The 1,153,433-nt window shown below is 39.2% G+C and overlaps 5 protein-coding genes, 1 long non-coding RNA gene and 1 pseudogene across 26 annotated transcripts; 5 read left to right on the top strand and 2 right to left on the bottom strand.

The window, feature by feature from the left end:
- Nucleotides 1-47,252: 47,252 nt before the first annotated feature.
- MBOAT1 (membrane bound O-acyltransferase domain containing 1) lies at nt 47,253-102,956 on the bottom strand. Of its 5 annotated transcripts, XM_054058881.1 has the most exons (13): nt 102,770-102,928; nt 81,386-81,531; nt 80,772-80,849; nt 76,963-77,058; nt 67,858-67,913; nt 65,622-65,676; nt 62,691-62,874; nt 60,875-61,067; nt 57,933-58,036; nt 53,923-53,987; nt 52,413-52,545; nt 51,085-51,236; nt 47,253-49,029 (listed from the first exon to the last, which is right to left on the bottom strand). In XM_054058881.1, exons 1-13 carry the CDS (start codon nt 102,857-102,859, stop codon nt 48,897-48,899), a joined length of 1,485 nt encoding a protein of 494 aa, XP_053914856.1. In that variant the 5' UTR covers nt 102,860-102,928; the 3' UTR covers nt 47,253-48,896. The 5 variants fall into 5 exon arrangements, with proteins under 5 accessions (XP_053914856.1, XP_053914858.1, XP_053914859.1 ...); XM_054058883.1 differs by lacking the exon at nt 80,772-80,849; XM_054058884.1 differs by lacking the exons at nt 65,622-65,676; nt 67,858-67,913.
- A 29,170-nt stretch (nt 102,957-132,126) lies between these two features.
- Nucleotides 132,127-175,834, top strand: E2F3 (E2F transcription factor 3). Of its 4 annotated transcripts, none has more exons than XM_054060381.1 (9): nt 132,127-132,455; nt 133,891-133,983; nt 155,978-156,064; nt 163,733-163,844; nt 166,047-166,266; nt 166,807-166,965; nt 169,518-169,632; nt 172,309-172,444; nt 173,145-175,834. In XM_054060381.1, exons 1-9 carry the CDS (start codon nt 132,156-132,158, stop codon nt 173,408-173,410), a joined length of 1,488 nt encoding a protein of 495 aa, XP_053916356.1. In that variant the 5' UTR covers nt 132,127-132,155; the 3' UTR covers nt 173,411-175,834. The 4 variants fall into 4 exon arrangements, with proteins under 4 accessions (XP_053916356.1, XP_053916355.1, XP_053916357.1 ...); XM_054060380.1 differs by having other exon boundaries at nt 172,306-172,444; nt 173,145-175,831; XM_054060382.1 differs by lacking the exon at nt 133,891-133,983 and having other exon boundaries at nt 172,306-172,444; nt 173,145-175,829.
- A 5,479-nt stretch (nt 175,835-181,313) lies between these two features.
- CDKAL1 (CDK5 regulatory subunit associated protein 1 like 1) lies at nt 181,314-595,217 on the top strand. Of its 9 annotated transcripts, none has more exons than XM_054060495.1 (17): nt 181,314-181,447; nt 182,580-182,777; nt 183,625-183,669; nt 184,975-185,152; nt 187,134-187,246; nt 252,345-252,429; nt 305,538-305,634; nt 316,271-316,319; nt 330,219-330,339; nt 359,289-359,392; nt 434,016-434,182; nt 451,051-451,196; nt 483,234-483,414; nt 495,441-495,503; nt 561,158-561,241; nt 564,511-564,675; nt 591,080-595,217. In XM_054060495.1, exons 4-17 carry the CDS (start codon nt 184,986-184,988, stop codon nt 591,281-591,283), a joined length of 1,746 nt encoding a protein of 581 aa, XP_053916470.1. In that variant the 5' UTR covers nt 181,314-181,447; nt 182,580-182,777; nt 183,625-183,669; nt 184,975-184,985; the 3' UTR covers nt 591,284-595,217. The 9 variants fall into 9 exon arrangements, with proteins under 9 accessions (XP_053916470.1, XP_053916475.1, XP_053916469.1 ...); XM_054060500.1 differs by having other exon boundaries at nt 183,625-183,662; XM_054060496.1 differs by having other exon boundaries at nt 181,434-181,563.
- A 24,977-nt stretch (nt 595,218-620,194) lies between these two features.
- LOC128851548 (U2 spliceosomal RNA) lies at nt 620,195-620,368 on the top strand (annotated as a pseudogene).
- A 71,027-nt stretch (nt 620,369-691,395) lies between these two features.
- Nucleotides 691,396-717,143, top strand: LOC128851331 (uncharacterized). 6 transcript variants are annotated; one of them, XR_008448677.1, is made up of 5 exons: nt 691,396-699,246; nt 699,902-699,987; nt 700,177-700,226; nt 711,855-711,938; nt 716,477-717,143. It is a non-coding gene; the product is annotated as an uncharacterized LOC128851331 (long non-coding RNA). The 6 variants fall into 6 exon arrangements; XR_008448676.1 differs by having other exon boundaries at nt 691,396-699,987; XR_008448681.1 differs by lacking the exon at nt 700,177-700,226.
- A 15,287-nt stretch (nt 717,144-732,430) lies between these two features.
- Nucleotides 732,431-734,156, top strand: SOX4 (SRY-box transcription factor 4). Its single transcript, XM_054058985.1, has one exon. The coding sequence runs from the start codon at nt 732,566-732,568 to the stop codon at nt 733,835-733,837; it is 1,272 nt and encodes a 423-aa protein (XP_053914960.1). The 5' UTR covers nt 732,431-732,565; the 3' UTR covers nt 733,838-734,156.
- A 326,385-nt stretch (nt 734,157-1,060,541) lies between these two features.
- Nucleotides 1,060,542-1,066,864, bottom strand: PRL (prolactin). Its single transcript, XM_009564167.2, has 4 exons — nt 1,066,694-1,066,864; nt 1,066,180-1,066,287; nt 1,063,650-1,063,829; nt 1,060,542-1,061,493 (listed from the first exon to the last, which is right to left on the bottom strand). Exons 1-4 carry the CDS (start codon nt 1,066,841-1,066,843, stop codon nt 1,061,302-1,061,304), a joined length of 630 nt encoding a protein of 209 aa, XP_009562462.2. The 5' UTR covers nt 1,066,844-1,066,864; the 3' UTR covers nt 1,060,542-1,061,301.
- Nucleotides 1,066,865-1,153,433: the final 86,569 nt, after the last annotated feature.

Raw genomic sequence — 1,153,433 nt, forward strand, 5'->3', positions numbered from 1 at the left:
CCTGACAACTACGATTTCCTGATAAAGTAATTTTGGTCAGGGGGATAACAAGGGAAAGTGAAGTGAACATCAGAACCAATTATTAAAAAAAACTCTTCACAGCTGTAAATTGGGTTTCCATAACAGTGAAGATACCAGCCATGCAGACCTGAAGCAAAGCAATATTCAGTGGGGCTTAGATGATGGGACAGATATATCTTTATTGAGAAACATTATGGCCAACAATTCTGAGAGAAAACATCACAGAAGTTACACCCAGAATCTGTCGGAGGAAACTGAGCATTATTTACATAGACAACAAGAAAGATTTTAAGGAAGCATCATACAAAAAGCTGATTGATATGAGAGGATCACTACAATTTATTCAAAAGCATAATGTTTATAATGGAAATAATTTATTTGATTACTAAAAAAAATCAATAAATCAAGGTCCTCTCCTTCAAAATTTTCACAGTAGAATCATAGAATCATAGAATCATAGAATCGCTTGGGTTGGAAGGGACCTTAAAGATCATCCAGTTCCACTCCCCTGCCATGGGCAGGGACACCTCCCACTAGATCAGGCTGCCCAAGGCCCCATCCAACCTGGCCTTGAGCACCTCCAGGGATGAGGCAGCCACAACTTCGCTGGGCAATCTGTGCCAGTGCCTCACCTTGAAGAATTTCTTCCTTAAGTCTAATCTAAACCTTCCCCCTTCAAATTTAAAGCCATTACCCCTTGTCCTATCACTACAAGCCTTTGTAAAAAGTCCCTCCCCAGCTTTCTTGCAGGCTCCCTTCAGGTACTGGAAGGGCACTATAAGGGCTTCCCAGAGCTTTCTCTTCTCCAGGCTGAACAACCCCAAGTCTCTCAGCCTGTCCTCATATCAGATGTGCTCCGGGCCTCCAATCATCTTTGTAGCCTGTTCCAACAGTTCCATATCCTTCTTATGGTGGATTTCCAGGACTGGACACAGTACTCCAGGTGGGGTCTTGCAAGAGCAGAGTAAAGGAGGAGAATCAACTCCTTCAACCTGCTGACCACGCTTCTTTTGATGCAGCACAGGATACAGTTGGCCTTCTGGGCTGCAAATGCACATTGCCAGCTCATGTTGAGCTTCTCATCAACCAGCAACCCCAAGACCTTCTCTTCAGGGCAGCTCTCAATCACATCATCCTCCATCCTGTATGGATTTCCCCGACCCAGGTGTAGGACTTTGCACTTGGCCTCGTTGAACCTCATGATGTTCGCCAATGTGCACTCCTCCAGCTTGTCCAAGTCCTTCTGGATGACTTCTCATCCTCCTGGTGTGACAACTGCACCACTCAGCTTGGTGTCATCTGCAGACTTGCTGAGGGTGCACTCAATCTTGCTGTCTATATCATTAACGAAAATATTAAGCAGCACTGGTCCCAGTGCAGACCCCTGAGGGACACCACTTGTCACAGATCTCCATTTGGACGTTAAGCCATTGAATGTGAGCATCCAACCAATTCCTTATCCACCAAACAGTCCACTCAACAAATCCACATCTCTCCAATTTAGAGAGAAGTATGTTGTGGGGGAACATGTCAAAGGCTTTACAGAAGTCCATATAGGTCACATCCATTTTTTTTCCTGTGTCTACTGATGTGGTCACCCCATCATAGAAAGCCACTAGGTTGGTCAGGCAGGACCTGCCCTTGGTGAAACCATGCTGGCTGTCTCAAACCACCTCCCCATCCTCCATGTGCTTTGGCATAGCTTCTAGGACGATCTCCCCAGGCACAGAGGTGATGCTGACAGGTTGATAGTTCCCAGGGTCATCCTTTATACGCTTTTTAAAAATGCTCACAATGTTGCCCTTCCTCCAGTCACCAGGGAATTCTCCTGACTGCCATGACTTTTCAAACATCATAGAGAGTGGCTTGGCAACCACATCAGCCAATTCTCTTGGGATTCTAGGATGCATCTCATCAGGTCCCATAGACTTATATATGTTTGGGATCCTCAGGTGGTCACATAACTAATCTTCCTCTACAGTGGGTGAGGCTTTAGCACCGTGGTCCCCATCTTGTTGTCCATTGATTCGGAAGGGAGAAGGAGAGCGGTTGCCAGTGAAGACTGGGGCAAAAAAGTTGTCAAGCAACTCAGCCTTCTCATCTGTTGATACAAGGTCACCATTTTCATCCATCAGAGGGGGTACGTTCTCTTTAACCTTCCTTTTCTAGCTGACTACCTGCAGAAGCCCTTCTTGTCAGTCTTCACTTCTGTTGCCAAGTTCAGCTCCAGCTGCGCCTGGGCCTTCCTGACCCCATCCCTACACAACCGTGCTGTGTCCCCATATTCTTCCCAGGGTCCCTGTCCCTGCTTGCACTGCCTGTGCATTTCCCCCTTGCTCTTCAGTTTGAGCAGCAGGTCTCGACTCAGACACACTGGTCTCCTCCCTTCCCTGCCCAGTTTCCTACATCTGAGGACTGAGCACTCTTGCACTTTATGGAAAGTATCCTTAAATATTGGCGAGCTCTGTTCTGATCCCTCACCCCTAGTGGGAGGTGTCTCTGCCCACGGCAGGGGAGTGGAACTGGATGATCTTTCCTAGGGGGTCCTACTGATTAACTCCTTGAAGAGATGGAATTTTGCTTTGCTAAATTTCAGGGTCCTGACTATACTCCTCACCTGTCCCATATCCCTCAGGACCCTGAACTCCACTAGTGTGTGATCACTGCAGCCCAGGCTGCCTCCAATCTTGATGTCACTGGTCAGCCTCACTTGTGTAAGTGACTATCAGGTCCAGTATTGCATCCTCTCGGGTGAGGGTGTCTATTAGCTGAGTTATCTTTATGCACTCTAGGCAGTCTCCTGGACCACCTGCAGCTTGCTGTTCTACTTTTCCAGTAGATGTCAGGGTGGTTGAAGTCTCCCAGTAGGATGAGAGCTTGCAAGCATGAAGCCTCCTGTAGCTGGAGGAAGAAGGCCTTATCAGTAGGCTCCCCTTGTAGCAGACATCAGTGACAAGATTCCCTTTGTTGCCTTGATCTCTTATTTTCACCCATAAGCTTTCGACCTGTTCATGGTTATTCTTCAGGGACAGCTCTCCACATTCTACCCATTTCCTGACATAGACAGCAATGCTTCCACCCCTCCTTCCTGGCCTGTCCCTCCTAAACAGCCTGTAGCCACTAGTAGTCACACTCCAGCCATGGGATTTCAAGGGGCTGCCCTGAGGACCAGCTTATTGTAGCTCAGGTGAAGACATCTGTGACAACAGAAATAGGAAGGCAGGCAATTGGATCTGCCGTGCATGCAAGGGGTATTAAGAATCAAAATTTTAAAAACAGTTCATTTATGAAACCGGGTCAAATGAGGAATATATAGGCAGTAATAGAGAGGAGTAATGGATGATTCTGATACTGAGGACAAAAACTGAAAGTCCAGAAGAGATCAGTAAAAACATCATGCTGGTGAAACACAGGCGTGGCAGGTAGGACACTAACATCCTGTCAGGGCACCTAAAAATGATGAAAAACTGCGTATTGTGCTAGACACAGGATCTGAGTCAGCAGTTCTGCTCAGCAAAGGACCACAGACCCAAAGCCTTCTGTTTGTGGGCACTGAGTAACTACGCGCCTGTTCTCAGTGGAGTAAAGACGTGGAAGAACAGATAGTGCCCAAAGTTGAAATCAGTGCAACTACAGTGGGGACTTGGTCACTGTGTTCTGACCCACTGGCTTGGCTACAGCTGGAGACAGTGTCCTACTCAACCACCCTGGCACGAGCCAGCAGTGGGTCAGAGCTGTCACCTCTTCACTTTATTGTCTCTTCAAGGGGGGCTACACTTCCAGTTTTGCTTGCTTTCACTTTGTTTCCTATGTTTTATATTCACAAGCATGTACAGGTTCTGTAATGAAGAATATAAATAAGTATATATACACATACACGTAGACATACACATAGTTTGGTTTCTATTAGAAATCAAGGATTTTCTTTCACCAGTAAGAAATTTGTCCCAGTGCCATGCAGGTGAACAATACCAAGGAATCCATCCTGTATTACCTGTTCCCTTTAATCTGGAGGCTATTACAGAGCTGAAGAAGGTGAATTACCAGCATTTACCAGGGTGAGCCTGTGTTCCTAGGTACTCAGCAGCTATTAAAACTTTCATTTTTAGCAGAAAAAGGTTAAGGTTATTAATACCCCAGAGCTTCTGTTAAATCAGATGCAGTCATGGTTTCCCTCTAGTTTTAAGGTTCCTCTTCATGTGCAGGGAGCATTTATTAGCAGCAGCATCTTCATAATCTTGGGATGGAGGCTCATCTGGGCCTAGTGTCTTCCTAATCTTCATTAACTTTAATTTCATTATCACCTGTCCTGGAATGACCCTGAGATCACTCACTACTTCTTTCTTCCTCCTCTGGGAAATGAATTGCGGTTCTGTCCTCAGCTACTGAACTGCTTTTGTGAGCCCTGCGGCAAATAATTAATATCAGCAATATCCACTTCATCTCTCACCAGTCTGGGTGCCTCACTCCATCTTAAAAGCTCTTCTGGTTCCCTGACTCATCTCACTGTTTCTCGTATATGTTTTTGAAAGCCTCTAGAATCTTTGGCTTGGCTCAGTAGTCTAATTTCATCCCTTGTGTGAGCTTTTCGCACCTTTTTTTTAAAAAAAAAAAAAAATCCATCTATTAACCTTTCTATTCTTCTCCTTCCCTTCTTGCATTTGATGTTCAGCAGCTCTCAGATGTCTTTTGCATGACATAAGAACCAATTTTTCCTGTTAATTATTTAACCTCTTCTTCTGCCTCTTCCCTCCCCCCTGAGGCAAGAGTGGGGAAGGTGGGTTCAGGGTTGCAGAGCATCGCCAGATTAAAGAGACAGACTGAATTAAAGGTCTTCTCACAAAAGAGAGGGTCTCAGCCAAAAATGCTCAGGGGCCACCTCAACTACAGGGAAAAGTTTTGTAAAAAGCGGATGCCCCAGCTCCCTCCCCTGGCAGCAGCAGAGGATGTTGTCATTTGACAATGTGGCAGAGCAATAACATTTTATTTCTGTCTTGCACCTAACTAATGGGGCTATTTGGCAGTGAACAGAAACAAATAGGGAGGAAGAATGATGGTGACTGAGAGAGAAGAGAAACAGAAAGAAATCTTTTCTTCAGCTCTGCCTTTGACAAACATCTGAGGTAATAAACAGGGAGTTTTATGAGCTAATTGCATTTTAATCAATTTGAGCTCTTAACTGCATTGGAGAGGCTGCTAACTTATATTAGATTCATGTATGCTTTACACTGCGTCCCTACTGCTAGCAGCTTTATGATAACAAAGCCCCCGCCACCACCATCACCATGGACTATTGCTCCTGAGGAGCACGTAGGCGAGAAAAACTCTCCTGAACAAAAACAAAGAGGAAGAGCAGGATTCTTTGCATAAACAAGGGAAAAATGGAGCGATTGTGCTGCACGACGTGAGGTGAGAGTGGAAGTTCAGCAGCTGGCAGCAACCCGTGGCCACCAATCTTTGAAGAAAGAAGTCCTGGCACAAGGAATTTGGGAGAGTCCAATAAAAATGTAGAAGTGAAGGCAGAAAACTCTCTCTTCCCGGTTGTGTACATGTGTCCACACAAGCAGCATATGTTAAGTCTTTAAACAAACATTTGGCTGTGAAACAGTAGCTATGGCAATACGCAGGCACAATTTATGTACTGTACATACATACTGCATAGAGAAGTGCTCTGTTTCTGAACTGGACTGGCAGCTGCTTGAAATTTTCCCCTTTGCTTTCCCTAACGTCTCAGGTGTGGGATTCATGAGCCAGTGTCTCAGCTAGAACAGGTGTCTATCGCTGTGTAAATAGCAATTAGGCCCAAATTTCAGACTTTTTTCAAATCCCTATCTGAGGAAAAGCCCAGGAATAAATAGTTGCTGTAACGGCCAGGGGTATTGTGTAGCATTATAGCCTCCAGCTGGGCTATTACATACTATAGACGGGTGAAGAATACAAGCACCTGACAGATGTGTTCTGTTAGCTTCATTAGAAAAGAAACAAAGAAACTCCTCAATTAATAGCAGTGGAGCCAAAGGGAAGGGGGGTGTGGGAGGGAGGAATCATAGCCTGTTATTTAAACAGAGTCAGGGAGCCTTTCACTGATGGCTTAATATGATTCATTAATAAAAACAGCTTTTTGAATGCCCAGTTTAAGTCAAAAGAAATCACTAGTGTGGGGGTTTTTGTTGGTGGTGGGTATTTTTTTCCCTGCAAAAGAAGGGCAAAGTGACAAACTGGAGTTGCCGAATTCATTTTGCATGAGGCTGGTCCATCTCAAAGTCCCATTTCTGTGGGGTGTTTGTCCATTGGGGTAGTGGTGCAGTCCTCGGGAATAAATGGCCTCACATCAAGACTTCGATGAGAGAGATTTGTGAGGGTAATACAGAAAATTACAGGAAGCCTTAATGATTTTAAAGTGTTGAAATGGAGCTCTTCAATATAACGGTAATCGGATGCATCTAGAAAGTCACACCTTTCCATCACAACGTACTGTTCCCATTTTGATGGTTTGGATGACTGGTATAGCCATGTTGAGAGTAGTTCTGTGTGCCACTTCCTTAAAAGCAATAGACTTCATATCTCTTTCTTCAATGCAGTTTAAATCATAATAAAGTACAAACTATATTGTACTGCAGCTCCATCTTTTGCACAGACATATGACAGGGTTGAGTATCCTGCAGCTAGCTGCAGAGCACATCTCTTCTGCTCCTAAAAATACGAAGAAGCAATCACCACCTTTCTATAACAAACAGCAAAACTCAAATACAAGCTGCAGTGCTTACTGGTTGTGGCAGTAGCAATAAGAACTACCTTCCCAACACACATTTGAAAGAGAAGGAGGCTTGTCAAACATTTGTGGGTTCAGGGAGCTCACAGCATGAAGCTGTGCTGGAGGATTTCAAAGATGAAGAGGTTGCTGCAGCGCCTCCACGGGTTGGTGTAAGACAAGTGGGAGGGAAAGTGTGATTCAGCAGCTGAGAGTACAAAAGGAGCCCTACAATGGAGGTAGTCATCATTTGTACCTCAACCTGTCAACCAAACACATGGTTAGAGAATATTCTGGCCAATTTGCCAGCCTCCACCTGGGCAAGGGGACGATGATGGTATGGCTTTCACATAGCCATCTCTGGATTCATGTAGCCCAAGTGTGATAGTGGCAAAGTCACTGCACTGAGCTGGGGGTTGCTCTGATGAGATGTATCACAGAAAGACTGAGGAGACCAACAAAACCTATTAACTACTTTCATGTATTTCCCTACAAGTGTTTCCCACAGTGTGTTAACTGATGTTTTGTCAAAGCTCGCCTCTAAATGTACTAAATGATGGGTCTCCCATCACTTGTCAAGGGACAGTTGTCCGTGACCAAACAGATCTCACTGTCAAGAAGAAGGTTTCTTTTATATATTCAGCCTAATTTTTCCTATTTTTAATTTCATCCCATTACTCTTAAACACACTCCTATTGTCCTAAATAATTCACCTCCCTCAGGAATTTGCTTCCTCCATGTATTTGTTGGCTATTCTTTTGTCCCACTGTAGTCTTCACTTAGCAAAGCTATCTATATTTAATTCTTTTAATCTCTCTTCATAAATTAGTCCCTCCAGCCAGCGAGGGGATGGGCATGTTTGAGTCTTTATTCAGTGGTGAGCTAAGATGCTCTGTTGCATTCTGGGGATATCTAGAGCATAGAAAATGCCTAGGGGAAGCCTAAACATTCATGTTATTACTTTTTTTTTTTCTTCCAAGTGTTTGAACTGCTATAGTCAAAGTGATATTTCTGAAGCAGAAAACTACAACTAAAAATATCTGTTTCGTTCTCTTTTCATTCTGGCCTACTGTAGTAAATGTCTGCTTTGTACTCGGTTAATAACCTCTCCTACCAGCTGTCCAGCCCTTGCTTACAAGCTTCGCCTTCCTTTACACCCTAACCTAGGACTTTGTGTCTGGGTGAAAAGCAGAGAAACAGACAGTCAACATGCAAATAGGCTAAACTATATACAATAATAAACAAATGCACTGCTGCTGCAGCACACTGATGTTTTTTCCATTTGACATGAAGAAGCTGTTTACCTGTGACAGTTTGTGTACTTGCGACAAAGTTATGGCTTTTCTAATGTACATAAAATCTCAATGAATTAGATAGCACCACTGTCTTCTTTTTCTTACTCTTCTGACAGATTCAGACAATAGCTATACTTTGCTTTTCCCACCCCAAATTAATGACTTGGAGGATTCAGAATTATGTGTTAGATGCAAGCCAGTGACTGGTTTATTTGAATAGCTGGTTTCTTTCCTAAGGACAGTTTGTATGACAAAGCTAATGGCAAAGTCTTCCCTTTAGGAAAATGCTATATAATTCCTTATGTCTTATATCTATTTACTGCAAATCGGTCTCTGTCCAGTCAAGCTCTACATATGAAGAAACTGAATTGACATATGCCAGGGGGGAGAGGATGCTGTGGTCTTTGAACCCAACTTTTTAAAATAAAAATAGTTGCTAATAATGATGATGATGATCAGAAGAATAATAAGAATATTAAATATAATTCACAGCACTTCTGCTGTGTAGCTTAAATACTTCTTTACCAGCAAGTGGAATTTTATATTAAAACTCACATCCTAACACAATCTTAAGGTAACTATTAGTATTTGTTGTACACTCTGCAATAGTATTTGATTTTCATATTGAAAAGGGATTTTCAATTGCTTTAAATATATCCAAATACTTGGAATGACTGGGTCTGTGAACTGGAATCATTTAAATATCTAAAGGAGAAATGCAGAATCCAACACATGAACCAGTGCCCATAACTGGCTCTGATACTTAAATAATTTATTTTTCTCTACAGCTGACTTAATACCATAAAATGAATTCAGTACTTGCCAAAATGCCTGTTGCAAAAAAAAAAAGTCAAACAATTCATATTTGGGCCATACAAACGTGAAAAACATTGGAGACGAAACCAATAAATGATGTCTTCTGGCAAATATGCAAATAAACTGACCCACATGTTAATGCAAACCAATGTAGTCTCAAAGTCATTGGCTTTTATATTTCTCTCATTTTTTTCATTGTGGTAACACATAGGATCTCCCTTTATGGACTTGGACACTTCTGGCTATAAATCCTGTACAAGCATGAAACCCCAGAAAATCCTTACATCAAGTTTTACGCTGCAGAAAGTAATTGGATTGGGAGGAAGCAAAGGATGTGTGTGCACATGCACAGGAAAAAGACATCAGTGGCATGCACAAGGTGACCTGTGAGTGGCTTCTTTCTCTCAAGTGTTCCTTCTTTTCCACAACAAACCTTGTTTCTCTCTTTCCCAACCAGAGCGATGGCTTAATGTGGCCAGTGGGGGGTATTTCCAGAGTCAGGAGACACCCATGAAGAAGACTTCATCCAGAGACTGCAAGAGACACAGTGGCTTCCCTCTGGAGTCTTAGGTCCAAGATCCTGACATGGTATTGCCCCACATCTGACAGCTTTGTTCCAAGCAAAGGGAAAAGCACAAGTTTACTTCTCTCACTATGTTTATGGGTCAACTTGACTACAAAATGAGAATATACACAGGCTGGAAAGGCTGTTTTAATCTCTGGGTTTGTTGTATTTTCTTCTTTCATCATACTGCATTGCAAATTATTCTAGTTCTATTTCTCTGGTGTATTAAACTAGTGCATTGCCAAGTCTCAGCTCTCCATTCAGGTTCTGGCATCAAAGCCTTAGGCCAATTTTATTTCATTTGTATTTGCTGCCAGAGCAATGTCTTTATTCTAAAATGCCCTTCTCGTATCAACTTCTCAGGTGGCATGACAGAAGTAGAAAGTGTGAGGAAGAAAAACCTCCCCCACACTGCAGTCTGCAATACTGCTTTTATGTTTTCACTCTCTCTGAGGGGAGATATCTACAACACAGTTCAAGAAAATGGAGTTCAGGATGCCATTTGGCAATGAAAGGGATTTTTTTCTAATCTTAGCTAGGCACTTGACGTGTTCATACACCCTTTCAATTTTATTTATATGTATCTGCATATACACGTGTGTGTGTATATATGTGTGTGTGTACCTATGTGTGTATAAAGCACACACACTCATGCTGTTGTTGCTCTGGGCTATTATTTTAACAGCATTTATTTTCAACTGCTAGTGGCACACTGACTCAATCACAGACAACATTTTAGTAAAACAGAGTGAAAATCTATCACATCCAATTATGACAATGCAGTGCTGTGCAGCTGAAGGTAAGGTTGGGACCAGCCGTGTTTTGCTTGTGGCCATCAAGGGCTGTGACAGAGCTTTCATTATGCAAGGGTAGAAAAGTGGTTTAAACCCAATGACAGGAAACCCAAATCATTTTGTCATATTAAAGACTGTCAAGGACCCACCTCAGGATTGAGGTGCTTGATATCAAATACAATGCCTGAACTAAGCAAGGCAAGGATGCTGTAAACAGGACTTCTTAAAAATGACAGGACAAGGGGAAACATAAGAAAAGTTTATCTTCTGGCATTGCACATTAAGTAATTGATAACTGTAGTTTTTAGCCTTCTTTTTGATATTACCCATTGTGTCTGGCAAAGGACACTTTGCATTCTAACAATTTTTATTTGCCAAGTACAAATATATCCTCTCTATAAAATCATGTGCACCTAAACATATCTAATCAAACACTTAAAATCCACATTCATGTCTACATACCTGTTTGCAGCCTCTGTGCATTGGCGACACTAAGGACACCGAAATCCCTGGGTCATGTAATTTTACAAAGATCTTAGTAAGGAGCAATGCAGGCTGTGGTGCAACAGGAACAGCACAATGTCATCGCCTCCCTCACACTGTTTTCAAAAATAATGATTCTCACCCCTGTAAAAATAACAATGACTTGGGTTGCACAAAATGGAGACACCTTCCTCTGCACAAACAGATGTATATGTGTTTTGAAGGCTACTCCCCTTTGGTGTTGAACAGTTCGAGCTGTATCCTCACTGTTTTAAAGCAGAACAGTGGGTTTCTCAAATGAAGAATATGCATGCTAAAAGCACAGATCAGATGAGACCTCCTCAACAAAGCAATGAGTTTCACCAGGGCATTTGAAATAAACCTGATCTATAGAATACATCACTACATTTAGGATCCCACAAAATGTTGCGCATTAGGAATGGAGTATTTCAGAATGTAGTTGAACAATGCCAGTAATTAAACATCAATAGGCAGAAGAAAGAAAACTCATTTCATTGTATCACTAAGCAAACACAGCTGATTGGTCTCTTGCAAGTAGTGACAATTCAAATTCCTCAGAAATTGTAACAACTTACAGTAATATTTTCCTTTGACAGCTCTGGGACAGCTCTCTTTTTCTTTCATTCGCTGTTTTCACTGAAGATTTACGTCAAAATTAGGGATGAGTAATGCCTGCTTCTTTCCATACTTTCTTCTACTTTCTCCCACAGTTTTATTTTATTTTTTTCTGCAAAAACAAGTTAAGGTGAAAGAAAAAGCAACAACAACAGAAAACAAAAGCATCAAAGCAGGTCTGAGTAAATTAAAAATGGAAAAAAAATGAAAACAAAAGGTGATTTTTTTCCCCCCATTTTGTCAGACTTCTTTTTGCCACAGGTCAGGGAAGAGCAGGAACCTCTCTGCAATCTACCTAGGTATTACTGTTTGGATGCATATTTATATCAGATACTGTAATGACAGATGTGAGAAGACAGATTTTTTTTGCATCAATTGTATGAGAAAAACCATGGGAGTGAATAAAATTTTCTTTCTTTTGGTGTGCAGAAATGGAAATGTAGCATGTACTTACGTTATTATCTCTTTATATATTATTCATATAACAATTTATTTAGATTTGCTGTAAATTGCAGAATACTTACAATACTAATTTAAAAAATCTTGCTGTGCCTACCTCTCTCTCCCTCACTCACATACATTTATTTTCTATACGATAAGTCCAGTGATCATTAGAGGAATATACTCCCTGAGCTAGGAAGCTTGAGATGATGCACTTGAAGGGCCACTCCTGCAGCTACTTCTTCCAGGGTCATACAGAGGTTGATAGAAACATTTTTGTGTTTCTTTTCTGGCCTTTATGCTTTTCTGTGTGCTGTATTTAAGGCAATATACTTAGGGTGAAATCTAGAAACCACAGATTTGTCTGTGCCCAGAGGAAAAAGAGTACCCGTTGGTATTTCTTCACACATACAATATAGGACCCAAAAGCGATGACTTTAAATGAGCTCAACATCATTATTATACTCAGTCAGATCAAAAGTTTGAGAAGCAGTATCTGGATAATGGAAGTTTGTTGTTGTTACGATACAAATCAGCAGATATATTAAACCTAAAATCAGTTTACCACAAAGCCAACTTCCTATCTTCCGAGCATCCTGATACATACAAATTAAACTTACCCAGATCTGAGGTTCTTCACGGAAATTGAGTTTTTTGGAAGTTAAACCAAGTGGAATTTTGCTTCATTAACTCAAGCCCACCGTAGAATTGTCTCTGCTAATAACTACATTTCAGTCAAGACTGCTTTTGACATGTTTATAAGTAGCAAACAGGGAACAGGAGCAGTCTCCTCACCTACTTTATGAGAAGAAAGAGTTTTGGGGAAAGTGGGTATTTATAATATGGACACAGGATTGTACAAAGGTAGATTTTTTTGGCAGGCAGAGCAACAATCAGGGCAAGTGGTCTTATAACATGTCCAGAGAACATCTAAGCAGTCTCGAAAAGCACCTCCCAATACATTTGTTCTACATATCTGCACACTCCTGTTACAAGGCAAATAAAGAGTTGTTGTGGAACTCAGTGGAGAAGCAAGATACCGTAGGGAATCATGAGTGACGGGGAAAGGAAAATGCTGTGAATGTAGCCCCTGAACAAGGGATGAGGGGAAGAGTGGCGCTGGGCCACTGATGGGGAAAGGCAGAGGCAGATGCAGAAGGAAACACTTGGGAGTTCCTCAACTAGGAGCTGGAAACCAGGGGTGGTCCAGAAAATTTGTTTCTGAATAAGAGAGGAGAAAGAATGGAAGAAATGCCCACCAGAGGTGTAGGTGATCCTGGGAAAAGTCTTGGGCCAACTGTAGCTGAACATGAAGCCCATACTAATGCCACAGTCACCAGGTTTGTGTTCTCTCCTGAAGCGTGTGAACTTCCACACTGGGCAAGCCTGGCTGCTCCAGATGCCGAGGCATCTGCATGACCAGAGTGGCTCTCTGCAATGTTATCAAACAGCCTGGCCAGCACTGCTGCCATGAGGTTCCCAAAGCATGCACTGACCTCACTGGGTTAAGAAAGGCAAAAAGCTCAGATAATGCTGGTGCTGCTTAGCCTAATCCTCCTACCAGGAAAAGAAGAGGCAAAACAAACACTGGTGAGCCTATGAGAAACAAGAGATGATTTATTGAGAAAGTGTTCAACAATTACTTCTTTGAGGGAAGTTGCACCTCACCCCTGCAACTGTGCCATTTACCATCCGCTCCAAAATTAGATAAGCAAATCCCTTCTGGCCTTTTCCCACCAGGAAGAGAGTTGGTCTAGTTCATCCACGAACCATGCACCCTGAGTACTTCATATAAAGTGACAATTGATTCTCTATAGTATTGGCAGGCCCACTCATTGAAGCTAATTGCACAACAGGAAACATCCTGGTTTAGTTCATTATTGTGTAATTCAATATTGTATTATTGGACATAGGAGGAAAGTTTACATAGGAAGAGACATTGAAAAGAACAGGTTTCTAGTTTACAGAAGTGACAAAAACAGGCCATCACTAGCCTGTACAACAAAAAACAATCTACTTTTGCACTATCTACTGTTTTTAATAACGAAAGAATAAGAGATAGCAAAAAAAAATTGAAAAGCATTCAACTGAAAACTGATAAATGGATTTATTTCTTTGTACACAACATGCAAGTAACTTCAGGAGCTAACTGTCAACAGATATAGCTGAAGTGAAAAAAAAATCAGTAGGATTAGTAGTTTATCTGGATATTAAGAACATATATCATTACAAAACTAGCTTGCCAAGCTGTATTTTTATTTCTTCTCAGGCAGTTAGTAAACATAACCAACCATTTTATTCAAAATTCTGAGGTAGTTGACCCACAGATTTAAAGAGACTCATTGAAAATCAATGAAAAATCACAACTGTACCCCATTTGCTGTTTCATAATTCCATCTTACTGACCATCTGAATCAAATAAGTAGCCGATAAACAAAACAGACTGGGAGAACAGTTTGGTGACAAATACTTAAATGTTCAAACTTTGCTCTCACATTTCGTTAGTACAACAAACCCCTGGGGCAATTAAAAATTCAAATCTGTGCCTTCTCAACTTTTTCCATCATGAAATGGTACTTTTTTTTTTTATGTGTACTTACTTAATGAGCATGTAACTCCCTAGATATCTCAAGTCACATCTTACCATAGATTTTATCAGTTTATTACAAAGTATTATTGGTATCCTCTGAAAGCTGGGCCATGCAGAAATTATCCTGATGTCCTCTTTCATCTGGGTAACCTAAAAGTGCAGCCAGGCAGTCTACTATCTATCAGCAAAGATTTTAAACTGAGTTTTTTGATATTTAGTTCATACTAGTGAATAAACACCAGATATTTCCTGCACATAGGAAAAGAGATTGGAATAACACTCAGAGGAGAAGTGCGAAGGTCCTGGTCTGCCTGCTGGCACCAGAAAGTAGAAGAGAACCCCAATACATTCACTATTAGGATTATACAGGCTTCTGTCTCTGGTGTCACCTTAGTTTAGGATGTACCAGCAGAGTTTAACCTGTTTTTCTAATGAGATGCTTGGCTGATGAGTCCTACAGTTTCACCTTTGCAAATGTGTGCCAAATTTATCTTTCAACCTTGAACTGACCTCTCCCTAAAGTCATTGGGTGAGCTACTGCATGTCTAACTGATTTAAATTCAAAGTCAACAGGATGTATCTTCTGCAGTTTGCATCTCACACTTCCAAAACATGACACAGGTTAAAAATGGAGAAAGCTATTACAAAATAAGCACGACAGCTCATTTTACATGCCTAAGCCAGTGAAATACCTTTGCTAATCCACCTCATACTTTCCATCAAATAGTTATACCAGATTTGTTAAAAACCTGATATGCAAATTTTTGGTAGAAAGGAGATTTTTTCAGGAAATTGAACATGAGTAGTATCAAAATAAGACTTGATTATAAAAAGACATTAATTCAACTGCAACTGCTTCATAATTCAGAGTATTAGATTAATGCTTTATGAGCACATTATCTACAAGTTAATGTAAATGCTGTAACAAACTGAAATTTAGAGATAGAGACTTTTCACAGGTTTGGCTCGGACCCCATCCACACAGGCTTTATTAATTAGCACAAGAAGTTTAGTCTAATCTTTGCCAGTCAGTTCAAGGTAGAGAAGCTTTCAGAAAAACAACAGAAATGTCTTTCATGCTTGCAGACATCTAGCAGCTCCCTCTGCTCTAGGCAAAGGGCTAGATCAGACCTCCCCACATCACCTCATCATTGCTGATGTTCTAGACCACCCAAGCCATGACAGAGGCATCGCTGCTGTGGGTGCAAGGGCAAGGCCAGCTGAAAAGCAGTCTGTACCTATCACATGGAAAGAGTGGAAAGCCAAAGCTCTGTATCACTTGTAATGCCCCCAAAGCACTACAATACCTGTACACACTTCACAATGCAACAGTGGAAATGTTTCAGTCCCATGCTTCGCCCTCCACCTCAGCCACACTCGTCCGAGCTCACCATATTCCTGCTCTGCATCCTTTTACTTCTGCATAGTCCAGCACACGCAAGAAGAACAGCTGAATCAGGTTCAAGAAGAAAATTGCTTTTTAGCAACATTACAAATGTTAACCTAAACAACCCAATGAACAAAACCCCGGTGCAGCAGTAATAGTGATGAAGCCATGGCACTTTATCATAATCCCATCTAGTGAGACAGGGAATTTTTGTCAGGCTGTTTCATGCTCAGAAAATGTACTGCTCAGCGCTTTGACACTGTGCTAGCCACATGCATTTTATTTTACAGGGGAGAGGTTCTTTTATTTAAAAGCACATGTTAGCTCTAGATGCATGTCCTCCCATACAGAATCCGTGGTTCATTCAAATGGGGACACGTGACTGTGCCCACATGAATACAGTACACTGGGACAAAGTGCCAAGTATATGGGCAGAAGTCTTTGAGACAATTTTCGGGGACATTTACATGACAGGATAATAGGAATCTTTTTTAAGAATTTTTTTCACTAAGAACCCTTAGAGGCCTGGCACAGAGACAGGTAATTATATCCCATAACAGGTCAGCAGAGGAGGCAAGTATCAGGTGTCCACAAGTGACCAGTATGAGCAGCTCCAATGACAAGGCAAAGCAATTTATAGCAGGTGGTTATGTAATAACTTACCCACTTGAAAAATACCTTCTGAAGCTAGACAATGGGTCTCTGAGTTATGTCATATGACATTACAGTTTACATCACTAATTGATTAAATAATCTCTAATACAGTGCAGAGAATGGCTCTCCTTGCCCTTCAGGCATCCTCTGGGTCACGCACCACTGTGAGCACCTTACAAGTCTTTGGTCTGCTCTGGATTTCATGCAAAGTTTTGCAAGGTATACTAACTTTCCTAATCTGGCAGAGGGCACTATAAATGTACAATGAAAACCCCAATAACACCTGTGACTATTCAATGGATGTCCTTCACCATTTATTTTCACTATTTGTATTTGGGTTTGAGCAATCTACTCACCTGAATTTATCAGGATGCTTTGAAGTTCCTCAGTCTTCCAGAGCTCTGAATGACCAAAAAATTGTTGCATCAGCTGAAATAGTGTTAAATGGTTAATGAAAACATTAAGTGTCATCTCTCAAGAAAAGAGCATTAACCAACACATTCCCATGTGCACCTATGAGACTGAAAGGGCAACAAAATCTGTAGTCAGTCTCAAGCCAAGTTTAGCAGTGGCAAAGGCAGGTTTTACCATCCACTTTCAGTTTTCTTCCAGTATCAACAGATCCTGTAAACCAGTCTAGTGACATTGTTCTATCAGCTACCTATAACTGACAATTTTAATTAGAGTTATTTGCTGTCTACATTTGCTGAACTTGCAAAGTTCTTTCAGCCTCCGATGGTTCAAAATGAACAGAAAGGCCCTACTGTGCTGCTGTGGAAGGAGACATTGGGGCGGTGGGATTTGGGTTGAAGAATCATAGAATCACTAGGTTGGAAAAGACCTCTTAGATCATCAAGTCCAACCATTTCTATCTGCCACCAAACCATGTTCCTGAGCACCTTATCTACCCATCTTTTAAATACCTCCAAGGATGCTGCGAAACCGTGGGAGTGAAGAATTAACTCTGCAAGAAAGCAGCATTACTTCTCGAGCAATCAGCATTAACTCTCAAGAAATCACTCCGTAACATCCTGAGAGCTCTGTGGGACCACAAGGGTGAAGCCCTGAGGACAGAGCTGCTGCTGCCTGCCATGCCGACAGCCTTCTGCGTGGCTAACATCCTGCCACGGAAATGCTTACATGAGATAGCCATAGCCTTTAAAATTAGATAAGAAGGAATAGAACAGAAACGGTGTAAAACATCACATCCAGACAAGACAACAAAACAAAGGTTTTTATTTCCCTCACAGCAGGAAAAAAAAAGTACTCATGGAGCTTCTTATCCCTTCCTCAGTCATTTTTTTCCCTCAGGTCTCTTCCATACAGGGAAGTAATTCTCTCTTTGTTGACACCTAAGCAACCACAGGCACGTCAGCAGGAACTGACTGGGTAGAAAGGAAAAAAATATTTACCCCATGCATTTCTGCAATCTTCCACATTCCCATTACTGCCCTGATTTATCAGGGCCTGTTACATATTTTAGCTTAAGCTTCTCAGTCATCCGAATGATTTCCTTTCAACAAACAAGAAATACCAGTGAGCTGCACAAGTTTATAGGAAAAAGGGGAACGGGGGAAATGAGCATCTGCTTCATAAATGGGAGCAATAGAGAGCGGGGAAAGCACCCGGGGATGGATGCTGAGAGGTGCTGGGGAGCGGTGGGGTATGAACCATCTCCACCTTCCCTTCTAGCCCCACACACTAGCATTCCCCGGCTCCCACCGAGGACCTCGGGGTGACCCCTTCTCCTCACCACTAGCGAAGGCGGGTTCAGTGGCTGCAGAAATGCAGCATCAGCAGGGAGATGAGGCTGTCAGCCTCCAGAGCACTTCCCTGCGAGGGAGCAGATAAGAGGGAAAAGGTGAATGGGAACACTTGTCACAGCAGATGGCGGCTTTGATTTGCAGAAGAAAGCGAGGGGGTGGAGGGGAGGAAAATAGGGAAGGGGAGGATGTCCCTGCCCGTCCCATCCCAGCAGCTTCCCCGAGCCCCCCGGGATGCTGCAGCCCCTGCGCCCAAAGGACTTGTTGACCTTCCCCGTGGACTTCGTAAGGCAATGTGTGGGATTTCGGCAATCCTGGAAGCCTTATACAATTTATTAACGCCATGCTAATTAGCTGGAAAGCCGTGCATTGATTTTGTCAAAAGGATTCAAGGATCAAATACCCACGAATAGAGCTGGCAAAACCTAATCTACTAATGGATTTAACTTATGAGAAATATAAAGCTCAAAGAAAAATATGATTATTTGGGGGCTACTTAACTAGCACTTATCTTTAAAATACTTTTACAGAATTCCCATATTCCATTGAGGTGGAAAAAAAATGCAGTTATATTTTTAAAACGTATTTGGCCAATAGCTCAAAACAATGCCTCCTCTCCTCTCCTCTCCTCTCCTCTCCTCTCCTCTCCTCTCCTCTCCTCTCCTCTCCTCTCCTCTCCTCTCCTCTCCTCTCCTCTCCTCTCCTCTCCTCTCCTCTCCTCTCCTCTCCTCTCCTCTCCTCTCCTCTCCTCTCCTCTCCTCTCCTCTCCTCTCCTCTCCTCTCCTCTCCTCTCCTCTCCTCTCCTCTCCTCTCCTCTCCTCTCCTCTCCGCCGTTTCCCACCTGGTATGAGCTGCTCATGACAAACATAAGCCCGTGGCAGCTGGTTCAAAACAGAGGCAGAGACACCCCACATCACTTACACACCTCCAAGAGGGGCTCATTTTCAGCTGATGTACCGTGGTTATGCTTTCATTAGCTGAAATGGCATTTTGTCCTTTTGCATCAGGGAAGGACTTGACCCTGCACCTTTTTGTGCTGCAGCATGGTGTCTCCTCACCATAAATCCCCTCAAAATTATATTTCAAATCTGCAGGGCTGGACTCTGGAAAAAGTTCCTTGAGAATGCACAGCCATACCAGGGGATTGAGGAATGTGTGTCCCACATTAACCAGGGACAGCAACAAGCAACACAGGGATACTCCTCTTTCTCAGCAGTACATCTCCACTTGATATAAACCACCATTGTGTCCAAGAGACAGGCAAGGCTCACATTGTGGCACATGCTGTTTAAGCACAGCATTGAAAAATAGCCTAAACTACAGAGAGATGAGGCTTAGTGGGAGAAAAAGACCCCAGGCAAATGCAGACGGGAAGGACATACAAGGAAATAACAGGAAAAGAGTAGTCAGCTGGACAGGCAGTCACTCTACCACACCCACAAGCAGTTGTCCTGCCTTTTATAGATACCATTATAAAGGATATTTTCAAGGCAAATTGGACAGCAATAATAGGGCAAGTTTGGATTTGGCTGCAGGGGATGCATCTTGAGCACAAAAGGCAGCAGGAAAGAAAACAGAGATGCATTTGTCTGAAATTTTAAGAAGGCAGCAGGGAAGAAAATAGAGGCCCTTGTTTGAAAATTTAACAAACGAGCAATAGAGACCATGAAATTGTCTGACTGGAGGTGGAAGTAGACATTTCATGAGTATACAAGAGATCATGGTGACCCAGTGATGTGCTAGCTGGGGAATCAGGCCTTGAAAATGAAGATACATAACCGATGTTCAATGTAGCATGGGAAGACAAGCAAGTGGAGGGAATCCCTCAACACAGACCAGCATGGTCAATGTAACAAGCCATGGAAAGCTTGGATCATGATGGTTGAGAGATTTGATGTGTTGAGACTTCTGAGTAGGTAGGTGACCTTGTAGACAGCATGCCCCTGCAGTTTCAGAAAGTGACACAGCTTCAAAACCAAATTTTTAAATCAAGACTACCACATTTGTTATGCAAGTACATTGACACTATTGCATTGGTCTCCTCCTAGGCATAAATATGAACTAGCAGACCTGAACGAAGGTGCGCTCTGTGCTAGGAAGAAAATCAAAGCTGGGACAAATTGGAAGCTGGTATCAAGTGAGTAGAAGACTGAAGTTTGAGTCTCTCCTGCCATTGCACTAGAGAGAGCACTGTGCAAGCTGCCTCCTGGAGTGATCTCCATGCAGTTTTGTCTCTGTGACTCAAGCAAATGTGCACAGTTCACTAGTGAAAAAAACATTATTCTAACTGCCTGTGCTGCCTTTCTGTCTTATACACCACTAACAACCAAAGCCATCCAATTTGAAATTAGCTCCCAGCCCTCAGAGTGTTGTGTGTGTTGGAACAAAAGCAAGCAGGGCATTCCGTGCTGAGCTGGGTATTCAGTGCCTTGATGGACAAGAAGAAGTACACCCTCCATTTCAGTTAGCACAGTGAGCAAATATATCTTTAAACCAAACCTTTCACATCTGGGTGCTATAATAAGGTGGATTTCTGTGTTACCACTCTTGACAATCATTCTTGAAAAACTGTAATCTGCTTCTCATGGATTTGTCAGTTTTCACGTTTGGTTTTTTATTGATGAGATTCCTTTTAATTAATGAAAGGCTTCCATTAGATTACATTGTTGTCTGAACTCTCAGATGTAGTGATTGTATTTATTTACCCAGAGAATCATGATTGCTCTCTGTCCCTCAACAAATGACAGGAGCTGCACCATCACAGAGATCCAAGGCAAAGTGTTGCTTCAGGATGAATCAATGGAGAGATGTCACTTCAGAAGACCTACACCAGCCTGCCTAAAACCTGAGCAACGCAGGGGTAGGTCAGACCCATCAGGTTCATGGTGATGCAATCATCATCCTGCAATTTAATCAGTCTCTTTGTCATCCCTTCCATACATCAGGCACTCACAGTACAGTATATTTGGGCTCTCAGACCAATGCGACTCAACCAACGTTAAAGCTTCAACTTCAGCTTCCCACTTTGAGCCACCATTTTCCTCTTAAAAAATCCCTCAGAAAAGTCTCTGCAGTCTTCCTTACTTCTGTAACTAGGGCTAAAATTCGCCAAAATTCTGAATCCTGGTTGTAAACCTAGCAAGCCTCAAATGGCTTTTGTTCACAGCAGCAAGGAGACCACCACCTTTAAAGCAAACTTTAGAAAGAATCTTCCATTACAAGGCTTCTGCCTCAGAGTACTTATATGATGGACCCATCTAGTTTATGGTAAAATGGTTCGGACATGTGAATAAAAAATTGCATGTATTTTGAGTTATTAGAGGATTATTTCATTGCTTTTTCCACAGATGGCTTTTGATACTCACAAAGGATCACCACAGTGCTGGAAAACAATGCCATCAAAATGCTCATGATGTTCAGCTCTGTGACACCTGTTTCATGGGACTTCAGGTTTTGCAGACATTTGGCTTTCTCAGGCTCAAACCAAATCCAGGTTTTGGAAGATAAGAGCTGACTGCATATGAAATCAAAACGATAATGGTGGTAGGAAATAATTGGGGGAGATGGCAAAAGCGATGCTTGTTGTCTGGATGGAGGGAAGCCTTGCCCTTTGTTGCTCGGCTGGAGAAGGCCTCCTGGATTTCCAGATGCTTTTGAACGTTCCAGCGGCAGCAGGAGCTGTGAGTGTTTATTTCCCCTTCTCCTAGCTGCTTGGTGAAGAGATTTCAACCTCTTGTCCTGTTGGACTGTGTCGCCATTGTCTGTGCTTTTCTCATCTCCAGACTGGATCACTGCCATGTGGTCTGCTCAGCACTACGTCTGAGGACCACTCAGAAACTTCAGCTAATTGCAGTATGCAGCTGCCTGCTTACATATCCACATTTCAGACACAAACCATAGAGTGCAGATGGTACACAGGCTGCGCCAATTTTCAGTTCATTTCCAGGTGCAATTCAGGCCTTAGTTTCTAAATCTCCTTGTGATTTGAACCTGCCCGTCTACCTCTGCCTACAAATTCTAAGTCCACTGTTGAGATGAGCCGAGGCATTTGAACTGACAGTCCCTGGAGCAGCACATTTGGAAATGGCTTTTTGTCTCAGTGGAAACCGGACAACAGCTCTTGAATTTTCTTCCTTGTGTGGTGAACCTTCAGGGCACATTGCAAAACTTGTCTCTTTTGTTAAGCTTTAGTTTAATATATTGGGGTGGTTTAAGAAGGGAGCTTCTGGTGAGGACACTTTTACTTTCATTGTTGTCATGGCAGTATAATTCAGTAGGGGATATGAGTTTTTATTTGTTTTTATTTTAACTGTAGCTAATGCAATCTAAGATTGTGCGCTGCAAAAATGAAATCAAATAAATAATTACAATTGCTTCAGGCCAGTGATGTTTACTGGAGAGCCAGGGAAAGAAAGACAAGAGTAGGGTATTGCTAACTTGGAAAGAATTAAGTAGGCATGGCCAAACAAAAGGGAGTAAGCCAGGTTACCTCCTAAAGCTCATGCTATGGGATGCCACAATTAGTTTCCTTGTGAGGGGGTTCTCCGGGCCTGATGTGTCCTTCAAGGTCATATTGAGAGTTCACTGCAATATGTGACTGCCATTGGTCTAGAAAGGAAAGGGGACAGATACTGACCAATACACACTGTCAAAAAAAAAAGAAAAGAAAGAAAGGACAAACAACAACAACAAAGCACGGAGTACAATAACAAATCACAACAGCACTAGATTCCAAAGACCATTTTGTCAAAGAATTATCCCGTCTTTCTTTTTATTTTTATTTTAGTCCCCGCACGCTCCCTTTTGTATAGCTGTCTCTGCTCATTTTCTCAGGTTCTTTTCAGCTGTGTTCGTACATCGCAGACTTGAACTGAGCCATCAAATTGAATAAGGCTTCTGCAGAAGAAATGAAAACACCTAGGAAGAAGAGAGGCAGACTGCTGAAAATAACCAAAAGTCTCAGATGATAAAGCTGATTCTGTCTAAAGGCGCATGTATGTGCATGTATGCACACACAGGTAACTAGATGATGACTGCAAAAAGCATTTGTCTTTAAGTATCCATAGTCTGGAAACACATCTACTCCTTTTATCTGCAATTATATCCCTCCTAGCTAGAGACCAGTGTATATTTCTATTTAATAAACTTTTGGGTTGCTTCAGTTGTAGACCTTCAGTTTCTACAGCCGTGTGTGGCAGAGAAGACCTTGCCTAGAGCTCACAGGGCAAAACTACAGACAAAACACACTGCAGAAAACACACTGCAGAACTCACCACAAGACCCAGACAAGAAGAGAAACTCAGATCCCCAAAGCATCTAACCAGGAAAGGGCAGATGTCAACCCTTTGGAACTGTTCTTTCTTCAGCTGTGGAAAAGTTTTGTTAAAAGAGTTTTGATCTCCAGTGGGGTAAAGAGGACTGAAATCTGTCTGAAATAGACAGCAGAGGGTTTGGGTTTTTTTGTAGGATGGGGATTGGCATAGTGCTGGAAGAAACAGTTTTATACCATCTGCTTCCCCCTCTGGTTCAGAGGAGAGGCAAAGGACAAGAATGCCATGCAACACTCTTGGCAGCATGATTTACAACAGTCCAATTTAAACTCCTGCCAGTAAAACATTTATACTGCTAGATCATCATGTCTTCTATCATCACGTACATGGCTATGTCTGCAAGCACACAGATGCAGTAAGGTAAGGTGTGTATCCATAGGTTCACACAATTTGTGTTCCAGGCCCTTTTTATTTTTGTGGGGGTTGAGTAACAACATTCTACTATGATTATTTATGGCTTGGTTGGAGTTTTTTCCTTGATTCTCTTGATAGCTCTTTGCAAGTACTGAAAAATTCCAGAGTGCCATTAACTCCGCAGCTCTTGCAACATGCACATTGTCTTTGGCAAGCTTTCAACTGTACAGAAATGGCTTTAAAGGATTTTAAAAATCACCTGTCTGGCTCTCAGTCTTGTTTAAAACTGTATCTCATGACACATTTGTAATAGAATACCCACCTCAGACTAGATCTCCTCCTTCCTTCATGAGAGACTTTCCCCTCCTAAACCATAAGCCTATGGGAAATGTATACATTGCAAGTACCCCTTGGTTCACCTACACCATATAAAAGGGACTGACATATGTGTGTAATGCACACATCAAGCTGAGCTATGAGTACAATGAACTTGCTGAGCACATAATCCGCTGCCATAAAGTAGTCACCAATAATCTCAATGTCTTCCACTAGTTCTGCCTTAAAGATAGCTTCAAGGTCAGTTTTGCTCTTCATACTCTGGAAAGAGAAATCTGGTTTTATTACTCTGGTTTTATAGGTGTAGCTCACAGCCATTTGGGACCAATACGATGCAACTAGCTTGAATCCACCCATTCGTGATCTAACATCCAGAACTTAGTGGAGGAAAGGAAGCAAAAAACCCACTATAAGATGGACTTGTTACATCAAGAGCAGGAAATCATATCTACATTTTGCAGTCAGAAGCGATCTCGTCCCTACAAGCTTCTCTGAAGACTTCCACAGCAAAACCCATGAGCAGGACAAAGGCAGGAGGCATTTCTTGCACCGAGGAGATCAGCATCTGTGTGACACTGAGGACTACAGTCTAGAAATGACATGTTCCTACCTGACAAAGTCTTGCTACCTAAGACAACCTTATTAACAAAGCTTAATTGGAGCGGCACATGACCAACAGCAGCAGAAAAGAAAGGCTATTGTTTGAGAAGGAATCTCAAAGTGACATTGCATCTCACTAGCTGCCAGGTAGGTTAGGGTAGGACGCTTTCCTGGTAGGCAGTGGATGTTGCTTGTGGTGCAAGTAGCCTTGTGCAGCTAGACTTGTGAAATCTGTATTCCTGTACCACAGATCCTGGCAGCCACACCTGAGCTAAAACAAAAATGGACTTCCCCTGGGAAAAATATTATAGCCTTGGCAGCAGAGGACCTTGTCTGGAGGTGGTATAAGTCAATCGTAAGGGGCTTTTGTGTGCATGCACGTACGTACGTGTGTGTGTACAAGGGTGCACATTAACAGAGTATGCTGTCAGGGACTGATTTTCAATGATGCAAGTCTCCTCTAACTGATAACACTCTAAATAACAGGTGAGTGACTCCTGGCAAGAAGGAGATTGTCTGACCTCATTGTTTGCCTTTTTTCCCCTCTCTTTGTTCTTCACAAATAAAGGTTTTTTAATAAACTGAAAGGTCCTCCGCTCCTGCCTGATGATAAAATGAAAGGAACCAGTGAGGTATGGTACAACGTGGCAGCAAAAAAAGAGAAGCTCATCAGAAAATAACAAAGGTGCAAGTTAAAGATAAGGCAGCTGTCAGAGATTAATCCTGCTGGCCTGATTGTTTTCTTTAATACCAAGGCCTGCAATAGCAAGCGATAAGTTTGCTGAGTAATTTGGTTTTTGGTGAGGAAATAAAATTCAGGTAGGCCTCATAATTGATTTCCTTTTCTTTAGTTTTCTAAACATTAAACAAAACAAAACAGAAAAAACCCACCTCTGCTTTGACTACACTTTCCTTTTTTCAATTTCGCTCTGAGGCTGTGAGCTTCCCCCCAAGCAGAGTCTGTGGCAAGATAACTCAGAAGGCAAAAGCACCCTCTTCTTCTCAAGCGTCTTCCTGAGAATTCTTTTGTTTCATCCTAAACATTAACTGTGACTCTTGAACATGATTAATTCTGCCTAATGTTGACTTCATTTCAATGTCCAGAAGTGGGCAGAATATGAGGTGGTGGAAAAGGCAAATTTCAAAAGAAAGTCAATCTGCCTGTCACCCATGAGTTATGGCAGTACCCAGCCATGGTGTCGGTCACTGCTCGTGGAGGGAGCAGTGCAGAAGGATGGTGTGGTCCCCATCAAGCTGGAGAAAAATCATTGTTGTCAAGCCATGGAGGCCATTTGAAGGGTGGCCAGCTGGAGCACACCCTCTGCACAGTGCAGTGGCACACCAGGACTCTCATCTGGTCCCTGCTCCTGGGTGTAGTAGGAGGAAGAGTAGCAGGTAGGAGGCATTATTTACCATGTCATGCTGGTGAAAACTCACTCCCCACCCAAACCTTTCCCATTTGAAGTTGCACACAGTCAGTCATGGAGAGCCTGGGCACTCCGCAGGCAGCAGTTGTGGGAGGAAGCAAGAGTGAAAAGAAGTTGAGGGAGGAAAACCTTCCCAAACCAGAGAGTCTGTAGCAATGAGGTAGAACTGGTCTCAAGAGAAGATGATCCTGAGAGAGAGACAGTGTGAGTGTGAACGTGCACGTGTGTGTGTGGTGCGTTAGCACAAGAGGCAGCAGTAGCAGAGCCCTATTTATTGTGACAAAATGAACAGCCCCCAGGATGCTCATCCAGCAGCTAATTTCTCATCTTATCTATTATGTGAATGAGATGGGAAAACAGTTTCCTGTTTTTCACAGATATCACTAACATGAAAGATACAGAATGAATTCCCTTGAAAGCCATGCAGTCAGATCCAGCCACAGACTCATTTGTTTCAATGGGAGGAATTAATGCAGTCAGGGTTGCCCATTGATGGGAAACAAGTCTATAAAGCTCTCTATAGAAGTAAATATGCTGCCAACACCTCCATCACAGATGAAGAGCTTGGTGGATGCTTTCTCCCCACCATTGATAGCAGACATGCAGACACAGGCTTGTGCACCACACAAGAACACACACTATTGAACCTTGACATTTCCCTTATTCAAAACAGGTATTTCTAGTGTTATAACACATCATCAGTACTATATGAAAAGGGCAATCTGTACCACACATTGCTCCCAGTGAAGGAATCCTCTTCCTCTAGGGAGCTTCTAAGGGTCTTATACCAGGTGTGAGAGCAAGAAGTGATGGGTATGCTGAGACACCAGTACCCAGCAGCCTGAGTTTAGGGTCAGGCTTTGGAAAAAGTCCTGCCTTAGGGGCAAACAGAGGGGCTGGACAAGCTATATTACAGTCAGGCTGCCATGAAAGAAAGCCCTACATCTCTTTTAAAGCATAGACTCTCAGGAAAGCCTGTTTAAAAAAATGTCTGTCTGAGTATGTTCACAAGCAGTCAATGGCTCCATGGCCATGAGCTTGCTGCAGCTATAGCTATGTAGGTGTGTCACGGAGCAGAAAGTGCAATATCATGTTAACACTTTTCAGGCCGTTTCTGCTTATTTTATATTTATTTTCACCTCTTTACTTTCCCCAGCAGGGGGAGCATAGGGGCTTGGATGAAAATGAAAGGGAAGAGATACCAGTCTCATGGCAGAAATCAGGCTAAACCTGGTAATACTGGCCATAGCCTCATCACAGTGTCCCCTTCACTGAAAACAGGTCCCACAGCTGCGATACCCACACTGGTGCTGTCAGCAACATGGGGAGACTGCAGGAGAACCAGTGAGACACCAAGCTGCCCCACAGCCTCCCAGGTGGAGGAAGAGGAGAAGGGAGATGACAGATGCTGCAGCCATCAGTATAGTGGCCATGGCAAGCATGTGGCTGGGGACAGGCTGCCTGCATGGGGTGGGGCTCCTCTGCTCCTGATGCAGCTCTTGCTCACATCACAGAGCCTTACTGCCACAAAAGCCACATCCCCACAACCTCTGTGCCTGTTGCTTGGACAGGCCAAAGCTCTGAGAAGCAGCAAACCTTAAAAGGCCTCTTTGAAAGTTTCCTTTTGCCTCCTTTTCCTCCTTTAAAGGCACAAATAGGACTAAGGGAGAAGGGTAGGACTCAACCTCCTTGCAGATAGGACACTTTCTCAAAGGGGCAGTCTTCTCCCAGCCACTGGTTGGAGAAGGAATGAGGCTGGATATGAAGTATTTATTTTGGCTGCTTCAGGGTAGGATATGCACAGCTGCATTACAGAATGATTCACTCACCCAAAGGCAATGGACCATGACATATGCTCCCAGTGGCCCCACCTGCTTCTCCCCTTTTTCAATTTGGGCTCTTGCCCCTCCTGCTTTTTTATTCCTGGCTCTAAAGGCAGTGGGAGCTTTCTGACCTCCCTTGGCCTAAAGCCACATTTCTTACCCCATGCAAGCGTAAGTGCATCTTCTCACTTGCTGGGGGAGGAGGGGGAGGTGCCTGTCCTCTGCAGTGAGAGTAGGGGTTGACCTGCAGACCAAGTGATGCACCAAGTGCAGCAGGCATCCCTGCCTGATGACTTTTCGTTGCCAGCAGCTTATAAATCCAGGTGATGCTTAGCGTCAGAGGCTGGGTGATAGACGTTAAACAACCTACAAAAGGGAGAGCGAGAAGGAGAAGTGGGAAGAAAAAGCTGAAGAAGGTTAAAAGAAATGAGAAGAGACAACTCAGGTACTTGAGTACACTGAAAGGAGATGCTTTGGTTACACTGCAGCAAGACTAGTGCAGGAGAAATGAAAATAAATTCAGCCTACAGTACTAATGAAGTAAATTCCAGAGTGGGCTGAGACCTTAACTGATATAAATGAGGATCATTATCTTCACTCTGCTATTCTGCTCAGTACAGGGCAAGGAGCGTGGAGATGGGAGGGGAAGACCAGGGTTGTGATGGTGTGAAGTGCGGCCTGCTACCTACTACTGTCCTGTGAAAATAAGACTCATATGAGGGGCCAACGACACCCTGAAAGCCATGCAGGCCATTTGCAAGCCTCAGACATCCCGTGGTTTGCCTCAGCTCTCACTTGGGTCAGGAGAAGTGTTTCTGGATGCCAGGCTGGCAGGAGGAGTGGTGGCTCTCCAAACGGATAAGATACAAGCAGCTTTAAAGTTGCTCCCATGTGCATCCTGCCAGGACACCAGCAGCATTAGCCACCCACCAAGGAGGCTTGTTCAGCCTCAGACATCTTTCTGTCCCAGGCAGTGCCCACTCAGGCTGTTGAGCTCAGCCCGTGCCAGTCTGCAGACTGCCTTGGGTACCAAGAGGTAGGAAATAGCAGATAACAAACAAAGCACTTCTCCCCTGCCCAGGACAGCTTATTGCTTACCCCCAGAGTGAGTAAGGTGGGCACGCTTTTGATGCTTCCTGCTGTAATACAAAAATAATGAAGCTATGCATCGCATGAAGCAGAGCAAGGCACAGCAGGTCTCTGGGAACAAACATCGCCCCTCATCCTGCTTGTGCAGCCCAAAAGCGGTTTAAGCTGCCCACTGCTCCTGCGCATGGCCCAGCTGGACTCACCTGGGGGGCCACCTTTACCCACCAGCCATCCATCTCCTCCTGACAGCAGCGCCCAGCCACTCTCCCACAGACCTGTGATTTATGGGACGTGGAACTTGCCACCACCAGAAATTAAAAGGTCCTCAAGATTTGCCGTATCCAACATTAAACCTAGATGTTTGATGCCCTAGCTCCTAACCCTGCCTTCTTCTGATCCCTCCTTCAGCTCTTTCCATGCTCTGGAGGAGTAATGAAAGGGACATGGTAATATGGCAGGAGCCCTCTCTTAATCTTCTCCATCGCCATAGCTACATGGTAATATCCCATATCATATTTATAGTATTATCAACATCATGGTTTGGCTCGGGTACGTATGACATGTAAGCAGGCAACAGCTTACACAGTTTCTGAGCATTTACTCCTAACAAAAAGGGCTGGAGCCCAGATACATCCAAGAGAATAAAACCACAATAACTTAAAGTCACTGTGATATTAAATCAAACTCTTTAGAAAGCATCTTTAACGTTTCACTAAGATGCAGGTAAAAGCCTCTCATCCAGACTCGGTGGAAACAACACACCTCACTATAGTGGCTCTGCTGCAGGTGCAGTGTAGTGGTGACAGAATTTTAGAGTGAGTTTCTAGTGAAAATTTTCTAGTGAAAATTCTGCAGGTTTAATTCAATTTAATCTTTTTAGTAACAATCTTAAAAAGGAGTTCCATTAAAAAGGTACTGAATGAAATAGGCATTTTCATCCTGGTACATGTTGGCATTTTGAAGTCAGATTTTAGAGTTCTGAAATGAAATTTGAGACTCTAATGTCAAAATGTTTGTAGGTGGCTCATTTTGGGTTTTGTACTATTTATATTACTTACCAATTATATCAGTGTATTTCTGATAACTGACATCAAGGAATACCATAAAATTATAATAATTAGCTCCCAAATTAAGCAAATCACCAAGTGAACTAGTTCTGAAATGCTACAAGGCAAATTTCCAAAAGTGAAATTTCAGAGAAAATATTTAAACAAACATATTTCTGGTTCAAACAGGGTAGAAATAACACACCCAGTGAACTGGAAATTCCATTTCAGCCATCTGTGGTGAAGGCTGGCATCTGAGCACTACTACCAAGCAGGCAGGCAGCATGCTCACCTCTCTCTGAGGATGTGGGACAAAAGTACATTGACATAGGAGGTCCTTGCTTGACCTCTCCCATTTTGGTCTGTGTGTCTGTAGGAAAGGGGTGAAGAAAGACGGGTAAAAGTTCTAGCAATCCACTTGTTAAAAAGTCAGCGTTTCATTCTACTTCAGTGTGCAGGACCATAGTGTGCACAGTATGGTTTTTTGCATACTACAAATCCAATTCAGATACTTATTTTCACCATCATGGATAGGAAATTACTCATCTTCAATCTCAGCAAGACCTGGGGATAAGGGTTAGGCCAGAGTTCACAAGGCTTGTTTTTCTTCATTTTTCTCAGTAGGAATGGACTAGAGAGAGTTGGATTTGGGTGGTGTTTTGTTTGTTTTGTTTTGTTTTTCTAATTGAAAGCATTTGTGTAGCTGTGACGTGGTTTCCTCGATTGCTTCACAGCTAGGTTAGCAACATTTAAGCACAGTAAAATTTAACTCAAGCTACCATGTCAAATAAACTAATCTTGCCCTGAAAAAAACTTTTTCTTTGTCCTGCTCTGAGAAAAAGCCATCCGCAATATTGTAGTGGAGGTGTATGATCCAAAGGGGTTATAATAAAAGTGCTAAACCCTTCTTGACATTAAGTACACCTTGCATTAGGACCACAAATCTCACAGGTGCAGTGGTACATCCTCATTTTCAAAACCAGTGGCAGCTGTTTTGCTCTCAGCACACACAGGGCCTTAGTGCCCTATGGAGCAAGATTTGTAGGAAATTTGCTGCGAGAACGTGCACAGATCAGGTTTACCAGCACTTCCTGGAGCAGTTAGGAGGCTTCAGGGAAAAGCCCTGCAAGCTTCAGAATAAGTGGTATCAAAGTAATCCAAAACACCAGCTTGGGAAAGACCCTGTATGTGACCCCTCTCCTTCACCCAGTCTAGGGAGGAGCTGAATTTTCCACCTTTTCCATCACAAACTAGTTTCAGTCTAGCTGACCTCCATGCCAGGAATGGGCAGGAGGATGGCCAAGGCCTCCCTCGAGCTCTGCTCTGAGGGGCTCATGCCACTTCATAAGCCACCTTCAAAATTAGTCTTGCCTGTCAGGTGCCCCTGGAGCAGCCCTCAAGATACCATGTCCTGAAGTCCCCCTCGGTGTCAGGGAAGCAGCCTGACTTGCACCAGGTGAAGGTCTGACTCCTGAATGCTGAATTTCACTGCCAAGAAATTTTGATGTCTCAGGTGCCCAAACCAAAAATGCCCCAGAACAGGACGTCTCAAATATATCCTCATGTCTTTGAATACAATTGTGTTCTCTTTAAATACAGCTTTTGTTTGATTTAAAATCTGGGCAAAGATGGTTTCAATCCAACTAGTGTGCCTAGCCAGCACCAAAAAGAGAACGAATGATTGGGAAAGGCTGGTTAAAACCAGAAGGACCCAGCACTGCTATTTTATTTATTATATTCTGCATGATTTTTGGGGGGGGACATGGTAATTTACAAATGTAAGAAGACCAGAACTCTGCCCTGAGGAGCTGTTTTAGCTTAAATTAGGCAGACCAAGCATAAACAAGTCTGGGTAACAAGAACATCTAGAATTTAAATAGCAAATATTAAAAAAAAATAAATAAATAAATAAAAATGTAGTGCTCAAGGCCACAAGTCATCCTTTAATTGACAGCAGTTCAAAGGAAACTTTCCCAGGGGTGAGCCATTTCATAACTGCCTGCTGTGGGTTTCTACCCCCCCTCCAAGCATCTGGCGCCAGCAAATACTGTCAATAGGGCTCGGAGCTCGGTGACCCCATTGCTGAGCCACCTCCTTTGACGTCTGACCTCTCCTCTCAGCCATCTTCTCTCAGCTCTGAACGTGAAGGAGGTGGGTCCCTAAAAGCTGATGGAAAATTGGAGGGAAAGCCAGAGGAAAAGTGCAGCTAACTGTGAAATGCTGAGGAAAGGGTCAAAGTGGGAAAGCCTGAGCCCATCATGATTCAGGGCCTGGACAAGGACACTGGAAACCTGGATTCCATTTCAGCTTTGACCGCTTGGACAAGTTAGTCCGTCTCCATTAGTATGCTTCCACTCCCAGATGTCATCTGCCTTCATTATTTTGATTATAAAACTCTTTGGGGCAGCAACTGGCTCTTGCTCTATACTTGTGCAACACTGATCGCAACAGGATCCTAATCCTCACTCAAGTCTGCTGGCATAGCCATAATGAAAAAGAAAAAAGAAGAAAAAAAAAGTGTAAGCAATTCAAAATCTGGAAAAATATTCAAAGACAGGCAACTACCAGGAGTTCAAATGAATGTAAGCTAAAGATCTGATTTCCAGTGTCACTACTAATTATTACATGCAAACTCCCCACCCCCCACCCCTTAGAAAACCTGCATCTGTGTTTGAATGATCATTCAGAATGGCTGGGATACATTTTTTCACATGCAAACAGTAGAGAATTTTTGCATTAAATACATTTTAGTTGGAAATAATGATACTTTTCAGAATTTTCCTTACTTTTTGCAAAAAAAAATTGTCATAATTTTTTAAAAAATTAACACTGAATTCCTCTATATTCCTCTTTTGTGAGGAATATATAATTCTCATCTGGAGTGTTGTGTCCAGTTCTGGAATCCTCAACATAAGAAGGATATGGAGCTGTTGGAATGAGTCCAGAGGAAGGCTACAAGGCTAATCAGATGGCTGGACCACCTCCCATACAAGGACAGGCTGAGAGAGTTGGGGTTGTTCAGCCTGTAGAAGAGAAGACTCCAAGAAGCCCTTATAGCGACCTTCCAGTACCTAAAGGGGCTACAAGAAAGCTGGGGAGAGACTGTTCACAAATGCTTGTAGTGATAGGACAAGGGGGAATGGCTATAAACTGGAGAGGGACAGATTTAGACTTGACATAAGGAAGAATTTCTTCACCATGAGTGTGGTGAGGCACTGGCACAGGTTGCCCAGGGAAGTTGTGGATGCCCCATCCCTGGAGGTGTTCAAGGCCAGGTTAGATGGGACCTTGGGCAGCCTGAGCTAGTGGGAGGTGTCCCTGCCCATAGCAGGGGGGTTGGAACTGGATGATCTTTAAGGTCCCTTCCAACCCAAACTATTCTATGACTCTATGATTCTATGATTCTGAAGTTACTACTGAGTGGTTTTGCTCTCTGAACAGAATTGCTTTTAGTAAATGAAATATTTGAAGGATTATTCTGCTAAAAAAATTCATTAAAGAATGATGCGACATACTTCACAATAAAAAAATAAATAAAAGTCCGTTCTGGTCCCTGCACAATGAAAATAACTTTGAAAGTTCAAAATTTGATGAAGCTGTTTTCCTGAATTGAGGCCTGCTCTGTTTTTCACGCAGTGTTGACAAGAGCTAGATGAGAAAGAAATTCAGTTTCCATCCTCTATTCAATCTCTGGTCTCTCTAAAGATTAGCAAGAGCGCCTGTTTCACTGGTGTTTTCTTGTTAAATAGAAACTCGTTCCAGAGAAACATAACTCGAAACTATCAAATCATTTCACAACCGACAGATGGTAACAGCTATGCATGCAGCCCTCAGCTGGTTTTAACCAGCAACGTGGAGGTAAGAACTGTTCTATCATGATCAAACTCCATACGCCTCATCCATCCTTTAAGATTTCCTCTCTGAAATATAGGTTCAAAAAGCTGCAGTCACACAAACCCACTGGTAAAGCCAGCTTACACTTCCTGCTTTACTCTGTCTTGCAATTAACTTCTTAATTAGGAAATATATTTAAAAAAAAAAAAACAAAACATTTTCAAGGCGAAGTGAATTTTCTGTTTATGTCTCCTCCTCAATGAATTATCCAGAACACAGGAAAAGGTAAGCAGCAATAGAAAGACTCAATACAGTTTCTGCAATCCAGTTGAAGCTGTTCCCCACCACAAAGAATGTCCCCAAGCATTGTGCTGACAGTTTATAAAATTATTTATTTCAAAGCAAACAAAAAAAAAGTGAGACTGAGGAGCATTGTGAAGAGCAACACCAAGTGGGGCACCCATCACCTCTGGGTACCATATCACAGTTTCAGCCTGGCAAGCTACTGACCAAAGATCGCTGCTCTGTAATGGCTCCTCAATAGCCTCTTTGAAGCAATTCATGGCCTTAGTCATTTTTCCGAGACAGGTAATTTTAACTAGCACCCACGATGCTAGGCTCAAAATGGGTGTCCAAACATCCCAAGGCACAGAGTGAGTCAATATCTTACACGCAGGTCTGGGGTGCCTCTGGAGGCAAGTGGTGCGAGGGAAGACCCCCTTGCTGCTGTGCTGGCTTTGTGCACAGAGGACTTTCCTCTCTGGGACTCACTGTCATGCCTCTGCCATATGCTCTGAATTTACAGGGGAGAAAAAGAGTGATGTGCTAAATCGAGGTTAGCTGGCCATGAACTCAGCCTTGTCCTTGTGAGGGACAAGGCCTGTTCAGACTCTTCAGGAAAATTTCTAGCATGGACTTTGGGTGCCACTTTCAAAGGACCTGAGAGAAAAGGTAATGTTTGCAAAAGCTCCTCACTGCTGCTTTCTGTTCAGGAATAGAGGCAGCCACAAAACACACATAGCTTTACAAAACAGCCTTTGCACGATGCCACCATGCAGCCCCTTCAGTAGTCTGCTTGCACATGCAACCTTCATATATGTTTGCAGCCCTAAATAGTTTGAATTCAGGAACTTTCCATGTAAACTACCCTAAACCCAAACTCTTAAGATACGCTAACATTTTCCAGCTCTTGGTAGAGCACCTCTCATGAAGCTGAGGTATTCAAAAAGGGCTTGTATGCAGAGCTCAGATATATCATTATCTGGGCAATTTTTCTCATGTGGCTTTTTTTTTTGCCTGCCTCATTGAATCATTTCCACTGTATTCCTGCCTTTGCCTTAACCTTTGAGGCACTAACAAAGAGCAAACAACGAAGAGCACATAGTGTTATGGCAGTAAAATACAAAAAAAAAAGCACTTACACAAAGAGTGGGGGGAAAAAAATAACAAAACATAACCTGAGGTTTTAGGAAAAGCTGCATAACCTGTCTTTAGGGCTGGAGGAGAAGCAAATGCATTTGCCGCAGATTGAGTAGAACTATATTAGTGTATTTGCAAGCTGCAATAAATTAGCCCTCTGCAAAATGTAGTATAAAATACATATTGTTAGTGGTCGGCAAACCTGAGAACATACACGCGCCTTCTCACATCCAACCTGCTAGTGAGCTGCAGGTCTTTTCATTTTTACTTTTAGGCAGAAAAAGGAAATTTTCAGGGTTTATTTTAAACACACGGGAAAAAAAAAAAAAAAGTCAAGGTGAATACTTCTGCGTTGACCTGTGAAAAAGCAGGAAAGAAAGGAAAAAGAGTCCCAGTTCTTTGCCCTCGTTTTTCGCTTGCTTTTTATGCCACATCTGCAAAGAAATCCCTGGTTTCTAGGGTTGAACATCAGCTCCCAAATTCTTGAGGGAGCACTGCCATCTCGCGGGCACGGCTGGCAGCGCCACCGCGGGTACCGGGGGGTACTGGGGGATACTGGGAGGTACTGGGAGGTACCAAGGGGAACAGTGTGCTCCGCGGGGCTGCCCGGAGGCAGCCGCTCACCCTCTTCGTGCCCAAATCCCCTCTGCCCCGCGCCTCTCGCACTCCCAGGGCATCAAAATGGTATTTGTCACCTCCTGGGTGCAGGGGGCTATTCCAGCTCTGACTGCGGGCTCACTCTTCACCTAAGGGTGGAAGAGTAGGATTTCGCCGAGAGGTTGCAATTCTGGAGAAAAAAGCAAGAGAGGGGTGCAGGAGGGGCGTGGATCACTCAACTTTTCAGTACATATCAGTCCTGTTTGATTCCTTTCACCACAATCACATTTTGTGCTCGACCACTTAGTGGGATTTGGGTTGATTTATTTCATGTAATTACAGCAACCTTCCTCAGCATGACTGGTGGATGCCCGGTTATTGCCCACATAGCCTGCTGCCCAAGCCCCGCTGGATACCCAGCTCTCATGCTTCTGCCTTAGGACACAGGGCTGTGAGGCTGTGGTACCCCCAGCTACACACTGGGATGCTTGGGGAGGAGGATGGGTGATGTCCTGCAGCCGCTGCTGGAGAAGGTGAAATCCTACCACCAGCTGCAAAGGAGTTGTCAGGTGCTGAAGGTCTGGACTGGGAGTGGTAAAATAATAGCTCTGAAAAACTCCTGTTTTCCTCTGAGTGTTTGTGTGTGTGTGTGTAATTTCCATAATAATTGTGTCTGTTGTCTGCAGACATGAATTCATTACAGCGGGAGGTATGAGAACAGCCAGTGTCAATATACATTTCAAATTCCTTGCTACAGCCTTGATGTATAAGACAACCTGAAACACTGACTAGCTGGTTGCCTTTCAATGAACTGAATTTAGCATGATAGCTGAGAGGATTGAAAACAGATGAATTATTATTTTATTTTTTAAAGCATCCTGTCTCAGTATTTTTCATTTTTAAGACTTGTTAGCTGCGTTCTGGATATTCCCCTGCTCCCCCTACTCCATCCCCCTCCTTCCTCCTGTGCATGCTCCATCGGCACTTGCATTAATCCAGGCCTGAAAGTACTAAATTGATTCACAGTAATGCGGGCACCCAGGGGCAGAATGTTCGAGGAACAAATGAATTAATCATCTCAGAGCCGCCATGCCAACACACATAAAAGACCACTGCCCAGAGCGGCAGTGATGACAAGCACAGCCTGACCCCTTGGCTGACCATGCAACACAGGGTCCCATGTCAAGTGCCCCATTCTCCCCAGGCACCGTCAGACACATGCACAGAGGCTGCTGGGCACACTCCCATGAGACTGCATGTGCGCTCATACGGGTGCTCTTTGAAGAAATCCAGCGTGTAGAAATAAATGTAATGGGAAGAAGGAGCCCTGCAGAAAGAAAGAGGTCTGCAGTCATCACAAACGGACCTTTACCGCAGCAAGAAAAGAAAAGAAAAAAAAAAAAAACTTTCAGGGAGAAACAGAAAATAATGTTTTGCAATTACAGTCCACAGCTGCTGCAATTCCAGCACGCATGCTATACACAGGTGCAGCTATTATAGCAATGAATAGCATGCACTAAAGGTGCCATCCATATGGGTAATAATACAAGGGCTGAAAAGCTATATTAATTTGCAGCCTGATGCTGGGAAGGAAAAATAAATAAGTAGGCTATCTATCAGCCACCCAGCTCTCAGCCTTATCTGAGGCTGTGGAATATGAGGTGGGAAGGTGAGCACTGACAGAGGACCTCTTTCACCATCTGACTGGGGAAATCTTCCTGATGTACCAGGTAGTGTCTGAGTCAAGACTAAAAGGTTTTAGATGGTAGGAAAACTGGCAGGTTTTTCCTCTTTCTTTGTTGTGAATAGAAAGGTTTTAGAAGTTTCTTCTTCTTCTGGTATTTAAAACACCTGAACTGTGAAAAGTACTTGGGAGTAGGGGAAAGGCATAAAGTCACTTAGCAGAGAGCTAAGTGAAAAGCAGAGAAAGGTTTACTTACTGCAATCTGGTATCTTGCTCCATGGTGAGCTTTATTTTCTCTGATCTGAGGGCTACTAAACATTTTGCTGCTGGTCCTGAAGGTGCCCAAATCACCAATGTAAGACTAACAGCAGGTTTGCCTTTTCCTTGCAGAGCTCTTGTGGATGTTTGTGGGTCTGTGGACAACTGCCAAGTCATAGCCCCCAGACTTGGCATGCAACAGAGACAACTTTCATGGGTACAAGGTTGTCCTCATCCCCCCTCACCTGTGCCAGTTCTGACACCACAATTAGGTCCATGTTGGTGCAGAGCTGGCTAGTTTAAAGTTACTGTATGTAAGTCCACACAAGCTGCACCCTTCTGACTTGCAATCCAGACACAGACTAAATTATTCTTTTTCTTTTTTTGAACTTGTGCAGGAAAACCATGTCACTTGTCACTAAAGCCTCAGTGCTCCCCCTGTCTTCTGCGGAACAACCCTTGCTCCAACAAGCCAGCCAAGCACAGGGACAAGGATGTGCAGCTCAGGACTGCCCGACTGGGATTGCTTGACCCAGCACAGTGTGGGGCAGCGGTGTGACATCTGAAGCCTACCCTCAACATCCAACACATGGGGCTGCTGGGGAAGGGTCCGGATGTTTTCACACTGACAGTGCCAGGAACTCACTGAATGCTGACAGAGGAAATTGTTACCCCTGGCACCAAGGCGAAAGCATCCTCCGGATTCCTGAACAGGTCCCAGTTCACCAAGGTAGGCAGAATCAAGGTCTTTTTATAGGCCTTAAAATTGAGGGAGGCATTAAAATTAATTTGAAAACTTCACAGGAAGCTGGCATAATGAAAACAAAAGTGAATTGATGCACTGGCTGGCATACCCTCGCCCTGGGAAAGAGCTCAGGCAGCCGCTTCCAGAAAAGCTGGAGCCTGCTGGAAGAGAGCACAAACCAGAAAATACTGCTCAAAGGAAGCTCACAGACAAAGTGGCAATGTGGAAGAAATTATAATGATTAATACAGCGCCTGAAGTGTGCAGGGACTACAGAAGATTGAAAAAAAGACCCAGAGATTTGATTTTCCACTGCCCTTCAGCAGCAGCAGTCATTTTATACCAGCACAAAGTGGGAGTGCAATCTTCACGGCACAGAACAAGTGCACTTTATGTTGCCTTTCTCTCTATTTTCCTGCCGTAAAAAACCCAGGGAAGGGAGCAATCAAGACTATTTGTCCCTGACCACTGAGGCTTGGAGCCTAAGCTAGGACATAGGCCATAAAACAACAGGCAAAAGCACCAGGCGAGAGGGAAGCCACTGAGAAGAGCTCCCACATTTATCACCAGCTAGGATGGAAAAGGGAGTAAGAATAAACTGAGGGCAATGTCCAGTTACCAGCTGCAGAAGAATCACAGAGTTACAGAAAAGAAAAACTCATTTCTTCTCTTAATTTGATTGGACTCAATAATTTTGCCACAATCAATCTCTTCTAATATCAAAAGCAAACCAGATTAGAGCCTTAGATAATAAAATTTAAGGCCTGTAGTTCAGATGCAACCACCTCCCTATATCCTTCATAGCAGGTCACCAGCAATACACAAATAAATATAGATTGATAGACAGACAGACAAAGCATACATGAAGTGCTACCGAGCCCAAACAGCAGCTTTTTGGAGTGGCACCATCATTCAGCAGACCAATGGTGCACCCTCAGGGCATTCTGGAATTGTTCTGTGAGGTGCCACCACATTTCAGGTACCATGGTTTCTCCAGAGTGAAGTGGATTAAGATTCCGATTCTTGATTTCCGCTCCCTGAAAAGCTGTCATTTGAATTAAGAATCTCACTCAGATTTACTATGAATGGGAATACATTTCTGCTGGCTCTGACTTCATATTCTTGCTGCAGATGAGCACCAAAATGCTGATGAGATTTTCATTACTGGTAAATTAAGCAACTTCAGAAAGGTCTAGATGACTTTTTGGGGTTACAATAATGGGAAAGGGGGCGTTTTAGGCATAGGTTTCCCCCAGTAAATTAAAAATACATGTGCTCACCTGTGATTCAGTTGCTGCATCAAGTCCAGAGCAGCTGAGGTTTGCATGTTGTACTTCACTGTACCACAGAGTTATAGCCTGCATTTTTAGTAGATACAATAATTAAAGCAGAACTGCTTGATACGGGTGTGACAAAAACTCCAGATGTGCTGAAGAAAAGGAGTGATTGAGCCTGACATCTGCCCGATACACACAAGTATTCCTTGCCTCTGGTTTGCAGTCCATACAACAGCATTACTTTGCAGCTAAGCATCTCTCCTGGGTTGTACCTCTGTGACAGGGAAAGTAGGTCCAGTGTCTCTGATTTTTGGCTTTATAAGGCTTCATAAAGACATTGTGATGCACAGTAGTTTTATTTTAATGTGCATTTATGTTCTGTGATAATGTTTGGACTAAGCTTCTACCAGGGAGAAAAAGGGGGGGCATATTCAAAGGAATAGGCTACTTCTAACTTAAACAAAAAGCAAACAAACCAAACCAGAATAAACTTTATGGACGGATGTTTTAATTTATTGCTTTTAAAATAGAGGAGTATCCAGAATATTCTTTTAGCTCAGAAATATTTATCTCCTGACTTATACACTCTTGCAGAAGTCTGAATTCCTTTGAGTTATTAAAGGATTTTGTCCTCAAGTCATTCCCATTAGGGGAATATTCAATTTAGAATCTTACCTCCTGCTCAAAGTTCGCATGTGAAATTTATGGTTAAGATCCCTCCTTGCTGAGTTTCAGGTCAGTGCCCTACCCACTGAAAAGACAGAGATATTTAACAATTAAACACTCCTCTAGGCTACATCTGTACAAGGCAGTCCAAGAATGCTCCCCAGCCCAGGGATATACGTGCCCTGTTTTCACTCGAGGAAGGCATGGTCTCACCCCCATCTCTCCTCATGCTCCCCTTCCCACAGGAAGGGAAATTTTCTGCAAGGGTCAGGAAGGACACACAGTGGTCTCCCAGTCTTCTGGATGGGCAACTGGGGTCTCTGGCCACAGAGCCAGTCCTTCAGGCTACGGCAGCTGAATTCTGCTGAAGACCTAGGAATGAGCCCCAAAATTATCTTATGGTGCCTAAATAACTTGCTTAAATTTGTCCTCCACTTCAGATGCTAACATTAGCACCAAAGCAGGAACAAGCAGAAAGGTGGAAGAGGGTAAGGGCATTGCTTTGCCTGTTCAAAGATAACACAGTTCTGCTTGTAGGAAGCAAGTTATTTTTCCATTCTCAAGCTTTTGATATTAAGAATTATCTATCCACTTTCCAGAAAACAGGGAATTAGTCTTTCCACATTACGTGTTTAACAGAGAAGAAATGAATCTTCATGAGCTTAAGACATATTCCCTCTTCTTCTCTTAGCCCCTCACCCCCTGCCTCATATCTCTTCTATGCAGTTTTTCAAATAGTTTAATAATATTCACAGGGACATTAGATTAATTGGATTTTAATTCCAAATGACTGTGAAAGCAGAGAAGTGAGTCACCAGTCCATGCTAATGAGAAGATCTATTAAGGACCCTTCTCTGATAGACACATAGAGTAGGGTTATAAATATTTCATATTCAATTAATTGAATTTTGCCCCCTGTTATATGATGCTGCCCTGGAATGTTAATCAACTGGGACCAGACTGAGAGAGAGAGAGAGAGAGAGAGAAAGAGAGAGAGGAAGAAAGAGGGGGGAAAAAAAACTAAAAGAGAGGCTTTAAACAACATCAGAGCCGTTCCCATCCCCAAATCCTCCCAGTTCACACAGTGCCTGCACATCAGAGTGGAGGCTTTCATACAGACAGCATCTGGTTCCATACAGTGGATAAATTAATGTTAATTAATCAGACAGTCATTTTATGAAGAACTGTGCACAAAAGGTTATTCGAGCCCTGCTGCAGATAGATTTATAGGTATAATTGCCATGTTGAATGACCCTCTGTACATAGGCTCATTAAACTGGCCATCAGTCAAGAAGTGTAATTGAGGCAGTCCAATAGCACACCACTGGGACCACGCGGCTGGCTGCAAACAAAACCGCTCTGCAGAAGCCAGCTCTCTGAAAGCCAACGATAATGCCATTTCCCATCCTCCAGGCAGTTTCTGCCACTATCCACCCTGGCAGCTGAAGCTCTGGGCAGAAAGGAGCAAGGAGAGCTCCCGTGCCCATTGAGGTATTACATCATTCACAAAACACGTTGAGGGACTGGGTGCAGTACAGAAAATGATCTTGCCGACAGCCACAGTTTCCAAAAGCCTTTCTGGCCTTCACAGCTGGGAGCAGCTTGAATGCGCGGGCTTCAAAGGCGCTGAGATCAGAAGGTGAATATAAAGACACTAAAGATTCTTGACAACATTTTGTTGCTTGAAGAGCATCTCTTGATTTCATTGGAGTGGGGAGAAACATGTAGGCTCCAGCCCGGGATTAGAAGCAGCAGGGACTGGCATTGAGCACATGCACAAACCCGGAGAGCACAGCAGCTAACGAGGCTGCAGTCCCTTCTGTCAGTGACACACAGGTCCTGTGGTTATGCCATGGCAGCCAGTTGTTCCCAGTGTGGCTGCGCCCAGCCCTATAGGTTCTGAGTCCAGCCCTGACTCCTCCAGTAAGGGTAGGCAAACCTTGCCACCATCTCTGGTGGCGGACACATGGAACAGTAAGCTGGCAGTTCAGAAACCCGCTTTTTGCACACAAGATGCCTGTTCATAGTCCCTTGTCACAATCTCTCTGTACCTCTGGTCTTCACCTACGCAATAATCTCTGCTGCCCCAAGCAACCTGTCTTCCCAGTCATGATTTGTGTGAGGATCGTCTCTTATTTCATGTACCAGAGGGGCCCTGTACCAGGCTTTGCACATAGAAGGCTGAAGTTGCAAGCAGTCTCTAGTTTTGCACATGCACACCATGGATTCCTCTTGTGTCCATGGGATGGGAGGAGGAAGTGCAGAGCACCTCAAGCTACTCCAAAGTGTGCTGGGTAGCCCATCACTCATCTTCCCTGGGGGAGACATGGACCGGGACACCCAGGGGGAGAGTAGATGTCAGAAATCGGCTTTTTTTTGTCCAAGACACATCCAGGGAAAATCTGCATCATTTTTGGAAGACATCAATTAAGAGAGCTGGATCATAAAACCCACATCAGTGTCACAGAGAGGTAAACAAATTGATGGAATTAGAATGTGTTCATATTATCTGTTCTTATACTCTCATTATTCGTCACATCTTTGGCAGCTGCCTTTAGTAGTGTATCTCCCTCATCAGATATTAAATAGCCACATCCCACCATCTTTCTCAGACACAAATAAAACAACTAAAGCAGTAGAACTGATGTGCCCTAATACAGAAGCCACGAATGCAAGAATAAACAGAGAAATCCATGTGTCTCAGAGTGGTGACAATGTCACCATCTGAAAATGTTTCTGATGAAAGGGATATTAGTTCCCATCATTGGACAAGGCAAGAGTGGCTTAGCAAGTTGGGGCCCTGGTAGTGTTTTCCTCCACCCTGTCCCACAGCAACTGGTTCAGTCTGGGTATGCTCCAAAGTCTTTTCTCAGTGTAGCTGGGTATAATATTTACCTGTACTGCACCTGACAGAGAGATCTGGAAAACCGATTGCGAGCACAGCACGCCTCTGGCTCTGCTGCATGCCGTTCATATCAGGAACTCACAGTTAAGGCTCCTCATCCAGGTGTGCAGGGAATGACCCTGCAGTAGGGAAGTCTCCAGGCAAGTCTTGGATCTCGCTTTCAGAGCTGCTCTGTGGACAGGCAGTAAATCAGGTCCTGAGGGCAGTCTCAGGCACTCCTCAGAACTTATTTCCCCCATCCCGCGGTTCTCTTCCTCAGACCATATCTGAGTCAGATGAACAAGAGTGTACCCCAAGTTCTTAACGTCTTTGCTCTCACCAAGGCAGCACTTCCTCCTACCATAATATTTTTTTCCTGCCTACTTAAGTCTTCAGTTTATCTTGCTCTCCCGCCCCAAAGCAAAACCCATTTGTTACCGCACATGCGAAAACCAGCAGCTGCCCTACAGTCAGTGCAGTTGCACCGCTGCAAAACCCCTCTCTTTCGCTGTAGTCCCCTGCTCAGCACACTGGCATCTCCACTCGAGTGTTCAAGGAGGTCCAGCCGCCCACAGAGGGCACTGCTAGTAAACATAACCAAGTGCACTGCCACTTCATGTCACCACAGCACTCAGAAGGCTGTGCTTTCCATCCAGAGCAAATCCAAATGCTTCGCGCATATTGATACTGTCACCTCTAAGAAGAAAGGAAGCTGCAGGCTGATGCCTCACAAAAGGATATGTTTTTAAAGCACGTACTACTCCTTTGTACTCATGCTGAGATGTCAGACAAGTCTTTCCACTTTGTATCACAGTGGAAGGCCTCCAGTGCCCAGGAGCTGAAGTGTATCAATTCAGCAACAAAAGGAAAGAGAGTGGTACCTCAAAAGATATTTTGATATTTCAATATGCAACCATGCATGCCATTTTGTCTTGGACAAGAATGAGATGTGCTCTTCCTCTGTCCACAACATACAGACCATAAGTGATCCTTGTAACACACGCTCAAATGTTAAAGCCAAGTTTCCTGTTAGTTCCTTTACTACTCCAGCCAGTGGAACGTTTTTCTGAAGCTCTCAGTTCAGGGAGAGGGAAATACAGGCTTTAAATATTAGAGACACTGACCTCACTGGTAGCAATTTTACCACTAGACTGCCTCGGGTGTTGGGATTTCAACCTGTAATTTCTAAGAAAGGATCTAGATCTATTCTGCTGAGCCTGCTTTTATATATACAGATTTAAGTGCAGGTTTATGCAAACACCTACCGACAGGGTAAAGATCTACAGGTGCCTTACTTGCCTACCTCATTTTCAGTGATGCAAAAAATCTCAGCTATGTGCAACGTATGCATGCAGAACAGAGTAGCCAAAATGGGAGGAAAAATATCTGCCTACCTTGTATCCCACTTCTGTGCTGCCTCCATTGCCTGGCATGCTCCAAGGGGACATGCAAGAATGTATTCAAGGAGGAGGACAGCTTACAGAACTATAAAAGAAAGTACTTTGTGCTTCCAGTCTAATGAGGAAATTGCTGAGCTGTTTCTTCTTTAAATACCAGACCCATAGTTAAGCAGAAAAGAAGTTTTATTCATTATTTAGTCTTTTCTCCTAAATGCACTTCGAACTCCAGTTTAGCTAAAATGCAGCTGAAGGTGCTGAAAAATAGCACATAGAATTTGCCTTCAATTCAAGAGGGCGATGGTGGTGGTATCTTTTTGGTATTCCTATATTTAAAATACAAACTTTGTCAATCCAATACAATCTACCTTTTTCATTTCTCTCTGATAGTCCCATATTTCTCTCTGACCATCAAGATTAGTTTTGTCTTCAAATCTCTCTAGGAGTTCCAACTCCTCAGCTTTTTGCAGCACAAGGAACCCAGAGAGGGATTAGAAACTAATAACATATTGGTAATTACAATCATGCATTTTAATCACTGAAGCACAGCCTTAAATCACAGTATTCCAAGTAAAGACCAAGTAATGCAAGGCCAGTACTCAAGGTCCCAACATCACACTCTCTTAACTTGAGGGCAAGGAGTTCCTGTGCAAAGTGGACAAGCACAAATCTCCTCTAAATAGTAATGGCTGTTTGCAGTCTTTCTATAAATCCAAATTTTCTCCATCTAAGAAGAAAAGAAGAGGAAGGCTCAGCACAATGGACTGAAAAAAAGTCATAACAAATCCAACAGGCTTTTTTGAAAGGACTATTTTACCGCAATTTAAATCCATACTATGTTAGCTTTGCAGGACTGCTACATTTCTCTAGGTAAGCTGCCTAGGCCACAGTAACTCAGTACAAACAAGATTTCCCCCCCACCTCGAGATTTAAGATAATTCAACTAGCAAGTTTCCCTGCAAATGCAATGTTTCAAAAAGACTATTTCAATTTTAATTCAAGTAACACATCATATTAAAACCACATTACCAGTTCTCATTGAAGCCCAGAGTTCCTGTTATCAGGGAAATGTGAAGCTGAGAAGACAATGTGACAGGACAGCAAGAGTTTTCTCATTAGACCTGACTAATTCATCGCTTTGTAGAAGCTGAAACTACAACAGAAGTTGACTACATTAGAGTTAAGCAACTTCCACTTACCTGAAACACTAGAAAAGAAATCCCACTAATATCTGTTCTAAGTTCAGGAAGGGCTGCCTCGGGTGCCTGGGCTGCGCCAGCAGATCTTGGGGCACAGAGCAGCAGATACAAACACGCAACCTTAGAATCATAGGGTCATAGAATAGTTCGGGTTGGAAGGGACCTTAAAGACCATCTAGTTCCAAGCCCCCTGCCATGGGCAGGGACATCCCACTAGCTCAGGCTGCCCAAGGCCCCATCCAGCCTGGCCTTGAACACCTCCAGGGATGGGGTATCCACAGCTTCCCTGGGCAACCTGTGCCAGTGTCTCACCACTCTCGTCATGAAGAAATTCTTCCTTAGTCTAAATCTGCCCCTCTCCAGTTCATACCCATTGCCCCTAGTCCTATCACTACAAGCCTTTGTGAACAGTCCCTCCCCAGCCTTCTTGGACGCACCTTTCATGTACTGGAAGGTCGCTATAAGATCTCCTAGGAGCCTCTTCTTTTCCAGGCTGAACAAGCCCAACTCTCTTAGCCGTCCTCAACCTTCATTGACAGCATTTATTTTCTAAGAGGAGGTGCTAAAGCCAGCCACCTGCTGGAAACATTTGCCTTCTGCAGACTTGCTGGAGCCCAGAGTTGATGCATATTAAAGTGGCTCTGCCAGTATTTGTAGTGATTCATTCTAGTTTCTGGAAGTAAAATGCAGGCTGGCTTCAGCCTACAAGATCCCATGGTCAGCAGCACCCAAAACCCTGTCCTTGAAAAGAACGCATCCTGGTTCCTACCCATGAGCGACAGTGCTGGTACAGCCAGACCTCAAGAGAAACATTAGATGCCCAAGATGCAACTGAAGCTGGTGCCAACAAGGAGGAAACATGCATGAGGACAAATAAGGATGGGCCAAGTTAAGGACCAAGCTGCCACAACAGCGGGGGTGATTTTGTCTCTGGTTCAGCAGAAGTAAGCTGTAAAGTGCAGATAGTCCATAAAATCCAGCAGACATGAACACGTCCCCTCACTAGTATGAAGGTTCTCACACCTATTCACCCATTTTCACATTAGACATTTGTGATTAATAATGCCAGGCAGAGACACAAAGCAGTTTGTTTATTCAGGTCAACCTTTTAATCCCATCTCACCTTCAAAATAAATTACCAAATAAACACTTCCATGAACTATGCTCTAAATCACGAGGTGGTCACAGGACAAAAACTTCCCAGAAGGGAAAAGAAAAAAAAAAAAACACCAAATTTTTTTTGGAACTTGTTTTGGTTTCATTTCACAAAATGTTAGGATGATGCAAAACTTTAATCTGATACAAAATTCAGAATGCAGCAAACAGCAGATTCTTTCCTCAATCACACACCCGTTAAATGACCATAAAGCAATAACAATACTTTAACAAGGAAATTTCTCCTATAAAATCCTGATAAAAACATTCATGGAAAAGAATAATTTTATAAAAATATTTCAGTTGGTTTTGATGTGTCATACCACCTTGTTTTATTAGGGAAAGTGAATTTAAGAAAAATTAAATAAAGAAACCACACACAGCATTTTGCAGCCAGTTATCTCAATGCACAAGGCTCTTAGAAATTAAACCTCAAAACATCCCTGTAAGCCAAGGACTTTACAAGCAGGAAAACTTGCATCAAGAGGCTAAGTCACACGTCAAGATCATACAAGGACTTGGCCTTGACCCTTGTGATGATCATATCACACCACGACATTCTGTAGAGAATGATTTATTATGACTATGACTGCTCAGGTTACATATTAGTGTTGTCCTGCTGAAAAGCAATCCCTCCACAAGATAGGATGTTTCGGACTAGAACAGTCTGATCCATTGCAAATCTTTTTCAGATTTAACCTGTAACTGTGAGTTTTAAAACACTAAACCTGCATGCCCCCTCAATTACTGATTCTGAAATGGGAGTGCCGCATCACTCTAAAACTGCAAAGTAAGGCTGATGTAGCAATGAGCACTAGCTGTATCTTTAGAGAAGCACAATTCTACACATCTCCTTTTACTCTAAAGGGAGTTTTTTTGTTTTTTTTCTTTTACCTGGCTTCAGATTTTGGCCTAGCCAGTTGCCAGTGCTCCCAGACACTTATTTCCAAGGAACTTGTCTTGCCCTCATTACCAGCAGGTGTCACATTGAAGGATGTGTAACGCCAAGCTCAGGCTGCAGTCCCTGCTCTGGGGACTGCCAGAGAAAGCCCCACTCCCTCTTCTCCCTGCTGGGGCAGAAGTCAGCGCCAGCAACTTGAGCATCCCCATGTCTGTAGTTTTCTACTTGCATCATCTCTCTCCGTAGCCAAGAGATTAAAAGCTTACTCTGCCAGCTGTCCACAGCACCAGGCTATCAGGCAGTTGGTCTAATTCTTTACTAGCTGCTTCCTGATCCTCTAATCACAAGATTATTAATTGTATATTTCTGTAAAAGAGCAAAAAATGTCTCTCAGTGTGAAAAAGTTTAAATATATAAAAACATTTCATAAAAATATTTATTAAAAAAAATCAAAATGCCCCTTGAGCCTGTAAACGTTGCCTGTAAAATCTCCCTTAACTGGAACAATTTGAAATAGTCATTCAGGCTCTTTTTTTGCACAGTCCAGTAAGATTAAGACAACCAATAGAACTGCCACCCGTCTTCTACTTTGACTCTCACCCCACTCGTTTTTCTTCTTTTTTCTTTGCTTCCAATATGACGGTTTGATTTCCCAATGTCAACAATTTTCTTTGGAGGCATCATTTGTCTTTCCTTTTAACAGAGTTCTGCACGTCCTGATTCTGAGGCTCTCTTGTGGAATGGGCTTGAGGTCTGATCGGCAACACAAGCAACACCACGATGCTTAGAATGTGCATGTGAAAATACATAGACCTGGGAACAAAATAAGAAATAGAATATTATATTGTTGTTGGCAATAACACGAATCGGGCAACATCAGTAAGCCCATGCAGAATTCAGTGTTAAGGCATGAATGCAAAAAATATGAACCTGACTTAGAAAGCACAAAAAAATACCTTTGGATTTCACACAGCCTATGAATGTGGTATCTGGTGGCATTGATGAAAATCTTGCCATGGATATTAATGAGGCAAGGAATCAATCAGAAAGCTCCAGAATCCGAAGTCTGACAGCTCATATAAGCCTATGTAATTCAACCATAGACTTATTCAGACCATCTCTTCTAATAATACAGTATACAAGGGTATAATTTGAAGAAACAGCCTTTATGCTTAGGACATAAAACTTGGTGCAAATTTTTTTTAAAAAAAAAAAAAACAGTGACAGAAAGATAAAAATTCATTCCAAGTGCTGAGATCTGAAATAAAACATTCAACTTCTAACTGGGAATGTCGGGTAATGATGTTTATAGAAGTGCTGTGGTTTTGAAGACAATACTCAGAAATATGACTTACTAAGTATGAAATAGTTTTATTTCAAATAATATTTTACACAAGATTGAACAGAAACAAAAAGTACTTAAACCAAGCACACAAGGCTCTGGCAGCTTGGGGAGGACTACATCTGGGAGCAGTATGGTTCAGGTTTTAACCACAAAGATGCATCTTCCTGTGGTCTTATTTATGATTCTTGCCATAACTCTAACATCTTCATAAGGTCCTTAGCTTAAGATCACTGCTAGGTGTGCAATCCTCCAAATTTCCTGCCTAACAGTCTCTAAATTTAAGGGTTATCTATGCTGAAGGTCACTAGGGTAAACAATATTAAGGCGATGACTTGGGGCAAGGGTGGAAAACCATTGTCTTTGTTCAGAACTCCAGTAAAAGTAACATTTCTGTCTTCGTGGATGCTGGCACAGTAATAGCAAGTCCTTTATATATTTTTATTTCTGTAATTTTATTGTTAGCAATGTAATGTCACCGAATTACATCAATTTTTACTATATGGAATGGCCTTTTGTAGCACAAAGGAAACCAACTTCACTTACAGGGCAAATTTATAAATCAGTTGACTATTTTAGTCTTTTCTCCCCTTTTTGGTTCTGGTTGCTGTTTGCTTGTTTTGTCTTGAAAGATAGAAAAATTAGATATTAACAAGGTACTTGGGAAAGCATGGCACTGAACCCAGGAAAGGTTTGGAGTCATTTTTATATGGTAAGTTTTCTGTGTTGAAATCAAATGTGTTAAGAAACAGGCCTAGAAAATGTAAAAATTTAACCCTCTTCAAAAAGATTTACTGACAGCAGCTATCTTGACTACCAGTTTTATGTCTCTTACGTTAGAGGAGGGAACTGTCTGTCTTCTTAACCAAAATCTGTTACTCTATGTTGACAGTTCACTGTAGAATGAAAGAAAAGTAAATCAATGTAGTTCAGTCTCCCTTTTCAAATTGTTTTCTCAATTTCGCTATTTCAAATTATTTTTATTAGTGTATATCCAGTATACTCTGCAACATCAGTGTTTTCTCATTTTTAATGAACCTAGGGAAGTATTTGCTTCCTATGGAAGTATTCAAATAGAAAAGCATACTCATTTCAAGACATAATACTCTGCCAGGCACTCTTCTTATCATCTGCTGACCGATCACACCTTCTGTTCTATACATTTGGCAGCTGGAAAGCTGATCTTTTCTCATCAACTCCCTCCTACTGCGAACTCACATTATTCTTAACCTCTCCAGCCTCAGCTACTGTTAATGGCTGAGACTTAACCGTTCAGAAAAAGGAAACTGAATATGTAAAAAGTCACAAGAGGACAAAGACTGAGAAGTAGAGGTGGAATGTTCTGCCTTATTACTATCATCTCATTATTTACAGGAGTGCAAAAATCACCCCTTATAGATTATTAGACATGCTGTTTGAACTCCTTTCAAATCTGATCAAATGCCAACTGCTTTTCAGTGCTGCTGGGGTTATTCAACTAAAGTTTGGGCTGATCGGAGAATAACAGTCAAGAGGAGAGAACTTACTTGTAAAACTTAACCGTGGGCTCAACAGCCAGCATAACGAATGGTGCAACAGTATAGCACACGGCCAGTTGAGTGACAACCCAGGTGATGACATCGTAGGCTACCTTGAGAGGCACTGACGAGAGGAAGTAATGTCTGCAATTCTTTCTTATCTGCAGGTCAGGGAAAAGTAAACAGAAAATTAAATAAAAGTATTTCTTAGGCAACGTGACATGGACACGTTGCAAGTGTATGATGCTCCACCTATCACCAGCATTAGCATTACAGTAAAGGTTATACATCAGTTAGAAAGCACTGAGACTAGGAAGACAGAAGTATACGGACTGGCATATCCAAGTCCCACAGTCAACCAGCAGCAAACAGAAAAGTGTCCCCTAACTTCCTGTCATAATCACAGGAGAAGACTCTCATGCTGGGTATCTGGGGGGGAGGGGGAGTTGCTACGATTTGATTTATTACTGTTTATCAACAGTGAAAGAAAGTTACTTTAAATGAACAAATACATGTCTACACCTGCAAGCATAAGCTGTTCCTTAGAGATTTTGGTTTAGCTTCACATCTGCGAAATCCTCATAAATTAGAGGCAAAGGACATGTTAAGACCACATGTTCAGCAACCTGCTGTAGCCACAGTGTCTAGCACTAGTCTCTAGCTCACTAGTTTAATTCACCTTTCAAATTGTCCTTCTGGTTTATCCATAGACAAACTCTGAAATGTAATGGTAGTGTTTCCCAGCCCCGCACAACTGGCTGGTTCAGTCTGAAAAACTGAAGTGATAAATTTAACAACAGTGGGACATGAAACCTATGATCTCTTTGGTGGCTCTGCTCAAGATGAGGCCCATAAGCACAGGGACCAGTTTACTGTTTCAATTGCATCCTCATGAAAGAGTTCAAATTTGGGCTAAAATTCAACCCATAACAGCTTCTTGTGAAAGATTGTGCCCAGAGCAGATTATACATATGGGCAACATGATCACGAAGTTGCCTAGACTCAAGTTAACCTTGAATCTGAAGGTAATCTGACTGCATGGATGTAGTCGCTGGCTGGATGTAGTCGCTGGCACTATCAACTGTATACTCACAAGCAAGGTTTCCTCTGACAGCACTGCAGCATGTGCAGAATTGGTGCTGGTTATAACTGCTGGGAATACTTTGTAATTAGCATCAACACAGAACAAAGTTTCAGGGAACACCAAGCTCACAAAGGTATCAAAGAGGGCTCAACGGCAGGAACAAGGCCCTTGACTGTGTCAGGGTGGTCCCTGCAGTTGACAGCTGGATAGCAGCTAGCATGGGCCTTAGAAGAGAACAATGAAAGGTACATACTGCTCTGGATGCGAGTGTGATAAGGATTCCAGTGAGAAATGTAAAATAATATCCGGGATAGATACCATGCCACAGGGCCGACAGGATAAATGTTAAAGCCGTAGGGTACCTGGGAGCTCTGTCATAGCAAACACTGCAAAGATGAAAACAAAACAAGAAGCTGAATACAACTGAACAATGGACACTGCACTTGAAATTTTTCTCTGTTTTAAGACCTTACTCTGTTTTCTTAATGGTCTTATCTTTCCTCAGTTACAGATGAGGGCATGTGGTACTCTCCCTTCATTTACATGGACCATTAGATGGAAAGAGGAAGGCCGCTTTATGCACAGAGTATCCAAAGAGCATCTGTACAAATATTCCTGGTGCTCATAGCATTTAAATAAGCAACAGGGCAAAGGGCAGGCAAGACTTCTCTTTCACCTTCATACCTCTATCTGCAACCGCACACTTCTGTTCAAAACTCTGATGGTAGATCAAGAGCAAGTCTAAAGACAAGAGACGTGACTTCACCCTCCCTTGTTGAACAGAGGTATTTTCAGGCAGTTACCTGGCAGATGCTGGGAACAACAGGGAGTGTCATAAGCTGTTGCAAAGCAGGGGATTCCTGCTAAGTTTAGCAGCCCAAAATCTTACTCCAAAGACGCAAGTGAATGATACCAGTTCAAGAACACATCAACTGGTCTACTTGGCTATCTGAGGTTTAACTGAAATGCTGTGTTACAAAGAAACGAGTCAAGATAATGCAGTTCTCATCAGGAACAAGATTTGAATTATGAAAAAGTAGACATTGACTTTTAAGATGTATATATGTAACAACAAAAGTAGCTATGATACCCACAATAAATTCGTGCTTGCATTTCAGATCTCACATTAACTGTAAGATGAGCTTTAATCATGCCAAAACTTGTAGCAAGTAACAGAAGACTGCTCAATCTACAAAACTAGATTAATGCTAGTATTTATAAGTGCCTTAATAGTCACAGGTTAAAATCTGATCATCTCAGTGCTAGAAGAAGTCCCTTCTCCATATCCTAAACAGGGACTTCCTAGCAAGCACCTTCTAGTAACTCCAAATGAGACTACACTGGGGCTCTGAAGTTTTGACTTCTCTCCAGTTCTAGCTGAACTGGATTCCAGTGACACAAGGCTCCCTTCCAGTAGTAGCCTGCATGGCAAGCATAACATAGCAAAGTGAAACAGTACAGCAAGAATAAAGAAGGCAAACAGCAGCCTAAAAGATGCCATCAAAATGCTATTACTTTTTATTATGGAAGATCTGAACAGTTTGTTTGTGGCTGGCTTCTCATATATAAAATGTGAGCATTTAACATTTGCAGCAATAAAACTTCACAGCGCCAAATACCCTTGTATTCTACCAACCGTTACAGACACGGGAAACAAAAAGACAGACAAGAGGCTACACATTCATGAGATTTAACAGTCTATTTTTCCAGATCATCTAGAGGTTCTGGGTCTCTCAAGCATGTTACTGTTTCAGTGTTCTTACCGTTTTAGCCAGGCAGCTGTCTGAATGTTCCAGTTTTCAATGTACATTTTAAAACTTGTTGCAGTCTAAGAAAGAAATTCATATGAAATGTTAGCACTCAAACCTGTAAAATAATGCTTGCATTTTAAATTACAGAGAAGATACATGGAAAACATTAATTCTAGTAGCTAATTGTTGTGAAGACTGTGCCACAGTCCATCGTTACACTAACACATTTTGGAAGAGTTATTAAGTAGGCTGATTGCTCACTGCTAACACTTGGCACTTACTGTAAATTCTCACTTTGTTTTGTAAAATTAAATACAATGTTTGGTTATTTTTCAAATTGTGGGAAATCTGAAAAGCTTTCTTGTTTTAAATGCTTGGCCTCCCCTTCAGCTCATTAACAGCTAGATTTTTGGAAGGGATGTCTTGCCACCCTTTATATGCAGTCTGGTCTTCCCTAGAATGCTATTAAAATGAAGTATTATAAAAACTAAAAGAAATGCATTATTATTTGGAGAAGGAAGAGGGAAGACTGAAAAACATTGACAAAAAAAATTAGGACTGAATTTAGAAGCCAATTCTCAGCCTACTGCCCAGCTAGAAAAAACAGAGTAGACTCCAGGGTTCTGGGAGAGCCACCTACACCTCCTCACAGCCCCAGTTCTCCCAGCTTTAGGGGACTGCTGGACTCCATCCAGCATCAGTTCCCCTAATCCTGGTCAACTTCACCTCTGGTAGTTCCTCGTCCCTGGTGCCCCTTGTTCCTCGCCTGCTGGCAGAAACCTTTGAGGATCTCCTCACCAAGCAGGGACATGACTCAGTGACACCACATTATCATCCCACATCAGCTGAAGGGAAGGGCACAATGAAAATACATATTTAAAAGAAAGGCTAACACTTCATCATCTGTATTTAAAGAGTTAAAATGATTAATGATTTCTAATGCAGTACTGCCACATTTTAATTGCATTACTGCACCAAGAGAAGCCAAGAAAAATATAATTGCTCTTCCAACTAATATTGTCACTCTTTTTTTGGCATCCTTAAGTTCCCTTGTTACATTACCCAGACAGAAAGTAGTCATTGGTTGTCAAAATATGCACACTGCCAAAGCTTTCTTGAAGTACCTCACACGCAATTAGCCCCCATCACATTTTAATGCCCTCACAATTCCTGACATGGGCTTATCTTTACTACAGATCAGGTCAATTCCTAGTCACATTTACCGCTCAGGTTCCCAACTCTTAAGTGGTTTCACATATGCAGGCGGCTATGCCTCCTGAAAATGCGCTGTATTTTCACACTTAAAGTAATAGTCTTGGTAGCCTCTTGCATCACATGATAAAATCAATGGGAGGTACCCCATTTTATGCTCCTGGTAATAATTTCTCTACCCTGATCTCTATTGTCTATGTGACCAGTAAAAGGAAAAATTTTGAGGGGTCTATTGTACAGTGGGTGGAGAGGAGCAAAGGCTCCCGTTTCCTTATTTGGGCTTGACTTCACTTTCCTACTTCAAGCAGAAACTGCCTCAGCCCATCAAGATAGGAATCATCTCCTGCCCTAAAGCTGAATCAGATATTGATCCACAATCCCAGAGTGGTATCTGCTGTCACTGAGGAATATAAAGCACTTCTGGGCTGTATATTCTGTACCACTCAGATGATGCTTCCAGTTTTAGCACCTTGCAATGAAGAATTACAGGGACTCTTTCATTTTTGGTAAGAGCTACTAAAGCACATTTGCTTAGTCACAGTTCATTCAATAAAGCAATAAAGCAGTCAACTTATTTTCATCTGCTTTTCCTTTTAAAACCATAACTACAGGATTATAGAGGGAAGATCCTCCTATTTCTAAAGAAAAGAAGACTTTAGAAAGCAGACTCAAACACAAACATTTCCATATTCCACTGGCATTCACAAAATATTCTTCAGGGCAAACAAATTAGATCGGCCATCTTTTTCACTAGATAAATGAACAAATAGCTTAAAGGCTGATAGATGTTAAAAGTATAGTGCAGTCACAACGAACCTGTGTGACAGATATGTTGAGAAACAGTGTGGTTTGCTGGATGGAGCTCTAGATCAGCAGCCATCTAAGCTCTATGTGGCCCTGCCAGGTCCCATTCAGGTTGCTTAGTTTGTACCTGTTATCTCTCCCACCCTTGCTTTTCTCCATTTACAACAGGCACTCCAGGGACACAGCCCTTGCAAGAGAGTACATTGCCTACTCGTGGCAGCCTCTTTCACTAAAACCACCCATCTCAACTGGGTTACAAAAGTGGAAAACCGTTATAAGTAAATAAACAGAATACACCACAGATGGTGAAGAATCATAGCTGCGAGCAATTTATTGACCTACTGAACTCAGCCACAATCTACAGTAATTGACTGCTCATTTATTAAACATCTGATTAATCATTTATTAGCCCGCTATAAACTATTTAGAAATGCAACCAGAATATGGAGTGTGATGAAGGGTGTGTGACAGATGCTTTTACCTGCCCAACAGATAAAATATAAAACCTCTCCAGGTTATTTTCCTTCTAGCAAAGCTTCTCCTCATTACCATGCCCATTTATAGAATTACAGAATTTATAGAAGGAAGGTGTCCCTTCAGGTTGCTCAAAGCCTCATCCAAGCTGGCTTTGAACATCTCCAGGGATTGGGGCATCCATGACTTCTCTGGGCAACCTGTGCCAGTGCCTAACCACTCTCACAGTAAAAAATTTCTTCCTATTAGAACCTGCTACCCATTGTACTATCACTACATGCCCTGATAAATCATAAAAACATAGAATCATAGAATAGTTAGGGTTGGAAGGGACCTTAAAGATCATCTAGTTCCAACCCCCCTGCCATGGGAAGGGACATCCCACTAGATCAGGCTGCCCAAGGCCCCATCCAACCTGGCCTTGAACACCTCCAGGGATGGAGCAGCCACAACTTCCCTGGGCAACCTGTGCCAGTGTCTCACCACTCTCATGGTGAAGAAATTCTTTCTAATGTCTAGACTAAATCTGCCCCTCTCCAGTTTGTACCCATTCCCTCTCATCCTGTCACTACAAGCTTTTGTGAATAGCCCCTCTCCAGCTTTCCTGTAGGCTCCCTTCAGGTACTGGAAGGTCGCTATAAGATCTCCTCAAAGCCTTCTCTTCTGCAGGCCGAAAAGGACCATCTCTCTTAGCCTGTCCTCATAGGGAAGGTGCTTCAGCCCTCCAATCATCTTTGTAGCCCTCCTCTGGACCCATTCCAACAGCTCCATGTCCTTCTTATGTTGAGGACTGCAGAATTGAACACAGTATTTCAGATGAGGTCTCACAAGAGAGGAATAGAGGGGCAGAATTACTTCCCTCGACCTGCTGGCCACGCTTCTTTTGATGCAGCCCAGAATAAGGTTGGCCTTCTGGGCTGCAAGCGCACATTGCCGGCTCACGTCGAGCTTCTCATCAACCAGCACCCCCAAGTCCTTCTCTGCAGGGCTGCTCTCAATCACATCATCCCCCATCGTGTACTGAAAATGGGGATTGCCCCGACGCAGGTGCAGGACCTTACGCTTGGCCCTGTTGAACCTCATGCAGTTCTCAGAGGCTCACTTCTCCAGTCAGTCCAGGTCCCTCTGGATGGCATCCCGTCCTTCTGGTGGGCAACTACACCACTCAGCTTGGTGTCATCTGCAAACTTGCTGAGGGTGCACTCAATCTCGCTGTCAGTATCATTGATAAAGATATTGAACAGTACCGGCCCCAGTACAGACCCCTGAGGGACACCACTCGTCACAGATCTCCATCTGGACTTTGAGCCACTGACCACTAAAGAGCCCCTCCCCAGCTCTCCTGTAGCCCCCTTTAAGTACTGCACGACTGCAATAAGGTCTCCCCTGAGACTTCTCTAGGCTGAACAACTCCAAATCCCTCAGCCTGTCCTAATAGCAGAAGTGCTCCAGCCCTCTGATCATCTTCAAGACCCTCCTCTGGACTGGACAATTCTCTCAATTATGTCAACACAGCCACTCCTTTAACTCACCTCAATGTTCCAGATATTTAAATTGGATAACAGGTCCCAGCGGAAACTGCCCCTCTCATCAACTCCACTGAATCCATAACCGGCTGCATTGTTGACTGCATCTGCTGCAATATCAAAGCAAAATGGGTCACATCAGACTGCTGGAGGAGCCACATTTTCTTACAAATCACTATGACACTAAACATACATTCAAATCAGCTTTATAGAAATTGGCATTCTCTCTTTCAAAAAGAAGCTTCCTCTTGGCAAACGGGCATTGCTATAAGGTAACACAACAGTCATTTCCTCCAGAGGAAAGACTAGCTACTCCTTAGGCAGAAGGAGTAATAAAATAAACAAAGAGCAATGGATAGAAATAACTTTTCCTATCCTTTTGCCTTTATTATCAATCTGGGATAGATATAAAGAGTTGCAATAAATGAGTTAGCATTTTCCTCAAAAGGGTACCTGGATGTCACAGCATTTTCCAGAATTCAGAAAAACAGTAGTGTCTCATGTTTCCCATTTGCATTGAGTTCCAACATGGTTATTTTGGTTAAGACTTGCATTCAAGCTTCCACAGACAAAGGCTCTTGCTAATCCTGTTGCTCAGTGCCCCCCTAAGTACCTCACCAACTCTACAAATCAAACATTGTGTCACTTCAATTAAAGACAGCTACTTTAGGTGCAAATAAAAGCTTGGGTAATGGTAGGCATTTCATGTGCTGCACTCTTGCTCTTTTCCACAGTGCTGGTCAGCTATCTTCCCTCTCAGCCTTGCCTGGGTACCACCTCATCACTGCGTCTCAAGATTCTGCATTTAATGTGCCCTTGACTAAGTGTAGGCAATACTGAGGATTATTAGAAGAAAAAGGAAAGTAAAAATACAGGTAGTGCTTTGCCTTCCTGATTATTTACAAAACACAAGCCTTGTTGGGCTATGCTTTAAAATGGTCAGCATTCCTTTCCCATGAAAGAAAATTGATATTGCTTTGCAAATGCTATGAGTACAAGCACAAACTCATGGAGAAGCCCTAAAGCACAAAACCACGAAGAGAACCTGATTAAAAGCAACAAGACTAACAATAAACAAATAAATGAGCAACCTTCTCTAACCTCAAATTTTCCATTTTATTTTCCACTTTATTAAATGAGATAGATTTTACTGATGGAAAGGTCTCATCTTTTTAATTCTCTCCCAGTTTGAAATGAATCACAGAATCATAGAATCCCTAGGCTGGAAAAGACCTTAGAGATCATCAGCTCCAACCGTACTTGTCTACTACTAAATCCTGTCCCCAAGCACCTCATCCATCCGCCTTTTAAACACCTCCAGGGATGGTGATTCAACCACCTCCCTGGGCAGCCTCTGCCAGTGCTTGATAACCCTTTCCATGAAGAAATTTTTCCTAATGTCCAATCTAAACTTCCCCTAATGCAGCTTGATGCCATTCCCTCTTGTCCTATCACCTATCGTTTGGAAGAAGTGAATCAAACAGCAACCTTGCCTGAAACTGGCCCACATGACCTTGCCCAGTCTCAAAAGACTGGAGCTGCACCTGTCTTCCCAGACCAGGGGTGCTCCTGGAATTGCTCCCCCTTGCTCTAAGGGTGCCAGGGACTGCTTAGTGTTTCTGCCAAAAGCAAAAAAAAACCCCAGAAATCCAAGGACATAATAATACAGCAGGCTTGTCAGCTTCTTGCTTCCTGACCTGCAGAACAAAGTGTGAAGTGCAAAAGAACCTGAATTGCCCACCCTCAAATCGCTCACAAAACCCCAATCTCCGCAGAAGCCAGCAGAGGTTTCCCTGCTGACTTGCACAGCTCCGGCATATTGCTTTCACAGCTCCCTGGACGCAGGTGCTCAGTCCCAAACCAGTTTCATAGACAGCTCTGAGGTAGGCTTGCAGCCACGTTCCCATGACTATTGCTAACGTAGCAAGAAGCTGAATTTTCCGTCTTTCATGGAACTGGAGGAATTCAGCAGCGTAGCTCTCGCACAATAGCGTGACTGTCCTTTTCTGAGGACAGGAAGTGCTTATCAGCTGTTTCAGCAAGCATTTTTATCAGGCCCTGTGCTGTGCCACCACGAGCTAAACTGCAGAAGGATAAAGTGTCTGCTGTTCTGCTGGCTGTGAATGCGGATAACAGAGGCCTCACTCTCCAGTATGAAGTGTGTGCCTTTCCCCAAATCCTCCTAATTTGTAAGGTATTTATACAGTTTCTACTGCTTAATCACATCACAAATCCAAGTTCAGTTTATCTGACTTTTAGTTAACTATAATGCTGGAAAAAACAGAAGGAACAATTTAACACTGGATCCCACAAAAATAAGTTTCCGAGCAAGCAATTCTTTATCCCAAAGCCCTTCTCATCCCCAAATGTAACAATTCTGGCTGTCTTCCCTTGATCTGTCAGTTTTATTCCCAGCCGTCTAATCACAGCCTTGCAATGAGCTTCCCTGGCTCATTCCATCCAATCTCAATGACACTTCTCAGTTTCAGGTCTATTGCCGACTGGGTTTCCCCTACACACAAAGTTTGTAATACCAGCAAAAAGTAAAAAAAAAAAAATCAGTCTCTCAGTTTTCAGTCTGGCCTAGAAGGACTTGACTTCTCACACATAGATGGGAAAGGTGACTTCTAAAATGAAGAAGGTAAAATACAAAAAGTTTATTTTGAGCACCAGTCTAAATGGCTCCCAAGAAAAGGAGTTTATATTTACTGACAAGAAACTGAAAAGCAGATTCGGTTCCAGAGGCAGGAGACGTCGGAGAAGCTAGAGAAGATTTTATGCATGTTTTTCAAAACTTTTGGCATCTCCCCTGCCTGTAGGAACATCTCCCACTGGAACTACAGTTCTAGGTACTAATTTATTTTTGTTTCCCCACAATGCTTCAGACCCTCTCCCTCATTTATAAACCTATTTGTTACCTAACAAAATAAGTGAGTAGCCAGACTTACCTAATGTCCATGCAAAGTAATACTTTGGTTTTGCTGCCTGTGTTACAACATACAGGTAACCAAGTCTTGACAAGAAGGGTGTTTTATCAAGAAATTCATTATCAATAATATATGCCATGGGAAAGTTCTTGGTAAGTGTCAAGAATAAAATGAGAGATACTAGTGTGATACACAGCTTGTACATCACTGCTCCCTAAAAAGCACAAACAATGAAATATTTGTTAGAAACATTTGCTTAAGGGAAAAAAAACAAAAGGCAGTACTCATGACATAAAACAATGCACTTCAAGAACCAATAAGGTTAGCAGTGACAAAGTTGATAGTAATTAATTTAGAAGAGGTGAAAAAGAATAGCCACGGTCAAAGCTTTGGTTTAATTTCATAGAATCATAGAATGGTTTGGGTTGAAAGGGACCTTAAAATCATCCAGTTCCAACCCCACTGCCACAGGCAGGGACACCTCCCACCAGATCAGGCTGCTCAAAGTCCCTAATTTGTTTTACTGAACTACCTACAGATAGGTACAAAGGATGACTAGAAGTCAAAATTGGTGATGAATTTCACAAAAGACTCCTATACCAGTTCGAGATGGTCCTATAATAAGAAAAGAAGCAAACACAGAACCACACCCTACAATGTAAAGGAGGAATATTCCCTGGAACTAAATTCTGGATTCCTCCAGGAGGCCAAAAGCATCAGTATTCAGTACAACAGTAGGTATCATTGCCCAGATAGCATCCAGAGGACTTGCTACAAATTACTTGTTTTAAAAGTGTTCATCTTGTACACCATGCATAACTTGCCATACATAGTGTGTCTGCTATCCCATACTGTTTTCTATCACCACTCCCTATCTTTCTATAAACTAATGTTATCAACAATCATGTCAGTAGCTAGAAGCTTGATTTCAAACACACATCAGGAGTAAACTCTCCTTGATAAAGTTATAATTAAAAAGGTAAATCTGGCAATGGGTACCATGTAAAAATTGACTTATGTTCCCAAAGACTAATAAAAGTACAACATATTACTGAAACAAAATGCACTTTTTGATCCCAAGTATTCTTTTTATATTTTTATCTTTTTATTCTTTTTATTTCACACAATACGGCCCTTATTCTGACCTTGATCAGACTACTGTAAGTCAGAAGCAACACTACTGAAGTCAGTAGAAATACAACCATGTGCAACAGCAATCAGGTATGTATAGGCCCATACTCAATTCCAGAGGAGACCATCCAGTGTCACCTTAGAGAGAGGACTCTGGTTCTCACACTATGCTATCCTGCTTTACAAGAAGGAAATTTTATAAGAAGGTGTTAAGTAATATTTTAAAATAAATAAAACTAGCGTAAATTGTACACGAAAAATGACCTCTAAGTAATCTTAAAGTGTGAGATTCCCTTGCAAAGCACATGGACAAGCTACAGTTTCTGATTAGCCATGACTCACGTACTCTAAAATCTCCTGCACTATGGGTGAGATTTGACTTTCTTTTTTCCTGACATTTCCTCTTCTGTTTGGAGATGAACTGCAACTCATCATTGCCCCAACCTGCAGACTGCTCCCATCTCTTCACAAAGGACACTCATTAATGAATGATTTGTTTTGCAAGCCAAATGCATTTGGGAATTCAAGAGGAAGACACCCTGTGATAAAAACAGCAGCCACTTCACAGAAGAAAAACCCCTCTGTAATGCTTACTGGAAAGACAGTCCAAAAATGGGTTTTCTTCTTCATTTTTAATTATAAGAATCATGCACAAAGCTGTACTGTCCTGCCCTTTGCAATAAGTCTTTGTCATTTTGAAACTTACAGTTGGAGAAGGATCAGGAAGTCTGTCATAACCCTTCTGCTTCCAGTTCACTTCTAACAGTTTCATGTGCACATGCCTCCCTTCAATGAAGGCTATATAATCTTTGTAATTGCTGCAAGGCCCAGCTATGATGCTCATAAAATTGAGGAGATAGCTTAAATACTCCAGTAAAGAAGGTCTTGTCCTGTGAAAATCATACACACACACACACAAATTAAAAAAAACCAAACCAACAAACAGAAAAAAAAAACCAAGGTAAAATACAGCAAAGGCTTTCACAAATGCTTTTTGTTGTATTGCCTGCCTCAGCCCGCAACTTTCTGCTACCACCCTCCTCCCAGGTGAAACATCACTAGGTCTGTTTTGGAATGAAGCACAGCCTCTATTATTTCCCAGTGATTTCTGGCAGATGGCAGTCACAACAAGGGTAACGTGGAAGTGCTTCAGCTACAGGTTAATGAGTGCTACTGATCTGAAAAGCCATCATCTTATTATTAGAAACATTTTAGTTAAAAACAGTCATAAATTTAAATACCTACTCTCAAAAAAATTGACTTGTGCATTTTGAACATGCTAACAGTATCAGGAGTGAGAAGTTTCTAACTGTTTTTGGACATCTCTCAGGTATGTCAGGGACCAGTTAAGGGCTGGCAGATGACAGGTTGAGTAACACTGTTCCCACCAAACTGTGCAATGCAATACCTTGCCTTGTTATGTAAGCCACCAGGCAGGAGGCATTTAAGACTAGGACTCTCAGGCCTGAGAGGAGCTCTCACCCACCCTTCAGTCCAGCCTTTTGAAAAACGCTAAGTGTGATGTGAGACGGGAAGAGAATGAAGAGGCACTCTGTTCTGCTGTGCAAATAAAGGAAGTAGTTGCCTGTATTGCATCATTAACAGGAAAAGGAACTACAGGGAAAAGACACATGAATCAAAAGACAGCTGAAGATGAAAGGCAAAGAAAGTCCATCATGTTAATTATTTCCATTCTGCAAATGTATCTCAGAAGTTCCTTCAGAGGTTTTACATTAGGTATAAAACAAAGAAGATCCACTCTCCTTGCTACAGATTAGTAGGATGGAAAAAAGATGAACAGGCCTCTCACTGCTAGTGTAATCTGTAAATTGTTGGACTTGCTTTATTTATGTGGCAAAATATACCACCAACAATATTCTGCACGGAGATACACAGTGCTGTCCATGAATGTACAATCCAAGTAAACGAGGAGTCCCCAGATGAGAACAGAAACTAGGGCATAGTACTACAGGGCTCTTCTGTCCAAGACACAGATCGACACGCATAAACCAAAACCCACTTAAAATTCCTTCAGACCAATACATGATTTTCTAGCAGGAAAACTAAGCAACAGTTAAACATTTGTTGTTGCCTACTGCTATTCTGAAGTGGAATTAGTTCTAATAAACAGTTAGCTTAGCCAGGATTTTCTGTATCCACCCTGCTGGTTATTGTAGACATTAGTGCCCGAATGCTATGTTTTCTGGTGAAAGCATTTCACAGAAAGATGCAGCAAACAATTTGGGGTAAGGTTCATCTTTCTGTTCTGCAAAATCAGGTCCATGATTAGGGCTTCTGAGCTCTACAGTAAGATTAAAAATAAAGACATTAGTTTCAATTTAGATTCTGCACATGGGTGGGTGGGGAGACATGAGCAATGCACAAAGGAATTTAGAGAGGATGAGTGAGAAACAAAACCAGACCAAGAACAGGAGGGAAGACAAAAGGCTCTATTAACAAGGGGGATTTAAACTCTTCAGTTATGACTTTTTTGCCACCAACACTTGAGCTATTGGCACGTACTTTTCTATTATGAGCTCATCTACAGTACAAGGGGGAAAAAAAGCCTGTTTGGTGGGAATTTGACTAGAGTTAATCATATGGTCACAAGGGCCCAGTACAGTTAAACATTATGCTGTGCGCTTTAAAAATAGACACAAAGCTCTAGGTCACAGCAAAAGTTATATGACTGTTCATACAGGATTTCTGCTTTTCAAGAAATTACTCCCTTCTTACTTTTAGAAACTTACAGACTTTCTGATGGCTGAATTTTTTTCCTTGAAAATGAAGGAAATAATCTCCTTGGCCTTCAACAAACACTTTATGGTGAAAAGTAATTATGGTTCCAAGACTAACTCTGTAACACTAATTCTTCAAAGGAAAAAAAAATCCACCTGCATTCTGCATTTATGTTGGGAGACAAAATAGAAAAAAAACCCAAAGGTGCTTACATGATTAACATACTGTCTCCCTCTGAAAAATGAGACTAGTTACATAACATGAAGGAGTAGGAGTATTAACATCATGGAGTGAGATAGGAAAAACACAATTTCAGCGCCCAAAAATTATGGCAAAAAAAAAAGTAGTACTTGAAACATCAGAATCAAACAAAAAATAGATTTTTACCATGCAGTGGTTTGCTGAGAGAGGAGTAGTTGTCTACTTGGAGAAATAACATATCACAGATAGGATGAAGACAACAACCATAAAGTCCATATAGTACAGTCTTAGCCTGAATATAAAAGAGTCGATTCAGCAAAGACTAGTTTTGTTGCATGTGGAGTATATATTTAAGACAATGAAGTGTTGCCAAGTACTTCAATGCTTTCCAGACCAGCACAGGGTGATAAGGCCAGATTCCTGGATTGAAGAAATAAGGAATATAGCAGAAAAGCTATTTTTGTGTAAGGAGGGCATTGACAGCAGCATTACAAAACAAAACTGCTCAAGCAAATAAAAACAGCAGGTAGGACTTTTGGCTTATCACAGACTGGGAAGAAGGAGGGAACATTTTCATAGCTGGTCCAATAAATTGGTGCTGACCTTGCAAAGGAACAAGAAATAAACAAACAAACTCAATCTCTAAACTTCTTTGGATGAAATTGAAGACAAATCACCAGGAGAATTAAATTCTTACTTTACAGCAAGCCGATTTTGCTCAGCAGTGAGTTCCTCAGCTTGTCGCCCTATTCCTAGTGAGAAAGAAAATTCACATTAAATCTTTCTGAAAGCCAAACAATAAAAGGCATCCCCAAAGCCTTATGTTTGCATCCATAGATAACTTTCTAAAGCCGTAAGCTCTAAGTTCTCTTTGTCAGAGGGAGTTGTAATATGGCTCAATTTCTAACTTTTAGGTTGAGTACAGTCATCTTCTATGCTACCTCTTTATCCAGTCCCTTATCTCATTCCCCCATGCTCACCCTTGCTACACTATAAGGAAGAGCAGTCAAAGTATTCCCACACACACAACGCAACTCGCAATGGCACTAACTGGCAGCGACCCCCAGCAGGCTCTGCTAACAGTCCTGGGCTGGAGAAACCTCTGTTCCCAGAAGCCGCTGTCTCATTTAAGCACAAGCCTCCTGCTGTCTTCTTGGTGAGAAATGGAGCATTTCACAGCAGGAGGAGCGGGCAATGGAAGAGAAATGGGCTCTCAGGAAACAGAAGCTCCACTGGTGTGAACAAACAGCCTGGCTGCCTGCTGCTGGAGCAAGCCTAAACACACACATCAGCAATAACCTGGAATTGTACATTGTCCAGACTGGAAGGGCAACCTCCTGTTGTGTGTACAAGACCTTTGGGGCCAGAAGTAGTGTACAGAGTTGCTCTCCAAGGAAAACAATGGAGAAATCTTGTACGATGGCCAGTGCATAAACAGATGTTGTTCATAGCAATACCTCAAAAACTTCACCCTGAAGCTTTAGCTTCACATACTGTGAGGATTCCCACTGTCTTCAGCAGAACAGCCCACTATGGGATAAGTCACAGGACTTGATGCTAAGTATGCATATATACATCTTCACAAGACCAGGGGCTTGGCATAATTAACACTACTGTTCTAAACCTACTAGCCATAATTACCGATACACACATGCAAGACCCATTACTGCTGGTAAGCCACTCATTTCCATTCTCTCTCTGCTATTTCATATAGCACATATAAATACTGAGAAGGCATGAGTTCCAGGGAAACAATTAAGCACTTAATTACTTAAGGGGCTGGGTATTTTGTTTGTCCATTTCCATTTACGGGCAGCTGCATTAAATTTTTACAGACAGAGATTTGTCACTAATGCTTGAACTACAAGCTGCCTCTATTTGATCAACTGCTCCATACATGGATGTTCACAATACGTATGAGTCTTTTCCACCATCACTAACCTGCTGGACTTCTGGTTTGCTTAAAACGTCTCTGTGGTTATCTTTTCCTTTCTGTTGGTTCATTTACCTTCAATATCCTAGGTGTGCATCACCATCATTGTGGCTTGCAGCAATACCTGAGCCAGCTAACTTCAATAACAGAAGCAGAGGAGGACCAGCAACATGAATGTCAATAACAGAGTCAATTAGCCGCACCCATTACAACCTGCTAAAAGCAGCAGACTCACTTGTGTAAACCTGGCTTGCAAACAATGCCAAGACCCTGCAGTCTGTGGTGTGGCCATCACCTAAATCCTAGATCATAACAACTCTATAGCAGGCCACTTAGTCACCCAGAGCTTATAGGTGCAGAGCAATGGGCTTCAGATCAACAGAAATTCAGGCTGCAAATTCAGTAGACATGAGCGATAACCGCACTGATGACAAATGACATTCCTAACCTTTGCACTGTATAAGACACAGGCATTTTACTGGGAAATAATAGTGCTCTTTGTCACAGCACAGCACAAGACTGAAGATAATGTTATTTTGCTTGCCACCATGCTTTTCCCTGCACTGGAAAAAGACTATCGAAACCAATTCCCTCACAACTCATGGAGTACATTATCACTGAGTATTAACTCATTAATGACTGAACCTATGTTTTAAACACAAGTTTTGATTTTTGAGAATCAAGAACAGCTTCAGAGAGCTTAATGGAGATGCACTGTAGCATCTAAACAGCAGACAGTGGTACTGGCTAAAATCTAAGTTCGGCCCCAAGGAAGTAGAGCACCCAAAGGGAAAAACAGTTGTCTTCATTACTACAAAGACAGTTTGATTCTGGAGAACTGACCAAAACTTAAAGTTTCTCATTTTCCTCCACAAAGCATTATTCTTCTCCATTTGGAACTAATTGCTGAACTACATTCATCCACTCTGTAACTCAACCACAGAATGTGCTGGAATAAAAAGCCTCCCTTCAGGACATGGGAAGAGATTCCTTTTCTTACCATCATGTAACTGGCATGCAAGCGTTGTGATCTTCTGTGTAATTATCATCAGCGGACTATAACAAAGACAGAAACAACAGTTATGTGTCTTGTAAGACAAACTATTCCCAGCATTTTCACTGAATGTCTCTATTCCTTTAAAAGGCATAACTGCATTAGCAACAAGTGGAAAACATCCAATTAAAACTGAAGGGGGAACTCGGGCATAGACAATTGCCTGGGTTCAAAACAACGCCACAGTAACTTGCACTGGAATTTTTAATTGCTAAGTGCACACAAAGCCTTATTTTATGTCTCCCCATCCTGCAGCACTGCAAATTGTAATTCAGAAGAAAACACACTAGTAGGAAATACCAGCTTCTGCAGTCCACTGGGCTTCCTTTCATTCAAAGGCCAAACACAAACTCCATATGATGGAACACTAGAATACGGCAATGCTGCTGGAACACAACTCCGGCTCTTCCTACTGTCACTCTCCTATTGTCTGACTTCTCAATGCCCTAAAAAATGTCAGTTCTGCAGATACACATGGTTATTTCCCAACATGAATAGCCCTATCAATTAGGACTGCACGCAAATACAAGAATAGCTGTTAGCACAACAGTTTCCCATTTGCTTCTTGGCCATGCAACTGCCTTGTGGACAGCTTTTCCAAGATGCACTATCCAACTGGGAGTGGCTGAGCATGTGGGATCTGGAGCCTCCCCAAAATACGAGCTAGCTGTACCTGAGCCACACTTAACAGTCTACAACCACCCAGCAGCTTTGGGGCCAACCAAATAAGCAGTTTAGGAATAACCACTACATTCAATAGGGCTGCTTACACTTCCCACCATCAGCTTTACAGACTTTTTAGCACTGTAGGCAAATCTGAGCTGCTACAGCTAAAGAATAGAAAAAAAATTGGCAAAACTCAGGTAGGTGGTGTCAGGAGCTGGTCCCCATGAGGGTAAAAGAATCGGCCAGGAGCATTCAGAGGAACATAAGATGGGGGGGGGGAAACATGGGTACGACTAGTCTGTCGAGGCAGAGGCTCCAGTGATAATTGTGGTCCAAATACAGCTTCTAAGGACTGGTGCTGAACATCTGTAATCAGGAAGCATCCATGGCAGGCAAAGTGAGGGGTAAGCATCTGTCTACACTGCCTCTCCCCATCCCTCTGCCACTGGCAACACCAGCACAGGGTGCCCCGATCTCACACTGCCCATGAGACCTACATAGACACAACAGCCAGAAGGTTGTAATGGGTGATGAAGATACATCATTGTTTTCAAAGCAATTGTGATAATTGTATGTAAAACACAGATGAGATTTGTCTTTGCCGAGAATTAATATAATAGATTGTTTATTTGGTGATAAATCATCAACATAAACTGTACAGAGGTTTCTGCTTGAATGAAAATGATGTCTTCAACATGGAGTTTATATACATGCTATTTACAGAGTTTGACCAGTATATGGAACTTTTAACAGAGATTTAGATGATTACTCCAAATTTTAAACATTTTAATATTTTTTTCTGGAATCCAATGAAAGAAAAAAAGCCGAACGCCTTTTTTAATTCAAGCCCTGCCTTTGCCTCACCAATTTCTTAAGGTAAGAAAAAAAGCAAAAGCTACATTCAATTACATCTGTCTAAAATAACAGTCAAATATTCATGTTTTGCAGAGATTTTCAAGAGATTCTGAATCATCTTCGATTACATTTGACCTGGTTACAATCAAATGTAAATCCAATAACTACGATAAACTGCAATCTGATGATAAATCAAACAGATTTTCAACATAAATAACATGCTGAGCATGGTAAACAGAATAATACTGGCAAAAGATATTCTTTCATCATAAGTTGTTTTGTTGGGGTTTTTTTAATTACTAAATATGTTTGTCTTCTTCAAGAATCGACATGCAATTCTGTGTGAGTAGAAAAATTTACATTTTTTACCCAAAATCAGAGAGCATGTAATATCAAGCCAATTCTTAATCAGAAGCTATTTTTATGGTTTCAGAAGTCTCTATTCGAAATGTCAGTAAAATAAATCCAGAACAAGCTCAAAAATACACAGATCTGGAAAACAACCGTAACAAAGAGTTTGTACAGCAGCTCTCCTTGTGTCACTTAGACCTAAGAAATGGATGAATTAATCAACTCTTCACGTTCCAGGCAACTCCAATATTGTGAAATAGTCATCCTAATTGGTATACCATCTTGCAAGAAAATTTATTTATAAGCTTGTTTTCACCATTATCTTCGACATCCTATTTCTCAAAGTAGATTTTCCCATTCAGACAAAACTTAGCTTTGCTTTCAAGGATACATAAATCCCAATCCTTTAAGCATATAAAAAAGCAGATTTTTTTAATCTTTAGAAGAGACAGAGGCTGCCAGTGAACCACCAGTTCTACTGCAATAAACACAGATCTTTACTTTGTCAGTGACCTTTTAGCTTTATGAGTGAACAGTAACATTTGTTTCAAATTAGTTCAATTTATTGCATATGTTTCTTACAGCAAGCACTTTATGTCAGTATTGGAGTAGGTAACTTTAAAACACAGGCTTTGAGCCAAAACTCAAACTCTGAGCCTTTAAGTGCCTAAATTTAGACACTTGTCTTAGAAAATCGGACCTCCCCCACTGTAAGATAGGGAGAGCCAAAATGCAAACAACCCTGATGTGTTGATTAACTAAGGGAAACAGAAATGCAGCCTGTAGTAAAGTCATGCAAAGTATAAACACAGAGAAGAGAGATGTTCTCTTCATACGTATTAGGAATTCATCACCTTATTGACGGAACACTGTAACCTGACAGAACACCGTAACCTGGCAGAACAAGTCAATCTCTTCTGCATTTTAATCAGAAAAGATGGACAGTCTGCCTCCCTCAAATTCCAACTGCAGAGAAGACAAGAGAGCACAAAAGTAATGCTGTTGACACCATGGGTGGGAGGGAGACCCATAAAGTGTATCTGACACATCTTCAGTTCTCTATCCTGCTATCGTTTTGTTACATATCTACATAGTCCTTGCATACCCTGCTCGGGAAGGTGGAAACTTGCTGTACAGTGGCAATGGGATGGCACCCTCTAAATCTTTCACAAGATCAGTATTACACGTCATTCATTTGACACAAAGCATAAGCAAGGTTTTGGATGAACAGGGAGCATCTTCCTCCTCTCTCATCCACCTGCCATTCCCCCACCGACTTGATCTCACTGGGAGATCAAACCTTTGCTGCAACACAGGGCAGAGCACAACAAAGCAATAGCAGTGCCGGAGCTCTCTTGTCTTCTGGCACCCCTTTGAGGTGGTGGGGTCTCACCTTCTTCACACCCACACCTGTCCCACTCCTCCCTGGGGGCTCAATTTCTCCTCATCATGCACACACACATAGAGCAACGGTAAGGCTGGTTTTGTTTCTCCTGAATGAAAAGTAGTCCTTTCCCTCATGTCTGCAAAGCAATGCATGAGGATGACTCAATATTAAAAATTAGATAAGAAAAAATACAATTAATTTAGGAGTAAAAATAAGTATCATTATTTCCTAAATACACACGTGAGTTTTATCATTAAAACTTAGCAATACCAGAGTATTGAACTGTCATTTCTGTTCAGCCTTTCAGGTAACCTCTAATTTTAAACAGCAATAAAACATTGAGCAAGTTAATATGTAAAATACAGCATTATATCACATATAATCAACTGTTTCCGTCACGCTAATATTTTAATCGTAAGACTCTAGTGGAAAAAGCCAGAAGTGCTACAAACAAGAAAAGCAGTTAACAAAGCTATAAAGCTTGCAATAATCTTTCTTTTTCCCAAATTTTCAGAGATGCACAGCTTATTTTGAGTGGGGAAAATTATTAGGCTGTATTAAAAATCTACCCACTATACTTGGACTTACAGACAAAGCATGAAGAAATGTCCTGACACACAGGACATTTAAAATAAAACACATACTTAAGAAGCCTAAATGATGTGAACTCTATCATATTTGAACACCTTCCAACTGCTTCGCAGCTATGTGCTAAGTGCTATGATTCTACATCCACCGCAGTCACAAACTATAACAGAAACACAGAATTAGATTTACCTGTGGTGTGATTTTTTTCCCCTTCTCCTATGTTTTATCTGTTGGTTAAAGAGTTTAATCTCAGGTTGTAGCTGCACTGTACCTCCTATACAAAATACGGTGGCCAACTTTTAATTAAAGCAAAGAAAAAAAAAAATCAAGAAATTTTCACTGAAGAGTTACTATGAAATATTAAATTTCAACAAATAAAAAATTCCCCAAACTGTCTTTATCTTACATTAGATGCCTTGAAAAATAACACAAGACAAAGATGCAATAGTTTAAAAGAATGCTCAACAGAGGGTTTTACCGCCCTAATTAAACCTTCAAAATGAAAAACACACCAGTTAACGTCATTTTTAAACATAGCTCGCCCCAATGTAATAAATTTGCCCAGAGGCACAGAGAAGTAGAAATAAAGATGTCAGCATCTGCTGTAGCCTGCCCTGGGGATCCTCCCCATATCACAGGCTCACTTCTGCACCGAGCAAGCTTCAATGCTTACGAGAGGAGAGTCTGCTTGACCTTAGGTAATCCCATGGAGGAGTCTGGCAAATGCTTGCTAGAAATAGTTTCCACTGACCTGATTTCACTAAGAGAGGAGGTGGAGTCAAAAGCCTCATTGCAGACAAGACTCCAAAACACCAAACATTTATTTCAGGTTTATCTCTTTAGCTCTGAAGCCATGATGAGAAGTTCACATTGTCATACTCTGCTACGACATTAAACATGCTGCTGAGGGGATCACCACGTCAGTGACACCACAAGAGCTTCATTGGCAGGGAACTCTTACTTCAGCTTTTGAAAGCAAAATGAAGAAGTCCTGAAGCACACAGAGGAAAAACTCCACTAAATACCCTCATGTCTTCAAAGTAACTTCTAAATTGCTTTGTGTGTTTTTCTTGGTGAAAGCTCCCAAAGATCATTTCTTATTCCTTCATGACAGAACCATTGCACTTAAAAGAATATTTACTTCTGGAGAAGCATGCTGGGATGCACTAGATGTGTGGAGGTTTCTAGTAGCGACTGCTTGAATTTTGGCTTATTCCCACATTGTGGCGCTTGTAACCAATGGTAAGTGATCTCAGTCCAGTTTCAAGTGGACAAACACTCAGCAGAGCAGCCAAGCAGCAAGCGGGCACAGAGAACAGACTGACCTCCCCTTCCTCGTCTTGCACATGCGCTGCCGCATTGACTCTGGGGACTTGCTGCACAACAGCTACCCAGAGCTGCTGGAACATACGCTACAGATAACATATTCCACTTCAGACATTTAAAAGACAAGAAAATAAAAATAGCCAACAAAACTCACAGGACCAGTTAATATTTCTGCACTGTGTTTTAACATGGTAACAGAGTAACATCTAAGTTCCTTTCCATCCCTTTGTGAAAAAGACATTTGTTCCTTTCTTTGGTGTTTGATACTAAAAGACATTGAGATGGGAAAAAATAGAAAGAAAGCACTAACCGCCTGACAAAAAAATCAGTGTCAGAAGCAATACTTTTTACTGAAGTATCTACTTTTATGGTTTTTGAGGGGCTCTTTCAATGACCACCCCCTTCTAAGCAGTTTGCTGAGAACGCTGCTGCTTTTCTGCATTTGTGATAGAGTGAATACGCAAAGATGTCCATTCTTTCTGGAGACTGACGTCCACCAAAATACGTAAAAGGTACAGGTTTGAGATCTGTAGGGAGGAATAATGCCCAAATCTCCCTCATAGTTCTGCTCTGGTCTCTCCAACAGACAATGGAAAGCAATTCCTCTGTGTGTGGTGATTTTCACAAACTGATTTTCTTTTCTGTAAGGAACAGCATCAAGGAAATTCATGTAATGCACAATCATTCCCTGACATTCACTTAGAAAATCAGTATTGTGAAATCTTGCTTAGACACTGCAAGAATTCGAAAAGAAAACAAAAAAGCTCTATGGTCTTACTCAAGCAAAGGGTTAAAGCAGAAACAACTTCATATGGATGAGGAGATCCTCTAAATTCCATCCAGATGATGATACGCATATAGCATTTGTTCATGTAGCTTGCTAGATTGAAGCTGTATCTATTACTAGTTTCCAAAAATCCCAATCAAGATCCCTGGACTTACTTTAAACTAAAGCCATAATATTACTATATTAGGTCTGAGCCTGTGATACAAAGAAAAAAAACCCCAACTGTATGTTAGTATTACCATTTTCATGAAGTTGTATAGAAACCAGGCAACTTACCAGCATAATCCTCTTAGCATAAAGAAGAAATAATAAGAGAGAAAAGGAGAAAGAGTTAGGATTTAGTTTTCCTAGGTAAAATATATATATGCCACAGCAAACCAAGTAAAATAAAATATGCATGTTTCTCTCAAAACCAGATTTGAATAAAGGGGGAAACATAGCATTCAGTTATCTTAAAATTAGTGTTCAAAAAAGAATAGTTTTCTTTGAGAAATCAGGCAAAAGGAAATTCCTAAACTATGTCAGCACATTTTTCTGAAAAAATATCAATGAAAGAACTTTGATAAAATACATATAAATTTGTTAAAAAGTACTTAAAGTGTAGCAAACTGGAACTGGTTTTCATTAAAACCTGACACATAGTTTAAAAAAAATGGCATTTTCACCAAAGTACTAAGCAATACACAGAAAAATAAATTGCTTCAAGCAGCTTGAGTACAGTTTGATTGTGAGAGTCAGTGACCAAACCCACCCTTGCATGAGTCAGAGGAATTAACTAGCCACCAATGAGGAACAAGTTTCCTTATTTCTTAACCTCAAAGTGATGAGTCAGTTTGATCTTCCATTTTCCGGTTTACTTTAGACATGACTCAAAAAATACTCAAAAGAAATATATTTAAAAGCACATATCAAAAGGGTTATGCATGCAAGCTGTTAAGTACACAAAGGTCAAAAGAGCCAATGAGGTATGCCAGCTTTCAGCACCGACACTGGGAAACACCCATTTAACATCTGGCTCACCACTTTAGGGAACCAACATTGTAAACCTGATGGCACTAGAACTGGCTATATGCCTATCTGAAGTAGCCAGTTCTGATGTAGAACTTCCTCCTTCCAATCAGATATCACCAGAAACTTACTTACAGGATAATGATACAGATTCCCCTAAATCCAGCATTTTGCCTTTTCAGTGTGTACTCCCAGCCACATTTAGCCAAAAAGGTGGGAGGGTGAAGGAAAAGAGGCATCACTCCACAGATTCTGTCTCTGTTGTTTGTGAACTCCTAAGGGAGAACTTTAGGACATCTTTCCAGCCAGAAGACTGTCTTAACGCTTCCCAATTACCACATGCAATAGATGTAGAACCATCAGACTTGGGAGAACAAGTAAGAGGAGTTCCAGTTGCTGGTCATACATGGTAAAACTGTGGTCAGGAAGTATATTTTCTCCCTCTGGGTCATCGCATCTGTTTACATATATGCATAAAGCCTCGGTGGGCACATATTATTTACAGCTGAGTAAAACACACTTTAAGACAGATTTATGAAGCTGACTTGGGTTTCAGCACTTTGAGTTGCAAGTTTTTATTAATATCACTATAATATTTTTATTTATTCTTAGCTTTTAAAATATACCATGAAGATAAAGTTCATAACTATATTACATTTTCCAGTCGTTTACAACTTGACAGTTTTATGTTTGACTGAAGTCTAGGAATTGATTTGTATCTTGAAGCATCAGGACAAAAAAATCAAACAACAGAGTGAGTTCATTTATTATTCTGTCAGTACCATTATTATCCTCAAGCTCATCATTAGACAAGAGTATCTCCTTTTTCCTCAAGAGAGCAAAAAATAGTACCTAGCCTATAATATCAACAGCCACCATTCCTCTTTTTTCTCCCCCGGTTTCATCTGTATCTTTATTAAATGTCTTCAGCGAGACAGCTAATACACTTTATGGAGCATTTCTGAACACTCTACTCAGAAAAGCATACTCTCTTTCCTTTCTTTCTCTCTCTGTATCGTACACAGAGAGCTATAGCATTCCAATTCCATTTATGGGCTTCTTGGTATGTCATGCTTTTTCAGAACATGCTTTTGTGTATTAAAAGAACCACAGAAAAAATTATAGAACTAAAATTTCTCTAAATGTATGGGTTCCTCTCCTCTAATTAAAAAAAAAACAAAACACAAAAGCCTCAGAGGAACTTCCCCCCATCATTTGAAGTTTAATTAAATGCTTAAACCCACCACCTCACACAGAGATGCATGCACACCTATGCAATAATCTTCAGTTGCCCATTCTATGCCTATAAGAAGACAGAGGCTTTGAAGCGGCATCTACAGCTTACTGTGCTACTTTATAGAATTTTTTTCTTAGTATGCCACTAATTATTCTGTATTTAGGCATTCAATTAAACAAGTGGAATACAGATCAGCACATTGTTTTTAAATCATGTAAAAGTATACCTTTCAAACAAAATACACAGGGGTAACTGTCTCATGTCTCTCTGCCCAGGTTACTCACTTACCTCCCAGTTCCCCAGTCACTCACCGCCCCCCCATCCCGCTCAAGTCCTCCCCTCCCACCCGCTGGAGTGCCTGGCGTGCAAAGCAACTTCTTAGTTGCAGCATCAAGATAAATTAGAATGGGAGAGAGGATGACCTGGAGCCAATGACTGTCCCTCCCAAAGGTGGGAGGAGAGAAACCCAGCCCAGCTCTACAAGCCGGCAATCGGGGACCACAGTATTAGCCATGCTGCCCACTAGGGCTATAAGTGCTCCTCCAGCACCCACGAGTGACAGTGAAGATTTAACCTCCCAAACTGCTCTAGGTGGAAGTGTAGCTAACCAAGCTCTACCTTCCTAACTAGATAGAGCCTAGCAAGAAAACAACAGAAACAATGAGTCAATGCAAAAAGAAGTACACAGCGTTTATTCCTTCTTAGAAAAAAAAGCAGAGCAGTCTTAGAAAAAGCTTTAGGGAAAGAAAATTGCAGGTAGTCTTGAGATAACAAAAATTATTCCTAAAATGTACTAAATTTAACTAGTACTGATTGACACAGGACACAGCCTGCAGACTCACTCACCCGGAAAAATCTGTAGTGAGAATACCATAATGAAATATGTATATTCGGCTTATGTGGCACAACGTGAGGTATCCCATAGCCACGACAAAGGAGTACCTAAAAACATAACGTACAGAACACATAGTTAGCAACACAAGAGCCAACAAGAACTAGAATCACTCAAATTCATTTTGATCTTGTTTAGAAGTGGAGTTTGACTTTTGCATATTAGGTTGCTAGGAAGTCTGAAGCTATGTTACAAGATGTAGCAGAAATTTTTGAAAAGGACTGATGGCTTTGTGTACCAAGCTGAACCATTACAGAGGTGTCTCCTCACACTAGGAGTGGGAAAAAAGAAAAGAAGAAATAGGATCACTTTAAGTTGGGCATTTTAACTTAAAAGTTCCCATTCTCATATATTATTTTGAAATTTCTGATTCGAGTATTTGAAACCAGATAATACTGTATAAGTGTTGCTCAAATTATCCATTGCCTTTTTTATCTGTAAGCGTTCTTTATTTATGTGTATAACTCTTTCTAAGATCAAATTTGAAACATTTTAGTTTCTGTTAAAGATATTTTCTCTCTTCTGACTTTGTACAAAGGCAAACAATGACAAGCAGCCTAATCTTTTCAGGTCTACATGCTGAAATACACCATATTCCAGAAAAATCAGAAAATCATAGAATTGGTTAGGTTGGAAAGGGTCTTTAAGATTATAGAGTCCAAGCAAAGAAATATTCCTTAAGTGGAGTGTGACAAATACACTCTCTGGTTTTCAAGATGATCACAAAATTATGTTAGGCAGGACAGTAGCATGGCTTTTTCTATTTTCAGAGCTGAAGAGTCTGAAGACTGGAAGGACTGCAATCCAGGGCAAGTGAAACCTTTCATACAACTAATTTCTTCCTGTATTTACCTGAGCAAGAAAGAGGATAGCAGTGAGGTAAGATGGATATTTGGAAACAGACTGACACATGAAGCAAGTTAGACAGTGCAGTGGAGAGCTGAGACACCAGAATGAGAGGCTTACAACACATGGACTGGCCAAGACCAGGTCTGCTGGTGTCCCCTGCATCAGGAGAAGTTAGCCACATTGGGGAGAAGAGGCAAATACCTACAGACTATGGAATGAGACTCCACATCCTAGACACTCAGCAGAGCTCAGCCACAGGAGGCCAGGAAGGTTGATATGCACACATTTCCAAGCAAAGTCCCCCCATATCCATGGGAGGATTGATCATAGTGGGGAACTAAAGATGAAATCAGACGAAGAACAGTCAGCAGACAATTGAAAATGAGCAAGGCCTTTGTCCAATCATGGCTGGCTTTAAAAGAAATGAGGTTTTCTTCCTTGGGGACTAATAAACTGCAGTGCAAGTGACAGTGACAGATTGCAAGACAACCTGCACGTCACATAGCCGACAGCAAACAGCTGGATGACAGGCAGACAGAGCAGACATGACAGCTTCTTCAGGAGATTCAGAGCAGAATTTATCTTATTTCATCTGGGTCAGGCATCCAGTCCAGCCTCAGCGAGGTCCTTGGGCTCCCTCTCATCAACGGGAACAGCAAGCATCCCTCCAAAGGCAAGACACCCAGCTCAGACGTGTAACAGTGATAGATGGGATGAAGCATCTAAAGTAAGCCTCAATGCTTAAGCGTAAAGTACCTAGATTGAAAGGAGGGTAAACGGGGAGAGATACACTGAATTGCTGCTGTAGCTTGGAGCTTTTCTGATTCTGAATTAGTCTGCACATTTAGAGGCCTTGACGGCTGGCACCCCAACCAGAGAAAACTAGCAGAAAACACCATGGAAAGGAGCATGCAGGTTAAACTACATAGCTTCTTTACTTCATTTGTTCACTTCTACTTGCATTTTGGAAGGAAAAAAGTCAATTCTTGGAACCCCACTACGGAGGATCCAGTGACCTTTATGAATAGGTCCAGCCCTTAAACTGGCATTTTTCAAGCTTACTCTCAAGCAGCTTGAATACACTGCTGTTTTGCCAAAATTAGTGACATGGATGTAATTTGAGTCACACTGCTATGGCTATTGGAATACAGTTGAAAAGTCTTAACCCAACCCTCCCATACCTCCGAAGGTTTTTCTGCATGTTGGATTACTATTTCACATTGACCCAAATCAACACCTGACTATCTTGCAGCGGTGGGGGACATTATATGAACCTGCTTAATTTGTGTTGCAGTATACAGCTACTTCTCCTATTGTGACTAATTGGTTAACAGTAAGAGTAAAGGGGTTTCCCCATTGCAAGTGTGCCCTTTTCCCTACTACCACTTCAGCTTGCCTAGGAAGATATACCCACTGTAGACTTGGTTCCTCCAACCTATAATCAGTAACTCCTGCCTTTCCCCCAAGTGGTGGGCAAGGACAATGACCAGGACATGGGTAAGATGCATTTTTAGTGCCTTTTACTTCTGGATGGCACTTCTTTCATAGACATTGTCCAATTACTTTTTAAAAAATTATCAGTTACCTCTGGACTTTGGACTTTGCCCTCCATAAGTAGGTGGAAAAAATCTTGACCAATACTTATCTTGCTGCTATAGTGACTGCTATAGACTGGTCTGTTGTTGACAGTTCATGTTTCTAAGCAATCGTAGAGAAATCATAAAGTGATGGTTCCTACTTGGGTATTTGAGAGGGGTCACCTCAGGAAATGATAAAGAAGAAGAGGAGATAACTATCTGAGCATCAGATTTTCAGACAGTCCTGGCCCTATAGACAAGCAAAGAAAGGGTTTCCATTCCCCAGCCCTGACTGATGTGGGTGTGAGCATTCAGCAGCAGCTACAACAACAGACACAGAGCACAGAGTCAAAAGTCACCTGTAACACACCCACGCCAAAGCGCAGTACTAAGCACATTTGGGGAGACCAAAACAAAAGTAAAGAAGAGGGAACAACTGCCAGCTCCTCCTTCTAGCCTGCTACAAAGTATTTTTATTTAGAAATAAAAACTCCTATTTGTGCAGACTGATGGGAAGCAAATTAATCCACCTATAGAATTTTAAGAACTCTCACATGTTGAACTCTAACAAAGAGTGTGGTACCCACAAGAGAAGGCTCAGTAACTGAGCAGAGTTCTTCCACTTTAATTTCCTCTTAGTCAGTGAAAGAAGCAGATATAACTACTACATAGTTTTCATTTTCATATGAAAGTGCTTTTTGTCCTTTGGCCAGGAAGGTACTTGTTTGATAAAGCACTGTAGGAGTCCTGGGTGTCTCCCTTCCTCTGAGATACCTGTGTAGTGAAAAGAAAAATCCCATGGTCGAGAACTTCTCCTGATGATGCTGTAAGCTTCTATGTCAAAGCAATGACATTTCTGGTATTTTCTACTTTTTCAAGCTCAAAGCCCAGTACCAAATGCAAGACTTAATTTTGTAGATCATTAAGCTAAGCTAATACAGTGAACTTATTTGAACTACATAACTTAAGAATAAGTGGAAAATATCTAAAGGCCAAACAGCCACAGGGAAAACACATTAAAAAGGACTATCAAAAGTCACCGTCAAGGACACAAGGCCAAGGAGAATATGACTTCACTACATCTAAGAAACCAGGGGTTTGGGCATGAACTACTAAGCCAGCAAAAGCCAACTTTTGAGGCCAGCAATTTTGTAAGGAAATACAGTATATTAATGCAAAAACCACAAATTGAGATTACAGCTGTAACTGAATGAACAAAGTTCCTGCAAGTAACTGGGAAAGAAACAGAAGCTGGCCCTAAAAAGCCCTCATGCTTCTCCATGAAAGGAGAGAAGTTGTTAGAGGGGCAGCTCTAGACTTGCAGGACTTCAGCTCACCTGTGGATGTTGGGAATACTTGCCATATTCATAATGCCATAGTTCATCATCACCAGGACAAAAAGATGAATGGAATACCTTGAAGACAACAAAGTGAGTATTTAGATAAGTTCTCCATGATCTGGAAGGGCTGGCAGTTCAGACAAGAGGGAATATTTTTCCATACAAATGACATAAATGCGATGTCAGAACAGGGTATCAGTAAACATGGATTATAACAATGACAACTTTCATAGCTTGGATATCCAGTACAGATTAATACTTATTGACAAGATACTGTCCATGTGTTTCATTGAGAGAAAGCAGTCTGGCTCAAAGTGCACATTCAAATTGGGCACAGCTTTTCCAAAAGAGGTATCTTCACCAAATACTAGCGTGTCTTTCACTTCCACAAACACCACAGATTAAATACTTTACTTATAAATACCTCCATAGCTCATTTGAGGTTTGGGACGGTTATGCAGGTTAGGAATGTTTTTGGTTTTGGTTTTTGTTTTTTTTTTAGGATAACATAGGAAGTGGCTTAAGACTAAAAAAATGTAATCCAGAAAAGCTGATACAAAGTTAAAAGTGTTTTTACCCAAGTTTTATCTATATGGTGACTAAATACTCACCACCCAAAGCAGAAGACAGCAAAGTATATTCCAAAGAGAGTGGCAAATGCATGGCGAACGGCAGAGCTGGCATGACTGGGACCCAAGTAAATCCGAAACCAAAACGCAGCCAAAAGTGCAAACAGTTGACAGGCTACAAAATTGATCTGTAAAAAACAAACAAAACAAAAATATGGTTGTGATTGTTGGAGGAGGGGGGTAAGAGTCCCTCCATTCTCAAAACAATAAAGGGTGGAGCTGGGAAAAGTGGGGACAGAGGGGAGGAGGTGTTTGGGAGCAACGAATGTTTTGTTTCTAAGCATTCTCACTAGTAAATCCAAGCAGTAACTTGCGTTGGTAAACAACAGAAGGGATTAAATAAGCATGCAGCCACCCAAAGACCCAGACACGAAGAGCAGGCTCCAGCTTCCTGAGGTGTGTGCAGGTTCTGAGAGGTTTTTACTCTCCCCAGTGCAGTGTTGACACACCAGCCCAAATGAAGCATAGGGGACCTCACCCCATTCCCTGTCCTCTTGGTGGGAGACAGGCTAGGAAGAAGACTGGGACACTGAAGCACTGCTCCAGTGCCTGACTTTCTCCATGTACTCCGAAACAAAGGCAAAATCAATAATCCTTATGCAAAACTGTTTCCACAAGCAATAACTGGACAGCCTTCTCAGCTGAGCACTCCCGCAGTATGTCATCCTAGACCAAGCACAACTAAAGAGGATGCAACATTCAAGCAATCACTTGGATTAGAGGATTATCCACAGCTATCAGTCCAGGACAGAATGACATATTTCACTCGGAAATTGTCTGACACGTGGCTATGCAGAGGTGGTTGGATTCAATCAGGCTTCTTTGTCAAAAACATTTACAATATGCTTAACAACACACTATAGCCCCAAACTGCTTTTATTCTAGTGGACTATATCCAACACAGCGCTGTTAAAGCAAATGCTTTTATTAAAGGTTTATTGGATACATTGCCGCAGTTCCTTTATTTCAGTGATGCAGGCAGCCATACAATAGAATAATGCAATAATTTAAACACTTTGACATGCTGAATTTTAGTTCTTTGGAGTAGAGACAATATTGGTTTATTTCTTGTTCATGTAAGCAACTAGCATTTATAACAGACGGTATCATAAAGTGAGACCCAAAACCAAGTCATTAGCAATGCCTTATTAATACAGTACCTTGCACTTTATTCAAGTAAGATAATCCTTATATTCCATGCAAGATTTAAAAAGTAAGAAAATAAAATTGCACTGGTCTCACAAAACCCATATGGTGTAGTACAAATCCCCAAACTCTCATCCAGTCTATTACCATGCAGTTACACTAAAAATGCTAACTCCTTTCTCCCCTCCTTCAACAGCCAGAGGTACCACAGAAATAGCTGAAGAGAAGACATCCCCTACAGGGCTGCTCTGATTGCATACTTTCTAACCAAGTTTCCAAGAGCAATGGATACCAATTTATAAATGACAACCCAGTGAACCTTAATCCCACCCCGGTCTGTCCCCACTTCTGATCATACTAGTACATCCAGCGGAGCTCAACTCTGTGGCATGCAGAGCCCCTCTGACTCAGTATAATAAAGGAAAGTCCAGAGACTCCAAGAAAACCTGATGTGTCAGATTGTTTAAAAGACAATAGCCCCTTCTGTGCAGCGTTACTCATGGAAGCTTTACACCAGTAAAAAGCATCAAGATAAGCAAGCATTTGCTTTTGACTTTCATCCAGTTCTTTTATGTTAAGTTCAAGATGTTAAAGCTGTTAAACAACATGACTGGTTTTAAAGGATTCATCAGCAGAGGGATTGGGAGAGCGATACCAATGACCGAGAAAGCCAGGTAAATATAACAATTACTTATAAAACCTTTCCAACATCCATCAGGAATTTGGTATCTATTGAACAAAAACGTTGATAAGTAATATTGGAGAATACTCCTATGTCCATCTATAAAACTGCATTCAGAATCTGAATGCACCAAGATGACCTCTAATTTCTGATGATCAAACATAGCTACACAGAACCCACTGCAAGTCTAGCACACAGTTTACTACAAGATTGACTTTTAGAGGTGCTGAATAATTTGCAGAATACTTCTCCAGATTAATCCCTTCTGGTTTATCCAAGCTGAAAGCATGGATAAAACAGGCCAAAAGTTTAACTGTAACTAGTCACAGAGGGAAGTTACTTGAAACAGATGCAGCATTTACACCTGCACATACAAAAATTGCCAGTTAATCTGACAGTGGCTTTACTGCACTCCATTTAACATGAATTTTATTCTTCATGCTACATATTTAAGGTGCCCAAGTAAACAGTTCCTTAAGATTTTAAGAAACATTGCATTGCATCACAAATGACATAAAGTGACACCTTCCTTCTTCTCCCTTCCCAAGGAGGAAAGGGTTCACATTATTCCCACTGTTGCTAAAAACACTTTGTAAACACTAAATTGAGGGCTTCTGAGCACAGACCAATGGTGTCCACACAGAAATAACATAGAGGTAGAAAAGAAATTATGGAAGAATTAACTAGTCTTGTTCCATCCCACCATGACAAGTCATTTTACCCATGCTTTAGGCTAATCACATCTCAGTGTTCCCATCAAATTTTTTTAACTTCTAGTTTCAACTTTGCTAGCAGAAAAGAAACACCTTTGCTTTTTACAGTAATTTTCTTCCACAGTTTAGCCAGTAAGATGTAATAAAATTAGGAATCAGTGCACATGATATGTTGCCAGAACAAGATACAATCTTTCTTTCATTTCCATGATTAACCATTAGAAAAGGGAAAGGCAGTCTCACCACCCTATCCTGCACTGGCATATAGAATACATGTATCTGAGCCACAGCCAGCTGAAGACAGCCTTGCAATGCTGAAACAAGACATCTGCACTTTCTGAGAGAGAGAGAATCTGGAACAGCTCCAGCCCAGCAGGGCTGATTGTTATTGTTGTCTGATTAAGGAATTCTTTAATATCTAATAGTTTCAACTTTAAAAGGCCGGAGGGATCCAAAACACGTAAACACCAGGTACGAAGAATGAGAAAAAAAATAAACCATGGTTCCTTCCTTTATCCATTCAAACTCTGTAGTAGAAATAACTAAAAGTGATGTTTAGACTGCAAATCTGAGCTTTATACAAAGACAGCAATCAGGTCAAACCAACCAACCTATGATGTTGACAGAAGAAAAAGCATACATAATAGTTTCAAGATCCCCCTGTGCTATTATGCTAAAATCAAAGTACATGAAAGGTTAGTTCCATCTGCCAAAACTCTTTGCACCTTCTCCCAATTTTAATAGGGTGAAAGTAACTTGGCAAGTGCTGGACTGGTACTGCAGGAAGGGAAAGCAGTATTATCTAGGGATCTGAAGTCACCTTTTCAGTCATCTCTATCAACAGGCAGTGCAATTCTACATGGGAAAGTCATCACTTCAACTTGCTAACCATTCTCAGAGGAAAACCATAGTGTTTTGCTCTATTTTTTATTTTGTCCTACTAATCATCTGGGGGTGAGCACTTTTAAGGGCAATAGTCAGTTGGCAAGTCACAAAATAAAAGTTCCAAATACCTGGCATTAAATACGTGGGTCTCAAAGTCTCAGCATTTGGAAGACATTGTCAATAACAGTGAGTGATAACAATTATCACCTTTAGTTTTGCAGTTAAACTGTAAAAAGAAAAAAGTAACAAAGGGTAGCAATTTGTCAAATTCCTCTCACAGGAAAGTCATGGAGCCATAGCGCACTTCCAAAATAATAAAAAAAAAAATCTTACACAGAGAAAATGGAAAGTGCTTTTCCTAGCTAAAAGTTCTTGAGGTGGTAAATGGAAAAACAAGAGGAGACAAAACCTGGCTTTACACCCTTCCACCAAATTATCACAAATAGTCTTGGCCACTGCTCACCATGGTTCAGGGTAGAGTACTAAGAACCCACTTCAGGAAGTTTCAATTCCCCTCATCCCACAAGCCCTGCATCAGCAAATCTCCCTATTTAAAGATAGTAGTAATAGCCGCTTGAGGGTTACTAGATCACACTCTAGGAAAAGAAAATAAGATTAATCACCTAGTCTGCTATTTCAGTGCTTTTAACATTTTCCTTGTAGTTAAGTATCGGGAAGAAAAATCCCGCATTCTGTTTTGACCAGAAAAATACCTTGCTTTTCCTTTACTACTTTTTTTCCCCCTCCCTTATGCTAGCAGAAAAACTGATCTCACTTTCCAGAAATCTAGGAGGGTATAATAAATTGACCACGCAGTTTCCTCCAAAGTCCAAATGGCAATTAAAGTCATTACTTAAACTGGACAGTCCTTTGTAAGCAAAATTCCTATCAATGCTGTAACTCATTCACTGTGAAAAATCACTGAGAAATTACACTGCTAATTTGCCACTTTTTTGATGACAAGGTGCTGGTGTATCTCCCGCAGCACCCAGTCTCTGGACAAAAAGCAGGCATGTTGCACATTCATAGAGTTTCACAGACAGAAGTACAAGTGTGCAACAGCACAGCCAGACTCCTGCAGTATTCCCAGCTGACATTCAGATCCATGCCCACTTCAACATGCAGCAGATGATGCAGACTGACCTCAGATTATAGATATTGCAGAAGACACCTCTATTTTTACTCCAGGCTTTGCACTGACCAGCCAAATGAGAGAATAAGGCTTTACACTTGCATTTCGTCTGAAAAAAAAGGAAGTGAACTAATAGAGTTGCTCGGTATAAAAACAAAGTCACAGACCATTGAGATATTCTGTATTTGCTGCTATCTACTAATGAGCTACTGAGCATTAGTTTAGGAGGCCGCTATGAGGTTTTTATCTGGTAAACTAGAGTTTCTCCTCTATTCACTAACTTACCACAGATCACCGAACAGCTGTTTTCTGCATTTGGAAAAGCACATGGAACCATGTTAACAGAAACTACTGACAGCAACAGCAACCCCTGCTCAAGTCAAACCACTGTCTCTGGAGTCCAACAGTGCCTGGGTAGTATTTTGGAAAGGTGATGCTATAATAAAGCATTCTGTTTTGGCAGAGACCAGCCCCATCTTCCAGGATGGTGTCATTGTTGCAAAGAACAGAGCAAGAACTACAGAACTGCAGTAACTTGTTTTCTCTGTTTAAAAGGTTATTTTGCACATATAACCAAAGACACCTGGCAAACAACATATTTAAGTTCACTTTGCTGGAGCCATTTCTACCCTGATGTTGAAAAACAGACCTGCTGTTATGATAGCATTTCACAATTCAAATTGTGATATTTAAAATGGGTGTGTTAAGAATGAGAGATGGAATATCCTTTAATCAGATCATCTCAAACATATCTGATGCTTACTGACATTTTTCAAAATATTTTTATCTTCCAGGCTATTTTTATGAACCATAGAGACAAATATTCTCTGCAGAGGTCACTTAACTCTACACAGGCAGGGCAGAAGCACCCCCAAAAAGGAGGGCAGCATCAAAGAAACCACACTGAGTTTCCTGCTGCTAGAATTTTGGCTTAGGCTTCCACAAAAGAAAAGGATTTGTGTAACATCATCTGTGCAGCTCCCCTTATTGCCCATAGCGGTATCTCTTTACACAGAACTCAGTGCACTGAGAGCCATTACAAGCAGGCATTTGTGCAGAAATCTGAACTGACTGTCACTTGCAAGATGCTGTATTTTACGCCTACAGCCAGGCACTGTGCATTGCAAACATCATGGATCAGAGAGGTGACAAGCTCAGTTACACTGGGGAAATACCAATATGACTACTGAAAAGTCACATCTCCAGTATTATACTGAAACAATTAATTTCTCTGGCTTTGGATTGTACGAGTCCTGTGGAATATTTTGAGGGGGAAGAAGCAAAGGTCTGAAAATAGAATTTCTCTCATGGGAAAGAGAAAGGGAAGAGTATATGCATGACTAATTAAAGATTATTGCCCTCTTCAGAAGCAGCACTAGGGTCTCATAGCACTGGCTATTTTGTTGCTGTTGCATGCAGAATCTGGAGTTGCTAAAGTAGAAAATGCCAAATTGACAGTACTTTGGCTTGTTGTTGCTGTTTTCCTGGGTAAATTCTGCTGTTTCCCTGCTTACAGGGTCAAATATCCTTCCATGATTTAGACTATAAACTTGAAACAGATGTTCTTTCTGGATTACTTCTATGAAGCCACTAGCAGAATAATCACTAGCAGGACACGCAAATATAGCTACAGAACATATTAAATGCTGAGTCATCAGAAATTTCAAAAGAATAACATTTAAGTCAAAAGGAAGCTTGAGAAGTCAAATCCACATCATAATGCTGTCACACACCCATATATTTACCTGTGATGGGTGAATTTGTGTGGACCTGATGCAAATACAGCTTTAGTTTGCTATCAACAGCCCTTACATGGAACTGTAATGACTCTGAACAGATGCTTAAGTAGTGATCATTTATGTGCAGCAATGTTCTGCCACAACCTGTAACTCAGTAATTACTGTTCTCTCAGTAATGCCAAAACAAGCCATGATGACCTTGTACCTGAGATAGACAGCATTCATTCCTACCTGTAATAGAAGCAGCAGTAAAATCAAACAACCTGGAGCCTTTAGTCATTCAGGTGCTTTTTTTAAACCAAAATGCCTTCAGGTTGTTAGGAGAGCTGCCTCATTTCCTTCAGACTACTCAGCAGTGAAGTAGCACACTAATACAGTCCCTTTAACCCTTTGCACTTTTCACAGAAAAGATGGCATCTTGTACCACCCACCCTTTTTGCTTATGCATAGATTCATACTGATGAACAGTCAGACTGACTTTATCACATTACTCTCTCACTTTGGCTTTTCTCATGGAGTTCACTCAGAAGACATGATTTAAGCCTATGTGAAGTTAGGAGACAGATTCTGAAGTGCAAATGAACAGAAACATGGAAAACAACAACTCCACAAGACTATAATACAACAAAGGAGAGACTTGAGTGCCTGCAAAGCCTCCTCTGGAGGTCCCTGGAGCTCTAGGAACCTCCTGTGGCCTGGACACCACAGCACTGTTGCCCCTCCTTGTCACCTGTAGGGCTCAGGCAACTAACTGCAGCCTAGATCCTTTGTTTTCATAATCATTAATTAAATACACCAGTTACCCACCTTTTTTTCAGAAATTAATTCTTGGATAATAGCTATCTTTTCCAGCTGGTCTTTCAGACCTCCAAATCCCAAACACATTTTCACACAACCTCTCAAGAACATTGTCTAGATCCTGCTCTCCAACACTACCACCTCATCCATCACAGGCAGTGGGTCAGCAGCAAAGGAGAAACAGGACCGAGACAGGCTTTGTCAGGCACCAGCCTCAATCACTAACTGCCCTGGAGAATTCACTTGGGTTTCTACTTCTGTATTCTTCAGTAAATAACTTCAAAGTAGCCGTACTAAGAGCAGCATCAACACACACCTGCATTTTTCCCCCAGACATAAAGGTTTAGTTTTAAAACTTAGAACACAGCACAGCAAGTCAAGCACCTTTTTGACTCGCAGAAGGCAGTCATTACAGACATATGTGTACATGCACAGCCACCCTGCTGGCATATTTTCCTATGGATTCAATATAAATTATATTCCTCAAATACCAACAGGAGTTGCATGAATGTAGGAATGGCAGGATCCTTACAGCAATGTTTCTAAAGTCCCAATTCAGAAACATGCTTAACTTTCAGGCCAGATGAAAACCTTGCGCCTGCATATATTCACGAATTTAAAAATAAAACAGTAGGCTAAAGTGCAATCCTTCACTAGAATGGGAACTGGCACATCTAAAATAACTTGCCCCGTTATTGCTGTTGCAATGTCTGTGCAATTCTATTTTCAGTTCCTTTTCTATAGAAGAAAAATGTGTCAGTGGTCTTGAAAAACACACATCAATACAAACGGAGCAGCTTTGTGCACATTCTCCCAGTGATATCCTAGTAAGTGCACAAAACAGAAAGGAAAAAACAACAGCAAGAGGAAAAAAGTGCCAACTTCATATTTCATTCTAAATCAAAAGCAAGTTTTGCTTTCCCCCCCCCAATGAAACTGTCAGCACTGTGTTAAATTTAGGCACATTATCCTTGGAATTACGTGGCTTGATCAAAGACCAAACCTTCCAGACATCACAATGTTATTACACAAGAATTTATTGGGCCCTTACACATTGAAAATCCGGAACACACTGTCTTTAAGTGCTCAGTCATACTCACAGTAACTTAAAACAAGGGCACTGTAAAAATTCAAGAGTACTAGGACATGCTTTAAAAATTTATGCAAGAACTTTGCTAGAGGTAGGGGTAGAATTTATCTGTTCTAACACTGATAATACCTGAGCTAGTCCATCTAAATTTCTTTTATTGTCAATGGGGGAAAAAAGGTTATTATTGTTTTTAATTCATCTAATCCTAACACACAAGCCTAAAACATGCACTTCTATAAAAGTAATCCAGATGAGTAAATTTAGATGTAGTAATGTACACTGCTGACTTACAAAGATGAAAAGTAGCCATACCACATGCATTAACGTTAACAAAGTAAAAAGAAATATCTGGACTGTGAAACTGGACTTCCCTTTGGTTGTAAGGGATTAAAGTTTCATAAATGACCCACAGTTCCTGGTGCTCCACTTTTTGGTTTGCAACTTAAAGACATCATAAAATGGTATCCTATTCCAAAAGCTGGTGTTCTGTAACAAACTAAGCCCACTTCAAGTGCCTGAAACAGAGGTGACGGAGAAAAAAAAAAGCGTCAATCAGGAGGCACTTATTAAAAAAAAAATACTAGTATATCTACTGCTCGATAAATGTGGAAGAGTTTTAGGGTAATGATGCTTCTATGTGATGGGTGTAGTCAACCCAGTCAGGCCTGGGTGTAGCACCCAGTTTCCTGCTTATACAAGCAGGTGCTGTGCACCTCAGTTCTTCCTGCCCTCTTCCTTGTCTAAGTAGTTTTGCAACTCCGAAACACCCAGTAACACTTAAAGAAGGGAAGGAAAACCCCTGTGAATGGCAAAGAAAATGCTTTCCGTTGAGCTTAAAAAGATCACTTCAAGGTACATATACACAAAGAGGTGGCGATCTGTGTTCTTCCCATGCTCCAACCTAGCAAAATGTGTGGCATAGATCTCAGGACGCCACCATGCCCTTTGCAACACTGTAGTGCCACACAATTTGCAAGAAGTGGTACAGAAAATATTTCCAGCTACCCCTCAACGTGGAACTCCCTTGCAGGCCAAAGAGGACACACAAAGATTTTGGGAAGACATCATCTAAGGGCCAGGGGAAATCTGCAGTAAATTTGCCTAACTCTGGATCCCCAAGAATGAATGAGTTTTCCACCTACCACCAGTGCCACTGCCTAGGGGTTCTTCTCTCCCCCATCTTCACCCTACGCCAGGCTGTACAGAGCTAAACCAAATGCAAAACAATCTTTTATTGTAGAGATAATTCTCAGTTCAACCTGTACAGATGTACAATTGAGAGTTTTTTCATAAGAGAAGAAAGAGACTGTGGCACAAGGGGAGGGAGTATACAAACCACCATTTTTATTAGTAAACTCTAGTCAGAGACTGGGATTTGGCTGGGAAATCACATTTTCAGTTTATATTTTCACAAGTTTCCTTGCAAATATAACAGTTAGCAAATCACTCCCTTTGTTTCTATAAACAATGAAAACTTTTGACTCTTCAATTGCTTGCGGAATCCCCCATTTGCTGGCAAGCAAATTTTCTAGGTAGATTTTTTTCTTCATTTTTTAGCCAATTTCCAAGGAGATGTGCATAGTTGAGTTGTTTGGTTTTTTTCAAATCAAGCACAATTATCTTTCTTTCATTCCTTTGCTATAACAGTGACTGTGTAGAATTAGCAAGCCTCTGTAACTGCCAACTCCAGATACTCGTTTTCACAATCATGAGATTTCACAGTCATAACATACTGCTCTTCCCTATTGTTCTATAGATTAAAAGAAAAAAAGTTATTGCTTTATGCTGTTAAATATAAAATATGTTTTTCTAACTTTCATTCATGTGGGCTGCAGATTTATTTTTAGTCCCTTCAGAACTGTGGCAGGAAGAGACACCACCAATAAAACATGCACAGTGACAACATCCTGTTGTGGCTGATTTTTCCTTCCTTATTATGCTCAGAATTTGCAGCATGCTCACTTCATGCTCATTTATTTTGGATTTTGAACGATGCAAGAAGACAAGGACACAGCCCCAGCTGTTTAGTTATGCCTGTGTTACAAGTACTTTACATCTACAGCAAATATCTCTGGAAGCTGAACTTCAGACCATGTCTAATTTTAGGCACTTAACTTCAGACACTTGAAAACAAATAACTTGGAGATGGCAAGCACTCAGGACACAGTGCAAGTCAAATTTCTCAACTGTCACGAAACTAAAATATCTGGAAATTATTAACACCTTTCCAAAAAGTCATGCCCTGAATGAATCCCATGGGTTACCCTCTCAAAAAAAACCTCCAAGCTTCTTAGTTTTCAAACTTAGCAACCAAATCAAAACAAAAAATAACAGGAAGACACAGCAAGAAAAAGTGAATAAGCATAAAGCATTAGTGAATAAGCATAAAGATTTATAAAGTAAACAATAAGAAAAATTAGAAATAGTTAGATTTCACCATAAATTAATTTAATTTGCACTATACTACATTTGAGGAAAAAAGATTTCATTTCCTTGCCTGCTTTCTTTATATATCCCCCACTGGAGTTCCATATTTCTATTTGCATACAGTACAGCAGGACTTTGGGTCATAACACTGATATTTTCCAAAGCGAACCGCCATATCACAAGGAAAAAAAAATTACCTACATTTGTATTACTTAGCCATAGCATTATATTTTTTCCCCAGACATATTCTTGCCATGTTTATGAGTCAACAATAGCAGAAACTTAACTTGCTTTCCTTTACAAAGGACAGCAATCATCAAGCAATAGGAATAAGTCTCTTTCTTCCCCCTTTAACAGTTTGGAAAAAAAGAAAAGAATGCCCTTATACTTTAGAATTACTAAAGTGATGCTCATACTATGCAGTGACAGACAACTTACTATCCGAGAAACAAAGCAACAAAATTCCAGAAACTCCAAGCGAGCCCTTCTTGAAATACTCTATGAACTTGAACATAGCCAGGGAACAGAAATTCAACAATCATTTACGTTGCATAAATAATTATAACCTCCCTTTCAAACAAGCCCTTTACACATAAAGCCTAAAAAAAACCATGCTCTAAAAGAACTAGGACATTGTATGATCTGCACAGCTGGCTTGCAAAATTTATTTCCACTTCTCTTTCTATCGCAAGTTCTTATACCATCAACATTTGGCTATCTCGGAAGCACACTGAGAAAGCATTTCAGGTTTGATTTTTAGCAAAGCTAAGATATCTCAAATGCAGATGGAGTTGTTCTCACTGTTCTTTGGTAGCATATCAGCTTTCCTGATGCTAGAAGGCACCTGAGCAACAAGCAGCACATACTTCATACAGGATGAGGGAGAGGGTTTTCTAAACTTGTCTGGTATGTTCCCCTTATTAGTGACTATGCTCAAAATCTGAAGTGTCAGAGGAAAAGGAAAAAGAGGAGGCAGATATGGAATTAATTTTCTCCTAATAATCATTTAAACCCTGGCTCAACTCTATCCAGGCCAAAAAAACAGGAAGCCTGACCAAGATAGTTAGGCAACTGAGGTAGTGGCGCACATAAAAATCTATGATTGATAAACAGTTAGGTAACAGACGACTGATCAGGATGCCAGAATCCAATCACAGGATAAAGGCAGACTACGCCAGTCACCTGCTCGTGTAGTCTCTTGAAAGAGAACACGAAGATCATGAACCCCTGCAAATAAAGCATTAAAGATATGCAGCATAAACTGAACAGAGAGGAAGTGCTCAGCATGTAGACAAAAATCCCCCAACAGTTGAAAATCAGAACAGACAAGTAAGATAACCAAGAGAGGAAATACACCACAAAACATATAAGGTGCCAGTTAATTTCTCTATAAACTAAGAGAACAATTGTAGCTTGGGCTTCTTGGAATTGGGATGCTGGAGAAGTAACCTCTTCTGGGCATCTGCTGCTCTTCCCTACAGAGCTCTGCTGCTTCCAGCCATATCACCATGTGAAGAAACGCAAGTGATAAATGCAGTGTCAAGTCAAGCCCTCTGGCAGACCCAATCACTCATAACGGGAGCAGCTATGCTTGGGACTGCCAGCAGTGGTTTGGGATCCCAAAACCACCGGCAACACAAGAGGCAGAGCTGCCAGAGACCAGTGCCTGTAGAGGAGATGAGTATTGAAAGGAGCAGGCAAACGAATATCTATTTCCGAAAGCTTTCCCTTGTAAGGTATTCAGTATCTTACTCTGGATACTCATGTTTTTCATTTAAACATCCAAGTCCACACTGGCTCTGGTGAAGTTCTTGGCCTTAGCAGCCTCCTGTTGAAATAGGTTTCGCAGTCCAGTTCTGGTCTGCATGAAAAAGGCCTGCTTTTAACCACTGTTGAATCTGCAGCCTTCCAATGTTATCCTATTTTTCTCTTCACATGGAAAAATACTGTGAGACAGAAGGGAAGAAGTCCTAGACCTCTCTCATTTATGCTGGCTCCTATGTATTTTCACCACAATCCCTCTTAACAGTCACATTTCTAAAGCAAGCAACTCAATTCTTTCACTCTGCTTTTGCATGTTTAAGAAGCCCACCCTGTATTTTTTTTTCTCTTTATCTTGTTCATATCTTCATTCTGCTTTCCTGGCAAAGAACAGTTACAGTCACCTTTCATTGACAAGAGTAACTACAATGGGACAGAAACATCATTACATCACCCTTGTCCCTCTGCCCTGGACTCATTGTTCTAATCCTCATTTTATTTGCTGGTTAACATCGACAGAACACCTGTAAAACTTTATTTTTGGAAACTGCTGAGCCCATTTTCCTATCTGCAACATCACACTTGCAATTGTGAAGTATCACCTTAGCAAAGAAGTAGCAATTGAATTAACATAAAATTACATTTTCTGAATAAAAAACAAACGTTTCCTCTCTCAAGGGTCTATCATATTGCACAATGCACTACAGTAATAAGTCTACATTTTCAACATACTTGTACAAAATAGGCAAAAAATATCCATACACTGAATGCAGTGTTATTGTTACTGTGGCAACTACAGACCACAATTTTTTACCTCAAGAGAATTAGTATGAACACAAATTTACACACTAAGCTGTGGGTGCTAACAGTGCCTACACCTCACTGCAGATGCACAATGCTGCCATCAAAAACTGAATCAAATTCAAAGATTAAGTCCTTTAACTTCCCAGTCACTGTCTCCAAAACATTTGTCTACACTTCTTTTTCCTCACCTTCAATGGGGTATATCTGACAAAGCATCCTGAGAAACCCCGCATCATAAGAAGTACAAATATAAGGCAACTTAAACTCTGCTTGTGAGTGAACAAAGTAATTCTAAAAATCTCTCCTATGCATAGATAAATCATTGATCTATCAGCTGGAATTTGCTGGTATACTTACTGCAGAACTTAGGAGTCAGTGATTTGAACCTGCCCTCTGCGTGCACACACATGAGATAAACAAAGTCAATACAGCACTACTCTTTAACACTTCCTTGCACTGATAACAGGAAAAAAAACCTACTTTCACCAGTTTATAATGTTATTTAACTTGTGTGATAGTTAATAATTAACTCTTTTCTAGTCAGTAGCCCTGAAAAAAAAAGTTTAAAATAAGACTAACACACATAAGCATGAAAACAAGCATGGAAGTTATTTGAGAAACCTTGAGAGCTGGTGGGGGTGTCCTCAAATGTCTTGGGTTTTTGCTTTGTCATTTTGCCTTCCCCATTCCTGTCCTATCTGCATACCAGTGCCGAACTGCACTTGAACAAGAAACCACAAACGAAAAATTGCTCAAGTCCAATTTGAGTTGTTGTCACAAGACCAGGACCGGTAGAAGAAGCAAATGTACACCCTGTGCATGACAGCCAGCAGCTGAAATTTCTTTCTTGGCCTGAAATTTTTATTTAGCTTTTCTAGGATTCTACATGCAATCCAAAAGACTGATCTAAGGAATATTTTGCCTCCCTAACATTCCCAGCCTGACTCACTGGCTGAACTGGAAGACTGCAGAATATAATCTGATACTGATCAATATGTTTTAATGGTGCCATTCTGCAGGACTGCCAGACTTTTGATTGGGACTTACCAGGTAGAAACACACACTCAGGTGCATCTGCCTTTTGCATAAGTCATCTAGGTAGGCAGCTCACTTGCTTTCAGAGAGCATCCCACCCACTATGCTGCTGAGTTTATTACACAGGCAAAATACCCATTATCCAGCCACCTATGAACGCCAGGTAAATGTTTAGAATCCTTAAATCCCACCTGGACAAAGCATCCAGAAAGAGGGGAACCAAGAGTGAGGAACTGTTCTACTATGTTGTATTTGTTTTGTCTAAGGCCCGTTAGCATGGCAACAGTCATGCTATAGACTGACTTCTTTACTAGTTTTCAGAGTAAGGACTACCATTTCCTGTTCAAGGCTGGCAAAGTTGTCAAGTTCATATTTTGAATTTTGGTTTAAAAACTAGGTTTCATTTGGGTATCTTACTAAAACTTAGAGGAATAACTGAGAAACTCTTTCAGAATCTGTAAATGTATCAATTTATATGAGTCAAGAACACATTTAGAAGGGTTTTTTTCACATTATTGAGATTTCTTTTTTTTAAGCTTGAAATTTTCTTATCATAAGGGAAGCCCAAAACACAGTAAAAAGATTATTTCCAACCCAATTCCATTAAGGATGCAAAATACTATAAGTAGACCCCCTGAAACTAAAGTTCTAAAAAATCATTTATGTCCGAAATTATTGCTTGTGGTTTTGTTCTTGCTTTGGCGCTCATCTACAATTCTACAAAAGCTGTTTAAAATGCCTTAAGCCAGAGAAAAAAAAGGACTAGTGAAAACGAACATTTCTAATCAAGATCATAAGAAGGGAAAAGGATCAAATCCCACACTTCGTTCTGGAAAGGGACCACCCAAAGGGTTTCCACTTGATTGTTTTTCTCCACATGTTGTTTTCCTCACTGGCAGAGGCAAGACAGGCTGACCCAGCTGTGCCTCGTGCAGAACAGACTGGATTCCATGTTATGAGAAGTGATCAAACAAGCCTGACCAGTGCTATGCTCTGAAGAAACCATCAAATGAAGGTCAGAGATCTCCACTATGCCTACCTGACCAAGTAGTAGGGCGCAGAAGAAGTGGGTCCAAAGAGCAAAACAGCTGAGGATGAGGATTGGAGGATCTTACGTCAGAGGAGTTGAACTCTGACACCGTGACCTGCATACTTTCTAACAAGTGAAGCACTGAAAGTTCCTAGGGTGCATCCTTCAGCTCCGTATTTGCAGAAAGCAACCCTGTGCAGATGCTCTGGGGCCAATTCATGCACACAGTATGTTAAGTGGGAAGAGATTAATTTCCAAAGCGCACTTCTGATCCAAACTGCATGTTAATATAAATACCCCCACTATTAGTAAAGGACAGTAGAACTATACGCATCAGGCTGTTATTTTAAGAGCACGCCTGAATTTCTGGAAACCCTCCCTAAATACCCTCCCTAGACCACCCAAGCATTCAGGCGATGAGGTCCTCAAGGTTACCTGTGCCTGCTAGGTCACATATAGAGGAATGTTTTCACTCTAAATAGCAACATGGCCCATTAACACCAGCCTTTTTACTTGGTTTTGGACAAGTTCAGAAGGCCGGATTCACCTCTGCACTGATGCTAAGCTGAGCACTGCAGCCTCCCCTGCCCAGGGGTTACCAGCACTGCTCACAGTTTGGCAAGTCTACCTCAAGCAGTGCTGTAACATGAGCCAAGGAGCAGCCAGGGTGCTGAATGCCGTGCCAGGCTGGCCAACGCACAGCAAATCCCAAGCATCAGGGGCTCCCCTGAAAGCACAGAGCCAGCTCTGTGCTTGGTGCTTAGCCCCCTAGCCTGGAACCCAAAAGTCTTCGTCAGTACTTTATATTGTCTCAAAATAGCTGCAGAGCACCACTAAATCAATGCTGGTGTGATTAATGTGCGGAGAACGTTTCAGGAAACTTTAAGCAGCACTTCAATGTTTATTTTGCCAGATCTCATTTAACACAAACGAGAAGGAAGGTGCCTAAAAGGAGGAAAATAGTAAGCAGCTGATTCCAGTCGCCCTTTTGTCCCTTGCCAAATGAAAAACTTAATAGGACAGACTGTTTTCAAGGCATGAAGGGATGTGGAAATATTTACACTCGTAGTATCAAGACATCAGCCATGAGGTTCATGACTGCAGTGCCAAATGGAGTGAGAACATGCTGAAAAAGGCAGCATGTGTTTCCAAAGCAGAAGAAAATGTGTATTATTGCAATTGTTAGCAATAGCTGGGCTGAACAGAAAGGAATGCTTAGGAGATGACCTTTGTCTCTGGAAAGTACTACACCACATCCGAGGAACACAGAGAATCTTGGGCCCTGCATCAGCAGAAGCAACAAGTCAGAGAGTAGGCTTGCTCTAAACACAGTGAAGCCGTGCAGCCCATGAGCACTATGAACTACCCTGCTTGCAGACACCCATTTAACTGGGGACCACTGTTCAAGCAAGTACTATGTCCTTCATGGCATTATAGTAACAGCTAAAGATTACCTTTAACGACCAGTAGTTTTACAAAATCCAGGTACTTGAAAGCCAGAAAATATAAAAATTAAAGTTGGTTTTGGCAACCTAAATAGTATGTCTCTGTAAACATGTTTTAAGATGTTGATTTCAAATTCCATTTTTGCTTACTGTTTCTCAAGTAACTAAGAGATACACAGCTTTATTTTTTGCAGCTGAGAGAGTGTCAGGCAGACAGATGTTAAATCTGACAAATACCACTGCAATTCAAATGGAAAACACTGAATTTTCAATTGCAGAATGACTGGCATTAGGGAATTAAACTGCAGCCTTGTTCATACCAAAAATGGTCAGCTATTTCTGTTGCCTTATAGTTGCTTTTTTCAGGTAAAAATAAGATATTAATGCCTTCACTGAACTTCCATCTTCTCTCTAACAATTCTTTTCTTCAGCATTGCAGCTTCTAATGCCCCTACTGGCAATCATCGAAGGAACCCAAAGTTACCGAGTCTGTTGAGTTCCTAGAAAGCTAATTTTTTCTTTGGCTTTTCTAATCTACTTTTCAAGCAGTGAAAAGTCTAACAAATCTGCTTGACTAGCTAAACCAGAAAGCGTAGAAGCAAAACTGAAGTCAATCAGCAAAAGAGTTGAAAAATGTGAAATTTAACAAAATAACCCCTGACTAGGGGAATTAATGTTGACTTTTGTAAAAGAAAAAAATATATATTCATATACTTTTCTCCTCTTTCTCCTTCATCTGCATGCTCTGGGAGAAGAGCTATTCAAGCTCAAGAAATGGTGAGAATCTTGAGGTATCTCTACCTTGAGTGAGGTATCTCTAATACCTCAACTATCCCAAGAGTCAGATACACGTGCCACAGTCCTCTCCTTCTCCCTCCCAAGTTAGTGTTTGTTTTAAACTGCTGCGAAAACATAAAAATGCAGAACAGCTCCAATGAAAGGGTTAAAATTAAAAAGAAGGTGTACAACCAGCAGCCAAAGCATCCAAAATTAAGTCTGAATGCACATTTTCCCCTTTGGGGAAACGCGGTTGGCCTCATCAATGAAAACACCAAACTTATAAGCTCTCCAATGTAAACATGAAAAGATGCTCATACACCTTTCGAGAGTCTCCTCGAACAGAGAACTTTCCATGAAAGTCAAACTCGGTACTGTCTGACACAGGTCAAGGTAGGGCCTGTTAAAACGTAAGGTTTACTGTAAGGCAGTTGATTATTTGCATTTGGACTGCTACTTCCAAGGCAATGGGTAACTTGGAGTATCAAGGATACTGCAAAATATAAACTTGAGAAGTGAAACTCTCTTTAATCAAATGTCTTGACTCTCTGAATCTGAATTACTTCTAGAGATGCCTAGAGCTTAGGAAGCTCTAAAACTCAAAAAAAATATAAATAAAAAGTTTTGGTAAAAACTCCAAAAGTATAAATAATACCATTAAACTTACTTTTAATACACATCTAAATGGCATATTTATTTCTTCACTGTATTTATACACACGCGTACTTTGTTTACAGAAAGAAAATATTAGAAACTTGATCTTTAATTTCCCATATCTCACTGATCTACGCTGGAGGAGAATGCCCCCAAACTGGTAATTTAGGGCATATACGACAAGGGTCATATGTGACAAGGAAAAAGAAGAATCCCAAAACTCTTTTCCTAAGGCTGCTGGAGGTGTGTCATTGACCTAGCCAGATATTTTTAGAACACAAGTCAGCTAAATTTCAAAGTCTGCTTTCCTGGTATAGGAGGATGCATTGAACACAGAGTCTTTTCATCGTGCTTCAAGCTCATTAATGTTGTTACTGAACATAGCACTTCTTAAAAAAATAATATTTCAATGCTCAATTCAAAGATCAATCATCCATTAAAGAGAAATGCAAATACACACAGACATCCAAGATTATTTTAGCATCTAAAGCAGAAAACGTTGCTATGCCCTCATGCAGCACACTGTCTACTAAATAAAATCTGAACAGCATGCCAGGTCCACAGCGCAGCAAGGAATCGCACACCGTAATTCTGTGCTGGTTTGTAAACCTATGTTGTAATTTTTCACAATGAAGAAAACAACCAATGTGAAAAATGACAGTCTTTCATACTTATCTGTGCTTTTCATAGTGAGTGAAACAATAGCTACTTATTAGCTAAGAAAACACTTTCCACCTACCATTGCTACAGCTTTTCTATCCCTGCTATGAAAGGGTAATGATTACAACTCGCTTTTTCAGACCTTCAGTTCAACTTTTTTTCTGGTGTCTCATTGACTGAACTCAATGGAAAACCACCTATTTAATGGAGAGACAAGTCCTCTGTGCACTCAACATAGAGGTAGGCACACACAGCTATCACACACCACAGTGATTACAAGGGTCTGAACTCCACCTTCACGCCATTGTCTCTCACTCTCTGGGCACTTCTTGGCATTTTTGAAGGCTCATGGCCAGGCATGGGGAACCGCCAGCCACACAGATCAAAGGGAGATCCAGGCTGTCACCATCCAACAGGCTGAGCATGATGACGCTAATACACAGTGACAAACCAAAGATTGTCACTGTTGCAGCCTAGTCACCAAGTGGAAAGCACAAAGAGCCTGTTGGCATTGCAATAAGGGACTCCTATAATACCCATCTCTGCTACACATGGGATTCATCTCTAGCAAAACAGTCTTTCATATGCAGAGCTTCGTTCTCCACAGAAGAGCAAGTGAACTATTTTTATCCCTCTTGGCAAAAGCCTGCTCTCATTCCAGTGAGACATCTAACCAACTCAGCTGGCAGAAGAGTTCTGTGAAAGTACTACAAGTGTTTTTATTTTGTTTCTGAGGGTATTAGTACCGTACCTTGGAGTTGAAACTCACATAATTTGAGGGGACAGTGGTGACACAATGCTTGCACACAGCGAGCGATCTGGCTATTTTCTGCTTTAGGGCAGCAGAAATTTGTGATGCCTGGTAGACTCAAACACACTGCAGTGGGGCAACAGGGATGGGGGAAATGTTTTAAACTTAATGATAGCATAATCTCACAAGGACAATTAGTGATGACCCTAGGGTGGGCAGTGATTTTCAGGTGAGGTAGAGCTGTTCTGCACTTGTGTGAGGAACCCCAACAAGGCGGGTTCCTCCTGGCCCATCACTGCTCCATGCTGCTAGAACCAGCAGGACAATTTGCAGGGATGAAACCCATACCTATATGCCCACTCACACAGCCCTGCCACGCCATCAGCCCTGGAGCATTCTTTTCCCCCCTGCTGTGAGCTCAAGATGCAAACCACCAAGCACACAGGTGCCCACTATCACCACCCCATGGGGCCAGAGCCCTGGGACAAACACAGCACATAACCAGATGCAGCAAAGCATCCTCAGGACTGGAAGAGCACTGGGAGAGTTTTATCCACAGACAACATGGTCCTTGTATCACCTTGGCTGATTGGAAGGACAAGTTTTGGAAAGCTTAGAAAGAAAAACTGCAATCTGACAAGTCTCTGTTGTTCAGTGACCCAGTCAGCTCAACACTGTTCACATGCCACACTGTCCCAAACAAGCTGAAACAGTAAATGTTTGCTATTCCTACTTCTTTCGGTGTTCCCACATTCATAAATTCTGGCATGGAATACCTAAAAGAGAAGCTATTACTATTCATCCACCTTCTTCTAAACTAATAGTTTATAATTATACGCCTTTATTGTCTGACTGTTCTAATGTTGAGCAACAGTTCCTTTTTTTGCATCAAAACCTGTTTTCTGTTAAAAAAAAAGGAAAACTGGCATAGCTGGATATGGAAGTTTACTGTATAAAATGATATATTTCTGCTCAATTTTAAAAACAAACAGTAGTAAAAAAACTGACACACAGCACCAGCCACTCTGCAAACAGAAGAAAGCAAATAAATCTCACCCTTCTGTTAGTTTTCACCAGAGTGTCTCTGCCACCCTGGTTTCTTAGGGCATAGCTCAATCCCTTAGAGAGTTTGGTGGAGACTTTTTCTGGTCAGCGCAAACTTCCAGCTCCGACTTCCTCGTTGCTGAAAGAATGCAGGGAGGCAGCAGGTGCGCACAAAGCTTGAGACAATAAAAGGTGGGACACACACAATGTTTTTCTGACGTTTTGGGGTCAGTTTAGCCAGGTGACTACAACCAGCCAGGCTCCTATAACCAACCAGGCAACACCACAGCCAAAGAAAACATTACGCCGCCGAGCGTTTCACCCAAACTCGTTTGCCCATAAAGCCTCTTTCTGCCAGGTGTGCCTGGGCGTCCCACGTTATCTCCATGCATGCGCCCTGCGATGCCGCGCTAGGCTGCGAGAGGCTTCTGCGCCTTCCTTCTTGCATCTCCGCGGCCACAAAAGCGGTGCCTCCGTGCAAGGATTCCTCGCGAAAGGCACCGCATCCGCCCCTCCCTCCCGAGCAGCTAAACCCCAGCTATGCCGCATTTCAAACTTTGCCGCAGTTAGCTCAGAGCCGTCCCTTACAGCAGCGGCGGCTTCTTGCCAGAGCACAAAAAGCAGGGAGCCTTCCCGTGGGCTTCGGCTGTCAAAGGGCAAAGCCCCGCGGCTTAAGCTCCCCGCTTCCCCTCGCCCAAAACCCCCTTCCACCCCGAGATTTCCCGCGGGGAACGAGCCCCCTGGAGAGATGAGAGGGATGCTGGCGAGCACGGCTGCCGCCCGGGCGCCTCACCTGGTCCAGCGGGATGCCCAGCAGGGCGCTCAGCGGGTGCAGCAGGGTGGAGCCGGTGGTGCGGTGCGGGGAGCCGGGCGGCGGGGCCATGCTGCATCGCCCCCGCGCTCCCACCCTGCCCGCCCGCACCTGTGCCCGCGCCGCCCGCTCCGCTCCGCCCGCCGGACTGCAGGGGGCGCGCTGGGGCGGGCGGCAGCAGCGGGGCGGGGCGGAGGGACCGGAGCCCTCCCTAACCCTAGCCACTTCCCCGTTCTCATCCTCTGCCCCTTTTCCTTACCCATCCCTATCCCCTTCCCCGTTCCCATCCTCTTCCTCTTTTCCTTCCCCATCTCCATCCCGTTTCTCATCCCCATCCCCATGCCCCTCCCCATCCTATTCCCCATTCCCTCCCGGACCCCATTCCTCACTCCATTGCCCATCCCCATTCCCTTGCCCATCCCATTCCCCATCTTCATCGGCTTTCCCTTCTCCTTGCTCTTCCCCATCTCCCTTCCTTTTTCCCTTTCCCATCGCCATCTCCATGCCCGACCCCAGCCCCGTTCCCCTTTTCCCTTCCCCTTCTTCTTCCTCTTCCCATTTCCCCTCCCCATCCCCTTGCCTTTTCCCGTGCCCCTCCTCTTCCCCTTCCCCATCCCCCTTCCCCTTCCCCCTTTTCCTCCCCCTTCCCATCCCCATCTCCATCCCTCTTCCCATTCTCATCTCCACCCCATCTCCCTGCCCTTCTCCTTCCCTATCCCCTTTACCCTCCCCCTTCCCAGTCCTCTTCTCCCTTCCCATCCCCATCCTCATCTTCATCTCTCTCCCCCATCCTTTCTCCCGTCCCCGAGGTCTCACCTGCCGCCTCCCGAGCCCCCCGTGGGAGAAGCGAGGGGGACAGGCAGCCGATCCCCCGTGGGGACAGTCCCTTCTAACAGCCGGCTGCCCCGGCTGGATTCGAATTGGGAAGGCGATTTGAAATGCCTCCCCGCCGCTGCGACGCGTTTGCTACGGGAAGTGACCGACATCCTGCGCGTCCCTTCCCGGGGCTCCCCGGGCAGGGAGAGGGGCGCAGCGGTCCAAGCGATGGCGGCGGGTGTGGATGGAGGGAGGACGGGGCCCAGGTTGGGACGTGCAGTACCCGCTCGCCGGGTGCCAGGGGAGCTCGGTGCAGCCGGGTACGTGCCAGCGGTCACAAGCTGAGCGATGGCAGTGTCCCTAACACAGCTTCTTTCCCCAGTCCCACCCTCTCTTACCCTCAGTAAGTTCGCAGGGGACACTGAGCCGGGAGGTGGGGAGGCTGGGCTCTGCTGGAGGGTAGGGAGGCTCTACAGAGGGACCTGGACATGCCTGGTCAATGGGCTGAGGCTAACACGGTGAGGTTCAACAAGGCCAAGTGCTGCGATCTGCCCTTGGGACACAACAACCCCATGCAGGGCTACAAGCATGGGGAAGAGTGGCTGGAAAGCTGCCTGGAGGAGAAGGACCTAGAGGTGTTGGTCAACAGCAGCTGAAAATGAGCCAGCAGTGTGCCCAGGTGGCCAACAAGGCCAGTGGTATCCTGGCTTGTGTCAGAAACAGTGTGGCCCGCAGGACCAGGGCAGTCATCCTTCCTCTGCACTCAGCACTGGTGAGGCCATACCTCAAATCTTGTGTTCAGTTTTGGGCCCCTCAGTACAAGAAAGACATTGCTGTCCTGGAGCGTGTCCAGAGAAGAGCAACAAAGCTGGTGAAGGGGCTGGAGAACAAGTCTTATGAGGAGCAGCTGAGAGAACTGAGGGGCTGTTCAGGCTGGAGAAAAGGAGGCTGAGGGGAGACTTTATCACTGCCTACAACTACCTGAAAGGAGGTTGTGGCAAGGTGGGTGTCAGTCTCTTCTCCCAAGTAACAAGTGATAGGACAAGAGGGAATGGCCTCAAGTTGCACCAGAGGAGGTTCAGATTAGATATCATGAAAATTTTCTTCAGTGAGGGGGTTATCGGGCACTGGCTGCCCAAGGAGGTGGTTAAGTCACCATCCCTGGAGGTGTTTAAAATATGAGTAGATGAGGTGATATGGTTTAGTAGTGGACATGTACAGTTGGACTTGATAATTTCAGAGGTGTTTTCCAAGACCTCTTTTCCAATTTATCTTTAATAAAGATTCCCTTTTTTAAAATGGAATTTTATCTTCTTTTCTTGTCTTTCTTTTTTTTTTTTTTTCCCAACACAGATACTTTGTTTTCAGTTGTTGCTCTTAGAATTACCAAGCATTTAGCCTGCAGTTCACATTGCTGGAAACTTAGGATGCATGTGATGCAAATAAAGAAATAGTGACTTTTTCTTGATAGGGGAAAAAATGAAAAAGGAGTAGGAGTTTTAAGTGATATGTTTATCTCGTAAATGAAACATGGCCATTAAAAAGGTACTTCTGCCAAGATCATCTATCTCAGAAGGAGTGTTCTTACACTTGCCCCAGACAATGTGGTATTGTGTTGCAAGGGGAGCTTGGGCAACACTGCAAAGCTTTCTGTTCAGCTCTGCTGCTGACGTGCTTAGAACCTGAAATACCCCAAAGGTTCTTTGTGGGCTCAGTTTCAGGCTCTTTAACAGGCCCATCATTTTCTCTTTTTCAAATAATTGCCAACTATGATAGCTGAAACCGTAGCAGTGGCTTAAAACAGTAGCATGACGTGTTTGAGGTATCCTGCAAGTGAACACTGTGCTGAAAAACTCAGGCAAAAATTGTTCAGTAGGGAAGGATTTTTAGAGCAACAACGTTCTCTTAGTAGTATTGTTTTACTGGTGCTAGTTTTAATATATATGTAAAAGTATGTACATACATATATGCATATTCATACTTTAAGTAGGGGCAGCAAGCAGTTTGGAAGGACTGAGTAGCCATTCATAAGTGTTCCTAACATTTTCCATTAGATGTCCTTCTTTCCAGTTATTTAAAATTTGCCAGGTATCTGGATGGAACTTTCCATGGGCTGTGCCTGCCGCAAGCAGGCTGTTTGTTCTACTTCAGCTAAAACCATTTATCTCTTTTAGGAATAGAATAAAAGTGATTCCTTACAGGCACGCTACAGCTATTCTGAAAGATTTTTCACTGTGAAAATCTTGTACTGCTGCGATGGTGACTTCAAATTCAGACATGGTAGTTTTCCTGGAATCAAGAAAATGCCTTTCACTGTATTTGTGAGACTACTCATGAGTGACCAACTGCCAGAGTCCTGGGGAAAAAAGTCTCCATGTGGAGACTCGGGAGGTCAATATATAACATTCTGAGGGCCATAAGCATTATTCATCCCTTCACATTTCCTTCATGTGACTACAATCCCAGAAGTGTACAAGTGTACTACAAGAAGCCTGGTAAAAGGAACTAGAGTGAAGCTGGTTGCAGAAACAAAGGCAAATAAGCAGAGGGAGCTATGGTTAGGCAAACAGAATTGGTGAGGGAAGATTGTCATCCAGAAGGGAGTGGGACAGAATTTTGAGAAGAAAAGCAGGATAGTATTAGGTTAAAAGCACTGTGGAGAGAGTCAAGAGAAGCTGAGAGTGGCAACAGGGGATGAAAGAAAATTGGTAGTGTTATTGGAAGTATTATTACTCTTGGAAACAACTATTCCTGAATTGCAGCGCTCCTTTTCTTGTTCAGCTTGTAGCTGAACAAACACTTAAGGAAAATACTGTCAGGTCTACAGCTCACAGTCACGGAAGGCTGGTACAATCCCTAAAGAAGGAGAAGGTAGAATCTACCTCCAAACCTGACCTGCCAGCAGGAGAGCTTGGTTTGATATTTCCCTGACACAGTCTTTGTTGTACCTCCTTCTAGGGGAGCTTTACTATCTTGGTTACAGGGTAGTACAAATGTATGGAGCCAGTGGTACAATGTGTTATGCAGAGCCTGTGCTTTTGGAAAGGGAAGACCTGCTATAGGAGACACGTGAACTGACACTGCATGGAACGAAGGAATGTTTGGTAGAGCTAAATCCAACTGAGAGAACACTACCGGACCCAGACTGGCTCAGCAAAGATACATTTGTGATACACTGCACTTAGGTTTAAAAGCCTACTATGCCTGAATGGACCCATCTTGACTATCTTTGTGTCACTGCTGTATCTGATTTATAAGCTCAAAAATATGGAAACTGTACATACGTGGAAATTGTACATCACCATCTATTGCCTCCTTCTTCAAAAGCAGGACCACATGCAAAGTGTAAAAGTAGTCAGTATGTCAGACCAAAATGTTATTTAGGTCTCTTGTCTCTGACAGTGATAATTGTGGATACTTAGACAAGGTATACAAGAAACATGGCAAATACAGATTTGTAATCTCCCAGCTTCTAGCCATCAGGAATTCCCAAGACGAAAATTTCATCTAGAATATCATGTTTAATAGCCAGTGATGGGCCTATGTTGCGTGTTTAATATTTTTTGAATTCACTTATATTTTTGACTTCCACAATGTCCTGTGGGTTCTGCTATTTAATTATGTGCCATATGAAAAAGTACTTCCTTTGGTTTGTTTTAAAGCAGCTGTCTTGTAATTTAATTGGGTGCCGTCTTGTTCTTGTGCTGAGAAATAAGTGAGTAATCATCACTTGATCACCTCCCCCATGCTATTCGTAACGTATATACCCTGAGTTGCCCAGTTATATGGAAGTCATTGGCATATTTGCTCTTTGTTTTCACCCCTTTCTGTGTCTATTTTTGAAAGGGAGAGATTATGCATTTATGTGGTAACGTAATGTTTTGTTCTATATTCTTCTATCAGGTGTTCCTAACATCATCCCCAGTGATTTCAAAGTCTGTTTTCTCAAAGGTAATAGGTAATTTACAGCATAATATGTATGTATAATCAAAAGTTGCTTTTTCCTGCTTATATTTATCAATATTAATTTTTCACAGTCTTTAAATTGCCAAAAAATTACAGTATTATGAAATCTGTTGCATGTCTTTAATGAAGCTTTGATTATCCCAGATTATTTCATATCCTTGCTAACTTTGTCTTCTCATCTCCTTTTCCAAAAACTTAATGCATTCAACAGGACAGATTCCTTTGTACTAATTTCCAACTCTACATTCATTCTCATCCTCTATTTATTTCCTTTTAAAGAGCTATCACTCCAGGAGGGAGTAGTCCTTACTATTCTGTGATTATTTTATTTCTGTGGGTGAGAAGCCTTGCCCCCAACAGTCTGGAAATACAAATATACTTTCTTGACAGGGTCACCCTTAGTGTTCAGAGAACACTAATGGATTTGTGTGCGACTTCTGTACAATGGCTATAGTTTCCCCATTATATATCATAATGGCCTGGTGTCAATTTATTTCATTGTTTGCTGTAGAGCTTCTACCAGTTTGTATATGGAAGTGAGTGCTGCTCTGTGATTCTCTGACCCTGCTTGACTGATACGGTTCCATACAGTAAGTGTGACTCTTCAGTGGAAATTTTTTGTTTTATGATTTAAGCAGAAGACAATTCACTGCAAAATGCAGAAAAGTTGCAAAGACAGTCGTTTAATAGTTAGAAAATGCAGGAATTAAGGTTGCTGGTGCAGCACGCAAGCCCAGTATAGCATCACTGTAAAACACTTAGGATGATCTCATGAATAGAAATGTTGGTCTGCCCCTAAACAAATCCCTTTTGTCTTTGCACAGGTGTTTTAAACTCTGGCCTTGCAAACACTAATTTTAGAAGAATCCAGAAAAGGTTGGAAAAAGTGATGATGGGGGAAAACCCAAGAATTTGATTCCACGGTTAAGGAAATAATGATGTGAAAGTGCCCATAAGGTATCTTATGTGCGTAAATGAAACTCACTAGAGATGAGCTAGAAATTACTCCTGGGCTCCTTTTGCTCCTGAATGAAGGGGAATGGGTTTATTTTCAAATCCTAACTCTCCTTGACATCGGAAATTCAGGCATGGGGACCATAGTGGCCTGTGAATGAACTGCAGGTCTAGAAGATACACGATATCACAAGAAAGAAAGTTGAGCAACAGAGAAGGTGGTTAGGTATTCTTTTTCTAAGTAACATCTGTACATCCACATGGCTGTAAAGTTGTAGCACTGATGACCTTCACCATCATCAAAAGAAAAGGGGAAGGGCATTTTTGTACTTTACAAAATGAGAAATTGTAAAGTTGAAGTTTAATGAGAATTACTCATAACTAATATAGAAAAAGTAAGGGTTCATTGAAATAGTTCAGGATCCTGGTAATAACTATTAGACATGTGGATGTTTCAGTTCAACTACATGTAAGGAAATAAAGAGAAGGACTTTGTAAAGAAAACAGAAGATGTCCAAAAGTATTGAAATAATGTTTTATATTAGAAATATATATTTTTATACATATATTAGTGATTACTGTATTCTTAAGAAAGGATTTTCAGTCACATGAAGGGAAATCGTAGTGCATGGAAGTTTTCGATTGTAACACTCATTCAAAATTGCAGGTTTAAGTTTACTAGGAACTATCAGTGTAACCAGTGTAACTCTTCTTAACTATGTCAAATGAAAACATGACACAAAGATAATGTAATTTAGCATGACTTTTCAGCTTCGTTGCATTGTACTTCACTGGTAATATTGTTTTGCATTAGTATCATCTCAGTCTGCATAGTGCAAGTACCTTAGAGTTTGTTCTCTTCTACCATCTAGAGGGAAAACTGCAAAACGCAGAGAAAAGTAATTTTAACTTTGCCAGAAAGTTAGAGAAATAATTCAATTCTTTATATCATAATTGTTTCCCAGAAATCCTTTTTACAGTAAATATAATAGGTGGGAAAAAATGAGGTTGAAATCAGGTAAAGCTTACAGTTAGCAGAAAGCTATTCTAGTGTTTTTAAAGCTGTAGGTGTAATACTATGATTTTATATAAAGAAAAATTAAACTTGCATAGGCAAAGGAGCCCTTTCACTTGTATTTAGAAGTCTCATTGAAAAGATAAAATAATGTTGCAGGAATCATTCAGTACTGGTGCATGGATTTGGAGGGCCAACATCTATGAAGTTTTTTTCTAATGCTATCAAATAACACTGTTAGAAATAGCCACTGCTTTGCAACATGGTTAGCCTAAATAACATATCTAGTAACCATCTAATGTTAACTGAACAGTTTGTCCTACAGTACACTGTTCAAGATGTTTGTGTGTAGTACTGCCCTAGTTGTTGATGGTCATGATTTTTCAAATAATGTCCAAAGGACAAAAATAAATTAGAAGTAAATATGATCTGAAGCTGATGAGTGTTATTCAAGATGATCAAGATATTAATTATATAACTAGAAGAAATTCTGCATTGTAAAGATTTTCTAATCTATTTTTTTCTAATCTATTTTTTCATAGAAATTGCCTTTTTCTATTTTAAACTGGTACTTCCTCACTCTGTTTGAGTGAATACCTGTAGAAATCTAAGTCAATGCATGCTCAGCTAAAATCTCATCTGGGCTCTCAATTGTCTCTTGTTTTGATTACAGAAACATTTGTTTCTACAGCATTAGTAAATTTACCCTTGTCTGATCAGAATGCTACTGCAAAGTGTATTTCCTGAACTGTTTGAGCATGTCACTCCGATTTTTGCATATTCTTTTTTACTCTGCCTTGTGTCATTCTTCCTTTTCTAGGTTCCCCATTGTCTATCTGTCCACTCTAAGACAAGCATTAGTTTGTATGCTAGATTTTCAAGCAAGAACTCCTGGGCTTTCTTCTGAGCTTACTGGTTTTGCAGTTAGGAATTGACCCCAATAAGCATGCAAGATTGATATACCATCCTCTTTTTAGTTACTTCTTAAAACTTTTCTTTTCTTATTGTTTCAAGGGGTACAAAACACTTTTTCTACTGAAAGCTTGTCAACAGAGAGTTGTTATGCTGAGATTACAGCGTATTCCCTGATTAGTGCTGTCTTATTGTTTTCTCGGTCTCCTACACCAGCTGGTCTATATCCAGCTTTGAATCCTGCCTCCTACTTAGATCATTACCCCGTTCAGCTGGGGCCGCCTGCTTTATTCTGTGCTTGTGTAACATCCAGCAAAATAGGGTGTTCGCCCATGAATACAGCTGCTTGGTGCAGTGACAATAAACATAGTAAATGTATTACTGCTGTGATTATTATTATGATTATAATATTTATATGCATGGTGGAATGTACTGAATTCAACACCCAGTAAGCTCCACCAGAAAGAACATGACCCAATTAACAATGAGACCTTTAAATGTATTTTCATCACTGGCAAAGGCAGGACCCCTGCTGGCTGATCTGTAAAACATTGATGGTGTTTGTTTTAAAGGCAGACACTGAACAGACCCTCTTGGGTGGATCAGTTCACGTCACTGACTCAAGCCACGATCATCAAAGAAAGATTGTGGAGAGTACAAGGAAAAGAAACTGAGACTTTCACCTTCAAAATCTCCTGTTGATCACATCTGTCAACACATATTTTATAAACATACTGTGGATGTTGGAACTCTTTCTGCTTGTCCCATAAATGTGAGGCTACTTCTGTAGGAAAAAGGAGATCTGGTTATGGAAAATAATCTACAAGAAGTTAAGCATTGTCTGCTTTAGCAGCTGCTCAGAGAGACTATCATGCCTACAGTATTAAGAGACTACATGTGAACAAATTCCACATTTCTCAGCAGCACAGGAAAGTAAAAAAAAAACACAAAAAACCCAAAACCCCATTCATCTGCCCTACTATAAAGCTGGGCATCCAATAAGTGTTTAGTTTTATTAGTGGTCCAACTAGCCTAACCTCATAATACCACATAATACCAGTATGTGTTTCCCACAAGGCTAAGATGGTGCGGATGCCTAGAAAATTGGGCCCCCCAAGTGCCATTGGAACTGTGCCACAGAAGACTACACAAATATTATTTGCACTCAGGAGCTTGATGTTACATGGATAATATGATCCCATGTATTGAAAAGATGTCTGCCTCAGCCCTACCATTCAGCGCCTCTTTCAGAAGTCAGCTCACTCATCGCTAGCAACAAAGGACCCCTCTTTTCCCCAGGCTAGCAGAAATGTGCTGGACATTGTTCATAGCATGTTTTATGGGCTCATATAAGAAATGGATTGATCAGCAGTGATGTACTCCGCTAGATTAAGTCAAACTAATGATTTTCAGCAACTGTTGTCTTGTTCAAATGAGAAGTCTGTTAATTACTTAAGGGAATTTTGAAGTCCAGTGTGAAAGAAATGATGGAAATGGCTGATGTAGAAGAAAATTCCACTCATACATCTCTGGCAGTGGAGATCCACTGGCTATAAGGCCAGAAGTGACCCTGGTGGTCACAAACTCTGAACTAGTGGGAGAGTTTGGGGAAGTTTAATTTTAGAAGTATTCAACTTTCCTACTTTGGCTTTCTTTCCATTAAATCAGTTTTGGACTTCATTCAGAGAATAAGCATATATTTTTGTTGCTTAATCTCAAACTAAGATATAAGGTGCTTTCCTTAAATCTGAGGGGAAGTTTGTCAGTTTGTTTTACATATTTTCTGTATATCTGTCAATGATAAACTGTTGAGTTTCACTACAAAAAGCTCTTACCTGACTTTGTATTGCAGAGGCATCTGAACTCTCAGAAACTGATTCTGTACACCTAGTAAAGGTTTGTCTTAGAAGAGAAAATCAAAAGGTTCAAGGGTTGAAGAGTGGAAAAAGCATCTACTCTGATTATGTAACATAAGCTTTTTGTTACAATTACTTCTCACTCAAACTAGAGCCTTAACTCTAAGAAAGGCAGTACACTAGCTCTTAAAATTCTTAGGGACAGAGAAGAGTTATAATCCTAGCAAAGTTATTCTAGTGATAGTTGCTCTGAGAGATGGAGAAAGAAGAGAAGATGAATAGTTAATGTACAAGAAGTCCTGATTCTCCCATAAACAGGTAAAATGGGCGTTATAACTTTGTAATTTTTGTAACTAAACTCCTGATGATCTTGAAATCAGAAATCACCTCTGTTATTGCCTCACCTTAGAAAGGAAAATCCAAATAAAAACTGCCACTCTAAAAATTTGAAATACACCAATACCTTCATTGTATCTTTTTTTCACCTGGGCAGTACCTGGTGTTAACTGAAGTGTGCTGAAGCTCGTGAGCTGTAGCACTGGACAAGAAGATAGCTAGTCCTGGCAACCTTCTGTTTAGGTAGGCCAAAGTCCCCTCCGTAATGATAACTTCCAGAACCTTTTTGACTGTTTTTCTTCACCATCATTTTGGAGGTGCAATTGGACCTGCTCTAGAGCCTCAGGTGAACACATGCCTGCCTCATGGAGGACTGCTGTTTCCAGGTGATTCCATAGGAATATTTTCTTTCCTCTACCCTGCTGTTAGAAGCCCTGGTTCTAAATACAGGCTTTCTTCACATGAGGTCATTGTTTCTGTCATTACATGGGCAAACCAACTTCTTCTGAATTGGATGACCCACTTTCTGTGGTAACAGATGGGCCAGTGTACAATGTGCTTGCAAGCTGACTGCTTGCAAACATGCTTTTAAATGGATATCATAATTTGCTACACAGGAACTGACAAATTGCATTCTACTTGACAGAGTATGATATGGACCTGCTGTAGTAACAGCTTCCTTTGCAGGTAATGAAAGATCTCCTTCTCCACCCCATGCGTAGCCAAGGTTGACAATAATGGTGATTGCCATTATGTAGTTATTGAACTCCTATAGTTTCCATTGAAGTCTGCTGCTTGCCTGAGTTATCCCTATAAGAAAGCATTTAGGCTTCTGATCTAACCTGAATGTATTTTTTCTAGCTAGGCTGCAGATATGCCTTGAACATTTCTACGCCAACTCACCGCAAAGCATCACTACGGGCAACATGGATTTAAGCTATGTGGGTTTTTTCAAACATGGCTAGTAATTTTAGGGGCCTAGCCTGAGATTTTTAGGGAAAGCTCCCTGATGTTTTAAAACCAAGCAGTGTTGTGATTTTGGTTTAAAATCAAACTGTAGAGGACTGCAGTTTATGTCTACCATGTAAACAGAGGGATGTAGCCTAGTGTGGTTTGTCTTGAAAAAGACGAGCGTGGTTTCAGCTCTGCTGCTCCACTGTGTCTACCAATGGGAAGCATCATCTCCACACCCAGTCTGTGGCACCAGTGAAACGAAGAGGTAGCAGGACAGTATCTGAAAAAGAGCAATACTCAGGACTCCAGTCTCAAACTGCCCTCTAGGGAGGCAATGCTCCCTCCTCAGCCACTGCAGAGGTGCTTATTCAGTGACTGTGCTGTTGTGGTCTGACTCTCCCTATAAAGCACGTGAGCTCCTGCGATATGCAGAAGAAAACAATAGGATGCAATGGAGAATGAATAGTACTGAAAGTATACTAACTCTGAGTGTCCCTGCTTAGCAGTTCCTGCTTCCCCTTGTCTTTGGATTTGCCAGCTTTTCCACGTGGCCCTACACTGTAAATTTGACACTGAGGGAGGGAAGGAAAGCAAGGCTATTTGTCCTGTCTGCATTGGCAAACCATGGCTTTGCACAGCAATTTTTCCTCCTGCAAGGCTTTTCTGGGCATGGAAGTGGAAGGGCAAGTTGGTAACAGCACCACAGAGCTTTACATAGGACTTTTGGAAAGGTAAAACTAGCCTGTGCTGTACAGGATGGTAAAACATAACCTGATATTGCAACTCCCATTTTAACTTGCCCCTGCTTAATTCAATTCAAGTTGGGTGTGCAGATTATTAAGACCTGACAGCTTACTTAGATTGTTCCTATGGTTTCTCATGCACAGTGGAATCGTGAAATAAAAAAATTCTATCACAAAGTCCAGATTTATTGTTTTAAGACCCTTTCAGATATAGCACTTATGTTGATTTTTTCATATGGCAAAGAGTATAAAACACAGATAATCCTATTACTCCCAAGGGATGCAATGGAAAGAAAACAAGAAAATGGAAATCACTAAATGATTCAAAGATTCATTGTGATGTACAGTCATTCCATCTCACTAAGGATTCTGAACAAGTTATGGATCTAAAAATCAGTGTTCCTAAAAGCAGGGTCAGTTCACTGGGTACTAACTCTCTATTGCATAACATACTCATTGCCATCTGCAAATTGCAATAGTTTTTTACTGTCAGGAATATCCCTTGTAGAGAAACAGGCCACCCTTTACCTCTGCAGGAGATGCCTGAGGCTGTCCTGTGCATCAATGAATAGTTTTCCAAGGTTTTGACACCATCTTTGGGGTTCCTCAGCCTGAGACAGCTGAGCACAAGAGAAAAACAGCTACTGTTTCATAGATACATGGAAATGTCAGGAATTATTTCTTAAGTATGTGACTATACTTGAAGATTGTGTTTGGCTTACATTTTATACAGCGCAAAGTTCTGAAACTTATGAGGTAGCCTATGTTATTTATTGCTGAAAAGTAAAACTGAATGGCTTTTAGCAATTGATGTTCATTTCTGAATTCAAGGCTGAACAGGAAAAGCAAGAAACTCCATACTTGAGTACTTATTACAAATATTTCAAGAGCCTATTTAACAGCTAAAGTGTAAAGAGGAAAGTCTGTTGTAAGTAGAATTCTATGTTATACATGGTCAGGGGTATAACAGTATAAACTTCTAGACAGTTAGCAGGTATGCTGAGAAGCAAATAATTGACTAGCTAGGCTAATAACAAATAGAAATAGATTACTGATTTTTTAAGAAGCTGTGCTAAGTGCTTATTATAAAGTGCTCTATATAAAGTATGCGTATGCTTTTGGCCTAAGGCAACTTGAGAACCTTGAACTTCATGGAGGACTCTACTCTGTGTTTGATATATTAGAACAGAAGAGGATAAAAGTCTCAACTTCTGCTTTACTCCAGACTTACAATCAGATTTTACTCTAGACTTACAATCAGACTTTACTCCAGATCTACAACCAGTCACACTCATCAACTGCTACTTAAGTTAAATTATTTAGGGTTTTTTTTTCCTCTCTAATGCATTGCTTTTTAAAATTAGATGCATACTTTATATGACTTTGATGAGAATACAGAATTGGCCAGGCAAAAGCTTCTCCACGATACACTCTGCATTTTCAAATACTTTTTTCAGTACCAGATAGCTCCTTTTTGACATTATCCCCTTGTACTTTACAGTGAAACTGGCTCCGGGCATTCTGTTATAAAGGCTTTTCTAGTCTTGAGAAACCACTCTATACTCACAGAAATCTGTCCGAAAGAATATGATGCTGAAGCCTGAATGTTATTACTGAAGATCTGATTTTAGCAGCTCCTTAAGTACATGCTGAATCCTTTTTTTAAAGAAAAATTCCCACATTAGCAACAAAATGGATGGTATTCAAAGAAATGTTTAATAAATGGAAAACGCATGACAAGATAGTGACCTGATGCAGAATAATAAATAAAAAAACAAATAAACAAGCAAACAGATAAATAAGAATTAGGAAATAAAGGTCAATGAATTGCTGTTGACAAAAAGATAGGCCTTGTTAGTTTGACATCTTTATTATATTTGTGGTTATTATTAAATGAAGATAGTAAAATAATTTCAAGGCTGCAAGTATCACTTCCCATAACATTCGTGGACAACACAGATTTGCCTGATTAGAGTTACCTGAGCAGACAGGGCATTTGTACAGAGTGATCTGAATCATCCTGGGATGACCTGGACCTTTTCAAACAAATTGTAGCCAAGCATAAAATTGCAGAAGAAACAGAGGCTCTGCCTGCGGCATAGGAGGCAGTGGGCTGGACAGCAATGACTCTGGGAAGAATTGCATGAGACAAAGGCTGAACAAAGTCTCCAAGTGCAATGCTTAGAACTGGCAAAGCTTGAAAAACAATGAAGAGAGAAATGGTAGGAAGGAGGGAGTTGAGAACTAAGACTGGACTAGAAGTCTGCGTAAGTCTTGTTTCAAAGGATGTTGATTGATGTTGATACAGAAGAGAGCAGCAGTATTTATTAAAGAGCTGTAGAAAATTCCTTATGAACAGAGACATGAAAAACACAATCTGTTATAAAAATCAGGTCTGATTACAATGTATAAATATCTTCTGAAGATAGAAGTACTGGATGACCATAGGTTAAGAGAAAAATAAAATAATGAAGTAACAATCAGGGACTGGAAATCAGTCGTGTACTTTGAAACAGACAGTAAGCTCAAATGATTAAGAGGAATAAATTCTCGAAAAAAAAAAAGTGGAGAATTTTCCATCTCTTTTGATATTAAAATCAAGTTTTAACTTCTTTCATGGAACTGCAGTTTAGTATTCTAATAAAACACAAGTCATTGGGACTACTAGTAGAATGAAATGTAGGAGTCTATAATATCTTTCAAAACAGGGTGGCCATATTCAAGTGGTTTACAAGGAAGGGTCCTGGGCCCGCATGACTCCTCAACCATGCCCAGAACTGTTTCAAGAGAATGGTAGATAGTCTGACTAAAATAATAATTTAAGTTTTTTTAAAAATGAAAGAGAACCCATGAGCAGAAGTGTTCCCTGATGCTCTTTAATTTCTCCATAACACACAATTCTCTGGAAAGATAACCCCACTTGAGATTTCTGCTTCTAGGTTTCTTTGTTCATTTCTCTCTTTCTTACAGGAAAAGGCACAAATTAGACCATTTTTTAAATTCAGACCTAGAGGAATTAACATGCAACTCCACATAATTCATAGGGAAGGGAAGGGAAGGGAAGGGAAGGGAAGGGAAGGGAAGGGAAGGGAAGGGAAGGGAAGGGAAGGGAAGGGAAGGGAAGGGAAGGGAAGGGAAGGGAAGGGAAGGGAAGGGAAGGGAAGGGAAGGGAAGGGAAGGGAAGGGAAGGGAAGGGAAGGGAAGGGAAGGGAAGGGAAGGGAAGGGAAGGGAAGGGAAGGGAAGGGAAGGGAAGGGAAGGGAAGGGAAGGGAAGGGAAGGGAAGGGAAGGGAAGGGAAGGGAAGGGAAGGGAAGGGAAGGGAAGGGAAGGGAAGGGAAGGGAAGGGAAGGGAAGGGGAAACACCTCCCTTCCAACACCTTCCAACCCTCACCTTCCAAATGCACCCTGTACAGATGGCGAATGTTGCAAAAAGATGTCCAGATACACATCAGCTGAACCTGAATGATTCTTCTTGAAATAAAAGATGAAGAAATACTGAAACTCAGAAATGGAGAACAATTTTTGTTCCTTACCCTGCACCCCATTATACACCTTATAACAGCAGGTTTACTTCTGCTATTTGTTTCATTTACATCCCTATTTAAACTGTTAGTGCTTGTACCTCAGTTTGATGTAACCAGTTAACTGTAGGAAGTGTAACTTTATTTTAACACTATTGGAGACTATCTTCAGATGCCTGGGAGTGAGCAGGTGCAATAACAGCTTTAAGTCCTTGTTATAATTTCAATGAGCATGAGAAGATGCTCTTTAAACAGACAGGCCTGCTTTAGGTGGAGAGCCTCAATGGCAGGCAGAAGCAAGCAATATTGCTCAGCACTGACTTCAGTAACATACTCTGCTAGTGTTCCTGTTAAATCAGTGTTCACCAGACTACTCACTGACCTCACACTTATGCTAGTACAGCGATTTTTTTAAACCTTAAATCATAATCAGCCTAAATAGGCACCACCAAGGAAACATAGCTATTTAAAAAAGCTTCATTGCACTTCCTGAATAGGTTTTTAAGTATTTTCTCAGTAGCAATCCTTGTTTTCCTAAGTACACAATAATTTAGAAGGATTGTAAAGTCATGGTGGGTGGAAAGGAATTCTGAGCAACAGCTGATAAGACTTGGATATGTATCTTTTTGTTTGTTTGTTATTATTTTGCATGTAGGTTTTTTGGGAGGTGAACAGGGCTTTATTACTTGGGAGAGAACAGAGAACTTTCTCGTCAGTGAACTGAGAAAGTGTGTGTGGGTAAGGTTATGACCAGTGCATCTGGAAGAAAAATAAAATCTACAATTTGTTATTTGGGAACTGATAATCAGGGACTTGTTCTTGCTGTCTGTCTTGACACTTCCATTTCAAGATCACATCTGACTTGATTTAATTAGGCAACAGTTCAGCTTCAAGCAGGAGACTGACCTGCATAACCACCACATGTCCTGGCAGCCTTCTCTACTTTTACAACTCTGCTATGTTAAAGCCAGTATCCTCCATCAGCAGTATGTGAACCTGTCAAGTACATGCACATGACGTTCGGCTCTTTGTTCTGCAGCATGGCACCCTTACAGAGGCTCCAGGCAGCCCTTAGATCAAGAAAGCAATCTTAGGCAGCCCATTTTATAATGCTTCTGAGGCTTTTTGTGTATTTCAGTAGTGCTGCTCCACTGGGTAAATCAGGAGTATGCAATTATCCTCTTGTCTTTGCTGCCTTTTACCTCAAAAATGAGATTCCTTGTATCACTGAAAGATTGCGTATTTACCCATGTTGTTTCCTGGAACACAGAGAGACTTAAAATTTGATACAACATTGATGAAGTTGTTGACTAGTTCATGAAGATTTCACTAATCTCAGTACAACAGCTTCCAAAGTTTCCAAGCTCCTAAGGTTTCCCATCTGTCTCACAAGCTTAGAAATGGCATACTGCAAAATCAAATGAATGTGAGATCTGAAGAGTTCTGCTGTTTCCCAACTGATTTGCTGCCATCTCTTTCCCAGAAAGACAAGATCTTCCCAGATGAGTCAGACATAAAAGTGAATTAAGGACCAAAACAAGAATGCTTTTATACCCCAGCACAGCTAACTCAGCTTGAATCATACATTTTCTGAAATTTAAATGCTAAATTGTTTCTGAAAAGAGAGCACAAGCCTCTATTTTATATTCTGCTAGTTTTATAATTTAAATCTGAGACATGAATTATCTTTGTTCTGATTATAGTAAGAAAAATATTTCCCACATTTTTTAAGAGCTAGAATCAGAGAGGCATTTCCCTTCTGCACACTTTGATAAATAATAACATACTTCGCAAGTTCGGGCTTCTTTCAACAGCTATTCAGTTTAGTCTCAGAATATTGATGTCTGGCTAATGAAGATTTTCATGGACTTGAAAACTTTTTGATTTTGTTAAAGATGCATAGCAGGACTGATAATTTTGAGAACTGAATTCTAAAATCTCTATTCATGACCAGGTTGTGCTCAAACCTGGGTATACATAGGGACCATAAAACGTGACAAGAGTTTTTCCCTGTGGGCAAGACTGAACCACGACAAATACTATTCCCTACTACAAGTACAGAGTAATTTACATTAGTGTCTTCTCTCACAACTGTCCATTCCACAATCTTCATAATTTTCTAAGACTTTAACAGCATCATCATAGCACCCCAAATTTTGCAGATGGAAGTCCTCTGGAGGAAGGGAGAAAGATTTGCTCATCTTTTTGACATTACTCAGAGTTCCTCCCATCTCATCACTATCACTCACAACCTCAACAGCCAACTATTCTAATATTTATAAGACTTGTTTTCGCAATGATACTCACGGAGTGCAATGACAATTATGAAGAGATTATTTCTGTTTTAAAGAGACAAAGACTAATGATATCAAAGCAAAGACAGCTGTAATGAAGCAGTGGCAGGCAATAGCACGGTTTGATGGGAGGAAGTTCTGAGAAAGGCCAGCCTAGGTAAATAACTAGAAAAGTAGGCGAGTGGGACCTTGCCAAGGATAAGTGTCTTCCCTCGAGTTTGGGGGTAGACAGTATCATCCTTACACTCATTTTACACAGAGGAGTCCTGAACAGTGGGATTATGCCAGCTGGTCTCTACTATATCAGCTTTTGCTGCCAGGTTTGAGGAAACTTGGATCTGCAGCTGCACTCCAACAAACCAAACACAGTCTAGATCAACAGAAAGAACCACCCCTGTTAAGGTCCCTTCTACAATCAACACAGTACAGAGAGTGCTGTTAGGAACACGCAGTTGTTAAGCAGTTTGTCCAGCCATGGTTCAGCCAAGAGGAAGCCCATGTAGGGCTGGCGTGCAGATGGAGCAGAAGCTGAGAGACCAAAACTGCTTGCTGAAGATCTCAATGGTGGAAGGTGATCCCGTTGGCTGCAATTTTCTCTTTGACCAGCAGACTCCACTGTCTTGCCTGGGATGTAGGCAGCTATGAGAGCCATATCTTAACTGAACTCAGTGCTCCCAGCGTCCTACCTTGGAAAGCAGGAGTAAGGAGAAAAACCTAGAGGAATGGGAAGCAGTGTAGATCACCTATTATGCAGAGCTGGATGAGGAATAATTGAAACATGGCAAAACAGCAAAAATTCAACTGACCACATTAATTGAACTGCAAAGAACAGTCAAGAAAAAGGCTGGAGTTTCATGAATTGTTTGAGCTGATGACATCTCACTCCCCTTTATTCCAGGGACCTGGATCATCCCTGCCTCCATGTTGTCCTCTTTCTTGGCTTGGCACAAAAAAAAACCTCCTTGCAGCCCTGTAGTGAAAGAGATCAGGAACCAAGAGAAGCTAGGACTAACCCAGACCAAATAATAGTTGGCTCTAACTCAGCTCAGTTCTCTAGCCACTAGCAAAGGGAGGAGTAGCACAGGGACAGGAATAAATGATAAGTAAAAGGACTGCTTCTTCTGGTGTCAGTGACAGCTTCTGCCTGCTCAAGTTGAGCATGGAACTACAGCCTAAGAGCAGAGACTGTTGGGGTCAATGCTCAAGCCTGAATCAGCTAGTTATGATGTTGGAGCAATGTTGGGTTACTCTTCCTGCGCCCCATGTTCATATGTCTCCAATGGGTACCTAATTTAAACAGCTCTGACAAAACAGAAGGCCAGAAGTCATAGAACAGGAATTCTCCAAATGTCTTCCTTAACATCATGCTCTGTTTTCAGCTAGCTTTTGACAGGGAAGGAAGAAGATAGTCCTACATGGATGGTGCTGACTATGTGTGGAAAACCTGGGCTCTTTCTAACTTGTTTTCCATAGTGGTCTAGATAGAATGGGTTTCTGAAGCCTTTGTATACTGAAATAATACTCAAGGATTATTTCACAGCTTTATTATTTGTTGTAAACATTTCTGATGCCTCTGAAAGGCATGTCTTGCAGTTACCCTCCTGTAATGATGAAATACAAGCTCTTGGACAAGCTGCCAGGTATTGGAGAAGTAAGGCCATATCCCTGAAAAGCTGTGTGGACAACACAATGAAACCAAGCAAAAATTCTAATTGACGTTATATCCAGGCATATTAAAGAGGAAGATAAGAATGAATCAAACTCTGCTTACAGAAATGCACTGTGGAGCAGAAGGTGGATTTATTTAAGACAAATTTTAAAATCATGGTAAAGAAATGCCTCTTCCCAAGGCATAGAAAAATCTAAATAAGATCTCAAAGCAAACTGTACAAAAATTCTTGATGCAACAAGAATTTATGAAATGTTAGGGAAGTTTGAAAGTGAAAGAGAAGGAAGAAAAGGATTTTCATCTCCAAAAATCGTAATGGCTATACCTGTCAAACCATAGATAATAGAAATAATGAAAAAATCCAGAACAAAACTTGTAAATTTGGTAGCACAGCATAATTTGTGCAACTCTGCACCTTTCTAAAAGAAAGAGCTGTTGGTTTTCTGGTTAATAAATAATAAATCTAACCATTTTGCCAAAGCCTGTAAATAAAGAGCTGGTTCCAAAAGTCAGCAGATTATGAGAAACAGCCTCAGTGCATAGACTCTTTAGGCAAGCATTCAAAGAAGTAAATACAGCATGCAATTTATCTGATCTGGATGAATATGAAAAGGAATCCTAACAAACCTGGATTGAATTAAGACATTCCATTAGTGTAACTTTCCTACAACAAGCCCACTATAGTAAAAGAAGGATAAAGGAGATCTTGTGTACATAGAGATTGAAAATCTTTTAGTTACAGAAGAGACAGTGCCCTAATGAAGTAGTCCTGCTCCTCTCTCCTCTAATAGGACATAATTTGGAGCTGGATTGATGGAGGGGATATAAGTTGAGTATTGTGGTGCCTATCTTGTAGGTCTTGACCCAGGGAAGGAAACAGTCCCCCAGCCACTCAGGCATCGATGCTCTTCCTTGCTCTCTGCCACTCCCCTAACCTCATCCCCAGCTCAGGCTCCTGCAATGGAGCTTTGTGCTCAGCAGCTCTTAATGTGCCGCCTAGGGAAACCTATGGGTCTGAACCAAACACCACAGCTCTTCCTATCCAGTGCATGGAGAGAAACAGACACCCGTGATTAAGAGCTCACCTTCCACCCTCAGAAAACCACAAACGAACCTCAAAATGAGCAAGAAGATTCAGAGGGGTCCTTTATCCAGCTCTTCACAGCAAGTTTCTGACTGAGCAGAAGTTGAAATTTTCTCTCCTTGTTTGGATCTTAGAGGCCTGGGCTCAAATTTGTCCCTGGAAAATGGGTTTGAACATATGATATACCTCTGCCCTAGGAGAGTGTGCAGGCTGTGGGCACCCTCCAAGAGAGCTGTTCCACTGCCTGCCAGACCACTGTCAGAGCAGCTCTTCGGTGAGTAGTGCCAGGTGATCATTTGAGAGACCTGGACTGCCATCCTTGCTCTGGTGAAGAAAACTGGAGAGAATATCAGGGGATAAAACTGGAACAGATTCCTATCAGAATGTCCTGGGACTGTCTCTCATCCAAAAAGTCCCCGAATAACTTGTTCTTTAAAAAAGAAAGCCTTGAAGATAAAAATACACAAAAATAAACAAAATATATATTATCAATATTATATACCTGATCTTAAGAACCATCTGAAGCCAACTCTTCTGGAGTTAATAGCATGAGAGATTCAGGCTCTGTATGGGTGACCATCCCACGGACTTTTGCAAGCTTCACAGTCCAGGAACCGCGGTGAAACAACCCTCTCTGGATGCAGAGTCTCTTCACAAACAGTTGTTCGGGCTTGATTATTGGAAGGGGATTGTTTGGTCTTTTGGAAGGCAACAGGTTCAGTTATGAAAAGGCTGAAAGAACTTAAAGATTGAAAGTCTGAGTAGTAGACTTAAGAGGGTAAAATGGCTTGTGAGTAGCTTTATTTTAGCTTGACTATTTTTAGATAGTGCTTGATCAAGATGAACAAGGTTTCAATTGACTGCTGTGTGAGGACATGGTGCAGGAAGCTACTATGGACATTGACTCTGCATGTAAAGTTGGACTGAGCCAACTTCTCGCTTCTGGTGAAACCCCTTGCACTGGGTCTTGTGCTCAGTGAGTGAGAACTGCAAGGCATGCCGTCATCTCACAAAAGTAAAGGCAGAAATTTGCAACAAAAGGGCCAACAGTCCAGCAAGCAGCTGATCCCCTAATCCTGCAAAACACAGGCGCTTTAAGTCAGCCTGTGATAACTAGCCAGCGAAAGGTCAAGTATATGTTTCTGTCTTTCCATGATAGGGGCGTAGCACCCTTCCATCTCCTCAAGCAGACAGTCAGACTTGACCTTCCTCACTGAAATCATCCTTACAGCAGAACTGTGCTGACATAGAGAATTTATAATGCATGCATGACTTTTGTTGTATTTTCAAAAGTATCATTGCCTGCAAATTAAAATGTTTACCACTGTAGTGGTAAGTAGTGTGGAAATGGAAGACATTAACTAGTTTATAGATATTTGCACAAGTTTTTCTAGCATATTTTTTTTGGCAGGCTGAGATACTTGGGCTTGTTTAGCTTAGAGATGAGAAGGCTTCAGGAAGACATCCTTCCAGTGCTCAAAGGGGGCTACAGGAAAGCTGGGGAGTGGCTCTTTATCAGGGAGTGCAGGGACAGAGTGAGGGGTAATGGTTTTAAGCTGAAAGAGGGGAGATTTAGATTCAATATTAGGAAGAATTATTTTTTTTACTGTGAGGGTGGTGAGGCTCTGGAACACACTGCCCAGAGAAGTAGTGGATGCCCCATCCCTGGAGATGTTCAAGACAGGTTGGATGGGCCTTTGAGCAACCTGATCTAGTGGGAGGTGTCCCTGCCCATAGCAAGGGGGTTGGAACTAGATGATCTTTAAGGTTCCTTCCAACCTGCCATGGTTTAGACCGGCCCAGACAATTCCGGCAGCTAAAACTGAGCAGTCGCTCTCCCAATTCCCTCACCCCCCCAACCCCAGGAAAAGGGAAGAGGGAAATGAGAGGAAAAGGACTTGCAGGTTGGAAACTAAAACTACAGCTTTAATGAAATAACAATAACAACAACAACAACAACAACAATAATAATAATAATAATAACAATAATAAATATACAGCTATATTAAATCATGCTCACCCCCACCTCGACATCTCCACAGGGGCAAATAAACAGACAAGGTCCTCACTCAACGTCAGCCATCAAAGAAAAGAGAGCAAGAACCTTGAGATCTCTCAGTTTTATACCGAGTATGACGTATATGGGACGGAATACTCTGTTGGTCAGTTAGGGGTCACCTCTCCTGTCTGCCCCTCCCTGCAGGTGCAACCTCTTTCGCCTCCTTGACTTATGGCACTTGACCAGCTCGAGGATGGCCTTGGTTACTACAGGAATAAGTATAAGCATTGGCCTTTATGCATACCAATACCCAGGTTATCACTTCTAACGTGAAACACTGTTTAAAAAACATGCAGTTAACTTTGAGAAAATGAAGTCACTTAGATGAGGTTTAGCTAAAATCAGAAAACTGATTCTAATTTAGTTCAAACCAGAACTCAACCTAAACCATTCTATGATTCTATGACAAATACATGACTACATGCAAAAAGTTGAGATCCTTATGGACCATCAATAGTCTGATGGACTTGCTAACCGTTTTTTCAAAAAAAAAAATTAACTCTGAAAAATTAATTTATATGAACCAAGCATTTTTTCACCACAAAGTTCTTTTGATGACTGAGATTAATGGGTGTTACACAGGTATAATGGTGACATGTAACCAAATGATGCTGTGTTACTTTATACCCTTGCTCTAGTTAGGTAGCCTGCTGCTTTCCATGAAACAGGTGAAATAGGAGGGATGGCTTACTGGCAAAAAAGATTGTGCCCACATCTAATTCATTTTTTATGACAAAGTGACATTTCAAGATTGATGCTTTGAGATGATAGCCCTGTAAATGTTTCCGGAAACTGTTAAGTAAATATACCTAGTAACTAGATCACATACTGCTTATAGGAGTAATTTCACTCCTAAATTCTCAGATCACCTTATTAGTGGAAATTACAGAATATGGAAGTCAGTTTAGTTTATTTGGTATAATTTATCTGTTTCTTTTAAATTTGGTCTCTATCTTTGAAAATATCATTAGAATCCCTGTACATTTTACGCATGTAAGTGAATGGATTCACTCAGGTTTTAGGCATTTACTTCACAAGGGTTCATATTTTTCAGTTGGTTAGTTGGATGTTTGTTTTTAATTCTGAGTTTCAGCTAAGAGGAAAAAGGGTCTAATGAAATAAACTGCGCTCAAAGGTTGTGGAATCATATTCGATGACTTCCAGTAATGTCCCAAATATCTATCTGCACAAAAGCAGAATCTGTGAGTACTTTACTGCAGCTCAAACATGTTTATTCTTACATTGCTCTCCAGAAGGGGTGCCTGCATATTATTCTCAGAGAGGGTGGGCATGTGCATCCTTGAGGTTATCCAGTATTTCGATTATCTGTTCCCTTATAAAAGCTAAACGATTTGGTCTGAAATTTCATAAACATGGTGGTCTCAGCCTGATATTTTTTGGCCAGAACTATTAAGCCACTTGAGAAAGGCAAAGGAACACAAGCTGTCTTTAAAATTTGGGGCAGAGTTTTCTTTGAAGCAAAGCCTTGAAATCTGGTCAAGGATAGCTCTAATACATTTTTTCTGAAAATTGTTTTCTTCTGAAAAGTGAAACATACTAAACATCAGAGCTTGCAGTTGTTTAGCAGAGATTCACTAATGCTTAGTAGCTGCTTCAGAAGATGTCATCCCAAGATGGCAATCATGAGTGAAGGGAGAAAAGCAACAAGTAGGATCACAACTGAAATGTAGTACCACAACCCATGCTGGAAAAGAGCAGACTTTTCCAGGCAATCACCCTGGAAGAATCCCGTGGGAGATTGTTCCGGAGAGAAGACCAGAAGATCAGTTGTTTTTCAAGGATGACCTCCTCTATGCTAAGGACTGGTCTATCCCAATGAGCTAGAAATCATGCAAATGTAGCAAAAGACTTGCATAGCTAAACAAAGACCTCCTGACAAAGCTCAAACAGAAGGAAGCATGTAAGAGGTAGAAGCAGGGACAAGTAACTCAGCAATAATATGGAGATGCTGTTCAAGCATGCATGGATGGGGTTAGGAAAGCCAAAGTCCACCTGAAGTTGAATCTGGAGAGGAATGTGAAAGGCAAGAAGAAAAGCTTCTGTAGGTACATCAACAGCAGATGGGAGATGAGTGAAAATATGGGCCTGCTGCTGAATGGGGAAAGGGACTTGGTGACAAAGGACATGGAAGAGGCTGAGGTACTGCCCTCCCTGCCTCAGTCTTCACTGGTAAGATTTGCCTTCAGGAATCTCATGTTCCTAAGAAACTGGTGGGAAGGTCTAAAGAAGAGGCGGGAAGGTCTAAGAGAAAGGGTTTACCCTAGGTAGGGAAAGATCGAGTTGGAGAACATTTAAACAAACTAGATGTACACAAGTTCTTGGGACCCAACAGGATGTAGCCATGAGTACTGAGGGAGGTGGTCAGTGTCACTGTGAGGCCACGCTTGTAAATCTGTGAAAGGTCATGGTAACTGGGAGAGGTTCCTGACAACTAGAAGAAAGCAAATGTCAGCTGTCTTCAGGATGGGCAAGAAGGATGATTGGGGAACTACAGATCTGTTAGCCTCATATCAGTTCCTAAGAAGGTTATGGAACAAATCATCCTGGAAACCTTTCCAAGCACATGAAGGCCAGGAAGGTAATCGGGAGTAGTCAGCTTGAATTTATGACAACAAAGATATGCTTGACCAACCTAACAGCCATCTACAGTGAGATTGACCTGTTCAGTGGGTGAAGGGAGAGCAATGGATGACATTTATCTTGATTTCAGTAAAGCTTTTGACAGTTTCCTGTAGCATCCTCATACACAAATGGATGAAATGTGGACTATGGTATGTGGACAGCAAAGTGGATTGAAAACTGCCTGAACTGTGAGGCCCAGAGGGTTCTCATTGACAGTACAAAGTCCAGCTGCAGGCTAGTCATTAGGGGTGTCTGGTAGGGGTCAATACCAGTGCCCACAGTGTTTGACATCTATAATGACCTGGATGATGAGATGTTACACTATCAGTGACAGCAGGAAGCATGTATACCATCCCTTTCAGTGTTCCCTCCAGGTGTCCATTTGCTCTCATGCAAGTTCTGTTCCACATGTGAAATCTTGAGAACATGATTGCATCCCTCCCTTCTCAATTGTTCCTTAGATACTTGTGAAGTCAAGCTCCAAAGTTTAAGAAATTGAGTTTTTAAAGGCTAATAATTAGGAAAGTGGGTTTAGGTACAATCTCACTTCTGCCCCTTGCATGTATACATAATGATGCAGTATTTTGTTACGTCAACATTATTCCTGCACAATTCTTCATTCAGTATTAAGGATGGGTAGGTCTCATGTAGTAAGCAGCTGTCCAGTATTTGCTGTCCTCATAATTATTTCATATGCAGAGCTATACATTTATGCACTGTCTATTAGTATTCAAACCTCTTAGAGGCATTCTTTTTACCTTAGGAACATTTTTGTAGTCATCTTTTTCACATTTCCCAAAAATCTTCTTCATGAGAGCAGTCACATTGTTTCATAAATGCCTTTTTAGCTCTTCTCTCTTTCCTGAAGTCTACATTACTCCTTTGACAGGTGCCCATGGCTACCATTTTTCCCTGTTATTTCCATTCCCTTCCCTCTGGGATAAGCAAAAGCAATGTAGTGTGTACTGTTTCCATACACGGGAAAGGAATCTTTATTGTGAACTGTAAGCAAGCTTACTGCCCGCCTGCCCACACATTTCTCTATATCCAGACTTCCCCCCCACCTTACCTGCTGTACTCACTCCTTAGCTTCTGCCCAACTTTTGTCCCTGGATGTGACCCAGCAACCTTCTCCTGCTAAGAGGTGGCAAGTCTTGGCATAGGACACCCTCGCATGGCGGGTGGTTAGCTGAAGATGGCAGAGACCATGAAGGAGGATATCATAAAAGACACTCTAGAAGACTGAAGGTAAACTCTGCAGTGGGGAGAGATTTGTGTTTCTCCCCACTTCCTCACCTGGCCAGCAAGGTGCTACTCTATCTGCCTTGGCCAAGACATGCTGAGCACAGCTCTCAGCTGTTTCACACTGTGCACAGGCACAAAGCTGGACATTACTGGCTGATTTCTTCAAGAGTCATCCACAGTAGCAGAATGGCAAATATAGATAAAGTTTTAAACAATGCTAAGGTTCTGCTGAAGAACATGACATTTCTTAGCCAAGCTCTTCTCTGCCTGGTCTGGAAGTACCATAATGAAGACTTAGAAAGCTCCTGGATGCCCAGGCCAAACTCGCATCACCCCTAAAAGAAGGCTTCCTCATCTATTATACTCAGCCTGGAGAAGTGAAGGCTTTGTGGAGACCTTATAGTGGCCTTCCAGTATCTGAAGTGGGCTACATGAAAACCGGGGAGGAAATTTTTACAAGGGCACTTAGTGACAGGGTGAGGGGGAATGGCTTCAAATTGGAAGGGGGAAGATTTAGATTAGATATTAGGGAGAATTTCTTCACGATGAGGGTGGTGAGGCACGGGGAAATGTTGCCCAGGGAAGTTGTGGATGCCTCCTCCCCGGAAGTGTTTCAAGCCAGGTTGGATGGGGCCTCGAGCAGCCTGATCTGGTGGGAGGTGTCCCTGCCCATGGCAGGGGGGTGGAAATGGATGATCTTTAAGGTCCCTTCCAACCTCAACCATTCTACAATTCTATGAAAAAAACCTCCAGTGTCTCTAGGTAGGCTGCAGTAGGGTTTCCTCATTTCAACATATACTGAACCCCAATGATCTAGATTAAAGCTAATATTGCTTTAAAAGTCCATTACCATCCCTACAAAGGAAGAGCAATCTCTTTGTGACCTTTTGCATATCAGATTACCACTGCCATGTCCTCTTTCCCTACTTCTCACACCGAGAAAACAAAAGCCAGCCTTCATAGTAGGACACATTTTCTGACCACGTTTTATTGTTCTTCCTTTTCCCTCTGGATTGTCTCTAGGTTGTATCTTCCTTAATGTGCCGTGCCCAAAATCATATACAGTAGCTTAACCAAGGCCTCTCCAGTACCAAATGGAACAGAATTTACTCCTTTGATGTAAAATATGCCCAGGATGGAAGACGCCCTCATTTTGTGTGCAATAGCATCACATCGTGGGCATCCATCTGCTCACATCAGGGGAAACTATAGGCAGGGTTGTAGACTTGATGAAGTAACTTGTTCATACACCTATCAGTGATGAAAATCGGGAATGTTACCAAGGGAAAGGGTCTTTGCCTGATTCAACAGGCAGGCTGCAGGCTAGTGGCAGGGTGTGACGAGAGGAAGCAAAGCATAGGAAAACTGGACATGGCTAGCGGGCCCTAGGGGGGATTTAAGTTAAGGGAGCATATAAGTTCAAGGAGTAATTAAAAAGTGAAGACACTACCAGGAAGTGGAAACAGCTGTTGGACATACTTCCACTGTTTTACTTCTTGGAGGTAACATAGACCATCAAGGAATATTTTGATGGGCATGTAGAATCATAGAATAGTTTGGGTTGAAAGGGACCTTAAAGACCATCTAGTTCTAAACCCCCTGCCATGGTCAGGGACACGTCTACTAGATCAGGCTGCCCAAGGCCCCATCCATCCTGGCCTTGAACACCTCCAGGGATGGGGCACCCACAACTTCCCTGGGCAACCTATTCCAGTGCCTCACCACCCTCATCATGAAAAAATTCCTCCTTATGTGTAGCCTAAATCTGCCCCTCTCCAGTTTATACCCATTGTCCCTAGTCCTATCACTAGAAGCCTTTGTGAACAGTTCCCCCCCAGTTTTCTTGTAGCTTCTTCAGGTTCTGGAAGGTCACTTTAAGGTCTCTTCAGAGACTTCTTTTCTCCAGGTTGAACAACCCCAACTCTCTCAGCCTGTCCTCGTACGGTAAGTGCTCCAGCCCTGTGATCGTCTTTGTAGCCCTCTTCTAGACTCATTCCAACAGTTCCATATCCTTCCTGAGGATTCCAGAACTGGACACAACACTCCAGATGAGGACTCGGTACTACAGATGAGGTTTCATGTAGTGATAGGATGAGGGGGAATGGCTATAAATTGGAGAGGGGCAGATTTAGACTAGACATTAGGAAGAAATTCTTCATGCTGAGGGTGGTGAGGCAGTGGCACAGGTTGCTCAGGGAAGCTGTGGATGCCCCATCCCTGGAGGTGTTCAAGGCCACGTTGGATGGGGCCTTGGGCAGCCTGATCCAGTGGGAGGTGTTCCTGCCCATCGCAGGGGGGTTGGAGCTGGATGGTCTTTAAGGTCTATCATTCTACAATGAGTGCTTTCTTTTCGTGGAAGAAAAACCAAAGTAAATGTCTCACACAGGCTGGTTGGAAGATCTATAGGTGCAGAAGGGCGAAGACGAGGGAAAGTGCTTCTTCAACCACTGGAGCGTGGAATTCCGCGCAGGGACGCCCTTAAGCGCCCCCCTAGGTGCTCCACCGGTGCCCTTCGGAGCGAGCCAGGGCGAGAACTCAGGTGACCCCTTCCCAGCAGCCGAGGCACTTGGCGGGAACGCGGCTCGGCGGAGCGGGGGGCGCCAGCCCCTCCCAGGCTCCCCAGAGCGCGTCGGGGCGGGGCGGTGCCGGGGTGGCCCCTGCGGCAGGTCGCGCCGGCGCCACCGCAGCTGTCACTGTCACGGAGCCGGCGAACCGGGATCCCGGCTCCGCGGAGGGGGGAATCCCCCCGCCTCCCCCGCCTCGCTCCCCCGCAGCCAGTCCGCGGGCCGTATGCAAATCGAGGCCGGGGCGGACCAATGGGAAAGGAGAGCGGCGCTGGGGCCGTCCCTCATTGGACGGCGGGGAGGGCGGTGGAGGCCAATGGGAGGGCAAGGCAGGCGGGGCGCGGGGCGGGGGTGGGGCCATGCAAATTTGGTTTGAAAAGAGGGCGGGAAATCCGAGTTTCGCGGGAGGCCCTTGGCGCGTAACCCGTCTCCTTTCCCTTCATTCATTGTCAGCAGCCGCCGCTTCCTGGAGCCATTTTCCAGCCGGCCCCACACAGCGGGAGCGGCCCCGCTCCATCCGCCGCATCTGCCCGCCCCGCCGCCTCCATCCCCCCCCGGCGCCCCGCATCCTGCAGTCGGGGCTCCCCCGGCACCCGCATCCCCCAGTATTTTGCGCGGGGCCTCGGCATCGAGGCGGAAAGGAGCTGGGAAGGCCGGGGGGGGGGAGGGAGGGAGGGAGGGAGGAGGGACGGGGGGGAGGAGGAGACGCGGCTGCGGGGACAGACCCGGAGGGAAGGATGAGAAGGGGACTCCAGCCGCCGGCAGCTCCGCCGCCCGCTCCGTCCACGGACACCACCTCAGCCCCCGCCGCCTTCCCGGCCCGCTTTGCCGCCGGCACCTTCATCCAGATCCGCAGCGGCGGCGCGGCGGCGGGGGCGCCTTGCGTTGTCTCCTCCTCCGTTTCCCAGGCTGCCGGTGCCTTTGCCCCGGCGGCGGAGGGCGGCCAGCCCGGCGGCGGCTCGCTGTGCTGCACCCCGCACGGACCCGCCGGCAGGACGGCGCTGCTGCAGCCCGCTTTCGGCGGAGGCCGCCCTCCGGTAATGCTGCTTCTTCCCCGTCCCCGCGGGAGGGTGAAGGGGACGGTGTCGGGGCGGGGTGTGGGAGTGTGGGGGGGTCAGCGCCTCTCGCAGCCCCGGGGAGGGATGGGGGGCAGGAAAGGCAGCGCTTTGTTGCAATAAAACTTTCCTGCCTCCTCCAGCTGCCGGGTCTGATTTAAAAGGAGAGAGAGAAAAAGGGGGAGGGGGAGTCCCCTGCAGCGAGAAGAACGAGGAGCCGTCGATGGGGAAGGGGGGGGATGGGGGGGGCAGGCCGTGCCGTGCCCCGCCGGTGTCTCCGCTTCACCCCCGGAGCCGCCGGTGACGTCTGGCACACGTGCGCCGAGGCCGCGGCTGTGACTGGGAGCCGGGGCGGGCGGGGAGGGGGACGCCGCTTCCTCCTCCTCCTCCTCCTCCCTCCCTCCCTCCCTCCCTCTGGCCTGGGACAGCCCGGCCGCCCCCGGCCCCCGCCGCTCTCGGAGATGCCCCTGCAGCAGGTCAGTGCCTCGTGGGACGCTGGCGCGCACCCGCACCCCCTCCCGACAAACCGGACCCCCCCACCCCCCCTATAATTTCCATCACCCCCCAAAAAAATTAATTATATCTTCCCCCCCCACTCGTGGGATTTTCTTTGTCCTCGTGTTCGGGTGCGCGCTTGGCTCGCTGAGTTGGGGAGCGGGGGAGGGCGGGGGGTCGTGGGCGCTGTGTGTATGTCACCTGCCTCCAGGTGACACCCCCGGCCTCCAGGTGACACCCCCGACGTCCACGACCCCCAGCCCGGCAGCGTGGAATCGCTCAACTCCTTCCCTCCTCTTGCTCGCCCCGGTGCGCCCCTGCCTGGGCAAGAGGGGTTCCAACACCTCCTCCCCCCACCTCTCTCCCCGCATCCACTCGTGGATGGTCCAGGTATTGGATACTGACAATTCCCAAGTATTCCCAAGTATTCCCAAATACTTTTGCAAGAGCATTTGCGTCTTCATGTGGCTGGGAGACCGCGAGGATGGCAGTTCACGTGGGTTTTTGCAGGTGGTGGTTGCTGAGGTAGTGATGGAATTTTCAAGGTTTGACAAATCCCATCCAAAGCTTTTTTTTTTTTTTTTAAAAAAGTGAGAATTTTGCTATAAAGTATAAGTTATTTTTCAGTGCCCCTGGTCTTCAGCATCTCCGAATGGTGATGAGTGTCAAGCAAGCTGGTCCAAGCCACTTTGTAAATATTTTGCTGTCCTATGCAAAGGTTTGATTCCTAGAAGATGGTGCTGAGCAAATACAAAGAGGAGTATGTGTTATGGGATGATTTTGGGAAGAATAATTCTACAACTTTTATCAGCTTTGTGGGAGGGATGTTGGTGACATAGGGGACTCCTAAAATTTCTCCTTGCTAGAAGACCTTTAAATGTGAATTTAGTTCTTTATGTTGGTATAGCATTCACCTTTCTAGGTGGAGCCTAGGAAGACTTCTTTCCTTCTTAAAGCTTTGGAAGCAGGGAAGCAGTTTTTGGACTCCACCTGCAAAAAAGTCCTCGTGCCAGTTGTAAGTGAGTTTGTATACCCTCAGCCCCCATGTATACTTTGAGGAGAGATGTGGGATTGGGGAGGAAGAGAGAGGTCAGGCCAGCTGTATCTATAGGCTGGGCTGGCACCCTCCCAGGGCGATAAGCCATCCATGGCACATACCAGGAAAGGCGCTGCACATCCTGCTTTGCCCTGACAGCCATGCTCACAGAGTACCCATGGAGTGGTGCTGGTTTGCTGCTTACTTTTGGGAAGCAAGGCTGAAGCACCCTATTGTTCTGCTTTGTCTTCCTGCTCTGCAAACACTTCGGCAGGGAGATGACCCAGCCCTTTACAGTTCTTTAAAACCCACCTGTTTTTCCCCAAAATTTGCAGAGGATTTTCTGGAACTGCAAGGTGAGGGTATTTGCCGCTCCTTGGCTCCTACTTTTTGATATCAAAGCTTGGTAAGAAAAAGGAGAAAATGCTGGGCAGTTAAGGCAGTGAGTACAGATGAGCGGCACCAATATTAATATAATGCTTGATTAGTTGAGTTGCAAGTAGTTTGTGGAGACTGAGACCCTCAGCTGAAAACAAGGCCCTTCTATGCAAAAGACTGTAGGAACAAGCCTGAAATTTGGCCGGCGCCCTTGCACCGGTTAGGGTTATGGAAATACTCTATATTTGCAGATGTAACTGCATTAGCAACCCACCCATTACTTCCAGATATAAACTATGGTATAAGTGGAAAAGAGTCAGTATGGGAGTACAGTTTAGGCTGTTCAGGGAGGTGCCATACTGTACCAGCAAAACAAAAAGGTTTTTTTTTCCCCAAGTAAGCTGCTTCCCCCCTGAGAATTAGTTACTTTATCTGTGATTGTGTAAGTGTAATGGTGGTGGGAAAGGCTTGAAAGGTGGCCTAGTCCATAACAACAGGTAGCTCCAGCCCCAGAAAGATGAGAGTTTGCGCACTTCTGTCTCCGGGCAAGTGTCTCGATAGTGTCCAAAACCTTTCTTTCCCTTGCTCTGTCACCGCTTGTCACAGTGGTTCCTGTGGCTGAGGGTTGCTAACCTGGCTTTTGTAGCCTGGTCAGCCCAGGCTCTGGGAGGCTGTCACACAGGCTGCCCACCCTTTCAACCTGAGGAACTTTTTCAGGATTCCTGTGGAGTTAATAGAAAGTGTTACCAGGCAGATCTGAACCCCTGCCATGCTTAAACATGAGCAGTAATGAAGAATTAACCCTTGCAAAGCAACCATCAACTCGTGCTGCTGCAGAAAGCCTGAGTGTCTGGAGACAAGGTCAGTGGTGCTGCAAGGGGTAGGTGGTCCTGTGTCCTCTGCCCTCCTGTACCCAGCTGGGACCTGGTGCCATTTTTTATCTTCTGCTTTGGAACCTCAGGCTTCCCAGTATGGAAAACTAACCCTGACCAAAATAAATAAATAGAGATTTTCTGCTGAGCAGCAAGCAGGGTGAACTAACTAATGGAAGGCTTGGTAAGTGCCAGGCAACATCAGAAGCAGGCTGTGGTCCTGGAGAGGGCACGGGGTGGTGACACTGTGCCATTTTGGTGGCAGTGAGGTTGTGAATCCACTCAGCTTCTCGTGAAAATGTGTGAGAAATTAATGTCTGGTGAGGTACCTCAAAAGCGTTCTTGCTGCTGTTAGCTTCTTGCTTGGTGTGAGAAAGTCACTACCATTTGCAAATCCTAGTGCTTAAAAATGGGGCTGCTATGAAAGCAAGCTGCTCAAAATGTTTCTAATTCAAATAGTGGAGAATTTCTTACTGTCTTTGGGTTATAAAGATAAGCCTTTAAGAAGAGGGCCATTTTCTTAGCCATGAGAAAATGCTTAAATGGAGACACCACCCACATGTTAAGTCCTTTTTAAAAGGGGCTAAATCCTCTTAACAAGAATATCTTTAGAGAACTCCTGTGGCCTTTAGATGACATGAGCAGTGGAGAGGCTGGTTCGGCATACTTCAGAAAGGGGCAGGAGGATTTACAATTCCAAACTGAATACTTACCACCTCTCTAATTTTTCTGGTGGTTTAGAAAGCACCTCTTCCTCCCTCCCCTTCTCAGCAAGTCACAGCTGGAAGGGGAGAAGAATGGGTAACTTGCTGTCTTTCTCCTAGATCTTAGGTAATGGAGCAGGCCGAATAGGGTATAAATACTGAGGAAGGATTTAAGGTACAGGAGAAAAACTTGAAAGTTTCATAAAGGAAGTGAGTAGCTAACTAGGAGCTCTTCTTATTTTGCAGGAATAAAAAGTTTTTTTTCCTGTGGAGACAGGTGTTCTCATATTCAGACTCATTTTTCTATTTATTTGCACGATAGTTTGTACTACTAGGAATGATTGCTAGCATAAGTCTGGGGCCTTTGCTTTTTTGAATAGCTTTTAAGGGAGTTTCTTTAGTTTAAATCCATCTCCTTGAGCAACAGATGGGTTCTGAGCCCAAGGAGGTACTGCATGGTCTTTTGGCACAGCTGTCTGAGGAGAGTTCAAAGACGTATAAATCCTAACTGCCCTAACCATGCCAACAAGCATCTAGTGGGAAGCTGGCATCCTAATAAAACCGTACAAGAATAGCCTGTAGCTTGTTGTGAGTGCTGATGGTGGCTTTGCTATCCTCACGCAGAGTCCAGCTGTGCTGGTGTGGCTCCCTTTGCACCAGAACCACTGAAGTAGGGTAGATTTCTTTCCCTGTGATAAGGGTTTCTGGCAAGTTTCCATGAGCAGCTGAGCAACTCAAAGACTTTACTGTTGCTACAAGGGGTAGGCTTGCTTATGTCTTACCATCTACTCTGTAGCACCCTACTCCTGTCCTGGCTATGCTCCTCCCTCCCCTTTGGAGCATCCAGCTCCGTTGGTGGGTTGATTTTTTTCCGCTGCTTTAACAAGGTAAAATAGCTGTGTATGAGCATTGGGTCTGGCACATGGGTAAGTATTGAACGTATGTGGCCCAAGACGGAGGGAGACAGTTCTCCCATATGTTGAGGTCTTCGATTGGCTTACAGAGCCTCAGTTTGCAGGAGTTGGTCTTGCCTGTTTTTACTATGAAGGTATCTTCCTTATGCCATCGGCCTGCTTGCCAAAGGCTGGATATGGGTCACTTTAGGGCCAGTTTACTCTTCTGTATGGGCTGCTTCAACTGATTGAGCAATTAAAAGCATTTTTCCTTCATCTCATTTTATCCCAGGTATGTTGCTGCTGCTCTGTTAATTTTCACAGCGAGCTCGTTTGTGAGTATGTGCGAGCATTTAAAAAAAAAAAATCTTTAAAATTAGAAATAGTTTTATTTTGCAAGATGAAAGTTTCTCTTGCTACTTCTTTGACTATGGCTGTGGCACGCCTTTGAGGAAGAAACACAAGAAGAGGGCTTGCATGAGAGAGCTCTTCTCCTGGCTTTGAGAGAGCACTTCCTTGGTCAGGGGTTACAATGAGTTTTATAGCTACCAGTGGCCAGTAATTTTTGTCTAATCCCTGTTTAAATCTAGCTGTAGTAGCAACAAGTTCTAGCTGAGATTTAGTTGTTGTGTATGGAAGAAAAAAATTTGTTTCTGCTCTTTTTTTTTTCTTTTTGAATTTGCTGTCTGTACTGTCATTGGGTGATCCTGTTGTGGTAGGGGAAAATTATTTCCTCATGTGTATTTCTCAACACGGTTCATGATATATTATGTCCTCAGTTGCCTTCTCCAAGCTGAAGAATGATAGAGCATTCAATGTCTCCTGAAATGAAAGCAGTTAATGTTAAAATAGAAGTGTCATTTTACAAGAGAATCACATGTTTCTTGAAAACAAACAAGTCTATTAGTTGTGATTATTTTTTTTTTTTTTTACTTGGCATGCTTTTGGGAACTGGTGGCTTCAGAAGACATTTGAAGACATGGTGGACCCACTTTGTAGGCCTGGCAGGAGCAAGAGACCTTTTCATAGCCACCTTGTCTCACAAGGTCTTAACCTAGCCTTGGGTGGCAGATGGAAGGTGTGGAGTAGAAGGGCCGAATGTGTCTGACTACTGTGGAAACAGCTCATTATGAAATGTAGGTTGCAAAATGGAACATGAAGTATCACCATTGATACTATGTCCTATGCAAGGCTGTAGGAGGGAAATCCAGCTCGCCCTGTCCAGAGCACCAAGAATGGAACTGGGTAAGAAATGAAGATGTGAACTTTTCTTAGTAGCTTCAAGTATGACACCTTTCAAACCTTCAGGCTTCACTGCTGAATGTGTGTGCTAGGCTGATGGCTGTGGTGGTGGCGGCAAGATTGGTCCTGGTGCTACTGTGGAGGGGTGGGAGTGTTGCTTGGGCTTTAATCCTGGCTTGTGGAGTAGCTGCCCATCAAGTACGGTTTGGAGACCATTGACTTCAGTTCAGGCAGTCTTCTTACACGTAGATCCAGCTGTGCCCAGAGCAAGGCTTCAGCAGATAGAAAGCTCTTCTTAGTGTAACTGAGTCTCTGGGTTTTACAATCTCTGCAAATAATCTCATCTACAGCTGGCAGCACCGAGTTTGTGTATATGGTGGCAACTCTCCTCCATACAAGTGACTAAGTTGGATGTCAGGCTCTTGTTTTGGCTGGCAGAATTAATTGCTTCCTGCATTACTTTTTGAGAGCAGAGTTGTTTGCTGCTGTGGGGAGGAGAAACCCCATCGCATGCCCTGGACCAGGGGTGTGTGGTGGGAAGGAGGCTGCCATGCCTCCAAGATGTGGATCTTGCAGTGCTTGGGGTGGGGCTGCTGCTGAAATATTTGGACTCAGTTTCAATTTCATTTCCGTCTTCTGTTTTAAGATGGACTTGGCAAAATTGCCCAATTTATCACATCTTTAAAAGGGAGCTGTTTCACTTGTGTTTTCCTCAAGTAAGTTGGTCCAAAACCACACTTGGAAGTGCTATGCCTGGCATGGGTGTCTCCTGAAGTACTATACTGTCTGCTTGGATGGCACTGCTGTTTACTGGATCTTGTGGTATTCATGGCGCTCTTAAAGCCTTGTGGGCTCAAGGTGAGCTGCAGTAAATATTCCTGTCTGTGAGCCCTGTAAAGAGAGAGGAAAAGAATTTGACTAGCTGTTGGTGAAGCTGGGACATACTGAAAATGGCGTCTGCTACATGGTAGGAACTTACTACTTTGTTTTAGCTTTTGTTTTGTACATATATAAATACAGATGTAGTGTATTTGTAGTAGTTTGCAAACCGAGCTTGCCTAAGTTTAATGGCACGTGTTGTCTATCCTGCCCTGCTTATGAATGTGAACAGTTGTCATGTGTTATAGCGTGAAAACTAACACATCAGCTCTGTCACCACTGCATCTGTGTGCCCTGCAGCTTCCAGATGTTTGTGCCAACGTTTTTTTTTGTCTAGGACTAAGCTAGGAAGAAAAGGTGGACCAAGGATCACCTTTTCAGAATCAGCTGTCATCTTTTCTGTGACTGTACTGAGGTATGTGGGCAAATATGGCTTTTGTTTATTCCATCTCTACAGTAAAAACAGTACCCAGTTTTGTCACTCTGTTTAAATAAGAGACTTAATCTGGTCACCTTCATCTACTTTCAAGATTTCATCTGAGTTGCATTTGGCTGCATCTATGCCCAAAAGTGACCACTGTCTAATGATAGTGGTGTTTAGAGGTGCCCTACTTCAAGGGTCTAGAACCTGCTTTTCAGGAAGATATTGGGTGCTTCTTGTGATATTTGTGTGCAGTATTTCAGATGCTGGCTCCTTGGTATCTTGAGGTTTATATGAACAAGCCACTATTAAAAGCAGAGGCTGCCTTTATTTTGTCTTTCATTTTTATATCTCTGCAATGGGGTTTTAGATCCTCATCATGCAGGCATTGCAAACCACTAGTTGTTTTGTAAAGATCTGTGAAAACACACAGAAAATAGGTAAAGAAGTATTTTTGGTAAAAAGAAATTGTATTGAGAAACTGAGTAACAAGAGGTGTCTACTTAGCCTTGGCTGCTTCAGCTCCAGCATTTCCACTCTCAGTTCCAGCATGTGTGCATTAGTTAATGTATGCATAGATTCTAGAAGTAATTTTCATTAATAAACTTGAAAGACTTTTTTCCTCTTTACAATGTTATTTTGGTGTTGGGTGGGGGTTTTTTTGGTTGTTGTACAGCTGTGGTTCAAAGGTTGTTGCACGTTGCATAACTTCATGCTAGAAAGCAAAGTCAGAGAAGAAACTCATTGGCAGACTTCCTTCCTTGTTAATTAGGGTGACATTAAAAGTCTCTGGTTTTAGGACTCAGTGGTGCATGTCACCGTGCCAGCACAGGGTAGAGTTCTTATAAGCTGTGTCAGGCTTATTGATCCACTGTACTAGTTCTCTTAGTATGACCTAACTAATGGGTAGAAACAAAATTAAAATCTTACTAAAATTGGATTGCGTTAACAGATATAACTTCTTTTTTCTTTGAGCCTGTACAGATTTTAAAGTACAGATGTAATTTTAGAGTGAGTCAGCTCTCTGTAGAGCAAGTGTACTATGCTCTCTAAGACATAGCTTTCAAATTTGCCTTGCATGTTGTTGAGAATCAAACTGTCATGTAGACTGGATTGCATCCCTCCTACCTAGACTCCCATTTAAGAGGTGTCTGCTCGCAAATTTCAGGTCTGGAAGTAGAAAAGTAACCTCTTGGCTGAGCATTTATGTTGGTACAGTCCATTTATATTGGCAGTAGGCTTCTGGCTTCTTGGGTGCTACCACAGTGTAAGTAGGTAAGTATAAAATGATCTGTACAAAGGATCTCATCTTGTATCAAATGTGGAATGACGGTTCCTGTGTATCAGGTTATCTATGGTGTACTGGAAAATAGATGCTTTAAGGAGCAGGTCTGAAGGGTTTGCTGCACTCTTGCTGCTTCTGTAATGGAAACTGGGCTTTCCTTCACCTTCTGCTTGGGCTCTTTTAACATCTGCATCTTTTAAGATTGTTTTTCCAACTAGAGATGCTAGAAATGGGATTATATGGAATTAAAATGTCTTGAGTGATGCTAGTAACCCAATAGTGGCTTTAGTACTTGGGGTTGTTTTTGGGTTTTTTGTTCTCTTAACTCTGGAACTGCAATTACCGTGTATACATGCTGGTGTTATTTTGCCTTGCCAGTGTCGTGTTCTTAAGCAGCGTTGGTCTCGCACATTGACAGTCATTTTTTTGTCCCTGCACAGTAAGCTAGTTCACACTTTGTCTCATGTCTTTGCATAGCGGGAATTGATGTTGGTTACAGCTCGCACAGAAGGCTTTTGTGTGGCGATATCTGAAAGCTGTCTTGTTGGAGCTTTTATCAAGGCTATTGCAATGAGGCCATTATCCCCACTCATGGCAAACATAGATATTCACAGAAAATTTTATAATAATGCTTAGTAAGTGGCATGCTGGTAAAGAGCGACAATGCTGGAGTGGCACAGAAATAATACAAGAGGTGGCAGCCGTGCAGTGGCGGGGCGTTATCTGTCCTTGCAGACCCAGGATAGGGCGGGAAGGGAACCCCACGTAGGGCAGACGGAGGGTGGTGATCAGGGCTATCGCAAGCGCGAATAATCCTGGCTGTCGGCTCAGCAGAATAAAGTTTTACTTTTCATGGTAAGACTTTTATCGAGTGGCTCCAAGTAACCTAGATCCAAATTGCTGTATAATAGCTCTGCGCCATGTTCTTATTTTTCAGCTGCATGGTATCTGTAGCCTGAAACCATCTCTTGGGAGTTATGTAAAACTGCGAGTCGTGTGAGAGGAAGCTGAAACTTCACAACTCTGCTGTAGTATTCTTTTCAAGCACAAAGCTCTTTAGCCAGTAGAAAAGACAACTTACTACTTGAGGTGGGGGCAGGGAGGGCTTTAAAAATAATAATAGCATTTTCACCGGCTGCTTTGTCTTGACAGTGGGTATTTCATTGGATTTATTCTCTTTTTCCTCTTCGGAACTGGGGGTTAGGAAAAGCTCTTTCTGTAGAAGACAATGTCCTGAAAGCATAAGCAAGTTGCTCATATTTGTTCTCTGGCTCTTAATTATAAGAGCTGCCTTGATGATTTTTCCCACCTCAAACTAGCAGTTTATTTATAACATGCTAATGTTCTGCATGCCTGTTGGTAATACTGTTCCATCGTGCTGAGCTGAGAATTGTTCTCCTGAAAACTGACACTGCGAAGATGACATAAATGAACTTGGGAAATTGTATATGATAGTCAGAAAAAATTCAGGTGGCTTTTGGTATGACTTTGGTTCACACTTCTTTCCCTAAAATTACTTCAATTTCCTTTCTGGTTTCCATTGCTAGTCACACTTGTTGTTTGTTTTTATTTGTTACTTAAAAAATGCAGACCTTTTGGTATCCTTGCTACCCTTTCATTCCTGTTGGCAAACTTCTCTGTGGTAGTCTTCTGTGCGTTGCCACCAGCTGCTTTCTTGGATTGCAGGCAGGGCAGTGAGGAACTTAAGGGGGTATTTCGTCCTTCTCAGGGCGCTCGCAACATTCACTTTGCAACCGAAGCCTGCAAGGCCCCTGCAGGAAGGCATTTTTAGGTCTGTGGGTTAGCAGCATCCCTCCCAGTGATCCTCTACATCAGCTGCTCTACAGAAAGACCAGGGAGCATTTGAAGTCCATACCATGCAACACAGGGATTCTTGTGCACAGAGAAGGAAATGGCAAAATAAAACCACATCCCATGAGTTGCTGTACTTGGAGCTGTGTGCTTTGTGGGTGTTTATGAGAAGGGGGGGTCAAGAAAGGTGCAAGATCATTTGGAGGCCTCCAGCATTGTTTGACCCATTCTCTAAAAATCTCTTCATGTTGTTGCTAGGTTTGGGGTACAGGTTGCATGCTAATTGGCTATATATTAAGCTTAGGCACAGCCTTCTGTGGACAGTAATATGTTAATACTTATAAAGCACTTTTTTTGTTGGTTTCGGGGGGGCAGAAACCCAATTTGCCATGAAGGGGAATGTGTAGGGAATTCCAGAGACTGACATGTTTAATAAGAAAAAAAAAAAAAAAAAAAGGAAAGAAAAGCAAGCTTCTAGGCAAGCAAATTCCCCTTATTCAGAGAGAGCCATATGTTCAGGGTACTATCCTTAGTGTGATTTACTTCCTTCAGAATTAGGAAAGAGGGTTGCTAGGAAAAGTAAGGTGCATCCAATTCTTTCACCTTAAAGAATTTTAAAAGGTGATTATGATCTCCCTCTTTTTTCCCTCCTTCCCAGTCCTGGAGAATAATCAATTTAGCAATAAGTCAGAGCAAGCAAAAATGTGATTGTTCTCTGCAGTGCAGAGATTAAGATGGACTCTCTCTTTGAGGCTGAAATTGGGTATTTCTGCCTCAAAGAGTCAGGAGTTATCAAATCTTTCAGTGTTCAGTAAGAAAGGATCAGAATTTCAGCTGTTATATTTTGCCCTTGGAGTCTGTGTAGTTCTTGTTTCCTTGACTGTGCTTTAGCTCTTTTGATAGACTCAGTGCCATTTTGAATGCATTTCCTGACTTCCTCCCAGGAAGGGAAGCAGGGCCAGTTGTACCAGACAGGCTTTTTCTGTGGCTAGTGATGCAAGAAGTAGATTTTCGGTATCACCAAGTACTTCATTTGAAGTGGAGAAATGTGAGTTTCCCAGCTGTTTGAAGAGCTTGGTTGCCTCGGTGTATGAAGAGCAGCCTCTAAATTTTGCTCAGCTGGCAGCTGAGAAGGGAGGAATATCCTTGAGACCTTGCAGGGAGAAAACTCTAGGCATCTGTGAGATGCTATAGTACATCTAGCTAAAAGTATCAGATACTTGGGCTTGCATGTTGACTCGTTCAATGATGATACCTTGTTGAAATGGAAAAAGCCAACATATCTGGCAAAATTCAAGAAGTTTAAAACTGTTCATAGTAGTGCATTAAAAGATCCCAGCAAATGTACTTGCCCAGCAGGGCAGCCTCGGCTTTTTCACTGGTCCTGCAAGCGTGGTATGCCTAGAAGATTAGGGACAGCCTGCCTGACAGTGGCTGTAATGGTCCTGGAAGATTTGCTTTCCTCCTGGAAAGCCGGTGTCGGATACTTTGCCTGGATTCAGATCAAGACCCAGACCTTGTGATTGATGTTGTGGAAACTGCATGAAAATGTATCATTCCTTCTGCTGCAAAGCAATGCTGAACTCCTTCTGCAAGTATTTCTTCACCTCTTCCTGAGTGCCAGAGATGATGCTTTTTGTCTCCTCTTTATTGCTCTACCTTGTGTTTGAGTTGTCCCTCCATGACTGCATGGGCATGAGCCCCAGCATGGAGCAGATGCAGTGATCTTTCTAGCTAGAACCTTGAATTAAGTGTGTGTGAAAGTACATGGTCCACCCTGCTGAGTTAAAATATGGAGTACAATTTACTTAATTTGTGTATTGTACTTGTATGAGTCTGAAATGAGATAGGTGTGAAGGTCAGGACTGATGCAGCAGCACACTTAGACAAGAGAGATCTTCATACACCTGTGCCTGTACATCCACCTGCTTGTGCATGTGCACCCCATGCATGTAAGACTGGAATTTTTTTGACAGTAATATTGATCAAGGCCATGACTGGTTGCTTTCTTGTTCTTGAGTGTAACTGTGTGGAGTAAAGACACATCAGCTTTCACTTAGCTTCCTACTGCTTTCAGAGTTGGAGTTGAAACTCAGTATTAGGTCTGCTTTGACCAGCATTGCATGTCTGTGGTGTGCTGATCAGATTTTTTTTCCTTCAGAAAAAGGGTCCAAAACCAATCATGCTTCAATCTGTCCTTTTTGCAAGGAGGTGATCCTTTGAAAAAAAGAGAAACTTAGAAGCTTCTCTTGTGAGGAACTGCAGTTACCAGCAGATGCTTGGAGTACCTGTGAATTTGTGGGGATTGAGTCATCTTCAGACTTGCTGTCTGAGGTGACAAGTCCTGCCACTGGATCAGCCACCTGCATCTAGCATCTTGGCTACGGCTCAGACTTGACCATTGATCTCAGTGATGTGAACTTCAAATTGCAAAAGAACTGATGAAGGCTTTGTATTGCTTGGACAAAAAGACAGGACAGATACATATACAGCAGTGGGGCTTGTGTGGGCTGAGCAGGAGTCCTTCCTGGGAGCAATGGAAGGAGGTGTGTGCAGGGAATCCTGAGGACCTGAGCTTCTGCTTCTCTGGTTTAACTACCTGCTGGCGTCTCCCTTGGCATGGTGAAATTACATCAGTCCTTTCACTAACCATATTTATCCAGGCTACTAGTTTCAGCAAAGTGATATTTTTAATTTCTTAATTTTGGTATAAGGATTTTTAAGCAGGCAAGCCAGTGAGGTGATTTGGATAAAGAACCTTTTACAGTCACAATATGGAATTTTTTTCCACCTGAACGAGCAGAGGCAGTGGTTTTAGTGTATACTAGTATGCCTTTCCAGAGCTGTGATATGGCTGAACCACAGTGGAAATCCGGAACCATACCGACACAGCTTATAGGAAGTTTGACTCCCTGCATTTAACCACAAATGTGGTCAATCTTAGGAGAAGCAATAACGGAGAGGAAGAAAGGTGGTAGTATTTGATTAGCTTTGTTCTCTTTATTTTCTGCAGTGCATCTGATGGATGCAGCTCTGGCTGTGAGAAAAGAGTGATATTACTGACTGATGGTTTTAGTTTCTTCCTTGTTGTGGTTTATAGCTACCCTAAAAGAGTATCTTCAACAAGCCTTGCTTTCAGCATACTAAATTCAATAGTCACATGCTATTATTAAATGATTCTGCTACTTGGTATACTCTTCAGAATTTCTGTAGACAGCAACATGCAGACGAAGATTGAATACCATGTCAAGATTCTTCAAGTGATCCCTAACTTCTTGTGGGGACTGAAACAAGAAGCCATCCAGTTGTGACAGGTATCTCTGGTGGGTGAGTCAGGGACTTAGGTCTTCTGTTGCTCCTTACCATCATGCCCCAGGCCAACATGTTCAATCCATTTGCTTCAGCAGCATGGGAATGGCTGTCTTGGAAACTAAAGTATCCTCCTGCTCCCTATCTGCATGTTCTCAGAAATGAAATCCTTTCATAGTCAGGGAATTACCTGCTGGGATAGGAAGGAAAAAGTGAATTGGGGATCGAGTCTGTGCTACTAGGAACTCCTTCTGTGATGGAGGAGATTGCCTGGAACCATCCTGGGTGACACTTCAGAGATGTGGTTTCACAGTCAGCTTATGGTGATCCAAGTCACCAGGAGCAGGGTCATGCTGCCCTCCCTCCCTGCTCACACAATCCCCCTGCCCCCTTGTGTTGGCCCCTGCCCTCGTACCACCCTGTGCTCAGCCAGATCTGGGAACCCACTCCAGACTGGGCACTGGGCAAGCAATTAGTTTTCGTCCCAGTAAGCTCCCCAGCCTGGCTGGCAGTGTGGCTGGAGTGGAGGTGGCTGGCAGGAGTTGCCCCCCTTGGCAGCAGAGGGCTGAGGAGCATCCTCCATCCGTGTGCTCTCCCCACGCGTGGGATGCCTCATTCCATGAAGCAGCAGACCGAGAGCCTTGCTGCATGTGTGACCTTAGCATCTCCTCGAAGCTGGTGGAGTTACATGTAAGGAGAACCTAACAGATGGCTCTGTAAAAAAGAAAAATAGGCAGCTTTTTTGCCATTACTTACTGCTTAGGTTACTGAGCACGTGCAGCTGCCAGTGCCTTGCTGGCAGTGCCCAAGGGCTGACGGGATCTTGCATGTTCTCCCCATCTTTAGTTTTCAGCTTTGTAAAGGCTTGGGGGCATTTGATAGGCTTTGTGAGCATGGGAAGGAGAAATCATGGCTGAAAATGTTCTCAATTCACAGAGGAAATACACAGAGAACTGAGAATCTGTGTTTTCTCAGTGCTGTTTGCACCATGTCTCATAAGCTTGGCTTCCAGTCCCTGTCCGAGGCTCTCAGGCTACACTGAATGTAATTACAGTCTGACAGCTGGCACTGGAGTAGGTGAAGATAAAAATGTAATTTGTGCCTAGAAGTTATGTATGTGGAGTGAACTGGTACTGCTGGAGGCCGCCTCCAAAATCATCGCTATCAGGAAATATCTCCTGAGGAAAGACTGGCTGTGGTGCTTTGACAGGTACAACTGCTCTGAGCAGGGCTTTAACAGGACTGATTTTTAAGAGATGAAGGTAAAGATGTTGTGGTCTTGCATGAGAAGTCACAGAATCCTTGGAGGTAGCAACTGGGATGGTTTTTACTGCCAATGGCTGCAGCCACAACTGAAGGGCTTGTCTTGCATGGATTATGGATGTGGGAAGGCTCCTAGAGCTTCTAGTCACATAAGCGGTAGTGAACGCTAGTTGTATGGAAAGTTCATCTAGGAAGGTTCAGTTCCATGACTACACTCATAGCAAAGTCTGTTTTCTGCCCTTTAAGTGGAGAGCTGAAGCCAGCCTGCGTGGCAGGAAGAGCACCCAGGGCTCTGCTTAATCCATGCTGCTACAGAATTCAGCTCTTGTGACCAAAATATACCATTGAATTTTGTCTTTGGCTTAAAAGGAGATACATCATTGTGGTTGTAAGGAAACCTCCACATACAAGCTCAAGTAGTGTAGTACTAACTCTGGAGACAGTCTGAAACTAATAGGGTTGCAAAATAAGAGTTATCACTTTAATCTGTTGCCTAATTTTTAACATAACTTTTTCATTATTGATTACTTCAGCAAAAAAATTCAGATGTGTTTATCTCTGAATCCTTCCATGCATTACCCGCTGCCAGAAGCCTCAAATCTCCCCACAGCAGCTGCCACAATTTCCATCTTTCTCCTGATACTTTCTTTAGCACCATTGTGCACTGAAACATTTGCAGGATAGTCAAATGTGAAAGCTGTGTAGCATTCCTATTTATTTTGGAATTAATTTTTTTACACAAGGAATGCTGTAACTTTGCCATATTTACTTTCTTGTATTTAATTCAATAAAAAGTATTTACCTGAAGCGGACGCAAAATTTCCAGTTTGCTGTGGAAAGCATAGGGCTACACTGTAGAACTTGTTCCAAGTTAGCGTAGAGTGTGTGAGGGCTTCTTGCCAGTGCAGAGCGTGGGAGCGAAGTTGGGAGTAAGAAGAGTCTTGCTGCTATCATCAACAGGCGCCTGTTGAAAAGGGTATAAGTTATGGATGTCAAGGCAAGATGACAGGTTTTTAGGCTTGGGGCTTTTTGAGTTTTATACTTCCAAGACAAACCAATGACTAGCAAAACAGCTTTCTTCCAAGTTTGTCCTTAAAATGCTTTTGCTTCACTCCGGGTAAGAGCTTGCAACCTCAGAAAGTGAAAAGTAGTCAAGATTTTTTGGGTAATCTTGGCTTTACAGCTTGGTATATTTTGGAATTAGGGTTGGGAAACAGTGTAGAAAATGAGGAGTTGTTTGGAGGTTTTTTTGAGAATCTGCCACACTCCAGGCTACCATTTAGTGGTGGCTTCCCATGGTTGCCATGAATTGCCTTACGCTTCCTCCTGCTGCTAAGACAATGAGGCTGTCTTTCCTATCCACATACTGTTGAGAAAGGCCATCGTACATGGGCTATTTTTGATCTTATTTCTTTCCCTAATTATATGTAGCTTTTATAAATCTGTCTGGATGGAAAGATGCTATATACTTTGAAAGGGCTCGTTTGATCTAAATTTAAGGATGTCTCATGTCCAGTTGTGAAACTTGCTATTTTAGTTTGCCCTACCTACAGCTTTTACTAAAACAAGAGGAAAAGGATGAAAAAGAGAGACTGAATAGGATGTGTGTGAGAGGAGTGAATGATGAGTCATAAGTGGGATTGCGTTTGAAAATGAAAAGGATCAAGGTGTACTGATCATAGAGAAAGTTATGGTTTTTGTGAAGAAGGCACGATTAAATCATGGTCATTTATCTTCTGAACAGCTTAAGGTACGTTTGTCGAAGAACCCAAGAGCCTGAATTGAGCAGATAATTTTGAAGAGAAGAAATCTATTTAAAGAAAGGAATTTTTAGTGCAGCCTCTAATAGGTGATATTTTAGTGCTAGATTCCACTGGAAGAGTTCTCCAGGCTTCTGGAAAATCCCATTTAGCTGTCCCTTGCCTATTGAGATAGTTATAATAACTGCATAGTTATACAGCAAGGCAGGTAGCAGAATGAGAAAGAGGGGTAAAGCACATATACAAGAAGGCAAAGAGGCTTTCTCTGAACTTTAGGCTGTTGATAACAGAAATAGCCTCTTGAGTTTCTGCTTTCATCCTAGATGTTGCCCCTTTTACCTCTCTACTTCTATCTTCTCTTCTATCTTCTGCTCTTCCAGCTCTGGCATCCATAAAACTTACCTAAAACTTGGAATGTCCGGCAGTCTTGAAATAAGCCTTTCTGTAGAGTTTTAGTGTGCGATTACAAGGATGGAGTTTCTCTGTATACGGCATTGCAAAAACTGCTTATGGTGTTGATAAACATGTCAGCAAACAGTGTCCAAGAGCCAGCTCAGTGCATCTTCATCCTTCTTTTCCTGCCTTTCCTCACCACCAACCAAAGGCTAAAAGATAACCACAATGTATGTATCCAACATTTGAATGAGGCAGATGTTTAATTTTGTAAAGCTTTTTGCTTTTTTGAAGAAAAGTAACTCTCAGTATGACATTGGATTAAAAATTTGCTAAGTGACAGGAAAAAGGGTCCTTTCGGTTGATTCCAGTGAATATTTGCACTAATCTTAATACTATGGAGTGCTTTCATTATTAAGCCAGAAGTAAACAAAAAAACTGTTACTGATAGTAATTGCTAGCAGAATGGTAAATGATAATGGAGCTCTCACAACTTGCTCTGTAGTCACATTCAAACACACTGTGTCTTTAATGCAGCCAAAGGCAAAGTTGTATGCCAGAGAACAGGGAATGCAAGCTATGCCTTATGAAAGAGAGCCTGTATCCTGGAAAGCAGCACTTCTGAGAAAACTGTAGTGGACAAGCAGCTGCACACCAGCTTCCAGAGCAATGCCAGGGAGCAGCGACACTGAAGCTTGAATCCTGGCATGTATCAAAAAAGGAACTGGAGAGGGGATAGATATTTTGGCCTCAGTGAGTTTGGTGCAGCTGATACTTAAAATAATATACAGAGTTCAGTGCTAGTGCTTGCAAAGGGAAAATGTTGAAAATGGAAGATGCTGTTAAATAGGGCAGCAAAAATTATTTGGAGTCTGAAGGAAATGCCCTACAGTGCAACTTAAGCAATATTTTGCTTATGAAATTAGTATTAAAGGATGGCTTGACTGATATACACAATACAGAATTGGCAGATATAGCTGGTGGTTGTGCTGTCATCCAGAGGGATCTTGATTGGCTGGAGAAATGGGCTGACAGGAACCTCATGAAGTTTGGTGAAGGGAAGTGCCAAGTCCAGTCCCTGGGGAGGAACAACACCAGGCACCAGGACAGGCTGAGACCCATCTGCTGGGAAGTAGCCAGAAAAAGCCTTGGGAGTCCTGGTGGCCATCAAGCTGACCATCAGCCAATGGCACACACTTAAGGCAGAGACCTTCTGGTCTGCATTAGGCATGGCATTACCAGCAGGTTTAAGATGATCCTTCCCCTCTGCTCCTCCCCAGTGAGACGCATCTGATGTGTTGCATCCAGTTTTGGGCTCTCCAGTACGTGAGAGACATAGATATACTGGAGCAGGTCCAGTGAAGGGCCACCAAAGTGATTAAGGCTTTGGAGCGCCTGATAAACAAGGAGAGGCTGAGAGATCCTGGAGGAGAGAAGGTATATAAACAGCTAATGGGAGGTAGTGAAGAACATGGAGCCAGACTCTTCTCAGTGGTATCTGGTGAGAGGGCAAAAATGGCACAAATTGAGATTGAGGAAATCCCATTTAAACATAAGATTTTACAGCAAGGATGATCAAATGCTGGAATAGGTCTCTTCAGTGATGGGGAGTCCACAACCTCAGATATTAAAAACGCAACTGGTCACAGGCTTGAGCATCCTGCTCTGACTGCCCCTGCTTTGAGCAGTGGAGGGTGGACTAGATGATCTCCAGAGGTCCTTTGTCACCTCAACCACTGAGATGATTCTGGTGTTAAAGGACTTGATAAATTGCTGAACTTGAGCATATCAAGAACTTACTACTGAAAACTAAAACAATGCAAACTCAAAATGGAAATTACTTTTTTTTTTTCCCTCTTAAGTAAGGGGAAAATAATCGTGAGCTTCCAGTTTTGACAGAATGAGTGTTTTGCTCTCTAATTTCTCTGCAGAGTTAGGCTTTGTAATTTTGGCTCTGAACATCCTTGAGGTCAGCAGGTCCATCTGGTTGCTTTTTGGTGGGTGGGAGCAACCGTGTTCACAGTCCTTCTTGACAAGTGTTTGCTCATTTAACTTTCTCATAAGAGATTCTAAAAATGCATGGCAATATCTTCCAATCCTTGGCTACAAAAATAATTTTATGTTACTAATTGCATAACTACTAGGTAGGGGATTTGTAGTGGTCTGTGATGTGTAGGAAGTCATGTTAGGAAAACTGATTATTTTCCTTAATCAAAGGGCAGTTTAGAGAGAGTATGAATTTATTTAATTTTAAAATTTGACACTTAAAGGTAGTATTCATTTTTTTTCTGGAGAAACCATCTCCAGGTATTTAGGTTAGGGAATACCCAGTAAAGAAGATGAAGTGGAATTATGGCTTTTCAGTACTTAAAGGGGGCTTATGAGAAAGATGGGGGAAAAACTTTTTAGGCAGGCCTGCAGCAACAGGACAAGGGGTAATGGCTGCAAACTAAAAGAGAAATTTAGACTTGATATTAGGAAGAAATTTTTCATGCCGAGAGTGGTGATCACTGCAACAGATTGCGTAGAGAGGTGATAGACATCCAAACCCTGGAAACATTTATGGTCAAGTTGGATGGGGCTCTGAGAAACCTAGTCTAGTTGAAGATGTCCCTGCTCACTGCAGGGGAGTTGGACTAGCTGATCTTCATGATCCCTTCCAACCCAAGTCATTCTGTGATTCTACATTGTGTGGTGTGGGTCAGTTTTGACAGAGTCAGGTCCTTGCTTGACTATAACCTGAAGTGTTTTGCTTTACTGCAGCCAAAAGGGGATACTTTTTCAAAGTACCCTTCATAATAAGAACAGTAATTTTCTCTTTTCCCCTATAAATTTATTCTCTGTGATGACATATCTGTTTAGGATGTTGTCTTGTAAATTAGTTGATCACATCGGCTTTTTAGAGTACCCCAGGTGTAGCATGACAGAATCTACCTAGATGTGAAAATGAAACTTATTTTGTCTACCAAGGCTCGTTCACTTTTTTTTAATTTAATGTCTTATTTTAATTCCCTCTCTGTCACTAGGAATAAGTAAATCTTGCCATTTGAACTAAATAATTTATCCTCCTTTTGCCCACACTCCCAGGCTGTTCTGCTCCTTGGTGTGGCTGATGGAGTGATAAAATACTGCCAAGGTAGGGTGTGCATCATAGCAAAAGCTCAGTGGATTAGTTGTTCTTTGTGACATTACACAGAATTTAAAACATTAAGAACTTTGCTATCTTTGTGCCGTTTCAGCCATGTAATCTGTCTGCTGCTGAACTGACCAATGAAATATAAGAGTATACACAACAGCTGCCTACCTTGACATGGAGAGGGAGGAAAGCATTGGTCATTAGAGATTAGCAACCCTGGTTAGGTGAAAATCAAGTTCAGTTTGTAGTCAAATAAATGTGCTGTGAAGAAACTTCTGATGGCAGGACTGTCTCCTGACCAAAGGTGAAAGGGCCTGTCAGCCACATGTGGTGTCTTTAGGTCCCTGGTATATGTGATTCTTTACTTCCTTCTCTTATGTGCTTTTCTCTTTTTCTGTGAATTCTGCTGATTTGGAGCCTCGTTTCTGACTGCTTCTAGGAATAGTAGCCGTTGCATATGTAAGCTGGTTTTTGAGGTTTTGTCGTTTATTGTTGTTAGTCTGAGGCCTGGTACGTGGAAGAGGTTATTATGTTAACTTCAAGGTTACTTAAGGATTTTTTTTTTCCTTAATGTGATACTAGTAATTTTATTTTCAAAACTGTACCTAATTAACTTGTGAATGTTAAATTGATCTTGCCATGCAAAGTCAGCATTATAGTTACTTGTAGGTGCAAATATAACTTCTCAGAGATAATCTCTAGGGAATTCCTTAAAGTAAACAACCCCCTCACCTCCATTTTAAAAACCTTACAGAACTGTCCTGTATTACAGTAAATGTTTAGGACACTACGTTATTTTTCATCATCTGCCTCTATAAATTCAAATCATTGTATCTCATCTGGGTCTAGTTCCTCAAAGTTTTTTGTCAACTTTCACAATGTCCTTTGGAATCCATATAACATTTTTATCATCCTAAATGGATTCAAAGTACTTTGGGGGAATCCAACTGTATGTTTTTATACTTGAATGGAATTAAGTTAAGGAAGTACTTCAAAACAAAAGACTTTACTACTTTAGATCTGACTTCTCGTAACTAATTAATATTAACTTAACAAGTAGTTAGGTGTAAGAACTATCATGCTTCAGCCAGGAAGTTAAAATTACAGAGTCAAAATTGGTGTTAGACTTTTTTTAAGAAAGGATTCTCCTCCTTTGCTAGCATGAATACTTTACACTAACATGCATGTGCTACTGCCTTATAGTTTGTAGCCCTGTGCTATAGTTTCTGAAGTGTTTGTATATGGATCCTCCTTGCCATTAGTTTTTGAAAGAATGTACAAGTTAGTTGGTTCCCCGTGAATCATTTGTCAATAAGCAAAGCGATGCAGTCCCTTGGCACTGCACTAGTGTAACTCGGTATGGGTATTTTGCATGGAATGTGGTGCTAAGGAAGGAAATCGCAAACTGTAGACCTGTGCAGACAAGAAAACTTACACTCCAGAAACTTCACTGATGTATTTCCACATATGCCATCCTTTCTTGCAGGTGTCCTGTATCCAAGAAAAACAAAGCTTGAGATGCTGTAGCTTAGGCTGGCAGTTCAGTGAGCAAACTTTGTGGTGCAAGCCCGATCTTGCACCATTACAGTGCTTTTACGCTGAGATAACACTGATGTGACTTTGCAAGTGCTTCCTCTTCTCCTTCCTTTTGACTTAGCATGTAACAAACGTAAAGTCTATTTTCCTAGAGAGTTTGACTATATTTTACGTGTTCTGTATGTAAGGAATAAAGAATTCCTCCAAATTCCTATGTCAATATATATGCCCAGTATGCTACTACTTTAGTTTTTAACTCGTGTGTCTGATACTTTATGGCATTTACTGGAATTTCCTCCCAAAGAACATCCTATCCTGTCATTTCTTAATGTCCTTCCTCCTAGGTCTCGTTTGTTTAGTAGACAATTTGGCAGACAACTGGCAGTATTCAAATTTTTTTTTTTTAAGTAGCTGTGCTAATTTCTACACACAGTGGAAGCCACTCAGTGGAACTAATACAATCACCATCTTATTTTGAAGTTAATGACTTTTAAAAGAGTACTTTTTAAAATAGTCCTTAAGTACAAAAGGCAAAATTATCTCTAGGGTATATTTTGAGACTGACTGCTTTGCTGTGGTGGGGACCAACCTTAATATGATACGGAAGATTTATTTCCCTTGGTCCAGTTCAGTTTTAGCCTCACCAGTCAGGAGGCTGGAAGTCTCCTGAAGGGCTGAAACATTGCGAATGGCTCTGCCATCACATGCAGAGGTGGTACGATATCACATGTTCTGTCAACTTAAACTATCACTTTGTGATTTGTCTTACTTTGATCTTGGTGGGTAATGTTACAAATGGGCCTGTGTCAGTGTATTTATTACTATATATGCAATACAAAGAAATTACATTAAGAAGCCTCTTGGGCAGTTGGTCTGTCATCGTGGCCTGTCTCCTCTTCCCCTGCTTGCTTGTCATCAGTTTGAAAGCTCAGTGTCAGGCCTGTTTTATGACAGCCTTGTTTTCTTCAAAGGATGTCTGTGGTCAGATCTTACTGACGTGAACTGCAACTGAAAAAAACCCTGAGCTTTGTTCTGGGGGCAGCGGCCTTGCTGAAGGGGGTATCTTTGGGAGCAGGGGCAGGTGAATGGCCAGTAGCTTCAACATCAGTTTGCAGGACCAGGATGATGTTAGCCTTGCTACCATGTCCCTGGCTGTGCTCACTACGGGGCTGTCCTGCTGCACCTAGCTGCACCAAAAAACTACAGTCGGGATTCCCCCCAGATGCTGTTGGGTCTGTTTGTCTCTGTGCCTGAGTCTTGGCTGTTTATCGCTATGTTGTCTGTAATTTTTGTCTCCAGAGCTCCCACCTTTACCAGACAGGTATAGCTCAGCCTCCAGCAGCCACTGGGATGAGGGAGTAGCTGTTGCATGGAGCCATTTTCAGGACTGCTCAGACAGATGTGTGCCCCTCACTTTGGGCAGTTTAGCAGTTGAGGTGAAAACTGGGTGCAGTTTCCTGAAAACAGCTTATTATATTTCAACATGAAGTGGTAACTGGAGCCTTCAGGCTCAGTACAGTGCAAAGCTATTGCTTCCAGTAAGAAATAATTGTTTCGTATTTGGTGGGAAAAGAATTGCAATAGAAAGATCTCAGATGATTCATTTCCTATGCAGCATAGGTGTAATTCTGTTGGTTTGAGGCCTGAAATGTGGCTTATGCTTTGGTTTATTTCTTGCACAACCGTTGTCATGTCCTTCCCCTTCTAGTGCAAAGAAAATACAAAGTACAAATGCACCAGTACAGAAGAACAAGATAAGCTGCACCTTTTTTTTTTTTTTTAGCAGTGAGCTGCTGTACTGAGCGCGAACCTGACGGGGTGTAGGCTGATCCTATGGCATCCGAGTAGACCAATGAGCCAAAAATGGGTTGTCGTTTTACCTCACTGCCTGAGTTACATTGGCAGTGGTGACTCCAAGATACTCTGACCTTCTAGCAGGTCAGCTCTCCACAGATACAACGATGAAAATTAAAGGGAATTAGCACCCTGAGATTATGATCCTCCTTCAGAAAAAATTACCCGCTGTAGGTTTAGGAAGAAAACCACCATCTTTCATTGCTACTTTTCACTATTTTCTTGGTTTGTTTCAGGTCATCATGTTTCATGGAGGAGCGGTTGAAAATGTTGTTCTGTTTAGACAGGACCAAGATGAGAGAACTGTGAGCTGCCACATGGGGGTGAGGTGCAGGGCATGGATTCACAGTGCTGCTAATGCGGGAATGATGGATCTGTGCTCTTAACTGTTGGGCATATCTGAAAGCTAATGTATTCCTTTCAGTGGGTGTTAAAAATGGCATTGTGTGATGCTCTGCAGTAATGACTGGGAGGCACTCATGACAGTTGCATTACCTCTTTCTGCATATTCAGCGTGAGAATGGAAAGCCATCACTGGGTTCCTCTGTCATGGGTCCTACTGTCAAACAAAATTCTGCCACTGAAACTCAGCCACCCACACTTTAACTTTTTTTGAGCTAAATATGTCTTACAGTTTGATATTTTAGCATGTGCAGTTCATGGCTTCCTTGACACTCCAAATACTTCTGAGGGAATTGTGAGAATGGAACACTGATGAAAATGGAATGGTTTAATTAGGCCTTGAAAGAAACTTCATCAGTGTAACACTGTCAGCCTTCAGCTCTTGGGGTCAAATAGCTAATGAGGAGGGGCTGTGGATGATCAGAATGTAGTTTAATGTGGTAATTGTGAGGTGCTTCTTATCGAATGATAAGTTCGACTATGACATACAAAGAAGATTTTCTTTTAATATTCATATGTATTACAAACAAGCAATCTGATTGTAGCTGAATGAATAATTTCAGTATAGGAGCTACAGAAGAATTTCCCTCAGTCAGAACTATAATCTGATACCTGATAAGCTGAAAAATAAGCTGATAGTTTAGGAAATGCAACTTGGTATAGTGGGAAGGATTTTTTTTTTTTGTCCCTTTTTACTACAGTTGGCATTTTCTGAGAAGAAAATTTGGGGCTTTTATGCTAGAATAGGTTGATCAGGATGATTTCTCTTTTCATTTGCTTGAAAATGCTTCTTTAAATGTTACTTTAAATACCAGCTGCTTGTCACTCAACTAATAATGCTGACTATTAAGTAACAAGATTTCAGACTCCTTTTTGTTGGTTTTACAGTTTATTCAATTTTCAAGGCACTATTTTTTGTGTATCTTTTTATATGTTCTTACCTCCGTCTAATGAATGAGCTATGTGTAGAACTTAATCTTGAGGTCATGTTTTCATTAACGTGCCATTCCTGCACTTGTTGCTCTTTGTAGGGTAGCAAGGGAATGCATCCTCTTGACAGAGAAGTAGTATTTTTGGGAAGAGCTGAGAGGACATGAATGGTTGGACTCGATGATCCAGGAGGTCTTTTCCAACCTAGTGCTTCTGTGTGTGTGATTCTGTGTGACATTTAGAGCCCCTCCTTTAAAGTACATGCTTTTTGTCTTTTACGTGTAAGTAGTTTTATTCCCAGCTATTTATCTTACTGTTCTTTTCTTAAACCCCTTTTTCATGGTTTTTATACTGTCAGAACTAACTATTTATAAACAAGGGCAGTGTGGTACCTGTAGTATATTGGTATCTGTGTAGAACACTGGGGTAAATATTTCTTCATGGAAAACTGAAATCTCTCTCCCTTCCAGGAGTTTGGTCTGCCAGTTTATCTCCTTATTGCTTAACAGAAATAAATATGAAATGAGGACTTGTCCTTAGGAGCCTGAAGGCAGGCCACTCTGATCGTCCTCTTGCATCTTTTTGCTGATCTCAAGCAAAAAAATTTCTTCACTTGTGCCCTCACCTGCAGATCTCAGTTCCTTCCCTGCTGAAAGCTCCTCTGCTTTCCTCTCTGCACCTCTCCCCATTTTTCCATTTCTCATAGTGTTTGCTGTGCCCTTAACTGGGTACAGCCCTCTAGCAGGCACTCGGGGCTCTCCACATACCAAAGTTTGTTCATTTGAGCACATTCAAAAGGAACAGTCTGTATCACCTTGCTCAGTGGAGAGGTTTCCCTAGCATAAGAATATTTTTGTGCATTCATCCTAAGGTGTCATTTTCTTTGTTTCTTCTCTTATATTCCTCATCAAGCTCTAGATTAATTTACCCTTTCATGTAAAGTGTTTGCTTTCTTCTCTGCAGCTCCTGATCTCTAGAACAGCTTTCTAGAGTTCATGCCTCAGAACTTTGACTTTTAAATTCTATTTTTAAATTACTGCTTAATTTTGAAAAGATGAAGGAAAGCCTGTGGAAAGTGCGTAGGAATTGCTAAAGCATCTGAGCTACAGTTTCCTTGCTGCGGTCAAAACTTATCTGTGCTCTCTGGATAGGCTTGCATCCCCTCCCTAGTAATATCAGCATTGTGGTCACATACAGAAAAGCTGCCATTTTATCTGCCCCTAGCAATTGTAATATCTTCTAGAGACTTCACCAGACTTAGTCATCTGCCTTTGCTTAACTTGCCCAACTTCGTCCTTGCTTTTGGGCACTGACGGAGCGCTAAGACACATTTCTGTGGCTTGCTGTTTCGTTCACTGTCAGCTATCACTTAATACATGCAAGCTATTCCTTGCTATGCTTGGTCATTTTCAGTCTTCTATTTTCCCTGCTCAGTCAACCCTAAACAGGAATTGCTTTCCAAGCCTTCATCCCATTTTTTTGGAATAAGTTATTTTATCTTCTGTCTCCATCTCAGCAGATTTTGTTCCAGTTTCCCTTTGCTCTCATTCAGAGTTCAACTTTTGTCCCTTTGTATTTAAATCAGACTGCTGCTGCTTTAATATATCCTGAATGCCTGCTGGGGACCAAGGGACTTGTATATGTCTCATCCTGAACAGGACCTCCCAGGAGATGGCATGTGCATAGCGTGGGCAGGCCCAAGAGCTATTGCACTTGCAGCCTGAAATGGAATTTGCCTGTTAATGTTTATATTGAAAATGTACCAGCTATGCTTTTCCAAGTGTTTTTAAATTTGGGATTTTGAGGGAATAGAAAGGCACATGCCTTGCTCAGTTCATCCTGTCAAATTTTATGTGCCTGCTAAAGCATAATGGGTGCAGCAGTACTTCAGACAAGGAGTTTTCAGAAAGTAGCACAGTAATGCAGTTTTTTTCTTAGATCTGTATCTTGCAAACAGTGCAACCGTCTTGCGTCCAGTAATAAAGTTCAGGGAGACATCTAGCAGGAAAAATTTCAAATGCACGTAGTTTGGCAATGTTATGCTCCATGCTTTTATCGTTGGAAAGAATTAGAGGACATTTTACTGCTTCTTCCATCAACCTTAGAAATATATGCCTCATAGAAAATGAGGCTTTGGTTTGACACAGTGCAGTCTTCAAAAACTCATGCTTCCCTCTGCTTTCTTGACAAAGCCCTGTGCTGGCTGTTACCTAACGCTTGGTGCTTTTTTATCTGTTGTGCTTTTATAAGGTGACACTTATTTTCTTCTTTTTAACTGGTGCTAGTTTATTTCCCCAAGAACTGAAGTTACTTGCTGTGTGTCGTGAAAGCAAAGCTGCTCAAATGCCAAGCTGATTGCCCTAACGGGGATGAAGCGTGTCCCACTGCTTCTGCTCAGCAGCCCTCAGTCACCTGGACAAGGGCTAACCTAGAATCATAGAATAGAATGGTTTGAGTTGGAAGGGACCTGAAAGATCATCTAATTCCAACCTCCCCTCCACAACTTCCTCGGGCAACCTGTGGCAATGCCTCACCACCCTCATCGTGAAGAATTTCCTCCTAATGTCTAATCTAAATCGTCCCTCTCCAATTTACAACCATTCCCCTAGTCCTATCACTCACTACAAGTCTTTTTTACTAAGTCCCTCCCCAGCTTTACTGTATCCCCTTCAGGTACTGGAAGGTCCCTATAAGGTCTCCTCAGAGCTTTCTCTGCTCCAGGCTGAAAAACTGCTACTCTCTCAGACTCATATGGGAGGTGCTCCAGCCTTCTGATCATCTTTGTAGCCCTCCTCTGGACCTGTTCCAACAGCTCCATAGCTTTCTTATATTGAGGATTCCAGAACTGGACACAATACTTCAGGTGGGGGTCTCACAGGAGAAGAATAGAGGGGCAGAATTGCCTCCCTCGACCTGCTTGCCACAAACCTGGCAGAAAAACTCCTTATTTCTGTTTTGGAGGAGGGTTAGGTTTCCCCTTGTTTTTGACCTCTTGAGCCAGCTCCTTGCAGCATCTGAGAAAGACGTACCAGTCAGGTGCTGCCTGCACCAGGGGAGCAGGGGTAGCTCAGGGATGGGAGGAGGACGCATAAGAAGAGATGGTGGCTGCAATCTGTTAGATAGAGGTAATCTCTTAGGTAGCTGTGAGGTCAGAACAGCATGTTAAGAGACATGGGCTATAATGTTCTGATTGCACCTTTTCCATGCATGGTTTCAGTTCATGATAAAATACATTTGCTTTTTTCCTAGTCTTTTGCAAGCATACCTGCCTCCAATCTTTTCTTAAAAGTTTATCTCCGAGACTGAGTATTTTAAAGTGAATTTCATCAAGTCCTGCCTACTGGAAAATACTTAGTTTATCCTAGTAGATTTTAAAATGTTTTCATACAGACACAAGTGTTCTTGTGAATACCTTCTTGTGGGTTTGATCCTGACGTTAATTGTGGTAGCTATCTGGTTTGTTTCTCTCTTTTTTTTTTTTTTTTTCATTACCTCTCTTAGTGGTCCGCACTGAACAGTCGATCCATAGTTTTATCTACATCAGCAAGCACTTGTAGTATTGGAAGGGAAAATGGAGTCAAAAAAGTTGATGCCAAACATTTTGGGTCTCCATCAAAGGGTTGGGTAGGCATCTGGTTCAGATCAATAGGATGCTTTGCTGCTGCTTTTATGTCTTTTGCTGGATGTATCAGTTTCTGGCTTTACCTGTTTCATTGCCCCATGTGCTTTATGATCCTTTCCTGATCCCCCTTAGGAATCTGACTTCCCTTTATTGTCTCACGTTGCTAACAAGTTCTTAGTCCCTACGCTTCCTATATTTCCCTATCATTGAGATGCTTTATGCTGGTGTCCTTTGGCTTGCTACTTCTTAGTAGGTCCCATGTACTCTGCCAGAAGACTGCATGCTATGATGGATCAAACAATGCAAATAAAGATAATACAAACATTGTACAAAACCTTGTACAAATAATGAATGTAGTCCTGTAGTGGAAATAAATTATGCAAATCAAGATTCTTTTTTTTTAAAGGGTTGCTCTTTCTGTTGATTGCTGAACACAAATCTTGAGATTTCTCAAAGGAAGTCTGGTATCAAAGCATTGTGAATAACTTTGAAGATGGGAGCAAGAAACTGAGTCACACAGGATCTCTAGTGCAAAGAAAAAGCGCTAGAAAATCTTTGGTCTGTAAGTCAGGGAAGAAGAAATTGAGAGAATATGCCCCTTCAGACCTGTATCTTATTATGATGTTTGTAAAAACAGGAAGGGGAAGAAAGCGCTTGCTGAGTGACGTGTAACATCTGGCCAGAAATTAAGCATTCCCTAGGGTTTTCTGTAGTTGTCTCTTGGTAACTTCTTCAACCTCTTTTAAACTTTTCTTAAGTATTTTGCTCTGTGTCTTTCTGTCTGGTTTTCTGTATGTTTCATGTCCTACAAAATCAGTCTTTCATAGTGCTGTCTGCCATTTGGTATTTCTTCAGAAGCCGGTCAGTAGTCCTGTGCTGCCATAGGTACAGTATGCTGGTGAAAGCAACAAGCGTGTGGTGTTTGTAACACTCCCTGACACACATGGATGGGCTTGTGCTGCTGCGCACAGCCAAAGGATGCTGGTTTTGTTCTCTCACTACCAAACCTGATTATTTGAACTTCACACAAAAATTTTTAAGTGTTTAACCACAAAAGCAGGCACAAAACACTATTGTTTGTCTTGCAAACAAGTTGAGGCAAAAAGTTTTGATGTGTAGTCCAAACCAGAGTTTCTCTTCTGATGGAGAGAGCCGCTGTAAGTCTCCGAATTTTAAGTCTTTACATTTCCCTTCATTCTTACACCTGGTTTTGAGATTCTCTTTTATCTTTAATTGTATCCCTTTGGCCTAGTCTTCCCACGCCCTGAATTGTTCCATTTTCGCTCCTCCTTCCTTTACTCTTACAGTTCTCAGGGTGGAAAAACTTGAAAAAAGTGTGAAATGTATTGCTCCTTCTGGAATAACTGCAATCTTAATTTAATCCAATTACGGTGGCTAAACATATTAGCTGGATACTTTTGCTAACAGTTGACCTTTTTGAAATCTCTGTCCTTGGATTACAGAGCTGATGTCTCGGGGAGAGCAGCAGAGGTCTTCCACACCATTAGGAGCTGCCACTGATGAGCTGCTGGTAGCGTGGTACCTGCGTTGTTAGGAGGATGCAGTTAGTTCAGTTTTGCTCTGTTACCAGTGAATTAGTGCCTCTCCCCCCGTGCAAAATAGAGAGAAGAGTGGCTTGAGCACTGTGCCCAAGCTGTTATATCATGGGCTTATTCGAGTTTCACGTGCTTTAACTCGCCTTTTAATAAGTTTGAGGTTTGCAAATGGAGTCCAGTACAAAAAATGTTAGCTATCCAGAAATAAATGTATATAAATTAATTTCTTACAGAGTCTTCTGTTGATCACAGACCCAAAGGGAAATGCATAAGCTAAATCCACAATACAGCAATATCTATCTGCACCTCCATAGCAGAATGTATTACTTCATCTTGTTTCACTGAGGAGCAGAATATGATCCCACCCTTTGGGGCAAGTCTAATGTGCAAGCAAATAAAACTGAATTGTTCTACCTAATTGAATAAATAACAGCCTTTGGAAACAGTTATTCGACCAAACTTTTATTAGACATAAAATTTACTTTTCTTCCTCTTCCTGTGTCTTCCCAGGTAATGTTCTTTCTATTGTTAGGATAACAAGTATCCCCAGATTTAATTTCAGTAACCTTAGTAGTGTGCCACAGTATAGAATTGTTTCAAAAGACAGTAGATTGTGTTTCTGTCTAGGAACAGAATTCATATTGGTTGTTTTCATTGCAGTTTTTCTGTGTTGCATAGTTTAATGGTTTCATTCATTGTTGTTATAGAAGATGTACATAGCATTCTTTTGAGCTGAATGCAACGTTTAGCTACTTTTCAGGCATCATCTTTCTGATACTGCTTTTGCTCCATCTTGCTTTTATGTATGCAGCTTTAATGTAAACTAGGTATTTGATGTGAAATAAGTGTAGTGGTTGTGCTTTCAATGAGGACAAACTGTTGGCAAGCAGAGAACAGTTGTCTAATGCTGCTCTTGATGTCATGTCTTGTATTTCATTGATGGAAAGCTCATAGTAGTGGTCATTACTGGTCCCTCTCAAAGCTATCGTTTCAAATGGGGAAGGAACTTACACTAATGCTAGCTGTGCGTAAATTTATATGGATATGAGGAGTTTTTCAAAAGAACCAGAGCTTTGTGGGCGCATACCTTTCTGCATGAGCATTTGTCATTGGTTTTCTTAACTGAAACATTCTCAACTCAGGTGGAGATAGAAGTCTTTCATATGTATTTAAAAAGGTCCAGACTAGACAGAAGTAGATCATACAACTGTCACTCAGCTTTTTAAATTAAAAAAAAAAATTGCTGCATCTTCCAAATAAAACCTCCAATCTAGCCTTTGAGAGTGAAAAGTTGAAGTCGACCTTTGGATTCCCATAAATATTGAGATTCCCTTGTGATGAATATGGGGTGTGAACCTTTACTGATACAGAACCTTGCTGTGAAAAGTTCACTGCTGTCTGCCTTTCCTATATTTGATAAATTGAAATATGCTTCCTAACAATACATCAATTAAAAGAAAAATTACTGTTTTCTGTAACAGGCAAAACGAAGGCTGGAGCTAGGAGAAAGTGGCCACCAGTATCTTGCTGAAGGACTAAAGACTCCAAAGGGGAAAGGAAGAGCTGCAACAAGAAGTCCAGATAGTCCAAAAAGTAAGGGAACTTGTAACATGGTATATTGCAGAGGGTTTTTGATTTTTAGTAGCTTGAGATTGGAGTGAACCAGTGCAACAGGCTGTGTTATCTAGCTAAAACTGTTTGTTTATTACTGTCCTCACTTGGATGTGTGTGCAACATACTCAACCCCACAGTCAGGTTGCGCACAGTGTGTTTGTAGCATGCATCCTGCTGAGAGGCTGCAGAGGCTCCTGCCCAGGACCTCCTCTTCAGCCAAGGACATGAAGCTGGGGATGCCTAGGAGAGGTAGGTGTTGGGGAATCAAGATATTGTGACAGGATCAAACATACAGTTATCATGCAAGGATAATCAAGCCAGCCTCTTCCTGCCTTACTAAAGCTCCAGCAGCTGATTGGCGAGGCTTCTTCCTCCAGGCAGGGATTTGCAAAGAGCTGTAGCTGCACCCTAGCAGCACTGCATGCTAAACGCTTCCTGTGGGCTCCGAGCTGCCTTCTCTCCCTGCAGTAGGAATAGATTATTACTGCCACTGCCTAGTTGCTGCAAGTATTAATCTCTGCACATCTGTATAGCCTCAAGCAGTAGGTTTCTTGCAACAAGAGCTGGGGATGTAGCCTTGCCGACTAGTTTGGAGGATTTCAGGAGAACTGGTCTTGCAGAGAGAGGGGAATGAGGAAAGCGGAGGACTGGGACAGCAGTGCTAGTGGTGGAAGGACAAGAGATATTAAGGGGTACTCACTTGCCCCTCCTCATCAGTCGAAGAGTTTGGTGTTTTTGAGAAAGGTAGGAAAAGTGAAATTAGCTGAAGATATGAGCTTGAAGTATTTTAATTAAACTTAAAAAAATGTTTTAATTAAACTAAACGTCATTAAGCTAAATAAAGCCCATTTTAAATTGGAGTGTGTTCACAGAAGTTCAGTACCATTCAGAGTATAGCATGCTGCTGCAATGTTAAGGCAGTTCAGAAAATTTCTTGCTGTATGACCAGGCACTCTGATCTTCTTATCCTTTTCTAAATCCCAAAGGAAAAACAAACAGGACAGAAACCACCTTGCTCTAAATTCACAAGGTCACCTAACTGATGTGGAAGTTCCTCCATTTCCCAGTGCAGATGAGCCCTGAATCTACCTTTAAAAAAAAAAAAAAAAAAAAAAAAAAAAAAAGCAGGAGGTTTTTTTTCTTTGCAAACAAACAATGACTTGGTTTTCATTGAAAAGCTATTGTATTTTTCAGAATGTTTAAGGGTAATCTAAAGTTTTGCTTTCAGGTAGGATTTTGGTTTTGACTGACTGCAATTTAGTGAAAATGACTGTGAAAATGATGTTTGGATCAGTCTAAGATCCATCCTGAATAATGTTTGACCTTACCTGAATCAAATGAAGGATTTTAAATGTACTGTAAAGGTTTTGCTAACAGGGGAACTTCCAGCAGACTTCTAACAACGCCTGGCTCTTTTCCCTTGACACAAAGGCTTTGAACAGTTAAAATTTATTCTCGTCTATGTATTTTAAACTCTTAAGAGTTCATTTATTAAGTACATAGCCACTGTATTGGTGCGTGAAAACAGCAAGGTGTCTAGCAAGATCCCAGGCATTTGCTGACTTCTGAATTTAAAAGAAGTGGATACTGTTGCCCAGTCTGAGCATTGTTTTGTTATGGAGAAATGATGATTCTAAATTGTATCTTAACGTCAGTCTTCTCTAGTTCAGTTGAGTTTTCTGTCAGCTTTGGAGTCTAGTGCTGATGGAATCTGTTGTTGCCTTCATGCACTGAAGTCCTGCTTAATTGCACGTGAAACACTTAGTTTACAAGAGGGGAAAATCAAACTCTGATGAAAGCTGGCTATCAGTCTGATGAAGGAGTGCCATAGGGGAATTTTTGGTGTTGCTGCCAGGATAAATAGATACTAAAAATACTATTAAGAATTCACACAGTGAAAGCCTACATAGAATACTGCTATATGTATCCTTTAGACTAATGGAAATATTTGTACTTAAAAAAAGTATATATTTGCTCATGTACCTGTGACTTTTGGAAAAGTACATCTTGAAATACAAAGAAATACCCAGTGGTAAGTTGTACCTTAATGCAGAGGTTTGAGACGCTTCTTTAGTAAAAATTAAAGAAATATCTGGAATGTGTATACTTTGATTTCTGGATGCTGCTTTCAGAATAAAAATGAGAAAAGGATTTATCTGGGTGGGTTTTTTTCTTTCCAAGCTCCAAAATCTCCTTCAGAAAAGACTCGGTATGATACATCACTTGGCCTTCTCACAAAGAAGTTCATTCAGTTGCTGAGCCAATCTCCTGATGGGGTCTTAGATTTGAACAGAGCAGCAGAGGTCCTCAAGGTGCAAAAAAGGAGGATTTACGATATCACCAATGTACTGGAAGGCATCCATCTCATTAAGAAAAAGTCCAAAAACAACATTCAGTGGATGTGAGTATTCATTATCCTTTTCCATTCCTGCTGTCTGGTTTCACTGTCACTGAGCAGTAGTGTTTTTCTTCTCCTACCTTCTATTCTAACACTTTGTTCCAAGCAATCATCCAAAATGCCTTCCATCAGGATAAAGTTTTCTTTTTCTGTTAAGACAGGTTTTCAGTGTATAAATAGTGTTTTTCAGGGAAGTTAAAAAACAGTGTTTTGTCTGTTTTAAGGTTTTAGGTACACATCTGTACCTTCTGCCTCCCTCATTCTTTTTCCCGGTGTGGTTAGAAGAGAGAGGAGCTAGAAGCAAGATTTTGGAAATGCTTAGAAATACTTGACTTGCTGTATCGGTGGTAGTTTCAAAATATGGTCATGATAAAAAGATGCTTTTTGTGGAAAGCGTAGTTTGTTGATTCACTATGAGCAGGTTTGGGGAGAATGGCTGAAGAATTTAGTTTGCAGTGTAAACCCCTGCCTTTTCCCTTTCCCATAGCATAGGATCAAGTTTTACAAATGCTGAAAGGTTGCATTCCTTCTTTGTATCCTTAGGGGCTGCAGTCTGTCAGAGGATGGTGGCATGCTGGCACAGCGTCAAGGCCTCACAAAGGAGGTGACCGAACTGACTCAGGAAGAGAAGAAACTGGATGAGCTAATCCAAAGCTGCACCTTGGATCTCAAGCTGCTAACAGAGGACTCGGAGAATCAGAGATATCCTTTTCCTCAAAACCTCAGAGATGGTTAGTCTCCTTGCTGTGCTCCAGTGGGGGAATTCCTCTAAGTAATGTGATACAAAGCATCACATCAGAGATTTCAAGTAGCTGGTTAACAGGGATTATAATGTAGTTCTATATAGAAGTTACTTAAGCCATTTACATCTGGAATGTCAAAGAAAAGTCAGTGTATGAAGGAGCCTATTAACACCTGTGTTCATGTAGAGTAGAACCGAGAATTTAGCTGATGAATGACTGACAACATCCAACAACCCTGTACTTTTTTGACTAATTTAAGCCTGGAACAAACTCTACTTTTGTGTGCAGAAATTGCAAAGGCATGCAGACAGTCTTTTCTAAGGTAAGAGTTATGTGTATGTACTCACTACTTGTTTTTCTTTTCACTTTAAATTGATGTGTCTACATATTACAGGTGCAGGGAGGAAAATAAAGTTGGGAGTTAGTTTAGTCTGACAAATGAATTTTCAGATTCCTCTGGTTAGATAATGTATAACAGAATATCATAGATATTTTGAGAGCTCATTAAATATCTAATAAATATTTTGAATAATTTAATGTAATAGCAATGCTCAATTGCATAAAGTTCATGTGACTTTTGGTATTTTGGCTGCTAATATGCCCTGTAATTAATCAGTTCTCATTTTCCCTAGATTTCCCACCTATGAGCAACAGAAGAAGGCATTTTATTAAATGCTGATGTGAAAACTTTTATTACTTCATATAATGAGTAATCTAATCTTAGAGCATCTAAAAATGTGGACTTACTATCTGTTCTGAAGAATGGGAAATAACTGCAGAAGTGTCAGTGAAAAGTATGTGAGCTATGTAAATACACTCATTTGACTAGCTTTCATACATTTTTTGAGATGTAAGCAAAGATCGTCAAGTGGATAGGGAGCAGAGTCAGCACTGCCTTCAGCTAAGAGCTTGATCCATGAAGAGATTTAAGCAACACAGAACTGAGCATTACAATTCTTTTTCCAGTTCCGATTCCTGTGGTAGAGATCCCTGCCTTGCTGTTGCTGGCACCCGGGTGATGGGTGAGGAAGGATCAGCTTTAGCAGCATGTGGTCTTCGTGGTTTTGGATTTAGGAGAGCATATTCCCCAAATCCTTCCGTGACTCTGAAGTTTACTGATAATACTAGTCATTATTGAGGAAGAAATGCTGAGGTGTGAAACTTGGGGATGAATCTGATTGTGTCCCAGTACAGTCTTGGACTCACCTCACTGGAGTTTGACACAAGATGACCTGCTGAATACTAGAGAGCTGAGAAGCCTTTTCCTTTGCTTGATCTCTGATAGCAAAGTTTCAGCTTTTGAATATCTTTTCTTTTCCCATGCAACTGGATAGTGCTAAAGCATTGCTTGTGCCCTGGCTGTGTGCTTCCTTGTCTCCATTACAAATACAGTCAGAAAGTAACTAATCCCTGCCTTGAATGTGTTAGGATATGCCCAGTGTGAGTGTGGGGAGCTTTTAGCTACAGCAATGAAGATTGCTGTTGTTTTATTTGAAAAACATGCAATCCTTGCCTTTGTTTGTACAGCGACAGCCACTGTTGCTGTAACATGTACTCTGCCTTTGCAAACCTTACCAAACCAGTGGTAGGAGCCTTGATAAAAGCCATTTGGGTGAAAGCTGACCTACCTGTCATTTTGGTCGAAATTAGATGTGAGATGCATTGGTGTTTTGAGCTTGGGCAGTCTGCGTTGCTGTTTTGCGTGGTAACAGTACACATTTACCAAAATTGTTCCCATTTACATCCCAAAAAAGTATAAGGATAAATTAGGCTCTTGGTGTCAACATTATGCTAGATACTTAACAGATGACAGAAATGAAGAGCTGGTAGTGCTTGCATATGTTCAAGGCTGTTTCACAGGTTTTTTGCAACTGAAAGCACTGTTAACACCTCAGTTACATGGGTCAGTATGTGGGACACAACTGTGCCGTAACCACCAAAACACTCACTTTGATTTGGACATATTCATGTTGAACAGCAAAATATTCATACTCATTCTGTGCTTATGCAGAAATCTTTCCACACTGTCAGATTGTTTAAAGTAGTTGTTTAAGCTGTTTTTAAAAATAATTTTATATATAAATATATTGATTCTTAAAAACTCGGATGAAAATTGTAATTATTATTTTATTGATAACCTCAAAAATGTATTGTGTATGTGCATCTGTAACATGCATCTGTAAACTGTTACATTTTTTCCTGTGATTTCTAGCCCCTCTGCATTTTGATAGCAAGTATATAAAAAAATAAATATAATATTGTCTGTTAGTAGTAGGGAGGTTGTTGAGCTTAAAGTCAACAGAGAATCACTTTTGCTACGCGGTAATGACCCTGCCTCTTAGAGCAAAGGGGAGTTCTCACACACCGGTTACAGTTGAAACCAGTGGAGAGAATGGAAAACTTTGGTCTAAGAACAATGTATATGGAAAAAATGGAAAAATAATTGAAAAACTTCTGCTTCTAATAGTTTGAATATATTATCTGGTTGGAAAATTCCTTAACAGTGATTACATTAGCTTATGTGACGTATCAAGATATACGAAAAATTAGTGGCCTTAAAGACCAAACTGTTATAGTTGTAAAAGCTCCTCCAGAAACAAGACTTGAAGTGCCTGACCCAGTGGAGGTAAGTAGAACCTGGCTTTTCCTGCCAGTTTAGGTATCGTTTTACTATAGATGGAGCATGTGTTATGAGTCCTTACTGTGTGGTAACTGATGTCCACGTTGGATTATAGTGGCATACACTCCTATATTAATCTGTCTGTCTTACTTTGGAGGTGTTTTTTTTTTAAAAAAAAAGGAAGGAGAATCTTTCAAAATTATTTTACACAAAGCAATCATTATTTGTTCTTTATCTTTCACTTCCAGCTTTCCTTCAGAGTAATCCATGCTATTTAAAGATTATTCTCTTTACCATACTTTACGTAAAGAACTTTTTCTTGACAGTTGAAATTTCCTGTTTGTAACCATGTAAAATCTTTCTCTTAAGATATTCAGCTTATTTTTTTTTAAGTTTGTGTAGTTTTACTTCATAAACTTCACAGATAACTCAATGCCTTAAGCATCTTGATGACTCTTATTACTGATACCCTGATTTATTTAGACATAGATTTTCACATAGGATTTTTTTTCTTAAGTGTTAAGTCATTGTAGAAACTTCTGGTTTACTCCTAGAATTCCATTCTTGCCCTTCCTTCTTCCATTGTCTTTGCTTCATTGACAATGATTTTACACATCTTTGTATGTTCTGCTAGAGGACTTTCTATTTGCTATTGTGAAGTCTTTAGGTGATGGGGATTTCCCTTCCGATTTTATAAATAGTTCTGTTTCTGAAGCTGTCTCTGTTCACCTGTGTCCCTCTTCTGTTGCCCCTTCCTACTCAAGCCCGAGTCTATCTCTGTGCCAGTTTTTGTGTATGAGATGTCTGGCACTTTTGTCTTTGTCTGTCCTTTTGTCTTTGTTTTGTTTCTTTTTCCTTTCTCAGGTAGATGTCTACTGTAACTTAGCTTCTTCCTTTACCTATGTCACAACTGCAGAATAAAATGCTTCAGGTGGCTTTTCTTTGATGATATCATCAGGGAGTAGCTTTGCTTTTCTTCATTCCTCTCATGGTTTATGAACCACATGGTTTGGCTTTTCCTGGTGTTTTATCTCTTGGTGGCAAAAGTGAGCTGCTTTACAATTCTCAGTTACAATTGCAGATGCAAGTATGTTGGGCAAGCATAAATAACTTGTATGAGCCATTGCTTTAGAGCATCGAAAATGTATGTAATTTCTTCTCTTAAGGAGCAATTAGACATAGGGCTAAACTCCAGAATCCTCCATGCTCTGTTATTCTTTCATCCCTAGAGTTGGGCTGGTTCCACTGAACCTAGGGTTGCCTGCTGCCAGGCGGGCAGGAGTAGACTCCAGATTCATAGAATCATAGAGTAGTTTGGGTTGGAAAGGACCTTAAAGATCATTCAGCTCCAAATCCCCTGCCATAGGCAGGGACACTTCCCACTTGATCAGGCTGCAGAAGGGTGTATTCCCTGTCACTTCTTTTCTGAAGATTATTCTTTATTTGCTTAGACCCCTTAAAATTTCCATCTTTTTTTTTTTCTTTCCTGTCTTTGTCCTTAATTTGCCCTTTGAACCTTGGTGCAGGTTTTTGAAGAATAAATCATTTTGCTGCAGTGAGGAAGGAATATCTTTTATCAGTCCCCATAAATATATACTGTTATCATTGCTTGCTTTCCTGTTTCTTTCCCTAAGGGAATATGCTTTGATTTTTAATTCAGTGAAGTCAGGCAGGTAGAGAGAGATGCACACAATCATTAGAATGAGTGCTGAAACCTCCCTTATCCTCTATACAAAACTTATTCATTTAATGTTCAGCTTCGGGCAGTGAAGTCCTATTTCTTTCACTTATTTGCACTTACATTTCAGTGTCTTTTTTCACATATCTCAGTCACTCAACAGTACTCTCCCCAACTCCTGTTCTTCCCATCTCCTTTTCCTAATTATCTACAGCATTGCCCTAAGTACTTTTTAACTGTTTCCTGTGCCCTGGGGCATTCCTGTTCAGTTGTTGTTCTCTGTTTGTAAACGCTGTCTATTATGCTACATGACTGTCAGAATGCAAGTGGTAGGATGAACTTTTCCTTAAAAAGCCCAATAAGACTTACTTGAAAGAAGACTGCAAAGAGGTATATAATACTTGTATTCATGCCTTTTAAAACTATTCATGCAGCACACCTGGAACAGGTTTATTTTTAACTGGAGTAATTTAGGATTTTTTACAGTAACACTAAAAGCAACATTGCACATTTTCTATCTGCCTGTATAGGTCATCTTGTATTGCATCAGTATCTTGAGATGAGTTAAGAGTTCCTGTTATTCAGCAACACTATGAAAATTAAAGTTGCTGCCTTGAGGGGGCAGATGGACTTATATAAACCAATTTGGGTGAAGAAAATTGAGTCTTTTTTCTGGTTTTTGTTATTTGGAAAGACTTTTGTGACAAACAGGAACTTGCATACAACTCTTTCAGTTCTGGTTATGATACAACACAAAGCGGTGAGCTGCTGAGATTTGTGCACCACAGACAGTGACAAAGGCTTTTATACTGTCTTCTAGTCTACAAGATATGTCAGCTGAGCCTTTCACATCTTCAAAAAAAAATGCATGGGGGATTTTGGGTTCTCTTGATTATTAATAAATTTATTCACGCACTTGCACACCAATAAGAACTTGCTCCATATCATCAGTATTCTATTGTGTTCATCGTTATAATGCCTTACGATGTTTGATTTGTTAGCAGAGTGCATTGATACATTTATCTAGTACTCAAGGACCTATTGAAGTTTATCTGTGCCCAGAGGAAAATGATGCCCTCAGTCCAATGAAAACCTATAGTCAGGACCACAATGGAAATATTTCCAAAACCATTTCCAAAGGTAAAATTATTTCTTCGTAATACTAATGGCCTTCCTTCATACTCTTATTCAAGGTTTCATTTTGAACTTCTGATATCCAAGTTTTGGGGTTTTTTTCTTTATTTTTCTAATGAGTCTATAGCTGAAGTATCCATTTTCCACTGTGGTTTTCTAGTGGAGATAGAGGCAAATGTTTTCCTATGCACCAATCGTTTAAAATATGCTTTCTATTTGCATAAGAAAGGTTACCAAAGTGTATGCAATATTAAAGGAAGAAACAGGTTTGTTTCCTTTTGTATTTTCAAATAGGACAGTAACAGTGAAGATTTGCCTCAGTACAAGAGGCAGAAGTCTCTCTGTATGGGTATACGCAGCTATGCAGTGTCATGGATGATGTCTGTTCCCTGTAAAGTTTTCGCTTTGACTATGAACTCCACCAAAAAAATGGGAATGTCACTACACTTGATTTTATATTCTTTCCTCCATTAGTTGTTTGAACCTTGTAAAATAGTTTTTTAGTAGAAAAGTCAGTGGTGATAGTGATATGAGTATTTTTTAGAAGCCTTTTAACATACCTAAAACAATTATCTGGAGGCCTTATTGTTGAAATGATGCTTTATGAAAGGCCCTTTATGTGGTGACTACTTTATTTCATCTGTGTCTAATATTTGTAATGAGATTAAATATGTCATCTTTATTCCTCTTCCCCACCCCATTACAGAAGTGGCTTCTGCTAACTCAGGACAAGGTGACTGCTCTGTAAATATGGCAACTATCTCTCCACTGGCTTCTCCAGCCAACCTTCTCCAGCAGACAGAGGACCAAATTCCCTCAAACTTTGAAGGACCATTTGTGAATTTGCTGCCACCTCTGCTTCAGGAAGATTATTTGCTGAGCCTCGGGGATGAAGAAGGCATCAGTGACCTCTTTGATGCTTATGATTTAGAGAAGCTTCCTTCATTGGTGGATGAATTTATATACAGCTGATTCTTAAATGCTGTCCGTATCTATATGGTGTTTTTAATGGAATCAAAAAACTGCCATCATTCGGAGTTGTCCACTCCATACTATGAAATAGCATTTTTAAATAAACTAGGCCCTTGAACACTGCTGATATTTTAATTGAATACTCCCTAAAATACTACAAACAACAAGTGAAGGCTTTTACAGCAAGGCCTTCTCCTTGACCCTGAGCTCCAGCACTTTGTGCATCACCAAGTGCAAGCAGGTGACCATAAACATTTTATCTTCACACTCCCTGAGTCTCTGCTTACTGTGACTAGTGGGCTTACGGAGAAGGGCTCAATGAACTGGTTTAGTCCTCAGTAACAATTTTCTAATAGTATTTCAGGTCGTGCCTTCTGCAGAGAATGCATGTCTTTTGAGTAACATGGATTGTACCTGCAGTGAACGTAAATATGAAGTAATGCAAAAGTATGAAATGGGAATTCTTCAGCTACTTGTGGGAATGTTTAAATTGCTGTCATAATGCTCATTTTGAGCTGTGTATATGTCTCATTATGAGGTCAAATACTTATGTCCTTAAAAGCTTTTAATAAAAAAAAAATACACTGTAAATGTAGTGTATATTGCAAATATTGAAAAGTATAAAGTTCTGCCACTTCTCGTAGTGATTACAGATTTTTAAAAATGTTTGTGTGCGTGTGTGAAAGTAGGTTTTGTTGGTTGTTTTTTTAAACTAGAACGAAGATGCACAGTTCAATTTTACTGCCCCCAGTGTGCATTAGAACTGGTACATGAATTTTTGTGGTACTAAGTGGGGCTTTGTGTTAAGTGCCTACTAGAGATGCACTGTGGGTTTTTTCCCTCTATGGAAAACACTTATGCCAAGCTTTGTTCAATATATCATATTTATCTCAGTGGGTTAGCTTCCTCTGCTTACAGCTTTTTATAATTCTCTTCGCCAGCAAAATGGAACTAATTTTTTTCCAAAGTACAGAATTAAGTACCACATCAACTGAATTGCATTTATTTTTTGAAGATCTTTGTTAGTATAGTATAGTACCAATATTTATTTTTTGAATGTGAAAGGAATTCTAAGAAGTCTTAAATAACTTTTTTTTTTTTTTGAGTGTAAAATATGTTGCCATGTTCTGGGCTAAATTAATGTAATGTTGATTAGATGATGCCCGTATAATCCTTTTGTTTATCATTACTGTTGTGCTTATCTGACATACTCAGAAAATTAGTACTATTTGTACTGTAGTAGAATATTATATATACAGGTTTTCTGGTACCATTGAGTTGCTGCTATGAAAGCTCACACATGAAAAGGCAAGAAGTCCAATAAGAAAACTGTATGACTGTGTGAGTTTTGGGATATAACAAATGTATAAAGAGCAACACCTAAAGAACTGTTAAACAGTGTTAAGTGTGTGTTTATATGTACAAATGTGTGCATAGATCATTCAGCAGTTGTATTTAAGTTGATGTATGTTCTCAACTCACACTTTAGTTATCTAGCAGTTTTGTACAATAGAATTAATTTGTAAACACTGCCAGAATATTTTCTAGCTGGTTTGTAATTTTTTAAGAGTTTTTTTAGATGTGGATCTGTAAATAAAATTGTAGTATTTAAAGTTTTCGTCTTGTGGAAGAGGAAAGTAAAAGTTGTGTAAGCAGGAAGAGTAGCAAGACAAAGGGGCACTTTTGCGGGGGAAGAGAAAATGAAGACTAACACAGACCATCTTTTTTTGTACAAATTAAACACTTGTCCCAATGTGCGTGGGCAAAATACTAATCTAATTTAGCTTTGCATTGTATGCTAGTTTAAAAAAACTCTGTAAAATAATGTAAAAAAAAAAAAAAGCAACAAAAATAGCTTTTATGGTGAGTTTTGTAAATAGGTTTATTAAAGGATGACCTGTTCTCTAGCTGTGATCTTACCACTTCAGATGGATGTAATTTGAAGAAATTTTGTATGGTAATGAATCAATAAAAAGGATTTTTTAAAGAGTTTAGATTTGTATATGGCGATTTAAGTTCTTCTAATTCATGGTCCCTATCATGTTGCTTCTTGCAACCAAACTGTTATTATTTTCATTATTAGTGCTCACGCTCATTTGATACCAGATGTTTCAATCCCATTTTTTAGATTATGCTAACAATAAGTTCAGGGTTTGGTGCTTTTTTTTTTTAAGCCAGAGTGAAACAAGAAGACAAAACATGTAAAGAGACATAGTAGGAGAGCCAGAAGCTGGTGTAATAGAGGTTTATTTTTATTTATCCCCTCCCATATGAATTATGAACATAATCCTTGCAAACTTCAGAGAAACTGCGTTATTCTAGGATTAAATGACATGAACGTAGTAGTTGAGGATCTGTTTAACCTTCCTGCTGATAAGTCTCCAGAAGTCTCCTAATAGTAGCTTTGCAAAGGAGTTCTGTTTACTTGTGTAATCTGCAACAGTCTCTTGCACCAGATGTGCATTTACAAACTTGTACTCCCTTTCTGGTCATGGTGCTGCACTTTTCCAGAAGCATGCTCTTCTGTTACTAAAAGAAAATAAACTATCTGGTTAATAAAATCATAGTAATATGGCTGTTTGCTTAAATGTTGCACTTCTAAGCAAGTCTTGTCTCCTGTCATATTCCCTGCACACAAGGAGAAGGCTACTATTTTCTCTCTTTAAGCACCTGTCCAGACTTCTGCACGCGGTAGTACGGAAAGGAAGATTATGATGAAGATCCTTTGTTCTATATTCTCAATAAATAATAAAGGAAGGCTAGAGGACTGTGTTCTCTGATCTCCTTTTGAAGCAGAGATGACAGTAGATGTCCTATTTCTCTCCTAACTGTCAAAGCTCCCCGGCCTGTTCTCAGTTTCTTCTATGGCTGCCATAAGCACTTTCTTATTTGCCCCTAGAATCTGTTACCAATCGCCAGTTTTCATATCATTTTTCTTCCCTCTCTCTTCTGCTCTCTGTATCTCCTTTACAAACTCTGGATTTACTGAGTTGCAGGAGAAAAAAACTCAGTCAGTCAAAATACTTAATTTTGCTGCCCTGAGCTAGCATAGTGTACCTCAACATTATTCAGCATAAAAGCATTAGCTTCGAGGAGGTTTTATTGGGACCTGTATGTGCTGAATTCCTTGGCTCCCAGCAGATGGAAAAGGATTCTCAGAAATCTGTCAAAACCGGCCTGAATTATAGGCTGCTATGCACTCCTTTACACTCGGGAGTTTTTTAAATAAAAGGGAGTTCCTGCCCTTGAGAACCTACTGTTCTCCTACAGTGAGATCTTGTTCACCTACAAATGACAGACACCATCACTTTCTATTCTTTTTTGAGTTATACCTGATGGAATCTTCATACAGACATGGATATCGCTGTTGTGGAAAGGAAGTACACAAGCTACCTTTTGTAGCATTAGACATTTCTACGTGTGTAGAAGCACCAAATTTAGCAGTTTATGCCATTGTTTTCTGTATATGACACAGTTAACTCACAATGTCTGGGTGCTCCTGAGCCAATAATTCTGAAGATCAGGTGAACCAGGAGCTTCTATAGCAAAGTGAATGGAGTGATTAACAAAAGCATAATCAAGTAGAACTCATCTCCCCATTCTGCTTTTCTTGCTGAAGTGAGATCTGCCTGGACATTACAGCTAAGCACAGATCAGGAAAATGCTTTGCTTTTATTAAGTCTGGGAGTTTCATTAACCACTTTTTACTTTCTAAAACTTGACACAGAGGAAGGGTCATATCTAACAGAAAAAAAAAACAGGTTGCTATCAGTTCCATGTACAGGTGAATGTTGCTGACAAATGAACAGCCAGATTCTCCTAAATTGGAGGAAGAGAGGAAGAAATCTAATTTCTTGTATCTAACTTTAGGACTCACCATTTTTTTCCTGCATGCCTTTCCACTTACTTTTCCACCCACAACTGACTGTTAGTTATCAGAGAATAAGGTCATATAAAAACTGGGCCCTTCCTTCCCTGACTGTTTCCCTTCCCTAAGGATGTTAGCTGAGATGCTCTGAAACAACTAACCACGAGCTAAAACTGAGGTTTGTATTTTATTCTCCTAGTAGGTTTTGCATTTTCCAGCAACCTACTCCTGCAAAACCTGTAATGACTTAGGATTATAACCTAGCCTGAGGCTGCCGTCTTGAAGTATGCCACCCTTGAAGAGCAAGAAGTATGGTATGCAAGTGGCTTGGAAAGGATGGATTCTAAAGCTGTCCTTTGGACATTCAGGGAACTGGAGCATGTTTATTGCCATGTTTATTGTAAAAGTCAAGTACTGGGACGTGTACTGCCAGTCACTGTCTCTTAAACGTGTTTTTTCTAGGGAGCTATAGATAAGCTTTCTTCCTGCAGTTGGGAGGTGGTAGGGAATCACCTTCTTCCTTTGCTACCTGCTGCACTGCCAGCAGGCTGCACGCAGCTTGATTTGTTATTATAAATATGCTACAAAGCAATTTAGATTTGTGCCTTCTATGTTGTGGCTACATCCTAGGACTGAATAGGATTGTGCTGGCATAAGGGCTCCTTGATATTATGAATTCTTGGCAGCGGGACAAAGTAAGGACTGACGGATCATGATGATCAGCATGGCCTATTTATGTCACTAGGTATGGACTCATGGGTTATTCCTGCCTAGAAGCTGCTCTTGGTGCTCACTGCCTCCCCCTAACATGCAGCATTTTGTCAGTCTTGGCCATCTGGAGATTTTTGGCTATGTCTAGCAAGCTATCTGTGCTTTGCTTTTTCAGTCAACCATAAAACAGCACTGATGGCTGCCCAGTTTTGTTTAACCAGAGAGGTAACACTTGGCTAGTCAAGATAATTGTGGGGTACCGCAATGCTCTCAGAACAGAGATGCTGAATTAAAGGACTGCACTTGAAATATCTGGCAAACTGAAAAGGAAGACAATCGTTAACCTTATCAGGAAGCAGTTAAAATACTGATTGATAATATATAAAAATATCTTTACTTACTGACGCATTAAGGATGACTTATACCATACTATGAAGGAATATGTCCAAAACATATTAATGCAATTACTGATTTTGAGATATTTTCCTGCATTTTTTTTCTCAGCTAAAAATGCTGCAAAAATAATGAATTACACATCACTCACTGTCTAACTGAGAGTATCTCTGAAAAGTACTTGTGTGCTTAAACAAAGGCCAATCACAAAGGCAAATGTATCTTTAGCTCTAATAATGACACGGTCATGAGGCCAGGGTGATATTATTAGTGATCAGTTCTAGCTAGAACGATTTGTTCTCAAAGACTGATTTAAATGAAGCACTTGTTTCTTTCTGTCCCAATTTTCCTCTTCAAATCTCTGCTGTTACTTTGTTCTTACTGTTATCCTTTTTTGGCCTATGAACATTGTCAGATGAGTGTCAGATATAATACAAGCACCAGTTTTTAAGAAAAAAGAGAGGGGGGAACTGATATTCATAGGTAGAAGCTGCCAAGTTTTATCTGCTAGCAGACCAGTAGGCCTACTATGGAATAAACTCAGGGCTTTCATTCACTTTCCTTCCAATTCAAGGGAGACTATGATCTGAGATCTGGAGAACAAACTAATGATTCCAAAGGCTTCTTCTAAAGAGAGTAACTTAATGTTCAAAATGCAATTACAAGACATGATGATTTTTATATTCCAAAGCAGGCTACCCAAAAATAAAATAAAGATGTGCAATATAAAAAACTTTTAAGGTAAACTGTGAATATTAAAACCAAAGCAATAATATTATGCTCATCCTCTGTAATGCTTTTTTTTTTACAAGAAAACTATACAGTTAACAATTGGTCTGCTTAGAGCCCCTGCATTAGGCAGCCTAGTTTAAAAACACAGACTACTGTCTTCGAAAATATTGATCAGAAAAAGTGCTCCTAGCCCTAAACTGGAAGAAAACAATGTCAGAAACTTTAGCCATCTAATTTTAAATATTTTGACCAATGTCTTCCAGACTAAACAACAAAGTCACTGCTAGCATTGTATTTTGAAGAAAATAATGATTAAAAATAAAGAACTGTTGTAATCATGACAGGAATAAATAACTCATAATTATTTGGATCAGATACATCAGAATCAAACTGTTTTAACTGGCTACGTACTAGTGTGCCTAGTTTTCAATTAAAATAGAAGTTAGACTTCAAGGATTTGGAGAAATGAAACTCAAGCAAAGGACATACAGCCTTGGTGCTCAGCAGATGCCCTGGTGCCAGTTAATCTGTGCTTCAAACACAGCCACTGTGCACTGCTGAACAGAACACCACTTCCAGCTCCATGCCTTCACCTCCAGTCTCACCACAGCCATGTCTCCTGTACGGCAGCAGCAACAGCAGCCTGGCAACCTGAGCTGTGTGGATCTTAACTCCTGTGTCCTAATCTGCCACGCTGCTGGAGCACAGCCCCAGACAGCGACCTGAGCACTTGGCTCAAGCAAGCAGCATTCTGCTGGCCGACTGACAGGCACCCTCTTATTTGGGGGGGCGGCAAGCCTGCTGCTGCTTTCACAGAATCATTAAGTCTGGAAAAGACCTCTTCTGATCATCAGGTCCAACCATCAGCCCAACACCACTATGCCTACTAAATCATGCCACAGGGTGCCACGTCAACATGTGTTTGAACACCTCCATGGATGTTTTTTTTTCCCCAAATCCAATCTAAATTCTCACATTTAAATTTTTCCCAGTCTCATTAAGTCCAAGACAAGTCTCTAGTAATCTTTTTTCTACCTGTTAAACTTTCTCTCTTCTGTTTTTCTTTTCTAAGGAGAAACAGTTCCACTCACCAGTTCTGTAAAAAATCATTCAAAACTATTTTCATTTAAATTTTTTTTTCTAATTTCCTGAAAGCTTTGTTCCCATGAAACCATAGAATCATAGAGTAGTTTAGGTTAAAAGTGACCTTAAAGATCATCCAGTTCCAACCCCCCTGCCATGGGAAGGGCCATCCCACTAGATCAGGCTGCCTAAGGCCTCATCCAACCTGGCCTTGAACACCTCCAGGGATGGGGCAGCCACAACTTCCCTGGGAAATCTCTGCCAGTGCCTCAACACACTCATTGTGAAGAATTTCTTCCTCATGCCTAGTCTAAATCTGTGCCTCTCCAGTTTATAGCCATTGCCCCTAGTCCTATCACTACAAACCTTTGTAAACAGTCCCTCCACAGCTTTCTTGTAGCCCCTTCAGGTTCTGGAAGGTCGCTCTATGGTCTCCTCAGAGCCTTCTCTTCTCCAGGATGAACAACCAACTCTGTCAGCCTTTCCTTGTAGGGAAGGTGCTCCAGCCCTCTGATCATCTTTGTAGCCCTCATCTGTACCAGTTCCAACAGCTCCATCTCCTTCTTACGTTGAGGATTCCAGAACAGGACACAATACTCCAGAGGAGGTCTCACAAGAGAGGAATAGAGGGGCAGAATCCCCTCCCTCACCCTGCTGGCCACGCTTCTTTTGATGCTGCCCCAGACACGATTAGTTTCTGGGCTGCGAGCGCACATTGCTGGCTCATGTCTAGCTTCTCATCGCCCAGCACCTCCAAGTCCTCTGCAGGGCAATCACTCTGCTTTTGTGGATTCATCATATTCATGAATGAGTGGCAATAAACAACAAATGAGATGTTATGTGCATAATACTAAGATTAAGGCTTTGTTTTTGTTTTTTTTTTTTTTTACATCTTTAATTGGTGCTCACTGAATGACATGTGAGTAAATTTGGAAATCTTCCTTTGCTTCCGGTGGAACAACTGGGATCTCCCTGAAAACCAAAGCGAAGACACGTATAAACCAAGCGTTTTATCTTTTTTTCGACTACAGTTCATAGCTTTCTTTATGTTTTGGTGCCTCTGGGCGCGCGCCGCGGGGCCTTCACGTGGCACCGCCGCGCTATCCGCGGGTAGACTCTTTTGGCTTCTACCGGCTGCCGTCGCTCCGCGCTGTCGGCGGGCGGACTTTTTGGCTGCTATCGGTCCCCGTCGCTGCTGCGCGTGCGGTCGGGCGCGCGCGATGGCGGAGCCCAGCTGAGCGGCGGAGCGGGTGAGAGTGGGGTGCGCCGCCAGCCCTCCCGGGCCCCTTCCCTCGCTCGGTTGCGTTGCCTCCTCCCGCGCTGCCGCTGTCCCCCGCGCTGCCGCTGTCCCCCGCGCGGCCTCCCGGTAAAGCCGTGAGAGGGCCCCGGGCGGGAATCCCCGGGGATGGCGGAGGCCGCGTCGCTGCTCGGGGGCCCGCGGGGTTGGGAGGGGCGCTGCGGGGCTGGGGGGAACCGAGCCGGGCGGGAGGGATCGGGGTGCATGTGTTTCTGTGCGTGCGGGTCTCTGTGCGCGTGGGTGTCTGCGGGAGTGTGTCTGTGCCTGCGCATGGGTGTCCGTACGTGTGTGTCTGTGAATGTATGTATGTCTGTGCGTGGGGGCATCTGTGAGTGCGTATATATCTGTGTGTGTGCACGTTCGTGTCCGCGAACGTATCTAAGTCTGTGCGTGTGTGGGTGTCTGCACGTATGCCCACACGTGTGTCGGTGTGTACGTCTGTGTGTGTGTCTTTGTGTGTGTCTGTGCATTCATCTGTGCGTTTGTGTGTCTGCTTGTGTGCGTGCTTGTGTCTGTGTGCGTGTGTCTCTGTTGCTGCATGTGTGTGTATGTGTGTGCCTGTGTCTCTGCGTGTCTGTGTGTGGTGGTGTCTGTCTCTGCGTGTGTGTTGGTTTCTCTGGGTGAGTGTCTGGGTGGGTGATTCGGTGTCACTGGGTGGATGTGGGTGTGTGGGCAGGGGTGTGAGTGTGTCTGGGTGTATCTGTGTGTGTATGCCTCTGCACATTTGTCTGTGTCTTACATTGGCGATCTAGTTTTGTTCCGCTGTATGCGAGCCTGTGGATAAAAGGCCTGGGCTTTACTGGAGATGCCTGTTGGTAAATAGCCTGGTAAATAAAGAACGGCCCTCTTCCACATGGGTGAGAGTTTTCTCAGTGGAAAGAAGCACACTGTTGGTATCTTTAAGAAGGTTGAGGAGGGCTGTTGAAATAGACTGGGGCAAGAGAAATTTTGTTTGTGTCAAGACGTTAAAGATACTTCAGTGGTTTTTGGTTACTAACATGAATTTTTAAAGAGTAGCGTTCTGTAAGTACAACTTGACAGTATAATACCAATACGTTAACTTGCACCTTAAATACTGAATTCAGTTTTGGGCCCCTCGGTACAAGAAGGATGTTGAGATGCTGGAGCAGCTCCGTGGAAGGGCAATGAAGCTGGTGAAGGGGCTGAAGCACAAGTTTTATGAGAGGTGGCCGAGGGAACTGGGGTTGTTCAGCCTGGAGAATAGGAGGCTGCAGGGAGACCTTATCGCTGTCTACAACTGCCTGAAAGGAGGTTATAGCAAGGTGGGTGTTGGTCTCTTCTCCCAAGTGACAGGTGATAGGACAAGGGGGAATGGCCTCAAGCTGGGCTAGGGGAGGTTCTGGTTTGATATTGGAAAAAATCTCTTGACTGAAAGGGTTATCAGGCATTGGAACAGGCTACCCAGGAAAGTGGTTGGGTCAGCATCACTGGAGGTATTTAAAAGATGGGTAGATGAAGTGCTTAGGGATATGGTTTAGTAGTGGACAGGTACGGTTGGACTTGATGATCTCTAAGGTCTTCTCCAACAGAACGATTCCATGGTTCTATAATTTTATTGCCTCTTATTTCAGTCAATCTGTCAGAGTCCGTATGTATTTGTGAAGAAGAGATCTCATGCACGCGTCAGGTACTACTGCAGATATTGAGTAATCTGCTGTCTTTGTAATTAAAAATAAAAAGAATGTATTTAGCTAAAAGTTACTGTTAATCTCTTGAAGGAAATGAAACTTACAAATCTGCATTTTCTGTGTCAGTCTTTTCCTTTCATTCATTCAAAAATTTAAACTCCTGATTGAAGACAAAATCTGGAGGAGGAAGAGTCTGAGAGAACTTAAATACGTTAGACTATGACAAAAAAAGACTGTCAAAGAAGGATAAAAAGATGAGTGCCTCTGCTCAGAGAAAGACAGAAAAAAATGTGGCCACCATTGCACCTTGTCAGTCAGTCAGCAGTGTACCCAGTCTTAGTGAGGTCAAACTGAGCAAGAAACAAATTTCTGTAGAGGGGGGAAGGATACTTGTTGGACAATAACACAGACTTATGTTTTTTTGTCTGCGAGTTTTGTATGTTCATGCCATATTTTTTTTTTTTTCTTCTTCACCTCCCAGGATTTTTATCCAACAGGAGTTAGACCACGCTTAAAAAGGTAAAAGGTATGAATTTTATTTTGGCTATATTCTTTCTTTTGTAGGCCAATGAAATAAACTAAGCTTATTTGTTTTGCTAGCTGCTCCATTATATCAGTTATTTTTCTGAGAGAAAAAGCAACAAATCAAACCCTTTTGTTTCTTTCCTGTATTGAGTTGATAACTTTGTCTATTTGTACATACCACAAGTGGTATAAAGTAGCATAAGGGATGTCACTTCCCCTCCAATATTCTTTATTGCTTGACTTTTCATAGGCTTTTGTTTCTGTTCATTCCTTTGCTGTGTTTTTTATAGATCCCGGGATTTTTGATCAGGAAGAATGCTAAATGATTAAATATCTGTCATGTACAATATCTGTCTCTTTATTATTCCTTATATTCCTTATATGGACATTATATTCCTTATAAGGACATTATACTCCTTTTTAAGTTAAATGCAGATGTGAAATGGTTCAGGTTATATGAAGTTTTATTTTGAAGTCTATTTTGCAAGATTGACTGAAGCACTCCTACTAGGAAAATGCACAGGTGTTTAACTTCTTAAGCTCTTGAATAATTCATTTGCAACATCTGAAGATATTTTGTATGCCAGTAGCCTGAATTTTATGTTCCTGTAATCTGGTTTTAAAGAAATTAAAGCCTTGTTTGTTTTGTTCTCCACTGTTAGTTAGACAAATGTTTATCTGTGGCTGTAAAACCTGAGAAATGTCCTTATGTGATTTTCTTAGTAAGCTTTTGAGACATATACATACCCAAGTTTCTGATGGAAACCAGTCTTTGTTCTTGTCTAAAATTGCATGCAAGTGTGTGAAGTGTGTAATTAGTGCAGTGGCTTTTTTTTAATAGGCTCCTTTAGCATATCCTGGGAGATATATTTACACACACACACACACACACACACACACACGTGTGCACACACTTTCTTGTGGAAAGCATGTCTATTATATAACATGAATTCATTATTTCACTATGATGCCTGACAGGACTAAGAATACTTATTTCTTGGATATGTCATGTCAGAGGAGCTGCAGGGTTTTTGAGGTAAAAGATGACAAGTTACTGATTATTAAAAATAAATAAATCTGTTTTGTGGCTTTCTCCCTGCCGTTGTTTGAGGGATTGCAGGGGTAGAGGGCATCAGGAAATATCCCTGACTTGTTGATTGTTTTTATGAGCTTAGTATCAGTTATATGTATGATGTGTTGGAGGAATATGTAGAAGTATATCTGGCGTTTTTTTGTGAGAGCATACATAGGAGAGAGTAGGTCTAGGTTTTGTATTCAAATGTTGCTAATACCAGTCTTCTCTAAGGCCTTGTGAAGATGCCTGCTGCCTGTGATTCAGTGCTTGAAGATATTGAAGATATTGTGTCAGCAGAAGATTTGAAGCCACATGATCGGGAGTTTGTAAGAAAGAATGTTTTTCCAAAAGTGCGAAAACGCAATTCACAAAAAAACATTCAGACAGATGATGATCCCCCAAGTGACAGGTAAATTATTCCATTGACCCTATCTTGTTGCTTTTATAACATCTTGGGTATGCTGTTAGCTTCTTAAAATAAGGTGCAAGTTGCCATTATGTCATAATGTAAAAGACAAAAATGAGTAAAATAGCGTTTATAGAACATGGTGATAACGAATAATAAATCCTAAGCAAATTTCTGTCCTAAACGAAATTTCTGTAGACATCAGTTATGACTGAGATATTGATCAATGAAATAACCAGACTGGAAAAATGTTTCCTCTTACTTAAGCTTTTATGTGTAAAACACTTCTGAGTAATTGTCTGCTTCACTTTAATTATGTAAATATAAGCAGAGTTCTTCAAAATGCAGTCGTGGAGTAGCCTTTTGACATCTGGAATGAAAAATACAAACAAAATTCTGAGAATCACAAAAGGGCTGAGGTTGGCAGGGACCTCTGGAAAGTTATCTTATCCAAACCCCTGCTCAAGCAAGATTACCTAGGGTCCTGGCCAACGATTGAACAGGCACCCAGTCACTTGCTTACCTCTCCTCCCAGAAGGCTGGCAGAGAGATTAGGAAGAGCAGAGGCGAGATAGATGGTTTAAGTGAAGGAAAGAGTAGGGAAAAACTCCAGGTGATGCAAAAGCAATCACCATCACAAGCAGACTGATGCTCAGCCAGTATCAGAACAATGGCTACTTTGGAAAGACCAAACCCCCAGTTTTTACTGCTGAGCGTTATGTCACCTGATATGGATTATCCTTTTGGTCAATTTCGGTCAGCTATTCTGTCCATGTTCCCTCCCAACCTGTTGCCCATTTCTAGCCTACTTGTGGTAGGGTGGAGCACAGTGGGAAACAAAGTTTTGATGCTGTGTGTCATGCCCTGGATCCCGGAGCTGCACATTAGTGGTGACTCTCAGGGCGAAAATCAAAAGCAAACTTTATTTTGGCTATGACCAAAATACTCAGGTGCACAGCCGAGATATGGGAGTGCAACTTCTCAAAGTTGCAGGAAAACAGATTTCAGTCTGTTCAGATAATAGTCTGATCCTTGAACACAGCCAACTTCGCTCGGATTCAAGCTGACACACACAGATGCTGGTCAAGAAAACAGTAAGGTAAATGAGAGAAAGAGAGAGAGAAAGAAAGAGAGAGAGAGGAAAAAAGGAAAGTGTCACCACATGATGGGCAACAGCAGTTCCTCAGGAACACATGGTCACTGCAGCAGCAGCTTCTTCCAGGCTGCGTGGTCCAGGCTGATCCCACTGAAGTGATGAGTGAGTGCCCCCTGTGTGGCTCCTTGCGAGCTCTTTTATAAGGGCAGTCTGTGCCCCATCAGCACATGGAACTGGTCTTGCAATGTGTGTGCAGAAGCTCCTTTGGGAGAGTCTGGCCAGGGCAGTCAGACGGGTGTTGGGAGGTGGAGATAGCGCCCACTGCTGCGTCTCCTTCCCCCCAGAAGCCGGATCAGGACTGTGAGCTTGGCCAGGAGAGTGGTGCTTCTCCTGCACCTCCCCTCCCTTAAAACCTGGTGCCACAGACGAGGCCCTCAAGCAATATCCTAAGATCAGCCTTTAGGGAACACCTGCTGCTCTACTTCTTCTGCCATTCATTGGAGGGCTGCGAGACAAGGGCACAAATGCCCAGCCTTCAGATGAAATGTCTAAGGCAAAGAAAGAAGCAAAGTTGGACTTTACACTGTGCACCACTGTTCAACAATAGCTTAAGCACAGGTGTGTTGCCAACACTGTTTTAGTCACAAATACAAAACACAGCACCGTAGGGGTTGCTTTTGAGAAAATTAAATCTATCCCAGCCAGACCTAATGCCCACTCCCCTAAAGTCACATAATTATGATATTTTTCTCCAGCTCTTTTGTGAGTTGTTAATGTTTATTTTGCTTATTTTATATTTGGAGAATTAGAATTAATTTGGTCTGTTCAGTGGGTTTAAAGGAGACACTTGTTCGTCTTTTAACTTTTTCATTCGTTTTCACTTGACAGCATTATTCCCGGTGCTCAGAAAATCTGGATTCGTACATGGGGGTGTTCTCACAATAATTCAGATGGTGAATATATGGCTGGACAGCTGGCTGCATATGGATACAAAATTACAGGTAGCAATATTGGACAAGTTGGATAATCCAGTTTTTTTGAGTGCATGTTCAGAGCTGTCAAGCTGCCTTTAAGTGTTTTTGGTCTTAATTACACTTTTAACAATTCCGCTTTGATTCCTTTATGATTTGAAGGTGAAGAGGTAAGGTGTTTTGGCATTAAGCAGAGTGATTACAAGGTGAGTGCTTTCAGAATGGTTAGGTTTTCCTGACAAGAGCAGCCAGATGTCATGCAGTGCTTTTTGTGGGTATTTTGCTTACTCAGTTTAATTGAAAAGCCTTCATAAGAGTGGAAGTGAAAGATTAATTCTTAGGCAGAATCTAGCTGTCTGTCTGATTGTAATTGGTGCAACCCAAGTGAGATAGAGAGAGGAAGAGGTGTGTTGTCACTCAGTGACTTGTGTGTTTGCTGCTGGAACAGAGGTGAACTACTCCATGTGAATGATCCTTTGTTTCAGGAGGGGTGATCAGTGTGATGGAGGTGGGTTCATACAGGATTATATCTTGTACATCTGAAAGAGCTGAAAATTTTATTCTCCTTTCCTTCCAAGAATTTTAAAACACTTGTCATCTTGGTCTGTCTCCCCAACCCTAACAAAACCCACAAACTTGTGGTTGTCCTCGTCACTTTTCATCTCCCTAATGCAAAGAAAACTGTAGAAAGCTGAAAATGTAGACTGATGTAATGTTTCAATGGAGAATTATTATCTGGATACTTTTGTGTAGCTTATGACTAGTCAAAATCAAAATTTAAACTTTATTCATTAATAGAGGTTTTGGTCTGCCTTGCATTTAAACTTGCATTCTGCTTGCACTGAAACACTGCAAAGTTGTCTTTCCTGATGTTTTGCTTGAAGTATTTTATTTCTGATTTCACAAAATGCTTGTTTCTCTTCTTGAACATCTCATGACACTTTTAAATAGTTACACCTAATTTTTTATTTCTGTAGTTGATCTTTCTGTATTTACCTAAGTAGAAACTAGGTACTGAATTATTCGAGTGCTGAACTGTTTTAGGGAATGCAGGTGATTCTTTCATTAGTGGTGCAACTCTGGAGTAGGTATGCTCTTTTCACAGACAAGTGGAGTGCTGCTACAGAAAGCCTGATGCGTGACAGCTGTTTGTGTAAGACTACAAATGACTTCTCAGTTCTGTTACGGCTTTTTTTAAGTTTACCTTCTCTTTGCCTTAATTTCTCTAATGCACTGTATCCTAGAAGCTACTTCTGGCTTAGCAAGATTTGGATGCTGTCCTGTGCATTTGGAATTTTATTGGGAGAAGTGTAGAAATGGTGGAGTGCAGTGAAGGAAGGAGCTGCTTAAAATTTTTGATACCTTCTCTTTTTAGAAAATCAAGTTTTTATAAGTTTAGAAATAGGTCTACATCTAGAATCTAAATCTGAGAACTAAAAACTGAATAAAAGTTGCAGTAGCTGGGACAGGAATACCTACAGAGTAATTCTGGTAACTGTAGATTAAATTGACTGCTAGTTTCTGGTCATTATATGGATGCCTTGTTTTATTTTATTTGTGTGTAGATATATAGGTATATTAAGTGAAACAAAAAAATCCCGAAACCCCAATGCTGTGATGATAGGTAGAAATTACCCAGTGTGGTTTCTTCTTTGTGAAATTAAGTAAGTTTCAAGCTGTTACACTTAAGGACCTCTGGAAATTTCATTTTTGTTCAACAGGACAAAAATATTTGCTACAAATTCTGGCTAAAGTAAAGTTTTACAAACCCATTTATTGAATGTTCTCCTTTATAGGTTATTAATGAAGCTGGAACTGAGCGTTCATATTGCAAGTATGGTAATTGTATGTGAGAATATGAATGAAGAGGGCATCTGCTCTGCTCAATGTAGCAATGCTTCTGGCCATAAGTGCATATGACAATGCTCTGTTACTGCTTGGATTGCTGATAATGTCTCTCAGGCACTGATGTATTTAATGTCTTTAATAGGCTTGGAAGGCAGGATGAAGTACCTTCATCAAGTTTATAGACTATGCTGAAATGAGGGAAGTGGTTGTTAGGCTGGAAACCTGTTAAGAGGGACCTTCACAGGCTAGAAAAAGGGCTAAAGGAAACCATGTGATGTTTAGGAAAAGCAAATGCAAAATCCTAGGATTGGCATAACCCCAGCCAGTGGTACAGGTGAGGGTGGGCAGAATGAGCAGAAAGCAGCTTTTCTGAAAAAAGATTTTGGGATTGGGGTAGACAAGAATTGAGCATGAGTCAGCAATGTGCTCTTGTAGCAAAGACAAACTCCATCCTGTGTTAGCAAGAGTGTAGCCAGCGTGTATGGAATGTGGTCCTTCAGCTCCCTATGATACTTATGAGGCAGTGTTTGGATTGCTGTGTCCAGTGATCCAGCCTGGGCCCAGTTGTGGGCTCCCCAGGAAAAGAGAGAGCTTAATATAGCGGAGTGAGTCCAATGGAAGTCCACCAAGATGGTTTAGGAGCACACGATGTATGAGGAGAGACTGGGAAGACTGGATTTCTTTAGCCTTAAGAAGAGAAGGTTCCTGGAAGTTCGTAGTCACAGGCAGCCGTACCCAGTAGGAGGGTACGGAGAAAATGGAGGCAATCACTTGTCCAAAGGTGTGCAATGAGACAAAAGACAACTGAGTCTTGCTCTTGACAAAGTGGCAGTTATGTTGTACACCAGATGCTAAATATTTTATTTCTCCTGCGGTCTGTCTCTGTAGAGAGAAAGTTTCCCAGCATTTCTTGAGTATCTCTTGTCAAGCCCTTTTTAAGAAAGCGTGCTGTTTGGTTTTTTTTTTATAGTAAGTCTTCTGGGAAGTTCAGGTAGAATGCCAATAAGGGATTTAATCTTTTTTTTGTTACACAGTAACTTAGTGAAGTAGTTACACAGTAGAAGTGAGTATTGCTTAACATAATCAAAATTTCAAATGTTTCTTGTTTCAATAATAAATTAATATTTTTATTATTCAATATGAAGTTTATTTGTAACACTATTTTTACACTATGCACAAAATCGAAGTTGTTTTGCAAGAACTATTTTCTATGTCATCACCTCTAGCTAGAATAAATTAGTTTAATATAAAACTGTTATAAACTTCAGGAAAAGGCAGAAATATTCACTAAGGTGAAAGATTATTTGTTGTCGCAGCATCTTGGATAACTATTACTTAAACAAAACTGTTTGCACTAGCCTCTTTCCTACATTTTCCTAAGCTTTTAAGTCAACACCTCTTATTAAAGAGTTGCTGGAATAAAATTCTGGTTCTAGGAAATAAAATATGACCTTTGCTTACAGTTAGTGCCCCATTATAAAGGAAATGGTCAAGCACTGTTTCTAGTGTCTTCTATCTAATTGCAAGATTTAAAAAAAATAGAAGGAAGAATAGCAGCATCAGGCAGGTTTTTATTGTTAACTAGAAGCTGTTATAATGCAGCTTGCCTTATAAGTTCACTTAGCTGAAGCTGAACTTTGATATAATGATGTCTTCTAATTATAGAAATAAAATTTTATGACTGATTAGAATAAGATACTGTAATACTACACCTTAGCCCTGTTCATTGCATGGATTCTACCCTGTTCTTGATTTAAACTCTGTTCAGGAAATGCAGAAGTTTGTTTTTTTGTTTCTTTTCTTGTCTTTCATCTGTTTGAAGAAATGTTCTTTCTGTACAAGCAGCCTTTGTTGCTTTCAGGAGTGGCTGTTTCTGAAGGTAAAACGTGAAGGCTGTGCTACAGTTTTTCACAGCAAAGACTACCTGTCTCTGGGGAGGGAGCACAGTGTGAATTGCCAATATACAGATATTGCAATAACAGCAATGCTGATTAAAAATAGGGAACTGCAGCAGATTAAAAAAAGGTAAAGGGAAACCAGCAGAAGAGCTGAACCTATTTTTGTATCTGCTTTTACAGCATGAAGGTAGGCGGTATTCTGAACAAATCTTGCATCCCATCCTGTGGGAATACAAAGCTCCTTTGTTAGTCTGAGCCACACAGAAATGTGTGGACCAGCTGCTATCAGTGTAGGGCTGTGCCATGTTACTTGTTCTGAAAATGATATAAGCTAGCTGATGGTGGCTTTCCTGGTTCTAAAACTAGTTTTGGTTTCTTGGCAGCATGACTGGCTGTATAATTTAGGTATGCCTGCTGACCTACTAGAGTCTTCCCTTTGAGACAGGAAGGAACTCATGGAACAGACAAGTAATGCCTCCTATGAAAAGAGGAAGTGAGCGAGCTGGGAGCTCAATTACTGTGAGCCAGATGTTTGTATGGGAAGGGAATTCTGCATGTGAGCTACTTAACAGTGCTTTCTCTCTGAAAAATGGAACCAAACACGTATAGACATAGGAGGAATCAACTTCTGAAGCGGATTGTCATATTAGCATTTGTTGGCATCTCTAGATTTCTGACTCTGTGGAATAAATGTTTTTTGGACCACTCTTCTTGAATCATTTTGATGGATCAAGCATTTAGGTATGCTTGTTATTTTGTGATAATTAATTTTGGCTTGAGACGGTTCAAGTCCAAAACATTCCCTCAGTCATTGTAAAGCATGCTAGGGGAGAAAACATTTAGTAATTACAAATACCAGAAAAATGAGCAGTAACTTTTTCTTTGATGAATAGGAAGCAAATGCTGTTATGAAATATTCAGCAAAGCTAAACCAGCAGGAGCTTATCTGCACTACAGTTGTTTTTTTTTTTCTCTTTAGATGCATATGCTAGCATGGAACCTTTCCCTCCTGTAGTATGAGATTCCTGAAACAAAAATGGCTGTGGTGATTTTTTAGCTAATTTGATGGGCTTGGCTTTGATTTAGCACATAGAAATTAGGTTGTGTTGCAGACACCCATTACCTGTGCAATTTTAGGCTACTCTTTGTTCAGGTATCCTTTTCACTGCCTCATGCAATTTGCTGTAAGCTTTTCGGAAAGAAAGATGCCATGTTTTTCATGGGTTCCTTTCTGTGCCTCTCTCTCTTACTGTGATTATAGTATCTGTTGGCAGGACTTAGATCACTGAGATTTGCCAGTTGCTATTGAAGTTTAATGTTTATAGTCCACTTTATGCCTTACAACTCTGAAATTCTCTTTGTAGAGAATTTATGAGTTTCTCTAAATAATATTTTGAAATACTGTTAAAGAAATTCTCTGATTTTTATTGCTTCTTCTATTTGTTACTTTTCTAAACACTTGTCAGTTTTGTTTACCAGTGTAGATAGCTGAGAGATCCATAAGACTGTACATCTACTCAAACAGCAAATTTGAGTACAACAAAGAAGGAAAAAGACAAAGAAGAACAAATGCTGTGATCTGCTTAAGAATCTACTTAATGTGATCTACTCATGTTGAAAATAAGACATGAAAGGAAACTTACTTAATCTGCTGTTGAAAAGGCCGATGAGGTGGTACAAACTATTGTAGACTTCAGTGTTCAAAGGCATTGCCTAGTGTTCAATGTGTTGCATAAACTGTGATTTCTTAGACTTTAGTCATCTTCATATAGCAAAAAATGCATCCCTTTTATTCGTCCAAATGGAAAATAAAGAAAATGACAATGACTGTACTGACTCATGTTTGTGAATCACAATTCAGAATCTGCTGCTTTAGGTGTTTTTTTAAAAGTACTTTTCTATGGCACAATAATATTGTAATAATTTTACGTTTTGATTAATTTTGTTGTCCTAAAGTAGAGATCTCTCAACAGGTTATTGTATTCCGTACATTTGTTAATTTAAAGTAAGCTTTTTGCAGCCTGTGTGGTGGTCGCTGAAGTATTTGGACGAAGGTTTCTGTTCATTTCCTGTGTATGCTTTTAGTTGCTCAGGATGAGCAGTTCGTCTTTCCATTTTTCTCTCTCTACCCTGCTGGTAATTCTTGTCTGTTGTTTCGTAAGTTTCATGTAAAAAAAACCATAGTGATTACTGTGTAATTTTGGGGTACTGTGAGCCACCATCACTGTGAGGTATTTTTAGTCTTCTTTTTTAAGCTGAAAGACAAATCTTTATTAGCTGCTCATTAAGTGCTTGATGTTTAGCCTTATCAATCAGAACTCAAATTGAGTCTGCTTTCAAATTGTACTTCTCAAATGGTTGTGATTGCAGTGCCAGTTTAGAAAAGAAGGTACTGTACAATGTTTTTTTAATTGAAGAGAAGAGTTAAAATACACAAAATAACCCAAACTACTTTTCTGTTGATGAGAAGGTCTTTCTGTTTTCTCCGAGAACACTGCAGTCATGAAACATTCTCTGAGGAAACAGCGGAGCAGTGGAGAAAAGGGAACCAAGGTGTAAATCTTGTGATGTTTTGCACCCTTGCTGAAGAATTCCCGTCATCTGTAATTTGTAGAACTACAGTCCTCTATGGTATTTGCATTCCTTTATGACCTTACTCCTGCAACAGATTTCATCTTCAGATTCAAACTGATTTGATAGTTTAGGTGTCAAAGCTTTTGGTTGTTGATACCAAGTAACTTATTTGTGTACCTGTTATTAAAGCAAGCTAGTTGTCTTAGTTCCAGCAATATGGTTCTCCTGCTTTCAGAAGGTCTAGGTTGATGCTTGTCACAAAATTGCTTTTTGTTTATGTTCTTGGTGCCCTAGCCTGAAAAGCCTGTTCTGTCATGCACGGTTAGTATGTGAATGCTTGGGATGTGGCTATGGTGGGTTTTGTTATGTTTATTCTCCTCCTTTCAGTGCAACTGAAATAATTGTTACAGTTGGACATACGAAGAACCATCTTCAAAGGAGATATAAGAGCTCTTGTCATCTCTTTAGAATCTGAAACTTTTGTGGTGAGGTGGTAAAGAGGATAAGGTGAAATGGGAAACAGAGGAAAAAGGAAAGGTGACATTAATGGAATGGAACAGAGGGGATAGCACAAATGTAGATGGTCAAGATTTTACAGTTATTTGGAGAACTAGAGACATTCCCAGTATAGCCTGAAGTGTCCTAATAAGGCAGTGAGTGGGATGATGGGTCTGGATATTGTTGGGGTCCTTTTTTGCCATGTGGAGTTAATACAACACCATGCTCTGAACCCTCTGCAGCAGTGCACGTTCCCCAGGTCTCTGTAAATTGTTGTATAATCGTGGTTTTGGCAGCTGTGTATTAACTGTATTACTGCTCCTTTGTTCCCTGTAAAACTTCCTAGTGTGTGTGTGGCTAGAGTTCTGTTACTTTATCACCTCTGACTTCTAGCACAGTGCAAGATATATGACCTCTTTGCGGTGAGTTTCTTCTACCTCAACTTCCCTCAGCACCAACTTCTTATTCCCATTAGGCAACTTTATTTAAGTGTAGCATCTAGCTTTGAGGATATTGTCTCTGTTACAGGATAGAACTCCTCTAATTCTCAAACTAGGAAATATTTCCCCTTCTTATGGATGAACTATGTGATAATTCCCCTTCTTATGGATGAACTATGTGATATTTCCCCTTCTTACGGATAACTAGTGTCTGTTTTCCCCTCATAGTGCTTCCTGTACCACTGTCATTAGAGCTTGATCTGACACATGTGCACTGTTTTCTTTATCCCACTTAAAATCTTTTATTTTACAGTCCACCTAAATGGAATTAATTTTTTTTGTTTGTTATCTTCTATTATTGTTTTTTTTCACAATCGCAGAGCCAGCGACTGAAAGTTGAAAGCAGGCCTGAAAGCCTAAATAAACCCTACATACACAGCATCTTCAGAGACACTTGTAGAAAGATTACATAAGTAAATTCAAGCATGCATGCATGTTCAGGGTTAAATCTAGTGGCAAAGCAATTGGCTGTGTGCTCTAGTGGTTGTGCAGTAGAGTTTAGTTCTGGCACAGCTGAACTTCATGTAATCCTGGAGAGTGAGTTTGAAAAGGATTGAACCATGAAATTTAAATTTCAACTTCTGGTAATGTTACATCCTCCTATCTGTGAATGTATCCCTGTAGTAGACGGTTAAGCAATCAGTAAATGAAGCAGAAATAGCGATGATGAAGGGAGTTCAACATAGACGTAGAGGTGATGTGGAGCTTTGCACAGTGCTCTACTGAGATACGAGTTTTGAGTATCTCATGGTTCTTTGTGCTACAAGTAATAATTTGTAGAAGCTTTATAAAAGCTAGTGGGAGAACAGACCAAATTTTTATAATCTGCAGAGATTTTTTGACCATATACTCTCAGAGGTAGGAGCAAGATCATGTTTTCATCAGAGTAGTTATAGGAGCACCTGAAAAAGCCTTGCTTGTCATGCTAGGTGACTAGGAGTAGCAGAGGAGGGTTGATGTTTACTGCAGGCTCTTACTGTAACTGAGTTTTCATTTGCTAGGAAAGATGCAGCTTGGCTGCAATTTCCTTGGTTTTGAGAAATTGCCGATCTAGAGGAAGTTCTCTAAACTTGCCATGGGCAGCCTTTGCTGTGCAGCTTTGCTTTAAGCAGCTTTAATACACGTTGGGAATGCTTTTCTTGACGATTGCAGTGTGGGTGCCTCTGCAGATAAGAGTTGTTACTGCTTTATGTTACTGTGGGGAGACAAGGCAAGCCTCAGTGAGTTAGCTTCTGCTTTGTTCCTGATGAGAATTTCAAATGTAGCACAAGATCTCAAACTGTGCAGCATCTCCAAATTCAGAGCATTAACCTATGTCATTCTCTTTCTGCCAGGTGGGAGGGTATGTTAAGAGACCAGACTGCTGTGGGATTATGGAGGCTGGCTGGAGACAGTAGAAATTCACTCAACAGATAAGAGACAAATTGGTTTTGGTTTTTTTTCCTCATCAATTAGAGCAAATAAAATACTGTTTCCTCTTTTTTTTTCATGCCTAATAAAGCTGAGTGTAATTTCTGTCTCCTCCTTGGTGGCCTACTTGGGTCATATTCATGCAAGCCTGATAAGTCTTCCCATGGGTCACAGGTGTAAAAACAGGTCCTGTCACTGAGCGAAGATGCATGTAGATATTTTAATCTCTCTCAGAATGTATCTGTTGCTGCCTTAGACTGTGCTTTTCTTTTATGCCTTTTTACTTTATTTTTTTTTTCTTTCTGGTACACATTTTGCCTTACCAGGCCTGTTTGGCATGTCCATATGTACCCTTCTAATTTCTTTCTGTCAAAATATTTTACAGTTGCACAGCAGTCACAAACACACACAGAGCATGTGGTAATTTATGCAGCAGTTCAGATTTGTAACTATCAGCTGAGGGTGGTTTAAAATCCACCTACATTCAAGGCCATGCACTTCTCTGGTGAAAGCTGGGTGCTGTATGGGTGGTGGCTGACAGGGGGCAGTGTAGAATCACTAGCTTGGAAAAGACTGAGATCATCAAGCCCAACCATACCTGTCCACTACTAAACCCTATCTGTAAGCACTTCATCTACCTATCTTTTAAATACCTCCACGGATGGTGACTCAACCACTTCCCTGGGTAGCCTCTGCCAGTGCCTGATAACCCTGTTGGTGAAGAAATTTTTCCTAACTTCCAATCTGAACCTCCCAGGGCGCAGCTTGAGGCTATTCTGTCTTGTCCTATCCCTTGTGAAAAAAGTCCAACACCCACCTCTCTACAATCTCCTTTCAGGTAGTTGTAGAGAGCAATAAGGTCTCCCCTCAGCCTCCTCGAGGCTAAACAACTCCAGGTCCCTCAGCTGTTCCTCATAAGACTTGCTCTCAAGCCCCTTCACCAGCTTTGTTGCCGTCCTCTGAACACAGTCCAGCATCTCAATATCTTTCTTGTAGTGAGGGGGCCCAAAATCAAGCGCATTGTGCGAGGAGTGGCCTCACCAGTGCCGTGTACAGGGGCAGATTCACTTCCCTGGTGCTGCTGGCCATGCTGTTTGTGATACAAGCCAGGATGCCTTTGGCCTTCTTTGCCACCAGGGCACACTGCTGGCTCATGTTCAGTTGATTGTCAACCAACACCATCAGGTCCTTCACCAAGTAGCCTTCTGGCCACTCTTCCCCAAGTCTGTAGCGCTGCATGGGGTTGTTGGGGCCCAAGTGCAGGTCCTGGCACTTGACCTTGTTGAACCTCATCCCATTGGCCTCACCCATCGATCCAGCCTGTCCAGATCCCTCTGCAGAGCCTCCCTACCCTCCAACAGATTGACATTTCCTCCCAGCTTAGTGTCATCCATAAGCTAAGGGCACACTCAGTCCCTTCATCCAGATCATTGATGAAGGTATTGAACAGAACTGGACCCAGCACCGTGCCCTGGGGACACCACTTGTGGACAAGGCTTGGGACACTGGGATGTTGGTGTCTCACTCTGCCTCCCTAATCAAGGGTTGCTTAACCCTCTCAGTGCTGCTGAGTTGTTACTGGTTTGATTTTGGGATACTGTGATGTTATTCAAATTGAAGTGCAGTCAGATGCATTGAATTAAAGTGGCTTTAATTTAAATTACTTGCTATTATTCTATTCTTGCTTCCATTTAGTTGGCAACTTTGCTATTGAATATTAGGCAAGTCTGTGTTTTGTACTTTTATTTTGTGTCAGTTACCACTTTTTAGCATAAATTAGGTTTTGTTTTGGACTCATTGGTTCCCAAAGCCAAAGAGGCTGTGTTAGGGCTTCGAGATTCATAAAGTGTAATTGCTAAATTCACCTTTTTGAGGAACTGTTCTGCTTGGAATCCCCGTTCTGCTTTGTGTTTTTTGGTCTGGGGAGATTGATTTACTTTATGTAACAACTGTTTGAAACATTAATTGAGGATTTTGTTTATAATGATCAACATGATCCCCTGCTTCTTTTCATTGAAGAATGGTTTAAAAATTCTGTTTTCTCTTATGTAGGCTGATCTACAGTGTGTGTTGCATCAAGACACTGAAAATTGTGAGGTCTGTGGAACAAATGTTACCTGTAGAAGTGCAGGGTTACAGCATAAGTAAAAGTGAGTTTAGCTGATACAGTAAAAGCAGATGGTGTTCAGGTTGGATGTCAGTAATTGTTACAGCTTATTAAGGCTTGCATTTCAGGTAGATGGCAACTATTGCCATTAGTGCAGTGCTATCCTAAGCTTCCAAAACTAGGTTTTTCATTTGTTCAAGCAAATTCTAAACAATGTACAGGATCTGATTTAATGTGTGTTTTGAAGGAAAGTCCCACTTGCTGTGAATTGACATTCTAAGTTGAATGTGGGTGAGGCCTAGCTACATACTTAGCTTGTGAATTTCTTGTGGTTACCTTAGGATTTGTGCAAATATTTTTTTTTTTTAAATTTCCCCTTGGTGAGCATATATAATGTTCTTGGGCTTCAGGAACTTCTGGGTGGCATTTTGAATTGTTTTTCAGCTAATTATTTTTTAGATTGAGTTCTGTAAAATATTTTATTGTGAGTGATGTTTAAAATAGTGGAGAGAAACAAGTTGTCAAAGGGCAATCTGTCTCGTGTTGGGAGCGGTAGAGCTGTGCCCTGGGAACCATCTGAGTTTGCAGGCAAGGAGTGCCTGCCTTCCTGTTAGTGGAATGGCATTCTGCCAAAGTCTGAAGCAAAACTGGTATAGACTCCCATGCTATTTGTAGCCTCCTGGTGGTGAATATGGAATAACCACTGGATCCTCAATCCTTCTGCTCTTCTCTGTCACTCTGCTACACTCAAAAGCCTATTTTGAAATTAAGCAAGTTATGCGCAGGCGCTTAATGTTTCACAGAAACTGAATAATTATTTGATCTCAGCAACACTATAGACTGCGATACCTTTCACTCTTAAGAGAAGTGGTAGCAGCTCTGCATCTCAGAGATGCAGAGAAACGGTTTTATTGCATCATAAAACTGTTTTAGAATGTTGCATATTGTTATAACTGATTTCTGTAGTTCGTAGGAAGTTTCCATCTCATCCTAGCCAATTTCTGTGATTTTTGTGCTCACTACAAACACTTGAGGAAAGTGGGATAGATCTGTGACCAAACAGCTTGGCCCCCGTGGGGACCTTATGCTGACTTAGCTAGTGCAGCCTTTATAGCAGTCATGCTTAGCCCAGGGGATGTTGTGTCTGCAGAAATGCACATCCGTGAAGCCTGTATGCACTTCATGAATCTTGTAGTATTTGTGTGCTACCATTTGGAGTTAACACGTTAAGTGTCAGGGCTCAGAAACATGCTTTTGGAATTTGCTTACAGAAGGAAACTGAGCAGAAGAGCAGAAACTTTGTCTTGGATAACTATAAATAGGCTTTGAGTTAATTGTGCCAAAATTGAATTGCTGTTGATTGGTACAAGACGTTGGTGTATAGAGAAGTGAATTTTTTGGCTTGCAATTTGATAGAAGACAGATCACTTGGCTGCTGATTTTAGTAGCATTTCGGACCCTCAGCTTTTGTTGGCCAGGCTTTAAGGGTAAAAGTGTGCTTCTAATTGATTACCTAACTGATAGTCAACTTCTGAAATTCTGTTCTTTGTTTATAGGTTAGCATTTTTCTGTTTGTCTTTATCATACTTTGAAAAATTCACTCACCGCTGGTAAATGTTAATCTTCCTTCGTGCATGTAAAGATGTAGACCATTGGATGATGGTAGATTTGAACACCCAATATTTGTTTAACTAGAAGTTTGAGTCTTTGAGTCCTTATGATTGGTAGTGATGAGAGGAGAATATAAACTGAATATACTTCAGAAATGTACTAACAAGAAAATAAAAAAGCAAATATTGCTTGTAACATTACAATAGAACAGGAAAAACCCTAAAATATTGTCAAAGCATTTTTTTTAAATCAAAAAACCCTAAACTAAAACAAAAAAACCCAAACCCAGTAAACTTATGGGAGGAAGGAGGAATTTCTGCACAAACTGTTTTGCTGTGACACTTGTGTCTTTTTGTTAAAAAAAACCCCAAAATCTCCCAAACCCAAAACTATTGTATTTTCTGAATTGTCCTTGTGTCTGTCCACAATTTTCCAAATACAAACACAACAGAGCAAGAAAATGAGCATTTCATTCTGCACGTGGCTTGACAGTTCATTTACAGCTATGGCTTTTCAGTGCTCTCAGTGGTTCCTCACCTTACTGAGGCAGAAGTACCTTTGAGTGGAGGGGGCTGTGAGCTCACAGCTCTGCTGTTCAGTGACCTGAGGAGAAGTTCTCATAGTCTAACAGCATCTCAGAGTGGTACTGCTTACCTGCTGGCAGGCAGTCAGACACCTGGTACATGAAGAGGATTTTATTTCTAGAGTTTAAACTGATGCAGGGAAGGACCAGAGAGAGGAATTTTAAGTAAGATTGTCTTCCCTGACCACCTGTAGGGAGTAGGTTGTAAGTTTGTGTTAAAAACTGGAAGAGCCTCCTCTTAGGCTGCTACAGTCTCATAGATCATAGGCCAAAACGCACCTGCCTGGCTGAGCTTTTCTTCCCAAAGCTCGACAGTTCACTGGTATTTGTTTTAACTGGCTGTCAAAAGTCTCCAATGATGGAGAATTTGTAACTCCTTTTGGGTGATTAATGACCTTTCTGGTTGCAAAGTATTTCCGAATGTATAACCTGAATCTTTTAGCACAGTTCAAGTCTATAGCTGCTTGTTTTTTCTTTAGTGGGTATGGAGAACACCTGCTTCTTCTCTTCGTAGCAACCTTTCACATACTTGAATGCTGTTATCACTTCTACCCATGGGCGTCTTGTGTCTAGGCTAAGTAAACCTAATTCGTAAAAGCTTTTCACATAGGTCATGTTCTCTAGATCTCTGACCTTTCTTGTTCATCTCCTCTGGACATTATCCAGTTTATTTGCATCCATCTTCAAGTGCTTTAGTCTGTTTATCTAGTGTGTACAATTCTGATAAATGGGTAGTAAGTGGATTTTTGATTCCTTATTTAGAATACAGTTTATGAAACCTTCAACTTTAGGTTCCAGGACAGCTGAAATATGGATCAAAGTCTATGAGAGAATAGCCGTGGTAATGTACATATTTTTTTTTGAAAGTAATATCGAAAATACTGAAATACACTTCTGTAGGAAAATATTTGTGGGAGATGATTTTAGAATAAAACTGTTCAGCATGGGGAAGTTGAAGTCTTGGTGCTAGCTTGTATACTATTCTGAACAGAATACCTCATTTCTCTGCATTCATAATCAATGGAGCTTATCTGAATGCTACTAATTGGTAGAGCTTCGTATTTTCTAAGGATTTGCTTTTGTGGCTTTTTTAGGGACGCTGCTGTTGTTCATAATGGCAGCATTCTAGCTTTGTTAATGTTATAAACTCTGTATTGCTAGGCCAAAGATAAACATCACACTTGTGCTTGCCTTTATTTTTTTTCTGCCATAATTTCAATAATACTCTGTCACCAATTGTTATTTTTTGGCCATTTTAGTCTAAAACCAGATTAGTTCCTTGGTTTGGCTTACTGCAAAGTTGGGCAAATCTTTGGAAGTATCTGTGTATGTATATTAAGACATTGCAAAAGGGAGAGAACAGAGCTTTAATAAGACGGAATCCTTGAGAGGTGGCTCTCCTTTTGTTTAGCACTGGGACTTGCTTAGCCTGAGTTAAAGTATGTGGTTGCGAAACTAGAGCTTTAGACTTGAAACACTTCAGTGTTTTGTGCAGTGATCGATTTCTGCAGGTATTTTGTGCAACATGATCTGGTAAAGAATCCATCTTAAAGCCGATCTTTTGAGCCTCAGAGTATCCTTCACCCACCCCCCAGTGTGGTAGAAAGCTTGAATTTATTAGTGTATGTAAGTTCAGATGTTTCAACAGTTTGAGTCATGACAAGCAGAGAAATCTTGGCCGTTGGAGTTCAGTGAAGAAAAAGCTTTAGATAAAAATGTGATTTTGGTATCAGACTTGAGATAAGAGCTAGACAGGGCTGCATTATAAGAATAGTTCTGCTAATACTCCCTTACCTTCTCCAGAACATTTTTTGAAAGCTTTCTTTTGCAGAAGTAACAGGCTATCAAAAATGGTTTTTTAAACACCACCTTCCCCCTCTTTATGAGGCCAGAATTTATGTCAGTGGGAAGAGAATTGTAGCAGTTGGTATAGATTTGATCTGTTAAGTTTCAACTTTAGTTTTGCTTATAACAATGGGATGGATCACTTCACTGCTTTCTCTGAATTTGGCTCAATGAGTAAGGACTTCACGAACTATTCAGTGTCTCAAACTTAGTATCGTTGTAACTGCTGTACTGTAAGTCATTGCTAGATGGCACTGTGTAACCGTGCTGTCACCAAAATTATTACTGAAACTTACTTTTGAGAGCCGTTTAAATTAACAGTTAGGTTAAAAATGGCATTTTATTAAATTTTATTTTCAATTAATCACTTAACTGGTCATCCTGCAGGGACTTATTTTATGTTGTTTGAAAGTACTCAAAAGTTCAGAGGCAGCCCTAGCAAGTGAGGTAAAATTTTCCCATGTTTTCCACACAAATATTAATAATGCAGAAGCATTGCATACATTAGGCTTGTGTAAATAGCCTTTAAGGTTCTTCAGAAAAAAATGAGATCCATTGTCAGGTCGAATATGGTCATAAAGGAAATGAAGCAGTGATTAGTATAGAAGTCTTTTGAGATTAGAGGGATTTGTACAATTTTTCTTAATTGATCATCATCCATGTATGTTCATGCTAGTTACATGAATCTTTATTTTCATTATCTTAGCTAGGAAAGCTTAAAATTGTAACTTTTTCTTCTTTCTGTAAAATTGGATTTTTGGCTTCAGGGTGACTGTACCATATTATTGCAAGTACAGTAGTTGTTCATTCATGGAAAAGACCATATCCAAATAAAACTTATGGGTGTGGTATTAAGACGCTTGCTATGTGATGTAGCCAGGGTTTTCTGTGTCCAATCAGGATGGCGTAAGGTTTTTTCATAAAGATCAGCGTTAGCAAGTGATTTTCACTGTGTGGGAAGTACAATATCCTAAGCTGTCCGTGTCCTTTACTTTAATGGTTAAAAACATTTTAGAAATTTTGGCAAGGCAGATTTTCATGGTTCTCAGGTACGTACATGAGGAAAGTTTGCATCTCTTAAAGATGTGAATTCTTCCAACAAAAGAAGAAAATTTGCTTCAGCTGCAGTTTGTGCTATGTATCATTAAAAAAACAAACAAACTCCAAAGAGTCTGTGAAGTGCAAAAATGGCATTTATGTTACAAGACTGTATGTTTTCTGTGTGCGTGTATGAATTTTTTTTGCATTGTTAAGTGTTACTTACTGTTTTTGAGGAAGGAGGGAACATATGTAGTTGCTGAATGCTGTAGTTGTGTCTTACTGTAATGATTACGTGGTTTTATTTAATTATTAGGGTATGCTCCTCATGCGCTTCCTGATGTCTTTCTGGTTACTGCCTTTATTCACACCCGTACTGGCGTATCAGTGATGATTTGCATTGTATGTATACAGCCTTTCTAGTTTGACTCAGCTTCCTGGCACTAATTGAAATAATTCGATAAGTTTGTGCTTGGAGTTGCAAGTGTGCTACCTAGTATACACTAAAGAGAAAATGGAACATTTGGCATAACACTTGATTCTTTTCAAAAACAAAAAAAATGAAAAATATTAGCAGGTATTAGCACATGTACTTTCCTTATAGAAAGATTCTGAGGAAATACTGAGCGGCTACTTTTGCATTCTTTAACTGCAAAACTTTATTAAAACCAATTTTATTTTTTTTTTGTTGAGTTGTTAGGGAAACCTCATTTGTATTGAAGCAATGTTCTTACAAAGATTGTATATGAGAATAAAACCTAACATGGTTTCTAGCTGTATGTAATTTTCAGGACATTGAAATCATGGTGATCCCAGTTAGTTACATGAGACTGGATGGCAAAAGTAAGATGTTTGTGTCTGTGAACAATGGAAAAGCTAAGAAGATCTGTTGTCTTAGGTAAAAGTTTCCTCAGCTTAGATAAGTACGTTACTGTTTACTCATAGCTGCTGATCCCTGATCGTGAAGTAGTGATTCTGAAGTAGTTTGTTTAAAATATGAAAGAAATAGTTTAATGTAACTCTTTTTCTTATTTTGCAGGTTTTCACAGCCTTTGATGTGAAAGTGAGGCAGCTTCTAGGATGAATTAGTAACATGTAGTTGGTTCAAGCTGAGATCTTTCCTCCTGTATCTCGATTAATTTGATTCTGCAAGAAAATGATTTAATAATGGAAATAATATTTTTGTGTGAAGTGATTTATAGGTTCTTATTCCTTTGGGAGAAGAACCCGTTGAAGGACCATTTTTTTTTTTCTTCTAGAGACCTGTGCCCATACTGTGATTCAAGAAGGTATTTGGGATTTAAAGGGTCTGCCTTTCTCATACTTAGTGTTAACAGACATCCAAAGAAGGCAAATTAATACAACCAGGAAACAGTTTTCTAGGCTTAGTTACAAAAAAAAAGAAAAAAGTTGAAAACTCATGTGGACTAGGGTTGGGTTTGTTTTTGTAAGATACAAGATACTAAGAAATGCCTGCTAATCGCACCTCACCCCTGCAGAACTTTGTTTTAAGTTTTCATATATGTATTTTTTCCTTTTCATTATTACAATCAAGCTTCTTGTAAAAGCAATTCCATTCCCGTTAACATCTACTTCAGGTACCAGGAACTAAATCAAGAATACACTTTGATGTATAGAAAGTGTGGAATTAGTTAAAGTCATGCTAACATCAAGGAGTGTGTGGCTTAAGAAACAAACTGTATAGTATTTGATACCAAGTTGTACCCAATTAATTTGGACACATTTCAGTATTGAAAACACATGTGCCATCTAGGTTGTAATCCATATTCTCAATAAACTGATTCCTGAAACGAAAGATTTAAAGTCTGATGAATGAGATGAATTTAAGATATGTTTTAAATGGAAGTATTCATATATCTTCTTATATGCTAAAACATCTTTTTTTTAGCCACTACACGTAGCGATTTTCGGCATTGCTTTCTCTAGCATTGTTTCAAAAGTGTTTTCAAAGTTATCCCTTGAAAATAGAATAGTGTGTTTTAAAGAGTCATTCTGGAATAAACAGTAAAGAGACTTGATTGGCAAAAAGCGCAAGCAAACAACTGTTTAAATGTGTCTTTCTGTCCTTGCTGAAAGATATGTTTTAGCTGCTACATCAAAGTGATGATAAGCAAAGGACTACCTAGGAAATGCTTAAATATCTGACAAAACAAGTGTTCAAGACCTGTTTTTACCATACATCTTTAGATACGTAGTTCAAGTTCCTAAGTTAAGTCTAATTAGCTAAGTGAAAAGATATTTGCTTCCCTGAAGCACCCCTGGAGGTAAGGAGTTCAATAGGGTTGGATTTTTTCCCTTTGATTATATAGGGAGCTCTGCTCCTTACTTGGCCACCTAAGAGAGGTGCAGAGTCATTGGTATGAATACCTTTATTCTTTCCACCCTAGTTATTAATGCAGTAAGACCAAGTCTTTTTTTTTTTTTTTAGTTTTTTTAAACTTTATCTTCCCTCAAATTGCATAAATCCCTTCAACGTTTAGTCAACCGTGCAGTTCTTCAGGGTTTTTGTGTGTATAGGTAAGCATGTGAAGTGCGTTAATAAGTTACAATGGAAAGTCACATGCTCAGGCTAACAATATAATTTCAAGTTCAGTTGAGCTTTCAAGTTTTGTATTTCTTGTCAGTTGAGATTGTATTTGTTGGGAGGGCTCCGGAGTTTGTTTCAAGTTCAATGCTTCTACAATGTACTTACCTAACCGTGAATTACTTGATAAAAATTGTACTTGTTCCAGTTCTGTTTTAGCAAGTGTAATTGCTATGCCTTTCTAACGTGCCTTGTGTGATAACTTTGTCTTTGGATCCGCGGATCACCATTAAAGCAGAGAAGCATGTATATAGTTCTTTCACACATCCTATATACTTTGCTGCAGAGCTGTCCATGCATCTGACAGTAGATATTAACTACTTATTGGACTGTCTGGAAAGACACAGATTTAGTCCAGTACTGTAATAATGTTTATCTTACTGAGTAGTATCCTATACGCTAAGAGAAACAAATCAAAAGTTGCAAGAACCACTTGATGGAATGACACTAATCTTGTATTTTGTGCTGCTATGTGATGGAGTTGTGAACGTGGCTGTCTGGTAAACTAGTGCTCCGTTTCACTGAATTCAGTCCAGGATGTCAAAATTCACAGATGCTTTCTTTGTGTCTTGTGAAAGGAATACATCTATTAACATTTTTCCCCTATTATCATTAATTTTAAATATATATTGATAGGATGTTTTAGTACTGTAAATGAATACACAAAAATAGATGTGGTGGTTTGTAACAAAAGTTCAATGCAACATGAGTCAATAACCATTATATGCAGATTTTCGTACTGCTTTGCAGTGGATCTTTCTCAATAGGAACCAAAATGGTTTAGAAAAAAGTGCATGATAAGTTTATGTGTTACTAGGAGGAACATGCAGGTCAAATATACTTGGATACGTTTTTAGTTTTGCAACAGACAAACTAACATTGTAAGTATCTGGGTGGGTTTGATTAAGATGAAGTATTGCGATATAGTGCCACACATTTGAAAACCAAAATATTGCACCCAAGGCAACAAAATGCTCCTTTACTTCTGTTTGCACTTGAGAAGATTCATTTCTGTGTGTTGAAAAACTTCACAGGCATCTAAAACTTCTTCTAAAAGAGCTGTTCATTTTAAACTCATGTGTCATTTATTGTTATTGTTTATAATATTTGAATTTATAATTCTAAAGCAGCACTTGTTATCAGCGTCACTCAGTATTGTTTGGCTAACATGTACAATTCAAACTTGTACCATGTATACACAGGAAGCTTGTTAAATCTAATAAATTTTAAGTGGGATGTAACATTCTTTATGTTTATCCTTGGCTAGAGTGTGCATCAGTTTCATCTGATCTTATTGCCCAGTAAAAAGCAGGTGAGAGAGGTCTAAGGGTGTCTGCTATGGGTGTTTTCAAGAGAGAAGCGGTTAGGCCACACTTCACATCTCTCTTCGTGAGGCAGCAGCAAGAGTGCAGAGAAACAGGTGGTTTCTGAAACATGGAGTGAGAATATTTTTGGAGGTGTCATCATCTTGATGCTCCCTGGGAGAGATTTTAGTGCCTTTTAAAAAAAGAAGATCCTGTTCTTGCTCTCAGTAATAGAGTAGTTCTTCACTTTACTCTTGGTCTCTTTCAAATCTGAGGAAGAAAAACCATTTTTGTCTTCTGAGTTAAGACAGATATTGTTGTTTCCTTGCAATTTATTTAATGCCGTTATCAGTTGCCCTTGAGGAACAAAATGCAGTCATTGTTGAAAAGTTTGCTTTAAATGTTTCATAGTGGGATTTTTTTAGTATTTCCCTATCCAAATAATTTGCTGTGTGATTGCCATAAAATTCAAGCTTTTGCTTGCAGTCAGCCTGCTGGTCACATCATTATCTTGCGCAGCAGTGGGATTGAGGTACTCTGAGTGAGGCTAATAGATTGACTGTTTGTGGTGTGGGGCATTAGAGACAGCTACTGCTGGCAGTTGCTTTGTAGGAAACACTGAACTTTTTGCATTGTAAAATGTCAGGTTATTTCTGGACTTCAGTCTAGTACAAAGTGACTGTAAATGAATAAAAATGCTCCAAAGAATAAATACTGAAATGTTGAGTTAAAAAAACCCAAACTGCACACAAGTTCACATTTACCCTAAACCTGTGACTAAATCAGTATCTTATCAGGTAATCTGGGCTGAGGCTGCCTTGATTTTGCTTGTGCTGTTCTCGAATGTATCACTTAGAAAAGGCACTCAGTTTCTGAAGTGATCAGAGACAAATATGTAATAGAGAATGAGCTTAGCTTAACTCTTTTCATTACTTTAATATCTAAATGTGAGATTATTTTGAAGTATTTTGCTGCTTTCCTTAGTAATTAAACCTAGGTTGTGAAATCTTTGGTGAGCTGCCTTGAAAATATCTGTTGGTAGGATGAAAAAGTAGTTCAGAAAGGGACATAATTGGTGTTTTATGTGAGAGGCAGTTCGGTTTTCTTCAGACTCAAATAAAGGTGGTCTAAGTACTTAGGTTGCAGTGATGTTTCTCTTTGGGAGCTGTTCAGAATAGATTGCCCATTGTGAACTTTTAAATATAGATTTTAATTAGTGTGCTACTCCTACCACCTGCTGAAGTAGATTTGGAACGTCTGTTGACCAGAAATGAATGCACGTGTTCAGTATTAATACTGCATGTCTGGATCCAGACAGCAATCTTTCATTTTGACATGCACGTAGTCAAAGTAAATTAATGTTTAAAATCTGAATGCCTGAAGTTCAGCCAGAGTGTGTATTCGTAATGGTCTTCAGACTGGTTTAAATAGAAGTGCACAGTGCTTTTCTTATTCTTTATTTACAGCACATACAGATAAAATTTCCAATAAGTTGATAGTAGGTAAGTTGATTATGTTGACTTGTTTTCCTCCTACTCATGAACAGTATTTATTAAAAACTTTTAAAACAGTTCAGTTATAGGATTCATATTCTGCATTGTTGAGTGTACACTTTTTCAGGTATCTTGAACAATTGGTTTCAACTTTGTATTTTCTAGTTGTCTATATACATGCAATTAGTCTTAGAAATTATTGTTTTGTTACATGAAGGTCTAAGTCACTGTTGATTTTCTGGTCAGCCTAAAACCTGCTCTTCTGTCTTAGAAGAAATGTTTTCTGATGAACAGTATCATGAACTTCCAGAGATTTGATTCTGACCACAATAGCTTCCACCTTAATTTAAGCTGTAGCTCTTAAAATTCCCCAAAGATAATTAGTCTAAACCCTGTTCACACTGCAGCAAAATTAGTTTAAATTTCATATCGAAAACAGAGCATAGTCCTGCAGGCAGCTGCAGCTCTAACAGCACAAATAATTTTATGCTAATTTTTGTTTGATTGTAAGGCAAGTGAAGTTCAAGCAGACTCAGTCAGGACAAAAAACTTAAAAATGCTGTATACTAAGGTTCCTACTTGTATCTGCAGAAATGACAATTATTATGAAGAAACCTAAGTGAGAAATACTTCTGATATACTGCTGTATTGATTACTTTTTGCAGCAACATGATAACACAAAATCTTCCCAGTGATTCTTTTCTTTTTGCTTGTTAAATAAATAATAAATAACCCTGGTGCTTAATGGAGTCATGTTCACTGATTATAAGACTGAAAAGGCTATTGGTACATCATCTCTCTTATTTCTCATGTTAAGACTGTAATGAACTGAGGCCCAAAGCTATTACCTGTAGAGCTGTTTTCAGCTGTAAGTAGTTCAGATAAGCTGACAGTGTTTTTAAATCTCAAACTTATCAAGGACATAAATGTGTAAATATCAAACAGAAAAAAAAGACAAATGCATCCCTTCAAAACCACCCCAATCTATATATAATTGTAAATGAGCGTAAAAATGTTTTGTGTTGGTCCACATCTGCATGTGGATTGTGTTCGGATCTGAAAGAAATGTCATCCCGATACTGGTTTTTATAGTTAAGTGTCTTACTAGTAGATTCACAGAAAAGAAATGTAAACACTGATAACCTGTCTTAGCTTAGCTCTGAATGGGGAATTTTGCTGCTGACCAGTGAAGAATCTTTTTTCCTTCTTTTGAACTCGTGATTGATAACTGCTGGCTAAATAAAGAATGATCACATGGATTTCTCATACTTAATCTTTCCTTCATGAGATAACTACCTAGCTTGAATTCAGTTTTGCTGACTAATTGTAGAATGTCTTGAGTATGCAGATTTCTTATTAAATTATCTGCTCCAGTCTTTTACTGTGTCCTATTTATAGTGTTTGTGGGTTCATCTGATACCTTCCTTCCAGAAAGATTTGGCTGTGGGGAATCTTAACAGCATTTTTTCTTGTTTCATGATTGACTGTGAATCAGGGCAAAAAGATGTTTCTCTCTTTTATTCTTGTCTTACCTGCCTCTAGAACGAAAGAAATATTGCTCTGTCTCTAATTTTTACGGCAGGAGATTTATACGTGTGATTGCAGAGCCAAGTATTTTTTAGTAATGTCCTTTTCATTGTATTATGCTTTGAAATGCTTATTTTTTTTAACTGTAATTTTTAGATCTTCAGGTGAGAAGCTAGCTGTGTTTCTAATCTCTTGATTGTCAGAAGTTATTCTTTTTTGTTACGTTACTTGTGCGAGTAATATAAAAGTCAGCCAGGGATTAGGCTGTTGGTATGAGTATTTCCACTATGCTGTCTTGTGTTCTTCTGTCTGTATCGACATCTGAAGTTGGTAGCCAGTCCTTTTCTATGGGATTTTTGTTCTGAGAAAAAAATTCCAGGATCACAGACTGAAAATGTAAATCAAGGAAAGAGAACACTGCAGATATCTGGAGTAATAATACTCAAGGTTAACACTGTTTCTCATCTCAGTAATCAGCTTAGTGTGGCATAAATCAGCAGAAATTAGTGTTTCTAAGCCACTTTTTGTTCTTGCTTCTCCCTTGGTCCCCAAGCCCCCAGTATAAAACAAACATCACTTTTAAACAGAAATTTTTCTTCTGTGTGACAACTTTATGAACAGAAAAGCATGTAAGGTGTGATGTGTCATAAAGACTGTTTTATGACTCTTATTTTTAAATTCAATACAGCTATCTTCGGTGCAGCTTTTCTTCTTCTTAAGCATCAGATAGTGATCGCAAATGTGTAACTATTAGTGTCTGCCTACGGAGTAAATTTTCGTGTACAATAATAACTCTGGGTTCTGTTCAGCAAATGTTACTGTGCCTTTTGCTATGGTCTGACAGGCATGACCTACATTTAAGAAAGCCCTCTGGGTCTGTCTGGTTCATTACTGTCTACTTGCAGATGCTTCTTCATAGATGGTTAGTTGAGATGCTTTTGCCAGCCTCTAGGTTTTTTTTGCAACATTTGGTTGTAGTAGTTTTGCAAATTCATGCTCTCCAGTAGTAAGAAGACTTACTTAAATAGAATTTGTGGAGCTTAGTTTTAAGCATCTTTCTGTGTTAAGCAATATTGAGAGTGTTTTGATTTTTACGTTAGTGAGCCTCAGGTTGTGCTGGGGTATTGGGTGGAAGTAAATGTATTTACATCTGAAATGTCTAGTCTTTATTCTGAATTCTGCTGAATTCTGTTTTCAGTAAACTGTCGGAAATAATTTTGAATATAATTTAAAGGTATTTCCCAAACCAATGAGGGTGTATGTTTGATAGTAAAGGAGACCACCTCATATTTTCTCCTTTAGTGGGCAGGAGGCTGGTTGCTCTAACTTTTAAAGGTAGTAATGATCTTTAAATTAACCAATACTACTCGTATTTGAAATGCTAATTGAACAGACTGTATACTTTGTACAATTAGTACTCCTTTTCTATGTTGCTTAGTAGTTAAGAGGTTAAGCGGTTCATGGGGAGAACAAAAGCAGTTTGTGTTTTGTCAATTTTCAGCTTCAGATATCAGTAAATCATTGCAGCAGCTTTTCTTATCAGTTGTTTGCACAAAAAAAAATGTGGAATGGGGGAGTGGAGAAAACCTGTTAGAGTTGTGTCTGAGGGGACCATCTGCTGTGGTTCTCAGTGTTGTCAGTGTGATAAGGTATAAGCTGTGTAAACAGAGGTGCCACAAAAAAAGGCAGGCCCCCTTTTAGGGAGGCATATGTGCGATTTGGATTTGGGTTGATAACGGCCTTAGAAAGTCAGGGGACTTAGAGTAAAAGTCTGTTCAGCAGAGGAGTGATGTATTTAATCTGAAACTCCAGATGTAGTTTATTAGCATGAGTTTGCCTTTGGATGAACTTCTGTAGCTTTGTTATGATTTATTGGAACTCCTACAAACAGAAAATATGCATGAGTTGCAATTATATAATACTGACACATTTTTTTTGCATTTTAGAAACCTTCATTAGCTGTTTGAATTAGTGCTTAATCAGTGAAAATAGACAAAGATTTGAAGAGTGACTGGCATTGATATTAAATGGCTGATTTTTGTGGAAAAAGTAGCCAGGTGGTCACTTGGCAGAATAAGTGAGGCCATATGAACAGAAATGGTTAGAGAAAATTGGTGAGTACTCACCTAGCCATGAGTATCCTTAGTGGATCTTGATTTGATGTGTCCATCTCGTCCCTTTGGAAAACTGAAATAGAAACACACTACCTCTTGAAGTAGGGAGGGGGTTTCCTGAGCCTCTTGTTGGTCACATGTTGGATGCTCATTACAGCAAGGTGGGGTAGAGATGTATTTCACTGTCTGCCTTTTCCTCCTGCAGTGTAGAGTACGCTGCACAGAATCATAGAATCGTTTGGTTGGAAAAAGACCTTTGACATCATCCAGTCCAACCATCCGTGTTTCAAAGAACCTTAGATCTGTTTGGACTAAGACAGACATTTGTTGCTAAAGCCCCTGTAATTTAAATTTCTGTATTAGGGTCACTAATGTGTCTGGTTTTATGGTGAATGAGGTACTGGAAAATGCGGAGGAGGTTTTCATTAAAAATGAAATTAAACTTTTCACCAGTCAGTTTCTGGCTACTTATGATAGTGGTAAGGGGAAATATATGCATAACTTGGAAATTTTAGTTAAGGTTATGAGGCTTTTGCTACTAAGATTCCTGCAGCCATCTGTAACAGCTACTAGGGACTAACTCTTTGGGAAGAGAGTGTGTAGAATAATGTTCTGAGGGAAGAAGAGTATGACAAGCTGCCTGCTGCTCATCCAGGACTGTCTCCCTTTTCATCACACAAACTTTTCTCTCTAGTAGCTATATCAAGAAGGTAATGACTTTTTTCAGTCAGTGATGATGTGTGGAAACTGAAGAGGTGCCAATACCTTTGCCTTGCTAACTGCTGGAATGTGATATGCCACATTTGAGGAGAGTTAGTGTGGGTGGATGCTAGCCAGCAGATACATGGTATTACTCCTTTGGGGAAGGAATCATTGCTGTGAACTGTTACCCTCCATGAGGGGGTTGGTGCCTGGAGTTTGAGGTGCAGAGGTTTGGAACAGGCTGGAAGCTGGGGTCTTTATGTGGGAAGAGAAAGTAGAGGTAGGGGCTCTCAAACCTTTATGGAAAATAAAAGAATTGTCAAATAAATAAAGCATGTCTGACCTATAGTTCAGTTTACTTTCTAGTGGCTATTTAAGATCTGAATCTTTATGTTGCATATTAGTGAGCCAGTAACAGTATAAATGTAGTATTTTCCTAACTTTGGTGTCTGGCAGCAGTTTTATAATAGTGCTGTTTAAAATATATATGATGCTTTCTCTGATGAATGCTTAGATATTTCTGTTCTGGGCTTTATTGGTGTCCCTGCTGCACATGCAAGTAAACGTTGCCAGTATATGATGAGATGTATGCGTGACAGTGACAGGACAAGAAGTAATCGGGGTAAATTTGGGTATAAGAAGTTCTGTTTAAACGTAAGGAAAGACTTTTTTATTTAAATTTTTTTTTTACAGTGAGGTTGATCAAATGCTGTAACATGCCTGTTGATGTATGGAGTCTCCATCCTTGAAGATATTCAAAACCCAATTGGCCTTAGCCCTGAGCAACCTACTCTACTTGCCCTTGCTTTGAGGATGGGGGTTGAACTAGATAATCTCCAGAGGTGCCTTCCTACCTCATTTTCTAGGTAGTTCTTACTAAGGTGAATTCTGTTCTAACCTAGCATTACTGTCTTTATCACTTTTTTTTTTTTTTAAATGAAATTGCGCAAGTCCCAAGTAATGGTAAAGGGAAATGTAATTCTGTTACCATTTCCTATAACGGAAATTATGATCAGAACTTGAGAAATGACATACCTGTTTGAAGAATTGTTTCAATTTTTTCACTCAGAGTTCCGGCTCAGATATTGATTATGTGTGAAATACTGTCAAGGGATAGAAAAGAACTGAAAGTGAGCGTAAAGTGCTTCTTAAAAATAAACTTTCAAGACTCTGAATGCAGCATTTCTTCTTTATTAAACCAACTAATGTTTCTTTTATACTGTTTTCAGTTTTGTGAAGATTTTCTTATTTTCCTGATGGCCTCTTTTCTTCTTGATTTAGTGACCATCACTTTTTATTGTCAGGGATTAGTTATACTTCTATTGATTTTCATCTTGGTGGAATATTATACTTTGCAGAAGGAGTTTCATGTGTAGGTTTTCCACACAGGACTTTCACTGAAATTAGTGGGACACTTGCTAGGTGGCAGAAGTTGCTGGCTTTTCTTGACTTTGTATGGAGATGGTTTAAAAAGCTTGTCTTTGCTGTAGAAGATATGTAGGAAATAGCTCACTGCTGGTCTTATCCCTTTAAAAAGAGTAAGAGTAAAGTTAGATCAGGTGCATAAAATGAAAGCCAGAGAATTTAAGGTACTTTGTCATCTGAACAAAATGAATTATGTGGATGTATTTCTATATTTTGCTTAAAATACTAATCTAGTGTATTTTCTTCCTCATCAGCAAACATCTGTTATGCTGCAAATAACCCACTCTCCTTCGGATATAAAAAAAAATAAGTGCCTTAAATTATTGAGAATCTGCTTAACTACATGTAAATACTTACAAATAAATTGGTGATTTAATTAATGATGTTTTTAATAATTCCCAAACAATTAGATTGAGTGGTAGAAAGCATTTGCAAGCTGAATTAACTGTGGAGTTATTTTACAGGCTATGCCTGTCATCTACTGCATGTGTTTCTTAATGTTATATATAACTTTATCTTCACTTAGCATTTCCTTATTATTTACTTGAAATTACATGCATTACAAAATGATTGATTCTATTTCATATAGATAGGAGAACAATATTTCGAATCTGTCCTCCTCTCTGGTCTGCTGCATTAAAACATTAAGTGCCAGAGGAAAATGTTGTGGGTCAGATGCAATTTTTTTAAAATTTGATCTGCCATTGACTCTTTAGCTTTTGTTGTGGGTTTGAAAGTCTGCTTACCTGCAATAGCGTATGTTAGATGCTTGTTTCTTCTGAAACACATTTGTCCTAATTATGTTTTATTCTTTTTGTGTTTTGAAACAAAATATTGGAAGCCAATGTATTAGCCAAAAACTGTATGCAAGCTTCTGTCTGCTCTTTCTCACTCAGAGTAATGAAGTTAACCTCTCTGGGCATTATTTAATGAGTTGGAGACCTTTAAATAGTTTCAATGTTGAGTTCTGCTTTCTGTTTACCTTTTTACACAGTTTCTGCAATTGTTCTGAGATTTGCTGCTTAATATAATAAAACTAATCAAAATTTGAAGAGTGTGGGTTTTGCTTTTACAACTGATTAATTTATTTTCTCCTGAAAATATTTTCCAAGTGAATAGTATCTGTCAGCCTGCTAGGTACATGGAATACCCTGACAATATAAGTTGTCTTAAAGCTGAATCGTGTGTGGAGAAAGACCACATGTCTTTGCCTGACTCAGCTGGTGGAGAGATGTAGAAATAGAGGGGAATGCAGACTGATAAATGAATAATCTTTGGGATGGCTCCTTTTTTAATATTTTTTCCCCTTTTAAGGCATCTTTTCTTTGTGCTGACTTTAAAAATTGGTGTTCGAAAGATATCACGAAATGTTACTCATTGGTTTCTTCAGTAAGGCAGGCTAAAAAAGCTTTTATTGATAGAACAATTTTAAAGGAGTAATGATTATCAAATTGAAAAGTTTTCTTATCTTAAATTTTGATCCATTTCAAAATTAGTTTAAGTTACTCTGGTCTAGGACAACTCTGTGCAGGACAATCCTAAGCCTGATCCTAAAACTCTGATGTCTCCCCATGGGCAGTTGTCCGTTTCTGAGGTTACTCAGTTACTGTGCGCTGACATAAGCAGCATAGTGAGACCTTTGGCAGCAGAGGAACAAAAATGATCAGTAGTGAAAATGTGCGGACATAGGCTTTCCTTTAGAGCTGTTCCAAATCATGGCCCAATGGACTGAAAGGAGGAGGTGATTGGCACGCAGATACTTTCTTGTGTGGTATCACAGCTCCAGTTTTCAGTACAAATGTAAAGAGCGGTGTGGTGTGGCCTGCTGAAGAGAGTGTTGAGGCTTGAAGCAGACAGAGTCTGTGTTGCTGGGGTGCAGCAGCAGTGCAGGGGGACAGGCAGCTCCCTGCCACTGTGCGGTGCTGGGCATCGGCTAGTGGAGGAGTTGCTTGAGTGTTAGTGCAGTGCTTCATAGCAACACATTTGTTTATCAGCCCTTGAAAAACTAGGCAGAAGGGCCTATTTTTATACTTTGGTCCTGGATCTTCAACCTTCTGGGAAAATAAAATATTTTGGAATCATATTTTTGCTCTAGAATATGAGTCTCTGCTTCTGTGCTTTCTAAGGCTGATGGATCAACAGGGCATGTGAGTTTCTATTACCTTGATTAAAACACGTGGAAGCAGTTTTGCTCTTCCATTTAAGGCTCAAGGCAGCTTTTCGCTTTTGATTGTCTTTAACCTACCAGTTATAGAAGAGCTCCAGAACAAGTTTCTGGGCAACCTGGAAAACCATTTATCCTTTTTTTTTTTTTTAATGTATCTTAATTAAACAGCAGCATAAAGAACGTGATTAATCCTTTATTCACAGTTTACCACAGTGGGCAGTTTCCTAAACCAAAATCTAGCAATGTTTGACTAGAAATTTTATTTTATTTAAAAAAAAATGTCAAAGAGGAATTCTCTTGAAATATTTCTTGCTCCTGCAAGAACAGGAGGGCGAGTTTGGTAGATGCTATTCACAGTTGATAATAGAGGGCAGCTCTGTACTGGTGGCCGATTGGTGGGTGAACTATTTGTGGGGTGTATCTCAGGGGAGACAGCTACCTCCATGTGGCCCTGTACATGGGCAGTGACTTGCATCTGATTTGGGGAGTAGGAGGAAGAAAGGGGCGTGAAAGTGGCTGAGACTAGGAAACGGAAGAGCAGGATCTGGTGACTTGTTTCTGTAACTTGGAGTGACTCAGTGCAGTCAGTTTCACCAGCTCTTGTATCAGTGCAGTTCTGCCACTGCACAAAAACTTCACTTTAACTGTGAACTGTGTGATGCCAAAAGCCAGAGCTTTAGATACTACTGTTTCAGAATATACCAGTTCTTAAAAAGTGTGGCATAACTAAATTGTTCATGTTTTGACTGATACAGGATTTTAACAGTAATGACAGCATTGTGGTCTGGTTCCTTCATTTCATGCCATATGTCACACTTGCAATTTAATTCTGAAAAGTGCTTGCATAATGATTTAGAAGTGCTTTAAGTACATGACAGCACATCATCAGTGGGGAAGAAGTCAGTTACTGTCTGTGTGAATTCCCTTCTAGCCCTTTTGACGAGATTATTCAGCACCTTGTTTTCAAGACAGATGACATACAAGTGCCTTCTGAAAGTCAATTGTATAACTTGAAATTAAAAACTAGTATATGAGTATTAACGATAGTACCAGACAGAACGTTGTGTTGCATGACACAGCGTGAAAGAGTTGTACCCTCTGCCTGCTCGCATTGCCGCAGGCCCATTGCAGTGTCACAGCTCCATGGTTAATATCCAGCAGACACATCCAGTCTCAAAATTTCCAACCCCGATGGCCTCAGCTGAGTTCCTAAAGCCAACACACAAAAACCTCAGTGAGTTTTTGGACATTGACTTGGACTCTCCCAAGCTTATCAGCAATGCTAGGGGAGTAGAGGTGATGACAGCTGTAATTAAACATAGTCTTCCTTTCTTAAAAAACACTTGACCAAAAGGTTTGTCAAGCACTGGCAGAGGCTGCCCAGGGGTGTGGTTGAGTCACCATTCCTGGAGGTGTTTAAAAGATGGGTAGATAAGGTGCTCAGGGATGTGATTTAGTAGTGAAGAGGTATGGTTGGACTCGATGATCTCAAAGGTCTTTTCCAACCAAAGGATTCTATGATTCTTTGTCCCCTCAGTGTTAAATACAGGGCAGGAAAAAGGATTAATTTTGGTGATCTAATAGGGGATTTGTTTTGATCATAAAACTGTAGATTACATGGAGCTAAGCTTTCAGGGACCTATTTAAGCATGATTTTTGAAAGGTGAGGTATACACATATCTTGCACACTTTTATTTTTAACTCTTTAAGAAATAAATCTGCCTTGGGTTTTTCTTTAGTATAGTATGAGCTCAGATTTAAAAAAAATGAACAAAACTCAAACAGAAAAGCCACTCAAACCCACTGTTACTGAGATCTGCACTGGTAGATTGGGATTTGAGATCTTCCTGGCACTGGCAGTTTTTGTGGGAGCTGAGCACTGTTTGAGAGGAGGTATTTCAGTTTTAGAGCTCTTACTTGTGTATTCATATGTAATATATGACAAGTGTCTTCTGAAATTGCACAATTTTTATCAATTATGCACCAAACCTTAGATTATGCCACAGGATTTGCTTCTTTCTGGTTAATGCCTTAGACAGCTTAGTGGGGAGTCTGTCCTTAGCAATACCATGTGAAGCATTAGATGCATTTTTTATAATTCTATAATAAATTAACTTCTTTATTTGTAAAATACCATTACTTAAATAAAAAAGCAGCATGAGGGGAACTTGCTATTTTGGAGAGTTCATTTTTAGTGTGTGTTGTCTGAACTTTGATTTTTGAATAGCTAAGTAATGAATGGCTCTAAAATCAGATGATGATTGTTGTTATGAAAATTTCAGTCTTGTAGTTTCTGGTTCAGAAAACATTTGCTGTTTCAGTTGCGTGAGGTTTGAACACATTTTTTAATCAAATCTTAAAAGACTACTGAAAATCTGATTTGCTAATGCACTAACAATTAAGGCAAACCCCCATATTTCTTGTTTTTCCATTGTGCCAAACTACTAATGTTATTTGTTACTGAAGAAATTCTGCCTGTTCTCTGTACTTTGAAGCAAGCATTTATTGGGTTTTTTTGGAAATGTGCACATCTTTGGGTTTTTTCCACGGCTAGATGGGCTTTCTTTATGTCAAGTGGAAGGACAGAGGCTTTAATTGCTAATTAGCTAATATTCTCAGAAATTTTGAGTGTTAACTGTTTACTTTACAGATTTTACTGTGAGGTGCTGTCTATCCAGAGACTAGAACAATAGACTTTTATATTGCTGTATTAAATAATTTGAAGTCTAAATTAATTCATTTTTAGTACCTGTAAAAAAAAAAATCCTCCATTTATTCTGTTGTAAGTAGATGTTCTTTGTTTGCTACTGTTCATCAGGTTTTTTTTAATTGAACATAACTGGTTTATCTGCAGGATTTCTCCTGCAAGGTATCATAAGCATGTGAGAGTTTTACTCGGTTTGTTTTCTTCTGGATAAATAAACCCTGAGATAACAGGGTAAAAGACTTCTTCTCTTCACAGTTAAGGCATCCAAACACAAAGTAGTAATAACAGGGAATAGTTGGCCCCCCTGCCTGCCATCTGTGATAGCCAGCTGCTGGGTTGCAGTGCTTTGTATTGGAGGAAAGGCAGGCGTCTGACTTATTTTGAGTTAAAAAGCTGGTGATGGGAGCACTGCTCTCCAGGAACATGCGGCCTGCCCTGTTGTACTTCTGTGGTGCAGGTGTCTTCTAGTTTAATGTACAGAATGTGAGGAGTTAAATAAGTGGTGTTTGCATTGATCTGCAGAGAGGGGATAGACTGCCCAAGGGGGAGATGCTGTAAGGAAATACCCCTTTCCATCTCTGTGCCCTTGGTTCTAGTGTTCAGAAGCAGGTAAGTGCCTGTCACTTGTGCACACATAAAGGCTTTTCCGTGTGTGTTCGTAGAGCTCATGAGTGGTCTTCAGGAGCATCCGCCTGACCTGCCGCCTTGCCTGAGCAGAGCTTTTGGTTTTCTGCTAGAGCTCTCTGCTGTGTCAGTGTGGGACCAGCAAGTTAGAGCACTGGAATAGTCATCCACCAAATATGTCATCATATTATGCCTTCCTACAGACTGGAGTATCAGGAAAAGGGGGGAGGGGGGAGCAAAACCCGAGGACAATCCGTTTGCTTTTTTTTTCTGACTGTCGGCTCCTGCTGAGGTACAGTAATGAACAGTTGGAGGCAGTAATTTTTTAATTTATCTTAGATAACTTCGCAGAAGAATGAAGTTCTAGGTTTTGGTTGGTGGGGTTTTTTTGCAACAAATGTATTGTTGATGGATGATCGTAGTACATTCAGATAGAAGCTGCACAAGCAACATCAGGGCTTGCTTTGAAGGAAGTTGTGGGATTTCTGAGGAGACGCAGAGGGAGGAGATGCAGAAGGAGCATGCTGAAAGAGGAGTGTTCACTTCGCACTGATCAAGAGCCTGAGACTGCTTGGTTTTGTGTGGAATCTGTCTGTTTTGAAAGATGGTGAAAGGAAAAGAGCAAAGCCTTCTTGAAAGTTGTGCTTTTTTTTTGCCTGCCAAATATAATATCCCAATGATTGGGATTATCAAGCGAAAAAGCTAAATTTTCCTTTTCTATAAAGAATAACAGCAATAATAATAATTAAAAATCAGGTTTATCAGCATGGTGATTTGTGTGTAGTCATTTGTATTTATAGTTTGATTGTATATTGTTATTTTCTGTTAGCGCATGTGGCTCACTTGTGCTGTGAAAAGACTTAAGTCTTTTTGTGGTGCTTTTGTGGCCCTATGAATGCTCTCTTTTTTAATTTAAAGTGGATGCTATTATTAAAGTGGTGGTATGAGCAGTGTTTTCTGAGTCACTGGGCAGACACAGCTAATTAAGAGAGCTGTGCAAATGAAGTGGTTAGGTGTAGAGAATGATCAGCGAGACAACGCTCAGTGCGGGTTTCACCTCATACTACGGTAGAAACATTGGAAGGAAAATGACTTGTTATACAGTTGCGCGGCTACTGTCGTGGCAGACAACTAAGATAAAACCACAAAAAGCTAGTGTGTGAAATACAATGCTCTGTATGTGCTGTGAACTTTATTGTATCTTATAGGCCAGAGATTCAGAAATGAATTCTGTGTTCATAAATAACGAAGTATTTTCCCACCTCATAAATTAGTTGAGGCATCATTACCTAAGGCACTGGAAGCAGCTCCTTTTGTAACTGGCTTGCTCTTATGATTCTGTCACCTTCCTCTGCAAAAGCCCATGTGCTTCTCTGCAAAACTGCTAGACAGGAGAGACTGGCCGTGACCAGCATGTCAGAGAAAAGATCTTTCTACTTAGCAAGTTCTATCCTACTACCATTTCTTTTGCATCAGCTAACTGTCCGAAGAGCCTGTGGAAGGAGTTCTAAGGACTATGTTATTCAGATAATATTCTTGTAATTTTTGCAGATCTCATCATTGGAGAACATGCCTGTTTTATGAAATCATTGTGTTTTAACCAACAGAAAACATATTAAGTAACAAAATACCATGTTTTCTTATGTGAAAATTCACTAGAAAATATATTTTCTTTAAGTACTTGTTGGACAGTTTCAAAATGATTTCTGTAGCTTCCATAAATGTAATGCCTGGCTCTTCATAATGTTTAATATTTGTGAGGTATGCACAACCTCTGTTTTATACTACAGTGCCTTTTCTTCTTCATTCAACAATTAGGCCTTGGACTACAATTTTTGGCTTTTGTACTCCTAAACCATATGACTGTGTGTGAAATAAAGTAGACTTGTTTCTGCCTGATCCCAAAGCCCGCTAGAGAGATTTGCAGATCTCTTTCCTCATGTTCTATGTACCTGTACCTCTCTGTATGAAAATATTACTAAGTAAAATTTAAGGCAGTGAATCTGCTAAGTGCATTCTATGTTTGATATAGAAGTAATTTCAAACTGACACATCTAATGTAAAAAAAGGGACACTGCATGAAAACCCTAATGTCATGTATAGCTTATAGACTTTTAAAACATAAGTTGTTAATACCAAATAAGGCTGTTGATTCTTTTTGGTGGGCCAAAAGCTTAAGGAATGAAAGATGGTCACAACACCTGGGTAGGTCATCTTTACTAGCACTGCTTTAGTCAAGGGAAGAGGAAGCGGAGGCTTTCACATGCATCCTTCTGAAGTAGGTTCCTTTTGTTTCCATCTGAAAGACCTATTTTCATAAATGACAAATGAAAAGCTAACCATTAATTATTCGGTAAACAGAAATTGTTAGCAATGATTCTTAATGCACGAAAATGTGAGAATTTAAGAATCTGCAAATATCTGTGTTAAAGTTGCACAACTAATTAAGTATACAAAGTATATTTTATTGTTAGCAAAGAAGGATTTTGATGTAGAGGTTATAACTTCTTTTGAGACTGAAGTTTAAGGCAAACTAATTTCATTACATGAGATAGAAGTTGATATTAAGTTGTGCTTCTCCACTACAGTAAAATAGAAAGCAAGTAGCTTTATTCAACTTGTTCTTAGCCTTGAATCCTACTTGAATCTTACTTTTCAAACCAAGCTGATGTTCAAAGCTGCTTCAAAGCAGCAGAGTTATCCTAAACATAACATTAAATGTTTACAAGTGTTGAGAGGTAACATGTTTTGTGGCTAGTGTTGTTGAAAGACTTCAATGGTTCAGAATTTGCTGTTATTTCTGTGGTGGCATAAACATCAGTGTGTTACTTTATCTGTTTTGTCAGAAGCTACTGCTCACAATCAAAATTGTTTAAAGAAAAACTGATGTAATTCTTAGCATTTTTTTGTTCTAACTCAAATGTTCCGTTACGTCAACTGTTACAACTTGATTTGAAGAGAAATGCAGACTTTGATCAGAGGAGAAAAATATCTGTTCTTCATCAATTAAGTGTTAATTTAGGGGTTTTATGTTTTTGGGTCCATTTTTCAGCTTCATCAAGCTGTTAGTCCCAAATTAATAGAACATTAAGACTGGAGTAGGAGATAGTGAGGTTCATAGTTCCAGTTAAGAATGATGTAGGAAAATTGTTTTTTTCTTCAGAATAGAACAGTAGCTTAAAATGTTTCCACTGATGTTTAGTTAGAATTTTTTGATTATAACATAAAAGAGGGAAAAATTCTATTTAGAAACCACTGAAAGCATAGTTCCTAACTATGTAAGGATCATTTTCACTTTTTTTGTGATGTGATATTTAATGAAATTAAGTATTTCAGTTGCTCTATTTTCTTCAAACAGAAGATAGATTTTCTGTTGAACTTTGGTATCGATGTGTTTGAACTATGTTAGTACTGAATTTTAAAATAGAACAATTTGAAACAAGTAGATTTTTTTTTTAAGTCAACGGAAATTAAGCTTATAGCACCATGAGGTAAACAATTTGCTAGTGCAGACTTGATAGAAATTAATTTGAATGGTTTATGCTGCTAGCTGATGGATGACATGGTTCCTGTACTCAGAGTTCTGCTAGAGTTACTGTGCTTCAATGACCTACTGTTCGGGGCTGAGCTATAGTAATGTACCTGCACATTTGCCGGCAGCAAACATATATAAAACACTACCTTGAACTGTAATGGCACACTAGCGAGGGGATGCATCCATCCTGCCTGCTGACGTACAGCTTTATTGCCAATAATCTACTTTTGTGGAGCCTGTTGTTCTCCGTAAACAGCATTGAAGGTGAGATGGGACCTTCAGTAAATCAGTTATCATGGGAGAGAGTTTATATTAAGTTTGAAAAGTTTCAAGTGCAGGTTTGAGATTGCCATTTGACATTAAGTTACAACAGATGTTGGATTTATTCCAAATCCCTAATAAGAGATGGGGGTTATAGTTTCCACTTGGCAAGTTACCAGTCTAAAGAAAAAGGCTTCTATTCACGCTGTTATAATGGAAACTATTCTCTTCACCTTAGTCTTCCACCAGTGCAGCTCGTTTAGTGGATAAAAATATCTCCTCATATTCATGGATTTCAGTCTCCTGGTTGCTCATAGCTAGACTCGCTTGTTGCAGTTTCAGAGTTCTTGGGCAGATTTATACAATAGTGAGAAAGCCTCCTTTGAGGCTTGACTAATACCTTCTTGTGAAGTAAAAGGAGCTGAAGTGAAGAGAAATCTGGTAATGGATTTAGCAAGTCATTTGTCCTTTAAGCAGGAGTATAAACTTAATCTTGCCACATCACTCACTGTTCTTGGTTAACGGGGACAGCTACAGGATGACAGCCCTCGTGCCTATGTTATGACTCCTGGGCTGCTTGGTTTGTGCCGTAGGGCCAAGTTACTGGAATGTTAAGAAGAGCAAGATAGACTGTACTTTTTGGCAACTTCATTGAGAGCAGTTGTTTTTAATTCCATACATCTATTTTTATTTTTCAGAGCAAACCTCCGCCAAAGGCTAGACTAGTCTTGCTTGCTGCACCAGGACTTTTGTGAGAATATTCATGCCTCCTCAATAATTGATGTAGCAGTGGCTGATTGAGACATATCTCTTTTACTATGACCTGAATAGTAGGCAAAGATGTAGATGTTCTTCAAGCATGTTTTTCCTTTATACATCTCGTAACTTTTCTCGAGTCAGAATAGTGCTTAGATACAGGTGAGGTGTGGGTGACTGTAAGGGTATGTTGAAAATTCCGTTTGTTTTCGGTGGCACTATTTAGGCTTTGTTATTGAGACATGACCAAATTTTATCTGACTGCTGTGAAGGTCAGTAGGGTATTGATCACTGGCTCTACTGGGTATCAAAAATGAAGAATGACAGAAGATCAAAACTTTGCTAGTAAATGACTTAAATTTATCTCGAGTGGAGATTGGGACTCAAAGCTGTCTAAACTTTCTACTCCTCAGTAGCAGAAATTAAAAAAGAAACAAAAGCAAAAACCCCTACCAAAAAAACCCCAAACCAAAACAAAAAAACCCTCAATGAACAAAATAAAAGAATATTTAAGCACGCATCAAGTGTGTTCAATAAAGACAGAAAAAAATGTTGCTGGTATTCCTAATTAGTTGATACTAAACAGTAGGTATGCAGGCAAACAAAATAATATACCATCCTGAAAACAAATTAAATTTGCTCATTTCTATTTTGGAACAGCATGCATTAGCAGGAAGGAGATCATTAACAGTGAGATACAATTCTGAATTACAACCTGCTAACAACAGCTGTTAAGCAAATTTCAGTGCAAAATGACACAGAAAGCAGAAGAGCCATTGAACCACTTGTTACAGGACACTTAAATATCAGATTTTATTTCATACTTTCCAGTCCACTGCACTTCCGCAGAGGCCAATGCTTGCTTCACCACTGGAACTTCACAGTACTACAGTTAATAATAGCTTTCATGATCTTTACACCAGTGTCTAAAAGTAGGTCATTGTTTTAAAAACAACACTACACTTGCAGCCTACATTATTTATAACTGCATCACATTGTCTGCATAGCACATCTTGGCAAAACACAAGTCAGTAATGACAGATATCTCATATTATGGATGAAGACAAACGTGAAGTGTATGTGTAATGTTTAAGAAACCCTTAATAGCAAAATGCATGACTTCAGTATTAATCTGTAAAAACTGATCTGAATGATTCATATACAAATCTTCATTTTTATGTTTTCATCACTTCAAACATCTTCTTAATTTTCAAGGTTTCATCACTTCCCAAATTTTAAGCTATATTGAGTCTGTTTGCTTTGTTCTAGATGATGTTAAACATACATGCTCTCACTTTCTGACTTTTTAATAATGCTGGAAGGCAGTTCCTTTATTCCTCTGAAGGAGGCACAGTAAATGTAAGGAAAAACCTATAAAATCAAAGTCTGTAATTCTAATCCTGCCACCCTAGCATTCCCCTGCTGAGAAATGGTTAAAAGGAGCCTACCATTTCCAAAGTCTACCGTGTTCTTAGTTATAGGGTGATTATTCCTCTTTGGTGAGAATATGTTATTTTAGGTTGAGTGCTGTCCTTTTCTGATATTTACTGAAGAAGTCTCAGTTACAAATTTGTAATTGGTTAAAATAGAAACAGGTTTTTTTTCATGCTTGTTAATGTATGGAGACTGATACTAAATGCCTAATAAAAATTATAAATGGATTTAATTAGTCTGAAAAGTCATGACATTTGAGAAAATTATTCATTCTCTGATATTTCAGTAACTCTGCAATGCTGCTTGGTGCTACAGTAAGCCTACTAATTTGAGGCTCGCGTGGAATTTTAGGAATATATTTTGTTCTTGTGCTGTTTTGTACTGATGTCATGTCATTATTGCACTGTGTACTCGGGTTGCATTGTTTACAGGGGCTTCAGGAGGTAATGTTACATGTGCTTAATTTTGAAAAAAAGTTATGTGTGCAGTGAGAACAGTCTTACAAACCTCTAATTCCAGCATTAGTACATTCTCATGGAGGAAGCATCCTTTGAGTGTTTCAGTTTGACCTAGCCCATGCAAACTTAGGTTCATATGCAAACAGTCTTCGTGTTATATAAATATGACTTCCTTTATTGTTGTTTGATGTTTCTCAAAGCATTTTTGTAGAATTTGACTAATTGCTTGACTCACTTAGTATTTTGTATTGTCAGAGATCCAGATGTTATGGATATGGGAAGTATTACAGTGTGCACAAAACACAGCAAGGCAGTGTGACAGACAGTGCTGCCAGGTTAACATCTTTCATGGGTATTTGCATGCGTTTTGAATAGTGAATGATCCCAGGTTAATATCTTGCCACAGGTATTTGCATGGATTTTGCATAGTGAAGCATTCATGTGCTTATTAGCCCCACGCTGTACTTGCAGTTAAGATATTTGCATATGATTTGCTTTCTGTTCAGTGAAATATGCTTTACACAGAATTCAGTGTATTAACTCTTTTTATGCATGACCTGTTACCGGGTGGAAGGCACTTAAAAAAAGAATCTGGTACTACTTAGCATTTTGTAACAAATGCAAGATTTAAAAGGGGAACGTGAGCATGAAGTGTTTTTGTCAATAGGACCTTTCAGTAACTCATGCATATGCTGGGTGGTGTGCTTCCAGATTTCATGTCATTTGTACCTTACAAAGGACTTAAATTTGAAGCTTATTCTTCATAGCAGATGCGGAAAAAAGGTATAGGGGGTAGATTATTTTGTTGTATGTCCCCCTCACCCTCTGTTCATTTGTTGCAGAAGCACTGATTTGTTGCCAGTTTCATGATTGATAATGTGAGCTGTCGATTTTTTGTTCCTGACAATAAATTGCCTTTTGTGTTGAGACTATTTCCTAGTATATTAATTTTGGCTTCCTTCTGAAGCATAATCAATATTCATTGTTCTTTCAGATCTACAGGCTTGAATTGAGATTACTCAAATCCTTGAAAAGTTAATAAAATCCTACACTTTGACAAAGGCTAGAGGAAAATAATAGTTTTCAAAGCCTAACTGTCAGTAGCCTCTAAAACATTTTCCTGTGAGGTGCTCCCTAGTTCAAGAGCATGTGTGTAAAAATCCCGTTCCCATGTGTCAAAGTAAACCAACCATGTGTGTATGACTGTTTATATTTCTTGAACTGGAATTGCTTTCACTAAATTTTAATATGTGGTAACTTTATTACTTGGGTAATTACAAGTGTGCTTTCTAAACAGTAACTAATTTACCTATTAGCATATTCATGTAGTACAGTCAACTTTTTAAACATTTATAGGTCCTAATTCCCTCACCTGCATCCTCACAGCACTGGTGAGTGATTTCTGCTGCTTGTCATCTCCCATGATCAGAGCAGGTCAGTGCAAAGGTGTTGTGCTAAGATAAAATCAGTTGTACTTTCTGAGAGCAGAAATGACAATCTGCCCCCTTTGATTATTTATGAAATAAAATTGGCACCTTGTTAGTTTTATGCTGTTGTTTAGCATCAAATGTCTCTTCAACACTGCCTGATAGTTTTCTTCATTTGTAAAATGGAAGAATTAAAAAAGTGATGTAAAGTAGAAGTGTTTAGTGGTTTGAGAAATCCAGAACATCTGATTTGCACTGCAAGGCGTGTTTGAATATGAAAAACAGCAGACCAGTGCTTAGGGAGAAGAACCTGCAGATCTTCCTTCTTCATCCTTGAAACTTGGAGATGGTCCCGGTTATGTCACTTGTTGGTGTTACGTTTTGGTCACTAAATACTGCATAGTGTGAGGTGCATCACCAGCGTGAGCAGCTGCGGCTGTGTTAGCTTTGTGTGCTTCAGCTGGGCCAGTGCAGATGTGATGCGTGGAGCAGTTCAGTACCAAAACAGGTTATCTTTTTGCCTGGTACATTTTTTTTCTACCGTCCAAGGTCAGTTATCTCACTATTTTTGTAGCCACAAACGCTTGTATCATTACGGTGAGAAGATTGTATGAGAAAGAGAGGGGAACTGCTGAAGCTTGGACGGCTGCTAAAGGGAAACTTTGTGAAGCTGTGCCATAAGTCTGTTCCCTGTGCTCATTAGCTATAACTTGCATCTATATGTGAGAACTGGCCTGTCACTGTGTTACTAGGACTGGACTGAAGAACTTCTGTAATGAATGAAATCACTGCTTTTTCACAATTATTTACTGCTGTTGGTGATGGCTTCAGATTTCCTTAGCTTAACACACCACACTAGGTAGGTAGAAGTGTATGCTTATAAACCTGATATTTGCCTGTGGTTTGTATACTTGGTCTTTGAAGGCATGTTTGGAGTTCATAAGACTGAGTTCAAAGAAAGTAATTTCTATTTTTTTCTCGTAGGCTGATCTTAAAATATTATGAATTTATTTTCCTTATTTAGGTGAACAGGCAAAAATTGTAACTTTTTCATTACATTGTTTGGTGTCAACACTGTCTGAACATCAGAAATTTAAAGTAGACCTGATTATTCAAGAAAACAATATTATGTAGTCTGTTGGTGTACCTTGAAGGGAAAATGTGTTTTGAAAATGTTACCAACCAGATAAATATGCATTTTCTCTTAGAAATAGTCTTTAGCTTTGGTATCTAACAGTCATTGTTAATGATTTCAAAATTAGTTATCATACCTGTAATAAAAATGCTTTGGTAGTAAGCCTGAAATATAGCTACTGAGATTTAAGAATTACTTTTGTTGAGACTAATAGCCATTTTTAGTGATTGGGTAGCAGTGTTTCTGGTCCCATTAAAACAGTATATACAAAAGATGTTAATTGAAAGGGGTATTTAAAAATGTTTCATTGTCTTGATTGTACTAAAAATAATAGCAACAGTGAATGAGAGAGCTGACCAAAAATCAGCAAAGCCTTTTGTTGTTCCATTTCTACTGATTCCCTCAACTGACTTCTGTTAGTAACTGAGGCCAGGCTGCTTCGCTTTCTGTTCTGTGAGCATGAGAGAAGTACCATACTAAAAAGAGCATTTGTTGGAATTAGTTTAGTTTGGGACAGTTACATTTACACATTATATTTAAATAGAGGGAGATTGAATGGTATAGAAGGCAAAAATTTACAACAATAGGATGAGCATGAACATGAAACTCTGTTTTATAGTGAGAATGTTCTTTGGGCTAGACCTTGGTTTAAATTTCTTCTTCTCAGATGCGTGTACACTTTATGTTTAAAGCCTCTGAACATCACACCTCTATTCAGGTAGTGTTTTGGGAGCTGGTTCATGCTTCCTCACATATACTGTTGTCTTGGCTTTCTTGAACTTGTTCTAAAGTGTCAACAGAAGACAATGGATGAGGAAACTGTTTCAGACTTTCCCCTATACTTTCTTGACTGACTACTGTTCTAGGAATTACAAATTGTTGTCTCACCTTTTAGAAAATGTGGAAGGCTCTATTTCATCCTCTTGCACTGCGTAAAATTTTATATCTGCTAGAAGAGAAACTGAGCAGGTTTTTAAGGTAATCACGTAGATTACCTTCATCTTCACTGCATAGACAAAATGTGTATTGTGTATTTTAGTATTACAGCTCATCTCATGTAGAGTGAAAAAAGATAGAAATTATCATCTGCCATTTCCTGCTGTGGCTGAACATGATTTGGTGAGCATTGCAAATGCCTCAGTCTACTTCAAAGTATCTGGTTATTGGCTGACGGCGGTGGTGTAAGAGCAGGGACCACTTAAATTGTGTTTGTAGCTAGTTTTGCTTTGAGATACTGGGCTGTCCGGGATCTGTTTTACAAACAACTTTTATATCCAGACTATGAGAAAAGGGTAACTACCCAGAAAGGGTGTCTCGGTATAAGTTATCTGTACAAGTCAGAGCCCTATGACTGAGATTACTTTTTTCTGTGGTGTTTCACATCTATTCCATGAGACTAAGTAACCATTCATTTTTCATTAAGATAGCTTCTTAAGTGAATTTTAAGGTATGGCTTAAGTTAGCATTTTACCTATGGCCGAATGAGTTTCTGCAACTTATGTGCTTTACTAATACTGTAGTTGCACATTGATGTTCTGATGGTGGCAGCCTATGTACTTCTGTCTCTCCATCCTTTTGTGCCCGGGTTTATCTTTTCATTGGTTGAGCCACCTCATCTCTTTCTACATCTGCTTTCTGATTTGTATCTGTGCCAAGATGTTTGTGGAAAATTGAATGTCTATAACAACCTAAGTCAATCTCAGTTTGGCAAACAGTTGTCCCACATTCCCCCAGCTGCAAGCTATCTGCCTGCACTACTGCACTGATCCCTGAGCCTGCTCATGTGGGATTATGATCACTTGGGGCAGAAATGATTGTTGTTGCCAAGAAGGAGGATGTGCCTCTGGTGGAAAAGGATAGGGTTAGGTAATAACTGAGACAAACTGGAAATACATAATTCCATGAGTCCTGATGGGGTACACCCACAAGTGCTGAGGGAGTTAGCAGATGTCATTGTGAGGGTGTTCTCAATCATCTTTGAAAGACTGTGGTGATGGGGAGACGTGCTTGATGACTGGAGGTAAGCAAATGTCACTCCAACCTTAAAGATGTGGCAGGGAGGAGGACCTGGGGAACTATAGGACAGTCAGCCTCACCTCAGTCTGTGGGAAGGTGATAGAGCAGCTAATCTTGTAAAACATTTTCAGGCACACAAAGGATAAAAAGTTGACTAGGAGTAGCCAACGTGGCTTCAGCAGGGCAAAAGTCATGCTTGAGCAACCTGGTGACTAGCTTGGTAGATGAGAGGGTGAACAGTTGATGCTGTCTACCTGGACTTCAGTAAGGCTTTCAACACACCTCATAGAGAAGCTGATGATGTCCAGGCTAAATATGCAGATGGTGACATGGATTTAAAACTGGCAGAATGGCTGTGGTGTCCTTGGCTGCAATGCACCCTTGCACCAAAGAAGGCTAATGGTATCTTGGGCAGCATTAGACAAAGTGTTGTCAGCAGGTCGAGGAAGTGATCCTTCCCCTCTTATCAGCACTGCTGAGGCTACATCTGGAGTCCTGTGTCCAGTTCTGGGCTTCCCAGTAAGGAGAGACATGGACATACTGGAGACAGTCCAGCGAAGGACCACAAAGACAGTTAAGGGACTGGAACATCTTTCCTGTGAGAAGAGGCTGAGAGACCTGGCAGTTCTCAGCATGGAGAAGAGAAGGCTCGGGGGAATCATATCAATGTGTGTAAACACCAGCCGGGAGGGTGCACAGACCCAGGCTCTTTTGAGTGGTGCCAGGGACAGGCAATGGGCATAGACTGACACACAGAAGGTTCCCTCTGAACATCAGGAGACAGATTTTTACTGTGAGGGTGACTGAGCACTGGCACAGATTGCCCAGGGAGGTGGTAAAGTCACCATCCCTGGAGATATTCAAAAGCCATCTGCACATGATCCCCCAGAGTTTGCTCTGAGTGGCCCTGCTTGATCAAGGGACCAGATGACTTCTCGAGGTCCCTTCCAAATTCACTTCTGTTGATTTTTAGCCATGGGGGAAGCTCTTGTGCTGCTGTTTCATTGCATTGCTTTGTAATGTGGAATTTGGATCAGAGGATCTGTTTATGCTATATCAAAGTAACCACCGTAAACAGGCATTGTGTGGTAAGTGAGCTTCCAGTGAGTTCTGTGATGGTGTGGCTAGCTTTTTCAAGCATCTGAAGTAGTTGGTTTAATGACAGTTCAGAGGTCTGTACAAGCCTGTATTTATAGTCTTACCTAGAGAAATACATGATCTGGTCAGGTTCATTGTGAGCTCTGGTCATGCTTATTGTGGAAGTGATTTTCTCTGAATCTTTTAGCACTATATTATAATAAAGTGAAAATAGTTCCTTGCAACTATTAGCACTGATCTGTACTTTTTACTAGGTTCCCCCGTTACTGCAAACTTAGGTTTTGATTCTCTTCTGTAGTGGTGTTTTAAGTATGCTTTTAAAACCTAAATGTTTTCATCAACTCATTTGAAGTGTGCATTGCAGTCCCTGTGCTATTTTGGAGCAGTTTGTGCTACAGCAGCACTTACCAGCCAGTGACAGTCTTTTGGTTTCCTATACTGATCAGTTTTCCCCTGACTTACAGTTGTTGGTTCCTTAACCCCTTAGATGTTCTTTTCACTGTAGTGAAATGCTGTCACGCCTGAATAAAATGGTGATGTTTCTAATGGGGTGTATGTGGAAGCATTTGTGTAGATTTCCCACAGAAATCTTAGTGAGTAGAGAGACTCTTAACTAACGAGCAAGCGTTTTGATGAATTGTTAGTGTCCTAAGCCTGTTGTGGGACCTTTGGTAAGTGTCTAAAGCAGGAATGCACTGTCGGTGTATGATTGTTACGGGAAGGAAAGAAAGAAAGAAGATTGAAGAATATTTATGTAGCAAAAGGCAAGTAGAATTTTAGTATTCAACGTGGCTTTGGTGTGAATCTAAGAGTTTGCTTTTTTGCTGTTTGCTGTGGAGTTGGTGTGCACTTAGGTGACACAAGCTCAGTATACATGAATTAGAAATATTTTAAACGGAAGGATATGTTTCTTCTTGTCTTGCATCCATCAGCTCTCTTATGTTTGGGGGACAGAAAAGCAAATATTTGTTTTAGGATTCAAGAACTTAAATACATGGTCAGAAACAATATCCAGTTGAATTATAATGTGTTCCATTGCACGTTCTTGACTTCCATGACATAATATTCTGTGATGTATTATACCCTGATGTAATGTCAGATATCTGGGGGCAGGGGACTGATTATCTGGAGCAGATAGCAACCTATTCTTGACATTTGTGAGCTGTTTCATTAATCAACCAAATGGCATACTCATAGCTCAGCAACTCTCTAGCATCTTAAATATTAATTTCAAATGACAGAAAAGAAATGAGAACAGGAGTAAGGTTTTAACAATATATCTGAAACAATGACTTGTTTTCAGGTAATGGTAGCTAAACACTGGTTTTAATCTAACCATATTTTGTACGTTTTAAAGGCTGCTGTATCTTTTTAGGATGCTTTCTGACTTGGTGAATGTAAATTTGTGTTCACCACACCAGATTGAACTACTGCTAGTATGAAGAGTCTTGGTGGCTGTTCCTGTTTTTATTTTGGTTCTAAGGTGGTTAATCACCTTTGAAGTGCTAACAATAGATTTGGAAAATACACCCCATGGAAGTATTTTTTAATCTGTACAGTGTTTATAAGAAAGGCTGATATTGTTTTATTAGATATTCAACTGTAGCTGAAGAAGATGTGCTTTTGGATACACAGACATAAGCTGGCTGTAGAAATAGAAATGGCTCTCTTCATAGAAATAGAAATGGCTCTCTTCAAAGGTAAATTTCAAAGGTCTAGTGGGATGTGTCCCTGCCCATAGCAGGGGGTTTGGAACTAGATGATCTTTAAGGTCCCTTCCAAGCCAAACTATTCTATGAATCTATGATTCTAAATACAGGTTGAGAACTGCTGCTCAGTCACTTATCCCTGAAGATAAAGGATAGCTGTATGGACAGGTGATAAGGTTGGTAAAATAGCTATCTTTGGGGAAAGGAGAGAAACTAGCTTGTTTCTCACAGATGAAGAAGTTGTCACATGGAGTGAAATGTGTGGGAGCATGGGGCTTGCTTTTCTGTGAGGTGGGTAGTAGCTGATCTGGCTTCCAAAGCTGATGGGCTGCCTCACCTGAGTGTGAGGCAACAAGGTGTTGTGAGATGGCTTCTCTGGTGCGTGCAAGGTTACTCTGTTAGGTAGGCGTGGCTGGCCAATAGCTCTGGAAATATCCGGAAATACTGCTGGACGATACGCAGCTTAGGGGGCTGATGAAATAGAGCTTTTTGGAAGAGTCTGCTAGTTTTTAGGGTTGCTAAGTGTCCTTAGCATTTAAAGGTTTGTCAGAAACTTTTTTCCTCAGGGAATTCTGCAAATTCTCTACTACTTTGAGTATGTTTTCAGTAATCTGTATTTTGCAATTGCTCCATTGTAATAATTCCCCTAATAAGCTTCATATATTTGTGAAACCTGTATGCTTTATATTACAGTTTGTGTTTATTCGTATTATCTGTTGAAAGTTATTATTGGTTTCCCCTTTGCTTGCAGATCTTTCTGTACCTCTTACTGTACCCTCAACAGCAGGATTATTTTTCCAAATATATATGTGTTTATTCCTTAGGTCAATCGCATTGCTAGTCTTGTGTAATTTAAACACTACCACTTTAAATTTTTCATTTCTTGACCACAGAGAGAGAATGCATTTCTTGCAAGATTCCTCTAGTTGCTCACACACTTCTAGAGTAGCTCTGCAAAGTATTTATGGTAGTGCTTTGTATTATGAGGATGGGAACACTAAACTTGACACTTTGAGGGAAACCGGTGTACGGTAAAATGTTTGGGGCACGTATTTTCAATCTTTTTATGGGATTATTTAGTGTATAAGAAAGTAAAACAAACTGAAGATGATACTTTGGCTATTGACTGTCTCTGTGGCAATACATGCATAAAAAATAAGGAAGGGTTTAAGGTTTTCCTTTAGAATTTTTCTTTTAAATGCAGTGGCAGTTTGTTTGAGGGGATTTAAAAAAAAAACAAAAACAACAACCCACACACAACAAACCCAAACCAAAACAATCTTATGGCTTATATTTGAATTTAGCTCTAGACTGACATGTGTCGATTATTTGTACTTAATTTTTTTTCCCCCATATATTGGCAACAGATATCAGTAATTGCTGGTTAGGATTACTTGGGCTAGTAAAATTCCTTTAAATTTTCATGCATGGTAAACAGATATTGAATGAGCATTTACCAAGTAAACAGGGAAACAAGCATCTGGAAGATTTTCTTAAAATATTATTTGCAGTATATTATTAAAATGAAGTAGTAAACATTCATGAATAGTGACTTCTTAAAGGAATAATACATACTTTTTTCCGAAGTCATTGGTATTAAATGCACGCCTGCTTGGATGAGGTGTAATATTTTTTCTAATTGAGGTAGTCATTCTAATACTGTAAATAAAATTTACTTCTGTATTACAATAGAGACCACTTCAATGCATACATTGGAATGGAATTCTTCCTATGAAATGTACAGATTATCTGCATTTGACAGAGATCTATGAGTTTTGGTTTCCTAGGCAATACTCAACTCTTCGTACTTTGCAGAAGATTCCTGTGTATGTCAGTGGAGGGGCAATGTTATGCTTGGCTTTTACTTGCTTTAATAAATGGATTTAAGCGATTAAATTCTACCACTTAACTGTCTATTTCACTAATAGTCTGTTTCAAATGAATTGGACAGTAGGCATGCCTCTTTATACATTCTAGCGGCATTCTTTCTAGTCAGTAATTTTGTACAGCTCTTACTTTGGGTATGAATGCGCTGAAAGAAGTGTACCCTTCTGTGGTTTTACTGTGTGCTTCCTAAACATGGTCTTAAGCTGATGATTCTTTCATCCTAATCTTGGAGGTCCTGTGAAAATACAGAAGCTGTTGGTGGTGCATCTTTGATGTATTTTTGATACACAGTTACTGCCCATACTTAATTTAAATCTTTAACCTGAGTGTAATGATGAAAGATCTGTACTTTTTTGGTGCATGCCTTAACTTTTTGAGTATTATAAACCTTGCAGATTTTCCTGAAGTCATGACCTGCCTGAAAGAACAGAGGCCTTCAATAAATGTCCTCAAACAGCTAAATCTTTTGATTAGCCAGTGTCTAGAAATAATGTTTAAAAATGCAGAAGCAGCACATCTGTAGCAATTACTGATAGGACTTAAAAAAATGCTGTGTGTTGCAAAGTGAAAGAAAAGCGAGTCAGCTGCTTGTTTTATGACACTTAATAAGGTTCTAGTTCTAATATTAATTTTTATTTGTAGGGACAAAATAATTCTATGTTATTCTGTATAAAGAGTGGAACAGAGAGGAAGTCACTAAAGGTTTTGAACAGGGTCTAATAATTTATTTGTCAGAAGTGCCCAATACAGCTTTTAAAAGTAAGTGTAATGCTGGATCTCAAGTTCCTCAGCAAAGATTGTTATAAGAATGTTGACTCTGTTAGGAGTTGCAAACATTTATTTTTAAGATTTTTTTACAGTATTCAAAAATATGTTTTCTTCAGTCTGTCTGTTGTAGAATGATCTTTTTTCTCTTCATCACATGGGCTAACTTGCAAATAATTAATGTGCTTTCAGGCAGGACTTTTTTCGGGAAATTATGCATGGTATCTTGAGGGTTTGCTTTGGTCTGAAGATTTAATTGTGCTTGATCTGTGCAAGTAGTCACATTTCGGGAGTTTGGACTGTGTGTGCAGTTGAAAATCAAGTACAGGAACTGTACTAATTATTTTGATTTTCCTGTGCTGATTGAGAATTTAAGGATGATGCAGAATGTGACAAAGATATATGGCTCAGTGTGAGGAATATAGATAAAACTCATTTCATTTTGAAACAAGACACAGCAATTTACTAAAATGAGCATTTGTATTGCTGTTAAAATGGACCTGTTGTTGATCACTCTCTATTTGCAAGAAAGGTAAAAGAAAAAATCCTACTTGGTTTGGACCCAACTAAGGCAAAAGCTATAATTTCAGGGTTTTTTTCCCTACAAGTAAAACAGAAACTAAGGCAATGTTGTTGTTCAGAAAACAGCACTATAGGGTGATTCTGAAATAAGAGGTTATGCGGGACTGGCAGCTTTGGTGTGAAATCGGGAATTGTGCTCATTGTTCTAGTAGGGTTCTCCAGTGTCTCGTCCAGGCTGCTTGGATGGTCCCAGGCTGTTCAGGGCTTTTGAATTCAAGAGCAGCTGGTGGCTTTACCTGTTGGCTGGGGATACAGGCTGGGCAGAGTGCCAGTGATCTGGAGAGTCGAGAAGAACTGAAGTCATCCCTTCTGGGGCCATCTTGGAGCTGCAGACATTTGGGGCTTATCTTAGGGCTTCTGAGATCCGAGTCTTGGACATAGAGCTTTGGAATAGAAGTTCTCAAAGTCTGCTGACTATCTAATAGCTGAAAGTGGCTTTTCTTACCGAGAGATGCCAGCAGCCTGGCACAGTTGGGTGGTTGTGGAGTGGGATCCTCAAAGCACCTGTGTTGCAGGTGGGATACCTGATAAAAGAGCTTTGGAGTGGCAAGTACAAGAACTTCTGCCATTAAGTGAATGTTTTCTTAGTTTTGGTGAAATATATCTGTTCAAAGCCACTTCCAACGTTGTGATTTAAGTGCCAGATGATTAATGGAAAAAATATTGCATCTGTTTGCAAGGCCCAGTGATGATTAATAGCTACTAAAATCCTGTTACGAATAAAGGGCTGTGGTGTCTATTTTGTGAATGTACTTTTAATGTAAGTTTGAATAGAATTTTTTTTTCCCTTTTCCACACTTGTTTTAAAATTCTCTAGTTATCACCAGACTACTTTTGTGGGTTTTTGTGTCGTTTGTTGGTTTTTTTTTTTTTTTTTGGCATAAAAGGTCTGTTATCTTTAACAAGACGTCTTGACAGATTATATCCCGAATGTAACAAATACTGTGCTTTTCAAACAGGAAGAAATACACTTGTCTTGAGGTGGTAATGCTTTTAGTGATTTTATATCCTGAGTTTTCTTTGTCAGTCTGTATACTGTTACCCCTCCATTACAGTTGCCTCTTCCCCATACTGTAACGTGTATAGACCCTCTCTCCTTCATGGCATCAGTTTTAAATGTGGAGGTCAGTGCTTATACTGTTTGATAGGCTTGTGAAATAAAATATCAAAAGTGACTCTACCTATTGATGGTAGATCTCAGTCAGTGTTTCGAAGTACAACAACATTGCCTTAACTTCTGCTTTACTTGTTGGGAAAAAGCCTTGAAAATATAGCTTTTTGCCCCAGTTATGTCTAAACGAAGTAGGATTTTTCTTTTACCTTTCTTACAAATAGAGAGTGATCAACAACAGGTCCTTTTTCACCAAGTACTGTCAGACTCTTCTTTCTCTGTGGGCATTTGTCAATTGTCCATACGCTGCATGTAGCTCACTCTGACTTCTGTGATTCCTCAGCCGGGGAGGAGTGCTCTCCCGACTCTGTGGAACTGAAAGCACCGCAGTGTTTCCCAGAGCACTTGCTGCCAGATGAAACGCTATGGCAATTGTTAAGGTTTTTCACATGACAGTATTCTTATGAATCTGAGTTAAATCAAAATAAAGGATGATATGAGGTTTCTCATCTCCGGCATTTGGAAGACATTTAATTTTAAATTTTGTTTTACATCAAGCATGTACTTTTTTTCCCCCTGCAATTACATTTAACAGAAAGTAATTGCGCAGCCATTTTTTCCCATAGTTAGAAGAAGAGTAGCTGCTGGATATTTAGAGTACTTGTAACTTCACAGTCATTTATTTTCAATAAGAGAAGGGCCCTTGGAGTAGTAGGCAAGGTGCCATATACATTGCCATACATCCTCAAGATTAAAAAAGAGCTTATGTATATAGAGCTTAACTTCAATTGAAATTGCAGCCTTGGTGGCTAAATACCTCTGTTGACGGAGCTGTAAAGAAGGAAGCTGGTGTGACTGAGGAAAAGGACAAAGTAAAAGTGTGAACTTAACACACTTTGTTTGTGGTGACTTTGTTTTCCTGGTTTTATAAGTAGAACAGTAGTGAGCAATTTCATCTGAGTTTAATTTTAGTTGGAGGAGCTTATAGCAGGACGTTTAGTCAAATGCAAGGGCTTAAGCACTTTGTGGCGGTTAACTTTTGGGCATTCTGCAGGTTAAATGTGTCAATGAGCCCAAAATTGTAGATGAGGCACTTCCAAACACAGAACGTCTGCTTTGCCTGTGCTTGCAGGAGAACTTGATGGTTCCACATGGTTTGGCTGGGGCTCGCTGATACATGATCTATGTGTGTTCATAGACTGAATTACCAAGCTGTATTTCAATTTAGAAAAATCTTCATTGCTAAACTGTGCTGATGACCCTAAAGCTGAGCTAATACCTCTGTTTCTCTATGTTGCTGGACACATTCTGGTAAGGTGTCACTCACAGCTTATTTTTTTTCTCCTTGCCTGGGGAGGTCTCTTAATGAACTGGTAGGTTGTGCTGTTTGCTTTGAGTTACTGCTTCAGGGCTGACTGAAATAAATACAGCTATGTACAAACCAATACCCTGTAACTTTATGAACTTAAGGTAAGTAGTCTAGGCTTTCCATGTAGTCATGGATCTGCTAGTGTCCTCTGATGCCACTGTACCATTTCTCTTGATATCTAGCAATGTTTTATTAATTTGTAGTAAGTGTTACTCTTCTGAAATTTGAAAACTTCTAAGGTGTGGTAACAGAAACAGCTTATGTCTTCTCCCACTGAGGTAATCATTACCCTTTAGCAAAGAGTGTTTATGACCATAAGCTTTTTTACCTATGTATATTAAAAGTAAAAAAAAAATGTTGTTTGCTTTTGATTTTTGCCCTTTTTAAAAAAAATGTTATATTGGTTTAAGGTTTACCACTAGAGTTCACCAAAAGATTTCTAAAAGAATAATGTCAGTTTCAAGCAGTTGAGTGGATAATGTTCCAGACCAGGGTAGGTTGTGACACTTATTTGTGAACTTGGTATGCTATTTTTAAAATTCATCTTTCAAAGCAAAGGAAAGGTAAATTAGAGAACGTGTGCTAAATGAAAACAGCTGTAAAGACAGTGAAGTCATAAGCTATAAATATACAAAGGAAGATAGTGATCATTGGAGATACTGGATTAAACATTAGCATCAACTTGGAGAAAGAGGACTTTGCATAAAGATCTAGCTCACAGTAGAAAGTTGTGGGTAACTACAGGCCTTGAAGTCTTAAAAGTAAGAAAGTGAAGCTCTTCAATCAGAATGAAAACGGTTTCTGAATATCTTTGCTGTTTTGAGCTGTGTAGTGAGATGGAGATTTTCTGTTGTTATTGCTTACCTTGTCTTCAAAGTAGGAAAGGCAAGGTGACTCAGCCAAAAGGAGGACAACTCGCAGTATGGAGCCTTGAGTGAGGGAGGAGAAGACAACCCGAAAAACTTTGACTCCTTACGTCATTGGCTTATGGGGCTCTTCCAGCACGTCTCCTGCCTTTTGCTTGAAGGAAATAGAGATCCACTAGACAGCACCGTGTGCTCAGAAAATTCAGCTCACTCTGTCCTAATACATCAACATCACTTCTTCTGACCTTGCTTCAAATCTGGAGTTTGGAGTTGCTTCCAAATAAGAGGAGAAAATGAATCCTCAAACACACCTATGTTCGTTTGTCTAAATTATCTCCTTTTTATTTTTGGAGCTGATGGTCCATCAAATAATACATGCCAAGTGCCTCAAACTCTAGTGTTTGAATGGTTTGTGCTTGATGAAATCGGACCACTCTGGGGCCATAAAGCCACAATTCTGTGTGCAAAACTGGCGCACTTGAACTTTTGTCATTAAATTCTGTTGAAAGCTTCCAAATAGGCTTTTCTTTGGGTATACAGACTTATTAGCACTGGAAAAATATCTTGTGTTTGGGGTTTTTTTTGTGCAAATGGTAGGAACCTAGCAAATACAGCTCTCTCCCAAGAATATTAGCTAAACCTTGGAGTCAAAATTGGGAACAGATCATGTGTGAGGCTGTAATGGATAGCTTTGTTGGTACAGAGATATTCAACCTCTTTAAGGGACTGCTTTTAATGGTTGGTATCTGTTTTCTCACCTGTCCTCACCCATTTGCGTGGTTAGATGCTGTTAGATACTTCAGTTGCATAGGCAAGTAAAATGCTGGAGAAATGGAGTGAAAGGGCAATGAGACTGCAGAGGTACTTGTAACTTCCAAATTATCTGCATGGGCTGGTGTGTCTGTTCAGTGTGATTTAGGGCCTGGAGAAAGGGCAGGAGGGGCAGGGATGCATGTTCTCACATCTGCCAGTGCTTGGTCTTTGTTTTGCTTTCCTAGCGCATCTTTGCTCTCTTCTTCTCCTATGAATAGGCTTCCTTCCTATTCTGGACAAACAGGCAGAGGAGTAAAACTGTTTTGTCCTACAGGTTTATAGGCAAAACGTAATTAAAACCTGTTGGTGGGATTTTGTGAAGAAGCTTGCACTGCTTACTGCTGTGCTGCATCTATCTGTGCTGTGTGTAAACAGTGAACTTCAATTTCCGCTGCACTCAGTCTGGAGCTTTCACAAGCACTAAATCCCGTTGATAATTTGAACTGGGGATGATGGCTGGGAATTAACCACAGCAAAGGCTTATCTGGCTGCTGGGTATGGTACCTTAAACCCATATCTCCTGCTTTTCTGAAAACTGATAAAGTAGCAAACAGACGAAGTGTGAAAGTAGTTCTGAGTAAATCAATAAATAGCCAGAAGTTACAATTTAATAACTGTTTGGAAACATCTGACTCAAATAGCTTATATATTTTAACTCTCTTAAAAGGGATAAATGGAACCTAAATCCATATTCCCTGTGGCATTAGGTATCAGGAGAAATAAGTGGAAGCAAGGCATTTTGCAATCAATAAATTGCTTCTAGATACAACTTTATGCGGACAGAATTTAGAGAAAAAAGATTGTGAAACAGATACAGGAGTAAAATTCAGCTTTAATTTGCAGACTAAGCAAAACCTTAATCCTAGTTGTTGTGGAAATGAATAGAGATTAGGAAGTTATGGGAGTGAGGAAGTTCAGTACTGTGGGCCAGCTTGAGCAGAAATATACTGAAGAAATAAGGAAATCTGAGGAGTAAAGCTGCTGCCTAAATTAACATGATGCATGTATGGTCTCATTTAAGGCATGTAATTACCTAAGGTTTATTATATATTATACTTGAAGCAACGATTATTTTGTATTTCATTGGATTTTTACTCTACTTGAGAATCTTCTACTTCACTGCATCCGTCTTCCTTTTGTTGGACGTACTTGCAGCTAGCAGGGGCTAGAAGTGCAAAAGGCTTCACTGCTTAGGTAATTGAAGTGGTGCCATTCCACTTTAATCAAGGCCTTTGATTTCTGTCTGCTGTGCCTAGGCCAGCAGGTTCATACCTGAGTGTATGATAGGACTAAAGCAACCTTCAATTTATGTTTTTTTCTTTCTTCTCCAGGGACGTAGTGAGGGAAGACCGTTAACATTTCATTAGCTCTGCAGAGGAAGCATTTGTTTAAGCTTGTCAGAGCGTTACACCTAAGAGAGATTAAAATGATCTTCCTGGGGCAGATTCCAGTCAATCTTTCTTGATTCTGAAATATTTATTACTGTTTACAGGAAATTCATATGGAATCATATGATGTGAATAGAAAACCATAAAATTTTCATTTTTCTTTCACCTGTGGCTTTGCTGTCAGCATATGAAATTAGCTGCTTATGCTTGACTACTGTGTCTTTTAGTACCTTAATATGCATTACAGTATGTGATTTTTTCAGATAAATAGTTTAGAAAACACTCCTGACTTACATTTTCTTCTGAATCTCAACATCATCAGTTTCACTTAAACTTTAGGAGTTCTTCAGAAACTCTGATCAATAAAACATAATAAAATACTTCTAATCACTTTTACTAAGTAAGGTTCCTGCTGAGACTATAGATAAAGCAAATGGGGATTTCTGAAGTGTTGTATGAAAAATGAGAATGCAGTTGTTTTTCAGTGTTTTTCCCATGAAAGCTAGAGATTATTCTGTGCCTTGCCCATCAGCTGTCATGCTTCTTCAGCAGTAGTTAGACTTCAAGAGATACTCTAAGACAGTCAATAGTGTATCTGTAAGAGCTGTGTTTAAGCACTCATGGTGAGTTAGTACAATTATTGTAATCTGATTTTGTTTGAGTTTTTGTTTGTTTGTTTTTTATCTTGTGCCACAGAAAATACTCAACTTAATCTGCTGTTCAGTGTTTTCTGTCATTTTGTTATGCTACTCAATTTACTGAAGGGACTTTTTTTGGGACACCTTAAAACTTGTTGACAAAAAAATTATTGGATATCCGTTATCTGGCCTATTAATGATATAGACTAAAATAATTTGTGTTGAATCTAAGCAGTGGATCTTGTGTTCAGGAGCAGGCCTGAAGTCATGGACAACTTGGCTAAGATCTTGGCTAATTTGCATAGACATCCTATGTGGCTTGGTCAAATTATAGAAACTCTGAAACTGTCTACACTTATAAGATGAAAAGAAATTGGTATAGGGCTTGGTGCGTATTTAATATGTGGGTATTGAGGATAAATCACTTAATGTTTGCAATATGTTTTGAAGCTTTAGTGGAATGGTATTGTGTAAGACTTTTTTGTCTATGGTTGACTTTGGACTGTTAGTGACTAAGACAAGCCATCAGTCTGTATTTGCTCATTTGAATAACTTGTGTTTTGCGTATGAAGCTGCAAGTGGGGAGTAGAGAGAGACAAAAAAAACACTGAATCATACTGTGTGTGCTATTTCTAGAAGATCAAGAAGGCTTAAGACTTAAAGGAGGAGGAGTTGCTGGGATGTTTCCAAATTCTGTCAACAAAACAAATTCTACCCATGTTAATCATCAGAATGAACTCTTGGAATTATTTATATGTCAGTGTAGTGTAGCCTGGCTAAATCGGGATACTTGACCTTGTTTCTAATATAGTGGGAGTTTTCCTGCAAGTTTGGCAAAGCGTTCATTAGTACTCTTCGTATTGAAATCATTAACACTGATCGTAAGTCTTCAGTGAAGCAAAGGGAGCTGTTGACTGTTGGAATGAGTGGAGACTGTGCTTGTGCTCAAGAGCAAGATGAAATGTCCACCTTAGGGCACCATGCTATGGCATCTGCTGCTGCTGCCCAGGATAATAAGGGTGCCTTAACATTAGGTGGTGCTGTGCTGACCAGACCCTGACTGTGCTTAGGCTTTCTGCCTACTCACCTCTTAGCTAGCAATACTTTTTCTCCTCTCTTGTTTTAATGTCTTGTTTTGCTCAAGGAATAGTTGTGTGATTCGCTTTTCTCAAAGTAGTGAAGGCTTTATTTTGGAAGAACAAGCTAAAATTCAGACTATCCTTTCCACCTTTGGCATGTAACACCATGTGCAGAGAGACCTCTGACTTTTGATATCAGCAAAGAGCCATAAGAAAAGTGTAGCCCATTAGCTCAGGTCCTGTGGGAAGAAGCTTTGTTTAGAACATGATCGTGGATCTATACTCATAAATGGGGTATGTTTCCATTAGGGTGTGTATCTGGAGGTTGTTTGACAAAACAAGTGATCTGTAGAGTGTAGAATAAAATCCAGCACAAGTTCAAATGTTTATGGCACTGTACCCAGGATGTAATTGAACTATGTATTTTGTTCTGATCAACAAAGACAGCAAGCAGATAAAATGTTGGAATGGTCAGTCTCTTTCTTGGATGGAAGAAGTATGAGATGTTGATTTGCTGCAGGTGTGGTGGTAGCTGTGGGCTTAGGAAAGTTAACATTCAAATGGGGAAAAAGTTGAAAGGAAATTATTAAAATGCCCTGTGGGTACTGCAATTTTAGAATGTAAAATTCTAAAATTTTAAAAAGGAGTATTTCTTAACTTCAGCCTTTTTAAATGTAAATCTTTACACAAATGATCCTTAGGTGTCTTAATGCATGGAAAATTTAGCAAGTTAGAGGAGGTGAACAAAATGGCAAAGTAACTGACAATTCCCATTGTCCATGCCGGGTAATGAAAATGAAAAATCAGCTGGACATTGCCAGAGTAGTTGAAATGGAAGTTACAATCTGATTGGGCTCTTGACATTGTTACAAAATAAAACTTTTAAGTATATTAATTCTCCTGTTCATTAATGTCTGCATCTCAGGTGTTGCCAAGGGTGGATGGGCTGAAGCCTTTTTACCCAACTTTGTGTGTCTGGGTGCTGCAGAAAGACCTCGGGCTGCTCCAAGGAGGAGTACAACTGCAGTAGCCTGTTAAGTCTGATATAAGTGTGTGGAAAGTGGGAGAAAACAGGTAGTAATGCAAGGATTATCTATAACCCAGACTGCAGCCTCTGCTGTATCTGGAGGAAGAGATGGAAGATGTTCAGAGAATAAACTAATCACCTCCAAATCCCTGTGTAAATAAGACTCTGTGCTACTGATGGTCACTCAGCAGAAGGGGAATGTCAAGTTTTTTCATAGTTGGTGTTTTGAAGCAAAATTTCTTCTTTCATTGTCTTTTCTTCTGTGCTGTGTCCTTTGTTCAGTACACTTGTGCCAGGCCTGACACATTCTGTTAATGTGCATTCTCTGAAATACAGATTATTTTGTCTAATAGTTATAAACATAGTAATCTTGTTTCAAGTGTTCAGTTGTATTTTTTTTAAGTTTTAGTTAAAAGATTCCTTCTGAGTCACCTCAAAGTTGGCCTTTAATTTTGGTGATAGGAGCAAATGCCATTAACTGTTCTGCTGACCTTGGCTAACTGCAGCCACAAACTTACTATATTGTGAAGGAGTTTGTTTGGAGGAAGCGATAAGGCATGGTTCTGAATCAGTAATAGATCGGATGGGTCACCAAATGGTAATTCAGCAGTTTGTCCCAGCAGCTGCATGCTATGACCTAAACAGCTGAAGAAAGGGAGGTATATTACAGTCTGCTGCTTATTTCAGAACAGGCTTTCAGAAGTGACTGGAAATGTAACATTTCTATTTAAAAAATGTCCCAGACAGACCTGAAGGAGTAGGTAAAATTCAGTTATTTGTTTATCATACTGAAATAAAGAGAGGTAAGGATTTAACATGTAGTATTTCAAGTCTAGTCAATAGTGTATTATTGGGTTTTATTTTTTTCTCTCCATTTAGTTGAACTAGCTAGATTTTATGTGGCCAAACATGCTCAATTCCTACTAATTTGATGTCTTCAGTGGACAGTCCCTGTGCACCTCTGTTTTAGTGCTGAATAGAGAGAAATGTCCGTTGGTAGTAGACATAGCATCCTGTTCCGGAAGGCTTTATAAAACCTGTCTGTACTCCAGCAGTAGCTGCTTTTGAGATATCTATGTACTCAATAATGAATTTACTGAAAATACTCAATTTCTTAAAAACAAGAGGAAACAGAAAAGCTTACTTGCACAATTAGCTCAGTAATGGAAAACTTAGTGGAGAATAAAAATAGCAGTGTTGTATATTTGCAGTTTAAATTAGGGCAAGCAGCATTAATGAAGCCCTGTACATACTACCTGATTTGATAAGCAGCTTATCTTCCTTCATGGAGCTTTTAACAACATACTTCAAACTGGTTCACTGTGCGAATATTTTCATCAGTTGTAGATGAAGTAATTTGTTTTGAATAGAGTATCTCAGAATTTCGATGGGAAAACAGAAGCCATGTTGAAGTTGAGTTGACCCTTTTATCAGCAGTATTAGGATGTAAAATGTAAGAGACGAATGGCGCTATTTTGAAAGACAAAATTAGTACTTCCAGCATTCTTTTTTTATCGTTGGTGAGTGCATGATATGTCTTTGGAGGTGGGAACTGATAATGTGGCTTTGAGATTTCAAACAAATGCTACATGGAAGTTCATGGTAACTTGTGAGTTTGATTTATAGTTGCTGTTGATGGAGCCAGCAAAGGAAAAGTGCTTGTTTGGAATCTTTTCTGTAAGACGTGTTATATGGAAGTTGGTAGCTAACCATGTATGATATGAAATATTGAGAACTAGCAAATGGTAACTAAGTATTTTGTGTGCCAAGGTAAGGTCTAGAATGAAAAAGCAAAAAGAAAAATTTGCTTTCTCCTGTGTTTCTCAACCTCGTTGTGTGTTTTTCCTCTGCCAAGCAAAGACTATTGTCTAGAAGCAAATAACTGAACTTAAGGTCCCCCGAGGAAGATGTACCTTCCTTCTGCACTGATGACTCATGGCATTTCTGAGCTGGTATTTCTGAAAGAGATTCTTTCCCAATACTTGCTGAGGTCCCTTGATGCCCAGTGACCCAAGAGATCATTAAATTAACCAGCACCTAATTTCAGTAATACAGGGCATAAGAAAGGATTTCTGTGACACAGGAATGTTGAAAGAAAATGAGAAGTTTGGTAACTTTGTTCCAGTCAAGATGCTGGGTGACCTTTATAATTGGCTGTGAGATGTCCTCATGCTTAGATTCATGTGTCTTGTGGGTTTTTTGAGATGATTTACATGGAGTCTATTTGTGAGCACACACTCGATGTATATAACTTAGGTGTTAAGTGGATCTGGCTCTGGAACATAAAATGCCAAGCAGGGGATCAAGGGAAGCGGGCAGAGCTGTTTTAGAAGTGTGAATACAGAGGATGAAGTGTTAGTGGAGAGATGCCTAACAGGGAACAAAAGCTAGAATACAACACATGAAAAACAAGCAATTCGACGTATCTCTTCTGCTAGGGCTTAGGAACAAGGTAGGGAAAGCTGGAAGAAGAGGCCATGAGAGAGCCTTCTGTGTTTATTGAGGAAGATCATTTTTCAGGTTGAAGTTACACTGATTGATGTACAGGATTTAAAAGGATGTCATAGAAATTATGAGTTGCATTTTTTGAGCAAGCAGTGCTGAGCAAATGGGGTAGCAGTTTTGGTGCAGAGAGGAGCGATGTGCTGAAGAAAGTAAAGAAGGGCTTTTCTTTTAGGGCTTCACTATCTATATCTTCTGCTTCAATGCTCTGTGTGTGTTTTGATTTTTCAAGGAGATGTGGTTTGGCGGAGGCTGGAAGAAAACACAGTTTTGACAACAAAAGAAGAAAAGGAAGAAAATAAACTTGGCTTAAACCACCAAGGCAATATCAAGTCAATTGTTTAATTTTCAACTGATAGTATTACTCCAGCCTTTGTAAGAAGTTATGCTGATTTATGATTTCTAAGATAACAACCCCCAAAGTGCTAGTTAGAAAAGAACTGTAAATGTTGTTTTCCTCTGTAGGTAAACTGATGCTTCTGACTCTTGCCATTTTATCCTCTTAGTATTGCATAATGCAGCCAATTTGTGTTTTCCAGAGCTTCCCAATTAAGTCAACTGTTCAGAATTTTCCATGACCTTTAGGTTTTTTTGTATTCTATGTTGTTTTCAAGAGAGCATGATAGGCTTTGTGGTTTATTTTCAGTGTAGCCTTTCTTTTACGGAAAAGATGTCACAATGCAAGAAGGCCATGGTTTTGAGTTTTGTATTTGAACATTTAATACAATGTTGATTTGACATAACTTTTTTCCTAAAAATGTTTTAATATATAGGAAACTCTTTAAGCAGCTCATCACAAAATCAGCAGCAAAATAACATAATTTTAAAAGTAATCATTAAGCTGAATATATGGAAAAAAAATCCCCTTAGAGAATTTTTTTGCAGGATATGGAAAAGGAAAACTGTATTTCATAAACTGTAATTGTTGTTCATTGTGCATGTGGTTCTTGCTTCAGTTTTGTCTGTCACAGTATGTATGACTTGCTAGAAAACCTTCTGTAAAGGTTAGATTGTCTTCTTCAGTTGGATCTGTGAGATTTCCCAAACACAAGCTTCTGTTCTTTACTGAAATTTTGCAGGTTTCTCCAAAACATTATGGTCTAATGGAGGCTTCTGTAGACAGTGGGCATCAAGTTGCTGAATGAGTGAATCCCAGCTTCACTGTGGCCTTACAAGGTGGAAGCTGGAAAAGGTGGCGTGTGGAGATCTTCCAAGAAGGGTGCATGGACTGCCTTAGTAAGCACAGCGCTGCATTTATATGGTGTTTACCCTCCAGATCTAAACACTTCTGTCTCCCTGGAGCATAAACAGAGAAACCCTAGGTCTGTCTTCCTCTGCCTGTGTAGGTATATATTTAGAGGCCTGAGCTTATTTGTCAGAGCTTCTTTGAGCACACACTGTGGACATGAGTGACTACTCATATCAGAACATTGATTAATATACATATATATACACGCATACACATATATATGTGTATATACATTTTTATATATTTGTGTGTATATATATACACATGTACACATATTTTTATGTGTGTACATATTTATATATAAAGCAAATCCCTCCATCTCCCCAGCCCTGAATAAAGACCCCTTACCCTTGGTGTTGCTTGATATTTAGCAATTTCGAAGCCTCAAGATGTTATTTATTCATGCCAACTTGGATCTGGATGTTTTGGTCCGTGTTTGTTTCAGCATATCCATCAAGCCCTTGCATTTAGTGTAAGTGCATCAAATGTTCTGTGAGCAAGGTGTGACCAATGACAAGTTGGCCCCTCAATGTTGTGAACTCATATGTTGTCCTGCAGCCTGATTAAAAAAATGCCCTGTATGTAAATAGTTTTTTTTTAAACTGAAATTTGCTTGAGAAAATACAGTGGATCATAGTGAATCTGCACCAATGCATCTAACTCTTTTACGTATGAACAGTGTAATAGAGGACTAGGAATATTCGGCTATAATTTTGAGAAGTTGTGGTATGGACTCTCCATTAGTAAATACATAGAACACAGATGTAAATTTTTTTTTTATATCAGTGTGTATATATATATATAATCAAAACTAGTACAGAAATATATCCAAATAAGAGAGAATGAGAGTTAATAAGAAAAAAATAGTAAAAAAAATTACAGGAATAGAACAGCTAAATATAGTGATACTACTGCTGTAAGGAGAGGATGAGCATCTGCTACACTACCATCTTTCTTGAGCAATTTTTTGTACATAGATTAATGAAACTTGTTTTCCTGAAGCTACTCAGAAGATTCAGTTCTGCAGAAGGCTGTTTTACTCCCTCTGTTCTGCAGAGGGTGCAACCTCTGGAGGAATGGATTTGAACATATTTGGGAGATTTTTCTCTGTATAAAGTATGTGCAAATGTTGTTGTCCCTTAGACACTCAAGCAGAGAGTTAATATATTAATTGCCTGGAATCTAGATTGCTGTATGAAATGGTTCTTGTAGGGTTAGTGTCTAAGGTCTTTCTAAACTTAAATGTATTAGTTTTTCCAGTGCTGTTTTGAAGGGAGGGAGTTTTGTTCTATAATAGCTTTAGGGACAAGTATTGTCACAGTGAGGCTGTTTTTCCCTTCATACTTGAAGACCTTGGTACAGGAAGGAACTGAAACCAAGCCTGGAACTGGTGTTCTGTGCATTAAGGTATCTCTCCTCTGAACAGAGACATCTGTAGCTTGAAATTTGTTGTGCTTTACAATGATGTATGACTGCTACTGGAACTCTTCTCTCGTCTATTAAATGTATTCAGAGCCTCCTGGTAGCACACTTACAATGTCAGACTCTCGTTATCTATTGCTCCGTGATTCTTGACTGGGTGTATTATGGGTGCAGAGCTGAATTTATAAGCATTTTATGTTGCTGAAAAGAATAAGAAATGCTGAGTTTTAGCAGTGTTATTGGAAAACCGTTTCAAACGTGTTGTTTCTCATATTCGGTGTATCTGCTTAGGCCAAGAGCTACCCTTGTACCGTTTTTGTAACTGTACTTTTCCTTGCCTTTCTGTACGTCATTTCTATACAGTGATACTATGTCCATTAGTCTGCAAACATTGTTTTCATACAGCCTTGGTTGGAGGAGAGAGTTTTTGGCTCATTCTATTTTTGTTTTGACTTCTCTATAGGCTAATATTGAACTTGATCCTCTCTCCCAACCTGATCTTGGTACATTCACCTTGTTTAAAGTAGCTAATGGTCTGAATGTTATTTTTGATGACTGCTTGGTAGCCTTTCCTTTTCTTTGAAGAGGCTGGTGTTTGACCCAAGTTAGTGTTGTAACCTCTATCAACAAAGACAAGAAACCTTCTGAATGTGCTCTCTTACTTAATGTAAGGATGTCCTTTAGTTGCTAGCTTATGTGTTACTTTCATTTTACCTACTTTGTAGGTTAACTGACTGATAGTTAATTGTAAAGCAGAGTTTCTTTGGAGAAAATGGAGATGGAGACAGGAAGGATTTTTCACTTTTAGTGTTTAAAGTCATAACTATGTTTATAGTGGAAAAGAATATTCAAGCATATGTGGATACATTCATGGTGAGTGCATATATAAACATGCTTAAGTCTTTGCAAGCATTCTTCTGCTTTAGCAGGATGTTAATACAGATAAAGCATACTAAAACCAGTGTTTTAACTCTTAATTTTTTCATTGGTTTATGTTTTTGAAAGATACTTCAGTCAATACTTTAATAATCAGGATGTACTGAATAGTAGCAAGAGTGGCACAGATTTTATTTTTATTTTCATGTAAGCTATTCTGATGAATGCTAGAGCAGTGGAATATTTGAGATGGATTATCTTCACTCCTTTATTTGAATAAAGAAACTGTAACTTGACAAGTAATATAACTACACTACTGATTCCGTACTATGGGTCATGTTGCACAGAACTGGAGTTTATGTATGTACTTCTGCAAATAATTCTGGGGTTCGGTTCTGTTAATGCATTTACCTATCAATATGTTATGAACACACAGAAAGGTTTGGTTTCTGAAGAAAACTATGTGCTTATCTGAATGGAGGCAGATACTTGTTGCATGAATACCTTTTGTCTGAAAATTTCTGAACTATAATTATACTGTAATTAAGATACAATCTAGAAATATGCATGTTTCTTTCCAAATTAGCTACGTTGACTTTTCAGTAGAGATTTATGTTTTATAAAATCTAATTTGTCTCTTTCATAGTACAGTTTCACAATAGAGCTGGAGCAGGGGTTTGGTTTTGTTAGTGAAACCTGCTTATGTTGACAACCTGATCTGAAAAAAATCACCTTGTTCGTTTTGGTGGTCTTTCTGCTTTTTTTGTAGCTCTCTGTGTGACAAAAGCATTTTTGGGAGCAGCAACCACTTTTCTTAACTTTGTTTTCTATGATATGCAGCCTAGTGGCATCTCAACTGATAAGTGATAATTGTTCATTCATCTTCTGCAAAAAGAAAAAAGTTCAATGCCAGTGCTCATGTATGGGGTTTTGGGTTGGTTTTTTTTTTTTTTTTCACAAGCAATGAACAAATAAAAAGACCCTTCCAAGAATTTAATTGTTTTAAATGTTGACTATAAAGTCATTTTGTAAGCAGTCAACTTAATGGCTAAGTTTGTTCTTTTTATATGTGAGGTAAAGTGGGAGTTGATAAGTTGAATAATTTTTAATGTAGATTTGTATATTTGTATCTTTCTGTCTTCTAGACAACTCTGATGAAGCAGATCTATGGTTGCTGAATAGTTGTACAGTAAAAAATCCTGCTGAGGACCACTTCAGAAACTCAATCAAGTAAGTCGTTTCCCTAAAAATATACTTAATTATCAACAAATATTGCTGGTTTTAAATTTAAAAGCTTCATATTTTCACTTTAGGAGTAATTTTTGTGTGTTACAGCAAAAAAAGTGTGCTGAGTTTGAATGTTATAATGATGAATTCTCTAGAATGGATTTGTAAGATACAGTGTTTTTTTTTTTTTTAAAATTAGCTTTGACTTGCAAATAATTATTAGAACACTTATTTATTAACTGCTGACCTATTTAGATAGGGGCTTCTATATCACTTTTCAAGACAATATTCTAGTATTCTTCTGAAGAGTTTCAAAAGTGTGAGATGTTAGGCTGTTCCTTTTTTCCTCAACCATATTTTACATAAATAAGCCCTTCTAATTAAAAGGTATCAGCAACATACTTAAAACTATTTCACTATACACTTTCTTAAAAGGTGAACTGACTAACCTATAGTAGAAGTCTTGTGAAGAAGTCTTGTTTGATTTCTCTGTGACATTCCATGATGTTGAAAAATACAACATGGTAGCAACTTTGGCCCTTGACTTCTGCAAAAGTATAGTTGTGATGAGAATAATTGGAAAACTTGTACACTTACAGCTGTCATTCCCCAGTATAGCTAATTATTGGGGTATGTTTCTTGTAGATTTTACCTTTATTAAATAAGTGTGGCTATTTAAGCAGTCACTTCTATAGTGTATTGCACTGGGATGGACTGTTTTTTGGTTAGAAAAACGTAGTTTGTCGTAAGCAGTTCGCATGTTCAGGGAGGCAGAGAGGAGATGGGAGCTGAATATAAACTGCTTGCAGTGCTGGAGTTACTAACAGTGTCCTGGAGCTGTAACCTGGAGTAAAATCTGTTTGCCTGCAGTAGGTGGCACAGCAGAAGCTTCCTCTGCCTCTCACAGGGCTTCGTTTCCTGACTGCTGGTGTTGCACTTGGTGAAGAGACTGACTCCGGCTTTTTTTATTGTTGCCAAAAGAACCCAACCTATTCCCAGAATACTTCCAATTAATGTGTGTTGGCCAACAGAACAGATGACAAGATCTTTTCCAGTTCAGTTGTGGCCATCTTTCTATTTTACTAATCCTGTTCCAGAATTGATGTGGTATGGTGTGTGTGTCCTTTGACCAGTAGAATAGAGTTGGTTAAGAAAGAGAGTCTAACTAAAAGCAAATGACCAAAAATATTTCTTTGAACTTCATGTTTCTGTTACCACTGCATTAATGAGTCTGATGTTATTTGTATCCTGGATTTCTTATTTTTCCTTGCTTCTCCCTATATTCTTTCTGTTCTGACACACAGATACTCTGTTCTTCATGTCTTCTCTTTGAGAGTTGCTCCTTTCTTGTAGCATGCATTGTTTGTTTTCTGCTTTCAGATCCTAGCATTTCCTAATCATAGAAAGGGACAACTTTTGTGTTGTTTCTGACCATTTCTTATGACTTTCATGAAATATAAGGGAGAGAACGCTATGTGGGTGCCCTTTCCTGGGAGTTGGAGGATCTTTAATCTTTTAGTTTGTGCTGGTTTTGGCTTGGAAAGAGTTAGTTTTCCCCATAGCAGCTAGTATGGGGCTGTGTTGCACAACATCAAGGCCTTTTCTGCCTCTCACAGTGCCCCACCAACAAGCAGGCTGGGTGTGCACAAGAAGCTTGGAGGGGACACAGCCAGAATAGCTGATCCCACTGACCAACGGGGTATTGCATAGCTTGTAAGGTGTGGGATATTTGAAGGGATGATATTTGTCTTCCCAAGTAACTGTTGCATGTATTGGAGCCCTGCTGTCCTGGAGATGGCTCAACACCTGCCTTCAGATGGGAAGTAGCAAATGAATCCCTTGTTTTGCTTTGCTTGCACGTGCAACTTTTTTGCTTTACCTGTTATATTGTCTTTATGTCAACCCATCAGTTTTCTCATTCATACTCTTCTGATTGTCTCCCCTATCCCAATCAGGGAGAGTGAGCAAGCATCTATGTGGTTAGGTGCCGACTGGGGTTAAACCATGACACGGTTCCATCTCAGTAACTGTATTTGGGTTTTTTGATAGTGAGAAAAGCTTTTATTCCTACGGAACACAACATCTCCCAAATACACCTTAATTTGTTACAGCAACAAATGCAATGGATGAAGTTTAAGTGATAGAAAAGTAGCTGCCATTTTATCTTATCGTAACAATTTGTTGGTTGCTATGGAGATCTTTGTTTTCTTGTTTGATTAACAAACATTTTGTGTGTGAATGGTAAAAGCAAACGTGCTTTGGGTGGAAAAATTAATAGCACAGTTAAATTCTTTTAATTAAAAAAAATTCAAGCTGAAAGTGTTACATAGCATTATGAATGTCACATGGGAGAAGTATTTCAGTTTTGTTTATTCTCTGCCCTCTGTAACAGTTTCTGCTACATAACTTTCCTTGTGTATATGACTTCAAAATGCACTGGTTCAAATAAGCAGTGTTGTGTTCATTCTAGTGGTTGAAAAATGACTGACAGGCTGATCCCTCGATAACACTGTGTGCCAAAGGAATCCTGGAGGTTCAACATTTTTTGATCTGATGTTCTTTTGAAAACAAAACCAAACCACTCCAAACCTTTGCATTGGGTTTGCAGATATATACATAGCTGATACAAGCCAAATGACAATAAAATCTTTGTGCCTTTTTGTATAGCTCTTGGAAGTAGTCTGCTGCTCTTCAGTGTCGGTAAAGTTGGAGCTGCTATGCTGGCATGATGATACAGAGAAAAGTGTTGCTAAAAACCCATAAGTATATGGATGGGAATAGAGAGCTTTTCCTGTGCAGATTTTATTTTCAGTTGTTTAATCCTAAAATAAGATTAAAGGCAGAGATAGGCAATAGTAATGAAGAATTCCCAGGTTAATGAAGTAGGTGGAGTTTAAAAAATAATAATTATTATCCTTCAAAAAAAGGAGATTAATTCAAGGAAAAGTAGGAAATAAAGAGGATAAACTAAAGCAGATAACTTCCATCAAGCAATTTATGTTTATGAAGACTAAGAGGACTGTGTAAAGCAAATAGCTAGGCAGGCATAAAGAATCCCTTGAACAAGTAGAAAGATGCAAAAGAAGGAAGAGACTAATATTAAAAAGTGAGATGAAGAACGCCATGGATATACAGACCCCATTGGGTACAGGGGGGCTCAGTTATATGGCAGCAATTCTGTTCTCCTGTTTTAATATTTTGCTAAATATCTCAGAATACACATTATGCCCAGCCCTAGCTTCCCAGAATTCACAAGTACGTGTAACCCCATGGCTGAAAATGCTTGGGCTGAAAGATGTGCTAGTAGCTGGTGTTGGCAGGATCCTGCCATAGGGTAGGAGGAACAGGAGATAGTCTGTTGTTCAAATGGCTCCAGTTTGCAGCTGTCATGAAATGAGAACATGCACTTCTTGGAAGAGGGAAGCAAGAGCATAGGGTACGGGGGGAGAGGAGGACGAGGGCACCTGTGCTAGTGTGGTTGTGTAGTTTTGCTTGTGCACTTGATAAACAATCATTCATTCCATATTATAAGCTGAGATGAATGAATTATGTCCCTTTCTATATCCCTGCCATGTAACAGTGCAGTACAGATAGAGCTACATACACAGAGCCACAGAATGGCTGAGATTGTAAGGGTCCTCCAGAGATTGTCTTGTTCAACCCTGCTCAAAGCACAACTAGAGCAGGTGGCTGAGGGCTGTGTGCAGGCAGGGTCCAAGTATCTTGAAGAGATACCACAAATGCTCTGGGCAACCTGTTGTAGTGTTAGTCCACCCTTATAGTCAAAAGGGGTTCTCTTAGATTTAAACTTCATTTCTTGTATTTCAATTTGTTTGTTGCCTTTTGTTCTGTCACTGGGCACCGCTGACAGACTCTATGCTTTCTTTCTTCCATCTGCTTCCCCATCAGGTGTTTATTCACATTGTTGGATTCCCCAGACCTTTCTCTTCTTCAGGCTGAACAGTCCCAGCTCTCTTGGTCTCTGCTTCTATGTTGGATGATCCAAAACTTTGATCGCCTTTGAGGCCCTTCCCTAAACCCCTTCCAGTTTGTTCCTGTCTCAGCTGTATTGGGGAGCCCAGAACTGGGCTCAGAGCTCCAGATGTGACTCTCACCAGGGCTGAGCAGAGGGGAAGGATTGCCTCCCTCCATTTGCCAATGATGCAATGCCTAATCCAGTCCAGGAGGTTGCTGCAAGAGCACATTGCTGGCTTGTGGTCAGCATGATGAACACCAGGACCTCCAGGGCCTCTTCTGCCAAGCCGCTTTCCAGCAGGTCAGCCTCAGCCCATTCCTGGTGCCTGAGATTATTCCTCCCCAGGGGCTGGACTTCACGCTATCTGTTTGTTAAACTTAATGGGACATACACATTAAATCTTGTTTTCATTAAAATTGATATTAAAATAAACCTTATAAAGTAAGTAATTCATTTGGGTTAATTCAGTGTTTATTGTGAGTGACCTATTTGTCCTCCTAAAGATGTAACTACTCTTGAGTATGTTGTATAAGCATTTAGAAATACATTTTTGCAATGAATTTCTCTCCTGAAACAACAAGGAGTGTTTTTGTTCTGTCGAGAGCCTCTGTTTTTGTTGGTGATGGATACATGTATTGTGCTTTAGTGAAGTAGTTGCTGGACACTAGCAGGTTTTGGAGTCCAGGAGTATTGAATCCCTCTATTTTTTATTTTTTTTGCCTAGTGGTATCAAACTCTTGCTAAAGTGATGGGTTTCCATGGCAAGGAAAGCATGCTGTGGAAGATACCTCTTTACTCTGGCCTGTTCTTACAGTCTTAAATATCTGTTGAATGGCTGCAACCCCAAATAGAAGGTTAGTTTACTGGTCCTTGATTTAGTGCTTTTTAATTGACCTGTGTACACTGATTTAAGCAGAAGGATTTCTGACTTTAACTTACAGTTCAGAAACCCCTGACAAACCTAAAATACAACCGTTACTGTATTTGCTGTAGTCTTTATACAGAAAACAGATAGTTCAAGTTGTTGTGTTGAACAGAATGACAGAGATGTTTTTAAAGCTTGTAATGACACAGTACCTCAAATACAGTTTTATGAATAAAGTGCATTCAGGTCAGTTGAATTCAAGGACCTTTGCCTTACCTGGAGATACTTTTTGACTGCTACCACAACTGGTTCTGTCAGTGCTGGTTTTTTTTTCAGTCCTATAGCTCAGTTAGTCAGAAGTTAAAGGTATTTTTTGAAACAGGGTATGTTTTCACCTTCATGTTACTTCTTCTAATAGTGGCAGATACTATCTTTCTCCACTTACTACTCAGATACAGTCTAGCAAGATTCCTTTGGGGAGTGCATTCCTTCACTAAAGACAGCAAAGTGCTTGGGATACTTCACTGAGGGAGTTTGTCCTTGTGGGACAGCGGCGCCTTGAAAACAACTCACCATGTCCCATGATCTCAGCTGGCTTTACCCTTGCAATGAACAGAGCTAGGATATTATTCTGTCTTGTAGTCCTGTAGGATAGTATGTAATAACATTAAATTGACTTAAATAAACTTCTGAATAGTTGCTTATAGCATTTTGCAAAGTTGTCTTTATTTTGCCTTAGAATTTAGAATGAAAGAATACTTTAAGGGTAGCCTGCAGTCTGTATTTAAAAGTCAATCACATCCTTTCTGTTGATAATGTTTTGGAATGATATCTTTGCTCTGGATCTGATCATCTGTCGGTGTGACCAACTGATATGAGTTGTGTATATATACAGTTTTTTAGTAATAGTATAAATAATAAAGAATAAGAAAAAAAATCGTTAATATCCTTCCAGAGATATATCGGTGTATTTATTTTTGGGGATGTAGAGTGATTCTGTGGTGGTTGGTTTCAATATGTCTCCTTAGTCTGTTTATTTTTCCGGTGGCAGAAGGTTTTCGGCTAACATTTTCTATTATCACTTGTTTTATTCAAGAGTAGCTTTCTTAAACCTTAGCTGTTAGCAGCGGCAAGAATAAGCATTCAGTAAGTAGGTTGCTATCTTTAAATTCTATAAACCACAATAAACCTCTTAAAGCCTTTTGAAGAGAATTAAGTGCAAGAACATGTTCTAGAGGAGCTTGCTTCCTTTAAAATAAAGTTACTTTGCTCTTTGGTCTCATGCTTCATTGATCTTTATGTGCTCTGATACTCTTTTTGACTGTTACATCTCAGATAGGTAACCCACTTTTCCTAATAGGCCTGAAAAGTCAGACACTGTTGTGTGTTTCTAGCTAGCCTTTTTCTCCCTTGCTTGATCCTTTCCTGAATGCTGTTGCAAGTTACTTGTGTGTGTGGCTTTTCCTAAGGAATTCTGCTGCTGGTTCAAGTATTATGGATAGGATTCTGGGGCCTGTATTATCTAAATAGCCGGAAAGATGCCAGTTGGGAAGCACGGTGTGGTTATGAGGTGTTCATGGTTTATCTCATGGTATGAATGAATTTGACCGCTGTAATAATCTTTGTTACTATATACAATTTATATGTAACATTAACATATATTCTGTTATGCTGCTACATTGATTTTAAAGCACCCAGTGTGTATTCAACCCTTTTCTTTCTGATAACTATGAGTTGTGACAGAAATGTGAGGGCTTTTAGCACTGAAGTAGCACTGTGGGGCTCCCAGTTTCCTTAGTTCTATTTTCACCAATTTACAAAGAAACACTGTGTGTGGGATCTCACTTTTATACTAGAAGGAACACTGAAACCTGCAGAATTTGTGCAAATGGTACTTTAAAAGGCCTTTGATCTTACATCATGCAAATTGTTTAAGTCTCTCAGGACCAAGTGGACTAAGTTAAAGAGTAAAAGGCATGAATACCTCCTATATACTACAGAATTTCTATTCACCAAACGCAATTGTGTTGATGTTAAGTACAGGAGGTAGTTAATCCCTAAGAAATACACAAGCTTGTTCAAAGGTAAGAATAATTTTCTGCTGCTTGTCATCTGACAGAAGGTGTTGGGTTTTTTTTTTTGGTTAACTTTTGCAAATGTAGTTTATATGATGCATATTGCAAACTGAGCAAATACAAAAACTGCACACTGAATTAGAACAGTTACCGCTTTCGCTAAAACAGCTTTAAGCCTTTTGCTTTTACTAATGCATTTCCAGTGTACAAGTAGACTGTGATTTACACTTGCTTATGCTGTTGATACAGAAAAGTTTAAGCTGTGAAGTACCCCTGGAAGAGGAAACATAGCTATTTTAAAGCTATTTATTTTATAGGTCCTGTTAGCATCACTTCCACTGCATTTGAGATGAATGTCATAGCCTTGCTATTTATTGAATTTTATAGAGATCATATGTTGCTATGATTTTCAGTGTTTATGTCAGAGTAGTTAAGATGGCAGGACAGCCCTAAGAACTGTAGCTAGGAGTATTGCTATTTTTGGCTCTTCTTGTATTGAAGAAATCTGGAGAAGAGTGGGATTCCCTAAAGTAAAAATACCCGTGAACAAGCTTCATTGGTTGGGAGGACACTTGCTACTTGAGTGTTTTAAAAGAAGTTGCTGATAATATTCTTTTTTTTGGTTAGACCCTCTAAACTGGTCCTGATAACATTGATAAAAATCTGTTGTTTAGCCATGATGAATGGCTCACAGATTGAGAAAATGCTTGTATTCAAGATATGCACCATATTCGCTGTGCAAGAGAAACATATCCCCCAGATACAAGAGTTACTTATGCTTGAGTAGAGGCTACAAATCTATTAACTAGAAATTTAAACCACGGTTCTTTTCTAAGAAGAATTAGAGAAGCCTGTGTGACTACTGTACTCTGCACTCTGGCTTCATCTGAGCCTCAGCAGGGATAGATTTATGCACAATATTTACAGTTTTATAGTCATGGGAGATCTGTAAAGATCTCTGCAATCACACATCATTAATAAAATTAGTTTTGTTGTTTAACATAGCTCATTGTTTAATAAAGAATTTTAATTTTTTTTTTTAGAAAGCACTCATCTTTGATATGAAGTGTACAAATTAGTTGAAAACACTGAATATCTCTTGTGTTTAGATCTCTTTTTTTTGAGGTTCAGCATTTTTCTGGCAAAAATTTCTAGAAAAGGGAGAGTTCTTAAGCGTTTGAGATTTCTTTTTTTGTATAGCTATGCTCCTCCATATTATGAAACACTTCAATGAATTTTATTTTCATGTTCATTTTACTAGGTAATGTTTCTCAGCTAATGCAATGCCAGTTTATATAGTTGACTGAGCTTTACTGTGCAGGGTAGTGTTGTGCTCTCTGTCTTACAAATATTGTGCAAGAATTTTGTGTCCTAGAACAAAAATTTTATTGAACTAGAAGTCTTAATTTAAAGACTTAGAATCTGGTAAATTTTCTTTCTTTTTTTAAAACTTACTGAATGTTTTCACCCATGCTTTTAATGTCTCAAGTTCATGGAAGGCACAGCTGTTGGCAAAGGATTCTGTGACTTAAATGGTTTTTGTTAGTGGAAGTTTTTTTGCTGCATTTGAGTGCATTCCTTTTCTTGTACCCATCTCTGCTGTAAAAGAGTGTTAAAAGCAGACCCTATAGAACAGAGTGTTTTCCATTGTATAGTGCTTAGAAGATGAAAGGATTACAGACTGCTTGTGATTAACTTGTTACATGATTGCAGAAGAGATTTGCAAAAGCCTGGCTTATAAATTTGTCCGCAGTTTACTTTAGTATTTAATAAGGTAAGAAAAGTAGTATAAGATCAGGGCCTGTTAAAATCAACTTTTAAACACTGCTCTGGAAGTCTTTGAGTTCAACATGATCACATTTGAGACTGTTTTAAGAACTCCATTATGCTGATACGTTGAGAGGTTAGATAGTGGCCTTAGTTCCACGCTGCCTGATAAGCCTTGGATGCTTTAGGAGGCTAATCACTTTTAGTGATACTTTAAACCTTGAGCCAGATCATTAGGGTCTAATGTATATTTGATTGCTGTTTGAAAGAAGAAAATATCAGCAGGACATGAGAGACCAACTCTTAATTAAATGATTTCACATACATATATATATATATTTGAACTTTTTGATAGGGCTGTAGTTCCAGATCCTCAGCTATTTAGGCTCCTGGAGCTCTGGTGCATAACAAGTAGTATTTACAACATTGAAAATCAGTGAAGTTTATCGCTAAACATACAAGATACACTTTTCTTTGCAAACAGATGCAAATCTATTACGTTTCAGTGGTACGGATAAACAGGGCAGGCTTCTCACTTATAAAGTGCAGCTCCTGGTATTTTATGGAATAACACTTTCTCCCTCATCAACCGAAACAGGGACACAGCTATACTCAGCCTTTTTTCAGCATTTTAGTACAATAACTTGCATGTGTGTGTAACCGTCTGAAAGCTGTTTTAAGAAAATGAGCAACACTGAAAAGGAGATCTGATTCTCTTTAGACTGCATTGCTTATGTTATCTTCAGTTGAGAGACAAAGCAGTTCTTCTTCCCCCTCTTAGGCTTGGTTGAACTGCATAATTTTAGGAAAGCACTCCAACCAAACAGATTTAGTAAAATTAGCAAAGTTATTAGGCTTTCTCAGTCTTTCTCATGCTGTTCTGCCATATGTTTGCTTTGGGAATGTGAGGCTGCTGTTGGGCTCTTAGTGCTGGCTTAGACCCTCTTTGCCCAGACCAGGCTCAGATACAACAGGAAAGATCAGGAAGATGGAGGCATTGTTTTGGGTTAGAAGTTTCAGGTTTGTTTTGTTACTTAATGTGAGGCTTTTAAGAACATGCTTTTTGAGAGATGGGTGAAATTTGGACAAAGTTATGTTTTGTTTTGCATTATGGGCATTTATATGAAAAGCATATTAAAATCTAATGGAAAATGTCTCTCCTATTTTAGCAGGATAATGACGATGATTTTTCTTCACCAAAGGAGGCCTTATTCTGAGTACAATAGTGGTAAATTTCTAACACATTGGTTAAAATCTCTCCCTTGTTTAAACTCACACTTCAGGTTAGCATGTTAATCTCTAGTTTGCATTTACTAGTCAGAGTGTTTTCTGTTTGTCGTTCAAAAAATAGGCTACTAACTAAAGATTTTAAAAATCTAGTTTGGGTTATGGTATGGAAAAGAATAAAATCCACCTCTGCTTATATGAATTTAAGGAATGTTAGTGGTGGAATGAGATTAAAATATTAACTGTTTGAATTTCATCATGACCGAAGGTGGGAAATGCTCCTGCTGAATTTGCTGCAGCAAAGAGCTGGCAATGATTCATTAAGAGATTGTGGTTCACATGGTGATGAGATAGTGGAGAACTCCTGTGAAGGGAAGCTGTTTGAGACATTGTAGTGTGGGATTATTTTATGACTTCACACAGTAGGCTAGGTGCAGTTTCTTTTCCTCAGAAAAATATTTGTGACTAATCCAAGTAGAACATGACCTGTAGTGACTACTTCTGGGCTGCAGTTTATTCTGGGTATGTGTGGTCAGGGTCCTTGCTGCCTCTGCCACCTGACATTCATCTCCCTTATGTTAGGGGAATCTCTTTTTTCTTTCTTATGAGAGGTAACCAAATTAATTATTCCAGCAGTAGTGCACCAACAGTCTAAGACATTTTAGATTTGCCTCAAATATGTAATAGCATTGCTGAGAGAGGATGTAATATTAACAGAGGGGCATGGAAACTGTGTGGGACTGCATCAGGGCAGGGCTCCGACTGGTTTTCTTTGCTTGCATACAGAGAGTACAATCATAAGAGTTGGAAAAGGCTTTGGCATGGTTTTCTGTTTTTTTTTTTTTCTTCCAACTTGCTTTTCTGAGAGTGTATAAAAAAAGATTTTTGGTTCCAGCAAGGCTAGTGCTTTACTTTTCAACAGAACAGGTGTTGGGCTAAGTTGAAAATCAGACTTTCCACACTAAGTGATCACTACTGTTTTAAAGTTTCATTATGAAAGTCATAGAAAGTAGTGGAGATTGGGAGTTCTCTTTAAGATGGGTAAAAACAGAGATCTGTTGCCTGCATGTATATTAAAAAAAATGTATATAATGAATATTAGAGCAATAAAAAGTTATGGTTCGGTAATATGAAGAGAAGCTTTCATTAGCTGGCATTAAGGTGGGTTATATGAGCTTTAGCGAGTCAATGCTTTGCATATTATATGACATCCTCTATTAACAGGTGTTTTGTTTTACTGTCTCAGGGCAGATGAATTAAGCAGAAAAGGTTAATGCCTTGAATGCTGGAAGCAGGTGGTTGATAGCTTTGAATATTTGTCTAACAGCATGTTGGCTGTTGTCCTAGCAGGCATGACTTTTCCTGGGGAGGGAGCACGGGAAAGCATGCAGAAACTTGCTGTAGCAGGATGAATGCAGAAGTCAATACGGTCTAAACTTGTTCTTACTGACAATGTGGGTTTTATTTGTTTCTTATTCAAAAGACCAGCTACTAATATTTAACGTTTGTCTGTACTAAACCAGAGAATGCTTTCTTGTCTGGGTGAGCTTGAGTGGAAAAAGCATCCTCTCTCATACTTCTTCAAGGGTGTCATCACATGGTTATGTTAGATGCTAACACAGGAAGAGCAAAAATGATGTTGAGTATTTTTCTGTTTTGTCTGTATTCAACAAAACTCTTCCTTTTTATGCTTCTGTTTTGTTGTAATTTGTCTGTCTAATGCATATCTGTAAAGACTGTGATATACTGAGATTTATTTTGGCATATTTAGTCAAGGCAAGTTGGGATATTGCCAATGCAATACAGCGGTTTGCATTTGGTGTTGAATACGTCAGCTTCTGTCTTGACCCTCAGTGCACTGCTTTTCTGAGGGACAAGAACATGGACAGTTATTTCTTGTTAGCCAACACTTCCTCTTATTTGTAAACTTTTTTTAACTTTTGTGAAGAAACAGCACAAGAACAGGCCAACAGCAAGAAACAGTTGACCACAGAATTGTTTAACTCCAAGTATGTGTTTGAATTTGAAACTTTCCTAAGAGGTAATGTCTGATAACTGCTTCTAACTGGATGAGTAATCAACTTTTTTCATTTATTGGTTTTACAGCCCAGAGCATAATGGAAAATGACCCTTGTTAGTGCCTCCAGCTACAAGTATAACACAACAGACTGTATACACATTTTCTCCCAATAGGAAAAAAGCCTATTGTTTTTCTTGGGTGTATTGCAGTTTATTAGCATGACCTCAAGGGAAATTAATAGTGAAGATGCAGAGGCTCATTTTTTACAAAAGAACAATGTTAAATAAAATCATCTAAAATACAGCAAAAGTCATTGCAGAAGCAATTTATGAATACCTTTTATCATAGTGAGCAGCATGGATTTTTCTCATGAAAATTAAATATGCCTCTAGTTTTTATTTTGTCTTTGCCTGAAGGTGTTTTTTTTTCCCATTAAAATAATATCCTTAAAGTAATCTGTTTCTGTGATAGACTAATAGCTTGTATGCAGTTACGTTACACCTGGCATCAAGTGAGATATTCTTGCCTGTGGAGCTGTTGGTTATAATACCCATAACTTAAAAAGGACAGGGGATTACAAATAGAATCAGGAAAGATGCAACCACAGATGTATCTTAACTAGAATGAAGACTACTCATTCACACCATTCTAGAAAATAAATACTATGTTTAACTTGAAACCTGAATCCAGGTCCTGTAACTTCTTATACAAGACAAGCAACAGGAAATGGAATCTTTACTTCAAGTTATACTTGTGTACAAGTTTCAGATTCTGACACTTTGAGCTTCTATATCTGAACTCAAAATTGTTGTTTCAGAGATTTCCTCTTTATGTATTTTATTTCTTGCTATCAGGAGGTCTCTTGTTTAGCTGTTATTGGATGCATGCATTAGCTTTGTTACGTGAACTATGTTGGGCTTAACCATCAAAGACATTTGATACAGAAAGCGCTTTCAAGATAGAGACCATAAAACTTAAGGATTTGTGAACTGTGAATTATAATTGCTGAACTTCTTACATTGGAAATGGAAGCTGTAGTTATTTTGTTTCTGTACATATGAAAGTTCTATGGCCTTTTTTGGTCCTGTTGCGTGTAATTACATTAGTAGCCTGTGAATTTGACTGCATCAGTATGTATGCTTGTAACATACTCAAGCATACTAGACAATAGTTTAAATATGTGCTTTTTCACGGGCTTTGTTTTGACCTTCCCCTATGGTTCAGCAGAGTTGCTTCTGATTTAGTCCTCAACTGATAGAAATCATAGAATCTTGGAATCATAGAATAGTTTGAGTTGGAAGGGACCTTAAAGATCATCCAGTTCCAACCCCCTGTGATGGGCAGGGATCCCTCCCACTAGATCAGGCTGCCCAAGGCCCCATACAACCTGGCCTTGAACACCTCCAAGGATGTGGCAGCCACAGCTTCCATGGGCAACCTGTGCCAGTGCCTCACCACTCTCATAGTGAAGAAATTCCTCCTTATGTCTAGTCTAAATCTGCCCTTCCCCAGTTTACAGCCATTATCCCTAGTCCTACCACTACAAGCCTTTGTAAAAAGTCCCTCTCCAGTATTCTTGTAGCCCCCTTCAGGTACTGGAAGGTTACTATAAGGTCTTCTTGAAGCCTTCTCCAAAAAATCCAACACATGGTAAATTTGACGCTTCAAAATGTAATAACTTTGTAGGATTCACGATTTACTGATGGGATGAAATTTTGAAACATGGATAAATGTAGTGTCAGTTTGGATGGCATATAATGGTGTGGGCTGAGGTGCTTATTGCTAATGCATGAATGTAGGCAGCTGTTTCAGACAAGCGTGATTCAACCTTGCAGGTGGTGGGGTGCAATGCCTGGTTTTGTTATGGTGTTTGGTAATTCAGGAATATCCATTGAAATGGAGCTTGGAGGAGGGGGTGAGGGGAAAAATCAATGTTGTTTCTAAATGTTGCAATGGTAAAAGAATTTATAGTAATTACTGTGAAAATACTGTGCAGTCATTGAAGGTGGCAGCTCCGCAATGCAATTTAGATACTGATCTCTAAGGATCCAGGGGACTAGATGGTGACACTGCTAGTGGTCCTAGCCTACTGTAGACATTAAGAAACCAACCCCCAAATTTTTCAGTCTCTTGTCTAATTATGTTAACGTTTCTCATTTTATTTTTTTCTGTAATGTAGACATTAAAATGGGCAGCTCAGTTCTCTGGCTTCATTCCTTTGTTCCACTAACAAATGTGCTCATAAGGAAGGAGATTATTTGCTTCATATTTGAAATAGATTGGTTTTCAGTGTTAATGGCATAATATGATTTAAATAGAGTGTTAAAATATCTCTTGAGCAACATGTTTTTTAAGTCCACAGTTCATAGTTTTTACAGCAAGCAGTGCATGCTCTTCAGTTTGTGGTTTCTCTTTCACAAAAGATACCAGTTAAGCATGTTTTTTTGCAAAATTTTTAAGTTGTGAAATGGTACTCAACATTTAATGATTTTTGGAAGAAGGACATTTAATTAGAATAAGCCAGGTATTGTGCACTGTCATTCTTTACTGATGCTGTGGTTGAGATGCAGTGTGCCTTGCTTGAATTTCTTGTGACTTTTGCTCAGAAACCACGTGTTAGGATGACATTGCCATATTGTAAGGAAATTGTCAGGGAATATGTTTTTATTGAGGAGATAGGGTGTAACTGAAGTCCTCTAACATACTAAATTATATTCCTTACATAATGAGGTTTCCAGCTGGAGCCTATTGCTTGGTGCAATATTTCAAGAGAAGAAAACAGATCGAGTTGCCCCATTTCTCTTCTCTTTTCTCTGCTTGCTCCCTGCTGGAAATGTTCTAGTGGCGCAGCTGCTACTGGCTTCAAACCCTGCCAGAGATGCAATGTTGCTTTGTGGCTTCAGGAGCAAATGGCAGGTGGCAGGAGAGAGGGTGCAGCTTTATTTGTCTTCTCAAAATATGCTCCAAGTAGCTTTCGTTGTTGCTGATGCTATGTGTTCCTTTCTTGCCTTTACCTTCCCCGACAGGGACAAGCGGTTGGAGGAACACAGCTTTGGTGCTCTTTTGTTAACCTTTGCTGACTGTCCTGAGGATTTGAGGTATCCAGATGTTTGAAATAGAGTTAGGAAATCATTACAGCGGTGTATGAGGTTTCTTTTTACTTCTCAAGCGCTGATTTGTAATGCTGTGCTCTTCTCTGTATTCTTCCTTGATTTCTAATATGTTTACAATAGGGAGGGACAAACTTTCTCGATGTGACAATTTTTTTCTGCTCTTCCTGACTTGAATGATAATGCGAAGCTTCTAGGAGGTGTTAATGAGGTTAGCTTTTTTTTTCAATGTTAAGAGCTGACGTTGCACAATAAGGTGTTTTGTTATTGACTCATAGTAAATTTGGAAGGTTTATTGCTTTTTCTTTCTTCTGTTAGTATAGTTTCTTCCTTCAGGAAGCTTATCCATTGCAATCTACAGAGGGTCCAGTATATAATGGTACAGTATTGTAGCAATACTGCAGCAGAACTAATGATAGAACTTATAGGGAAGGAGACTGTATTTTGAAAAAGCTCTTACAATTTCATAGCTGCATAATCATGAGCAGTAAGACATGTCCATGTCTCGTATCCAGCGTTCAGGTGCCACGGTATATGTACTGCAGTGGTAGTAATCCTGAGATGACACAAGGAAAATATTTATTCTTAGGTTGGCTTTTGATGTGCCTTTTGTATTCTGTAGAGTACCTAACAGCTTAGGACCTTTTGTTTTTCCGTTCCTGTGCTACGCCTACAAACGTTAGGACTTGCTCAGTGTACTTATCTGAGGTATCTTGAAGCATCAGTCATTCTTTCTGCCATCATCTGTCAGTGGCTTGAATTTTTGTTTCTCCATGGGTGTAGACTATACTTGATTCTAGGCTGCTACTTGTTTTTCTACGACGATGTCCTGAGAATCTGCATGCAGAGGTGCTGTGATCTGAATCCCCTGTGATTTCATGTACTGTCAGCATATGCCTTTTGATGTCCCTCCTTCTGCTGTCCCTTCTGAAATGTCCACACCAATGCAGCCCAATTCATTCACTAATCATATCAGTTGTAACATTTTTATCACAAATCTCAACAACAGATTGAAGTAAAAAGATACTTGGGTAAGAATGGGTGTGTTTTAACATTATTTTAATTGTTGTCCATTATCACGTTTGAAACTTGCATGTTTAACTATGTGTTTTGTGAATTAAAAGGACATTTTTCTGAGGCAGAAAAATATCAATCAAATAAAAATCAATTAATTCAATGTGGTTACCTACTTAGGACCCTTTTTTTATTGTGCAAAATCGCCCTTTTTGAAACTTACTGTGACTGATGCACCAGGTTCCTAGAATTCAGGTGAGATACAGAGCTTTCTTTCAGTTTTGTTGATACTAACTGAAGAAGTCTCTTGCAAATCACACTGCTCAGATCAGAGCTCTGTACATATCTTGTAACTTCTTGAAGAGTCAGTGGAAGGTTACATTCTGTCTTCACTGTCACCCTGCTTACCTTTAATGACAGGCTACAGCTACTGCCATGAGATGAATTTTGGAATAACAATCTGGTATTTTTTCATTCTTTTCAAAAATGTCAAGAAGCAAAACTGGTTATTTTTGTTTGCGAGTAACATGTAATGCCTTCAATCAAATCCTGTTAGTTTGCCTCTGAGGCATGTGGTGTTAAACTTGATTTTTCATCTTCTCTGTGTAACACTTAGAAACTCAGGGAAAATAATTAAATTTTAGCTTTATTTTTAATGGAATTTTGAAGTTTAGTTGCCTAGTTTTATTTGAAATATTGTGTCTGCTGAAAACTATCATAGCCTCAACATTAATGGCACCTCTGGGACTTCTGTGAAGTCCAATGCTGAACTGAAGGCACTTGGTGGTATCTACTCTCCTACCTAGGCATGGTTTTAAGCATCTATTCTGATTTTCTAAGCTCTGGTTTGAATCAACATCAGCAGGGTTATTTTCCAGGATGTCCCTGCAGGTGGAAAAAAAGTATTATTAATTTGGATTGGTGAACTTCAGTTGAAGCAGTGTTGAAGATTAATGTGGTTGTGTTTATACATCATGGTGATTGTTCAAGAACTCAGACAGCTAATGAAATAAAGCAGCTATCTTCAGTTAAAACAGCTCACCATGCCCATTGATGAGCAGCTCCACTGTGGCTTCTGGACCTCTTATTGAGCTGTTTTACAAGGTCATGTTCATGCTCATCCAGTATAACATGTCCTTATGATTGAAAGGAGAGCTGAGAACATATAGAGTTAAGACAGCCATACTTAGGTGATATGCATTATTAAATACCATAACATAATTTTGAATACTTGTTTCCTAGGATTCCCAGAGCTTTACAAGATGAATACCTGGGTGTTAGGAAGGCTTAGATTGAATCTGGATTGCATGGAATTTATATCATAGGAAACAAGAGAATAGAATCATAGAATCATAGAATAGTTTGATTTGGAAGGGACCTTAAAGATCATCCAGCTTCAGCCCCCTGTGATGGGCAGGGACATCCCACTAGATCAGGCTGAGCAAGGCCCCATCCAGCCTGGCCTTGGACACCTCCAGGGATGGGGCAGCCCCAACCTGCCTGGGAAACCTGTGCCAGTGCCTCACTACTCTCATAGTGAAGAAATTCTTCCTTATGTCTGGTCTAAATCTGCCCCTCTCCAGTTTACACCCATTCCCCCTGGTCCTGTCTCCACAAGCCTTTATGAATAGCCCCTCTGCAGCTTTCTTGTAGCCTCCTTCAGATACTGGAAGGTTGCTATAAGATGTCCTCTGAACCTTCTCTTCTCCCGGCTGAACACACCCAACTCTCTCAGCCTGTCCTTGTATGGGAGGTGCTCCAGCCCTCTGATGATCTTTGTAGCCCTCCTCTGGACCGGTTCCAATAGCTTCATATCCTTCTTACGCTGAGGATTGCAGAACTGGACACAGTATTCCAGATGTGAGGTCTCACAAGAGAGGAACAGAGAGGCAGAATCACTTCCCTCACCCTGCTAAGGTTTAGCTTGACTGTAAGAGAATACTTAAAAATAGCATAGGAGCATTGTTTTCTCCACTGTGTTTAAAGAAAGTGCTTTAATTAAATTACTGGAACAATTTAAAGTTTCTCTAAAATTAACTTAAAATACATGTACATTTGTAGTTTTTGATAATTGCTATAATTATGTTAGATTATTGTGTTTATAGATACTAGCATCCATCCAGATTGGTAAATTAACAGGTGCAACAGGAACATATAAATGAGGATCTTTATCAGTCATTCCTAAGATGTCTTCTCTGTTTTCTTTAATTTAGTGAGACATGTTCCGAGCAGTCCTCCATAGCCATACATTGGCTGACAGAAATAGTCCTCCTTCATCATGATCTACATCAGCCACCTCTAGCACAATTCTAGTTATTACTGGATTTTGTGTATTATCCAAATTCCATGTTGCTATTTTATGTGCAGAGAATGTTACTTCTTCATGTATTTATTAAGTAGCCTAATTTCATTCCTTTGCTTTACCCTGCACATAAGCATAGGCTGGTTGTGATGATCTGTGCATTTGTGATGTCCATAGCTGTCTGTGGAGATGAATGGCATTTATCAGTTAGGAAAAGAAAAACCAACCCAAAATGAAACACAGACATCCACTGCCCTTTCTTCTGGATCTGTACTATGGCAATCAAAGTAACTACTCCTACATCACGTGCTGGAGCTTTGTGTATTAATTGAAAAAATATTACATGTATTTGATTCCTTTAGTATATATACACATACAACTATACCTATATATGTGCCTGTCAAGGTTTTTGATTATGTGCTAGCTTTATGCCACTTGAGGATGTTGTTAGGCTCCTCAATACAAGAAGGACAGTGAGGTGCTGGAGTGTGTCCAGAGAAGGGTAACAAAGCTGATGAAGGGTCTAGAGAACAAGTCTTATGGAGAGCAGCTGAGGGAACTGGGGTTGTTAAGCCCAGAGAAGAGAAGGCTGATGGGAGACTTTATCACTGTCTACAACTGCCTGAAAAGAGGCTGTAGTGAGGTGGGTGTCAGTCTCTTCTCCCAAGTAACAAGTGATAGGACAAGAGGAAATGGCCTCAAGTTGTGTCAGGGAAGGTTTAGATTAGATATTAGGAAAGAGTGAACATTGGAGTAAGCTGCCTACATAGGTGGTGGAATCTCCATCTCGGGAAGTGTTCAAAAAACATGTAGATGTGGCACTTCAGGACGCAGTTTAATAGTGTTGAACTGATTGTTGTACTTGAAGATCTTAGATGTCATTAAGGTCTTTTCAAAACTTAATGATTCCATGATTCGAAATGTCTCTTTGAGAGCTAAATTTTACTTTGTTTATAAAAAATGGTATCATTGGGAAGCATTGAGGAATCAAATTCTTAAGGAAACTGTATCTGTGTCCCACCTGCTTCCTCCTGGCTTTTTTATAGATCTGGAAAAAGCTTTATTCTGGGGGAGTTACACAATTGTAACTCTGACTGTAGACAGCGTGGAACAGTATGTGTCTTCTTAATGTGGTCTTCCCCTTCTGTAATGAGCCATTAGTGAGACAGTTAAAGCATAATGCCTTCCCATTGTGCCTTCCAGACCTACCTGGTGGCCTTACAACCTGAGACATTGAGGTGGTAAGAGCCACAGCAGTGAGAAGCATAGCCTTGTCAGTGGTTATGATTATCACTTTGTTATGGCAATTTCCAGAGGAAGTCATGCATGAGTCCTAAACTACCGTTTAATACTCAAAATATTTTACCATAAACATATGCATGATTTCTGCTGTTAGAGATTATCGTGTTGGGAGACACTATAAAATTTGCATCCTTGCTTAACTCTCAACTGATAATAGATTCAAAATATGGAAGGGTTGAAATACTGATAAGATGTATACAAAGTTCACTGGAAGGTGCCACAACCATGGCCTGATGCTGAATTGAGGCTACCGCTCTGTGTTGATTTAATCTTTGATATTATTACTCTTTGAAAACCACAAATGAAGCTTCTTGTCATTGAACTGCCTCCGTCCTGTTCCTGTTTGCTCACTTAGGAAAGGGAATCTCAAATAGCTTACAGATGTTTCTCAGTAAAGACTGGAAGAATCATAGAATCATAAAATAGTTTGGATTGGAAGGGACCTTAAAGATCATCTAGTTCCAATGCCCCTGCCATGGGCAGAGATGCCTCCCACCAGATCAGGCTGCCCAAGGCCCCATCCAACCTGGCCTTGAACACCTCCAGAGATGGAGCATCCACAGCTCCCCTGGGCAACCTGTGCCAGTGCCTCACCACTCTTATAGTGAAGAAATTCCTCCTTATGTCTAGTCTAAATCTGCCCCTCTCCAGTTTCTACCTATTACTCCTAGTCCTATCACTACAAACCTTTGTAAACAGTCCCTCCCCAGCTTTCCTGTAGCCCTTTCAGGTACTGGAAGGTCGCTATAAGATCTCCTCTGAACCTTCTCTTCTCCAGGCTGAACACACCCAACTCTCTCAGCCTGTCCTCATATGGGAGGTGCTCCAGTCCTCTGATCATCTCTGTAGCCGTCCTCTGGACCTGTTCCAACAGCTCCGTACCCTTCTTATGTTGAGGATTCCAGAACTGGACACAATACTCCAGATGAGGTCTGACAAGAGAGGAATAGAGGAATAGAGGGGTAGAATCACTTCTCTTGACCTGCTGGCCACACTTCTTTTGATGCAGCCCAGGATACTTTTGGCCTTCTGGGCTGCGAGCTCACATTGCTGGCTCATATCAGGCTTCTCATCAACCAGGACCCCCATGTCCTCTGCAGGGCTGCTCTCAATCACATCACTCTGTATCATGTACTGAAATTGGGGATTGCCCTGACCCAGGTGTAGGACTTTGCACTTGGCCTCATGAGGTTTGCACAGGTCCACTTCTCCAGCCTGTCCAGGTCCCTCTGGATGACATCCTGTCCTTCCGGTGTGGCATAGTTGGTGCTTTCTGCCAAGCTAATGCACCTGCAGTTTTTCAGAAACATGCAACCTTTTTTCATTATCTGAACCTTTTTTCATTGTGTTGGCAGAAAGCACGTCTGTCGTTAAAACCTGTTATATTTGCCTGTCTTGAAATCTGACTATTAAAAGAAGTTATACTAACTGTTTAAAATCTTTGGCAAAACGCTGTATATCATTGTACTGGGTCTTTGGTCTTATTCTTGGAAGAGAGCTGTGGTTTCTGGAGAGTTATGTTTTCTTGCTGGAGTTTTCAGAGCTAATTAAATACTTTGGGAGTTTCAGCCTTCTGGAGAGGAGGGGTTTTGAGCTGAAAAATAAATTATTGGCCAGCTGTCAGAATAGACTCTTTGCAAGCAATCTAAGAAATGCGGCAGCTGAGTAGTACCTGATTTTAGTTTCGCAACCCTAAAGTTCTTTTAAAATGACAACTAATAAAACAATTATATGTCTACAGGAAAAAATGTTGAAATACGTAACATTGTGTGTTTGGTGGTTTTGATGAAGTAAAGCGAAACAAAGCTAGTCTTACATGATTCAGGCTCAAAAGGGTAAATTACAGAAACTAGTAAATCTTCTGCACCTTGTTTGCTAACAGTTGGGGTAGGCTTATCTAAGATGATGAGCTCTGAGCTTGTTTAGGCAGATTGCAGGAGGTGTGCCTGGGAGTGAGAAGTGGTTAGGTATGAAGCTTGTGGCACTCTGCACAGTGCTGTCTTTCAGCAGAGGTAAGGCCAAGAGGTGGGGAGATGTCAGAATCCCCTCCGGTTATCTCTCCTGCCCCCTGCCTCTGCCCCAGCAAGATGTGAACCCAGCTGCTTGACAGGTGGTGGAGGGAGGTAACCAGGGTTGTATGTTTCCCTGCAGATGGAGTGCAGTTACCAGATACTCTTTGTTTACCAAATGTTAATGGTTTCTTAAGGAAATAACTTTGTGCCTTCTGGAGCAGAGTTTTATAACTAAGTGGAATAGTTAAAGCTCAACAGATTGCACTTTTAAATGCTGTCTTAGTTATGACTGATTAATAGGCTGGCTAACTCACTTTGCCAGGAACAACTGTAGCCACAATGGTTTCAAGTGTACCTGCAGAGCTAGTTTTTGTGGTCTGCATACATCATAAAATGGTTGAAGAAAGTGCGATGGGTTCTAGTTTTACCCTGACCATTTTAAACTGTCATGTTATTTTAAGGTTGAAATTAAGAAATGCTCCCAATGTCATTGCTGACACTTTGCAAATGGAACTGACAGGTACAGCTCAAGTTTTAATCATAAAAATTAACTGCTATTTGATACACTTATCGCAGTGATGGTAAGGACAACATTTAATATGTTTTGGGTTTTTTCTGCCTTAGTTGCACATCTGTGTGGAAGGCTCACTGAGCTTAAACAATGAAAGAAAATCTGTCTCACCTTTCACAAGTTAAACTTTAAACAGCTAGGGTTAACTATCTACAGACTGGGAGGGGGGAAAAAAAGAGGGTTTTTTAGCTTTGCACCTGTCAATTCTGCAAATAATTGCTGTTCTAAAGCAAAAAAACCCAAACACAAGCTGTACAGCAGCTGTGAAGCCTAGTGTGTCAGGTGTATGCAGGTACCTGGGCTGAGGAAGTTGAGGAAGACTGAGATTTTGGTGTGTTGAGGGGTGTTTTGTCGTGTGGAAACAGGTGTGGTGATACAGGTGTGGTGTTTGCACTGGAGGCAATAGCTGAAGCAGTCACAAGGGGAGTTTTCAATCAGGTAGGGAATGCTTTGCTGCAACTTGAGTTAAAAATGGATCTAAGTGTTTCTCCAATCATCTCCACTGTTCTCATAACAGGCACTCTCTCCCTTTGGTTTTGACTTCAGGTCGGAGGTGTAGCCTCCTTCCACTGTAATGAGCCACTTTAGGAAAATTATTTATTTTCTCCACTCTCATGTAAAAGGAATGAGGGAACAACACACCCTTGTTTTTTTGTAGTCATGAATTTGCCCCCTTGTTTTGCTGAAATTAATTAGCCATATGGTACGTTGTATTACTAGAAATTAATTATTGAGCACTTCAGAACTAAATAAAATAAATGCAGGCACTGGAATTTGAATGCTGCTCATGGTATAGTTCAGCCCTAATTGATAAGGTTTTTAAAGATAGAAAGTATTTTGTGACTTCCAGAAGTTTCTGTGTCAGTTGGAGAACCAAAAATTGCAGCAACCCATTAGTACTGAAAGAAAACCTAAACTTAAAATGTTAGGGTTGATAGTAATTTACATGTGGTGGGATTGAAGACTAAATTGCCCACAGCAGTCCTTGGTTAAGGCATGTGCTTGCAGCAGCTTAGACTTCATCCTGAGAATTTATGTTGATATTAAGCTTCTTCTGTAACTCATTTTATATTTCCTTTGCCAATACGGGTAATTTTAGGAAGCTTGTACTTTTCATGATTTAAAGAAACCTCAAAATTGTCTGATAAATCTGTGGTATTTGCCCGTACTCAAGAAGGCAGTAGCAAACTACATCAAATTTAGGAATAAGTTGTTAGTCCCCTACCTCCACTAGGCCTTGCGTTTTTTACTATGGAAAATCTTAATAAGTAACAAAACCTGGTATCTGTAGGTGGCCTGAGAACACCTGGGCCTCTAAAATGAGGTGGCCAAAAAAATATTGGTTCTCCACGTGAATTTTCTTACTGTATCTTGGGAAGCCTCGTTTCTAGGATTGACAAAAACATTAGACTCTGGGTTTCTGGTGTTGTGAGTGGATGTGAGGAAAAGCTGTGCCCTCTGAAGGATTTTTAGCTGGGAATAACCCAACTATAGGTGGTTTGGGAACAAGGCAAACATCCAACACTGTGCAGTCACCAGTATTTTATTGAAGTGCCAGGCTGTGATTTTGTCTGTTAGGCTTCTTGGGGCATCTTCTCTAAGTTCATCTTTGAAGCTAGCAGAAGTTTGAAAAATAAAGATACTGATAGAATTACATGAGAACTTCAGAAGAAAGCTGTACTCATGTACTTTAATTGTATTTTGTAGAATCAGTGTCTTAACAGATATTAATGAAATTAATCTGCTCTGTGAGAAACGAATTTATCATTAGTTTTATTTTAAGAGGATCAAGGAGTTAGGAGACCCGACAGAGGTCCCATAGGAAGTTCGTGACAGAGGTGGGAACTGAGCCTGGCTTAGTAGAGTCCTACTGCAATGCTTGATCCAGCAGCATTAAGGTTTGGGTGTTTTTTTTACTCTTCTGTGTGCCAGAGCTTGCAGCTGAATCCAGTCATGTTTTTAAGACTCTGAATTGTATTGTTTATTTTGATTTTTGAAAGAAAAACAGAAACATGGGAGAAATGTCTTTGTTTTTGCTAATGTGTATTGAAGGATCTTGTTTTCCTAGCTTCATGCTAAGAAAAAGCTACTGTCTTTTTACTGCAAGTTGCTTGGCTAGTATTCATTATCATATTAATATTGTGCATCTTGTTAAATTGGGAGTAGTTAAACTAATACAGTAGCTGTATGTAGACATATCTAGAAGAGCAAAGCAGCATGCTGCTATTGGTCAGTGCAATTATATGTCTCTGTGTCTGCTGGCTTTTACATCCTGTTTCTCCTTGCTGTTTTAAGTCAGTTTGCTGTCTCTTCTTCACATGGTAATGCCTATAAGAGAGCATGCTGTGTTTCAATACGTACATGCAGTTCAAGGACAGTGGAGTCCTGCTCTGCGTTGCTGCTGTTGTTCAGTGTTTCCATGCAGTAAAGGGAGGTGTGAAGCTGCATCGCTCTTAATCTCCTCTTCATCCTCGGTTGAATTCTGTTATTGTTATATTAGAGAACTCAAATGTGTGTCAGAATTGTACCTCTTCTCTGTAGAGTTTGTATTTCAGTGTTAAGCAGTCTATCTAGGTCTGTGACCATAGTCTCAGTTAGATATGGGTGAAGGTTTTTGCTCCTCAGTCTTTGTTTTAGGACCAGATGGCCTCTTAGCACCATTCCTATGTCGTAATAATAACAACAGGGCAGCCTTGCCTGCATACTGACACTCTCACTGCACCAACCCACAATTTTTGGTTATGCAGATAACGAATATCAGTTGAAGATTATTAATTTTTAATTGATGGTATTGAGCACTTCATGTCTGGCTGTTTGCTATCTGTTTTTTTACACAGAGAATTTGATGTAATAGTCAGCTAGTCTAAATCTTTCATGCTTGCAACAGTGTAGGACCTTCTAACTCTGTGCACTTCAGCAAAGATATACTGCCTACTGTAAATCTTATTGAGCTTTCTAGTTTTGTAATTTATGGTGACAGCCTGGTCACTCTAAATGGTTCTTTGAAGGTGACTCATAATTCATGTATCGCTGGGGCTTCTTAGGTGTTGAAATTACTTATAATTTTTTTTCATTGATGTTAGTGATGGGATGAAGACCATCCTTACCAGGTTTGTAGATCACACCAAAGTGAGGATAGCATTTGATGACACAGCAGCCTGTTCTTAGGTGAGACCTTTGCAAGCTGGAGGAATGGGCCAACAGAAGATTGGATGAAGATGTGTGTACCTTGGATAGAACAGCTCCGAGTAACGGTGTGGGCTGGGGACTTACAGTCTAGGAACCAGCTTTTTGTGGAGAGGTTTTGTTTGGTTTTTTTGAAAGAAAACAAACCTGGTGGACACCAGGTTGAGTCAGCAACAATAAAGGCCAGTGGCTCAGCTGCATTAGCAAGAGTGTAGCCAGGGAACTGATGGAACTGGTTATTCTTGCTTACTATTTGGGATAATAGAGCTGGAAAACAGTGCCTGGTTTGGAACTCCTGAAGACAAAAAGGCTATCAACAAGCTGCAGGGAATCTGTCAAATGGCTGCTGAGACCACTGAAAGGCTGAAGATAAGATCTCATTGCTGTCTTCAACTGCCTAATTTGTAGCTACAGAGAAAAGTGGAAACCAAATTTTGTCAGAAGAGCCCAGTGATAAGACAGGAGGCTGTGGTCTCACAGGAAGGTCTTGGTTTATTAATGGGAACAATGGGAGTAATGATTTTATTGTGATTCTGACTAGTTATAAAGAAAAATGTTCATGGTCGGAGGGATAAGTAGCAAGACCAGTTTGCCTGGAGAGGCTGGTATCCATCTTTGAGGAGTCTCCATCCTTGGATATGCTCAAAACTCATGGGGTAACTGTATGTTTCATTATTGAACTTTGGGTTTAGCCCACCTTTAAGCAGGTGTTGGAACTAAATGAGAAGTTAAGGAGGGAGGCTCTGGAGATCCTGTCTGGGCAGAGTTCTTCTATGGTTCTAAACAGCTATCTTGTGGATATGAAGGGTTTTTGAAGACATCATTTTATACGACTATAGGAACCTGTTTTATACAAAGGCAGATGTAACAAAAACTTACTTTTTGAGGCCAGGAGACTGCCAATCCAACTCTGGAGTATGTGTGTATATGTGATTTCAAGCAGTTTTTTGGGGAAAAGCTTAGTTAACTGGACACAAGGGTTTTTTGTTTTCTTTTGGCTTCTCTAGTGTCAAGAGCAAAGCCAACGAGCTGGTTTGGAAAACGATGCTCTTACAAATAAATGCTCTCAGTGACAAACTACTCGTTTGCTCACACAGCTAGTCTGGAGCACTGCTCTTCCTGTGTTTGTTTTTGTACAAAAGTCCAGAAGTTTGTAAATATTGTCTTTTTTCTTTTTCTTAAGAAAAGAGGGTAGCAGGATAGAAGCATATACGCTTTTGAATGCTTTCATTATCAAGTAAGGCCGGAGTGCCATGTTTATGTTGGCTAAGAGGCATGATGGTGAAATTGAAAAAAAATTAAAAACAAAGCAAAACAAACTAGAAGAAGAAAAAAAAGAAAGAAACCGAGAGGGATCAGTAAACAAAGTAATTGTTAACTGCTTACAGACATTTTCTTGATAAAAGTATGTCTAAAATGGAATTTTTTAATCATTTAAGCAAGAATTTCAGATAATATTTTGAGAATTTATTAATTTGAGAATTATTTTTTTTGAGATTTTTGCATCTTGAATATTTGAGTGTTTTCCATCCTAATTTTGAGAAGAGGCATTAATAGCTCCAAAGGAGGCAGTTGGACCAGATGATCATTGTAGGTCCCTTCCAACTGAGCTACTCTAAAATTTTCAATACATCCTTAACCCTTTATAAACTTTTTTCTGCATTGGTGGTTACAGGATTTGTTTCCTTAAATGTTAACAGATTCTTACCCCGTGTTTTTTTACTTAAAAGTAAGGCTTAAAAGGGAAAAAGTGGTGCGTATCCAGCCCTTAAGGACAGGTGGCTGATCTGATCTGACATGTATTTAATGATTTAAATGCAGTGAGTGACTGATAAGCTTGACCTGAGGCTGAAAACTCCAGGCTGGCCTCCCACCTCCATTTCCTTGTAGGCACGGTCCGACTGCAGCTGTGCCCCAGACTGCACTTTGGAGTCTGCACCTATGTAATTAGCTACACATACGCCCCTCCGAGAGGTGCAGGGATACAAGTCACTTGACAAGAGTAGAGAATATGTCCTTTGCATTTTTCCTTGTCTGGACTAAATGTTGTTAAAGGTACTACCGTATTTCTCACTGTTTTCCTTATGTCTTTGTGCATGAAAATGCTTTGCTGTAGCTTCTGGGCATTTGTACAACCCTCTAAAGCTTATCTACAGAATACAGTTAAAAAATGACTCTTCAGAATCAAATAAAGATATTTTTGTGCACCTCAAGCTACAATCTAGGCAAGCAGCTTTAAGCCCTGTGTCTTCTAAGCAAATGTCCTTCTGGTTTTGTCCAGCTAGTACATGTCTAGCCTTCCAGCTGCAGGTGATAAAAAGCAATGTTGGGCTGAATTTGCACAGGTGTGCAAACACAATATTTGCTTAGTAGTCAGAATCCTTCACTACACAAAGTATTTGTTTTCCCTGGAAAACTACATTGTAGTGTAACGTGTATAACACCACATTAAATGTCACGTAATAGGTAGGCTGGCTGATCCCTGTGAGAAAAAGAAGTGATTTTTCTTGGCCAGGAAGACCAACTAGCTAACAGACTGCAAGACCACCCCGCCTTGAAATAGAACTGACAAAATCTACACTGAATAAATGCTAATGTGTATGTTGTATTCACTGAATTTTTTTTTTCTTGCTATCATTACCTTGACTAGTGGCTTGGGGGAAAAATGACCCTTGCTATGGCTCAAGAAATGCAAGAATTGCATTGATCCTGGCAGCTAAGGTTTGGTAACCGCTACAGGCAGGCTCTGACCAGTGTATAAATACATTGGGGTCAGTTGTTACTATTAGCTTTAAAGAGGTTGTACTGCACAGTTTTTCATCAAGTATGTGAAACCAGTGAAATTAGGATGAGCTACTATACAATCTACTGGTAGGCATGAGCATCTGTCTCCTCCCTCGTACTACGTCAGTGCTACAGTGCTGGGCCCTGAAAGTTCACGAAGGCGATGGTGTGTCCTCAAAGCACATTCTTTCATCAGTCTTAGGTCCTTGCTTGCCTGACTCCCAGACTGGCGGTTGTGGAGGAAAGACCAGGTCTTCTGCGGGGTTCGTAGTTAGGGCTGCAGAAATACAGCCTTCTTGTTTTCACATTCCTCTTGCAACCCTTGTTTTATAGAATCTTGTACAATTTCTCCCAGTTGTCAGGAAGTTACTTGTGTAAGTAGCAATCCTAGATGTACCCATGCAACATGGAGGTATTAATATCTTGATGAGACAAAACAGATGGATGTTAACTGTGGTGTTTTTTCTTTTTAACTTGAATTAAGATAAGTGCTATTTGCGTTGAAATAAGTACAGTCTTTTTTGTGCTTGACATTTGTATGAGATCAGAGGAGTCTGGTAGTGCCTTAATGTAATAAACATTCTATAATGTTCAATTTTATTATACTGCACTGTTAAAAATGCTGTAGCACACATCTGGGTACCAAAATTACATACAAATTTCTTATTAAAATAACAGTTGAAATGTATATAAATATTTTATCTGGAGCAGGTGAGGAATTGAAGAATATAATCTGGTTTAGTACAGTGATTCATTATTTCAACAATACCTATGTATTATACATTTCTCTTTATCAAAGATTATCAAGGAGATTAAGCAACTGTTTTTAATTATCCTTCTGGGCTGATGCCTCTTCTACCGAGATAGGTAGCTACTACAGTAAGAGGAATAGAAATTAATAGTACTGCAAGAGGAAGACCACAGATGAGAGACATCTAAACCTATACAAAATACTGGTAACAGTGTTCTTTTTCTGATGCCATGTAATTGTACATATTCTTAGTGCCTCTGCGTGTGAAACAAGTTTTGTGTGGTCTCAGATGACTAACTTTATTTTTGGAAAAAAAAATCAACAAACCCTTAATGTATATTTAGGGGTGTAAAAAAAAATCAATAAACCCTTAATGTATATTTAGGAGTGTAAAAAAACCTTTAAGCTTCTGCTGCTGGCTTTCCATCTTTTAGCCCTTTTTCCTAGGTAGTTAAGCTTTTTAGTTCATGGCCTTTTCACTTCTGCAAGTGATGTCCTTTATTTAAAAATAAACAAAGAAAACAAAAATATCAAGAGAACAAAACCCCAGACCAGACAGTACCTTATAACTGAGGATTGAGGTTATTTTTAGGCATATCTGATTTCTGTCACATTAGTTCAGCAATGTCTCATCACTAAAAATATTACAAGAATACTATTATTTGCAACGTAGATCCAAAATGCTATTTCAGATTTTAGAAAAATAATGCTGGCATGAGACTGGAAGATGCTTTTCCCGAGTCCCTGTTTGAGAAAACCTAGGAGTAGAGAGGGGGAATGTGGAAGTGTGGCTGCAGCTGGGGTGGCCTCTGTGCTGTCCCTGTCCCCCTTGAATCGCCTGGGAGGGAGTATTGCAGTATGCATTTCAGGTGTAAGTCTATTGGAATTAAATTACCAGTGAGAAGTGCATTGAAGTAACAGAGTATCTAATGCTGCTTTTTTTTCTGGTTAGTTCTCTCTTTCTGTTTATTAAGACTAGCATAATTGTAACGACTGCGTGTTTCTCTTCACTTCAGATGAATCGAGTGATCTTCCTTTATGGTACACTGCAAAGCATGTAAGCCAAAAAATTCTTTTTGTAGTTAAAAGTAGCGGATTGCAGTTGCTTTGAATATGGACAGGTAAGACAATAACCAAGTAAAAGTAATTAAAACATATCTGTGTTTTAATATATGAGGCATAGGTTGCACATTGTAGCTTTTCTCTAGAACCAGCGTTTCCCAGGTTTCTTGTCTGAAATGGCAAGTGTTGGATTTTCTCCCAGGGCTCCACTGTTAGGATGGGTGAGAAGTGGAGAAGGAGCAGGCAGGGAGGCTCCACTGTTGCTTTGTTCAGGAGCTGGGGCCCTGGCTCAGGTGAGTGGCTGTCAGAGCTCCACAGGTTAGTTGCTGTTGTTACATAAAGAAGTAACTGAAAGATGGCCTGACTAGCAATAGTCCCGTGTCTGTTTGTTATAAAATGTTTGAGCCATCTGTTGCTAGAAAAACTACTCCAGTCTACCACCTGGTGTTTCACTGAGCCTAGGGATTTATTCCAGATAAGCACTGGTTTACTTTATAAATATTAAAAGAGAAAAAAGTGGAGAAAAGGAGGAAAAAGATGCGATAGTTTTTCTCTGTTTTATTGAATGCTGAATAATGCCATTTGGATCATTGTCTCCTTCCATCGTTTGTGTGTCACTAAAACCCATTTTCTTTTCATTTTGAAAATTGAGACTGAAGTGTAACATTGAACAAATACAACGCTACTCAGGGATTGGTATAAAGTTCTGAGCAGTGTATGATTTAATTTGGAGTTGGGGATGGCCACCTGCTGTACTTTTGTTCTTGTGGCAATCTGGCAAGTGGCTGTGCTGTTCTGATGCTTTTATTTGTTTGGTAAGTTAGGAACTGTCCAGAAGAGCTGCAGACCTCCTGGGCTGGCACAGGCTGGTGGAGTGCTTGGCTGCTAGCACCTTGAAAGCAAGCAGAAAACTCCCAAACTCCTAAGACTTTTTTACAGTAATCACAAAATAATCACAAAATTAATCACTGTGCTACCACCACATGCCGGTGATTAATAACTTCATTATAGGTTCACTTATTTCCCTTTGCTAATCTTTGTAATAAAAGGGACTGTTCTTCTCTGGGGTAATGCAGTTTCCATTGCTGTGCCAGCACCTGCTGCCTATGCTCCCCAGATCACTATTGCCAGGGTCATGGGAAGGTGCAGGAGTAGTCGACTTTTGTGTTGAGGTGCTGGGAGTGGGCTCAGCTCAGAGCAAGACGTGTCTCTTGACATGCAGTTTGTTTTGTTTTTTCTTTCTTTTTTTTTTTTTTTTTAAAATCCAGACTAGTTATGATACGTCCTGCAGAGAAATCAAGTAGAACCGTTCTCCAAGGAATTTGGATTAAAAAACCCAGCCTAGATCTGGCAGCTGCAGTCTCCTGGTGTAGCCTTCTGGTTCTTCCCACTTTATTCTTTCACAGGCAAGTTTGAGGTTGAGTTCTGGTTAGAAAGCTGAAGGATAGGTGGGAAGAAGCACCCGATGGTGGATTTTGCTGAAAACTTTATCATGAAGCACTAGATATAGAATAGTTTTGGGTTTTTTTTGTAGTGTCTTATGTTTAAGTTTGTATTAGAATAGGGAAAGCATTTACTGCAAAACGAACACTGAAGGAAAAGTATACACTCCTTGCAATAAATAACACAATTAGTTTCAACCTAATATTTTGTTTTTTAAATACATGGGCAGTATTTTGTAGCCTGTATTCCAATCCTGATAATTTGAAATGAGTCTTCTTCATTTAGTTGTCTTTTAGGCTACAGAAACAATGTAAATTTTGACTATAAAGGCTAATACTGTTTTCCAAACAAGTACAGTCAGAAACAATGAGGAAGGCAGTACTATATGTATTCCTATTGCCATTGGAAAACTTACTCTCACTTGCCTGTTGTGAATTTTAAAAGTGCATTATTGATAGATTTCTGTAATTTTAAAAGCAGTAGCAAACTACTTTTGTGTGATTGTTTCTGTGTTTGTTTTTGGTTGTTTTTTTTTGTTTTTTTTTTTTTTTTTCTATGAGTTCTTGCTTACAGGGACCAAAATTAGATACTTAAAAAAATATTATTTAAAAAAATCATGTGTTGAGCAACTATCAAAAATGCGTTCTTGTGTCAGCTTGTTAACTGACAAGTGCTGGCCATTTGTATTCTTGTTTCCAACAGTATTTGACACATCCTGGAATCTGCTTAACTTGAGTCAGTTCTGTCTGCAACAAACTAGTAGGCATTTAAGTAGCTTTCAGTTCTTGTAGGGATATTGATTGTATAAACAAATGATGTTTTAGGCTTGCATAGGATGTCAAAGCATTTCACAAATTGCCCATTAGAAGTTTGCAAGTATCACATTTGTAGATTAGATCAAGATCTTGCCCCTTACATGTGTTCTTGCTCTGCATCCTGTTTCCTAGCTTTGGGATGCAGTGAATGGGGTAAGTGGCTATTAGAATGGACTTCCAACACTCAATGCTGGTGGCCTTACAACTATTTCTGTGCTACAAATGCTGCACCTTGAATTATAACAGCTCCTCAGCTACTAGCTAAATCACTCTGTAGGGCTGTTTTTTTGTAACAGAAGATAGCAACCAGTGGTAGGTACTTCAGCTTGTATCAAAAGGAGTTGACCTATGAACTGGGGGCAGTCAGCTGCAGCAAAATCCTGCCCTGCTTCTCAAGATAATTTAGCCTACATGGAGCATATTGATGGTAAGGGTGGGCTGCTTCCAGTATCTGTGTCATGGTTTAGCCTCACCAAGGCAAATTTTGGCAGCTAAAAACCATGCAGTTGAGCTTCTAAAATCCTTGCTCCCCCCTGCCTCGATGAAAAAAGAGTGGGAAATGAGAGGAAAAAAACTTCCTGGTTGGAAACTAAAATACAGATTTAATGAAATGATAATAAGGAAAGTAATTAGAAAGTAATAAAATATTTACAAATATGTTAGATTACACCCCCTGCCCCACCCTTTGATGTCACCACAAATGCTGCAGAGCAGACACAAAGGAATGGATCCACAGCTAGGAGGGAGCTGGGCTCAAAAGCTTGATTCAGGAAGGTACGGATCAAGGGTAAGGAACAACCAGACAGACAAGGTCCTCACTGGACATCGGCCATCACAGAAGAGAGCGAGACCCTCGTGATCTCTTAAGTTTACACTGAGTATGATGTATATGGAATAGAATACACTGTTGATCAGTTTAGGGTCACCTGCCCTATCCACCCCTCCGCACAGGTGCGGCTCCATTTCTTCCAGCTTGAGGATGGCCTTGGTTAAGTATAAGCACTGGCGTTTCTGCGTGCCAATGCCCTGTGTTACCACTTTAGAGAAGAACACTGTCTCAAAAACAGGCAGTTAGCTTTCAAAAAATGAAGTTACTTACAGCAACTGAGTTAGTCATAAAATTGACTCTAATTTATCTCAAACTACAACAACCTGCTGTAGCCCCATCAAACCTAGATCTCCTTGCTTTTTTTATCTGGCCTGATAACATGACCTCTGTGGCCCCCGATGTGTTTCATGCTAGGAACTGGAGTGCACGAAAACCAGCACAATATTTTTGTGGAAATAAATCCTAACTGAACTCTTGTTTCTCACAGCTTGAACTCATTAGTTTTCCTTAAAATGAAAACTGAAAATGTGTTCAAACAAGATTTTATTTTTTTTTTGTGGTAGTAGTTTTGTTTTGTAAATGATGAGTATGGTTAGGTACAGTACAAGTATTGTATGGGTAGTAGACTTAAGATTTTAAGATGTAGATAGCTAACATTTCTGTTGGCAGAAAAATTGATAATTTTCTTAAATTACATGTTGAACAAAACCCCTGTGTTCTGAGGATTATTTAAGTTGGAGAAATCTGTTAAATGCACTTGAAGTGCACTGGGATGGATATAGAAAAATGTGCTTTACTTTGACTACAAGTTACTTCAAAACACAAAAATTATTAACAATTCGATAAAGAAGATCCATGCCCTGTTCTCCAGTGCTGAACAGAAACTCTCTTTTAAAATGTTTATCTCATTATTTTGAGGAAAAAGAACTAACTGAAAACTCTTCCTTTTGATTGATACTGATATCGTGGAAATGCCTGAGTGAAGTTAAATCCATACTGCAGTTAAATCTATAGTCTTAATTGGAGCAGTACACGTGTGAAGAGTGTATGTTTGATACATGCTTAACATCTTTCAGGACAATTTACCATTGAGAGTCCATGGTCAGTTGTCTAAAAAAATATAGGGAAGAGTGCAAGCAGCATGGCTGGGCTCCGCTGAAGTGTAAACATTATTGCTAAGCTCCATGGAGTTGTTGACTTGTGTGGAGTCTGTGAGGAGAGCATGCCTGTCTATTTTCCGTGTGCTTCTCTGAGTTTTCCCTCAGGTAGTTGCAAGTTTTCTATCTTGGACCTGTTGAGCTCAAGGTCTGGCCTGGGGAATTTAGATTTCCCAGCTGGCTGGAGCCAGACAATACACAACTCCTCCTTTGCTCTCTTATGCATTATTGGTATTTTCTCTGGGAAAGAGAATGTCTCTGATCCTGTGTTATTTCCTAAAAGGTTGCTTTGATTTAACCTTGCAAGGTTCAATCAGTCATGTGAGGCAGGTAAAATGAAGTTCCAAGTTATTTAAAGCCAAACTCACTCCTTCTTAAATGCAAGGAGTTTCGTTTGCCCCTCATGCAGTATCAGAGATGGCATTTTGAGGGAGATTGGTTTGCTCATCAGTTTAAACTTTTGCCAGTTGTCTTTCTGAGACTGAGGGTTTGTGCAACACTTGGGCAGTGAAAGTCTGAATGTGGTTCATTTTGTGTTAGGCATTTTTTTGGCTCTAGTGGCTCCAATGTTGTAACACATTTAAAAGGAAAGCTTTGTCCACTGAACTGGAAAGTATTGTAGCCAGTCTGTCTCTTGCTTCCCACCATGCCAGGCTGGCTAAATTTTGACAACAGGATGATGGTTGGGATTTTGGAACATGGTTTTGGTTTTACTGCTTGAGTGACTTCGAACAAGTCACTCTCTACTTTTTGAGGTTGTAAAATTGCGGTAAAGAAGGATATCCATCTTGTGAATATGAGGATAGGAAAATGGTTCTTGGAGAAAAGAAAGGATTTATGATCCTTGGATGAAAGCTGATATGTAAAATTCAAAGAAGCATTATTATGAGCCTTTTTTAAAAAATAAAAAGGTTATTCTAGCATGAAGTGGAGTAGTCAGCTGTAGCATATCATGACATGCTTAAACATCTGTCTGCTATGTATGCTTACCAAGCTACCTTCCCTGTATGCATAGTGATATTGAAGTAGAGCATTCTGGTAGGGATCTTTGTGAGCTAGAAGAGTATCAGGTTATTCACAGATATCGTGACTTGTCAAGGGATTTTTCAAGAGATTGTTAGAAATTTTATTGTTTTTAACAAGGTATGTATTATGTGCAGCAGTTAACTCTTCTACAAAGAGTGAAATTCATTAAACTTAACAGCAAACTGTAGATAGCTGAGAAGATAATTATAGTCTTCTTGGGAACAGAGCAAATAGCCTTCAGAAGATGGGCTTTTCAGGCGCTGACTTGATTATATTTCCACTTGCCTCTGGCATGGTTTCTAGCAGATTTAGGTTTTTTTATTATCATGCCAGAAAACAGTCTTTGAAATATGCAATTTTATGTTAGCTTAGCAGTTTTCCCATCTGTCCTACTGTTCAAATTTGAATTCGTTAACTCTTCCAAAATAAAAGTTCATAGCTTGCATTAGTACGCCTGTATTCTCCAAAGCTAAACTATCAAACCGGGCAGATAAAGTCAAGATTGGTCATTTTATATCAAGATTATCTACGTATATTCCCTGTTTGTGTAAATAAGTGTAGTGAAAATTGCAGCTACAATGATGGCTCTGCATCAACACTTTCACTGTGAACAATTATACAAACCTTAAATTATATTTGTTGTGCTTTCCTCACTAATACTAATAACGCTTACAAGACTGTGAAGCTCTAGCTAAAGCTTCTGGCAAACTTTTGGATAAGAAGGCCAAATCATTTTTGAATTGATATTAAGATTGACTGTTACTGCAGTGCATAAATACAAACACATCCAGAAGACGACGTGTGCATAAATAGCCGGAGAAGAGAGATGGCCATTGACCTGTTGTTCCCCCTTCTATTATGCAAGCCAGAAGTGCTTATGGTCAAGAAATGCATTCTTTCCTATGTACTCCCTCCATCTCGTGTATGATGCTTTGTGGCTCTTCTATTTACTCGCTCAGCTGATTTGCAGTAAACAAAAACAGAAGACCTTGCTCTATGGAAGCAATCTAAAAGACCTCTTCTTCTGCCATCTGCTTTCTCCTTACTGATAATCCAGACTCTAGAAATGCAGATCTCTAGAGGCCAGCTTTTCGAATCTACAAGACAGACTTTTAAGCACTTACAAATTCCTGACGGCCCATGTTTTCAACTGTGTTCTTCACCTGATTTTTTTTTCTTATGGATTTGTTTTCAAGCCACACAAATAACAAACATGATCCATTTGAAACTGGTCACTCTTGGGTATGACTCTCAGCAGCTGTTCCCATTAGCAGTTTCAGTTTTGCATGTGTACCACTGGTGTGTTGACTTAATACATGGTCTTCATAGTGTCTTTCTTTTTTAAGTGCTTACTTAAAACAAATTAGAATTATTGATTTTGGCCACTGTGGAGTGGGTGCGAAGAGAATATTGGAGGCAAATGTATGACAGAGAGGTTAGCAACTGGATAAAAATTGTGGATTTCTTTAAGTTTAAAAGCAAACAAAAACTTGTCTGCCAAGGGGTCAAAAGGAAATATCCGGCCACCGTCTTTCAATTTTAAGAAGTTACTGTCCCCCCTTTATTAGAATTCCTCATTTAGGCATCTGTTCTACTTTAGTTCTTAGTTCCTACTCAGTTCTTTGCTCTGAGCATCATTGTTTTCTTGAAGTGGTGTGCTGACAGCTGCAGCTCAGGGGCTGGGCAGGGCGAGCCTTGGTGCAGAAAGACAATCTCCAGCACAAAAGGTGCCCAGAGAGTTTGTTGGCTTGTCATCAGACATGGGAGTAAATATATTTCTCTTTTCAACAGCAGAAAGCACTTCATTGTTGTACCCAGAACAAGATGATATGTATTTTTTAACTGACTGTGTTGGTTAAAGATGAAATCGTAAATGGATTTCAACCTTTTAGTTTTGTAAGAATTAGTGACTGCGTGAAGCTGATTCTCTTCACTGAATAATGTGTTTAACATTCAGAAAGAACTAAAACAGGTAAAATTATCTGAGAAGAAAAATTTGTGTGGGAACGGTCCACAATTCTGTAATCAAGAAGAGTGTTGAGAACATGGAATAAATGTCTAATCAAGTAATGCTAAGGCAGCTTATTTTAGATATATGAAGGAAATGGGAAGTGGAAGGGTGAGTGAGAATTATACAAAATGAGGATTATATAATTTAGATATTTGGCAAAGAGAAGCTAATGTTATTAAGAGAATATCTATAGTGGGAGCCCGAAGAATAAGAGGAGCCTGTATACATTGGAAGTAAAAAGAGAGGTTCTACCAATTTTGAAGTGGCATTAAGGATGTATAAAAATATACATCATTCATATGTCCTATACATATTTATAGGAAGTGTATAAATCTGCTAACTTTTTTAAGCACCATAGGGAATGGGAATAGTCTGTAACATACTAGTTAAACTGTGTAATGAGTTGAAAATGTGAAGAGTATTATTGCCTATTTTGGTGTCAAGGTAAAATGCACACACTTTAGAATACAGAACATGGAATGAAGAAGTTGGTTTCTTAACATTTAACTTTTGAGAATTGTGTGCAAACTCGCAAATTATTCATATACTTTTAAGAGCTTGAGCCATCCTTTTGAGCGTTATAACTCATTGTGAACACAAGTGCTCTGGTTTTGTGCTGTAAGATTGACAAATCTAATGTATGAATAGTAAAATATTTATCCGCTTACTTTTTCTCTAGGTTACTTTTTAAAGCAAAAGTTGCTAGACGCACAGTTTGATATAAGTTTCCTGCAGCAAATAATTATTTCCTATTTTTGTGTTTTCTGATTGGGTTATCTGTGTTATTGACATTGTGATTTTCTGATGCTGACGATGTTTCAGAATGAGTGGAAACACAACTTATCCATCTCAGTGTTACTTTAGATGCATCTATTTCTATAGAAAGGGAAATAATTTAGAAAATAAGTATAATAGCACCATATCTCTTTAAGCAAACATTGCTTTACATGTAGGGTCATGCTTTACATGTCTGAGCCTGCCTAATTCCTGTCAGAGGGAAGATGCTGTTGCATATATCATCTGGTAGCTTTTTCAGAAAGTGGCAAATACTGGAAGAAATCATAGAGTAAGTGGTTATTCCTTAATTAGATATATGTAGTGAACAGAGGTGGAAAATAAGAGTCATTCTTGATATGCTCATGGGAGTAGGGATGGAGAACGTAGCTATAACAGCATTTTAGGGAGAGTGCATCAGGAATTAAGACTTTCAGTTGACATGTGATCAGGGCACAGAACAAGGTAAGAGCTTTAATTTTAAAAAAGAAGAAAAAAAAAAGGAAAAAAAGAATAAATGAGCAGTGCCACACTGTCTAGCTCCATGGAAAGGGATTAGTAAAACTAGGTAAGCGACCTAAGATGTTTACTCCTTAGTGTTTTATACTGCAAAATCTAAGACACCTTAAAAAATAAAATCCATGTAGTTGAGCTGCTAGTGGCACGATGAAGAACTTGCCTTTTTACACCTGTACCGTCCCTTGCTGAAGAATTTAACCTGTCTTCTGCTAATGTAGATGGGCCTGTGCCCTACAGATAGAGTTTTGTATCATCTTGAGTAAGGGTAACCAGACTTTGCTCCCCCGAGTTCTAGAGAAACCTGGAGCATGTTGTCCAACAGCAAGAGATGCAAAAGTTGATGAATGGGACTCAGATTTTAAAAGGAGCTTCAGAGAGAGAGCATGGTGCTCAACCTCCCAATTTGAGCTTTATTTAAAAGGAAAGTTCCAATTTCCTCTGGCACCTGTTTAAAAACAAAATTCTGCTTCATGACAGCAAAGATGTTGCTGTGTGTAGACTGTTCAGAATAAAGGTTCAATCACTGTAAGAATTATCCATTTAACACTTTGCATCCTTGTATATATACTATGGTAGGAAAAAAAGTGATGTTTATTAATGAAGTAGTATTTCAAAGAACACTTACTATATGCTTCATGCAAGCAGTGTCTGAAAAATGTACTTGAGTCAATATGGAAATTCGGAAGAAAAATGAGGAGTCTTTTAGAGCAAATTGCAGAGGTGTAAGTTGTGCAGTTAGCAGTTTTCCCACCCTCTCAAATTGTGCAGTGTTTGAGAAAGGAGAAACAGAGTTTTCTTGAAACTTATGGTCGGAATGGATGGATTCCTTTTTTCATTCCATGATGGGATGATAATTTCCAGTTAGATTCAATACAATTCTGAGCTGCGTTAAGTGGATTTAATGTAAAGCATTGCGTTATTTAATATCATTTCCTGGTGTGAGGTATATTGAAGTCTGCAGACATGTATGTTGTATTAAAAATAGAAACTAATTAAAAATATGAAGTGGTTGCATACAGAATGTTGTTTGAGCAATTAATATTGCTTAGAGGTACTTAAAGGTTATTATTTTTATTAATATTGGAGATCATTACAGAAACTTTATCTGTAAAGTACTTGCCTTGTTTTGCATAGGACTTGCAGAATAACCTTTAATTATTCACAGAATCACAGAATCACACAAGGTTGGAAAGGACCCATTGGATCATCGAGTCCAACCATTCCTAACACTCCCTAAACCATGTCCCTAAGCACTTCATCCACCCGTTCCTTAAACACCTCCAGGGAAGGCGACTCGACCACCTCCCTGGGCAGCCTGTTCCAGTGCCCAATGACTCTTACTGTGAAGAATTTTTTTCTGATATCCAACCTGAACCTCCCCTGACGGAGCTTCAGGCCATTCCCTCTTGTCCTGTCCCCTGTCACTTGGGAGAAGAGGCCAGCTCCCTCCTCTCCACAACCTCCTTTCAGGTAGTTGTAGAGAGCAATAAGGTCTCCCCTCAGCCTCCTCTTCTCCAGGCTAAACAACCCCAGCTCTCTCAGCCGCTCCTCATAAGACTTGTTCTCCAGCCCCCTCACCAGCTTTGTTGCTCTTCTCTGGACACGCTCCAGAGCCTCAACATCCTTCTTGTGGTGAGGGGTCCAGAACTGAACACAGTACTCAAGGTGCGGTCTCACCAGTGCCGAGTACAGAGGGAGAATCACCTCCCTGGACCTGCTGGTGACCCCATTTCTGATACAAGCCAAGATGCCGCCGGCCTTCTTGGCCACCTGGGCACACTGCTGGCTCATGTTCAGTCGGCTATCAACCAGCACCCCCAGGTCCTTCTCTTCCGTGCAGCTCTCCAGCCATTCCTCCCCCAGTCTGTAGCTCTGCATAGGGTTGTTGTGCCCCAAGTGCAGGACCCGGCATTTGGCCTTGTTAAACCTCATCCCATTGGTCTCGGCCCAGCAGTCCAGCCTGTTCAGATCCCTTTGCAGAGCCTCCCTGCATTACTCTTAGATTATTTTCTTTCTTTACAGAGCCATTGATCAGTGGCATTACACAATGAGGCCTTTCTCCTGACATTTCTGATGATGAGATGGAGGATAGAACTGTGAAATCTTGCTGGGGTGGTATATACAGTTTACTGGGCTGAGGTAGTTACTGCTGCTAATGTTATACTTCAAACTTTCTATTATACGTAGTACTATATAGTATTAGAGTTTGCTTATTCTTCGAAAGTATATACTCCTTATCTGTGGGTATGTATAGGTAAAAAGGTTCTATAAAGATGATGGTATTAATCTGTGAGAATTAAAGTTCATGGGAAGCTTGAGGGAAGTGGGGAATAGAAGTTTTCATGTGCATATATTTTTATTGAAACCACATTGGATTGGTAGAAATATTTTAGTGTTAACACATAGGAGCTCGTGTGCATTGCATGAACCCTTTAAGTTCTTCTGACCTTTGAGATGTGCATGTGACCTGAAACTTTCATGACTCTATGCATTTATTGTTATCCCTATGAAATGCCTGGCAGTGCATTAAACTTGTAGAATATTAGCTACTGTGAAAACTATTAGAATGATATCTTGGTTATTTTAGGAGACATTTTTATGCAAGCTAATATGCTTAGGGAAATTACTCCTTCAGCTTTGATAAAGTTACGATTTTTAGCCCTTTAAATAATACATTTTGAACTAGATTTAGGTGACTGGTATTAATTTATTTGAACTACTTCTAGGGCTTCTCTCTCTCCCCTCCCTTCTCCCAGCCACTCTCTCCCACGTAATAATGTTTTCCCAACCATGCACATCAAAAAGCCTAATCCAGAATGCAAGCAAGCGTTCTGCATAAATTGTTAGGGAATTGAGCAGATGTAGTTACTCTGATCCATCCCATTTCACAGTGGGAGTGCACTAAAGTCACCTTGCACTGCTTCATGCACTTTTGAGCTTCCTGCTTTCTGATAGCTTCTTCTTCCTTCCCATGCCTAAGCATCAGTGATGACAACCAAGTGGGGAATTTTTCCAGCAGTGTACAGGCAAAAGCAAAGTGCAGTTGTCATGCAAGTCACATGGGAATTTCATTTTTGTAAGACCTTTACTTCAGCTTGCCATGTATAGTAGCATTTTGAGGGCTGGTACTTGATGTGGCTTGAAGTAATTTCTGGCTCTTTCGTATTGTCTCAGGAGATCTTGACATCTTTTCAGAATCTCTCTTCTGAGGAATCAAATCCCTTTGAGAAAACTGATATTAACAGAGCCTCTTAAAGGCAGTAAAGTGACTTCTTATTTGCTCGAGAAGTATTTATTCATTTCTAGGTAGGAACAACAGGTTGCACACCTTTTTTTCACCTTGTCAGCATCATTCAACCATGAGCATCACAAACTCAGAAGAGCCAGAGCAGCCTCTTCTACCATTGTCTGCGAGAGTAGCTACTTGGTAGTGATTTGTATGGTCTATTTGAAGAGTTGGTAACTGTCCTTTCTTCTGCTTGGAGCTGTACTTCTCCACCTGCCATATAACAACCAACCGTTGTTATTTTTTTTTGATAATGTGCTTAAAAACGCCTGAGTAGAAAAAGACTTCTCTTTTAGAAGCAGGATTAGCTTCTTAGGTAATTTTCATACACTTCTGATTCTGTGCAGGTGACTACAGTCTCAAAGCTTCAGGCTCTTAAGAAAATGAAATAGTGGTGCAAGGCCCTTTTAAAGCATTAAGTTACAGCTTTCAGGACCTGATGAATTTGTGAGTGTAAAAGCAGTAAGATGTTCTACCAAGTACAGAAACTACATTTTTCTGTCTGACAAATGTGTGTGTCAAAATGCAGTCCATGGAGAATTGTTTGGATCTTTATCGTTCTTCCAGGTGTTGTATAAAACGATGAGAAAGTAAAGATATTAATGAAGTGTTACTTAACATGGCTTCATAATCTATTGAAATAAGGCTGTTGGCCAAGTAGCCTGTTTCAAAGAATGTGAGAGGTGTGGTGAGGACTAAGAAACATAAGCCAACTTGCATATGTCTCACCGAGTTGTAAATAAGACAAAAGTGACTAGAAGATTGAGGGAAGCCATTTATTCCTACTTACTTGGTGGGGTTTCACCTGGATTAGTGTGTTTTGGGTGTAGTGAAGGCAGTTGAGAGATACAAGGAGACTGAAGCAGGTCCAGTCTCTTTAGAAGACTACTAAACCAGTTAGGCTGTCACGAGTCTGGCACATAGGAGCTAGTGGATAATTTAATAGTGGCCTGTAACTACTTGAAAGCAACTGCAAAGATTATAGAACCAAGTTCTCCTTGATCAGACCAGAAAACATAACAAGTGACAGCTAGTTTTCCGCCCTTGGCTGGGTAGCGACGTTGTCAGGTTACTGCTTGTTAGTGGGGGGTTAGGCTAGGTGACCTCTAGAAGACCTTTCCAACCTATATTTCACTGATTCTATAAAAACAAGGTTAAACAAGGGTAAGACACAGCATACTGTATAGTATGTTGCTTCTATTGCTATTCAGATACTGTGATCGTGAGTAGAAATTAAATAAAAAGGTCCTCATCTCTTTAGATTAGGAAGAGCTTACTGAATTTTACCAAAACCATTTAATGATTTGAAAACAAACGAAAAAAAAGAGTAAAAGGTTAATAAAAATGTGATACAGTGCCATTTGAGCAGAGTAAAGGTTCCAGGGTTTAGGAGCTAAGCCTTCTTTTTTGTTTCTATTGTGTTCTTCGTTGCTTGCTTGTTGCATCATATCATGCTATAGTCCTTAGCTTTGCAGAATTCCTGACAAAAGCTAGGCATAGTGTGGCTGCTCGTACAGTGTCTTCATGCATCTTACTGTTTGGAAAAATTGCTGCCTTTAATTTTGTTCCCTTTTCTTTGTTTGATAGCTTCTGACAGTCTGTGCACATATGTTAAAAACTGTATTTGTGGCTCTTTAAGATTTTTGTGGGGTTTTTTTTGTCAATAGTAGTCAGACCTACCTGGTTTTGAGTAACGAAAAGCCTTGATGATCAGAATTTTGACTTCCTTTCAGGCCTGTGGCTTTTCTTCCTCAGCGGCCCTAATGGTAGTCGAAGAGAATAGGAATTTGCTCTCGGCTCCTTTGTAACCCTCAATTTGTTTTATTTTATTTTATTTTATTTTATTTTATTTTATTTTATTTTATTTTATTTTTTTTTTTTTTCCCAGTGAGAATGTCCCATGTCAGACACAGCACAGAACACTTCAGGGGGATTGTTGTGATGACTCAGTAGAACAATATTGTTCGTACCATGTACTGCTTTGTGTTTAGTCTATGTAAATTCTGTATCCTTTTTTAATCTTCACCTTCCTTGCCTGATATGAAAAATTTCCTGATATGTTATACTTACCAAAAGAAAAAGTACTCATAACAGCCTCTAGAACAGCAACCTCTCTTGAGGATCTTTGTCTAATTTTGTACATACTATGTTACTGAGAAGCACGCTACACCTCTGGGGAATAAAATCGGATTATTTAATTTTCATTCAACGCTTATTTCATTTTTTAGCCATTATATCAACAAGGTTTTATATTACAGCTATTGGCCATGTATGCATGTAACCTGAAGCCCGCCTGGACTTTGAACCTGAGAGGCAGCGTAGTATTTCACAAATTAATTAGAATAATAGTATGCCCTAAACTGTATTTCTTTTATGTTTAAAGAAATGAATAGAACTGTGAGTGGAAAGATAAAGTAGAATAACAGTTAACAAAACATAAAGGAGAGATATACCACAAATACTACAACAGAATATTATGGTTCCTACAGGAAATCGTGTAGAAAGACCAGAGAAAGGGAGTAAGAGTCAAGTGGGTTATATAAAAGTTCACTATAATGATACTGATTTCCATTTCTTTAATCTGTCAGAAGTTTAATGTTCCTTCCCAAGTGAATTTACAGGAGATTTTCTTTCACTGGTTTTTAGACAAGTATGTCCGATTAAACAGTACATCTATAATATATGTAAAAATATATTCATAATAGGATTAAATTGTGAAGATCAAAGAAGAAGAATGAAGTTGTGCTTTTTCAAAGTAGTAGAAAGAATGCTAAAAATGCTTGCACTGGAATGGTTTTAAACTAAAAGAAGGTAGATTTGGACTAGATATAAGGAAGAAATTTCTTATGATGAGAGTGAGGAAGCACTGGAACAGGTAAACCAGAGAGGTGGTACTTGCCCCATCCCTGGAAACACTCAAGGTCAGGTTGGACAGGGCTCTGAGCAACGTTATCTAGTTGAAGATGTCCTTACTCATTGCAGGGGGGTTGGACTAGGTGAGCCTTAAAAGGTCCCTTCCAACCCAAACTGATCTGTTATTCTATGATAGTAAGAAATCAGTGAAGGAGCCCAGGAAGCAGAGCAATTAATCCTGCCAATAATGTGCTAAAAAAAAAAAAAAAAGTCACAAAACCAAAAGGTTGTAGAGCAACAGAGGTGAGTACTTTACCATTTAATCTGATGAAGAATGACAGGAGCCTGAACAGTTGTGAAATATTGCAGAAAGAAGGTATGTCTCAATGTTTTAGCAAATGTCTTCCACAAACCACAAATATCACCTGTGTTAGCTAGTGAAGGTTTGGTGAGATCTAACAAACCCTGGCAGACTGTCCTGTTCACTCCACTAGGGGTGGAGGGAGGTTTGAACCAGTCAGTGGGTGTGTTGGCACCTGGTTTGATATCCTCTTTGCAGCTTGCCAGGTCCAAGGCTGTTCAGCAGTCTAAGAGGACAAACACTGTTGCTAACAGGTAGGGATGTAGCAAAATCTGTATGCCTTATGATGTGTTTATATCACTGATACAACCCATGGGGGATTATCACCAACTTGTAATTTGATGCATGGGAAACTCTCTTGCAGGGCTCTTTCATAGTAGTTGGAGAGAAACTCTTGCAGAGTGTTCTGAAGCACCTTAGTTTTCCTTCCATTCAGAAATACTTTTTGGAAGAATGTTTCTCTTAACTAGAGAGGTAATTTTTTCTTCTCTCCTGGCCTATCTTTAACTTACCTACCATTCCTAGAAATAATTTCCCATGTAGTTAGTGTACATTTTCCACTGAAAAGACCACTGTTCAGGAAGAATTTCTTATGAGGTTGGGTTTTTTTTTTGTACATTCTAGAGGAAAAAAAAAGTGATAGAAATAGGAACAAATGTTCAAGGTAGCACCTAAATCACTGAGTGTTCTAGATGAAATTTCTTAAAATTGGTGTCTTCTTAGGGCACTAGGCTGTGCACTTGGAATAAAGTAAAAAAATATGATTTAAGTGAGATTAGGGCCCAAGCCATGATCTGCAAATTCAACTCATTCTTCCACAGATCTGCAAGCAGGTCTAGATATGAGTTGTGGGAAAAGCTTGCCCAAGAGTACTTATCATTTGGATGTAAAGGCTTTAATTTGAGTAGCAGTAGCTCCAAAAGGTATGGCATCTGCTCAGGAGTTTGTCTCCTGGTTAATAATATAATATCAGAAGCAGGGCAAATGCCTCCTGATTTGATTTTTTTAACTGAATTTCTAGTTTTCTCTATTGTATGGGAAGGTCCCTCAACCGTTTAAATAAGCAGGAAAAAACAAAACTTGACCTCTTAGCAAAAATACAAAAATATAATATATATATATATATTCTTTTTAGCAAACAATTAAAAATATGTTCACTACCAGCCAAAATGAAATTTTTTGAGGAGCAGTTTGCTATTAATTACACTTTGAATTTTTAAACAACTTTATTGTTGTAAGGCTGAAAAGTTTCAGTTACTGGTTTTGCAGATTCATTTTCAAGTTATGGTATATTGATTTTCTTAATCATCTGAAGAGACAACAACTGGCCTGTAACCATGCTAGTCTCACCTGCCCGAAGGCCATCCTGGCGTGTCTCTGTTCTTGGGGAAGGAATTTCCCCTCTGATATTGGTCAGTTCAAACGTGTTTGGGGCTGCAAAACCTACTAGCCAGAGTTGAGAGGAGATTTAGGATTTATTCCTTCACCATATCCTCTTTCTGAATTCATCTTGATATGATTTTTCAACTTGGCGAATTCTTACCAATTTGTACTATTACTTTGAAAGTCTTTACAGGAAGAGAAATTTGTATTATATCTGCTAAAATACTGTATCGGTTTCAGTAATTACTGCTCAAGAATAACTGTTGCATCTTTAATTGCTGCCTGTGAAGTTACGTTTACAGCAATCTGAAGGGGTCTAGAGTTTCAAATGGGATTGCCTTTTCCTCACAAACCTGCAGTCCCTTCACTTGCATGCTGGTCAGCTGGATGAAAACAAGTTTCCATTCAAACCAAGGTATTCAAGCCAAGGCATTAAGCTGTGTTGGGAAGATTCCCTGTTGTTTGTAGGCAGCTTCTAACCTATGGTTTTGGAGTGTGATGGGCACAAGTATCTGCCAGAAAAGCCTGTATGGATCTGTTGAAGTTGTGAAAAGCAGGATTTTGAGTAGTCTATTCAAATGCATTTTTTCTGAGAGAGCAGGAAAGATGCAAGAAGTATACACCTGTTCGTGCAGGTACTGTGAGTATCCCAATGTCAATAAAATACACTTTCTTCTTCCTCAGGTATGTCCTCTCAGAAACTTAGTGAATTATTTGATATGTAGCATACGAGCTTTGGGGTTATTCTCAGTGCTGACATTTCACCTCCTCTAAAAAGCACTGTTGGAGGAGGATATTTTTGTGGTTTTATTTATTTATTTTTGCTTGGAGCACATCTCTACAACCTCAGTTTGGAGTCTGATGGAGCAAACACTTATGTCTCTTCATAGCATGTTCAGAAAAGACACGCTTGCCTTTGTCAGGAGGAGAACATGCAACTTACAAATACTCCAGGGAGAAAAAAATGTCACCTGATGTTTTTTACGAATAGAGATAAGTTCAGAGGATGCATCATGGTAACTAGGGGGCTGCTTTGCTAGCGATTGGCCCTCAAAGAGCAATTGAGTGAACTCCAATAATCAGCATAAGCATCTGCAAATGAACCTCACATCTTCAGATGCCTCACAAGGAAAATACAATAGTTCTTTGGGGGCTGTGGAAGTGCACAAGGAAGCTGACAGGCCTAAGTAGACTTGAGTGGTTCTGCTCTAATTAATAACGTTGACAAGCTTCCCTCAGTTTTTCCATAGCCTTTGACTATGAGGTTGTCCCTTACCTTGAAAGCACAACATGTATGAGTTGCTTATATCCTTTTTGCTTCTTATTCACTTGTGCTGCTCATCATATTGCGACCTCAAAGGTTTCATGAAGCTTGTCAACCTCACCATAGATGAAACAGAGTTCCCATATCCTTCTCTTGTTCTGTTTCCTTCCCAACATCTTTCCCTTGACCTCTTTTTTTTTTTTCTTTGACTCTGCTGCAGCTATTTTCCCATGAGCTAATTTCATGGAATAAAACGTTAAAAAAACCCCAGACTCTGCTCAGTAGGTGTCTTCTATATCAGTGCTTTAAATAGGGCCGTGGAAGGATCCAGTGAGCTGCAGATCTTAGAGCAGAGGAGGAGTCATACCAGGATGGTCAGAAATGAGAAGGAGGAGGCATTGGAGTTGGATAAAGGTAGGAGCAGCAATAGCAGACAAAGAGAGTGGGAAGCAAGCCTTGGGGAAGTAATGAGACTTTAGATTGGCTCCAGGCCTGTAAAGCCACAGTTTAGGTTACCGTTTGCAAGTTTTCAAACAGAAAATAGCTACATGATTTTATGGATTTTCAGGAATGTATTCCAGATGCTACAGGCACCGTCTTTTCATTCCAGAGATGTTGTGCTCTCTTTAAAACTTGCTGCTTCCTACTGATTAATTCAGCAGATGAGACAGTTGGAAGATCCTTCACACATTTGAATATTTAGCCAAATAGCATTTCTTTTTCCCCAGAGACATCATGACATAATTTCTACAGCCTGCGAAGTAGTATCCTATCAATTTTACTTTTTATAACCTTTGACACTCTGATCTCATATATACCCAGTTCATACTGTATTCAACTAGTGCTGCCTTAGCAGATTTTTTTTTTTTGTCTACTAACATTTATTTGGGCATTTATAGAGACAAACTTCCCATTGACTTATGGTTTCACACCTTTCTAAAATACCTGATAAAGGGTGTTGTGGCTTTTGTGTAATAGAAGGCTGTGAGAATGGCATGAATAGACTACACTGGTGCATTGCACCGTTTGATTTAACTACACACATTTTAATGTTGCCAGGTTTGTGCTGGTACAACAATGGGGAGTAGTGTATTTGGTAAAAATGGCTCATTGATATCAAAACTTGATAGTATGGTCAGTTGTCATCTACCTAGTAAGGTTCAGGTTGAAATACTCAATTTAAGCTAAGAAGGACACTTCTTATTGTACTTTAGCATTCCAGATAGTTTCTCTTATCATCTTATGAACATTTCCCAATTGCTTTCAATGAGAAACTTGACAAGCTGACTGTAAAGACTTGTTTCTGCTCTTGCATGTATTTGACTGTTATTTCATCCTTCTGCTCCAGGTAGCCTTCTGCTCATTGTTTAAACACTACTTCATTATTTAATTCTGCCAACAATGGGTTTTGGAGGAAAAAATTGGGCTTTGTTGATAGAGTACTTGGTTTCACAGATCTGGTACTAGAGCCACAGTTTACAAATTGCATGTTTCATGCTGACTGGGCTGTAGTTTGCCAGCTTTGCTTGCTGCAGAACAGACAGCTTTTGATTTCAGGTGCTTGTCATGCGTCTCTGTGTGGCTGGGATACCTTGGTGAGTACTAATAGTGTCTCTCTGGAAGCTAAGAGTCATTCACTTAAGAGTTTACCACATAAAAGTCCAGTAGGCAGCTCTGCTTATGGAAGGGAAAGTGAGCAGTGATAATCTGACTTCTCTTGTCTATCATGTCTAGCAAAAAGCAAGGTAGCCCTTACTTTTGATATCACAGATGGCCTTCCATTGAATTTAGCCTGTCTTCTATGCTTTCACTTTTTTTTTTAGATTTGAACCTAAGAGGTCCTTAAGTTCTTTTTCCTGTGGTGATTCCACCTGAGTAGCTGTGTGAGTCATGAAAACGTGGGGCAGCTTCCTGCACTCACTGTGATGGTATCCAACAGTGTTGCTGTAGTCACAGTGCTGATGTAGTAAACGCTATGGGAGGCTTTTCTGAAGGCTGGGTGCTATTTATCTTTCTTGTGTTACTGATCATAGTTTCTTGAAACTTAAAAAGTAAGAAGTAGAGGAACCATGTAAAAACATATTATATAAATTTGCGAGCAGAATATGCTTGTTAGCACAGGTTCCTAACAACATAAATAGAAGTACACATAAGCAAGGCAGAAGTTTCTCCCCATCCTAGTTACATTCTCAAATTTGCTTTGTAAAAAGCAGAATACATTGAACATAGTTTTCCTTAAGTCTGATGGTACAATTATAGTTGCAGTGGCTATATCTGTGCAATGGAGTATGATCTATGATCTCCCTACAGATCTTGAGTCCTCTACTGTATCCAGTACTTTTTTCATGCCCTTGTTATTTCTCACTTGTTTTTTGTTCCCCACCCATTACTTAGGAAGTAGCTTGAATAATTCCTTTCTTTAAAAAGGAATTGCTCTAATTAAATTTCTATTCAGATGCATATCTTGCAAGTAGTTTTTAGAAAAGAGTGTATTTCTAGAAAATGTTTCCTGAGTCAATTAAATTGCAAGTTCAAGATAAGGTTCATGTAATTGAAAAATATAAACGTTGTGTGAAAGGGAAGATGCGTTAATTCATGCCACCGACTAGATTCCATGAGGTATTATTCTCATTACTATTCATGTTTTTGAAGGATAAAGGCTTTTCTAATACAGTTGCTGGGCTAACTAGGCTTCTGAAGAATAATTTTTGTAGGCTTTTGTTAATATGAGGAGGGCTCATTAAGCAATATTAAAAGGAGGTGACAATATAGTACTGGAATGTGTGTTTTGACAAGTAGTTTCTTGAAAATGCAGCAAAAATTTTCATAATTTCCTTGCAATGGCTTTTCTTTTATGGCAGGTTTCTGAACTGTACTGTGTATTATGGATGTAATGAAAATTGGCTACGATTTAAAATTTAGTTCTGACATTTCCACTTAATTGCATTTTAAAGCAAAAAAATCTCAGTGTACAAAATTTGTTATTCTTTAGAGACTTGTACAACTTTAAAAAAGTTAAGCGAGGGCACTGCTTATTATGAAGAATATTCAGTTTAACTTTTTCCCCCCTAGCTCCAGTTATAGTCCCAGAAGATATGGCAAAATGGTAAAGCTGTGAAATAACATTAAAATGCCATTTAATGTGTCAAGGGAAACTTTGTTTATTTTTTTTCCCTTAGATAAAAAGACTTGAATAAAAGCTTTTTCTTCTCGAGTGCTCACAGGTTTTCAAGTAGATGGAGATGGCTGTTGCTAGCAGCAGATTATACCAGATGCAGAATTGCCTAGGGAATGTGTGCTTTGTTTGCTGGAGACAGGTCTTATTGTCTTGCCTCGAGGCATTAGGTTGAGTCTGTTAGAGTATATAAGTAGTAGTTTTTATCCTTTGAGTTAGTGGAGTGTCACGTGGCACTGTGTGACATTTTTAGGTAATGCATGAAGTAGGAATTTTTTTTTTTTTTTTTAAACTTAACTGTGAACAAGTAGATGACCTCTATTGAAGTTTTGCAAAACCTTTAAATATTTACCACTGAAATAAAAGAAGGATTGCAAGTTTCAGAGACAGGTTGCTAGGTTCTCTGCCCAAGAAACAGACTAAATTAGCATTTCATCATAGTTCTCTATCCACAGAAATATTATCAAGGAAGAGGTAAAAGGATTTTCATTTATGTTGTACATCTTAGCATACAAGTAGAGGACCAGTGAGGCTCTGAATGATGAATGTCTGAAGGTTTTCTGAAAGTCTCACTAAGCCTAACTTGGACATTTTAGAGATTTGCTGTACTTATGTTGGAAATGAGGTAATGGGCATAATAAGTTTTCGAGTTATTTCATACTTGTCTGTGTATCGGGTATTAAATTTTTTCTTCTGAGATACTTCATTTTAGTGCAGCAGCCAACAAAAGCTATTTGGCAAGATGGCCTGTGATCTCCTTTAATACTGCAATTTGTGTGTTCTTGTGAGATTTCATTTGAGGTATAATTTGTAAATAAATTTGTCCATATTGTGAATATGAACTGAAAATTGTGGAACTGTGTGTGGCACCAGACTGGTTTTCTTTCTTCGTTAAATTTTTATTTGCTGGAGATCTCCAAATACTCAATGTAGCATCCTTGTGCTTGTTGAACATCACTTTCTCTAGCATGTTCAGGTTGGAGACAGCTCGAGCAAGCTGAAGAGTATAATATTGTCTAAGCAATTGTGTATTTTGGATAAGATAATTTTTCTGAAAAATGCTATGACACGTTTTAGTCTGTTCCAACATCACAGTAAACATTTCATGAATCCATATATTGCTGGAGAAAATATGGATTTACAAGGTTACAGTTTGACAGAAGTTTGCCAGAAGGTTGTGATACAGTGCGCAACTGTGAAAGATAGTTCTGTTCTCAGAGCAACCCATAATATGTCAGACCTAGCAAATCTGCTAAAACTCTTCAGTGCTTCTCTTCTTTACTGTTTTGCACATTATAATTCAGTAGTTGTGTAGGGTTAATGTGTTAATGGATGATCTTCAAACTTTAACGAATATAAGCAGGTTTTGCATCTCACTGTTTTGAATGCAGATAGTTTTTTTCAGGGCTTCATGCAGTTTCAAAAATCTGTAATGGCTTGATATTCAGTGTTGAAATCAAAGTGAGTCAATATATTACCAACAAAATGAACAGCGGTAACCATTTAATCGTAGCGTTTTGGTTTCCTGGTTGGTGCTAAGGTAGCATCAAAGCTAAGCAGTTACATAAATTAATATTCAGACAAATGTTTCTCTGCTCAAGGCAAGCAATTAAAGCTTGAAAATCCTCAGTATGATTTTAAGTAAACATTTAAACATTTTTAAGTAAATGCGCATTTAAAATTAAATAAACATTTTAAAGTAAACAATGGAAGACTGATGTAACTGGTCATTTCTGACTGGTACTACATAAATGATTATGTTCTGAGCTAGCAGTTCCTATCTGCATAGGCTGTCCCTTGTATTTTGTGTAACTTTTCTTGAATTGTGCTTAGTAACTCAGTCCCATCTTTCTTGACCAGATTGTCTGCTATTGTTGTGGCAAATAAAGCTTAACTGACTTTGATTAGGGCTTTCAAGGTCATATTTTTGTCCAAGATACACAGTGGACATAGTCTCTGTAGATACTCCCCAATCTAACCCATGTGTGCTGTAGCCTGATAGCTTCCTATGGGGTTCTTTTGGTGTGTCAGTTTGTTTTGTTTCTGAGGTTTAAATGTGCAAGTTGCTTCTGATTTGGGAATGTTTTTATTGTGGCTGCTTTCCAGTGTCACATGCGCCATGTAGCTACTTAGAAGCTGAAAATGATCGATTTTGATAATATTAACACATGATCTGTCTGTCCATCTTTAGGAAAGCCCAAGAAGGGAAGAAGAAAGTGGTTCTAGCAGGCTGTGTGCCACAAGCGCAACCTCGTCAGGACTACTTGAAAGGCTTGAGTGTTATAGGGGTATGTATCTTTATCAACTAGAAAGCAAAATTTTTCATTAATGTTTTCAACAGGTCAATGTCAGTATCAATATATAGACTTTGTTTCCTTTCTCTTGGAAAAAGCAGCAGCAAAGCTTGGTGTCACTCCTACCACTGTAGTATTCTTGCGTTATACAGCACTTAACCTTTCTTTCATCCAGGGTGATTTGGTTTGGTTGTGGCATGAGGAGAGAAAGAAAGTGTTACAGTCGGTGGAATTGAGTTCCAGTGCCCTATGTAGCCTTAAAATATCCAGGCTTCATCCAGGATGATAAAGATACCCACTATCACGTTCTTTAAAATATCTCAAGTTATTTGCTTTAAGACAAATCCACACACCCTTTGTTAACATCAGTGGAAGAACTGTAAAAGAATAGAGCATATGAATTGTGTGGATACTGATGAGGATTTGGTGGTTTATTGTTTCACTTCACTCTATTAAGCAGAATGGCAAATGATAGTGATTATTTTGTTTAAATTTGAGGCAGTCTGAAGAGTTAAACCCACCAGTGACTGAGTTGTTAAACAGTTAACAACCTTTACCTCGAAAAGGTAACCAAAGTGCTTTTGACTTCATTCAGTTAGTAAAGTGCCTTCAGTATCCTTTGGGATAAAATACTACTGTATAGTTGTATATTTTTGAGGTGAAGCTGTCATTGAATTCAGTATGTGGGAATTACAGTGAAACTGTCCTGTATTATGTTAAGTCATAGCAGATGACTGTGCAGTATTGTTTCTGCGTTAAAAACATAGAGGTCATTGTATTTCTGCTTCAGTGTCATGAACACAGGTTAAAACTATGATTTTATAGGAACGGCAACAACAACAATGTCCTAAGCCCTCACTTTCATTAGAAGATCTTACGAGGTGCAGTTCTGCAAAGTAATTTAGGAGTAAAATAATAGGAATTATTTTACTTGGATATCTTGGAATTTGGAAGAAGATGGCTTCATTAACTGATTTATTGGAATTCTTTATGAAGTTGGGCTTTGTTAATTGAATTTTTAATTAGTTACTGCTGTCACTCAAAATGTTTTATTTCCCCATTTTTTTCCAGCTGACATTCTCAGATACGTTAATGCTTATAAATTAACTCGATGCCTAAAAATTACATTCGGGGTCTCTAAAATGTGACACTATTCTGTAAAGATGACACAGCAGTGATAGTTACAGTTTAAATGAAGTAAAAAACTTTCCATTCCACTCTGTATTCTTATGTTACACAAATAAAAAGAAGAGAATCCTTGTGTTCTGTCATCTCTAAGATCCTGACTAATGAAGTGCAACTTAGTCTGTCCAGCAGGGCAGGAAAAAAAAAAAACCAAAAATGAAATGGTAACTCAATTCCTGTTGGCTCAGGGGCAACATCGTTATGTGATCTGTAGGTGGTCATTATAGGGAATATAACAATATCTACACATATGAAGATGGAGGTGAAAAACTAAGTGACTCGCTGTCCTTTGACCCAGACTGTAATTCAATGTTTGTTTTGGTGAATTTAATTTAGGAAAATTTTGGGACCTGAAGTTTGAATAGTTTTTTAAAAATAATTTTTTCTTTCCCCTTTTTTAAAAAAAAGCAAAAATCCCCCCAAAGAACACCCAAATCTGCAACTTTTTTTTTAGATAACGTGTGATTTCTGAAATTTAGCCTTTTATAGTCATCTTCATCTTGGTACCTAGAACCAGCGTTTAGTGACAAATATTTGCATTTATTGCAGAAGGATTTCTGTTTGATGTTGTATTGGCTATTAATGCAGTGTTCCCAAGTACTTTTGCATTGGAGCTGAAAATACTGATTTGTTCTTCACAATAAAGACAGTGTCTTCTAACTGTCATTGCTATGGTAAAATTTTCTGTGCTTTAAATTATAGATACCTCATCTCAGAAAGGCCTTAAACTTTAGGCCTAACTTTTAACAGAAGCAAAGTTAAGAGCAGATACTGTCCATGTTTTCAGTTTGTATGTTTAAGATGATTTTCTCTTTTTACAATGAGTGTGAGGGTGTGACTGTATTAAAGGATAACAGTTACCTTACTATTGCAAAATATTTTTGAAAGGCAGTTTTGACAGAACTGAGAAATAGAAAATGTTCTGTTGGCAGTAGGATATTGATTCTGCTTTAAGATTTTAGGCATTAAGAGTACATTTTTTTGAAAACTTGCTTTACCACCAGGTCAGTCTCATCTTCAACTTGGCTGAGAAATAAAGTTGATTTATTGATGCTTATGTAAGTTCTGCTATTTTCTTCCTTTTTTTTTTTTTTTTTTTTCTTTTAAAGAACAGTGTTGTCTGAGACTGTGGTTATTTACCAGCAATTATAACTCCCCTGGGGCAGCTTTCTGAAGGCAGAGTGTGCTCTTCTGCTTGTCTTGTTATAGTGGTGGAGGAAGTTGCAATGTAACTACCAGAAAATTTCCAGTAACTTGGGGCTTGTTTTGATTTGCTCTTGAGAAATACAGGATTGAACTTCCACTGTTCTTTATTATGTGATTTGGGCAGAATGGGAGGGAGGGCAACTTCGTATCCCTGTTATCGTTTGCGATGTTACCATGCTTTTGTGTTTCTTTAATGTCATTGCCATTTTTTGATAATAATGTGGGTTGGGGCATTGCCACAGGCTGCGTATAAGCAACCCATAATACAGCATGGCAAGGTAGAGGAGCTGTTTTCTGGAAGGAGGAAGTTCTAGGTAGCAGTAAACCTGCCAAGTGTGAAAAGTAAGTGAAACGCATAGTGATGCCTTACATGGGTTCACAGCCATTTACACCCAGGTGCGTGTAACCTCCCTCCTTTATGTCTGGAGTAACATACCCACTTCAAACTCATGTGCACATATGGTTGCAAAGAGAAATATCAGCTATCCTAGTTAGAGTTGTCCCTCCCTTTTCATTTTCAGTTGTTAAAAAGGAGGATGTGTGGCTTTGTCTATGCTGATTATTTTGAGGGGATTACAGGAGAAGGGAAAGGAGGGACAAGGAGTAATGGCAGATTTAGGAGACTGGGGTTATGGTTAGCCCAATTGTGGTCTGGGGCTTGTGAATAGCTGTCGGTAGCTGTAGTGCTTCCTTGCTTCCTGAGCTGCATGCAAGGGCGCACAAAACCGTTGTTCCCAGTGGTAGATTGAACTGTTGTAATGACACGAGATGATATGTTTCTTTTAAATATGTCTGGAGTTTTAAGTTATTTGGTGTCCAAGTGCTGCTATGTATTGGAACCTCTCATGAATTTGCTAAGGGTTTGTGGTCCTTAAGATGCTTCAGAAGCGCCGTGTATCTGTACTTTGAAATCATCAGACATCCTGGACATATTGAAAGCATGGGGCCTAATGCACATATGTATCCCATTAAAGGCATACTGTAGCTCTGCCGATGAGTGAATCTTTTCACTTCCTGAATGAGAATGTCAACCCCAGTTCTCCTTCCTTCTCCACCTTTCCCAATGTAAAATCTAGCATCACAGACCAGCTGTCTGCCAACTTCTGCCATACATCCATTTCCCAAGGGAAGAATTTCAGCCCACTCTTTCATCTGCACGAAATATATCCAGTGTCACCAAGGCTGTAACCTTCTCTGCTGCTGCATTCTGAGGCAGAAGATGCAGGTCCTGTGTGTGGTAGTTACTGCAGGCTCTCTGACCAGAGTTGAGCCTAAAGCCCCCGCTTTAAGGAGAAACATATAGTCATGCAAACCCTCCTGCAGGGGCTCCCTGCAGTCCCCTGACCTCTGAATAATCCTTTTCTGTGGCTGTTCTACTCTATAAGACAAGCTTTAGGTAATTTATTTTAACATCCAGTTTGACACTGTGTAGTGTGATTAGTTAAAGTGCTGAACACTGTTGGTGGCAGCGTACTAGAAGCACTGCTATAAAATACATGGTCTGGTATAAGAAATGCTAAAAACATTGAAAAAACCAGACACTTTATTTCTCAAGCTGTACATCTATAATTGGCATACTGTTATCAATTTAGTGCCTCTGTTCTCCATTTATAACAGCCTTGTGAGCAGAGCTTTCACAGTGGCATTGTGAAAGAAAATCAGTGTAACCTTATGAAGACACCAGATGCCTGTACATTCCTGCCGCTGTGGTGTTCTAAATGAGAATGATATTTCTGATGTTCAGTTCATACACGTTTCAATGATGTTTGCAAAACAGAGATGATACGTCCATACCTTGCAGTATTTGTAAGGTCAGACTGCATTAAATATTGCAAGCCTCTCTGTTTGCTGCCTTTGAACTGTAGCTTTACATAAATGCAAATATCCAATGTGTACTTCTGGAAAGACAAATTTGATGGATTTTGAATTATTTGAATTAACAGAACTTCTTGGAAAGCGTGCCAAAAGCCTGGGAACAGGTGGGTGTGATTCTTCTGTAGCTTACAGCCAAGAATGGTTTCATGCAACATTCAAGCTCAGTCAGTACCACTCAGCTGGTCAACTCTCACTTTTGAATTGCTCTGCTGATATTCAGATATGATGCTTGAACCTGAAAAGTCAGGAAAGAATTGCAGTTAAGCGCCTGCTTTTAAACTGAAAATTGGATGTGCAAATAGAAACCATTAATTTCTACAGCAGCTACCTACTGTCCTGTGAATCAAAAGGCGTAGGAATTAATTTAGATAAGAATTATACTTAAGCTGTCTGTGTTTAGCAATGAAAATCAGTTGTTTACATGCTTTTCTGGGGTATTCTCCTTCCCTTTAAAGTTTATGTAGAGCCTGCTCTCAAAATACATTCTTAAACCAGAATATTGTCCATTACTATGGCCAAGGTTGTCAGCAAAGGCTTTAAACACAGATGTTATCCCGCTGAAGCTGAAGTGTATAGTCAGATGCCTTTTGAAGTTATGTATTAAGGCCTGGATTTACACAGCCTAAGTACCGTAATTTGAGAGTGTTTTGCTCAGCTCCTTTTATGGTCCATGAAGATAATTATCTCTAAGATAATTTAGATTTTTAGAAGATCTGAACTGACTTTTGAAGCTGTGTATTTCCCTTTTACTGGCTTTAGAGAAGGGATAGGATGAAGCCTTTTAGCATGCAACATCTGACACAGCTTCTCAAACAAGGTGAGATAAAACTGAGAGTTGGTGAACCAGAGTTAAAATCATTAGGGTTATGAATAGTGGGTTGTAATTATCTAAGATTATTTTATCTATGTAGTAACTGATATATTTTTATGTATATGAATGAAAATCAAAGATAGGTAGGGTTTTCCATAGACGAGAAAAAAACATTGTTTTGCTTTAAATAGTAATGTATACGTATGTATTCTCACTCCCAGGGTCTTCGTAAGCAACAGAGTGCTGACAATTTTTGCTTCAGCAGTAGCCTCATGCAGTACGAGCAAGCCGCTACCTTGTCCTATACTAGGGGTACCCTGGCCTTAGTTTCTCCCAACCATTGGCTATGTTTTTGTTTTGCAGGGTTTTTTCAGTAAACGTTTCTAGTCTTTGGTATGTCTGGTCTTTTTTCCTACTTCTCTGACTTCAAGATCCTTTTCTGGTAGTCACTTTCTGACACTTGATGCCCTTACACATTGCTTATGTTACTTCTGAGAAATTTCTCTTGGAAGGGCAGTTGGGAAAGGCTCAGGAAGTAATTTCTTCAGAAGAGTTGTCAGTGTTCTGTCAACATTAAAGAAGCTTTAAGCTTCAGACCTTCCATGGTGGAAATACATTTCCTTCTATGCTGAAAGGAAGTAGGTTGGGGGGGAGCAACTGTATTTGCTTTGGGGGAAGATTGCTGAGAAGGCTGGTTATGATGAGGACCTAACTGCCATTTTTAACTAGCAGTGGAAAGTGTGTCAGCAGCGGTGAGAGGTGAGACAACTCGGAGGGTGAAACCACAAACTTCTTGACCAAAAGATGCTGACTGGTGTCAGGTGTCAGAGATGGCATGTTTTGTCTCTAGTTTGTTTTTCATTTGCTGCTCATTCTACCAGGTTAACTGCAGTCCCTCAGCAGAAACAACAGTGGTCAGCCAGGTGATGTGGATCCCTTGCAACCACTTTGAAGAAATGGTGTGTCAGGTGCAGGAATTATTTTGCAATCTCACGTTTTGGAGACAGCAAAGACTGTGATGTATTCCACTACTGAGAATCAAAAGCTAATTTGAGGGGAACTGCTGATTTGAATGTCAAGATGCTTCCTAACTTATACAGTGTTTTTTTAACTTCTTTTTTTTTTTATTACTCACCTGGTAGGCACTCTCTTCTGAGACAGAGACAGTTCAAGTCTCAATATGAGGTGATATTTTCTGAAGGAATTGAAATGCTTGCTTTGTAGGATTTAATCTTCTTTAATGGGACAAAATAGCCATTATCTAACAGACAGTGGCATAACTCCAGAAAGCACAAGCACTGTGGCAGTTTGCAAAGGACAGTGTGCCTCTGGTGTAATTATGCTCCCTGCAGCTGACTCCATCTGAAATGATCTCTGGGCTGTATTAAGAGGAGAGAAAATGAATACCTTTTCTTTTACCACATAGACTGCCAGGAAGCACTATGCATTCACACCTTTCTTGCAATACATAGTGGGACCAGATTGTTCCTCAGCTTCTTCAGTGGTGCAGCTTGAATCAGCTTGTGGTGGCCCAGAAGCCTGTGTAGCAGACTTTGTTAAAAGGCTGTCTGTGTCTTCCAGAAAATATTGGACATTCGTGAATTGCTTGTTTTCCTCTATTTTCTTATCATGGCTGCAGCCACAGAAAGAAGCACCCAGAGGCTTCTTTCTCAGAAAAGACCATTAAGATACTGGATATCTTCACTAAAAAGAGCTGTTTGCTTTTTTGAACCTTAGCACTTTTTACCCAGCTTTGGTTGTAAGGGACATCTGAAGACCATCCGCCCTGTTTTGTGTTGGTCCTGTCTCCTCACAAAAGAGATTGGTCCAAAGACCTTTACCCACAAAATGCTTTTGTCCGTATTTCAGTGGATACATTAAACTGAAAGTATATTTATTTCACTGTAAATTTTGTATAACCTTTTGTCTTCCAAGATGGCAATGCAGGGTCTTTACAAAGGTCTTCGTGCTTCCCTGAAGAGATTGTCAGAAAGTTCCTTGGTAGGTTCATGGATGCACTTTTCTAGATAGCTTTCTCAGGTCTGAGGCTCAGTGACTTCTACAGAATACTAAATCTCAGGGTAAATATGCAATTTCTCACTTATCTGACTGTTAAGGGTATTCAGAATTATAAGGGCTGTCTTAGCTGTTACATTTTTTCCAGAGTTCATTTCTTGCAGAGTAGTTTCAGGATGTTAATACTGATTCCGAGACAACTCTAGTCATTTGTGTGGTGGTCCTCACCGTGCGTGTCTGTCTGCACTCATAGATCACTCAGTGTGAGACTGCAGACGTAGCGCATTACAAGCGTGTCTTTAAGCTGTTTACACCTAGCTGTCATCTGTTGAATGTGATGATGACACTACAAAGGGAACTAGGGGACCTTCTCTGATGACAAATGGACCATGTGTGTGTTTCTCTACTCCTCTTCTTAATTACTGGTGCTTAGTTGCAGAGCTCAGGGTTTCTGTCTCCCATTGAAGTGCTGGAGTGCCCTGGGAGGCACATGGTTTGAAATGTGACTGGTTCATATTTGCGTGTTGAGGAGTGACCTGCAGCTTCAGCCCCAGCATGGGTTGCCTCATGTCTGCTTTATGTGTGTAATGATTGGATATGTATGATTGCTAAGCTGTAATTATGCCTAGCTCTGACCTCACCAGGAAGGCTAAAAGATTTTTCCTGGTCTTTGTTTCAACTCAAGATTCATGCTTTGAAACAACTCTTTTTCCTTGCTTGTTGATCAGCCAGCTTCCAGCTTTGGCTACTCCTTCATCCCATGGGTCCTGCTTGTGCTCCTGTCCTATATTCATCTCAGCTCAGACTTCTGCATCAGCCTTGATTTGTGGGTTTGAGGGGGGGTGGGCAGTTGGTTGGTCCTGTTTAGCTGCCTTTAGATTTTGTTCTACCCAAGCTCTAATGGAAAACTGTTTGCAGTGGACGATGCGCATGCTTCTATTAGAAACAAGATCTCACAAGACCTGTGGAGGCAAGTAGCGTGCAAAAGCTATGTCCAGCAGTAATGTACCCACTGTTGGTCCTGAAGGTTTGGTTTATTGAGACTCATTTCAAAGAAAAGTTGAGGAATGGTGTCTTTTCCCTTCGTACACCACTAAGAACTTATAAGTCTCTGTGTTAATGGGCTTCCTGGTGCTTGATGTTGACACTGTTGAATCTTTGCTCAAGAAGATTTATGGATACCTTTGACACCACTCCGAAACAGAATTATCCATAAAATTAGTGAGATGTGGGGAAAAGGAATCCTCTAGGCCTCTGTATACCGAAGAAAATGTCATTACCATGACCTTGTGATTTTTTCTTTTTCTTCTTTTCCCTTTTTTTCAGACAAGAATCTATTAAACCCTTCCCTCTCCTCACTCTAGATTCACCTTAGTTTTATTAAAATACTTCAGTCTTCATAAATTAAAATTGGAAGCATTCCATATTTTCTTCTTGAACACTTATGGCTTTAGCCAAACAATTCCCAATAATTTCAGATGAAAAATAATTAATGTGGGAAATAACACGTAAGGCAGAATAAACATCCATATCTAGTCACAGATCATTATCTCTTAGACCTTTAATTTAAGTTATTACATGAACTGTCTTCTTGATAGAGAAATTCAGAATAACTTAGTTTATCCAATAAAATGAAAATACAATATACTGATTTTTTTTTTATTTAGCAGGGGGTTTGGAGCTATGGTAAAATTCCCCAGATGTGCAACAAAAAGTTATCAGAGGTGGTTCAGGTTATGAAACAACTAGATTTCTTTTCTTTTAAAATGATTATGAACTTACAGTTTGGTGTTGAGATATGTAGCAATAATATTTAAGACAATGTATTTGGCATAGACTCTGTTCTCTGTCTGTATTTATAGTCATAAATGTGTACACGTCTGTTTTCAAGTTGCATTTTTTTTTATTTAAAAAATATTAAGTCTAGATGTCATTATCTTAGGTCAAAATTTTTAAATTTCTATCTAGAAAGGATATGTATGCAAGTATGTAAATATAGATGTGTTCCACACAACTGCTTCTGTGTGCTTTATTTGCAAGTAGATCACAAAATATTGACATATATATATAATATGAATGCTTCTGATCCAGCGAAGGATTTAAATGTATGTCTTTTTGTAAGGTTATTAAAATGTCAGCATTAGTGATTCTTTAAATAACTGAATTTCCAGAATTCTTAACTAATATGCTGTGTTCGGAAATCTGAAGTGGTAAAGATTTCTGTTTTGAAAAGTCTGTATTTCAAAAGTAGGATTTTTTTTTTTTAAAAAGTAGAATTTATTATGGATTTGATCCAACTCCCAGCAAGAAAAGGAACAGACTCCCGCTGGCTTTAGTTGGGAACTCGAGGTCAGACACCAGTTACAGATGAGCTTTTTCTTTTTTAGCTGTTATTAGACTGACTGGAAAATGGATGTGAAATAGAGATGATTGTGCAGACATTTCTTTACAGGATATGACAAATCTGGTGGTTTAAGGCATGGGGGCTTAATGACTTTGGTGCAAGGGAAAGTCTTGGAAATGAAACTTTTCTATTATAAACTGGTATAAAAGGGCAAGGCAAGGCTTTCTGTATTTGGCTTTCCTGCAATATGTGTAAGTATATATAGAAGACACTACATAGAATATGCAGTTTAGGTGAACTTCGAAGGAAGAATCTTGAATTTAAGGATTTCTGCGTGTTTAGTTTCTCAGTACTAATGCTGATTCCTTCACCTTAGTGCACAAAATGATCTCTATTATATTGGCCATTAACTTTAAATAAAGAATAATGTATCCACTTTATCACATGACTCTTTATCCCATTATGGGTGAGTTGTGGCAAGTGTAACACTAAAACAGAAATATGTTGCCTCTGTTAGAGATGCTATGTCATGGTCGTTAAATACTACTCTGTCTGGAGTAAAGTATTTCCTTCCTCCTCTCTTCCCCCCACACCCCCGTTCCAAATACTGCTTGCAATAATTCCAGAACTGTAAGTCTTATTCTATTAAACTTGAGCACAGTAGTTTTGACTTCTTCCCATGCTCCTGTGTCTTTCCCCTGCAATGCTTCCTTAATTTTCTCCCCTATAGTCTGCACTCATGATATGCTCAGTTTCTTGTTGTGTTCTCTACCATCTGCTATTTCGGTATTGAGACTGGGGAAAGGGAGCACTCGGGGAATGTTTGAGCTGCCCAGGTGCTGAGTGCCTGGGTGACCACTGCCTTTCACAGACCAATAACAGGAGTTAAGGCATGAAATCTTTTCTGGGATCACTCTTTTCTAGCCATTTGGTGATTTTTGCCAAACTTACAGGAACTTGTTGGTTTTCAGGACAAAATTTGGTTTATGTTTTCAAGTTTTCACCAAAACATGGTGAGTTTTCAAGTTACTTTTAGCAGATGAACCAAGATACACAGAAAAAAATGGCTAAGAACATAGTCCTGGACTCTTTACTCTCCCTTAATATAGAAGAACACACTTTTGAAAGAAGAGATAATATATAGTATGTCCAGTTGTTCACTACTTAGACATTGACCTTCTGACTTTTTTTAGGTTCAGCAGATAGATCGTGTAGTAGAAGTTGTGGAGGAAACTATTAAAGGTAAGCGTCACACTTGAAATAATTGCAGCTAGTCTGAAAGCTGTAAGCGTTAGCTAGCAGAAGTGCTGCTGTTATGTTCTTTATCAACCTAATGCTTGCTTTCTCCTCTAGCTAAATGTTTGGGCAGTGCAGTACTTTGTAATGTATGCTTTATGTAGCTTTGTGTAGGTGGTAATTCTGGAGATCTTTTCTCGCAGGAGCTCTGTGATTTTTTTGATTTGTAGCTAAATGATCCAGAGGATACTTCAAGAAATCATTTATGATGCATCAATATAGGTGGATGTAGAGTATTTTTTAAAGTTTCTGCGCTATCTTATTTCAGTGCTATATCTCTACTTTCTTACATTTAGTCCTCTCGTGTTTTCTTCTTTTGACATGTTTTGGCTTACTTCCCTGAGTTCTCCTCAGCAGGACAGATAAATTATCTACTGGTTTAATGTTCTTTCTTAGCACTGTTTCTTGTTCTCTCTGGCTGCATTCATGTGTGTGTACACACAGTACTTTGCAGGGGAGGGGGGAAAAGATAGTATTGTTTCTGCAGCCCAACTAGTAAACATTTGCTATTAAATAAATATATTTGTCTGGGTTTTTCTGGGTTACCTAAGTTTGTCTCCATTACTTATCAGGCCATAAAAATTACTGCCCCATGAAGCTTTAAATTACAAGGTTTAGTTTGATTGTCTGTACTTTCAATGTAAACAAGTCTAGTCCACAAGACATTGCCTGTAACTTCAATGCTGGTGCATGGCATTTTTGAACTACAGCATGACAATGTAGAAGCAGAGCAAAATTTTAAAAGAAAGAAAAGCTTCTATCAAAAAATTGTATAGTGTGGTATAAAGCTTCTAGAGTTTGTGCTTTGAAGGCCTTAAGATTTCATATGGCTTTGAATGGTTTCAAAAATCGAACCTGTACTCCTACGTATTCCCATGCAAAACTTGTCCCAGTTTCTGACATCTATTTTTAGGGGATGCAACCTACTATTCTATACAAACAAGGAAGAAATGTATTCTGCATATTTTTATTTCTTATTAAACAAGCCAAAATGTTTTCCTAGAAGCATCGTGGTGCTTATGGCGATGTGTTGGAAATGTGGATGCTTCCTGATTTTTACAACAGAACAGTATTTCAGATCACTATCTGATTTTCTTCAGTTTTATTTAAGTGAATAAGATGATAACCTGGGTCAGCGTGCCCTCCTCTTATGAAAATGGGCTTTGCAATATTTATACAGACTCCAGACATTACTGCTTTTTTGATAATAGAGTTACTCAGGTTATTGTGACTGAATATTACATGACCAAACAATCTAGTACAGTTGTTAGAATTATGCTTTTCTTTGAATTAACTGTAAGATTGTATTTTGCATATGGATATAATTCTGGAAAATAGTTTTCGTAGACATGTTAAAGAACTTTAAAAAGTATGAGTTTGGGGAAAGATTTTTCCTTTCTAGCTTACTGTTAAGTGATTTGAATAAAAAGGAGTAAGCAGGCTGCTGAATTACATACATGGTACCAGTTCCTTCAGGGGTTTCTCAAAAGGTGTTGGAACACAGGATTTCTCAAGTTTCATGGGGAAAAAATAAACAAATATGGCTTGCCAGTGCAAGAGAGAGATGAACGTACAAAAGAGAGGCCAACAAAGGGCCACGAAGATGGTTAAGAGACCGAGACTGAAGCATCTCTCCTCACAGAACAGCCTGAGAGACCTTGTGCTGTTCAGCCAGGAGAAGGCTAAGGGGAGTCTTATATATACTGTATATAAACACCTGAAGGGAGGAGGCAAAGGGGTGCCCGGTGACAGGACCAGAGGCAGTGGCCACAATCAAACACTGGAGGTTCCCTCTGAACATCAATAAACGCTTATTTGACTGTAAGAGTGATTGAGCACTGCACAGTCCAGGGAGTCTCCAAACCTGACTGCCTTAAAAAGCTGTCTGGATACGGTCCTAGACAACTGGTTGTAGGTGGCCTTGCTTGTTGCACAAGATAACCTCCAGAAGTCCCTCCCAACTGTAACCCTTTGTGAAAACAGAACTTCAGTTGGGAAGGGAATCAACAAATTGACAGAGGTCGTAGCATATGATAATGGCATACTTTTGAAAAAGCCAACCATAAAAATAAGATGTTTTACTTATATTTTTTTAATTTTATATTTGTTTAAAGAGAATGCATTAATTTATGCATTTAGGAATCACATCCCACTAATAGTGAAGAATGTGAAACTCTCTTCATTGTGTTTTATGAAAGAATTTGACCAGGAACTTTCATTATCCAAGTGAATTAAAATACTGTAGATAAACAAGCTTGTCGGTTAAGAATATTTTATACTGTAGGATAGATAAATGGTAGAATATTAAATTAATGTTCTTGAGAATTCTTAAGAACTCTCTGTACAAAGTATAAGAGAATTTCTTCTCATTGTATTTGTCAGTTTTAAGGACATTATCAGGAAGAACCTTCTTCAGATCAAGGTCATTCTACTGGTTCAAGAGATGGTTTCAAGAGGTAGATCTTTATGGTGATCTTTACCTCATCTGTCTGAAGGCAGTTTTGCCAGTTCCCAACTCTCCATTGAGATAATTCTCAAAACACTTTTTATGTGACTTTACCTTTCTATCCTTCTTAATCAGAAAATGGAAAAGAAGGATGCTGTGTTGCAGTAACAGCGAAAGAAGAGAGAGAATTCTTAAGAGACCCTGTGCTGTTTCATTTTTATTATATATCACCCTGACTTTTGTCATGAGTCTTATGGAGCTTTGAAACTGTCATTTCCTAAAATGATCTTTAATAACTGTGCAGTATCTGTACACAGGCCATATAAGAGTCATATTCATACTCTGTCCCAACATTTATTTTAACTAGAGACATCTTCAGGTGCTTTTACTATGCTATTGTAACATAATCTAAAACCTCTATGGTGCCTACTAGAAGCTAGATAAATGAATTTGATCTCAGCCTCAGAATTAGGTTTCTCAAAGTGACAGCCACAGTCGTGTAGCCAGAGTGTGTCAGTCTTGCTGATATATAGAACAGTTTAATCATGCAAGGCTCAGATTTAACAGTTTAGTAAACCTTGCTTCATCTGCACATTACTCAAATTGTAAGACTGGATTACAGCAATTTTTACATCAGTGGGGCATCCATGTCCACTTACATGCTTCGTTTCCTGGTAATGTGTTATGATGGCATAGTATGTTCAGAAATTATTGCTTGAGGAGTTGCAGTGTCTGTGACCTAGGAGAAACACAGGGCTATAAATGATGTAAGTTCCATCATTAAGTAAAATTTCTGTACAGAATTTAAAAGCTGCTTGGGCTGATCGGTACCTATAGCATGTCCCAATAAGATGAAGATTTGTCTTTCGTGGAAACCACAGAATGTCTTTATGGTGATTGCTTAAATCAGCATTTTTGTACCACTTTAAAAGCTGCCTCTTAAAAAAAACCCACATACAGTGCTTGTGTGTGTGTGTACAAGCCTGGATAGAAACAGTTTACAGTAGGCAAGATAATACATTTATTCTGTAATTTAAAAGAGAAATTTTGTTTATTGTAGAAATTCTTCTTTTCTTGGCTTTCAATTTAGGCCTTTAGAGATTTGAGGCTCTTCTACCCTTTCTAGACATGCTAGCTCTCAAATATCATGTTATTAACGTTTTCTTAGGGTGGGAGGCGTGGAACCAGGGTATTTGTGTACACTCAGCTTTTAGCTAAGGCCTTAGGGAGATGAGGAACACAGGTTGAATTGAGTTTAGTCCATATTGTGTCTGTCTAATGCTTTCACAAAACATAGTTTTACAATGGGTCATTAGACTTGATTGTAAAAAACAACTAAAGGAAATTACTTCAAGGTTGAGCCTTTTATACTTTGCATAACCTCTCTTGACTTCAGTCACGTTGGCCTGTCTGGTGAAGTTGCCCATCCATTCCCAGTTTAAACATTAACCAATGTTTACTAAATGTTAAATTGTCCTAGTGTTTAGTAATTATGGATTGTTTATAGTTTCACTGTCAGTCTATGAAAATGACCTGATGAGTGGTACCTATATTATACATAGGCCAAAGTGTAGAATTTAGACTGGATTGCCTTCCTTTGAGTGTGTGTGTGTGTGTACGTATGTGTATGAATGCCAGCATATTAAATAGTATTTGTATGTGCTGTTTGATTTTTTGTAATCTGTTGATAAAAGTAGATTAAATACTGTCTTTCCAATTTCTGTGATTGTGGGAAGAGTAGCCTTGACTTAAGAAGCTGATGACAAGCCAGATGAAGAATAAAAATTGGAGTTGGGAGTTCTTTTTAGAGTAGAAGTATCATTTGGCTTCCAGTCAGGAAGCTTGACTGTGCCGAAGTGTAGATTGAAAAGGGTCAGAGGGAGGGTAGTGGCCTCACTGAATCCCTATTTCGGTTTTTACATCCTTTGAAAGGACATTGGCAGGGGACGGGACAGAACACTAGTTTTGGATGGACTGTTTTATTTATTTCAGTGTGTGGTGCGTTGACCTTGGCTAGCTGCTAGACCCCCACCCAGCCACTCTGTTGCTCCCCTCTCCTTGACAGAACAGGGGAGAAAATAAAATGGAAAAGCTTGTGGGTCATGATAAGGACAGGGAGATCACTTACCAGTTACCGTCACAGGCAAACCAGACTTGACTTGGGGAAAATTAATTTAATTTATTGCCCGTTAAAAATAGAGTGGGATGGTAAGAAACAAAGAGAAAACTATAAAATTACCTTCCTCTTACCCCTGTTCTCCAGGCTCAGCTTCACTCTTTCGTCTCAGACACAGCTACTTCCTCCCTCCGAATGGTGCAAGAGGATGGGGAATGGAGGTTGTGGTCCGCTCATAACATCTCCTCTCTGCTGCTTCTGCTTCCTCACACTGTTCCTCTGTTCCGGCCTGGGCCCCCTCCTCCAAGAACTGCTCCAATGTAGATCCTCTCCATAGGGCACAGTCTAATCCAACACGAGTCCCCCATGGGCTACGTGCGGTAACTGCCATAAAATATGCTCCTGCTGAACACTTCAATGAGCACCAGGTTGCATTTTGATTGGCTGTTTCTTACTCCTTAGCAATAGTGTGATGTACCAAATAATGAGTTCGAAATAGTAATACCATTATCTGTTCCAGAATCAGTTCTGGCAGTTTAGCATTGTAGACTGTAATTTAAAGAAAACAATAGAGCACAATGAGGAATATACAGTGATCATGGAGAAATTACTTCTGCAAAGACAGATTTTAATTGCTTTTGTAAAACATAAATAATCATGTGACTTAACATAAAAGTCTTATCAGCTCGAGCAAGACATTACCATTGCTATCAATTGGTTTCTGTTCTTATGCCAAAGTTTGTTGTAGTTTTTGCTGTGCCTGTTCAAATGCTTTTTGGGCATGCAGTTACTATTAGGTGTGAGAGATAATCAAGGAAAAATGTTTGTAATTATTTTTATTAATGTAGTTATTTCATTGTTTTGGTTTAGAAAACTGTTAGGAGTGACCATCTGTTATGATATTCATTGTTAGGACTTTTTTAACTGAGTAATTCACAGAAACTGAATGGGAGATAAATAGCGATGCAGAAGAAGAAAACAAGCAATGGAGGAGGGGAGCGTTGCAAGTCTTAGTCACAAAATTGTGATTGCTCATTGTTAAATGAGCCTGTAATGTGCACGGAAAAGATGACTTTTCTTTCAGACCCTTATGTGCTCTTTTCCACACCTTCAATGAATGGCCATCTTAAAGCATCCCTATTTTTCTATCCCATTCACATCAGACTCAGCTGGGTTTAGACAATCCTCATGGCTGGTAAATGCAAGGAGTACCTTATACACAGGGAGAGTACAAAGAGATGGTGAAGGAGTAGAGAAGAAAGCAAAAGCTTGGTTTTGCAGATAGTGACAGATTCAGCTCAGCGTTTCACTCTAAGGCTAAATTTGTTCTCTTCAACCTGCACACCCCAAAACATTTCGCAAGTTACTTGTACTGCTGCAGCTGGCTCTGACAACCTGCCCTTCAGCATTTCCCTTCCTCGGAACACTGCCTCTTTAATCTAATTCAAAATTTCTTTTCCTTGAAAATGTCTATCTAAAATCTCCTGAGGTTTTGAGCAGCATCCTTGATCCTGATCAAATGCATTTCTTTATAGAGACGTGAAGACAGAGGGTCAGGGAAACTCTTCCTATAGTCAATTCTCAGTGGTGTTATTCTGAGCTGTCAAATTGTAGCCAGTATTTTGAATTCATGGCAGATTTATTGTTTAGTCAATTTTTCAGAAAGACAATAACATCACATGATCTCAGAATAAGTAGGGTGAAGCTATTGAATCCTGAAAACAAAATATAGTGCCTTAACAGGGCGTTTCAAGCACCTTTATGAGAGAGGAAATTACTGTAGGTATGTAAAAAATGTTCTTGACTACTTACAAGTATGTTCTTAATTTAATTCAGTGAAATTTTTTTATAAACAGTAATTCCTTTTTAAGTTGCCTCCTTTTCTGTTTTACTTGTTACACTCTACTGTTTTACTCCTCAGAAATATTGCTACAATTGAAGGATAGATTGGAGAAATATGAAGAATAAGAGATACTGTATATTTAATTGAAAGAAAGTAATGTATGAATTTTAGCAATCTTGAGTGACCTGCAGAGTTTTTTTCTGGAGTTTGTCAACTGCCCCGCCTCATTTAATATCTTGGGTTTGATATTAAATAAAATGATGTTTTAAAAGCCCCTGTCTTCACCCATGTGTTACATTCTGGAGTCTTCCAAAATAGAATTGTTGTTGGATGCTAATTTCAAGTGCAAGTCTTAATAGATGTGTATATTTGTAGCTAGTATAATATGTGCTTAGTAATACTTGCACCTTTCTCTGAAGCTTTTTTGAGTTGGTATAGGGTGAAAGGCAATCTTTGTATGAAGAAGTCCTGAATCGCAGAGATAGGGTCACCCGCTGTCAGCAACCTGATGGGACTAGTTGCCTGGCCCTGGACAAGCTTTTTCCTGTGACGGTGTGACACATGGGGTAAGATCAGCATTAGTCTGAATTCTTCCCTGTCCCAGTTCCTGCCTACACCATTGAAGGAGGAGTTTCACTGTTCCACAACATCCTCGCCTTTGCTGATTTAGTGGAAGAATGATTTATATTAATTGCTTGGCCAGGAGGAGGGCATGTATCTTCCAGTTAGTTTTGGCTTTTCTTTTCTCCCTCTATTTACTTGAACCAGCAAGTCCCATGGATGACACTCAGGGATGCCTTTACTACGTAGCTAATGTGCTGCTGGCCAGCTGGAGTTGGTTTGCTTCGGAGCATTCACACAGCAAAGCCCTAAACTGATCAGTGTCCTTGTTTCTGCGCTGGTGTGTGTCTGGCAGCATGTGATTGCTTTGGGGAGCTCAGGGATTCCTTTGCAATCAGTCATGTCTGCTGTGGGACGGCTTGTTTGTGCTGCAGGGCAGGGAGAAAAGATGGGAGAGGAGCTTTGGGTCTGTCCTTGCTACACACAGGCTGCTTCCACAGAGATAGGCCAGGACTTGAGCTCTCAGACTGCCTGTCTACTGTGAGCCCACCATGTCTGGGTTTAAAAGCATCTCCAAACTGAAGAGGTTTAGGCTCAAATATGAGCAACACTCCAGGTTCGCTGTACAGTGTTAAGCAATTTCTGTTGAATCCTTACGTTGCAGATGCTAGTTTTTCTGTTAGTCCTGCCAGAAGATCCGAAATAACTTTAGACAGTTGTTTTTACTCAGTGGTTACAGAATTAGAAGAATACAACTCTGGAAATAAATCCAATATTGACATTTTGTAGTAGCCACTGATTTGCCTTTTCTGCCTTTATACATATTTTTTATACATCTTTGTAGGCTCTCTTTCCTCTTGACTAGGAAACAAAGTTCTTGACTTTTGCTACTTTCATTTAAGTTTTCTAGTTCCTTTATGTTTACTTGATTCTCCTTTGGTCTTTTTCACTGCTTTTGGTGGTTCTTTACACTTCTTAATTTTGTTTTTCTTTGGGGAAATATACTACTTTGTTTTCCCTTCTTATGGTTTTGCCTTCTTTAGCTACACTGCTCCCATGTGCCATTTTTTTCCAGTGTTAGCCGTAAGGAAAGGAAGCTCTGTATCCATTAAGAAGCGAAATAATGGTAGAAGGAAATGTGTGTGAGTGTACATGAAATAGTGCTTAATCCTTTTCCCTGAAGATGCTGGAGAAGATCAAACAGGTTGGTGAGAGACATCTGAGAAGTACAGAATGGTACATTGGCAGCCTCGTTGGGAGGAGAAAAGTGTCTTTCAGGAAATGGTGAATAACCTCTAGGTATAGTGATGTAACTGGGAAAGGGAAAGAATGGGTGGCAGAACAAACGGAAACAATAGGAGTTGTTGCTTGCCAAGGCTCGGGTTTCCTACATCTTTTAGGATTTCCATGGTTTTGAGCTCTTTGATGTCTGCACTGAACTTCAGAGCTACCAGCTAAGAAATCCTGCCCTGTGTCTGGCTGTTTCAGTGGCACGTTATGTAGCCCCAGCTAGATATGCGCGGGTGGGGAAGGAACCCTCAATGGATGCTTGTTTCCATCTTTCAAGTAGACGTTACTTCCCAGCAGCTACTGAGGGGTATCACCCTGTGCACTTAAACTATTTCTGAAATACAGTAGGTCTATTAATATCTGGTAGATATTAGCAACACTGATAGGCAGTTGTTAAAGTTAACTAAACATGACTAAACCAGGCCGTTCCTCCTCACCTATCCTTCTACTGAACTAGAAGAATCCCAGACCAATTTAAATCTATTTGCTCTGTAATTGTTAATATGCATCTGGTGAGTCTAGGTCACAGGGGTCTGATAACAGCCTGAGATTTACAGCACATTTAAAGTAGTTATAGTCTTATGTCGAAGAAATTCCATTACTTGTTTCTTTCATATGTATATATATTCCAACATCAGGCATTCTGTGTCACACTCCTGAAGAACATACATCTACCATTAAAGGTATATGCAAGTGCTATTAATATTCCAATACTTTTTTTATCCTTTTTAACAAGAGGAAGTGCCTTGAAAATATTTTCATTCTGCACACTGGTTTATCAAAATGACACACTTAAAAGTCCTTTTTAAGACTAACAATAGGATTTAATATCCTGATTAATTCATTCCAACTTCATCCTCTCTGTGAACAATGATAAGTAAAGTGAATTGCATATACTGACTTGTATGTAAAGATTAGTTTAATTTTAACCATTTGTTTCTGAAAACTGGAGAGCTCTGATTATTTTTAAATTGTTCCTAGCTTGACTTTATTTACCCTTGCTGTAAGTGATTATGCTCTATAAGCCTCCTCAATGGACTTGGTTAGTACTACTTCTGCATTAAATATCTATTCATTAGTAAAATCCTGCTCTGAAGCATGACTTGAATTGCTAATTAACCTTTTTGGTTTAATAGAATTTTGTCTCCTGGTAGACAATGTGGAAGTAGAAAAGTTGTCTTTATGCCAGAAGAGGTTTATCAAACTAGAATGTTTAGGCTCTCAAATGTAACTGGACTAGGTCTGTTAGTCATTAAGCTATGTTTCAAAGCTTGCTTCTTCCTGTGAGCCATCAAAAAGGAGTGGGTTTCATTTGATATCTGACATAGAACACTCATTGTTATGGAAATAGAATTGGATTAACTCAGTTTTCAAAAGATGTTTTTGTATGCAACTTGAAAAAAAAAAGAAAAGAAAGAAAACAAATACACACAAAAAAAGACCTCTTGAGTTTGGGACAACTGTTTTGCTTAGTTAAGTTGTTATCCAACCTGTGTAGTCAGAGAAAAGGTAACTTAATCAGATAAAATGCTTTAGAAGTAAAACTTGATTGCAATGTTTTGCCCCACTCTAAGCTTTGAAAGGAGAACATAAACAACATTTAAAATTGCTGCTTTTTCTGTTATGCTTGATGCTGGTGTGGGCTTAATAATACTAGTAAGGCAGTTTTAAAAAAAGGTTGCTTAGCTTTTTCCTTATGGAAAATGACAAAATATTTATTTTTAAGTTTTCTTGAAATAAGTATGCGGGGAAAAAAGAGACCTACGGTATGTGAAAAAGTATGATTCAGTGTTTATCAAGTTATGTTTTATTAATAGCAACAATGCTGTAAACAGATGCTTGAGTGATTACTTAAAATGAAACAAAATAGTCCTTGTATGGAAGAGGGGAAAAAAGGATTTAAGGTCACAAATACTGTAACTGAGAGTTGGGGTTTTTTTAATTTTTTTTTTAATTTTAAATTGAATTAAGTGTGTCTGCAGCACATATCACTGTGGTAGGATATGCATGTGCTGCTTGCTCTCTGGAAGCATTAAACTCTTTAAAACTCATCTCCCAGTACTACGTTTTTAATTCTCTGGTGTCTGGAGTGAAAAGTACAGGGATGTTACCGTTATTGAGTGCCAAATGGGTTTTGCAAGCCTCACATTAACTTGAGCTGTAATGTCCTTCAGTAGGGATATGGGAAAAATTGTTCCCAACTGAAAAGTAGCTGCCATACTTGATTGCCAGGCCATAGATTTCCTGAGCTCTGGTGTGCAGTTGGGGAGAGTGTTAGCATTCACTGGGTCATGTGGGAGGTCAGCAGAGAGCTGGAGTTTCTTTCCTGCATAAAGAAAGTCTCTAAAGTTGAGAGGCCAAGTCTTACACTCTCTAATGGGTTATATTCTACGTGCAAGAGTGCTAGGTTGTTCTTTTTTTCTTTCTTTTCTAATATATATGGTAAACTACCTAGAATCTAAAAGACAAAGATCTGTAAGCAGGTAGTATTAGTACTTTTGATTATCGAGACTTTCTAGACTGCGTAGTATTTATTTTTTGCCTACGAAAACGTGGATTATAAAGTTGTGCCTCCTGCACAGCTCTGCCATTATCTCCCATTATTTCCCTCTCTCCTTCCTATTTTTAAGTCCTTTGACAAATTTCAAACAGATTTGTGACAAGTTTTGCATGAAAAAGTTTACCTCTGATTAATTCTCCCAGTCTGAGAAAAGTAGAGCAAGAGCTACATTCTTGTTGCAGCATTCACATGGCTGTTCATTGTGAGGATAAGAATTCAGAGGAGATCAAGCAAGGTTAACCGATTCTACACTCTGAGATGTTACTTGATGGGGGAGAGGGGAGGAGGCAGGGTTCTTTTGTGGTTTGTTGGGTTTGTTTAGATTTTTAAACTTCAGAATGGTGGCTTGACCCCAATTTTAAATGTATGAATTTTAAATTTGGGAAGCTTGTGATGTTGTTAAGCCTGGTTGTTTTAAGAAAACTATAAATCATTCCACTGTATTTTCAGCCATAAATCAAATAGAGTTTTAATATGGTAATGCAGCTGAATATTTTAAAAATGGATGAAGTGGTTTATTTCAAATAAACCACAGTATTAGGAAATACAGAAAGGAATGTACTGTGCTTCTGGTTTAGTTTTTATGCCTGCCATAATGCAATCACTCTTTTTATATAAGTAAGTAAAATGATACCATGCTTGTGACTCCTTAATGAAGATTGGAAAACAGCTGATTGCATTGTGAAGCAAAGATATTGCTGTTATTGACATGAAAAGATAGAAGTGAATAATTAAGCAAATGTTAATAGCACAAGTACCACACTACTAAATTCACAGCAGGATGTAATGAATTTTTTGGCAAATGCAACTGCAAAAATAATAACTTTTAACTCCTGTTAATATTCTGATGTCTCATTTTAGTATTAACCATTATGATGTCGGGCCAGTCCTGTTCACTTCTTCATTATATCACATTTTTAATTGAGAATTTTCTTGTATCTTAAAAAATGTGAGAAACATGGTATACTAAAAGTAGTTGTTTATTTCCCAGCTGTTGCTGTATCACAGAAATAAATTCAGATTATGAATGCTGCGTTACTTAAAAATTAATTAACGACTCCTCAAAACAGGTAGTGGTGAAAGGCTTCTTTAACTGATGGATAAATTAGTTTTGTAAATAACTGTTGGTAGCATAACTTAGGAGATTTGGTGGAATGAATTTTTAATTGATCTGAATTGGTTATCTACTTTGCTCTGCTAGATGTAGCTCAGGTAGTGCTTCATAATTTCATGCTTTCCTTTCACTCTCACCACCCTTTCACTTTTTAGGGTAGATGTTTTTCTTTTCTGGAATATTTGACAGATTATAGTCGTAGTTTCATGTACTAGTGGAGAGTTTTCCAACCTCAAGAGATACATGCTTTCTCTCTTTCCTCCACTCAATGTAGAGGTTACTTTCCACCTCTTTTCAGGTATCTAGCATTAGCTTTCACTTACCATCTCCTACACCTGGATCGGGGCAATCCATGGTTTCAGTACAAGGTGGGGGATGATGTGATTGAGAGCAGCCCTGCGGAGAAGGACTTGGGGGTGCTGGTCCATCACAAGCTTGATATGAGCCAGCAGTGTGTGCTTGCAGCTCAGAAGGCCAACCGTATCCTTGACTGCATCAAAAGTGTGGCCAGCAGGTCAAGGGAGGTGATTTAGCCCCTCTGTTCCTCTCTTGTGAGACCTCATTTGGAGTATTGTGTACAATGCTGGAATCCTCAACATAAGAAGGATATGGAGCTGTTGGAACAGGTCCAGAGGAGCGCTACAAACATGATTAGAGGCTGGAGCACCTCCCGTGTGAAGACAGGCTGAGAGAGTTGGGGTTCAGCCTGGAGAAGAGAAGGCTCAGATGAGACTTTATAGCGACCTTCCAGTACCTGAAGGGGCTACAAGAAAACTGAGGAGGGACTCTTTACAAAGGCTTGTAGTGATAGGACAAGGGCCAATGGCTGTAAACTGGAGAAGAGCAGATTTAGACTAGACATAAGGAGGAATTTCTTCATGATGAGGGTGGTGAGGCACTGGCACAGATTGCCCAAGGAAGTTGTGGATGCTCCATCCCTGGAGGTGTTCAAGGCCAGGTTGGATGGGGCTTTGGGCAGCCTGATCTAGTGGGAGGTGTCCCTGCCTATGGCAGGGGGGTTGAAACTAGATGATCTTTCACTTTCAACCCAAACTATTCTATGATTCTATGATCTCATATCTTGCTATTCTAGACTTTATGGAATAAATGTTACAAGTCTTATGTTTATAACTTGGGCAAATTTTACACTACCTCTTCCAATAACACATATTTAATTGTTTTTATTCTTCATTGTTACATCTTGTTTCTGCATATTAGCAATCCTGTCATTTGTGCCACTTAAATATAGGACTTGACATAGTATGACCAATGTCCTGTTGTACACAGCTCGTGATAGTATTTGTATTTTATTGTCTGAATGTTACTGGCTTTGGGAAAGGAGCTATGAGGCAGTTTTATGACCTGCAGTCTCCTTGGTGTGGGAGGAACATACACAAACCTTGGTAGTCATTTTAGCCATGAACGTGTTATCAGGATATGTTCCAAGTGTTTTCCCTCAGACTTACGCAGTCACGTAACTGACTGAAATGTGTTGGTTCTCCATATAATAAGCTAAAAAATATTTAGTTGTTTACTAACGTCTAATTTAGGTTTGAATGAAATTCTGGGGAAAATATTTTAATCCTGCCATACAAGTTATTTAAATATTGTTATGTTGATATTTGCTTGATAGTCTCAAAATTAAACTACTTAGATAATATTAGTTGAATAAAACAGAAAATGCAAGTGTGAAAAGATAATTAGATGAAATTATTTTTTTTTTCATTTTAGTATGATTTATTATACCTGTCAGTATCTCTCTTTAAGTATTCCAGCTGGTAGAAAAACATTATTACATCTCAGTCTCATTTTCAATCTTTGAAGTGTGAGCACTATTTCTGAAGAAAAGCAAATAAAAACAGATATGACGGGACTTGTGTTTTGTGTTGACTGTATTGTTGTACTTCATTTGAAGGTCATTCAGTGAGACTGCTGGGTCAGAAAAAGGATAATGGAAAGCGTTTGGGGGGAGCACGACTGGATTTGCCAAAGATTAGGAAGAATCCACTGATAGAAATCATTTCCATCAATACAGGGTAAGAATCTCCCAGACTTATAAAAGATCCAGCACTGCACTGGAATTCCATTTGTCTCTTTCTGCAGGCTCAGTGTACTCCTAAGTTGCACTGAAGGAGGACGGATGACGACTTTTAAATAGTAAAAGATTTTAAATGGCATTCTTTGTTTGTAAAGAGTTATCATACTTATATTAAGCCTTTTCTTTGTTTGAATAAGCTACCCTTTGCTATCAAGCAGGTCTGGGTATCCATTTCTCCATAAGACTATAAGCATTTGTCTGTTCTGTATTTCTACTTTGAGGAATTATATTTTAGTTTTCCTTGCCTTGATGCTTTCCTTTTCTCAATTCCACTTTATCATCTCCCCTTTGGTCAGTTTCCTAAAGTCCCTGAAACAAAACAAAAGAACGCCCCACACAAATCCTCTTCTGATTTTCCTGTCTTCTTCAACTTATGTAGTAGTTTTCCTGGTGGTAAAATATGAAATGCATTGCTCTAGGCACCACAGGTAGGTGTCAACTTTTACTGCCTAGAAGAAAAAAATGTGGTAGGTCTTATGTCTTTTTTTGAGTTTAGTCTAGCACTTTCATAAATATTTTGAGAGTTTTGCTACTGTCCTCTTTCTCTTTCTCTTACTTCCCTGTCTTTAAGTAATCTTGCCTTCATAATTTGCTCTAAAAACAAGTCTGCTGTTTAGATCAGAATGCCAGTTCAAGACTTGGTGTGGTTACTTTTTCTACCTCTCACTTATGGTAAACACATGGGTGACATTTTGTCATATTGCTGAATTATAATACCTTTTTTAAACTGCTGTTTCAGAAATTGATTGGTTTTGAAGTCTGGATGTGAGCTGTTCTGGTGTAATTACTTCAAGCAATGTATATTTTTTCACTTATTGTCTTCCCTATCAACATCTTGTTTGTGCCCATCCTTTTCATGATTAAAAATAAGCAAATTATTCTTTTACATTTGGTTGTGTCTGTTTCACATGGCACTATTTTTTCTCTTCTGTTAGTATTTATCATAATCTAATGTAATAGTATCTTTCGAGTTGTAAATGTTGTCAAGGATGTAAACTGATCGAACCATGGTCTCATTTGTATGTCTTTTGATTGGTAGTAGTGCATTTAAGATTGTAAAAAGTATTGCTAGCTCCAGCACCAGGTTATTGCTAGCCTGATTATAGAGGTTAATACAAGCAGGATACTGTAGGGTGTATACACTTGGCATTAGATGGCTGATGGAAGTAACAATCCTTTGAATTTCTTTTTAATGTATTTTGAACCTGGGTATTTTCTTACTGAGTTTTAAAAATATTATTTCCCAAGTTGAACAAACTGCAGATAATTAACATCTCTCTAAGATGTTACCATTCGAAAACTTTTCATTTAAGACAAGATAGTTCACAAACACTAATTACTTTGCTTAGTAATTTTTACTGTTCTCAAGTCAATAGAATATATATTTTATACCATAGGATAATTTGAAAAATACTATAAGCCACAATAATATATATTTATTTCACAGAGAATAAAGTCAAATATGTCTTGATAAGACCACAGTATTCTGAAAACCCCGTACAACCATATAAGACATTTAAATTAACTAATGTCCCATTAGGGAACAGGAATCCTGTCTCCCTTGAAATAAAGTTTATTGTGGTTTTTTGTTATTTTCTTCACTTTCCCACTCCCCAACGTTTTCACCAGGGTATTTCAGATGACTCTTCTGATTACTACACTGGATTTAAAAATTAACAGGTAGTATTACAAAAGCAGCAGTTTCTGAAAATATAAAAATATAATCAGTGAAGAAGAGGACACAGTACATGCTGCCTACTGTGACTTGCCTGCGTTCGGTTAATCAGCTTTGCCTTAGTAGTCTGGCATGGCCGTTTTTAGTACCAACACCACATTTGATCTGAGGTTTTTTCTCTATGTAAAGCCTGGAGAAAACTTTAATGTTTAGTTTTTGGTACAGTACTTTTTACTGAGAGATTAATTTGGATCAGACCAGAAGTTCTTAAAACAGTAAGAAATACTTAGTTAAAAACAGTGATTTTTTCTTTGGAAATATGTTTGTCTGATGCTATTAAGTGATAGCGTCCAGGAGCAATGCGAGCAGTGCTGCTCCTTGAAGGGAGGACGAGAAGGGAGCTGAAGGTGCCACCAGCAGAGGCAGTGCCCTCACCAACGGGACACCCTGTGCCACAGAGCCTAAGCACGTGGGGGCAAAGCTAGAGTCTGGTAATAGAACCCAGTAACAGTCCCAGACATGGCACATGATCAACGAAGGCTTGATATAGGGGCTCCAGTAGGGATCAAAAGGAAATGAGGTGGAGACAGGGCTGGGGAGAAGGCTATGTGTAATGTAGGTCTGAGGTCCATGCTGGAGCTGGACGCAGGGCTGGTAGCAGGCAGGCTCAAGCCAGGACTGGGGACATGAGGCCTGAGCTTAACGGGGACTCCTGTCCCAGAGGGGGCTGCTGGAGACATCAGCTGAGGTTGGGCCTGATGGTGCCCACAGGGCTGTGACAGGTGGTGGTCTATTGCTATGTACATGTGGGATCTTAGTGAACTATTGGCCTCTTCTCTAAGTCTGCGGGGAAAGAAGAGGCTTGTTGGAGCGTGTGTATCCCTCTGCCCCAAAGTGCTGGAATTGTTGACAGTTCATGCTAACTCCTTTCCCTCTCCAGCAGTACAAATAAATTTATGTACATGGACATTTGCCAGCTGGAACTATTCTCCTGAGAATTCAGTAGGACCAGCTTATTTCCAGGAGCCTTCAAACATGCTGATTGTTAAGATATCTCTCATTCTCATACAACTGTGTCTGAGAATGGGTGTGCAATTGAAATGCAACACTAGAATAAGATCTGCTTCTTAACTCAAGATGGTGTCAGATTCTCCTCAGTAATTTTGACTTGGGGCTTGTTATTGACCCCTTCTTCTCTCAGACACAGAGGAGAAAAAATTTCCTGTCCTGAAGGATTATGTCCTAGTATAATGGTGAACTTTTTCCTTCCTTGCCCATGCACAAACACGTGCCTATCCCTGTGTGTGTTTTGCCCACACTGCTGCTATACATGAGCCTCCTCAGCTGTTCCTTTCCATGAATCAAGTCTGTCCTATCAAGAGAGAAACGTACTGTTTCCACTACAATATGCAGTCTGTAATAATAATAATTTTAAACAAACCAAAATGAAACCCCATTAGGTATGGAATATCTGTGAAGATAAGTGCTGCTTCTGTCCATTGTAAGCCAGCTCGGTTTTCACACAGTGGTACATTTGTCCCTAAAAACTGTACCCATAGAGGGACCTGGATCTTGTTCAATGTTTGACTGTTTTTCGGAAGTAATGAGCAGGTTTTTTTCTGCTGTTAATTTTGGTTGCTTTAAAGTTAGCTGTTTTCTCATTTAGAAACCCAAGCTATCTTTAGCTGTTTCATTTACCATGTCAGTTAGTTGTTTCTGTCAACAGACTGTGACTCTAGAGAAAACCTTCCACCCCAGGAGTAGCATGTTTCAGAGTTTCTGTTTGCAGATACTATGGTGAGTACCAGAACAGGGGCACAAGAGACTTATCAGACTTCTCTGACACACAAAGATACATCAGTGAATCTCAGTTTTTCTATGAGCCAAATACATAAAGAATCCTTACCATGCCAGTATCCTATATAAGCTGTAGATTGACCACTTTAATTTTCCCCTAAGGAAAAAGTGACCCTTTCTTCCTGTATTGCTTGCTTTCTCTGTTACCACTTAGAAAATGTGGGTTTTTTTTTCAATTATTTCAAATAAATTATTGTCTATTTCTATAGAATAAGCAGTTAATAAAAATTGGTGGTTCCAGTGGAGCCTGGATAGTTTTCTTAATATCTAGTAATTTCTGCGGTGATGTTAGTGCATCTGAAACAGTAATTTGTTCTTGCCTTCCAAAATAAGTTTCTACTTTGAATTAAGGGCATTTGGTTCAATCTCTTTCACTTTTATTTAAGTCCTAAGCCTGTATTGTACAGAACATCTTACTGGGACAAGCAAGGTAATAGTTGTAGAATAGCATGTTAAATGCTGTTTGGAGAAAATGCATAAAGTTGTCCACTAATCTCCTAATGTGATTATTTCATCTTTTAGTTTGAAATAAGAGAAATGATCTCAAATCCATTTTGCATTACAGCTTTGTTTTGGTCTATGGAAAGATCTTTTCTCCTCATTGTCTAATCTTCATTAGTACCAGTCTCATAACCTGTGTAGCAACTTAGACAGCTCTCTTTAATAGGATCAAGACTTGGTCTTCCACCTTTTAATTAACTAATTCTGTATCCTGAACTCTCTCCTTTAGCTTGGACTGTTACGGATATAGCTGTGTTGTTGGCATGGCTTCAGCTCCCTTATATCCAAGTTGTTACCACTCACATACGTTTCAAATACGATTTTGTTTGTGGTTTGCTTGGATGGTTTGGGAAACCTGAGAGCAGTGTAGTATGAGCTGAATATGAGCCCACGCCAGAACTTACTATTGGGTGGGTTTGCACACAGGTTCACTGATGTGATGTGTTTTAACAAGGCCAAGTGCTGGGACCTGCACTTGGGACACAACAACCCCGTGCAGTGCTACAGGCTTGGGGAAGAGTGGCTGGAAAGCTGCCTGGTGGAGAAGGACCTGGGGGTGTTGGTTGACAGACAACTGATTATGTGTCAGCAGTGTGCCTGAGTGGCCAAGAAGGCCAATGGCATCTTGGCTTGTATCAGAAACAGCGTGGCCAGCAAGACCACGGAAATGATTATGCCCCTGTACTCAGCACTGGTGAGGCTACACCTCGAATCCTATGTTCAGTTTTGGGCCCCTCAATACAAGAAAGACATTCATGTGCTGGAGCATGTTCAGATGAGGGCAACAATGCTGGGGATGGGGCTGGAGAACAGGTCTTACAAGGAGCGGCTGAGGGATCTGTGGTTGTTTAGCCTAGAGGATAGGAGGCTGAGGGGAGACTACACTGTCCACAACTATCTGAAAGAGAGGTGGGTGTTGGTCTCTTCTCCCAAGTGAGAGGTGATAGGACAAGAGGGAATGGCCTCAAGCTGCACCAGGGGAGGTTCAGATTGGACGTTAGGAAAAAATTATTCATCTAAAGGGTTATCAAGCGCTGGAACGGGTTGTCCAGGGAGGTGGTTGAGTCACCATCCCTGGAGGTGTTTAAAATCCATCTACCTTGGAGGTAGATGAAGTGCTTAGGGATATGATTTAGTAGTGGACAAGTATGGTTGGGCTTCATGATCTCAAAGGTCTTTTCCCACCTAGTGATTCTATGATTCTATGACATAGGACTGAACAGTGTTGAACACAGAGTTGGGAGATGGGTCTGATGAAATCTAGGGTCTGTCTTTGTTTGGTTTGTTTTACCTAGTTGGCCCTTGTCCAGTTATATTGGGGAGGTGCAGAATGGCAACAGTGGATTGGGCTTGTAGTGCTGATCCTGCGCTGTTCTGCTCCTGCTATATCATTTCAGTGTGTCTGCTCTCCAGAAGTCTTCCCTTTGTGTTACAATACTACTTTCCACTTTCGTATGAGAACCAATTCGTGCTATTATTTGGCACTGTGGAGCTCCCTGTAAGGAAGGGAAATGTGCTCATAAACAAGGTGGATGTGGATTATAAGGCAGCACTCTCTGCTGATTGACTGCATATTTACCATGGTCTAGGCTAACTGAGGAGTTATTTAAAAGTAGTATTTCGCCCGGCAGCATGGAGATCAACTGGGATGCACTAGAGTTTTTTCTAATTATGGTAGCAAATTACTGTTTTGTAAGGCAGTAAAAGGAGACTCTAACTGGGACTGTTAAGTCCCTGAGCTCTTGCTGTGTCTTGTATTGCCTGTCCATTTTTTTTGCTAACTGAGCTGGCAGAGCTAGATTTCTACAGTTTTGTGGCATTCAACAAATGTGATCTATACTTGTGGGTCCACCTTTGAAAATGCTTTGTGTATTCATGTAATCACTGACTCCTTTGTAACTGGTCTTAGTTTTCTGGAGGCATCATCTTGAAACCATATCAACATATCCTTGATTGCTTCGGAAACAACGCTGTGGCTTAAGTCTGAGAGTTTGTGAAGTCATTGCCCTCCTGTGCTGAAATTAATGGGATATTTCAGCAATAATCTCATCAGTTCAGCAGAAGAACTGCTATTTTTTTGCCTTTCCGTCCTTACTGATGTGAACTCAAATCTATTCCCTGCTGCAAAGTTATCTCTAGATGACAATAGAGAGATAGAAAATCTTTCTGGTATGTGAAAATTTGCATTACCTACTGACAGTGATAAAATTTTTTGTTTTGGCAACTACTTATATACCTTTTCTATCCAACTATGCCACAATGTTTTCAAAATTTCCACCTTCTCCTAAATGGTTGCTGTCCTCATCTTGTTGCAGTCTGAATCACAAATACATTCATACTTCGTAAAAATCTTTGACTAAATACTTAAAAGGATGAATTCCATGTGTTCAGTTTACTTGATTTAGTTTGTTCATTACTAACATACAGATTTTCTATATTTTAATGTTTAACTTCTCAAGATATTCATGTAAGTGACACTGCAGTTGAAAGATTTTGATTTTAGATTACAAGATCAATACATGTTTTGATTTGCATTCGGTATTATGCTTGAGGAGTCAAAATAGTGTTTCTTCTGATTATAATAATATAGTTATTATATAATTACATATTACATTGCCACATATTATATTTACTTTTACTTGAATTAATGATAAGTGCTTAGAATGAGCTCCCCAGGAAATATAACGTGATACAATTACTTTGGACCTACCTTAGCTTGTAGTATTTAAATGGTCATTTTTCATAACTGTTTAGGCCGGAGCCTATCATAGAATCGTTTGGGGCCTTAAAGATCATCCATTTCCAGCCATGGGCAGGGACACCTCCCACTGGATTAGGCTGCTCAAAGCCCCATCCAGCCTGGCCTTGAACACTTCCAGGGGCTGGGTTGCCGCAGCTTCTCGTGGCAGTCTGTTCCAGTGCCTCACCACCCTCACAGTAAAAAATTTGTTCCTAGTATCTTCTCTAAATCTCCCCTCTTTCAGCTTAAAACCATTACCCTCATCCTGTCACTACACTTCTTGATAAAGAGCCCCTCCCTAGCTTTGATGTAGCCTCCTTTAGGTACTGGAAGGCTGCTATAAGGTCTCTAGGCTATAAGGTCTCAAACTCTCTCAGCCTGTCTTCATAGGAGAGGTGCTCCAGCCCTCTGACCATCTTTGTGGCCTCCTCTGGACTTGCTTTTACAGCTCCACGTCCTTCCTGTGTTGAGGACTCTAGAACTGAATGCAGTACTCCAACTGAGGCCTCGTGAGAGTAGAAAGGGTTAGTCACCTCCCTTGACCTGCGGGCCACACTTTTTTTGATCCATCCCAGGACACACTTGGCTTTCTGGGCTGCAGGCGCACATTGCCAGCTCATGCTGAGCTTCTCATCCACCAGCACTGCCAAGTCATCATCCTCAGAGCTGCTCTCACTCCATTCTCTGTTCACTCTTGTGTCCTGCTAGGTTGTTCCTCCAACAGATATCAGGGCTGTTGAAGTCCCCCTTGAGGACTAGGACATCCAAACATGAGGCTGCGCCAGTCCGCCTATAGAGAGCCTCATTCGCTCCCTCTTCCTGGTCTGATGGCCTGTAGCAGACCCCCGCCATAATGTCACTTGTCCCTGCCCTCCCTTTAATACTGACCCACAAGCTCTTGGTTGGCTCTTCATCCATCCCCAAGTCATCATTTCAATTTCCTTCAGAAAACAGAGAAGGTAGAAAGTCTGGAAAGAGTGTATGTAGTTTTGAAAGGAAAACTCTGCATTGGGCTTTTCTGTTTATATTTTAATCAATATATTTGCATGTACATAAGCTTAGGTTGTAGCTATACTACAGACTAAGCATGTATTTCAGTCAGGCATGTAACAGATATTCATCTGTTCCTCTTTGGCACACTTCATAAAAAAATTTACAGAGTAACAATGATAGATGGAACAGTTGTGTGTGTATATAGAAAGCATTTTAATTTTAATCATAAAATCTGAAAAGCTAGTATACCAAAGCTTGCAGAAACCACACTGCTGTAACAGGAGGAACAGGAGAAATAGTTGTTTACAACAGAAAGTTTTAACAGTCTTCTTTTTTGCCTAAGGTCTCTTTCCACTGTAACTTACTGTGACTCACATCCAAGGTTGTTATTTCCTAATTAGATATTTAAATAGCATATTGATGAGGCCCTCTGAAAGACTGCTTTTTTTTCAGTTGTAACTAATTTCTTGCAGTTTTAATAATTCACATTTGAAGAATGGAATATAAAATTATTTATAATACTCTACTGCAAAATCTCTAGGTACTACATACTAATAATGTCACTGAGAACATGGAAAAATGTATCATTTATCATGAAGAGACAATACATCAACGTGGCTCATATTCTTGTCTTAACAGCTGTTGTGCTTGTAGGTGTTTCTGTTCTCTATGTGTCTGTCTTGTTCTGTGTCCCCATTGCTGAGAATGTGCCTGCTCACTTACGCTTCCTCATGCACTATAAGTGAGAAATATTGCATTTAACTAGTTGTTTTCCTAGAGTAGCTTATGTAGAAATGTAATTTAAGAAAGCAGAAAAGAAGGTGGTTGGATTTGGGCCAGGAAAGAAATGTTTCCTCTCTTCTGAGTAGGTTGACTTGTCTTCTCCCAAACATGAAAGTTTGCTACAGCTGATTGTGTAGGGTGGACTTGTACTTCCTTCAGTGCCAAACTCCCCCAGCCTCTAGTGGCAGTTAATGGGGATTGCTCATTGAAATCAACAGCTGAGGACAGGAGAAGATACCTTTGATTATACTGGTGTAGGCAGCTATGGTCCTCTTCATTCACAGTAGTACTAGGACTGGTCAACTTGGTTGGACTTCCTGGACTTCAGTGTAATAAATTCTCTTCTGCTGCTGGGAAGGTGGAATCTGTTGAAGTCTTCAGTTTTTTCTCACTGCATGCATGTGGTAGTTCTGCCATTTGGGCTTATCTGTATTATACAAGATGGCTTTAAGTAGTGCCTATGTTATAGATGTTTTGCACATTCTTCTAGAGTAGATGTCTGCTACCATGCTAACCTGAGAGGAGGATGACCTTGAATTGAAGATGATCCCTCACGAAAAGCAAGATATATATATATATATATATAAAGTTTATTACATGCCTGTATTTGCTATATGACTAGAGTATAAACTTTTTACTAAGTATTTACATGAAAGCTGGTAGTTTTTTATCTTTTGCTTTGTGAGTGTTGTCTTTCACCTTTATACTTGTCTTTGTGATTTCTTCTGCTGTTACTCTCTTTATGATAGAACTTCTTTCTCATTTTTTGTTTTCACTGCTTGAACTCACTTCTTTGAACTTCAGTTCTGTCCATGGGATTTTAGGTACAGAACTTGTGAAAGCCTTTAGCTACAACATCTGAGATTTTGTGATGTGATGCTGTTTTAATTCAATGACAAAGTCATCCTGAACTGGGCTTCTTTACTTTCCATGTAGGGATTAGAGCATGATTCTCTGCCAAGAGTAATTTTGAGAGAAAATAAAATTTTGAAACTTTAAAGGGTCTTTAAACAACTTTTACACTAGTACATCAAATACCTGCAGTTGTGACGTCGTTTGTGGTATGACTTGAAGACTATTATTCATTTCTTGGGTTGTATTTTTCATTGCTGTTCTTAATGCTTTTTGAATGGATCTAGGACAGGCATGTTTTTAATGAACAGCATACGTCGTGTCCTGTTCCAAGAGATGTTCAGCCAATCCTTCACTAATTTTACTGGCATATGACACCTAAAAATTATTCCAGTAAATAGTTGTTTCTTTGGTGTTATTGTACTATTCAAAATGACATACAATGATAATTCCATATTAACTGCTACTACTGCCAACTGTAGTATACTGTATACTATCGTATATAGTATACTACTATAACATATTTTTCATTCCCCTGTTCTTATCATGATGGATTTTGTGCCTCTTTTTTCAATGGTGCTGTTTGACGACATGTCAAAGTAAATAGGCTTCTAATCTGCGTCATCTGCTTGGCTCTTTATGTAGTCCAATCATATGCTGTTCACATGCAGTGAGGTTTTTCAGTGGAGTCAGAAGGTACACGTTTGTAAAGCTCTTTGCCATAGGCACAGATCATTATGACACACTGTTTGTACACACCAAGCATTACTGGCCTTCAATTCCTGCTGTGCAACATTTTGCATTCATGCTATTTCTTGAGCTCTCAGTTTTTGAGAAATGCTGTTTTAAGTAGACATCAATACTACATTTTTTTCTGGGTCATAAAAGCCTCCTCTTTTGAGTCTGCTGAATGACTTCTGCATTGAGTTAGAAGAAAATAGTTTGTTTTGATTGTTTCCATTTTTTGCGCATTTGCCTCCCTTAGATTATTTCCTCCCAGTCTCACAAATTGTAACTTTTTCTGCATATAGTGCCATCGTGAGTTTAAAATTTGCATCAAACCTTCTTATACATTTTGATACATTTCCTTTTGCTCTTGTGCATCTCATCTGCAGAAAATTTGCTATTTCATGGTTCAATTAGAGGGTTCAGAAAGACTCATAAAACTTGCCAGAAATCACTGTGCAATTCTCTGAACTCCAGTACACCACAGAAGTTGCAAGTCAGTGAGAAAAACAGCAGTAATAACATGCTCCAACTGCGTCATCTGGTTAAAACTTTGGGCAACTTCAGGCATATTTGTGCTCCTTTGTCACTAGGTGGCTTCCCACACTACACAGTTCTGTTAGTCTATTAACCCAAGAGGAAGATCACCAGAATTTAACACAGTCACCGATTTTCGAGTTAAAGTGCATGGGTTGTTGGGGAAGAAACAAGTTTGATTTAATTTTGTGTAACTATGATATGTAGTTTCCTGCAGACTCAGGTGATTCTTCTCAGTGTGACATTCCTGATTGTTTTGAAGATTAAGAAAATGAGACAGCTTTGATATCCTGGGACCTGATTTCAGGTTAGCATACCGTATTGTAAGGCAACCTTCTTGCCTGCCTTTTTGGCAGATGCTTATGTACAGAAGTGGGTTTGGATCACACAACAAGCTACGTGTTCTTCTCTGCTTGAATGAGACAAGATAATTCTGAAGTCGTTTGCAATTTCATATTTCCGTAATTCTGACATCAATATTCTTTTGGAGGTTGGAGATAAATTCCTTCTTGTTGGGAAGAGCATTAATTTGTGTCAGTTCTCTTAACACTCACGTATTTCCTAAGGAAATCTGGATAGAATCCTGAGAAACATTTTATTCATTTCTCAGATTACAGTAAATATGAGAAATAACCTCATATGTCATAGTTATAATTGAAACTTATTGCCTTTAGTCCCAGATTTTCATATAAAAAAACCCCAATCTAGAAAAACAAGACAAGCACTAGAGAAGCCATTGCTTTATTATTGTTTTTAATTACTCTCTTGCTGAATGTTATTGTGAGAAATATCTGTGCTTTTACATACTCATATTTCTGGGGGTTTTGATGACCTATTTTAAAGTGTTATACAATTTAAGTGTTTAAAGTGAAGTGTCCATGTCTTTACTGCTCATCAGCAGAATTGCATAATTTTCAGTTGCCTAATAATAATGATCTCTTTTGCTGGTGTTGGTGTGGCTTCTTAAATGTGATTACAAGTGAAAACAACTCGTCAAAGGGTCTGATTTGAAGTATCTCTTGTGTCTTTTTAGATCCTTTTTGAAGATCTGGCAGGGATATGTGTTAAGGGATATGTAAAAAGATGTTTCCCAATTCTGATTCATCTTGTGCTCTAATTTGTTCCTAGACTTGAATAAGATGAGTAGGCTCAAAAAAAAATTATATTTTGTGTTATCTACCAGGGTCCATAAAGGCTTGTTTTTATGGTGTTCTTATTTACTTATGTGAATTGCTAAGAGTTGAAAAATAGGGAGGAATAGGACACTTTAACTATGATCATCCGTATGGAACATAGGAACAAAATCACTGAAGTAAAGGTACTTTAAAAAAACCCAAACAAATAATAACTGAGGAGTTGAATATTAAGATTGGCCTTGGCAGATAACATAAGTGACACAAAATTCAATGTAATGTGTTCCAAGATTATTTAATGTTATTTTCAAGTGTTTTGTATGTGATAGTATCTTTCTTTATACTGCTCATTTATGTGAGGAAGAAAAACCTTGAAACTTAACACATTTAGTTCTGATATTTATGCTGATATTCAAATAAACTATGAGGTTTTAAGCTGTTAACTTACAAGGGCCTTATTTTTAAGACTATCTACATGATCTCTGTTATAATTGCATTGTATATTCCTTTATCTGTTTGTATAGCAAATACATTTTGAAATTTGCATTTTTTGGCTGATTTTTTTTCTCAAAAATCTTGAAATTTTTCCCATTGGAAACAGAAAAAAATTGTGTTGGTGTTATTGAAAAGTCTCACAATTTACATATTTTCCTGAATTATTAAACTTGACTGTCATTCTTGAAAAGTGATATAATTTTTTAAAAAATCAATTTACACTGAATTAATAGCTTTATTTGCATTTCAAATAGTCTAAAAATATGTAAAATTCATACAGCAGATTTTTGTCCTCCTCCTCTTCCTTTTGCTTTTGCTACAAGATGCATATTAGAAGAGTTAGGATTTATATCAAGAATAAATAAGCTTAAAAGACAAACTTGAAGGGTCCCTGTCCTGGTTTCAGTTGGGATAGTTACTTTTCTTCCTGGTAGTTAGTATAGTGCTGTGTTTTGGATTTAGAATGAGAATACTGTTGATGACACACTGATGTGTTTAGTTGTTGCTAAACAGTGCTTATACTAAGTAAAGGACTTTTCAGCTTCCCATGCTCTGCCAGTGAGGGGTGCACAGGGTACACAAGAAGCTGGGAGGGAGCATAGCCAGGACAGCTGACCCAAACTGGCCCAAGGGGTATTCCACACCATAAAATGCCACGCTCCGTATATAAACTGAGGAGTTGGCCTGGGTAGGTAGGGGTGGTGGTCACAGCTTGGGGACAGGCAGGGCATCAGTCATTGGGTGGTGAGCAATTGTAGTGTGCATCCCTTGTTTTGTATATTCTGTTAGTATCAGTAGTATTTCTCTCTCCCTTCTGCTGTCCTATTAACCTGTCTTTATCTCAGCCCATGAGTTTTGCTTTTTCCATTCTGCTTCCCAGCCCTCTGCAGGGGGTGGTGAGAAGAAGGTGAGTGCATGGCCAGGTGGTGCTTAGTTGCCACCTGGGGTAAAACCATGACAATCCCCTAGCCCCAGCTGTGGAATTCAGGCCATAAAATAGTAAATTTTTGTGGACGCACAACTTCTTAGCTGGGTGGCTTAATAAAATGCTGTTGAAATATTTGCTTCAAGTTTTCTTTTGACTAGTTCTTCTAGCTTTTCCATTGCATGAAGGACAATCATCCAATACATCAAATATATATTTTACTAAGAACCTGTTAATACAAATGAGATTGAACTCCTCAGTTTCTGATCCCTTCAGAATCAACTTATTTCTCCACAAGTTGCTCCTTTAGGATCCTTGAGGGTACTCAGTAGATTCCCCAAAATGCTGAGATTTCTCTGTACTCCTGTGCTGCAGAGCACCACTCAGTACTCCCTCATCAAATGCGGAGAATCGTGACAAGGAAAGGTAATTCCTTACTCTGTCAAGTGGATACAAATGATTTGATGGCATGAAGAACTATAGCTGATTTGGCTTTTTATCTAGAAGATAGTTTCTTTTTGAGTAGAAGAATACAAATACACAAGTGAGGATTTCAGAAGTGCCTGGAGACAGTTTCCCTCTGAATGATTTGCAGTTGTATTTGGGATTAGCTGAACTAGATTAATTCACTGACTAGAGAGGATCTTCCATGTTTCCTGTCTCTTTACAGAGATCCCCTTTGAGTCATCATCCTTGTTTTTCTGAAGTCCAAACTCAACTGAGAGGAAGAAAAAAGAAGTGGTAACATAAAATCTTAGATCCATATTTAGACTGTAACAAAAAATTTGTGGAATTTTTTTCAGCGTGCTGGTACTGGTAATGTTCTGTTGAGGTGCATGAAGTGAGGCTTGTACAAATGTTCTGTCTTCCCTCTGCTCTCATGTGTAGTAATAGTGTAAGAGGTACAGAAAGCTTCAGTCCAATGAGCACTGAGTGCTGTGTCTAGGAAAGCAAGATCAAGTATTTCTGTGTATCCCTATTAAATGCGTCAATAGTCTGTAAAAATTCTGAAAGTAAAAGCTGCCATCAGTATCTCCAGTACTGTTCCTGAGTGTTTCATCAGTCTGATGGAGCTTCTGACTCATCATGACGTAAAACGTCTCTAGAAACATGAGAAGTCTATATGGATTGACCTTAAATATGACAGTTACACTCAACATTAACTCATCCATACCATCATGTCAAGGAGCCAGGTCTCTTTAGAGCTCCATTTAGTCTGTTCTTTTTCTTTTAGCTTTATTTCCTTCTTCAGGGACTCATCTTGTTGTCCTGTATAGCAAGAATATGAATCCAGATGAAACACTCCTGGCAGCGGGTGCTTACGTGATGAAAAGTGGAGCTCTGTGTGTGTGATTTCTGTTAGTTTCCTTTCTTGCAGATGCACCTGGAAGTCTGAAAGCTGGTGCTTTCCTGTTTGAGTATCATTGCCAAGCAGTTGAGAAACTAGGCTGTCCTGTTTGTGGGATTTTGTCAGTGTTACTTAAAACAGGATTTATCCTTACAAATGGAATTTAGTTGTCTGACTTTTTGAGGTGGAAAGAAATTTTCTCTGCTGTTGCTACATTTGGTTTTGATTTCAGGCAAAAGAATGGTTACTGTGGGAGAGATGGTGGCAAGAAGTGAAAAATCAACGTTTTAAATTTTAACCTCTTTCAGTCATGATTAGTTACAATGATTTATTGCTCTTCTCAGAATTACTGTCCGTTGCCGCCTTTTGTGGAGATTTTCAGTCCATTTATCAAGACTGTTTCGGGACTCAAAGACTTTACTCTGTATCTTGAATACACTGAATGAAGCGTAGGAAGATGCCTAAAAGAATACTTTATGCTGCTCAGAATGTGGTTAACAGCTTTGCCCCAGAAACCTAGTTTCTGACATGATCATACGTGTTTAGGTAAGGCACAAAACTTACTGTAAGATTAGCCTAAAGTATGGAACACCATTGCATACGTCTCCTTGCCTTCTGTTTAAAATGTGCAAAACATATTTTTAAGGCTTGTTTTCACAAAGAAAAGCACATAGTAAACATGAGCCAGCAATGTGCCCTTGCGGCTAAGGCAGCTGACAGCCTTCTGGGCTGCACTGGGCAGTGTCTTTAGCCCGAGGAGGGAGGTGATCCTTCCCCTCTGCTCTGCCCTGGTGAGATACTGGGCTGCTGGGTCCAGGTCTGGACACCTCTGTAAAAGAGAGACATAGAGGCACTGGAGCAGGTCCAGTGAAGGGCCATGAAGGTGATTAATGACTTGGAGCATCTGATATACAAGGAGACTGAGAGCTGGGACTGTTCAGACTGGAGGGTCTGAGGATTCTTAGCAATGTGTATAAATACAAGGGAAGTTGGGTGGAGTAAAGAAGACAGAGCCACTCTCTTCTCAGTGGTGCCCAGGGACAGGGCAAGAGGTCATGGGCACAAAATGAAATACAAGAAATTTTATTTATATATATATATAAAATTTTACTATAAAGGTAATTGAACACTGGCACGGGTTGCTCAGAGGGTGTGGGATCTCCGTCCTTGGTAGTACTCGAGAGCTGCCTGGACGTGATATTGAGCAACCTGCTCTAGTTGGTCCTGCTTTGAGCAGTGAGGGCTTGGACTACATGATTTCCAGAGGTCCCTTCCCACCTCAGACTCTCTGTGATTCTATGATATTTAGTTAAATATAAGCAGCAACAGAAAAAAACACCTGGAGATGGATACAAACACTATGGATGTTAGTGCAGTTGCTTAGTATTGGTGAAGACCTTCACTCCAGAGGTAACTGTTGTGGTTTGATGCTTTAAAAAGTAATAGACTAAGGGTTCCCAATCCCATGTAGAATGCATCCCTATTTCCTGACTTAAAAGCATTTCCTTTGCAATTTTGTAGGCCTATTCAGCCTCAGGAAAGAGGAACTCAGATTCCAAATTCCTTCCTAGGCAAAGTGAAATATTCCCACTGGAAATACACACCCCAAGCTTCTGTCTGTGTAACTTAGCATGCTGAATTTCATCAGCTTGATTTACAAGAACACTTAAATGATGCTTTTTTTTTCAATTTTCTTTTTCTGAATTCCTCCTGCAAAACATATGTTTTTGTTTTGTTTTTTCTTTTCCCCTGAAGCAATAATGTTTTGTTTTTTATAGTTTATCTTCAAGACATTGGATAAGAAGTAACATTTCAGCATAATTTTAGGAATTTTGTTGTAATGTGTGTGGACTTTGTGAAAAGGAGCTATTTAAGCAAAGGTCAAATACAAAATTGTCACTCATCACATGCTTATCTAGCTTATTTTTAAACTAATACACAAGTGTCTAAGTATCACATGGTCTTTCTTGCATTGCAGACTGGTGCCAGACTTGGTGTCTTCTCTTTTTAAAAGATAAATGTCTAGTGGTTTTTGTTTTCAGTGAGTACATTTGTGAGTCATGTATATAATACAATGTTGCTTTGCTTCTGAAGTTGAATCATTTTGCAGAAGGTGGATGGAGTCTCCACTTTCTAAGTTGATACAAGGCTGAAAACTGCAGCTGGGGAATTTTTACTGAAGGATTTGTTCAGTCATTCATGTTCCTGTGTTCCAACAGTTTGTTTTAGATCATTTGTTAAAGACCTTGAAACAAGTCCCTTTACTATTGGTACAGAGGGTTTTTTTCTGCAAGTTGAGTTTTTCAGATTGCTTTATTTATTTTTTTTTCCTTTCCAAAACTATGTATCAGTTACTTTTCTAAATAGCAGATATGGCTAAAATAATATACTGATTTAACATAACTAGTCAAATGCGTATTGAAACCTTTGTCTTTTGCTTTAGGAATAATTCTTTACCCAAGTAAAATGTAATAACTTTTGAAATTTTGTTTTTTACTTTACCACTTAAATGTGGAATAGTCTAAATGAAAGTTTTAAGTAATAGAGGGAAAATGTTATTACAGATTATTTATGTAAGTATCAATATCTTTAGGAAAGTTCAGCACTGTTTAATGAATAAACTTATGCTTGTGCATTTCACAAGAATATAGTGATGTCTGTTCACTAAGCACACTATAAATAACCTTTGAATTCCAACGCAAGGATTAGTAGCCATGTCTCTGCTAAGCTTATCCATTTTGCTTGAAGAGAAGGCATAAGCTAATGTTGTCCTTATTGGCTTGTATCTGCCGTTTGTAGGGAAATAGCAGGTTTTTCAAGAGAGTCTTGCTGTATTTGCAGCTGATCTCAGAAGTGTTTCTTGGATGTGTTCAAATCCTCATCTAGCAATTTTTTGTGAAAACAGGCCATGTACTCCAAGTTTAGAAATGTCTATGTGAAAGCACCAAAGTAATATAGAACCTGCACTGTTCAGTTCCTATCCTTGTTAGTAAAGGTCTTCTGTAAATGTTCTGCTCCTGCACTAGATATGCATCCCTTGTGTCTGTACTGAAAGCCTAGCTAGTGAAGCCGCTTGATAACTAAATATTATACCAGCTATATATCCAACATACGCGTTCTTTCTGATTCTGACAGATGCTGAAATTATTGCAAAGACTATAATGGGAATCTAAATTATTTAACTTAAACTAGGCCCAATTCCTTTATTACCAGTTCATTCTAGCAGCTTCATTTAGAGCTGTTGCTTCTTTGAGTGGAAGTACAGCGAGGAGGCATATTTTGTAGTGTTAAAGTCAAATATGGGAGTTGACCTCTTAATAAAACAGCAGTCAACTAAAAGGAACAGAAAGTTTGTAAGATGCTATGAAAATATTTTGAAACATTGAAGTAGGTGTGAAGTGATGGTACTTGCTGTGGGTTTTTTTACATGCTATGTTTCTGTGATGGCAAAAGGGACAGTCTGAAGGATTGTGTTTTAAATGGTATCTTCATTCTTTCACAGTATCTCCTTTACTGAACATGATAGCTGTGGTTTGGGGGTCATTTCCTTGCCCTTTGTTCTCTATAAACAGTTAATTTAAATACAGCCGGTATCTAAACTGTCTTAAGTATCAAAAATGCCATCAATTGAAGAGGCAGAATTGCTGGATGAGATAAACATGAGTATACAAGTAATGCAGGTAAAATAAGCACATTTTAAATCGGATTTTTACTTAGGACTTGTAGCTGAAAACTTTCATTTAAACAAGCATTGTTCAAAAAAAGTTCCCTAAATGTTTGTGATTGGAAAAATGCCCTCAAATTGCCAACTGAATTTCAAATTCTACAAAAATGAAGGTATTCTAGCTGTGAAATGGTGCATGGGCTGCAGTGCTCTCTGATACATTCTACGAACACAGTGCTGAAACACAACCAGCCAGAATAGATCTGTGTGTTTGCTGTGTATTTATGTAAAGAGAAATGCATCTTTATGAGAGAATAAGACTTACTCTGACAACTATTAAAATACTAGTAATGAGATTTTTTCAGTGCTAACTAGTTTTGTGTCTTTAGCTATATTTCACATTTCCTGGGTGTTCGTGTTTATTACAAAGCCATTTTGCTTTTAGAATATTCAGTTGCATAGGTTGATCCACTTTATGTTATCTTCTGCAAAATAAGAATAAGACTTTGTATTCTTTATGATTTTCATAAAATGAATTTCATACATACTTTTTACGAGACTTATAGGGGAATATATTCTTGGCAAAGCAACAGGTGCCTAATTTATGTATATTCTTTTCAATAGCACTTACTGCTAATTATGTCTCATAAAGGTAATATTGCTATACCTAATTCTACTTGGAACTCTGATATCTTGTCCTCCCAGTCATCTTTCTTTAGCAGTGTCTAGGGTTTATCTTAGGTCTATGTTGAATATTTTGTGAATGTTGAATTATTTTTTTATGCAATCAGCATGTGGATAAAAGTCATCGTCCTTTTTGATATGAAATTGTGAAACTAATATGATAAATACTCAATAAATACAGTGGGGTTTTAATGTGATTCTAGATCAGCTGAGTATCTCTCTTTTCCTGATGGAATAATGCTCTTTTGAGAAGCCAAGCATAAAGACAGACCTATCTCCATCAGGCTAGTAAGACTAGAAACTTGGATTCTATTGTTTCAATAAACTGCCTTAGACATGAACACACATAACAGCTCATTGTACATCTAGTCACTGAGAGACTTTTTTTTTTTTTTCCTGTGAACCCTTGTGTAGAAGTAGCCCTAGTAGCGTGCTTGGGAATATCTTATTCACAACTGACTACTGGCTCCAGAAGATCTGCCATACATGTTTTTTTTTGTCAAGGTTAACCCTCAGGGTGCTGTGGTGTATTTATGGACAGCATGTGAGTATCACATTAGTATCATGCTCTAAATGTATTTGATGGCAAGTGGAATCGTAGAATCACCAGGTTGGAAAGGACCCACTGGATCATCAAATGTTGATACTGATTGTGTTATCTTTCATTTAATATTCTTCTCTGTTTATCCTTGTACAGGCCATACTTGGTCCTTCTCTTCATTCATTTCACATCTTCTAGGTTTTCTTACCCCTGTAGCGGTAATTTTCCTGTGGTGCTGGAAGCATGCTGCGCCTCTTGTGTCCATGTCTCACATTTAAGTGTGCGCAGTCATCCATGTAGATACATGTAATCCTGAGGCACAGCAAGTCTTTGGGCTCTGGGAAGGTATAGTGCTCTTGTTAGATTCAAGCATCTCAAAGAAGTGAGATAAGCTGTGCTGCAGCCTGTGCCAGTACTTGACCACTGTCATGGTAAAATACTTTCTTCAATCTAATTGAAGTTTCCTGTATTACAAATGGTGTCCACTGCTTCTAATCCTATGACCTTGAACCTCCAAGAAAAGCCTCTTCTCTGTATTCTCCCATCAGCTGTAGTAGTAAAATCTCACCCTAACAATGAGTAAACCAATTCTCTCAGCCTCTCCTTGTGTCATGTGCATAAGCTCCATAATGGTCTTGGTGTCCTTCTTGTCTACTTGTTAGTTTATGTCAATGTCTTCCTTGTTCCAGGGAGCTCAAAACTGGACACAGTACTACAGATGCAGTCTTACAAGTGCCAAACAGAGGGCACTTATAATTTCAAGCTGTTAGTTTCCTTCTTGTGAGTACAGTTCAGTTGCACTGTACAAAGCGATTGACCCTTTTAACTATAACGGGCATACTGCTGGCTCACGTTCACTTTGTTGCCCACCCAGACCCCAAAGCCCTGATCCAATAAGCTGCTTTCTAGCCAATTGATTCCCTCCCCATTTGCACTTTTGCCTGGAGTTACTCTATCCTGAACGTGGGGCTTCTTACTCGCTGTTGTTGAACTTCATGTGGTTCCGGTCAGCACATTTCTGCAGGCTGTTGATATCCCTTGGAATAGCAGCCTTGCCCTCCAGCATGTAAACTGCTGCCCCCACCTCAGTCTTGGAATTTGCTGCCAGATGCATTATATCCCTTCACCTCTGTCATTAATGAAGTCAGGCAACAATAGTGGGCCCAGCGTCAGTCCCTCAGGAACCCCAGTACTAACCAGGCACCAGATAGACTTTGCACTGCTCACCACAACCCAGCAGTCTCGCCAGGTTTTAACCCACCTTGTTGGCCACTTGTTCAGTCCATATTCCAGCAATTTGTCTTTAAGGATTCTACGCAGGTCTGTGGCAAAGGCCTGCCTAAAATCAAAGTATATGACATTCCCAGCCCACCCCTTCCTGCAGGCTCACTCATGTCTTTATAGTAGGTAGGGAAGGTCAGGTCACGCCGTTTTCTTCAGACAACTCAACCTGACAAAGAAAATGTCATTTTAACCCATGTTTATGAAAGCAAATAATGATCTTGTAGTATGCTATCACTGACCTTATGTGTGAAGGTGTTTCTGTAGGGAAGTTGGGTGGTGCTTATGGAACAAAAGGATAACATTGGATTGCTGAGGCTATTTCACAGCCTGTGTGCAGCCAGTGCAAAACCCCCATCATCCAAAAGGTTGAATCTTTTTAAGAACTTGGTTAAAGCTCAAAAACTAGTCAAGTCAGCCACTGCAAAGATAATGTTGAAACCAGAAGTAGCTATGGTAATATGGAGAAAACTTCCATTTCAATGTTGACTAAGGCCTGCAAGCAACTGAATTGCTGAGCTACTTAATGTTTTGTCTATTTCTTTTTCTTGTTAAGTCTTGCTTTTGATGACTAGAGCTGCCACTTGTGTATTTTCCAGGCTGTAATGTCTAGAATGCTGTTTAGATCCTGAATCCTCAAGGGGATTCTGTTCTGTAGCTTGTTTTTAATGCTCCAATTTGTGTATTAAGTGCTTTAGTCATGGTCACTCTGATTTTCTTTTAAATGACTGATGATAACTATCTGAGTTGCAATAGAGGTGACCAAAAAAAATAATAAATTAATCAGCTTAAGCCTAACCAGATAAAAGCTATTTGTCTGTCTTTGTGCTTTAATTTAAAAAAAAAAAAAAAAAAAAAAAAGCTAGCAAGTTAGTTTCTGTTAAAGCTGGCAGCAGTGGAACTGGAAAGGTTTCAGACTCACCACAGACTTGAGTGGTTAAAGAGGAAATCAAAGCTTACGAACACTGGCCAACTAGCTTGGAAGAAAGTCAGACCATTCCAGTCACTGGGACATGAGGACACTGCAGGAGGGTTACAAACATAATGGTCACTGAATGCAAGACAAAAGGAAAAAACTGAGAAAATGGCAGGAAATAAAATATAAAATAGAAGAAAAGAGCTGAGGAATCATTAGAAAGGGAGAATTATAGAGAAGTAAAGCAGATGGAGAAGCTAAGGATCATTAGTTTAGTAACAAAAGACCAATGTTTCCTGTTTTTCTGCACTGTCACTATGCTTTCAAATTCTGTAAAATATATTTAAATACATTAAAACAACAATATAAAATAATGAAAAGAAAATATTTTATAAATCTTTGCTTGCCTAATTATTCAAATTACTTTTCCTAATTATTCAAAAGTCAGCGCCTTAACTTTCATTTTCTTCAAGAGGTACATGGACAGTAAGGAAGATATGTCCATGAAGATAATCTGACTGACTCAGCTCTGTAACTGTGTAAAGGAGATCAATTTGCTTTTGAAAATCCCCTTGGAGACTCTCAAAGGCAAACATAAGGCCCTTGGTTTAAATTGCTATTTTTAAAAGATATCAGTCATTGGATTCTTATAAGAATAACTGTGTAAATCAGTCTATTAAATTGCCTGGAAAATCTCAGGCAGATTTAGGATTGGGCAATCATGTTGAAATGTGTGGTCTTGTCATTTTCAGTTGACAAAGTAGGATGTAACAAAGGGTATGTACTTGAAGCATGTGTATCTAAACATACTCTTTTTTTTTTCAGCAAGACTATGCAATTTGTCACAAGACAGAGATGACATTTAAGAGCAACAACATAGTGTTAATTGTAGATAATGCTTAGAAACTTGCCCACATTGGAGCTTTTAACATTTCTACTGCTGCCACAACCAGCAGGACATTTTGGGGTCAAAAGCTTTGTGTGGACACCATCATTGGGAAGGGATTCTTTCTAGATTATAAACGGCAAGTTTGTTTTTATTATGCACTTTATTTCCATTATTTTACCGAGACAATTCAGCTCCACTTTCCCACAGACATTTTACAAATACTTTTTTTTGAAATTGGTCTGATGGCAATCTCAGATAAATTCTAAATTAAGCCTGGTAGTTTCAGCACAGCTGGAATGTGACAGTCCTCCCCTCCCCCGGATGTTTTGACCAGTGCAAAAACAATACCTTTTATCCAAAGAATCTGTGTGGTACCTGCTGTATGTTACAGAATTGACTGCAGCCTAATGTTTCCTGTGAGATTTCACCACTGTAAAAGGGTCTGTCCCAAAAGCCATTGAGGAAGTAGAAACAATAGCTCTTATCACAGGCAGTGCTCTACTTTTTAACCGTGCTTGCTGTGTGGACGATTCAGGAGCTGCTAATATTGTGGAGGTGCATGGTAAATGAAGTATTTTGCTTATAGCAAGACACTTCACTCCTCTCACCCCTCCTCTCACTTGCAGAGGTCTACTGACAGGCTTCTTTCCTGAAACAACTTTAAATGTGTTCATCAACTCCCTCCTGCTAAGTAGAAGATACAGTTTGAATTTAATCCTTAGTATTTTGTTAAAAAACTTTGAAAGCTGCATTTTTTAAAGCTTCTAAAATTGCTCATTACTCACCTAATTAGGTTTTACAGCACATTCTGTGTATGTTATGCTAAGTTGTCTGCCCGCAGTAGATTTTTTTTTTTTTAAATAAAATTATGCTACTTGGTGCTTTAAATACTAAGGCATTTGCCAGCTCGCTAGAACTTTATAAATTAAAGCAAGTCTCCAAGAATCCTGTCCTCAGTGGTCATTTCCCAGTCACTGCTGTTCTTTGGGAGGGATTTGAGAATAATAGTTGCTTATGCATGCTGAAATAGTGATGTTGAGGTATTCTGCCACTTCATGTCTGGGATTACCTGTGAGCAGTTTTCTAAGAAACTATCTTTTCCATCTAAGGTTTTTCTGTTGTAACTCTTTATTTGTACCACCTTCATTAATGCTATTTGACTGAGACCAGAGTAGTAGTCTTCCAAATATTGTGCTTTTTATGAAGTGTTGAAAGAATTGATTACTTGCAGTTATAATGTGATGGCATTTTCTGCTCTGTGCAACCACAGAACTTAATTTATCTATTTCAGCTATTTCAGCTGAGTCACTTTCTTGATATTGACTGTCATGATCCATCCATAAAGTTGTGGTCTGCATAGCCAAGCAGCTATTTGGAAACACTTCTAAAATAATTTCTTATGTCTGTGTATCATACAACTTTAGTTTAAATTGCAGAGGAAAAACCATTGCAGTTTCTAGTTTTGACTCAGGTGGGGAATGCAGACTTGGGAATGGAACATTTTACCTTGTAATATCTGTTCAGAATGCCCAAATGAATTAATGTAAACAATTGCAGAACTATGTAGGCAGAATAATTAAGCCTTAGTTCTTTAGACAAACATTAAGAAGTGCCACTGATGCACTTTTTTTTTGCTGGTGTTAAATCATTGGTGTAAAGTGAGAGAGTTGACTCTGAGGATATAACTACATAGCTGTGACCTTTGAATCACCTGCACTTGACTGTAGGAATTCAGTTTCACAAAATGCAAATATTTAAAGTACAAAATTAAATCATATTATAGCTTTTCGAACTAACTGAACTGCCTTATCTCTAAATTCCTTTTGATTAGTACCTAGTGAGACATTACCAAATAAAACACTGGCTTGAAAGGTCTTTGTAAGTACGAAATTATAATGTACATTGTTTACATTTTGCTGAGCGTGCAATGGGTTGCAGAATTTAAAAATAGTATCCCTTAGTTGCATCCTACTTTAAGGAAAATGTGTACAGTCCCATGCATTGTGTACTATTCCTTGAAAGGTCATCCTACTTTCTGCTAAGAGTTCTTTGGGAGGCTTTTCTTTTAAGTTTGTGTTACACTTTCAGAGCAGTTTCTAAAATAGTTGGCCACAACTAATTTCAGAGATGTCCTGTTTTTATCTTATAAAAAGTTTTATATCATCGAGTGCATCTATGTAGCATCACTCCTGTGGCTGGTGTCCAAGCTCAGTCTGAACAAGCTGAGATACTAGAAACAGTATTTCGCTAATAATGTGGTTTACTGCTTAGACTAACTAGTCTCGATGAGCAACAGCTTGCTGCTGTTTCAAAAGTATTTTAAATCCTGAATATTTTTGAAGTGAGAACAACTTCTCATGTCCCAAATTTTTGTAGGAAATTATCTTCCCTGTCATAGTTGAAAAACTTTATTGTAAAAGTGTGCAAACTTCCAGCAAAAGAACCTTTTCCTCACAAGAAGTCAGGCGTATTAGGTGTGTTTTCTTTTCTGTAAATTGCCTTTTTTTCCTGATCAGTTGCAATTGTTTGATGGAATTTAGAAATTTTGGAAGTACAAAGTAGCATTTATAGAGGTAGTATAGTAAGACATTTTTATGGCATTTAACTCTATAAATATAGAGTAATATTTAACTATAAATATAATATAAATGCTCTTGTTAGGTTTACAAAACTTTGTATCCTAAGGAGGAAAAATATTTGTAGAATTCTACAAGTTCTTCTTTAGTAACTTGTGACTAGTGTCATCTCCTTTTCACCTGCTGGGAGTATGTATTTCTGATATTTCTTTTGCTCAGTCAAGCCTGCAAAGGGAGTTTTCTCTTTACTCACACTACAGAGTATTTTTATCAAAATTACATTTGATGGACTCTAAAAATGTCTTATAAAAGCCTACATCTCTTCTGTAAACTGTATTTTGAAACAAGCAAATCATGCTCCCTTTTCCAGAAAACCACCGTTTGTGAGTACGAAGTATTCTTGGGCTAGAATTATTCCTTCTAAGGAAGTCTGATGGAAGGTGCAAAGGGATGGTGTGGGTGACTATGATGAGCAATCTTTCTATATTTGTGTTGATGTGATATTCTAGTGATGTTAGGGGCACTGCGCTACTGGCAGAATTTATTTTTCTATTTTGTTATTTTATTTTAAATAGGGCAAACTTCGTAAAATCTTCGATTTGTATAATCAGATCTCATATGGGTGGATGTTAGTGTTAAGACTAATGATATCAATTAATAATATCAATTAATGATATTTTACTTTATTCCTGCAAATTTCTAATGTGACAAAAGACCTCCTTAAGACTAGGTTCTGGTTGGGCTTTTTTGTATATTCTTACAGTTTATTAGGTTGATACCAAGCAAGAATTTACTGGATTATTCAGGAAATTAAGGGGGCACTGCTAGTCCCCTTCCCCAAAATTAACCACCTGCAGAGCAGCAGGGATCTTCTGTCATATAATGCTGTTGCAGCTATTCAACTCTCCCATGTTGCTCACAGATGTCTGGTCTTGGTCAGTTACATTAAATGTGAGTGACTAGTGCACTAATTACACATCACAGTCTGTAATTCTGTTGTTTTCCGATTGTTGACTGAAAGATGTTTTATACTTTTCATATCTGAGATTGGAATCCTGTCTTCACTAAACTTAGTGACACAAGTCCCGTTAAGAGGAAGCAGGATTTTGCTCCTCATGTCTGTACTCATTCTCCTCTGCTGCTGAAATCCACTGATTAATCTCACTGGAGAAAAGTCTTTGTCTGCCATGTCATACATATTCTTTCTCATAATTAGTTCCATCTGTAAGGGGTAGCCTTTTATGTTAAGTATGTGTTTTATTAGGAATATTACTGTTTTGAAAATGAAGAGTCTGCTTAATGTAATGCACAACATGAGTAGACACTATCTAAATAATGTGAAGACCACTCTTTCTTAAGTCCACAACAAAATTTCAGGCACTTGACTGGAATGTTGATGACATTCAGTTTGGTAACATGTTCAAAAAGTTCTTAATCATGCACATGGTAGTAATTTATTTGTGAATAATATTTTAGCTTGCTGTGAAAACTAAAGATTAATGATTCAAAGCAAAAGGTTAATAATTCAAAGTACTTCAATCAGTTTAGTAAGTTGGAAAACCAGGACTTGGTATTTTATGTTCAGGAATCACTACAAAATCTATCCAAAACATCTTGGCAATTGCAAACACAATGACCATTAATAATTGTTTCTATAGATGTCTGTAATTTCTTTGTGCAAAGAAGCTTTGACCTGTATTAATACAAGCTAACATTTACAAACCAACTTTAAATGCTTAAAGAAGGCTTCCAGCTTAACACAAAACAAAATACTCTCGTAACTCTTGCAAAAGCATGTTGGCTTTTTAGTCTGATATATTTGAGTTTTCTTTGTTTTAATAAAGACTGATATTTTTAAGAAGAGCTTCACCACCTGGTTTTAGATGATCCACTTGCTAGTGAATGCCACTAAGAGGCAATGCTCAGGTTCTCAGACTGCCTAACAGCCTTTTTCCACTTGATTGTCTGTGGTCTGACTATGTGGCAACTGGACATATGAATAATTTGTTATGCTGGAAACTTGGAGTAGAGGCTGGCTTACTGGAGAAAAAAACACTACATATACTTAATTATGGTTTGGTTTAAATTTATATTTTCAAGAATAGCTGATTCTCAAATCTGTGCAAAATGGGTAGTTCAGCACTTTTACAAGTATTTGCATACTTTTTTTCGGTCAGATGTAGCCCAAAAGACTTCTTTCTTCCCAAGCTGAAATTTACAAATATGGTACAAATAGCATTTAGAGGTTTTGTCCTTTTTTTGGTTTACTCTCTGTAATTGATCCTTTTCTATTTTATCTTGAAGTCTGTCTCTTGGCTTTGTTATACAATCTGCTTAAGTACCAAAAAAAAGAGAAAACTAAATATGAATAATTTGTTATGCTGGAAACTTGGAGTAGAGGCTGGCTTACTGGGGAAAAAATAGCAAAAGTTAGTTTTAGTTAATTGATGCAGCAAAACTTGATAAACTGTCTGCCTCCAAACCCCTACTTTCAACTTCTACCTCAAAACAAATCAACAAACTCCCTGACGTTGTACTTAAAGACCATAGTAATAAAGCTCTTGGAAACATTCCCACATAATACTGTGAATATTTGGAGTAATTTTCCTTTCTTTCTTCCCTATATATTTTCATTCTCTCTTTATGACCAAATTTATTGCAGTACCAGATAAAAACTGCTGTTACCGTATATTTGTGGTAGCCCAGGACTTAGTTTAAAGAAAATTTGCCCAGACAGCAACTCTGAAGTTGCAGGAGAAACCTTTACTAGAAGGTAGGCCTTGTAGGAAAGGAACATTGATTGAAGATATGAAACTTATCCTCAGGGTTTGAGAGTTATAATTTCAGTATTCAGTACTGTTTCTTAGTACTCTTACTAGTTAGTTCTCTTGTTATAGAGCTTTACCAATACATATTTTAGCAATATACATAATTTTTTTTTTTTTGCCTTTATGGGTGTATTAGAAGTTTAAATGCTTTAGCTGAAAAAAAGCTGTAGGGCAGTATCAGCATTAAAAAGGGGGGAAAATTGTGCAACAAACTTATTTTAATGTTCTGCTTATTACATTCATGGCACTACCAGGATCCAAAGGCTAATCCTAGAAAAACGTGCAAGAAGTGGTAATTTTTGGTTGGTTTGATCACTCCATCCTTGAATTAGTCTGCCTTTACTACATTGTCAGGTAAATTAAAAGCATTCACTTTGTTACTTCATTTTATTGGGGGTTGGGGAGGAGATTGTGTTAATTACCTCCCCAGTCTTTTGTGCCAAGCTGTCTTTCTAGTTGGTGATTATGTCTGCATTATGTTATTTGTTTTGTTTATACAAGCCAAATGAAAGAAGGAAAAATGAGCTCAAATGTCTTTTCAAGAATACACACACTGTTTCTAAAATCTACTTTTAGTCTTTCAGGGCTTTTTTTTGGTTTATTTTCCTGTTCAGGCAGGATTGGAAGCCTGGAGATTCATCTTTAGCAATGAATAATTAATAACTCTGTTGTAGCTTTCTGAAAATATGCGTATTCCTACTGTTGGATTTTGCATGTTATTTCGACTGATCATTTTTTCAACCTTTTGTGTAGATGTGAAAGATACTTAAGAAGGTAGGAGGGCAAAACACTTTTCAAACTACTGTATTGATTTTAAAACAGCATACCACTTTTCCTATGTATGTATACAAAAGTTTATTTTTCCCTGATGTACTCAATAAATACAGCTATGCATATAAAGGCCACCTTGGATAGAAACTGACTATTTTCATTTTCTAAACAGGTGTCTCAATGCATGTACTTACTGCAAAACTAAGCATGCCAGAGGAGATCTAGCAAGTTATCCAATTGAAGAACTAGTGAATAGAGCCAAACAGTCTTTTCAAGGTAAGGTGTTTTATCCCTACGATAAAAGTCAGTCTCTGAAGTCTACCAGGTCTTGTTTTCACACATGATGATAATGTGTGCAATATGGCTCTATTAGAGGAATCGATATTCTTGATAGTTGTAACTATGTCTTGTGGTGCCTTCGCAGTAGAAAGCTATGCCTTCGTTATGTTGTGTGCCACTGTTTGCAAAACTTAGTTGTACAATGAGGAGTATTTAATTGTGATTTTGGGTTTGCTCAAATGAGGCTCTATGCTGTCATTTTGTCATGATGATGGAGAAACTGTAATATTTGGTTATTTTACTCTAGATCTGATTTCTTAAAGGGGAAGACAGTAATTTTTTTCATCCACTAGTAAAAGTAAATTTCATGAACCTCCCTAGTATTCCTAGAACCCTGTTTAAGGTTGCATTGATTTTTCTGGTAATGGATTTCCTGCAGGAGTTTTAGGGTGTTTCTGAGAACCATACAAAGCTTATGAGCTTTTTAAGTTCAATAGGATATTTGTAATGTCACATGGATCCACACATCAAAAGTTTTTTCTGCAGTACAGTACTCTGCAAGTATCTGCCTAAAAGTTGTACAGCTAGTAGTTGTGATAGCTTTATTGTAACTTAATGTTTATTCTTTATATCTAAATTTTGTCCATATTTCAAAAACATGGACTTCCAAATAATGCCTGTATTTGTTTCTGGTGTGATCTCTGTGAAGGCACAGGTGGTGTTTTTCATGTTTGTGCAGCATGCTGAAGGATTAAACGTATATTTAAAAAATACTGAGGTAATTCCAGGTCTAGCATCTCCTTCCATCTTTGTGTCAAATGCTTTAAATCAAATGTAGAATGACAAATACAACATGTAAGGTCACAACTTCTGAGCAGGTACAAACACTACATGCATTGGGTTCCACTTATGGATTTGAGTGTTGTAAATGACATGTAGGTAGAAACAGAACACTGCATTCTTCTCTTTTCCTCCAGGTGTAACTCTGACAAACTTTTGTATTATGAGTAGTATAAGAATAGTGTTATTATGTAGCACTATATAGCTGTTGAAGTATTCTAAAGAAACAATTCAGCAAAGGAATACGACAAAGAGAAGATATGGGTAATGCAGTTGAGGTTATGGTTTTACTTAGGTTAACTGTTTGAATTTTGTTTAGATTTATTGTATGTATGGAAGGAAAAAGAATTCAGACTTGTGTGTCCTGCTATAGTTGTATTTACATGCCATAAAGTCCACATTAATGTAAGATAAAGATGTATTTGGTTGATATACCAAGAAAGAAAACTCTGAAATTTTGTTTCTCTTTTCAGACAATAAATGTGAAATCTTGGAAAGTAGTTTGAACTTCAAGTATTGTACATTTGGATTGAAAATTCAGTAGTTCAGTTTGTCTGTTGTACTGTGCCCTTTATAATAAATATTGACTCTTTCAAAATAACTTGATTTCTAATGGGGAAACTTCCCCTTAAGCTATTGTTTTGAAATTTCTTGAAGAAATGCTGTGATGTGTCTCACAGCAGGCATCTCCAGGGAGTTCTGTTCTTATTTGGCCTTACAGTAGTACCTTTGTTAGAGGACGTAAGGAAAGAAGCAAGTACTGAGTTGTAAAATGACAGGCTTTGCCTCCAGCTTTCACATACTTAGAAACAGGCATGAAATAGTCAGATACTTAGTTTGCAGTGTATAGAGAATTTATTTGTGCCAGCTTGCTACAGCTGGGCTGCAGAAACTTCATCAATCCAAAGAAAGTCTTACACAATTCAAAGTAATTATTAAAGCTTTTGCTGAGTTCCTGGGCCACAATCTCTTCAACAATCACTTCTGTTTTCTCAGAAGATGTGTTGCTGAAGCTCTTTTGAAAAGTACAGAAAAGTACAGAAGTGTGATGAAAAGTTTTTCCACTTTGGAATCATTCATGGGAGAACTGAGGTGTCTTAGAACAGCAGCAAAACAGTATGTGATGATTTTGTATGACTGCACAATCAAATCATGTAAGAAAGGGGAAGCTAGTGGTTTGCAGTGATTTATATGTATATATTCTTACCAACCACAACTTGATAGGCCCGGAAGGTGAGATGTTTCAATTGTGGAATACACTGAAAATGGATTAGAAAAGCTGTACTTAAGGATGTTTTGTTGCAGGTCCTGAAATCTCAGCACAAAAAAAAGCTCTCTTAAATGCTTTATTCAGGTGATTGTACTTTGGTGAGATTACAGTTCACATCTAGAAACAGTATTTCTAGCAGCAGTATGCTGCTGGAACAGGCTTTAGTGTTGTGATCAGACGCTCCCAGTTTTATTTAAGTCACTTCTGTACTGCAGCTTCTAAGGAGGGTGTCTCTACAGAGCAAGTATTTCCAAGCTGTAGCGTATGCTGTGTGACTTGGCTGCAAGCCATTTCAAGCCATTCCATAATCACTGGAGCACTCTTGAACTGCTAATATTATTAATATATGTAACATATAATAACATGATATCTGTGTGACAGCAGCTGAAGGGGGGTGTCTGGCAGTCATTACTTCTTCTGAATGATTTCTAAAGATGTTTGAAACTCTTAGGCTTTTTAGTGAAAGTTTAGCTTTGTGACTTTACGGAGGTGGTAGGTTTTGAGAGATTTACATGCTTTGTGTAGGTAAGTAGGTATTTATTTCAGTGTAATTTAGGGCCTAGACCTTTCACTTTTTGGTCTGCATTAGTTTTGTAAAAAGAAAACTTAATACTCTGCTGAGAGTGGTAACTAGATGACAGCAGATGACAAAGCTGTAATAATGTATATGCGTGTTCAGATGATTTGTGTAAGCATAAAATGACTTAAATGAATGGATTAAAAAGAGATGGCTGAAATGATCATGACTGAACAGATATTAGCCTACAGCTTATACTTATCCAACCACTAAAGTTTTTCTTTTTATATATATATATATATGAATTTTATTTTAATAAATTATACGATGTGCACAAAACCTATGTATGCTCCAGGTTTCTAGTACAGGCTGTGTACTTTCATAATGCATTGGACTAAGTGATAAGGTGCACTGAAGCTGAGGGAGTTTGCATACTTTGTATGAGTTTGTCTTCTGTCTGACCTCCATAGCAGTTTTGAAGTTACGACTGTCATCAACTTTAATAATTAAAAAAGTTTCTTTAACAAAATAATGTATCTGAAGTTGGAAATAGACTAGTGATTGTTTTACTTTTTTTAGCTTTAATGTTTTTTTTCTGTAAATTTCAACTTTTAGTAAATCGTATCAATTTTTTTACATGGACAGCTCTGTTAAAACATATTATATAGCCGAATGCTATCAGACAGCTAGTAGAAGTATTGCAAAGTATAGTAAAATGGTCTTTGAGTAGAGAACAAATGCCTTCTGTAAGGATGTTTATGCAAAGAGGTTTTCTATAGCTGATAGTACAGCACTTTCTTTGTCTTGTCAATTTAGTAGTATACTTTTTCAAAATTTGGTATATCATTTTCAATGCTGTATTTCAGGATATCGCATTTGCAGTTATGAGACAGCTCTTTCTTTCCTTCCAAGAGCTATTTTATGTATAACAATGTGGTTTTGCTTAGTATATGAAGTGGAAGGCTGAGATAGTTGCCATTGGTGAACAGCGTTCCAAGGAGACACAAAAGTTAAACAAGCCTGTGCTTTGAATGCTGTGTGGAATGGTGTTCGGCTTTGGCTGAATTGCAAGACTTTAAATGGGGTTTTGTTTTGTTAGAGTTTTTTTTTTTTTAAACTGGGATTTTAGTGATCATAAGAAGATACATAACTGATAATGCTATCTGGTGAATTGTTATCTCTACATATTGCATGAGACTTTCTAGGCACCGATAACACTTTATATTGCCGACCATATTTGCTGGCTCAGCAAATTAGCTTAAAAATATAAATAATTTTATGGAATTAGTTGTTATTTCATTCTAGTTAAGAATAATATTTTAATACTGCATGTCTCTTGCAGATGGCAGTGAACATACTGCTATTAAGACATATGCTGTATACTTACTACTATATTAGCTTATTTTACAGGAGCAACAAGGGACTCAATTGTAAGTGAATTCATAGAATCATAGAATGTTTGAGGTTGGAAGGATCATCTTAAAGATCACCCAGTTCCACCCCTCCGGTGAGGGCAAGATCACATTCCACTAGACCACGCTGCTTAAAGCCTCATCTAGCCTGGCCTTGAACACCTCTAGTGACTGGGCATTCACCACTTCTCTGGGCAACCTGTGCCAGTCCCTCACCACCCTCAACAGTAAAAAATTTTCTTCCCAATACCTAATCTAAATCTTCCCTCTTTCAGCTTAAAACTGTTAACTCTTTCTCCTATCACTGCACTTCCTGATCAAAAGCCGCTCCCCAGCTTTCCTGTAGCCCTCTTTAAGTACTGAAAGGCTGCTATGAGGTCTCCCATGAGCCTTCTCTTCTCCAGGCTGAAAAGCGCCCTTTCTCAGCCCCAGCTCTCTCATACGGGAGGTGCTCCAAGCCCTCTGAACATGTTTGTGGCCTCTTCTGGACTCGCTCTAACAGATCCATGTCCTTCATGTGCTGAGGACTCCAGAACTGAACGCAGGGCTCCAAGTGGGGTCTCACGAGATCAGAGTAGAGGGGGAGAGTCACCTCCCTTGCCTTGCTGGTTACACTTCTTTTTGCTGCAGTCCAGGATATGGTTGACTTTCGGGGCTGCAAACACACATAGCCAGCTCATGTTGATCTTTTCATCCACCATTGCCCGTGAGTTCTTTTCCTCAGGGCTGCTCTCAAGCTATTCTCCGCACAGCCTGAATTTGTGCCTGGGCTCGCCCCAACTCCAGTGCAGTACTTTGCACGTGGCTCCTTTAAACTTCCTGATGTTTGCACAAGCCCACTTCTAAGTCTGTCAAGGTCCCTCCAGATGGCATCCCTCCCCTCCAGCGTGTCAGCTGCTTCTCACAACTTGGTGAGGGTGCACTCAATCCCACTGTCCACGTTTCCAGCAAAGATGTTAAGTAGCACTAATCCCCGAGTCCTGTTGAGAAACATTTTTCTCATATCCTGAAGCTATGTGGAACAATTACTTGTGGATGAATAATTGCAGTGGCAAGATATAATTTATTTTTATTCCATTATTTGTATGGCAGTTCACTGACATGCATAGTGTTGAACTTTAGATAACACTGCTGTTTAGGAAATCTTGGGGAAAATGTAGCATTACAAAACACAGGAGCTATCTAAATGAAGATTCTGAGTCTTGACTTTCGTTACTTGTGTTATAGCAATTTTATAGACTTTTGAAGTGTTTAGAGTTTAAAGATTAACATTAAATATTTCTCTCTTTACAGTTGTTGCTATAAACAGATGTTTATGCATAATGATTAATTTTATATAATGTGACTGGTTTCCAGAGCTTTTCAGATCACTGTGAGCTTTGCTAAGGATCTCTGATTTTAGTATTTCTGATGAGGTGCTGTCAAGACATTCTGATTTATTAATTGGTGACTGTTTTTCTTCCTGCATCGTACCGGGAAGTTCTCTGTATGTTTTTAGAGCAGCTGCCATTCAAGAAAGGACAAATATGAAGTATCAGCAATGTTTTCAGTTTTATGTTAATTGGCAGCAGCACCACCAAATTAGGATGCATGTCTTCTGGGCAGTGAATTTGGTCTTTGAACATGCTGCAAGGGACTGGGTGCCCAGTCACCCAGTTGGAGAGCTGGTCTATGTACTCAGGGTCCTTCTAGTGGTGAAACTAAGACTGTAGAGAGAGCAGTTGTTGTGTATGCAGGTCTCACCTTGATCTGAGATGAACACTTACTTGAAGCCTGAACATGGACCCAGGAGTGAATAAGCTGTCTTAGTGGTTTCAACACTGCCTTTGTTAGTGACCCTGAGAATGCCCTGGGAAAACTTTCTTAACTACTCTTAATTAGTAGTTAAGTTGCTCACTAATATTTTTGCCTTCCTAGCACCAATGTTCTGTCAAATAAGCTCAAGCTGCAGCAGCGGAAGTTCAGACTGAATATCAGGAAGAAATTTTTCACAGAAAGGGTCATCGGGCACTGGCAGAGGCCACCCAGGGAGGTGGTTGACTCACCATCCCTGGAGGTGTTTAAAAGACGAGTAGACAAGGTACTCAGGGACATGGTTTAGTGGCAGATAGGAATGGTTGGACTCTATGATCTAAGAGGTCTTTTCCAACCTAGTGATTCTATGATTCTATGGTCTGCCTATAATATCCACACCAATGTTTTTCTTCTGTAGCCTAGCAGCATTGTCAGAAGTCAAGCATTTTCTTGTGCTTCTTTGTCCTAAATTATATTCAGCAGTTTCTGCAATGGTCCCAAAAGAAAAAGCTGAGTCTTCTTCCGTAGTAGCCATGTGATGAAGAGACTTTATTGAGAAACTTGTTGGATAACAAATTTAATAATAAAAAAAAGTACACTAGTGTTACCTACTGGTAGCTGGGAACTGAGTTACCATTGTTCATAAAAAAACAGATTGTGGCAATATACAAACTGTTACTTGGTATTGGATGTGTGGCTGACAATTAATTTCTGTTGGAGTTACACTTGAAAATGCTTGGAAATTCCCTGAAATAGTCTATGCTCTATGGTTCAAACACGTAGTCCAAGACTGTGACTCTGTTGTAAGGATCAGTTGGGATGTAGTTTGTGTGGCAAAGGAGGGAAGGAAGAAATTGTTCATTATATGTATATTTTTAAATACCAAGAAAAACTAAACTATATGATGTTAATGGCAGACAAATACTGAATTTGTTGAATTAGATGGATGTGTCTTTTGGAAATATTGTTTGGGTTTTTTTCACTTGTCATGTGGAAAGATAGGGAAATCTGTTTGTATAGAATAGAAACATGATTGCTTGGCTGTCCTCAGGGTGAAAGGGGTTGTTTCATTTTGGCTTGCATTAAATATTTAGATCAACTTGAACATTTTGTTTGGTTTCCAGAGTACCCTTTGGCTTTTAATATAGGTCAATTGAAACCAAATATAACAATTGTGAGTGGGATAACTTTTTTTGTTTGTTTGTTTTAAGGGAATATTTTACTATGGAAAATGTTTACACTGGAACATTTCAATTTATTCAATCTGAAATACTTCACTATTTTGAAACTTTGCTAATTTTTTTTTTGAAGTTTGATGATTTCAATATAGACATAATGCTTGTTTCCCAAAAGCTGTAAGCTAAACTTTGGCAAGCGTCTATTTCTGTTCAGTAAAACAGCTTTAAAAAAGCTGAATTTTTAGTATTACTTACCAGCCATTGCCCAGGGCAGCGTAACAAAAAGCTATGCATAAAATTAAGAAAGTTAAGCTCAAGGTTCTTTTTCCTGCTGTGTCCTTTATAGCAAAATGAAACCAAAGATAAAGACAAATTTTACCAGTAAATGCAGGCCAAAACTTGAGAATGAGAAGAGAAATGTTAGTATGTTTTAAACACCTCAAAAAGGGGTTGCAAAAGTCAAGCAAAACTTTCTAATAAGGTGAATGTAATGAAGTAATGTGAAATTTAGGTGCTAGATGGCTTGTTTCTTGAGTTTTCCCATAGTATAGCTGTGCTATGCTTTACCCCATAGAAACTTCAGAAGGAAACCCCCCATACTTAATATCTGATACAAAATGATATGTTGAAGCTATAGCACATATTGGCTTCAACCTGCTCTCTTCTGAAAGCGAGAAAGACCCTGTAAGAGTATTAAGTCTATCCCCATTATAAGTGGGTTTGAATTGTCTTGTGGAATGTCTTTTCTATCAGGAGAGAGAAATTCTGGAAATGCTGAATTTTTGACTGGGATATATTGAAGTTTTGTAGAAAAGAAAAAGCTGAGCATGTTCCATTTAGCATTTTATAAACTAAGGCTCAAAGATAAAGCCCTCAGCTGGAAGTACTCTGGAACTAAATGGTTGCAAACCTTTATGAGGTGAGCAAGACCTGTTCATTTCCCTGTGAATTTGTTTTCTCCTTGCACTCATTTTTAGATATGGCTGAGCTGTTTCCTTTGGAAAAACATACTAGACCAACAGAGCCAGAGAAAACAGTGCTCCATCAAACCAAAGGTCCATCTGGCCCAATACTCTTGTCTCCGAAGTGGACAGCTGTAACATCTCGAGGAGAGCATATCAGCAGTGCAGGTCTGCTTTTGCCAGGGTCCTGGGGATGCTCTTAGGCCTCAATAACTGAGACCAGCTTCTCCTGGGACCCTCGCCCCTCACCGTCTCCTGCCAAGAGCCCAAGGGATGTGGTGTCTCAGCTGAGCCTGGGGCCTTCATTCACTGCCTGAGAGACGTTGTAGGCGTGATCATCTTTGCCCCTCTGTCCTGGGTGTGCTTGGGACCTGCACTGCAGAGAGCTGCTGTCTTGGATGGACCTCTCAGGCCTAGGTCATAGCTTGTCATGCAGAACTATAGGTATAACTGTTCTGTTCTATTCTCTGTGCTCACTGTAAGATGAATAATGATGAGACTGTTAATTGCTTGAAATGTCAGGATTTTTTTCAGCTCAAAAGACACTTCCAAGGACAAAAATCACAACGGTTACAAGTGGAAGCAGGATCTTATTTTTCTGTTATTTTATGTTATTTTTCTGAATCTGTTTCAGAGCTCATGTTCACAGGCATTAACACATCGTGCATGTGTAGCCAGGAGCAGGCTGATGCATTCTTCAGTTTAGCTTGGAAGACACATCCCTTACAGCCTGGCAAAGGCAGGTCACAGAGCTGCAGACAATAGCAGCAGGAATACAGGTCAAGTACCTCCTGTTTCCTGAAGGGCGAGAACTTGAAGAATGAGAATTAGGACCAGCTACACACTAAAGAAGAGGTGTGTGGTACCATGGAGTATTTTTCAAAGTTGGACACATATTGATGACAAGCATCCTTTTTGCCTTCCAAAACTTACGCCACTGTACTTTTTGGCCAGTGATGCGTGAAAAGTGCTCTCACGTCTGCCCAGCGCTTGTATCACCTGCAGAAGAGCTGAAAAGTGGCAGCTCCTGGTGGTGCAGCAAGCTTCCAAGCACAGGCTGTTTAACACAACCAAGAACTAATGGGGAAATGGAGCCCAGGGAAGAATCATAGAATCATACAATCACTAGGTTGGAAGGGACCCACTGGCTCATCGAGTCCAACCATTCCTAACACTCCCTAAACCATGCCCCTCAGCACCTCGTCCACCTGTCCCTTAAACACCTCCAGGGCAGGTGACTCAACCACCTCCCTGGGCAGCCTGTTCCAGTGCCCAATGACCCTTTCCATGAAAAGTTTTTTCCTGATGTCCAGCCTGAATCTCCCCTGGCGGAGCTTCAGACCATTCCGCCTTGTCCTGTCCCCTGTCACTTGGGAGAAGAGGCCAGCTCCCTCCTCTCCACAACCTCCTTTCAGGTAGTTGTAGAGAGTAATAAGGTCTCCCCTCAGCCTCCTCTTCTCCAGGCTAAACAACCCCAGCTCTTTCAGTTGCTCCTCGTAAGACTTGTTCTCCAGCCCCCTCACCAGCTTCGTTGCTCTTCTCTGGACACGCTCCAGAGCCTCAACATCCTTCTTGTGGGGAGGGGCCCAGAACTGAACACAGTACTCAAGGTGCGGTCTCACCAGTGCCGAGTACAGAGGGAGAATAACGTCCCTGGACCTGCTGGTCACACCGTTTCTGATACAAGCCAAGATGCCATTGGCCTTCTTGGCCACCTGGGCACGCTGCTGGCTCATGTTCAGTCGGCTGTCAACCAGCACCCCCAGGTCCTTCTGCTCTAGGCAGCTTTCCAGCCAACTTCCCCTAGTCTGTAGCACTGCATAGGGTTGCTGTGCCCCAAGTGCAGGACACGGCATTTGACCTTGTTAAACCTCATGCCACTGATCTCAGCCCAGTGGTCCAGCCTGTTCAGATCCCTTTGCAGAGCCTCCCTACTCTCCATCAGATCCACGCTTCCACCCAGCTTGGTGTCATCTGCAAACTTGCTAAGGGTGCACTCAATGCCTTCATCCAGGTCATTCATAAAGACACTGAACAGAGCTGGACCCAGTACCGAGCCCTGAGGAACCCCACTTGTAACTGGCATTAATCAACTGTTTCTCTTTGACCTCCTGCTTCTCATTCCTCAGCATTGGAATGGAGCTAAACACCACTTGTGCTCCAGAGCCCTCCGACGTTCTCCCTAGAGTCCCAAAGTCTCTCTTGATGGCTTCCAGCTTTCTGTGCTGTAAGTCATCACTGCCTATTTGAAATACTACTAGAGGGTAGTAATCTGTCTCTTTCACCAAGGAAGAGATTTTCTAGTAACATCCTTTCCTGATGCCCCCGGTAAGCAGCAGACCTCCCTGTAGAGCGGGTCCGGTCTGCAGATGGGTCCCTCCGCTCCTTTTAGAATGGAATCCCCTAAGACAATCACTCTCCTCTTCTTATTTACTGAGGATGTTTTTATGGTCAACGGAGGATGGCGCAGCCTAGGAAATGTTTCTAGGCTGTGGGAGCCATCTTCTTCATCCTTAGGGATGGGTTCCACCTGCAGTGTTTCATATTTGTTCCTCAGGGGGATCTGGGGGTTTGTTGTCTGGGTGTGGGGAGCAGGTTTCCTGTGCTGGGCAGGAACTTGCTGCCATTCCCCATCTCTCGTTCCCCCAAACTTACAGTTTGCAGGTGGGAGTTGCTCAGCCGCACTAACTCCAGCAGCCTGCTGATTTTGTGAGAGGGCGCTGCTCCAGTGATCTATCTCCCTCTCACATTCCCTGATGGTCCTTAGTCTATTCACCTCCTCCCTCAGCTCTGCCACCATGCGAAGAAGTTCCCCTACGCGAGCACTGCTTCCACAAGTGGAGCCAGTGCCAGAGGCGTGAGCTAGTGTAGGAGAGGGGCACTACCTACAGCCCAGGGTCTGGGGAGCTGCATGGACCCACTGAGGCTCTGTCTGGGTGGCAGCATTCAGAGCAGTTTTAATCTTCTGCTGGGTTGCCACCATGGTCCACGGTCCTTTATGGCCGGCATCCAGCCCCTCTCTGCATCCTCCCTGCTCGAACTGCTGCTCAAACTGCCCCGTTACACTAATGTGCCCCGCTTCTCTTCGCTGTGCTCTGGTTCACCATGCCCATGAGAAGAGCTCGCCAAAGAGAAGAGCTCACTCCTGCTAGAAACTTACAATGGGAAAGAGAGCCTGAGCACAAGTAGTACCTTAGATGTGGAAAACCAACAGGCAAAAATGGCCCAGAGGAGCCCTGACAAGGAGCTGTGCTAAGTGCTACAGGGGAAAAAGAAGCAACCCCCTGAGGCCCACATGTGGGGCAGAAGGGCCACCTTCATGGAGCAGGAGGCACCTGGCTAGAATGGCCCAAAGGATCCCCCGGCTCAATGCTGCAGAGGAAGGCAAAAATCCCCGGGGACCACAGCCAATCTACCTTGCAGGAAAATTCTGTCCTGACTCGAGCACTGGTAATCAAATATTCATTGAGCATGTGAGCAAGACCTGCCTTCTCATCCTACAGGCTGGGCAAACTTCCCAGAAGATGTCCAAGCCCTATTTTCCTTCAACCTGGAACCATCTCAGGGACTTCTGAGAGTGACCAAATTCCTGATGGGCTTTGAGGGCCAGAATCCCCCTGTCAGGGCACCAGTGGGTGCTCTAAAGCACTAGGGCCACTGGCGACATCTCTACATCCCATTTCTTATAACTGCTGCGCCTCACTCTGCAAGACATGAGGACCGTGAGCGCCTGACTCCGTGAGACATGAGGACCATGAGCTCTGCAGTGCTTCTCAAAAACGCATTCCTTTGGTGTTGCCACAACTCTCCATCTGAAAAGGCCCAGTAGCCTCTGGCACCCCAGCCGTTGCTGTTTTTTCTCATCTCCAGCAGCCTTGTCCAGCCTCCAGTCTTCCTCCCCCAGGCCCTCCAAATAATTCCGCCAGCTCCTCAAGGATTTCCTCTCTGGCTCCTTTATCCTCACTGGCACTTTGTGACTGCTGAGTTCCTGGGTGGTGATGGTGTGCCGTGGGAGTGATGGAGCTCCTCATGCATGTCCCCACCCACTGCCCTTCTGCCCAACATCCTGAGGGGAGGAAGTGGAGAGGGAGTTGCTGATCTCTTCTGCATGGAATCCAGTGCCAAGATGCATGGGAAAGGCTCATACCTCTGTTCCCTAGGGGAATTTTGGACTTGCCATGAGAAGACATTTCTTTGCCAAGAGGATGCTCGAACCCTATAGCAGGCTTCCTGGAGAGGTGATGTCCTATGCCAGTTGGTGTTGAAGAGTCATTTGGACAACACCCTTATTAATTAATGTTTTAACTTGTGGTCAGCCCTGAAGTGGTGAGGCAGTTGGACTCAGTGATCATTTTCTGTCCCTTCCAACTGACATCTTTGATTATATTCCAGGTTGTTTGACTTGCACTCTAAACTTACGTATTAGAATACCTGAGTGGAGATCTGTGCTAGCTCTTTTTACATGTGGGAAAACATTAATCTTGCTGCATAGTTATAGAAAGTTTTAGGCAAGTTTGGTTGAAGGCAAAGTCATATATATTCCATTGGATGACTGAGCTGAACTGTTTCTTCTGATCTGATCAAAGGTGTTCTTCTTCCTGTCCTCTTCCGAATTTCTCAAAACTGCATTATGGCAGTGCGTTTCCTCTGATTTCAGACATATTTTCTCAATAATGCACGTTCCATTTGCTCCTTTTTTAAAATTGTATTTACTCATTAGTTCTGTAAGATGATAGTATATTTACATTCCTGTTTGCTGTATGGTGACAGTTTCCAGTTCCATGTATTCCTGCACCTAGCTTTAGTGAATAGATAATTTCTTCCATTCATTTCATTATGACCTTTGTTTAGTCTTAAAATATATCTATGTGTTTCTTATGCCACTGTTTTATTTTATTAAAAATAACTGCATTTTATAAAGCTATCCCTTCTCTGCATGGTTTTACTTTGTTTTGCGTGTTTTCACTTGCTCTTTCGGAGTGAAAGTCTCCTCCTGAGATGGCCAGACGTGGACTGACTTTGGTCTAAAACTCATGTAATAATTTTTGTGCATTTGTAATGTATTACATCTATACTCAATCCACTGCTGTCAAAAACCTTCAAAACTATTGCACATACTGTATAGGCGATAGACTAGTACAGAATAAATGTAATGTTGTAACATCTGTTGCCAAAGGCTGATCACTCTGCAGTGCGCTTTTTGTATGTTTGATGTTGTCATCCAAATATTAAATATACTGATCATCTTTGTGCCCTGTGGCCACAAAGAATTCTGGGATTCACAACATGCCACTGTTTTTCACAGAAATGCTAAGAATCAGCACAAGGCTCAGATTTAGTTTAAAATGTTGTTAATATTTTCAGTAAGGGTGTAGATCATGGCATCTTCTAACTTTATAATTGCCAAGAACTTTCCATAATGTAATCTTGTTCCCATTTCCTTATAACTCTGTCAAACTTTAATTGATACTTCTAGTTAAAATCATTTAACTTGTTGCAAGAATTGTATTAGGGAAAATATGTTATTCTTGACAAATTAGAAACAAAAACTTCATATTGAAAAGTTCTGAAGGCCTTCCCCCCTTAGTGTGGAACATTTGCCACAGGTTACTTCTTTTTTTAAACTTTTTGTGCTTCAGGCAAATGGATTTTGTGGAGGTTCAGTAGATTTTGGCCAAAAAGTCTTGTCAGTGCCACACTTAGGACACAAATGGATTGCAGTAGATACTGCAAGTATTCAATGTAGTGTGCAAAACTGTAAGTGAGCTCTTCTCTTGCAAAGAAAACCACTTAGGCACTGTTTACTCTTTGTATAAATGGGATTCTACTGTTTAAGTACTGTGTATCTTTTCAAAAAAGGTGGCCCCAAAGAGCTTATAATGTCATGATGTAATCAATTGAAGAGAAATCAGTTGAATAATATGTGAATGTATTCAAGATAATAAGTGACTGGCCACTGTATTTACTACCAAGATGTTGTCCAGGGTCGTGAATGGGGTGACAGAGAAAAGATTGTTATTTAGGAAAGATTGGAAGAAAGATAATGCAGTAATGAGGAATGGTTGTTCATTTGGAAAGGAACTCTTCCCCTAAAGTTTGCAGAAATTTGTGTTCCATAAAGTTTTTCATCAGGAGCTGAAGTCTGTATGTGCTGACTTGTTTCTGGAAGTAGAAATTTCTTCTTTATGGGGATTGTTACAGTAAGTTTGAATAGCTTTTAATGGATTCCTTGAATGCTTTGGATTGTTGTTCATGTCACAGAATTACTAGGCTGGAAAAGTCTGTTCCAAAATAGAGAGCCCATTAATGCTGTAATATGAAATAAAATACGTATTTTCTGAAAATCCAGACAGTTGATGGCTTAGGATGCTGTCTACTATGTAAGTTGTTGTCAATGGTACATAGGTATTGTCCAGAGGATAACTTACTAGATGTATTGATACTGTTGCCAAAATTTCTCATTCCATGAGGCCATTACCTTTTTGTCTTCATTGAACCTAGTCTAGTAGTTGCCATTTTGTAATGTTTCTGACTGTGCATGTTTTGTTGCAGCTTAGAGTATTTGAAAGAAGAAAATAACATGAATGTGAATACTTGTTTTGCAAGTCTGAGACTCCTACAGACAATAAGACTCCACTAGTCTCTTAGCTTTGGTAGTTTAAAAAAACAGAGGAGTCTGTTTAACAAAGGTTGTATTCTTTTCTTTTACAGAAGAAAACCAAAGTTTTGTTCACATTTGTTGTGTGTAATTCAGCCTTCTCATTCCTTTTTATATTCCTATGTTTGCATTTGTGCTGTTTAAATCCTTGAATGACAACAAATCTGTTTAATTTTGCATTTTTATGAAAAAAGTGCATTTTATTTTTATTGGAAATAGAATTTTAATTGAAAAGAGACAATGCATATAGCAATTAAAAATACTACTTGATTTTCAGCTATAGTTGCAGTTATAATGTAAGCAAACACTACAACTAAAACAAGCGTTTCTTTGCCATATTCCCCACACCCCTCCCTCTTTTCATCCCATGCTTTCCTCAGACTATCTGCTTTCTTGATGGGAGCAAGTTAGTCCTATGAAGCAGGCTGGGGAACTGATTGGTGACAAAACTGAATGTTCATCATTCTCCCTATTTCTCTCTCTGTGCTGCCTCCGTCCTGTCCCGCCCCAAAAACCAGCCACCCACCCATTTTAGCTTGGATTGGTTCTCCAGTCTGGTTTGCCTCAGGACCGCATAAACATTTGGATTAGCTGAATGGGGGAAAACAGTGTGTATCATGTAGGAAATAAGCAACAGAGGACAACAGAAGATGGGATGCAATCTCTCATCAGCAGTGTTGGGTTATGCTGCTTGAAAAGCGCAAGAGGAAGTGGGCTTGAGAGAATGATCACATCTTGCTTTCTGGGAAAGGATGCAGAGCTGTGTATCCTCTTGAGCGGATACCTTTGTGATGTAGTGAAATCTGTTCTAGTTTCCATGAAATTTTGGGGTTTTGTTTCAGAACACAATTTTGATGTGTTTTTAGAATGGAAAAATAGAAAGCTGGAAGGAGGCTATTTGTTTCTGTGTTTTTAGAAACCTCAAAGTTCGACAGTAATATGTGATTCAAATCATCCCAGATACTGACATGGAAGTACCATAATTCTGTAGTATGCCAGTGGTACTAGACCTTTAGAGCAAGGGGTTGGAAGGATGTCAAGAAGACTAGATGTAGTGATCTGTCTATGCTCTTCTCTCATCACTGAGTCACTGTTTCCTACACAAGCTTGTCTAGTTTGTGTGGTAAGACATGGCCCTATAAGACTTCCCCTAATAGTGGACACAGTGGAGAGTTTTCTCTCATTTTCTGAGGGCATGAAATACCTGTTCCAGCTTAACTGTTTCTTTCAACCACTTACTAGGAGATCCACAGATTTCAATGAATGCCATGTGCACTGTGACACTAGTGTCTTCCTGGCATTTTAGTAAAGAGATAAGAGAAGGAGTGATCCCTAAGGTGGGAGGGCAGCAGAATTCACCGCCAACCCTTCCAAACTCTAAACCAGAGATTTTCAGACACTGCAGGAAGGGGAGAAGAGAGAGTTACAACACACTCAGCAAGACTAGATTGGGCTGCTCAAGGCAGAGGAAAGCAGGGCACAAGAATGCTGTTTGAAGGTAATTCAGTAATTTGGGTATTATTTCATATTGCGTGTATTATAGTTGCAATGATACCATGATAGCAGTGCATTGTTGATAATGGCTTGATGGCACTGAGGAAGACTAATGTGATTCTATTGTGATCGTATAATGTTTGCCAGATATAGAGTGCTCTTATATCCCAGGCAGTTAATGCGACTGGAGTTTGTGAACTTCCAGGTTATAAAGTGGTGACACTTCAGAGCTCCCCAAGCTGGTCTCAGATGTAGATGTTCTTGAGGCAGATGCCTCCTCATAGAAGATTGCAGCTGGGCAGCCCGAGGAGCTGCTTAGCATAGGAGATTTGGTGAGAGAAACTGTGTGCCACTGCCGTAAAATAGCAGATCTGGAATCCTTGTTCAAGTTGTTCAGCTGTCAGATTGAAGAAAGACAGAGAGATACATACAGCTGGACTACAGGTCCAGACTTATGGGCTCTGACAGTGAGACTTCTCAAAGCTGATGTTCTGAAAGAGGCTTGGCTGCAGCAAACAAATTTACTAGTGGCTTTAGGCTATGTATTTTGCTTAAGCTATTCTAAAAATTGATCTAATAGTGATCTACAACTTTTCACTGTGCTTGTTTAGCATTACAAAAATACATATTTTTAAAAGCTAATGAATGTTTTAAAACAGTTCACTTTGTTCTTCATCAGTTACTGATTTCTTTATAGAATAAAGCAGTATGAACTCACAAGCTTTTGAAAATGTTATCAAGCGCTTTTCAAATATTAAAATAATTTGTATTTGTCTATGTATTTTTTTCATCCTTCCTGAAATAGACTTCCTCAGAAATATAAAGTTTCTTCTTTCAGTCTATTTTCACTACATTTTAATATAACTAAATTATAAAGGAAAAGAATTGCTGATCTCTGTTAAAAAATAAAGGAACTTTCAGTACTCGGTTGGTGCCTGTAAATGCTGTGGTAGTAGAATACTGGGAATAAAATTGGAGTTCAAATGCAAGTCACCCGTGTCTTCGTGAAAAACTTATTTGAAACGCAAAGGCATCATGTCCGCATTCTCTGTGCAAAGGAAAGCTCATATACCTCTTGTATACCATAGATATTTTATATATATACACACTGAGACACTAATGAACAAGTGTGACTTGTGACTCTAGCAGAATTAGGAATATCCAGTCTAGCAGTAGCTGTCTTCTTGCTGTTTAATACTGTTAGCAATTTTACGATTACGAATGGTACCTTGAAGTTACTTGTCAATCATGTTATTAAATGTTGTATTGTAAGAATGTAAATTCTTAGATGAAACTGTAATTACTATCCATAGCTGTATCTTGTTTTGAACAAAGGGTAGGCACTAAGGCTGCTGTTGTATAAAAAAAACCCTCACGAATGCAAATTGATGGGTAGTTATTCTGGGTTTTGTTTGAAATTGCCCTATTGCCAGTGTATCTCCCTTGTAGTTTTTCACTTTGAGATTGTGCATAGATTATAGATAGTAGCGTTTTTACTTCTTTTAGTGTTGTCAGCCAGTTTTATACCACTTTCACTTTTGCTGTGAATTGTAATGCCTTGAAAATGTAATTTACTGTTTAGTAGAATTAACTTTGTTAAGTTTGCATTACTTGAAATGGAGTGTAAAACATAAAGTTTAGTAATGACAGTAGTTGAAGCCTTTACCAGACAGATTAAGTTGACTTTGTGTGCATTTAGTGTTGAATTTATAAGCAGTTCAAATTAAAGTATAGTGTATAACTTAATTGAGCTTTTTTCCAGGAAAAAAAGTACATATCTTTAATTTTATTTGAAAATAAAAGTTTGGTTTTACATGGCTTCTTAGTCACAGGGATATTGGAGCTTTTTCATTAGTTCTTTATTCCTAGTAAACATTTGTTCAGCTGTGGGAACGTGTGTTTCTTTGTTGGTAATACTTGTTTGACTCCTGTATTTACTGCTAGTTTTGTAAAACTTGGACTAGAAATATTTTCAAGACATTATAAGAATATTACTATAGCTGACCTTGGCGTATTATGCAGCACAGAACTAATTCCTGTTACTCCTGTGAGAATATCACAAGCAGTTCCTACGATAGAACAGATATGGTGACAAGAATCCAAATTGTTAATTTAACAGATCAGATGCAGTTTGTTGTACCAGCTACCTTACAAGTACGGTATTGGTCCTTATTATTATGCCCAAAAGTAGTTTATCTGAATACGGCAATGATCTATGTTATCATTTGGTAAGTAGTCTCCACTGGCCTTCAGTAAGAATGATAGAATCATAGACTCATTAGGTTGGAAAAGACCTTTGAGATCATCAAGCCCAACCAAGTCCACTACTAAATCATATCCCTAAGCACTTCTACCCATCTTTTAAACACCTCCAGGGATGGTGGCTCAACAACCTCCCGAGGCAGCCTGTGCCAGTGCCCGATAACTCTTTCAGTGAAGAAACTTTTCTTAATGTCCAATCTAAACCTCCCTGGCGCAGTTTGAGGCCATTCCCTCTTATCCTGTCACCTGTCACTTGGGAGAAGAGACCAACACCCACCTCTCCACAACTGCCTTTCAGGTAGCTGTAGATAGTGTAAGATCTCCCCTTAGCCTCCTCTTCTCTGGACTAACCAACCCCATATCCCTGGGGAAATATTAGTTATTCTGTACCTGAAGAAATGTTAGTTATTCTGTGCCAGTGAAACATCTAACCCACAAGACTAATGAAAATGATGTTTTGCTAACTTTTCTTTCTTTGCTGCAAGGATATGAGGAGAGCACTGCTTCCTGGAGAATAAGGGATTTAACAGGACTAGGATTTCTCAGCATGACGTTTTCACAAAACTTTTCTGCATTTCTCTTTGTGGCCTAAATGAGTTGTGTCACATACGTCCCGCTACCCCTTCCACTGCAAGGTGATCAGTGTGCCAACTGCTTCTTAAAATGAAGAGGAATGTGATATGATATCTCATCTCAAACGAGGTTTCAAGGCATTACATGAAACTAGCAAAGGCCAGGTTTAGAACAAATCAGAATTGGATTCTTAATCCCTTAACGTGATTAAAGCTGAGAAACTCCCTAGCCTGGGACATAGTGAAAGTTTGCATGATTGGAAGAGATCAGACAGGTGCATGGAAGAAGAATCCATTTTCTTTAAATAGGAATAAGTCTGTAAGACAAGGTAGTGTTGCAATTTGTTGAATAGTCAGCAAATACTTTATGGGGTCTGCATTTATACTCTCCATTAAGCATCCCTTGGGAGAGTACACTAGGCTAAACTGACTAACAGTCTTACTCATGGCTATCCTTAAACTATATTTCGTCAAGTACCTTATTTTCCCCCTATTTTACTTTATCTTTAGATAATTGTGCATTATCGTTTTAGTATTGCTGTATACCTCCTTTCATAATGAGAGCTTACATTCCTTGTTTAGGTTATTTTTTGCACAGGTGATGCTTCTGTTGTGTTGTGCAATACCATTGTGACTCAAGTCCATATAATCTCCATATCTAATGATACTATAAGATTGAAACTTTTGAAATTAAATTAATAGGCAACTAAGAGCTCATCAGATCAAGTCTGAGTTAAAGGACTTTGGAAGAAAATAAAAAGTGCTAAGTGATTAAATGAAAAAGTTGCAGTTTGCAGAAGCAAGAGACTCCAACATCAAATAGGTTACAGCATGTGTCAAGTGTAAACAATCCGTACGTTATAAAAAGAAACTGTCTAATCTTACATGCTGTATTCACTGAAGTCATAGTTAGAGCATAACTCTGGGTGGTGACAAGCCAAATAGTGACAGTGAGAAAATGTGGTAAGAACACTAAATATACCTTATGAAAAAAAATTTACATGCTCAGCCCCCAAGATTTGATTGATCTTTCTCCTGGATAGCTGTTTTCCCTTCTTTTTTTACCTCCTCTTGAGTGTTTCCTGCTGCATTAAGACAAAAGGCAATACAGGTTAAAGTATTCTGAAGTCAGGTTTAGGACATAATGCTACAGTGATGGCAATTGCTGTTCATTGAAATTGAAATAGCAGTTCAGGACTAGGTAGACAAAAACATTGTTTTCATGCTGCCCTAGCATTATTAATAGCATTTAATATAAAGTCAGACTGGTCAGTCAGCACGTCTTTTTAACAAAATGTATTACATAGCTTTTAGAACTCTTCTGAGGGAACCTAGTTAGGTCGCATGGACCCATTAAGGGGTCTCTTCATTGGTCAAGGCATGACTGCAGTTTTTCTTGTCTTGAAATCCTCTCACGTACACAAGTGTCTGATGGCTAGAGATTTAATCTTGTTATTAACGTGTTATGGAAGCGATAATTTAGATATATGAGGTCCAACACAAAAATGAGATTGTGCCTGTAACTCTTTACTTAAGAAACTCAGAAAATCAACTATGATCAACTTCAAAATAGTTCCCTTCTGAGTTGACTCACAGCTGCATGTGATGCTGCTAAGTTCAAAGCAATTCCACAGATCATTTTCTGAAAGGCTCTTGAGGATCTCCAGTGTTTTTGGTTCCACGTCTTATACTGACAAAAAATGAATTCCTTTAAGCATTGGCTTAATCTTTGGGATCCCTTCACTGTAAGCCTGAGTTAATAACTGAAAAAATTCCATTGTAAATTTCTTCAGTTTCTTGATGTTACCTCACTGTTTACTGTTGCACACCAGGTTTTCCACCAAGGGTAAGGAAATTTCTGCATTGTAATGTCTATATTCCTGCTGAGTGAAGCAATGGGTGAGCCTTGTCTCACTGTGACAGGTCAGACCTTGTTCTACAACCATCTCTGTCTCTCCCCTCCCACTCTTGGTTCCTGAGCTATGGAGTTAGTCTCATTTATTTTATTTTTTTTTTTGTGTCAGACCTTGTAATTTGCACCTGTACATTTTAGAGAGCTCTAAATCCAAAGCAAATATATCTTAAAATACATGTTGTAAGAGTTTGGTACAACTTGCTAAGTTTGGATGTTAGAGATACAGCTTTTATACCCAGTTTGGTTGTATGGGGAATTAGATTGTGAGTAATCACCTTGAATGACACAGAAAAATTGTTTCTACACTAGGGCCCCATGACAATAAGAATGATGTTTTGTACAGATATGTGGGACTCCTGATGTGTCTTGATAGCTTAAATATATGCCTTTTTAATGCTGTGTATATTGTGTTAACGTACTAAAATCTGAAATTCAAATATTGCATGTAAGGTCTAAGAGCTGTTAGTGAGGGTTCAGGATACTCCAGAACCTTTAGGAAGATACCTGGTTTTCCTGTGAAGACCAGTTGTTTTCACTGTACTTTAGGGTAATTGTATTTATGACCTGTTCATGGCTTGTTTTCATGTATGGGCTCCATGCCCCAAAGAAAGAAAGAAAAATAACATTCTTGTTTTTAGTTTATTTGTAAATCAGGTCAGATACCCTTGATTAGCTCTCAGCTGGAGCATAATTTAAATCCTGGGAGACTGAACCTGAACAGCAGGCTTTTTTTCAGATCAGCCAAAAGATAGGGAGAGAAAAATAAAAGCTATTTCCAGTTCACAAGCAGTACAGCAGTGCTGAATAAATCTGCAACTGTTAATGAATAGCTATTTCAAATATTTACAGGAGGCAAAAGAAAAGAAGATTGGCATCCAAGGCAGCTGTGCCCAGGGAGAGCTATTAAAAATAAACATGATAAATGATGCTCAAGTGCTCATATAGCTGTCAAATATCAGAGGTACTCAAAAGTGGAAAGTGTTTATAGTCTGTGGCTGTGCTGATAGGCATTCTGGACAGCCATACTTTTTTCTCAGATTTCACAAAACTAAAATTTATCAGATCAAGAGGGGAGAGAGGACCTTGTATAAAAACCTTGAACTTCTTGCTACATTAAAATACACAAAAGGTTATTTGCTTTGTAGGTGAAAATAAAATTGGTTTATACTTAAAGTTATTTCCACACTTGAACTAATTTTTTTAATCTCTATTCTTAGTAAAAAAAAGATGATGCTTTATACACATAGGGGTTTTTTCAGGTTATCTGGAAAGTATTTTTACATCAGTTTTCATTTCTGACTTCAATGGATGTCAGTTGACTGCAAACTTTTTAGCAGAGACACTTTATTTTTGTACTTCGCTGTGAAGCTGGTTTCCCAAAAGCTGTAAAGGCTGGTGAATTCCCCCCCACCCCCCAAAAAAAATTAAAAAATTAAGCCTTATATACCAGAGATAAACGAAGTGCAAAGGGCCTAAGAAATATGTTATTTATGGATTCTATTGTAGAAATCATGTGTTTGTCATGCCTTTGCTTTCTTTCCTCTTCTACTCTTTTTCCTCTTTCGAAAATGAATTAGAAAAAATGATGCAAAAATACTAATCTAGCATTTCTTAGAATTTAGTTCAAGTCCTGTGTCTGTGGGATAAGCAAATGTGGAGTACACTTATTTTCACTGAAACTCTACAGGAGACTAATGTGTTAGTTACATGGATTGTTGTCTAAATTGTGCATAAACTCCTGTCCTTTAGCACTGAAATCCACTTTGAAATGGATGTGAGCTGAGCTGTCTGAATCTGTTATGGGGAGCAGCCTAAATAATGTCAGTTTTATATTTGTTGTCTTGAGCTTTTGAAGCAATTCTTAAGTGAAGGGTATGCTGATGTCACAATGAAGAGGAAGAAGAAAATTGAAAGCATCTTTTTCCTTAACCTGTACACAACTTTATTTTTGTGAAAATGGCTTAGTGGTTTCCTCAGAAAGTAAGTTTTAGCAGAATCTGCCAGATCCACTTCTTGACCATTTGTGGTGATGTAAGAAGCACAATGATAATGGGTAAAGATGGGACCTCCCCAAGCCTGAAGACAGTACAAGCCTGAGAGATTGCCTCTCTTTCCCAGTTTTATCTTTCCATGTCATGGCAGGTGTTACCTTTCAATATACCATTGCTTAACAGTGTAGTTCCTGGAAATGGTCAAAGCACGCAGCAGATTCTGTACAGATTTCCTTCTTTTGGAGGCTTTGTAAGTTACTGGGCATTGATTTGAAAGGTTAGATATTGAAGTGATTATAGTTGCCATGGCCCAACACACTTTGAGACATCTTTAGTTAAGCATGCCTGTTGCCTGATTTCCTGAATGGTTCCAATTATAATTACATGAATATTATTGTATCAGGATTGTAATGCTGTGCTGTATTGACTGAGTCATTCTAGGAAACTTGTGTACTGTTACATCTTTCTTAAGTGAAATTTTATAGTTGTGCCATGTAAAGCAGACCTCAGAAATCTGTGAGACATGTTTTGTAGATTTTAAAGATGAAATCTGAGTTGTCTGTCACTCTTGAAAGGTCCGTGCAGTTGGAATAAGCACTTCTTCTCTACCTAAGTAATACTGTCTAGCTAGGCGCAGAAGCTGCTTTTGGTTTTGATTTTTCTGCTTCTGGGAATGGAACAAGGTGTTCTCTCTTAATTAGATTTTTTGAAGGCTTGCTCTGCTTTTACTCACCAGAATCTAGACTGCTTAATCTTCCGTATGTAGGAAAACCCCCACAACTTTCCAAATTATTTGTGGAAAGGCATATCACAGAATCACAGAATCACCAGGTTGGAAAGGACCCATGGGATCATCGAGTCCAACCATTCCTAACACTCCCTAAACCATGTCCCTCAGCACTTCATCCACCCATTCCTTAAACACCTCCAGGGAAGGCAACTTGACCACCTCCCTGGGCAGCCTGTTCCAGTGCCCAATGACTCTTTCTGTGAAGAATTTTTTTCTGATATCCAACCTGAACCTCCCCTGGCGGAGCTTCAGGCCATTCCCTCTTGTCCTGTCCCCTGTCACTTGGGAGAAGAGGCCAGCTCCCTCCTCTCCACAACCTCCTTTCAGGTAGTTGTAGAGAGTAATAAGGTCTCCCCTCAGCCTCCTCTTCTCCAGGCTAAACAACCCCAGCTCTCTCAGCCGCTCCTCGTAAGACTTGTTCTGCAGCCCCTTCACCAGCTTCGTTGCTCTTCTCTGGACACGCTCCAGAGCCTCAACATCCTTCTTGTGGTGAGGGGCCCAGAGCTGAACACAGTATTTGAGGTGCGGTCTCACCAGTGCCGAGTACAGAGGGAGAATAACCTCCCTGGACCTGCTGGTGACCCCATTTCTGATACAAGCCAAGATGCCGTTGGCCTTCTTGGCCACCTGGGCACACTGCTGGCTCATGTTCAGTCGGCTGTCAACCAGCACACCCCAGGTCCTTCTCTTCCGTGCAGCTCTCCAGCCACTCTTCCCCCTGTCTGTAGGGCTGCATAGGGTTGTTGTGCCCCAAGTGCAGGACCCGGCCTTTGGTCTTGTTAAACCTCATCCCATTGGTCTCGGCCCAGCAGTCCAGCCTGTTCAGAACCCTTTGCAGAGCCTCCCTACCCTCCAGCAGATCCACACTTCCTCCCAGCTTAGTGTCATCTGCAAACTTGCTGAGGGTGCACTCAATGCCTTCATCCAGGTCATTGATAAAGACATTGAACAGAGCTGGACCCAGTACTGAGCCCTGAGGAACTCCACTTGTGACTGGCCTCCAGCTGGAGTTAACTCCATTGACCACCACTCTCTGGGCCCGGCCATCCAACCAGTTTTCAGCCCAGGAGAGTGTGCGCCTGTCCAGGCCAGAGGCTGACAGTTTCTGAAGCAGAATGCTGTGAGAAACTGTGTCAAAGGCTTTACTGAAGTCCAAGAAGACTACATCCACAGCCTTTCCCCCATCCAGTAATCGAGTGATTTTGTCATAGAAGGTGATCAGGTTAGTTTGGCAAGATCTGCCTTTTATAAACCCATGTTGACTGGGCCTGATCACCTGGTTCTCTTGCATGTGCTTCATGATAGCACTCAAGATTACCTGTTCCGTAACTTTCCCCGGCACTGAGGTGATGGCAAAGGAAAGGAAGCTATTTTAAAGGCTTGATACCTATGTGCATATAGAAATAAAATTTGCTATAAATAGATAAAACTTATATGATTTTTTTAATCTGTATGAATACTCTGCAGAGCAGGAAAATCCAGTTCCTCCAGCCTTAATATTTTTTTTAAACCCTTTTTGGGTACACATTAGAAATCCTACTCATTACAGAATAGGCCTTTTCATTGTTTTGGACAAACAGCAAGCTGACATACTTTCCAGACAAAAATTGACTATTAATAATAACACCTCTTAAAATAATCTAATCTTTAACCTGCCTAGTCTCACTGGAAGAAACAAGATACTTGTAGCATTCATTTAACAGAGATCTAGCTAATGCAGTTAGTATGTAAAACTCTTCAAATAATCCTTCTCATTGAATAAAGCTTACATTTATGTATTTAAACTAAAATTTATGTGGACTGTATTATTCACACAAGCTAATTTTATATTATGATGTGATTCTTCTTCAGCTCTGCTGTTATTTAAACACTGATAACATGGACAGAGTTTTGAGTAGAACACATTTTATTATAGCAAAGCTTAATAAATATAGCTTCTGGTTGGAGGATATGAAAAAGGAGGAGTTAATGGAGAGTTCAATAAAGTTCAATGTGCATTACTGGTAGAAAAGACATTCTTGCTGAGAAATTCAGGGTCTTTAAAAGAGCTCCTGATTAATCTATGGAGGTATATTTCGTGATCTCTGGAAACACTTGTACTCTGGGACTACTTAGTTACTGAAAGTAAGTACAGTTTCTGCTAAATCTTGTGGACTACTGGAAAGGTATAGCAGACCTATCTTTTCTTCCTCCTTTAGCGCTTTCCAGTTTCTGGGAGTAGTTTTGTCTGCCTTCCATACAAGGAGAAACTTCTTAATGTTCTTGGGTGTAGAAAGGAGTGGGATTCAAATGGCACATCCAGACAAAATTTGCTCGCAACAACTCATGCAAGAGTAATTTCCATGGGCCAGTCTGCCGCAGCCTCCTGTTGCTGTACCCCATACCGAAGGCAGCATGCAGCATCTCGGCTAGTCTGTCACATCTGCGGTGGGCAGAGTGCAGCAGTCTAGCCTGACTTCAGTAACATTACACAGAGCACTGTTGTAAAAGTAATTATTGTCATCCTGCCCCAGAACTTCTGCAAACTGTGGAGACGGCAATGATACTCCAATATTTTACTGTTCTCCAGGACAGTTTCTTTTTCCTTCTTTGTAAATATGCCAGTACCTGTATCTGCTCATATTTTTCCCAGCAATGAGACAGAATAATCTTGTTGCAGAAAACCCTTAGTATCCTCAGCAGAAGCAGAGAAGCTAATGAAAGTAGCATTAATTTCTATGTTACTGCTCTTTCAAAAATGTGTGAGGAGTAGTAGCTGGATGGACCTGAAGATGCAGGGAGATAAAACTTCAGCTACTCAATTTCTGCTATTGAGTGAAAAGTTCTTTGCAAACATAGGGATAGCAATTTTCTTTGAAGGTTTAATCAATTAGATATCATTGTTTGCTTATCCATGATAGTTTGATAGAGGAGTAATCAGCAAATGGATTTTAATGTTTTCTTACAGAACAATATTAAGTCATTTTTTTGAAGATGGATAAATAAAACAGAATTTATATTTTCTATATTAAGTACAGTGTTTTGTCCTTTAAATATTCCAAGCAGTAAAGTTGACATAAAAGAAATAAGATTTTTACATTTCTAGTATTCTGTGGCAAAATATATCTGCACAACAAGTAATAAAATGAAAGTTCTATAAGGATTTTGAAGTTGCTTTCATGCTTGATTACTATAAACTTCAGTATCGTGCACTGTAACTTAATTTTGGAAGTATCTGAGCATAGAGTAGGTATTATAATGTTAAAATTTCTGTGACATGGATCATTTTATAAGTTACAAGAATTTTATTTAGACGTAATAAAATTAGAGCTGTGAAGCTTATCTTTTCTTTCTCAGCCCCTTCCTTCCTTTATGGAGAGCTGGAAGTCTTGCTTTATAAGCTTTGTGCTGAATTCTTATGTGTATTTTAATGTATTTTTTTGTATTTAATTATTTTAATTTACATATTGGTCTTTTGTAGTCTTCTTAAGTTAATTGTTTCATTTCTCCAGCTGTTCCTAAATAGCCATTGTACTGATCAAGCACTTACTTCAGTATGTCCTTGATAAAATTAATGAAAGCATCTGTAGAAACAGCAACAGCAGCTGCAGTGCCTTATGGAAGCCAACTTCTGCTTAACATTCTGATAAAAGAAATAGTTCTGTACTTGTGCTGGAAGCTAATGCTGTCTGGCTTACTTCTAGCATAAAAAGAGTTGCACCTGCCACGGCTAGACCAAGCACTGAGGCTTGCTGATTACATGTTCTTGTTAGTGTAATTGTTATTGGTAAAATGGGAGTGATGTCATCCTTATCAAGCCCTACTGGCACCCTGCAGTGTGACAAATAATTTGCCCACTGATGTTTATCAGTATGGGCCGTGTTTTAGAAGTGACGAGAGCGCTGAATTGTCACAGTTGAATGCTGTACAACTGCAGAGGTGTATGAAAATGAAGCGGATTGATACTTGTAATCAGTGCACATAGTGACGGTTAAGGTGTAATGAAACATAAGTGCATATTTAGGGTAATTATATTGCTACCAGGTGGGGCCCTGGGGCTTTGCGTGTATAGAAACGGCTTGAGGTAGAGGATATGCAGGAGGAAGCACTGCAGCACCATCTGGTTTTTTTCCTCTCATTTCCTCAGTAATTCTTGTATCCTCTAAGTACACTGCCTTTGAACAACACTTGGACTGTTCATGTTCAGTATCTCCTCTCCTAGTTGAGTATAGCCCCAAACACTGGAGTGAATGTGATGCAAAGCAGCAGCTCTTGTGAGTAAAATATATTAGTACACTTGTTTAGAGCTCTCCAAGACATAGCTGGCATACTTCTCCTCTTTAATCTTTTCTCAAAATGGCATGTAGCAAAATCTACTCTGGATATATTTTAAGGCAATAACCGCTATTTTAAGGTTTTCTGCATGTATTGATTGTACATACTTACATGTATATGTCTTAAATGAGTAATGAAAAATACTAGGAATTCCTCCAGATAGGCATCTGTACTTTCTATTTACTTCAGTGCAAATCTGTAAGCTTTAAGCTACTTGCATTTCTTCTGAGTAAGTAATTGGAATAAATGATTGGTAGTTGAAAACACTATTACTGTCTTTTGCTCCTTTGGATTGCTGTGCAAACTGAAAAATGAGAAATTGTCATTCATGGTAATTACTGTGGGGAAAGGGAATGTATATTTTCTAATTTAAAAAGGTAATAGGAACCTGTACCTTCAAAGACACTGTTCACACAAGCACACCAAGTGTCTCAAATGTGATAGATGTGCCACAAGTGCAGTTTGGTTGCACATCTCACGTAGAATAGATTTAATGTATCTCAGATGCCTTGTATTTGTCTGCACTTGTTGATAGCTAACCAGTGTATGTACATTTACTTGTCTGGGAGTACGCTATAAAAACAGTGTTTTCAAAGCAGTTTCTGGACTGATGGCCATAGTCAGCTTGTATTATTGCAAAATGCTGTGTAATTTATATAGCTTTTCTGTTATAGTGCACCTTTTATACATCTCTGACATTTTTATTAATCTCAGTTTTTCCCCACTGAATGTAGGTCATTTTATAATTTGCACTATTTGTTCCCTAATAAAAAAAAAGAACATTGCTGAATGTGACTATCTGACTCTATTTTTTTAGTGGGGCGTGCCAGGGTCAAGCTTGTACTTGATGTAACTGCAGGGATGTCAGTGGATAAATTTCACCAAACTCTTACTAAAGCATCCAAGTTTTAACTGAAGCATGCCACGTTGCAGTTTAAAAACAACAAAAAAAAATCAACATGTGAGATCTGAATAGGTATAAAACCAATTCTGTATGTCTGAGGTGGCTCCTGGTAGCTATTTAGCTTACATTACCAAACAAACCCAGAGTTTGGAAGTTAGTGCTGATTTATGGAAGCTGATGGTGAGTTACAGATGTAAACACAAAAAGCTATGATGTTTCAAACTGATTACTTTAGGGAGAAAAATGACGGAAATTTTAAAAATAGATGGGTGTGCAAGTGAGATGATAACCTGTGCTACACGTGCAAAACGTAAAAGTTTAATCATTGTAAACCTTGAATGAAAAGAGTATTTATGGATGGCAAAGCCATCCAATTTTATCAGCTTGACAAAAGCCAGTCAATTCTGAATGTTATTAAGACCTTTATGCTACTTCTGGGAACCCTTGCAGAATAAAAGCATGAGTGATCCATTTTTTAGAATTAATTTGGTGACAGTCCTTTATCAGACGAATGCATCAACATCTCCTGGCCTGGTGGATAAATTATTTCTGCAGCCTGTGACCTCGGAAGCTGTACAATTCTTGGACTGGCTGATCTTGATATACTTGAAATAGTTCTTTTGATTAGAATACTGCAGTGTTGTGTTTATCCCGTTGATCTCACTAAGGTGGAACATTTTGTAACACTCAAGGAAAGCAACGAACGGTCAGTGGGTTTTTTTTGCCTTACTACCACATATATTCATTTTTTCTCTTTGTTCAGGGTATGGGGTCCAAGACGACTCTCATCATAGTGTTTCTTTCCCTGACAGCAACCAAAAGAAAGATACGCTGTTCCTATGAATTAGTCTTTTGAATGGGCATTGGAGCTGGTGATACTGTAATGTACAAAAACGCTGGAGTCCATGTACAACTTAGCTTGTCTACATTGTTACACTGTTGATAATCATAACAGGGACTCTGAACAATGGTAGCATTTTAATTGTCGCCATAAGCTACCCTTAGGATAGTAAATTTTATGCCTGATGTGGACTTAATATTCAGTTAGCTTTTCCTTCTTCTTTCTCTCTGTTTCATACCCAGTGAGAAAGGCCAAGTGCATTCTGTTAACAGACTTCAACTTAGAAGTACTTTGATTTGAGGGTGGGGGGTGAAACTGCATTTTTAAATCAGCAATTGAAATGCAAAAGATTGGCGTTTTGGGGATTTTTTGATAGAAAGCTTTACTAGTAGAAGCTAGAGCACCTCCCATACAAGGACAGGCTGAGAGAGTTAGGGTAGTTCAGCCTGGAGAAGAGAAAGCTCTGAGGAGCGACATTCCAGTACCTGAAGGGGCTACAGGAAAGCTGGAGAGGGACTGTTTACAAAGGCTTGTGGTGATAGGACTGGGGCCAATGGCTATAAACTGGAGAGGGGCAGATTTAGACTAGACATAAGGAGGAATTTCTTCACTATGAGAGTGGTGAGGCACTGGAACATGTTGCCCAGGGAAGTTGTGGATGCCTCATCCCTGGAGGTGTTCACGGCCAGGTTGGATGGGGCCTTGGGCAGCCTGGTATAGTGGGAGGTGTCCCTGCCCATAGCAGAGGAGTTGGAACTAGATGATCTTTTAAGGTTCCTTCCAAGCCAAACCAGTCTATGATTCTATGAAGTGCTGGAAATAAGTGTTTCTTTCCTAACTCATGGGAGATTTGGTTTCATTCCACCAGTTTTGGATAGAGGAGGTAAAAATAGTAGCAGCTCTGTCTTAGGTAAGACCTTAGTTTGCAAGATTTTAGTATGTGTTTTATTTGTCTTTTAAACACAGTTTCTGCCTCTACCTCAGTCCTTTCTGACATACTTGCCCAGACAAACACATCTCCCTCTTGAGAACATGCGATTATTTTGTACTTGCAGGCATAAGCCTCTGGTGCTGTTTCTGTTGGCCTTCTCTTTGCTTTTGATATGAGGTGGCAACTGTTAGTAGCAGTGGCGTTTCCAAGTTAAATGGAAGTAGCAGCCCTCAAACTCCAGGGATCTCTCTTCCCCTTCTCCATCCTCAAAAATATATACACTACATTTTCAAAGATCAAGATGAATCCTTTAAATCTATAAGACCTAATCTGTAAGATGAAAGAACTGTCAAAACCAACCAAACTGAGAAAAAGGATAGCATCAAAATATAGTCAATACTAGGCAAAAGTTTACTTTGAACTGTAGTGGCTTTCACGCCTATAATTTGTGCTCTTAGGACAAAACCAGCTGTTATATTGAAAACTTTCAGCATGAGAAATTTAACTCGCATACAGCAAAAGAAAGGACATTTATTTTTGCTTAGAATCTGCAGGTCATTACAAGTGAAATAGCCATTACTGTGCAACTTCTCTGTGTGAGTAATGGCTTGACTGCTATAAATACTTCGTGGCACTAGTAAAAAAGTTCTAATAAATTAATTTATAGTTGCCTGATAATACATTTACATTTATCTGTCTTCAGTAGAATAACTATATGATTAGTACAGATAAAGCTCATGAAATGATCTGACAGTAAATGAAACCATTGTCATCTGCTTTAGAGGAGAAAAAAGTACTACAAAGGTGATGTTAAATCTGCAACATAGGGCTCTCCCAAGTTTAGAGCTAAACACAAAACTGTTGTGATATGTTGTTCTTTAAAACTGCTGTGAGGAGCATATTTTAGGCAAAAGGTGAGAGGTTATGATGCAGTTGCCAAGTTAGTGGGAGGCAAGACGGTTGTGGAAACTGGGGAGGGAATGGTCAGTGCTAAGTACATCATGAAGACAGAATATGCTGAATTGCATGAGCCCTTGAGCAGTATGTGAACTTGTACTCACTGTTTTTATTTTGGAACTCAGTACTGAGATGTTTGATATTTTGGCAGGAAAGGACGGTAGACCTTATTTATGTCTGTCTAGTTTTCTGGATGTTGGCAATATGAAAAGTGCTTAGTTCACAATAAAAAAGTGATCTTCAATTATGAATTGTGGTGTTTATATTGAATTGTATTTATCGAATATATTTCTGTATCAGGACAGGTAAAAACTCTGTGCCTGAATAGATATAAAATATGATTCTATCTTCTCCCAACACCTTTTTGAATAAGTTAAAATTCTTCTGTTGGTTTTCTGTTTTCTTGATGTCCTTAAATTGACATCTGTCATGATGTCCTTAAATTGACATCTGTCATGATGTCAAAGCTGATTCCTCTACTTTAGATCAACAGTTCATTCTTAGAAATTATACTCGTAATCCATTTTAATAGCAAAATCCACAACCCTCAAACTATAATTTAAAATTGTGTATGACTCGTAGCACACCAAAACTGCTTGTGGATTAGACTAAATTATTTTATTAATTGTGAATGCGTTCTATGTAAATGTAATGCAATTAGTTGAGATGGTTTAGTTAATGTATGAAGTATGGAGGATGAGAAATTTTAAACCAGAAGAGGGCAGCAATGCTATAAAAAAAAAAAAATTTTGGCTCAATTATCTTCCTGTTTTGCCAGTAAGTCACATGTATGTGCTCTGCCAATTTCTTGGACAGACTTTAAGATAAGTGGCATGAAAAAAAGTCTGTTAATACCATTGCAGTGCTTATTATTTCAGTTATATGTTTTTGAACAGCTTCTTCCTGCCAAAAGGTATTAACTTGAAGAAGTACATGGAAAGGGCCTATTGACTTTTTTCTTTAGCATATGAAAATTGAATTTATGATATTTGTCATGATTTCTGGTTTTACTCTGTCTGTTCTTAGATGATTCAGAATAAAATCTTTCATTTCCTAGTTGTCACTATCATGTTCAATTTAGGGAACTGAGTATCAAGCTGGTTACTTTTTGATTTACATGTTGTACGCAATAAGCTCTGCTGGTCAAATAGGTTGTGTTGTATTTTACCAGCTTTACTGTGATCAGAATGTGACTATAGAAACACTAGTGTATTGCACAAATGTATATAAAGCAGTACTAAATACTTGTGTATAAACTGGCAATATTAAACATGAGATAGTCCCTAGATATGCAGGACTAAAAATTAGTTGATTCTTTCTGACTGTGCATCAGTTGTAGGAAAAAAGTGGTGTCTTCTTTTTGGAGTACGTCCTAAGACATAGTGTAAAGGGAGAGGATTAGTTTCAATACAGTCTCTATATGTACAGGAAGGTAGGTCTTTTGAGGAAGGTGATGTGCCACGTTCTTATTATAGAACAGAGCTACTCCTTGGCACTCAAAAGTGCTGATATAGTTCTGTAAGTGAGGGGGAAGAGGAGATAGACACAAAAGTCTGCATCGCTTATTTTGGTGCTGAAAGAACCTCTTAAAAATAATTGCAGCTATTTTTATGGCATTAGCAATGTGTGAGTGCTAAGAGTTTTGGAAATGCAGATTTTGTGTACAATTACATTTGTGGAAATGTAAGGCTTGAACCCTCTTTCTTCCCAGTGCTGATTCAGACAGGAAAGAAATAGCCAAAATCTGTTCAAGGGTCCACACTATTCTGTAGTCTCAGAGAATAAACCCAAATGTTCACATGCCACAAAAAAACTGGATTACACACAGCATGTTGCTTCACCATCTGGGGAAAAATTAGCATTTCATTTGTATTAGCTGCTTCTGTTCTGGTTTTAGAAGCTGACTCACTGTCTGAACACACTAGAGGGCTTCTCCCAATACGTTAATTTTAAACTAGTCTGTGTGCTGATTAATATCCTTAATAGTTTCCTGAATGCAATGTACAATGCATTCTAACAGGTCTTTGTTAAATAGCACTATACATCTAGGTTGCTGTTAGGTATGCCCACTGGAAAAAGATATACAAACTTAGCCTTCTATTGTTTGGGTGTGTATGATTATCTATGCTTCTTCCTGGCTAGACGTGTCTTAGTCCTGTGTCAATTTTGACTAAGACATGACTAAGAGGAAATTCAGAAATCAAGAAATCTTTGAAGATGTTAAGATGACGGCATTGTTTAAGAATACCTGAGTTCTGTAACTTATATCACTGCCATTCTGATGCTTAGTTATGGGGAAATTCCAGTTCCAGATTTCTACTGTGGATGAGGCTGTAAAAGGCAGAAATATGTGCTAGTATGGGACAAAATCTCCTCCCAGTGGGCTGACCCCCAACCCAGCTACCCACTAAAGATGAAATCATTTAATATTAACCATAATGTATTCACAGTAAGACAAACTGGACACTAATACAAGGAACTACTGAGTGGCTGAAGTCTCATATATTACTACATGTGAAAGGCATGAATTCTTCTAAAAAAGCATACCCATAAGTATGTCTTGCAGCTTTTAATTAAATGCTGCAAAATCTCAGCAAGACTTAAATGTTTCTACTGCTCTATGAATCTTGCTCTTCTATTGAAAATAGTGTTTTGGTTTTTATTCTGAACACAGGTGCAAGTTCGAATTCTTGCTGTTAAATGAATTTGGAAATGCTAGATAATGTTAGTAGGCTTCATCTGATCCTGTGGGTTTTGGTTTTATTTGACTTTAGAGGTGTAATTGAGCAGCTTTGACTAGATTCACATCAGTCAGTATCTTGCAGAGTTTTTTAAGGTTTTTGGCAAACTGATAGAAAATAGCACAAGAGAACAGGATTTCAAACCCCTTGGAAGTTGTTTTCCATAGTTTCATTTTTAAAATGAGATAGATTGTTCCAAGAAGGAAGGTAATTGCTTCCTAGTTTCCCATTGGTATACTATGCACTTAGATTACCTACCCAAGATGCAGGAATTAAGAACTAAAGTCCAGTTTCTATTGACTCTATAGGGAAATATTCTCCTCATTTAGACACCTAAATGTGATACTCAAAATTGGAGTGAATACGTCTGTTTTCCCCAAAGTAGTCAGAAAATTCCCTAGCATAGTTTATAGATGAAAGTATACGTACTTTTGTAGCATTCTGCTAAAACTGAAACAACACCCTAGCTGATGTCATGTTTTCTTATGTGGAAGCCTGGACAATTTTATTTCCTAGAATGACAGAAGAGTTGAAGCTGGAAGGCACCCCTGGAGGTCCTCCGTTCCCACCCACCTGCTCAGGCAGGGCCAGATTTGTGAAGGTCTTTATGTCAAGGGTTTTTTCTATTAGTCATCAGTCTAATCTAACAGGTGTCCTAGTTTTTACCTTCAGTGCAGGCTGCAAAGCATGCTAACTTTTTCAGTTGTAAGAGGTACCTGGTAGGATATGCCTCCCAACATCCTTGGCCACCTAACTGCTACGAATGTATAAATTACAGTTAATTGGAAATTGTTAAGTAGGAGGAGTTTCTCTATATTATTATGAAATGGTGTTAAGAGAAGAGTGTTTGTTACTACCATGTAAAATGCATACATGTAAATGAAATTTACATAATCTGATTTCTAGAAACTTCCTTTTTCCAGAGGGGGGTGCTGAATGCAATATTCAGGTTTAATTGCAAGATTACTTTTGGATTTGCTTTAAAATATTGCACGTCTTGTGTTTGTCGTTTGCATATGAAGTATTGCTGGACATTTTGACTCTCTTCTCCTGTTCTCACAGTACTAATGGATAAATGTCAGTTTGTAATTTAAAGTACTCTGTGGCAAGTGTAATCTGGTCTTAGTTTGATTAGACTGTGCCATTATCAGCTGCTTTTGGTAACTTGTTTGTGTAGTTATGACCATGCTGCATCTATTATATTATATATAACAGAAGTGCTGAATCTTACATGCAATACTTCAAATAGTTGGCTTATTAGTTTAGTATTATTACTGATTACACTATTTGGAGTAAGGTGTGTTCTTAAACTAAGTAGGTGTTATGTTTTTAACACCATGTTGCAAAAGCTATCTCTACTTGTATTCTGAATTTTTTTTAATAGGGTTTGATTAATATCATTCTTCTAACAGTAAAAGTCTTTCTGTGTGCTTAAGAGAGGTTTATTTACTATTTAGTTTTTCCACAATGTTCTTGTGCTTCCACGTGTTTTTCTCTTCTTTCTTTTTGTAGGGGCATTTTTTTTTCCTCTGGAATATCAATTATGAAATTATTTACTTGTGTCTTTTGGGTCAGGGACTAATTGCAATGAGTACATTTTAGAATTAACATGCTTGACAAGGTGGTCAAATGCACTCAGGGTGAGTTGGGTTTACTACCTCTGCCTTTACCACTCTGCCCAACTGTTTTTCATATGACCTGTGCTGCCCAGCCTCCATGTATAAGCAGTTATTGCTCTCTCTTCTTTTGTTAAACTCGTATAAAACTCATAGATGGTTGTGAGTGTGGAGGGGATTTTTAGGAGCTCCATTTTTAGGATGTTTTTTGTTTTAAAGCCAGAAGCTTTTTATTTTCTCTCTCTCTCTCTCTCTCTCTCTTTTCTCTCTCTCTTTTTTTTTTTAGTTCTGGTGATAGAAGTGTGAGATACTAGATCAAAGGACTCTGGCTTCTGTTTCTTAATCTGGAGAAACTTGCTCTGTGATTCCTCTGTAGAGAAGCAGGAGGCTTTCTTCAGTTACTTGCACAATAAATTAGTTCATGGACTTTCAGGCAAACCAAAAGGTTTAGACCTGTATCTGAAATTAGTTTAGACTATTAAATGACATAGATGAAAGCATCATCCCATGGAGTTATATAAAAGTGGCACCTGTGGCCATAATATCTGCTTTTGGGTTTTGTTGTTGTTGTTTTTTCCCCTTCTCCTTCCTAGACCTGTGTATTGCCTTAAGCCTGCACCTTGTAGTGTTTAAACCTGTAGTATTTAAGCCTGGTCGTTCATGACCCTGTTTTTGCCCTTTCTGCACATTGTTGTTTTACCTAGGAAAGGGGAGAAAAGGCTGTCAGCCGTGTACATCAAGGACTCTTGATCACAGCTCTCTGGAACCTGTTTGGACATATTATTTGCTCTAAAATTGCATTACCAGTAATATATCATATAAAAAGAAATGTTTGGGCAGACAGTGCATTAAAGGGGCACCAAAGTGAGCACAATATAAAGATAATTAAGTGGGTGGCTTTGGAAAAGGAAAGGTGCCATCTCCAGCCCTCTGACTGTTGCATCTACATTATTATTCTTTTTCCTTAAGGATTTGTTCCAAAAATTGTGCTCTCTGTGCACTTTGGGTAAAGCCAAAAGCCTCCTGTGGTTTTTAAGGCAGAGCCAAAGGAAACTAATGAGCAGCTGGATTTCCCGTTTTTTTCTTTCCCCCTTCCCCCAAAAAGGAGTGATTCTGAGTGTGTTTTCTAGGAGGCACCAAGGGGCCACGGTGCGCTGGGAATTCCTACATGCCGATGGCTCGTGAAGGGTGTGGGGAGCTGCCCCAGCCACTGTGTGCCATGGAGTAAGTCCTTTGGGGAGAGGGGGTTGTGCCCCATCCCAAATGGGGTGAGACCCAGTGAAGCTGACTGTTCCCCTTCAGGCGGGTGTCACAGGCTGCCTCCCCAGCCTGTCCGCTGCACCTGGCGAGCCAAGGGCGAGGTTGTGGCTGCTCGCCTGGGAAGTGCAGGGCTGGGCAGCACGTGGCAAGGGTGGCAGGCAATGCCCCGTGGAGGTGTTGGGTGCTGCCCTGTGCCCCAAACAGGGGTGGAGGAGGCAGGTGCAGGGCTGTGGGAGCCTTTTGTCCCGCACCTGCTGCACATCAGGTAAGTATAAACAGCTGTTGGATGCAAACTGGGATTATCCAGTAGGTGGGCTGGACCTGGCCCAAATATGTACTTTCTTCTTTTCCTCCTTGTGCAGCGCGGCTTTGTGAGCTGTTCTGAACCAGTTTGCAGTGCAAGCAGGCAGTCGGGGGAAGGTGTGCTGGTGACACCTCCTACGACTGGAAATGTTCATGCTAACACACGCGACAGGATTTAACCTGGAGCCCTCACGTTTTGCAGGGTTGCTAGGCATTGTGCTCACTCTAAGGTAGCTGGAAGTTGCACCACAGTTAAGTTTTCAGATAAGCAGACAGCCCCTTGTTTAGCTTAGAAAACATTAACTTCTTTGTGTGGCTTGTGGCAGTGTAGCAATAAGTTGAAGGGTAAAGAGAACAGAATAGAAAGTAATAACTGCTTTATTGTTTTTATAAGGACTGTGATTGCTGTGTTATCAATACTGAATTACAGACGAGACTTTCTTGCTGTTACCTTCCTCTATGAAACAGAAGTACATTAATGATAAACATTTACAGTGGAAAATTTAAGATACAAATATATCCCTGCACTGTGTGTACTAAGCATAGGAAATACCACAGTAGGTCAGTACCATGGCATAGTAAATGTTTACTTTTAAAGGGCCCACTCTTTTTACAACTTTTTTTTTAAGACATAGTTGTGTATAAAGTGTTTACATAAAATAGTACTGTTTGAGGAAGAGTCAAGTGAAGAAAGTAGATAAACCACAGCAGAAGTCATTATGTTTCAGCTTTCTAATTTATATTTCTTTGTCATTGGGACCTGGTAGGCTCTTGTGCATCATTAATATGGTAAAGGAGCTATAGTTGTAATTAGCTACAGTGAGAATAAATGTAAGTCAAAACAAAGTGTCTTTTTCTTAAACGTCCTTGAACTTCTGAGAGATCTGTAAATGGAGAATCTTGAAGCAACCAGAAGGGAATGGTCTAGATTATTAAACCTGTGTGGTGTCTTTGATGCAATATCTTTCAGCATATGCATAAAATCTGAAGAAGACAATGATTCTGGGTAGAGTAAATGCTATTGGCAGGTGCAAGTAAGGAACCTAGACAGATCAGAACAGTAATCTAGAAAATCCAACAGCTGTCCAAAATTTTGAAACAGAAGTTCTTGAAATAAGAGTATGGACTTATCAAAATGTTGTCTTTGCTGAAATATGGTTGGAACTTCCTGAAAATTGGGTTTCATTTCACAGTATCCATCTAACAGCTAACTGGTTAGAAGAGAGTGTAGTAGTTACACTCGGAGTCGCTAGTCCTATTTGTAGACCTACTGGAAGTAGATCTGAACAATTAGTGTATAGTAAAAATGGTTTACGGTGTTTGAGAGATTCAAATAGATGAAAGAAACAGATATGTTTATGTAGATTTTTACTCTAGCAAACAGTCAGGATAGAGAGAGAGTCCTCAGAGAACCTGAGGGGAAAAAAAGGAAGGCAAGAATAAGGAAGTTGAATTTTCCATTTGGATTATTTTGTCAATCTAAGTAGAAAAGGAAGGAGGAACTGGTTCAAGTTAAAATTGATTTTTATTAGCATGAGATCAGGCTTCTGCTCAGATAGGATGTACTGTCAGGGCCGGGGTGGTTAGGGGATCTTTTTGTGTGAAGAAGCTACATATATGCAGACACAGAAAACATTTGATTTACAAAGAGTGAAATGTTAGGCAGATTTTAAGGTAGTTAATGATTTTCATAAGCAGCAATTTTTAAGTAGTTTTAAAAAGTAAAACAAATCAAAAAAAATGATCTGATGTTCATGAGAGGCATCAGAATAGCAGTTAGTGACTGGCATCACTACTTAAGCATGGATTCAGTATGACAAGAGGCAGACTACTTCTGGCCTGACATTAACCTTCTCTCTCTTCACCTGAGTACAGAGAGGCTAGTTCAGTTCTGAGCTGTTCAGTTCTTAGTGCTTGGCTGGAACTACTCCATTTCTAGATCATTAGATCATAAATCAATAGATTTAGATACCCTTCAGGTGCCTTTTAATGCTAAAAGTTTTGGTCACGTCCTCAATGCCTTATTGAGAAATCCTCAAGTTCTAGTATTCAGAAGAAAATTCAACTCTATTAAAAGCCAGTAGTCATGCAGAGAGCTCTCCTGTAAATTTTCAGTCCTGTCCATGTATAAAAAAAAATCGTACTGATGAGTGAAGCTAGTGAGGAAATTCATCCCTTTAAGTTATGATTTGGTTTCAGATTTTTTGCTTAAGGGGTATCTGTTTTACTCAGCACCTTTTGATTGATCCTATTCTATTGGGTTTCCATTTGCAGTAAGCGACCTTTGTTTTCCATAGTGTTGTTTATGAAGAAATACACTTTGGCTCTGTCTGCATTTGTTGGTTCCTCAAGATGAGCTGAAACAAGGTGTTATGTGACTATGGATGTTTTACGTATTCTGAGTACAGTTACAAGCAAACATTATTTGGTTGTGTAAGGTAGCAGAAACATGTAAAACGATGGTAATGACATTTTATTATGTCTCATTCTATATACATTAATGACCGTAATGGTTGAAAATTAAAATGAATTTTAGGCAACTCCCTGTGCCACATGAATTGCCAAGGTTTATTGTGAGCAGGATAGTAATTTGTTCAGCATTGTTTGTGACCTGTTGTGTCCTCTTGCTTTAATAAAAATGTACATTGAAATGTGAAAGTGTAATATATTCAAGCACTTGCAGGTGCAATAAATACATGTGATGCCAAAACCAAGTAACTTGTATATTTGAGAAAAAGACAGTTGCTTTCAAATACAGTAGTAAGACTGATTATGGAACCATGTGCTTACTTGAATTGTTTCTTTTCAAGCATCTGCTCCTTTACTGAAAATGTATTTTTGAACACCTGCAGAGCACAACCATTTTCCATTTCCTTCCCATATAATGGAGTTGTATTTGCTAATGGTTCAGAATCCAGCACACCCCCAGGGAGAAGGCAAAGGCACGTGGTTTTTTTGTTTTGTTTTTTTTTTTTTTTTTTTTTTTAATCACTGCAAGCTCTGCTGTGTCAAGGAGCATTCTGTGATAATCTCCCCGTGCAAATGGTAGAAGTCATTGTGAGGTGTTTGTTGGGGGTAGCTGCAGGGTTTAACATCTAAAACAATTCATTTGTAGGTGCAAATTTATTTTATCTGAACTTTAAAATGTATTAAACTACTCGAGGATCATGCACATATTCTAACGTAAAACATAGGGAATTGTGTGAATATATACTGAACTTCCATTGTATCCATATGTCCAAAAACCTGAATAAATAAATAAGCATACTGGTAGAAAGAAAGGAAAATGATCTATAGTTTAATTCTGTAACTGCTGGAAAATAAATGAGAAATCAATTGTCTTCCTTTTTGTCTTAGACAGCAGCCATGTAAATAGGTTTTACTGTTTATAAGTTGTGAATAACTGGTGTAGGTAAAGTGGCAAAAAACGGTACTTGTTTGTTTTATAGAGTGATGGTATTTAAATTGCTGTGATTCAGGGTGCTATGTACTTATTAGCAAGGTTTTTTTATGTTTTGTTGTTTGGGGTGTTTTGGTTTGGTCTTCTTGCCCTGGCAGCTTTTTTTGTTCTCCTTGAACCTTGTGTTTAAGAGTATGGTTTCACTGGAAGTTGTGTGGGGTTCGTTCCCCCGAGTTCTGGCAGACTTTCCCTCAGTTACTACCATTGCAGGGGGTATAATACAGACCTTTTTGTTCTAGTGGCATTGACACACCAATGGGAAGCTTCTTTACCATGTAACTTTTCATAGTGAAAGCAGTTGTGGTTTACAGAAACATTTTTGTTAGTATTTCTTTAGCAAAAGACATCACTGGTTACTGTGCTTAAAATCTTAGCAGCCAAATTAAAGTATGTAGATTTTATACAGTAGGCTTCATGTTAAAATATTTCAAAAGCATTTCAACTGAAATTAATGGCTACCCAGTAATTTTTCCCAACCCTTGCTATGAGAATGTATTTATTAATACTATTTACTTGCAACTGATGCTTTTAGACAAGAGAACATTGAAACTGTAGAAGAAAGTAGAGTGTATAGGACTTATATCCATTGCCTGTTTTCTACAGTAATCTAGACTTTGTAATGCTTAATAGTTTTTCAGTATTCTGTTTTGAATCTCCAGAGACAGTCTGTCTTTACCTGCCTTTTAGTTTTAGAGGTTTTATTGTGTCGTTTGGACTGATGTTATAAGTCCTTTTTGGTCCCCTGTTTATGCTGTTCGAAACAAACCAACCAACCTACTACACATCTTTGGCCCCAAAACAAACCTGTTGTTGCAAACAGACAAAAGTAATTTGATAGAAACAGCAATAAAAAGCTTCAGCTTCTGTATAAACCGCTCATTACTGTTGAAGTTCTGCACAGTCCTCTTAGGTGTGTCTGACACTAGTGTACTTACTAGAGTAAATAATAATTTTATCATTATTACATTTTAATAATTAATTGCAATTAATGTAAGACCTTATAAGCACAACGAGAAAAGCACAATATATGTAATTTATAGTTCTGCCCATTTTCCCAGATTATAAACTTTATGTAATTCATATGTTTAGATTCAATATTAAATGTAGTGATTTAACGTTTCTGTTTCCAAAAGAAGGTGTTGGAATACATAGACGAGTTCTCTTGGTAGTTCTTTATAAATGTATTAGTTTTGCATCTGTGAATACACTAGAACTCCAGTGTAGTATAGGCAGATACAGGATTCAGACTGTCCTGTTGCAGCTAAAGCTAAATTGAATTAACTTGCTTTTGCCTTGGACTGACTTCTTGCAAATGAAAATTGCAGCTGATGTGGTAACTCTGATATTTGTCTGAGTCCTGGCAGAACACATACACTTTTGATTGCATTTACATATATGCTGCATAGATAGTTTCTTTGGGGATTTTTTTTTCCTTGTGCATCTTTATAAGTTTAATTTCTACAGAAAGTATGTATTGATAATTTGGAAATTGCAAATACCAATGGCACTAAATATGTTTCAAATTAACATCAACAGTTTTCCAAAAAGCTTTATATGTTGTAGCTTTCTCTACTGGTTCAACATAGTAACACCTTGATTTTTGGGAGGTAACTTCAATTCTGTTAAGAATATAAGGCATATATTCTCTTATGGCAATAAATTGCTCAAACATGGATCTGTGGCTGTTTTTTCAGGAGTGTTTATTTTCGTATGTCCCAAATTCTGCTTGGTAGGCAACAATTTAATAAACCCTCCTCTTTCCTTCCCTGTGTTTGTACAGTCTTCCAGGACTTTCCACGGCTGTGTATAATCCATGGTTGCTGTATTGCTGTCCATTTTACTGGGTTTGCATTTAAAATTGTAATTTCCACAAGCTTTCCTTTCTAAATTTTCCTTTTCAGGAAAGTTTTCCTCTCTCCTTCTGAGTAGCAGAAGGAGGGTTTCTACTGAAGTACTGTGAGTCAGCTTGAGGATTCACTGGCTCAGAAATAGATCTCCTGACTCTTCTCAATTCTAGAGGTTTTCTTTGAACTTTCAGGAAAATAATCAAGAGCTCATGTGATTGCACTGCCGACTGTAGTACTCTATGAGCAATTTTGTGGGCTTCTCCTTTAAGTAGAAAGGACTTCCTAAAAAACTTTGATAATTTTTAATAATTAATATTTTTTCTGCAGTTCATGTTCTGTTCACATGTATGTAAAATGTCTTGTCTGGATCTCATAATTACGCACCTTACTGGAATTAAAAATAAATATAAAAAGCTTCTTCATGCAGATCTGCTGAGCTGAAAGATTTTCTGAAATAAATACGTCTATAATTCTGCTGTATTTGTGTATAAAGTATGTCAGACTTTAATCTCATTCAGTAAGAACCTTCTTTAAGACTGGATGTTGACATGCCACTCTCCATATTGTTTCTATTGCTTCTGTTGCACAGAATGCCTCTAATCAGAGTTTAGCTGTTAAACCAAATATGCTATTGCCATATTGGTTCAGGACTTTCTGCTTAGCAGAGTGTTTTCTATTTAGAAAACTGGGGCCAGTTCCTTACTAAAATATAACAGTCATATTCACCTGCTGTTAAGAAATTTCTGGTCCATGCTCTGCTTTTCAGTTTAGAAAAATAACTTTCAGGAGAAATCTGTTTTGTTTTTTTTTTTTTCTCCTGAACATACAGACTTACTTGGAGAGAGTGTCTGTGTTTGGTTTTTTTTCCCTGGGTGAACTGGACATTTAATACCAGAAGATGATTTTTCCTAGAAAGTAATTAATTACCAAGGACAAATTATTACAATAGAAGGTATTCTGAGATCTTAATTACAGTGTTGATTATATTAAATTTACAGACTTCTGGGTATGACAAGATGAAGTCTGTATGGTTTTTGGACACTGAAAATTAGATGTAAAATTAATCTATTAGTGTCATTATTAAAATAGTATTTCCTTTTCTCTACTAATCAATGCTAAAACCAGAAATTTCTGCTTTCAAATGTAATTATGATCATAGCGTTTGTGATCCAGCATTTTTAGTGCTAATTTGTCACTTGGTGCCACTGGAAAGAAACAATTTTCATTGGAGATCATTTTCTGGAAAATTGTGTGGCTTTGTGCTTTATTATTTTTATAGGGTGGAGAAGTTTTCCTGGTCTGTTTCTGAAAGAGGAAAAAAAAAAAAGATCAAAATGAAATGCTTTGACATTTTCCTGAGAAAAGACCACCCTACAGTTTCATAGGTTTTATGTTTTTCTCTTGCTCAATGATTGATGCTTCTCTGGCACACTGACGCATGTCTCATGACTAAAAAAGTAAGGGGAGGATGGTGCTAATATTACATATCATTTTGAAAGGACATTGTGTAGTCGTTTCAACACGTTTTGTTTTTGTGTCCATTGTTTATCATATTTTTCTGAAGCATGGAAAGCTCTCATGTTCCATTGGATGAATATTTTCCCTGCATGTTTCTCATTGAGTTGAAACAACTTGTCTGGTTAGTTCCTCATCTATCATTCTAAAATATTTCTTTTTAGTTGCAGCAGCGGTTTCTGCTCCCTACTGCCATGTAGGCCTCCAAGGGATTGTTTAACATATCTAGAGTGACTCTTCAGTGCTAGAAGCTATTTGTATGTGTTACGAAAAGTGAATGATTTTAGTATAACCAAGTTACGGAAAATGAGGTATGGGGTAGAAGTTTCAGAACCATATGTAATGGCTTACCAACTCACCCCATTAATAATTTAAAAGGGCATAAGTACTTTTGAGTGCCTCTCGAAATGTTGCTCTGTATCCTTCAATTCAAAAAGCATCAGAAGTTGTTGGGAATAGTCTATGTATTAAAAATAGTCATGGAAAAATGGCTACTACAATGTAAAAAACAATCTTGATAATGAAACATCGAATGTGGCAAATTTAATAGTCGTATGCATTGTTTGGTGATTTTATTTGTTGTAGAAGCAGATTTTCAGTAGTAGTTGAGATTTCCATTTTGCAATACAAGAGCGTGTGCGTCCGTGTAATAGATCAGCGGACATGCTGATGTCCTGTAGAAATCTGAGATCTTCTTCAAGCTCATTCAGTCTGTTTTGAGCTGTTTCTTCCATCATTTGCCCATCTAACCACATTAGTAAAAACTGCATGTTTTGTTGTAGATCTGTGAGGTTTCTTTCTCATCTGTGAGTGTCTGTGCTCTCCAAGTTCTGGCAGTACCAGCAGTTCAGGTGCCAGTAATGCATATTCATCAGATGGCAACTGTAGTAATATTGATACTTAAGGAAATACTGTACAGTGTTTTAGAGAGCATTAATGTTTGCAATATGTACATCTGAAGACTGTTTCTGTAGTTGTGCATTAATTCCTTGCCTCAGAAAGCTGATGGATTTTCATGGTTGTGGCTGAAGGATGAACTGGCCATACAAAAGAGACAGAGAAACTAGAGGGGAGGAGAGTTGTGTTAGACAGCTTTAGTTTAATTGTGTTAGTTTAGCTTTACTGAAAGGAGGAGGAGATTAAAATAATTGAAACTTATGACTCTATTGCACTTTAGAACAAGGCTTATTACAATTCCTTCTAAATAAACAGAAAATGAAACCACCAGAGGGAGATGCAGGGTAAACGTAAGGTCACTTTTCCAAGTGAGTAGTAAATCGAAAACATTAATTAAAAAGGAAGGGGGAGGGGAGACTCTTTGCTCAGAAGTAGTTTAAAATTTATCAGGCAGAAATCAACAAGTTATTCAGTGGCAACTTTACTAATAAAGAATTTTATTATTTTTCTGAAGTTAGTGTATTTCAGTTGCGTTTATTGATTATTCTTAAGTCTCTTGGGAAATCTATTTTATTAGCATCACTTTCATTTACAGAATATATCATTTCATAGTACTAAATATTGTGAATTTATAGGTCTGTTGAGGAGTTCCACTACTCCACAAGTCAGATAAAACATTTCTGTGCTGGATATTGACCCAGAGGGAAAAGTTAGGCTTTGATTCATAAGTCAGCAAAATTTAATAGACACCTGATATTATTCAGGCCAGAAATGGCTTCATAATATATGTGTTTTTCAGTTGCTCTGAGATAGATTTAATACATTTTGGTTGTCAAGAATACCAACAAACGCCTTTGCCTTTGGTTGTCCTGCTATTTTACTGTCTTGTTCTTCAGTATAATTTTTAATTTTCAACAGTGTTGGTGATTTTTCATAAATAAACATTTATTTGAGATTTGTTGGCATCTAGGTGCTCTCTGTCCCCAGATTCACCACTGAATCTGTTTTTTTCTAACCTCTAATAAAAGGAAGAATTCACTTTTTTTGTGATCTAGAACATAATATTTGTATATTCTTTGAAATGGCAGAATTTCATAAGGAAGCAGTCATGGTATATACTCAGTTATAGTCCTTCTAGTAGAAATAATGTCCAGCTTTTTTTCTCCTTCAAATAAAATTAACTGCAACTTATCATTTATGCATTACTTTTTCTGTAAATTGTTGTCTACAGGCACTGCTTATCACTGCAGTGATTATTGAGCGCTTCTTTAGCCGTCCTATGCTGCCGGAGTAAGGATATTAAACTTTGTGCCTCCACTGTCAGCTGTCATCTCTCTCAATGTGGAAAATTTCTACCAGCAAGAGAACAAACCTACTTTTCAGGTTACTATTTTGGGAGCTTTGTTTGTGTTGCCTGCAATTTTTGTGAATAATGGCTTTATTCTCAAAAATGATGTTTAATTATATCACTTGCAAGGAAGGAAAAGTTAATAAGTATTGAGGCAATGTAACTTTTTTAAAAAAACATAATTTCATAATTTCTGGCACTTAGAACTATTAACTTCTTTAAAATATCATTTAAAGGAAATAAGATATGTGATATTCTTTGAAAGTAAGAGCGGGTATATTTTGAATGTCAATATGTTGGTAGTTGTAGCTAGGTACTTACTTATTGTCAGCACACAGGAGACTCATCCCAAATGAATGTTGCTAGATAGTTTTCTGGGGCCAGATCATTAGCTTTAGATAAGAGAAAAGCCAGGCTCTTCTTCGAAAAAGAAGACATTAAGCAGAAAAAACTGTTAACAAGGTAATGAAATAAGGAGTTGTATCTGTTGTAAAATTAATGAGTTTTCTGGATTTTCTTGTCAGCAATGCAAATTAAGCCACTGCTATCTAATATTGTAATCTGTTCTTGAAAGGGGTAATTTCTTAGTTCACGGACTTCTTTAAATATTTTGAATTAATTGCAGTGAAGATGATAAAGAGCAGTTGCCCTTATAAGTAGGGGCTTCTGTATAGATCTTAATTTTTATGATCTGCTTGATGGGTCTGAACAACTGGAGAATATTTTTACTCTTCAGGGTCAGCAGTAAATTCAGATTTAGTACTCTGAGCCACTCTGAAACACCAGAATCATAACCTTTGTTATTCTGTGACTTTTGCATTACAAAGACATTTCCAGTTATTCCATATGGCTCTGTATTGTATGAGAATCTACTGCTGCTTCTGGGTGAACGGATATTTAGAAAGGGATTTAAAGTGCTGTCTTACTTATCATCTGGAGTCCTGTCACACATTCATCTGTGTCCCAACAACTCCTGTCTATTAAAGATCTGTATCCTCATACATACGTATACATACATGTACATACATATATGTTGTGTAAGAGAACCAGGAATCAAAGCACGTTTAGTAGGATTTTTTCATTCGTTTTTGTGTCCTTGAAGCAAGAGTGATTATAAACCTTATTTAGATGATACACCTAGTTCCCAAACTCTGGTTTGCATACCATAGAGAAAATACATTTAGTGTAATAATCTCAGTAAGTGAGCTTTTTTAGAAGCAGATGTATGCATGTCCAGAGGGAGAGTATAGTAAAGTAAATTTCTGAGAATTTTTGAGAAAATGGAATGTATCGAGATTTAGAAATGTACCTCAATTTACGATGAATTGTAGTTTAAATAATTTACATCTCAACAGTTTAATTTGGAAGACTCGTGTTTGGCAATACTTAGGTATCAGTTTGATCTGTAACTTTTTTCCTTAAATAAATAAATCACCTTAATAATTCCTTACATGTTCATAGAGCATTAATGTTTTGAGCTTTTAAAATGAGAAATGGATCCTCTGCAGATATTACAGGCAAGCAGGAATCAAAATAGTGAAAAAAACCCCCACGAAACTTGTCATCTGATAGAACCATTTTTTATCCTAAAATTTATATGCTTTAAAATTCTTTTTTTGGTCCCTTTAAAAAACAAGTATATGAGGTTACTATAAAAAATAGAACTGTAATCCCGGCATTTTACTGTCATGTGTATGTCTTTATTGGCATTTTCACAGAATTATGAGATACTGGATTTGAGCAATTTTCAAGAAAAATCAGTTATAAACGTGTCACATAAACATATACATAAGTAATGTTAGGGTTGGTTTCTTCAGTGGATTCCAATATTTGTGTCTTCATAGAGTTAAGCCTCATCTAGAATTACATTTCCATTTAGAATTAAGAAGCAAATAGTCACTTGTTATTTACTGATAAACCAACACTCTTTTATATTGAGGTGGAAAAGTACTTTCTGAGGTTGTGTACCAGAGATGCATTTCAAAAAAATTAAAAGGTGTCATTTTGGGTGAAAACATACAAGTATTTTTAATATTTGTGCTTTATGTATAGGTGTTTCAGATATTATATGGGATAAAAATAGTGAATGTGGAAGTGTGAACACAAACAGACCGTTTGTTGTATAGGTGTGTATTTGTATATCATAGAATCATAGAATAGTTTGGGTTGGAAGGGACCATAAAGATCATCCAGGTCCAACCCCCCAGCCATGGGCAGGGACACCTTCCACTAGATCAGGTTGCTCAAAGCCCCATCCAACCTGGCCTTGAACACCTCCAGGGATGGGGTATCCATATATATCTCTATATTAACATCAGACACAGGCAAATGGAGCAGGCAGCATATGTTGCTAAGCACCTTGTGAATGCTTACATTTGGAAGTTTTATAAGTACACGCAACTGCTTTTCCAGAAAGCCACAGCTGCATATAGTGCAAATTGGTGAAAATAATGCTGGGATGTGCTTTGTTGACAGGTTTGCTAATGCAGTTGTTTCGGTGTGTATTGGCTGAGGCTGTACATCAGGCAGCCTGCAAAGCATTTGTTATGGTTTTAGTGCTATATCATGTCTAGTATTTTTCAAAATTGGGTCATTTAATGACGCACCCTTTTAAGCCCCAATTTAAAATCTGTGGCAGCCTTTGCCTTGCCAGATTTGTTATTGCAGCTCTTTAAAGAGGCTTGGTGGGAAGGCTGTACCAATGTGTAAAGAAGCAATTTGGAAAAAGGAAAAGATTCTGTATATGTCTTCCCTGCAGCTGACAGGCAATTACGTGCCCATGCACATACGAGATTAGGAACGTGCTCTGTATTCAGGCTGTTGTACAAGCTTGCTTTATCTTTAAGAAACGTATCATGAAATTTGCCTTCACATTCCTTTCTGATTCATTTAGCTGAAGAGCAGAAGAGAAGTGTGTGGCTCTGCCTATGGTTTCTCTACCATTGTTTACTGTGTATTATATCGTGTAATCCGTCAGCCAACTTTAATTTCACAAGCTATTCATTGTGTTTAAACAGTGCATTTCTGATATTAAATATTTATGGAAGTCTTTGGGAAGAATACATTAAAATGGCAGATGGAGGTCGTTTCAAGCATTTTCTTGATTGAAGGCTGGGGACCCCTGTGAATTTGAAGTCTGCTTTCAAGGAAAGTTCACAATGTCTGATTATAACCCAGGCAGGCAAGAATTCCACCAATTCCCTGCACTGTGATTTCAAAAAGCAATGGCTGCCTACAGTCTTCATGCTTCAGCACCTTTCATTTTGAAGTCATTTGCAAGTGCACTGAAGAATGGTGAACAAAAGCATTTACAGTTGTATTGCTTATTAATAATTCAGCAGACCTGCAACTTTTGCACATTAAGATTACTTTACTCATTGATTTTTAACTACTAAAGCTAAGGAGAAAATTTGGCTTTTGATGACAGTCCAGTTGAGACATGCAAGTTCAAACTCACACCAGTAACTTGGGATTTTTGCTAGCGAGGTATAAAATGAGCCAGGCAGAAAGGATGTTATGTCAGGCAAGCGAGGTGTCCTAGGTCCTCAAAAGAGAGGGCAGATGATGGTGTCTGCTGCCTTGCCTTGAGCAGCTGAGCTTACTGTTTCATATTGCTGTTTGTCCCAAAGATACCATGGGCATCTCTTCTTCTGTGTTAAGACTGATTTGCAAGCACATTTCATTTTTAATACTTGTGAATTTCACTAGTTTGTCAAGTACAGTAACTGATGATGTTAACTCATACAACTTGATGTCAAAATAACATTTGTACATATTTTTCCTTGGCTTTTTTTCTGCCTTTGATCATGAGCTCCTTCCAATGATAACTGCAAACTCAGAACCTAGCTTTTTTCTTGCTAGAAGCTTGTACTCCAACTCCTTTTCCTTTATCCTCATGGAAACATTTTCAATACCTATATACATGTGAAAATAAATCTAAGAATATATTGGTTTTATAAATACAACATAGTATAAGAGATGCAGTTTTTCTACATACAGTTGAATTTATATAACTAAAGGCATTTTCAGCATTATTTTTTTTGATAACTTTACATTTGCAAAAAATATTTCAATTATTAATATGGTAGGGAAGCATATAGGAAAGCATGCAGCAAGATACAATCTGATGAGCAATTTTAAATCTCTTTATTCTATTCATTATTTCATAAACATGCACAAATGTGAGATGAAATTGATGGTATCTGAAATAATAAGGTAGAAGAGAAATAACAGAAGTACTGGTATACTGAGAGACAAATAAGTCCACTAGGCTATATTAATCACAATTAAAACAAAACCCAGCCAAGCAAATGTAAACTCCCTTCACTGGTGAAAGCATTGTTTCAATCAAGCTTCACAAAAAGAGCATGTAATGTAGGAATGTTTCTTTGAGAAAAATAGTATGTATATAAAATAGTAGTATGTTACCATCAAGAGGGACCTCCCTTTTGTTTTTGTTCTTTGCTAGAATAACTCTAGTGTTTTCTTATTGCAAAGTATGTTTCTCTCTGTCACTTGGACTCTTTGACTGGACTCTTTGACATTTTCCACTTAAACTATATTTATGCTTTTGCAATATATAAATTTTGAAAAGTTCAAATATGAAAAAATGAGTTTTGCCACTAAGCATTACATTACAAAAATGTGTAGTTATATGTTACATATTAGGAGTATTGTACCCACCACTTCATGGGTAGATAAAAAGATAAAGTTCTTGCTGCAGAGATCGCTGTAAGAGCGAAAAGCATTCAACCTCAGCAAGAATAAATATACCCGAAACACCTCAAAATGCAGTGAATGGATCAACCCTTCCAGGTTTTATATAGACAAATTAGATATTCCTATTACTTCTGCAACTATAAATTTGAGTTCATTTTTTTAAATTATTTTGTCATTCTCTGTCCATGTGAATCACCATAACAGCTGTCTAGTCTGTGCAGGTTGGGTGGCTTAATCATATTTCTTGACCTTAACTAATACTGCTGACAAAGAGGATGTGCTTATGGTGGAGGCTGTTATTGATAACAGGACAGTTTTGGAGACAGTTTACTCCCTCAGAAGTTCTTATATCTTAAGATTTGATTCAAATTTACAAATCTCATACATTTCTCTGAAAAGTTATAAGTTATGTATATACTAGATTTGCAGTTTTGTCTGTCAAACAGTTTTTTGGTGATGTGAACATAGATTTTTTATTTATTTTTTTTTTACTGAAGAACTTGTGGGTTTGCTTTTAATTTCTTCTAAATGACATATTGGGTGTTTTGAAACTTACTGAACACATGGATAATAAGTTTAGGTCTAAATTCCAACTTAAGAAAGTAATTTCCATAGAACATTGAGAGAGAAGTTCCTTATGCATGAAATTTCAGCTGTGATTCTATCGTTGTTTGACCATGTTGCTATAATATATTCACTGTAAAAAACTAGAAGCTGTGTAAATAAGTGAGTGGCAGTTGCCCCAGGCAGAAATTTTTACTGATGCAATGAGATAAAAGTAATTAAGAAACATGTAGACTGATGGGTAATTAAATCCATGGGAAGCATTTTGTAACTAATTACTATGTTCTAATCACAGATTGCTTTCTATTTGTCAAGGTAAGTGTATATAATTACACAGTTCCCATTTTCTTTCATCTAAAATCATCCCAGTTGGATGAGTACTTTTTCAGCTAGCCCAGATCTCTTAATTTTTGGCAGTTCTTTTTCCTTGGAATAAACCAAAGTGGTGGTCATCTTATTGCCTGAATCCAGGTGGCACAGCTGTCTCCACTTAACCATTGATGCTCTCTGCCATGCTTGCATCATGCCACGCTCCGTGACACATCATTCTCATTGGTTCATACTCTGTTTAGATGTCTGATGACATTCTGATACATGTCACTAGATTGAATTCAAACACCAACATTTAAGCATCTTAATTACATGTCTTCGTATGCCTTGGCTTTTCAAGTGCAGATGTTTTACTACTTGAAATAGAAAGATTTCGTTTTGTTAGGAAGAGTGATATAGTTTAGATAAGGCTTTCTTAGTATGTGCTTAGATAGACCTTGTCTACTCAACTTAGACAGTCATTAATGTGACACTTCAGTTTGACTTTAAATTTCTTTTTGTTTTCAGCTTAACAAGATGTTTTAGGAAAATCTAACCCCATGTCTGTACTTGATTTTGCCTTAGAATACACAATTCTCCAGTATGTCTTATCTCAGCCCAGATTTTCCTTGAATCAAGACAAAACCATAGAATAGCTAGGATATGAAACCTGTAGCCATTTTTGGAATTGCTATTCAATATGCAGTCTTTTAGTATGGAGTCATGGATTCATCTCTAATCAGTTAACTTGGCATTTTCTCCTGCCTTGTTTACACCTTGAGAAATGACTGAAGTAGGTAATGTGAATAATTTTTGCTCCATTGTGCCAAGGAATTACTGTGAATATGCAGCAAGGTTGTTCTACTTTTTTCCAGTCATGGTCAGTACTGGATTCTTTGGGAATAGTGAAAGAAGTGAGGCAGCTCAATGTAAGGCTTAGTTTAAGCCTTCATAGCATCCCAACTTCTAGGGCACTCTCATTGCAGAGATTGCAGCCTGAAAATCAAGTTTAATAGCCTCTTCTTCCATAAATTAGCCTAAAGACTCTTACAGTTCCAGTCTCTGCAGCAGCCTGTAGCAGTGTGTTTCATAGTTTCCGTAATCAATAATCAGGTGCTGTGTGAAAACTTCTCTTTCTACTGAAGGCTAGTAGAGAGACCATCTTTTCCGCAGGTTTATAATTTTGTAGATCTTCTTTGTATTCTTCCATCACCTCTGTCCTTCTCAAACTGAGTTGTGGATTATTTATTCCATTTTCTTAAGTCAACTTTATTACAGTCTTCTCTATAACTTTTATGAAAGAATGTCACGATGAAATTCTGAACTTTGGAATGCCAAGCATGTGTGAAGAGGCATAGCATTAGATTTCCCTTAATTACGTATATTTTTCTTTATTCTGTGCTAACATTCTGCCAGCTTTTTTTTTATTGGTTATCGATTTTTTTAATATACAGTTATTTTAGTAGTTTATATGGTTGTATTAGCTAATTAGGCAGATAATGCTTTCAAAAATGTCTAGCCCGTGCTTCTCAGGGCTGCTTTTTTGGATTTTGGGTGGGGTTTTTTTGTTTTGTTTTAAAATGGTGTGTTATTTTGTGTTTATCTACTTAGGGTTTCAATGGCTATATTGTTGTCATCTCTTAATTCAGTGTAGTTTCTACAGTTTGTTAGAGTGAATTTAGTTTTGACTTCCTATGGGTAATTTTTTGGGAAAATTTTTCTTGTATTCCTATTTCATACTTTTTTTTCAGATCATTTTTCAGTTGAAAGCACCAATCCTATTATAAATCTGGTGGTTTCTCTACATCAAAAGCTGGCAAATTATTCCTAATGGTTGCCTCCTGCCTGTAGCAAGGCAACCCACAAGAGGCCTCAGTCCCTTTCTCCTATGAGATATTACTTTCTCTAAAAGTTGTTAGTGAAAGGCATTTGACAACTGGAAATCCATATGCACTGTTTTCTCAATATGTTTTTGTTTTTTGAAATAAACTGTAATAAATGTGTGAATTCACACAGGTGTAAGGAGATTTAATTAACATTGACATAAGTACCCGTTGTCCTAAATGTGGCAGGGAGTTTCATTAAAAATGTAGATACAATAGTATCAGAATAAAATCTAAGACTCACCTACATATAACATGCAATTTTGGGCTCAAAGGTATTTAATCTCTTATGTTTTAAATTCTTCATAGTATTTTAAACACTTAGTTTAAATACTTAATAGGTGCATTCTTTATGCAGAATGTTTTTGCGGTATATCAATTATTAAAACAAACCACACTAAACCTTGACACGGTTTGTACTCTTACATCAGAAATTGAGAAGTTAAATACCATTCACATCCTTTGGCATAGTGCAGGTCTGATTTGATTTGCACCATCCTAGGTTTGAACTTGGAGTTGTAGCTGCTGCGGAACTTTTCCTAGATTCTCTTTAGTAACTTTGTATGTATGGAGAAAACTACTTCGCAGCACTTGTGACAGCTGAAATTTTGGAGTGTGTAAGTGGAACACAGTAGCTGTTTTTGTTGCTGAACAGCTACTGACCTGGTCTAGTGCAATATGAAATTGATTTGAGAGGAAAGTAGCTTTAAAATGAACAGGCAAAATGTGAGGTTTTACCTTCAAAGCTCAGAGAAGCTAGCAGTGGGCTCAGGGAGGCAGCTTCAGTCCTCTCCTACTCCTGGCCCTTTGTGCCGGCTCCTATACTGCCCTCTCCCTTGAGATATGATGTATGTATGGCTGCTCTGTGAACATCTGGAGAGCTAGTCTGGATTAAAAGTAGCCTTATGAGGATGGGGAGATGTTCGATTTAATGGGTATTAATAAATTAGTTTCTTTATCCTTTTCACTGCAGAATGGAAAGTACAAGAAATAGATGGCTGGAGAAAAATTGTGACTGTTTAAGAACCTTTTTTGTTTGGGGAGGGTGAGGAGTGGGTGGATGGGTTGTCATTTTTTAGTATTATTACTTTTACCCCCGGTAAAATCTTTTAGCTCCTTCTGAGGCTGCTTATCTGCAGCAGTTCCAATACAAGTCCTATTATGCTTCTTGTAGGACAGGACCCTTAGAAACAAAATAAGAGCTTGAAAGAAGCAGAATAGACTTACCAATGCAGGTAAACTTGATTATCAGACTGTCTGCAAAGGAGTGTGAGTGATTGATAATGGGGTGTCTTACCGAAATCTGCCTTTAGGTTGAAGCAGTACTGGAAGTTTTGTGTCATAATTTTAGTCTATAAAGATGCTTAGAAGGAAGGGGTGAAGGATAAATCTCTCATGAAAAAAGCTACTCCAGATGAATGTGCGGCGAGGCCGTTAGGTATATGCTTTTCATTTCCAATATCCAAACTGATGGCTTAAGAGTGGGATTTTAGAAAAGATGCATTGGGTTGATGTTTACAGGGTACCTGGCACTATATAGACTTGTATTCATTCCTACCATATTAGAACTAATTGTGGTAAGAAGAAAACTTATCTACTGATTTTTTAGTTACAGAAACAGAAACAAGATGAAGTATGCTCTTTCAAAAAAACACTTTATTTGCTTGTTTCTAAAATGCATTCATTATTTGAAATAAAACCTCTGTCTTCAATGACATGACATAGCCATGGAGTGTTTGCAATTTAGAAGAGAGCTAATTAAGTGCACTTTGTAGCATAACATGAATGTTATTTATTTACTGAGATCATTCAGGCATCAACAAATAGTGTTAATATTACAGAGCATGTTGTGACTTAGAGAAACATTTTTAAGATATTAAGTATGACCAAACTACAGGCTCACCTGTGCTTGTAGCTCATGTAGGCATACACAATCTCATCTTGACATAAGACACCTTTTTTATTAGTAGTACTATAACTTCAGGTCACCAAAATATTTGTCAAGATTCTCTAACAAGTTTCTGCTGAGTTCTGTGCCTTTACTCCTATAAATGTAAATGCTTGGGATAGCTGTTTCAAGACAGCGTATGTGGCCATGTCCAAGCTACAGCAGTAATGCTCTACAATGTGCTGTTTTGTATTATTTCTTTAAATTAACACTTGGTTTAGAACTTGATGCAGGCAGCAAACTGGGGATATATAAGCAATCAAATATCTTTCAGGTTTTTAGTCACCTCTAAATTGGATTGTATTCAAGTTACTACTGAGTCTGAGAAGAAACGCGTTATTGCCATTACATGGAGTTGTCCTGTCCTTCATGTTTTATAAATCAGACTGCAAGAAATTTATCCAGTAATTACAGCTATGGTGAAGTTGTTTATATTTTCTCTCACTGACTTAAACAATGCTAATTTCCTCATATTGGCTCTTGTGAATTATGTAGAAAAAGCAGTGCCTCAATATATGTTTTGAAGGTAGAATAAACGTTTTAAGTAATGACGTTGGATTTGATGATAATGCTTTGGATTAGAAACCACTGAGTAGCCTTTTCTCTTCCAAAGACCAGATGCTTAAGTAAAATACTGTTTCCCATCAAGTAGAGAGGCAGGGATTAACACTTTGAGATGGATTCTACAAGCTCCACAGAATGTCAGTAGAGTTCTTTCCTGTTCAGAAATGGTTTCAAACGTTGTTTCAGTGTATTTTTTTCCTGGGTAGTGAAGTTCAGTCCTTATAACTCCTGTAAAATTACTGGTCTCAGGTAAGATTTCTTTGGAAACTTTGGTTAGTTTTGTTTTTACAATACCTGATCTCTTGAAATGCCAATGCACTTGTATTTGTTAGAATACATTTTTAATAGGAAATACCACTTTTGAACAGAAACATGTATCATTCTGCTTCTTTGTGCAATTTAAAGTGGGCTAAACAAGGTGCTTGCATCTTGTTATCTGACAGATATTTAGGTGGTCCTGTATGTTCCTGTTCTTCCTAGAAAATAATTTGAATTGCATAAAATTTTTTATTGGCAGTCTGCAACTTGGCTAATTGGCGTTAAGGATGTCACTAGTCAGGTCTGAGTGAACTCCTGCTGCTGGTTTCCCAAGTTACAAATCAGAATTAACTGCTGACAGCCAGCCAAGTAACTTCAGCAACTACCTAGGACAATAGGCACTGAAAGGCACCAAGTCTGAAGTCAGTCAGTGGTTTATAGACACTGAAACCTTTCTGAGGATCTCTTAAGCTGAGCCACATGGTGCTTAGCTTGGAAGTTGATTGATGGTTTTACAAAGAAAAAAAGTGTTTATGAAAGAATGCTTTTCTTACAGATTATCCTGCATTAATATATATCTGATGTGCCTGGCAAGGTTTCAGCCACTGGATTTTTGCCAAGACTTGACACTCCTGCAAGTCACAATACAGTTTGTGTCTAGCAGCACAGAGCTTTTTGTTTTATGATCCAGTTTTTAATGAGGCAGGCACTTTCATATGAATTTTCTTTCTCTAAATCAATAACACTTCAACATTGTAATCTCTACATGTTAAAGTGTTTATCTGGGCTAAAGCGGAGTCCATTTTTGCAAGTTTTTATTTCTTATCTAGAATTTCAATCTATCATATCATTCTGTTTCAGTGACTGGAATAAACACAAAAAGTACAAGGAGTGTGTGAGGAATTACAAACTCCATACAAAATGTACTATGTAGGTTTCCTGTTCATATATCCCAAACGTAAGTTCAGAGGCATTTAAATACCTTTATAAAGTAAAGATTGGTGCTCTAGGATATCTGTGGGAGCTGGGAGCTACTTGTAGATCTGTCTGTAATTATTGCAGAGTATTTGAGAAAAGTTTGATATTAAATATCATTACTGGACTTACTTGCAAGTGAATTTCATGGGTTCTTTTGTGTAATTTGCGCTGCTAATTTTGTTTATTTTATGTGCTGTTCTATAGAGGAACAAAAAAGGCATTAATATGCAGAGGGGATTTGAGTGAGCCACAGAACTTAGTCACTCTCAAACTGCTGTAGAAATTTCTCAGTCTAATTCCCTTATGTTAAATTTATAATTAGCAGCTGGAACTAAAAAAATATTTTACTTTGAACTTTCACTTACATCCAGCTTCCCTAACATCACTAGTGAATGATTTTTTTTTCCAAGCCAAAAAGTCCTCATATGATTCAAAATGATTGAAAAGATGCGTATGATTTCTTTTATGAGAGAGGCTTTAACAAACCATCATTGAGGCTGAATTATTTCTCATTGCTGGCAAAGGGTCATTCATTTAAATTGAGTTTAAGGTCATTGACAGGGCAGGTTGAAGGGGGTGGGAGAGGAGAGGAGGTATGCATTGTGGTTAAATGTGTTGGAACAGACCTGCAAAATAAAATGGAGACTGTCAGATAGTCTCAATATTTGTTCTCTCGTGCATAGAAACATATACAGAGAGAATATGCAGGCAAACTATTGCTCCAGTGGCTTGCATTCAACCATATGGTATGATGAATTGCTTGGAGTCCTAGTGATAAAGAATATTAACAACCTGAAGACAGAGAATAATTCATCTGTCCCATACTATTGATTATTGTTGCATACTATTCTTTAGTTATAAGTGGAGGTACGACTAAAATAGTTGGGCAAGCAACTGTAATGAAAAGTTACAAATTCTTTTGAGTCTGTACTTTACTTATGCAATGCTTGCAGTATTTATTTGGAGACCAGCACTTTCATGATGTGCTAGAAGCCTGCTTTCTTAAAATTTGATGCCCCATGATGCTGATACTCTTCTCCATCAGTACAAACCCCACTTCCTTCCTCACAGAGCCTGTGATATCCCTGTCATGGATGAGCTGTAGCTAATCCAGCCTGGTGGCTGCAGCCAAATAAACTGAGTAGTGACAGAGCCATGCCTGCCTTCCTGTAAGTGGGACACCCATTTGACTGATGCTTCCTCAACTGGTTACTACTCTTCATTTAATTTGTGGAAACTTAGAGTTCTAGTTTTCTGCCAGATTCAATAGAAATTGGCCAATGAGTTCAGAAGTTACTGGGGTAGAATGATACATGCAAGCATGATCATGCAAGCCTTGTTTTCTTAGCTATCCTGATTAAAGATATATTTATTAAATACTAGCCTAAGGAATGTGAATCCACATTGGGAACTTGAATAGGGGGATTCAGTTAACAGTATTTGGATCTAGTGACACAGTTCTTGGTAAATGCAAAACGTAAGTTGTTTTAAAAAATAGAAGCTCAACCTTGTCAATTATTTTGTATTCTTACAGAGTAATGTAGATTTAAACTAATAATTTATAAGAAAGAGTGGCAATGACTCTTGTTGGAATAGTAACTGTAAACCTACAAAAATGAATGTAAACTTCACTGTAAACCCAAGATGAGTCGATATTTTTTTCAACATGAGAAAGGAATGTGTTTATTTTGAAAATTTTCTTTTAAGAGGTTTCAGTTTATTTTTCTGCACCGGTCTGTATTTGATACTATATGGTGTTATTTAACACAGTCATTTTTGCTCATTTCTCTGCTTTCTGTTTGCATTCATGTGTTCACACTCATTCTTAAGAGGCTTCTTTCCCATGACTGAGCCTTGAAGAGTATCTGAGCTGAGATACTGCAGGTATGTCTAGAGGTTCTCTGTAGGTTTCAGGGAAGTGGTTTTATCCTGTATGTAATTTTTTATTGTATGCTCACATGTTTCACTGCATTCTGTAATACTTATTTTGAATTTGCAGCATCTTTTTAATTTTCCTTTGAGGCAAAATGTTGAAATAGATCATTGCTTTATGTATTTTACTAAAAGTTGGGATAGAAGAGAAGAAATACTAGAAAGGAATCTTTCTGAAAATATGCTAAACTCAATAGGCCACTTTATTCTCACTCTATTAACCAACGGTATCCCTTCCTAGGGAAAAAAAAAAAAAAAAAAAGAAAAGGTATTTAACACATTCTAAGTTGCAGCCAAATTGTTGTTATTGTGTAGGGACAAAAAAATGTGTAATGCTATCACTGAAGAGTCACTGTAAACTTTTGCTAGATTATTTGGAAATTACAGGACATGACCCAGGGCTAAAACTCATGTTGTTAAAAAGGAATTATTGGCAGACAAAACATGCTGTGTAAGAAATGACTTTTCTTCTGTTTCAGAAATGGGGAAAACAGACTTCCCATTAGCTTTCTTCTTGTTTCTAGCACTGCTAAAGCTTGTTTCCATATGCAGAAGTGAAAAATGGCAAATGTATACACAGCATTTCCTCTGCAGCACTGCAGAGTATATGCTAGTATACCTTTTTAGGTTTTTAGTCATGCTTTGGGTTAGATATTTGATGACTTTGTGAATGTGTGTATGCATTTTATTGCTTCATCCAATGTAGTTATATGCACTTTGGCATTTTAGTAAAACTAGTCTACAAAATATCCTATCTATCATTATGAGAAAATACAAACATATGCAAAAAAGTGCTTCTTTAACTATTGGATCATATTTCTTTCAGAAAAATGAGGAATGTTTTTGAATAGCATATGTGTTCAATTTGTGATTCCTCTATAAAGTTTAGGGTTAGAGTTCATGTTCAGGGCTCATAGTTTTCCCAGTATCACTGCCAGTTATGGCTTCTGTAATCAAATTGAACAAAATCATGTCATGTGAATAGCACTTAGCAGTAAAATAATACACATGATTTTCATGCTTGTTCAGAAAAGGCATACCTAATTGGTATGCTCTTCAACATATTTTTCTTTTTATGCTTGACTTGTGAAGATTTTATGTAAGACTGAACTGCCGCTGCCCGGGAGAATTTTTCTCCAAACTGATTTTCCCTTGAAATTTCTGAAAAGCAGCGGTCATTGGCAAGAGTACCATACCAGACAACTTGCACCCTAGCTGCTGTGGTGGTTTTCTATGCTCCTGTCCCAGTGACATGTTTCTGCAGCATCATAGAATCATAGAATGGTTTGGGTTGGAAGGGACCTTTATAGGTCATCTAGTCCAACCCCCCTGCAGCAAGCAGGGACATCCTCCACTAGATCAGGTTGCTCAGAGCCCCATCCAACCTGACCTTGAATGTTTGTAGTGATGGGGCATCCACTCTAAGCAACCTGTTTCAGTGTTTCACTACACTCAGTGTGAAAAATATCTAGTCTAAACTTCTTTTCGTTTAAAACCATTACCCCTTATCCTATTCCTACAGGCCCTGATAAAAAGCTTGTCCCCATATGTGCACACACCAGAGTCAGGCTTTGGAACCCAACTTTCCCTCCATGCTCCTCTCCTTTCTAAAATCAAATGCAGGTTCTTTCCTTAATCACCTATAAACTGGTGCTTTGACATGCCCACTGCAGGTTGGATGAGTCTCCTAAAACTGAACTCTGTGAAATGATGAAAAGTACCCTCGATGGAAAAGCCATCTAAAGAAACAAAAGAACAAGTTATAACAGCATTGTTCCTCAACGATTAAAACCTCTGTGCAGAGAAGTAGTATTTGAAATGCAATTACCTGGTTTGAAGGGAAATCTCCTAGTGTTAGGGATAAGTCATTAAAGACGTCCTTACAGCAAATGTAGTATTTTTTGTCATGATTTCCCTAATGATCCCTTTCTAGCAGTTAATGCAGCTGAGCAGCTGTTGTAAGATTTGTGAAGTTCAATACCTTTATAAATTTTTTCCTCAAATTACATCTCTCAGTTGTGTCTTTCAGTGCTAAATATAGGATATAGAGGTGTTGGTAAAAGGTGTAAGGAACACGTTACTGAAGATTTTACAAGGTAAACTTGTGTAACACAGATTTCTACCAAGTGTTTTAAAAAACTATTTAACAAATAGAGATAGTATTAGATTATTTCAATATTTTTCTAAGTTTTTTTTTTTCCTAGTGTCATCTGTACAGTGTTTTTTGTATAGTTATAATAATAAGCTGGTTTTCTGAGTGACTAGGCTTCTGTCCAAATTGTGGTCTTGGAAAGATTCAGTAATTGCACTTTGGATATTTTTTTGATAAAAAATAGAAGCTCATATCTCTTAATTTTTATTTAATTTGTATTCCTATATAGACATATGATAAGGTCATCAAAAGGTAAACTATTATTTAGAAAGACATCTTGATGGGCATTAATCTCTATGAGAAAAATACATTAATATCCCTGAAAAGTCTTGAATGATTTCACTTTGACCTCCCTATCGATGTCTCCAGCAGATTTTAATTGCATTCTGATTACGATATATTTTGGTGGTGTATCACTGAATACTTCAAATAAATTTTGATTATGGTGGTTACAGACCAAAGAGGCTCTGGGTCTTCAGTGAGAATTCAGTAGATATACTTTAATGACTTCATGATTTAGAATTAGGGAAACTACATTACTAGTGTTATACAAGCAATCTCCGTTTTGGTCAAGGTCATCCATTTAGAGTTGCAGAGAAAATACCATTCATTTGAGAAAATATTTTAAGTAATACTGAATATTACAGAAGGGTTTTGACATAAATCAGGGGATTATGATCTTACTTCTATCTGTAGACTTTCTAAATTTTAATGCATATCTTCCTGATTATTGTTTTTCCTCTTGAAAAAAAAAAAGAAAACAGAGGAACTACCTCTAGTTTTGAGGCTAATTATTGACTGTCTACTGAACTGTTTTAGCTTATAGTCAGATACAGCAACAAGTTGATACGCTTGCAGATACTGACCATATTATTCTTAATGGAGGAACAGTGTTATCTATGCTATCATGAGGAGGTAACTTTAGACATCATCCTTGAAAACTGTATATATACATTAAGCCTCTGAATTGCTGGTTTATGGAATGGGGGTCCCCTAAGTGCATTCTGTGTTTAGCCAACTGCCATGCCCTTCTACATGTTGTTTTCCTTGCTTTCTTTTATTCTGATATAGCAGTTTGCCAGATTCTTGAGCTATTTCCCACTTTATACAAAGAATAGTTGTAATTAAAATCAGTCTTTTCCTTAGAATTCAGTACTTTAAGTTCACTGTGAGATACAGAATTGCTGAAAAATGAAGCAAAACAAACCTTTTTTTTTAAGTATTTCTGTATTCTCTATTGCCATTTGAGGTTTACCTTATTATATTTTGGTTCATAATTTAGTTGGAAACAAAATATTTGACACTTACATTTGTCACTTAGGTCAGTACTTTCTTATTAGTACTGAGTTTGGGGATTTTTGTGATCAGAACATCTAACATCCTGAAAGACGTCTCCCCTAATCCTGGGATATGTAGCAGAGCAGAGATTATTCATTCATTCTTGTTAGCTTTTCACTCAAAGACAGGCATAAGCTATCTTCTTTCTTTGATTGCATTTTAAAATTTAAACATTTTACTGTAACCCAAATCATTTCCAACTAATTTTCCAGTAATTTTTACAATGTCATCTGTAAATACCCAAAATGTGGTTTCTTTCTACTCTTGCTGCTCAAATATTACAGAAAATAAGTCAGAAACATTTAATGAAATAGAGCTATAGCGCTCCACTCTCGAAAATGCAAGAAATATGGGCAGAAGAATGCTTTCTAAGGGATAAGCTTGCTTGTCAAATATTTGTAACACAAGCTCCTGTTGTAGAATTTGTAAGTTATTCTCTCTCTCTGAACTGAAATTCAAAATGTTATTGTGCTTGGCTGCAAACATTTTTAATGATTGAAACTTGGTATGCCATGTTGCTTCCCAAGAATTAATCAGTTTCCATCAAAACATGTTTTTTAAATTAATCCAAACTCATTAGCACTATAGTAATGGATACTTACTAAAAGCCTCCATTAATTAGGACTGCATCCTGTAATGTGCCTACAGCTCATGACTGTTTCCTTGAATTTGTGGAGTGTGTGAGGCTTTGCATCTGATACTTAAGCTACAGCAGACCGATAGCCTATGCTTTGGTTTTAAACCAGCAAGCATATGTTATAATCAGTGACACGTTATCCTTTTTTTTCCCAATGAATTCCCAACTCACAAACAAGATTTGTCATATGAATAATTTTTAATTCAGAGTTTGAAGAAGATTTCTTAGTTGTTAACTTAGGCAGTTGATGTCCACCATCTCTGAAAACCATCTTAATTCTTATAGAAAGTCTGTATATGGAATGGCAAATTTCAGTTTTATCTTTTTTTAGCTGGCAAGTGTAATGATAAAGTGGATTTTTCTTTTCTTTTTTCATTTGTGCAGGAGCTAACCTTCAAAGCAGGCTATTGTGTAGGTAACACATGTGCCTGGAAACAGGAGGGTCATAGACAGGTGGCCAGCAGAAAAAGCACAGGCTTCTCCCTGAAGGAGCAACTTCCACATCCCTCAACTTAAGCAATAGGACCAACTAATGAAATTCAACTACCTTTTTTCCCCCCCTCCATTTCTTTCTGAAATTTTTTCCTCTCCTTTCCTCTAAAATAGCTACAAAACCCAATTTATCATCATGATGTATGATATCACTAATCCTCCTTGAAAACAAGATGCATAATGCTGCAGTTGGCACCGAGCAAACTTCTGCAGCCTGACTGTCTTGATGCCCTTTTGAGCCTCTCTTGTTCTAGCACAAGGAAACTGGACTCATAATACGTTGAGCTATCATGCTGTTTGCAGCAGCAAGTAACCTATTATACTGTTCCCTTTCCTTCCCCCCCTTCCTCTCCCTTTTGCTAACACACTATGTGCAAACTGAACAGGACAGGGCTGCTAGCAGTTATGTTCTAGTTATGTTCTAGCAGTAGGGTATTAGGAGCAGAGGTCCCTATAGGGGTAGAATGACCTTCTTTATAAGCAAGGACAAAAGTTTGCTTTGTGGAAGAGAGAAACTTCTTATGTTGTCTGGTACTTAATGATCTGTTGACGCTATTTGCTGAATGCTTTTTATTGGGAATTCTCTACTTCTAACTTTTTTGTTTGTTTATTTATGCCATAGAAAGAAGGAGTCATTTTAACTAAATCTTTACTACTGTCACAGGCTTTCTTATTCCTTGTTTCAGAATACTACTAATATCAAAATACTTTGCATTGCTTACCTATCTAGTCACAGAAGTGGGCAAAAGAAGCAATATGTGATACAAATTTAGAACTGCTAAACCCTACAGCAATTACAGGTGGTAAATATTCTTTGTAAATGCCTTGATAGTGAAGCATTTACTGCAGAAGAATTTAGACAAATAAGCAAGTTCAGTGAACCCATGTTCTAAAGAGTTTTCTTATTTTCATTTTTCATAGATTAGTCTGGGTAAGAAGGGACCTTTAAAAGTAGTTCAGTCCAACCCACCTGCCACAGGCAGTGACATCTTCAAGCATATCAAGTTCCTCGCAGCTCTGTCCAACCTCACTTTGAATGTTTGCAGAGATGGGGCATCTACCATTTCTCTGTGACCACTGTTTCACTACTCTCACTGTAAAAAAAAATCTCTAGTCAAAATTTACCCTCTTTTAGTTAGCTCAACAACTCTAACTTTCTCAGTTTGTCTTCATATGAGAGGTGTTCTATCCCTCTGATGGATCTCCTCTGGACCTGCTCCAGTAGATCCATGTATTTGCTGTTTATCAGGCAAGACTTACCATTCTGGCTTTCTTGAATCACGTCCCTCTCCTCCATGGGCCTTAGCATAGCTTCTAGGAGGGTCTGTTCCATGATCTTCCTGGGCACAGAGTTGAGGCTGAGAGGTTAGTAGTTCCCGGGGTCATTCTTCTTGTCTTTTTCAAAACTGTGTGCAATGTTTCCTCTTTTTACATCACCAGGGACTTCCCCTGAGATTGCTATGACTTTTCAATTATCATGGAAACTGGCTTGGCTGCTACATCAGCCAATTCCCTCAGGACTCTGGGATGCATCTTGTGAGATCGTGTAGACTTACACGTATTCAAATTCCTTAGGTGGTCACAAACCTGATCTTCTCTTACAGTGGGAGGGACTTTGTTCCTCCAGTCCCCATCTTGCGGTTTATCCACTCCAGAGGTGTGGGAAAAGAAGCTGCCAGTGAAGACGGAGGAAAACAATTTGCCGAGTAGCTCAGCCTTCTCATTGTCCATTGGTACCAGTTTGCCAGTCATGTTCATTAGGGGGAGTACGCTTTCTTTGACCCTCTTTTTCTGGCTGACGTTCCTATAGAAGCCCTGCTTATTATTCTTTGCATTGCTTACCAAGTCCAGCTCCAACCATGCCTTGGCCTTCCTGACCCAATCCCTACACAACCAGGCAGCGTCACTATATTCTTCCCAGGATACGTGACCCTGCGTCCACTGCCTGTGCATTTCTTTTTGTTCTTTACTTTCACCAGCAAGTCCCCACTCAGTCATGTTGGCTTCTTCCCTCACAGCCTGTTTTTTTACACTTGGAAGAGCTCTTGTGCTCTATGGAAAGCATCCTTAAAGATCTGCCAGCTCTGTTCTGCTCCCCTGCCCCCGAGGGTAGTTACCCAGGGCATCCTACTGACGTATTCCTTGAACAGCTGGAAGTCATGACTCTTAAAATAGAAAACCTTGAATAAATCCGTTTGTGGCTTCTGCTTTCATAGCTACAAAAGATACAATGGAAAGCCACCATTACTTATACAGCTATTAGATTCTTCTATCAGAATTCATGTCTAAATGGATGGTAAAGTAACCTTGCATTAAAGTTAGCTTAGTCTTATTAAAGAGTAGATAGTTAGATGAGCGAGAACTTTTCAGTTCATGTTGTCTCCAAAGTAATCCTAAAAATTAATGGGAAAAGTGGTTGTAAAATGCTGTGCGTATGTTTTATTGTTGGGGGGAAGGATAGTTTCTGGGTTTTTTTAAATATTGTGCAAAATGTTTTGTTATTTTAACTGAAATCCACTAAAGAAAAGGTTTTATTGAGTAGTTCTAATGCTTTTTTTCACTGTGGTCCAGCTCTGATTTGACTCTGTGAGTTACATAAAATACCAGAAGAAATCTAAATGCACTTTGAAGGGGAATAATGTATAAACAATAAAATTTTTAAAGTACATTAACAAATTTTCATTGAAACAGAAACGAGCTGTTTCTTGAACTCTTCTGCATTAACATTTATAAGCTTTTTCTTGAGCTGTTTTGCATCAAAGTTCATTTAAGCTCTGATTACCACTTATAAGTGCGATACAAAATTTTAATTTTGGAAAGATAACATAATCTAGCCAAAAGTCAAGGGATGTTTCATACTTTTGAAAAAGCAATTGCCGGAAGAGTTAAGGAGGCCCAAGGCATGATCAATGTTTCTGTTGTTGGAATTTGCAAATATAGCTTAAACCGTTTTCCATTAGTTTGTAGGATCAGGAATTAGTTTTAAGTATCTACATCACATCTGTGGTAAATGAACTTTTAACTCAAGTTCCTTTCCTGGCTTTATACAGTTTGAGAATTTCATACCATGAATATATACTGATGTATAGCATGTGTGTATATACATGAGAATTTGGATAATTTGTGTATGCCAACATTTATTTAAATTAGGCATCTTGACAAAAAATATCTTGACTTTCATTACTAAGTGTAGCAGACAACACTGCCAAACAAAAGGTTCCAAAGAGATATTGTTAAGTGTTCTGGTTTTGAAATAATTTGATATCCTGTGTAGGTGAAATAATCCGAGTCAGTGTTAACTTGGTCTGTATGTCACTTAATGTTAATTCTCAAAAACATTGGTTCTCAAAAATATGTAGACCATAAAAGTTAGTGTGTTCATTTCTTAAGCACTCCAATATATATGTTATCATGTGGGTAGTAGAAACCGCAGCTGCTTTGAAGACTTGTACTGAACTAAGCAATTGCGAAATGTAACTGTAGTTTTCAAATTGCAGTCTGACACACAGAAGTAATAGAAATAATCCTGCGATGAGAGGCATCCTAGTGTGCTGAGAGTGCTGGCTGATGAGGCTGTTCTTTCTCATCATTCAAAGGTCGTGACAATCAGGGAGACTTTGTGACTGGAAAAAGAGAAATGTCATGCTGCCCTTCAGAAAGGGCAAGAAGGGGGATCTAGGTAACTACAGGGCAGTTGAACCTCACTCTCTATGGGGAAAACCTGGAAGCCAATTCTAGGCACAGGAAGAACAAGAGTGTGATTTGGAACAGCTACTCTAGATTTACCAATGGCAAATCACATGACTGATCTGGCTGACATCTCTGACAGGGTGCCTGGCTTTGTGTAAGAGAGGGAAACCATGGAATTTTAGTGCTTTGTGAGGGTTGATTTTGGAGTCCTGGGGGATGGGAGTGGAGGGGATATTGATTTTCTGGTTTTGTTTTGGGGGGTTGGGGATTTTGGAAGAGGGTCTGTTTTGATTTGGGGGTTGTTGTTTGTTTCTTTTTTTTGCCTTGAATTTAGCTAGGTCTCCAGCAGAGTCTCCTATAACATTCATAGATTGGTGAGATATGGGTAACTGGATGGTAAGTTGATGAAAGAATTGGCTGGACTGCCAGGCTTACAGGGCGGTGAGCCATAGTCTAAAGTCTGGCTGGCGGTTACTTATGGTGTTGTCCAGGGATTGATATTGGGGCCAGTATTTCATAGCCTGTCAGCAACATGGACGGTGAGATAGAGTGCATTTTGAGCAGTATGGTAGATGATACCAAACTGGGGGGACTAGTTGACAGGCTTCAGGTTAGGACTTGTATTCCAAGGACCTTAACCATCTGGAGAAACGGACTGACAGTAGCTTCATTACTTTCAACAAAGGCAAGTAAAATGTCCCAAATCCAGAACAAAATAATCCCGTGTTACAGTATGGATGTGGAGAGTACAGTGGCAGGGAAGCAGCTTTGTGGACTTTGGAGTTGCTCTGGGCAAGCATGAGTCAGCAGTGAAACCCCTTGCAATTATCAGCTGCATCCTGCTTGCTATTAGCAAGAGTGCAGCTGCAGGCCCAAAGAAATGACTAGTGCCTTGTATTGGGCAATTGTGAGACCACATTGAGAGTGCTCTCTCCAGTTTTTGGTGCCCCGGGACAAGGTTGACTGACGTACTGGAACATTTCAGCAGACGGCTACTGAAATCATTAGAAGGATGGAGCACATGATATAAAGGAAATAAGTTTTTGAAAAGAAAGCTGGTAGATCTTATTGCTCTCTACAACTGCCTAATGGTAAAGTATAGAGACTGTCTTATAGTCAGACAGAGAGGATGAGAGGTAACAGGACAAGCTGAAACACAGGACATTGCAATTAGGTGTGAGAAAAAATATTTTACCCTAAGGGTGGTGAAATACTGGAACGGATTGCCCAAATTGGCTGTGGTATTTCTGCCCTTGGAAATACTTAAAACTAACTGCACAAGAAGCTGAGCAACATTGTCTAATTGTCCCTGATTTGATCAGGAGATTGAATTAGATGATCTCCAGAGGTCCCTTGCAACCTAAGGTATACTGTGATCCCATAAAATGAAATGTTTACTGCGTATATAGAATTGTCTTTACCTTTTGGCTTTCCTGATGACCATGTAAAATGGAATTTGTTCAGGCTTTTAAATTAAGTCACTGTGTGTAGCAGGTCTTTATGTAATACTAATCAATACTTCAAAGCAATTTATGCTATTTAAGAGATATTTAAAAGCCATTGATTATGACTGTAATAGTGAAAATTAGTGAAATATTTTTCTGATCTTCATTTTAAAGTGCACTAATTCTGAACAGACTCTCCTGGACACTCAGCCAGGCATGGCTTTTTCCTGTATATTAAAGGGTTGGTTAAGCCAATTGACCTGTTGCTCAGATTTCTATTTTAAAAAGAGTTTTGTAGGTCTAGTAGTTTCTCCAGTTGTTGCTTTCTGGTGTGTCAGCCAACATTCATGATGCCATTCAGATCTTGTTCTACTATTTGGGGCAAGCATTAGGAAAACAGGGCTGGACAATTGTCTTTCACTTCCTTAAGACTGTCCAGAAGAGTAAAGAATAGATCTCTTGAAAAGAGGAGATATGTTCAGGCATAATAAAGGTCCTGTAGAAAATCAGGCTATGTGACATTTAACTAGAGCTTTGTCCCTCAAAGTAAAAATGAGACTATGATGGGACCAGTTTATGTAGTGTGTCTTGAGCAAGCTGCAGTACTGCATTCCTTTGAACGATGTATTACTGAATCATAAGCTGACCTGCACTTTCCAAAGTACAGAAAAACCATTGATTCTTTAGATCATAACCTGACAGCTTGCCTCTTTCACCAGCTCTTCACCTAGACCTGCCTTCTTTCTTCAGTCTATTTTTTTCGTCATCTGCTTGCCACATATGCTGTTTGTGGCTGTGACAGTTCAGTGTGAGTTACCTTTTGATTCTGGGATAGGATTTGTTTTTATGGGATTGTGTGTCAATCCCTTCTGTCTCTCCTGTAGAAGCTCCTCATATACATAAAAGGACTTCTTGGGGAACTGGAAACTAATCCTTTCAATCCTCCATTAGCACCAGTGAGTTGCTCCCAGTTCGATATGCTCTTTCAAGTCCCTGCAATGGGATCTTGCAGTGGTGATCCATGTGGTTGAGCTGACTGTCCATGAAGAGGCCTGGACTCTTACGTGGTGAATCGTTGCCTGCAGAGTACTTCAGAAGTATAGGAGGAATTTGATTCCTCAGTCTCAGTTTCTGTTTAAACTTGCATGATATTCAGGTTGATACAGTGATATAGTAGGTAGAGAGACGTCTTCATAGTTTCTCAATTAAGGCATTGATTCGGCAAAGTAATCTGGCACGTGCCCTGCATCAAGTATGTAAATAGCAACTGTAAAATCCATGTTGAATAAATAAGGGGAAACTCAAATAATTGAAAAAAAATGAATTTATGTAAGTAAGCTCATTCTGAACAAAGAGCACATTTAAAGTTCCTTTTTCTGTCTTTGGCTATGTTTGTTGGTTTTTTTTTTAATTCTAAGGATGTGATCAGGAATGGCGGGATCAGATTGATTGTTCTCAGGTCTGCAGGCACTTTCTGACAAACATTTAAGTCAGACCTCCACTTGGCAGATCATCATTCAGATTTCTTTGGTGCAGTGGGAGAGGGATTTCTATGGTCTGTACAGCACTGCAGGCTGCTGTAAGAATTAACCGTTGGACAAGGTTAACCATTGGCAAGGAGCTCGGGCAGTTCTTGATAAGCATATGTAGGCTACTGCAAAGGTCAGCATCGGGGTTCTCCCACCAAGGCAGCCTGCAGAGAATGGTGCTGCTGGGGAAGCCACTCCTGTTTGCATTAGAAAGTCTCACAGAAAAGTGAACAGGAAGGGGGAAGGCGAACAAAAACATAAGGGGATTTTGTGGCTGAATTTCATTTGGACAAAGTACAGCAGGTTAACAAGTAGGAAAATTTCAGTGGGATTAATGTCTTATATTTTAACATCTTCAGACATTTTTGTAGATTGAAGTAAATTGATTTTTCAGATGGAGTAGATTTCCCTTCAATTTAAAAGATGTGCGCTATTGCTGAAAACAGTGGTTACAATAGTGGCATGAAAATAAAGAGAAATAAAAAATGTTAGACTTTCTTTATGAAAGAAATGAATCATTTCAAGTGGTGTCTAAAACAGGAATGTACATAAAAAAGTGAAAACTGTATGATTTCTTGCCTTCTTTATGGCAAGGATTAAGAGTACGAAACAAAAATGAAAATGAAATTAAAACCCACGTCAAATAATCTGCAGTGAGTATTCTTTTTATTGAGATGTTGGAGAAGGAATGGACTGAGAATCTCTGTCATTTACTTGGAACCTGTCCTTTTTCCAACATTTTTCATTCTCAGTCATCTCCAATTACAGTCAAGCAGAGATCAGAAACCAGCTGTTGAGGTTACCTGTTTATGCTGGGTTAGAAATAAACTATGAGCTGTGACCAAAAGCAGACATGTAATTATTTGAGTATAATGATAATTGGCCTTAATACTGTAACAAACGCTCTGCATTTGCACATCCAAACTCTGTAGTTTGGATCGATTTTCTAGTTTACAAAATCAGCTTGATTTAATAGCACCAAAATTGTCCAGTAACAAAATGGTGAATGATCTAGTGAGGTTCAGTGCAAAAGAAAGGAAAAAAATACTATATGTGATTAGACGGTGGATTTAAATAGGTTCCTACGTAGAGCTGGAGTTTGGAGGGAAAGGGGTTGAGTGAAAACAGGAAGCTCTGGTTCACTTCATTGATACTGTTTGGGAGGTCTGTCGTTTTTCTACTCTTACCAGATGTAAGTTTAGACTCCTAAACTCGGGATACAAAGAGCTAGAATAAACAGCCTAACAACAGTTGACAACAAAACTCTGTCACACACCACTGTATGCAAATTTGATTGAAAATACTTAGCACTCATGGCAGCTTTCAGTATTTGAAGATCCATTTTGTCAGCCTGAAATTGGGAAGCAAACTTTCTCCCAAAATACAGGTGTTCCCCAGCTCCCTTCCCCTCCCCCTTATTAAGGCTACATCCTTGGTTCTCTTAGCATGGATTGTTCTCATTGCTGTGGAGTGAACAAACACCCTGTTTGGAGAGCAGATGAGACAGTTATTCCTGTTGTTGCTGATTTACTATTACAGCTGCTTCCTCATCTTGTGATTTAATTTGAAGTTTCAGCCCACCAGGGGGCTAATGGTCTCCACCTCTGCAGCTTTAAAAGCTCACTGTTGTTTTCCAAGGGCATGTTATTTCCATTCCTAGCCAGGGATTTATCTTTTTTCCTCAATGTTCAGCTAGTAACTGTGAGGCAGTATTCCATTAGCCATTTCCATTAAAAAAAAAAAAAAAATTGAAAGAAAACAAAGCATACAAACCCCAAACCCACGCAACTATTTAGACTGAAAGCTTAAAAATGAGAATTGCTCTGTTTCAGTAGAAACACAGCAAGTAAATTACTGTGTTTTGCAGTGTTCTACTGGCTATTGGAGACTGATCTAAAAAAAAACAAAACCAAAACAACCCAACAACAGGGCATAAGCCATCATTCAGATACATTTCTCTTATTTTTAAAAAGCAGCGTATGTATGTCAGATCTTTTTTCTGTATCTCAGGAAGATGTGGGGCATGCAGCAAACCCTAGAGTATGTTTCATAGTGTGATGCTGCCTTGTGGTGAGATTAATTCCATTATCTTTAGAAACTGCAGTGAAATCCAAGATATGATTGTATACTGCTAGCAAATTCTGCATGTCTGATCGGGCACAGGGCAGCTAGGCTTGAGAGTGACTGCAAGCCGGATAACCAAAGAGTAGTGCTTCAGGAATACTTTCTACGGGGCTTCTTACAAGAATAGAATTACAAGTTATTCTTGAACTAAAACTTAACAAGTGATGAGTTTCTTGTTTACCTTTAGTTTTTAAGTATTCTTAGTTGTAAATAATAAGTGACCTTGAAAACCTTTCTGAACATGCAGAATTGACTTTGATGCTCAGCATAGTCTGCTGTCCACATTTATTGTTATACTGTGAGTTTGAGTGGCAGTCTTTTTACATTTACATTTTTTTAAAGCTTCTAGGTTTCTATTTTTATTGCTTTTTACATTATTAAAGTCTGTGTACATGTTCATGCTACTTCTTAAGTAGAAATTTGTAAAGAAAACTTTCACATTTTGTGATATATTCTCTGCTGGTCCAAGGAGTGATTTGATGAATTATGTACCCTTCTGGTATTTAGATGGTTTCTTTATTGGATCATCATCAGTATTAGAAATTTAGCTCTTCACTGAGTTAATGGTATCTTATTTCGCTGGGAATCACAGGAGTCTTCCTCCCAGCCACCCTGTTTTCCGTGGCTAATTTCTTGCTTTCGGGTGGTGAGGAGAGGGAGATGGATTGCATTGCAGAAAGGATGGACCTGGACAGACTGATAGAAGTGGCTGCGTGAAACCTCATTACTTTCAGCTATTATTAAAGGGTGGTGCAGTCTTTCCCCTTTTTGAGCAGGAGTGTATTATTACCAAATATCAGTGTTCAAGGTCACTACTCTTTACAATATAAATCAAGTATACTACTTCCTAAGGCCCTGTTTGATGGAAAATAAAGTATTAACTGCCAGGAAACAGGTTTTCCAACACTATCACTCAGTTACGCAGTGGTGACTAACCTTTTCAATATAACCTTAATATTGCTTTGCTAATTTAAAGAATACAAGTTTTTAATAGTTATTCCAGAAGAAATGTTAATCACTGTGCTTTAGAGCTATTTTTGCTTATTGGAAGCTTACCAATTAATAGGTTAACTGCTAGTAACAACCGTTAATGCAAACTCTTTGCTTGGGCAATGTCATTTGTGGTGTTTAATGAATTAGGCTTAAAAAATAGAGCAGAGCACTAGACTTGACTGACTTGCTGTAAAGGCAGCACAGAATTAGTCATTGGCTGTGAATGTTAATCACTCCACAGCAATGATAATTTACAGCATTGTTGTAGCACTCTTGTACTCATAAAATGGACTTAATAACCCACTGCTACCCATGGGATAAGCCTTCCTCCTCCTTCCCTCCCCCTTGCAATTGAATACACAGTCTGTCTGCATAATAGCCTTGTGAAATACTGCATTAAAAAGAGTGAGCAGCTGTATGATAAAATAAACAGCTCTAAAACAGATTTGTTAATTATCTCTTTCTTTTATTCACAGAGGGTGTTTGTGAGATATGGCTGACCAGTGAAGACACAGGGGCTTATGGCAGAGACATTGGCACAGACCTCCCTACACTTTTGTGGAAGCTGGTTGATGCTATTCCTGAGGGAGCTATGCTGAGGCTTGGCATGACAAACCCTCCCTATATTTTAGAGCATCTGGAGGTAAGGAAGAAAAGAGAATCATTTATATGCAAACATAGATATTCATTGAGTGAGTCAGCATGGAACCTTTTGTAATAGTGTGTTTCATTTTAAGTGGTAGCTTAGAAAATTATGGATTTCAAGTAAATTTATAGAATTAGACTAATAGTGTTAAGCCATTTGCCTGACACAGCAAGTTATTGAGATAACAAGATACTCAGATCATTTTGGAATGACAATATTACTGAGTTTTCTGACCTGTGGAACATTATTATACTGATGTTGCGTTGATGTGTATGTCTAGTGCTTTCAAGAACTAAAGGAAATGTATTTAGCAGGCAATCGACTATGGAATTACATTATCTTCTTTCTACACACCTCAGACAAGCATTTCTAGAAACACTTAAGTGCTGCTCTCACTCAATGTTGTATTCATTATCCTATGTCAAATGCTATTCTGAGAGTTTATTGGGCTTCCATGGTAAGAAATGGAAATTCTAAGTGTAAATCTGTGTAAAACAGTTTTAACAAAGTAGTTCAATGACATCAGAAACAACAATTTGTACAGCAATGTGAATTTGAAAGAATATGAGATATATACAGAGCAGGAAGTGAGAGTTTTGTCTCAAAGATCAGTTGGTCTTGTTGGATTCTGTCACCAAATGAATTTGTTGAAATTCATAGGAACTGTTTATAGAAAGAACCTAAATTTAAAGAGGAAGACAAAGCAGGGATGCATATAGCTTAAGGTTAATTTTGTAACCATGTGCATCATCAGTATCCAGATAAACAGCTGGTGCCCATGCTGCTTTCCCAAAGATATTATGGAATTAATAGTTGCACTTATATTTTCTTAAGATGTCAACGACAGTCTTTTCTCAACAGACTCCGTAACCGCACCTTTCCCTATTGAAGTGCAGGGGTGAGAGGAATCTGATCTTGATACAGGAACAAGCAGTTTTTCATTTCACCACCTGAAAAATACAAGCTGGAGAAAACTGCAAGAAATTTCTCAGGCTGTTATTTTATTTTTTTGGCTTAGCATACACTTCACTGAGAGTATTAACACCACCCTAAGTAGAAAACCTTAGGAAGTAGTTTGATTGTGTTTCTTCAAGCTTTGTATTCTGTCTAGAACTCTCATATCTGTCACAAATTTTCTTTTTTTATTTTACCATTTTTCAGCATCTTATGCGAAAGCAAATTAAACTTTTAGAAATTTTCGCAGTTATTGCCTTTGCTTTCATTTTCAACTTATATTATTAAAAGTGTTTTGGCATAGATTGCTGCTTTTTTTTATTGCTGCTCATCTTATGAGTACTCTCGAAAGAGTCTCAGAAGAGCTTCTCGGTTGATAAGAAGCTGCTCTGCCCAGCTAAGGGGCACTATAGTAGTCTTAATTGGATATAATCTGATCAAGGTGGAAAGTATGTGACTTTTCTTCAATCAGGAGCCATCTTAGCGAGTGTGAGCATGTCACAAATATATAAATGGTTTTGATATACGATCTCTGCTTAGGGATATGAATGATTTAGTAGTGGACAGGTACGGTTGGGCTTGATGATCTCAAAGGTCTTTTCCAACCTAGGGATTCTATGATTCTATGATTGATTCTAATCTTCATGTTTCTAGATTTTCTAGAAGGTGCTGTAAGTAGGACTCTCTTTGACCTTACTCATATTCAGGAATAGTACTCTAATGTCTTTAAAACTGATCAGTAAGTGTAATGGCAGAGTGAGAGGAATTCATGAAAGCCTTTTCAAAATTTATATCCTGAATGTTGCTGTGTAAAACATGCGTTACATGTACACCAGCCTTTTGTACAATAGCTGCTGCTGCTGCTTGTCCTCTTCAGTGTTTCATATGATTTCCGGTGCATATGATGTTTTTTAAGGATTATTTAAGCAGATTTCTCTGTTTCATGTATGGCGAAGAATTTCTGAGCTTGTAATTTGGTGAAATAGTTTTGATGATTTTTCAAACTAAGTTTGCAAAAATTTTTTTTACCTTCTGCATTTTTGTCTGGTTCCCTCTTCCAGCCTTACCAGACTTATCTGAAAGATCACTAGGGAATGTCAGCAGTGTTCTGTATACATTTTCACCAGCCAAAATAAACTTTTTATGGGGAATGTGCTTTTAACTTTCCAGTTGAGCAAAGGTGATTTGTTTAAAGAACAAAATAAATGAAATGAGAAGTTGATTAACTTTCATGTCAGTTGATTAGGATAAAATCCAGATGTAGTTCTGCTATCTTCTAAGAAAGGTATGAAGCTGTGTTTTATTAATTTATTTTTAAAAAGCCATGTTGCTAATTATTTAGCTTTCTGTGAAAAAAAGTATTTGCATGTGAAAATGTACTAATCGCATTTCATGAAAAGGAAAAAGTTGTTAAGTCATGTATCTTTTTTTAGAAATCAGCGATTTTCAGCAATTGCATACAACTGTACTTATGCAACTGCTAGGCAAGGGTTTATTTCACTTTAGTAATAAATGTGTGTCTGATAAATGGCATAGAGCAACAGCAGTCATGGAAAAGCATAAATTAATTTTAAGATCTGGACAGAGCTTCCCTAGAGAATCAGCCTAAAAGCAATGGGGTTCATTCCCATTATTAAATACAGTTTTTGCTGTATTTATTGGAGCTTACCTGCAGGTAAAAGGTTTGGTTAGTTTTATATCTGTCTTATTTTGGTAACCTCCACAGCTACTAACATTGTTACATTTATATAAATACATTTGCTTTCTCCAGTAATACTGAGTTGTACGTTAAATATTTTACAAATACCAGTTTCCAAAAACATTATGTAATTTTTTAAAATACTGATTTATAGTATTGCATGAACTCTTCTATTATTAGAATTGGTTTTGTACTTAAGTATGAATTTTTATATTTCACAAATGCTGGTTAAACTAAAAAAGAAGGGGGAACTGTACGGGCAGTGCAAGCAGGGACAGGGAACCTGGGATGTGTATAAAGACGCTGCCCAGTTGGGTAGGGATGAAGCCAGGAAGGCCAAGGCACAGCTGGAGCTGAACTTGGCAAGGGAAGTAAAGACCAACAAGAAGGGCTTTTACAGGTACATCAATCAAAAGAGGAAGATCAAAGAGAACATTCCCCCACTGATGACTGGAAATGGGGATCATATATCAACAGATGAGGAAAAGGCTGAGGTATTCAACAACTTCTTTGCCTCAGCCTTCACCGATAACCGCTCTCATCGCCCCTCCTGGGTCATGGGACAGCAAGATGGTGACCAGGGGGGTAGACCCCCTCCCACGGTAGAGGAGGATCAGGTTCGTGAACACCTGAGGAACCTGGACATATATAAGTCCATGGGACCTGATGAAATGCATCCCAGAGTCCTGAGGGAATTGGCAGATGTGGTTGCCAAGCCACTCTCCATGATATTTGAAAAGTCGTGGCAGTCAGGAGAAGTCCCTGGTGACTGGAAGAAGAGTAACATTGTGCCCATTTTTAAAAAGGGTAGAAAAGACAACCCTGAGAACTACCTTCCCAGGCTCACCTCTGTGCCTGGGAAGATCATGGAACAGATCCTCCTAGAAGCTATGATAAAGCACATGGAGGACAGGGAGGTGATTAATGGCAGCCAGCATGGCTTCACCAGGGGCAAGTCCTGTCTGACCAACTTGTCTGTGATGGGGTAACCGCAGCAGTGGACACAGGAAAACCGACGGATGTGATCTATCTGGACTTCTGTAATGCCTTTGACACAGTCCCCACAATATCCTTCTCTCTAAATTGGAGAGATATGGTTTTGATGGGTGGACGGTAAGGTGGATAAGAAACTGTTTAGATGGTCGTATTCAGAGAGTAGTGGTCAATGGCTCAAAGTCCAGATGGAGATCCGTGACAAGTGCCGTCCCTCAGAGGTCCGTACTGGGACTGGTGCTGTTCAATATCTTTATCAATGATATTGACAGCGAGATTGAGTGCACCCTCAGCAAGTTTGCATATGCCACACCATAAGGACAGGATGTCATCCAGTGGGACCTGGACAGACTGGAGAAGTGGGTGTGTGAGAACCTCATGAGGTTCAACAAGGCCAAGTGTAAGGTCCTGCAACTGGGTAGGGGCAATCCGCATTTTCAGGACACAATGGGGGATGATGTGATTGAGATCAGCCCTGCAGAGAAGTACTTGGGGATGCTGGTTCATGAGAAGTTTGACATGAGCCGGCAATGCATGCTCGCAGCCCAGAAGGCCAACCGTATCCTGGGCTGCATCAAAAGAAGTGTGGCCAACAGGTCGAGGGAAGTGATTCTGCCCCTCTATTCCTCTATTGTGAGACCTCATCTGGAATACTGTGTCCAATTCTGCAATCCTCAACGTCAGAAGCACATGGAGCTGTTGGAATGAGTCCAGAGTAGGGCTACAAAGATGATTGGAGGGCTGGAGCACCTTCCCTACAAGGAAAGGCTGAGAGAGTTGGGCCTGTTCAGCCTGGAGAAGAGAAGGTTCAGAGGAGATCTTATAGCGACCTTCCAGTACCTGAAGGGGGCCTACAGGAAAGCTGCAGAGGGGCTATTCATAAAGGCTTGTGGGAATAGGGTGAGGGGGAATGGGTATAAACTGGAGAGGCGCAGATTTAGGCTGGACATTAGGAAGAATTTCTTCACTATGAGAGTGGTGAGGCACTGGCACAGGTTGCCCAGGAAGATTGTGGCTGCTCCATCCCTGGAGGTGTTCAAGGCCAGCTTGGATGGGGTATTGGGCAGCCTGATCTAGTGGGATGTCCCTGCCTACGGCAAGGGCGTTGGAACTAGATGATCTTTATGGTCCCTTCCAACCCTTACTATACTATGATACTATGATATTTGTTTTCCTTCCAATAGCCTTGTATTGTAATCTCTGATAATTCAAAGTGTCAGGTCACTGGCTTAACTGTGTGCTTGGAATTCACAGATTTGTTTTGCTGTTTGTTTGAGATCCTGTACCTTTCAGTTGTCAGAATGGGAGGAGATTGGAAATAAAAAGAACAAGGATGTGCAGATTGATACCATGAGTTGTACTGCAGCTCCAATAGAAGCAAAAAATTCCTCAGACCACAATGACAGTGCTAATGTCTTCAGTGAATGAGGAAAAAGTTGTACCTATGGGTAATATGACAGACTAAAAGACTAAAAATTCAAAAATATGTCACTCTATATACAATTGAAGGCTAAGTTGCATGTAATGTTCTAGCAGCACGTAGATTCATTCATAAAAGGGAGATGTCTTGAGTGTTGGATTTTGCTCCCTTTGCCCGGCACCTCAGTCCTTTGAAACATGACCAGCTTGTATTCTTTCTTTTGCTCAGGTGAATCTTTAAGATGCAGCTAGACATGAGGTACTTCAGTTATGTGTTAATTAGTGTCTTGCTACTTCTCATAAAAATAGATTTTATCCACTGACTGAAATAATATGACTTTTTCATACTACCTGTATTTTCTATATGGAGGTGGAATAGTCTCCTCCTTCAATGAAAGATACTTAGCCCACTTTTTGATGAACTACTTGACAAGTTGCTTATAGATTGAAATTTATGTGCAAGTGCCAAAAAGTGATTCAAGGTTCTTATTTTTTCCTCAGAAAAATTATTGCATAAACATACTCTGAGATATTATCTGCTTAGAAAGTATACAGTGGATGGAATTATGACCAGAGATCTGTTTAAGCTGTCAGCAATGTTTCCTGTGTACTGTGCACCCAGGTCTGTGTCTTTTGACCCATTAATATAGTGCCCACATTCACAGGCTCCCTGGAAATAAAAATGGAGGAACAGAAAATGCCACTCGTCTCAGGAGTGTTTCATCTGCCTCTGTCTGGAAATCAGTCTCTTAGTATCCACTCAGAAGTGCCAGCCAACAGCTCTGCTGTTCTGCTAATGCTGGAGACTAACACAAGGGGAGGAGGACTAGAAGAAGGAGGAAAAGAGCTTCCCTTGCGTCAGGAGTTGAGGGACTGGAGCAGAGGAAGGGGGCAAAGAGAAGCTGTGTGTGACTGGCCTTGAGGCTGTTGTGCTGGAAGGCTTGGTAGATCTGGGGACCTGGACAGTGTTCATTTATATCAAGGTCTATTGTAGGTAGGGAGTCAGTTTAAATTTTCACATGATTTAAAATACCAAGCATACCTAGTGCCTTCAGATACTACTGTCCAGTAAATGCAGTTCTGTACTTAAAGATGTTTGTCATTTCAGGGAAGGCCATTAATCTCATGAAAATCATCACTATACTTGTGTGGTACAGTCTGACAACTTAGTACTTTTGTTTTTCTTAATTTAGCGAATATGTTGGCAGTAGTGCCTTAGGTACTTACAGATGCATCTAGCACAAACAGTTTTGGGATGAGAAGCAACTGTATGTTTTCAAGCGATAAGTTCTGTGTTCAGTTGGGCCTGCTTGTTTGTAAAGAAGGAATTATTTGGAGCCATGCAGTGTTTTATAGTCATGCAAAATATTAAACACTTTTTGATACACTGCTTACCGAGCTAAGTCATTAGAAAAAGAGCCTTTATCACAATTTTTCAGGGTATAATCTTAAAACGTGACTTTTTTTAATCTGCTGCAGATGATGTCTGCTCTTACATTAGTGAGTAGTATGGAGTGATAAAAGCAGATAGAAAACTGTAGAATCTGGAAATGAAACCTCAGTATCCACATTATCTGCATTTTGAAGTCTATGCTTCAAAGTAAAACTAATCCCGTCAACCAAAGTTTCCTACTACTCATGGTCCAAACTGTTTCAAAGGCAGATCATTGGTTTGTGTCTCTCTGTTCCCACCAGGGGCTTGGAGCACATGTGCTGTGAACCTGGAGTATGGCCACTGCTGTGATTTCCTTGGAAGGAAATTTAGTTTGCCCACTCCAAAAGTCATCCAGCGGACTGAACAAACCCATGGCTGGAAAGGAAGCTGGGAAATTGCACTTCACAATTTCACTGCTGCCTTCAAACAGCACATTAATATGAAGACAGCCACTACTAGTATGACTTTCCTTGTGTGAGGTTTGTTGGTATGGTAGAGGGGTTGTTTGGTGAATGTAAGAGCTGAAGGACCTGAGCCCCCAAAGTTGTTTCTCTTAGTCGTGGTACTAAGACTGAGAAAGAAGTTGGAGTTCACAGTTTAGCTGCAGAAGACACCCTCGGTTTTCCCCTCAGAGAAAATCTGGCCAACCAATGGAAATAGTATGGTGTTTTCCAAAGTGCTCTCTCACAGCATAGCAGTCTGTTTGAATATATACACCATGAAGCACATAGCTTGCTTATTTTAAGTTTGGTCTCAAACTGAGATTTTGAGGTGTTCATCCTTGTCCAGTGTCTGTCCTCTTAATATGTTGATGCCACGTGGCACTGAGGAAAACAGGATTTTATCTACAGGACAGAAAATTTTAGTAAACAGACTTGAACTTTGGCCAGGGAAAAATGTTTTAGCTCAGAATTATTATTTTTATTTAATAAAATGACAAACGAAATGTGAAGAAAAAGTTAGCATTAGGATCCATTTTATAGTTCTGGCAAAACATGTAACGAATGCACATGTGTACAGTTACCTCGTGTACTCTTGCCCATATGTATTTGCACAGAGCTACTGTTCAAATTACACAGACTGCCAGATGGCAAAGTTGTTATCGTCCTATAATATCAACAAGTATCAAAAGTGACATAAGGTGTACATCCTGCTTTAGAAGTAACCTCCAGGCATTTATTCTATAATCATATTATGGAGTTATTGGCTCATGCTCTAGTAAGACAGTGTTCTACATCCACTTGCAGTAACTGATGGAGCGGGAAGGTCCGTTTATACAGCAGTAGCAAATAAATGATGAAAAGGAGGTTGTCTGAAAAGTCAAAAATGAGGCCAAATATATAGGGGATTTAAATGAATTAATGTTGGGGGCATAATGTTACAGACTAATTTTTACCTTGAATATAATTCACTTTTCCTTAGATTTTTCACTTCATTTTATTGTTCAGAATCTAGAGTTCTGTCCAAATCAGAAAGGAATGCAGATCAGCCAGACTGTAAAAGGACAAGGAGGTGCATTTCAGTCTTAATTTACCTCCCTTGCAGATTTAAGACTAACTGTAGTTCCAGAGTTGTCTGGGATTTTAGTACAGCACTTTCTGTGAATGATGGGACGCTTCCAAATCTGTATAAAGGAGGCAATTCACACCTGCCATTCCCGTAAGTGCTTAATTTCACATGACTAGATGAGTAGTCGTCTTTGTCACCTGTCAAAATGAGTCTGTCTCAAACCATACCATATGCCATCTGTGGGCTTTATCTCCGTTATTAATTCAGGACATTTGAGTGATGCACCAACCATTGAGATGGAGTCTGCATGGTGGCACTGTCTTTAAATGCATAAAGAGTGCCAATTGCCACTGTACCATGAGTCGCAATAGTATTTCTTTGCTCTTTTGCTTTGATTTTTCGTGTCATCTTGGTGTTTACACCCCTTAACCCCATTGAAGCTGATACCATACAGATGGCTTCCTCAAGCATGCCGTGACACAGCACATAGATACGTATTACAGTAAAATTACTAATTAAGTTTTCTTTTTCCATATTGATCTTTTTTCCTCTGAGTGCAGCAAACGTTTTTAAGCGTAGTGCATAAGGTAAAGTTTTGAATAAGCTAGAATGTAAGATGATTTGAAATGCATTTAAAAAGGGAATAATATGTGCACGTTCTTCAATGGCAAATAAAAGGGCAGCATGATTTCAGGAATTAAAAAGCCTTTAGGGCATGTATTTGCTTGGTTTCTAGTATTATTTTTGTCATTTTCATAGACTGCTGCATTTGAAAGCGCCAATTAAAATCTGTTGATTTGACCAGAAAAAATGAAAACTGTGGCATACATTTAAATAAATGAATAGTTAAGCCCCTGACCTCTCATTACTGTGTGTTTTGTAGTGTTTTGTAGTCAGTGGACCATGCAACTTTCCCTTGCTATAATTGCGTAGTTGTCTTGCCGCAAACTGTGTTTGTCTTAGTAGCAGTAAAATTGAACAAAATCTCGGATACTAAGGGGGGAGGAGGGCGGCAATTGCATCTGAGCTTCTAAAAAGAGAAAAAAAAAGGAAGGAGGGTTACTTACTATTTCCTTTGGTATTACGTTAAATATTAATACTTATTTGTCCTGTGGACACTGTGTATGCATCTTTGCTTACTCTGTGTATTTCAACTTTTTATTTGTTTAGCAGTAACATACTCTGTCTCTCATGATCTTCCTCTTCAAGTGTTCTTTGTCTTTTGGGGTTCCAAATATAGCACATTTCCTTGAAATGGTTCCTTAAGATATAATGTCATGGGAACTTTTTCAGTGGTGATCTCGCCTGGGTGTGAACATATATTTGGATATTATGGCATTAGGAAAGGGATGAATCTCTGCCGTGATTTGAGATACATTTTGCCGCACCACTTTCTCCAGAATTTTTAAGAACTCAGACTCAGCAGGTCCTAATTGTCTATAAATGCTTAGTGATATGTTTGTTGCCAGCTAGTAGGATATGATTTGGCTTAATAAATATCAAAATAAGAACCCATGCTACTCTTCTTGAAGGTTGTTTGTTGTATTTATGAACCCTGGGTGTTCTCAAAAACCTTAACAAATGTTATTGTATTGAGGACTTTGATGAACAATAGTTTGCTTCCAGATAATGTAGACGGGAATATTTGTGGTGCTGGGAATGTAACTCCTATTCTTTGTAACACTAGAAGAAAAAATGCTTTGAGAAACACCGAGAAAAAACTGCTTTTTTTTTTTTTTAATGCAAGATTCCATTTTCCATAAAGGCAGAATATTTTATGTATGCATCTAGTGCTCTCCTGTATTTAATAATCTGTGCATAAAAATTGGTGTTGCAAAAAGGGGTTAACGTTAAGTAGCCTATTGCTTGACCAGTTAAAGCTGTGCATGTTAACTGTACCTTATCATTTGCTCATATGAATGTTTCTCTTGCTTGTTAGACATTACAAGAATGAAAAGTATTTAAATGCAGACAGATCCACTCTCTATCTTGTGCTGTGTTAAGTTGTCTGTCAATTACTTATAATACTGTCTCATCCCAGCAGACCTTTTGGGCTGTGGCTTACTTCATTGGTGGGTTACTAACAGAAAGTAAAAATGACCATTAATTGAGCAGTTTCTTCAAAGTACAAAGATACTACATATATGGGAAATTGCTTTTTTGTTAAATCAAGAGAGAATTTCAGGAGTTGCCATACACTTCAAGGCATTGGGGTAGAAGCTGTTGTCAAATATATAGCTTGCATAACAATCTGTGCCATCCTCAATTAATATTTTTGCCTTCAGTGAAGAACAAATAAGATCTCACTTTCCTAGTTATTTGTATTATCCTAAGCAAAGTTCTACCTGTTCCTCTCCATGCTGTTCCAAAGGCTTCTATTTAATTTAGATGCATAAACCCCTTTATTTCCTTTGATAGATGAGCTGTCACATTCACTGTGCTTTGCAACTTCATCTGCATAATCTTCAGTAAGACTGCTTGCCTCATTAGACTTTGGCATTCATTTAAAAAATTGATTTTTTATATGAATACACTTTAAAAATGAGAAAAAGGAAATCTAGTGTCTTCTAGAAAATATAATAAAACTGTACATAGCGTTAGCTTTGGATTTCTGTACTGTGAATGGAGGAAAAGACAAATTTCTTCTACTCTGTCTTTGAATTCAATTAATTTAGTCATGTTAAATGTGTGAGAGCTGCTGCAGAAAGTAAATTCTATGATATCGATCTTGTCATTATGTTTTTGAATATTTTTATTCTGTTTTTCTATAAAATTTAGCTCAGCAAATTGGATATCTACAAAAGAGAGAAATGGATTGCACTTGCCTGAAAGTCTAGGTTTTTATTAAAACCTTTAACTGTTTCCCTTCCACTTTTAAGTATTTAATTAAGTTTAAGCATTGTACTTGCTTGTTTGAAATAGAGGGAAACAATAGGGAGGCTTCCTGGCGCTGATCTGTCTCAATGCAGCTGAACTCTGTTAAGGTGTGCATCCATTCTGTGACTTCCTTCTGAGCAGAAACCATCAGTTCTTTATATCATATGGGATTCTTATTTTTGAGATAGTGAAAAAATGCATGGTATGGATAAAACTAGCAATCAATTTCAATCATCCAGGTTTCTAAAGACAAAAAGGTAGTGTAACAGTCCTACTTGCCTATTCTAAGTGTGTACTTTAAATTATTTTTCAAGGTTAAATTAGCATATAATATGATTGAGACAGAGAATTATATAAAGTAGCAGTGTGCTGTTGCAATAAATCACCTTTTTAGGGAACTTCCCAATATGTGTTTCTAATATGTACTGCAAAGAGGAGTATTAATTTACTTGATTTACTGTTAACTTGTCCTCAGTTTTAATAAAAGAAGATGTGGCAAGTTTTTGAAGACATGTAGATGTTTTTCGTTTGGCTTGGTTTGGTTTTAAGAGATTAAGCTTAATATGTAACCATGAGGGAGAAAAAATTGCTTAGCTAGCTAGGGTTGTCTGTTTTATGAGATTGAAAGCAATAGAGAGATCCTACACCTAGGATAACAGCTGCGAACAGCTAGGGCTGAGCAAATGGCTCTCATGGCTTATTCTCCTATCAGCAAATCCACAGCTTGCAGTCTGGTTTAATAGACTGTCCACTTGTATATCCACTTCTCAGTGTGGCCTGAGCTAATACCATTTTTTTCCTTAGTAATGTAGAAGTAGAAGGCATTTTTCCCATATGACAAAACAGATTTTTGCCCTCCATCTGACAACCCAAAGAACTGATTTTAAGGTTCAAGTTACATTAGTCAGATGTGTGTGCACTTCTATTTGCTCCAGTGTGACATCACTTTATCCTAATGACAGGATAAAGACTGGGGCATAAGTCATGTCATATATTACATGGAGTATGGGTTGCCGATATGGCTTCATTATATCTCCTCCACTTCATATACAGAAGGAGGGAGAAGCATTGTCTTCCAACCAATGTCCTTGGGAGGGCAGGTAATTAAAAGACATGTAGGTGTGGTGCTTAGGGACATGAATCAGTTGTGAACTTGGAAGTGTTACATTTACACTTGGACTATGATCTTAAAGGGCTTTTCCAACCTAAATGTTCTCTGATTATACATCCTACATGTTCTTCATTTTTTTACAGCTCCATTACTCATGGGGGGCAGGAAGCAAGGGGAAGGTTCCCTGTTTATTAGTTTTAACAAAACCGTTATGGGTTTTCCAGACTCAGTGATACTGTGTCATCGTTGCCATGCCTGCATCACTACAGCACATCTGTTCCTGAACTGCACTGCAGCAGAGAAATTTGTAAAATGGACCATAGCCACTTGATCTTTTTCCAACCATGCTGGTGGTGGCACCACTGGGCTTCTGAAAGGCAACAGTCAATGGACACCCCTCATGATATATTCCAAACTAACATCTGCCACAAGGAAAAGAAGTTTTGAGGGAGTGCCATTCTGTCATGTTTCCGTATGGACGAGCGTTTATTCGGGCTTTGCTGTTGGCAAAGGACAAAATCCTTTTACTAGGAAGCAAGTTATTCAGATCGTCATGACTCAAACATGAGGCAGAATTCAAATACTGGATTTTTGCCTAGTTTAGGTTAGCAGAAAAGAATTGCTATCTGAACAGCTTGCTGGTACTGACATGAAGATGCAGAGATATTGATGTTTACTGTCTTTGTGATTCTCTATGGTTGCACATGGTGTCATTAAAAACAGAAGGATTGATTTTCTGGTTAGGTGGTTAAATTTGTGTGTTGTAATTGCTAGGATAAAATATACTGACTAGATAAAATCTTTCTGGCAATGTGCCTTGTGTTCTGATGTACTCCAGCTGCTAAGAACTGGAAAAAATTGTTCAGTAATTTAGGATCAGTATCCTAAAGGATATTTCACATACATTGTTAGATTCCAAATGGATATAACTTTTATTTTTTGTAAAGTCATCTTAAAACAAATTGTGCTACTCTTTGACCTTTTCATTCCTATATGAAATGTCATTTTTGTGTAGTGCTTCCCTCTGTTCATATATGCATTATTAGATTCCAAGGGATAGGGGGAAAAGCCAATCAGCTGTTTCAGTCATGATTAAAGACAGAAGATTTTTTCACAGTCATACAATTTCAAAAAGTTGTTTCTTTATTATTTCCAGATGGAAATAAAATTCTATATTGCATTTTTTCTTCTAACTGAAATACGTAATTATATCTAGTAATGCAAAGCACTTTGTAAAAAAAATAATTTATATATTTATTAAAAACAATGGGAAACAGCTGTTAAGCTTAGAATTTTAAAACACTGTAAAGTACAATTGTGTATTAGCCTGTGTTGTCCTTCATGTTCTCTCTGGGATGTTAACTAGTAGTTTATTAAGTGATGAAATCTAGTATTTTTTGTGCAATCTGTGGTGTGGGAAAATCTGTCAGCATTGACTAAATATGACTGTTCAGTGCATGGCTGTAATTTAATCAAACATATGTGGTAAAGTACTTAAATGTAGATGTAGGGAAGATAAAAGGTAAGGCTGGAAGAATCTTACCTAAAAGTTCTAGGTTAGACTGTGGTATTTATATCTGAACACTTAGATAGTTTGGAAGTTTGATTTATCTGGATATCTGGAGTAACGATGCAAAACTTTTGTTTAGTTCATTATCCTGTTTCTGTCTGAACTGCTCACTCACAAGTTTCTGGTTTTAAAAGGCAAATTAAAGGACACTAGTGGTACTTAGAAAATTAATCTCAAAGAAATCATAAGTCATCAGATATTTCTGTCTTGTGTTTGTTTGATTTGTGCTAATAATTTTTATTCTGTTAAATTCAACAGATTAATAATTATGAAGCTGAAGTACTTGATGGCAAATCAGTTTATCACTGGGGCCTTTGATTCTATGCCTGAAATGTCTAATTGGAATTCAGCTCTTAAAGTACACGTATCATATTTTGTGTAGCTTTAGATACAGAAAGTAAGCAAAGAAAGGAATCCAGAGTAGAAAGAGTTGTTTGCAACTTCCTCTTCTCTAGTAGAACCGTTGAGTGTCCAGAACATACCTGAAGCCTATGACCACAATGACTAGGTTATATTAGGGTTTCCAGTTACATGTGTGTTGTACGCGCATTTCTGATAACGTATGACAAACAATTTACTTTCTAAAGAATGTGTGTTCTTTAGTATCGTGGGACTGAAGTGCATCTTTTGAAAACAAAAAGATGCAGTGGAATAATCACTAATGTTTTTGAGCTTACTTTCATGACTATTACTGTATACAGGGACCTGTAGTGATAGTTGAAAAGTTAACTGCTGCCAGGCATTCTGTGTCCTATTAGTAAAGAACCAAGGAAAATGACTGTAAATTACAACAGTTGTGTTCTTAATCCCGAAAGATATCAACAACAGTGATTGCAGAAGCCGTATGATTTCTTTTTTATTTTTCAAATGGGGGATTACTAGAAGAAGCAGTTCTGACTGGAGTCTTGTTAAACTATGACTGCTGAATGCTGTCGGTTAGTGTTTATTAGTATGAACGCAAAGGGGAAAGAATATAATCTTAAATTTTTAAATGTAATATTCCCTGTGTTTGCTTTCAATAGAAATCTGATTATTTTCCTGTCAAATGATTCTCAGCCTTACAAAAACTGGAATAAAAAAACACTTTTGTAGCTAGAAATTCTGATAAATAGTTTATTACCTTCAAAAGAATTAATAAAGTAATCACATGTAGAAGAGACTTATTCAGGAGATGCCAAATTTGAGAAACAATTTTTTTCTGTGTTTTAGGGTGAGTTATTTTTAAGAACTTGGCAGATTTAGAAACATGTTATGAAACTTAACCTTTATTGGTTTCTTATATCCTCAATCTGTTTTTGAAAACTGAGTGTTTTGAACTAAAAGATAAGCGGAATAGTAGGATTGTGGTACATAGCTTAGGACCCAGCCCTTTTGCCTTTTCTCATCTTTTAGAAACATATTTTATTACTGATAAGCAAAAGATCACAGATGTCTAATAGGATGCTTCATATAAACTACATTTACAGTGTTTTCTAAAGCTTAACATAGAAGGGAAATTTTCATCATTTTGTTAGTTTCTTTTACTGAACTTGCTCTACGCTCTTCCATTTTGAAAATGCACTCTGGCTGAAATTATTAAGGGCATGGGCAAATGGTTCCACTTGAAGTGGACACAAAATTTCTATGGATGCGTGATGGCCTTTCCTTTACTCTTTCATTCATGAAGCCAGCTACCTCCAGCTTCCACTGGGAGCCAGTTTCACTGCACAAAGCCTTTCTGTGCACCAAATGATATGCCCTCCAGTATCAGTGTAGTTATTACTGTAGTGTTTAGTTTACACAATTGAGAGAGTAATGTTCCACTGAATAACGCAGCCACTTCTCTTAGACGTTTGTGTTATAGGACCTCAGACAGAAACTTTCAAAACTGCTTTCAAAACTGTTTTCAAAAGTGATTTAAGAGTTCAGGTTTTGTGCACATACATTTGTCAGATGGAAGTTGTGTGTTGAGAGAGTTTTTTCTTCTTGCTTTAAAACTCAGTGCTTTTAAAAGGCAGTTACCTGAAAGTTAAAAGGCAAAAGGGTGCCTACCTTCTCTTTAAACAATCTAGGCCAGCCTTGCAGAAATACAGAGAGAAAATCTAGATGCATGACTAATAACTGCTGATTAATGATCTGGAAAGAATTTGTAAATAGTTGCGACTTAACACATACTGCTGCCAGATTTAGCTGTTGTCAGACAGAGTATCTACGCTGTCAAAGAGAGCAGCAGAAATGGTCTGAATGAGCCTGACTGGAGCGTGCGGAATGCACGTGGCAGAGGAGCAGGCAATGGCATGCTTCATCCCGGGTTGTGTCCTGTTTGCTCGTTGCATGGGGAGAAAGGGGAAACCTTAAAGGAGAACCTGGCTGTGTGTTATACAGTTTTTTGTCCAAGTTCAGTTATATTTTGCAGGGTGAAGGTTAACAGGCCATATTGTACTGCATTGCATGCACTCTAGGTGCTGTTTTGTCTCAACGTTTAAAAATATTTAAACTTTATTGCAAGACTGTATGTCCTTAATTAGGTAAATAATAAAAATGAAAGAAATGTGACCACCATAGTCTATTCCCAATCTCATGTTCTGTCACCCTGCTGAGCCTCAGCCTGGGGTTTGGTTTGGCTTTGAACTGGGGGGGGGTGTTCGCAATTTGCTATTACCTTTACTTTGTTTTCTTCCTGACCTTTCTTATTCCTACAAAATATATAGTATCCTTTGCCTCTTTCCAAGATGACACTCTGCTTTTAGCTGCTCCCTGATTAATTCTGTCCATTTTATAGCCAAACACTTTTAGTTACTGGAGTCTTATCTCTGAAGTAACACAGGTAATATATTTCCAAGCAGTACTAGAGCAGGTTCGCACATGGCCAGGTATACATTAATTAGCAAATGGCCAATTTTAAGGATGCTTTAATTAAGGACTTTGTTCTATTGGTATCTGAGAGCTTATTTGACTCTGACAAGAAAGCAACTAGCCCTTGCCATCTTCTGAAACTGAAAACTGCCACTGTCTGAAAGCATCAACTTCTATAATGCTTTGCCTCTTAGATTTTCTCTTAGTTGGATAACCAGTACTAGATAGGGAATGTCATCCCTAGCTCAAAGGAAATGCAATCCCATAGCTTTCTCCTCATTTTTGTCAAAAATAGAATTGCTTCCCAGTGTTTTCACCTGTCCCCTGTTTCAAACTGGGACACAGCAACTCAGTATTGTTTGTGTTTCAGAAGTATTACTTATCCCCTATGTTAATTTAAAAGTTTTGTGTATTGTTTTCATGATGCTTTAAAGCTCTTTTTTTCTTTTTGAATAACTCTTAGGAAATGGCAAAGATTCTCAATCATCCAAGAGTATATGCTTTTCTCCACATACCAGTCCAGTCAGCTTCTGACAGCGTACTAATGGACATGAAAAGAGAATACTGTGTGGCAGACTTCAAACAAGTAGTGGATTTCCTGAAAGAAAAGTAAGTCTACTAATATTTGAGAAAATAACAGCGTTGGGTTTTTTGCACTGTCAAAAACATGTGGCTGAAAGCACAACTACTTGCAACTTCATAATTAAGGTATGAAAAAGAATGAGCTACTTCAAGCTTTCGACGTCTTTGAGTTTTCTGTAAGCCCCTTGATGTGGTGTACCCCTTTGCTTGAGCTTTTATGGGCAACTTAAATCTCTGCATGACATGCTTTTAATTTGTCAATATACTCCTAATCTTTTTCAGATAATACATTCTTAAATTATTTCTTATGCTTAGATTACTGTATGTAGACTGCTTGAAGTTAAGGTTATTGAAGTCTTGTTTAATGTGGCTTTTGAATGTTGTATACTTTGTATACTGGAGATGATCCAGCTCCAGCAAATGTGAATCAGTTGGGGTTTTTATTTTTTTTTACTAGGAAATATTTTCTGCCCAATAGCTGATGTTCATTTACATCAATATAGTAATACTCTAATCTTGCTTATGAGACTCATGATTGCTGGGATAATTTCAAAATTATTTTCCTTAACAACAGAACTCATCAAGAAATTAGAAGAGTGTATCATAATATGTTTACTTATGCTGATCTGAAAATGAATATTGCATTCACCTGCAAAGCCTTTGTAACTACAAGTAGTAATTCAATAACCAAGGAATGATTTTCTTAGCCTTCAAAATTTAATAGTAACGTATTTTGGTGGATAGGTCTGCACCGATTGTCCGCAAAGCAGGTGTCCGGAGAATTATTTCTGTCACCTTGTTTTACTACTTTCTCTCTGTATCTGCTTGTTTTAATGCATAAAGGGCAGTGGAGTTGTACATTTGAGTCTTAAATTGCACTAAAATACATATATATTGTATATATATATGTATACATATATAATGTATACATTATACATATATAAATACAATTGCACATAATCAAATTTTCATAATTTCATGATCACAGAATCACAGAATCACAAGGTTGGAAAGGACCCATTGGATCATCGAGTCCAACCATTCCTAGCACTCCCTAAACCATGTCCCTCAGCACTTCATCCACCCGTTCCTTGAACACCTCCAGGGAAGGCGACTCCACCACCTCCCTGGGCAGCCTGTTCCAGTAGCCAATGACTCTTACTGTGAAGAATTTTTTTCTGATATCCAACCTGAACCTCCCCTGACGGAGCTTCAGGCCATTCCCTCTTGTCCTGTCCCCTGTCACTTGGGAGAAGAGGCCAGCTCCCTCCTCTCCACAACCTCCTTTCAGGTAGTTGTAGAGAGTAATAAGGTCTCCCCTCAGCCTCCTCTTCTCCAGGCTAAACAACCCCAGCTCTCTCAGCCGCTCCTCGTAAAACTTGTTCTCCAGCCCCTTCACCAGCTTTGTTGCTCTTCTCTGGACGCGCTCCAGAGCCTCAACATCCTTCTTGTGGTGAGGGGCCCAGAACTGAACACAGTATTCGAGGTGCGGTCTCACCAGTGCTGAGTACAGAGGGAGAATAACCTCCCTGGACCTGCTGGTGACCCCATTTCTGATACAAGCCAAGATGCCATTGGCCTTCTTGGCCACCTGGGCACACTGCTGGCTCATGTTCAGTTGGCTGTCAACCAGCACCCCCAGGTCCTTCTCTTCCGTGCAGCTCTCCAGCCATTCTTCCCCCAGTCTGTAGCGCTGCATAGGGTTGTTGTGCCCCAAGTGCAGGAAGTGCATCATTGAAAAATGCAACAGTGTAGCTATGTAAAGCATATAATGAAAGAGCTGCATGGGAATTATGATATGTAAGAAAGAAGCAAACTGCGACACAATAGAATCTATTTTGTGAACTGTATGTGTAGTTTATAGGAAATACCCGTGCATCTGGGACAAATGATGAAAATGGAGCTGCTTGTCTCTGTACAAGTTGATTGCGTGTTAATTTTCCACCCTAATCAATGCGGATGAATTCTTGGCACTTCATTTTCATGTGACTGTGGATCAGTGCTAGTTTTTAATATCTTAAATGGGAACTGTGTCAGTTTATGTCTTAGTTGACTTGAAGCTGGTTCATTATTCTCTTCAGTAGTTTTAGCGTTGGCAGCTATTAGCATAACAGCAGCTGGATTTTTGATAACCTAGAATAGCTGGCACATGTTGGGGCATATGGGAATTTATTAAATCATTCAGCCCTTGCACACAGAAAAGAGTGAATTACTTAATATCCAAATTTAAAACAGCTGGTCATTGAATATACAGTAATCTATGCCATACATCTTTTTCCACAGGCTTTTTTTTTTAACTTAACAAGAAAGAAATAATTGGTTTGATGTTTTAATTTTAAATAATAATAAACTTTATTCTGCTTATTAAGAAACTACCAAATTATCTAGTAGTTCCTGTTAGAAAACACTCTCAAAATATTAAGATGGAAAATTCTTTGTGCCATGTGGCAGCAGGATGAGGAAGGCTGTGCAAGGCAGAGAAAATATTTTGGATATTTGAACATGTGCACATCTGTAAAACTATTTTTTTTCTTTTGCACTTAACAGCATAGTGTCTTCATTTGTATTCTCTCCTCTCATGGCAGCAGCCAGCTATTACATTGCCATATAGATATTCCCATAAAGATCTCGGCATAAAGTTTGCCAGGACATAACATTGCTGCAGACAACTCCTGAGCCTAGAGCCAGAAGAGCTAAAATTAAATATGTGTTTTAACTACTTCAATAGCCAAATTTCCATCTTCCATTTATCAAAAAGGAAAAATAAACCAAAAGTAGAATCTCCTATATCTCCTTTCTCTATTCCTAGGGCCATGAAGTCATTTAGAAGCTTCCTACACAAAATGTACAAGGTCTTATCAGTAGATTCCAAATGGCATGCTAATCTCTAAAACATGACATCTGCTTTGATAGTATCTTCATCTAAAACTCTATTAAACCAATAACTGTAAGGGCTGACCTGCTGAATAAGTAAAGCCACACATCAAGGAATTATGTGGTTATCAGTTAAGTGCTTGATAACTGGAATTCAAACATCTAAGCAAATAAAAGTGGAGAACAGCATGTAAAAAATGAAGGGGAAAAGGGAAAGAATGAGCCATGTCATCTTTTTGGTTTTGGAAGCCCAAAGATGCCAAGTGATTCCCAACTCTTCCTTTTCTCAGTCAGTCCCACAAAACACTCTGGGACATTTTTCTCCCAGAAGAATGAGCAAGTACTTTTCCTTCCTCTGGAGAGACAGGAGTGATTACAGAGGTATCTCGTTCTGCGAGTGAGGATTTATTCATATCCTGCTGAGCACACAGTGCCTTACAGGGAAGCTAGAGTTCTCCAAAGGAATTACTTTTTGTGTTGAAACTCACTTCTTCAAAGAATGGAGCATTTTACACCCTCTGAGATGGTGAAGTGAGACACATCACTTTTTTCGTCTCTTTGAGGACTCTTTCTTCAGGCAGGAACCCTAAAAATGAATTTTAAAAAATAATATTGATGTTCTAGTGTAGTCTTTTGTTATGCAACGCTTTGGTTTTTAGAGGCCCTCTCCTCAGCCCAGTGGTAACATCTTTAGTTTATTATGAAGATGAAAAGCTACAAACACCAATCCATTACACTAAAAATATGAACTACAGAATTTTTGTTTTATACTTTTTTAGAAATCCTGTCTTTGAGATTTTGCACTTTGTTGCACTGAAATTTCAGTAAATTCCACTACTCAGAAAAATACTGTCATGCAGTTGATAGGTCAGTGGATGATCTACAGATACAACATGTTGGAGATTTATACATTTACTGAAGATATATTTGTAAACTCTTCTAGAGAACAACAGCATAAAGGAAATGGATTAATTTAGAAGATGGTCCTGTGCAACTTGTAGATAATTTGGAAGGACTCTTCTCCAAACTGTTTCCTGTATGCAATATAAATTCCAATGTATTTCCAACTAAACACAAGAACTTTAGAAATTGTTGCTTAGTAAATTTAATCCAAAGACCAATTTTGTCTTATATCAGAAAATCTTTTAACTGTGGTGTCATTGTATGAAAATGTGAATTGTTTTTAAAGTGATCTCAACTTTCAAGATTCAGCATCAATTATATTTCTAAAAGGTGATGTTTGTAGTTGCAAAAAGAGCAAGACTGTTTTAATTATCTTGAAGTTTTGAAACTTAATCCCCTGAAATTTACTTTTGCTGATAAAATCAAACAGTTGGAATCTATTTTAGTTAAAGAAACCTGAGATCTGAATGTCATCTTCTGTAATTACTTGAATAATCAACAATGTGAATATATACCAATTAAAAAAATCCTTAGGCTGGTAATGCGTTTTCCAAATTTCTTGTTTGCCGCTGTTGACTAAACTACGTTCTTTTACCTTTCTGGTTTGTGAAGCAATTATGATGTTGATCAAAGTTTATATTAACCTTTCCTATTGCTTCTGCTTGATAAGATAATTGTAAAACCATATTCTAGAGAAACAAAAAAAAAGTAGAGAAATATAGAGTTAGGCTGAAACCCTGTATTGTTCTGTTTTGAGAAACAGCACAATACTGTGGAAAAGCTAAATTTCCCTTACAGTTTGCGTTTGTTTGCAGACAGACATGTAATATTAATTGTGGGTAGCTGCTGCTGTTCACTTGAGGTTGTCTCATCATTTATACTGGAATGCTCTGGGCTTTTCAATATCATCTGAAAGCCAGCAAAATTGGGCTGCCAGAGGGGAGAGCCACAGCTCTGTTAGGCAGAAAGTTCTGTTCTTTTTTTACACTATTTGTCTCTTCTCCATTAAAATCAGACTTCCTAGTATGCCTGTCCCAGCTTTCATTACTTTTATTGGTAATAAGTACTGATTCTTCAGCTTGTGTAGATAAAGAATTGCATAGAGTTCAAAAATAAGAAAAAAATTGACCAAAAGTAAATGAGTGCAGTGGAAAATAAATCACAACCTTGGAAGATTAGTCACTCAGGTGTAAACTTGAATCTTAAGTGCCAAGCAGTTACAGACAACTGCTGAAGGTCTGAAGGAACTGGAGATACTGTCCAAATGGTGAGAAGTTGTTCTATAGTCCTTCAGGACAGCTGGCTTCAGGGAGGCTCTTTTCTTCCTGTTGCTTTACAGGGAGTTAAGCCTACAAATGGTAGCTTTCAGCGGTTTCCCAGGCAGCCTCTTGATTCTGTTTTTAAGGATTTTGGGGAGCAGTGACTGTCTCATGTTTCTTTTCATCTGCTCTGACTTTTGCCTCTTCTGTTGCAGTGACAGCCAAGCTGCATCTGCTTGGATGTGTAGGTAGGCTGATTCAGCTTAAAATAGTATGGCTGACAGGAAAATGGACTCAGCTACCATCTCTTCCCCATCATGTTGTAGATCCATGTTAGTCTTGTTTTTTACAGCAATATTTTAAAGTCTAAATGAAAGTTTTCTTATTCTACTTTCTCACAATCATTTTATCTGGTCTGTTTCAGTATGGCTGCTCTTGCCTTTCTGAGCAATTTCACAAGCAATAATTTGTTTCCCCACGTTCCATTCCTGTCATAACCCATGCCTGTAAAAGCTTCTGTGGGCAATCAGCTGTTTCTCACGGTCTCTGTCTGTATTTCTTGTGCAAATGAATATCTTGCCAGTTTTCCACTTTAAAATTTTCTCTATTTTTTAAAGCTAGTTTTTAACTGAAATAACTGAAATAATGAACAGGGAAGAAATATCTTCTCAAAAACTTGTTTCTAAATGCTATTTTTTGGATGATCAAGAAAATTCTTAACACTGTAAATAATTTGTAATGGTAAATAATTTTCTTCTGAAAGATGTCCATATAAATAAATGGCTAAATGAGTCATCACCAAGTTTGCAGCTATTCCAGAGAACCTGCAGTTTTGAAACTATCCCAGGCCTTGTGGTGGTAGTTTTGTCTTTGTGACATTGTTTTGCCAGTTACTGAAACTAGAATTTGGAGGCGATGAATAGAATAATTTTAGAATAACCATTTACTATTTTCACATACTTGTTTTTACTCACTTTCAAAATGCAGGTAATTATGCAGAAGCCTACAGCTGTTTCCTTACCTTTTTTTACAGCATAAATGTGTTTCATTTGCTTTCTGAAAATACTCTTCTTGTTTCTGAGTGAGAGACTTTGTTGAGCTCATTTTGCAGATGTGCAAATCGTGGCCCTAAAAAACTGTGACAAGTCTTTCGAATTTAGGCTTTTTTAAATGAGTTTTAATACATCTGTTCTGTCAGTCTAAGTACTGCAAATGCAAATGTCATCTGTTTAAAATCTTTATGACGTTTTCTGCTAAGAAATTGCTGAGAGTATTTGGTTCTTATCTATAATTTTATATCTCAGTTTCTAGACTCTTCTCTTTACTCTGTCTTTTGTCTGCACTTGCAGTCTGACCTAATCGCTTTACCAAATGTATCTCTCTTTTTTCCATTGTTTTAAATTAATTGAGCATTTGTGAAAAGTATTGAATTAGCACCAAAAATTAAAATGTGAGATTTTTTTCACCAGAAACAGCATAAAAGTGGATTCAAGTTTGTGTCTAGTTTTCACCCTACTGATCAGTGGTGTCATATTCAGTGGACTAAAAGTTTCTTTATCTGCAGTATTAGTTGTATTTAGGTGTCATGAAAATTAAATTTGGGCTTATATAAAGCAGTTGCTAAATTTATAAATTTTCCTGCCTTGCATTTGATTCACAAGGTCATGTGAAGAGATACAAGTAGGTGAGATGTTTCAAAGATGCTGAACACTTGCAGATCTATTAATTTCATTAGGTTATTTTCAATATTTAGTGTTCAACTACCTAAATTTTAAAAGTACATTTTTCTTTGGTACTCATTAGGGAGAAATAAATATTAGACATTCTAGGATAGTTGTTTTATTTTTTACTGTAACATTACTCCAAGCAAGGTGAATATCATTTTAGGAGGGCATTCTTTCCATTTTGGCTCGTATAGCTCTTCTTTGCCTATTTCTCAGGAAGTGCTCCGGTATCCAGGAAATATACAGAGGAGTAGTCCTGGAGAGGGAATGGAAGGAGGGAAGGAAGGTCACCTACAAATATCTGCATCTTTTTAATCTCCTGTCTTCTCTGTTCTACAGATTGTTGAATCAGATTTCAGTTAGTTCATGGAGAGACCTCTTACTTCTATGATTCTCATAATTAGATCTGGTGCTGCCTTATAAATTGTTAGTCACCATTTTATAGCATGGTCTTTCATGTCAGATGCTTCAAGGATATTAGGGTTTTCTGGACTGTAGGCTCTTAATTATTCTGTGGCTTGTATGTCAGGATTGTGGCTGCCAGAAGCACATGCTTTTTTCTACTTTTGATGGTCTTGTATCTTGTAAAGTGCTGTTAAACTTTCTGTAACACTGCTGGGTTAAAACATCATTTACTAGAAGATGAACTAAAATACTTCAACATTAAGTTGAGGTGAAGTAGAAATTGCATGAGACTTGTGGTTACTTGTCGAACTTTATTTTAGGCACTTCAGGAAAAAACTGTTACTAATGGGTTAGCAGTGGATCATCTGTATTAACAACACGAATGTTTGTCAAGTTCACTTTTACAGCCGTCACTTTCTTATTTGTGTGCATAGATAAAGTCTCTGGCAGTTTGACTGTAAAAACCCACCCTTATATCTGTTAACTCTAGTTTGACAGAAGTCTTCTGAAAACACACAGAGTATAGCAAAAGTTTGAATTACAGTGGTCTCTGGAAGTTCAGATTTTCTTTTTTTTTAGAAGCCTAAAGAGCAACAAAACCCATTTACCTTGAAGTAGTGTGATGTTCTTATACTGGGAGCAACATTTTGTGTCTTAGTACGCAGGGAGTTATTTACTCTAGAGTATAGAAATAATATCGTAAAAGATTCCTGAAGTTTGGAGGATGATTTCTTAAAACTACCGTTACTTAGATTTTACTTAGTCATGTACCCACAAGAAGAATTTGGAGTAAAGCGTGTGTAGTATTTTTACACTAGATTCTGTGCTCAACAACTGTAATTAGTATAAAAAACAAGTTTTAATTCCCATAAGTTATTTTTTTAAAAAAACCAAATATTTGATGTTTCACTGTCATGCTCATCCTTGCTTAGTTTTTCCTTCCAATTGTTTCTTTAACCAAATGAATTCTGTTTTAAAGGAGATTGTAAAATACATGGGCTTAGGACTCTTTCATAAGGAATGTGATTAAGAGTCAGCTTGAAGGACTATAAGACATGTTGTAGTATGGTTAGAACTAATTAAGGGTAGTGCAAAAGTGAGTAATACATAACTGACTTGAAAAAAATTGCTCTTTGATATGTGTGGTAAAATAATGACAAAAGCCTTTGGAGGTACCTCTTAGTTCACAATACTCATTTTTCAGAAGCTGATTTTGTTAAGGATGATCATACCTTTTTTGAGCAGGATACTTGGAGTTCCAATATATGACATGGTAACACTACCGTTTGTAATAAAAGGGTATTTGTTTTCTGTATATGCATATCCTACAAGCTATAGTATGTTGCCGAAATTCACAGTAAGAGTATGGCTGCAATCCCCGTTTTCCCGTGGCTTTGTTACTGGTACACCTGTCAGACTTGTTCATGTGCTGATCACGCTTAGCCTGAGGATGTACACATGCAAATACTGAAGTCCAAATTGAGTCATGTGATGTGACGTTAATGTAAAGTAATTCTAAAGTTACAGACTACTTTGAAGGTTAGATGACACTAACTGTAACTTCAAACTATTATATTTATTTTTGATGTTACTGTTTACCAATCTTAGATTTCAAAATTTCTATATGCTCTATAATTTTTGATATGAATTATCTTCACCTTCAGGAGCAATTCAGTTCTGCATACTGTCCCAGTTAAGCAGGATGCACATGGTGGTTTGTTTTACAGTTTTCTGCTAAGTAATACATGTCTTTTTTTGGAAATAGAAAATCATTATCAGGTGGGAGGTGGCTTCTGTCTATCTTGCTGCTATTCCACTCTGATAGATATGCATAGAAACTGGAGGGTGAAGCCTGGGAAATAAAGTGCCTAGGATGAGTACAGCTTGCTAGGTGCTGGCTTAGTTAGGCACACAGGACATTCACTCTACAGATGCTTTGAGGTCACGACACTGTGATGTTCTGCTTTGGCCAAAGTTTGAAGGAATAATTTTTGCAATGTTTGCAGGGGTGAGAAGATATGCCCCTTTATTAGAAGTAAAAATTATTTAGTCTTATTATTATACTTGTCCTAGAAGCTGGCTTATTTTTTTAATAAATATAGCTAGTAAAGTTGTTTGGACTGAGACTTCCTCTATGTAGATATGGTTAGGCTTCTTCTGGGCAGTCTTATCCACAGCTTTGTGCTGCAAAATCCCAATGGGAGTATTGTTAGACAATAGTGTAGGAATTAATAACTTGCATCCAGTTCCCAGTTTCTTAAGTGAAGAAAGTTGGTATCTATTTTCTTCTTCCTTCTCCCTATGAGGGCATGTGAATGTGGTTTTTTTGGCAGTAATGATATAAAATTTGTGGTAAAGTTAAAAGGAAGGAATTGCAAGCATCATGCAGTATCAGAAATGAGTCCTCATTAAAAATTTAATATTTATGATTTTTACATGCTTTGTTTTACTTACTGAATACTATATTACTCTAGTTTTTTAAAAAAAAAAAAAGTTGCTGACATCACTTGGATTTTCTGTATAGATATTCTCATTGTGTTTCAATGCCTAGGTCAGAACTGAGAATGGAATTGGGAAGGGAGTCTAAATTGTTTTTAAACCAATAATAACTAATTCATGTTTGAACAACTGTTCAGGTTTGAACAACAGACTCTCTGCAACAATGGGATGGCTGCTCCCACAATGTTGCCTTAAATTTGGGGGAGTAATTGACTCACATACTCAAACCTAAAAACTGCTAGGGCAGCCAGCTCAGAACAGAACTGTGGCTAACAAACTGTTTTCCATGCAATGTTTTCTCTTGGACCTTCCACAGCTCTGATAGACCGTATACCTAGAGACACTGGTTATAACACTGAACACTTCAAGAACTGGACTTCTGTTTCGTTTCATCTACATCTGTCATGTATTATGTACCCACACGCTTTGGAATGGAGGAAGATAAAACACATGGTTTTCTTCTATCTGTTAATTTCAGTTTGTAATTGTGTAATTGTTGACATTGATTGTAAAATCCTAACAGGTGGGAAAAAACGTAGCAGTAGAGATTCCTCCTTTTTAGTGGTATGATAATTTAAAATGTTTATTCTTTCAAAACCAAGAACGATGGCTTGGGATTTACCACAGCGTTAGATCAGCTATTGCGGTCTGCATATGAATTTGAGTCTGAAGCTTACTCTCACTGTAGTTTATTATGATGTTACGTGATAATTAGGATAGATGTGACAATAAGGGTGTGGTAACAGGCAAAGAAAATTGGAATTTAAATATTAAAAAGTAGAAAATGCTGCTTTCGTCTTTTCCTTCTTTTTTTTTTTCTGTGGCTGCATTTAATTAGTACACTAGATACACCATAGTTCTGTGTGTGTCTATAACACGAACATTGCGAATGCAGCAGTGTATTGTAATTTAAATACTGTGGGAGAGAAGTTTTCTTAAACCAATATAGTTATCAGCAGAAATATGTTTAAAATAATTTGTAAATGCAGCCTTGTAGGGGTAATGAACTAATCTAAATTTTGGGCATGATTTTGTGACTTTTGTCAGAATTATACTTGAGTGTATGCAATGGTATGAATTCTCTTAATTTTAGCTAAACAACTAAACATTTGACATTGGTCACAAACTGTGAACTTAAACACAGCAGTGATATTAACTCAAGTTCTCCTAAGACTAGAAGAAAGGGAGCACGTTTTGGGAATTTGATTCTCAATGCAGAAGCTCTTATTACAAAACTTGAAAAGCTGGCTTGAAATGTTAAAGTAGACTTAAATCACTACACAGATATCTCCCAAAATGATTTTCTATATTTCTCAAACAAAAGCAGATATTTTCTAGACCTAATTAGCAGAGCAGTGTTTTATAGTGAAGAGCACTATTTCAGGATTGACCACCTCAGGTAACTGAAGCCAAATATCTCCGTGAGAAATTCCACTTCCTAATCAGTGCTGTTCACATATGCCATAGAAATGGAAAACAAAGTTTGGTTTTTGAATTTTATTTATTTATTTACTTTCTTTACACATTTTAACGTGTACTCTTATATGTGGTAATAATTTTCCCTTAGTTTTATGTTACGACCTGCATGACTATATGTACGTACCTGGGAGACTGTTGAGAGTTATGGTTTCTCTCTTACACAGCACAAGGTAATTTTAACTTTGTATTCTCCTGTGGGTGTATGCCTATGATCCCTGGACAGTTAACGTTAATTAGAAATTAGCAGGGAGCAATTATGCATCCCCTGGAGGATCATTTTTAGCACAGATTTAAAATTAAAGAAAATGAAAAGCTGTGTTACTGCCACTCGTTTGGATTATTTCTTATGATGGTAAATTATCATCAAATGCTTGTTAAACTCCTGAACAAAACTATTGTGAGATTTGTTGACTTTTTTTGAATGTAAACTAGTTTGATGCATTTTGCTGAAATTTAACCATTTTCATATCATTTTTAGGCGACTTTGTATTAACCACTCCCAGTCCATCACCTAAACAGAATATAGATTAAACTTCACCAGTTATTTTTTTTTGTCTGTCCTAATAAGCAAGATAGTTCTAAAATCTGAATACAAACTAATTTATAAGTAGGATTGTTCCTGCACTCTGTACATATCTAATTGAGCCCATCTGCTCTAAACGTTGTGACAGGTTATACCTACCAGCTACCTAGCAGTGTCCTATCAGTTTTTCTCTATATTAGATTTAGGTTTTAACTTGAAGCAGAGTGACTATATATCAATAATAAGACATTAAAAAAAAAAAAAAATTGGAGCTATGGGCAAAAAGAAAATTCATACAAATTGAAAGAGTTGCCAAACTATGCATTCACAATAAAAATTGAGAACTACGGATAGAAGGAAAATGTTACTTCTAATGAAGAGAAGTTCTCATATGTGATGTAATTAAAAATCCAGTGGACATAGTAAACAAAAGTCATAAAGAATGATGTTAATTTACCGTTAGTAACTGAATTTTTATACATTCACCTTTGTAGAACACTCTAGATTTATGACACAACGTATGTCTTTTTTTTCAGAAGAAAAGTCCTTATTGTTATTAATCATAACCTACTTTGCACTTTGGTGAACAGAATAGTGCCTTGCCCAGATTGTTTCTGAGCCCTGTACGAAGAAAATATCTGAGTCTGTTTTTTCTTTTCAAAAATGTTTTTATTTGATATAATATCAGGCAAGATTATGTTAAAATTTATGTTCCTGATTGGCTTATGTCTTAAATATTCTGTAGAGTTATGTGCTAATAAGTCATAACATGATTTTGTGCTTCTGGCTACCTGATTACTTAGTCACACTTTCTGCATAATAGAAAATAATGTGAGCTCTTTTGAGGGATTTTACTGTTAGAAGTATAGCAGAAGCTGAAGTCTGTCTTTTAACATATGTTTTCACAAAATACAGCTTTTACTTGGCAGTATTAAAGTGAAGTATGGTAATTATCACATTAAGTGAGATAATCTTTTCATGTTTTCATTAATAATACAAATAAACATTTTTTCCTAAGGAAAATATTCAACTAATTCTTTAGAACAAAAAAATGTTTCATTGATTGAAATAAATGTGCATTAAAATTGTGGTTATGTTTATGCAGCAGTAGTGCCTGGAGTTTTTTATTCTTTTTTTTTTTTTTTTTTTTGTAATGTAACATCTGTGGGGGATGTGCCTCAAGCCTCCTATCCTGTGCATAGAGTTTGCAGAGAAATTAATTGTTCTTTCCATTTATCGTAGAATCATAGACTAGTTTGGGTTGGAAGGGACCATAAAGATCATCCAGTTCCAACTTCAGGGACACATCCCACCAGACCAGGCTGCTCAAGGCCCCATCCAGCCTGGCCTTGAACACCTCCAGGAATGGGGCGTACACAACTTCCCTGGGCAACCTGTGCCAGTGCCTCACCACTCTCATAGTGAAGAAATTCTTCCTTATGTCTAGTCTAAATCTGCCACTCTCCAGTTTATACCCATTCCCTCTGGTCCTATCCCCACAAGCCTTTATGAATAGCCTCTCTGCAGCTTTCCTGTAGCCCCCTTCAGGTACTGGAAGGTTGCTATAAGGTCTCCTCAGAGCCTTCTCTTCTCCAGGCTGAACAGGCCCAACTCTCTCAGCCTGTCCTCATATGGAAGGTGCTCCAGCCCTCTGATCATCTTTGTAGCCCTCCTCTGGACTCTATCAATCCAACAGCTCCATATCCTTCTTATGTTGAGGATTCCAGAACTGGACACAGATCTCCAGATGAGGTCTCACAATAGAGGAATAGAGGGGCAGAATCACTTCCCTCGACCTGTTGGCCACACTTCTTTTGATGCAGCCCAGGATACGGTTGGCCTTCTGGGCTGCGAGCGCGCAATGACAGTTCATATCAAGCTTCTCATCAACCAGCATCCCCAAGTACTTCTCTGTAGGGCTGCTCTCAATCACATCATCTCCCATCCCATATTGAAATTGGGAATTGGCCCAACCAAGTTGTAGGACCTTACACTTGGCCTTGTTGAACCTCATGAGGTTCTCACAGACACCCTTCTCCAGTCTGTCCAGGACCCTCTGGATGACATCCCGTCCTTATAGTGTGGCAACTGTACTACGCAGCTTGGTGTCGTCTGTAAAGTTATTGCGGGTGCACTCAATCTCGCTGTCAATATTATTGATAAAGATATTGAACAGCAGCAGTCCCAGTACGGACCTCTGAGGGACAGCACTTGTCATGGTTCTCCATCTGGACTTTGAGCCATTGACCACTACTCTCTGAATACGCCCATCTAACCAGTTTCTTGTCCACCTTACTGTCCACCCATCAAATCCATCTCTCTCCAATTTAGAGAGAAGGATATTGTGGGGACTGTGTCAAAGGCATTACAGAAGTCCAGACAGATCACATCCGTCGGTTTTTCCTGTGTCCACTGCTGCTGTTACCCCATCACAGAAAGCCACCAAGTTGGTCAGACAGGACTTGCCCCTGGTGAAGCCATGCTGGCTGCCATTAATCACCTCCCTGTCCTCCATGTGCTTTATCATAGCTTTTAGGAGGATCTGTTCCATGATCTTCCCAGGCACAGAGGTGAGCCTGGGAAGGTAGTTCTCAGGGTTGTCTTTTCTACCCTTTTTAAAAATGGGCACAATGTTACCCTTCTTCCAGTCACCAGGGACTTCTCCTGACTGCCACGACTTTTCAAATATCATGGAGAGTGGCTTGGCAACCACATCTGCCAATTCCCTCAGGACTCTGGGATGCATTTCATCAGGTCCCATGGACTTATATATGTCCAGGTTCCTCAGGTGTTCACGAACCTGATCCTCCTCTACCGTGAGAGGGGGTCTACCCCCCTGGTCACCATCTTGCTGTCCCATGACCCAGGAGGGGCGATGAGAGCGGTTATCAGTGAAGGCTGAGGCAAAAAAGTTGTTGAGTACCTCAGCGTTTTCCTCATCTGTTGATACATGATCCCCATTTCCAGTCATCAGTGGGGGAATGTTCTCTTTGATCTTCCTCTTTTGATTGATGTACCTGTAAAAGCCCTTCTTGTTGGTCTTTACTTCCCTTGCCAAGTTCAGCTCCAGCTGCACCCTGGGGAGGGGGTTTACCACTCTTGTCCCCATCTTGTTGTCCCATGACCCAGGGCAGGTAAGGAGAGCAGTTGTCAGTGAAGACTGAGGCAAAAAAGTTATTAACTACCTCAGCCTTATCTTTGTCTGTTGGTGATATCTTGGCTTCTGGGTTAAATTAGAGCATCCTGCTTTCACTTGTTAACTCTATCACAAAAATTTGTTTCACGCTCACTTTAACTCCTCTACTAAGACTTTTGATGAATTAGTTTTATTAGTTTACCCTTTCACTTTTCAATTTGTAGTCTGTAGCTTGTCCTCTGACATGCTGGGGGTTTTCACCTTGAAACAAGAATGTAATTTCTGACCTGGTATATATTTGACTTTTCCCATTTGCCCCAAAGTGCTTTTTTCAATTTCTGGTGGACATACCTTTATAAATAAACTGCCTTTACTTTCTGAGTGAAAAGCATTCAGTGTATTTTTTTGTCAAGGACATTGCTCACAGTCCAAGTTCTCAATTACTCCAGTGGCGCTTATATTGACCCCACAGAAATCCAGACTTCAGGGCTTTGGTGAGGGGCAACCCAGGGTACAAGAGTCTGTGTTCTCCTTATGCAGCTTTCTGCCAAGTTCCTGAGGCTTGAGGAAGGCCCAAAGAAATGTTCTCACCATGGCAAATGGTATTTTGGCAAATTTGATAGGTACTCGTATCCCATGGCTATGCTTCAATCCCATTGTTGGACACTACAGGCGTTGGACACTACAGGCTGCCATAGGTAATGCAAAATTACCTTTATTACCAAAACAAGTTTTTTTCTGGAATTTTTACCTGTGATTCTGGTGCATCAGATTTTAAAATCTTGTATCTTTATATCTGCCTGTCCAAAAGCAGAATGGATTTTAGGCCTTTCAGTACCTGTTGGGAGTTCATAGAATCATAGGATCACCAGGTTGGAAAGAACCCACCAGATCTTCGAGTCCAACTATTCCTAACACTCCCTAAACCATGCCCCTCAGCACCTCATCCACCCGTCCCTTAAACATGTCCAGGAAAGGTGACTCAACCACCTCCCTGGGCAGCCTGTTCCAGTGCCCAGTGACCCTTTCCGTGAAAATTTTTTTCCTGATGTCCAGCCTAAACCTCCCTTGGCAGAACTTCAGGCCCTTCCGCCTTGTCCTGTCCTCTGTCACTTGGGAGAAGAGGCCAGCTCCCTCCTCTCCACAACCTCCTTTCAGGTAGTTGTAGAGAGTAATAAGGTCTCCCCTCAGCCTCCTCTTCTCCAGGCTAAACAACCCCAGCTCTCTCAGCCGCTCCTCGTAAGACTTGTTCTCCATCCCCCTCACCAGCTTCATTGCTCTTCTCTGGACACGCTCCAGAGCCTCAACATCCTTCTTGTGGTGAAGGGCCCAGAACTGAAAACAGTACTCAAGGTGCGGTCTCACCAGTGCTGAGTACAGAGGGAGAATAACCTCCCTGGACCTGCTGGTCACGCTGTTTCTGATACAAGCCAAGATGCCGTTGGCCTTCTTGGCCACCTGGGCACACTGTTGGCTCATGTTCAGTCGGCTGTCCAGCAGCACCCCCAGGTCCTTCTCTTCCATGCAGCTCTCCAGCCACTCTTCCCCCAGTCTGTAGCACTGCATAGGGTTGTTGTGCCCCAAGTGCAGGACCCGGCATTTGGCCTTGTTAAACCTCATGCCATTGGCCTCAGCCCAGCAGTCCAGCCTGTTCAGATCCCTTTGCAGAGCCTCCCTACCCTCCAGCAGATCCACACTTCCGCCCAGCTTGGTGTCATCTGCAAACTTGCTGAGGGTGCACTCAGTGCCTGCCATCCTTGTCTGTGAAGACAGCCTATTCTTTAACTGGAAAAAGGGAGTTTGGACTCTAATGGTTGACTCTCCTTTTGTTCTTTCTGCTAAGGTAAAACTCTATAAAACCTTTAGTGACATTCTTAACTACTCTGTCTTCTACTCAGCTGTAAACCCAACCTACTGAAATCCCTGGAACTTCAATACTGGTGGTGAAAGTGGAGGAAGGAGGCGCTGGCAATTATAAAGGCTTACAATACATCAGAAGATCAACCATTTTCAATTAATGGGCTCAAAAATTACATCAATAAATAATGTCTAAAGATATTAATTTTCTTTTCTACCTACTTAAAACACACCCGCACTTACTATCCACATGAAATAAGCATTTTTGGAATGCTTAAATTATCTGAAATACAGCTTGTTTCATCCTCAATGATCCCAATATGCCACTTCCTTTAAACCTCCCTTTATACTGTATCTTCTCTTTTTATCAAAGTGACAAAGCTGGTCATTTTAGGCCCTCCAAGTTATACCCAGACACTTGATTTCAGCTTGAGGATTTACAGTATTTGCACTGATGTTATGAATAGTCCATCTTTCTGCCTAAGGATTCTTCATGTTTCACAAAGAATTACAGAGCCAAAATGGTACTATTTTGCCTGGCAGGCATTTGGCAGACTTTCCAGGTTCTTTAACGGACGCCCAAAGGCCAATATGGAACATTATGTGATTTGATAAAATTTATTTCAGTGATATAGTCTGTGTGTGAACACTCCTGTTTCCACTGAATTGATTTGATTCCATTTTTGTATTCTACTCTCTCTGCATCGCAGTATGCATATTTTATAAAATTATTCATTACATTTAGGTAGACTGTAATGAGGAGAGTATGTGGTAACTACTGTATTCAAACTTGTCTTCAGCTTGCAAAATTGAGTGTACATGTATAACTGCCTCATTCCATTCATTTGAAACATTTTTCAGGTCTTTCAGTATTGATTTAGTTTAATTTTGCACCTTAAGCTTGTTCCAGTAGTAACAAGTGAGAAGTTTTTCAGCACCTATTATGGGGAGATTGTTTTCCCCTGCAAATTGTAGTGTGGTTCTCTGATTAGAATGTTGGGAACCTCAAAAATGGCATTTATTTCTTGTCTGCCAGTCTTGCTAAGGAGGTATTCTCTCTTAGTTTCTGTAACTGCCTATTTAGTAATAGAAGTTTTCCATTTTTTCTTTTGGCAGAACTGTTACATTTGATATTTCTGTCTGAGGACATTACTGATGTCCTTTTATAATTGTGTTTTTAGAGATTTTTGAGTTCTGTTCGAGCTCTTTATAAAATTTCTTGTATGTATTTTTCTGTGTGTATGTTAGCATCTGAATATTCTTTCCTCAAAACTTTTCAAGGAATGCATGTTTTAATTATTTCCATTGACCTCAAAGTACTAAACTGACTTTGCCTTTTACAAAGAAATGTTCTTAAATAACTGACAATTCTAGACAAAGGAAACTGTTTCCAAAGTGCTAAGAACAAAGAAATGTTAGCTGAAGCTATCTTTCTGAAAGATGAATTAGGAAATTTTGGAGATGTTTTCCTGAAGGCTTTTTTTTTTTCTGCCCATTTCCTCACCTGCATAGTGAAGTAAGCCTATTCTTCCTTTTGGAAGTGGAGTCACAATATTTTGCTCTAAATTATGTTTTATTAACTGATACATAAATTAATATTTTATTGTTACGGGCTGATCCTGTGTATTTAAGGAAGTCTTTTCTCTTCTGAACTCACCTGCTGTCTGGATGTAGCTGGGAAGAAAACGGATACTTCCACCGTCATTCTCCTTCCTTCCAATTAGCTGAGTGACCTGTGCTTGCTTTTATAGATTGATACTGTTTCTGCTGTGATTTCTTTAAACTGAGGTTGTTATCAAAACATATGATGAATGAGATGAGACAGAGTGATCTACAGGCAGTAATTGTGTGCAGTGATGCCCTTTTAACTGTCATGCCCACCTCTTTCTGTATAACATTCCAATTTTTTTACACAAACTAATAATTCTTTACACACACATTGGAAAATTTGGTTCATAATACCTTTAAACTATTTCTTGCAAGGTAAATTCTCTGTTTCCCAATGATCCAACTTATATTGGATTGTGTTGATTAAGAACATAATTTATATCATCTTACCACACTTTCATCAGTAAAGCACACTGTATATCTTGGAAGTTAAGCTCATGAATTTTGATTTGAATAAGGAAATAGCGTTGCTTGCAAGTCTGAAAAGTTACCTTTGAATATTGAATTCTGAAGCTATATAGGGTTGTGCTTCGAGTGTATTATAGCGCTTGTGTCACATTTTGTTCTGAGGTTTTAAGACTGCGTCACCTTTGCCAGTGTAGTATGGAATAAAACTGAAAAACTTTAAGGTTACGTGATAGGAGCTTTGAATCTTTGTGGAGTGGAGAGAGCATACACATGGAATTTTAAGCAGAATATTACACTTACTCTTAGAATTAAGAAATCTATTATTATTATTCAAACTTGCTTTTCGTGCTGCTTGCAAAAGCAGTAGGTCCTTATACAATCTTTTTCCGTATGGTCATGTACAAATATTACTCCTTAAGGAAAAAAGAAAAGCATTAGAGCAGTGACAGTAATAAGGTTTTGACCCACTACGTCTTCCTTTTATAAAACCATAAATCATGAGCCTGTCTGGAAACACTGTCCAGTCCCATATATCCTCTATGCAGTTGTTGGTTCTAAAAGCTATCTGGGGCACAGGTATTAAGTCCACAGATAACATCTCTGAACAGGGATGCAGAATTACAGCTGTCATAATGCTATTCTGTTTTGATATTTTTCTGTTCTGTTCTTAATTTCAAAATCCATCCTCTTAAATATCAAATTAACTTTGTACACCATTAATATTTGCTTCTATATTCAGAAATTCAAAGCCTTTTGCTTTCAGGGTTAGTAATGGCCTACAGCTGTAAGCAGAAAGTATCTCTGCAAATTGGACCATTTGCATTTCAGGAGGGATACTACAGTAGTTACAGTAGGAGTACATGAATTGTTTTAAATGTCTCTGATAACATTCAAGAAAACTGCTGATGGCAGCTGCCCCAGCTGACCTGCCTGCTTCTCACTCTTTCTCTGATATTTGTTTATAACAAATATCTGTGTTTCTGATATTTGTTTATAACAACACCTTTTGTAAGTACTATGTCGATAAAGACGTAGCATATAAGCTGATGTGTTTTGGATGGTCAACTAGTGTGGTGAAAGTTTCATTAGGTACTTTGAAAATGGAGTGGAGGTTATGTTAAATTTAGTACACATCATGCATGTGTTAACTGCTGTTTCCTTCACAACCTCGATCCTTCCCATGTAGATGTTTACAACTGAAGAACTTTTTGTTTGATGATTTCTGACAAAGGAATAGGACAGAAAAAATCCAGCTTGTGATGCGAGAGAATTACTTCTCTCTTAAATCTCTCAGCTGTTTTAGGGGAACTCTTTTGAGCTTAGCACGTTTACCTCAAAATCTGCTTAACTTTAATGTCCATCTTGCCATTCTTTTCTCTTTCTCTCTGCTGCAGAAGTTCTTAATGTGAATGATCTTCAACCAAAATCTTGGAATAAAGCATCTCTGACCTAATGACAAATTTAGTTCATCTTCTTCTTTAATGCGGTCTTGGTTCTGCTTCAGATGGAGATCTTAGTTCTCTGTTAAAGTCTTGCAGTTTATCATAGCACTACTTCTTTAACAACTTCTTCTGTACCCCCTACCTTACATTGCTGACTTTGCCTTGTCTTTGAAACATGATTGGCCTTCTTTTTATTGTCTGTTCTAGCCTATTTATTCTTCAAAAACTTTTGTTTCTGCATAAAGTTATCAACTTCCATCAGATCCATACCTTAAGGGGGAATAATTCAATAAACAGAGGGCTATTGCTCCCCAACTATTTAATATTCAGCTGAAGTCAGCGGTACAGTCCTTGACTTTTTCAGACAACATCTCTACTCAGTTTTATTTTTGAGATGACATATTCATCAATCAGTCTCTTTTAGTGACAGTTATGTTTTTCTGAATTTCTATTCAGTAATAGCTCAGAAAGAGGCAGATACTGATATTGATTTGAAGCAGGTGTAGATATGCTGGTAATCCCAGACTTCTCATATGAAGCCGCTAGGGTGGGACTGAGCATAGCATTTGCATCTCTGTGGAGGAGGGAACTTGTTTTCTCTGTCTTTTATTTGACAATTTCTTTTCCATAGCAGGGGAAAGCAATAGTATAAGTCCCATTTTCCTGGATTTTAACACTGATCTATTGTCAAGGGATTTTTACCAGTTTGTTGCAGACTCGGCTCTCAAAGTAAATTTCAAAACATGACTGTCTTAAAGGGATTTAAATGATTTTGGGGTGTAAAATTTCTCTACTTGTGGAATATTTACCAATGCTGTACTTGCATTTTCTTGCAAATAAACAGTGGTCTTTGGTGTTTCTTTCTTGTCCCCTACCTTGTGTAATCTCCGTTACCTTTTTGCTGCCTGCTTACTAGAAAACAATTGAACCCAAACCTGAAAGAAAAATGAAAAAAAAACCAGACTATTTCTCTAAATTCTACAAATACTTTAAGAGATTTTTATCTCATTGTGCATGTGTTGTTAAATGCTGCCAACACCTCTTACAATAAGAATATTTTACAGTGGGTAACGTCACTGTGAAGACTAACAGAAATTATCAGAGGCATGACAGATCTGTCACACAAAGGAAATTAAGGACTCTTCAGTCTGGAAAAGTGAGAATTGAGAAGGACTAGAACAAAGGTCAATAAAATTGTGAAGAGTATTGAGGAAGTGGACAGAGTTGTTAGTGGCCACTTCCGTCATAACAGTTAAGGGACATCAAATGGAATTAGCAAGTGGCAGGCTCAGAAGAGAGAAAGCATTTCTTTCTTTTTATAATATGGAAGGGTAGAGATTCACGAAGGAACCGGACAAATCATGGGCTATTGGTTACAAAAACAACTCTGAGAAAATATGGTTGTTGGAAGGAGGAAGAGATTCTAGGGAACCCTGTGTCTTAATTTCTTGCCTGGGCTTCTGTGGCTGCCCATTGCTAGCAGTAGCCTTCTGGGCTTAGGTGGACCTTTAGTCTGATCTGTGTTACCTTCGAAGTCCCTGAAGCATTGCAGGACTTTAGATTATAGAGGGGGAAAATGCAAGTTCAGAAAGATTTTATTTTTTTTAATTAGCATTTGTTAATGGTGCACTGCTTGCAATTTTTTTGTTCTGTTTCATCATGCCAAAAAGGCATCTTAATAATTTTGGTTTGTGTGCCTGATTTCTGTGTCAGAGTGAAGAGCTAAATTACTGTCACTGAAACAGACAGAGATGTGTCCTCAGAGCCCAAGGTGTTTAGTATTGGTGATAAACATTGTGTCAGACTGAAAAAAAGTATGTAATGTTCTGAACTGCTCGTGGCTGAGATCTTATTATTTCTGACCATGCCTGACAGATCTAAAGTTAAACAGTGAAGGGTCGTAGAAAATTAGTGTAATTTCAGTGGCTGCTTTAGTGCAGTAAACATTAAGTCAGTTCCCAAGAACACAGTTCCCTGGTGCAGCACTTAATAAATTCAAACTTTATTTTTAGTGATGACCTTTAGTAATGTGAGCCTTGATCCATTGAGATGCTGTTCACTTTTGATGCATCTCCAAATCCCTTTTTTATGCATTTTAAATCAACACACGCTTATTCTGAATTTATGCGTGTGGATAGGCAGAGAGATGTAATTTAAACACATCTGTTCAAATATGCATTTCAGATCAACTTGGTGCCGGTTCTCATAATACGGCTGAGTTTTCGACGGGTATTATATCCCTAAAGTACACAGCAGATGGTATTTATTAGAGAGTGAATGGAAATGAAGTTTAAGAATGTTGAGCTTTTTGTCTTAAGTCGCTCATTTTTTAATCATAAAACAATAATGATCTGAAGTTATAAATCTGTAATGAAGTTCTGTAAAATGTTTCATTTTTATGGAAAGAGTAGAACACTTTATATTTAAATCAAGTTAGTCCAAGCCTTAACTGTTCGGGTTTTTTTAAGAAAATTGATGATGGGAAGTATTATAATGTTTCTTATAAAACATTCAAGCTGCATCTAGTAGAAACTCTAGCAACCTTCATTGTAATCGGTTAAAGAGAGAAAAACTGTGTGTACTCTTTCATCATCAGGCAGTGAGCTGTGCTAATTATGAAATATACTTTTTATCTAGGTCACTATTCCCCAGCAACAAGGACTGACCCACTCCCTGCTCATACAGTCCTCCATACCTACAAGTCCAGTTCTAGAAATCAGGTCTCCTAGCTGCCTCCAGCTGTCATTCAGTCCAATTTCTGAAAGAGCTCTTTTGGGGGCAGGAGGTGGGCTTGAAAAATAACAGTCATAAAAAATACCCATTCTCACTCTCAGTTAAACTCTGAGAGCTGTTAGATTCTGCATCTTGATCACAGCTATGGCCTTTGTAAGGTGACTTGCATCAAAACCACTAATGACTCCAAAGTTCAAAACCAACCTCATAAAGCTGCATTTGCAAATCAGTTGGAAGTTGCTGCAAATCATGAAGTTCAAGTGTAACGTGTTCTCTCTGGGAATCACCACCATGAGCAGCCTTCAGTGCTCTATAAGGTGTGGAATGCAAAAAGCAGAATGCACACAGTGACTTTGTAGCCACAAGGCTGGGCTTAATATGTAGTTTTGGCTGCCCTTGAAATCAGACGTGTTTCACTATGAATCACTTCCAAATTAAATGTCAGAATTTATGGTCTTGCCCATTATTCTCCCATGTGTGTATGTGCATACACCTCTCTTCAGGGAAATCTGCAAAGATACTCTGAAGAAAAACTCTGGGGATTTCTATGTGGTTATGGCTGGGGTTTGTTTGTTTCTTTTGTTATTTCTTTTTAAAAAACATGACATATAAACAGCACAGCATTACAATTTCTTGACCTGGTTTGTTGTGTCTTAGACATCAATTTCAGACAGGTAGGATCCAAGCTGTGAAAACAATTTTTTAAAATAAAAGTCTTAAAATTATGCATTTTACACACATAAACAAAATATGACTTACTTAAATGTCTGATCGTATTCAGGGTTTCGATAGTGAAGTGAAAGTAAACAAATGATTTGACTTATAAATATAGCCATTATAGACTTCTACAAGCAATAACAACATAAAGTTATCTTCACTTTGGTGTACACAACTGAAAGGTGAAGGAGAACTGATTTGTGAGACAAACTGAAGTTGTATTAGGCAGTAATAGACAACATTCTAAAATATTTGAAATAATATAATTGCTTTTTAGTGAGAACATGTACATGGAAAAAAAAGTTAGTTCCTGTCCTGCTGGGGTCAAATTTCATGCTATTATATTTATTTGAAATGTATAAAGCATAAACAGGTCTAAATGTAATCAAAACAGAAGGTCTGAATAACTAATATGCATGTATTGATAGTTTGTTAATTTTTTTTTTTTTGCATTGAATGCTATTAGCTTTCTTTTTTAGAGAATGAGGTCCCAACTTTCACCTGTTTCTCTCAGTATGTGATTATATCTGACACTACTGAAGGTAGCATACATTTAGTTTTTTTCCAATGCAATTTATTACGCTTGTAATAGAAATTCAATAAAAATGCAGTAAATTCAACTTTTCAATTGGCTTGATCTGATGGAAGGTTGATAGAAGCAAACATAAAGTCCCTCAGACTTAAACAAAGCTTAAAGTCAAAGATAGTAATCCTAATTATACAAAAGCAGAAATGTTACTGCTTTTACATTATTTCTGTTTATTTTACTAAGGTCTGACTCCTTGTCTGTGTTTGCTCCAGTATCTCACCACCTCTCTGTTCTTTTAGATCATACTGATATCTGTGAAATGTCTTTCTTTCATGTCAATACAGTTATACTTTGGTTGCTAAATTTTATAGACCTATCCTGATTATCTTTGTTGAGAAGTCATGATTGGATCTTCCCTACTTATTCTGCATTCAGATGCAAACCTATTGTCCCAATAATTTCAGTTATGTCATTATGTGTCTAGAGCAACTCAACACTGGAAGAAGAAATGGCAGCATCAAATATATTTTCATATAAGAGCTAATAACTTAAGTTCTTTGGTGAACTTGATAGTGCTGCATGTCTTCTTACATCATTTTCTTAAATATTCATGTCCATGATACATATAGCTGCATTTGTATAAGCAGTCTCACCAAATTGCAGTTTATATCTAGCCATAAGGCTCGGTCTGTTGTCATTTGAAAGGCTTCACACAGACATGTTAATGAAATGTCTATTGCCATTGAACTGAGGTACCTTCCAGTTTCACTCCCTATGTAAATTAGTTGAGCAATTGATACGAGGGCTTAAAAGAGCTCTTTTTTCTGCCACAAAAGTTTTGAACTTGTGCATCTTGGACTACTTTTAAACGCATATGGAAAATTACTAAGAAAAACATTGTCAATGGATATCCATTTATTAGAAGTCTGTTTACCCATTGCATCATTTAGGATAAATAATAAACTGAAAAAAATGGAAAACCCCAGCTTCAGAATTCATGTTCAAGTTTGCTTCCCTAACTCCAGACACTTAAATTAGGAGTATGTTATGCTGTGCTTCATTCATAGTCCATGAAGAGAAAAGTGCAGGAGGATTTCAGATCAAAAGTAGGCTGGATCCCTTTCTAAAATGTGAGGGTCTTCACATGCCTTAATTCTCAAGTTATTCTCCATGTAGTGAAGAGAGGCAGGATGAAATTTCGTGCTGCTACTAGGCTTTGAAAAAGATGGTGCTTCCAGCTGAGCAGTCTGTTTCTCTTGTGCTAGATCCAGCTTGTGTGACTCCTCAGTGAGCTGTTCGAGTTTAAGTCAGAAGTCCCACAAGATTAGGCCTTGTAGAGAAAAAAGAAAGAGGGGGTAAAGGGCTTCTGGAGGACTGTGTGTGGTCACCGGGATGATCCAAACATCTCCTTCAGCTCCAACACCAAATGGCATGTTGAGATGCCTGTTAGGTTCTGTAAATGTGCTTGAAAGACCAGCTCTCAGATACCTTCAAATGATTTCATCCATTAACTTAATTTCATTTACAGGTTCCCCAAACAGACATATACTGCAGAAAGGTTCTGAAATATGAAATAATGTATGAGGCAGAAATAACGTTTCAGAGAGGACTGGTTTTGTTTTCATAAGAATCCCACTTTTTTTTTCCTAACTTTTTTTCAATGTACATTTCTATTTTATGAATCAAGAAGTTGTTAAGTCATTATAGTTTTTGTTTTGACCTTAATTAGTCCGGATTTCCCAGGCAGTTCTTGTACTCTTCTAATAGAACATATAGTTTTTAAGTATTTTCTTATTGCTATTTATTCTAATCATTATTTTGTTATACTAAGAGGACTGGAGGTGGGGATCTTGGTTAAGAGCGAGTTGGTGGCTTTAAGTAATCTCTAGATTTAAATGTTAATTGCTGAAGGGGAAATGGGAAGAATATATGACGTGCAAAAGAATTTCAGGTGGTCACATGAATAGGTTAAGGTGGTGATGAATTTTAGCTCCATTACATAATATCTTCCCTGAGCATGGAGTTGGTTTGTAGCTGTTACGACTAAGGGAAGAATTTTCTGTGACTAAAGCCACATGAAATGATCCATGTGACACCTGAATCCTAGCATGTATTCACACTTTTGCTGCTAGTTTTCTTAGACAAGTTGCTCCATGAAAATCGGGGTAGGGGGTCTTACTGTTTTATTTTTGACAGATTGATGCTTTTATCTCTTTCCTAAATCAAATGATCACGGATTTTGCATTTCACTCCGAACGTACCTTCCATCAAGAGTTCTTAGTTTGTTACCTTCCCTTTGTTGGTAAATTGGTCTGTTGTAACTGACCCTGTAATATCTGCTATACTTCCTTGTTACTGCTAGTCCAGTTTCTGTTTTCTCTAATACTGGTTGCTAAGTCCCCTGAGCAGAAAAGAGCAGGATCCTTATTGCTGTGAGAGTATGCCTGCTGTGCTTGCTGATTAGTAATATTCAACAGTGATACCTGAGCAAACAGAGCTTCAGGAACTGCTTAGCTGTAGTGGCACAGAGTTCACCTCAGACTGATATATTTTTCTGGACTTTACAGCTAACTCAGATGCCTATGAGCTGAGAGGAGGCAATTCTCAGGGCCAGAGTTACCCTAAGCATGTTCTTTGCTTACCCATGACTTCACTTCCAGGCATCAGCCACTGTTTTGGGAGGTAGAATACATTTTTTCTTTGACCCAAGAGGCTGACATGTGTCCTCCTCAATTAGAGGATAAGACATTGTATTTCTTCTATGTCCTTTCAAACACATTCATTCGTCCCTTCTGTGAGGTTTTGGATAGCTGTTGACTAAGCACTCGTTCATGATCATTTCTAGGTGGGCTGGTACTTACAGCATCACACTAAAATGAACTATGATTTACTGTAAGATGAAGTAGTTGCTTTTTTCGAATGGTCAGAACTGCCCAAGATGATGATAATTCTATTGCTGGTCTGGTTCGGAATGAAAGAGCATAAATCTGCTTGAGTAGATGGAAGGGATTTATCTATGTAGAGGGATGTAGAGGAAAGAATGTCGAGGACCTCTAAGTATTAGGACTATATTATGTTGTACATGGCATTGAGTATTCCTCAAGTTCATCTTTTTCTGAAATTCCACAATTTTATTGTAAGATGTTCCAATTGAGAGGTGACTTGAGACACTCGTTTCTTGGTTTAAAAAGTTGAGGGAATAGAGACAATAGTGTATCGTCAGAGAAAAAAATCTTACAAGATTTACAATTGCACACAATCTTTCTAGGATTTGTCAGGATTATGAGGGTTTAAAATGTCTGGCAAAGTTTAAGTCAGTTTACACTCAGAAGTATGGAAATAGACTGACCACGTCCATTAGCTGGGCTATAAAGAACATCCAGGCTTCTGTATGTTTGACGTAACTTTCTGCTTTTTTAAAATAACTTTTATCTTTCATAAGGATCACTGTGTATTCTTGGTGCATTGAACAATGTGTTGTCAAGCTTCTCTACTGACCTAGAAAACACTTGGTCCAATTGTATTTTCAGACTTAGTATAAATACATTTATGTAATAAATGTTACAACATGCTTACTGGGCATGTTCAGCAGTTTTTTCTTTGCTTACTTACAAATAGATAAACACTATTTCAGTTCAAAAAACAATTTAATATTGGCTGATGCATAAGAAATTGGTTTTGTGTAATTTCGCATCATTTCTCATAGCTGGGACAGTTTTCTAAACATCTGAATCTATGTGATAAGGAATTTTGTGCTGCTTTCTTTCAGACTGTCAGAGCAAAGGTCACTTTAATTTTCGAGTGTATATGTGGCTTGCATTTTTCTGCAATTATACTTTTTTTCCTTCTTAAGAAATTATGTTTCACATGTGGAACTAATTGTACTTATTTTTGTTCATCAGTGCTTTGGGAAAGGCTTGATTTTTGTCAGTAACTAGGTTTTACTCAGAGTGCAATCTCATGCTTTTCTCTCCTTTTAAAAAGTACTTTTTAAACAATGTAATCAACAGTGGTATGAAAATGCACTACACAATGTCATTTTAGGCAGTCATACTGGATTGAACTGTAATTAATTGCTGTTGCTGAATACACTGTGGTCCTTATTCTCTTTTCATACTCTGGCTTTTCTTTGTGTGTAATAATTCCATCCAGGAAGAAATCTAATTACTAAAATAATTAACGCCTTATCACCAAATGGAGTTCAGACATTTGTAAGGTTTATGAATTTTTAAAATATGTAATTTCCTTTTAACTGAATGACAACTGGTGTTATGGAGAAAAAGAGCATATTTTATTGTGTCTAGCTTGATTGGACTTTATAATTCATGTTGCTATAGAAACAACCAAATCTTTATAAAGGGTGGTATTACTACTACCACTGGTAATAAATGCTTTGACTGTTGCCAATAGTGTCATTAAAACGGTTAGAATAACTTCATTATAATGGTTTTGTCAAATATAATGAATGTGCTGTTCATGATCTGAGAAATGGCAGCTGACAATACGTGATATTGATTTATAAACTAATGTACTTTTTCTTCCCTAAGCTTACTATTAGCGCACAAGATATTTGCAATATGAACAAAATGACGTTGCACAATACAGTGCCTCTCTGTTCAGTCAGTGCTTAAAGCTAACAAATTTTATTGTTACTTGATATCAAGCAGGACTTCATATCTTGCAATTCATCACTCTTAAAAATGCAATGGTAACTGAGGCTGTTTAGCCAACAGCTCTGGGAATTTTTGCTGTTCTGTACAATATTTAGCTTGTGTTTCCCACTTATCACTGGACAAAGTCCTTGAAAATGTTCAGTTTTGTACTGGTTTTGATTTGGCATTCAAATGCCCGGTTTTAACTTCATCTCAAATGATAGAGTCTGAATTCATGAACTCAAAAATGAATTGAAGGAATGTGGTTTCTTCTGTCTGGATTTTTCATAAGGAAAAGGTGAAAGAAGATTCAAATAATTTTATAAATTCCCATGCAGCTAACTATGTATTCAGACACATGAAAAGGAGGCCAGGATACTTGCTTTCCTATTAAGCTTATTGCAAATAATTAAATAAAATATTATTTAAGCTAAGAAAAGCCTCAAAAGGTATTTACTACCATATACTGTTTCTATGATGGCTCCTGTGGTGAATAGAAGCAATTCATGTTCTAATAGTGCACCTAATCAAATTACTAAGAACAATATTCTCTGCTTCCTATTTCTTGGGTCTTTTGCTAACAGATTCTCCTGTTCCAGTAGAGCTCATTGTTTCAGGAAGTTTTTTTCAGCTACTCATACTCAAGTTTCTTCACCCACTGTAACCACAGAATTATGTATTCTGTGGTGAGGTACTGTCTAATAAGAAATGGTTAGCTCTCTTAGGCCATTCAAATGTTTTATAAATGACATTTAGATTTATATGTATTTGTATTTACTGTTCTGCTGTCTCATATCCTGATGAGGGGAATAGCCATTCCAGCCATTTCCAGAAAAGGCCAGTTCCAGATATTTCTTTAAGCTGGAGACAGTCTTGGAGACCCCTTCATAAGCTCAGGTGTGAGCTTTGTTTGTGACAGTGGTCTTTATACCATTCACCCCTAAAAGAATCTGTCTCAACTCTTCACTTGCCTGTAGTCTATTTAAGAACTGTGGAATTATTGGTTGGTTGGAAGAGAACTTGGAAAGTCATCTCATCTATTCCACCTGCTTGAAATACAGCCAGCTTTAAGTCAGATACCACCAATATCTTTATAGGGTTCTTACTTTTCCTTCTAAATCATGTATTCTCCAGTTCATCATTACTGATAGTGTACAATCAACTCTTTGTTGTAGAATCAGTCTCATTTGTGTCAGTAGGGAGCACTGAGCACTTCTGAGCACTGTACATTTCTTCCTCTCTGCAGAAGAGGTTTATCATCATTTCCACTTTACACAAGCAGGCTAAATACAAAACAGTGCTGTGGTTTCACAGTTTCTCATAGGGCAACAGTCATCCAGCTGGCTAGTGTCAGATTTGGAAAACTGAGTTGGTATCTCCTGGGTCCTAAAGAGTGCTCTGTAAATAATATGTGGTATTCTCTTAGTTGTAGGACTTATTTTTCTGGGCCATGTGACAGAATCACGGAAGGGTTGAAGTTGGAAGGGATCTCTGGAGGTCTGCTCAAGTAGGGGCACCTATAGCAAATTGCCTAAGACCATGTCCAGACAGCCTTTGAATATCTCCAAGGAGGGAGACCACAACCTCCCTTGGCAATGTGTGCCAGTGCTCTGTCACCGTTGGTAAAAAAGTGGTTACTGATGAAGAGCACACCACCTGAGCCACCATGCCCTTCATTACTGCCCCCAGAGATCTGTAGTCACTTTTAGTACAGCCCATATTTCTACTCACGATATCTTTTGTGCCCACATGAAATAACAGGGAATAGTAGTCAGATGGCCAGATGAGCCTCACAACATCCCGGATCCTGACCCCTGGCAGACAGCAAACCTCTCTAGATGGTTGCTTGGGTCAACAGATGGATACTTGTGTTCCCTACAGGAGGGAATCACATATTATGATGACTTGCTGCTTCTTTCTGGTAGTCTTGGGTGGTTTAGGGATTGGATGGACCAGATACTTTGCTTGTTGGCACATCTGGCTCTTCTTGACTTTTAGAGCAGTGAAACTATTTTGCAATTGTAAGCCCTTAGGTAGGGTGAGATCATTCCTTCTTGGTGACAAAAGTCATCAGTTTCCATCCTTCTCTAAAGGTTCACTTCCCTTGGTAGTAGAGATTGACACTACCAGCTTCTCTACTGCAGGTGGGGTCTGAGGCTCTTCGAGCTTCTGAGTTGCAGAGAGGATTCTGTCTCTCTCCTTTGCATCTTCTCTGATGCTGCACAGCCTGCTCACTTCTTCCTGTAACTCCACTTGGAGGCACAACTCCTCCAAGACAGCACAGCTCCTCCAAACAGAGGGCCCCATCTCTCTCCTAGCTTCAGAGAGAGACTCCAAGGAATCTCTGCAGTCTGAGACTTGGAGGGCTGCATCCAGCCATCTGAAGCTCAGTGTGGGTGCAAGCCTCAACCTAGCAGGGACAGCTGCTCCAACATCTACTGGGTAAAATGCTCAGTGGCATTACCACAGTGTCTAAAACTGCTACTGTGCCAGCATTTCAGCTGAGGCCCCCTTTCTTCACCCCTTCTGCTGCGCTAAATGCTGCATCTGTTGGCTGCCTCTGTTATCTGCACTGTCTTAAACTGCTGTCCGTAAGGGTGATACATCTTCAGTCCAAGGGAAACAGTGAGGAAATTCTGACATTGCTAAATAAATAACAAGAGAGCTGAGTGCCTGTGCATTTGTACGCTTAAATATTTTGTTTCTCTTCTAAAGCAAGGCATAGGTTGATTTTATGGAGTGCTGAGTTAGAAATTAACTTGTGACTAAGAGAAGTCTTTGTTCAAAATTGCTACATTATGTATCATGCCAGTCCACTCTTCTGGATATCTTGTTCTACTTCAACAGCAGCATTATGAGACATTAAATTGTTTACGAATTCTAGTGGCTAAGTCTTAGAAGTTATAAATTTTGTGAATTAAGCAACCAGAATTCAAGAAATTTAAAAGCTCTGCCGATCACCTGCACTTTTGAATGAAAGAGTTGGTCCAGATATTTTCACTCTTCTGTCAGAATCCTAATCCAAGATTTGCTGCAATATCTTTCTTCTATCCTGTGTGCTATCACCTGAGTACCAAATGCACTATAAATTACCAAGTAGTGTTATTAAAATATCTTTTATTTTTTCCAAAGATCATTTTAGGTTTCAGTTTCTGTAGGTGAAGTTGAAGAGTTATCAGTCTATGTACACTAGCTTTTAAAACAGCAAGATTTTTATGTGTCCTTAGTTCAATGTTCCTTTCTACTTTCATTACAGAGTGCCTGGAATAACAATTGCTACAGACATCATCTGTGGTTTCCCAGGAGAGACAGATGAAGATTTTCAAGAAACAATGAAACTTGTAGAACAGTACAGATTTCCAAGTTTGTTTATTAACCAATTTTACCCACGCCCAGGAACCCCAGCTGCAAAAATGCATCAAGTTCCAGCTGCAGTGGTAAGATCCATTTTCTTGTGCCACTGTATACGATGTGCTTGGGATGTGTTTAAATACATAAATGATGTACATGAAAATGTAGATTTTGTGTAGAACTATGCTACAATTCAATTAAAGTTTTTTTTCCTATATAAATTACTGTTCAGATTGTTAGGAATGGTAAAACAGACGTTCTATTGAAGTCATGTCTTCTTTCTATCAAGTTTTGGCTGAATGAGCACCAAGAACGGTAGCTGATGATTATGCATATTATTTTTTTTCCATTTTAAGACTTTTGTAACTCAGTTATCTCAAGCTTATTATGAATAATTATGCAAAGCATTAATAATAGGGTGATGATAATCTCTGATTTATTTGTCAAATATCAAATTTGCAGGCAACTTCTTGACACTGTCCTTATAAACTGCTTATAAACTCTGCTTCTTTCAGCTTGCCTGTTAAAGGCCATCGATAACATTTAATCTTCCAGTTTTCAGATTTTTTCTTTATTTCTTTCTACTTTTGAGTGAGAAATGTAACCCTTACTGACTACTAACATTCTTATCTCAAATTCCCATGAGGAAAACAGCCTTTTTTTCTGCCTCATATAGGAGATAAATTACTATCGACTGTATTTTCCTTGATATAAATAGCTGTTTATAAGGAAGAATAACAGCAATCACATCTGAAAGCATGACTTGATTTATTTTTAAAAAATTGAATTTGTAATTTTTGTAAGCTGAATCTCAAAACAAGAAAGTATACAAGACTGATACTTGTACAATAATGCAACTCATTATTATTTCATTATTATGGGCATAAATAACATTTATATTTCTTTTCAGTCTAAGAATGAAAGTCAGCCAACAATGTAAATCAGTTTAAATAAAACATTTCTTTCGATTTATGTATCCTGATACACGAACATGAAGTCAAAACTATATATCAGTACTTGTATCCCTTCACTTACACATCTGAAAGCTAAACAAGTATTTCTGCTTACCCTTAATATATACCACAATTTCTGTGGTATGTGTCAGCTGCAGAGGACATAAAATGATATTCTATTTGGCTTCTTCAGTTTATTGTTTGTAGAAGTACAGCTTGAGCAATTATTGTACGCTATGTCACAGTGGGAAATACTGAGTTTTCAAATATAGATAGCTGCTGTTGAAATAGTCCACTTAATGTAATCAACTTACACTGTTGAATTATTTTTATTAGTTTCAAATGCTTTTTACAAACATTTGTAAATGAAAATAAAGCAGAAATTTAATTTTTGGAAGTTAGGAGGCTTAAAAATCAAAACGCTGATTTATGTTTCTGTTTTGCATTCTTTCATCTACAAGTTTTTAAGAGCACCATGTTCACAGGAGCTGCAAAGAGCTTAAGTTAATTTGCCCTCTTCTGTTTAACTGGGTGCCATGGGAAGACAGTACACGAAGAGCTAAATTATTAAAAGGACATTATCTGTTCTACAGTTAGGACTATTACTTGGAAAATGGTAATGTCATTTTAACCCAGTTTTACATTCTTTCTTCTTATTTGTGGCACTAGTACTTATTGCTTTCAGTGAATTAGAACCTTCAAGGAAGATAAGGCTTCTAATCCAGGGCTGATGAAAATCTGTAATTAATAGATTTTATTTCCTTCTTTTTTTTCCTGTAGTCCTTAAAAAATCCTGTGTTATAAGATCTTTGTTCTTTTATGTCTTTGAAAAAATAGAGGGTAACTTGTCAAGCAGAACAGGAAGAGCTTGTGCTAATCTATTATGTTTTAGGTTCACATTAGTTCTAGACTGAAGCTTATGTTTTTTCCCCCAGTACCATGAAAGAACGGACATTTCATTTGTCATTCTTCGCCTAGAGTAACTTACGTGTGTTTCTCTGTTGGGAGAGGAAGGAGCATGTTACCATCCACGTTATGCATTCTTACCCCTTCATCCTTTAATAAAATGTATTTCGTGATATTTTACTGTTAATGAATATATTCTATTGCATTTGCATAGGGATAGAAGTAGCACATAAAGTGGCATACAACTGTTACCTGCAAGTATCTCAGTGTACATGTACATCGCATTACCAGCCTGAACGTGTGAGCTAGCGCTTTTACAGGATGTTCATAACTTTATCCTCTGCAGTGGATCTCTTGACAGGATCTCTTTCTATGAAACAAGTTTTGGCTGTGTTATTTAAATACACATGCTGAACCAGTGAGTGACTTATTTGACAATTGTTATTCTTGTCTTTTTTCTAAGACTGGGTGTATTTGCTATGTTATTTCAGCTTTCCAGTACTTCTGTGGCAGACAGATCTGTTGCCATTTGCAAACGGCTCCACTTTAGTGAGTTTTACTTCTCTAGCTCTGCTTCAAGACAGCTTCAGTGATTCTGCCCAAGTATCACAGCTGCAATAATAATGTATTTGCCTTGTCAGTTGCTTTTAAGTTAGCTCTTTTTAGGAAGGCTATAGACTTTTATGAACAGTGTGTCTAGTATAAAGCATGGAAACACTTAGTGCTTTCAAATTTTTAGCGGATAGTTTTGATGGAAGTCGTAAATATAATTGCCTTTTTGTAGAAAACCTTCATCTGAGTTTATCCTCATAGAAAAAAAAACCCAGAAGGTCAACATGGAATCTTCCCTTCACATAGATAATTTATCTTCGAAAGCCTTACAGGCACTGATATTTTTCTAAAAGGGCAGATGACATTAATCCAGATGGACAGTTCTGCCACCATAAATTCAGAAAAGACAGTTAAGACTGCAGCCCTTTCTTATTTCTTCTGGGGAAAAAATGTCCATGGAGAATCAAACATCTGTCTAAATAGTCTCATCATTTCATAACCATCCATTAGATTATGCTTACCATAAATGCTGTCTCCACTTTAAAGTTAGAGCACAGTTAAGCAAAACTAGGCATGGGGGGTTTTGTTGGGGTTTTTTTTTCATTAAGCAATTTCAGTGATGCTGAGTCATGAACGTGAAAAAACAAGTTGAAATGTTCAGAACTTAAATTCTACCTCAAAATTCTGTTTTTCTCGGCTTTTATCTCCATTTTATCCACCTACTGCTAAATACATTGTTTCAGAGATGAGTCTGGAATTATCTCCGGTGAGCTCTCCATAGAAAATTCTCACTCTGAAGCGTGTTAACTATGAAATTCTATTTTGTAGATGATGATGATTATTATTACAGATCTGGATTTCACCATTTCCTTGCTGCATTCAGTCATAATGGCTATAGTGCTGATAACGTTATAACTCAAATTACATATTCTAGTGAGATGAATGTTTTAATAAGCAATTAAAGAGAACATTATTTAGACACATCTGGTAGGGGTTTTATATGTAGCTGCATTGCAAAGGATCAGAATGCTATGATTCTAAATGTAAAAGTCACTCTAAAAAAATCTAAACTAAAACTAAGGATCTGTAGCACCTTAGGTTCTTGATTATTTTAAATTCTTTGTCCTTTGTTTTGTCAAGGTAGCTGTTACTTATCTGGAGATTCCTCTCTCTGTTCTTGAGGTTTGGTCCATTACAATTTCTGAGAGCCTTAGGTGACATTATCTTCTAAGGATCAGCTTGATTTTCTTCACAGGGAAACAATGTGAGGAATTAGCCATTCTGAAAATAGGGACCATTGTAAGGTACAGTTAGATTCATTTCTACTGAGCATAGGAGATGGAAGCTGTTTTGAGAGCAGTAACGTGACTGCAGCTTTATGATTACACTGCCCTCAACTGCAAGGTGGATTCCAATCCTTCTATTATGTACTTTCAATAGTGTAAGCAATTCTGTTTCAATTTTTGACGTATTAGATTGCTTTTTAAAAAGTATTGTAATGTTCAGGTAAAAGACTATATATTCACTTTCTTTTACAATCTCTTTCCATCTCATTCTGTCTATCATCAAATAATTACCTTGCTCCCAGCTAGCAAATTTTATGTCAACTACTGAACCTTTCCTTTAATTCCTCTGAAGAGAGTCTCCTTAAATTTTTCTCTCTGTATTAGCTGAATGAAGCACTATGCTTACTATACTAAGGTGAATAACCAAGTTGCAAACTGAACTACTCTTTGAACTCAAAAATAATTTGCTTCAGAAATAGACGTAAGTAAGGATATTTTCTCTTGTGGTGTGTAGTGGGGAGTTACTGAAGCTTTTCAGTACATGAAGGGAATGCTGGGCATGCCATGTCCATAGCGCCTACCGATTCTCTGAAAGCTGTTTTCAACAGCCTTCATCCCAATCAGTACTGGCCCTACGCTAGCAGTTGCTTTTGGTTGAAGAACAGTAAGGCCTATTTTCTGTTTCTTACCTGTAGGAGTGCACCACAGCCATTCAACCACACTGCAACCATAAAAACACCTATGCCATCCAGCCATCCCTAAACATTGTGTCCAGGCAAAACTCCTGGAGTCTAAAACTGCATCCGTTTATATACTGGACATTTTATCTGTTAAACACGCCTGTCATTACGAGGAAGAAAAAAACATCTGTGATCAGACATTGTATCCCCTTCCATTTAGTCAAACCATCACTTAGATATGTCCCTATATTTACCAATTGTAGGACCGCTACATAATGCACTAAGAGATTTTTTTTCTGTAAGGATAGCATAATCCCATATGCACCTTCTCAGTGTTGTCTACCAGACAAGATGCATTTTGCCATTTCAGTGGGATCAAACCAGCTATCTTGCATTTATGCCTTTATTCTATGATGGCTATTTTTTTTCTTAGTCTGCTTTGCTTTCCTTCCTTCTAAGAGATCTCCAAGAAGTTTCCTGACACCATTCATGACTGAGTGATTGCAGATCCCCCATATCTCTCTTCACCAATTAAAATTTTACAAGACACTATAACAGGTATTCTTGGGTACTAGAAGATAAAACATGATGTTTAATTCCTCCTTTGCTGGATGGATTTTGTAGTTCTGAGTCTCCACACACAAACAGCTGAATTTTCTGTGGTAGCTCATGTGCGCTTACCTATTCAAAATAAATACTTAGCTATGTGTCACCTGACTGATTGAGAAATAAATATTCCTGCATCAAGCAGTATTAGCTGTCTTCTCCTTCAGCACTTTGTAACTCCGAGCAGCAGGACAGTAACTGAAATAGCATTGTTTGTGCAAGGGACACCTTCTGCTCTATTCACAACTCTAAAGGGAGCACAGCTAGAACTTGCAGTTGTGCCATTGAAGAAAAGGCTAGTAAGCTCGTCGTTGAGCAGACACTACAGAGGGATGACAATGGAGGGCTGCTCTTGCCATTGAGCAGGTGTTTCCAGCACATGGGGGTGGTGATGTGGTACAATGTGCCTAGGGAAGCCAGGGCTGGAGCTAGGGCAAGGAAAGAATCTCCTGTCTGGGATGGATTTAGAAATAAGTTTAAAGAGTTTCACGTACTCTGTGAAACTGTACTCTGTGATATGCGAGAGAACCAATTTCACTGATAAGCACATGCAGGTGACAGAGTGCAACCTTGGATGGTGTTATTTAGTTAATGTGATTTAAATACCCAGAAAGGAAGAGACAATCTGCCTTATTTTCTGATGCTTATAGGCACAGCAGAATCAGCAATAGTTCTTGCCTTAGCTTAATGGTGGCCAATCCAAAGATCAAACAACAGGAATATGTAGGGATATTCTTCTAAAATTAAGGAAGAGAGCAGGGGAGATCAGGAAGTGAGAGAAAAATAAAGAAAAGTGATTAGGAAAAGGAGCAATGAACAGTGCTGATACTCTGGTCTGTTCTAACTACCTTTGAGGTCCCTTCTTAAGTGCTGTGACTAAATGGCATTACATGCCCTGGGAATTACATGCATGCATTATGATGACTGCTTTTGGAGTATCAAAGATGTTTGCCCCAACACACTCCCCCAGCACATGTGGTAATGCATGGTGTAACATGGAGAATGTATATTATGTGTAAGGGAGGCCAAGACTGATTAATGTCTGAGTGTAACTGCTGAACCTCTGTGTACTACACTTTGTTTTTTCAGCAGTACACTTCTATATACTGCTTGCTACTCTGACAGAATAAAGGCCTGAGTGAAGACTTTTACAGCAAGTTTGGGACCAGAGAGTTAAAAATGTGAAGGCTAGAGGGGGAGGCAGACTATGAAGGAAAAATTGATATATAACCCTTCACATTTGTCACTGAACTGTTATGTATTCCCAGTTAACATTTTCTTGCAAGTTTTGTACTTGCTCTCCGTTTATTTCCACCATGTTTCCTTATGTTTTTTATGAAAACAACATGTGAGGTACTGCAGAAAGCCTTATGAAACATTCAAGATAGCTATGATTTCTCTTGCCTACAAACCCAGTTATTCTCTGATGGGATTCACAGTGATTGATATAGCTATTTATTAGTGGCAAATCAGTGATGTCTTGTTGTGTTACTTTCTGGATGCTTACAAATAGTTTTGCATATTTTCTTCTCTATTTTTCTAGGAACTATATAAACTGACTGATCTATGAAAGACTGGTTCCTCCTTTTTCCCTGTTTTAAAGATGGTCAAAACATTTGACTTCTTTTTTGCTATAGCTTTAAATCTACCACAGTGTTCATCATACAGTGTGCAGCCAGAATTGTGGGTTTGTGCAATGAGGAAGGTAATTACCTGTGAATAGGATTTTTGTGGTTAGACAAAGCTACTAAATAGAATTTTACAGATGTTTAAAGACACTTTTATTTTAGAACTAGATTCAGCTCAATTTCAATCCACTTTAAGTTATTTGACTAGGTGCTGAAATGAAAATCTGTTTTTGTTGTTGTGGGAGACAGTTGAGGCAGTGGGTTTTAAAATATGTTGTACCCTTTCAGAAAGGTAAAAATGATCTGCCTGTGGAGGTGCAGAAAAATCAGTTCATAGCTGAGTCTGGGAAATGAGTTAAATTGCACAGTCACAGTTGGGCTGTGCAAAGTCAGACCCCTGAGAAGAGACAAGAATATTTTCAATTTAGTCTGGAGCCATGGCTCTTAAATCTTGTCCTGGTGTACTTCAGACATCTGATAGCATACAAGTCTTATGCTTTCAACGAACATGACTGTCTGGCTTGAGAAAGCAATCAAAATTCAAAGCCAGGCTGGAAATACACTTGAGGAATCCAGTTGGTGTTCTACTTTTTTGAATTTTGCTTTGTTTTTACAGCAGAAACTGATTGGAAAGAAAATTGCCAACTCCTTCCTCATAAGCTTTATACAAATTCAGTTTGAAAATTTGAGCCTCTTAAAGTAAACCTACAGCTATGGACTCTATCTAGGCCATGCTGTTAAGAAAAAAGAATTAATGGACACTGGAAAATAAAATGTGGAGAAAGTACAGGTGGAGGAAGAGGCAGAGTTCTTTCTAAACTTCATTGTCAAGCCCAAAATAGCTACAGAGATTGCAAGGATTCTGAAAGTCAAATTTTGTGCGTCAATTTTGACGATCCAGTAAAAAAGTACTTCTAGGAAACTGTCATCCTGTGAGTTTTGTACTGGCCATGAGCATTCATTACTCATCCTCCTTCCCCTGTGAGTCCATCTGGAAACCCGATGGAATTCTGAGTTTTTAGTTGCAAGATGAAATAGCATCAGTATTTTTGTGTACCACATACTGCTGCAATGACTAGAAGGGAAGGAGGGTACTATCTACAGATAAGGTGGAATAGTCTTTACTTTTAAGGGAGAAAACATTATTACCTGCAATAAAAATATATATGTGATCAGCATCTCAGGTAAATTCCTCTATTCACTATGAATTTTTTTCTCAGAGACATTTAGAAGTCAAAAAATGGAAATGTAATTCAGTGAAATGAGTGTAGTGGTGTCATGGAAGGGTTTTTTCCCCTTTTTTTGTAGGCTTTACTAGTGATTATGAATTGTGTACTCTTATCTGGTTCTTCAAGTTAGAATGTCAGAGGAAGTTTAAGGGCTGTTTTGTAAATACCCTCTTCTCTGATAAGGAATTGAAGTGAGGCAGGGAGAAAAACTAAAATTTCTTCAAGCTCCTTTTACTTATTAAGCTGTGGTTATTAGTGGAACCAAGCCGCTATTGTTGAAAGCAGATAACTATTTGTACAACACATTTCTTTTGTCACTGGCATTCACTCACATGCTTACCTGTGGTTACCAGTGGAGCAGGGCTATGAGGCCAGCCTGAGCTGTATGTGCCCAAATGTGGAGGGTTAACATGTGGCTTTGAGGTGGGTGCTTGGTCCATATAGGGACCTTTAGGAACAAATGTAATTCTGGAGTCTTCATTTGCATATGGGAGTCACCACTCTCTTGGATGTGGTCTGAGGCTCTCCATCTATTGTTGACTGCAATGGCCTTGGGCATTTTAAACAGATTGTTGTTGTTCTGTTTTAGTTATTGCAGATTTAGCATGAGTACGAGTCTTCAGAGCTTAAGTCCTTAGAAAATTTTCATATGCTACATTTTCAGTAGGTAATGTTGCCATTTTTTAAAATGTATTTTTCCATAAATAAGAATTTCCACTTAAAATATAAGATAGATTAAACCATGACTATTTGTGTTGCCATAATCCTGAAGACAGAATCACTTTAATGTTTGCAATCATTTTCTAGATTAATATGATTAGTAAAGTTAAGTTTTATATATTTACTTCTGTCAGACAAAAAGCACATTGCATGGGCTCATAAAACTTTGCTCTAAAATTTTTAGAAAAAAATCAGTAAGTATACAAAAGACTAAAGGGTATGCAAAATATGAATTATGAATGTATAGTTCTGTTGTTAACTGGAGTTGGAAAAAATGTCAACCATCCTGGAACACTGAGGTAAACTGCTGAATATAACACTTTGTACATAAAGTGACATTTTCCATGTACGGATCATAGAATCATATGTATGGACCAAGAATTATTAAAAAGCAATTTATTAAACCAAGCTAAATAATTAAATAATGCACATGTATCAATAGTTGAAGTAGAACCATGAGTCTATTTTAACACAGTGATTCAGGTAGGTTAGGTCAAAAAGACTAGCTAATCCCCAAATGATTTTGTATGCCTCATTGTAGATGTCATTAGAAAGACAGGAACAATATCAGCAGGAGTGGATTAGCAAGAGGAAGTAGAAAACTTGTCAGGCCTGTATTGTCACTTCTGCCCTTTCAGACCTTGTGTTACACAGACACAAGAGCATAATGAACACCAGTTATGATTTTATCAAGAAATCTGGCTAGGGCACAACACTTTTTTCAGGATTGTTTCTAAGAGGATAATGCACTGAATAACTCAAGGTCAAAGAGAAGAGTTCACTGATTTCTAATAACTTCTTTAAAGGTTGTTTTACGGGACAAAAAATCAATCTGTAAACTTTGATAACGTGGCAGTTTCAGTGGCTTGGCTTATAGCTCTGCGGTGGTTATAGGTGCATAGATCTAAGGCTTTATGGAGTGAATCTCCGAGCAATGGTTTTAAATGTACCTTGGTGGGAGTAGTTGCTACATCCTTCTCTGGTGTCTCGCCAAGTAACTTTTCGGAGATTAAAGTCAGGTCAGTGAGTGTCTTTAGAAAGGGTGCTCCTGAATCCATTCTGGTTTATGTAAGTTTGGAGTTTGGAACTACCCAAGACCTTTGTAGTTTTAAGATCACCAGTTATAATGTGAAGGAAAAGACAGATGCAGCTTCATTGTTATTCAGAAAGCACATTACTGACATTAGAGAATGCTGTAACACAAAATGCATCAGTCATGCTGTTTCAGAAAAGAAAAGTCAGGTCTCATGGTTTTTGCTCTGGAACCTCTGTGCTTTTGGGGAAGTAAAACGTGAAAATACTTGCAAAGCTGCTTCATTCTTCTGAAGTCTGTCAAAGTCATAGTCAAATTCTACCTTGGCTCACTAAATTATGTAATTCATTAGATACTAGACAAGCAGTTAATGTGGTTTTCCATACTTGTTTGAAAGAAAAACAATGTTGCTATCGGTTGTTAGAATTCTCAGATGTGTGAGGTGCTTTATAAACTCCAGGTTAAATGAAGTACCTGTGGCAAAATATAATTGTATGTTAATTCTGAGCAGCGGTACATGAAAGAGAACTGAGATGCTAGGTGAGGGAAGAGAACTGAAATAAAGGCATTCATCTGGTTGCTTTACTATTCACTGTGATCATGAAGGAAAAGAAGACTGAGTAAGACTATTGCAAGTAAGCAAGAGTAACTTGGTTTAAGGAAATGTTCTGTGGGCACTTGACATAAGCTTTGTCAAAATATGGTAAGCCTAAGTGAAGTACGGAAATAAGCTACGAGTCTGATGCTGCTATCAGACTCCTAAGACACCTTTTAACTTTTGGAAGCACTTGGATACTTCTTGCATTATTCTATCTTGAATTAGTTTTCCAAGTGACCTTTTTAAAAATAGTTTTGACATCTCTATTCAATTTTTATCAAATTACTCCAGATCCTTTTTGTAGCATTTTAAGCCCTTTTGCTGTGTACAACTGTACTATCAGGAAAGAACTCATTGTAAGGTGGTAATGGAATTTAGATTTTGCTACCTCATACTTTCATTTGAGTGGTTTTTTTCCCCATTGGAAGTAAAATAGGTGTTAGTGGGGGTTAAAGGGCCAAGGTTCCTCTGCTAAGGCAGACCTTTTTTTTTGTCTTTGGCAAAGGCATGTTCGATTGCTGAGAAAGTCTATGCTGACAGAAATGTCTTTTTTAATATCATTTGTGTTAGTTTTAAATCCCCTTAGTAAACTCAGAGAAACAAGTCCTATTAGGTTTTACTTATGGTAATTGAATAGAATTGTTTATGACAGAAGGAAACTTCTCATAGTTAAACAAAATTTACTGTTCTTGTTTGAAGAGGGATGGTGAGAAAAAATTGTTTTCTTGACTCTTCAGCAGTCATAACTAAAACCGCGACAATATGTGGGGACCTCACAGAAGTGGTGATATTGATCTGATACCTTTAATGACTAAGAACCATCCAGCTATCATAAATTTGTGCTAGTAACTAAAGTTATAGCTTTCATGTCTAAGTTGCTGTATGTGAACATTTCACTGAAAATAAAAACCGTGTAAAAAAAGGCAATATGTAGTTCCTTTTGCAAAATAAAAAATTACTGAATTGTCCCATAGTTTCCAGAAGTTAAATACTGCAGCCATGCAGCTGTATAGTTAGTTCCCAGCATACTGGAAACATGAAGATCTCCTACCAGTTCACTTGGAAAACTACTCTCACAGAAATTATGGCTACAATAAGGCAATGGTACAGACTACAAGCAAGGGGTTCTTATAGTTCATTTTCCAACACGTAATGCTTTGCCTTCCCAAGCTGAGAGATAAGTCAGTGTCAGTTTTGATATAACGAAACTTTGAACTTATTTGTGACTCATCCCTGCATTAAAGATGAAGGGTGTTTTTCACCTCTCCCTTCCCCCCTCCATAGGATGCAGCTGAGAGATTCTATTTCACATCTGCTGAAATCACTGAAAGCTCTTTCAGTAGGAGCTGGATTAAGCAGGTTTTGTCTTTGAACTTTGGTCTTAACAGAAGGAGGTTTTTTTCCCTTTGCCTCGGCATTAAATAGCATACCACTAGTAATTTTCCACAATCAAAGCAATGAGTATTAGCATCAAAAGAAATCAAAAAAATAATAAATGATTCTTCTTTAAACTGACTTCCGTTAAACCTAATCTGCTATAAAGCATGACTGCGTGTACATGCTAGAATAGTAGACAAGTCTTTGCAAGACTGGAGCCTAATCTTCAAGTTTTGTTATCTATATTCTAAGACATTATTTGTGATGTATTGTGCAGAAATTAAAACAAATCTGAATTGTTTACGCATTCCACTGATATCCCATAGATTACTGTTCATTATTTATTAAGGATATGTTCTTAAATTTGTTAATATATATGTTAATTACTTCCTTAATCTGCATAAGCTGCTCTTCATACCTACAGTCCCATTAACAAAGTGAGGAGAGAATGTGTTTGTACCTGCATATAGCTTTCTAAATCACTAGTCTCTTTCTTTTCCTTTAACTTTTCTAATACAGTATATTTATTAATATTACTTTTCAGAAAAAACAGAGAACAAAGGATCTGTCCCAGCTGTTTCATTCATACAATCCATATGATCACAAGGTAAGAAAAAGTATATTACCTACATTTGTTGTTAAGAATAATTCCAAATATTAGCAATAACTCTGTTTCGTGCTTAATATGCAAAAATGAGAGGAAATGATAAAATTGAAAGTGCCAGGGTATTCGTGTTGTTTAAATTATGTTATCATATAAATGTTTCTTTGTTTCTTCAAGCTAAACTTGAAAAGCTGCACTTTCTGATTTGTGAAACCAACGACTCACATTAACCTCGTGGAAGTATGACTTATAGACTGACACTAAATCCTGCAAAGTGACCATATGTGGTATCGGATTCCCCTCTTTAATTCTCTCTGTTTAGAAACTGTGTTACCCTTGAGTATGTTGCTTAGCCTGTTGTGTCAATTAGGCCCTGAGATACGTGATACTAATGAATTATCTATTGATTCTGAAAGCAACAGTAGAAGAGGCTGCTCTGCTAATAGCCTGATGGTTGTCTGGAGGAAGAAGAAATACACGTCACCTTTATAACTTGATCTTTATTTGTAAAGTCCGGGAGCCCTGGTAAAGCTTGTTTATTATATCCTATACCATAGAGTAAGAGAAGATCACTTCCCTAAAGACGCTGCAGTGTGAAAGAAAAAAAAATAAAGCTGGCATGAGAAGATTTTGTAGAACAAGGAGACAGAAATCACAGCATTTTTATGCTATAACTTTTTGTCGTGAGGTTTTAGTAGATGTTATGCAAAAGACAGCATTAACCAGCAGATTGAAGGAGACATAAGTAGGTTTGTAAATATTTTCAGGGAGTTCCTCCTATCTTGGATGCATCTGTGGGCGTGTTTTTTTTAAGTGAGTGCACTAAATCCTTTAAAAATTTGTCAGCAGTATGAGATCACTGTCTTTGCTGCTTCTGTTTTGCAGCGTGTGTGTTTTTGTAAATATCCATTTAAAAAAGAAAAGATTTGAAACTTTTTTTTTGTTTAGGCATTTCAAAGGAAAGTTCTGATCTCTAGCCCTTCTTTTCCTGGCCATGTACCATATAGCAATACATTGGAAAAGTTAGCTATATTTTATATTTGGAGGAAGAAGGCAGCAGAAGTGTGTATATATGTGCACCTATCTGTATTCATGAACACATGCATGTACGTGTAAATATGGATATGTCTATGAAAGATAAATACACTGTGTAAATATTAATGGATTAAATTTAATCAGGTAGGTTGTTGCTATGAGAGTTCTATAGCTCCCAACAACTTGAACATTTACAGTTTAAAAAAAAACATTGTCAGTCAGTAGGTATATTCAATAGTTTTAATAATTATATATAATTTCAATCTAAATCCATTACTTAAAAGTATTTTTTATAGATAGACTTGCATTATTGACAGAGAATGGTAAAGCAGATACTAAGGGTCAGTGAAAACTGAGAAACATGAAGAATAAAGGAAATCAGTGTGAGAAGATTTTGAACGGGACCATTGCTTTTTTGAGTTGAAACATTTCAAGGTATATGCAATGCTAAGTCAATTAAGATCTAATAAGGAGAAGCAACTGATGAACCTGAAGATTTGATATTCCTCTCTATGTCTAAAGTCTACTGTGCCCAACCGTTTTTATTCATAGTACAAGGAAATTCCATTTTTCTTTTATTAGCACTTTTGATGGAGCTTGGCCATTTGTAACTCCTGCTGCCTTCCTGCTCATATCCTCTGTGGCATTATATCAAAGTATCCTCAAATGATTTTGGCTTCAGTTGTGAAGACTTGTGCACTTTTTACAAATTAGTCATCAGGTGATGCGGAATTGAATATAAATGCTTAGATACATTCCCTTTTGATCTTTGTTTTAGGACCTTTAATAAATTATTAAAAGTAGCACAATTGTTTGAGTGATTTTTGAAGCTCCACTGTTTTGCTGCTTCCAAGTACATTTTGCATATATACCAGAGAGTAAAAGGGGCAAAACAGGACAAATGAATGTTTATTAAAAAGATAATCTTTCCTCATTTTCCATTTGACAATGAAGTTTTTCCTTCTGCTGCCTACTACTTATTTGTAGCAGCTGCATATAAACTCATTGCAGATTTCCTGCTCTGTGCTTTTAATTGCTACCTCAGCTGCCAGTTTCACAATTTTTGCAGTCCAGGGGAGGGCCTTTAATTTTTATGCTAAATCTAACAGTACTCAACATTACTTGGAAGTTCAGTTATTTGAAGCTGAGGCCTGTATTACTTTTACACTAGTTCTGTTTTGTCTAATTTACATGGCCAAAGGGTTGTTTTGGGGTGGTGTTTTTTTTCTACTTTGTAGATTATTTCCAGTAAGGGTAAAAAGGAGATTTTATGATGACTCTGTGAAAGCATTTGTGATGCAGGATCATGGCATGAATGATTTGAAATACTGGCTTCCAGAATTCTTAGTTGGTTGATTAAAAGTTTTTTTCTAAGAACCTGAAGTAGAAAAGAGATAACCTTAAAGGATAAGTTGGAGCTTGGTAGTTGTAGTTAAAACAGATGTACAATGAAGCTCATAAACTACAGTGACTGGAACGGGGCTGTCTGTGGAAATTTGATAGTACTTCATCCTTTTGTGATAGGATATCATGTAGAAAAGAGAAAAATTAATCAGGAGATGTTCATTCTTTCAAGCTGCTACTTCATTCACTAAACCAGAAAGTTATTTTTTGATGAAGTAACTCCACAAACGTTACTATCCTTATTACTATTACTGTCTGGTCAGGAGACCAATAGCTATTAGAAATAGTAGATGCTAGAAATAGTAGCTATTCCTGGAAGTTTCATCGTAAGATGTATTTGTCTATCTAATGTGTTTACTGCATCCCGATAGACATTTTAAATGTCAATAGTTCTGCATTCCCGGGTGAAAAGTCAGCTCTTTTATAAAGAGGGGGAAAGCAGGGATTTCCTTTACCTTCCACTTCCAGGTCTAGAGTTTTATCTGGTGAGGCCTTAATTCATCAGCAGAAGGAGCAGTGCTTTTAAATTCTTCTGTGCAGAAGGGGAGGAAAAATGGAACATTCTGGCTCTGCTGATAGCAGAGGAGAGTAGTTAAACTCCTGTATTCTTTAATGCCTAAATATGTATAGTTTACCATCTAGTTGCCCTTCTCGTTGTTCAGATAAAGCCATAAAACTGCAAATCTCAAAAATTGTCCTTTAGTTGTGTATCCTCTCCAGGGGGATTTGATCCTGTTCTCTTTCACGTACTGTCACCAAAGTGAATGCAGAGCCTCCAACTACGGAACCTGTGGGTCTTTTAGATACCATGCCTCTGAAAAAAGCTCAATGTAGCATCTGTCTTGAATGCCTGGCAAATATATTGAATTCTTGATGTCAGATATATATGAAAAGCTCATTGTTTCGTTGTTGTTAAATAAATAGCTTCTAAAATTCATTCTTTCCAAAACTAAATAATTATTTAAGATATGCTAAGATATATCTTGGTTATGAAAAGCCATTCCAGATGGGTGTTTGATTGCCATTTGTTCGAACTTATTTTGGTTAGCTTCTGTAAAAATACATAGAACTATTTTGTAGATGAAGCCACTCCTTGTTCCTAAATACTTTTTCCTGTGTTTGTGCAGAGTAGGAGTACTTGAGAGTCAAATTCTGACTGATCTTTAACTTTTCTCTAGTTAGCAATAGAACAGCTCTTCCAATTATACGTGCAGTTTATCTTATTCTAGGAGCATGAGAAAAATAAGATAAAAGTTATATCTCTCATAAATCTGTACCAACAACGGTTTTAGTGATTTAAAATTAAGAAGAAGATAGTTGAGGAACACTTTTTTTTACACTTAGCTATAATCTGGCCAGTTTTCTACTAGCTCATTAAATGAAAGATTGTGTTTGCACACCAGTAATTTCCGCTAAAACTTTTCCATATGTACACCGTGAGGTTGCACACCACATTCTGTCTGCAGTGAATGTTTAATTCCCATAGTATCCTCCTCACAAATGATGTTTGCCCTTTAAAACTTGCTACCCAGTTTGTTGAAAACTGTGAAGGCAGTTGTGATAGCAGGTTACCTGGTCAAAATAATAGTTTTGATAGGCTTAATATGAGCTTCAGGATCCAATATGTAGCAAGTGTCCAAATTCAGCAGCACAAAGCCCTAGTTTCTTTTCTTCTTTTTGTCAGATGAGTTAAGTATTCAGTCTAGCCCTGGAGCAGTTGTTTAAAACTATAATCCTCGATTTATGTTGTGCAAAAGAGTGTTCTTACATATAGTAAACACAGTATAGCAGAACTACTGTTCGTTTTGCTGCTCTGCCTTGAGAGGAGAGCCAGAGAGAGAGAGACCTTAGGGCATGTCCATACATGCAGCGTTGTGCTGTTACAGTGAGAGATCCTGTGAGTTGTGTTTAAAACTCAGCTTTGAATTCGTTTCTGCCTTTTGCAACCTGAGTCTCTTGCTCAAGAATAGGGCATGATCTATGAAAAAAAAAAAGGTCATGTCTTACAGTGTTAGTGATTTATTTTAGCAAATACTGTGTCCAGCCAAGTAAGAAATAAAGTCAATGTTACGTGATTTGAAAAGAGTTTTTGAGAGGTTTTTTTTTCCTGGGCTGAAAGTGTTCAAGATGAAAAAAATATATTAGCATTTCAAAGTGTGCTCTAATTGATGCAGTATCACTAAAATAATTATAAAAGCTTTAAGAATCATGCTTTAAAATGTTCCTTATTAATGTGTTCTGGAACTGTTAAAACACTCAAAAAACTAAAACCCCATAGACAATGCCTGTGTGATTGATGAGATATGGACCATTATATCAAGATACACAATCAAGTGACGAAATTTTTGTTTCTTTTTTTTCCTTTTTTTTTCTTTTCTTTTGGCTTGCTCTTAGCCCAGTGAGCAATTTTGAGAGGCAAGGGAGTGATGTCCTGTGTTCCACTGCCTTTCATGAAGGTAGATGTGTGCATAACTATTTCAAGGAAGATTAATAAGATTATGTATGTCTGTCCTTAAATTTAAGGTGCTAATGGCTCCTGTCACTTACAAACTTAGCATGAAAATTGTTTTCAACAGATTATTTCAATAATGCACAGACTCTTGCCACAAATTTTAATGAAAAATAAAAAAACTAATACCAGGATCCTTAAATTTTGGTTGTAGGGTACCTCTTTCTTCTTCTGGGTTCTGTAACTCCTCAGGAGATTTTGAGGCATTTGTAAATCAGGAAAAAAAAAAATGCTATACTACTACACAGAAGCTGTAACGAGAGGGTAAAACTGTGTTTTCATAATGAAGCAGACATGAGCCAGTACCAAACAGGTAGGATCTTTCTTGGCACTGACTGTGGAGGCTTATCTGTGTGGTCTAACTGGTTTTCATTGACATTAACATAAAGTATCCAAAAGCAAGAGAAAAGTCCTAGGTAAGGGGTGAGGAGTTGGAGTCACTTGGCTTCTGGTAGCAAAATCTGTCAGGTCTGCACTCCTTCCAGCATCTCTGCTGGAGCTGGTTGACTCTGAGGACTGTAGGTTATGCCAGGGCAGTGGAGAATGTGGTACTGGCACCAAGAACCAGTTAAACTGTCTTCACCATATTGAGGATTGCTTAGCTAAACAGCAGAAACAAGGAGATGGGAAGTTAAGCACTTCAGTTGAGACCAGTTTTTCTACTAGTGAGCTGCTTCCTTTCCTTTTTCTCCCGTGTTCAAGGAAGCTGGACCTTCTGTGGATCCTTCACATATAAACAAAACTGAACAAACCAAATTCTGTTCTCTGCCAAAAGAAACTCTAAAATGCCTGATGTTGACTAACTTTCTAATACAGACATCACCAAATTACTGTGTTAATTAGATCCTGAAAACTCTGGTTTTGAAGATGTTTGTACTATAGTGCGATATGATTACATGAAAGAACATGTAAATTGAAATGCTGGACACTAGTACAGTTGAAAGTGTTGCTGTAAGAGTACTTATTAGAAAGAAGCTAGTGAAAGACTAAAACATAGTTGCAGCATTAAACATATGTGACAAGCTAGATTTACATCTTTTCAGTAATCTATGCTTGTACCTTTTTCATAGTTCCTGATGCCCCGAACTATCTTCTACTTCTGTGTTTGCTGCTTACCATCTTTCGTAGCCACTGAAATTAGAAACTGTTTTGTTTTACATATGATGCATGGATGCTAGCATGTTTAAGTAATCTAGGTTTGGATGCTTTCTGGAGTCTGGAAATGGGAAATTTCAGGACTGCTGAAAAACACCAGCAATTCTTGTTATTTTTCCTAAGGACAGTAATATTTCTCAGATATTAACTGTGTTTCGTAAGATGTGCATGTGCACTGCAAGTGCCGTGAACATGTAAGTTTTACTTTTGAACCAGAAAAAAAAGAAAGTAGTTCGAGATACTGTCTCAGCCTTCATATTTTTGGAGTAGTGACTTGGGTATATAATGCTGGAAAATAACAAAAATCCTTTTAACCTGCTTTCCATTTCTTCCAGAAACAGAGTTTTACTAAATCATAAGGCGGCTATGAGGTTGCTGTGCCTGTGATATAAGCCATAGTCTGAATTTCCTAAAGCAGGTGCTTTGAATTGTTCTTCTGTAAGATGAAAAAGATTTCTAGGTTATTGCTGAAAAGAGACAGAGCCTTTTGCTATCTCCTACCTTAAAATAGATTTCAGGTTTAATTTAATAGCTGAGATGTCAGATATGACCACATTTTATGGAAATATTCTTATTGTAACCTACATCCATTCTTCTCTTTTCCCTTCCTTCGTGTTCAGAACTGCTTTTTGGAGGAGGTTACATAAAGCTGTTTTGTGCTCTTGATATGATGTGAGGCTTCAAAGAAGACTACTGAAAGAGAAAAGCAATTTCTATTTGGAAGAGCAATGCAGTGGCCTTGTGCTAATGGCACACTTGAACATTACTTGATGATAGCAAAGAAAATCTAATGGCCTGAAAAGCTTCTGCTTTTTCTTGACTTAACTCTTAGCTGCATTGAGGTTTATGCATGAAGTAACACAGAGTGAGCTAATAGATAGACAGTTTATAAATGGCTGTTCAAATACCAGCAATTGTTTCAGGGTTTTGTAGAGAACAGGAGAATAAATAAGGAAAGCAATGCAGCTAAAGAGCTTGCTTCTCTGTTGAATAGGCTGTATAGAAAAAGATGTATCTGCTCTGTCTTACTTCTGCAGCTGAAATATTGGGATAAAAGAATTGCAGTCTTAAGTGTGCATGGGGCGGGGAGATGGACACGACACACCAAACACAATGAACAACCCAGTTGATGAATTGTTTGCTGTAACAGCAATCGTTGGTTTATTGGTTTTGTTTTACAAAAAAACTAAAATATATATGAACAGGTAGAGTATGTATGCTTAATGCTTTGGTTAAAACTGTTTTCAGTGCTGGTGACTTTTGCTATAATTTGGTATGTAAAGCATCTAACCTTGTCTGATGCTAACTGAATTTTTTGGGATTGCTACCTCAGTTATCAACTAGAAGGGATGCAGGTGTTTTTCTCTAGGTTTTTAAAATGATCTTTCTAGCATCTATTAGCAATAGTCTGTCAAATCATGTTTGCTTCTATAAAAAAGGTAATGCTGTGTGATGATGTACAAGCTTAGATGGTTAACGAGGTTTCACAGGTACCAATGTATTATTGAAATATCTTAATTAAAGATCTTGAGAACAGTTTGAAGAAATAAGCTGATGAAATCCACATATATCCCCCCCCCCCCCCCCATGTAAAACCATCTATACATTTTTTTCAGTTAAATAATCGTGAAAATAATGGTCATTTACTTCATGGTTTTTGTCCCTGGTACAGCTTGCAAATGCTACCTGGTATAGCAAATTGCCTCAAATAAGTATTTTCTACCTCCAAAACAATATTGAAATATAAAATGAGAGACAAGTTTTATGGGAATATTAAATATCTGTCATATGAACTCAAGTAAAACAAATTGTTTGAGGTACATTACTCCTCTTGTTATTTTCAAGAGAAAGGCATTACCTTTTGCTGCATGTTTTGTATCACTTGTGTACTTTGTCCGTCATTACTGTGGTACTGCCACAAAGGTATGAAAAACAAAGGTATTTTATGTTTTCTAAACATAAAATGTTGGAAAACCTTAACATCACAAACAGTAAACAGGCGTGGCCCTGTTAAAATTTCTTTTAAGCTTCTTTAATCTTGCATGGGCAATGTGATGGCGTGTGTAGCTAATTGTTCTATGGTCATTTCAAGTTCAGATTGAGTTCAGATACCTCTCCTTCTCCCGTTCCCTGACATCTCATTTGACCTGTATCTCTCTGCAGCTGTGCAGTTTGTAGTGGATTAAATTTCCTGGTTACCTTTCACCTTGGCTCATTCCGCCCCACCACCCCTTTGTCCTGTTGCCATTTCTCCCCCCAAATAAAAAGTTTATTTCTTCTCTGTGTAGTCTAACTTCTTTTTCTGTGTTTCTTCCTACCTAACTATTCTTTTTTTAATATCTCCTTCAGGTTTTAACATTGTATTCTCTCTACATTTACTTCACCCACCCCTCTGTTTTTATTGCTGTTTTTTTCCTGCCTATCTTTCTGGAGCCCTTAGTTCTACAGCTGTACTCTGTCAGGGCATTAAAGTGGCTGTGGGAACAATGTTGCTGTCAGAGAGGAAGGTATCAATGGAGCAAGTGTAACAGTGCATCAGCACAATGTCACAGGAAGCTGCTTGCAGAGGTGGTAGTAATAGTTCTTCGTTATTCAAGAAATTAAAATTTGCTGTTAACCTAAGTGTTCCTGTCATCAAGCTCTTGATCTTGCTTGCTTATAATTAATTACAATATCCAGAGACCCAAGTTTTGGGAAGTTTGCTAGTGGATATGATAACTCACTTTACATTCTGTTCCCTGTCTTCTCACTGGAGACCGATAGTTGATTTTGCTCATAAAATTATTAGAGTCTTTCTGTGTAGTTGAATTAATTTGACTTGTTATTTAAAGTTCTAGATGTTAACCAAGTTACCAGCAATGTTTTTATTACTTTCATCTTCTGGTACCCAATCTTGGGTAAGATTTTTACTATTTTTCAGGGAATGATTGTATTCCATTTACTTTTCTTTTTCCTCATTCCTGTTTAAAAGTTTGTTTTAATGACCCTTTGATATAAAGCTGTAAAGCAGGAGCTTTACACATGCACACAGGAAAATATACATGCACACGGAAACCCATCATCAACAAAAGTTTTGATTCCAAGTATCATCCAGAAATAGTCTGTTTTTTCAAGTCAGGGAAAGATGGCATCGTGTTTTTCCTAGTTTGTAAAATGTCAGCACTGACTATGATTCCATTTTCTGCTGGAACACTCTTGCAACCAGAAATGCTCGCTTTTGTTTTTATTTTGTTATAATTTCATCTGTGTACTATATCCCACTTAAAAGAGTGCAGAAAGGTTAGCTATCATACAGTTGAAAGACAAGCCTAAGTAAAGTGACGGAGTAAAACCATAGGTAGAATTTGGACTTAAGATCTTCCACACAGGAAGCTTGTTCTGCTGTCTATCAGTACAACCCGTGCTCACAATTCTCATCATGAGCTCAAGTGCTCTGCTTTGAAGGGCAGCTGAGGTAGGAGTCCCAGAATCTGCTAGCGAACTGTGTGGATTTTGCATAGTTAATTTAGGTGATCGTCACCTGCAGCAAAACATCTGTCTTAGCTGCATGTGAAATCTGGGGTTCTTACAAATGTATTCTCAGTGGTCTTGCACTGTCTGCCTGCGTCTGAGGGAAGAGCTTATGGTCTTAGGGGAGAGAGGGTGTTTATATTCAGATGTACCTAGAAAAACATCCTGTGGTTTTAACAGTTGCTCATTCTTTTCAAGAACTGTGGGATGAGCACTGAAGGAAGTTAGTGCTCTGGTGATTTAGCATGCAACGTTCAGTTAAATTACCCAGATACTAACATGCTCTACTCATGTAAATTAGGGTAGCCTTAACAGACTTCCAAACCTAGTTCAGGGGTGGAGGCTCAGAGTCAGTAGATCTTGAGTTCACTCTGCAGTGTAGACATAGTCCCAGTCCAGGGCAAAAGAAAGCATCTAAAACACATGATTTGATTTCAGCTGTACTTGAGTGCTAGTGTATCGGAAGGAAGGACTGGTGCTGTCAGTAGGAACAGAGGTACAAACCTGGATTTTGTTATAAATGCGTATTAAGAAAGCACATTTCATTCCTTAAATATTATATGCTCTTCCTATTGTTTTCCCCTGTATTATGGTATTTTATGAACATAAAATAGTTTTCATCTGAAAGGCTGTATCCATCCAAAGATGGATAAAATAAATTATCCATCCTTCCATGCAATTTTTGAGAGAAAGGCTTCAGCTTGTGAGGCTTGTATGGCAGCCATCTTCTTTGGAATTTACTACATCATTTCAAATTCTGGCGAGATTCCAATGTCAAGAAAAATCATCTTTCCAAGAAGCTGTAGCTTCTTCCTGTAATTCTAGAGACTGCGTCTATTTGCTTTGCAGTGTCTGAAGTATAAGAGGCTTGTGGAGCCAATGGTGAATTTCAGGTTTGGTATCTCATGATCCATCAAGATAAAAATGGGGAATTTATATCTTCTTAAAGGAACAAGTGCATTACAATTCCTTTGTGATAAATGTGTCATTTTCTAATATCCCTGAAAGCAACTAAGAGGTTGATCTTTAAAGATGGCATTTTAGTTCATATAAATGCTGCTTAAGGTCATGTGTATTTTTTTCTTTCACCCTTTCCTCATAAAATCATAGTAGTCATACCTCGTCATTGAGCCTTACAGAAAAAAAAGATGGATATGCAAGTAGCTGACAGAAGTCTTTGAAACAGCATGAGGGGTTTTTTTCCAAAATATATTTCTATGAAATTATTTTATATATATATATGTAGCACACATAAGAGAGGTATTGTGATAAAACATTTCAGGTTGCAAATACAAGCAGTCATGCTGACAAATCCTTTTTTTTCATTCTATTGTGCTTTTTTGCGGGGAAGAGTACCTATTTGTTCCTACTGCTGCTCATTTTCACATCTCCTTTAATATTGCTAACATCATTTATGAGGCACGTGTGTGGCAAATTGTGCTCCTTCGTGCCTTTTATTTTTACAAGCTTGTTTTTTGTATAAAAGGCCTGCTCGGTACAAAACCATACAAGACATAAATCATCACTGTTTTACATTGCAAACCCCAACCTTGTTTTCCATAGAACATTTGCAGAAAATGTGTAATATAAAGCTAAAAATATGAACCATTTGTGAGTTCTGTACGGGAACAGACATTAAATACCAATTCTTGTGTCAGACAGACAGTGGCAGCTGCTTTGTTAATCTATGGCACAATCCCATGTTAAATCAAATGGCAAGTGAACAGTTTGACAGATACTGTCATCAGTGCAAACATTATTAAACTCATTAAAGAGCTTGCTTTTAATTTTTTATTTAAAGTACATCTATTTGGCTTGCAGAGCCTTTCTGAGGCAGAACCTACAGCAGCAAGTACTACTTCTCTAGGTTTTTTGCCTAACAAATCCTGATGTGTTTCTTACCATTCCTCGGGGGCAGTGCCGTGATGTTTATGGCTTCCCCTGCACATTGCATGTTAGGGTCTGTGACCAGAAATTCCATTTGAGAGCACATCGCTCTGTATAGCACTCAGTGGTCTTTTCATTTTGATTGATGGCTCTGGTTTTGCACCATCTGGCTTCTGATAGGCTGCATTAATCATATTCTGAATGAAGAAAATTTAGACAGGATTTTTTAATAAGTACATGTATATGGGAGAGAAAAATGCACATGCATATGTGTTTGTGCATTTAATTTCTATAGGTTCCAGTCATACAAAAGAGAGCAACAGTCCTGTCGTACAGTTTGTGTTGGGATAAATAAATCTCTGCTTACAAATGCCTGTAATTCAATTTTACTCATACTGTTTTAATTTTAATGTATTTTGCTTTCTATCAGCTGTTCTATTAGGAACAATGCACTTGTCTAAAGTATTTGAGTTGTATCTCAACTGGTTTAAACAAATCTTAATTTCTCTTTCTGTTGCCTTGAGGATATACTGAAGTACCTTGCTTCTTTGTAAACATAGCTTGAAATAATGTTTTATGAAACAGAATGTCATCAGGTTTTAAATTCTATACATGTAGAACATTTTAAAATCATTAAATTTTTAAAATTATAATTATTATATAATTATTATTATCTTGGGGAAAATTAAAGAATCTTAATTTTACATACAACATAGAAAAGTCAGTAATCAGACATATTGAATGCTTCTGATAGAGTTTGACAATAGCGCATTTAAAGTATTGTTGGATTAGCAAAATTAATAGTCTCCCAATATGTGTGTAGGAATTAATCGGCCAACATGCAGTTGTTAAGCATTCCAGATTTTATTTGAATTTGTAATTTACAAGTAAGCAGCTATCTGTTCTCCTTTTCATTAGGTTGCTTGCATTCTGTGATATTTTACAATATGCCTTAAGGGAAAAAATTATCCTGTGATATAGAACACATTACAGCCATGAGCTGGATGTCAGGGTTCAGAAGCTACTTCTTCTTCACCTTTTAAATTTTCAAAGACCATTGAATGAGAAGCTGCCTTGGATTCCCTTCCACCTATACTGCTATGGATGTGACACTCCATGAAATGGTGGGCAGATACCAATACTTTATACTCTTAAAAGAACTCCAGTAAGTGCATTTGCCATAGCTCCAAGTTCGGCATTTTCTAGTCATGATGGTTGTGCTTTCATAAGTGTACCTCACCAATCAAATGGCATGGAAATATTTCAGCCACTAAGTTTTCATTGACAGATATAAACTGCGTTATTGTGTGATTGGGGTGGTTAGGAGGATGAGGGTTGTATCTTCTTTTGGTTTTACTTTTTTGCCCCATTTTCTCTCAGTTTTCCTCAATATTCTCAACAGTAGAGCTCGTAGGTATTTTGGATTTTTTTTTTTTAATTTATTATTCTCTCTGCTGTGCTTGTGAAAGTACCTTAAGAATGAGGTACAGGAGAATTCCATGTCTAACTTAGGAGGAGCAACGGTTGTCCAAAACCCCACCAAGTACAGCAAAACTTACTGCTCCAATTTTATTTCTGCCAGACTTGATAATATCTCTCTGTAGAGTAGACAAGGTTTATTTTGAGACATCTGGCATGAATCCTTTATAATTTAACACTATACTTAGAGTTCAAAACTAATAGCATGTTAGAAAGTTGTTTGACATACTACAGGAAGAAACAATTCTTGTGAAAGATTTTTAAAAAATCAGTCACTGTATTTAATAAAGTTATAAAACTCTTTATGATCTAGTATGGTGTGGGTGCTGAGAGCACCCTGCCTCACACTTGTTCGTTTCCACAGTTTTCTGCAAAACTTTGCTTTTTCTGTTGTCTTCCTCTAATACATTCATGTTTTCTTGTACATTTATTTTACAGACATGGCTTGTTTGTTTGTTTACCATCTCACAGATTTTTAAAACAGATATCTGAGTTTAAGAGAATCATAATTCGCTGATAATTGCTGTTAAATTAAGTATAGATGCTGAGAAGTAGGATAAACAAAACCTGCTTAATCATTATTACAAAAGCACCATCTTCATTTGTGTGCCAAGGAGGACTTAAAAAAAATCTTCACAGCCAAACTACTGCTCAGACTGTGCCCAGTGTTGAATTACAGTTCTCTAGTAAATCAACAAATAGTCTTGAGTAATTTTGCCTCCCACCTTATTTTGCCTGAATGATTGTAATTATAGTTTACCTCAGAGACATTATGGAAGTTAAAAAGTTAAAGTCTTGCTATCAGGCATGATCAGTATCTTCTCTTAAGCTTCCTGTTGGTTATTCATAAAAGCCTGAATCCTCAAGCTCAGAAGAAGCCTTCGGTATGCATGCTACTCCCTGGTGCTTTCTTTATCCAGCTTCCAAGTTGGAATAGCAGCATCACCATACAGGCTTGTGGAAGCTGGAGCAGCCTGATACCTTGTTGGAAGCAAAGGTCTGCGGTGAAAATGACAGTTCTTTATAGCAGCATTCTACAAAGGGTCCTCTGAACTTACATGCAATATGAACAAGACATATTCACTCCTGTATTATACTTCAAATCATGGAGGAAAACGTAGAATATATTTGCAAGTGTCTTGCTGAGAACTGAAAAATCATTGATATTGTCATTTATACACTGGGAAGTAGTGTCAAAGGGTGAGCCTAGGGCCTGCAGGATGATTAGAAGAAGAATCACTAAGGTTAGAAAAGATCTCTAAGGTCAAGTCCAACCATCAGCCCAATATTACCATGCGTACTGAACCATGTCCTGAAGTGCCATGTCTACTCATTTTTTGAACACCTCCAGGAATGAAGACTCCACCACTTCCCTTGGCAGCCTATTATGATGCTTCACCACTCTCAGTAAAGAAATTCCTCCTAATATCCAACCTAAACCTCCACTGCAGCAACTTGAGCCCAATTCCTTTCATTCTATTACTTGTTATGTGGGAGAAGAGACTAACACTTTCGCCAGCTTCATTGGGCACACTCCAGCACCTCCATGTCTTTCTTGCAGTGAGGGCCTCAAAATTGAACACAGGATTCCAGGTGCTGCCTCACCAGCATGAAATACAGGGGCAGAATCACTTCCCTACTCCTGCTGGCCATGCCATTTCTCATACAAGCCAGGATGCTGTTGGCCTTCTTGGCCACCTGAGCAGACTGCTGGCTTATCAGTTGGCTAACAACCAGCATCCCCAGGTCCTCTTCCACTGGGCAGCTTTCGAGCTACACTTCTCCAGGCCTGTAAAGTTGCATGGGGTTGTTGTGACCCAAGTGCAAGACCAGGCACTTAGCCTTGTTGAACCCCATACAATTTACCTCAGCCTGTCCAGATCCTCAAGCAGATCAACACTGATGCCCAGTCTGGCGTCATCTGCAAACTTACTGAGGGAGCAGTCAATGACTTCTCCCAGATCTTTGATAAAGGTATCAAACAAGACTGGCCCCAAAACTCAGCCCTGGGGAACAGCAGCTGTGACTGGCCACCAACTGGATTTAGCTCCATTCACCAAAACTCTCTGGGTTCAGTCTTCCAGCCAGTTTTTAGCTGAGTGAGGGGTACACCTGTCTAAGCCATGAGCCACCAGCTTCTCTAGGAGAACGCTGTGGCAGACAGTGTCAAAGGCTTTACTAAATTCTAGGTAGACAACATCCACAGGCTTACCCTCATCCACTAAGCAGGTCACCAGGTCATAGGAGGAGATCAAGTTGGTCAAGCAGGACCTGCCTTTTCTAAACCTATGCTGTCTGGCCCTGATGCCCTAGTTGTCCTGCACATGCCCTCTGAGCCCAGTCAGTATGAATTGCTCTATAATCTTCCCCAGTACCAAGGTCAGACCGACAGACCTGTAGTTCTCTTGAACATCTTTCTGGCCCTTCTTGTAGATGGATATCACATTGGAAAGCCTCCAGTTGTCTGGGATGTCCCTTGCAGGAATGCTGCTAAATGATGGAGAGTGGCTTGGCAAGCTCCTCCACCAGCTCCCTCAGTATTCTCAGGTGGATCCCATCCAACCCTGTAGACTTTAGAGTGTCTAGGTGGCACAGCAGATCTTTAACCGCTTCCTGCTGGATTATGGGGTGTTTATTCTCCTAAACCTTTTAATAGACTCCTTTCCAGGGCTATTTAATATACCAGGTTTTATTGTTATACTTATTATTAGAAACATTGTGTCAAAGGATAATGTCAGTTTATTGTCAGAAGTTTGGAGTTTGAAAACAGATACCAGTGGTGGTTATTTTTAAGAGTTCTGCTTGTTTGTATTTAAAAATCTACAGGATTTCGTATCATAATAGTCTAGAAGATTGTGCAAGATATTAAAAATTCTTTCTTATTTCTGTGAGACTACATATAGGGGTTTGGTGCTTTTAAACTCCTTTATGATTATTGTCTTTGAGTAATTCCTTTTCTTGTGACAGGTGTAGTTTTAAAAGGATGAGGAGTCCTTTATCAATTGTATTCTGCAGGTAGGTAGCATACATTTCTTGGTTAATGTTTGGCAACCATGTACACTGTGCAAGCTCTGTGTGTCTACCAAGAAATTAGTCCTTTACTTCAAAACATTTTGTGGAAGTAGGGGAAGTTAAAGTACTTACTGTAATACCTTTGTAATGCCTCATATCTAAATCAAAGTAATCCAGTTATTCATACTGGAAATAGGATAATGTTATTGCCAAGAAAGCTATTTTGTCTTTAATAGTAGATAATATGCTGTTATATCACATGCATATACATAATATTTGTTGAGAATGTTCTCAGATTTATCTTTAGAAAGAGATCTGCTGTGCTTTGGTGTATCTTTTTCCTTCACTGCAGCTTATTGTAGTTCTGAGAACATAATTCCATGAAAAGAAAAACCTAGAGTGAATAAGAAGAGAAAGTTACCAATGAATATGTGTTTGTGTGCACTTTGTGGTGGTAGTAGGGATTTGTAAGGAACTGTCATCTCTTCCAGAATCTTGCCAAAATCCTGGTTCTGCTGAATATTTTAAATAAGGTATTAGCCTATTTTCTTCTTGGAAGTAAGATAGCTTTGACTTCTAAGCTGAAGCCTATTAATTATCCATAATGAAAAGTGACTAGCAGCTAATTTGTGGGGGGAAAAAAATGTATTTCATAGGAGGAATATTGGGCATGTGGGAATGTATGAATATATGGAGAAGACTTGGCTGACATGCATTTGTGTGTCTAAGTCAAATACCAGTCAGAAGTCATTGTTCTGCTGTATTTCCTCAGCAGTGAACAACAAAGTGACAACTGCTGTGGTACCCAGGCACCATCTGTCTTGTGAACCTTGCCATTCTGTTCTCGCCTGAATATGATAAATTCTACCTTATTTCTCCAAGAAAACAAAAATAGTACTTAATCTACAGTTCAAAAGCTGGATAAATTCCAAGTGAGGCTCTGTTAGTAGTGATATCTTTTGTCTCTGGGGGTGTAAATTTAGGCTTGCACCTAAGTGTGTGTATATAAATATTACAGATTTATTGCTATGTGTGCTGTACTATGCCACAAATACAAGTCTGTGTGCAGATGCACCATATAACAAAAAATCTTTTTAACAAGTACAGTAATTTGTATCCACAATAAAGTAAATATTTTTAACAAATGTATTACAATTGAAGACTTTAAAGGTATTCCAACAATCGGGGAAATAAGGGGGGATGAAGGTGGACTTTTATTTGTTTAAATATTTTGAACTCCTCTTTGCTTATGGTATATTGGGAAAAATTATTTTAGGTACTTTTTATTTTAATTTCAGCATGGCGAGTTTTGAAATTACTGGATAATTTTTCAAATCCAACCTTTTTGTTTTCTTCCATGTAAACAAAGTTCATTGAGGGAAAATTGCTTTTTTTTCCAGAATGCCTGGTGAAGCAGTATTTTTCTGACTGTCTAACTGCTGCTTTTTCTACTTCCAAATGATTTCATCTTCTTCAATTTTCTTAGTGTTTGACTGTACTTGTGATCTCAGCCTCTGAATTATTATTCTGCACCACTTTCACAGTTCAATACATTGGACAGCAGCAGAAGTACCTGAAAGCCAGCTGGCTCTGGGCACGGCTTTGTCTTACAAAGAGTCTAATGAATAGGCACTTAAAAATCCTAACCAAAAGTCTGCACATGTCTCTGCAGAAACTTGAAGCACCTGCTTCACTTTTTAATTTTAGCACTTTCATAAAGTCTACACGCTAATACTTTTTCTGTCAGAGACACGGGATCTCGAGCATTAGTTAAAGATCACATTCTGCCTTGAGAAAGGGTGACCTCATGTAAAAGGTTTAATTATTTTTAAACACTTTATTTTAAGAAAGTGATACCCACACTGAAACTGTTTGCAGTGAGCGTGCATAATGAAAGCACAGTGTGTGAAGCCATGAATCCCAATTATATGGTGCTTGGCTTTATGTACCAAATGACAGCAAACCGTAACTTAGAACTGAATACAATCTGTCTTATGAAATTAGATACCCTATACATAAAGCAAAGAAGGCTTTTGTATTTACAGAAATATACAGGTTGGGGCATCATTACCTTCATTACTTTTTTCAGTCACATAGAAATTTTTTCTGAAAAATTTTGTGGCTACTTTTTCATCTTGAAAGTGTCTGTTTATCATAATTAAATTTGTTTCTTACACAAGTGAAAGAAGTCTTTTATTGTTTCTGAAAATTTAAAAAATATTGAAAGAATTTCATACAGGAATTGCTGGGGGAGCAGGTTTTTTCAAAGGACAGAAGGTATGTTCATGGATGAGATTTTTTTGCTTGGTGCACTCAGTTGTGTAGCTACAATTGGTGCTATTCGCAGTGGAGTAAGGAGGGCAAGGAGAGAGGCAGAGTTGGTGCATGGCTATTTCTGGATATCCATAAAAAAGGCTCGACAACAATTGGCTGAATAAAATTGCCACTTTAAAGAGATTGAACAAAAAGGAGGGTAGAGATAGGGAGTAGTCTTATGTCCCTTCAGATGCTGAAAACCTTGCGTTCATGCAACATTGGACAGAGTCCGGAAGGATTTTTCCACACCATGCTGCACACATCCTGACCATGGAAAGGTTCCCTCTGGGGTCCATAAAGGAGGAAAACCTGCTCCTTTAATACACTTAGATCTCCTGTTTTAAAAAAAAAATACAAGAGTCTTGCCACCTTTTACTGCTTTTCCTTTAATGCATTCTACAGAGGAGAACTTGTGCCTATGTATGTTGGATGCTCTTTCTGCTCTCAATGAAATATTCCAGGTATGGGAACCCTAGAAAAAGTGATGAAAGGAGCAGTGTTACAAATGCAGTCAGGTGGGAAGGAAAAAAAAAGAAAAAGAAGAAAAAATAAAGAAGCCAGAGGCGGGGAGGAAGATTTAAAAAAACCCAAAACCGTTGTAGTCAGTAATAAACACAAAGGACTTTTCTGAAGTCTGATCTCGCTCCTGAAAAAGTCATGGAGTGGGGCAGTGCCCTTGTAAATGGTGAAACTCATCTAAATATTGCTTATGAACACCAAGGTGAATGTGCCTTCAGATATACCCCAAGAGACTTATATATGAGAAAACCAGCAAGTGAAGAAACAAGTGCTTAAAAAAAGAAAAAACAATGCTACCAGACTCAATGTCTGCTTCGCTTGGAGGAAAGATATAAATATTGTTTGCCACATAACACTGAAACGTGTGATGAATGCAGCAACTGTAAAACCTTCATTGTTCCTTCCTTCAGCTTAAACAAACACAATGTGTAATTAGTTGGCTGCTTCTGCCTCAACCTAAATCCCAAGATTACATACGATTTTAATCATCATCTCTCTACCTGTTTTTTACAGATGTATTTCAGTTGTTCTAAATCATCTGCATGTTTGCATGCAACAAACCTCAGCAAAGCAATAGAAAACAGCTAACGCTGCCCTGACATGCTGCATTTAGATAGTTAAAGGGGGGCTTCCTGCTGTGCTTGTATTATATTTCATTGACTTAAAGCCATACCAGTGATTTCCAGATGTTCATAGTATTTTGTCATGGCCTTCAACTTTGTTTGTACACTTGGTTTTATAGATGAATCTTGGTACTAATTTTATTTTCGTGGGATTTTTTTTTTCCTGATTGATCAGACGGTTAGTACATTGTAATTTGTATCTCCTGAATCAAAATACACTTCCAGTTAACTGCAGTACACAAGGTAAAATATTTTGGATTTATGTTTGCAAGGTGAAATCAAAAATAAAGTCTTTTTGCAGATGCGTAGTAAACTATCGATTTTATTTCTGTGTCAGAATGAGAGAAATATTGCATTAGGACTAATATAATGTGAAATCTTGTTTTAACTGGAAAGACTTTTAAACAAGAAGATCTTTTAAGTTGTTGCTTGGGTTTTTTTGTCTTTTTATATTGGAACTTCCATGAAAGTCCATTTTCCTCTTCTGCACCATCTTGTCCAATTTTAATCATTGTATATTTTAATGAGTAGTCACATGTTTGCTGCATCAGAAGAACCCAGGATAGTTCACTGGCCTTTCCTAAACTCATGCAGAAAACATATGAACACAACACAGCACTGATTGCTTTCACGGTGTCATAGAAGAGGAAGTTTGCTGAAGTCACGTATCAAATATCAAATATGCAGGTCAAAGCAATAGTTCTGAGTTTGGTCACAGTTGCCTGAAAAAACTCAGCTAAATGCCACTGTGGAGTTGCAGGTCACAATATAGTACACGTGCAGCAGTCCCCCAATTTCCATATGTTTTCACAGAGTGGATCGAGGATATGGGTGAGTCCATCAAAGCCAGTGAAGTTCACTTTAAATCAGCCCCATCCTGGTCAGGCCTTGTTCTGTTCTGGAAAGCGCTCTGGGTAAAGACTGACTTCAAAGTACGTAGAGACAGTCTGTATGCAGAGAGAATGTCTTCTATTAGATAAATCACTAATGTTAAAAAAAACAGACCAATCAGGCTGTTGAAAGCTCCTCTGTTTCTCCCAATTATATCAACTAATCTCATTTTATTAAAAAACCCCATAAAATTACCCTATTAGCATTTGTTTTCTTTTATCCTTAGACCATTGTGGCTACACTACTATTGTTTTAAAATTAACAGAAGTATAGAGTATTTCTACCCTTTCCACTTACTTCAGTATTCTGAGCCATCTTGGATCTCTGAGCTGTGTTATGGTTTAAAATGGCAATACTAAATATTAGAGGAGCAAGGAGGATTCTCTGATTCCTACCTTGCTGCTTTTCTTGTGAAGAATCAAAATGCAGCATATACAACAAACTTCAAAATTTTTTGTAGCTTTTTTCTTTCGTTTTCTTTTTGTAGTAGTGAAAGGAAAAACAGCTGCCCTTGTGGCTGGCAAGGAGGAAGAGTTTGTAAATTGTGCAGGGCTGAAGGTGGGCGGTGGGTCAGATGATTAAGAAGGAGGCGTGACGAGAGGAAAACATTTAGAAGCAAGTGGAAACACAAATTCTAACCAAAGAAAGCATGGTAATTTGTTTTTTCCTCCAAGGGATATTTGGATTATCTTTATTTGATTAGTACTGTGATTTATAGATATATCTGGCTCTTTTTTCCTGGATAGAAGCAGCTCTACCTCTTGTCATACATAGCATCTCCTATCATCAAGTACAATTAAGCTGGTCTCAGATTTGCATATTATGAAGTTGTATGAGTTTATTCAAGCTGACGAAAAGAGGTCTCTCTTGCTAGGGTAGAGCATCATTGGAGCTCATCTGCCTGCTTGAGTGCATTAATGTTTTGCGTATGGTTCTAAGAGATATGTGCAGCTGGGTGGCATAGTTTGAATTATTGGAATGATTCATGACACTGACTCCCATGCAGTCACCTTTTCCTTCTTTACTAAATGAATAAAGGCTCAACTCAGTAGAAATCCAGGCTTTCTTTGCACTGCATCACAGGTATAGTTTGTTCTTTATAGTAAAGATGAAAGGATATATATATATATATTTTTTTTTAAATAGCAGCAGGAACCACAGATCATAACTCATTGAAATTACTTCCCCCCCTCCCCCTTTTAATCTTAGAACAATACTATTGTGGAATATTTATTGTTTTATTGCAGAATATAGATGTCACTGACTGCAGTTATGTTGATTCAGTATGGGCTTTTGTATATGTTTTTCAGAATTACAAATGATTGCATTTAATTAAAACTCACACAATAGACCAGATGCTCCTTTAAGTGGAAAAACTCTTAATATGGGCAAGGAAGCCACCCCGTGTTTCCATGTAGGGAATTTTCCTCCCAGGAAAACACTTGAAATGAGAAGTAGTGGTATAAACAGAGGTGGTATTCTGTAAGCTAAGAGGTACCTAAAAAACCTTCCTTTGGTTTTAGCTGTCTTCTTCCAGGCTTCTGTAAAAATGTCTGCTTCCTCCATGAAACAGGGTTTTACCTTGCCAAGGCAAAATCCTGACTATTGTACTGGCAGCAGCCTCCTGTGTTGTCTCATGAAGAAATAGGTGCACGAAGTTCAAATGTAATATGATGGGGGATCCACACAGGCCGTAAAGCAGGGGATACAGTGTTACATGGGAACAAAGTCAGCAATCAGCTTCCATGCTCCTTGTTCTTTTTTTATAACCATATCCTGCCCTTACTAGTTTCATTCTTGGGCATTAGTAGAAGGAAGTATGAATGAGGAAGCAAAATTAAGAGCTTTTCCCTGTAGCTCAACTTGCCTTTTATCAGCCAATGGAAGCTGAAGGACTGAGCTCTTGTTATCAGGCTCGTGGGACTGCTCACACATTCGTAACTGAAGGGTCTGGAAAGGTATATGTTTTCCAGGCAGAGTCAGTACCCTGCAGTGCTGCTCTTTGCTCTAGCTGCTTCTGGTTATGTTCCATGCTTGTCATTCCCACATGCCCAGTGTGGCCAGCCACGTCTCTCCCCTTCAACATGCACATAAAGCACATGTTTTGTAAATCCCTGTGGTCCATCTTATTCCTATGTTACAGGTAAGGAAGGAGAAAATTAAACGCTGCTTTATTTAAATATAGGATTAATTTCCTGCTTTGAATTAATTTTCCAAGTACTCTCTTGTAAAATTTTTACTCCCCCCATACTTTATTATTTCTCATCTGACTACTTTATCTTCTGCCTTTTGTGCTAAAAAGGACATTTCTTCTGTCCAACAACACTCCCCCTTTTTATTTTCAGAAGTTATGCTTAAGGAAGGAATAAGAAAAATGCTTTTTCTCCCCCAGGTTATTCCCATGCTTTAGTGCCAATAATACCCTCCTACACTCCTGTTTTATGTGAAATTATCATGTTGGCATTGGGTCAAAAAAGCTAGAAACTCGCAAAAGGGAAGTGGGTGATAATGAATTTAGTTTCTAAATAGTCGTGTGTGTGTCCCCAGTTTGGAATTGATACTAGCATGTGCACTGGAAGATATGTCCAGAGCTAGAAAACAGATCTGTTATTTAAATCATGTTGAAAAATATGGAAACAACTTGGCTCGATTTGCCTTTTCTTTTTCTTAGGGTAGAAACCAAATGTTTATCTTCAGTGTGTTCTCTTATACTTGCCAACTTCTGAAGCTGTGAAGGTGAACATTTATGGTGATAACTTGGGACATTCAGTACTGTAGTTTGATTTCAAAAGAGACCTTTAAGCAGATCACATGAGAAATGTTAAAAAATGGGTGGAGGAGGAACTTGTCCCTGAATGTTTTTCATAGATATGTACTCCTTTCCCCTTGTTTCCACAAGTAATACACAGGAGAAATGTGATAGTGCTAATAGAGCTCAATTTTTTGTGTCCTGTTCTCCTGGCAGGAAAGCCATGAGAGTACTATGATTCTTTCTGTTGGAGGCTGAGAGCCTTCTTTTATGATTGTCATCTCTTTCATCTACCTCTCCTCCAAAACTTCCTCTTACCCTCTTAGAGTTGAGGATAAGAGAGAGAAGCAGGAAGAAAGAAGTGGGATGGGCACATCAGGGAAGTAGAAAGAAAGAGCCAGACTGCTAAGCAAAATTCTGCATCAGAAGATTGCTTTCAAAAGGGTACTACTGAGCTTCAAGTTAACAAATCCTCTCTGGGCCAAAGCTCAGGAGTCTGCAGCCTTGTTTGTGTCCCCAGCACTGGTCTGTGTAGAGACTTGAGTTAATTTCTTGCCATTGTTACAGCTTTGCTTCCCATATTAATAGTGTCTACTTGTTGCTGTCTTTATCCATCTAAAATGAAAGGCGGCCTTACTCTGCATCCACTTTGTTCTCTCAAGGCACAAGAAGTAAGAAAATGTGATCTCAGCTGTTCCTCCCTGTTAACTTGGTCAGTTATTTCTACCAGCATTGAAAAAAAATGAGGTAAATTCCATAGGCATTATTGGGATTTGCAAGTACCTTTGGATCCAGGTGTTTCAAGAGCATTGCATATTTGTTTAAAATAATAGCAGTAATACCTCCCGTAGCAGGATTTTGAATGAAATTTGTTATTAATGGTGTGGTGTGATGATATTAATCTCCTTCAAATGGTATTTCTTAAAAGTTAGGTCTATTAGCTTAGAGCCTAAACTACCATTGGTTACCCAGTGTTGTTCTGCTACCCAAGGTGACGTGAACCATGAGTTTGATTTACACTTTTATGTCTTAAAGTCTTGCCCTGACTACAAAAAGCTAGTGTCATAAGGTCTTAATTCAGCCATTGTCTTTGTCAACAGACGTCAACATGCAGAATGCTGTAGGAGTTATGTACATCAAATGGAAGAGACTGAAACAATCTTATCATATAATCATATTTTTTTTCTAAATAAATAAGGGTTCATTGAGTAAGTAAGAGAGATGGTACTGGAGCAGCCGAAGTCAGGCTTCTGACACTGCAGACAGGTTCAAAAAAAGAAAGTGATTTTAATAAGACAGTGAAATCTCTCCTCATTTTTTCATTTATTTTCAGGAATTATTTTAATAGTGAGGAGTACTGGACTGCTGTAAAACAAGACAAGGAAGTGTTGAAGCTGTTCTTTCTTAACCTTCTGGCAAATGCAGTATAACTAATGCTTAGCGCAGTTCCATTTGCAGCTGCACGATACCATGATTTTTTCTGAGATGAAGAATGCTACTTTTTTTTTTTTTATTTGCAGCATCAACGGGGGCAGTTGTTTAATGGATGAAATTTGTAAGCCTTTTTACTATTATTCTCTTTTCGTTGTTATTTTTGTTGTCTGTATAATGTGGGGCTGACAGTACAGACGGCGGGAACTCTCAATTAGCCTTGAGGTCAGGCATATAGAGTGAAAATCTTGACACATTCCTTTATCATTTCACCCCAATCTTAAAAGGGCAGTTTATTTCTTGCTGTATTTAATACCTTGTTTCTTTTGGGAGATACGAAAAGATAATCTTATTTTAGAGCACTATGGAACTGGGTTTATGATCAGGACAGGTGCAAATGCCAGTGCTCCTAGAAGGCCTATTTCCTTGAGGTGTGAAGTTTTTTTTTTATTAAACTCTGTGCTTGAAAGTTAATTTTGTTGCTGTATTAAACCAGTGTTAACTAGCCTTTTTACTTCTGTATAATGGACAAAGCTTCATTCTGAGCAAATGTTAAGATGGTAGATGTGGCCAATGGCAGCTGGTGGCTTGTGTTTTGTTTACAAAATGGGTGCAAAGTATTTTTTCTCAGATCTCCAATCTCTAACTGTTTGAGGCACCCTAAGCAGGCTACTGCATCTAAACATCTGCTTATCCACCTGCTTGGTAAAGTAGCTTTGGACTTTGTGATGTCAGTGCTTTTTTTAACCCCAATACCACCATCTTCATACCAGGAGTGGGAGTATGATTTTCTGCTTATGACAATGTATTTTCATGATTTTTGGCACTCCTAGGATGTAGCAACACAGTGTGTTTGTAAAAAGTTCTGAAAACTGAGAAAATGCGATCTTTTTAATTTAAAAAACAGTTGCTATTTTTGCAATTTATTACTGAAATTTAAACACAGTATTTTAACTGCTATTCACATGTATTAATTCTGGGGTTTATGAGGATGGCACAACAGATCTGCTGTTGGGATTTTTCTATCCTTTGAAAGAAGAAACATTTCTAAAATACATCAGAAATCAGCATGTATCTGTGAACACCAATATACAGCTTTCTATCTTTCTGTAGCTCATTATTTTCATATTCACACTTAGAGAAAATGCAGCACAGGAATTGGAAATTACTTCCTGAAGGGGACAGTCCTAAAGACATTGCTCTGACACATGAAGACTTGCATTAAAAAAAAAAGAAAAAAGCACAAAATTCCAACACAGCAGGACTTAAAGGAAACTACACTGAGGGGATGAGTCCTTGTTTTGTATAGAGGAATATCTTTTAACCGCATCTTCCAGAGTTTTTGTCCTATTATGCTATTTTTTTATACAAGCTAGTGTTAATCACAGAAATACTACTTTTTTTTACCCCTGAGTTCTCTTTCACTTGTTAGAAATTGATGCCTGTTTTTGTGTTTATTATAAATGATGAAAAGAATTCATATACTCACAGGAAGTATGTGAATAAACACTGCTCCAAAATCTTAATTTTAATAGTTACAGGAAGCCTTTAAAATGTCATATATGGAGTTGGTTTGCTATGATCCAAAGTCTACAAGGACCAGAACATTGCTAGTACCACGTGATTTTCATAAAATCATTCTCATATTTATAAGAAAAAGTGTTCAACTAATTTATTCTTCTTATATAAGGTCATCTAGACAGGTCTGTTAAATTTAATGGCTGTTTCGTGATTAAGGGAAAGTGAGAAGTTTTTAATTGAGGAACAGATAAAAAGCAAGCTAATTAACTCCAAATACATTTCTGTAGCAGCATCCAAACAGCCATTTTCAAGATGAACTTGGGTTACTCTTCTTTTGAGCTTTTAATCATATTTTTAGATTGCATTTTTACACCATCTGTACAACAAAAATGACTGTAATTTCTGTCACAGTTGGAAGCATCAGTTAATAAATGTTTTCTGTTTTGATCTAGGGAGGTGTTTGAATTGAAGGGAAAAATATTCTTAATGTAATTGGGTTAATTTATGGTAGATAGAGGGACACTACAGTGGTAATGGTTTATTCATTCCTGTACCTGGTTTTCTTCAACTATCACCTTACTCTTTTTTTCACTTCAACACTGTCCCAAATCAAGCCTTAGCTCCAGCCCTCTGATCTTCTGTAAATTGCTGCTTGTTTTGGGAAACCACTGGCAATGCATCGATGTCCTATCACTCTATTTACAAGATATTTAGCAGTTCAAACCGTGTACTGGAGTTTAGGTCTGATCAAGATCAGAGGGACTAATGCAGTAGCATTGTGTTGACTATTACCTATAGAGTCTACATTAATAGCTCATTGGCGTAGGGAATGAAAATAATATAGTAAGTCGTGTTATGGCTAATGGAGAGCCTGCAAAACTGGCTGTTCAAAGGTTGCTTTTGGTGAGGAAGTTTTTTTACTGTGCAAATGCATGGACTAGAATAAAAACAGTGCTGTCTATGTGCAAAGCATGTACAATATATAGATAATTTTGCTTATGTAGGTGTAAACGATATTATAGATATCATACACTAGTACTAATAACTACCTAAGCATTCTTCAGGGTCGTCTAGGAATTTATTTTCAGTTTTGTGCCAGACATAGGGCATATGGATTTCCAACAGGCAGGTAGTATTAAGATCACTTAAGCATATTAATATTTCACTATCCTAATTTATTCAACCACAGAACATTGTTAGCAAACTACTGGTTTCATTGTATAGATACCACTTTATGCTTTTACAATATCTAATTTTATTTGCTCTTATGTATTTAATATGTCTGTTTTCTGCAGTTTGGTGAGAAGCTGTGTGTTTCAGTGTAATCCTACTGCTATTCTGAAGAACTGAAATTTTTCCTGTGATACGTGAAACACTTTGCAGTGGAAACAGTGGAGTTTCTGTGTTTGTAAGACATTCACATGTCCAAAAGGTTTTTTTGTTTTTTTTTGTTTAGGGTTTTTTGCTTTGCCCAAGTTATTAGCATGTTCACAGTTTACAAGCAAGTTAGCTAGGGAATACTGACAATTACACGATTACCTTGCCAGACGTTTACTGACGTTAGATAAAGCAGTGAATGTTGTATGTTAATACAGAAAATGAGACTGAAACAAAAGTAGAAATAGTTTGCCAGCATCTCCCATTGAATCTTATAGTAGATAATAAGTTTTGTTGAAAAAAGAAAGAGAGAAAGGACACATCTTGAAGTTGTTTGCGATGGTAAATTGATGTCACTAGCCAAAGGACTTTTTCATGTGACAGTAATCATCTTAAAATATAGATAATTTTGAAAATTATCAGAGACACCTATTGCATTCTTAATGTATATTTATGTGTATTTTACTCTTGCCTGAATGACAAACTGCTCTATTTTTCAAAGCAGAAGTGATAAAGTCATATTGATGAAGGAAAACAGACCATAGTCATCTACCAAAGTCTATTTTTCATCTTTATAAATGAAACAATTTGGTGGCCATTAGTTAACTCAGCTACTGTGAAACCATTCAGTTACATTTCGCAATGATAATTTTAGTCATATGTATTGCTGAGAACAGTATTTCTGTTTTCATTTGGTTTTAATCCTGCAGAACATTTAAGCATCATCTTAAACCTGTGTAAGATGATGTACCAAACCCACTGTAAGGATTCTTGATAGCAGACCTTTAGGAAAAATTTTTTTTTCATATTTGGATCTCCTCTGTACCACATGCATAGAGACTTGACTCTTAAATACTTCAGTTTATGTGACTATTAAGAGATGCCTTTCAGGACATTGTTAGTTCATAGGCACTGTTTGGAAATGCTAGATTAAACTCAAAGGAAAGTAGAAGAATGGTGTCATCTGTAATATGAATTTTAAGGCCCTAAAAATATATATGTTCCATTATCCTTTCTGAACTCTAATGAAGATGAGGCATTTGAGTAGCAGTTAAGTATGCGAATATATTCCTGAGTCCATATTTTGTCACCAATTTTAGTTGATGCTAATATTGGGATTTGTTGAATAAAAGTTACATACATAAAATATACCACATACTTACACCCATTTTCTGTAACAGCTCTTCGTTTTTAAGACTGCCTCTTGATTCTTCTAAGCAATCATGTTGTTGACTGTTTTCTTTAGCTATCAAGTTGAGCTTCCTATCTCTGTATGAAAAAACAGTTGGTTCCACAAATGCAGCATCTGCAGTGGCTGCATATACAGCCTCGATTTTCTTGTTGCTACTAAAGTCGCAATTATCAAGTTCCCATACAGTGAATTTAGCCATTCAAGTTGTTTTGTTTTAACAGTAATGGCATGGTTTGTTTTCTTGGCTATAAGCATGCTTTTATGGATCGTTTCCTATTGTTCTGTAGTGAGATCATGTCAATTCAGAGCATTGAGGTGGATTTGCCAATGAATTTTCAGAATAGCCGACGTGGTTACCTTGCTGCAAAAAAGTGTTGACTTAACAGCATTTGTTTTAATTGCATAAATGTGAGAGATGTTAATTAATGCAGTGTTAATGATGAGAAATCAAGTCTGCAAGAGATGACATTCCAGAAGCATTGATTTTGTCGCCATATTAAGGAGGCTGTATCGTGTATCTTTTAATACACATTACATAAATCACATAAACAACAATTTTGAAAGATTCAGTCTTAAGAACAATAGACCTTGTATGTACCCTGTGAACATCAGAACTTCGCAGAGAACAGTGACCACTAGAATAGTTTTGCAAATTTACAGGCCAAACAAAACAAGGGACCATCGTGAAGCTTCTCAATCTTCTCAAACAATGCTTTGGACTCCTGGAAGTCTTTCCATTTTTATTTCACTTGTTGTCTAAATTACAAAAATCAGTTTCAATATGTGAAACTGGTCACCACTGGTCACTGGTTTCAATATTAGAAACTGGTCCTCACCTTGAGGTGCTTTTACCTTTATTAACATGTTCAAGTCATAAAATAAACCAGCAAGGCAAAATCTGTGCAATGCCGATCAGTGTAAAACTATGAATGCGTTAGGCATACATACAGGTAACTTTTCGTTCCTGAGCTGCTTACTTTCCAGCAGGTTTACCATTCCCCAAACCTATTTAAAAGTGAGTATGTTTCTCTAATAAAAAAAATGAAGTGGGTTATACTGGTCAGTGAGTGCATTCAAGGGTGGTTCATAAATCTTGCAAGTATTCAGAGTGCCTTTCTGTGCCACCAGATTTGTGTCATTTTGAGACATACATGTTAATCTTTTAAAGACTATATTTAGCAGTAAAGCTACAAGTTTTGAATCAGTACAATGAAGTTAAATCTTTTTAGGAATACCATAGATATTAAATTGGGCTGCTAATCACAAGCTTATGGATCAGTCACAGCAGTTATATACTTGTTAACTCCGTTTTCCTCAAGATTAAAAAACAAAACAAAACAAAAAAACCTTTAAAACTCTGCAGTTGACAGCATAAATTTATCGAAGGAATGCAGTGACATTTGTTTTAAGTGTCACATTCCCCATTCTTCATAGTCCTAAAAAAAAAAAAGCTGTATCTCCATATCCTCACATCTCGGTTATTGATTTGTCAGTGACACAATAAGCACAGTGATGTCTTGTTACCTTTTCTCCCCTCGATTTTGTATTTGTCTGTTTTAAAAATTATTTTTAAGTGATATTGACTGCCTTGTACAGTATGGTATTAAGGGGAAAAAATGTAAATTTTACTGCTGATGGCTTTTTGTTTTTTTGTTTTGGAGTGGATTTTTTTCTTTTTCCAAGCATGTTTCAGGCCAGTGCTCCTGTCACTTAAAGAATGAGTATGTGACTGACAGGATACTATTTGGGAAGTGATGTGCAGTCTCAGAGTAATATGACATTTTATGAGCAGCTTGACTGTTTTCATTACTTGGATTTATACTTTTATTTCTGTGTGCTGAGGAATAAGTGAGCTAGGCAGCTGTGGGAAATAGAAAAGCTGTCAGGATGAAGTTGATAGGACAGCCTTGAAATTATGCCATTGTGTCTAATAAGACATTATGGCTGTTATCTTTAAACCCTTTAAATACAAAATCTGATAGAGCAGCTTGGATCATTGTTTTAAGCTAAGTGATTTGTTAGGGTTTTTAATAGGTTAATCTGAAAGATTCAGGAAAACTTGAAACAAAGTTTTAAGAATCTTGTTAGTAGATTGCCCATTCTGGCCATTTTTCATATTTCATAAATAGAGCTATTTTATTACTAGTGTTGGTGAGAGATAGGACTTATAAGGTTTTTTGTCTGTTTTCTAACCTCAGGAGCAATTTAATGGAAGATCAAGATTTTAATGTAAATATTTTGAGGCAGCCAATTGTACTTCTAATTATGAATCATAGTCTTTTTCATTTTCAGGCTTAAATATTCAATTTCTTTTCCTTTATTCTTACAACCTTAATTCATGATGGTCGCACAGTTATTCTTATTCTTCCATATCTAGGAACTGAAGCACCAGTGTGCCTTTCAGGTGTTCCTGACTGATTCTCCTCCCTGGTTCAATAAGGTCTCTTCTGTGTGAAAACTTCAAAGGCTCAGAGGTTTGCAGTCTTGGTTCCTCTAGCAAACTGACAGCTTGCTAGCTGGGCATCATTCACTCAATGAGCAGTTTTCATGATCTGTCAAGTAAAACTAGGAATAATCATAAAATACATGATTTCTCACTGTAAGTGCACTATGATCAGATAAGGAATTTTCCCTCCAGAGTCTAAAGCTGTCTGTGAAGGCTTTGCTTGGCTGCAGTTGGTAAAACTCCATTGGTTCTGTTGAGGGAAAAGATAAGAGCAGCCCTTGGCACCTTTGGACATCCCAGTGAAAGGCCTTAGTTCAAAGGTGTGTCCCAGTGCTTTACTATAGATGCTCAATAATTGCATATCTGAGGCACTCGGTGCAGATTTCAGAGTGGTTTTCTGACAGCTAGGGAAAAATTAGATTGTTATTAGGTGGCTACAGCTTTGAAAGACTGGTGTGATTTCAGCAAGGAGGAAAATAGTGATATAAATTTAATTAAACATATGCATAAGCAATTAAATCATGATAAACTGTTCATGGTGATTTATCTTACCATGAATTGGGAAAAATGTTCAATTGCATTGACATAGCATTAAGGAGTTTGGCAAGAAATACTATGCTTGCAGAAGAAATACAGTGTTGAGACACCAAGTGCTTTTTTATTTTTTCAATTAGAAGTTACTATAACATAGGTACAAATTGCAGTGCTTTATCAGCAGCAAATATCTTCTGGCTAGTAAGAACTAAATTTAAAACAAATATTATCATTTCAATTGCAGCAAGACTACTCTGTGACTATTAACCTGGTAGTAGGGTAAATGTTATGTCCTTACTAACGTATAGTCTACAAATCTCTTCTAGTGCTCTCAAAACTGTGATGACATTTTTGATGAAAGTATGCAGAAGCAGATATTTTAGCAGAATACAGTGGATTATACTTAATAAAAATAAAAAAAAAATAAAAAGCACGGCCTTGTACTTAACAAAGACTAATGTTTTCTCTACTTTTAATGAAGAAAAAACCCCACAAAAATACTGAATTCTGTTAACAAAAAATCAACTAAAAATACAGTATTCCATAGTGGAAGTGAACCATATTTGTTTATAACTTATAGAGAAAGACATCTTGTGATGAAAGTTTTTTTAATCTTCTTTGTCCATCAGGGCAAAGATTGAACTAATCAGGTAGTGCTTCCTTCCTCCAAAATTTACAGTAGTAGTAAGGAGGCCCCAAAAATTATTTTGCCCAGGCTCGTATGAAACCTTTTTCCTTTCCAAAAAGCCTATAAGTTGATGGGTCAGGGGCTGCTAGAGCTTCCCTTGGCAGTTGCAGTAGTGCAGAAGTTTTCTAGCAACAGGGAGAGTGACGAAGATGAAACCTGCATGATAAATCAGTCTCAGTTTGTAATTGGATAGTTCACCTTATACTCACTTCAACCATTCACTTCTTCCATTCCCCAGCTAATGTATCACCCAATTTTCTCAAAGCTTTATTATCTGGCAGACTGGTCCTGTACTCTGCAGCACTGTTAAGTACAGTATTCTGGCAAAAGTTACCAGATGTATCAAGCAGGATAAGCCAACAAAACTTGTTTGTGTTATAGTGGCTGATGGTAGATCTAGATCGAGGAGGCAACTGTGGGAGGATGTTTTTATTTGCTTTGCTATGGCTAATTCTCCCACCTTATCACACAGGTGTACCAGGTGCATATAGTACAAAATTAGGTGAATACTCCCTCTGAGTAAAAATGAAATTAATTAAAATGAAATTTTAATTGCTCACAAGCTGTTTTTATCGTGGAGTTACAGCATTTCAGATTTATTCTGAGACATCAAAGAGCAACATAAAGCTCTTAGCAAGATATATCTTCCATTCTCATCTCGGTCTATTGTGGGACACTTCAGGTGCCAGCATAGATAACGTGAAAAAAAGCATTATGATCCTAGGAAAAATGATTTATGTAAAGCTGGCAGGTTAATCAAAGGAGAACAACAAGTAATTACAACAACAGCAGTTAGAAATCTAGTAGAAGAAGAATGGTTATAAGTAAGGGTCATGCCAGTATGTGTGTAGTATTGATAGGGGTCATAACTGGCCAAGCATTCATATTCTATACATGCGATGTAATGACATTCCTCTGTGCAGAGCCTTGTATGTCACTAACAAATTTTGACTGTGGTATCTGATCACATCAAGGGATTTCTTAAGCTTTGGAGGACTGAACCCTATTATTTCAGTTAAAATTGCAAGGGAAAAGGTAGAACATATTGAAGTACTGATGCATAATTAGCAGATAAACATCTCACCCCTGTAGTTGCCTGTAGAGGAAAGACCTCATTGATAGCAGCTATTAACGCCTTCATGATTTGAAGATGAGTGCTTGGAAAGCTTGTCTTTTACCCTGATATGTCCTTTGGTCCACTTTCACCTAGATTGTTCCTTGTTTATATCTTCTAGTAAGGCGACTCCCACAGCTCAGTTCTGTTCATTATTTCAGTATTTTTGTAATGACAGTTCCCAGGAAAAGAAGAAACAAAATAATGACCTTGAGAGAAAAAAGTAACAATTTTGTGGATGAGGTGTACAAAAAGTTCTTGAAATAGCAGAGGTTTGTGCAGAGAATGGATGAAAAGATACCAGCATGAGAGGGTTACATGTGATATCTGGTAAGAAGTAGTAAGAAGAAATAATATCCTAAAAGGGAGACCTGGGAATGGTACCAAGAGAGCTTGTAGGAAAAATATGAAATATAAGGAACTTCTCATATGTACAATAAATTTGGCCAGGAGAAGCATGCATTTTCTTTTTTTTCTTTCTTGGTACATCTGTGTAAACATAATGTATAAACACATACATTTCTTTCTAAAACTATGTCACCAATCCTTGGTCATGCCTTAAATTAATTGCTCAGAAATACTCAAGTTGCACAACTTTGTGGCTACTTCTTATTAAAATTTGTTTCTTCAGGGCTGGACAATCTTTTAATCTGACAAGCACATGGACATTATAAAGGTTCCAAATGCCAGACTTTTTATGTAAGTAGCATACAAGCCTAGGCAAAGTAATAAATGGCAGCCTCCATTTCACAGCTTCTTTTTATTTACCACTCCTGAGTGAAGAATCACATTATTGAACTCAGGATTTCTTCTCTTGCATATTCATTTGTTCTTACTGTCATGAAGTATGCCCTTATCTCTCATCCGATTTTAACCAGTTGCTTTCATCTGCATTTGATTCTGCTGTTAAATTAGATGCCTTTGCCAAAAAAAGTATGACCTACACTTCCTCTCCCTTGGCTAAGCTTTATTTCTTTCTTTTAGTTCTCATGCATTCTTTCTAAGTCTCTTGGGCCCCTTGAGGTATAGGATCCAGCCGTAGCACGTAGGCTTTTTTCTGCTTTTAAGTGTGGTCCAATACCTCAGACTTCCTCCTCTTCAGGCAAGCTTGGCTGGCCATCTTTTCCAACTTCTCACTGTTTAACCAAGCTTGCACTTGAATGGATAGCCTTCAGGGATTACTGAGTCTCCATTTTATGGGAGATGTGTAAAAGGAGCCCTCAGACCACATACCTCGCTTAGGTATTCACTAATGCAGCAAGTTAATCTCCTCTGCTTGGTTCTGTACAAAGTCTAGTGCCCTGAATCAGCAAGACCAAGTTCATGGTTGCCTGACAACTTTTAATTCTACTCCCTTGTACATTTGAATTATGAAGCTGTCTTTGGATTACATGATCACATGATTTCATGTGTACTGCATAGGATGCACAGTATTTGTTGAACGAGGAAATTGATCCATTCATTTTTTTAGCATCCATGTTCAGCATGTGGTCTCCTACCCATTTCTAATGAACATCAGCCAAATCTACATTCAGAAGTTTTCCACAAATACTGCCTTAAACCCAGGTATCTGAGGTACAGGGAAATAATGACCCAAACTTACAGAAATGCCTCAGCTCATTGCCTCAAAGCAGGAATGCTCTCATAGCTTTCCAAAGCCTGCTTTTTTCAGAATGTATTTGCATATGTGTATGGAGTAGTATTTTATAAATTGAAAGTTAATGTAAGAAGCTTTAGCCCCAAAAGAGTTCTTAAAAAGTAAACTGCATAAACGGTATAATTTCTGACAGAAATAAAAGTGAGTCACAGTGGCATTTGGCAGTGAATCAGTTATTCACAAAAAACTGCTGTCTGCTGAGTAGGCAGAGAATGCAGTGGTTGTTTTTATTCATCTGTTAAACCTCAGTGATATCTAAATAAGGTCCTTAATACTTAACAAATAAAAATCTAAATGACAGCACCATTTTCCTCTGCTACTGTCTTTATTTAGGGAAGGGAAAGTTCAGCAGAAAATCCTAAATCACTCTCTAGTTTTGATTCAATCCGGGAATACTGTGGACTATGTAACTTTTGAATGTTTGATTTTCGCTCCCTAGTATAATTAAGTAATGTTAAGTAAACAAGCAGTCTGTCAATGTTGCGTTTCCGGCGGAAGCTGTGTAAGGTGAGTGCTGTGTGTTTTAAGAAGTGAGGTGATAAAAGTGTTATTCCCTTGAAGCTGTTTATGTCCAACTACTCTTTGTATAAAATAATGTTGAAGAAGCTTTTGATATTTTTTTAAATATTTACCACTTAAGAAATCTCTGAAATGTTTCTCAGAGCTTAAGTTTGAATGCACTGTATAAGTTGCAGATTGGCATTGGACTGTTGAAGTAGAGCATTAGGTCTCTGAGAAGGCAATGTAGCCATGTTGCTTATCTCATCATCTATTATATATGTAACACCTGAAATATATGTGAGGGTGATATTTTGTCATTTGTCAACTACTGAATAAATCACAGGATAGATATTAAAAATGGTTGGCCATTTTGCAAAATTACACTAAAACTAATTGTTTGCAAACATTTACTGGAAGGGAGATACAGGAACGTGTATGTCCCATACAGAAAGGAGACCCTGTTCTTCAATAATCTGTAAGCAAGGGCATAACCTTAGCTAGAATATTAATCTTATGAGTAATTACTCCATCCCTGGAAATTTTGAACTGAGGTGCTGAAAAAAACATATATAGAAAATTATTCTTCTTGGGTTGACATCTCAGGATGTTGCTAACAAATGAAGTGTAACATTTATTTTCGAATGCTTTTCTGGTCAGAGTCCTCTGAAATATTTTATTTCCCTTATGGTACTGGTTTTGACCATAAATCAAGTGCTGAAAATGGAAAATTCTGGCATACTTCTTCAGCAAAGAGTGGATAACAAGTTTTTTGGGGGGAGAAGTGGGTCTAGTAGTTGTGGGATAGTTAGTCATTATTAGTACATTTTTTGGAAAATGTATTGCCAATGAATTTATGTTATCGTCCTTGTGCTGTTAAGTGGTTTTATTGCCCACATATTTAGCAGTTGAAAAGTTAGGAGTCTGTCCAGTCTGACATCATTCAAGATGGAATTCTTGTTTTATTTTCATTTTACCAGTTTCCAGCTTTCTTGATGTAGGCAAGTATTTATCTGGTATGATCACTGATGAAAGAACATATTAATGATGATGTTTTGCAGACAGAGCTGTTTCTTGTGACTGTACTGCTGGGTTGTTGTAATGCAGAAGAGGAACTTCAAACAGTCATGTTTGTCTGGTTCTGTCAAAATTCCTGCAAGGATTTGATGTGTTCCAAGTTTGGCCATTTAGGCAACACCCAATACCAGTTATATCAGTGAATGTGATGTGTCTCGTTTCTTGTCCTGGATTTCTACTGTAGTGTGACAATATAGGGTTAAATGTTTGATATGCTTCTTTAGGGGACAGCTGTGTTTTTAGGGAGTCATAACTGGTTTGCAATGTGCGTTTTTTATTTTCCCTTAAAATATGTGAGGAGCCTTTGACATGAAACTCACAAAATGAGTTAATAATAAGTATTAATATTAAAATTAGCATGTTAAACCAGAAGAAAGCTGTATTTAAAATTCTATATCACAAAGGAAAATTCAAACATCAGTAAACATTTTAGATGTCGAGTGCTATACACATGGGCCAGTCCAGATATTCAATAAGATGATCCTTGCCTCTTGGGTTTTTATATGCAGGAGCAGAGACAATCCTGTCAGACTCAGAAAAGTCATTTTTTTTCACCTCTAAAATTGCCCATAACACTCATTATGTTTTTAAGTGTGCTGTAAATCTGGGCCTCACAATTTTTCTGTCATTCCAGAGGGACAGCTTCCCTGTGTGCTTACCGACAGATTCCCTGCATGTGGAATATCATTAAAGAACTACATAGAATGGATGGACTGAACCCAACAAGCATGGGTTAACAAGTTGTTATTTATGGAAAGTAATCCAGCAGCGCAGTTGTCTTGTGAATCTGAGTATGTGCCAATAAAAGGGGCCAATTTCCAGAGCAGCCTAGCTCCACTTGTATATTTGTAAGTGTAGAGATGCTAAACTGCCATAATGATGTATGCAGCTGGGGCTTTACACAGATTTTAAAATGTATACAGAAATTTAAAAGCTACTTTTGTAAATCTGATTACTGAAGACAGAAGGATGTTTTTATGCAGGTTTGCTGGTTTTTATTTGGTTGGAAGTTTTTGTTTTGTTTTGCAGTGGCTGTGCAGCAATGTATTATAAAATGATTAAACATTGATTAGAAACATTGATTGTTTCCATCTGCAGAGCGTATGACCTTAACATGAATCCTCTTAGAAGCCGACGAGTGGGGAAAGATTTTTTGGTTGTGGTGTTTTGGGGGTGGTTTTTTTTCTGTTTGTTTGTTTTAAAAAGAGCAGGTGGATTATTTCTTCTGCATTCACATAGAGGTTCCTTTTTCTTGGTTTCACACAACCACACTCTATTCAATGAAGTAATTGCTGTCCCCTTATCTCACATCCCAAGCTGAGTTCAGCATCTGGAAAAGCTTAAGAACTCAATGCATCAAATTATCCTGCTCAAACTGTTGTTTATTGCAGGCCATTTTGTCCTGTCATCTCCATGACAGAATGTCAAAGCTTTTCTTTCTGTTGCCTTCAGTTTCCAGCATCTGCAGGGATCTGATATGCTACCTCTGCATTACACAGGGGGAAACCGTCAAACAGTCTGAATAAGGCAGCAAGCCAGACAACTGCAGGCATGGTAACTTCTGGTACTGCATTGCAGTGGTGCCTTCTGTTAGAGATGAGATTTCACCCTTTTCGGTCATTCAGCCATTTTGGTGGGTTTCCTGTACCTTCTGACTTCCCGTGTGATGGACTGTTCTTGCCCGTCTTTTCCTAAAATGTTCCAAGGTGTGATGACATGGAACTTTATGGCTTTGCTAGGCGTGTATGAACATTACTTCCTCTCTCTCAACTTAAAGGTTTACATAGTGGTTTCCACTAGATGACATAAACTTTTTTTACATGTGTTAACAAAGCTGTAGAGAACCTGTGAGGGGGGAATACTGCCACAGGATTCTCAGTTTTAAACTGTTCCGTTTTATTGTATTGCCCTATTGTACCTTTTTTGGGGTTTTTTTTCCAGTGATATTAATTGGAATGTCTATTCAATTATCCAGTATTCTACTTAAATCTGAGACCCATCAGTGGGAATCCACAGTGTCTCTGTTTCTCTGTTGTTGTAGTTTTAACTTAATGCAAAATAGTGTGTGCGTTTAAAAAAAAACTTTCATTTACATTTGTACAGAATTTATTTATATGCATGTGTCCAGTTAGCCCTCTCTGTGTATAGGTCTTCTGCTATAAAAATGTCCTGAAATATAAAGACTCAAAGTCTTCAAGCATCTTGTAAGATAGTAGGTTTATCGCTAAATAAATCATCATCATGTTCTGACTCATTCAGAAGTTCCGACTCAGCCTCCCTCCACTGGCTGTATAGTGAGCTTACATCCTGAATGCTGGCACTTCAAAGCACTGCTTGTGCCTGCAGTAGGTGTTAAACTGCTCTGTATCCCTGCCCAACAACTTGTCTGTATTTTTTGCTTGTGAAAAACTGTAATATGTTGAGTCTCAGAAAAGTACTTAACAAGTGACTTGTTTATCTTCTCTAGACTTCAATAATCTGTGGCTTGAGGGATTTACCAAGTTGTTCTTAGTTATGCAAATAAATACAGCATGGCTTAATTTGAATTTTCCATATACGACTTAGACTAGTATGACCATATTGTATGTGGATAAGTATAAACTGAATTTGAATGGAACAATTCCTTTGCATAAAAATATCAAAGAACTGGTAATAATTAGTTTATTCTTCAATATAGATTCATTTAGAAATGTGTCATGTAGTTCTTACTAAGGTTCTTAAAGAGATTCTTCATAACAGTAATATCTGAAACACATTCTACTGTTCTCTATCTATCTACTTAGAATAGAAAAGTAAAATTATATTTGGAAACTAGGATCTAAAGAATTACCTTAAAATTTCTCTGATAGTATACATTATGACTGTAGGGCCTGATGTGAGAAATATTGAGCTTAATTACTCAGCACAAAAAAAAAAAGTTTCTGTTTCATTATGGAGCTTGATTTCATGCACAACTTATTGTTGAAGATCCAAGCTCAGTTTAAAGCTAGAAGTTCTCTTATGATATTCTGAGACGTCATTCCACTAGTTTAGCAGTTTCGGAGATGATAAAGATTCGCTTCTTCCTGTGTTTGCCATTTGTACAAGGTCTTTGCATCACTGCCATAGGAAATGCACTATTGAAGACAATTCAACGAATGTAATGTTTTGTTTATTAATTCTGGGGCTCCATGAAATTAAATAATTGGATGTTAGAACACCAAGAAAGATTACATTTCACAGTTAAATGTGATTTGGCGCTCTAAAAAGTAGCTAAGTAAATTTGCCATATACTAATGCTTTCTTCTTTCTACATTCATTAAAATCAAACTTTGCATTCCTACAGTGTGAAAATTTGGGTGGGGTGGGGTGTGTGTTTAAATAACACCAGACAAAAAAATGTAAGTGATTAGCATGCTAACTTTTGACATTCAGGAATATTTGATATTCTGAATAAGAATTTCATTGTTATTGTCTGAGTAGAGGATGCTGAGCTAGAAATTGTTTCCTGCCAAGGTTTTATGTTAAGATTTGCTTTTGTGGCTTTTTATTTATTAAGGAGCCTTAGCCAGGAAGCCAATTCCAAAATTTAGTCAAAATATAGGATGCCAGCAACACAAAAAATACTTTCCAGCATATAAACCAAGGAAAAATAATCAATGTAATTCATAACCTATCATGTAAAGTACACCAGGAGCTTAGGTTCCATAACATATACTCACTGCCTGTAACTGAAGGGATTCTTATAAGAAGTAAGAATTCCGCCTAAAGTCCACTTTGTCAGTGATCATTGCCTGATGTGTAAATGGAGCAGCCAGTGCATCAAGCACAGTGTTTATGAATGACGTGTGTTCTTGCAGAAGTTCACCTTTCTACATCTGCCTCCTTTGTTGTGTTTAAATAGTTGCATGGAAAACAGATATTTGGGGGTAGAAGTCCACTACTGTCTGTGGAGGGTTTTTTTGGTCAGAAGAAGGAACTGGTATTTCACATGTGCTCTTCAGTCTAATGAGTCAGCTCCGTTCTTGCGTTATGGTGACTGAAGCTGCATAGCACGTGGGAGGGGGAATAGGGCCCTGGGTAATGTTCAGCACACAAAAACCTAATGCACCTGTTTTCCTCTTTTGCAGCTTTCTAGTACAAGGTAATCCTTAAAAAATAATTTGGGGTTTGTGGCTTTTTTGTTTGTTTTCTATGGGGCTCTTTTTGCTCACTGGAGGCTGCATGTTACCTTAAAAAGAGATCGGTATTCTAGGACTATATAATAAATAAATGAGGATGATAAAGAAATACACATTTGGGGTGGGATTTAGAAAGCGTGTCTATGTGTGCCTGTTTGTACATATATATATAAGGCAAAGGAAATTCAAATTATGGCTGATCAGTTGTACATATACATACATACGTGTCTTAAAGAAGAACATACCTGAAAACAAAACCAAAGATTTTACATTTGTAGAAATGGTTATGTACAAATCTGGCATTTTTAATAAAAAGCAAATGTGACATTACCTTCTATGTATCTTAATTAGATTGTGTTAGTATGTCATCTTAAAGAATTTTTTGTACTTTAATAAATCTTTATGGACGGCATTTTTTAGCATCATGTAGCAAAATGTGCTTCTAGAGGGAGAAAAAGTAATAATTGTAGTGTTAAAGGAAAGAATCTTCTCATTTAAAAGCAGAAGCAAATGCAGAACATCTTTTTTTGCTAGTTGAACACATAAATGCAAAAGTCTACCCTGCCTACAAGGCTTCCAATAAGAGAGAGAGGAATTGTTTGTACAAATTAATTTATGATTTTTTTTTAATTACTTTTGATGGAGGATTGCTTCACTCTCTATTTTATCAGACTATTTCAGTTCTTGGCAACCACTCTTTTTGGTTAGTTAGGTTACAATCAAAATAGGTAGTAGGTGTTTTCTATTGAATGTTTAAGGGCAACCTAGTGATTATGAAGAGAACTGTGGTATATTGAGCACTGCTGAAAGGGAGCATAATAAATAGCATCTGACTGACAAGAGCGACCTCAAATTATTATATGTAGTTTATGCTTCATATGTCAATTTTATGTCAGTTTTCCGTGGACTGATAATTTAGAAGGGGAAGAGAGCAATTCACATATAATACAGAAAGTCTGAATCTAATCCAGGTTATCCCTCTACTCTGCGTAGCCAAATGCTATGTATGTAAACTACTAGTAGTAAGCAATTTCCATCAATATTACCTGTGAAGAATCCAGTTGCCTTGTGGACTCTTACAAATTAAATCATTGTGAGAATGGCAATACATCTTCATTGAAGGTGTCTGTTTTAATTGAAAATACCTACTCTAGCATTCTGAATATGTTCAGCGTGGTTTTCTAATAAACAAATTATGTTCATTTCAGTTGCTGTATTTCTGAAACCTGAGCCGGAGGAGACACATTCTTCACAGATCCTACTCCTTTGGGAGAATGACAGGGGTTCATCAAACTTTGATGTCCAAGGTTTCAAGCAGTTTGAAACCAGCTGCTACTGGGTTCTGTTAAAGGCAGGAGGGGGAGGGGGCGTCAGATCAATCCAACAAAATACATGTTGACTTGGAAGTAGAAGCTATCAGCTCTGGTTAGATTTTTAAGGTTAAAGATCTGGGTGAACTGTGAGCATAAACTGACAGGAACATGTCATGTTTAGACACAAACTGAACGGAGATGTGTGGGTACGGATCAAGAAATGCAGGAATATTTATGATAGGCTTGTTATTGTAGCTAAATAGTCTCCCTGAATGTAGGCTCAAACATTAAGAAACATATTTAAGAGAGAATTCAGATGCTTCCAGGTGATTTTTTATTGTTTTCTTGCCATATCTTTTTCTACCTCAAAGTGGGGATTTTGCCAGTGCCTTCAAAGTAAATAATTTGTAATACAATTTCAGCTGCATATCAGATATTCTAAAAATGTTTTTAGTCATAGTAGATTGAGATTAAATAGACTGAAAGGACTGATATTAAGAGATAGATCAGAAGAACTTTGTTTATCTTCAAAGAGCTTGTTGGGACACAGGTTTTGGGTAGTGAGACTTAGAAGTAGTTCTGTATTTCAGGAGGGCAAACTACTGTATAATTCCGAGATTGGCTGTTCTTGACATACCTGTGGAGTCAAGATCTTGTGAGGCTCTATCTGGGCTTTCTGTCTTAATCTTTATATATTTGTTCTCAGTCTATGTTTCAGCTTTTCCATCTGTAAAATGAGAAAAATGGCAACGTGGTATTGATATTTGCTAGTGCTAAGGCCATTTTAGATATTTGGATTGCAAGCAGGCAGAAGTTCCAAAATGTTCCTTTGATTTTTCATAATCTGGGCTAGAGGACAGTTTGTGAATGCAAAGCTGGCAAGAGTAAACACAGCCAATTATGTCTTAAGCAACTTTCCAAGAGTGGCTGCAGTCTTTTGCCAACTAAAGATTAGTCTTAGCTGCTCCCTGAAGTATACAAATATATATCTTGAGGATAAAGCTAGGTTGTCAGCTGCCACAGAATACGTTGTGTTGAAGATGACTCTTGCAAATTTTTCCAATATCAGTTCAGTGAATCCAAAGTGTAAATTCTAGCTGCTTGGGAACTTGAACATTTCATTGTCTGGGTACTGGCTAATGTCAGAGAGGAAAATAATACTAGACTGGATCTATGCTTTACCCCCAGAATCCAGAAAGTTGACTTTTGCAGCTGCAGATTAGCATTAGAAATGCCAGAATATGTATTTCTTCCACTACTGCTCTTATTATAGCCTAAGCAGCTGAATGAATACATGATCTAAAAGTTGGAACAGCTTGGTTGATCGACATCTTATAAAGCTCCTGTCATCCAACTGTGTATTCATAGCCCATCAGAGAATAAGAACCAGTATTGCCTGAAAAACTGCATGGGTAATGCAAACTCAGAACAAGCCTCATTTATGCTTTTTTCTTTGAAAGACATAGTTAAAAGAGAAGCATTGATATTAAAGGATGGGTCATTAAGGATAAGCGCATGCCACTGACTTTCCTTTTCATTGCTGTTTTATACTTGCTAAGCATCCTTCTATATTTAAGCTGAAAAAGCTATTACTTATTATTTTTACATAATAGCCTAGGGGTTTTAATGTCCTCTCAATATTAATTATGAAGCTAAGCAAGGTAGATCAAAATGTGTTGGGATTAAGCATCCATTTCTCACCTAAAGGAACTTCTGAGAAATGCACTGAATGTATTTGATTCTTTTTAACTTAAACTCTCGATGTCAAATTAAGGCCGATAATAAATTAGTGCTATGTAAAGCATTCTTGGCCAGTTTTCTTTTGGACAGAAGTCTGAGGCCTTTTTCTGATCTCTTGTACTGAAGTGGTATCAGACACTGTACAGATTAGGTAACATACTGGTATTTTCTGCAAAATTCATTTCATTATTACACAAAATCAAATGGGGATGAAAACAATTGTTTCTGGTGTTTCTTAAGTATAAAAAAAAATTAAAATAAGACAAGCAGAGTGCTAATACAAGTGAAGAGAATGGTAGATGGTAGATAGGGTTCAGGTACTAAGCAACACGGTTGAAGTTGATGGCACCGAAGACAGTAAGAAGAAAAGGTTTTCCATTAAAAGATAACAATCCAGTTTTGTGACTTTAAAGATGAATTTGGACATTCTCAGGGGCATCATTACTACCTGGCATTCAAAGGCATGATGTGCTACAGCAGAAACCCTCATTACGTGTTAACCAAAATAGTAGTAATTTTAATAAAATTTTTAAAGCATGCTGAGAAGGACTTTTGTTTTTGAAATGTCATTCCTGTTCAAACTGAAGAATCCTAAAATGAAGCTACAGATGGAAAAAACTATGTATTGTATCATGCAATAACAAAGGCTCACATTGCAAAGAATGTTTTTCTAATATCCTGATTGATCTGCTTTTAACTGACCTTTACCCTGAGGTTCCTTGACAGGTGGTTTTCCCCTATTGTATCTTCCAAAGGGGCTGTGCAGCCTCATTACTTCTTGTTATTCTTTTTTCCTTGTCTTTGTTAGTCTTGTGATCTCTCTTCTTTGCTTGTCTTCTCCAGATTCCCAGTGTTAATTGTTCTTCTCAGAATTAAAAAATCTTTGTTTAACTCTACCTCCAGGTCCAGTGACAACAAAGCTTCTATCTGAATATCCATTTTTCTGTGCATTTTGTTCTTATCAGTACAGACAAAATAAGCCTTAGAAATTTGCAGACATTTCTAGTTGAGTGTAGGTTTAACTTAGTAAAACTTTCAGAAAGGGAGGCGGAGGGATGAGATGGTGTTAGTAGTTTTGGTTTTCAGGGTGAGAAAATACAACTACTTTTTTCCAGGACTGTGAAGGAATGTTTAGGCTCAAGGGCCCAGTGCCATGCTCGTGATATAAATGCTATGCGTGTTTATTCTGAAATAATGTAGGCCTGTGTTATTTTCCAGTACTGTATCATGTTACAAATTCATGTCCAGTATTCTGTTCTCCCAACAATCTTTTTCAGCATTATTGCTGTCCAAGTTTCCCAGAGAGCATCTATGTTTCAGATTACATTTTTCCAAATAGATTAGTTGATGTTTTCACAATGGGGATCTTGTTTTTCTGTACATAGGTCAATTTGTTTTCTCTTACTAGTGTTTGCATATCCGCTCCATTTTAATTTTCTTCGTGAATTTCAATACTATATTGCTTACTCCCTTTTCCAGATCATGTATGTATATATTAAATAAAGATGAATGCATAACTGATAGCGGAAATTTTCCATCTGACACTTCCAACAAACCTGAGATAGTGCAGCTTGTCTCTTATAAACAATTTTCCCTTCCATTACTAGGACATGCCAATTTTCTTGTCTCAAAAAGATATACACAAAAACTTATTCAGGGCTAATTTTTGCAATATTATATAAAGGGGTTTACCTACAAGTATTTATTGTAGTTAAGACTCCTCTCTTACTCCCTGATTTTTGATAGTTGTTTTAAAAAAAGAGAAACATACAACAGCAAACACATCATACCTCCCCCTTCCACATCCCTCTCCTTAGTCAAAACAAAACAATTGGCTGCTAAGCTTTCTTTTTCTAATTGATCATGTTCGGTTTTTTTAAGGCATGAGTTCTGATAATCTGCATTCCAAAGCAGCTGCTTGTGATGACCAGCTTCCACCTGAAGGTTTGCATTAGTGACAAAAGACAGACAGTCCCTCAAGGACTGCTGAACTGGGTTTTTAAAGACCTTTGAATCTTTTTTCAGCTATTTTAAAAGAAAAGTTTGGTTTAGAAGAAGCTGTTAGGTCGGAGCATCTTGCTTTTTCTTTGAAAATTACTACCAATTCTTCTCCTCTCTTCCAAGATGTTTTAGGATCTGATTATTTTTTTAAGTGAATTATTAGGTAGGAAACCAAACTATTCATTTTCTAATATGCTAAGCACTTCATGATTGTGAGTGGATATTTAATTGTGAATTTTTTACATGTAATTTTTCAAGTGCTTCTTGCAGGACAGTTATCTAAATAAAGTATCTATTACTTCAAACAGTCCAGTCCTTTTTTAATATTTCTTAGTTGTTTTTGAATGTCTAGCTGAGGAGAATTTCTGTATCACCTAAGCATTGAGATGATAGCAAAAAGTTTGGCTGCTCTTCATCCCTGTACTCCAGAGGCAGTACCTATTTACTAAGAAGTGGTGGATGCAGTACTTAAAATGAATTTATTTTGCTCTCTTTAAACAGAAGAGAACTTCCAAATGCATGTCTCCTAAATTCATTCTTGTCATACATCATGACATTTTAGTAGAAAATTTGTTTTCTTTTATTTCTCCAGCAGACATATATCCACTTTGAGCCTGCAGTGGAGGGTGGCCAAAGCAAGTACATTTATATTACATTATCTATAGAGAGCATAATCTCTCTGTACACTTAGCAGTCTCTCTTTTCTAATAGTGGTCCGTTGTTGTGTGCAACTTTAAGGGTATTTGAAAGAGCATGCATTCTGCTTGCAACTGTATGAATTTCATATTTTTGTACCAAATTTGCCTTGTAAGTTTCTTAACACTGCCACTGGCATATAAATAGCAAATATCAGATTCTATCAAAGTCAGTGAGGTATGCCTTATCATAGAATCATAGAATGGTTTGGGTTGGAAGGGATCTTAAAGATCATCTAGGTCCAACTCTTATTGTCAGTCTCTCCAGGAAAATCCAGGGATAATCCATGGGTTCTGAACTGAGCCCTTGTTGAAGGACTCATTTTTGTTCTATTACTCTGAAGAGTCAAATATACGTCCAAAATGAGTACACCTACAGAGTTTATTATCTTTAAAAATCTGTAGCAGGCTTGCTGACTACAGCTAAAGTCTCTTCATAGTAAATAGTTAATCTTTTTAAATTACTGAAATTATTAATTACTTTGAAAGATTTCTTCTAGTAAAAAGTAGATAGCTTCTATGCTATATGACTATACTGGCAATAATCAGTTCCCACAGGTCAATTAAATGGTTCAGAGTTTAGTCAGCATGGAGACACCCATCACTGCTGCATGTACTTAGATGGAATGGAAGTTATTGCTTAATTATTCCATTTAAGACTGAATGGAAAAGGGGTCATTACGGGTTTAAAGCTTTACTTTCAATTTATATGCCTAGGAATTATACTTACAAAGACAAGAGCTTTCCTCTTTGCATAAATTATTTTAAAATCATAGACTTTTGAGTGCTCTTCAGAAGGTAAATGAGATTCTGATTAATTTTAGTTCTGCAGTTGCAGGACTTAGTAATGAAGTAATGTAGACTGAAATCATGGGGAAGTTGAAGAGATCTTTCAAAATATGTGTGAAAATGTCAGATGGATCTGCTGAACATGTGTTTCTTTCATATGATGTAACCAAATGTTTAGGTTTCCAGCCTATATAGTAAATTGTGTGCGGTGCCTCCCTCAGCCTTCTGTGACATGTGTTCAAGGTGTGAAACCCATTATTCTAAAAGCTTTAAGTTGTCAGTAGAATTCTAGGAAATCAAGGAAATATGTGGTATTACATTTTGTAAAGAAGCAATCTGTCTACTTTTGAGTGTCACATTTTTGTGTCTGATTTATTGCCATTGCATGCATATGTATAGCTTATGTGCAGCTCTGGGACACTTGTACTGAGAAATCCTACATTCTTCAAATCAAATAATTGTATAGAATGTCCTTCTGATTTTAAATAGATTCCTTTTGAGTAAACTCATGGTTATGGATATTTGTTGTGCAATCCAAATGTCAGGTGTATGCAAAGTAAAATATTGAAAGACACAACAGTCTTCCTGATTTATTGCCATTGCATGCATATGTATAGCTTATGTGCAGCTCTGGGACACTTGTACTGAGAAATCCTACATTCTTCAAATCAAATAATTGTATAGAATGTCCTTCTGATTTTAAATAGATTCCTTTTGAGTAAACTCATGGTTATGGATATTTGTTGTGCAATCCAAATGTCAGGTGTATGCAAAGTAAAATATTGAAAGACACAACAGTCTTCCTGCTTTAATCTTAGCATTTCCTAGTGAGAATTCTGTACTCACTATCCATTTTCCCTGGTGTATCAAACAGCTCCTTTACAACAAATGTGATCGTTGAGGAAAATAATTCTTAGGAAGGTTGCTTAATTTCGTCAGTAATCATAGAATTAAAATTCATTTAGTTTTTTTCTATGTATTTACTGAAATTCTCTTCAGAATATATTTAGATTCTGAATATTAAGTCCATCTTTCTATCTGTTTTTCTTTTCAAATTGTTTATTTAAACTGATCATTTATCTTTAACTACCTCAAGCAAATGCACAAAAATAGAAATCTGTTTCAAACAATCAGGGGAGTGAAAACAAGTAGGTGCTGCTTTGATCTTGGTTCAGACTGGTCTTGTGAAAACATTGGCTGTTGTGACTTGTGATATCTTATCCCATCTTATCCTAAATGACAAAAATGTTATTGAGACTTAAATGGCTAGCATCAACTCAGTTTTTCTGTGTGGTCTGTTATTTCAGTGAAACACATAAGAACCATAATGCAGTGCTTTAAGAATTTCATGTAACAGTGAACTCAGAGATAATTGGTGACTTTTAGTGTGGATCTTTGAGCAGAGGGAGCTCGGCTGGAGCAGTCAGAAAGGCAATAGGTGTCACTGTAATCAGGAACTGTTGAGGGCCATGTAGTGTCACCCGGTCAACTGTGCACTTGCAATCTCCAGACTATACTCAAGGCTGGCTTTGTCTGTAGTTTACACTGCTGGTTTTATATATAAAACTGCACTGGGCGGATAAGCCGCAGTAGCATTTCAGAATGCTATGCCCAAGGAGGAGATACAGCAGTTGGTGATAAGAGCAGCCTGTGGAAGATGGGCTACAGTCAAGGGGACTAAATCGACTAAGTGGAAGTCTACAACGATTAGACATCTACTTTTTCTCCTTTAAAATATAATACCATGGGATTAAAAACAGGAATTACCTAATATTCAACAAAGCTAAAAGAATTATCTGTGTTAAGGACTAAAAAAAAAAGACTCCATGATACGTGACTGGATTCAATTTCTTAAAAAGACCACCCAGCTGCAGTGTTCTTCTGGAATAGTATCTTGCATATATATTTACTGTTAACCTCTCACTGACTTTAGATAACGTTTCTGGACACATGCATGGTATATTGTAGCCCAGTTGCCCATATGAACACTTAAAGATATTTTCTCGAATGATACAGTTGTGGGCACCTGGTGAACAGCCAACTCTTATCTGTAAACCCAGTCTGAAGAGCAATGGCAGCTATTTTGTAGATATTAGCTGACACCTTTAAACTAAATCTTTTGCTTCACTGATCATCAGTCTCTATGTTAAACAAACCAAAAAACAAGCAGATAAAGGAGAGATTTAAGATTACTGTAAAAACTGCAACGATAAAAGGATTTGCCAGTTCAGAGTCATCTGCCATTTGCTGAGGATTCGATATAACCGCAAACTGATGTTTGCTTTACCATCATTGCTCTTTATTTTCAACCAATGTCCTGTGCACCATTCCATGCATAGCAGAATAATCATTTTCTTTCTAATGCCTGAGGCAGCTGGTGTGCCCTGAGTAAGAAGATTACATTTGCTATGGCAAGACAAGTATCTAAACACATTAAATTAATCTCCCCGTCCTCCCATAATTGCAGAATCTGGTTGTTGAAATTTTGCTGCCTGATGGAGAATTTCAAAAGCATGGAAAGGCTGGAGTCAGACTCTGATGGCCTTGCAGTTATGTCATTATCCTTCATGCAAGTCACAGTGTAAGAGAGGGCTCAGGTGGCAGGGACAGAAAAAATCCTTATTACTGTATCTGCCAATCTCATTCAGATGGGCCTCCTCCTAAGAAGACAGTGTACCATTTGATACTGAAACAGAAACTATACTTTAAAACATTTCCTTAGCTGTTTTCTTCCCACTTCTCAAGTTGAATATATTATTATGTCTACAGGCAATAAGGTAAATTTCCTAGTAGAGGCAAAAGCATTGTATAAATGTAAGCCCTCCTGACAGATGTTCATAAATAATTAGTTCTTTGTGCTTCTGAACTACTTTGAGGTTTTTTGTCTTTTACCACATTTTTTAAGCTGTGTATTATAGCATAAAGTTGAAGGCAACTGTAGTCTTCATGTGTCCAGGTGGCCTGTGTATTTTAAGTCTTATCTATAGGAATAAGAAGAGTACTTCTACCTCAGACTGATTCTCCTTTTCCGTTCTAAAACCTCAGCAAAGTGATTTAGATTTTCCTGCTGACTTGTAAATTTTTTACTCTATAGATACCAGAGAACAAACAAATAGAACCTGTGAAAGAAGTAGCCAAGGTTCCATGATGCCTTAGAGGATTAGACTATAATCTGGCAATTGTTTTTTTCTATGTCGTTTTTTCAAAGAATTTTTAAATGTTGAATTGCTAAAATGCAGCAAAACTGTTAAACAAATTAGAGTGAAAATAAATAGCAGTTTTCCACAGTTCCCTGACTTCATTATCTTTGCATTTTCTATCTGTGCCTGCCATGAGATTTCTTTATTATCTCTTCAAAGATCTATGTTTTAGGAAAAATATATGTTCCTTTCACATTGTTTTCAATATTGCTGCTAAAAATATGGTAGTACTTATGAAGTTACATAAGAACAGAACAGTTAAAATGGATCAAGGACAGGTATATTCTAACGCTAAAATAAAAAATATATCCACTTCAGACTGACTAATATTGCTGCTATTGTAGAAACTAGCAAAATAATGAACACCTAAATACAAGGAGAAAGGCTATAAAATGGAAAAGCACTCTGCTTGAATAACAGATTGCCCCTATTTTACAGATGGGAAAACTGGGGCGCATAGAGAACTTAATTGACTCCCCTAGTGTCACCCTATAAATCATTGATGTGACAAGGCCTAAAGCTGATTCTCTCTGAGAGCTGTACAGCTAACTCTTTGCCTGACTGTCTTCAATAAACAGATTCTGAAAGCATGTTCTCTTCCATGCAATAATTTATACTTGATGCATGAGAAGCCTGAAGTATGAGCAGATAATGCTATTTGATCTGTATTTTGCAAAAAGCCCTTCCAGATACTCTGTTCTACTTGATCCACTTCTTTCATGAACAGATTTTTATGTCGCCTCCTTCTTTCCTTGTTCAATCTCCCTTCTCCTTGTGCAAATAAAATGGCATATCCTCTCTCCCAGGTTCTGCATTTATTTCATGCTCTCTTGAGTTTGGATCACATAACTCATCTCAAGCTCTCTAAGAGGCTAACCTCCTCTTCACTGAAGCTGGGTCATGAATAATTTCCTAGAAAGGGAGGCATTACCTCTTCTTCAACCCTGGAGCAGAGGGAATATCAACTGTGAGCAATTATTACCAACCATCTAAAAAGGTAAACGTGTGAGTCCTAAAGGTCCTTTCTTAGCAGTGGACTCTACGCAACACAAAAATTACTACGTGACTTACCAGCCCCCTCATTTACCTTGCCTCTGTATTAAAGTCCTTGTTTTCTTTTAATCAGTGCCATTTGTAAATACTGGATTTCAGCAGTCAGTGTCAGGCTCCTGTTTTGTGAATACTGCTAGGTACTAGCAGTCATGAGCCTTTCTATATCTTCCTTTGTCATCTGGCCTTGATAAAAGGAAAAAAACTTGAGACAAACCTAGTTTGAGTTCTTGGTTTGGGAGCATTTTCTTTGCCTTTAGAAGGACCTTCAGGTCACTTGAGGCCTGTACTATGGTTTATCTCACTGCCTTGTAGCTTAAAGGAATTTGGGAAAATGTTAGACAAATGTGTTAAATGATCAGAATTTCTGTGACAAAAGTTAAAAAATGTATTTTTTGAAGTGCTTCAAATACAAATGTAACAAGTTGTCTCAAATTGCCTAAAGAAATTTTGTCCTTGATTATATACAACATATGAAATGTAGGTATTTCCTCTATGAGAAGCATTCTTCAGAGATAAAGTTTAACAACATTCCTCTATAAAAGGGAAAAAGCGCTAGTCTTTCTACTGCCATTTGAACATAAAGGAATATAACAAAATTCACTATATAAAATAAGGGAGAGCAAACATGTCTGTAAGCTGTTTTACTCTATGAACTTGAAAAAAAGAGAAAAACCCCAACAAAACAACATAAGGATCTATCCAACTTCATTTTGACTTAACAATGAAGCTGCTGATAATAACAGTTAAGGTGTTGGTTTGAAGTTTGCGTGGAGTTTCTGTTTGTTCACACAAAAACTTTATTTCATGACTTTTTAAGGCAAGGAGACTCTTTTCATTTAAGTAATAGGTTTTGAACCAAGTGTATTAAGAGTTGGGAGGTATCTGTTTTATTATTTATACCCATCTAGAATTCTAAGGCTGTGCTTGAAAAGTAGGCTTTCCAAGCCATAATCTTTTTTCATATTAATACTGCCTTTTCTAACACTTGTAAGAGGATGCTTATTAAAGATAAAATACACATATAGTAAATATTCATGTACTATTCCCATGTAGTTTAAATAACCATGTAGTGAACAGAAGAGCTAGGGAAAAAGATGACCCTGCCCTAACTGCATAAAATGGATCGAAGTTGCAAGAAGTTTTCCTGTGGCATGTGGTAGTAGGCAACATCTACCAAGTTCAAGGGGTTGTTACAATGCCTTCCAAAGCGTGGCATGGTTTCTTCTAACAATCCTGCTACATATATCATGTCCCTTGCTATGACAGCCTCTCGCTGTCAGCTACCAGTCTGGCTCACTGAAAACAATCGGGAATCAGCACAGCCTCCTTTCCTCTCCCATCAGATGAGAACATGCCTGAGTATGCCTGAGGTTGGTAGAAACACTGGGAAAATGTGCGTGGTCAATCATATTGCTTCTGATCATATGAAGATTTAAGATATGGTCTTTGATATCCAAAGCAGTAGATTTACCATATCTCTAACAACATAGAAACATGTTGCTACTGCGTCTGAAGCTGGTGCAGTTACATGATTTGCTGAACTAACTGATTATGGTGATGAGGGTGGTGAGGATTGCCCTTTAATTCCATGACACTGCTGCAAAGCCTTTGTGTTGCCAGGTTCTGTTATTGCTGTTTTCTGACTCCAACCACTAATCAAGTCACCAGTCTCTGAAGTTCATAATTGAGCTGTGTTCTAAAATCTTGAGATTCAAGTCTGACAATATTAACTTTGTCCAACCATAAATAAGAAGAAATTATATATTTCATTTTTTTGTGATCTTTAATGAAGAACAGAGAACCTTTTATAAAAAAAGTAGTAATAAGCAATTACATTGACCAGTTCCTCTTGTTTCAAAATTCTGCAATTATAAATATTTAAATACAGTTTCCAGTAATTCACAATTAAATTTGTGCACAGTTTTCCATTGCTGATCCCTGTCTTTACTGTAACCCTTGTCAAGTTTCTAGAGCTTGAGAAACCTGAGTTTGTCGTTTTTGCTGTAATTGCTAGGAATGACAGAAGGAGTATGATGTAAATAGATGGAGAGTCAGTTGGATGCAAGAGATACTGGCTAAAATTTTATGCTAACTAGAACTGATCAAAATAATTAGTTTATGTGAATATATAGAATTTTAAATGTGTTATATTGTCGTGCTGTTTCTACCACACCCTAAAGATGAAAGAAACGGTCTTAAAATTGTTTAGCCAGGAGCCTTCGTATTTTCAGACAGTAAGCTTCATTCCCATTTCTTTAGTATGTTGTAGTAAAAACTCCAGACTGGCTTTCTCAGTAACCTTTTTCACTTGTGCTGTATGAATCGTGCATCAGCCCAGATCTGTTCACAGGTACAGCTGATGAACCCAGCTATAGCTTGTATGCCAAGCTACTTTGTCATGAAAGAGTTCAAATTCTAAATATCATTCTTTTCTCCGTCTTACATACCTGTTATGTGTGATCACCTCACAGAAACTAGTTTATGTTCTTTGTACTGCTTCTGACATAAAGAGATAACTGACAAATGATGAGCGGCTGATTCTGATCCAGAATTCTCTTTGGAGAATTCATAGTTAGCAATTACAGTATAAGAGCGATTAAGAGGACCTAGGACTGGCTTATTTTGTGTCTCGTCTCAATTGTTTAAAAGGCAATTGAGGATTAATTACTGGTATTTTGCCTTTGAAAACCAACTGCTTATTGTGTTGTTGCCTTTACTACTGTACAAAAGAGAGGTGTAAAAGGGGAAGGGGCATAGATTTTGAAAGTGGAATATAAGCTTTATTTATTTCATGGGGACGTTTTCTCCTGCATGCTTGGAGCATCTCAGTGTGGAAGAAACTAAAGCAATGACTAATGCTTCCTCTTGCACATATGAAGCATGTTCATGGAGTCCCTTATGGAGCAGAGCAATTTTCAGGGAAAATAAAAAGAACAATTGTCCCAAGCTGGGTGTGTTATAAAGGTAAGATAAAATTACTGACCTTCTGATATCATCCAAAACTGAATGAAGACAATGGCAAAAGCAAATGTATGGAATTTTCTCATAAGTATTTCCATATCATTTTGGAAATTCATATGTCTGGCTTTGAGAACATTAGAATACAGGATTGACAGCAGCTATGGGAATACAACAGGGATTTCTGCCTAGTATGCCCCATTCATTAATACTTTTCTTTTAATAAATGGTGATTTGTTTCCTATGTGTCTGATTTCATGTTGCATTTTGACTGTGATTAATTACAGATTACTTACAAAAGGGCAAGACCATAAACAGAAGTTTGAAGTAATATTTTTTATTTGGAGAATTGTGTTTACAAGGCACATTCTATTTATACGTGCAGGCTTTTAACACAGAGGCATAAGAAGATACTTCATTCCTGAGGCCCTGTTTCACAGCTGTCGGGCTCCTTTGTGGATGGTCAGCAAACACCATAAAGACAGGCATCCCAGACATCAACTGTAATTTTTTATTTAAGAATTTTTTTTAGAATGGTTTATCATATGGTCTTAACACCTGCATTAGAGATTATAGGGGGTTTCTTCTTGATCCATCTCAATGATTAATGTCACTCATGATTAAGTTGTACAACTTGTTTCATTTTTTCCTTCAAATTCAACTACAGCATAGAATGCTGCAGCTTAGTTTGAAAGTTTGTAGAATCCCCTAGTGTCTTTCAGTTTTTAAGTATTTTTTATTATCTGGCTAAGTAAAGATGTTTTTGAAGAGAAGAAAGTTGGACACAGTGGTATAGGTGTTGAAGGAACTTACAAAGTAGTGGGGCCTTTAATTTGACATATTTATTATTGATATCATGCAAAAGGTATTGTGCTGAAGCATATATAAGAGCGCATAGTTGAGATTTGTGTGATAACTTTATAGCCTGGGAATTGAGCAGGTTATAAAGAAGAAACATTAGAAAGAAAAACTTAGTCCATAGGGGTTTTTTTCTTTTTCTTCCAGAAAAAGAGGGATTTATCTTATGATTTTCTGGACCTCATCTCTGTTAACTTCCTTTAATGGAAAATAACGAATTAGTCAGAATTATTATTCTAGTATGCTAATGCAGAGGTGCTTACTTTTTTATATGCAAAAACATCACATCACAACTAGTTTGATAGTAGTGATTATTAATTTCTGAAAACATGAAGTCACGCTACATTTACCACTCATTAATGAATCATTCACTTTGGTCCCTCTGTAAGCCCTTGATGTTATTTGTTATCCAGCACTGTGTCTCTAGAAGTGTCAGCAGACACTTAAGACAAGGTCTTACCTTGCATTAGATTGAAGAAAACACCCGAAGTGTGTATTTTTTGATCATGTATTGGCTACCTTCAAAATAAAAGAGTATAATGTCATTATCCTGTCCTCATTATCAGCTTCTAAAGATGTTCAGATGCTTTTGTAGTAGCCTTTCATGTATGCAAGGGGAATTTTATTATTCTTTTGAAAAGAAAGCTGATACATATTTATGGGTTTTTTTTCCTTAACTCTTTCAGTTAATGCCACCATTTTGTATACTATGTTACATATTTTATGTGTTGGTATATGCATTAATACAGCTTTTAATAGATTTTGGGATGGAGTTGGGTTTGGGTTTGCATATGGGATCATTTAGGACCTTTGTTTTTCTGTTTTATCCCATCTGCCCTTCCTTTGTTCTCAGATGAGATGAAAAGACAACATTAGCTTCAGTTGTAGGATAAGCAGAAATATTATATTGGTATTTTGGAGAGAAGCTCAACTTTTTGGAACAGTCTTCTTGGTGTATTTAATTGAAAAATATTAGGCTGTATACGTGTTCTAAGAGCGTCCAGTCCTACTATGGGAATTTAAATATCACATCAGGGAAGATGGTGTTGATTGTAGATTTGTGTTGATGCTGTCTTCACTTTGTCATCTGTGTTCTTGCATCCAGTGTTTTCACCTACTCCCAACTTTTTCCTGCTTTCTTCTGTCTATGAGGAAGGAATGTGCAGTTCCACCCGCGATTTACTGAAGTTACACTTACGTTAGCGCCTTTTATTATTACTGGCAATTCTCTCCAGCAGCTGGTGATCCTGATTCTGTGCTGAACACAGGATTACATTGGTCTGCTCTACATCAGCACCCTTCTGACAGAACCACTGGTGAGCAGTTTTCTTTCAACAGTGTAGACAAGACTTTAGTCTGAGAAAACACATTGGTATTGCAAGTTCTGAAAGTAATTTCTTGAGAAGTTATTTGATAGGGTATTTACCAAGATGATTTATAAATTCTCATATAACTGATACTTGTCTGGGCTTATGCAGCTGTTAAAAGAGATCACTGAAACAGGAATTACATATTGTTGCCTTAGCAACTGCCACTTCATATTGTGCGTAAATCACTTGAAAATATGCACTGTATCTTAAGGAATTGCTTCCAACAGAAACAGCCAATCTTAAATAATTTTAAATAATTTCACAGTAGAAGCTGAAAGGGTGGCCTTTCCTAATGAGTACCATCATATTTTTAAGCTTGGTAGCCTCACTTCACCAGAGGCTTAGCGTGTTAAAAAATTTTTTTTACCCATGCCACCAGGATCCATATGATTGCCAAATGGGCTGGAAGTTGCATATATTTTTAATACTCTTCTAATCTTCATCTTCTATTCTAAAACATCAGCATTAATAGTATTTTTTTTTATATTTATATTTTAAATGCCAAGTTTATTTAAGGGCACACTATTTGTCTAGTTTTTTGAGTTGTTTGTGAACTGTTATGGGTGTGAAAGTAAGACTAAACCTACTTTACCTACTCAAATGTTTTTTGTTCCTATTTTGAACTTTTCTTTTAGACTTCTGTAGATATTTGCTGCAGTTTTTTGGAGGTTTTATGGGCTTTTATGCTGCAGTGTTATGGGGATCATCTGAAAAAAGAGGGGAGAGGCTTTTGCCAATTTTATATTAAGGCGATTGCTTGAGTGCTCATGCTACATGATAGTCTCAAATACTAGTGCTGCATAGCGTGTTTTATATAGCAACTTCATGGTCACTACTCTCTGAGCTGTAACAATCAGAATTGCATTTTGCACATGTGGGAGCAAAGTTTCAGAGAACACAAGGAAACAGCCAGAGTGCATTAGCAATGTTGTGACTGATCCAGAATAAAACCTGATTCTGCCACCTCATTCTTTTACTGTGTAAGCCCAGATCTACAACAGAAAGATCAAAATAAGAGAGGCTGCTTTAAGAAGCAATATGTATCTCCCATTTCAGAAAACTTATTTCCCTTTTATGATATTGTACACAGATAATAAAATCTAGAGAGGTAATATGACAGAGTTGTCAACATGCTACTTCTATTACCTCTTTCCTGAGGTAATGAGAAGGAGAGACAAGCAAAATGCAAACTTACAGAATTTAAAAGGAATCAGATATCTTGAGGACCAGTTGTCATTTTTAGGTCACTGCTCACATCTCTGAATATAATTTTCATCTGAGCTGCATGGCAGGGTTTGTATGTGCTGGAAGAAGCTACATTTTCACAGCAGGAGACCAAATCAAAATGAAGCAGTCAGATGCAGGTGCACAGTAATAGAAAGGATCTATTTACCCTGAAGCGTGAGCAATAGGCCAAGAAAACAGAAGCAGTCTACTTCCATGTCATGCTCTCTTCTCTCCCTACCTTTTCCCTCACCCATAGCTATGCCAACAAATTTGTAAGGGGACCAAAGAGAAGCTGTTCACTTGCTTTTAATGAGCTGCGTCGCCTGCTGCTGGAGGTCTGAGGCAATTTTTGATACGCTGATTGTGTACTATTAGAGCTGGCTGTCCTAAATTTATACCTAATCCTTCCTTCCTGCTTGCACAGCCTCGGGCCAGCCTGGAAAATGGTTGAAAGTTTGTCTTGTGGACATCTGTTGCCTGTGCCCATTCTGAATTATTGAATGGTGCTGTGGAAAGAGCAATATGTCTGAAGCATGTTTGCCTAGAATAAAAAAACGGGGAGTTTACTCAGATATTGTTTTGTAAATCATACATTTTATGTAATGCTTTTAAAATAAAATTCCTGCAGCTTTGTTTAAAGATGAGCGGTTTAATAATGGTGGTGTGGCAAAGTCAGCTATATTGGTTGACAGTGAAATCATAAACTTTGTTGAACATTGGCTGCTTTTCAGTTGGGATTCTGCAATTCTCTGCTTAAGAGCTAAGTACTTTCCTATGTGCAAAGATGCTGTTTCCAAGGCTGCAAAAATCTGAGCAATATAAGTAAGGGAAAAACACTGACTCAGACAAGTGTGAAATGGTAAAATTTAGCCACACTGGACATAAGTACAAAATAATCTCAAAAGAATAGTGGGACTGGCAATATCCACTGTCTTGTAAGAGTTTTATTTGCCATTTTTACATAGCTCTGTTATCTGTGTGAATAACTTAGAATTTTGGTTTCCTTGCTAATTTGTGGTATTGTGAGACTGAGGCAGCACCTCTAGGTTTGGGAGGAGGAAACAGAAATACATGAAATCTGCATGGTGAACTCCACCACTTACTCTGCACAACTGGAGTGGTCAGATCCTCTGTTTCTTTCCTCAGGTGTAAGATGGGCCAGACAGATATCGTAAAGATTAAGCTGATTGATGCTTGTATGATGTAAAAGATAAAGGATTCTGAATAGTAATGGCACTCTGTTGCTGCATTTCTGCAAAGGGTTATGCACTGATCATAACATAATAAAAAGGAGGCACCTGTCTGTCTGGAAGATGACAGTAGTGGTAGCATAAGACCCCGTAAAGTGGCAGCTGTCTATGTCGTGTGCTAGAAGAGTATTTTTATCCTGGTATAAAAACTGCCATGCTCAGGAGCTGAATTGTTTTAATGTTACTGCTTTCCAGTCTCCACGTTTAAAACCTTAACAACTCTGTAGAAAAACAGTAAGTCCATTCTTTGTCTTACCTTCAGAAAAGGAAATATGTATGCACCCTAAATGCTGGAGGAGCAGTGCTGAATAACAGGAAAAAAAAAGGAGTATAAAGCAGAGTTTGGAAAGATATCTGATATCATGAAAATGGGACTATGTAATGAGTTTCTACAAACTGTCTTTTCACGAGGAAGTTGTGGCACACCTAGACTTGTCTGTCAGGAGCAGAAAACACGACGCATAAATAGAAAGCTTAGGGAATACTTATCATTTTCAAGAAATTTGGTTTCTAATTACAGAAGGATTAATGTGATTTGTGAAAAATCACAGCAGTGACCCAGCAGTTCTTCACTGCTTTATGGGAAAGGACAAATCATCTGCATAATTATTAACATTTATTTTAAATAATTAGACCACAACTGAAAATCAGGAGAGAAGTATGCAAAAATTTGTGCAGAATGAGCACTTTCTAAATTACTGTTGCTTAAACTTTGATGTGTTTAGTAAAGGTCAAAATATACGTGTTTACTGGTAATATTCTGTACATACAGACATAAACAGTGACAGTGTGTGGATTTTATTGCCTGCTTCATGATGCATTTAAATAACAAATAAAGGGAAGAGGCTTTTTGTGTGGTTTATAAGCCTTGTACTAAGTATACTCCATTATCCAAGCCAGCCTCCTTCAACATGAATGGAGAGGTGCTCATCAATTCCACTATGGATTGAACTCAGCCCGACAGAAGGCTTTGGAAACTGTCTCTAAAGTAATAGAGGTGGCTGTGTGTGCAGTGTGCCACTTCTGTGGGAGAATTATGGAAATACAATGGTTATTAATATTTTTTTTAGCCAAACAGAAACTCTTAAAAACAAAACTAGCAAAATTCAGGGGGAAAAAAGAACAATAGGGAAATGGTGAGAAAGATGAAGTGCCACATGATCTTTCTGTAATGAGTAATGAATTGAACTGGAACGGCTATAACTTTCATTAACTGCAAAGAAAAGATTAAGAGCATATGTTTTCTGAGTGGAATTACAGTGGACCATTGCTGACATTATACAGCAATATTCTATCAAAGCATGTAAACTGGGCCTGTCTTTTGCACCATTCATACTGCTGTAGACTTTAAAAATCACTCTTGTGTTTCATGTGTTTCAGTCATTTTTTTAATTTAAAAATCAAAGTTAACTTGACTGCAGCCAAGAAAGATGCTTGACATTGCTTACTCTTCGTTCATTTTAAAAAGTCAGCCGGCTGGAAAAGCTGCTTTTTATGGTATTCAGTAAAGGAAAAACTGAGTTATGGAATTATCATGTTAGAATCTCCTGTACAATAAATGAAAATGAAATCAAAGTTCATAAGTGATTTGATTACTAATTCTGAGATTTACAAACTACTTTGCAACTGTTGCAGTGTAGGAAGTGTTAGGACCAGCAGCAATTATTGCATTAATTTCAGTGAAAACAAGTTCTCTTTGTGACCAGTCCATCTCGGGATGGGGAAGATTCCCAGGCAAGTTTTTCACTCATTATTATTTTCATACTATCCTCCATAAGGAAAAAAATCCTGGTTCTATAGGACTGTTTCCAAACTGAGATGCCAGGGCTGAGTTTCCTCCATTCCAGATGCCTTGTCAGAATCGTAGTTCCCTGAGAGCTGGAACTCGTGCATACCTGTGGAAACCGATGAAAGATTAAGAATAAAGTTAAGATACTGAATTACTTCTGCTGGTACATGCTTGAAAAAAATCATCAAAGTTATTGTAATTATGACTGCTATTAGATATCATGTCTGGTTTCTGTATATTTAAATTCTTTCTGAGAGAGGTGAAACTTAGGCACTTAGAGATCCCAGGGGGAAAAAAATGCAGAAATGATGACATATTCTACTTCTTGAACAAATTTCATTTCCAAAGCTGCATTCTGTGTGCTTATATTTCTTCTTAATTATACTTGGATGCAGGACAGATAGTCATTTTCTGTTTCACAAATGTGTGTAGCCAATTAATCTTGTAGATCATGAATATCCAATGGCCTCACTCATTAAATGGAATTTTCCTGTTCGGTTATTATGGCAAAAGAGTCTGCAAATAGCTGAATATCATCTTTCTCTGTGAGCTCAGCCTTGGCCGAGGCTACAAATCCAGTAACTTGAGCAAGTGAACAATTACTGGGGTTACCTGTACTCCTTACAGTATGCCATTTTTGTCTTGTGCATATATGTGAATATATGTGTATTCTAAATTGATACAGACTGGTTGGCTCCTCTGCGCTTCTAGTACTCAATTTTAATTCCATATTTTTTATGTGATGTGAGGAATTTAGTCTTCCTCATTTCCTCTCATTCCCTGGAAATTCTGAGCCCAGAAGCCCTGTCTGGCCCACTAAGACAGGAAGATCTGAGCTCTTTTTGCTCATGGAAGCAAAGAGAGAAAAGAGCAATGTCTCTCTGAACAAATCACTGCTATATCAAATGATCAAACACATGTGTTCTTTTCTTCTTCCCTCTGACTAATTACTACTACTATCATCATCATCCCATGTTTGCCATTCTGCCACGTGAGAGTATAAAGATAATGCATGTAGCTTAATGCATTATCTCATAGGCAGATTCATAGAGATGGTGAAGGCAGAATGTTATGACTAGAGAGAATCAGGGAACCACAAAACAACGTGAAATGAGTTACAGACTTAGTATTGCTTTGAGCCAGTTTTGCTAACTTATGGTATCAGTAAATAATGAATACAATGTGAGGACATGATTTGACAATTGGTCTTGGCGCTTTCAGTGGTAGCTTTTCAGTGGTAGCATGTTTCCCCCAGGGTGAATGTTGCTTATCTAACATTTCATCCTCCTCTTTTTCATAATTTTGCATGACATCTGAGACTTTCTACTGTAGAACTATAGTACCATACTATGTTTTGATTTTAAAAGCAGTGGTCTGAAATATTATAGAAACAACAAATCCTCTCTGTTCAGGGGAAATGTTCCCTGTAATCTTATTACTGGCGTAATCTCTAGTGCCTTCTTGACGTGTATTTGCAAAACTCCTCTGGGGATTTGGATTGAGTAACTATTCTCTTGAAAGCAAAAAACACCTTACCCTTTAGGGGAATGGTAAATGGTTACACTGGATTTAGGTCACTTTTGTGTATATTGCATCTGTTATTTGTAATTGCAGACATCACAAAGAAACATTAATGGAAATTTAAAATCTGCTATAAACAACTCTTAAATACCTCTTAAAAGTACACAAAAATATACATCTTTTCTATTATTAGAATTCTTTTACGGATCTGTAAATTGGGGCTTATGCCCCTTCTGCTCTGTACCCCATACTTGCGGTCCTGGGGAATTAATGCTAACTGCCTTTGGGGAGGTTATCTGGGTTAGCTCACTCTGTGCTCTGCTCTCCGGTGTTTACTTTGGGGATGTTCCAGATACATGCAGAGAGAAGAGCAAGCAAGAGTTATTCCATTAAGTCTTTCTGTTTGAAGAGTGCAGAATCATATATATGTATATGCATAAATATAAAGTGTGTGTGTATACATATATACACACACTCTATAGTGTGATATTGTTGTTCTTTCTTCTTCATATTCATTTTCCTACCATTGACTGTTAGAGGAAATCCTAATCTTATCTTTAACTACTCGTTCCTTAAAGAATCAAAACATTATTATCTGATCTACATCTTCTTGCTAATTCGCATAGACCTTATGATGGAGGCCTTAAAACTTCTACATAGCAGCTGCCACTAGGATGTGTTGGAAGTGTTCCAAGGAGGGGAAAGAGTATTGAATGCTGCTTTGCTCACAGATATTAAGTTTGGAGTAAAATATGAAACCATTTTTGATTCTCAAAATAGTGACAGCAATAAAAGCAGTGAGTAAATTTAACTTCCTAGACAGTTGTGATTTGCAGAATGCATTTGTGAAATAGTTTGGAAATAATCTGGGGCACATTTAGATGAAAAAAATAGAGATGTGCTCAGACTAAAAATGTGAGCTATGTTTCCACTAAGGTTTGCAGAAATTAAGCTATAAACTTCATTATACAACTCAGTAATGGACAAAATCAAAAAGGTATTGTGTGGGGCATTTTGAACTTTGGGGAAAGTCAGATTTTGATTCATATCTACTGGACAACTAGACGCAACTGATTTCTATAGACTCATAGAATGGTTTAGGTTGGAGGGGACCTTAAAGATCATCTAGTTCCATCCTCCTGCTATGGGCAGGGACACCTTTCACTAGACCAGGCTGCTCAAAGCCTCATCCAACCTGGTCTTGAACACCTCCAGGGATGGGCCATCCACTGCTTCTCTGGGCAACCTGTTCCAGTGCCTCACCAACCTCACAGTAAAAAAAAATTTCCTAATATCTAATCTAAATCTCCTCTCTTCCAGCTGAAAACGATTCCCCCTTGTCCTATCACTACACACCCTGATAAAAAAAAGCCCATCCCCAGTTTTCTTGTAGGCCCCCTTTAACTACTGGAAGACTGCTCTAAGGTCTCTCTGGAGCCTTCATTTCTCCAGGCTGAACAAGCCCAACTCTCTCAGCCTGTCCTCGTATGGGTGGTGCTCTAGCCCTCTGATCCCCTTCGTGGCCCTCCTCTGCATTCACTCCAACAGATCTATGTCTTTCCTGTGTTGAGGACTCCAGAACTGAATACAGTTCTCCAGGTGAGGTCTCACAAGAACAGAGTAAAGGAGCAGAATTACCTCCATCGACCTGCTGGTTACAGTTCTTCTGATGCAGCCCAGGATACAGTGGGCTTTCTGAGCTGCAAGTGCATTGCTGGCTCATATTGAGCCTCTCATCCACCTGCACTCCTAGGTCATTCTCTTCAGGGCTACTCTCAATCTGTTCTCCACATGGCCTGCAATTGTTCTTGGAATTGCCCCGACCCAGGTGCAGGATCCTGCATTTGGCCTTGTTGAACTTCATGAGGTTAGCATAGGCGCACCTCTCAAGCTTGTTAGGGTCCCTCTGGATGGCATCCATTCCCTCCAGCATGTCAGCCATGCCACACAGTTTGTTGTTGTTATCAGCAAACTTGCTGAAGGTGCACTCAAGCCCACTGTCCATGTCTGCGACGAACATGTTAAACATCACTGGTCTCTACACCAACCTCTGACGAACATCACTGATCACTGGTCTCCGCTTGGACATTGAGCCATTAACCACAACTGTTTTGGTGTGACCATCCAGCCAATTCCTTATCCACCGAATGGTCCGTCCATCAAATACATACCTCCCCAATTTATTGACCTGAATGTTATGCGGGACGGTGTCTAATGCTTTGCACAAGTCCAGGTAGATGATGTTGGCTACTCTTGACTTATCCACCAGTGCTGTAGCCTCATTGTAGAAGGCCACCAAATTTGTCAGGTGTGATTTTTCTTGAGATCTTCCATTTAACTAAGTGTAAAACTGGTGCTTCCTTTAAACTGTGTATAGTGCATTTGGAAATTGGAAGATACAATTGAAACACTGAACTTTTTAGCCCAGTATTTGTTTTGACTTTAATATCACTGTGTCTTCGAGTTCTTAAAACCTATTCTTCACTGACTGTTTGTAATATGCAGTGTTAACTCCACTGTTATAGAAATCATTGTGATCTCATAAGTACAGCTGAGTGAAATCACGAAGAAGAGATGAAGATATGCCCTGTCATTGTAAATAACAAGTACAGCTTTTTAAAGAAAAGGTGACAAATAGATGAGCTTGATGGCATCTAGAAGTTGTGCAGTGTGCTAGAGTTCCCTGCTTTGCTCAGGTGCTGTTGCAGGGGTCGTTAGCATTTTTTTGATTGCAAAATTTCATGCTGAAAGGGGGGATTTTCGTCAGTAGGATGAAGCAGTAACGTACTCTGGGCACATCTGACATTTTTATTTGTTATTGTAGTAAGAAGTAAAAATCAGTTCGTTTTATTTGGGGTATTTTTTGTTAAGCCACAGTTACAGCCACTGTGTACAGTATCACAGTTGTTGCCCTCAATTCTGATTTTTAATACTGTCAATGATAGACAGTTTAGACTGGAGCTTTCTTTTCCCTGTTCTCTTGCTGACACAGAATTTCCTCAGTGAAGTCGATTATTTCTGCTAAGAGGTTTTATAGTTGAGGCACGCTTCTAAATGTAATTCATTATTTTTGTTTTCTGAGTCATCTCTCTCATCTTTTATTTTCCAGGTTGGTGAGAGGCAGAGAGTTCTGGTAACAGAAGAATCCTTTGATTCCAATTACTATGTTGCTCACAATCCTTTCTATGAGCAGGTACAGTTAAAAAAACAAAACAGCATCTTTTTCTTTTATCTTTGCTTTCTGATAATCCCAGCAACACAGTGTGCCACAGTGAAGTAAACAAGTAAAGAGATAAGAAAAATTTTCCAAGAAAGCTGTGACCATCAAGATTTGATTACAAGATATTTTGTTTCTATGTTGTAAATACTATGCACCTGAAATTATGTTAAGAAATACAAAGCAGCTCTATGAGTATGCAGCATATGGAGGATACATGCTATATATCCAAATAACATTATTTGAATGCTTTAAAAAGCTGTTAGTCATTGTAATAATTTTAATTTTTGTGTCTCCCAAAAGTTATTTTCTTAATCATGGAATCTTAATATTTTCCGTGCATCTTTCAGAAAATCCATTTAGGCTGTGCACTTGGGAAAAAAAAATCAAACAATATCAAGGATCAGAAACTTCTCTAGATTAAAACTGTAAAATTTCAACCTGATATGTTGGATTTCCTTCTATGTACTTTCTATAAATGAATTCTTTCCACATTGAAACATTATCTTTGAGCTGGGAAGGAAGTACAGCATCTGTTTAACAAAATCATTATTTTTGCTCAAAAGCAGATGACTTGCTGAAAACCAATAAAATTGGCTTTTCTGAATCATCAGGATTTAATTCTGCTTTTGCCTTTGGCTTGTTCTCCATTTTCTTGCACTGAGCTGTCTAGAGTTTGCTTTTGCTACCTTTCGTTTTTCATTTGTCTGAAGCTGATGGCCATTGATGATGGCTGTGTTTCTCTAGTCACCAATGGTGCTTTATTTCAGTTGCAGCTTATGTTAGAGCATTTATTTCTGTTCACTTAGTAGTAAGTAACATTACTGTTATTGAAATCTCTGTTTCTGATTCACTAATTATTTTCTTCTCCATTTCTTTTTTTTTTATAAAACTCTTTTTTTTCTTTTGTTACATCTTTAATCTGTGAGTGAGTCTTGTATATCACTGTCCCTTGCTTCTGTACCTTATCAGTCAGATTTGAGGAACATGGTTTTCCATATAAAGATTAAAAAGAAATTGCTTGGGGCTTTCTAGTGTTCAATGTTTGTTTTATTAAAGCAAAAGAGTATATGCAAAACAAAAAAGTGTTGGTATTTTATGGGGTATTTGTACAGCACTTAATACAGCTCCTTATTGGGACAGTTAAAGAATACACAAAGGATAATAACATAGGGAGTAACTTTAAATTTTATTGTAGAGCACATACTTTCCATTGTTAAAATGTGTGTCTTTTTCCTAAAAATCTTATGTGTGGCATGTTTGACAAACGTAATGTCCTACTGTTTGCCTAAGTAAACACAAGACTTAGTGCTAGTGGCTAACTTAAATAACGGTTAAATTACTGATAGTAAGTTGAAACCACTCAGGTCATTAAATATTGGAAGTTATTGGAAGCTGAAGCTCATAGTCCAGGTCTAAGGTTCTGATAACTCAAATAGTTATCAAACCTAGCTCATCTATATTAAAAGAGTTTGCTATTAAAGCCACATCAATAGAGCTGCACCGACAGGCTTCCTGGTAGACCTCCAGCTTCTAGGTGCTTTAGTGATGCAGTTTAAGGTAGTTCATTGAACAGAGTAGTCTAAACTGACCAAAGGGGACTTTGCCAGAACTACAGTCAAGATGAGGGTTTCTGTTCGTATAAGTTCATTTCAGTTCAGGATTTTTTCCCAATAAATACTTACATTGGAAAAATGTGTGAGTGTCTGCCAAGCCTGGCTGCTTTGTTTTTTACAGTACCTCCCATATATTTTCATTTAACCTCTGTCTTTTTCTTAAGTAGTAGTCACATACCCATGTCTGTCGCTAAGGATTGCTATTTGGTTGCTGCCCTTTTGCCTATGGAGATGCCAGGATTTACAATGATCACAGGCCTGGTGATACTTAATTACCTACTTTTCCTTTGATTTAAATTTGCCTGAGGTGAAGTATGTGGGAAGAACGGTGATCTAGTCACATAGCAATACTGTCTTAGCATTAGGATTCTAGCATTGTCTTTGCTGCTTGGTTCCAGTAAGTCCCAGCTTGCCCGTCTCTGAAAGGCAAAGGTGTCTGCTTTCCTTGGTCGATGCTTAGGAAGCTGAGCAGAATCCTGGGATCTGGACGCTCCTACAGTTATGAACACCTTAAGCTTTCAGGGGGAAAAGGGAAACTACTGGTGGTAACTTCCTCCAAGTAGGACAAACAGCACTTGCAATAAGTGAAAATGGAGAGACACTATTTAGCAACAAAATGCTCTCCAAACATGGCTGACATGGAGTTTTCTTCTGTAAATTCTTCTGTAAATTCTTGTCTAAAAATCAAACCATTTCAAGGCATTTCAATTTCAGCATCTAAAAATCAAGATATATGTATGTGCTCATCACCTTTGTAAAGCTTGCATTTGTATGTGGATGAGCTTAAAGTAAACGTTATTAAGTAAGTCCACGTAATTCTGTTTTTTCTGTTTAATTCGGAAATTACACTACTTTTCATTTTTTAATTGATTCTCTACTTTAGAGCCTTTTTATGCTATTTGTTCTTTTAGCAAAAGATGTTACTTCTGTACATTGGGTTCTTTCTTTTGTAACATGCATGCCCTAGGAACACCTGCTATGTGGTGTCTTTCTTATGAAATACTTATGGGACTGTCTGATACCATCGTTGTGCAAAATCAGGATAGAGTGGCATTGGTTGTTGACCCAGGAAGCACTCATCCATTTTTACAAACATTCATTGTCAATCATGCATCTCAGCTGCAAAGGACCTGCTCAATCAAAATAAGGGTTTGGACAAAGAGAAACAAAGGCATAATTTCTGTCCTGAAGCATTTACAGACTCAAAAACTCTTTTTTTTTAAAAAAAGGGTTATGGGATAAATATGAAAATAGGGAGATTTGCAGCAATCTGTTAGAATTGTGTAGTGTAGTGTAGTGTAGTGTAGTGTAGTGTAGTGTAGTACAAATGCCCTTGGGAACTCTTTGGGTCTGGATTCAAATGTTGCAATTCAGACTCAACTTTCTCATCAATCAAAACTTTCGACTCAAGGAATTGGTTGGAGTCAAAAAGGCCTGAGCTAACACTGCAAAGCTGTTGAAGAATGCAAGCTGAAGACACTACTGGTCAAGTATTTCAAGGACTGTGGTGTATGTTGGTTGCTAATTTTAGGATTTGCTCTGATGTTTATCAGAAATCTGTTATCTGTGTGGAAGCTGGAGGCGTTGATGTCCTTTGTGGTATTTAGTGACTATATCTTTATTTGAAAGGTTCTTGTGCCAAAGGATCCTCTGCTAATGGGTAAGATGGTAGAAGTGAATATTTATGAAGCTGGGAAACATTTCATGAAGGGGCAGCCAGTGTCAGATGCCAGAGTTTACACTGCATCCATCACCAGACCATTAGCAAAAGGAGAAGTTTCTGGTTTAACAGAGGTAAGTAAAGCCCTTTACTGCTTTACTACACTGGTAAAGCAGCAGCTGTTCAAGCATAATGATTCCATGCTATGTATCTGTTATAATTTTATAGTTCCTCTTTTATGTATGCATGAAGCTTTAATCTTTCCTGACAGATTGAAATCTGAATTTAAAAGATGTTTTTGCTGATGCACATAGCTTTACTGTGCTGACTATAAAGTCAATAATACATTTGCTTCTTGTTCCACGCTGCAAGATGGGGAAAGAACTTACTAATATCGGAAAGAATTAACACCAATGATTATATAATTCAGTGTATTTTGGTTCTAGTTTAGTGGAAGGATGAATGTATTTATTTTACTTTACAAAGCTGATTTTAAAAAATTGTGTATTGATTGCATGTCTGTTAAAACAGGTCAAAAATGGGTTCAGAGATTCAAAATTAATTGATGAGTAGAGGTACAGAATATTTACAATATATTTTGGGAAAAGGTCAGCATCTAATTTAGTCATGTAAAGAAAATGTAACTCTCTTAAAAATAGATCTGATCCTTATTTTACACCTCAGTAGATATGGCTGTTAGCCAAGTATTCTCATACATTTCATGGAGCTCTAGTTGTAAAAACTGATGGAGTGTGAAATGAAAATGTGTATCACATTTCTAAGCATCATTTGATGTCCTTTCTCTAGCACTGTTGTTAGGATCTCCAAAAATATGTAGCAAAAATTTAGCGCATGGAAGAAGGATAAGTGGCAGTTTATCAGCCACCTTGCTGCTTTTACGGTAATTTGGTGACAAGTTTTGTAGTATAGATGCATACTTGTTGAAGTTGTAAGTAGTCATATTTAAAAGAAATAATCAGTGCGTACTTTATATGACTGGTGTTAAGCTAAGCTACTTGATCTCTTGAATAAACCTGGCTATGGAAATATGGAGCAACAATGATGCACCTACTCTAATGTGTTTTGCAGATCATGAAACTTAAGCACAAACACGTTGCTAAACTGTCCTTTGAATATTGTCTGTGTGTATGTGTACATTGGCTCTCAAATGGTCAGATTGTGATATGTAGCTATTCAAATGCAGTTGATTTCTTCATCAGAACAGAGGAGGGCTACAAGGATGATCAGGAGGCTGGAGCACCTCCCATACAAGGACAGGCTGAGAGGGTTGGGCTTGTTCAGCCTGGAGAAGAGAAGGCTCCAGAGGGACATTACAGTGACCTTCCAATACCTGAAGGGGGCTGCAAGAACCCTGAGGAGGCACTTTTTACAAAGGCTTGTAGTGATAGGACTAGGGGCAATGGCTATAAACTGGAGAGGGACAGATTTAGACATAAGGAGGAATTTCTTCACTGTGAGAGTGGTGAGGCATTGGCACAGGTTGCGCAGGGAAGTTGTGGATGCCCCATCCCTGGAGGTGTTCAAGGCCACATTGGATGGGGCCTTGGGCAGCCTGATCTGGTGGGAGGTGACCCTGCCCATGGCAGGGGGGTTGGAACTGGATGATCTTTGAGGTCCCTTCCAACCCAAACCATTCTATGATTCTATGAGTTCTTTTAATAATCTGCCGGAACAGACTCAAGCCTGTCATTCAACTGAGTATGTGCTGCCAGGAGCCTGAAGCAAGTGAACAAGTGAGCAGACTGTTGACTGAAATTTTCTATGTTAAAAATTACAGATATAATTATTAAAATCAAGAATACTGATGATTTCCGTAAGAGCTCATTGAAATGTATATATCTGTGCCTGCCCTTTGAGTAGATATGAACAAGTGCATGGAATGTTAAAGGAAATGGCTACAACAAGCAAACTATAAAGAAAATTGCTATTCATTACATTTGTTGCTGCCAGTGCTCCTTCAAAGGAGTATCTTACTTATGTTTTGTCCACTGGACAATTTATGAACTTTCAGTTTCTGAAAAAAACTAGAATATCACTACTTCAGTAAATGAGGCATCCTTTGTACAGGGAAGCTAGAGCTGAAAGCTTTTAGTTATGCCTGGTGAATGTGTAATATCTGGAACATGAACTGAAATTGTTAGTGGGACATTCCTCCTCACAAATCATAGAATCATAGAATAGTTAGGGTTGAAGGGACTTTAAAGATCATCTAGTTCCAACCCCCCTGCCATGGGAAGGGACATCCCACTAGATCAGGCTGCCCAGGGCCCCATCCAACCTGGCCTCAACACCTTCAGGGATGGGGCATCCACAACCTCCCTGGGCAACCTGTGCCAGTGCCTCACCACTCTCATGGTGAAGAAATTCTTCCTAATGTCGCGTCTAAATCTGCCCCTTTCCAGTTTATACCCATTCCCCCTCGTCCTGTCACCATAAGCCTTTATGAATAGCCCCTCCCCAGCTTTTCTGTAGGCCCCCTTCAGGTACTGGAAGGTCACTGTAAGGTCTCTCTCAGAACGTATATATTCAGATACTCCCTCAAAAGTAATAATCACAGAACCAAGATCTTGGAACTTCAACAAGTTCCCAAGGATCTCTGCCAGATATTCAGAAGGGCAGCATGCAGAATTGAAAACTCGGGTAATTTTATGTTAAGTCAAGTTATCAAACTGCATAACGAAGAGAAGGAAGAGTTACCTAAATTGGTTATAAAAGCAAAAATGAAAACCCCTGGCCCTTTCACTTTTTCCTTTCAATTTTGCACACAAATGAGCAAAAAGTAGGGCCTGCTTTATATTCCAGGCTTGAAAGAATGGGTAGCCAACTGCTAGGTGGCTCTTTTGGGACCAGAAGAGTTTCTGTTGCTCAGCACAGCTGTCCTCTGGGCAGAAGCTCTTTTAGGCACTGACCAGCATCCTGTAGCTGGCGTGCTTTCTGAGGTGCCCAGGAAGATTCTAGTGGACCTCTAGTCTCACTCTGTCAGTGGTGTGACTTCCTCTCAACTCTCTTATGTCCATGATGAGAGCTAGTTCAGAGAAGCATATGAATTTAATTATAGATCAAGGTATGCTGAATCAAAAAAAACATGATAATGGGCTATACTGCAGTAAAACATTTATATGCTTTGGTCCATTCCCATTCAACAAAGCACTTGTCTCTTTCTTAATGACCACGTAAATTATTTGGGCTGCGCTGCACACATTACAGTTCAGCATGTTGCACGAGTACTGTGATGAAGAGGGATAGATTGCTGAGTCAGGGCTGTAATGTGGTTATAGACAGTTCAAAAGGTGCTGTTTCTGCAGTGTATCCTAGACATCACTTGCTGTCGATAACAGAATTTTCATTAGCTTGCATAGGACTCAATAAAACATAAAAAGATGTTTCAAAATACATCTTAGCTGTACTTCTCCCCAGTGAAGAATGTTCCTGGAAAGAGTGAAAGTTGTCAAAACTGGACCTTTTCTACGAAAATTAATCATATGTCTAAAAAAGTAAAGTTATAAAATTTGAGAGCACCATAACGTGAGGATTTCAAACAAGCCACAAAACCATGCTAAGAAAGAAGAAACTTCTGTAAATGCTCTGATAAGGAATACCTCTGAAGGATTAGAACTTATATTCAATTGTGTGCTCTCTTTCTTATCTACTGCATGTCCCTCAATAATTCTTTCTGATGAGTTCAGAGGGAGCACCACAAGCAACATGGTATGTCTCAAGGAACTACTGTACACCTCTTTTTTTTTTTTTTACCTTTTTGACCACGTACATGACTGCGTCAATAAATTGATACAAACAAATACAATAAATAGATCACTAACTGGAATCAAAAGGTTTGACTAGCAAAGAGGAAATGTTAAATGTCACACAAATGGTAATTTACAGACTCTATAAAATCGTCACACATTGTATATCTGTGACAAATAAGAAGCAGGCAAATATTGATAGAATTAATGTGGAATATTTCTAGGACATCTTTTTATTATGCTTTTTCAATACAAAAAAGACATACCAGAAAATTATGTAGAATTTCTTAGAGGCTGTTATGATCTTTAAGGAAAAAACAGATTAAATCTAGAATAAGGCCTTGACATTCAGTGGTGGTAGGCTCTGTGACAGAAGTAGGGACGGGGAGGACAGAGGAGTATTGGTGTCAGTGGGTCAGGTTAAAAAGCTGTCAAACCAATCAGACTTATTGATTGTAGTGCACATATTAAGTACTAAGATGCACAGGTGTTCACCAGGATTTTTTTTTTACTTCAGCGTGAATTTTTTATAAAAGCTATTCAAAAGTGAATGCTGTCTCCAAATTGTTGTTTTACAGGAGGATTATTTTTGGAGGCAAACACACTTGGAAATTTCAATTAACTCAGAAATCTAGATCTACCCTAGATTTATTTGGGTTTAAAATGTGCAGTTGCTGATTGAGTAGTAGAAAAAGTTTAGAAGATATATCACAGAGGATATATAGGTGTAAGTTGAAACAATAAAGCATTAACACACGCATAAAGGCAGATTTGGTTCTAGTGAATCTAACATAGGATATACATGGACCGGACATTAAAAAGTGTTAACAATAACATTAAAAATGGTCATTCACACAAAACAAGCATATCATGAATTACTGACTGCAATTACAAATAACAGTGAATATATATTTCAAACCCTTCATAAAGAACTGATTGTACTAAGTTTCACAGGAAAAAAACAAGTTGTAAATGCTACAGATGTGCTATCCTTTCGCTGAGGTAGGCTCGGAGTTGACAAGGCATTAAGGATGCAGTTCAGCATTTTCAGATTCAGTAAAGCAATTTAGCATGTCTGCTATGTTCCTAAGCAATCTGGTAAAATAGTCTTTGAGATTTTGGAGATGAGTTTGCAAAGCAGATAGTACGGGGTGCATTGCCACTGAATAGTAAATATTTTTGAAAAGTCAGCGGTGTGTGTTAACAATCTGAATGTCATTTAATACTGAAATAATATTTTAATGCTTCATTGTTATTAATTTTATTTGGCCATGTTTAGGGATCTCAACAGTTTCTCAGTGGCATGAAGTAAAATATCTAATAAATATATCATGTTTACAGAAACATGTTTGCCGTAATATAACCACTGAAAAAAAATAAGAATCTGCAAGGATATCTCTTGTTACTGGAACAGAGTATGTTATGCTTCCATACCCCAAAAGTAATTCTAGTTATTTACTTATATTCTGTGACTAGAGAAAAAAAAATATTGCAAGATGAGCAATATATGAAGATGAGACCAAAGAATGGAGGAGTAAAAATAAAAATAAAACGCTGGCTACCTGCCAGAGTTGTAATGCGTTGCCAAAATTGATGCCCTATTAGTCCAAGAGCCTTCAGTGGGAAATTTTTAGCAGGCTACTTAATTATGTAGTCATTATTATTTTATGTTCATAATTCCTGTGTCTATGACTGACTTGCTTTTGAAACATAGGTACGTCTTTCAGTTATCTGGTTTCCCTTGTTAAATGTGATAACATTCTCTATGTCTAGGACTTTCCCTGAGAAGGACTCCTGCTGGCAGTCCCCATTTGCAATATCTCCTTTTTTGACTCTGGGATGTTGGTGCATATCTTTATGGCTCCCAGACCACAGTAATATTGGCTGTTGCCCTGTTAAGCTGATAGTTACTCAAGTCATTGAGAACTTCAGAGGAAATGAGGAGTGAGCCACTGATTTTCAGTTAGCAAGTAATTGCTTGGTCAGTCTGCTTATTCCTTTTTCTCTCCATCCTGCCTTCATTTTTTACAGTAGGTTATTGTAGCATTGCACTTCTAGATGCTACTGAAGAAGCTTTATGTTTCTGGTCTCCCAGTTAGCTACAAGCATTTTCTAGTTACAGATGACCTCTAAACATTACCCAGCCTTTTTTCTGATGTTAGGAAAAAGGAAAGGTGCATACATCAAACACTTCTTTATAGCTTGCCAGAAAGAAGAATCAACAAAGCGTAGCTTAAAGGGAACTCTCTGATCTCAGGTAGCAAGGGTGCTTCACTTGCAGGCAAAATATAATAGAGAAGGGGGAAGAAAGTATCTTCTGCTGGAATAAAAATGAAAGAAATCATGGCAGAATCGAGATCTCTGTACTGGAAGCTTCCTTCAAGGAAGTATGGAAGATGTGCATAACACTGAAATAATTATTAAGCATGGTTTTTACCTACACTGGGATTTCAGAGGGGTTGAAAACTTGATTCCTGAACAGGAACTAGAGATTTTGGAAGAAAAAGAGAATGAGGATGCAAATTTTGTATCAAAAAATAGCACAGAGAAGTGAAAAGAAGAATATTCCATTAAATTACAGAAATAGAAACTATAGAAAGCATGATAAATGCTAATGAAAGATCAGGATTTCCAAAGAAGAAAAATAAAATAAAATAAAATAAAATAAAATAAAATAAAATAAAATAAAATAAAATAAAATAAAATAAAATAAAATAAAATGCACCTTTTACCTCTCTTGGAAAGGTACTTTGCAGATAGATCTTTTCATCACAGTGTCCGGGAAGGAGCAGTTTGAGAAATATGTAGGGAAGTTTAAGGTAAACATATTGACAAAAAAAAAAAACCAAAAAAAAATTTTCTATGCAACATAGTTTTCAGGTAGTACTTCCGGAAGCTATGGTACAGTATTTGGTGTTCTTTCATTCTGTGCTATTGCATTCTTAGGAACGTGACGTTTGTTGGCTTCATTGCTCTCTCTTGTATATCTGAAATAACTGATGGTAGTTCAAGGTGTACAAATAGTGCTTTTGCATGTATTAATCTGTTTTATTTAATGTGTTACTCATATTCCCTGCTGGTTGTAAATAGAGGTTATAAAAGATGGCTTTAAATCCTTCTTAATATTTTTTCTTATGTTTTCTTCAATTATTCCACTAAGGTCACTATGAAGTTAATGTAAGAAAAAAGGACTTTTTTCTCTAAGAGTGAAGCTCAGTGCCATCTGTGGATGTTTTTCGAAAGGACCTTCAATAGTCTTATTTTTCCTGAAAAAAATGACAAAAAATTATAATGTGCTATTCCTTAGATGCTGATTTGCATGACCTACACATTATCTGCACGCCATGTTGGCTTTGTTTATTTGGGGATTTGAGTTGATTTGCATTTTTCTTCTGCTTGAAAGCCTGATATTTCTCAGCTTAGAATCTGAAATTTAAGACAGATGCTTTCTTATGGGCAGAGAATATTTTTCTTGCTGTGTTTAGAAAAGCCCTAGATTGGCTCGCCGATAGCGGCTGGTGAATTTTAATCAATGCTGTTGTTTAGGAACATGCTTAGGAAATGTCTGTGAGAAACGCTTGAAATGTACGTCAGCCACCTTGGGTCATGGGTATGGGCTGAGTGACCTCTTAAGTTGGTTTCCAGCCCTATCTTCTGTAATTCTATGGACGTTTTAATTTAGCCAACAATCACTTGATGGTTAGCAAACTGGAATGGAAGGTTGCTCATTAATCCAAAACATTTCTCTGCGTTGTGTAGAGGCACAATCCTTACAGATTATTTAAGGCAGCAAACCCATGAGCTAGCATAAGACTTTCACCAAGCAGCTTTATCCTGAGGTCTTTAATTTAATGTGTGTGTTGTCTTTCTGCCCATCCCTTGGCTGGGCTGAATTTCAACTACAATGATGAAAGCTCAGCTGAAACAACACATATTACATAGCCTCTTTTCAAACAAATGCTCTCTTAAGTCCATTTCAGCTGAAAAGATCTGAACTTTAGTTTATTTACTTTTTATTTCCCCAACAGACAGTGTTATTTGGCTGAATGTCACTGTCTAATCACTTTAAATTACATAATTATGTTAATCCTGTGCAGTGCATGCAATAAATGGAAATAGTAATGACTGGGATGATTCAACTGCTAGTCATTTTCTGGAGGATAAGATTAAACAGAGATGTTCTACCCCTCCTAACTCAATAAGTAAAACTCCAAGTGCTAAAATAGTTCTGCTGGTTTTGTGCGTTATTTCTAGTACTTGACCTGCCGATAATGCTTTGCAGGATGAGTGGATGGGTTCTGCTCTCCTTTGGCACAGGGACAAATTGGAAGCGTGTAGTCATAGTAATTTTAACTACTTGACACTCCCTGTAATATTTAGGAGTTCCTTTTAAAATATTTTTTCTTTTAATCAGAGCTTTAACAAACAGACTCTTTGGAAAGAATCAAAAGGCATTCAGTTTTAGCAGTGCTCTGTTATTTAATATACTGGTTTATAAAGTCGTTACATTTTAATTGGTTTTCAGGAAAAAAGAATGCAGCAGCAACAATTTTTCTCAATTTTTCTGTTGTTTTGAAGGTCATCTATTTCCACTCACTGTGCTAGCTAAAATCATTATAGGTTTGACTTTTACACCTCTCCAATAGTGTTTAATACAAAGGTAGATGAAGGATACTAGGCCCATGTATATGTTGTATTTTTGCTTGTAGTATTTAGTCATGCCTTGTCTTTTTATTACTACTCTAGGTCACCAAAAAGCTTATGTGGACAGTATTACTCTCTCCATTCCTTCTCTCTCATTTCCCTGCAAGCAAACACACAAAGGCATGAGATATTTATGTCTTGAATGCATGATTTTTCTGCCTGTTTCTCATCTATCAAAGCTGCAATTGTAATAGTCTTTCTACATGAATATTTAAATGGAACAACACAAAAAAGGCATGTAGAACTCATGAGAAGGAACAGGTTTAAAAGGATGATATAGCTTTCCCCATCACCAAATGAAAGGTCAGTAGGAGATTTGATTTTACGCGTACAAGGTATTGGAATATTGAACTTCTCCCCTTTTAGAAATACATTTGTTGCCAAAACAACTGAAGTAAGAGGGTTCATTAGCTTTGAGATTGTTTTGAGGGCAAATAAAGATTACAGTCATGAGATTAAGCTATTTTTTTACTTAAAACTGTTTAAAAAGTGAATCTCATTCCAAAGAAATTGGCAAACCACGTTAAGGGCAAATAAGGGTGTTCTGTATCCTTTAATAGTATTATATGTTCAAAACTTTTATTAGGTTGTCTCTCAGTAGATTAATCGGTTTGTAATATTCTAAAAATCATCTTCTCTTGATTGTTGATTCTTGTTGATTCTCTTCGTGATAATGAGAATTTACTAAGATACATATAAATTTTGCAAATAACATGTTTTATTCTGACAAATCTATTAAAACAGTGTCAAAATTATCAAGCAATATTAAGATTAATTGTGAGTCATAGAATACCAACATCCATTCATAATCATAGTTTTACACTCAGGCTTTGATAATATTTGGATTTACATTTACATTTTCAATATACTTGTCAGTGCCTTTAGATTAGAGATTTTTTTTGTAGTGTGAAGGGTAATAAGATAAAGGGGGAAAAGCTTTTAAGTAGGAGAAAGAAACACATTTTGTAAGCTTTATCAGTATTAAATTATATTTTGTGCATGAGGATGTCTCCATATAAAGACTCAAAAGCAAATTTATAGTGGCTACATCTTTAAATGAAATTAAATTACAGCTGAGTAATAAGGATGAGGTTGGTTTTGGTGCCTACATTGGATAAATATCCAGATGTTATTCTTCAATGAACTGCATGTGAAATTCAGAACCTTACATTTAGTCTCTCAAGGATATACTCCTAACTACACTAGAATATCCAAAGGATTTACTGTGACTCTGTTCAACATATTAGAATGACCTTATCCTTAAAGACAGTCAACAGAAAGTTGTGATATCTAAGCAAGCTAAGTGACCTAGTGCTTCTTCAAAGGCTGCATAAAGTAATTTTGTGTTTATACAGGCTGTATTCCATATCAAATTTAACATTCAGTCTAGACCTTTTGTCAAGTAATCAGATCAAAGCCTTGATCATGCCATTAACCATCAAAACACATTGGAGCAGATTTACTGGACCAAACAACAGAAACTCTTGCCCTCCGTCTACAATCTCTCCCCCAATCTAAGGGTTTTTTAAAAAAGATTCCTCTCAAACTACAAGGGGAATAATGGCTTTAAAAGTTTGTGTTCTACTGCTCAGAAATTTGGCTTGCCGCCTTTTACATTGAAGGTTTTCATGAGACCTGACTCTTAAATTTACTTAACCTTAGGTTTAGTTCTGATTTGTAGCAAGTTCCAAAGCAAGCTGTTCCTGTGGCCCTTATCAAAAACTGTTAAGTAAAAGAAACATTTAGAAAAGTAACTAATTATTTAAACACTTCATTAAAGTTGTTCAAAGACAGCTTTACCTGTTAGTGTAGAGTGCACCAATCTTGATAACCTTCCTCTGACTACTTCCCATTGTATATTTAAATGTCTTAAAGAATTTCCTTACCTTGAATTTATTACTTCAGATGTTATAACCTTGATTAAAAGTAAAGAAAGATTTCCTACTGACTTATTCCAATGCCAATCTAAACCACTCATACTATCTAAAATCCAGAAAGTATGACTAGATTTGATTTAATTGTCTGAGCACTGGAAAGGAGGAATATTGCACTGGATGATCTAGTTAGCATAGCATGAGAGGCTAGTTATGGTTAGTGTAGATAGCCCAAATCTCATATACATTCCCACTAAAGTAAAATTAGCACTCCATCTGTTGGCATGGTCCTTTTTTGGTATCGTGCCTTTCTTTTTCTTCAGAACAAATTCCAAAGCTTGTTCATAATTTGCACTGGGAGTTTGCTCTAAGCAGATTTGCAGGTGTGCGTCAGAAGCAGTTCATGTTTTGAGGTTCCAAAAGAGTCAGAGGGCTTCAAGCACTGTTTTCCTGTATTTGAAATTCAAGCCCACAAGATGTTAAAATTTAAGCATATTTACTTTCATTTCTTTTACTGGAGTCAGGACCATAAACCAGGTGGTGTAATAATAAAATTATGATCTTAGGAAAATTAGGACATGCTTCTTCCATCCTAGATAATATGAAAACGTGAGACTTTTGAATTATGGTGAGGAAGATATATGTACTTCAGTGGTGCTCCAGCTTTTAATTGACAAGGTCACAAGCAGTGAGATGAAGTCATTTTCAATTAAGATAGACCAGTGTAAAGTCAAAACCAAAGTTGAACTACATGGCATTTTAAGCCATCAAGGTGTGAAAGAAATAATATGTATTCTTCTAATGTAGTCTTGGGCTGACCAAACATTTGTAAAATAAAAATATGAATTTAAATTTTTTTTTAGTGATAAACATTTCTTAAAATGAAATGTGCATTTTTAGTTTTCTTGGTGATGGCAATCACACAGAATAAATAAGGACCTGATGACCATGTTTTACCTACATAGCTCATTATTCCATAAGAAAATAATGATTTCCCAGCTTCTGGCTCAATGTAAGACAACAAAGGTTGTAATGAACATTGATGTTGCTGTGCTATCGGTATCTTCTTTATGATGCTTTTTGTTTTGCCTTTTTACCTGATCTTACCGGTAGAAATACTTGGCCTGCAAAGAAGCCCTCTCCACAGATGCATGAGCATGTTGTCATAATACTGGTGCAGTAAAGGCCAGCCTCTGGCATGAGACAATATGCAGGCACTAGAAGAGTTCAACTGCCTCACTAGGTACTATCCAATGCCCTCTTTTCCAATGGCTACCCTATCAGGGTCATACCTGTCATAGCACATGTGATGTATGGGGAAGGAAAGATAGTAGCTATTTATCAGTTGATAAATTTATGTCTAGTTGTGTGCTTGGCAAGGCATGGTAGTGCCTTGAATAAACTAATGTGGCCTATCAGAAAGGATTGACCACCCATGTTCCTACAACATGAGATGGGTATGTGATTGATAAATAGTGAAAGGAATAAAACTTGACTGGCTGGAGAGCCTATTGTCGAATGCAAAATAAAAAGCCACATGGAAATTAATATTCTTTTTTCTGTAGTTTCAGTGTAACCATGTGATCCTTAAAACAATATGATATGAGAAGGTCATTCACTAAATCCCTCTTCACAGCTGTGTATATGGTGAGGCAGAACTTTAGCAAATACTCCATTTTGGTTTGGGGTGGGTTGGACATATTCGTGAAAATACTTTTGATGGAACAAAGATGTGTACACAATAAATTTAAGCTTTTTTTGTCAAAACATCACATAGCTACAAAAACTACCTAGGCATAATATCGACCAGATGGATTTCTGGTCCTCAAGAAAGGGTCTTGATATCAAGACTCGAGGATTTTTTTTTAAAATCTTGTCTTTGTTTTGACACTGCTTCATATGTGACTGTAAGTCACTTCAGTCAGTCTGACTGTGATTTCTCTTATCCGTATGGAATCTATTTTGCAATTCTCACATACAAAATCTCTGATAAGTGCAGATAACATAATTATCATACAAAAAGGATGGCTGTGAATATCCATTTCTGACACTGATTTTTTTTCTAAATAAAAGAACTTGAATTTGGTAAAGTAATAGAAGTAGTGCTTAGAATGACAGCAATTCTTTTCCTCTTTCAACTATTTAACGTGTATCTCTGTCCAAAGAAATATTAGTTCATTATTTTTTCAGTGAGGAGCGCTTAAGATTCTGTAGCATAATCAGACTTTGTCACAGAACCACAGGGGAAAGCCAGATATTAAGCTCTTAATAGCTGGAAAGGAATTAATTAAGAGTTGTACTTGGGAGAGTATCTTGTGCAATAAAAATCTTGTTGTAGTGCTGTTGAGCTTTAGTATGGAGACGTAAATTTTAAAATCCACAGCCATCAATTTTTTACAGACTATCTTAGGTCCCACAGTTATCATCCTGTGGGCTTGCATATCTCACTGCTATAGGCACCTTGTCTATGATTGCTGTCTTCAGTTTGTCTTCTGTTTTATTCATATTTATGTCAGATTTTATTAATTTATTTTCCTGAAAATGGTGTATTTTAGTGTTACCTAATTTTAGGAAAGATTTTATGGGTTTTAGAAAAACAGAGGTGAGCAAAATTCCTTTCAAAGATTGTGATTTTGTCATAAGAACCCCACCTTTTCCTCACTTGCAAGGAAATGGCCTACAACAGCTGAAACTGTGTGATAGAAAGTCACTGCAATTTTAATTTAGGCCTAACATGGCAACTCTGAAAAGTAGAAGAAATACCTTTGCAACAGTTGACTATACAAAATCATTCTCAAATCCTGCATTGCTATATGATGGTAGCATCCAATCAGATAGGTCCCTCAGCTGTGAAAAGGTGGGGAGAAGTGGAAGCTGCAGACTCTTCATACTTAAGAGCAAGCTGGTTTGTTGAAACACTGTTCCTTCCCCATGCTAAGCAGTACCACCTTCCTCCTTTTCATATTTCTTTTTTATGCAGTCTTCATCTGGTTTTACATTTGATTTTGTATCAACAAAAATCAGAGACAGTCTTTGTACAAGAAAGATGCATTCATAGAGTTAATGAATGAGTAATTGAGTAGTTGAACTAACAAAGCCTGTTTCCCATGTTTTGGGTCCTCTGTTTCCTTCCATGTTTCTAGAGCAAAGACTGCATCTTGCTCTCCACATCTTCCCTATCTTCTTTGATTGTCCTATGGACAAAATTGTGTTACAGTTAATATTTACCTGGAGACAAAAGCAACAACAAAATAACGAAGCAAGCTGTATTAAAATATTATGGGTTGTATTCAACAGACCAGTGTCCTTTTCTAAACAGAGGAAATGCAATTACACTGGGACCTACAATATGTGACAAAAAGAAGAAAAATAGAATTATATTTCTCATGTACCTATATGCACATATTATTTAGCGTAAAGAGAAGTACTCTGGACTAAGAAAATGCTTGAGTTTCAGTTCCTCTTTTCCATGTCAGTGCCAACTATATTATGTTTTAGCCTTTAATTATGTGCTTATGCACTGCTTTCACACACAGAGACACACATTTGTTTCCTTCTGTGCACAGAGCTGAGACTGTTCATTTAATAAGATATTGTTAGGTATTTTTCCTCTTCATTGTTCATTGTGTAGTAGCAGTATTATTTGCTACATGCTGTTTAAACTTCACTCTCAAACAATTTATTAATTTCTTTCTAACCTTTCCTATGACTCCTGTAACTACATTTGTTACTCTTTCAGAAACAGTAATAAGTTTATTTTACGTTCCCCTCCAGAAATGCAGCTTTCATCTTCCTATTTCACAGATGAAAATGAGGTGGATGTACAAAGTGTTCACTAGAACATTAGTGTACTGAACAAATTTGCTAGTGGTCAGTTTAAAATGTTTGGAACTAGATGTTTACAAATTATTAAAATTTTGTAGCATGTGTTCAAGCAAATAGCAGTGATGACTCTTCAGCATAGAAGAGAAAACTAACTCTAGCGTATAAACTCTCAAAGAAAAACACAAAATTAGTACTTGTTACTTCATGGTTAGTTCCAGAGGAACTCTTTTACTCCTCATGAGCTAATCATAAGAATTATCAGATCAGATTATAGTTGGAATAGGTCCAGAGGAGGGCTACAAAGATGATCAGAGGGCCGGAGCACCTTCCGCACAAGGACAGGCTGAGAGAGTTGGGCTTGTTCAGCCTGGAGAAATGAAGGCTCCAGAGAGACCTTATAGCGACCTTCCAATACCTGAAGGGGGTTACAAGAAAGCTGGGGAGGTGCATTTTACAAAAGCTTGTAGTGATAGGGCTAGGGGCAATGGCTATAAAGTGCAGAGGGCCAGATTTAGACTAGACATAAGGAGGAATTTGTTCACTGTGAGAGTGGTGAGGCACTTGAACAGGTTGCCCATGGAACTTGTGGATGCCCCATCCCTGGAGGTGCTCAAGGCCAGGTTGGATGGGGCCTTGGGCAGCCTGATCTAGTGGGAGGTGTCTCTGCCCATCACCAGGGGCGTGGAACTGGAAGATCTTTAAGATCTTCTTCTTTAACTGGAAGATCCTTAAGATCTTTAAAGATCTTAAGGATCTTTAAGACCTTAAAGGAACTATTTCTAAGTTCTATTATTCTATTATTCTATTATTACTATTTCTAAATATTCTAAGGAACTATTTGCCTTAGAATAGTTCCAGCCCTAACTATTCTATGATTCTATATAAACTGATAGAGCACACCACGTAAATAATCTGCATGCGAGAAGACTGAGGTCCACTGGATTCATTAGGGGCTGTCAGCTGAGGTACAAATTTCCAGTAGTTGAGTATGATAAGCAAGTTTGCGCTTATGCACTTCAATCCTTTACAGATGCAGAAGTTGGTTGTCTGGTCAGACCACCCTCTGAATGATACAAATGCTCTCCTGAGGGTAGATATTCGTTACAGCCCGTAGATTGGATACTTACTGCTCTTTGATGTCTTAGAGAGAGTGCCAAGGTGCTATCATGATTATCTAGCAAAAAATACACCGCAAGCCAAGAAAGATTTTTCTCATGTAATCTTTATTGCAGAGAAGGGCTGACAAATCATTTGTAGAAACTGGGGATACCGAGGTTGTGCTAGAGCAGTTAGGCTTGCTAATCACAGAAGGTAACCATTGTTTGATGTTTCCATGAGAGAGTCCTCCATTAACTGCAGCTGAACTTGACTGAGTGTGAAATTAAAAAGGAGACTCAGATTTCAAGACACTCCCTCAGGTGCTTAAAAGTATGCCAACTAGCACTGTGGGAGACCTCCGAAAACAACTAAGGATACTTAAAAGAAAGAGGCCATGACAATGTGAAAAGAAAACCTTTGTATTATCACCAAACCCACAAAGCTGGTCAGGGTTAGTCACAATTTATTAACTGTTAAATGTCAAGCTTTCATGAAATGCTCCTTTTTGCCAAGATCTCTGATTCCAGTTGTGCCTGGTGAGCATCTACAGTTCCAGGAACAAGAGGTGTTTAATACTGGGCAGAAAGATCTGTGAAAGTGAACATAGGAGAAGTTGTTAGGAGACTACATATGAAAGTATTACCTAGCTCTAATAAAATGTATTTAAAACTTAAACTTGACAGACCTAAGAGGTTTTAGAGGTTACCTTGGCTTCCAATGACTACTGGAATCTGAGACGGGAACTGTAGAGATCTGATGGCTGCTTTGCATTATGGCACTGGAGACACTTTGATCTTTTTTGTTCCTCTACCTGTAAAATGAGGGAGGCATATATACATACCTCAGTTACCTACTGGTAGGGAAACTAGTATCGTTCCTATATATTAAAAATGCTCATTTTATACCATGTTTATTATCCCTGAGGTTGGAGTATGAGAAGGGGGGTGTCCTTTGTCTCTGTGATTGTCATATAATATAATATTGAAGTCTCCTTAGCATATTCCATTTGTTATGCTTGGTTCTATAGGAATACATGAAAACACCATAAATTCAGGATTATGGCATATTGTAGGATTAAAGGGAAGGCTTTAGACAAGAATATGTACATGTATCCGTTTATTCTACTTTGCTCCATGTGAAAGAACTTTAAAAGCTTTTCTTCATTTTGAGAGAGAATGTCCCTTGAGATATTTCTTGGATATTTATCACAGTGTTCTTTGCAAATAACAATGGTTAGAAAGGCTTTTAGTATTTTATGCTTTCTACCATTTGGGAGTATAGAATTCCTCTTAAAAATAATGTTTTAATATATACTTGGAGAGTTCACTTCCAAGTAAAAGCAGTATTACTCATTTCACTTCTGGTAGGTGAATATCATTCAGTTATACTGGTCATTCTTGTGGTATGAATACATTTTTTTGGATCTGGCTATTCATTTTACTGGAATACTCTGATTGAAATCTTTTGTGTCTTTGCCTGCCGTTACAGTTGACCTCCATATAATTATCATTGTTATTTCAAGATTTAAAAGGAAAACAAAAAGGTGATGGCCTCTGAAGGCTTGTGCTATAAAAAAAGTATATCTCATTTCATTTAATAATCTCATCTGCAGAATAGTCTTTGAGCATTCACATGCTGCTAGCTCTTTTGTCGTTCTTTCATCATCCAACAAAATAAACTGGGAAAATTGTCCTGTTGTAAACACAACCTTAAAATACTTATAAAAAAAAAAAAAGAAACAATAAAAACATCTCTGTGATCTTTTAAAGAAGGAGCAAGCTAGAATCCTGTGGAATGGTATCTACTAAGACTGGCCGTGGTGTGCACACTGAAAAATGGTATCTAATGTTATTACAAATAAATGTACATCCTGTAATTCACTGCAATGTATTTTCAAAGCCATAAAATCTGTGCTGGTGATCTCTAGGAAACAGATTTGTCTGTTAGCCAACTAATTATCAGATAAGCGCCCAGAGCAAGCACCTGCCATCTTCTTCATAAAACTGTGTTACGCACGGGGAAATAAATAGTGACAGATCCCCATCCTAAATCGGTCCGCATTGTGCTGATAGGTTCATTCTTCATTTCAAGTCATTACTAGGACAAATCTGATTTTTGAATTACAAACTTTTACCGCTTAAAAGACCTCATAGTTCTATTGTGGTTGCAAGTGCTAACTGGAATGCTGGCTAGCATGTCACTTGTTTCCGATAGAGTGATTGACACCCTCCACACTTTATTTTATTTTATTTTTTTAAAAAAAATAGCAATTCAGAATCCAGACATCACACTGACTACTTTTCAAAATGTTGCTTCTGACATTGAATGACAGGCTATTTTGACAATGCATTATTTGTATAGCAGGAGGATACTGAGTTGCTAAGTTTAATAGCAGCACAAAATGCAAATCTGTAAAAAAAAGTCAACTCCTGGCTGGAAGCATTTGTAGGTAAATATAAAGAAGGAAGCTAAAGCAACAGTATAATAGAAAGCAGTGCAAGACTGGGTTTGAAGCATTTTGGAGGTAGTTTTGGCTTGTGTTTCCTTGCTTGTTTTTTTTTCTTCTTTTTGTTTCTTTTCTTAGTTGATCTTTTCGTTGTTTCGCTCCTCCTCAAAAGTGTACATCAAAAAGGAAGTCATTTAATAATCCCCAGTTACTCAAGCCTTCTGTCTAGCTTTTAAGTATATTATGAATTTTGAGGGCTGATTGAGGGAAGAACCCTTAAAGACTATTTGGAGGAGGAAAAAGGATTAATTAGGCAAGGGAGTGGGTAGATGAACAGAGTGAAGAGAGCGGAGAGATGTCTGCCAAGAAAAATTCCAGTGGAGACTTACTGTAATGGTGGGAAGTTCAGGTACAGTAACTTACAGAGAGAAAATTGATTTCTTTCATACTCTTACATGGGAATATTAAAGTTTGAATTTAATGTCAATGTAGGAGGAGAAATTTGCAGAGGTGGGTCAGATGATGCAAAAGAGAAATTGGGAGAAGTAGAAGGAAAACAGAACAGACAGGAGAAGATTGTCATAGTAATCAAGGTGAGAGGTAGTTAAGTAATGGGAAAGGTTTTTTCTACACTGACCAAAGGAATCAGGCAGATCATGTAAGTGTTACTGGGAAATAAGTGTTTTCCTGACTTGTTGTACACGTCAGGGGTAGGCCCTTGCTAAAGATGTTCTCCAGAAGGGGTCACAAACCTAGCTGTTAGATTTAATGCAGCTGAGTGTTAAGTCAGATCAATCTCTATATCCTTCCTTTATTAAAAGTGTTTTATGTTTCTGTTTGACCATGGTCCTGCTGCTAGAAGTATTGCTGACCTGACTTGACTGGGTAATTTGTAGTGATCTTGATATAAATTAGGAATTGGTAACTCAAAGGGGTTCAGCGCAGAGATGTTTAAGGGCTGGAGCACTTGGCCTGTGAGGAGAGCCTGAGGGACCAGGACTGTTCAAGCCTGGAGAAGGCATGGCTTCAGAAAACCCTAACGGAAACCCCTCAGTGTCTATGGGAAGGTTATTGAGAAGACCAAGCCAAGCGTTTCACAGTGGTGCACATGGGAGGGTGAGAGACAATGCGGATAAGGTGAAATGAGAGGTTCAGACTACACATGAAGAGAAACATCTTCCCCATGAGGGCTATGGAGTCTTCATCCCTGGAGGTTTTCAAAGCCCAGCTAATTAAATCCTTGAACAACCTAAGCCATAGCTGACCCTTCTTTGAGCAGGAGGATGGGCCAGATGCAGCCTGAATTACTGTAGGATCCTATGATAGACAGTAAAACAGTTTTAGACTACAGCTTTTTGCAAGATGCTTTAATTAATTTATTTTCTTGCTATAACTCAAGTGGTACTGATGTGGTGTTAACAGATTAAGAATTGCAATTATTACTAAGACTCTGATCATTTACTGAGAAATTGATATATCTGATGATAAATTAATAAATTTATCCTTCTTCTCAGTCCTTTTCCTTCACATATATTAAAATATACAATCATACATCACACACAAACACATATGTATATATACATACAAAAGAAGAAACAATATGAAATTCCTTTTCAAGAGTGCCTGGCTCCTTTTTTTTTTTTTTTTCTGAGGTTTCCCATTTCTTAAAATGAGTAAGTAAACTTTATTTGTATTTGTAATCAGTGGATTCCTAGGAATGGTGAGAAACTGATAACATCTGACACAAGCATTCCTGCAGACAGCATTTTCCATAACAACATGGCACTGTATGTTCATTGGAATACATGGTGACAGGGATGCTTCTTATGGGAATTATCATTTTAATTCCATTAGAAAAAAATATATTGTGTAGCAATCTTTTTCTACTTTAAGATCCATATTTGCAGAAGGTGGGTAGAATTTCATAAGTAATAAATCAAGGGAGCTCTCTTGATACCTACAGAACTAAGTGTGTCTTCTGGAACTTCAATAAAGTTTAATTTACATATTTTTTGGATATGTTATCTATGTGACCTTCAGAAACTGTTTGTTTTTTAAATCTGAAAAATGCCTCCAAAGTGTAATAGCCCAGAGTTTCAAATGGCGCAGTAGGATATGTAATGAATATTTTAACATGTTTTCTTTTAATTTGTCACACAGACTTGTTGTGCATGATTATATAAAAGTCCATATTTTTAAACCCAAGTTAGTACAAGTGTGTAAGATGTGCTTGGTTGGGCTAAAAAATTCAGAAGTCTAATTTATCTTCAGATATGCTCAGTCAAGTAGTTTTTCACAGCAGTTAGCTAACACTTCAGCTCTAACAGTGCCCCTGAGCCGTAAAAGAAATTTGCATGTAAGAAATGTTTTGAATCAATTAAAACCTCAGCTCAGAGCTAAAGAGTTGCTCTCATGTCTTTGTTGACTAACATGAAATGAGATCTTACGCAAAGCTAGGCTGTGATCGACAGATGCCAAAGCTTAGGTTTTGATGTGATTATATATTTCTTTCATACATGGCAATTTAAGTCTGGGGCTAGAGCTTCAGAAAGACAGCAATCAATGAGTCTGTGCAAAGTACACAAAATATATTACTCCTGGCAGTCGTCAAGGCAGAATTATTAAAAAAATAATCTGAAATGCATTTGATCATACACTAGATGGTTTAATAATTTATATTATACCTTATTAGCAAAGTCTTGTGTTTACTTTGTGGCTGCCAAAACAAGATGAAAGGCTCCCTCCATGGAAATGCAAGATGCTTAGCTCAAAGTGTCTGTCTTTGCAATTCAGTTTGATAATTTCCCTCCCTCCCCTCATTTTGATTAATACTATATAAGTTTAAATCTTAGACTATCTTTTCCTTAATTACAGTCCTTTTTTGTGAAAGCAGTGCTCCCTATTAACAACAAGTCTAAAAAAAAAGTTTATGGCCTATCAAGACTTAAATTAGTATAAACAAATATTTCTGGAAACTACTTTACTTTAAGATTTCCTCCAAATATTTTTAGGGTAATAGAGGCTTTGGATTTAGTACTAAATTTCACTGAACTGAATAATTACGCTAATCTTCCTGAGTCTTGCAGCTACAAAAGTGTGTTTTCTGAGCTCAGCTTAAGAAACTCTTGCGCACTGACTAGGAATTGTGTATAGTAAATACCACCAGTTGCATCAGCTCAGAATATTACAGAAATACCTTGAAGATTTCCTTGAAAGTCTAATGCACTGCAAATATCTTATCTAGAGTTACAAATAAGGGCCTTTCAGAATTAATACTTCTAACAAGTGAGAGCACAGAGAGTGGACCAGTGTAACTGCTAGTTCAAAATGTGAAATCTTGGTCTCCACCTAGGTTTTTAGACCAAAGGTGCATAAAAGAGCTCTGAGCTCTTTTTTTCTGTGGAGAACTGGAGAACTCCTCTCACCACAAAACATGAAAGATCTTTTCTGCAGGTGTTTTGGATAGCTTTTCAAAGCAAAGTATGTGGAAGGATATCAGAATGTAGCACAACAGTATTGCAGACTCTGAAGCTCATATGACAGCCCAAAGAAGTTCTTGTGTTTTACCTGTCTACCCTAGAAGGCCTCATTTTAGTTTTAGTTTCTGCAACTTCATCCTCTCCTTCTCTGTGCACACAATATACACTACAATAGATGCTGTATACTTTACTTGAAAACTAGTTCTTCAAACAGAGCCTACAGAGGGACATTTTGCCCAAATGAAAATATATATATGATGTTTTTCACTAGCACAGCGACACTTGTATGTTAGTAAGAACTGATTATATTCTAGACAGGCACTTCACTGTTGTCCACTCAGTCCTTAGCTCAAGCTTAAGACATCGAGAACACGCTCAGCTTAGCAGAGCTCTTCCTTTTCCCACTGAGAGCTTTGTGCTGTATTTTACAGAGCTGCACAATAGACTCTTAGGAAGAGGCATCTACCTGCAGGTGTCTCTGAGAGATTATCATGGTTTTAAAAGCTGTTGTACAAATTGCAGGGGAGACAAAAGACTGCCATTTTCTAAAGGAGCCTTTCAGTTGCAGGGAACCAGATGTACCCTATTTTACAAATGCATCATCTGTGACAGTAATGATGGAAATTTTCAAGGAAGATGATGGTATTACCCAGAATTCTGAGGCAAACTAGAGCATGGTTCTTGGAAAACAAGGATCTGATGAACACATTCATTGGTTTTATTGAAAGAAAACATTTGGCAAAGTCATCTGAAGAGATACACATTTTCAGATAGAAATGCAGTAGTATTTTAAGTAATGAACTGTGAAGTACATCTTTAAAAAAAATCACTTCAGTTTGCAAATTTTGATTTTTTTGTCTATATAAGAACAGTTTGATCCATTAGAAAAATCTTTAAAGAGTTCAGATTAGCAAGGTAATAGTAGTAGTAGTTCATAGAATCATAGAATCATAGAATCACTAGGTTGGAAGGGACCCACTGGGTTATCAAGTCCAACCATTCCTAACACTCCCTAAACTGTGCCCCTCAGCACCTCATCCACTCGTCCCTTAAACACGTCCAGGAATGGTGACTCAAAATTTTTTCCTAATGTCCAGCCTGAACCTCCCCTGGCAGAGCTTGAGGCCCTTCCCCCTTGTCCTGTCCAGCAGGTCCAGGGAGGTTATTCTCCCTCTGTACCTGGCACTGGTGAGACCGCACCTTGAGTACTGTGTTCAGCTCTGGGCCCCTCACCACAAGAAGGATGTTGAGGCTCTGGAGCGTGTCCAGAGAAGAGCAACGAAGCTGGTGAGGGGGATGGAGAACAAGTCTTATGAGGAGCGGCTGAGAGAGCTGGGGTTGTTTAGCCTGGAGAAGAGGAGGCTGAGGGGAGACCTTATTGGTCTCTACAACTACCTGAAAGGAGGTTGTGGAGAGGAGGGAGCTGGCCTCTTCTCCCAAGTGACAGGGGACAGGACAAGGGGGAAGGGCCTCAAGCTCCGCCAGGGGAGGTTCAGGCTGGATATCAGATAAAAATTCTTCACAGAAAGAGTCATTGGGCACTGGAACAGGCTGCCCAGGGAGGTGGTTGAGTCACCTTCCCTGGAGGTATTTAAGGAACAGGTTGATGAAGTGCTGAGGGGCATGGTTTAGGGAGTGTTAGGAATGGTTGGACTCGATGATCCAGTGGGTCCTTTCCAGCCTGGTGATTCTATGATTCTATGATTCATGTGCTACATGATAGCACTCAAGATCACCTGTTCCATGACTTTCCCCGGCACTGAGGTCATACTGACAGGCCTGTAGTTCCCTGGATCCTCCCTGCAACCCTTCGTATAGATGGGCACAATATCAGCCAGCCTCCAGTCTAGTGGAACTTCCCCAGTCAGCCAGGACCACTGGAAGATGATGGAAAGGGGTTTGGAAAGGACATCCGCCAGCTCCTTTAATACTCTTGGGTGGATCCCATCTGGCCCCATAGACTTGTGGGTGTCTAGCTGGGCAAGCAAGTCTCTAACTGCCTCCTCTTGGATCATGGGAGCCTCATTCTGCTCCTCTAACTCCTGGATTTGTACACAGGGGGAACAATTTCCCTTACTATTAAAGACTGAGGCAAAGAAGGCATTAAGTACCTCAGCCTTGTCCTCATCGATTCATTCATATATGAATTTATTCAAATAAGAACTTATGGTTTAATTTGTTTGACAGTCTCCTATATGATCTGAGATACTGTGAAAATCTGTAAGTTTTGAGCACTTTAGAAAATGTGACTGCCAGTAGAAACAAATGCATCAGAGTCCAAAATACAAGATAGAAGGAAAACAAAAGGAGAGTGGAATTGTGAGAATTTCACATCGAACTCAGGTAAGTTTCAGTATTACTAAGAGTATTTCTCATTTATAGAAAGAAAATTTAAAAAATGGGTTTAGTGTATCATAGTATAGTTAGGGTTGGAAGGGACCTTAAAGATCATCCAGTTCCAACCCCCCTGACATGGGCAGGGACATCCCACTAGATCAGGCTGCCCAGGGCCCCATCCAACCTGGCCTTGAACACATCCATGGATGGGGCATCCACAGCTTCCCTGGGCAACCTATGGGCAACCTATGCCAGCGTCTCACCACTTTCATGGTGAAGAATATCAGTATGGTCATCTAATTTATGAGGAATATTGTAAAATAAGGAAGGAAGTGATGCTCACAACTTCACAGACTTTCTTACTCAGATGAAATAACACTGGCATAACTGGCCATGGGGCCAGTGGTGTTCCCCACCACTGGAACTTTGTAAACCTTGCTAAAATCTTTCACCATTCTATCCTACTAGCAGTATGCATCACTACCTAATGTGTATGTATTGCACGTCACCATAGAGGTTTAAGAAAAACATATGGTAGCAAAAAAACAGCATAGATTGCCAAAAATGGTGATCAAAAATCATGCCAAGGTGAGATTATTTGGTTATGTAGGAAAGAAAAAAAAACTGTAAAACAGAAATGAAGAAACAGTGAAATCACTACTGAAAACTACTGCACAGGAACATGAATGAATGCATTGAACAGTAATGTATTTAACTGTTAGTAAAGGGGAGAAAAAAGTCCCTCAAAACTCTTCCCAAGTTGTAACTTGTTTTGGGGTGTTTTGCTGGCTACCGCCAGTTGTCCAGGTAGAAGTATAGAGGAACTGAGGCTAAGAGTGAAGAAGGAGAATTGAGAAAGTTAGAAATTCATTTATGAGGTACTGGCCCTTTTTATCTGTTTTCTAAGAGATAGTATCAAGTCTTGTACAACTAAATAGTCAGGACTTTACCAATAATCAGGCTGTGTAGAAATATTAAATAAGAAGTTAGGAGTCTGAGTGTAGTCAGCCATGAATTGGTGAAAATTAAATATCAGAAGAAATCAGTCTTCTGTTGTATTAATATTTTACATCTTTATCTACTCTTTTGAATCACCCTAGCCTTACTGTTAGTAATAAAGGTACAAGTAAAAACGGGTCATGACTACAAATTATGCACCTTAGATTGGTAGGGATTTGTGAGACCTGCAAAGAAAAGAAAAGGTTTTTAGAAGTCTAGAAAGAATAAAATGCAAATTATATTTAAAAAATCCTTAATACTCTATGGTTTCCAGTTTATTCTGCAGGCAAAGTTTGATCAGCTTTGATTTGGGGAGGTAAAATAGGTGTGGCCAGTTACTAAAATTTCAGATGCCTTAGGAGTTAGGAGTTGATTTTAATTAATAACAATATGAAGCAGTTCTGTAGTTTTTAATCAAGCTAACATACTCTGCACAATATAGACTGAGTAGTGTTGTTAGAGTGCCTTATGCTGTAGAGAACTACACCTCAATTTGCTTACCTGTTTCCTTCTCTTCTGTTTACCCGGTTTATGGTCTTCTGGGTACGACGTATGTAAGAACTCATCCTCATTTCATAGGTCACTTGTTCAGTAATCCTTTGCCTGCGTGAATTGTGATCTAAATCAACAATACCTCAGATATTAGAACAGCACTTACTCGAGGCTGTCATTTGCCCCTTTGATGCTGACTTACCTAAGCAGTAGTAATTGTTATTTTCCTTCTACAATTACTGTAATGAAGTTGATTCCTGAAATGGAAAACAAGAGGCTGTTACAGGCATTTTGAATTGTGTTGTCACACTTTCATGGGCAGGCAGCTTTCTTGGAGTGTTGGAATTTCTTTGTGTTTGCCCAGAAATACATTTGGTAAAAGAGGGAGTCGAGCATCTGGTCTGTATTTTCATATGACCTTGTTTCAGGTACTTGGAAATACAAGATTATCCAGAAGAGGTACTTTCTGTGTCCCTGACTTATTTTAAATGAAATATAAAGGGAAAGCTATAAAATTGATTAATCAAAAACCTTTTTTAACTTAAAAATTTAAAACTAATTAAAAATTCAGCTGAGCTCCATGGAATTCCTAAGCAATTATTGAAATAGAGGGAGAAAAAAAGCAAATTATGAACAGAAATACTGAATAGAAATACTGAATCTTATGAAGCAAGATCAGTACACCTTTGTTTAATTACACCTTTACCGCTTATACTTCTCGCAAATGTCACCAGATTACTGCTTTAATAGATGTTTTTACTTTTTAGTATCTACAATGTTAGTGCACAGATCTGAACGAGGTTGCAAGAGAGAAGTGTTTCTTACTCTTTCCACTTGAATTTTCAGCTGAAATAGTGTCTTGGGGTCTGTAACTTGTGCTGCAGTTAAAAGTCCGAATGTTCTGAGGGATCTTGGTGCTTGCAGTCAGGTTGAGAATGGTAATGGCAGGCACAGCAGGAACTCTGATTCAATATGCTGAACTAGAAGGTGAGTGTTTTAGCTCAGCTGCCTCCTGAGGGTCAGAGGAAAGGAAAAGCCGTGTGGGAGGATTTTCAAGCACTGCTGAGCTGGCACACCAGGAGACCATGATTGGCTTTGGAAGAGCCCTGCTGTGCTAAGAATTGTTGTGTTGTGGTCCCCTTTATCATCAGTTAAACATTTCTTTTGAAGAAGCCTAAAATGGGAGAGTAGTGAGATAGTGTCAAAACAAACAAATAAGGAAATAATCTTAAAATACTTCTCTTTGATGAATTTGAGGTCTGGAGATGTGTTTCTCTTGCTAACAGCTTCATTGATTTGTCAGTTAATTTCATTAGAAGGACTGAAAATAACACTGGTAAGATTTCTGTATGAAAAGCTGATGACCTGATGATGTTGTGCAGATTGAATTGTGGTTCGTCTTAAAAAAGGGCATCAATTTGAACTTCAATATAAAGAAGAGGTTTTATTTGTATTTGGTATGTATGATCAGAAATACATAAAATAGTTTCGATCTTAATGCATGCATTTCTTCACAGGTATTCAGACATGAACCACAGAATGGCACAAACTGGAAAGCACGCTCTTCTGCCGAGATCCCAGTGAAAACATCATTCAGCTTGTGGATGGCTTTGCAGCTGCCATGGCAACAAGGAGGTGGATTGAAGATACTGTCTGTCAGCCTGGCTCTACTGGCAGTTCTTGTTATGTTTTACTGTGGAGGATTGAAAGCTGGACTGTGAACTGAATGAGGCTTTTATGAAAACAATAAAACTGCTGCTTAAAATCTTCAAAGGAAATACTTCTATCAACAATTCTCCTTTAAAAAAAAATAAAGCTAATATAAATTGGGCAATAATTTGTACTCACCCTTCACCTTTCCTGTCATTCATAGGAGAGAATGTTAATAAGTTCTAGGGAGACTTATCTTGCCAAAATTTGAGATGCTTGGTTGGCAGAACAGTTTGTTGCATCTTTCCTCTTCTTTTTTATAAAATTATGCAATGTTTGCATTGCTTACTTTTTTCATAACTGCTTTAGCAGGTAAAATTGCATGCAGGAATTTCATGAAGTTTATAGGAAATCTTTCCATTGAGTGATGTTGATAATCTTTTATGGGCAGAACATTTAAAGCTTTCTTAAATATTTTGCTTAATGCAGTGTGATGGTTGGATGTGTGTCTTTTTACGTTACAATCAAACACTGCTGGGCCATTAAAGTTTGTCATTGGTTGCTATTGATTTTGTTGTCATGTCTGGAAGAGTTTTTAGCCTGCAATCTTGCCTTCTTCAACTTCACAGTGAGTTACTGGGCTTTGTTAGTACAACAAGAATTATTTTTTGCATAGAAATAGTTTTAAAGTTTTTTTTTATCACTAAATCAGAAGATGGAGTTCTTGTGGTGGAGTTCTGTTAAAAGATGGGTTTAATACAGTCTCTATAGATTCAGTTTAATAGTCAGAGAACTAAACATGAATCTTGTATTAGCTGTGTGTTGAGTCATGCTGTGTGTAAGACAGTATTGCTCTGTTAGTGGGGAGGTTTTATTTTACACACTGCAAATTTCTGATTATTTTCTTTCAAGTCATTTTTGTCATGACGGGATCTCCACACATCTTGAGATTGTGCTGGTCAGTCAGAGACTGGACTCCACTCAGTTCTGCCAGCTGCTGACTGCATGATACTGTTTGTTGGTTCATAACTTGTCACTTTTCTGGATCTTCATCCAAACTTCCGTTTGCAAAGTCTGTTAAAAATGTTAAGAGCAGTAACTGTTTTTTTTTAATTTTTAATATGTTTGTGTCATACCCAACACAGACAGAGCTGAACTGCATATACGGCTATTGTGCTTTAGCCTTAGTAGGCAGCTAACACAGCCACTTGCTCACTCCTCCCAGTTGGATGGGTGCAAGAATCAGAAGGGTAAAAGTGAGAAAGCTCGTGGGTTGAAATAAAGACAGTTTAATAGGTAAATCAAAAGCTATGCATGCAAGCAAAGCAAAACAATTAATTCATTCACTACTTCAGATTGGCATGCAGGCATTCGGCTATCTCCAGGAAAGCAAGGCTTCATCACCTGTGACTTGTGAAGAGGAACACCATCACTCCAAGTGCTTCCCCCTTCTTCCTCTTTTCCTCCAGCTTTAAAATGCTGAGTGTGATGCCATATGTTGTGGAATATTCCTTTGGTCAGTTGGGATCAGCTGTCCTAGCTGTGTCCCCTCTGAGCTTCTTGTACAACTCCAGCCTACTTGTTGGTGGGACAGTGTGAGAAGCGGAAAAAAGACTTGATGCTGTGCAAGCACTGCTCAGCCCTAACTAAAACATCCCCAAGTGGGGCCACAAATCCAAAACACAGCCCATATCAGCTAAAAGCAAGAAAATTAAGCCTGTCCTGGCCCAAACTGGTACAGTGGCTCCACAATGCAAATAAATAATTCTCTAGGAAGAATGATTTGTACTCTGTAGACTGAGCATTCATACTAGTTACAGGCAATTAATCAGGAAGTTCCACCATGATGCTTTCAGTACAGCTTGTAAATTATAACAACAAATGTAACTGTCTTCAGGAAATTAGGTGTGTAATTACTTTAGTCACTTGAATGTTATATTTCTTATTGCAACCTCTGAAACTCATGAGCCAAGACTCAAAATTCATGAGATTTAAAAAAAACAACAACAAAACTGTGCTCTTAATTTGCTTCTATTTGGGTTTTTTTTCAGGCTTTTCTCTACAACAAGGAATATGTAACAATCAATAATTTACATTTTTAACAAATGTGATATTCTCAAAAAAAACCACTTGTCTCTGGGAGCTGAATTTTTCAGGAAAGTACCACATACCACAAGATTCTCAGGAAAACTATGAGTTGACAAAATCATTATAGCTGAGCCAATTTTTTGCATCTGATGGGTAAAAACTATGGAAATACGTTCAATGCCTCTAGCACTCTCTCTGTCAGCCACTCTAGCTTATCTAATCATAGCAATTACAGACTCATTGCATCAGCTGTTACAGAGATTTACGAAGCTGGCAATTTAGATTCTGTGCATCGTTTTTTTTAATGGGACCAGCTTATTTTCTTAGAAATATGCAATATACACAAAGAGGCTGAAGAAGACTATGTAAATGACATTGCCCACCGAAGCAGTATATTCTTAAACTGAGCTTTAATCTGATAAGTAGGAGCGGTTGTTTATTAAGTGTTTTATTATCTTCCTTTAGATTTTGAGAGGGTTTTTTGACACCTTGTGTTATAGAGCAGGAGAGTGTTTGTCATTTGTTTCTGTCGATTTGCAACTAAAGCTTTCAAAGCCAATGAGCTGAACAAGTCAGTTCTGGTCAAACAGCTCATCTGGACCTTCAGGCAAAACCTGAACTACACCCTGCCTGGGGCTACTGTTGAAAACTGGAAAACCTCAGTGAGGGTATTAGTGAACTTTAGAAGTATTGTTTACTTCATTGGACAGGTTCATCCGAACACATTTGATCTGTGATTTTTGCTCCCATTTGGCTCCCTGAATGCTTCTAATTGCTGTGCCAGGTGGCATTTTTAATTTTTACATTGGCATTATGTTCGAGGCCTACTTCCACCAAGTATTCTTTCTTTACAAGCCATCGGGGGGGTGAGAAATCTACTGCACTTCAAGTTAGTGAGGTCATTGCAGGAGAAGTTTCCCCATGGTCGTTTGATCTCACTCTTACACGTGGATGAACACACTCATCACTAGAGAATGTGTCTGCTAACAAACAATCTGCATTCGATGCAAGCTACCAAGGAAGCCTCAAGTGTTTTTCTTAAACGTCTGTGGTAGCTCTTGAGTTCCCTTTGGCTGTTTTCAGTGAGGAATCTTGCAAACCACAAGGCTTGAACAGCAAAGACATCTTAAATCCCTTCTGAACAGCAGTAAGTGCACACTTTTAATGTCCTGCTTGTGCATGGGTTTGGATGCTGGAGGATTTCATAATTTCATGTTTTCATTGTAGCTTTCTATGACTGGTATACTTGATTAGAAAAAGAATATGAAATAAAAGAAGTGATTTATGTAAAGCTTGTTCTATGAAGTAGGAGAGAGGAAAAAAAGGAGAAGGTACCTTTTGAGGAGAGTTCATCCACCTCTGTCACATCATTATCTGCACATCTCTGAACATCTGACAGTTTCTGTTAATTTAGTTTCACTCTCCAGTTCAACTTCCCATATGGAAAGCTGGAGTGATTTTTGAATAACAGCAAGTAATATGTGAAGTGGCAGCAACTGGCAACTCTGACATTGAGCTTGGCTGTGGCCATTACCCAGAATCCTTCCGCTCTTCTTGAGAAGCAATTACAATTTCACAGGTTGGAATTAAAATTCCCTGCGGTATGCAATAGAGTAACTGAAACTGTCAAAGTGATTTCAAGCTGCTAATCTCTTGCTGCTTGAAGAGTGAAAATAGAGCCCCTCTTACCCAGACACAGATCTGACAACTTAAAAACTCCAGCCGTCCACTATGTTTGAATACATATGGAGGGTGGCTTGATCTGCTCACAGAAGATATCTGTAAAGATGTTATGTCTATGAACATTTGTGTGTTACTAACAAGTCTATCTTTTTAACTTTAACATGTATGTAACTTAAGGGACTAAAACAAATATAAAAGAAGTCTTATGCAAGAGCTCTGACAATTTGGAGGTATGAGTAGGATGTGTTTGTGTGAGGCTTATTAAAATCTTTATGTATTTTTGAGCAGGCAGTATTTTTTTGCTGGAATAATTGCTTGCGACTTTCTCAAATTTTATTTTCACATATTTATATACCACGTTTTATTTTGACTGCACTGTGTTTGATTGTATAGACTGGAACAAAGACCATTTGGAAATCATAAACAGAGGAAAAAATGAGAAGCTGTAAAGCTGGGGTGCAAAATCAAAAATACTAGTGCGAAAGCTGCAAAGCATATTTGAACTAGGAGAGGTAGCCCACAGGATTAGGGACAGACTGCAAAACACCATTTGACTTGTTCAGAGGCAGGGTTCATCCACAAGATAATTAAAATTAGAATGATTGCTGGAAAGTATTTGTGCAAATATCATTAGGTGTCTTTTAGTTGCATATTTAATATTTCATTCATGCGTGTGCTTAACTTTGAAGTGAATGCTTTTTTCTTTAAATGAAGATGCTTTGGGAGCTAGTGAAGGGGAGACGAATTATGAGCAGTTCTATCTTAGTTTTAAAGAAACCATGTGAAAAAAGAAATGTAACAAATAATCATGTCCCTGCAACTGCTGGTATCCCAAAGCCTGTTAACTATCTCTTAGGAAGCTATGGTTATGGATTTGGATCCATATTTACACTGTAGATGTCTTTGTACTATGTAGTGACAAGTTGGGCATTTGAAACATCACAGAGGGGCCTCTGTTCCAGTCAAATAGCTAGTCAGGTTGATGGCAGGACATATCTTCAGATCTCTTTGTTTCTGCTTTCAACACCTCTCTATGACACCTTTTCACCATCTGTGCATAGACTTCTCTCTACTTCCTAACTCACTTTTCATTCAGATCTCCTTTATCAGGAGTTTAAAGAACAGTTAGTTAAGGTGTTTAAGTTCCCATGTGATCCTCTTAGGAAAGGAAAATAGAAAAGGGGAAGGTAAGGACGTGGTCCATTGATGAACGTGGTGTGAGGATCAAAGAGCATGAGAAACTCTTGTTCCAAAATATGAGAGCTACATCATCAGCTAAAATAGATTATAAGGTCTGTCTTCTTTATCCTTGTCTTCTTCCACCTGTAATCGTTAGTTGCTCCCACTTGTTCTATCACTCAGAGTACACCGCATTTCATAAGTACTGCTGGAAGAATCCAGAGTGACTAAATTAAATGTACAGGGGCAAATTGAAGTCAGAGTTTAAGTTTTTCATAAAGTCCTAGTTATTAACACACGACTTCCAGATATCACAATCCCTCCATAGTGCAGAAAGCTACTATTGAACAAAAAAGGAGAGGAAAGGGTGAGAGGAAAGAAAAAAAAATTAAAAAGCCCCCAACTGAGACTAGTTAGGTTTAAATAGAAAAGGGTGTTGTTTAGTAGCTGCATCATCAGAGAAATGCAGTGGCAGTTCAGAAGGAAGCTGGATACCACACAGTGACATCCCAAGTATCTTCTTTGCACCTTCTTTTTCCTAAACACTTAACCTACCTTCCAGGAACCAAAGCAGATCAAGAGGGGGGAAAGTCTGCTTTTGATTGCGGTGATTTAGCACTTTTTTTCACTGTGGGGGACAGGCAAAGTGTGTGAATTGTCCCATGAATGGAGAAAGAATAATACTTAAGTATCTTTTGACAATCTTTATTTCCTTGGAAACTATTTAGCAATGTTAGCTGTTCCTCTTGAAAAGTGGTGTTAAATTCGTGTTTTATAGAGCACAGTCTGTCTTGGATGGCTTGCTGAATGCTAGTTGTAGGTAATGGAGTTAAATTCCATGCTGGTGACCAGTGCAATGCTGATTTTTGCCTACACTTGCATGCTTTAAATGTTCCATCTGTCATTGGAGTGTGAGAACAGGCTAGTTGTGCTCAACTGAGCATAAAATATTGCGTCTACTCCCTTCCTTGATGGTGTTCGTGGAGACTGGTTTACAAATGGTTAGTTGGCAATGGGTTATGGATTACAGGAGAAGCTTGGAGATTATACACTGCATCAAAAAAGGGACATGTTTGTTTGACATATAATGTGAGTTGGAGGTCTGACAGAGGCTAACGTCACAAAATCATGGCATCATGCTAAGTTTGCCTTTGCATGGTTAGGATCTCAGTGTAGCATAATCTGAAGCCTAAAGCTGTTCTAAGGTGCTTGGAAGGCTTTGCTGGACAGACAACCTTCCCAACTTCTTGTAACTTTTGGGATTGCTGTGGTGTGTTAGGGCAGTCTGCTTCACCACAGTAGTTACTGCACACCAGTATCACAGTCAGAGAAGAGCAGTTCGGCTCGTCTCTGCCTCTGACTACAAGCTGGGCACACACAGTTTTATGGAGGGGGTGCTTCAATGACTTGTCACCTATCACCTGGTTTTTTCAAAGCATTGCATTTCTTATTGCAAGGTAGGTAAAATGGGTGAACTGTGACTGGCAAAGAAACTTGCTCAGTCCAATGGCATTCAGTAAATACATGCTATTTAATGATTGCAAGCTTCTACTATTTGTTTTTTAAGTACCTCCTTTCCATTCCTTCCCTGTAAAGCTGCATTCTCTCTTGTACATTCTTCCAGCTGCTTCACCCAAGCTATCAGCAGCTTATTTTGTTTTATGGAAGATGATGTGCCTTCAGAGGATAGGTGTTAGTCTGGCTGTTTCCCTGAGAACAAGAATGCTGCTTCTCCCGTAAGAGGTGTTCTGCTTGGAAGGTATTGTGTTGCAGTGTCTCTGCTTTAACTGTGTAGTGGATGGTTTCCATAGCCTTTGGGTTAAATCAGAAACTACCATTTGCTAGTAAGTAGCATTAGAAGGACTCTTCTGCTTTAGTCCTTCAGACCCCAAAAATCCAGTAATTCAAAGCAATACATAAAATACATCATCGATGTCAGCTGAACGTATTAAATTTGATATCCGCTAGTGACTTTATGAGCCATAAAAGTCAACATCCAGCAATCATTAACTACAAGATCTCTATAGAAGAGATAATAAAGGGCCATGTGTGACATGATCTGCAGAGTATTAGTATGAGATGGCAAAAGGAAACAGGTGAGCAAGTTACCGATTCAACCACACAGATAACCAAGGACAGAGAGAAGGATGTTCACTCTCACGGGACAGCTTAATCTCCATGTATTACAGTAATATTAAAAAAGGACAGATAGCAGCTTGCTTATGTTGCAGCACCCTTAGTTTGCTTCTGTCCTGCTTGGACTGTTTAGTAGGCAGAAAGGGCAATCTGAACGACAGTCTCCAGCAGGATTAAGCAGAACCTAACAACTAGCTCTGTGAAAAAGAAATTATTTGCTACAAATATGAACTTTCTGTACTTCTTGTCCTTTAGCTCTAAAAAAAAAGAGACTTCCTCTTCTCGGTTTGGTTTTCTTAGGAATTTTTTTTCTGCAAACACGTTTTTGTTCCCAAAACCTATAACAGTGAACAAAATCATTCACTTCTTACACTTCTATTATTAGGATGAGGCTTGTTTGTGGGTTTTTGCATCGCTTGTGAGCCTGAATCAGCTGCCACCTGACTTGTACGGGGATGGGATTCATTTTCATATTGATTTGAACGTAAACGCAAAGTTTTCAGGTGGTGTTTGTGGAGCACTACTAAGAGGATCAAGAAAATCAAGCCTACCTGGCTGTCAGTTTGCTATATTTACTATCTCTATGTACAAATTTACCAGGATTGCATACTGAAAATTGTTGAAGCTGATTAATTTAAATCCGCTGATAAATTTTCAGTTTCTACCAAATTACAGTGACATTAAAATCAAGAAGACACAATTTCATAGCCTTGCTCCAATATACATCTGCTGACGAACGGTAGTATTATACATTGCTCTCACCACCTCCTCCATAGAACCTCCACTACACAAGAAGAAAACCAAACCACAAAAATCAGATAAGAGGAAGTCCTAAACTTTGTGAAGAGGTGGCTGTCTTATACCTGTGTACAAATATTCATGAAAAGATGTAGTGAATGGTAGTTTCTGAGTTCGGAAAGTTTCTTCTGGAATAGCTATCGGCTGTATTTCAAAGTAAACTCTGTTTTGGGGTTAATAGGTTTAAAACAAGAAGCAGAATCACTATCAAACGTAACAAGTTTATAGAAGGTGGAGGATCTCCTCTCTTTCCCTGCTTTGTAGCAACAGCAGTCTGCTGCTGTAGAGGTGGCTGAGACTTAGATGTGTTGTATGTCAAACAGTGACAAAGCTTCTGGGCCAGCCTTTTGTCACCTGTGTTTCTTTCTGTAGTCTTTGAAAGACATTTACTTTACTATGTATCCTGCAGAAGCCTTTTACTCTCTGATATCCTTTAATGAGCTCAGAAGCTCTTGTGAGTATATTCTGAAGAAATGCAGGATTACAGTTCCAGCGTTCTGAATCACAGCGGGGAGAACAAGCTATGTTGGCCTTTCACATCAAAGTTGTTGTCATAGAGGGTTCAATAGTATATTTCCTGTTCTTGCTGCTACAGCGCTGCAAAAGTTGAGTCATCAGCATATAAATACTTTCTTGGGCTCAGAATATCTGATTTATTTTTGTGTTGATTAGCTGCCTATTTCATTTCTCTTTCCACGCTTCCTGACTCATCTAATTATGAATACTGAAATTGGGTTGCCGCCAGTTGTACTTCATATTGGTGCAAATGCAGGAAAGCTGAGGCAACCTATAAATACTGTCTTATCTGCCAGGAAATCCATGAAACTGAAATTCTAGTGATTCTCATTCACAACAGTAGCTTGAGAAAAAGACCTGGAGTAGTTTCAGTAGTAAAGTCTAGTCGTGAGGACAGTCTTGTGCTGTGGTCTCTAATGGTGTGCTTATAAGCAAGGAAAGTAAATGAAAGTCTACTCCATGGAGGGAATATGTTTTATTCTATTTTCTTGACATGTTTAAAAATGTGGCCCAAACTCAGTTGACAGATAGAATTGACAAGGTCTCCTTGCTTAAATAAAATGACAGTGTACTAACTAGTCTGATTTTCCGATTGTCAGAGTTCGATTATCTAGACGTGCTACTCATGTTTAAGGCAGTACAGGCAAGCTGCTGTGATGGCTGCTGACAAGCATAAAACTTTCCTCCTCTTTTTATAAGCACTTCAGAGTTAGGCGGGACACGAATGTTCTGGCCTTATGTAGAAAGAATGGTATTGATAGTTCTTTCCATACCTTGTTATTGTCAATATGGGACAAGTTTGAAATAATAAATAGGCCTAAGCAAAGGAAGAATTTTAAATAAGCAACCATTTTAAAGTAAGCTATTTTAAGAGTTATTTCCATGTAAATGCCAACTATAGTATTTTGCTCACTTTTTCTTTTCTTTTTTTTTTTTTTTAATCTTATGTCCCTTTCAGCTTTTGGCTAATTAAACACTTTCATTTCAAACTACAATAGCTGCAGCTCATACGGCCCTCTTACAAAAACAGGGTTTTTTGAGTCACAGTATTTCCTATAGACTGAAGCTAATTTCCAGAAACCAGAGTGTAGCCTCAGAGAGTGATGGTGGTGTCCCAAACAGGCCTTTCTGTCCTCCCTCCTTCTATTAACAGCTCTTGCTTCCACCAGCAGTAATGCAGTGAGGTTGCCCCAGTAGCTGTTCAGGTAGCTCATGTAACCGAAACAGACTTTTGACAGGGTTTGTTTTGAGCTGGCTCACGTTGCTGAACAGGCTCGCTGTGCATGTTGCATGAGCAGTGTAGCAAGGAAAGGGCTGATTTACACTGGCTTGAGCTGCCGGAGAGCCATACTTTGGGCCAAAGTCAAGGATTGCATGAGTCTTACAGGCTGAACTGCTTCTTGCTAGTACAGCTTTGGAAAGGTCCTTGTTCCAACACTTTATTTCAGTTACAGGGTCTGTGGCCATGGAATTGTGTGACTGAAAATGGAGGACTGTTGTGCAAGCGCTGTAGAGCAAAGCCATAAAATTCTTTTCTGAAGGCCTCAAGACAGCTTCAGAGGTAAGGGTTGCTCAGGAACTGCTGAGCTAAGGTTGTGGCCCGCAGGGCAGTCAGGATGGAGCTGAACTATAGGGTTTCACAGTACTTGAGTGATCTGTTCTGATCAGCTCAGGATTAGATCATAAAGGCCATATAAAATTACTGATCTTTCCCTTAGGCTAGTAAGTCTCCTTTTGATCTCTAGAAGCACATACATAATATGACTTTTCTTCTCCTTTTTTTTTTTTTTAATGAAAGTACAAGGTGCTGGTTGCCTCCCAGGAGGTGCTGTTTATGTGGGTAGAACAGATTTCATGTTTCAGACTCCTAATCTGTCCCTTTTGTCAGCTGTAGAAATCACTTTAAAAACCAACTTGCATGTTAGTGAGTGGTTTGGGTTGGTTGTGGTTTTGGAGATTCTTTTCTTATGTCGCATTACTTTCCTTATGCACATGCTACTGAATATCTATTTGTTAAGGAAGTACAAAGGAAAAAAGTAAGTTCTGCGTCATTTCAGTTTGCCTTTGTGCTGAGATCTGGTCAGAACCAGCCAAATTCAGGGCAGTCAGCAATGTCAGCAAACATAAAGCAGATATCTAGAAAAGCACTTGAAGCTTTAAAGTCACTTTAAGTCTTTGTTATAAACTTCTGCTTTGAAGACTTTTAGTATGACACATGCAAAAAAATGTTAACTTCCATTAAAGGCTCTCATGACATTTTTTACCAAATGTTAGCAAAAACTCAGCAGGCCATTTCAAGGGATACATTCCAAAAGTTTCTATCATGTTTATGATGAAAGAATCTTTAAAAAAAACAATTGATGCAAAGGCAGAAAAGCTGTACTTGCACTGGGTTAATATTAAATGCAAATTTGTTTTTTGGGAGCAATTTATGAACACAATGGCATTCAGTGAGAACTTAGTGGAAGTGCGTAAGAATAGAAATGGTCTTTGCTTGACCTTCTGTCCACTGCTGCAAAGTGTGTAGAAAGCAAGTGACTGGACATTTAAATGGTAAAACACCAGGGAAAAAAACTGTTTGTCGTCAGTATCCTTAATGGAGTATTACAGGTATCCTGCTATTTCTAACACTATGTTTTTTATAAGTCTTTCCCATGGATTAGCTTGCAGTCATTTAAGAGCATATACATTGTTTATGTATGTATTCTGGTATATTTTTTTCTTTCTCCAATTTATTCTGTAATCAGAGGCTTGAGAAATCTTGCCTGAGTTTAGGAAGAGGAAAGTAAGGTTAAAAAAGTGACATTGTGTCTTGTTCTAAGGCTCTGAAATTCAGTCATTTTGATTTCTTCAAATAATTGCCCCAGCTGGGGCCCGCAAGGGGGAGAGAGCTGTCTCCCCCGTGCCCAGCCCTGCTTGCAAGACAAATGGCTCCATTGTTTCTATGGTGTGTAAATATCACCAGACTTGGGAGGTCAGGATTGCATGCACTGAGTGGGTGCTTAAAGAACTTGGATCAAATACATGTAGAAGATTTTGAAGATAAGGAGTCAGTAATGATAAGACTTGTGTACTCTCTGACCATGTTTTGGTGGTACAGTAAAAATACAAAGCACAGAGCTCATGTAAACTTACTCACTCTGCTAGATCAAAATATGTTGAGGAGTTAGCTTTCCACCAATAGGCTTTATGCCAGATAAGGTATCATTTTTCCTTCCACAGCCAGCCTAAAAACCTAATGCTGCCATAAGCTTTCTGTCGTTTACTTGAGCAAATTCCACAGAAACACAGTTACGTACCTATGCCTAACCCAACACACGTGTTGTAGGTGACCTGGTGGATGTGGAAATAGTGAGTTGGAAGACTGCAGATACCTGAGGCTGGAGTGGGACTAGGTGAAGCTGGGGTGTGCAGGCTTTCCAGGGGACTTTACAGGTTTTCAGGAGTTTGGGCCTATGGTGGGGCTGAAGATAAGCTGTTGAGTAGCCTACAGATTTTTAATTTTTAGTGCTATAAAGATGATGATTTTAATTTCCATTTTAAGAACAGGAGTTGCCTTAGACGTAAGGGCTAAAATAGTAGCCAGCAGGCTGATCAGATATTACAGAAGAGCACAACAGTGCAAGTGAGCAGGTGATCTTTGCTTTGGCTGTCATTGGCATTGTTACTGAATTAGGCTGAAACAGTTCTTCACGGAAGGTCAGTGATCATGGAGTTTGGCAAACACTGAAGTTACTTATGTTGCTAGCCAAAAAAAAATAAAACAAACTAGAAAATTCTTCCTGATGTATGTTATACCACTGCTTGTTGCAGTGGTATATTCATTCAGGAAATAAAAAGCCTTGTCCTATTCTTGAATTACACAGATGATTTGTATGTAATGTCCTCCATAATTAGCTGTCACAGAATTGGAGCAGAACCATGCTAAACAGTTTGGCATCTTAAAACGCCATCTAATCTCATAAGGTTTCGGAAGGACAGTTCTCTCCCCCTTAGCCTTAGGAGGAGGAACACTTCTCTTTGTTGTCCTGCACTTGTGCAGTGTGAATTCTCCCTTTTGTTGTGTCTGCTATAAATGGCACTTTACCAATATCTGGGACCTTTATTGACTTTTATATTGCAGACAATAAAAAATCACTCACGGACAGACTTAATTGTTGTGGTGGTTGTTTGGCATCTACTTCAAATACAGTTGGGTGAGTTTTAGTGACTTGTCGATGTCTGTGCTTAGCGTGAGGCTCTGTAGACAGCAGTTACTGCTGGAGATTGTTAGTAGAATGAGACAATCTTGAAGGCAGAACTGAGAGGGCTTGTTTAATTTCAGTGTAGCAAAGTGATTTAAGAGCCTGCTTCCCTCTTATTTTGAAGTTGGATTTATCTGACTCAAGGATTCCTACAGTGACTAGATTCCTGGCATACAGAGGCAGCACCAGAACTGCATGCAAAGTTATTTTTCTTTTTAATATTAATTTCTCTGTATTTTTTCCATACATGTGCTGATTTCTTATTTCTTCTGCCTACCAAACAGTTAAAGCATGTTTTTGATAATTTTTTCTTTGCAAATATCCATTGTAATATGGGATTCTTTCTGAGACAATTTCAAAACCTTGCACGTACTTTAAAAAAAATGGAAGATAAAATCCTTTCTCACCATTATTTTATCACTCCTTTTGTTTTAATTTATAAGGTCACTGCAGCCATATTTTTTTTCGTAAGTGGCTTTTCTGGCCTTTTTCTAAGGTCTTTGAGGTAAGGGAAGAACAATTATGTAGAAGAATGATTTTCATTCCACTAATGTTGATTCACTTGGCTCATAAGAAGAGCTTATTACTTTGTTTACTTGGAAAGAATGAATATCAACACATAAACGATCAGCTGAGAACTAGATTTCCAGACAGAAGAATTTTCCTACTCACTTTTCTGTTGATTCAAAGCAATGTCTTTTAAAATGGATGTCACTCACAGCCTTATGATAGTCACATTACTTTCCCTTAGGAGCAAACACAAGCAAAAGTGTCTGCTTAGTTTCAAAACTAGAGAACAGTTGTTGCCTCAGGTACTCAAGTTTCCACAGAAAAAAGCCTTCTGTAGCTTCTTATAGTCATACATACTGAACGTATCAATGTACCTGGGGACTTCCATGCCAGGTCTTAAGAAGTACTAGGAACTCCTCTTGAGAAAGACATGGAAAAACAATTTACTGAAAAAGCCTCCCAAAAGTGCTTTTTTCAGACAATGTTTCACTTAGGTGAAATACTCAGACTTCACATGTTACAGCTGAAAGAAACTAACCATATCATATAATTTCTGAAGTAATTTTTCCCTTCCTCTCACTCTTGGAAAGATATATAACTTAACAGGACAACAAGGTCGACCTTTTCTTCAGACCCTGCTGCAGTGCAGTACTCTAACCTCCTTCTGGAAAATCCTCTTGGGCTAATACATTCCAATCCCACTTTTCAGAGTTTGCAAAACCTAATGTATTTATCTTGTTAACAGCATCCTGCAGAATCTCAGGTCGCAGGGACAATTCATGTCCTTCACAGCTCATGGGATTTTGTAAAACTCAACAGCAGTAAGAGGTTTGTTTGAGAGGAAGGCCTGGACTTCTAGTCATGTATGTCATCTACATCATTCTCTGTTTCAGCAATATGGCTTCATTTTTAAAGCTTACAATGGAAAATGTATTACTTACATTATGCATAAGTCATCAGATGCTTTATCAAGTACTTCAGCTGTTCCACATTACAAGCATGTTTGTGGGCTATGGACATTTATTGGCTTATTACTATATGATGCTGAAAATAGAGAAAGAAGCAAATTCATTTTCCTTAAACTGCTAGATATGAGAAAATTATCGTCATAGTTCATACTGTTAGAGAAGGTTGCTGTGACCTGGAGATGTACCACTTAGCTTATCACTTTCCAGGTTTAAAAGAATAAGCTGTCAGCAACAGAAACTTTCTTTCTGCTTGCTTTTACATCATTTTGTGTAATATAATGCTGATCCATGTCAACAGACTTTGAATAATACACAGTAACACTTTTGAGTAAGTTCAAGTAACCAGTCATCATACTGACTTCCAGGTATTTACAGTAACAGTGCCTTGATCCCTCCTTCAGACATTGGGCTCCCATACCTAATGAGGCAGGAGGTGCCAAGAATTAAGAGACTTGAAGGATAGGAAGTTGGAGACAGAAACTACAAGAGAAATAAGCCTTAAAAGCATACCTTGAATGCACTTAGGGCATCTGGGGGGTTGGAGGAGTTGTTGGCTGTGCATAATACCTGAACTGATCTGCTAGTTTGTGGGTCAGCAGAACATACCAACTTTACAGCCTTTTCTACCCAGACCAAATCAAATGCAAAACCAACTTGAGTTTTGTGTAATGAGAACTGCATGTGATTACTTAAAAATAGTTATCTTTCTGAGCTGTATTTTCATAATGGGAAAATGTTGGTGCTTTCTGATGGTACTTGTTAGTAGCCAGAATCTCTTGTTCAGCTGTTTTTCGGATGTAGTTCAGGACAGACATCCTTGGGGATGATTGAGCTAAAGAGTTGTTGTAGGTGGACAGTTGTCTGAGTTACAAGCAAACCTACTGTTTAATGCTAAAATGAAATCACTACGTCAGCATTATACTGGAACTCTCCATTTTTAATTGCTAATCAATTACAATTAAAAAGAAAAATCTTGTTTTTATACTTCAGCTTGCTCCGTGAAGCAGCAGAGGCTGTGGTATAGTCAGGCATATTTGGTATGACACCTTTTTTGCCATAAATGAACTTTCCCCACAAATGGGCTTTGTGTTCATTTGCATCTGACATTACAAAGCATAAATGCAAAATACTAATAAGTCATGAGTTTAACAAATCTGCACCTACTTGCACGTGAAGTGGTCAGAAATCAGGCCCAGGAACAGTTACTCCCTGCTGATTGTCAGTACTCTGGCAAAATATGAGTACACATCCTTATCCAGAATAATGCAAGGGCCTCATTCATGGTTAGCTTCATCTACTTTGGAAAAGGAAATACCTTGTGACATTCTGCAGTGGCCTCTATGGACAAATAAATAAAAGATTTAATGGAGCCTGCACAGCAGGACGTTGGCAACCGACGAGGACCCTGAGAATGGGTTGTATAAATTAGGCAGGACTTGAGATATTTTCAGAGTTCCATAAGGAACAAGAAAAAACGTCTTTTATCCGCCCAAGTTCCTGGGGCTCTGAGGGAAAAAAAAACCTGCACTGTGTTTAGCACAGGGAATAACCATTTCTTGTGAGTGTTTTGAGGCTGTATATGTGCATCATATAGTCTGGCCTCATTCCATCAAATGCATTTCTCTGAACTGGATGTTAGATGGTCACAACTTTTAGTATGTCACCAGGTAATTAATTATGATAAACGTGCAAATTGTGCTCTGTCTCAATAAGCTGTGTCTCTAAGCTGCACAGAGCCAACAGGGTGCACGTGACTAAAAATATACTGATTAAAGGTCTGCAGTAGTAATGAGCACTGCGGCAGTATAGCACACTGAGTCACTCAGAGCTGTGCTGTCAATTACCTGTGGATTAAGGACCAATGCGATTTTAACCAGATCCCTCATGACCTCAATGGAAAGCCCCAAAGGGTTTTGTGGCACTGCCTCTTACAAATGTACCATGACAGATTAGTTTTCAATTATTCTTTCTTTTTTAAAATTTTTTCCTTTCTATTTTTTTTAAGTAAAATCAAACTTCAAAGTAACAGCCTGACTTATGATTAATATACCTCACAGTATTTATTCTATGACTTTTTTCCCTTGTTCCATGCATTAGCCTTCACTGTAGCTTCTGCACTTGGATGCTGAAGGGTAGAAGAGGGCTGTGGGGGAACAGATGATGCATGCGAAAATAAAAAGTAATTGTGATGAGGAGTTTTAGCAGCTTGAAGAATCCTCTTCCTCATAATTTTCCAACTTCTTTTTAGCTTTCATGTTAGCTTTTCATTGCTACTTGTGTGTACATGCATATATATGTGCAAATGCACATATTATGCACACTGTTATATGTAAAGAGGATGGTTCTTCATGTCAACACATGAAGAAGATCTCAGAACTGCTTTGTCGACAGACATAAACTATTAGACTATCCACAACCGACGTCTTTGAGATCATCTTCTGCAGCCAGAATAAATTTCTCTTTAGCAGTACAGATGGATACTAGGAAAGCCAGCAGATGCATAGGAGCTAATCAGAAAGCAGCTCAGCAGGGTAACTAAAATCTCTGCTAGAATTCATATCCCTTCACGGAGTTTAATTAAAGAGCTGTGTGTGCATCCTTTTGTTTTATCTGTTGCCAGTGCTTTGTCTCCTATTGTGGCAGTTCCTTCAAATAACCACCAATTTGCTGTGATAATCTAATGAGGAGAACGAGGAGCACTGTTTAATTATATAAAAATTATAATGAGCTTTGGCTGCCGAAGAGTTAAGGAGCTGCTGCTGGCCACTGGAATACAAAAGAGCTGGTACCAAAGGGGCCCCTGGAAGTCTGTGGCACTTCAGACTTCATTGCTGAGCAGCGGTAACTGGCTTGAGCAAGCAGCAGGCCAGCGGAGCTTCCTTCGGGGAGAGAGAACTGAATTATTGAGCAGCCTTCTAACAGCAGGAAGCAGAACAGGCATGGGCAGATTTCTGTTTCACACCCCACCAAAATATACAAGGCAATCAAAATAAAGATCTCTTGTTCTACATAAGCACAATGCCTTTGGCACTGTACTCTGTTCCTCATCCTCACAGCAGAAGCTGGAGTTCAGGCATAACCAGGTCTCATCTGGTGCCATTTTGCTGCAGGAGGTAGCAGAAGAACTTGGAGAAATGGGGTTCTGGCTGCTGGGGAAACATAAGCCAAGGTTCAGATAAAGATAACTCAGGTATGCCTGTGCTCTGTCCAAGAGCAGTGTGGTGGATTCAGGTTTATCAAGACATAACTCTTCTAAGAGGTAAAAACTTTCCATTTTCAGACCTTGTTTTCTTCTCTCTCTTTTTTTTTTTTTTTTTTTTTTTACCGAGAGGTAATTAAAATGTGCAACCTCTTTATTTTGCATCCAAACTATTTAGTCATGGAAATTGTTTTCACTTTTCTGTTTTCTCTAGCTAGGATCATGCTGAAGTAAGCATGGAGCGGGGAGCTTCGCAATACAGGAGCAGGAGTGGAGAAGAGTTAGGACAGATTGCTGGAAACCCTGTTTCTTGAAGCAGAGAACCAAGTCTCCAGAATTCAGCTTAAAATTGATGTGACTGACTACCATGTGCGTAGTGTCCTTATTAATCACAGCACTAATGAACTCCTGAGGTATATAGTACCCACACGGGCCTATAAGCCAGGTCTCCTGGCATAGAACCACTTGGCTGGAACACGTACAATGGAGCTGGCGATAACACATCCAGAACCAAAGATATCTGTGAATATGGCAGGGCCTGCGTTTCCGCTCTCAGTGCATGGCCTGGCCACACTGTGGGAAAGGAGGTGTGGGAAGTCAAGGGCATCGGCACAACTGAGGTAAGCTGGGGTGAAAACTGTGACAGACCAATGCTATTAGAATTCTGATGTGAACAGGGCTGTGATGGTATTGGTATTTCTGTATCAGGAGAGATGTTCTGGGATAGATATAGCCTTAAAACAGAGAGGTTAAGGTAAGCTTATATCAGGAGCACTGTACAGGTATAGGACTATAATGTCATTACACAGGCAAATCATTTCTATTGCTACTGATAGTCTTTCAGACGCTGGCCCCTTTGACCAGGTCCTTTGTTTGCATGTGGTTCTGCAAATTTCTTATAAGGGCAAGTGTGTAGATGTGCCATCTTCCCCCCTTGCTCTGATTATCCTCTGCGCCTCTTTTCTGTAACTCTGTGCTGATATTGTCCATAACAGGGGTATTGACCTGCGTTGCTTCATAGTCCCTCCACGTGCCACTGTCTCTGGCATTCGGAATCATAGAATCATAGAATGATTTGGGTTGGAAGGGTCCTTAAAGATCATCCAGTTCCAATCCCCTTGCCCTGGACAGGGATACCTCCCACCAGAGCAGGCTGCCCAAGGCCCCATCCAACCTGGCCTTGAACACCTCCAGGGATGGGGCATCCACAACTTCCCTGGGCAACCTGTGCCAGTGCCTCACCACCCTCATTGTGAAGAAATTCCTTATGTCTAGTCTAAATCTGCCCCTCTCCAATTTATAGCCATTACCCCTCATCCTACCACTACCTGCCTTTGTAAAAAGTCCCTCCCCAGCTTTTTTACATGCCTCCTTCAGGTACTGGAAGGTCTCTATAAGATCTCCTTGGAACCTTCTCTTCTCCAGGCTAAACAGCCCCAACTCTCTCAGCCTATCCTTATAGCAGAGGTGCTCCAGCCCTCTGATCATCTTTGTAGCCTTCCTCTGGACCCATTCTAACAGTTCCATATCCTTCTATGTTGAGGATTCCAGAACTGGACCAGATATGTGATATTCTCTGCCCTTATCCTCCTTTCATCCTTGTGGCCACTGAAACAATCCAATGCTCTTCAGCCCCAGAGCTACAGAATTCCTTTGCCACTGGCTTTTTTGGATTCCAGTGGCTAGCAAAGGCAACTCTTGCACAACCAAGGCACGTTAACATTTTAGCATGAAGAGTACTGTGCACTTTCCTCATCAGGAAAAATGCACATCTGAATTACCTCTTCTTCCTTTGGCCTCACACTTTTTGATGGCCCATTCCACTTAAAACACAGGGTTATACTTTCATTCTGCATGCCATCTATGTAATACATCCTTTTTTCCCTAGCCAGACAACTACAACTTTGCTGTTACAGCTTCAGCTCTTGTTATCTTATGGATCAATCATTGTATTCATCCTGTCATAAATCTGACAGGTGTAAGCTACCCTTCCCCAGTGCTCCTGCAAAGGTAACTTTCCCAACACTTAAATTTAACCGCTTTGTCTGTTCTTTGTGCATTGCCATTGCCTTGCATTAGAAATTTAATCTACTTGGTTTTAATTCAAGGCTTATTATGGCATATCTTCTCCCTACCTATCATCACCTCCTCAGTATTGAAGCATTAGCTGCCACCTCCAATAATACACAGTTCTGGCCTTCTCTGAGTACTCATTCGATTTTTAAACATTCTTCATACTTGGAAGGAGCGTCTCATGAAGCTCTGCAAAGCAGCTTGTTTTGGCTCTTAGCATTCATTTGTAAGTCTCTTCCTCTCCATATTGACTCTTTAAAGACTGTATGGCTGATGCGCTGGATGACATTGCTTTATTTCACTCCCATGCCTGGCCATACAGCCCCAATATTTTATGCGAATGCCATGAATGCTTTACAGTTGGGACTGTCACACTCTTCTGTCCAAGTACAGCATAGCACGAGGGGAATGTGGTCTATGAAAAGGGCTTCTATGCACTTCAGCAGGAGTGCACCTGTAAAAGCAAAGACTTACATGGCAATAACACAGTAACCTTGTCACCTACACCCTCCACCCCCACACTGGGTGAAATAAGCAATCCCGGAGAAAAGCAGCATGGCTGGTGTCTTTACACACTCAGCTCATCCACACTTGAAAGAGGTCACATTTCTTTCTGCTGCTACCTGACATATCTTACGGTGGAACCTGAGGATGTGAGTTCTAGTAATATCACCTGAAGAACCCCTCTAGCTAGACTGTGTATTGGGAGAGATATCTGTGAGCACACAGCACTTCCCAGTTTAACTATAGTGCAGCTAAGGGCTTGGTAGCTGCCCCACCCCCCCCCAAGCTATGCTGATGGAAAGGATGGCGTGAGCGCTCTTTCATCTCTTTCACTGCAGATTCATCCGATTATCTCAAACTACTTTGTTGGTAGCTTAAACTGGCTTGGCTGAGTGTGAACAGTTGCAGACTGGGAGGCACGCGTGGACCCGCTGGGGGGCCTCTGGGGCAGTAAATCCTGGCAATGGGGTGGTGGCAAACAGCCATGGGGTGGCAGAGGAGGAGCAGCTGTGCCGTCTTCAGCTCTTGCAGCTGTGTGCAGTCTAAGCATGTATCTACAGCATCACTGTACTTCATTTCAGAAAAACTAGTCCTTCCCTTTTGCAGAGACTCAGGAAAATGTTGCCTTATTTCTGTATGAACTAAATTCCTTCGTTTTCCATGGAGTTTGACTAGTGTCACATTGAAATGAACTTCGAAACAAATTCACATCGAAACTGCTAGAGACTTAATTTTTGCTTGGTTTTGATACAAACATGAAAATCACCTCAGGCTAGCTGGCAATGCTTGTGACGAGAAAATCTGTTGGTGAAACAAGAGAAGTCTTCCAGTTTCTAATGAAATCCACCACCATCCCCAACCCAGTGGGCATTTACATGGTTTTCTTGTGAACATTTCACACAACTTTGAAAATCAAGTGCTTCCTTACAGGAAATGTTTTTAGGCTGTTGTGCATCTTTTGTGGCCAGCTGCCAAGAGATCTTGATCCAACACCCAGCTGTGCTTCTATGACCAGCTTTTCGTGACCATGGATAATCATTTTTTCACTCTTGCCTCCTCCATTTTCTTCTCTATTAAGTATGTATAAATAAGTTAGAAATCAGAGCCCACATGTTCTTTGCAGCCATACTGCGCAGAAATGCAATGGCAAAAGGTTAGCCTTCTTATGATTTTAAGAAGCCTCTGAGAAGTAAAACAGGTAAACATAAGCTTTTTTTAGCTTAACAAAAATTATTTTATAGTCTCAAGATGAAAGCTATGCAATACTTTGACATGAGAATGTGAGTTAAAATTGTCAGTGACAAAATGCTTGCCCTATATTAAGTTTTGCTAAATAGGGGGGGATAAAGATCTTGCAAAGAATATGCTAGGAAAAGAGTTTCTTTTTCTGGAAAACATATTCTACCAGTATGCATCCTTTTATACTATCATAAGGCATTCTGAAGTAACAAGGTTGCAAAAGGAATCTTTTAGCTGCATTTACACTTAAGCAATGAGGTAATTACTAATATGGTAATTCCATGTGGGCAGATTGGTGAAAACCCAGAAAGACACCCTGCTTTACACTTATGCAACTGTAAATGAGTGTTGCAGTTATAAATATTAAAAAAACAAAATGGGAGAAAGGGGAGGTGGGGAACAGAAGCAGGCCTGGCAAAAAAAAAAAAAAATAAAGCCAAAGCACTTCATTTACACATTGAAATTAAGACCAAATCAAATTAAGAAATACAAGGACATTAAATAATAATGGCTAACAGAACTCTTCATGGACTGCCACGTTAAAGTGACTGTAGGGCCTGTCTCTGGCAAGCAATATGTACACATCGTACTCATACATGGGGCATCACTGCACTGGGGACATGAGGATTCAGCAGTGGCGGCTTTGGGGTTCTGTTTAGCTAGATGCCAGCAGGAATCTGTTTGGACCTCACTGAGTTTTCTTTCCTGCTTTACAAATCAGGGATTCAGCTAGTGTGGAGGCAAAATTCCCATTTTGATCTGGGAAACAGATGCAGTCTTAGATATATGAGAAAGACAACATGCCATCTTATGAAAAATTTACCTTTATTCCTTTCTCTTTATTTTTTAAATCAACATTGTGCTCTATGTTCAAAAATAACTTGCTTAGATAGGATGGTATCTTTCTTAAGAATATCACAAGAAAATAGCATTAAAAATAAACATATTTCCTTTTGAATTATTGTTATTTGGTTTGGAGTATTCAAGATTTGTTCTTCCAGTTTCCTCATCATCATCTCTGGCACTAGATTTGATGTACGGTTCTTTTCTTGTCAGTGAAAGATGAGGCTTCCTCTGATTGTGAAACTGGGTTCCCCACCTGTCTCTCCAGTCCATTAGCTGGCCTGAAACAGTGGTTTGCGGTTCAACTTCAGATTTCTGAAAATAATTGTTAAGGAAAGTTGCTTTCCTTTTTATCCTTAAGATTTATTTCCTTTTCTTTCTTATAATCATTCTTATACTGTAGTCAGTAAAACTTATCAGATGTCCTCATGAAGATGACTTTCCCATGCTAAAATGGCCTTTCTGATCATCATCCCTGCATTTCATTCAGCTCCCTTGTGAAATGGTGGTCTCACAATGGTAATGCAAGTGGTTCCTACAGAGAACTGTTTTTTACCTATTTGCCTCAGTGATATGGCACTGCGGAAGCAGTTATGGTTGTACTCCTGGTCTTACGTTTCTCCAACAGAAGTCAACCTACAATAGACTGGGCATATTTGATCTTCTGAATATTCCCTGTTCTTCTGATATCCAAAAGGTGTGGCTTCGTGTTGTAAGGAAGGTGAATAAATGCTGTAGTCTGCTTTTGAAGAAAGCAGAGTAGACCATGATTTGTTCCTGAGTCTCAATGCGGTGTTATCCAGATCCTTCCATTATCTGAGGATGAAAGAATGGCTTTACTTCCACCCTTATTTCCTGCCTCCTTGTGCCCAAGTAAGTCCTGCTCACAGGCACAGTGTCTGTCAAAGATGTTAAAAAATTCTACATCAACAATCAGTTACCGCTGGGGGACTGCAGAACCTGTCTGTGAGGGGGGAAGCCTGTCTGCATTGTGCAGTTTTCTGAAACAACAAAAAGGCAGTATCTACCTGAGAATAGCCTGATCGGTAACCTTTAAGTCAATCAGGCTCACACTTAAAGTAACCTACCAACCCACTACAAAAAAAAAAAAAAGAAAAAGAAATAAATAAATAAAAAACCCAACCCACCTTAAATCTGTAGTCTGCAATTGCTTCTATCTCTTGGGAGTTAAATTTTCTTTCTATCCTGTCTTTTCATCTGGGTTAAAATAAATAGAAGTAGGAAAAAATGAGATTTTCCAGCAAAGGGTCTTTAGAAAATTCAGCAAGGCCTTTTAAAAAAATTTTTTTAAAAAGGAGATGCTTCCTGAAGACTGATGTGCTGCAATTTCCATTTGGAAACGCTGCTATGGTATCCTCAATAAACAATTTAGAGTCATTGATTAGCCTAGTGCTGAGAAGTCATTTTCAGTCTGCTATATTGCCCTCAGTTTTGGCCATTGGTGCCATTAGGGCAGATGCTCTTAAATTGCTCTGTTCTGTCTAAATGGCTGTTTTAGCATACCCACGTTTGCAACTCAAATCATTTTGGTCAATAACAAAGTCGTAGTACTTCCTGGTGATCAGGGAAGTTTGGGATGGCATTGCCACTGCAGTTCTCTTAGAGTTTTACAAAATGTTTTTAACAAAATGTTTTTAACAAAGTGAGTAAGCTTTATAAACAGCATATCAGGAACATCTCCATGTGCTTGAATCTCAGCACTGAGGGTGTTTCTATGGGGATGGAGGTGACCTAACCTGTGGGATGGGTGTGAGGGTTTGCCCCGCTGGGATAGAAGAAGAAGAAACTGAATTCTTTTCTAGATGAAGAGTGTTAGAGGAGCTGAGTTTTGTAGTTATTCCTTCTGTAAGTGCATCGTATTAATTCAGAATCTTTTTGACCAAGTTCCAGCACCTATCACCTAAATGTATGAGGATCTTAGCTTGCACTTTCTTGAAGCATGTTTCCTTGCCTTATGGTTGCCAAGAAATCCTTGGAAACACTGCTGACGTGTCTATGTAAGAGTTCTTTCCTTTCTTTTAAAGTGAATTAATAAAAAAAATACAAAACCACAATGTAATTACCTTTTACATTTAATAAAATCTCACCATTTTAGAGAGACTGACTCATAATATTTGAACGCTAGGAGTTGGCTTTAGTGCTAGATGAGGTGTTAAATCACTTCAAGATCTGCCCTGATGATCAGCTTTATTTCAGAAAGAATAGTAAGGAGACAATATAACTAAAATGTAAAGCTCATGCAAAGGTGTCATTATCAGATGCTCAAAGCAGTGTATATGCTTGCTGAAAGAATTTTCACCTGAGAGTGTGTATGTTAATAGCCACTCATATGTTACCTTCCAAGATCCAGGCAAAAAGTATGTTTGAGCATTTCTTTCAAGATAATACTGTACTACTGGAATGTATCCCCTTGCCTTGTGCTGCAACATATTACTTGAAAGAGTGATAACATTTAAATAGTGTTGCTCAAATAACACAGCCCATACCCACATACTTTGGATATTGTTTCCCACTTCTGAAAATCCAAAGGAAAGGCAAAAATATTTTAATCTAAATATTGGCCCTCGTGCTGGTCTTATCACTTTCACTTCTCAACCTCTCGCTGAGGAAAAAAACTTTTCTATTTGTATTTTTTTCTCTTGCTATTTGACTGGTTCTACCTTTATGTGTTATGCTCATCCCTCTGGGATAGAGCACAGTGGAGGAGGATGTTTAAAATTAGGTGCAAAATTATAAATATATCATAAAATGCTGATAAATCTTTATGTAATGTATATTTAAGATCACTCACAATCAAGAAATCATGTTGCCAAAACACAAGCCAGCAGTGCTGTTTCATGCCACCGGGGCCCTGTTCAAAGACAATAAGGTGGATTTGGTTTTCCGTCAAAACCTTCCTTGTTTCTACATCCCAAAGCCCTGTGAAAAGAATATAAAGTATCCATTTAAATTATCAGGTAAAATAAGTATCATTAGGTGCTATTGGGACACTATTGACTAAACTTGTTTTGGCAACATGACAAGCATATCACAAGATATGTGGGAGGTGGGATGTGTAGGACATTACCTGTGTAGTATGAAGAACAGGCTTCTTACTGTGGAAGATGTATTGTGCCTTAGAGGCATGTACAGTGCCCTTTGCTAATAAACTGGAGAATACTTCTTCCAAATAAGCTCTACTTAGCATAAGTGGGTGAAAAGGGTATAAATCACAAATATATTTCAATTTATGTTAATAAAAAATTAAACGGCTTATAAGCTGGGTCACCAGTTAATCAGAAATGCCATGGAAACAGCAGCAGCTTTAGGAGCAACGATGAGATCATAGACAAGGGCATTAAAAACCACACTGAATGATTCTGTGAATTTCTTGCCTGCTGTGCTTAATGTTTTTAAGTTAAAATTGCAAATAAAAATATCAGTTGCTCTGGCAGATTTCAGGCATATGTTCCCAACATGACCGGTAAAGCAAATGTCCTACTATCGACTGCAAAGGCAAAGCTATGCAGTATTTTTCGTAGGTATTTAAGGCCAAGAGGGATCATTACAGCCATGTAGTTTGACCTTCTACATAACACAGACCAGAGAATTTAACTCAGTGATTGCTGCCCTTGGGCTAATTTTCAAAAGTGGAGAGAAATTTATACCTTTCTTTTTTTCTTTTGATCTCTCTATGTATTCGGCTGCCTGAATCTGGCTCCTTGTTAAAATGAAGAGACTGTAATTTTTATTTATGTTTTGTTTGCAGAATATGTATGTGTATATATAGATAAATAACATAGGTGTGTGTGCAGACACACATTTTAAATAGTTTACGTTTGTAATAATAGTTGGCACTGCCATAGAGATGACCTCACATTTAAAAGGATGTATAGACTCATAGGAACACTGGGAGAGCAAAAGGATGGCAGAAGGTAGTATGACCTTTACATGCAACTCATCATGGGTGTCTCTGCTGAAGTGTTTATACTTCATGTTAACTCAGCACAGAGAGGGATTAGAGGCCTGCAGAGAGAAACAACTTGCCTCACCCTGAAGAAATTGCCAAAAATGTAATGCAGGACAGAGACTTCTCAGTTGGAGATTGTTATAAAAAGGCAGAAACAGGCCAGGACTCTCAGTCCTTTGCAGGGAAGTTGAAAACTCCTTCCTGTGCTTGCTGTGGGAACAGGCTAGGTAGAAACAGGCATGCTGAAGAGCAAGTGTGGAGCTGCCTGCTTTGCTACTCATTGCATCTGCACTGCATTGAAGCTGCAAGTCTTTCTCTTCTGCTTCAAAACTTTTCTAGTGGAAGCTCTGTTGAGATTATGATTATTTGACTTAAGGAGTGTTAGGAATGGTTGGACTCGATGATCCAATGGGTCCTTTCCAACCTTGTGATTCTGTGATTCTGTGTGACTTTACCTTACTTAGGTAAAAAATATATTTTTTAAAATCCTGTAATGACTTTACTTACTCTAAGGAAGGTGCTAAACATGATAGGAATCCACGCAGACCTTCACCTTTTGGTGTTCACTGCCAGTGAAGACCCTTGGTCACCCTCAGAGAAACAATTTCAGTTAAGTGGTCCATTTAAGTGCTCTAGTTTCATTAATGAAGCAGACTTATTCAACGTCACTGGAAGTTGACCTACAAGCTTACTTTGTAGCAAAACTGCAATGAAAATCTATCACACTTAGGACAGTAAATACTTAAGAAGTACGAATATATAGTAATTATTTTTTTGTTAGGATAGCTATCCTCTATTTCACAATTCCCATAATAACCATGACTAGTCTGAATGACCTCCCAATGGGCCTCTTTATTGATATGTCCCAGCAGGAGTTTCACTGTGATAAGTGGGTCAGGATTCAGCTGGTTTGATTCCCATTTGAATGCATGACAAAACGGGAGGATTTCAGCTTTGCTCTCAAAAAGGTTTTTCTCTTTCATGTTCAGGTTATCTAATATCTAGAGGGCAGGTGCAGGCATTAAAAAAAAATCACAGTGGGGAGAAACATAGAAAGGAAAAGAAAGTATTAAAATTTAATCTTCTGAGTGATAGCATGACTAATGACTCCATAATCTCTACTCTGCCATTTCCCATCTACAACAGAGTCATTCTGCTATAGATGGTACTTAATGTCCCAAAATATTTTGTAGCTACCTTTAATTTATGAAGTGATCTCCCACTTATCATCCTAGCACTATCTTTTTGGAGTGGAAGAGAGTGTGGGTTTATACATTCTGCCCTCCTCCACAAAAATGCAGAAGGTCCAGGGGGCAAAACTGAACTTGCTCTGACAATTCCTGCTTCTCCCTTTTCTCCACACGTCCTGTCCTGGGAAGGGAGTTCATGCAAATTTCCCAGTGCCGCTCTGGCACTGGGAAAGGAAATTTAATCTAATTTATTAATTCCATAGTCTTATGATGAATAGAAAATGAAGAGGTGTGTCATCTTGTCCGATGATGCTGGGGGTGATGAGCTGAAACCAACAAACATATTACAAAAAAAGATAGCAAGCTGGACTAAAACCAAGCTCTTATTGGTGAATTATTAGTCCACTGTTCGTTATGACATCTAGTTTCACTCCTAACGAGGGGGAACTTGACAAGATAATTACTTTGAACTATAGGATTCTGTTTGCCCACAACAAAAGCTTGTAGTATGGTATCATCTAATCAAGCCCTTCCCTTTTTCTCAGAAGTTATTAGCTCTCTCTTGAATGGAATGCCTGTCTTTTCTCCTTTAGTGAAAATGGCACAGTGACTGGAGATAGCTGGGTCCTATCAGGATTTATCTAAAGGTAACCACCATCTGCAGATTGTTCCTACTCAGTCTGATAGAGAAGAATCTCAAAGAAGGAACTCCAAGAGGGTATTTACTGGCAGATCTGCTACAAAGGTGGTGCCGTGTGTATTGTCTGGTACCAAAAAGATGAAGTGAAGTAATATTATTGAAGCATTTTTTGCACAGGGAATAAGCCTATGTAATTTCCATGGGTGGGTTGCACTATATGGAGGCTGCAGCTTCACCGGACTATCTCACAATATCATTGGTGGATAGTAAGGATGCTTCAGGTCTCTCTTGCATCCCACCTTTGCTGATCATTTGCTTCAGCCTAGAATATAGGAGTATTAGTGAGTATGTGAATGAAAGAGTTCCTACATTTTATTGCTTTGGGCCATGGTGATAGGACATATATAATATTTTGCCATACAGTTACTCAAAGTTAAGGGAGTTTAAAATCCTTTTTCCAAAAGGATTTCCAAGAAGGATGTAATGTGCTGGTTGAGCTTCCTCACTTTGTTCAGGAACCTAGACTGCTGGATTTACCATCATTCAGTAAGGAAAGGGGATGAAGGAAACCGCCTTCAGTTTGAAAAAAATGAAAGGATTTTTCTGTGAGTTCCAGTTTGAAGGATGCAGCAATATGTTACATAGAGAGCACAGGACAAGCAGTTTGGGATCTGCTTCTCTTTTCCTTCACAAATATTACAGACTTGGATGAAAAACTTATTTTTCTCTGATTAAAACTTAGTTACAAAATTGGATTGATACAATACAAATCTCATGAGGATGTCAAAGGGCCCAATGTATTCATAGTTTGATCTGAGAAGAGCCTAAGATTGAAGAAGCTCTAGAAGATCTGTGTTTATAGCAGTCACGAGAGATTCATTGAGGGACTGGTAGTTTGTGTGGTGATTTCATAGAACTAAGGAATAATAAGGAAAAGTAGTAAACTGAACTAGCAGGTAGGATGGAAAGAAAATTTAGCAAATTAAGAAAGGAATTACCAAAAATTAAAATACAGTCTTATGCAAGTTTTATTACTCCCACTCATTCATATCTCACACCAGTCACGGTGTTAGCGTAGAATTGTGGCTTGTTTGTGTTGTGAAGTCCTTGTTTGTCTCCACAGACACACATAGAGGGCATGGAGTAGTTCCATAGTGAGAACATAGGAACTACTGTGCTGGGTCAGACTAACTTGTCACCACATCCTTTCTTGGCCTTTTAGCCAAAATCAAGTGTAGTATACATTCATGTCAATTTTATCCCGGACATATCTTCAGTTTGAACACTTGGCGTTAAATGCAAGTGGAAGGTGGACTTGGAGCTTGCTCTGTGCCTTGACTTAGCAATGCAGTGCCCCCAGGAACAGGGCTGGATGATGGGAGGAGTGAGCATTTTTTTCCCAGCCTCCATTGACTTATAGGTCAAAGACTTTCTGGGCCCAAGCAGGTCTTTGTGTAAATTCTTTTCTATTGATTTTCCCAATTTTTCTAAGCTGGGTAAATTTAACATTCTGCAGCAAGAAGGGTGCAGCAACTGTCTATACACACCATGTGAACTAGAAACCCTTCTCTTGGGTTTGAAACTGTGATCTACTTTTTCTGCTGATGCTCCCCAAGTTATTTTTTCGAAAGAAATATGATAACCCTTCTTCCATTCACCTTCTTTGTGGGCCACTAATGATTTTAAATATCTGTGTCATGTCTCTTTAAAAAGTTGTAAATTATAGTTACAGGATGAATACAGTTAATTTTGTTTAATAGCAGGCTGTGTAAGAAAAAAGTTAGCAGGAAGTTAAAACAATGATACATCCTTCAACAGACATTTTAGTGTGATTAAGAGACAATACAGGAGCTATTAACTGTCAGACTGCAATGAAGTTAAATGGCTTGTTTTGTTTTTACTGGAAAGTAGAAGGACTATAAAGAATTTAAAATGTCTTTCAGATCAGGGCAAAGGAATTGCTAAGAAGCTATTTCCTCACATAAAAAAAACTTACTGAAAGGTCTGAGGAGCCTGAACCTCCTGAACTCCCTTCAAACGAAATAGGTAGAAGAGTTGTATATAGCTCTAAAATTCTTTTTTCCTTGAAATTTTGTCCTGTTCTTGCAATTCAGACAGATGGAACTGTGGTACTTGCTCTTTGTTAGATGAACAAAGGGAAAAAAGAGAGGTACTGAACCCTGTCAGACCCACATGGTTTAAGCCCTATTGACATCTAGGCCATTGTAACCTATGCCAGAGCCCGAGCAGAGAATAACTTGGAAGTTCCCAGGAGAACTGGTGAAGATTCAGGTTTTGTCAGTTGAGGTGATGCAATGAGGACCCTATGGAGGGCATGGGTGTTTGGGAAGACCTCCAGGCATTGTTTTCATTTTCATATATTTTTAGTTGTTTCAGGTTTTTGCCTCCAGGATAGGTATAGTTTAGGGAACTTGTAGAAACATTCAACATCTTTCAGAAATCGCAGTCTACATTTCTTTAGAGTTTTATAGCTTTGTTGGCATGGATATTTTTTTATTAAATGATATTTTGTGGGTTTTATTTGTCTGCATGCTCTGGTTATGCTGAGTAGAATCCTGTTTCTGTGATCCAGACTTCTTATGTATTAATGATATTTTCTGCTTGAGACAGAGCTGTTAAAGCAATATGTGGCTGACTAGCTGCAGGTAGCTTTTGACACTATTGTCTCCTAACTAATCTTTAGAATGGTGGAAGTATTGTATTTGTAGATGTTTAACGGTGAGCCCCAAAGGTTGCATTCCTTGCTGTAGAAATGTCCTGTATCTATTACAGCACAGGAATGTGAGTGTAAAATTCAAGCTCAGCTTCCAGGGTCTCTCACTGACTTGCTTTGTTTTATTTTGCTGGGTCGTCATCATCTGTGGAGGAGGTGATGCCCAGCTTTTGCTATGCTCTGAAGTGCTGTACCAATGCTTTTTGTTCCCATTCCTCTTTCCTCTGCTTCGAGCTCTGTGAAGAAAATACTTGGGAAGCTGTTGAAACATCTACCTCTGTAAATTCAAGCCTGTAGTCCTTGATCTTGATTTCTTCAATTAGTGCAACCAGCAGTGGCCAAATGTACCCCTAACATCTATAGATGACAGCAGCCACAGATACCACGTGAGGTGACTAGCCCAGGAACTCCTGCTATTATTGCATGCTCATGAAGAGATGTTCCTCACCCTCTTCTGTCACATAACTTCACCTCCCCCAAACTGGATCCCAGCCAATGTATTTGCCTCACGCAATAAGAGGACCTTAACCTCATACTCCCATGTACCTTTCCCATCCCTACAAATAATCACAGTCATCTCTGTACTAAACTCATTTTTTATTTTTTTTTTACAAAATCACAGGTTAAGCCCATGTTCTCTTTGTGTTGAAAGACACTTGTGGATGTTATCTGAAAGTCTGTAGCCATGATACTATTCTCTCTGTATTTCAGATATTGCCAAATATTTAAATTGGAGATGATAAGGATTGATAGCCGTTGTTTCTAGCAGTAGTTGAAGAAGCCAGGCTTGGGATCCTTGGCTGGGTGCTTGTCACTAAATGTGCACTTCCTTCACCCAACTTCCTGCACAGCTGAGAGCAGTTCTGATCTGGGCAACAATTGAGTTAGTGCACTAATTGTTGACTCAAATGTCTGCCTTTAACTCTTGGTTGATTCACCAAGTGTTTCCAAGTTGTGGTATGCTGATGGCTTGTGCAACACAAGTGTGTTCAAAATGTTACCTGGCTGGAGAAGAGATCAGTGCTCCCTTCCCAGTGGCAGTCCCTGCTGCTGCAGGAACCGTGATAGATTAAAAATGTATGTGTCTGCAGCTTTTAGTCTCTAATGGGCAAAGCCATCTCTTGTAAAGTCTTGCTTTGGCCATTATTCCAGTTGGGAGAGACTAGAACACAGTCTGGCACTGGCTTCCATGAGTGTTTCATACCCAGCAGGCTGGGACAGGTGGGCCATTTCACTCAGGAGCTCATGTGCTTGTCAGCCAACTTCTTTCTATGCTTAGTGACTTTTGCAGCACATTCTGGGCAGCTCCATTTAATCTCATCCTTTCATCCTCCTGTTATGTCACTCAGTTTCTTGGAGAAAGAAGTGTGAAGGTGCAGTTGGACTCTTCTGTACTCCAAACCCTCAGGCTGCCAGTGTTGGAAGAGGGAGCATGTTGTAGTGCAACAGCTCAGGCTTAATTCTTGAATGGCTCTATGACTGGAGAAATACTTGTCCTTGGAGACACCTGTCCTCCATTGGAGAAATCCAGGTGACATTGATATTTCAATGAAAATTTTAAATTATAAGCTCTGGCCTGTATATACTAAACCACTCATCCTGTTACACGAAGAATTTAAGGAGGATTTTTAAAAAAAAAAACAAAAACAGTGTGGAAAACCATGCAAATATTCATACAGAATAAATGGGCAATAACTATATTTCTTATGTAAATACGATAGAGCCTATACAGATGTCTGGTTTAGTGTCTACCACTGTATTGGCATATGCAGATATATGTTTCATGTGCATATGTGTAACAGTAACTGAATATTAAAATCAAACATTCACGTAGCACTTTGTATGTTTTCCCTCATTTAAAAAAAAATCTGGCCTCATTTATTTTGGCAATGTATTACTATTCTTTTTGGTATATTTACTGAATTCATAAATCAAAATATGAATTCAGTTTTCACAAATTGAAGCATACTTACCATTTCTGTAGTCTCATCTTGTTTGTATTTAATAGAAAATTCATGAGTTGAATAATAAATTTTGAGAGAGAAAAGCATTTCACAAAAGAAGTTCATAAAGATATGTAACACAGAGAGGATACATTAGGTGGAAAAGTCCTCAATATGCTGGAATAATTACAAACTCCTTTTAATAAAATTTATTAATGGTAATTTTCAGATGTGGCTTAGGACAATCACATGGAGCACTTAATAAGCTAAAGTCTATAAACACTCCATCTAGGGACTGGAATCATTATTTGGACCATCTTTCAAAGTTCTGCCATTTATTCAATAGTCTATAATGGGCTTTGTGAGCTGTAGTTCATTATGCAAATACCTATTTAAGATTTGTATGGACCATAATTAAAAACATTGCCAGAGAAAATGTGTTGGTTTTTACATGCCCAGCAGGCAGGCTCCAAAGTGAACTATCTCCACTACTTCAAACCATTTTATTACCAAGCAAACTTGAAAAAAATTCCATCTTCACCAGTAATACCTGTGTTGCCCTACTTTCCCTTTCTGAGTTGGTTTCCAAGCCTAGCAGTTAAAGGTCTGCCACTGAAACAGGACAGAGAAAGAGATGTGCTTTCAGTATTGCGTGTCATTGTTAGGGCATGTTCTCCTGAGGCCCTTTCTTTGGTAACATCTTCAGTAGGGGTGTGCCTTCAAATGTACCTATGTGTATAAACGTAAAATGGCCAAATTTGGCAAGATATTTCAAAAGAGTAATTTGTCAAGCCTAGGGTGTCAGTAACTTCTTTCTTTGAATTCTTAGGAAACTGGACTTGCGGCAAGGGTTAGTTTTGCAAATGCCAACAAAGATGCTAGCAACTACTTGCCTTCATTCTTCCTTTTGCCTGGAGTATGATCTGATCAAAAAGAGGAGTACAAAGGAGCACTGTCCCCTTCCACTGTTTTTCATGTAAGCTGCCCATACAGAATCTCCTCTGACATTGACCATGAAAGACTTAAGGTTTTCCTTGCCTTGCATTTGTCACCAGTGGGGGAGGCATTTTCTGTCACCTGTGAGGTGCAAATAAAGACTGTAAGAGTCTTTTCAGGACATTAATATATAAAATCTTCACGCCACAGAGTTATCATTCTAGTGTTAAGTTGCAAATGAAGTGGGAAAACTTCTGTGATAACAAGACATAATAGTGAAGCAATTAGACTGGGTGCTTTGTACCCTATTTTTTGTGTCTTACAAGAAATCATTACTTGTATGAAATGGAGACTATTTTCTTCTCTTTTGTGATACTGGTATCAATTTTATTTTGCAGAGATTATTGTTATTGCATTAAGCTTGTTCACATTCTTACCTAAAAGCATTAGCAGTAATATTGCATGTGATGTGTTGTATTCTTTATCTGTAGATCCCACAACAATATGGGATGATATTACCCTTGTGGCAGAAACTAACAGCTTATTTTGTATCTTCTCCCCTAATGTTGCCAGATTGTATTAATCAGAAATGTCAACGGAGTCTCCAGATGACTTCCTGACTTTAGACAGAAATGGGCCTTCATCTCAGCCTCTTAAATTCCAAGGTCAAGGAGAATGTAACATTTAAAATAATTATTAGCATTATTTTACCTTGACATTTCAGCCCTGCTTTCAGTTTAGCATTTCAACCCAGCAATGAAGACGAATGTCATCTTTCGATTCACTGGAGGGAATTGCCCCAATTAAGCCTGACTTTAAGGATATCTAAAGACCTGTGTTAATGTGCTGCCTTGTTTTTTAGCAAGAAATACTTCATAAAGGATAGAAACCTTCATTAAAAGCATTCAAGATTTACTGTGACAAGAACAAGCAATTTTTGAATTGCAGTTTTCCCCTAGGCTGGGATAATAATCAGTTCTTCTCATTTTCAGGAGTCAGTGGTTGCGCTGCCCTAAAGATTCTTTCGCCTTTTGTTTCAGCTGAAAGGTCATCATTATAGTTTTGTCTCATCATGAACTATTAGTGGTACCTTGTCAAAACCTTGTTACATATCCAGGGTCTTGCGCCCATCCTTTGTACATACCTGTATTTACTTAAATTTTTTTACATCACATCAGGTAATAGGGACAGAATACATTGTTTGTGGGTGTTTTTCACTAAAGCATAGATGAAAAGAAGAGAATCACAGTGCCACACAACCCCATAGCTACTTGACCTTGACTGGATGGAGATCTGACAGTCTGGTTCATTCAAACAATTTTACTTACTTCCTCCAAACTTTTGAAGACCCTTGAGATTCTGGAAGTCAATTTTAATAATGAGGTAAATAACTGTATAAACGTCCTTCGCAGTAAATGGGTTAGAAAGCAGGTGCATACAGATGAATGACAGACATGAGTTAGTCTTCAGACAGGCTTTTTTGGTACGGTATGGAGAATAAATTCAGTTCCTGTGATGAATATCATTTATCTCAATAGTGTTGTTCCCATTTGATCCATGGCAAAGCTATTCTGTAGAGAAAAAAGTGAGTCACACTGCAAAAGGATATACAAGAATGCATAACTTTATCTTCCTGTTCTTATTAGTTGCTTTTCCTGCTACATTGTGTCCTTCTGTGAAACCTTGAAGATAAAATCGTTTTGCATGTTTTGGGCTGTAAGTCATGGCTACTCTCAAGCTGATAGCAAATTGCTATTTGCATCTGTTACGGTAGTTTGCCCAGTGTGTGATTTTACACAACTGCTGTGGCCTGTACTGTTTCGATGGAAATGAAATTTATTGACTTCTAGTTAAATTTGACTTTGGGACTTCACCTAACTGGAAGTAAACTGCTTCGTGCTGACATTCACTCTCTTCTAACCTCTATCTCCATGCAGATTTATACTTGACATGCTTTTGTCTCTAGCACAACGAGGCTCTTTCTCTTTACTTTTAACTAGAAATTTTGCATAACTATCACATGAACATGCAGTTCACTATATAGATGCGTAACAATCTGCAATGATTTTTTGCCCTGAATTTTCAAGCACATTTGACATTGCTTTCTACTTAAATGCTATAAATTTTAACATGGCTTATAGTTAAAAGTCTAATTATACACAAATGTCAGAACACTTTCTATGACAAGCTGGTTAAGCAACGCACTTCTGGAATTTATGGTGGAAGCCCTTATGGTTTCGAGTCCCTTTCCAATTTCCATTTCCTTCTCTGCTTCCTCCTATTAGATATTTACTGATGATAGCTGACTGATCTTCAGTGAGTTTATGGCCAACAGTTCTTGACCGTTTTTAGTTAACTATCACTGACTTAAACAGTGTGATGATTAATTGCACTGATAAGAGAAGCAGAAGCTTCTTTCCTCCTGCCCATCAAGCTTAAAAAAAGCAGTGAATCTGAAGAACATGGCAGAGAGAAAGAATTGATACTGAACCTTGTAGAAATGATCCTGTACTGTCTCAGTTAAGGATCTGGGCCACTATCTGAAATAGAACTAAATTAATTCACTTAGTACTTCATTACATATGTGGTGTAGTAAAACACGTATGTGGCATGCATAAATACATGTAAGGATATAAAAGAGGCTGTTGCTGGTCTTTTACGTAGTAATATTTACTGAGTATTATCTGGTGCTGGGAGATGGAGTAAAAAGCATTCCATTGAACATTTATATTTTCCCTTTTTTTTCCTTTCCCCACATTTAAAATGCACTTTTTAATTCTGTAACAATGTTTTTGTAGCTATCTGAATATCTCCTTAGTGCTAATCTACCGGATGGGACCCTGGAGAGTGGGAGAGATTCAAAAGAGCTAGCTATAACTCAGCAAAGCAAAGTTTTCTAGATACTCTGTCATCCAGCTGCTTTGTATAAGACCCACACAGGTTATACAAAGAGGAGGGCTGTCTTCCTGGGGTTTCCTCTGTGTTCCTTCAGGATTACTTGATGCCATAAACTTAGGCTTTCTCATACTAACATTTCTCTTCCGTGTCTCCAGCAAGCATGTTTCCTGGTGGTTTTGAGGGGTAAGAACACAAATCTATCACTTTCCAGCATGCTTTTCTATTTTTGCACAGGCAGTGCGTGTTCTTTCCTAGCAAAGCACTGCAGCCCACAAATTTACCTGTTCAGGAGACCATGCTCTGGTGCCATTTCTAATTTAATTAGTTCTTTGTACGGTCCCTCTTCTAAGCCCTTGGAACCTAATGCTTGGGACATAATTATTTCCATCCCTGAAGAAGGGTCTTTCAATATCCCTTTGCATCTTGTGGGTTAAGTGTTTAATGTTTCAGCTGGAGATTGGTAAGCATGAGAACAGAAAGTGAACGGAATGCATTGTGTCCAGTGCCCATCCATTTTACATAATATTCCTTTTGGCCCTAAACTTTCTTTTTTAATATAAAAAATATCTTTGGAGTTTCCAGTGAAGAGGAAGTAGACATTATTTTTTTCCCTCTCAAATGAAGTAAATACAGAGGGAGTATCTTGCTGATAATGGATGTGCAGCACCACAGCTCCAAGCCCCTTGTTCTCTCTTTTTTTCACTAAGTGAGTACATCTTCACAGTAATATAGATATGCTAAGAAAGGTATACTATTAAGTGTGGAGGAGCAAATAGTTTAATTCTATTTTTGGAGTAAAACAGATTTTCTTGAAACATAAAAAAAAATAATTAGGACAAGAAGTCCTAAAAAAATCTGTCTGTTGAGGTAATTTATATGCGTGTACACATACAGACAGGTATTCTGGTCTGGCTTTTTAGTCTGAGATTGTTACAAAAGTGGTTGAAAACAAAGGGAGTTATTTAGGAGCACTGCCTCAGTGAATCAAAACTATTAGGGATTTAACTGTTGTGAAAATAGGGTTTATTTAATAGACCTCTCCAAAGTTTTTTCTTCCTCTGCCTCCAAGCCAGAGTGGACACTGGCATGTGAGATGATTGCAGGCTGCAAATTTTCAAAGAGGTTTAAAGTAACAAGACCACCCCAGTTGCTCTGCTAATCCTGCTGCTGCCCTTAGAAAGAATTTTGTGTTTGAATTGCAAAGGCAGCAAAGTAATTGAGGAGACTTTTCAGGAAGCAACTTATGAATGTTTCCTTACACAAGCTCTTTGGTTAAGAACATGAAAGCAAATGTAGCTGAAAGAAATCTAGTAAAAAACTTAATGTAATTGCGTTGATTTACTGATTTGTGTTTTTCTGTTGTTTTCTTTTCCCCCCTCTTCTTCTAATATATTCTCTGTGCTTTTTGTAACAAATTACTGTATTCCACACGTTGCCTAAGAAGTTTTAATAAAAACAGTTGAGCAATTAAACAGGTTTCCAGCAGCTTTGGTTAGAAAGCCATCGGGCTGCATGGAGAATATGCTGGCAACAAACAACTGATACAATTTAATGAGGTGTAACTGAGTAATTTGGGGCATTCAGCAGGTTTTTGCTATAAAGGGCTACATCAGAAGACCTCTTTAATAAGTATCCTGTGACTGGCTTTCAGTGTTGTCCTCACAGAGCAGTTATGAAATGCATTGTTCTGATGCTGATCTATGAGCCCTGAGCTCCTGCTTTTCACCCATTTAATTAATTAGAGAAAAACAGAGCCAGAGGATAAGTGACTCTGAGGTCTCGTACTTTCTTTTCACATTGTATTACTTACAAAGAACTTGAACAGGAAGAAGGTGACCTTGCTTGTAATTATAACATTCCTTATTTTTTGTTTAATATGAGCAAAAATCTTCTGTCCTTTACATTCGCATACTGTTAGAGTTGTGGGCAGCAAGTTGTTTTAAATTTAGATGCTTCTGTAAAAAAGATTGTGTCCATCTTTCATTGCAGTAATGGTCACCAAGAATCCTGAGCTTGTGTCTCATTACAGTAATAGTGCTATTTCAAGAAAAGTTACTGTCGCACACTTTGTGATGCTGTTTATATACTCCGTGGGTCTGATTAGCTCTGTGATATGAATATTAAAAGGACAGTAATGGCCACTAAACTGAAAACCGCAAAAAAAATCCCAAACATTGTTGCCCTTTTATTTTTCAAGACTAAATTGGTTGGATGGGGGCTTGGGCAGCCTGATCTAGTGCCAAGTGTCCCTGCCCATCACAGGGAGGTTGGAGCTATATGGTCTTTAATATCCCTTCCAACCCGAACTATTCTATGATTCTATGAAATTCAAATGCATCAATGCATAAAATAGCCACTTCTCTAGTGTGAATTGCCATGAGGTCCATTTTTTATGTGAGTGGTATATAAGCCCATAACTCCCTGACTGCAAGCAAGTCTTCCCTGCTTTTCAGGGCCAGATGTTTGGAAGATTCCTTTCTACAATGAAAGTCTGCTCATTTAAACCTGCTTATATCTTCCCCACATTGAGAGAGAGACCTCTCCCAGGAAAATGCCACTGTAGAAGAAGTGATATGTGAATTGGCTTAGTTTAAGAATATTACATTTAAGAAGCAATTGTTTGTAATATTATGGAAATATACATGGGAGAGGTTTTAGATGTTGTGCTTTGCTTTTTTTTTTCTCTGATAGCTTTGGACAATCTTGCCTCCATTGGCAAGATGACAGAGAGCTGCGGAGATGCTGCAAGAGCAGTGCTGCAGCATATGCAATGGACAGTTACTTTAGAGCAATCCCTGAGACGCCCACTGCCCCTTGGAGCACCACTTGCCAGTGGCCTGCGAATGAGCACCCAAATCCACTGCCCACCGAGGTGATCTGCTGGGCTACACTGTTCTCTCCACCAGCTGAGGAGGAGCGAGACAGCAATGAGGGAATTTCTGCCATAGGCAAGTGTGAAACATGAGTTTAAATGTATGGTGCCTGTTACTGGCTGTTAATATATTGTGCGTGCGTGCGTGGGTGGGGAGGGGTGGACAAGGAAGGGGTGTATTGGAAGCTTCCTCTGTCCTATATTTTTAACCCCTGCCAGGGGATGCCTGCGAACGAAAAAAGGTGCTAATTCTTCCTTCAAATATTGAAGTGAGCTTCAAATTGCTGCAGTGAGTAAAGATGACACTTCCAAAATACCAGAAGCCATCCAAACATGTCACGATGACCAGCAGGTAACTAATGGGAGTACTCTCCACAAAATGCTGGCTTTTAGTCCTAGTAATACAACCTTGGTTTGATCAGTTTGCTGCAAAAATGCCTTCCATTTCCAAAATGTGCCCAATAGTTTGAATCATTATATTACCTTGACTTCTTTATCAGTTCACACTAATATTTGAGGCATTTTGTTTCTAAAATTGACACTTTTAGCTTTTGGCAATGGTTTGTTGTTTTTTTTACTGCTTTATTTCAACCTGATTGCCTTCCAAGCCCTTACTGTTTTGTGAATGATTCTTACTGATGCTTTACAGGGAAGCTCCATGGATAGTTTTCCATCATATTCATGAAGATCACAAGAAGAAATCTCTTTCCTTAACTTACCTTTAATGACTAAACCTTAAAAGAAATATGTTAATCCACACTCAGTTGCTTCAATATTTATGCTCAAATAACATCTTTTGACTACAACTCCTTGTAGATAAGTGTGATTAATAATCCAATAACTTAAAGAGTTGGAGGATGAAAGTAGACCTGGCACTTCTGGCACTGTTCTCAAAACACCAGCTAAGATAAAGCAAGGCTGAATGAGACTAGGTGGCTGTGTTTCTTTACCTCTGAGCAATCCATTTTAAAAGGCATTGTATTTCAGTCAAATAGTACAACAGTAAAGATCTACACCTACTTGCAGACATAGACCATTATGGAAACTGCTGGAAAGTTACTTGGAAGTTAGCCTGATGATGTCTGGCTGCTTGTTCATTTTTGAGAGAGTTCTTGTTCAGGTGTAGATGCTCAATTTGTGTACAGATACAAATGCGGTTATAAGCATTGTAGTCAGCTGAAATTTTGCACATAGTGTAGCTAGGGAATATGTTTTGCATGGGTAGCTACTTGAAATGTTTTGCAAGTGCTTCTAACGCACCTATGGAAAAAAAAGCTAACAGAAAAACAAAAGTCTGGCATTGCTCACTCTAAGCGCTGAAAGTCTGGGTTTTGAGCCAAAGGTCTAAAATAGAAATGGGCAACATAACAGTCTTTTTTTGTGATTAATATACAGCCTCTGTTACAGTTCCTAACTCAGATTAGTCCTAAATATAATAGCAGATGACCTGGGAAACACTGGAGAGAAACTTGTGAGAGGAAGAGTAAATGAGCTGCATTTTTCTTAATAAACTTTATCAGAGAACTGACGCACCAACTAAAACTGGTTAAACCAGGATGCCTAAGCCTTCAGGAGTTAGATGCCTTCACAGGCATCTGTTTAAGGAAAACCCACACCTTTAATCTAAAAAAAAAAAAAAAAAAAAAAAAAAAGCTCTTCTACATTAATGGGCCAAGTCGTCTTATCCAGAAAACTTTAAGCAAAAACTTTGGTGGTTATTCAAAGCTGATCCTAACCACTGTGGGTAGAAAGCCAAAGTGAAAAGTATGTGAAGGTTTTTCATACCTCCTGCTTTCTTTTTAGTTAGAAATGCCAAGAGAGGGACTTTCTCATTTCCCATGTGGTTGTTTCCCCTGTTTCTCATCATACTTTGAGTCCTTGGTGAAAAGGTGATTGTGGTTCATGATTGTGAAACCTCTTTGTTGTTCCCAGAGCAATGTTACATGAGTAAAAGGGTGATAAGAACTAAGAAATAGGTGATATTATTATTACTCCTTTGGTGTTTTTCCACCACTAGCACAAACTTGGGCTTAGCAGTAAGAAGTACTGAGACTGCGGTCTTTAGTACAAATGCCTTAATTTCATCTGTACCTAATGGAAGTTCATGATGCTCAGCATCTCACAAGACTTGCCTCCATACCCTGGTTTAAAAGAGAGGTTACATAGGTTACAGGAGTCCTTTCTGCTGTCTTTTTCTTAAACATTGTATTTCCCATCCTCCTCCCTCAGAGACAAACTAATTTGGGAGAAGTCCCAAGTGGCAATAAAGAGAGGCAAAACTGTATCCAGCTGAGCCTCCTTCTGTAAAGTCAAGGAAAGCATGTTCGCATGTGAAGTCAGTCAATTCAAGGGGGAGTTTAAGTGCTCTTCACTCATCCGAAGTTGTCTGGGGAAGTTTTATGAAACTCCACAAAGGCAGTTGTAAGACTGTAGTGGGTGGGAAGACCCAAGAAACTGGGTGGAGTGAGAAAATGTTAAGAATAGCTGGCAATTCAGCTTAGCTCCTGGGACTTAGGGACTTTCCAGTGCTGGCAGGTCTCAGTATGTGTGTTGCTGTTCAGGCTACATGCCAAGAATATTTAATGCTGACTGCTGAGTGTGTTGGAGAAAAGTAATTGTGCAGGCACTGTCACTCAAAGGAAATACGCCACACCATAATCATTGGTTCAAAAGCCATTTTGCAGACAATGAACACTGACATTTGGATAGCAAATGGAAAAACAGTAGAAAAAGGGTGAGTGGGTGGGGAAACCTTTGTCTTTTTGGAAGTTAAGATTATTAAATTCATTATGTCTGTATACGGGTCCTGAGATGCCATTGCATTTGTGATAATGACAGTGCTGTGAGAGGCTGTTAGGGCACACCAGCAAAAACTGACTGTTGAAATAACAATGGCTCTTTGTGGTGGGAAAAAAACCTATCTCTGTCCTAAAAAAGTTGTAGTTAAAATACAAGTAAAGCAGCAAAACCAGAGAAAAATTAATAAAGGGTGACGGAGAAGAGGAAAACTTAGTTTGGGTACGATATAAAGATGTGATTTGCCCTGCAGATTTCAGCTGAGGCTGAGACTGGACTTTGGACCTTGTTTTGTGTAATGTGTGACCCGTTAGTCATAACAGGCTGGGATGTGCACGTCCCACTGCAGTTCATCAGTGAGTGTTCATGAATAAGCATATTTAGTGAGCTGAGCTGAGTGGGTAGCCTGACTGAGCCAATTAAGACATGAGGGTCTCTTCTCAACTGAGCTGAGCAAAGACACACAGCCATGGGAAGTGTGCCTACATGGCCACAGTGCCATTTTAGGTCACACTATGCCAGTCACCCCTTTCTTGTTGCCCTCTCTATGTCATTCCAGAAGCTACCGAGGCACCCCAGCAGTACCCAGGGCTGCCTGTGCTGTACCCCTGACACTAGAGAGTGATGTTGCTGCTCCCTGGTACTTTGCACATACCCTATGCATGCTGAACCTGCCACATCTAGTCAGTCACACTTCAGATGTGCCCGCATGCTGAGGCAGCTCCAGTTGAAGGGAAGAAGCAGGAGACAGGCAGAAAGGCAAACACACCACAGCAAGCAGCAGCCTCTCGGTGGCTGCCTTATCTTTGGAACGTGATAACCCCGGCGCCAGCACGGGTCTCTTGCAGATTATTGGCTAGTCAGTGTCTTAGATGTGCAGGACAGTGTTGCTGCCGCACTTTGTCATAGTCCTTGAGGGAATACACATAGCGCTCCAGAGCACTTTGAGAATGGCCTTAATTATTAATAACCACTATGATTTTTTTCTGTCAGACTCTAAAGTCTTAATCATAGATTATTTATACACCCTGGTGCTGACTGCACTAGCTCCGTATCATCAGCCCTCCAGCATCTACACTTCTGGCTGCTATCTTTTTTCCCATTCAGTACACCCTGTTACACCACAAGTGTAGCAAACTGTCTGATCAAATGTTGTGCTCTCTGTTCCCCCTCGTTGTGGATGCAGCCTAAGCCCAGTGATTTCAGAAAGTTCAATCACGTCCTTAGTTTATTCAAGATGTGTTAGAGGTGAAGGACAGGTAAAAGAGGCAAAGCATAGGCTGGGCTCAACTTTGGTGACTCAAGGTTGTGGCCCATGGTGGCAGTTGTGTTTTTAACGGTGTTTTTTGCCCTATCCTTTCTGACATCCAATTCATCCCTCTCCTCATCCAGCTGGTGATGAGGTTCACCCTTCCCACCCCCCTGCTGCTTTTCAACAGTAACTTGATGCACATCCATCAGCATTTTGGCTTCCTTCCCAAAGACACTATGAGACATTTTGTTCTGAAGGCAGGATCACATCTACCTTGCAGAATTACCATTTCTGGTCCTGTGAAAGCTATCTTTTTTATCTATCATTGGAGTCAAGCCTGTATGTATTCTTTTGACAGCTTTTCCCTCCCAAAAAGATCACATTTCTACCTGAAAAATGCTGCCAAACTAGAACTAGAATTTTACAAAAAGATGATACATAGATGTGGTCATTGCAAGTTGCCTGTCTGAGGCTGCAGCCCTGTGCACACTGCATGGATATGTTGACACAGGCCTTGCCCCGTTTCCAGTGTTCACCACACAAGCTGACTAACAGCAGGCTCTGTGGGAGGCAGTCTCAAATGTGAGTTGTCTGGAATGCCAGCTATGTGGAGCCTTCATGGAGGTCCCACATGGGACAAGATGCTCCTGAGGTTTAATCTGTTGATGAAGCAGTGGAGGCCCCTCCATGTCTTTGTTGCTGTCGGTGGACGATGCTGTACCTCCTAGATGCCACCAGAGCACTCTGCAGAAGCAGCTGTGGAAACCAGTCCTAGCAAGAACAATAACACAGGAGAAGCTTGCCTCTTCCTTCCTTCCTTCCTTCCTTCCTTCCTTCCTTCCTTCCTTCCTTCCTTCCTTCCTTCCTTCCTTCCTTCCTTCCTTCCTTCCTTCCTTCCTTCCTTCCTTCCTTCCTTCCCTTAATAAGCAATGGATGACGTGTATTTAGACAGATGTTTATCACTCTTAGTACCTGTGACAGTTCTTTGCTTATTCACTTCATCTGTGCAGTTCAGTTTTCAGAAAGAAAAAAAATATGCTTGCCAGGCTTGTGAGTATGTGTTAGTTTTTGGGACCTGTAGTAACAGTGATGGTGGAATCGGTATTCAAAATTCAGTTAGAGTAAATACAGCATCACTCTGCAGCCCTTATGAGAAAACCCCAGTATTTTGTGTTGTATGCACAGGCAGCCTAACACTGTCAGAAGAGATTCCTCAAGTGCATGCAGCAGGTAGATCTTAACCTGAGTTTCGGGTATCTTTAAATGAACTGTTGTTTCTGAGCCATAATACATGACCTACCCAAGCATATCTTCTGCTTTAAGTGCTGTGCTGTCTGGCAGTAAAGGAAGAGGGAGTAGCGTTGCTGAGGACAGGAGGTTAAGGAGTAACCTGGTTGGGGAAGAAGCCAAACTAAACAAAGGTTTAGATCTATAGCTGAAAATAGTATAACTTACCATTTTCCTTTGCCAGGGGCTGACACACCACATTTTTGTTCTTTAAAACCACAGTGAACCATTCCCAAAAAAGGAAGCACAACCTATGTTTTCTACACTCTTGTCCTTCCCCTCATCTAGGGAAACCCTTTTCTTGCTGTATTTCTCACTACACATTTAACTGGAGAGTTTCTTCACAACATTTCTTCGGGGGGCTGTTTGTTTTATCTTGCATTTTGCAGTAGATAACAGACCTGTATGCTGCATAGATTAGAGTTGGCAAATTTTGCCACCGATTTATTTAGGTACAGATAAAATGCCTTAGTCTTCTCATGTCTATACTTGAAGTAAAATTTTAAAATGCCAGTTAATGGGAGTAATGAGTGATTTCTGTGTTTCCTTTGGTACTCAGCTGGCCACATGTGCACACTAATGAGACATATTAATATTGAAAGTGGAATTTGGAATAGAGCAGAGACCAGCCTAATAAATCTGCTGATAGTTCAGGCTCTGAGATGATGTTGCAGCACCCAGGGGGAGGAAGGGCAAAAGTTAGGCATTGGGCATGAGGGACTGAAAAGGAAAGCAGCTGTAGGCAGGCAAAGAGGCAAGATCTCTGTTGCTGAGAGCTGGAAGCAAAAAGCATCTTCTGCAGGAGTGTTGGGGGCACTAGGGTGTGCGACAAACATGCTGTGGAAATTTTATTTCAGGAGATGGCTGTACTGCAATGAGAGGATGAGTGATTTTGGAGTAAAAGGTTCTTCATACCTGGGACTACTTAACAGGGGTAAAAAAAATAATAAAATGTTGCATTAATTTGGAAGCCTCTTCTGGGAAGACAAAGGAATCCACTTTTCTTCTTATTCTAGTACAGCCAAGATTTTGTGCTGACCGAGCTCTGACTTCAAATTTGGCCTTTTGCTGGGCAGGAGTCTGGGCGCACTGACTGTGGAAGATCCCCCCCAAATCTGTCATCTGGTCAGCAATTCTGTGATTTTGAGCACCAAAGGTGACATGTCTGCTCCATTCACCGCTGACAGCAGTGAAACTGCAATCTTACCCTGAAAGTGCTGATTCTGGAAGTCATGGCCAAGATACAAAAAGCAATTTGGATGTGAAAGGCCCTTTATGTTCCATGATGGATGTCAGCTACCATAGCTTGTTTGCCATGTTAGAGCCCTTGAATCCCGTGATATAGACTGATGATGTATATACCTGCTTCCCACTGAACAGAAATCCTTATCAAACAGCACTCATTTAGAAACTGGCAGAAAACCAGCAGAATCAAAGATTTGAGTTGTTATGGTGTCATGATGGCATCACCACTTGCTTGTATTTCTTCCTGCTATGTGCAAGTGCAAAGAATGCTTTAAAGAGCTAAACTATTGTTGTTGTGGATTTCACTCTCATCCAGGCCAGGCAGGTGAGCAGGCTGGAGATAGCTGTCTCTGTTTAGTGCACAGAGAGGGACGCTTGGTTTAAAGAACTGTAAGTTGATGCTGTCATAAGCATCAAATCCATGCAAGAAAAATTCTGCTGGAAGAGATCAGTCATTCTCCAGAAGTGCCACTGGCTGGGACTAAAAAACCCTATTAAAGGCAGAACATATATGTCTGTTAATGTGAAAAGCTATGGAACAGCTCTAAACCTATGATGAATTGGGGGGTGCCAGAGTCTCTGAAAAATTACTTGCAAATGCTAAATTTCACCATCCCTCTCTCACTAAGTGGTTGGTTTTTTTATTGTGCCTTCTGTAAGATGATCGTGAGTTGTAGCTATCCAGAATAGCTTATTTCACTGAAGTTATTTAATTCCAATTATTTCTCCTCAATCGCATTCAGAAGACACTTTGTAGAGGGAGGACTAGCAAAACTCTGGAAAACTGATCTGAACAGCTGTACCTCATCACTTTGTGAAAGATTAGGAAGGGATGAAACCTCAGGCTTCTGGCTGAAGTTGGCCAAAATAAATATGAAGAGAAATCTTTAGGAGATGTGATGAAACTAAAAGAAGCAAACAAGTAAAGCCATCAAACATGTTCAAATCATAGGCTGTACAGGATATATTCCTTTCCTAAGCTTGATAGAGTTAAGCCAGACCATCATATTTTTTGGGGAAAATAAGGTCCTTTATTTCATGAGTAGTCCTGACAGCAGTGGGATTATTTATATTAAAAAAATATTCTTTAAGGTGAGTGGAAGTATTACAATCTAGTTTTATGTTTGGATGTTATATGCCCATTTATTTTTCTTGTCTGTTTATACTTGGAGCTCCCTGAAAAAGAATGACCTCTTCATATATACAAAGTACAATTGTTTGTGATTCCCCCTCAGTCCTATGTCACTTATACTAAAGAGCTTAAATGTCAAATGGAAATATTTTGACTATTATAAGAATATCTATTTTTATATAATTTCCTCTGAATTTAGACAAAATGGATACATTTCTATGAAATATTTTAATTGCGCCCAAATTAGTATTTACCATTTTGCCAGCTCTACTCCAAAGAGACTTGGTGAATAGAAAGTCACTGGGAATAAGCAGAACTGTGGGTCCAATGTTCCTTACTGACCCTTCTATTTTAAATTAAAGGTTATTCCATGTTATGTCTGTTGGAATTTCTACATACAATTCAGTTTAAGGATGAAGGAATTTGAATAATACAGGAAGAGTCTGCATATGGATCCATGTTAAAAGGCAAGAAAGTTAGTGGCATAGATCTGTGACAAGTTTGTTTTGAGAAGGAGTGGAAGAGATTGTGGGAAAAGGTTATAATATGGAAAATATCTCTTCATCTGATATCACAGTGAACTTGCCCAGAATTTTGAGGGAATTTCTGTACTCCAAACTACTATCAGTTCCAAACCACAATTAGTGGAAGCAGCCTCCCCTGAGTGTCTTGGCTGGGCAGATGTACTTGGCACTCCAAAGTTCCATGCTCCCAGCTGACTTGGCTATGACAATTCTCAAACTGCAGCTCGCAAGCTCTGCTGTGGACCAGCTAAAGGAAGTGCAAGCCACCTCCAGTAGGTCCCTTCTGTGTTTCTGTAATTAGCCTTTGCGAAGGTGGCAAGGGCAGCCCAAGTGTAACCACCCAAGAGGTTGAGCACTATAAGGGGTAGAGCACCATTAGATTCCTCCAGTGAGTCTTGACTTGGAACAGCCTGGGGACCTTTGCTTTTGGGAGCATCGAGACTCTATGAGAACAAGCACTGCTTTGGCAACAGCATATGTCTCTAATGGGGCTACTGAGACAACCTAGATGTTATTAATTTTGGGAAATGTATGCAAATTTTTAAATCATTGCTGTTCTAAGACTGCTAGAAGCATGACAAGTCAGACCAGTTATTTATTCAAAAGCTTTCTTGTTGACAGTGAGCAGGACAATACTTTTTTTTCTCCAATAAATTGTAGTCAGTAATAAACAGCTGGATTTTGAATATATTTTGAGGTTGTTATATACATGCCACTTTACAGTACAGTTCTTTGTTGCTCAACAAAATTTCCTGAACTGTTTATTTACCACCACTCTTACATTGCTGTGACATTCCTCCTAGAGGAGTGATGAATGCATTTGATGAGGACTGTAAATTTCTTTATAGAATTGTTTGGATTGGAAGGAACCTCCAAAGATTATCTAGTCCAACCTCCCTGCATTGAGCAAGGACGTCTTCAACTAGATCAGATTGCTCAGAGCCCTGTCCAACCTGACCCTCTCTGGGCAACCTGTGCCAGGGTTTCACCACCCTCATTGTAAAAAATCCCTTCCTTATATCTAGTGTAAATCTACCCTCTTCTAGTTTAAAACATCATCTGTTGTCCTACCGCTACAAGCCCTACTAAGTCTATCCCCATCTCTTTTATGAGCCCCCTTTAATTACTGAAAAGCCACAATAAAATCTCCCAAGAGCCTTCACTTCTCCAGGCAGAACAACTCCAACTCTCTCAGCCTTTCTTCATAAGAGAGGTGTTCCATCCCTCTGATCATGTTTGCGGCCCTCCTCTGGACCCACTCCAACAGGTCCATGTCTTCTCTATGCTAAGAGCTCCAGAGATAGATGCAGTGCTCCAGAGATGGATGCAGTACTCCAGATGGGATCTTACCAGAGCAGAGTGGAGGAGCAGAATCATAGAATCATGAAATGGTTTGGGTTGGAAACAACCTTAAAAATCATCCAATTCTAATGCCCCTGCCATGGGCAGGGACGTCTCCTGCTAGACCAGGCTGCACAAAGCCCCATCCAACATGGCCTAGAACACCTTCAGGGAGGGGACATCCACAGCCTGCCCGGTCAACCTGTGCCAGTGCCTCACCACCCTGAGTATGAAGAATCTCTTCCTAATGTCTAATCTAAATCTTTCCCCTTCCAATTTAAAGCCATCCCCCTTGTCCTGTCACTACACACCTTTGTAAAAAGTCCCTCCTGGCTTTCTTGTTCTGTCCCCTTCTTGTTCTGGAAGGCTACTATAAGGTCTCCCTGGAGCCCTTTCTTCTGCAGGCTGAACAAACTCAGCTCTCTCAGTCTGTTCTCATAGCAGAGGTACTCCAGCCCTCTGATCATCTTCATGGCCCTCATCTGGACCCGTTCCAACAGTTTCATACCCTTTTTATGTTGGGAATTCCAGAACTAGATACAGTACTCCAGGTGGGGACTCACGAGAGCAGAGTAGAGGGGGAGAATCACTTCCCTCAACCTGCTGGCCACGCTTCTTTTGATGTAGCTCAGGATACGGTTGACCTCTGGACTGCGAGTGCACACTGCTGGCTCATGTTGAGCTTCTCATCAACCAGCATCCCCAAACCCTTCTCCACAGGGCTGATCTCAACCACATCATTCCCTATCCTGTATTGAAGCTGCAGATGGTTCCAACCCAGGTGTAGGACCTTGCACTTGGTCTTGTTGAACATCATGATGTTCACCCAGGCCCACTTCTCCAGCTTGTCCAGTTTCCTTTGAATGATATCTCATCCTTCTGGCATGACAACTGCACCACTCAGCCTCTTGTCATCTGCAAACTTGCCAAGGGTGCAATTGATTTCATTGTCAATATCATCAATGTAAATATTAAACAGCACTTGTCCCACTATGAACCCCTGAAGGACACCACCTGCTGCGGATCTCCTTCTGGACATCAAGCCATTGACCACTACTCTCTGGATGCAACCATCCAACCAATTCTTTATCCACCAAGCAGTCCACCCATCAAGTCTATACCTTTCTAGTTTAGAGAGAAGGATATTGTAGGAAATCATGTCAAAGACTTTACAGAAGTCCAGATAGATTACATCCATTGCTTTTCCTGTGTCCACTGGTGTGGTCACCCCATCAAGAAAAGCTACTAGGTTGCTCAGACAGGGTCTTGTTGAACCTCATGATGTTCTTGTTTCATTGAATATCAGTGCCTACAGGTATTCCCATCATCATCATACTTGCACGGTCCCGTTGTTAGGCATGTGTGCTTGAGCTATGATTACCTTGCTTCATGCAGGCTATTATGAAGCTGCCAAAGACTGGTTCTCCAAGAAATGCGATCGGATGGATCTCTTCTTATTTTATGTTTCATTTTTAAAAGTACACAGGAAAAAAGGAAAACAGAGTGTGTTCTTTTTACTATTCAAATTTAATCACAGTGCTTGGGAACAATGTACATCAGCTTCAGGCTTAAAGTGCTAAATAACGTTGTTTCATAAACACACAGCTATATTGTCCAAACAAACTGCTTCATCAAAATGTTGAAAAACGTACTGTACCACTGGGACAGTTCTGCCATAGACAGTTTTATTCCTCTCTCTTTCTGTTATTTGTGCTCTAGGAAAAAAACCAAACAACAATATAATCACTTTTATTTTTATTACTCAAATATTTGCTCTGGAGCCTGGAGAAGAGAAACAGTTATTATATGTTATGTAAATTATATCTTTAAAGAAAGCAGGCTTTCAAACCATACTACATTAACACTTCAGCAACACCTTGCACCTCATTCTTCTTTGGCTGTTGACAAACAAGGCCAATTAACTTCAGCAAGATAATTAACTACAGCTCCAGGTAGCATTTGCATCCAGTCTATTGCTGTTTGGAAGCTGTCTGTTCTCCTTACCTCCTTGCATCTTGAAGGTGCTAATTTCAACACCTGCGAAGTATGGAGTCTGGATTTGGTTGAGAGGAGAGCAAGACGGGGTTTTTTTTATTATTATTAAAACATTAGATGAGTTATTATAATAGTGAAGTGACTCAGATTCTGCTATTTTTTCCCAAAAAATAATTTGCAAGTTTCAGAATGCTTTTTAAAATTCTTTGTCTTCCATATGGCAAATTATTCTTTTAGAATATCTTGTACTTATGAAAGTACTTTGGGGATGGACTTAACTGGTGGTCCAAAACCAAGGTAATTATGTTTGTTGCCAAGGAAAAAAGAATATTATTCCTGGAGACACAGCAAGCATTTTATTAAATGATTGTACCAGCTGGAAACAAATGATTGCCTTTATTTTAAACTACCATTTAGAAGTCTAATGCTTTTATTTCAGTGGGAAACAAATGTTTAGGAAGATTACAGCTCACACATTCTTGTGATTTTACTGAAGTAGGCTAGGTTCACATAATTATCCATGATACTGTTATTTGTCTTGGTTTTGATGAGGCTGTTATTACCTGCAAGTAAAAAGTTGATCCTACTGCTATTTCCCTTCTGTCTGATATCCCAACTAATTTTGGAGTGAGGAAGAGCATATGCAGCAGGTGGGTTGTGTTTCTAATAATTAGTTTCTTAAACATGTTATAAAGAGCCTTGCCAAGAAAATATCACTGTAGCATTTTGAGCCCAGCTGGCACTGTATTGGAGCCTGGGGAGGGGAGCTGAGAACAGCAGACTGAGACATATTCATCTGTGGAGTCTCTCAGCCTATAGGTGAATTTGACTCTCCCTCAGCTCTAGAAAATGTTTTCACCTGGAATTTTGTGGAAAGAAACAGAGGTACACAGCTTGTGCACAGCTTGCGCATAGCTTTCATCGTGAATGTGCACATTCATTTTTCCCTCTTACTGAAGTCCTTAGGACACTATCAAACATAGTTTCAGTTGAACAAGGAGCTCTTGAGGTTGAGAGGAACCGTACAGCTCAGTTCTCTGGCTTAATTGCTGGGGTGTATGGACAGCCAGAACAAGAACATGCTGATGGATAATGAAGTCTGAACAAAAGCTCTCTAAGCCTTCCTTTCCCAGCTTTCCGAGCCAAATTGGTAAGAGATGGTTAAGAGCAATAGCAGGAGAGGTGCAGTATGGGTCTGTGTTTTGGCAGTAAGTCTGATTTTGCAGTCTCTAGATAAAAAATATTTCGGCCACGTAATGCAGAGTGCTGACTCAGTATTAACTCATGCTAGCTCTTCAGATTTGTTCCAAAATTTTGAGGGATTATTACTTCTACTGCTGGCCTTGCTATCAGATCAAGTTGTTGTCTGTCTTCTTGCAGCAAGCACAAAGTCCGTGTGATTTGGCTAATCAAATGGAAATATGATCTTGGGCCTGTTCCTGAACCGAATTAAATTTGTATTGCTGAATTAAATTCATCAGGCAGTGCACTGGCTGTGCAGTACTAGCGTGTTCCCCTTCCATCTCCCAGAGAAATGGGAAAACAGCAAGGCTGGAGTGGTCTTTCGTAGCATTTTTACAAAGATTACTGAACTGTTTTGGCCTGGCCACTCAAATAAATTCATTTTTATGTAACATGGAAGAGTTCAGTAAGGTTATGTGCATTTGAAAAGTGCCAGGTAATCTTATCAGCCCTGTGTCCTATATAACAAGTCAGCCCCAGAATATATATAGCTCTTCAGGTAGCTATGATTAGCACAAGGGTGGTGTGGCACTCAGCTTATTTTAAAACTTCATACTAGCTAAACAAGGTCATATACGTGAGCTGTTTTTCTCCAAATGAAAGTTGGCTGCTTTTAAGGCTTTTAGACTCTTCTAGGTTTTTATTGAAGAAAACTGATTAATGTTTTCTCTCTCTTCTATGTTTTTGCGACATCACTTTGATGGCACTTCGATGTAGAACATGCTAATGTCCTCAGTAAAAGCATGTCTTTTATATCTGATGTGGCATATATGTAAGAGACATATAATTTCTGTAGCATAGTGCAATAGCCTCCTGACAGCATCTGAAAAAAAAAGAATGTATGTTGCCCTTCCCTATGCAGTAGGGTAATGCTGAAATCGTTGCCAGGATGCAGCCATCTACCTCAAACTATTGCTAGAGGCACTTTAGCAGCAAGGCCTATTCGTGCAGCAAAAGCTCTGTGATAAATTTAATACACATGAAACGCTGAATTCCCTAGGGAAAGCAGAAACAGGATCAGAGAAGATAATCACAGTCTGAAGGCTTCAGGAGGGCAAACAGGTGTTGCCTGTGCGGTGTTGCCTCCCACTTTGCATCTCAGTCTGGAGGATACATTATTTTCTTCTTTGACATTCAGAACTTTTGCTTCAGGAAGATTATTTTCTTTTGGTGAAGTCTGAGTCCTGATGAATGAGCTAAAGGCCATCTGTGTACCTTTTTTTATTTCCCCTTTTGGGTGTTACTGTTCTAACTGACTCTCAGCAGTCCACGGCTATGAAAAGGCTGAACAAGAAAGCAAAAATCTGAAAATACCCTTTGGGGAAAGGAACATGTATTCAGTCACCTCAAGGTCATATAAAGTACAATGGGCTTATGCACTGGTGTAGGTTGAACTATTTGTGTCGTTTATCAAAACTCATACTGTTTTTGCAAAGAATTTACATTAGCAGAGCTATGTTACTTAGGAATCCGATATTAACCTCTCTGTTTAATTATATTGAGTTTTAAAGTCCAAAAATAAGCCTTTGCTTATTCAGTACAAACAATGCCTCTTTTATTAACAGAACAAACCTTTTGTCATGTTATATAAGAAAAAATTTGTATTTTTAGCAATGAAATAAATACCAAGCTATTATGCCTGTGATTTGGTAGGGATGAATGTGAGATTCTGAAAAGGAGCTACACTTCAATGAGAACTTTGTGTAGATTAGTAGGGGGAACCAGAAAGAACATTTTCAAACACTAGCACAATATTTTCAAAATATAGGTGTATTTTTGTCAGAGAGGAAGTGAGGTGGAGAGGTAAAAGAGAGGGTTCAGGACAGAGAGGATGTGTTGGGGAGAGGAAGGCATTAAGTACTGGCTGAATGGAAAATGAAGGCAAAAAAAAGCTGTATCAATATGTATTCAAAGGAAAATAGGGGTGATTAAATCTTTCTCTATTAAGATAAAAGCAAAAATATTTGATCATGATCTAACAATTGCATGTTGCGGCTGCAGCTCACGCTGCGAATTTGTTACTACCGATGCTCTACCCAGGCATCTGTACTTACGAGGCTTTCTGCAAATGTTCAACTAGAAGCTCATTGCGTGAGCTTTGTGGTTTGTTTGCTCAATTCCTAGTATAATGCAGCTTTGATCTGTGAGGCATCCATAAATATTGCTGCAACCCACATCACTATGATGTCCTAGTCCACACTTTCTGTCTTTCTGCTGCTAAGTGTTATCTGTCCTCTGGGAAAATCCTGGTGAAATCAACGGGTCTACAAAGGTATTGCTCAGTAACTAAGAGGGCAAAAGCTTCTTCTCCTAAATTTAATTCTTAATTGTAGACATCTACAGCAGGAGCACCCACAGCAGGTTGTGATCTCTTCGGCCTACTAGGGTAATTTTTTCCTCCTCTTCTTTCCATATCTGGTTATATGGGTTGTTCCAGTGAAAGTGAGCACCCCTCTCTAAAGACCACTGTCCCTCTGGGGACTTCTTCCCTGATGGCCTCTTCCCTGACTGCTTCTTCCTTGACTGCTTTCAGCCAGTCATGCTGGGGTGAAGTGAGCTTGGGAAAGATCCCAGCTGAAAAAAGGCAATTTATATTCCCCACATAGATCTCGAAAGAAACTGCAAAGGTGGAGGCTAAAAGAAAGATCATGAACTCCTGTTTTGCTTACAGCAGCTAAGTCCTTCTCTTGTTCTTGGATAACTCCTGGGTAAGAATCTGGCTGTCCTGCATTTTCTGCATGCGTGTGCCTGGCTGAGCTTTCTGACCAAGGCTGTTGACCTGATGGATGTTCAGAAAAGCCATACCATGGAGACTCAAAAGTTTTGTCATGGCGTGGGAAAAGGGCTGTGGCACTGTCCTTCATGTTCTCAGTGGAGTGGGCCAACCTAGAATTAAACAGCTTGATATTACCATCCTGCAGGGTTAGTTGTTTTGCCATGATAATTGACCTCAGGTATCAGATTGTTGAGAGAATCTTCTAGCAGGAGAGCTGGTCCTGAATGAGTAGTGTCCCTTCTGCAGAGCACTCTAAAAACCGAGTGGCACACAACCATGCTATGACACACCTTTCTGTGTACTTAGTCAAGGAGCTCCACAACAACAGAAGGACTTCTTCCCCTTACGATTCTGTTCATTTCTATTGCCTCCATTCCCCATTTTCCCTGTTTTTAATTTTCTTTAATAAATGTACCCTTTCAAATTGGGTTTGTTTGTCTGCTCTTTGATCCAGATGGTTTTTACTAAGTTTTGCAGCTAAAAAATCCTGAACTGCTTACTACCTGGTTCTTTTTGGTTCTCCTCTTCATAGATTGTATCAGCCGAGGAAAACAACGCTCTTTCTAACTGTAGCCGTTGTGTTGCCCTGACAGAAGTAATTTTGACTAATTTTGAAAGTGCTAATAATGTCTTGCTTTTCCTGCCACTGCTCTGCATTTTTCCAGCACTGCAGATGTTTTTACTGAAAGCTTAACCAACATCTCTTCCTCTGTTTGCTGTGTCAGGTCAGAGTGCCACCAATAATGTCAATGTAGCTTTGGCAATTTTCCAGTATTGGCTGCCTGTTCACTTCAGGATTCAGCCTCAGCACCTCTGCATTGTTGACCTCTGAAGCTATTGATTTCTGTAGCTGGAATAAGTTCAAGCTGCTGAAGGAAAAATCTGCTTTCTCTTATCAGCAAAAAAATGTTTGGTCCTTGTGCAAGCTGCATTTTTGATTTTTTTATTTACTGCATGAAAATGTTGTAGACAGTGTTTGTTTATGGATAGCATCTTATTCATTATTTGCTTTCAAGATACTTAATAAAAAGTAAATATCAAGTTTTGGGTTTTTTTACAGATGATAAACTTAGGCACAAATATGTTCATCCAGTGGCAGAGTTCAATGAGTTCTTACAGAACCTCCTGATTTTCATCCTTCTCCATGTCAGATAGATGCATTCCTCACATATGGGAGGATAATCAGGGGCATCTGGAAAAGCTTGTGCAAAAAAAGCTGTGCATTCACCCTCCCCACCTTAAATGGAAGAGTGCGTACTTCTCCAGGCACCACTGACTATGAAGAAATTTGTCTCTTTCTTTAGGAACACAGGAATTCTTTGTTGCCAAACTTCAATTGTTCTTGTGTTCTAGCCTTTTTTTTCTCCTTACTTGTTTTTAATGGTATCTAGCCAGGGACTGCTGTTCCTCATGCTTGGAAAATGTAATTAAAGACACCTGTATGTCATAGATAGTATAGAATCACTTCCATCATTCTTTGCATATTATGGATTGCTGATGAATTCTCAGCAGTGACTTGGCTCAGGAGGAGCAAAGTGTGTCTGATTTCACCGGTCTTCTCATGTGCACCAATTCTGCTTCACACTGTTGTGCTAAAAGGGGCCTTAAATTAACAGCAAAATTTGTTTACTCTCACTGCTGCCTCCTGTCACTGTCTAAGGAGATCTAGCATTGATGTATTCCTTAGTTGTGTTTAGACAGAGTGGATTTGTTACATTTTATACTTTTAGGCCACCATAAAAACAGGGAGAGGTTATACACCATGACTATGTCTTTCTTCAAGGCAGTTTTGGTTTTCTTGACTGTCTATGTTTGTGTGTTTTTTTTAAAAAAATTCTCAATTATGTGGTTTTGTGGGACAGCTTCAATAGCTATGGTTGCAGAAGTCTGAGAAAAATGGGCAGCTGCTGCTCTTGCAGTTGTGTGTTTGTCTGTGTACCTTTAGGATGAGGGCAATATCATTTCTTGAAGCATTCCAATCAGCAGAAACACAAAACTGCAAATATGAAATCTAAATGTGTATTTTAGTCTTTAAAAGAGTATTTATGGATGTCAAACAAAACTATAAATTTTATGTGTCTAAACCAAACTAAACATTCTTCCCAACGTAAGATATTATTCTTTTTAATTCTCTTCTGAGACTCACAGGCTCATACAACTAGTTTAATTCTTCCCTCTGGAGCTTGTTATCCATCCGTTAAATAGATGCTATTTCCTGATCCCAGTCTTTACTAGTTTTCTTTTTCAATTAACAAAATACTTCTTTTCACTTTCATTTATTTTTTAGACTCTACTCATCTTTCACACAGAAGGATATAAAGACTGATAATTTTCACAATTATTAACCAAAGTGTGTGTGTGTGTTTTTGTGTGTGTGTGTGTGTGTGTGTGTGTGTGTGTGTGTGTTAGGGGAAGTCGGAGAGTCTATTTACTATCAAGTGCCTCATGTCTTATTTGTGGACTTGAACACTCTTTTTTCATATACTTTATCATCAGGTGCTTCAGATGGAGAGACTGTGTCTACTGTGGTTGTGCCAGCTTCCCTGCTAAATATTTGGCAGAGAAAGGTGTAATAACCTATTCACAAACAGTGAAAATCAAGACCTAAAAGCAAATTCCCTTAGAGACCAGATTTTACATTTCCTCCCCATCCCTTTGCTTTTATCTCGTTTTGAAGTCTGAATTCCTGAGTGAAATTCATTTACTGAAAAAGCAAGGATTCACTGTAGAGAAAAGAGTGGGTTTTTTAAGTTTTGCTGTCTTATAAGAGTCTTGATTTCCAAGAATGTTTATTGTAATTTGATATTATCAAATACCAAATTACAATATATATATCTCAACTACATTATTGATATTGATTTTATATTATCAAGCACTGAGTGGGTAGTGAAGTCAGGCTTTAGTCTCCACACTACAGCCACCAAAGGTTTATGTATCTGCTCTGGCTGGTGCAGCTCTGTCCTTCCAAGTCTTTATTTCACTGCTGTAAAGACTGAGCAGGATCCCAGTCCTCTAAAAGCTGATTTTTTTCAGCTGGGATGACAGAAGGTTTACACTCATCCACACAGACATATCAAATTTACATTTTTCTTCCCATTAATCTCTACTCACTCTCCCTGGCAAGGGTAAAAGCTCTTTGCCTCTCTTTTCCCTGCTCTTCAATCACTTCCAAATGTCTGACTTCCAGGTGTCATCCCTAAAAGCAATACAGGATTACCTTTAGAATCACTGCTTACAAAAGACCAACATGAAGGTTTTTTGTTCCAGTGGCATAAAACTTCCTTCCATCCACATTGGAAATCATGTTGCTTTTTAAAGAGCTCCACATGTACCCAAGTAAAAGGGTGAGGGTGAGGACTGCATACAAAGTGTACCCTTCAGAATTCAACAAAACAAGGCATTAAAGTCACCTGCAATGACCCTAGTTTTAATAAATAATGATTGGGAAACTGAAGAGAATAACTTTGCTCATGTGTCCCACCCCGATTTCCATACTTCCAGAAGACTAACGAGTCTTTTGAGCAAGGTACAGCACTTCCTGATGAGTTCAGCAGAGTGGTGGCAACCTTGACACCATTGACACAGGGGATTTCTCTGTGCTATACATGCTCAGATATTTACAGAATGCCGTTCAGCTCAGTAAATCTTTTAATGTATTTTTTTTTTCATTGTGAGCTGTGCTTTCGCTATATTGTCTGCAAGGTGGGTCGTGTTTCAGCAACAAGAATAGCAATGATGAACCATTGGCACTGGTGCTGAGTTTTGCACTCATGGAGCCTGTGACTGACTCCTGTGGTTTACAATGCGTTTTGAAATAAACTTCTCACCAGATGCCAAAACCAATCACTAGCACTGCTTCAAATTTCAAATTCTGCTGCTTTGATGTGTATTTTTGTACTGGAGCTGCTGATTTGTTTTGCTTAGTTTGGTTTTTAAATGAACTGTTTTCTGGTATGTGGAAATAGAATGTGATATATATGTTCGATCTCTTTGGCCAAAATCAGCTGGAATTGCTTTGCGCTTCGTCTCACTAGCACAAAAAAAAAGAACTAAACAAGGACATAATTGTAAAAAAAAAAAAAAAAAGAAGAAGAAAACAAAACGCTTGGCTTTGGCAGCTGGGTTAGGACCTGCACGTCAGCATGAATGGACACTTGTAAAGGTAGTGCTTTTATAAAATCCATCCTTTTTTTTTTGTTTTATAGAATCTAACTAGCTAATAAAATCTAAGCTCTGTGGCTATGCAAAACTACTCCAGCATGCTTCCCCCTGCTTCTAAAATCAAGCGTTTATGGGAGTTACTATACTTAGGTTTAATTTAAAAATAAATAGGTTTTTCTTTAAAAAATTTTTTGCATCTGTTGCACTGGTGACATTCTCTAATTTTTGTGAACTACCTATTCTAATGTGTGATGTGGGCCACTTGTATGAAGCAGGAATAGATTTAGATGAACTCTAGTAAGAAAAAATATTGTCAAAATCTAACAAAAATGTGTTTAGACCAGTTACCTCACACTGGCTATCACTAGGAGACAAGGCTTTTGGATTACTGATACCCGAAAAGAATACTCAGTCTTGGCTTCCCCGCACATTGTACAAGAAAAAGGGAACATAAATCATACCCTGCAAAACTTGGTCAGGCTTTGGTACCTCAGACTTGCCAAGTTTGTCTTACTATGAAGCAGCTGTTTCATACACTAGAGTAAATAGTAAAAATTAAACTTCTGATCACAAAGGAAGGGGAAGAGGGTAAAATGAAGGACTGACAGCTGAGATAGTTCCGGTACATGTAGCTCTGAAGGGGCAGTTATTTACCTACTGTGTGGTGGTAAGAATTGCCTGCTTTTTTCAACAGGTTGCTTGTGATCAATATTCAAATTAAACCACTCTGACAAAGCGAAGCAAAGACTCCCTTCATTTTGGTGAACTGTTGTGTATGTGTCATCCACCATACACATTGTCATTGGCTTTTATGGTTTTCAGGGCAGCAGGGTGCACTAGCTTCTATTTATTTGCTTTGGAGTTTAAGTATGCTTTAGCAGCTCGCAGGGAAACAAACAGTACGTCCGGATATTACATAGGTCTTGTGACTGCCAGCTCTGCTCTTCCCACAGCATGGCCCCAGATCTCACATGGCCAACTCCTTCAATGGGAGTCAAGTCATCTTTGAATCTGGTGGTTTTTTCCACCAGTTTTTCACTTTCAAAGATATTGCTTACAAGACATGTAAACTGGAGGGAATTACATTAACACACTGGGAAATCCATATAGTTGGCAGGGCTGTGGTTGACTGGTTTGTCTCCTTGGCTCACAGCATAGTGACATTTAAATTGTCAACCATATCTAAGTTGAATTTAAATGAAAGTGACTCCAAACTGTCATGTAAAATTCAATTAAATCACCATGTCAGCTCCTGTATTTGCATTCTGAGGCTTGTGACTAAAATAGGTGAAATGCTATATATTGTTACAGAATAATGAAATTTCTGGAGCCAGTTTTCTGGTGGAAGATAAACAACAAAGATAGAAATGTAATGAAACTTCAGTCTGAAATGCAAAGCAGGTGCTGTATCTAACAGAAGAATGTTAATTAACAAAATAATTTGATGTTATAAATTCTGAGTAAAGGCTATGCATTGGGCAGATTTAATGCAGTTTGAAAGACATTGTAAATTATTAATAACATAATTGGGTTGAATATCTCTCTCCATTCATTCATCCTGAAAGTGGGGAACTTACTCCTGAATATTTAACAACAGTTATAACAAACTGACTTATTTTCTTCCTTTCTAGTTTGTAGGAGGAATAATTTCATTCATTTGTGTCACTTTTATTTGCATACAGAAAACAGTTTAAGGGAATTTAAGCTGGAGAAACATATGTCAATCAGTGCTGTGACTGCAGCTTGGTGTTCGTGACAGTACTATCAGATCATACGAGGCAAGAGCAGAGTCTTTGTAGGCTGTGTCTGCTGCATGTCCTACATTTGGTAATGTGTTTGTTTTTATAGTGAAACACAGATGTTGTGGATGGCCACACAGTGACAGTCATTCGTATAGACCTGGCACGAAAAAATCATTGTAGAAATCACAATTCCATTATAGTTATGGACAGCAGAGAGAAGGGCACTCACAAGGTAAGTGGATGTGGTTCATCTAGGTATATGGCTTAATGTGATAGCCCTGATCCTAGGTAGAGAAGAGCATAGATAAAGCTGCCTTCCTATCACTTTAGCACGCCCATTCCTGCTTGTGAATAGGGCGCACTCATTGCTCTCGGCTCACCAGAGCATCCCCGGAAGTCTATAAAACATTTTGGTAGCACAAGGTTGCCAGAATAATTAAAGTATTCTTCTTACACCAACATAGGAATCGGGAGCAGTTACTCAATATCTTACACCTTCTGGAACCTGCGTGGCAAAGCAGAGTGAAAGATACTTGATCCGCCACATTGCGGCAATAAAACCTGGAGTTCACAGATGAGTGAAATGGGTTTGTATGTTACTGACGAGCTAAGGATCCACATCTTAGAGTGGTCAAGAAATTCCTAAACTGAAGAGAGAATGAGGTCCCATTTTCTTTCTTTCTTGTATTTTTTCTTTACACTGTTCTCCTGACCAGTCAGTATTGTCTATTTCAGTAGTCTTTTACTTGATAAATAATTCTGTGTCTTTACTATTCTGCAGAAAATTATTCTTTCTGCCTGAACTTCTGACTCACTTCTTTTTTTGCAGTACTGGGATTGTCATCCACATGCTGTCCTTTACTTGAGTTTGAAGGTCTCGATCTCTCCTTTCCCCGTCTTGCATGTATGTATTTCATTCTTCATAAACTATTTCCAGAATAAGCTATTCTTACTGCTGTTAAAATTTGCAGTCTAATATCATAGAAATATACCCAGATGGACGGCAGAAAAAAATTAAGTGAACAGGTAAAAGAATCTGCTAAGAGACAAGGTGAATGAAAGATCAATTGAATAGTAATATTGATGGTTCAGGGTACAAGGGCTAAAGCACTGAATGCTTGCTACAGTGTCTAAATACAATTGACTCTTCTTCCACTATAGCTGATTTTTATATAATCCTCTATTTTTCTGACCTCGGACTATATGAAGACAACCTTTCAAATTTACGGATTTCAAGAAAATACAAGTCCAGTTTTACCAAGCTTCTCAGCTTCTTACATCTTCATATGGGAAGCTGCATTTGTAGTAGTGTTGCAGGACCCTGTAAAGCTCAAGTTATCGTATTTCATCACTACATCTCTAAGACAGATCAGTCCTGATGGCTTTTGTCAGCTTAAAACTGTACAAAGCTCTGCTTTGACACTAAGGGTGTTTTGTAGCCAGTCAGCCATGATATTAATTTCTTTCCACACATAAAATAGTTCATGCCTCCTTAGGTGCAGAGGTCATTTTGCACACTGGGTGTAGCTCCTAAAATGAGCCAGAGAGGAGGGGATATGAGCATGGGGGAACAGCTTCAGGAACTATTAGGGAACCACTCCCAGCTAGTTAAAAAATTATTTCCGTGTGAGCTAATACTATTCCTAAAGCTCTTAGTGGAAACAGAGTTCAGTATTATCTAGCTACATCTGGGAAGGCTTTTTTACTCAGAGTAAAATTTTTATAACATTGCTATTCTAGAAACAAAGTGGAAGCTCTGCTTAGCTTTCAGTCTAGTTCCCAGAATGCTCTTAGAGCTCTCAGGGTTTTTTCTACCTCTGCTAGCATCTGAATTATAAGAACATATCAAAGATTTAGATACAGTTATACATGCCTTGTAATTTTTAATAAGTCTTTTGAATAACCATAGAGAATATGTTTCCCACATGGACAGTTTGGGTTTATATGTATGTGTTACGATAAATGTGTTTTATGGAAAAAATTAGAGTACTGAATGCACATATACTTCCCATAAAGCCCTTTTTCAGTTTGCTTATGATTTAACAGCAATACAGCTTGAAGTAGCACAGAGGAGTTTATGAATACTGATACACAGGGCATAGATACCTCTGTATGTTTGTTAAATGTAGTGTGAAGGTATGTATATTGGCACTGATTTTTGTAGGGAGTTGAGCACAAACAATTTTAGCTGACATCACTGACTACCACAAAAGATAGTTTAAAACTGTGCGTCTTCTCCATTCTAATACTTGTTTTGCTTGTATAAGAATGTCTAAAAAGAGGTAATGACAGGTGGAGAAGTATGGGCTTGTATAGGGTTGTTGGCAATACTATTAATCTTAGAAATATCTGACAAAACAGAATTTGGATTTTCTGATTTTTATGGAGAAACTTCAGAAGGTCTGAGTGAGGTTTATTGTGAACATAGTTACCCTTATTAAATCTAATTAAAATGTGTATCTTTTTCTCAAGGTCCCTCCTTTCAATCCTTCTGTAGGTCTCCACATACTGTGGAATTTTCCATTGCAGAAAGGGCTGTTGTTTTGAATGTAAAATAGTCTGGGAAAAACACACCCTATTTTCAGTGCCTTTTCTCCATGATGAATAAATTCACAGAGGGGAACAGGCTTGTGCTTTTCCTCTCCTCACTTTTCTGAAGCATTAAATACAACCTTCAGTGGCAACAGGCAGCCAACCCCCCTGTAGTCGGCGTAGGTGGGAAGCTTAGAAAACAGTTGTTAGAAGTGACCCTTTAGCAAAGATCTCCTGCCATTTCTATTATCTAAATAACAGTTATTTTGCTATTTTTTATTGCTCTTATCTTACATCTCTAGTCAGTGAATCTTCCTGAGAACAGTTCATGTGCTAAACAACTCATTTACATATACACATACATGTTAGAGGTAGCCACCAAACTTAGTGTTTCCAGAAACTTTGTAGGTGGCTCTTTAGAAGTGACAGAGCAAATATAAACTGAAGCAGAAATGAGATGCATAATTTTGAGTAGGTCTTAAGCTGAAGTACTGCATGATTGACCTATGAAATGACGCAAAGTTGCTACTTCATCTAAAGTTGTGCCCTTGTGTGCTTCTGCCTGAATTCAAGACTTCAAATAAAATAATTAACTCACTGGATGTAAAACGCAGAGGGAAATTCATTATGTGACAAGTGTATACTTTCCAAACAAGTCAGTAAATCCTCCATCATTAATAAACTGGTTTTACTTGAATGCTTGATTAGAAAATGTGGAAGAACTGCATTTGGAAAGCACAGGGAAGAGAGAAACATATTGCAAGGGTTTATTTATGTTATTATTCTTGCTATGCATAATTTGTATGAATTTGTAGGACAATTATAACAATGTATTGTCATTCCTCACAAAATCAGAGGAGAAGATTGGGTTTCGCTAACCACTAATCAACTGTTAATTCTGTATTTTCCTTTGATGTTCTGCCCTGGCCCATGGAGGACTGGTTAGCAGCGGGAGGCACTCGTCTCCAGGTACTCCCAGGAGATAAGTAGATGTATCATGGGATAGTGAACATTGGGGCAAGGTCACTTTGCAAGCATTGCCTTGCATTTTTACCAGGTTTCTGAATAGCTCAGGTTGATGGGAGTCTTAAAAAAAAACATACAAGAGAACCATCCCAAAACAAACAACAACAAAAAAAACTCAAACAAGCCCCACACAATTATTACAAGAGGAAGGAGAGTCTACATAGTGTGATAAGAGCCAGACTTAATATACGGTGACGGGGAAATCCCCAATAACATTTTATAAGCAAGAGCTTCAAAGACGAGGGAGGCCAGGGTAGAGTAGTACCAAAAAGGAGTGTCTAACTTTAACACTAAATTTAATCATAGAATCACAGAATCACTAGGTTGGAAGGGACCCACTGGGTCATCGAGTCCAACCATTCCTAACACTCCCTAAACCATGCCCCTCAGCACCCCATCCACCCGTCCCTTAAACACCTCCAGGGAAGGTGACTCGACCACCTCCCTGGGCAGCCCAATGACCCTTTCCAAAAAAATTTTTTCCTGATGTCCAGCCTGAACCTGCCCTGGCAGAGCTTGAGTTCATTCCCCCTTGTCCTGTCTCCTGTCACTTGGGAGAAGAGGCCAGCTCCCTCCTCTCCACAACCTCCTTTCACGTAGTTGTAGAGACCAATAAGGTCTCCCCTCAGCCTCCTCTTCTCCAGGCTAAACAACCCCAGCTCTCTCAGCCGCTCCTCATAAGACTTGTTCTCCAGCCCCCTCACCAGCTTTGTTGCTCTTCTCTGGACACGCTCCAGAGCCTCAACATCCTTCTTGTGGTGAGGGGCCCAGAACTGAACACAGTATTCAAGGTGCAACACAAGTATTCAAGACAAGTATTCAAGTCTCACCAGTGCCGAGTACAGAGGGAGAATAACCTCCCAAGACCTGCTGGTCACGCTGTTTCTGATACAAGCCAAGATGCCATTGGCCTCCTTGGCCACCTGGGCACACTACTGGCTCATGTTCAGTTGGCTGTCAACCAACACCCCCAGGTCCTTCTCCTCTGTACAGCTCTCCAGCCATTCTTCCCCCAGTCTGTAGCACTGCATAGGGTTGTTGTGCCCCAAGTGGAGGACCCAGCATTTGGCCTTGTTAAACCTCATGCCATTGGCCTCAGCCCAGCAGTCCAGCCTGTTCAGGTCCATTTGCAGAGCCTCCCTACCCTCCATCAGGTCCATGCCTTCACCCAGCTTAGTGTCATCTGCAAACTTGCTAAGGGTGCACTCAATGCCTTCATCGAGGTCATTGACAAAGACATTGAACAGGGCTGGACTCAGTACCAAGCCCTGGGGTACTGAGTCCAAACATTTAGAATCCTGTCTAAATGTTTGGGAACATCAGGCTTAATATCTCTTGCTGGTTCTGTGTGTGTGCATATGTTGTAATCTCAGGACAGCATGTGGTTATTCTGCAGAGCCCATTGTTCACTGGCTTTTTCCATGCAGGAAGAGGTACAGTTTCAGTATGTGAAATTTGTGACTTTTGAAGATGATAAAGCTTTTATAGGCAAGACTTTGATAAGCTTATTTTTAGGATGTGGCCTTCTTTCAATGGCATTCTTAAGAAAAACAGAGAAGGAAAACTTAGTTTAGCTGTCAGTTACATTGGATGTTTAAGGCCTTTAGTACCACCACATCACTGAGACTCATTACTAGAATCTGAGCTCTGCAAAGAGAAAATTGCACCTTCCATCCTATTTTTATGTTCTCTTTCAAGCACTTTTAGTTTTTGGGAATCCTGACATGCAAACTATAAGTCATCATTGACTGTTGTCATTTATGGGATTTCCCTTTACCATGTTCTCAACAGTATTTCAGTGTGTTCAGGTACTAAGTCCAATAAAATATGAAGTCTTGTTAAAGTTTTGATTTTGGAAATGGGGTTGATTTTCTAGCCCCAAAAATAAGTAGCTACACTTTCCTTCCCATGACTGCTTTGTATAAAGCAGTTTGTGCCATTTAAATATTTTTAAAATTGAAGGAGAAATCAGAATGAAAAAGATTCTGAGTTACATTTTTCTTTTATCTCTCTCTTTTTTTTGTACAAACGTTATGCAGCTGTTTAAACTGCTGTGAAGATGCCATGATTTCAAAGGTGGAATATACCCCGGGAGTTTGGGAGTAGAGAAAACTATGTGGGTTAGTTTTTTTCCATTCCCCCACAGGAAAGCCTTTTGTAATTGAGGTCTAGACAGAGAACTTCAGTGCAGACAGAAGCTTAGGCAGTAATACATTAGAGTCTGAGTAAACTTTTTGCTCTGCTTGAAACCTCCCAGTAGTACCAGTTATAGCTGTACCCAGAATTGCTGCTTAAATCCAGGCTGTGGGCCACAGTGTGTTAGCACTTCAGGGTTACACCACACAACATTCAGTTTAGACACAATTCCTTTAGAAAGCCCACTAATGAGCTGTGATTTAATGCCCAGTATTGTTTCTTACTCTGGGATATGTAATTAAAAGGGAAACACCTTCACTCTCTGACTAATTGGTATAAAGGGTTTATATCAATTTATGTCAATATCTTTATGACCAGAAGTGGAATTTCACAAAACGAGAGGAGAAAACCAAGGACCCATTTAGTTTTCCCTTAAGAAACCGTGTAGTTATATTCAGAAAGAAAGACACAACTCTTCCTATAAGCAATGAAAATAAGAAAAAATGACAACAAAAACATAGTGTCATGTATATATCAAGACACATTTTTGTCACAACTCTGTCAATAACACCTTTGTTGTGATCTGCAAATGCAGATAATGTAGTCATGTAAGCATGCCTTTACATTATTATCAATTCTAATGGATCTTTTGTTTAGCTTGGAGGAGACTGAGAGACCTTATCAGTGTCTACAACTACCTAAAAGGAGGTTGTAACAAGGTGGGTGTTGGTCTCTTCACCCAGGTGATGCTAGGACAAGAGGGAATGGCATCAAGCTGCACCAGGGGTGGTTCAGATTGGACATTAGGAAAAACTTCTTCACCAAGATGGTTATCAAGCACTGGCAGAGGCTGCTCAGGGAGGTGGTTGAGTCACCACTCCTGGAGGTATATAAAAGTCGGGTAGATTAAGTGCTTAGGGATATGATTTAGTAGTGGACAGATATGGTTGGAGTTGATGATCTCAAAGGTCATTTCCAACCTAGAGTTTCTATGATTCTATGATTCTGTGCTTTACCTAAAGTGTCTGTGGAGTGGAGGATCTGCAGGCTTCTGGGCTGGTGTAACTGATTTTCATGGATTTCAAAGGGAAGAGATTTTAAAAAAAACAGAGCCTGACATTTAAAAAAAACCCAAAAAAACAGCATATGAAAAATGTAACTATTTTGTGGAAATGGGAGAGTAGGAATCTATATGACAGCATAGAAGTGCTTAGTTCCTTAGTGGAACTCAGTTAGCCCCATCTGTGCAAGCAGGCAGTTCACTAGAAGGTATGAGCGATAATGAGGACAGAGGTTTTTCAGGCTGGTGATGGCAGGTTCAACATACCCACCATTCCAGCTGTTGTCAGTATTTCTCAGCCTGAGGGAAAATGCAGTCCGATGCAAACTACATCAGGGCTGAAGCACTCAAACGGGAAGCATTTTTATAATCAGTCTATTTCATGGAATGAAAGGAGAAGACCCACTGTGACAAGCTGGGATGTATGTTGTTAATTGCTCGTCATGACAATTCTGTTTCTTTGGTAAGATCTATCTCTTCCCTTACCTCCTCTCCCTCTGAAATGATCTTGTCAATATGGAGAGAGAAACCCTGAGGAATCTATAACGTAATGAAAAATTGCTGTTGCCATGGCATAGAGAGAGTTCTGATTTTATATTGAAAGAATATCTCAGTCTTCATTTTCATTCCCTGACTCTCTAAACAGCTATATCAGATGTTAGGATTCAAACAATTAAAAATGTTTTATTATTAAGAAGAAATTAAAAGAAGTAATCAGCTTAACACAATTTCAATTCACAAAAAACTCCCTCGCAGCTCACGGGAAAAGCGTATTTGTGTGCTGTTAGCATCCCGAACTGGCTTAAGCTAAAATACACTGGGGCAAGATTAAACCGAAGCAAAGACAGTGGAAAAAGAACTAATGTTTTCTTTTCACTGTGAACAATGTCAAAATTCATCAGTTTTTGTTGTTAGTGCATCATATAAAAATACTGGGCTGAAGCCTACTATGCAGGCTCTTAAGATCTCCTAAGTGAAACTCTTAAGTATAACTTCCTTGGCATCTAATGAATTTCCCTGTTTATTTGAGTGAAATGTTTGTACCAGGCTTGTGCTTGTTCCATCTTCAATGTCTGAACAAGAGAGAACTTTTTCCTCTTCTTTTTTAAAATTCCTTGGCTTTGTGGGTAGGTGTAAGAAAGTTTTATAATCCTGATGAATTGGTAGTAACTGGATCGAGCTCAATACAAGAAGGTGCAGATGGTACCTACAGCTACTTTGTTATTCCTAAGACACCCATTGCCATCGTTCAGCAGCTTCTGCTGTTATCATTTTGGATATCTGCAGGATAGATGCTGCAAGCTGCAGTGCAGCTCGCCAGATGATTTTGAGGCACATGGAGAGGTGCAATCTGTTGTACAACCACCAAGAGCATTAGCCAGCTTTCGTGCCCCATGTTGAAAAAGCCTAAAACCATAAAAGTTTGGCTTCTATCCCTTTAAATATCCTGAGCAAAACTTCAGGGAAGTACAGCTCGGGTATAAAAATTTGGATTTCCATTTTATTTCTGTTTCTAAAGATTTTAACTCAGAGTACAAGACACAGGCAGGAGATCCAGGCCTTCTTAGGATGTGTGACTTCAAACCTTAAAGTCATGCAACTTCTCTGCCTGACTTTGTGTACTTTCTTTGGTATTCTCTTTTGCTGCTCCCCAGTAACCTAGTGATATTTTAAGTTTTTTCCCTTCCCTTCCCTTCCCTTCCCTTCCCTTCCCTTCCCTTCCCTTCCCTTCCCTTCCCTTCCCTTCCCTTCCCTTCCCTTCCCTTCCCTTCCCTTCCCTTCCCTTCCCTTCCCTTCCCTTCCCTTCCCTTCCCTTCCCTTCCCTTCCCTTCCCTTCCCTTCCCTTCCCTTCCCTTCCCTTCCCTTCCCTTCCCTTCCCTTCCCTTCCCTTCCCCTTCCCTTCCCCTTCCCTTCCCTTCCCTTCCCTTCCCTTCCCTTCCCTTCCCTTCCCTTCCCTTCCCTTCCCTTCCCTTCCCTTCCCTTCCCTTCCCTTCCCTTCCCTTTCCACAATATCCATTCCACTGTGTAGTAGACCCTTGGTCACTTTCACATCTGTGGGTGAAATTTACCTTTAGAAGAAAGTCCAAACACCAGCTTGGGCACCAAGCACTTCCAGGTACTCCTAAACTTTAAGAGAATCTAGTCACGTCTGTCTTTTGTGGTCTGGGGCTGTCCCGAGTGACATTATTGACCTTGGTTCAATGATTTCATTCTTGTGTGGGTGAACTTCCAAACCACTGTTTTGAAAATGAAACTTATTTTTTTCAGGAGGCTTTTCACCCTTAGCATGTGGCGTACCACATAGCGTCCATACATATACCTAGCATGGAAGTCCTAATGGTTTTTCAACATAGTGAGTTATGCACCTCTGAATCTTATTTCACTAGAAAATGTAGAGCCAAAACAGCTTTTAAGTAAAGACACTGTTGTCACTGTTCTCTGGTTGTCTCATTGTTACATGTGATATTGTCACATCTATCTCTTTCTGCACTGGAACAAAGAGTGAACTGTGCTCATTACAGCATCATTACAGTTTATACAGTGGGTGTCCCATAAGTGTACCTCCAAATCAACACTAAACCCTTGAATTGGAGTGTAGCTGGGCTAAAAAGCTTAACCAGTTCAAGGACTAAGTGTGCTTACTTGGAAGGTAATGATAGTTCAAGAATAGGGTTTTTTTCTGACCTTCCATGCATATTCCCCAGTTTACCTCCCAAAATGATAGGCCAGCGCCTATGTAGACAGTTCTTTTATCAGCTGTTTAAAACATGACTTCACGGTACCAGATATGGTCTCTTTCCCGTTGCAGGGTGTCTTCTCAAGAAGGTCTGTGTGCATGCTTGGTATAAGATAATTTTTCTAGCCCACAGAGCTTTTGAGGGCTGAGATTGTTTGCCTGGTGGTTTGGTTATTGCTTTTTTTTTTTTTTTTCCCTATCCTGCTGCACATTGTGAGGAGGTGGAAAAGATGCAGGTGAAAGTCTTTTTATCTCTAGTGTTTGATGTAAAGTAAATTTTGTTATCCTAATCTCCTGCATGCATCTTATGGTTAATGAAGAGATGGCATAATAACTGTAGAGAAGCAGTTTAATAATAAAAATAATGGAATTCTCTGCTGTACCCAGTTAATCTGTGCATTCCTTTAGTGTCAAAAAATATATTACTACTTCTGTTTCCTATTCACTAGTAATTGAGTCACTAGATATTGATGACTGAACTCCTAGTGATTGATGTGGTCAAAAGAGAAAAGCCCCCAACCATATCCCACCACCTGCTTGGAGATACTGTTTTCACTTCTTTACCAAACACTGGCTTGTATCAAAAATTGTATGGCCAGCAGGACCAGGGAAGTGATTCTGCCCCTGTGCTCGGCACTGATGAGGCCACAGCTTGAATACTGTGTTCAGTTCTGGGCCCTTCACTGTAACAAAAACATTGAGGTGCTGGATCGTGTCCAGAGAAGAGTGATGAAGCGGGTGATGGGGCTGGAGAACAAGTCTTACAAGGAGCATCTGAGGGGACTGTGTTTGTTTAGCCTGGAGAAGAGGAGCCTGAGGGGAAACCTTCTTGCTCTCTATAACTGTTTAAAAGGAGGTTGTAGCAAGGTGGTTGTTGGTCTCTTCTCACAAGTCATAGGTGATAGGTCAAGAGGGAATGGCCTTAAGCTGTGTCAAGGGAAAGTTGAGATTAGACATCAGGAAAAGTTTCTTCACAGAAAGGGTTATCTAGCACTGGAACAAGCTGTCCAGGGAGGTGGTTGAGTTACCATCCCTGGAGGTGTTTAAAAAGCAGGTGGATGAGGTGCTTGGGAACATGATTTAGTAGTGGACAGGTACAGTTGAAGTTGATGATCTCAAAGGTCTTTTCTAACCTAGTGATTCTATGATTCTATATCCCAAGCTTTAAACTCACCTTGTAAATCCAATTGCAACTTTCTGGGCAACCCAGTATGCAATTGTAGCTGGTGCTCCAGCTGTTTTGTCATGTTGGCTCAGCAACATGCTGAGACCCAAACACATTCTTCATCAGTCATTTGAGAAAAATATTTTTATTCTTTACAGCTTCAAAGCTGAGATAGTTAAATAAAATATTTTTCTTGAGCCTGGTGAGTTATTGTAAAAATGTGTGACAAACTCCCAAGATGTGGCTAGTGCTTAATAAAGAATCTCGATTTTTTTCTGTCGTAAGAACATTGTTCACTGAACACGATCATGTTTAAGTGTTGAAGTATACGTAATGTCCTAGGCAGGATCCAAGGGCTGCCCAATAATGGTTTACAATCTGAATTTCTCTTCTTCATCATCTTGACTTCTTGATTGGTCTGACAGAAACATAAATTATTCCTGGAATGGCAATATGGACAGCTACGACTAATAAGTGCATTTGTGCATGGGTCAGATACATATCTTGGGTAAGCATGGGTTTGTACTTTTGGTGCTAGTTAGAGAAACTAAACTTTCCTAGGCAACCAGTTCCTTGGTGAAAGAAGGTTTTTTTATAGAAGGCATTATAAGTGGGATTATTGCTTTTTTTTTATGACACTCTTGAAATCCTCCCAGGAATTATCTGAAAATGTTTGTCTGTAAGAGCACCTAAGTTTTGTCCAAGAGCTAAACTGACTTTTGATCTCCCAGAATAATCTTGTAAGAGCTCTTCTTCATTGCCACTGCAAAACCAGATTTTATGTTCTACCTCCAAAGTCCTTCCTACCTTCTGGTATATGAGTGAATAAAATTATTTTACATAGGTAAATATCACCCTTCCATAAGAACCAAAAAAGCAGACTATCTTAAGCATCTGACCCTCCTTTTAGACTTTTTCTCCCATTTCTCAGTGAAACAAACAAAAACCATATGAATCTCAAATATTCGTCAGAGGAAAGGAAAAGGGAGGGGCTGTTGCTTCTTTTTTTTTGATCAAAGAGTAGTGCCCAGAGACACTGAACAGAAAGAGGGTCCCAGTGTGCACAATCTGCACAGACATGCGAAAGAAGCAGTCTGTTCTTTTAACATTACTGTAATAAGTATGTGTATCTATTTGGTAAGTCTATAGTATGCTGCTGCAGAAATGTTAGTTGTCTCCCAGCAGTCTTGCAGGAAATGTGTTAATACATTTGCATCTCTTGTGCACATCACTCAAGCTTAGAGTTGCTGCCTTATTAAGTAGACGAACATGAGGGTGAATTTAAATTTGTTTGGGAACTGACTCAAATGTGTCTTACTCCTGTTTGTCTGATATCAGTTCTTGCTGACAGCTTTCTGGGAGGGAATTTCCCTCAGGAAGTAAGGTTTTTATTGGACTAGTGCTTCCCTGAGGACAAGAGGAATAGAGTATAGAGGAAAATAACACTGGTAATGTTCGGCAGGAAAAAAAAAGTCCTTAAGAACTCCATGCCTCCCTAAATATTATCACATGTTGTATAATACAGGGAATAATAAAAATAAGTAGCTTATGGAGAAACAGATTTTATAGATGGTTTTGTTATGCACAAAGCCAGTATTGCGTTGAAAAAAAGCCCTCACATACAATGTAAACTTCATATTGTACCTTTAGTATGACAGCACCAAATTTGATAGCTGTGTAATGCAGAAATATGGTAACCAGCTGCTTAAATATTTAAATAAAGAAAAGCTGTTGATAACATGGCGAGCAATGTTCACATACTATATGAAAAGTAGCAGAAAATCTGCAGGAAATGTATAATTACACAATTTGTTAAGCCTTTGTATTTTGCATTGACGAGTCGTCATCTTGTGTGTGTATATATATGTTTGCAAACGAAACGGAATCAGATGTTCATCATTTGATGCTTCGTTTGCTAATTACAATGTAGTATCCAATATAGCACTAAGCATCTATAATGAATAGAGACTAATTGCAACTCAGGACTAAGCTTTTACCATCTTTGAACCTTACTTCTAGGTGGACATGATCCCATTTTTCTTCATTATCTCCCCAAAATTTTTTACTTCATGTTACAGTTCCAGCAGTCCAGCAGTCATTCTTAACTCACATAGCTTAGGTTTGAGTCTTACCCCATGAGGAGTGTCAGACTCTAGCATAGCTGTTGAACCACAGTCTGTTTTAGTGAGACGTTGAGGAAGGCTGCATCAGATCTCCTACTTCAGATTCTGACTGATAGGGACAGGCAATGAGGAGAGAAATCTCCCTCTCACCTTCTGTCTCTGCTTGTAGATTAGCTCCATCAAAACCTTTGGACTCCGTCTACTTCCTTAGGCTATGTCTTTTCTCTGTACTTCCTCTGAAGGGCTGTTCCCTCTGCCTTCCTTAATGATATATTTCAGCCCCTGAATTTAGAAAGATCAGCAACCCAGTCTGCTGTTTATCCTGTTAGCAGGGATGAAGAGATGGAAATATTCTTTTATTTTCATTCTTATACCACCTTGAAAGTCCACTTAAAATTACATTTGTAGTGTGGGAATGCTTCACTTATTTTTCTCTTTTCCCAACTTGCCTGTCATTTCTTCGCTAACCTGTAAGAAGCCTGGGGATTTTTCCTCTTCTTGTTTTCAGTGAGTAGACTCCAATGCTCCTAGAAATGGAGGTATGCATGTTAATCTGAATGTGACTTTGAACAATTATCAGTAAATCAAGATTCCTGGACTGCTGTGGAGGATTTAATCCAATTTGTGCCTTCACAGGCAAAAGTACACTTACATTAGCTGGGCAGTCCAATGCAGGTGGAGTCTAGAGTGAGCTTTCCGTGATTTTATTAATATGCTTCCAGTTTAGATCCCCAGGAACCCTCTGACCAGTACCTCTTTTAAAATGTCTCTGACCAGGATATTACTATGATTAGAATCAAAAGAAGCAGAAAAAAAGAGAAGTTTTTTTATTGAAAGAAAGTGAAGAATGTTTTTTATTTCCCCAGCGTAAATAATCTCTGGAAGAGTAACCAAAGATAGGACTTGGCAAGTACTTATTATGCCCTCTGCCAAGTAACGGCTAGAGATCTAGCAAATCTAGTTATTAAATGAGCTGAGCAGTGAAAACCTGTTTGAAACTGCTTAGAAATAATAGCACTATGCCCAGCAGAGGAAAAAAGACATGGGGAATTATGAATTGCAGTCGCTGAGGCCTCATGTCAACTGAGTAAGACTGGAGTCAACAGTGGACAGAACACTGTGGGAGAAGCAGGACAGGGCAGTGTTGTTGAGACTCGTATGCTGCTCTTGGCACCAGATCTACTCTTGTTATTGTTACTCTGCTTGGCTTTTAGCTGATAAATAAAATATGGAGTAGTGTCTAGAAATGCAGACAGACAAGAGTTCAACTACTGCCTAGCTGCTGTGTGGTGCAATTGCCACATAAGAGCTATCTTTTTGGAATTATAATGGGAACCAGTGGCATTTTATGGACTTGAACTAGCAGTAATGCTTTACAGTAACAGTCCATTAATATGGTGGTTAGGGGAAGTACAAAGACTTTACTCCTAGGCAAATCCTGGGAATGGCATTTAGACAGTCCAAAGTGTCTGGTCTGTAGCTGAACTGAACTGGCACCGGTTGCTGGAGCAGATTGCATAAGTGACCCAAAAGGGATGGCAGAGAATAGCCTTCCAAGTCCCAAGAGCAGAGGGATCCTATTCAGGGAAGCTGTCTCACTTGTCAGGGCGGTTCTTCCATGTCCATGGACTGAAAAACATCTCTAGTTTTCCTTTTGCAACAAAAAGCAAAAGCTGACTTTTGAAAAACTATTTTAAAAGCAGAAAAGCTTCAGGCTTCTGAGGGTTTATTTTAATGGTCGCTCGTAAAATCTAGTATTCTGCAGAGAGCCTCTATACAATTAGAAGGATGCTGTCTTGCGTCCTTCTAATAGATGAGTGCTGAATCGATATGGAGAATAATCCACTTGATATTTCAAAGCCGGGGAAGGTGCAGCTTCATTTAATTCTGTAACTGTGTGATCTCTCTGCTTCAGTATACCGAAATCTTGTATATGATGGACAGAAAGCTTTCCAGGAGCAGTGTGGCTAGGCTTCTCTGGGTAGGTTTTTGATGACTCTACCAGGTCCTCTCAGAAGGATGCTCATTTTGTGGTAGTGTGCTTGGCAAAGGGTGTGAGCCCCGACTGGCTAAGCTGTGCTGTGGCTTGAAGAAAACAGCAGAGAGCAGCAACTTGTATTCTTTAGGGTTTCTGGGGCCAGTAGACAAGGAGGGGTCTCCCACAGCCTGTCTTGGCTTCCTTGTCTTGTCTGGTGAAGAAGAGCCTCCACCTGCTTGGGAGTTGACTTTGAGCTCAGAGGCTGGGTTTGCAAATGGCTTTCAAACATGAGCCAAAGATATTAGTCTGTGCATGTGTATGTGGGGATATGGGGGAGGGAGCATTGCTTCCTTGTGCAGTCACACAGAACAAGCCGCAATCTGGCGTGCTTTTGGTTATTAATAGCTAGAATATGGAAGTAGGGCAAATATCCATCCTGATTTATCCTGACCTGAATAATCCACATAGTCTTCAAGCCATAGACTAGCGGTTCTGTCTCTAGCTGTCACATTCCTGAATTTTAGGAAGTGATATCTGTGACCATTTTGTGTCATGATGATCAATGTCACACTAAAGAGAGAAGCCTGCAGGCAAGCGCATGAGCTGTGTGAGCACTGCTTGATTAGAGGAGCTCCAGGGTGGGGAGCCTGCTCACTGTCACTCCACACTGTCAGAGAAGATGAGACAAAAGATCCCAAGGGAGAGGTCACCCTGGCCTGGGGCTGCTCTGCTGGGGAGGGAAAAGCTGAAAAGATGCTCTAAGAGGCAGGGCACAGGCAGAAGAGAAGAATCAAAGAGCTGTGAACCAGCACTGAAGGAGGCAGGAGATGTTTGATTCAGAAGCAGGGAGGAGGGGAGAGAAAGAGGGAGAGATGTATAAAACCCCATATGCCTATGGTTAACCATTCTTAGGCAATAATCTGGGTGTTCTGTGGGAGCGCAAACTGATACAGGAATGTTGGACTGTTACAATTCCAGGAATTAAAATTAAAATATTGAGTGATGAGACTCAAGAAAGGTGCTGTGATGTTACTGGAAGTTAGACTTTTTTTCTTCTTTTTGTTTCTAAAAATCATGAATACATTGAATCCCATATTGAATCTCCTCCCTGCTTGCAACATGGTGTTTTTCACACCTATTTTTGAAATCAGAGCAGTGTTTTTGACCAGATGTGCAGATTCACCATTATGGCCTACTTACATTCCTAGCATGTGAAGAGAGACAAATAAAAAGGCATTAACTATGATAAATCCAGCAAAAAAGATGGCTGAGACATGAATCAAAAGTCCTCATTTGGTCAGGTTTCCCTCTGACTTCCACACGAACTGGCATGATTCTGGAGTAAAGCATGCGAGCTGGAAGAATAGGGTGCACTTTTGCATCCTGTTATTGTTCTGAGTGTTATTCTGGTAATAATATTCTTTTTCTGGATGGGCACACAAAAAAGCAATAAATATTATTGCTGATTGTATTTTAGAAACTGCAGGCATTAGTTGGAACGTAGGCCTATTTACTAGGAGTAGAATGAGTATATAGGGAAACAAATCCTTGTCCAGAAACATTTAAAGACTAATATTAAATCAAGACACAATGTAAGAAACAAGAGTAGCATGAAATTAAGATGGCTGTGCTAACAGACTGCTGTTGATTAAGCCAACTCATGAACAATTTGATAGCTTCAAATCATCTAGCATTTTGTGTGTTTGTGATATGTTTCTGTTTGGCTTTAAAGCAGATAAGTAAATATAAGAATGGTTTCTACCAAGATAATTTCTGGAGTTGCAGCATTTGAGTTATACTCAGGACAGGTTAGTCCATTTGTAAACACTGTGTTTCTGTGTGTCGACAATTTTTTTTTTACCTTAAATGTCAGTATGAAACCTGATAGATAGCCCTCCATGCTGCAGCAAGTAGACACGGTTACACACCTTCTCCTTGTGCCTCTTTTTCCAAGCCACAGCAGATGAGGAAGCACTATAGGTCCCCTGGCTCTTCCCTCTAGATTTCCCACTCTTTCCCCACCAAACATGAGCTTCACCCTTCGTTGCAGAAAGCTCTCAGCAGAAGAATGCAGCACAAAAGGATGTGTCTCCTTACACCAACACATCGGTGCTTCTGCAGAAGGGACTGAGATGGCACCTTCATGTTTCAAGACAGCCAAAGCTGGGCAGGTGAGACTGCTGGCAGACAGTGCCACTGCACATGGGCAGCCCCAGCTGCCACCTTTCCAGGACCCAGAGCTTGCTTAGAAGCAGAAGGCGGCTATGGCAGTGTTCCCTTTCCTCTGATGGCCAGGGAAACCACAGGGCCCCAGGTCTCAACCCAGCCAGGGAAGCTGAGATTCCCACAAGTGGGGAAGAGAGACCATACTGGGATTTTCCTGTTTGCTTTTGAAACACAGATGCTGGCTATCTGGGTGTTTCTGTGTGTATCTGATGGGAATTGTGCACCAGCATTCAAGGCTCTGTGGCTTGGACTTGTGCTTGTGAGCCTGGTTTTGTCAGCGGTAAGTTATTCTTGTCAGGTTTCCAAGTAAACAGCAGACAGATACTTACCCCTCTGAGCTATTACAGTTTGCCAAGAAAACTGTCTGAACTTTGAAATTTCTCCTTTTATTTTCTGCATTCTTGACCCTGCCTCCACCGACAGCAGGTCCCTCTTCCCAGGGGAATGTCCTCCAGGCACAACACAGGGAAATGGAGGAAGGGAATTTTCACCCCCAAAAATCCTGTTTGGCAAGATGAGGATGTCTGGGCCTGTGAGAAGGACTGCAGCAGGCAGCTCCATGCAGTTAGGACTCCTCAATGAGACTTTCCCTGAGACTGAACAAGATCATTTCTCTGGAGAAAGGGGACAAGGTAGGAGTGTGCATGTGATAACAGTGACTCTGTTGAGAGGTGATAGCTCATTAAGCTGTCATAGCTCTATGGTAACAGCGTGCATGGCGTCCACATCTAAAGCAACACATACTGGCTTTGATCAAGTTTGCTCCTATTACACTTGTGGAGTTCAGCCCAGCCTGGGCTCCTCAGGAGCTGGGGACTTTGCAGCTCGCGGAATAAGTCCTGTCTCTGCCTCTGAAGGTACGGTTTCATCAGGTTTCTCGTTGCTGTGCCAAACCGCTACCCAGGGCTAATGCAGAGGGTCAGCTTTGCCATCCTCTGAAGCTATTTGCAGGCAGTAGACTGGGTTCTAGGTTGCCTTCTCTACCACAGCCCCCTTAACAAGGTTCTCAGAGGCCCTGCCCTAGCACTGTGTGCACTTGAATATGCAGTGAAAATTTTGTGGTCTGTAGAAGGAGCAAGGTTTGAACAAGTCCTGTTGAGTTATTTTTGTGTGATCCGTACATGTCTCGGGCTTAAGTAGAATCTATAACTAAGATAAAACATAAAAAATGCTGAAGCAGATACATCTGCTTGTTTTCCTTTTTAAGATAGGAAATAAAATTGCATAAAGTTAATAGCCTGAATTCTGGAATAAAGAGTATTAGTCACATTCCTGAACATATCACCTTTTTGTTCATGAAATGAACTCTCAACAACCAACAAACTCAGTGGTTCTTTAAGGCAGTTGTATACCATACGCTTAAGATGCTGCAAGCAAGGTATTTATAAATTATGAAATATAGTTGTTCTGCTTTGGTCTGTGCAAAGGTAGAGGAATACTGGCCTTTAGGCATTTCTTTGAGGGATAAATGACGCAGCTCTGCTGAATCAATGAATTTTCTTCCACTGACTTTCCCTATTTTTGCTAATATCCAGTCTGACCATCATCAGCTTCTGTCTGGATGATTGAACCATTAAATCATTTTTGGCAGCTAGTAACGTATTTTCTTATTTTTTATACCAAAGTGAATATCAACGTTCAGCAGGTTGTCAAAACACAACCTTACATTACTGCAAAGAAAACATTGCTGTTTACTTTTCAAAGCCCAGTTCTGAATTTCTTCTCATCCTAGGGACCAGCACAGTAAACAATGCAGGGGAACAAAGGCATGATGCAAATACACCCTGACAGTGAGCAGGTCTGTAAATACAGACGTTTTAGAAAAGAATATTTGTCAAGGATCTGCTCCGCAGAGGATTCCCAAAAGTTGCAGGGGGTTGCACCTTCTATATGCCATGAAGGTCAGATACTTAATAAAAGTGTCTTTTTTCTTGCAATTTATAAAACTTAAACCAAACACATGCTTCCCCTTCCTCCTTTGTCTAAGTGCACAAGCTCTCTGCACCACAATGGTCTTCCATTCATGGGGCAATTCATGCTGGTTCCAGGCTACACTTCTGTTCTGATGCTGTCCATCTCTTTTTCCTCAGAAGATGTCTATGTGAGGAAGTCAGTCTGCAGCTGACGGTCTATGAAGAGTTGTTAGAGCTGCAGCTGCAGGCATTAGTGGGGTTCATTGAAGTGAGACTGGACCAACCTAAAGGGTATGCTGAGCTGAACATATCCCAGTTCCCTGTCATAACGTATAGCGTATGCCATGCTGACAACCATTTGTTTTTAGCATAGGTAATCACTGATATGTTCTTTTAAGTGAGATTCATAGATGCTGATTACACTTACTGCATAAATTGCTTCATTATTAAAATCAGGTCATTTGAGCCCCAAAACCATTAACATGCAAACTATTAGCATAAGTTCATAAGCTAATAAATCAAGCACAGGAAAAGAATTAAGCGGTTCCTAGTGATAAGTGTTTCTTCAGAGATTAAGAAACACAATTTTCTTATGCATATATTAACATTTTAAAAGTGAATTCATGCAAAAGCAATTTTTCTGCATATATAAAACTTATGTTTAATAATCTTTATACTCATCCTCCAGAGCTGTTTCAAAATTCATATTTTTTTCTTAAATCACAGTACAGGAATTTGATGTTGAACCAGCTAGCCTGTTTTGATATCTCTACCTGTAAAATGTTTTATATCTTTATTAAAGAGTCAAAGTTAACAGATAAAACAAGCCAAGATATGGTTTAGAAGAAAAATAGCTTGGATTCATCTTAGATAATGAACTGTTCATCCAAGGTAAATTTAGTATTCTTAAGCAGTACCAATGAAATTGTAATTGTCTCCATAATTGCAATATAGAACTATGGTTGTCGTGTTATTAAACTGGTGTGTTAAAATTGATTCAATTCTCATTTCTTATGTAATTGAATGTAATATTGGCCAGAATAATGCAGAGATAGGTGCTTCTATTCATTTTGCTGAATAGATTTAAAATAATACAGTAACAAAACTGTAATTATTTGGATACACAAAAGTTGCAGGGAAACAAAGAAAATTCCAGTGCAAATGAAACTCTAATAAGCAACAGATGACAATGCTCAAGAGTTTTACTATGTTAGGAGAGGTCCATGATTTATTTATGTTTAGCTGGTTTTGTTTTCCAGCTCCTAACCTACTGTTTTAGTTTGTTTAGTATATTTCTTTTTCAATATGAGGCACCCAAAGCTTTGCTCCAAGGAATAAGACAACATAATGGTTTCTGAATGGTGCTCACCATACTGAGTGTTTTGGGTGTCTCAGTTCCTAAAGCAATGCTGCAGCCTCTTTCTTTTCTAGCCCACATGTGAAAAAACACTCAGATATCTTTTAGCAGTTGTTTGTGCTTACAACTGTTTAATGACTAACTTAGCTAAAACAACGCCACCCTGAGAATTACCTTTTTGGAAAAGGTTGGCTTGTTGCTGTCCATCTCCCTGAGCCAGTTCACAAGATAAAGACCTGCCAGGAGCAGCAGTAATTCAACATCTGCTTTAAAAGGAAGAATTTAAAAGAGACAATAACTGAGGAACCAGGCGCTGAATCCTCCAGCAGGGGAAAAGGTGAGTAGAATACTAATAGTGTGGGGGACTTACTCTGTATTTCCTGATATACAAAAAGTGAGGAAAGAGCATAGAAGAAGAATTGGTTTGGACAACTTATATGGAAAGCTGCACCTCAAAAGTGCTGTGCTGCTTCCTTATGAGGCACCCAAAGCTTTGCTCCAAGGAATAAGACAATATAATGCTTTCTGAATGGTGCTCACCATACTGAGTATTTTAGGTCTCTCAGTTCCTAAAGCAATACTGCAGCCTCTTTCTTTTCTAGCCCACATGTGAAAAAACACTCAGGTATCTTTTAGCAGTTGTTTGTGCTTGCTACTGTTTAATGACTGACTTAGCTAAAACAACACTACCCTGAGAACTGCCTCTTTGGAGAGGGTTGGCTTGTTGCAGTCCATCTCCCTAAGCCAGTTCCCCCTGGGGCGAGACAAGGAACATCTCTGGTGTCAGGGAGGTGATGGCAACATGAAAGAGGACACCTGTGGGGACACCTTTTCGCAGCTGATTGCTGTGTCAACTTGCTGCAATTTGAAGCCACAACTTCAGCCACTGGAGAACCATGGCTCCAACCAAAACCAAAGTAGTGGGAGAGTCAGCACATGACTTATGCAGAAGAGGAGGCAAAAAAAGAATGCATTTCAGTCGTTGTTATAGTCATGTAGCTCATACGGTGGGTAGGTCAAAAGACCAAATATTAATTTCCTAAATAAGGAAGCAGCAAAGCACTGTTGATGTGCAATTTCCCACACCTGTTGTCCAAATAATTCTTCTGTGCTCTTTCCTTACTTTTTCACATATCAGGAAACACAGAGATGTTGTAAGTCCCCCACATTATTAGTGTTCTACTCACCTTTTCCCCTGTTGGAGGATTCAGTGCCTCATTCCCCAGTTATGATCTCTTCTAAATTCTTCCTTTTAAAGCAGATATTGAATTACTGCTGCTCCTGGCAGGTCTTAAGTCGGTTTGGAGACTGTGTTTGCTATAGTATATGCATAAACCATTTGTTTCTGTTGAGAATTCTCCTGGGCTGTGTTTCAGGTATATCTTCAGAAGGGTTTATCAAAACTCCATTCCAGGTCATAAACTCATTTTTCAATGTTTGCGTAACTAACTGCTCAGTGGAGATGATGTATCTAGCACAGGGCAAGTGACAACACCCATGTGAAATAGTATTCATGAGAATTTTCTAATCAAAATGTAAGCAATTGGAGTAGACTGGTTATGGAGTACCTGACAGTGTTGCTTTCTGTATTGCTGAAGCTGCATATTAAAAAGGAGATTTGAAATCTCCTCTGGACAAATTGGCATGATTTAGGAGTTTTTACAACATAACAGCCCCACTTGCAGTAAAATGGAGGCTACTGTGCATGTGCAAAACCTCACTTGATTGCCTTGTTCGTATACAGTAGAATGCCATTGAAGTCAAAGGCATATTACTCTTGAATAAAATTTCTGTGTCAGGTTCTGCATTTACATGAATGAATCTGTGTAAAAACAAGCATTTTAATTTCCGCGATTCTGTAATAATTCTTCTCAGGCATCAATATTTCTCAGGCATCAATATTTTTCAGGTAATAATTCTCAGGTAATAATTATTCTCTACTACCTTCCTCTTTAAAATGGTAACAAATCTTTTTAATGTGCAATACCCAAGCTGAAGTACTTCACTTAGCCAGGCAGTGTCCTAATTTTCAGCAGTGTGTGAAGAGGAAGGTTCCTCCAGGTAGTGTTCATCGCACCTACCTCAGGCTTCTGCTCTCATTGCCCCTTGGAGGACTGCATTCCAGTGCTAGACGGGAAACTTCAGAAGACATCAATCAGGAAAAACAAAGGAATTTCTGCCCAGGTTCCATGAGTGTTTCTCCAGTAGAACAACCGAGAAACTCATTTGAACCACAGAATTTATGTTTCACTGGTGGGATTTTTTCACTGTTGTTTTTCATATTGCCACCTTCTGTTTTTCAACCTATTTATCTGCTTTTTTTTTTTTTCCTATAAACTGCAACCCCTCTGATGAATTTGTAAATTCAGCTTGGAATTGATTTCTAGTATAAAGTATTTTCTGGCATATCTGTTTATAAAAGCTCACTGAGTAGTGGAAAAGTGTATGAGAGGGAATATCCTCCTGCATTTGAGGAATAGTGCCAGGAAATCAGCATTCCTACTCTGGGGTACTTATAACCATAAGAAACAAAACAACTTTCCTCCTTCTTTCCCAGGAACCCAAACTTATTACGGAAATCCTTAGCTATTGCAGATTTTCTTCCAGGAAAATTATATTGTCAGCAAGGTCTTTTGAATGGCAAGAATGGCTGCTGCTTTGTGTTTTGTTTGTTAGTTTGTTGTTTGTTGGTTTTCTTTAATCTCCGTCTACAGCACAAAATGAATGCTGCTTTAGTTTTCTCCAGCATAGAGAATTCTGTTGAGGAGGGAATGCTGTGTCAGAAGCAGTGCTATACTGCTCCTCTATGATGTTCATAAGTAGGCTCATTCTTCAGAATTAAAATTGCAATTTGCCTCTTTCTACGTTTATTATTTTCCCAGTTAACCACCACATACAACATTTTAATTAGAAGTAATTTTAGATGGTTGAAGTGGAAACTGAACCATCTACCAGAGGTTCTTCCAGAAGAGAAGGCGTTTCCAATGTCCTTCGGGACTTCCACGAAAAATGTGGCCATTTCAGCAACTTGCTTTCTTACCAAATCCGCTCATTTAATAAATTAGCTACTCAGCTTGATCGTTGTTCCATTTCTGAATTGGCAAATATTTCTTTCAGAACAGAAGAGATGCACAGTATCTGTCACTATAAAAAATAAAACCCTACAAACAACAGGATACATGAAAGTGTTTGCTGAAGACCAAAGTTTTTGTGTCAGAAAGGAGTTTGAGAAAACTAGGGTAAATGTAGTACTCTTGCTTCATCATAGGTCCTCTGCAATTTTGAAATTGCAGAATTGAAGGTAACTGTGCAGTTAGTGTAAGCACCTGCTGAAGATCTCTGATATGATGTAAAATGGCCTTGGATTATCAAAATATTATCCTCAGGCATTGCATTTACTCAATTTTCATTATTGAGAGTATATGAATTGTATGCGCTGTTGAAGGATAAAAACCAGTTCAAATAAATGATTCTCCCTTAGTTACACATCATGAGTCATATATCTTCTTCATTTTCTTACATAACCTTGAACAGAACAATAAACTTTAAATTTTTATAAATGTATTTGAACTTTTCAGTGAGGGGGGTGTCTTAAATTTTAACATATCTGAAAAGTTATAAGACTGAGAACACAGTTGGTATTTTTAAGGATAATTTGATTTAAGTGGAATTCAGAGGCTTACTAGACACCTTAAGAATTTCTGTAAAAATTTGTGCAAACTCATGTGATTCAATATTTTTAAGTTAATCTTAAAATTTGCTTGTGCTGTACTTGCTATTCTGTGAACAGCTCACTGCGGTTGGTGGAGAAGGCATTTTCTTTTTATTGCAGATAACCTGTGGTTCCAGTCATTTCCTCATGAAAAATTCTAAGAAGTTATCAATAAAATTAGAATATTTTTAAGGTAAATTGCTAAGGACAAAAAGAATTGTTCAACTAAGGCCTAAAATTGAGTCCACAGGAATTAGCTGAACGGCTGTAATCTGTCTCCCATGGAAGAATAGCAGTGTTGGTTTTTCTTAATTTTTATGTGATGTGTGTTAGCTCATCTTTGTTGACTCATCCATCATGAACACTGTAGAGAAGAACTATAAGTAATAGTATATATTTAGGATATTCTGGAATTTCTTTTAGAAATGAGCCTCCAAAACTTATATAAAAATCTATCTGTGGCTTGTACTTTGGATAAACAGATCATTTGAAATTACTCTAACATTGCAGAGCGTTTATAAACTGACCGATGTTTACAATTAGCTCATTTGTTAGCACATCATCCTCTTCTTTCAGCTTGCTCTCTGGGCATCTGGCACCCTTATTTGGACCAGGGCACTTCCTCTTTGCTTTCCCAATACCCCTGGAGTATTCCAGGGCCGTCATCCACAGTGCAAAGATGGTCAAGTCTTGACACAGCAGCTTGGCTTGAGGCTGTCTGACTCTGGTCACTGAAGTGTTTCAGTGTACTAAGCCAACAGAAATCTGACCCAGCAGAGAGAGATCTTGTGGTTTTCCCGTGGGCAACTGTGCAGAAACATCTCAATAGCGAGCGTCAAAGACGGTGCAAAGATGAAGGTCAGACAACTCTCTCAGTAGAGAGGAGGGAGCTGGCTTTGTCACCTAGTGGTTAAATCACCTGAAGGGGGACATGGAACTGCAACCTTGTAGGGGTACCTACTACACGGGTTTCCACATCCAGCCTAGTTATGTTCTACTGGTAGCTACTACATGGTTTTCCACACCCAGCTTAAATATGTTCTCCTGGTAATATGCGCTTTATGTTCTCTATTGAGAAACCTGTTTATCAGCATGGGTTATCATATTGTATGTGAAAGATTTAATGCTTAAATTAAAATATAAGATGTCTATGGATAATAATGGCAGAGAAATTCTATTCTTGCACTACAGGTAGATATTACTGCAACACAGCACTACCTTTTAGAAAATCTGAAAAGAGGTTTGAATGATGAGCTTACTATAAATGACATGTGTATGTGGTTTTACACTTCTGATTACACAGATTTTATAAAAGTGGACCAACGTGGCTAAATTTGTTTACCAATTTGATGTCCTTTCCTTCTTTTTAAGTCTTATGCATGGACAACTGCAGCACCAAACGTAAAAAGTTTGTTTCCAGACACTTCTAAATAAGGAGAGCCAAGAAAGTTAAGGCAAATCAAGTTAGGAATTTGAATCCAACTTCCATAAATTAAAGTGCATTAAAAGGCTTCTGCGTGGTTTAGTTCCTTCAGGTGTATTGCAGCTGTAGACTTGCTTAAGGACTGAGATCACTTCTTGTTATTGATTGCTCTTAAATTTCATGAACTTTAGAAAAACCCCAAGAGAGAGATAAAAAAGGTTGAAATGTGTGTCTATTCTAATTAAACACTTGAGGGAAGAGAAGAATGTCTTACTAAATGATTTACCTAGGTACATTACTGAAGTAAGGACTCCTGCTGCGGTAGATGAAACTTCTAACAACAAAGGCAGTTGCCTAGAAAGTATCTTGGGAGCTATATCCAATGTGGAAACCATGGACGAATCAGGGACGATACATCTGAAGTGCTTCCAAGGTAAGTAAACACATACCTTTAAATATTTTATTAATATTTTATTAATATTTATTAATATATTATCCTTGAGAAGAGAAGGCTTAAGGGGGTCTTGTTCAGGTGTACAAATACCAAATAGGAGGGAGTAGAGAAGACAAAGACAGGCTCTTTTCACTGTGATCCAGGGAAGGAATAAGAGGCAATAGGCACAAATTGAAGCAAAGGAAATTCCACTGAAACAAAAGGATTTTTTTCCCCATGAAGTTGGTCAAACACTGGAACACGTTTTTCCCAGAGGCTGCAGAGCCTATGTCTTTGGAGACAATTCAAAACCCAGCTGGACATTGTCCTGGACAACCTGCTCCACTGTGGACTCCGCTTTGAGCAGAGAGTTGGACATGGCAATCTCCAGAGGTCCCTTCTCGCCTTCTGTGGCTCTGGGTGGACAATGTGTTGTTAGCAAGCTGCTAGTGAAGAAATATCAGAAAAATTTCAATCTCTAAAATCTCCCGTGACATCACCTTATTTACAGAACTCAATACATTAAGACGGGGATTTTAATTATTGAATTGTCCTTTCTGTAATATGGTGAAAAAATACAATGAAAAGGGGTTATTCGAATGCAAGTGGTCCTTTTGAGTAGCAATGGCAAATTAAAATGTTATGCCAGCAATTACTTGGAAGAATTCAGGTTCAGTTGTCAATGATCTGGACATTGATTTTATCTTTGGTCTGCCAGAAATATTCTCTCCAGATCTTCACTGATTTTTCATTTTGGATGATTTATGACATATTCCTTCTGACAGTACTTACTCTCACCTTCTTTTTTTCACCCATGCTAGTTCCAGTATACTGTAAAATGTTAAAAATGGAATATAAGCATAAATAACTTCAGCATTTTCAGTAGTCTTAGCATTTTGCCCAAACTGACTTGTTTGACATCTCTGTTCAAATGTTCTGAATTTACTGTCTTGCTAAATAATCCAGATATTCAAACATCATTTTAAGAAGAGCTGTATTCACTTAATGGAAGCATGCAAAGATATAGAACACTGGAAATGAGTGGAACATCTCCTGATTCTGTCTACAGTCTATATTTATCAATGTTCATTCGTCTATGTGCCTTCAGTCTCACTCCAGCTGCCATCACACAGATGGCATTCCCAGCAAAATAAACAGTTCAGATTCAGTACACTAGTTCTTGTCTGCAAATGTTAGCAGATGACAGGGATAGGGGAGGAAAAGGAGGGCTACCTCTATGTCTTTCAGATCAAGTTTTGCACTGCATTCTACTCAGTCACCACATAGAGAGGTCCTGGGGATTACCGTAGAGGAAGGAAGTGAAAGTTTGATAGTGTGCATATAGTGACCTTTGATACATTCTGAGGCTTGCTGGATTTAAGTTTCTGTACTATGCGGTTATGTACTTCTAACTCTGTAACAGCTTTAATTTATTAAAGGGCTGAAAAAATGGATTTGTTTGCTCTAGTAACCAAGTGAAAACAATATGGAAGAAGGCATCAGTGCAAAGTTGTTGCTATTAAACCCAGACACAAAGTAGAACATCTGCAATGTCTATGAGCAGATGTCTAATGCCAAGAAAAAACCCAATTATTCTTAAGTAATGATTTATTTCTGTTTTATTTTTTAAATGCCTTTTATTCAGCCTTTTCATATTAGTAATTTCTATGTGCTTTTAGTGTTGTACGCTGGCCTGGGCGTTACTGAGAAAAATATGATGGTCTGGGGTTTGATACAAGAAAAGAGGAAAGGATAGACAGGGTAACTTCTTAGACTCAAGTACAATGTAGCTACTGGTATCTAGCATTTGTCTTCAACTATCAGATGCGATTTACTGGGCTAAATTTTCATTCTAGGGGACAAAATCTCCAAAGATAATGTATGCCTCAGAGTGAAAAATTTCATATAAAATTATTTTGTTGAACAAGGATAAGGGAAAATGTTGCTGGTTTTGACCTCTTAAAAATGTTTTTACAACAGTTTTACTGAGGAGATGTAGAACCCATGTGTGGGTTCTACATATCTACCTTGTGTGGGTTCTACCCATAGCCAGCACATCTGACAGCAGGTTGAAAATTCATTCAAAATATCCCTAGGAGTTTCTGAAAAATATGCCCTCACAAATACACTGACGAGTTCTTACTGCCCAGCTGCAGTAGGGTCACTCAGACACCCAGTCTGAGACAGATGTCCTTTCCAGTCTCTCGAATCAGAGCACCTTCAGCAGATATTGGCCCATCTGCTCTGTACCACCCCCATATCTCAGATGTCGCAGCTGATTATCTGAACACTCAAGCTCTGTTTCAGAGCAAATTCGGGGAAGCAATGCCATTCACTGACAATGCCATCCTAACAGGTCCCAGCTGCTCATTCCCAGCCTATGCCCTCCTTCAGTTATTCTTGTATAATTGTTTAGAGGACATTGCCACAACCTGGATATGAACCCTGTTCTTCCATACCCATGAAAAAAAAAAGCGTGAAGAAAAGCTCTGGTTATTTTTAACCTGAACCAGCTCTCACAATGCAGTGATGACTACCGCTAGATTTACTAGAGGACAACTATCTGTCTTTACCCTGCAACTGGGGATAAGGTCTTTTTCAGGCAGTTAGTTCTCCTCTTGCTTTTTATGTGCAGGTGTCATAAGGAGACCCAACTGTGTTTGTCCACACTCTTTAGTCAGAAGAGCAATGGGAGCAGCTGAGGGCTGGCATCCCCCCATATCCTAGCAGAAGGCAGACAGCCTGAACTGCCATTGTAGGATTTGATAAACCCACTAAGGCAGAGTACCTCAATCTCTATGCTTGTTTTCCTACCACTTTAAAAAGTAACTGAGTCTTAATAAGGCTTATGTACAAAGCCAAAATCTCTGCTGATGCCATGAGCACTTCATCATGCCCAAGAAATGTAGTAGCATTTCTATTTTGTACCACAAGCACAATTCTTTACTGAGCAGGAGAGAAACTTTCTCAAACTGGTTGAGTAAAATCTCTTGATTTAGGATCATAAAACACAGGACTATGGGACTATATAATCAATCATCTTTCTAATGATATTCCATCAATATCCTGTTGTCACCCAGACAAGTGACTTACAAACACACATTTATAACTAGAAATTAGATGAACTTGAAAATGGTGGATTGTTTGAAAGTAATATAAAGGTACTTCACATTCCTTGTGCAGCATAAGGAGTTTCTATGTGGGAATAAGTTTGGAGCACTGTTGCTGGTGTTGCTTTCACATGTGGTCCATGGACCCTGAAGGTCTGTGAACTTTTTATAAGAGGTCTGTGAAAATGTACCTAGGAAGAGCCAGGGAGCTTTGGTTTGCTGCATAAAACTGCACTTCCACTAGGATGAAAAAGAAAACTAGGAGCCTGCAGACTACTGTAGACTGAAAGACGCTGATTTGATCAGTACATTTGTGCTGTAAATGACTGCATGCTAATTTTCCACGCAGGCAAGCATGTGTGTTCATCCTTGATGGATTTACTCTTCACCTGGATTCTCAAGTTGGTTTCTCTGTGACCTGAATTCTCAGGATGCTGATAAAACAAAATTCCAGATGAATTTATATAGTACATGACAACATGACAAAGCCTGCAAGCAGTTGTGGAACAATCAGTGGATTAGGTGAATATATGAAGTTTAAATATATATTTTAAATGAAAAAAAATGGCAATACGATTTAAAAAAAGAGCAAGCTTTGTTTCTTTCTCCTGTCTAATTAAATTTTAAGACCTCCCTTTTCAAACAGCATATGGGACACAGATTTCCTCGTCATCTGGGGATCAGTTAGATATGTGTCTGCATGCTATTCGAGTTCCAGCTGATTAAACCATTGCATATACCAGAAGTTTTCTGTGATATTTGTATGGACTACCATGAACAGCAAAGCTAGCTAGGAGGTTTTAACCAAATGAGTTTCGTCAAAAGATGCTTCTATTTGTCTAAGCCAAAACTTTGTAAGAAATAGGTCAAATTAGACTTTCAAGGCCCTGAAAAATTAAATTTGATAAAACATGGTTTTGAAACTTCAAACTGAAAATTTTGATTTTCTGTAAAATGGCTTTTACTTACAAAACACAAGCTAATTCTAGTACAATCTAAATGGTTTTAAATCACCTAAATAAAATATTTCCATTGACATTTTTGACACTATTATTATTATAACACTATTATTATTATTATGACACTATTATTATTATAATAGTGTTCCATATGAGGACAGGCTGAGAGAGTTGGGGCTGTTTAGCCTGGAGAAGAGAAGGCTCCAAGGAGACCTTATAGCAACCTTCCAGTATCTGAAGAGGCTACAAGAAAACTGGGGAGGGCCTGTTTACAAAGGCTTGTGGTGATAGGGTATGAACTAGAGAGGGGCAGATTTAGACTAGACATAAGGAAGAATTTCTTCACTGTGAGCACCAGCACAGGTTGCCCAAGGAAGTTATGGATGCCCCATTCCTGGAGATGTTCAAGGCTAGGTTGGATGGGGCCTTGGGCAGCCTGAGCTAGTGGGATGTCTCTGCTCATGGCAGGGGGGTTGGAACTGGATGATCTTTAAGGTCCCTTCCAACCCATATGATTCTATGTTTCTTTTTAGTTCATGAACTTTGTCAAGGTTTTGATCTTTTTTCCTCACTGTTTGAGAAAGAGAGCTTTCCACAAGATGGGAAAGAGTCCAATTCAGTCCTATTTCAGTCCATTATATCATAAAGATCTGAAAGTGAAACTCAGCAGAAGAAAATAAAAGAGAACCACATAACCATCCCCAGAAGAAAACAAATGAGGTATTGTTGTTCTGCTTTCCCTTCACATCTGCTCTCTAGTCTTTAATCATTCATTAACAGCTACAGTTCTGGTATGATTCTTATCAGGTATCTATTCCAAAGCATAATGGTAACGAATAATCAAGATCTATTATTTTAGCAACTGTTCCTGACTCTATTTAATGACTAAATGAATACAGAATATTTACTCTTCCTTCTAGGAGGCCTATTTAATTTAGACGTACTATAGATAAATGCTTACAGAAGTAATTCCTTAAAACTTATAAGAGGAAACATTTGCATGTTTACAACTGTCCTAAAACAACGAAATACTTTTAATATTTTTTTCAAGGTTACACAGAAGGCAACATGGTATATTAACTAGGTTCATTAGGGAATTGCATTATGGTAGAAAAATTCTCTTTAGCTGTACATCCTGAAAAAAAGTACTGTTAATTACAAGTTATGATGTCTGTTAAATGACTACAATTCTTCTTCAGTGGTTGAAAATGAAAAAAAAAAAAAAGGATTTTATTTCAAAACAAAACTTTTCCTATAACTCCTCTCTTCCTAGCTTAGGTTTGGAGAGGCTGTGGGTTACTTCAGCCCCAAGACAGTGGGGACTGAATAGTGTACTGCTATCCATGAAGGCAAAGACTACAGAACCCACAGATGCATTGGATTACCTTATTGCTTTGTTGTGGAGGTCTTAGGAGGCCCCTTTAAGCAAAGGGCAGCAAGAAAGGAAAACTGCAGGCTCTATACCATTGCTTCTCTCTTCACCTTTCCTTCTGCCTGCAGAGGTTGGTGTACGAGAATCTCAGTAAATGGTCAGTTAACAGTCTCATTTGAAATGAGCTCACCAAAAACTGCAGTTTTGTCAATACTGGATGTACAACTTTGCCATGTCAGCCAACATGGTACATGTTGGGCAGATCCTCAGCTACTGTGACTTGTCATAATTCTGTGGAAGTCAGTGAACCCTGGGCAATTTGTACTGTGTGAGGATTTCACTTAATGACTATGAAAGCACATTTTATATTCAGTCATTTTTCATGACAGGACTGAGATGACAAAGAACATTTTTTATGGGTTATGTAGCTATGGGATTACCTCAGTTAGTTAAAAAAAGATAAATAATGCTAAGTTTCTATGAATTTTGCACATCTGTATATTAATATATTCTTCATTTTCTATGTATACTTATTCATCTACTTGCAGAGGTATCTTTTTTTTTTTTTTTCAATTGTGTTGTATACATTTGACCTGAGACAAGTTGCTTTCAGTTTAAGGACACATGGTAATTTTCTTGTCATTTCACCTGCTGGGAGGACTAGAGTATTTTTGTCTTTTACAAGGATGAAGAACTATTTTCTGTCATCTCATGTGTTGCGCCACTTTTTACTTTAAGAGTTAAAAACTATATACAGGTTTAATTCTGCTTTATTTTTTCTTTGTTTACTTGCAAATCCTGCTCTCTTACTTACCCCTTCCTGGTATCTTCAGTCTTAATTCTGTTTAGAGTCCTTTGTCTCACTGTCATTGTTCAGGAATGAATTCCACAGAAGGCTGTCCACCAATTGCAGGAGCTACTTAAAAGGAGGATATAAGAAGGGCTGTCCCAGCTCAGGACAAAAAAGATTCACCTAGCTCCATATCCTGGCTTCAAAAGTGATGAAAAATGGTGAAAAGTGGAGGATGATTAGCAAGATTATTAGAAAATGAAGCATGTAGTGATAGCAACCTGCTTTATGTTCCCAGATTCTAGTGATAGGACTTCCAATGTCAGAGGTAGAGTTTTTCTGTTCAGTAGGTCCTGATGGATGTGTTTGTCCAAGAGATCTTAACTCATGTCAAATTCTGCAAACCACATTTTGTGGCAAGGAAATTAAAATTTACCAACATGGTATATGAGGAAATACTTCTGATTTTATTTATTTTGAATCAACTAATCCTTTTATTTAAGATGACGTGGTTGTGTTTTGCAAGTTGTCCTGAACAAAGTTTTAAAATGAAGATGTTAGTTTTCCTCTTAATGCATTAACTTTGTTTATAGGTATAACAGTTACAATTTATAATATTTGTCTTTTCTAAGGTAAGAGAAAGGTGTTCAAGTTTTTTCACACTACCAGCAGCTGGCAAATGTCAGTAATTTAACCCACAGGGCAGAGACTAGAGCGTCACCTGTCAATGCCCCGCAGCTGCTCTGCTGTGAGCTGTATGGGCCGATATTGCATGGGATGCTCAGCCACCCACCGCAGTATTTTGGAACAAAGGCATAGGAACACCTGCCCTCCAGAGAGGCCAGGGTTTACAGTTTCCCTCTGACCAAATTCTCTGGGACAAGTACCATCCAGAAATTGCAATACACATTAATAATGACCTAGAGACATATGGGAGCTGGGCAGGCTGTTACATGAGGCATACTAACCGCAAAAAGCCAAATACAAGGAAGTAACTTGTGAGAGTGCTACAAAAATGTATTTGTCATCTTAAAATATAATTCCCTAGTGCTCTTTCACTTGATTAATGGACTTACCTTACCTGAAATGTATCCTGAAAGTCTTTGGCAGTTCAGCAAACAAGAAAACTTTATCTGAAAGATATGTACTTGTAGCTGTATCTGCAGCAAATAGAGCTAAAGGGAACAAAAAGGCAGTGAATCATTATATGCTTCTAAAGGAAATTAAAACCTGAAAAAATACTTTTTTTCTGAATTCAAAAATTGGATATGCCAGGGGAAGTGTATAATTACAATATCAATAGTGTGGTTGTTGGGCTGGGGCCCTGCTAACAAAATGCACAATTTATTTCATCATCAGCCTTTCAATTAAGCTGTTATAACAGCAGTAAGCAGGCAAATCACAGGAACTATCCTCATTTTCCTCGGAATGCACACCGCATTATGAAGTACAAGTAGAGGGCCATAAAGGAGCCACTACCACGTTCACTGAATTGCCCGAGACAGCTTTAACAGATGGACGGGCTCAGTTCTGTCTTGGGGCAGTGCAAGGTTATACAGTCCCCTTTATGAAACATACTGGGAAGGTCACAAGCACCATCAACCTCAGACCATTTAAAACACTAGTATAATCACAATAATGTACAAATGAATGATATTCTTATTTTAAAAGACTTCCTTCTCTTCTCCCATGCTCCAGTTTAGCAAGAGCCTTTACATCTAGAGAAGCAAAGACTTGAAGCCTGGATTTATCCTGATCAATTTGCTTGCCTTGCTTCTTGAAGACTTTAAGAAATCCTTGAAAGAACCCAAGTAAATTTCTTTTTTTTAATTTGTAATTCTTCAATGCTGACCTGTCCTGGAATACATGCAGAAATAATCCTCTGCCAAGGTGTGGGATCCAATATGCCTGTAGCACTCAGACTTCACGTTACCTGGAACCTGAGAAAGACATTCTTAAATGTTCTTAAACATTACGAGAACACCCTTTCTGTTTCAGAAGAAATTAAAGCTTACAGTCAAAGCTAAAACTGGAGAGAGGCCATACCCTGTACAAGTTTTGAATCAGATATTCTCAGTGCAGGAAATGTATCTGGCTAGGCTTAGACCCACTGGATCATCGAGTCCAACCATTCCTAACACTCCCTTAAACCATGTCCCTAAGCACTTCATCAACCTGTTCCTTAAACACCTCCAGGGAAGGTGACTCAACCACCTCCCTGGGCAGCCTGTTCCAGTGCCCAATGACTCTTTCTGTGAAGAATTTTTATCTGATATCCAGCCAGAACCTCCCCTGGCAGAGCTTCAGGCCATTCCCCCTTGTCCTGTCCTCAGTCACTTGGGAGAAGAGCCCAGCTCCCTCCTCTCCACAACCTCCTTTCACGTAGTTGTAGACAGTAATAAGGTCTCCCCTCAGCCTCCTCTTCTCCAGGCTAAACAACCCCAGCTCTCTCAGCCGCTCCTCATAAGACTTGTTCTCCAGCCCCCTCACCAGCTTCATTGCTCTTCTCTGGACACGCTCCAGAGCCTCAACATCCTTCTTGTGGTGAGGGGTCCAGAACTGAACACAGTACTCAAGGTGTGGTCTCAACAGTGCTGAGCACAGAGGGAGAATCACCTCCCTGGACCTGCTGGTCACACCATTTCTGATACGAGCCAAGATTCCATTGGCCTTCTTGGCCACCTGGGCACACTGCTGGCTCATGTTCAGTCGGCTGTCAACCAGCACCCCCAGGTCCTTCTCTTCCGTGCAGCTCTCCAGCCATTCTTCCCCCAGTCTGTAGCACTGCATAGGGTTGTTGTGCCCCAAGTGCAGGACCCGGCATTTGGCCTTGTTGAACCTCATCCCATTGGCCTCAGCCCAGCGGTCCAGCCTGTTCAGATCCCTCTGCGGAGCCTCCCCACCCTCCAGCAGATCCACGCTTCCACCCAGCTTAGTGTCATCTGCAAACTTGCTAAGGGTGCACTCAATGCCTTCATCCAGGTCATTGATAAAGACATTGAACAGAGCTGGACCCAGTACCGAGCCCTGAGGAACTCCACTTGTGACTGGCCTCCAGCTGGAGTTAACTCCATTGACCACCACTCTCTGGGCCCGGACATCCAACCAGTTTTCAACCCAGGAGAGTGTGCGCCCATCCAGGCCAGAGGCTGACAGTTTCTGAAGCAGAATGCTGTGAGAAACTGTGTCAAAGGCTTTACCGAAGTCCAAGAAGACTACATCCACAGCCTTTCCCCCATCCAGTAGTCAATATGGTAATCAATGGTTTCCTTCTAGAGGCCATCGTTTCTTATTTGCTAAGGACTGGACCTAAGTTACCATTTGCTGATCCTTGTCCAGTCTACCTTGTGAGGCAAGGGCCAAAGGCACATGACTGAGGGACCAGTCTTCTGAAGTGTTTTACATCTTTATCTCCCAGTGACATCAGGCTAAAATGCATCTATAAATATGCCTCAATGTCTTCCTCAGGACTTTAAAAGTAGTTCTTGAGCAGCCCAGTCCAGAGCACCTGCAATATTTCATAGTCAGTAAGGGATTTAAGTTGTGTTTAACACTCTAAAAGAGGTTTATTTCAACATTGCAGTGATACCATCCAGACTGAGGTCTTTATAATAAAATGCAGTATTTTTTGCCAGATTGATGTTAACATGCATGATTTAAATGATGACACAAGCAAAACTTCTGTTCTGAGATGGAGAAATTAAAGATACCAAAATATTATCTTTCCTCTTGCCAATGGGAACAGCTGGCAAGATTGGTTTACTGAACAAAAACTTTGGACAGCAGACATAGGTTATCATTTTCACAAGATTTCTCTCTGAAATACAGGATTAACAAAACATACTATTTTTTTATTTCAAAATTGGAGGGCTCGTGTCTTTCATCTGGTCAAATTTAGCGTAAAAGTGAAAATAATATCAAAGTTACAGGCACCATAGGGAGACTGTTAATGTGGTAACAAAGGGCATTTGGCCAGTTAAAATAATAAAAGACTATACAGCTTCCCAGTGATGGCTGAAGCCCAATTAGTACTTTCCAAGTAGAGCCACAATATTCCTTCCCAGATTATGCGGTTTGGCACAATTCGGAATGAGTAAACTTACTTTCCTACAAGGGAAAAATACAATTAACAGAAAAAACAAGGTTGTGCAGTATTGTGCTTTAAGTAAGTAATAATGCACCATGGAGCACACATTAAAGAGTCAATAGTCATATACTTGGACAGGCTGAGGCAGAGGTAAAGCAATGGCTCAGCATACAAAAAGATACATATATTATATTAATAAACCCATGTGCAAGAGTAAAATGCAAATTCCTATCTTATTTCCTTACTATATTATTTTAAGGGAATATAGTCAACCCTTGGTGTATAGCACTCACACATATTACTTCAAAAATACCCTTTCTGCTAACTTTTTATACTTCTAAGTAATTAGTGGATTTGCTATTTCCTTTTTGTTTGAGCACCTGGGTTTTTTGTAAAGCTGCTAAAGGCCTAATGGTTTGGAAGATTCTTTTTTTCTTAATTAAACAGATTAAATTTGTTAAAAGGACTTTCAACCTGGATACTCACACCAAAAGCCTTTAAGAGTCTTTTCCTATTTAAAGTAATCCACTTTCTGGGACTGTGGGAGTGACATAAAGACTGCAAAGGCTCAACAAAGATGAAAATAAAGTCAGAGGGTTGGAAAAAAAAGAGAGCAACTTCCCATGTAAAAGTGAGCTTGCAAGTGGATGAGTTTTTTCTTCTCTTATTTTTGATAGTGTTTTTAAAATGAACAGACCATTCAGCTGAAGCTCAGAGCGAGTGGAAAACATGTAATGTAGGAGAAAGCATGATGATCCAGGGTAAGTATGTAGTATGGTAGCAAAATGAAAACAGCCCTGCTAAGACATCTGAGTATTGCTCTGCTAGTGACACCATTCACAACAGAGCAGTGCGATATGCCAGGAGGAAGATGAAAAAAGAAGAAAAAGTAAAACTTAAAAAAACATGGAACCACTCCCATCACCTGAAGCTTAGACCACACACCTGAAAGGGAGTAACCCACATCTAGCTTAAGTGCAGAGTCTGAACAGCCTTATCTCCCTTTCAACTTCACCATTTTGCAGATGTCTCATATACTTATATGAAGTGTTTGTAAGGGAGGAATTGATTATTTATTTCCAGTTTCTTTAATAATTACAGTAACCTGTGATAGTACAAAGGTCCATGAGCCGCAGCATCTCCCCACAGCTCTTTCATTACTGCCTTTTGGCTCCAGGCTTGTACAGTTTCCTCCTCTTCTCAGCTTCACCTAGGACTACTTGCTGTTAAGATCCCGAATAGCCTCCTAAATCAGCCTTGCCTATTGTAATTGTGTGCATAAAGAAGCAAGAAATGTGTGTGGAGTGGATATGGGAGCATATTTGTGCTGCTGCATCATTTGAATAGTCACCTACTTGTACTGTGCACAATACACTTACTGTCTTCTCGTCAGTTAATCCACAAGTCAACAACTAATCACACACAACACTCCACCGTCATCTACACAAGTTAAGATATGCCCTGGAACACCTGATTTTAAGCAGTTACTTGAAAAACAGGAAAATCCTCACCGGGAACAGAGCTGTACTAAGTATTAAAGTACTTTGAAGCAGGAACAAATTGCCAAAAGCCTTACCTTGTAGACTCTATTATTCAAAACCACTCCCACCTCAGAAGCTACTGCTCAGGCAAGGTGCAGGGGGGCTGTCCCATAAACTGCCACGTGCCCATGCAACATGCATTAGCTTTTGTGGCACCCGAGTATCCATGCCAATGCACAGCCCCTAATACCCAGAGTGGATTTTTTTTCCACTTTTGCTCTTGAATCAGCATGGTTCTCCTTAGAATGTGAAATTGAAATTAATCATATCCTCCTGCTGTATACGCAGTGGAAATGTATTTTTGCTCTTCAGAATTTCATCATACATTCCACCTCTACCCTTTTATCTAAAAATACATCTTAAGCATTTCTCTTCATAAAACAGATTAATCTCATTAATATTAGGGTACTGAGGTATCTGATTAGGTGGTCTAACAAATTGACATGACTTGAGTCCTTAAGTGAATGGAAATACTATAAAAACATGAAGAAGACAATAAAAAAATTGTGTGCCTAAACATAACTTTTTCCTCTATGTCTCCATACTAGATAAGTCTTCTTTTAGGAAACAAAAGATCTGTTTCACTCGGAGTCAGAGCTTCAAGAAAACTAGTGGAAAGTAACCCAACACAAGAAATGGAGAGAAAGTAGCTAAAAAAAGTATCCCACCTCTCTCTGTTTTACATAGAACATATTTTCTGAATGCTTCTTCACGTAGAAGCCGAACAGTGGTTTATATTAACATACTGATGAGGCCAGCTTCTCATAGAAACATAAATTTTCTTAGCTTGGAAAACTGTCGTTGATTTTAATTTTTAAATGGCACCAGAAAGTATGACATGAAAGGAAAAAAAACCTCTTTTATATTAAGGGACAAAAGCAAAATTTTTCCCGTATATAAATAACTGCTGAAATGTGATTTCCTGCTCTTCACTGACCCATGCCCAAGTAATTTATAATAACTTATTTTCTATATAGACTGTGTAGTAATGGCAAAATTATGTTGTGCAGAATATGTTTTCAAACAAGTATACCGTGTTTACCTGGAAAACCCACCATTCTTAAATGTAGCAATTGTATTTTTCTTCTCTTCTATTTATGTTCTTGCAATGCTTTTACCACCCTCGCAGTTCTGTGTATCCCCCAGCAGTATGTTAAGCAATGTGACTGGTATCCATCATGTGTAGCTTAATTCTTTCTTAATTAGCCTAACACCTCTATCAGATTAAAATCAGTAGGACAATATTACCATCCGCTACATGTTTTACTTTCTGTGACATGTTTCTCCTTGTAAGGTACTTTGCAAATCCCTTTCCCCTAGCAATAAAATAAGTCTATCATTGTCCAAAGAGAAGAGAGTAATGACAAAGTTTTATGCCAGTTTGGCAAATACTTTTACTAATTACAACTGGCAAAAAAAGAAAGAGGCAACTTAGAGGAAAGAATCACTTTAAAATCGATCTTGTCAAGTTATTATGATCATTTGGTTGCACCCTGCTGCAGTGGAGGCCTGCAAGTTTCTGATGTTTGAACATGTCTCAAATATTTCTAAAAAGATAGCAAATAATGGGTCAGGAGAAATAAACTCTTCTGGCAGAATTATCAATGCTTTTAGTTTTTGAAGCCACTATTTGCATGTTGATAGGCTTACCTAAGATCTGCTAGGCATAGAACTTGGGATTTATAAAATCAAAGCCTTACAAACTCAGCTTAACAAAATAAAAACTATCAAGACTTCCTCCTTTGGTGAAAGTCATTATGTTGTCATTGAAAGACATTCAAAGCTTACCTGCTTAGCGTACTAGTCATTAGTCTACAGCTATCAGCTTCACAGTGATGCCCTAAACAGAATACAACATATTAAATATTACTAATAATGCACCAAAAAGTTAATATGCTCACTTCATCACATCAACATCAAAGAAGGTATTGTATAGCAATAGTCAAGGAGCACACATTAAGTAAAACTATCTTTTAATGACTTAATAAAATAATCCTGGCTAGATACAAATTCCCCCCCCAACAAGCACATTCCCATCAAATTTAAAACTGACAAAGAGATTTTCTCAAGAATTCTGTAAAGCCATGCCATAACAGATAACTCTTTTGAATAAATTTTCCCATTCCAGCACTCTTAAAAATAATCTGTCACAAGATTTTAAAAGACTAATCTTTATCCCTCTAAAAATTCCCACAAAAACATAGTTCATCTTTCTAATAAATGGTGAAGTTCTTGCTAGTACACCAGTCTTCTGCTCTCTGTTGTACAACTAAAGGTGTTTTATAAATTGCTCACTTCCATGACCAAATAAGGAAATATCAACCCTTTTCTTAAGGATTTAAAGTTTCCAAATTCCTATTTAGTTGAACTTGCAGTCCAATATCATTAAGATTATATATAAGTTAAGTGTTATGGATTCTTCATTCCAAAATATATGGGAATTAGATGGAAGCCTTACCCCCATGTAGTATCAAAGCTTTCGTACTGTGTACAGCTCCAGAAACATTGATGTAATGATCCTAATTATTTTTAAATACTCATGTTAAGAAAATACTGCACTGCTACTTCAAAGATACAGACTCTGGAAGGTCTCAAGACTTTAACTGTTATGCCAACTTTAAAGAATAAGCAATACCAAGTAAAAAGACAGATCTACAGTGAAATTATTTCTAGGAAATGGCTTGTGAATAATACTACCACTGCAGAGCACTCTAATACAGAGATTGTACAAATTAATTTGCTTTAGATACACCATCATTTTCTTGTCTATTGCTGCGGTAGATGTAGTAGCTGCCACCGGCCAGCTGTGGGCTGAGCTTCACATGCCCACCAGAAAAGATGTTTGGCTGTTTGGGCAGCAAACACAAGCCAGAAGCCTTTTCCCCAGCTTCTGTGGGAAGGAGATGGTGGCTTGCACGTTCCCCCATGCTTGTTTCATGCCACGTTGAAAGATTCTGTAGGTGTCTTTGGAAGCTTCTGATTGAATGAATCCAAGAAACTCTTTCCCCAAGCCAACCAATTCAAGCAGCTAAGACAATACAAGACCCCAAAGAAGAAGTTCCTAAGGTACTGCAAGCACAATACCATCTTAAACCATCATGTTCCATCATATTACATTAAAACATTTCTGAAAATATTTTAGTCCTTAATACATCATGCCCAGCACTCTGAGCATGCTAACGATCTCCCTTTATCTCCCAACACTACTCCTTTTTATTTTACTATTATTTTTGGCATCAATTTATCCAAAAGGTGTTACCCTTGGAAAAAGCACAGTAAAAATACACACTGCTAAACTCGCTCTTCAACATGTAGTGTTAGCAGTGGAGACATGCACTCAAAGATTCATAAAAAAAAAACCAAACTAGAGGCACATCAGTTGTAAGCAACATAGGAGATGGACCTAGGTATACATATTAATGACCTGCAGAGTTATTAAGTTGCTGGCATGATACAGCCATTAAAAAGCAAATGACATCCAAACATGAATCGGTTAAACTATTTCTTAGCAGAGAAAAAGAAAATATATGTGCCATTGCTTAAGGCACTTGAGACATCTCACACAGACTTTTTTCATCATGTTCATGGAAGACAAAAGAGGTAAAGAAAAGAGCTGCAGAAATTACCAGAGAGAAGTCATTTTAAGAGTAAGGCTGCAAAATTTTTGTTTAGTCTAGCAGAAACAAAAGCTGATACAGGAAATAATTATTCTCTAAAAACACAATAGGGTGGTAAACAGTAGGCAAGGAAAAGAACTATTTACTCTAGCAGACAATGTTGGCACAAGAATAAATGGGTGTAATTTGGCCATGAATTAATTTAGACTGGAAATTAGAAGGTTTCTGACCATAAAAGAGGTGAGGTTCTAGAGTAGTTTTTTTTAATACAAATAGTGTAGACAGAAAAAAAAAATAGCAATTCAAGCTATTTAATGATGAAGATTGTTAAGTTCATGGAAAATGCTACAGGCACAGTTTCCTATGTAAGTAAAACACTGCATTTTTAGCATCCAAGACATAGTTTCCAGCATTATGTTTGCTTATTTTGTGAAAGCATGGGATTAAAAAAAAAAAGAAAATATTTATGCATAAAGCATTAGAAATATTGCTTAAGCAAAAACCATCCATATGTAAATGATCTTTGTAATTAAGTTTGTGCTTTGCAACAAGAAAACAATTTAACTTGATAAATAGGTTGTACTTCAGTGGTTTTGAAACTAATTCTTTTTAATGGGAAGATGCAATTTGTCACATGCTAATTTTCTTGGGATTTATAGTGTTTCTACTACTTTTATTTTGCTTTGTTGTCTTCTTTTAGTCTTTAAAGTTCTAGGCAACAGTTTTATCAGTGTGCGCGGACAGCAATGGGAGACAGCTGTAAAATGATGTCTGATTATTTATTTATGCCGATCTGGCTACCAGGTTCCTCAGATAAGCATTTGCTGTTAGTCTAAAACAGTATTAAGGAAAAAGTAAAAAACTGATGATGACTGTGGAAAGATAGAATCTGAATATCAGAAAGAAAGAAGCAAACATAAACTAAGCATATTTGAGTTAGAAAAATAACAACTTAAAATTCAGGAAGGGCATCCAAAGAAAATAAGGAAAATGTTACAAAACTAATTTGCACAAACACAGAAAGAATTTGCTGAGATTGCAGTTAAGAGTTTAGCCTAGAGACTCAACAGTAAAGCACTTATTAAGATTTACTTGTGCAGCCTCTGATGCCTGTAATAATTGCACAGTTAATAGCTAATAAACAGGGGTCACCCAACACTGTATTGGGTCTTGAAATCCAGATCTGTGTTATAATACTATGCCACATGGAGAATTAGTTATTTGAAAACTAATCTACGTTCTGTCCTCAGCAGAGCCAAGAAGCAGAAAGAAAAACAAAAACCTGCAAAGGCAAAATAGAGATATTCCCTTAAAGATGTCAAAATATAGACGAGAGAACTCTATTGAACCAAAGTCAAACAATTGCATATATGTAGCTTGAAGTCATGTTAAAAACTGTTATTTGCAAGTGTATGTGTACACACACATATTTAAGTATATAGCTATAGCTATAGCTATATACACACATGTATTTAAGTATATAGCTATAGCTATAGCTATAGATACACAAGCAAACATACAGATTTACATATTTTTCCAGTTTTGTTGTTGACCAAATTATGCAAAGATATAGTAAAAATAATGCAAAACAGTTCAAGTATGAAACTCAACTTTTGATTCACTTTCATTCACTTTTGTATGAAATAATTGGTTTTTCTCTTCTTCCTTTTTAACCCCTTCTTACTGATAGTCACTAGCTACTATATTCAGTGGCTTTTGCAACTAACAGCCAAGATTTTACGAATAAAAGGAGCTCACATCATTAATAATGCAATTTCAAATTCTTTGTGTCTGAAATTGCCACTCAGATACCAGTCATGACACTGATGAGACAGCTGCCAGTTTTCACTTTTCTGGTTTTTTTCTTTCCTTCTTATTTCTGCTTGGGGAGTACAAATGAGTTTTATAATAGTGATATGGTCTGGTTTATAAGGGCACATTTCTGATGAGGAATTGTTATTTCTCCTCGTATGTAGCTCTCAGGAGAATGCTATGACCAGTCTGTTGAACAAGTGACAAGACACTCCTGAGGAATGTGTTTTCCCTCTGTGAAAACCAGTCTGCCCATCCCAATAGCACTCAGTCAGCAGGTGGGACTTTGTAGAGTTTTATCACTGCTCATAAATTAATAGCTCTTGATTTAGCTTTTGAAAGTGAAAGTGCATTTCCAGAGACGAGAAACAAAGAAAAGTTACTTTAAGTGCCAGGTTATTGTGTGTTTTTGAAGGTTGTGCACAATGAAAATGCAGCTACGAAATAGAAAGAAATTTAATACGTTGAGTATAGTCAATGGTCAGTAGAGCTCAGGTAGATAAAAGCAAATGGGTCTCTCAGTTAAGTTTTACACTTTTGCTGACGAAAGAGGTCACGACCAGAAACTAGAAGATTGGCAGGGATTTGAAGAGATTATTTGGTTTACACTAGGTAAAGTACAATGCTAAGGATTATTAAGAAGCAGAAAAATCAGAGTTTATTCACATCCCTTCTAAGTTCTGCCTCATTTTTCAATCCTGTACCCCATGCTCCATTCCTAGTGTTCTCTTTACTGTAGTTAGATTTTATCTAAATTGATAATCTCTAGGTCTTACTTAAGACTTTCTCATGTCTCTGCTGTGATGCAAAGGGACAGGCAAGATCCAAAGTTATACTTCAAGTCATTTTCAAACCCTGGAAGGATTCATGATTTATCTAACAAACTGAGCTTCAAAAAATGAAATTGCTAGTAAGGCTCCTATTTGTCATCAACATTGAAAATATAATGAAAAAGAGGTGATAACCCATGATTTCTGATTTCTCTTTGTATCAGACTAGTTTGAATTTCTGGCAGGTCCTTGTTATACCTTTGCCATTTGGATACACTGATTTTGAAGTAAGTTTTCTCAATGGACTACATTTTAGTCCCACAGGAAAGTTTAATATTTGGGAAGTTACTAAGTACTATATCAATTGCCTCTGTAGCTTTTATTGTCAGAAAATGGAATAAACCTATCTGGGAGCAATGAAGAGTATTAATTTAAAGTACTTTGCAAATGGCAATAAATCTTAAAAGATGGGGGGAAGGAATACGTGTATCATGCTATTTAAAAACCTGGAGATGGATACTTCTAAAATAATTAGATATTTGTCCACCATCAATGAAAACTGTCTTCCTAATTGTGCAAAACCTGTTATGTTCCTTCATCTTACTTCAGTTTCAGACTGCTCATTTAAGTAGATTTTTTACATAGACATAGCAACATTGACTAAATCCAGATAGTAAAGGAATTTAAATAACCTTAGAACCCTGATGCAGTTCATAATCACCTCTTTAAGCCAAAACCAAAACCAAAACAAAACACTAGCCCAACCTTCATGATTAGTTACAATAATTAACAAAACTGAAACACACATAATAGGAATATCCACAATTTCTAATGGTGAAATTGTACGTCTTGTCTAAACCAACAAGGTTCTCTACCCCAGTATTCCAGATTACAATAGTTTATTTTCTAGACTTTCTTACTACAAATCTGTCTCTTATAAATGCAGTAGTCTGTCTGTGAGTAATGACAATGAGCGACTTACTGCGAGTTATTTAAATGCAAATCCAGGAAAATCTCTGTCTACACAGTAGGTTGTTACACAGACATGAAAGATTTGTTTGCATTATACTTAAGTGACCACTGATAAATATACAGAATGTTGGCTACCTCATTTCTGGAAGTCACTCCAATCCAGGCTTGATAAGTTCTTAAATCTTTGTAGAAGACACAGGGAGCTTTAAAACCTGGTGCTGGCAGATCGGAGTCTGTTCAAGACTTCTATGCAAATTAAATTATAGTCACATACATGTAAGTTTATGAATGTTCTAAGAGTATTGGTTAGGTGGTATTATTATTGTTGTTGTTATTTAGAACTTTTTTTTTCCTAACAACAGGTATTGGGGGGGGTGTCTTTATTTGAATGCAATTATCAGTTCATCATTACAAGTACATTTGCATTTTACATTTCTTGTAAAAATAGATAAGAGAATTGCGGTGAAGTTATTAAAAAACTGGGTTGCATATAAAATGTGAATCTCAGTTTACTGCTTATAGCTTTACTTTTTCTGTGTTTTCTAAAAATTACCTCTATATATCTCAAAATGGCACATTGCTTTCTCAAATGATTAGTGATTGTTCTTCAGTCAGATAAAAATTCAACTCTGAAGTGTAGATCCTTTGCTTTCCCTTCATACAGTGCTTTGCACAATTATATTGTTTTTTTCTTGATAGGCACTGTGACTAGGAACATGGTAATGCAAATATTTTTCAGCCTATTGTTATGAATGTGCAGACATTTTGGAAGAAAGTTGACTACTCATCTACTAATAAGATAAACCATCTGTTCAGAAGTATGTACCTGCCAAGGCCACTGCTGTAGTGGAAGACGAGAGGACCTGTACAAATCTGTGACAGTAGGAAGGTTGGGAATTTTTCAGTACCAAATTAAGACAGCATTTTAATGCTAAATAAATAACAATAATAAAAAAATATGGGTAGGTATCCAGTCTGTTTCATACAGTTATGATACTGCTTGACAATTGTATTTTATTTTTTGCCCTTGGCACTCCCAAAGTACCGCTGAAACTTGAAATCCTTTGGAGTGGTTAGTGTCATGAGTTTTGTGCATCAGCTAGCGATCAAAATTTCCCCAAGTTATGTATAGATATTTTCCAAGTACAGAATTAGGATGTTCTTATTGCTTTTAAAGAAAAGATACACATAATACAGTCATTCTTCTCCCAGTTATATGAAGGTATACACATAAAAACCTGGCATGGGAAGTATATGCAGGTAACTGACTATGCTAAAGCTTCTCAGCACTTTTCATTTGCATGACCTCGTTCTCTGATGCTTATAATCCTGCCAGATTTTAACCACTCAGCTGATATTTTCCACACAGGGCATTTGCATCAGAAGACTTTTTTCCCTCCTTGTTTCTACTGTTGTTGTTGTTGTTGTCATTATTCCTCTGATTGTAAGCTCTTGGCCTTATCCCTGTTTAAAAAATACAGGAAATGTCCTTGTGCTGGTGTACCTCGGAGAAGTCAGCAGAGACGGAGTTCAATGAAGGAGGCATTGTCCCCGGGAGATGTGCCTATTGCTCTCTCTGTGAAAACCCACACACTTTTGGGTGTTTGAAGCTTCCTACACTTTGAAGACCAGAACGATAAAGAACCAGTCTGATGCCAAGCTACTGGAAACAAAAGCTCGACTGGAGGGCAGAAAGGAGAGTTATAAAGTGGGACACTAAAGAAAAGCCTGTTAGGAGAGGATTAGGATTGACTAGCTAAAGACTGGGACCTAGAGTGGGAAGAGGTAGGAAAGCAAAGCTCTTGGGAAAAGAGTGGGAAGCCCGGGGAAAGGTGGATTGAGTGGGCAGCAAGACTGTGACAGGAAGGTTACTTTCCAAAATGGGCAAATGCTGACATAAACAGAAGAACCAACAGCACAGGGCAGGAAAGTTACCTTGTGCTCAAGAAAACCTCTCTTTCTTGAAGACCCTGCTCGTAATTTACCACCTATAGCACTGATCATGGGAGCATTGATTTCCAGCACCATTTTCCCCTAACGCTAATCTATTAACTGTCTGACTCACATTTGTTGTTGCAATTATTTTCATAAAGTAGCCTATGAGGTGAAAGAATTGTTTAGAGTCTTATTTACAAAAATAAAATAAAGCCACAGAGATTAATGTCACAAATATTGTCTAAACTTGGACAGATAATCTGAAGTACCAGAAAGATTATATGTTTTATTCCTTTACAGAGAAATTAATGTTAACTGTACTATCATAGACTCCAGATACTGTTATGAGGACTCAGCACTTCAGCAAGTCACACGTAATGGTCAAGCATTCCAAAGGTGAAGCACATACCATTAAAAAGTTTGCTTTAAGTAATTGCCTAGCATCACCTTCTGTGGCAGAGGAAAGGACGAACTCCAACCCTCAAATATAATAAAACAAACATAGAATACCAAAAAAGCTGAAACTATAAGCAATTCATAACCCTATCAATCCCATCAGCTTGACCAAAGACAGAGCCATTCCTCACAAAAGGTAAGTGATAAGTTTAATATGAAGAAAATAATTCCTTTTTTGAAAAGGAATTGCAATAATCCATGCTAATTCCATACGGGCCATACTATATCACCCAAAATAAAGGCAAAAATGCCATTTTCACTAGCCATTTAAAATGGGATGTAGCTGTTTAAGCTAATACGAAATACGTGATCAGCTTACATATATTACAGGTGCAGTGACATAGGCAGCTACATTTAAATGCAAATAAAAAGACGTTAAAAATGTTTTTGAAGAGTAATGCTGGGGCTATTTATATATATGTGGATAAACATTATTGTGATGTATTGGGTTATGGAAACTCTTTTTCCTCAGTCACAATATTGATTGACAAGTTAAATTTTCTGGGTGACTTGGAGTTTCGATAGATGACACTCATACTAGGTATAAATACTACGAGTTTACAGAAGACCTGCCTGTGAAACCATAGAAACTCAATATGTTGCTATTCCTCTTTAATTACTTAATAATGACATTTTTTTGGCATTGTTTTCATATAGAAAACAGAAGTCTCTCATACATCCCTCTCCCCCAGCCTTGCCAACCAGGGTATTGCCATTGGGAACTGAGGATGTGGGATCTCATCCATTTCCCATTCTCAGTGAAGCTTTTTACCATTGCTTGCTATCCACAGGTCAGAGTGGTGGCCATTTGCTGTGGCTGTTGTGCTATTGGAGATGGTTTACAAATGAACACAAGAGACAGAAGAAACAGAAATGGGTGAGTATGAGAAAATGGTTTTCTATTGAACGTTTCACTGTGCATAACTGTACACTTTAACTGTACATTCACTTCTGCATAATGTCTGTAAGTACTGAGTATGAGTGAACAGTACAATGGTGATCCTATAGTCCATAAATATTTTTTTTTGCATTTTAACAGCATTTCCCAATTTTCCTTTTTCCACAGGTGACAATTCATTGTCTGTGCTTGGCTATGCATGACTATCTATGAATGAGGTATATTGTTGCAAATATGTTTCTGTATATAATTCTTTGATAATCTTTGAGATGGAGCCTGTGGCAGGAATAGTATCAAATGTAGTTTAAAAAAAAGGGCAAGTTTTCAGGCACAAATGGGGCCATATTTTGAATTCCCACTAATTTTTAACTTTGTGTTTGTTAAGACAAATTCTAATGCAATAAGGAGTTTCACATGAAAAAAAGCTCTGTTGGCATGAGACCTGGGAAACCCATTGCCTGCACTGCAATTCCCATTTTGGAATTAATTGCTCCTTTTTGGTTGGTCAGAAATCATTTGGTTTTAAGAACTTTGAGTTACTTTACAGCTGTGCAACTAAAAGCACAGAGCAGATGTACATCTATAGTCCATAAAGAAACTGAGCTGATAGTGTGAAACGTGATGCAAATGCTTCTAAAGCCAACGGCGGGTTTTGATCATATCTATATAATATGAACTGAAATGGTAAAATTGTTTACCTCTGTGACATCCTGTAGTTATCACATGGCATCAAAAAGGGAGAAAGGTGCTTAAGTATTTTAATTGTATTTTTTAACTCATTTGGATTTTCTTATGTTTATCTCTGAATTTCCTGCATGGAAATGGTTGGTTTGGAAATGTTGCTGTTACCCTTTCAAGTTACTTCAGCCATGCTTTACACCGAAGATTTTTGTATGGGAATAATGGTATGAATTTCATAGCGGCAAGAGTGCAGAGGAATCTAGAGATGCTTTATACATACTTATCAATAATGCATTTCTCTGCATTCTTAGGGGATCGTATTTCCATAGGCAGTTGCAATTAATTCAAAGCAACTGTATGGTGTAAAAAAAAATCCCAAACCCACAACAGGCTCTCCTGTCCTCAGGGCTCTTGTCCAAATAGATACAACCATTACAGATCAGAATTTGTGTGTTTTGTAGGAGCTGATAAGAATGCAGAATTGTCAAGCAAGTGAGCACAAATATTATCAACAAAACCACAGGCAAGAATGCCTCTTTGGCTTGCAAAATACTGGTTTCAGTGTATGTTTAGCTAGGTCATGCGTTCTGGTGAACAGAAAGCATATTTGGTTCAAAATTGTGTCAGCTACACTGGACTTTTGTAACCAAGAAAAGAATACAGCAACAACTTTCACAGGAAGGCTGTAATGGAAGGAACTTAATTTATCCATCTTTTATCCTGATGGCACAGGGAATCTTGCTTTTAACTTGACAGTAGAGTGGGCTCCAGTATGCTTTTCACATGTGCAACTGCATTATAATCCCTGGTTAGCTGCAGATGAGGGCATGGGTCCACCAGGTGCATAGAGGGAATTTTACTCAACCGAATAATTTCTTTTACTTGGGAATTCATGTAAAGAAGTGTTTTGGCCCTGGCTTTGCCATTGCACATTCGGTTATAGATGAGCAAGATGCGGTGAAAAACAAAAACACAAAACTGTACTAATACATCTTGGGATATAATGTAGATGAACCAGTGAATCACTGTTGATAAAATTAGTGGCTTTATGTCAGAAGTTTAATATTGCACAATCTGACATTTAATTCTGTACATACAATTACACACCTTAAACAGTTCAACTGTGACTTTACCTGATTAGCTGTAGCCATATCATAAAATACATGGATGATACAGCTGGCTATATTTTAGAGCTTTTTATGAGGCAATATTGCTAATAGTCACTTTATGATCCTGTGGTTGAAAAAGTTTTAGTGTCTTTTTCCCCATTTGCATGTGCATTATTTCCTGCGGTCAGACTGTAGTCCTCCCTTCTTTGAAACACACACCAGCCCAAAAGGCAGATTTTACTTCCTGTGGGTTTTCAAACTTTCTCAGAGTACTTTATAGCTGAGTCCCACAGATAACGTCACCACCTCAGAGCACTGTCGTAATGTCCTCTGGAAACTACGCAGTGACTTACATTGAGAAACAGTGTTAGGCCTGACCACCATTGCTTTTTCTGAAATGTGAGGCCAGTATAGAGCAGTGGGACAAAGCCAGGGGCACATTGAAAATTCAATAATACAAACGCAAAATAAGTTAGAGGACTCCAGAGTGGATCCACAATATGATTTCAATCAGGCCCTTAAATGAAGTCATCAAGACCATTTAAACTCCATGTTAGATCTCCTCTGAGTTTGTTAATGAAGACATCTAGCATTCCACGATTAGCCACTCTCTACAGACTATTGTAGCAGATAACACTGGTAAAAGTACCTGAATGCAAATACTCTGCAGAATAAAAATGGTTAACAGACCATGATTTCAAAACAGCATATGACACTAGAAGATCACAGTAGTAATAACAATAATGTTAATGCAGCAAGTATTTGTATGTTATTTTGCAAGCATTCACATTTCTGTTTGTATGATCCTTAGAGTATGGAAGTTATATCAGAATATTTTGTATTTGCACACACAAAAGCATAAAATGCTCATCATAAAACAGTTAAGCCAGAGAACCGAATTCTCTTTAGAAAAGTTTGATTTCCATCTCTTGGTTTTATTACCAAAATAACAGAATATAGATTTTACACTTTCATTAGAGTTTCAGGCTTTGCTCTATACAAAGGCTTTTCTTTGTTAATTTTTGAATATCACATGAAAATGAAGAATATAAATATAGCACTGAATGGAATAATTAATTCCAGATAGTGTAGTAACTTGAGAGCATGCTGTCTAAGAAAAACAGCTTGCCAAATCACATTAGAGAATAATTTAAACTCAAGATTTTTGTATAATCTTATTTTGTGCCCTCTCAGATTCCTTTGTTATCACAGCTCTAGCTGTAAAATCTTCTGTCTCTTCTGCCTCTAGAGAATGGTCTCCGCTCATAAACAGGAAATTTAGTACAGTAAATTGTGTTTAAAGTAGATAAAATATCTAAAATACAAATATTTCAACAACATTATTATTCACGTATAATAGCTCTTATTTAAGAATGTTAACAGATTCAAAGCTGAATACAAACCTAATCTTTAAATTAATTTTGCATAACCTTTCTACAAGTGCATTTTGAATAAAAAGCCATATTTTAAATGTTTTCTTGTCCAGTGTTAATGTGAACAAATACTGAAACACTGAATTGGGTGTCATGAGATCATGCTGTATTATAGAACTACATACTATAAACATGCATTTTCCCCAAAGGAAATACAACACAGTCATATAAATACAAAGAAATACTGCTTACCTTCCTCTCTTAGAAAATATTCCCTGAAGACAGTGTAAATCTGGTTATAAAATGAAAAGCAAGCCTGGAGTGTACAATTCACACACATACAGACATCAGATACAGTCATCTCCATGAAGAATGCCTGTTTCTAGCCTTCTATACATGTTTTTCACTTCTCCCCACTGTAGTTATACTGCTATGAGCCAAACTATGCTTAAAATACTATTCTGCAGTGTAGCTTTAGGCACCAACATATTGTCTAAATAGTACTTACTGTTCCAGAAGTCACGCATTATCCTATAAGAAATTTAGACCTCCGAAACAGGGATTTGTTGCGGCTGAGCACAATGTGGCAAAACACTGCACCTGGCTCATCAGAAAAAGTCGTTACTTTCAGTGATCAGCACATATTCACAAAGCACAGTATCTTTACATCTATGTACATGCATGCGTACCTACATTCACACACGTACAGGAGTTGCAGCCTGTCTCTCACAACCCCAAGATAATTGCCGAATAGGGGGGAAAATCTTGTTAGTATCACACACCATCATTTTTCTTGACCACGGCTTTTGCATACATTTTTCATGTACTACAACCACGACTGGTGATGCTAGAAAGCATTTGTAACCCAGACACGAGTAATTATTCACATAAGGCACCAAACTCATTTTGGCTTCCCTTGTGAGAGCTCTGCTACCGCAGCAGCAGTGCAGGGTCTCTCTGCTGGTACTCATTTGCTGCAGTCTTTGTGCATGAGTATACATTATAAACAAATTAATAACACAATGACATCCAACACTCAGGAAATAAAGAAAATTGTGGAGAATCAATCAGATCCTACAGCAGGCATGTAGACTTGCTGTAAAAACATTTAACAGTAGATAGATTTTTCCTGTGCTGTCAAAGTTAAAGGTACCAAAAAGAAGCACACACTAAGGCATTTTTGTTCCACTGTGATATTGATCCAATGCCAGACGTAGTGAAACACAATGGGCACACAGTCAGCCTTGGTAAATTAGGTAAATTAGGGATCATTTGATGGTATTCTATTGTTGCTATTGTAATCACAGTAATTTTCACTGGTAATGGTGCTTCGTGATGAAGTGTGGTTCTCACAGAATAATTGTGAAAGGTATCGAAAGATTCAGGGTGTAGCATCTGGTTTTAAAAGCTCTTCAGATTCAAATTGGCATTTTACTTTATCTTGAAAATTTATTAGAGATTCAGATCATGCCGTTTTAAATGGAAAGGTGAAAGCAGGGTAATTTCAATCTATGAATTATTCAGATTCAGACTGGTGAAATTGCCATCCATGAGCTGATTCTCTGACAGTCTCTTTTGCAGAGCCTCCATTACGCTTGTCATTTTTATTTCTTTATCTACAATCTCTTTCTCAGTTACTGAGCTCGTCCCTTAGGGCTGTGCTTCACAAACCAAGTATTTCAAATTGGCAATAACCTAAATGTGTTGCTGTCTCAAATCGCAGTCTCCACAGGCTGTCTTTTCCAAATCATTAAAAACCACATCCACAATGGTGTCTGTTCGGCTCTCCGATTAGATGAATTTTTTAAAAAAAAAAAAAAAAACCAGCAAAAAGAGACCAAGGCATCATATCGAAGAGTTATGTTCCTGTAACAGTCCAGCAAAGAAAGTGGTGCTTTGTGCTTGTTCCTTTGTTGTCAGTGTAACCCATTCTAGCTGCATAGCATCACGCGGAAAGAAACAACTGTTAAAGCAGGCTGACTTCGTGCCCTGATTTCCAGCAGGAGCAGATAAGGACTGCATTATAGACAGACTAATCCAGGCAAATATACTCTCAGAGACCAAGTACGATTAGTAGCTTCTTACAGGCAAGAAAAACAGAAGTAGTAGTAGTTGTAGTTGTAGTAGTTGTAGTATTAGAAGAAGAAGCGACTGCATAACCGAAAGGGTTTCATTCTCTCAGACTCCAACTGATACAGATTGCAATCCCAGAGACTCTCCACTTGATGGCTGGTAGTGTCATTGCTAGTCGACTGCTGCCCTGTATCCAGAAGGACTGGGACTGATTTAGGTCAGAGAGTCTGGTTTCTTGTTTGAGCTTTGCTCTAACTGATGTAAGAAGTTGCGGCAATTTCTATTAACAATCTATAGGACCCTGGGACGCTGGCACAGCTTCGGCAGTGCAGTACCTGCAAAGGCCCCAGTCGGACAAAAAGTGACAAGTACCATCTCCTTTGTCCTGTTGCAGCAGGTATATCACTGTGGCACAAAAAAAAATGCTCTTAGTGCACAAAGCGGGAAAACAGACGTTCTTCCTCAGAGGCAATTTGGGTACAGAGCTCCAAGCAGTCCCTGCTTAGCTAAAAATACTGCCAGGCTGAAGCCAACACATCCAGGCTGTGTGTCTGTTCCTATGCTAACACCAGGAAAATTTCCTTCATATGAAAAAGATAAGAATAAAAAAAAATCTATGCTGCTTTGTGCTTGGTTCTATGCGTCTGCTTTGCCGCACTGCGACTAGAAAACTGCAGCAGTTAGAGCTCTGGCAGTTGCGATAATGTAGAAAGCAGCAGCTCTGTGACACAGCAGTCAGCTGACTTGCAGTGTTATCATTCAATGTCCTCTATAGAATAAGGCCAGTTTCTAAGGTAGCACCAGGAGGATGACCTTGCATACAAAAATTGGGCAAGAAGGAGCGACCAGACTCATGTACACCTGCAAGTGATTTGGGGGTGATGTATAGCATTACCATCAGGAGCTCGTAGGTCTTTAATGGTCTCTTTTCCCTTTCTCCTTTCCTTCTTCTTTACAAATCATAACATGTCATTTATCGAACAGTATTTCTTCTGTCATGAAATAGTCCATATGGTCATGTACAGCTGATGATAACATTTACCATTAATAACAGCGGTTAGGTAACCTATGTTAAAAGAATTGCTTATAAACCACATTTGTACAAGAAACCCTCTTGGTGTTTGGTTAACTGCCCCCTCTCTGTGATGATGGATGTGCTCCAAAAGAGAAACTAATCCAGTGAGCACTACTGAAAGGCAAGTCCTCATTGATGAGAACACATTTCTTAGTTCTCATTGAGGCATCTAACTGCCTAGACTGCTTTTCACAGCTCTCTGTAGCTCCCCACTAAATTCACCGGGAACATTTTGTTATCCATGCCTGTGGGAAATCAGAGGGGAGAACTTCAAAGTTGCAGCTAGCAAAGATGGAAACTGATTAAAGTTCAGGGCCGATGGGAATCAAGCGCCCCACCACCACCTTGGCCTTTGGAAGTTCCCGTAGGGAACATCAGGCACGATTTTGAAGAATGTCACCATGCATCTACCTTCTTAAATTATACCTAAAACTAGAGAAGCTCCTTTAGAAATTGCCATAAATCAACTTGTCAGTCAATTACTGAAGGAATTTATATTATATTGTGTTACCCTTGGCCTAGGACAGATCAGCTTCCTTTCATCTAAGTGGATGTGCTGTACTTGCTCAGGCCAGAACTAAATTTGCTCTCACAGTTACTACTGTAGACTACGCATTTCAGTAGGACATATTATAAGTTCATTGTGAAGTACTCAGAAACTCTTAGCCTGAAATTTAGCCAAAGCCAAGTAAGCCAGCAAGCATTATTCACCAAGTTGGCATTCCCTGTGATAACTCTACCCGTGCTAAATTACATCAGCTTTAAAGTGGTCATAAATCAGAATTCTGTTATTATACAGCTTTCTCCACCAAAACCCAAACGAGATGCAGGAGAGCCATAAAAATGGTAAAGCTGTGCTGTATCTTTAAGGTGCAATTCTCTCAGACAACACGAAGAGCAGAGCACCCATGCAAAGACTGTGTGCATTGCTATATTGCTTCAGGGGGAGAAATGTCTGTTCTCATGCATGGATGAGTAATATAGCCTCAGTCCTGCCTCTCCCTTAATAATTTTTTTATTAAATGGCCCAAAGGCCACTGTTCCTGCAATCAGAAAAATCAGCACAGACATCTAGCAGGGAGATGCCTGCGCCCTCCTCCTCCCTCTCACAACAAACCCACCACACTCCTCTGTTACAGGCTGTGCCTCCACACTTGATAGTCTGGAATCTCTGGTAGAAGGTAGGCAGAAGCACAAAATCTAAGCAAACTCCAGCCAGTCTTCCTGCCTTAAAGGATTTGCTGAACGACTAGTGTTGTCTTGTCTGTGCTAATCAAGTCTCCTTTTCTGATGAGCTCCTCTCCATGGCCTCCCTTTCTGGCCTCAAGATAAACTGGGTGACCTCCAACAGGGATCTTTTCAAGCAGCATCTCTTCCCAAGCAAAAGATGGTCTGTAGATGGCAGATGTGTTTCCAACAATCATGACAGCCATGAGAGGACTGGAGGGAGCATTTCTTTCCTCTTCCCAAGCCACCAACTCTGTGGGCCCAGCTGCAGATATGGCAATCACAAACCAAAGGTTTCTCCCAAGGCTTTTCCCTGTAATCCCATTGTCTCTTTGGGGACAGGCAGAGGCATTTTATACTCTCAAAGCCCTGCAAAGCTGCATCATACATCTTGCAACCTTTACTGAGGAAAGGGTGAGGAAGGCCAGCTGTCTCTGGCAGTGGTACTTTGGGGAGTCTGTGATGTGTGAAACGCAGGATGGGGCATATCTGCTGACTACAGTTCAGGCGCTTTCCTAAAACCCGTATTAGGGTTTACTTCCGAGACCAACTCCACAGTTTTCTGGCATTGATGAAGGCTAATGCAATTTCCTGAAAAGTGTGCAGAGCTCCTTTTCTAGTCATTAACACACGCATCTCCCCCCATGAACAAGATGCTAATTTGGTTTTCTTAAAGTCTGTTGCAGAAGGTACAAAGTTTAGTGTTTTGACTGGTTCTTGGCTATGGATGAGTGTGTATGTACTGCATTGCATTATGTTGTAAGAAATCAACATGTGGACAAATTTGGGCAAAGTGAAATATTGAAAACTTGTATCTCACTTACCACTGAATAACTCTGGGAACAGAACGGATCAAAATTTTGCCTTTCTTCTTCCATTTTCTTTTTTTTACTGAAATGAAAATTGCATCCAAGCCCATAAACTGTATGCCAAGTTTTAGCTGAACACAATTAGAAACAGCTTAAATATTAAACTGAAAGCTGAAGGGCCAATGACATTACAGGGATGTTCTCTCACAGGCTCTTAACTGTAGCACTGCTGACAGGATGCTGTATTAGAGCCGAATTTTTAAGGCATCACCAAATATATCCCATGTATTATGTGAAACTACAAACTCAAAACCTTTTACAAATCCTTTGGATGCTGTGTTCCTCCTTCCTACACATATACAACACCACATTAATTCAGCTAATGTTACTTTAAAATCACACAGTGTCACTGCAAATTAGTAAAGCTCTTTTATGTTCTATGCTTTTTCTCCGTTTCTTAGGCTGGTTATGATTTTTAGTTCATGCATGCACTTAGATGCTGCTTTTTAAATCAAATACTTTTTATTTCAAACGGTTCTTTTCAGGTTTTTTCTTTTTTACTTCTCAGACTTTTGTAAATCAAATAGGTTTGATTTTAATGATACTATTGTGTACCCAAGAAACTGGGTATACATTAATCTACAGCTTTTTCCTATCCATTACTAGACAATCTAGGTTTTTTATTCCTTCCCAATATACAAACTTTGGGCTTTCAAGTATTTAAAATAAAGATCTTCCCAACAGATGGTACTCTTAAGAGCTCAGTGAAGTAGAATATTCACTGACACTCCCTGTTCCCTACATCTTCAATAACCTTCATGTAACAAAATCTATTAGGAGAAAAGAAAATCCAAAACTCTTACTTTTCCTCAAAAGAATTCATCAAGGATTTCTAAAACCTTGAAAATTTCCAGAACTGGTCCCTAAACACACATAGAAAATGTCCTTATCAAGTGAGGCTCAAATGAGATATAGAATTAAACTTTTACAAGCTGACCTTGGAAGACAAAGAGGGACTAATTAAAAATATAACTAGTCAGAGAAGTGAAAGAGAATTTTGTATATTTCCCAATTCTGCTTCCACAAATCTTTCCTGCTGAAACAGCTGAGTCAGAACAAATTGCTTGTGTGCAAGTTACTTCAGCCATATGGTGAAAGAAAAAAAGGGCCATGTGCCTCCTCAGCTATGTAGTAAATAGGAACTACCTCCATGCGGTTTTACACATTTATAGCTAATGTGGAGACCTAAATGTGAAATCGGGGAAATGAAGTGATTTTGTGAGTATCCCTCCAGGTCTTAGGCTTATAACCTATTAAAAAGATATTCATCCAAGTACATATAAATATGTATAAACATATTGCAATGCTGATTATTCTGCTATTAAAAATCTTCTTCATTCAGGTGATTAAAATACAAACAAAACTAACTGTGAAAAATAGAACAAAATGGCGATTGTGTGTAAACCAATAACAGTAATATGGAAATTTTTTGATTCAAAGCACAAGAGGATCACTGCACAAAGTTGGTGAATAGGATGCGACAAGAATGTCAGTAAAGGACAGGCACAAAAGAGACATCTTGTTGTCTGTGGCACATCATTGGTGTCAGTCACTAATGATCTCCTTGACATGCTGAGTACATGGCTCAGAATGTATCAACATTACTTCTTTTTTCTATCATTATTAATGGAATTCAGTTTGAACTTTCTGTGATAGAAACCAAGGCTTGTGAACAGGGGTGGCTGCGTGTCTTGAGGAAGATTAAAATTAAGCGTTTGACCTTATTTGGATGTGGCATTTGATAAATCTGGGATAATTAATTATGGAATAATCTTTGAGATTATTCGTTCAGGGCCCCAGTTTTTTCAGCTTTTGTTTCTCTTTCAGTTGATATTTCTGTTTGCTAAGAAAGACTGCCATAGTGCCAGAGATGAATAAGAGAAATAAATAGAAAAAAATATGGCATAAAGCAGGGGAACATCTATAAAAGGACAAAACTGAGTGACTGCACTGAACATTTTGGCAAAAGGCAGCAATCTGCAGATAAAAAGCCATCAATGTGTTAGAGCCCACCCAGAAACCCGAAATCCTTAAATTCTCCCCAAACTTTCAGAACCCTAATCATCTAATAAAAAATCACACCTTAATTCAGAAACCTAAGCTCTTATCAGTGTTTACATAGTTGTTTATTTTTGTATGTCTGATATGTAATGATTTTATTTGAAATTAACATGCCCCAGTAGATTTAATTTTAACAATAAGTATGGCTTGTACTTAGAAAGTAAATAAATATTTTCATTTAAACCTTTAAAATACACCCAGATAAAAATAAAAAATTGAATGAAAAACTGCAAATAAAAAAAAAAAAAAACAAACCATGCAGGGGAGTGCTAAAGTGAGTGCAATCAGTTCCAGATTTAAAACAGCCTCCCCACACTGAAACACCCCCTTCCACTACTGGGTGGTCACAAAGTCATGGTCGTTACTGGTGGTTTTCTTTAGAATCATTCCAGGCTTCTATATTCACTCACTTCAAAATAGGAAGAAACAGAGGTATTGACTTAATTTTCTACATGCTCTGCATTATGTTTCAAGATCTATCCCTAAGGGAGCAGGCTTCTGAAATGGTGATAGAGTGTTCATAATCAGTGGAGCAATAGCGGTCTGGAAGAGGCTTGCAGTCAGGAGAACCTGGGTTAAAAAAAAACCAATAAAACTATTGTCCTTCAGGATGAAACTTGCTTGGTTTACAGAGGGTGGTACATGACGTACAGGCTGTGATGGGCAAAGGCTGGGGTCCTGGGCATTAGCAAGGGATGCAACCCATTAGCAGCCAAGTGAGAGAACAGAACAGTTGACACCAAACACCCTGTATTGGCTCTATATTAGCACTAGTTTGGCGCCATAGAGCAAATGGGTGTTGGTTAGGTGAGCCTCTGGAGCATGGCTTCAAGGTCAGAATAATCCAAAAAGAAGCCAATCTGCATGCTGCAAAGGGTCTCCATTATGTGAACGTCAGCAGTGTAAATGGAAACAACAGAAAGATGTGCTTCAAAAGTACAGTCTTGATCCAAGCTGAAGTGATATTAGAGCCACAGACACTTCCCTTCCCATCTTCCAATCAGCAGTAAAATTGAGCAATTTCTATGAGACAGCCACTGGGGATCAGACATTCTAACCTCTACTCCCATGCCAGCCCTTGTCCCCAGTGTGTTCAGAATCAAGCTTTGTGCAATACAAAATTGCTTAGCACAGTATCCAATACCCAAAAGAATATCAGCATCTGGGATTTTGTGTAATTATTATCTCTTTAAAAATATTACATGGGCCCGTGTAATATAGCTAAATAATCAATTAACACAGTTAATTGTTTTCTGTTCTCATTAAGTTATTAAATAAGCACTTAAAAAGCTATTGCATTTCTTCTCATTTTAATTTGCATATTTTTTACCTTTCCCTGCCTCATGCCATGTGGCCTGTTTCACTTTCCCATTCTCAGGCACAACTGACTTGGTCTGACCTCTCCTACCTACCAGGGCAAGAGCTCGGATTTGTGTCCCACTCATCCAGGTTCACTGACTTGGTAAGTCCCAGCTTTAAGTTCTCTTACTTATATGCAGTGCAAAGTTCAGCATCAGAATATCCTGCCCTGCAGAGCATCAAGACAAACACCTAGATGCAAGGCAAGCAAGGAACTATTAATCCACGCATCCTCAGAGGAAAAAAACAAAGGGTCAAAAGTAAATAACCTGAGAGATTGGCTTGTCAGCATGCAGACTTGCCAGAGCCTCCTGCACAATCCTCCATTGTGGACACAGGGCTTCTCTTACCCAGGACATCAGCTTACTTTCCTAACACTAAAATATGTATTTTTAATGAGCTTTAGCAAGCTTTCTCTGCAAATAATCATTCTGACATTCTAGAATAGTAGGGCAATAAATCTCTATGAAAAGCAGGTCTAGTGTTTGGTCTGCTGTGACCTGTGAAGCTGTGGCAATGCAGTCACTTAGTTAGACTTAACCAAATCATCAGTTTGTTTGCTAGCTTAATATAAACCATTTTACCCGCAGACTGTTTTACTGCTGAACCATAAGAATATTTGCACATGTATACCACTTTTATGCTACATACAGGATAGTTCACTCTTCTGAAGCTAAGTAACCTGTAGAATGTTTTTGCTCAGAATTACTAAGATTACTAAAACTGGTTTCAATATAGCCACTGAAGGCAACCACTCTGATTTAGTTTTTAAATTGCACATGTGGTGGTAGGCTTCAGCTCCTGTAAAAAGAAATAAACATTTTCCCAAGAGTCAAGTAAATTTTCTTTGATCAGTGGTCAATGGATTATTAATATAAATGTTTAATTAAACGCTCGTCTTTAGTGTAATGTTTATATCTATTGATACAGTAGCTTAGTAGAAGAGCACAACCAAACCGTTGTAATCCTTAGAGGTGTTGTGTGCAAGTCCACCAGAAGGTACTGTCTGGAGGACCATCCTCCATACATGTACGTGGATTTTTGATAGGCCCATCCTAAGCACAGTTCATGGGTAACAGTATACACATGCAAAAACGTTCAGACTTGAGAGCCTGGGGCACTGAAGGCTGCTGCGAAGATAATACCATACCGCATACCCAATGACCTTCACTCTCTATTTCATCCTTCACCCAAGAACTTTCCACCTTTTTGGTGATGCCAAACCACATTTACGTTTGGTACCGAGACAAATGCAAGCAGGCAAACTCATCACTGTCCATGTAGGACAGGCAAACTGCCGATTGCTAGGGCTAGGGGGATGTATATGTGGGAATACATCCCTAGACTTATCCTGTTTCTTGTGTTTTGTTTTTTGTCTGCATCTGCTGCTGGGAAACAGGAAACCATGCCTGATGGACTCCCACCCACTCAGAGGAAATCTAATACAATTATGTTAAACATATAGCAAGCACACATCAGTTAGCAGATGTGCATTTAAATCTACATCTCCTTCACGAGCAATGTGAAAGTGTTTCACAGTTACAGACAGCTTATGTAAATTGCTTTAAATTTTCAATGTCTATGTAATTCTTTGTAATGGTTTCTGTAGTTCTATATAGCCCTTGTTTCTCCTTCTATCTGTAAATGAAATATAGCTCAATCAAAAACAAAACAGAATTTAAGTCTCTTTTGGGGGGAAACAAAAATGTGCCATCCTGTTTCAAAACCTAAAATGAATGATAGTGGTTGTATTTTCCCGTTGATTTAACAGGGCCACGATTTTCTGTGCACTATTTCCCTTATTCTACAAGTCTTGAGGATGGGTACCAGATCTCAGTGTCTCTTTGACACAACATAAAATGCAGTGTATTGCTGATCGTATCTGAATCTATAAAGTGCTGTAATGCTAAACAACAATGTAATGAATGATTTAAAAAAAAAAAAAAGAGCAAATGAAGATCAACCAGTTCTTCTAGTTCTGCTATTAGGCGAACTTAACATTTATCTTAAACTTATCCCCTTTTCCTTTCTGGAAGAGTTTAAAAACTTAACTGAATGGCTTCAGAAAAAACAGAAGCCTCATTTCAAAAATTTCAAAATAACAAGTTTAACATGTTTAAACATATCCCTAAAACATGTCTTAAAAGCCTTTTCTGAAGAGCTTTCTCTGATCTCTGTTAACCGTTTTCATGAAAGTTCATTCACATTCCTCCATCTCATTATTCATAAGCCACATGAACTCTTTTTCTGCTGTCAGTGGACTAATTCCCCAATGGCTGAAACACAACAATAACAAGGGTGGCCGCAGTCCCACATGGACTGGCACATCCGCATAGTCTGAGGGTCCCAGACAGGCAGAGATTGCTGACATAAGAGTTTGACCATTTGAAAATGGAGTGAGTTTTTTGTTTTACAGTTTCATTTTCCAAAGTCCACAGGCTTTGAGCAATTTTTTGTTTGTGAGCTTGCTATATGGTTATTGCTTATATGCTTATATGGTTATTGTTATATGCTTAAGCAATCAAATGTGTCAAATTGGAGCCCCTTAAATCTAAATATAATGTGCATCGATTAACAAGGTAAACAAAATCCTGTATATTTATCATATTAAGAAATGAATCATAATCCATATAAAAATGTGATATCTTAATTTGTGTAAGAATAAGTGATTCCAATATTTATGAATTTTTCCTGAAACAAAGTTCTTTTTTCTTGAATTTCTTCTTGCAAAACTTAAACCTACTTAGGCTGAAAAAATCCATGGCACATATCTAGAGAAGGCTGCTATTTTATTGAAAAGTTTTGGTTAAATCTGTTTTGACATTGTGATCAAGGAAGAACATGTCTTGTCCACATTAACAGCACAACCACGTTTTACAAGCAGGGAAGCTGTTTTGTTGAAGCTTGGACTGGAAATCAGATAGCCCAAAGAACTGCATTCCTGTCAAAATTTGCCATAGTGTGACCAAGGCATGAATTTCTGAATTATTGAAGTTCACGTGTTTTTGAGGTTTAAGGTCTGCTATTCAGTGTTTTGAAAGACTGCGCACTGCCCACCAGGCTCTGCTTGCTCCATCTCCAGAGTGACTGACAGAGTTTCACCCCCTTGCAGCTTTGGGTCCGTGGCAGGCCAATGCACATAACTTTCTGAGGAAGCACAACCCAGCCTGGGGCTACGGCATTTCCCTGTACTTGCAATTCTTGACTGTAGAAGGCTGCTGCAATACCATGAACAGTGACATACGATCTGGAAACAGAAAATATTTTTTCTAATATATTAAAAATGTATAGTTTAAGTAAATAAGTGCAAAAATTGTTTTTACAGAATGCCAAGCTTAAGGTTAAAATAAAAGAAATGCTTTACTAATGTAGTCTAAAGACTGCTGGGCAGTCACTTTTAATAATGGTCTAAATAGCCCTACTGTCTCCGTATAATTTCATCGTATGGAACCATGGATTTAATAATTACTTCTCGGGTTTCTCATAGCTGTTTGATAGCTGTTTAATCTTTTGATAACCCCATTCTTAGCCTGCCTGGTTTAGAGCTGTTTTCTCTAGCTGCTGTTTTCTTTAAATTAGGCAGAAGTCCAATCCCCTCTCCTCTTGTAGTCGGCCAAAATAAAGAAGCCAGTCTTTGCTATCTACAACACATGCATCAGATTTCTTTACTCCCTCGGAAAGTAACTCTTCTCTAAACCTGTACTAGCCTGAATTAATCTTTACTGAAAATAGATGACTAGTATTCCAGGTTTTTCATTGTCTTACCAGAGCTTCATATTAATAATATTATTAATAATAGTAATAATTCCCACAATGTCAATTGAAAAAAAATAAATTGGTCTTAAAATCATTCTGATTTATGAAATTATTAGATGTATGGCTTCTGTGGCTGCAGCACCTAGATAGATGATAATCTTGCTGTGACAGACTTGTATATCCAGACTGCTCCATCTGCCATTGTCATTTATAACCACTATGCACTGATCCCACAGTACCAATGATTACTTGTAATCTGTACCACCTTGGATTTGTACTTCCTTATCCCACTTCTCCCGTCCCATTCATACAGTAATCCTGTTCTCTTTGTATGTTATCCCAGTCCTCCTCTCTATCTGCTCATATCACAAAGAGGCACTGCTGATTTCCTTATGTGCTTTCAAATCATTATTAAAAATACTAAATCAAAACAATGCCAAGACCAGTCCTTGCATAACTTCACTATGAGCTTCCTTCCAGCCCAAACTGTCCCTTTTCAGCAGCCCCTAAAGCTGGTCTCCCTGACCTCACGCCTCACTAATCTCACAAACACTATGCAGTTCCCCATCTTCTCCAATTTAATTAATAATTTCCTATGCGGCATTATATCAAATACTTAACTGACATCTAAATACTTCTGTTTGTTTTTCTAGAGATTTTTTTAATCTTATCTAATGCAGCTTTTGAGTTACTTAGCCACAATACACCTTCTGTAAAGTTAAGAGTGTATTTGTCCTATCCACCATTTACTTCCGTCGCTGCATTATACTGTCTGAATTGATTAGGATCAGACATTTCTTTTAATCCTTATGATCTAATTCTGTTTTGAAACCTTTATTATTATAAATAGCACCACAGGTACAAATGTATCCTCTGTCCCTTCAGTGTTTCAGGAGTTGAGACCTGTCAGCGTCAAAACTGAAGGTTGTTTCCTGGCTCCACTGGCTCATCTTGTCTTTCCCTTTGTATTTCCATCAGAGGACTCATGCTGACAAGATGAAGTCTGAAGCACATATAGAAGAGTTCCTGCTATAGAATATCTGTGAGGTTTGTTATAATTCTATAGATCAGTAAGAGCCACTTTCTCTCTCACGGATTACCTTGGGCAACAAATAGTGCAGAGTCCAGGAGGAAGTGTCTCGTCTAAATAGTTTTGTTGTGAATGGGAAATGAAGTTCCTGCATCCTTCAAGTGACAGCATTCACTTCCTTCCGCTGAGGCCAATGTTAATTTCACGCCCATTTTCTTCAGAGGCAGTATCTAACACTGGTAACATTCTTTCTAAGGCTCAAAATCTAGGTGTCTCTTAATAAATTAAGGAAGGAAAGATCTTTCCTTACACCTTGTCACAAATCTCCCATCCCCAAGCCATGGGAGAGAAGATTACCTCTCAAATCCAAATGCTGTACTTCAATGAAATGGTCCTTAATAAAACATAATATTCTATGAGGATAGAAAGAAGTCATTTGTCTTTGCTTGCTCCAAAGTCTGCCAGAATGCATGTTTAGTGATGTATTCTGAGCTGGATAAGCTCATCTGTAGACTATCAGGAATAATTAATACTTGGGTGCCTGTACTATCATTATTAAAATAATAGTGTGCTTAGTCATTAAAAAAAAAAGGAAAATTAACTCAATTCCATTTCAAGTTCTAAATTGGAGAATTTGCAAAAAGTCCACAGATTGACTTGACAAGACTATTTGATACAAGTAATGTAAGTTCTGAACTGATGAAGTCTTAGGGCCAAGACACCCTTATCTACCTACAGTAAAAGATCAAAAGCCAGAAGTTTCATGGCTCAGGAAAGCCCGGTGAATTCAAGATCACTGCTGCTGCTACAATGGAGTATGGGCTTTGAGGATTGACTACATGACGTTAGGAGTCAGACTTATGCTCTGCATTACAAATGTTAAAAGAAAATAAAACACTTCCTAGAGAACACAACAGATTAGGCAGTCTTACGAAGTTTTGTCTCACAATTAGAAAGCGGCTTACATTCAAGTACTAGAAGAACAGATAGATATGAAGGGGACAATAGGCATTTTATTGCCTGGTGGTTTGTTCTGGGCTCAGAACCAGCACGGGGAGACTGAATGGGTTACTGCAGCCTCAGTACACACAGGCATAGTGAAATCATGGACCTGTTAAAAATAATTATTGTCACTAACATGTTGCTATTTAAAGTTTATTTCAAATGTTCCCAGTATTCTACATGTACTGTGTAGAAAGGACTTGTAGAATAAATGTCTTGGAAAAAAAGCTGTGAAAAGAAGTGCCACAAGAACCACTCCTAATGCTTTCCCCCATTGACCAGAAGGGTGATTGCGGTTCTTGCAGGCACAGTCACCCTTATTAGTGCTGGGGTCAGCAGTGCTCCCAGGGTAACACTTTGTCTCCCTGTGCAGGCGTTTCTGAGCGGTGCCACTGCAGCTGGCACTGAACACTGGGCTGGCTATCCAGGAGTCAAGCCCCACGCGTGCGCCATGAGGTCAGATGAACTCCCATCCCCACATTGCGGTGCAGACAGGGAATGAACTCAGTATGAAGTACAAAATATTACAGTGGATAGACATACAGACATGCATTAATATCTTCTGCTTTAGACTGGAATTAGCATGTGTAACCAGCCATAAGCAGTCAACTATTCAAATATTCAACCACTGAAGGTTAAGTTCAGATTTAGCAAGTTAAATTAGGTAAGGCAGTAGATTTACCTTCCTACAACAAAAGCTCCCTAAGATAGAAGCTTAAAATTTGCTATTATGGCCTTATTTGCATAACTGTAAGCTCATACACTTTACAGTGCATTATTCAGTCTGGGTAATCCTGTCTCCAACCCAAATGATACAGTAACAGGTGTAGATAGATATATATGGAAAGATTTTAGCCTTACCTGGAGAAGAGTTTTCCCACCTATAATAATATGGTGAGTAATAAGAAGAAGCATAAACACCAAAACTTTTGAAGTCAGGCCAGTAGAGAAAAAAAGGCCAGTTTCTGCAAAATCTTTGCATGTATCCAACCATTTATATCAAGTTACAAAATATTTTAAAGCCTTCACCTCAGATTCTCAATCTATGAACAACTAATAATAGGCTTTATAAACAACTTTTTCAATGTTTTATACAGCAACACAAATATAGTGCTAGGATTAAGTAGCAGATCAACAAAAATGCATGAAAAAAGTAAAGATGTAATTCAGAACAAAAAGTCAGAGGGAATTCCAATCCACTTCAAAACAATGTGTGCCGAGAAAAGGGCTAATGTGAACAGGGAAATTATTCCCTGTAATTATTTGTTCAGCTCCATTAAGTAATACATTTAACGGTTGCTGATTACTATGCATATATGCTGCACTATGCCAATGATGAAATACTGCTGGCCATGCATTTTAAAACCATAATAAGGACCAAAACCTGGATTCTTTTCTCTTCAGTTATCTTTTTTTGTTAAGCTCACCTACATGAGCAACTTTATAAGTCAATATCCTTGAACGTAATAAAAACATTGGTATATGCTAATAGCTGTAACTATTATTAAAATTCTTTTAATTGTGAAGCAGATCTGAATGTACATGTGAGCAAAACGTATATAATCATGTAAGTAATAAAGGAATTATTACTGTATCATCCTTCATCTAACACATCTTGATGTAAGAGAAAGCAAAACTGTAACACAACTGAGACTGTCACACCAGTACAAAAACTGGAAAAGACTCATTGGTCTAAACACATTTATCACCTCCAGGGAGGTGATTCTACCCCTCTATTCCGCTCTGGTGAGACCTCATCTGGAGTATTGTGTCCAGTTCTGGAATCCTCAACATAAGAAGGATATGAAACTGTTGGAATGGGTCCAGAGGAGGGCTATAAGGACGATTGAGGGCCTGGAGCACCTCCCATATGAGGACAGGCTGAGAAAGATGGGGTTGTTCAGCCTGGAGAAGAGAAGGCTCTAAGGAGACCTTTTAGCGACCTTCTATTAGCTGAAGGGGCTACAGGAAAGCTGGGGAGGGACTTTTTACAGAGGCTTGTAGTGACAGGATGAAGGAGATGATAGCTATAAACCGGAGAGGGGAAGTTTTAGACTAAACATAAGGAGGAAATTCTTCACCATGAGAGTGGTGAGGCACTGGCAAAGGTTGCCCAGGGGAGCTGTGGATGCTCCATCCCTGAAAGTGTTCAAGGCCAAGCTGGATGGGGCCTTGAGCAGTCTGGTCTGGTGGGAAGTGTCCCTGCCTATGGCAGGGCAGTGGAATTAGATGACCTTTAAGGTCCCTTCCAACTCCAACCATTCTATGATTCTATGATTTATTTTAAACAGGCTGTTTGATTTTGTACCACAATATGGAGTCCTTCAGAGATTATCTGTTTGGTTTTACTGCTGTGTATGTATCTATACATCCCAATGTCCAAAGTGTGATCCATAAAGCTAAGAAGATAATTTATTCCTTATTTTTTTGTGACTACTGTTAAAAATTCAGCTTATACAGACTGTGATTGATTACCTGAAGGGGCTGACAGTGAATCCACTGTATGACTTGATGGAATTAAACAGGTAAAACTAAGCCTTCATTGGTGATAGATTATTCTTGAAAAACACACACGAATTTATACTTGACAAATAACTTGTGTTCTACTTTATATTAGAAACCCAGAGATCAAACATGTGGTTTTAAAGTTTCTAAGTCAACAGAAAAAGAAACAGATCAAAAGAAACAGACGAAAATAAACAAAATGGATTCTCTGAAAGATATTTTAATTTTGTTCCTAAATGGCACAAACCAAATAACAAAAAAGCCATGCACACAAAAAAATAAATGTAATTCAACAGCTAGGACAGTTTACAAATCACTTCTGTGGCCCTGAAACAGGATAAAAGGAAATAAATATACTTCATGGTTGGTAACCTATTAACTGACACCAACTGTTGCAGCTGCGAATAAAACAAATGCATGATAAGATTAGATATGTTGATTGCACCTGGCCATCTGTAAATTGCTGCTTAACATAAGAATCACATGCTTTCTACTAGTCACTGTGATAAATAGAGAGTAACTGGTGGTGATGGTGGTTTTTTCTCTTTGGTAAATAATAGAGGAAATAATAAGGAAAAACCTGTGCATGTTAGATTTGTTTTTCTAGTTCGTGCAAAGTTTGCCCATTGATTTCCTGCTTTGAAAGGGGGAAGGAATGAGTCGAATAAGTGAGACTGTATCTCACCAGTGTGAACTGAACGAACTCAATGTGTTTGTTTCAGATGGAGAGTAAGGAAATCTCTCTGTAATTAAATTGCCTCCAAGACTGCAAAGGCTTTGCAAGACAAGATTTTGAGCAAAAATATCTTATAAACATAAGTTTAATGCTAACAGCTATAGCAGTCAATTTTATCCCCTTGAGGGAGTCACCAACAGCACCTAAATAACAGCTCACTTTATTTCTAGGCTAGAAAAACAACATAAGAAAGAGGAGGCTTATTGTGTGCACAATTTTTGCATCCTCTTTGCTTATTCATAAGTGGGCATTAAAAACTGGGAAGCACAGGGCAGCTTTGAAGAATGGTACAGGGCTGTCATAGGGACTAAGGCATGAAAACCACTGGCACTCCCCCAAAAAGCAGCAGCCACCCTCACATACACACACACTTCATGGAGCTGCTCTCTATGTCACTGCTGGGGGTGATGTCTCCCCAGGGAGAGCAGCTGACTGTCCCATGGGGCAGCAAACCTGTTTCAGCCAGGGAAGTGCCTGGTGAGCGCCTGCTCCTCTGTGGCCAGGCAGTGCTGTGACTGGCCACCATCCCCAGGTGCAAGACAGCAGGGTACCACTCCCCAAACCAGCAGGAAATTTTCCTGCTTTACAGTGTGAAGATGCAACCTAATTGCAGGGCAGCATCTGAAGGATCATCAGCCCTGGGCAGACTTTCCATATCTGCAACCTGACCACATACTCACAAGCTGATTTGAATAATTAAAAAACAGAAGGATAGATAAGGAACTCTCCAAATATGATGGTTTGACTTTTTTTTTACTCCAGCTAGGTACTATTCTGTACTGTACTAACTAAACCTGAAAAACTGCTCTACCATCTCAATGAAAACGTATCTGCGCTATAACTTGTCCTTGTTACAAATGACAGTAAATGACAGCTATGGAATTCTCTTGTTTAAGTAGTGGCATATCCCATGCAGCCAGTTTATGTATGCATGCAATATTACAGTCCTCATTAAACAACAGATTCCGCTGCTTCTGTCACTGTGTGTGCTTAATATAGTGCTGTTGCCTTGTGTTCCAAAAGAAGAACAATTGCAGACAAAAAACTGTAAATACAATCAAATGTCTGAGTTGAAGGCTTACCATAGCTGTGAGATAGTCGGGTGTCAGATATCCTTTCATGGCTGGATTTGCTTAGAAATCTGTGAACAATCTGAACAACAGACAGCACTTCTGCTCCCCTCATTTGCAATAATTTTGGCATTATATATTGAGCTTTTCTGAGAAGCAGTTTCAAGCCTGTTTAACACCAGGATGTATAGCAGTGTGCATTTCAAAACTTGAGTTACTGAATATAGACATATAAAGTGTATAAGATTACAAAATACATCAGCATATATCTATGTAAGAAGAGCAGAGCTTCTTCCATTTATAGCTGTAAAGTCTGCATTATGTTTCTGGGATAAGAAAATGGAAAAACAAAAATAGATTACTTCAGAAAGTTTAAATGATGGATTAATTTTATCTTCATCAGTAGGTGGGCAATTTATCTGCTCACTTGTTTCACGTGACTCTGAAGATTGAATCAATAAGCTTCCCATAGGTAATTTTTTGCAAGACGGGACTAAATGTGAGTTATGTGTTGGGTGAATGCTGTTTAAATTTCCTTTACCTGATTAAAAAAAAATCAATGCAGAAGTTATACTACAGCAACACTGAGAGCAGGGAAGCAGAAAGTTCAAGACATGAAAAAGCTGTGGGCTGGTGAGGCTATGCAAAGGAACCAGAAGTCTGCTGGCACCTGCCTTGTTGAGCCTTCCCCCCAGGAGGGAGCTGGGAGCAGAGCTGTGCATAGACAAGTAGTAGGACAAGAGCAAAAGACAGCATACCTGCACCGCAGCCCATTCCCAGATGCTGTATAAATACATCAGAGAACTGGAGCCACCCTTGACTCACAGCTGATGGGACACATAAATCAAGGGGGAAAAACACCTACTGTTGTTTCTGGTACCTAAGATGGCTCAGTTACAGCCATAGATATTTTTACACTACACCGCCATCCACAGTGTATATCTATCCTAAAAAGCAAGTGTGTCCAGCCTCTATTCTATAGGAACTGTATATTCTTCTTTTTAGCTCTGTGGTCTAAATATTGGTTTTTCTCCCCAGTGGTCTCACTACTTTTGTCTGTCAGTGATTTTTTTCCCTTTATATACACAGGGAGAAAAGGTCATACACAGAAGTCTTCAGCACAGTGTTTGTGCACATGTGTGTGCTCTCATTAGCAACATGCTGTGGTGCCTCAGAGATGTTTCTTAACAGCTGTATACCTCCAGAATGAGCATTATTTCACACCAGGTGTAAGAAACACAAGATGCAGTGTTATATCTTGGTCACTTCCATCCTGCGCAAAACAACTACCCAGGGAACCACGTAACTTCCGCACCACACTGGCAGAGGCACGAGGAGGCACTTTGTGTCACAGAGGTGAGAGCATGAGGAAAACCATAAGATCTGCATTGAGACAAAGTGTGCCTCAAAGCCCGTCACCGGGGCACACATGGGCAGCTGCTGTTTATCCCAGCTCTGAGGTTTAAACAGTCAGCATGTGGGTACATTGCAGCACCCACGCACCCACTGGCACCATAACTTTCCACCTCAGAGCTGCCACAAAGACCACTTTTCAGGACAAGTGCATGAAGGACCAAGTCTCAGGCTCCTGGTGGAAACGGATTCCATGAAATCTGACCACAGTTGCTCAAAATGCCAACTTTCTGTATTACCTGGGCAATACTTGGGCTTTTAAATCATCTTTGGTACCTAATGGTTTGACTTATTAATAGTTCTGAGCAGAGTGTTAACCTGGGGAAGTCATCCCACAGTCATGTACTAAAATAAATTAGTTTTTTTCTTCATATGAAATGGGAGCAAGAATAGACTAATTGGATAGACATAGTCTTTTCTGAAGGCAAGGGTATTTTCAGATAAATCAACAAGATTTCCACTTCAGATTTCAAAGGCAGTCCTGGTAAATCAAACTAAGCGTTTAGCAGACCACCTTTCTGTGCAAGTACTTTGGTTATCAGGAGTGCAACATTTTTCACACTTTTCAACTAGTATATTTATAAATCACAAAATTCCTCAATATGAGCATCTTTTTATGCAATATTCAACAAACTGATAATTTTTAAAGCAAAAATTCAACTGTTCATGTTTTTTTTTTAAATCAATTTCTCATCCTCAGATAAGATATCAGGCTTCCTGTATTGGTGAAACACAAGAGCTGAGGACTCAAATTTTGGAATAATACATGGAAAATGACTGATTCTTGTACTATCAGTGTATAATACTCTAGCTTCCTGAGGTTCCATACAGACTATTTATTTCTGATGGGAATTAATCAACGTTAAATACAGACTTCATAAAGCAATGCAAATTCAGACATCCTGCCTCACTTGAGCACACCTGCACATTGAGATTGCTCATGTATATGCTTCTTGAGTGTGACAGCTAGATCAGGATTACAGAGTACAGTAGAAGTCTATCATCTTTTTTCTGACATTCTTCTCAAAAAGGTAAAATTATTAGAGAAAAAATATTTGAATTTTTTAAAAAAAGAAAATTAATATTAAACCAGTAACCTTATTTTGCACAAGCAGCATAAGAAAGGTAGGTGACAAAGCTGTAGAACAGACCTTGTCAAGTACAGAATGGTATCATCTGAGCAGTCTATTCAGAAAAGATTAAAAAAACCTTTACTTACTAATTGTCACACCACCACCATCATTAAGAACAATTATATAGAAGGAAACCAGGAAGAAAGCCAGAGTTGTGTTTGTCCTGAGCACAAAAGGAAAAAAAATGGTAAGAAAACTACTTTTTTCTCTCATTCATTTAAGGTTAAAATATTACTTCTTCCCACCAGAACCTGCTGTTGCTTTTCTGATCTTTACATCAGAAACAAATCATAAAAATTAAGTGAAAGTTGTTTAACAGAAATTAATCTACTACATTTGAAGACCACAGTGCTGAATAAAGAGGATGAACCTATGAGTAAAAAAGGCAAGTTTATGATAAAAAATACTAAACATTGTCTAAAGTTGAAATATCAGAAAATGATAAGCCACTCTTAAGACCAGTCTTAATGGCATGACACTGCTTGTTTTAGTGACAGTTATTTCCATGCCTCAGGAGTTCCTAAAATTAAAGACATTTAAAATAATCACAGCTATTACCTCCACCATTCTGTTCTGAAGAGTAAACAGTGTTGTTTGATGCCAGGCTCTTCTGGACTCTCTGCAGAAAGCCTCCAGAAAGCTTACACCCCAACTCTGGCTCTCTCTGCATGACAGTCTTCTGGGGAATCAAAAGCCTGGTGCTGCTCCAGAGTTTCTCTACCTCAGCCAGTACAATCTTAGAGTACTTGGATAACCCAAACCATCCACAGGTTGCTGAAGGCATTTGCTGTACTTAAAGTTGGATCCTGCAGATAAACATCCATGCATAACCCAGAGTTTACAAAAAAAAAAAGACAATGACTACAACTAAATCATAGGCAGGATCTTTTTTTAAAAAAAAAAATCATTATTTGATTGCCTTCAATATATTGCTCAAGAAATTGACTTGCAAGAAAAAAATTAGAAAAGTTAAATTTCAGAAGAATCCTTTTTTCTGCGTGCACAGGGATTACCTTATGTCTTCTTTCCAGGAGTACTAAGTATAAGCAATATTTTGTTCAACACAAGAAGTGTGTTGAACAATATACTGAATTAAATCATAAGCAACATCCCACTAAATGATATTTAAAACCAACCCAAATTTAATTCAGTGTACAGTGGCTTTGTAGCTCAATCTTATCGACAATGCTCAAGTCTGAGTGACATGATGTTGTGGAAGTGGTTGGAAATATTACTTCATTCTTGGTACTATGTGGGCTTCTGCCGAACTGCCTTCCTGCAGCTGTTTGCTTGCTCATAGAGATGGCAGGAAAAGATGAGCTGAATGTTACGAAAGTGGTAGTGATAAGCTTGTAGGAGAAGGCACGGAAAGACAAGAGCGAGCAGGAAGGATGAGTACAAATGACTGTGAGGGAGCTCAAGGGGCAGAAGAGAGGAGCACATCTGAACAGTGCGGTGGACGGAAGGAATGGGGCAATCCTTCCCTAATCCTGCTGGAGGGGGAAAGGCTCAGCCCTGCTAGACGACTGGCGGCAGGCACGCACCAGCGGCTGCCTCTCTCCGCTAGCTCTCCTCTTGAGCTACCCTTCATGGGGTAGCCCTCACGGCAGCTGCAGCTCATGAATATGCAATCTGCTGATACATATGCAGCAGACCAGTAATTCCCCTTCAACCTTGTGGCTATGTTGCTTTTCACTTCGCAGAAAAGGCTTGCCAAAACAGCTTTAAAAAAACGAAATAAAAGCTTCTCTTAGACAAAGCCTTATTTTTTTTTTTTTAAAGTTTACTAAATCTTGGATTGGATAGGTTTTACAATTTTCCTTTATGTAAATGCAACCAATGTGTTTTCCAAGTTTCTTTTTTATTTTTTTGACAGAGCTTTTTGAACTGTTATTATTCTTAGAGAACAAGTTTAAACTTAAAAAGTCACCAAAGTGGATAAAGGAGAGAAGGTATTATCATATTTTCTTATTAAAAATCTCTGGAGAGGTATTTCTGCCTTCCCAAAGCAAACATTTCCATATAAGTGATTAATATCTGAATTAATATAAATATGCATATGAAAATGGCTTCTTACCTACTTATTGTACTAAACAAGCCAGAAAAGTCTCGACGTTCTCATAACAAGAGCACTGAGTATCTACGCAAAGGCTTGTATTAGACTAAAATGCAAGTGAACATACATTTTCGAAGCGGACAATACCATACAACTTTAGGCAACAGATTTTTCACGCCTAAGTAAATAATATCCTCTATAAAGCAATTCTCAGTAATAAAAGTTCTTCTCAACAAGGCTGTCGGGGAGAGTTCAAAGTGTTTACAAATCATGTTGAATAAAGGTACTCTGAATCAGAGTGATGCAATTGTACAAAGGAGTTTTCTTCTTGCAAACGGGACAAAGAAGGAGGGCCTGCTTTCATGTCTCAGTTTACACCTCTGATCCCTAAGCACACTCTTCTTTGATCATAAATATCCGCTATCATCATGTTATTTTAAAAGACGAGGCTTTTTCTCCCTTAATGGTGAGTATCTCATCAACTTTTCCTTGGATCAAAATAGGCAACAGAAAGATGGTGGGGAAGGTGTTCTTTAGCAGTGCATCTCTGGTGTGGCCTTGTCATTTGCAATTCGGGGAGGCTAAAATCACCCTGACACACCTATGTGGCCTCAAGTTGCACCAGGGGAGGTTCAGATTTGACATTAGGAAAAATTTCTTCAATGAAAAGGCTATTGGGAACTGGCAGAGGCTGCCCAGAAAGGCAATTAAGTCACCATACCTGGAGGTGTTTAAAAGATAAGTAGATGAAGGGTCTAGGGATATGATTTAGTAGTGGACAGGTATGTACAGGTGGGCTTGATGACCTTAAAGGTCTTTTCCAACCTAGAGATTCCATGATTCTATTTAAAATGCAGCACAGAATGTCAAGGCAAAATATATGTTACAGAAGTGAATTTTGGTTGCAGACAGAAACACATTTAGAAGTAACACAGGGGTTTTTTTTAAGGGAAACAAGGTGACACCTTTCCCCACCATGTGGATGCCTAGTGAGGGAAAGCAAGATGTTCTGAGAACTGCCTTAGTTATCTGCAATATTTCCACATCTCGTGTGCTCAGGTGGCCTAAAAGGCCAATAGCATCTTGGCCTGTATCAGAAACAGCGTGGCCAGCAGGACCAGGGAAGTGATTCTATCCCTGTACCCTCCACTGGTGAGGTCACACCCTGAATACTGCCTTCGTTTTTGAGCCCCTCAGTGCAAGAAAGACATTGAGGTCCTGGAGCATGTCCAGAGAAGAGCAACATAGCTGGTGAAGGGGCTGGAGAACAAGTCTTATGAGGAACATCTGAGGAAATTTGTTTAACCTGGAGAAGAGGAAGCTGAGGGGAGACCTTATCGCTCTCTACAACTACATGAAAGGACTTTGTAGTGAGGTGGGTGTTGGTCTCTTCTCCCAAGTGATAGGATGAGAGAGAATGGCCTCAAGTTGCATCAGGGGAGGTTTATATTCGATATTAGAAAAAATGTATTCACAGAAAAGATTGTCAAGCACTGGCAGAGGCTGCCCAGGGAGGTGGTTGAGTCACCATCCCTGGAGGTATTCAAAAGACTAGTAGATGAAGTGCTTAGGGATATGATTTAGTAACTGACAGGTACGGTTGGACTTGATGATCTCGAAGGTATTTTCCAACATAGCGATTCCATGACTCTATGATTCCTCTTGGATCACCAAGTGCCCGCTGATGTCATTGCTCAGGACGTGCCCAGATGAGGTCCCTGCCCCTCCCATGCAGGTGAACACGGCCCACAGGGGCTCAGTCCCACCGTGGGGACCCCGGTTCCTCAGGGAGCTGCGAGCTGTCAGGCACTGCTCCTCCCTCCCTTCCTCCGCGGCTCCCTGCGGGGGTGGGAGGGTGACCATCGAGCAGCCCGAAAGGAAGGTTGTGTTGTGCCCAACCGCGTTTATCGCCGCGGGTGGACAGGACCACAGTGCGCGGGGGGGTGGGAGCGGCGCGGGGCAAGGGCGGGTGGTTGAAGAGGGGGTTGCGCTTTGTGCACAGCGCAGGGGGGGGGAGGGGGGTCTGCAGAGTAATTAAGGTGTGTTAATTAACCCTCTCTCACCCCGACGGGGCCGCCCGTCCCCGGGCAGGGGGGCAGAGGGCAGAAAGCGGCTGGTGGAACTGTGAGGGCTCTGGCTGCCGGCGAGGGAGAGAAGCGCTCGGTGCCGACAGGGGCACGCAGGAACACGTTTGGCAGAGGGGAAGGCTTGCCTCTCCAAAGCTTAGCCGGAGCCGACTCCAAAGCGTTTCTCACAGCCTACAGAGCTGGGGGTGTGGAAAAGATCAACTGCAAGGGCTGCACTTAAATAAGCCTGAGCGCTAGTAATCCACCGCTTAAGAGGGAGAAAAATCTGCCGCGGTGCTAAGTCGGCGTGTTCTTAAGGCATTTGAACCAGGGAGGACTGATTCACACAGAAAACATTGAACCAATGCTTGCAGCGCCCAGTACTGCTGCAGATTTGTCCAGAAGCTTTGCCTCGCAACAAGCCCTTCCGAACACGCTCTTGCTTCAGGCGAACCGCAGGTTCCGATTCTCAGCCGTACGTGTGCGATTTGGGTTATTAATGACCACTAATCCCCCCGATGAGGTTTATGGTCAATGGTGCAGCGTTTCAGTGGCGTACAGGTGGGTGTGCTGGCATTGCCGCTCTGAGAGCTCTTGTACGCAAACCTGCTGAATCTCAGGTAGAAACTTGCAGCTCTGTAAAAACACTGAAGGGGGGGAAGCAATAATAATAATTAAAAAAATCCCGGGGTTCGGTAGCTGAGCGCTTTCCCACGTCCAGCAGAAGAGGCTCAGCGCTGCCACCTCGCGTCCCTTTCCTCACCCCCGGCCTTCCAAAGCCTGCAGGAAACGGAATGAAGTTTCGAGGCTTTTTAAGTTGTAAAACTTTGAGAAATCTTGCCAGTGGGGTTAAAACTGCATTTTAGATGGAAGCTGAGCGATCACGCTTTTCACCTAGGCTTGAAAATTTGAGGAGCTGGAAGGTACTTCCAATCCGGCACTGGAGGATTACGGGTGGAAGCAATTAACTTCAAGGAAACCGCCAAGAAATTGTAGTAAAAAGCTTTTATGGAGTTTCCCATCGTATTCTTACAATCGCTTTATTAAGCAGTTCTAAATTGCACTTTCTTAAAGTTTTCATTCAGGAAATAATACTCTTCTGTGCACCCCACATACACACTTTTTGAGCCAAGACTAAACCTACGTGACTGCTTACATCAAGATAACATTTAACTCACCTGGAGGTAATTTTTGTTCGTGGCAGTCAAAACCTTGCACATCATAACACAGCTAAGGGAAAAGCTTTTCTAAACCTTTTTCCTTTTATGTTTCTGCCTACCTTTTTTATTTGTTCTGTTTTAACCTGAGTGTAGAAACATGAGAATATTTTACTTGCTATGTGGTTTAAACAAATTGATATTTATACATAAAATATGATAGCTGGGGCTTGAAATCCTTTTGGATACCGTGCTAACAGGTGAAGCAGCTAGAAGCTTCCAGTCTCCGTTTCTCACACCACTGCACATGAATACAAAGGGTGTAAATAAATCCAGTACGTGTATCCCGACACCAAAACCACTGTGAGCTTCCATTTCTATAGATATTGGTGGTATACGGTAGAACAGATTTGATGTTATCTTTGGGACTCCAGGGGAAAAACACACAATAATTTAATACTCACAAAGCGTAAAGGTGAGAAACTCCACTGATGTCACTGGATGTCTTCAACCTAGTAATAAGCAATATTTTATCCAACGATTAACCAGGCACCGAAAGAAGAAACAATGTGTCACTTTTGCAAGCAAACCAATAATTTACATTGTAGCTTTGTCTCAGCAACATTAGTGACCTACCAAGGAGGTATTAAGAATTTTTCTCAGCACTTGGTGACAGTGTAATAGTTCTAGTGCAAAGTGGGATCTTAATATTCAAAGCTTGTTCTCAAACCAACTACAACCCTACTGAAGGATCCTATCATACATTTTCTTACAAAGCCATGTAACTTATTTTTAGACCGCTTTCTTAGAGATTTCAGCTGTTTCCAACCATTATTTTCTGATCTGAAAAGTGGTTTTAATTGGTGGGGTGTGGAACAGAAATTTTCACAGCTGTTTTGTCTAATAGCTTTTTTGGTCCTCGGCCTGATGAACGACTTGAGGAATCTTTGGGGGGCAACACCGCTTTTCTTTATGGCCCTACTGCCCCCTTTACCTGAGTATTTGGGGTGGTTTTGATTCTATGAGCTGCTTCGCAGTACATATCACCACTGCCTTGTTTTATTTTATTATTGATCATCGCAGGGAGAGGGGAAATGAGATTAAACAACAACTCCCAAAACGCACCCGTAGGAAAGGCCCCGAAGGTGGGGCGGGAGGGGAGATGGGGGCAACACACGGGTCCTGCTCGGTGGGGCAGGGAGAGCAGGCATGGCAGCCCCTCTGCCCCCGGGAGGTCGGCACCGAGCACCACCTTTTAACTCCCGAGGGACCCGATGGATGCGAGGTGAGGGGTGCGGGAGGGGCGAAGCGCAGGGGAGGGGGTGTAGAGGCCCTATAAGGGCAGCACCTCCTCGTTCCCACCTCGCCTGGGGAGGTGAGATGGATGGCAGCGATCCATTAACGCTGTCGCCCGCGTGCGGCTTGGCGGGAGGGACCCGTCCCACCCCAGGCGCCGCTCGGCTCCGACTCCGCCGCCGAGGGGGCGTGACGGCCGCGCTCGCCGCCGCTTCCCGAGGGGTGGCGACCCCTCCGTAACACCGCGTGTGGGAGCGGAGGGGGTGTGCGTGTGTGCCCCGGCATCCTCTCTTGCAGGGACACCGCACACCCTTGTCCCTTTGTGCGGGCAGGTGCCTCCTCCCGCAGGCATCGGGCTAATTCCCCCTTCTCCCCCCTCCCCCCCCCCCCATAATTATGATGATTTTTGCTGATTTCCTAATTTTTCCCCGGCAGGGAGGAAGGGGTGTGGGGTGCGGTGCAGGGGGGCAGCGGACACGTGCGCGGCGGGGCGCGGAGCTGCCCTCCTGCCCCTTTTAAAAAGTTCGCCCCGCCGCCGGGAATGAGGTCAGCGCGGGCGCTTCTCATTGCACGCGGCGCCCGTGACCGCGCGGCGGCGGCCGCCAATGGCCGGGAGGCGGGCGGGGCTTGGCAGGCGGAGGCGTTGGATACAGCGCCCGATTGGCGGCGGGGCGGGCGGCGAAAGGATAAAGCGGCGCGGGGTGGGCGCGGGGTCCGCTCTCGGCTGCAGCCGGCGGAGCTTGGGGGGCAGCGCCCGGCGGGCGGGGGGCGGCAGCACCGGAGGAGGACGGGGCCGGGCGCCCGGCTCGCCGCTCTTCCTGCCGGGGGGACGTTTACACTCGTTCATGCACGAGGGCTTTTCTTCTTTTTTTTTTTTTTTCCTCACCGGGATTTTTTTCTCCAATTTTTTCTTTTTTTTTCTTCAGTTTCTTTTTTTTTTAATTTATTTTTCCCCGAAGGGTTTTCTTTTCGCTCGGTACCTCGCAACTGCCAAATCCTACCTGCACAAACTCCTTGGCCGCCGATTCCGCCACTACCACCACGAGTCCTGGAGCCGGGGTTTTCGGGGCGCTCCGGGGGGCGCGGCGCCTGCCCCCTCCCCCGCCCAGGGACTTCTACTCTCCTGAAACGCCGGCAGCAGCCGAAAAGCATCCGTGAACCGGACCAGCTGCTTCGGGGAGGGGGGGGCGACCCGAGGTGGTGAGGGGGGAGGAAAAAAAAAAACCAAAACAAAGCAGATCGATACCCCAATACCAACCAACAAAAAAAACCCACCCTAAGCACCCCAAGGGAAAAAAAAAAAAAAAAGCAGAGTTGGACAGGCGCTGCTTTTTGCAGAAACTCTGCGGCCCCGCCGCTCTCTGGAGGGGGAGAGGACCGGGACGAGGCGCCGGTGTGGAAGTACAAGCGTCGCGGGGAGCGGGGGGCTGTGCCGCCCCGGTGCCGCGGTGAGAAGTTGCGCGCCCTGCCCCGCGCCGGAGCGGCGCTGAGCCCCGGCCGAGCCACCGCGATGGTGCAGCAGACCAGCACGTCGGAGAACACGGAGGCGCTGCTGGCCGCCGCCGAGACCTCCGACTCCGGAGCCGGCATCGAGTTGGGCATCGCCTCCTCCCCCACGCCGGGCTCCACCGCCTCCACGGGGGGGAAGGCGGACGACCCAAGCTGGTGCAAGACACCCAGCGGGCACATCAAGCGCCCCATGAACGCCTTCATGGTGTGGTCGCAGATCGAGCGGCGGAAGATCATGGAGCAATCCCCGGACATGCACAACGCCGAGATCTCCAAGCGCCTGGGCAAGCGCTGGAAGCTGCTCAAGGACAGCGACAAGATCCCCTTCATCCGGGAGGCGGAGCGGCTGCGCCTCAAGCACATGGCGGACTACCCCGACTACAAGTACCGGCCCAGGAAGAAGGTGAAGTCGGGCAACAGCTCCGCCAAGCCCGGCGACAAGGCGGACAAGGGCGGCGGGGGCGGCGCGGGCGGCGGCCCCGGCGGCCCCGCTGCCCCGGCCAAGCCCGCCCCGAAGAAGGGCGGCGGCGGCGGCGGCTCCAAGCCCTCCCCCGCGGGCGCCAAGCCCCATGGCAAGGCGGCGGGCGGCAAGGCTGCCCCGTTCCCCGGGGAGCCGCCGGCCGCGCTGCTGCCGCCCGAGCACCAGGCGCTGTACAAGCCCCGCGGGGCGGCGGCGGGGGGCTCGCCCTCGGGGGCCGGCAAGCCGCTGGCGGAGAAGAAGCTGAAGCGGGTGTACATCTTCGGCAGCGGGCAGGCCGCCTCCGCCTCCCCCGGCGGCGCCGTGCCCGGCAGCCCCACGCTGAGCAGCTCGGCGGAGCCCGGCGACCCGCTGAGCCTCTACGAGGAGGGGGGCGGCGGGGCGGGACGGCCCGACGGGGACTGCGGTGGCGCCGCCTGCCCCTCGCCCCCCGGCTCGGGGTCGCCCTCGGACCACCGCAGCTACACCAGCCTGCGCGCCTCCTCCCCTGCACCCTCGACGGCGCATTCCTCCTCCGCGTCCTCCCACTCCTCCTCCTCGTCCTCCTCCGGCTCCTCTTCGTCGGACGACGAGTTCGAGGACGACCTCTTGGACCTGAACCCCAGTCCTGGCTTTGAGAGCATGTCCCTGGGCAGCTTCAGCTCCTCGGTGCTCGACCGGGACCTGGATTTTAACTTCGAGCCCGGCTCGGGCTCGCACTTTGAGTTCCCGGACTACTGCACGCCGGAGGTAAGTGAGATGATCTCGGGGGACTGGCTGGAATCCAGCATTTCCAACCTGGTCTTCACTTACTGAGCCGAGAGCCGGGCCCTGCTGGAGGAGGCACAGACGCGCGTTGTCGGCAGGACTCGCCCGACCCCGCCGGGACGCTTTGGTTTCGGTGTTGCTTTGGTTTGTTGTTTTATTTTGTTTCTTTGGGGGAAGGGGCTGCCGAGACTGCTGCTTTTGCTCGGGGGAGCGGGATCGCCCTCTGCTCGCAGAAAGGCCAGCAGTCCCCTTCCTCCGGCTGGAGACGGACCCGCACGCACCCCCTCCGAGAGCGGTGCTTTTTCAGAGACCGGTGGGAGCGAAAGACGTTCTTTTTCCTTTTTATTTCCTGAAAAGAGAGACAGAGGAGGGGGAGGTGGGGGGTGGGGGGCGCGAGGGGGGATGGGGGGGATGGGAACCACACACACACCTCTGGGTTCTTTGTTATTGCCCACTTCATACGAGCAAAGAGGAGGGGGTGCGACGGATTGTGCTGAGCGCGCGCTGGATGTCTTGAGCGTTCGCTCTTCGGTGTGAAAGAGCGATCAGAACTGCTTGGGGAGAAAAAGGAGAAAAAAAACCAACTAAAAAAAATTCGCCCAAGCCCTTGGAAGGTTCACGTTTGGGAGGAGAAATCCTGTCCCGGTTTCTTCTGCGGTGTGAGGAGGCGACGATGATGGGAGGAGGAGGAGGCGAATGGAGCTGGGAGCTGGACTGAGATACTAGCTAAGCGTGGAGAACTTACACTTGAGAGCTGTCTTGGAAATACGGTGGAGAGAAGATAATAAACTGAAACGGATTTGCACGTACATATGAGGTGGCGGCAGCGCTTTTCTCAGTCACCTTATGTCATATGTAGAGAGAAAAATCAAGCCGAATCTTCAAGAACACTGAAAACTTCTGTTGAAACGGAGACCGAATGGGAACAGTTTCTGTCCTGATGTGGTACAGCAGAAATGGAGAGTGATGGCTTTTGCAAAAAACAAAACGAAACAAGAAAAAAAAAAAAAAAAACACACAAAAAAAACCACTCAAAAAAACCGAAAATGCGAAAAAAAAGTAGTTTTTTTCTTCTTACTCAGAATCGTGATGGTGTTGGATTATTTCACTGGTGGGGTTTAATATAGCATGTTATTCTGTCTATCTTTTTAAGATTTCTGTAAGACTGTTGAACAGTTTAAAAAACTAGCGTTAGGATAATATACAAGCAGATAGATGGCGCTATGTTTGATTCCTACAAAAATATCACCAGCTTTTTTTCATTCTTAACTCTTTAAAGGATTCAAACGCAACTCAAATCTGTGCTGGACTTTTTTAAAAAAAAGAAAATTCAGGACCAAATTTTTTCTCAGAGTATGTATGTGTTTGTTCCTTATAGCTGTAAATGAAAAGACTTTTTTCTCACCGATGCTCCATCCTCGTGTTGGTTTTTTTTCCTTGTAAATGTAATCGGATGCCATTTTATAAGTGGACGTATTTATACTGGCCAAACATTTTTGACTTGTATTTCTTTGTCCTTTTTTGGTAGTTCTCGTTGTTACCCGCACCATTTTTATGTCTCCTTCACTGAAGGGCTAGAGTTTTAACTTTTAATTTTTTTATATTTAAATGTAGACTTTTGACACTTTTAAAAACAAAAAGAGAAGAGAGATGAAAACGTTTGATTATTTTCTCAGTGTATTTTTGTAAAAAATATATAAAGGGGGTGTAAATCGGTGTAAATCGCTGTTTGGATTTCCTGATTTTAACAACAGGGCCGCTGGTTAGTCTCTCACTCGCGTGTGCGCGCTCACTCACACTCTCACACACCCGCGAATCAGCCCCTATTTTGTCCATGTTTACACTCCAATCTGCAGGCATCTTAAAGTGACAGCATCCCTCGCCGCCAGTGTCGGCTCTGCAGCCCCCCTGCTTTTCGGGGGACGCGGGAGCCGGAGGGGAAAGGCAAGGCTAAGGCTTATCCACTGTATGCTGCCGGGTTTGGGAGAAACCTGTCCCGAAATGAAGTAAAGCAACTGGTGCATTTACACAGAAGGGATCCTGTACCTTTAACTTGTAAACCACATCTTTTGCACTTTTTTTTGGAAGCAAAAACGTGCCGTTTAAACCACTGGATCTATCTAAATGCCGGTTTGAGTTCGCGACACTATGTACTGCGTTTTTCATTCTTGTATTTGACTATTTAATCCTTTCTACTTGTCGCTAAATATAATTGTTTTAGTCTCTTATGGCATGATGATAGCATATGTATTCGGGTTTATAGCTGTTGTGTTTAAGATGAAGAAAGTGAAAACATCTTTGTACATTTAAGTCTGTATTATAAGCAAAAAAGAAGATTGTGTGTTTATGTATGTTAATATAACATGACAGGCACTAGGACGTCTGCCTAATGAGGTGGTTCCGTTAAGGGTTTAACTTTTTTGTTACTTTTTGTTATTTTTTGGTCATCCATCCTGTGCAATATGCTGTGTAGAATTTTTTCTGTGTATGTGTGTGTGTCTTAACGATCACCCACAACACAACGTTGGGAAAGGAAAAAAAAAAAATCATGCCAGCTAACCATGTCAAATTCACTGCCTGTCAGATTGTTGATATACCTTCTGTAAATAACTTTTTTTTTTGTTTATTTTTTTTTGTTGTTTGTTGTTTTTTTTTTTTTTTTTTCTTCGGGAAGGAAATAAAATCAGCTGGAACTGAACCCTAACCCTGGGCTGCTCTTGTCATCCTTGCTGCGCTTCTGTCCCGGGCTGGGGGCTGCGGGCGGTGGGGCGGGCGGAGCCAGGGCTCTGCGGGAGCTGCTTCTTCCCTGCTCCCAGCGGTGCTTCCTTCCCAGGGCAGCTCTCCCTGGCACCGCAGACTGAGTTTATTGTACCTTTTTACGAGATTTTTTTTTTAATTTCTTTTTTTTCTTCTTTCTGCTCTGGCTTTTCTGGTAGAACCACAGGAGCCAGCGAGCCACAGGGGCCAGGCGGCAGCGGGGCCCCCGCCGCCCATCCCCCATCCGAAATAGTTTCTCCGGGGCACTTTTAATGAAGCCTTTCTAATGCAAAGCGTTTGCGAACGCCCCGACCATCAGCGCCATCAGCCGTGTGAATGCGCGGAGCGACGGCCCTGGGGGCTCGGGGCGGGGGGCAACGACACCCTACTCCCACCTCGGAGGTGAGAGGAGCCCCAGCCGGGGCCGGTGACCCCCTCGCGTTTCGATCTTGGCGTCCCGGGTAGCCTGCGTTCCCCTCTTGCCTGCGAATATGTATCGTTACCTCGAACAGCGTTTTCTAAACCGATTAAAGCATCCCGCCGGCGTAATGCTTTCACGTAGCTGTTAAAGTACAGATGGCTTTGAGCCATAAACTCGAAGAAAGGAGCGGCAAACGAAAAGAGGAGTAGTACCGGCTGTTTTCGCCAAGACATCGGCACAGGAGGTTAATGTTTGCCCTGCCTTATCCCCGTGAATTCGTGTTGTATTTGCCATGCAAAAATCCCCGCTCAGCTGCCCCGCACCACCCACGGCCGGGGAGGTTTCCTGGTTAGCCTCTTTGCATACCTCACCTTATTCTTTCCGAGGCCATCTGCAACTCGGATTTCTCTGCCCGTAGCCTCGGCGCATCCCCGGGACTCGCCAGCTCAGGGGTCGGGGACGGGGAGGCATCTCCCTCCCGGGCCGTGCGGGGGGCGGGTGGGCACCCGCACCCGCACACCGCGAGCAGCCTGCTGTGCCAGGGTCGTGTGGTGAGCCATATGTTGGCCTTGGGTCAAAAACAGGGAAGAACAAGGCCGGGGGTGCGATAAATTAGCTCTTGGGATTGAGCACAGGTTAAAATCAGGGAAGAAGAAGTCTAGTTGCGATCAATTAGCTCTTGGGATTGAGCAAAGGTCAAAATCAAGGAAGAACAATTCTGGGGATATGATAAATTAGCTCTTGGTATTGAGCATGGGTCAAAATCAGAGGAGAAAAAGGCTGGGGTGCGATAATTTAGCTCTTGGGATTGAGTACAGGTCAAACTCAGGGAAGACAAAGGCCGGGGGGCAATAAATTACCTCTTGGGATTGAGCAGAAATCAAAATCAGGGAAGAAAAGGTGGTGATGGGACAGGTGACAACATCAAACTGCAGCCACTTGCAGGCGACAGGCTTAGAGCTCCAGGCCTGCCTACCGTTGGCTACAGTTAACTTGGGGGGTTTTATGGTTTCCTGCGCAAGTTGTTTTTGTTCTCACTTATAATAAAAGTCCAGCGTTGCCAAACGGATTGTTCCTCTGGGGGCTCCTTGGCAACACCAGTTGTTGCCTCCAAAGAACTAGATGAAGTCAGACTAATAGATATATGTGTGTAAATATGTATTCACACAACTTTACATATGTGTATATATGTGCATATATAAACGTGAAATGTTCCTTTCGTATGTTCATATACTCCTTGCTGTCTGCTTGCAAAGCAAGTCTCTCACTAGAAGTACTCCAAACAAAACGGCACAAGTGTATATAACCAAATACACTACTTTTTTCTTTTTTTTTCCTCATGGACTATATTTCTAGTAGAATTGTTTTGGAAGGAAAACTAGTAGCGCATTTGCAAAGGTGAAAGCAAGTAAATTTATTGCAGGGATTTTTAATAAAGATCTATGTTACAATAAAAGAAAGATCAGTTTTAGGAATCAGAACTGGTGTCTGACTGTAGGTTTGCCCAACACCAGATCCTGCCTTGCAGAAGTGCCGCAGTGGTGAGTGCCTATAAATAGGTGTATTTCCACAGCATCATGAAATCTTTGACTTGAGATTGCTGTAGCTGTTGTTTCCTCCCACTGCTTGGGGCCTTTGCCCCAGCTGGTGTGACAGACTCTAGTCCCATTCCTGGAAGCTACAACTATACTCAAGCAGACAAGGCAAAACAAAATTACTCCTTCCCTGCTGTGCCTTCACCTGGCCTCTGGTAATCAGCATTTTAAAGGCTTTTACAGCCACACATGGCCATTGTCATCAGTGAAACTCACTCCATTAATTTATTTTGTCCTCCGGCATCCCCTTCTTGCTTGTGGCCTCTGCGACGAAGAAGTTTCTGGTTTCTGTTTTAACTTTGGTGTGGATAATCTTGTCCATTCTTATACTGTGACAACTGTGTCTCTTCTTCAACTTTTGCTAAGCCACTCATTTTTACAGTTCTTTGCTGTTTCTCCATCAGTTTATCTCATGGTGCACCAAGATACAGAAAAGAATTGAACCAGAAGATTTAAATGCAAAATCACCATAATAGGACGCACATGTCTATTGCTAAAATTTATTTTAATAGACCGTGCTTCTTTGTAAATCATTAATTTACCTGCAAATTAGATAAAGACTGTTCACCTCAAGAGCGTATATATAATTCTCTGTAATCAGATCTACCTCCCTTGTGTATCATTTCATTTCCTTCCCTTTCTTGTGAAGCAGTGTGTGATGTGACTGCATGCATAGAGCGTATTGTATTTTCTTTCTTTTCTCACACCAAAGTAGAGTTCCCTGGAAGTCAGTGATGCTGAACATGTTTGCAAGCTTTGCACTCCCAAGTTACACTTCCAGCAGGTATGTCCAGAAAGGACAGTATTGAGCTAGAAGCCTCCCTAGCCTCTCTGTTAGCTGGTGTGACACACGCTTACATGATACATGACACAGTAGCAGCCATGTGAGTGCAAAACCTTCATGCTGGCCAGCCCCTCCTCTGTCACATCTGCCTCTGCAAGAAAGTGGGAAAAGTAGCAGATTAGAGCTTAACCCACTTCTCAAGGGCTTTTTATTCTGTGTGTTTGATCTAGTTTTTGCATGTATATATTAGGGTTAATTTTTCATGTAGAATAACTCCATAAACATCTATGAAAATCTCTGAAAATAGTAACAGGGTATTACAATGTGGCCTCCTTGGTCTACACATGTTGTGCATGTTGTGATTACCTTGATATGACAGAGTTCAAAAAAGAGCATCTGCCTCCTACCACTTCAACCTCTCCTCTCCAGGGTCCTCGAATGATCTCTAAACATCAGCTATGACTTTTGTCACCCACACAAGGACAAGAAATGTGATTGTCTCCAGGATGGTTGTACCATGGCACAAAAGATAAGTAACTTATTCAGGACTCAGTAGTTACCTGGTCAGTTACTGCTCTGTTTCACAAGAAGCAGCATTTCCTGAACTTGTAGTAAACAACCTATAGACTATCAAAAGAATTGTATCCAATGGAATGTGATTTAGGCATAACTTATAGGCATGCCTAAGCAACATTTCCTAATATATCTTTGGCTAGATTATACTATTCTGAGTCACTTCCTATGCTTTCCTTCCTAGCAGTGCAGTAACTACTGGTATCCTTTCTCCCCCTTTACTAGCTCCTCCATGTGTTTTGAAAATAAAATTTAATTCTTCTTCTGTGTGACAGAAAAATATCTCCAACTTCCAATGGCTCCTGTTATATATTCCCTTTGAAGCGAATTTATTTGAAGTAAAGGACGATATAACAGTGTCGGCTGGTGGTGTGACGTTTGTTGGTTTGCACCAGAGGAGATTAGCTGTCCATAACCTGTCCTTGATACCATTTGTTAATGGCTAACAAATGCTGACCAGTCTCTTCGTGCATCCCTATTTGTCCCATCCTTATCATAGGCAGCATTAGCTTGCTTGAACAGGAGGAGGAAAAGGGCTTGCAGAAATAAAAGCAAGACTGGCAGATGAGTTGCAAGGGGCCCACGTGGGTCCTTGAAAATAATAGGAGTTAGGTAGAAGTCGAAACTCAGACATGGCATCAGCCAGGAGACGTGTGGGCTTTCAGTCCTTTTTGGCACTGTTATGTCAGCAAAATAATAGAGAAAATGCATGTTGTACTGATTAGTCTTTCTTATCTTTCCTTTTTTTGCTCTTTCCGTAATTCACTCTGTTTCTTCCTGGGCTCCCCCTATCACGTCTCTAGTTTACATTCCTTTCTCTGACCTTGCCTTTTCCTGGGTGTCTTCCTAACCTTCTCCAAGAGGAGTTTTGTTAATAATATGTTAGAGATGTAAATTCCCATTCCGTGGGCCCAGAACGTTATGTCTTTCCTGCTTCCCAGACAGTGTTTTTCTTCTGTTCCAGCATTCATCTCCTTCCCTTGCAAAAGGCACGCTGCCTAATGTGTGGTAACAGAATGAAAAGAAATCTAATTTAAGATGTATCTAAGATGTACCCATGCTATGTTATCATCCTGAGCTTAGTCCAAGGCTTGCAGATGAGTGTATCTCTGCACATTGTCTACCTCCAAAATAGCACCAATCTGGGTACAAACTGTGACTGTGTTTCTGAAAGCTAAACGAAAACAGCTGGTATCTAACTGGATATTTTAAAAGACACTTGCTCAGGTTGGCTGTTTTGACCAAGTGGGATTGCTATGAAACCAGACAAGATCTGACTGCGTGATCTCAGCACAGCTCACCAAAACCTGTATACCCTGGTTGAAGGCCACTCACATCTTTCAAACGGGCAAATTCTTGATACATCAGAGAAAACAGCATAGTCACCTTTTGCTATAGCAGCCTGCCTGAAGTTTGTGTCTGCATGCAACTCGGAGTCTGCCCCTCTCAAGAAAGTGAAGCAAATATCCAAATCTTTCTAGGCCCTTGCAACTGCTGAAGCTGTAATTATTGCTGCAATGGGATGGTCGCTAATGAGGGTACATTGACTGGACGTAAAGCAACTCATATGCTGAAACAGCAAGTTACGCAGGATGGCGAGGGAGCCAGTGAGTAGCAAAGGGAATGGCAGTTTAAAGGGGAATCTGGGCATTTCTCTTGACTTGAACACCTGGATCTGAATTGGTTTACTTCCATGAAAACAAATTCTGATGTTCTCAGACTCAGCACAGTTTATGGTGGGGACTGGTATGATTCAGAAATGTGGCATTTGAGGTACAGCTCCTCATGCGATGCCATTGAATCAGACTTACTCAGGGTATGAAGAAAGGCAAAACAATTTAACCTTATGTAAGGTAGGTTCTGTTAACCTGTGAGTACATATGTGCTTGTAGATAATGTTAGGGCTTACTTTCCAGGGAGAGACATATTTTCTGTAAATATCCATTTGCTGCAGAAAGCAATTTCTTTCTGTAATAAGAAAACAACATGATTATTTTCTGATGAAAGAACTTGCATAGTTCTAGCTGTAGGGAAACGAGTGGTGCAGTGGATAAAACAAGAGGTCGGAAACAGGCATCTTCAGATTAATTCCCGGTCTTCCTGCACACTTTGTCCGAGGCTCAATGTGATTTGGAAAATCTTATTATGCTGCTTTCCTTTGAATTATCTCCTCATGCTGTGAAATATGAACTATACATAAACGTAGATATATTGAAATATAATTGTTTCACTAAGTGTGTGTGGGTTTTTTGTTTTTTTTTTTTTTTAAATTAATAAATTAAAAATTTAGGCAGTTTCTAGAAAACAGAGTAATGGAATAGAATAAGAATACATTTTTACATTCTCCTTCAAAAAAAAGGAAGAAACCTGGGTATTCTAAAATTCTTTGTTTTTCTTGTCTTGGATCAGCTTTGGGAAAAAAAAAGTGTGAAAATGTTCTTTGCTTAGGCTGTATTCTCACTTTTAAGAATGCATCCGCGAAACCTTATAAATGGAGACTTTTGCTTCCCTTTCCCTATCCCACACTGAAAATACACACTGTTCCTCTGGAGCCAGTCGCAAATGGAGGGTCATAAATTCCAGCTCAGTTTATCTAAACAGTGTATTTTATGTAGTTCTAAAATACAGTATCATCACAGTGAAAGATACACACTGTGAGTTATATTTGGCTGATGTACTTACCGATGATTACATGAAGGAAGCTTCCTAATTCCATTAACAAATTGTTCCAGGCTTAGATAGGAATGAAATCATAGTCTCTTCTCCTCTTCTATTATATTATTATTGTTGTTACGTAGTTGTTGATGCCCTTTATCATAGATCAGACGCTCATGTCCTTGATGGACTATCAGTACGGGACAAAAAGAGAAGAGATGCTTCAGATTGTCCATAGTTTAAAAGTAGTTACAAAATCAGCCATGGTTATGAGCAGAATAGGTAATATATTAATATAAGTAATATTACCATCCGTTTTGGCAGCACTGATGTCACTACAGCAGCAGCCTGAGCTAGCCCCTATGTGATTCTTTGCAGGTATAACAGATGAAGACAGGTATTAATGAGGGATTTGGAAGAATACACATTTGTACTGGTGAACAGGGACCTCTTCTGTAGTATTTGTGATGGTGGGAGAAAATACAAAAGACAACATGGAAACAGTTAAGAAGCTGGAATTGCGAGGTGATCATAGCCAACTCATTGCTGCTGTGTGGGAATGATAATATACTTAATAAGCAGGTGATGTAGGCTTACTTTTGAAAGAGGATGCAGGGAGAAGAGCACAGTTTAGGTTATCGTCACCAAACTTGTGGGCCAGGATAACGGTCATTGAATCATATGTGTGGAAAGAAAACTACTGCAGCTGTTGGGGCCCAAGGTGACGTGAACTTCAAGAAGAGAAGTTTAGAAAGAAACGTGCTATTAAAGCATAGCCTGGATATTAAAGTAGAATTATTGCTTATTGCTAACAAAAAGCTTGTGTCATATGGCAGCAATTGAGAAAGAGGTAGGAGGAAGTCTTTAAGGGCCTGGTGGAGACAAAACCACGTATCTTTGTTTAATTCAGGCAGAGTATGCAATCTGGGTGGTATATTATCCACATGGCGCATTAGAGACAAAGGCTGGGGTTTTAATATCTTCTGAGGGGAGGATATAAACAAATCATTGTGTGAGCCAATGGAGCCTGGTTTCTACAGATCTGCATCCCAGGAGAGCTCCAGTTGGCAAACTTGCTGATACCTACTTGGTGCACCACTCCCTGCTGCAACCTGTCTAGCAGGGCCTGGAGCACATCTCATTCCCCTAGCTAGCATTAGCTGGGACACCCGCCTGCCCCTCAGGAGAGCATTTAAGCTGAGGCCCAGACCTCCATCCTTTCTTCTGGGTATCTCTTTTTGTAAAGCCTGTAGAAATGTGGTGTCTCTAGGACCCAGTCTTCCCTCTGTAAAAATTATGGATGGGTGGAGGACGGAGACGCGTGTATGACAAATTTTCAGAAAGGCAGGTTAAAAAGGCAAGTCTGAAGAGCTTTTTTACTATAACCATCTCCAGCTGATAAAACGGGCAGTGGAGGCATTGGAGAGTTGTGATTGTGCTACTCTGACCCTAGTGCTCAAGGTAGGATCTAGTATCCTGTGGCCTCGTGAATCAGAAGTGGGTTTTGTAGGCTTCTCTGAAGAGTGCTGGATGCCAAATGGCAGGTCTAAAGCTTTTGTGACTCTTATTGTGACTGGCAAGTCTGTTGGTGACCTGAAACATAGTTAATTCTAAATTGCCCTGTAAAAATGACAATGTTAGGAAAGAATGGGAAATATTATCAGTTAGAAAATAAAATTCCCAATTAATAATATTTCTTGGTAAAAAGAGTTGCATCATAGGTATGCTAAGTTGAAGTTAATGCTCTTCCTGTCATAAATGAGCTGCAAATATGCAAAGCAAAGTGTATTCATAAGGAAATATCCACATGTGCACATTTACAAATAATTTTTTCATCAGGGTGCTCCAAGAACAATAATGATAACAAACAAAATGGGCTGGTTTCACATTGAGGGGGTTGATTTAGATTAAAGTCATTTAAATTGCCAATTTTAATCATGATTTAAATTGTCAAGTTGGAAACCTTGATTTAAATAATTGATCTTCATCTTGTTTTGCATTTATGCTTCCTAGGTATTTTTCTAAATAAAGGTTGATTTTCATTGGCTGAGGTAACTCAGTATTTACTTTTCCTAACCATGAGGATTATGTACATACTATGTCTGTATATACGTAAGTAATTTAACATATATTTAGGCAGTTTCTTAATTCATACACTTTTATCATACTAGAAAAAATAATTAATGAATATTTTCTGAGTTTCTAAATTATGTTTATTATTACTCATGCATTGCTTCAAACTATATTTGGATGGTTATTAGACTTTCATTAAAAATACATAAATCTGGAGGGGAAAGAAAAGGGGGTGTTAGTTAAGATACTCTGGGTAACTAAAAAGTGGTTTTGTTAGAATGCATTTATTTGGAAAAGCAAACCGTAGATCTGCCCTAGACTTCAGACTTGCAGCTTTGATTGGTTATTTTAGTGATGTATTAATTGCCTGTGTCACTGAGCCAGGAAGGGCTACATTGCTTAAAACTTCACAGACCTTTTTTTTAGACTCCAAGAACTGTTTGATGAAGCTAAGGTTTAGGCCAGGAGAAAGAAGAAGCCACTAAGGAAAGGAGCTCCTACAAGGTCAGTGGTGGCTTCTCCATCCAAGCTGGTGTCAGTGGAGAGCGTGGGAAAGAAGAAAAACCACCAGCCATGCTGAGTCTTCAGGATAAGGTGTCCCAGTTCAGAGCTTGCTGGAGGCAGCTTGTAACAGTCATTTTTACCAAAGCAGATTATTTCTACCTCTACACCATCTTGGAGTTTAGTGCCAAAGTGCTTCTGCAGAATGAGTCCTAACTGACTGTTACATTAATTCGCTGGTCTGTGTTTGGTAAGCTGAACTACCACTATGTCTTTCAATATTTAGAAACAGATTTCAGTGTCTCGTGATGCATTTTAGCTGAAAAATGGACCATTCTACTTTAAATGTCTGTTGTTTGCTTTGTGTGTCTTGGCATGCGATGCTTTCCTGGAAGACCTGGTCATTGGAGAACGTTCTTGGTGTGCTGTACTGGGAAGTAGAATTTGTTTCATTTTTGGCACTGAAGAAGGTATTTGTATTTATTAATCCGTAAAAAAAAAAAAAACCAGTAAAGTTTTGTGATACTTCCTTTTTTAGATTTGAATACATTTACTGGGTCTTTACTAATCTTTTGGGTATGAGGTAATGAGGAAGATATAGTTCTTCCTTTGATAACTGGTGTAGCTAGAGTATATTGATTTGATAAACTAAGCAATGAAGATTTTTTTTTCTTTTTATTCTATTGATACCTTTTATTCTATTGATAAAAAAAATTATTTCTGAGTATAGGCTGTTTCACCAACTGTTCCTTGAGGTATGTGATGAAACTAAATACAGCAAAGGTGCCCTAAATTTATTCCAAAACATGTAAGAAGTATGCAAAGTAGATGGTTTGATTGGACAAGCTTAAGTAAAATTGTTTGAAGTTTTCCCTAAAATGATCTTCCGAAAATCTGTTGGTGTTTTTTATTCTGCTTGGCTGAGACAGTTTTAAGTTTTGTCTCATTTTGGTAGAGGGTTTTTTTGGGTGGGTTTTTTTTTGTTTGTTTTTAAAGTAAAAAACTGTTATCTCTACTTCTTGAGTTCTGCCTAAGTAAGTTTGATTTATTTTTTTTTAATTAATGATTTTGATGCAAATGTCACATCTAGGAAAAATAGAAAAATACTAATTAAGGCCTATCTAATTTCAGTCTTATCCGGCCACCCACACGCATTATGAGTTTCTCAGTTTTAAAGACACTAAATAATTTAACATAGCCAATGGTGTAAATTGAAATCTAGGAACTATTAATTCAGCACTTGTAGAACAAGCTACTAATTTCACATGTTTGTGTTAGCGTTTCTGTCACTGTGGTTACAAGTGTCTGGCAGTGCCTTATCTCTGTAAAGGCAGGAGCTCGTAATGCTTGGCCCTTCAATCTCAAATCTGCAGTAGCATGCCAATATAGAAAGAGACACATAGAAAATAACTCAAGAAAACAAGACAAATTTCCCTTTTATATTTATATGGTAATGAAAATTACGTTAATGAGACTGTCTCAATGCATCATAGCCATGACTAAACCTCTCCATCTGATGATGATGATTCTGTACTTTGTATTTTTGGTGGTCCCAATACCAAATTTAAACTGGTTAATTTTTAATTTTGCGGAGGAAGGGGCGAGGGGGTTTGTTTTAAGAAAGACATTGTGCTATTGTATCCATCGTGCCTTACAAAGCTGGAAAATTACCTCCCTTCCTCCAGCAAAGCCCATTATTTTTATACTTCACAGAGGAATAAACGTAGTCCTCTTCACTTCAAAACATCCCTTTCCTCTGATCCTCAAATAGCTTCTCTTAGAGAATTTCTTGCCTTTTTGCTCAAGATATTGATTTATTTCCAGCTTTGCCTATCTTTACAAGCAACACCTCAGAGCTCTCACACTGTTTCTTTTTCTCTCTCTCTAGTTCAAAGTTGGCCCCAAATATTTCTCTGCAACTAATTAACATACTCAACATGTATGAGACGTAAGGATAGAATTTCATAAGATCATCTGCACAGGTGGAATATAAATTCCTTTAGTACATACACAAAAAGAAGATGGGAAATGTTTAAATTTCTGAGAGTGCCCTGCTTGTAGGATGAGTTCTGATTAACAGCTGATAAACAGCACTGTAAGGTTTCCTGCCATATGTAATAATATAGGAGATGAAAGAGAATATAAGTTGCTTTAGTCCTTGTCCATTTTACTGAATGTCACGTCAGGCATTAGCTTTAATTTGTGTAAGGAATTTTTTTAATAAAGTAGCAGTTCAGATAATGCATTGCCTCTGATAGTATCACAGAAATTACTTATGGTGATAAAATGTTGCTTCTCATAGTTCATTGTGTATATATGTCTTAGAGACTGCATTCCCAAAATTAAGAAGGAAAAGAGCATACTTTTGTCTCTATTAATAGAAGTCATAAGTGGAACAAGACAAATTTCTCAAACACATGCAAGACCAAACTGAACCTGTTGCATTCCATAGCTAAGGCAGCAGCTGAGAGAAAGATGATAAAAACCTCACAAGGCAATAAACTGTCATCTTTTGCTGACTTGAAGCTGAAGTGACAGGGCCTGATGGACAGGCCTAGAGCAATGTAGGTGACCCATGGACGATCTATATTGCATTGCCATGTGTACTGTTCAGTCTGCAACTTCTCACGCTGCTGTTATCGGTGTGATTGTGCTCTGCTATTCTTGGTGCAGAAAGCGAGCGAGAGAGAGAGAGGTAGGAAGCAGCTGTGGCCAGAACTCCGTGTTTTTGGCTTGATGTAATTTGTTTATTCAACAATATAAAAGCTGAACCCCTCACAGGAATGGTTGGAGACCTCACCCACATGTAAATGCACTGCATTGGCCCTCTCAATTATCCAGGGACAGGCTCTCCAAATCCTCAGTGCAAAAGAAAAAGGTGCTTCCCTGCGACTGCAGATCTGGATGATGATCAATGGGACAATTGGTGATGTATCTTTCTTAATTACTATACTTATTCTCTTGTAGTAATGATTAGATGCATTGCCTTTAAAAGCTGTTATTGTTAACTTGTTTTTGATCACTACTAATCATTTGTTACCTCTATTGCTGTGGTAAGTTGAGTAAAACTTGATTTCACAGAGTATTTGAAAGTTTGGGCTTTTATGCTGATTGTGCTTTGTGCTAAAAGTCTTGTGGTAAACCAAGATGGGCTTGAGTTGTCACAACCTGCAGTAATAACCATTTTCTGCCACCTGATCAACCCTGTGCACCCACACAGAGGATTGACATGAATGGAGACCATGAAGACAGGTAGCAGCGCTTGGATGGTCCGACAGCATCAGCTGCAGGCTTTTGACCAGTCACTACCGTTCCTCCTCCTCCTCCTTTAAGGTCATCTGTCCCATCCCTGAGTAAAAGTGCTGTGTGGGTTCAGGGTGTCTGTATACTGTGTGAACAGAAAGCCCGGTGCTTACTGGGAAGCACTGGATTGACTGAGCTGGTGTTTTGCTTCTGCAAAGGTCTGGACAGGCTTCACAACGGGCACTGCATGATGGAGGGTACAGTAAAAAAGTCACATGAGAGTCCTGTCTAATGCAGAAAGTCTCAAATAAGCAGTCTTGACTGCCAAAAAGGATCAGCTCAATGGTTTTCAGATGCTTGCCATTAAATCCTCTTTCTCTCACTTGTTGCCCTCAGAATGTGTCTCCCAGTGGCAGCCTTCCGCTAGGCACCTAGAGGTAACAGCAGCTTTTCACAGTGAAAAAAATTGGCTAAGGAAAATTAATCACACCATCACTTCATGCTACTATTTTGTTCTCTCTCAGTATTTGTGTTTCTAAATTTGGAGATAATTTGATAAGTCTGAGTTGTTTGGGCTCCAGTTACTTCTAAATACTGCTCTGCCTTATAAGTTCTTACAGGTCTTCATAGAATCATAGAATGGTTTGGGTTGAAGAGTATCTGAAAGATCGTCTAGTGTTTCATGACTATCTGGGGTGTGTGTATAATAATGTTTTATACGCAGAGATCAGCACAGGCCTGGCTAAGGATCTACCTTGTCTGCAGCTTATTTGCTGTCTCTCATCTATATGGGTGGTTAGTCTTATGATGTAAGATGTCTCCTTTTTGTGATATCTAGAAAGTCGTTGTCTGTGGTCACTTTAAAGCAAATATTTCTCATCAGATATATTTATTATTAGTTTAAATCAAGATTTTTTTTTTTATTTTTTAATATTTAAAAATGTCATGAAGTTAGAACTTCTGTTATTCTTTCCTTGATGACTAAGCAAGCAAAGAATCTCTTTTCACACTGATTTTAACTTGAATTATTATTTTTCTTAGAATTCTTTACCAGAATAATAACTAGATTCATACTGGGTATATAAAAAGTCCTGTCTACGTGATTTTCAGAAAGAAATGTAGGAAGCAGACAATGTAACTAGACACATTTAGCAACTAAAATAGGTTAAAAAAATAGTCTGATGATCCTATGGTGGCTGGAAGCTCAGCGACAGTAGGTTAATAATTGCTCTGTAGATTCTGATTGTGTTTAGTGATTGGCATGATTTCCAGGAATCTCAGTTTTTCACAGCTATTTGTTCATTTTATGTGATTAAATATAGTGACTTATACTTTTCACTGTGCACCTGTCTGTGAGCTTTATTTAAAAAAAAATGCCTTGGATTCCCTGCAATTCATTTTCTGAATAAGCAGAAGCTGGGTTTTTTTTTTCATCTGGAATGGAAATTTCAGTTTCTGTTTTTCTATGAAGATGGGAGAAATGTATTTGTTTGTTTGTTTGTTTAAAAGTAGCTACGGCAATGGAAATGCAAACCTCTTGGACTGTGTTGTTGATGCAAGAGTAGATGATTTAAAGAGCAAAGGAAATTTCCCATGAGTCCTTCCAGTGCATTTAAACTGACCTTTTCAGTACAGTATGTCTACGTGAAACAAACCACCACAAGAAATACTCTTTTCAATATCTGTATGCAGGTGCTTCTGATATATGTGTTAGAATATAAAATCTATGTATTCAACCATCAGTAAAGCTGAATTGCTGAAACAACTCTCACGTGCACATCACATCCATATGTGTCTCAGTGACTAAATAATGCAAACCAAATTCTAGAATTTTCACTAAAGAAAAGAGGAATGAGGCTTCCTATCAATATTTAGGGCCTGACTCTTCTCCAATTCAGATATTCCATGAGCATTTATATCTGTGTGAAGTAAGCTTAAGAAGAATTAAAAAAAACCCAAAAACATGTGCTGCTGGAATTTGCATGACTCAGGAGGCTCATAATAGGATGAGTGTCTTTACTTCAGGTCACTGATTTAAATCCCAGTTAGAAATAGCCAGAAGTCATTACAACCTGATGGTGGGTTGGTGACCTATGAAATGAGTTGGTGATGGGAGCCACCAGTTGCCATCAGGATGTGGCTATGCATTGTACCAATGCATGAAACTGCAGCCAGGGAAGCAAATCTAGGAGCCTTCAATTAGAGAAACTAGAGTTTTTCTTTTCCTTAAGGAGCACCTTGTTTCTCACTGCCCAGACCACACTGAACAGTGCACAGTTTAGTTTTATCCATTGATAGGAGATTTTCTTAGAACTACAGCCTCGGTAGCTGATCCTTTAAATCTGCAGAGACAACTGGTTGCAGCCTTTGGGTAGCAACTTCCCCTCTGCCTGGCCTTTGTCTAGTAAATATTTGCCTCTTTTTATGCATATGGTGATTTCTCCAGGCTTTTCTTGTCATCATTGAGGAGGCAGCCTCTCTTTGCCCTTTCCAACACTTTATTTCACTTCAGGGAAAAAAAAAAATGTTGTCCCCCTGGATGTATTGTTGAAAATATTTATGTACATATAGTTGGAATCTAGTATAAAATAAAATAGCTATTGACTGGTGGACCCAATAAATTACCCCGTGTCTGCGGAGGCAGAATCTGGGAAATGTAGTGTGTTTATGTGTAATAAACACAGAATTTGTAATTTGACCTTACAGGCAGAGGTTACTGACAGATTATGAGTCTCTCTAATCTGATTCCAAACAGTCATACATTATGGATGACATTTTCCTTTCATGACACCTCTGGTATTGTGTAAAGCATCAAATTTGAAGAGAATAGGCTTATTTGAGCTTCATTATTTTTCAATTTGACACGTTTTCTAAAAAAAAATAAGACCAGACAGAGAAAAGACGGAGGAAAAAGGCTCAGGATAAGTTCTAATGTTTCAAGTTGTTGCTTTTGGAACTTGCCATGTGATTGACTCTCAAAATACAATTTTCATGCAGTAGTCAGACATGCGTAAAGTCACTTGCATTGGAGACTGCAAGAGTGGAGCTGCTTTTCTCTATATGCTAGTTGCATATTATGTTTGGGGTTGCAGCGAGATGAGCATTATCGATACTGGTGTCAATGACTTTTCCAGTCATTCCACTGGAATACAGCTGGATTGAATCCTTACTTAGAAATCATGCTTTTAAGGAAAACTATCTACTGTTTTACCTACACTGACTGATACACACCTCAACTTTCCCGAGGGAGCACAGCAAATACCTCTTTGAGACTGTATATATTCTATCTTCTTACACATTAAATACAGAGATAAATTCAACTTTTATTAGACTGATATTGTTATTATATGTATTTCATTCCTGCCAAAGTAACCTTATTCAAGATTGGGACTCATCCAGATGCTGGTTTACAGTGTACAATTTGTATTTTAATTAGTGCTAATTAAAACAAGGATTTACTTTGAAAAGTGTTAGCAGGGTAGGTAAACTATTTTGAGTAAACAATGACAAAAGGAAAATAAATTGGTAAGACTGAATAGCTACCCTTTTATGAATATGGATATATTACTGAGAGAAAGTGTTCTATATTAGTCAAAGGCACAATCTTTTTAATAAATCACAAACAGAAAAGGGTTGTAACTTTCCAGATGAGGTTTCATTTGAAAAAATTGAGAGCAGTGGCAGTGTTGAGACTGATAATCATGTTGACCCAAAGGACAAAAAGACAATTATAGAGGTTATAGGCAAAGGAACAAAGAACAGTAATAGAGGTCACAGGCAAATGGAAAACCAGACAGTTAGTTTATCTCATGTCTATATTTACTATGGTGGTTTTACCAGACCTGGTGTAGTATTTCTGTGCTTAGGATGACCTTGGTATGTCTTGCAAAAACAAATTATATTCCATTGTCCTTCACAATGGCAGGTATGCGTCCACATTTTTGCCATACCTATTTCCGTATGAAAAGGGTCAAACTCATAAGACCTAAAGATACAGAAGGTCAACACTCACACAGGCCAAAATTGAAGCATGGAGTGCTGGGCTGGTTTGGTGGATCTGAGGCCAGGAGAATGTGTTATTATGCACTCTACCGTGTGGGTGTGGGCTGAATCTGCAGAGCAGCCTTGTGGTGGCTCTGGCAGCCTCATGCTCGAAGGAGGTTTCCCTGCTTGCATGGCCTCTGATGGGGACGGTGGAGAAAAGTCTGACCTCCGTCCTGTTTCCTTTCCTCAGCTGCCTGTTCACTCTCTTGTTTATCTGGAGCTTTTCAGCTGTCCCAGCAACAGCCTACCCCTCTGGGTGCACAAGCCTCCTGCGCCCCACGCCTTGCTCACGCCTCGTGGTGCCCAGAGTCAGAAGCATCTTTGCTCTCTCTGGGTTGGTTCTTCCCCCTGTCACTTTATGCATGCAGGGGAAGTGTGTGCTGTGTCGTAGACTGACATTTTTTTCTTTTTTTTTCTTAATGTCTGCAGACTGTGTAACCGCACCCAGATCACATGAAGCAGAAGTGCATGTTTTTGGAGGACTGCCTATGGTTGTGGACATGGGGAAGTCCTGAATTAGATTTTGGGCTGGCTGCAAAACCCTGTCTGCTATCTGTCCATATCAGGTCATATTATGAAAGCACAACGATGTATTATTAAGACATAAGCAGGCGCTTTGTATGATAACAAGGTGCACAATGCCTTGTTCAACCAGGCCAATATTCTAAGTATAACTCCAATTCTTTTCTTAGTGTTGTCCCTCTATATGAGGGAATTCAGACAAGGATTTTACAGTCTCTGTGTTTCACAGATATTCAGCTGGCTGCTCAAATGTGTTTATGAGCCAAAGTTTTCATATTGACTATGATTCTAGTTCAGTGCCTTTATCAGTACTGTGGGGTGATTTCTTAAAAGAAGGGATTAACCGGAAAGGCTGGCATTTTCCATATAAGCCAGAGAGGAGGATAATTAATTAAATCCATGGAAAGGAACTAGAAACAACTTTATTGTATCTGAAGGTGAGAAGAAAGGATGTTATCAAACAATGTATTCAGACTATTAGTCTTAAATGTTCAAAACACGCTGCCATTTCTTTCTAAGAGTTTTGAAGGTATGTGTAAGTTAGGTAAGCTTTGTACAGTATCTCATTTTTCTTGCTATATTTAAACTTAATATATCTCACAAAATTTTCAGGAAGGAAGAGGTCCAAGTTTATGTTTTAAAACTTTAAGGAAGGGATGGGATGCTATCCAGAGGGACCTGGACAAGCCTGAGTAGTGGGGCTGTGTGAACCTTCTGAGGTTCAACAGGGTGAAGTATGAGGTCCTGCACCTAGGTCAGGGCAACCCCCAACATCAATACAGGCTGGGAGATGAAGAGATTGAAAGCAGCCCTGAAGAGAAGGACTTGGGAGTACTGCTGGATGAAAAGCTAGGTTTGAGCTGGCAATGTGCACTCTCAGCCCAGAAAGCCAACTGTATCCTGGTCTACATCAAAAGAAGCATGATCAGCAGGTCAAGAGAGGTGATTCTGCCTCTCTATTCTGCTCTGGTGGGACAACACGTGGAGTACTGGATCCAGCTCTGGAGTTCTTAGCATGCAAAAGACATGGACCTGTTGGAGCAGATCCAGAAGAGGGCCATAAACATCATGAGAGGGATAGAAACAGGCTGAGACACTTCAGGCTCTGGTAGACCTTATGGTGGCCTTTCAATTCTTAAAGGGGGCCTGCAAGAATGATGGGAACAAACTTTTTAGCAGGGCCTGTAGTGGTAGGACAAGGGGTAATGGTTGTAAATTAAAAGAGGGTAGATTTACACTAGATAGAAGGAAGAGATTTTTTTACAATGAGGAAGGTGAAACACTGACACAGGTTGCCCAGAGAGGTGAGAAATGCCCTATCCCTGGCAATATTTAAGGCCAGGTTGGACGGGGCTCTGAGCAAACTGATCTAGTTGACGTTCCTGTTCATTGCAGGGCAGTTGTACTAGATGATCTTTGGAGGTCCCTTCCAACCCGAACTATTTTAATTCTATAAGAAAGTAAGACTGAAATCAGAACTCCCCAAACTTAGTCTTCTTTTAACTATAATAATCTTCTATTTGTGTAGTACTCATAGTTGTATATAGAGCAAATGGGCACAATAATATAAAAAAGTAATATTTTTGCCCCTGTCTTGTAAGAATATCATGAAATGGGCCTGTTCATTTGTTCAAAGTGCAATGGAGCTTTCATTCTTCATAATAAATATTTTCTTTCGTGATGAACAGCAGCTGCAGTAGGACCAATCATATATGAATATATTACTGAACTGAATACTTTGAATTTGTTTGATAATTATCTATTTCTCTAAGGATTTGTGAGTTTCTACAAGATCTGTTGGAAGAACCACAGAATCTGGAGGGAAAAGTGGAAGAAACAGCTAAAATATAACCAGGTCTGTGTTGTACTACTGATTTGCCAAATGAAAAAGGGTGGGTTAAATGGGACAACACCCCTTCCCCCCAAAGAACAAGATATAATGGGAGGTGACAAAGAGGCTCTGGTATACATCTCTAAAAAAAAATAGGTTATGTTAGTAGGGTCTCTAAGCTAAGACTCTCTTTGTATTGATCAAGATGGACTCTTGATGGAAAAGAAAATCAGAGAGGATTTCACTACCCTTTTTCTGGCTTAGGGGAAAACATAAGGAAAATGCAGGTGGTTGAGAATCAAGTACAAATCATAATTTCTTTCTCTAGGGTATGGATGTTGTAATTAACCTTTAGGTGATTCCAAAGAATGTAGTGCTGGAAAGCTGATGTTTTTCTACCCTTTTGCAAGAATACTTTTTTTGGTTTGTTTTTTTGGGGTATTTTTTTGTTTGTTTGGCTTTTTTTTTTTTTTTTAAGAAACAAACGTTTCGAGTATATGCATTTCCAAAATAAACATCCTGTGGTTGTTTTGAGTATGTGTCTTCAGACAAGAATATATCCATGCCAAAACAATTCTTTACATTTGCAGGCTTGTCTGTCTTGGTCTTTACATTTACAGGACTGGATTGACCCAACAATTTGATTCATACTTCTAAAAAAGAGACTTATGGTGAAATCGACCTTTGTGTGTAGAAGAATAAAACAAAAAGGAGAAGCAAAAAATTGCTAGGACAGTGAAACCCAGAAGGTGATCTGAATTATCTGCTAAAAACCCACATTTTGCCAATCTGCTGTGTTACTTTTTTACCTATACACAGCAACATCCAAATTGAAATGCAGTTAATTTCTCAGTGAAATGGAGTCAAGCAATACTAAATAACTTCTTGCCCAGTCATTTCTCACAGTAAAAGCAGATGTATGCTAACTTCTTATTGAGTTCCCTCCTGCAGTTTGCCATTTCCTCTGTGGCATCTATTAAAATAGAAAGAACTGAAACCAGTCCTCCACTTCTGGGGTACTCTGTGGATCTTGCATAGTCTGAATTTCTTCTGCACGGCCAGGAGCAAGGATCAGAAGGGTTCATGTGGGTCTTCAAATCCAGTCTCTTGAAAACCGCAGGTAACTGGCCACCGGCTGTTTAGTCTGGAGAAGTCTGCAAGTGATATGCTTTGAACTCCCCCAATTTCCAGCATAACAAAACTTATCTAGGAAGTAAAAAAAGCCACATGTAGGGTTTTTAATGGGAGTGAGACAACAGCAGAGCCCCAGCTCTCTACTACAGGCTGGGCTACCCTTTGAGTCAGTCTACACAGTAGGAGCTTACGACATCTGCATGAAATTCTGGGCCTTAGGCAATGTCACACAGCTATGGCACTAATATGTGCTTCAAAATGACCATTGCCATTAGCATGGCAACAAAATGTTAAATGAGTGTCACAGCCCCAAAAAACACTCTGCTGGTGAACTTGAAGCAATTGTATGTTTTCTCTGTAAATGTAATGGAACCTAAACAAGTTAATGTAAGTAATCTCCCAAAGAGATTAAAACAATCCTCTAAGTGCATTATCTCTGCAGGAAGGTTTCCTGTCCTGTGCAGCCAGTCTTGCTTTCAGGCCCCCATTTATAAAATTAGCTGTATGCTAATTTAAAGTAGTGGTGAGACATAAAATAATTAAGAAAAAAGTAATGAGAAGTTAAAGCCAAACACATTTTCATTTAAGGTGAAGCACAGCAATAGTTGTTGTTGTTTTTAACAGCAAGGGGTATAGTTGACTTAGTTCTTGAAGGAAGTGGTTGACTCTGTATCACTTCATGTTGTAGCAAAATGGAAAACCTTTCTGGAAGTTAAACTTCAGAAGACTATGGCCAACCAGGATAAATACAGGAGGATTGCATTCTCTGACCAGCTTGACCTTTTATATGATGATTTAACGACTTTTGCTGTTTTTAAAAATACTGAATTTATGTCTAGAGTGGATTTCATTGAAGCCTCACCCCAAGGAGGCCTAGGAAGCATGTAGATAGAAAGAGACCAGACATCTGAGACTGAAAGAATTGAGAATGTGGTTGTGTAATGGGGGAATCAAGCATCTAAAAACCTAAATATGATTAGTTTAGGCCACTTGTCCCCATTATTTGGTAATCAGAAGGCACTAGTTCATTACCATTTGGAAATGTTTAAATATTGGCATATTATAGACAATTACTTCACCTTTATATTTTTCTTCAAACCAGACAGCAGCATGTGGTGCTGTCAGTTGACCTGCACTTAGATCCCACCTACAGCTGTAGTGAAACCTGAATACAAAGGTAAAAAGAAAATGCTGCTAAGAGTGGTCCTTTATAAAATGTTTGCTGGTTGTGCCACAATGCACAATCTTCCACCAGATTTGAGGGTTTCTGGGAAAAAGACCTAGCCAAAACCTATGCATGTGTTAGCAGAATAATGTGTGTTGATTGGACATCAATGTGCATTAGTACAAGTATGCACGTGAAAAGCAGAGAAAATAAAGAGGGAAGTAGTGCAAGGGCTATGGTGCAGTCAACATTCCTCTTAACCTCATGAAACCCAAGGATTAAGAGGGGAGGTAGAAAAAGAACGACGGATAAAACAACCATAGAAATATTGTAGATGGAGAGAATAAAAATCAAGGATTAGTGAAAATGTTGACAAATGAGAGAAAGGAGAAACAGTCTGTAGAAAATAATTTAGGAGGAAGTTGTGAAAGTGTTATGATAGTTGCTCCAGAGCATGCAAAGCAGAAGGGCAGAAGTAAGGCCAAAGGAGTGGTAAAGAAGAATGAGTATAAGGAGGCATTTCTCATGCTTTGTTTTACACAACATTATGCATTACTATTTCATGTTAGAAAGATAGAATGAAAAGCAACAGCAAAGTGCATTGTAGCAGTAGGAAGGCAGAGTTTGAGAGCAACACGCATCACATGCAGAGATGGAAGAGGTAGAGGCACAAGGGCGGAGCTGGGGACAATTTCTTTGGGGCAGCTGGATAAAAAGGTTGATCCCAAGGGGGGGAGTTCTTAAGTGTTTTAAAGAACAAGGCTTTGAGGATCATGGCATTGGGAAAGAGGGAATGGTGTGAACGAAATCTCCCAAACTAGGGAAGATGGGCAAAGGGAAAGGAACTAGAAGAAGGCTGAGCTGGGCTGCTAGCCTGGACTAAAGGGAAATAGGAAGGGATGCAGGTGACCAGGGGCTGTAGGAGGTATCAAAAGGACACCAAAGGCTAAATATTCTGCCCTTACTGCCTAGTTTTTGCCGCTCCTAAAAAAACACAATTCAGGATCATCCTCCGTTTCTTCACTTTGCTGCTATTCCTTACAAATTCCTGGTAACTTCTTCAAGGTTTCTTCTGGTTTTAAGATGAAAAAAACCCAAGCTGCAGCTGGGGGCATCTTCAGACCTGGTCAGCCTGCTCCAGTGGAGCACACCATACACACTCAAAATGCACACACAGAGAGTGCACACACCTTGCACTGTACACTCACCGTATGCACACCTTTCACACTCACAATGCACAGACACACAGAGTGCACACACCATGCACCACATACACATGCACACTGCACAACGTGCTCACATGGGCACACTTGACCTGCCGCTTGACATGTACGTACCATGAACCATACACACACTTTGCACACGCTCACAGTGCATACACTCCTGAGGCACACAGATGCGTTATGGTATGCCCAGCACACACACTGCTCGCACGAGCACACTCAACCCTCTCAACACACACACATCAACCGCTACAGTGTGCACAAACCATGCACTGTGCAAGCACCACACACACAGCATACACACTCATGACGCACCCATACACAGAATGCACATACTATGCACAGTACACTCACCAGACACATACCTTGCACACTCACAATCTGCACACACACACAGAATGCACACACCATGCACCACATGCACACACAGAGCGCACAACGTGATCGCATGGGCACACTTGACATGCCCCTTGACATGCACACTCCATGCACTGTACACACACCTTGCACACGCTCATGGAGCATGCACTCTCAAGAGGTGCACAGGCATGTTATGGTCTGCCCAGCACACACTGTGCTCACATGGGCACAACTGACAATCCTCTGAATGTATGCACACAAACCATGCACTATGCACTCACTGCACGTACACAGGGTGCACGCACCTTGCATGGTACAATCACCACATGTACACCTTGCACACGCACAGTGTGAACACCAGACACCGTACACTCACCTCATGCACGACTTGCACACTCACAATGCACACACCCCCACAGAGTGCACAAACCACGCACAATGTGCTCACATGGACACACTTGACATGCACAACATGTTTGCATGGGCATACTTGACATGCCCCTTGATGTGCACACACCATGCACCGTACACACACCTTGCACCATAGAATCATAGAATAGTTAGGGTTGGAAGGGACCTTAAAGGTCATCTAGTCCCACCCCCCTGCCATGGGCAGGGACACCTCCCACTAGATAGTCTGCCCAAGGCTCCACCCAGCCTGGACACGAACACTTCCAGGGATGGGGCATCCACAGCTTCCCTGGGCAACCTGTGCCAGTGCCTCACCACTCTCATAGTGAAGAAATTCTTCCTAATGTCCAGTCTAAATCTGCCCCTCTACAGTTTATACTCTTTCCCCCTCGTCCTATCCCCACAAGCCTTTATGAATAGCCCCTCTCCAGCTTTCCTGTAGGCCCCCTTCAGGTACTGGAAGGTCGCTATAAGATCTCCTCTGAGCTTTCTCTTCTCCAACCTGAACAACCCAAACACTCTCAGCCTGTCCTCACAGGGAAGGTGCTCCATCCCTCTGATCATCTTTATAGCTCTCCTCTGGACCCGTTCCAACAGCTCCACATCCTTCTTACGTTGAAGATTCCAGAACTGGACACAATACTCCAGGTGAGGTCTCACAAGTGAGGAATAGAGGGGCAGAATCACTTCCCTCGCCCTGCTGGCTATGCTTCTTTTGACGCAGCCCAGGACACATTTGGCCTTCTGGGCTGCGAGCGCACATTGCCGGCTCACATGAAGCTTATCATCGACCCCGAGTCTTTCCCCACACCTTGCACCCCCGACACACCCTGCACACGCTCACAGCGTGCGCACTCCCGAGGCGCACAGGACGCTGTAGGCGCAGCACACGCTGTGCTCGCAGGGGCACGCTCGGCTCCCCGCCGACGGGCACACACCGGCACACGAGGAGACAAAAGGGCGGCAGGTCCCTTGTCCCCCACGGGCTGCTCCAGCCCCACCGTGGGGTCCTGTTTCCCGCTGCCCTTCCCCGGGTGCGGGTCCGGGACGCTGGAACGCGGCGGGGGGGGTGGGGTGGGGGGACACCGGGGTGGGGCGGCCGCTCCCCCGCGCCTTTGTTCGGCGCCGGGGAAAGGACCGTCGGCGGGGCCGAGCCGGGCGCGCCCCGTCCCGCAGCATCAGCCCCGTCCCGCCGAGCCAGGGGTGCGGGGAAAAAGGAGGAGGAGAAAGGTGCCTCTGCAGCCTCTCTCCCTCCAAGGTGAGTCGCAGCTCCACTCCGCGCTCCTTTTGTCCTCGGTGCGCGGTAGCCGCGCCCCCCCGCCCCGCCCCGCTAAACTTTCGGCGCCGGCGGGGTACGGGGGAGCCGCGGGTCCCTGGGGGGCAGGTGGAGGGCGGCCCCCTCCTGCCTCTTCTCTTTCCTCGGGACGGATGCGGTCGGCCCCGTCTTGGCGCTTTACGCAACAGGTAGGGATGCCAGGAGCTGCCGCAGCGGAGCCTTCCCAGGGCTTTTTGTTACCATCGCTGGAAAAGTGCAAAGGGGAGGGAGAGGAGAAGCGACAGTCTTCCCAAATTTCCTTTCAGTTGTTTATTTATGTACTTCCCGTGTTCATGCAGAAAGGGTTCGTTTCGCAACTCCGTAGATTTTTGTTTTTGTTGTTTCTATTTATTTATTTATTTATGTAATTTATTTTAAACTTTTATGTCCTGCGTTTGCTCGTCTCATTTTCTCTTTATAGTTTTTATTTATTTATTTATTTAAAACTTTATGTCCTGCTTTTGCTCGTCTCGTTTTCTTTTCATACTATTTATTTATTTATTTATTTATTTATTTTTAAACTTCTTTTTCTTTCTGTCCTGCGTTTGCTCATCTCGTTTTCTTTTTATACTTTTTATTTCTCTACTTATTTATTTTAAACTTCTTTTTTATTTCTTTATGTCCTGCTTTTGCTCGTCTCATTCTGGGAGATCAAACTGACCGAAACCAGATACCCAGAGGCTTGTCCTCACTGCCAGTCGGAGGAATCCAAACAAAGAGGTGCATTTACCGGAAATAATGATTTGAGAGATGTTTCTTTCCCTTTCCACCCCCCACTCTCCCCGCCTTGAATTAAATTGTTTTGGTTTTTTTCTTTTTTTTTTTTTTTTTTTTTTAACTGGGAGGTTCAGTTCAAGGGAAGTTTAGCGCCGGAGCCAGGGCTGAGGAGGGATGGAGAAGACGGAAAGTTGCGGCGGGGGAGTAGGCGGGGGGCAGTGCGGGACCCCGGGCGCGGGGGGAGCGGAGGACCTGCGGCCGCTGCCGGCTCTTTGTCTGCTCGGGCAACTTGAACAAAAGGAGAAACTCAGATGAACTCTCCATCTCTCTCCCTCTCCTCTCTCGGGTTATCTCATCTTCGGCAACTTTATCCGGAGAGATTTACTCAACTTTCTCCGAGCTCTCCCGCCGCTTCAAAGCCAACAGCCCCGCTGGAGGCTCGTAAGGAAAACGGGTTTCGCGGTTTAAAGGCAGGAGAAGGTACGTTTGGGCTTGGGCTTTATTGTTCTTTCTCGGTCCCCTCGTCGCCCGCTCCCCTCCCTCTCGGAGGGCGCGGAGGCTGCGGGCCAGCCCAGCCCTTTCTTTGTACTTTTCGGAGCACATGCAGGTATTTTTGGGGAGGGTACGGCAGTCATTCCACTCCAGCTCCAGTAGTGCAGGTTGGGGAGCGCTGCTCCAGGGGAGTCTTGCCTCCTCCTTGTGCCTACTTTGTATTTGACTGTAGTGTTTTACGTTATTTCGTTATGGTTGTTTTTGGAGGGAGGGAGGGGAGCGGGCTCCTTGAACTTGCGGGGGTAGGTTGTGTTTTTGAAGAGTTGGGGCAGAAGAAAACTAAACATGGGGAAAACTTACTGGATTGTAGGGAGTCTAGGCCAAGGGGTCGGTCTGGGACTGGGCAGGGTGGGGGCTCCGCTGGGTGCCAGCCTGGGCTAGGGGGAACGGGGACACCAGAGAGGGTCACACACTTTTGCTCTGGAAGCTACCCAGGGGAGCCAGGTGCGCAGAAGAGCGGAGGGGCAGTTTTAGGAGGGAAGGGACCGGAGAGACGACTTTGTTCTTCCTATCGTATTGATTATAGCGGAGGGGGCAGTGGGAAGGGTCACTCCAGACTGGATATTCCTCGTCTTGTCTTCCCCTGCACTGTGCGCTCTGCTTCAACAGAAACAGGGATGGTCGCCTTGGGTTTTGTTCCATTCTTTTTGGTATTTGCACTTTCTAGAGTAAGCGTCGCAACTTCAGAAAACTTAGTCATGTGCTCTTTGTCTTAATTATCTTGATTAATTTAGTGTCTTCCTATTTCCCCTTCCATTTTTCTGTGCTACATAACTATCTCCACTTTTCTTCTTTTTTTCATCCTGGTCCACTATTTTCCCTTCCCTGTGTTATTCTCTTGTCCCAATTTGTCAGCCGTCTCTCTCCCTCCGTAGATCTATCAGTTTCAGAATTTCATGAGTCCCTACTTTTCTACTTTGTATTGTCACTCATTCTACTTCTTTCCTGGCCCTTTTACCCCTATTTTTCTTCCTATATGCTTGCTTGCATTTCCTATTAAAAGCTCCTTTTGCCAGAGTCTTCCTTTTCATGCATGTATAGATACACGCAGGTTTCCCCTGATGTGAAGCAAACATAGAAGTTCCTTTCCATTCCCTCTTCTAAGATTACTCTCCTGTGGTCTGCCTTATATGTGTGTTATTTATGCAGACAGAGCTTCTAAAAAAATTCTTGTGTATCCACTAATGTTCACCTTCTCCTTTCTTCTTGTCTTTATCTCTACGCACATAAATCTTCCAATCCCTAATAGCTTATTCTAGTTCTTCTCCCTCTCCTTGGTATGGAAGTCTGTTCCTTCCCCGTTCCCCGACTCCAGCTTGGCAGACCTGACACTGCTCTTAAATTGTTATTCCCTCCTGTACAGAGTACTCAAACTTTTCTCTCTGATCCTCATATTCCACTTTCCAACCTAAGCAAAAGATTGCTATTGGTACTCCTGAAGGAATGGCACAGGAGGAGTAACAGCATAGAGAGTAGTGGGTTTGGCTGCTTTGACTTGCCCTTTGCTGGCCAAGTGTCCTCATTGCCCAAGCCCCAGCCACAGTAGAACTTTGGCCGGTGGAGGTGCCATGGGGGAACACTTAGCTGGGTCAAAGTGGGAGAGAAAAAAATACCATTAAGTTCTTTTCTTCACCATCCTTATATATTTCCTACAAAAGGGTTGATGAGTTTTGTTTCTGCTACTTAGGGCTTTTTTATCGGCTTATTCTCTTCATAAGTTTTGAAATACCTGTGAGGGCAGCTGAGGAGCCTTTAATATTACCTTCTTTTCCTGGCACTTCAGCACTTCTTGTAGTGCAAGAGTGTAGAGAAATACGAAAGACTTTTTCATGAAGTATTGAAAGGACAAGAGAGACAGCATCCAGCTCGATTCTTCTGTTACACTCCAGCCTGGTGATGTTTTCAGAGTGAAATGCTGTCACCAGGCTTTGAGTTTAGGATATGTCTAAATCTGTGAAGAAATACGTGTTTGAAATTATTCAGAAGAATGTAACTTCAGGTTTGTATGTTATTCCCTGAGTGGTGCAGCAGAGTTACTGTGCTGAACTAACAGTTCTTCCTCTTATTTTAACAGGTCAAAACATGGTTGTCGGGAAAGTGGGATGGTTTCCAAAACGTCAGTCGGTGATGAGTGCCATATTGCATTATTCTTGGAGTAGTGGAATACAGCTTGGAATTCTTCAAAGGTGGCTAACATGGTACATACTGTTCTGTACAGCTGCTGAATATCTTAATTGTTTGGATTTGTACATGAGTTCATGGGCTCCAAAGAAGCGGAAGAGCCTCTTGCAGAAACTCGAGGATAATATGGAAAACGCCGCTGAGACCCATTTGGATTTTATTGCCATCTGACATCAAGGTTCTGCTGCTGCTGCTGAAAGGTATACATCTCCCCTGCTGAGAAAATACTGTATCTCATGCATCAATATACTAAAGGCATCATTTTCATTTTAAACAAACTTTTTATTTTTGTCTTGCTGATGATGCCTGCCAGTAGTTTTGAGTGGTGTAATCTGACAGAAATGCCTTACCTAATGGTTTGGCAATGTTTATATCTCAAAAATGTAGAAGGAAAAACTGAACATGGAAGTAGTTTTGTTTTCAGAAGTAACTGATATTTTTCAAGGTACTGGCTTCATTAGGTTTAGGAGTGCTCAGCAGCTTTAGAAAATTAGACTAGTTAATATCTAAGAAAAGTAAGTTAAAACAATTTAAACAAAGTTTTTTCCAAATAGTCAACTTTGTTTAAAGACATGTCACTGCTTTGAGTCAGTACAAGAAAACAACCTTCTGTGATTTAACCACTCTTCTTCTAAATAGTAACAAAAATCTTGTTGGGGGAGAGAGCATATAGAAGTACTTCGCTTAAAAATTCAAGGAATTCTTCTGTTTCATATGTCTCTAAAGTTCTGATTTAATGCTTCTTGCAGAGTGTTTGCGTCCTGACTGTCCTAATACTGTGAAAGTATTGAATGTAGATAGTGTTCAGCTTTCTTGTTATTGGATGAGATAATCGATGTATAAAAATGAAATGAAAACTAGTGGAGAAAACAAGCTGTTAAATAGTTATTAATGACTAAGAAGTGATTCTTGAATTTAGATTAAGTGATCATCCAGTGATGAGGAAATCATTGACCCTCATAGTGAACAATGAAAACTGCAAAGCAAACTTTATAACTTTAAAATCTGATACCTTTATACCTGTCTTACACACTTTTTATTTATAATTAAAATTGAATGACATGAAAATAGTTGGTTTTGCTGTTTACTTCAGCTCATCTGATTGGTTCCAGCCTGTACCATATGTAGGGCAGACAAGTGTTCATAATCTTAAGAAAAGTGCTGAGCTGGCTGCCCTACTTTAAAGCAAAATAGAAATCTGAACCAATAATCACTTGTTATCCTTTCCAGTTATAAACAGAGGTGGAGAAGCAATACAGTCCCGATTTCCTCATTCTGACTGTGTTTTAATAAATACCTACTCTTAATTTTCTTGATTATTTGGGACAAACTTTTTTCTTTTACATAGCGAAGGCAATTAATGTATGGTTAGATTTCCATTCTCAGAATTCTTCTGCAATTATACTGTTTTTGAACTTTGCATTACTTAAGTTAGCTACATGAAAGTCTTTATTTTGAAGCTTGAAATAGGAAGGTTGTAGGCTGATTGTGGAAAAAGGAAAAAAAATAAATGGATTGTGCTGGATAAAAATATTTAGAGCTGCTATCTAGTATAATCTTGGAAAAGAAGCCCAGTCATTATGTTTCTGTATTTAAAGGAGAGCAAAACAGTGACCCTCTTTTCTTTCTGTGCAGATTTTATTCTTGTTCATTTTTTTCTGAAAACTAAGGAAATTGACTTAGGAAAACTAAACTGGACAGAAAAGATACTTTCATTTATCTGCGTGAAAGCTATTCTTTTTAATCAACACTGAAAACTGAAATGAAGTTTTACTTACAGTTGATATAAACAGAGACAACTCCTTATCATAGTTTAATATGAGAGTTTGTATAGATTGAATTTAATCATTGGCATAGGATTCAGGATATATTATATATATTATTCAGGATATATATATTATGCAAATTATTAGATGTATTTGTGTATGTTTATGGCTGTAACATTTCATAGTTTAATAACCTGGTGACAAAACTGCTAAGATTTAAAGAGGGGGAACACAATTTATCTGTCTTCAAATGTCTTTGGACAACTTCCAATAAAACAAAAAGAAACATTCTCATATCTGTAGATAAGATCTTTGGAGAGAGGAAAAGTAGGGGCAGCTAGGAAAAGTTTAGCACGGTAGTTCCCAGCTGGTAGAAGTGCTGCATTTGTGAGAAGCAAGACCCTTGCAGGGCTCACAGAGACAGAGAAAATGCTTTTTGCAGAGCCTGGCTGGAGCGCCCCTGTACCTTTCTGCTGGGAGCAGTTCCAGCAAAATGGGCAGTGACAGCAGGTGAGTCAGGGGGTGGATGGAAGATGAGGGAAGGAGCAGCATCGGGATCCTTGGAGGGGTGATGGGCAGCGCCTGCCTTAACTGGGTCGGGAAGCAGCCCTGCTGTCTGCTGTGGGGGTTGGCTTTGAGGAGTTGGGGAGCTCCTTCGTTTCAGGTAGGTGAGGTCTAAAAATGTAATTCGATAAAAGTGTGTGAAAACGGTTGTTTTTGTGGTTTGTCTCCGGTTACAACTGAACCGTTGCTTGCTTGGCTTGTGACTTTCCTAGAAGGTGATGTAAGTCCTTGCAGTTGTCCTGGCAAGATGGGCTTGGGGTTGAGCTTGGAGCTCCCTCTCACAAGCCTGCCCTGGGATGTGTGGTTGTTAAGCTGGTAGCAGACCTTACACCTAAGACAAATGAAACCAAATCCAGACAGTGGTTCCTCCTTTGAACTGTGCTCTCAGTTAAGAAGTTTTTCCAGCCAATGTTCTTGGTTGCATGAGGAGATGTCCTGCTCCATGTAACTGAGGTGAGAGAAACCATGGGGATGTCTCAGGCCAAAAGAGTGATAGTGTGGAAGGGATTTAGCAGGCTGCAAGAAGTGCTTTTACAGTGTGTTGTGGGTAGGTGGGTTGTAGTGTTGGGCTTGTGTGTGGTGGGGAGTGGGCAGAAGAGAAAGTTGCAGGTTTTGTAACTTCTGGATTTTTAGGCAGCAGATGGAGGAGGTGGTATATGGAGTAACTTCCTATCAGCGAACATCTAGGAAGGTAGAAAAGGAAATGCGATAAGGACTTTACTTCTTTGATTGTTCCTTCCCTTTAGTTGATGTGTTTTTTTTGGGGCATGAACTCCAGAATTCCCAAATGAAGTGGAAATTTCTGTAGACTTGTGTGTCCCTCCACTGTTTCATGATATAAAACTGAGACGGGGATGCTTTCCTGAGGACCTGCTGCCTTTCATCCCTCCAGTGGGAGGCCCTGCTCCTGGCAGTGCAGGACAAAGGAACTTTCATCTCTGGAGGCTTTACCGGAGGATCCTTCTTGAGATGCAGAGGTCCAGTTTGACTCTTGAATAAAATTTTGGAATGAGTCTTTTGGAAATACGATTGTTAGTCCCTGAAAGGGCTCCCAAACAGTCCATAGAGCATTGTACAATTATGAGGAGGATGGCATGGTAAGCAGTGACTTTTTGCTTCTCACTGGGAAGGTGAGGTAGAAGCTGTAGGGCAGGTCGTATTTCTAGAATGGAGCTGGCTTTGTAGCTTTGGTTCCGTAGAAACTAGTATTGATAAGTGTCTTTTTTTTTTTTCCTCTTTCATTTGGTCAATGCTTATTAAATCTTGCAAAGCTGCATGATTAAGCGTATATAGTAGCTATCATAACTGCAAAGATGGGGTTTTCTTGTTTTATTTCTCTGCTTTCACTTGTTTGTCACTTTGTCACGTAACTTGAGGTACAACGCTCTTATAGAATCAATATAAGCATTGGAGTATGGTTTGTTTCTTTTTAGCTTGTGTGAGCAAATTTCATGAGAGAAGTGGAAGACAGTCTACCAAGGCTGGAAGGAGAGAGTTCCCACTTGAAATCTGGGGGTGGGTTGTACGTTATAATATTCTATTATAGTTATGATTGGAAAATAATTGCATGAAAAGAAAGCTTCTAATATGGGAGCTACTTTCTGTAAAATGCTAATCAGTTATGTCAGGATAGAGGCATATGGTGCCTGGAATATTTTTTTTCTCCTCTCCTCATTGGATGTATTTTACTTAGCAAGAGGCTTTCCAGCTAGCTTATGGATTTTGTTTTGATTCTTTTTTTTTTCTTTTAGATTTGTAACAAACTATTTGTGAAACCTGGCATAGGGTGCTTGATACCTTGACCTTTCCTTGATTAAAATGCATAGATGTGTTTGGATTTGGAGGGAGTGAAATGGATAAGCTAGGGGGATCAAGAATATTTTAATACAAAATTAATTTGGTCTTTGTATGAGGACAGGGACAGTACTTCCTGTGAAATGTTATGAGAATACTGCAAGCGTGGATTCTGTATTCATATCCATGAATGTCATAGATTAGTGAGAACATATTGCATTTAATTCTGTACAAAGAAGAAAGGAGAGTTCTCATACCTCATCTAGATGTGCATGTTCCTGCTAAAAATAGCAAAATGATTACATTTTTATTAATTAATTAAAAAAGAACCCTTGCTGCTTCTATTCAGGGACAATGTTGCTGCCTTATGAAACAAACTGCTTTTTTGACGTGTCTCAAGCTTTGAGTATCAATTTTTCTGTCAGTTTTCTGTGTCTAGGTATTTTTATTTAAACTGCTCCTAAAGCATTTAGTGCATGAAATGAGTTATGTTAAGTCCTGCATAGGGAGGCGAATGTGGTGTTGCTCTGGATGTTGGCATGTTCTCCTTCAGAGACAAGGGAAAGCAGTGAAGTAGGACCATGGATGTTTGCATGAGAGGTGGGTCAGTGTGGAGGGGAATGGCATGCAGTTGTCATAAAACTTAATAAGTAGGCAATGGGAGTGGGTATTCTGGCCTGATAAGGATGGTGTCTGACCTGGTTGTGAGCCAGTGATGATAGGTGAGGCATCTTGAAAATAAGGGTTAGTTGCTAGTGGTTGATGTGATAGAGAAAGGAGAGGTGGATTTTGTGGGAATGGCAGAGAAGCTTTGTTTGTCGTAATTTAGGAGTCTGGAGTTGTGCGCCATCAGACCATTTCTAATGTGAAAAGTAGTGAAATATTTAAATGGCCATAACATAGGTTATAAACCTCTGGGGGATCAGTATTATTGGCTTCTTTTTGATGTGTGATAAATTTGTTACTGTTTAATACTGTCCTAGGAAACAAAGTTAATCTTAGTTTTGCATGTTTTGAATTACATTTGCTTGCAAAATAACTGCAGTCTTCAGTTGAGGATAAAAGCTAGCCTCTTCTGTCTGGTTTTGCAATACTGTGAAAAGCAGAAATTCATTTAGGTATGTGTTTGGGGAATTGCATATGTTGTTTGATATTATCTCAGAGGTGAGAGTTTGTGCGGCTGCTTGTTCAGTTATCTTTCAGAATTTGCAAATGGGTTTTTGGTTGGTATTAGTGTTGCTCTGTGCATATGCTCTGAAAATAATAAAAGTTGTGATGGCTTCAGAATACCTAACAAGGCACTCTAGATTACACAGCAAACACTGAGATGTTTCTAAGCAACTCACAGCTTTTATGCAGGCTGAGGTAGTGCCACACAAGGCATTAATTTAAGCCTGTAAGCTACTTTAACTGTGTAATGGTGCTACTGGACTTGATCTGTTAATTGTAATTTCTCAGCTGAGCTTTGCTTATGAGGTGGCTTCAGCTCTGCTGGTGTTGGAGCTGACTTAAGCTGGTGGTAGCTCAGGGAGCTCTTCCCTGGGCTACGTAGGATGTGAACATGGAATCAGTTGTGCTTTGTAGAGAGGCTGTTGTTTAGAGGCTTTGGACTTCAAGGAAGAGACACTTCTGTTTACAGTAGTTGGGTAGCCTTATTGGTGAAAAATTGGAGTTAAGATAGGTGATGAAAAGTGTGCTGTATCTGTGGCTTATGTTTGCCATATTCAAACTTTTATGATGCAATATGAGCAGTAGCTTTATTCATTTGAGCTTGTGGACTGGACCTGTGGAGCATGTTTAGGCATAGGTCCTAACTGAAAACCAGACACTGAAAGAAAGTGTGGTTCTGGTTCACAACTTTGTTTTCAGTGCCTTGCTTTTTTGGTTTATTGAAATGCATTGCACTTAGAAAAGAAGGAATAAAAGTAACATAATTCTAAACCCCAAACTTTGTTCTTTACCCTGTGGATACCTTTCAGCTTCAGGATTTGCATATGTTGGTGTTTATTATAAGTATGCATAAGATGGCTTTATTAGTTTCCTTCCTTTTTGCATATGATTAAAGTCTGTGTCCTGGATCATGACTTGGTTTATCAGATTTGGATTAACTGCCATTTCTCCTTTTCAAATAGCTCCTTTTCCATGATATCAACGCCTGATATTTGAATGTTATGATCCATCTTCAAGACTTTGATGCATGAGCATTTCTAGCCTGATTTTGTTGATTTGACTGTTTTTTGAAAGGCTTTGTTTCATTTGAGAGAAAACTTGAGTAATTATTGCTTTTAAAGCACAAATGTAAGCACAGCTTGCAAAAACAAATTAACTGTCCCTGTGAAAATCTATATTGTTAACTTAGTTGCACTCTATACATCAGCTATGGGAGCTAGCTGGAGAGGGTTTGTACATCTGCAGAATTTCCAGCACTTGGGTAGTGGAAGAAGGGGGCTATAATCTCGTGTACGTTCATGACAGCATTTCACTTAGTAATAGGACTGAAAAGGAAGTTTTAAAGGTATCAATAAGAGAAGGTTGCTCCCTCTCCCAAAGAAATGAACAGACAATTTATTTAATGTCAGTTGAGATTGGTTTTGGACCACACATTGCATCTAGATGCAAGATTAATTAGATGCTAGTTTATTTTAACTGTCTTACTTAAACTCATATTTAACACCTTCCTTGTATACATATTAATGTATAGTAGCTTAAAAGTGATACCCGAAATATTTTTCATCAGACAATATGAGTTACCCAATGCTCTTTTTTCCTGCTTAGCCACCACCATCTGAGCTGCCATGTCTAAATCCAGTCATCTAGGTCAATTTTCAGCAGAGACAAATAATAGTTGCCATTGACTTCAGTGGTGATATGGACCACCGGGGCTTTTGGAAAAGCAAGTCAGATGCCAGAGCCTGTGTGTGTACATGTGTACACATTTGTTACATGCTTATATTTTATATATAAATATATATATAAATAGACATATACACATGCACACTGTATAGTCCAAAACCAAAGATGTGGTGCCTGAGGCAGCTTTGTGAAGGAGATGGGTGTTTTTTCCTCTCTATTTGAAGCAGTGCCTGGTGCATTTCCAAACCTTGCTTCTGTTATATTGTGTTGCTGGTGTTCAATGCTGTGTTCTCTTTTTGTTTTGGGTTTTTTTTTTGAACTACTCAAAATTAAGTAGTGCCCTGTTCCAATTTACCAGTTTATTTTTTTAAAATACTTGCTGCATGTGAATTCTGATCATTCAAAAAATATGTAATAGAAAAGTGTCTGTTTAATTAGTAGTGATCAGGTGTATACTAAAAGAAATCACTGTGATTGTTGTAAAAAGAGATAAAGTTGTAAACCACTTTACCTCAATCTTGGGCATACTGCTCACTCTTTCCTTTCCTTTCCCTCCCTATAAGACAACAAAAAGCAGCAAGGCATAGCTGAAGTGGAGCTATGACAAGCACTGAAGAAATTGAGTATTTTCAACTGGTAATCAATATGGCTTTTCTTTTTTCTATATGTGTGTGTACACACCTATATATGTTGGTTTGATTGAATTAATTGCTTTATATTATGCACCATGTAATACTTGAAGTGGCTAGAGGATTTTTTAAAATTTATTTTAGTATATCTTGTTTTAATATCTTCTGTAAGAATTCTTGCCACCAAAACTATGTGTGGAATGTTGTTGTGAACTTCACGCAGGGTAGATGTATTAGGGCTCTCTGTTTGAGACAAGTGAAAAGATGTTTGCAGAGGAAGACCAGAACCATTCCCAGACTGATTCGGATTGATTTCTTTGCACTTGCAAATACAAAGAAATCAATCTACTTGTTTGCAGTTGAAATAGTTTTTTGCTCTGAACAGTGTTGCAAGAGGCAGTAAGTTATGGTAGATCAGAGTAAGAGTAGGTCAGAAAAGAGGCAGAATAAGAAATCTTTTTCAGACTTGTGTGTTTGAGATTGTTGCCCAGGGTTATGCATCTTAAGCCTTTTCTTAAAGTGTTGGTACAGTCCTGTAAAGCATAGTTGGACTGTGCAATAATTGCATAGAGGAGCATATTCTAGACACTGAAAAATGACAATAGCATTATTAAAAATAAGGATTTGCAGGCACGATGTAGTCTTGTAGATAGATTCTGAAAATGAGGAGGAGGGGAGCTCTCTCTTTAGTTGCTCTACTATATGAGAAGTGGTGTATCCGAGTGATGGTTGCTGAGTTGAAACAGTGTATATTCTAGTTTTCTGGTTGCTTAGTGTGAATAGTGCTGAGCAAAGAGCCCAGGAACTGCCAGAAACCTTTTTGCGTATAATATTTTTCCTTGTTGTTTTCTGCCATGGGCAATGGGTTATGGCCACGATATATGTAAGAGAAGTAGCATGTCTTTACTCTTATTTTTTTATTCTGAATGCTTCCAAGGCTGAAGAGAGCTATGAAGTAGATCCTGTTATTTCAGGTCAGTGCCTGGATTAACTTCTTGGCAAAAGCTTGGTTATGGATCATATACTGCCACCACTGAAAAACGCAACAAGGGAAATTGGGTGTCTCTAGTTCTGCTTAGGTAAGATCAATCTCTTCTATGAAAGACAAAGAGAATCTCTGTGGAGAGGCAAGGGTTGAATGGGTATAAGTAACCATTTGCCAGAAAGATATGTAATAGTAGTTAGCTTTTGAGGGAGACACAGTCACAGAGAAGGAGGGTGCACTCGTTAGAAGAATTCTGCTGTATCTGTTGGACAACAAATGTTGTTGTATGTATTTTTAGTGAATTATGACTTGATCAGCCTCTTGTCTCAGCTTTCAAAGATGAGAAATATAGGCTCTGAGAAATATCGCTGGGAAGAGTTCATGCCTGCATTTGGGTTTAGAGCCAAATATACGCTGTATATACTTGTGGCTGGTTACAAAATGTGTTCCCCAGGGCTCAGTGTTGGACCCAGCTCTGTTTAATATCTTTATCAATGATCTGGACAAGAAGATTGAGTGCATCCTGAGGAAATTTGCAGACGACACCATGTTGTGTGGGAGTGTTGATATGCTTGAGGGAAGAAAGGTTCTACAGAAGGATCTGGACAGGCTGGATCCATGGCACAAGGCCAACTGTATGGGGTTCAACAAACCTAAGTGCTGGGACCTGCACTTTGGCCAAAACAACCCCATGCAATGGTACTCCTTTGGGAGGAGTGGCTGGAAAGCTACCTGATGTAAAAGGACCTGGGGGTGTTGGTCAATAGCCATCCGAATACGAGCCAGCAGTGTGCCCAGGTGGCCAAGAAGACCAACAGCTTCCTGGCTTGTATCAGAAACAATGTGGCTAGCATGAATAGAGAAGTGATTGTCTCCCTGTACTTGACACTGGTGAGACTGCAGCTTGAATATCGTGTCAGTTTTGGGCTGCTCAGTACAAGAAAGACATTGAGGTACTGGAGCATATGCAAAGAAGGGCAATGAATCTGGTGAGGGATCTAGAGGACAAGTCTCATGAGAGCGGCTGAGGAAACTGGGATTGTTTAGTCTGAAGAAAAAGAGGCTGAGGGGAGACCTTATTGCTCTCTCTACAACTACCTGAAAGGATGTTGTAGTGAGATGGGTGTTGGTACTGTCTCCCAAGTAACAAGTAATAAGTTGAGAGGAAATAGCCTCAAGTTGCACTAGGGGAGGTTTAGTCTGTATATTAAGAAATATTACTTTGCTAAAAGGGTTGTTAAGCACTGGCACAGGCTGCCCAGGGAAGTCATCATTCCTGGAGGTATTTAAAAGATGTGTAGATGTGGCACTTAGAGACAAGGTTTAGTGGTGAATACGGCAGTGTTAGGTATATGGTTGGACTCCATGATCTTAAAGGTCTTTTCTAACCTAAACCATTCAGTGATTCTGTATAGCAGAGCTGGCAAAATCTGTAGGCATTACTGGCTGTCTTGTTTTTGTTTTCCCAAGTGCGAAGGGGAACAAATAATTCATTAAGCATAATAGAATATTTAACTTCTCTTATAGTTTTTGTATGGTCTTGCTCTGTCTTGGTTCTTCAATTCTTGAATTTAGAATTGCAATGTTAGCTGCACGTGTCTTATTATTTTATGGTGAAATAAGTAAAAGTCATATTTGAAAAAACAGCATAAGAATTCTGAATTGGTTAATATTAATTTTAAAATGCAATCTCATACTTCAAGGGTCAAAGTTTGTTTTTTTCTTTTTCTTGGAAAATTATCAGTATAGAAACTCTTTGTATCTTTAACTGAAATGTTTCCGAATTTATGCTTGATTCTTCTGCTAAGTTAAGGTTAATTAGTTTAACATATCACTCATAAAAGGTGTCATAGTTGAGTCATTGTGTAGGTAACAAATCTTGCACTGGCTAGCAAAGAAGAAATATCTTAAACCATGGAGTTGGTAAGGACTTCTGACGTTTTGCAGTCCTCCAACTTAATGCAATTTAATGCCTTAAGTGGTGTGAGTTTTTTCTTGGGGATGTGGATGTGGGACCAGCAAGTGAGGCAGAGCTTTCAGTGTATGTATTATAGTATATGTGTCAAGTGAGAAACTCTGTAGAAATGCTGGCTCAGTCTGGAGTTAGGGCTGGACTGTAACACCTATGTAACCTTAAAAAATCTGTCCAGCATTTGTTTACGATACAAATGGTTAAAAATGGTTAAAAAGCTCAAATCTGCTTGTGTTCTGAAGCCAAGTAATTTGATGTTAACAGCACGGCTAAACATTTAGGATCACAGAATCACTAGATTGGAAAAGACCTGTGAGATCATAGAGTCCAACTGCACCTGCCCACTACTAAATCATATCTCAGTTCCCTCAGCTGCTCCTCGTAAGACAGGAGTGTTCTTCTGCCTCCTTTCAAATTGCATGATCATTTAAGCTCCCTTGGACTATCTGTACTTCTATACCCCAGTGGAAAGCGGAGCTGATGATTATTTGTTTTAGTGTGTGATCCATTGAAAGTTTGTTCATAAAAATGTACCGTTCTTTGACATCCTGCTTTACTGCATGTAGCACTGGCATATCTGTTGAGTGTCTCAGCATAGTTAGGTATGACATAAGACAATTATCCTTTGTCACTGTTTTCCCCCTGCTTCCCTCGAAGGACGAAGAGTCTCCTCACCCCTTTCTTTTGCTGCTGATATATTTATAGAAACATTTTTGATTGTCTTCTACAGCAGTAGCCACATTAAGTTCCATTTGGGCTTTGGCCCTTCTAATTTTCTCCCTGCACAACCTCACAACATCTTTTTAGTCCTCAGTCTTCAATGTGTCTCCCCAGTCTTTTAATAAGATGCTTGCTGTTGTGTATGCAACTGAACATTGGGTTTTACTGTAACTGAAGCAGACCTCTTTCTATGAACAGGTTGCTTCTAAGGTGCTGTTCTTTCCTGAGGTGGTTTTACTTTTAGCTTTCTTAGCCATTTGCTCCTTCATTTGCAATTATAAATTCTGGTTACCACAAGAGTTGAAAAATTGTAGCAAATGAGCAACTTCTTTCTGAATTTGCTTTTCACCTTGGATTTGCATTAAGCTTTCAGACTTGCTTTAATTTTACCTATGAAAACTGAATATATTACAGTAATTTTATTAACATCAAAAGCCTTCAAATAGTCCACGTGTAGCTCTTAAAATTTATAAAGCAGCAGTTTAAGACTTTGAAATTCTTAACAGATGCTCAGTTTTGTTCTCAGTATTTGAGCTTAAAGCAGAAAGAGTTTAACTCAATTATAATAATGTAAACCTTTCCCCTTTGCTTTGCATAATTAAATATTTTCATTTACATAGCACAGAAGTTTAACATTCCAAACAGGATAGATGAGCAGAAGAAAAAGGCAGACAAAGATGCATCTTTGATGCATGTATAGTAGTAATGCAATTGCTGGTAATCTTACTGTACTTATTATTAACAACTTTGACTAGAAATGCATATGCAAATTCCTGTGAATATGGATTGCATTTAACATGTGATTTGATTTTATTTTTTTTTTTAATTGGGTGCATCTCCTGAAATACTCAGTAAAGTACACTGGAACTGGTGCAGGAATACACTAACCTTGATATCTTCTTGTAGTTATTTTAATATATTAATTAGTGGAACAGGCCTGGGCAAAATTAAAGCTTCCTTTATTTGTTTGGCCAATCTGTGTGGATGCAGGAGATAGTTTGAGTGCCTTTGTGGAAGTACGTAATCCTGTATTTCTCTGGTTTACAGCTGGTGTAGAAAAAACTATGTAAGAGGTGCTTATTACTATCGCTTTGAGTAGTGTTGTGTATCAGATTCACCAGCCTGCTGTCAGAGTAGTATCTCCATGGTATAAATGTGAAGCATCGGGTGTTTGGAGTACTACAGAATAGACCTGAGATTTGCAAATAAACAACTGCACTTCATTAAACTACTGTGTTTGTCATGTCCACATCAGCAAGATCGCAGAATCATAGAATCGTTTGGTTGGAGAAGACCTTTGAGCTCCAACTGTACCTGTCCACTACTAAATCATGTCCCCAAGCACCTCATCTACTTGTCTTCTCAACACGTCTGGAGACAGTAACGCAATCACCTCCCTGGGCAGCCTCTGCCAGTGCTTGACAACCCTTTCTGTGAAGAAATTTTTCCTAATGTCCAATCTAAACATCCACTGACACAGCTTAAGGCCAGATCTGTCAGACTGAAATGAATCTCTGATATGTTTCCGAAGAAATTTAGGGCCTTTTATGGATTGGTTTAATGTCATGCTTGTATCTCTTTGGAAGTAGGAGGATCAGTGATGTTTCCCTGCAATAAAAAGAAGCACTTCTGATTCTTACATTCCTAAATTCCTAAATTATGTATTGTATTACAGATTATGTCAAACAACATGTAATTAAATAGAAATGTGTAAAAGAAGAGAAAAATTAGATTTTTTTGTAGTGTCTTCTTGTTTGCTTACCTGGTCAAGTTTCATGTCATACATCAAAGCAGTTTGGAGGTGTTTGTTTTTTCTTTTACATTTATGACATGCTTCAAATCTCATATTCTAAGCATCAGTACATAGGATACACACAAAAATTCTTTACATTATAGTTAAGAGAGGATGGATTTTTAGAGGAAGCTTAGATTACATTAAACACTGTTTCTAAGATATGGATTTTATGGCGTATAGTGAAGCAAAATATAAAATGGAAGTCCAAGCAAAAGGAAGAACACCTGTGTGTGTGCATGTATGTGTGTGCATACATTGCAGGATGTGGGTGGTGCAAGGGGCCTTAAAGGAAGTTGGTGTATTTATCTTTGACCTTTTATTCAGATTTCCTGCCAGGATCCTTAGTTGATGAGGTTTGGGAAATTGTTTCAGTAACACTTATCTTTCTGAGGATTTCTGTCAACTGTCTGTGTTTCTTCCATTTGCAAACAGATTTGCTGGTGCACTATGGAAATCTCTGTTGCCTTTTTTGCATTGTTTGATAGGGATGAAGATAAGAGAGCATGATGGAGGTGTAAAAGAACTAGAATTTAATTCCCAGTGTAGGAAGATTTCATGTCCTAAAGCTGCTTCTGATAGCCATCCTTTTAATATGATGAGAGTGGCTGCTTACTAAAAATCCAAGAAATCCAAGAATAGTGTACGTTACTTGCTTAAAGAACAAGTGAGGCTACAAGGTTCTCAGTAGTTTTCATTTTCATATAATCCCAGAAGCTTGTAACAATGTGTGTTCTTCTTTTCTCTCTTCTTGCCTCTAACATTAATCATTGGGGAGTACTTAACATGTTCTAAAAAGTCTTTGGAACCTCTGAGCACCTTAAAGATAATTTTATTGATAGAAACACAACTGGAAGCTGACTGTGGTGTTCTCTTAGTTTTCATTATTTCTTTTTGCTTTGGCTCGTAAATGTGTTGGCAGTTCTTACTTGCATCGTTAGATTTGTACTACATCTCTGACAGGTCATGAGAAGTTTGCATTATGAAGTAGCTGCCTAGCTTAGGAAATTGTAGTATTCTCTAGATTTTTGAGATGTTTTCATGCTTAGGAGGGAAACGGGTTTGGTTGGTTTATATTGAGTTAAATATAGTGAATGTTTTGGAGAAGTGTCAATATTGTAGTTGGATTAGATAAGTTGGCTTTGTATAAGGAGAATAAACATGGTTCTGTGTTTTTGGATTCTTAGCTGGATGTCTTAGACTTGTTGCTCTCCAGCTGTTTTTCTGTGTTATCATATTCTTTCTGGCTCTGTTTCTGTTAATTTACAACTGAGGCCTCTGTTTCAGGTAAGATAGGGAATTGTTTCAAGTATATGGAGTTAGGCATTTATCTAACTGTCTAAATGTATGAGGTAGGATTTGGTTTCTTTTGGTAGTAAGAATCCAGTGCAGAGAGCTGTATGTGGAAGGTGGGGAAATACCTTTCTTGCTTTCTGGATTTTGTTCAAAATTAGTTTATGATACATGGCTTAATTTATTACAGAATTAGTGTGTTGCTGCTTTACTAAGCCTTTTTCCCTTTGCCTATTCTTGACATTGTCAGAGACTCTTAAAGCAATTGTCTGCCCATTTCTCATTTGAAAACTGAACAAAACCCCCCATACTTGACATTCTGAAAATAATATTGGGCCTGGCAGCCCCCAGAGTACAACCATTTATTTGTGTCGTATGTGCGCTTTTTCTCAGTGGCGATGTGTTTTTTTTTTTTTTTTTCTTTTATTTCTCCAGAGGTTTAGGGAGTGCTTATGCACTTTCCGCTTCCGAAGTCATTAATAATTTGTGTATGATTGGGTCCAAGTTTAATTCTTTGCCTGTAGTCTTTGGATATTAGAATACCTAGATGTTTTAATGCTAGGGATTGCTGTTAGAAACCACAATGAATAAGCAAGTCCTGATTTATGTGCATTTTATTAATCCTTATGCTTGGGACTTGTCGCAGTAAATTCACACATACAGGCAAGTGCCCAGGGTTTTCAATGAGTTGTTATAATTTGGGTATTGACCTCTGAGAGTTGGATACTAGGGTCAGGATGCCATCTGCACAAAATCTGCAGGACCTCTTTCAGTGCATTAGTACATTAGTGTCTCTTGGACCATGGCTCTGATTATGTAGAAGAGGGGCAGGGCAACTCCTGATCTGTTCTTGGTTGTGAGAAGTATGGTTTTTTTTTTGTTTGTTTGATTTTTTTTTGGAATGTGGTTTGAAAAACAGACCCCTCCACAGCAGTTTAATCCAATTGAGAGACAATCAGTGTATCTCATTTTCCTAAGGACTCTGATGGGATAATCCCAGGTAACCCCATCCTAAGCTCTTTTCAGCATCTGGCAATACCACTGATGAGTGCTGTGATACTGCAGGTGACTTGATTAGTTGCTTGAGGTTACCTGGTCCAGGCCTGTGAAATAAATCTAACCCAGTGTATTTTAATAATTTTGAGTGCAGACTTATTCAACTTAAAAAGGTGGTGATAAGGTGGAAGCTTTGATATAGAATCACTCTGTGGGGGACTTAGGCTGCACACTGGAGGAGCAGTAGAGGAAGGCTGTGTTAGGAAACAGTTAAACTGGACACACCAATCCATGGGACTGTGATAATTAAACTTGTGATAATTAAATTTGCAATTTATTTGAAACACTCTCAATTGATGGCACCTGTCCCTGCCTTGGTTACAGTGGACATAGTTGTTTTTTTCATGGCTGTAGGAAATAGGTATCCATCCCTAGAATGCTTGCTTTGCTTTCTGCGCTGCCTAGTATTTTTATATTGCTTCTGTTTTTGGATCCTTTTTCCTCTGAACCAAGAGATGTTTCTGAAGTGCAAGGCAATGAAGTCCCAGGAAGTACCCTTCCTTCCACTCCACCAACTGTGTCAATTGGAATGGGAATGCCATTTGAGGTTTGTCTCTATAGAGTATCTGGGCAGAGTGTGTTTACATCCCTTTTTGAGATTTTTTTCTTTTTTTCCTGTCTGACTGGTAGGAATTGGGTTTCTTCCTTTATTTCTGATCATTTTGCTCTAAGAGGTAATAGGCTGTCCTCTCTTGGTATAATTTCTATGTGGGTGCTGTTTATCATTATACAAGGATTCAGCATGGATATTTGACAGGATCTATATCTCAACTTGTGCACTCTACAGCCAGGATTTCTGGGTGTTGTATGGTGTGTCTTGTTTTCTTATTAATTTCTGTTGTGGTTTCCTTGCTTGTTTGTTTGTAGTGTGTGTATATTTTGGTAATATTATTGTTTGAACTAGAATCCTTGAAGGTCTCTGGTTTGCAGTCAATGACATCCACGAAGTCAATACCTGGGAGGAGTGAGTATCAATTCTCCCTACTCTTCCTTGTCCTTTAGGAGAGGAAATGGTTAGTGAACATATGCATTGGGGATTGCATTGTTTAGTCCTTGACAACCTTTACATGATTATTTGTATCTACAACTGCTCTGTTGGTGTGAATTTGAAAATGATATTTTGCCTACCTATAAAAGGAAGGAATTACAGTATTAGTAAGAAAGGGGAAGAGTTCAGGGGCAGAAATGGTGAGACTTTGTCTTTTAGAGGAAAAAATGAATAACAAACGCATTAAAACTTTTATGTCACATCCAGGTGCAACAGTATGCACAAAGACAACGACAGTGTAATGGGTAGGTCAGGAGCTTTATTGTAGGGGATATAAGTGGTCTGATTAAAGGCTGATATGCTCAAAATCTTCACTGAGCTGTTGTAGGTGCCTCAGGAAGAGCGTGAGAACGGGGCAGGTTTGTATTTATGCTTTCACAGTTTCCGCTGATTTATGGCTTGTGAGCCTTGGACTCGTCTGAGTGAAAGCATCTTTCTAGTTAATAATCATCTGAGGATTTTTATTCCCATTATTTTTTGAACGAATCTAGGCTGGTACTATTCACTGCACCCAGTGGCATTGTGAATTCCACAATGGACCTCATGTGTTGAAACCTACTTCTGTTTGGTTTGTACCTGCTATGAGCTGAGTTTCTCCAATGTCCCTCTCCTGTCGTAACAGGAAAGTGAATTGTTTCCTGCTTGCCTTCCCCTGCCAGAACTCCCCTCAGTGATCTCCTTCAAGAGGTTATGAGCTACATATAGGAGCCATCTCTTTCCTTTGATTATTTCAGACTTTATTCTGGGTTTTCTAGTTCTATTGTGTTGACAGAAGAAACCAGCAGCTTTTTTTGTTATGTTCTTCTGTGTGCATTCCATTGTAATAATAATTGATAGCATTGTGTTTCCTTTTTATTTTCCTTTTGGACTGCTACACAAAACTAAACTATCTATTAGAATAACCTGTTGCCCCAAGACTTTGTTGCTTACTGGTAGAACTCATGACTGCCTATATAAAGGAATACTAGGTGTTCCCTGTTATCCTCCCTCTCATATGTTTTATTGGTTTTTTTAATTCAGTTTCACCTATAACTTAAATGCTGTGGTTGCTGAAGATCCTGATTTTTTTATTTTTTTTTTCCCGAAGGTTAAAGCAACACTTGTCAGAATAAAGCTAAAAATCTGTAGCCCTTCCAGAGCTGTCCTAGCTAACAGTACAGGCCAAAGAAGAGCTAGAAGGGCTCATTCCTCTGGGAGTCGGATACCAAGTACAAAAATCAGTGGCATAGGTATAGTCTGCCTTTGTCATAGGCTAAAAATACAGAAACTGTTGTTTTTTATTTTTTTATCTAGTATAACTAAAAAAAAAATAAATTGTTAACTACTTACTAAGCGGTATTTGTGGAACAGAGGATTTAAAGCAAATCTTCTGATTATTGCATCCTTAGCATTTTGACAAGTATTTGCAGCAGAAACTTAGCAGGTATCTTAGCTTGTTTGCCGCTATATATTTTTTTTTTTAAAAAAAGCTATTTTTCCAACTGCCATAAGATCTACTTTTGATTCCTGATGATAGTTTCACAGAAAACAAAAATGCAAAATAACTCGCATGATAATAATCAACAAAAACCTTTCATATATATCCTGAGGATGAGGGAAAAAGAAAGGAACTAGATGGTTCACATGCATTTGGAAAGAGCTAGTTGTGCTGTCCTAAAACTGCCAGAGAATGAAAATGCCTTATTTATTCTCCATTACTGTGCTATATCTATACATCTTGCTCAGCTAAGATGGAGGCTGCTGTCACCATGCTTAGAAACAGACTCGACAGACAAGGAAGGGTTCAGGGATTAACAGGAACTGTGATGTAGCGGTTGAGAGGAGAGGCATTCAGAACAGGGAGCATCCTCTTGTGTATTACAGATATTTTTATTGTCAGCTTTCAGTGTATGACCTGCAAATTTCATGCAGACTGAGGTGATATCTCGTAGTCACAGATGTGTTTTCTATGATTCATGACTAAATAAAAGAAAAAAATAATCAGTGAAGTTGTGTGTTATATTCTGTTTAAAAGAAAAATTAAAAAATTACACCTCTGCTTTTATTAAATGTGGATTTCAATCACTAGAGCTACTTCAAAGAGTTCCACAGAGGACAGCCAGATTGTGTATTCCTATCTTATCCTAACAATTTAACTGTCTCCATTTTAGGCAGGATTCTAATACAAGGCATTTGAATTGTGATTATTAAGATGTTAAACTTTTTGAAGAAGCGGTATGACAGTCAGTTAGGATCAAAAATGTTAGGAGATTAGAGGTCATCTAAACTGGTCCCAGAGAAATGGAGTGGCTGAAGAAGCTATTAATTCTTCTTGTGGATCCCAACACTAAAATACAAATCATGCCAAAGAGCCCATCTTGGTTGTATAGTGGAAAAACTGAGCCTTGTGAACAAAACAGACATAAACTAGTTAAAATGATGTTCCTAAAAAATGCTTTTCCCCAGCAGAGATGGTATAGGTGATGGTAATGTGTACAAATGGTCTTTATAAGTTCAGGGAACTTGAGTGTCGGGCATTGTGGATTTAAATATGTAATGACGAGCCTTCAGGAGCCACATCTAATGGGCTGGTGCATCTGTGTCAAAATTGGAAAGTACCTATTAAAAAGGATATCGAATCAGATTGATCTGTATTAGCCATGTCAAATTATTGAACAGTACCAACAGTGCATGGGTCATCACCTGCTGATACTCTCTTCAAGAAGTGGCATAAGAAGGTCTGTGTGCACTGTGAGGAACTGACGTCAGTCATCAGGGGCTTGTAGATGAGTAAAGAGAAAAATAAGGTGAAACAAAAATCCAGTTCTTACATTTTTCCCCTACATGATGAAAATGGTACTTTACTTGGCTATAAATGTTTCCATGTTAGGTTTCCAAGATGCAACACCAGGGTGGTATTTTAAGAAAATTTTGTTAGACTTGTGTATCAATTCAGTGAAAATAGGCTTCATCTCTCTAGATCTTAAAACAGCAGGAGAGAAAGAACACTTAACTTTATTCAGTTATTTTGCCCAAGAAGGCCTTGGGGAATAACTGTAACAAATTGTGAAGGGAAAAGTAGAGAGCTAGTGAGCTTCTCTTATATGGTACCAGTGATGCTGATCTTGTGTAGGAGATGCAGACGTCAAAACTGCGCATTGGTTATCCAGTTAGAAGTACTGGAAACTTTCTGTCAGTAATAATGATCGAGTATTTCTGTCTGGCTTGAGAAGACTGATGCGAGGAACTATACTGACCTTAGCATGAACTACTTAGAATTAGTTGTGTTTTGCAGTGCTAATAGAGTAACGTGCCTGGTATTTCTTGTATTTCTTTTCTGTCAAGGAGGTTCTTGAATGGTAGGCTCTTTGTGCTCCGTAGGACACCTTTTAATTTGCATGAGTGAGGTTGTAATGCCCTCACAGGCATCATCCTCTGGCACGTCCTTTGCAAATTTTGTGTATGCAGTTTAATTGGCATGAGCTGCAAAACTGGGCTTATTCATAAGGAAATGTGTTGAGTACCAGGAATCATTCACACCGATATTTAATTTCTACATTTTCTATTCACTGTTCTGTAGCCAGTAGCCTCAAATAAAAAGGGGCAGAACTCGGCAAGGGGAGTGAAAACTCTTTGGCTTACGTCACTCTGGAGTTTGAGTTCCTAGAAATATGCTTCCGTTTTTGAGTTGATGGATGTTGCAAGAACAGCTTACTTATGCTTGTTGTGCTGGGTTGTGTTTTTTTTTTCTTTTCTTTTTTTGATGTCAAATGGAAGAGCAAGTCACAAACACATAGCCCTTTTGCCATAGCGCTTGGCTCCAAGTGTAAATGGCATACTCCAGGCTATCTGAATTTATCTGTGTTGGAGGTCTGCCTGAGAGGAGTGGCTGCGTTCCAAATTCTTGTTAGGGAAAGTGATAGATAGCTTTGCTGCAAACTGCCCTGTCCCCTTCTGAGTGAGCCTGGGGAGGCGAGGGCTTCTGAAAAGTTGTCAGCACTTGATAGCCGTACAGACACCTCTGTGTGCAATCACTGGATCACTGGAGCAATGCTGAAAGGAGAAAATGAGAATAATCTAAAGCACGTGTTCAAACAGTACCTGCTAAACTTGCTGTAATGCAGGTAGTACCAAACATGTCTGATGAATCGAGTCTTGTCTGTGGTATCAGGTGGGAATTGAATATTGCATAAATATCAGATTTATTAAGAGCTCTTTTCTTGTTCGGTGAATATTAAAGAATAATTCCTCTTGTGTTGAATAAAGGATAATCTGCTGATAACAGTCTTTTTGAATCGAAAGATATTGGGACTGCATTTCTCAAAGGTGGTGTTTCCTGGGAAACATCAGTTGAGAGAATAATATTTTTTGTAATTTCTCTTCAGTGTGGAAAGGAAGAGATGTTAGTCCAGGACTTTTAGAAAAGATACTACTTGAGAGTAATTTCTCTATCCAGTTAAAAGTACCTAGTGGAGATTTTTTTTTAAAAAAAAAGACCTAAAGGAGTCAAAATGAAAAGTTTATTTTTGATAGTTGCAACATACTGGTTGACTAGTGTGTCTTGGTCCAGTGCTTTAACATGTGCATCACGGTGCTGTTCCAGTAAGTGATCATACTTTCATGACTAGCTCTGGTTTTTTTGTGTTCATATAATGCTTTATTTCTCAACACTGCAGTTAATGCTTAAATAATCTACAAGGGTATTTCTACTTGTCATTCCTTTCCCATGTCTGAGAAGAACCTTGCAAGCAAGCACGCTTAAATTGAAATGAAGTCTGTGCTCTTGTTTCCAGCTCTAGTCCATATCTAGCTGGAGCATTTACATATTGACATATGTCCGAGATTAGAAATTATGACATGGTGTTAAGTTTGCATTTCAACAGCTATATCTGGCACTTAAAGTGGAGATCATTCTTTTTTGTTGTGTGTAAATAATAAAAAAAAATCCTCTGGTATGTAATAGGTCTTGGGCAAAATACTTATTTCTAGAAAATTTAGAAATGTATTAATTTACTTGAGCTAAAAATAATGGAATTGTAAATAGGGGTCATTAAACTATGTAGAAAATGAGTCAGACTTATGGTTCCAAGTGTTCTTTAACAAAATTACCTAGCTTAGACTGAGATTTTTTTTTCTAAATTTAGTAGTTTTTACTGTATGGTGTTCTTGTGCGATGGGAAAATTTCTTCAGTAGAAGGTGAAGAAATGTTTTAGCTTAGAGTTTGAAGGAGTTGTAAGTTCTTTTCTTAAAAATAGCTGTCTTTTTATGTGGTTTCTCCAGGCCACAGTAATCCTGCTGTCACCTTCTGCTCTGCCGTAAAAAAGGAGACTTATTTGTTTTAAATCATGGTGTGATGAGTCTTGGTACAACTGGAAGATCTCCAGTCTGCATTTAACCAGGTTAGGTGTTTAAATCTACACTGAAAGAGCTGGCGGTGTCTGGGCTGGTGGAAGCGAAGCGGTGCTGTGCCGCGTAGACAGGGCCTGTGCCCCTGTGGAGCCCTGGATTCATTAGAGCTGCTGCTGCTCCTGAGGCTGGCCTGTGTTGGGCTCTACCCCACCACAGTGGCAGTGGGGCTAGGATGAGTTGTCAGCATTTTGTGTGCTATTTAATCTGTCTTCTCAGAAGGCGTTAGTGCTGCTCTGCTCACCTTTTGAGCCCCATTGCAGTACTGTGCTCTGCAGAGGGGAGCAGTACAAGTGTAGGGAGAGGCTGGTCTGGGGAAGATTAAAGATGGGCAACTGCCTGTGCTGGCTGGAAAAGAACAGTCCCTAGTTCTGTATCATCTGTTTCCTCACAGAAACATGAGTTGTAGGACTTGGAAAGCAAATGTTCTTTTCATTCTTTTGATTTGGTGATTTTTTAAATTTTTTTTTTCTTGTGCTGACCTTGAAATGAAAATCCTGCAGAGCAGCATGTGAAGCCTTTCCTTGTTCCCTTCCAGGCTGTTGTCCGCAAGATTTCTTTTTTTTTCTCCTTTTTTTTTTTTTTTGTGTTGGGTTCACTGAAAGCCCCTTTTTACGATGTCTATAGGCAAATAAGGATACCTACATAATATACGCTATCTGTAGTGGTAGAAGATTTTGATGTTAGCAGTGAAGTCAAGTTACTGTGTTGCACTACCATGGAGATGTGGCTGGGATGGCATTACCTGTTCTGGGTTCACCTTCTCTATTATATTAATGCAGCTACTCTGCATTTTTGTTACTTTTATTAGTTTAGTGTTTGGCTGGTTATTGTTAGCTGTTATAAAACTAGTGAATTTATAGTTTCGTTTCATTTGCTGTCATTTTAAGTAAATCTGCATTAAAGTAAAAAAAGGCTAAGCTAGTGTAGGATTAGGAAGAAAAGTAGAGAAACAGAATGAGGAATTGTTGGTAATTGGTTTGAAGGTTTGGGTGTTCTTGTACAAAACTGTTGACTACGCTTCACTTCTTCCTACTTCTGTTCAGTATCTAAATGCTAATAAAATCACAACAGTTGATCGTATGAGCATAGAGATAAAAGCTGCAAAATATATACCTGCACTTTTATTTAGAGATAAACCCAAAATCTATTATATTTACAAAGAATCCTTTCTGAAAGACCAAATTGATGAAAATACTTTATTTTGAAAAAAGATGTTCAATATTTCGTTGAAATAACATTGAGTTTAAAACTGACTGGAGAGTGAGGCATGAGCTTATTTAGGCTTGAGGAAATTAGAGTAAATTAAAAAAAAAAAGAAGTACATTTACTGTTGAATTTTTTAGAGAAAATCAACTCACTGAGTGGTGGGAGGCTGCTGGGTTTATGCCTGAGGTGTAAACATTTGACAAAGGCAGTCTGCTTATACAGAGGGAATATTTTCTTTCTTTTTTTCTTCAGTAATAGTAGCTATTCCATTCAAAATTAAAAGCCAATTGGAAGAGAAGACAGGAGAGCTTGTTTTTCATTTTCTGGTGTAAGACAGCAGTCAGTGTAGTAGGTGAAGATCTATTAATTCAAAACACTGTGGGGCTCAGTCACCTACAGAGTCAATCACAATCACTAATTATAAACAAAATTTCTGGCAAAGTGCTGGAATTTATGTGAGGAGAATAATTTCATATGAAAATGTCTTGAGGATCACTAATTTATGAGAATTATTTTTTTTTCTCGAGGAAAATAAGCACAAATACAAATCAAGCCTTTTTTAGATTGATGAAAATGGTGATTAAAACTTGATTAAAACTGTTTTTAAGACCCTTGGTTTAAAAAATTTTAATGTGATCAAGGGGAGAGTCTGTGAAGGGTGATTTCTTTTTTTTATTTTTATAAGTATTGGAAAAGATGACATAAGGGTATGGAATAAGCACATTTTGTTTCATTGCCTTTAGCTGCTCTTTATCCTCTCCCCCTGGAGGTTAGAGACCCGTTTCAATGAGTTCAGAGATGAACAAAATGTGTATCTTAAAGTCTGTATTTTGTAATTGCTTATGGAAGCTTGTGAACATACTGACATTAATAATAGGGTAGAAATTAAGGATCTGTACAAATATTTGAATGATATGAACATAATTTCTTTCTCTTTGCTGAGGAAGTTTTTCTGATGGGCAAGGCAGATTAGTCTGGTGTCCAAGCTTTCTGAGGAATGAACACTTTCTCTGTGTATGGACATTTCCTTTACCTCCACTTTGTCAATAAAGGAATTCTCGTTTAGCAGCATTTTATCTGATTTTTCAATTAATGGTGTGTTTTCTTTTGAATGCTTATTTAATTTTCTGTAGTTCAAGAACAGAAATGGTAAATGGTCTTAGTTTTTAAGAAAACTGTTCTTAGAAACAGTGTTAAAAACTGAATCCTCCCAACAAAACCACAGACAGGTCTCTTTTTCTGTCTTCTACTTTGCTCTTTTTCCTTCTTTTCACAACTCAAAGGTCAAACAAAATCAAACCCTCCCCTCCACTACTCCAAAAAAGAAAAGAAAACCTGTATGCCTCAATTTTTGAATCCGTTGCCTTGCTGCATGCTGGAAGAGCTCTCCATGCAGTGAGGATAAGTATTGACCTTAATTTTAGCAGATTATTTAAATGTGTCACTACATTCATTCCTACTGAGGCAAATATTGAGGTCTAGATTTTCTTCTGAATAAAATGCGCTTTCCTGAACTAGAGTATAGGATGCAAAGTATCTGGCATTAGTCATAGCTGGTAGATGAATGTGTACTCTGTCCAGAGAGTGTATTTCTGATACTCCACTGATTGCGAATGTGATTCTAACAGCGTGCTGTATACTTAGGTATCCTGCACACCCCAAAGAAGGGAGCAAGGCAGTCATTCAGAAGAAAAAGGGCTGATAATTGTTTTGAATAGAGACAAAAGTAAGTTTGAAGGGTGATAAACCTAACATTATTACTAATTAGGCTTATTCTTGTGTGGGAGTCTAGACACCATTAAAATGTTTCAATGCTGTTGAAATGATAGAAATATTTGTTGCTGGCAAGTTAAACCGAAAACATCAAGTTGCTTTTTAGATATCAATTTTGTCCTCAGTAGATTTTTTTTTATTTAGGACAAAGGAAAAGTGAGAACCAGATTCGATTTAATAAAGCACATGGTAATCTACTAAGCAATCCTGCTTCTTGCATCTCTATTGTACTGATATGGCCTGTGATAAATATAGATTAAAAATGCAGTTCAGTGCCATACCCAGGGCCTGTGCTTTGTGTGGAAGGGTTTCCCCTCTGTGTGAGGAAGGAAGATGACTGTATTTTGTAGTTGTTTCTTTGGTCTCTTGGCAGAGTATCAGGGTGGCTTCTGGTTGGGTGATGTTTTGCTGTGTCTGTTTTGCAAGAAAATATTTTGGCACCGTATTATGTGTGGTTCGGTCCAGAGGAAAAGCATGTGGGATGTGTAATCTTCAAATGGAAATGTTGTAGGAGTGTTTATTTTAATCAGTTTTTAAACACGCATCATGGCATGGCTAAAAATACCTGAGTACTTTGGTAGAGTAGAGAAAAGCACTGTAAATATAAATGTAGGTGGTGTGAATGGCTGAGAACTGGGTAGCATTTGCTGTAGTCTTCTAGGGGCTTTTCTTAGGGAAAGAATAAAAATTGCATGTGAATAACAGGCCATTGAAATTATTTTTTTATTGATATGCTTATAAACAGATAAATTGGAATATAAAGAGATAATGAACCAACGTTGTGTTTTATTAATTATCTTGGTCAGGAGCAATAACTGCACCATTCAGATCTGACTCATTCTGTTTGACTGCACTGAATATTATAAAACTACAAAGGCAGTTTTTAAAACATATGGCTACAAATAACTTGTCAGTGTTGATGCAGAGTTCACATAAATCTCTACATCTGTAATGTGTGAACCCACGATTATCTTCTGTTAATTATGCTGTTTGACATTTCTAAAGCTAAATAAGAATGATGGTTAGTTATGAATCATATCTTGCCATGCTGAAATGCCAAGCTTCATTTTATTGCAATAAAGATTAAGGCCAGCAGAGTAGTAGTTATTGTCAGCATCAGAATTTTTGCTACTGTTAAACTGCTGATGCAACATTCGCTTAATATAAATGAACCTTCGCAACTTTGTAAAGTGCTTTAAATCTAGAAAAAATTATGCCTTATCAAAAGGTTAATCCTGACAAATTATTGCAAATTATCTTTTGTCTGTGCAGTGCAGGTGCGTTGAAACTATTTCTCTGCTTTACAGTCCAGTGCCTATTTTGAAAGAATGGAGAGCATCATTACAGCTACTAGCAGCACTGAGTTGGCTGTCAGGAGCAGCTGGAGGTTGGTTTCGCAGCACTCTTGCTCGGTCAAGTGTTTGAGTACCAGTTACGCATGGGGTTAACAAGCTTCATTTCTGCTGCCCAGAGTTATTGATGGACTGTGTACTAGCATTGTTCCAGCAAAGTATGGAAAATACATGCTTAAATAACATCAAACTTCAGTGGCATGGAAATACTTCAGTGAATCAGGGCCTCAGTTGTTTTTCCCTGTAGGATAGCATCCACTTTCTGGAGTACTTGCTGCATTCTAAGTCCTGCTGTTAATGCAGTGTGGGGGAAAATATCCCTTTCTTTATAAAGCAGTGAGTGTTGGGTAGCCCTCCATCCCCACAAAAAAAAAAAAAAAATCCAGTTTCAGGTGTTTGAACAATCTGTGCTTAACCAACCACATAGCTCAGATTTAAGGAAGTTCATAAGCTCCAATACCTGTCACTTCCTTTTATTTCTGTTTTGACTGAGAAGTAGGAAGTCATCAATCTAAAAGCTGTGTTTTAATCAGCATAAAGTCACACAAAGGTACAGGCTTGTATCTGCATAACCACTGCGTCTGCGTTCACATTTTGTAATTTCTGTTACAACCTATAGAATAAAGTATTTGTCTAAGTACATGATAGGGGTACGTTACATTGAGGTAAATGTCTGTAAATTGATGTTTTTATGGTAGCTTCCACACAGCTATAGGGGCATGCAAACCTTCTGTGCAGGACACTGTTCTTCCTCTCTCATGTAAGCATTTGCTGTGCTCCTGGGCAATAAAATGGGTTAGGAAGTGAAGTACTTTCCACCTGATCACTGTCCTGCATCGTGTGTAGATTAGCATTAAATAACCTTTAAACAAGAATACCCACTCAAGAGCATTACAACACAGGGTTTTTGTTATTTATTAATAACACCTTTTGCAAGTGTGAGACCTGATTGTTGTGTAGCTCAGAAATGTAGATATTCACTGCGAACTACCTTTTTTCCTCTTTCTGAGGCAAGATGCATGTAAGAGATGAGTGTGATGTTTTGACAAAAGCTTTGTTTTAACATCTCGCAGTTGATAGAATCCAGAGCGTGACCAGCACAGGGGTGCAATGTTGGACAATATAAACTGAGCTGGGGCTTGTTTTCCTCTAAAACCTTCCCTTTTGAAGTGAATGCTGAGTGGTTCAGTGCTCTCTTTCACTAGAGAAACAGCCAAGCTTCCATTTCCCACCTCCTTGGAGAGTGCCTTACTTACCCACCCACACAGGCTGGTTTTGTGGGGGGATCTCCTTTTTTCTGAGGTGATGCCAGCCTGCAGAAGGGAGAGTGAAAGGGAGCCCCTGCCATGGTGCAGGCCTGTGCTCGGGATGCTGCAGGGCCAAGGCTATCGTGAATTCCTCCTCTCCTTAGTCCATCAACTGTTTATATATTTTAATCTATTTTTATTGAACAACTGTTCCAGGTTTTTGCTCCCTGCTGGTCTAGCTGGTGATGTCTGCCTTCTCTTTTTGCATTACCTTTTTTTTCCCCTTCCTCTTGATTGAAATCCTGTCTTTAACCTCCTATTGTATCTCTCCAATTCCATAAATTCTTCCAGTGAATTCCTGTTCCTTTCCCACAAAAAGCCCCTTATTCTCAGAGGGGAGCGTGTTTTTGCCTGGCCTCTGGACAGCTGTTCTATTCAAAACCTCTCCCCTGGAGAAAGAGGCATCCCACAATTCATCACTTTCCTCTTTGCCATGGTAAAAGCAAAAAGAATGTTTAACGAAGACTTACAATTTGTGAGGGGGGTTGGAAATGTGAGTGTAACTTAATAGTTTCAGAAAACTGCTGAATAATATAGCTGCTGAATAATATAACCCTTCAGAGGACCTTTTTGAAAGCTTTATCCCTGTTCATATGTAGCTGATAAAGCAATAAACTTGCAGAATTTGATACAAACCTTTTATTTGGACCTCAGTGGTATTTGAACGATTTAATATTTCAAAGAATCCCTTCCCACTCCTCTCTCCCCCTTTTTATTTTTTTTGGCCAATGCAAGTTTGCATGGAATTAAAGCACATATTACATGTGAAGGTTTGATAATGGGTGGAGAATTAAAAGTACGAAAATACAAATTGTGGGCAATACATTTGTAAAAAGTTAGGGTTTTTTTTAGTTGCATTTATCCCTTAAAGCTGTTACATGCACAAATCCTTAAAAGAAAAAGTTTGATAAACACTATTTTGATCTTGGGGAAGCATTTGGGGTAATGCAATTAGATCATTATCTAAACAAATTTGTCACAGAATGGTGTGCTGAAATTAGTATTTAAAAGGAATGTAATCAAGTTAAAAATTACAGTTTTACCACTGTTTGCATAACAAAATATTCTAACCTGCTCTCACTTGCAGTGTAACTGTTATCCCAAAGGAAGATGAGGAATAAAATACTTTATGCTTAATTTTTTCCTAGTTTAGAGGGTGCCTTTGAGAGCCTCTCCTGCATGTAGAGTCCCGCTGTGTTCTCACAGTGGTCACTCGCTTTGTTTTTTTGTCCAAGAGGCCTTTCAATGGTGACTGGGAGCCTAGTGAAAAATGCTTCTGGATTTGAATGTATTTAATTTCAAAAGCAAACTTGCTGGTCAAATCAGAAGGGGGATGAGCCTGCCATTTTGAAACGCTGGTGTTTCTTAGCTCGCAGTGGCTGCGTTTCTGCCTCTGTGCTGTGGCACATGTGTGTACAAACCCACTTTGGCTTGATACCGAAAATGACAGCAAATAGAACTCTTGAAGACTCATTTTTGAATTTTAGAAAGCAATCACCCTTTATCAGGCCTGGGCAACATGCGGGAGTGATCTCTGTCAATCATGTGCAACAATAAAAGGCTGGTTACTGAATGTTTCCCACTTACATGTGTATGTATAATTTTTCCCAGAAATCTTATGCATATTTTATTACTTTTCAAGGTCTAATTTTAACGTTATGAAACTTTGCAACAGTCAAAGGTCTTGCTCATTTGGAGCTGGCTCCAGCTCTGCCTGACCTTGGCTTTAAGGTAGGAAATACTGCAAACAGAAGTGATTGCAGAAGAAGAGACCTCTGTTCAGCACAGATCATACTTCACGCAAGGCATTATCATCTTCAAAGAACAAACGGTGTCTGAAAAACGCCATTTTAAAGAAAACCTGCTCTCAGAAGGAAATTCTGTCTAACTTTGGGAAAACCACAACTGCTTAGCCAAAACTTCAAACTGTAGTTTAGCTTAAATCACAATATTTTGCTTTGAAATATTTCACTTTGTGAAAGTTTCAAAATATTCCACGTCTTGTATGGGGCTGCCATGGGGATCTTGGAGCCCATCCGTCCCTGTTTTACTGAGACGTCTCTTCACCGTCACACATGTACCCACCATATCTCGGCCTCTTAGAGATGCCCGGCTTGAATTTCTTCCGCTCGGTGGCCTCAGCGAAGGAGCCCTGGCTGCACCCGTTTGCTTGCTGAGGCGCTGAGCCTGTGGACAAAGGATTCCCCCGGGCTGGGATGGGGCTGGCTGCAGCGGCCCCATTGTGAGGGCCTCCATATGCATATGAAAGGACGTTTAAAGGGGCATTTGCTTTGCCCGTTACCCCATTGTCACCGGCTCCTGTAACGGAGAGTCCCAAGGTATTCATTAACGTGCCTTGTTTTATAAACATTTCTTGTGCAGAATTCTTAGCAGGCGCTATTTCCGTGGAATAAACAATATACGGAGAATAGGCGCGCTTTTTTTTTTCCTTTCCTTTTTTTTTCCTTAACAACCAGTTAATGTATAGAAAAACCTTAAGTCAGAGTGGACTGGGTAATGCAAAATATTTATTGCAAGCGTATGTGCAGTTAAACTGTCCTCTGGTGTTGTGGCAGTGGTTATTTTTCCACCGGTGACGGAGCAAGCATTTCGGTGAAAGCCAGACTTTTCTGGTCACGACTCCTATTTGTTTCGCCGATCTCCAGTGTATTCACAGCTATTAATTTCTTTGAGCAAGGTTCTTCAGCAATTTTGCAAATGCAGCCTGAGGTGTCTTGTTTTCTTATAGCGCGGTGGTATGAGAAACACTGTTTTAACAGTTGCTAAGGTTTAAAATGCTTTGGAGCTCCATTCTGCTACGGTTGCATGGAGGGTTGTGTTGTGTCAGTTGTAGCTTGAGAAGTCACACCAGTAGCCTCTGTATAGAGTCTGAGAAAGCTTTTGTGAAAGATGACATTTGACTACCAGATGCTTTCAAAACCAGGGCTGCCGAGCATCACCCTATCTGCTTTGAGTAGAGCAGCAGGGCTTTTTAGTGCCTACGTATTCATTATATAGAGGGAGTAGCTACATGTTTAATACAGGTCCTCATTAATTTTGTGTAGTCCACTAGAGTTCTTTAGCGTAAGTGTGGGGCAGTAAAACTAGTAATTATCTCTTTTGTTCTCTTAGCTGGTATCTGTTCCACAGGATCCTCTCCAGGGGTTTCTGTTGTCTTTTTCTTTTCTTTTTTTTTTTTCCCCCTCTCCGGTTGTCTTGTGTGTTACATCTGGCCTTGGCCAAAGCTCTGGCTGTAATAGGAAGCCCTCAGAAATCCCATGAATGTTACTCTACCTGTGCAACAAGGACCTGGATGCCAGGCAGGGGACTGGAAACTCAGTGAAATTATATTCTTGCTGTGTTTCTTGAGAGTGCAGGGCCAGCTGGTGCCAGGTGGGCTGCTGCTGGACTAGCAGGGAATGTGAAAAATCAGACCTTGCTTTCTAAAGTGCCTAGGCAGTATCTCTCCTCCTGGGCTTGCAGTTTCTGTCTCCTCTCCGGTGAGTGCCGGATTTCCGTGGTTTGAAGGAGCAGCCAGCGGTGAGTTGCTAGTACCCTCAGAGGGCTTTGGAAAAGTCCATGAACAGCCCCCAAAGGCTTGAAAGAAGTTTCTGACATGCAAATACAATTCTCAGCACCTCATTTCCCCATTCGCGCCGAAGTCTTTCAGGTCCCAGCACGCAGGCATCGGTCCTGCTGTAGTGTGGTATTTAAATGCTTACGATGTTACTCCCTTCTGAAGTCCCGGGGGTGAAAGAAACAGGCGCGCACAGAGCCTGACGCAAGAAGATATGTGTTCGTAGATTTTCTAACGAATTACAAATACTAGTTAGTTTGAAACAGATAGAGACACTTTTCTATCTTTGCTTATCTTTAGAAGTGTGGTGTGTGGTGTTTTTGTGTTTTTTCTCTCTTTTTTTTAAAAAAAATATTTATTTTTATTTCTTTTTATTTGGAACGCCAGGATGTGCATCTCAGATATTGATTTAAAGTCCTAAATAATTTGTGTGATAACTGAAGGTCTTCTAGCCATTTAACACAGAATTCTTTTTTCCTTATTATTCAGTGCCTGTGGAGATTGCTGTCACTGAGACAGCAAAATTATTTCTACTATGAAAGAGCTGGAGTATGAAGCCTTTGGGTAGGACGCCAGAGTCAGGTTGTGAGTTCTTGTTTAATCTTCATTCCTGACCTGTAATAGCAGCTGAGAAGGAGGAGGAGGAGGGGCGTGCTGGCTGCCAGAGCTCACCAGATCAAGATCCATTCAATGCTTCCCTATAAGTCGCTGACCTGCTCTCATTTTGTGCATCTCCTGGCTTGGATGGGTGATGGTAGAGATGGCAATGTTGCAAAACTCAGATGCTGAAAAATTCTTCACTTCTTTTCACCTCCCACTTTGGGTAGTACCTGCAAAAGAAAGACTGTTTTTCAGTAGCCTGTATTCATTTATGAGTTTAGATCGGCATGGCAAAAACTGTAGATTGCTTGCTTTTAAAGTGAGGTACAAAAAATGGAGTTGTTTTTGTGTGCTGTTATGGTAAATACGCCATTGATGGTCATTATTTTCTGTAAGGTGCATCAATATAAAATGCACGAAATACTTATCTATCCTAGTAGTTAACGTTACGATGCCTTCATTGATAATTTAAATTAATATGCTGAGGGTGCACTGTGGCAAGGGTTGCAAGGGCACGCATTCTCTTCTGCGGGCTCAGCTACACAGATGGCAGTCCTTGGGCAGGAGTGTGGCGGGGGTTGGAGAGGACAGTGTCCTACCCCCTGGCACAAAACTGCTGCGGCTTCCTTGTCAAAGTCCTCATTTACTGCTATAAACCTCTTCCTCTCCTCTCGTTTATAGGGAGAGACAAGCTTTCAGGCTTCATCTGCTGAATGATCCAACTGATTTTTTTAGTAAGACAACTTATGTGAGTAGCACTGCTTGCCTGCAGATGTCACAAAATATATGATGAAAGTAAGAGAGGGGAAAAATGAAGGGAAATAGCATCCTGAAATCTATTTACATGCAGGCAATGTGCAAACATATTAAAGAAAACTGCACCAAAGCAACTTTAAAGTGTTGGGCAAATAATACAGGCTGTGATCTTTATCAGCCTTTATCAGGGGTTAACCTAAAACCTAGTCATAGTATAAGCTTACCCTAAGGTGCATCTCTTGATTTCTGTGCATACTGTGGAATGGATATTTACATTTCACCATCCCCTTCTTCTTCCTTTGTTTACATTTACACTCTCCTGTTTTGTGAATATGGGTCACAATCATAGACTGTTTTGCACTGCTTTTAATCTTGAAAAATTCATGATGAACCTTGAGGAAAAAAGTCTCCCTGTGTAGTGAGTGCTATTGGTAATAAGTAAAAGATACTTCAGTGCCTTCTCTGGGTGGAGAAGTTATCCCTCTGTATTGGGAGGAAAATAGAGCATTAAGTGAATTTTATAAGATCTTTATCATGTCTGATGTTTTCAAATCTATGATGCTGGTTGGCTGGAGTGCAAGCCAGTCCATTAAAGAAATGTCAAGTGTAATTTTGGAAGAGATATGTTTTAAAACAATACATGCATAAAAAATAGCATAAGGAATTTGCCTCTGGGCTGCTGTGAGGGTGACACATTAATTGTCACAGATGAAGAGGTAGACCCCCTTTGGAGCTCCTGATTTCACTGTTCATGATTTATTAGTCTTGCCACTCATTAGTAGGGGACACATGTGCTGTTCTCACAGCATTTAAAAGATGGTTTGTCTTATCTAAATATTTTAGCAACAAACTTATAACTTTCTAAGACCTAATGGTGCTTTCATATTACTTCTCCCAACATGTGCTTTCATTTAGTTTTTAATTGTAAAACAAAAAGTACAGCTTGGGGTTTTGGTTCTTTTTTTTTTAAGAACTGTTGCCTTATGATAAATATTGATCTTTTTTCTCTCTTTATCAGGATGTACTGAAATGCAAACAGTTAAACCAGTGGTTCTTGTATGGTACTTAATAAATCATATCTTGTCTATTTTTTCCTTATACTTCCTGTTTAGGTTATTCATTTCAGCTCTGTAGTGAGATCAGCTAGATGCTGCTGTTGCAGCAGGAGCAAGACAATGATGCTGTGGCAAGTACTCCCCCTTTCCTCCATATGTTTATCGCAGCTCAGTTGGTTTCATCTTGGTGTGCACACTTTTTTTTTTTTTTTTTAATGCACAAGTACTCTTTGCTTTTTAGCTGAGAAATTCTACTCTTCTGATTGTGGTGATGGTCCTAACTTGTGAGTTTAACTGCAGGAAGAGCAAGTGATCTTGAACAAGGAACAAGAATGAAGGTCTTTCACATTATCCTGCTCTCCAAGCCTTGAAACTGTCTGGAGTTATTTCCCTGCCTTTTGTAGGCATTTCTGTTTAAATTCTAATGGTGTAACAGAATGCACTGAATTTTATACCCATAGGGCACTAAGAAAACACAGAAGAATGTAAGAATCTGTTACCCAGGTGTGGCTTTGGTGCTGCCTCCAAAACGAAACTTGCTGACTTTTTCTTGTAGCAATAAGATGTTCTTATTTGGTAACCTGCTAAATAGGGCCGTTGCATGATTTTTTGCTCAAAAGATCAGCTGTGATTGAAATGCTTTTATTAACTCTTTACATACATTATTTTCCCCGTATCATCAGAATTGGAGTCCATCAAGATTGTGATAGTTTTTCAGAAATTACAGATCACGGAAAGCTATATCATACTAACTTTGCTCCTGAACGCACCGAAGCACATTCTACATCGTATGTTGATTTTTGTATGTACTAAATGACAATACAATTCATCTACCTTCAGATGCAGAGCCTTAAATTGTAATGATTCTTTTATAAAAATCATACTACAGGTTATAAATACCATCAGCTGGTTTATTTGGAGGTATTGTGCTGCTGTGAAAGTGTAAGCATCTCTAGATTTGTATGTTTTTTCTTGTGGGAAATACCTCATAAACGTGTTGCCTGGTTGAATTGTGAATAGCAGTGTAAAAGATGCTGTTGAGGGCTTTGCCCCTACCACTGTTCTTCTGCCCTGGGCCTGGGAACAGCTTGTGATCGTCTGCAGAGGAGAGGGAAGGCCTGGCTGGATGTGCCAGAGCCAAAGTGAAGAGGACTGAGAAGAAGTGATCTTTTTCTATTGGGATAGCAAGAAAGGGGAAGACATAGGGGACCAGCATGTCCTTCAGAGCTTCGACTACTTGCCTTTGGGAAAGATGTTCCCAGAGGGTGCTTTCTGGAAGTGCTGCCTCCTTCTTATGCCTGAAGGCATTTCTGTATGTTTTCTAAAAGCTATTGCCTTTAAAGAGGGCTCACAACGGGTGGAAAAGCAGGTCTATGCCAGAAGAAACTTGTCTGCCAATAGGAACCCTATACATCTGTCATCCCTCCCGGAAAGGAGAGAAGAAGGTGCTACAGGCTGAATATTCATCTTTGGGCCCCAGAAAACTCTGCCTTCTGTCTGTTAATGATTTATTCCTTCTCTTCAGAAGGAAAAGAGGATATAGGGGGTGTGCATTTGTGTATATTTGTTTAATGTCTCGTGTATGCGAACTTCTCAACATTTTGCCAGAGTCTATAAAGGAATGGTGCAAATTTTAATCAGTAATGCCTTCAAATAGTCAATATAGAAGCCACCAGGATTAGACTCTTAACAGTATTTTGTGGTTTTGAGTCAATGCATAGAGATTCAAACTTGCTTTGCCTTAGAAATTGCCTGCAAAACTGCATTGTCTGTGTATTATTTCTAGGAGCTACTTATTTTTATTTTATATGTTAGTCTTCTGAGACAGGAAGCCCTTAACAATGGTTGCTTTGCTGGGATGTGTGAAGAGTGGCAAGTGATGTTATCATGCATTTTCCTGATGGTGCAGCTTCCTGAAAATTTGCCCAGTCTGATATGGGCATATTACTTGTGACTGACAGATCAGTGATTCATATTTAGTCCTTTTATTAATTTTCAAGGAATTTTAAGCATGAATTTGTTTTCATCTTTTTTCCATTTTTTTCCCCTTCTAGTTGATTATGGTCATTCATGTAACGTTTTTTCAAAGACTTCTATCATATTGTTTTAGTGTATCATATTTCTAGAAATTTTGGCATTCATATTTTTCTTCAGATACCTAAACTAAGCGTTATTTACCCTGAATCTGTAATGTGATTCCACTTTGCTTCTGCTTTTCTATGGCTGTTATATGTTATCTCTGCAACAAGGTAACATATTTACCACAACAATATCAGGATGTTATAAACTATGTCAGTTTACTTTGATTTCTGAGACAACATCACAAATACCGCAATTTGTGATATCAAAGTAAATATGTTTATGCTTTTATTAAGTCTTGCTTGTATTGTCCATTAGGAGTTAAATTGAATAAAACTAATTACCTGTTATAAAGCATTTCCCAATCTAAATAAAACTCCTTAGTTGGCGCCACATTTAGCATGAGGTATTGTCTAAGTTTTAAAAACAAATCTAAAGCACTTGTTTATGCGGGGAGTATATGTTTAGAAAGAACGCATTAGTAGTATTGCGTCCTCCTTTTGACCTTGATTTAATCACAAAGTATGGTTTTCACTGTAAGTGGCAAAAGATGGTGATCTGTAACAGTGGCAGAGATTGACATGAGCTCCAGGTTTGTTTCTGTGTTTTATGACAACGTAAATATGGTGATAAATGAAGGATTCCAGAAGACTGCTCTAGCTGAAGGGAGTAAGGTCCTGATCTTCACTTAAACACCTAATTTTAGTGCTGCATGTGTTCGGTGTTACTTCTACATGTAACACTTCTAAGTGTTCTGTTAGTGAACTTAAATCTTTAAATAGTTAAACCTAACCTTGTTAGAGATCGTGGGCACTGTTATTTATAAACATTGGGGTTCTTTGTCATGGGCAGAGACCGGGTTTTGCTAGAACTTTGAAAATCTAAAACTAACTCTTGCCCTACAGATGTTACAGCGTAAATATTGTTGCTGCATTTGCACTGTTTGGGAGCTTGCCAGGAATGGGTTATTTTCTGTTTGTGCAGAGAGGCATCTTGGAGAGCCTGGCTTTCTGTAAATACCATACTCCGGAGACTGATGAACACTTCTATGCAAGCCAATGTTATAGTAGCAATTCTCCTCCCCTTCCTTTACGCCAGAAAGTAGCCAGTAGGCAGTGAATAATGCACAAAATTAATCAAAATTAGTGCTTGTTTTTAACTTTCTGCTGTGTATTTTTTTTTTGCTAGTTTGTTTCTGTCTCTGTTACAAAGCCCAGGAAATAGCTTGTTGTGAAGCAGCGCTATCAAAAATATGCAGCCGTGCATAAAGCTTTGCCTCCTCTTAAGTTGTGGGATGTGACAGTTTCCCAGTTTGCTGCAGGGTGGGTTGGCATGGCTTATTTCTTACCTGATTGTGGTGCTTCCTCTGACTTAAAAGAGCCGTGAGATTTAAAACAGCCTTGAGATTTAAAACAGCCTTGAGATTTGTGGTCCCTTGTCCTTTTGAGTTTCCAGTGCTGCGTGCACCTCTTTCCACCCCTGCAGCATCCTGAGGAAAGTGTCTCAGTTTCAGGCTTGGGGTGAGCTGGCAGAAGTTTGCAGGGTGGCAACAGCACAGGCTTTTTTTTTTTTTTTTTTGTCACAGTTGCTGCCATGAAACACATGAGCGATGGGTATTTGTGACACTTAAATTTCTGTCGAAAGTTAGAAAGAGAGACCATAATACCAGTTTTATATCTAAAAGTACATGTAACTTACTTGTTCTGCTTCTGATCATCTAAGTGGATGAGACACAGTTATACCATTTCCGTTTGAAAATACGATAGGATCATACCGATATTACTAATGGTAATATAAATATTATGTAATTCCTTCAGAGGGACTTGTGAACTGTTTTCTCAAGGAGTAGGAGAAGTATTCATGTTACAGGAACTAAACTGTAGTTCCAGTTCATCACTAGCAGCACTGCTTTTTACAGTGTTAGAGGAAAACAGATAGTATTCCGTGGAAACAATGCTTTCTTTGGTTTTATCTTTAAAAAAATAGAGTAAGAGGATTTAAGCGGGGGGGGGGAAGCCCTGTATAAACAAGGTAAAGTAGGCTATGTCATTCCCAAGAATCAACTTGTCTTGGAGCACTTACTCCATTATGTCTTCTATTTGCATGTTGAGAAAGACCTGCAGGCTGGGAAACCACGTAATGGAAATGCTTTGAGCCTTTGTAGTTTGTACAACTGAAATTTCTCTTTCACAGATATAGAGAATATATTTCTTTTCATGAGGCACAACTGCATCTTCAAACTGAACATCAACCTTAGTAGGTAAATAAAGCCATGTATATACGGAACACATGGAGAAGAACAAATGGCATACAGAGAAGGATTATTTTGACATTACTATTACTCTTCTTAGAATCATAGAATCATAGAATAGTTTGGGTTGGAAGGGACCTTAAAGATCATCCAGTTCCAGCCGCACTGCCGTGGGAAGGGATACCTCCCGCTGGACCAGGCTGCCCAAGGCCCCATCCAACCTGGCCTTGAACACCTCCACGGATGGGGCATCCGCAGCTTCCCCGGGCAACCTGTGCCAGTGCCTCGCCACTCTGATGGTGAAGAATTTCCTCCTTCTGTCTAGCCTAAATCTTCCCCCTTCCAATTTATAGCCATTGCCCCTAGTCCTATCACTACAAGCCTTTGTAAGAAGTCCCTCCTCAGCTTTCTTGTAGCTCCTTCAGATAGGGGGAGGTTGCTATAAGGTCTTCTTGCAGCCTTTTCCAGGCTGAGCAACCCCAACTCTCTCAGCTTATCCTTGTATGGGAGGTGCTCCAGACCTCTGATTATGCTTGTAGCCCTCCTCTGGACTGGTTCCAACAGGTCCAGAGGATCTTTCTGCTACCATCTTGTTTGTGGCCCATTTTTAAAGACTTAGCTGCTGGAACTGTTATTACAGAAAATGAGAACTTTACCTTTTCCTTCTAGAAATATGATAAAAAAATTCATGTAGCCTACAACACTTACTACCCTCTGCATGTTTTTTAGAGACTGTACTCTAAAATGCCAAGGTAGTGAGGCAGGAAGAGAGGATGTGAGAGAAATGAGGAGGTAAGATGAGGTGTGAACTTAGGGTGATAAGTTTCTGACTGAATTAAGAAACCCTTCAGTCTGGTGTGAAGGCATGGTGGTCCAGTACCTTTCTCTAATACAAGCCATAACTGGGGTTTAAGCCTTCAGTTTCGTTCAATCTCTTTTTCTCTGAGGATGAGTTCATTGAGACTCATATAAAAGCTATTTTAAAACTTTTATTTTTAACTTTTGATTATAGATGTCTTACGTACACTAAACATGTTTTGAAAGGGCTCTCCTGCAGGTGTGGAAGCAAGAGGTGAGGAACGAGCAGAGCTGAACCTGCCTGAGAACATTACATTCCCCATAGAGGGTTTTGAATCTCTTGCTGCAGGCATGGATTTGAGCCTTTTTATCTGGAGAGCAGCAGTGATAGAAGTGGCATTTATTTTTGCTTAGAGGCTTTGCTGCACTTTATTCAGCTTATTTCCTACCTCTGCTCTTGATTTCTGGACCGAGCACAACACTAGTGTTAACTAGTCCGATTTCTTGCACATTCTGTTCCCAGTTATAATTTCTGCCTTGAAAATCCCTTTGATTCCTTTGCAAACTCAAACAGTGTAAAGCTATTTTTATTGAAAAATAATAATGATGCTCAACAGATAATATGGATTTACACTCCTGTGATAGGCTGGACCTGTGGTACAAAGGTCTTCACAGATTACAAATATAGGTTTTTTTGGCCAAACATGCTTTTGTTTTCCTATTCTCTTTTGCCAAGAAGCTGGCACTGTAGTTTCATTGCAGTGTAAGATACATCTTTAATTCCTAGGTATTTGACTGTGTTTCCATATCTTAACTGTGGTGTACTGCAGCCTTTCATATTGACAGCTCACTGTTTTGTATAAATTAACAGAGGAAACCTACATACTTTGGCAACTCAGAAGAAGGTAAATTGTGTTTTGACAGTTGTAGAGCCTTTGAAAGATTTTTTGAAGTGTGGTGAATTTTAATGACTGAGATGGCTAAGGCAATTCATACCTCAGCTGATTGCTTCAGACTACATACCTGCAGCCCTAGGAATACAACTTTATCAATTTGCAGTTATCTGTTATTTTAAAGTTATCTCTGCAACTGAGTGCAATATACAAACTGAGGTTTTTCTGCCTGATGAAGTAGAAGTCAGGGGATGTCAAAGTTGCTTGTATCACCCTAAAGCTAAATGAGTAACTTGTATGATTTTGTGGTCTTCAATTATTGTAAGTTTGCATGCATATTGTGTATGTAATTGAAAGCATTAGATTTTGTGTCTCTTCAGAAACACTAGTGCTGTGGCGATTTTTATATTACTGATTTTAAAGTTGGTACCTTAAGGTTTTGTTGTATTCAAGGAAGGTGGTTAACTCATGGAGGGGTGATAACATCTAGTGACATCTCAGGTATGGTGATCCCGCTGTTAACAGTCTACTATTTTTGTATTTTCCTTATCTTACTGCTTGAAAAAGACAACTGATTTATTACTTGATTATTTTTTTCTTAGTACTATAAGGGAGCATTTCAATTTTTCATTCTTAGTTAATGAAGGAAACACATTATGTGTTTCCCATTAAAGTAATTGCTAAAGATTCCTAATGTCCTAATACCTAGTCAGGATGCTTAGTTGACAATGAGAGTAGTGGAGAACTTGTCCCTTCTATTTGAAAATTTCAGTCTGAGCATGGGCAGTCATGTCTGTGGAGGTCCCAAAAGAAGCTGCTAAATTTTTTGTTTGCTAGACTTTTCTGTAGCTATCTTGCACAGTGAGAGGTACTAACGATTGCTTAAAAATAAAAATATAAGCCTGTAATTTGTATGGTTTCTACTTAAAAAGAAAAAAAAGTCATATATTCTTCTAAGCCTCAAACCAAAAAGTATTGCATAGGCTGATGCTCCTAAATGAGGCAAATGAAGGCAGAGTGAAAGTTAGACCAGCTCCCAATAGCTTGCTTATGCTTTTACCAACTCTTTTTAAAAATATCTTTAAATTCTAAGTGTGAACATATTTTATTTAACAACATGTGACAGAAGGCACAGGCTTTTCTTTCCATTTTCTAGCAACCCACACTTTTCATACGCTAGTGAATATTAGTATGAAATGTGGTTTCTACTGTGGGAGAATAATTCCCAGCAGTATCTGAGGGGAGGAGGGAAGAAAGGATCTGAAAGTATGCATTCCATTTTAGTTTAAGTACTGACTATTTAGTTTTCCTTTTCGCATTTGGCTAAAATGTTATTTTTCCAATTCTTCAAAGTGTCTTTGATTTATCCTATATTGATCCATAGTGGATGTACTGTTTTGCAGCTGAAGTTACAAAATACAGTTGACTATTGCGATGTTAACATTTCAGTTTGACTCAGGAGCTCAGCTTTTGAGTGCAGCCAGGGTACTGGAAGTTGGGGCTGATCATGCCCGCATTGGTTCATGTTGTGGGGTAATCCTGAGAGCATAAATTTTATTCATTTTGGATGACACTAAGCTAGAAGATTCTTATCCAGAATGTACTAACAGCACTTTACCTCCCAGTCCTTTCTCCTTCATGGGGACATACTGGTGCTAATCTGAAATAAATCTCTTGAAAGGTGCTTTGTGCAAATGTTGAGTCCTTAATACCAATTGTGGTGCTCTACTCATCTGCTTCTAGTGGGCAACGTGACATAATAACATAGGCGTAGCCATGTGGCCTTCTGAGTGGCCTAGAAATAGAGTAAGAGGAGCAATATAGATTGGGATTTCTTCTCTATCTTGGATGAACTCTCTGGAAACTAGAATTCTCTAGCCTTTATGGAGATTTTTGTGAAGTTCTATTAGTGCCTCACTTGGAATACTCCTTTGGTTTTGAGTAACAATATTTAAATTAAACAACACTTCCTTATTTTATTTGAATTCACTAGATTGTGAGTTTTTTGGCACTCCTCTCACTGAATTTTGGCAGTTGCCAGCTGACATCTGTTCTGTAATGGTGGATGTAATGTGTTTTACTTCGACTTTTTTTTTGTGAAGTTCATTACTAAGTTCATTACTAAATTTGAGTAGTTTAAAATATAACACCATAGCTGCTACAGTAATGCAGATAAAGCACCAAATATTCATTAATAACCACTTAAGCAGAGCTAATATTTCTCTTGCTTTGCTATCAGGTAAGACTCATGCAAATCCTGCTTTGAATACTTTTTACATGAACTGTTTCAAAACCTTCTGGTTATGAGCTTTGCTTTTTGTTGGTCTTTTGACTCCATATACCGTTATAAACAAGTGTACTTCTGTTGGGCTCATGACCCCAGTAATAACTGCTGTGGCCCTACTTGGGGGTCATGACCCCTTGTTTGGGACTTGCTGCATTAGAACAAAATGAAAGAGTTGTCTTATGCTGATGCTTTAGTAGGCAAATGCAAATAACTGTCAAGAAAGCAATGAAACAGATTAATCATGCAGAGTGGTGTTGTCTTCTGAAGTAAAACTGGAAAAATTAGAGATAGCTTTAAGGTGTTCAGTGTCTTAGCAATAACTTCTGTTCCCTACTGATTGATTTTGTACCTCTCATTTAAAAACAAAATACCAAGAATATACACTTGTTAAGCATATTTATGAAATTACATAAAAATCAACCAGCATTAATTTTGTGCAAATGCTTGTATTTTCTTTGAAAGTAAAATAAAGGCTTTAAACTTAACATCGTGTGAAAAACCATACCCACACAATCTTACTCAACTCTACTAGCCCTTCAAAAATAGAGATGCTGTCTCATATTGAAAACTTGCGTCAAAGTTCAGCCTGAGACGACTTGTTTTATAGTCCTTAGATCAGTGGTTTGTAATGAAGATATTGAAGACATTGCCTTTTTAATGCCAGAAGTGTAATTCTTCTGTCTTTCTGAAGAAAGAAACTTAAGTATATGTTCTAATTTCCTTCAGCATCTTTGTACCACAGTAGGGAATCAGTAAGTTCAGCTCTCTTGGTCTGCGGGTGTATTTTAGCCCTGTTCTCGATTAATTATGCCGTATGTGCTCATCTTTTTAAGTTAATGAAGCTTCGTTACTTGAGAAAGGTGACTGTGTCATTGTCTAGGGAAAATCTGTTCTTCTGAAACTGTAGAATTAATGCTGATCCAAGTTGGTTGTGCTGTCTGTGTTGTTTCACCTCTCCAATATTAAACGTATTTTGAGGCTTGTAACTAGTGAAATCTGGAAGTTAAGAATCATAAACTCTTACACTGAAAATACCATTGAAAATGGCCTTTTTAGCTCTTCATGACTCTAAATGCCTTACTGTGATGGCAGCACTTTTAATTAGGCAGCCTAAAATACCTCATACCCAACCATATAATGTTTGCAAGCAGCCTAGGATGGTATCCTTTCTGTCTTTACTAGTAGGAAATGTTGTGATCTGTGGACAAGCAGAATTCACACCATTCAGACATGACTTAGTTTATAGGAAATGTGGCTGAATCCCAGTCCACAGCAGTGTGACCTCCACAGAAACGTCTTCCAGGCCCTCTGGATGGCAAAGAAAATGCAGGAAGGAGGTCTGCAGTTCCGTGAACACATCTGAGACTCTTGGCTTTTATGTCTGTCTGCTAGTGACACTGCTGGGCAGGTTTTGATTTTGCTCTTGCAGATGATAGTATCATAAAATGGTTTGGGTTGGAACGGACCTTAAAGATAGTCTAGTTCCAAACTCCCTGCTGCTGGCAGGGATACCTCCCACTAGACCAGGTTGCTCAAAGACCCATCCAGCCTGGACTTGAACACTTCTACGGAGTGGGCATCCACAGCTTCTCTGGGCAACTTGTGCTGGTGCCTCATCACCCTTATATTGCTAGAATTTCTTCCTAATATCTAATCTTAATCTATCCTCTTTCAGTTTAAAGCCATTGCCCCTTGTCGTATCACTACATGCCTTTGTAAAATGTCCCTCTCCAGCTTCTTGTAGGCCTCCTTTATGTACTGGAAGGCTGCGTAAGGTTTCCCCGCAGCTTTCTCCGGGCTGAACAACCCCAACTCTCCCAGCCTAGAGACTGGAGAGGTGCTTCAGTCCTCTGATCATCTTTATGGCTTCTAGACTCGCTCCAACAGGTCTATGTCCTTTCTTATGCTATTGGCCCCAGAGCTGGATGCAGTACTCCAGGTGGGTTCTCATGAGTGATCTTTGACAGTATGTAGCACGAATGCAGGTCTAGTATCTTTTAATTGCTTTGAGGATCACCCCTGTCAGTAACGTATTGCTTTGCTGTAGTTTCTGTTCAGTCTTTTATAGTACTCAGTGATATTGGCATCCATCAATGGTCTCCTTGGAGCTTGTTACTCTTTAAGCTATGATTCTCAGATGAGATCTCTCCTTCATCCTTTTAGAACTTGTTAGTCTTTTCCAAGACAACTATTGTAGTGCATATAAGCACTGTAGTCCTACCACAGAGATCCATTAAGTGCACTCTGGCTGGTGCTGGTTTGCTTTATACCTTTTCACTAAGGATGAGGTCAGGCTGAAGAAGTATCTTAAATTCTTTCTGGGAATGACCTTAGAACCCACTCTGCCACATGCATTTGGAAGGCCATCTTGGCTTCCCTGAAAGTAATTCAGTTCTTCAAGGTTTCTCCTGTTTCACACAGATTCCTGATCTGCTCCTTGATCCTGCTTTCAAACCCTTTAATAACTAAGGTGTAAATTGTAAGGGAAGGGAGAGAGACAGACCTGTGCTTTATTCCCTTGTGAAACAACATGAGACAGGGTGGTCTGTGCACACCGACCAAACTTGTGAGCTGAACGCTGTGTGGGAAGTGACTGGCATTAAGTTCAGAACTGGGAGATTTCCCTCTAACAGCTCCAAATACATCAGGTTTATAGGACATTGGAGTAGTTAAAATGTCTCCTAGGGAAAAGTTTCACTAAAGTACTTTACCTGTTGAATGCAGCTAACCACTCTTAGAGGGAGTAAGCCTGCTGAGATGCAGTATCGGCCTTACTGGCTTTGCCTTGGCTTTATGATGAAATGTTGCTCAGATGCATAATTCTTATTTATCTTGTTTCATCATGCAGAAAATAATTAGTCAGATATTCTTTTCTGCCTTGACAAGTGGTTTATCATAGCCTCAGATATCTGTGCTTGGAGGCAAGTAGTTTTTCTATCCAAAGCTTCCATTCTGAGACAGTCCTGCTAAAGAGGCAAAAAACATCCTCATGGAAGTCTCTTCAGTACTTTGATACGTAACTGCACTGGCTTGAAGTGGCAGGTATCTTTGTAGAAGTTAAACAGAAACTGTAGTAAAACAGTATGTTGCTCTAAGAAGAACTTAATTACATTAGTTTCTTCCATGCCTGAAAGACTGCAAACATTGCATCGTTGAAACACTGAAATATAGTGCCAATTTGTTGAAAGGGAACAATGGAATTAGCATTTTCGTAAGATAATGAATTAACGTCTGGTTTTTACAGGCTGTGGATAAGTTGACTCAACATTTTGTCTTCTAACTTATTCTCCATGCACTCTCTAAAACTGTAAAAAATAGTAGCATTTTTCAATTTATTTAATGAAATGTCAGTGGAATATTTTAGTATTCTGAATTTCAGAAGGAGTTGCATTTTTTTGTATTACCTATATGATTGGTAGGCAGTCATTTTCATTGTGCACAGCTTATGAGTAGACTACTGGGTATTTAAAGATTGTAACATTCTGTGAAGATACTCAAGCAAAACTTTACTCAATCCTAGCTAGTTACATATTCTAGATTGCTAGGTCAGCAAAGCAATTTAAACTGGTAGCCCTTCCCTTGAAAATCTCAAGACCTCAAAGGGGCCCCTGGCATTCATATAGACCGTGTAGAAGGGAAAAATACAGATTTTAATGGTTTTGTAGTTTCTGGCAAACCATCTATGTGGACAGCTATCAAAAAAGATGCTGCTAACAGCCTGATGAAACACTGGGTAACATTTACGTTCATTCACAAGGAAGATCAGCATGTCTATCAAAATAAATTTTATCTGAGGCTATGACAACCTGGACAATTTTAGTTACTGGGTCAGGGTAATAGTATACATTAGTTGCACTGTCTGCATGTGAATAGGGGATTGCTTTTCTTCGTTAAGAAGCAGCAGCAGGAAAGAAAAATAATGGTATGTGTGATGTTTATAAATATGCCAGTTAAATGTAAAATTGCCTGTAGAATCTGTTGGTATTTCCTCTGTTGGCCTCTGTAACTTCTTCCCGGCAGAGTATTAAGAGGATTTAAAAAAAAAAAAAAAATTAACTTTAAGCTCAAAGTATCTTCTGAGAGCAATTAATTTCTTAATATTGAGAGGTGAAGTATATGACATTTACTTTTGATAAATGTTCTTGTTTTCAGTAATTTTATTGGTGATTTTTTAAGCTAGAGACCTAATATAACTTGACATACAAGATGGGCAGAAAACTTCCTCCTTTCTGCCATCACTTGTGTTGACAAAATAAAATCCTGTAGAGATACTAAAATAATTAAAAGTTGAGCTAGTTGTTATTTCTTGTGATTCCAGAAAAGCTAGAATTGCCACGGTAAATCTCCCCAGGAACTTGCTTCTCTTCCCCTCTGCCCCCCGCCCACTTTCAGAATATATCACACTGTAATTCATGGACTAGTCTATGCCCTGTTAAGGCAGTTACATTTGTGTCTTGTTATGCAAAAAGGTAATGGCTTCACAGAATATGAAAACTAAATATAAAAAACAAGAGGTGCTGAGGACAGTGCGTTGCGCGGCTTGTATTTCCCAGTCCTAGTTTTGTTTCTCTTTTTCAGTGTTGCTGTGGGGACCATGAAGAATTAATTTATAGGCTATCAACCTTCAGTGGCAGTAGCTGCATTTTCATAGGACTACGTATGTGGCCCATGAATAGAGGCAGATATCAATGTATTTAGAGCGAAGCCTCTGGAAATCCCTGAAGGCTAAGACTGAATCCTTGAGTTAGTCTGGGAGCCAGTGGAGTGTACACTGCGCCTACTGACATGCTCGCTCTTTGGGGGGCTTCCTGATCGCTGAGTACTCACATATAAGTTGGAGCTTCTGATGCTTTCACTCTGTCCCACACAATAGCAAGCCCAGTGGCACCTCATTTCCTGGCAAGCTGGACGCAGGAGAAACGTATTGTTGTTGTCGGGACATGGTTAGTGTTGCCAGGATCGCTAATCAAATAAGGTTCAAGGTTTCATACTGATGCAATCAATGCAGTATACGTGGCTTAGCTTGAGGGGAAAGTTGAATTTTGGGCTTGGTTATCCAAATATTTCCTCTGTTTTTATCAGCGTGACTTCTCTTGTGCTGGTTTCTTTCCATAGGGACACAGATCTCTTGCTGTTGTGTTGACATTTTCATGATGGGTTGGGTGTGCTCTCCAACAGAGAGAGATAAAGCTGGGTGGTATGTATTAGTATTGCTACCAGATGTGACGTTCAGCAGCTGCACAATAGCATCCAGAAATCTGAGGCTGGAGTAGATCATCAAAGACTATTCCTTCCGCTCTTCCCTTCCTCTGCAAAACAGCAACTGATGATGTTTGGTGGGTTGTGTGTGGTGGGTTTCTCTTCTCCCCCCTTCTCCCATTCTGGGATGCTAAGTTTCTGGAAACACTGTCTCTAGCTTTCCTAATCAGCATCTGATTAGGAGGCATTAATTTAATCCCTCAGCCCCAGCTTGCCTTGATTCTGGGTGTCCCCTACCCCAATTCATTCTGGTATGTGGGATGGTTGGCAGCTGTTCTGTGATCCTTGTTCTTTCTGCAGCTAGCTTGTTGGAGGTATGATCTGTGGTGTGGGCTTTTTTTTTCTTCCTTAATTTAAGGTAGATAAGGTGTTGGGATGGGAATGAATGAGTGCTCAGAACCACAGGAGTGAAAAATTCATGGAACCCAAAGCATAGAATGGTTGATGTAGCTCCAAGACGTGATGTAAATTAAAGAACCAGAGGCCCTTATTTCTAACTGATGGAGTTTTGGAAGTGTCACCCACAGTGCAAGTGATGCATTCTCAGGAACTCCTAAAACTTGATAAAATCTTTGACATACTTTAACTAGCAGAGATCCTGAATTTCTTTCCCTTTCCTTAAAAATAAAAGGGCATGGATATGGCTTTGCTGGCCAAATTTAATCACAGTCCTGGAATCAGTTTATGTTTGTGAATGTTGTTTATGATGTAAACACAGATCAGGTAAGTAAGACAGTGTTTTGTTTGCTTCAGGCTTTTAGACTGCAGAAGTTAGTGTTATGTCCATTTCCTTTAATAGAAAAGCAGTTTTCTGCTGATGATCTGGGTGTAAATAAATTCATATTGCATCATTAGGAAAAGCTATGTTTCACATTAAAGCTGTGCTATTAGGTAAGGAAAAAATATTCTGTTATAGCTGATTTGAACATTGTTGAAGAATTACTGTAGAGGGACATACAAGGCCTTCTATAAGATGGAAAAAACAATGCAAACTTGTTGCAGAGTGTGTGCAATGTGTAGCCTGGTGCCAAAGCAGGAGTCATAACTGTAAGACTTATGCCTTTGTAATAAAAAAAAAGAGATGGTCACTGTTCTGCTAGCCATAGGAGTGTCAGTCTGTATTCAGTGATAGGTATTCACAACTGGTTTATCTACTTGGGTTTCTCTGTATTAACTTAATGTAGTGTCTTGTTTTAGAATTTATACCTAAGATTGTTTCAAGATGAATTCTAATTGTTGTAAATGACCATACAGCAAACCCCTCTTCGCATTATAATTTTCCCCACAATAAGTATTAGACTCAGAAGATAGCAAGTCTGTACTTCTAAAGACATGTTAACAAGTTAGGTTTAAAGAAAACAAACTCACAGCTCCCAAAAAATGAAAAGCCTCTGTGCTACAAGAACTCACAAGATCTGCAGTGACATCTGCTACAAGAACTACTCCGATCTGCAGTGACATCAAACAGTGATCAATATGATGAATGCATTTAAGCATTCATGCTCCTCACCTAAGCATTTTTTCCCAGCAAGTACTAATATATTTAGTTACTGTGTATGATGGTTTGATGCATTTCTGTATTAAATTCAAATACTGCTAAGTGATTTTTTTTTTTTTTTTTATATTCTAGACTTTGGGAGCTACCAAAAGAACATCCTCTAACTGTGCTTAATCAAACGGCAATGGCAACACACACTCTTAAAATGTGGAATGTACTGCAGTGTTGCTTTTTAAAAATGACTATTTTATTAGTGGATGGGACTTCCTGAATTGTTTTTGATTGTATGGAGTAAGAATTGTGAAGAGAATCAACAGTTAAGCATAACATTCTGCTATGTTTTCTTCAGGGGAATTGTCACCACATTCCTCCTGCCCCAACTTGAAGCAGTGGGTTGGGTGATGGTATCACACTTGGGAATGCCAACCAACTAATACAGATTTAGAAGCTGCTAGTTGTTACACCCCTCTCTCAGGGTCTCACTGCAGAGAGACCAGGGCTTGCAAACACAATGAAGCAGTTCAGATGCAATGTCTGGTTTCTTTAGCTTGAACAACAGCTGATGGTGAAGAAGAGCACGTGCAGCTGCTTCCAGGGCTTGGCTTGCTGGTCTGGCAAATAGTAACAGGCAAGAAAGGAAGAGGAGGGTGGGAGAGATATTAAAAGCCTTAAGTCACTGCAACTGTTTAAATGAGTGCATGTCAAAAGCTCTTGAAATTAAAAACACAGGACACAACAGTGGGCAATATGCCTGTGAATTTGTAGTGCTGTGGATTTCCCACATTAAAACGCCCCTCACTGTGCAGTGACTAGTAGAAGCATCCCCTGCATGGAGGGCTTCGCAAGACCAAAGCTGGAGGCCTAAAGTATGTGATCTGCAATGTGGCCACTCTGCTGCTTCTTTGTCACCAAACAAGTACCATAGCTAGATGTGAGCTGAATATTAAAGGGAGTGACCAGAGTACCCTAAAGCAGGCAAAGCAGAGCTCCTTTAGCAAGTGAGGTTGTAAATGCCCAGCAGTCTCAAAAGTACCACGTGTGGTCACAAGTTGCAAGGCAGTTATGTTGGAGGGAGAAAGAACAGGTAGATAGGAAGGTTGTCTGCAACCATTTAGCTCACTTTTTAATTTGGAAGTGTGTTGTAACTCTGTGTGTAGAGGATAAGCTGCTTTGGCTATTTGCATGAGAGAAAGCTAATTTTGTAGCATGTCACGATAGGTGTTTGGCCTTCTCTTACAGAAGCTATGTCAGTGTATGAAGCATTGTTGGAGTAATCTATCCTTTAGCGGGGTGTGTACCCTAGTCTCTTGAGTGGTATGGTCAGTTCACTAGCAAGCTGTCCGCTGTTGTCACCACTGACTCTAAAACCTATTGCTGTGCTGAGATGAGCTCCATGTGGAGCCTCTCCACTTGTGCTTATGACTACTTGTCAATAAGAGATTGCTCAGTTGACAGCAGCAGTTGGTCTGCCTGAATCTTCTTGTCTGACGGAGAGTGCCAGCATGAGGAGGGGAGTGCTGCTCCCCCTGATCTCTCCTTTGAGTCTCACTTGTGTGATGTTGTAGTCATCTAGCTTCTTGTCCTGAACTTCTTGGTCAACAGCCGACTGAATGTGAGTCAGCAGTGTGCTCAGGTGGCCAAGAAGGCCAGCAGCATCTTGGCTTTTATCAGAAACGGTGTTGCCAGGGAGGTGATTTTTCGCCTGTACTTGGCACTGGTGAGGCCGCACCTTGAATATGTGTTCAGTTTCGGGCCCTTCGCTCTAAGAAAGACATTGAGGTCCAGGAGCGCGTCCAGAGAAGACCAATGAAACTGGCAAAGGGGGTGTAAAACAAGTCTTATGAGGAGCGACTGAGGGAACTGGGGTTGTTTAGCCGGGACAAGAGGAGGCTGAGACCTTGTTGCTCTCTACAACTACCTAAAAGGAGATTTCAGAGTGGTGAGTGTTGGTCTCTTCTCCCTGCTGATAGGTGATAAGGCAAGAGGGAATGGTGTCAGGCTGCGTTGGGGGAGGTTTAGATTGGTTATTAGGAAAAGTTTCTTCACGGAAAGGGTAATCAAGCACTGGCAGAGGCTGCCCGGGCAGGTGGTCGAGTCACCATCCCTGGAGGTGTTTAAAAAGCAGGTAGATGAGGTACTTAGGGACATGATTTAGTGGTAGACAGATAGGGTCGGAGTTGATGATCTCAAAGGTCTTTTCCAGCCTAATGATTCTATGATTCTCCAAGTTGTTCCCCTGTGTTGTTGAGAACTTGACTGACTCTTCCTGCAAATACCTGTGTTTCAGTGATGAATGAGCTTTGTACTGATAGTTTGCTTGTAAAATGCTTTGGGAGTCTTCCCAGTGAGAGGCTCTGTATCAGAATGCAAAAAACTGAAGTGTGAATCATTGCTCTGCCTTCTCTTGCCAAGCTTCTTGTGTTGAGGCTGCAAGGCTTAAATTCCAAATTGTTTCGGTTTTTCTCAATGGGCTTGTGAAGAATTGTTGCTGTTTTTCGCACGAGCAGCTATGAAGGAGTTGCACATATCAGGCTATAGCTAAGGCACTATCCTGGTTTCAGGATAGGCTTTAAAACCTAGTTTTAAATTGCAAGGTCTTTAAAGAGCCTTTGTAGGATTGTGGAACGATGAGGATCTCTCTCTCTCTCTCCTCAAGGAAAGGATGAAAGAAAGAATGGGAGTCAGATTTCCCTTGAGACTATAACATTCCTGCCTGTATGAAATTTGCAACAAAAATCTGTATTGGAAGTGTGTTTTCCTGGTACCTCCTTTCTCCACATGCTGATTTATTATTTTATTATTTGAAAGTTGTTTAGCTGACTGTAGCTTCTCACAGTGCTTCCTGATAAATTTGAAGGCATTGTATCTGTTAATATATTTTTAAATGTTTCTGTCCTCGTATGTGATTACAGTCTTGGGAATTTTCTTCCGGTGTTCTGCCAATGTCTTTAACATTTGTTTTACTCTTTAAAAATTCATAACGGATGTATTTCCTGGTTTTAAAATCTGTTAATGGGAAGAAAGGAGCCACAATTTTCCTATCTCAGTGATAGTCAGAAGCAGGATGTGTGGCAAGGGCACACTACAGACTTTCACCAGGAGGAAGAAATTAACTGGCTACAAAGTAGGAAAAGTTCACCAGGAGTCATAACGTCGTAGCATTGTTTAGTTGGAAAAGACCTTTGAGATTATGGAGACCAACGTGCCTGTTCCCTACTAAACTGTATCCCTGAGCACTTTTTCTACCCATCTTCCAAATACCTCCAGGTATGGTGACTCCACTGCCTCCCTGGGCAGGCTGTTCTAGTGCTCTATAATCCTTTCAGGGAAGAATTTTTTCATGATATTTAATCTGAACATTCTGTGGTGCACCTTGAGGCCATTTCCTCTTTTTCTATCACAAGTAATTGCTCTTATTTTTTTTTTTTTTTGGCAAAGATTTGAATCTCTAGGCAAAAGGAAAAAATATATAAAGAATGGAGTCTCCCTGCTTATTGAAGTGCAATATTTATATACCTGTGTTAGCTGCAACTGTGGTAAGATTTTGCAGCCTCATATATTAAGTGTTACTAGAGTTTGCCTCTTCTCCTTCCCTTTTATTTAAGGAATGATTTTTTTAATGCTATTAAATGAAATACTGATGCATGTTCCTGTGGTCAGATTCTGCTGTGTTTCCAAGTGGTGTGTGTTGGGAGTGTACATAATTTACCCAGATATGTTCTGTCAGCTTTTTGGTCCTTATTCTTTTTGATGCCTGGAAACATGAGATAAAGCTGCTAATCTTCTTTGAAACCTGTGCTGCACTCAAAGCTGCTTCAGAAAAAAAAAAAGGAACCTTTAACATTTTTTCTAAAGTTAATATAGGCTAATAGCACAACAACCATAGTCAGAAGCATTACTGTTGATGAGGCTTGAAATATATTTTACTCTGAAGTATCTGCAGACAAGTGGAGGGAGAGGAAAGGTGTAACAACTTGAATAGCCTAGTACTTTGGAAAAAATAACTTTTTTTTTTTTAAAAATAAACTTCATTTGGAACAATTCTTTTCCATAGTTTGCTGATTGTGTGATACTAAGTGCCTGTAGGCATTACATTGAAATCTGTATGGATGAACATCCCTCCTGCCGCTTCCCCCCCCCCCGCCCCCACCTGTTATTTTAAAATGTCAATGCAGTAGGAAAGTAGCGAGGCCTTTTTTTTCCTCCCCTTCTTCTGACATCTGCCTCTCTATAACCTCTCACCTGCCTCTTTTCAGTAGTTGCAGAGATTGATAAGATCTCCCCTCAGCCTCCTTTTCTCCAGAATAAAAAGCCCTAGTTTCCTTCAGCTGCTGCTCATCAGACTTAACTCTCTAGCCCTTTCACCAGATTCCTTGCTCTTCTCTGGACATGCTCCAGCCCCTCAATGTCCTTCTTGTAGTAAGGGACCCAAAACTGAACACAGTATTTGAGGTGCAGCCTCAACAGTGGCAAGTATGGGGGGACAATCACTTCCCTATTCCTGCTGGTCACCCTATTTCTGATACAAGCCAGGACACTGTTGGTCTTCTTGGCTACCTGGGTACACTGCTGGCTCATATTCAGCTGGCTGTTGACCAACACCCCCACAACCTTCATCACTGCCTACCTAAAAAATAAATAATATGGATAATAGTATTATTATATAATAACATTGTATATTGAGGGCTGTATTGATGTAGGAAATTTTCTCTTTACATCTTCAACCCAGGCCTCAGAAGGCAACAGACTTTCCTAGGAAATGGGTCTGGTCTGCATATTGGGCCTTTTATTCCTTTCAGAAGGGAGTCTCTTATAACAATGATCCATCTTTTGTTTTCTTTATGGAAGCATATAGTTGTTTTATGATAGTTGAATATTAATTTCAATATTTTTGGCAGAATTCTGACAAAGGTATGTGAAAGAGAGATTTGCAGTGAGAATGGCTCAGGAAACAATTCTCAGTTCTGTTTAACAAGTCTGTCCATGTTTTTTCTCAGTTCAGCTATGTATCTGGGATTGGGTGATATATATGGCAATAGTGTGTTTTTGTATGCATTAATATTTTGAAATATTTCAACTGTGGGACTCCAGCTATTCTTTCCAACAATTTTAATAACACTAATTTAATGGGGTACACATCTTAATATGTGTACAGTTTACTAAATTGTTATCATGTCCTGTTAGTAATATTAAAAAAAAGTCACATTACCAGTGAGATACGGTCTGTAGAAATGCATATACATAGAATAAAAAAATTCAAGATCTTATTCAAGGTGAGTGAAGATATGTTTAGCAGAAATATTTCTGTTTGAGAGTATTGTTTTGTTTGTGCTGTGTTTTAGCATACACAAGAAAAAGGGAGTTGGCTTTTTGAGTGTGTGTTCCTTCTCTGCCATGTATCATCAAGCATACGTGACACACTTCTGCCATCTTCATGGGAAATTCTGGAGAGCAGCTGGGAATGCCCTCAGGAAGCCAGTTGATGCTCCTATTGATTTATTTCCCAATATCTTTGTCCTTTAAAAGTGAAGTACATCCGATAAACGTGAGAAAGAATTCATTCCCGTAGCCATGTTGTCAGCTGGGAGGAACATTAGAAGAGTAAAATGTCAACAAATCTCTCACCTACAGGACTTGGCCTGTCAGCTTATAAATTAGATGCCCCTGGAAAAGCTCTTGCCAAGTTCCCATTTGAATACTTTAAATGTGTGTGGGGGGGTGCAATTAATGTATATGGTCATCTCAACCAGAGTTGTAGGCTGTTTTGGTCTTAGTTAGGGGATTATTTTTTTTTGTGGGATGTATGTTGTTGTTGGTGTGTCATTATAATAAAGTTCTACAATCAATATTATTATGCTCTTACTATTTGATGTAATAAGATTTACTAATGAAAAACCTGAACTGTTAAAAGAAGTGTTTTATATGTACGTGCAGATGTGTATTAGAAATGTTCTTACATATTTAAAAAAATTGAGAACAGGATACTACTGTTCATTGAATTCTAACCTTTGTCTTATGGGCAACTGATTGGAACAAGTAACACGCTGAGTAATATCTCACTAATGTATGGTTTAATCTTTTAACTCTTTTAACTTCCTGCGACCCAATATAAAGCGAGGATTTCATGTGAGACTTGTTTCCTACCAAATATGAGTTTGCCGTCACGGTGGTTGATTGTGAAGTGGATGTAAAACTTCTAGGGTGCCAGTTTTACATGTAGCCCAGACATGCAGTGAAGAAACACTTGTCCCCAGGGCTTTGTTTCTTCCCTCAGGTTAGTTTCTATATTCTCACATTTAACCATCATTCGATTAAAGTCCATGAGCAGTTAGATAGTGGAAACCATGTTGTCCTCTTCCTGGGGAGTGTCCTGACCTGATAGAGCAGACTGTTTTTCCTTGGCTGAGTTAATACTGGGTGCAATTCTGTAAAATGGCGCAGTATCAAAAAGTGCCACTCTGAGTTATTTTTGAGGGGAGGAGCATGGGGTTGAGAAGCTTATGTGTCATCTGTGAACTACAGGCATCCCACACTGCACACCTAGCCTTTTTCCCTGTTTGTGGGACTGTTTGTGCATGTGGGGTTGTTTTGTGCTGTGTTGTTTTTTTTTTTTTTTTGTTTTGTTTCGCGTGCGTGGGGTTTCTGTGGGAGGGTTGTGTGTATATTTAATGAAAATTCAAATTGCTGCTGTATTTTCCCTGAAGCTCTGGGTATGGCTCAATAGCACATGTTGAACACTTTTACAGCTTACGGCTGACAAGGAATTTCCATTTTCCCTCTTCCCACTCCTGTTGGTAGTCTCCCACAGCTTCCCTTCAGCTGGCACTCCTTATGCCCTCTTCCAGCTGCCTTGCTGTGCAAAATGTGTGGAAGAGCAATCTGGGAGAAAATAGCTCAGTGCTTCTGCTGCTGCTGTAGTAAGTTGGTGCCTTGTGGAGCAGGCAGGCAGTGTCAGGGCAGGGCAGAGGGTGAGGGTAGCAGGGAACAGGGCTGCTAATTTCATGAGAAGAGGGAAAATGGAAAGGGCCTTTCTCTTCCCAGCAGTAGGCAGTAATGGATCTGTGATCAGTCTTCCAGTCCTCTCTAAGTGTGTTGAGTGGAAATTAATGGTGGAAAAACCAGTGCCTGAGGGCTTCTAGTCACAGCGGGCACCAGTTGGGAGGTATGTGGGCCCATGTCAGGCCTTTGAATTCCGTCTGAGCTCTGTTTGAGGTGTACAAGCCCATCCTTCGAAGGCTTCCCAAGTGTTTTCCATCAACTTTGGCTTAAGAGGCTTGCACAAAGAATGCAAAAAAAAATTGTGGGTGGGAGGGGGAATTCGACTGTAGGCTTTCCTGAGTCCTGCAGGTGAATAACCGACAGCTAGAACCTCCTTCCTCTCAAAATGTTTGTCTTTGATAAGAGCATAAGCGCAGCTCGGCAGAGATGCTGAACAGACATAAGGGCTGTTTGTAACGGGACGGCCATGAAATGAGGAAGCATGACTGGAAAGGATGCAAATATGCAAGTGGTGGAGGTCAAACACTGTCATGTACTGCACTCTGTTTTATAGTCATAACCTGTAGCAATGACTTACATTTTCAGGCCATGCTAGTTTGATTTTCCCCCCTCCCCCAGGAGCTTACAACTTCTGGAATAGCAAGAATAGGCAACTTTTAGCCATTACGACATGCTGCCACCATTCCCCATTAATTTTCGCAGTGGAATGTAGTCTGTGCCTGTGTTCTGTGCCATACAGATTTCGAGTTCAGATTAAGGAAGAAAGCAACATGTCCCATCCAAACAAGACAATACTGCTTTTCTCTCTTGGTGCTAAGGAAAAGCAGACAAATCTTGCAACTTCCAGGTTTCTTTACAACTGTTACATGAATACCTGCTTATTGAATTTTTTTTCGGTTTATTTTATTCCCAGGATTTAGCAGCCCTGTGGGGTTTTCTGGCGCTGCTTGTAAATACAAATAGTGTCAGACTTTAAAGGTGCAAGAGACACAGTAGTAATAATGTAACATGGTTGTTAACACCAATGTGTCTTTATCTCTGTCTCCTTTACTGATTTTTGTTGAATATGGCTTGCTCTAAAATAGCTGTTCGGGTCCCATGTGTGAGTTTTGACACTGCTGGGCTCACCTGAAGAAATGTATTCTCTTTCAACAACATGGGTTTTGTAGAGACTAAAATACCAGCAGAATAAATAAGTATATAACAGAAAAAGCAAATGAAAAAAAAAAAGTGAAAGATGTAACCCAGGAAAAAAGGCATGTTACAAAAATAGATAGGAGGGGAAAACAAGCGCATTTTGACTCCTCAGTGTGTGGTTGCTCCAATTTGATGCGTTTCTTGTTTTTCCTTCTCCCACTATAGTGTGCCCATTGTCTTTCAACATTAACCTTCAGTCTGTTCAGTCTGATCCTGCAGGATCCTGCCCTTGCTGTGCACCCACGCTGAACTCCAGGCTGGCAGCTGGAGGAAATTGTGTGATTTGGAGCTGTGAAGTGCTGTATCAACACATGGGAGATTAAGGTTTTTAGTAAATTCTTCTCTTACTGGGAGAGGGGAATTAGTGAGCTCCCAAATTCAGTGGATTTATTGGAAATCTGTGCTCCCTGAATGTATTTATTCTGCCACGTTGCTGGCTGTACTCTTGACAGGTACTGAGAGAAGATTTATAGAAACAGCAAATATTTGCCAGGGTGTCTGAAATATCTGAGGATTATTTAGATGTGACTGCATATTATCATCTCTCTTAGTTCTAGTTCAATAATTAAATGCATAGGCTTGAGTCTTTGGAAATTTTTAATCTATGTCTCTGTTGGATTTTATAGAGGTTTCATGAATAAATCCTACTACCAGCGGACTATTACAGGTCCAATACATAGGCTTTGAGAGTAACTTTTTTTCTGGTATTTATTTTTGGTGAAGTAAAATTATGGGTAGAGCAGAATATCACTACAGACGGATGCTGCTCATCACCATAGAAAAACTTGGTTTTTCTTGAGTTTGAAAAACTCAGCTGACTCAAAGTAATTCTGAAAAAACTTCTGAAGAAAACTTTCTGTATTGGTCTTCTTCTGTCCATATTTCTACAGGACTCCTTTTTGCAAAACTTTCTTTTTTTTGAAACAAAAAATACATCTTTTTGTAGATAATCTGTATACCACTAGCTTTTAGAAGAGGTAGAAGAGGATGAGAAAACAAAACCAAAACACTTAGATAACTCATTCTGGATATATAGATCAATAACTGTTAAAGAAAACAACAATAAGAACAAACCATTAACCTTCCTTCAGGTTTCCAGTAACATACATAGAAACTTCTGTCAGCTTTGCAGTTATTGGAGAGATTAACGAATACATGCTCTGATACACCAAGCCTGGAACAGAGTCTAGAACTGGTGCCCTGTATGGAAAAGCTGGCTCCAATTAAACCTCCACCATTGTGCTCATCTGTTCGCAAGTTCATCCAACTACATTGCTGTTCATGACCCCAAGTTTGACTGTGTAGGGAAGCAGAAACAAAGTCCACAACTGTTAAACCAACATCTTTGCAATTTGCTGGTGGTATTCAGCAGAGAATCAAGGCTGTTTGGGACTCTGTGCCACCTGTCCTGTGTTTCTTAGCACAGGAACAGCTGATTTTGCAGCTGTTTGGTCTTTTTTGCAGCCTGAGCAGGGCTAGGGTTTGTCAGAATCAAGTAGCTGAATTTAATTTGATTAAGATAAAGATGATGCTGGGTGGCTGATACAAAACTAGGCAGAGAAATGACAGCTTTTTTCTTATTGCTTTTGATTTTTTCCAGCTCCGTGAAGTTTTCCATCTACAAGTGCACTGCTTGGAATATTGTACTGTGAAGTGCTTCAATGGCGTAAAGCCTATTACTGTGTTTTTCTAGTCCTTCCTTGGTGAAGAACCTGAGTTTGTTTTGCTTCTTTACAATCCTTGATGCAGTTGTCAGCTCCTGCCATTAGATGTTGCATTAACGCACTCCATCTAGGGTTACTTACTATGACTTCCATAGGAGCTGATGCTGCTGTAAAATGTATATATTTACAAATGTATGTTTTCTGTTTGGTTTCTGGTTGCCTTTTTTTTTTTATTTTTTTTTTTTTAATTTGACTGTCTACTTCTGAGTGCAATTCAAGGTAGATTTTACAATATTTGCCCCTTTTCTCTGCCTTTCTTACTACAAGGTGATTATGTTTGGTTTTGTTATGAGAGGCCACTTCAGCTGGCGGTAGAATTGTTTTGGTCTTGACACCATGTTCTTGAATTTACTTTTTTCTGAGGCTTGAGGAGAGCATAAATTTATTGACCTTCATGGCCTGGTGCAAAACCCATTTCCTGGAGGGCATGGAGTTCGATGCTTTAAGTTTATGAGAGCACCAGTCACATTGGTTCAGTTGATGCATGGATGTGTTTTTGCCGTAATTTTTATACATGCACCTTGGTCATGGCAGGCATGCGCTTAGATGCTGAAGGAATGAAGTTTTGTGAAAGAATGTCTTTCAAAATGTTTTTGGTTAACTGATTCAGATTTTCCTAGAATAATAATTCTGTAGAATATTAAATCTAAGCTGAAATTAATAAAATGAGATGTGATCTGATCAGAGGTTACAGACCTGAAAAGTTGACTTGCAGCCCATAGCAAATTTCAGTTTTGTATTCACATAAAAACATTCAGATGCATTAAAGATCTTAGGTGTTTTCTTTTTTTGAATCAGGATATTGCATGTCTTCTCTTTCCTTAAGTCTTCAGTTTCACCTACAGCTTCTCTTTTAATCCTTGACAAGTTTGAGTGGCCATATGTAGTAAACATGCAACCATATCTCTTTATTTTAGGGCCTGTTGACCTATCAAACTAGCACTGGTGAAAGTACTCGGTTTTGGCAAAAGGATATTCCATATTAGCTTCTGCCAGCTGGCAGTTGGACTTGTATTATGCTCCGTGTCAGGTGTTATTGGACAAGGATTATAGGAATGGTTTAGTTAGTAACAAGGAACTGTTTCACCCTTCCAGTACCTGAAGGGAGCCTACAAGAAAACTGAGGAGGGACTTTTAGAAGGGCATGTAGTCATAGAAAGGGGGAAGATTTGGATTAGACAATTAATAAGAAATTCTTCACAGTGAGGTGGTGAGACACTGCACAGGTTGCCCAGGGGAGTTGTGGAGGCCCCTCCCTGGAATTGTTCAAGGCCAGGTTGGATGGGGCCTTGGGCAGCCTGATCTAGTGGGAGGTGTCCCTGCCCATGGCAGGGGGGGTGCAACTGGATGTGATCTTTGAGGTCCCTTCTGACCCAAACCATTCTATGATTCTATGAAAATGGAATCAAAACTGCTAAAAATAAAGTTTTAGTAATTCTAATTTCAGGTACTTGTGTGTTTTCTTAACATCACGAGAAACTTAAAAAAAAAAAAAAAAAGCCCTCCCACCTGCAAGTTTGTCACATAACTGCTGGCATTAGTCTCATATGTCTTTAAAAAATACAAAACCCAAGCCATGTCTCCCTGCACATGTTGCTAAATCTAGATTTGTCTAAGAAAGTAATACATTTCAGTTATGAAGAGGGTGAAGTGTAGAGATAAATATTATGGGTACTGTACCTATAATAAAATAAGATAGTAGAAGAATTTATTGCTCCATAGAGGCTGCTAGTGCATTTTTCTTTCCCTTGTTTCATAGTACTCTGTGAAGAAGAGAAGTTATGACTTACAGTTATGGAAAAATCTATCTAGAGTAACTTTCTCTGGGCTCTGTGGCCTCATGCTTGGCAGGAAATGCGTGGGAGAAGATGCAGCAGATTGTTTTGTTCAGAGGAGTAGCCAGAGCCCACTGTGAGCATCAGAAATACCCTGGCAGTCTTCATGCTGAGCGTGTGACCTGCTGAGGCTTTCAGCTTGACTGCCTCTGCCTGTCTTTTGTGTAATGATAGAAATGGTTAGGCAGTGGTCGTCTTTCACCTTTCTACTTCTAAAATAGTCTGTCTGTGTCATTTACAGCAGTTCAGTCTGCTTGACTGCTTAGCACTGTGTGAAACACTACAGTCCACTGCAGCTGGACTTCCTGCCCCTTTCTCTGCACCTACTGGGAGCAAAACATGTCTAGGGTAATTGATTTAGTTGAATTAGTAGGCTGCGTAGATATAAATCTAAAATATTCTGGGGAGGAAGGGTTCCTTCCCCTGCCCTGCTCCTTGGGTTTCTGCTACCCCTGCATCTGGCCGCCAGTGCCCCTGAGCCACCTTTGGCTGCCCAGTCAGCAGCCAAAGTGAAATTCCAGAAGTCATTCTCGTTCACTTGGCAAACTCATTTTTGGTTGTCTGGGCTGGGTTCCCTTCAGCTGAGCTTTTGTCCTCTTTTACAGCTTCAACACTTCTTACCCCTGGGACATTGTCTTCTTTACTAATTAATCTTTTCATTCTTGTAGCATCTATACTTCCTCTGTTGAAAGTATTTATTCATCTGAGCATTTCTCCAATCTTTCCTTACCAATTTTTGTCTCCTGCTTGGAGTGGGAATGTGAATATTTATATTTTTCAAATGAGGTATTTCTGTGTTTGAGAACAACCTCACTAATTTCCCTGGTTTCTCAAAATGTACTGTTTTGAGATCCTCAAACAACAGCATTTGCTGTTGTCTATTTGATTCTTGTCACTAAATTATGACATGCAGTAGCTTTTGATAGTCAGCTCTTCTGTCTAGTCTGTGATTCTTACAAAGGCAATGACTAGAATAGATTAGGCTCCTGTATATGTTGTTTATGAAAATAATCTCATCAATAATAGGAAAGAAAAAGCTCTTATATTTTTTGGGCAGCATTTATCAAACAAGGTGGAAAAATCAAGGTGGTGTAGAGTCAGAAAGGGAAATCCAAAGAATTTGTCCCGTATAGATGTGACTGTTTTCCAATGAGATTCTTTGCATTTCCAACTGATATGTATCCACTTAGCTCACCAGTTGCAGCAGGCCTGAACTCGCTTAATACTAGGAGACTACAGATTAGCCTAGACCTCTGTGTGCCTGGTGGCCTTTTGGTGGATTATTGGGATCTCCAAAATGGTTTCCATCAGGCTTTTTTAATAAAAGTTGGTAGCCTGTCTGAGGACTAGGGCGTATTCTTTCCAATTCCTAGACTGAAGAGTCCTTGAGAGAAAAGGAGGGAGAAATGGTGTCATAGAGATATGTGCTGTGGAACAATTTTGGTGCTTTCTGAGTGAGTATCTCTCTCACATGGACCAAGATTACCCATGCCTTAAATAAAGGCATTATTTTTCAGTAACTAATATACCATATTTATTTTTATCCAATAATTTTAGGACTAAGCTTAATACATTGACACTGCTGGGAGTAGAATGCATGTGGCATGCACCTGGGATATAGTGACTTATTAATAAAATTATGACCGTAAACTGTGACAACTTTTTCCTAGTGTCTGTTTTCATTATCACTGTGTATGCGTTCAAACCTGAGTGCCCATTTCCTCTGTGAAGATGTTTTGTGCCAAGCATGTGGATTTATCCAAGCATTATAAAAAAGAACATAATAAAACAGTATGTAAAATCAGTAACAGCAATGCTATTAAGTGCACAAAGTTGGAAATGCGAAAAGGTTGAAGAGAGTTTAGAAATTTGGCCCCGGACATGCATCAGAATTGTCTTTGTGTGGGTTTTCTCCCCCCTTTTTTCCCCTGGAGATGTAAATGTCTGTGTGGAAAAACCTCTTTAGTCTTTGCATTTCATTTCTTTCTGTCGCTGAAAGAAATCCAGGTTCTCATAGTTCACATAAAATGGATTCAGTCCAGGGAGATCGCTGCCCTGTTCTCATTATTAATCTGGAAGGCTTCATACTTGCAGTGTGTCGCTGCGCTGTCAAGAATACCGAGAGGGCAGAGGCGCCTGCCTGGGTGATGAGGGGAGAAGCAGTGTGCCTCCTCCCTGGAACCGAGCAGCCTTTGCAGCGGTGATTTCATGCTGATTTGAGCATGAACTAGCTTAGAGCCGGGCCAGGCTTAGCCGTTCTCACGGGTTGGAGTGGGAAGGCAAGCTCTGATGTGATCTGCAGCCAGAGGCCACAGGACCGACCCCAAACTGAGTCACCCTGTATTTAATTTACAATAAACATGTAGTGTGTTTTTTTTTTTTCTTTAGGACCCTCTTGTGTGAGACTTATTAAATGTCAGTGTTTAACTGGAGTGCAAACGCGGCCTTAATTAGAAGGGATATTTTTGATTAGAGCTGTACACCATTGCTGACCGGGGTTCATAACTCCGTTACTAATGACTCTTCCTGATGACCTGGTCTGAAGATTCCCAAAGTGCAATCCCATAGATCACTTCAGGTTTGTGGGGAGCTGACACACTGTGGCAGCTGCTGTTAGGCTTCTTGCCAGAGATCAAATCAAGCAAAATGCAGCTAAAAACACACTGAATGCTTGCTACTTATTTTTGAGTGGGAGGGAGAACTGCTGAGGATACCAAGGCGGTGGGGCAGTGATCCCTGGTAGCTCTTTCTAAAGGAATCATTGCTGCTCCTTTTCCTGCAAATAAAAGGTTAATTATTTTTCTGGGGCTCAGGAAAGGAAAAGCCTTTTTCAAATTGTGGGAATATTTATTTTTATCATATTGACAAGGATGTTGGGATAAAAGAAATGCCTTTCTTTAAAGGCAGCAGCTGGTTCCAGCCTCTAGGTTTGAAGTATTTTCAGGCTCGTCTGCTCACAGTTGTCTGGAAGCAAGCCTGTATGGGTTGCTTATTTAAGAGGTTGATGTACTTTCTATGAGGAATGCAGAACTGGATCTCACAGAAAGGAATATATTAATCTTATTGGTGATGAGTTTTAAGAAATGGAGCTTACACCAAGGGCCTTTGAGAAAGTGCTTTACTCTGAAAGTCCTTTTGATTGTCTGTAAATAAAAATACCAAATGCTTACTTGTGGCCAGATTGCATTTGTAGATGGTAGTTCAGTTATTTTAGATTTGTTGGTTGATTTATTTATTTTAGAATAATTTGAAACAAATACTGCAGTAAAAGAAAATTTGCAGGGGAGAAGTTTACTTTTACATTCCAGTTACTGGTAAGGGAAGGAATGCCTTTGAATAGCCAAAAAGGACTTAGCAGAAAAAAGATTCAGTTTGAAAGGTGACCATTAAATATCTTTGTTGAGATGATATGCATTGTTCAGCTGATGTATTGCTTTACAGAGAATATGTAGCAAGTGAGGAGGCATTATTTTCACTTGAACTGTTTGCATGATGGAGGGAAGATGAGGCAGCAGGAAAGTGGGTCAGGCTGAATCCACCATTCTTTATACAGAATTAAAACGAAAATGTAGATTTTGAGAAATGGATAAGTTTAGCTCCTTCTTTCCTTGCTGTGAGCATATTCTGTGTTTTCTCGTTTTAAGAAAACTGAGAAATCTGTTGAGTATCTTAAATTCTCAGCAGTTAACATGTATACAAGATGTTTCCTTTGGGAAAGTTTTTCTCTTTCCATATGCTAACTAGGGAACTGTGAGCAGCCCTGGCTTGAGCAATGCCTGGTGAGGCATGAATGCCCGTGGTAGACAGCAAAGGGGAAATAAGATGGCAGTAGTGTTTTCCTAGTACCATGTTTGTTCACATAGTGAGGTACTTGCTGTGTGTTAGTGGCCTGTGCTTACAAAAATATATTAATTTATTTTTAAAAAAAAAGGGTCATGAAATAGAGTTAAAAATATTTTCATGCTTAAACTGTATATAAGCCTTGTTTTTCTAATTATCCTGTGAATATTATTGTCAAATATGTGAATAAGTTCTACTAAGGGATGTTTAGCACAGAGTGATGGCAGCTGAGGATATAAAATATTACACTAGTTTGCCTTGTACCATGCTGCAAACCTATGTTTGTACCCTGCAGCGAACTGTCCCTTTGGACAGTAGTTAAAGCTTAGCATGTACAGGTAGTCCTGGATTTATTTTGCAGGTGCATGCTTTGTAGCTGTCAGTGAACTCGGAGTCTGGATCCTGATACTTTTGGGTACTTGAGTCAGTGCATTGCAGTGCACTTCCTACAGGCGATTTCCTACCTTCTGCTCCTTTAGTATCCAGAACCTTGTTACCTGAAATGCCATTGTTGTTCTTGTGTTTTAAAGAAATATCATAGGGTTGTCACTATGGATCAAATATTCCTTGCCCTGATTTGCAAAACATGTTCTTTAACTACAGCATTCATATCTGTGCAGCTATTTCACATCACTACTTTCTCTCTCTTTTGACGTGACCTATATTATATGTGCATACCATATCGTTTCATTGCAGGAATGGTATGTCTAACAGCCTATTTCTCCTCCTCCATTCAAGAACGTGGGCTTTCTGTACACCAAAAGACTATATGGCGACTTCTGCAATTCTTTTAGGCTATATATTGCCACTATGCCTCCCCTTCTGACACAAGACACAGATCTGCCTTCACAGCAAACCTTTGCTGCTTTTACGTATGCCAAAGACTGCTTGTGTAGTTGAAGATCTAGTAGGAAGATATGAGCAAAATGGTGCGGGCAACTGAGTTTTCGCAGCAGTACTGCTCTGCTTGTGACTTCTGGAAAAGGGGACTAGTGTGTTTATCTGTATACAGATATACAGACTAGTATACAGATTTCCTTTCTCTAAACAAGTGAACAAACAAAAACCTAGCCCTAGGATGCAGGTGCTGTACATAAACGGAGATGGAAGGATGTCATATCATGAAGAGATGCTATCAAATTAGAAGGCATGAGAAAAGGAGAATAGTTTTAAAAAGCCACCACCTGGGGTGCTTCCTCTCAAGACGTCCTTCTTTAATTTTCAGAAGTTTTAGGTCGCTTGTACAGTGCAATTTTTTCCTCAGCTTTTCTTTATTATACAGGCAGTTTGAGCTGGGGAGGAGTGCAATAGGTGGACCATAGAGTTCCATGAATCAATCTATTTTTCTGCTGTAATTATTCCCCCCTCCGGCCCCCCCGGAACTGTGGCAGAAGTGTGCTTTGCAACTTTCATATGAATATAAAGAAAAGTCAAGGCTGCCAGTATAGGACTGATATATATCCATATGTCTTGATCAGTTTTTCTCCATTTCTTTTATGAGTGTTTCAGCACGAGCATTATTTCAATGTATGTTTGCAATTAATAATTCTTATTAGTATTAAACTGTTGTTATGATATATTATAGTCTTGTACTTCTAAGTGTTCTTTTAAAAGTGATTTTGAAATGCAGTTGTGGGATAATAAATATAAATGTTGTTAAATGACTACAAGACAACTACATGTGAGAGCTTGAAATACCTGAAAGTTATGGGTCATTTTTAATAAGAAAAATCACAAAAGTATAATTTTTGTGTTTGAAGGATTTCCTAGAGTTGCATAACTTTGTAGTAAAAAAAAATTATGTCCAAATTTTCTTTTGAAGTAACATATACTGTACTTCAGGGATTCCAGAAACTTTAGGCAGCTGCTCCTTGATGGCTGATCCTGCTTCTCTTGGGTTTCAACACCTTGGCCCTGAATACAGTGTGCTCTGGGTATCATGACTTAATCATTCTTACGAACTGCCATATCGTTCACAGGTTGGCAAGTCTCCGGGGAATACACTTTTAGGAGCGGTGTCAGAATTAGGATAGTAGTGCCTCTTTATCTGAGTTATCTGTCACTTTTAGAATTCTTGTCTAAACACTGAAAAAGATTTTCTCCTTGCTTTGGTTTTACTCTGTTAAATTGATGAACGTTGCCCATTCTTCAAGTTGATTAATGAAGATCTTAACATATTGATTAGATTAAAGCAGCTTTACATTTCATTAGAAAAATATTATGTAATGATTATATTTGGACCTCATCATCTTTTTTCTTTTTCCTTGTTAATAGTCTGTGGTGGCCTTCAATCAAGAGATCCTGCTAGAATCTCACTGGGTGGCCAAAAAGCAGAAGATTGCATGAGTTGTAAAGATTTGTGTTTGTTTTGGGTGGAGGCTTCAAAGGCTCCCAGGCTTTCGTACACAAGGATGCAGTCAGGAAATGGGAAAGCAGGAAAAAAAAATCTGAATCTGTTTTATATAAAATGGGCATCATGGAGCCACCATCCTTGCTTAGCTTCAATGGAAAGGCAGTACGGTCATAGATTTCTTTGCACTACATATCTTTGTGTTAGTTGCTGTCAATAGAGGTTCCTTTTATTTTTTCTTTACATGTACATTTTACTAATGTAAAATACAGTGATACATTCGTAAGGCAGATTGTAAATAGTGCACTAAAGCTTAGTGGCTTAATGTGTATCATTTGAGGTGCTGGATGATGGGATGTATTCCAGTCCATATGTTCTGCAGCTTTCAATTAGTAACACCCTCCTGCTGCTCTGTGGGATAAAGTGTGAGTTATCATTTAAAGCTGTATGGGTTTTTTTGATAAGTTATTGAAGGAATTACCTCATCGGTTCCTTCCAGTACTAAAGATAACTCACTCAAGTGGCTTGCCCAGGCTGGTCTGTGTTTGTAGGGCTTGTGATTTTGTTGTGCATCACTTGCATTAGTCAATTTATTAGATGATATTAAGATGTGGCCATAAATCATAATTCTAACATGGTATCATGTATGTCTGCGGGAACACAAGTCTTTATATAGCATATCAGCCTACTGGCCCATAAAAAAATTGTGCAGTGATGTGTACTAAGGATAGATGAAAATTTCTTGTCCCGTTCAATTGACTCCGTTCATTCAATCGACTCCTTAATATACAGTAAATTATATAATGCTGTTAGTGGCGTTATCTGTTACATTTGAAATATCTGGTGGCCTTGGTCAAGAACAAAATCTTATCTGTGTGCTTTCTCGCTGTAGTTTTTTCTCAGATCTCCTCCTCCCCCCACTTCCCTCTCACTTTTCTTTTAGGAGGCTTCCAGTTAATGAAGTTGCACACAGGAAGTGATTCAGATTGTAGAATGGACACAGACAGCATACATATGCATAAGGAGATGCAGTGGGTTAGTCAAGACTTTCTTTCAAAGTCACCATGGAGCAGAAATTCCACAGAGGAATGACTCTGAAGGAATCCGTGTACTCGAGTCACTTTGAAATTGTTACGCTTTGTCAATATTTGCCTATATAGCTATTATTGCTTTTATTCTTCGTGTTCATTAAAAGTTTGGACTTTACATTGCTTTTGTGGTGAAGTAGGTTTCTGTTTAAGTAGGAAATTAAAGTTACAGGACATCCAAGCAATGTTTCAATTTGCTGTCAGGGGCATGCTGCAGAGCGCCACAGAACCCTAACTCTGTTAGGGGTATTTTTGAGCTCCATCTAGGTCTGTGGAAACTAGGATGTATGGAACAAACAGGAGCCTTGTCCTGTCCTGGTGTTGGGATGGAGCTAGAGGCTCCTTCAGGTGAGAAGACAGTGTGCAGCCGAGCTCAGTAATGAGATGTAAGCTAAAGCTGACTTTCCCAAGGCTGCCTGAGCAGCCAGAAGAAGGCAGGAAGCTGAAATCTCACCCATGCTGCTGCTGGTTGGCCAAATGACTGTGTGACAGAATCTGACCAATCTAGGAAACTTAATTTTAAATTGTAGCTTTTACACTCACCCACTGATTTAATAAAGTTCATTTAATAAAATGTACACTCATTTAATAAAACTGAAACTGAGGAGTGGCAGCAGACACTGCAGTGTTACAAAATGGTCAGAACCCAGTCTGGTTAACTGAACGTTAAGCTGCACTACATGGGAAAAATCAAGCAAACTTAGTTTTCTTGGCAATAGTTACCCTTGTTTTCCGTTTCAGGATGATCTAGTGCTCTGTGAAATATAACTAGAGATTGTCATTACAAGTCCTACTCAAGTCAGCTTCCCAAGACCTCTCATGCTCAGCACTGACTCTAAAATCAGCTCAAAAAAATCTGTAGATTACTAAATATAGTTATTACAGTCTTTGTTGGAAGATTAATGTTATGGATTCTATGGATGTAACAGCTGCATTTGGGAAAGTTTGCTTGTCTAAGTCCTACATTGATACCTTCAAGCAAATGTTAAAGTGAGGCGGTAGGGGTGGATTTTTTTTTTGTTTTTTTTTTTTTATTTCTTTTGGAATACTTGTTCTAAGAACTGACTTCAGTTGGGCTATAGTGACAGAAAATGAAATGTGATATAGTTTCCACTAACGGAGAAGATCAAAGCAGTTTTGTAAATGAAACCCAAACCTGAGAACTCTGCCAATTTTGTCATTCTAAAGGTGCTCCATTAATTCAGTGAGCGTCCTTTTCACAATACATTTGGAGATGAGAGGCCTTACAAATTGAAGCTGTTATGACCATTAGACAAATGAAAATAATTTTTGTCTCTGGAATGTCAGATGTTCAGTCTTTCTTTCCTACTGTCCTGCCTCAGAGTCACTTCTGTAAAACTCAGAAACCTCTGATTATTATTTATGCTTAGGCATCCTTATGCTGCCGTGATGCTACCAAAGGATGCTTATCTGATGATGCTTGCTATAGTATAAACTATAGGAATATGATCGTGCTGTTGTTTCTAGTTCTTCACTGAAGTAACTGATTTTGTCAGGGATTAAAATAGGATCCTTTGAAAAAAGACAACAGTTCTCCCTTCTGAATTTGCTACCAGTATTATTTGAGTTTATATATTGTTAGTGTTAATGTGACTGAAAGCTGGATTTCTGATTATGATGATATTTTCTTTTTGTGTTCTAGAAATACATGTAAAACCTTTTAGAGAAAGTGGTTAAAAGTGAGTGAATGCCTGATGATACTCAGATGAAAAATAGGAACTTGGATATAATGTCTTCTTCCCCATCAGTTGTGTGTTTTTCTGTTTTGTGTGGGTTTTTTGTGTTTTAATTTTTTTTTTTCTAAACTAGAAATGAAGTTATATTTCCTGTGTTGTCGTGGACATGAGTATTTTCTCAAGTGTGAGTTCATCAATTATTTAGTAGTGGATGTTGCAATATCATTGCATGGTTACAGTTATTCCCAGGAATTGTACCCCATAGGAAGAAATTTCCCAGGTCAATATTTGCATTGCTGCAATTTTTGGAAAAAAGGTATTTGGCAGTGTAGAATGTATGTATGTAATAAACTCTGGAATGTTAAGTATAATGAGAAGGACATAAGAGGAAAATGCCCTCATTTTCATGAGTGCAACTCATAAGAGATAAGTATACAATGGTTAATATCCATTGTTTTTTGCCTGCCTGAAATATAATGTCCTATGTGCACAGATCTGCTTCACGTGGGTAATCTTTGGCCTTGACTTGTTTTAATTTGATCTCCACTGTCTTTAGTCAGAGACAGTTTTATTTTCCTAGTGTATACCAAGGGTAAATGCTGTCTTTGCACACTCAGGCCAGATTCCCTCACCATTTTGTCTTTGCAGTGCACCATGGCATGTGGAAGTGGATGCTCCCAAACCCTGCCTAAACGCACGGTTCTGGAACTAGCCAAAAAATCTGCTTTGGTGTATGTCCCAGCAAGCACGCACAAGCTGTACATACTAACTGCACTGTCAATGAGAACAGTCTTGCAGTATTGTCCCCCCCCCCCCAGCTTGATGAAGAGTCCCATGAGACACCACGGTCCAATGCCTTCTGAGCACTCAACACTGGGGTGTACAGGACCGTGGCATGCAGAGCAGGCGTGCTTCCTGCTGGCTCGGATGGGTAGATGCACCCAAACCTGGGGTCTCTGGAGGAGGAGGAGGAATGTGAAAGTCTAAAAGGGGTTGGCTAGGGCAACACAGGGAAGCTCCATCTTGCCTTTTTTTTTTTTTTTTTTTTAAATGGGTGTTAGTGTTGTTTAAAGACAAAAAACTCAACAAGCCAGTAACAACAAAACCTTACCCCCTCCCTCAGGTTTCAGCTCTTTGCCTCCCAGCATTAGATCTGCAGTTTTAGAGGAGAAGGCAGTGTGAAGGTGGTGGCTTGTCAACAAAAGGGAAAACTGGCAAGCCTTTGGGAAGTCCAGTAAGAAAAGAAAATGTGAAAGACACCTGCCATCCTAAGTGACTTCATTATTTCAGGGGAAGAAAGCGGTTGATGCATATATTTGTATTCTGGTGGTACTGGTGTTGGTACTGGTGTTATTTCTGTTCTGTGTCATCCCAGACATCTTTTAATATGCAAATGTCACTACTTACTGGAAACTAAAAGCAAGTTAAGTATAGAACTAAAGCCATCTGGTAGTTCAGGCAGCAAAGTTAGATAATTAGCTGTTCTTGTCAAGGGACTGTGATTAAAATAGGCCAGCTTCATAATAGTGACTGGTTTGCAGGGACTTCCTGAAAGCCACCTGGGATAATGATAATGAAAAGAATAAAATTAAAAAGGAGGGGGAGGTGGTGCCATTATAGCTTGTGATGACTTTTGTAAGTGAATTAAGTCAGTTTTTAATTTGAAGACTGTTAGTTATTTTGGTACTTTGGAAAGAAATGTAGTTTGAATTTTCTGGCTTTGTTTGGCAATCTGATGCAAATACGACAGCCACGTTACTGCTGGGGATCTTTAATATTGCTGCCTAAAGTTCTGGTGTCTTTGCTCACACCCTGATTAACTTATGAGTGCTATTAGCACAGTTCATCTTCAAAGACGGCTCTTACCTGTGTAACCTGGTGTGTTCTGCTGAGGAAATTTGTTCTGTTTGTAGAATTAACACTATTGAGAAAAGCTAGATGAGGAAAAACATCAGCACACCTTTACTTCACCATTCTTTATCAGGTGATAATAGTAAAATGCATAGCCATGTCAGTTTAATACGAATTTATACTGACAGATATCTTTTAGAGAAATAGCTGATTAGCAAGTAGTACGTAAAAGTAACCTGATTGTATAGTGGGAGGAAGGATCTGTGTAGCTTTGGCAGCTCCAGCCCCCTCTTCATTCTTCTTTGAAGGGGCTCTGTGTTCACTTCGGCCTTTCGTACTGAAATACTCCCCTCATCCAAGAAAATAGCAGGGGAACCTCCAAAGGCTAAATATAGCTTGCTCTTTCCTGCATGTGGATTCCTTCATGGATGCCCTATGCCACCGTGATAGAGTAATTTTAATCAGTGAAGTCTGACCTGAATCTTCTAAGTCGGGTCTCTCTGGGAACACAGTGTTAAGGGCAACTATGCTAAATGGACTAGTAGAATAAAATAAATGGATAGTGAAATGGCAAAGGAAGAATGCTTCATCATTGATATGATTTAATTAAATATGTTTTCACTTCAGATGGATAAAAATGCTAGATCTAAATGAGATTAATTAAAATTTATTTGGCTTTGCTGTGGTTTTTTTTGTTATGTTTTGCTTATTTTTCTTTTTTCCCCCCCCAACAGTTACTACTTACTTAGCAAGAGATGCTCATGCTGTTTCAGATATAGGTTTATAACAGTTCCAGTGTGACTGTAGTGTTTTCTCATTTAGAATGTGCTGCAAATTTCTTTTGAAAATGTAAGGATGTTGCATGCATAAATAAAATGTGGGTAAGAAATAAAAGTACTCTGCCTTTTGTATGTTTAGATTCTCCTAGCAAAAAGATCTGCTTCTGACTTATTTTCATTAAGTGAAGCTTTTACATCCCTGTATTCCTTGATTAGGAAAGAAATGATTTGAAAAATTCAATATATTGAGGTCTTAAAAGTGTCAGGGATGCTCAGCTTTTAGAAAACATTAGTAAACATTTCAGTCCAACATGCTTAAAATAAATTGCTTTGAATGTTTGTGGATGCACAAATGTTTCTGAGCAGTTTAATGAGTCAAACTTTGTATTATTAAAAGGGTGATAAATGTACACAGGCATAATCAAGTGAGTATAACTCTAAATGCATTCTGTGCGGAACAGCAATGTAATGCATCTACTGAATACTTATCTAAAGGTTATTGTAAAAAGTGTTGTCTGAACACTGCCTAAGGAATTTTCTTTTTCAATATTGAGAAAGTTGAACCATTAAAAAATAGCTTTCAAAGTATCTTCTTGAAAGCTGTCAAATGAGGAAGGTCTGGATTTTAGCTTCTGGGTGCAGATAGTCACTCCTACTTTAAGTTCTGCCTGCTCACGAGTTGTTTCAATGTCCTTCTACACTGGGTGACCTGATGGCTGCAGTTCTGCTTTGTATTGGTTTCTCTTTTTTTTGGTTTGTGGCAAACTGACGCGTTATACCCAAACAATCTGACTTTCAAGCATTCTTCACGTTTTTGTTGTTATTTACTTCCATGGCCAAAAAATGGACTGAGAAGCTGACAAACAAGCTGAAGCAAGAACTGACATTTTACTTGCTACTGTTGTAACTATACATACAACTTGCAAGTGACTCAAAGGTATGAGATAAAAGAAAGTCTGGGTGGCTGGGGGTGGGCATAGTTAAGCCTGAGTGCTCTCTGCGTGGCAGTTAATTGGAGTTGAATTTAATCTGGGTTTAAAATTCAGATTTTTCTTTTTTTTAAGCTTGTTTTGTGGTGTGACAGGCTGTCAGAGTTCCCTGTCATCGTGTCCGTGTCCCCGCCCCCCCCCCCCCCCCAATTTTATTTCTGTAATGTGCCAGAGTTTTTCCACATCTGCTTTTATGGTTAGGTGTCTGATTATGTGTTTTGGCTTCATCCTGTTCTTTGTGCAAATCAGTGAAATTCAGATTTTCTTGTAGATAAGCCTTTAGCCCTTCAGTTGCTTCTGCCTTGAAAAGAAATTAATTCCTTCAAGCCAGTGAGTGCAGCTCCAGCTGTGACTGTAGATGAATGTTATTGCGAGGTCATGTATTGTAGCTCTGAACCTAAATAAAAGGATTAACAAGAGTTCACTTGGAGGAAAAAAAGCTTAATTTTACCATAGCAACTATGAGAATCCATAGGGAAAGTAAAAAAAGCTGTACTATTAAAATTGTTAACAAATGATTATTCCACCTCGACCCCCCTTCCAGCTGTTATAGTACTTTTGGAACAGTAGCAAAGGATGGGATTGAGCTGGTTCATGGTAGTACTTTAGTCCTTGGCCTACAATTGATCTTCTTGAAAAAATAATTCCTAGACTAGTTCCTTTAAGAGGCAATAATGCTGTTATGAAGGAAACAATGTTTTCTGATACATTCCATGCAATCTTCTGCCCCAAAACTTTGGTGCAAGGGAAGAGAGGGGATCGTGTAGATAGATATGCTGGTACTGAGTCTGACAGCCAGCAAGGCCCAGATGAGCACGTCTTGTTGCTCCAGAAGAGCACGTATGTTTTCCACAACTAGCACATGTTGCTGTTAATGATTCCAGGTGCAAAGGAAAGAAGTCCAGAGTTCCTCTCCTAGCTGCATACACAGACATCATCGTCTTGTGCTCAGGAGTCGGGGAGAGCACAGAGGCTGTGGGCAGGGGGAAACTGCTCACTCACTCGTTTCTCTGTTGGCTGTTGATGACTGAGTTTGTGCCCCCTTTCTGCTCAAATTTCCACTATTCAGGGCAATAACCTGATTGTTGAGGGTTCTCCTGTCTCAAATGGACGTGTTGTGAAGAAAGGATGGAAGGAGTTTTATGGTAGTGATCTTGACTCTCTCCTCCAAGCATTTTAGGATTGCTAGCTTCAGGCAGCCCTATTATCTGAATAGTAAAGCAATGCTTGTGTCCATTTCCTTGGGAAGGAAAACAAGTAATTAAAATTGACTAATGTGACTGCCCTGCTTGGTTTGAGAAATCAAACAGACAAAAGTAATCTAATTTTAAAGGTTAAAACTTGATATTAGCTTTGTCTTTTGCTCTGTCTTGGCTGTAGAGGTGGCTAGCGAGTGACACGTTTATGTGTTGAGTATACATTTGCAAAGAAATAAAACCTGTAAAAGCGTTCCGTATTTGTTTCATCATAGGACCACCTAATGCTTTTTTCAGAGAAAAGAAAAATCTATGGATAACATTGCCTTGTGTTTCAACAATGGTTTCCATTTGTGACGAGATAGGAATCATACTAAACTTTGAATGTTCACCTAGTCTTTTTATTTCTCTCCTGTTGTTTTCCTGCTTGCATGCTCAGGAATGTAGTTTCAGTTTTTCCTCCTCATGGTTATTTTGGGGACCATCTTCTGAAAGTGTAGAGACCACCTGTGGTCCATGAGGATGGCTGAGGAGCCATGATCTGCATAGGATTCCACATGAACTTTTCTTCCCTATAGCCTTGCTCCAGCACTTGTTGAGCCAAATGTTTCTGATGATCTCTTGTTTAATACTCAACATGGCTTTAATTAGTCACAAATGGTAAATATCGTCTAAAGGCAGATAAATTAGGCATGCTCTTTCAGCAATTTCATTTCATCCTTTGTTTTGTTTTGTTTGAGGTTTCTTTGTGGCTGTGTGTTCAGGAAAGCAGGCTGCACATTCAAGGCGTTCTCTGTTTTTCCTGCATTCTTCAGTGATATTAGTGAAAGAGGTCGCCTTGCAGAAGTTGGCAGAAACTGTTGCAGGAGACTTGAGTTTTAAAAGCACATTTTGTGCTGGTTTGGAAATCCAGTCAAACTGAACTGAAAAACTTTGTTGTAAGGTGAAAATTTGAGACCAAGGCCACTATCAAGTCTTCTGTATTTATGTATGTTAGATTTTTCATTGTTGCATTGATGAGTTTACACTAACAAGGAACTGCAATGTGGACAGGGAACTGTAATTTAGGATGATGATTCCTTGATTCCCCTCTGCCTTGCAAAAGCCAGTTAATAACTTGAATGCACACTAAGTTTATAAGATGCATTCTGGATAAAGCTAGTTTATATTAGCAATTAAGATGTTTTATATTCTGTAGCTGAAAAATGCTGCTAATTCAGTGTCCACTTGGGAAGTGAGCTCTTTGTTTCACATCTTATCTCATCCAGAGATTGTACTTAACCAAGTTGTGTACTCCAAGCTTCACCTGGGTGAAAACTCCTTGCCCTTTAACCTTCCTCTCTATTTTATCTGGGCTGTCTCACTGAAGGCTGAGCAGGTTGTGTGGATTTAAAAGAAGGCAAATGTTAGCCAACACAGGGTGTTGCTTCTGCTGTACTGTGAGAGTGGAAGGAGCACAACTGGACTTTTTATTTAAAGGCTAGTTTGACCTGAGAGCTAAAGATATGATTTTTTTTTAAAATGTAATTTGTAAGCAGAGCAAAAATGAGAGGAATCTGTAGTGAAATAAGAATATTCCCTGATCTTGCCATTTTTCAAGTTATTTCTTAACACAGAGTTGCACTGAAGCCTCTGCTATGTAGTAGTTGATGAGGTTTTGTAGACTTTTAAGACAGTTAGGTAAACCTGGTGATATGAAAGGATGTAAATTAGAAAAATGATTGCAAATCTGTTTTTCCTGGCATTAATTAGAGTAATTATTATGAAAGCATTTACATGCATAAACGAGCACCAGATTAGCTATTTAAAATTTTGTAGGTGGTGATACGATTATCTGCGTGTGGATTGTGTAAGCTTTGTCTAGTAGTAAGTGAAGTATAGAGAAAAACCATTGTAGCAATATCCTAAATGATGCTATGCTAGCCTTATTCACTGCAGGTTGCTGAGCTGTCCATGAAAAGCAACTGTATTGAAGCAGCTGAAGTGTTCTTCCATGGGTTGCAGATTGCTAGAAATTGGGTGGGACTGAGATTGCGTCAGATTACTGAAAGATTGTGTCTTGCGCTTCAGATTTGATTAAAATAATTTTATGATGTGTGTAAGGGAGAAAATGTGTGATATAGGTGTAATTTACAGTAAAACATGTGCCCTTCAAAAAAGCAAACTTGTTGGCATATTGTTATGAAAAAGTACTTTTCCTGTGTCCTAGAAAGCATGTTTTGCCCGTGAAGTTTATGGCGATATGCTAGCAGACATGGGAGTTAATTGCAATACATGAAATCTGAAAGGTTAATTTGCTGGCTTGCTTACTGCATAGTTACTCTCTGTTAATCAAGCAGATGCATGCAATATTAGCAGTGCATGTTTTTTCCAATTTAGAATTTGATTTAGAAAGAGAAGACTTTGCAGAGATACAGTATAACTAATGTAAGTTGCAGAGCCTTTCAACATACTTGTTTCTATAAAGTCAAAATGCAGCTCTGGGGAATAGTGTGTCCAGAATTTTAAAGTGTTCTTTATACCTGGACATTTAAGAAATACAGAGCTTTCCAACTGAAATTGAAAACAAATGAAAAATATTAAGTAAAGACACATGTTTCATATTTAGCGTAAGTCATTCTTTCTGTAAAATACAACCACTATTTGGAAATGCTATTTGTTTTCCTGTGAGAACTGAAAAATTTCTCTGTATACTGTGTGAATTAGTATCAACAAATGAATATGTGGATACAGGATAATTGCCAAATCATTAAAACTGACAGGCATGACTGCTTCTCTTTTGATACTTAAAATTATAGAATCGTAGAATAGTTAGGGTTGGAAAGGACCTTAAAGATCATCCAGTTCCAACCCCTCTGCCATGGGCAGGGACACCTCTCACTAGATCAGGCTGCCCAAGGCCACATCCAACCTGGCCTTGAAGATCTCCAGGGATGGGGCATCCACAACTTCCCTGGGCAACCTGTGCCAGTGCCTCACCACTCTCATAGTGAAGAAATTCTTCCTAATGTCCAGTCTAAATCTGCCCCTCTCCAGTTTATACTCTTTCCCCCTTGACCTGCTGGCCACACTTCTTTTGATGCAGCCAAGGATACGGTTGGCCTTCTGGGCTGTGAGCACACATTGATGGCTCATGTTGAGCTTCTCATTGACCAGCACCCCCAAGTCCTTCTCTGCAGGGCTGCTCTCAATCACATCATCCTCCATCGTGTACTGAAAATGGGGCTTGCCCAAATTCTATTTCTTCTGTGATAGTTCTATAACTAATATTTCTATACTTCTATACTTCAACTTCCATAATCTGTACTTCTATTTTTACATATTGTGTTGATTTGCCATCTGTGATTAGTCTTGCTAGTAATTGTGTTTATTACAGTTCTAGTTTTGTCTCAGGTGAATGTACCACAACTTTGTTAGAATTCATGGACAAAGACTCTAAATAAAAACTTAGATTAAAAAACATCTGAACAAAACAATCTTTGCAAGTGCAGCATAAGTCTGAACTCTGAAGTATTCCTGTTCTTCTTGCTGTGGATTTGGTGACTTTTGTATTGGATAACATGCTTATATTTCTTTTTAAACGTTTAGGAGTTCATCAGATCTTTTTGCTATATGGTTGCTGAAGCATTATCCTGGGACAGCAGTAATGATTGATGAGCACAATTTAGGTAAGAAATCAGCATGTACGATGTTTGATGAGGTTGTTCATTAACTTTCCTCACATTGTTTTGGATAAGCTTCAATAGTAGCATTCTTTAACATCACAGCATCAAAATTCACTGAATATAATATATAAATCTCTTGTCTACATGGATGTTTACATGTTCTTTCTAAATCATTATGAACAGGCTTTTGTTTTTTCTCCTAGATTTACTAATTCTGGCAACAGATGATATTGCATGATATGTAGGGTTCTAATGATCAAAAGATTATTACAAAATATGGTCTATCATTTCTAATTCTTCCATCAATCCACCTGCTCTTTTAGGAATTTGTTCCATCTACTTTAAACTATACCAGCTTAGTACATCCATTCCAGACAGCTTTACTTCTCTAAACCACACTTGGCCTGCTAAAAAATTTTTGAGGTTTGCCCCTTACCAAGCTTTTTACCAGTTTGTCTACTAATACTTTGGTAAAGATATCTCCATGAAAAGGAAAATGAAACACTTTTATTTGGTTTTTATAGTGAATCCCAGCTGTATCCCATGGAAGAGATGCTGGCTCTCCAGTGAATTCTGTTCTTTTGCCCCCCTGTGATCTAATTTCATTCACTCAGATTTTGCGCTTGGATCTGTAGTGATTGTGACTAGTCTGGTGCAGATTTCTGCTGTCTCTCCATGTTTCTCAGTTTATTAAATAGAGACTTCATAAGATCAAATTTTCTCAATAAATCCTCCTTTATCAAAGATATGAATGTGATGGAAATAAATGTGCTGGCATGCATACAAGTTATCTTGTTGTTGATTAAAGTGTAAGTAATACGTAGTTGTATTAGTAATACATAGAATGGTGGGAACAAACAAGTTGCTGCTATTATAGCCTTCACCCTTGCCACTATATAGAAGCATTTTCTTAGCTTTTAATTTTATTTCGCATTAGCAGTTGCAACTGTAGGCCTGAGTATAAGGACACTTTCAGCATTCCTTGTGTAGGTAGCTTAAGGTTTTGTTTCAGGCTGTGCCAGTTTGAGATATAGTCGTCAAGTTTTTGATACCCTTGGAAGTAACCCAAGCTTTTTAAAGCCTGCACAAAGGCAAGCAAATGTTGGTCTTGATTCAATTCTTTGTCACAAGCTTCATGAGGAACATGGACACATTCTTTAGTCCCTGTATCAGTAGGAAGTAAGTGCCTACATACATACCTATGTACTATGGACACTACTTCTGGTAGTGTCCAGAGTATATTTTTGCCACAACTCTGTGTCTGGAGCTACACTGAACTTTCAGGGCACATGAGGATCACCTTGTTGTGTGGTTAATGTAGAGCTGCTAGGCAGCCAATGCTCAGAAGTGAAGCTAGTTACTGACAAATGTACATTTCAGCTAAAGTGAAAGACTTAGACTTATCTGTAAGTGGCGTATTAGTACATGCTTGCCCATTAGTATCTCTAAGCTTCCATTTGTCTTCTTCTTTTCTTCCTTTGTCAAGTGTATTTTGAAGATAAATACGGTATATTGTGGTCAGGTTGGAGCAGGATGTGTATCTAATATAGGCACACTGTTAAAGATATGTCTTAAGGCAAGGGCGCAAAATATACAAATGAATCATCCCAGAGTTTACTTTATTCTGCAACTTGCAGGCTGTAAGAGCATAAACGCAGCAAACATCAAAATGTCAAGATCTGTTAGATCAAGGGACCAGGTTAAGCCTAGACTTTTAAGGAAGGCATAACAGCAGCCTGTCCCAGAGAGTGACTGGTAACTAATGCCAAGAGGAGATCACAGAATGATTGGGGTTGGAAGCAAGATCTGGAAGCCATCTAGTCCAACCCTCAAGGACCTTTGAGTCAGCAGTTGCTTCTGTGTTCAGTGGTCTTGGGCATACATTCCCCTTCTGTGAATTTATCAGGTTATGTTTTGAACCCAGGTGAAACTTTAGACTCTGCAACTTTGTGCTGCTCAGAATTCCCCCACCTGAATGCCCGGAGGGGGAGAGGAAGCACTCCCTGAAATTAAGTTTTGAACCTCATACTTGGTAACTTCATTTAACTTGAGGACAAGGATGACATGCTGAGAGGTTCAGGAATGCCCTTCCTACTCCAGTGGAGTGGTGGGAAAGGATGGTGGTGCTAAGCTTTAAAGAAGCCATATTTTCAAATAGCTAGACCAAAATCTTCCTGAAGTGAAATGAAACTTATGGGCTTCTGTTGCTCTCCCACTGCTGGTGCCTTTCTTAACATGTAGATTTGAAGCAGCTGCTCAGACCTGTCTTGCTTTTGCCTTTAAGCTCATTTCACGTATTTTTTAATAATAATTTGAGAATTGAGTGGCCTTTGTTCTGTACCCCTGGAGTTCCAGAAAGCAACAGAGAAGATGCTCTGTTTCCTGAGCTGTGAGACAGTAATCCTGGCCATATTTTTCTCCCGACAGAATTCAAGATTGTGTGGAAGAAACAATCAAGTTTAAAATATCCTGGGGACATGACACTCAATGGGTTGAGCTTCCTAGCAACACATCAAAATGTAGGACGATTAATCAGAATGGAAATATTTTTTTGCTTTTTGTTTTCCTTTTCCACATTTAAAACATTGCTTTTGCATTCACAGAAACTATAGTTAAAAAGAAAAAATGAGTTACCCAATTGTGCCTTTGCTGCAAACTCATTGCACTGAGGACCTGGCTGCACTTATTACAACTAATACATTAACGCTGTAGAAGGAAGTGTGAATATTGCATAAATCTACCTGACTTACTTAGATGGAGTCACAAAAAATACACTGCAATATATATGTTAACTATTGTGGTAGGATTGCTGAACTGGAAGAGGCTATGTCTTTGCTGAAGGTGAGCCTCTCTGAAGAGGTAAAATTTGATACTGTGTATGTGCTAAGTACGGAATAGGGGGTACTGCACTTTTAAGAGGAATGGCTTTTAAAGTTCTGTAAAAGCAAGCAGAACCAAAACAAACTTAGCTAAAATCTTAGAGTCTGTTGAAGGAGAATAATTTAATTATACTGATTCTTCTTGTTGACAAAGAATATTTGGGAAACAGAATTTATGCAGCTGGGTAAAAGTTTGGTTTATTTTTGCTCTCCATTTTTCAAAACACAGTGGAAATACAGGACTTAATATCTGTTGCTGATTAGAGAACCAACTTAATATTGTACACTTATTTCCATTCTACCTACCCTTATTTTCCCTTCTGCGCCTATATTTGGGGGTAGAAAGTCATAATGCTTTCTAAGAGCTGCCTTACCTTGAAATGCAAGAATTTCATCTGAGGCCTTATGAGGTACAAAGCAACTTGGATGCAGCATATCATTTAAGGCTTTTTCAGCTGAAGATGGCCCCACTGTGTTTATTTTGATGGCTCATGGAAAAGCACTTAAAAGACTGCCAAACCAGCTTTCTCACTTAGAGGAAAATGTTGAATGCTTTACTCCTTAAGTCCCCAGAAAAATGGGCAAAGGTTTGCCCCTGAATCCTTCTAGGAGACTAATGAATCATAAAATCATTAGGTTGGAAAAGACCTTTGAGATCATCAACGGACACTGTACTGGCCTGTGGTACAAAATGACCATCTATTTAATGGAGAACAAAGAGGATGAGCCTCAAATGAGAAAGCCTTGTGATATTAGAACTGTGGTTGAACTATTCGCTCACTGTTTTAAGCCTTCAAAAAGGCATGATGGTAGGGAGGAAGAGCAAATCCTCTGTTTTGCTTGCCTATGCGAGAAGGCTGAGAAAAATGTGAGTGTTTGGGAAAGGAGAAACTAAATTGGCTGATTTAATTAGATTAATAAGAATAAGATTTATCCACAGATCATCTGGATGCCTGTGAATACGTGGAGGTGGATTGTTGCTTGCTGGAAACTTGAATAAAATTGAAAAAACAGAACAGGGTTGCTTTTTTTCTGTGTCAGGATATACCTAGATTGTGGACTTTGGCAGGACTCTTAACATCTGATTACTTCTTGAAACCGACAATGTTTTTGTAAAACTGATTCTGGAACTGAAATAAGTGAAAAAGTTTTCTATATTTTTCCTCATGTTAATTAGGTGAGACAGTAAGTTTTATGTTTGTCTAGAAAGAGGTGAAAGCAAGGAAGAAATTTAGAATGGAGGAGCCAAATAAGGATAAGTAATGAGCCAATTTCTCAAACTGGCAACGACATACCAAGAGTTCGGAAAAAGTACACTTGCAAGCTTCCTTTATTATTATAACCTCTTGAACAGAATAATCCAGTCCAAATGGCTATAAACGCTTTCCAATAGAGAAGTTTATGACCTAGTTTCTGACTGAAACACAGTATCACAGTGTGTAGAAAGAACTTAGATGAAGATGCTGGTGGCAGTGCCTCTAGAGTGTTGGTTAGAAACTTGGTGTATTTAGGCATTCCTGCCCTTTGCAAATACCTGCTAAGTGGAGTGAAGTGGAATGAACTTCAAAGATTAGGGTTTATTTTGCAGGTGATGTAGGCATTTAAATGCCTGGGTTGGTATGCAGAATTTTCATAGGATGTCTGAATTTTTTGTAGCAGAGCACTGTTTGGGAAAATAAAATATCCTAGACTTATTTCAACAGGAATTCAGCAATTACAGGATAACTTTCTAGATCCTGTGTTCTTCTAGAGCAGTGAAGGGGAAAAATTGTGCATTTAGTCTCTTGAGTATTATAAATCTGTTCTGGGGAGAGGCAGAGAAAACTCTGACTAGGCTTTATTCAATTCTTGGCCCTACTGTGAGGAGCAGGGCAAGCAGTTGAGGGGAATGTGCTGGAGGGGGTAGGAACAAAAATGTGGAACTTGCAATTTGAACAGCAAATACTCTTAAATTGGAGAAATATTTCTCTCCTGTATAACCTTGCAGGAGGCATCAGAATAGGCCAGGTTTTAATTAGCTGCCCTGCTGAGAGGCTGACTGACATGGCACTTCTGTGATGGTGAGGAAAAAATGCAGAAGTATATTGGATCAGCTGTTACAACTTGCGGGATTTTGGATTTGCTCCCTTTTCCTGCTTCTTCTGTGACTCACTGATGCCATGGAAAGCAAGGGAGCTGTGCTATTTCCATCAACTGCAGCTGTGACCAGCACCATCTATACCTTTCTTCTGCCTTTTCAAGAAAGTTCGGAGTGATTTTTGAAAGCACAGAACATTCATGTCTCAGCCAAGAAGAGTTTCCACATGCTGTTGAAATACATTAAATTACACTTTAATTATTATGCTGTTTAAGGTAGCAAGAGCTACAGTTAAAATTCTTGCAGTGTTTCAGTTATAATTCTTTATTATTCCAGTTGTTTATAACTTCCTGAAATGCTCATGTCTCAAGCTGAAATTTTCCGGACTTGACAGTAACCTTTTCTACACTTTTCTTCTTTGTTTCTCTTTTTTATGGGATTAAGTGAACATGGCTTGGGTGTTTTGTTTGTACTGAGAAGAAAATAGTAGTAAATACAATACAGCTATTACTTTAAAACTCTGAGACTGAATAGCTCAAGTGGGCAGTGGTTAGAGAAATGTTGCTGAAAATCATCTTGAATCTTACCAGGATCTGTGAGAAGGGGCTTGTCACCTTTAGGTCTTAAATTTTAACTTTTTCTCCATCATGCATATGCATTGCACTCCTTCGTAGTTCTCACATGCAGTTATTTTGGCCTGATCAATGATAAGCTGAATGAAGCAGTAGCTCTCGGTGAAAGACCAGGTCTGTTTTTCACTCTATGCCATGACCCTGACAGGGCAGATCTTGTAATCCAGGAACAGAGCAGCACAGCTGGCAAATGCTGTGCTGGCATGTGTGCATGTGCAATGGAAGCCCCCTGGGGCACTCCTGTCCCACAGTTCACGTTGAAAATGTTGAAGTTGTCAGAAACTCTTCTCCCAAGAAAACTGAACAAAACAGAAACAAAACAGAAATTTAAAATAAGCTTTTTGACCAACTCTACTTAAGCTGTAGGCTGCAGTATTTTAAGTCCAAACACAGTTAGTTGTCTTAAGGGATGGGATTTATACCTGGGATGGACAGGGTAGAAAGCGATTGTCAAGTGCTTTCCTTTAAATTAATGCTGTTATCACGTCTATTTGTTAACTTAGGTAAAGACTACTGATGATGCTGTTAATGTTGCTAAACTGCAAATTGTGGGATTTTACCTCTTGACTCATAAGAGGTGTTTCAAGAAGAGAGAGTTGTATACTTGCCTGTTCGCTTGTACACAGGCATGTGTTGCTTTAAAGAGTGTGGTTTTTGCCAAGGACAGTTAATGTGAGTGCTCCTATACAATATTATAAGCAAATTTTCATTTCTAGAATTGGTGTCTCATCTGTTCCATGCAACAGAAATTGATGGAAATAGCAATTCATGTGCATTCATGAATCGTATTTATTTCTATTGTTAAATGGATATGTCTTCGCAGCGATGTAGCCAGTCTGAAAGCTGCCGGGCAGCACCAGAGAGAGAATGAGAACAGAACTGCTAGCAGATATGGAGGAGGTTCCCATTGTGCTCTCCTGCCCTTTATTACATGTTGTAAGCAAATTCCCTTTAGTCTGAACCTCCTATGTAGTATTACAACCCTCTCATCTTGTAGAGGACTCTAGAAGCTTTGTTCATTGCCTGTCATAAACTTAGGCTGGTCACCTGCAAAATTGCAGGAACTCCCAAATGCTGTTCAAGCACTGCTTCAGCAGCAGTGCCAGCTGGGTAGAAGTAAGGTGCCCGAGGCATAAGCCCAGATTTTCATATTACTGGAGAATACTTATTTGTTGTTGGAAACAGTACTATATGCCTGGTTTTCTTAAGATTTAAAGATGTCAGGGTTTAAAATTTTGTCTGTAAAAACAGAAGTCTCATTACAACCACTTTCACCTCTAAAAATTAATCATAACGTATCTACTGCACCACAGAGTGAAACTGCGATCTTAAAGTTGTGTTGAGCTGTCATAAAAAGCAGAGTGTAATACCAGAGCTTCAAAGAAAATTGTTCTGTGTCACAAGTTTACGTCTTCAGAACAGGAGGGACTGTTTTTTTTAAATCAGCCACAAGATTTTGGTCTGGCTTGCTTTCTCTTGATGGGAATCTTGTTAAGTGTGGCATTGTTCTGACCTATGCCTGAGTGAGTCTTGAACTTCGTAACTGTGTCAAGGACATCTGTCAATGAAAAAATTGTGGGGCTTATTTTCCAGGGAAAAAAATGGATTCTGAATTCTTCCAGGCTTCCCAATACATGGCATATTACTAAAATAGAATTGCTTGGAACAGGTACAGTAAACTTCAGGTTCAGAAATTATACAGGCTTGTCCTTAAAGCTAGGCCTTGCTCATCCTAACGGGAATGAGCAAAGCATGCTTTGGTGTTGGCAGCAGGTAGTGAGTATTGCTGCAGATATGAGCACATGAGAGTCAATGTACAAGAAGTTTTTGGTGAAATGAAGTAATCAAAACTTTCTTCAAAATTACAAACTTCTGTTTCTGTGATGCTTTCCTTACTGTTTTTCTCTGTCATTGGAATTACTGGTTTAGGTTTCCTCTCTCCTATGCTGTCTTTTGGGCTTATACTTTCAGTTAAATTTTTGAATGTCAAATTTTTGAAAGATAAGCATCTGTTTCCATCACAAAAGCCTCAATAGTTAGAGTATCCAGAAATTTCTTGTTTTGAGACTTTTGGCTCAGCCTTCCTAAACTCTGCACTTAAGGAATGGTTTTGCAGAGTTACAGCTAAGACATTGGGTTTTTTTGTCAGTAGTAGGATATTTAGGGTGGATTGCTAATAGGAGCATGGAGCTAATTGTTATCATGTTGGTTTTATGTTCAGTGGTTTCTGCATCGGTTGTTCCTTTAACTGTAGGAATAAGTATTCTGCCATCCAGATTGGACTCTGGTGTTAGAAACTTCAGTAACAAAAGCATTCCTGTCCTGGAGTATTTAAAAACTGATGGATAATCCTTCAGCCTGTTAAATTAAGTTTAATGGGGACTGACAATTTTAACTGCAAAAAAACACCCCATTAGTTACTTTTTTGCTAAAAAGTCGATGGTGACTAGTACTTTGGAAAAGGTTGTTTAACTCCTGAAATGCCAGTCTGGTTATCACCCATGCTTTGTCACTCTCCCAGCCCCCATATGCCTCCTCTTGTATGCAAGCTCTGTAAGTTAATAAAAGACATACCAGATAGAAAACCCAGTATAGGCAGAAAAAGCTCCCTGAGAGTACTGAAGCAACTCCCACGCAGTAAACTCGTGGCTTGCTGAACACTGCTGCTGTTCTGCTGAAGGAGGGATCAGAATAACACTTTTTTTTTTTTTTTTTTTTTTTTTTTTTTGTGCCTGGATAATTGTGCGAATGAGTCCCTGGTGCCTGACCTCCCTCCCCCATCTTTTCAGGCCATTGGAAAGTAACCATAGCCTCCCAGCTCCCATTTCCTCTGCCAGAAAAACACATCAGCTCTTAGCAGGGAAAACGTCCTGCTTTGCAGATGTGCTCCGTCCTGGGGAGAATGGCCCTCTCCCAAGCTGAGCGCTCCTCCTGTCAGCTGTGTGACAGCATCTCTTCTTCGTCCTCTTGGAAATGATTAATTCTGGTTATGTTTCTGCTCTCTATGTAGTTGGGGCAGTCTCTTTTTTTATCCTGGGGACCAGTGTAGGAGGGCTGTGCTGCAGATTGCATACAATTGCTTTTGGACATCGGTACATAGTGACTCATTGGTTTAGTTTATACATCAACTGAAAATTCAACTTGAAAGTTTAAACTTCTTTTAGAATGCTTAGAACTCAAAGTTTTTTAGTTTTTTTTTAATTTATTTTAGCATGTAGGCTCTTGCGGGGAGAGGTTAAGCTGAGGTGGAAATACTTGCATTTTTCGAAGAAGTGAAAAGGTTGGCGGCTTATTGCTTTAGGGCAGGCAACTGGGGCTCTGTTACAGAAGAGGGAGGGGGATGTATCCTTATGTATCCCTGGCCCAAGTGGCCTGACTGGGAAAGCTGAGCCTCCACTCTGTGTCCCAGCACTGATAAGCGTTGTGTTTGGCTCATAGAGGGAATGAATTAGAAAACATTCAGTGTCTGTGTAAAAAAAGTAGCAGGCTAGTTGTGACCATATACTGCGAAAGGCAGCATAGGGCTGCCCAGTCAGGAAATCTGCACGCACAGAGGCATCGGTGAGATGACAGACCTGGAGAAACCAGCAGTCTGGAAACCAAGAGGTGAGAATTTTGCTGTGATCATAGCAGAACCGAGCAGGAATACTGTCTTGTCGGCAAGTTTGTGTTGCCAGTGCCTGATAGAGATGGTGCCTTGGCTTCCACCAGCACCCAGGCTAGCCAGCCATGCTGTACTTTCCCAGGACAGAAGTATTGGTGCAAGAGATTTCCATGTGCAACCACTCTGGTTGGACCACCCTTGATTAGGCAGATTACAATCAGTCAAAACTATGTTGGTGGCAGCACTGTGTCTGTGCTGTCTGTAGGTTCAGATATGCTGGAGATTAGGCCTGTTTCAAACTGTCTCTTTCATGGCCATGCCCCTCGTCTGATCCCAATCATTAAGAGATTAGGTTTCTTGAAATATCAGCATTTGTTGGCCCCCCTGGCTGGAGCAAACCACTCAGCCTACAGATGTGAGAAAGTTGAAATACGTTTTCAGTGTGAAAGAAATGCTGAGTTCCTAAGATGTGCAATTTATACAGCAGAATAGTCTTTCACCTGCAGAGTGCTGGTAAATATTGTTTTTTATACTGCGGTCAAAGGCAGGCACTGATGATAAACTGGTGGAGAAAGGAACGCAGAGATGGTAGTAGGTGTTTCTTTGAGGGAGTGAATACAAAAGTAGGAGTATGCATTAGAGGTGGAGAGTGCCGACTTCTCAGAGTTTCCCAAAAGTGCCCTGGTTTTAAAACTTTCTTCTTACTTTCTTTGGGGGCTGTGTTGCAGGTTTTGACCCTTGTATTTTTCAAAATAGAGCCTTTGTCATAAGGAAAATTTGGGTACTTACTACCCCAACATCTATATAAAAATACCCATATGTTTGGCAAAGTGGAGCGCTTTTGATTCATATGCTGTGCTTTCTGAGGAAGAGTCTGAAAATGACAAAAAATGAGGTTTTTGATGCTTTGGCAATCAAGGATTTGGCCAAAGCTTCATAAAAGGACCGCTGCCCAGCTTGATTGCTTTGTGTTGGCAAACATCAAATTTCAGTACAGATAAACACTGCAATGTTTTGCCACTGTGAAGAAAAAAGGCCAAACTCCTGTATCTGAAACTGGTTCCTGGACTTGTGGTATGGATCCTTCTCACAGTGCTGGTCTCCTGGCACGGGGCTGGGAATTCCTTTGATTTTATGCTCTGAGCAGGGATCTAAACCTAGAGGTGTCTGAATCTCTGCAACAAGGCTACAAGCTTTCGTGGTAAAGCTTAGTGTGGCCAGAACATGTGTAGTTTTTTTTTTATCAGGGAAATAGTTGATGATTGTTGATGTGCTTTGAAAAGCCTTCAGATTCTGGTTAATCCTTTGCTTTCCCTGTTTTGTCAGACCTTACTGAAAAATACCCCCCTCCACCCCAGTTGGCATAAAACATTCTTGTCTTTTTTTGCAGAGGCTGTTTATAAGAAAGCATAATATGTGCTCTGAGTACAAAGGTGAATTCTTTTGTTTATTCAGAGAATCAGAATAGTTTGCATTGGAAGAGACCTTTAAAATCATCTAGTCCAACATCCTTGTTGTGGGCAGGGGCGTCTTTCACTAGATCGGGTCGCTCAATTCCCTATCCAATCCAACTTTGAACACTTTCTTAGGACAAGCACTAGGCTGTATTAGGTCCTTTAGATATTCCCTGTGTTGAGGTAATAACAGAGTAGTTCACATTATCATATACAGTTCTTTTGAGTCATATTGAAATGTGGAGAATATTTCCCATGTAAATGATAGTAGTATGGTCATGAACGTTTTTATGTATAGGTTGTCTTATTTTTACCAGTTATCATGCAAAGGCATATTTTCCTTTTAGAAAAGGATTTTTGGACAAGTTTGGCATTTTTAAATCTAGAGAGTTATAACACAGTTCTGCTGCTTTCTCTGCAAGGAGTTCAAATTTTTCCTTTTATGACTGAGAGGAGACTGACCTATAGCGATGCAAAACGTACACATTTTACTCTTATTTTAAATACCTCAAACTTTCAATACTAAAAAATTACTGTTTTAAATAAACTTCATTTTTTTCTCATCTACAAATCCTCCCACATAATTTAGTTTAAGTTTTAAGACAGCTGTGATTGCCTTTTCTTGCTTGCAGCTGTTCCTTTTTTTTTTTTGAAATTTAGACTGACTGAAGCAGTTGTTCTAGACATTGTTGATTTAATTCAGGGGGAACTTGCTCATTGATCTTTTGGTGTTAACCATAGGCAGTGTGTATGTACACGCATACTTACAGTATGTGATACATACATTTAAAAGTGCCTTCATCGTGTGGTTTGGTCTACAAAGCCAAGGAGGATAACAAGGCTGTTTTTGCAGGAATATCCCTCCAAATGCAATTATTTAAAACTCCAGCTCCACTACCAGTATGCATCTGGCTGCCTGGGAAGGTAACTCAGCAGTTAAGCCAAGCAAAGCAAGGACTGGATTGCAGTTTATATTTTTTGCACTTGAAATTCCCTGTTTAACTTTATAAGTGGGCTGGAAACTTAAAACTTGCACTACAAGAGGGGGGATCTCCAAACCTTGTAGTCTGACACGGATTCTTGAACTTAAAGAATAACTGTTATCAAGTTTGAAATTCAACCCATAAATTAGGAGGCTAAGATTCTCTGGGGACCCTGGTACAGGGCTCTGCTGTATAAACCGAGTTCTTGGCAGGACTGATTTTTGTGCTTTTGTACAGGAGGTATGGGGATACAAGGAATCTAACTCCAAACAAATCAGGACTTTTGAGAAGAAAATGTTTATTGGAGTTGGCTTTAATATAGGTGCCATAGCAGGAGAAGTGCAGCGGTATTTAAGCATAACATTGGCTTGAAAGCAATGCTGTGTGGCTTCCCCTACATTTGGAGGGTTGTACTGGATGTGCTGTGTGTTGCTGCAGCCAAGGTCAGATATGGGTCGTCTGTGTGTGTGTGTGTGTGTGTGTGTGTGTGTATGTAAAGACTATCTTATAGCAGTACAAAGCAGAAGCATCTGCAAGCTGTAGAGCTTTGCCAATATCACATCATGATTTGAAACACTACTAGGCTTAATAAAAAAAACACCCTTTCTCATACTGTTGGCTGTTCAAGTGTGTAATGGATATTACTAACTGCAGCAGGAAAGCGTGTACAGTAATTAAAACACAGGGCAGAAGAACTAGTCAAAATTGGCACAAATGCCTGAGAAAGTGTCTGCTTTAGCTGTATATATAAGTGAAGAACTAGCCAAAATTATTTTCAAAGGCTTTATTTACATCTGTTTTAATTTAGGATGTAAAATGCAGGGTGTTATTTTTAATATAAATTTAATTCATGATTGCAGTATCCTTCCTGTAGGAATGGTGGGTGATAATTGAAATCTTCCCTTTTGAACTGTTTGTTAGTCTGTGGCAGAGCATGATGTCCTCAAACATGTGTTCTCTATATATGTGCAACTGGTGGTGGTGGATCATTTAACAAAAAAATACAGCAACACTGGATCTTAATGGAAATGCATTATTTTAAATTAGGCTGTTTCTACTGCAGTCATCAATACCCAGTGTCTTTTCTTTAGCTTTTTTTTTTCCCCCTGAATTGCACACAGTAGGACTGGAGAGTAGTAATTCTCAAAGTATTTTAAAGCTGACTGCTTGTAAATGAGAAAAATAACACACTCATGTTAGTAAATGTTTTTTTTTCTCTAATTAACCTTTTCCAAATGAGAAAGGGACCTTGTGTGTGAGTGCATGTGTTTGTTCACATATTCTGTACTGCTTGATGGCTGTAGGAATTGTGAGCCAATAGTGAGTTCAAAATGCTCCTAATGAGAGACAGTGCAAGGTCCAGGTGGGGGGGAGTCTTGCAAACCTGGTTGCTGGTAGAAAGGGTTTTAACAATGCCACTTGAAAAATTATCAGCAAGTACATATTATCTAGATCTGAAGGATTTGGCAAGATTATCTGAATGAATTTCAAATAGTACTGTCCACTCTACTGGATAAGTTGTGAAATAACTCATGAGTTGGGCAAAAGAACCAAAAAGAAAGATCTTCTGCTGTCTCTCCACTCGGACAGGCAAAGGAAGGAGAACCAGGAGCTCCTGCTCGGTGAGCTTTGATTTTAGGCCTCATGTAAACACATACACCAATGAATAAGGTGGTAGATTTAGAAATACAATCTTTGTGTATCTGAAAAAAAGAAACCACTTAGAAACTATGTATCTGGGTAACAGAATCATAAGTGTTAAATAGTTTAGTTAGGTAAATGTGGAAATTGGGCCAGAAAAAAATGGAAAAGCTTTTTTTTTGTCAAAATTACGTTATCAGTAGGAGAACGAAACTACAGTTCATATAGTATGATTTGATTTCAGGGGAGTAGCCTATAATATTGTCTTTTGAAATAGTGTAAAATACCATTTTAATCGACTTCAGTTTGTGAAAGTTAGCATACTGACTGAAATGGAAAACTGGCAAAAATAAACTGAAAAAACCTCTATCAAACCCAGAAATGGATGGCAGCAACAACATATAAGGTTGGGGTTTTTATGAAGTGGGATTGTAATGCTTTTCCTACCTTATTTTAAAATATTTTAACCTACAGATTTGGTACACTGATGCGCAGTGACAAACTCTACAAGCTGTCTTCCAATTCATCGTATTTTCTTCTACACACAAGGATGATCACCTTTTCACCTACAGCTTAGCCTCAGATCCTACACAGAGCAAGAGGACATGTGTTTTTAGTAGGGTGTTGGATTTTTATTAGAGGAGTTGGTGCACTGGTGGCTTCAGTATCAAGTCTAAGAAGAATTTAGTCCATTTTGTGAGTGTGCATGTTAGGGTTGCAGTGGAACATCTCTTTTTAAATACAAAGCAAAACTTTGGTCAAATGGTGATATGCTAAAGGTCCTATGAACTTTCCTTCATAAATAAGAGGCCTGGGAAAGCTGAGTTGCCAAAGTAATTCATGTGATTGCTGAGTTAGCTGTTTAAGTATGTAGGAAAACCCCACCAAATCCGTAAAACTTGCAATAAAATTTTGAGCATGTGGCAGTACTGCCCCTTGATGCATCTTCCGTCCCATGATTTTAACTTCAAGTGGTATCCAGTATCTTAGTAACTGCAAATAGCATCACTGTGATAGCAGGCTATCATTTCTCTGCTTGGTCTTCAAAAACATTACTAGAAATTTAGTTCTGTTATTTGTAGACACTGCCTTTCATTGTTGCCAAAAAACAGCCTAAGATTTACATTCAGGCAAAGAAGAGAATCTACTGTGCCAAAGGGAAGAATGAAGATTCAATGAGTTTGGTGACCTTGTCCCTCACTTTCTGAAGAGAAGTGCTCAAAGTGAGGCCCACTGATGTATTCTCCAGACTTTAATTATGAAATCAAGGAAATATTGGATGCACACTTCAATTTTTCTGTTACATTGTGGGGACTTCTGGCTCACTTTTATTAGCTGACGGAAATTTAGAAACTGGGAAGCCTTTACTACTTGGGAAGAAGCTATTTGGGAAGGATAAACAGTCATAGTAGAAAAATGGGTTAAAATAACTGTCTCTGGCTGTCAAATACATCTTTGGCTCATAACATCCCTTTCCTTACTCTCTATTGCCTAAATCCTTAATAGACTGCTTTAGTCTAGCCCCTGGAAACTCATAGCTATTGTAATACTACTGTGTCCTCAGGAAGGACTTTCAACATGGCACAGCTTAGAGAAGAGAATATACTCCTAGATCATCATTTTAAAGCCAGTTCCCTCCATAAGCTGACAAACAATCTCCTGTTGTATTTTGAAAGTAACTAGGAAAAAAAAAGTTACCTAGAGAAAATGGAAAGGAATCAACAAAGACCATTAAAAAAAAAATCCCAAAATCAAACAAGCATTTCTTCCAGATTAATACTCTGAGAAGTCAGCGTCCTCCAAAAAAGGAAGGAGATCAGAAGATCCTAAATAATAGGGTACAAAGAAGTTTTGACCTCTGACAGTAAAGCTATAAGTATCGTACTTTCAAGTGCCCAGGAGCTTGGCTGTCAGGTGTGCAGGTGGTGTGCACCTGGTCTCCAAGCTACCTGTTCTTGACAAGCGTTTGTTACTTCTTCCATCTGCACCCCTCATCTCAGATATCCACTTCTAGAAAAATATAGGAAGTATGTGAGTATACTCCATTAGTGTCTCTTGTCTATGAAGAAATCTACTGCGTAATTCTCAGGCAAAGTGGGTATTGCTTTAGTTTTTGATCTCTGTGGTCTCCCACTACCTGACAGGCTCTGCTTCTGTCAGTTTTGCAACAGAAGGAAGGGAATGGGATGTCCAAAGGCTTGACCACTTTTGAACAAGCAGCGTGCAGTTAAATGCATTTAAATAGGCAAATAGATTGTTAAAAATATGATCCCTACCCAGACTTTATTTTATTCTTACTGGAGTGATCTGTATATGTCCATAGATTAGGCTTGGGCAACCTGATCTAGTATGATGTGTCCCTTCCTATTGCAAGGGGGTTGGAACTAGGTGGTCTTTAAGGTCCCTTCCAACCCAAACTATTCTACGATTCTATGGTAGATGAAGAACAGTGTCCCTTCTGCTGTGTACTATGTGTGAAGCAAAACAGACCACTGCCAAATAAGCCTACTTTCAGTTGCCAAATAGTATATTACTGGATGATCTGCTATTTTTTTTCTATTAGTGTGCTCTATGAATTTCTTGCATCCTTCTCGTTTAAGAAACCATAGAATTTAAAAAACTTTCATATAGCAAAAGAAAATTTCACAAGTTATCTCTCTTCTTCCTCCTTCCCTATTTCTTTACAAAGTTGAACTGCCATTGGTGTAAAAGTATGATGTAAAAACATGGGAAAGTCTGTTGCAATATTGAACTGTTTAATACTAAATGCAGCTCAAAGATTTCACTGTGGTCTTGTTTTGTATTTACCTTGCTTTACCTGTTGTTACATTATCACTTGTTGTACACATACACACCAAATATAAGACATTTTTAGTAAAAAAGCAGATAACTTCCCCATGATTATCAGGTATATCCTGTATTTATACATACATCGATTGTTCTATGTATTTATTAACTATCACACTCTCTTATGAAAATAGTGTTGAGGAAGAATATGTTAGAATAGTTCCTGAGCATCTAAGAACTACTGAGACATTCTTGCTTGAATTTTTCATTTGTCAGTGATCAGAATTCGCTGTTGGTGAAAAAGAAGTTGCTGCTTCTACCTAAGCTGAGAATAGCTTGTGGATGTTGATAATCTTTTAGAGCATCATGGACTATAAACAAAAAAAAAATTCTGAAATATAAGTCTTCTGATTGCATAATACAAGAAATTACCAACATCTAGTTAAAATAACAGATGAGGCTCCTATTTTAGGACTCTCGTGGCTATGGTGATGTGTTGTTATTTTTCTTCAGTGCACTATTTCAGACATGCCTGTCTGCACCTCTGCAAAGTTGAAAAGCTGCTTTACGTAAGCCAACACAACTGCTTCATTTTCTGTTGCTCTTGCTTGAATTCAGTCTTTGAACTCATCTCATTTCTTTTGTATTTCATATCACCAAATGGAAAGGTGACAGGGGTGATCTCCAGTATACTGGAGGCAATTCTGTTGCTAGTGGAGCCCAAAAGATTGAGGGTTGTGCAAAATGTGGGGGAGCTCTGAACTTCTGGATCTGAATGTCTGCGAGTGCAGGGAGATACTGATGGTGTGGGGCAGTGTTCGGTGGTGGTCCTGAACTACTGCTTTCCTGCATTTATCTTGTTGGATAAATGATTGGTTAGGATTATGGCTGGCATAATTTCTGTTGCCTCTGTGTTAGCATCTGCATGCTGTTATTACAGTAGGCTGTGCATTTGCTGCATACCTCATGTCAGCTTGCGGTCACAGCAGAGTTAAACTCAGATAGCCAAAATGGTGAACTCCTAATTTCAGCCTTTCCTATCACAGGGAGATTTCAGCTAGAAAACTCTCCTGTGAAACAACTTTTCCACAGTAGCTCACAGCTCAGTACAGCAAATCCAAGATAGTGTTTTTATATTCAGAGTAGTCTTCCAATCAGGCTGGCCCAGACTGTTGCTGGGTGGGCAGCCTCTGGGCACAAGTATGAGCTGTGTCAAGGGAATAACCACTGCAGTCCTCTGTGTTGGTTGTGCCTGGGTTCAGCTGTGACTGCCCTCAGCATCTCCTCCCAGGAATACAATGTTTTGAAACTTGTTAGCTGTCCTGAAGAAAGAAAACGCAAACCAACCACAGCTGCACTGCATGTTTTGAAAGTCATGGAAATGCCAATACTTTACAAAGTAGAGTGCATGCCATTTTTAATGCTTTTTTTTCAAGGAATCATAGAAAATATTGATTTAGGGATGAACAAACAGATCTGAGAAGCAATCCATGCTTTTTCACATTTTTTTAAACTGACTGTAAGATTTATGGGTTTGAGATTTGTTGCCTTTGAATGGTTAGGAAGAGACAGGAATCAAAATCTTTTTCATTCTTTCTGAAATACTTCAGCATTTTCTTTTTTTAAAATTTCTTAATAGAAAGTCTTGAACTTGGTAGTTACTCCAGTTTTCTAGAATTTCTGAATTTCTAGAATTCAGACTGCTCTCTTGGTTTTGTGAACTAGATAGGAAAGTTTTGTGAATTTTGGAATTCCTTATTTGGTTTTAGAACAGGTTATTTTGGGTCAGTTAACACAATTCAAAAATGGATCACAAACACAAAGCATGGGAACCAACATTTGATACTTACGCTGTTTAATCCTATGTTTATTTGCATAGGCAAAATGTTAGAAAATAATTAAATGGAATCACTAATCTGGGGTGATTTAAAGTGATGTTAAGTCAGAAAATTCTTGCTTAAGGAACGGAAAGGAGGGAAAATGAGGATTTATTTTTCCCTTCTAACATTCATTAGGTCCTGATTTTGATTTTTGTTCTTATATTTTGGGAATCCCTTTCCTCCTCTCTCTCTCTCTCTCTGTGTGTATGAAACCTGTTTAGATGATGGTATGAAGAGTAGTTTTTATAAAATTATCCTCTCTGCCTGTAAAGTTATATTTTGGCTTTCTTCCATTTGTATTTTCTCATTTGTTGAGTCTGCTGAGGACTGACAAATACAGGCGAGACATGCAGCCTTTACTTGCAGTAACTCTGTCAGTGCAGGTCGCTTGCTTATTCTGTATTTATCTGTTCATTTCTCTTAGCTCATTAATCCGTCAGTATGACAAAATCCTTCCAATGAGATTGTGCCAAATGTTACAGTAGCACACCAGCAGAAACCTGCGTGCCATTTATTTTTCCAGAGATTAAATAAGTTCATTTTCCTGTCATCTAGTGTTTATACCCAGTGCATTCGAAATTAACCAATGCCTTGTTTTTTAAGAGGAAATAGCATAACCATTCAATAGCATTGCCTGAAAACTTAGCTTAGGCTTTACATACTTACTGCCTGACCCTGCAACACTTAGCTTCAAAGCAGAAGGGTAATAGTGGGGTGAGCAAGGGATAAGCCTGACTAGGAGGGAGATCTCAGCATGTGTGATTCTAGTGGAATTTAAGACTGAGCTTCAGAGCTGCTCAAGAATTACTGCTGCTTCTGACTGTTTGGCCTAGTGGACTGTCAGAGCTATTAGCTTCAGAATAACATATCCTTAAATAGAATACCCTGGCTGGGGGGAGGAGGGGGAAGGGGCTTTTTTCTTTTTCTGAAAATAATGCCTCATTGACATAATTTATGGAAAGAGAAAAGGCTTCTGCTTGGAGTACTGGGCTTCCACAGTTCTTGGTGATATATAAAAATAGCTGGGAATGTGGAGCATCCAGGAGAACCTCAGGATCCCATTTTGGATTCTTGAAGCTTTCAAGGCCTCATAGTTCTGCAGTTTGCCTTGTGCTGGCCTTGCAGCCATGCCTCCCAATCATCTGAATTCTTTCAGATAGCTTACACCTTCCTCCCCGCCCCCCTCAGCTAGTTCCAGTGTATGTTTTGCTCTTTTATATGGTGTTCAGTAAAAGCAAACCAAAATCCTCCCTCTTCCTACGCTGCTTAAAATGTTACACTTACCTGTAAGGATCTGGAACTTCAGTTTCATATGCTGTATTTTTTGTGAGCATATGGTCAGAAAATGACTCATGCAGAGTACTTTGATTACTTGTGAATCTCTCCATCTTGGTTTGAAAGCACCCTAGCATCACTTAGATAGTCATTTTTGGATGATGCTGGTATTTTTTAACATGGAGTCTGAAATACAAGCAATGTTTTCTTGCAGTTGAGACAGGCAGATTAAAGGAGTCCTTTGTTAATTTCAGGACTTAACCCAGAACAAGCAGCTGTTTGACTTCAGCTGAAAGTGCGAAATGTTTTGGTCACCTCTTTCCTGGCATTGACAGATGACAGAATTTTTGGACTTTTGCCAGAGGAATGGAGCACAATTGAATGCATGAAGAAGGATACGGTGAAAAACAACCAGATACCAGTAGTATGCTTTTTGAATCTGATTCTTTGCTTTTTATGCTGCCTAACCTCTCCTTTTTGTGTAAGCAATGAGGTTGTATTAGGTTTGTATTAAAAATACTTTTTCTTTCTTCTTTCTTCCAGTTCTTTGGTTCTGTGTTTGCTCTGCTCTCCTATGCTCTTGTTCTTGTGTTTTTTCCTGTTCATAAACACGGATTTTCTTTTCCACCTCTTTCTCTCTTCAGATCCATTTTTCTTGTCCCTGTTACTCCTCTCCTATTTCTTACATTCTTCAAGCTGTATATTTATTCTTCTTTCTGTTCTTCCCTGCACATGTGCCTTAATTAGATCTCTTCCCTGTACTTTTCCAAAATAGTCAACCTGATAAAAAAGAAACCCCAAACCGAAAACAACAACCAAAAGATAAAGATCCCAAACCTGGGGCATCCTACTGATCAAGTACTTCAGGTTCTTGACAAAGTGGGAATGGCTGTATTGATGCAAAGCCTTTAACTTCCAACTTGAGTAAACATGATTGCAGATATCCTTAGATGCACAAAATCTTAAGCTCCTAGGAACAGGTTAACAGGGGATAACCAGTATATTGGAAGAGTGTCACCTGTGCTGTTAGCTATAGCTGTTTCTGTGTCAGCATTTCCATTATAAATTTTTGCTTTCAAGGGTTTATAACTCAGCCATTAAAATTCACTGCCAACTGAAACTTGGCAAACAAGGTCTAAGCCTGGAGCAAACTTCCCCCTCTTTAAAATAACTTTTTAAGATGAAGGAATGCCTTGAAAGCCATTAGTCTAATGATTAGAAAGGCAGCACTATTGCAATCAAGAAACTACTTAATTTACTTATTTTGTATGTTAGTCTTCAGCGTGGACTTGTGCTTTAGGTATTTTGAAACAGAAGATGAATGGACAAGTAAAAAAATTAAGAAAACAGTCTGCCTTCTTGATAATGCTTTCATGATATCTGTTGGAATGAATTTCAGTAGGGCATTTATTTCACAGCTCTACCACTGCAAAAATAAATGCCTTAAAATTTTTATACATTGAGCCAGCTGACTGTAGATCATCATATGCCTCAAGAGAAATAAAATAACATTGTATAGAAATTGGGAGACTGAATATTCCAGACTTTTGGGTTCAGGACGCCAAATGCTTCAAACCTACTCCAGTCAGACCAAACAGAATGGGGCTTCCCTGGGCAAGCTGCAGGCATGGTGCTCTGCTGTCCCTGAAGAGGTGTTTTCAGCTGGTGACCCGCACCAGACAGGCTGCCTTGTTCATCTGTCATCGCTGGGGAGATGCCTCATTTCTGGGTGATGAAGTTGAGACAAGCAGGATCCTGTTCTTAATGAGGTAATTTAGGTCACCCAGCACCCACCTGATGTGGGGCAAATTTCTCCTGTCTGATTGCCTGTAGGCAAATATCTATCCACACAGCCTGCTGCCAGAGCACTTGGTATTAATTGACACCTTTTCTTGTCTCCTTGCAGGAAAGCCTTAGTGGGAAGGTAGCCCTTTTCTCCTTCTAAAAGTAGATGGCAGGATTCAGGCTGCTGCAGTGTTTGAGAGTTAACTGTGTACCTCTTCTTGAGTAAGTCTGCATCAGTGTGGCTGTATCTGTATCTTGTGTAACTCACCAACTCCTCTGCCACATGTGAAGGAAAAAATACGAATGGAAAAGATGTTGGGAAGGAAAGAAATTTATTTTTTTTTTTTCTTGAAAAAGAATCATTTAGTGACCAAAGCAAGAGTTTTGATCTGTCATAGTAATTTGCCTTCAAGGATGTACTAAATGATGCTTAATCTTGGAGTCAGAGGGTCAAAGATATGTCAGCCAAAATATGTAACCATTGATTACAATAACAAATTATTGATTTGAATGGTAACAGGGAGATAAACCGACCAGCAGAATTGCCTGTGTTTTCTCTTACAGGATTGAATTCTGGTAACTAACATATAACAGCAAATTTGTATTTTGAGTCTGTCAAAAATTACTTTGGCTTATGGAAATGAACCATGTTCGAGGTGTATTTGTCAATGGTTTGTCCATTGACTTATTTTTTTTACACTTTTTTTTTGGTGGAAGGGAGCTTACAAGATGAAAAGTTATTGCCTATTCTGTTCGAAGTCAGCACTGTGTGAACAATGGTCATGGCAAAACATCAGGGCCAGCCAGTGAGTCGCTTGTTCCACGACTGCCAGGTTGAAGGCAGGTTGAGGGAGCTGGTGGGTTAATTACAGGGGTGGCAGAGGGAGTGATGGGGGGACGTCTACTGCCTCTGTCAGTTTGAGCCCTCAGGGAAGGAGCAGAGGCTTCCTTCCTCCTCTGGACCACCTGCCCAGTAACACTGCAGGCTTTTGGGTGCGTTATCTGGCTACAGTGCAGTCAGCCTGGTGAGAAGACATGCAAGGAGCATGTGCACATGTGTGTGTGTGTGTGTCTGCGTGCGCATGTCACCAGCTTCTGGCCGAGCAGTGCCGAAGCATGCCTGTGCTACTGAACCTCTGGCGCGAAGGAGAGGTTCTGGCTGCCGGCCTGCCTCCAGAAGGGCTTGTCCATGCTTGTGCAGTAGCTGTCCTTCCAGGGAGCAGTTATGAATAAACATCTGGATAAATTGCTTGTTTTTTTTCCTTGTCTCTGAATGCTGATGCTTTAACACATGCCCTCAAATTGCCCTAGATAATAGGAGGAAATGGTGGGGTAAAAAGATGAGAAGATTTATTAATGCTTTTAAATGACCTCAGACATATTTTTGTAAGAATGGGAATAGTCTTCCTACCTTTCATATTGCTTTCTGTTTTAGAGTGGTTGCTTGTGATATAACCCGGAACTACTTCTCTCACACAGTCTCACCCTTCTTTCTCTTCCCACACAGCAAACATTTGAAGCTACAATTGCTCCCCCTTTGCTGTGATGGTATCTTTCGGGTGTGTGTGCGTGTGAGAGGGGGAGAAAACAGGCTTGCTGGCAGAATCTTATTTTACCACATGATTTCAATCACAGGCATTTACGATAAAAGTTTATAGAAGCTGGTTCAAATCATTATAAATAAAAGAACTGAGATTCTGCTCTGGTAGTGTAACTTAAAATAATAATGACTGTGATTCTTCATTCTTTCCAGTGTCAGAGTAACTGCTCAGCCTTATGGCCAGGCTTCCTGTCTCTTCTGAAAGCTTGTTCAGGAAATGGCAAAATGCACAAAAAGGGTCTTTGTCATTGAAAAAGTTTGTTATTGTGCAGTTGAAGTACAGCTGTTACATATTTCCTTACTCAAATTTGGACCCTTCCTGAAGCTTCAGTCTTCTAATTATTCTGTCCAGGTCACTGGTCTATAGTGTCTATATTTAGCATATTACAAAAGTTTTTTTGTCATCTGAAGACTGAAGAGCCCTTCTATAAATCTCTGCTCCACCAAGTATTAACTACAGATTTTCTGTTGAAGTAAATAATATGAAATGTGGAAACTGGAAGGTTCTCTAAAGGAATTTGAATACATAAGGTACATCACTATTTCCATATTTTGTGGGTTTTTGCAGGTTCTGAGAACTGTAGAGCTTGCTCTTACTCACTCTCAAAAAATAGAGAAACAAATGTGCTGTGCCCCCCTCCTCTTGCCCTGTCAGGAAAACTTTGCCCTCTTTATTCCATTTAATCTTTTAGAGTAGCTGTAATGCCTATGTTAGCTAAAAGTACTGTATTTCATCTGGTTATTAGGTTTATTTCACCTTTGTATGATGGTAGTCCAAATGTTCTACTCTTAACTTACTGGATGTATTTGCGATTTACAAATGCTTCAACACTGTATAAATGCTTTCAACAATGCTCTTGTGAAAAAACACAGAAGTTGGGTAATTCTTGGCCAGTAGTAGTAAATGACAAGCAAACCAGTTTTTACATTTCCATGGTTTGTTTTTAGATGCTCAAAACAAGAATAGGCAGTAGTGCTTTGAGTATGGCGAAAAGAATATCTCTGGATGGTGTTCTCTAATTGATCTCATAAATCACCTTGATTGCTCAGATTTAGCTCATCCCTGTATGAGTGGAGCTTCTTGCTAATGCGTATTCCTGGAGATGAGCTCGTGACTTCTGAGAAAGTAGCTGTATCCTTTGGAAGTAGAGCCCATAATAGAAAGCAGACTTACACTGTATTTAGCGTGGACTCCTGGACCAGCAGAGAATGTCTTGGAGGAGAGAAGGCGCATGTATATAAACGATAACATGATGCTCTTCAGTTGTATTTGGTTCTAATGTGATGCTATTTACATGTAATGAATATATATATATGTATAATCGTAGCTGGAGAAGAGACATAGCTCAACAAAAAGTAGTTAAATGGCAAAGCCAGCTTACCAGGTTTTAGCTTTGAGCAACACAGTACAAGTAAAATGAGCTGCGTTTGATTAAGTGGAACCAGGATACAATACTGGCCAGTAAAACTGTGGTTTTGCATTATATTCTGCCTCTTAAGTCAGCTCGTTAGCTTTATATTTATGTTGCACCCTCTGCTCCTATGAGCCATGTTAATTATAAGCCGATGCATAACGTTATCAGAATGCTTACACGTGTATTTTGCACGAGCAGAGAGATGGAGTGTTTCAAAGTACCTGCAAGAGATATATTTGGAGTTGGCTTTGGCCATTTCTTTGTTCGTTTGAAAATTTGCTAAGTATTTGTTGTTGAGAATGGGACAGCAGTCTAAGAGATTGCAGTTCACCTCAAAGGCAGTGTGCTGAACTTGGCCTCATGTTTGCTTCCAGCTGAGGCTGGTGTGTCAGAAATCCTGCTTTTGCAGCAAAGTTTTGGAAGTCGAAAAAGCCTTGTGTTACGAGGCTTGTTTATACTTAGAGAAGTGTTTGTGTGTATGTCTATACATATACCTTCACACGTGACTTAGGGTGGCGAGTTCATGGGCTAAGGTGTGTTTATGGGAAAGTATGGTGGAAGATTGGTTTTGGCTTTGCTTGATGCCATGAGAAGCTTCCCAAATTTTTCTTTTGGAAGGAATACTGCTGCTGATCTGTGAGGAAATCCTCCTCATCACCCCTATTAGGCTCAACTGTTGGCTCAACTGTTGGCTCAACTGTTTGCTTTGCCAGAGCAGCAAGCTGCTAAAGGCTCAACTTTTGGTAACAGCCAGCTTGGGGGTGTGTAGGTTCTTAACATTGCAGATGTGCAGGTTGCTTGCCCTTTCCTCTGCCCCTAGAGCCAGCTGTGAAAGCCGGGGTGCTGGTGTGAGAAGCCAGAACCTTTCATAGTCTGCCCAAACTATTCACACTGCACCTGCCCGGGATTGTGTGTTATATCAGTGAGCAATAGCCTTCAATTCATGTCTTAAAATAGCTCTTACCCTTGCTCTCCCTACCGCACCCCCCCCCCCCCCCCACCCCCCCCCCCCCCCCGCCAAGAATAAGTCAGAGAAGACAGTGATGTTGGAGGAAAAGGAAAGATACTTCACTTGTTCAGATAGTTTAAAATGCCTTAGATGGAAATAACAATTGCATTCATTTTTTCAGTGACAATAGGAGCTGTGACCCAGTGTTTGACCCTACATGCTTTTTTCTTTTGTTCCTGCATCTTCTAACCAAGGAGGAGCGGAGCTGAAGCTCTAGGCTACCTACGTTTTTCAGGAAGCTTGGGCACGTAGCTCCAGTTGCTCTCTGCCCTGCTTTCCATGTATTGTTTTTGGATTTGTCAGAGAACATGCCAAGATGAGAGGCTGCTATGTTTTGGTTATTTTATTTTATTTTATTTGGTGTTTTTTTTTTTTTTTTATTTTATCAGGTCTGATGCTGAATGGAAGTAGATGCTTTATTTAGCATGTGGTGGGAAAGAAAAGCACAGCTTAGGGTTAACACCTTCCTGGTGTTTATCCATAAAGATGAAATAGTGCAAGAACACCAGATACCTATGGAGCACTGTGATTGGCTGCTGCTGATGTCATACTGATGTCACTCTACCCAGTAAATGAACAGATCAGCTTTCTTTATTTGTTTGTTTAAATTCTTTTTCATAGCAACACATCTTTAAGTCTTTATTTCACTTCTTAGGTGGTGGAGGACAACTAGGTCTTTTCTTGAGCCTGGAAGTATTTTGTCACACCATACATAAATATGTGCACCTGTGCCCTACCTATTTGCTTTTTCTTTTAACGCTTGTATGTGAGCAGTTGATTCTTCTCTGAATTAGATGCTAATGAATTAGGTGGGGTGTTCAAGCTAGCTTTTAAGCCTCACACACTATGACTGCAAGTTCAGGGAGTATAGATGTAGATGACTGGAATTGTGAGGCAGAGAGAAATAAAAGGTACCTTTGTGGAAATGGTCAGGTTTCCATCCACATATTCCTCTTAAATCTAGGTCAATGTGTGAGTGCTACAGTGTTTTTCTACCCAGTGTTGGTGTATTCTAAGAGTATCAATGCATTTCAAGGTTGTTTTGTTAACATGCCAATATTTCATTACATGCATGTCAAATCAGTCAATATTTCTAACTCTTAAGTGGAAACAGAAATTCTAGGAATTCTACGAAATTCTTTTTCACATTCTAAGGCTCTTTCTCTAATCTAGCAGTAACATTGTTTTTTATTTTTGAATATTTGGAAACACTATTTCCAAACAAAGCCTTTAAGTAGAATGGATTTGCGTATGAATAGAAACATATTGGAAAATAGTTACTGCAATATTTTTCTTCAATTTCTTTTTAATAAAAACTCCCTGTCTGTAATCTGTCTCCCTCAATTGACCAGAAGTGACTCTTAAACTGATGTGGTAGCCCCTTGCATAGTTCTTTGGAAATGCAGCTCCTGCAAGTAGAAATTTCATTGCTATCTCAACTGACATTGACTGCTCAGGGATATTCTGAATGGTGTGATGTTACGAATTCTTTTTGAGAAAAATTTGAAGCAAGAAGCTTGGCTGACACATTAGACACTTTCTTAGTGCTAAATCCCCTCTATCGGTATAGTTTTGAATTTCAAATGGCTGGTGACCATAAATTCAAAGGAGGTGAGAAAGTCATTGCAATCCGCTTTTAGACTGGAATTCAGGAATACCCCCTAAATCCATGTCTCTGACAGGCTGCAATTATGGGTAAGCTGCAATCAACACTCATCCAAACATACATAAGAGTTTCATGCACAGACTTTTGCAGGTGGTGCCCTGGACAAGTCTAGCAACCTAAATCAGGATTATTGCTTATTCTGTCCAGGCAGAAAGGCACTGCTCTGCTGTTCTTTCTGCTGCTTTGCCTTCCTCCTCCTCCTGCTGCTCTTTGATCTGGTGAAAGCTGTTTCAGACGGAGCTGGCAAGGCTATCACTCACTATCAGGATACTTAATCCCACTCAGGTGCAGTTTGAGCAACTACAGAGGGCCTCAAAGTCGTGCCGGCTGCAGAGCTGGGCAGAGCTGAGCTCCTGCAGATGGCCCTGGTGGGAGGTGCCATAGTCAATAACATTTCACATCTGGAGCTTCCATGCTCCTCTGCCATTTCCTCCTCCCTCTCCTCTCTCCCCCCGCCCCTTGATGGCCTTTCACAAGGCTTTCCTACAGTGCTGCAGCACTGTAAATTGTGAAAATTTCTTTGCAAGCAGTGTAGGAAACTGTAGACAAGTAGACATCTTTTCTTTCATTATTGTTGGGGGTCTATGCTTCAAGCCAGCTCTTTTATTTGCTTCCTCTCTCTACCCTGTGATTTTAAGCCTACTTAAAAAAAAAAAAAAAAAATCAGGGTGTTGCCACTGATTGCCTCTTTGCTCCAAATCTGGCCTTTCCCCTTCTGAAGGGTTGAGTTTGCCAGACTCCTCCACCTCATTCCAGTCCTAGCAATCCATTCTTGCCCCATCCTTGTGTTAAAAGCTACTTATGTTTCTTCTCTGAGAGGTCCTTCTTATTTTGGTGCTGTTACAGTTTTGTGAACTGTTTAAACTGCCACGTTTCTCTTGCCTCCCTCCCCTGAAAAACGCACCAGAAACAGCCTTCACAGGGATTTCTTACAAGAAGAGGCCTGAGAGAAAGAATTTCGGAAGAGTTGGCAAGGAAAGCAAATGACCTGTGGTAAAAGAGAATTTGGGCACTGAATAAAGGATCCTTAAAACCTTTTAAGTTTTAACTTAATACAAGTCTCCACGGAAGTTAGATGGGGTTTTGAGGGAGGGTTTTTAACCTCAGAGTCATTGCTGCTACGAACTGCTGCTTCCCTTGTGGCTTCAGGCTAGAGCATGGATTTCCACAATTATACTGTGAACAGGAGCACGAGACTATATTTAGGACACAAGACTTTGTGGTAAAAAGCTACATATGGCATATGAGCACCCACTTATGAGCTAAAAATACACATTGCCAGCCCAGTTTGCCTTCAAATGAAGTCATGCTTAGGACCACAGTGCTTAAGCATAGTTTGATTGCCCCCCACACATATTATTGTTATTTTTATTATTATTATTGCATTTTTAAAAGACTTTATTCGGTGAAAAATTGCTTACTTCAGTTTCTTAGCATGTGGCTGCCTCCACACTAGGCCATATGCAACCTGTACATCATTCTAGGAAGGTTTTATGTGAATTCTGTATGGCAGGGTTTTTGGTTTATTTTCAGACTGAAGCTACCCCTTTTTTTCTCTCCAGTCTCCAAACTTCCTGCAGGGAAAAAAAAAAGGAGGGAAAAGAAATGCACTGTGATATAATGCTGTCCTTAAACAATTGTATGTATTACCGGGGTGGAGGAGGGCAATGCTTGCTATGCTTGCCAGTTTTCATTTAATTTTGAAACATTCCTCAGTTTGTGACAAAATTAAAAGCAGTCTTAATATCCTTCTTTTAAAGAGGAAGGAATATTGCCAGTGGTTTGGAATATCATGTGAAATTTAATGAACGTTCTTAAATTTGCCCCTGAGCAGGAGGCTTTCTGTGACTCTGCCACCCCTCTATGTGGTGGCATTGGCATTATTTCCTTGGTAGAGGTCAGGCGATGGTCAGATCTTCCAGCTGGGGCAGGTAAGGAAGGACTAAGACGTAAATGAAACTCTTTGGTTACTGTGGAGTATTGTACATTGATGTCTTACAGGTGCAGTATGAACATGTGTTGCATACATTGAATCTTGATTTTTAATATATCATTGGATGCTACTGACTTATTTTTTTTCCCTTCAAGAACTCAGAAAGCAATCTCTTATACACAGAACGCTTAGGATATTAAATGAGCTATCTTACTTCTTTCTTGCTTCAAAGCATCCTTGTTTAAATTCAGAGGGGGAATAATGGAATCTTAATTCCTTCAATTTGAAAATGGTAGGATTAAAAAAGAAGATATGCTTTTGTTGGTGTTCTTCATTCTTTCAGTGCTGCCGCAAGCAGCATCTCTCCAACTTGATCACTCTTCAAGAGAAAACTGCAAATGAAATATCTGCATGCTTTCCAAATTAAGCTAGATTAAAGAAGAAGTTTTTCTTCTCTCTCTCTCTCTCTCTCTCTCTCTCTCTCTCTCTCTCTCCCTGTAAAGCAGAATGTTCTGCCTGTTCTTTGAAACATTTATTCCAGTGATAAGGACATAATTATGTAGCTCCTCAGTGCTTATGTAAATACATTCAGCAACATATTTTGGAATCTGGACTTGTGCTCTGTCAGCCTTCATTGCTGCATTTTGTTTAAACTAGAGATGCTCTTTTAACTTTGCTCTTCAAAAAGAGCAGGAAAGGAAAACATTTGATTTTCACCAGTAATATCACATATTGATGACACTGATATATTTCAGATTTTTCTTTTAATGTGGAAAGACAAGGGCAAAAAGTCTACCAAAACACTGTGGCAATATTAGGGTGGAAAGCACACTCAGAATTGTGTATGTGGATTTTTTGAGGTTAGAACAGAAGTTTCCAGGCACACTTGGGGTGTGGGTTATGGGTGGCATAGGCAGGCGTGCGATTGTTCTGCTTTTTGCAAAGAATGGGATGCAGACCTTGTTGCTACGCAGACGCCAGACCTGCATTTTGAGATGGGAGCTCCTGGCTCTCCTCTGGAAAGCAAAAGTAAAGTTCTTGCTTTGCATATACATTTGAAGTAGCTTGTATACCATACTTTGGGGATTCCTTGGTTAGAAGAAACCAGAGAGGAAAGAAAATATTTAGACTTTGAATTTGAATTCATTTTGTCAAGAGATATCTGGTGTTTTTCTCTAGTATTTAAGTATGTTACAACTTCACAAAAGCTTCCCATCTTTTCCTGCTTTTGAGACAAACTTTAAGTATCCATTCTGAGGCTCCAGGGATCTTTTGGCCTGGCTATTTCCAGCTCATCATTTACTGCAATGCCAAGTTATCCTCAGGTACCCCATCTTGTTTGCTTGAATTGCTCGTGGTTCATTTCTTTTCTGGATTCATGTTCAGAATGAGAAGAAAATTACCTGCCCCAGTGAGCTTTTGGCAGCCGATCATCTTATTTGAAGTGCTTCCACATTTCTCTTCAGGTGCCATTTTGCGGACTGTAAATTGTGGATACATAATACCAGAGTATCTGTTTTATAGAAGCGTATATCACCATGCAGGAAAATAAACCTATTCTAGTTATTAACTTCAGATTGCAACATAAGAAGGTTTTGCTAAGAAGAAACCTCCCAGCTTCTATCACTGTTGTAGTCACTGTGAGTCAGCTTGCAGGATTATATGCTTGGTTGTATGAACACATTCACACTGTCAGTAGTGCCAAGGGGTCTAAAATGTCTTTAAAAGTTGATTTTAGATTTGGATTTTTGTAACTTTGTGGAGGCTGTCACAAACAATGGAAAAATGAATGTTGAGATCATTGGTGAACTGAATTGACAAAGGAGTTTGAAATCCAATGCCATCTGTTTTACTGGATCCTGCCTTAAAACAATATCAACAGACTGTGTCAATCTCAAAACACAGCTTGATAGATTTTTAGTGTCCACAGAACAATCCATTCTTGAATCCTTCTATCTGTATTTCCTGGAAAATACCTTCTCACTCAAGAAAAAGTAAAATGTTACACATGAAATAAAACTATGCTGGGATGTAATAGATCTTTGAATCTTCAAGAATAATATTTTTGGGGATGTGATAGTATATCAAAGAGAAAATTAATTATGTAGTGACTTTTCCAAACACCTGGAGCTCATGCTGTTTCTGCTTCTGCTGCTGGCTGGCTGTTGTTTTTCATAAATCACTGTGTAGGAAAAAAATCCAGTGAAATGATGGAAAAAAGAAGTCATGGCTAGGAAAGAGGAAAGCAACATCTAAATATTTAACTGCCACCCAACAAGTGTAGAATCTTCAGGAATTTCCATTTTCCTTGGCTTGTTTCCTTGGCTTACAGCTTGGAAAAGAGACCTGCCTTGATATCTGGGGTTGAAAAATAATAATCTCAGCCTGTGTTCTGGATACGTTAACCCCCCCTGCCAACCAAATCAAACATACTCCTCCCCCACCTCAACCCACCCCCTGACAAACTAATAAATAAATTAAACCAGAAATGCCTCTAATTATGTGCTTTATGATTTCATCTCTGACTTTAATGAAGACCTTTTATCCACTCAAGGGACTTTCATTGATGCGTGCAAATGAGGCCATTCAGCAAGATCTGTGATCATGATATTTTCTTTCAATTATATTTTGATCCTGCCAGCTCTCATTTTGGCATTTGGTTTGCACATACAGGTTCTGGGGAGATACTGTAGATGAGAAATGAGAAATGAAGTAAGCAGCACCATTATTTTGTAGATATTTTATTTTTTCCAAGTCAGTGACCACAGAGTTTGTGAGCAGGAGTGCTGTCAGCTTTTATGCCCATAATAACCACTATTTACAAATGATTTTTGCATGCTGTGCTATTTGACTTCTGAAAGTGCTGAGGAATCAAGGTCTAAGAAAGTAACAAAATAAAACTTCTAATATCATGTTTGTTTTCTCTACTTGGATTTTTAAGCAAACTTTACTACCTCTAATGCATTTTTGTGTCAATGCTGACTGAGTGATTAGTTGTTCTTGTTTTCAAATATCTTTCAAGGAATGTAAATGCAAACATCAAGTGGTTCCTCCTGTTGTCATCTTTTCTATGATATTTTCCACAATTAGATTTATTACTTGACTTTGATAATTGCCAAAGAATGCAAAGGATGATTTTTGATTTTACCATGTGTATTGTTGGTCCAAGGGAGTGCACCACCATAAATTCTTTGATTCATTTCAGTGGGCTAAGTGGAGTCTTTACATGTATATAGAAAGAAAATGCTCACAAATGTCTTTTATAGTGGAGCATGGGAGTTTTTTTGAAGTTTTTTATGCTGGAGAGTTAGGAGGCAATGTTATGATTGTCTCTCCCTGCTGCTAGAATAAAGACCCAAATTCATGAAAGCGTTTGTTCTAATCAGCACGAGTTGTTTATGTATGAAGAAGTTCTCTTGTCTTCTGTATTGTCAAGCTGAGTGGTGCAGTTGTCATACCAGAAGGACAAGATATCTTTCAAATTTCATTTAGAGGAACCTGGACAAGCCGGAGAAGTGGGCCTGTGTCAGCCTTATGAGGTTCAACAAGTCCAAATGCAAGGTCCTACACCTGGGTCAGGACAATCTCCGGTTTCAATGCAGGATGGGGGATGATGTGACTGAGCGCAGCCCTGCAAGAAGGACTTGGGAGTGCTGGTTGATGAGAAGCTCGACATGAGCCAGCAATGTGTGCTCACAGCCCAGAAGGCCAACCATATCCTTGGCTGCATCAAAAGAAGTGTGGCCAGCAGGGCGAGGGAGGAGATTCTGCCCTTCTTTTCCTCTCTTGAGACCTCATCTGGAATACTGTGTCCAGTTCTGCAATCCTCAACATAAGAATGATGTGGTACTGTTGGAATGGGTCCAGAAGAGGGCCACAAAGATGATCAGAGGGCTGGAGCACCTCCTATAGGGGGACAGACTGAGAGAGTTGGAATTATTCAGCCTGGAGAAGAGAGGGCTCTGGGGAGACGTTATAGCAGCCTTCCAGTACCTGAAGGGAGCCTTTAAGAAAGCTGGGGAGGGACTTTTTACAAGGACATGTAGTGATCCGACAAAGGAGTAATGGCTTTAAATTGGAAGGGGGAAGATTTAGGTTAGACGTGAGGAAGAAATTCTTCATACTGTGAATGGTGAAGCACTGGCACAGGTTGTCCAGGGAAGTTGTGGGTGCCTATGGCAGAGGGGTTGGAACTGGATGATGTTTAAGGTCCCAAATTATTCTCTGCTTGTATGATTCTAATTATATATCTCTACTGTGTGTATAGGAAACATTGTTCTTTTCCACTGCCTCAATGAGATGAATGCTTTGTGCTTCACCCCCAGATTCCTGTATAGGACTTATTCTGTGGTCATGTGGGAGACAAGTCAGAAAAAAGACATTAATTTGGTGGTGTTCTCATTCTCTTTCAATCTGAACACTTTGGATTTCCTTTCCATGCGAGTCAGATTAGATTGGTCTAAGGTTTGGGGAGCTGATGTGTGCTTGGGGCTTGACCAGCCAAACGGTTGGACTGCAGATGTGATGGGTGTGCAAACCCTGAAAACCAATTGTTCTTTTTTTCCTAGTTTGGAGATAAACTAGAATTGCAGATTGTCCATCTGTGTTTCTATTCCACTTTTTCTGGGCATTAGGTGCAGAGGATCTAGAGGATTCTGTAAAAAGCACTTTAATACATGTGGGCAGTGGGTCTTGCCTATTGTGGAATGAAAAGCACATGCTGTCATGTACTAAAGTGCAATATGCTACTGTTTTTCATGGAGCCTGAATTACCTTTTTGAAATTATATGAGCTTGAGAAGTGGAGGCAGTGTATCATGGGGGGTGAAAATTTTTCCTGGGGAGTCTCTCTTTGAGGGGAGAAAGAACTTGAAACACCAAAGTGCCATTTTTGTGAGGTTCACAGTGGATTCTCTGAGCTTTTGAATGCTCTTTTCTTACCAAGAGATCCCACAGCATTTCACACATGCCAGACTGGTTTTGTTGGAAGCCTAATAGTCTGTTGTAAAATGGTTCAGGAGGGCAGCTATTTTAAAAGCCTGCAGTGGGCTCAACCTGCGAAAAGTGACATAGGGTACTTTAGCCGTGAACCAGGGGTTTTGTTGTGACGGGGTGTTCTCCACTGAATTGGTTATTAAAGTGCACGGCATCAAGTGCTATTTACTCCTTACATAAGAGATTTTATACATAGTTATTAGGCTTCATTACCTGGGCTTTAAATAGATATGTAGGGCATTTAGATCAGTTGTCATCGTCTAAGAACAACTCTTAAAATGAAGGCAAGCAATTTGTGCTTAATGTAGTAGAAAAAGGGGGAGCCAATAGGAGTACTGGCAGAATGAAATAGGGGGAATGTGCTTGAGGTTGTAATCCAGAAAGATGACTTTTGCATTTGCATTTTGAATGTATTTCAGGGGGCAAGATTGCTTCTTTCAGGGCCAGAAGAAAGGAGGTTATATCTCTCATCTCAGCAACAGTAATGAGGGCCTGGATGAGTATTTTGGTTTTGTGAATAGAAAGGGGAAACAAGGCACTGAAGATGTTAAAGCAGGCAGGATTTCGAGCCAGTACGGGGTGCATGGATGTGGGCAGAGGACAAAGCCAAAGGTGACACCCTGGCATCACAAGAAAGAAATGATTGAAAGAGGAGAAGGTGAAGAAGGACAGCTGCATGTTCCCCTCTGTTTCAGAGTGCGTTTTGGTTGACCTGCAGGAAGTTCCCTTGGGGAATTCAGCATTCAAATGTCTCAAACTTGACATTGTTTGTAGTGTTTTGTTAGATTGTTTTTTAAATTCTGCAGTATGTTTACAAACTCAGATCTGCAACTTGCTGCAGCCATTGCACATGGAAATGCATTTTCCTCTTTCTCTGTAGATTAGAATGCTGATCAGGCTGCACCTTCGGTGAAGCATTGCATTTCATCCCCTTGGTAAGGGAAATGGTCTGCATGAAAATCTACCTACTGGAGTGGAGCCTAGGCTGTTGAAAAAGATGGGCTGCTACTTGGTAGAAGGACAAAAGCATGAACTTCTATATGCAAACATTTTGGGTTCTTTAAAATACTGGTGTTTTTATTGTCTGAAAGAAAAAATGAAGAATTTCATAGAAAGCAAATATATTTTGTGAAAGACATTGCTTACAAAGATGCTCATTCTTCTGTTAAAGAGAGTTAGAAGTCTTTTTCTACCTATCCTATTTTAGTCTCTATTTCCTGTTTGTTTTCATTATTTCTAGACTGGGAAGGAAGCTACTGTGTGTTAGGGATTTTCCGCACTACTGTTTCTATTTCTGCTATGAGAAATTAGCCTTAAAAGCATTGTAACAAAAGACCTTTTTGCACTGGTTTTGGTGGGCTACAATGAAGTTGGAACCAATAGAGAAAAATGAAGGTCAGAACAGTAATTTTTCTCAAAATTCTTGACAACTAGAAAATGGAATAGAAATTATATGTTATAGAAGGCTTTTCACTGTGTTGCAATTATGATAAGCCCTGGACAAACACATGGTAAAGATGATGTCTCTGAAGGAATTTTTCCACTAAAGCTAGTTCTTGTTTTGGGTAGGATGCTGATACAACTTTAAATCTTAAGAGATATAGCTTCAGTATTAAAATTATTTGCTGAAAATTCTTTTGACTTATTGAAAGGAAATATTTTACCTGCTGGCTTACCTTTACCCTGTCAGGCAGCTGGGACTAAGACATTTGACTGTTTATGTCAAAAAAAACTTTATGTTTTTTTTCCCCCCATCCTCGCAGGACAGTGCCCTTTTGTTTGGGCTCTTAGCACTTCAGGTGAAAGATTTTAAATTCCTACAAACTTGTCTTTCCACTTATTGCAGCCGTTTGTGAAAATATTACTTTTCATGGTAAGATTTTGTAGTTACAGTGTATTTACTTTCTCTGTTTTCTTCCTATTTTTTCAAAGTATTCATTTCTTCCATAGGGGAATACTTTCAATGATAGATGCACTGTTTTTTTGTGTAGTAACAGGTCTTTGATCACCTTGCCTACATGAGAAGCAGCTCAAACAGTGCATAGCCCAGAGCTGAAATCTTTATGTAGCAGGCCTGCTCTATTTTTTCCTGTTTTGGGCTTATTTAGGGCCTGTGAACTAGCAGAAAATCTGGGTGCCATCTGGACTCGCTTTCTCTGTTCAAGCGAGGTCTTGGAGGCTGGGAATCCTGCATCACTTCTAGAGGGAGTGTTGGCTTTTTTTTTTTTTTAATTGTACTGTGGGACAATCCTAAGTTTTTCCCAGGATTGTGAAGACGCACAGTCTGCCTTTCCCAAATTTTTTGAGGTTGTCTTTTTTTTTTTTTTTTTTTCTGAGGAAGGCCATGAAAATCACTGCATAATGGGCTTGGTTAAAACATTAATGTCAGATGCGACTTCAATAAACCCTGGAGCTAACCTCACATGAAGCCTCCTTATTTACTTAAACTGAGTGGAGAATTAATAAAATGATAAGTTGATTTCACTGAGGTTTTCTCAGAAGTTGAAAATATTTTTTTTTGCTGGAATGATAATGCATAATTGCAGAGAGTCATTCTGAATGCTTTTGTATTTTCTCCTCCTAAACCAGAAAATCATACATACAAGGAAGGCACATATAGAAGAGAAACAGTGTCCAAGTATGTAATTACTGAAAAAATATTAATATTTAAATGAATCAAATATTCACCTTTTCCTGAATATTTGCTTTGAGATTTGTACATATATGTTCACTGATTCTGTGTCACAACCACAAATATGCTAAAGACTTATTCTTGCTTTATCCAATGCAGCTGAGGACTTCGCTTCCTTGAGAAAATGATGATAGATGTGTGTCCCTTTTTGGCTGAAAGAAATCAACATTTGTCATTTACATGTGGCGAAGAGATTGCTATCGTACTTCACCATATTCATTTTGTTCAGGAGGTTGAGTAGTGGAGTTGAGATGCATTGGGTGAGAAAGCATGGTAGTGAAGGCTGTGTCTTGCCTGTCCTTTCTCCCTCTCTCTCTCTCCCTCCCTCCCTCCCTCCCTTCCTTCCTCCCTCCCCAAAGTACCATGAATTCATTAACCTGCATTAGTTTTCTGCTTGCAAAACTAGCGCTGATACAAAGCACTTAATTTACTTTACAGAAAAACCATGTTTACAGTAAAGTGCAGATGGCAGTGAATAAACTGTAGACTTCATCCTGCTACCTTATTAGCTTAAGTGTCCTGTGTCCTATGGATTTACAGTGGATTTTTAACTGATGACCCCCCCTCTCAGTAATCTGAATAACAAAAAAACAAACTACCTTTCTATTTCTGAGTGCAAAGCTGGGGAATTCCTGACTCACCCCTACTGAACATTGATTTCTTTTCTTTTTCCCTGAAGCTGGAGCATGGAGGTCATAACAGCTTGGAGCAGCTGCCCTCTGATAACAGCAGTGATATTTCCTATTGCTTAGATTGGGAGCGGGGTTGGTGGGACTGATTTTTTTTTGTTTTTTTATTAAATGAAAATGGAACAAAAATAGTTTTGGAAATAACCCTATAGAAATATTTCATGCATTCAAGGTACTTACACTATCCTTTTGATACTTCATTGTAATTTATGATGATAGTTTAAATATTTTGACTCTTAGAACATTCAAAACTTGGTAATTATTTCTGGTGCTATATTTCCAGGCCTCAAATGTCATTGAAGAGAACTGTTCAAGTGTCCACTTCCAATGTGCTCATGCAGCACGCTCATTCTCGTACGGTAATCTTATTACACTGTCATGTGAAGTGTCACGCTGATAGGTGAAGGTATTTTCTGTAATCTGAAGGGTTGTCTTTGGGTTTTTTGATATGCACATTTAGTTTTTAATATGTATGTTTGAGAGGTTCCTTACTCTTTTCAAATGGCTGACGCTGTCCTTTAGTGGGACAGCACTGCTGGCTTCCTTTCCAGCAGCAAAGCTTTGTACATTGCACCATTAACGTATTCCACTGTGCAAGGCAGGGAGCATTAAAATGTGATTTGCTAACATATTCAGGCAGAAGGCTCTTCCATACATAGATTACTAATTGTCAAAAGGAAAGCTAGTATTTTTTTTTCTTCCTGTTTCTTAACTCTCTCCAGAAGCTTATGTGACCCTGACCATGCAATCATACCCAAAGGAGAGATGTCCTAATTTGTCATTGAGGTAGCATTCTGTAGCATTTCATTTAATAAGTTTTAAGTGATGGCTTTTAGTGATCCAGCAGGTTCTTACCGAGACCTGGAATGTTTTGCAACATTGTAGCTTACATCAGATTTCTTCACTAGTAAGACCTGAAGAGATGGTGGTGGTGTTTATTTGCCAATATCTTGTTTTCTTAGGACACTTTCTAAAATTGCATGTTTTTTTTTTTTTTCCTTTCTTTTGCTGCAGGCTGAGGAGGGGTGCTAACATTTTCAAGTAGTGGATTATTCAGTGTTAAAAGCTATTAATTTGGGGTTGATGAGGCATTAGTAAAGCTAAGTATTGCTAGTTATCACATGATAAGCTAGCAATATGATAAAAAGGGAAAGATCAGCCAAGCTTCTTCTGGCTTCTATTTTTAGGATCTGAATTTTCATCTGCTTTAAAAACTTTTTCTGTTATTGCTCTGATTTTTGTTGTTTGACTTGGAATGTTATGCTGTTGCATGTTTAGCTTCTGTGCCTATGAGTTAATTTCTCTTCCTTTACATTCTTCTAGTGTTTAAAGATGGAGTGAGTCAGTGTTTTGCAGGTGAAGGTTTAGACAAGTTATGGATAAAATAATAATAAAGACTCTGTCTAGATTTTTATCTCAGCGCAGCAGAGGCAGATGGTTGAGAGACAAAGATGAATCTGGGTGGTCTTGATGTCAGAGACTGCCATGAGGATGGATGTTCACAGCTGGGGGATAGGGAGAGTAAAAAGATGGTGAAATTCTGAAAGAAGTGAACTAGCCCTTAGTTTTGCTCTACAAGAAACCTATCTTATTTGAAAAGTAATCCACCCAGCTATTTTAGCATGGCTTATCTTAAAAGCAGCGGCAGATAACAGTAATACCACTTCAGGTACCTCACTTACTGTGGGGGTAGAAAAACTGTGATGCAAGAGCAAAGATCTGCTGGAAGCCGAGCCTCATCTCAGCTCCCACACATTTATTCTTATTTTTTATTTTTTTTTTAAACAAATCAAGTCTTCAACAAATGAGATTTGGAGCATTTGTGTGATATAGAGAAGTTTATGGAAAAGTGCATTACTAGAGCTGTAACTGAAGTGATTTCATAGTTTATTTTTAGACATTTTGGATTGAAGCTTGCTAATTGAGGATGGGGGTGAGAAGGGAAAGTTTGCCTGGCGTTGGGTTAAGTCAAGGTTATCTGCATTTTCTTCAAGCCTGGAAGATCTGGCAGGAGAATTGACTAAATTTTGTGAACTTGCATAGCCCTGGCCCTTAACACGCATGCAATACACATATACACGTGTCCTTGAATGCTTTCTCGGCCTTCCACACCAGCCAACTTCTCTAACAAATATACCACAATCCTTTCCAGCCCACGCTAGAAGGACCTTAAATACTTTTTAACCTAAAAAATCCTGCTGCTTCCTCCTCTTTAACGTTCTCCTCCACCCCCTGCACGCTCCCACTGCGGGAAGGGGGAGTGCCGTTTTCTCTTATCTCCTTGGCTATGAGTGGAGTTTCACAACTGCTCTGTGTTTCAGTTTTTCACCTACCACAGACTTAATGTATTAAAGTGGGCCAAATCTGGCACTCCTTATCCCAGACAAAGGTTTTATTGAAGTCTTTGGGAACTGTGCCTGGGACTCGGTGAGACTGCAGGCAGTGGTATTTAAAAGAGGTTTCCAACAGTTGCTTGATTTGATTGAAGTAATTTTTTTTTCAGTGGAGGTAGCTTAATCAAGACAGTGCTTTCAAGTCTGAAATTGTCTCTTATGAAGTTACCTGGGAAGAGGATTGAAATGTCTCCCTTTAAAATTTTCACGTCTCAGTGCATCAGTTCTTAGCCATTTCCACTCTTTCTCTTATGTTTGAAGGGAAACTTTAACAGATATGCCATTTATTTTTACCTTGCCCCTTCCAGGTTAGGCTGGACAGTTTTGGAAGGGGTAGTGACAAGACAAGCTAGTATCATTCTGAAAAGAAAAGCTATGACAGCCTGTTATTGGATACAGCTGATTGTTGTAAGGGATGTGATGAAAGAAACAACCTTGTTGATACTCTAACTTTACAGCGCTAATGAAAGACTTTGGTGCACTTAAACCTCCCTTACATGCACTGGAGTACATGTACATTCTTTCAGGCTGTGATTGATGAAACACTAGCAAAGTAAAAATTACTTTTTTTGGTAATAGTTGCTGATTCACCGGAAGTAGCATCAGGGTGAATTTCCACTGAAGACGGAATGGCTCTTTGGACTTAGCACTGGTATCCCTGTGTGGATTTGGAAAGGAAATGTTCTCCTGACTATAGAACACCAAGTTTGCTAGAAAACCTGTGGCTGGGAGTCAACCTATTACCTGTAATGCATCCTGTGCAGGGTGATGCTGCTGTAAACCACCCCAAAAGGGAAATTTAGAGTCTAAGTATAGCAGATATACTGGTTTCCCATCAAGTAGTTGCTAAAATAGAAGAAAATGCTAAAATAAAGCCTTCTCTGAGAGAGAAAGAAATTGTGAAATGGTGCCTCCACTGATAAGACGTTTATTTCTGTCTGAGGTATCATTGATTATGAAGTTACAGGAAAGGCCACATCACTGTCATATTAATTTCACACTGCTTTTTTTTACTGATGCTGATGAGCTGGATGAGCTGAGTGTCTCTGTAAGAGCTTTGTGCTCTGGTCAGAGCTGCAGATCTGGCCCTCCTCATCTGTTTCAACTTGTGGGCTGCAGCAGGAGATTTATCATGTAGAGTGGGAGCTACTTTTCTCTCAGACTTGAAAGCAACTGGGAAAACTGGTGTACTACTTGTATTTAGAGAGAAGCTGGAGAGCAAATTACTTCTAGTTGGGTGGTGGTGAGGCTACAAAGTCATCTAGCATTTAGTGAAAGGATTTTGTGGTGGGAGGAGGCAGAAGATGAGGATTTAGCCCGGTGAAGAGACCACAACGTTGCGGCTGTGGCAGGTTGGTGTAATGGATTCCGTAATTTATTGTTGCCATATGTGTGTATCTTTTCCACTGAGCTTAAAAAAGGTTTGCCTCTAACTACTGGGTCTCCCAGAAGAAACCACTTCAGTGCTTCTTGTTTTTTTGCTTGTGGAAGCCTTGGTGAGTCTCTTCTGTCTTGTTTGCTGATTCCACTAGTCCTCTTGGCATTGCTGCCTTGTCTCCAGCTACTTGATGACTTATTCCTGCTAGCGCCTGGCCTCACAACTCCTGCAATGAGTGTATGACTAGAATAACATTCTTGGACACTTACATGTCTTTTTAACTAAAGTTCATAAAGGTCCATTTAGTGGAGTTACCAGAACTGTACTATAAAAATGTACCTTTTGTTTTCTTCTTGTTTTTTTTTTCTTTTTTTTTTTCTTTGTTTTTCCCCTCCTTCCCCGGAGAGAAAAAAAATTAATTATTGAGTCACGTCTGGACATGTCTTGGGTGTTTGTGTTGGTTTTTTTACTGACAGGTCTTTGCATAGTGCATATGTATAAGAAGAAGCCAGGATCAATGCCTAGTAGAGCAATTAGGGAAAATAAAGCTATTGTCTTATGATGAGATATGGGTTTTTTTTGAAACAAACATATCTGTGTCTTTTGGAGTTTAATCTGTGCCAAGATATCTGTTTGTGGGGTTTTTTTGTGTACTTGCATTGTGCAATTTAATCTCCACAGAGTTTTGCTGTGTTCAACTTTTTATTTCAGTAGTGTTACATTTTTCCTTTTCTTCCTACCCAAAACATCTGTTTTTATTTGTTTTAGTTTTTCAGTGGTGGAAATGGAGCTGAATGTGTTGGACTAGGGGTTGAGTTTCTGTTGCTCAGCTTTTTTTTTTTTTTTCGCTTTTTTTTTTTTTTATGACATTCATTTTTACAGTGTAATTTCTACAACAATTAACATTCCTCCAGGCTGAGAATAGCTCTAATGGAAGCCTGTCCGTGAGCTGAGAGCAGCAGAAGTGGTCTGGGAGTAGAAAGCTTAAACAGCGAGGTTAAACAGGTCAAATGAGAACAAACAGTCAGTTGAAAGAAGTGAATAGTACAGGGGATTAGAAGAAGGGATGCAGCTTAATGGCCAAGGTTTTGCAGTGAGGTTGTTACTTACGCATAGGTAAATTCTCTTTGTTTTGACATCAATATTCAGAAGTTCGGGTTTGTCTCTAAAGCTCAAATGTTATTTTGTAGAAATACAAAAAGTCTAATTTCTTGCATATCATCTTTCCCATAGAGGTAGTTCTTTCCAAACTTCTGTTCATTGAAAAAGAGAATATCTTCTGTTGGAAAAGATGGGTAATGGTTTGCAGTCTGCCTGTTGTTGTCTCACATGCCCACACAAACTCAATTTCAATAGTGAGACACCACAAATATTATCAGCTTGTTTTTCCTTCACCATGAACAAGTAGAGTCTCAAGATCAGTTAGAGGAAACGTTATGTTGACCTGTGGTTGTCTCTGAAATATCTTTGATTCTTGATTTCGTGAGTTAGTTGTCTTTATCTACTGAGGCAGATTTCTTTTCTGTGATGGTGAATCTCATTTTACCATCATGCATTAGTATATATGAATGCAATGGAAGATCCCTTACGACTCTGTCTAAGAATTGTTCTGCTGTCCATGTCTTGAAAAAATAGTGATAAGCCAAATTTTCCTGGTCCTCTTTGTGGCTGAAATACATTAGCATTGGATTACAGGAAGGAGCAAAGTGGAAATGTGTATCACCCAGATTTCTTCTATTCTTTGTAGATGACTTCCTCATGTTTAAATGTAACAGGGCAAACAAGGCATAAATATGTGCTGTGTGTGACATAAGAGTGAGAATGAGAGGGTGAAGGCTGGATGATTGCCTTGGTTTCCCTCTGAGAGGAGCTCTGTCCAGTCTAGTGGAAGTTTTGCACAGGATATTTGAGGTTGTTGCTATAGATCACCTTCAGTGCTGTGTGTAAAGTTATTTTTCTCTAGTGAACAGAAGCAAGAATCAGTTTTTTAAAAAGTCATTGAGCTTTTGCTGATTTCTGATTCTATGCTAATGATTTTCCATTTTGTGCAGAAATATCTTTCCTTGTCTTGTTATGTATAATGATAATGAGTAATGAGGAAATGGCTTTATAGGTAAAAAAGGAAATTATGAAAGTCCTGCTGTGAGTTAACTGTAAGCTAAATTGTGTTCAAATCATCAGCTCTGGGCACAGCTCTCCTGCTGTGTTTCATCCTTCCTTCCTCCATTCTCTGCTTTCTGATAGACTTTGCAGTCTGGTCCTTGCCAAGAAAGTATAAAGCACTGGAAAGAAAATGGGAGTTAATTGTATTTAATGGTGGGTCAGGAAGGGGGAAAGGGAGATAAGGTTTTAATATCAAGAGCCAGTGTTATTTCTGAATATACACATGCTTTTAAGCTCATGTCATTAAAACGATTTAAAAACCAGCTCCTTTAGAAATATTGGTCATCTTGGCAAAGTACCATAATGGGTTTTTTTTTTTCAATGTGAAATCTAGAGGAGCTAACACTGAGCCCCCATTTAAAATCCCTTTCTTTTCACTTCCTTGTATCTCTCTCCTCCCTTTGCCTCCTAGACAACCAACAATAGGCAAAAACCTCAAAACTAGGTTTTCCTGCCATGGTGGCTGGAATAGCTTTCCTGCTTTAGTATACATTAAGCTCTGCCTGCACTGACCTTTGAGGATGACATCTCTTGTGGATCTCCATCTCTGCTGGTTCTTGGAGCGGTAGGAGGTCCACATGCACCACAGTGGGTGCTCCTCTGCTCCCTTGGCCTTTTGGCAAGGTGGGCGTACTCTGTTCTGGTTCCCATACAGTGTTGGGACCATGGTGTAGGTTATGTAATGTAAGGTAGAAATGCCAGCTTGAGTTCCAAAAGTGGGGCTGAACCACAGCTCAGAGGCAGTACAGGGCTGATGCAGCCTTTAGCAGTCCTGGAGCCAAGTCATTACTGTACGTTCAAAAATCAAGTCGTGTTTGATTCTAACCTGCCCGGTGCAGAGCTGCAAGCACACTGCTTCTCCACCTCTGCAGCTTGTGGGCAGGTTTTGGCATACCACAAACAACCACAAACAGTTGACTACTGTCCTGCTGCTACTTGTGCTGAAACAAGCTGCTCGGTACACGATTTATATCTGCAGCACATTGAATTTCGCAGGCTAGGGATGTCTGTCTCTTAATCCCCTCAGTCATGTTCTCCCCAGACCATGGATCAGCCTGGTTTGGGGTGCTGTGTGCTGCAGATCCTGGAGATGCAGGTTTTCCGGGCCTGGGAGGTTGTGTCTTCCTTTGGTTGTGAGGGCAAGCCAGTGGGAACCAGAGCATTAGGATCTCACCAGCTCTTTGAATCTGTTATGTTTTCATGAAACATTTTTGTTCAGCTGATGAGAATTCTTTTTTTTTTTTCCTTTTTGGGTGAATGAGATTCTTGTCAGAAAATACCAGTCAGAGATGGGAAAGGAGTTAAATAGAAATATATTGTTATAATAATACCAGAGAAAATTTCCAAGCATGATCTGAATGCAAGTCTTGATTTCTTTTGCTATGGGTCAGAAGAGTGTAAACTGCCCTTTTCATCTGTGTGGTGCTGGGACAGAAATGCTTGGTATCTAATATTTGGTATTTTATTTTAACTATTTCTCTGCTTAGAAGTAATAAAGGTCCAAGTAGTGTTCATTTTTGTAATAATATAGTGAGTGGTCCAGTCTCAGAAGTAGCAAGGCTCTCAGCAGTTAAAGGCTGCGAGCTTTTCTCTCTGGCAACGTTTAGTCTAGCTATGTAAATTTTAGCAGAAGATGATGTTCAGTATGACATATGTTAAGTAAAATCTGATATATTAAGTAATGCAAGAGGTATTATAGAGAATTTTTCGGTTGTGGTTTTCAATGGGAAGAAAATGAAATTTACTTAGATTTTAAGTCTACACTGCATAATGCTCTGGAGTCTTAGTATTCAAAGATTTTACTGAATATTTTATTTCAAATATTATACATAAATGGTCTACTAAACAAACATTGGATAAGAAGTTTCAGGTAATGCAGGACAACTTCCTTAAAAGTGTCGAAATGTGAAACTTATTCCTACTTGCATCTTGTTGACTTCTACCCCATATCATAGGTTGGCTATGTAAGAATCTTATACCTGAAACTCATTTGCTTTTCTGAAGCTGATGGTGTATTCCTGAGGTCAAGACATTTTAGTTATGTTAATTCTTTATATTTTAAGAATGATAATTGAAAATAAGCCAGATTTATTAGTCTTCCCCAAATGAGTGCGATTAGTCTCATCATTGTAGCTTATTTCTGAGTAGTTGCCAATTCTTTTGTTGAGTTCTATGTATTAAATATATATATATATGTAGCTTGCAGCTTTGTCTTGCATTAAATATAGAGACTCATTTGCTGTCAGAATTAATTACACCTATAAGGTAAGTATGTAGCTAAAAGGAAGGAGTAGAAGCATAGGATCCTATTTACTGTTTGAAATATGACCACTTGAAACTGCCAGTAGTGTCTGGAAACCTGGAAGATGATGTGCCTTGGGTTTGTTCCTACTGTCATTATGTTTCTTGGTGCACATAATTAATATTTTTTAAAGAATGAAAACTGTAAAAGTGTTATAAATTATTTTCATAATTAATTCTTTGCTTTGTTTTTATCTCAGTTTTAAAAATGAATGTAAAGGAGTTTAAATTATGTATATTCTAAACAAGGCTCCTTCTCTGAGCGCTTTGGAGCAATATGTTCTGTTAGCCTGTGTTCAGAGTCATGGATCAGCTACAACTTGACAGAGTAATGCAGAATCAAAATAGTGTCAGTTTTGAGGCTGTTTTTACACTCAATCAGTGGAAGGATTTAAGTGTGGGCATTCTTGGATGTGCTGTGCTGTCATCAGCAAAGATAAAATAATAATTCCTTTTTCTTGTACCTAGTTCATTTATAGTCATTATCCAGATTATATTTAGAATATCTTATAAAATATTTTAAACCAGAACCAAATACACAACAGAAGTTAAGCTGGCAAGTTGTGGAGGCGCTGCAACTCTTCCCTCGACAGAGATGCTAAGTTTTAGTTTGAAGGGAACAAACATCTAAATTCTACTCCCAGATTTCTGTTCTGACTGATTTAGTGACCTGCATTCAGTGAACTTTCATGAGAAGATGTATTTAAAATATTTTTATGTCTTTTTGTAATTTAAATGAAATTTCAGTTGACAGGATTGGTTTACAGTTAATGACTAGCTTTACAGTTCATTTTCCAGGAATGAGTGTGTTTTCATGTGTATTGTGGTGGCATTAAAAAAAAGAAATGAGATTTTCATATCAAGAAGAAAATAAGCAAAACTGAAATATTAACTTCTCCCAATTTGAGTTGATTCTGATGCAAATCTAGTTAATGCAAAATTGTCAATTCAGGGCTGTGGCCTGCAATTAAGTGGCAGATGACCTCAGTTATGCACTGACTTATATCTGCATAGCAGGCCAACTTAAAGACGCTGAACTGTTGAGGAATTGTTTCTTCAACCTACTGGGCATGCATACCTTTCTTTCAGCCTTAAGCTTCCTTTGGAGAAGTCCAGGAGAAGTGAACCTGCAGCAGCAGAGTTGAGTAAGTGGGACTTCAGCAGTGCCAGCTGCAAGATCCAGAGGCTGCTGCATGGGGTCAGAGGAAGCTCTGGGGTGGGATTGTCTCTGCGCTTGTTTTTACATACACGTTTGTAAGCTGGGTCCCTGGGCGCCTGCCTCAGCTCCTTTAGCAGCTGTGGCCCGTGTGCTTTGGGCTATGTTAGGGTATAGCATGTGAGTAGGAAGGGGCTTCTGAAAGTTCTGAAGAGCTGTTGGAACATACCTGTATTATTTTCCCCATTTGAAAGAGAAGGTGAGTGGGTAGGTAGGAAAGGGGAATGTTTTGGGATGTACTAACAACCTGAGGCTGGTCAGGTGTAATGAAGTTTAGGATGTCTGCCTGAAGGCATTTTTAACTTAGTGGCAGCTGTGAGGAGCAAATTACAGCTTTCATCTTGCCTGTATGCAGGAGATGAGTTCAGTGGGAGATAAGTCCTGCAGCCTTGACTTGACTGTTGAAGCAATGGTGAGCCCCTACTCTATATGTGCCTCTATGCTTTATCTTTCTCTCAGTCCTAACTGTATTCCTAACTTGTACTTAACACTGAGTACTAGACTGGGTCCCTCAGCGATGTCCCAGACAAGGAGTTTCTGTGGCCCTGTTTTCTTGGTACCTAGCCTAGGTTAGTCCTTATCCAGCCCTACTCCTTGTAGGCTCTTATGCTTTCTTGTTCATCATGAACCCTAATTTTAGGTTGAGCTCTGAACTAGGATTGTAAATAACAGGCATCTTCTCTTTGTATCTAGGGGAGATGGCACAACAAGGTAATCTTGATGCTACTTTTGTCTGTGATAAGGGGTGAAGGGATTCCTGCTGCCACTGTTCCTCCTTCTCTCCCACTTCCATGGGGGATGATAGTAGTCACAGCATGAAGTAGGGTGGTGAGATTGACTGTCACAGTGTATATGGGCTTTAGATTGATGTGACCCAGATTTGTATGGTTTGCCTCCTCCCCTGTTGTCTTTCTTGATGGTGAGGTGAGAGGGGAGATTCAGACCATCTACTCTCCTGAGTTGCCCATGGCTCACGTTAGGTATGGTCTTTATTATGAAAGTAAACCCCAAAATCTCTCTCCCTGCCTCCCAAAAAGCTGTGGCAGAATTGGGTAGGATTGGAATAGATATAAGAAAATATGAATTACTGTTTGAAGGGCTTGAGGCTAAATTTGCCATTTCTTTGATAATATCTTTGGAAGCAATACAGCCAAACTCTGGTTTGTATCAGATGCCTTGTGTTGACAAAGTGATATGATTGTCCAAAGATAGTTAGTGGTAGGGATTGTTGGGACAGTAATCTCTAAGGAAATTTGGTTATGGGGTCAGGTATAACGCTTTTTGGAGGAGGGAAGAACGTAAAGACTGATTTCTAGAAATATCTTTGCATTTCTAGGAAAACATCACAACCAGTTGATTGTTAACTTGCACAGGGTTTTCTTTCTGCAGGAGTGCTGTTCTATAAAGCAACTGGGTTTTTTTGCTGACTTTCTGCATCTGAAGCTATTTCTTTTGGACATTTGAACTGATTTCATACTTCCCGGCATATGCCTGTCTCTAGCCTGGCCCCAGCTAACACTTCAAGTGCAATCACCTTGCAGCTCTGCATGTCCAGGGTGCAAAGGCAGCACCATGTCAAATGTGCTGTGGGAGAGGAGTCAGGATGGAGGCTTTGCCCTGTGCGGACTCCTGTCTTGCTCATGTGTGAAACCATCCTGCATGATACTATGATCATGCTGCCTGTCAGCTGCCTACTGCCTTCAACTGCAGGCCCAGGGTAGGCTGGATCCTTACTTTGGTTTGCATGCATTAAAAGCAGGGAAAAAGGTCAATTTAAGGATCCTGCCTGGCCCTTGGTGTGATTAGTAACCAGGTCTGTTTTGTCAGGGCTGGATCCTACCCCTTCGTGGGTGTGTGTGTGCACATAGACTTGAACAAACATTTTGTAGGAAAATCCAGTGGAGGAAGATATATACATGTATGCATTTAAATGGTCAGATTTATTCTAGGAAGGTCTGGCATTTTTCTTTGCTATGCATGTTTGACAAATGTGTTTCAGGTGACTTTGGTAGGCGTTTGAAAAGAAGGATTGAGCTTCTATGGATATTCTAGGTTTTTTTTCCTCATAGATAAAAGTACTAAAAGATACTTAGTCTTGGTTGCCTGAGTAGTAGAGCTTATGCAGAGAAGGGGATTTATTCTTTAGTATCTCAGCCATATATCTTGCTTTAATTATTCAGTTAGCTCCTTCATGAAATCTAAGCACATGGTTACATGAAAAATAAAATGAAGAATCCTGTCTGACTATCTTGAATCTTAAATAAGAAGGTATTGTTTTGGGTGTGTTAAAAATAACAATTTTCTTTTCCTCTTTGCAGAGATTATGATAAACATTAAATCCGATAATTGAGAATTACATACCTGAAACGAGGCAGACTTTCAGACCCAAGTTTCTGAGATAAATGGAAGATACATTCCAGTTATTTGTTGTATTTTTATGAAGTCCTATATTGTCTCTGGTTTGTGAAAGTATATGAGGAAATGTAATATGTTTGATTTTTGTGTGCAGGTTTATGTATACAAAAATGAGGCAAATCCTGTGGACTTTAGATTGCTGTTATGGCTTTAGGCCGGTTCAAGAAATCCCACTACGCTTTGGTTTCAGTGAGTCCAAGCTTGAAAATAAACCTCAAGGTCTGCCTATTAAACAACTTATCTGTATTTTGGTGCATGCCCATTTTTTTTTTTTAAGTTTTGAGCGACGAAGCATGCAATTCAAGTGGTTCTTCCAGAGCTGTCTGAGACTTCTGGCTTTCCTTGTTCACACAAGCTGCTGGCATAATTTAAGGGTGTATGTGTGTGCGTGTTTGAAGAAGCTATTGTAGATGACAGCTGGTCTTTAAAATGTTCTATGCAGCCGGCACAAAATGCATGGGGAGAGAGTAATGATGAACATTTACAGACCATACTTGCTTCATGTGTTAGTCTTCTAATAATGAGCCCTTCTGTTTTAGCTGGGGAAGCTAGAGGACTTCCTGATGGTCCACAAAAAGCAATTAGGTTATTAAAGTCAAGGATACAAACAACTTTGTTTAATTTTAATCAGTTTAATCAGTCAAATTTAGGTTTCATCTTTTCTGTGACTGTCAGAATTGCCCAAAATAATTTGATTTCCATCCCCCAAGGTCTTCCATGGACCTTGGCTGTACGTTTTGAAGGAGGACTTTGCAATTATGAAGTTCACTGATCTTTTCTCCATGACTAGTTTAATTTGCAGTGCATTTCTCAGGAAAGTAATTGAATACAGCATTTTATGTTACTCACATAAAATCAGATAGGAAGAGGTTTGTGTTCATATGTGCTGTGTCTGCTCCAAGTGTAAACTGAACCACCAGAGGTTTGTGAAGGAAAACCTCTTCAAGCCCTGCACAGTTATTCTGGATATGTTTCCAGCACATGTGGAGGATGTTACTCTGTACATACATCATGATTATACAAAAATGAATTGCAAATTCCCAAAACGGCTTTTTGCATAAACCACAAACTGTGGATTGTCAAGCCATTGACCTCAGTTGTAACCCTTACAGCATTGTGTGTGTATAGCGTGGGGTCTTTCTGATCTACTACAGTGGTCAAAATGCTGTACCTGTGCTTTTGAGAGTGTTTCTTAGTATGGGCTACAGAACCTTTTCGTATAAGCTGGTGACTAATGGCTGCTTTGGCTGTGAAGCCTTAATCCAAAACTGGGTGTTATTCACCACCTGCCTTTTTTTTTCCTCCCATGAAGATTTTTCATTTTGTAATTTCCTTTATTTTAAGTCTTAAACTTTTAATTTTGATGGGGATCTATCTACCTGGTTAAGACTTGAACTTTTCCTGACTGTTTTCAATGCCTATATGTTTTATTTGTAGTATTAAAAAAAGTAAAGGTGCACTCAACAGTCTTAGATATTAGAAAAGTTTATTGCTGACAAAATGTCCTTTCCTTTGGTCTCCTTAGAATTTTCAGAATGTTTTGCAGAAGTGAACTTTTATTTGACTTTCTGGAAGGTTTTCTAATGTGGTTTACAGGATCAAATCTGCCAGGCATCGGTGTTTTCAGTTCATGCTGTGTCATTCAGTGTTTCAGACATGTACTTTTAAACTTTGTGATTTCAGACTGCTTTATGTTGATTTTCTTTCAAGGTTATAGAAGCAGATGCTACACACTTGTGCATGCACACACAAATCCACACATTGTAATTGAGAAAACTGGTATTTATAATAATGCTATTTAAAAATAAAGCATAAACATAGCAATAAGAAATAAATGGCATGAGAACATGTTTTTATGAGAATATACTTGCATGAGTGATATGCAAATATGGATGGAGTTTTCTGTACTTAATCTTAGCTACTGTGTTGGTTCTTTTACTACTCAGTAAGACTTAAGTCTTGGTCTTTTGGCTATTAAAACTGTAATTGCCATCCCACTGTAGCCTGTGTTTCCAAGATGGGCAGGAGGTATTATGTGTGTCTCAGGTAGTGACAGAAGGTATGGTGTGAGGAGTGCACTGGAAGGCTGCCCACAGGATCCTGCAGTCTTACAGGGATATCACCTTTGTCCTGTGATTGGACCTGATTTTATTAGATAAATAAATAAATAAAAAGCACTGAAAACTAGCAGCTATAGAGGCTGCAAAGGACAAGAAAATATGCTTCTGAGGGTGGATTTGCCTTCCACTGACACAATTTGGTTTCCATTTTGTAGCATGAAAGTTCAATAAATTTTATTTCTCAAGGCTGTGTTTTAAGAACACATTCCAGGCTGTGTTTCTGCTCAAAAAAGGTTCTTAGTAAGGAAACATCCTGACAGAAATTTTGGGCTTCTTCCAGTATAAAGTAATTGTTTCAAAGCACTTATTATAGTGGTTTTTTTTAAAATTTATTTTTTATTTTATTATTTTCTTAATCAATACATTACACAAATTTTCTAAGTGCTACTGTCCTGTTCTTATTTTCTTTATTTTCAGGCTTGAGTCACAGACCAGCACAGGGATTTACACTTCTGGAGTAGGAGTGTGAATGGCATTGAAGGATTTACATGGAGGATTCTGAACTCTCCTCTTGCCTGCTCCAGGAGAGACAGGTGTGTGAAATATGGGTTGATTTATGATTATCTCAGTCCTTACTCAGAAGGTCTGTAGTCAAAATAGGAAGATACAATTCAGATGAGATGGCTGTGTGTAAGAATGGAAGAAGTTTCAGTTACTATGGATGCACCTCTTAATTACAAACATTGACCTTCAGAGTTTTGTGTTCCTATTCAGTAATTAGAGGGTATCTATGAAAAGTGGTGTGAGTTTTCCATAAATCCCACTGCCATCCCACCCCCCAACTCTCTCTGATGTGGACCTTTTTATATTTGGAAGCTTTTTACACGATATCAATGAAATCTGCACTGACCAAATGAATTTAGCCTTTCACAAAGCAATTCTTTCCAGCTGCCACTGGAGAAGAGCTGAAGGTGGAGCGTTATTAGACACTGCATGTATTTGTTAGTGGACTAGACAGGTTGGCAGCACCATCAGGTACATTCATACCACATCTGGGCTGCTTGTGAAGCCTGTTAGAGTGGAGGTGATCTGTAAGTTAGTTCCAGTGGCAGCAAACCCAGCTTGGTTATCTCCCTGACTCTCTTTCACTGGTTCCCTGCTTTCAGGGGGCAAGACAGGAACTGGGGGCCAAACCTGGTAGGAGGAATAGTTGTGAGTACACTTCTGGTTACCTTTCTTTGTCTCTGACTCTAAATACATGGGACCATCATTAGAAAACGGCACATAATCTTTTTGCAGAAATAAAAATCTTGATGTTCTTATTTTTTCCAACTTTGAGAGTACCTAGCATACAGCATCTTCAGATAGTGATCAGTGAATAAGATCTATGCTGCTTAGTATGATCTGTTCGAAGTAAATTGATCCAGTTCCTGTTGGAAAAGCAAAAGATACTGGAACCCTAGGTTTTGACAGGGGATCCTGACTTCTGCATCTACACAGACCCATTGGGAGCACGTATGTGGATCTGTGTAGTTAGCAATGCTGAGCAGTGCATAACAGAAGAAGTTTTTGGTTGCAGGTATTGCTAACCAGGCAGCTCTTATACGAAGGTATGACACAACAGTAGTTAAGAACAAGTTAAAATGAACTCTAACACTAGCAGAGTAGCAGCAGTATCTTTGTATTAATTTAAATCTTCCTGTAGCTTAGATTAATTTTGTGTATTTAAGCCATGTGCAGAGTTGGAAGTGGAGGCTGTACCATCCAGGACAGCTTGGGATGATTTCCTGAGTCTTCCTGTTATGCACACGGGAGCAGGAAATGCCAATGAAAAAAGAGGTGGGTCTGGACAGGACACTGGCAGCTTCAGGGAACCAGTACTAAAATGTTGTCATGCTGCCTACAACCCTGCAGCCCAAGACAAATGCCTCGTGTTGTAGGAAGATACAGCAATGAGATAGTGACATTATTGTGTTGAAGGTGTCAGGGAGGAAGTCCAAGGCTTGGCCTGTAGCAGAAGTCTGCAGCATATCTAAGTGTATGCCAGGCAGGAAGGGAAGGTACATAGTGAGGTGGAGCATGCTGCACTGAGGTATGGGAGCCCCGCCACTTGCAGGAGGAGAAGGGTAGGCAGCAGAGCAAAGTGGGTGTCAGTGATGTGTCAAAGCATCTAGAGCTCTGTGGGTGAAGGAGGGAAGCAAATGGGAGTAATAACTTGTGTGGCTTTTCCAGAACGGGAGCGGGGTGAAAGGTTGCAGTATAGAGTGAAGGGAGTGGGAATATTTCTGGGTGAACCCAGAATTTTTTTTTTTTTCTTCTTCCTCCAGAGGTGTTTCTTCGTGGGCTGTACTTAAGAGCAAGTATGAAATAGTCTCCCTTGCAGTTTGGGAGAGACAAAAGTTCAAGTCAAAGTTGGAGAACCAGAAATAAGGCCTTTCTGAATAGGAGGAAAGAACAAAGGGGTGAGAAATGAGGAGGCAATAATGAGAAACCATGTGTTTTGAGAGGGAGTTTTGGAAGGTAATGGAAAAGCAGGGATCTACATCAGGAAAGACACAGGAGTATGTTTCAGTTTCCGAGTATCTCATTTTTGTTCACCAGTATAATGTAAATAGGAGCTCTTATTGGAAAGAGAAAAAATCGACTTTCCTCAGCAGGGAAATGAAAAAGCTCACTACATTTGTTTGCATATACAAAGAATGCTTTAATGTAAATGTAGGAAAGCAACAGAAACATTTTTGTGGTACTTTCTGCATTTTCTATTTCTTGAAGAGTGTCAAACAGTTGAGTAACCTTGAGCCTACAAACCCACACCTGAATGTCTTGTGGTGCTTTCTGAAAACATGCTGTTTTTTCCCAATCGTTAGTATGCTGGCTTGCTTAGAAAAAATGTTTAAAAACTTTATTTTTGAAATTTGTCATAAGTAAGTCTAATTACATGCTGGCCTGCATATTCACTGTTGAGGGTAAGATTAAAATGGTTGTGAACGTGTTAAAGATTCAGGCTATACATGAATTGGTCCTGTAGTGGGTAGGTGGGCTGCCACTTGGTGAGGCCTAGTGCCTGCCTGAAACTAGAGCAGGTCTGAAGCTGCCCTTACAGCTCATAAATTGGCTTAGTTTCTCAAAGCAGTGATCAGCTTGGCAAGGTGTATAGCACTCTCTGTATAGCTTGTGGCTGTATTCAGTTTTACCTCATGCCTGCTCTTCCTTTGGCTACAGCTGTGCTTATGAAGTGTTTGTGGTATATTGGTTTTATCAGGATGAGGCTGGAAGTGCCAAATGTATGCCAGAAAAATACTTGTTACCCTGATTTGTACTTATGTAGTCCCTATGTAATGTCATATGGAGCTGGAATTTTCATATTTTAGCAATTGCTTAAATATGTTGACAACATTTTCTTCTAGGAGATCATTACATTTTCCTGGACATGACTTGCTCTTCCTCTTTTTACCTTGGTCTGAGTCATTCTGAGGGCTTTGTGAACTTATTCTGGTTTCCCAGGCACCTGGTGGTGGTGAGAAGGGGTTGCAGAAGACCAAGCTGTACATGGGCAGGCATGACATGCCCAGCATCATGGAACAGTGGAGGGTAACGCTTGTCCAGTTGTAGTGGCACTGACCTTTCAGGGACCATTGCATTTACCCTGTATGGTACTATGCAGTTTCTTTCTCTGCTGTGTGGTTGAGCTGGTGCTTGTCAGGCTGACACCAAAGCAACATGGCTGCACCTTTGCAACTTCCCACTGCTGGAAGCAAGTATTGGAAACCTCCCTTTATGTCTAGGAGCGTTTCCATTTCCAGACGTGCTAGCTAAGGAGTTTGTTTTGTTCTCCATATGGATTGCCTGGCCTGTTGCATTGTGTTTGTTTCTCAGCCTGTACATTCATTAATTTTTTTTTTTTTTTTGTCTAAAATGTCTCAAATTGTAGATAGAGCAAGCATTTCATTGTGTCTGTAAAGACGCTGACCTAGCATCAAATGGAGGGGTATGATGAAGTGATAAATATTTCAAGCCCCTGGCCTTTTATCTCTGGTGTTTTTAGTTTTTTTCTTTCTTTCTCCCCCCTTCCAATGCTTCTCAAACTTAAGTGATTGAAAAGCTTTCCAGATCTGATAACTGCGACGATTTCAAGTGAAACTTTTGGCTCCTATCCCGGCATGAGATCATACGAAGTGATATTAGCTGAATTTGTACCAGTTTGAAAAGAAAATGAAAACACCTTACTGTTAACCTCTCTTAGCTATTTTTCAGCTCTGCCAAGCAAATGCTGTCTCATCGGTTAACTTTTGTGTAACATTTTAAAGGTTTCTAAATACATATGTGTCTACATACGTATTTTGTCCACTAATAATGTATTTAATTTATCTTCTTTTGCTCTTTTATTCTTGCTAGCAGCACTCGTTGGATTTTTTTAATAGACTTGTTAAAATCTAGTGTTGCTGAGAAAACTCACTATAGGAGAAAGGGCGTGCTGAAGACCTGTTTCTATTCCAGAATTACCTTCAAACAAAGTAGAACTGCAGTATCTCTTCTTTAACCTGTCTTTTTGTCTGGCTACTGTGCTAGACGTCAGCGAAAGCAATGATCTTGTACCTATGTGTGTACCTAAAAAGGGTAACAGTGTCAACTGCATGTGTTCTCTGTGTTTCCTCTATAGAAGTAAAATAAGATAAATAATACCTTAAGTTAGGCCTTTAGGTTACTGATCAGGGCTGAAGTTCAAGGCTGCAAAACCAAGCAGTTGGAGGCTAGAAAATGCTACAATTAAAGCTACTCATTCGTCTTCTTGGTAAATATTCATTTTGATTGCCTTTAATGAGAGGATTGCATACTACTTTTTTTTTTTTTTTTCTACAAGGCCTGTATATCATTCCGTGCACAGCACGGCTAATTCTTAATGAGTGGGTAGGTTGTTGATGTTTTGTTTCTCACCATTTCTTGTACGGCCTTATTTACTGCATGGTTGGCAGATGGTGCACTGAATACAGAACTACTCATTTCCTCATGGAGTTAACACCATAAAGAGTTACTTTGCTGCATATTTTTCAGGGAATCTTAATCAGGAATGCAAAATAAGATGTACGTGTATATTTAACCAGACTCTGAGCCTTGACTGTTAATTTTCTGGGGAGATATGGTTACAGCACAGTCACCTTGGTGGAAGTCTTTAGTGGAGGAACTAGCAGGTTGTACCGACTGTCCATCACTCTTCTGCAGTAGCAGACAACAGTGGATTAAAGGTCACACTGGGGCACAAGGTACCTCCAAAACTGAAGGACTTTACTGGAGATGTTGTAAACAGCTATTGCTTCCTTCCATCCCACCAGTGTTTGCATCTTCCTGTTGTTGACTATGTGTAGGAAATCCTCTTCTGTAATCACAGGTAACCATGCAGTAGATATTTCGTCCAGCAAGCTTAGCGTACTCACTCAGCAACCTGCTTTCCAGTATTCAGTGCCTATTTAAGACCTGATGGAAATGAGTAAAGCTTCAGAACCTACAACAAGCTATGGGAAGAGAACGCTCTACATCTGGTTTCTGTCTTTGAGACTGTAAGGTCTTTGGGCTGGAGACTGTGCCTTCCCATATGTCGATAAATCATTTCAAGTACTACATTAGTATAAACACCAGTGAATGAGGTCATCATATATCAAACAACATAATTAAATCAGTACTTTGTTCACTGTCTGTCTCTCATTATGGCTGCCTCCTAGGTCACTGCAGCCTTGAAGATCATGTAAGAACTTGAATATTATAACAGCACTCGCAGAAACATTTGCTTTGAAGTTGGTGCTATTCGTTTAGAAACCAATCTTCAGAAAAAAAAGTACTTTTGTAAAATGTGGTCCTATTTTGAAAAAAAGCCATGTAAAAGGGAAACACTTACTGATTTTCATCATAAATTGCCAGGCATGAATGTCAGCCCACAGCCGCTGATCACGTGATTGTGATGGGATTTCTTGCTTGATTAGAGGTCTGAAAGCAATTGAGTGGATGATGTATTAGAAAGGACCCTGTTTCTCAGAGGAGAACACAAGCTTGAAGGGGTGCCTACCAAGTAACCAAACCTGGAGCATCAGCATGAATCTCTGTCAGTTTTAAGTGGTGCTTGCTTTTCCTGCTATTTTAAAGTGCACTAACTTTAAAACAATATAGGAAGATATTTTAAGTAAGATCCTCCTTCCCACTTTCACAGTTCTGTTACTCACACTTTAATTCGTGTTCTATCAGCACCTGTATGTGTTTTATAGCGATAGATCCTTATGTGTGTTTTACAAGGAGGTAGGCTACCAATTTTGTCTGAGCAATAAGGTACTTTGAAGTCTGAAGTCAATAGTTGTAGATATGCACGTAAGACTCATGCCTCACCAAGTATGATGCCTTGGGCGTGTGTTATTGCTTACCTATGCCATAATTACTGTATACATGTAGCTACAGGAATATTCCATATGGTTTTCCTACTGTAAACCTTCAGGTGACTTGTTAATCTAGGCCAGCACTCTGAAAGAAGAGTTGGTCTGATATCTTAATAATTACAAAGCTAGCATACAAACTTCAGCATTAAGGCTTTCCCAGATCCACTTGAAATCAGGTCGCATTCATATTCTGTCATGTTTTTTGAATAGCAGCCCAGCAGCATGCAAAGTTGTGATATTATTGCTTGACCTGCTCTCTCCCAGTCCTGCTGGCAAGGGGAAAAGAAAGAAAGACATTTAGGGTTTATATTCTCTTGGCTTTGCCATAAATGAAGGAGATTCTTTTACTTCCCCCCCCCCGCCCCTTTCTTTCTTTTCCTTTTTCTTCCACCCCGCCCAGGGTTTTCCTAAATTAATTCATATTAAGTGATGAATTTATTGGCATAATAAATATTCTTCCTCCCTCATATTTATCTGTTTGTCTCTAGTGTTTTTCTGCAGTACCAGTAACGGCATCAGAGAATGATGAATCAATGCCGTGTGCTGTGGACTGCTGTTTGCTAAATTTGAGCCCAAAAGCAGAAAAGTGAAAAGACAGCAAAGAGACATCTCTCTAGTGTTCTGCAGGACAGACGAGCTCCTGAAATCAAAGATAAAAGCAAAATTGTGCAGATTACCAAATAGCCACACTGAGAGTCAAGGGCATTTGTCAGCTCAGGGACACCTCTAGGATTATTCAGCTCTCCAAAGCACTTCCATGGACCTGCTGCTGCAAAGATGGGAGGTGGAGGGTGATGATGCCCCATCCCTGGAGGTATTTATGGGCTGGTCAGATGAAGCTTTGAGCAGCCTGAGCCTAGTGGAATCTGTCCGTGTGCCTGGCAGTGGGATTGGAACTTGATGATCTTCAAGGTCCCTTACAGCCCAAGCCATTCTATGATGTGACTTGCTGGAGACTGGAGTCCATAATTGCAGCTAGGTAGCTCCCCTACTTGGAAGAGATGCCCTCCTGGCAGAGTAGGAGATCTGTGGGAGAGCAGGGAAGGCTACTTGACCCCAGGCTAGAGCTGGAAATCACCTGGCTTGTGCTCAGCTAGTGAAACAACAGCAAAGAGAAAAATATGTTTTCCTGCCTGAAGATGTGGTTCCTGCCTTCATGTGGTTCTGAGTTACCACAGAGGAGTTGAATTCTCCCATGCTTAATCTGCTCTTGAGAATTCTGCTGTTCTTAGTCTCTTCTTGTTTTCCTCTTCAATAACAGCATTTGAGCAGAGGTTAAAAAAATATCATTGGCAGACAATGGATGTATACAATTATAGGATGCTCAATACTAAAATTTCCAGTGTCTTCAAAAAATTACCTTAGTTTTATGTTGATTTAGTAGCTTGACTGTTGATAGGTTAGGCACTTGGTAAACCTCCTAACAAAAAGAATAGACACTTTTGTTGGTTTTGCACCCCTTTTTCTATGTTACTGTTAACATTCTGTTATTTTTCTGTGATTATTTTTTAAAATAGCCAGAGTATAACGAAAGTGGTAAACCCTAATTTAGAGATGTTAGCAGGAGCTGGCTCATTCTGATAAGGGTCGGCCAGACTTCACCGGTTATTATAATCCTCTACCCACTGTGGTTTATCCTCTCCGATTATTATTCCTCTGTTATACTTGCTATCATCTTTGTGCAGACGATAGCTTAGTACTTGCAAATGACCTAAATATAATGAACAGCAAGCCAGAAGAACTCTAAAAACATACCTCTACGAGAAGACAAGGGCATTACTGGCAAACTTGTTTTTCTTAGGACAAGTGTGAACAAGTGTTGGATGAAAAGAAAAAGTATCTCTTCTCCTCGCCTTGCTACAGGGGCACAATTCTCATTTCTGTTTGCAGTCATCTAGTCAAGCTTAGGTGTTTTGAGTGGCAAGGCCTATTTGCTTGTGCAGAGCATACTGTGCCTACAATATAAAGCAATATACAGCTTTCAACCAGGAGCCCATTCAGAGCACATGCAGAGCAAGCTCAGGTCTGTCTGTACCTGCCTACATATGGAGATCCTTAGAAGAAAGCAGAGGCTCTCATTTTCTCTTTATTACATTAGACCAGAGGCAAATGCTATAATTAAAATTTGCAGTTAGCGGCAGTTTGTTATAATTGCTGTAAATTTCAGTCATGTTAAGACTTCCAGGTGGTGGGAGAGAGACACGGAGAAGCTGGCTAGCACAAACAAGGGCTGTCATGTAGTTGGCTATAGCAGCCTGGTTCCTGTCTTCCATATGTTTTGTTAAGGCATCACCTATGGCACTTTGTACGAAGAAAATTACTCAATAGCTTAAGAGAAAACATGACTAATGCTGTACAGTGGAGGAGCTGAGATCTGTCTTGTATTGCAAGAGGTGCTAGTCACATCCTGCTTTCTGCTAGGCTGGGATGGGGAAAGGTGTTTGACAAGGTTCAAAACAGCCTTGCTGCTGCTGTTGCCTTTGCCCCCGTGCATTGCTTCCAGTGGTCTGACACAGTGGGAGAAACTAGGAACTCTGATAACAAGGATACTAAGATTAAGAAATATGCACTTTGCTAACAGAATTAGAGAATGTTTTCGCATATGTACAACTAGAGAAACTGAAGCTTGGAAAATGACTAGCTTTCTGAGTGGGTCCCCGTTTTCAGCTTCTTGGTGTCACTGTGTTCATCTGCTTTGGCTGTCCTGATGGCTACTCAAGCACTGTGTCAGGTTACTGTCTTCTACTTGTTTTTATCAGCTGGATGGCTCAAAATGTCTTCCTTCCAAATATTTATTTGCTGTGTTACACTGTGCTGTTTCCACCATGGCACCTAGACCAAGGAAGAATGCTCAGTTCATTTCCTTTCTGGGGTGGGAGGACTTGTTTGTATGAGAGTTATCAAAAGTGGAGAAGTCTGGCATGTAGCTATCTCTTTGCTTCTACAAGGGTGTTTTTCTCTACGGCAGCTGAGCAGAAAACTGCGTGTCTGGGCATGCTTTCTCCATTGAGCACTGTTTAGGGGTCTGCGTTTGGGACTGAGGAACAGAATGGTACCAAGTTGATGGGCTCATATTCGCATGGAGCCCCTGCTTCCTGTTGCACTGTATTTGACCTGACATAAGCAGCTGATATAACATTGCCATAAGTGTTGCCAATGTTTTCTTCTTTTAATATTAAATTTTTTTGGGAAAAAAAAATGTTTTCTTTTTAAAAGGAAGGAGAAAACCCCAAAGGATCTTGGCTGGCTCTGTGTGCCCTATAGGTATGTCTGATTGTTTTTAATGAGTGAGGTGCTGTCCTCCTGTTTACCTCTCTCAAAGGAAGTGTTTGTTGACGTAGTCTGTGTTTCAATCATCTTTATTATACAGTGCTCTGGGAAGCCTTCAGGGCAAGCTGAGACAGGCCTAAAGAAGTGTCTTGTCACAAAGGGAGATTAGCCTGACCACATGCCCACAATTCATATTTCTTTATTTGCAGAGATTCGTGCCCTGATAACCTCAGACCCTGCAGCAACTGAGGTCATCTTAATTTGGCGTGGCACAAAAATGGCAGTGGATAGGTACCCAGTGGCTGAGGGTAGAGTTTTCCTGCAGGGAGTGCTGGGTGGATGATGCTGGTCTCAGAGGCAGCTCACAGGCATCCTTCTCTGTTATCCTCTCTCTTTCCCATGTATTTTCTATATGTGCTTTCACCATGGTGTGCTGCTTAGTGCTTGTCACCCTTGCTGTGACTCAAATGTTCACAGGACTTGACGCGCCAATACCCACATAAGTCTCGTTGCTGAACGGCATCCAAAGTATTGCATAGTGTGAGTTTGTGTCTGGACAGCTGGTCCCAGCATTCGTTAGAGAACTGCTGTCGTTAATGATTGGCCATATCGTCAAAGCTGTCTAGTAATGTTTGTACGAAGAGAGAGTTTTACTTCAGATTGAAGTTTAGGCATCAGGGATGAACTGTTGTGGGTAAGTGAGCTGTAGATGATTTGCATGACATTATGGTGGCATCTTGTGTTATTTTGTTGTCTTGTAAGTCTTTCAAATAGGTGAAGTTAGCTTTGGTTTGGATCAATGTTGTATTTCCCTCTAGCGCTCAGGGATGAATTTTAGATAGACACTCATAAAAATGGTGCTATGCGAAAAGCATCACTCTTTTCAGTAAAAGGTGGGGCCCCGACTTGCCACAGTGTAACCTTGGGGCCTCTTTTTCCAGATCTGCACAGCTGCCTGGAATGTCTGAGGGGCTAAAGCCATCTGTCTTTCGAAAGAGGAATGGTTTTGTGCTGTGCTAATACAGAGAGAGTTACAAATGTTCCTCTCTCAAGGGAATTTTATCCTCCTTAGTTCGCATGTTACAACAGTTGCAATCTTTTATCAAAAGTTGTTACCCAAGAAGGCTACAGGTGGTTAAGAAACAGCGTATGAGTGACCTGATTGTCAAGTGTAAGACACTTCTTGTGGGGCATGGAGAGCTGCATAGCAGCTGAGTATTAAAATATTAATTAAAATAATCTGCAGAGTCATACAATAATGATGAAAGTTACTTGTGCCTTCACTGTAGCCAAAGATTTCAAGGGCCAAATTCACCAGAAATATAAACAGTGGTGCAAATTATATGTTAGAGCCCAATTGTTCCCCTGCAGGCTATAAATAACTCCTATTTTAAATCACTGGGGGTTATTCATCTCCTGTGGGAGATACTGTAGGCTGTGGTGTAGCTGACCAGAAAATGATTGTTAGTGATAAAGCGGTGTAATTTGCATTGATTTATTATTCATTGGCTGTACAGATCAAGTGCAGCTTACCCAGTGACAGGGATTGACATCAAATTCTTTTGTTGCTTGAATAAATTTCCCTGCTGAGTATAACTGAGAGATACTATTGTAATGGAGTAGTTTATCACACACCTTCTAGCTTGTTACTCTCAAATCTGAATCAAACTTCAGTAAGAGGTGACTCCAAACATGATTTTATGCTATCTTGTAAACTGGAGTTGATAAATTTAGAAAATGATATACATAAAGAAAAAATAAAAGACAATTCCTTGAATTTGTCTAAATTCCCTGTATATGATAACACGGGCGTCCTGCTTTAGAAGCTCTAGTGCTTTTATCTAGCATCCTGCATCCAAAAGAATAGGTCTTTATTGGCTATAGAAAGGGTGAATTTGTGCTTAATCCAAACAAAATTAATTTAAAGATGGCCCAAGACATTCTTTTAAGGTTTTCTTCTGAAAGTGTTGGCTTCAGAGCTTCCAGGTATTATGAGATGTATTATGATTGACCTGAAGATGATATTATCAGTGCCTACCTTGGGGTTCCTCTGAAAACTGTAGCTCTCGGAAGAAAACAACTGATAAAGACTGCTTGTTTGGTTTCTTGTCTCTTGCTCCTCACCTTTTAAGTCATCTTTCTATTTCTGGTGGCTATGGTAGAAAACTTGGAAATATGAATCAAATTATTCTTCAAACTTGAAAATGAGATAGCAAAATAAAGACTATGCATGTTAAGTGCTGATTTAAAGTCAGTCTCGGGGGAGAGAAGGTATTTACGTTCAGATTTGTTATTTTTGAGTGTGTGTGACTACTGCTGTAGGTGTTGAATCATCCCATCCCTTTCTGGGCTATGAGCAGCGTTGTTTTTATGCATAGCATGTGTGCAATTGGCGCGTAACAGACGATGGCATTGGTCACTGCAAGCACAGGTACGGAACTTGACCATTTGACAGTTCAGCCATACTGGCTGCTCTTCAGCTGGCTTTCTTCTGCCAAGGTTTTTGAGGTGTCACACCAGCCAGCTCTGCATGAGCCTCCTCATGGAGGTGCAGTTGTGGATTGCAGAGTGGTGTGTGGTGGGTGGTGGGCTTGCAGCCCGGGGGCAAGAAGAAGCCTGCTGGTAGCCACATGCTGGGACCCTTCCAGCCTTGTGTGACTTTGCTGGTATTCACCATGTTTCACGGACTATTTGCAGTTCCACTGTGATTTGGGTTGCAAAAAAGTCGTTGGTAAGATAGGAGGGGAAGCAGCACTGGAGGAGTTCCTTAGAGGCTTTATGATAATTCGTTTTGCTTTGTACGTTGTCTTAGCATTGTCCTCCCTCAATGAGTTCCCAGCTAGAATCTGCCTTAGAAGAATTTCTCTGTGACCTGCCATGGGCCATCATTGTTGACAGCCTGGAATGATCTTGTGGAAAGGAGTGCTTTAAGTATAAATCGCTCTTCTGGGGCCATTTTTTCTGGAAAAATCTGAGTAATATAATAATCTTGGAACTTAACTCTTCTCCTAAAAGGAGCATGTTCTGTTCATTTAAACCTGAACCATTTTGCAGCATATTCCCTCACATTTTTGTTAAAGGTTAACAAAATTGTTTAGACAGCTCTAGTGGCTGCACATCAATCTGCTATAATCAGCTGATTACTGTGACTGGTTTCTGCAGTGAATTTCTCTAATCTCTACTTATTTACAAACTGAGGTGGGTTTGTTTAAAACAACTATGCAGTGAGTGTTCATCCATCTTAAAAGTTCATTCCTTGACTGAAGTAAGTTTTGGAAAAACAAGTCTAATGAATCTCTGTGATAAATGCCTATAAAAGAAATCGTATGCAAAGTCTCTGGTGGTGTTAATCCCTCTTGTCATCTCCTACAGATGAAGTAAAAAGCATAAATTTTTCTTGAAGCAGAGAAAGGAAATCATAGTGAGTGTAGGCAAATAAGAGAGAAACCAGTGTTCTAAAGCCTGCAAGGAAGTGTGCGGGGAGCCAGGAGACTGTGGATTTCCATTATCTAGGCTGTTGGCTGACAGCTGGTGATTTGAAATAATCTACAGCTTTTTGAGGGGGAACTTAGACCTTGCAGACTTAGTCTACCAGGAAATAGAGTTTCCCCCTTTAGAAATAAGGTAAAATTATATAGTCTTTCTTCAAGTGGAGCTAGGCACTGAGGTGATGCTGTGATACGTTGTGCTTCATTATAGAATGCAAGTACTGAATCCGTCTGTGTGTTTATTCTGTTGATAAATGTCATTCTAAGTGATACTACACAAACAGTTTCCCATGTCAAATATAAGACATACTTAGCAGCTGTGTCCCTATAGGGACAGACGTCCCACAGGTATTGGGATGCAGGAGTGTAAGCAAAGTCGATGCACTTCATAGACAAGTCAGTATAACTCCACTGAATTGTAGCATGGCACAAGAGATTCTCTGAGGAGGTTTCAAATGGTCACATCAATTACATAGGATATCAGGAAAAGTTATGACACACAAGGCATGGTTGATTCTGGGGCGGGAGGCAATCATATAAACAGATATATGAATATTTTGTTTGGTATTTAGGGGCCACTAAGAATCCGTTAGTCATCTTTAGCAGTCACTATGCTTTTTATTTTTAAAGCAGGTATATTTTCCCTACATCTTTACGTCTTTTCTGTTTCTTTCTAACACTCTATGTCTGGGAGGAAATTCTACATATGGGTTTCAGAGTAGGAATAATTCTGCACGTTTCCCTGTACACTCTGTACCTTCTATTCTGGTGATATGTCTGTACTTGAGTCCTGTCTGAAGAAAGTATGTGATATTTCCTAGTGATGGTCTTGTTTTTTCTACACTCGCTTTACAAACTAGAATTCTGTTCAATATCACCTTTAGTTTGGCTTTTCTTTTAGCTTCTCTTGCAAAAAGTTTTCTGATGTTTTTGGATACTTGTGGACTTCTGAAGGAAAGACATTTCTCATCTCTGTGTACCACTAAAGCTCTTGCCCAGTCTCTTATCACCTTATGATTGTCTCTGTCTCCTGTGTTACTTCTTCTGGCTTTTGCATGTGCTCTCTTGTCTTGTTAATATCACTTTAGACTGCTCCTACAAAAGGTCTTCCAATCATTTCACCTTTAACATTATCCTTTTCTCTCTAGATTTCCCTTTACTTTCCACTAACTTAAAAATCAGCTTTATTTTAAAAGCACCTAGCAGTCTACCTCTATTCTATGTGTAATTTGTACAGTTTTTGGAGACTGACTCTTGCTGTCCATGAGTGCTAACAGTGTGAGAGGTCATTTAAAAAAAAACCAACCACGACCTCAACACACAAAACCCCCAATAATGAAGGACATACTGAATAAAAAAGTATCTGTTTTAGTTTTAGCAGCTAATGATGAGATCATAGAAGAGCTAGGCATGGGAAGCAATGCTAGATCAAATGATCAGGAATTTATTTAATTAAAATGAAGGGATGCTTAAAAGTATGTCCTTAATGAAAAATTGTCTTTGAAAGATAGCAAACTTCAGTTTGTTAAACTGCTAGCAAGGCAATTCAGCTGCACTGGAGGGCTCAGGGACCTGAACAGCGCAGAAATTGAGAGGTTTTGCAAGTACGCCAGCAGTCTGGATTTTGTGTCCTGAGGAAGGAGCAAAAGCTATAAGGAAAGAGTGAAAGTTAGAGTTGGCAGAATTCAGGTTGAGTGGTAGCTGGCAAGTAATGCTTAGACCCACAGAAAAAGGATATTGAGTCATAGAAATAACTTCCAAACAGCAGGAGGGCTACTACGTAATGGTACTGCTTGTGCAGGGATTAAGCATAATTTAGATGTGGGCCCAACCAACCCCAATGCACATCCACCAGAAGGAGAGAAAAATCTGTGATGGAAGCAAAGCTTGACTATCACAGTACTCCTGAATTGCACAGAAATAGCTAACTTTTATAACTACACACCTGGAAAGTGAATGTATGACTGCAAGCATTTTTAGCAAGTCCTTCAATATCCACTGTCCACCTTTGGGGTCTACGCTTTGTACTTAATTGTAATGGCTATCTGGAACAGGAGTAGTTTTGTGTCGTCATATTGCTTCACTTTCTAGTTCTTGAGGATCAAAGTATATAAGGTTCAAAGGAAGATTCAAAGTATATAAATCTTAGAAAAAAATTTTAAAGAAGCGGATGTGAGAAGAACTTGTGATGCCATGTTAGGAAGTTACTTGAAGGGTTTATTTGGGGTTTTTTGACTGAACAGAGTGACGAGTTCAGCATTTGTACCTTTCATGTCTTGACAGAAGGCAGTGGCATTTTTGGGACACTCAAGGGGCGAATGTTGTGAGATTAGTCAGAATAAAGTATGGAGTGAGAGATTTAAGCTGCTGAGATTGGAAGAAAGGGGCTGAGAAGGGAGTGAGTGGACTTGATACTCAGAAGGGGAGAAAGAAATGTCACAAGTGACTTTGAATGTGCTGTTGTGTGCATTGAAAATCCCGTGTTGGCATCAGTCGCAGGGAGAGGAGGAAGTTTTTTAGGGAAAGCACTTAGTATTAGTACAAGTTAATTTATGTTGGTGACAAAATGTAAAACTTGAAAATTTGGAGGATAAAATGAGGCATGTGTATAAATGCCAAAGAGATGTCTTAGAAGGAGAAAAGATGTCTGGCAACATGGTTTCATGAGCTGCTTGATCTGATCCAAGACTCCTGGCCTATACCCATCTCCAGGCATTCTTACCACTGCCTTTGTGTCAGGTCACCTCAGGCTGCTCCAGCAATCTTAAAATGGCACCTGAACTATCAATGCAGAGGTGAATGTTAAAGTCATGAGCTAAAGAGATCATCCAAATGTGTTGAGCACACTCGTCAGAGAGGGTGCACTCGCATCAGTTAGCGAGATCAGTTCGTGAAAGCAGGGCATGCAGGGAGGATTTAGTTCCAGTGCTCAAGAGCCAAGCTCGGTTAGTGAGAGGAGCCCAGCCATGGTGTCCACCCAGGGAAAGGCTGCTTCCTCTGCACCTGCCAGGAGGGATGCATCAGTTCAGACTGAGCTCCCTAGAAAGCACACAGCCGTCCAGTTCTCTGGCTGCACAGCATGCCACCAGCTTGCACTGGAAACAGAGGGCAGCGAGGGCTGCATAAGATGTGAACAGGTGGACTTCGTCCTCATCCTGGCAGCAGAGCTGAAAGAGGAAGTAGAAAGGCTGAGGAGCATCAGGGACTGTGGGATAGTAAGAGACTGACAGGATCACACCCTGAGCTCCAAGGCAAAAGAGAAGAAGAAACATACACAGGTAAGAGTCCAGGAAGAAAAGGATCAGGCATCTTCCCCCCATAAGGTTGTGGGTGGCTCAAAAGGAGGTAGAGAGTGGAAGCGAGTCCACTGACTGGGCAGAAAATAAACCCTGTCCTTGCCTACACCACCTCAGGTGTTGCTCCACAACAGATTTGAGGCTCTCGGTGTGGAAGACAGACCAGAGGAAAACATGGAGGAAGATGCACCCACATCAGAGCAGGGTCAGAGACCAAAACGATGTAAACGCACCATTGCTATGACTGGCACAAGGACTGATAGGAGAGTCATAGTTGTAGGAGACTCTCTATTGAAGGGGACAGAGAGTCCGATATGTTGAGCACACCCCACTCACAGGGAAGTTTGTTGCCTCCCAGGACCCCGGGGGAAGAGATGTAACCAAGGAACTTCCCAGCCTGGTGAGAACAACTGACTATTACCCATTACTGCTGCTCCATGTGGGAGGTGATGAAGCAGCTATAAGAAGCCCAAGGGAGATTAAAAGTGATTTTAAGGCCTTGGGACGGCTACTGAGGGAATCATGGACCCTGGTGATTTTTTTCTTCCCTCCTCCCAGTAACAGGTGGTGACATAGAACAGCTCAGATGGGTCCATGGCTGGTGTCACAACAATAACTTTGGGGTTTTTGACAACGGAATGGCCTACATGGCACTGGGGTTACAGGCTTCTGATGGGAGCCACCTGTCTCAGAGGGGGAGGAGGATCTTTGCCTGGGAACTTGTGGGGCTTGTAGGCAGGGCTTTAAACTAGATACGAAGGGGGATGGGGATAACACCAAGCTAGCCCTTAACAAAAGGTGGAAGGACAGGGGTCAGGGGTCAGGTGTTAGGAAGGAGACCTCTCCAAAACACCTTATAGGCAAAAGAAGGTCCACTGGGAAGGTGATGCAACCGGCAGCCCAGCTGAAGTGCCTTTACACTAACGCATGAAGCTTGGGTAACAAGCAGGAGGAGCTGGAATACTGTGCTACTTGAAAGCTATGACCTGGTTGCCATCAAGGAAACGTGGTGGGATGAGTCCTGTGACTGGCATGTGGCTATTGATGGCTATAGGCTGTTCAGGAGAGACAGACCGGGAAGAAGGGGTGGAGGTGTTGCCCTCCATCTGAGGAAAGGGATAGAATGTGAAGAGCTGTCATTGAAGAATAGCCACGAACAGGTTGAAAGCTTGTGGGTAAAAATTTAAGATGAAAGAACCAACAGGAACCTTGTGGTTGGTGTATACTACAGGCCACCAGATCAAGGAGAGACAACCGATGAAGCCTTCTTCCTCCAGCTACAGGACGCTTCGCCCTTGCAAGCTCTCATCCTACTCAGGGACTTCAACCACCCAGACATATGTTGGAGAAGTAGCATGGCAAGCTGTAGGCAATCCAGGAGACTCCTGGAGTGCATGGAAGATAATTTCTTAGTCCAACTGACAGAGACCCCCATCCGAGGAGAAGCAATACTGGACCTTATGGTATACAGTATACAAACGAACTCATCAGTGACGTTAGGGTTGGTGGCAGCCTGAGCTGCAGTGATCATGCACTGGTGGAGTTCAAGGTCCAGAGGGATATGGGACAGGTGACGAGTACAGTCAGGACCCTAAATCTCAGGAAAGCAGGCTTCCAGCTCTTCAAGGAATTGCTCGGTAGGACCCCTTGGGATGTGGTCCTCTGAGACAAGGGAGCGGAGCAGAGCTGGGAAATATTTAAGGAAGCTTTCCACAAGGTGCAAGAGCGCTCAATCCCCATATGTAGAAAATCAGGCAGGAACGGGAAGAGGCTGGCATGGCTGAGTCGAGACCTGCTGGTTAGACTGAAAAAGAAGAAGGAACTGCACGGGCAGTGCAAGCAGGGACAGGGAACCTGGGATGTGTATAGAGACGCTGCCCGGTTGTGTAGGGATGAAGCCAGAAAGGCCAAGGCGCAGCTGGAGCTGAACTTGGCAAGGGAATTAAAGACTGACAAGAAGGGCTTTTACAGGTATATTAATCAAAAGGGGAAGATCAAAGAGACTGTACCCCCACTGATGACTGGAAATGGGGATCATGTATCAACGGATGAGGAAAAGGCTGAGGTACTCAACAACTTTTTTGCCTCAGTCTTCACTGATGACTGCTCTTATTCCCCCTCCTGGGTCATGGGACAGCAAGATGGTGACCAGGGGGATAGACCCCCTCCCACAGTAGAGGAGGGTCAGGTTCGCAAACACCTGAGGAACCTGAACATATATAAGTCCATGGGACCTGATGTGATGCATCCCAGAGTCCTGAGTGAGTTGACCGATGTGGTTGCAAAGCCACTCTCCATGATATTTGACAAGTCATGGCAGTCAGGAGAAGTCCCTGGTGACTGGAAGAAGGGTAACATTGTGCCCATTTTTAAAAAGGATAGAAAAGACGACCGTGGGAACTACCGACCTGTCAGGCTCACCTCTGTGCCTGGGAAGATCATGGAACAGATCCTCCTAGAAGCTATGCTAAAGCCACATGGAGGGTAGGGAGGTGATTATTGGCAGCCAGCATGGCTTCACCAGGGGCAAGTCCTGTATCACCAGCTTGGTGGCTTTCTATGATGGGGTAATCACAGAAGTGGACATGGGTAAACCATCGGATGTAATCTATCTAGACTTCTGTAAAGCCTTTGACACAGTCCCACACACCATCCTTCTCTCTAAACTGCAGAGAGATGGATTTGATGGGTGGACAGTGAGGTGGATAAGAAACTGGTTAGATGGTCGTATTCAGAGAGTAGTGGTCAATGGCTCAAAGTCCAGATGGAGATCTGTGACAAGTGGTGTCCCTCAGGGGTCTGTACTGGGACCAGTGCTGTTTAATATCGTTATCAATGATATTGACAGCGAGATTGAGTGCACCCTCAGCAAGTTTGCGGATGACACCAAGCTGAGTGGTGTAGCTGCCACACCAGTAGGACGGGATGTCATCCAGAGGGACCTAGGCAGACTGGAAAAGTGGGCGTGTGCGAACCTTATGAGGTTCAACAAGGCCAAGTGTAAGGTCCTGCACCAGGGTCGGGGCAATCCCCATTTTCAGTACACAATGGGGGATGATGTGATTGAGAGCAGCCCTGCAGAGAAGGACTTGGGGGTGCTGGTCAATGAGAAGCTTGACATGAGCTGGTCATGTGTGCTTACAGCCCAGAAGGCCAACCATATCCTGGGCTGTGTCAAAAGAAGCGTGGCCAGCAGGTCGAGGGAAGTGATTTTGCCCCTCTATCCCTCTCTTGTGAGATCTCATCTGGAATACTGTGTCCAGTTCTGGAATCCTCATCATAAGAAGAATATGGAGCTGTTGGAATGGGTCCAGAGGAGGGCTATAAAGATGATCAGAGGGCTGGAGCACCTTCCCCATGAGAACAGGCTGAGAGAGTTGGGCCTGTTCAGCCTGGAAAAGAGAAGGCTCCGAGGAGAGTACCTGAAGGGGACCTACAGGAAAGCTGAGGAGGGGATGTTCATAAAGGCTTGTGGAGATAGGATTAGGGGGAATGGGTATAAACTGGAGAGGGGCAGATTTAGACCAGACATTAGGAAGAATTTCTTCACTATGAGAGTGGTGAGACACTGGCACAGGTTGCCCAGGGAGGTTGTGGCTGCTCCATCCCTGGAGGTGTTCAAGGCCAGGTAGGATGGGGCCTTGGGCAGCCTGATCTAGTGGGATGTCCCTGCTCATGGCAGGGGGATTGGAACTAGATGATCTTTAAGGTCCCTTCCAACCCAAACTATTTTATCAACTGAGAAGAGGAGCATGCCGTTGGCAGACCTTTCAGAAGGACCCATTGATATGAGCTGCCGAAAACACAGAATAATCGTTGACAGGAAGAATAGTGGCTGATTTGAAACCTCATTGAGGATGAAATGTTAGAGAAAAGATGATGATATTTTATAGATAAGGGAAAGGAAGAAAGGAGTAGATGCTGAAATATGTAGGGCTGTTGTCTCATGTGTAGTGGAATGGGGTATGAAGTGAAAAGTCAGAGGGACTAAACTTGGTTGAGATGGAAATGTGCTGTTGAAGGAGGAGGTTAAAGAATTTCAGAATTTCTTTGGTCTGTAGGCTTTGTATGGTGATATACTAGCAAACTGGTTTTTTTTCGTCGGAATTAGCAAAGAGCAATGAGAGAATTCAGTTGCAAAACCTGAGCAGCTTCATGCTTAATGAAAAAGAAATGGACCAAATCAGCATTTTCTTCAGGTAGTTGTAAATGATTTGAAGCAGCATCATGCTGCTGTTTTCCTTTTCTTCTTTCCACCCTCACAGCCATGGCAAACAGTAGGGCATGGTGCCGACATGTGCCGGTGTTACAAAGGCTGATATGGAGTTTGCCTGGCTCTGGAAGGAGAGCAATGCATCCAGACTTCAGGGGCCTGGCACTGGTCCAGCTGGTGATTGACCCAATAAACTCTAATGAATCTGGATTCCTGCAGTCTGATTTGCTTCCTCTCCCCGTTACTTGCCTTTCTCAGCCCATGAAGAGCTGCAACCTGAGTGCTGCCTTTGACAAAGGGAGTGAGAGAGGAGGGAAGAAGGGGAAGAAAAGGCAGATAACAGCCGAATGTAATCAGTGTTTTATTACCATCCTCAGGAAGTGGGAATGGCTTTAAAAAAAAAAAAAAAAGTAGTAGGTTGGAGCAAGGAAAGTTAATTATGGTGAGGTTATTTGACAGGAAATTACAAAATACAAACAGACAGAAGAAACACATTTTAAAACAGGGTAGGAAATCTCAAGTTACTTCACTGTGTATATTCAAAACCCCCAAAGCACAGACCAAAAATAGTAGTTTAAACAAAAGCTATCTTATCTGATAAAAGCCTTTCAAGCACAAAAGGAAATTTATATATTAGGTTGATAGTCTTAAAATAAACTGATTGTCTTGATAACACCATAGATTTCATTGTGGGAAAAGATTGTGTTCATTTGTATAACCTGCAGATGCAGTAAATTCCCATGTAAATTAATTCCTTTGCGTTCTTTGTACATTTCTTGTCTCCTAAGCAGTGTTTATCAGTGTTTTCCAGAAATTGTAAAAGTAAATTTATGCATGTAGGACAAGACTGATAAATGTGTGCATATTTTAAAGACTTCCATGCAGACCAGGTATAATTCCTTTCCTATGCTACTGTATGGAAACGTATTAATGGCACTTCAGCAAGTACCATTCAGATTTGGAAAGATTTTGGCAGAAATACCTGGTTTGGGGATGAGCATAGAGTTTTCACTCCTAGGGATTAGAATTACTATTTTATTCATTTTGTTGTTAGTATACTTGCAATATGCTCTTGCGTACTTGATGTGTGTTTATCACTTTTTGTGTGGAAAGGGAGTCATTCTACTGCTGCTTCACCTTTATCCTGACTCCTTTATCCTGACCTGTAAAGCATTTACAGGTGAGAGGAAAGCAGAACTCATTTGCTAGCGTGGTTCTTTTGTAGCCCTACTGTAAATACCAAAGCTGCAAAGAACAGCAAGGAAGACGTTTCTGGTACCTGTCCTGTCAGTAAGTCTTTTGTTATGAACAAACCTACCTTCAAAGAGAGGTGCTTATTGGTTTTTTGGTGTTGTGTTTCGTTTTTTTTTTTTTTTTTTTTAAGCAAAAGCTGTTCAATTGCCAAAATTCTCCTTACTGTTTTTCTTTGAAGTTTACTGCTCAGACTTTGAATAAATGTGGCATCCATATAGATATGTGGCCTTCTGGTGAGACAGGATATGTATTATATAAGGTTGATCAATTTGATTTGCTGGAAGGGAGGCAGCAAGGAGAAGGGGAGGAAATAACTGAGTTGTGCAAATGTTATATTAGATTATCTCTGTTTAGATCAAAGACTTAGAACACTCTGGAACAAATAACTTGCTTGCTTTTGACTGAAGCAGTAACAAGAAGCATTGAGAGGTTTACAGGTACACCTGCCTGGCTGCAGCAACTTGTAACTTGGTGTTCTTCTTGCTCGTCAGGATGCATGTCTTACTGTGCATTACAGTGCTGCAGGCACATCTGCAAATTGGTTCCTCATCATTCCTGCTCGGTCCTGGGAAGAACATTAAGTTTGGGGGTTTTCCCCCAACTAATTTGTCCACTGTGCCTGTGACTCCCTATTGCTAACACTGTTGAGCCTTCATAATGTATGGACCCAGCAAATTAAGGTCTGGTAGGAGGGCACTGACTTACTGAGTGTTATATTGGAAGTTAGTGGTAGGTAATGTTTTCCTTGGCTGAAGTGCAACATGGCATCCTTATTGCTAAGTCAGGTGAGTGGGTGGTTTCATCTGCACTCCCTTTTAGAGGTAACCAAGGTATGCTTGGAGATGCCTTGAAGATCTGAGTGCTCAGAATTATCTGACCTCATGAGGCTTGGGGAGTATCACTGAAGTACAGCAGAAAGATGATTTCACATCAGTGTGTCTTGAAGAACACAAGGTGATTAAGTCCAGTAGTGCCCTATTGCTGGAAAATCTTGCTAGGAGTCCTGTAAAGCTGTCAAGACCTGATGTGTCCATAAGGATTTTTGCTCTATTTAACAAAGAAATATCAGTTGTCAATGGACCGTGAAGACAGAGTTGCAAGATAAATATTCTGAACTTGTGATCCTGGAAGCTTGCACTCAAAATATATAGAAAGTGACACCTGTGCAGGAAAGAAGCCGAACTTTTTTCTCTTGATTTATGTGTCTTTTAAATGACCTTCTACTTTCACAGATTTCATAACTCAACTGGGAGACTTCATGAGGGAAAATTGTAGGAGGAAAGTAGCTTCTACCTTAGAAGGGGGAAGTGTTGATGTCGATATGAATCACTGATCTAAAACAGTGAGTATTTTTAAAAAAGAAACTGAAAACAAGTAAAATAAGAAATGGAGCTAAAATATCTTTCAAGAAATGCACATATTGAGGCAATGGAAAAACAGGGAATAGAAGTAGTCATTCCTGGCTGTCTCAATTTCCCACCTCCTCGCCCCTACATTTACTTCGTGATCCAATTCTGAAGTGTAGATATGGTACTGTTGTAAAAGCAAATCAATACAATGTAGTGTCCTATGGTCAGGTCTCCAGAATGATATTGCAAGTATTGGTAACTTGTGCTTTTCCCATCTGTTTTTTTCAACATGATCAATACCAGCTGACATAGAAGATTTGCTTAGACTTTAACAGTATGCTTCAAAATTAGCATGTCTGAAGAACCTCGAGATCATTTAAAAAAACAAACAAAAAAAGTTGGCTGTTACTATGAAGTATCTTTTATAATCAACTTTCCTTTTTTCGTTTTAAAATTGAGATGTGTATGAATGAGATTTAAGGAGATGCCTTCATCACAGGCAATCATGATGACACGTGAAGCTCATTGTGACTACTAGATGTAAATAAAGGCTAGATAAAGAGATACAGGGTTATTGGCTCCTGGCTTTGATTATATGGGTTACTTGAGCAAGTCTGTGACATCATGTGTTTTCCTGATGACAGAACTGAGACTCTGTGTGTGGATGACTGACTTAATAGAAAACTGATGGGAACTCAGGTGAGGACCCAGCACCCTTGACAGTGTTGCTCATGCCTAATCCACTGAGAAGTGCTCCAGCCAAGAAGGGTGCTTCTGCAAGGCTGAATCAGTTGGATTTTAGTATTTCTTAAGATCTGTTCAGCATTCTGAAATACAAGTAATTTATTTAACTCGTGTCCCTGCATCTTCAAAACTCCACTGTGTGTAAAGTTTGAACTAATTAACCAGTAACAGATGTAAACTATGTTAGTATCTAAACCATATGTTATCCTTTAGTTTATCTATACTTGTTTCTTTTGAAAACAGTGAAGGCTGAACATATAGTTTGCATGTATATGGTTTTAGTTTTGCAGATTTTTTATGGTTTCCAAACATAGACAGTAGTGCAGTTTGTTTCAAGGTGTTTTGAATAAAGTACCTGGCACATTTCCAGCTTCTTACTGAGCAGTCACTGGCTGCTTTTTTTTTTTTTTTTTAATGTATTTAAAATATGAAGGGAACATTTTGCAGAAACACTAAATACAGCTTTAATCTACGACTGGAGCCTCTAGAGATTGGGTGATATTTGTGATCTTTGCTCCCAGAGAAAATGAATTCTGTGAAATCTTCTTACTTCTTGTTGCTAAAAGCAAAGTTTCTTTTGAGCACTTCCAGTTTTAGAGAGAGGGGGCAAAAAAGGGTTGACAATAAGACTGAATTTTGTTTTGAAGCTTTATGAGAGAGAAGATAAAAAAACCCCATAAATATATTTTTTAAGAATACAAAATTTTCAGACCAATCTCAGTCCTGATTTTATTTGTGTGGCTTAAATGTTCATGGATTAGTAGTGTTACTACATGTTCACAATAATGGAAAGCCCTTCAGGGGCTTACACAGTAGGGACACAGTCTTACGACTTGTGATGGGACAGTGAGGTGGTTTTCTCTATTGTGGTACAACGACATTTGTTTTATTTATTGTGCAATACAGATATATTTCTTAGTGTCCTTTTTATTCCTTTTCTCCCTTCCTGTGAAATCTCTGCAGTTCAGCCTGAGGAAAACAGGCTACAAAAAAAGGTATCAAATTTTGCAGCCGTTCCTATAGTGTGTTCATGTTGCTTCTCGAACCCAGCCTAAGGGAGCCATTAGCGTGACCTTTAGTGTCTGAAGAGGGGAAGGGGGACAGTTTAAGTTTCCATAGTGCTTTCAGTCTCTAATAGCCATGAGACCTATGCTTCATGTTAAAAAGCAGTTTCAGATTTATTGTATTGAAGCTTAGTAACAAAGATATAAATGTACATAACATTATGTAAGAGTTTCCCAAGTAGTTTATTAAAAATAATGAGATATTGCTTAGAATATTTTAACTAACTATAACATGTTTTCAATTAATAATCCGGTATAGAAAATTTTCTTATGGATTGGTTTTCATGAAAAAGTAGAAAATAAATATTCTAATTTGTTTTCTCAAATACAGACTTTTAATTGAAGTAGCTACAAAGAAAAGATCCTTTTTTATGCCTGTATTCTCTAGTTATCCTGCTAAACATAAGCTGATTTGTGTTATATGATGGTATAACATAAACCATAGCCTGAAAAATGTAGGCATATAAAACTTATATTGGAGGGAAAAAGTATACGTAATATGTATGTTTTGAATGAGATGAATGCTGTTGTCAGAGTGAGACTATGTTAAAAAATGTTTTTTTAAATGCTGAATACTAGCGCATAGTAGAACAATGAACTATCCCCAGTATTTACAAAACTATGAATTATCCTAGCATACCAGATATTTGATTTCTTTGAAGCAGTCTTCTTGTGCACAAATGTTGTGATGCAGGTAGTCATAAAGCAAATGTAGATTTCAGCAGTAATGCGGATAATTTTTTATAGCTATCTAATGGCTATGCGGCAGATTTTCTCTCTGTGTGTACTATACTGGTTGATGTTTCATAGGCAGCTATAGTGGAACTGGTATTTGCTAGTATACTTTTTTGTCTGTGTGTTCATTTGTTCCTTTTGAAACTACGTACTGATAACCCTTGCGCTACCAGCTTACACTGAGTCTAGAACTGTTCCGCTTTTCTCTTTTCTCTCAAGCTTTAGGACAGGCTTTAGTGTTTGGGATCTCAGTCTTCTCACAAAACGCTCAAATCATTCTTACTGCTTTAGCTTCCACATTGTTGTGCTGGGTGGGAGATACTCAGAGCTGGGTTTCTTCCTGAGTTTGCTCACAGGTAATGCATGTCAGTTTTACTCTGCTTCTGAAAGAGTCAAATATAAAAGACAAATAGTGTTTGAAATATCCCCATGGTCTCCTAACAAGCAAAAAGCTTGTAGAAGGGGCAGAGTTGTGTGTTGTATTAAAATCGGGCTGAGCTGAATTTTTGAGATAAGTTTATTTCCCCAAGCAAACATGCTTTTTTTTTTTTTTTAATCTACTTAAGCTGAAGCATCTTTTAGTTTACTATAATATGTAATGAGAAAAAACTGCGTAGGACATTATATATGAAGACACAGCTACTGTGAGTGATACGAATTATTAAATCTCAGATGTGAGCTGAAATCCTGAGCAGAAAAGACCATATGAGTGTTTTCTACTCAGTTTCTGCACCAGCAGATTTAACATCAGAATAATCTGACATCTGACCTATAGCTCAACAGTGGTTAGCATTTTAAACCCAGCCTCTTTAAAATCAGTGACTGATAGAAATTAGAAATTGAAGTATTGGAGTCGAGCAAACGATAACAAATTAAGACCAGGATATTGGTTTATGCACCTCCCTGCTCAATTTCTTGTAACTTCTTCTCCCAGACATTCTGCCTAGCCACAGAAGAAAACGCTTCCCACCAGACCTTGATTCAGACTTATTTAATGCATAAATCCACAGATAATGTCAGCTGTATGACAAACATTCCAGGTGGTTCCAAGAGTCTTCCTCAGATGGCCACAAACTGAGCTTCACTGTACCACTACTGTTACTGATGAATCCCGTTTTCCTGAATGATGAGTATAGGGAGTTCTGCAAAGACCAGGGGAGCATCTGGGTTTGTAACCAATGCAAGGAGATTTCTGAACTCAGAGGGGGCTTTCCCAGACTGCCTGGAAAGCCATGAAGGAAAACTAGCATCAAGAAATGAAAGATACTGCAAGTCTGAGTATAGGATGGACCTGCTTCTTCTTGCTGTATATATTGAATTGGATTGCAGCAACTGAATCTGATTTTTGAAGGCATGGAGGAAGACATCTTCTAATAACATGTTCACAGTCTCTAAGAGACTTTCTTGCAGAACTGGGAAAAGATTATGGGTCACTTCTGAAAAACAGATCCAACAAACAGCCTGTTTGGATACAACCGTCGAACATGTGTGCTGTCCTGCATACGGTAAGGCTATATCCAGCAGTGTTTCTCATGGAAATACTGTAAATATTGGAATGGAAGTAAAAAAACCTTTACTTCTGTAGTACAGTAATTATGAAAGGATTTTTTTCCACTGCAGCAGCTCTGTCTCCATGCCTGCCCCTTAGGAATGCCTAAGGGAACTGTTTTCACTTGTAGTCAAGAAAGGTAAATCCTGTGTAAAGGATAGACATTTGTTTGAAGGCTAAGTAAGATGCCAGATGATGTGCATGTACGATTTTTTCAGATTTAGATGCTAGGGAAAGGATCAAACTGTGAAAGACGTTGTCATAATAGATAATCTATAATTACATACAACTCGGATGCTATTGGCCTTCTTGGCCACCTGGGCACAATGCTGGCTCATGCTTGTCCAGCTGTCAACCAACAACCACAAGTCCTTTTCCACTGAGCAGCTTTCCAACTAGGGTTATTGTGACCCAAGTGTGGAGCCCAACACTTAGTTTCAGTGAACCCCATACAGCTGACCTAGGCCCATCAATCCAGCCTGTCCAGATCCTTCTGCAGAAGAAGATAATCTGCTCAGTAACCTTCCCTGAGGTAATGCTGACAGGCCTGTAATTCCCTGTGTCCTTCTGGCTTTTCTTGTAGATGGGTGTCACATTTGCTAACTTCCAGTCAAGTGGGACCTCCCCAGTCGGCCAGGACTGCTGATAAGTTATTGAAGGAGACTTGGTGAGCACTTCTGCCAGCTCCTTCAGTATCCTTGGGTGGATTCCATCTTGCCCTGTAGACTTGTGTGTGTCTACATGATGTAGCAGGTCACTAACCATTTCTTCTTGGATTATGGGCTTCGTTCTCCTTCCTGCCCCTGTCTTCCATTTCATGGGGCTTGGTAGTCTGATAGTGACTGGTCTTTACTATTACAGATAGAGGAGAAGGGGCATGAAGTACCTCAGCCTTTTCCTCACACTTTGTTACTGTTTTCCCTTGTATCCAATAAAGGATGGGTGTTCTCTGAAAGGTGGTCTTCTCTGACAGATGGTCTTCTCTGAAAGGGGGCATTCTCTGACAGCAGCGTGGCAAAAATCCTTATTGTGCTTCAGTACCTCTGCTGTTGTATCAGAGGTTTTGCTGTTTACTTCTTTTATACCTCTGGAATGTAACTGCTTATTCAGAGAATTTCTTTCCTTCTACTATCAACATTTTTGTCTCATCACATCTTATGTGCAATATAACTTAAATGCAAAATGTGTGCAGGGGATCGTGATTATACACCTTTATACATTTTCTAGGGGACTGCTCTGAGACTGTATGATCCACATTTGCGCACTTGGAATTAACAGATGCTTTAATATCCCTGTCTCATGCCCCCCCTTCTGTAATGTGCATACAATGATATCATCCACTTCATTGCACAAAGATGATGTGAAAATGAATTGTTTAATGTTTGTAATGCTTTCAGATGTGTTTTGATGAGCAGAGTAGGAAAACCCACAAGCAAATGAATAATTCATTGTTCAAATCAGGCTCTGAATAGTACACAGTAAACAAGACATGGGACTTCACACTGAATAGTAAAAGTAATGCCAAGAAATTAATGATCACTTGTACAATTGTCACTGTCTGTTTAAATTCCCTCATTAAGGGAATGAGATCCTTTGGAAAGGGTGTGGTCATGTCCTACAGGATTGTATGTTAGAGTATGTTTGGGAAGAATAATAAGGATAAAATAGCTTTTTTTCCCCCCCCTTTTTTTCTTTCTCCCAGTGACCTTCAGTATTACTTATGATGCCTGTTTTGGAACAAAGATGAAGTGTGTTGGGCTTTCTAAATTGCCTGATCTTAAGTCTATAGGTCTTCCCTTACAATGATGTGATGGTATTTGGGAATACTAATCTCTTCTTTAATTCTGTTGTCATTGTTTCCTGGCACTCAGTGAATAATTTTGGTACCTGGCGCTTTAAGCATCAAATGAAGTGTGCAATGTGCTCTCTGATCACTGTGGAGCACACTCTAGATGTAGCTTTTTGGTTTGGATTTTATCTCTTGATATGAAATGTCCCCAAGAGAAGCTAATGGAAGAGGAGAGTTAAACTTTCCCCTGCGTACCGGCTGCAAGGTAAGAGTTTAGTTTTGATGGATTTGCAGGTACTGGAATAGCTTTGTTTCTGTGTTCAACCTTGTGACCTTCCTTTGGGATGGTAGCCCTGAATGTTTGCAGTTTGAAGGTGAAAAAGAAAACCAAGGGAGTTATTGGAAGCTACACTACACAAAAATATGTCAGTAATCCAGGCTGACTGATAGCTCATCGAGTAACCAAAGTCACTTGCAATTTTTTATAGTCCTAGAGCATAAGCCATCCATAACATATAATCAATTCCACTCAGCAGATGGAACTGATGTTTTTTTTACCAGGCATCCCCTCCCTACTTCCCTAAGCTGACTCTTTAAAAATCAATTAATGTAATTTGATCAATTTAGAATACTGAATACACTGAGGTAATAATACCAAACTTCTTGCATTTCACTGCTTCCAGTGACAGTAAAGCTATTGACAGTGCAGCATTAAAGATAAACCAGCGTTTCCATGAAAACAGTTGTGGTTTATGTATGCCACTTTTAAACCTTTTAAGTGTTTTTGAAGTAGCTTTTGCCAAATGGTGATACATAGTTTAAAATTGAGGGCTTCAGCTTTTTCTCTTGAAGTGAAACATATTCAGTCTTTTTATTGGTCCCTAAAGATGAATTTGGTGTTTAAAAAAACACTGAGGTGCTGAGTTGTTGTTTTAATTGAGCAAAAGTTTGTAACAGCTCAGCTTTCTGTTTATTTCCACTAAAAATCTTTTTCCAGATTTTGAATATATATGTTGTAAAGATGTGGTTAATCATTGCAGTGGTGATGAGTCCAAAATATGATTTGAGTCATCACTGGTGTCCATTGAGTGTTTCTATAAATCTGTTCATAGAGAGGTAATGATCAGTATCAAGGCACTTGGGGAGAATTCTGTAACTGGGAGAAAGTGTCTTAGGGTTTAGTTTTTCAGGAATACTGAGGTTTAACCATGCCATAAAATCTTTCAGCCATGCATAACAGTCACCTTTTGGGGCAGGCTGAATTTTTTCTTGAGACTACCACCCCTTATGAATTTATTTGCATTCTCAATGAATTTTGTAAATATATTCCATTTATTTCTGATTTAAGGTATCCTTTCTACTTAGGTAAGTGTTAGTGTAAGCTGCATGCGTATTTAAAGCAATCTGGAATGATGATGTAGATGTGCTTTAAGAATGTTGCATATTTATTTGAAATTAATGAGTCAGGAATCACTGTTGTACAAGACCTCACAAAACTCATGAAAACAGATAGTTTTTCTTCTTTTGTGGCTTCTGTTCCCATTCTCTTCCACTCTTTGGCCTCACTATTTAGGTGCAAAACCACTGAGCACAGACATGTCCAAGAGACCACCACAGCCCATGGTGCTAAGATACCACTACTAAGTGTGATAAATAGCAGCTGTGGCACACCCGTGTTGAAAACCAAAACCAAGTCATGTTTGCAGATTTGTCATGAGGGCAGATTTTGATGAAATGTCCTGCAGGACAGCTGAGTGACTGGAAGCAAATACAGAATCCAATATAAAAGGATAAATTTGCATTTTAGGATTGTGGAGAAATAAGAATCTTAAGTATATTAGCAAGCTGAGAAATGTAATGGAAGGAGGAGACTGTCTTTCCTAGATGCAAAAGCTGGCAAAGAACAGTAAACACACCTTTTATGTGTTTTACTTTAGAGTATGCAATCCTTTCTATTCTGTATCAAATAGAAAACTTGCAAATGATGAAGTTCTCTTTAGCAAAGATGGGCCAGATTACTACAACTCACGGTTGATATATCCAGGCAGTTAGTTCTAAGAGTAGTATCTCTGGCTTTATTTAAGAATTGAATTTTGTAGGTTAAATGGTATTTACTTCTCTCTCTGTCAGCATTTTCTTAGGGTCTTCATAATTTTTAATCTGAGTCTATTCTAAGTGAGGCAGGTGTTTTCTTCTCCCAAGTAGTGAGTGATAGGATGAGAGGAAATGGCCTCAAGTTGCACTAGGGAAGGTTTAAACCAGATATTAGGAAATATTACTTCACTGAAAGAGTTGTTAAGCATTTGAACAGGCTGTCCAGGGAAGTGGCGAATCACCGTCCCTGGAGGTATTTGAAATGTGTAGATGTGGCACCTAGGGACTTGGCAGTATTAGGTTTACAGTTGGACTCAATGACGAGTTAGAAACTACCAACTTATTTTTTTGCATTTTTATCCTGGGATCTTGGGGCATATTGTAACTAATTAATTAATCTTGGCCTTAGTCTGAAAGATGTAGGTAAGCTGGTATGTGCTCATTTTAGGCCTGCATGAATGGTGACATAAGTAAATTTGGCTGGCACTGCATGCAGAAGTAGTGTCAGGAACAGAAACCAAAGGTCCCCTTTCTCTTCTTGTTCAGATTACCCAAGAGCGTGAGAAAGCTTATTCACGCATGCAGAATTCTGCTTGCTATCAAAATTACTTCTGTGCTGTGTCATTAGACTAATTCCAAAAGAAAACAAGACTTTTGCATTTCTTTATTCTGTCACCTCCCCTGTCTCATCTCTTCACCTAATAACCTTCCATAGTCTTGACTAGTTAAAGGTAAGTTGGGCAGGGCTGGAAGTGGAAGCACTAAGAATGTTATGAAATAAGAGACTGGCTAGAGGAGGAGGGTAAGTTAGTCCTTTCTGAGAGAGGCGTGAGCCTACCAGGTCTATACTCTGTTTGGCCTAAGAGCTTGGCTGAACTTCTTGAACCATGACTCAGGTCTTGCCATAGCAGGGGGTTGCCCAGCCAGGGGTTAGCTAGTGGGGGAGGTATGTGTGGAACACCTTTGAAATGGTGTCATTGGGTTGAGGGTGGCTGGGAATTATAATTGGCTATAAATTAGAATCAAACTTAAGTTTTCTTACTGGCATTGCTCACAGAAGATCTTGGAGCCATTCTTTCTGTCTGTAATAATACATTTAGGTTAGTTAGTAATGTATTATTATGATTTTCCTCAGCTTGGCAATTAAAAAACCATTTGATTTCCAACTAGAGTTGATAAAAGCACAAAATTATTTAAAATATTGAAGCCCAAGCCCCATCAAGGCAATGTTTCTGTAGATAAATACATAACAGCATCTCAGACTCCAAGAGGGTTTTTTTTTTTAATCTTCTAAGTAAGTGTCCTTTGCAGTTATGTCTTTCATCTCATGGGAACTGCCTGCTCCTTGTTTTAATCCCAAAACATCATCAAAGTCAGTGGGAAAGAAGGGAAAAAAAATATCTGCAACCTCCAAAATAAAAGCTCAGTGTATTGTGATTGAGCTGGATAAAATCCTATCTTGGTACTTTCACATTTTTTATAAAGAAAAAGGGAGTGTTAGCAGAAAAGAATTTTCAGAGTTGGACATTTGAACTGCATGTGTATAAGGATCTAGAATTCTTGTTCTTTTCACCAAGAATTACGCGTGAAATGTGTGAGGGATGTGTGGGGTGATGTCTAATTTTACCCTCCATGGTAATACAATATAGTAGCTCTTTGTAGAAGAAAATCAGAAGTACATATCTGAAATGTCTTCACAGTCCATATGGAAAAGAAAAATTGAAAGTGTCCCCTTTCCATTCCCCAGGAAATTTCACTAACTTGATGTTCTTTAGTCTGAGTGAGGTCTCAAGGTCATCAAAGTAATTTTTTTTAAGCCTGTGGCCTTAGTATTAGTATAACAGCATCGGGCCCATTATCTCCTACTCCTCAATCTTCTTTTGGCTTCCTGCAATTTACATCCCATTTTTCACTAATATTTTCTGTGTTCTTTTAAATAAATCAAATAGTACTTCCTATGTTGGCTCTGGCCTTAATAAAAATCAGACACGCAGCATTTGGGACTTTTAAAATAACACGTTTTAATACAAAGATGTGAGATATCTTTTGAAATCTGTGGTAGATGTTTGTTTCCTGCTGGGCTTAATTTAGGAATCTAGTGCTAGCATTAAACCAAGGGGAAAAATGTTTGTGCTTTCATCTGTGTGCCACATCCCATCCAAAATCACAAACAGCTCCTTTAAATTTCTGATCTTTGTCCCCTGCTGGATGTGCATAATACACATGTCTGTCTGACATATGAGACAGCCAGAGCCTTTTAAAAAAAAAAAAATTTTGCAAAGCACTGCTTATGCTTTTTGTCCTGGGCCTCAAAATCATCTGCAGCGTGGGAGAATGACAAGTGTCTGAATCTGCTTCCTTTTTCTGAAAAAAACTTCTTTCTTACCAGGTCAAAACCCCTGATTTTATTGGTAAAACAAAGGCAGGTAAAAATACTTGGGCATGTTTACCTACCATAGCAGGGCAACATTTAATAGAATCATAGAATGGTTTGAGTCGGAAGGGACCTTAAAGATCATCCAGTTCCAACCCCCTGCAATGGGCAGGGACAGCTTACACCAGATCAGGCTGCCCCTTATTTTCATGCTGCTTTTGAATATAGAAGCAAATATCTTCAGGTATGTCACCTTAAAATTGCAACATTTACTAAGGTCAAACCCAGATGTGAATCTCAGTCTCTTTAACACCTGCCTGTGTAGTTCTCATAAACTGTACCATATAACCTGCAGAAGAATTTCTGGTTTTGTGCAAGCTTGTATGAAACTGTGTAACTTCAGATGTTCAGCTCTTGGATCACATCAAATGGCTGGGATCAGCGTTTAAAGAAATTTTCCACATTTGTTTGATAGAAGTCCAGCTTTGTTTGAAAAATCATCTTGGGCCCATTGTGCTATAATACAGATTACACATGAAAAGCATTTTTTTAAAGAATTTTATTAAATTGTAAAATGTAACAGTGAAAAGTTTGATGCTAGAATCAATATTGGTCCTGTAATCTCAGTTGGTACGTTGTGTGTAGGCATTATGATACAGATTTTAATTATATGCTTGCATCTTTTTTTCTCTGTAGTTTCTCTGCCTCATTTACATAAAGATCCTTTCTCACCTCTCCCTCCTCTCAAACAGAAAGCACTCTTTAAACTGACAGCTATTTGATGTTTTGTTTTCCCTTTATGCAGCATATGAGCAAGCTCCACTAACCGTATGCTGTTTCAGCCCTGATAGGAGGGCAAAATAATTAACTTTTTCCAGCAATTCTCTGTGGTACTTCACCAGCTGAGGAGCAGAGAAATCCTGTATAACTTAACAGCGGCTTTTTAGTTGCAATTGTGAGGGAAGCCCTGTCAGCGTAGACCTAGAGAATTTATGTGTTAAAATGTTAATGTATTTTTACAAGATATGTGTGATTTTCTACTAGACAGAGACAGCCAGTACCTGCAGGGGCTACAAGAAAGCTGGAGAAGGACTTTTTACAAAGGCTTGTCGTGATAGGACCAGGGACAACGTGTATAAGCTGAAGAGGGGAAGATTTAGACCTGACATGAGGAAGAATTTCTTCACGATAAGAGTGGTGAGGCACTGGCACAGGTTGCACGGGGAAGTTGTGGCTGCCCCATCCCTGGAGGTGTTCAAGGTCAGGTTGAATGGAGCCTCAAGCAGCCTGATCTGGTGGGAGGTGTCCCTGTCCATGGCAGGGGCGTTGGAACTGGATGATCATTAAGGTCCCTTCCACCCGAAACAATTCTGTGATTCTAGGATCTGGGAAAATTCTGAGTGGAAAAAAAAAGTAAAAAAAATACAGCATGTTCATAACCAACAGATCTTTCATTGACACGTTGCCAGTTCCTGATCCAAAGCAAGTGTGTTCTAAAGCTTCCCAAAGGAAAGGCCACCAGGACTTTACATTGTGCATTCTTAGATTCATTTGTGAAAACTAAGGTTTATGTTTATAGGAAAGGAAAATTTCAGCCCAAACAGTTTAATTTTGCTGGAAACTGGGTCTTTGTAACTAAAAATATCTGACCCACTTGGTAATTAGGGATCCTGTTTAGATAAAAGTATTGGTTTTGTAGAAGGCTGAGAAAATGTATTAGAACTTTGATTTTCTTCAAAATGCAGGTCGAGAGCATGTTCAAAATATTGTGCATGTAGTGGACAATAATCAGCTGTGCTGTCATAGTAAGAGTGTGCTGGCCATGAACATCAGTTATGTCAGGATGGGGTAGAAGGAATGAGGCTGTGCTGTGAAAACTGGTTTGAGTGTTCCGAGTCCTGAGGTTTCCGTTCTGGTGGAAGGCTTTACTGATATGCCTTGGGTCTCACCTGCCTTCTGCATTTCAGATTCCTGTGTGCGCCTTGTATAATCACACTTTTTTTTTTTTTTTTAATGGTATCCAGTAGCAGAAACAAACTAGAAACTATTCTGAAGCAGTGTGAGAGTTCGTTTTTAAGATGAGATTGTTTACTCAGTGGTCTTCAAAGTTAGACTTGTCAATAGGGATTTCAGGGTTTTTCAGAGTACTTTTCAAAGACCCTAAACTTTGGCTAACACTTAAGATCAAAAGAAGAAATAAAGAGTACAACTTTGGAGCAGATATTTAACTTTCTTGAGATTTATCTGTATTCCAAAGCCTTAGTATCAACCTTAAGCAAAGTGATGAAGCTTGAAAGGAGCAAACTGTTAGAAGAGACTGCTCCCAGGCATTTCCCCACCTGGCATTCTTAATAAAAAATTATTTAAACCATAGTGTACTTTAAAAAATCCACTCATTTAGCCTTCTTTCGTTTCCTCTCATACTGGGCACATCATTTCATGACTGAGATGTGGGTGTACTACCCATCTGCAAAAGGATAGGTTGTCTTTTTGAAGTCTGATAAATTTCAACAAAATAATGGAGCAGAGAGCGTTGTAAGCATGTGTGCAGATACAGAAGAAGAAACTTGGTGATGGTCTCAGTGATGTGACCTGTCAAACCGTTTTGCTGATCTCATTTTGATATACTGTTTATTGCCCATGTGAAGTTGTAATTTCTCATAATGATACCAAATGTCATGTAGGCAAAATTTCACTCATTTGGCATTTGAGGTGGAAAGGTAAGCATCGTGAAAGGGCTATGCGAGAACCTCTTTCTTATCGTAGTAGTAAACTGTCATGAGGTTGAGTTGTCCTGATGATGAGTTGTCATTAGTACATTACCTCCAATAGGGTCTATATTTGATAACCTAGGTTATCACTGGTACAATAATGCATGAAAATGGTGCCAAAATGGTACATGGCAGAATTCAAAACATGCAAATGAACTGTTTGTTTTTTTTTTTTTTTTTTTTTACAAAACAATAGGAACTAATTTATCATAAATCAGCTAACCCCACCCATACTTTCTGTTATTGTCTTTTTTACCTATTTATTCAATAGAAGCAGTCCTTTGGATGATTTTTATAGGAAGATAAACCAGAAGAAAAACTTCTAGGTTGGAGATAAAACTTTCAAAAATGACAAATAGATTAAAGTCTTCTAGTGCCAATGTTTTATAAAAAATGTTTGGTCATTGAAGGCTGCTTCACTGACTTCCAGAACTTAGTTCTAAAGCAGAGTCTTAAAAGGTAAAATGTTTTGGGAATTTTGAAAATACTACCTTCAATCTTTACATGCTGTAATAAAGCCAAATTTTAGGCAATGGGAACAAAGGAATGTAGTTGTGTGCACTTCTGCTTTCAGTTTAGTTGAAGGCTATGAAATAAGAAAAAGGAGAAAGCACAAGGCTTGTATTAAATACACAAAACCTATACAGACATCTTCACATTCAATGGTGTTATCTTAATTTTTTTCTTTTATCTTGAGAATTATCATAGTATTTAATGTGAGTTATATGTGGAATTATCATGTAATTTAGCCTCAGTGTCACGTGTAATTGAAAATGTGTGTGTTGCATGGCTCTAGTCGTTATTTTTACTGTAGTATTTCCTATGCTTAGAGTGGGAAATATGCTGGTAAATTTAGCTCCTGTAAATGAAAAATATTTTGATTCTAATGAGTGCTGTCTAGAATTTTGTTCACACCTGGCATTTTTGGTTTTATTGCACATTTTCTTAACTGGAAAAAACTCCACCATGAATTCTTAGCCTCAGTTTCTCAAGTGGTTGTATTTTTCTTGTAGTAAATTAATTACTTGTGCACCAGTATTTGTCGTGACAGATCTCCTCTGTTCCAGGACTTCACTGCTCATTGCTTTCATGTCTCTTATAAAAGTCCAGAGATGAGAATGTACTTGCCTCTAGTATAATGGCATATACAGTCAAATATGATCAAAATGCAGCTGGCAGTGGTTATGCTTCTGTATTTTACTGTGGTATTTAAGTAACACTTTTGGATATCGTGCTAATGTTTCAGAGGTTTCAGTTTCTCCTCATCACTGATATCCTTAAAATTGTTTCTGTAGATAGTGGGCCAGCAAGCCGGAGGTGCAACGAAGCTTTTTATGTGATCTTAACAGAGATCTTCTGGATTACATCTCTACAGAAAAGATGTTTGGCTTTCATCCCTGCACTTTCTTTAAACATGGAAGTACAACTCATGTTCATCTTTTGTCTATAATGAAATACTTGATTCAGATTTTATAGTTCATGTGCACAAACTATTCCTGAAGGTCTCTGATACTTCGTCTCTGGCTAGGTCAAAGTTTAGATTTGGTTGCTACCCAGGTTGATAGAACAAGGGAAGAGGCCCACAGTTAAGTATTGAGGCTTGTGCAGCAGGACAAGATAAACAGACCTGAATCATACTGTGCTGGAGGTTACTGACTAAGCCCCGCAGGAATAATGCATACTTCGAGCTAATATATATTTTGCCAGTGAATGTGTGTAAATGTGTATAACTTGTAAATCACTTTTCAGGTGGACAAAGTTTCACAGTTTCAAAGAAAATCACTGGTTACACATATAAATTGGTAACATTTCTTTCTCCCCCCCCACCCCCCCCAATCTTAAATGTGCATCTTAAATGGTTGTTAAGGATGGATATGAAACTTCTACGCTAGCATGCTAATGGAGGAAAGGGTGGGAATCAGAAATGACTCTGCTTACCTAGGGTGATTGAGTGCAATCTTCTTAACTACCTTTTCACTTGATTCAGCTGTTCCCATTCTTTTCTACATTAATGTGCTCTTCTGTTAGCCTTCAAGCAGTAGGAAAATATATGTTCAACAAAGCATTAAATTATTAATTAATAAGTGTTTGTATCTTTTTGCTTTTAGCATCGTTTTCTCTATTAATTTTTTCCTGATATTTTTCTTTTTTTTTTAAATAGTTTTTATCACCAAATATAATTTGCATTTTTTTTTAATAAATCCAAATTCATGGCCAAATTTGTGGTATTTCATGCTAAAATTTCCAGGTTCTTTAGGCAGGACCACAGATTCACAGGATGGTAGGGGTTGGAAGAGGCCTCTAGAGATTACCTCACCCAACTCCCCTGCTAAAACAGGTTCACCTAGAGCAGGTTGCATGTCCAGGTGGGTTTTGAATATCCCAAGAGAATGAGACTTGACAGTCTCCCTGGGCACCCTGTTCCAGTGCACCATCACCCTCACAGTAAAGAAGCTTTCCCTCATGCTCTGGTGGAATTTCCTATGTTCCAATTGGTGTTCTTTGCCCCTTTATCTGTCACTGAGCACCACTGAAAAAAATCGGGCCTCATCTTCTTGACACCCATCCCTTAGATACTTATAAGCATTGATAAGATCCCCTCTCAATCTTCCCTTTTCCAGGGTAAACAGACCCAGGTCTCCCAGCCTGTCCTCTGGGGAGAGACACTCCAGTTCCCTAATCATCTTTGTGGCCCTCCGCTGGATTCTCCCTGGGAGTTCCTTGTCTTTCTTGAACAAGGGAGCCGAAAAGTGGTCATAGTACTACAGATGTGGCCTCTGTAGGACAGAGTAGAGGGGGAGGATAACCTCCCTTGACCCGCTAGGCATGCTTTTCTCAATGCACCCCAGGATACCATTGGCCTTCTTGGCCAATAAAGCATATTGCTGGCTCATGGTTAACTTGTTGTCTACAAGGACTCCCAGATCCTTCTCCGCAGAGGTGCTTTCAACCAAGTCAACCTCTTACACAGGCTTCCAACTAGACTCTGCACCGCCAATGACAGCCCCCTGGGCTTTGCTATCCAGACAGATCTCAGTCCATTTCACTGTCCACTCATTTAACCCAGACTTTCTAAGCCTCTCTAGGAAGACGTTGTGTACCTTGCTGAAGTCAAGGTAGACAGCATCCACCACTCTCCATCTACCCAGCCAGTTATGCCATCATGGAAGTATATCATATCCGTCAAACATGATTTTGCCTTGGTGAATCCATGTTGACAACTTCTAGAACTTGCTACTAGAAGTACCAGTGCCTGTGTTGTGTTTGCTATGTGCTTTCTAGGATGTAACAATGGAGAATAAATAGAAGTCATCTTGATGTGTGCAGAATTACTTCTGTGAGCAAAGAAATTAAATCTGTAGATTTTTTGGCAACTTTTAATCCTGTGCATTGTTTGTCTGGTCTTTTTCAAGACTTTGCTTTGAAAATACAGAGGTTGCATATTTTGACTGAATGTTTTACAGATTTCCTGTTAGAATGTGGTTTAATGTATGCTTGCTTTTCATTGCTGTAAGTTTATATTGTCTTGATTTTGAAAGCATCATTAATTTTTTGTGGTTTTTGCATTTTCAGTGGAAAAATACATATTAAAAAAGGAGCAAAAATTGATTGGCAGAAAAGAACAAGTAGGAAAACTAATTAAAAAGTTGATTGAAGCATTTTTTTGACCTACCTGTGTAAATAGCATTTTAGAGTACGATATAAATATAAAATAAGTGAATCTGACAGCAACATACTTTTTCAATGGACCTAAGAAAGACTTAAGGTTCACTGTCATTAAGTTTCCTTAAATGGGGATGTGATTTGGAATGGCTGTTTATAAATATGCAGATGTACTTAAGCCAAATAACTGTCAAGTATTTGCATGTTAATGAAGTGTTAATGCACTAAGCAGTGGATAGCCAGCTGGAACTCTGGTGATAGGATTTATCCTGAGGATCTCAAGGAAACTGCCATGCAGTGTAAACAGAAGATAGGGCTCCTATTTACTTGCAGGGATGTTGTTCACTATTGACACTTGTTTTCTTGGATTCTATCAGATGCCCAGTAAAACTTAAGTTCCTGCTGTCTCCAACCCTTTTGTTTTTTTTCTTGCCAAAGAAATCAATTTTGAGGGCAGAAATGAATACCCTTCTTTCTCAGATAGACAGGAGAACTCGTAAGGGAATAATTACAAGTCTAATTCAGCTCTTTTAATGACATCAGCTGAATGATTCTTGGATTCAAAGTCCCAGGTGAGTTCCTAAGCTTTTTAACTCTAAGCTTCTAGGCTGAAATAGTATGACTTTTAAATTTTGTTTTCATTGGAAGATCAAAGAAATTACTGCAGTATTAATTAACTGTGTATGCTTCTATTTGCATAGCCTGCTGAAAGAAACTTGAGTGTTTAATAGCATCTGTTTGCTGGGTGAGATAAGGAAGGGAAAGAAGGCTGGTATTTTGGGCCTAAAGAAGGAATTGTCTCCAGGGCTGACAAAAGCTTCTAGAAGTTGGTCACCCATGTATGCATTCTGTAGAAGATTTTTCTGTCAGATCTAATCTGTTAATCCTGACATGAGCTTTCCTAATGGGTTGGATTCCAGATGGATTACTTGTTGTCACTATTTGTTTTATCTTGTGCACATTTTGAGTGCATGAAGTTTTTTTTATTTTGTAAAAAAATTACAAATATGTAGTTGGGAATGTAGAGGGAATGCCATGTTTTTACATTGTTTTCTTTTTGTTATTATACTAGCATCTGCAGCTTCCCTTTGTGTAGTGGTACAATGAAGCAGTGCTGATGCCCAGATTGTATGAGTAAAAGCTGCACTCCTGCAGTCAGGGCAGCCGTCCCTTCTCCTTGTTCTTCACTATCAAATAGAAAATATGTACAGGGTAAGTATAGCAGGCATCCAGGACCAAATTAGTTCTTGCCTTAATCCTTTATCTGTATTGGTTCTGCAAGTCTTGAATGGTCTGCTCTTTATTTGTCCAACAGAAACATTGATTTTGTCCTTGAAAAGTCCCAGTTAATAAGGACTGTGACAGATGTATTTTAAAACTGTATCTGGGCAGGGAGAGGAAATAGATGCTGGATGTAAGAATTAAGTGGATATCATGTGCTCCGAGTGGAACATAACTGTCTTTCACTTCAGACAAACGCACGTGAGGAAAAACTGCAGGAGTCTGTAGCACAGAAGACTCAAACACACAGGTCTGGCTCAGCTCCTCCAGGCTGAAGTTACAGCAGGATAGGTTCATTGCAATAAAACGTGCAGTGGCAGAATGGTTAGGTATGTTTCATTTAGCAAGCATGGGTTCTCACAGTAATACAGATAGCATAGGTTTTGGTGGTGCTGGTAACCCAAGTGTGCAGGCTTTCCAGGAACGTTTGGCTGTAAGGGAGTCTGCTATGCAAGATTTCTGTCATGTGCATAGCTTGAGTCAAGCTAGTGCTAACAACATACAATTATTTGCTTGGTTATTTAATTGCTAATCCAGGCAGAGTTGTGAATGTTACAAATTATTTCTACACCTTAAGGTACCATCTACATCTGATTGTTAGTAACATGGGTGCTTTTAAAGGGGTGTCCTGACAGAAAAGAACCAATGCTAAGAAGGGATAACCAGTGGAATGACAAAGTTTGGTATTGGTAGCCTGCGGCTGCCTTGGAAATTTAAAGCAAAAGAGAATGTTGTGATAAATCGTGGGGGTGACCAGTTTCCTCCTATCCCTTTCCTTCTCCCTACCTTCAAAACAAATCTCGCCTTTTTGTTACTAGTGCTGCACAAAAAGATGAACTCAATCTGTCTTAGTTTGGGCAAGAAGGTGGAAAAACCCACCATGACAACAAAGTTGTGTTCTGTGTAATTTCAGGTATTAGACTGAAAACCTGCTGATCAGGGATCATTTTCTAGCGTAAGTCCAGGCCTACAAATACAGTGGCAATTGTGCTTAAATAACAGAGGAGAGTAATGAAGTTGGGGGCTAGAGAACAAGTCTTACAAGGAGTGGCTGAGGGAACTGGGGCTGTTTAGTCTGGAGGAAAGGAGGCTGAGGGGAGACATCATTGCTGTACCTGAAAGGAGGTTGTAGTGAGGCAGGTATTGGTCTCTTCTCCCAAGCAACAAGTGATAGGATAAGGGACAGTGGCATGAAGTTGCACCAGGAGTGGTTTAGACTGGGTATTAGGAGAAATGACGTGACTGAAAGAGCTGTCAAGCACTGGCACAGGCTGACCAGGGAAGTGATTAAGTCACCATCCCTGGAGGTATTTGAAAGACCTGTAGTTGTGGCACCTGGGGACATGGTTTAATGGTGGACTTCGTAGTGTTACATTTGTGGTTGGACTCAGTGATCTTAAAGGTCTTTTCCAGCATAAGTGATTCTGTGATGTGTTCTGTTGCTCTCACTGTTCCATTAGGAAACCTTTCCAGAACTCCGTGAGCTCAGGAGAGCAATGTTTGTGTTGTCATTCCTTCTGCTGTTCTTTCACTTTCCTTTTTTTGTTTGTATCTTATGAATCTTACTGTGGATCTGAAGGCTGTTAAATAAAGATTGTCAAATGGTGAGTATATACACCAGAGAAGCCTTTGACTGCTTTATTTTGGCTGGCTTCAATTTGCCACCACTGTTCAGACTTGCAGTCAGCTATTGATGTGTCGTGGGAAAGCTTTGACAATGCGTCCTGTCCTTGTGAGCACATCACAGGAACAGCAAGTTTCAGAGAGATCTTTGAGCTGTTTTCACAAACTGCAAATGTTGCTTCTGCTTCTGCCGTCTGGCATCCCTCTGTGGCTTGGTACCTTATTTCGTTGCCCTCCAGCTTCTGCAATGCTGTTTATTGCAGTGTGCTGCAGAAATTACTGTTGCTGGAAAAACTTGCTACTTGTGTTTCTTTGAGGTTCCTGGGTGCTACTGAAAGCCTTGAGACACTTGCACTACTGAAAATCTCCTTCCAAATATCTGAGTTCTTGTGTCTTGGAGGAGTTCTTCAGTTTGAAAAAGTGAATGTGCTGTGCAGTATAAACTTTTCTAGAAAAGTAGGTTCTTATTTCTACATTTACCAGCTCCAATCCTCTTCAGTGGTAATGGCCAGAATCCAGGGAAACTTGCATGCTCAAGTACTTCTCTGAAATGTTTCTACACTAATGCACGCAGCATGGAGGACAAACAGGAAGTAGAGATCATAGTATCATAGCATGGTTTAGGTTGGTACAGGCGATCTAGATCTGTGTGCAGCTGGAGGGCTGCAACCTCATTGTGATCACAGAGACATGGTGGGATAGCTCACATGACTGCAACGCTGTCAGGGACAACTATGTGCTATTTAGAAAAGACAGGCCGGCAAGGCAGGGTGGTGAGGTTGCTTTTTACATGAGGAAGCAACTGGTATAGATGGAGCTTGGCCTTACTGTGGATGAGAAACGAATCAAGAGCTTGTGGGTGAGAATCAAGGGGCAGGCTAATGTGGGGGTCACCGTTGTGGTGTTTACTACAGGCCACTTGATCAGAAAGAGAAGGTCGATGAGACCTTCTGCAGGCAGTTGGAAGTAGCATCACGATTGCAGGGCCTGGTTCTCATGAGGACTTCAACCACTCCTGGGGTGAAATGAGAAGAGTGTGGCTAGCAGGTCAAAGGAGGTTATCCTTCCCCTTTATTCTGCCCTAAGGAGGCCACATGCGTAGTACTGTGTCCAGTTCTGGGCTTCCTAGCTCAAGAAAGACAAGGAACTGCTGGAGAGAGTCCAGCAGAGGGCCAAGAAGATAATCAGGAAAATGGAGCATCTTTCCTATGAGGAGAAGCTGATTGAGCTTGGTCTGTTTAGCCTGGAAAAGAGAAGACTGAGATTGTCTAGAGTGTGGGTGTCAAGAGGATGGGGACAGACTTTTTTCAGTGGTGTCCAGTGACAGGACAAGGAGATAGTTCCCACAAGCTGGAACACAGGAAGTTCCACGTGAGCATGAAGGAAAACTTCTTTACTGTGAGAGTGATGGAGCGCTGGAACAGGCAACCTGGGGAGGTTGTGGCGTCTCTTCTGGAGATATTTAAACCCCCACCTGGACGTGTTCCTGTGCAACTGCTCTAGGTGAACCTTCTTTAGCAAGATGATCTCCAGAGGTCCCTTCCAACCCCTACCATCCTGTGGTTCTCTGTCAGCTTTGTAGCCAGAGTGTATTACCGCCGAAAGCAGAGAACACTACCTTAGTTTTAATTTGCGTAGTTCAAAAAACTTATTGCATTGACTTGCACCTCTAGTTGTCAATTATAGTCATGTCCCCATAACAAACAGTAATGGCTTCAGTTGTCTGTTTTACTTAAAAACCTGCTGTGTGTCAAAACCAAAGGAATCCTTTTCCCCATCACGACACTGATAGCTCCTGGCAATTCTGAGCAGGACATAAACTCATTAAAAGCCCCAAATTAGTTCTTAACCAATGTTTATACAATAGCTCAATACAAATTATGTTTACACAATAGCATAATGCAAAATGGTGCTATTTTCATTTCAAGAAATCTCTATATGCTGTGAAAACCACAGGGTTTGTGGGAGGAGGAAGATGATGCCTTGGAGGAGAATCTAGCATTAACTGGCCCTTGGTTATTCAGAGAGTATGGAAAATTTGAGGTCAATTTTTCTTCGTCTGTTGCTCTGGAAGGCAAGCATTGTTGAATATTTTTAAGTAACGGTTTTTTCAGTTGCATGCTTGCCTAGGGGTGACTTTCTCTGCCTTAAGTACCTTATTCTTGCTAGTCATCCCTTCAAGCTCAGTGCTAAACTGGTGTTTAGCAAAGTGAGCAAACATCCTCAAACCACATAAGCAGGATTGCCACACCTGATTGCCAGCACAAGCTCAAGTCAGCTATAATTTGTAAACCAAGCTAGGACTAGGCTCTTCAGAAGACAAGTTGCCTGTTTCTTAACAACCGAAATGATGAGGTATGCCAAGGTCTGTTGTCTTGAATCGATTGAATGAGCTGATACCCTAACACCCTTTGAAGACTCCGGACACGTCTAGTACCTCGAGCATGCCTCCATGCTGCTTTGCTTATTGTGAGCCTCCTGGAAACCATGTGTCTGTGACTTGTGGGGCATTGAGCCTGGACTAATCAACTGTTTGGATGGGCAGGGTATATTTTATCGGTCCTAATGCCACCTTAATGTGGTCATGCAGTTTCCAGAATAATTTGTGTGGATAATACCCATAATCAGAGTAGCTTAAAGTGAATCTAAATTTGTCCAGTTGCAACTGCGTGACCTTCAAAGATACTATGAAGCAATATCTCCTCTTTTTTCCTGAGCCCCAAAGGTCAATCCAGGGCAAGGTGATTTTGAAGGGACACAAGAGAAGTAGAGTCAAAGTAAGCACCAAAAAAGAAAGAGGGAAGGAAAGGAAGAAGCAGAAATAGCAGTGTGAATCTGCCAGGTACAGAGAAGACCCTTTTTGGCATACTCTTATTTCTTATAACACTTAGCATACGTTTAGGTGCAACAGTAAAATGAACCTTTCTGACCCTGAGAGATGTTATGTTTGCATTTGCAGTACACTCCTGCTGGGAAGGTTATATACCACATTTGAGCTGTAACAAACTGGGATTGTTTTGTAGGAACCAAATTTTGTAACAGATTTGGTTTTTAAAATCTGAAACATCTTGCTGCTTGTTCTCACATAGGTTCATGTATTTAACAAAATATAAGATTTTTTTTTTTTTTTTTAAAAGGCAGTGAGAGCAGGCTGCAGGTGTACTACAGAGTTGCATCCCTGTTTGGCTTGTTGCTTTTTGAGAGCATATTGAATACATGCTCTTATGCCGCTGGAAGGCCCCATGAGAGGCAGGAGCTGATTGAAAGCTCTCAGTTATGCCGAAGAGGGTGGCCAAAGTGCAGGAATTGAACAGCTGCTATAAACTTGCTGAACTTTGTCGTTTATAAATTATTTTGCATGCCATCTGGAACAAGAATGGTGCCATTGTTTACAAAATCTGTAGCTGAGGTTCACATTGAACAGTAAGTGTGAAATATTATTAAGTGATTATCTTTTAAAGACTTCTCTGAGTAGCTTAAAGACAGATTCTTAGGTTACAGAGGTTTTAATTGAAACATGTTGCCAGTTTTTCTTTCCTTGCAATGTGTTTATCTAAATTACATTTGAGTCTCCCATTAAGTCCTTAACAATACCCAAGAATCATGCTGTGATTGAACCTAGGGCAAAACATCTGTTAGATATGAGGTTCGTTTGCTTTCCAGGCAGAAGATGGTACTCCTGTCTCTGACAAAGTTTCCCTCAGAAAATGTTCCTCATGTGCATTGCTGATGTCAGATGTGACTGACCAACGGGTTACTTAAGTTTCAGATGGAATAAAGCTACTTGATACATGAGCCCATTTCTCAAATCTTGCTGAGGTACCCCAGTGACTCCTGTTGGGACAAGGGTGCAAGGACCATACAGCATGGCCAGGCTATAACCTTTTGTCTGCCTTCTGCTTGCTTGGCTTGCTCTGTCTTTGGATTTTTCCCTTGATGGCAGAACAGCGTCCCTAGGCGCTGCTGCAACTGAACAAGTATGGGCTGGATGAGAAAACTCAGCCATTTTCAGGAAACCTGGAAAAGCATTTCTCCCATATAAAGCTGTAATTCTGCTGCTCCAAATGTTGATTTCACCCAGATCCATGAGTCTGAGACTCTCTGAATTTTCAAACTCTTTCTTCTAAGAATATGAGATGGAATTTTGCTTATTTTCTTAACAAATTCATATTTAAAAGTCATAGGGTGAATGTGCTGTGATGGTGGCTTGTCCTTTACGCTGTGAACAAGCAGAGATGTAGCTGAAGTGGTTCAACATGTGGATGCTCAATGCACACTGGCTTGGGCAGTTAATGGTAAATGTCACAGGAGAGAGACTGTAACCCATGAACCGTTGCTGTTTCTGTGTTTTGTGCGTGGACCTGCTGGTGTGTTGACAAACACCTTTTTATTATGGTTAACTGCAGCTTAAGCTCTTTTCTGGAAAGTTGGTAGTGAAGGCAGGTAGAATAGAAAGGCTCAGATGTTTGTCAGGTATAAAGCACAGATTGACAGATGGGGCAGATATTAATAAAAACGTAATACAATAAACTTGTTGCATAGGAGTAGCTTCCTCTTCTGTTGAAGTAGGTGGAAAGCTTATGTGCTTGTTAATGTGAAGCAGCTGTCTATCAATGGAAAAAAGCAGTAAAGGCTTTCTGGTCAGTAGATTTATAATGCTGAACAAGCAGTTCTCTGATACAAGACTATATCATGTTTTTTGGCATTATGTACAAGGAATTAAATATAACTTGCCTTCTTTTGTGCTTCCTGCTAAAATGCAGTCTCAAAATATGATATAAAGGCTTGGATTAATGGTATTTGTACTTTGAGAGTGTGACAACTCCAATATGCTGTTATTACTGCTTCAACATACTAACAGCCTATGAAAGGATTGCCTAAGTATTATAGCTGCTTTTCTGACTTGAGATTGTACTTTCCTTTGAAAACTCAACTTTGTGTGCAGGGTTTTCTGTGTTGCATGAGATGCTAAGAAGAAGAAGGGAACCTTAAACCCAGAAGCATTAAAACCAATGAAATGTGGGGTTTTTGAGAACAGGTGCTAATTGACATGTGAGTTTTGGCTGCTACTTTTTCCCCTGGCTGGTAAACATACAAGCCAGGGCGTCTATGTGTGTGTGTCTGCCTTCCAGTCTCCTTGGCTATCTTGTTTTCCCCATCTGGGTGTAATTCTCAAGCTTCTAATGCTGTGGAGCTCATTCTACTGCTTTCTGCTCTATCAAAACACTAAATACATCTCACTTGCATGTACTCACCTGCATATTTTCACAAGGTCTGTAGGAATTACTAGCTTTGAGACTCTTGGTCCTCTGTCAAACATGTCTGAATTTAGTCAGCATGTTCAAAAATTGCTGGGAACATGGGCAGACAGACTGCGTACATGTGTGCATACAGGTAATGAACCCATAGGCTTTACATGTGTAGGATCACATGTAGGATCATAAAGTACTGCATGTGCTTTTTTTTCTCTACACCTGGTAAAATTTCACAAGGTCTAAAAATAAAATCCTACTTTAAGAAATTATTGATCTGCCTTTGAGTTTTCTTTTTTTAAATTTCTGGGCATGTTATTTTTTTGTTTAGTTTGCTTCTCTCTAATTCATCCTCAGGAGTGGTATAAGAGAAACGCTGATACACTCTTACTTCTGCCATCACCAGTGGGTGCTGCTTTAAAAGTACCTAATGATTTTAATGAATTTTGTGGCCGAAAGTTGGACACTGAAGCTGATTTGAAAGCATTCACCAGTGAAAAAAAGATAGGCTTTTATTGATATCTAGTCAGAATTGAAGACTTAGCTGTAATTATTTACAAATCAATTAATGGACCTCTCCTCTAACACCCTATCAGTCAAAGACTGTCTAAGAGCAGAAGAGAGCATTGATAAGAATCCACCATGAAACAAAATCAATTGTCTTTTGTCATTCTGACAGAAGTGAGCTGTACACGTGGACTAACCCAGAATGCAATAGGAAAATGTCCACAGGCTGGAAGATAACCTAATTTTGTAAAATCAAGGTTGTAATAAGACTCTTTCATAATTGATGGCGAGATTAGAACTTATCTAGCATCCCAGTGGTAAGAATAAAACAGCTTCTGGTGCAGCATTACAACTCTTTAAAGATAGATTAGTATCCTCAGCCCTGGAATCTGTCCTTGATGTCAGCTAGTTTGAAGAAACTACATATGTAGCATGTACTTTGAGGTCATACTTCTATGATTGAGTTCATGTGTTTGATTGTAGCTGGCAGTGCATTGTTAACCATTATGCTGTTCTTGGAAAGCTGGTGTGTGTTTCTGATGCAGTAGGAAAGCTGTCAATATGTTTTCTCATATCTTTTTGAAAGAAGTATTTTTAATTAATGTGTTCTTGTGTACAGAATCTTTGGTTCAGATGTGTTTGCCTGAATGTGAAGTTGTGCTGATATTCAGATCATAATCCTGTCTGTAGTATGCCTCTGCAAAAGGACAACAGAAAAAAGAAAATCCAAATATTTCCTCAAAATGGCTTTTGGAGAAAAATGGAAATGTTTCTTTAATTATTACTAGAGTCCTGAGATGCTATTGAAGTAATTTATTTAAATGACAAAATTTAAGACTACAAGTTTTAGCAAATATTAGTTCTTTGTGTGATTGCACAATGTGAAATTCTCAAGACATTTTATAGACCTGTACCTAGATTTATTTTCTCGTTGTACTCAAATCAGTAAAAGCAGTACTCTGATTTCTGCTTCCAGCTGGGCAGTACATATTTCATAGCCTTACAATTAGCATATCTTCATTCAACTTGAGCATTCCTCGTGAGTGTGTGCCAGCTTCAGCTCCCCAAGCTGCTTTTGGGAAATCCTAGTGAAAGAGACCACATGCTCCCCCTTCTCTCCATCCACTCAACATGTTTTGTGGCTCCTAGCTGCAATGTACTTTTCTGCATTTCTGCAGGTTATTTTGTAAATTATCCAAAGAGCGTAACAGTTGCCCTGCTTGACTATTCAATTAATTTTTCAGCCTAAGACAACTCTAATGGCTTCTCTGAGATATAGTGCAACAACTTTTCCTCACTAAACAGTACAGCTAGACACTGGTGAGTACAAAAGCAGGAATACCCGAGAATTATTTAAATAAACAGCAGGCCAAACTTAAAAGCAAAACCCAAACAAAAAATATGAATCAAATTGAAGATTATCAGTAATGTTTTCTGACCGAGACCAAAGGTCAGCACAATAACCTTTCAGTAATGCATGGTGCAGTCACGCAAAAGACTTGATTTGTGTTCCCAGGCTTGGTCTGAACAAACTACGTGGTTTGCTTAACCTCCACAGGGAGAAAGCTTTGCATTGCTCATTGATTTCAAGAGTAACCGTATGGATGGAAGTATGTGCCCTTCTGTCAGATATTTGGGTCCAGAAGTGGGATAATTCTTGAGAAAGCAAGTTTCTAGGGACTTTCAAATGGCTAGAAGTATGCAATGAATATTAGAAAGAAAGTTATGGACTTCTAGCTTTTAAAACATTTTAATGTTGTAAAACCATGAGAAGGTTAAAGTTTATGTATTGTGTCTGACAACTGCATTCTGAACATACAGGATTCCTGAAGAAGCTTTCTGGGTGCTCTGTCTGTACTTATAGAGATACTTATGTTTTTGAGCTACTAAAAAGAAAAGAATTTTCAGTGCAAGAATAAATATATCCAAAGAGCAAAAATTACTTATAGTTGTCCTAGTAAACGTAACTCTGATATTAATTAGTATGTGAGCTGATTTTATCTGCAGACGTCTTAAAGTTTCCTTCTACTTGTTTGCAGAAGTAATTTTTAAATTCTATGTTCTTTGTATCTACTTTATTTCTTATTTATTTATCTTTGGTGGTTTTGTCCCCACCCTCACTGAGTTGTCCAAAGACAACCTTTTTCTCTTCTTTTCCTTGCATGCTCATCTCTCTTAAAGTGGGGCAGAGTGAAAGGGGCAGATGAAGAAGTCAACCAAAGTCAACATCCTAGCATCTTCCCTGGAATAATCTCATTCTAAGAAATCATTGTCTTGTCTGCAAGAAACAGAACTCTTCATTTAAACTTATTTTACTTCTCATGTATCAAAATGACACAATGATGTGACAATGATATATACAAGTAGTAACATGAGTAAAATAAAAGAACTGTTGTTTCCAGTATATATGACACAAACTATTTTTTTAAATATCAAAAGAACTCTACATATATTTTCTGACATGTGTCATAACCTTGGTATTGGTTCAGGAGCATGTTGACATTAAGTGGGATTGTGAGATACTTTCTGTTCTTTCTCCTGCTGATTAGGCTCATGGTCATGGACTGACATACTCTCTTTGGAAAAAAGCTTTTTATAATATGTTTTCAGGCAAGAACCAATTTACTTCAGGGAAAATGCAACTTTTGGTGAAAACAAGGTGGGTAGAGGAAAAGGAGGTGAAAGTACAAAGTCAGCTTCAAATTGCTGTCTGCCACCATCTTGAACTATTTTTTTTTTGCTTACCTTTGGGAGAGGAACATTTGGAAATATTAATAACACAGCAGCAGTAATCAGCAATGACTATTTTGATTTGTAGAATTTTCCTTGGAGGTATACACATTCTAGGTGATTTAATTCTCGAAGCTTAAAATCATCCTATTCTTCAAATATTTAATTTTCTTTTGCCTGTTATTCCATAGTAAATATTGAGGGGAAAAAACTCTTGTGTCTCTGCAAAACAGTTCTTTGAAGTACGTTTTCAAGTCTTTCTATTTAGATATGGAGATCCTGTTCCTTTGGGTTTGGTGATTTCTAAAACACAAAACACAGTTGAGGGTGCTCTCACTGGCTACTTTAGGTATTAGATGTAGCTGTTATATCTGAAGGCCAAACTTAAAGTCCAAAGTCAATGAAGAAAGGCTGGTGTCACAAGTTTTAACTGAGTTAGAATAGCCGCAAAATAAATGGTACAAATACTTAAGAAAAACAATTTCAAAGTACTAAAAGGCAGTCCCCTTCACTTGTATATATGGAATATCGCGCTGTTTAGGTAAGTGCAACAGCCTCGCTTCTTCTGAAGCAAATCTGAAGCCTGGATGAGATTATCTAGCACTGTCTCTGCTTGCAACTTGAAAACCATCGGTGGGGGCTCTAGTATGTCCCTGTGGAGATTGTGCCAGTGAATGATTGTTCTTACTGTAAAAAACTTATTTCTTATATCTAGGAGCAACACACTGTTAGATAGCTAATGTTGAACTTCTGTTTTGAGAAGAGGGGATTACGTGAGCTTTGTGTTTTTGAGAGATGGAGGAATTTCAGTGGAAGTAGACAGATGCATTTGACCAAAGTTCTGTTAAGGGTCTTTTATTCTTTTTTAAGTTGGAAAAAAAAATCTGAAGATTAATTCCAAATCTAGCTTTGTTGCTTCAAAAATGGTTGGACAGAGAAAATTTTGTCTTGGCTTCACTCTTTATGGAATTAATCCTGAAGCTTTCAACCCAAAGCATTACATAGACAGTCGGACATCAAAAATACGTGTGTACAAGGCACATTTAGATCTACCTCAGATCTGTATCTTTCAGATGGATCAAGCTAAGCAGTCTAATAATATCACAGCACATCATAACATGAAACCCAGTTGACCAGATTGTACATTTGGCATCTGCAACAGCACTATTTTTTTTCATAATTTTTGCAGGCATTTCCCCCAAATTACTGAGTATAAAACTTCAAAACAAACTCTACAAAGTGTCTGCCAACGAACATCTTAATCCATATTTGAGTGCCTATGTAAAGTATTTTGGTATCCAAATTTGCAGGTGAAGTCAACGCATTTACATTTCAATATATTTCTGATGAAGAGGGTATTAGGAGTCCAGACACAGGTGTTGATGAGTTTAGTTTGCTGTTCCTAACAGATCACCCTCTGTCAGACTCCTGTGTCTGCGTTTTAGGTATCTAAGTACTCATAGAATCATAGAATATTTTGGTTGGAAGGGACCTTAAAGATCATCCAGTTCCAATGCCCCTGCCATGGGCAGGGACACCTCCCATGAGACCAGACTGCCCAAGGCACCATCCAACCTGGCCTTGAAGACCTCCAGGGACAGGGCAGCCACAAGCTCCCTGGGCAACCTGTATCAGTGCCTCACCACCCTCATGGTGAAGAAATTCACTCAATCCCCTTAATTTGTCAAAAGCATGAAAGTAATGGTATTTCACATGGAAAGCCCTGGAGATATCCCACGTCTTGCTTTGACAGCCCAAGGAAGAAATATTGCTGGCAGCAGACCAGGAAACTGAATTATAAACTTGCATCTTAAATTGAATACAAGTTGCAAACTGGTTTTATGTGATGCAACACCTTTTCTTTCCTTGTAAATGAAGTAAGGAGGAAAAAATTTAACCATTATATAGCTAAAAAAGTGACAATGATTAAGAATATCTATTTTTTTATCAAAATAACTTTGAAATTTTATTATGTTTTATACCTCAATATTTGCTTAAAAACAAAATCTAGCTTAAGGATAGCTTCTATATAAAGGAAACCAGCTTTATTTTTCCTCTGACAAAATTCCCCAATTGTGTGTATTTTAGTCAATGTTGCTATTAGTGACAGAAAAATTGGTTTGCTTTATCTGAAACCCATTTGGATAATGTTGGCTCATCTCGATGTTAACTACAGCTTGATTTCTCAGCTCTGCTCGGTAAGAGACACACTAATACAGATGTGGAAGATGGAAACAGAGCATAACTGTGTGAAAAAAAGAACAAAAATACTGTGGAAATGGAAAAAGAAAGTGGAAAGTCAAGATGAAGTAGAAAGTAAACAGGGATTATGGAAAATGTGCATGGAGGAATAAAAGGAAGGGCAAAAATTAAATTTAAAAATTCTGATGAAATAAATTATGGTGTAGGCTACGGTACCTTTGTCATTTGGGTTAAGAAGAATGTTTCTTTTGCTTATATATGGACTAACAGGCAGTCTTAAGAACTCTGCTATTTCAGAAAGTTCAATCAAATGAAGAAATGCAGAACAGATATTAATCATTGAGTTCAGGAAAGTGTTACAAGATTAAAACAGAGCTTGAAGATCACAGATCCTCAGACTTGCTGAGATGTATACAAGTGTTGCTTCACAGAGTTTGTACAGCATTCCCAGTTGTCACCATTACAGGTTTGTTTATTGTTGGCTTAAACTTTAGGGAACAACCTCATAAAGCAAGGAGAATGTGCTTTTACTGTCACTGACTGTAGCCTTGCATGAGGGTAAGGGTGCTGGCAGACATCTGTGCACATAGTGCAGTGGTGGTATTTGTTATGTAGAATTATTCTATGTTGTTGCTCTGTCAAAATATAGGAAAGCAAACATGACAAAGTTACTGCAGAGCTGTGCAATGCATTTTCAATGCGCAGGACAAATATGAACAGGTGGAAGGACATGAACAGTAAATTAACAGAAGGTAAGGAACCAGCCCAGCTCTGGTACCCATGAGGGTGACTGTGGGTATGCAAACAAATTACTGCAGTGTGGATTCATTGTAAATTCGTAGTGTTGGTTACTGCCTAAGTACACGTTTTCGACCTGTGGTTAATGTGAAGTAGTGTCAGATATTTCCTGCACATCAGAAATGCGTATCTAGGCAATTGCTGAGAGTACCTGATGGCCTGTGAATTGATATGCTCCTCTCCCTTGTGTATGAGTTCTTATCATATCAGATAGCATAATGAACCTGACATCTTAATATGTTTCATGACTTGAATGAGTAGGTGTGTTTCAACTTATGTTTAACCTGATAAAGACATAGTTCTGTCATGACAGCATGATTTTCTTTTTTTATATTTTAAATCAGGAATCAACATTAAATTTCAAATGCAGAATATACAATAATGTTGGTTGATGTATACTCAGCTGTCAAAAACTGGTTAAGCTGGCTTTGGCCTAACCATTATTTTGAGCCCAGCAGTAACTTTGTTGACATAAATTAAAGCATGCAAATACATGCTTCATCTGAGGCTGCAGTAGGCAATTAGGTATCTTCTCTGGAAACAGTTTATCTGTTCCTATTTCCTTGAGAACTGGAATAAAAGAAGAAGAGAGAAGGGTAGAAAGTAAATAGTGGTTTAAATAATGCTGTGACACTGTGCTGGCCCCTGCATTCATAAAATTGTTACACATTGGTAGCTAGACCTGTACAGCATGATCCAAAGGTCTCCCGTTTCATCTCTGCACAAGTAAATAATATTACCTCATGACTTTCAGGCTTTTCTGTCCTTTCTGACAGCTTACCTAGAGGAGAGTAAAGATATCACTGGTAATGTGATTAGGTTACCTAAAGCGAATGTAGAGGTCTTAAAAGTAGTCATTGTAAGTTTTTGACAAATGTCATTATTTAAATATAAAGATACGAAGGAATAATTTTTCAAAGTATGCCTGCAGGATTGGGAGTGTTTGTTTCTTTGTAGAGAGAGGACTAGTGTATTTTAGACTTTGTCCTTTCTTTGAAAGAGCTCAGTAGATGAGATTTGAGGGCCTGTGAGTTTAGAATACTTTAGGAGGTCCAGACTGAACTTTAAAAACTATGTATAGCACTCAAAGTCTGGCCTGCACATTCACTTTCTTTGTAATTTCAAGGTGAGGAGAACGTTGTTTGCTTGCAGTTGTTTCATTAATGTTGAAGGGAAATCAGCTCTCGTTATGGTTTGAATTACAATTCATGTAAATAGGTGTGCATACACAAACTAGACATAGCTTTAGGGCTGCTGTGAAATTGCCAGTGTATATGCCAGTTGCATTAAAATCAGATGACTCTCGGTTATGTGCGGCATTTTTAGTTGTGGAAGTAACATTTAAAAATGCCCCTTCCTCTTTCTGGAACTGAGGGCTAGATACCAAAAGGATGGACTAAAAGTTTGGATTCGGGGTGTGGGGAGCTGGGGTAGCCAGAGAGAACCAATCCTCTTTATTTACTATGAACTGTTTTCACCTCAGGATTGCTCTTACATTATTATGCAAAAAGCTAAGTAGTGTCTTTTAGCCAGCTGTGTTAGCCATTCTTCTGGAAGCAGGTGTGCCATGCAAGTATGTCGGCACTTTCAGACATCAGTGAGCTCTCTCCGTGTGCTTTTGACTGATAAAGAGTGATGCTGGCTACTGACTCTTTTCATGTTTTTAAAGCAGAGGCACTTTAATGCAGGTCCTTTTTGTCTGCTAAGACAGAGAGAAGTATAAAATAAGCTGAGCTTTTTCTACCTGAATATGGGGGACTCCAATAAGGCAGGGCATTTCCTCGTGCAACAAACCAAGAACAAGAGCTAATTGCAGATGCTTAAAAGGATCAACGGCTTAGCAGGTTGAATGCTGTTGAGTATTAAGGAACCTCTGTTGAGTAGCCGTGGCTGACGAGATAGAAGTTTCAACTTTATTTCATCACTGTTAGCTATGAATGACTGACCTCGTATAATGTGGTTACCCAGCTATGAGTCTGGCTGAGCTGGCTTCTTACTTACTCTGTTTGCTGGTGCCCAGCGCGGTGAACTGTGTTGATTCTGCATTTTTGGCTGGCAATGGAAGAAGTGGCAAGTTCAGATAGAAATGTGGTTTCTAATGGGAAGAATGCTTTGTTCACAGTGGCAACTGGGTGTGCTGGGGCATGGCATCTGAGGAACAAGTAGTATGGAAGCAACAGCTTTTTGTCGAGCACTGACATAGGCACCGATGCTACTGGGACAGTCAAGCTGCTGTAAATCACAGTACCAGAGTTATAGGTCAGTGGTATTTGGGGCACAAGGAAATCTTGGCTATATGTCCTTGCCATGAGCTGCTGATGGCATGATGTAAACCAGCCCAGCCTGTAGGTAAATGTCCACAGTGCATGTATATCATGGAGTAACTGCTGTTGGAACGAGGTGGTGAAAAACACTTATTTCTTGCACAAACTGAACATTATTAAGCAGTAGTCAGGATCCCTGTTTACCATGGTGATCTTTACAGTGGAAATGGAAATTTCACATCTTTTTAAGAAAAGAAAGGAAGACTCTACTGCTCCCCCGTTCCTGCTCACATTTATACACTTAAGCTGTTACTAAAGCAGTGGAGAATATATGTGATTACATACTCCAGTAATAAGCACTTAAAGTGAGGATAGGAGACAGACCCAGTGTAGCAGACTCAGGGGGAAGTGGAGAGCTGATGTTGTTCTTGGGGAGGGGGAAAGACAGTTCGCTTGTGGGAGTTGGGACCAGTGCTGCTGCTGGGGAGATGGTAAAGGAAGGTGACAGAGGGCATGAAAAGGTAAGAGAAGGCAAGGATCCTTCCCCAGAGATGTTCAGGGCAGCAGAAGGAAGGGGAGCATGAAGGCAGAACAGAGAGCTGCAGTGGCTGGGAGGAGGAAGAAATCCTGTGCAACTTGTAAGGAGGAAAGGCAAAAGAGTGGAAGTAAAAAAGTGGTAGGATAGGAGCTCCTACTCAAAGAAGGGGTATGAAGATATGCAGATGCTTCCCAGACATACATGGGAGCCCTAGTGAACAGCTATATTATGCTCTAAAACAACAGGCAGAATCTCAATGAAGCACAAAACATTGAAAATAAATACTCTGGACTGAATATGTGCTATTAAGTGCTGGTATTGATCTGATAGGCTATTGCAGCTCACTGTTATCAGACATCGTAGTGCTGTATCCCACTTTTGAAATTGTAGCTGAGCTATTCATGCCAGCTCTCTGCCGTCTCCTAATATTTACAGGGCTGTTTTTGCTTCCAGCAGCAATCAGTGCACCATGGTGTAGTTTCCAGCTACACAGAAGTCCATCTCAATTTGTTTACTACAACTAGAAGTCAGTGATACCTCAGTGTGAGTGCTGCGTAGGATGGGTATACCCACGTACCCCCAGTAAAGGCTGTATGGAGGTCGGTTCTGCATGGAAGAAGGATGGTAGATGTTTCCACTGGGGAGTAAGGTGGGTGAAGATTGTGTGTATACTACATATGCTTGGATTTTGTGCCAGTGAAATGTATAATGCTACAAAATAATCCTTTAGCTATTCTTTCAAGGTGTGGATAGTAGGATTTTAAGAAAATATGAATTTAAAAACATCCTTTAATGATGCTTTCAAACACATAATATCTTTGCACTTAACTGCTGACAATCTGTACTACAGAGAATCAAAGTAAAAGAGCTGTTGAAGTCCTTGGCAGTAAACAAATAGACTGTCTAGGCCTGTTTAGTCCTGTGAGTAAATCAGAAATTGTTTATTGGGAAGTTATATCCTCAAAGCAGCTGTTCACAATAGCTTGTTGTCCCAGTTCTACAAGATTTTCTGAAAGAAAATCAAGATATGAATCTTGCTGTTTGCTTGCCAACAGTTTGTTTTACACAAGACTCCTGCATCTTTGTACCCTGCTCTGCAAGTCCTTTTGCTTTGAGAAGGAGCTCTCTTGATCAGGAATAAATTCAGCTGAATCCCAAAATAAAGGAGGAAAAAAAATTCTGTCTTTCCATTCTTGTTTTCCTTTCATGAGCTGAGAGTTAGGAGGAAGGGAGAAATGCTAGAAATTGAGAGGTGTTAAGAGTGGGCTTGAGAACACATGTTTAGTTATAATTGTTCTTATACACCCATGCGTCTCTGTTCTTTTATTACCAACCCTCCATGAAATGTGGAGATTAGCACTAGTCATGCGGAAGTGCTTAAAAATTCAAGCACTAACAATAGGAATTGTCAGACAGTAATGGAATAAGTACAGCAAAATTACAAAGACAGCAGCTATTCATTAATAAATTAGAGCCTTGTAGGGTTTTTTAAAACTGAAGGCATCTAACTTAGAAATTATATTCTTGTGGATGCAACTTTCTAATTTCCCTTTCACCCCATTTGGGGAAAAAAAAATTCCCTTTTTAATCATAGACCAAATCATGTGTTAATACTCCCCACTGCACATTCAGAAGTAAATTTAGTATGAGGAATTAGAGCCACAGCTGTCTCCAAGGGACATGTGGGGGGCTATAAGGTATAACCCTGGACATGGAGCTATGAAGATGGGGTAAGAAAGAGGTCACAGAGCAAGCCCTGGCATGCAATGTCTTTCTCATGCTCTCTGCTTACTGAAAACAGTGTCATCTATGGGACAGCCAAAAGAGGACAGAGGAAGGTCTAGCTAAAGTTGCACTTGGGTAATTTTTGTGGGTGTTACAGGGAGATTCATGGTGGTGTTGCCTTGATGTGCAGCCCAGCTCAACTCTGCACTGTGGTGCAGGGTGCTCTGCGTGGGCTCTGCATGGGATTCCCTGGCACAGGACTGTGATTCAGTGTGTGGCAGCGCACAGCCCCTCCTCCCCCTGCTTTTCAGGCCGCTGTACTCAGAACACCACCCAGAACTCCGCGTTCATGTTTTCCATTTAAAAGCATTCAGGGTGGCTGAAGGGAAAGGCCACCCAGTGCTTTGAGTGAGCAGCTGCAGTAGTGGCTCATATTGGCCAGAGTGGAGTGTGTTCTCACTTATCTGCATTAAATATGGGTGGCCACGGGTCCCTTGGAAAGCATGCTTTCTCACTATCTGGAGGTGGCAACTATTGTCTGCCTTCCCAGCTTTGCTGTTCGAAATAGTTTTCTTCTGCTTCCTGTGCCTGTAGACCTGCGTGTGTTCAATGGTCTTGAAAAACACCACATGGGAGAAAACCTATTGAATATGCTGCTCTGATATAGAGGGATCAGCTTAATAGAAAACATTTCTCTTTAAAAAGTTTTTATTCAATAAAATCCCTTTCTCCATCCCCTGCCTCTTTTGCTCTCTCCTCTTTTCCAGATCAGGACTATAAATGACTCTTGAGCATAATATATTTTTCTGACCAGCCCTTTGAAGGCTAAGGCCCTTGCTGTTCTCTACAAATTCTTTTCATGAACTGAACTTATTGACCTGCCTTCCGTTTTGTGTAAATTGTAATTAATGTGTAGTAAGAACTTTACTTGTAGAGTGCCTTTCCTGTTCTGTTGTTGGGTCTGCCTTAGCTGCATGCATCAAGAACACACTGAGACAATGATTGTTATTGTTTCAAAAGGGTGACTTGGGTCGTTTCAGGGGGGCACTTGGAATCTTTGAGCTAGAAACCCAGGAGTGCCTTTTCCATGGCAGGTACCAGTATAGACCTCTGGCTGGAAATGCAAAGAATGAGCACAGATCACAGTCAGCTCTAGGAAAGTCAATGCATTCCTGATCTCCAAATAGTTGTTTTATTAGGTGATGCTTTAAATTTCCTTCCTGCCTTTCCTGGGGATATTGGTGAAGGAGTTACAGGGCAGTGACATAATTTGTGACCATACTTGAAACATTACTAGGGCAAAGTGAAAATTGTTGTTGTTCTGTGTAACCAATGAAGACAAATGTGGTGGGAGCCCAGGAAGGCTGTGGATTTTGGAAATCTGAGATGGCGTCAGGTCACTGGTCATACAGTGTAGTTTTGTTTCTGCACTTTTGACAGTTAGCTCAACATTTTGAACATTTCTTCCTGTTGTTCTTAGATCAATATAGTTATTGTAACAGTTGACCATGACTGTAGATAGATCTATGACAAAAGCCTTTTATCTGCCTTTATAAATGCCGAAAGGCATGCCAGTCATCAGAGAATCACACTGTCAGGAGGTGGCAATTTCCCCTGTTTTAATTTAGTCATTCAAAGGGTTGTTTTTTTCCTTTTTTTGGTGTCTGATCTGACTAGCTCTGCTTCTGCCTTTTAACACTGCAGTGCCTGCAGTCTGCTTTGTACAACCCAGAATTCATACACCAAATGGTGAGGCTCAGTGTTCTTGCCCTCGTAGTTTTAATCTCCTCATTGCCCAGGTTTTCTTATTGACATCCTGTGGTCTTTGCTCTGTGGCTTAAGGTACCATAAGGCAATGCAGAGTTTAATGGGAGAAGATGTCCACTTTTTCCATAGCAGACTGAACATGGCCTTTCACAATGCCAGTGTTATCCTAGATGTGACCAAACGGTGTCTGGTGAGAGGCGCTGGACCAGCCTGTCATTTCAGTCGAGTTGTGTCTTTGCACTCAGATTGTTTCTGGTATGTGCCTTAATTAATTAAAAAGTATAATCTGTCCAAATAAACCTCCTCCTCTTTCCTCAGATAGTGCCTTGCTCAGATGATTTCTCATTTTAAAACCCCAGTAAGACTGTTTCTTTTGATGCTATTCTCCTTCTTTCCCCTGTGTGGGGGTAAGCCAGCTTCATTATAAAGGCAGTGTAGCCAGGCAGTTTGTTAGCTGTGGATAAATAGCGGGATCTTTGAGCCAAGCCATTCCAGATGACCTGAGATGAATCAGCCTGCATTCCTAGTGAGGGCACCTCTTTATTTAAGCAGATGAAAAGCTGCCTTTAAGCACACCCGCATATAACTTGTTTGGGGGCAGATGTTTTCCAGTGTTGCTTTTTGCTTTCCTGAGAATATAGCTTAAAGTTAGCAAAATATTCAAACTGTAACACAGTCATAGACTGCATACACAAGGTTTACTTAAGGGAGGAGAGTGCTATTTTTGGAAATCATGCGGTTCACAAACTTTTTTCCCCCCAAAGTGGGAATGTTTCTATGGGTATGGCATGCTTTTTGATGTGAAGAAGTATGTGAAAGGAAGAGAGGAAGGTTTTTGGAAACTACGTTGGAAAATATATATTCATGTCCACTTTCTCATGCCAGGTGTGAAAGTTTACTGATTATTGTATTTCATGTGTTCGTATTTTACTCGCTAGTTTTTGAGCAGTATGTTTAATCTTTTCTTTTACAGCCAAATGATGCAATTTTCTCTCATTTATAGTAGTGGTGCATTGATAATCTGAATTAAGTACAAATTATGGGTGCTGATTAGGAGCAATGTGGGAAAAAGACATTATGGCTCTTGCAAATGTTTCATTATACTAAACTGCCAATTTTAAAGTTCATTTCATTGTGTTTAAAGTGAGATGTTTAAAGGAAGTGTGGAGAGCTGGAAAGGCTGCCACACTGCTTAAAAAAAAGATTACATGACGATATGAGATACTTGATTGTCGTTGTGTCAGTTATGGCTTGTCAAGCAGCAGTAGTCTTTGATGTTTGACATTTGTGGAAGACGTTTATGTGAGACTACTAAAAAGCCTCAAAAAGTATGTTTGTTAGTTGCAGGGTTGAGTGAGATACTCTGCTCTGGTAAAGGGGCTTTACAGTCCAATATCAGCAAGACAAGTAAATTTTTTTAATGACTCAAGAAAGTGTTGTATCAATTCTTTGCCTGATCGTGGGGGAGCGTGCAATGGCAAATCCAAAAATTGGACTTGTATAATGACCACTTGCTATGCAGCTAGTACAGGATCACAAGCTCTTGCACAAAATTTTACACGCCTTAAATTTAGAAAACTGTTTGTCTCCAAGGGATGTCTCAAGCCCTGTTGAGTGCAGCCGTGCCTTCCCTTCTCTCTGTGGAGCACGCTTTGTCTCTCATCAGGAGTGAGGCAGGAAGATGGTGGAGCTGAGGGACATCCTGTGCAATGTGAGTTTTCTGCCCTACCATGACCTTAGGAAATGATTAGCTATCAGATGCTACACCCATGCTGGAGGCTTGAAACCCTTAGATTTTTGTTCAAACCATTGGGCACTTTGATCTAATGAAAATCACTTTCTTTTAAAACGGAAAACATTAAAACAAATGATAACTATTTGTTTTCCTGGAGACTTTTTTGATCTAAGAGCTTTCAGAGTGCTTAGCCTTGCAGGCTAAATTGCTCTACAAAATCACAGGATGTTTCTGTAGTGAACATACATCTGTGCTGGCTTTTGCTGAGCTTTGGAAATAGGTCAGGAATTAAAGCTCCAGCTTTGTGGTTCTGAGGAAAGCCCTTAAGAAACTCTCTCAGACATAAGAGGGTAAAAAGGGGTCACTGGAAATACTGTTTGACCATATATAGATGATCTATTGTCTGCATGTATGTACAACTAATCTCTATACACCCACATATATGTATGAGCTGTTGAAACTGGTGCTCTTCAATGCTTGCTTAGAAAGGACAGATCACTGCAGGAAGAAAGAGGTATCATGGGAAAACACTAAGAGAAATGCTCTGCCTGTATGTGCCTGTGGTAACTCTTATGTGCCTTAAGCTTAGCTATGTGTCCTAAGCTTAGTTCTATTGTTTTGTGTATCTCTGTGGGAAAAAAAAAAAAAAACCAACAACCTAGGCAAGATGTGCATTTGCTGTGTAGTTGCATTGCCATGGAAACGAGCACCAAACCTCATTCACACATCGTGCTTGACTACAGACAGATAGAGGTCGTGCGCTGGCATCTGCCCTGTGCTGCCCTCAGGTCTTTCTCAAGCTATCCTACAATGGATGGAGTGAGAAGAGAAATGGTGGGTTGCAGGAGAAGGGAGGAGGAAACAAATCACACACTGAGTGAGAATGGCCAATAAAGCATGAAAATTTAACCCTTTTGCCCCTCTCCCAAATATTACTGTTTTACTGTAGTTGGATCGTGTTGCTTTTTTTTAATCTCAGAATAACAATGGGAATGAATAATCACTGCAACATTAGTGGGTGGTGCTTGGGTCATTTCTTATTCCCTCACCCTGAGTCTCACTAGGGTGATATGGAGGAGCTCTGGATGTGTGAGGTGTGAAGCATAGGGGTGGAGAGCTTTGGCATAGGGATTAAACTTGGACATGATTTCTGTAGCTTTTCCTGAAACATTTATTTGAAAAAAAAAAAATTCAAAGCCTTAGAAAAAAATAATCAAGCTAAAGAGAAATGAAATCAAACAGAATCTAACCTTTAGGATAAATGGAATTCCCCGATACTTGTCATTCCCTTAGTGGTAGGAATCTTATAGAAGCATTACTGCCTGTAAAGCTTTTCCTTTGCTGTAGAACAGGGAGGCAAATGGAAAGTGGCATGGGTGGAAAGAGGTTTGTTGTTTTGTGTTTTTATTTTTTCCTACAAAACACATTTTTCCTTTCCTTTGGCACAAGCGATTTCTTCTCTCTCACCCTAAGTCCCTTATTTATTAGACCTGCGGGTGGCCTTTAGACAACCTTATAACAGTGTGGCCTTTCGCCATCCTAAAACATTAATTTCTAGGCATGCTGTGTAGGCAACCTGCCTTCACTGCATGCACAATTGTTCATTTCTTCTGTGCCCAGGTCAGGGAGAGCAGCTACTCTTTTCTGACCCCTGCCTCCTGCCCTCTGCCCCTTCTCAGAGCCCTCTCTGTGTGCTGAGGACACAGCACAGCCAGGAGAGCCCTCCTGCCCCCCAAGTATTACCTTCAGATGAAGAAAGCAAATCACATTTACAGCCACTGTAAAGAGGACTGGCTCCTTTGTCGTGGACATTGCTGAGTTTAACTAGCAAAAGGTTAGCCTGGCTAAAAGGACTAGAAATCTGAGCACAGTACAAACCATGGATAAATGCATCAAATCAGTGCAGCTTTAAAGGTACATTTCCCTCTCTTTACCTTGCATTATCTTTTTCCTGAGGCTGCTGAATCACACCAAACTAGGTGGTAGGGAAGATGGACGTATTAGCAAAATCTTTGCTACACATTTATTTCTCCTCCTTCTGCTCGCCAAGCAACCTGTGGGGCCTGTGGGCAGTGTGCCATAGTGTCAAATATTTTAAGCATTAAGACATTTCTTTGGCAGTTGATATTTATCTGAAACTGTATGCACTTAATCTTAGAGTGCTGTAAATTTAAGATACCTTTTATTACATATAAATACTTTCAGATCTGGGACCTGCCTTGCATAAATGTGCAATAACAAACTTAGACTTGGCCCATGAGAGGGGCTGGCTGTAGTTAGGCAATTGTTTAACAACTTGCCAAGGGAAACTTGATCACCAGTGCAAGGTGAAGCCTGGAGCTGGCTGGGGAACTGCACTGTGGCTGCTGCTACCTCCTAACTGCATGTTCCCATTCAGCAACCCTGCTCCATGCCTGTTCCAGTGGTGACACGTCAAGGACATAGGCCATGGTGGCAGAAACAGAAGTGAAGCTTGTACTGTTCTTCAGCGAAGCAAACTGATGTTTTCAGGAGGCTTTATACTTGGTCAGTTTAAAGGTGCAGGGTGCTCATGGTCACAACAGGGATCCCTGGTGGCTTCGTATGAAATCCTGTACTTTTGTGAGAAAACAGGTACATGTAACTGCTTTACCTCAGCATCCTCTGATGCTGCTCATATGGGTGCAGCACAGACATGTCTCAATCTGTGGCCTCTTTGCAACTTGCTGTACCCATTCATTTCTCCTCTGCCCTCAGTTGTGTCAGTAATGGTAATATTAATGTGATGACAGTCCTGCAAGATTCCTGATTGTGCCCATGTGCCAAAACTGACCACAATTATCCACCCCACCTACATGATCCCAGGCAGCAGGATGAGGTCATTGCCATGAAATCACTGAGTTGCAATACCATGTGGGTCCAGCTCCAGCATATTCAAGCTGTGCATGGCTTATTGTCACGTACATGTGTAATTGCTAACTGGGTCTTCATGTGGTGGTGCCCTGAAAATGAGTTGCTGTCATTTTCTCTTTGATTAGTCTCTTCTCTAATTGAAAAGTAGTCTTCCCTTGAGGGATATTTCTTCATGTATTTTGTTAGTGTACATTTTTTCTGAATTATAAACTTACTTCCCTATATATTTCCTACAAAAAGAAATGGACTGACAAAGATTAAATACCATGAGGCAGACAATATTCAAATTTAAAAAAACCCCATAAATCTGGAAGTCAATCTCGTTTCTGGTCTTTTCTTGCAGCTTTTAAAATGTCACTGCCAAGAGAAATGACCACAGTGGTGATTGAAGCTATGGAAAAAACAGAGCTGAATCTCTTGCGTCATGATGAAGTTGTTATAATATCTAGTCCCCTCTTTTGAAAAGGTAAGTCAGGAAAAAGTGTGGACTGAAGCTCAGGAACCAACACCTGGGCTTCTTTTAGCGTTAAAGTACTTGGAATATATAAAGATGACCTTGATAGGCATACTTTGTTTATTAAATAAATTGGTGAAATTTGGTGTGCTCCTTAAAGAGTCCTTTTGCCAGTCCTTCCCCATATTCTTAGCTCATTCCTTTGCATAATGATGTGATCCATGGTGAGCTGGAATAAGTCAGCCTAGTGATGAATAATGGTAGCGTTTGTGGTCAACTGGTCATGACATTCTCACTTAGGCATTTCTCTTTGAGAACTGTGTCTTTGAGTCATGAGACTTGCAATAATGTCAAGAGTGATAGCAGCACAGGAACAAACTGCGTGAGGGAGAAAGGGGACACTTGTTTTACAGGGTCCACTGCAGGGGAAAAAAAAAGAGGAAACAAAAAGTCTTGCTTGAAGTACTGGTTGTTTACAATCATCTCTTTATGATACTCCCTGCACCCCCAAGTAATTTTGTTTATAAATATATCTCTGTGCACAAAGCCTACTGGAGGCTCAGTGAGGGAAAAACAACCTGTAAGAAAGGAGGTGAAGTGAGGTGAGTAGAGAAGGATAGTAAAAGCATTGAGGTGGGAAGAATTTATCTGTAACCTAGAACAAGCAAACACAAAAAAGAGCAGATCTTTCAAACGTGCTGAAATCGGACATGCTACCCCAGATTTTGATCCTCCTGGGCAGAAGAAGCAGGGCAGTATTTTAAACCTGTGGATGATGTTCAAATGGGGACGTGATGTAAGCATATTGCACGTTACAGTCAGAATGAGCTACTTCCTTCATGCCTCACCTGTGTCTATTGTTTCTAAGTCCTAGGTATTAGGTATCTTTGAAGGATAAATTTATACAGAGAAATTATTGATTGCTAAGTAGATATGGATGTATTAAAAATGCACTTTCCCACTGCAACTGAAAAAGGCAGAGGAGCTCCTGTGGGCACATACCTGTGGTAGCCGTGCATACAGGAATAGTTTGGACAATATAGTTTTGATTAAAGGCAGGTTTGAAGTATTGTGGTCATACCGATTAGATGTGTAGGATGCAACTGCTATGTGTTGAAGCAAAAAATGTATTTACAGGAAGATGGATAAATAGGAAAGGAGTGTCTGTGGTTCGGGGGAGAAGAATTATTAATATTCTGGTGACTTTTGCAACTGAAAGTCTGGGAAGTTGGTTGTGGGCTAAGAAAACCACAAGTACTCAGGCTTGGTTTAAATTCAGTCCCTCAAAATTTGTTTGAATGTGTGAGTAGAAATCCAAATGCTGTAGTGATAGAAGAGCTGACACCCTTTCTATGCTTCAGATGTCATTTACAGAACACTGGATTTGGTGTAGCTTTCTGTTTTTTAATCATTCTTCTGTAGTGTAAAATGCTACTGAAAATCATCAAGACGACAAGAAACTTGATTTGCAGTTTTGAGTAGCACTAAAAGAACATGTGCCACCTTGTCACATGTTACTTAAGACATTCTGCCAATGTGCCCAAAGTAACTCCTTCCTCAAAGAGGACAAAAGAAAGTATGATGCCAAAAGATGATTTTCAAAAGAAAATGTTGAATATGATAGTTTTCTGATGTGTGCCAGTAGCTGTGAATTTCTATAAATATTTTAAACACAAAATAAAGTATTCTAAAAAGCAGTGGCCTTATGCAAGATGTTACAATTAAAGTAAAACAAAGCATGCCAAAATTGTACACTTTGTGCTGAAGTCTGACTAACCTACAGCTGAAAGGGTTGAAGGAACCTTGTGCATCAGAGGTATGTTATTATTAGTATTAGCAACTCTCAAATTTGGCCCATGGTTTTCAGGACGTTTTGGAAAAGTATTTTTACACAGTACATGCCCAAACTTTTTTTTTAAACTATCCTTTGCATTTTGTCTGAGTTATGTAAGAATTTGTAACCAGAGACTATAGACCAATTACCCATCCAAAGTAAGCAGAAATGTTAGCTGGAGCAGAAGAAACAATAACGAGCTTAAACTGTTGAAATATTTTCTTTCATTTGTATGACAATGCTTTATAAAAGTTCCAGCTGATATTGGTTGATATTATGCAAAAGCAGAGTGCAGTGTATGGAGAGCACAGAGAGTACACACAGTAAAAATCTGACCTGGGAAAGTTGTATGAAGAATTTTGTCAAGAAGGGGGAGGAAAAATGTTGTTAAATTGGTTTTGCTACAGTTTAAGAAAATCATATAGAGATTTTCTTAAATTCTTCTGATTTTGCTTTTTTTTCTTGTGGAGAAAGGTATGAGAAGCTTGATTTTAAACTGGAGTAACCTGAAGGAGCTCCGTTATTTCGAGATCCTTTTACTTTAAGACACTGTACTACAGTAGTCTATGACAAGAGAAAAATTTAGTTCAATCACAGACTGGAAATAGCAAATGTTCCTTTGACAAACACCACCAAAGTCTTTATTGACCCCATAAAGCTGTGTTTTCTTAATCAGACAGTTGAGCTTCTCAGAATACTATGTGTAAAGTTGCACAGTAACGTTTATATGCAGAAAATGGGTAATTGAACACTTAGGGTGAATTCAGAGCTGATGCAGTGGGTTTAACATCTTTGAAGTCAAATGGTTTGCACATGCCTGCATCATGGCTGAGTGCAATTTCTTCAGATTTTCAAAGTTAGGTTGCAGAAGTTACTAAAGTGACTGCTTGGGAAATGTATTTCCTCATTGTAGCATTCCTTTTCCACTGAGAATGTGGCTCTGGTGAATTATTTGCTTACTCGGCCTTCAACAGATCTACATTTCTCAAAACATTTCTTTGTTCAGTTTGCACACAAACTGCATGTCCTCAGTATTTGCTTCTGCAGAAAGTCTGAGGCAAGCAATGACTGCAATTCTATGCAACTCTGAAAGATGAAGCAACAAGAAGGAAACAGTCACATTGCCTCAATTTATCTGCTTATGTTATGTGAATGCTCACTGCATTAGAATATCCTCAACAGCAACCCCTCTGCAGTTACCAAATGTCTTAGCTTTGTTCCAGTGCTTAACAAGCTATAAAAGACTTTTTATTGCCTTGTATATTCTTCAACCATAAAACTTATCTTTTAAGTAAAGCACTTCAGTATTAATTTATAGATGACTCTAAAATGAAGAATTTTTGAAAATTTATTGTGACTAGTGGCCAGGTATGCATAAGAACCAATGCTTTTGGAGCAAGGAGCAACCTGTACTGTAGTATTTGTAATGGGGGTTACTCCACTGGTAATGCAGTGATTGATGTACCATGCTGCAGAAGCCCCACCGGCTGCTGGCTGCTGCCAGAGCTGGTTGCCAGTAGATATGGCTCATTAGGGGCCTAGTTGCAGGATGCAACATCTTTGCTGTCAATTAACAATGCTGCTCTTTGAAATGTCCAGATCCTTCCTGATTCAGCAAAGCACTTTAATGCATGTTCAAAGTTAAATGCTTGATTAAAGTTTTGTGTAATAAAGAGATGAGGTCTTGTGCTTGAGGTTAAACAGATAAGCACATTCCCAAATCAGGGCCTGACATGTTACGATTCTTGGAGGGTTCCAGGAATCCTGAATATCCTGAAATACTGACTTTGCTTATTTCCGAGCTAAATATAACCTGCAACTGATAAACAAATCCAAACCATGTTAGTGTGAAGCATGAAGGCAAGACATCTAAAATCTGTTTCCTGGTCATCACTGATGCTTGTCTAGTCAAAGAAATTCTAGCAGACTGTTTACATTTTATAACCTTAAAATAAATAAATAAAAATAAAAAATTTATGCAAGCCTTGTTTTCTGGAAATGGAGTTAAAAAGAAAAGAAATATTTGGTAAAATGAATTTATTCTTTGTAGAAAGAAGCATAAGGGTAATTGAGTTGTTATACACCTCATATCTGTAATATCTCTCACTGTATGAGGTGATATTTTGTAGCCTGCTTCCTGTGGTCAAGTAAAGAAGTGAGCATTAGGAGAACCAAAATGCAATTTTTTTCCTTGTTATTATATGTATGTATTACGTGTGTCACTTTTCTACACTTATTTTCTGGTGTATAACATTCACTTATGTATTGTAATACCTCCTGATAAATCATTATAATGTTTATTAGGAAAATGTCTTTGCTCTGGCTCAGTGGATTAACAGCAGTATCAAAGCTATTCTCTCACTGGGTGTGAGTTATCTATAAACGTAATCACCGTGTTGCTTGTGGACTTGATCTAAACACCTTAGTATAAGATCTAAACTTGGCATTTTATGTAATAATATAATGAATTGTCATAGCTCACTGCTTAAACTTCTACATTGTTTGATCTTCTTATGTTCACACTGATACAGTGCAAAGCTCCAGCTGACTGCAGTGAGCACAGACCAAAGCCCCAAATAGTTTTTAAGCACAATTTGTTGTTAAGTGATTAACTGGTGAAGCATACTATGAACATTGGCTGTTTCATTATTCCTCTTACTTACTTTGTTCTGATAGAGAACAAGTTGAAGTGAGTTTTCTTGTGTTTATGACATCTTGCTTGTATGTTTTCAGCTTTTGATTTCAACCTGAATTGGGCTGAAGTACTATTTTGATTTTAATATATTATTTGGACCTGAAATTTAAAACTGGATAGCCTTGTACATAGACCACCTAGAAATAGCTGGAATTTGGTCACAGCCAGCAAGGTGGGCACAGCACCTGCTGCTGAGGTGCTAGGATGTCATCTGTCCCCATGGGACTGGAGCTGGCTGCCCCCGAGGTGGTGGTTTCTTGCAGCCCAAATAGTAAGCCAGGAGTCAGATTCCAGGGGTCCGTCTCCTGATTCCACTCTCAGATTCACTGGATCTGTTCAGGGGTAAGGCTTTGAGGCTTCAGAAGTTACCTTATTTTGGGCACATTGGGGAAATTGGTTTTAGTGTGTGTACTGCTTAAATGCCCCAGAGATGCAGGTTCTGGAATCAGTGAAGTCCAGAGAGCTGGGACAAACTGACCAGCCCCTAAAATCCACATCCATCACAGCCCAGTAGAAATCCGCATGAAAGTTCTGTGAGAGCTCAGCCTTTCTTTGCCTTGCCCCAAATTTCCATGAAACATTTTGGGTTTGATGATGAATCCTTTTTAGATGGAAGCATTCACAGAAAATTGTCCAGCTTCTCCCAGGGGTGAGCCTGAGATGGGAGGATACATCAGAAAGTGGACAAACTATGGAACTGTTCAGACTACATATGAACTTTGCCACTGATGAAATATAAATAAACCTTCTCAGACCCTAACAGTTGAGTAGAAGCAGAGCTTTTGAAAAGATTGAACTTGGATCACAGTTTTATGTCTCTCTGAAATATTTTATTGCTGTTTTATGACACCAGAGTGTAAACTATGGGATTCTGAAGACACGCAGTGTGAAAGTTTTATCCTTTGCTTGTGTACAAAACATAAATAGTACTCTTCTGGTTTTAGGGAAATATATATTTAAAAGTACAGCTTAGGAAGCCATGTGTATTGGTAAGAACAACATCTTAGTCAGTACCTTTTAAAAAACTGCCAGTACTTTATTTTTATTAGTTGGTAGTGTGTAATTATTTTTAGTCTATTGATGTAGGTCAAACAGAAAAAGGAGAGGGGAGTAAATGTGTCTTGTATGTATGTAAATACTACTGGAGAGTAAGTAGTGTATGTGACACGGTAAGGATCAGAGAGGAATGTGTTTTTTAGCTGTACTAATAGAGAAAAATGTCTTTCTCAGGCCTGAAACAAACCCTATGTAGTTTGTGTATAAGTATAATGAATCGGCTTATACTTTGTGTACACATAGAGCCTACACAAATGCAGTTATATAGGTACATCAACAGCTACTATATTGACTCAGTTTTATTAAAAGTGCATGTCCATGTTCTCCATTTTCAGAATAGGAACAGTAGCAAATGAAAATGTTTAGTCTCCTGTTACATTTTTAAAGCTAATGTAAAACTATGTAATCCAAGAAGTGTATTTCATAGTCAAAGGGGTTAAAGATCAATTCATTTTGATTATGACTTCATTGAGATTAATCAGTAGCTTACCCTGGCCTTTATTTCTTGGGTTTTGTATCCAGTGCTCCTTCAGATTTTGCTCCATCCCATGCTGAGGTGATTCACTGTCATTTCTTTCCCCCATCTCACATTGAGTGACCATGGGCAAAAGAACTATTTTTGTCTGCTCCTTTTAGTTAACATTCTTGTTCCGGTAGACTCACTCAGATAATTTTTTCACAAGTAAGGAAACAGTTATTTTATATCTGTGAATGCCATGTTATTCTCCTGCCGACACCTTGGCACCAGTGTCCTTTCCAGTCTCTGTGAATAAGTCTGGTCTGTGCTGATTAGGATGAAACTGAGGTGTGAAGTATGGTTCTCCTGTTCTCCAGGACGGAAAAGACTGTAATGGGATATGAATGTTTTATTAGTGGTGTGAAAATACATGTTTTTAGTGGTTCTAAGTTGTTATAATTGAAATTTCTTATAGATAATGTATTTATTCTGCTAGGAGATGCAGATGGATCACTTTGCCAGTTGTCAAGGGAAATATGCTATATAATCCTTGCTCTCAGCAGCATCTTCAGTGTCCTGGTGATGGGGTGCCTTGGCAGGATTGTGCAGAATAAACTTCATATTACCTCTGTCCTTCAGAGACTCTGTGCTGTAAGTACATGTTGTGGCTACCACCTGACATTTCCAAGTTGGTTAACTAAGAGCGCTTTGACTTAACATCTTTGTTGTGATTTTTATAATGCTGATGATTTTATGCTATTTAGGTGGATGAAACTTTGTTTCTGGCTCAAGTAAATATAAAAGGTGCTTTTGCACTGATTTATTAGTTTGTACAATCAACAGAAGTTTCCATGATTGTTAAAGAAATCAGTATTTTTCCTGGAGTGCATTACAAAAATGCTGTAAACAGCATAAAGGCTGTAGTTGTCCAGCATCTGATAAAATTCATTCTTTTGCTGCTGTGCATAACAAGAAAGGGAGGAGATGCTTTTGGATATTTTGAAGATATATTTCCTAGGAGTTATATATCTAGTGGAATCTGTATATATAGAGAGATGGATATTGAAACAATATTCTGTATAGAAGTGTACACTTTCCAGCTGTAAGAAAGATGTTTCTGCAATCTAACTGCACTCACTTTAGCTCAAATAAATACTTTTGGGAAGAATTTAGCTGAATGGCTATTTTTGGTCTGGCAAAGGGGAAACCAACTGAGTGACTGTCATTACTCTGATGCTGATTACTGGAATTGACCAGCTTAAGGGCAATTTGCTAACTGCTTAAAAACAAGCTGGTCTTTCTGGGTCCAACTTTGATTTAGAAAGGGAGGAGCTCTAGATCACTTCTTTTTTATTTTCTCTTTCTTTTTTTTTAAAAAAAATAAATATAAATTATTTTTTAAAAAAAAGTTTCCTAGTCAAAAACATTATCAAACCCCACATGCTGTGGGATTTGGGAATTAACAGGGTGATTCAGACACACAATCCTCACTTTTATTCCTACTCTTGAGAATTTTCCTTAAGGAATAAAACATAAACATCTTTCCTGCACTTGGTCAGAAACAAAACCCTCTTCTTTTTTCTTTTTCCCTTTTCTTCTTTTTTTATTTTTTTTTTTTTTGACTGGAAAGTAGGACAACTAGTAAACCTAATATTAAGCTCTAGTTCACACTGTAGTCCAGTGTAATCTCAGGATGAGTGGTGTGACTTCAGCAGGTGTTTGCAGCACTCTTCCCTGTGAGCTTGACTGATATATTGTCCAATTGCTCCTTCCCTTTCCTGTCTCCTGCTCCATACGGAGACATGTGCAGGTAGGGGCAAAAGGGTGATTCAAAGCGTCCCTTTTACAATTTTCTTAGTGAGTTCAAGAGAAGGCACTGAGAGGACTGCTGTGTGCATTGGTTTGCATCTCTGTAGAAGAGAGACCAAAGGCATTGACTGCGCTCTGCCTCTGAGTAGTAGAAAGATGGGATCTTGCAGCCCTGCTGCTCCCTTGATGTAACTCCAGTTTCCTTTTCCTTCGGGGGTAGAGTTGGGAAAGGTCATATAAGCTGCAATAGCTGTCTTTCTGTGGCAGGAATTAAGAGTACTCAGAACGTGCATAATTCCCAAGGTATGCACAAAAAAATCATTTCATGATGGATTGGTTTCACACGCTCTTACCTTTTGTTGCCCCTTATCAAAACCAACAAACTCAAACAAAATATATCCTTTCATTTATGCAGGAAATTAAGCAAGTGAGACTCAGAGCTTGTCCATACTGCAGTTTAGTTCAATTGCCCATATGCACATGTATTTTCTTGCTTTCTCCCTTTTAGAACGGCTTGCCTTGATGCTCCTCCTGCAAATTTGATTTAAATACCCTACTGACATAATGTTTTTAAATTTATAGTCCATGTTTTTCCCTGCCTTGGTCATTGTTCCTCAATATCCAGCAACTTCTTTATCCATTTCCTTAGTCCCTCTTTGGCTCCTTGAGTGAGGAAAAGTCTCTTAGTTTGCTCTTCTTTTATTATCTGCTCCCAAGCTGAATCTAATAGTACAGAATCAAGATGAATCAAGAATCAATCCCTCAAGCTACCTGGGGGATTCCTTGATTTTCTTTTTTTAATATATACATATATAAATCCCCCCCCCAATTTTTTTTTTGTTTTATTATTTTTATTACTGGGCTTCCTTCCCAAATTCAGGCCATGTTGGTCGATCTGTCTGGCCTGTGTCTCTTCCATCTTAGTTCATAGAGTCTCTGTGGCCTTCTTTTAAAATTTGCCTGCGTTAATTTCATAGTATCGTAGTATCATAGTATAGTTAGAGTTGGAAGGGACCTTAAAGATCATCTAGTCCCAACCCCCCTTCCATGGGCAGGGACATCCCACTAGATCAGGCTGCCCAGGGCCCCATCCAACCTGGCCTTGAACATCTCCAGGGATGGGGCAGCCACAACCTCCCTGGGCAACCTGTGCCAGTGTCTCACCACTCTCATAGTGAAGAAATTCTTCCTAATGTCTGGTCTAAATCTGCCCCTCTCCAGTTTATACCCATTCCCTCTGGTCCTATCTCCACAAGCCTTTATGAATAGCCCCTTCCCAGCTTTCCTGTAGATCTGCTTCAGGTACTGGAAGGTTGCTATATGATCTATTCGGAGCCTTCTCTTTTCCAGTCTGAACAGGCCCAACTTTCTCAGCCTGTCCTCATAGGGAACGAGCTCCAGCCCTCTGATAATCTTTGTAGCCCTCCTCTGGACCTGTTCCAACAGCTCCATGCCCTTCTTATATTCAGGATTACAGAACTGGACACAGTATTCCAGATGAGGTCTCACAAGAGAGGAATAGAGGGGCAAAATCACTTCCCTCGACCTGCTAGCCACGCTTCTTTTGAAGCAGCCAAGGATACAGTTGGCCTTCTGGGCTGCAAGCGGGTCATGTTGAGCTTCTCATTGACCAGCACCCCCAAGTCCTTCTCTGCTCTCAATCACATGATCCCCCATTGTGTACTGAAAATGGGGATTGCCCCGACCCTGGTGCAGGACCTTACACTTGGCCTTGTTGAACCTCATGAAGTTCGCACACGCCCACTTTTCCAGTCTGTCTAGGTCCCTCTGGATGACATCCCGTCCTACTGGTGTGGCAGCTACACCACTCAGCTTGGTGTCATCCGCAAACTTGCTGAGGGTGCACTCAATCTCGCTGTCAATATCATTGATAAAGATATTAAACAGCACTGGTCCCAGTACGGACCCCTGAGGGACACCACTTGTCACAGATCTCCATCTGGACTTTGAGCCATTGACCACTACTCTCTGAATATGACCATCCAACCAGTTTCTTATCCACCTTACTGTCCACCCATCAAATCCATCTCTCTGCAGTTTAGAGAGAAGGATGGTGTGTGGGACTGTGTCAAAGGCTTTACAGAATTCTAGATAGATTACATCTGACGGTTTACCCATGTCCACTGCTGTGATTACCCCATCATAGAAAGACACTAAGTTGGTGATACAGGACTTGCCCCTGGTGAAGCCATGCTGGCTGCCAATAATCACCTCCCTACCCTCCATGTGGCTTTAGCATAGCTTCTAGGAGGATCTGTTCCATGATCTTCCCAGGCACAGAGGTGAGCCTGACAGGTCGGTAGTTCCCACGGTCGTCTTTTCTATCCTTTTTAAAAATGGGCACAATGTTACCCTTCTTCCAGTCACCAGGGACTTCTCCTGACTGCCATGACTTGTCAAATATCATGGAGAGTGGCTTTGCAACCACATCGGTCAACTCCCTCAGGACTCTGGGATGCATCACATCAGGTCCCATGGACTTATATACGTTCAGGTTCCTCAGGTGTTTGCGAACCTGACCCTCCTCTACTGTGGGAGGGGGTCTACCCCCCTGGTCACCATCTTGCTGTCCCATGACCCAGGAGAGGCGATAAGAGCAGTCATCAGTGAAGACTGAGGCAAAAAAGTTGTTGAGTACCTCAGCCTTTTCCTCATCCGTTGATACATGATCCCCATTTCCAGTCATCAGTGGGGGTACAGTCTCTTTGATCTTCCTCTTTTGATTAATATACCTGTAAAAGCCCTTCTTGTCAGTCTTTACTTCCCTTGCCAAGTTCAGCTCCAGCTGCGCCTTGGCCTTTCTGGCTTCATCCCTACACAACCGGGCAGCGTCTCTATACATATCCCAGGTTCCCTGTCCCTGCTTGCACTGCCTGTGCAGTTCCTTCTTCTTTTTCGGTCTAACCAGCAGGTCTCGACTCAGCCATGCCAGCCTCTTCCCATTCCTGCCTGATTTTCTACATATGGGGATTGAGCGCTCTTGCACCTTGTGGAAAGCTTCCTTAAATATTTCCCAGCTCTGCTCCGCTCCCTTGTCTCAGAGGACCACGTCCCAAGGGGTCCTACCGAGCAATTCCTTGAAGAGCTGGAAGCCTGCTTTCCTGAGATTTAGGGTCCTGACTGTACTCGTCACCTGTCCCATATCCCTCTGGACCTTGAACTCCACCAGTGCATGATCACTGCAGCTCAGGCTGCCACCAACCCTAACGTCACTGATGAGTTCGTTTGTATACTGTATACCATAAGGTCCAGTATTGCTTCTCCTCGGGTGGAGGTCTCTGTCAGTTGGACTAAGAAATTATCTTCCATGCACTCCAGGAGTCTCCTGGATTGCCTACAGCTTGCCATGCTACTTCTCCAGCATATGTCTGGGTGGTTGAAGTCCCCGAGTAGGATGAAAGCCTGCAAGTGTGAAGCGTCCTGTAGCTGGAGGAAGAAGGCTTCATCGGTTGTCTCTCCTTGATTGGGTGGCCTGTAGTATACACCAACCACAAGGTTCCTGTTGGTTCTTTCATCTTAAATTTTTACCCACAAGCTTTCAACCTGTTCGTGGCTATTCTTCAATGACAGCTCTTCACATTCTATTCCTTTCCTCAGATGGAGGGCAATGCCTCCACCCCTTCTTCCCGGTCTGTCTCTCCTGAACAGCCTGTAGCCATCAATAGCCACATGCCAGTCACAGGACTCATCCCACCACGTTTCCTTGATGGCAACCAGGTCATAGCTTTCAAGTAGCACAGTATTCCAGCTCCTCCTGCTTGTTACCCAAGCTTCATGCGTTAGTGTAAAGGCACTTCAGCTGGGCTGCCGGTTGCATCACCTTCCCAGTGGACCTTCTTTTGCCTATAAGGTGTTTTGGAGAGGTCTCCTTCCTAACACCTGACCCCTGACCCCTGTCCTTCCACCTTTTGTTAAGAGCTAGCTTGGTGTTATCCCCATCCCCCTTTGTATCTAGTTTAAAGCCCTGCCTACAAGCCCCACAAGTTCCCAGGCAAAGATCCTCCTCCCCCTCTGAGACAGGTGGCTCCCATCTGAAGCCTGTAACCCCAGTGCCATGTAGGCCATTCCGTTGTCAAAAACCCCAAAGTTATTGTTGTGACACCAGCCATGGAGCCATGTATTAATAGACTGGACCCATCTGAGCTGTTCTATGTCACCACCTGTTACTGGGAGGAGGGAAGAAAAAATCACCGGGGCCCCTGATTCCCTCAGTAGCAGTCCCAAGGCCTTAAAATCACTTTTAATCTCCCTTGGGCTTCTTACAGCTGCTTTGTTGAATCCTCCATGGAGCAGCAGTCATGGGTAATAGTCAGTTGTTCTCACCAGGCTGGGAAGTTCCTTGGTTACATCCCTTCCCCCGGGGTCCTGTGAGTGGGGTGTGCTCGACATATTGGACCCTCTGTCCCCTTCAACAGAGAGTCTCCTACAACTATGACTCTCCTATTGGTCCTTGTGGCAGTCGTAGCAGTGGTGCATTTACGTCGTTTCATAATTTGATTGTTTCAAACTTCTCTGCTTTTCTGATCCTTTTTAACAACTGCTCTTCCTACTGTGTCTTCAGTCTGGGAGTAATCCCAAATCAGAGCAAGTTTGCTAAATACCTTGCAGGATTTTCCCATTCACTGGCATAATTCTAGGCAATTAGATACATAGCTGCATTAATTACTGCATTTTAAAGACAAATCCAGCCTAATAGGAGGATCAGGGTGGCTGCCTGCAGTATGTTGCCTTCCACCACATTCCTAATTCCCATTTTACTTCACCAGATGCTGCCAACACCCTTGTCTCTTAGGCACTTCTGTAGTCCTTTGTCTCTCCTCCCTTTCCGTTAGCTAATATTTCACTGGTGTTTAAATTCACATCCAGTTGTGGTTTTATTACACAGAGATGGAAACTTTGCCCAATGATTCCTTTTCATTCTCTGCCTTCCTTTTGTTTTATCTTAAGTATATTGAAAGGGAAACAGGAGGGATGGAAAAGGAAGTGTTTGGTCTAGACTTCCAAATCAATTTCCTTTTCCCTTCATAGCACAGCTCATTTCCTTCCAGAACAGTGTGGCTGGGAATTTCCACATTTCTTCTTCTCAGCACCGACTTTCCTGAAGTTTGTTGAGTCAAAGCACAGATACTAGGAGTGGTCCAGAGGATTGTATACACGAGCATGTGAGTGTTCTTCCCTCTCTTGCTGCCAAATGGAAGAATAAGCAGAAATTAATGTGGAAAGGAGAGGGCAGTCTAGATAAGCAGCCACAGGGTGGAAATGTTGACAGAAAATAGACAAATATCCATAGACACACCTGCACTTGGGTGTTTCTGCATTGTGGGGCCTCACTTGTTTTTGCTTGTTTTTGCCATAAATGTCTGAAGGACAGAAAACTGAGCAGTGTGGGGGCTGATGATTTGCTTGAGGGTTAATTACAAGGTTTTACCTTTGCAAAAAAAAAAAAAAAGAAAAAAGTCATAGTCTATGGCTGTAACTTTAACTCTTCATGCACTGAATTTAGCCAAAGACAGGAGGGTTTTCTTCTTTAAAGTGCATTTATATTTGCTGTTTTTGAATAGTATCCCACTTAGTACTCTTGCATCCAATCTTACCACTCTTCTGTGTTTGCTTCAAATCAAATAACTAAATCTTTTTAGGTCAAATTAAATCGAGACTGAAAGAGTAGCTTAGTTATGACTGAGCAACTTTCCTCCTATGAGTTCAAAATACTCTCAGCTTCAATTTTTCAGGTGAATTAAACTCAGTTTGGACAGGAAATGCTTCCGCAAAGAAAATAAAAAGGAAAAAATGATGAGATCATCGTCTGTCAACTCCATGGAGTTTCTTATTTAGTTGATGCCTTTATGTGTTTGTTTACTTAAGAGCTGAGATTTCTTGTGTGTTGAGTTTGTGGAGACATGAACAGGAAGATGAGCTGGAATCTGACTACGGGCTTGATTTAAGATAGATATTCTGTCTATTCAGTTTGGCCTTTGCTTAGCAAGACAAAGTTACATGGTGTTTATGGTTCTGTCACTGGTAACTGCAGATTCATGTCAAATAACTGATACTTATTTATGAGCCTGAGAAAGCTCATAACTGATTTCTTGTGTTCATTGTCAGAAAACACGCTATAAAACCTTAGAGGAGTACTTCCAGAGTACTAGGTATAGCAGTTATGCAGGAAGTTGGGTTGATTGATCTTTTTTTTCAATAGAGGAGTCGATGAGGAAACTACCTTTACATTTCATCTCAAAAATGTTCAGCAAACTCTGTAGGCAGAGGTATTTTTGAAAGACTTCCTGCTTCCCAGAACCTTTGCCTTGAATTCCCAGCTACAGAAAACCCTTCTCCTATTAGGCACAAGGTAAAACACCATAGTATTTTCTCCTCTCCAGGCTGATGACATTTTTTCATGTATAGGAAATCTCCTGGCTTGGGAAGAGATCGTGTATGGGTAGGCATGCTGGTGGAGTGTGCATTACATCACTTGATCATCCACCACTGGACAGTGACAATGTATTGGGGATCCCAGAATTTGGGAGTTGCTATCTGACATGGGAGACTTTGTCAGGACAAACAAAGGATGTTACGGTATTTGAAGTGATATAATGACACTGTTATGGAGCTCACGCTGCAGATTACAGATCTTTTTGTGAGGGTAGGGGATGCTGTTTCTTGCTTGCTTCAGCTAGGTTGCAAGTGGCCAGACTGCTACAGGGAGGTGCAACTTTTCCATTTGTAGAGGTGCATCTGCAGTGAATAGATGTGTAGCTGGTAGCTGAAGGTGCATGAGTTATTTACAACCTTACTATAATCCATTCAGCCTTGTTGGACTGGTTTGCTCAAGTTTTTGACAGCTGTGACTGGCGGGGAGATATCTGTTCTGTTAAAGGGAGCTCTGGCAGTGCCAGATATTCAAGATGAAATAGCAGGGGGGAGGGGCAGAGACGGTGGCTATGACATTTCTACTGATATTATCTGCCAATAAGTGATCACTGTGGGCTTTTTTCCTACCTGAACTGTGTCACTTTGTTGTTCGGATTTGGTTTGTTTGTTTGTTTTTTTTTTTTTTTTGCCTATGTGCTGCCTGTAGTAGGTGCTAAGGCTGCATTTGGTAATCAGGTGAGGGTGAGAGGTAAAGGTGCTGCTTTCTAAGAGGGAGAATGGATACACAGCAATACAAATGATTTAGAAAATGCTACTGTTGTAGCTGTGATAATGGCATTGCTAGGGGCTTTCAATAGTCAAAGCAATGTCAATGTACTCTGATCAAGGGGAGAAACTGCAATATTTAGTAACACTTTTACTCTGCCAGGAAAAGACAGGCCAGTATCTCATGTTTTCAAGTAATTTTTCATCTCATTTTTCCAATTATGCACTCTAATGGAGAGGTAGGAGAGACTGACCTTTATGGCACAAATTGAGGTTGTGAATGTCTTCATGTATGTAGTTGCTTAGTCTTGAAGGGCATAGGGCAATTCCAGAGCAAAAAACAGTTGTGTTCCTAGAAAGCCAGGATTTGAATGAGGCAGGTTGAAATACATGGAGGCACAAATGGAAACTAAAAGAACAGAAAAACCCAAGGTATCTAGTATTGTTGCCTGCTAGCTGGTAGGACTACAGAGCCTAAGCTGTGTCCTGGGGGTCTGGCAATGGCATGTTGTATGGCCTTAAGAAAGTAATTGCATCTGAAAGTTCCTGAGGTCTTTGATTTGTGAAATAGGGGCAATAAGCAAGGTGCCTTAAATTCTAGGGATAAAATGGTGCTACGCAAAAACTGAGTTCTATCAGTTTTAATACTATTACGATTATAGATTTATTGTCACTGTAATTTTTACATCAGATGTAATTACTGTCTTTCTGTGAACAGTTAAGATACATAAACAGTTAAGATACATAAAGGTGCACGAATATTTCAGTTTCTCTGAAGATATTGCTTGGAGGCAAACTGTGAAGATTTAGTGGTTTTTGCTTTGTCCTGGTATGTAACATAGCCTGTAGCAGTAGAGTCTTTTGCAGATCGATGCATTTTAGCAAAATTATTTGGTGCTTTGCCAGTAAATGATATAAACAAATAAACAAATAAAACACACTCAGAAAGGAAACCAGCATTTACTTTGTTTTATAATTTGTCCTGTATTCTGCAAAGCAAAATGGAAGAGGCTAGACCTTGTATAACATCCACATCTAAAGAACAGTGCATCTTATGCTTAACTGACATTAGTAGAAGAAAATACATATGAATTGCATTTCTTATTTTCACCATCGCACCTTGATTACTATTGTTGTAGCTGATCCTTACGCACAAGGTGCATAAGAATGCACAACCATCTTTTTGCACCAGGACTGGCAGTGTTCAAGTCTTATCTCTAGACTAGTAATACCTATCCTATCCAGTTTTTTTTTGGTTTTGCTGGCTGAAAGAAAATAAAGTGCATTTACATTGAAAAACTTCAGTGTGCTCTCAGAAAATTCTAGATTTGGAAAAAAATGGTAGCTGGCTTGTTTAGTGAACCACTCTTGATTTCAATCTCTAATCCCAGAGCTGGTTGCTGGGCTCACCTGCCTTCTTGCAGTGCTGTTGCTGAGCTCCGAGGGACCTCTCAGACAGATAACTGTGACGCTGGGTGGAACTGGAAATGTGTAAACATTATTTTTGGCTAGCACTTTTTTTCCCCTGCTTTGGTACAAACGTGATGAATAATGACGATCACTACACTGGTTGGAAGCAAGTAGAATAACACGTTACACCATGGACAGAAATTATTTTCAATGCAAAAGAAGTCTTGGATTTTCCTAGAGGCTTGCAAGAGGAATACTTTCCTCCTGAAACTTCAGGAGGTAGATGAGGACTTTCTGGGCAGTGTATCCCTTCAGTCTTGCTAGCTTTACCTAAGCATTTAGTAGATGCTACAGAAATACATATGACCAGAGAACTAGAATCCTTCTTGGAAAACATCTTTTTGACATGTAGAGCTGTCCGTATTGTGTCACCCTGGTAGCCTTGCTAAAGCAGCTCAGAGTTAATCCCTCCATCAGAAATGCATAAAATGGATTGAGGCTGGAGAATAAATGTTCCTCTCCCTCCCACATCACTAAATTCTCCTTTTCCTCTTTCTTACCCACTGGTTTTTAGATCACAAAAATTACTGGATGTAAATCTGGAAAATCAGCAGAATGTTTGTTTTTATTATTTTCAAAGTGTTTTCATGCTTTTAGGTGAGTGTTTGACTTACAGTTGTTGGCCGTTGCACAAGAGACTGTGAAAGCTATTTCCTTTTTCCTTAATTAGACCATGCAGAATATCAGGTTTCTGAGCAGTGAATTTCCTCTCAGGAGATAGGTGAGCATATGTGGTAAAAGTGATTGTTTTTGTGGGCTTTAAAAATTGATCCTTCTATACTTTCCAGATCCTTTCTTAAGCCAAACTTTTACTTTTTATACAGACAGAAGTGCAGACCTCCCCCACCCCCCTTTTTTAAAAAAATCTCAGAGTTAAATAGACAAGTAGAGAGTTAGAAAAAACTGAGGAAATTTCTAAGGGTGTAGTAGTAGGACCATGATTTCAAACATGGTGATAGCAATGGGCCAGACTAGTTGTGTGTGTAAATTGATTTGAATAAGCAGAGCTCCATTGGAGCTAAAGCCAGCCCTCTGCTTTTATGCTAATGTTTTTATGCATAACTTGCTTGCAGTGCTAGTGAGAAAGTGAAGAAAAAGTAAAAAGGAGAGACATTTCCTTTGCTTTTCTTGTGTCCTGGTTTTTAAGGTCATGTATTTTTATACCTACCAGTTTGTCTGTGTGGGTGAGCAGGTATGAGTCTCGGTCTGTCTTCTCCTTGTGCTATGTCAGGGGGAAGGTTGGTGCGCTGCTGGGGCCAGCCCACGTCTTTCACCCACACAGCCCTGTGAAGCAGTTGCACACATCAATCAGGGAAAACCCTCATCTCTGCGCACCGTTGGAGCAGGTGTGTGAGCTCATGGTGACATCAGAAGACTGTCATGTTGCCACAGGGTGGCCACCATTGCCTTGTGCGTGTCCTGTGTACAAAAGGTCTGAAATAAATGATTGTCTTTGATGCAAAACATATCACTCCAAGCACTGATACCCTATATTTTCCTCTCACAGATGCTCTGGGGTAGAACAGGGGGAAAGAAAAGTGAGAAGAGTGATTTGGCAAAAAGTTGCAAATATCTGTACAAAAAAACCCGCCTAGTGCCATGCTTTTAAAATTGTCATGCAGTTACAAGCATGGCAGAGGTTGGAAATGATCAAGGCTGTACACAGCTGAACAGAAACTGGCTAGATGAATCATGACCCAAGGATTGGAGAGTTTCTGAAGCACAGACAGATGCTCTATTGGGACGAAAATTTCTTGCTAAGCTATTACTTTCACATCCATTCAGCGTTGTTTGTTTTTTGTTTTTTTTTTTTTTTCTCCCCAAAATACCAATGCTCCTTGATTTCTTTCCTTGAAAAATGAACCCAGAATAAATGCATTCTCACCCTACCAACCCTCTTTTATTTTGGTGTCTGAGAGTTTGTAGTATGCAACAGCTAGCTGTAAATATATTTACTGTATGAAGTGAAAATACTCTGTGTTTCCTCAAGTTGGAGGTGTAGGCTTTTTCCAAGTCCTGTTTTCTTGGACCATCTCTATTAAAGAATGTGTGAGGCAAACTGTCCTACTGTGCCCAGGTAATGTTGGAAGTGCTTTACCGGTTTAATTTGCCCCTGGGGCTTCAGTAAAGTAGCTCTGGGTAAGTACAAATGAGAGGTGAATTTGATGTCAGCTTCTGACACTTCAAATAGGTTATCTGTGTGTATAGCCTTTGTTTTGCTAAATTAATGGAGTATATTGAAACAAGTTATTCTTAGGACATGTGCCAGTAGGCATAGGGAGAAGATCCAAGAAGCACTGAGATGCTAAGTGCCTTCAGTCTTGGGCATGCTCTTAAACAGTTAGCAGAGTGACATCTCCACCTTGTGGGGCTGGGGTTTCAGAAGTTTAATATTCTAAAAAAAATGGAGTTTTAGGGTATCTTTCAATGTGCCTGAGCACTCTACTCCCTCAGTGCCTTGGGGACAGGATGCATGTGTTCCATCCTGCCAGTTGCACTCCAAACCTCGTTTATGAACAAGTATATGAAGAAATTAAGAGAATTTGTTTTAAATGAAATGGCCTGTCCAAATATTTTATCTTTAAATGTAGGCAAGAAAACCAATATTTTAAGACAGAGTGGTGTTAATCGCTATAGATATCCTTTCTATGAAAAAAAAAAGCCACTTTTTCATCCATTAATATATTGAAGCCTTCCTAATTCAGTGTATTCACAGACGTGAAAATTTCGGGGTAGGGGCCTGGTTGGGAACAAGTTCCCCTTGTATCGCCATGCCAACAGTGTTCATGCTGCTCCATTTCACCCACAGATAATACTGGAGACAGATGCCTAGACCCAGGAAAGGAGATGGCTTAAGCTGTGCTGTGCACAGTTCTTAGATGTAGAAGAGCAATTCTGACTCCTACAAAAAATCTCCAGCATTGCCACACTGTTTGGTGTGGGGTTGAAAGGTAATGCCTTAGCAAGCTTATGATTAAATATTGCTGTGAGTGTTAGTTTGCATAGCAAATGAGACTATCTTCAGCTATGCTACCTAACTTTTTGTTGTCGTGACTTTTGCAAAAGGGGTCTGAGTCTTTCTCTGCTTTGAGATGTGAACTCACCACTGCTGAATAGTTGAGAGAAATATCCCTGCAGGGAGAAGTCTCCTCTTTCCCCACCACATCCCTTTGATTTTATTTTCTGCCAATAGCCTCTCTTGAAAACAAACTCCTGAACATGTTGCTTCATTGTTATGATTTTTACCTTTCCCATGGAAGCCAGTCCCTGCTTGTTTCACATTCAGGAGCCACATGTATAGTGGTGGTCCTAGTTTAAGATGCACAGTTTTCGCATCAGTGAGAGTGGAACAGGCTGGTGAAGACGGCAGTAGAACTGAAGGGGGTGGGGAGAGGGAAAGAAAAGAAAAATAGAAGGGAAATATCTGTCAGACTTGATAGTGTTAATGAAAACATAAAGAAAGAAAGGAGAGAAACAATATTTGGAGAGCAAAAAGTGACCTGACGAATGCGAACTCTGTTTTTCCAAAGACCTTCTGACTTTGAAACCAAAGCTGGCTTTAATGTTCACCAGGTGCCATTGGGGTGTTTTGATTCCCTTTAAGGGAATTTGCCTTATTGTTTCAGCATCTGCACTTCAGTGAATTTCAGTGACAGGGTGTATTCTTGTTCAGATCATAACCTTTGAGGTTCAAAGGCCATAAGCATCTCAATAACCAGTTTTTTTACTTCTGCAGGAGGTGAGAAACACCAACTTGTACTTCACACAGGTTTTGCCACAGGAGCCTTTCCAGTCCTATCTCTCCTTGAACAGGGTCTGCCTGAGCATCTCTGAGCCACAAGTCAGAGCAATTGGAAAGCCAGGCAGATGCAGCACAGAAGCAGTGCTGGTAGTAAGATTATTCCTCATGCTAAAATAATACTTTCGAGTTCATATTCTGTCAGCTGAGATTATAGTTCAATTTCTTGGATGAAGTGAGCTGTTATTTTGCTCAAGATATATGACTCTTTGTCCCCTGTTGTTATATAAGCAAATTGTTGTTACTTATCATCCTCTTCCTGGCTGCTTCCTCTCTATGGGTAATTGTGCCTCTAATATTATTTAGATATCTCAGCCTTGCTTATGACCTGAGTGTAGCATGTAGAGTCTAGCTCTTCAGGTGATTGTCTGGTTGTCTTGTCCTGCAGAAGATGGATTTATAGGAATAATGCATATTGTCAGCCAGAGGAAGCAACTAACTGACTGGTGTCTTTGCTCCCTGCGCCCCTCACCCCTTTCCTTTGAGAGGCCCAAGAATCAGCCATTCCTAGACAGTTCCCCTTCTGTTTGTGAGGCTCGGGAGATTCAAGCAGCTCATCTAATCTCCTGGCACAGAGGCTATGTTGCGGCAGGGAGGAAGGGAGTGTACGCAACGTGCCTTCAACAGAAGATTTTCTGGGGAAGAAGGGCCTTGGGCTATCCAAGGAACAGCTCAGGACCATTGACTTACTGGTTACTAGAATAAGCAAGATAGGATGGCCTTGAGAGGCCATGTCCAAGGATAACTCTGCACCATCTGCACAGCCTTACTACTGTAGCAAATGGATGCTTAGGAACAGAATATAAGAGTATATCTAACACCTCTAGTTGTACTGCTATACACTGTGGGTCCTAATGTGCAACAGCATGACCTCACCTTCTGCTTCACAGTGCAGCCACCTCCTGGACGCAATATCTGTTCTACAGTCCATTAGTTTAAAAGTGTAGGACCGAAGTAATTTCAACAAGAAATCTGGGATACTGTTGTGCACCAAAGATCCAAGACAACTAGCATTTGCTGAATTCAACCTAGTGCTGTTGTTGTTATTAATAATTGCATTTCATATTATGGCACAAAATGCAGCTTGTCTTTATCTTATATTGTAGCTAAGTTATATTGTAGGAATGCTTCTTATTAAAGAGGAAAATTACTGCACAAAGTTGTATTTGCATCCAGAGGGAGGATTTTACTAATTAGCAAATAATGATGTGATGAGATTGAAGCATACTGCCTTTTCTTTTTCAGTCTTACTTTGAGGCGTGCTTGCTATAAAAGTATATGTACACATAAATGATTTTCCCTGTGTCCTTAAATACCTGGGCAGATATGTTACAGTGTAATTAATTTTTATCGGGAGTGACAATTTAGAAAGGCAATACTGCCCGAAGATATACAAGGAGTATAGCAATAAGAGTGTACATTTATGAGTTTAAGATAAAATATTGGAAACATATTCCTGTAAAATAGAGTCAATATTAGCATGCAGATGTATAGACACATATTAATTCCTTTTTAGCATTAAAATATCTTTGGAAAGTGTCTTGAAAATTTCCGACCCAGGCACAAAGTCTAGGTACCTATTCCTTTTACTTCGTGCTAGGATAAAAGTGGACACAGTGAGTAGGATTTAGCAATGCTATGGGCATTGCTGTGAGTTTCGGGGCCAATTATAATCACCATGGAGACTGAAGTGTATTGAAAATCAGAAAACCTCAACAAACCTTTTAAATGGATTGCTGAACTCCTCTAAGAGGATTTTACAATAAAGGTATCTGAATGCATTCACACATGTGCGGGAAAACTGAGTGCCTGTGTGCGTTGTGGGGCATTGGTTTAATTTCATGTAATACTATGATGAACTAAGCCTGTGTTACTGCATGTTAGCTTGTGTAGTGCCTTCTGAATCAATTCAGAGCCCTTATTAGTATAAGGATGCTTCTGCTGGAGAACATGGGCCTTCTTCAATTGCATTGAATGATTTTTAAGCATGCTTCAACAATGGGGACTAGATAATGGGGCCTGGAGGATAATGTTTCAAAATCGATTTGAATAAGCAAGAAGAACCAATCCATCTTGCACATAATACAGACTTTTTTATTTAAGTTGTTTTTCATGTACTTAAAAATAGCATTTTAGTATTTCTGAAGTCTTCACTAGTTTGTGTTCAGCAGCAAATTCTGGAAAGTTCACAAGTATCTGTAAAAATAACAGAAGTAATTCAGGAGGAAGCTGCCTCAGTATTCACTGCTGAAAGAACCTCCTGCTGTATACCCAAATTTAACCTTCAGCTTCACTTTTCTATAGCAGAGTTCAGATTATGTTGTATAATAAAAAATATCTGATATAATCTTCGCTACTTTTTTTTTTTTTGCATGAAGAAAAGAATTTTTTTGTTAAGAAGAAAATGTTCTGAAGTGTTTCCATTAAGGCACAGCTAGAAAAAAAAAAGAAGGTAGAAAAAAAATTTTTGTTAGTTGTGTGTGTTAAGAAAATGTAAAATAAATCAAATATACACATTTGGGAAAATTCTTCTGAAACTTCAGCTGTGCTTCTAGTTGTCAGTTGAACCAGTTATTGGTGATGAATGTCTGTGTTTGTATGAGTGAACAAAAGAATGCTCACACTGGGATATCCTGAAGTTAGTGTTCTAGATGAATATTGCCTGGTTGGGTTTACATTTATTTTACTACTGCTGTGAATCGCACTAGTTACAAATCAGACTTCAATGTTACGAAGACATAAGTAAACCAATCCATTCATGAGTTTGAAATATTACACCTATAGTTTTCTGCGTAATTTTTTCATGTTGTAAAGTGGATAGGAATTGCCAATGACTGCGATAGTAAGTCAAGTTTACATAATAAATTATTTTGTGTCTTTTAGATATTCTGAATATCACATATATTTCATATATATATGTAAAAAAATATTTGAAGAGGTCTGTAGTGGTTTTCCATGCACACAAGTGATATGAAAATTTTGTTTACAAACAACAGATCTTTCTCTTGTTGTCCAGCTTTCCACAAATAAAAAGCAAAACAGGAGCGAGAGCTAGTCATTATTATTTACTAAATTCAGCATGTTTACTGCATCTGCCTATTTGTTCATGTTAGCAATTCACTGCTAGTGACAACCTGCTCCCTGGGCAGTAATTCCACCTGAAGTCTTAAGTATGAAAAAGAAGATACTGTGCTAGGTGTAATTAAACTTCAAAATCTGGAACAGTTGTTCATTTTAGTGGCTGCTACCATTGAAAATTCCTTTAAAACTAGTATGATGTTAAGACCTATGGAAGTGAGAATGCATTTCATGACCCTGGCTACAAGAGAAGACCAGCATGGTACTGCCATGATTATAGCAGAGATGGGTGACGTGGGAGATGACAAAGCTCTTGAAAAGATATCCATGCTACCATTACTGTGTACCAAGTGCCGCCACTTAAAAAAATAAATCTGAAAGTCCTTTGGATCATTCCTTAAATAAAATAAGATTGTGGCTATGATGCCCAGGGTGTTTTGTTTTCTTTTTTTAAGTTGGCTATTGACCTGTGAGTTCCTAAGGGCAGGGAAAAGAAAGGTTGGATAGGGAAATGCTGGCAGACCTTTGGATAGAGCCTGTTGATGGGCTTTAGATGTAACAATATTGTAGTGCAATAGTATGAAGAAGAGGTAGAGTAGATGGGCACATCTGCTCACAATCTTTGTCTTTAATTTGGAGCCACCTGAATGTGGTAAGTAACTGAATAATAACCCCATCCCCATATGGCTTCTGCTCTTTCAGAGTAATAGTATGCAGGTAGGGGTGGTGGTAGAGGAATGTCTGCTTTTAGCTGTAGCTTCTGTTTGCCTGTTTGCGAGCCTGAGAACATTTCCTGTCTGCTTGGTGATGGGAAATGTAACCAAACAGACATTGGTGAGTGATCTCATGCTTGGCATTATGCATCAGATTTCTGTACCACCTTAGAGATGTTGCAACGTGCACAAAGGGGGAAAGCAGCTGGATCATTAGCATGATTTGCAGCTAACTTACTGTAATATTTTATCACATTGGCTTCTCAGCCAATTGTATTGTGTCTAAAATATCTTTCCCAATTATAATCACAGAATCACAGAATCACCAGGTTGGAAAGGACCCACTGGATCATCGAGTCCAACCATTCCTAACACTCCCTAAACCATGTCCCTAAGCACTTCATCCACCCATTCCTTAAACACCTCCAGGGAAGGCGACTCGACCACCTCCCTGGGCAGCCTGTTCCAGTGCCCAATGACTCTTTCTTACAGTCCAGTGTTGCAAAAAGCAAGTGAATATTGTCCTTTAAAATGCATGTAGTTTTGTGAGTGGCACACTTTGAAATGAGTTTTGCTTTGGCCTAGAATTAATACATCGTCTCTCTACTTATAGTTTTCTCATTTTTGCTTCTGCATCTCCCCATACTTTCCTTCCTCTCTGTGTTTTCTTATTTCCTCTCTAAAATATAGATAGGTGGGAACAAGCATTTTCATGCACTTTTGGGGATAGTCTATGACCATTTTAAGAAAGGTCAGCAGTTCACAGGAATGTTTCTGAACATGGGATTGTATGGAATGTGGTTTAGGAAAAGAAAGTAAAATCAGCAGTCCTCGGTATCCTGCAGTCTTCACATGAATAGTGCTAGGAAGAAATGCCAATCCTGGTTGTCCTTGCCCTGATTCTGTGAAAAATAAGTTTTGTGATGCAAATTCACTCATCATCTGAAGGGCAAGATGAGAAAAGGAGGATGAGAGAGTGCAGAAAGGAACAACAGAGAGAGAATTTGCAGTTTGGATTTGTTACTGATGCTATGCTAAATCAGTGTAAACATAGGTTAGGATTGCAATATTGATATTGGCATCTTTACTAATATCTGTGGCTCTGTTAGATTGTTAAGTTGTTTTAATTAAAGAATGTGAAAATATGTGACTCTAGGAAGAATTTGAGAAGGAGGCACCTTTTTTTGGCCTGTGTGCAAACAGATATACATGTATTTATTAAAGATTAGAATTCAAAGTAATGGATTTGGAAGCACAGAGGCATGGAGTACTTAGAATGGGATTGCTGTGGGAAACTGTACTTCTTTTCCTATTTAAAAATGTGAAATACTGAAATTCTGCCCATTTTTCACTACTTTTGCTTACCTCCAGCTTGTCCAGGTCCCTCTGGATGACATTCCATCCTTCCGGTGTGGCAACTACACTGCTCAGCTTGGTGTCATCTGCATTCAGTGCCTTTGTGCTCCTCTAGATCTTGCTTCCAGGGTCAGTTTTGCTGTTAATATTTTGTCTTTTGAGAATGTTGGAATGTTGTATTGGATATGGCTAATTCTTGCTTTTCTTTATATTGTTTAGTTGGAAATTTCTCACAGAGCGGTATGGTGAAGCTAAGCCCAGTTACACCTGGCATGGAACATTGTAAAATTCTAGTGGGAAATAATGATACTATGGTGTTATTCCATGTTTGAGAGAGCTGGAATGTGTATTAAACCAGAAAGGCTGGTGGGCAGAATGGCTATGTCTGTACCAGGAAGCTAAATGTGCCTGAGAATATCTGCTGACACTGAGGTTTTGGACAGCCCATGTCCATATCACACAGCTCTTGCTCTCCAAATGAAGATGGCAGCATCCAAACTGCCTTGTGGAATTTATCCCTGGGCTGTATTTCTCCCTTGTGGTGCCAGGGAGAGTGCTGGCAAGCTTGTGCCAGACCTGTGCCAAGGACTAGTCTAATAACTGAATTACAGAGACAATTAAAGTATACTCTCCGGGATTGCTTCATGCCACTGTTTAATTTACTGACATAGAACTGGCCAATGAGGAATGTCTGATTGTCCAGTTATCCTGTTCACTGAGGATCAGCACTCCAACTGGGCATTTCATGCATTTGCAAACTCATTTTATCTTAACACTGCTGAAAACTGTTACGGTTTTGCCTTAAAATGACAGCTGCGTTACTTCTGCATCTCTTGAAGTAAAAAAAGATGTAGAAGCAAGCATAACACTGGCCACTGTACATGAGGCCAGTAATGATGGGAGTAAAGAGCTTGTCTTTTCCCTGAGGTCTTTTTTTGCCCTTCCTTTAAGATTTCAGGGAATGATAGTGATTTCTTGTCATCATAATATGCAGTGCATTTCTGCTGCGTGCTTCAAGTGCATGCCTGATATGTGTGTATATATATGCATAGACACACATATATGCATTGCCCATTTATAGAAGAGATCTGTAGTAGCTGTGTATGATTTTGGGGTGGTTGTATTAAGTGATAGTGACAGGTCATGTGAATGCTGAGGGTCGAACCCAGCAGGAGGCGGTGCATATGTGTCTTCAGCATTAACACAATCGACATCCGCTCAGCAGAAGAGTGGCTGGGCCTTTCCTTAGGAAACATATGCCAAAACTATTATCAGAGACTGCGTCACGGCCAGCGGCAAACTGGACAGGATGTTAATGAGGAGGGAATTGTGGAAGAAGGAATCTGAGTGCATCCCATATTATCAAAACAGAATGCTGAATAAACAGATTATTTCAATTACTGTGCCCTGTCAGCAATTTTGGTATTTTGGTCTTTAGCAGGATTATGCTGATAAAAGTTTATTTTTCATTACTTAGTTGATACAGATTTGGGGATGTTTTAAGTGTAATAAATAAGTAAATGCAAACATCTGGGTGGCTATAAAGACACTGTGGATCCAGCACAGCTCATTATTTCTCCTTGACGAAGAAATCTCTGGTGCATACTGTGATGTCTGTGACAGTGTGTAAGGAGGCACTCCACTATGTCAAGCCAAGCAATAATGAGACTTTCTGAAGCGCTGAACTCAGCAGAAGATATAGGTGTAATGAAAATGATTTGTGTTTTGCAACTGTTTACAACAGTTGGAGAGCAGGGATTTGAACTTGTTATTTTTTCATTTGAGGACCATGTATGAGAACCTGAACTTAAGAATTAAATTATGTTGATTCCAACAGTGTCTGACGCTAATTTAATTTCATATTGGGCAATTTTCTTTTCTAGTCCTTGATTGACGGTTCAATAGTTTATTGCTTACTTTGCTTCTAAAAAGTTGTTCTTGCCTTTATCTTTTTCTTCCTCTCACCCTCTAAAGGTTTGCCTGAGTAGAGAGAGTGAGATAACAAAAATAAATACCTTTGAGGATAACAGCTGTCAATTTAATTTTTTTCTTCTATGTTTAAGAAAGGAAAATACCCAAACAATATCAAACTCCGTATTTTTTTCCAAGATGCCAACTGTTAAGAGGTTGCATTTTTATGGATTGATCAGAAGTTCAACATTAGCATTAGTTTTATCTCCCTTGAAATTTCAAGTTGGTTCTGTTTATTCATAAATTTAATTAAATATAGCCAGTGTCACAGAGAGTTCATCTTATCATTAATTTTCAGCTGCCTTGTCTTCACCAGACAATGAATCTATTTTTTCCTACTTCTTAGCTAACGTGCAGTAACTAGCATGAGGTAAGCTGTAGTTGTAATACAAGTTATCAGGATGACGTGGCTCTTGGCCTCTTGGCAAAGTATTCACAAACTCCCTCGTCTTTGTTGCTGTTTTACCAAATGTCAGCTAATATGTGCTAAGAATAGGTCTTGCTGCCTGCTGCCTCAACAGGAATGACCTCAGCCCTGACCTGGAACTTCCCTGTCTCAGGGTGCAGAGATAGCTCGCATCCTGGAGCCATTCCAGCCTCATCCCCTCAACCCCCTGAGGTGCATATCTGTGCCCTGTTCTGCTAGAAATTAGATGTTCGGTGTTGTAAACCCATCAAACAGCCCTCAATTGGCAGTCCCTGTCACTTATTATCAATCTGAGCTTGATTTGAGGAACCAGCTATTGGAAAAGGGCCATCTAAAACATTTTCCTTAGTAGAGAAAATGCCTCTAAATATCAGGTGCTTGAGAAAGGGGGAAGTTGGGTCAGGTCTCTTTGTTTATATACCATAGCATCATTCCAAGTGACCTAGTTTAGGATTGTGATGAGATCTGAAGAACAGAGTATTGAAAATGTTGTTTGTGAGAGCCTGTATGCCAGAACAATATGGGGTAAAATCATCTTAATGAGATGCTAGATCATCTGCGGAATGCATCTCTCTGCAAATGCAGTGCATTTGTTTTCCTTAAGAGGAACACAATGAGCAGGAATGTATTTTCATAAGACTGAGTGAAAACAAGTAAAGGTTTCGGTTCTTTTAAAGCTTGACCAGGAGCAATTTTTTGCAGTACCTCACAGCTGCAGCCATCGTGATTAAATAGTTGTTATTGGCAGCCTGCTCTAGATTCAGGCATAGTGATGGGACATTGAGCAAAAAACTTCTGTCATACCCCAGAAATAAAATAACTGTTCTCAATTTGTTTGGCAAAATAAGCATGGAGATGTTGTTTTATTATTGTAAAACTGGATCCAGAACCTAAGAGTCCAAAATAGTACTGTAGCTTCCAGCTAAAAATCAAGGCCTGTCAGGTAGTATCATATCCACTCGCTTTTCAGCTGTATTTGACCCAAGAGGAAATTTGTTGAAATGTTTGCTAACCTTTACAGAACAAGAGGAGTGACTTAATAAACATGATTTTTCCCTGAGGAATTTTATTGCCTGGCCTAGGTTTAGGCAAGGTTTCCCCCTTGACATTTTTCTGCTTGTGTTCTGAGTCTTCCTAGGAACCACAGCAGCAGCTCTCAAGAAGACAAGTTGTATTGGTATTTCTCTGGAGGAAGCATAATATTTGTTGACTAGAGCCTTAGCAAAAATATCAGACTACATATAAGCCATCAGGAAATCCAGATTTTTACTGTTCTGAATTTGCAAGTGGATTGTCTTAAACCTCAAGAGTTTTCATTATCTCATTCTTTATAGGGAAAAGGTATGTACAATGACTAGGAAACAGAATGTGTTTTGCTTTTTCTTAACACATCCTGCTTACAAACTTGTACGGACTACAGATCATGTTACATAATGAATGAATGAAGATATGAGTAAAGATTATTTACAGAATGGAAGTTGCCTTACTATATGTTTGCCAATCCTGATTCTGGTTGATAATATCCTCTAGTTAGTTGGTTAACTTTAGTGAGTAGAACTCACAGTAGCCTGTTAGTTATTCAGAATATTTTAAAAAAGAAGAGATTTTCTTACTTCTGTTCTTGCTTAGAGTGAAATCCACAATGCTCAAACTGAATACATGCAAGACTATCGACTTTTCTCTTCTTGGTCTACAACCATCAACCAGAATAAATTCCATAGTGAAATAACATTGAATTGCTTTTCACTTCCAGACATTAATATTTATTTGTGCTTGCTTTTTTGCTGTTTCAGAACTGAAGAACTTGTTAAGATTTCTCTGTGAAGACATAATCGCTGCCTTTGAGTACTTAAAGGGTCCTACCAGAAAGATGAGATGGGGCTCTTTATCTGTGTAGGATTGAGGGGTAATGGTTTTAAGCTGAAAGAGGAGAGATTTAGATCAGATATTAGGAAGAATTTTTTTCTGTGAAGACGGTGAGGCCCTGGCCCAGGTTGCCTGGAGAAGTCATGGATGCCCCATCCCTGGAGGTGTTCAAGGCCAGGTTAGATAAGACTTTGAGCAACCTGATCTAGTGGAAGGTGTTCCTGCCCATGGCAGGGGGTTGGAACTGGATGGTGTTTAAGGTCTCTTCCAGCTAAGACCATTCTATGGTTCTATTATTGCTTTGCAACTTGTGCTACCAAAAAAGACTCATTTCTTCATAGAATTCCTCCACTTTTTAGTGCCTCTACTGCCTGAGTCACTGTAAATGAACATCTTACTCCAAGGGTGTACACTAGTAATGCAACTGATGGCCTGCAAGTGTATTAAATAAGCTATAAGTAAAAAACACAGCTGCATCGGTAAGAGTTGCAAATTCAGCCACAGTTTGAAAGATGTATCGGTGTGGCTGCTGTTAACATTTTTCATGTTTTTAAAGCCGTTTTTTTGAGAAACACACATATACATGTACATATACATATGTATGTGAGTATAGCAGAAAATAATTAATTTTGGTTGATTGGATATCTAATTTGTCACAGAAAACAATGGTAATGAACATAAATCCATTATTTGTCAAGTCATTTTACCCTAGTTTTGTATTATAGCTGGATTTATCTCTGCTCTGCATTCTTAGGTGTGCACCATCTAATTTTGCTCACTGCTGCTTAACTATCGTGCAAATACTACCCATCGTTGTACCATTATTTGACATGAAATTTATAGAGCACAGGTCATTGTTATCCAAATAGGTTCGCTGTTGTGATTTTAATATAGGAAGGTGAAATATGGTTAATATGTAATGGATAAGTATATTTAAATTATTCCTTTGGCTTTTAAAGACCATAGTTCAATCTTCTGGGACAAAGAAGTTACTTGATTGTTAATAGTTCATTCTTGATTTTTAAAAGAGTTACTCAACTGTGGAAAGAGTTTTTTTGGTTTTCTTGACTCAGTATACTTTCAAATATAGTATTGAAGTGTTTTTTTCCCTCTGTTATTCTTTCTGGATATAATTTCTGTAGAGGTAATTGAAGCATTGTAGCTTAAATTAACACAGCGTGGGGTGATACTTTATTGCTTTAATTTTGGTGTAAATAAAATTGAGGATGATAGTTGATCATTTGCATAAATACTACTTAATTGAAGTCCTCTGAAGTTTTTTCTAGCTGATAATTGGAAGGTGGTCACAGAAAAAACTTTCAGCTATCGAGTTCTGACTAGTACATTTTAGAATTCTGGTTTGCATCACCTAGTCTACATCTTATTACCTTGATTAAGATTCATTTCCCACCATACTACATTTTGATCAGCTTAAGATGTGTTGAAGTATACATGTACAACCCTAGAAGACTTTTAGCTTATGCATTTGCTAAGACACGTTAACAGCTCACTTTTAAATCTTAGACTAGAAAAAGTCTATGGCACTATTCCCATTGACTTGTGTACAAATAAGGGAAGACCTTTACCTGTCCTTGGATACTTGGCCTGCCACTGGCACATCAACCGGTCTTTTCTTATCTTTCATTGTCTAATGAATAATTTCATTCCCTAGGTGTCAATCAGAAAAAGAGCATGTCTGTTCTTTTAGAGTTGCGTTGGTAAGTGGGAGGTCATAAAACTGAGTCTTATGCAGGTGAATTACAGCTGTAAATGTACTGACTGAGGGTTAAATCAAGAAATTAATTTGTTTGCTTGCAAGAGATGGTTACAAAATTTGTTCTGTGCTTATTGTGTCCTGCTAACTGTACTTTTCACGATGTGTAGTCTGTTTTCATTAATTATACATGCATAGCATGTGCATTATACGTACTGTGGAACAGTGCACAGATTTTGTATTACCAAAATTGACATGGTAGTAGTGTACTCTTCAGTAGTTTGTGGCAATTGTATATTGGTAGAAATAACTGCTACTTCAACCTGACATTAATTTCTTCTGGAGAATATTTCTGTCCCCCTCCCTGTTCCTTTGAATGACACGTAAAGGCCTCTATAATTATGTGGGGATACAAAACAGAGGTTAGGAGAGAAGATGAAGCAGGAGATAACACTGATTCTTACCAAGCGCTGATGAAGCTTCTGAAAGCTGGATCTTAGCAGTTAAATACCTTAAGCCCCAAGGGGAGTTTTGTAACTCTTGTTGATTTATAATATTTGATATACTGAAAGAAGGAATTCTGCCTAGTACGGTGTATGTAGTGCTGATAGTCCTTTACAAATCAAGGTACAGTGTATGTTTAGGTCTGAAATTAGGATATTTTGATCAATAGCAGTGCAAATGTATTGTTATTGAATAGCAGTAATAACCAACAAAACAAGAGCAAGAGCAGCTGAAGAAAAAGATTTTTCCCCCCCAAAGAACATTACTTGAATACACTTGCTCCTCAAAGGGTATTATTGATATGACTTTCGTTAACAGTGAAAATCACATCCTGCTCTGGTCCTGGAAGACCATCTTTTAATGGTCATCTTTCTTTCCAGATTCCTGAAGTAGGAAGGAGTTTGTAAGGTAATATATGAGAAAGAAATGTTCTGATTTCTAGGCCTGAAGAAGAGTTATTTACACACATACAACCTGTTAAACTGGATGATTAAGAGATTTTGGTCAGTTAAATTGCTTTTGGCTTTTATGTCATGCTGAGGTAATTAGTTAATATTAGGAGAGAAAACGAATGAGATACAAAAGTAACAAGAAGCAAGTAAGTAAAAGACTTATTGTGGTCTGCTGTGACTGGAGGATATTACAGATATTTTGAAGTGGAAACACTTAGGGATTTTCCATTGATAATCTTCTAGAAACAAAAGCAGAGGATATTTGAGTCAATGATCTGGAGCGTGTCCAGAGAAGAGCAACAAAGCTGGTGAGGGGGCTGGAGAACAAGTCTTACAAGGAGCGTCTGAGAGAGCTGGGGTTGTTTAGCCTGGAGAAGAGGAGGCTGAGGGGAGACCTTATTACTCTCTACAACTACCTAAAAGGAGGTTGTGGAGAGGAGGGAGCTGGCCTCTTCTCCCAAGTGACAGAGGACAGGACAAGAGGGAATGGCCTGAAGCTCCGTCAGGGGAGGTTCAGGTTGGATATCAGAAAAAAATTCTTCACAGTAAGAGTCATTGGCTACTGGAACAGGCTGCCGAGGGAGGTGGTCAAGTCACCTTCCCTGGAGGTGTTTAAGGAACGGGTGGATGAAGTGCTTAGGGACATGGTTTAGGGAGTGTTAGGAATGGTTGGACTCGATGATCCAATGGGTCCTTTCCAACCTTGTGATTCTGTGATTCTGTGATTCTGTGATTCTGTAATGATAAACCATATGGTTATCCATATGTCTGATATACTGTTCTAGCCCTGGAGGAGACCCAATAATTTGAGCTGAACCTGAGTACCAACTATTTTTTAAGTGACTGGTCAGTACTCCAAGAAAATGCAGAATACATATGTATGCAAACATCACAGCAAGACAAAATAATCCCATAAAGCTGTATAATGTTCTTAAGCGTTCAGATAAGTTTTGCATCAAAAATTCCATTCCCTCCCATTATTTTCTCTATAACCAGTATTGACTTATTTATTTTTATTATTGGCAGGATTAAGGAATAAATTTCTACTTGTTTTTTTACACATTTTTTCAAATACTGCTTTTAAAACAAGTGTTCAAGTGTTCAAGTAAAGTACCGAGGAAATATTTTGCATGTGCTTAAGAAAAGACACAAAATAGAATTTCTTACCACACTGCTCTGTCATATAATTCAACACGTCTTGAGACTATTTTATGTTCTGTTATTGAGACTCATCCTAAACTTTTGAGCAAAACAACCCATGAAAGTCTGAGGACTTAAGGCTGGATCACCGTGTCTTATGGCAAAATGACAGGAAAAAGACATATCGGTGTTCTGACAAAGGTAGTTGGAGGTGGATGGAGGTGGTTGGGGGAACCCTTGCCTTCCTCAGTTTTGTCTCCAGCCTGTGATGTGTGCTGTGATCTTCAGCTGGAGCTGTTTGTAAGCAGGACCCTGTGTCTGACCAAATAACATGAATATGTAAGTAAATTAGTAGCTCTCATTTAATTTGGAATAGAGTTATGGCAGATAATGTGGCTTCCTACCAAATTTCATTGCCAAAATATATTTTATTGGTTTGAAAGAGCATCCTTTACCAGCTGATTTTGTGCTGATTGGAGCTGTGAGTGTAGGGTTTATGTCGGGTATCATGGCTCTTTGATTCATATCCATTCCACCTTGCTATAAAGGAAAGTGGACTTAAAACTTCCAAGTCATTAGGCCGTCTAGCATAAAAAAAGATTTCATCCTCTGTTGGCAGGACTATATTTCACTTGTTATAGCCCATGTTGGTATTACAGTCAGGAAAGGCAAGCTTGGTTTTTTTTGTGGAATCCAAGCGCTGTCTTGAATAAGGATAGATTTTAGCATACGCTTAATGCATTCTTCAGTATGCGTCATGGTGCACAGCTGAACAAAGCTTGTAAATTTAAATGGTCTATGTATGAGTTCATTGAATAGATAAAACTTGAGAAATTTGTGACGTTGCTTGTAAAATTCAAAATTTATAAATAGACTAAAATATACTGGAGAAAATGGAGTGGGAAAACAATCCTAACTTTAAAGTGACCTTAAACTGAATGTGGTATTCCTAGGTAGACACCTAGGAAATGTAAACTAAATATCTAACCAATGTATTTCTTCTCAGCTTTCAGTTGAAATTCAAGACGTTGCCTCAACTTCATTATTTGTAAACTGCAGATTGATGAGATGAAATGGCGAGAAACAGTTGTAGAGCAACTGAAAATCTCACTGTGATATAAAACAAAGTCAGTCTTACTTCTTGACAATCTGCACACCATATCCAAAGTTTGCTGTTTGATACTTTGGGAAAAGTTTGTGTAACCCAAGCTCCTTAGTTTTGTGTTTTGTTCTGTTTTTTTTTTTAATTTTTACTGCAACATGGCTTTGTCAGTTGGTGAAAGATATTACCACATGAATAGTTGCCCCATTAATCTCAGTCATGATAGCACAGTATATGTAATATTTTGAAATTCATGGGCTGGCAACTGTAAGGCCTTATGAACAATGCTTTTTATTATTATTTATTTATACCATAAAATTAACTTTCTAAAAGAAAACTGTTATGCTTTAGGTTTGAACTTTTTTTTTAACTCCCCCTTTGAATTGGATGTTGATGTCCTTAGAAGCCAAGGCCCAGTGATCTGGAGGGAAGGCCTAAGGATTGCTGGAGTTCTAGCATGCATTTCTCTGTTGTATCCCTGCCCCTGTTTGTTCTCAATGTGGTTTTGCAAAACTTACTCTGCTTTCCAGTATTTGCCCTATTCGTTATAGCTATAAGCCTCTGATATCTTCACTGGCACCTTCAAGTGAATTCCCTTGGTATTCTGGAATATTACTTTGCATATGAATGGTAGGTGCACGTTGTGCTCCCTTGGCACTCCAATAAGCCCAATAACATGTAGTTTAGAAATTCAGGGCATTGCTCTCTGTCTTGCTATATTTTCCTGTAGGTTGTTTTTTCAAGCCCAAACTGAAGTGTTTACTGTTTCTAAAAACAATTTGCAACTGTTTATATTAGCAAATTAAAAAAAAAAGTGAGAGACAAGTGCTTACAAGAATGCTTTCTTGGTCACACTCAATAGCTGCTTGCAGACACTCAGTTTTGCAATGACCCTACTAGACAGCTAGAAGCACAGAGATTAGATTTGCAAAAGCAAATAAATGCTGTTAGAAGACAGGTATGAAAATTAAAGTTAATAGAATTATTAGCTTTAGAAAGTGGACTTCATATTCTTTTGACTTTTTCGCCTTTAATCTTTCAACAAGGCCAAATCCTTGGGAATAGTTCAGTATGGCTGTTACTTGGGTTTAGATACGGCTATTTAACTTTGTCAGGATACCCTAGGGATCCTTATAGTTCTTGGCTTCATGAAGGATGATATCTATTATAAGTGAAAACACAAAAGTGGCTGTAGTTCTGTTTGTCTGTCCAGTCTCCTTTAAATCTTCAGTCCTGTGAGTAACACATTATCGGACTGATTCCACTTTCCTGTTTATATAGAGTCTAGCTTTGATGTGAGTACAACAGATTAAGAAGCAGAGTTCCTGTGTTAGTAATTTCTCGTTAAGATGTATATAAGTCAAATGACACTGTGCTGACAATTATTAAAATCATCAGACTGTTGAGCACATACTTTTACATCAGCACCAAATATTTAAAGCTACAACATCTCAGTAGCATTCCCCACTACTTCATCTTTGATCAAAGCTACAGATTAAAAAGAAATTTTGCATGTTGCTTTACACGTGTTTTAAGCTAAGTAAGATCATACTGAAAAGGCTGATTCATCCATACAAGAGAATTTAAGTAACTAATTCCTTCATTAAATTAAATCCCACAGGTTTTGTCTGAAGTTCATTTATCGACAAAAGTGGAACCTGTTGATAGGCTTTTCTAGCAATTTCTTAGTTGCATTTTACATTGAGAAGTCATAATATATTTGCAGTTTCAATGTCTTAAATTTTTGCCAGTATCTCGTACTATGTCTTTGTTTGATAAATTATGATTCTCACTACAGAGCTCCTCCTCCCTGGGACTGGGATACAGTAACCTGTTGCCCTGACTCTTGCCATTGTGGTAATGATTTTTTTGGAAGCCACAGATTTTTGTTTCGGTGCAGAATTTTGTTAATTTTGCATAAAGTAGTTTTCTGTTGACAAGTTGCCTGGTACACCAATACACTTTATCCAGAGTGTTCTGTAAACCACATACTCTTCTTGTTCAAAGACAAGCAGTAGAACACCACTCATTTTATGTAAAATAAATAAATAAATAAATTATATTTCAATATAATTCCCTCTTCATGAAGTCCAAGCTACTTTGAAGTTCATGTGAGCACACCAGGATGCTTTTTCCCCTTAGTCTGCGGCTTCTCTTGGAAGAAGGTTTGAAATGGCTATGTTCCACATTACCTTTTCCTGAGTTAACTCCACAACTTGATTAGCCATACTGAAGTGTCTATTGTAATAGGACTTGTCTGTAGTAAGTATCCATCCCAGGTAACCCTGGAAGACTGCCTCAGTTCTTTTCTCCAACAACACTGGCTGTAAAAATTGGAGCAATACAAGGTGCTTAGGACATTCTTTTCAAGCCAGATTTGGGGTTAACTAGTTTGCTAGTCTTATAGTTTAATTTGTATGTGAATTTAACACACCATTTTCTCTTTATGAGCAGTTGATGTGGTAAAAAACCCTATGATTTTCTATTTGCCTTCTTTGGGATTTTCATCAAGAAATGATAAGTACGCCTATGCATGTGAATTCAATTATATGTGATATAATTCCAGTATCTATGATAACTGTAGCATGACAATAACAGAAAGTTTATACTTACAGCTATTTGAATAATCACTTCACTACCTATTTACATTTGAAGTGTAGAACTGGTTAGAATTAATTTCTGCTCCGATGTATGTTTATCCTTTTAATGACTTTTTGTTCCTTTCTGCTACTTATGGTTGTGTAATTTACATTTATGTAGTGATCCAGACTGCTTAGAAAATAGAAAAAAGGATCATCTGCTATAAAAGTACTCCCATCAGAAAAAAGTTACTTGTCAAAAGTTAGAACTAAATAACATCTAATTGGGCATAAATAAACCAGGTCTTGCACTTAATAAGGTGCATACATGTATATTGGAACTGCTGAATTCAGAGGTGGACTGAGTTATTCTTATATTAGTTTTGAAGGAATTAGCACTTGAAAAAAAGAACTTAAAACAAAGATGGCTTATTAGGCTCAGTTCTGCTATCTTTAGTGAGACACCATGAGACTTTCATGGAAGCTTCCTTCTCCCCTCCCATCCCCAGGAAAATCAGAGCAATTTAGCTCTTTTCAGAAAGGGGCCCCAAGGGATTTTTTTCTTTTTTTTTTTTAAAATCACATTTACTGCGTGTGCTTGTGGAACTATGTGAAAGCAGAGCTCACCATATTAAATTCAGTTGAAATCTTACGTGTGTTTATATAATCTCCCTAGCAATGGAATATTCAGTATGTCTAAGGAATCTCTGTGAACACATCAGATTATTGTGTTGTTCACATGTTATCAATAGAGAAAACAATGCATTGGTCAATATAATTCCAAAATTTATTATTGCTAAAATACAAGGATTTTACTCTTCTTTGGATGTCACCTTGTTGAACCGACATGTAGGGAACTTGCAAGTTGATTGAAGAACCAAATTTTTCTCAAGATAAATCCTTATATCTTCTATACATTGCATGAATATATTCATAGGGTTAAATTCCTTAGAGGGGCTTTAATCTGTATAAGGGAGCCTATAGGATTTAACAGTTATAAAGTTGGTTAGAACAGTTTATAGCCGACTTGGATGGTATGGTTGATACTTTTTTTCGGGGCATGGTAGATACTTTTTTTCGGGGCATGGTGGATCCTTTTTTTCAGGGCATGGTATCAGTGGTGCTGTAAAAACTGCCTCTGAATAACTGTAAAAGATACCTGCTGATTGAGGAAAGGCACTTTCAACAAAAATTTGTGTTTGTAAAGTAGATTTTTAGAGTTGGGGCAGAAAAGTAAAAGGTGACTTTTGCCAGAGACTAGACCATAGTTCTTGAGTTTGGGTGGGGTTTGTGGGTTTGTTTTTTTTTTTTTAAATTGCTTTCACATAACATCGCTTTTTGGAGAAATTTTTTTTCCTCTCTGGGAACTATAGTTGATGGATGAAAAGAGAACATTTCCTTTCCTGGATTGTTTGGCCTGATGTCTCTGGTTGCAAAATGGGACTTCTTTTTCTAATGTAGATTGTACAAAAATTTGTACTAGCAGCCACTTACTGCCATAGTAATAAGACCACTTAACACAGTCTTTCACCAACTGCTTTTGAAAGGAATGGAAATATTATGAGCCAGTTATTGTGACATGTAAATGACATATTGAGATAAGACCATACCTGCATTCCATGAGTGTAACAAGATTGGAGCTTGTATTTTGAAAACCTGTGACTACCTTGCTTAATTGCCTGTTGTCTGTCTTCTGCAAGAGGATCTGTGGGACTTGACTGGTCCTTGCGGGATGCCTGCAGGCAGCTGTTGGAAGCAGGCATTGCCAGCACACTGCTGCCAGTGTTTAGAAATTGTTGTAGGGCCACTTGGGACTGGGTAAAGCGAGTCTTCAGTTATGTATCCAAATGTTGCAGCCATTTAGTCCTGCTTCTTAGGTCCTTTCTATCCTCTTAACACAAGTGCACATTGAATTTCAGTCAGCCAAGAAATGCAGACCTGTGAGGCTGGGCCTATGCCAAGGCTTATTTGGCATGCTGTATGTTCGGGCTATTACATGGGTGTACTCAGCCAATGAGGAGTGATTGAAATGGTAAGCCTACATGCCTTGGTTAAATATAGTCAGCATACAGGTAGCATTTATACTTGGTTAAATTTATTCCAATATTTATTTCCATTGGAAAAATGTTTTAGTCTGCTTTAAATCCAACATGGGAGAGATACAGTATGTCTAGAGATGTAGGTGCGTGTGTCTGCTGTGTAACTGGCATGTCTTTGTTGACACTAGATATATAAAGAGCTCAGGAAAAGAGAAAAATCGAAGCTTTGCTTATATTTGTACTTCTTTCTCTTCTTCATGTGATGGGAGCAAAGCTGAATCTATACTGTTAAATGGAGTAATTCTGAAGTCTTCCGTGGAGTAGGTGCATGGGTAGGCCATCACAGTGTCTGGCAGACCTGCCTTTTGCAGTGCAGGGTGAAGTTTGTGTCCCAGCACAGTCTCAGTGGAAAGCCTTCATTATTACTTTCTTCCCTATAATATCTGTAAAAGTCTTCCTGAAGACAAGGTGGCAGTCCTGGGCCGACGTGCTATTTCAATCCTGACAAGAGATTGTTAGCACAGCTGCCTTTCCGTTACCAGAGATGAACTTCTGCTCCTAACTCATGGGCATGTACTATGTTTACTGTGCTCCCTATTTTCATGCAGCATTTAAATATCATATCAATGGACATGTAATAAAACACCAAAGATCAGTAAACAGACAGTTTGTGTGGCATTTAGCCTGGAGAAGAGGAGGCTTAGCCGGGAGGAGGCTGAGGAGAGACCTTATTGCTCTCTACAACTACCTGAAAGGAGGTTGTGGAGAGGAGGGAGCTGGCCTCTTCTCCCAAGTGACAGGGGACAGGACAAGGGGGAATGGCCTCAAGCTCTGCCAGGGGAGGTTCAGGCTGGACATCAGGAAAAAGTTTTCAAGGAAAGGGTCATTTGGCACTGAAATAGGCTGCCCGGGGGGAGGTGGTTGAGTCACCTTCCCTGGAGGTGTTTAAGGGATGGGTGGATGAGGTGCTGAGGGGCATTGTTTAGGGCGTGTTAGGAATGGTTGAACTCGATGACCCAGTGGGTCCCTTCCAACCTAGTTAATCTATGATTGAATATGTAGAAATGGAGCAGCCAGCAGCTGTGTCAGCAACACCACTACCACCATGTCCAACAGTATTTAAGCTGGATGCTCCAGGTCTACCTAACTGCTGTTGCCTGAATGGATTTAGCAGCATGTAACACAAGTTCTTCCTGCACCAGTCAGGCATTGTATCTTGAACAAAACAATAGAAAATAAGTAAATAAAATAACAATTTGAAAAGCCCAACCACAACAGCACACCACCTCTGGTTTTAGCAGTGTGATAGCAAAAGCTTACACTGGTGCTTCTCTAGCTGGCTGTTGCAGTCACTCAAGAAGAGTTTCAAGAAATTGCAATTTTACTGTTTCAGGCAGGAAAAAAAAAAAAAAAAAGACAAACCAAACAGTCCAAACAAACTCCTCATACAAGAAGAAAAAAATAATTTGAGGTTTAAAATAGCAGTTTAAAAAGAGAAAAACAAATTCTAAGGCTTATCATTCCCTTGCAAAATATCTCTAGGCAGAGCTAAGGCCCTTTTCCCACACACAGGCCTCTTTCCAAGCAGAAAACTATCCCATTTCTTCAGAGCACAGTTAGCCCTCAGATTTTATGCATTGTGAGCAGCTTCAGTTTTAAGCTTGAAGCTACTGTATATGTGATTTGTATTTTAGAAGTATATATGACAAATAGGAGATATTTTATTGGTGATAGTTACTGGAGATTGTTACTATACGAAGATATAAGTTTAGAGATGCAGTTTTGCTTAGTATTGAATATCCAAGGCCTGAATTACATGGGATAGTTGGGATATAAAGCAGGACTTTTTTTCATCTTTGTTGACTTTTACTGTAGGCCAGTGAAAGAACTTGGCAGTGTTTGTTTATCATTTCTGGAATATGTCACACTTCCTAATGCACATGTTTTCCAGATGCTAAAAATGTAGACACTTAGGGTTTGGGGTTTTTGTTTTTATTTTTATCCAGCTGCAGTGGCCTTGGAAGGAGTGAGATTCAATAAATAAGCTATATTTTCTTTTATTTTCATTGTAGCTGTAAGAGTATGATGTAGAGGAAAGAATGGCAACTGTGTGAACTGCAGTTCATACAAGGAATTATTGTCACAGCTCCCAGTGCCAAGTGCTCTGGGCTGGAATAAGCAGAGCTGGAATTAAATAGAAATTATTAAAAAAAAAAAAAGTTAACTCCCTGCCTTTAATCAGTAAGCAGTTCTGTGACCTTTGTAAGTATGAAATAACCAGTAAAAGAGCTCATTTTGAAACAACTGTTTGGAAAACTACATGCAGTTAAGATATTTGCATCTCTCAGGAGGCTGTTTGTTTATAACATATATGTTTTGCCCTGCTTGGATGTATATATGCTGTCTTCAGCTGTGTGTTATTGTTCTGCATAATATTTGTCGTGTTTGTTGGGAAAGTTTAATTTAGGAAGTTTTAACTGTGGACAAATATCAAATGTATGCTGTGATTAAGCTTTGGGTTTGTCTATGATACCAGTATTTTGAGTTCTAGACAGAAAACTATGTAAAGCTCTCTAATGGCTCTTAAAGGAAACCACAAACTGTTTCTTGAGTTGGTTATACAAGGAGTCGCTCCAAGGGACTTGGTCCTGCGGCCCTTGAAGTCAATAGCTGAACTCCCATGGATTTTTGTGGTACAGGCACAGTGCACTCTGCCTTGTGCAGGAGCCAGCTGAAATCAGCCCTCATGCTCCATCAGACAGTTCAAAGCTAGCAAAGCTGTCATCATCTCTGGCAAGTCCAAGGGGTAAAGCGAGGACAGGACACAATTGCCAGAGCAGTTCCCGGCACTGAACTCTCCCAGGTCACTCCTCCAGTACTCACTCCAGGCAGCAGCGGGGACGAGAATACAGCAGCCACCCTGGGGCTCCAGTTCGTGGGTTCTGTTTGGTAGACTCTGGATAGTGCTGGCCTTCGGGGGTTGTGTGCTGCAAGCTGTGGCTTGTTTTTTCAAAGGCCAGCTTCTCTTATGTGTAGATTTCATCTGAATTCTGAAAATTTCAAGCATGTGCATAAGTGTTGGAGTGTGCAGATACCACCACAGGCAGGGCAAGCTTGCAGAACTGTTGCTGGCCAAAGAGTACTTGTGTTTGCAGATGCAGGGACTGAAATCGTAGTGCCATTTCTGCAAAATCTTGTACCTGCATTTGATGTGAAATCTCATGCACTTGCTCTGTGCACACAAAGGCTCAAAAGAAGCCCTGCTGAAGTTTTACAGTTTTACATTTGCTGCAGTCACACAAATTAACTAAAAACCCAGCACACACCTTTTCAGTTAAATATGATCTTTCGAGCCTATGTATTATTTAAAGGAAGCTTATCTTATGGAGAGTCTTATTATTCAACTGATTGCATTAAATGTTGATTTAAAGGCTTAAGTAAAAGAAGTAGTTACTCTCTTCCACCACGTCTGAGCTATTTCATCATGTAAGTGTGTGTGTGCACATGCATGCGTGGGTATATCTGATCTCATGGCCCACGTTAAATCTTAAAGCATACACTAGTGGTTCCATTATAAGTAGGCTCACTCAGAATGTGCTTTTTTCTTTGACAGTGCCGTGTAATAGTGTCTTGATTAATATTATTACGCTAAGGAATATAATAGAAAAAAAATCCAGCTGAGCAAGAAAATGATTGTTACAATGCAAGCCATTGAAATGAACATGCTTATTAACATGCCTCTCAATTGCACAGAAACTAGAAGACAGGGAGTGCGTTCTTCTCTTCCACATTGCTTTGTGTATTTTGTCATTATGCTGCAGAGCTGTCGCGACTGCTGTCTCCTGGTTATGATTTTCAAATCCCAGTTGATGATTAATACCTTCAGCTCAGACAACTGTAAAAGTTCAGTGCTGTATCTGCATACATTTTCGCACTGCTCTGGCAGTAGTGATGTGCATTGCAATGTGGAGGGGAATGGGGCATAGAAGGGAGCTGAGAAGGAGGAAGAAAGAGGGTGTCACCCAAGAAATAATTTCTTCCATGTGTTTTCCTCATTTGTGAAGTCAGCACTCAGGTTGTACTAGAAAGCGCAATGCTTGAATGCTTTGCATTTCTGCAGTATCTTTTACTTAGAAGCATCCTAAAGGTTTTCATGAGGAGATCAAAAATCTAAGATTCATGGATAAAGTCATTCAGTGTCCTCAGGTAAAGAGGAAGAGTGGACAAGATGCAGAATTTCAACCAGGTTTTGCTGAAAGCCATACCTTTGGCAGGGGAAGTGTCCTTTGGGCTGACCATGTAGGGTCACACAAAAGCTTAGAGGGAAGGCAGCAGGTACACTTTGTGGTGATGACAAAGTTAAATCTGCAAAACTACTGATATATGTTTAAAGTACATCAATGTAAACATGATGAGTGAATGAATGAGAAATTCATGAAAGCCTTATGAGATCCCTGATATTCCTCATTCTGTTTTCTAGAACTGCTCTGGCTATCTCTTCTTTCTCCCATCTTCACTTGCTCTCTGTGTATTCACCTTTCCATTTGGTATTTTCTCTTCCATCGTGCCATCCACCCGTCCCTTCTGACGTTCCCTTTCCTCTCAGGTCCTACTGCCTCTTGCCTGGTTATTTGGGAAAAAGCATTTGCGAAGTTTTAGGGCATAGATAATTGTCCAAAACATATCTAACACACACATAAATTAGTTTGGAGAACCCGTATACAAACTGCTGTATGACGTGGTGTACGCTGGTGAGTGTGCAATACCCGACCCTTGCGTTGTTATGTAAAGTTGTAAGTCTGTGGAAAACAAAGCGTCAGCCTCTTTTGGACTGAGATGCTGAGTGAGCTGGATATTTGTGAACAAAACCATTATGAGTCGTAGCCTTCCCCTTTGTCACTGAGGATGTTTGCTCAGTTAGAAGTATTGTTTTTGTTTTGGCAGAGGCCAAAAGCTGGGAGCAGGAAGCGGCTGCACCCTGATGACTGTCATTTCCCCTGCGCGCGACTCCTGTTTACTGCCAGCTGCTTTCTTACAGACACATCACTTGAGCTTTGATGCCAGCAGGCCTGTCGCTGACTCAGAGCTAGTAAACTTTCTGTGGCTATCTGCTCGTTTGTGCTGTTCTTCGCAAACGATGGGGTCAGCCAAGAGGGGAAAAAAAATAATAATAAAAATAATTGTAGGCTCTTTCACAATCCTCTGCTTGGATTAAGGTACATGTGTTCCCACTGAGTCAGTAAATGGTGACGGCCAGGAACGTCTCAAGTAGACAGTGGGGAGCTGGGCAGACCTCTGATGCAGAAGCTGCTTTTCCAGCAGGATGCAGAGAAGATCCTGGTAGACAGATGGCTGACTGCCCAGTTTACAGTGTATCCTCTCAGCCCTCAGTCTGAATTCCCACCCCCGCCCTCCCCTCCAAAGCTTTCATTACATTTGTCACTTGATACATTAGTTTGTTTTAATGCACTGGAACCCTGCGTACATTTAGCAGTCTCTTTCTGCTTGTTTTATGGGGCTCCACTGTGTTTGGAAATGAATTAAAGTGTCTGAAGGGCTTGGCAGTTTCATTAGAGAAGGACAGTCCAATCCAAATTACTGTAACTCACTTAAAATTGAAGTAAAATGTTTTAAGGAGAGTGATCTGATAAATATTGGCTTAAACTAATTGGATTTTCAATAGACAAATTACTGCATTTTTCTCATTACTTAGTGCTCTGCAAGGCTTTTACATTGCATGGGAGAGTAGTTCCCTGCTATGGAGCTGAGGAGGATAAGTGAAATCACTGACTGAATTTGCTTTCTGAATCTTTGGCTGCTGGAGAGGCTGGGTGGCTCGGGGATGCTGTGCAGCTTAGCCTTGTTGTCTGCTTGGCTTGCTGTTGAAGGGATGGTGCTGTTTTTCAGTGGGCTTGCACAGGTTTGCTAACCCTCATGCTCATTGCATGTGTGAGATGATTGGAAGGCTGCCACTGACCTCTCAGAAATAAGGCACTCACCAGGATAAGCACAGCATAAAACCTCGTGTTATGTATAGGGTAGCCTTTTAAAAAAAAAAAAAATGAGCAAAGGCAATGCTTATTTCCAGTTAAGTGTGAAAGGAAACAGTGCATGTTGTTTCCAAATCAACTTCTGTATTCCAATAAGCCATTACTTACAACTAAAAAGGATCGAAATAAATGTGCAGTTATACATGTAGATAATTTTTTGGTAAGTATTAGTATCTTCAGTAGAAAAGGAAAATAAGCAAGGATTCCTAAAACCTTGTCTAATGTTGGGAGCAACAGCATTTGATTCCTTCCAAACTGTTTTCTGAGAAATGCTTCTGTGCATTTATTTGATTGCTGGTGCTCATTCAAGAATTCTCGTTTCGTGAATGTCAGAGCGGATGTCCTATCGAGAAAGGTGCTGCCTCTCCAAAGTGTTTTCAGTAAAGTAAGAGAGGATGTGGCCTGAGAGGTGGCGTAGAGAAGTGAAACACCTTCATGTTCATTATTATTGAAATGATTTGTATGAACAGCAGTAGAAACAGAATTATTTCAGTGTCTATCTAGTACAAAACTGCTTGTGGATGCATTTAGATAATATTGACATTCACAATAGTGAGTCTGTAAATAATATTGTGTTGGTGCAAAAATAATTGCTTTTTTTGTCATTGCAAACTGTGATCCTTATTTTGGGTTAAACTTTTATTTAACTGTGTTCATGTAGGATGCCATTTTAAAGCACAAAATTCTCTCTATGCATTAATGCTAACAGGTTTGTTTTCAGTGTTTATTCCTTTTTATATTATGCTGTCAAATTAAAGATGGAAAAAAAAAGATTTTGTTGCATGATTTCAAAAGGGAATTTAAAGCAGCAGAAACTGCTAGCACTATCATATCAACTGAGCATTAGGCCACTATACTTCCTCCGTAGGGAAAAGTGGAGTTGGAAAATGGAGCGCTGCTGTGAAGAGTTACTGAGCCATTTTTTTTTCTAATACAAAATACCCTAAAGCAAAGTTTGTCTGTGGGATATTTGTTCTCTCAGTTTAAGAGAGTCAGTAACTGACGGCGTGACTGAGGTATGCAGGTATGTATTTGGTGTATCTTATATAGAAGCCTGACCATCCCAAGTCCAGTACTCCAGCTGAAAACAGTTTCAGTCAGCGCACTGCATTTCCATATAATTATGCTGGTGTTCTTATTGTGTTGTTACCTTTTGAACAGATAATTTAACATTGCTTTCTGTAGGGGTGTTCTCTGTGTCTGTCTGCCTATCAGGCTTTCTATCTGAATGCAGAAGTATTTGATTAGTGTATTTAAAGTAATAAAGATGTCAACAGTAGTGTCACATTGATTGATGCTAATTATAAGTCTTTAATGGCTCCTCTGGTTTGGCCACTCTCCTTACAGATTGTGACTTTATGGTTAAAATAATGCCCTGCTGTCCGCAGACTCGGTCATAAATTGTGGTCTATCTTTCTTTAATGACTCCACATGCAGTGGATATAATCCCAATAACATACATTATCTTTGGTAAAAGGAAGGCAGCGACTTTCACAGTGGTGATGGATGGAGTTATAAGGACTAGCTAACAGACTGACTGGGATCACACCAGAGGCAAGGCCAATAGTTCTGTTTGTGCATTGCCATAGGCAGAAACATTAGGCAGGCAGTCTTGGATAACTGACGATTTTCATTCTGTTCCTCTCTTTCCATTCCATACCATTAGTAAAAATTAAAGAAAACACTGAGGTGCAACTCAAAGTATCCTATCAAAAGGCTGACTACTTAACAAGAGGAAAAAAAGTCTTCTGTACTCATTTGTCAGCTATACTGAACAAAAAGCAATCCAGACTCTCGCTTTGTGGACATTCTCTTTAAAGCACATAACGAATGGTCAGTGAATGCATGTTCACCTTACTGAAGTGCATTGCTACCAAGAGGAAAATGCTACAGTTATGAGGGAGGTCTCACCATTTCTGGGGAAGCTGAATAATTTTATGCATATATGAAAGTGGAATTGCAGAGGACCATGCAGGGATGCCTGCATATATATGGATGTGTATTGAGTTACATGTGTCCATTTTTAAGTATCCTAAGGGGCACCATGGAGCTCCAGCACAGTGTGGAGAATCCTGTAATGCTGTGTGCATACTGGCAGGTTCGCACAGATGCTTTCAGAGCTATCTGCCCCTTGTAGGGTCTGTGATGTAACTAATCAACTTGGCTAAAAAGCAGGACATGTTTCCTTAGTGCTAAAAAACTAGGAATAAAGGTTAATTTGGAAAACATACAGTTACAAACAGTAACTTGTTGGCTCCCTAATCCCAGCCTTTACTACTTGGTAGCTCACTAGAGCTGTGCTGTGGTGAGTGATTGACAGCAATGGAGTCCAAGGTGGAGGCTGTTTGAAGGGGGGTGTGTGTGTATTTGGCTTTGTTGGTGTTGATGGAGTAAAATGGGACTCATAAAAATAATTCTGAACTGAACTGTAACACAGACAATGGCAAAAAACTACTGCAGACTGCTAGTTCCAGTACTGCCTTCTATGAGCAGATGTTTTATACAGCTACTGCTGGAAACCCATTTAGTGTTTGTTTACTAAGCTTTTTCACAGCACCGTATGGATATGCATAAACATAGTGGGAAAGCCAACAAATGAAAAAATTCCCCGAAAGCCAAGGCAAAGCAGGATTTGCATAAAAGGCTTTTAGTCACTTGCTACCAGATTTTACTGACTCCGACAAAGCAGCAGTAGTCCTTTGCCATGTTGTGAAGTGTGTGCTTACCAAAGTCACATCAGCTAGACAGTATCTGGCTGGCTGATGAGCACGTCAGACAGCTGCATAACATGCATTTTCGAAGTTCCTTCTGATTCTGATATCAGAGACCTTGTTGATGGGGTGACTGGAGCATATTATCATAGAATAGTTTGGATTAGAAGGGACCTTAAAGATCGTATTGTTCCAGCACCCCTGCAATGAGCGGGGACACCTCTCACTGGATCAGGTTGCTCAAAGCCCCATCCAACCTGGCCTTTTAACACCTTAAGGGACGAAGCATCCACGACTTCTCTGGGCAGTCTGCTCCAGTCCCTCACCTCCCTCACAGTAAAAAATTTCTTCCTAATATCTAATCTGAATCTCCCTTCTTAAAACCATTTCCCCTTATCCTGTCACTACAATCCCTGATAAAGAGTCCTTCCCCAGTTTTTCCTGTTATCCCTGTGATTGTTTCAAGGTTAGTCTTGTTTGGGGATGGATACATGTTTGAACTGGGGTTTGTTTCTTTTTTTCTAATTATTTAATTTAATCTTTAATTGAGCAGAATATTTTTCTTCTGCCATGTGTTGGAGTTGAGTTCTGCATTCCTGTGAAGCTTTGTCCCAGGTCCTCAAAAGGGCGTAGTTCCTTTTGTCCCAGCCCCTACCTCTTCATCCTGCTCTTGTCCTACACTCAGCTGATTTGCAGCACTGGTGACTCTCTGAGAGTCGAGATGAATGTGCTGTGTGTTGGGAAGTTATCAGAGACATACACTTTGTATAAGCACAACCTTTACTCTCCAGACGGAGGAGCCCCTGAAGCAGCACCTGTGCCTGTGCACAAAGGTGATCAGCTTATGCATGGAAATCGCACTGGCCAGAGGAAGTAGCAGCAGGGTTGTTTATTCTCTCTCAATTTGATTATTTGTCTTTTTTGTTTACAATAATTTAGCGCTAGCTCATGTGTTGGATGTGAAATAAAAAAAAAAAAAATTTAAAAAAAATCAGCCCCAAGGCTTCTGTTTAAAAATGCAGTTTAATCCTCTGAGGCTTTCAGAAGCATTTCTGTAGCACGCCACTAATTAAGATAAGGTTATCTTCATAAGTTATACCGGGAATGCAATTAGAACTTTTTCTAAGAACTGTAGCAATCAATTTTATACAAATTATTAAGACCTGGTAAGGTAGAATGCAGTTTTAATAGGACAAGAGAATGCACTGTGGTTTTATTAAATATAATATAGATTTAAATTACAGATGAATGTTGTACTGCCATTCATTCACCAGGAATCCATGTATCCATTTCTAAAATAATCTTTTCTTAGGTAGGATTAATTCGAGTGGGCTTTTTTTCTCTCTCTTTCCATATGCAGTTTCAAACTGATTTTTTTTTATCTTGAAAAAAAGCCTTTTAAAAACGTAGACTGTAAAACCAGCAATGAATGTAGACGTTTGGTATTCTTACGAAATAATATATATTTTATGTTATGAATGGGTACAAGTTGATGTCAGATGCCAATTTAGGATCTGTGTAGCTTGTAGATGTATGTATTTTCTGCAGATACGGTAGATGGGATCAAATTCAGCCCTTGTTTAGGTAATTGAAAAAAGCAGAGTAGGCAGGAGAGTGGGCTCTACTCCCACTAGGCCTCCTGTGCACCAAACAAATTGGCATGTTTCTGTGTCATTGAACTTTGGCCAAAATTCAAGTAGAAAAAAAAATGGAAAAACTGTACTTAGCCACTTTCACATTTGTGTGTTTATTCATTAAGGTATACCCATTTCTGAGAAAGTATGTGCCATAGACATATAAACTGTACAAGTATGCTGTTGTGGAAGGGGTTTATAGTCTCGTGCATACAATGTGGTATTTTTATCTCTGCATAATGTCTTTCTGGCTCTGTTTTCCAAGCAGAGAATGCTTGCCCTTTAGGTTTTCCTGGAACAGTTGTCTTTTACATAATCGCCTCTTGTTATCTTGCACTGTTTACCTCTTTCTTTTGGAGCTGTGCAAATTTGTATTCCTTGAGTTATACTCATGTTTTACAGGTGCCCTTTCTTACATTCTTAAAGTGGACAGTGTTCAACTACTGTTAATCTTGAGTGTATGTGTGGGCTTAATCAATAATCTAAACTTGAAGCATTAAAACAATGACTGTTCCTCAAGTGCAATAAAAACTCAGCAAATTCAGAAGAAAAGCCTTATCTAAAAGGGAAAAAAACATGTGGAATGTGGGTGAATGCACACTCCAACTTAAATTCTCTGATCTAACCACTCAAAGCATTTTAGCAAGGATGATGCAGATGGCACACTTTTGTTTTGCAGCTAGTTTTCCTTTCAAAATGCAACTGGAATTAAAATTGCTATTTAATCAGGAACCTTGTTAAGTTTGAAGGAATACTGCATGAGAAGACTAGTTGTCATGTTTTTGCAGTTAATTTGATTACATGTTATATTAAGGAGCAATAGTCAATGTTTCTGTGGATGCAAATCACTCCTTTCTATCAGCTGGAGAAACTCCAGTGTGTGATGGAGAAGGTGGTATGTGGTATTGCTACTCTTCTTATGAGGATAAACTTTAATTTCAGTTTGCTAACTTGGGAAGCCGGGACAGGAAGGTGGAACTCTTTGAGCCTGAAAAGGTGTCTCTGGTCAATTAAAGGACACTGAAGGAGCACAGGTAAACATTCGTGATAACCTTTATGCATATATACATATATATGTATGTATATAGAATCATAGAACCATAAAATAGTTTGGGTTAGAAGGGATCTTAAAGATATGTATCGTATAGTTCCAACCCCCCTGCCACGGGCAGGGACATCCCACTAGACCAGGCTGCCCAAGGCCCCATCCAACCTGGCCTTGAACACCTCCAGGGATGGGGCAGCCACAACTTCCCTGAGCAACCTATGCCAGTGCCTCGCCGCTCTCATGGTGAAGAAATTCTTCCTTACGTGTAGTCTAAATCTGGCCCTCTCCAGTTAGTTATGTTTGACAGTTGCAGCTTAGGCCCAGACTATCTGTAACTGAAGTACTTATTTTAAGTTGGTTATCCTAACAATAGGAGTTGGCATTACGGTACTATGCATGAGCTGACAGCTGAACTGCAGGATGGCCTGTTGCAGGCACAGTGAGTGCAGGCATTTCTCTCATCCTACCCATTTGTTTAAAAGAAAAAAAAGTTCTTTTTGCTTGTGTGTTTTTTTGTTTTGGGTTGGGTCTTTGGGGCTTTTTGTGTTTCTTGAGGATTTTTTGGGGTTTTGTTTTTTTTTGTTGTAAAATTGCTTTTAAAGAAGTAGTTATACGAAAGAAAAGTATATATCAATATTATCCGTTTAGAGACAAATATGCCTTTCTGTCTTCTGTCAGGCTGGTACTTCTGGCAAGAATTGGATGTTCAGAAAATATTTTCGTGTTACGGGCAAATGCCCCTTCATTTCGTAAAAGCTAAGAAACATGGTGATATTTTTCTCTTACAAGAAATCAAGTCTAGACAAAGCAAGTCAATCAAGTTTGGAACAGCAGCTTAGCAGTTAGTTTCAGTATAAGCAAGGAGGCCCTTGCATTACATGTATGCAGTATGCAGATGTTTTGATGCCATATGTGAAATTCAAATTAATTAAAGTTTGAATAATTTTTTGTCAGTTTAAGGGGGGCAAAGGCAGTAGATAAGTTACTTGAGTATGCTTTGTTGGAAATGTACATCCATAAATAAGGTGCCTTTTTTATTTAGGTAATGTGGTGAAGATAGTTGGAGAAAGAAGGCATAGTTTAGGAAAATACCAACCCTGCTTTCATGGAGATCATCCTCTGCAGTTTGAGGGTAGGAAGATGTAATATAGGACTTAGGTAATTATTGTCACTAGTACTGTATAAAACAAAGAACACAGGCACTGCATATTGTTCTTGTTTCATTCTTACAGGAGTTTACTTTTTATATTTGCTTTCAATCAAGGCTATGAGTAGAATTAGATTTTGGGATGTGTGTTGTGAGGGGTGACCACTGCAGAGCAGAAGTCACCACTGCTTGTTGCAGCCAGGCTATCACAAGGAGCCCGTGGCTGTGGAAAGCTTTGTTACCTGCACCATTGCTTATACAGATACTGTATTCTACAAGGCTTGTTCAGGATTATCAAGAGAAGGCTTAGTAGCAGTGGTCATGGTCCTCGTTGTTGCGATTATAAGCTTACAGGTAAAGGTTATTTGGTCATACACAGAGGTAAAGAGATTGTGTTTATGGAAGTGATTCCTCTGTGCTAAATCTAGGTGGTCAACTTTCATCAGCAATAAAAAAGGTACGTGACCTCATAGCATGGTGAGTATCAGCTTCACTTATTGTTAAGCTTACAGTAAAGGCTGGCTTGTTCAAAATGTCTGTTAACAGTGTCTAGCCTGGTTTACAGAGTGGTAGGTTATGTTTACATAGATCGTATTTCACTATAGTAGGTCAAGGTCTTGTCTTGAGATACTTTGAAATGCTTAAAAACGCAGGACAGGATGCTAATAAGATATAAAACAAATACTTGAAAGCTGAAACTAGTCATGGATGCCAGAGTCAGAGGAACCAAATCAACTTTTTAAATGGCAATTGAGCGCAGAAAACATTTTCAAATGATGACTTGACATCGGATGCAAGACAAAGAATCTCTCATCTTGTTGGTCATAAGTATTTTTAGAGCTCCTCAAAATTTCTCACAATTTGTTTACAATTAAATGTATCTGCAGTTCAGAAATTAATAACATGCACCTAAGGCTTTTATGTTACTCAGCCAGTGTAGCATCGGTACTCTGGATGCTGTAGTCCTGATTCACAAAAAGTTCTTTACCAGCAAAGTCCAGGTAAATATACATATATCCTACTGAAGATAGTAGAATGCAAGCAAGTGCTTAGTGCTTGAGCTTAAATACATCTAATTTTAGAGCTTTTCAATAATCTGAGATGTTGCTATTCATCCTAAGTTTGTTCTTTTTATTTTGATTTCATTCCTGGTAACACTCTTCTAACCTTCCCTCTTAACCTGTGTTGTTACTTTGCTTTCAATCCCCAGAGGCTGTACTTTTGTAATAAATATTTCTTGTTTAGTATGTAGCTGATTAAATGGACTGTCATTAGGAAGTGTTTGTTAAAATAATTGAAAGATTAAACTTTACAGTTCAACAGAAATATGCACCCAGTTACTTCCTGTGGCATAGATAGTGACCTAAAGCGTATTGTATTACAAGCACAGGTAAGGTAGAAGAATTTTTATAAGGTTTCATGCACAAATACTTGAACATGAAGAAACACCAGCCGTAAAATTGTCACCTAGTAATATGTACATGACCATTCACTCTCTATGTGCCTGATTATATATGTTTTCTTTTCCTAGAAGTTCCCATTTCTTTCCTTGAGCAGGATGTAGACCCACCCCTCTGTTTTCAGTCTTTCTGTTTACTGCACTCTGATCTGTAGTCGAAAGAGAGATGTGTTCAGTCATCAGCTAATGTGTGCATTGTTACTGATCCACAATCTGATTAATCTTTGTCACATGCCCATGAGATGAAGGGCTGATATTATCCTTGTTATACAGACGAAGCTGAAGTATACGTGCAGGAGTGCAGAGACTCCACCAGTTTAGGGTATTCAATTCGGGATGCACTATGTGGTACCAATCACAACACAACTTCTTCTGTGTTCAGTTGTAGTTGTAAATACTCATCTATTGAACCTCATCTTGGAGGCCTGGAGATGAAAATACACATACAGAACTTGTGTATAGTTACATAATGTTACGAGCCTCACATAAGGGCAGAAGGAGGTGACTTCTGTTCAATAAAGTAATATTCAGCTTTTGAAAAGAGGTTTAGATGTTAAAAAAATAAGTTACACAACACTGGCAAATTTGGGTTCATATCTTAGGAACAGCAAAAAGTAACACCATGATGAACAATATATATGTTTATAAAATTATAAGTTCTGGCAACAACCTTTGGAAGTGCTAATGCTTTATAAAGAACATATCAATAGGAATGTTATTGTTTGGGAAGAAGGACTTTTCTTAGAAATGCCTAATGTTATTTTGCTGTAAATTTACAAAGTGTGGTAAAATAAAACCAAGCAGAGGTAGGATTGAGGTTGGACAGAGATAAAAGCACCTGTTAACATTGCCTTCCGCCCACTTTTTAGTAACAGTGATGCTACTGGCTCTTCTCCCTGCCTGTTCACTCGCTATTTCAGCCAGATATGTGCCCTTCTTTTATATATATCCACACACACATATATATGTATATATTATGTAAGTATACATATATGAGATCTGACACAAAAAAAAAATGACACTGTGCCTGTAACTCTTTTTATTAACAAATTAAGAAAACCAACTGTGATCACTTTCTAAACGATTTCCTTCTGAGCTGGCACACAGCTGCATATGATGCTGCCAACATTCAAAGCAGTTCTGCAGATCATTTTCTGAAAGGCTGTTGAGAATCTCCATCAGTGCTGATTTCACATCTTCTACTGACAAAAACTCAGTTTCTTCAAGCACTGACTTGATCTTTGGGATCTCTTCACTGTAAGCCTCAGTCATTAATTGAAAAGTTTCTGTCATGAATTTCTTCAGTTTAGCAACAAACTTGATGTTAACGTGCTGTTCACTCTTGCACACCAACATTTTCTGGCTGAGGGGAAGAAAACATCTATATTTGAACACATGTCCCCTCGTACTGAGTGAAATGATCAAACTGAGCTTTGTCTCACTGAAACAGGTTAAAACGTGTTCTATAACCATATCTTTGTCTCTCCCTTTGACGTCTTATTTCCTGAGCTATAAGGTTAGTGTCCTTTTTTTCTGTGTCAGACATCGTATGTAAGTATATATATATTTGTATAAATATGTATAAGAAAAAGTATGCGTTCCTGGATTTGCATATGTTCATTGCACTGCTCAAGCAACCGAGTGATGAGAACACGGTTTAAATGTTTGGTTATTCTCACTTCAGTGTTGTGACTTTGGTTTCTGGAAGCAGTCTATTGCTCTTGCAGTTTGGTCCTTGACCTTCTAGCACTTTTGGAGACCAGCCATATAATCTTTGTTTACAGTTACAAGCATGGAAAAACTGACTTCCTGATGGTAATTCTGAAGTCTAAGTTGAAACCACTCACAGGTGAAAAAACATAGTTCTTCCACTTTGAACTTGTAGTGTGTTTCATGTAAAACACCCGTCTGAAACTGGGCAACCAACAAAAGGAAACCAGTCCTCTGCCCAAGACCAAATATTAACTGCTTTGTCAGCAGTTTCACTAAGGAGTTGGTTGTAATATGTTTTTGTATGTTTTCCCTGAGTAGCATATAATTTATATTCTTTAAAAAAACAACCCCCCAAACCTCTGGTTATTTAATTTCTATATAGGTACGATATTAATTGACTGAATGGCTCAGGGCCATTCACAGACTTCTAGCCATGGCATGTGCAGCTCTGACTGGTCTCCTCCTAACCTCTTTATTGCACAGCTTTCTCACAGGTTGACAAAACACATTAGGATTTGTAGATTTTTTTTGTATGACGAACCAATAGGTCACAAAACTTCCTTGTTTCCCAGCATTTGAATCACCTTTCCTAAGTGTTCTGTGTTCACCAAAACAATGCTAGCAGCTGTAAGGGCTTCTAAAGGAAAATTGGGTATTTACAGGAGACATTTGTGTGTCCAGACTAGATTCTCTTTTTAGTGCAGGTTTACTAAACAAAGCAACATTTGAGTTTTGGAGTCAAAATCAAAGTCGTGATGTAAAATTAATGTAAATCTAATGGAATATTTCTGGCCCAATTCTGTGGTGATTTTTTTGGTGATCTAAGTTAGGTGATGTGTTTTGTAGCAATTAAACATTGCATAATTACGACAAAAGAGTGTTATTTTACAGACCCAGGAAATTAAAAGTGAGCAATAAGAAGAGAGGAGATTAAATGAAGAGTGGACTAATAAATTGTGCACCTTATATGTTCAAGGGATATGTGTTTTAGTGCACACTTCCAAATCCTCTGTACAAATTTTGTTTTCTTTTTTTACATCATTAAATTAATTACAGTACTCTACATTAACTTATGGCCTGACCCCTTTTATCCTGGCATGTACGTCATATCAGTTGCTTTTGAACCATGAGAAGTGTTTGATCCCAGGGCTAACTTAACTGAAGAAAACAGTTTTTAGTAAGTCAGAAAAATAATGGGAATATTAACCTTAGGAAGCTTCCACAAATGCAGAGAAAATTATATATTTTTTCAGTGATAGCTATCATTTGGTGACATTTACATGCATATATCACATTCTGCTCTGTTGAATGCCCACATTTCTGTTACCTTCCAGGACTGCTGCTGAAGTCTTCACACGGTGTGCAGGGATCCAACAGCACAGGGGTTAAGGTATGTAGACTCAGTTCTTTAAAATATATTGGCATTTCCAAGCATAAAACAATTAAACATTCATGAATAGTGGGAAAACATCATTCAGATTTTAAACATAGCATTTGTACTCACTGGAAACAGAATCTCAAATATTTTGATTAAGGAGCTGGCAAATAGAAATGTATGTGGTCAGTGCTATCATCTGGAATAAATGAATCTTTGAGAGGCTAATTCCAATAAACTGTCTGTTGCACATCCATAGATTTTAAAATTAATGTGGGAAATTTTTCCAAGAGTAGTATTGAGTAATCTGTTGAATTCAAATAAATTGATCTGGTTCCAGATGACTGCAAGAGAAAAGTGCAGAACTGTGCTTCACCGGTTTCTTGTGATGAACATCTCTGTACTGAAAGTGCATAAGCAGCAATTCTCTATTTTTTTTTACATGCATTCACCAAGGAGATCTCGACAGATTCTGGCATGTTCTACTGAAAACTATCAAAAGGTGGAATTATGGCTGTATTTTAGCTGGATGGACAACCAAAGCATATCTTTTGTGTGAGACAGTATCTGCATTTCAGGTGCCCTACAGCAGAGTGATAACAGGAGATGGCTTTGAAGAAGCCTATCAAATACCAAAGGAGTTTAGCTATCGTTGTACTAAACTCCTTACAGGATATTTTATCCTGCTGAAGAACCCTGTACACTGTAGAGAAACTGCTTTTGGGACTTGAACTCTCAGATAACATTGACTTGAGCATCCCTAAACTGTGGCAGTGTGTGTCTAGACACCCTGTGGTCACTCAACATCTACTGGTATTTTGTGCGAAGTGTAGGGCACTTCATGCCTTGGCCAACAGTCGGCATGGCTCAGTACTTAGACCCATGTGCAGCTCTGTGGTTTTTGTTCACTGATATATGTTTCTTTTGGTTTGAGTCCATAAGGTTTGCATGCTTGAGGTTCGCTTTGAGGTTTCAAGTTCAGTGAAACATCAAGTTTTGCCTGGCTTTTGGGTTGAAACCTCAAGCCTAATGACAAAGCTTTCTCTATCTGCAGATTATGATGGGAAAGGTCATTGAAAAACAAACCCCAAAGTCTGATACTTGCTGAGAATCATCAAGCATTCTAATGAACCATTCCTTGCGGAATTTAACAATTGTATGTTTCTATCAAAATAAGCAACTTTGCATTTTAGTGATATGTACAAGTATATTAGTGGCATTCTGTTTCAATGGATAGTATAGCATTTCTCCAAAGCTTCTAGACGACCGTTAAGGTCTCTTCAACCATTCTATGCTTCTATGATTCTGCTGTTTTTCAGTTCCTACTTTCTGGACAGCAGTACATAGGGATGGTAGTTTTTGGCTGCAATAAGTTAAATTTATATTAAGGCATTGGACAGATACTTGTTTGGTTTAAGTTCTGTTGCTTCTGTCCACTCTCTGCAGTGCCCATGCCATGCTTAACCGATGTGAACTTCTGCTATCTTTGACTTCAGGAAGTAAGACCCAAAAGGGATTTTTCCCATACAAAAACCTGATGCACAAAAGGTGGTTGAGTAACTTTACTGTTTTGAGTCCTAACACTCATTTTGTGTTGAAAGGAATTTAGGTCTTGTTCTCTGTAACAGAGCAGTTGTCCTGGCATTGGGATCCAAAGTTTAATTTTCAGCGATTTTCAATTAATCTTAGACTTGAAAAGATCCATGTCATAATGGAGTACTGTACCAAGCAGATATATAGCCATACGAAGAAGTATACTGAATCTAGTTGAAAAGCACCTTAAAATCACTTTATGAAATTCAGTAGTCTTTAAGCAGTCATGAACTATGCTTATTTTGGACTCTCTGTATATTGCTTTAATTCTGTGGACAGTTACATCAAATCCAAGGCAGCTAGTGTATCCCTAAGGTAGCAGGAAGCTGCACTAATATGAAGCAGGATTTATGATCAGATGTTTGAGAACAGATCTTCAAATGCTGGCACCAATTTGGTGTTGGGAAAATTTCTATTGATGACCTGTCAAGGCAGCATCCAGAATAAGCCCAGTTCTTTCTGCATCTTCCAATCTAAAAGCTTTCATGTGAGCTCAGGCAGTAATGATGTCAATCAGAAATTCCTGCCTGGACTCTCAGCTTTTCTGTTTGGACAGCTTCCTGTTCCTCCATTCACTGAATGGAACGGGAGAAAATGTGCTGTGGAATGTGACTAAGAAAGTCGTTTTAGAGAGTTAATCTTAGAGTCTGCCAATGAATTACACTCAGAGTTAACAATATCTAATACAGAAAAGTACCTGTGTTAGAGCTTTGAAGAAAGAAGAAAGAATTAGTTACCCATGCTGTTATCAAAGAATTTAGTGGGGAGGTTATCTGAAGGGATCTCAGCATAAGAATTAGATTTGTAAGCTCTGTGTGTACTGGGCTGCCTCTCACAAGGAGCTTTTCTTCGTCTAAGTCTTTCACAGTTCTGAAGAAATTATGACTGGCCTTTCTCTTTGTATTTCTCATCTCTTTGCCTTCCTTCTCCTTCGTTTGCATCTAAAGTGACTGTATATCTCTGGCTCATACTTAAAGGTGCATACATCCTGTGCCTGCATAGGAGGTTTTTCACAAGGTCGTGGATGTATTTATAAATATGTGAGGGTCTCGTTTTCAGGTCTGTTTGAAAAATGTGTCCTGTATTGAGTATTCTGAATAAAGCGAGCGTCTTCTAGGTACCATGTTGATTCAGCCCTCATTCTGACTTCTGAGAGTAGTTCGGGTTTCACACACATCTGGTCTGTTTTTTCTCCTGTTTCTCATGGGTAACACATGGCAGAACACTGGAATCATTATCAGGGCGTTCACTCAGGATTTAGTAGTTTCACTTGTAGTTGAACTGGAAGCATCTGGATATCAAAATGATTATCAGATTGTGGCAATTTGGACGTTCCACTGATTTGAGCTGAACTTAGCTAAATGAGTATGAAAAGTCTTTTCATTTCTCGAGTACTTCACTTCTCTTTGGGTTTAGAGTTAGATCTAGGAAAATGTATGCAATTCGGTATTTCCCACTAGCAGAGCAGTGAAGGCTGCGTATGTAAGAAACAGAAAAAGAACATTTATTTCCTGTACATTTATTTTCCCAGAGAGGGAGATGCAGCACTGGAAGAAGTTACTTAGGTTATGGAATTTCCATCTCTGAGGTTTTTCAGGATGAAGTTGCAGCTGACCTGATGTTGATGATAGCCACTAAGTGACCTCCAGAGGACCTTTCCAATCAACATATCTGTGATTTTAAGTCAGAACAGACAAATGAGCTACCGGTATCAAGTGAGAAAAAATCTTCATCTCTCGGAGTCAAGAACTGCTGCAGCTCTGTGTTAGAAACTAATGAGAACAGGTGAGAAGCCATTCTGAGCCATGCTGTTATAGTTGTTATAGGTTAAGAACAATGAGACTGGTTGCTAGGACAGCTTGTCTTACCTTGTAATCCAATGCCCTGAAGATCCTTACTTTGCTGCACTGAGTCCCCACTTCCGTAACCTTTATCTTTTGGACTGAGAAAAAGTCATCTGTAGCCTTTCTTCACCTGATTAGGTGGCACTGCATCTGAAAAGGCAGCGGTGAATGCATTATCTGCAATCCAGCTTTGGGTGTACCAATATCATTTTCCAGCAGGCTTTCCAATACTGAAATTATTAACACCACAGGTGAAGATGTCCTTGCATGACTGTGATAATCTCGTTATTTGTGTACATGCAATCCTGCAGCTCTCCTGAACACTGGCTGCATGGTGAAGGTGAATACTACAACTGGATTTTACGTGGAATTTAGAGAACTCCTAGGTGCAGCCCATTGCAAAACCCCTTTGTGATAGGAGCCAATGAGAACAAGCTACCACTGCCTTGTGGAAATTTTTGCAATCTGCTATTGCGCGAACAGTTGGGAAGGTTGAAATCAGCAGAGAAGAGCACTCGGGTTTTGCTCCAACTGCACTTCCCTGTATGAATGCTAGGCATCTCTCTCTCTTCTGGGGAATTCTGTACTTGATCTCCATCATATAACTTTGGAGCTTGCAATGGAATCCTGTGCAAAACAGCTGTGCAGATTCACGGCCGCTATCTTCTTACATTTCCCTGACACCGTGTATGGTTTCAGTGTAAAGAGCCAGAGAGCGCAGCATTGCAAGGTGGTGCCTGGCTTTTGCAAACAAAGGGAATGGAGGACTCTGTGCCACCTGCTCTGTCACTTGAACAAATGTTAAGAGTAAAACAATCTACAAACCGCTGTTTGTTGGATAATAACTTTATGCAGCAACAATTCCATCGATCACCAAGGTCAGCTTTTTTTTCTTTTGTTTCTCAAGTGAACCAGTCCCTCGGTTCCATGCTTCTATAAGCAAGATGGTAAAACAGCCAAGGATGTTAACTGCTTGGTGCCCTGACAGTGAACAGCATTACGGAGCTGCACACTCTTGTTCAGAGACTGCTGGGGTGTCCAGACATTTCTGCGTTAAACAGTGTGGCACAACACCTCTGCAGGAATTGGCAGGCAAGAGTGTTTGCTTCTGGACTTGGACTTAAAGCTTTTGAGTCGGCAATGACAGGAAAACATTGATACTGTTTGCAGACCAGAAATTATGTTGTGTCCATACGTGAGGAGAAAACCCTTCTGCTCATTTTTTTCCTGGTTATTTTGTGGGACAATGAATTTACTAAAATTACAAGTTATGAAAAAGGTGAATGCCCCTCTGTTTCTTGCTGTAGTCGCTCATGAATCTGCGGCTGAATGGGAAAAGGAGTGGTTGTGGCAAACAGCTTATTAGTCTCAAATAAATTATTCAGAACACAGGTTTGGATACAGATTGCAGGGAACGATAATGGAGTTGGTTTTCTGAGCCTGTTCTTGTTATGAAGACATGGAGTATGCTTTTCAGGAATTCGCTTGAGTGGAATCAGGTTTGAATAATGTAGCCTGGAAGTAATATTGCTGCCATCCAGCTAGTGTCTGTGGAACAGCATTCTCCTGCCTTCTGAAGCATTAGTGCTGAAGACGGATAGAAAGGGAGATATTTATTTTCTGTCTTTTTTTTTTTTTTCCCCTTAAAGGGAAATTCTTTCTAACCACTAGATAGGGGCATGTTTCGGTCGAGATTTTTTCCCCCTCGAGTGACACACTGGACCGCATCAGCATCCAATTTGGGTGCGTCATGTGGTTTCTCATGTGATGCTGGTCTCGCTGCGCTTTGGAGAGTGAGCCTTTGTGACTCTGCACTGTTGGACAGTAGCATCCAGCAATACAGGAGACTTTGGGGAGGGAGAGGGAAGAGACACTCCCCTGAAAATCCCGAAAGCCCAGAAAAATAAAGTTACAATCATTTACTATAGTTATTATTTTTTCTTAACTGTTTTGGCTTTTGTTTTTAATTCTGGGTCTTGCTTTTTCTCCGTTCCTGCAGGCATAAAGCTGCATCATTTTGAAGAAGCGAGATTGTCTTTCCTTACAGCTACATCGCTGCACCGCTCTCAACACCGCCTGCTTTTCCCCCATTTACCTAGGCGGCTGCTGCTGTTTCTGCTGCTCCTGAGGCTGCTGCAGTCTTGCTGTTTGTGCCTCACCCAGGCTTGGCTGACTTGAAACTCACTCGTCTGCACATTGCTAAGGAAGAAGAGTGATGGAGCCACATTTTTTCTGTTGGTTCTGGAAGCAAAGAGTTGCAATGTGTGATGATTTTGGGCTTTTTTGGGGAGGGAGGCTGAAGGAGAAAGGAGGGGTGTTAATATAGGATGGGGTGGGTGCAAGCTTAAAGAAATATTATGTAAAGCAATCTAGCGCTCAACAAGGGCATCAGCAGCAAGAATCCAGCCTCTGCTGCTCCAGAGGATTAACATGGGGAAGCCACAGTGCTGCAGTCGGGTTTCACCTCAGCGTTGTGCTGGAGATGGATAAATAAGGTATTGGTTGTGTCTGCCTGCCAAGGCAAAGCCATGGGAGAAAGAAAGAGCGAGCGAATGCAAATGTAAAGGAAGAAAAAATGCTGTGTGCTGTTTGTCTGATTCTGTGCGTTCTCATTGCAGAGAGGATGGCATGATTAACAAGGCAATGTGTGGATGGAGGGACTGTAAATCGTAGCTTGAACACTGCTGATGCTGTCAAGGAGGGAACTGATGAGCTAGGTGGCTGCAGTGATATCCCCAGGGAAAACAGCAGCCACGCACTCTGTGTGTGTATATATATGTATGTATGTGCTTCTGTGTGTGCGTGAGCATGTGTAGACGTGACAGAAAGACATTTCTGACCAATTTCAGAGGAAGGTTGTCGCTTTGCTGGGTCAAACTTGATTGCAGCTTGTATTTTCAGCTATAGCTCTACACCCATTTCCTGACTGAGGTGACACTTTGTGAAAGCAGTTCTATGTAGAATTCTTATAAGAAATGTGAAAGTAGATCCTTTCTGCTTAACACGTTGAAGCACTGAATCTCTCCTGCACTGCTCTGAGAAAAACTGTGTGTGTGGGGTGTGTGTGTGTCTTTTTCTCCATTGTAAAATCTTCATAAACACAGCTGTATTCGGTATGGTGAAAAATTCTATACTGTAAATAGAAATGTGATCAATCTAATCAAAATAAATGCATCCCAGATGACTTCTAGACCAGCTGGCTACCACAGTCATCAGATGGCTAAATGCTCAACTGAGCATTTATATTCAGTGTCATATTTACATATTTTTTTTTTAAGAATTTCAAATTCAGCCTTTAATTAAAAAGGATTATTCATCTACTGAAAAAAGCCAATGCTCACATTTGGCAATAGATTGCTCTGAAATGTATTTTGGTGTATTTTTTGTTGCCAAACATGCATGGGAGAGACTCTGTTTTTGGAGCAGGTAGGCTTGTCATAGTATAGGCATATTTAGTTTGGTAGGCAGCTAGGCTTGGCCATGTCTGAACAATGCAGAAACAGGGAAAACAAGTGCTGCATTCAGCTAGCAGGGCTTGGCATGGCTTCTAGCAGCTGCCTACTGAGAAAAGGTTTTTTTTCCTACTTTTTCTTCCTTTTATACAAATCCATAGACCATAATGTCATCCTAAAATGTGTATGAGGGAATTTCCCAATAGTCAGGGTGAGCTACCCTGCAAGACGCCTGTCTGGCCCTTCCACTATTTGTTACCCAGCCTACAAAGGCAGCCCTGTGTGTTGGATTATATTTAGTCAGCTGTTGGATAACATTCTTGTGCTGTGGGCAAGGGAAGCTTATTACTTCCAAACTGTAGTTTTCTGTTTGCTTAAAGAAAAATAACCTTGGCAATACAGCAGGCTCTGCAAAGGACTTTATGCCACTTCTATACCTTTCTGAAACTGTCGTGTGCTTTTAACTCAGGCAGTTTAAAGCAAGCAAGGAGGAGGAAGAGAGACTCTTAACTCAAAGCTTCAAAGCTGCAGAGACAAGCAAAATGTCAGCAGCTTGTAATTAGAAGTCCATGGTTACGTCAGTGACTCTGTCTTTCCAAGAATAGCTATGAGATGTGTGCCACAAAGCAAAGGAAGACAATTATAACCTGGTTCAAACACGAAAGAGCAAAATGGATTACTGAATCTGCAGTGTTCCTAAATCAGATGTGGATAGATTACACGTACAAGGCTTGCTGAATTCTGCAGCAGTGGAGGCTGAATTATCAGTTTGTCAGAGAGCACGTGTTCACTGAGTGAAAGCGTGAATCCTTCCAAAAAAATGCAGATGAGTCATCTATCCTAGAAAATGTCTTTCCCAACTGTGTCCTGTACAGGCAGCTGTGTGTCATGGAGGCACGGTCTGAAGGGAGCAACTGCGCGGAGGTGTTTAAAAGGAAGGGTGTAATTAAACACAAAGCAAGCATGCTGAAATTCTGTTCTGGCGTTACAGATTTGATACTGAAATACCACCCCTGAGAAGACGCGCTGGGGTCTTGTGTGGTTTATATTAAGGCTTCTGTGGTTAAGAATGAGGGGGGGAGGGAAAGGGCTTCATGCAGCATCTTGCAGCCACACAGAAGTCCCCAGGGCTGTGTGAGGAAGAGGGATGCAGGGGTCTATGTTCTCTTAAAGGCACATGCCTAGACTGCTCCAGGACCATTCTGACCTCTGCTATTATTTTTAAGTCTGTACAGGCAACTCAGCAGCATTTAAGCAGTGAGATTGCAAGCAGTTCTTAATCTGCTCCGACTGGCCTTTCTCTGCATTGTGGCTGGAAAAAGCTTTAATCAATACCCCTCCACAATATTCAGTCTGCATGTCTGTCGGTGTTCACGCTGCCCAGTTGCTAGAAGCCTGGCGTGGTTCCCTGCTCCCAGCAGAAGTCAGTTGCAGTTCAGCTCTGTTTATGTCACTCTTTAATTTACCAGGATAGGTAGATTGTATTATGCAAACAGTGGGGTGTTTTGGTTTTTTTTTTTGGGGGGTGGGGGGCTGTGAACACAAATTTGTAGGAGATGACTTTGTATATTAAACCAATAGCTCTTTGAATTGTGTGTAGTATATTTTAAATATACTTACTTTAATTAATAGAAGGTTACAAAAGCTGGCATTGTCTAGGGCTGTTTAATTTACATCTTAGGCTTAGTCAATGAGCATAACCTGCCTGATTAGAATAGTGTATTTTGTGCAGCCAACAGGGTGGAAGACATTATTTTGTTTGTGTTAGTTCAAACAGCTGGTCATTAATGCAGGCCCCATCTCCAGAGTGAAGTGCTAGTGGACATGAATGGTTGCCTGATTAATGCTGCCCCTCGACAGGTCCTTCATCCAGCAGTGATGCTTGCAGCAGAATAATGTGGTGTGATTTGATTGCACTCTAACAGGGTAGTATGTCATTGTGTCACTGAGCAATCGAGGTTATTATGGGGCAGGGCAGACAGACGGGACAGTGGGGTTACTAGACCGTGGCATTTTTAGAAATGCAGGCCTGACCTACTTAGAGTTATTCTTGCTGGCTGGCAGCTGCCTGGTGCAGGCTCCCCCTGATAGGCTGCGGCTGTTGCTAGGGGGAATTAGCATGAATTTTTCCACATGCAGACTTGGTGATTGAATGATAAAAGCTGACTGGAATTAAAGAGATTCGGTTCAGTATTATGCAGATTTATCTCCCTCGGTTTTTTTTCTCCCTCTCAAATGCATAAAAAGGAGCAGAAGACAGTTTGTTTCGATTTCTTTTTGACCTGTTTTTTTTTTTTTTTTTTCCTGGGGAGGGCAGAAGTACTGTGAATTTTTGATCATCGTTTACTAGTTAAGGTGTTGAAATGATGTGACAGTGGGCATGCATCTTTAATGTCTGGGAGATCCAAATGCTTCCCTTCTCTTTGGAAGGGAATGAAATGAATGTATTGTTGCGCTCTGGTCAGCCAGCCACCTCTTACTGTTTGAAGCTATGTCAGATTCTTTCATGTGGAAACGGGAAACATATACCAGGTTTTATTGCATAACATTACTCTTGGCTATTTTTAGCTATCTATACTTCACAAAATTAGTCGTATGTTTATGTTGGTAGAAATTAAGCCCCAGACTATGTCTCCTGTATGCAGACAGACTCCCAGGGTATGCTGCAGTGTTGTGTGTCATGTTCATCTGAAAAGGTGTTTACATACTACAGACGTATGGGCACTGCATTCCTAGCAAAGGACTGCTGCCTAGCCTGTAATGAGGTCCATTAGAGAACCTCTTCTGGATTTGGAGTATTTTTCAGTCTTTGGTTTGAAGCTAAATTCTGTAGATCGCTTTTTTTATTTATCTTCATCAGCTTAAAATAGTATTATCTTTTAAGAGAACTTTGTGCTCCCTCAGGAAGCAAATAAAAACAATATTCAGTGGAGAATCCTTTGATGTAATTGTGAATATTTCCTTTCTTATTTTCACTAACTATAGAAGGTCTTTGTTTACAATTTCCCCGTGTGATATTTTATCATGCAAAGAAGTCACAATGTAATGCATATAATTTTAAGTTAATTTTTCACAGTAACTCATCATGACATCACACTTGAAGAACTGGGACTTTTCAAATTAAGAAGCAGTTGGTGATGAGGGAAAGGGGCACAAAAGTCTTTGGAGTTGCAAAATAAAGATATGACTTAATGCTGAAATGTAGTGAGCTCATTTGTATCTGAAATGGTTTCATGTGCCATACTTGGGTGAAAGAGAGACCTTTTAGAGTGGTGGGAGCAGCCTGCATGTCTATCTGGATGGCCAGCAGCCTATCTGGATGGTAGGCTCCCCTGCCTTTGCCCTGGAGTTTCTTAGGAATATATGAAAAGGAAGCAACTGGTAAATGGAGACCTACCCTTGAATGTGTTCTGTGGCTGAGGCAAAGCATTCAGTACCTACAGATTTGTATTTCCTGTGCCTCTTTCCTATCCTTGATTCATTACTAAAATGCACACCATGTCCTTCTCTGCTTCTTCCTGATGGTGCCAAGGAGTGACAGTTTTTAGAGAAAAGAAAATGAAAAGTAGCGTAACTTGGTGCCCAGTAATTGTGTTCTCCTTGGCTGTCCCTAGAAGTGACTCCAGAAAGTGAAACTGTGGTTTTGGTTCCACTTACCTTAGCAATAGTCTCTTGATCAAAGCCTGATTTCTTAATACACTTTCCTGTGGGTTTCTGTCAGTGGTTGTGGCTTCCCACCTAGGCTATGGTTTTCACCTCAGTCTTCCAAACAAATCTCTACATTGTGTTGTCAGCTGAATTACTCCACAGTTGCTTTACCCGTAATGAACCAGTGCAAGGGATCAGAGAAAAGGGCTTGAGCACAGCCAGTTTCAGCACATCCCAATGCCTCCTTGGTGGCTCGTACCCAGGTGGACAGCCTCTTTACTGACAGAAGGGAAATACTGGCATGCAAATCAGTTCCTTATGAGAGGAAAAGCCTACTTTGCTTTTGGGATACTAGGAAACAGCCAGCCTTTGTGTGCAATTGTCTGTTGAGATTCTTGTACTTGTTAGTTGTAGCGAGTTAGTTTCACCCAGTTCACTGGGAAGATTAGCTAACTTAAACAAATCAAAATGAACATGCAATGTTATGTTAATTTCAGCAGATACTTATTTTGTAGAAAAATTATTTGAGTGTTGCTCTGTTTTGGTAGGTTCCTGCTGAGAAAAAGGAAAAGCAACAAATAATGTAAAGAATATACTCTATGGAAAAGAGTTACATCCTTGATGTTTGGGATTTGAGTACTGTAAACATTTATAACAAATATCAAATCAATTACTTTACCTAGCCATTGAGTAACATATTAAATATAAAAAATGCAGTGCATCAGAATTTGTATCCAACATTAGGTTACTTTTCTTGAAAACCTCTTTAATGGGAATTATCCTAAATAAATGAATGTGTGAATAATCTGATCATAATGCTTTGAGTAATTATAAGTAACAGAAATATGGAGTTAATGAAACAAACCCCACATCTGAACTCTGTGTGTGTATAAAGCATAAGAAATGGGACGCCAGAGGAGTTTGAAATATATGTCTGTGTTGAAAATATTGTCATATGTGCATATTCCTTTGAAAAAACATGTTAATCATTTTCTGATGATCTCCTCTGAGGTTTCTATTGTTGCAACAACGTACACCTCCTACCTTGAAGTTGCTTACCTGCAGAAAATTGTGTTGTTCAACATTCTTGTACCATGACCTCTCCTGTGAGCTATGAAAGATCTATTATGCTGAGTTTCATGCTCCAGGGTGGCTAAGCGAGTGCTGATTTACTGGTGGCATATGCAAGCAATAATTTTTATTTTTTTTCCAGCAGAAGACCCAGAATCCTGCCTCCATTTGCAGCTGTGAGATGGCTGTGCTGTTTGGTGTATTCCAGACATCAAAGTCTTGGCTGGTTGTGGATTTGTTGCACATTTTGTGATGTTATTGCAACTTTCTGTTTTTCTGAGAGTGGTCAGAGGATGCAGGATTTAGAGTGACACTTTTAGTTTCCCCTGAAGGGATTACAGCTTCCAGGAGTGAGGTGACTCCCAGCCTTCACCTCCTGCCAGGGCCATAAAGATCAGTTCTTCTGAGGTAAATGTGTTTTGGTTACAATTTCAAACCAAAAGGACAAGGAACTGTATTATATTTCTTAAAAGACTGGCAGTTGGCACATTCCTTTTATTGCAATACAGTAGGGAATAAAAATGTTGTACAAATTAAAATAATCCTTACAAGACTTTTTTCTGTGATCCATTTACATGGAAACGAATTCTGTGACGTATTACCATCAGCCCAGAATAGTGTTACTGTGGCTCCCACATTCATCCTTTTCCTGCATCCATGGATATGCATGCCTATACAGTCAGACACACTGAGTACTTGTAATGTATGTGACTGTGTATATAAGACATGAACATAACTTTCACAAATACAGCACTGAAGCTTATAGTATGTAATTACAATTGTCTCAGGGTAGTACCAAATCCTGTGCCTCTAGATGTACAATCTGGTTTGTGTATAATGAAAAGTGACTTGTCATAAAATTGATGCAGTTCTGGTGTGTAGTGTAACCATTCCGTTAATGCTGTCATCCCATTCACCACCAGCAACAACAAAAAATCATGATGGTGTGTGATACAAAGATGACAAAAAGGATAGTGTGGTGAAAAGCAGAGTGTGCCTAGATAGATGGGTTTCATGCACTTTTTGTAGTCAATAGCAATGTAAAATGAAATGCAAGATGGGCTGTTTAGGAAGGAGAGATATATTTCATGCTACCATTAATTCTTCCCTCCTGCTCCTAGGCCACACCTACTTCAAAAGTGAATCCAGACTCAGATCTTGACAGAGATCGTGACCCTGTTGAAACCAATGGCTGTTTTATCCTGGAATTCAGTCAAGCCAGGCTTTCATCTCTTATATTTTCCCCCGAACATGTCAGGTTTTGTGCTTGTGATCCAAAGTGTATTTCTACCTTTTTTTAACTCTGTTGCTCTGAAAATGCCTTGAAAGCTTGCTATTTTTGAGCAATATACTATACATTTGCTCTTGAGTCTGAGAAAATGTGGGGAAATATTACTTCACTGCCAACCAAGCAGATAAGGCTGAGTTGTAGTTAGTGTCCATAGTTATGTTTTTCTGTGTACTTCTTCCATCATAAAATGCCTTTAGTTTTGATGAAATGGAACAATAAGTAAAAATACAAATATGCCAAGGAGAATCTGTTTTCTAACAGGCTGCGGAAACTCAGGTAATGAGGTGTCTTGTGTCTCAACCTAGAAAGCTAGGTCTCATAGAATTGTAGAGGGAGGCAGAAGGTAACAATCTTTAAAAAGAAAGGCTTTCTAGTCCTAGCATCTTACTCTATTATCATGGTTGACATTAATAGTTGATTCCTTGTTGTTTGTTTTTTTGATACTTTAGTGTTGCATTCACACTAAAGTTAGTATTGACAGTAACATTCAATGGAGTTATTCATTTGGAGGTAGGTATACCACAGTTGTGTTTGGGTTTGCCCTGTTCTCTTTGTTATCCACAGACACAGTAATTAGGCTTTTCTGAGGTCAACATTTTTTTTGATACTTCAAGATTGAGGCATTTGAAATAATGATAGTGGTGGACATTGGTGATAGATTTTGTGCAATATTTATATCATTCAGAAAACCTGTGGAATAGAGGAGGTGGTGCATCGTGCATTGGTTTGGTTATAGTTGAAACAAATAGATGATGAATATTAGTTTAAATTTCCTGTCCATGACCTTTAATGATGGCAGTATATTATAGCTCTCACCTGCAATTTCTGTGTTTATGCACAGGCACATATATGCACAATTTTAGCTGAGATAAAATAGCTAGTGAGCTCATCTCCAGCAGCTCTTTATATTACTCCTTTGAAACTTACAGTTGTTTACAAGTTGCAGACGAGACCACAAGTTCTGTTCTTTTTTTCTTTCCTCCTCCCCACCCCCTTCCAGTGGATTGTCCCTTCGTGAATGTTATGGATACATCCTTTTAATAAAGGAGCAGACATTCCAGTGCACTTCAGTGCCCTATTTACTCTGTCACAGCCAGCCGGTCTTGCTTCCATACAGTGTTTTCTTTTAACAGCCGGGCAGTAGCACACTTGTCTCTGCATTGAACTTTGATTTCTTGGCATTATACTTGCTATTCCCAACTTTTTTGTGGTTGTGAAGAGGTACTTGCAAATGTGAAGAGTAGTCTCCTCTGGTACCTACATTTCTAGTGTCAGTTCACATTTTATATGAGTTTAGCTGAACATGAGACATGAAGAATAAACCTTGCCCTCTGAAAAGTTTTCTGTTCTTTTATGAGAGTAAGCTAATTTCTTTTTGAAGAAACAAGTGGATGGCAGGCCAAGGACCCCAAGTGGACAGATGCTGATGACATTATGATGTGTTCCTAAGAAGGAGGACAGGGAACTAATGCTGAAAACACTTGATTGTGTTTTCAAACAGTAGATAACCTGAAATTAGAGCTATAAGATTGAGTGAAAGCCTGGCACTGTTGAAGCCGCTGGAGAACCAGGCTGACGGGGACACAGGTCTTCTTGCACCAGTCCCCACAGGGATTCTCCAAAGTGCTGCCGACAGGTGGTTGCTTTCTTTGCTCAGCTTAACTGCTGTTGTTTTCAGCTTAGTGGTGATTGTAAGGAGGGGTAATACCCTTTATTTAAACCAGTTTTCTCCCATAAACCTTGGCTTCTTGATAGCATTAGGTAGTCTTGGCTGACTTGTATTAATGTTGCCTTTAACAGGAGTTTGGATCATACTGAAAAATGGGAAGGTGGCCAGGAATTTGGAACAGCAGTGTCAAGTAGTTGAAGATTTCTAGATAGGTTGGTCATTTCTGTTGCCAAGAAAGATAGAAGAAATGCAACTCAGTGAAGTTTGGGCTGTACTCCAGTGCTGCATAATGATGGAGACCAATTAATTCAGTCAAAACTCTAGGCTTGCTGCAATTGCTTGCTCATTACACTGCAAACTACTTCAGGAGGAGAACAAAATAGAAGAAAAAGAGCACTGTTTTTTTTTTTAGGGGGAAAAATCTTTTAATAAATACAGTTTTCTGGGATTTGTTTCACTTTTGATGAGTCAGCTCAATGCTCCTTTGTACATTTATGATGTATGCATGTATTCACTGGTCTTTAATGTTTTGTATTGCCAAAACATTTTTTGTACAAAAAACTTTATATTGTAGGCTGGAAAGCAGACATAAGCAATCAGAACACTGAACATATGATTCCTGCTGGAAAACATTTTTATTTTAAGGCATGATAGAGTCACAGAATCATAGAATCATTAAGGCTGGAAAGCATACCTAGACATACAGGCAGATCTGAAAAACTTTAGGAGAAAATGGCATCATCTGATATTAATTCATGAGGAACTGATGTATCGTTGAAAAAAGAAGTCATTTCATAAAGTGACTTTTTTACATTATTATTGTGGTGATTATAGTTGCTTAGATTGAATGAAAAGAACCGAGCAATGTCATAAATACAAATTCAGTAATAAATGTCCCTGTGGAAAATAGAAGTCCCTGAAAAGCAGTTTCTTGATTGTTTTCCAAAGTGAAAGGATGAAGTTTTTTTTCAAATAGAATTTTATTATTAATTTTAAAAGTTATGATCTTGTATGTTAAAGTTATTAGTTGGGCAGAAAGTGTGTATTTTTGTTATACACTTAGATTTCTTTTTAGGCCAAAGTTGCATGGTCAGAATTCAGAAGCTGGCAAGTAGTTCCATATGAGTGAGTAACTGGTGGTAGAAGTTAAATGCATTTTTGGCACAGTTTTGCAGCAATGTTCTATATTCACAGAGCATGTATGCAATTTTACTTCCCTGAATGTAGGCAAAAATCATCAGAGAGCTGTTTTTTTGTTTTCCAGAAATACCCTAAATGGGCATATCTACTAGTGGTGGTCAAAAAGAAGCTTTGTTTTTCCAATGTAGCCTTTTGATTTGTTCTCACTCACCCATTATTTGTTTTGTTGAAAATTATCTTCCTCTGTGGGTCTACAACCAGAACTGTCTCCTCCCCCTCTTCTGTTCATCAACTGGATTCAGTTCAGCACAGGCCCCAAGCACTTTATATCTTGGCTTGTCAATGCCTATTTTGTGCAAATTCTTTTAAACTTTTTGTTCCCCTTGCCATTGAGCCATAAGGACTTAACATACATGCTGGCATTTATGAGGTCTATAATTATTTCTGGATTCTAGATGGTACCCACACTTTCCTGATAGCCACTAGAATATAGAGAATATTCAAGCATGCACATACACATTTTTTTAGAAAGAATGAAATAGCATTTTGTCACTCCTTAATCCTATGTCAAAGGGTAGAAAATGCAGGCTTTTTTCCTCTGTGAGCTGGATGGACATCAGAGACTATTCTCTTTCTTTAGGTCCCACAGCCCTGCTTTGAAATGCCTTTTAAAGAGATGAAAAGGGTGTAGTTGTTGCTTTAAAACCATGAGCTTTGCACATTACTGAAATAAGTTGGTCTTTTTATTCTGGGGTCTAGGTTGAGATAATATATAGAAGTGAAAAAATATGGATGTCTTCTATTTTATTGTGTCCTGACTTTTACCCCACCTTTTAATTTATTTTTGGAGTTTGAAAAGAAAAGCATGCCAAAAAAGCCCAGAGAATTGATGTGTGAAATTGAAGGAGTCATTCATTCTTAAGATTCAGACACTGTGCCCTTTGACAGGGTTAACATTAAAAGAAACATACTGGAAAACATGCACCTAAGTATGAAAAATTCCTTAAATTCAGGGTGTGTTCATACAAAGTGAAATTTCTGCAGTGTGGAAAGCATTAAACCTGATCCAGAAAAAATGTGAGGTGCCCCAGCCACTGAGATGCGAATCTCTTTAATCCGCACAAGCGTTAGAAAAATCTGAAACATGTGAAAGTTCAAAAGCTATAAAACCATTACATGACTTCTTATTCATTGCTCAAATATTGTGCCTTTCTGTAGAACTGTGAAAAGGCTTTTTCTTGTTTTTCTTTTTCTTTTGATAAGCAATAGATCAGTCACTTACCAATATATTATTGCACATTCTGAAGCTGAAAGTGAGTTTCACTTGGTTATATCTACTTGGATATAAATTCTTGATTTATTTTAGAGTAGTTATGTAGCATTTCAATAGCTGGTAACTTGCACCTTTTCAACAGTTGCTGTTAGGAAGGGGAAAAAGGGCAAGACTGAGTGCAACTTTAACATTTTGTTAAGATCCCAGTCATTTTCACAGTAAGTTTAAAGGTAATTTTAATGATTAGCCCTAACATTGTAGGCAGGCTTTTTAACTCTTTGTGTGCTAATTAATAAAAAAGAAAGAAACCTAACAAAACCAAAACCAAAGCAATGCAAAATTCCTTTCTTCAGTTTAACTTTACAGCTTTGAAGTGTACCAAGAGGACCTTCAAATTTAGTGAAAACTTACTTCAGCGAAAATGATAAGTTACTGTTTGTAAAGGACAGACCTGGTTTATAACAGAAATGCTCAGCCCAAGGATTTCCCACTGTCAACAACCCTCTAAAGTGCTTGTAAGCCTAACTCCAAGGGCCAGTCTTCGTGTCAGGCCCTAGGCTGTCCTTGTGCTGCCACAGCACCCAAATCGCCTGTGGAGGCTTGGGCAGCCTGGCAGATGTGGCTTTCTCTCTGAGGTGGTATTAATTAGTTTTGCATCTGCAATTGTAGTCTTAGGCTTGTTTTTGTACCTTTGCCCTTGCTGTGGTCAGTTATAGAAGCCCTCAGATTCTCAAATAGTTGTCTCTCACTGGGATATGAGTCATGCTTTAGGCCATTTCCTTAAATGAAGTACTTGTTGAGATATAGTTAGTGGGAAGGAGGGGTCCCATGTGTCTAATGTTTTGTTCCAGGAGCTACCAGGGTTGTAGTGTTAAACTGCAATGTCTGAAATAAAAATAGTTCTTGATATATAGGGTAAGAAGCTTTCTTAAGGACAGGAAAAATACTAAGTCTCATATTGATTTGCTATTTAAAAACCAGCCACAATTTTTTGTCAGTGAAACTCCTGTGAGAAGATAACATAGTGACAAAACCCAGTTGGATTTAGTTTTTTAAATTCCATGCAACTGCAGAATCTGACAAAAAGACTTTTTTGAGTCCCCTCCCCACAAAAAATATTTTCTTCACTTAGAAAGATGGGGAGAGGCCTGTTTTCCACATGAAAGTAGCTGGCAACCTGACTTTCATTGACTTGCCAAAAGATGTATCAGAAAAGCTGAGGTAATCCACTAATTTCTGAGGTGGTGAAGCAGAAAAGTTAGTGGGCTAGAGATGAGGGTGACTGCTGGAGCAGAGGAGCAGTAGGCTAAAACTCAGGGATTTCTGGAGGAGACCATGTTCTCAAGCAATGCTCATCATTTAGTTATAAAACCTAAACAAAACAAATGTCTCAAACCTGTGCCAAGACCCAAAGAGTTTAAAGGTAAACATTGGGTAAAGATTAGCTGTAGTCGTTCTGTCCTTTGCTGCCAAGGCCTCACAGCACAGCAAAGGACTATTGATCAAAAAGATCATGTAGAAGAGGGTAGGGTTTGAAGAAACTGGTTATTTTTTTTTTTTTTAAAAAAAAAGCAAACCCAAGTGACTCAAATACAAAAATAGTAACTTGGAAATGAATGGAGTTCTGTACATCAGGCATTACTCAAACGCATTCTTTTATTTGTCTGTGCAGATCCAGTGAATATCTATGTCTTTGTTTGTACAGTGGCAACCCCCTATATTATTCAGAGCTTGAAACGATAAGTAATTATATGTGTCCCTCTAAATAAAATGGAAAAGTGACAAAAGAAACATGATGCTGTGCCTAGATATTCAACTTGCTGCCATTCTGCTCTACATGTCTTGCAGGTACACTTAAAGCTGATACCATACATGATGGTAGCCAATGCCTACTGACTTACAACTCTAGAATGTAGACCTTCACATGGTAGCAGAAGCTGCTAAGGGATATGACATGAACAACCTGCTGTTATCTTGATCTTCACCAAAAAGCTTCCCCCTCGCCTCTGCCCCGAGGTTGTGGGAAAGGGGAACAACTGTGGCTGGGATCAATCTACAAGTTGTCAGCCTCTCATATCCTGAAAAATATTAATAAAGGGCAATTTACTCTTGTGAGGCTGCTGTTAAAAGATTCCAAAATACAGAGATTCTAGTGTAATCCGCAAACGACAATCTGCTAAGTGTGTTTGTGTTTTGGGGGCAAGCAGAAAAAGAGCATTCCCTGTGAATGACAAGTGCCAATCTCATAATGTCATATTACCGTTACAGCTGAATAAAGAAAAAGGCCCATTATGTTACATCTAACTAGAAAGAAACCAAACAAAGAAATACACTGTGTTGTTAGTGACAGGAAGGATAGTCTTGTGGTTAGGGCACAGGAGATACTTGTTCAAATTTCTAGCTCTCCAAGAGATTTCCTCTGTGACCTTGGGCGACTCGTGTACTGCCACATTTCAAAGCGGCAGTAGCACCCAGACTAGAGGAGAGATTTCCTAGAGAGATAAGTTCCAATTTAAGCACTCAAATGGATGTCTAAGTGGCTAGACTTTCAAGATGGGCAAAAAGGTCTTTTGAAATTCTACAATAAAAGTATGAAGTACAGGGCTTGGAGCCTTTTTTTCTTCTTTGTTTTTTTCCCTTTTCTTTATTTTCTTCTCTTTCTCCTATGAAAGTATGGCTCTGATGTTGGTTATTGAGCATTCGAAAATTTGATCCTTGACCTCCCTTGGGATTATGGCTTTTAGTCATCTTCAGGCATGTTTTCCCAGCTGCAAATGGCTATAACAATACATCCTTTATCTGTCAGCCAGTTTTGTCTGTTAAGTCATCAAGGCTTTGGGGAGAGGGACTGCTTTTTACAATACACAGGTATTTGACCCTAGTGTTTGAGATGTATTGGGAGAAACAGGGACTTTATACACCAGTGTGATGAAAAGCAACACATTAATGGTGGTAAAAACAATGATTTTTAATAAGTGATGAACTCAGCTCAGTAGTGTTGAAATTGATTTATCTTGGTATAGACAGAGAACACAGTTTGGGTCAGAGTCAAGATTTCTTCAAGACCTGGGAATGTTGAGATCCAGAATTGTGGATTAAACACATCTCTACCCAGTTTTAGATTAGAGTCTGTGCTGAAGTATGTTTTCAATTATATTCTCTTAGAAAAGTAATGCTGAAATTTATCTTAAGTTGTCACAGTGCTTCAAAGCATAGGATTTTCTTCCCTCTAAGTCCTTGCACAAACGCAGGATGTGTTGAGGCAAAACTGTTTCCAATTAAGTTGATCTATTCTGTTCTTTAATGTTTTAGGATTTCAAGTTTAAGTTAAAGAAAACTCCTGTAACCAGAGTTCAGAAGGATGATTCAGATAAAATTACCTGGAAAGCCATTATTTGCTGAATTTCCGTGGCTGCACCGTGACGGGTCCTTAGATAGCACAGAGCGACACATAGCCATGAACTTCACTGAAACTCTGCTGACTAACATTGACTGGGGGATCCAACTATTCTCGGTGTCAGGTCACTGAATATGTAAGAGGGGCTTGAAGCATGTGGGTTAAGGGAAATAAATAAAACTTATTCCAGCAAATTTCTCTGTTGCTTGTGTCTGATATAAATTTTTGCTGAAGGGTACCTTGTTCAGGAGAACAAATTTTTGTAGTTCCAGGAGTAGATCATTTTGTGGAATGCTATCCTGCAACCTTCCGTCATGTTCAGGATCAAAAAGGGATTAAGAGTGAGTAATTTGCTTTTCAGGTAAATTTTTCTATATAAAGAGGACATTAATTATTCAGGTTCAGTTCTCCAGCTCAAGACAAATACTTGCGTGTTTACTTTTGACACTGTTATTTGTCAGTTAATGGAGCTGTTGCCGCAGGAATCCCTGAAAAAGCACCTTAGTAGTCTTCTGTATGTTCTTCTATGTGCCACCTCCATCTCTGCTCCCCCCTGCACAAACACTCCCTTGCTGAACGCTAGCCAGCAAGGTTGTGCGAGCACTTAATTTGACTCACTGAGGTTGACTGCATTGCAATGCCAAGTCTGTTCAATTTTGTTTTCCCTCAAGGCTAAGTTTAATACTGTTCAGAATGCATACCCAAACTGGCTTTGGCAAAGGAAAAGCATATATGGAAATGATGATAAAAATAAATTCTTCCATTTTTGTAATACTAAATAAGGAACAAAAATGATATGACATAAGAACAAATGACCAGTTTCTCACTTTGGCCAATATCCTCTTGCAAGATTATGTGCGACTGAGAGTCAGTACTGAATGAGTTTTTGATTTTTAAAGTTTTGCAAGAAAACATTTTTTTTTTTTTTTAAAACAGGACTTTAAAGTGAGATTTCTCGTGGGTAAAGATGCTACTGGGGGAATGCTCCTGTCATTGTCCACTAAGTTGGAAGAAGTTTGTGCAGGTATTCAATAATGCAACCATCTGTAGCTAGCTATAGGGAAAAATATCTTCATAAATTACTGAACAGCTTTGCTGAAGATCAGAATGTTTCTGCAAATTCTCTTAATAGAAAGAATCTAATCTGTGGGATGCTCAATAATCTTTTCAGCATTAATGGAATGTGTTATGCATTGTGTGTGGGATTATGCAGTGACAAGTTAGAAGAAGAGAAAATCTTGGATTTCACTTTCTTTCTTGGTTTTGGTTTAGTACCTGTGTTAAACAATTAGGTCATTTAGAAGTTGAAATATTAAGGTAGGTTAGGGATCCAAGTTATCCAGTTAGCTCTAACTGTGAAGCTACTTACACGTGGTTCTTTTAAAACTAGGTACAACTTACTTTGGTACTCTTAAATGATCATTTTGTAATCCAGCGCTTGAAAGTATAAGAAAACATCTAACATAACATTAACCACACTGTAATTTGGAGCAGTGTTCTTATTTGGGTTTTTTCTTGAGAAGTAAGGTCAAACTTCTCTTCCATCTAAACTTTTTAAATTTTTTAGTTGCAAGCTGTTTTAAATGAACAACCTGGACACAGAAGACACTGGAATTTTGATGTATTTTGATATAGGCACCACAGGATAATTGTTCTATTTCAGAATGATATTTGGTTGTATTATCCATGACAAGTATACTGTTTCCCTTCCCTGTGTTTGTAATCTTAGCAGTATGTTCTTTTCATAGAAGGAGTGTGTATTGTCTCTTGGTATATGTAAGAAAATCCAAGCAAAATAACCACATGGGTCTTCTTAGAGGTGGGGATAATATTATGGATAGCCTTTTAATGAGGTATAAAAAAAAAAAGACATTTATTTTTCTTTGGAAAAATGTGGAATATTAGATCTAGCGCTGGAAATCTGGGCTATGACTACTTTCTGCCTTGTGGGGTGTAAATTTTATGTTCTGCGTAGAACTGTATCCTGGTCACCACTTTGAATTAATTATTGACTGGCTGAGTGAGTCAATCCTGTCCACTCTCTAAACCATAGTTGAAATATATTTCAGAGAGATGTCATGCTGAGACTATTCGAATTAGCAGATTTTAAAAAAGGAAAAAGAGATTAAACATATTTAATGACAGAGTAGCAAAATCATTTGCTCTAAATGGACCAGTGCCTGACTTAAAAAGAAGAAATCTCCTTCCAAACCAATGAGTCTAAGATATTTTTATTTCATGTCTAACATGTATTCAAGAGTATAATTGACATGCCTCATTATTTACTCTAAGAATCTAGTTTTAAATTATCGTGTTGCTCCTGTAAATGTATTCTTTTTCTCCAGTAAAAAGACTAAATTACTTTTACAACAAACTATATGCGTTGCCCAATGCCGGCATCGTGAAAGAATGCCACGTGTTTATACAATCCTTTTCTTTCTACAGTCCTTAAAAGTTATTTAGAAGACGAATCACAGCTGCTTTTGTCTGAAAAGCATCAATGTTTTTATGACTGGCAAATATGACGGATGACGTGACTCAGCTTTAACAGCGGTGACCTCGATCTTGCAATGATGGGCATTTTCTCAGTAGTTATGGTGGAGACATTTGAATGCTTCAGTTTTGCATAAGTGAGACAGTGTGCAGATAGATTATACCACAGCAAGCAGATCCCTAGTAGTCAGAAGTGCTGTGCTGTATTGAATATACAGCATAAGAAAGACAAGCTAAATATTATCAGTAGCTTTTCAAGCACTGAATAAATAGGGCATTTTAGTAAGTGGTATGGATGAGAGAGCGAAGTTATGGATTTTACACCAGGTTAAGTAAAATGAGACTATTTCCAGCAACAATTGATATATGTTTATAAAAGGACAAAAGACAGCTAGGACATTACAGAGGCATTTCTCAATCTGTCTTTTGACAGAGTGATAGCATTTTGAACCATCCTTAGCTGACTGGCATGTGTTACCCACCTGCTGATTACTATTCATGGTACTAATTTGATCTCAGGCTCATTTTGACAGAAAAGCCTGTGTGTTGTGACAAAAGCACCTTTAGCACAAGGAATTTGTGGCCAACACATTAATACTAGGAGTGTGGAAAACAGAAGCTGGAGAAAATTAACGGCAAATCCTCCCAGTAAAGTAGATCTGTTGACTGTCAGTTGCCCTAGATTTTCGAATACAAAACCGCTCAGATGATTGTGGGTCATCAGTGGCTCAGAGAGTTGGGGAAATTAGCCTCTGGTTGTGAGAATAGTCAGATTCCATTTGGGGAGCTTTCAGACCTCCACTATTTTAAATACTTCAGTGAAGGAAAAGTAGTTTCTTTTCGTCACTGTATTTCAAGGACTGATGGATATGTATTTTCTCTAGTTTTAATGCCTGATTCTCCTCTGAGGATCTTAGTATACACGCTGCTTTATAAAGGACACCTTTTATTGTCCTTAGTGAAGAATCTATCTCTTTCCTTGTCTTCCCAGAACCAATAAGTGGGTCAATAACATTGGCACAGTGAGCACAGTGGCTGCAAATGGACAAACGGATATAACTCCCAAACATCCCAAAAGCACACATCTCACTTCAGAAGCTCTCCCTTTTATCATAGGTAGGGTTTCAGTGAGGCTTGAGAACATCAGAAGAGTAAAACCAGGATTGTTAGAAAACAAAAAAAGTCATAAAAAACTCCCACTACTTCCTAGTGTTTCCTGCATGTAGGTAAAGGGGCTGCATTGGCAGCAGTAAGTGTATATATTTTTATCTCAGATACAGTACTAAACAAAGGAATTCTTTTTCCCTTTTATACTTTTAAACTGATTTTATGGGAGGCATCTCTTTTTCTCTCAGCCCCAAACCGATACAGATAATAATTTACATCCTTTATGAGCATTCTTTCCAATACTTCATGAACAGCTGTTAATCTTAGTGATCCTTCAGTCCTCATTTAAATAGACCACTACCCATTCTCCATACACTCTGGAGGACGTAGTCAGGGCATACATGTTAATTAGGCAGAATTGTGTAAGCAGTTTTTTCCAAAACCACCAGGGACATTTAGACATCCAGACATTACATAATAAAAGTTCATAAGTTAAAAAGAATGTTCTCAGTCATTTATGCTTAGTTTTACATAGAGCTTTTAAAGATACAAATGGAAATTAAATTTCCTGAAAATCAGAACTGAAACATTCTCCTTAGAAGTAGCACAAACTACTGCAATTAATATTTTAACTGAAAAGTTGATAGAAATGTGGTTATACATGTATATGTACGTGTCTTTATTTACCTTTGCATGTCCTACAAGTCAGTTCAGGAACTTAGATTGGAACGAAATCTGCTGGAGAAAGCTCTTCTGCATTTAGTGAGACACGGTATGACCGCAAATGCTCATCAGCCCAGCTAAGACAGCACCACACTTCAGTGGCCACAAAAGAATTCAGTTTCGATGTGAGGTGTGGCAGTAGAAGAACTGCATTTGGGTATCAGTGAGACTATACAAATCAGTGCATAATGCACTGCAAGGGAGAAGCGATGAAAAAACGCTTGCAGATGTAGCATTCACAGGGACAAGGTGAGAGATCCAGAAGGAAATATCAAGCAGAAAGCTATGGAAAATCCTTACAACCCTGAAAAAGACTCAAAATGAGCATTCAGGAGAATGCATTTTTTAATTTATCCAATATAAATAGCAGAGGGAAGTTTGAAAAGTGGGTCCTAGGTATGTGGAAAACCTGATCAGTTATTCCTGCTTACCTTGCTATAGATACACAGTTTGTGTCAGAAAGAGAACATTTAATTATGTCAATATTATTAAAAGTTATTGCATTGTAACAACTAAAATAACTAAAACATCTGGTAAAAATATAATTAATAATTTTAATGTGCTGAAGATGTCAAGGTTCTTTATTTGATTTTTAAGGTCAAATTCCAAGTGCACTCTATTATTCAGCTTCCCCTTTTATAGAGATTTCATTGAAGAAAAGGTGTAGGGGGTGGGGGTGGGCAGAAGGAAAGATGAGGGCGGAAAATGGTACTTCCAGCAGACCCCATAAAACTGTGCACTTTTTTCTCAAAGGTTAAGATTATTTTTTGTAGTTGTACTTTATCTTAACCTGCCTTGATTTATAAAAGTTACTAAAACTTCTTTTCCGAACTGATCCCTGTACTATTAGTATAAAATTTTACATTCACTATATTTTCAGACCTGATTAATTTGATTTCCCTTTACGCATCTCCATACATAGAACAAGCAACAATGATTAGACAGACAGAGCATCACTGTTGGCTGAGCAACAATACCCATTCACCCCAAACCCTTCCTTAGCAAATCTGAAACCATTGCATTATGTACTTCTGCTTTGTATCATCTACACTCCTCTACAGGGTAATGCCACTTTCTAAAATGCATTCAAGTTATGTGAAAAGTTCAATCAGTATTTTGGCTTGAAATTAAAGCATGATTCTTTCAAATTCTTTTTCTTTGAAAGAAAAACTGAATCATAGAATCACCAAGTTGGAAAAGACCTCTGAGATCATCGGGTCCAACCATGCCTATCTGCCATTAAACCATACCCTTAAGTACCTCTTCTACCCATCTTTTAAATACCTCTAGGGATGGTCACTCATCTACCTGCCCGGGCAGCCTCTGCCAGTGCCTGATGACACTTTTGTGAAAATTTTTTTCCTAATGTGCAATCTGAACCTTGCCTGGTGCAGCTTGAGGCCATTCCCCCTTGTCCTGTCTCTTGGGAGAAGATACCAGTGCCCACCTCTCTACAACCTCCTTTCAGGCAGTTGTTGGCAGTGATAAGATCTCCCCTCAGACTCCTCTTCTCTAGGCTAAACAACCCCAGTTCCCTCAGCCGCTCCTCACAAGACTTGTTCTCCAGCCCCCTTGAGAGCTTCGTTGCTCTTTTCTGGACATGCTCCAGAGCCTCAACATCCTTCTTGTAGTGAGGGGCCCAGAACTGAACACAGTATTCCAGGTGCACCCTCACCAGTGCTCAGTACAGGGGCAGAATCAATTCCCTGGTCTTGCTGGCCATGTTGTTTCTGATACAGGCCAAGATGCCATTGGCCTTTCTGGCCACCTGCACACACTGCTGGCTCTAAATTCCTTTGATGAAAGTTTGTGATGCAGGCTGACTTCATGACAAAAATGCTAATATTGTAGAAAAATCATCTATTGCTAAAAATGCATCTAAGCAATTCTTTCAAAATTCGACAGTCACCTTTAGCTTCTGTGCACCTGGCAGTTCTGGAAAACACAGGTTTAAGTGTTTTAAAGTGAGAATATCCACGTTTGTGCAGGACGGACCCACAATAATGTTCATTGGGATGATTGCAACTAATATCCACTTCAGAAGGTCCATCAGCTCCTGCCTACAGAAAGCCTGAGAATAAGAGAGCCTGAGAATAAGAGAAATGGTCTTTCCTTAACATCTCCACTTGCCATTGTTAGAAGCATGGTGATGGACCCAGATAGTTCTTTAGAGGGAATTAGTACTTCGGTTCTTGTGTAAAGTGTTACTTCTCCTCTCAAGGGCCAAATCTGCCTGTTCAAGTGCATATTTGAGCTGTGTTGCCAGTGTCCAGCTTAGACTGAAAATTCTTCGGGGCAGAGGTAACATCTTCCTTTTAGGACTGCCCTGTTTGTAAATTTGAGAGCATAAAGAATCATAATGCTAAATACAAAGAGAAGTCCAGTTCTACCCTTGTGCAGATGAGAAGCAGGAGGCTTTCTCTGACATAGACTTCATTGTTTATGATTTACATCCATGGTTGTCTATGATAAATATTTTCATAGTGATTTCTTATTTTTCTCATGGCAAACTCAAATGGAGAGTCATTTTGTGATAGCCTGAGATTCTTTCATGATGTGATAGACATTTTCAAGTGTAATGGTTAATTAATGAATAGAAAGTGGTTTCATCAGGTTTCATAATACCAAATGGAAGTTGAGTAATATTTTTGCCTTTAACATATACTTAGATGTGTATCTGCAGGACCATGTATCAGGAACAGAGAGGAAAGAAAGGATCTATCATCAACAAGCTCAAGGACTGCAGCCCAGAAATTCTTTGTTTTTTTAATGTGTTCTGTTGATGAGGGCATATCTTATCAGCAGAGAGTAAAGCCATAATGATGAGCCCTTGTTTAACTGGAATACTTTTTAATCAACAAGTCTAGTGATCATTTATCCAAATATTAATTCTTAAATGTTTGCAGAATTCTTACAATATGTATGCATTTCAGTATGACCACACATGGATTTTATCTTAGGGGGAGGCAGTGTAATATTGCAGATTGACTGGAACATTTTGAACTCATCAGCATGACATCACCAAGCAAAATCTCTTCAGTGGTCTGACCCATGAGTGTTTTCATTGTAGCTGATAAAACTCAGGGTACAAGACTAATTTGGGTTCACGTGGAGAAGAGTGACAACTTGGTAAACTACACATCAGACAACTGATAACTTGTATACAGAGAAGGGAAATCATGCAGGAAAACAATAAAATCTATTGCTGAAATTAGCCTTCAAACTGGGGCCATTTTGAAGATGAGTGTTATCAGTATTCATTGAATCATAGAATACCTGGTTGGAAGGCTCCTAGAGGATCATCTGGTCCAAACTTTCTTGGCAAAAGCACGGTCTAGACAAGATGGCCCAGCACCCTGTCTATCTGAAGCTTAAAATTGTCCAATCCACCACTTCCCTGGGGAGATTATTCTAATGGCTGATGATTGCCGTTGTGAAAAATTTTCCTTGTGCCCAATCAGAATGTCCCCAGGAGTAACTTGCACCTGTTAGCCCTCATCTTTTCCATATGACTCCTTGTAAAAAGGAAGTTTCTATTTTGTTTGGATCTACTCTTTAAATACTAGAACACTGTGAGGAGTTTTCTCCTATTACTAATATTATCAATATGGCATTAATATATTATGCATAACTGTCTCCAGCTTACAGGGATAATATCTGCTTCTCACCTGTGAGACTTGCGGAAAATGACTCTACCACCTATGTGCTTGAGTAGACATCTTGCCAATGTAATATTGTGTAACACAGGAATTGCTGACAAGGTGCCAGAGTTCATCTGCACAGCTACTTGCAACATGACAAACAACCATTCTTTTCTAACTGAGAAGCATCATCAAATGAGGTGAGCCAATTTGTCTCCTATAGATCCTTGGAATAGCAATTACAAATTCTATTCTTGTGCAGTCAGGGTGTGCAGAGGAGGATGAGACTCTTTAATCCCAGATGTGTCCATGCTTACTGAAGGCTATATAAAGTTTTATTTTTTGACCTAGAAGTAATATGCAGAACTTCAGTCTGGATTTCTTGAAATAATAGAGCTATTATTAATATGATGTTTTTAAAAAATGAATGCAAATTACACCCTTTTGCAAAAGCCTACTGGGTAGTAACAGAAATAAATAGAAATGAGGCAGACCAGTGAGAGTTAGCAAGCATAAATCTAAGATGCTGAATCCTAGGGAGACAAGTGTAGCTTGCATTATGAATAATTCTACTTCTCTTAATTTATTTCCTGCCTCCATCCCTCAGCTTTTCTATTATTCTATAGGGCATCCTATTATGGATTTAGATCAATAGTACACTTTCCAAGATGTTTGTTATATAGTTTGGAAGGTGGAGACACTAAAGGGAGACAAACAGTGATGCTAATTTCTTTATTTCTTCATTTGTAAATGAAACTTTTTTTCGCATGAGTCTTTTTACATTCACTTTTTGCAAACAGTAATGTACTATTTAAATGTGTTTTAAGTGTCTGTGATTTAACTGCAGATATTGTCCTAATGAGTTCTGTATATAAAGTGGAGAGGTAAATGATGGAGCTTTGTACAAGTCTGTTGTATTTTGCTCTGGCTTAGTAAATGAAGAAATAGCTCATGAAGTGTTCACAAGATTTAGGAAAACTGTATATGATTCTGGGTGTACCTAGAAGGATTGCTGATAGGTTTTCAGATGACATTATGGGTCATAATACCCCTCTTTCAAAATCCAGGTTTGATTTCTTGCTGCTTAGATTAATTTTGAAAAAATAGTGCTGTTGTTGTACAAGAGTCTTAAAGTAATAAAAACTTATTCCCCCTGAATGTCATAGAAAATAGATTCCTGTCTTTTTTCTTCACTAAATAAATTTGGTTTCCTGGTAACTCTTAGGCTTATTCTTTTAATCACTTCACAATGTGTAGTGCTGATGGGTAGGGGTCTAAGAATTTTTCCCCATCCCCACAGGCATTTTCACAGTACAGCTGTTGATCATGTGAACATATTCAAGTTTCCTTCACAGCTGAAATCCTGCAAATGTCTGGTGTGCCTGGAGATGGTAAACATGTGTTCAGAGCAAATGGAGCTTTCTTCTTATAGGGACGGTATGTCAATTTTCCAAGAGGTGAGGGAATTTGAAGTGAAAATAAGAGTTTCTTCAAATGCAGACCATGAGAAGATGGTGCAGACTATGAGAAGAAAGTTTGTAGTGCTGGAGTATAGATCTAGGAATCCATACATCTGGAAAACAAATAGTTTTCTTCATTTTTATTCTCTTAAAATTAAAGGGTTTCAGAGTAAAAAAAAATAGTTAATTCACAGATTTTTGTGATTTTTTTTTTACTGGATTTTTAGTTTGTCTCACCTCACTTTTTTTGTAAGAGATTTTCCTTAGCTGCCTATTTAAAACTCTCTTTTGCTGTGAAGTTTATTGAAATTTTGACAGCTATCAGACTAGGGGTGTGCAGAGAATGCTGCCTATCACACTGACCAACTGTGTCACTGCTTCTTGATTCTTCTGTCTGTCTTTTTTCATTTGTTATTTTTTGTCCCACTCTTATGCCGTAAGTGGCTTTGAGACAAGTAATGTTTTTGCAAGGTGTTTTGTACAGCACCTACACAATTGCTCCTAATCTATGTTATCCAATTGTGTTTCATTCCTCTTATTCCATTCCCTTTTCTAGCTGAAAAAAACCCTAATAGATGAAAAAATATCAACTTCATATTATACTAAATACAGGAAATCTTATACGAATGCAATTATAATTTTAACAAGAGTCTAAAATTTTTAAAGGATAATCTCCAAGGTATTAACTTCTGTCAGTGGCTGCTTCTTCACCAAAGTGGAGCTCATGCCTTCCTGCAAGGATTGAATAATCCAGTCAACTAATTAACTATACATTCTGTCATTCTTTTTTGAACCTTTTAATTTGAGAGTCCATGAATGTTTCCTCCTGTAACCTAGTGAACCTGATATAAGGCATTAAATTGTCATTTAAGCTAATCTAACCACAATTTTTTTTCCTATTTAAGGCACATTTATTGCATATCAAATTATTCGGGTCTTTTATGATCAGTGAAGCTACTTTAAGCAAATATCTGCTCAAGAAATAAATATGTAATGATGAGTAAAATAATACATAATGTGTATAGAACGCATATCTAATTCTAATGTTAGCAGACTCAGTGCCAGAAGATGGACACTTATGCTTCTGTATTCTACACTGCATAAATCACCTGACTGAGTATGCTAGATTTATATGCCAGCAAAGTGCACAGCTGTGTTTGAGGTTAACCCTTAGAACATATATCTGCTCTCATAATCTTCTCTTCTTCTGGTAGTGCATGCTCCTTAACTACCTCTGAACTACTGATCTTTCTCAGTTTTTTTCAACAGGCAGGATCCAGTCTGCTCTTGGGTTTCTGCTTGCCCACTGTCTTGCTGAAACTCATCCTTCTTGGTACTTCCAACACCAGTCTTCTTCAGCTGCTCCAGACAGTGAGCCAGCTGACTGCTTTATAATCACACTATGTACTTTGTCGAATCATAAAGATACCTCGTCTTTTGTACCTCTGCTCTCTGGATGAATGAGGCTATCAAAGATGAGCCTTAGTATCTGGGAACAGTATTTTCTAGCGTCACATAAGGCACATAGACACATGGACAGTTTGATTGCCTCTCCAGTGGATGTCTTGTCCTCAGAGTTATTGTCTTGGAAAAAGTCTCTGATATTTCAAGTAATATTTCCCCATTTCCTAGGTATATTGTATTTGTCAGACATAGCCCAACTACTGAATAACCAGTTTCTAAGAATTCTGCTGTGCCGTAGGCCTCTCAGGCTGTAGGGAAATGGATTTTCACCATTTGCGAAAGTTGGTATTTTGCTAAATTATTAAAACAAAATGAACCCACAAACAAACAAACAAAACCCTACCACTCCCAGCTTCCACCACCTTTCAATATTAAAAATAAAGCCAAACTCTTCTCTTATACCATAAGAGATCTTACATTTCTTTCTTGCACACTGTATTTTTAGAAGGGGGGTGGGGGGAAAGAGGTGTCAGTCTGTAAATAACAAGTCTTTTTTTTCCTATGTAAAAGTTCCTCTAGAATGGAACACGCACATTTTACCAAGTTATTATGAAGCTGAAAGAAAAATTGCGAAGTAGCTCTGTGGAATATTAATAGTAGTTGTATTTGTTTCATTTTGATTTATTTTTTTTAAATAATAGCATGTTAGAAGTAGTTAGAGAGACTTTAGATACTAACATGTTAGGTCTGTTCTGTGTCTTGCTTGGCAAAGTGTAAAAAACCAGTAGAGGAACAACTACTCAGTGTAATTTTGTGCTTCAGTGTGAAACAGATACATACCTTCTTATATATTTTAATAAGAAAATATATATTTAGGAAAAAATATATCTACGCTTCCTTATATATATATATATATATTAAGGCATGAGACCTGGCTTTGCTCACATAAACACTTATTTGTGTGTCTAATCCATCCTTCTGAAATCATCTCATAGCATTAAGGGAAAAACTATGTGTAGATGACTGACATTTTTGAGACCTGAGCATGTTAGCAAGAATAAAACACTTTAACATTGTGCATTAATGAAATACAATGAAAATAAATGTCACATGAAAGCAAGTTCCACCCACACACCAGTGAAGTATGAATGAATCAGCGGGGGCAGCAGTGACCACAGTGACATAGAGCAAGATGTAATGGCTTCACGCTACATTCTGTCTCCAAGCAGTCATTTTATAACACTGTGATCCAGGAACACAGAAATGCCTTTCAGTACATTACCATGGCACAACCTGCTAAGCATTAAAAGCAGTTCTTTAGTGATCATTTTTGTCAGCTTCTAGCTTTATGTTCTATTTTGTATCAATGAGGGTAGAGCATTGTATAAAGATCCATCAGGGAAAGGACTTTAACTTTTTTAATTTATTTTTCTTTTTGTTCAGGACTTTTATGTTCACAGTAACAGGACTGCCAAGCTCGTGTCTGCGTGGGATGAAGTGCATTTTCCATCATTGTTTTCACCTTAATATTTGGGGTTCTTGCCTTCACCTCCCTCCGTTACTAGCCCCAAGGCACATATTATATCCACATGAATTCTATCATGTCTCATTCTTTGGTTGAATAAAAAAAAATGTTCAGAAAATGTGAAATGAAGGGCTGGATTGGATTCTGTAGATATGCATGGAAGAGGCACTCTTCATGCAGATGTCTGCCTTCCTGCATCTAGGTGGTGATTGTAGGAGGCAGCTGCCTTGATTTTTAACTTGTGTGGACCATCCTGTTGACAGGACACCACAAAGCAGCTTGGATGGACTTCAGCTGGGTACTGCAAAATCATCTACACTGTAAGAGGTGCAACTTCAGCTTCAAAATTTCTCTGTCTTCCCTCTGGGGGTACTGGGGTGAAAATCACTTGTTTTCTGAAAGAGTGTGAATGAATTCCAGCACATAGTGTTTTTCTTTATGTGTCGTTTATTTGGAAAAGGTCATGAAACCTTTCTAATGACGTGAGTACTATCAGTATTTTCACACAAAGACACTTCCAGAAGAGGTGTGTTTACCATTTGAACTACTGATTAGGAAACCTCTTCGATATCTATTAGCGATGATAAAGACAGATTTAGAGTCAAGAACAGTTTTTTTACAGTTTGGACCTTGAGTATGTTGATTAAAATTTATTTCAGTATAAGAGGCCTTTGCAGGGACTGCTCTGAAGTATTGTGGCTTTGTGGCTTTGCATATCACCTGAACCTGTCTTTGCTTGCTTTTACTTGAGATAATGGATATCTCTGCACTAGTTCTGTACTTGCTGGTAATTTTACACTCTGCTCTACTACGGCAAGATAATATCATTGCCACTAGCCCTAAGGAGCTGCACAAGGTGAAAGAGGGTACTCGTAGGTCAGCATTTAGTCTGTCAAGATGGAGGATAATCTCAGTGCAGAACCTCATAGAAGTAATGCTATAGGTGAAGTCCTAGTGAATCATATACATACGTCAGATTTTTTTGTGGCTTTACTGTGAACCTTCAGTGGAGCCAGTCAATCTTTGGGTTATATGTAGAGTGCACTGAGAAATAGACTATTAATTGTATTGATGGGATAATTCTGCTCCCCAGTTTACTCAATTCTGCTCTGACAAAGTATTTATGTCTTTCCTCTCATGAATCCTCTAGCCTGTATTATGCCAATTTTTGAGTAGGAAATGGTTTGGTTTCTACTTTAAGCTGAAACCTATGAGCTAGTTAGCTGATGCAAGGCAATTGGACATGGAAAGAACAAAACTTTCCTCGTTTCTGTTAGTCAGATCAGTGCTACTGCCAATAATATTCTCTTCTGTGTTTTCTGTAGCCATAAATATCATGCACCTATGTTGGTATTCTTTGGGGATGAAAATATAGTATTGATTGTTTATAACATATTGCATTAGCCATCCCACTAAAGTCAGCAGGATTGTCCACACAAGGAAAGAATGTAGGTTTGAGCTTCTAATTCCTGTAGCAGTTTTCTTTAACCAAACCAAAATATTACCCTGTGTTTGGATTATGTTTAGTTGCAGCTGAGAAATGATTGTCGTTCAGATTCCGTTCACATGACTATCTTTTCATAACCGATATATAATAATTTATCCTGCATATTCTCAGGACTACGTCATGTGAAAAGTAATATTTAGATAGCCAAATATCTGACACAAAAAGTATACGACTCTCACACACACACATGATTAAAAGTTCAAGAAATCACATCTCCCAGGATGCTCATATCTTTCACTGTTTGTGTTGGTTTCCTTTCAGTAAATACAACTGCAGATCTTTGGCCTGTGCCACATGTCCCATAAGGATAATAATCCTCTACATGGAAGTCAGTTTTCAAATAAAAATAGAGCAGATATGTAAATCCCAACACTTTTATGTAATATGTATCTTTAAACTGTGCCATTGTGCATGTGGATGTGCAGGGGGTAACTTGTACATGCAAGAGGCCATTTATGATGATTAAACAAATTATGTGTGGAAAATAAAATAGTATGTGTAAAAAAAGTGTGCATTTCGGCATGTACAGACTTTTCCAGTAAATAATGGAATGAATATTGACTAGTCCACCTAAGGAGGCAAAAATACATAACTGCCTAAAGTGACTATAAAGGAGCAGAGAGCAAAGGATTTCTGTATTTTTTTTTCCCCTTTACAATATCTTATTCTGTGCGCTGTTCTTGCTTAAACCCAATGGAATCATGGGAAAGCTTGAATATTCTTCTTCTTATTATTATTATTACTACTATTATTACTATTGCTGATGAAAGTGTAAATAGCTGAAGTTTAGATTTCGAAGTATTTACTCCATTTCCATCTGAATTAACATGTAATACCGTATTTAATTCTGTATTTATCTCAGGAAATTTTTTGCTTGAAAGATATGCTTCTGGGTATATGTTAATTGTTCTGTGCCTTAATATCACTTCTGAAAGGAATAAGTCTTTAAATATTAGTGTTCAGTAGGACTGTTCTTAATCTTTGCTGTAATAATAAATATTGAATGTCAGACCTTTTCAAAGATCCAAATTGCAAAAGTCTTTTATCTGACTAAAATGAGTGGAAGCTCTACATGTGTACATATGAAAGTAGGGAATTGTTACCCCAAATATGCCTTGCAAGGATAATTGGAAAGGATTAATTTAGTTCATGTGGCTTTGAGGGAGATGATTCTGCTATGTTCCCAGGAAATAAAGAATTCATAATTCTTTACTTTTACTGGTACAGAATTGCCTGCAAAGATGGTATACTCAAGTAGTTTTAGTTGTATCTATCCTTGAAAAAATAATCCAAACCACAGTCTCAGATTTTGCCTGTCTGAAGCTTATTTATATTGCTGTATCCTTTTTATATGAAATTTTGTATATGGAAAATACCTTATCCATTTGTTTTTAATATTCATAGAATATAACTTCTTGCAAGTGTTAAATATATATACAACAAGATTTAGAAGCCTATGCCAGTAGAACTATCCCATGTTAAGGTTAGTTCAGATGTGTGCTAGCAGGTACAGATTGAAGCAGAGAGGCTCAGTCTGAGAGGCTTTTTTTCAGTCCTCTGTGGGAAGCTGGTTAATCAAGCTCTTGTACTATTCATCTGCTCCCATAGTTTTACCTGAGTTGCACTTTCCTTGCTTAGGTTCCTTCTTCTTATGCAAAAATCTCTGGCTCAGCAGTCTAATTTTGACTTATTTGACCTTGCTTATTTCCTTGCCACTGCTTGGCAGTTCAATAAAAGGTGCTATGCAAGCAATCCCCTTTTTAGCATATTGCGAACTGGACAGAAGCTGACATGAACCTTCTAGGAAAGCTGAGATGCCATGTTAATATCCAAATTCACCTGCAGTCAACAATTTTAAGGTGTTATCTCTGAAAAGCAGAGGGGATTGAGCGGATGTGCCATGAAAGCATTAACGGAATATCCACTTTAATGCTCTCCTGAGAGCGAAAGCATGTTCTGCAGAAATCCAGCCCAGCATGTGTGCTAACACAGCAGCATTTGGTTCAGCTGGGCCTCCCATGAGGTGAGACTCTGCAGAGTTTCTATGGTCTGCTCTAAATGTCTGTGGACTAGTCTCCCCCTCAAAAAGCAGATTCTCTAGAAATAAAATCTCCAGAAGCTATATTGACACATACAGATTCAGGAGGAAAGGAATCCCAGAACCTTATTAGGAAACTGTTTATTTGTAGAGTTGCAAGAGTGTTGGATGGGGTAGGAACATCCACTGCACTAACTGGTAATAAGGTACCACCACTTAACTTTACAGGTGCAGTTCAGAAGTCTGCATTTCTCCCTTCATCATAGCTGGAAGGGAAACTAATTGAAACTAGAGAGTATGTTGTTTATCAGTTGGTATGGTGAGGCATAGAGTCAGCCTCAGCTGCAGACTCAAGAAACCATGAAATAGATAAGTTTTATAAGGCATGTAAATTTTGTGAGGCAGTGTAAAAAACCAGTGACAGCTATTCAAGAGTGGCTATAGGGCTGTAGAAAAAGGTCTTTCCACCTATGAAACACCTATGAAATACCTATGAAACATCAGTAGCTAATTTGTAATGTTCTTCAGTGGGAAAAGATACTCAGGATAGAATCTATGATGTTTAATGCAATAATCTAAAAGGTATTTTTGTTTTAGTTGTGCAGGTGTCTTCTCAGTCAGTGGATCTGTACATTGCAGAACACTGTCTTGAGCTGAAAGCTCAAGAATTAAAAAAAATTTGTGTTTTCACTCATTTGAACACGGAAGGTTATTAGACAGCTAATTTTGAGGAAAAATGTGTAGCTTTGTGCAGGAAACCTTAAGTGATGCAAAGCTCAAACTCATTCACAGAAGTGGTTTCACACAGCATGAGAAATGCCTCAGACCCTTAGAAATCCATGTAACCAAGCATTTGTCAGATATCTGGCCTGTGTATGACTGTGTCACCAGCAAGACTATTTATTCTGTGGAAAACTGTCCGTCTCTTGTTCAAAGCAGGGACTACACCCATTTCTTCTCTCCTGTGGTGGCTTCCAGTCTTCTTTTCCAACTGGTGCTTTCTAACTCTGGACCCTCTCCATTTCCATGTTTGTTGGGAACGCACATGACTTAAGTGATATTTTCATATTTCAGTATAGTCAGGGCCCCTTAAAGCTGAGGGTTGCAAGTGTGAAAGAGAGATATGTTGTTCCCTAATGGCTTATTACCATCCAATTTGCAATTCAGATCAGCTCTAAATTGACTGAAATTTTTAAACACATAGCAGGCAGTTTAAACTAATGATTGTCTGGAGGTTCACATCTGACATGAACTAAGCTTCTGTTCAAAACAAATTGCAAATAATTCCTTCCTTGGAGTCAAAATGTCACTTTTTACACTGTGCCTTGTTGCCGGATTTTGTCAGTTGCATTAGAAAAAAATCCCCCCCAAAAAAAACCCACAAGAAAACCTGCTACCCATTAAATGTTCTGAACTTGGTAGTGGAGTTACACTGTGGTTATTCCCCCCTGCCCTATTTGTTTACAATAATGTATATGCATGCCTGGCTCTCTGTAGCCTGATGAAAGATACTTGCCCCGGCCCAGCTCCCCCAAGCCCCTTAGCCTGCATGGAAGGTTCTGGAGGCAGCAGTAGGCATGAGGTGTCTTGCAAACCCCGAGCAGGCAGTTTGGCCTACTGGCTTCTCCCCATTGCTACCAGGGTTAATGGGTAACCTGCCTTCATTCAAACCAGACACTTGGCCCCGGTCCCCTTCCCTGGCTATGTTGCTGGAAAGTAAGGATGCTCAGGGTGGGTACAGCATGTCGAAAGAGCAATGAGGGCTGTGCAGGTTAGGCACTGTGTGCCCAGATGGGCCATGCTGAGCGTTGTGCTCTTTGGTGAACAGTGCCCAGGGCTGGCACAGAGCTTCACAACAGCCTTTTCTTCCAGCCATGGAGCTGTGTTAAATCAGGCTCAGTCCTTCACTGTTTTCAGTTTTCAGCACGCTTCATTCTTGTAATGGCTACTTAAACAAGTGATTCAGAGTTTGGGTTCAGTTCCATTAGGATTTCAAAGTCCATAAGTTTGCAGGTGACAAAAGGGCAAGCATTTCGTCAATTGTCCATAACTTTACGATATTTTGGGGAACATCTACCTGCTTGTAACTGGCTTTAGGAAAGATGTATTCCATTTCCCTTATGTCTTCAATATGTACAATGTGATATTCTTTATATTTTAGAAAAAAAAAAAAAACCAACACCACCAATTTAAAAAGTCTCAACTTCCTTATTATGGATAAATATAAATTAAGTTTCTACTTTCAAGATAACCTTATGAATGCTACCTCTTTCAATATATAAATCTATTATGTTGAGGACTAAGTTTTAATACAGTTTGCCCTGGCATGTTCAATATGTGATTGAAGTTGGGTTTCTTTCCTTGGAAGAAATAACCAGTCTTTGGAGACTCACTGGAAAAATCTGATAACTTGCAACCACTGACAACTAATTGTGAATAGGGAGGTATCTGCTAATTTCTAAAGGAAATAAGCTTGTTTAGGAAGAGGAAAAAAAGTCATTTCCATTGATATAATCCTTGCATATTTCTGCTGTGTAGGCGCTGGCCACAGAGACAAGAGTTACGACAGTGTCTCTTTTTTACCCACAGTGGTACTGGATCAGGTGTCTTTGTTAGATGTTACTTGAAAGTCTATGTTAACTAATAGACTTGTGACTGTCTCTGGATGCCATATCAAAGATTGCTTTCCAAAAATTATCATAAAGAAAGCTCTTATGTTCATCATGCTATTTGTTCAGTTGACATGTATGTTTTCATCTCGAAATGTGTATTGATAGTCTATGTACAACATGGTGTACATAGTCATACTTACTGTTCTTTTGATCCATTTTTCGACTGAGAAATATTTCTTGAACTGTTGTTAAAATGGTAGGTTGATGTAATTCCCTATTTGAGGAGTATTTCCTTATGAGAGGGAATATGATGAAATCACAGGCTTCTTTCTTATCTACTAAAATGGCAATTTCAGTGAAAACTTTAATTTTCTTTCTGAAAATTGTGAATCCAGAATTAGTTTTGGTCAATACATGGGAAGAAATCCTGAAGCATCATTTGAATGGTTTGATTTAGAATGTCTCTGTATTTGCTGGAAGGGAGCTTTCCTACTACATGTTCATTGCACATAAAGAAATTGCAAGGGTTTTTTAGACAAAAGATCATGGGAAATATAAAAAAGCATTTCTTCAGTTGACTTTAACTTTATGATCTTTTGGGGAATATCTACCTGCTTGTAACTAGCTTTAGGAAAGATGTAGTCCATTTTCCTTATGCCTTCAACATGTACAATCAAAATGTGATATTCTTTATATTTTACAAAAAAACAACGATTTAAAAAGTCTCAGCATCCTGATTATAGATATGGATTAATATAAAATAACTTTCTACTTTCAAGAGACTACCTTATGAGTGCTACCTCTTTCAATATATAAATCTATTATGTTGAGTACCAAGTTTTAACAGTTTGCCCTGTCTATAACTCAAAATACATAAAATAAGTCTTGCTGATTGGTTTTAGGTTAGAATTCAGTCAAAATAATGTTTCATCTGTGAAAGATGAAAACTAATTTTTCATTCTCTTATTTGTTGGAAGGAAGGGATACCATCCAGAAGGACCTTGATGGGCTTGAGGAGTAGGCCCATGCAAACAGGCCAAATGCAAAGTCCTGCACCTGGGTCGGGGCAATCCACAGCATCAATCCAAGCTGGGGGGATAAATAGATGTGGAGAAAGGCTTGGAGGTACTGGTGGATGAAAAACTGGACATGAACCAGCAATGTCTGCTTGCAGACCAGAAAGACAACTACACTCTGTATAAACACCAAAGCTGTCATTTTCCAGGGCAGCACAAAAACAAGCATGGCCAACAAGTTGAGGGACGTGATTCTCTCCTTCTAGTCTGCTCTTGTGAGATGCTGCCTAGAGTAGTGTGTCCAGTTCTGGGCTGCCCAGTACAAGGAAGACACGGACCTGTTGGAGCAGATCCAGAGGAAATCTACAAAAATGTGAACTGAAACACCTCTACTATTAAGAAAGACTGAGAGATTTGGGGTTGTTCAGCCTGCAGAAGTGAAGGCTCCAGGGGGACCTTATATATACCTTTCAGTATATAAAAGGGGAGTCTTGTCCTGTAGTAAAAAGAGGCAACCGTTGCAAACCTAAAAAGGATCAATTTAGATTGGATAAAAGGAAGAAGTTTTTAACAATGAAAGTGGTAAGATATTGGAACAGATTGCCCAGAGAAATTGCGTATGCCTCATCATCACAAAATTTCAAGGCCATGTTGGATAAAGCTTGAGCAACTTGAGTGGAAGGTATCCCTGCCCGTGGCAGGGGTGTTAGACTAGATGATCTTTAAAGATCCCTTCCAACCCAAACCACTCTATAATTCTATGATTCAGTACATAGCTTGGAGGATAGCAGGTGGTCTTTGTTGACCATCTCCCAAAATTGTGTTGTGCATGTTCAAGACCGTAGCACCAGTGTTCTGCTGTTTTGTCCCTAGTTAGATTTATGCTATGACAATAGATATATATTACCTTCAATTTAGACCAAGACAGAATTCATAATCCCTGATATAATTCATAAAGAGGCTATATCAGACATGCCATGCTTTGATACCAGTCTGCTTCAAGATTTGCTTTTGTATGAGTCTCTTTATTTCTTATATTCACTTAAACCTTACTTTCACTTAGATGCAGTCTCAAATGAAAATAAAAACCCATGGATATCTTAAACTTCTTGTAAACCATTTCTGATTTTTTTTGCTTTACATTTTTTAAGGTGCTACCCATCAGAAGCTAATGTTTCATTAAACTCAATTCTGCATTAGTTTCTTCCTTCACATAACTCTTGAGAGACCATGAGAGAATTTTCTAATATGATGATATATTTTCTAGTACAAGATGATAAAGAACAGAATCTGTTTGTTTGTTCTCACCTTGCTGCAATAGGGATGCAGAAGAACAGGTTCCTTGCCAGTAACACAAAAGCCACTTTAAAGAATTGCTGAGCTGCTCATTGCATTAGCATTGACATGAGAACCCATGGTCTCTATTTCATGTGTTTCATGAAGATACCACTCAAATCAAATTAATTCAAGTAGCTTTTGTCATATTAAGTTATAGTACATGTGATGTAGGTCCAGGATGTTGGAACATCCAAAAGATTCTGAGGCTTTTGTTAGGCTTGGATAATCATCAAAAGGCTTGAAAACTTTTTTGAGCTATATGAACTATTCTTGCCCATGAAATCAGGCTGGAAATCACCCAAGAATGGCTCCTGAGGAAGATTATTGTTATTTCAATCATCTGGCTAAAGAAAGAACTTATTGTTATGTATGATTATTGGTCTAATCCTGCAAACTATGCACAAGTGCTTTCAAACATGAAGTCAGTAAAGTTAAACATAATATCTACATATATTTTATGAATTATTCCTACCTTAACAACAGAGTGAAAAGAAAGTTGCAGAGACAAGCTATGTTATATACCACATCTTGCATATTTATGATTCCTACTTGTTTGAATTGAAGCAAACAGAGCAGGACCTTGCTTGGAAGGGACCCTTTTTTTTTTGTCAAATTAATTCCTATTCATTGAATGCACATGCATATTACATATTTTATATTCCACAAATTCCTTTGCAACATGTTGTATATGGTACAAACGATATGAGTTTTATAGCTTCTTTGATGTGCCAGGGTTAGTGCTTTTAGCATTTTTTATGACTCACACTGTCACTCATGTGAATTAATAAGTGATCTGAACTCTTCAGTGTAATGAATCCTTTCATTTATTAAAAAAGGAAAATTGTTCCCATAATTAGCGTGGTGATGTTTGACAGGAAAAGTGAATTTTTGAGGGACTACTACTATTAAATATAGTTGGTAAATACTGATCATTTTTATGCTTGGCAAAACACTTTCTGGTAGCAGGCTGGAAGAAATGTGATGAAGTGTTTGATTAAAAAGTGTTCTTTAGCAAGTTTGATGAGTGTCTATGCCATAATTTTTTAAATGGTTGTGAAATACAGGAATTGCCAGTAAAGGGCTCTGTTCAAGACATACCTTCAGGACTTTTAGTGGGGCTTAGTGTCAATAGTAGGTAAAAAATGAACATTCATCTTCCAGTACATTAGTACTTCTAGAGCCAGAGACCAAGTATTTCTGTGACCCTGAAAGTCTCTTTGTAACCTCATTTCACTTAGTTTGTTGCCACTTGCACTGTGTACCGAGGACAAAGAACATAATATGTGCTGGGCAATACTGATATGAAATGTTGCCACTCAATGAAAGAAATTCAGAAATCCTTCATAAGGAAAGGAACAAAAAGCAATTATATCCTGCGTTTCTTTTTTGGACACATAAATTAGAAGACAGTACGCGATGGCAATGTATTCTTCCTCCTAAAACCAGAATGTTAGCATGAGATTCTTGTGCTTCTTGAATGATTAAAAGAGCATAAACATGGTGGTATGAAAGAAAATCAGTGACAAAGTAAGAAACAGGGTTTGTTTTTTCCCCCAGTGCATGATAAAATTATAGATTGAAAGGTGGATTCTGTATTTCCTTTAAAATGGCATTTTCTCCGTTATCCTCAGAATGTGTCTAAGGGATCTTAAAAACAAACAAACAAACAAACAAAAGATATAGTTCAGAGGACATTAGGCACTGTTTTCATTTCCTCATCATAGTTTAATACATGAAAGAAAATTTAAAAGCCCTATGAAAAAATGTACAATTTTAATGTTCACTTATAGGGGGATATATCTTTTTTTAACACTTAAAATAAATTATGGATAGTTAGTGTTAAATTTCAATGTAGTTGAACATTGAGTCTCAGCTTCAGTCTTCAAGATTTACCCAAGTAATTTGCAGGCAGAAGCTGTTAAAAGCTTGAGATAGAAATAGCTCTATGTGTAAATAGCTTTACAGATCAGTAAACTCAGTAATTTCAGTGGGAATGTGTATGCCTGTGATGTTATTCCTATGCAGGACTGTAGTGTTTGATTTCTGTACTATATGGGTATGTGTGTAAGTATGATTACTGATTGTACATCTCTGACGTAATTCATTGTTTGTATACATATCATTTATAATAAGCAGACTTAGTTTAAAATGTAGCCCTCAGAGAATTTCTCTTGTTCAGAAATGAAATTTAGATGGTTCATGTGGTTTCTACACCGCATCCCTTGTTATTAGAATTGTGGATGGTTTTTGAAATAATATTGTGCAAGTGTTGTACAGATGAGTTACCAAGTTATAATATTTTTTTTTTTCCTACTAAGAGTTAAACCACTGGAGACTTTTTGTAGTTAAGCAGCTGATTCCAAATGAAATATACTGTCAATAAAATCTTCCCTTACTGGCTTTAAAATCATCCTCAAAATTATTTCTGTTTGCTCAAATGGTTGGATATAGTCCTAGGTCTAGACACAAGTCATGAATAGCAAGTTTGATTTTTATTTTGCATACCTCTATTGCTGTGTTGTGTTCAGTGATAAGTGTTCCCAATGACAATTTGATTTGAACTTCCTACCACTTAGATTTGGTGTCACAAGGTCTTATCTTAAATTTAGTGCCATCCATGGGAATTTGAATATCATTTTCAACAGCACTGAGCCTATCTTTCAGCCATGTGGATCTTTCCATTCCCATCACTAAGCAATGTAAAAGGAACAGAAGTAAAGAAACCAAAGATTTAAGTATGACCAATTTGGGTATTGAATAAATAATTAGAAAACAAGCCATTTTGGATACTGGAAAGCTGAAGTAGCCAAAAGTTAAAACACTTGGAGTAAAACTCTTATTGATATCAGTTTCTTTCATTTATAAAGAACGTGCTTGTTCTTAATTCAATTTTGTATAAAATAAGAGGTTGGATACATAACTATTTTTATTGGACGAAAGACAGTTGTTGCTCAGGTCTTATAAACATGCACTAAATAATAAAATATTAGTGAGATAAGACTAGATTGTTTCTATTAGCAACTGAAAAAAATAGAGTTGCCAGTTGGCCTGTATTGTGGCTTGAATATTTAGAGTCTGTAGGCATTTTCTGTGCCAGGACACATAAAAATGAAAGTGTAGCTTTGAATGTGTTCATAGGGTTCAGTGTCTTTCTGTCTCTGACAGCTGTGATGACTCAAGAATGTTAACCAGATCATTTTTAGGTACCCCTTAGCTAGACAGCTGCAAACCCAATAAATTTTCAGTTGTTTAGAAACTTTCTTTGTCACTCTCTTCCATTCCTCTTTATGAAATTAAAATTCATAGTTGTACTCAACCAGGCTACAATAAAACCAGTGCATGCAAGTTTTAAACAATTGTAATTTATAAGCAGTTAATGACAGTAATTGTTTTAGATCTAGTCATGTAAGTGTAAAATTCTGATTGTCTGCCCTATAGATCAAGTTGGTTTTGAATTCTAAAGAGATTCTGAGGTGGGAGTTTACTCAGTGAGACATAATAATTTTTCCAGCTCAATACAGACTAGTCCTATTATTCATTTTCTTCTTTTGAATAAGAACTCATACTGTAATTCTGAGCATTTGTGATATAGACAATGTTTTTTCTCCCCCCAAATACTTTTTTTTCCATTAGCATTGTAAGAGAAAACTGAGTATTGTAATCAGATTAAATTCTAGTCTGAGCATTTACATTTTGCCTAACATACTTTACCCAGTATCTACCTTGACTGTGGTGTTGTACAGCTGTTTGTTGTTAAACTGCTGTTGCATATGCTCCAAGTTTTGTGCATTTCAGAGCTTATGAAAGACATCAGTTATGACTGTCCAACAGAGAATTTGTTTGCTGTACAGGTGATTGTATATATATTAAGAATGGACTCATCCAGATGAGGTCTGAGGCAATCAATAATTGAAAACATGGAGATATTAAAAGTCCTGTATATATATATATATGCACACACACACACATGTAATAAGAAATGTAAGTATAATTGTATCCTTATAGAGGTGGCTAAAATGAGACCTTTCTACAAGGTTATGTTATCTAATCTCTTATGTAACTAGCTGTTACAGCTGTGCTTATTCTGTTATGGTAGACTCTCAAACCCATCTTCTTTGGTGTTTTGCTCTTTATTCAAGCTGGCCTAACTCTGGAGCAACGCAGCAGTCTTGCCTAGTAGGCAGCCAAAGCCATGAGGAACTGGTTTGCATTTAAGCTCCTCTTTGGCGGAGCTGTGTGAAGAAGCCAAGATTGAATTTGTTTATGGCTTACAGAGACAGTGTATAGATATGGTCAATGGCTCCTGCTGCTATTTAACTTCTTACTTGCTGTGTGACTAACCCAGATTATTTCAAATGTAGTCAATTGTTTTGGTCTCTCCGATTTCCCAGTGTTTAACTGTAGTGTTATGAATGAATGGAGATACTTCGGGGTTAGAGCAGCAGACACCTTATCTCAGCTAGTGCCTTTTCGTAGCTTGAAAGTTTCAGGGCAACTGCAACAACCATATCGCTTGTGAAGAATGGGAAGGGTAGGTGGATACGATCCTGAATGATTGCCCAGCACTTCCCTTTGGGGCCTACTGAAACCTCTTGGTTCCTTTGCCCTCGATTTGCTCCTTTGCCCTCATTTGTCAAATGTGATGAACTTTCCGTTGGAAATGTCTCTTCTCAAAACAGTCATAGACATAGATATACCAGGATCTCTGTCCTTAAAATTCCAGATGGGGAATCAATGGCTATGTTAGCCAGGATGAATGTCTTACCTTTCTTTACCAAGACAGTTTTTGCACAGAGTAAAAGCATCGATCCGAGTAGATTATATTTCAGACTGTACTTTTAGCTTAGGGTAGTTTAGTGTAATACATAAATAACCTGCTTTTTGATGTCCCTCCTTTTTTTCCTCCTATTTTTTTTGGAGGGGTGGTAGAGGGCAATGGATATAAGCTTGTCATGTATCAGTAACCAGAGACAGAGATCCAAAAACTGTGCCAGCTATTTTTTATTCACTGATATTATTGAATACCACTTTTGGATTTAATAGAATTTTTATTTGTATCTGCATCATCTGGTTATGACTGATATGCTAGTGGGTAAGGAGGTTAGGCAGAAAAGTATAGTCTTGTAGTACAAGTAATTCATAACATTTTAAAACATGAAGATAAACAGTGCTAATAGTTGCAGCCAGAACTCACACAAACAAGCCTGAAAACTACTGACAATGCTGATGCTGTGCTGAAAAGCGTGACTTTTCATAAAGTTTACAATGAAACATGGCAAAGCAACAAGAACACCATGATGAATGATTTCAGTAAGTGTTTAGGCCCATGAGTACCTAGCAATTGCTACCATGGATTAGGCGACACTTTAAGAGCTTGAGATAGTTGTCAATTTTGTGGGAATCTCTGTGGAAGCAATGCAGCAGGTTGTAAAAGGCAGAGAGTCTGGAGTCCTCATCAGCAAGTTGCAGGGATGGAAGGCCTTCCCACTGAGAGTATATTTCATTTCCTACTTCACCAGAATGAACCTAAAGACACAAAATGATACTGTAGTACATGACAGTGAATTTAACTGGATATAGAACAGAGCATTCAAAATACTTGCCTTGAGGAATGCTGGTTGCTAATGTATGGCTTATAAAGTGTTTCCTGTGATGGTTCTCGCTATTCTGAATAATATTCTGTGTCTTCATGAATATTTGGAATGAATTTGTCAGATTTTTCTGTTTATTTCCCTAAAAGATGTAAAAAGCTTCACTGTGTCAGTAGTATTTTGAGAGAATTAGAATGTTAACCGACGTCCAGCGGAATCTGACTTTGCAGAGAAATCAAACCTTCCTTCATGCACAGACTCATCAGTGACTTTTTTTTTTTTTTATTCCCTCTGCCTTGAAATTTTTGTTAGCACTTGTGCTTGGAACTTCTTTGTGTGTTTCTCCAGGTTTGTCTCCACCATTCTCTTAGGTGATCTCTCTGATATAGGCAGCTTCCAGAACTTGTTACCAGGCAAACCACTCAACCAGGCACATGCATTGTACCTCATGTTCCATTAAAAAAAAAAAATGCTGAGTGATACAATGACCTTTACTTTTACAAGCTACATGTAGGAACTTATGAACTCATGTAGAGGGTTAATATCTGAGTCTTGATTGGTTTAGGTCACCTTGTTTGAAAGAAACAGTCATTAATTTTGTCGTATCACAGAAACCTACCTTTCATAGCAGAGACTAAGTCTGTGCTTAGTAGTGCTTCTGCATCTTCCTTTATTCCCCACAGAATCATTTAGGTTGGAAAACACTTTCAAGATCATTGAGTCCAACCATATAACCACCAGTTGTACTTTGTAAAAGCATGTACAATAGTATTTGTGGAGCCTCTACTACTCAGTTTAAGCAACAGGCAAAAAAAAGATCAACTTGCTATCACTCAAAAATGTGCTTTAACTCTAATAAATTTACCAGTTTTACCTTCAAACTCCTTAAGTAAATAATGTGAATGAGAAGGTGGTGACAGGATAATTGTAGTAGCACTTGACTTCTACTGTTAGCTTGGATCCTTGCCTGCACCCTTTTTACACGTGGATATGGGATAAAGATGTATAAATCCATTTGTGGCCTGGCTGGACTAAGGTTTCTGAGTAATGAGACACCTAACTCAGAGGGAGGAAGGCCATATGTGATCCCTTTTATGTGCGCTTTTTATACTCATTCTAACCATTCTACAGTAACTTTTAAGTCCATTGACTGATTTCACACAGAAGTAACACAGGACAGAGGTCTTGAAAAGATTTAGTTAATTCAGTATTAGTAAAAATCTCTCCCCTTTACCTGGTTATCTATAGCAGGTATCCACCAGAGGAAAATGGTGGGTACAGTGATCCTGTTCAACTGCTCAGATCCTAAGCAAGAGCCAGTAAAGTCTCTTGTTAACCCCTAGTTTTTTGACAGAATGATACATGCAGGGACTAACAGAGCTGCCTTTAAAAATAAACAAATTAGTACTGATTTTACTCAGGAAAGCTTTCAATAAATTACTGATAACAAGGGATATTTGAGCATGGGTTTTGGCAGACAACGGCCTTGTTGTCTAACCTTACGAGTGTAGGGGGAACAAAATCAAAGCAGGAGTTCAGGGGAACCACTATGGTGTGAAAAGACAAATGAAAATTACCATTATTACTTTGCTCTGGGCCACATCATTGCAATAGCCCAGACTTCCAGGACAGTTTTAAACACAGTGTCTGTTTCTGAAAACTATACACAATACCTATATGTATACAGATGCATATAAATACGCTAAAATATACATATAAAATGTGCATTGGAAAAAACACAGATGGAGCCTTAAAAAATCAGGATTGCATATTCAAAATATTCAAAGGTTGAATAATGATTATCAGTCCCAATGATTACACCTGTCTTTGAAACAGGAGTTGGATGATGCTATGCAGATCACATCACAGTTAGAAATTGCAAGATAGCAGAAAAGAAGAAAGCTGAAAGAAGAAAGCTGAGAGGAAAGCTGAAAGAGGAAAGCTGAAAAGTTGTCAGATTCAGCTATCTTGGCTCCTTTTTCTCTTTCACATTTACTGTTTCCTTTCCTACTCCAGGTAGGGAGGGCCTATCGCTGTAAACATCTTCCTTACAGCAAAAGGCTGGAAGGATGTTAAGGATCTAATACCTACCCGCCCAACTATTTTCTCCATTCCTTCCAGGAGCCGCTTGTTTTGTTCTTCAATCTCTACAGCCTTCCGGAGGATGGTGTCTGGAGCTTCTTTGATTCTTTGTACTTCAGAAGCCAAATGGATCAGGGGTTCATTCCAGGAGCGTAGCATTCCCAGTACTAAATTCAGGAGGGCTTCGTGCTACTCACCCAGGTTAAGAAAAGGCAGTTAAAGTAGGAAGACTAAGTAATGGCAGCATTAGGAAGCATTTAGAATCATAGAATCATAGAATCACTAGGTTGGAAGGGACCCACTGGGTCATTGAGTCAACCATTTCTAACACTCCCTAAACAATGCCCCTCGGCACCTTGTCCACCCGTCCCTTAAACACCTCCAGGGAAGGTGACTCAACCACCTCCCTGGGCATCCTATTCCAGTGCCCAATGACCCTTTCTGTGAAAAATTTTTTCCTGATGTCCAGCCTGAACCTGCCCTGGCAGAGCTTGAGTCCATTCCCCCTTGTCCTGTCCCCTGCGACTTGGGAGAAGAGGCCAGCTCCCTCCTCTCCACAACCTCCTTTCAGGTAGTTGTAGAGACCAATAAGGTCTCCCCTCAGCCTCCTCTTCTCCAGGCTAAACAACCCCAACTCTCTCAGCCGCTCCTCATAAGACTTGTTCTCCAGCCCCCTCACCAGCTTCGTTGCTCTTCTCTGGACATGCTCCAGAGCCTCAACATCCTTCTTGTGGTGAGGGGCCCAGAACTGAACACAGTACTCAAGGTGCGGTCTCACCAGTGCCGAGTACAGAGGGAGAATAACCTCGCTGGACCTGCTGGTCACACCATTTCTGATACAAGCCAAGATGCCATTGGCCTTCTTGGCCACCTGGGCACACTGCTGGCTCATGTTCAATCGTCTGAACACCCGCAGGTCCTTCTCCTCTAGGCAGCTTTCTAGCCAGACTTCTGCTAGTCTGTAGCACTGCACAGGGTTGTTATGCCCTAAGTGCAGGACCCGGCATTTGGCCTTGTTAAACCTCATGCCATTGGTCTCAGCCCAGCGGTCCAGCCTGTACAGGTCCCTTTGCAGAGCCTCCCTACCCTCCAGCAGATCCATGCTTCCACCCAGCTTAGTGTCATCTGCAAACTTGCTGAGGGTGCACTCAATGTCTTCATCCAGGTCATTGATAAAGACATTGAACAGAGCTGGACCCAGTACCATTTAGAACAATGTCCTCAGACATAGTGATTTGGGAACTTATTCCAGCACCTACCACTGAATATTCTATAGCCCTGTCCTACAAACCTCTTGTGCAATTGTGTTTTTGAAGCTTGTCATTGTCGTCATCATGTTTTACAATACTAGCACAATCAGTTACACTATTGTAATGGGAAATATTAAATCCTCTCCACATAAAAAAGTAGCAAGTACAACTCTTTCATCTCTGAAAAATACAGAACTCCTTATCTAATTTTTGGTGAACATCTTAAAATCCAATGATTTTTTTTTTAATTAATTACTGAATAGAAGGCGCACACTATGGCAAACCACAAAAAAAGTTTTATTGCCTCTCTGTAACTCATCTGTTCTCCCATTTGAACAAAGGTTCCTTCAGGAATAGCTCTCTGGTTTTAAAAACTGTCCTTTCTTATGGCCAATAAAAATTCATAAAGCTTATGGTTATGGTAGTATTCAACCATTTCTTCTTTCCTAGATGGACTGGATGTGAACACAGACTTGTTACATATCCAGGGCTATGAATTCTATTGCTCCTAACAGAAAATTCTGACTGACATACTGACAAGATGTTGATACAGGGATTGCAAGGCTGTCACCACGTGAAACTGATAAAGTTTTCTCTCTGGCACACCCTCATTCATAAACCTGTGCTTGTTTTTTTTTTCTCCAGAGTATTTTCAAACTGTATCATTGAGCGCAGGCTGAACAAGATGGTCTTCATCTTCCCTTAAGTTTATAATTATTAAACTGATGTATGTAGTATGTGTCTCTTTACAAGTATTTTGCGGTATTTTGCACTGGAGTCATTGGTTTTGGATGATGATGTGATCTCTTTTGCCTATTGATAACAGCAAGAATATATTTAACATTTGCTTTATAATATCAGTGTTTTCACTTACTAGAAAACTTTAGCTCTGCCTATGTAAAGCATTCACTATATAGTGAATGTTTTATGTTTGTTAATGATAGGTGTCTATAAGGTGCTTTAAGATAATGTTCAAAGGTTGTGGTGTTCTCAGTGCTGTACAAGCATGGGAACTGGCATTACTGTGTGATGTTATAATTGGAAATAAGATGCAATGACTGCATCTAATGACTATTACTGGTACTTGTGTATTCTGTATTGTCTGTAACTTAATATCAGCAAATGTTAAATAAACTTTTCTTGGCTGTTTGGTGCTTTCCTCTTCCTTTCTTTTTTTATTCTGATTGTGCTATTTTCTTCTTCTCTCTGCCTGCTGTCTCTATTCCTTAACCTCCCGCCACCACCCCACACTCTATCTCACACTGAATGACATTAGAAATTGCACTTACATGAATCTGCTGAGCTTGCTCCTTATCTTCAGGAGTGGTTAAGGAGGAAGTGTGGCAGCTATTAACAGCTCTTGCAATAAAATGCCGGCCCTGACCATAATGTTCATCCTGCAGATCAGCAAGGACAGGCATTATTGAAACAGATAGGCAAGAAGAGCTTCAATTCAAACACTGTATTAACTAATTGTTGTTCCATTGCTTTTATCACTGCTTTTCTGCTGTAAAGGTCAAAAGTTTCTGGTGAGTCTTTAGAGTGAAACTGGCATCCAGCAAACACAAACTTGTCCCACAGATAAAGAATAGTGGGAAAAAGGTGTCTTTTAATAGAGATGTTGGGAATACTAGTGATGGTCAGCACTACACACAGATTTGGTCACCATTGGGACTGTCACTGTCTGTGCAGTCATATTTGTTTACTTCTTGAAAGATTTCATATGCTAACACGTTTGTGCTTAAAAAGTATTAACTTGCATTTTTATGTGTTCCCATTCTCAGGAAAAGGCTGAGTACTTACAAATTCATTGAACATTTCCGAAGAGAGGAAGTGAATGTAGTGTGAAAGTTTAACTGCCCGGTCAAAAAGTTCCCCAAGGGAAACTTGGCAATTAACAGATCCAGTGGAGCAAATTGGCAAGGATGTCACTCCTTCCTTTGTCAGGAGCATGATGGACACCAGAAGGACTACCAGCAACAAACCTGTCCAGGTTTAAAATAAAGCAAAATGGAATCACATTGACTTGTATGTGCATTTAGAATTAGCTGTCAGAGCCATGTGTAACAGACTGGGGTACTGGGTTATTTGGCTATGCTGTCATATGGCTCAGAGTATCCCCTGCGATGGCTGCTGAAAATCAGTGAAGGAGGGAAGCACTATAATTCTGTAATCCTTTCTCCCCTCTGTCATCCTGATTGTATGTCAGAGACTGCTAGAGATTTTGAAGAGACAGGGTAACTCGTTTTGCACTGTACACTGTATTCTGAAGTTTCTTACTATTGTGCCTGACTTTATTACATAGTTATAAATGGGAGAAAAAAAATCAAACATAAATATAGATAAATAAAATATATCATTATATCTGTACAGAAATATAAGTTTGGAAAATATATTGGTCTCTTTCTTTTTTTTTATTCTTCCTTCCCACTGTTCATTTTCTTCTTTGCAAATATTTGGAGTTTTAATTAATTTTGTGGGAGGGTGGTTAGGTCACTCACTTAAGGTTTTGATTGTCCTGGGAGTTCCTTCAGAAGATTTCCAGCAGCTGTCTTGCTTTGCTTTCTAGAATTTAACCCTAAATTGCCTACTGCTGAGAAATCAGAGAGAATATTTGGCTTTTCTCCTGAGCTTCTGAAACTGATATAGAGGACTTCTTATTATCTAAAACACACAACCTCATCTGTTTAAAACTTTTAATATAACGAATCAAGTTTTCTGTTCAGTGAAATAAAATATGCACAGAAAAAACAATGGAAAAAAACCCCACCAAATATTTGATAAATAAACGTACTTATTCAAAGAACACTGCTTTGTGCTCTTAGAGTTTTTGTTGTGGAGGTTGGCCAGCTACCTGTGTTGGTTCACTGGACTGATTTTAAATGCTAAATTAAAATTTACTCCCATAAATCAGCAGAGTTGTCCCTAATGTTATTCTGTGATAAGTTTCTTTCTAGCTCTAAATTCAAGAGAAGAGTATTTGCATAATACTGTAGTAAGCCTTCCTCCTCCCCAATGAACAAGGCACATGCCGCATGCTGCAGTGAAGAAAGTAGTCAGGGGAATAATTCTAGGAATTAGAAAGCCTGACACTTTCAGTCTTAGAAAGTTGAAGATGGTTATGAAAACATTAATTTCAAAATTACTGCATAGCTTCTAGACTTGTGGATAATACTTTTAATCATTGCTTTCTGAATGGTGTAGCAAAGCAATCTGAATCCAGGCTTTCGTGCACAGGTGTCACGTCCTTTAAGCCAATTTTCTATGATGGTGCTCAATGCAAAGGTAGTCTTCAGAAACAAAAGACTGAGTAAAGAAGGTATCAAGCTGCCTTCTAATACTAAGCTTTGGACACTAAAAATTTTAGGTGGAGGCAGATTTCACCATTACTGGAACACTGAGTGCCTGGAAGACGTCAGTTTCTAAGGCTGTTCTATTTCAATCTAAATTTAAAGAAATATTAAAGTTACCAGCAAGAGAATGGCAAAAATGTTACCTTTCAGTGAAGCCTCCTTGTTGCTCATGGTAGGGATCCTGTATGAGGACTTACTCTACCAGAAAGAAGTCTCAATACTTACTCTTATTCTGGGCACATGCTACTCTTATATGTACCATCCAGGGTCCATTTTGCATACATTCAGCAGGTCGTGGAGTTTACCTTGATAATTACAAACATCAAATTGCCTTTCTTCCACATTCATATTCAGTATTTTTGGTGGGTTTTTTATTTTTAACTGTGAGAGGGAATTTCATTAACAAGTTCACCTGTGGGCTCCTGAGTATGTCTGAATGAAAAGAGCACCAACATTTTGCCCAGAATGAGGTGCAAATGCCATTGATCCTAGAAAGCGCTAGTTGTCAGTTCTGAGACAGGTATTCTCAATGTTCCTTAACAGCTGTTGCCCATCCCCACTGCTGTCTTCTTGTCCTTCCTTCTTCAGTCAACCAAACTTGCTTATGTTAAAATTCTGGCTATTTGTAGGGGTAAATAATATTTTACAATATCCACAGTGGGAGAAACAGCATAAATTTTACTGACATTTATCCAGAGAAAGGGAGTGAAGGATCCTGCAAAGGCAGGTTGCTATTTGTAAAATTATAGGTATGACTTTCTGTGTATATAGCTCCATATAATTAAAAATGGTATTACATAACACACATCATGATAGACTTCATTCTCAGTCTGAGAGATTTTTAGAGGAATACAGGCAGTTCTTATACTAGAAGAGCAGTATTTTGCAACAATCAGAAAAGAAAAAGGTATATGTCTACTGTTTAATTACACGTTGCATGAACAAGTCAGCATTATAAAGAAAAAAAAGAATCCTTGTACAAACCATGAGGTTGTTCTCTATACTTGAAAACTCTCTGCATAAAAGATGTGCATGTCCACCATACGCTGTTATAATTAGTGGGGTTTGTTTCCAGGTCTGACGTGTCTGTCGTAATCTACAAACTAGCCTCAGCAGGTTGGCTCTGTTTTCTTGTGTGAATCTAATCTGTATGAATATATTAGCAAATGTGTAATCTCTCATCTGTTTCTCTGGTCCATTTACTCATGAAAAAGAATTCCAAATTAGATGATTGTAATGAATAAGATATGCAGTGTTAATGAATTTTCCTGCCTTTAGATAATTTGTTCCGTATTTACGGAACAGGTATGCATGTAACATTGAATCCTTCATTATTTCATCACTATGGACATGATTCTTGAAGCAATCATAAACAACAAAGAAGAAAGGTAGAGCATTTAGGGGATAAATCATGGAAGGCATCCCTTGTGAAATAGTAAAATGTGATGCTTTAACAATAAATCAGAACGAGTAACAAGTGGGCTACACATGATAAGGTCTAGGATGATTGCTAAGAACATTTTGTTCCACTTGGAGGATAGATCTTGTTTGGAAGTTGAGGCCCTGCTGAATAAATGAAGCAGTTGTTGCCTGCAGCAGGGAAACGTGGCAATCTGATGAAGGCAGTAAAATTAGAATAGGGTCACAGCCAAAATTCTAGAATAGATGGTAGAAAAACAGCTGTCTTCTACGGCACAGCCACTTACCTTATGATCTTGATTTAGTTCAGATAAATTTGAAAATCTTTTTCTACTCTGCTTTCCTTGGCATTTTGAGAAGTTGGTAGTGGTGCCAAAATAAGGAAAACAGTTAATATAAGGGACTAGATAACAAAGGAAGGTATTCACAAAGCCAGCAGGTAAACTCCATAGGTTCCATTTACCATAACTGGAACAGGAAGCTTCTCTCAGGCCTGAAAGCATCAGCTAAGTCAAGGTCCTCATACGATTTATCTTTGAGAACAGACTTTCTTTTCTTGTATAAGGGTAGACAAGCACCTTAAATGTAGATCACAGGAAAGAGTGTTTTATGTGAAACCATTGCATGCTGTTTTAATTAAAGCATTCACCACAAAATAATATACTTTGCTTTTCTCTTGCACCTTTCATCCTGAAATCCTCAAATACCTCACAAACAGGAATGAATTAAAATTGTCAGCAATTAAGAATCATAGGCAGATGGAGAGAAGGAACTCTCTGTTAAGCAGATAAATGCATATGTAAAATTCTTTCAAGTGTGAGAATGGATGTAGAGGTTAAGGTGTTTATTTGTGGCTGCACAGAGGTCTTGAGGGGGAAAGAAACCCAAATTCCTGATTCCCAGACCTGCGCTTCAAGTGAAGACCATAATTTCTTATTAGTACCAAGAAGAAAACAAAGGTGAGAGAAGCGAGGAAAAGTTATAATAACCAGAAATAAAAAGGTCAAAATTAATTTTCATTTATGAATTAGGGAATGGGTCCTACTTAAAAGTTTAAAAGCTTTGAAAGTAGTTGAAAGTGCTCATCTCTTCCTTTTGAAAGTGGCCTGGGTTTGTACCCTCCAAAGATTTAATACAGAACTTGTCATTCCTTCTTATCTGACTGTTCTCTGAACCTTGGTAAAGGAAGCTGATCCTAGCCCTTAATAGCATCCTAATTCTGACAGTAGCTCAGGACAGCACTGTAAACAGCTGTACAGTCATCAGTACTGAGGAGAAAGCTCCTGGAACAACTTCAGGAACAACAAAGCACAGCTGTGATTAGCAATATGTTTCCATCTCCCTTTGTCTTTTACATAGGAACTCAATTGTGGTTTGTTGCTGTTGGGTTTTTTTTTTTTTTAATTATCACATTTGTTTTATATTCAAGAACTTTTCTGGAAGTAAAATTATTATCAACTGATGTAAACAATATGCTGAAGGAAGGTCTTTCTAGATGTAGATTTTATTATTAAATGCAGACTCTATGGCTTTTCGCTCATTACTCATGCTTCATAGGCATTACATGTGACATATCAGTATTACAGATAACAGCATTTAGTGCTTGTTTCTCAATAATCTTATCTTTCCCCCTCATTTCAGGTTGCAGACCATGAGTTAGGCTCTTACATTTTGATTAAGAACTATTGATCAGTACTTGCAGATCAAATATTCCTATCCATTTTATTTTATTTAAAGTTTTTGATACATGCAAATTGTTTGTCTGATTGATAGCTACTGCAGAGGAATTAAAAATCTTTTCTAATAGAATATTTCTCCACCAAATTCTTATTTCAAGTGGGCGAACTGAACACTGGGTAATATCACTTGATTTTGTCCTTTACTTACCTGGAAGTATCTGTATTGAATAACAGAACATTAGCTAATGCATAAGTTTTTGCTATCTTTTTAAAAGATGAGCCTCAGATTGTGTATGTGAATGACTGAGAATGCAAAAGTGAATGTGCAGAAAAATATTCCTATTTGTGATCTGATTGTCTGACTCTTCTGATACACAATGAAACAAAAGGTTTTATGTGTTCCTGTTTTGCATATGTAAGTTGCAGTACAATTCTGAAAATATAGTTGCTCTTGTCTTCCTTTTATAGAATAGTTTACAAAGTTATCCAGTCAACTTCATTTAATGGTTGGCTTTGGAAAGATGCAGAGCTATTTAATCTGGATCGAAACCAGCTCCTCAGAGCACTTTAAATTTTCAAACATATAAAAAATGCATTTTAAGGAGGAATATAAACAGAATATTTTAACAATCTCGATAGTTTCAAATGACAAATATTTTGTCTTTTCTGATTACTTCCTATAATCTCCATGAAACTTCAGTGCAAAATTCAACTGATTTTCTAGGATTCTGTAAAACAAGAACTCTTCATCTCCATCTTCTTAATAAAGAGAACAGAAGAATTTAAAAAGCGTTCTCTCCAAATACTTTTCTCAGCAAAACCAGTAAAATAAGGATTGAGTACTTTCTTAGTGTGATCTCTGCATGAATGCTGGTAAAAAATAGATAAGCACATAAGGGAAAATGATTCCATATGGAGAAAAAAAAAGGTGGAAATCTTTGGAAGATTTTCAGTTTACTTTAAATACGAGTGTGCTTTCATACGATTTCAGAAGTAGACTCAGAAATAAAATGGCAGAACATGTTTCAAAAATAATTTATCAACATTAGCACTATGATGACATTTGCCCAAGTGCACCATGAAATATTAAATGTGAATCCTAAGTAGAATTCCAGTTAATGATAGCAAAAAAAAACCCAGGGGAATTTGCAAAGAACAGAGTAAAAGTTCTCTAGTATATATTGGTCCTGATACTTGAAATTGTCTGAAACCTGTGACTCTGTGTTCACTAATGCTGTGTCTGTGTATTATCAAATAACCTGGCAGTATAAATTTGATTCGGGTCACACATAAGTGCATCATGGCACTCCAGCTGAATTAATGAGAGACCAGGTTATGGTACTTAAGTTTGGCTTGATACTTGATACAGAATTTATCTGACTGGTAGAAGTTGGATGATAATGATCTGACATCTGCTAGGACAAAGATATCCTATGAAACTTTTTGTATAAATGTGAAGTGACAGAGTGAGCCTCTGCTGGTTCAGCATTTCATGTTGTGTGGCAGCAGTATTATTTATCCTATACCTGAAATCAATTTTTCCTTTCTCAGAGCTTGAAAACTAGTTATTTTAAAAGTGAATACAAATAATGGGAATGTCCAGCTTCCAAAGAATCTTTAGAATAGATTTCTAGGAGCATTGCTGTAGAGTTGAGGATTTGAGCAGTCAAAATAGTTCCTTCTGTCTATCAATTTGAGACTTATTCTTCTTCTGGGATGGTGGAATTACACACTGGGCCATACTTGGCCTATTCTCCAAAGCTTTAAGCTACAATCCAGTCCAAATGGAGAAATACTGCAAGTGTGTAAGTATTTGCATACTTCGACCTATAGCATATATTTACTGCTATAAAAACATCACTGAAATGTTACAGGGAAAAGGTATGATGTTTCTGAGGCATATTGAGCATCATAGCTCCAGACTCTGAAGAACTAGTCATTTAAACAGTTTGGATGTTTTTTGCTTATTTTTCTATACATTTGTTTTTACTTCGTCTTTAATTCCCTTGATCATTTTCTGCTACAATCAGTAAGTTATTCTCCATAAAATCCTGGTTTCAGCTGATTATTCTTAAACGATAAATGAATGTGTTTCAAGAATTTCCTTAAGGTAGGCATGCCATGAACTTGCTAATGGACTCTGTAATTATTGGTATTCTTTTAAGTATTATATATGTGTAATTCACTTTTTAAAAAGGTAATTAACAGCAAAATTGCTATCAGAAGGGTGCTAGTGGAGAATAAGAAACTAGGAACCTTGTTGCATTTCTTTAACACTATGGATAAATGAATCACTGGAAGAACATTTCCTTAAGTGTTTTGTGGGTCTGAAGTCTGTAAAAGTAAGAGGATATTTTTTTAAAAATTACAAATACAATGAAAAGGGCACTGAAGTGTACACAGAGATTTTGAGCCAAGGGTTGTGGTAAATATACTTCTGTTTTAGCTTGCAGTGTTTGATTTTACTAATAGTAAATGCTAACAGTATCCTGAAATGGCAAATGAAGATTTTTCCCCATACTTTAAAAAACTTGCATCATACTGAAGATGGATTTTTCCTTCTTATATGAAATACTTTTTGGTCAGATAATCTCCTACAGCCACTTAAGGATTGGATGGAGAGGGAAAGGTGAGTAGAATTTTTTTTTGAGGGTGTGGTATTAGCTGAAAGCCAAGTAGGCAGAGATCAATGCTAACCTCCTTACTTCTTCAGGAGAATCTTGCTCTTAGTTGTGCACTTATTAGAGGGAGGAATGCATACTGCTGCTCAAAATTCTTTGTTTCATAATGGGATAAAAGTGCTACTGAAACAATATGAACTTTTCTTAATTGTCTTTCTGGAAGCTTTCAATTTCTGAAGTTTCTCTTACTTATTCCAAAACCTTGCATGTTTTCTTTTCTTCATTTGTTTTTTATGTTGTATGTGTGTTGGGCATTTCTTGACCCACAGGAAATCTGGAACCTTAAATATCGTCTAGAATCTAATTAGAACTGTTTTTTTAATCTGCTACATTTTGTACATATTTTAATTCAGTTTGTCATATTTATTAAACCCAGGCTAGTAATTAATAGTGACACAGATTTTTGGAAGATATGTTAAATAATTTTAGTAAAATGTATTCACTGCCTTCCTAAAGCTAAGATTTTGTTCTTTGAGACAAAAAAAAAAAATGTAAAAGGAGTTATTATGTGGTTATGTATTCTGTGTTGTTAAAAAGAAATGTATGTTACAAGGTGAAAAATGTGTGGAAATGCATACTGATGTATATTGCAGGCACGACCCCTGGTATGTTCAGTTCTGATGTTGTCAGCTATCTCAGGGTACCTGGCAGGATTTTCTACCTTAAATACTTACAAATAATAAATATATTGAACATCCTATAACATAAGAAAAGAAGAAATAAATGTGCGTTAATAAGAATTAAAACAGTTGAATAGTTTGAAGTAAATATTTTTTAATTGAAATAGAAAAATCAAGTGAAGAAAACATTTTTGGTAGCAAGCATTGCTACCAATACCTTATAAAGGTCAAATATATTAAACTACACACCTGCAACACATTTGTATGTTTAAAAATTCATTAAAAAAATATTGAAGAGGCATTTCTGTTCAATCTCTTCTCTAATGAATATATTTGCATATAATCACAGCTTTTTTACCTTACAGCTTTCTTACCAATTTCCTATGTCCTCAGTCTGTAACCTGATCTTGGATTTACAAAGCTGAGACTGAAGTCATCATGGAAATGTCATGACACTGACATTATCAGAAGTGCTCAGTCATTATATAATAAATGGCTGACATGGTATTGCTTCATTGACTGAGCAAGAGCAGTAACGTCAGATGTACTGTGTGACTTGTTGCATTAGTCATAGATTTTTGTTGACAGGAAGAGGTAAATAAATGGTTGCCTGTTTTCCTCCAGAGCCTTCATTAGTGCCATCTGGCACACTGTATTCAATAAACTTGAAGACATAGAATCATAGGATCATAGAATCATAGAATAGTTTGTGTTGGATGGGACCTTAAAGATCATCCAGTTCCAACCCCCTGTGATGGGCAGAGACATGTCCCACTATACCAGGCTGCCCAAGGCCCCATCCAACCTGGCCTTGAACACCTCCAGGGATGGGGCATCCACAACTTCCCTGGGCAACATGTGCCAGTGCCTCACCACCCTCATCATGAAGAAATTTCTCCTTATGTATAGTCTAAATCTGCCCTTCTCCAGTTTATACCCATTGCCCCTAGTCCTATCACTACAAGCCTTTGTAAACAGTCCCTCTCCAGCTTTCTTGTAGCCCCTTCAGCTACTAGAAGGTGGCTATAAGGTTTTCCTGGAGCCTTCTCTTCTCCAGGCTGAACAACTTTCTCATCCTGTCCTCATAGCAGAGGTGCTCCAACCTTCTGGTCATCTTTGTGGTCTCCTCTGGACCCGTTCCAACAGTTCCATATCCTTCTTACGTTGAGGATTCCAGAACTGGATGCAATACTCCAGATGAAGTCCCACAAGAGGGGAACAGATGGGCAGAATCACTTCCCTCATCCTGCTGGCCACGCTTCTTTTGATGCAGCCCAGGACATGGTTGGCCTTCTGGGCTGTGAGCACGCAACCATCAATTTCTTGTTAAAGATATGGCTATTATAAATATGCATACAAAGTTTGTGATCTTCTATTGCCAAAGCGTAATACATAGTTTTGTTTAACTGTTTGTTGAAAAATTCCACTGAAGTATGTGTGCTTGTGTTTAAATATTTGAGAAGGTGTCTCTGAATAATGAAAGATTAATATAAGGCATGGGAGATCCTGCACTGCTTGGCAGCTTACATATTACCAGCCATGATGTCTTTATGCTTTTTCATTGTTATCTATGCATTTGACTTCAGTTTTTTGATGTGTGGTTTTAAAATGATGATTTGATTTACAGTTTTAAAATGATTATTTGATGTACTTCAAACACAACTCTTCCTAAGGGATGAGCACTTTGATATTGTTACAGTGTTCCCTGGGGGGGACACTCCCCCAACAACGAACTGATAAGAGGGCATAGAGTGTAGCACAATCTTTGCATCATTTTTCCTTATAGTTTTTCTATTTTTGCTCCAGTTTCAAAGCTTGGGGCCCATATTCTTTGTGGACTATATTTCAAGAGTGTTTGGCTTTATGCCTTTGAAAAATATCAATATCATCCTAACTTATAGACATCAGAAAAGATCAATTGTTCATAGTGAATAAAATTGATTAGTTTTTATCCTTCATAAAAATTAATCAGCTAAATAGACATAGCTAATTTTTTAACATTATAGACCAAAAGTAATTAATATTAAAAGGCTGAAGTTTTACTCAGATTATGACATTCTTTCCTTTAAAAAAATCCCCTGCCACAAATTTTCTACAAAAATTCTGCTTTTCCGAGCATATATCCTGTCAAACTCCTTAACCTTATAGGTCTTTAAATCAATCTTTAAGAAGTGGAGGACACAACTGTACCTGAAGTAATATAATTTACATTTCTTGTGAGGATGAAATCATAATGTTAAGGATTTCTAATCTGAAGTATTCTCTAGATCTTATAATTAAAAAGTATTTCATATATATGTGGGAGAAAGAGAGCCAGATTACAATTAAAGATCATCAAAGAACAGAAGCTCTTATTTTTTAACTATTTCTTTTTTGTCTTTATAACACTGGAGCAAAAGGGTGTTGAATGTTGTCTTGCAAAAGTTTGTGAGAGAAACAGTGTGGTATCAGATTGCAGCACATTTTGCCATTGTGGCTCTTCAGTATGTGTATAGACAGATTCTGTAGCTGGATCCATTATTTGTAGGTGGCTGTGAGATGAGGATTCCAAATGTTTGAAATAGGGTGACCAGGTAGCAGAAGGTTTTTTTTCCATTTACACCAAACTTATTCTGGAGATAAATAGTCTTTTGGTAAACCAGTTAAAGACTTCTCAAAAATTCTTCCTGGTGCAGTCAATTTATCTTCCTCAAAATCTTTCCTACATGGCTGGATGCATGCCAGAAATCTTTGGATGTTAAAAAACCAACCAACCCATGTTCCTTCTAGAGTGTCAGTAGAAATAAATTTGTTTCCTTATTAGAAATAGTGATGATCACAAGAATGTAAAGGCAATGGCCAGTCATTTTTGCTGTGCTCCAGTTTTGCTGTGCTCTCTACCATGTATGGACAAGTTTGAAGGTTCTTAGCTACAACGGCCATAGTGAAAGCTGCAGGTATCTGGTTTAATAAAGACTTCGTTAATTCTATAAAACCTCAGTGTGAGGTAGAGCTGCTGTTAACCGTTCTCACTGAGCTAGATGTGAAGAATCTTTCAAGCCTGTAAACATGCCAGCAGTAATTGACTATTCTTGCTCAGTCCTTCCAGCCACCTTTCACTTCACAGTGAAAGTTTTTAATTTAGATTCCTCATTTCTTTTAAAGTTGGTTGTTTTGTTGTTTGTTTTTTTTTTTTTTTTTAAATTCTCTCTGTCTTGTTTTGGTCTCTATTTTCCTATTTCTTTGATTCAGAACATGAGTCTAGGAGGGGGGAAAAAGCAACAAAAATCCTTGACATCTGGAGAGAATCTCAAATTGCCTTTTGCCTTCTGAAATGAAATCTGCAGTTTGTTTTTTTTTAAAAAAAAGACAAGTAAAAGGATCAATCATGAAGAAATAGAGTGAACTTATTTGACAGGCCTGTGCTCTCTACTGATGATTTTTTGGAGATGTATGATTAGACTGAAGTTTTTTTTCCTAAGAACATCAGGTCAGAAAGGCCTGCTCGCCTCTGAATAAAAGCAGACACAATTGCTCTCACACTCTCCAGGAATGCATTATACAGATGTGCCTTAAAATGACAGTGGAAGAAAAGAAATCTGTAGTTAGTATAAATCCCTTAAGAAAAATATACTACTAGTGTTTCTATTTGTTGTGTTTTCTGGAGGGAGATGGTCTTAATGTTTCCATTTGTGATAAATCTAAGGGATTTGGGTTAGATAACCCAAAATCTAGAGGTTTGGGATAAAATCAATAGTGCGTATGTCTGTTTCCGCAGGAATAATTTTAGCACTATATTTTCTAATACCTTTGAAAATGTGACTATTTCTGTAACCTTAATAGAGTATGACTTTCCTGTATCTAAACACATAGGTCATGCCCATAAACTCTGCGCATAAAACATACATTCCGTTCTACATCTCTATTTTAAATTCTGTAGAATCATCCATGGGTCATACAATCCTATTTCATTTGTACTGGTTTTGGTTTTCCTTTTCTCAACTCTATATACCTTCTCTTCCCACCCTGTTGTGACACCAGATGAGAAGTATACTACTTTCTGCTGCAAGACAAAGATTGCTTACCTCCCCCAAATCCCTTAGTCTGCCACCTGTCTTCATATATCTAGATGTAATAATGCATGTACTTGCATGCAACTCACACGCGTACCTCATTTGTTTCTGGACACACGATCTATGTCAGCCCAGAAATTTGTTGCACAGACACATCTAGCCATATGCATACCTAGAAACATCCCATACATGCATGTGTGCTTATAAACTCAGCTCAGAGGTTCACTCCACATATCAGCTGTCAGACTCAGTTAAAGGTACAGGAAAAATTAGTAGACCACTCCATGTTCATCTGTAATGCTTTTGACAGAGTAAGGTTTTATGCAAACAATGAAATGAGCCTTTATTTGGACTCTTGTAGCTTTCATACTGTATTTTGTATTAATGAAAGGCCAGCTACTGTTAGCACATTGTCAAGTAAACTTGGACCAGGATTTTTAGTAGGTAACGATACATGTAGGATACATGATCCTGTGGCTAACATTAGAAAAATGCTATGATATTTCCTGGTAGAGTCTCAATATGATACTGAATTAATGGAATTTGTGGGGTACAGCTTGGTACAGCTCCCCTTCTAAAGTGTACCTCTGTAGATTTATGAAAGAAACAACTTTCAGATCCTTACTTTGAAATGGCAGCCAAATCTATGGGATTGAACAACGTTGAGGAGATTTGGCAAAGAAATGACAGGAAGAATAATGAAGAGATAAGGTTTTTTTGCCACATTGATAATCTTTGTTTAGCATGCGAGATGTTTTTCAATAAGACCCATAATTCTTAGAGGTATAGGATCAAGAGAGCAATACTTTTAATAGCCCTGAGTTAATGGAAGACTGGATAAAGGTTTTGTAGAAGCTATGGTAGAAAAGAATAGCTTCTCTGTCATGCTGACCACTATGCTGGAAAATTTTAGATGACGTGTTTGTCATTGCTAACAAGCTAGGTTTAAGCCTATTGTCTACCAATTGTCTGCTCTTCTATTTCTTCTCCTGGAGTACAACACAGAATCAGAGCTAGCTCTAGGGAGCAAGTAAAGAAAGATGGAATCTTTCTATTACTTTGATGGCTGTAGACAGAAAATACTTGCAGTATTTCAATTTTGTACCCATCAACCGTCACCTAATTTAGTGGATACTCATTGATCTCCAGCAGAGAATTTTGAAATTATAATCAATACAAAGATGCCGCAGAGGAATGATAATAAACTTCTCAGGAGCTGGAAATACATTGAATGAATAAGGAGGTTAAGTAAATAATACCACATGTATGTGGTGGGAGCTGTCTGTATAACTGTAGTTACAGCTCCAAATGGCTCCTAAATAGCCTACAAAACAAAAGGAGATTTAGTTGTTATTATTGGAGGGTCTGTACATGGGACTGTGTCAAACACAGTTACAACAGTGTAAAACATGAGAAACATAAAAGCTTTTCTTTTTTCCCTTTAAAAAACAGATCAATTATTTTATTTGGTTTTCTGGCAAAGTATATGTGAGGTGGCTAAAGACACAGGATGAAAGTGGGCAAAAGAAGCTCAAGAAAAAGGTAAGAAAAACTTATTTGAGATGAAAGAGTATTGCCCAGTTGAAGGATCAGCAAACAATGCTTGATACCTTGCTGGTATCTAAACTACTGCTTCACCTGGCTTCATGAATCTGGCCCAGTGGCACACCTCATCAAGTAGCATGGCTTAGGACACAGAGAGGGGCAGTTGAATAATCTGAACCACGAAAGGGGCTAGAGCACTTAGGCCAAGCCTGTGCTATGTAATCCCAATTCTGATACTGATCTAGGCTTCCTTGGTCACATTCCATAACAATTTGCCTCCTTAGCTTCATCAGTAAAAGTGAGTGATATTTATCTGAGGGCTTAATTCATAGATATGGTTTTATTACTAAGTCATGTTTAAGGAGATGTAAAGCAATTTCTGTACTGAATCTGACAGGACAACACCCTCACCTTTCACGTGGCTGGAGATTTAATAACCTAATCTTACCCAAATCTGTGGCACTGTTGAGCAGTTTCGTGTTGAGCAGTCTCTATCAAGATGTGTGTGGGTCTCTAGTGGTTCCACTTCTGTTTTGTAAGCCTGCTCTCCATGCTGCCTTTATGCAGGAGAACACGTGGAGCAGAGGTAGCAGACTGCTGTCAGGGGTTTGACTAGGTGACCCCTGAGACCCTTCTAACCTGAGTGACTTTCTGATTGTATGATTTGAAACGTGTGAAAGTGAGCAGTTTTTAGAGGTGTAATTAGGAAAGAAACTGGAAGACTATGGCCATTTCTTCCATCCTTGCTACTTTAATTTCTGGCAGTTGCAGAAGATTAGAGGACCATTTGTGTGCATGTATGCTGATTACAGAGTAGCATCTAAATGAGCAGCAGCTGGTCTTTTTGTCTGACTTCTTTTAATGGTAGAGGAGGGTTGTGTACAGTAGTGCTGCTCTTCTCACATCACAGAGACTACAGAAGGTTTAGTGCTTCATGGAAGTGTACTACTCATATGCTCCCTGTATACATGCACAGGTAAACCCCTACACACTCCTGCAAAGAGAATAGCTACCAGCAGGTTCTGGCTGCTAGAAGAGCTTACACTATGCCTGACAGCCTTTCTCAGTGGCCATTCACACAGAGCAGAAGCAAAGGTGCAGGGCAGGTGATTTGCTCTGGTGATAGCAGAGGTTTATTCCCAGCTGCCATCTTTCATGAAGATATGCCATCTGTGATTTATCTGACTTCAAAATCCCTGCCTGCATCTGCCAGTCTCCCTAGTTACCCCACAGGACTGATATATTGCCCTGGTGGACTCTATGTAGCCCATGGGTTGTAGGTTGGAGAAACTCATGGATATTCTGCTTTGATTATTATCACTGTTACTGTTTTAAAGGCCCAAGCAGTGGGGAGAACAGTTTCACTGAACGCTTGAACTCTTTCCACTCTTTTAAACTATGCTACAGGCAGTGTTTAAAAATAGAAACCGCAGCTCCCCTGTGCAGCCCCATTCCCAGCGATTCCTCCCGTCAGATGAAGTCATGCCTGCAGCCCGCTGCCCCATGAGTGGGCAGTCTGTCTCCGGCAGCATCAGCAGGAGCCAGCACGTCGAGCTTAAAAGGCTGTCACGGGTTGGCAGGTCATCTGCCAAAAGGCAGGAAAAAAAGGGAGGGCGGGGAATGAGAAAAATTGAAAAATAACCGCAAAGAAAGCAAGCTCTTTTTTGAAATTGGAAACTTTAAAGAAAAGATTTATGAACCTTTGGGTTTATGAAACCACCTGGTGCTTTGGAGTTTGCTGCTGGTTAAGTTTGGCAGTTCAAAGTTTGGTGGTTGTTTCCTTCCATTAAAAAAACAAAAGACATCTAAAATAGCCTAATTCCACATGTGCATTGATCTTTCAAAACTCACGCCCCCTTGACTTTGAGCTCAACTTGTAAAAATCAGAAAGATTTAAGGGAAAAAGGCTGTTACTCTTTAAGGGTGGCTTTACTGTTTGCAGTGCACATTAAGAAGTGCAGCCCCAGAACTCTGCCTTTGCCGTCTGCTTAGTTTCCTTGTTGGTGTACAGTGTGACTTGTGCTCTGTTTTGACAGTTGGTGACCTCTGATCCCCTGCTCCATAAAATGTTTAGACTGAGGAGCCTGAGAGGAGCTCTCAGACATGATGGCTGGGTGCTCTTTTGAGAAAGGTCCATAATAATTTCCCTCAGTCCATATATAGCAGCAACATTTAGCGTGTAGGTATTGTTTGCGCAGCAGTTCAGGTCAGAGACTTTCTCCCATGACTTTGGTTCTGAGTTTCCAAAGAGAAGGGGGAAAAAAATAAGAGGAGGTGAAAATAAGTGTCTGGCTGCTTTTAGGGTCAGAAGATTACTGAGCTGTGTGAGTGTCCACCATGATGTACAGCAGCAAACGTAGTTTAAGTTTTGCTCTTGCAGGGGCATCTACGGCTAGGAAGGTTTCCAGAGAGTTATGAAGCCTGTCCTTCAGTACTGAAATTGCAGTTTCTGTGGCTCATTTCTTTCTCATGTTTTATGCTAGCTGATTATGCCTTATGACAATATTTGTGGAGATGGATAGTTATTAGATCTGGATGAATCATTCAGAATGAACAATTTATTCAGCATGTTGCTTATTTTTCCCTTCATAAGTTTGCAATTAAAAACTGTGTTACTCTTAAATGCATTCATTACTTCAAAATTAGTTGTCAGTTACATGAGTGAATATTCTTGTTCTGGTTAATTTGCAGTCATTTCCATGAAAACTATTTTTAATTTCCACTGCTCAGGCTAGCTTTGAGAGTCAGGTGAGGCCACCTCTGTTCCCTTGTTGGTGATGCAAGTATTTATCCAGCAATAATGCTATTCCAGCACTGTGTGTTTGACTCCCAAAATCAGACTTAAATCCTACTTTTAAGGCTTACTTGTATGCTTGAAAACCTGCAATAGATTTATTTGCACATAATCAATTGTTTGAGCTTAAAGTTTTTCTCTTCCCAAGATTTCACTGAAGTGTTTATAGATAGGGAAGCCTGCTGACCTTTAAGAAGAGCTGATTAGTTAAATAGTGTATATGAATGTCTGCAAGCCTCAGTTTTATAACTGGGAAAACATATCATCCAATTCTTCTTTCTTTTGTTAATTCTCTTTTGATATTGCCAGCCTTGTATCATAAATGAGAACCCTTTTTATCATGGCCTAATGTCTGTCTATGGCAGCAGCTGAAGAAGTTGTTACAGCTTAAGCAAAACTGAAGTTTTTTTTGTTTCAGACAGAAAGAAATAGACCAGGTAGAGCTCACCACTCTGGTAGCCCAGAGAGAAGGCTTAGAGAGCCAGTCTGTACCTAAATTTGCCCTGTGACTTCTGATCCTCCTGTCAAAGGTCATACTTGGTACTGTTAGCTAGTCCTGTGGCTTATTAATTCCTACCACCACCTCGTATGCCTTGCTCCGCACAGTTTGGATTAAGCTGGTTTGGAACTTACTAACTCAGTTGCTAATTGCCAAGATTCATATGTAAACACCCAAATATGTGCCTGTGAAAAAAAAGCTTCAAATGGCATGGAATTCAATTTTTACCACAGTGATAGTAGTAATTCACATGATAATTCTGCATTTTTGGTTTTCACTTGGCAGCTTAAAGCTCTTCAAAGACAGTATTTTGTGCTCTGCCCGTTTTATTTCAGAATAAATGGGAGTTTTGCTGCTTGTTCAGGCTTATGCTAGAAGTCTGCAATAGAGATAAAAGTTATTTCTCCATAGTAACACACTCCATGGTGAAAGAACTGAAGTAGTATCTTGGAGATCTAGGTTAAATTCCTGACTCTTTCACAAACTCCTTTGTGTTCCTATGCAGGTTACTTAATAAGTTTCTGCTGCAGTTCTCTGTCTGCAGAGAAATTGAACTTACTACTCTTCCCTGTCACCCTTTATATTGCTAATTAAAACTGCAAAATATTTAACCTGGGGGTCACATCGACTGTGCTGGTGTAGTGTTTAACACATGAAGATAAAAACCTTGTTTGGAGTCACGCTTTTAATCTTCCTAGGAAGTGGACAGAATTATCTCCATTTTTCTGGTGGGGAAGTTGAGGAATAGGAAAAGTAAGACTTCATTAGGAGTAAGAAGGTAGAAATATTTCTGGGTATATCCTCTTCCAGTTCTTTGCTTTACTTGCCTCTCAGGTCATCTTTAGGCACAGGCAAAAAGTAGGCACTGAACTTGGAGATCTGACTACAGGTGGATAGCCTTACGAGCCTTCTTTCCTCTACTAAGAGTTTCTATCATGGAGATAACAGAAGATTAAAATTAACAGAAGTTAATTTTATCTGTGCTGCTAATCCCTTGATCCAGTTCTACTCATCTTGCTTGCCAAAGAACAAAGTTACCCTTTTCAGAAAAGTGCATATTCCCTATTGGCACATAATTCCTGTAAGACAAAAGTTAGGTGGTTATACCTTTTACACATCCACTTTCATGATAGAATTGCGTATGCCAGGGCTTGAAAATACTGGAGTATTTTGTGGATCCTTTTGCTGTAATGTTTTCTTATGTAAATCTTCATGCCACAGAAGGAAATACTTCTGCACTATCCAATTCTAAACAATTTAGTGTGAGAAAAAGGAGAAAAATGAAAGGGGAAAAATTGATCAGTGTTGAACTAACTGCACACACCTTCTGTGCTGCCCTGGAAGCCTAAACTAAAATTTCTGGCTATTTGGAGTAAATGAGAAATTTGTCATTCAGTTCCACAGACCCAAGATATCATCCTCTGTTTATTCAGTTTCAGACTCCTTGTGTAAGACTATCAGGAGCCAGCTGTGGAAAAAAATCTCTCAGCTGTTGGAGCTATCAAGTAATCAAGATATTACTCAAGAGGCTAAAGCTCTTTTGACTTTCAACCTGGGGTCTGCGAGACTGGTGTGAAAGAATACTTTCTCCACCTGTGGCTAATTAACTAAACCAAAGTGAAACAGAACCCAAGACCAGTAATAATTTATTTCCATTGCAAAAGGACGACTCCCCTGCCCTCTCCTCCCCAAAGAAAAAAAAAAAAAAAAAGAGGAAGAAAAAAGAAAAAATAGATGCACCAGGCAATAGTTTTGTTGAGGAACACAGTCACATTGTGGTATACAGTACAAATCCCCCCCACCCTGCTGGAGGCTCAGGTCAGAAGTTCAAGCATATCTGAGGAGTGGTGGGAGGAGAGGTCTGGAATGAAACAAGGGGTGCATCCTGCTACAATGTTAAGATCTGCATACTTCTGTTACTCCCTCAAAGGCTACTTCTGGGTAGTTCCTGGGACAACTTTGTGCCCCAGGCTCCTGACAGAATTCTTTTTGAGATCCAGAAGTGGTTTAGATATACTCTACAGGCAGACAAATAAATATCATGTGGCTATAACATATTAGAGGAGTAATGCATCCAGAATAAAAAGGAAACTATTTCTATATTACTATTAATTAATTACCATTATAGTGTCTATTATGTTGCTTTACACATGCAAGTACACATTCAATGTTTACAAACTGAAATAGGTTATTGTGAAACATTTGACAACAAAATTCAAGTTTAATGTGCTTTATGTTTATACACAATAGATATAATAATATAGATTATAAAACTGTGTATGGCTTTACTTTGTGCACACCTATACATACCTACAGATATATGTGAAAACAAGTCAAAGAGTTTTGCTCAATTTGTTTCTGGTATATGGACTTAGTAAATATATTACAAAATTGTAAATGTTAAATCAGATGACACAGATTTCACTATCTCAGTATAATATAGAAGGAGAATGATGTGAAACTATACCAAGAACATTGAACCATGGACTAAACAAATTATGATGGGTATCTAGGAGAATTTCTGAAGTGAATCTTATCTCTTGCTCACAGCTATGCTGATTACCATCAATTTGTCTGAATTATTTGCCTTTTAAAATTCTTTTCGTCAAGATTGAGCTAGTCCTTTGCTTTCTGGTCTCTCCACCTACTGTTCATATGATCCAGCAGGGGCTGTTTCGTAGAATCTTTGAACTTGATCTCATGGGATATGACCTTGAGAAACACAACTTCTCTTTTATTTCCAGTACTGGTATCTTCCAGAAATTTACTCTGCCCATTTTGTTTTGTTTTGTTTTGTTTTGTTTTTTTTCACAGAGTGCATAGTGCCTCCGTTTTGAGTTTGTTGCTCTTTGTGTATCAATGATCTATGGGCACCTGTGGTTGCAAATTACATGTGTGTTTACACTCAATAAATGAAGCAAGGCTTTAAATATACAGTGGTTAATAAAAAAAGAATGTTTATGAACACATATTGTAGTGGGACAACTAAACACAAATCAAATAATATTTTTTTCCCTTTAGAGAATAACTTTTCTTAAACAATGAGAAGAATCATTTCTTTCTCACTTCACGGTCGCTACAGCACCTAGCTTGATTATGATAATAAAGTAGTAAACTATTGGCTAAACTATTTTCTAGGATGATCAAGTGCAACTCATACTCAGAGCAGCTTAGCTTTGTGCAGTATATGGTAGGAATATGACACTTTCATTTGGCTTTATTTTCAGATATGTCAAATTAAGAAAAATAATTTCTTTTCTTACAGCAGAAGCATTTGGAGTGTCTTTGAAAAACTACAGAGAAAGCGAGCTTCTCTGTATAGATGGTATTTAAGTGATTATGAATACCTATGCCTACGCATTTTGATTCAACAAGGAACTGACTGTACATGTCATCATGTTCTTAAATAAATGGGAGCGAGTCAGTGTAATAAACGGAAACTACTCTCCTCAGCTAAAAACATCCTTTTGCATAATAATCAGTTTCTTCTGATAAGTTCAGAAGTCTTTTTTATGTAGCCACATGTACATACTAATAAAAAAAAAAACAGTGATTAAAAAAAAATTAAGAGTAGCTGATATAAGCAAACAGTTATACTCCATAAATCCTAATGCAGTCATGGTAAATATACGATTTACCATCTGCTTTTGTTTGTATCAGGTAAGCAGAGCTGAAATGTTCAAACTGTGATTTGTGGCTAAAGGAGAAATATTTAGTCACATCATGCTAGCTCCTGTTCTGTTTCTCAGTGAGAGAACCTGTGTGGAAAGGGTAGATGAAGTACAGAGTAAAATTAGGCCACTTCAATTGTTTGGAAAAAGAAAAGAAAAAATATTTAACTAACTTTTTAAAAAAATCTTCATCAAAACATATTTTCTTCATCAGAAATATTTTCCAGTCAACACTTCTCTGTGAACAGAGTTGCTATAAACTGCAAATACACTGCTGTTTTATGTGTTATTATAAAAGAGGGGAGAGATGTGTTTGCAACAAGGGTTTGTCAGAGTGATAGTGAATGTTTTTTGTAAACCATTTTTCCAGAAACATCCATTCTGTTAAAAGTTTTGAAAGGTCTTGAGGTCATCAATTTGAGCAACAAGGAGTCTTTTCTCCTAAAGTTTTTTTTCTTCTAAAAAAGTTTTTTTTTTTCTAAAGTTTTTTTTCTTCTAAAATTTTCTTCTGGCTACAAGGCTTTGGGAACTGATGGTATATAACTACAATTCACGGAGGCTTAGCCCGTCGCTATTAGAGTTGCCAAAGTCTAATGTTTGCTTCTGAATTGGCCGTGGCTGGGCTGAATGGGGACCTGGTGTTTCTATGAGCCGTGGTATGGGAACAGAACATACACTTTCATTGCACACCAGCAGCAACAGTAAAGTTTGTGGGGTAGAGGTGATGTCCTCCATTAGGAAATTATGACTATTCTACTCATTCAAAGAAGCCAGGGGCCTTTGCACAGATGAGCAAGGAGTATTCCCTCTCTGATGTGATGTAATCTAAGATACAAAGCATCAATTCCCTTTCTCTGTTTTAGCATCACAACCAAAGTTTCTTATTTCAACATGGAAAAAAGTATAAGGCATGTCAGAACGATAGGAATTTTTTCTAGTTTCCACTGAGAAAAAGGACAGACTTTGTTTTCTCTCACTGGCTGACCTGTTGCTTTCCCTGTAATATTCATCAGTATAAATTCAGCAATGTGGTCTGTAAATTGATTACATTTCCTGATGATTAGCTAGGGAATAAGTATTACTAAGTCTGTATGGTTGGGGATAGAATAACTTCATCTGATTTCAGGAAAGGTGTCACTGATTTGCATAATTTCATTTGAGAATATGATGAGAATATCTGAGTAATGATGCAATTTAATTATTTGTCAAATTAATTATTAGCATTTGAAAACTATGAATAGCTGCAGTTGATGTAGGAGTTTCTCTCATACAAAAAGACAATTGATTACCTGCTGAACATGATCTTTTCTCCTCCTCCACTTTTTTTCTTCCCATGATCTCTGGTGAATCATGCTAAGTAGACATCATAGCTTATGATATTGTTTCATCAAATTTATAAAGAGATGGTAATGAACTTTGCTTATTCTCTTACCTCTAAAGTGCTCATGCAAATGAGTTAGTGGGAAATTTCCATTATTACAATGCTACTTGCACTTACTTCTGAACATGCATTATTAGCCCACAACTGCTTAAAAGAAAAAAATCCTTCTAATACAGAAGCCTGCTCTTAAATTAGAGGATTAACTGGCTAGGATTGACTTTGCATATGGAATGGCAGGACGAAAAGAGCAGCCTGAGTCATGTAACTGACCTTGTTTATCTCAGTAAGAGAGGAAAATTTAATTCAGTGCATGCAATTTAGCATGCAAAAGGTCAAACTAGTGCATGGCAGCAGGTAGTTAGAAACCTGCTAGAACTCCCAACCCAAAAAGTGTTAGGCTATAGAAATGTAAATATTGACCAGTGCACTGCAAGGCTGATTTCAGCTGATATTCATAAACCCTTTTTGCTTCTGTCTTGAGTACTTCACATGATACAAATTATTTTAATTAAAAAAGAGGGTGTTTTTCCACCCTCAGTTCTCCTATGTCTCCATATGGTTGGAAGAAAGCATACATCAGAACAGAAGTGCATCTGGAGCAGGAAAAAAACATTAAAAATATATTGTCTGACACATGGCATGTGCCATTTGAGAGTGGACAGAAAACCTCCAATCAGTGACAGTTGAGATGGAAAATAAATCGTGACTGGACCAGATAAAAGCAGCTCTTAGTGGAGGCGAGTGAAGAGTCTGCAGGAGTTGATGGCAAGCCTTTTGTAACAGAACAATTTCCTCTTCTCTCCTCTCTGTTCCCCTTCTCCCCTGTATTTTGCAGTCTCTCCCAATTTAAAGTTCCACTCTTTCAACCCAATGCAGACCATCATGGACTATTATAGTGTTTGAGTCCATCATTGTTCCTGCTTTTTGTTTTATGGGCTAGTAACCTAGGAAACATATTGCTTTGTTTTTTTAAGAAACTCAACATCTTTAGTTCTTTTCAGTTTCCCAGATATATGGTGCAATTAGCCAAAAGATACCATACTTCTGTCCCATTTTTCATTTTGTAGATATACACAAAGTAGCTTTCCCCCCCCGCTCCCCGCCAAGGTCTCATAGGAAAACTACTTCCCTTCCAAGCCTAATCTACATATATATTTCTATTCATCTTGCAGTTCTGCTCTCTGATACTCAGTTGTGTCCTTTTCAAAATAGTAAACCTCAATCCCAAAGTAAATTGGACTCAGATCAAGTAGTGCTGTTAAATTTTAGATCTGATTGGGACCTTATAAGTGGCAAGCCTGGAATTCACATTTTCCTCCCAGATGTCAGAAAATGGTGTCTGCCTGCAAAACTTGAATGAGCCAGTTGTACACATGCAGCTGTTTTCTTATTTAGTGGAACTGGTCACAAGCAGCATATTCTTTTCATTTTCCAAAGTCTGCCTTGGCTTACAGAGTTGCTTCAGGGCATAAAGCATTGATTTTGATCTGTAAACTCAGGTGCGCTTTTTAGGTGCTGAATCTCTTAGCATCATCCTTCCACATATTGAGTGTCTTGTGGGAGGTGCCAAGTTCCTTCAGCTCACCTTTTGTTTAAGGTAAGTGTGATGTAAATAGAAAGAAGCAATAGAGACCTTGAGAAAACCTCCCTTCTCTGTGCAGTTTTGTAATATACTTGAGCTTTTCTAGGCACTTGCAATCTCCAAACATTTGGCAACTGAACTAGTCAGAAATAATCTAATGTAAACCTCATTTATATCTGTTCCCAGAAGGAAACAGATGAGGCGACTGGAGTACTTTTAATAATCTTGACTTGTGTATGGATGTCGAGGAGACAATACCATTGTTTGCTGAGGCATATGTTTAATTTTTAAATGACAAGTATGTACCTAGACAGGGCATACCCTGGGCTACAGCATGACTGTAGTGTGCAATGGATGGTAAAGGGCAAGCACAAGGATTGTTCCTCTGCTTCTTTCTCTTACCCCATGCTAGTGGCAGTGTTCAGCAGGTGAAGTCTTATATCCTGGCTGATCCATGAGGTAAAAGAACACCACACACAGGAGCTCTGCAGTGACTCATGCTGATGAGTGGGAACCTTGGCTATGAAATGTAGTTGGTGATTTCCTGCCTGACTGGTGGATTTTGCTTACTGGTATGTGAAGCAGAGTGAGCTGTACATCCACCTCTTCCTCTGCTTTCCTGTACTTTCCTACTGATGAATTATTAAAATTATTGTGAGGGAGGGAGATGAACAAATGAAATTTTCCATATCCTTTTCATAAATCCGTTGGATCTGACCCAAAAGAACTAGCAAGTATTGACTATTTTCTGTGCCTTGTTTAGTAAAAAAAAAAAAAAAAAATGTAATTGAAAATACAAGTGCAGTTACATGTTGGTATTTCCACTATTGTTGTCAAGATATCTTCCATCCCACAAAACAAATAAAGGCTCTGGTTCAGCACCAGAGAAGGTCTACTCTAAATCCCACAGAGGATGAAAACAGAGCCCTGGACTGAGGAAGGAAGAAGCCGGAAACGTAAAGTGGACTTAGTAGACTCATATTTGCTCCTGGAAACAGTCAAGTGCTTAAACTTAAGACCACAAATAGCTGTTTTGGTTTAACTTAGGTGAAGAAACTTCAGTGAGAAAGTTGGTATGCGTAAAATTAACCACAAATGTAAATCTGCAGCACGGCTTAAGCCACACTCAATAGTCTGTCATGATTTTGTAGTTAATTTTTTTGTGCCACTTTTTGTAGACTTAAGGGCAGACTATGAGCTCTGAATAAGAAAATGGTAACTTTGTCCAGTGTTTCTCAGTTTACTTTTCTTCAACACTGCAATTTTCATAAACAAGAGAGACCTTTTGAAGGTTCTAACAAGTTGCATTAGTGAAAGCAGATTTCAGCCCTCACAGTCAAATTTCCTCATGAAGGTGCTCATTGTATTCCTAAATCCATAGCTCTCATAGTAGGCTCGAGTCTCTGTCTGGGAAAGAACTGAGTCACTTACAAAGAGATTATGAAGCCTGGAACTGTGAAGCACAGAATTGTTAATTAAGAGTGTCACCTTCCCTCTAAGAGACTCAGGAGTTGAGTGTGTGCTGTGCTGCTGAGGTTCTAGATAATCAAGCAAAGCTATGACTGGTGGACAATGTTGAAACAGGAACATGTGGATATGGCAAAAGACTAATACATTTAGGAAAGAGTTTTTGAAAAGCATCCTTTTCCTAGTGTTTCTCACCTTTCCCAGGAATGGTCCGTTGCACATGGAGCAGCATTAAGCATGTAATGTATGGTTTTTGTTGTGTTTATGGAAAATTGCAATTGAAGAGAGTAATGAGTTCATTCAGAAAACCTTTCTGTTCCTAGGAATACTAAGGAACTAAACTAAAAAAAACCACAAATAACCTGCATCTTCCCTTAAGCAAAGCTCCAAGGATGTGTTCTTCTTGCTGGTAACTTGTCACTAAGGCCTGACAAAGTTCGTATACACACACACACAAAACCTGCATGTAGATTAGTTAAATTTGACTCCAACTGTGATTTTGATGACTGAATTACAGGGTTAAGTATGCTGACAGTGAAGGCTGGAAAACAACTAAGTATTGAGAAGCTGTGTGGTGAGGAATAAGGAAGACACTCTCCCCTGCAGACGTGGGGAATGGTTCCAGGTTCCTGGTGTGACTTCAGCCTGTTACCTAAGGTAGCAATGCACATATCAAATTCAGCCTTTTCATGGATGTTTGAATGGGTGGTGTGGAGATCCACACAGCTGTGTATCCCTAGCTTTGCTCCTCTTAAATGAATCATGACCATGTCTCTCTCTGATATAGTCCAGTGCCAAAAGTAATTCCAAGGAGACATTTGAAGACTGAAGAAGTGTGTGATATTTGCTGATCATGGCAAGCTCTCCTTTAAGATGTGTGCTGCTAAACTCCTGAAGAGCTGACCTTGTAGTATGTGTTTGCTTCATGTCACCAGTGAAAGTTATACACATCTAAACAATAGAGACAGAAAGAGTTGATTAATACCGTGTAGCTGTGATGAGTGGACTCGCCTAATAGCCTTTTGCCAAATTTACAATAGTGACCTTCCCACAGTGAAGCTCTCACTAACTATCCTGCTTCTTTTGAATTTTTTGGTTTTCCTGGTTGTATAGAGAAAGAACTGTGAGCTCTGCTCACTGAAGGTGTAAAGCCAGGATTTCAGGAGTTATAGAAGTTACTGCTCCCACAGCAGTATTGACACAAATGTTTGTTGTATATTTATCTTGTACTCAAATAGACAATGCAGATGTTGTCTTGCTACAGAACAGCTGACTACGCTTTATGGAATATCAAGGGAGCTCAGACTAAATTTTGCAGGTGGAACTGCATACAAGAATGTTATATAGGGAGGAAGCGTGTTTCGCAAGTTTTTGAAGATGGTGGAAATCAATCTGTAATTCGTAACAGGTTTCTGTCGTTTTAAATATTATAGGAAAACTGGTAAAATATGGGTGGTATGATGTCTAAATTCCAACCTCGTCTTAGTGAGTACTGAAGCAAAAATCCAAATTCTGTCCTAAGCCTAATCAAGAAGGATATCCTGATATAAACTGAGTTTGCATAGCTGAGTTAAGGTCAGCCAAATCAAAGAGGAAGGCACAAACATAAGGTGTCCTTGGAAGACATAGAGAATGCACTGGGTGTGTTCACAGAGCTATTCTGATATGAAAGTAATGGAAATCAGTGAAAGATCAAGTCTATCATGTTCTCAGTTTTTGTTGTTAAACTCATTATTAAGGCCAATGAGTAATTTTTCTTTTTAATTCTGGAAGAACTTGAAGGATTTGGTCTATAAACACGGAGAGGAAATTAGAAATAAAGTACACACTGAATTTAGGAGATGATAGAGCATTTCTCAAGAATCTGTGGTTGCGATGTGATCATAAGAAATGAAGAAGGGATTTTGTTAATCTGAGGTAGAAGTAAGCTACACATAACTGAAAAATAATGTTAATAATTCCAAGAACAATAAACATGTGAATTACAATCAGGCATCAATTGATTCTTACGCAGTATTAAATGGAAACACATGCTTTGTACTAGGAACTAGTTCAGGGTGGGAGGAGGAGGTGGCAAGATGTCCCAGACTCCTTTTCATTTCAGGGTTGTACTCAATTATGGTCACTGCCAAAACAGCTCGTACAGTAAAGCCAGTTCAAAACCATTCAGTTCAAGGCTGAAACATCTCTCCTTCCTTCCCTAACTTTGTTCATAAACAAGCTTCATGTGTTAATTTCAATCCCTGGTAAAGCCTCAGAGCTGCACACATCCTCCTGGGGAAAATGACTGAACTCAGTGCTTTGCAGATCTGTTTATTTTACTTTACTGCACTTCAGTTACCCCAGCTGGCTTGCTACACACAGAGAAGAGAGAGAAAAGCCCAGCATACAGAGGAGTCCAGAGAAAGAAAAGATTATCGCTCTTCCAAAGTGAACAGCTTACAAGAGAATTGCTTGCCCATAGCATGTTGATTGGGTGTTGAAGTGTCCTTTCTGTGGGGACCTGACCTTTCAATATCTGGAAAAGTCTGCTTCTTGCCAGGTCATTCCAAGCCATCTTCTCTTGTCCTATGCTTCACAGGCAGAAGTAAAGTGGTAGAGCATCTTGCCACATATTATTTATTATTGTTAATAGTAAGAATTATTTGCTAATCACTAATCATGTGATTAGCACTGAACACGACACAGATAAGCACAAAGCATACCCTGAGGAGTTTGTAATTTCAAAGACAAACATAGATGAGACAACGTGTGCTTGGAAGACCCTGAAGTGTATGTTGACCTACTAAGAATTTAGAATGAATTAACTGGGAGTGGGAAATGATTTCTTTCTGATGCAGCCTGTCTTAAAGAAAGGATTTTTTTTTACTTGGGATTTAGCGAGAAAATGCTGTCATGAAAAGCATGCACGTGTTACTTTACTATGCCCTCTAGGAAATAAATAAGGCCATTCTCTTGCATATCTAAATTGGCAGACTGTTGTTGAAGCAGATGGATCTCTGTTAAATTACATCAGGTTGGCATCTGGCCACAGAGGTACCCAGGCACCTGCATGTTTTAAGATATGCCAACAAGCTGATTGTTCTGCTCTTGTACAAGTGAGGTGAAATTCCAGATACTGAATTATACTGCCTGAACTGTGCAAACCAGAACAATTGATTCATAAGTAAAACTTGTTTAGACAGCAAATTAATTTCACTTCTAACAGTGGCTATCTAGGTACACATATAACAACAAAAGTATATTTTTTCATTAAGAGAAGTAATACTTTCTTCTGAATAACCTTTATTCCTGTTGAGCTTCTAAAAATACTTCACTGTTTTAACTGTTGGCCATTGCTTTCTAGAAATCAGGCAAATTCACAACACAAAGACTTGTCTGTACAGGTAAATTACTTAGTAAACTAAGATGTGCAATGAAGCTGCACTAGCTGCTCTGCACTAAAATCTCCTATGAACATTGAGAGTGCACACTAAGAGTTCCTTTGTACGAAGTGGCTTCCTCAGCTGCATGTAAAAGTACGCACACAGGGCGCAGCCAGCATGGTGTATATTCATGCTGTAGCTTGTAAATTCACACCCTGCTTTCCTTGTATAAGCAAACTCATGGTCAAGGCTTTGCATTCATTCCACTGGCATAAACCTGAATGAATAGATGAACCTTACACTTTGCCCTGAAGGTAAATACGTTTGGGCTAATGTGATGCATAACAGAGGGAATGCTGTCAGGAGCCAGGGTACAGCCATAGAGAGTTAGTAAAAGTATTTCAGAAATTCTCAATGGCCATAAGAGAGAGAGGATGTTCTCAGCGTCAGAAGGGCAAGGTCACCTGACAGTCCTGAAGAACAGGAGTATGACTTGAAATATAGCTACAGACTTCTTGTCCCATGTGTTATTTTTTAGTTTCTTGGGGTTGAATTCATTGTTGAATAGTAGATTTCTCTACCATTTTAGGCAGAACCAATATTATTTATTTAGTATCTTTGGCAGTGAAAGTTATAGGAGTGCAGCTGAGCTCAGGCCTGCCAAGTTTCATTTAGCTGAAAAAGAAACTTTCTCACAACAGTCTCTGGGCCTTTCCTAAAAGTTTCCTTTTCTAATGAATATTCCTCAAGGTATTTCAATGAGGTATTGAAAATCTTTTTCAAGTACTTTTAACTATCCTTCCAAACTGCCACTACTTGACAGCCCTGTAAGACACAGTTGTCCAAGGCTGAGCTGATTCCCATCCGCAGCAGAGTAGCAACCGTGATCTCATCTACTCAGGTTTCACTGAAGGTCAAAACCAGTCTAAAGATCATGGGGCCCTCTCTGAGAGGAATGAGCATCTCTCTTTCCTCCTGCCACTGTTACATGGAATATACACAAAACTGCCTTTCACATTTTATGAGATTCTTATGTGAAAAAAGTATCTTTGTCCAAACATGCACGAGCCATCAGGCTGTTTTTCCAACCTCTGTTACGTGATGGTGTCAGGAACCCATTTGCAGAATGTGATTTTACCCAAACACTAATATTTTACTGTGAATTATTTACCTTTCATTAACAGCTTAAGAAATGCTGTGCTCACAAATCCATTTGATTGCCAACAACTGGGGCTACAGAGCTTTTGTTAACACTACTCTCTTGCTTGTGTTTTGACCATAAAGCTTAAGCAAGTTGTGAAAAAAGACATAGTGATACTATGATACTATAGTTAGCCAAGTGAACCAGAGTAATTCCTGCACAAATTTATGCTTTTCAATTTTGCAGTCACAGGTTCATTTTGCTGTCTACACATTCATTTTCCCAACTTCAGAACTGGATATCTCATCTGAGGAAGCTTTATTTATCTTCTGTAATGCTCATGAGGCACATCCAAGGGACAATACAACCTACTTGTCCCAGACATATCTCATGATGGGTTGAGTTCTATGGAAATTCTCTTGCTTCCTCCCTCTCATAGAGATGGATCTTAGATAAATAGCTTGAGCTGAATGGTTAGCTCTTAGCGGTTGTAGAAGAGATTGAACCAGACCCAGTGGGTGAGCATAGCTTTATGATCATGTGCCTGACAAATCTGGAGTGCAAGACATAAACATAGACTGCCATATATTCATTATTGGGCTGAATACTATTCATTTTAGGTACCTGGGAATTTATTGATATTATCAGGCTTTGACATGTGTCCTACATAGAGAAAAGCCCCGCCATTTTAGTACATGGTAGAGTAGTACTATCAGTGATGGCTTGCCAGAACTTTAATGCTTCCCTGAGGAAGCTGAAGCTCAGGCTAGCCCCTTGAGCTTCTAGTGCACCTGCTCCAGAAGTGAGTTTTGTATCTTTCAAAGGGCAGCATAGGCACTATGACAATATTTATCAATGTATCCTGGGAATAAACTCAGAGTAATATAAGTTTGGGATACTGAGTCCCCAAAGGCTGCCATTAAATTATGCCCCTAGCATGGGATGTTAGAGTTTATGACTGGCTGCAGAGGTGCTTTTCCACAAAGGATCTGCCAACAAAACTGCACTTCAGTGAAGAGTGCAGACCAAAAATTACTTCCACCTTAGTAAGTGTTGAATCTGTGACAATTTCTGTTCTAGCCATGTCATGCTGCCTAACTCATAAAAATATCATGAAAAAAAAAAAAAAAGGGGGGATGCTGTAGCCACTTTGTGAAGTGCTTTGTTTTGCCTAGATATGCAGGATACCATAACCCAAGCTTAGGTTCTTCTCTTGGGACATCTATTCACATCTATTCACATTGAAGTGCTTAGGGACATGGTTTAGGGAGTGTTAGGAATGGTTGGACTCGATGATCCAATGGGTCCTTTCCAACCTTGTGATTCTGTGTGATTCTGTGTGATTCTGTGACCTCAGCTCCTTATGCATTGCCTATATTTCACAGCAATCTGCAGCCCAGATCTTCTCAGTGTCCTTGAATGCGTGCTTTTATTGTGGACTTCTGAGATTGTTTTTAATTGGAGGACAAGTTGCATGAAACCGAGTAGTCTGTTCTGTTTTGGTAACTGGCAGAAGTGAGCTCCTGGTGGTGATGCAGGCCATGTTGTGGATCAGCGTTGAATATGACACCACAGTTCAGGGGAACTCCAGAGAGCTTTGCAATCACTTCTCTATTTTGACCTTTGTGAGAGAGCAAGTTTTGCCTCATGGTTACATTAACAAAGATTTAAACTCGGAGTTTGTATTCCAGCATAATCTTAGGTAATTACTACTACCCAGCCTAAATTTCCTCAGTTCTATAAAATATTGTTGTTTAATTGCTTAATGCATTAATAAGTCAATAAAATAATTTACTACATCAGATCAAAATGACCAGAGGCCAGCATAACATGGTTCAGCACCTGGCCAATGCCTTCACATAGCCTGGCCACTGGGACATGTTGTACTGAGAAAGGAAGTATTTGGTTGAAATGCCAGCATTATTTCTCACTCTTTCTGTAAATACCAGAGACTCTGTAACTGGTAGCTGGTTGGCCATGGGGTACCTAAGAAGGTATGTCTGTTTAAGCATGTCAAATGTTCTTGCTCCCTGAACATTGTATTGTTAAACTCTTTGGATACAGCAGTAAAAGGCAGACATATTGAACTCATTAGTTACATGTAAATGTTTTGAACAGAAAATAGCCCATAATAGTATTATTTTTAAGGAAAGATGAAGTAATGTAATGCAATTAGAAGAGCTTGAAATACATCTGATTCGTTGAGAGGCACCATATTGGACTTCAGTGATACAGCTGAAGAAACACAAGAGGGAAACTTTTGGTTAAAAAATGCTTAATGTAAAATGCAGATTTTGGAAATACTAACACAAATTCTGAATTCATTCAAACATATGTGACTTAGTTAATTATCTGCGGCAGAATCTAGTCCTTTTATTCATTTTTCAGCCTAGGACACAGTTCTCAATCACAATACTGGAAGTTTGGGTAAAGTGTGTTTCCCCATATTTGTCTATTGCTTAAATTGTTCCAAATAGAAAGACTTGAAAGGAGTTAGTTTGTTTTTAATATTTTGTTCTCTTGAGCACTCTGAATTCTAACTGAAAATTGAAAAGGTGTAACGTGGCCTGAAAGAAAAGCTGCTCCTATGATACCTCCAGACTACAAAGGTTTAAACAAGGTTTTTGTAATACTTACCAAACTCAAATTGCGTTGTGTGCAGTTTGCTGTTCCACAGATTTTTGAAGTCACTGAGAAATCACTACAACAAACTAGTCAGTCCTTAAGCATGTTAACATCATTCTATTTTACTCAATTCTTCCTGTGTTAAGGTCATACAAAGGTATGACAAAAGTTTTGTATATATTTAGAAATTACTAAAATAGAAATTACTTCTAGAAGTCCAGCTTTTCACTTTTCTTCTAAGCACTTTTAATAACAGTAAAAGGCTTTCTAATGAAAGAAGGGGTGGCATTTTCACCTCTTCTCTTCTGAAGTCCAGGGGTTAATAGAGAAAGTTGTATTGCAGAGTTCTGGGTTCAGATCTTCTCTGTCACTGGCTGAGAATGTGACTTCAAAGGAAGGACTCTCCTGTAGGAATACCTTGATGGTAAGGCTGAAAGATATGGCTGTATTAAGACATTAAAATTCATTTAGAGGCTAATACAATGTGAGTGCTCAGCTGAAAGGTGTAATGCCCTTGCTGGATAGTATTTTAATGACTGTTTTAAAAAGCCCTCTCAGAATGCCACATGACACAGTATTTAGGGTGCTCCACTGAGGATTGTGCGTTTAGAAGTGAAGAACTGAATTTAAATTTATTTGTTTCTCTGGAGAGTATTTTAACTTTCAAGAAAAATAAGTACATGTCATCACACCATCTGTTCATTAATATTTTTTTCTTCAGCTAAAACCTTTCAGCAAATCACCTAGACAGATTCAATCACGTTCTTTTTTTTTTACTTAGAACCCTGAAAATACAGTAGGAATATTTTAGATTTATCTTACTATCTTAGTTAAGTTCCTACTCTGGCGAAATGGAATTCTGGGTAGAATAAAGGAGGGGTTTTGTGAGTTGATCTTGTATAAATTGTGTGAGTTCCCTATGCAGTCTGATGTCTCGCAAATACTCAAGACAGTTACAAGTTTCTATGATACATCCACAGTGCAATTAGAGAGAAGTGCGTTTATTCTGTTTACTTTCTGAAACGGCTTCTGTGAACCAAAATCCATGCCACCACTAGTCTATTCTGCCTGTGATAACTGATCCAGAAATTACCTTGTCCACTATGACAGGGTCATGCCTTCTTAGGCTGTAATGCACCAGCTAATTGTAAGATTTTTTAAGTATTTAATTGATATCTTTCAAACCTGCTACTTACTTCCCTCCTAAGAATTCTTGTGTTTATTAAGTACATTTATTAAACTCTCTACCTGGATCACCCCTATTTCTTCCTAACACCTAAGTTCAGCTAAGACACTGTGAAAAGCCCAAGTGTTCTGGGCTCTTTCTGTTATATACTCAGTGGAGAGTGATATCTTGAAAGCCCATCTAAGACTGGTAACAGAGGGTGACACCTAGCTTAGGTGCCAGCGTTCATTGTCTAAAACTAAGTAGGGCTCCTTCTGTTGCTGTAAGTAACACAATAGGTAAATCACACTGATGCAGTGTTTCAGGAAAGTCTGTTTAGATGCTTCCCACACAAAAAGGTACAGTCCAAGTGTCAACAACTACAACTTGCCCTTCTGTCAAAGTGTGTAAGTGAGCCAGGTTTTAAAATATTGTCAGACCTCTCACTGCAAAAATCTGCAACTGCCTGCTGAATCCATTTCATTCTACCCACTAGTCATTTTTCTTCTCTCTACCCATCTATTTCCATTTTCTGTCACTTTAAAAAAAAGATGCCTAAGCAACACCAATTTCCAAATGACAAAATCTGTGAGAAGAACTACTCTGCTGCGTCACCTCCATCTTAAGTAATGTTTTTCTACGATACCATATGAAATCTTAATACTTTGGTAAGGTAGATGAAAAGAAAAAGAAAGCATGTGTGTTGAGGATATACCTAGAAATCAGAACCATGCCATGTAAAATTGCTACAGCTGTTTCTGTTTTTATTGACTGTTTCTTTTGGATTCATTTCTCTGACAACTGCTGCTCATGTGAGCAGGAAGGCATGCAGCATGACATTGCTGTGGGCTGTGGGGTCCTTTGGCCAGGAGTAGGTGGAGAGTAGAGAGAAAGGAAGAGGGTGTGGTGGTGAGGACATTTATGTGGGACACATCAAAGCACATCCTTGTAATATATTGCAGTAACCCAGGAAATTCAGTGCAGATGGGCTGAATAACCCCATGGCCATGCAGAGTTTACAATACTGTTACAGCAGCAGCTGTCACAGTACTTGATTTTTGGTACTTCATTGAGCCACTTCTTCCAATGCCGTCTCATACGTGTCAGTTCTCTTCACTTTTCTCTGTAGAACAGTCTTGCTACACACTAAGTCATGCAAATGAAAATAAGTGTGCTACAAATGAATTAAGATGTGCCTCTTATAAGCTGGGAAGGAGTAAGAAAGGGATTATTATAGCCTTATTTGATTTACTTGGATATGACATTAAAGAGATTGTTCAAACATGGATATAGTGAATTAGATAATTCTGTATATAGAGGGAAATAGCAAGAGAATTTTTTCCATGTGGGCAGATATTAATAATTTTTTGGACAATATGTTTTGTCTCCCTCCTTTGATAGAAACACTAGAGATGGAAGCTGAAAGGAAGGAAATACAATTTCAGATGCTCAACCCAGTTCACTGACCAAAGAGAGGAAAACCTAGAAAGAAGTGTGGAAAGCACAGTTAACTTTTTATGCTCAATATACACACACCCTTCATATATTTTACTCACCTACTAAGCTGTTACACCACATGTATTCATATATCAGTGACTTAGGTCAACAAAAGGGCTGCCTTTTTAAAAAAAAAACAACAACCACCCTGTAATGTTAAGTTTTTATTTTGCTAACCAATGTAAAGAAACAAAACAATAAATGAAGGGAAAATGCAGCTTGTGATGTATATTCATTTCAGATGAAAAAAACCCTGCAAATAAATATACTGTATTATAGATAAATGCATTATATGTTATTTCACATTACTTCTTGCTCAGCAATTTGTACTGTAACTCCTTCTCCCATCTGTCCCTGGTTTTCTTCCATATGTGGTGCCTCAGTGTGTCCCTGATATTTTTCAATGTGTCAAAACTTTGGCACAAGGAGGAGGAAAATAGACTGAAAACTAGTATCTTCACTCAGAGTACACTGAAGTCATGTGGACTGGATTCAAATCCTGAAGCTAGTCATACATCTTCAGCTTTTGATTAGAAGTTAAACTCAAAACTGAAGGGCATGTAGCTCTAAGGTTCATTGCAGCTTTAGCTAAAATGAAGAGCAGAACCATAGACCTGCTTTGAAAGAAGCTGTACTTGATTCAAATGTAAAGAGCTGACATAAGTCACTGTTAATAAAAGCAGCATCTAAATACAAAGATCAGGTAAGTTTGTTCACACTGTGATGACACTGATTCAGTGTGGTACGAAAATTCATTGTTTTGATGCACTGATCATGCCAATTTTGTTTTAACTAGGCACTTACTTTTTGAACTGGGTTCCACATGCATAATGCTATTTTTTCCAGAAATACATCTGTTTGCATGTACAAAAAATGTTTCTGCCTAGCAACATATTCCATAGTATGCAGTCATCTCTTTTACCTATGTCTGTTTACCTATGACATTACTTGTGGAGGATTTCTAACTAGCAACTCACTGTGAAAAACTGGTGCTTTATGAGCAACAGAGATGCAGGGTGAGATGCCTATGACTAGCTGTACTCTATATTAATGCCCAGAGCAAATCATTAACAAAACATAAGAGTTCTTTTAAACTCTGGGATGAGAACTAGGCTATAAAAACAACTAATGATGTATCTTTTGTGACTATGCATTTTCAAGCCATTGCCTTTTCTGTTAGATATTCTCCATACAATTGATTAAAAAAAGCAGGTGGGGTATAATGGAAGAAAAATATTTTGGGTGGATCAGAAATGCTAGTATAATTGGCATTTTTTTGCAGAATTTTGGGATGTTAGTTTCAGGTCATGTAGAAATGTCTGAATAAACAAGAGAAAAGTTTAAGTAAACAAATAAAATCCATGTCAGACATGAAATAACTGCTTCTTCTGAAGTTCAGTCATAGAGGTAACATTCAAGTTTCCTGTATTTAAACTGAATTTGATTACTTATTCCTAGCAATAAATGCCTGCATCTCTGGACATCTTTACAAAGATAAGATAAAAATATTAGAATTGTGAGGGTAAAATACAAATGAGTATTTTATATAATATAATATATATATATATATAAGAATCCTCTGTTATTCCTTTATTCTTTCATGGAGTTATTGGGATGGAATACTTCCCCATACACTCTGTGAATCCAAAGACCTGACTGCCACAAGCATACAGATACTGGCATACACGCACCCAGGTTGTTTTATGTTGTTCAGCAAAAATCTTCCTCTGAGCTCTCTTCTTGTTTGTTTTTTCAATAAGACAAATGTCCAAAGGTGGAAAAAAAATTAAAAGGCATTGTTTTGGTTTTTGCTTGAAAAAACTTTCAGAGAAGAAAATGCCTTTATCACTCAAGGATGTTGGGCCTCCTTTTGTTCCTAACGGAGTTAAGTCATACTCTCTACATGCTCTCTTTTTCATTCTTTGACTTTTCATTTCTTCCTGCTAGGGAGAAATTTCCCTATACCAGAACAATACTTCCTGCTACATTTACAAATTCAGGAATTTTAATAATTAAATTTTTTTTAATTTTCTGATTGATTTTTCAATATTTTCTCTCAGATCATTATGACTTAATTTCTGGTCTTCAGAATATTGTTATTTCCTTGCCTGCTATTTTTTTTCCTAAGTTCCTTATGTTTCTAACTTGCAACGAGTTATATAAAATCTCTGCCTAGCCTCAGCTAAGTCACTTGAAATTTTACTGTTTGTCTCTCTGCTGATGATCAGTATGTGCCAATTTTAACCATTGGTGTGACTTACGTGAACCTCATGAGGTTCAACACAGCCAAGTGCAAGGTCCTATACCTGGATCAGGGCAATCCACAGTTTCAATGCAGGATGGGGAATGTTGTGATTGAGAGCAGCCCTGCAGAGAAGGACTTGGGGGTGCTGGTCAATGAGACGCTCAATATGAGCCGGCAATGTGTGCTTGCAGCCCAGAAGACCAATCGTATCCTGGGTTGCATCAAAAGAAGTGTGGCCAGCAGGGTGAAGGAAGTGATTCTGCCCTTCTATTCCTCTCTTGTGAGACCCCACCTGGAATATTGTGTCCAGGTTGGAATCCTCAACATAAGAAGGATATGGAGCTGTTGGAACAGGTCCAGATGAGGGCTACAAAGGTGATTAGAGGGCTGAAGCACCTTCCATACTAGAACAGGCTGAGAGAGTTGGGACTGTTCAGCCTAGAGAAGAGAAGGCTCAAGGACGCCTTTATACTGACTTTCCAGTACCTTAAGGGGCTACAAGAAAGCTGGGGAGGGTTTTTTTTTTCAAAGGCTTATAGTGACAGGACTAGGAGCAATGGCTATAAACTGGAGAGGGTCAGATTTAGATTAGACATAAGGAGGAAATTCTTCACAATAAGGATGGTGAGGCACTGGCACAGGTTGCCCAGGAAAGTTGTGGCTGCCTCATCCCTGGAGGTGTTCAAGGCAAGGGTTGGATGGGGCCTTGGGCAGCCTGATCTAGTGGGACATGTCTCTGCCCATCACAGGGGGTTGGAACTGGATGATCTTTAAGGTCCCTTCCAACACAAACTATTCTATGATTCTATGACTTATGAAACTAACTAAAGTAACCTTGTGTTTAGGGCACTAGGAATGAGGATATTACAGAATATGCATCTCTGAGAGTCCCATTTTAATAGAAATAAAATTCACCTGCCCAAATACCTTGGAAAATCTGAGGTATAAGGGTCAGCTTTTGGTTATTTTCTTCTCAAATCATGTATCGCAAGTCAAAAAAAGGCTTGCTAAGAAGGACAACAATCTTACTTTTCCTCCTTCCTGGGCCAGTGGGAGATGTCAAATAGGCAGGTAGTGTTGGACCTGAAAACCACAGGATTTGGGGGAGACTAAATCTAGTTACTATACTAACTTCCATCGATACGATGTGGATGCTTGTTAATGAAGGAAGCTGGCAATTCCTGTCATGCAGGGGGAAAGTTGGGGACTAGTGAGGGCAGGGTCTGACTTTGTGCATCAGGCTGGTTTATTTGAATACATAAACTGGTGTCTCTTGTGCAAAAATCAAAGCAAAGTACTGAATATAGGACAAAACATTTCTCTGTGTATAATATTGAAACGCTCCTGATTTGGCCTGGCACATGGACACCTACACAAAAATGCTGCTGCTTGTTCAAAGTCCATTCCCATCTTTACATTCTTTTCCATGGGAAAAGGGGAGAACTGAAGACCAATCCATATACATTTTCACAAGCTCTGGAAGCTGTGACTTTCTTGCTGCTTATTGTGTTTAAGATTCTTGCCCACAGGAATCTGCTGTCTCTGATACAAAGTTAGAATGAGTGTATCCTGGGATTGCCTCAGTGAATCTAACTATCTCCTGCCTCACTAGACCAGTGAGGTCACTGCAATTGTGGCTAGAATGGGCAAAGTTAACTATAACCTGACCAGAAACAGATTTGTGATGTACTTTCTTAAAACATCATTGTCAGTAAAATTGCCTGGCAGTTATTGGAAGAAAATTGCAAACAGAAAATATGTTAGAGCTGGTTACTTCTCTGTGTCTGAAAAAAAAAAATAGTTTACTTGGAACTTTTTTTTATTGTTCAAACAATATAACTAATATGATTGTGGATTAGTCTTGTGGGCCAAACATTTAAAAGTTGGCTTCAGTTTAGCTAAGCAATAAACATGATTGTTTTGTTGGAAAAAACATTTTGATCAAGCTGAAGGTATAATCTGTGAAGAGAGACAGAGAAAATCGTGACTGATGCTAATCAATCAACAAAGCATACATTTGGGATGAAATAAACTAACCAGAGTTAGGAATAATAGTAAAAGTGTAATTTAATTAGAATAGCTATTCTATATTCTGGAATGAAAGGAGGTCAGTTTTCTTTCAAGACCTCTCTAAGATTGTATTTCTACTCTACAGTGGTTTATTTATTTTTTATTCCCTTCTAAGTGCTAGTCGCCTTTTGAACAGAGCTGCAGTTTTTTACTGCTGCCTTTTACAGTGTGTTCCACAAGTTAACCCTTTCAAAACATATATTTTGTCAGCCAACCTTAGGATACAACAAAACCTCAAAGCTATAGTGAAATTTTTCTAACTAGAAAGACTTAAAACCTCTCTAATGAATTAGGAACAAGAAGCCTGACAGTTCACTTAATAAAGTGGGGGTGGGGAAAGGGAAGGGAATCATGATTTATGTTTTTTTTTTTCTAGTTTGATAATATAACGCAAGTTCTGGAATTGAATTAATTTCTGGCACTCCCTACATTCATGTATTCAATAATATCACAGCCAGACAACGATAGGAGGATAAAATAATCCAGATGTCTTCGGTTCATGCTGAAAATAGTGAATGTTCTCTTTCACATTTGCATATAACTGTATATAAGATTAATTTTCTCTAGAAAGGATATCTGTGTGCTTTTCAGTTAAGGCTATTTTTAAAATCTGAAGATAAAGATATGAGCCTTAACAATATCTGTAGTATGCCAGTAAGTGGCCAGTACAGACATACACTTTTTTGGTGTGCATTTTTGTGTAATTTTCATTTGTGAAGACTATTAAAGAAACACATAGGCAAATGACATAAAAATCAGCATTTTTCTTCCCTTTTAATCAATACCCATACATTTCTCCAGACTTCTTGCTGACAAAATGATTTCCCTTTATTTATTGATGCTTCTATTGTCATATATGTTTTATGGGAATCCAAGAAGATATCATAATTTATGGTATCCAAGAAGAAAAAGCCAAGTGCTGAACTTAGTTGAAGTTTTTTTTTTTTAATTTGGTTTTTTTTCCTTGTTTGCAGGTCTCAAAACCAGTATTAAGTCTTATCTTGTTGCCTTCACAGAGGCAAGAGGGTCGGGGTCTTTCTCTCAGCTTACTGTGGCCTCCTTTTAGGAGAGAAGCTAATGAACGCTTTGCAATGGTGCCTCATTAGCCTGCACATAACACACAGTGATGGCATTTCTTGACTAGAGCCTGAAGCTGTGACTGGTGTGTTTCCTTGAACTCTTAGAAGCCTTCTTAGCGCAGATCTTCTACTGATGTCTGCATCATGAGGCAATTATGAATGATGCTCTGCTACAGACCAAAAGGAATTCTTTGAGTCTACCTTATTTAGCATGTGAACAACATGTGAATTTGAGTACTTTGACTTAACATATATGACATAACGTAATAACTAGCTAATAACAAAATATGCTCTATGTTGATGTTCCTGGTACACAGAACACTGTCCATGAGTCTCCTGGACTAGCAGTTGTTTATTGGCTTCTGTGTTGCTGGAAGGACAGTAACCTTTGCTGATTTATACTAGCTGTCTAAAGCACCTCTCATAAGCACTTTTTCTGTGCTTGCGTGCACATGTAAGAGTAGCAGGCATAGGAGGGAGAGGTGACTTTTGTTGTCTTCTGCCCATTTGTGAAGGAATGGGATACTTCCCAACAAATCCATTTACCATCTGAATCAGGTTTATTCTTGGTGATAGACTTTCAATATACTGTTTTATGCAGAATACATATTGCTCTGCATTTCTGAACCAGGTTGTAGGTGTGATATTAAATTCTCTTGGGGACATTTTAAGGTAACATTTTTTCTTTCTGCTGCAAGACTCACAGTGAAAAAATGGGTAATTTTACCATAGGAATAGCTGTATTACAGAATTTCTTCATGACATTATCCTCTACTGAACTCCAAGTCACAACTTATGTCACATCTAAAGTCATTACGTGTAGGGACAAATTGCTTCATAGAGGCAAGTATTTTGTTACGGAACTTTTCATCTCTTATGTTAGTGTTCTTTTTGCCATATGTGGTCTGTGGAATAATATCTAGGATTTCTGTTTGAAAATAATTCGGTTGGCTTGGTTTGAGAAACCTCCACTTTCATCTGTTGTAACTAAATTTCTGAAGTAAATTTTATAGTCCTGTGGAGCTACAAGTGGAGAAGACAGCAGCCTTCAGATGACGTTTTGATAGTTAAAGGGCCTATTGCTCTTGTATTTTTTGCACCACTGATTATTTCTATTTCTTTATTTACAACTATAAAATTGTTAGCTTTGCAAAGGAGAACATGCCTCAGGTGAAAAATAATGATTCTTCGTTAAGGCTGGACCAAGAGGAAGTAAGAATTTCTCAGAGGAAACATAACCACATTTTGTGCTCTACTTCAGTGCCCCACTGATCCAATCTAGCATGCAGAAAAATGGAGCTAAATACAGTACTTAAATGTGCATGTTAAACCCTTGCCAGAAGCTACAGTCATTAAATAATACCAGGATCTTCCCCAGACTTCTCAAACAGTTGGAGCTGGCTGCCAGGCTTATGTTTTCTGGGCAGATTATTTCAATCCTTTGGGAAAAGGAGAGCCACTCTAAGAAGTTAATACCTCTGGGGCAGTATATTGGAAAGCTTCATTTGATCTTCTCTGACATATATGACAGTATCTCATTTTCAAGCCTGAAAAGGTCCCATCCATGGGTTATGCCACAACCAACATGCATAAATAAGGCTCCAAGTAGAAAAGGAAGAGTGATAGGATATTGTAATGAGTGGCAAATGTTATCTAAAGCTCTTATTTGAATCCGACTATTGAAAAATATGCTGACAAAGCTGTCTGGGATAACTATGGTATGCTGCTGGCTTATTTGTGCTGATGGCTGAGTGGATGGTAATTGTCAGCACAGGAATGGTGTCAGTTACCAGGGAGCACTAGCATTTTAAGCCTCTCTGGCCAGATCTGCAAGACGACAGCTCGCTGAGATCATAGTCCTCTCCATCGATTAACCATGTCTTGCAATTAGTGTGAATGGGACTAATTTTGCTGTGGTCCAATGAATGGAAAATATACGGTTCCCTCCAAGAATCCCTGAGGAAGTTTTTGTATAAATCTACTGACAGAGGAAAAAAAGGATGGACATACAGAAAGAAAGGATCTCCTTCCACAGTCCACACAAGACATTAAGAAACTCTATTAAAATATTGCTGCAGGTCTCCTCTGGGTGCTAGAGCTGTGCTCGAAACTGGCTGCGGCACAACACTTTAAGCAAATTGAGATACAGAGGCAGATGCAGGAATTTCTTGCAAATCCCTGACTGCCTTGGACATGTGGTCATCCTGGAGAAGGATATTTTCACACATGTTTTTTATCAGTGAGACAGAATTGCTGGACTACTCTGTTGATTCCAATTACAACACTATATTTGAAAAAAATCTTTAAAGGCAGCACCTACTTCTCCCTGTTTATTCAGCTTTCTAAATCTTTTTGATACTGTTGACTGTGAAATAGGTTGATTGTGACAATGAGAAACAGCATTTCAAAATCATTCATTGTGCAAGGTTTTCTATGTTTGGGTTTTTTTTTTTATTTTTCCCTGTTGCAAGTAACAGCAGCTATGTGATCTGCCTTCTTGGCAGTATAATAGCTGACTCAAACTGAAAAGAGAAAATTTGGTCCATTAGGATGTCCGTTAGTCAACAGACACTTGCAATCCATGGTGCAGATTTCTTATCAGTAGTGGGGACAAGATATTCCTGGGCTATTCTGTACCAAAACAAATATAATTCCAAGACAGACTTTGTTTCTAAGGGCTGGTGTTCTTTCCTAATTCTTAATTCACAGAAATGTCCCTGTCTCTAAGAAGGAAAGCCTTTTCAACATTGTGTTCTTGCCTTTCCTTGAGAAGTTATCAGGAGATGGTTTCTGTGTTTAAAGTCTGGAAACTTTTGGGGTTTTTTTTGATAGTTCTGCTAAAGCCTCTCTGACTTTGAGAAAACCATTTTTCCTCAGTTATTCTTTTGTGAAATAGAGCAAATAGTATCTCTGCTTTCCATGTCTCTTGGGAGAAATATTTGGTGACTGTCATGGGCTTGTTACTTCTCAACTAGAAGGTAAGGAAGAACAGCGATGTAATACAATGGTACCAATTCAAGGGTCAGTGTGTAAACTTTGCTCCTTCCAGAGTAAAGGATGAATCTACTGCTATAACTTTATAGAAGAATTTATCTGACCGGTATGCTCGTTGTGTGCTGATTTAAACTGTGCATGCCTATCTTCATTAGAAAGGAGCAAAATTTACAACTGGTCATGACAAAATTCTCCCTGTAGAATGGATTTTAAAAACTACTGAAGTTCACTGGCTTTTGGTTTCTTGCTGCATAGAGGAAGGTTAACAGAGCTACTGATATGGACTGGCAAAGCTCCACTATGGCCAATGGTGCAAGGGAAAATTGGTGATACTTGGTCTAAAGCTTTCAAGGCTTGTATGTCAAAATCAAGTCAGGAAGAGAGAATTAGAAAAAACTAAAAGAAAAAAAAAAAAGAAAAGAACCCCAGAAAAGACCCCCAGAAAGGTACAGAAGCTGTATTATTACAGAGTTACAGAGCAAATGAAAGGAACATTAAATATTTTAAAAATGTATAATGTAGTAACATAACATGTAGTTTGAAAGTGTATTGACCTGGATATATCAGACATAAGCAATCATTTCTTAACTCTTGTGAGATCACTGCTTGACTCTGAAATTAGAATCATTTTATGAGTGTGTGGAAACAAGAATAAGGTCACCTCCATCTAAATTAGAAAAGGATAGATCAAATATCCAAGGCATACTTTCTTGTTTGCTGTTGTCTGACTGAGAGTGGTGTGATATAGTCCTGGGGCAGAATTTTATGATAGCCTATTTTCCTGCCATATGTATTGTACTTCATTTTGCCTTTCTTTCTGATGATAATATAAGGTTAATTATGCTTAAAAAACTGTTACATTCATTCTGTTTCTTTATGAAACAAGGAATGAGGTGAGTGAAACATTCAGATGAATAACATTTAATGCAGACTTTATATAAGCCAGAGGTCTCGATAAAATTTTAAATCGTTTTAGTCAGCTATTCTAATTACTTTTTATTTCTCCTCTGCTGGAAGAGCTTTCAGGCTGTATACAATGAACATTTGGGTCTTTATTTCACATTAATAGGTTCAATAAAATAAAATGATACAGTTGAGTAATATGGATCACAAACTAATTTATATAAACATTGACTGTCTCAGACATTGGGGAACTTCTTTGTCTTTCTATGACAGCATTTTGGTAAACCTGAAACACTTCTTTTTTGTGACTGTATTTTTCAATCTTTAAAAACTCTGATAAGGAAGGCATTGATTGACAATTGTTTCTGCCACATTCCTCCTTCCTAGACTAATGAAATAATAGCCTCAAAATGAGATACGTGACTACTGCCTTTCCTGTTTTTTTCTGAGTGTCTGAGTCAGTACTGTGCAATCCACTGTTGATCTTTCACTGACAACAGTACTGTATGAGTCATTTTGGGATGAAAAATCACCTACAAAGACCTCTAAATTAAAAAAAAATAGTAGAAGAGTATTCTTTAAATTAAGCATGAGACTGGGTCTTTGTACTTTGATGTGTGTTATGAAACTGTAGTCCATAATGAACTGTCGTGCTTCTACATCATCCTAAAACAATCATAGAGTGGTTTGGTTTGGAAGGGACCTTAAAGATCATACAGTTCCAACCCCTCTGCCATGGGCAGGGACGCCTCCCACTGGACCAGGCTGTCCAAGGCCCCATCCAACCTGGCCTTAAACACTTGAACAGGGCCTTGAAGAGGGAGGAGGCATTCACAACTTGCCTTGGCAACATGTTGCACTGTCTCACCACCCCCATTGTGAAGAATTTCTAAGTAATGTCTAACCTATAACTTGTCCCTTCCAATTTAAAGCCATTCTCCCTCATCCTATTATGACATGCCCTTGTAAAATATACCCATGTATAGTGAGGCCGAAAGCTATGGTTTTAGTTTTGCCATTGATGTCAATGTGTCCGGAGCTTCTTGGCAATTACTAATCAACGGAATCTGAGTTGTTCTTAAACTGGCACTTGAAACATCTGTCTTCAAATATGTATGCATATCTGGGATTTCAACTTTATTTAGGGATGGTTAGTTTGACAATAAGTCAACACTGAAGTTTTATGGTCTATAGCAAAGCTACAATGACAGCACAACAACTGTTTGGATTCAGAATCACAGGCAGGTTCATCGACTTAACAGCAATAATTCAATATGGTTATTGTCTCTGTAAAACTAGAGTTCAGTCAAATATTCGGTTAATAATATTTCCTGCTGCATGGAAAATATACCATATAATAGCCAACACCCTTATCACCCACAAGCAGCAATTCTAGCAGGTGAGGTATTGTGAGAAGAATCTTGCAGGTGCTAGGGTAAGCTTTTCTTGGTTAGGAGCTGATCCAATCTTTTGTTGCTGAATGCTGTGTCAGCCAGTTCACTTAGATTTATCCAAGTACACATGAAGTTACTCATACATCCAGCAAGTGATAATTCCAGTATGCTTCTTGGTGCCTGTGATTTGTGATGTTCACAGAAAAAAAGACAAATAGAACAAAAGGCTCAAATGGGAATTTCAGATATACAGGAAACAATAGACTGTTTTCCAACACAGGTGCATGAAAAAGAAGAATGAACATACTACATGTTACGCATTTATACCACAGATTTCTTGATTTTTCTGAATGGTACAGACCAGCACCCCTCTTTGAAGTTCACTCTGAGTTCTCATCAAGCTGGGCATCAGCACCTTACTAGTAGAAACACAGAAAGGCAGCAGTAACTAAACTTTGCAAATGGCCGCAGGCTGGAGAGCAGATATATGAGCAGGGATGGAAATCTGAACCCACTCTTTGGAAGTGTGGATTTTGCTTCTGAATATGCTTCATCAGATCCGTTACTAAATAGTTCCTGTGTGATACCTAGAAGTTGTCTGGGAGGAAGATATTTGTAAAAATAATGTAGGGTGGTTTTTTTCTTGTTTTTTTTTTTTTTTTTGAGGGGATGATGGAGAAGGGAGGTATGGTCTTGAGTGTGAGTGCACAAATCTTATATGATTTGCCCAAATAGATTCCATTTTCTGTTTCTCTCATTTAAATGGCACAAAATGTCAACACTCATAGGACATAAATAGGAAGATAAAATGAAAGCTTTTATATCGCTTTCTGGGAACATAAGTTGCCCTAAGATGGAGTTTAATTTTTGATTCAGACATGCAGTCACTTGGAATAGTAAACTGGATTGCAGCAATTTACTTAATCTTACAGGCTGGAGGAATGTCTTAGGAAGGTGCTGAAACATAAATCAGGTAGAGAATGATTTTAGGAAAAGGAGTTCTGGGCTGAGAAAATATAAACTTGCACAAACCCATAAAAAAAGTCTTTTATTGTCCAATGTGTTATCCTCCTATGATTAATGTGAATGGGAAGTATGTTATGGTATGTGTGATATGAATGCATGCAGCAAATCCATTAAGAACAAAGCTTATATGATTTATTTGTATTGATGTCAAATTAAATGATAAAAATAGACCTCATGTTAAAGCACAGGTGCAATTGAATAAAAACAAGGACAATTTGACTTAGGACACCTTTACATCAGTTTTACTCAGTCCCAAGAGTTTAGTAATGCAGCACCTACACTGTGAAAACCCCTAGGCATAGTAGGTTCTCTTCCAAGTGTTCACCCAGAGTAGGAACACTTGATGTGGTAAAGTTTTCAGAGAATTTAGCTTCCTGCAAATTCAGAAGCTAAACATTTTTTCCCCCTTCTTTCTTTCTTTTACTTAATTCACGTCTTTACGCAGATCACAGTGCAGATTTGAAACACTGTATTTTTAAAGCTGGCATGAAACCCCTCTAAAATGTGTCTTAATAGTTGATCATGTAAAATCACTTGTTTATGCAACATATACTGTATCCCCAAGGGATCAAGCCTGTGCTTTCATACTAAGCCTTCTTTTTAGATAGCCCATAAAACAAGGCAAAAGAGACAAGCTGCTCTGAAAGCATTGTGCAAATACTAATGAATTTGTTTTCAGAAATCCCCTGAAAAGTATTACTGCCATTTTTGGCATTGTATTAAATTCATATATGGGCCACACTTTATTTTTAAAGCTTGTTTTGGATGGAATCTGACAAAATCTATGCAGAGAATACTTTTTGTGTAATGATCCTTGTTCATTTTAAAAGTAACTTTTTTCTTACTGTGACAGAGGAAAATTACTTTTTTTCCCTCTGAATCCTGGAGGCAAAGTCAAACCTGTTGAAGGATTGCATGAAAGTCTCAACTAAAAGAGAAGCTAGAAAAGGAGGCTATTACATTAGCTGATAGCTCCACAAGGAGTACAGGATGGTACAACAAATTAAAAAGGTTTGTGCTTAAGTAAAAACGTAAAATCATAACATAACTTCATATATCATAAACATAATTTGCAAAGCCACTATTCTGTAAGACTCAAAATATGACAGCAGTTTTAGAATGAACAAAAGATGTACTAAACCCGTAAATCCCCAGCCCAAAATATTCTGAATCCCACAGCAACATGGCTTTAGTGTGGCATCTCTATGACTTGTAGTGTATGATTATAATACTTTGGAATCAATCAACACTGCCTGCTGTAACATCTTAAAGTTATTCAGGCAGCACATATAAATTGAGAAAATAAATTACAGCCTGTGTCCAAGATTTCACCAGTATAACTTTTTAAGTGGTGTATCTCCTTAGGCATAGTGAATTCAACTGGGAAATATTTCTTTTAGGACAAGATTTACTTACACATTGAAAAGATCAAACCTTTTCTTTGAAGAGAATTCAGATTACCTATAGAATTTATCTGTGACAGCTTAGTCACTACAAACACCTTTAAATCAGACCTGGATATCTTTTTAACTCAAGTGGGCCATTCTGCCAAAAGACATCTAAGGTTTTGAACTGTGAGCAAAATTAACAGTGGAGCCAGAGCCTCAGGTACTACTTGGTGCCAGGCACCAACTTTGCTTGCTGTAGATATTTTTGTTTCACTGTGATTTTACTGCTCAGTATAAATCTGTGCATGTAGTTACTTGTAGTGAGCTCTTAATTATCAATAGTCACTTCATATGGGATGAAACTTACTTTCCTCATACATGGAGCATCCATTCAAATCTGACAGGAGCAGTACTATTAAAATAAGAGTGTATTTTCCAAGAGGCTTCAAGACAAGAAGCAATTTGATCTATTTTTTTGTGATCTGAAATGCAAATTAATATACTACACCAGAGGAAAGAGCCTAAGTTGCTCTCCAGGAACTGGGATGCTGGGCAGTGTAGTGCAAGAGTATATCACTCCCCAGAATGAGGCATGGGATGTCGAGACTTGCTGGTTCATCCATGGCTCTGTCACTGCTAGCCCCCAACTATCTGCATGTGGAGTTGGTTAACAGCTGTGTGGGATTATTCTTCTTCACCCTCTCCCTCTCTCCTGCTCCTGCTCCTTGCTCCTTCCTCCTTTTCCTCCTCACCCTTCTTCTCCTCCTCCCCCTTCTCTCCCTTCCCCTTCCCCTTCCCCTTCCCCTTCCCCTTCCCCTTCCCCTTCCCCTTCCCCCTTCCCCTTCCCCTTTCCCTTCCCCTTCCCCTTCCCCTTCCCCTTCCCCTTCCCCTTCCCCTTCCTCTTCCCCTTTCCCCCTTCCCCCTTCCCCTTCTCTCTCTCTCTTTTGTATTGTATTTTTTTTTTATGGTTTTGGGTTTTATTTTGTAATTTTACTTTATTCCAATTCTGACAAGGTGTTAACTGATCTGATTCACCCACACTGCTGCACTCTGCTTCAGGTCACAAGTGGGCCGCAGGATTTTTGGGAGTATTTACACAGTTGAGGGAGTTCCAAAATCATCCTGTGCCAAGCTGAAAATGAAACTGTCATCAGTCCAGGGTCAGCTCAGCATAAGGGCAGAGGAGCTCCTTCCACTTGCTTTATTTCCTTTTAGTCTGTGGTCCATTTTTATTGCTGGAGAATATTTTCAAGGGTAGTGAAACCCTTATCCAGCACCTCTTGGCTTCGGATCTCAAATCTATAAAGGAAACATCTTATATTTGTGTGTTTGGCTTGAAATTGTTCCTCCAAGGGAAAGACAGTTATTAAGTGCTTGGTGTTGTTTTCATGTGCACTAATTCTCTTGTATTCATAGAGATTTTATAGCAGAATTTTAGGGATATAAACCTCCAGCTAAAGCGGGGCTATGTTGGGAGATCCAACCTTTAACTAAAGAGCTGTTGTTCAAAGCTGCTTTGGTATTTCTTGCTTTTATTTTATTCAAAGACCACATTGGAGTAGGATGTGGTAGTTACTAGTCAGACATCAATTGTATTGCCTTTATTTCCTAGTTAGTAGTCCAGCTGTGCAAGTAATTGCCTTTTTTTTTTTTTCCTGCTTTAATCAAGGGTGTGGAGGACTCTTCCAGGTTAAACATTTGGTTTCGTTTTAATTTGCTCTAGAATAAAAAGTAAAATATTTTTAGAAGCTTTTGAGACTATAATCTCAATATTCTGTTTGGAAAATCTTGAAATGAAATGTTTTGGCTCTTAGAGAGTATTTTTGGCTATGAGGATCTGATGAGCTCGATGTGAATTTGTGGTAAGTTTGGATAGTCCAAATTTATGTTTTATTGTCAGAGAAAACCTGAATTGCCTTCTTTAGTTCTAATTGTTATTTTACATTATGCAATACATTCAAATAAATCCATTGCCCATTGACTTCTCTATGAAATTTTATCAAATTTATACCTGCAACAGAATGTATGTTAAAGCTTTCCTCTCCCTTGCTCTGCTTTTTTTTCTTTTTACATCTGTTAATATTTTTCAGGTTGGTACTAAAGCTGAAACATCTGGCTAGAAACACACTGCTTGTTTACATGTTCATCCCTTCATTCTGTTATACAAGGCAGCTTGAGCAGCCAGTAGCTGAAAACTTGACCACTTGCTGAGATCCATCTTTCATTTGTTTTATCTCCTCGCCCACGTTTATGTCTGGTGACGTGGTAGGCTGAAGAAAGAAAGTTGAGAAGGTCAGTCTATTGTGTTGCCTCTGGAGCCTGTGTGTTTGCCCTTCCTGAGTCTGTTTGTTCTCTGAATCATTTGACATGCTGCACGTTCTGCTCTGACCTTCCGCCTGCCGCTGACTTTATTGCCTTGCCTGAAAGCCAGGATTCTGCAACACAAGATCCAAACTCTAGGGTGTCTCATTCCAGATTAAAATCCTCATTACTTACAGCTCCAGTCCAGTTTAACTTCATGTTCCTGAATCAACATCGCTCCAAAAAAATTTTCATCTGAACCGCATGCTGGCAGACTTCATGATCCTCTTGCCTTGTGCCCCAGCCAACATCTGATTAAACGTCAACTGATTGCTGCAGTGGAAAATCTGATAAGGCGGGCAGACATGGTTGTGGTTGGTTCCACTCAGAGCTGAACCTGGTAAAGATGCACACAACCCACTGCCCCACTTGATTGCGCGTCAAGTCCCAGATTAACTGTTACCATCCTTCCCTTTTCAAATGTTCCCAAACAGCATAGTCTCCTTAGAAAAATTCCAATGAATGAACTATATGGATGTGAAGGATGAGCACTGTAGCAAAGGTTACGTATGTTGTCATAACCCTTTAAAGATTTCTTTCAGTCTCTTTCAGATGTTTTATTCTATGTCAGAGATCTAGAGTAGAGAAATTAATGTCGCTGGCGGACAGGTGAAACAGATCTCCTCCCTACCATGTATATCTTGACTTAATACTTCTTAGAAATGAAATGGCACTGTTTCACAATAGCCTATAATGCTATGCTAACAGTATTATAGAAAGCTGTTTGGAGCTTTTATTGTAGAATCTTTCCATGCTTAGTAATGTGTGTTTTAATAACATCTGCTGTCCTGTAATTACTGTGTGGGAGTTGGCTCTGCTAGAGATATTACATAGAAAACCCCAAAAGATACTCTTCATGTGTCCTCTTAAAACTGGGAAAAGTGGCAAGGACTGAATGATAACTCCAGGCTTCTATTTTATGTGGTCGGTCTTACAGCCTGAAGATTGCATTGAATTATGCTCTGCCATATTATGACAACATAAGTGAAATAGACATATCTGAAAGGAAAAATAATTATAAATCAAAGATATTTGTAAGTGGACAAGTGCTGTTGTCTTACAAATCTTTCCTGCTTTAGCATGGTAGGACTATTATTTCGTGTACCAAAGGGCATCTGTGAAAAAGTAAGCTAATATTTAAAAGAAATGCTTAGAAAAGCATTAGCAAGGAGAACAAATAAATCATGATGTCTTTTGATTCCAAACCAGGCTTTAATTTTGCAAATATGTATCATAATTTGCTATGTTTTCTGTTCATATTTCCCACTGGAAATTAACCTACATGCCATAGATTTCCAGTAAGTATGTGGGATTTCAAATTTGCCTGGATGTTCATGAGAACCTTGCAGGTTTGCTTGTTCCTGTGCCGTGACCATCCACTGCTTCTGAGGTGTCTTTCCTCTGAAGCCAGGAGTGAGTGGCATGGGAATCTGCCTGAACTCGTGCCATTTTTATTACAGAATAGAGAGAGCTTCTTCCCAGGCAGCTGGCAGGAGGAGTGTTGTGGCAGTGCCATCTGTTTCAGCGCTGCCTGCTAGAATTCTCCCCTCATTTGATGTGCTGTCACCATCTAATCAAGATATGGAAGTAGTTAATGTTAAAGGGGCTGTCATGAAAAACCTCTCCAGCCTGAAGAGCTGTCAGAAGCTTTAGCCATGACTATTCTTCAGCTGCCGGTTGTCTTGTTATTATTTTCCATACCTACTTTTTGAAAGACTTTGCTGTCCTGCTGATCTATTACCCACTGTGTGTAACTACAGATCTGTATGCTCAGAGAAATTATGTGAGCTGAAAGCACAAGATAATATCTTAATTTTTTTTTTAAGCCTTGTAACAGCTTCCTGAGGTACATACAGGAACTGATTACCTCATACAAGGCAAATGTGAACTCCTTCCTCCCATCTCCCGTAATCTTCCACACAACTGTAAACACTGACATATTTATCCATGGACCACAAAAGCTGAGGTCTTTGACAGCATCTAGGAGTGAAAAACTAAAGGAAAAAAAAAAGATGCAATGTTCCTTTCCACCTCTTCCCCATTTTACAGGGGCTCACCTGGCTGTAGGCCACTGAGTACACCTTCCAGGCAATTCATTCTTTCATGCAAACAAAGTACAAACGGTCACATTTGGGCACACAATAAATTCATTATTTTGTTGCCTTCTCCAGGTTACAGCAGCCCCAGTTTGCATATTTGACAGGTAGTTTAATACAGAAATGTGCTACAGAGTAGTTGGCTCATGAGGGAGAATAAAAGGGTGTAAGTCAAGAGACTCCCTTGGCCTTTGGAATAGGAAACAGACTACATGGCAAAGTAGGGTCAGTTGTCTAGACATCCTTATAACCAATAACCTGGATGTGGAGTTGAAAGTTAACCTTTCCAACAGACCAGTGTTTTGGACCTACTGCCAAGACACAAGGAGACAGTATCACCTGCAAAACTGACAACACTGATTAATGGTTTTTTTCAGCCTCATATCCTGAAGAAATGAGTATATAGGCGTTATTGGAAGTGCAGCATCTGTGAATTCTTAATATGTTAATGATAAAAAGATAATATGTCTCTAATTGTACTTATAGTCAAACAACTTAGATAGGAGTTTCTGTGTGACAGTGTAGTGTAACACAATATGAGTATGGCAGGGTGCCTACCAGTGAATAGAATCATTAGGTTGAAAAAGACCTTTGAGACCATCAGTTGAAACCATACCTGTCCACTACTAAATCATATCCCTAAGCACTTTATCTACCCACCTTTTAAATGCCTCCAGGGATGGTGACTCAACCACCTCCCTGGGCAGCCTCTGCCAGTGCAGAGTTTCTGTGAATGAGTTTTTCCTAATGTTCAATCTAAACTTCCCCTGACACAGCTTAAGGCCATTCCCTCTCATCCTGCCGCCCGTCACTAGGGAGAAGAGACCAACAGCCACCTCTCTACAACCTCTTTTTAGGTAGTTGTAGAGAACGATAAGCTCTTCCTTCAGCCTCCTGTTCTCCAGGCTAAACAATCCAAGTTTCCTCAGCCAGTCCTCATAAGAATTGTTCTCCAGCCCCTTCACCAGCTTTGTTGCTCTTCTCTGGACATGCTCCAGGACCTCAGTGTCATTCTTATAGTGAAGGGCCCAAAACTGAACACAATATTTGAGGTGTATACTCACCAGTGTTGAGGACAAGGACAGAATCACTTCCCTGGTCCTGTTGGTCAAACCATTTCTGACACAAACCAAGATGCTATTGGCTTTCTTGGCCACCTGGGCACACTGCTGGCTCGTGGTCAGTTTGTCTGTCAGCCCCAATGAACTAAGCCCAACTTTTATATCACTGTCTTGGTGACCTGCCTGCAATTCTTTTTTTCATCATTTTACAGTTGTAACCATAAATGTAGACTTCCTGTATCCTTTCATGGACTGGAGTAGCAGAGGGACAGGAAGTCATCACTGAGGAATGGGAAAAGGAAGGATTAGGAAATAGCCAAGGTCTACTCTGACATGAGGCTAAGGGCAGCTACAAGTGCTCTCCAAAGTGAGAGGTGCTTGTTTCTCAATGGGATGACCTGGACAATGTCATGGCAGTTGACATGTTGTGCAATTAGTCTGAGTCATTAAGAAAGTACATACTGCAACTAGGGATATCTTTGATAATCATCACGTTTTACTGATGGTTGTCTGCCAGCCAGCCACATATATTTGTCATAATGCAGATCAAAGTGGAATGAAGGGAATTTCATGGTGGTGGAGAAATCTGAGGAAGCAGGATGAGGACTTTGAGAGCTGTTACTACAGATTGGAGGACTTAAATTTGATCTACTCTTGTCAAAGGATCTTCATTATGAAATGCAGCAAACCAATTCTAATAACAATTAATAACAATTTTGTGCTTAACATCATTCCACTTGCAGTAGAAACCTTCTGCAGAAAAAGATCTTGATCTTGCTATGCCTCTGTTTTCTTAAACAAAGACTCACTGTCCTGTTGCTTTTGAGCTACTGTACCGAATGGTTTGAGTATAGTTCAAAGTTGCTTGCTTGTAAAATACTACTAAATGCCAGAGAGTTAAAAGCATTGTAGCATCATCTAGAGGCCAGACATAAACCACAGTGTGGTGTTAGATAGTCTTTCAGTTGAGTAAAGCACACAGATGAATGTTAAAAGATACAATTACAAGCAAGATTTTTCAGAGAATATAAATACCAGAAAATAAGGGTTTTTCAGTGAATTCCTTACCAGCTGAGCTTCAGTGCATAAACAAATATACTATGCATTATTAATTTTTTTTGACAAATCCACATTTTCCCCCTTCATGTGTAAATAAATGGTAAAGGTGGTAGAATAATTCACAATCTGAGTTCCATCTTTACAAGTTTGATGGACAGCTGACAACTGGAAAGAAAAGACAAGCACATATGCCCTGTTGTACAGTTGCAGCATGTGACAGATTCAATTTATGTAGCGGCTACATGACCCAAGGTTCACATTTTATTTAATATATGAGGAATAAACTTCCTTGTTTCCATTTGCCAGTTGTAACTTTGTCTTTTTCTGAATGTATTTACTAGCCAGAGTACAAATGGTCTGTTTAAGAGCTTAATGAGAACTGTCTTGCCTGCAAAGTGCAGAGGTTTGTGAAGTTCAGAAGTGTGTGATTATGACTGGGCAGGAAAAGTGACTTCAATAATGAAGCCTGAAAGATTTAGGTAGTCAACTTCCACTGCTGCGCAGTGGGATTTGGAATATATTCCTGAGGCTCATTTGAAATTTGTTTAAAATCAACTTTTAAAGCCAGCCCCTCTTCATTCAAGTTACTCAGAGTGCCTTATAAATGTCAGAAAGTTATGTAATTTCCAGTTTGTAGAATTGAAAACTGAGCAGTCTGCAAATTTATTCAAACTGATTTCCTCAAACTGATATAGCAAGTGGGCAACGTTGAAAGTTAAGCTAGTTCTCTTGTGTCTTATTCCTGTGAACTGAGGCCTGCTGGCCCCTCTAAGAGAAAGGATGATGGCTGACCAATTTAATTATCTCTAGATTTATATGAAACTAGAAACAAAGATGCAGAAGTACTGGCCTGTTGCATAGATTTACTGCCCTTTAAAGTGAATGTTTCTTTCTGGGCCATGATGTCTGGCTCAAATTAGAAAATCTAATGAGACGTCAACGCTGCAGCTTGCTACATTGCACTGGCAATCTCCTGAGAAGATGGCCTTTTTCAGTCAGAACAAACAAACTAAGCCAGTTGAGACAGTAACCAATGAGAAATTACCAGCTATGAGGAACTAGGTAGAAAAGAGACAGAATAGCTAAAGTACTCTCCTAAGCACTTTTTGCTTTGTGTGCTGTTGTAGTTTTGGTGTATACCTTTGAAACAGTCAGTGGCACGGGAGGTTCTTCTGCCTAAACCTCAGCAGTCACTATGCAGGTCAGTGCAGGAATAGGATTATGGTTTTTTTGAAGCCTATGACCTGTCTCTGAAATTTCCTTCTGTCAAAAGGCACAGTTTTCTTCAAAACAAATCTCAGCAACTGACACTATGTCTACATTTCCCCAAAATGCAAGGTCTCTAGTTCAGATTTCACACGTAAAAACCTTCTGTTTGGGACTTGTTTCCCAGGAGGGATCTGTGCTTCTTCATGTATGCATGTTTGTTGAGCAACAGAGATTTGGCTTATATCTTGTGTGGTGTTAGTTTGCCTAGAACAGACCTGTTTTAAGTATTAGTATAAAAGCTCTGAAAGCACTAGAATTCAACAAACTGAGTGTATTAAACAAACAGCCATAGTTAAACTGAAGAGTTCTGAAGTCCGTATTTATAGAAGATAAAGAGAATTTGAGCTTGTTACACATAATTACATGTATTTATAATTAAAATGACACATGCAGGTCTTTAGATATTAATGTTTAATCAGGTGTGTAAATATATTGAATTAAATAGAAGCTTACTTAGGGTTCTTTTTTAACACGTGCTCTATTTTGTGTGTATGTGGAGAGGCATTCAGAATATTAAAACTATACATTTATTTTAGAGATGTTTCTCTATATGTGGGGTTAAAATAAGAAAACCTTGTAAAGAAAAGTTAGAAGTAGAAATTAGATTCTAAAATTAACATTTCACCGATTTTATCCCATATATATTTTCCTTCCTTGGATATTCCCTTGGAAAATCCCATAATTAACCCTTTGCCATTTCATATTAGATTTTCCACTAAAAAACACAGTTTTAAATTAGAACAATTAAGATGATAAAGCTTATCCAATAACACTTCCTAGATTAAGAATAGTAAAAGATAACACAGAGAAAATAGGCAATTAGAAATGTATGTATACTGGAAATAAAGTGGTAAGAAGTACAGAGAGAACTGAAATAACTGTTGCTGTTCCATAAACACATGCATATAGATTATTACTTTCAAACTTTGATGAGGTCTATTGCTTTTAAATTGTTAAACCTGTCATATGAAACCTTTATATGGAAACTATAAAATGGACCAACATCATGTCCCATTTTATACTTCCTCTATCACTTTTCTGTTAGGAATGGACTGTGATTTGATCCTGGAGTAAAATTCAGAGATCTGTGATGTCAACTTAAGCCTGTTTTCATGATGGCCTTATCCCACAGTGAGGCAATCAGCCCGAACTTTGTGGAAATTATTGATTTGTAGCTTAAGTTTCTACTGACAGTTTTGGGAAGATGGATGCAGGATTTTGGTCTCATCGTTCAGATTTTTGTGAAGGATGCTGAAAACCCTTTGGCAATTGGTTTTAACCACAAACTTTACAATTACAGCTATGTATTACATAGATGAGCGATAGTTTCAGAAATGCCTGAAGCACTGCCCAGGTTAAAGGGTTACCCTTGCTGATCCCCTCTTGTGGGCTTCCTCATTAGCAGCTCCATGAATGAGTCATTGGCAGTGTCTAAAAATTTGATCTCAACATTATGTTCTCATGTGACTTTTCCTCAATGTACACAGGTACTGTTGAAGTCTCCTAATATTATTATTTCCTGCCACTCCAATTTATCCTACCTCTAGGTGGTCAGAAGGCTACTTTGCTCTTTGGAGAAAAAAGTTAGACCAAAATTAAAATGCTGGGCAAATATTTTAATTGTTTTAAAAATAAGTGTTGAAAGAGTCACACACATACACACACACAAGCACTTGTATACATATACAGCCACACATGCCCACACAAGCTCAAAGTAAACCATAAGGCTATATCTTCTTCTGTACCTATCAACACAGTTTTCTTAGGAGTGCTGGGGTACATTATTAGAAAACAACTGAAGTCATGTTAGAGTTTGTGACTTCACTGAAGAAGTGATTCTCTCTTTCAGAAGTGAAATTCTAATCAGCTGTTGTCTTTACTTAGTCTTTCCTGAATTTATTCTAAAATATCAGCACCAGAAATTGTCATTGGGTGTGATGTAACACATTGTTGATTAGATACAAGCAAGTATATCAGATGCAAGGCCATTAGCCTTCCAGAACAGAAACACAGTGTAAACTCTCCATCCCAGTTCCCGCTGCTTAAATGACTATTACATTTTTATTTACCTACTGTAATATTTTTGGCCATCTCATTTTTGATGCTACGAAATCTTTCTTCTCTATAATCTCCTGATGTGTTTCTCTTTGCAGGAATTGCATTCCTTAGTTTTACTACTTCAAATCCTAAATCAGTTTACCTAGACTGAGACTTCCTGGAGAACTTAATAATACTGGGATGTCCTTGAATAGGTATGTATTTCTGGTGATTTTTTTTTTTTTTAGTATCGGTTTAAAAGGTAATACTGAAACATTCTTCTATAGGACCTTATTACTCAATAGTCTAGAACTGTAGAATATGTAAATATATATGTTAGCTAAGAACAAACATTCCAATGTTGATAAAACAATTAGATTAATATAGAACAACAGTAACGTTGATGTGTTGAATGACATTGATTCAGAAATGCAATGCTAGACCTTCGATGGTTATAAATGATATTCCCTTCTATACACACACATATACAAAAAAAAAAATAGAAGAGGTTCCAATCATTGGAGGATTTGGTTAAAAGCACAGACATATGCTACTGTACTTAGGGTGTTTAAACTCAAAGGACACATAAAACGTTTTGTAGTCTTGGGAACATTTTTGAAAAAAAAAATTAATTACTTCAAATTGAGAATGTAACATTTCTCTATTTTCATCTTATTTTCTAGGCATTTTATTTTTAGAAGTCCCTGCTTTCCTCTTAATGTAACTCTGCTGTCTCCAGCTAAGCATAATACTTATGCGAGAATGACTGTCCTGCTATCTAAAGTCCCGATGCAACAAGTTCAGTATAAATATTTCTCTTGCTGTGCTTTAGGAGCTGTAAAACCTGGCCGATGAGGCCATTAGCCAATCTTTAACTAGAATACGTGTTCCCTTTGGGTATAGTTACTTATCGGTAGCTTCTAACAAATGGCCAAAAAGATACATTCAGCTGAGTCTAAGGGAATCTGAAATAGGAAACATCTTAAAATTTTCCTGTTTTTTTCCCCCCTCTCCTTTTTACTCCTGGACTTTAAGCCATTTGAGCACTATATGGCCTGTTCATAACAGGCTTGGGCATCGGTAACACTCCACACCGTGTACTATTCATGATGTCTCTATCAAGTAGACAGAAACAAAGAGATACCTGTGTATGTAGGTTATTTTAATTAATGTGTTTTTTTAATGGAGCTTTGCACCTAGTGGAAGAGTTACTTGTGTTAAAATGTTCTTGACTGTTGTTCTCAGTATTTTGTTCTCAGTATATTGTAAGTGAGGCTGCTCATATGTTTAAGCAGAACATATGTTTGGGCCTCTCAAGAAAAAAAATGTTAGGAATCACAAAGAAAGTCTTAGGTATGAGTGTTGAGTAGGGATGTGTCTTCCGTGCTTTGATACCTGTTCTTGCAACACTAAAGTCAACAGCACTATTCTCCATGTGATCAGAGGTGGAATGTTTTATCATAGTAGCATAACATCTTAGAGCAAGACCAACATTGTGAAGGACCCATTCTCTGTTACTCCTTAAATATATCTTAAACAATATCTGGGAATTTGTGGTGTAGCTTTTTAAATTATATTCATAATTGACATAAGTTGATGAATCAATGCGTTCCATTAAAGATCAGTAATGCATACCAAAGTAAACAAAATTGAAATCTCAAAGCACATCCATTACTTCACGATTAATGCCAAGTTAATACAAAGTATAAAATAGCACAGAAAAAATAGCTTGTACTTTGTGGGAGAATAATACTGCCTGAAGAATTATGCTTAACCCCTTATTTTTCTAAGTAAGTTGTTAGATGACTAATATTATGTTTTACAATATCTAGAGAATTAAATAGAAGCTTCTTAACAATTAAGATAAAATACATCTATTAGAAAAATTCTTCAGCTGAATATTAAAAAAAATAAAATTGGAAGAGAATGGAATCAAAAGTGTTTTAAATACGTGAGCTGGATTGTGCAATGAAAAACTACATAAAAATAGGGTCTTATTCTTATTGCTACATATCATTCCAAACATATGGTTTTCCCATTTCTAAGATTCATGTAATAGAATATTAATGGGAGAATGAAGTGACTCCTTGAGGGAAAGAAGGGCGTTCCATATGAGAATGAACTTTACAATGCTGTGAGTCCTTGGGGGCAGTTTTGCCTCTGACTTCACATGAGTGGGTCCTGGGCAATGCCTTTCTGAGGGCTGCTGAGTTCAGCAATCTGTTTTGAATGAAGCAAACTACAAGATCAATAACCTGTAGTAGAAAAATGAAGAACAAAATCTGCTGATATTTATACGCATCAAGAGAGGCATAGGGTCTTTGACTTCTAGATACTGTAATAATAGATACTAATATAATTTATATCATAGTGCTATAACCCCTTGATTTTTTATCTGCCTGGATTGTTCCAGACATGGATGTGAAAGTAACTTCTGTTGTTAGTGTTCTTCATGTAATTGCCAGTGTTTAAGGAAGGTATTCACTGCAGAACACCAGCAAGCTTCAAGCTGTATTAACTTTCTCTAACCGAAGCCTGCAGTACCACGTGAGGTAGTTGACTGTGAACACTTATAGTGTGGAACATGCTGAAAAGGAAAATAATCCTCCTTCCTCTGGAATGTTGTGTTTTTAACTGGGGATTAAATATCTCTGGTTTTATTTTAGAATCATATGAGTTTTTTTATTGATATCTATTTAATAAGAAGACAGTTCTAGACACTTTCTTTTTTACTTACTGCATGTTTCTGTCTTCCTTTTGCTTTAAAAGAAAAAAAAAGAAAAGTCAAGACAGTTCCCATGGGAAATAAGATGTAAATTACCAAGAATGAACCACTGGACCAGATTATATGAATTTATCATCTTTTAGAATTCCTAATATGGTCGTAAAAGATAAAAAGTCTGTGGAGATAACTCTAGTTCTAGTCAGTTGATCATAATTGTCTCATTATCATAATACTCCCTACAGGGCCCTATGGTAGTCATAACCTGCACTTTCTCTAATACAAAACTTGCATCCCTCAATGGATGCCTTCTGTGTAGCAGTGGTACTATATATAATCCTTCATCTCAGTGCATTACTGAGGATGCTTCCAGACCTGCAGTATAATGTGAAAAAAACTTTGAGGTCTGAAAATGTTATTATTGAACTTTTAAATAGGAAAAGACATTCACTATTTTTCAATGCCTGAATTATGCATTCTCGTTATGGAAAATAGGAATATGAATTATACTTAATTCCGTGATTATTGTTTTAAGAGATTATTTCTTCCATAATGGTGCCCTAGAAGTAATGTCTTAGGCTGGTTTTAACAACAGTAGGTATAAATAGTAATCTAATTATACTTAGAAGAGATTTATAGTGTTGATTACTATAACTTTAAATTTTCAAAGGAACTGACATGAGCCATCAACACATCCCATACTGTGGATTCATCTTGTTATTGTAAAAACTACCTGCCAATTTCTTGTCTGCAGGTTGATATGCCATGCTACATATATTATTTCAGGATTTAGTGCTACATGTGCATAATGTATGTATTTTGTTCAATGCTAAGGCATAAAACCTGACTGCTATCTAACAGGTGAATTTATGGTTTCAGTCCTATAATTGTTTTTCTTTTCTTTAGGTTTATTTTGGTCTTTTGGGGGATTTTCGAACCAAATTATTACACAGGGCTTGGTGTCCCTATATGAGTTACACAACACACAGACAACTGATGTTAAAAGCATATTATTAAAGCTTCAAATACAAGTACATTAATTTGGAACCACCAGTTCTGAAGATAGTACCCTATGTGTACATTATGATGTTTTTTTTGTTTACATAATACAAACTTCTCTCATGTAGTTCTGGTCTTCGTGGCTACAGTTAGTCTACTAAATGAGAAAAGGAAAGTATAAGAGCTAAGGCATGGGACTGCAGTTCTCCATACTGTGTGAATTTTATCATGACCCCCTTGGTATGCTTTTTTATTCAAACAGAAGAATATCTGCATAGTCAATGCCTGAATGCAACCTGGAGACCCGAGTCATTTCCTAATAGATAGTTTAGATCCAACCAGCCTGTTTTGCAGGTGAGGAGAAGAGTTTAGCTATGGAGATGTGGACTGGGCTGTCATTCACTTTCAGCCAAAGACAACACCTGCTAATTTTTTTCAGTAGCATAGACACAGGTGCACACATTATTTTTGGGAATTAATGAGAACGCTTACAGGAAAAGGTGTCGGTTCTTCCCTGCATTTGCTGCAAGAGTATAAAATGAGCAAGAGAAAACAAAAGACAGAATAGTCATCTACAAGAAACAAGAAATTCAGTGCAAAAAACCCAAAATATTGAAGGGTAGTATGTTAGTTTAGATATGACACATCATGATTCTTCATTAAGACAAAGGCAGTCTTGAAACATTGTATGTTTGTCTTAATACATCTATGTGAGAGGCTTACACAAGACAGACATATCCTTGATTTCCCTGCCCGTGACAGGGGAGATTGGAAGTAGATGATAAGGTCCCTACCAACCCAAACTATGCTATGATTCTATGATTCTATGAGTCTATTATTCTAGCATTCTATTTTTCCACTTTCAATTTCTCCTTGTTTTGAAGATGAGACCATGGTCTTCTAGAGTGCTTAAGCATAAAGTTTTAGGTGAATTACTAAGACTCTGCTTGAGTTAAGTAATAATTGTAAGAAGTTATCCTGTGTGAATGATCATACTAGATAACACAAGATATTTTGATAATATCATTTGCAGTGGTCAAACAAAGTGGGATGCTGTGCTCCATTTCAGTCTCTGAAGGATTACATTCTCTGCTGGACACAAATTTTTCTACTTGTTCCCTTTCCAGCTTGATGCCTTTTACTCTTTCTCTTCGAAACTGTTTCTGTCATGTCTCCATTTCCTTGCCAGGCATCTTCTCCAACCTCAAGCTCCCTTACCTCATGAGAATAATTTTCTCCATGTTTTGCTTCCTTATGTTCTCGCAGTTCATAATATATTTGACTAGACATATCTTTATGCCTGTTTTTCTTCTGCCCCACTCCCTGGTTTTACTATTCAGTTTTTCCTCTTATCCTTCCTGCATCAGAATGACACGGTTTCCTGCCATATACTGCTAGCAGGGGGATTAGTAGGAGGGGTGGAGAGACAGGTTCTTGGTCACAGTTCCAACCATTACAGTGAAATTCTGGCTCTGCCAGCTGCAGCAGCCTGGGTCTGGCGTGTATTCATTGGGGTTATACATGTGCAGCCCTGCGAGCCTGGAGAGCTCTGAGGGAATGGAACATACTCACTCACTCTTGGGGAAGGCACATGTGCAGCCTAAGAAGCAGTTGCTACTGGGAACGATGAGACCCTTAAGCACATTTACTGCAGAAAATATCTTCAGGGATTTTGAGCTGAGAGAATCTAAGGACCCTGTGAAAGCTGGGGTTCTTACGCTTCCTCCTACCTCAGCATAGTATCTTTGTTGAAGAAACAACAGAGGGCATACCACTATTCCAGTATGGCCCTTTAAAAAATATAAATATATATCTCCCCAGGATTTTTCAATATTGCAAATAATTTTCTTCCTTGCTGGAAGCAGCTAAATATTTTTAGGGTAAGTTCCCTTTCTCTTCTTCCTGCAAGTATTATGGCTGGCCTTTGCTGCATTCCATTTGGGGAAAACTTTATTTCCTGGCCTTGTCAGACTATAAACTTCTTTCTCATAAACTTTTAAAGGGATTTAATTAAGTAACTTTGTTCTCATAATAAAATTACCTAACTTCCTTCATGTCCTCCCATCAAATTTCAGTGTGCTCTCAGATTTCTCATATGCTGCCACTCTTTGGGCTATGTGGTCACAAGTAGAGGTGATGTATTGGTATGATTAAGTGAAATGTACATAGTTGATTAGCTTTTCATTGGGCAGCCACCCAGAGCACAGAAACTATAGAGTGGGAATACAGTGCTGAGGAAAATGTTGCCTAGATATTCCAAAATGGAGAAAAGGAGCTGCCAAGTGTAAATGAAAAACATTTGGTCTGAATACTGGGGATAATTTTCTTCTTCATTCACCAGGTTTAGATATAGTCTGCATTGCTTGGATGTTTATTTTGTATCATGTTCTTGTTCCACCATTAGGCTATTATGTGCAAGTCGCATCAAGTATACTTGTTGAACAGCCTTACTCACCTTTGTGGAATGAGTCTTTATACTGCTGTCATTTTGCTGCATTCAGTGCTACATGTAGATGTGAATGACACAAGAACTATGCCGATTGTCTTTTAAAAAAAAAAAAAAGGCTCTTCACATTTATTGAGATGGCAGGTATACCATCATTAAAGTATCCCTGGATACCACTCACCCTGCATGCTCCAACCCTTTGTACTATTGAGGTTCAATGGAGGGAAATATTTGTTAAGTATTTTTAAAACTAAATTTCAGATAGTTAAGGACACCACATTCACATGAGAATGTGTATAAACACAGGCTTGTATGTGTAACACGCATGTATTCACACAAAAAGTTATGTGAGTTCACACACACACACTCAGTCAAAGACTTGGAGAAGATGCTTGTCTGACAATTTTTATCTTACCTTCTTCTGCACTTAGCAGAGGAGAGGAGATCTTCTACAGCTCTTCAGACAAAAGATGAAGAGGACAATTCTTTTCTCATAGACTCAGAAACACAACAGCAGAAAGAGACCTTAAGATCTTACTTGTATATCCCCAGTGCTAAAAAAGGATCTTCTTATAGTGTTCTCAATCTTCTGTCTCTATTTTTTTTTCAACACCTTATTATTAGCAACATTTTCCTAAATGTAAAAAGTGAGAGGATTCCTTAGGTTGCCTTTCTTATAATGCTCCTATTTTTACATCTTTAACTGGTATACTGTATATTTCTGAAACAGCCTGACTTAGTTGACTCATATGCAGTTTGGAATCCCCCAGATCCTCTTCTCCAAAGCTAATGATCAGCTGGATTTTCCCCCTATATATTTATAGAGCTGTTAATTCTGATTTAAGTGCAGGGGTTGGTACTATTCATTTCTGACCTCATCTGTATTTCAGAGTATTTCATCTATATTTCAGTGCTCCAGTGGACAAAGATTTTTTTCCATTCTAGTGTTCTTCTTAGAAGCATTGTTACTGACCCCATTTGATGTTGTTCTTAAAGGTCACAAGGGTATTCTTTACTTCATTTGTTAACGAAACTATATAATACCATGGAGTTCAGGAGCTTATCTTTAATAAATATGTCCTGTTTGACTGTGAATGCTGATAACCACATTCTAAATACAGCTTTCAGCCAACTGCGCATCTCAGACTAATTTCATCTAGATGGTATTCCCTAGTGCAGTTAAAAGACTTTAGTAAGAGATTGACAAAGGTCTTACCAAAGGCAAGATCTGTGGCTTTTCACAGGCATTTGTGGAGACAATGTCTGTTGCCTGTCACAATCTATCAGAACCCATTGATCTGTTTGTCACCAAGGGGTGTGTGCATTAGAGAAGACTTTCATTATTAATGTGAATAATTCAGTAACCTTATTACCAAAACTGGAAAAAATAGCTTCAGTGATTATGCAATATCTGTGTTCATTAATAGAACCAACTTTGCAATTTCAGTATATAAACGCTTGTGTTGTTTCATGTTAGGAATACTGTTGGGCGGAGCATCAAGCATACTTGTATCAGCATTCTTTCATCAACACTAAATTGACAGACACCTAGCTCTGAAATCATTGCTGGATTTGATTCAGTTACTTGTGAAGTACCAGCATTGTAGAGTGGTCTAGTTATTGCTGTCTCTCCAAGAGTTCTTAGAAGGCTTAGAGATGTAAATATGTCAGTGTCACATGAGGAACTCCTACTAGTGTCAGTGACAATCCTATCTATGGAGAACTCTCAGGTAAGGGCCTTTCACTTGATAAGTCAATTAAGAATATTTCAGTTAAGATGTGCTAAAAATAGTAAAAAAAAATACATCTTTAGAGGGGGAAGGAAAGAGTATTCTGCTCTTGTTCAATGTCACCTTTTTTCCTTTGAATTAAGAATTGAAAAACTTAAGATACTTAGGGAGCCAATGAAAGGACAAAATGCAAGCACTAGATATTGCAGAAGAGTAGTTTTGTTTTTTTCTTTTTACTCAATGAGGCTTGGGTTCAGCAGTTTTGTTCACATTAAAATTCACTGCTGAGTTGTGCAAAACATTTGATACTGTTCCACATGACATCCGTGTCTCTAAATTGGAGACATATGGGTTTGACAGATAGACCACTTGGTGGATAGGGAATTGGCTGGACGGTCACACTCAAAATGTTGTGGTTAATGGCTTGCTGCCCAAGCAGAGATCTGTGATGAATAGCGTTGCTCAGGTGTCAGTATGGGACCAGTGCAGTTTAACGTATTTGTTGGTGAAGTGGACAATGGGACAGAGTGTGCCCTCAGCAAGTTTCCTGATGACTCCAAGCTGTGTGGCCAGTCAACACACTGGAGGGAAAGGATGCCATCCAGAAGGACCTTGAAAGGCTTGAGAGGTGGTTCTATGCAAACCTCATGAACTTCAACAAGACAGAGTGCAAGGTTCTGCACCCAGGCCTTGGCAATCCCAGGAATAGATACTGGCTGAAGAGATAATGGATTGAGAGTAACTCTGCTAAGAAGGACTTGGAGGTGCTGGTAGATGAAAAGCTCAACATGAGCTGGCAAAGTTTGCTTGCAGCTCAGAAAGCCAACTGTGTCCTGGGCTGCATTAAAAGAAGCATGACCAGCAAGTTGAGGTAAGTGATTCTGCTAATGTGAGACCCCACTTGGAGTACTGCATTGAGCTTGAGAGCCCTCAACATAAGAAGGACATGGACCTGTTGAAGTGAGTTGAGAGAAGGGCCACAAAGATGATCAGAGGTTTGAAGTACCTTTGCTATGAAGACACGGTGAGAGAGTTGGGGTTGTTCAGCCTGAAGAAGAGAAAGGCTTCAGGTAGACCTTATAACATCATTCTAATACCTAAAGGGACCTACAAGAAGGAGGAGAGTGACTTTATACAACAGCATGTAGTGACAGGGCAAGGGGCAATGGCTTTAAACTGAAAGAAAGCAGATTCAGATTACCTATAAGGAAGAAATTCTAACACTATTAGGGTAGTGAGGCACTGGAATAGGTTGCCCAGTGAAGTTGTGGATGTCCCATCCCCGGAGGTGTTCAAGCTTGGATGAGGCTTTGAGCAAGATGATTTAGTGGAAGGTGTCTCTGTCCATAACTGGGGGGTTGGAACCAGATGATCTTTAAGGTCCCTTCCAAACAAACCATTCTATGATTCTATGAATATGTTTCTGTAATAAACTTCTTCTATGCTGACATTAATAATTACAGGTGGAAGTGAAACTGCTTTTTCTTCTATATTTTATGGAAGTATAAATGACAAAAGAATGAGGCTGCTGTCTTTTTTTTTTAAAAAAAAACACTCACTTTTGCTTTAGGGCTAACTAAATGTCAGCCTTTCGTAGTTAAATATACAAGTAACACCTGACACCTCTTATTCAGGCTCATTTGCTGCCAATTGGGAAGTCTAGTTCAGCAAACTGAGTGTTAAGTTAAGACTGTTAATTATGTCTTCCTTATGTGTTTTCTTTCTTGGGTTAAGTATTGTTTTTCTCAAATGAGGAAAGATGAGATTGAAATTAGCCATTATGTTTATAAAGCAGAATTTGATTGTGGAAGCATTCTCATATTCTTTATCACTTTGAAGTTCATTTGTGTGGCCACTGACGAAACGCCAATCTCTTTTTAATGAAATGTGCTCTGCAGGGTAATAATGGGATAATTTTAACTCCTTTGCTTTCCAATCCTCAAATTCTTTGAGCTGATGCATAGCCCTTTCTTAGTTCTGTGAAGGATAGTCTCTACTGGAGAGGCCTAATTTTCACATACCTTTCATTATGTCCTCACTTTGCAACCTGCAGTGCACTAAGCCCATCACATGGCTGGTGGAACCCCTTGTTTAAATGTGTTGGTTCCTGGGGCTGAATTTCAGTGTGACTCAAAAGTGCTTTGTCTCGGAACTTTGAGACACTTTTTCTTTATGACTTCCACAATTCCATTCTTGACTGCTGGATCTGTATTTTCGGAGACCTGGAGATCAAACGCTGGACATGTGATTTAAATGAACTAGTGATTAGGAGTGCAAGTCCCAGTAGTGTACTTCCTGCTATTCATAAGAAGATTAGCGTGTGTGTATGGATGATGTAACTATTTTAAATCTCCCTGACTGTATTCCCTCATTCCATCAGAGCACCACTAAACTGGTGGGGTTTTCAAATGCTGAGCTTCCCTTCTTTCTTAGAGTGCTGTATTATTTCATTGCTTCTCATACCTGAGATAAATTACCTCAAAAAACCCCACGTGATTTATTGATAGGAACAAACTATTTTTGCATCATAAATTGGGATAACTAATGGTTTCCTGGTGATAGCTAAAGATTCTTTATCTTACTGGAAGTACTGGATACAGTGAAGAGCTGGGACCTCCTCTATAGAATTCAGTGGCAGCCTTAGTCAAGTTTTCCTTTGAAATTCATTTAGTCATTAAAGGCCATTTAGTGTTCTTTTTCTATGTTATTGCTAAGTAGAAATTCTTGTCCTGTTACAGCCTTTCACATTCTATTCTAAAACTCCTTTAGAGATGGAAGGCCTTACCATTCTGGTGGTGCAACATTGTCATTTGCACTGCTATTCTATTTTCCTTAGAACCCAAAGCTGCTAACAGAGCATCAAAATCTATCGAGAACATGACAAAGTTTCTATTTTTATGTTGTTTTCACCTGAAAAATGAAAGAATTGTCTTCATTTGTCTTTCCAAAATATTTTCATTTTCAGGTTTGGACCTAAAGTTATTAAGAAAACAAACTGAAAGGTCTGGTCCAAATGTATGTCAGATGCACTAAAACCCCAAGGACTACTCCTTTAGGTAGTGTTGAACAATGTATATGGAAGAGTCATTTGGTTCATGAGATCAGACAAAGTCTGCATATAGGGTAGAGGCATCAGCAGTGACTGCTTCATTCTATTGTCTACTCTGTCAGACTACTTGCTAACAGATATAGCTGATGAATGATGCTTTCTTGTTCTTATAAGCTCTTCTTTTGTTGATTATAACATGATATTATCTTCATAGCTCTGAGAGTGGCCACCATGTTTTTTAACTAATAGCCGAGTATGACATACTTTAGAAAGTCCAAATGATTTGCGACTGTTCACATGTGTCTAAAATATTTTAACAAGGATGACACAAGCCCTGAAGTCTGAGTTAGCTTCGGCCACTGTCAGTTAAATCTATTAAAATTCTAGGTGCTCAAGTCAACTTTGTCAAGACTATATCAGAGAGTTTTCTTTAAACTTGTTTTCTTGTCATTCCCTTTGGTCTCACTTGATTGATGAATATTTGAGGATTCTTCTTGAAGTTCTTAAAGAGTTCATTATTCATGGAGGTCAGGCAGGCTTCTTCGAACCGGAGAGATTCTGCTTCCAGAAGAGAAAATGCATACAAGCATTTTAAAGTGGTGCAATCATGGTCTTTCGTGTGCTGGAAATTAAACACTGTTTTATAAGACACTGCTGTAGATGCTTTGCCCTGTTTAAATCATGAAAGATGATGATGGCATGCTTTCTACATTTGAGTTATAATTAAGATGACTGCTACATGTTTGGACTAGGTAGTATACAGGACAGAACTGAAGCTTATAAATTTGTGATAGGGCTCACACTGTGCTGAGGCTTAAGTGGGAGGATATGGATCTAAAGAAGAACAGTAATACAGCTTTCAAAGAAGAGGCAACTGGCTGCCCTGCTTATGACCCTTCCCTGTTGGCTGGGTGAGGAGGAAAAGTAACTTATAAAGCCTACCTTACTAACTTCAAAGTAGAAAGGAACTGGGAAAAGGACAGAAAAAGGAAAAAGAAACACAGAAATTAAAGGGAGCACCCTAATGTATTCAAAGTGCTGATCCCTGCCTTCGGGATCTTGTTTTACTGCCTTGGTTAGCTGAATCATGAGGTTGTTTTTATACATTCCCTCAAGACATTCAAGCTCTTAAAAATTCTTGGCAGAATTCCAGTTATTCTCTAGAAAACTTTTCCACTCTGCCTCTAGGATTTCAGCATGGGATTTGCTGTTAGATTTTTAGGGCCTGATTCATAGCAAATTTTCACATCCCTTATGCAGAACACTAAGAATTTGCCCAGAGAGAGAGTGTGGTTGTATGTAGGCTAGCAGCAGGAGACAGACCTTTCTCAACTTTCTTTAGAGAAGAGAGGGAGGGAATTTTCATAAGAAATCATATCTCTAACTACTTATTTATTGACTTCTGTACTGCTCGATACCTGTGCAAGTCCTCACTGCACAGTGAGTGTGCAGTGCCTTAATTACCTTATTAAAGAAGGGAGAATCTCTCCACAGCTGAAAAGCATGAAGACTTGCAAGCATCTTATACTGTTTAAAAGGTACTCAATACCTTAGTTCTGTAATTATTTGCCTTGCCTGCTGGAAGGCTCACTATAACTTTTTCTGAGATAACTCAATCTTTCCCTACTTTAAACCTCACATCAAGTTCTGACATAGATGGTCTGAAGTTGCAGTCAAAGATCTGTCATGGAAAGCCATCAGTCTCACTTTCAAGTATCTTAACTGTACGTTCATCTGTCTTGTCAGAGTTCAAAGAAGCACCATGTTGTTTTTCCCCCTCTTGCTCTCATCTTACTTAAAACCCATTCCTTGTAATTCTGCTTGAATTCTTAACTCTTTGACAGAGGGTCCTGATATTGTCAGCACAATCTTTTTCTCTACTCTATTTGCCAAAATAGATGAGAAAAACAAACCTGGAGGTATTAATTTTATAAAAAAATAAATCTGAACTAGCTGTCTCTGTGACTTCAGGCTACTGAAATTAATGAATGTTGACAGAAATACATAATATAGCTTAACTGAACATTTACACCTGCAATTCTATGCTGAATGCTTTTTTTTCCCCCTTTGTTCAGTGTGACTGTTTTTTCTGTTTCCAGTGACTGCTTTTAGGAGGAATACCATCTTTTATGAAGCACACAGACAGACACAGTGTGAACTACGATTAAAAGGAGTGTGATAGCTCTTGGAATCCAGCTGACCAAACTAAATCTATATTCTTTCATATGTGAAAATGAGTCTGTGCATTTGGACCCCAAGCAGAAAATAAAAAAGTGACGAAGTGGTGTCTGGGATTTTATATAACAGTGTAAACTCGTTCTCTAAGGACATACAATGTTGCCTTAGCTTTGGAGAAAACATTCTTCTAACTTCATTGGTCTTTCACTTTCTAGGGTCTTTTAGAGTGACCTGGTGAAGTATCTCCAGAGTTTTCTTTGATGTGCACAGAAAAGGTTCCAACATAAGGTAAGTGAAAGTCCGATCACACTTTTCATCACCATTCTCCTTAATAGACAGTGGTGGTGTGTTGTTTATTTTACAAGCAGGAAAGTTATACAGATCTCTCTCCACACTCTGTTCCCGTATCCACACCTACACAAAATCTGTTGTCTTGTTTTGACCAGGAAATGTCAATTTTCCTGTTATTTGAGGCTCACAGTTCATTTGAGTTGTAAGCAAATTACAGATCACTAGTATTACCAGAATAGATCCTTGCCAATCCCTATCACAAACCACACAGTCCATCATAGCAAGTAGGCAGAAATTAAGGGACAGGTGAGGGGTCTCTGTAAATGTTAACTAACAGGTGTCAAATTTCTACAGTTAAAAAAAACAGTCAAATGCTCATTCAAAGGTATCTGCTATGGTTTGAGTTACCCTACAGTTTTCTACCTGTCTTTTAGATTGCAATACATTTCTTTTAGGTCCTGTGTAATATCTGGTATTCCTACCTGGATACATCCCAGGACATTCTACAGATCTAGGCACTATATGCCATGTGTGGAAAACTGAAACAGGCCCTCAGTGTTCAGATTTCTGAAAATATGAGAAGTAATATCTTAAAATATTACATTAATATATATGTTATATATTAGCATATGAAATATATCACTCTATAGGCTTTCAAAGGCTGCTGGGAGACAGTATGCTTTATAAACATCCGCAGAGCGAAACATGTAAATATATCAGGTGCCATCTGAGGCATCCTAACATCTGAAACTTTCCTGTGTGACTGACAGATGAGATGTAAGACCTACAGGAGACAGCTCCACCAAACACACACAAGATTTCTTGACTGGTATATAAAATAGAACTCTGTTTAGGAAGGTGGATCCCATTGCACAGCCTGAGCTCAGGAGAATTCAGGCCCTTGAATTAGGAGTCATTCACAGGATCTAGTCTGTGGCTGAGTAATTTAAAGGGTGGTATAGTGTGAGTATTACCTTATGCCTCTGGGATACCATCCATCTTTGCACCCTGAAGTAAATGCTCTGTCTTCTTTTTAAGAAACTGTCCTGATAAGGACACAGGAAGGAACTTCTGAGTCACCAAATCTGGTGCTCTGCTAAGCTCAGACCATGTCATCATCCAATCAGTTTCCGAAGTTGTGTGGTCCTTTTCATGGACCAGAGGAACCGTTCTCTTTCTTTCCCCATTACACTGTTCAGCTGTGGCCGTCTCTTTATTTTCTCACTCCACTCAGCTTCCTGGACTCCTTCCCCAAGACATTCCCCCCCTAGACTCTTTAGCAGTTAAAGTCAGAAGGTCAACTCACAGTGTAAATGTTTACACAGTAAACTTTGCTCTTTCTATACTTAAAGATAACTCTCCGTGTTTTTAACCTCCCTGTGAACCTCACAATATCACCAAGAAAGGTCTGTCTTCTCCGCGAGGCCTAGAAAAAAGAAGAGAAATATGTAGGTCAGGCTGTTTTGAGAGCCTTCTCCAATTTTCCTGCACTAGCAAATCTGATTATTTGCATCATGAGGTTTGTGGTATTTGATGCATTTGTTAAAGTTTCCCCTCTTGGAGTTCTGTGATGTTGCTTTTCAACGAAAATTAAATTAAATTCTTAACATTCATTGTAGTATAGGAAAGCTGCAAGATGTAAAACTCAGAGGGTCAAGATATTAAAAGCTTGAAGATACAATCTAATTGTTAGTATTTTGTGAAGGGTAGAGGCAGACAAGACTGAGTCAAGATTATTTAAATTGACAAGATATTTCTTTTCCCCATATTTTTCTAGTAAGCAAGCCTAGGCCCATCCAACTTCTTTTTTTTTTTTTTTATTAATAGAAACAGCCAGTATATAATTTATAATTTTTTTTTTTTGCTTTGCACATAGTAACAAAGAATATTATCAAGGTGAGATTTGAAAACAGACAATGCATAAATACCGTTGGTGTTGACAGGAAGTCTTTTATATGTGACGGGCAGCATAAGATAAAATTTTTGCCTTTTTCAATTTTCAGACAAATGGCTGATACAGTTTGGTATCTCATACTGAAGAGAAGTAGAAGTTGGCATGATTTTATAACACAGTTGATGGAGGAGATGGATGAGTCTCAGCTTAAGATGGAAAGCTATGTTCTAAGCACTCTGAGATTCAGTACAGCTATTTATCAACTGGGAGATGTCAGAAGGACAGCTCAAGAAGAGAAAAGAAAAAGATCTAGGTTCTTCCCAGAAGACTAATCTAGGTTAACAATGATGAAAAATTGCTGTCAGAACAGGATAGTCGGTAGGCCTGCTTTTGTGCTTTGAGGCAACTTTGCAAACAGCTACCATTGCAATGGACTCTAGGTGGTTGGGGCAGGGCTTGGGAGAAATCAGAGAGCATGCAGAAGGAACTGCCTGTTCCTTCATTAAGCTCATTCTGCAGAGGTACAGTTATGGAAGTCTCTGTTCTGTTGACTGTGTAGATAAAATCAGGACTTGTGCTTCCAAGTCTGCCCTTCCAGCACTTCCCATGAATGCTGTTTTCATGTAGAAACAGGTGAAGAAAAGACAAAGAATCCAATGCATGTTTGTCTTTGCTTATGGGTAAAGCTATTTTGAGTTAGTTGTTTTTCATGGGTAAGCAGGATATCCAAGTTAGTTTTCAATGATTTATAGTGAGATTTTTATATAAAAAGCCACACTATTTCTGTAAGGGATTATACATTTCCTTTAGGGAAGGCTAAATCAGCCATATTAAATCAGCTAAATTCAGACTTCTGCGATAAAGGAGGGAAATACGTTTTACATAGTCAGGAAATCTATCCAGCAGTGTTGTGATGGGCAAATAAAAAAGAATTGGGTGAGGCTGAATAATAGACAGTCTGTCACAGCAGTATAATACAGTGGCAAACAAGGAAAACAAATGCCTTCATTTTGAGAAGTTGTTATAAATCACCAGTAGACCTAGAAATGTTTCTCTGAAGAGGGCACAGAAAGAAGTAAGGTTGCACAAAAACATATGTATAACAGGTTGAAGCAGATCAAAGGTTTTGAACCAAAGAGGAGGATCTGTAGCAAAGCCGCAGGGAATTGTTACTGTACTTTACTCTCAGTAGTTTCTTGGACCATAAGGTTTTACAAGGCATCATTTCTGTGTGTGCTGATGCAAAACCTAAAAAAAAATTTGAAGTTCCTATTTGTGAACGCATGACAGCTTAACTATATGAATGTGAAAGCTCAGCACAGTAAAAAATACCAGTGCAAAACTACTACAATGTACTGGTTATTAACTACTGATACAAAAAATGCTTTCTTTTGGTTATCAAATTTCACATTGTTTCGTAACTGTAGAAACGTGTAATTTTCAGAAAGTTGATACAATTGATACTTCGTATGTATGAAATTACCCTTGGCTTCATTCTCATTGGAATTGCCCTTTGCTAGGATGTGGCTCTGTGCTTCAGTCCTGTGATGTATATTATGAGCTCGCTACTGGAGATACTGGGAGAAGATGGTTGTATAACCCCAGGACAGTGGATTATACTAACCCTGGGCTGCTGATGTGCCTGAGAATTGTTTTATTCTAGTTCTTGTAGTACTGTCATAATGCAATACAGGAGGTGAGTGAGATTAGTGTTTTTAATGGGATGCGACATGCTCATGTACTCCTGCTGCCTATAGGTGCACACCCTTGACACAATGCCTGCTGTTTGGTCACTGTAATGGCAGAGAGGACACAAAGCTGTTGGGAGAGAAAGATTGCCAGGGGCAGTGAGTCAAAAGTTAGTTGTGTAATTTTGGCATGCAGGATTTGGCCTGCAGGTTAAGCACTCCTGTTGTAAAACATGGTAGAGAACTACAGAATTTAGAAATGAGAGGTTTCTAGGTGAAATCTGAAACTGGAAGTTAAATGAGAGAAAAAAAAAAACCCAAAACCCAAAACCAAGTGATTTGTAGAAGTTGGGGCTAGAATAACATAAGTACAGTTTCTGGAAGCTACTTCTGGAAACAATATTTTTTCCAAATTAAAACTGAGTTTTGTCAAGCAGGAATGGCTGATGCCTGTATAAGTCTGAAAGCTGGTAAATATCTTAAATTGCTAACCTGCAAGTTAATGAAAACAGGAAAGGTAAATTTATCCTGCTGTCCTGGTTCAGTTCCAACCTTCGAGTTGGTTGGCAGGTAAATGTGGGTAAATGTGGTGTAGTGTACCCTTCCCCAGGGAGAAAGGAAAGGGAAATGAGGGAGAGAGACTTGTGGGCTAGAAACTAAAACTAAACCTACTTGGATGAAAAATAATAATATGAACTAAAACAATACTAATAACTAATAACAAAATAATTAATGTATACAAATATACAAAATCAAACCCACTGATGGCTATACGTCACCACGGACACTGCAGGGCAGGCAGGGGGAAAGTTCTGAGCTGAACTCAGTGGCAGACAGGAGCTGAATTCAGAAACTGGGTTCAGGAAGGCACAGATTGGCATCAGGAGCAGACAGATGGATGAGGTCCTCACTGGATGCTGGCCATCAAAGAACACCTTTACCCTCGTGATCCATAAGATTTATACCTAGTATGACATATACAGAATAGAACACCCTGTTGGTCAGTTTTTGGTCACTTGTCCTGTCTGCTCCTCCCTGCCTGTGTGACCCTTTTTTTCCCTTTGGACTCATGACATTCTACCAACTCAAGGGTGACATTCATCTCCATAGGGATAAATGAAAACAATGGCATTTTTGCATACCAATGCCTCATTAGTTCAATGATAACTAAAACCATCAGGTGTTATCATCGAAAGAGAAAAACACTGTCTAAAAGACATGTTGTTAACTTTCAGAAAATCAAGTTACTTAGGTGAAGATTAGCTGAAAAGTTAGAAAACTCTGCTTTATCTCAAACCTGATCACCTACTGAGTTTTTCAAACTCAGAAATTTTCATGCTGCATTTTGAAATTTTAGATGATTCCATAGACTAGAAAAGAAAAAGCAGTGTCTAGGATGTTGCCTCACCTAGAAGTCCCCACTCTGAATGAAGCAGAGCTGGCACTTCTGTAACTTCTGTGAGCAGCAGGTGAATAGCTGCTCTCACTGTATGTAATGAGCTCCTTTAATCCAAGCAGATGCTTTGTATGTAGCTGACAAGATGTGGTCTGTTGCCACACAATGTTTTGGTTCTGATGAATAGAATTTATGTTCACAAAGAATAAACAAGGAAAAAAACCCACCAGAAAGTATTTCCTGAGACTTTTCCCAGTTGCCACTGTGGAATAGCTTTAATTTCAACATCCACCAGAACAATTTTTAATGTATGCCACCCAACAAGAAACACAGGAGAAAGAAAACAAGAATAGCTCTGTGTGATGTGTGTTAATGGCTAGAACATCCCAGGCTTAAATGTGGAGTCTGAGCAATATGAGTGTGGAGCAGCAACATGAAAAGCTGGTTGTTATATGCTGTATATTGGTGTCTGTAAAATTAACAATAAAAAAAGTTAGGAGCCTACGGAATTTAGGGAAGTTCTGTGCTTGTTGTGCGAGAGGGTGAGAGCTTTTCACACAAAATGAATTTGGTGCAATAACGTTCAATTTACCTCTGCATATTTAGACTTTATCCAAGTTAATTTCTAGGGATAAAGCTTGTGTTTCCTTTCTGAATGCCCAAATATTTTGAAAAGAATGAAGAGTAATTGCAGAAGTGTGTTTTTGGAAAGAAACATTGTGGCTGAAATTCCACTCCCTTGGCCTAATGCCGTTTCTTTGCAGGGCTAACGCTGAGCTAGCAAGGAAGTGAGATGTCGCTTAAGCATGCCCATCTGTTCAAACCATGATTAGGAACACTTGCTTGGTGGCAGGATGCCCTGGTCACTCAGTTCTCCTATATCCTTTGTATCCCCGTTGCTGCTGAGGTAGTCTGTAGACCCAGTGTATGGTGAGACCTTTGCTGTAGCTAAGCCCCAGTAGCCACTCAACTGGCCTTCACCACCACTGTGGAGGGGGAAGAAAAAGCCCCTCACATTTGGCATAGCTGTGTGTGATGTTTGAAAAGTCCCAACGTTACTAAGTTTTAGGGTTTCTCAGCTCCACTTGGAAAAAGTGAGTCTGTAGACTTGGTGTTTGTGGACAAAAGCTTTAAAAAACTGACCTGAACTCACCCTGCATTGAAAGGCAAATAAGCCACACAAATGCAATTATTCAATAATACATTTTTCAATAACTCATGTTATAGCTAATCTCGTGATGTTTTGTGGCTTGACTCATGAGTTTCAAAAGCTGGCACTAGTAAGTAATACATATAATGTCAGTTTGTATCCTCTTTTCTTCCAAAACCAGATTCTGCTGTGGGTTGGAGTTTTCTACCATAGGAGCTGTGTTTGACAGTCCAGGCCTCTGGCTTTGGTAAGAAGAGTTTGAATCTTAACAACTACATCTTATCTTTAAGTAAACAGTTCTGTAAGCCATATTTCATTTGGAAATGAGACTGAAAATAAAAGCTTCTCCATATGTGAAATTGTAAAAACCAGGGAAAGGAGAAAAAAATGAAGCAATTAATTAATTAATTAATTTTGTTGCCAGTCTTATGAGGTATGTTTCAACTATAGTTTGCATCTGTTTTCCTTTTTGTATTTGCTGATTTTGCACTAGGATTTTGTATGGGAAAATGGGCAAAATGTATATTCTGAAAGGAATTCTGAAGTATTTTAAAATTACTCATTTTCCAGATCACCCATTATGATTTTATTAAATCCATGGCTCAACTTCTATAGCATAAAGATAGGCTTTCAGCATACAACATTGAGGAAAGAGCAAATTAATTTTCTTAGCTGCGATTATGATACACTTAGTAGTACTAATTTTGATTTTCTGCAAAAGGATGCATAAACACTACATTATTAGCACTACTAGAGGATTCTCAGTTTGGACATACAGAGGTGCTGAACATTACTATATTGCTGCTGGTTATTGCTGTGTGTTGACACTGATCATTTCCAAATGATTTACCCCCTGGGACCGTAGCACCTTTTGTGAAGCCCCATCTGTGCAGCCAGAGAAGGGCTGGTTATCTCTTGCTGCATGCAGGGAGCATAATTGTCTCTCGGCCTATTTGCAGGGATTAATCCCCAGTCTGCATCCATAACTGGTGAGATAATTAACTCTTTAATTATTGATTCAGACTTTGTGTCGTGCACGCATACAATAATTACCTCCATGGTTTTTTTTCTATTCTGTTGTCACAGACTGGAGCTGCTTTTAGCTAGCCAGTGTCTTCCACAACCGTTCAAGGGAATGGACTCTGAATGCTGGGATGTCTGTCCCCTGTGAGTCCCACTGATGTAAAAATCAGCTCCTCTCTTCCTCCTATCAGTAAATGTAGAATATTATATTAGTGAAAAACGTTGATTATGCAAAATTTTATTACACTTGCAAAGCAAAGCAAAAAGAAAAAAGAAATATATACCTTTGAGAAAATCTTTCCTTCAAGCAAAGTATGCCATTGAAAAATATATTTTCATGCTTTTTTTATTAAATGTCTAAAGTTTTCTGCATTTTTACTACTAAGAATAAAGTTCTGTTGCTTTTTTTAATTTTATTTTTTAAAAAACTAACTAAGCCATATTGCTAATTAATGTCATCAAAAGACATAGATGGATTATTCTGGTGTCTTATTATTTCTGCAGGATGAGTACTTTCAAATATCCTCCCTTCTCCCATTAGCAGTTGGATGTCATTTAAAAACTGAGTAGTAATAGTAACTATTCTCAGCAGAACTGTTGAAGCCCTCCCTCTGGAGGCTGCTATAAAATGAAATATGCAATCCACATTTCAACTGTAAAGGTATACATGGCAAGATATAATTTTTTTTTCTGTAGTAAATGAAAAGCTAGGGAATTGCAGGCAAAGGTAGCTGCAGGATGTCTTCTCAGGAAGAACGTTGCAAGGATTGGTCAGAGGTCAAGATCTCATGGACCTTTCCATACTGATTTCTTAATGTTTCAATAAAAGAGTTATCTGGCATAATTTCTGTTCCATTCTGCCCTCTCTTCCCCACCTCCCCAGCACTAAATCTTGAATGTCTTGGTTTGGTATTTATGGTCACCCCATCCCCCCACTCTCCTGCCTCGTTTTCCTTTTTCTTTTCCTAGTAGTGACAATGACATACACTGCATCTTTCATTTCTACAGTGTAAAATCAGGTAAGAAGTCTACTTGTATTTGCAGCAAAGCTATGTCTGTGCTCTTGATTATTTTGCTCCCCCATTATTGTTTATATAATCTACATACCAGTGGCTGACTTGGCTGGGAATTTTCTCTCATTCACACAAGACGTGTGTTGCGCATCATGATGCATTTAACCATAAGTCTTCACTCTTGTGATGGAATAAGTTAATATTAATTTCATGTATTAATTTGACTTCTTGAGTGTCATTTTAGTTGATAATAAAATGCCACCTGTGGGAATTATGGTTTGGGATTTTTTGCTAGTATTTTGGATAGATTATTAAGATTCTATGCACTACAGTAATTTTTCTGCAAGGCTCGGCTAGAGATTCAGAATTTATCATCCTTGTAGACACCTATATAAGGTAGCTGACTTCCCACCATTGAATTTGCACAAGATCTCTTGCTTATTTCAATAGAAAGAGGATCAGATCTTTCTATTTTTAGTATTATAGGAGGTTTTTAATAATCCAGATTGACAATACTCATGGTAGTTTATACAATTAGTGGAAAAACATTTTCAGTCATTTTCCATGTTGTCTGCTTTGAGCTAAGATTTATGTTATTGCTGACTGCACAATCCTTGTACATGTTAGATAATTTACAGTAAACACACATCCTCTTAATTACATCATAGTAGCTTAAACAGATTTGTAGAACCATTAAAAAATCAATACTTAGCTTTTAAGTGATGAATTAATTAATGGAGTGTGAATGCTGAAAGTTTGCTTTATCCAGCAGGCACTATGACTTCTCATAGCTTCAGTATCGATAGGGAGAAGTGCAAAACTACATGAAGTTAATAGGTTGAAAATGCTTATGTAAATATTTCACTTTCAATTTGGCCTAGTGACCATTCCTATAAACTTTTGTGTTAGTCCAGAAAAGTGACAGATTTTTTTTTAATATAAAAGTGGCGTATGTAAAATGTACACGCAAACTATTGCACCCTGCCTTAAGGCTGTGATTTTAATTTTTTCTCTGTGACAAATCCCAGCTGAAGTCAAGGTGAGTTTTATGTAAGTACTTTGTAAGGGTAACTTGATCAGCTTTCCAGCAAGAAAACACAAACTCAAAGCAAACTTAAAGGCACATCTAATACAAGTTCAAATACATAATAACACAAATAAAGTGACAAAATAAATGTTTTCTTTCTTTTTTTTTTTTCCAATCTTCCTGCATTGCAATTAGATATAAATGCAGAAAAGCCACATATTGAGAAGAGTAAGTATGTTCACATATTGTTTCTAGGGCAACTATGGATTGATTTCAAACAGCATTTTGAAAGCATTTCATAGGATCATTTATAAGTTTGTAACTGATTCTTTGTTCTAAATTGAGATGAGATAGAACATGCTGAGACTGGTAATTATCACTGTTTTTTTCTAAATCCACTCAGCATTGGTTAAAATGAATAGACTACAAGATCATACTAAATAAAAGCTCTACAGCTGACACTACGCTGACTAGCTTGTAATTCTCAGGAGTCTAAGTAAGTCTACATAGTCAAAGTCCTACATACATGATAAGAGTCTTACCTATCAAAATGTCTATTGCTGGCTTCTACTACTGTCCTCTGTCTATGCAGTGAAATCCCTTCACAGATATTTTTTTTTTTTTGTAAAGGCAACTTCAGTTTCATATCTTTGATTTATAGTGACAGGACAAGAAATGAGATTGTTCATTGTAAGTAGTGTGTTCAATTGATCCAAGTAATGTGTTAAATGGTTACACCAGGAACAACAAGCTTGAAATCCAGAATCATAGGGTCATAGAATGGTCTTAGCTGGAAGGGACCTTAAAGATCATCCAGTTCCAGCCCACCTGCCATGGTCAGGAACACCTTCCACCAGATCAGGTTGCTCGAAGCCTCATTCAACCTGCCCTTGAACACCTCCAGAGATGGGGTATCCATGACTTCTCTGGGCAAGCTGTTCCAGTGCCTCACCATACTCACAGTAAACCTTCTATCCAATATCTAATCTAAGTGTACTCTCTTTCAGTTTAAACCCATTACTTTTCATCCTATGCCTGCACTCTCTGATAAAGAGCCTCTCCCTTGCTTTCCCGTAGCTCCCTTTAAGCACTGGAAAATAGCTCTAAGATCTCCCTGGAGCCTTCTCTTCCCTAAGCTAAAATAGCCCACCTCTCTCAGCACTATCCTCATATGGGAGGTGCTCCAGCCCTCTGATCATCTTGGTGGTCTCCTCTGGACTTGCTCTAACAGATCCACTTCCTTCCTGTGCTAAGGACCCCAGAACTGAACACAGTACTCCAGGAGAGGGAATTTGACTGCTAGGCCTGGTTTCCTAGCTAAAACTTTGGAGGATGTTCTTATTAAGATTCAGGTGAAACTTGGATAACAGACTTCAGTATTTGGAAAACAACCTAAACAGATACAGAAATCAATTTATTTTAGATATTGTCTTTTTGGAATATTCACTCCAATGGGTGTTCACACCCCATTCATTTAGTAAAGGAGGCTGTAAAACCTCTCTGTATATCAAGACAGTGGTATAGTGTCATGGAATACGGAGTGTTTTTGAGATCAACTCCTGTTGAGCATCTCACCCGCCAGTGCCCACAAGTCCTTCTCTTCGGGGCTACTCTCAATCTATACTCTGCCAAGCCTCCCTATTTGTGCTTAGGATTGCCATGGCCTAGGTGTAGGACCTTGCACTTGTCCTTTTTAAACTTCATGAGGTTTACACAGATCCACCACCCAAGCTTGTCAAGGTTCTTCTGGATGACATCCCTTCCCTCTAGCATGTTGACCGCACCACACAACTTGGTGTCCGCGAACTTGCTGAGCGTGCATTCAATCCCGCTGCCCAATGTCTCTGACAAAGATGTTAAACAACACTGGTCCCAGCAGCGTCCCCTAAGGAATGCTGCTCGTCACTAGTCCCCACTTGGACACTGAGCCATTGACAACAACTCTTTGACTACAACCATCCAGCCAATTTCTTATCCTCGCAGAGGCCCATCAGTCAAATCTGTGACTTTTCAATTTAGACACAAGGATGTCATGTGGGATAATGTCAAATGCTTTGTACTTAAAGTCCCTTGAGCAGAAGTGGGTCAACTGTGCGGTAAAAAGGGATTTTTTGCTTAGCTTTCAGGTATGGGAATAAAACATGCCAGCTTTGAAGTGTCTGGGCTTTCATTTGTCTCTTGGAAGGCAGACTGCGCTTTCCTCATTTGGCTGGAATTCATGCTTCTACTGTATACACAAACAAAATAGAAAATATATGAATATTTTTTAAATGAAAAGTGATGGCAGCACTGGAGATACAGCACCATTACTTGATTTTAAAGCTGTGCTGGTGACTGGCACACTACTTTGTGTTTGAAGTCTCTTCTCTGCATTGCTGTGTTGCATGTATGCTTCCTGTTTTATTCTTAGCCTCACTCTTCTGGTTTGTGTTTAGAGATATTCTTCAGGAACAGGCAAACCTGCTCAGATAAAATATGAACTGCCACATCCTGACAATGGCATTTTCTGATGTTCAAACTTAGCATTAAATAAATATGTATTTTTTGAAATCAAATAGGAAGAGAGAGCTCAACATAAAAAAAAAAAAAAATCTTTTGAGATATTTAGTTCTGCATGCAAACAAGAAAATCCTAAAACCACACATATTGGTCCTTGTGGATGCTCAGTGCAATTTTTTCACACTCAAAGATACAGTAAAGTTTTTATTAAAACTAGGCTTTAGAGTGCTTGTGGAAATGTAACTGAACTGAATCAGATTAAATATCCAATATGTGAACAGTGTTTCAGATTCCAAAGGACTTTAACTTTTTTAATCTCTTCTTGCTTCTCATTGAACAAAGACAGTGGAATAAACTCTCTTGAGCCTTCCATCAATTTCCTCTGTCTTTTCCTTCTCTTTATATCGATTTTGAATGTCTTTTGATGTTTAAGATCTTGTACAATTGGGCCATATCCTTTCTTTCCACAATACTATTTGCACGGGGATCAGAAAGGGAAGCAAACATGATTAAGGCTTCATATGTATGGCTATAACTAGAGGTCACCTGACAGCTAATATTTTGCACAGAAAAACTTCCTGCATTTTTAGTTTTCACTCTTTGTCCACATCTACATATTTATCTTCCTTTTTTATATTGCATCACTATTAATCTACCTTGTTTCCATCTGCAAATTTGTTCTTACCTGCAGCTCTTACCCCCCGCCTTCTTTTCTACCGTCCCCTGTTTTCAATGACCCATGAGCCCTCCCAGAGCTTGCCAATATTTTCTCTGTTTTGGTATCCCTCCCATGGTTTCAAGTCTTTACAAATACTATTTCAATCCCACTTTCACTCCAGTCACTCTGACTTTCACTCCAATGTTTTGTAGGAGGAAGATAAAAGGATATTTCTGTTCTCAGCTTTTCTAACTAACACCACTGAAACAATAACCAATTCATTATGTCTTTTGTATCAAAGTTCATTTGCATCCTGCTATAACAGAAAAGTATTGCTATCAGAGAAAGGAATAGTAACAGTGATCTTTCTAAACTTTGTTTTTAGAGAGTGTCCTTCCACATTCTCTGAAGCATTTGTTCACTTAATAATGTAGTAACATTTCTGTGAATATAAAAATCTTAAGAATAATCACTTAAGGCTTACATATAATGTAATATGTAGCATTGAGTTGGTTAGGTCCCTTGATTCTGCTAGGAATGGGGGAATAGTGACAGGCCCCTTTGCCATGCAGGGAATTTCAGGAACATGAGACCACACTCTCCAAAGCAGCGAAGTGTGATGCACAAACTACGTCATTAAAAAAATACATTACTTGCGTTACTTTAGTTGAAAGTTTGTTGCTATGGGCCCACGTTTTCTAATATTATTTTTTCTTTTGCAAAACTGGTTCATCTTTTCTGAGAAAACTGGAGCATATATTTTTTTAAGGTATCAATTAAATTGATGATAATAATAACTAAGTTCCTATTTTTCTGTGATATAATTAAGCCATTAAATTAAGTTAAAAATAATAAAACAGATAAACAATAATAATTTTGTGTCATTACCTTATTATCGTTAAGCAGTTATATTGTTGAAATGTTAATAATATCCTTCAAGGCAGCTTTCAAGATGTGTTATCAACTTCTGATGGTAAAATCAGAAGGTATTCTGACACATTCTGTTTTAATAATACTGAAAGGATGATTGAAAAATTAATCCATTTCCAGATCTCCAAAGAGAGTTCACTGGTTGACAAGTAAAGCAATCATTTGGTAATAATTTCCAAAACTCTTGTCCCATATAGTTATACATTCTTGCAATGTGCAGGAGCCATTTAATGCTCCACATGTGAAGCGATCAGAACTGTTATTGCACATTTCACATTCACATACAGGAGGGGAGTTTCATTTTTTTTGGTTTTTGTTTTATTTTTTCTTTTTCCCTGGCATGTAGTCATGATGCAGAGGAAAGAATTTCAGTGTAAGCTTCTTTTAAAAGCCTTATAATTTTCATTTTTTACCTCTTTTTCTCTGCTCTCTATTATTTTTCACCTTCAGACTCACTAGAAAATGCTTCCTTAAAGCCAGTGTAAAACTGGAGTCTTAAAATAACCAGTGAGGCTGGGATCCGTGTCCCTGAATTCAGTGAAGTCAATGTCAACAAATGCCAGGTTCTCATCGGACTGGCTATGTGCTATAAAGGAAGATATTTCCAGTGAATTTCTGGCAAATGTGTCTATTGAAGAGAAACGCATCTCATGATTGAAACTGTAGCCTTACAGCTAGCTGAGCAGAACTTCAAAATAAATTGAACTGTTGAACACACATTCATTTTTATTCTCTGTGTGATTAAGTTGCTCCTAAAGAAAGTGCGCAGCAATTAATCTGACAAATAGAAAACTATTTACAGTACCTTTTTCTAATAGTTACATGTGTACATAGCTACTGACTACAAACTGACCCCTTAGAAGGACAGGTCACAGGGAAGAAGCAGACTTTGACCCTGACATCCTCTACTTGATCTTTTCCTGACATGATACTGCAGCCTTCAGTGCAAAGCCATTTCCATTCCATCTTGTTTACTTTTCAGCTGCCACCTCAATGCTGTTTCAGTGACAAAGAAGGCAGAGCAGGCAGCTGATGCCATTTCTGCTGTACATTTCAGCAGGTGGGTGACCCTGTGTGCTTCTTACATTGGTGAAGAGTTGCTATCATTTTCTCCAACTAATAGGAAGAAGTGAGGTAAGAGAAGACTAGAGAATTTACGGTTTGAAATCAAGAAACAGAGAGAGAGGAGTAGATGTTACTGTTACTTTTTTTTCCTCTCTTTTCTTTTTTTTCTCCCTCAAATTGATCTAGTAAAGTTTATATTTTAGTGTCAGAAGAAAGGGCTCTTCTTTGATGATTTCCATTGATACGTGAACATGTGCATTGCTTTCTGTGTTGCACATGGTTAAACAAATTGATTTAGAAAATGAAAATAGTGATTGTCCTAGCTGGATTAATTCCCAGACTGAAAATTGCTTACTGTTTAGAATACAGGAGAATCCCTTAAAGGTTCCCCACCAGAGAGCCATGGAAATGGCATATCTACAGTGTTTTGTCTAGGCCTGCGTCTGGTTGCCTGAGGAGAGCCCTTTGGCTTACTTGACTTTCCTACTGATGGAGGGATCAACATTTTGGCAAGTACCAGCTCTCTTGGCTTTCTGTAAGACAGGGTTGTCGGGCCTGGGGTGAGTATGATGGACATATAGGTAAAGATGCATATCACTCCCTGTATATGGATTTACTAGAGTGACAACAGCCTGAAGTGGGAAAGCAAAAACTGGATAAGGATGCCTGTTTCTAATGTTTAACAATCCCTGAGATTTAGTACAGTAACCTGTAGGAAGAAAAAGGGTATTCCATTTCCAATTCTTCTCCCCATACATTATGGTAGGACTTCCTTTTTTTAATGTGCCAAACCTTGTTTGTTTATGCTAAATAATTTTTATGTAGGTGAAAAGACAGAAAGTGTCTTACCTCCCCTGTTTGCAACTTTAATTTTTCAAGAGGCTCTTCATGTTACACCTTCATACTTCATTACAACCCCTTCTTTCATGGCAAACCTTAATGTTTCCATTTCTTCTGTAGTATTGAAATAAAACAATGTATTTGATGCCCCTGGGTGCCATTGTTTTGCAGCTTTGGTCAATATCAATTTTATGTCCTTGTGGTTAGTTAGCTCACATCTCTTCTCACGTATTTTCCTGCTTTGGTGGCTGTTTCTTTCCAGTCTCCTCTGTACTCTGCTTTGATCTAACTTAGCTGCTGTCAGATACCTGCGTAACAGTTGTAAGAACAATAGCAAGCTCAATTTTTCTACTTGCCTTTCATCACAGGTGGCCTGTCTGCTGATCTCTGTGTTCTGATTAAAAGCAGCAGAAGAAAAACTCCTCTA

The sequence above is a fragment of the Cuculus canorus genome, chromosome 2 (assembly GCF_017976375.1).
Source record: "Cuculus canorus isolate bCucCan1 chromosome 2, bCucCan1.pri, whole genome shotgun sequence".
NCBI lineage: Eukaryota > Metazoa > Chordata > Aves > Cuculiformes > Cuculidae > Cuculus > Cuculus canorus.

Bases quoted from the DNA above. Each gene is read 5' to 3' on its own strand.
- SOX4 (XM_054058985.1), top strand. From the start codon at position 732,566: ATGGTGCAGCAGACCAGCACGTCGGAGAACACGGAGGCGCTGCTGGCC.
- MBOAT1 (XM_054058881.1), bottom strand. From the start codon at position 102,859: ATGGCCCCGCCGCCCGGCTCCCCGCACCGCACCACCGGCTCCACCCTG. The intron at 58,037-60,874 runs GTAAGTCTGGCT...TTGATATTGCAG, and splicing joins TTACTTTGCATGGACATTAG to CAGATGCAGTCAACAATGCA. The intron at 49,030-51,084 runs GTAAGTTCTCTC...TTTTGTTCCCAG, and splicing joins CCCACGGTTAAGTTTTACAA to GTCTATGTATTTTCACATGC.
- CDKAL1 (XM_054060495.1), top strand. From the start codon at position 184,986: ATGCCTGCTGCCTGTGATTCAGTGCTTGAAGATATTGAAGATATTGTG. The intron at 316,320-330,218 runs GTAAGCGTCACA...CTTCATTTGAAG, and splicing joins TGTGGAGGAAACTATTAAAG to GTCATTCAGTGAGACTGCTG. The intron at 359,393-434,015 runs GTAAGGTGTTTT...TTTTATTCACAG, and splicing joins AGCCAAACAGTCTTTTCAAG to AGGGTGTTTGTGAGATATGG.
- PRL (XM_009564167.2), bottom strand. From the start codon at position 1,066,843: ATGCTCCTGACAAAGGAAGGAGTGACATCCTTGCCAATTTGCTCCACT. The intron at 1,063,830-1,066,179 runs GTAAGTGCAATT...CTGGGTGAGTAG, and splicing joins AGCAAGCTCAGCAGATTCAT to CACGAAGCCCTCCTGAATTT. The intron at 1,061,494-1,063,649 runs GTAGGTATTAGA...TTGTGTCTTTAG, and splicing joins TGGAGAAAATAGTTGGGCGG to GTTCATTCTGGTGAAGTAGG.
- E2F3 (XM_054060380.1), top strand. From the start codon at position 132,156: ATGAGAAGGGGACTCCAGCCGCCGGCAGCTCCGCCGCCCGCTCCGTCC. The intron at 163,845-166,046 runs GTAAGGGAACTT...TTTCTTTCCAAG, and splicing joins AAGTCCAGATAGTCCAAAAA to CTCCAAAATCTCCTTCAGAA. The intron at 172,445-173,144 runs GTAAAATTATTT...ACCCCATTACAG, and splicing joins TTCCAAAACCATTTCCAAAG to AAGTGGCTTCTGCTAACTCA.